The sequence below is a fragment of the Schistocerca serialis genome, chromosome 4, assembly GCF_023864345.2.
Source record: "Schistocerca serialis cubense isolate TAMUIC-IGC-003099 chromosome 4, iqSchSeri2.2, whole genome shotgun sequence".
Taxonomy (NCBI): domain Eukaryota; kingdom Metazoa; phylum Arthropoda; class Insecta; order Orthoptera; family Acrididae; genus Schistocerca; species Schistocerca serialis.
The window spans coordinates 848,963,774-850,117,206 of NC_064641.1; the positions used below are offsets into that span (position 1 = coordinate 848,963,774).

The 1,153,433-nt window shown below is 42.9% G+C and overlaps 2 protein-coding genes and 1 pseudogene across 2 annotated transcripts; all 3 read right to left on the reverse strand.

Moving 5' to 3' along the window:
• Positions 1-23,248: 23,248 nt before the first annotated feature.
• On the reverse strand, positions 23,249-601,700 carry LOC126473482 (solute carrier family 22 member 7-like). Its single transcript, XM_050100557.1, has 9 exons — positions 601,605-601,700; positions 566,611-566,870; positions 542,146-542,376; positions 530,745-530,902; positions 515,481-515,649; positions 79,140-79,361; positions 58,694-58,908; positions 55,145-55,332; positions 23,249-23,652 (listed from the first exon to the last, which is right to left on the reverse strand). The coding sequence occupies exons 1-9, from the start codon at positions 601,644-601,646 to the stop codon at positions 23,452-23,454; spliced, it is 1,686 nt and encodes a 561-aa protein (XP_049956514.1). The 5' UTR covers positions 601,647-601,700; the 3' UTR covers positions 23,249-23,451.
• Positions 601,701-733,398: 131,698 nt separating this feature from the next.
• LOC126473481 (solute carrier family 22 member 7-like) lies at positions 733,399-902,521 on the reverse strand. Its single transcript, XM_050100556.1, has 9 exons — positions 902,421-902,521; positions 859,322-859,581; positions 836,071-836,301; positions 833,843-834,000; positions 822,769-822,937; positions 775,266-775,487; positions 765,578-765,792; positions 762,350-762,537; positions 733,399-733,801 (listed from the first exon to the last, which is right to left on the reverse strand). The coding sequence occupies exons 1-9, from the start codon at positions 902,460-902,462 to the stop codon at positions 733,601-733,603; spliced, it is 1,686 nt and encodes a 561-aa protein (XP_049956513.1). The 5' UTR covers positions 902,463-902,521; the 3' UTR covers positions 733,399-733,600.
• Positions 902,522-993,147: 90,626 nt separating this feature from the next.
• Positions 993,148-993,265, reverse strand: LOC126475996 (5S ribosomal RNA; annotated as a pseudogene).
• Between the last annotated feature and the right edge of the window lie 160,168 nt (positions 993,266-1,153,433).

The window sequence follows — 1,153,433 nt, forward strand, 5'->3', positions numbered from 1 at the left end:
TTTTCACACAATTTGGGGGCATGCATCCTGAGACATCAGTACCCAGAACAACCACATCTGGCCGTAATAACGGCCTTGATACGCCTGGGCATTGAATCAAACAGAGCTTGGATGGCGTGTACAGGTACAGCTGCCCATGCAGCTTCAACACGATACTACACTTCATCAGGAGTAGTGACTGGCGTATTGTGACGAGCCAGTTGCTCGGCCACCATTGACAAGACGTTTTCAATTGGTGAGAGATCTGGAGAATGTGATGGTCAGGGCAGCAGTCGAACATTTTCTGTATCCAAAAAGGCCCGTACAGGACCTGCAACATGCGGTCGTGCATTATCTTACCGAAATGTAGGGTTTCGCAGGGATCGAATGAAGAGTAGAGCCACGGGTCGCGACACATCTGAAATGTAACGTCCACTGTTCAAAGTGCCGTCAGTGCGAACAAGAGGTTACTGAGACGTGTAACCAACGGCACACCGCACCATCACGCCGGGTGATACGCCAGTATGGCGATGACGAATACGCGCTTCCAGTGTGCGTTCACCGTGATCTCGCCAAACACGGATGCGACCATCATGGTGCTGTAAACAGAAGGTGGATTCATCCGAAAAATGACGTTTTGCCTTTCGTGCACCCAGGTTCGTCGTTGAGTACACCATCGCAGACGCTCCTGTCTGTGATGCAGCGTCAAGGGTAACCGCAACCATGGTCTCCGAGCTAATAGTCCATGCTGCTGCAAACGTCGTCGAACTGTTCGTGCAGATGGTTGTTGGCTTGCAAACGTCCCCATCTGTTGATTCAGGGATCGAGACGTGGTTGCACGATCCGTTACAACCATGCGGATAAGATGCCTGTCATCTCGACTTCTAGTGATACGAGGCCGTCGGAATCCAGCACGGCGTTCCGTATTACCCTCCTGAACCCACCGATTCCATATTCTGCTAACAGTCATTGGATCTAGACCAACGGGAGCAGCAATGTCGCGATACGATAAACTGTAATCGCGATAAGCTACAATCCGACCGTTATCAAAGCCGGAAACGTGATGGTACGCATTTCTCCTCCTTACACGAGGCATCATAACAACGTTTCACCAGGCAACGCCGGTCAATTGCTGTTTGTGTATGAGAAATCGGTTGGAAACGTTCCTCATGTCAGCACGTTGTAGGTACCGCCACCGGCGCCAACCTTGTGTGAATGCTCTGAAAATCTAATAATTTGTATATCACAGCATCTTCTTCCTGTCGATTAAATTTCGCGTCTTTAGCACGTCATATTCGTGGTGTAGCAATTTTAATGGCCGGTAGTGTACATCGCCTCAAGAAGCAAACAGGGTAACGTACTGGCACTACGGCCTTGTCAAGGCGTAGAGCTCTCAATCACCCTTGTTCTCAGCTGCAGCTGTATAGAAAAACTTCTCTAGATTTGAACAATCAAAGACTGCTCATCGTCATATCAATTCAGATTGCGTAATCCACATTTTTAGGGCCCGAGTACTTGACTCACTTCTGCCAACCACGATTCTTATCCATTGTGGTCTTAAACCACCTGTTACTTATTTACAGTATTCAATCAATAGCTTGTTTAGCATAATTTATGTCTGTTTTTTTTCCTTTAAAAGATCAATGTTGTTGTAATTCTAGTAAATTTTGCTTCATTCTCAATAATTTATATAGTCCCCACATGGTTAACTTTCAACTAACACAAAAATAAAACCATGAGATAGGGAGGGTCATCCAGTACATCTCTGTTCCTCTTAGTTTATAGTGTTTCGGTTGGCTTATGCACACTTGCTTACAACTACTGTACTTCAGGTATTGGACAATTTGTCAGTTGTTTCCGCTACGTCTTTGAAGTGCAAGATTTCTCTTGAATTGCCAGCCAGTTCAAGACTCAGATCTGCCTCCTAGAATGACGTGCAAGTATTCTGCTAATTCATTTTATATTCTCTCGGTATTCCAGTTAAGTATTCTAACGATTTGCAACTATGATGTTATGTTAACTGGGGACCTAGAAACGATGGAGAGGCTCCGTCCCCGCCACAGCCGCAGTGGTCCGCAACCCCACGACGACTACCGCAGTCCACTTCAGCCCTCTGCCGCACCATACCGAACCCGGGGTTATTGTGCGGTTTGGCCCCCGTTGGACCCCCTTCAGGGAATGTCTCATACCAGACGAGTGTAACCCCTACGCCCTACGTTTGCGTGGTAGGGTAATGGTGGTGTACTCGTACGTGGAGAACTTGTTTGTGCAGCAATCGCCGACATTGTGTAGCTGAGGCGGAATAAGGGAACCAGTCCGCATTTGCCGAGACAGATGGAAAACCGCCTAAAAACCATCCTCAGCATCCTCAGACTGGCCGGCTCACCAGACCTCGACGCAAATCCGCCGGGCTAATTCGTGCCGGGGACCGGCGCTCCTTCCCGCCCGGATTGCCGTGTGTTAGACCGCACGGCCAACTGGGAGGGCTGCTGCTATGGTGTGTCATGTAACTATCAAATCCATGTTCTTAGTTCAGGAAGGTCATTCCACGCACAAACTACGACTTTCTCCGTCTTTTCATTGCAAACTAGCCATCACTAGGACAATGAGGCAGGTCTGGATGCCACATTTGATTGATACGTCTATGGAAACATCATGGTGCCGTAAAGCCTGCGTTCGTTCTAGATTCCAATAACACGGGAAACCAGCATGTTGCCCCTTACGTAATAGCTACAGCCCTTGGTGTTCTGAATGTCACGAATAATTGTTGTCAGAATGATCCAAAAAAAAGCGAGAAATCCATGACAGTGCTAGTCATTACTTTAAAATACGCAACGTTGAAGTGTTATGCAAGAACAGCGTCAGAACCTCAAATGAAAAATGAATTTGATAAGCAGCTATATACGTGTCAACATGCCAGAGAAAACCGTCACGAATGTAAGCAGCAACCTCCTTTATCCAGGTAAAGTTTTCCCGCAAAAATAGTTTACCCTTAAGACCATACTACAATATCAAAGTATGTCGTTATTGGCTATTTGAGTGCAAAAACGTTCCCTGTACGTCATAGGCTCAAGGACAATGCGTCGCTATCACCTTCGGTGATGCTGGTTAGTGTGAGGCCGTTCAGGCAGAAATTATTCTGACCAAGACAGGCAGCCACGAGCTCTTTCACAGAAATGTTTCTTTTATGTTTCACTATTATTGGCGGGTAAGAAAGAAAAGTACATTACTTCTGAGCTTACAACAGTTTGACACCGTTATCAGGCAGAGGGGGTGTGGTTTATTAAACTATTAACTCAGCTTGTTTGCAGTGTGCGACGTTTACCAGTAGAATAGTTCAACGGAAAGCAACACTCCCTGCGGAAACTTCAAATTGTACAATGTTCACAGTTTGTGTAGATGACCGATACGTGATTTTATTTCAGTGATTACGAAATCAAGTCCAATGTACGCATCGGGTAGTCAGTGCAACTGCTTAATGGCGACTGAATCGAACAAGAAAAAGAATGAATCTATTGAACAGGCTGCGATACACTCCAGAGAGATGAGGTGTCAGAATTGTTATCAGATGTGGCACACCTGCGTTGCGACGAAATTACGGTCGTGCCACATACGGAGCTGTGTTCGATTTCCACTTCCTGCGTTGATTTTTAATAGGCACAAGTTTAATTTTTCAATCACTGTGAAGATAAGTGAATCTTGGAGAGTAAAAATGTTGTGTCGCTGCTATATGTTACTTGCTTTACTAGTCTGGGTTAACACTGTGGAACAGTTTTCATGCGTTATTCACGACTCTTGATTAGCCCAGTTTGTAAATAATTATTTACTATAAGGGGCGTTCAAAAAGAAATGAGCCGGAGTCTGGAATGCGCAAACTGGTGAGGAGGGTAATATCGTAGCGTGTGGTTCCGAACAGAGTGTGGAATTTCACAGCCCATCGCTAGAGGGCATGCGTGCACGCACGTGATTATACAGAGCTAGCAGCATCATCCATAAATCGGCCAACGCTGCCAGTCATAGTAATTACTACCCACCTTCCACACGGAGCACGTCCATGTCTCACCACTGACTTCTAGTATCAGCCGCACGCAGTTGACGTCAACAAGTATATGGGCCTGAAGATGACGTTGTTACAGCGTTGAAACTAGTAGCCAAAATAAAATCGACACCTTGAATACAGCTGGAGGAATTTCTTCAGTTTTAATATGAATTTATACCAGTTGACGTCCCACTGTCCTCCATTTCAACTACGGATGTACGAAAATTTAATAGAGATATCTGATAAAAATCTGACGTAGGCAGTGGAGAATAGCATCAAGACAATGAGTGCAACATTGAATGCACCATAGGTATTTGTAAACAGGTGATAATGAAAGGAAGAGAAATAGATTATATTTGAGAGATAGTTTGACATGATTATTGAGGCCTGCCCAGTGCATCTTTCTATTTGTTTGTTATTAATGTCTCTGCACAGGAAATGAACGTGTCATCTGATAATTTCACATTGACTTGCATGCTTATTGACCTAGTATTTGTCTGTAAGTGTTGACATTTCTTGAAAATGTAACAGAGTTTTCTATATGAATGATAGCATTGATGCATAACTGTCATGTATTTCCTGTAGTATAGAACTTGCAGTTTGTTGTAGTTAGTTGTAGAAAATGTACTGGGGTGTAGGGTCAGTGATTAGCAATAGATATGGCAAGATATACAAAGAGGTAATTGCAGCACTTCTGAACTCTACATAAGGAGCGCACTTAGTAAGTACACAGCAGTGTATGCACGTAATCATGTTAAAAGAAAGCATAACAAAATTTATTGAGGGATGTGAATAGCGGTGAAGCAACTAGGAGCTAAGCAAGAGTCTATGCTTAGTTGTGTTGTTACATTAGTCTACTAGAACACTCTAGAAATGGTGATACCAATAGGCTTATACTTTTTTAATATGTTACATGTAAAAATATAATTACTTGAGAGAGGTGGTGACTAAGTTGACCTGCATAACTTGAGAAAAGCTAGAGAAATAATTCTGGTACTAGACCCAAGCCAAATGCTGGACCATTGTGGAGGAGGCTCATTAATGTACTGAGGCCAATTGGGCTCCAGGTGAGTACCATACCAAAACATATGGTTGTCAGCAGCCAGCTCTACCAAGATGAGTCCCCCGATACTGAGCGATACCATTCCATCCTCCATTCTATGGTCGTGAAAAGTTATTTCCTTACAATCAGAAGCACCGTGTACTTTGGAGCTCACCCTCTGGCCCTACATGTGTTGAAAAACTATGATGAACCATTACAGAAAGTATGACACTGGAACTTCACCTCCCTTTAATACGTAATGCATTGAAGGAATGTTACCATTATGTACGGTCATAATCGATTAACATTCTGTGATGTAAACTTTTCTCATTTTTCATTAAGATTTTTGTATATACTAATACCATTCATTGCTTAATCTAAATTTGTGATCTTATTGAACTTGATAAACTGCATCATAATCTATTAAAACTGCTGACAGTCCACTAGTGTCTCATACCTCACTGAATTATGAAGGTATTTTTTTAATTGACTATAATTTCGAAAACCTTTCTCTACACACGAGTAACTGGTAGTGGGATCGTTCAGAATGTAGGGAACAAAAAATAATTAGGAAACCCCTTTCCAGATTTGTTCTGCCACATGTGTCACCACACATTCAGCAGCTACGTTTTTTATGATGAGGTTATTTACACCTAACAACTCTGAGCAAAGTCTGGCAAGGCCAATGCCCTTGAAAGACACAGAAAGAATGTTCCTTCCAAGTTTGGCTGTTTTAAATCTTTTCCTAGTAGGATACAAGAGTCCATAATTTTTTTGATCTTTTCCTTTTTGGATGTTAATATAATAGAATAAACATGACCCTCTTACCATTTCGTGAAAGTACTTAAAACTTCCCCCGACAGAGTGCACATCGAGTTCAACACAAAGTATTAGAAATCCGCTTTGAATTTTGGTTTGGTGTCAGCAATAGGTAATTATGTTGATTCCTAATAGGCGAATCCCTTTACCGACCTTTAAGTTCTGGGTGAAATGTCAATTTCTTTGATCAATATCCAGCATCTCCAAAACATTCCCATAGTTGCTAATCACTTTGCCTATTTATTAAAATGTTTTCCGGTCTTTTTCAACTTATTAATTACTTTCTGAACGGAGACTCCGATCCCTTATCCACCGTGCTAGATGAGCCATTGCTAACCACTCTGCTTTATTAAGATAATCTGAGGTTATCTTAATTCGTTGAAGTCGAATGCCACGATGGATGCTTTGCTAGGCATCGACTCATGTATTTTACCTCCCTTTCCTAGTGGGAGTTTGTTCTCTGTCTGTAATGATATCGCTGCCGACTCTCCTTCTTATCTCCTCCTACATAACTGATTAGTCATGTTGGTGTTAACTGGGTGTAAGCGATTACTGTTTACGCATGTATTTCCCCTCCCTTTCCTAGTGCGAGTTTGTTCTCTGTCTGTAATGATATCGCTGCCGATTTTCCTTCTTTTCTCCTCCTACACAATTGATTAGTCATGTTGGTGATAACTGGGTGTAAGCGATTACTGTTTATAATTTATCACGGTGGTGTAGGTGAACTCGAGAAGAACAAACTAACGGAAGACGCTTGCTACCTTTAAGCCTGGAGACAGTCTCAAACTGGCCTATGAAAGCTGCTTAAGCTACAGCGGAAGCGTGTCGTGTGAGTGCGTTTCTTTTCCTCACAAAAATCGTGGGTGAATATTTAAAACCTCTTGTCCTTTCAGACGTACCAACTGTTAAAGAATAGGGATAGATTTTATAATGAGAGTCCCACATGGAAAACATTAACTATGACATACCAGATTAAGGTACTGGCGGTCGGATAGTATTTAGGCTATGCATGGCTCTTGTAAGGTGGTGTGGTCTCCTGACCTTCATTTCTTACATATTCTGTCCTCACAGTCGTATTCTGCACATCTAGATGCTTCATTTGAACCCAAACTCCATAAGGTAGAGTCAATTTTGTATGAATTCAGGTAAGCGATATGCAAGTGCACACCGAGGTTGAAAAAGTCAAGGCTGGCTTACACAACATGATGGCCACAGAAATTTTCGTTCTAAAGAGGAAACCAGCCCACTGGGAAGACCGTCCCTTCGGAGGGCTGGGTCAACAACATACCTACTTTGGCTGAAGTGACCGCCAGAGAGAAGACAGCTTTTGCCAGAGCGAAGGGATAACGACCCCTGTGTTCAACTTAAAAGCAAATTCCACTACATTGTGTGGGAGCGCCCAGAAGACGCATTTTTTCATGTACCGACTGCATAGTTATCGAGTTCTCACAGGAGGACATTATATGCCTAACGGAGATGTTACAGATTTCAGCACTGGTCGACTTGAACGAAACGTCATTCTCCCGTTTGAAAGAGCAACGCTGATTGGCGGAATATTTCTGACGCAAAGAGTCAGAGGAGTGAGGGAACACAGCAAATGATATACCATTGCAACTTTTCCAGAAAGAGGGGCCGTTACGTTGTCACTCTTGGAGCGGTAACACGTAACGAGAGTGAGTGCCCTCGTACATGTACGCAAAGAGTGAAGAACAAAGTCTCTCCTCAGTACTTCGCTGGGAGAGCACCTCTGTCATTAGAGAATTGGAGTGACACTTTATACTGAGTCGCTTGCGATTAAGCCTTGTTCACTGTGTTGGCCGCCACACTTATTGTGCGGTGTGAACACGGACAGAGTACTAGTTAAACATCTGCGAGCGAGTATTGAGTGGCATCGTGGTGGACTGGTTATCTGACCGGTGTATCATGCCAATAATTAGACTACGGGCGGATAGGAGTCCTTGACTTCATCAAGGTGTAGGGAGAGTTTGTTTGGCGAAGGTCAGTCCAGATAGAAAGAGATAGTTGTTATTTGTCAGCAGCGAGCGACGCACACAGCAGTCGTCGCTGCTCACAGTATTGTGCGCTACAGCGTATGCGAATCCCATCTTTCCTCCCTAACAGTACACTCCATTACATTTCTCATGCGAAAGCCTCAACCGTACCTAGAAAAGTTATTCAAGTTGTGTAGGCGCGGCCCTCAGCCATTCTGCCGAGTAAATAACATTCTTAAAGAAAAGGGAGAAAAGAACCTTTCAATACTTTGTAAAATAATAGCATTCCTATCCATAAGAGGCAATCTACTGTTCCAAAAAGAACCCGGAAATTTATTAATTTTTTACAAGAAAAAGTTTTACTTGATTTTGCAGAAATTTTTTTGCAATAAATAATATTTTTCGTTCGTTTAATGTTTTTGTTACAGTAACTAGCAATACTCCTGTACCCAAGTATCCCACTAGTTATGTAAGAATATAGAATATTTTTGTGTCTTCTCCTTATAGCGGGCGACTCCAGAAGACATTTGTTGCTGAATGTATTTCAAGCAGTTCTTGTTGGTACATTAGGAGCGTCTGTCTGACTTCTGTAGTAGTGTGAGGTGCAAATTGTTTCTTGCAGGAGCCAAAGGGTACTTGTTGGATGAATCCATTGTGCAACTTAACAAAATAAAATCCACACACTTACACTCTGTTCACGAAATATGGCTCGATGTTGTCATCGGCTCTAGCCGTTTACGATTGCATAAATACAAATTAGCGAAGATAGCTAAAGTAACAGATTATGATCATCTGGTCAAATAGCGAAAGTACTGAGAAGTTAGGTGAAATTTTAAATAAACACAAATTGTAATTTTATGAATAATTACAAATGGCAATAATAGATTATTATCTGCATATATAGACGACACCAGAATTCGATTTCGAATAAGGAATATCTAGATATACGTGAAATTATATCTAGATATGGTGGTCGTACAATAATTCAGTTCAAAGGATACAAACTGATAAGTATTCAATTGCAGTTAAGACTGTGTTAATAATCTGCGTTATCAGAGTGGTAGTGGGCTCCCCAAAAATCAATAATTTCACCAAATAACAGTACCATGCTTTTAACTAGGCACAAATTATTGTGGGAAAACAAGTAAATCACTTCAGAGTTGCTCGAAGCATGTCATACGATGCTCGGTCGCAGTTAAGGTTAACACCAACTACTGTGTCAAAGTCTCATTAGCATCGGTATTTTACCGAGTACGAACAAATTTTGAAGTATTCGCGACCTCTAGCCGTTCATACCTCACCAACTGGTTTGCAACATAATCCTATCCTCTATCACGTCTCGACATGTACTTCACTGTATCCCTCCTCTACACCGAATCCTCTCTCTGTTCCCCTTCGACACGAACTGCAGTTGTACCACCTCTCCAAACGAAGTCTTTCGACTCTATTCAATTCACAGCGAATTTCTAATACTTTGTGTTGGACACGATGTGCAGAGAAAGGGAAAGGAAAGAAGAGAGGTCTCAAACGCCGCAGCGGAGAAAAGGGCAAAGAGAAGAGGTAAGGAAAAGAGAAGGACAAGGGAAGGACGAAGACTTGCAAGCGGAGAAAGCAAAGAATTTGTTACAGTTTCGAGCGTCCGTCTCCGGACGTAGGCACAAAACATACTACCAGAGGGGGAAAAAGGGAAGGAAAGAGGCGGATGTGAGGGTGGGGCGAAGATGGGGGATGGGGAAGGATGCGGAAAGGGAAGGTATGCAGCCCGGAAAGGAAGGAAGGCCACATTAGCTCGGGGTCCCGTACTCACTACGCACGTATCCACAAAAGAGTTGTGGACCCCCTGGGGGGGAGGGGGCAAGGGCGATGTGACCGACGGAGCAGAAAACGTTGTTCTCCTGGAAAGGTCGCCTGTCGCCGCTCAGTGGACGTCCAGATGCGGTAGTGGTGCGCAGATTCCAGCCTTGGTCGCCGAAGAGCACCAGTTAGCTGGGGTCAATGAAGCAGGCGCCCACTGCTAAGGCCCCTATGCTGCAACATTCACTGAACGGTGGCTGAGTAGGCGCTGCTGGTGGGGTGGCTCCTTGGTTCATCTGGCTGGTTAGATGCTCAGCAGTTACATGTCTGTTCGCCTGTACGCATCCACATAGCTGTCGTTCGTCCCTGCCATGTCTGGGGCGTGGTGCACCACAGCGCCCTCGGCTCTGGTTTAGGATGGCGCCATTTTTCCATGCGCAGTTCACTCTAACCACACAGGCATGAGCGAAGTTTAAAAACTCGGTCATTTAGAAAATCCTTTCACTCTTGGCCCAGAAACCCATGATCATACCCTTTCGGAGGTCAGATGAATTGCTCCACTACCGCAGTGCGACATCAATTTCCCCCTGATGCGCTTTATATACCCTCACCTGCTAGTGCTGCCACCAGTCGTCTGTAAATGGTTATTACACACTGACGTCAAATTTAGTAGGTTGTCAGTGTGACTGGTCGGTGCCTTGCAGTGAAGTACACTTCAGCTATTGCTGATTGCACGCTCAATGTTAGTCATATAGAGAAAATAACCGCAGTCACAAGCCTATTTTGGTATTGTTGACGTACGTACTGGGGCGTCCGTGAGGTCTGTCGTAATTCATCAAATGCAGTAGTTGCCTTTTGAACATACATGCAGGCAAAGACACGATCGACGCAGCAACATGATAGGGTAGGTTTCGTAGTAGGAAGGCTAGTCAACTCATACGATGTAACAGTGCCACGAGGTAAAATTTAAACAAACGCCCATTTTATATTTTGTAAAAGCAACGTGTATCTTAACGCATATGCTCGGGAAGTCGACAAGCGAGAAATTTTAAAATGTATCATGAGTGTGGGGTTCGGCTGCACGGGCTTTCCGGATGGGCCACGTGAGCAGACAAAGGACCAGCCAGCTGAGGACAATACCAGGCTTTTCCCCCAGTAGAAGGCGGAAAGTGACGAACCTCCATCCTGGGCTACCATGCTTCTCTAGTACAATGGCGTCTTTTGCTTCAGGATGAAACGTGACCAAATTGAAACACTTCATAATTGCATAATAATTCGATATTTAACAGTATGACAAATCCAATTATATTGGGGTGCTTGTGGCATTCAGCCACATTTATTAAGCCTTTCATTTATAAATATAAAAACTATAGGACTTAGCCGAACACACTTAACAAATGTACTTCCATGTGACTGCAAATTAATAACTGCTGAACGCTTTTTGCTATCTGTATAACCAAGGTATTGGATGATAGCTGAGGACTTTAGCTACCATCTCTGACAGTCACACATTGATACATACTTCATTTCTTGAAATATTGCGTTTATACCCATTTATTATGTAAATGGGTCAGAGCATGTACCCTACACAGGTACACAACAAATGGAAGCAGTATGACAATTCTGAGATCTATCCATATCTAATCACATATGTTTCTCAGTTATTAACTGTTTGTTAATGAACTTAAGGAGGTTAAATTATCTGTGTGATTTAATAACATACAGTGTGTGAACAGAGGCATCAGCTGAACAGACCACACTTATGTTTCATATTTTCCAATATGTATCATTTATCATTTATTATAAGGGAATATGGACTGTAACATATTTAATTAATTATGTCTATGATTTTATATGTACAATAACATGTTTGGTCCCTGCAGAAGCGGGATAAAATGTTCTTTCACCCATACATTTAAACTGCAGTGGTGGGCTATTAGGAAACCCCTTTCGCGATTTCTTCCACATGTGTCACCACACATTCAGCAGCTACGCTTTTTATGATGAGGTTACTTACACCTAACAACTCCGAGCAAAGTCTGGCAAGACCAGTGCCCCTGAAAGACACAGAAAGAAAAAATGTTCCTTCCACGTTAGGCTGTATTAAATCTTTTCCTAGTAGCATACAAGAGTCCATAATTTATTTGATCTTACCTTTTTTGGATTTTAATGTAATACAAGAAACATGACACTCTTACCATTTCGTGAAAGTACTTTAAACTTCCACTGTGCGTGTCTGAAGGCCGACCCACGCATTTCCATGCGTAGCCGGGTAGACAGGTAGGACACGTACGTTCTTTTTTTTTTGTCATCAGTCTACTGACTGGTTTGATGCGGCCCGCCACGAATTCCTTTCCTGTGCTAACCTCTTCATCTCAGAGTAGCACTTGCAACCTACGTCCTCAATTATTTGCTTGACGTATTCCAATCTCTGTCTTCCTCTACAGATTTGCCCTCTACAGCTCCCTCTAGTGCCATGGAAGCCATTCCCTCATGTCTTAGCAGATGTCCTATCATCCTGTCCCTTCTCCTTATCAGTGTTTTCCACATATTCCTTTCCTCTCCGATTCTGCGTAGAACCTCCTCATTCCTTACCTTATCAGTCCACCGAATTTTCAACATTCGTCTATAGCACCACATCTCAAATGCTTCGATTCTCTTCTGTTCCGGTTTTCCCACAGTCCATGTTTCACTACCATACAATGCTGTACTCCAGACGTACATCCTCAGAAATTTCTTCCTCAAATTAAGGCCGGTATTTGATATTAGTAGACTTCTCTTGGCCAGAAATGCCTTTTTTGCCATAGCGAGTCTGCTTTTGATGTCCTCTTTGCTCCGTCCGTCATTGGTTATTTTACTGCCTAGGTAGCAGAATTCCTTAACTTCATTGACTTCGTGACCATCAAGCCTGATGTTAAGTTTATCGCTGTTCTCATTTCTACTACTTCTCATTACCTTCGTCTTTCTCCGATTTACTCTCAAGCCATACTGTGTACTCATTAGACTGTTCATTCCGTTCAGCAGATCATTTAATTCTTCTTCACTTTCACTCAGGATAGCAATGTCATCAGCGAATCGTATCATTGATATCCTTTCACCTTGTATTTTAATTCCACTCCTGAACCTTTCTTTTATTTCCATCATTGCTTCCTCGATGTACAGATTGAAGAGTAAGGGCGAAAGGCTACAGCCTTGTCTTGCACCCTTCTTAATACGAGCACTTCGTTCTTGATCGTCCACTCTTATTATTCCCTCTTGGTTGTTGTACATATTGTATATGACCAGTCTCTCCCTATATCTTACTCCTACTTTTTTCAGAATCTCGAACAGCTTGCACCATTTTATATTGTCGAACGCTTTTTCCAGGTCGACAAATCCTATGAAAGTGTCTTGATTTTTCTTTAGCCTTGCTTCCATTATTAGCCGTAACGTCAGAATTGCCTCTCTCGTCCCTTTACTTTTCCTAAAGCCAAACTGATCGTCACCTAGCGCATTCTCAATTATCTTTTCCATTCTTCTGTATATTATTCTTGTAAACAGCTTCGATGCATGAGCTGTTAAGCTGATTGTGCGATAATTCTCGCACTTGTCAGCTCTTGCCGTCTTCGGAATTGTGTGGATGATGCTTTTCCGAAAGTCAGATTGTACGTCGCCAGACTCATATATTCTACACACCAACGTGAATAGTCGTTTTGTTGCCACTTCCCCCAATGATTTTAGAAATTCTGATGGAATGTTATCTATTCCTTCTGCCTTATTTGACCGTAAGTCCTCCAAAGCTCTTTTAAATTCCGATTCTAATACTGGATCCCCTATCTCTTCTAAATCGAATCCTGTTTCTTCTTCTATCACATCAGACAAATCTTCACCCTCATAGAGGTTTTCAATGTATTCTTTCCACCTATCTGCTCTCTCCTCTGCATTTAACAGTGGAATTCCCGTTGCACTCTTAATGTTACCACCGTTGCTTTTAATGTCGCCAAATGTTGTTTTGACTTTCCTGTATGCTGAGTCTGTCCTTCCGACAATGATATCTCTTTCGATGCCTTCACATTTTTGCTGCAGTCATTTCGTCTTAGCTTCCCTGCACTTCCTATTTATTTCATTCCTCAGCGACTTGTATTTCTGTATTCCTGATTTTCCCGGAACATGTTTGTACTTCCTCCTTTCATTAGTCAACTGAAGTAGTTCTTCTGTTACCCATGGTTTCTTCGCAGCTACCTTCTTTGTACCTATGTTTTCCTTCCCAACTTCTGTGATGGCCCTCTTTAGAGATGTCCATTCCTCTTCAACTGTACTGCCTACTGCGCTATTCCTTATTGCTGTATCTATAGCGTTAGAGAACTTCAAACGTACCTCGTCATTCCTTAGTACTTCCGTATCCCACTTCTTTGCGTATTGATTCTTCCTGACTAATGTCTTGAACTTCAGCCTACTCTTCATCACTTCTATATTGTGATCTGAGTCTATATCTGCTCCTGGGTACGCCTTACAATCCAGTATCTGATTTCGGAATCTCTGTCTGACCATGATGTAATCTAATTGAAATCTTCCCGTATCTCCCGGCCTTTTCCAAGTATACCTCCTCCGCTTGTGATTCTTGGACAGGGTATTCGCTATTACTAGCTGAAACTTGTTACAGAACTCAATTAGTCTTTCTCCTCTTTCATTCCTTGTCCCAAGCCCATATTCTCCTGTAACCTTTTCTTCTGCTCCTTCCCCTACAACTGCATTCCAGTCGCCCATGACTATTAGATTTTCGTCCCCCTTTACATACTGCATTACCCTTTCAATATCCTCATACACTTTCTCTATCTGTTCATCTTCCGCTTGCGACGTCGGCATGTATACCTGAACTATCGTTGTCGGTGTTGGTCTGCTGTCGATTCTGATTAGAACAACCCAGTCACTGAACTGTTCACAGTAACACACCCTCTGCCCTACCTTCCTATTCATAACGAATCCTACACCTGTTATACCATTTTCTGCTGCTGTTGATATTACCCGATACTCATCTGACCAGAAATCCTTGTCTTCCTTCCACTTCACTTCACTGACACCAACTATATCTAGATTGAGCCTTTGCATTTCCCTTTTCAGATTTTCTAGTTTCCCTACCACGTTCAAGCTTCTGATATTCCACGCCCCGACTCGTAGAACGTTATCCTTTCGTAGATTATTCAATCTTTTTCTCATGGTAACCTCCCCCTTGGCAGTCCCCTCCCGGAGATCCGAATGGGGGACTATTCCGGAATCTTTTGCCAATGGAGAGATCATCATGACAATTCTTCAATTACAGGCCACATGTCCTGAGGATACACGTACGTACCCCCTGGTAACGTCCAGGCCCAGGGAGGGGTGATTTCCCGAGCCGATACCTTCCGAAAGTGCCGATTGGTCCCTCTGTCCGTTTGTCGGGAGGTGTGACCTGAGGTGTGAACAATTACCTAAGGCGGGAGTGCCCTCAGAGAGGGCCCCCACAAGGAAGGAGCGCGCCATCGGAGACGCCGGTAATCATGAGGGATACTTTCGTAATGGTTTCCTCATCTTCTACTATGTCAGCTCACAAGCGTAAGTTCAGTGAGTCTCAGCCACAGACAGTCCTTCGATCGTTGCCACAGTTCCTTGTTGTTTCTCGGTCTGACGAAGGTCACGTCTTCTCAACGGTCAACCCTTTCGTTATTCAGAAAGGTGTCGACGCAATATCCGGTCCTGTAAAGTCTTGTTCCAGATTACGAAATGGCACCTTGTTGTTAGAAACAGTCAGTGCCCTCCAGGCACAAAACTTGCTGCGCACTTCACTGCTACACACCTTCCCTGTCCGGGTGGAACCGCACCGTACTTTAAATTCATCACGTGGGGTCATTTATACACGCTCCCTCGACGGATTGTCCGACGAGGAAATTCAACACTACCTGTCTGACCAGGGCGTAACGGCTGTTCATAGAGTCATGAAAAGTGTTGACACGAACATCATTCCAACCCGACTGTCTTCTTGACATTTGACAAAGTTCAACTACCATCGAAAATCAAAGCAGGCTATGAGATAATTTCCGTTCACCCTTACATCCCAAACCCTACGCGTTGCTATCGGTTTCAGCGGTTCAATCACACCAGCCAGTCCTGTTCCAATCCGGCCAAATGTGTTACATGTGGCAAGGATGCCCATGAGGGTGCTTGTCCACCTCCATCCCCTCGTTGCATCAACTGTATGGGTGACCACGCTGCTTCCTCTCGAGATTGCCCCATTTTTAAAGACGAAAAGCTCATTCAGGAAATCAGAGTGAAGGAAAAGGTGTCGACCTTTGCTGCTTGAAAATTATTCGCCAGTCGACAGCCCACCGTGCCTTAGACAGGAAAATACAGCACTGTCCTTGCTTCTCCTCGGCCAACAAAGGAGGCGGCCACGCACACTCGTGACCTTACCTTTAGTGCCACGGTCGTCAGTTCGCCCAGCGCAAAGATCGCCCGTTCAACCTCCCCACTTTCGCCTGCCCACTCTATGGCTCACGCTCCATCGGGTTCTGCTAAATCTCGAGCCCAAAAGTCAGACACCAAGACTTCGAAAAAAGAGCATACTCGTGAAGATTTTTTACGTACCCCAACTTCACAACCATCGGATCCTCCTTCATCTAAACATCATGTCTCCAAGAAGGCTAGTAAGAAACCCAGTTCATCTCCTTCTCCACCAAGGCGTGTCTCATCTACAGCACCACCTGGTGGTAATCGCCCTCGGCTGTCTTCTGTGTCGCCGAGGCGCACTGCTGGCGGCCGATCAACCGGCCGATCGCTGGTGGCAGGAGCTGCTCCTGAACAACCTATGGATCAGGATCTTCTGCCTTCGGCTGAATGCCATTCCATGCTGTCGGTCGCAAGCTCTGAGCAGTCGCTGAGTTGACGGCAACCTTGGTCACATTCCTCCCTTTTCTGTTCACCCTATGTCCATTATCCACTGGAATATCCGCGGCCTTCGAGCCAATCGGGATGAATTGTCGATCCTCTTACGATCCTACTCGCCGGTCATCTTCTGTCTTCAGGAAACAAAGCTGCGTCCCCATGACCGCTTTGTTCTCCCCCATTTTCATTGATCTCCCCTCTGTTGAAGGCACTCCAGCACATGGAGGACTCATGATTCTTCTCCATGATACTCTCCACTATCACCCAATCCCCTTAAACACTTCCTTCCAAGCTGTCGCTGTCCGTCTTTCCCTTTCTGGATATACCTTTTCTCTTTGTACTGTATATATTCCATCGTCCACACCAATGGCACGAGCTGATCTCCTTCATCTTCTTGGTCAGCTTCCACCCCCCTATTTGCTGGTTGGGGACTTCAATGCCCACCATCCGCTTTGGGGATCTCCACATCCTTGTCTGCATGGCTCACTATTGCTAGACGTCTTCCACCAAGCGGATCTAGTTTGCCTCAACACTGGGGACCCTACATTTTTGTCTGCCTCCACGACAAATTTCTCTCATTTTGACCTTTCGGTCGGTACTGTTCCGCTAGCTCGGCGCTTCGAATGGTTCGCCCTTGATGGTACACACTCGAGTGACCACTTTCCATGTGTCCTTAGACTGCAGCCTCAACAGCCATATATGCGCCCGCGACGCTGGAAGTTTGGCGAAGCCGATTAGACACTTTTTTCGTCTCTAGCGACATTCGATGACCGTCACTTTCCAAGCGTCGACGATGAGGTCACACATATTACAGACGTTATTCTTACAGCTGCGGAACGTTCAATACCACGCACCTCCGCATTGCCCCGGCCCCCCCCCCCCCCAGTTCCTTGGTGGAACGCGGCATGCCGTGACGCAATACGTGAGCGGCGACGTGCTCTTCGCGTTTTCCGCCACCATCCTACTTTGGACAACTGTATCCGCTATAAGCAGTTCCGAGCGCGATGCCGTCTCGTCATCCGCGATAGCAAGAAGGAAAGCCGGAAATTCTCTACTAGCTCATTTAACACCTTCACTCCCTCCTCGGAAATTTGTAGTCGGATTCGACGGTTCTCAGGCGCGCCTAGTTTCTCCCCGGTCTCTGGGCTCACTGTCGCGCATGACACATTAGTGGACCCCGTCGCAGTTTCTAACTCATTGGGTCAACACTTTGCTGAGATTTCGAGCTCTTCAAATTACCCGCCAGCGTTTCTCCAGAAGAAACGTGCAGCGGAAATGCGACCTCTTGCTTTCTCCTCTCAAAATCGCGAAAGCTACAATACTGTTTTCTCCATGCGGGAACTCCAACATGCACTCTCTTCTTCTCGCTCCTCCGCCCCAGGACCGGATGGTATCCACATCCAAATGTTGCTGCATTTATCATACCATAGTCTGCGTTACCTCCTTCGCCTTTATAATCGAATTTGGACCGGCAGTACTTTTCCCAGACGTTGGCGGGAAGCTATCGTCGTTCCTGTTCCGAAACCTGGAAAAGACAAACATCTCCCCTCTAGCTATCGCCCCATTTCTCTCACGAGTAGTGTATGTAAGGTTTTGGAGCGTATGGTGAATTGCCATTTAGCTTGGTGGCTGGAGTCCCGCAGTCTTTTAACACCTGCCCAATGCGGTTTCCGAAAGTACCGTTCTGCAGTTGACCATCTTGTTGCTCTCTCCACTTATATCATGAACAATTTTCTCCGGAAACGCCAAACAGTACCAATATTTTTTGATCTGGAGAGAGCATACGATACCTGTTGGAGGACAGGCATCCTCCGCACACTGTTCTCTTGGGGCTTTCGAGGTCGGCTGTCCCTTTTTCTTCACGAATTTATGGCAGAGCGCACATTCAGAGTGCGGGTGAACACCACTCTCTCCCGTACTTCCTCCCAAGAAAACGGGCTACCCCAGGGCTCCGTGCTGAGTGTTGTACTGTTTGCCATTGCCATAAATCCCATTATGGATTGTCTCCTTCCTGATGTCTCGGGCTCCCTCTTTGTGGACGATTTTGTGATCTACTACAGCTCTCAACGGACCAGCCTTCTTGAACGACGTCTTCAAGGATGTCTCGATCGCCTCCACTCGTGGAGCATCGAAATCGGCTTCCGTTTTTCTCCCAGTAAGACTGTTTGTGTTAATTTTTGGCGACGTAAGGAGTTTCTTCCACCCTCCTTACATCTAGGACCTGTCAAACTTCCGTTTTCGGACGTCGCTAAATTCTTGGGTCTTATGTTTGACAGAAAACTGTGCTGGTCCTCCCACGTTTCCTATCTTTCGGCTCGCTGTCTGCGATCCCTCAACACCCTCCGTGTCCTGAATGGTACCTCCTGGGGAGCGGACCGAGTGGTCCTTCTCCGCCTCTATCGCGCCTTAGTGCGCTCGAAATTGGATTATGGAAGCATAGTTTACTCCTCTGCTCGGCCGTGTATTCTTCGGCGTCTCGACTCTATCCACCACCGTGGATTACGTTTACGTTTAGTGTCTGGAGCTTTTTACACAAGCCCTATGGAAAGCCATTATGCTGAGACTGCTGAACCTCCGCTGTCCAATCGGCGAGCTGTCCTTCTGAGTCGTTATGCTAGCCATCAGTCTTCCATGCCTGCTAATCTGGTCCATGACATTTTTTTCCACGTCTCCTTGGATGTAGGGTATGCAGGCCGCCCTTCCTCCCTACTACCGCCGGGAGTCCGCTTCCGTCAACTGCTCCATTCTCTTTCCTTCCGCTTTCCTAAAACCTTCTTGACAACTTGGGGTACAGCACCGCCTTGGCTCCGTCCCCGGATCTGCCTGCTCCGTGACCTTTGTCAATTTCCCATAGATGGTACCCCTTCACTTGTTTATCGTCGGGCATTTGCTGCTCTATGTGCACAAATGAAGGAAGCCACATTTATTTACACTGATGGCTCGAAAACACCGTTAGGTGTAGGGAGTGCCTATATTGTTGGCGACACCCCAAATCGATTTCGCCTTCCCGACCAGTGTTCGGTTTATACTGCGGAGCTTTACGCTGTTCTCCAGGCTGTCCACTACATCCGCCGCCATCAGCGGATACAGTACGTAATCTGTTTAGATTCTCTCAGCTCTCTCCTCAGTCTCCAAGCTCTGTACCCTGTCCACCCTCGTCCACCGGATTCAGGACTGCTTGCGCTTGCTCCATTTGGGAGGCGTCTCTGTGGCGTTCCTCTGGCTCCCAGGACACGTTGGTATCTGTGGCAATGAGGCGGCCGATATAGCGGCCAAGGTGGCAGTCTCTCTTCTTCGGCCAGCTATTCGATCGATTCCATTCGCCGATCTACGGAGCGTTTTATGTCGTCGTTCTTTTATGGCACGCACATTGGTCGACACTTCCCCATAATAAATTGCAGGACGTGAAAGCTCTTCCCTGTGCTTGGACCTCTTCCTCCCGAACGCGTCGTCGGGAGGAGGAAATTTTAACTAGACTCCGGATAGGGCACTGCCTTTTTAGCCATCGACATCTTTTAAGCGGCGATCCTCCCCCACTCTGTCCCCACTGCTCTCAGCTGTGGACGGTAAGACACCTTTTAACTGAGTGCCCCTATATTACTCCGTTACGCGCCCGTCTACAGCTGTCGCCTGATATATCGTCCATTTTATCAGATGACTCGCGCTCGGCCGATCGCGTTCTCGAGTTTATTAGTGCCAGTGAAATGACGTCAGTTATTTGAAGCTCTTTTTGGGGACAACCAACCCCTTTCTGTAGTGGATTTTTAAGCTTTCCTTCTGCTTTTAGTTTCTCCAATTTTTTGAGTTTCGTTCCCATTGCTGCTGCCTTCCATTTTCGTTTTTTACCGTTTCCTAAGTCACAGACAGGGCGCTAATGACCATAGCAGTTTTGCGCCCTAAAATAAAAAAAAATCGCCCTTGCCGTGTAGGCAGTGAAACATCTGAAAGCAGAGGGGTCCAGGACAGAGGCTAGAGCATCATGGTCTGTGGAATCTTTTCGTTGCACTCCCTGGGCAATATCATCACTATGGAAGAAAATAATTGATAAACGGATACTACATCTATCTGTGGGGACCATGTCCACCCCTAGATGAAGTTCGTTTCTCCTAGGCATGATGGCATCTACCGGCAGGACAATCTAACGTGTCCTATAGCTCACTGTGTACGTGTGTGGTTCAGGGAGCACCACGATGGGTTTACCGTACTCCAGTCGCCTCCAAACTTTCCGGATTTAAACTCAATCGGGAATGTGTGGGACATCTCGATCGGGCTCTTCGGGATCCTCAACCAAGAAACTCCGGGTATCTGACCAGGCACTGGAATCAGCATGACACCGGACCGCTGGCGGTACCTCCAGGAACCTCACTGACTTTCCTCTTGCACATCTGCCGATGAAGGGATTGTTATTTTGGCTTTTACAAGAGTTCACATTAATGTGATTGGACAGCATACTATGATTGATAGCGTTCATTAAGACTTTTCCCACACTGTCTGCATGTGAGCTACACGGAAGCCATCGGCGCCTGTTTGGGCTCGTACTTACTTTCTTCTTTTATTTTTTGTAGTTCGTAATTTTATTAGCATGAACTTGAGCCATCTGCAGCATCACGTCACTGCAATTTGATCACTTGTAGCTGTTTTCCTCTGATCTTCATTTAGTCTGTTATACCTCGAGTTAATACCCTTCTTCGAATTTACAATGTGGGAGATGGATAGTGACTGTCTTCGTTTTCTGCAGATGCAGAGGGAATTGGACCTTTTTCATAAACAGCTAGATGTAGTGATCGACGGAGTTGAGGGGCTTTCCCTGAGCTGCAGCCACGTTTGGGTAGCTGAAGAAACGGCTGTGGCATTTTTGGTTCCTTTGGAGTCGCCTAGGAAACGTGATACATCTGAAAGTTAGTACATGCTCGACATGAACGGGTCCCCAACACCCATGTGGCAGTGATGGGGTACCTGAGCGACTGGGCGCAAATATGGCACGTGTAGCAAGGCAGCCCTCTCACGACCTAGCGAGGATATGAGACGTTTCCTACTGTTGGGGGCATATCTACACATCTGAACTAGCATGGGTTCCTTCCTCTGATGGGCCTGTGATGCCTGAGTGCGTCGTTGCCTAGTGGGGCCATATGTCTGTGGTAGCTGAGTGGCGGTAGTGGTTATGCATCTGTTTCCTGCTGATCCGGGGCGCAAAGTAAACGAAAACATAATTTGTTGATATCTTATAGAATTTTCCCCGAAATTACACTCTTACCTACCACCTCCGCCCTCCCACCAGGGTAGATTGAAGGCCTGAGTGACGCAAGACGCCGATTGGGGAGCCAAGATAAGAAGGCTGCAACATAGGTAAGATTTCTGTACAAGACGCATCACAGTTAGCAGCGAAAACTGACACAGGCGAAAGTCTATTAGGAAAAAGGGGGTGGGGAGGAACACGGAGGGAAGCCAAGTGGTAGGTTGCTTGTGTGGAAAAACTTATCGAACTGACTCTGCCTCCCTAACAACCCCCCCCCCCCCCCCCCCCCCCCGTCTTCCCACGCCCCTTTTTCCTTTCCAAACATCGGCGCTCTGTGTGCAGCAGGTTATTTCTCCTATATGCAAGAGACCTCTCTGTTTAACATCGTTGATCTGGTGGACCAACCAGTCAGCGCACGATTGCTAATCCTAGAAGTGTATACCAAGGTCACTCTGGCGCAGTTTTTTCTTCTTTCTTTTCGTCCCTGTGCATACGCCGCTGCACATACACAGCTCGCTGACACCAACGTAAATTTAGCATTGAGTGAGACATAGTAGACGACGGACGTTCACAATTGTGAGGCACTGTTGTCTAATTAATTTGACAGAAATATCTTTTAAGGGTTACTGTGATCCTAGAGTACAGATTGTGTAACCGTTTAGTCGCTGAATGTGAAGTTCGCCGCACGGGATTAGCCTAGCGGTCTTAGGCGCTGCAGTCATGGACTATGCGGCTGGTCCCGGCGGAGGTTCGAGTCCTCCCTATGGCATGGGTGGGTGTGTTTGTCCTTAGGATAATTTGGTTAAGTAGTGTGTAATCTTAGGGACTGATGACCTTAGCAGTTAAGTCCCATAAGATTTCATACACATTTGAACGTTTGTGAAGTTCATTTATGAGAAAATGGCACGTAAAAAAGAGATATTTTACTAACAGAAGATCCTATACAGGAAGCACTGTCAGAACGACCCAATTGTGAAAGTGATGGAAGTCACTCTCGTTATGGAAGTCATTCTGAAGCTGATGATACTGCAGCGTTTATGAACAATGGCGAAGTGCATCAGACTGCCAACTGACGAAGAAAATCCAGTCGTCACAGTGAGAGTAGCTATTGCTGGAACACAGTTGTCCCTAATATTTCAGGCCTACCATTTGCCCATAACATTGTAGTCCATATTCCAAAAATGTGGAAATAATGAATGAACGCATTTATGAATAACTGAGAATACCTCAACGTTTCGTGTAATATGTGCAGTTCATTAAATGAATATCATGAACATCTAATTGAACTGCAAATAAAGTCTTTAGATCGGGATCAGTTTCAGGTTTCTTCCCTGAAAAGTTTTCATGACTGTTTTTATTTAGTCTCGAATTTCAGATTTGTTAATAATAATACCGACTGAAAAGGTACATGAGAGAGGTAAAATAAAATGAGTTTAGTAAGTGGAGCACAATTTCATTACAAAATATTATATTTTCAAGCATTTCACCTGCAAATCATTGAGGGTTACTTTGACCCTGGTGCGTACTTCGTGTGACAATTTACAATATGTACAATACTAGAGTTAAAGCTTTTTTTCCCACTTCAGTAGACAAATTGTTCTTCAGTTTGAAGTATGTAAGACAAAATGGGAGACTGCACCGTAACCGAGGGAACCTATTGTCCCTGAACGTATGACGGCGGGGCGGTAAGTCTCCAGCTCCAGTAGGGACTCCCTCTGCCAAACTCGGCGGCGTCCTGCAGAGACTCCGGCAGCCTCTGCAGCGCAGTTTCCGGCAGGAACGACACCGACAGAGCTCCCAGCAGGTGCATCGCTGACAAGATGGCGAACGGCAACCTACGGTCCACCGAGCCTCCCTGTAATAAATGGTACACGAGCTGAAACGAGGAACGGTGGAGCATGGAAAATACAGAAATAAATAACGAAGAACAATATTTGGAGATGAAAATGAGATTATACGACACGTGATGTGGTAGGACAAAAATTATCGTTTAGGTTGCTATTCACACCTGGCATTTTGAAACCACTTCACTGTACCATGTATCTGTCAACGCTATTGACACATCCAGAAACAAATTTTCACCCTGCAGCTGTATGGGAGCTGTTGTAGAACTTCATGGCAGACTAGAACTCTGTGCCTGACCAAGACTCGAATCTGGCAGCCTCGTGTCTAGCGAGCGAGTGCTCTAACAACTGAGCCACCCGAGACGAGGTACTGGCGGAAGCTAACCTGAGAGTACGGACCGTGAGGCGTGTTCTGATAGCTGAGTTGGTTGAGCACTTACCCGCAAAACACAGAGGTCCCAGACTGGAGTCCCAACATGGCACAAACTTTTAATCTAACAGGAAGTTTCTATATTGACACACATAAGTTATTGATTAAAGTCTTCTTACTGGCTATTTCTACGTAGTTCGAGCTAGTTTCAGCACATTCATAACCGGATGGATATCAATGTTCACGTGATTGAAAAAAGGTAAGGGTGTTAGAACGTGATAAGAGTGAGAAACACTATCGATTTCCAGTTTCACAATAGACTAGCACCACCAAATTTCTCTGCACTCTCCACAAAACAAACCAGCTTGTTACAATACGGTATTTCAATGCTGAGGAAGTAGCATTAGCTGCATTTCCGCCAAGTACATCTGTTCTGAACAATGAAAGCTTGTGTGCACGCGTAAGCTTAACATACAAAAAAAGAGAGTAAACAGTAGACGGAGATATTATTTTCGTGATTCAGACCAGACATCATACGATATATCCTTGATTAAGAGTGTAAAGTTCCAGTGAAAAACGGATCAAAACATTGATAACATCTATGACTCCTCTCTCTTAGATAAGTGTACCACCTCTTCGGGGAAGGTAGCTACATTCTCTTCTCAGTGATAGTAGTAAAATGTTTTTGTATGAAGGGAAAAAACTTCTACAAGCCCTGTGCCGTACGATGATATTCAACCTGGGAAATGATTACATCAGAAAGGCCGTCCAAGTGCTCTGTTTAGTCACTGAAAAGCAAAGACACGTATTAAAAAGCTTTAAACAGAATACTTTTTGGTTAAGTTTTTTAAAGGAGAATTCTAAAATACACTGCTAGTCAGTAAAGCTGCAACACCTTGGAGGGCCCTTGCAACAAACGTCAATCGGTCAAGAAGTGTACTACAGTTTTGGCTATGCAAATGATTGGCATTTCAGTGCAAAATAGTGTATTGGAGTAGTGCTGTCTACATTCTGTATACAAGGAAAGATTACCCAACGGATTTCTTATTAAGACACAGCATGTAAATGTTTGTTATTTGCTGAGAAAATCGTTTTATGTGTTTTTGTAAAGAGCTGGTCCATCTGCACCTGTCTTAAGTGTGACAGCAGCGGAACAACAATGTTTCTGCTCGCATTGGTCGGGATCTTACAATTGTCACGCGAATATCTCATTTATGTGTTCAGCAGAACCATGCACAACGCTGTGCAGGATCTCAATAGTCCCATGCGACTAGCGCCTGAGAGGACAGAAGTATTGTCCACTCAGAGGTGCAGCATAGTACAGCCACAACATATATCTTAAGTCAGGAACTTTGTTTGGAACTAGACAGGTATCCACACGGACAGTGCAATGACATCTGAAGCGCCACACATTCTCAGCACTGCGACCATTATAGCAGCTTCCCTTGAAGCATCAACAGAGATGTGCCAGCAGTGATGCACTCAGCACTGACACTGGACGTAGAATCGGTTTAATGTCGTTTCCTCAGACGAGACCCAGTTCTGTGAATAGCTTGATGGACACATCCATGTGTTGAGGCTCCAAGGAAAATGAACACTGCTAGACTGATTTCACCAATGTCATGAGAGGTGTTATTATGGACTGTCATGAAGTGCACAACTTGATCACCACTGGTTAACTTAGCGGGTACTACGGACAGCAGGGGCGTGATTAGGTCGTATGTTAGGCTGGTGGGAGTGCCCTGTCATAGAGGTCTCCGTGGAATTACCTGTCGACAAGGTAACACAAGATAGCTTACTGTCTGTGCTGTCCTGAACTAGCCTCATACAGGAGGTGGTCGACAGCAGCCATGTCCAGCACTTCTCCAGAATGAACTGGAAACATGTGGTGGTGGGTTGGCGAGAGGCTGGCATGCCACGACACACAAAGCGCTACCTCTTGTTTCAGTTCATTTTTTCTGGGGTATGTGAGCTGTTACAAGTTTCTAGTAGGTTTGAAAATATGTGTGAAGTTGGCTGGAAGTGCCTAGGTACCTCATTCTCAAATACTGGGTGGATATAACCTACGTAATTTGCACGTCATGTGTTGTGCTGCCTCAAGATAGGTACACAGCTTCTAACAGTAATACTTCTCTTACTGTGTCGAACTTCAACATAATGTTATGGAGTAAAGGCAAGCGTTCGCACGCCGGTTCAAAAATGGTTCAAATGGCTCTGAGCACTATGGGACAACTTCTGAGGTCATCAGTCCCCTAGAACTTAGAACTACTGAAACCTAACTAACCTAAGGACGTCACACACATCCATGCCCGAGGCAGGATTCGAGCCTGCAACCGTAACGGTCGCGCGGTCCCAGACTGTAGCGCCTAGAACCGCTCGGCCACTACGGCCGGCCGCACGCCGGTCCGAAACGAGAGAGCAGAGAGGGCTGTGAAGAAGACGTCAGCCAACTGCACGCTGACCGACCCCTCTCCAAGACGACAACGCGACAGCAGCGGTCTCTATGCAAAGAGAACATAAGCGCCACGCTGACAAGCCGCGGCCCACTTCTACAGCAACATCGAGATTAGGCACTTCAATACCGGCGACTTAGGAATTGTAAGGGCTGTTCAAAATGTCTCTCTGCAGTGCCGGATGATAGACGCGCGTGCCGAATGATTGTTCGCCTGCCTGGGTTACTTCTCTTCTAGTGGACTCTCCCAGCATTCCACTGTTTCACTTATCTCAGCCAGCGTCAGCAGTATCCTTGGTGTGTGTCGTTACGTGGTGACGTGAACGTTTAAGTTTTAAGTTTAGCTCGAGTTTCAATGTCACTGCATGCTGACGTTTTTGGTGATCGCATAATTTCACAGGGAGTTTAGCCTCCACGACCGCCTGACCTAACACGACCTGGCCGCGCGAGATTAGCCAAGCGGTCGGGGCGCTGCAGTCATGGACTGTGCGGCTGGTCCCGGCGGAGGTTCGAGTCCTCCCTCGGGCATGGGTGTGTGTGTTTGTCCTTAGGATGCTTTAGGTTAAGTAGTGTGTAAGCTTAGGGACTGATCACCTTAGCAGTTAAGTCCGATAAGATTTTACACACATTTGAACATTTTTTTTAAGACGACCTGACTTTTTCTTCTGGGGTGCAGCGAAAGCAACTGTCTATAAAAACCGTCCAAAATCCATCGATGAATTGAAAACTGCAATATCCACTTTCAATGCTTCTGTTACAGAAGAAATGTTACAGCTTGTGTTTGGAAACATGATTAGACGCATTGAATTGTATATTCAACAACACGGGGACACTTTCAACATTTTATGTGAAAAATTGTAAGTAAAAATGAATATTAAATAAATTAATAACTTGTATTTCACTGAGTTTCATTTCAGTTTATTCACTGCGGCATACGGCACGCGCAGCTAACAGTTATACGGCACCCCGTATATACTGAAGGACATTGCTTATTTTGTCTGTCGCCATTTGCTTGCGACACATCTGGTTAAAACAAAGCTAAGTATTGTAATCATTTCCTTTTGTAATGTAATTCATTAATACGATTTGCTTGAATTATTGTCCAGCGAACCGAGAAAAAAATGGTTAAAATGGATCTGAGCACTATGGGACTTAACTGCTGAGGTCATCAGTCCCCTAGAACTTAGAACTACCTAAACCTAACTAACCTAAGGACATCACACACATCCACGCTCGAGGCAGGATTCGAACCTGCGACCGTAGCGGTCGCGTGGTTCCAGAGTGTAGCGCCTAGAACCGCTCGGCTACTCCGACCGGCAGAACCGAGAAAGAAGTTTTCCTAGGCACCCCATATTTGACGAGTAAGCAGGATTCAACACTTAATATTGTACCCCATAACTAGCAGATTATGACAGCATTTTATTTTAAATTTGGTCAGTAATTATATGAAACATCTCAATTGGAGTAACAGAATCCGTTACGTTAGTATTAAGTACACCTGGCACCGTAACATGTGGGCAGCGTATAGCCTTTCTGCTGCTTCACGCTGCCATAGGAACACTCAGCACCAGGAGCAGAAAATACCTTCCGCTTTTATTTATTTTCCCTTGGACAGTCCGTTTAGTTTCTCACTTTACCCGTGTGAGTGATTAAATTCGAGTGTTGTGAATTTGTCTCCCCTATTGCCAGACATCTTACAGACTGGTGAAATGGTATTGCCACCCTAACTTGTAGATGGACAATGCTGAAACAAGAGAGGATGATCAGTCACCTGGGGTGAACACCTATTTTTACGTGGCTCAGATGAACAAATGTCCACAGGGACCAACTCTCTCCGCTGCACACAGTCTGCTTGCTCTCAGACAAAGTACCTGCACGTTACTGCTCCACAGGACTCCGTAAATTAAGGACGCCTTCGATTAAGCTTTCCTCTGGTGCCGGCCGCTGTAACCGAGCGATTCTAGGCGCTTCAGTCCGGGACCGCACTGCTGCTACGGTCGCAGGTTCGAATCCTGCCTAGGGCATGGATGTGTGTCATGTCCTTAGGTCAGTTAGGTTTTAGTTCTAAGTTCCAGGGGATTGATGACCTCAGATGTTAAGTCCCATAGTGCTCAGAGCCATTTGAACCAAATGCTTCGCGCGCCGCAACTATAGTCTGGTCTTTTTCAAATATTGCGCAGATTTATGCCTAAGCCCATGAAATAAAACCCACTCGAAAACGTCTTACACATCCCCATAAACAAATATGCTCCACAAAAGCTTGCAGAATGATGTTACCAGCGGTTCAAAATCGGACAGGAAGTGACGCAGCAGTCATAGACAAGACACAATTAAAAGCAAAATAGATGACGCAGATCGTACATACACTGAAATAAAGTGACTGTAGCATACTACTAGAAACAGCTGAGACACAACGCAAAGCGTCGATAGCGACTCTAAAATGTTCTCAGAGCACCATAATCTCACATTGAAGAAAATAAAAACACGCATCTGTTCCACACGATTTCTAACTAATTTTTGTACGGTTGTTGATGTATCCATGTATCACCACAACAAAATAAAAACAGTGAATGGTTGCGGGAGTATGAATCAGAACAATGGCGTATTTAAGTTTACAAAAATAATGACAATTTTTTCTACATCCTGTACAATTTACAGAAAACAAAATGACAAACATAAATCAGGAAAGGAATGGTGCTTGATTGGCAAATCATTCATTGGGGTGGAAACTATACAAGTTCTCGGGTGAACGCAGTGAGACTTCGTTTCTGATGCCAAATTCTATTCAAATGGAATCAACTATGTCCAGGTTCACCAGAAACTATGGTTCACGGAGAGTAGGGAGCTGTGAACGTCACTTAACAACTGTACGCCAGTACAGCAATTCTTTACTCTATTACACTGATTCAGGCGCCAGGAGACAACGGCGCGCTCTGGGCGAAGGACGGTGCGCGGCGGGAGCTGTAATGTTCTGACGCGTCCACCATTATTTGCAAACTACGCGGACTGGCGCTGTCATTATTTGAACGCGGAAAACGTCCCTATCAGAGCCCTGAAATCCCGGCAGATTTCAGGGTGAGATGTACCCGGTCGCTGTTCTGGTCAAAGAATTTGACTCTAAGGCACGATGGCGCGTGCCAGAATTGTCAAACGTCATATGAGAGACTCAAGACGAATAAGGTCACCCTCGTGATACACGACATGTCTGAGATGATATGTAGTTTCACTATCGGTTCAGTTGGAAACGGCCACTGGCTCTTAGTCCACCACAAATTGCAGCACACAAGTCTCACCCACTAGGAAAAGACCTGAAGTTCTCCACCGGGGGAGGACCAGAAGACAAAGACACGCAAGGACTATATACACCTTCCACGAAGCCTCGTACAGAAGATGAATTAGCAGAAAACACTCGCCTCCACGTTGTACAAACAAATCGATCTGTCATCCACTCATTGGGTCTCCCCTCTTGACTGCCTTGCTGTTCTTGTAGCTGGCCGGCCGCTGTGGCCGAGCGGTTCTAGGCGCTTCAGCCCGGAATCGCGCTGCTGCTACGGTCGCGGGTTCGAATCCTGCCTCGGGCATGGATGTGTGTGATGTCCATAGTTTTAAGTAGTTCTAAGTCTAGGGGACTGATGACCTCGTATGTTAAGTTCCATAGTGCTTAGAGCCATTTTTTTTTTTTTTTTTGCCCTTGAAGCCAATACAGACATAGTACCAGGGTTCCCACACTGGGAGAGGAAGGCTCTGCTTTGCATATCCTGTCTCAAAAAAGAAGATTTCAGAATAGCTAGGCGTCGTTCTCACAGTAAGCATGGCTATGTTTCGGCAGGAAAGGTCTACCCTCACTTACGAAAAGATCTAATCTTCCCACGCCGACCATTTCCACCTTCTGAAAGAAGGTTGATAAGCTTTCTAGACAGTTGTGCCTGTGTAACATATGTATGTATTATTTTTGTAGTTCTCTAAAAGAACCTGGCGACTTCGTGGTGTCAGCAGAGTTACAGTCTTGCCTCCACGAAACATGTGCACCAGACGCTCTGATCGTATTGTCCCAGTTTCTAACATGAGAATGATTAAAGTTTTATAACCGTCCCACCGTTTTTCAAAACCTCTGATTACAGCAGTCTCCCTTAAATGGCTTCCTCCACCCGCTTTCCACCATCTGGCTGCCTTCGCGACGGAATGTTACCTGGCCCAGGTAAAACGTTTTGCGAGCTGGCGCTCTCCTCCTCTTACCCTGTGGGAAGAGTGGAGTGACAGGGCCCGAGGTCCCTCTGCAGGCACAAGTCATAGGGACACTTTTACTTCATCCTAGCAACAAGAACACCTGGCATGTTAACCTCACTCACACTATTACGTTTTGTTCCAATTTTGTTTTGATATTTTATGATGTTGTGATGTTTTATGATGATTCTTGTATACACATAATATTCCTGACGTGTGAAGGTCCCTTTGCGACCCCTAGGACGTCTTTAGAGTCTCTACACCCTCCCATAGGTTAAGAACCCTGCCATCTTCCGTGAGGGCCATTCTTAATCAAGTGATGTTTACTTTGTTTTGCAAACTAGAATTGTTTACATTTAAATAATAATTATATTGAGCGAATTCACATACGTTCTCCACTCCCACGGAAGGGGGAGGAGCGTAAAGGACGAGCCAGAGAGCAGGGGATTTTACTTTATTGTATGGGCTTCCAAGCGATAACTTCATTTTTCCGTTAAGGCCAAGCCATGGCCGGCAGTGTTAGCTGCCTGTAAATTCTTTCGTCCCACAGTCTAGCAACAGAAAGTCAGCACTGAGAAAGGGCACCTTGATCACGCGCCTCCCTCGTGTGCTTGCGAGGTAACGCCGCCCCAGGCGTCGCTTAGCAGGTAGCACTCTGGAAAGTTCCATTGCCGCCCCCGCGGGTTTCTTGGTCCCTACCAATCAGGGCAGAGGAAGCCGCGTGGTGCGTCGAATACACCCGGCCACCCGTCGCCGGGCCTGCGATCTCTTGTCTTCTCGCTCTCTTCGACGCACGCCCTGTGGCAGTGAACATCTCCCGCTTCTCCCGATGCTGCGGCGCCGGGGACTTAGTTTTTCGTAGCCAGCATGCAGGTCGGACTGGCCCGATTGGCAGACGCCAACTTCGGTTAGCTTCGCGAACTATGTGTAGCTAAACTATACGCTCTGGCTCACCCTCACCTCTCTAGGCCCATGTGACCCCTTTTTGACATGCTTTCGCCAATAAATGGCCTCTGTCTAAATTTTGTCCTATTCATTTCATACTGCCCACCGCCCACCCATACGCCCACCCTGTACACTTGCACAGACAGGTTGCTGGACGCAACATTCATGCCCCAAAATCAACCTTTCTCCCTGTTCTCCATCGTCTCAACTATGACCTCTGTGGTACAAGTTCTCTACAGGCTACACATGCAGTTATAAGAACATTCTGCTCAAAATCTCCCCATGTAAACAGTTCATAAGCCACACGTACCAAATGTAGTATTGGGAAACATAGAGATGATATGACTATTAATCTCACTGACAGTGTTGTTTAAGTGAGAGAGTGGCTTGCCACATCTAGTGTGTATTTGTAATGTGTTGCTGTCTACTGTTATTCATGAGTAGTGTCCTAACTAATGTGGTTTCACAGAGTTTGATGCAGTTGTCTTTGTGACAGCGTGATCAAAGACTAGTCTTCAGTGGATCATGTGGCCACGATTTAACGGTTATTGATCTGTGACCCAGCTTAAGTTACAGAACTTGAGTTCCTGAGTATAATGAATACTAGCATGATTATGGAATGTTTATTTGTTTCATGCATTTTGAATCAACTGGACTTAGCGTAAATTGTTGCCTCCAGCCAGTCATGTGATCTTCGCTTAAATATTCTTGATCAAAGTGATAGCTCAAATGACAGAACTCGAACTTCTAGTTATAATGAAAGCTCACATGTATGTGAAGTTTCTGTTGGTTTCAGAGATTCTGAATTCAGCAGACTTTGCGTAGTATCTGGCATTCAGCGAATCACGTGGCCTTTGCCTGAAGATTCTTCATCTGTGGCATAGCTCAATTCATAGAACTAAAATCCGCGAATTTAAAGAATAATTTCGTGCAGTTAGAATTTCTGTTTATTTCAGGGCCCTTAATTTATTGGAGGTAGCACAAATTTCGGCCCAAAACTGGCTTATGTTGGTTGAACCTGCTCACTGCTGCATTCTAACACAAATAATGCCTGACAATGATTATTGCGAATACAACAGCTATATATATATATATATATATATATATATATATATATATATATATATATATATATATTTGGGAAATTTCTTTTAAATACCGTCTTCTACATATTTCTAAACGGTCGCAGGGATGCTTCATCTCACCAGAAACATCCTCCCCTCCCCCAACTCTTCCACTCACGTCCGCTACTCGTGGTCTAGCGGTCGCGTTCTCCCTTTCCGAGGATGGGATCCCGGTTTCGATTCCCGGCGGGGTCAGGGATTTTCACCTGCCTCGAGATGACTGGGTGTTTGTGTTGTCCTCATCATTTCGTCATCATTCATGCAAGTGGCAAGACAGGACTGAGAAAAGGTTGGGAATTTGTACGGGCGCTGATAACCGCGCAGTTGAGTGGCCCTTAATCCAAATATCATCATCATCTTTCAAATAACTTCCGGGAATTCAGCCAGGTAACACTTTCAGCGACCGCCGATATTTCGGCGGGAGAACACCCAGCCATTTTCAAGGCAAACTGCAGTTGTCTTTGTGACAGCGTGATCAAAGACTAGTCTTCAGTGGATCATGTGGCCACGATTTAACGGTTATTGATCTGTGACCCAGCTTAAATTACAGAACTCAAACTTCTAGTTATAATGAAAGCTCACATGTATGTGAAGTTTCTGTTGGTTTCAGAGATTCTGAATTCAGCAGACTTTGCGTAGTATCTGGCATTCAGCGAATCACGTGGCAGTTTGCCTTGAAAATGGCGGGGTGTTCTCCCGCCGAAATATCGGCGGTCGCTGAAAGTGTTACCTGGCTGAATTCCCGGAAGTTATTTGAAAGTTGTATACGCCAGGAGAAACTCAGGTCTCATCATCATCATCATCATCATCTTCCACTCACACTCCGAGTGCCAGTAAGCTAGTGTGTGGCAGAAGTGATGTTGTTGGCATCACGCAAGTTTCAGTACATGAGTAAGTGACGATTCTTCATTCCCTTTTCCTTTATGCCTTTGGCAGCACAACAGGACGAACCACCAGACTGACGTAAAGATTTGCAGTGAGGGTGCATGGGGAAAACACGAGAGCTCTTCTGCATAACTCCAGGTGTAGATCCAGTCCGTCTAGACCGCAGACTCACTGTGTGCAGGTTCTCAACTGGCCTCCTATTCACAGCCATAACTATCAGCGAGGCAGAACCATCATTCATCAGATAACACAACGGAACTCCGCCCTGTCCTTGAACGGGCTCTCGCTTGACACCACACGGTGGTTTGGGGTCAGTGAAATGCGCGCTACAGGGCATCCGTCTCGGAACTGCCATTGAAGGAAGCGATTTGTAAGAGTTTGTTGTGTCATTGAGGTGCCAACTGCTGCTCAAAATACTGATCTAGATGCAGATACGATGCACCCGAGCAATACGATGGTCTTCCCTCTCGGTAGTGCCAAGTGTCCGTTTACACTCTGGTGGTAATGAAATCATGCACAGTGGCTGCATTCCTGTCAGGTCTTTCAGCGTATCCTCGAAGGAATATAGCCGGCCGGAGTGGCCGAGCGGTTCTAGGCGCTACAGTCTGGAACCGAACGACCGCTACGGACGCAGGTTCGAATCCTGCTTCGGGCAAGGCTGTGTGTGATATCCTTAGGTTAGTTAGGTTTAAGTAGTTCTAAGTTCTAGGGGACTGATGACCACAGCAGTTAAGTCCCATACTGCTCACAGCCATTTGAACCATTTTTGAAGGAATCTACAGTTTCTCTTAGCCCTGTTACGCCACCTCGTTGAAGCTCAGTGAGTGCTGAAAATGGCGTCTTTGTCGCTTTAAAGGCAGTCTGGACTAATACACTACTGGCCATTAAAATTGGTACACCAAGAAGAAATGCAGACTAAACGAGTATTCATTCGACACATATACTATACTAGAACGGATATGTGATTACGTTTTCACGCAATTTGGGGTGCATAGATCCTGAGAAATCAGTACCCAGACAACCACCTCTGGCCGTAATAACGGCCTTCATACGCCTGGGCATTGAGTCAAACAGAGCTAGGATGGCGTGTACAGGTACAGCTGCCTATGCAGCTTCAGCACGATACCACAGTTCATCGAGATTAGTGACTGGCGTATTGTGACGAGCCAGTTTCTCGGCTACCATTGACCAGGCGTTTTCAATTGGTGAGTGATCTGGAGAATGTGCTGGCCAGGGCAGCAGTCGAACATTTTCTGTATCCAGAAAGGCCCGTACAGGACCTGCAACATGCGGTCATGCATTATCCCGCTGAAATGTAGGGTTTCGCAGGCATCGAATGAAAGGTAGAGCCAAGGGTCGTAACACATCTGAAATGTAACGTCCACTGTTCAAAATGCCGTCAATGCGAACAAGAGGTGACCGAGACGTGTAACCAATGGCACCCCATTCCATCACGCCGGGTGATACGCCAGTATAGCGATGACAAATACACGCTTCCAATGTGCGTTCACCGCGATGTCACCAAACACGGATGCGACCATCATGATGCTGTAAACAGAACCTGGATTCATCCGAAAAAATGACGTTTTGCCATTCGTGCACCCAGGTTCGTCGTTGAGTACCCCATTGGAGGCGCTCCTGTCTGTGATACAGCGTCAAGGGTAACCGCAGCCATGGTCTCCGAGCTGATAGCCCATGATGCTGCAAACGTCGTCGAACTGTTCGTGCAGATGGTTGTTGTCTTGAAAACGTCCCCATCTGTTGACTCAGGGATCGAGACGAGGCTGCACGATCCGTCACAGCTATGCGGATAAGATGCCTGTCATCTCGACTGCTAGTGATACGAGGCCTTTGGGATCGAACACAGCGTTCCGTATTACCCTCCTGAACCCACCGATTCCATATTCTGCTAACAGTCAAAGTCGGCAACTTGATGGTACGCATTTCTCCTCCTTACACGAGGCATCACAACAACGTTTCACCAGGCAACGCCGGTCAACTGCTGATTGTGTATGAGAAATCGGTTGGAAACTTTCCTTATGTCAGCCTGTTGTAGGTGTCGCCATCGGCGCCAACCTTGTGTGAATGCTTTGAAAAGCTAATCATTTGCATATGACAGCATCTTCTTCCTTTCGGTTAAATTTCGCGTCTGTAGCACGTCATCTTCGTGGTGTAACAATTTTAATGGCCAGTACTGTATTTGAGACATAAAGTAAAATTATAAAACTGAAATTTAGATATACCTGGGTTAATGTGAGGGTGGTTTTGTAAAGATAAATTTGAGAAACGAATGTTGTATTGCATCGGTCATGAGGTCAACTTGTCTACTCCGACATACCTAACACTCGTACTGAACTCATTAATGCTAGTTATCCGAAGCATATAAAACGCAGAAAATATCTTCTTACTTGTTGGGCCAATTCTTCTGTTTGAAGGTAGCTTACCCGATGAGCAATCAATGCTGGGAATAGGATGTGCACGAATGAAATTCGATAGACCCCATGTGGCGCTAACCCACGACATAAGGCAACGACAAGTTTTCACTCAATCAACTTTCATGTGGTGACGGCGCCTGGCTAGTCCTTACTTTGAAAGCTTCCGGTTAACAGTTGAGTGGTAGGATTTGTAGCAACAATTTACCCTTCAGTTTCAGAAATCATACATTACCGTTTGTTCGGTGTAGCCTAACAGATTTACTTCGATGTCTGAGAAATGTATTGGTAGATGTTGTTTTCGTACTTTTAGGGTTTTTGTTTGCTTTCGTTTCAGTGCCCAGAGCGTACACATATAATATGTAGTGGAAATGGAAATGGGCGTTTGGCGTCATTGACCAGGAGGTCCCTTACGGGGCAGGTCCGGCCGCCTTGGTGTAGGTCTTATTGCTTTCGACGCCACATTGGGCGACCTACGCTACGGATGGGGATGGAATGATGAAGACAACACCACAACCAGTGCCTGAGCAGAGAAAATCCCCGACCCAGGCGGGAATCGAATACGCGCCCGTCAGGACGGCAATCCGTCACGCTGACCACTCAGCTATCGGGGCGGGCATAATATGTGATAATGAACGTGCGTGTGAAATAAGTAGAAGGCTTTTGCATTTTCTGAATGTAGTAAAAACGAGAAGTGTTGTCTCGTGCAGTGAGATCTGTGCAGTTAATCGCGCAGTACAGCGTTCGCCAAGATGGTAGGAACGACTGTGACGTCTTGTGATGACTGTGGAATAACTGTCTCTGTGTACCGGTAGTGACTCAGACCATAGACAGTCCTTCGCTGCAAGTGACGGCTAGTAAGTGCAGTCACTCCTGAGGTTAAAAAAAAAAAAGTACAAATATATCTGCGCAGCCGTGAGGCTTTGCTGCACCTGCAGTGAACGAGTGATGGCGAAGGGGAACAGAGACGTAGTGAAACAGATTCACGCACCTCCCCGATCCGGGATCACGATGACTGCTGTAACAAAAGACGAAAGACGAAAGGTGAAGAGTTGCGAAAACTTGAGGATACTTCAGGAAACACTGCGTACTATAGGGGGTGCCTCTCCACACATGGCATCTGACGTTAGGCAAAACAAAGACGAAGTGACCTATGACAAGGGAAGCCATAACTTTTCTCTGTACAACAGTATATAATGTACCCAGGTTCCACAAATGAACAGCAACCATGGGCGTGTATTGAAAAGTTCGGGTTGAAACTATCGCTTTTGTGGGGATGCGACTAAAGATGCAGTTTGTTTGTAGGCATTTACTTGCTGAGGTTGCTGCGTAAATCAGTTAATAACGCACGATTGTACTTCCTGTGAAAAGTTCAGCAGTATATTTTTAGCCAAGTTTTGGCCCTGAAGTACCCAAGACCAGGTCAAACGCAGCAGATTAATGATGCCAAATTATTGTTAGTCTGACTGCCTTGTTCCCATCTTATTTTTTAAATATGTGATCAAGAGGAACTAGTACTTAACAGTCCATATGATCCGACAGCGTTAAGCCACATTTTTCCAATAAAATTGCTGAGTAAGTTGTGCCCGGCGATTATTATTCCAAATCGACATATGCGAGACATCAAGTCAACCCAGCCCTCCTCCAGGACTTTGACTATGTCAGAAATATGGTGGATCACACCTCTGGGGCGGGGGGTCGGGGAAGGAGGCGAGGATGACAGTGGTGAGAGCGGACACTCCACAACACAGATATAAAGATGAAAGGCATAATAGGTGAGAGTTTCTAATTATGAAAGAAATTATCGGCAGAGTATTCTCCTTGCAACAAGAACAACCGCAGGTGTGTCCTGATGAATGGTATCTGTGTCAGAATGACAATGAATGTCGTCGGTTTCAAGACAACTAGCGAACTTTAAATGATGGTGTACCTCATGTTTCGTGGAAACTTGTGACCAGATCCACATAGTAACGTACGCAATTCAGGGAAAACGAAAATTATAGGCAATACTGGCCATCGAGGGGGCTGATAGGCTGTATGAGAGAGAAGTGATGACACTGTAAACGAATTTTGTTGTGTGAGGAGGACTAAGAACTATAAACTGTTAAACACCCTAAAATATTACAGATGTCATGGTCCAGTGTATTTTGGACGTGGAGCGTCAAGCCTCTGTGATAAGACACAGGCCTGGGCCAGTTTTCTCGTTACAGAAGACTAAGTTAACTGGTGTAATATCAGGAAAGAGTGTAGACATGAAGAGTCAGATGTGGATTGAGCTTTCATGTCAGTTTCATTCTAAGTGCAAACTTTTCCATGGTGCTAGTCGTGTAGACGGAAACACTTCTAGGTCGGGATTTCCTGGGCCAGTACAGGAATGTCATTTGTCTATAAGAAAAATCAGTCTTGTTGTGTCTAGGTGGCCTCCCAATTATGCTTGTTTTCGATGGCTACCTAATTGGGGATAGTCAAGAGAGTGAATATCTAGGGCTGGTGATGCACTCCAGGGAACTATTTCTGAGGCGTCTGGGTAAATTTCAATATGGTTTAATCAATTTCCCCCTCAAGGGTAACAGATGAGAAAGACCTATGTGACGTATAATCCATGGAAAGGTGTGCCACATATTGACAATAATGAAAGAACAGAACTAGAATCGATTTTGGAATCGTACAAGAATGTCTTCTGTGGGGGGCCGGGCACGATTAGGGATTTTGCGTACAAGTTCTGAGCTACAGAACTCAATGAATTTTTTGTAAGACGTTACCTGATACCATGGATCTGTCAAGGGAAGATGGGGACGGAGATTTGTAATTTGTTAGACCAAGTTGCTATCAAAGCAGAAGTCAGGTCATACAACAATCTCTCCTTAGTGTTATGAAGAAGGATGGGTCAATCAGACCGCTCAACACCACAACTCAAGCAGAAACTGACTGTCCTGATCCGTTGGACTAATTATTACATAAATTTCATGGGGTCACGATGTTAAAATCAGTCGGTCACACTTGCTGAAAGGCCGAACTACACCCCTTCCTCTATTTAGGCAGATGCTACTAATTCCAGCAGCTTACCTTCAGTTGGAATTTGTCTTCTGTGACATTCAGAACGGAATGAGAAAGATGTGTTAATCGCTGAATATTGTGAGATTCAGGATACTTTATTGGATGCTTTTCAGTGCTAGGGCATAAATATAAATCTTGCCAGGTTAAAATTCACTAAAATGAACTGAACTTTGTGGGATATTTGCTGTCTGCGGAAGGAATACAGCCTGGCCAAGAAGAACAGCGAGTGATTTGAGCTTTTCCTGTACCATTTAATGAATGGCAATTGCATGGATTTTGAGCTTAACAAATTTATAGAAAAGGTTTATTTACATGTAAAGCATACCCACAACCAGTTTTCTGCAGCTCAAATAGTAAACAGGCAGCCTGGGATTGGGACAAGTGAGTGCAGAACGAGTTTGATGAAATGAAAGAAGAGTTGTTTGTGCCCCCATACTGGTACGTCTGGGGTTGTCATAGTAATTCTATTTATTGTTAGACAGTTCATGGAATGGGCTTGGTGTTACCTCGTTCCAAGAGTACACCAAAGAGGAAGTAATGGTTCTGGGGGTTGCAATGTTCATGTGTCATGTACCGAGTAAATCCGAAAAGAACTATTCAGTAACAGAGCTAGAGGTGCTTGCCATGATACGGGGTTTCTTCAACTTCAGGTATTCTCTGTTTGGACAAGAGACAAAAGTTTATTACAGTCATAAAGCACTTCAATCTTTTATGACGCTTAAATTAACCTGTGGTTGTTTAGCCTGATGGGTCCTCTACCATCAAGAATGCACATTTCAAATCGTCTTTGTACCAGGTTTGCAGAATATCACGGAGAATATGCTGTCTTGAGCACCAACTGCTTTAATCTGACGTGCTGAAATAGATCAGGGAATAAATAACTTCAGTTTCATAAACCTATAACAAGCCCGTTTGGAAAAATACATGGCACTACTTGTGATCCTAGACCAAGAACAAGATAAGAACACAATTTTTAAAACTATGAAGACAAAGAGGAGAGATCATGGGGAAATCGTGATATGCTAGTTTTATTTAGTCAAAAATAATGTGCTGTTCAATAAAAGGGGGATTTGTGACACACACTGGGTTCTCTGCGTTCCAGAGGAACTCATAGACAAAACTCATGCATCATAGTAATGCAAATTATGGCGTCAGGAAACTTTTGTCAAAATTTAGGGGATCATTGTATTTGAGTAGCATGAAGAGACATATAAAGAGAGCCGTGGCAACTAGCAAGGTACGCAAAAAGTAAAAACTGTCCACTAATAGTAATTTAGCTCTTTTTGTGTCCTATAATTTCTATACGAATTAGACCACCACCATGGATCTGTAAGAGCCCCTCCAACGAATAATAGCCACTGAGTTAACTCTGAAATTTGATACACCCACACCCATTGTCGAGCACAACCACACACACAGTAGTAAACACCTTTCACACTCACGTCCTGTTTGATGTAGGATGAGTAGTAAAAATTATCTAAGACAGTGGTCGGCAATTTTGTTCCAGATAATGGCAAGTGACATTCGCATGGAGAAGAATCAAGCTGGTTACACCTCACGTTACCACCTTGCTTGTAACCCTTCAGTAAGATCATGAAGGAATTAAGGACTTAGGTACGTTATGCCAGGTTTATCGCTCGTAACATCATAGACCTCGGATGTCTACTCAAAGACGTCTAAAATATCATAAATGAGCTACATCACAGATCCATAGGATTAGCTCCCCTATTAGTTTTGAAAAATAAGTCATATCTCAACAGAACTTGGTAATTGGTCAGGCTTCGGTTTCGAAAGAGGAACTAAGAGTCAGACAAAAGGTTTCATTGACAATACACTGACTGTCATACACACAGAAGGTTGTGTACGTGGAGGAGGCCTGGATACACTGGAACGTTTCAGATATACTATGTGCTTGTAAGACAGAGTTTTAGGAATCAGGTTTTAAATTGTAAGACATTTCCAGGGACAGATGTGGACTCTGGCCACAATTTATTGGTTATGAACTGTAGATTAAAACTGAAGACCCTGCAAAAAGGTGGGAATTTAAGGAGATGGGACCTGGATAAACTGAAAGAACCAGTAGAGGGTTTGAGAGAGACCATTAGGGAACGATTGATAAGAATGGGACAAAGAAATGGGCACCTTTGAGACATGAAATAGTGAAGGCATTACAGAATCAAATAGATAAAAAGACGAGAGCTAGTAGAAAATCTTGTGTAACAGAAGAGATAATGAATTTAATTGATGAAAGAAGAAAATGTAAAAATGCGGTAATGAAGCAGGAAAAAAGGAATACAAACGTCTCAAAAGTGAGATCGACAGGATCTGCAAAGTGGCTAAGCATGGATCGGTAGAGGACAAATGCAAGGATTTACAGGCATATATCACTAGGGGCAAGATAGGTACTCCCCACAGGATAATTAAAGAGATCTTTGGGGAAAAGAGAAGCGCATGTGTGAATATCAAGAGCTCAAATGGAAAACCAGTCTTAAGCAAAGTAGAGAAAGCAGAAAGATGAAAGGAGTATACAGAGGGTCTATACAAGGCCGATGTACTTGAAGGCAATATTATGGAAATGGAAAAGGCAGTAAACGAAGATGAAGTGGGAGATATGATACTGTGAGAACAATTTGACAGGCTTCTGAAAGACCTAAGTCGAAACAAGGTCCTGGGTGTAGACAACATTCCATTAGAACCACTGATAGCCTTGGGAGAGACAGTCAAGACGAAACTCTTCCATGTGGTAAGCAAGATGTATGAAACAGGAAAAATACCCCAAGACTTCAAGCAGAATATAATTATTCCAATCCCGACGAAAGCAAGTGTCGAAAGATGTGTAAATTACCGAACTATCACTTTAATAAGTCATGGTTCCAAAATACTAACACGAATTCTTTACAAATGAATGGAAAGATCAGTTTGGATTCCGCAGAAATGATGAAACACGCGCGGCAATATTGACCCTACGACTTATCTTAGAAGATAGCTTAAAGACTGGCGTACCTACATTTCTGGCATTTGTAGACTTAGAAAAAGCTTTTGACAATGTTGAATGGAATATTCTCTTTCAAATTCTGAAAGTGACTGGGGTAAAATACAGGGAGCGAAAGCCTGTTTACAATTTGTACAGAAACCAGATGACAGTTGAGGGGCATGAAAGGGAAGAAGTGATCGAGAAGGAAGTGAGACACGGTTGTAGCCTACCCCCGATGTTATTCAATCTGTATATTGAGCAATCGGGAAAGGAAGTAAAAGAAAAATTTAGAGAATTAAAATCCATGGAGAAGAAATGAAAACTTTGAGGTTTGCCGACGACATTGTGGTACTTTCAGAGAATGCAAGGGCTTGGAAGAGCAGCTAACTAGAGTGGACATAGTCTTGAAAGGAGGATATAAGATGAACATCAACAAAAGCGAAACGACGATAATGAAATGTAGTTGAATTAAATCAGAGATTTCTGAGAGAATTAGATTATTAAAAGAGACACTTAAAGTAGTAAATGAGATTTGCTATTTGGGGAGAAAAATAACTGATGATGGTCGAAGTACAGAGGATATAATATGTGTACTGGCAATAACAAGGAAAGCGTTTCTGAAGAAGAGAAATTTGTTAAAATGGAGTATAAATTTAAGTGACAGGAAGTCTTTTGTGGAAGTATTTGTATGAAGTGTAGACCTTTATGGAAGTGAAACATGGACGATAAACAGTGGGGACAAGAAGAGAATAGACGCTTTCGAATTGTGGTGCTACAAAAGAATGCTGAAGATTAGATGGGTAGATCACGTAGCTAATGAGGAGGCATTGAATAGAATTGGGGAGAAGAGGAAATTGTGGCACAACTTCACTAGAAGAAGGGATCGGCTGGAGGGACACGTTCTGAGTCATCAAGGGATCACCAGTTTAGAACTGGAATTCAGCGCGGAGGATACAAATTGCAGAGGGAGACCAAGAAATGAATGCACTAAGCAGATTCAGAAAGATGTAGGTTGCAGTAGTTATTCGGAGATGAAGAGGCTTGCACAGTATAGAGTAGCATGGAGAGCTGCATCAAACTAGTCTTCGGACTGAAGTCCACAGCAGAAGTTTTTCAGAATCTATACGCAGGATAGTGCATTACACTGTTGTGTAGTTAGAAACTCTACAGTTCAAACGTTGCAAGGGAGCGCACCATGTGTCAAATGTTAAAGTTTCCATGGAATAAACAGAAGATGAACATAGGCTATAAAGTTTCTTTATCAAAACTCTATATCATGTGTGTGCTTGCTTGTATGCTTAACTATCCTTATGTCAAGAGAATAGCCTTCAGGTTCTCCCTGGCATAATACCTGTACTTGTGTCATAATTGGCTAAATATTTCCTGGTAAAATTGTAAGTGGGCCTGGTTCTCACGATTTTAGAATAATATGGAGTACAATCCGAAAGTAATCTGTTACAAAGACAACAAGTATGGTCGAATTTAAGTATTGTGCTTTGGAAGACTGCTAGATGATATGAACGCCTTTTTATGCAGCATTGTGTCTTTCAGAAAATCTCAGATTTCTTAGTCACTCAAGCTTTTAACATCAATGAATCAGAGGAAATAAGAAATAATATATATCAACTTATAGAAATACGTGGCTGTAATGAGAAGAATGTTGGCTGGAAGGAAGTGCCTTGCTCATGTTAATGTAGGAAGTGAGAGAAAGCATCATTCTTTTACGCTATACACACTGAGAGAGACGCAACCTGAAAGAAGAATTGTAGTGCAACTAATCTGTTCGCAGCAAATTTCCAAATAAGATTTCGTTGTTGCTGCAGATTAATAATGTACTGTTATTTTTTACGCTTTTCTGTCATGGAACCCTCAATCCGCGATGACAACCGATGTATATTATTGAGGAGTGTAATGTGAATAATGATGGCAATTCTGACTGGGAGAAAGAATTTTCGTAAAAATGGCGTCTAAATGAGAATAACACTCGTATTGATGAGAGACGCACTAAAGAAAAAGTTCGTGATATTGATCGACTATAGCTCTCGTATGAGGTAATCAGTGTCATCTGTAAAATTACGCAGATAAGGAGAGGAGGCAGGGATGACTGTTACAAGTGGATTAAATAGTATGTATATGAGAGTTTCGCCATGTCATTGTATGGTTGTGCTGTGCCTGTATGTTAATTTATAGGTGTTTTTCCAGCTATAGCTCTTTTGTGATGAAAAGTGGGATACTTGCTCCTTGGCCAATGAAGATTGAATAAATGTGTTGAAGAAGTGTGGACAGTCACTAGTCCCTACGAAACAGCAATAGGAACTGAGAAGTGGAAATCTGAATATAGCAGATGGTCCACAACAGCCAGTGTATGTGATAAAGTAGACTGAGATAGACTAAATCAGCTTCAAGTTGTTCTGACACAGTACCTTTTATGTGGATCTGTGGCCTGTGTAAATGTTGACAATAGTGAGATGGGGGATACTCATATCTCCAGTAGTGATGTAGTTTGAAGAAAATATACTTGGAGTAGATATGTAGTTTAAAGGAAATGTTAGTAGCAGGAACTACTCCCTTCTCCTTCACCTCACGCCTCATCCCAGTTGCTTATATATAAGTAGATAGGACTTTTTATTGTGTTGTGTAATATACCTTCTTGTCGATAGTGCCAGGAGTACCTTACTGTAATAAACATCACATTTTTCTTATAATGAATTTTAAAGTGAAGATCATGCATTTAAAGCTTTGTAACTGTTTGTCAATGATTATATTTTGGTCCCAGAGGGGATGAATCTATGCAATCCTGTCTACATTTTGAATTTCTGTTATTAAAGCTAGTTTTCTGACAGCTTCTTGTGTTCGCCTATTGTGACTTCTTTGGTTCAAATGGCTCTAAGCACTGTGGGACTCAACTGCTGAGGCCATTAGTCCCCTAGAACTTAGAACTAGTTAAACCTAACTAACCTAAGGACATCACAAACACCCATGCCCGAGGCAGGATTCGAACCTGCGACCGTAGCGGTCTTGCGGTTCCAGACTGCAGCGCCTTTAACCGCACGGCCACGTGACTTCCTTTCATGTTTACTAGGAGAAAAGGCTGGGTATTATGATGTACTTATATATGTTGTTATTAATCTGTATCAATTTTTTGTAAAAAGAATGATAGTACTGAAGAAGCAAAAGACTGTCCACAGTCGATCCGAGGAGCGTCGCTGAGACAACACATCGTCCTCTCCTCTTCCGGGGTGGTAAAATAACATACCCAGCGGCTTCCCTGGCTGGAATTGGCCAGGTTCCGCTTCCAAAGGTGAGCGCTCACTGCAGGTGGAGAACGGACCACCTCACACCTACAGGAGGTATGCTCACGTCACGCCAGCGTGAGTCAGTGAGTGGTCTCAGCAGCCGCAGTAGATGGGGAACCGTCACAATGGTGGATACGTCATGAGGAAAGTTGTCGTTGGGTGAGTGGCGGCACCCGTGGTGAAGCCACGCCACTTTTAGCTTTAGGGGCGTATGAAGTGTGTGCATCAGAGTGTGTGCCAACCAAGATTTGGGACTGCAGACGCAGATTAGATTAGATTAGAGGTGCTTTTCGTTCGAATTGACCGATAGTGAGGAGAAATTTGGAAATTTGTGGTGAGGTCTTATGGGACCAAACTGCTGAGGTCATCGCTCTCTAAGCGCTACACACTACTTAATCTAACTTACGATAAGGACAACCCACACACCCATGCCCGAGGGAGGACTTGAACCTCCGACGGGGGAAGCCACACTGACGTGACAACGCCCTAGACCACGCGGCTACCCCGCGCGCCGTAGTGAGGACATCCTCTAGCACGTCGACCATCTCAGAAAGTAAGCATACACAGTAAATATTTACAAAATACGACCAGATATGCTAACGTACCTTCCACATATTCGAAATGAAATTACCTTGTGGATTGGAGTCGATTTAAAATGATATAAAACTTGTCACCAAATGTTAAATGTGGAACACTCTAAGGTGCATGTAATAATTCTTGAGCAATTGTAACCACACATCATCAAATAAGGAAAAAAAATTCGGCACAGGCGAGCCCCTGTTAATCAGACGCCATTACTGGATATCCAGCTGGAATACACTGCCGAATAACTGGCACCACACAGGGAAGCCGTACCGTACACTGCATGCAAACAAGCTCCACACATCCCCCACACAGTGAGATGATCTATGGCCGATCTCCCACTACTGTATAACGATCTTGATTGTTCCAGGAATGCAGCAGCAGCAGCAACTGGGACACATCGCCATCGCTTGTCATGGTAATGATGCATGATACCTATACTAACAAATCCAACCTTGCATGAACTATCGCAGCTAGTAAGCCACTACTGCTCTTACTACCCATCCCACTGTCGCAGAGGTTTTTTTCCCACGGCACGAGCCATGGCACTTTTTTTCCTCTGCTCTTCAAATCGCTACCCTCACTCGCGTTTCGTCCACTATCTATCACCTGATGGACCGTGTTAATGCGTAGCCTTACCCAGACGCACGGACAACATCACAGCCCAGCATCCTGTGATCCACTTACAAGACAACTAACATGTTTACGGAGGTGACAGTAGAACTTTTGGTTTGGTCACCACGTTGGTGCGGGCGTGGAGGGGCCCCATCTCTATAACAGCACTTACTTACAATGATTGCGTCACAGCACAAAATTGGTACCGATGTCAGATTGTAAGCAATATTCACATTATGTGATAATATTAATAACATACATGCTCAATAGGTTCTGCTAAGAAATTCATCAGTGGAGAAGAAGGAGTTGGCTACCATTAAATCCTTTACACTCTTCTCAAAATGAACTTTGTTATTAGTGATTTATGGCTGCTGGCATGTTATTGAAAATGTATACTGCGGAACGGTGGACAGCTTTCCGAACCAAGTAGGTGACTTTAAATCATTGTGAAAGTTATTCTTATTTCTAGAGTTAATTTCATGAACAGCGCTGCTGATTTGGAAAAAAATATACAGGGTGGTCCATTGATCGTGACCGGGCAAAATATGGCTCACAATTCTAGACGAATACTTGGTAACAGTTAGGTTTTTTAAATTAAAATACAGAACGTAGGTACGTTTGAACATTTTATTTCCGTTGTTCCCATGTGATACATGTACCTTTGTGAACTAATCTTTTCTGAGAACGCATGCTGTTACAGCCTGATTACCTGTAAATACCACATTAATGCAATAAATGCTCAAAATGATGTCCGCCAACCTCAATGCATTTGGAAATACGTGTAACGACATTCCTCCCAACAGCGAGTAGTTCGCCTTCCGTAATGTTCGAACATGCATGGACAATGCGCTGAGCATGTTGTTAGGCGTTGTCGGTGGATCACGATGGCAAATGTCCTTCAACTTTCCCCACAGAAAGAAATCCCGGGAAGTCAGATCCGGTGAACGTGCGGGTCATGGTATTGTGCTTCGACGACCAATCCACCTGTCATGAAACATGCTATTCAACACCGCTTCAACCGCATGCAAGCTATGTGCCAGACATCCATCATGTTGGAAGTACATCGCCATTCTGTCATGCAGTGAAACATCTTGTAGTAACATCGGTAGAACATTACGTAGGAAATCAGCAGACATTGCACCATTTAGATTGCCATCGATAAAATGGGGGCCTTCCTGCCATAATGCCGCACCATACATTAACCCGCCAAGGTCGTTGATGTTCCACTTGTAGCAGCCATCGTCAATTTTCCGTAGCCCAATAGTGCATATTATGCCGGTTTAAGTTAGCGCTGTTGGTGAATGACGCTTCGTCGCTAAATAGAACGCGTGCAAAAAATCTGTCATCGTCCCGTGATTTCTCTTGTGCCCAGTGGCAGAACTCTACACGACGTTCAAAGTCGTCGCCATGCAATTCCTGGTGTATAGAAATATGGTACGGGTGCAATCGATGTTGATGTAGCATTCTCAACACCGACGTTTTTGAGATTCCCGATTCTCGCGCAATTTGTCTGATACTGACGTGCGGATTAGCCGCGACAGCAGCTAAAACACCTACTTGGGCATCATCATTTGTTGCAGGTCGTGGTTGACGTTTCACATGTGGCTGAACACTTCCTGTTTCCTTAATTAACGTATCCATCCGGCGAACGTTCCGGACACTTGGATGATGTCGTCCAGGATATCGAGCAGCATACATAGCACACACCCGTTGGGCATTTTGATCACAATAGCCATACATCAACACGATATCGAACTTTTCCGCGATTGGTTAACGGTTCATTTTAACACGGGTAATGTATGACGAAGCAAATACCGTCCGCACTGATACCACGTACTTATACGCTTGTGACTATTACAGCGCTATTTATCAGGAAACGAAAAAAGTGGTCCAACTAAAACATTCATATTTCTTTACGTACCACACGAATATGTAATAAAAAATGGGGGTTCCTATTTTAAAAAAACGCAGTTGATATCCGTTTGACCTATGGCAGCGCCATCTAGCGCCCCAACCATAGCGCCATCTGGTTTCGCCCTTCAAGCTAGACGAGTTTCGTTCTTTGTTGTTTTGTTTGATGCTTATTTCGTGAGATATTTGGCCTGGTCACTATCAATGGACCACCCTGTACATATTTTTAATGACGAATTTCGTTAAGGTATAAATATATTGGGAAGCTTTAAATAGCCCTCTGCAGGACATTCTTGAGTTCACATCACAAATAATTCATATTCCACGTTTTTGGGCTCGGAAATCTTTAGCTTGGCTTCATGAGCTACTCCAGAAAATAGTTCCGTATGACATTATGGAATGAAAGTACGTATAGTACACTAGCTTGTTTTTTAATTTTTATAACACCTGTGTCTGACAACATTCACACAGCACATAGAGATTTGTTTAGGCGCTTCAGCCGTTCTGTGGTATGCTCCTCCCAGTTAAATCTGTTATCAAGCTGTAATGCTAAGAATTTAACACACAATCCTTGTAAGCCCTACGCCATATGGCAGGCGACAGTATTTCAGATAACGTTAAGCTCGGCAGTCTGAGAGGTGCCATTAGACAGGATTACACCATGTGCCGGCTCTGGTATTCACGCTGCGCTTGCTCTCATTTAGATCATCAGTACAAATGGCGCAGGCTACACATTCTCTTCATAGTAAAGTACACTAAACATCGACACTTAAAACTTGGACGACATTCTTTTGACAAGGGATGACATCAATGGTCACTGAACTTGTCCCGAAGGTTCCCCAAGGTGACATAATCTCCTCTCTTCATCAGCCCAGGTAAAAATAGTTTTCGCATGACCTGCAGGATAAGCAAAGACCATTACAACGAATTATTCTGGGAAAGGGTGCTGGAGATTATCTAGTCTGGAATTAACATAGAGTGATACTAACATTCTTTGCCACATTTATTGGTCATGGTTGTAATGTTGATTTAATATACATTTTTACCGATTTTTCTTAGACAAATCATAACGTAAAATGTAACTTACATTTAAATATATAATCGTATCTGTAAGCATGTGCTTTGGTGTTGCACCTTTACATAATGTCAACGTAAATTTTGTGGTCATTGTAAACTAAGTATTATGCCAACTGGGAAACAACTGTGTATCTAAAAGTGAAGCTATGGTGTACGTCACGGAAATACGTTAATGGAGGATCGTTATACGGATTGTGGGAAGTAGAAGTTTTGTGAGTCAAATTCATGAATGTGATGCGTTGAGCTGAAGGAGAGAGACATACAATCATGTGAAGAAGTTACATTGTTACCGTTTTAGAGGATTATGAGACGCAACGAAGAGTTTTGGTAGAGACTGAGCTATTGCGTCTTGGAGAAATGTAGTGTCAAAACCTGTGTTGAACATCAAGTATACAAAATATCCGGAAGCAGTGAAAACGGCTCAAGAAGAGAAAAGAGAAGATGTTATATTGACGGAAGAAGAAGCGAAAGTAATTTTCTGAGGAAGATTTAAAGAAAAAGGAGAGAAGCAAGAGGAACCAACAATCGTGTATGGTGAAATGTAGATGCGACGTAGTTTTGTAGAACCCAGTAAGAAACTGGACTTCGATCTGAATCTGTCCAGCAGAAGATGAGCGGGCTGTATTGTCGTTAGAGTAAGTTAAGTGGACTTTATTCCTTCAGTGAGATAAACTTCTTGAATACATGTGTTGTCTTTATCCGAATCAGCAAATACACTCCTGGAAATGGAAAAAAGAACACATTGACACCGGTGTGTCAGACCCACCATACTTGCTCCGGACACTGCGAGAGGGCTGTACAAGCAATGATCACACGCACGGCACAGCGGACACACCAGGAACCGCGGTGTTGGCCGTCGAATGGCGCTAGCTGCGCAGCATTTGTGCACCGCCGCCGTCAGTGTCAGCCAGTTTGCCGTGGCATACGGAGCTCCATCGCAGTCTTTAACACTGGTAGCATGCCGCGACAGCGTGGACGTGAACCGTATGTGCAGTTGACGGACTTTGAGCGAGGGCGTATAGTGGGCATGCGGGAGGCCGGGTGGACGTACCGCCGAATTGCTCAACACGTGGGGCGTGAGGTCTCCACAGTACATCGATGTTGTCGCCAGTGGTCGGCGGAAGGTGCACGTGCCCGTCGACCTGGGACCGGATCGCAGCGACGCACGGATGCACGCCAAGACCGTAGGATCCTACGCAGTGCCGTAGGGGACCGCACCGCCACTTCCCAGCAAATTAGGGACACTGTTGCTCCTGGGGTATCGGCGAGGACCATTCGCAACCGTCTCCATGAAGCTGGGCTACGGTCCCGCACACCGCTAGGCCGTCTTCCGCTCACGCCCCAACATCGTGCAGCCCGCCTCCAGTGGTGTCGCGACAGGCGTGAATGGAGGGACGAATGGAGACGTGTCGTCTTCAGTGATGAGAGTCGCTTCTGCCTTGGTGCCAATGATGGTCGTATGCGTGTTTGGCGCCGTGCAGGTGAGCGCCACAATCAGGACTGCATACGACCGAGGCACACAGGGCCAACACCCGGCATCATGGTGTGGGGAGCGATCTCTTACACTGGCCGTACACCACTGGTGATCGTCGAGGGGACACTGAATAGTGCACGGTACATCCAAACCGTCATCGAACCCATCGTTCTACCATTCCTAGACCGGCAAGGGAACTTGCTGTTCCAACAGGACAATGCACGTCCGCATGTATCCCGTGCCACCCAACGTGCTCTAGAAGGTGTAAGTCAACTACCCTGGCCAGCAAGATCTCCGGATCTGTCCCCCATTGAGCATGTTTGGGACTGGATGAAGCGTCGTCTCACGCGGTCTGCACGTCCAGCACGAACGCTGGTCCAACTGAGGCGCCAGGTGGAAATGGCATGGCAAGCCGTTCCACAGGACTACATCCAGCATCTCTACGATCGTGTCCATGGGAGAATAGCAGCCTGCATTGCTGCGAAAGGTGGATATACACTGTACTAGTGCCGACATTGTGCATGCTCTGTTGCCTGTGTCTATGTGCCTGTGGTTCTGTCAGTGTGATCATGTGATGTATCTGACCCCAGGAATGTGTCAATAAAGTTTCCCCTTCCTGGGACAATGAATTCACGGTGTTCTTATTTCAATTTCCAGGAGTGTATTATACGGATTTTATTAACAAAAAATTTTTATCAGTTTGTAGTGTAGAGGCATAGTACGTTTGAGTGAAAGTTTAAATATAAAGCACACATTGCTCGATGATGTAAATCTGTTGTGCCAGAGCGTTCTTCTTGTACATCTACATCTACATGAATACTCTGCAATTCCCAATTAAATGCCTGACGGAGGATTTATAGAACCACCTTCAAGCTGCTTGTCTACCGCTCCACTCTCGATGAGAATGCAGGAAAAACGAACACTTAAATCTTTCTTTGCGAACTGTGACATCACTTATGTATTTACGATGTTAGTTTTGCTCATAGATCACATTTAAATCGCAGATGCAATTTTGTAACAATGTTTGTGGCATTTCATGTAAGCAAATCGATTTTTAGAGCAGTTGGTTGCAGAAAAATATTTTTACGTAATTCATAACGGCTGAATCGAGAACTGGCGCCGTATTGTCAGCAGCCTAGTCTAGCGACACCTTGACAGTCGAAAATCACAGCATTCATCTTCCACTGTCAGCATTTACGACTATCTCTGATAGAAAAAGCGCCGAATCACATCTTTGACTCCACGCTCGAAACATCTACAGCAAGGCGTGTGTACGAGAATGTAATAATACGCATCATTTAGTATCTGGGTGCAGTTTATGATTTAGAACGTATTAGAAGAATAACGAACATTCAGAAATTACATATTAAATCTAAACTCTTTTGTATTTAAAAAACTATAGGAATATGTTCACGCTGTCGGTGCTCAGCACATTTGTAATTGAGTACACAGTAATAGTGACTTTTCTTGTAGTTATTTTCCACACAGTTTTAGTGCGATTACAATTATTTACCCTCAAGATGTTTTGTAAAGTTTTAGCGGGGTCATTACAGATGGAGCTTTTGTAACGTCACGTTAGGGAATTCATAGTTTTACTTGAATTTAAACAGAGACATTGTCCAGTATTCAGTACTAACTCCAACATTTACTCAAGAAGTTAGTACTATTGTACTTCACTACGCAGTTATTTGTGCGCCTCTGTATAGTATGATTGTGTGAGTGTTTGAGTACAAATACTAGATGCGTTAGTATGTAAAGAAGTGAGAGAGTGCTCTGATAGTAAAGTTGTCTATCAGAGCAGATATTTATCAGTTCAATAACGTAAAGAGAATTTATCGCAGTATTTAGTGTATGTGCGTGTGTTTGTGTTTGTCTGTGTGTATGTGTGTGTGTGTGAGAGAGAGAGAGAGATAGAGAGAGAGAGAGAGTCAAATTAAGAATTAAGCACATTTGTCATCGAGCCAGTGAGACACTGCAACGAGTTACTGCAGAGCACACCGTTCTTTAATTTCCTGTTTATTTTGATAAAATGGAATCAAGTATAAAAACAGTCGTTTGAGTCACTGAAGATCAAGTTGTGCTAAAGCTGAAAGAAGCACAATTAGGAGGTATTACACATGTGATTAGAATTGTTTTAAAATGATGAGATTCACTGTAATGCAGCAAACACTCAAAATAACACCATCAGTGACTGGATGGTTCAGCACGTACTCGAAATTGGGGCATGTAAGTAAATAACGGGTGATGCGCCAAAAAATGAAAATTTGAGTTGTAGGTGAAATTCCGCTGTGATCGCCAAGGCCAATGATACACATTCTGACACAAGCACGAGAACAGCGGGAAACAATACTTACAGCTGCCACAAAACGACATTCGTGTCTAACACTGTCGACGTTCAAATAATGAGTCTTGTGCCAAGCCTCTGGTAATGCCTTAGCGTACACTATTGTGAATTTCTGAGCGTTGCAACAATAGGGCAACGCTGAAGTAATTATTACAGAAATAGCACAGAATATTACAAAATGTAAAGGAAAATTCCACCAAAATGGAGGAAGAGAGATGAAGGTAGAGCTCAAAGCGAAAGAAAGAAACTACGCAGCGAAGGGAAGGAATATACTCTTCCTTCATTCAGGCACAGTGAAATGTACTACTTATTGGAGCTGTCAGATTACAACTTTTGCATTCGTGTTGGTGATAATCAAACCGGTCACATGTTTCCCTTACATGTGGCCGTACGTGGCAGGGATGGGAATGCAACTGCTTCCTGTGTGCACCAAGCCTTAACATCGAAACTTATTTCTAAAAAGAAACTAATAATATGAACTGACTGCTGCTGTGGGCAGAACAAAAATCAGACGGTGTTTCTGTGGCTTTACCTAATAGCAAAGGGTTACCTTACTGAAATAATACACAAGATTTTGGCAAGACGACACACTTCTACGTTCTGCGATCGTGATTTTGAGAAATACAAGAGGCTAACGCTGCGTGTAGCTGCGAAAGATTTAGTTCCCCTCTCACTGAAACGAAGCACACGATACCAGAAACAGATGTTTACGACTTTAAGTCAGCTGCCGAAAAATATAAAAGTTTACCAGTGTGAATATTTCAAAAGCACAGTGGATCAGACTGACTGCTGAACACCTAGGGACTCTGTATTGATCAAACCTGAATGCAACTGAAGAGTTCAAGGAAAATTACACCTTGAAGAGTAACGTGAAGCCTTTCGATCTTCAGCAACTGCAGCTACACTACGCTGTGAACCTAGGTTTTCTGAAGGAAAGAGAAGGGATTTAGCTAAAATGATTGCACTTGTAAAAGAGGAGAATAAGTGGTTTCACGATAACATTCTGAAATGAGTGAAAATTGCTGTGATGGCACTTGTATCCTTATTTAAGTTAGAGCCGTTGCATACAGAATATTTTATTATCTTCAAATTTTAAATAATTTTGTTCTTACCGTAGAATAACAACACGTATATGAAAAGAAACCTGTACTGTTTTTATGTTGTACCGTGATTCCCAGCTTTTATACTGCTTTTGTACAGTTGTTATACACAACCACATCAATATGATAATGGTGGGTCCGCCTTCCAAAACGACAAATGTTTCCATCATCAGTGGGTTCTTTAATTCTAAAACGTGGGGAAATAGCATATATAAAAGAATTTATAGAAAGCAATATTTAAAAAACAATCAGTGCACATGTAGTAATCCTGTACAACGTTTTATAACTGTGCTATTTCTGCATATTTCAGAATTAATAAACTCAATTTAGATGGCAATATTTGTTACCGAAACTAGTTTTGGAATAAATAAATAAATAATAAAAGTGTTTTGCATCAGGGTGGACCCAAATTTCCCATATTGTTGTTTTTCTATGGAAAGACGGACCGACAGAAGAGCTCCAAGATTAAATTGTTGCTATACACACTTTGTTAATTACCTCTGAACCAGATTTTTTGCGCTTGAACCAGCATTTATTTACAGGCCACAGTTGCTTTCACTGGTTTCAATATAATATTCAGTAGACCCAAGCAGTAAACCTTAGTATTTACTTTAGAAGCTTAGCACATTGTTACGGAGTACCTGAAAGACGATGTACGGAACAAGAGACATGCAAACACCAGCAACTGCGTACTCTATGCTCGCGGTGATCTGGCGCAGACACGTGGGGTGCACCTCGATGCTCTGAAGGTTGATGACACTTGCACCAGCCGATGACCAGAACTGCATGGCCATCACTACCACCGCTATGGCGACACTCGGAACACCAACTGCAAAGTCAAAACACATGGGTTGCATGGCTGAAACAGATTTGTTAGAAACATATGTGTAACCACTTAAAAATAAAGAAAATCAAAATGATGTTTTTACAGTGCCTTCTAATCAGTTTTCCTGTTAATTTACAACTGATAAAAGTCTTTTGGATTTCAACTGTCAAGAACAAAGCATTACCACAATCATTAGCCTGGTACCGTGGCATACCCCCTGGTGCTACTATGAATAAGCCTGATGAATGCTGGAAGCAACGGAATCGGTGGAAGTTCCAGAATTATGTTTTCCGCATATTCTGAAGCCCGCCTACGTAGTTGAATGATTAATGTGGCTGCCTTCAATGCAGCGTCTAGAGTCTGGCAATTACGCTATGAAGACGTTTCCGAGGCGTCTCCCGTGTCCTCAGATGAAAGACCCCTCCAGTCCCTTGACTTATCGTGGAACATCTCGAAATTCGTTTTCTGTGCCCGTATGAAAATTTCAGGTCCCGTTCCACTCTTCTTGCAGGACCAGTCCTTTTGTTCACGTCACGATTGGGTCATTTAATGATTTCTGCGTACCACTCCCTGCCAGTCTGCCAAGAGCATCTGTCCTTTTCTTTTCTCCCCTTCTTTCCCAATCTTCCTCTTCGCTTTCGCCTCCAAGCGCTGTTGGAGAGTCTCACGTTCCGTCTACTAGAAAACTAGCATTCCTTATCCGGGTATCCGGTAGACGGCGGAAGCATTTTGTAGAAGCCATTTCGGTACTCTCTGCATGTCACATTACGCAGTTTACCTGCAAGTGCACGCAAACAGATTTATGCATGGCTAAGGGGAACTCAGTGTCCTCCCGAAAATATGACACACTTTGTTACTAGCTGGCATACCGAACTAGATCCGGAGACCTACCTGTGATTCCATTTTGGCCAGTAGGGCAATGCTAATGCTAATTTAAGCTAGCTTTCCGCAGGACGTCAGATTCTTGCCAATGCATTACAATCCAAACAATTGTGTTATCTCTTGCATTGAAATAAATAAAATTGTAGTGTTTTTTTTTGCTTCGGTTGGTTGTAAACCAATGTAGCACTCATCATTCACTAGAAACTATTAATTTGGCACGTGGCCTGAAAAACTTGCCCACAAACAGGGTAACAATGGTTAAAGAAATCTTTGTTAGCTGACAATATGTGTGTCATTGACAGTTGCTCTTTTATATATAGCAATAAAATGCCGGTACAAAAGGTGTGCAGAAGTGGCCGAAACGCCATGGTCATAATGAAACAAACGATTTTACCCTAGATCAAGAATTTTTATGACGGTTATTTACTTTCAAAATACACTGCCTGACAAAAAATTAAGCACCAAGAAGACGTGGTTGGATGTGAATGAAAGTTAGTACACATGCTCACCATTTGCCTGTATGGGGTTGCAATTTTCTGTGACTGGTAGAATGCTGATTGTCCTGCGTTAGTGTTGTTCATGTTTAGTGTTGTTACCAGGTCTTCTGTGGTATACTGAGGGGGCTCAACTGCCTCAGATGTTGAGTGATCACTGTGAAGAATACCGAGAGGTACTACACTACCTTAAACCGTTATCACCAGAGAGTTCTCACTGTGTGTCTCCATTTGACCAGCTTGTCGAATTGCTCAGTATCCAGATTTGTGGGACATCCGATTGTCATGTTCCAGCCGACCAAACCTGACCTCTCGAAAGGAGGCTGGCCATATTGTGCACCAAGAACATCGTAACCCCTTCATATCTGCGATTACCGTCCAAGAACAAGTGATGGACTTCGTGCAACATTCTTCGTCATCCTACGCCATTGGACAGAGACTAGCAGCATACGGAGTAGGGAGTTACGATCCCGTCATAAGCTGCTGTTAACAGCACAGCCAACTGCATTTGTAATGGTGCTATGATTGGGCAACATGGATTGCTTATGAATGTTGTCATATATATATATATATATATTCAGGAGTGGATCGCGGTACTGCACTGTCTTTCGTAATCATCGTCGATGAGTTTGGAGCGACCTGGGAGGAGGTTCCATTCTTGCAATGGTTTGTGGAAGCACAGCTTTGTTGCTCCTGGCGTCATAGTCTGGGGAATCATCGGGTATATCCTCAGGTCACGACTGATAGAGATTAAGGGAACTCTGACAAACATCCTGTAAACCCAAATGTTACCTTCAATGTGGTAGTATAATGGTGCTATTTTCCTATAGGACAACGCTCGGTCATGCATGGCACATATTTATACGAACTCTCTGAATGATGTTGAGATGCTCCTGTGATCAACAATATCACAATATCCGTCCCAGATAGAACATATGTGGTACCAGGTCAACCATAAACTCCATTCTGGTGCCAATATCCGAGATATGAAGGACCAGTTACAACACTTGTGGGCCAGCTAGCCTCAGAAAAGGATACAGCCGATTTGTAAGATCCTTACCAAACAAATCAGACCATGCATTCAGGCCAGAAGGGGTACAACCTCAAACCAGTAAGCGAGCTCCTACTGCCAGGTTGTTTCTAAATTTGACTTGGTTTTGTAATCACTGAAGTAACATCACATACCCTCTCGACCTGTGAAGTTTGATTGTGTTTCCTCCGACTGAGTGCTTCACTTTTTTTTTTGTCGGGCAGTGCAGATCGCTGGTTGCCAAATGGTATAACTGGATTGACGAAGTACTTTTGTATATACTAATATGGTATCTGTTCTTTCGGACATGTTTCACCTATGGCAGCGCCATCTAGCGGGCCAACCATAGCGCCGTCTTGTTTCCCCCTTCAAGCTAGACAAGTTTCGTTCTTTGTAGTTTTTTCGTTTGACGCTTATTTCGTAAGATATTTGGCCCGGTCACGATCAATGGACCACCTGTATATATAGTTAATGCTCACCGGCCACTTGACCATCTTCTTCTTCCGTGCAGATGCAGAAACAGTGCCTGAACTCTTACGGGAATCGGCAACGCGCCGCGAGTAATGAGTATAATAGGCGGGGGCACTACAAATGTGGTGCGGGACAATACATTGAGAATATGGGTTTCGCGGGAGGCGTGCCAGAGATAAATCCATGCGGTCGCACTGTCCTCTGTGTCCTGGGTGGGTCAGATGGATAGAGCGTCTGTCATGTAAGCCGGAGATCCCGGGTTCGAGTCCCGTTTGGGGCACACATTTTCATCTGTTCCTGTTGACGTATGTCAACGCCTGTAAGCAGCTAAGGGTTTTCATTTCATTGCAAAGTATTTTTGGTCTCAATACAGATATATGTGTGTTAGTGAGAACCGCGTGATATCTCCAGTCCTTGGCAGGCGAAGAGGGCGCAAGCAGGCAAGTGTGAGAGGTGTGTGAGTGCTCTCACGGGCTGTGTTGTTTACCTGTGAGCAGTGCGACACAGAGTGCACCCAGGAGGCCGACCAGCGCCAGACACGCGACGGTGGACCACCGGCGCCCGAAGTGGGTCCCGCAGTAGTGCTGCAGCAGCACAGACGCCGCCTGCGCCACGCCCTGAGCAGACACCGCCACCAGCGGGTTCACGCTGATGATGCCCACGCTCAGCACCAGCGCTAAGATCGTCAGCCAGCACAGGGACCTGTCAACACAGTTTTGTATTCTCTCAGAGAGGACGTACTTCGGAACAGACACAAACGCAGCCACTGCAGCAAAGTCAGCAATTAGCAGCAGCAGTAGCAGCATTTAAACCATACTGGTACAAATCGTCATGTCAGAACATCTCTGAAAGTACACTACTGGCCATTAAAATTGCTACACCAAGAAGAAATGCAGATGATAAACGGGTATTCATTGGACAAATAAATCATACTACAACTGACATGTGATTACATTTTCACGCAGTTTGGGTGCATAGATCCTGAAAAATCAGTACCCAGAACAATCACCTCTGGCCGTAATAATGGTCTTGGTACGCCTGAGCATTGAGTCAAACAGAGCTTGGATGGCGTGTGCAGGTACAGCTGCCCATGCAGCTTCAACACGATACCACAGTTCATCAAGAGTAGTGACTGACGTATTGTGACGAGCCAGTTGCTCGGCCACCATTGACCAGACGTTTTCAATTGGTGAGAGATGTGGAGAATGTGCCGGCCAGAGCAGCAGTCGAACATTTTCTGTATCCAGAAAGGCCAGTATACGACCTGCAACATGCACTCGTGCATTGTCCTGTTTAAATGTAGGGTTTCGCAGGGACCGAATGAAGGGTAGAGCCTTGGGTCGTAACACATCTGAAATGTAACGTCCACTGTTCAAAGTGCCGTCAATGCGAACAAGAGGTGACCGAGAGGTGTAACCAATGGCACCCCATACTATTACGCCGGGTGATACGCCTGTATGGCGATGACGAACACGCGCTTCCAATGTGCGCTCACCGTAATGTCGCCAAACACGGATGCGACCATCATAGTGCTGCAAACAGAACCTGGATTCATCCTAAAAAATGACATTTTGCCATTCGTGCATCCAGATTCGTCGTTGAGTACACCATCGCAAGCGCTACTCTCTGCGATGCAGCGTCAAGGGTAACCGCAGCCACGTTCTCCGAGCTGATAGTCCATGCTGCTGCAAACGCCGTCAAACTGTTCGTGCAGATGGTTGTTGTCTTGCAAACGTCCCCATCTGTTGACTCACGGATCGAGACGTGGCTGCACGATCCGTTTCAGCCATGCGGATGAGATGCCTGTCATCTCGACTGCTAGTGATACGACGTCGCTGGGATCCAGCACGGCGTTCCGTATTACCCTCCTGAACCCACCGATTCCATATTCTGCTAACAGTCATTGGATCTCGACCAACGCGAGCAGCAACGTCGCGATACGATAAACCGCAATCGCGATAGGCTACAATCTGACCTTTATCAAAGTCGGAAACATGATGGTACGCATTTCTCCTCCTTACTCGAGGCATCGCAACAACGTTTCACTAGGCAACGCCGGTCGACTGCTGTTTGTTTATGAGAAATCTGTTGGAAACTTTCCTCATGTCAGCACGTTGTAGGTGTCACCACCGGCGCCAACCTTGTATGAATGCTCTGAGAAGCTAATCATTTGCATATCATAGCATCTTCTTCCTGTCAGTTAAATTTCGCATCTGCAGCACGTCAGTCCGCAGCTCGTGGTCGTGCGGTAGCGTTCTCGCTTCCCATGCCCGGGTTCCCGGGTTCGATTCCCGGCGGGGTCAGGGATTTTCTCTGCCTCGTAATGACTGGGTGTTGTGTGATGTCCTTAGGTTAGTTAGGTTTAAGTAGTTCTAAGTTCTACGGGACTGATGACCATGGATGTTAAGTCCCATAGTGCTCAGAGCCATTTGTAGCACGTCATCTTCGTGGTGTAGCAATTGTAATGGCCATTAGTGTAACTGTCATGCTAATGACGCAGCCGCATATACTGCTGCTGGCCCAGGAGTCTCTGCCCGTGGCCTGTGCACCTGGATGCTTGGGCCACTCCACACTTTATCACCACCTTGGGAGGACGACACAATTGACCAGCCATCCCTCTCCCTCCCATCCTGCTGAGGCGTCAATGGAGGACTTCTTCAGTCTGGGTCACTGAAACACAATGCAGTCCTATGTACACAAATGTACCGTCTCCAGGCCACCCATACTTCAGTCAGGGAGTATGAGCCTCCTCCCAATGCAGCAGTTGCGACAGCAGAATGCGTGATCAGCAGCCAGAGGCTGACGAAACGGGGCAGACCGTGACGAGGTAATCACATCGCCTGCTTTCGTCACTCGCAGTTTCCAAGATCCCTGACTGTAGACGAACAGCAATAAAGAAGTTGTAACCCCAGCTAGACCTTCTTCTGCTGTACACTGCAGCAGAGAGCCCCTGTCCACAACCAGGCATCATGGTTGACTGTAACTTTAAGACGGTACATAAGCCATCCACTCTTTGAAACATAACGATTGGTGTCAGAAGCACTCCTGAAGATGAAGATGGGCGTCAACAGGAAGACAGCATTTGGATCCAGGTTGAGTAAGTTCCCAATTTAAAGTTGTTTTGGGCCTGTATGGTCGTTTCCCTATCGTTTCTTCTCCATTTTTTATTTCATTTTTATTTATATGTTATAACACTTGCATTCGTTGCTAAGCAGTCAATACAACTCAAGACTTTCCAGCTGAGTTGTACGTGGAATTAGGACAATTTAGGGAGGAAAGGAGAAAATGATCATATCTGAGTGCACCTAGCCTTGACGCTGATAACGCTTCACTGGTCATCCCAGATTCTGGGAAATTAGACGACGATGTCTTATGTTCTGTCGAAATTTGGATATAACCACTGCGTCGCAGTATTGGAGTGAGATGCAGTTTTTGAGAGTGGGCAAGTTAAAACTAAAGTGGCTAAGCTAAACTATGGACTGTGTAATGTATCACGAGGGATTAGGGGAAGCACTGTCCTTTTATGAATTACAATTCGCATTGGTAGTGAGATATAGGAGAAAATAACTTGGAGATGCTACTGAGAGCAACATAACGAGATATTTCAAAAACATGGGGAATCAATGGAGAGTTTTGTGGACTGTATTCACAAAATTAATGTCACTACAAATGACCTTACTCGGGATGATAATGCTAATAATGTCGTTTTATTGGAATGCAAGAAGAAAACCACTGATATGCCCTTATGAGGATTATCTCAGACATGACACACAACGTTTTCATGGAATTCCTGAAGATGCGGGTTGAGGCAATAGAAGCTGCAGTAGCACTGGCTAAGATACAGTATATATTATCACCAAACTATGGAAGAAAAAGGTGGTGTTAAATATGGATACTAAACGTTTCAGATGTGGTCACACCGGATATAAAATGAAATTTCGGAGAACAGGAGTGACTGTGGCATGTAACAATATACTGGGCAAAGTAGAATTAAATGTGCCATGCTTGGCTTAAGGTAGCAGTGGTAGATGTATTGATTCACTCATTTCAACGGTAATAAGTATCTGGAGAGGGGGGGGGCGACTTTCATATTAATGTACATGTGATCCCCACCGTTGGTAAAGGCTGTGAAGTCATACTCAGTTTAGATTTCCTGGTTGCGCATTACACCAACAGTTGACTTGTAATGGCGTACAGTTGAACTGGATGGAGCAACGTTTCATCTTGGTTCTATGGCCAGAAGACCATTACTGCTCGAGAGGGCACCCAAGATGCTGAGTCCACTGCCTAAACTGGTACAATGTCCCCTAAAGTGGTCTCTCAGGTTATCACAGCGAAATTTCAGTATATTTACTGAAGTTAATCTGGATTGACATAGTAACTGATCTGCTGGTGATTTCTTTGGCTGTTTTTGAGCCTTTCTTTGAGGAACATGAGTTATGTGAAGTACAATATTTTGCACAGTGCAGTTTATCCTATGCATGGGAAATTGATGGGAACAAAGTTGTGTCTGTCAGTATTGAGAGTGTTAGCGCCAAAGAGCTGCAGCTATCATGTGTTACCATGACAGCTAATGTAGAAGTGCTAGGCGAGGACGAGTTGGTCAGGGATTTCACGTAAGATTACGCAAGGCTGGGGCAGTGTGTCAGTTTGACACACGGAAGAAGAAAGTAGTACATCTAGGGGGATGGGGCAAGGAGAATGAGGAGTGACTGTTAGAAGAACATGTTGGGTTACATGATTCTCGTTGACCACTGCCTGCCATGCCACTAAGTATACATCACATTCTCACTGTGAATGAAGCACCTATCTTTAAAAGTACAGACTCCCATAGTATTCACAGCTTCTCGTAGAAGAAATTTATAAACCAACAACTTCAAGATGCGATCATAGAAATGAGTAAAAGCCCTTTGTTTGCCCTAGTTCTCATCATCTCAAAGAAGTCACCAGATGGCAGCATGGCACAGAGGTTTTTTGCACCTACCATTACTTAAAACAAAGATAATTTCAGATGCCTATCTACCCTATGCCAAATACAACAGAAGCCCTAGATAATCTGGACTAGTGTCGTTAATTCACAACTATGGATCTACAAAGTGGGTACCCGAGGGCCGTTTGAAAAGTCCGTGCAAAGTCGGAGAGATGACTCGTATCGCGGTCATGTTTAGTTACTAACATCTTTGTAAAGAACGCACACCAAGTTTCACCCACATTGGTCTATTTCTTTGTGTTTGGCATTCGTGTGGCTAAAGGAAGTCGAGTGATTGTCCAAAAATGGACGAAGAAGAATTTCGTGTGGTGATTAAACATTACTTTATGAAAGGAAAAACGCCTCAGGAGACTAAAGAGAAACTCGATAAACATTACGGTGACTCTGCACCTTCGATTAGAATAGTTTATAAGTGGTTTCAAAATTTTCGGAGCTATGATTATGCTACCTTTGCACGGTCAAAATACCGTGGCTCTTTAAAAATCCGCTCAGTGAGCAGGCCAGACATCAAAATATTTTCAAGAGGACATATTTTTGATAAACAGGCGGAAATATATTTTGCCTAGTTCCTTATAATAAGTTTACAGGGTAAAAATTCTATACAAAAAAATACACTAATTCTATCGTTATTACAAAAATTTTAAAATTAAATTAATAATCTTAATAAAAAACCTAACATATTTATAAAATCAAAATAAAAAAATAATGAACTAAAACGTAATAGCTGGTTTAGAGCTTACTATTATATTTTTATAAAACAAATTATAGGTTATTAACTTCAAAGCTTATCCCTTAAAGAATAAATAAGTTAATATTTATACTTAAAAATTAAATAAAAACAATTAACTTCAAAAAATTAAATTATTTCTTAAGAAACTAGATATCTTAGGAAACGATTACCATCTCATTTCTATAAATTTCTTCTGGACCCCCTGTGGAGGTTACGACTCCAGAAATCATTGATAAAATCCATGATATGGTGATGGATGACAGAAGAGTTAAGGTGTGTGAGATTGCTAGTGCTTTGGGCGTCACGAATGAACGGGTACATAATATTTTGCATAAACATTTGGACATGAGAAAACTATCCGCAAGGTGGGTTCCGCGATTGCTCACGCTTGAGCAAAAACGGAATCGTGTGAAGTGTTGCAAGGATGGTTTGCAGCTGTTCAGGAAGAATCCGCAGGACTTTAAGCGTCGTTTCGTCACTGTGGATGAAATATGGATACATTACTATACTCCTGAGACCAAACAACAATCTAAACAATGGGTTACCAAGGAGGATCTGCATCAAAAAGGCGAAGCCCAGTCCTTCGGCCGGAAGGGTTATGGCGACTGTCTTTTGGGATTCGCAAGGGATAATCCTCATCGACTATCTGGATAAGGGTAAAATTATTACAGGTGCATGTTATTCATCGTTATTGGACCGTTTGAAAACCGAGCTGCAAGAGAAACGCCGGTGATTGGACCGCAAAAAAGTCCTTTTCCATCACGACAATGCACCAGCACACACCTCAGCCGTTGTGGTCGCAAAATTAATGGAAATAGGATTCCAACTCGTTTCACATCCATCCTATTCTCCAGACTTGGTTCCCTCGGACTACTATTTGTTCCCAAATTTGAGGAAATGGCTGGTGAGACAAAGATTTTATTCAAACGGGGAGGTGATTACAGCAACTAATAGCTATTTTGTAGATTTGGACAATTCCTATTATTCGGAAGGTATCAACAAATTATAACAGCGTTGGATGAAGTTTATAAGTCTAAAAGGAGACTATGCTGAAAAATAAAAAAAGGTTTACCCCAAACACGTAAGTAGTTTTTATTTTTGCACGAACTTTTCAAACGCCCCTACTGGAGGCAGTGCTTTGAGATCATCGAAAAACAATGTTCTCAACCCCACTCTTTTCATTACCAGTACTGACATAGGCGGTTTTCACTGAAAAATACACCACCTACTTTCAGTCACTATTAGTTGATGTCTTGCGATGTCCCATGATATCGATGTGTACTTAACGGCATCATCATGTCACCATGTAAAAAAGAAAAACTTACTTGTGCTGTACTGTGAAACAGGAAATAACTCTTGTGTATATTCAGTTGTATTTGACATTTTCGTTCTTCTGTTGTTTAAAAAATTCAAAATCTATACACAACTCGCTCTTATCTTTCCTGTTCGCGATTCCTGACGCTAATTTCAATACTGATGATTGTTATTATGATTACTAATGAAATGATGAGTAAATATTCAAGTAAACATCATATTTCATTAAAAGTAGTGTAATCATCACTACATTTCACTGAACCAGAAAGATTTTATGAATTTTGTAACCTCATAATTAGGTGGAAGTGACTGGTTTGGTGACACAAACATCGTGCACCATCGGTGTGCGATCGTTTATGAATTTTCATTTCTGCAAGTCGAGCCTGCAATCAAATGTCCTTTATGAAATCTGATTATCACCGTTATTATCATGCAAATCTTCCCACTACACTGAAACTAAACATTAATCTGTATCATGAACTTTTCCACGTTCCAGAAACAGTTTCTACGTGTGATGCTTCTGTTACAAAAAGATAACAGTATCATAGTGAATTCCGTTTCAGACTAAACAGGAGAACTTTTCTTCCACACATTTATGGCAAAGGCTCTATTCTTTTCATGATTTTATTATGTACTATATTCATTTTATAATAAAGCCAACATTACACAGTGACACAGTGACTGGAACAACACTGGATTTTGTGTCATAAAAGTAATGAGCAGCAGAAGAACAAGCCAAATATAAGAAGGAAATTAAAGTCAACGATAGTGATTTCTAAAAGCATTCACCAGCAAAGACCAATTTAAATAATTGTGCACAGCAATCTGCTTTATAATACAATATGCGTAGAGTAGAGTAGTTGGACAATTGTTATCATTCAGAGGTTAATTTTATTATATATTCAAATATTTTAGAATTTTTTTGGGAATTAGGTTTAGTATTAGTGAATTTAACTTGCATACGATGCCTGACTTAGCACTGTAAGGGTGTAGATTGGCGCAGCTCTTATTTATTGCTATAACCAATTAATGTCATCTTTCTAGAATTTTCATGTTCAGCAATACTGTTATTTGTGTGCTGGGATGTAATTGAGATACCTATTGAATTTTATCATTTTTTATCTGATGATAAAAACAGAGAAATCCATAAGAATGAAAATTGAAATATGAGACAAGATAGAATCAAATACTGCCGATAGTGAATTCGCCGATGCAGGCATTGAGAACACTGAAGCTTCAGCTAGCAAAACTTAACTCCACACTGAAAGTCCAATGGATAGTACAATACAAGATCCAGTTACTGTAATGCATAATAGTTAGTTATCTGTTATAATAACAAGTTTTAAACACCAGTGATGGAGGGTGTCATCGAATTTGAGTAAGTATGTGTGTGTGTTTGTGTAAGGATAAAGACTTTCGCTAAATCAGATTATTTATGTTAAATGAATGATGGAATTAGACAATTCCACTCCCACAAATCCACAATGAAATGTCCTGACGAGAAAAGTAAGTTTATTACGGAATTCTTGCAAAGAGTAGATCTACATTTGTTGTACTCCATAGCAAACCAAGTACCTATTATTTTTACTAGTTATGAACAAGGAGGACATATTGACACACAAATTATGTATCTACAGGATGAAGGGTTATTGGGCAATGCTATCGAATGCAGTATTTCTGGATCAACATTCCGATTACCCACCACCATAACTGGAAATGTCACCCACACAATATCAATTGTTTACATACGCGACCTTCCTCATGAAATTGTATCCTTTGAACACGTGGCCTGCCTACATAATACGTTGGACCCGAGTCTGCTCACGTCTACAATTAAAATGCTAACAGCACAAAATGACCGCATATCAATGATGCACCCTTCTAGACCAAGTAACAAAGTACCATACTGAACTTCATCACCAACTCTTGACTATAGGAACTTCAGCCTCAGCTGTCTGCATCAATTTTGCAGTAATAGGTATAGCCTACTACCAATTCAAGTGAAAGGTAGCCCAAATCTCCTCCCTACCGATGTATATCCTAGCTGTTCGAACGAGTCATAATTGCACAAAAGAGAAAAAAACTTTGACAAACTGTTTTGAGTGTAGTGGGAAGTGGAGGCACAGACAGCGTCATGGTTGAAACATAAGCATGTTTATTAACAATGTGTACACATGAAATAGGTAAATACACAATGTTGTTATCCTCGGATGTAGCTGTTCGACATTGTCAGTTACAATAGAAATCAGCACTGTTGATTAAAACTATCTGTTCTACGTATGTCTGAATACCAACAGCATAGGGTTACGTCACTGATGATGTCTCACTGTGTGTCTTCCGAGATCCGGCCGATGCCTGGCGTGCAGCCTCTGAGAAAGGTGCGCAGTGGATAACATTTGCTTGCAGTGAGTCGGATAGAAGGCGGAGTCTTCTGCGGCGTCCATGGCGCCATCCATTGGAAGATGACAAGCTCTGTGGAGAGTGAAGGTCACGGTGGCACACTGATGGGTAGTGTAAAAGACTCGTGTTTGGTGCGCGGTCCGTCATGTGAGATGTGGGCATCATCAATACCACAAAAATCTCTTTGTACAGCCAAGTGCTTTTGGGTCGGAAACGAAATGTAAACAGTGGAAAGGACCATGCGTCACTGCAAGTGATTTTAATAATACAAAGTGTAAAGACTTCTAAATAAATTGGTGCCTTAAGTACAGTAGTACCTATGTTACAGCAAAATTTTCAATTGAAGTTTGAGGGCTGATTTCTTTTTCTAGACGGGGAAATTATAAGAGAATAAAACTGTAGTAGAACTTAGAGCAGAAGACGGAGCCCACAATAGTAACCAGGCCACAGATACAGCCAGCCACCACTGTTCAATGAACCATGTGATCAGCAGAAGCAATCATCTGTGTAATCAGACGTCTGCGTGCCTACGTTTGGACCAGCCTCCAGGAAGTTCCTGCAGAGACCAACCCAACGGCTGCCGGTCACCGCCTCGGTTTCAGATCGTTCGGCGTCACCCGCAAGCACAGCTGCTAATGCAACGTCAGCAAGCAGCAGCAGCAGTAGCATTCTAACTCGACATAACCAGCTCGTCATCATCGAACAGCTGGGGCAGTTGCGTGATGGCCACTCTGTGAAGATAGCTACTATCTCGACAATGCAGTTGTGTTTACCACCAATGGGCTGCAAATCCCTGCCAGTTGCCTGATCACCTGGGTGCTCCTGTGACTCAACACTTTGGTCCTGTGAGGATTCAGCCATCACCATCAGTGACGGGTCAACACAGGACTTCTTCCCTCTGAACGCTGGATCGTGACACCACTAGAAGTACACACGGGTACCACTATCAGACCACCCAAGCTTCGGTTGGTGAATACGAGCAGTAATGTCAGTGGGGTGCATGGTCAGTAACCAGAGCCTGACTAAACAGGGTATGCCGCTTTGCCCATCATCAATCACTTGCAGTTTCCAGGACGCACGACTGCAAATATACAGCAATAAAACACGTATATTTGCAGGCTGAAGTGAGGAATGAAAATCAGAACCAAGGCCCAGATTCGAACCCAGTTCTCTCGCACACTAAGAATATGCGCTAACCGCTATGTCACCGTGGCACAATGGCTTTGCACAACTGCTCGTGCTACTCCAGTACGCCTCCCTCCTCAGTTCAAATTCCCACTCATGCCACAGGCCACTTGGTATTCCCTCTACACTTGAACAGCGTTACAGAGGCTCTGCAACTGTATTGAGGTAGTACCTCAGCATTGGACTATCTTGCTGGCCAAGCTGTGTGGCAAGCACGGAAATGATCAGCAGAAATTTTCGGGGTGTGGAGGGGGCATTACCTTGCTACAATCTAAGACTAAATGGGAATGCTCTCAAGGGCTACAAAACAGGGAGTAGACTGTCCATTATAATTATCCGGGCTGTTATGCAGTGGTCAGTTGATGAATTTTGTCTCAATTCCCAAACGTTTCGACTGCGGGAGACATCTTCAAGAGGGTCCGTAGGTCGATGGAAGGTCCAACACACCCACTGGCTCGCTACTGACTGCCGCTAAATTCCGTGTCCGCGCGCTCCCGCGCCGCGGCGCGACGTCACGTGTTTTGAAAACGTCAGTGCAATTGGCCGCTGTCCGTCGCCGTCGATCGCCGTTGCCATCACCCAGTAGTGGACGGGTGGTACACATCTTCTTTAACACCGGCATCCATATACCGTTTAATTTCACACCCTCCTCCTCTCGGTTGAAATTATTTGGGTGTTTAGCGATTTCGATTGCCTCCCTGTAGAGCCTTTCGTAGTATCCGCTTGTGGCCGCTAGTACTTGCGTCTCCTCGAAACGAATATTGTGGTTCCCTGGCTGGAAAGCATGCTCCGCAACAGCTGATCGTTCCGTTTCTCCTCTTCTACAATTTCCCTTGTATCCTTCCAAACGTTTAGAAACAGTTCTTTTAGCGGTACCCACATAAACATCACCACAGCTGCATGGGATGCTATACACTCCAGCTTTTCCCAAAGGTTTGCGAGCGTCCTTGGCAGGCTTAAGGTATTCCTGTATCTTCCTGGTGGGCTTGTAGATTACGGTAATATTCCGCTTCGTCAAGATCCTCCCTATTCTTTCCGTTACATTTTTAACAAACGGCAGGAAAACCTTAGATTTTGCAGTAGCCTGTACGTCAGTATGATTTCTGCATGGCTGCCTCAACGCACGTTTTATTTCAGTGGACGAATATACGTTCTTCATTAGTGCATTGTGGAGATGTTCCATCTCAGCGTCGAGCACCTCAGGTTCACAAATATTTATAGCTCTGTCCGCTAAGTCTTGATAACACCCCGCTTCTGCTGTGGGTGGTGGTTCGAATCCCGGTGCAAATAACGGTCCGTGTGCGTGGGTTTGCGGTATACTGAGTGGCCCAAACTACCATTTTCGTTTCTAAAAACAAGCACATCGAGGAAATGTAATTTGCCGTCTACCTCCTCCTCCATTGTAAACTGAATTCTCCAGTTTATACTGTTCAGATGTTCGTGGAACCGGCTTAGTTCCTCCCTGCCATGTCTCCACAGCACAAATGTGTCATCCACGTATCGGAACCATACATCTGGTTTTTTGCTGGCAGTACCTAAGGTCTGTTCTTCTAATTTCTCCATAAAGAAGTTTGTAATTACGGGACTTAGGGGGCTCCCCATAGCCACGCCACCCGTTTGCTCATAAAACTCTTCATTCCACTTAAAGTATGTGGTCGTCAAACAACACTTAAACAGTTCTGAAATATCGGCAGGAAAAATTCGATCCAGCTGTTCCAATACATCATTAAGTGGAACCATGGTAAACAGCGATACCACATCGAAGCTGACCAATATGTCCTCCGGCTGGACCACTATGCCATTCAATCTGCTGATGAAATGTGTCAAATTCTTTATATAAGAGTCCGAACGGCCCACATGTGGTTTCAACAGCGTAGTCAAAAACTTTGCTAACGAGTAGGTGGGCGAACCAATGGCACTTAGTGTCGGTCTTAACGGCACATTTTCTTTATGAATTTTGGGTAGCCAACCGAATTGCAGAGACCTTTCTGTAGACTTTCTTCAATGGAGGCCTTTTTTATTAACCGTGACACAGTTCTGAGAACGTTGTTAGTGGGGTCCTTATTCAGCTTCCTATATGCTTGCGGATCCAGTAGATCAGTAATTTTACTCTGATAGTCAGCCACATCCATAACCACCGTTGCGCTTCCTTTGTCAGCTGGGAGAACCAAAATACTATCGTCGTCATTCAAGAGTTTTAAAGCTCTTCTCTCACCCACAGTTATATTACTTTTCGGCGGTTTTGCATTGGCTAATATTCTCACTGTTTCTATACGTCTTTCTTCAGCTGTTACAGAATCCACCCTGCGAATTCCTGCTTCTACACTGGCTATAATTTCTTCCCTGGGCACAAAACGCGGACTAACAGCAAAATTTCCTCCCTTGGAAGCACAGATGTCTCATCGTCAGATAACGAACGTTTGGACAAATTGATAACGGTCCGGGAAACGTCTAAATGCCGAACAGTCTGATTAGGTAGCAAATTATCAAACTTCTTCTTCTGTCTACTAGACGTTGTCAACATACGCTTCCCCATGGTATCGTGCAGTAGTCTATCAATTTTATCCCAGTCACTTCTGCACAGTTTATTACTGATCGTAATACGGAGAGACATTAACTTACAGTTTGTGCTTGCCAAGTGCCGTCGGGTCTGCTGAATGCGCTCTCGTTGTAAGGCCTCGTCAGTCCATTTGAAAATGCGTTGTGCCTTTCCCGAATAGAACAGTCGCTTTATCTTCAGAAACTGCGGTATAACGCCGACGGCTCTGCAACGAGACAGGAATGTGAGGGAACACAAAAGCTGCACTCTCTTCTTCTGGAGCCCTTCCAGGCGTCGCACTTCCCTCGACATCTCCTCCCCGTGGAGGCGTCTGATATTAAAATGTAGACTTTCACGTCCGGAAATATCGTGTCCATTATAATTATCCGGGCTGTTATGCCGTGGTCGGTTGATGAATTTTGTCTCAATTCCCAACGTTTCGTCTTCGACTGCGGGAGACATCTTCAAGGGGGTCCGTAGGTCGATGGAAGGTCTAACACACCCACTGGTGTGGAGACGCAAGTACTAGCAGCCACAAGCGCATACTACGAAAGGCTCTGCAGGGAGGCAATCGAAATCGCTAAACACCCAAATAATTTCAACCGAAAGGAGGAGGGTGTGAAATTAAACGGTATATGGATGCCGGTGTTAAAGAAGATGTGTACCACCCGTCCACTACTGGGTGATGGCAACGGCGATCGACGGCGACGGACAGCGGTCAATGGCACTGACGTTTTCAAAACACGTGACGTCACACCGCTGCGCGGGAGCGCGCGGACACGTAATTTAGCGGCAGTCAGTAGCGAGCCAGTGGGTGTGTTGGACCTTCCATCGACCTACGGACCCCCTTGAAGGTGTCTCCCGCAGTCGGAGAAGAAACGTTGGGAATTGAAACAAAATTCATCAACCGACCACGGCATAACAGCCCGGATAATTATAATGGACATGATATTTCCGGCCGTGAAAGTCTACATTTTAGGGAGTAGACTTCCGTCAAAGTTCCACTGTGCTGTAACGGTGCCATGGTTGAAAGAAAAGGGGTCCTGTTACGAAATCAAATGGCACCCCAGACCATCACTCCTGGATGTCGGACTGTATGGGGTGACAATCAGGTTGGCATCCCAGCAGTGTCCAAGATGTCTTCAGTCACGGCTTCGGCCTAGAATCTCATTGACTGTACTAGAACTGTCTTCAGTGATCACCCTCACTTCGATCTGAGCCAGATGACCAGCGAAGATGAGTATGGAGGTACCCCAGAGAGCAGAGGGATACCACCAACCTGTTTGTCGCCTGTCATATGGCCCGAGAACAGGAGTGATGGTCTGGACTGCCATTTCTTTTCATAGGAGGAGCCCTTTGTTTGTCGTCCATGGCACCCTTATAGCACAGCGTTACGTCGACTCGACGATATTGTACCGCCCATTTTGTTGTCCTTCATGGCAAGCCATCCTGAGCTTCCACTTCAGCCAGACAATGCTCACCCACACAAGGCGAGAGTTTTTATTGCTTCTCTTCGTGTTTGACAAGTGCCAGCAAGGTCACCTGATCTCCCCCACAGTTGAGAACGTTTCGAGCATTTTGGGCATGGCCGTCTAACCAGTTCGGGATTTTGACAATCTAATGCACCAGCTGAACAGAATTTGGCACAGTAACCTCAGGAGACTACGGCCGCAGGTTCGAATCCTGCCTCGGGCATGGATGTGTGTGCTGTCCTTAGGTTAATTAGGTTTAAGTAGTTCTAAGTTCTAGGGGCCTGATGACCACAGATGTTAAGTCCCATAGTGCTCAGAGCCACCTCAGGAGGACATCCAGCTCTCTATCAATGCCAAACCAGTTCACGAAAGACTGCACAACAGGTCGAATCACCAGACTAACGTACAAAATCTTCAGTTTGGGTGGTGGGGCAACCTCGGTACTGTTCCTGCAGTCATACGAAATCGCACCCAGGTCATATATTCAGGTGTAGGTCCAGTGTGTCTAGCACGCAGACAGGTTGGCTGCAGTTCCTGAACTGGCCTGCTTCTGACCAACACATGGCCATCACTGTTACCGAGGCAGAACCAGCTTTCATCAGAAAACATAACAGACCTTCACCCTGTCCCGCAAGGATCTCTCGCTTGATACCACTGTAGTAGCAAATAGCACTCCGTCTTCAGGCCACAAGTAGCCCATCGGGACCATCCGACCGCCGTGTCATACTTAGTTGAGGATGCGGATAGGAGGGGCATGTGGTCAGCACACCGCTCTCCCAGTCGTTATGATGCCTTTCTTTGATCGGAGCCGCTACTATTCGGTCGAGTAGCTCCTCAATTGGCATCACGAGGCTGAGTGCACCCCGAAAAACGGCAACAGCGCGTGGCGGCTGGATGGTCACCCATCCAAGTGCCGGCCACGCCCGACAGCGCTTAACTTCGGTGATCTCACGGGAACCGGTGTATCTACTGCGGCAAGGCCGTTGCCGAAGTAGCAAATGGCGGTGGTTTAGGGCCAGTGGAATGCACGGTACAGGGCATCTGGCACGGAACTGTCCTTGAAGTAACCGATTTGTAAGGTTCGTTGTGTCACTGTGGTGCCAACTACTGCTCATACTACTGCTGCAGATGCAGTACAATTCGCCAGCGCCATACGCTGAACGTGATGGTTTCTCTCTCGGTGGTGTTAAGTGGCCTTCCGGAAACAGATCATCGTGTGACCGTACAATCGCGTGATCACCACTGCCAGCAATAATGTACAGCGGCTGAATTCCTACCACGTTCCTCTGCAATACTGCAGAAGGAACATCCAGCTTCTCGTAGCCATATTACACGGCTTGCTTCAAATTCAGTGAGGTGCTGACAATGCGGTCGTTCTCGTCTTAAAGGCACTGTTGACTGACAACAACTCAATATGTCCAATCTCAAAGATAACTAGCGCTCACGACCGTTACATCGTGTAATTAAAATAAACCTGATTTGCATCCTCACAGTTGGCACTACTAGCGCCACTCTTAAGCTACTTGCGCGAAATTTGAACGACATCATCTTTCAGATGTATAAATACGCCTGCTGGCTTTCGTTTATGCCGCACAACTCTTTCTTGGTGTTGCGATACTTTTTTCCGTCAGAGTATATTTGACATTGCGTTAGATGTTTGTGTAGTGTTTATCACATTTCATTGTGATTTGGTTTTCTCTTTACTTGCAACGAATGCGATGACGCAATCGATATATCGCACTCGACAAAGCCCAAGAATTATGTTCACTCGTTCACCTCTTTAGTGGAGCGGCCTTATCTGTACAGTCTAGTGCACACAGAATGACGTGTTGCATAGTCATACAGCTCGCTTTACTTCCGCCAAGCGGTAGGCCGAACGTTTATATGACTGTCACTTCCAGATTTTGCCTCTACGTTGGGTAAGGCAACTTGATCTCTTGAATCACGGTATGGACACAACTAGGTAACGATTCATTATGAGGCTGTTGGAAGTGTGAGCTGATTAACTTTTTCGTTAAGATCCTACAGCTTTTAGCCTAACTTATTGCCTAACTGCAGGCGACCTCATGATATTGTAACGCACGAAAGAGGTCGTGACAGAAGTAATGTGTTTCAGTACATTTGTGGAAGTTTTCATTAATCGTTAATATTACGATACGTTGCGGTATCAGAATGTATTGCATCTTTTATTCTAACATTGACAGCTCAAAGAGGTAATTCACATTTGTGGCAAAGAACACAGCTAATGTGGCTTTATGAAAGTAACGATAACATTACGAAGAACTATATGTTCAACACTCACGCTTCACATGATCTAAAGAAAAAGACTGGATGAGAGATACACGCGAACGACTCGTGGCAATGATGTTCAATTGCTGTCACATTCAACACTGGGAAATAATACGGAGTGACCAGTAAAGCAATCGAACTGCGCAAGTACGCTTGTCGAGAGTTACAATTTTACCTCGGCAAGTGCTGCGGTCTTATGACTATAGCTGTGACTGACCTCGTATAGGGATTATGGATTTGTAAGTTAACTGCTGTAGAAGAGTTCACAATTTGGTACCGCTGTGTCGACCGGACAAGACACAGCCAGGGCAAAAGCACCACAGGCGCAAAGAGCGAGCAGATGCCAGCGCCGTAGAGATTCGCCACTTGCACAAATTCCACCAGCGCCACGGGCGGCGCTGAGGATGAAGACATCGACTTCGCCTCGGCCAATTGCCGGCCGAGTACAATCCGCCAATGACCAGACGACAACGGACAGAAGCCTACCCGGAAGACAGAGAGCAACTGTTGCCCACTTGGTTATAGATCATCGTCCAGTGCTGACTTAAGATACGTCGTTTAGTGAACTCTTCGACGTGAACAGGCAGTTGTAAAAACTGCTTTTACTATGTACTGTGGAAATGACCTACGATTATTTGCACTTAGCCATTGAGGGTCTTTTTTGTGTTATATTACAAGTGGTGTCCCAGACTTTTTATTCTATAAGACACAAATATAAGTAAACGTTTAACTCATTTGTGTGACTTTGTTACTAATTTGTTGGAGTGTTGTAGAACCTTCGTTTTCCTACCCTGTTACGTGATCCTGAGGCATAGCTGTATTACAGTGGCAGGGAGAAATTGTCTTAGCAGTGTACTGCGCCCCAAGCCGTTTCACGAACCCACAAACTCATCCTCCACAGCAGTAGCGACGAGGCTTTACAAAACTCGCGAGGAGGATTTACAAAAGTACCTCCAATCGCCCCCAACGGCTTATTTGCATCATGAGAAACGAAACAGTGTTGAAGAATCTCTGGCTTCAGCCACTTAAGTTAACTGTGTCTGAGTGGAGAACCAAAATGTCTAAACTGGTGTCCTACACTGACATACCAAACAACTGTGCCCAACAAAACAAGCGCTTAGAACACATCAGAATTCCTCTATTTTAATTAAACACCTGTCTAGAATAACTGATGACCGTCAAGGATAAGCCAGATATTAATGTTGTTGCTCTTGTGCTCGAACTTAATCAAGAAGACGTACTTTCTTACATTAACTGAAATTCATAATCTTGTAGGTTTTAAATGTAAAATGTTTCTGTACGTCAGCCAGGGCTGTGCTGATACAAAATGGCGCACGATAGTTAGGGCAGACGTATGGGAAACAATCGGCAACTAAACTGAAAAGTTCATAAAAAGGTAAACTGTTTGGAAAACAGAAACTGAGCTTAAAAAAGTGGCCACTACCATGTATGTGACTGCTGAACTTTATTTTCTCGAGAGCACAGAGTCAATGAAAACAGTAGAAATAAATCAGCAAACATAAAACGTTCACGGTAGAGCTGGTAATCTTCGCCAAACTTCTAGCAATGCAATTAAGCCGAAAGACGGAATGTTAAACACGAATAATGTATAACTTTTACAAGAGCTTGCCGATGCGAATTCACGACTAAAATTGAGACAACACGCGTCAATGATACCTTCATCGTTGCTAGGTAACAAACATTACTCAGGCTTTTATACTCTGCCTGTTGGTTCTTTTTCTTCCAACCGCTCTAAACATAGAAAGTCATTCACTGGGTCAATGATTTTATTGCTGCTTTTACTGTTTTCTTCTTCGTATTTACTTCAGAATTATTTTAGTTTTATTATGGTTTCAAACCTACTTTCAAATTCAATTTCCTTCATTCTTTGTTACCCCTACAGATGCCCCCTTCAGATGTCGTTTCATACAACTCGAAGTTCTACATTTTCTTTCAGAAACCATGTGCTAGATTTTCCTGTTCTCTCGCTCGCTACGTGCAGCCTGTGAGGCCTACAGAAAGATTTGAACAAGTCCTATTTGTAGGAAATTTAATGCAGATATATTTTGTCCTAGGATACGTTTTCGTTAGAGGCTGTAGGTTTCGAGTTGTTCAAGAGAAACGTATGGAAGAGACCTTGAAATCCACCTCCATTCCCACATTCCGTCCCCACCGTTCAGGATTCCTTGTATGTTGTGCATGGCACTCCCTCTAACTACTGTACAAAAATATGCGACTGCACGAATTGTTTCCCAAATTTTACTTTCTTTGGTCTTCATTGATTCGCCTTATGAAGCCACTGTCTTAGTCGAGCACATTGTAAAACTGGCGTTTGTGTAAATTTTACCTAACACTTTTGTGAATTTTTACTGCATAAATTAAGTAATTACATCGTTGTCAGGGTTAAGTTTACGTCTGCTCTCCCGCCCTCAAGGGTTTCATTCCCTATACAGGTCCTCTTGAAGCAATATTTCCACGTCTAATGCCACACTTTTACTTGTTGTGATAGATTCGCAGGTGGTGGTACTCTGCTTGGTTCCAACGTTGTTGGTAACTGTCTGGAAATGGTTCCAGTTATCTCCATCATAAGTGAATACCACGTGTCACAGGAAGATGTGATGCAGCTTCGGACTCTGGAGACGTAATCCACCACTGTGTGTAGGAGAGGAAGTTGCAATGAATTTGTTCATGAGACCCACAAAATATTAGATACAGGCTCCCAGGTAGACGCCATTTTCCTTGACTTTCGCAAGGCGTTCGATACAGTTCCGCACTGTCGCCTGATAAACAACGTAAGAACCTACGGAATATCAGACCAGCTGCGTGGCTGGATTGAAGAGTTTTTAGCAAACAGAACACAGCATGTTGTTCTCAATGGAGAGACGTCTACAGACGTTAAAGTAACCTCTGGTGTGCCACAGGGTAGTGTTATGGGACCATTGCTTTTCACAATATATATAAATGACCTAGTTGATAGTGTCGGAAGTTCCATGCGGCTTTTCGCGGATGATGTTGTAGTATACAGAGAAGCTGCAGCATTAGAAATTTGCAGCGAAATGCAGGAAGATCTGCAGCGGATAGGCACTTGGTGCAGGGAGTGGCAACTGGCCCTTAACATAGACAAATGTATTGTATTGCGAATACATAGAAAGAAGGATCCTGTATTATATGATTATGTGATAGCGGAACAAACACTGGTAGTAGTTAATTCTGTAAAATTCTGGGAGTATGCGTACGGAACGATTTGAAGTGGAATGATCATATAAAATTAATTGTTGGTAAGGTGGGTGCCAGGTTGAGATTCATTGGGAGAGTCCTTAGAAAATGTAGTTCATCAACAAAGGAGGTGGCTTACAAAACACTCGTTGAACCTATAATTGAGTATTGCTCATCGGTGTGGGATCTGTACCAGGTCGGGTTGACAGAGGAGATAGAGAAGATCCAAAGAAGAGCGGCGCGTTTCGTCACAGGGTTATTTGGTAACCGTGATCGCGTTACGGAGATGTTTAGCAAATTCAACTGGCCGACTCTGCAAGAGACGCGCTCTGCATCGCGGTGTAGCTTGCTGTCCAGGTTTAGAGAGGGTGCGTTTCTGGATGAGGTATCGAATATATTGCTTCCCCCTACTTATAACTCCCGAGGAGATCACGAATGTAAAATTAGAGGGATTCGAGCGCGCACAGAGGCTTTCCGGCAGTCGTTCTTCCCGCGAACCATACGCGGCTGGAACAGGAAAGGGAGGTAATGACAGTGGCACGTAAAGTGCCCTCCGTCACACACCGTTGGGTAGCTTGCGGAGTATAAATGTAAATGTAGATTTAGATGTAAAATGTGGCACCTCCAGATACTGTAGCCCATGATTGGTTGGATGGTTCTTATGATACTCGTCAGTTGAGGAAGAACCGCAGCTATGCGGTGTAACTTTGACAATGTGTACCAGTTGACATAAAAGCTGTTGATCTCATTTCCTTGTGTTTATGAAAACATGTTAGTTTTACAGTAACTCGTGCGCACTTGGCAATGACGAGCAGGAGGGTGTTCCTGAAGAGGTTCCAGCTGGAGAAGATGGCCAGGTAGCCGACGCGGTCCCGCTTGGCCTTGGCCACGCGGTGCAGCACCTGCAGGGTGAACGGCGGCAGGCTGGAGCCGTTGGTGGCCGCGACCCGCCGCAGCACGCTCAGCGCCTCCTCCTCGCGCCCCCTGCACGTCAGCCAGCGCGGCGACTCGGGGAACCACCTGCAGGAAACCACCTGTCTCGCAATATTTTACGTTATAAACAGAGCAGGAAGACTCGTAGGATTGAAGTTCGCATTTTGCCGGAATCTTTTTCATTCGAGGAGTACTTGGTTAGTTGAAAAAGTTAGAAGTGGTGTAATCCTGAGACTTTTCTGCAGTGTACTGTGTTGTCCGATTCCGTACAAAGAAAGAATCTTTAAGTATGTATAATTATGTTCCAGTATAAAATCCTGTCCGGCGAGAGATGGGGGTTGCACCCCTCTACCATCCTCCACACCTACAAATCCTTAATCCGTTCCATCCTCTGTTATGCCAGATCTGCCTGGATATCCACCTCCCCCCCCCCCAAATTCTATAAGTCCCTCCAGATCCTTGAGCGCCACACATTCCGCCTCACCTTCCGTATACGCCTCCCATCCCCCACACGGATGCTGGCCAGTGTGGCCGTGCGGTTCTAGGCGCTTCAGTCTGGAACCGCCTGACCGCTACGGTCGCAGGTTCGAGTCCCGCCTTGGGCATGGATGTGTATGCTGTCCTTAGGTTAGTTAGGTTTTAGTAGTTCTAAGTTGTAGGGGACTGATGACCTCAGATGTTAAGTCCCATAGTGCTCAGAGCCATTTGAATGCACACGGATCCTCTGCAACCTCATTCCTTCCCCCATCTGCTCCTATTCCTCGAACATATCCGCATACTGTACACCTCCCGCCACCTCGATCCCCCTCACCCCCTGGTTGCTCCTCTCCTCTCCAATCACCGCCCTCTGCCACGTCTTTACTGTTGTGTCCCCACTACCCTCCATCTCTAAACCATTCATCTCCTTTTCCAAGGTGGCTTCCGTCAAATCCCCCTCTCGGGTAATGCCCTCTGTCCCTCCATTTAACCCTCCTATCAACTCTGATCCCCACCCCCCTCCTTTCCTCTGTCCTTTCCCTGGGCTCCCTCTTCCACCCTTCCATCCTGTTTTCTCCCCACCTCCCCTCTTCCCCCCCCCCCCCCCCCCGAGTCCTTTAGTATACTGCTCCTCTGTATTTCCCCACTCCTTGTTGCGTCTGCCCAGCACCTGCCCCCCTCTTATGGGTCCACGTCCTCCATCGGCTCCTTTCCCCTTGCCGGTCGAGGTGGCCGAGCGGTTCTAGGCGCTACAGTCTGGAACCGCGCGACCGCTACATCGCAGGTTCGAATCCTGCCTCGGGCATGGATGTGTGTGATGTCCTTAGGTTAGTTAGGTTTAAGTAGTTCTAAGTTCTAGGGGACTGATGACCTCAGAAGTTAAGTCCCATAGTGCTCAGAGTCATTTGAACCATTTGAACCTTCCTCCCCCCCTCCCCCCCCCCCCCCGGTTCGTTTTCTCCTCTCCTTCCCCCTCTTTCCTTTCCTGTCATCTGTCCAGGTTCCCCCCATCTGCCCTCGGCTGTGGTATATCGTATTTGTGCCAATTTTTAGTGCAGTGTTCAAGTGAATGGTCAGTGTTGTTCGTCTTTCCGAAGTGTTGCAGACAGAAACTAATGCTGAAGCTGGGTGTGCATTTTATATCTCTTGCGAACAGAAACCAGACTGTTGCCGTGTTTTTTTAATTGTCTGTCTATTCTTTTACCTGTCTGCTTCGTATGTATTTTATTAGCATCATCAACCCTTTGTTTTATGTTTCAAGTTCCATGATTTTCCGCCATTTTACGATTTAAGTCACCGATGTTATCGCCTGCTTTTATTATTTATTATTTTCCTCTTTTTAAAACAAATTCTGTAGGCTGATGAGCGGCGTACTAAGCTGCTGCCTGCCCGCCCCCTTCCGGAGGAATCGAAACTCAATAAAGAAAACAAATAAAAAGTTCCAATAAACTTAATTTCGATTACAATGTATGTAATCAAGAGCATGTTTCACAGTTAACTGATAAGATGATAAATTTAACTGGCAAATTTATACATTAATATCAGTTTTCCTCAGCCATCTGGACCCATCGATGTGTTGCCGGATAAGGGACCACCGGTTCGATGGGCGACTCACTTTCAATATCTGATAATCAGCTACATGACGGTGTAAATTAGTAAGGTCTGGAACCAATGGGTTCAAATTTCAGCTGCAAAAATCCCGTCGTGTGTGTGAAAGCTCTATTCTTGTGGTCGTAGTCCTGGTGCCATGACAGGCTGTAACTTCTGGAAATCTACCCACACAGTCGGCCAACTCTGCAGGAGCCGTAATCTTTCCCACCATCTGTAATGTTGGCTACAGGCACTACGTTCTCCCAGAGTACACACACAGTGCTGTGCTCTGTCCGTGTCCATAAAAACATGGAGAGACGCTCTCCAGCAGCCGCCCACTTCCCATCCTGCTGCAGACATCTGAAGGTACTTCTTCCGTAACCATGGAATGTGTCTTACTTAAATTTAGATCAATAGCTGTTAGTCTGTATTGCGATATTCGGCTTCATTCCAGGAGTCTTGACTGCTTTTGCTGCGAGATGCCAGTGTCACGTATCCTCCACTACTGACATAAGAATCTTCACGCTCTCCCCGTTTACATCCATATCTGAAATTTCTCATGACCAAACAGGCTCTCTCTTTCACTGGACGACCTAAAAAAAAAATTAAATAAATAAAAAAAACCATGGCTCTGAGCACTATGGGACTTAACATCTGAGGTCATCAGTCCCCTAGAACTTAGAACTATTTAACTACTTAACCCTAACTAACCTAAGGACACCACACACATCCATGCCCGACGCAGGATTCGAACCTGCGACCGTAGCAGCAGTGAGGTTCCAGACTGAAGTCCCTAGAACCGCTTGGCACCGGCCAGCGGACGATCTCATGATATTTGTTTTATAGTGTTTCTGTGTTATTACCTCAATGTCCAGAACATACTTTACCGCTGACAAGTCCATAATTCTGTGTTGGTATCGTTCCACAGTGTTCGCATTTAATCTGCTCTTTATTGATGAATATAAGTCAATACTTTTAACTGCTTGTCTGTTTCTTGTTGGTAGCTTCTTCTCTGTCTCATTTAATGTTATTTATACTGGCGACAGAAACACCTACAGTACAAAAAGGAGTCTTATTTTGTCTCGGTCTTACGAGTTGGCAAGGACAGCACATAATAAAAGTCACTACACAAGTTACAATGCAAGAACACTTTTCTGGTAAAACACAATGATGTGAGGTAGAAAAGTAAGTGCCACTTCTGGTACAATCATAGACTTCTCACTACAGTGATAAGCATCCCTGGTGTAAAGAAGCAACTGAAAGAGTCGAAAACAAATAAGTCGACAGGCACGGATGGAACCCTATTTCGCTTTTACAAAGAGTACTGCATGGCAATGGCCTCTTATTTAGCTTCCACTTACCGGATTTCTCTCACTCAGTGCAAACTCCCAAGTGACTGGAAACAAGCAGGTGAGTCCTGATATAAGGGTAAAAGAACGGACCCGCAAAATTACAGACCTATGTCTTTCACAACGATTTGCTGCAGAATTCTTGATCATACTCTCAGCTCGAATTTGGCAAATCTCCTTGAGGCCGATAAGTCTCTGTCCATGAGTCAGCACGGTTTTAGAAAGCATCGCTCGGGCAACACCCAGCTTGCACTATTCTCGTATGGCATTCTCGGAACTAAGTAGTGGCGCAAAAGACAGGTTCCATATATCTAGATTTTCGAAAAGCACTTGACACGGCACCTCACTGCGAACTTTTAACGAAGCTACGAGAGTATGGAATAGGTCCCCAGACAGGTACTGGCTCGAGGACTTCTTAGGTAGTAGGACACACTATGTTGTCTGTTCGCCAGAGACACGGATATCGTCAGGAATATCCCAGGGAACTGTGATAGGACCGCTTTTGTTCTCTATATACGTAAATGATTTAGTGCACAGGGTGGACAGCAAACTATGGTTGTGGTGATGCTGTGGTGTACAGGAAGGTGTCGAAGTTGCGTTACTGTAGGACAGAAGATGTCTTAGACAAGATTTGTAGTTGGTGTGACGGGCAAGATTTCTAGTTGGTGTGACGAGTGACACCTAGCTCTAAATGTAGATGTAGTTAATGAATATGAGTAGGAAAAACAATCTTGTAATGTTAGAATACAGCATTAGTAGCGTGGACCTTAACAAATCACTTAGTTTAAATACACGGGCATAACGTTGCAAAGAAGTGTGAAATGTAACAAGCATGAGAGAACTCTGCTAGGGAAGGCGAATGGTCAACTTCGGTTCACCGGGAGAGTTTTGGGAAAGTGTAGCTCATCGGTAAATTACATCGCATGTAGAAAGATAGTCAATCCCTTATTCGCTACTGCTCAGTGTTTGGATTCCGCACCAGGTCGGTTTAAAGCAAGCCATTGAACCAATCCAAAGGCTTGTATGCTAGTTTTGTTATCGGTAGCTTCGAACACCACACAGGTATTCTTGAGATGCTGCAGGATAACAAACGGAAATCCCGGGAGGGAAGGCGACGACATTTTCGAGAAACACTAAGGAGAACATTTAGAGACCCGGAAACTGAAGCAGACTGCGGAACGATTGTACTTCACGTTAGGAGCACGGAGGTAAGATGGAGAAATCAGTGCTCATACAGAGGCGTAGAGTGAGGCATTTTTCCCTCTCTCTGTTAACCAATGGAACAGGGAAGTAAATGACTAACAGTGCAACAGGATACCACCTGCCACGCACCGTACGATGGCTCTCGGAGTCTGTACAGTATGAAGACGTAGCAGATGTAATCCAAATCTATGTCCTTCATTGGCTTCTTCTCAGTATGCGGTTGATGTCTTAGGCAGTCATCTCCCTGGTGTCTGGGTGTGTGTCCGGATCGGTCAGATGCGGCAGACTGATGTGGTGGTCGGAGCCCTCGAACACGCTAGGTTAGGTCCAGCCAGAGATTGGGATGGAACTGATGGCTGCTGCAAAAGTTCGCTACCGATGGTCGAGCTACAAGGAGCAGACAGCATTGAGCCCATAGCGACAGCGAGTGGTGCTGGCTACTGGTCGTGCAGTATCTTGAGTAATCTAATGGAAGGGTTTCCATGTGGATCACGTGACATGTTGACGAAATTGAGTGTGGTCTTTGCAGTGCTATGGTCGATTGCGCACAGTTTTGGCGGACGATGCTGGAGTCTCTCATGGAGCCTGCTGGAGTCTGGCACGTGCTCAGAGAGATGATTATGTTGCTATTGTCCTATAAACAGTGTAACATGTTGCTAATGTCACACTGAGGTGCATGTGATTGTCTCGTGTGTCTGTCTTCAGTGGAGGACATCTGGGGTACAGTAATCTGCCAGCTAGGTGTGTGTTCTGAGGTTGTAGGGTACCAGGCGAGTGGCCAGACGGCTTCCCCCCTCTACAGAGATGGTGAAGCCATAGGGGATAATCGTCCAGAGGGAAGAAGGAGACGAACAGGAGGCAGAGAAATGCCGTAGGCGCCGGGCGCGATATAGATTCCGAAAAGTGCAGCTGGGAGAGAGCACGCAAGGAGCCCAAGGGGTGGACAAGCGATACATTGTGGGGGGCGCCAGACAGAAGAAGAGAAAGTAACACTGCAACTTTGAAGATGGACTGAAACTTGCAAAAAAGGGGTTTGAAAGGCACAGTAGGAAAAACAAGCATCTGTGAAGGACGAATGGAGAATGGGAGACCCACCAGGGAAGGGTGGCGTCGGAGAGAGGAAAATGGAACCAATGCTGCAACATATGGCCGCCCATGACTAGTTACTGAAGCAGCCGTAGGTACAGGAAGCTGTAGGGCGCGTGTGCACGTGTGCAGTGATGCATGTGGGAGAGCAATGGAGTGCTCTGTTGCACATAGCACCGCGGCGTTGCTTGTAAGAGGGCGATGTTTTGGGTTGGAGCGTAGTGGTGAGCAGAGAAAGTGTGGCAGTGGGAAGAGGAGCAGGGTAGCGTGCAGTGGAGTGTGGTGGTGCATGGAGGAAGGGAAACTAAGTGGAGACCACAGAGCTGGTGGATATGGTGCCCCATATTTGTGGGTGACAGCTGCAGTCAAAAATGGTTCAAATGGCTCTGAGCACTATGGGACTTTACATCTTAGGTCATCAGTCCCCTAGAACTTAGAACTACATAAACCTAACTAACCTAAGGACATCACACACATCCATGCCCGAGGCAGGATTCGAACCTGCGACCGTAGCAGTCCCGCGGATCCGGACTGCAGCGCCTAGAACCGCACGGCCACTGCGGCTGGCAGCTGCAGTCCTGTAGTGGACTGTTAGGAGGATGGAAGCACCAGCAGGCACACAGCCAGAGGCAGCACTGGGAGGATCATGGGTGAGGTCAGGCACACTGATGTGTGTCCAAGGAAGGTCAACAGAGGACACATCACCAGTGAATGTCTCAGATCTGGACGTGCAGTCACCTTCAAGAGCAGAGCTGATCAGGTCTCATCACACAAGTGAAGCATCATAGCAGGTTTGGGTGCTGTTCGCAGAAGGCAGTCATCAGGAAGAGCTGCAGTGCAGAAAAGGGTAGAAGTGGACCTGAAAAGCAAGAAACAGGTAAAGTCGTCGACCAGATACCACAATACAGCTGCCAATGGCTGTAAGGTAAGGTGCAGTCAGGCCTTGCAGTGAAACTTCTAAGAATGGAGAGCAGAAGGTGCAAGGAAGTCTGCAAGGCCACAAAACACGACCGCAATGGGAGAATAGTGGGGGCGACGAATAGCTAGAGGCGACATCAGGCAGGGCAGCACAGTAGGCACAATGTGTGATGTGGAACCATCTGTTGGAGAATAAGGTGAATGCATGAGCTGGACATGACCCACACACAAGAAAGAAAGGGCCCAGGAGGGTATGATGGAAATCGGGGATGGGAGAGGGGGTGGGGCAGGGGGAGGGGGGAAAGCGTCAGCAGCAGGCAGAAAGGAAGGCAGAGCGAAGAGTGATGTGACAGACAGGAGTTGACATGTCTTTGTCAGCACAGCTGGAAGGCTGGGAAACAACAGAGTGGTGTCATCATTAAATGGAGAAAGAGCAACAATGGAGTGGATGGACGCCAAGGACACAAAATGTGAAGGTCTGAAGAAGAGGGAGTATCGACCAGGCTGGCGTTACACAGCCTGATGGCGCACAGCATAATAGCCAGTGTATCATGTATACATTATACAAAACCTGTAAACTCGTTCATTTCGATAAAAGAAACGTTCACATGATCAGTAGAACATGTAATTAACTAACTAAATAACAAACTAACTGCACATCATGTTAATCTTTTCAGTAGTATAGCTAAAAGAGAACTAGAGCAGTCTGCATTGTTGCCAGATTTTCTCCTCCTCCTACCTCCTACCCCCTCTCTATCCACATCTGCCTTGTCATACACTCACTGCCCCTGCCCATTCTCCTCCCTCACCACATCCCCATTCCCTCCATCTCATCCTTCCCCCACTGCTCCATTCCCCTTCTCTTGTCCACCCACCGACCATGCCCCCTCCCCACCTCTTCTCTTCCCCCACCCATATGACATGATTCATGATGTCATGCATTGTTACCAGATTGCAGGCACACCTCTGACATTCATTAATTGCTCTATGTAAAAAATTATGGTAAACTGGAAAATGGTAGGAAATTCAAATAGTACAAGTGTCTCCAGACATATGACATCACTGTAGAACTTAGGGTATTGCCTTAAGCATAAATTGGCATGAAATTTTTGAAAAATGAGATGGGGCATTGGTCTGTTAGTGTGAAATTCAATGGCAGTCTATAGGACATCAGAACACAACGTACGGGTGTACCTGTGCATACGATGACACTCTCAGGGATGCTACAATCAAAGGTGGTGAGCAGGGGACACTAGGACGTTCACTATGACATCATAATCCAACAAGGAAATTCAAGATGGCGAACAGGGGATCTGAGGACAAATCCAAGATGGTTTGTCTAGGGAAAGGAAGACAGCCTGTGTGGTTGGAAGATCAGTTGCTCCAAGTTTAAAATGGCGCAGAGATTCATAAAATCATCGGTTTTCCCCATTCTCTACAATTCACTTGCGCTATGATTAAACAATTCTACCAACCCCCTCCCTTCCCAAGGTCGCAGTGGCGATAACTGACACTCTAAGTTTGAAACCCAAGTGCTGACCTGTTCTATCTTTAAAACTGAATAGCCCATATTTGGTTGTCAAACACTTGTCACTATCATATGTAGTGATACAGTTGTTCATTTACATCTTTAGTATTGAAAGATATAACACAAAATGGAGAGTTCCTTTCACAGAAATTTCACCACCAGGGCACGAGCGGCGTAAAGCCAAATGCTGTTAGTGCCATTCCAAGCTGGGTAGAGCTGCGCTACCCTGTCTCCACACTTTGAGTTTCCAGTGAATCCAACGTAGGCACATGCCGTCGTGCCACCAGCATTGTCTAGTGCACCTGATACAAGGAGCAGATACGAAGTCAGCACGCTAAATTCATTTCAGACACAGAGTTACCACTGTCACCAACGTCTGCACTACTCAACCCTTGGTACAGTGCAGCTATCAAAGTGGTGGTGTTCTTAGTAACTTTGCAGCTGATGCCTAAACCTACAGATGACAGACACTCAGATAGGTAACAAACATGGCGTATCGATAGAGTATCAACAAAAACACCGATTTAGTTCGTGCTGTGTACTATCGTCCAGTAGAAGATGTGTAAACGGTAATTAAAAGTAACACCAGAAATCCGGAGTATAGGCAAACCGTATCTGTGAGATCATAATGTGAAGATCTCTGGTTGCCGGCATGGTAGCTCAGCGTGTTCGGTCAGAAGGTTAGCTGCCCTCTGTAATAAAATAAAAATTAATGAATAGATAGATCAACGATGAACTTGAGCAGGTGTCATGGGACGTCCGCCCAGACGAGATACAGCGACCAATAACGAACAAAACGTCATCAAAAAAGAAGCAGATGAGCCGGTAGAGCGTCAGATCGTTGTACTAAAGGTCACGAGTTCGAAACCCTCTGATGGCGAATTTTTTTTTTTTTTTTTTTTTTTTTTAAAGACTACGCATGTAATTGTAGTATGCGGGAACATTTTTCTGCCTTGTGAAAGGACGTTTCATAGTTTGTAGTTGTGGTGTCACCGCCAGACACCACACTTGCTAGGTGGTAGCCTTTAAATCGGCCGCGGTCCGTTAGTATACGTCGGACCCGCGTGTCGCCACTGTCAGTGATTGCAGACCGAGCGCCACCACACGGCAGGTCTAGAGAGACGTACTAGCTCTCGCCCCAGTTGTACATCCGACTTAGCCAGAGATGGATCACTGACAAATACGCTCTCATTTGCCGAGACGATAGTTAGCATAGCATTTGATATTATTTTATATTGTGGTTGTAACTTGTACCGTCAAAAGAGATGTTCTACAATTGCGGATTAAAGTTAAGTATTATATCAACTACGTACTTTATTTGCTACTATTAATTCCTTTAACTGTTCCAGACCTCACGCCAATCTGTGTGAGCTTAACGCGTGCCTTTCGGCATCCTCTCATTGTGACTTGGCTGTCTTGCCAAGTCACAACAGTAGTAATGTTGTTTTGGCAGTCTGCTTCGCTAGATTAGTTGAAAGGAGCAGTCCTATAGAGTACATTGTATAGATAGGTGTGATGTTATCTGTTCAAATGTACGCTACAGGTTTGATACTTTCAATTAATGAAGCGAAGGCAGACTGCTTTAACAAGATTACTACAAACTATGAAACGCCCTTTCACAAGGCAGAAAAATGTTCTCCCATATAACAATTTCACACGTATCTGTTAAATAAAATTACGACCAGTTCGTTTGGAACTCGCGATCTTTAGCACAACAGTCCGACGCGCTACCAAGTCACCTGCCAGAGAATACGTCACGTTTAGAACTCACAGATATGGTTTGCCTATACTCTGTAGTAGTGGCGTTACTTTTAATAACCGTTTCTTCTACTGGACGACAGCACACACCACATACTAAATCGGTGTTTTGGAGATTTGGGCGTGAGTACAAGTGACAGTAAACACATGGTTGAAGGCATGTCCTCAGATCATTAGTTCAATGTTTTCGTAAATTTTGAAAACCCACGATTTTATGATATGAAGGTAGTGCTTTCAGACCGTGAATGGTACCAATCATGTCAGAATTCAGCACAAATAACTGCAATGCTCAATGATGAATGTTCGACGTTCAAATGCCTGCATTGTTACTGGATTGCCTGGATTGTGGCGTGCACATGGGTTTTTTTTTAGGCTAGGCAGTAGTGCGAGGTGTCCTGATAAACACTCACCAGTCGACGTGCAGGCAGGGAAATCAGGACGCGCTCAGTGTAAAGACACTTCAGCTATCAAGATATTAGCAGCAAATTTTCAGAGTGTTCGGAATAAAGTTCCTGAATTTACTGCCCTCCAGGAAGCGTGTGGCGCGCTAATTATTCTCGGGACTGAGACCTGGCTGAACCCTGAGATAGGAAGTTCTGAAATATTTAGTGAGGGTTTGAACGTCTATCGGAAAGACAGATTAGACACCGCAGGAGGTGGTGTCTTCATTGCAGTTGACAAAAATATTGTGCCTACTGAGTTCGAAGTAGAGTGTGATTGTGAAGTTATCTGGACACGTTTAACAGGGCTAGGGGAAATAAGGTTAATTGTGGGGTGTTATTACCGGTCACCAGACTCCACCGTGACAGTTCTAGAATCATTCGAAGGGAGTCTACATTCTGTATCGCAGAAGTACTCTGATTATGCTATATTAGTCGGAGGCGACTTCATCCTACCTAGTATAGACTGGGATGTCTATGGATTCATTACAGGTGGTCCAGACAAGCCGTCGTGTGAATTACCTTTGAATACATTATCCGAAAACTGTCTTGAGCAGCTAAATCGACAGCCAACGCGTAATGGAAATATTTTAGATCTGGTAGCCACGAACAGACCAGACCTCATCGACGGTGTCAGTGTTGAGACAGGGATTAGTGATCATGATGAAGTCATTACGACTATGGTTACGAAAGTTAAAAAGTCAATCAAGAAGGCTAGGAGAGTATTCCTACTAGAAAGAGCAGATAAGCAGTTGTTAGCATCCCACTTAGTAAATGAATCGACTTCATTTACTTCCGGTACGATGGACGTGGAAGAATTATGGGCAGATTTTAAACACATTGTAAATGAACAAGTATGTGCCGAAAAAGTGGGTTACGGACGGAAAAGACCCACCGCGGTTTAACAGTGCAATTCGGAGAATGCTCAGGAAGCAAAGACAGTTGCACTCGCAGTACAAGAAAGATCGGGAGAATGAGGACAGGCAAAAGTTAGTAGAGATTCGTGCTGCTGTAAAAAGAGCGATGAGGGAAGCATTCAACCACTACCACCGTCATACCTTAGCAAAAGATATTGCTGAAAACCCAAGGAAATTCTGGTCTTACGTAAAATCGGTAAGCGGGTCGAAGGCTTCCATCCAGTCGCTCACTGATCAGTCTGGGCTGGCAACGGAAGACAGCAAAACGAAAGCTTAAATTTTAAATTTAGCATTTGAGAAATCTTTCACGCAGGAGGATCGTACAAACATACCGCCGTTTGAGTCTCGTACAGGTTCCCGTATGGAGGACATAGTGATAGGCATCCATGGGGTTGTGAGGCAGCTGAATGGGTTGAAAATAAATAAATCGCCAGATCCTGATGGGATTCCAATTCGGTTTTACAGAGAGTGCTCTACTGCTTTGGCTCCTTACTCAGCTTGCATTTATCGCGAACCTCTTGCCCAACGTAAAGCTCCGAGCGACTGAAAAAAAAGCGCAGGTGACGCCTGTATATAAGAAGGGTAGAAGGGCGGATCCTCAAAATTACAAACCAATATCCTTAACATCGGTTTGTTGCAGGATTCTCGAACATATTCTCAGTTCAAATATAATGAATTTCCTTGGGACAGAGAAGTTGCTGTCCATGCATCAGCACGGCTTTAGAAAGCATCGCTCCTGCGAAACGCAACTCGCCCTTTTTTCACATTATGTCCTGCGAACCATGGATGAAGGGTATCAGACGGTTGCTATATTCCTTGACTTCCGGAAAGCGTTTGACTCGGTGCCCCACTGCAGACTCCTAACTAAGGTACGAGCATATGGGATTGGTTCCCTAGTATGTGAGTGGCTCGAAGACTTCTTAAATAATAGAACCCAGTACGTTGTTCTCGATGGTGAGTGTCCATAGGAGGTGAGGGTATCATCTGGAGTGCCCCAGGGAAGTGTGGTAGGTCCGCTATTGTTTTCTATCTACATAAATGATCTTTTGGATAGGGTGGATAGCAATGTGCGGCTGTTTGCTGATGATGCTGTGGTGTACGGGAAGGCGTCGTCATTGAGTGAATGTAGGAGGATACTAGATGAATTAGACAGGATTTTTGATTGGTGTAAAGAACGGCAGCTAACTCTAAATACACTCCTGGAAATTGAAATAAGAACACCGTGAATCCATTGTCCCAGGAAGGGGAAACTTTATTGACACATTCCTGGGGTCAGATACATCACATGATCACACTGACAGAACCACAGGCACATAGACACAGGCAACAGAGCACGCACAATGTCGGCACTAGTACAGTGTATATCCACCTTTCGCAGCAATGCAGGCTGCTATTCTCCCATGGAGACGATCGTAGAGATGCTGGATGTAGTCCTGTGGAACGGCTTGCCATGCTATTTCCACCTGGCGCCTCAGTTGGACCAGCGTTCGTGCTGGACGTGCAGACCGCGTGAGACGACGCTTCATCCAGTCCCAAACATGCTCAATGGGGGACTGATCCGGAGATCTTGCTGGCCAGGGTAGTTGACTTACACCTTCTAGAGCACGTTGGGTGGCACAGGATACATGCGGACGTGCATTGTCCTGTTGGAACAGCAAGTTCCCTTGCCGGTCTAGGAATGGTAGAACGATGGGTTCGATGACGGTTTGGATGTACCGTGCACTATTCAGTGTCCCCTCGACGATCACCAGTGTTGTACGGCCAGTGTAGGAGATCGCTCCCCACACCATGATGCCGGGTGTTGGCCCTGTGTGCCTTGGTCGTATGCAGTCCTGATTGTGGCGCTCACCTGCACGGCGCCAAACACGCATACGACCATCATTGGCACCAAGGCAGAAGCGACTCTCATCGCTGAAGACGACACGTCTCCATTCGTCCCTCCATTCACGCCTGTCGCGACACCACTGGAGGCGGGCTGCACGATGTTGGGGCGTGAGCGGAAGACGGCCTAACGGTGTGTGGGACCGTAGCCCAGCTTCATGGAGACGGTTGCGAATGGTCCTCGCCGAGACCCCAGGAGCAACAGCGTCCCTAATTTGCTGGGAAGTGGCGGTGCGGTCCCCTACGGCACTGCGTAGGATCCTACGGTCTTGGCGTGCATCCGTGCGTCGCTGCGGTCCGGTCCCAGGTCGACGGGCACGTGCACCTTCCGCCGACCACTGGCGACAACATCGATGTACTGTGGAGACCTCACGCCCCACGTGTTGAGCAATTCGGCGGTACGTCCACCCGGCCTCCCGCATGCCCACTATACGCCCTCGCTCAAAGTCCGTCAACTGCACATACGGTTCACGTCCACGCTGTCGCGGCATGCTACTAGTGTTAAAGACTGCGATGGAGCTCCGTATGCCACGGCAAACTGGCTGACACTGACGGCGGCGGTGCACAAATGCTGCGCAGCTAGCGCCATTCGACGGCCAACACCGTGGTTCCTGGTGTGTCCGCTGTGCCGTGCGTGTGATCATTGCTTGTATAGCCCTCTCGCAGTGTCCGGAGCAAGTATGGTGGGTCTGACACACCGGTGTCAATGTGTTCTTTTTTCCATTTCCAGGAGTGTATATATAAATGTAAATTAATGCAGATGAATAGGAAAAAGAATCCTGTAATGTTTGAATGCTCCATTAGTAGTGTAGCGCCTGACACGATAACGTCGATTAAATATTTTGGCGTAACATTGCAAAGCGATATGAAGTGGGACAGGCATGTAATGGCAGTTGTGGGGAAGGCGGATAGTCGTCTTCGGTTCATTGGTTGAATTTTGGTAAGATGTGGTTCATCTGTAAAGGAGACCGCTTATAAAACACTAATACGACTTATTCTTGAGTACTGCTCGAGCGTTTGGGATCCCTATCAGGTCGGTTTGAGGGAGGACATAGAAGCAATTCAGAGGCGGGCTGCTAGATTTGTTACTGGTAGGTTTGATCATCACGCGAGTGTTACGGAAATGCTTCAGAAACTCGGGTGGGAGTCTCTAAAGGGAAAGGAGGCGTTCTTTTCGTGAATCGCTACTGAGGAAATTTAGAGAACCAGCATTTGAGGCTGGCTGCAGTACAATTTTACTGCCGCCAACTTACATTTCGCGAAAAGACCACACAGATAAGAGAGATTAGGGCTCGTACCGAGGCATATAGCCAGTTATTTTTCCCTCGTTCTGTTTGGGAGTGAAACAGGGAGAGTAGATGCTAGTTGTGATACGAGGTACCCTCCGCCACGCCCCGTATGATGGATTGCGGAGTATGTATGTAGATGTAGATATAGGACTTTCATACAAAATGTGTTGGGGGCTACCCAAGAACAGTGAAAATATACAACAACGTTAATACCACATAGTCCATTCACTAACAGGAATCTACAGTCACCAACATAATGTGTGCTACCTCAGCCATCCAGTGTGCAGTGTATGATCGCCTTGGATGCTGAGAGTATGGTGACGGATTTTTTGGAAATGCATGGCATGCGTTTACTAATATTACAAATCAGAAAAATTCAGAGGAGGCCTTTGCTACTAATTTCGATTTATGTTGTGCTTCAGTATACAGCTCCATTAGCAACATCATTACCTGGCATTGCTAGAGAAATATGTACATTTTTCTATATATGGTATTTGTATACTTTAAATTGTTAGCTCAAGTTTAAAAAGAGAAAACATCATCTTTCTAAACTGTGTTTCATATCATAAAAAACTTCAAACATGTTGAATAAATTCTCCAGTTCATATAACAAAAGTATATTTGACATACAGAGTGATTTACATGTCCAGTAATCTAGACAAAGAGGCGACCATGTAACACTGACGTATAGGCAGGAGCATGTAGTAGAACTTTTATGTAAGTACAAACGAATAGTTGTCCATGTACAGCATGCATCTACACCTGGTAGACAAGTTCTTGATGTAAGGAGCAGTGACTTTACACTCCAGGTGTATCAAAGAGATATAGCACATTTTTACATGAGATAAATCTTGATAATTCAGCTGTTGCAATGCCATAGGGTAATGGAGCATTAGCAGCTGTAACAAAATACCTCATGTTACACGAAAATTATTACAAAATGCCCCATTTTACAAAAGAAGATGTAACAAATTGGCTTCCATTATTTATAAATGTTATACAGCTTTACATAGTGAACTCTCAAAACTAAGTACCTCAGACAGGTGAAGTAAAAGAGTACACAGTACCTACAGACTGACTTTACAGTTCAAGTCGTCACTATGTCGAAAGCACTTAACACATCTTCAATGAGATGAAACTTATATAAAAACTTAACTGATGCAGTGTCTTAAAGAGTGAGAGGGTTAACAGTCCAAGCATTTTGTAGCTGTTGTTGGACTTAGTAGTTCATTATTAGAAGTATGAAACATACAAAATATCTGTGTGAGTGAGAGATCACGATCAAGAAAACTTTCTGCAGCTACAGTGGAATCGTTCTTTGACTTCATAAACTACATTTCTTACGGACAATACTATGCATTATATTTTATGTGCCAAATTGGACTCATATCAATGCCATCAGAAACCTTTTCATTTTGTGTCACACAGTATCGATGATGTAACGTACAGAAATGTGCTTTTAAGCAATGATTACCATTTCTCAAAAAGAGGCAGTAAATATCATAATTATGTTTTCGGATTTCTTTACAACGATTTCACTTTGTTATCAATATTTCGGCATCTGACATAGAAATCCAGTGGAAATATCTGATTTCATTGCACTTTTTACAAAACGTATAAAACCAGCAATAGCTTAGAAAGGAAAAACGTTTGTGTGCTTCAGTAAAATCGTCAAAAGACTCTGGATTGTTTCGATGTCTTTTTACAACTGAGGTGCATTGGGACGCAGCACAGCGATTGATAATGTTTGGTGGCCAGCATCCTCTGAGCAGTGCAGTCTCACTCACGCCTCTGCTCTGAGTAGACATAAGGGCAGCCAGTTGTCGGCTGTCTGCCTGCATCTCATCAGAAGGCGATTCTCACAAAAGAATCACGTTTAAGGTACGTGAGCGGAGTTATTCCGCCTGTAAATGGCTTATGCAGCTAGTTTATTGATTTCCACTCTTGTAAAAATGTCATTCTTTTTTAATCACGTACACTGTTCAGGTACAACATAATGGCCACCTACCTAGTAGCCGGTATGTCCACCTTTGTCACGGATAACAGTAGCGACTCAGCGTGATTTGGAAGCAATGACGCCTTGGTAGGTCACTGGAGTGAGTTGACACCGTATCCACACACACAGGTCACCTAATTCTCTTAACTCCGTGGAGGTGGGCGATGACCTCTGATGACACATTCAATCACATCCCAGATATGGTTGATCGGGTTTGGACCTGAGAAGTTGGGGGGGGGGGGGCAGCACATCAATTGCAACTCGCCACTGTGTACCTCGAACCACCCCATCACACTGCTGAGCTCGTGACACGGCCCATCACCTTGTTGATAAATGTCACTGCCATCTGGATACATGATCGTTATGAAGGGATGTATGTGGTCTGCAATCAGTGTGTGATACTTCCTTGGTTACCATGGTGCCTTGCACGAGCTCCACTGGACCTATTGATGCCCAAGTGAACGTTCCTCAGAAAATAATGGACTCACTGCCAGCTTGTGTCTGTCCAGCAGTACAGGTGTCAAGGAGCTATTCCCCTGGAAGGCTACCGATTCGCGCCCTCCCATCGGTATGATGACGATGTGGTTTCATCAGACCATGCAACGCCCTGCCACTGCGCCAACGTTCAGTGCCAATGGCTGTTTGCCAATTTCAGTAGTAGTTCCCAATGTTGTGGTGTTTACATTGGCATATGCATGGGCCACTGGCCGTGGAGACTCATCGTTAGGTATGTTCGGTGCACTGTGTGTTCAGACACTCTTGTACCCTGCCCAGGAGTTAAAGTCTGATGTTAGTTCCGCTACAGTTAGCCGCCTTTCCTGTTTTTCAAGTCTGCCCAGGCTATGACATCCAACGTCGATAATGAGGGATGGTCGCCAAACCTCACGATGTCCGGTTGGCTTCACCACTTGTCGAAGACACTCATCGCAGTACTCCTTTAACATCTGACAAGTCGTGCAGTTTCCGAAATGCTCGTGCCGAGACATCAGGCCGGCTGGAGTGGCCGAGCGGTTCTAGGCGCTACAGTCAGGAACCGCGCGACTGCTACGGTCGCAGGTTCGAATCCTGCGGCGGGCATGGATATGCATGGTGTCCTTAGGTTAGTTAGGTTTAAGTAGTTCTGTTCTAGGGGACTGATGACCTCAGAAGTTAAGCCCCATAGTGCTCAGAGCCATTTGAACCATTTCTGGGACATCACATTCAGCCTTAGGTCAAACTCAGATACATGGCGCTCCTCCCCCATTCTACACGTGGACAGCACGCAGACTGATACTATGAGCACAGGTTTATGACTGACTAACAGTCATTCCATCTCAGGCGATGTTCCTATCGCCTGGACGTGTTCATATCAATGGTAGGTCGGTAGTCATAACGTTCAGACCGATCAGTGTGTATTTGCCATGCTGTTCAGGGTTATAACTCGACTTGTAAAAAGGAAAATTGTGTTTCATTCTCCATTTTCGATGGTAAGTGGCTGCAGCACATACGAAAGACGAGTTTCTAGAATAACTTGTGACAAGCAATTACCACAATTTTCATCATAGCTTTCGTCCACCCCACACATAAATTTTTATGAATTTAAAGAACCTGCTCTTCTCACGATTTCTCACCCATTGTACAAGTCTTCCCCCAGGATGACAGGTGAGCATCTCCCTTTTTCATAGATTGCCCGCCGCGCCAAATGGCCGCGCGGTTTGAGGCGCCATTCACGGATTGGGCGGCCCCTCCCGACAGAGGTTCGAATCCTCCTTCGGGCATGGGTGTTTGTATTGTTCTTAGCATAAGTTAGTTTAAGTTAGTTTGAGTAGTGCGTAAGCCAAGGGACCGACCACCTAAGCAGCTTGGTCCCTTACTAATTCACACAAACACACACGCACGCACACACACACACACACACACATATACATTGCCCTTACAGAATTAAACGTGTGGGTTATAGTTCAATTTTAAACTGGGAAGAATTTTCAGTTTCCCTGACAGTTTCAATGTGCAGTAACGCACAAGTGTGCTTCTCGCGTTTCAAATTCTCCTACTCCTCCTGCCATTTTAATTTAGGTCTAATGGGCCGCGACTGCAGAGACATTACAAACAATATCACATCATGTTAGGCATTTCAATTGGCAGTACGCATTGTGCATTTATTTCCAGTGCGACCAGGTGGCTTTTGCTAGCGGCAGTGGCAGGATAACTCTGGCGTTGGTCCAGCCCAGACTGACAAGGCACTCACGATTCATGATGCATGGCTACATGCGGCTTACAGCCTGGTGGTGAACTTTGCAAGTATGGCAGAGGGCCCTCCCCAGTGTTGTATTCGCTTAAATAACAAAGGTGCAAGTGAATACATATCCCATATAGGAATCGTCCAAGACTGCAAAATAGCTATTAGTTGCTGCATTTACCTCCTCGTTTGAATAAAATCTTTCGCTCGCCAGCAATTTCTTCAAATTGGGGAACAAATAGTAGTCCGAGGGAGAATAGGGGGATGTGAAACGAGTTGGAATCCTATTTCCTTTAATTTTTCGACCACAACTGCTGAGGTGTGTGCTGGTGCATTGTGGTGATGGAAAAGGACTTCTTTGCGGTCCAATTGCCAGTGCTTTTCATGCAGCTCGGTTTCCAAACGGTCCAATAAGGATGAATAATATGCACCTGTAATTTTTTTACCCTTTTCCAGATAGTCGATGAGGATTGACCCTTGCGAATGCCAAAAGACATTCACCTTAACCTTTCCGGCCGAAGGAATGGTCTTCACCTTTTTTGGTGCAGATTATCCCTTGGTAACCCATTGTTTAGATTGTTGTTTGGTCTCAGGGGTATAGTAATGTATCGATGTTTCATCCACAGTGACGAAACGACGCTTAAAGTCCTATGGATTCTTCCTGAACAGCTGCAAACCATCCTTGCAACACTTCACACGATTCCGTGGTCAAGCGTGAGCAATGGCAGAACCCATCTTGCTGATGGGTTTCCCATCTCCAAATGTTTATGCAAAATATTATGTACCCGTTCATTCGAGATGCCCACAGCACTAGCACTATCACGCACCTTGACTCTTCTGTCATCCATCACCATATCCTGGATTTTATCAATGATTTCTGGAGTTGTAACTTCCACAGGGCGTCCAGAACGTTCAGCATCACTTGTGCCCATATGGGCAGTCTGAAAATTTTGAAAACACTTATAAACTGTTCTAATTGAAGGTGCAGAGACATCGTAATGTTTATCAAGCTTCTCATTGGTCTCCTGAGGCTTTTTGCATTTCATAAAGTAATGTTTAATCAGCACACGAAATTGTTTTTTGTCCATTTTTTGACAATCACTCGACTTCCTTAATTCACACTAATGCCAAACAAAAACAAATAGACCAATACGGCTGAAACTTTGTGTGCGTTCTTTCCAAAGATGCTACCAACTGCTGGCCTGAGTGGCCTGGCGATTCTAGGCGCTACAGTCTGGAACCGCGCGACCGCTACGATCACAGGTTCGAATCCTGCCTCTGGCATGGATGTGTGTGATGTCCTTAGTTAGGTTTAAGTAGTTCTAAGTTCTAGGGGACTGATGACCTCAGAAGTTAAGTTCCATAGTGCTCGGAGCCATTTGAACCATTTGCTACTAACGAAACATGACCGCGCTACGCGCTGGTGGTGCCATCTCTCTGACTTTGCACGAACTTTTCAAACGCCCCTTGTATAATGACAAGTATTTGACAGCAACATGTGAGACATTCCGTTTTAAAGGTAGAACAAGTCAGCTCTCTGGATTCAAACGAAAGTTGACAATTATCGGAACTGCAATTTTGGAGGAGTGGGGGAGGAATTGTTTAAGCATAGTATAAGCGTATCATGTCCAAGAGTGAACAGTACCATCATCAGAATGGGGAAAACCGATGATTTTTCGAATGTCTGGCCATTTTCAGATTAGATTAAGGGATCCTACAACCATCAGGTCGTCCTTATTTCCATATGTCCACCATCTTAGATGTAAGTGACATGGCGTCTATGTAGACTGTCCTCATATCTCCAGGTCACTATCTGGGGTCACCGTCTTGGATTGTAATATCATACCTACTGTCCTCGTATCCGCAGACCGTCATCTTGGATCACAATCTTGTAGTCTCAGGCCATAGAGACTGCCCTTGTATCCTCAGTTCGTCAGCTTACATTGCTTCCTTTGATTCTGACGTCGTACATACATTTTGGTTTAGAATATTATGATGTTGTGGCGAAGGGCTTTAAATGTCTACGAGCACTGTAAACATGTACCTCCAAACAAACATAATATTTATCATGTAACTTTGATTTACCATGGACTCTATCTTCGAAAATAACATACAAAATCAAAATCCATTCCAACATATAGATTTTCAACACATGTTAAAAACACATTCGATAACATAGTGTATACTTTTCACACAGGGAGAAACAAGGACTTGAAAACCTGAAGGCACCCAATATGAGATGCGATCCCAGAATCCATAAGACTGACATTCCCATGAGGTGAATAGTGATAGTGTACCTCCTACAAACCTACTAACAGCGCAGATGGAATCTCTGTTCATTCAGTATTGTACATCTGATAATAGTAGGACAACAAAAAATTGCTATTTAGGTAAAAACACAACAGATAATAAAGAAATCATGTACAACTACGTTGCTTTGCTTCGATTTAGGAAAACTGTACATTATCATTACATTAACATCACTGTTAACGGGGTAATTAAACTAATTGAAGAAAACCTGATGAAACACAAGCAGCATCCTCAGCAACATGTGGATGAAAAAATAACATTGTTACAGTTAATAATACAACAAAACTGTTTTGAATTCAATTAGGAGTACTACGATCAAGGATGTTTACCTATGGGTATACCTATTTCAGGAACACTAGCCAACATCTTCATGAATCATACCGAAAAACTAGTATTTGAAATTCTGTCAACAAAGAGAGGTTACAACGTCATCTACTGATACAAGTAGATGGATGACATAATATACACTGAAGAGCCAAAGAAGCTGGTGGACTTGCCAAATATCATGTACGGCCCTAGCGAACACGCAGAGGTGTTGCAACACAGCGTTGCATGGACTCGATTAATGTCTGGAGTACTGCTGAAGAGAAATGACACCATGGGAGCAGGGCTATCCATAAATCCGTAAGAGTACGACAGGGTGGACATCTCTTCTGAACAGCACGTTGCAATGCATCCCAAATATGATCAATAATGTTCATGTCTAGGGAATTTGGTGGCCGGCGAAAGTGTTTAAACTCAAAAGCGTGTTTCTGGAGCTACTCTGAGGCAATTCTGGACGTGTGGGGTCTCGCCTTGTCCTGCTGGAATTGCCCTAGTCCGTCGGAATGCGAAATGCACTATGAACATGAGTGGATGCAGGTGATCAGACAGGATGCTAACATACGTGTCACCTGTCAGAGTCGTATCACTCCAACTGCACACCCCCCACACCATTACACAGACTCTGTCAGTTTGAACAGTCCCCTGCTGGCATGCAGGTACCATGGATTTATGATGTTGTCTCCATACCCGTGCACGTCCATTCACTCCATACAATTAGTAACGACAGACGTCCAACCAGGCAACAAGTTTCCAGTCATCAACAGTCCAATATCGGTGTTCACTGGCCCAGGCGAGACGTAAAGCTTTGTGTTGTGCAGTCATCAAGAGTACAGGAGTGGGACTTCGACTCCGAAAGCCCATATCGATGATGTTTCGTTGAATGATTCGCAGGCTGACACTTGCTGATTACCCAGCATTGAAATCTGTAGCAATTTGCGGAAGGGTTGCACTTCTGTCATGTTGAACGATTCTCTTCAGTCGGCGTGGGTCCTGCTGTCACAGGATCTTTTTTCAGCCGCCGTGACCCCAGAGATTTGATGTTTTACAGGATTCCTATATTCACAATACGCTCGTGGAATGGTAGTATGAGAAAATTCCACAATCGCTACCTGGGAAATGCTGTGTCCCATTGGTCGTGCACCGACTATAACACCACGTTCAAACTCACTTAAATCTTGGTAACCTGCCATTACAGCAGCAGTAACCAACCTAACAACTGCACCACTTCTTCTTCTCTTTCATTGTAGTTCAATTCCCCATTGGAGCCGGCCGGCAGCAGCATATGAGCTGCTCTTCAGCCGAAAGACGTAGAACATACAATAGAAGAATTTAAAAACAACATAAAGGAGAAAATATGGTGGACATAGATATAAAAAAGGGGGAACATTATGGAAGACAATAGATAAAAAGGGGCGACTGTAAAATGGAGGTAAAAACCATAAAAAAGTAGCGCACACAAAAAACCATACACTGGGACAATTAAAAGAACACAAGGCGAAGTATGACTAGCGCATAAAAGTATCGACAGTCGATGTACAGGAGAACAGCACCAAACACAACACTGACGTAGCACACTGATGACAAGGAGAACAATGGAGGATCTGCTGGCCGCAAGCAGATGAGGGGGAAGAGAAGAAGTGAGGGAGAGGAAGAGAGTGGGGGAGATGGGCGGGGGCGGGGGGGCTCGCCGAAGAGGGTGGAGGAGGGAAGGATGTGGGGGAGAGGAAAGAGATGAGGATGGGATGCAGGGACTGAAGAGGAGAAGAAGGAAAATCCGTTCTGGGAGAAGGAGGGGAGAGGAAAAGGGGGCCCTAGGGAGGGGGGGGGGACAAGGTGTGGTTAGTTGGAATGAAGGGTATATGTCATGGCAAAATTCAACATCCGGGAGGGGAGGTGCTGGAAATTGTCCTGATGAAGGAAATGGAGGGTGTGGAGGTGGAGAGAGGAAGTGATACAGCGATACAACTGTGCCAGACACCTGTTGTCTTATATAGGCGTTGCTGAGCGCAGCGCCGTTTTCTGCCTGTTTACATAACTGTATTTGAATACGCATGTCTATACCAGTTTCTTTGGTGTTTCAATGCCTATGCTAGATCAGGCTCAGGACACATTGCAGCATATATGTAAGTAGTATGCACAACAACATAAAGTTTGTAGTAGAGGAAGAAGAAGAAAACAAACTCAACATTCTGGATATAACCAGAAGACATGACAAGCACAACAATGACAGGACAACAGACACAATAAATAAAGTAACCTCAAGCCACCCACAGAGTCAAATTTGATGTCAGTTACATTTTAAAGAGGCCCAATGAAATTCCCCTAAACACATTCGATTACCAAAAGGAGGTAGAAACTGTAAACCACATGCAAAGTAAGTTAAACTTAAGGTAAACTTAACAAAAGAAGAAAGTTACAAATGAAGAAGCAGACAAATCAGGCCGACCAACACATATGGTGACAGACGGCCTGTCGCGGTTCTAGGCGCTTCAGTTCGGAACTGCACTTCCACTACAGTTGCAGGTTCGAGTCCTTCCTCGGTCATGGATGTGTGTGATGTCCTCAGGTTAGTTAGGTTTAAGTAGTTCTAAGTCTAGGGTACTGACGACCTCAGATAGGGCCGTTCGGGCTAGCAGCAACGTATGATGTGTTGGAGTCAGCAAAATCTTGCAGCCGTCTTCCTATATTGTGATTAATTATTAAACTGACTGTTACTTGCCAGGGAAGTGCACCAGTGGGCTGGCCGAAGTGGCCGAGCGGTTCTAGGCGCTACAGTCTGGAACCGCGCGACCGCTACAGTCGCAGGTTCGAATCCTACCTCAGACATGGATGTGTGTGCTGTCCTTAGGTAAGTTAAGTTTGAGTAGTTCTAAGTTCTAGGGGACTCAGAAGTTAAGTCCCATAGTGCTCAGAGCCATGTTTGTTCCTTAAAATTGGTTCTATCTGCAATTGTTTGTAATCCTGGCCCTAAGCCGTTAGTTGTTTGATGTGTTATGTGTGGCCTTCAGCCGAGGATTTACGTGAACCCCTTTTATAAGGCCTTCAGCAGTGTGTATTCTTTAAAGGAAAATTTTTTTATAAGAAGGAAGGGGTTTAGTTTAAATTGTTTGTATGACTTGTTTTTCAGGCCTTCAGGCGTTGTTTCAAATTTTTTGTGGCCTTCAGCCCTGCAATAAGTTAATATTTATTTAATTAGGCTTTTGGCCATTCTGTTATAAGTGTAAAAAGAAGCTTCTTGGTTAGAAAAAAAAGTTTATTAATGTGTTTTAATTATAGTTGTCCTTCAGACGTGTAGTGTAGGCCTTCAGCCGCTAATTGTTTTCAATTGCATGTTTTCTTTTAAATGTTACCTTCTATTTTTAATTGCGTTTGATTTCTAAGCCAGGCCTTCAGCCATTCTCGTTTCTGGTACGGTTTTTGGACTTCAGCCCAGAAAGCATCTCAAGTTTTCTTTAACTAGGCCTTCAGCCGTATTGTCTAATTGTGATCTTTTAAAGCAATCTGTAAATAAGTGGTTCTTAGAAAAATAAAGTTGTGTGTTTGATTGTGCAACTCACAGTAACTGTTTACAGCACCATCCACAATCGTAACCTTATCCTGTGCGCTCTCTGAGTACCTGCCAACCAGGTTTCAATAATAATGAACTATGTTGCTTGGGGCCAGGTTGTGTATCTTGTTCGTACCTAAATAAGATCAGAAATATTTACAAAATAGGATTGTCGTCACAAAGTAAAACAATACTTTTTGGTCACAGTACCGCATCCAGGTCGCTGCACCCGGCGGCATACTACAAAAAGGACCACGAAAACCCCAAGAAATAAATTACAAGACTTGCTGGGAAGTAGGACAAGTCAAGACAAGACGGAACCGGCTTCAGTATGTCTCCGGATACTTTTAATCAGATAGCGTGTGAAACCCCATTGGGAGTTGCGTGCACGTCGGCGATGTTACAGCGGTCATGAATGATAACGGCTCGTCAACGATTTCGTTGTCACGCCACAACACGTGGCCCCCGACATCAGCATGAAAAAGGGTGCTCGACGTTCCTTGATAGATGCACCTCTATACCTTGTCCACAAAAAACGAGTTACAGAAGCGTAAGTATCATTTATTACACGCACATAGGAATAGGCATCGATATTGCATATCAGTTGATACCTCTGCAACAACAAGTAAGCTTGACATTACTTATGTTTTCAACTTACTCGTAATATTAAATCTCAAATCGCCTATTAGCAGGCCTGCGTGTATATCCATCATCTTACCTGCAGAAGAGTAGTAATATAAGGCAGCACAGTACTGCAAAAAGCAAGGAGTGCTTCCAGCTGGGAAACATCTGAACACAGAAGCAGGCAGACACCAATCCTATAGGTAGACCAACCCATGCCATGCAATTGATACAAGAGCGGTTTCTGATATCTGTCAATTCCGTCCCTGAAATATCAAAATCAGCATCTTATTTAATTACTAAATATAAAATGTCACGCTTTTTTATTTTAAGTTATTTCACGTGATACACTTCCATATTACTGTGTACACTAACATTTACAAATAAAATGCAACACTTAGCATAACAACAAACAAATGAATAATACTGAGTCCACATAAGCTTAAGGTTACAGAAGATACACATTAAATTTATAGAGAAAAATATTATACGACCAAAACCAGAGTTCGATGAGATTAACATATAATGAAGAGATCATATAAATTGCCTCAGAGAAATTTGATATTACCAACAAAGCCCAAAAATAAAAACAGCTTTAGAGAACATAAAGCTGCTGACAGGAACCTTGTGCGTGTTGTTATTATAATGCGATTACAGGCAAATTTCTATGCATTCATCTCACATGTCGCAATATGAAACTGTGTGTTTTCAAAGTGATGAAAGTTGTGCTCTTATTATTGGAAGTAGTCAGTTGACATACTGAAATTGGTTCAGGGGGCTAGGGACATATGTTTTGCGACATATTTTCATACTTGTGGCTAAATTGTTTGAAGTGTAACACCACACCCGTCACTTATCTGGTTTTGGCGTGTGTTCACCCCAGCTAATTGACTAACAGATCAACAGAGAGTAGAAAAATTGCCGCAATATCAAATAATGCAAAGAAAGTAATAAGGCCCTGTGACTGCTGATTGAACTGCGGTGGCAGTGTTGACATTAATTGATTCAGAATTGATCACTTTTAATTAAAAAGGGGTGCACATTGATGTTATATGCAGCTATTGAACACCAGATGCAAATGTTGAACATAAAATTAATTAAGAAAGTGACTTGGGATTTCAACTACTTGATGGAAAACAGATGTAGTCGATTATCACAAATTTATTTTAACTCACGAGCTTCAATCATCGCATTACATCACTCTCCTACCAGGCAGTGGTAATAAATTGCGTTTGCGTGGAGTAAAGCTCGATAACTCAAAAGTAATTTCTGTCGACTGACCCAGGTGTAATGCAAAGTGCGAGAAGAATTCTACAGTACATGGCCCATGAAACCCTCATGGAAACTTTGCCAACATGATCCAACAAATTAATCACTGGCCGGGGCAGGCGCAATATCACTGAATACAGCGTGGGGGAGCGTCGTCGTTGTGTGGACGTCGGCCGACCTCGTGGTGCTGCAAGGCTGCGCTCGCCTATTCACTCCTAGCTATCTTGCTCAATACATAGCTGAACCAAAACTTTCTATCTCCAAGCTCAATCGTTCCATTTGCTAAGTCCTAAACTGCAGAGATGCTCACTCTTTCTCAGGCAAGCTGAGTAAAGAACGCCACGTCCACACTCCAGGCAAGCTGGGAACGGAAGACCTCTACTGAGACTTCTGCCAGTCCCCTTTTCACCTCAGTTTCCCCTCCAGCAAAATCACTTACGCCAATTACACCGCAAGTTGCGTTAATTATGTGTCACTTCCCAGTGCCGACCAATGCCTGCTCTGGGAAGTGAACAAATTCCCACAAAATTTCCCTTCCTCTCACCTTGTTCTATTTAGCTCCCCCCAGGCCACACATCAAGGCTCGCATCTGCACAATCATCAAGTTTTCCGGAATTCAGACTCCCAGGAGAGTACTTCAAATCCCTTGGTCCTACGTTCCCATTGGAGGCTGGCGTATTTCATGCTTTCGCTCTTCACCTGATTTACTTCAGGCTCTGCGGACCATGAATTCAGCGTGAAGTTGCTATAGTCACGAACACGCATATTTTGACCTCTGTTGACTGCTCCACCGTAGCTTTGCGTGGCTTTGTCGCATGTTTCACAGAAAATGGGACGACGGACATTTATCAACAGGCGTACAAGTTCTCCGTCTATTTCCCGGTACACCAGCATGGAGTCAGGGTCAACCACCCACTCACTGTCACTCATCTTAAGGTGACTGGAGGCCGCGCACCGTTACCACTGTCTCAGAGCTTGAGCCGCCCTAAGCTGCCTATTGTCGCTTCCCTTAGCCACTCCCCCAGCCAGCCACGGTCAAATACTTCCCTGGGGTAAACTAGCGTCCAGTAAAGTGACTCGTTTCCACAAAGTTTTCATGTCGTGTGAATTACTTTAAAACCATCACCCGACATTAATTATTCCACTATGTCCATACTATACCCTCTACAAGATGCATTGTGCCTTGTCAGTCATTTTGTTGAGCCCTACTGTTCGCTCAACGTGAGTTAGGTGAGCTTTAATGACTTCATGTAAGGGGCATAGTTCTTGCCATCTTACAAGAGTGTGTCTACAAATCAAAACTAGCAGTATCCAGGGTGGTTTCTTTATGCGTCAGTTCTACGATGCGCTGTAGTTTGGAGGTAAGCGGCTCCCTACAGCTAACAGAGTTAAGTTAGTTCAAAGGAAACCAAGGATACAGAATAAGACAGTACCTGCTTCAGATTGAGCTTACCCTTAGCCATATGTGACTTTGTTAGAGTGCCATTTTGTGCTGCTGCAGATTTTAGTGTACTGTACAGTCCTTAGTTTCCCCTTCAGCGAAATTAGCTAGTCAAGAAAAGTGTATTATTTATTTACGTATTTTGTGTATGATGTGTGTACTAAAATGTTATTTTTTTGTTTTTGCTTTTTTTTTGTGGAAAGAAATATTAAATTATGGAATGTAAAAATCACTCAGCACTAATAGAGACTAAACATGGCAGTTCTAAGGTATGAAAGAATGATGATTCTTCAGTGTATGACAGACATTACTTATGCAACATTCTCGTAATTTTGTTATGTGAAGTCACAAGTATTCGTCTCCGAATAATTGCTGCAACTTACATTCTTGTGAATCTTCTTGAACCTTTTTACTGTATTCTTCTCTTGGTCTCCTTCTACAATTTTTACCTCCCACACGTCCCTCCAATACTAAATTGGTGATCCCTTGATGTCTCATAATGTGTTCTGTCTTCTTCTAATGACGTTCCGTCACAAATTCTTTTCTCTCTATTTGGATTCAGCACCTCTTCATTGGCTACATGATCTGATCATCTGTCCTTCAGCATTCTTCTGTAGCACCACATTTCAAAACCTTATGTTCTCTTCTTATCTAAACTGTTTGCTGTCCACGTTTCACTTCCATTCGTAGCTACATTCCACATAAATACTTCCAGAAAAGACTTCCTAACACCTGAACGCATATTCTTCAGAAAGCTTGCCGTTGACAGTCTAGATTTTTTAACTCCTTCTTCTGCCATCATCAGTCATTTTTCTGCCATATAGCGAAACCGATCTATAAGTGTCTCGTTTCCTAATCTAATTCCCTGAGTATCACCTGATTTAATCCGACTATATTCCATCATCCTTGCTACGCTTTTGTTGATTTTAATCCTATATCCTCCTTGCCAGTTCCGTTCAACTCCTCTTGCAAGTCATTTGCTGTCTCTAATAGAATTACAATATCATCGCCACACTTCAAAGTCTTTATTTCTACTCCCTGAAATTTAATTCCTACAGCAATATTTTCTTTGGTTTACTTTACTGATTGCTCATTGTACAGACTGAATAACATCGGCGATGGGCGACAGCCCTCTCTCTCTTCCTTCTCAACCATTGCTTCCATTTCATGCACCTCGTCTCTTATAACTGCCGTCTAGTTTCTGTATAAGTTGTAAACAGCCTTTCACTTCCTGTATTTTACCCCTGCTACCTTCAGATATATAGAGCGAGTATTCCACCCAGCATTCTCAAAAGGTTTGTCTAAGTCTGCAAATGCTACGAACGTAGTTCACCTTTCGTTAATCTAACTTCTAAGTCGTACAGTTAATATTGCCTCGTGTATCTCTATAAGATAGAGTTCGAAGGCTAGCTAATGTTAAAGACACTCAGTGGAGAGTTACATGAAACTTAGTTTTATGGGACTTTTAAAATAGATTTATCTAGAAAACATTATTAAAAACTTTGTTAAGCAACCATAAACGTCGCAAAGTAAGTCGCAAACGGATGTTAATCATTCATTACCACTATTAATGTAAAGGGGATGAATTTGTGGAACGACTAGTTATCGACGACGCCGTCAGTCCGCACTGAGAAGAGAGTCAGTTTCGTTAAAAAATGAATCAAATCTTTGTTCTTAATGGTGAATGTCTAAAATCAAACTTAAGGTCAATCGGCTTGGGGTGAGGAATAAATGGTGTTCCGGATATTAGCGAAATGCACCATCCTTGATTCCTGCTTGACCAACACACCAGGCAAGTATTAAAGTGTATTATTCGTTCTCTGCGTATGACGTTTGTACTAAAGTGTTGTTTTCTTTGTTCGTTTCATGTCGCACAGGTAAGACACTGACAAAGCGAACCAATGGTGCCCTACCAACGCAATAATTGCCAGTGCAGGTGACTAAAGAAAAGGGGATTGAAAGCTTATGATGGTGAGAACAATGGGCCATCATTACCAGGTCATCTCTCCACATTCTTATAAAATGTATGTGTGAACTGATTTATGTGTGATGTTTTACCTCACAAGTCTTGCACATGTAAAAATCACTTCGTATTATATCAACATCACATTATAAAATTCCCTCCCACCACCATCCCCACCATCTACCCCATGGCGCTACCATTTTGTGAGTATGTACTTGGCTACCACAGGGTCCCAGCCTTTGCAGCAATTTTTCTATCCGTGCTCTAAGCTTATACTTCCACTATCACTCCCCCCCCCCCCCCCCTCTCTCTGACTCTCCGACAGACGGTTTTCTTGGCGCAGACACTTCTTGGACCTGGTTTATGATTTGGGATTCGAGTCTGTACTTCCGACGTTTCTTTGCAACTTTTCATTAAATAAATATATGATCTCCATTGTCACGTTGGACCTGTCACCAATTTTCAAAATTTTCGAGAAGTGCAGATCTTACAGGGAACATTGACCAATGTGGTGTATGCTCCACCTTTGTGTCTTTCCATCCTACACCCTTCCATTTAATAATGTAGTACACCCAATACCCAACACAGCAGCCATCCCATTGTGGGGGAGGGGTTGTCAAGAACCTGCGCTGTGGTACCCCCTAACTACGCAGGGATCACACTGTTATTGCCTGAGGTGAAGACTTGCCATGTATGCCAAGGAGTATGTGCCCATCATGACTGGGCCAGGAGGATTCCAAGCAACTGATTAGTGACCCAGTAGCCATTGCTGTGTCCAGGTGATGCCCACTGGGAAAGCTTACGTTCAGTGTGGGAGGCACCATGGCAGATGAGCCACAAATGAAGCAGATGAAATCTCCTGGAGGTGGCCATATGGCTCCAGCAGTCTCTGTGGGAGAGCGTCCTCGTTTGATGCAGAGAGATGCAACCCTAAAATGTCCCATTATCTGGCTACGCTGTGGGGGAAACAATGGGCTTAGCAGCAAGCAGAGAAATGCTCCCCTATAACTCATTTTGCCCAAGGACTAACAGAGATTCCTTCTTGGCCACGAAACCCTTGTTCTTTGTGGAGAACATAGAATACAACCTGGGGACGTGGCAGAAATCTATAAAATGAAAAGTCAGTCAGTTTTAATCGAAGCAACATCGCCCACCGAGTCACAGACGCTGCTCACTTGTCACAGGTGATTGTAATTCCTCACACTCCCCACACTAGTGTGAATATGGTTCAGGGCATGATTTTCCAATGAGACCTGCTCTTGCAATCTGACGATGAGTTACCTGTCAACTTGGAGTGATGGGGTGTCCATAGGGGGCCAACGTGCAATAGGATCGCTACCAGTGCCTTCACCTTGGCCTTTGAGGGTGATCCATTGCCTTAAAAGGTCATGGTGATGGTACACCAATGCGATGTGGAACCGAATGTTTTTCCCTCTCGCCCCCCATGTGGTGCATCAAGTGTTTGGTTTTTGGGTACATGCCTTCACATTGCCATGCTAGCCCCATCTGTACAGATTGTGGACGACTGTTGCATCCAAATGCTCCTAGTGTCCCTCCTTCCCATATGTGTCAACTGTGGAAAGCATCACTCTCCCTGCCTGTCAGGCTGCATCATTTTCCAGAGAGAGCAGAAATTATAAGAATATAAGACTCTGGGCAAGCTAACTTATCAAGCGGGGCAAGTATAAGTGGTTGCACTCAGTATGTATTACAGTGTCATATGCTACAGCTACAACGACGTCGCCACCTTTGGTGACTATGTTTGCCTCCTGATGGTTGGCGGCTCTCCTCTTGCTGCATTCCCCACACCTACTTCAGGATCATTGGCTTCCCACCTACTACGGATATCGGTCTCCACCTCTCAGCTAGAGACACATCATCTTCCTCCCGCTTCTCTCACCAGGAAGACGTCGCTTGGGAAATTTTCTTGCAAGGTTTCTGCTGATCTAATGCCAGACACCAGCCAGTGGCTGATGAAACCAGAGGCTGCTGGTTGCAGGGTTTTGTCATCGCCATCATTACCTGAAATTGATTCAAAGAGGTCACAATATCATCCAAATCCTCCAAGGAGAGGAAGATAAGGCGAACTCCTCCTAGAAGGAGATTCCTGTGTCTCCCATGCCACTAGATCCTATCTGTTCCACTCCTGTGGCGGAAACAGAAATTCCAGCAGCCTCTGAGGCCCCAGGTCGCACCACACAATGGAACCTAGAACCTAAGTATGTTGATGCCATAACCCCTCAACCAGTGGCAGCAGGTGGTCCTGGTGCGTAATATGCCTCACAGTACATTGACAACATTATTCTCCAGTGGAATCGTAGCTGTATTTTCCATCACCTGGCTGTGCTATGCCATCTTTATCTCTCTTTGCTCTTCGCCTGCCATCTGGAATGCCCTTCAGTAGACTTGGTTTCCAGTAACTCAGGCTCTGGCCCTTCATGAATACCAGGGACATCGTAAGAATAGTGTTACCTGTGACTAGGTGTCGGGGGGAGTTTGCACATATGTCCTGGACACTCTACACAGCGAACTTGTGCTTTTTAATACACCTTTTGCGGCTGTGGATGTGGGTAAAGGCATTTTGCCTCCATCCTGATCATGAAGTGTCTCAGAACATATCGTTTGCATTCGTTTGCTACCTCACATCTTCTAATCTTAAGTGATGTCATTGCTCGTAATCCTTTGCGATGTGGAACAGTCGTCGTTGGCCGTAGTAAAGATCTCAGAAACTTACTGGTACAACTTCACCTTTTCCGCTTGAATACTACTGCCCCTTCACACTTCAGTGTAGCAAACAGACCTTTCTCAGTCATTAACATTTCCATCTGCAGCCTTTGTTTTCTTCCATCCATCCACTGGAGAGTCACACTGTAACAGCATGCGTTCTCAGAAATGATAAGGTCACAAAGGTACATGTATCACATTGGAACAACGGAAATAAAATGTTCAAACGTACCTATGTTCTGTATTTCAATTTAAAAAAAATTACCTGTTACCAACTGTTCGCCTAAAATTGGGAGCCATATGTTTGTGACAATTACAGCGCCATCTATCACAAAGCGAAAAAATTTCTTTACGTGCTACACGAATATGTAATAAAAATGGGGGTTCATATTTAAAAAAAACGCAGTTGATATCCGTTTGACCTATGGCAGCGCCGTCTAGCGAGCCAACCATGGCGCCATCTGGTTTCCCCCTTCAAGCTAGACAAGTTTCGTTCTTTGTAGTTTTTTCGTTTCATCCTTATTTCGTGAGATATTTGGCCCGGTCACTGTCAATGGACCACCCTGTATAGCTCTACAATGGTTAATATTTGTTCTTGTAACTGCGTATCTTGCACTTGTGGATGTTTTAGAACTGAAATGTATTGTATCCAGAGCATAAGACGTAGAGGGTTCTAGGTGTGTGACAGCACTGCGTTCTGTGTCGTGTCTGTAGCGCTCCTAGTGGATGATTGTTTCAACAACAGTTATAAACTGAACTCTTCAACCGGTGTTTTCAGATAAATAAAATTGTTACAAAATGTGTGTCTACTTGTACCTTTACATGAGCCGCTGAGAACCAAAGTGGTCTAGGTAAAAAAAATTTAGTTCTGAGTAATAACACTCAGTTTAATGATAATGAAAATTTGTTGCTGTAGGGTGGAGTAACAATAAGTCGCAATTGAGCCGCTTGAGATCTCTCAACATATTCTTCCTCTCACGCCATAGTGAAGTGTGTTCGCGGGAACAGTGGTATAGCTGAAGCGGCGAGGCCACATGGTCTTGTTGTTCTGTATTTTTTTGCTTGTTTGTTTCCGCTCTAAAATCAAACAGGCATTGTAACAGTGTCACTAACTACACTACTGGCCATTAAAATTGCTGCACAAGAAGAAATGCAGACGAAAAACGAGTATTCATTGCACAAATATATTATACTAGAACTGACATGTGATTACATTTTCACGCAATTTGGGTGCATAGATACTGAGAAATGAGTACCCAGAATAACCACCTCTGGCCGAAATAACGGCCTTGATACGCCTGGGCATTGAGTCAAACAGAGCTTGGATGGCGTGTACAGGTACAGCTGCCCATGCAGCTTCAACACGATACCACAGTTCATCAAGAGTAGTGACTGGCGTATTGTGACAAGCCAGTTGCTCGGCCACCATTGACCAGACGTTTTCAGTTGGTGAGAGATGTGGAGAATGTGCTGGCCAGGGCAGCAGTCGAACATTTTCTGTATCCAGAAAGGCCCGTACAGGACCTGCAACATGCGGTCGTGCATTATCCTGCTGAAATGTAGGGTTTCGCAGGGATCGAATGAATGTAGAGCCACACATCTGAAATGTAACGTCCACTATTCAAAGTACCGTCAATGCGAACAAGAGGTGACCGAGACGTATAACCAATGGCACCCCATACCATCTCGCTGGGTGATACGCCAGTGTGGCTTCCAAAGTGCGTTCACCGCGATGTCGCCAAACACGGATGCGACCATCATGATGCTGTAAACAGTACCTGGATTGATCGGAAAAAATGACATTTGCCACTCGTGTACCCAGGTTTGTCGTTGAGTACACCATCGCAGGCGCTCCTGTCTGTGATGCAGCGTCAAGGGTAACCGCAGCCATGATGTCTGAGCTGATAGTTCATGCTGCTGCAATCGTCGTCGAACTGTTCATGCAGATGGTTGTTGTCTTGCAAACGACCCCATCTGTTGACTCATGGATCGAGACGTGGCTGCACGATCCGTCACAGCCATGCTGTTACAATGCCTGTCATCTCGACTGCAAGTGACATGAGGCCGTTGAGATCCAGCTGGGCGTTCCTTATTACCTTCCTGAACCCACCGATTCCATATTCTGCTAACAGTCATTGGATCACGACCAACGCGAGCAGCAACGTCGCGATACGATAAACCGCAATCGCGATAGGCTACAATCCGACCTTAATCAAAGTCGGAAACGTGATGGTACGCATTTCTCCTCCTTACACGAGGCATCACAACAACGTTTCACCAGGCAACGCCGGTCAACTGCTGTTTGTGTACGAGAAATCAGTTGGAAACTTTCCTCATGTCAGCACGTTGTAGGTGTCGCCACCGGCGCCAACCTTGTGTGATTGCTCTGGAAAGCTAATCATTTGCAAATGACAGCATCTTCTTTCTGTCGGTTAAATTTCGCGTCTGTAGTACGTCATCTTCGGGGTGAAGCAATTTTAATGGCCACTACTGTATCAGCATTATTTTGTTTCTTTAGATCTGTAATGTCCAGTTGCTACTAAAGTACAAATCGTCTTTATAAGGGAAGTATGCACTCCATGTTGAAGTCTAGGTTAAAACCTATACGAGTCAAGAAGTGATGACTGACATTAAATGCATAAACCATTATACACATCCGTCTCAACAGTGTCACCGAGGCAAAAAAGGAAAGACATGATGACATATCTCCCGTACATCCACCCGGTGCAATCAACTGACAACTGCAAGTTCGACTTAGGAATCTGAACCTGGACATGTTGACGATTTGGCTGAGGAAGATGGTGTAGACGGTGAAACAGAAGAAACGGATACACTGCTGAACTATTAGACAGACCCAGTAGGTAGCACTCTGGTGGTTAAGAACAATAATGAAATTATTTCAACCGAATTTCTGAGAGAGAAGTGCATAATGGAAGCAATAAGTGCAGAATCACATTAATTGTATGACATTATGTTTATGTTTCATAAATAAATCGCAGTTACGGAGATTAAAACACAGCGTATTGCTTCTCAGATACACTCCTGGAAATGGAAAAAAGAACACATTGACACCGGTGTGTCAGACCCACCATACTTGCTCCGGACACTGCGAGAGGGCTGTACAAGCAATGATCACATGCACGGCACAGCAGACACACCAGGAACCACAGTGTTGGCTGTCGAATGGCGCTAGCTGCGCAGCATTTGTGCACCGCCGCCGTCAGTGTCAGCCAGTTTGCCGTGGCATACGGAGCTCCATCGCAGTCTTTAACACTGGTAGCATGCCGCGACAGCGTGGACGTGAACCGTATGTGCAGTTGACGGACTTTGAGCGAGGGCGTATAGTGGCCATGCGGGAGGCCGGGTGGACGTACCGCCGAATTGCTCAACACGTGGGGCGTGAGGTCTCCACAGTACATCGATGTTGTCGCCAGCGGTCGGCGGAAGGTGCACGTGCCCGTCGACCTGGGACCGGACCGCAGCGACGCACGGATGCACGCCAAGACCGTAGGATCCTACGCAGTGCCGTAGGGGACCGCACCGCCACTTCCCAGCAAATTAGGGACACTGTTGCTCCTGGGGTATCGGCGAGGACCATTCGCAACCGTCTCCATGAAGCTGGGCTACGGTCCCGCACACCGTTCGGCCGTCTTCCGCTCACGCCCCAACATCGTGCAGCCCGCCTCCAGTGGTGTCGCGACAGGCGTGAATGGAGGGACGAATGGAGACGTGTCGTCTTCAGCGATGAGAGTCGCTTCTGCTTTGGTGCCAATGATGGTCGTATGCGTGTTTGGCGCCGTGCAGGTGAGCGCCACAATCAGGACTGCATACGACCGAGGCACACAGGGCCAACACCCGGCATCATGGTGTGGGGAGCGATCTCTTACACTGGCCGTACACCACTGGTGATCGTCGAGGGGACACTGAATAGTGCACGGTACATCCAAACCGTCATCGAACCCATCGTTCTACCATTCCTAGACCGGCAAGGGAACTTGCTGTTCCAACAGGACAATGCACGTCCGCATGTATCCCGTGCCACCCAACGTGCTCTAGAAGGTGTAAGTCAACTACCCTGGCCAGCAAGATCTCCGGATCTGTCCCCCATTGAGCATGTTTGGGACTGGATGAAGCGTCGTCTCACGCGGTCTGCAAGTCCAGCACGAACGCTGGTCCAACTGAGGCGCCGGGTGGAAATGGCATGGCAAGGCGTTCCACAGGACTACATCCAGCATCTCTACGATCGTCTCCATGGGAGAATAGCAGCCTGCATTGCTGCGAAAGGTGGATATACACTGTACTAGTGCCGACATTGTGCATGCTCTGTTGCCTGTGTCTATGTGCCTGTGGTTCTGTCAGTGTGATCATGTGATGTATCTGACCCCAGGAATGTGTCAATAAAGTTTCCCCTTCCTGGGACAATGCATTCACGGTGTTCTTATTTCAATTTCCAGAAGTGTATTCAGCTCCATCGTAATGTGTGAAAAATTGAATTCTACCATTTTGGCTCTCAACCACTCATATCATATCTGCATTTGCGAATAGGATTAAACTTTGGGTGCCGTGTGCATTGATGACAATGAAAACTGGTGTCGTGCCTGGACTCGAACGCGGATCTCTCACTTTACGCTAGCGGTCGCTTCGATGATTCCACATTTCGTACTGTTGACTACCGCTGCAGTGTGTGTTGCACCAGACACGCATGCATGTTGAGGGACACTGCACAGCACAATATAACAACACAGGTACTGCAGTTTAGTACTCGCATGTTTACCACGAGTGAAACAATATGTTACCTTACAACTGTTATCATTATGATGGAAACAGCCTATTTGATGGCTTACATTGATAATTCTGCCAGAAACAAAACCAAAGACAAGCGTGAACAATGCGCTGTTGTAGCCTGATATCGAAGAGTCTGGTCCGCATTGAACGGTTTCATCAACGGAACGTACCAGTGATTGAACATTTGGCGCTACAATTATCTGGGCTGGTGTGAAGGTACTTTCCTTGCAATGCAGGTGCAAGGGCAGTTGCAAGAAGGGCTGATTGTATTACAGCTTAATTTACGTCCACACACTCGCCAGAAGCGATGATCTGTGTCTGAAGATTTTTATGTAGTGCTGGGACTCACCTTGCGTGCAAGCACGACTGGGACCATAACATCAGAAACGATAGAAGAATCCAAACGGTAGAAGTTCTGACAAGGAGTGGATGGTAACACTGGATATCGCGGGAAAAAGTAAAGATAGAAGAATGAAATTAATAATGAACAATAATCCACTCGTTTAGAGATAGATCAAACATGGAGCAGAAATATCAGAGATCTGTATAATACTCATAAAAACGAACGTAAGATGCGAGAGTGAAGAAAACCACTCAAACCGAACGATATCTGAAAGGTACCAGCTATCATCACCCAAAGCAGAAACGCTCTATACTGAGTACAATGGTACATTGTGCGGAGCTCGTTTCAAGAGCTGGTAACCAGTGAAAGGAGCTCAACCAAGTACGCAATATATTGAAGGAGAACGGCTGCAGTAACAGATTCGGAAAACCATCTTTCTGGAGGAACATTAGCAAGAAGACACCTGAAGAGCAGTGAAAAACCTTTTTTTTTGTCGTTCTGTGGCTCAGTAACCGGAAATAGTAACCGGTTCCTAAAGGCGCATAAAATCGTTTCGGTCTTCATGGCTCCCGCAAAAATTCGATAGCTCTTGAGGCCTGTGAAAGACGATGAAAGCCTCCAGACGCACGACGCGTATATACAATGCCGTCTAGTTGTGGGCACATTTACGTCGGATACACTATGAGTACCATTAAACAGCGCCTTGTGGAACACGAGAGGTGTTACCGCCTGCGGTATCCCGAGAAATCACCGACAGCAGAAAATGGAAAACGTATACCGAATTGCATTCGACGAGACATCTGTTATTAAACGGACAAATAGGTTCTGGAGTAGCGTCATAAAAGACTGACAACACCCTTAATAAAGACCACTCTGCAGCTGAACACAGCTTGGAACCCGGCTACTGCAAGGTTCAAGCGGGCTACCAACGATGAAATTACCGTATACGGCGCCGCAGTGAGTAGCAGTGTTTTCGCAGAAGGTAGCTTGGCCACACAAGGGCAGCAGCAGCACACGACGGTCAGTGCCTCGCCAACTACACTCATGCTCATAAATTAAGGATAAATGCAGAATGCGGTACCACACAACGTGGCACTAGACAAAACTGCCGCTAATAGCATAGGCACATATGGAACACACACGGCACAGATCTGTAAGTCCACGGTATTGGTGATAAGTTGAGAAAACCGCTCCGAAACACATGTGCTACAAAACGCTACTGTTTCCTGCGCATGTACCCCCACATCAATATGGGATATGATCACCATGCACAGGTACACAGGTCGTACAACGGGTTGATATACTCTGGATCAGGTAGTCGAAGAACTGCTTGGGTATAGCCTCCCATTCTTGCACCAGTGCCTGTCGGAACTCCTGCAGAGTCCTAGGGGTTGGAAGACGTGTAGCGATAGGCCGACCAAGAGGGGGTTTAGGTCTGGAGAACAGGCAGGCCCCTCCATTCGCCTGATATCTTCTGTTCCGAAATACTCCTGCACGATGGCAGCACGGTGGCGCCGTGCGTTATCATCCATCAGGAGGTAGGTGGGCCCCACTGCACGCACCACTGAAAAGGCGAACATACTGGTTCAAAATGACGTTCCAATACACCTGACCTCTTACAGTTCCTCTGTCAAAGACATGCAGGGGTGTATGTGCATCAATCATAACCCCATCACACACCATCAAACCACGACCTCCATATAGGTCCGTTTCAAGGACATTAAGGGGTTGGTATCTGGTTCCTGGTTCTCGCAAGATGAAAACCCGGCGAGAATCACTGTTCAGACTATACCTGGACGTCCGTGAACATAACCTGGGACCACTGTTCCAGTGACCATGTACTGTGTTCTTGACACCAGGGTTTACGGGCTCTCCTGTGACCAGGGGTCAGTGGAATGCACGTTGCAGGTCTCCGGGCGAATAAACCATGTCTGTTCAGTCGTCTGTAGACTGTGTGTCTGGAGACAACTGTTCCAGTAGCTGCGGTAAGGTCCTGAGCAAGGCTACCTGCAGTACTCCGTGGCCGTCTGCGGGCACTGAAGGTCTTCTTGAGGTGTTGTACACTGTGGACATCCCGTACTGCAGCGCCGGGACACGTTGACGTTGCCCGTCTTCTGGAATCGTTGCCATAATCTTTAGATCACACTTTGTGGCTCACAGACTCACAGAGCGCCTGTGCTACGACCGGCTGTGTTTGACCAGCCTCCAATCGCCATAGTATTCTACCCCTCATAACGTCATCAATATGTGTTCTTCGAGCCATTTTCAACACACCATTAGCACGTCTGAACACGTCTGCACAATTACTAGCTGCACCGTACTCTGACATGCACCAACACACCTCTGCGTATGTGGACTACTGCCAGTAGCACCGAGCGACGACCGCAGGTCAAATGCACCCGCATGGCCATACCCCGAGGTCATTTAAACCCGCAAACCGCCCACCAGAGCGTTGTTTCACCATGTATCAGCATTATCCTTAATTTATATGAGTAGTTCTCGGCTGGAAGCTCCTGGACATCTAACCACGTGACCCAGATGGAAGCTCGAGAAAAGTTATCAAGGAAGAAAAGAGTAAAGAAACATGAGAAGCCCTCTGTCAGAGTAGTTTCCCGTTCTTTCCATGAAAAATACTTTCTTAAGGTTTTCTAAACGTCGCTCTGGCATTGCTGCAACACATTGTCCCCCCTACTCACCTACAGATACCGCCGACTCCAGCATGGCGCCTCCGGCGGCCACCACCAGCGACTCCGCCACGACGAACAGCAGTATCAGTGACGGAGTGAACAGCATCGCCACCCTGCTGACGGCGTGCATCACCACGCAGGCCAACTGCAGCGGTCGACGTCCGTACCTGCAACCAGCGTATACCCGCTTGCTTCAATAAATATTCCAGTTCCCAGATTTGTTTCTGTAAAATTTGTCAAGACGCAAAGGAACTGAAGACATTAGCGGCCATCCTCGCCGTAGTTATACAGGGTGTTACAAAAAGGTGCGGCCAAACTTTCAGGAAACATTCCTCACACACAAATAAAGAAAAGATGTTATGTGGACAAGTGTCTGGAAACGCTTAATTTCCACGTTAGAGCTCATTTTAGTTTCGTCAGTACGTACTGTACTTCCTCGATTCACCGCCAGTTGGCCCAATTGAAGGAAGGTAATGTTGACTTCAGTGTTTGTGTTGACATGCGACTCATTGCTCTACAGTACTAGCATCAAGCACATCAGTACATAGCATCAACAGGTTATTGTTTATCACGAACGTGGTTTTGCAGTCAGTGCAATGTTTACAAATGCAGAGTTGGCAGATGCCCATTTGATGTATGGATTACCACGAGGCAATAGCCGTGCCGCGGTACGTTTGTATCGAGACAGATTTCCAGAACGAAGGTGTCCCGACAGCAAGACGTTCGAAGCAATTGATCGGCGTCTTAGGGAGCACGGAACATTCCGGCCTATGACTCGCGACTGGGGAAGACCTAGAACGACGAGGACACCTGCAATGGGCGAGGCAATTCTTCGTGCAGTTGACGATAACCCTAATGTCTGCGTCAGAGAAGTTGCTGCTCTACAAGGTAACGTTGACTACGTAACTATATGGAGAATGCTACGAGAGAACCAGTTGTTTCCGTACCATATACAGCGTGTGCAGGCACTATCAGCAGCTGATTGGCCTCCACGGGTACACTTCTGCGAATGGTTCATCCAACAATGTGTCAATGCTCATTTCAGTGCAAATGTTCTCTTTACGGATGAGGCTTCATTCCAACGTGCTCAAATTGTAAATTTTCACAATCATCATGTGTGGGCTGACGAGAATCCGCACGCAATTGAGCAATCACGTCATCAACACAGATTTTCTGTGAACGTTTGGGCAGGCATTGTTGGTGATGTCTTGACTGGGCCCCATGTTCTTCCACCTACGCTCGATGGACACGTTATCATGAATTCGTACGGGATACTGTACCTATGCTGCTAGAACATGTGCCTTTACAAGTAAGACACAACATGTGGTTCATGCACGATGGAGCTCCTGCACATTTCAGTCGAAGTGTTCGTACGCTTCTCAACAACAGATTCGGTGACCGATGGATCGGTAGAAACAGATCAATTCCATGGCCTCCACGCTCTCCTGACCTCAACCCTCTTGACTTTCATTTATGGGGGCATTTGAAAGCTCTTGTCTGCGGAACCGCGGTACCAAATGTAGAGACTCTTCGTGCTCGTATTGTGGACGGCTGTGGTACAATACGCCATTCTCCAGGGTTGCATCAGCGCATCAGGGATTCCATGCGACGGAGGGTGAATGCATGTATCCTCTCTAACGGAGGACATTTTGAACACTTCCTGTAACAAAGTGTTTGAAGTCACGCTGGTACGTTCTGTTGCTGTGTGTTTCCATTCCATGATTAATGTGATTTGAAGAAAAGTAATAAAATGAGCTCTAACATGGAAAGTAAGCGTTTCTGGTCACATGTCCACATAACATATTTTCTTTCTTTGTGTGTGAGGAATGTTCCCTGAAAGTTTTGCTGTACCTTTTTGTAACACCCTGTGTATATGGTGTCTCGTCTTTCGGTTATTTTGATCCATGCATCCATTATGAATCAAGACACAAAGGAACTAAAGACATTAACTGTCAGGAAGAATTCATTTAAATCAATGGGGAAAGTTGAAAATTTGTGCCTGACCAGGATTCGAACCTCTGTTTCCTTCTTCATTTTTTTTGTTATTAAACGCGAAGGCTAATACCAAAAGTTTTGGACTCAGTGGGGTGAGAACCAGCAACACACTACTCGATGCTACCTTACAATTCTTGGACAATATTAATTTTTTTCTTTTCTTGCTTGTAACGGCAAGATAGAACGGACCCAGGGACAACTTCAGGCTGGGTGCAAGGGTCGCACGTCGTGGCCTGGCCACGATGCCTCCTCCCCTCCCCCCCCCCCCCCCCCCACCCGACTGTCACTGCGCTCTATTATCACATAGTAATGGTATTTTTAATTTATATTTTATTTTTATTTATTTCAGACCTTACAACTTGCCACTCTAATAAGATAGGAACATGGTGGGACAAAATCCTACATGGCTTCCACCACTTAAAAAGAAAAAAAAATTCACTTTTAGTCGTACCCTGCAACAACTTATTTTTCCATTTCTTAAACAAAAAGTCTAACAGAGCCACAAAAATGAAATAAACTGTAAAAAGATACACCTGAAAAAGGCCGGTAATGAAAATACCACGATGACTGGTTAACTCACCACTTTCTTTTTTATTTGTCAATTTTACCAAGAATAAGGCAACAGGAATGAAACATTCCAACAGAAAAGGGTTTCTACACATCATCCAACTCCCTGACGACTAAAGAAGAGACACAGCATATTCGCAAAAAGTGAACGATGGTGTGGCAACCTATCCAATGGGCAGAAACCATATACAGGAAAAGGCACAAGGGTGCTTGTCATACCCGCTCCGCAGCACGTAATGTACATAATGCCCGACATACCACATAACTGTATTGTTCTCTTTTCTGGCGACAAGGCTAAATCGGGAGAATATCAATGGAGATTGTCGCTCCCGTCCTTCTAGCAAGAAATGGCAACTGTCGGCGAAGCCAGCTCCAATGTCTGTGCCCGCAGGGGACCAACTGGTGATATAAATGTATCTTTTTCATGGCAACGACTGCCTCAGTCTGTCTCACCAAGGCCAATGAGATAAAGTCGTACGCTGATGGAGAGAAGGATATGAACGACTTGGTACCACGAGAACGCCACCTCCATAGGAAACAAGAGGAGGCTGACACTGGATCAAACAACCTTCCATTCTGTCTCTGATGATGGGGACTCCGCAGAGAAAGCGTGATTTGTAAATGTCCAGCGACATATTAGCATTTTTACAGAGAGATGAGACTGGGAAAGAATATCAATCCTCGAGTAACAGACATCAAGAAAAAGTTCACGAATATGACTTAATTTATTATCTATCCTACCAACATCTATAGGCGAGCTACAAGTCACTGGGGGACGCAAAGGCACGTTGAAATAATGTGTCGAAGAAATAAACTAGGAGCCTCGTCCCGAACATCAGGGAGGCCCATACGTCCCTCTCGCTGGGGTCGCGCCATAGCCGGATAGCGCACTCGAAAAATAGAATTTCGCCAGATAAACTTGCTCGATAATCGGGACATCATCGCAGGAAAGGCAAAAATTTGGGCAACAAAATAGGCTTCCTCAACACACAAGTTTGCAAGGTCTGAAAGTTATGAAGCAACGAGAGAGAGCGACGCACGTGTTCAAGGATCGCTCGTTGAATTCTGTCCGCGACAGATGTCCAATTTAACGCACCAATCTTCATCGGACAACAATCGATAACAATACCAAACGATCGATGGCGGGCGACCGCTGCAGCCCATGGAATTTCAACCGCGTCAGATCCCCGCACATTGAATAATCAGTGTCTCTGGTCGTTAACCTGTGCTTTCGTAAGACGACAAAATGCATCCTACAGTCCTTGAGCATCGGTATGTCGTCATGAGAAGGAAGAAGCACCATGAAGCCAACGGCGCACGCGCGAACGATAAACCTTTCGCCCAATAACGATCCGCCACCCAATCTAGCAGCTACGGACCGCAAAATGGGTTCCAGAAGCAGCGTGAATAAAGACACAGATAGCGGACTACCCTGTGCAACACCTCTACACACTTCTATGAGGGGAGTGAGACCACCACTCACGTCAATAGACGCCTGAATATCAGTAACTAGAGACATGAACATCCTTCGTTCAGCATCATTAAAATCAACAGCTGTCAACACTCGCAACAGAAAATCTTGACTAACTCGGTCACACGTATGATTAAAATGAATGGAAAATAGACCTCCAGATAAAGGGACAGAGGAAGCTGAGATGAGGTTACGACATTCAGGAACGGGAGTCAGGAGAGTACGACCAGGAAGACATCGTTGATAACATTCGACCACGTCAGCAAGCAAAGCCGACAAACGGCTATTTATTGCCAGTGCTACGATTTTATAATAAAAATTGAGTAGCTTTATCGGTCGGACCTGGTAATTAAAACAATTCTTCCGACCTTAAAGGAGAGTGGGATGTGTACCCCTTGCAACGTCTCGAGCACTGTCGTAAAGATCGCGAAGGACAGTATAATAAAATTCCCGAGTCTTCCTCATTTCATCCGCTTTACCGTTGCTAAAACCCAAGAGTGCAGTGCAAAGCCGAGGTATGGCAGTGGCAGCCCACCATTCCATAATCGAGGGATAACACACTCGGAAATGGCTTGCTCGCCCCGCACACGGCAGCGATGACGTCATCCAGAGAGGGGAGCGTCAGAGATAACATATCTTTCTTCCAAATATGGCGAGAAAGATGTACGCACTGCATGACGTCGTTAAGAGTAATTGGAACAACACAGTGAAGTGGGCAGGAATTGTTTCAACTGACAAAAGCTGAATACGTAGTGAATCAGACAAATGAAAGTGGCCCAGTCGACTGGTAGAAGTAGCTGTGAAGTAGGTAAACCACACTAAAGTCGGATATCTTCAGATCCATGTTTCTCGTAGACTCAACGAATTTTTACCTTGTTCACAAACTGCAGCACCTTCTAGAATTTTCACACCAATTAGGGTCACATAAGTGAGGCCTTTCCCGAATGTACTTCCGACCAAAAAGTGGTTCTCGAGTCCAAAGCTTTTCTTAATCATGCCTTTTGCGTTCTTGTACAGATATTTTCACAGCAACTTACATCCCCCTGACAAATATTTGTTTACATCTAAACGAGAAGTGAAATATCAATTTCCATAAATTTAGCACAAAGATTTTTTTTAATGTAACGAAATTCTTAAAAATTTTCATCCCCTGTTTCACCCCCTTAGGTTCGGAATACCGAAAAATCCCCTTTTAAACGACCTCTACAGTATAAGACCGACGCCTTTTCCAAATTTCATGTTTGTATCCTTAGCGGTTTGGGCTGGGCAATGATAAGTCAGTCAGTGAGTCAGGACATTGCCTGTTATATACAGAGATTGGGAGTCTGCTCCACAGGACGTCTGCTCCGCACATCAAAATATTTCGCGATTTTGATGAAGTAGATAGTGGCATGTTCCTTATGAAAACGCGAGCGGTTACATGTACGACCAGATCCAGATGGAACATAAAGAAAACTTAAAGGTAGATCATAAAACGACAACTTACATTCATGGCATGCGCTGCACATTTTAAGTAATGACTAATGAAATATGGTGGCTTAAACCATTCTAACCGTGTGAGCATTCATGTTATTTTGTACTTATTTGTAAAGAACTGTTAACATTACCTGTATACTACACATTATTATTTGTATCTTTCGACAGTATATATAAAGATGGACCAAGACTGAAACCAGTAGATATTTGGGTTTAAAATAAAAGCACCTGCTGGTTCAAACATGCATTTTATGCATTACTTGAGATCTGTTGACATTCACCTTCCAAAAATGTTTAAAACAATGCCAGACCATGCGAGCAAGGTGATTTTTCGATTCTAGCGATGCAAATTAATGAAGTGCACAAGGGTGATTTCGTTTATCAAGAAGTCTCTGTCAGCTAAGATAATCCCAACATTCGCTTAAGTCAACACAAAAGTGAATGGTGCTGTTTCGAGGAAAATGAAGAGCCCTAGTGAACACAAATGACTTCAGAAAGAATTAAAACAGAATCCCAAATGTCAGGCAGCATTACGCAGACAGACATATTTAACCTATATGAAATAATCACACTCCTTTAAATTTAATTCTCTTAATACTATTGTGAGTGTTATAGATGCCTTTATTGACAGTGAATTACAAATTTTGTTAGAGTAGCACAGTAAGAAAATAGAAAAGTTAAAGAAAGATCAACATTTACTGCAGGAGAGTAACACCAGTCCATCTTTCCAATATTTTGATAAAATGGTAAAAATCATTGACATGGTTCTTGAACCACATGAAATCAGTAGTCTCAGCAAAGGTCTGAACTTCAATGTCAACTATAGACTACATGACAAAGGTGTTAAGTGTTTTGTTGCTCACACAAAAATATAGATCAGTTAACAGGTTCAGCTGCATACAAAAACTCAATGACAAAGTAGTATAGGTTTTCGATAAATATTTGTGTAATAATAGAAGAGGGGAGGAAGAAGAAAATAATAGAGATGTAGAATAAAGACAGACCACTAAAAATAAATTAAGTGGAAATGAAGCACTTACATTGAAAGCTGATAAGGGAAATTCGGTTCTCATAATGTATATCAGTGTGTCTATTGACCAAATAAAACAATTTGTTGTTGACAGTGGGATCAGTAGAACTAAGAAGGACCCTACTCCAGCAATTCAAGACAAAGTTATGATATTTATTAAAAATTGTAATTTTATGCTTAAAACTGGGAAAAAAGTCACTCTAGTCATGAATCCTAATGCCTCTAAATTACAAGCACAACCTGAGATCCACAAGGAAAACATTCCTATATGCCCAATTGCAAACTATAGTTTTACAAATAAATTCATAAAACTTTGCCAGGGTACCTTTTGAGCCAAAAATTAAATTCAGTTTTAATTGATAAATATGTCTTCTACAAAAAATACATCCTAAAAACATTTCTGATCTCCTAGCATCGGTTAAAGAATTGCGGATACTTAATGATATACTCCTTTTTTCATTAGATGTTACTAACTTATATATCAACGTCCCAGTTGGTGAAACCATTGGACTGATCAGAAAGAATTTAATTACACACTGACGTTTACCTATTCCAGTAATTGTAGTGGTAATGGATGGGCTAAAACAAGTCTTGTCACACAGTGGCTTTACTTTAAAGGGGGGTAGGATGTCAAATGGGCAACTTGGAGCAGGAGAGACACCACAGGAAGTTTTAAGTTCCACTGTCTATAGTTTTACAAATAAATTTATAAAACTTTGCCAGCATGACCAGGAAGGACTCAAGATTCACACTCAAGGCGGTGGAAGTTAAAAAAAATAACAAAATAAATTTTTTTACATGTGAAATTACATCATTTTTTTACTTACTATTGGCTACATTTGGTAGTACAGGCACACTTTTCTTCATAAGTAAGAGAGATTCTTACATGAATTTTGCACAGTCTACAGGCAATATTTACAGCTGTATGAAAGTCTGGAATTTATTTAATGTTTAAAAAAATTAATGACCTGTTACATTTTAAACCTCATGTTTAGAAGAAACTCAAATTGTATAATTAATTATCTCAATTTTTACCACAGTTTTTAATAGATTTGGAAAATTCAGGAGTTTCATACACCGTAAGTATGGTTTGTATGCTGTGCAAATTCTTCGAAGAATGTCTCTTACTTGTGAAGAAATGTGTACCTATAGCAACAAATGCATCCAATAGTAAGCCCCAAGGGCTAGCAATGGGATGTTGCATAGCTGAAATGTTAGCCAATATCCTCATGGATCATATTGAGAACAAGATCCTAAACAACAAATCAGATCACACAGTCAGCTTTATTATTTATGAAAGATATATAGATGACACCATTATACTAGTCGATGGTAATGACAAAGTAATCAACAAAATCTACAATCTGCTTAATAATACCCATCCAAATTTAAAATTCACTATAGAAAAAGATAATAAAATTAATTTCCTGGACCTAGAGATTTCGAAAGCCGATAGCAAACTAGCCTTTAACATATACAGTAAGCAAACTACCACAGATATTATTATTCATGAAACATCCTGCCCCCCCACATGATATAGCCATCATGCATACTTCCATAGCATGATTGACAGATTGCTAAGAACCCCCACATCTACTATAAACTCTAACAATGAAATGAAATACACTGAAATCGGTAGCTGTAAGTAATGGATACCAAGAATGGCTAGTTGATAATATCTTACAGAAAAAGAAAGAGATAAAACATATATAGCGAATCAAAAAATTACCCTAACTAAAGACAAAGCATTAAGAAACTAGATAGATAAGTTTTCCATATGTAGCTAGTATCTTGGACAAAATAAATAATGTATTTAGGAAATGTAATGTAATATTGGCTTGTAGAATTCATAATAACATTTCAATAACGCTGCAAAAGAATTTAGTTGCATAAAAGGGAATATATGGGAGGCCAGATGTCCACAGAATTAACTGTCAACAATACGAAAACTTTTACATAGGCTAGAATGGGAGGAAACTAAAGACAGCGTTTCTTGATTACACACACCAATCAAACACTTCAGCTCAGGGCTTCCATCTTGAAGCTTATAATCACGCAATAGGTACCATTGATGAGAATATGCAAATTCTACATCAACCAAAAAAGGAATTAAGTATGAACTTTCTGGAGGAATTTGAAATCTTTTGTAACCTTGTAAAAGATCCAAATGATGTTCTCAATGAACAAAAAGATTTGAAAAATAAGGATTTCTTTGAGAATTTACCTGAGGTCTTTCACTTACCTGATTCTAATCCCTAACCTTTCATTTTGAAATATACCACTACTCCTCCCTCTTACACACCATCTCCTTAGACTTGTCTTCGTGATAGACGTTATAACTTCGTTTTGTGATGTGAAAAGATTGCCTGACATACATATGACAAGTTGTACCTAGCATTTCAGTGTCAACTCCTTATGTTAATGACACTTTTATTGCATACAGTTTTTTTATAACCCTGTCAGGATTCTTCACTATGCAATTGCAGTACAAATAAATTATATTATGGTTTGTTATCCACATCCTGTGTATTACCATTGTTCATTATAAATATTTATAAGATGTTTGTAACTTTTCTCCTGTTGTTTTACACTGAATATGCTAAACACTCAGTAATTCTATCTTTAACTTTTATTATATTTGACATGGACTTCTGGTGAATAAGTTTTCCACACCTAAAGTATGTTTGTACTCCAAAGATGTAGTTCTCATTTTAATGAACAACAGGTCACATATTTCTTTTTACTTATAACTGTGTTGTCAAATGCTTTTATGTACATAATTCATCTGCAGCTCTATATCTACATTCCATCTAATGAGGTTCAGTGTGTACATAGGCAAGTATGTATTTTGTTTAGCAATCACTTAAATCGATAATGTAAAGAATTTTTTCTATCTGCTTCTCAAAATGTACACCCAATGGTCGAGCCCCTAATGCCTTTAGCTTAACGTTCACATTGTTTAAAGAATGTTACTCATCACTACCACTATTATATACATGTGTTGTCAATACTCCCTCAATCCAAATTTGAGTACATGGTTGGTTACACTGTTCTTATTTATTCCCTCACCTTATTTTCGATACTAGCACTACTGACATACTAAGCTTCCAGTTAAGCACTGTAATAAAACTTCATTAGCATATGAAGGTTTCCTTTAAATATAGTCGATACGTGACAGTAATTGTTTCACTACGATAACTTGGACATATATGATCACTGAGTGACATTTCAGACCATTTAAGAGCACCGTATTTTAGTTTGTTTTAATGTTATAGATGCGATTTCCATTACTTTTATGACATTATTGACGTTTGCTTGTATACTCATGCATTTCATTAGGTATATGCAATGAATATGATACTGTGTAACATTAGGGTTATATAATTTTTCCACCTTGTACTCTAACATTTACGTTATCTTATGCCTGGAGATAGAAACTTAGTTTTCTGTTTACACATGAAACTATACCAAATATGTTCACTAAAGATAGTCTAGTCCTCTACATTGCCAAGTAACATGTCATCAGGATATTTTTTAATCACATATAACAAAAAATTTCTTTTAAAGATCTTTGACAAACTTCTCATCATTTTTATAAAGTATAACTTACAGTCTTGATTTTCTCTTCTACTGCTCTGTATACATTTAGTATTTGTGTGTTTGCTTCTAAAGTCCCGTGTCACAAACTTACATTCATGGCATGCACTACACATTTTTAGTAATGACTAATGCAATATGGTGGCTTAAACCATTTTATCCCACTAAGTATTCATGTTGTTTTGCACTTCTTTGTAAAGAACTGTTAACATTTTCTGAATACTACATACCTTTATTTGTATCTTTTTTAGTATCCATGAATATGGTCCAAGACTGAAACTGGAAGATATTTGGGTTTAACATAAAAGCTCCTGATGGTTCAATTATGTATTTTATGCATAATTTTGTAAGTTGAACGATCCACACAACAGTTGCTGAATCAACAATATTTTTGTTGTTTACTACTTAACACTAAAATTCCATCATCTGGTGTACAATAAAAAAAAAACCACTTAACTGACTGACGTCGTCTCCAATTCCAGTGTTGTCATTGATGAAAAGTTCTGCAACTGAATTGAAAATGGGTGACCAAGGATCCACTGAGCAGTTCCCATGCTGTGTGACCGAAATTTTCGTTCCATGACAACGCTGGGGAAGGGGGGAGATGACCTCAATCGGTAAAATGTTCTTCTTTTTTATTTTAATCCAGGTGACGGAATTTTAGTATCCAGAAATCGGTCGTGTAGGCAATAAAAACCTCTTTTGATTCAGCAGCTGTTGTGCGGTTCCTGAAATTTACAAAATACAATTGTGGCTGCTCCACAAGAATTCGAAGAAAAAGTATAGTCAGAGAGTTAAATTTCAGCACTGGCAAGGAAGAAATACAGCGACAGCCTGGGGCCCTGTTCCCGCCATGCACGCACTCATAAAATAGTTGCGAGACACCTGGGGAATTTTTCAGATAAGAACTGCTTGAGCCTGACCTCACGGAATCCTCCTCTGCAGGAAGTCATTTTACTTCAAGTAAAGGTTCCTCCCTAAATATAAACTGCATTTCATGGACGTACTGTGCATTATTCCTACAGCCACATGGTTGCATAAAGAGCTGGAGGCCACTTCTGCTGGTTGTTTGTGAGCTTTCAACTCAGCGTGTGCCAGCTCTCCAAGTGGCTCACTGCTTCCCTCAATCAGATGTAGGCCTCTAGTGTACGGGCGACTGCAATGCCACTACCCATTCTTGTACTGACAGACAGGGATTGTTCATATCCTTTAACACCAAATGGTAACAGAAAATACAAAGGTAATAAGAATAGAAGGACTTTTTTTTTCAATTACATGTCACCCATGTAGCCGAACAGCAGTCCCAGGAATGCTCCAATGTTCTGTGCATAGAACATGACGTCACTGACAATGTGCATGTCGTCGCAGACCCAGTTCATCTCTGACGGCACCGTCTGAGTGTACCACGAGTCGTCGTACTCCCAGCCGTGCTGGCAGGGCACCTCGGAAGCACCGTCCAGGGCGCTTCCGTTGTACATCAGGCACTTGCTGAATGTCCCTCCTTCCCTGTGTAACATACGTAGAACCTCATTATAAGAGCATTTTACAACATAATCTGAAAACTATAGCACTGGATACAACTAGAAATCTAGGACAAAATCCAGAAACTGTTTGAGAAATTTGGTTTGCACACTGTTGTATTGCCTGACAAAAAACTAGAATCAGCCACAGGACACCAGAGATATTTATCGTTTACTGATGCTCGATCTCTCTCCTGTGTTTTGTGAGTTGCAGTGGATTCACTCTACAGCTGTTTTTTACTGACAGGACTAGAGCAAGGCTTCCCAACCCCTTCCCTTAGGGGTCCGCTGGCTCTTTCTATGGGGTCCGCGGCCACCTTTCACCAAATCGTGTAAAATAATGAGTAAAATTACTGAATAAAAATGTGAAAATCAAATTTATCACTTTTTTTTTCGTGTGATCGCCAAGCAGCCTTTGCGGTTCCTAAGTGAGAACGTATTCACAGTTTAGTGCCGGAAAATGCGGCTTCTCTGAATCTACTGTTTCGCAACAATACGGGGGTCGTTTGTGTCCCGGCTCACGGCGCTAGATGCGCTGAAACCTTTTACGCATGCGCGGAGCGAGCTTTGTCGACCAATCACAGCGCTCGCTGGCACGTATGCAGTCCCAGGCATCATTAAATGTTAAACTTGCTTTGTCAGTGCACTACCTATTTCATAAGTCGATTTTTGACCAGTTTATTATTCTAACATGGATCGGTGGCTGAAGTCAGGATCACTGAAGAAATGTGCAGTTTCTCCATCGCCTTGACAACAAGGGAAGTTTCCAGTTGAAATGAATGAAGAGGGAGGACGACCAAAGGAAGACTTTACATACATTTGAACACTTTTCTTCGGATTCCATGAACCCCACCCCCCCCCCCCCCCCCCCCCCCCCCCCACACACACACGGCTGTTATGAAACATGCATGCTCCTTACACATCAGTAGCCAAATGTTAGAAGTGAACAGACCATAAGCGAACAGTTTGGACGTGACGTTGATTGCTCTTGGAGGTAGACAGCTCCATCGTGTGAAATTTCAATTACCAAGTAATTTTAATCAGGCTATAGTGTTTTGAACAAAGTGAGTAAATCCGCTAGTAAGTGTCTGGATACAATGGGAATTCAAATTGGATCGTTAATTTCAAGTTGTTTTCATTCATCTCTAAACCACAGACTATTGATACTTCGAGGGGGGAGGGGGGTCATTGGGAACATAGCACTTGCATTAAGAAGCTTTCAGTTCCCATGGGTTTCGCTCTGAAATTTAAAGTTACTGTGCTCCTGACTGACTAGGGGTCTCATGTATTTTCGACTGAAGAAGGGGTCCGCCAGCTGAAAAGGTTGGGAAGCCCTGGACGGGAGTGTAAGGAATCTCTTCTGGAAGACACCACTCAGTCTTACTATGTGGACTAAACAGTGAAAGACTTTATGTGGAAAAGGACAGTTACGAATTAAACTACTAGTACGTTAAATTTGCCTAATTTTCTGACAAAGTGAAGCACCAAGCATGTTGATGAGGTACTCCCATGGCCAACGAGATACCCATATCTCTGCCTGACAGAACACACGTTGGGCAAGCTCGGATGTCAACTCTGTCCTCGTGCCAGAATCCAGGAGATAAATGGTTGAAATGACTCTCAGCACAATGGGACTTAACTTTTGAGGTCTCAGTCCCCTAGAACTTAGAACTATTTAAACCTAACTAACCTAAGGACATCACGTACATCCATGCCGGAGGCAGGCCAGGAGATAGAGGACGAGTTACAGCACATGTTGGTCAGCTTGCCTCGGATACAACGGCAATAGAACCAATGCATGCATCCAGGACAGAGTGTGCGCAACGCCATACTGATAAATGGGCTAACACTTCCAGGATTTTTGAAAATTTGACTCGGTTTTTTAGTCACTGCAGTACACAAAACCCTCAACTCATGAATTTTCAATTCGTTTCCTCCTTCCTTTTCGGTGCTTCACTTCTTTTGTGAGGCACTGAGTGGGAAATGAAGAAGTGGTCTGTGATGGAAAATTAATATTTTTCTACAGGATTAAAACATAATTGAAATGGTGTAAATCTACCTTGTTTCATCCATGAATCTATTGCTGCTTTAATATGTTGTTGTTTACTTTGCACAAATATGGTCTTAATGTACAAGTTCCTAGAACTGTAAGCGAATGATAATGTGAATGAGCCGTGGCACGGCTCTCGGGCGCAAGACGCTATCGATTACTCCTCTGGTTGAGGCTGGCACTATGTGCGATCGTGAGTGCCTCCTGTCGGAGCGGGTCCTAACGAGGGAGTGAGTGCGAGTACGGGAGTCTGGGGCGGACAGCAGGGGAGAACGGACATTGCGGCCGCACTCTGAGGCCACAAGAGAAGAGTTGTTGTGCACGGCCGAGAAGGGAGCGTTGAGCAAGGCGGCAGTCAGTGTCGCTTTCCGGGGACAGAGTTGCGGCAGTCCAGCGAGCAGACACCAGCTCCGGGAAAAGTGCTCCGGTTTGTGGACGTGATGTGGGTCGTATTTTGGCGCACTATAGTTTGCTTGGTACGCATCTGCTGCTCCCTTTATGCCCACGTGTGTTGTTCTGTCCGTATGTGCATTGAAAAGGTTACGCTTCGGCTGGAACAGTGATTTGTGCTTTACGTTCATGCACCCTCACTCATTTGTTTTGCTGCAGGCAGCTGTAATTTCAAAGATTTTTTCAGTCGCAATTGCCTTATCCCGGTGGTGCCTAGTATCCGAGAACAAGACAGCTAACGTGTGACCTGTTGTTTTGGGTTTTGGAGTCCTGTTTGGGCAACCTAGTTATCACGCACACAAATGTATTGCTGCCGAGTGAGGTTAGTCGTAATCTTGTGGAACTGAGCTTTCAGTGACTGGCTCGTCTGCAAGTTAATTAATTTAACCTTTGTGGTGTGTTGTTTTTTCGCTTTCAATGGTGAATTTCTTGTCATTCATTTGTGTATGTTTCGCCGTTAATGATAACTGTGAGTAAGATAGCAAGGTCTTGAAGGGCTTGCGTATCCTGACTGTAATTTGGCAACTGTTTAATTTGATTTCTTGTTTATCGGTCTGGTGAAAACTTATGCCAAGTTTACTAATTTCCGCTTGTGGTCCGGAAGTTGGTTTGAAGGTAAATCCGTTGGTAAATCTTTACTGGACCTAACTGTTAACTGATCTTGCGTTGAACTAATGCCATTATTAAATCGTTTCTTGTGTGCTATAAATTGTATTACCATAGACAAGGAGACAGGGCAAATCCTGTGGTCGAGGGGTAGGCTCGGTTGCTGCTCTGCGTGTGGCGTCTTGTCGCTCGCTATCATTTCCCGCGTTAGTACGGGCGGCGTGAGATTTGTTTGCTCGTGGTTGTGTGGCCGCTAATCAGCTGTGCCTGCTCCCGCTTCAAGGTGTGCCGTGTTTCGTAAGGCGTACGCCGACTTTCAGTCACTGTTACTCCTGTGTTGCTGTCGGTCGCTTACCGAAACGTTAGTCTGTTTTAGCACGGTGGCCACTGGGCCATGACGATGTCGATTGATGACCAGCGTTGGGGCGGTCGTCCGCCGTCATTGGCTTCGGTCGCTTGGACTTGGCAGTTACCTTCTGGTTAAACAGATCAGACTTGTTTATTTGCTGTAAATTCCTAAGTAGTTTGTGAGAAAAGTTGTAACTCAGCTTTTCATGATTTGACACAATTCAAGCATTTTGGTAAGGCATTTTCCTATCTATGTTTTATTTAAATGAGAATTCTTTATTGGGGTTATTCACCTGTTGAAGCTTAACATAAAATGTGTAACTTAGCTCTCATGATTTTACTTAATTTAAGCATTCTTGTAAAGCAGTCCTTTATCTACGTTTTATTGATTGGAAATTCTTTATTGGGGTTATTTACTGGTTGAAGGTTAACATATGTTTGTAACCAAATTTATGTCCTTGCTTAATTGAGATTTGTTAAGAGCCTTTATTGCTAGAAGATCATTAAAGCTTGGGTGATTGTAATTGTGAATACTGTTGTCTATGTTGTGGGCTACCCTTCCACTTCCACAGCCAAGCTGTCCTATCTACCAGTACAGTGAAGACTGTAAGGTAATGACAATGTGTCAAATGTGCAAATGTGGTAGTCCTTACTCAAAGGCGGGGAGTAATGTTGTTCGGTAATTTGCCTTCAAAACAATTACCGGTATACAAATTCATTGCCTATCACGTCACCACCAACTCTCTCCTGAACCAGAAATGAAACGTGGAAACACATTTTAAAATGTTTAATTTCTAATGTATTTTCAAAAATAGGAAATTACACATACAGAAATATGTGGGGTTTTTAACGATACGTCAGTGAGATCCAGTGAATACCATTACCATTTTGGTTCATGTCGTGGAGTGGAGCTTGTGATCTGGGGCAAAAGGTTGGCATCAAACAACAAGAGGAGTGGACAAAGGACGTGAAAGCGAGAATCAAATTGGAACACAAATAGGTCTCTTACATTTACTGATTTGTTTCCAACTGAAGGCATTCCTCTAATTTCTGCACACACACACACACACACACACACACACACACACACACACACACACACAGCGCATATCATTGATAATTCGTACTGTTCTTTGACCAATAGGAGACATATTTCAAGTGACTGAAAACCAGTGCAGGGCCAACGGCCTTGGCGCAATGGTAATACCATTTCCCGTCAGATCACTGAAGATAAGCGCTGCGTAGTGTTGTTGGCAAGCGGGGTGCACGCAGCCCTTGTGAGGCAAACTGAGGTGCTACTCGGTTGAGAAGTAGCGGCTCTGGTCTCGTAAACTAACAAAACGGCCGGGTAAGCAGATGTCACCAATATCATTTTCTCATTGTTTAGCGGGGGTCAACTCAAAACAAATAGCGCTCATCGCGCCTTTCATGCCAGTGTCGACAAAAAGTGTCGGTTTTTGTTTCCCATTACAAACAAAATGATACTTAAAGCGTAATTTCAAGTACCCATTCTATAGAGCTGATCCAGGTTAGTATGAGGTTAATTACCCCTGAGGGGTAAATGAAATTTTCTAAAACGATTAGATTCTGTTTCAGTCATGAAACTAAATCATTTTCAAAAGTTTTTGAAGTTTGTGGTAAGGTCTTATGGAACCAAACTGCTGAGGTCTTCGGTCCCTAGGCTTACGCACTACTTAATCTAACTTAAACTAACTTACACGCACACATGCAAGCCCTAGGGAGGACTCGAAACTCCGACGGGGGCAGCCGTGCAGACCGTCACAATGCCTCAGAATGCGCGGCTACCTCGCGTGAACATTTGCAAAATATTATTACTACTATCACAATTTTGAAAGAATGTAATACTGATTATATAAATTATCAATAATTATTGTTTCTCAATTAGCAGCATTAATACGGTGGAGGGTAGAGGTTCCTCACATAGACCAGTACACACATAGGTTGCGCTCTGTCTCGTACATCGCTGATGATAAAAGCGAGACATACACGTAACAAATGCTAATTATCTCAAGAAAATGTCTCCTCCAAGCTATAGATAGGACCTGCAGTAGTACAGAAACTGCACCATTACTCTCTTCCAAAGAGATAAAAGAAATAATTGACAGGATGTAACAGCAGTAATTCCACAATCGCTGCTATAGTGCTGTTATTATTGTTATTATTATTATTGGTATTACAACTACGCTACTGGCCATTAAAATTGCTACATCAAGAAGAAATGCAGATGATAAACGGATATTCATTGGACAAATGTATTAAACTAGAACTGGCATGTGATGACATTTTCATGCAATTTGGGTGAATAGATCCTGAGAAATCAGTACCCAGAACAACCACCTCTAGCCGTAATAAAGGCCTTGATACGCCTGGGCATTGAGTCAAACAGAGCTTGGATGTCGTTACAGGTACAGCTGTCCATGCAGCTTCAACACGATACCACAGTTCATCAAGAGTAGTGAATGGGCGTATTGTGACGAACCAGTTGCTCGGCCATCATTGACCAGACGTTTTCAGTTGGTGAGAGATCTGGACAATGTGCTGGCCAGGGCAGAAGTCGAACATTTTCTGTATCCAGAAAGGCCCGTACAGGACCTGCTACATGCGGCCGTGCATTATCCTGCTGAAGTGTAGGGTTTCGCAGGGATAGAATGAAGGGTAGAGCTACAGGTCGTAACACATCTGAAATGTAACGTAACCGTTCAAAGTGCCGTCAATGCGAACAAAAGGTGACCGAGACGAGTAACCAATGGCACCCCCTACCATCACGCTGGGTGATATGCCTGTATGGCGATGACGAATACACGCTTCCAAAGTGCGTTCACCGCGAAGTCGCCAAACACGGATGCGACCTGGATTCATCCGAAAACATGACGTTTTGCCATTCGTGCACCCACGTTCGTCGTTGCGTACACCATCGCAAGCGCTCCTGTCTGTGATGCAGCGTCAAGGGTAACCGCAGCCATGTTCTCCGAGCTCATAGTCCATTCTGCTGCAAACGTCGTCGAACTGTTCGTGCAGATGGTTGTTGTCTTGCAAACGTCCCCATCTGTTGACTCAGAGATCGAGACGTGGCTGCACGATCCGTTACAGCCACGCGGATATGATGCCTGTCATCTCGACTGCTAGTGATACGAGGCCGTTGGGATCCAGCACGGCGTTCCGTATTACCCTCCTGAACCCACCGATTCCATATTCTGCTAACAGTCATTGGATCTCGACCAACGCGAGCAGCAATGTCGCGATACGATAAACCGCAATCGCGATAGGCTACAATCCGACTTTTATCAAAGCCGGAAACATGATGGTACGCATTTCTCCTCCTTACACGAGGCATCACAACAACATTTCATTAGGCAACGCCGGTCAACTCATGTCAGCACGTTGTAGGTGTCGCCACCGGCGCTAACCTTGTGTGAATGCTCTGAAAAGCTAATAATTGGCATATCACAGCATTTTCTTCCTGTCGGTTAAATTTCGTGTCTGTAGCACGTCATCTTCGTAGTGTAGGAATTTTAATGGCCAGCGCATTACTGTTAGTGTCTGAAGTCCGACGCAAATCATTAACAGTCTGAAGTCTTCCAGTTTCCGACCATTCAGAAGTAGGAGGGCAGCTATCAATCGAACAGTAACAACAGTGCACACATTTTAACTTGGTTGATTTTAAATGGATCTGCAGTGTGCACGTCAAGCAATTGTACAATGGACAGTAATGATGCCAGGGAATTGTGCGTTGTAACAAGTGTGTGCCCTCACTGCATATAGTTAGCTTTCTTATCTGAGAAGGAGTTGTGGGTAACCTTTGCCATGCACCACGAACTCCTTTGTCATTCATTTATCTCCTTCCCTTCCCTCCCTCCCCCCTCCCCCCCCCCCCTCCCACCACTCACACACACACGCACAAACCAAGTATCCTTCATCTTTCGTCATTTTAAAAATTAATGAGTTTCAAGAAAAGTCTTTCATTTTATAGTTTAGTTTGGTGCTAAAGATGGTAATGTGGAAGAGGGCGGCGGTAACAAACGGCAGGGCAGGGCAGGGGGTGGGAGGGGGTGAGGACGGGGGTGCTAGCTATTGTCTGAGTGCACTTAGGGGTAGTGGTCTAGGAAAGGTTGGGAACCACTGGTCTAGTGATATATTTTTTATCGATATGTATTAACCAGGTTAGTAAAACACAAACAATAACCATTACTACAGCACCAGCTGAGCACCGCTGCATGATTGGCAGGAGCGGTCTGCACCCGCCAGGCCAATCGTATCACTGCCCGAGTAATGGTTATTGTTCGAGTTTTACCAACCCTTTTAAATACATATACATAAAACAAATATTGAACCAGGCGAATCTGAGACCGCCTTATCGAATGAACACGTAAAATTACGCTAATAAATCGTTTTGTTTCTGAAGGCGAAACATAACGGTACTTCCCGTCGAGACTGGGCATCTCATGAAAGACGTGATGAGGAGTACTGACTCCAGCTACGCACTGCAGAAACGACAGTGCAAATGTCTGACGAAACACCAAAGAAAATGTGCCTGACAGTTGTTAGGAGAGACACATTGTATACACTAGGTGATCAAAACTATCCGGACACCTGGCTGAATATGACTTACAAGTTCGCGGCACCCTTCATCGGTAATTCTGGAATTCAGTAGGGTGTTGACCCACTCTTAGCCTTCATGACAGCTTCCACTCTCGCAGGCATACGTTCAGCCAGGGGTTGGAAGGTATCTTGGCGAACGGCAGCCCATTCTTCACGGAGTGCTGCACTGAGGAGAGGTATCGATGTCGGTCGGTGAGGCCTGGCACCAAGTCGGAGTTCCAAAACATCCGAAAGGTGTTCTGTAGGATTCAGGTCAGCCCTCTGTGCAGGCCAGTCCATTAAAGGGTTGTTATTGTGTAACAACTCCGCCACATGCCGTGCATTATGAGCAGGTGCTCGATAGTGTTGAAAGATGCAATCGCCATCCCCGAATTGCTCTGCCACTGTGGGAAGCGAGAAGGTGCTTAAAACATCAATGTAGGCCTGTGCTGTGATACTGTCACGCAAAACAACAAGGGGTGCAATCCCCCTCCATGAGAAACACGACCGCACCATAACACGACCGCCTCAGAATTTTACTGTTGGCACTACACACGCTGGCAGATGACGTTCACCGGGCATTCGCCATACCCGCACCCTGCCATCGGATCGCCACATTGTGTACCGTGATTCGTCACTCCACACAACGTCTTTCCACTGTTCAGTAGTCCAATGTTTACGCTCCTTACACCACACCAGGTGTCGTTTGGCATTTACCGGCGTGGTGTGTGACCTATGAGCAACCACTCGACCATGAAATGCAGGTTTTCTCACCTCCCGCCTAACTATCGTAATGCGAGCAGTGGATCCTGATGCAGTTTGGAATTCCTGTGTGACGGTCTGCATAGATGTCTGCCTATTACACAATATGATCCTCTTCAACTGTCGGTGGTCTCTGTCAGTCAATAGACAAGGTTGGGCTGTACGCTTTTGTGCTACACGTGTCCCTTCACGTTTCCACTTCACTGTCACATTGGAAACAGTGGACCTAGGGATGTTTAGGAGTGTGTAAATCTCGCCTACAGACGTAGGACGCAAGTGACACCCATTCACCTGAGTGCGTTCGAATTCTGTGAGCTCTTCAGAGCGCCCCATTCTGCTCTCACCATGTCTAATGACTACTGAGGTCGCTGATATGGAGTACCTGGCAGTAGGTGGCAGCACAATTGACCTATTATGAAAAACGTACGTTTTTGGAGGTGTCTCGATACTTTTGATCATATAGTGTATATGCCAGTGTAAGACTTTATGTTTCTGATTCTGTCATCTCTGCAAAAATTCTCTTTCCAACGTGATTTGTATAGTTATTTGTCAGTATCTGTGAGAGTGCGCTTTGCACTGGGAATTTGACAGTTTGCGGCACACCTAGTCCCAGTCTCGCGCAGCCAGCCAAATAAGCATTGCCCCTGAAGTAGTGCGTCAAAAGGAGGCACTGCTGGATCCAGTCAGAAGTTACAACGAGCAAGTTCTTGGCAGAGCCAAGTGCAAGATCCTCGAGAAGCTGAAGTACTACCTGAGTGAATTTCATGCTGATAGTTGCACCCTGATGGTTTTAAGATTGACGCAGTGCACTGTGTTGTGTGCGAGTGGTGCCTTGGGTGTATCTGCCAGCAACAACATTCTGCGTGGTAGCTGATGTAACTTGCAGCGTGCAGGTGTGCACAGTGAGTGAGAGAAGTTCAGCTTCTTGAACTACAGTTGTAATGTGTCAGGCAAATCCAACACCTTCCATGAAAACCCTGACACAATAAGCAAATCCAGCAGTATGTCACATAGCTCCAAATAAATCGTGACATTAAATTAACCAAAGTAATACGATTAACGAGTGAGCAAATGGAATACCACAGACTAACACAAGAATGCCTAAATGAATGTCATACCTTCCCACCGTGAGACAGACACATTTCCAAGGGGAGAAACGAGAACAGAAGCTGAGAGCAGAACCATGTTAAGCTAGAAGGCCCTACGATAAGGGACGGACACCCACGTCGCCAGCTAACCACCAGGACCACCCCCAGTCCATGTTAAAAGATAGAGCCCTCCAGAAGAACAGTATAGGTCTTACGATAACACTAAAAGGGCCACACCAGCTGCAAGTTTTAGCATGAGACATTGTCGCGTCTCTGTTACGTTGCAAACGTTAAAAACATTGCCCCACCACGAAAAGTATAACGTTTCTCATTGGATAGACCGAATTTTTGTAGGCGGAGCTTAAGGTTAATATTGAGACCCTGATTGGTTAGTTGAAAACACAGCCGGATAGCTTTTTTTAAACCAAATTCGGTAAATTGTAGTAAGGAGAATTTAGGAGAGAGTTGCATCCGAGACGGCGAGCTGCATGGAGCTGCGCCGCCCACCGCCCCCTGACGCTGCCTAACCAACGACGACGCTGCCTAACCAACGACAAGGTAACGAACGCACGCGATGCCGCATAACAGCGCATAAAGCTCCACTCATAACTGCAGAAGGCTCATCAGTTACACCCCCGTTTTACGTAATACTGGTGTCGATCATCAATTAAATCTCATGGTGTTCACATTTGCTACTTGAAATAAAAATCTGAAACGCGATGATATTTCTGTTATATAATTATTGAGAAGCCACATCAGCTGCTGTAATTTACGACAAGTTAGATAAGTAATTCAAGATAATTGAGGATCACTGTAGACCATTTTGATAGTTTTCTCTTCCGTCAAACTTAATTTAAACCTAGATTATAGATGTGATATGGCATAGGTCATCCTTAGATCCGTTGTAGAACTTGGAAACCCATTCAGGGAATAGCCGTTCACATTTTTGTTGAACGCAGTTGGTTTTCATCATCCTGTATTAAAACATTTCCTTTTATCAATAGTGCAATTTGTAAACAATGTTTTGTGAGTAGAATAAAATTTCCAATGGTAAACTTAACTGCTCTTTCGACGTTATTTTACCAGCTAACTAAAAATAGGAAACCCTTGAACCCCTTGCACTAAATTTAGTTAGTATTAAGATTCTTTTACAGGGAGTGCAGTGGATCTGACGCTGAAATCATTAAGTATTTGGTTATATCATTGCTAGTCTCACTGAACTCTTCTGAACTCTACATGTTATGTGTGGTCTGGCGTCTCCTTACCCGCAACAGGTCCCAGGTTCAAACTAGTCAATTCCCTACAAATTACGCTCAGAGCGTCGTTGCGCGAAAGTGGTAGGGGGACACGACTTAGAACAAACAGACACCACGCAGAATATTAGACAGGCTGTGAACTTAACTAATTTTATTTGGTTCAGGATGCTTTTGTTTAAACTACACAGCGAGCTTAAATCAGTTGTTGGCACAATTGTACAAAGAATTCATCTCCTTATTTGTTCTATGCGAATGTTCAATAGAATAGATACTTTGAAGAAGGAAAGTGCCGAAAAATAGATTTTTGTTTGTTTCGTTTTACCAAAAGTGTGTTAGCATACAGACGCACTTTGTGAGCCATAAATGAGTTACAAAAACGGAGAAACAAAACCTACTCATCTGTTGGCTTAATCAGACTTGGAAAATACTTGGCAGTTTGGAGAACGAAACGCACTGCAGTTTCGAATTCGTTCACCCTCTGCGCTGGTGGTCCTACCTGCTTTTCAGTTCTTTAATACATCGCGTTTTCAGTGCATCACGGCATTGTTTTGTGTTTAATTTTTCAACGTCTGAGTTTACATATCCGTCATAGAAGCAAATGAAGAACAAATTATTGATGTAGCAGCTAAGCTACATGTTTCAAAATCGTGTTTGGAGTTTCTAATGCGATGCCATGGTTTTTGTTGTAGGCCACATTTCCTGACGAAGTATGTAGCATGCTGCTGTTGCAAATAAACAGTTTGAACCCTGAGATTGAATAACTTCATGTTCTCAGTGGCATCTGATAAGGTCAAAACTGTAACACCACTTCAGCGCGCTTTCTCCTTGCATTCGTAGCTACTGGTCGATTCACAAAAATATGTGATACGTTAGTACCTCCGAAAGCGAGGGCACTCCTTTCTTCGAGGTAATCGCAATTTTGGGACTGTGGAAAGGAAAATCAAACGACTACACAGAATTTAAATATCACAACAATACACTGATTTAATTCAATTCACAAGGAAAATAAGATGCAATATTACTCAAATCTCTGATGAAAATACACTGGATTTCAACAATCAGTGGCCTTAATTCCACAAATAATCAACAAAGTTCCTGTAAAAGTCCCCATTTTCGATTTACAAGTTCAGGCAGTTACAATATTCCTTCCAGAGGGGTTAATTAACTGTATCTCCGTTGTCTGATATTTTGGTGAAAAATATTTTCTTTGCCGCAAGAGAACAATGCAGGATGCCCCACATACCATCAGAAACCGTGTGCAGTGAAAAAATCCCGATACAAGATATGATGGTACAACATGTACCCAAGATAGTTACATACATTCCATATCAGAACTGGCCACTTTGCGAGGCGGTGTTGATGTGACCAACAACAGCTACTGCGAGGGCGGAGAAAATGAAGCGCATTGATGGTCTTTAGAATAAATTTCATAGATAAGGCTTTCAAAGTCTGTGAGAAGTACAGATGTTTCTTGCATATGTCGTATTTTTTAAATGATTTGTGAAAATGTAACTGTTTCTGATGTTGTAATATGAAGTTTTAGTGCTTAATTCATGATCAGGTTGAAGAAGAGAACAAATTCTCGGTTTTTAATATTGTGACGCCTCCTTCAGAACAATTCATCGTCCTAAGGTTCTGGTATAGGAGTCTAATGTAAAGAATCTCATGTAACTGTTTGGTTAAGATTTGGTTAAGACAAAATTATAATTAAGAACAGGCGAAAGTTTTTTTTGTATTTACCCACAAAACGAGATTTTCGATTAGTTCCCTTCTTCAAACTACAGAATCAATTGTGTGTGTTAATATATCAGATTTTTTAAGATATTTGTGTCGGTGTTTTGGTGTAGTGTGTGGTAGCTTGTGTGGTCGCTGTCTAGTGGAAGTAGTAGCAGTAGACCAATGTGTATTTATATGTTATTTACCTCATCCCAGATAAATCTAAGATTTGACCGGTATTCTTATGCTTAATTGCAGAAGTTGTCTCCAATGTAATTAGTTGTTATGGCTGAGGGCCATGCTCTGTAAATTGTGAATGTTAGTATACGATTACGTATCCAATGGCAAAGGCTCGATTTTAATTCTGTTGATTGTGTGAAAGATATTGGCTGCACTGAATGGTTTGAGCCCTCCTCAGGGACTTCTAGGAGCTACAGGACGATATATTAATTTACTGAAAGTGTAACAGCATGCTGTTGCTCACATGTATTTTATGCTTAATAATTTAATACTTAAATTCATTTCCATGGTTGCACAACCACCAGCCCGACCCCATTCCAGTTATGTTCTACACAACAGTTTCCATTCCACTGTAAGCATATGATTTGTCATATTGACTGTTCTTTTGCTCTGTGATTAAATTCGTGATTCTTATTAGTTGATCTGTAGCGGCATTTTGGATTTGTGGGATTTCTGGGATTGTGAGCTGTTCTATTCCGATGTGGTTATCATTTATTTTTTAGGTTGATGGGAAGGAACTTTATATACTTCCTTTTTCTACGCTATTTAATACTGAGAAAAGTGTTAATGTGTGAACTTTTCCATGTAGCGGGTGGCAGCATTCTTGAAACTGTTAACTGATCTCATGGGGGTATTTTCTCTATGTACTTTGAACCTGGCTTCTCTGCTATTGTGCTGACGACTTTTTTTCTTTTTTGTGAGTAAATTTTTGACGGCCAATAGTTCGACCAACTTTAGTTCCTCAACAATATTTTTTCTTATATGATTCGTATTTGTTTCATTCATATATTACTGTAAATCCGTCATCATTACATTGTAAATCCTGCCTGTTTTGTAATTATGACTTACCCTCCCTAATCCTATCCTATAGTTTTGTTTCTCTAATGTGCTTGCCTGTTATTTTTCTGTGTGTTTCTCTCAGTTTTCTTGATTTTGATTAAATCATTTACTCATTTTACTATCAGTTCGATTATTAGTCTGTTGCCGATACAGCATTTTTCCTTCTGATACTAAAATATAACTAATGTTTGCATTTGTTATTTTAGTTCTTGTTAACTTTATATTTAAGAAATTTGTCTGTGACAGTTATATTTCCAGTTCATTCAGTTGCATTTCAGTGATATTTATTATTCCTGAGTAAAATTTGTGTGGAAGCTTTTAACTATGTGTGGTGTGGTGTGGTGTGGTGTGTGTGTGTGTGTGTGTGTGTGTGTGTGTGTGTGTGTGTGTGTAAGAGAGAGAGAGTGAGAGAGAAGGGGGATGCAGGAAGGGGGATAGAGAGACAGACAGACACGCAGACAGAGATAGAAAGAGAGAGAGAGAGAGAGAGAGAGAGAGAGAGAGAGAGAGAGAGAGAGACAGAGGATGAGGGACAGAGGGAGGTGAAGAGAGAGATGTAAGTAGTACATGTGCAAACTGTATAGTTTTCGTTTAGTTCAAGTTCTTTCCCACACTGTCTCCTAATTTCAGTACAGAATGGCCAGCCTATTTCAGATATTAAGGAAATTTCACGCAAAATTTCATATTTTATTTTTCTTTGAGTCTTTCAAGTTCTCAGATGGCTGTGAGCGCTATGGGACTTAACAGCTGAGGTCATCAGTCCCCTAGAACTTAGAACTATTTAAACCTAACCAACCTAAGGACATCACACACATCCATGCCCGAGGAAGGATTCGAACCTGCGACCGTAGCAGTCGCGCGGCTCCAGACTGAAGCGCCTAGAACTGCTCGGCAACACCTGCCGGCTCAAGTTCTCTTGCATTATAATTTCAACTATGCCTATCTGCCACTCAAACTTGTTCCTCAGGACAGAAGCAATTCATTTAAGAGGAAGCTACTAAAGTCAATATCACACGACCCACAACGGCGTCTCTGCCCAATAAACCAGCGTACCCATGCCACCGTTCAGCCAATGGGGGACATGAATGTGGAGGTCATGTCTGTGGTTGCTGGAGAGTCTTGATGGGAAAAGCACAGCTGCAACTCTCTCTTGTGAAACTGACTTCGGCAAGAACGGACAACTCCTGCCGTCCACACATGGTCCTGCTCACCAGGACCAGCCATCACTCTCGCAAAACTAAACCAACACCTGTCCCGCAACCTACTTCGTTCATCTCTTTGTCCAGACACCTAGACTGGTAATCAACCTTTATCTGTGCCCCAAGGGAAGCCTTCCCCACATTCTGAGAACCAAGACTACAGATCAAGTATTCTTCATTTAAATCTATTTACCCACCTGCCTTCTGATGCTCCTGTTCTGCATCCTGCACATCTGGTGTCAGAATCAGAATCTAACCCATTGTTCAGTATGGAGGATGACCATGAAATTTGGTTCAAATTCAAAACTTTGTGGCCAGTTATAATAATTGTTGCTGTTACTCTGTGCAAGCCAGGCGTTTAGTGGTCATGTCTTCCCGTGTGGCCTGATATTCACCTCGTTAGCGCAGAGTCTAACTTGCAGCAACACTGCTGTGTGTGAGCTGAGCACAAGTCCGTCACCTACTGTCATCGTGAAAGTGAGCTGCTTGCCAGTGCCTCCCCTGGAGGGCAAAGCGCATCAGTGCACTGTGACTGATTGTTACGGCATGCTGCTGGCCAGAGGAATGCCCCATTGGCTGCAGGTCAACCACCAGCACCCCTCAACATCTGCCTGCCTGCTTGCCATGCCAGTCCCAGCGTGGCAAGCTGCTCATCAGTGCATGGCATAGCTGCCAGCCACAGTGCTGCCACCATCGTGGTCTCCTCACCATGGCGACTTCTAGCCACGTGGCCTATCTGCTCTAGCTGTCTGTGCCGTAGGCCATGCTGTCTCAAGCCACTCACACATGTGCCCATTTGACGCTACCAATCTCAAGCCATGCCGCCTCCATCGCCACCATCGCACTTTGCTCGCCATGGTTGCACCAGCCCTCTGAAATCTGAATCCATGCAGCCCATCTGCTATAGTTGTCTTTGCTGTGGACCATGCTGCTTGATGCCACTTACTCATGTGCCCCATTTCACGCCACCAACCTTATTCTGTAGCTGACCCATCACCATCATCAGGCCACCTTTGTCATGGCTACACCAGGCTGCAGCAGCCTGTAGCAAAGTGGCTCATCTGCTGTATCTGCCCCTGCTGCAGATCATGTTGCTTGTTGCCACTTAGTCACATACTCCACTAGCCTCATTCCGTGACCAACCTGTCGACAAAATGGTACTGGCCTCACGATGGCCGCACAAGCCCACTGTAACCTGTAGCCATGCAACTCATATACTGTAACCCTTTGTGCCGCCCTTGTAGCAGCACTTCCAACTTGCCATCATCCTGGAGACGCTGTGTGCTTGTTGCCCTATCAGCCACTTGTTACCGGGAATCCTGGCGCCCAGTTGTATGGTGCACAACGCTCACCTCCACGAGGACCACCTGCAAACTGTATGTCAAAGCAGCCTGCCAAGAGCTGTTCTGCCTGAGGGTCCTGGCAACGACCGCTGTGCCATTTTCCGCTTCAATCCTTTTCCTGTTAGCTACGTCAGGTCCACACAATCCACATACACATTGCTGCCATCAACCATCACACAAAGTGCGTCACACTGGCTAGTGCCATGACTAGGTGAACACCCTTGAACATTGTTTAACGAAAGCAATTGGGGAATCTTAGACCTTGGAACTATAGTTTTAATTGGACAGTGTTAAACCTATTGTGGTCAGTTTGTTTATGGAGGACTTTGAGGAACGTACATTCGAGTCAGCGACCTTGAAACCTGCGTGTTTTTCAGATATGTAGACGATACTTTTGTTGTTTGGCCTCATGGCAGTGAGAATTTCAAAAAAATGGTTCGAATGGCTCTGAGCACTATGGGACTTAACACCTATGGTCATCAGTCCCCTGGAACTTAGAACTACTTAAACCTAATTAACCTAAGGACATCACACAACGCCCAGCCATCACGAGGCAGAGAAAATCCCTGACCCCGCCGCGAATCGAAACCGGGAACCCGGGCGCAGGAAGCGAGAACGCTACCGCGCGACCACGAGCTGCGGGCTAGGGAGAATTTAAACCGGTTTTGGAACACCTGAATTCAATCCACCTGAATATTCAGTTCACTATGGAGGTGGAAAAGAATGGATGCATTCCTTCCTTGATGTGTTGGTCAGAAGGAAGACTGATGGTACGTTGGGACGTTCTGTTTATAGGAAGCATGCTCACACTGACTTGTATCTGCGAGCTGATATTTGTCACCACCCAGCTCAGTGTGAAGGAGTACGTCGTACATTGGTTCACAGGGCCCAAGTTATCTCAGACCCTAAAAGTTTGGCAGCTGAGCTATCACATCTCGAAGTCACGTTTCGTCAGAATGGTTATAGTGAGAGGCACATCAAACGTGCGTTGCGCTATTAGCCTTCTATGCAACGGGTGAGTGACGATAGCAACGAAGTGGCACCTAAGTCTACGGCCTTTTTGCATTAAGCGGGAAGCATTTCAAACAGGATTGGCTCTATTTTGCGGAAATATGATGTGAAATGTGTTTTTCGACCACCTTCTTAGATTAAGGCCCAGTTGGCGTCCGTAAAAGATGATCTTGGTTTGTGTAAGGCTGGTGTTTATCGTATTCCTTGCAGTTGTGGCATGTCATATATTGGTCAGACAATCAGGACCGTGCAAGACCGGTGTATTGAACATAAGCGTCACACACGCTCACAACACCCGAGCAAATCCGCTATTGCAGAACATTGCCTTGACACCAGTCATCCTATGAAATACAACAACACGGAGATTCTGGCTTGAACGTCCAGCTATTGGGATAGTGTTATTAAGGAAGCTGTTGAAATCAAACTATCAAGCAACCTTATAAACAGAGATGGTGGAGTTTGTTTAAATGCTGTTTGGAATCCGGCTGTCTCTCATCAAAAAGCAGAGGGACAGAATTAGTGCAACCTGACTTGTTGATTTATAGTCACTATCGATATTTCTGATGTTGGTTATCTTTGGCTGTGTGTTGACTCTGCTGTTACTTGTTCTGCGTGTAGTATCTTCCTTGTTTCTCCTCTGTGAACCGAGGTATAAAATTCCCTTGCACATTGCTTCCTCCTTGCAGTTGTACCTTGAGAATGGCAGGGTGTGCTCCTATCGAAATATGGGCGGTGGTCGACGACGTCACCTGGCAGTAAACACGTAAGTTATTTGAGTGTTAAACTAGAATTTTTCATCTCCACTTTCAATTACAATTCTTACAAGAAACCCTCTGAATGCTAGGTCACAAAAAGCCAATAATGTTTTTACAGCATTTTGTACCTCATACAGCGTCTTCCACGCAACCAAAATGTAGCCGTCTAATAGCACAGGTGGAGGGACTGGAAGGATCCACTGGTGAGCACAGCATGAGGTTACGGGGCGTATTTGAACTGCTTAGTTGACGAGTAAATCACAATCGTGCTACTGTCCTAGTGGCGTTAATACAGAACAGAGCAATGGGGACGACACAAAACGCAAATATTCCATTGTATCTACAACAGAAGTTATTGACATTTCGTCAGAGAGGAACACAACGAATTTCACAGCCTGAGCAGGAAGAGGCATATGAAAATTAGCGCTTCTGCGGAATGAGTCAGCGATTTGTGTGGTGTCGTACAGGCTCGCCTGTGTGGACAATGTACATGAGGAGTACAGTGATGAAGGTACATGCTTAACATGAAATGATGATTAAATCAAGACGTTAACCTGTCGACAGGCGTTGATATACATGAACGGGGACAGTTGAAAATGTGTGCCTCGACCGGAACTCGAACCCTGGATCTTCTGCTTACATGGCAGACGCCCTGTCCATCTGAGCCACCGAGGGCACGGAGAGTAGTGCGACTGCAGGGATTAATCCCTCCATGCTCCCCGTGAGACCCACATTCCCAACTCAATGTCCACACACTACATTCGCAGTGCACCTGCCCACTACACTCATTACTCGCGGCAGACAATCTTACCGAGTCCCGTAAGAGTTCGGGCAATGCGTGTGCATCCAGCACAGAAGAAGAAGGTCAATGGCCGGTTAGCCTTAACTATATGAAGATGGTATCTGTTGTTTCGGACGTGTCCGAAAGAACAGATACAAACTTTATATACATGCTTAACAAGTGAAAGTGATACTGAAACAGGTATCGAGCGATGTAGTTAATCATCCCTTGGACAGAGAGCCACAAATCCCGTCTATAGTGAAACGCAATAAAGGACAATGGTTGTCCAACGAGTGCCGGGTACTAAAACATATTTATCTATTTCAAAAATCATCCACAGCATAGTAAAAAAAAAACAATTATGAATAGATTTCGAGTAAGATTGCAGCAGTAGAACCGGGTAGTGTGTAATAAAAACAACGGGTATTCAAAAGAGGACAGGGCGCACTTATTACAAAAACTAAAACAGATGTTTGAGCGTTTCAAGGATGCTCGACGAAATTTACAAAATATGCCTGACGGTAACATACTAGGTTATCCACACCAAATTTCGGGGGGGACTTACATTACAGTGATTTTAAAGGAAGCAGTGGTTCGCTGCGTAACTTCAAATTGTGCTGCGGAACTGGAAGACGTAATATGACGGAATTTCAAACAAAGAATCAAATTGACGATGTGGAATCAACCCAGAATTTTATAGATCAGATAAAGAAACTTATCCCATCATTCAGTAAGGAATTTTTTCTCAGTTTAGACAAATCTGGGTTTGAAGAGGAAATGCATTTGAAAGGAACCCTGGAAATTAGAGGCACCAGGGAGTTGTATTAATATCAACGAACATCCGAACATCAAGGCCTTGACGCATTTTGTATACAATTTTTGTGTCTGTTAATGTAGATGATAAATTGGCTGGAAACTTATTTACTGTGCTTCGAGAATTTGAGGTGCTCTGGCACATACGATTCCTCCTCGTGTGGGTGATCTTGGAAGGGCAGTAGTGAATATTTACGTCACAGCAAGCAAGAGTGGGAAAATGGGCTTAAGGAAAATACAGCTACTGTATGAGTACTACTTTTGGGCCACAGCTGTTCAAAATAACTTGCTTCCGCTTTATTCTCGGTCTTCGTAGAAGAATCATACTTCGTTAAGGCATACTATCACTCCTGAAAAGTGCGTGACATTGCAGATCACACCACCTGGGACAACATGACAAATTCAGCCTCTGGATGTTTGTTTTTTTTCCGTGCCTGAACCGCATATTATCGCACTATGTCTAACTATGCATTATAGTTTAGCCAGTTTCACATAAGCTATAAGGCAGACAGTTTCGCATTCGATTACATACCATCACATTCCATCAGTTCTCATCACCCCGTTACACCAGTATGATTCTAATGCATTCCTTAAAAGTGGATATCTTTCTGAACGTCCTCCATGGTTTGTAACTCCCAAGCAGTCCGGTTCGATATTGATGATGTGAACCTTCGTGATCTCCGTGGAACGCCATTTTCCATTCTGTGTTCATGGTGCAAGTTAATGGTTTGTTCTGACAATTTCTTGAATGTCGACGATGTCCTTTTTGTGAAGTGTAATACATACATCCCATAGGAGGTTGATCTCTGCAACTTCTGGACAGTAATTTTATGTGATCCTCCTGATGTACACGGTGAGTCATTAGCTGCCACTATTTGTCACGTCATAATTACTGACACAAGACTTTCAAATTAGTCTTACCAAAGATTTAACCTGCGACCTCGCACTAAAGGGGTTCTTGTTAGAGAAAATTAAAGTGTGACAAAAAAAAAAAAAAAACGGGTGCAGCAGGTACGAGATAACAGAAAACAGACTGGTACGTAACTTTATTTTATGGAATCAATGACGGCAATGAGTAAGTCGTGACACTTTCATTAGGAAGCGGTTGTTTCTGACTCGTTAGCGATCGTTATTTCATAGGTAGAACAGTTTATTTGGTAGCTGTGAAATTTTAATTCGTTGCTTTGGTCACATTGTTGCGCGTATTTGGTGTGTAAGACAGTGGGAAAGACACCCGTGAACTACGTCGGTTGTAGATTCTTAAGCGTTGCTTTTTTTAATTAATTTTGATATCTACTAGTCATGTTAGTAATATTTTTAGGTGGCTGAGGTGTGGAATATGACGAAAAATAAGAAACGTAACGCCTGTAGACAGAATTATCTGTGTACGTACGCCTGTTTAATTTTACCTTCAAAGATAAAGTTTTCAGGTAATCTACAGCACCTTGTAGCTGGCAAGATGTAGCTTAATGGCGGCAGAGAGTCCGAGCTGACCGTGCATTCTCTTCTGTTGCACTTCTGTGTCATGAGCCGCACTATCACTTTAAGCTTTCCTGTCAGAATCATTACTGCCAATTGGTGTCCCTCATGAATGTAGGTTGGTGCCCCAAAGGACGTGAGGATTCGAAGAGTTGTGTTTCATTATTTACCCACCACGCTACACCTACTGCAGACTCGAAACATTGGCACTCCGATATTTTAAATACTGACAGACATTTCACATTTCGTGTAGAAATTAATAGTAGACAGATGAATCATGATACCTCAAGAAGAAACATGTACATTACTATTATTTGAACGACGATTATGATGCTGTAATCAGATTTCCAGTACCTTTATTAGTTTAAAGATTAGTATCTGTCGATGAATTATACAAGTAACACCCAGCAACGAATTTCGAGAATGTAAACGCTTCATCAGATATTGCCGATCGCCATATCTTTAGAAAGCTATTAATGTAAACCTAAATTGGTATGAATTACAGGCATGTAACTTGAATAGTACATGAGTTATTGGAGGTCAAAGCAGCCGATTATTATCGATCGCGTCAGGCCATAAGTACTCCACAGTTACACGAAAAAAACAGTAGCAGCATGCATATATATATATTTGTTTATCTATGTCTTTGTTTATACCCGATATATACTATTCATGAAGAAATTGGTTAAATATTTACTGTGTTTTAGAAAGCACAGAAACATTAGGCTCTTGGCCTACCTTTTGCTTCTTTTCTTTTGATATATGTTTCTTTAATTGTTTATGTATTTAATAATGTGTGTTAGAGCGTGTTTATGGTCCAGCCATAGGAATATTTATTTAATTTCAAGTTATTTAAATGTAAATCCAGTATTTGGTACATGTTTCATTATGATTATGACTGTGCGTTGGCATGAAGACATGGCGCGAGGGCGCTAGCCAATCACAGCGCTCGTGAATCGGGAGACTGGATGGAAGCGAATTTCCGGAGAGGACACGGCGCGGTTGTGGACAGTACGGGACAGAACACACGGGAGTGAGTGCTGGATGCGGACAGTACAGCGCGACGGACGCACAGTCGGCGGAAAGACTTTGACAGCGGAGCAGTTTGCGCGTGGTCGCGGCAGATAGAGAAACTTCGGAGTGCCGACTTGTGCACTTGTGAGAATTCCGTGGCTTCTACAGTGAAGTCGTAGAGTGCGTTTAAAAGTGAATGTCTCGCGAGCTGTGTTGTTGTTCATAACTAATTACGCCCTGTAGGAATCTATTGTTTCCCTGTTATTCAACTTATATTTTATTTAATTGCTGGGCCATCGACACCAATAAGTGTTTTACAGAAATATACCACATTCTCAAAAGTACTTCTGCTATCATACTCATCAGTTAAAGGCGTTAGGATAGTACCTGCAGATTTTATTTAATTGCAATCTATCAATTATAAATTTATATGTTACTTTCATAATTCGCTATTACCGAGTGATAGAAACCTTTGACCATTCGATTCATGTGTGCATTCTTATCGTATACTGTAGACTCGGCAGTATTTGTCTTGTAATGCGACAACTACGTATCCCAGCCCTAGACAACGAAACCAGCCAAAACTTTAAAGATTTCAACGTTGAGTCGGAGGGTGCGTAGTTATTTGAAAGCCTGCAATTGTTATCCGAAAACGGTGTTTGGTGAAGGGAACCATTACCGAAAAATTTCTAAAAACGTCAGTTGAAGATAGTTCGTTTATTGTATCCACTGTTTCTTGAGCATTATTTGCAATAACAGATGCTGCTTTCTCTCGAAACTGCTAATAGTAAATAATAATGTTTCACCTTTCTAGGCTCCACAGGAAAAACCAACAAAATGGGAATAAGAACTCATATTCGCCACAAAACAACGACAGTTCCAGTTTTTCCAATGTAGAACATTACGCACTATCGTCTTCACAACAAAAAACTTCTAACACGTTAGGCGATGAAATTTTGTTTTTGTGATCGCAGTGGAACATAATACCCAGTACAGCTAAAATCTAAAGGATTTAAAAGCTGTATTAGCCAGTCCATAACGTCAGGTGTATTTTTCTTGTGCACAACGTACTGTATTATCATTACCGCCCATCCACCCCTCCCAAAATGGTGTTTGGTAAGGCCAAGGTGAACCGTTCCCGAAAAACTTTTACAAATTTCAGGTGATGAGACTTCGTTTCTTGTACCCACCATTCCTTGAACATTATTTGGAATTACAGATGCAGCCCCCATATCGCATCATCAAAATTCAGCTCCTTTTACTTAGAATAGAGTGGTTTAAGAACTCAAAATTATAGTACATAGTAAGTGAGCAAAAATGTTTTAAGTTCCGCTTACAAATACTTTCAAATATAGCTAAACAAAAATAAGTTATTGATTTTGCTGTGGAACTAGCTGTAACTTCATGTCTTTTTTCTGCAAAACTTCAAATTACGAGATAAAGGTCACTAGAAAATTACGCATGTTCAATAGACAAATTTTAATGCACAAACTACTCGCAACAGCGTTATCGAAATCAGAAAATATATCAAATTAAGCCAATAATACATTTTCAAATTCTTTATGTAACTATGTTTCACCATTTTAGGGCCTCAGAGTACAGCAAATGGACTAACATTAGCAATGGTGCATATATGTTCGACGCCATGCATACATTATGCAATTGCTAACACTACTGGACGAGAGCATAGCTTAGTAAGGGAGGTGGAGAGGGTGTGGGTAGGAGAATGGGGCATGGTTTAGGAGAGGCGTTGCTTAGGAGGGGGGCAGGATATGATGACGTCATGCATTTGTCTCTCCATGACAGGCAAAGGTCAAATCAGATTGGAAGTCACTATTACATTCCTACTGATATATATCTGTTATTGATTTAAGAGATTGCGTTTTCTCAGCCGCTGTTAAATAAAAATCACATGGACTATATCTAAATATATATCTTACTTGGGGATAGTGGCGCTCTTCCACTCATCAAGAGTTAAGTTGGTGAACTCTCTCCCAGGGACGTGACACCAGTGATCAGGAGTTTGCATAACGAAATTGTACATTTGCGAGCTCAGCACATTGACGATTGTGCCATAGCAAATGAAAACAGTGTTTAATCTCTTCTGGAACTTTCCTCTAGAACCAATGACGTCCATGATGTCCTCGAAAGCTGGTACAACCTCTCGATCCTGATGGTATTCATTGGTCTGGTTGACAGTCTGTAACCGAAGAAGGTATTATTCATTGCACAAATCACTGGCCAATTAACCTATTTGTTCAATAATAGAGGGTGTGTATAACACAGGCACCACTTAATTTATTCTGCCTAGAATCGTCTGTAATCAGGTAAAAATGTGAGAAAATTTCATGTATTAACATGCATTTATGATAAAGATAAGAATGAATTACAAGAGACTGAAATATGAGAGTTACGTAGTGATCTTGTTGAATACTCTGTAATGATATGAAAAGTATTATACATTTAGCTACATGCATCTAGAGAATGTCAAACCGAAGCAATTGCTACGGAGCATGAATTGTACAATCTGCCCATTGTTGCGTGGCAAGTGAAAACGTTTACTCATACGCATTCAAGTCAGAAAGAATATTGCATCTTACTTCCGATGGTCACGGGTGCTGCAGTTCCGTATTTGTACACTGACACCAAGCAAACGACGTTCAGTTCTGTATGGGAATATACGTAATGGATGTAGAAGTGGCAGTTGTAGACACTTGGATGACGACATATGGAAGTTTTAGTCTGACCGTGAAGCGTGTTTGGATAGCCTAATAATAAAGGGACCGTTCGCAGTAACCGAAAAATCTGCTTTCGAACCACTCCATTGTACACCGGATGGTTGTCCATATTCACAACTGTGAATACATTTCATGTATTTCATAACAGCTGTATTTGCCACAGTGCCCATGCCTTTGGAAATGCAATATCGTCGTGAAGTACCAGTTGGATCCTCTCCATCTGTTACGTTTTTCTAGTCCCCTAAATAACTAACTTTTTTATTTTTATGTAATTTTCAGTTTAATTATCTGTTGACATGCAGAAACTATATTAAAACCTCACACTTCTATTTAGACTTAATCTCACTTAAATTAATTATTCAGATCCTCATTTAAAATGTTCTGATTACATTTTTGTAATTGGATTTCATTAGGACATTGTTAATTAAAAGTTACAGTTAATTCCAGTCAGTATTACAGTTCGTTACGTGCCAAATCCTACGAGCGAGTAATTATATTTGAGAAAGGTGACCTAAACCACCTGAAAGATTAGCATTCTCAAGTTCCAGTAAATACTTTAAATTATGTACAATTTATTATCTCCATAGAAATTAACTTGAAAGCTCATAGCAAGTACTATTTTACAGAGCAGATGTTGTAATAACCACTGTTAGATTCCGGACGTCAGCTATACGGATTGATCAGGAACAATGTTCAAAGCTTGTAAGAATCTTACAGGGTAGGTGGTGCTGAGTAACAATTGTCAAGAAAAGAATTCGATACGTTCCCCGTTTCCGAGTTGATTAGCATTGATGTTAGCCAACCAGGCCGTTGCGCCAACAAATTCATGTGGCCTGCATTAAACGGTGTTGCAAAACATGTCCTTCGTTTGGTTTCTTGTAGCCGAATAAGGCAGCGACACAAGAATTGCACTTTTGATGGTAATGAGGATCGAATCCGAGCCAAAGGCTGAGAATTCTCCTGTTCTGTCGTCTATGACTTGAGAACAGTTGACGCTAGTTGTGTCTGGTCGGCCACTTTAATTTGCGTGCGCAGCAGCCTGATTGGCTAACTTCAGTGCTAATTGACTTGGCACACCACAGAGAATGTTTTATTTCTTTCTCAGCACAGCCTACCCTGCAACACGCTTACAGGTTCTTCACACTGTTTCTGACCACACTGCATAGTTTTGTTGCCTTAATTTCGCACTACAATATGACCTACAGCATTGATTAGTTAATGCACTAATTAATGATTTCATGAAATTTACCTTAATTGGCAATATGGCACTCACATATGTAACCGAGGAGATTCACAGATAGAAGAAAAAAAGTGTCGTTTTGTAGGGGACATCCTGAGACATCAAGGAATCACCAATTTAGTACTGGAGGAAAGCGTGGGGGTAAAGATCGTAGAGGGAGACCAGGAGATGAATACAGTAAGAAGATTGAGAAGGATTTTGAAGAGGCTTGCACAGGATAGAGTACCACGGAGGGCTGCATCAAACTAGTATGTGGACTGAAGACCGAAAGAACAACATTGTTTTCAAAATAACGATTTTCTCTTACGGCAGTCTGTAAGTACTGGGACGTCACTCAGAATTGCCAGCCGATAGTTTAAAAGTACTCGAGTAATGTCTACGTTCGAGTGCACCCTCAGTGTTGGTTCACCCCACAGTCATGTGCATTCTGTACGCAACAATACGCGCACATCTAACTGCGAAACTCAGAAATTGTAATACGTCATTATTTTCAGGTGAAATCTGTAATCTACATTAATACACTTTTTTATTGAGCCGTGATGTGATCAATAAGTACCGTGAACTAAACTACTGTTGGGCTCAGCGATATATATGATGGGCCCACTTAAATAAACCATAGGAGTGTAACAGGAACTGTAATAAGAGAGAAGTGTAATATTCTCGTCTAAACAATCTAACATTCAACTTCATTACTGGACAGTGACTGTTATCAATGTCGGTTGTGTACTGGATAACTGCACTAACAATTTTTGGTAGCGTAACAAACTGCTCACCCTACTTAGTAACTGAACTTCACGTGAAATTCATTGTAGTCACACTACTTAGTAACTGAACTTCACATGGAATACATCGTATATGTTATCTAAAGTTTGAATGGTACATCCTCGAATAAACACCATCTCGCAATACTTTAAACATCCAGCTTCAAGGTGATGAAAATTTTTGCTCCCTTGGAGAGACGCAAGCTCTAAGTAATAGAATTACTAGTGTGTTGGTCTTGACAGATAACCATAACTATTACTTCTGCTCCTCAGTAGGATATTTAGCGTCTTGTGTATTGTGTTGTATTTATTACAGAGGTTCAACGGAGCCATATTCTATTTGCCATCCGCAAATCCCATGGAAGCTACAGGCGATCATACATGTATTATTTATGGCCATACGTGTAATTCGCCGAGCCAGCTTAATAACTATCTCGAACTTTGCTTAAAATACTTTCTTGAATCATTCACGCATAATTTATTGTGTCCTACATGCCACGTAAAATCATTGGTTCAGCTGTTGTGTGTTCATTTTAACCCATAGCTACTGTGAATGCTGACAAGACCACCATTAGTATGGAGGGATCTCTCACACTGCCTTTTTATTTTTTATGTATAAAACCTCTGTTTTGGTGAATATAATTCTGTCGTTTGTTACACTTCTTGGAAACAAATTTTATGAAAATTTGCGTTTTTTAAACAAAGCAGAATTTAAAACACTCTGAATACTAGAACACATCAAAATTGGCGCCTTATTTTAATTTTATGTATTACTAAAATAACAACACATCGTTACCTCTCTATTCACCCACCAATTATCATCAGGGAGATAGTATTACACATTCGCAACATAACTGTACGGAAAAACGCATTTCAATTATGACAAATTGTATTTGGAATCATTTTGAGTTTACTAATATCATTTCAACCTTAGGGCGATTATTCCACCACGTAATACTACCAAGGCTGAAATTATGCCAAATTTTTATTTTAAAAATCAAGAATAAAGTAATTACCTTCCGTATTCCTCTGAGGAACTGAACTGGATTGTAATTGCTTTCAGCCTGCATGTGTTTCATACAGAACCTCCATAATTCTTCAAGCAAACAGGAACACCACAATGTTGACGCGGATATCTCGTTTTTACGTCAAACAAGGACAACAAAGGGTTGATGTTTTTCGTTTCTCAAAAAAAAAAAAAATTTCTGTATTTCAGGCTCATATCTCCATAACAGCAAGTTTTCTCCGAGACTTCCGGAATTTTTTGCCGACGGGGTAGCTGCAAGACAATATTGCGATGCCTTGTTCTTATATTAGTTAGCGAGTTCTGTTTTGTCCATCGAAAACATATTTGTGTTCTTACCGAAGAAGTACGCTTCTCAGTCATCATCACGTATCACTTCTTAATGACCTTCAGTTTCCTTCTCCAAATTAGTACGCGATCACTAAATACTAGAAATCAGGATCATTATCACTTTCATCAAACTCCTCATCTGAGAATTCACTGAGGCGTTCTTGAATACACACATCCCTCTTTCATCGAAAACGCTATGTAGAAGATTAGCTTTTCTCACCATGGAGAAACTGCAACGTTCGACAAAAACATGGCATGCAAACACTATGGTACATCTATGAGTGCTCTCAAGGCCTAAAACTAAGAAACAAATCGCAGCAACAATGCCAGATTTCTAGCATGTGTCACTTGCCATCCAATAGGAAAGTACACCTAAGAATGCACTTCACCTCACAGCGATGTGTGAAGTATCACAATACAAAAAACTGTAGCGATCTAGGAGACCATCCATACTAGTTAAGGGTGTGACCTGCTGACAGTCTGCCCTCGCTCTCTATAGCCAATGCAGATCATAGTAGAGGAACAATGTGTTGACGAAGACAGCTGAAGGGCTTCACCTCCAGTTAACATACACTCTCTGGCAGTGGCACCTAGCCAGTTAGGACGTGTTCCACTTGTACTGTAGTTCCCAAAGGACTAACTTTTCTAATGTATCATTGTAAGGTGGCGTGCTCTCCTGACCTTCATTTCTTATATATTCCGACCTCACCATTGTATTCTGCGTATCAAGACGTTTCATTCGAGCCCAAACTCGATAGGGTAGAGTCAGTTTTATATATTTCCATTTAATCAATATGCAAATCTAATAAATAAATCGCAAGTGCTCTCTGAGATTAATAAGTCGACGCTGGCGTACACAAACATTCAAGACACGACGGCCACAGGAGTTTTCGTTCGGCGGAGGCAACCAGCCCGCTGGAAAGTCTGTAGGAGGGTGGGTTAGCACACAGCTGTGCAGGCCGGTCGACCACCCAGGGACCAAAACAGTTCTTTGCCAGAGAAAAGGGATAAAGCCCCTGCACCTGTGCATCTAGTGTCAAAAGTGATATCCCCTTACCCTTACATCTAAAAGACTGCCCATTATGTTTGGTGGCAACATCTGCAACAAGTTACGTCTCTGTACCTAGCTGCACTGGTGAGAGACACCGGCAAGCCATAGCCCATACAGTAAGTTGTAGCCCGAATAACAGAGTCGACAAAGGAAGATCGCTGGTTCCCGGCAGCACTGTTGTCAGCTTTGAATTGAACTAAGAACAGCTGCAAGAGAATGATATATATATTCGTTTTGAGAACTGCAACAACACAGGTGTTGGCATAGAGAAAGACACTGAGCTGACAGAACTCATATTGCACAGATGTTCGATTGGAATTAGGTTGGGATATTGGGCCGACTAAATCTTTCCTCAAACTATCTAGAGCTTTCTTCAAACCAATTGCAAGCAATAGACATCCATAAGAATTCTATAGTTGTTTTCGTACATGACGTCCATGAGTGGCTGCAAACGGCCTCCAAGTAGCCTAACATAACGAGGATCCAGCCCATTCCATGCAAACACAGCCCACACCATTATGTAGCCACAACCATCTCGCACAGGGCCTTGTTGACAACTTGGCTCCTTGGCTTCGTGGGGTCTGCACCACAATCGAAACCTACCGTCAGCTTGAAACGTCTTACGTTATTTGATTTACAAACAGCTGAGTAAAACTGAACGTACTCAGACATTTCTCTCTTTACTTATTCTGATTATCACTAAACAACGCAATCTGACTTTCAATAATCCCTACAAAAGAATGGCCCTGACTAACAATAACCTATACCTTTCCTGAATCACTTACCCCACAAAAATCTTCGTTACTCCAACTAATGAAATACAGTGAGCGCCAATACTGCCAGCTAAATAAAAGATTCTACTTACTGAAGGCACTAACTACTGAACTGATAGGCATAGTGGTGTTCACATCCAACTGCCCAACACTGCACAAGCGAATATTCTAACAATGAGTCCAACCAGCCACAGACTACACACAGCACAGTCAGTGATTTTCATACAGAGCGCTACGTGGCGTTACCAACATAAAAACCTAAACAGCCCACTTAAAAGCTCTCACCAACTCAAATGCGGACTCATATGACCATGCCACGGTTTTCCAGCAGTCTAGGCCACAACCGAGGCGCTGCAGGTGATGTCATACTGTTAGAAAAGGCACTCGCGTCAGTTGTCCCCTGCCATAGCTCATTAACATCAAATGATGTGGGCTCCTGTATCTATTAAAAGCATCAATTCTTTACCCAATTCATTGCTATAAGGCATCATTACATCATTTTCAGCTTCGCAGCCTGCTACCCTCACCTTGCGCCATTTAACGGTGGCTGCGCGTGACTGCTGCCCGTAACACCTCTTTCGTTTCCCATACCTTTGCCTCGGAACTTTGCTATTTTCTCTCTACACTGCGATGCTACATGCCCATATTTATTACACCGATAACATTTAGGAGTTCAACAGTCTTTCTCCCTATGCTCACGCCTCTGTCATTTTTCGCATATAATAGTTTTATTACATTTCGCATCCGTATGGCGTGTTTCATCACAATGGTAACAATAATTTTGAAATTTATGTGCATCTTCTGCCCTGTTGGGTGTCTGCATCCATATTATTTTGGTATTTCTGTTGCAGTACTTGGATGTCTGTCCCATTTTACCACAACTGTAATATTTCATCTGCTTTGGTTGGTGTCTTTGATAATTCTGCCCGCTTATTTCCCTTGACTTCTGATTCTTTTCTCTCATTAACATGATTGCACTTTCTTTTTGTTGCGCGAGTTCTACAGTCTCACTTAAATTAATGATTTCGCCTCGGCTGCGTACTATCATCTGTATTCTTTCATTCGCTAACCCTTGAATAAATCATGCAGAGCCTAGAGCATACAGCAATTCTATTGCACCCTTTAATTGTTCCTTATTTGTTACTCGTGCTACGGCAACCTTGAACGATATGGATACCTCATGTATTCTATTTCCCCAAGAGGCAATTGATTCCCCTGATTGGCTCTGAGCACTATGGGACGTAACATCTATGGTCATCAGTCCCCTAGAACTTAGAACTACTTAAACCTAACTAACCTAAGGACATCATACAACACCCAGTCATCACGAGGTAGAGAAAATCCCTGACCCCGCAGGGAATCGAACCCGGGAACCCGGGCGCGGGAGGCGAGAACGCTACCGCACGACCACGAGCTGCGGACTGATGCCCCCTGATGCTGTCTAGCTTGGAACATTTTACACGCATGAAAGTCAATAATTCTTACGTCCGCATAATTTTCCTCTAAAATGCTTCTGCATTTCCGTCAAGTCATGTGGAACCCATCATGATACAATTTTTGGATGCCCAGGCGTTCTTTCGGGTTGCGAAGCACAGTCGTATGCGCTAATCCGATTTCGTGGGCGAGCTCACGAATCGTATGGCGTCGATCACTGTCCACTAACGCAGCAACAGCATGCACTTCTTCAGAGGCGCTAGGACGACCTGACCGATGCATGTCTGACACAGTTTGCCGACCTTCGTTGAAAGCTTTTACCCAACATGCCACTGTTCTGAACGGCAATGCCGAATCCCCACATGCCTCTTGAAGACTTTGATGACACTGTCGTGCTGTACGACCTCTGGCTCATGCAATCTTGATCCAACTCCGTTGTCCCTGTTTCGAAAACATAGTGACACCGTTACGTTAGACCGCTCGCTCACAAGTGACTGTGTTCCCTCGATTTTGCGCACGCCGGTAACGTGGTACTGGCGAGTCCGTATGCTCGGAGGTAAGGTAGGTATGTCAACAACGTGTGCTAGCTGCGACAATAGTAGATTCCATTGCATAGTGTCTCCATAGCCGTGTTGCCACTGTCTAAGTTCCAACGTACGTATTTATGCCCCACTGTACAGTTCGCGCAGTCAGTTTAATAATTATTTCGTGTTTTTCAAATGTAATTTATTTTTACCTATAGGCCACGTAAGAGTGTCGCTTCAGCAGAGGTACGTTTCTGTGAAACTTGATCTGCAGATTATAAAAAAAAAAAAAAAGAAAAAGTCATGTGACTAGGGCCTCTCGTCGGTGTGCAAGTCTTTCGATTTCACGCCACTTCGGCGACCTGCGCGTCGATGGGGATGAAATGATGATGATGAGGACAACATAACACCCGGTCCCTGAGCGGAGAAAATCTCCAGCCCAGCCGGGAATCAAACCCGGGCCCTTAGGTTTGACATTCTGTCCGCTGACCACTCAGCTACCGAGGGCAGTCGCAGATAATAATAATGTGACAAGGATCACATGCTGACTACTAGCTATAGCCGAAGGACGTCAGCCGCAAGTCACACACCCTACCAGGTACTGGCATCCAGCTGGTTAAGACGTTTTTCATTCCTGACTCCTTTGAGGATTGTAGCTCCGAACCGACTTACATCATTTCTAAGGTGTCCCCTCTCGGCCACACCAAGACTGGCTGATGACCTTGTAATCCGACTTGAGCGCGCCTGTCTGTACCTGTATAGGGAATAACGATCTTTTTGTTCATATAAACCCATATCTTATCATTTAATACTCCCTAAAGATACCCACACCTCTGCTATCCAGATCAGGCCCCTATGCACCTGGACATCTAGTGTCAAAAGTGGTATACCCTACCTTTAGACGTAAGAGACTGGCCGTTATGTTTTGTGGCAACATGTGCCACGAGTTACATCTCTCTACTTAGTTGGGCCGGCAAGAGACATACCACTCGGGAGCCATCATGCCGTAGTCAGCTTGTAGTACATTCGATAAATAAAGATCGCTGGCATCTGCCAACGCTATTGCTAGCTTCCAGCTGAACTACGAATGGCTGCTGGCGAAAAATGTTTATTCTTGTGTTTGGAACCGCAGCGACACTTAGGCGTTGCCATAGAAATATACGCTGAGATAACAGAAGTCATGGAATACCTCCTGATATCGTGTCGAAACACCTTTAGCGCGGCGTAGCTTGCCGTGGCATGGACTCAACATGTCGTTGAAAGTCCCATGCAGAAATATTGAGTCACGCTGCCTGTGCAATATATCCGTCCATAATTGTGAAAGTGTTGCCGGTGCAGGATTTTGTACGTGAACCTGTAGTTTATGTCCGATAAACATTCGATGCGATTTACGTCGGGCGATCTAGCTGGCCAAATCATTCACTCGAAATTTCCTGAATGTTCTTGGAACAAACTGCAAACAGTTGTGGCCCAGTGATACAGCGCATAGTTACTCAAAAACATTCCATCGTTATTGGCGATCATGAAGTTTATGAATGGCGGAAAATGGTCTCTGAGCCGTGCACGGCTCGCGTTTATCCCAATTATTGTTTGTCATCTTCTATTACGGTACTGCCGCCTCGTTTTCTTATTCTATTTGCTGTGGTCACTAACTTCCTGCTTTTCTTGCCCGTGAGCGGCAGCAGCAGCGCGTATCGATAAGTGCACTGTCGTACCATCTCTGGAGCGACCGATAGTATTTCCAGGTCGCCGTGTGTCTGTCAGTAAGTTCGGGACGGACCAGCAGTGCAATCGGGACGCAGCAGCAGTGAAGTCGGGGGACGGAGCGCCGGTGAGGCGCGGATAGCCAGTGCTCGCCGACTGCTGGTGACACACATGAACTGTCCGACGGAGGGAGATTGGAGCGGGACGACCGTTGGTTGGTCGTCTCATCGGCCAACATATACTTTCTCCTTTCACCGTTTCCGGGCCAGGGGGGTTGGTTGGTTGGTGTGGAGCAGCGGCGAAGTCTCCGTCGCGCGTGTGGCCGGCGCCGCTGGCTGTGCCCACGCGCGATCGGAGTGTGAGGGGCTGTTCTCATTGCTACGAGGCCCGTGGCTCACTGATCCCGGACGCGAAAGTTAAGTCTTTACTTAATCTACCAGCCAGACCGAACCGTTCACATTCTGTCATTGGAATTTCGTTGTGGGCTGTTGGGACATCCTGTCGCTTAGTCCGTTGACTGTCTGTCGGTTGGGTTGTCGTCGGATCGACAATGGTTGGGCCGACTGCCTGTCTCACCTAAGCGAGCGTTAGTGTTTGAATTCCAGGCCGACCCTCGGAACTTCTGAGCGCCCTTGCGTGGCCTATTTTTATTTATTTTTGTTGTTTGTACTTGTATGGTTTCTAGCCAACTTTAAAAAAAAATTAAGGTTGTTTTGCCCTTAAGGCGTAAGATTCCTTAGGTCTTCAGCCTAATTTAAAGGTTTCACGTAAGACCGTTGGCATTTTAAAGGTTTTAATGTTGTTGAATTTTAAGTGTTTGGCCTTCAGCCGATTTTGAGTTTGAGTTGTTTCGCTCTTAAGGCCTTCAGCCTTCTGCCTTCAGCCTTCTGACATTCTGCGTGGTGTCTGTTGTTCTATGTCGTGTCTCGCTAGCACTTTCGCGCAACGACGCCCTGAGCGTGTTTTTTGGGGAATTGACTAGTTTGAACCTGGGACCTGTTGCTGGAACGGAGACGCCAGACCACACATGACATGTAGAGTTCAGAAGAATTCAGTGAGACTAGCGATGATATCACCAAATACTTAATGATTTCAGCTTCAGATCCACTGCACTCCCTCTAAAACAATCTTAATACTAACTAAATTTAGTGCAAGGGGTTCAAGGCTTTCCTATTTTTAGTTAGCTGGTAAAATAACGTCGAAAAAGCAGTTAAGTTTACCATTGGAAATTTTATTCTACTCACAAAACATTGTTTATAAATTGCAGTATTGATAAAAGGAAATGTTTTAATACAGGATGATAAAAACCAACTGCGTTCAACAAAAATGTGAACGACTATTCCCTGAATGGGTTTCCAAGTTCTACAATGGATTGAAGGATGACCTATGCCATATCACATCTATAATCTAGGTTTAAATTAAGTTTCACAATAGAGAAAACTATCAAAATGGTCTACAGTGACCGTCAATTATCTTTAATTACTTATCTAACTTGTAGTAAATTACAGTGGCTGATGTGGCTTCTCAATAATTATATAACAGAAAAATCATCGCGTTTCAGATTTTAACTTACGTAGCAAATGTGAATACCATGAGCTTCAATTGACGATCGACACTAGTATTACGTAAAAAGGGGATGTAACAGATGAGACTTCTGCAGTTCTGAGTGAAGCCTTATGCGCTCAAAAATGCGGCATCGCGCGCGTTCATTACCTTGTCGGTGTTTAGGCAGCGTCAGGGCGGCGCAGCTCCTCACATCTCGCCGTCTCGAAAGCAACTCTCTCCTAACTTCTCCTTACTACAATTTATCGAGTTGGTTTAAAAAAAAAACTATCTGGTTGTGTTTTCATCTGACCAATCAGGGTCTCAATGTTAACCTTAAGCTCCGCCTACAAAAATTCTGTCTATCCAATGAGAAACCTTATACTTTTCGTGGTGGGGCAATGTTTTTAAAGTTTGCAACGTAACAGAGACGCGAAAAAGTCTCACACCAAAACTTGCAGCTGGTGTGGCCCTTTTAGTGTTATCGTAAGATCTATACTGTTCTTCTGGAGGGCTCTATCTTTTAACATGGGCTGGGGGGTGGTCCTGGTGGTTAGCTTGCGACGTGGGTGGCCATCCCTTATCGTAGGGCCTTCTAGCTTAACACGGTTCTGTTCTCGGCTTCTGTTCTCGTTTCTCCCCTCGGATCTGCGTCTGTCTCACAGTAGGATGGTATGACATGCATTTAGGCCTTCTTGTGTTAGTCTGTGGTATTCCATTTGCTCACTCGTTACTCGTATTACTTTGGTTAATTTAATGTCACGATTTATTCGGAGCTATGTGGCATACTACTGGATTAGCTTATCATGTCAGGGTTTTCATGAAAGTTGTTGGATTTGCCTGACACCTTACATATCACCACCCTTCGAACTTAATTTTTGCACTGAAGTTGGGCAATGATTGAATCATTGTGTAAGTCAGTCAAAAATTATTCCTTAATCTAAATTTTGTTGCCTACTGTTCAGCCACGTTATTCTGGTTCTTTGCTACTTCGTATTACTAATTTATATTTTTATATTCTTCAACATTATTCTCAAAAATATGTTTATATTGACAAGAGAAGAATATTTTATGCTATTATTATTATTTATTTTTAATTCTTTTATTTCTTTATTTAAGTGTGAAGTTTGTTTTTTAAGAAGTTTGTTATCGAAAGTGAGGAGTCTTTCACATCGATTTTCTTAGAAATATTTTTTTTATAAATGTAGTAATTAAGTAAAATCTATTCCTAACACATTTTCTAAATATCATGTACAAGTAAAAATGTTTCTGTTTCTAGACACTCTTTTCAACATTGTTACACTAACAAATAAAAATTATTTCCAAGAATTGCTTTGACAAAGAAATATACATACACAAGTATTGAGATATTATCCTAACAAATGGCACAAATGTTAAAAAAAAGGGAAAACATCCAACAAGATAATTTTTTATTCTTTGTTTTTACACTCCTGGAAATTGAAATAAGAACACCGTGAATTCATTGTCCCAGGAAGGGGAAACTTTATTGACACATTCCTGGGGTCAGATACATCACATGATCACACTGACAGAACCACAGGCACATAGACACAGGCAACAGAGCATGCACAATGTCGGCACTAGTACAGTGTATATCCACCTTTCGCAGCAATGCAGGCTGCTATTCTCCCATGGAGACGATCGTAGAGATGCTGGATGTAGTCCTGTGGAACGGCTTGCCATGCCATTTCCACCTGGCGCCTCAGTTGGACCAGCGTTCGTGCTGGACGTGCAGACCGCGTGAGACGACGCTTCATCCAGTCACAAACATGCTCAATGGGGGACAGATCCGGAGATCTTGCTGGCCAGGGTAGTTGACTTACACCTTCTAGAGCACGTTGGGTGGCACGGGATACATGCGGACGTGCACTGTCCTGTTGGAACAGCAAGTTCCCTTGCCGGTCTAGGAATGGTAGAACGATGGGTTCGATGACGGTTTGGATGTACCGTGCACTATTCAGTGTCCCCTCGACGATCACCAGTGGTGTACGGCCAGTGTAGGAGATCGCTCCCCACACCATGATGCCGGGTGTTGGCCCTGTGTGCCTCGGTCGTATGCAGTCCTGATTGTGGCGCTCACCTGCACGGCGCCAAACACGCATACGACCATCATTGGCACCAAGGCAGAAGCGACTCTCATCGCTGAAGACGACACGTCTCCATTCGTCCCTCCATTCACGCCTGTCGCGACACCACTGGAGGCGGGCTGCACGATGTTGGGGCGTGAGCGGAAGACGGCCTAACGGTGTGCGGGACCATAGCCCAGCTTCATGGAGACGGTTGCGAATGGTCCTCGCCGATACCCCAGGAGCAACAGTGTCCCTAATTTGCTGGGAAGTGGCGGTGCGGTCCCCTACGGCACTGCGTAGGATCCTACGGTCTTGGCGTGCATCCGTGCGTCGCTGTGGTCCGGTCCCAGGTCGATGGGCACGTGCACCTTCCGCCGACCACTGGCGACAACATCGATGTACTGTGGAGACCTCACGCCCCACGTGTTGAGCATTTCGGCGGTACGTCCACCCGGTCTCCCGCATGCCCACTATACGCCCTCGCTCAAAGTCCGTCAACTGCACATACGGTTCACGTCCACGCTGTCGCGGCATGCTACCAGTGTTAAAGACTGCGATGGAGCTCCGTATGCCACGGCAAACTGGCTGACACTGACGGCGGCGGTGCACAAATGCTGCGCAGCTAGCGCCATTCGACGGCCAACACCGCGGTTTCTGGTGTGTCCGCTGTGCCGTGCGTGTGATCATTGCTTGTACAGCCCTCTCGCAGTGTCCGGAGCAAGTATGGTGGGTCTGGCACACCGGTGTCAATGTGTTCTTTTTTCCATTTCCAGGAGTGTATAAGGAGAAAATAAGTAAAATATAGTTATTGTGTTATTTTTATGAGGAGAAAATAAGTGGCATATAGTTTTAGTGTTTATTATGCCTTACTTTTGTTCTTTACATACTGTCCATTTCAGAACTAATGACTTAATTTTATCGATAGTATATTTTTTACTTAAGTCCATAGTCAATGACTATTATTTTGTGGTTTATTAGCCGTCTGGTGTGCTTAACTTATTTAGTTCTTCACACGTTTCTTCTGCACAATTTCTACATTACATAATTTTTTTTCACACATTCACACAATCCCATGAATATTTAAGCCTGAGGTTGGCGAATGTTTTTGCATGAAGGTGATGGACTTGAGCGAGATGGATGTCGGCAAGTATTTGATGTACAGCTTCGTTCATCGTTCCTTGTTGGCTTTGCAAGTGTGTGTTGCTGTTGTGGAGGTCCCATAATGGAATGGAGCTGTGAGTGCAGAATCTCATGGTTTACTGGCTTTGTATGCGTGAAAGTCATCGTTATGTGTCGCTGAAAGCGGTCGTTTTTTGTAGTAGTACTTCGCAGACGACTAGTTTACAATAGGATAGGGATTTGGGAAGGTATGTCGTCTGTTCTTCACCCATCTTCTTTCTTGGTCTCAATCTTACGAACTTCAAACTTCTGTTCTTCCTGCCTTTTCTCTGCTTCTTACTTGATTCTTGGTTCTTCTCTGGGCAGGATATGGAAATATTTATTGATAACTAGTCGGTTTGAAGTTCTCCTCTTAGTAACAGTTTGATAAATTGTTTGGGCATAACATTTTTACTTTGTAGAAGTTTACTTCAGTGTCGTGCATCAGCGTGCTGTTTAATAGTAGTATTGTGACTTTTACAAATATTTTTTTGGCAGTGGTGGCTTTCCCAAGCGGTCTTCTCGTCGGGCCGTTTTTTGCTAGCTCCGCTGAGTTGGGGTGTCCCAAGACCCTCTTGACCTTTTGTGTTCTGTCACAGCAGGGTTCCGCTTAGTGGGCAGATTTACTGCCCATGTCCGATACAAGGGCCCACTGTTGGTCTCGCCATCCTTTCCCTTCTCTCGACGCTTCTGCCTTGTAGGAATCGTGTCTTGCTAATTACATCCTTTTTCTTTCTTGATACTTCTCACGTTGCAACTTGTGGGTCGTTGCAACTGGTCTTTGCTGGAGTTTTTACAAAAGTTCTTGCAAAAAGTTTTACTTATAATCATCTAACATATGTCTAGTACCTACATTGTTTTACACCTTCTTAAAAAGCTTTACAAACTCTGGCGCCCTTTCCATGTTACAATTCTAAGATATTTCGAGTCTTAACTTCTACAAGAGTCCTCAAATTCGTTTTTTTTTTATTTTTGTGTAGTGTCGTGGTGTACAGCATTTTAGTATTTCATGCTGTTAGACTATCTACGCTTTATCCCCTCACCTTAAGCTGTAGTACTATTGGTGTTATTTTTGTTTTTGTTTTTATTGAAACTACTTTCTTTTTCCCACCTTCTTCTCTCTTCATTATTCTTTCTCCTGATGATCTTATCTGCAACATAATCTTGAAATATTGTGCTGATTATTTACCAGTAATAAAATTAATCTTCAAACTGGTACTGAAAGTGTTTAATACTGCCAGTCTTAGAGATAAAAATACCTCTGCTTTATCTCGTAAAATACCCTCTAATTCTCTTTTACTGTCTTCTGAAATACCTTGAACTTCTTGCAATTTTTCGACGATTTCTTTATGGACTTCTAACATGAGTTGAGGCAATTCTCCCCTTTTGTGCATACCATTCCATTTCTTCATCTTCTTTATCTCGAATCATTCTTAATTGTTTGATTATAACTGGTATATCTTCTAATTTTAGCTTTTGCTCAAAGAGAAGTGTGACATTCCCGAATGTTACGCTACCTTTCCCCATATCTATTATCGCTCGTCTCTCATTTAAAATATCTGCACCTATAATCAAATCTACAGTTAGTTTAGGTATAATTACAAAGTTGGCTTCGATCTTTTGACCTTGGCACGAAAGAGTTAACCTAGTTTGTCTCGTAACTTCCGCAGCATTGTTTCTAATAGGACCTCTTACTTTAATCTTACTTGTTTTCAGAACTGGCAGTTCCTCATTGGCATTACACTGCATGAATAAATTTTCTGAGATCGCAGTCAGTTCACTTCCGCTATCAATTACAATATTGACTGTGATATGCTTTACCATGGCCTTCGCAATTGGTTGAATTTGAAAGGGTTGGTTCTGTTCTTCTTTTTCTTGCATCAACAAATCCTCCACTGAATTATACATGAGTCTTTTCAGGACTTTCCCCTGTGAATTCGAACTTTCTGTAGGATAAGCTTCGACTGCTACTTCTCTCTCTTTTATTACCTCTTCTCTATTTCTTCCTTCATTTACGCTTTCTTCAACATCCTCTACTTTTTCCTCAGCCACGTCTATCTTCTTCTTCGTCGCTACTTCCACATAATCGCATCTAAATGCTCTAATTATTGCTTCATAACTTCCTTCATTATATACGTTGGGTTGTGTGCCCACTAGTAACTTATTTTCAACTTCTGACGACTGCGCATTATCCTCATTGAATTCGCTTTCCCTGGTTTCCATCTCAAATAGCTCTGCAATACTCATTACTTCGTCCTTTCCTCCTACATTCGTTGTGCATGCCTCTGGTAATTCATCTTCCCCGTCAGTATTCTCCCAATTAAATTCGTTTTCATCTAGTCCCTGCGGATTTGTTTCTTCCTTCTTCTCTTCTCGTGATAAGGTATTTACTTCTCTGTTCAAGGTGCTGCAATTGTCCTCGGTCGGTGCGTCATTCCCTTTGGCATGGGCGCTTAGCTGTCAATTAGAACGTTTATCGGTGTTTGGTGGTCTTACCTCCACCTCTTCTATCTGTATTCTCTTTTCTTGTTCAGCTTGTTGATATTGGTTTCTTTGTTGTTAATTTGTCGGTCTATTGGCGCTCCAATATCCGTTCCGGTTGTCGTTATTACCTCTGTAATAGTTGTTGCCGTTCCTGGGTGAATTATAGTTATGTCATATTCTCTTCTAAATCCATAACCGGTTCTTTGTTGAAATCTATTGTCGTTTCTTGGTGCAAAGTTATCACGTGGTTCGTAATTATTGTTTCTTCGTACTGTGTCTTGTGGTTTCCACTGCTTTTTGCTTTCGTTTTCACGTGCGCTTCGTCTTTTTCTTGCATCATCTTCCGAAAATATGAACTCCAGTTCCCTTAGAATACCTTTAAATGCTTCGACGTCATTGCCTCCGCGACCTACTAATGATTGCTGGTATTTCAATGGTAACTTCATCGCGCATAATTTAATCAACTCTCCGTCACTGTATGGTACATCTAAGCATTGATTTTTGTTTGCCATTACTTCGAAAAATTTCACGGGACTCTTCTCTCCTGAATTTTCAAAATATGGGTTCTGTAATAATTCGTACTTCACTATGTTCTGTGCTTCGCTGGACCAATATCGTGAGAGAAACTTCTCTCTGAAATCTTCGTACGATCGGCATGTCGCTGCAACATTCTGCATGGTTTCTGCGACTGTTCCTGACATGTGTGCACATATAAAGTCTAATTTGCGTGCTAGCGTCCAGTGTTCTGGTAATCCTACTCGGAATTGATCAATAAAAGTTCGTGGATGTAATGACTTTCCTTCTCGAAAGTGTTGAAACTTTCTGACTCTGAGGAAATGATCGTTGTCGTACTTCGTCATAGTTCCATATGAAATTCGCGATTCTTCGCCACTTTTGTTTCTGATCATTTCTCCCGTCGTCTTTCCGGTTGTGGTAGATCCACTGGATATTGTGCACTGTAACTTTCGCGTACCCTTGCGTAGTATCGTTGGAGTGGTACGCAATAATTTTCTTCCATCGGTTGTGAACGTGTAGCTGAATGCATTGCAATGTACTCTTTCCATTGTCAGGTATTGGTTCGGTATCTTGTCTGGCTAACCTTGCCGCTTCATTGCACGATCCAAACTGTCTTGAAACATACATTTGTGGTTCTGCATGTGTTCGTGGTGCCGTTTGTTCATCAAGAATTTCGAAACGTGTTTGTTGTGGTGCAGGCTGTCTGATTACACGCATGTTACTTTCCGCCTGTGATTGGAATCGAAAATGCATGATACCTTAGTTAACTGCTTGTTTTTCCGGTGCTGTTACAGATACGGATGTGGTTGCAGACTCAGTGCTTGTTCGATCCTGTTCACTACGCTCTTCAATGGTTTGCAACAACTCTGTTCGCAATTTCTGAAATTGTCGCTTCGTTTGCGCTTCTATTTTGACTATGCGGTTATCATATCTTTTCAGCGCTGCTTTTGTGATACGTTTGTGTAACATACTGTTTTCAACAATTTCACGCGCTGTACCTGCTGCTTGTCTAGTAATTACGTTTATCTTTTTCTCTAGTTTCTTGACTTCTCCCTGGGTGTTGTTACGTAATGTTTTGATCTCGTACTGAATGTCATTACGCAGTGTTTGTACGTTCGCTTGTACCTTGTCAATGTCTGTTTTCAATTGATTGTGACCTGTTATTAAGTTTCCTATCACTTCTCGAAATTCTTTTGCCTCGTCTTCAATATGACATAGGTGTAATTGAATTTTTTTGTTTTGTTCTTTAATCTCACGCATTTGTCTCGTGGTTTCTGCAATTTGTTTTTTCGTTTCTGCATTCTGAATTTTAATTTGGTTCGCAATTTCTTTATTTTGTCTTGTCGTGGTTTCCGTCATTAATTGTAATAATTCTGCCAGATTCGTGGGTCCTATTGCGTTTTCTTCCGACGTCTTACGCTCTGTGTTTTCGCCAAAGAGTTGGTTTGCAACCGATTGCACTGAACTGTGCGGTGACACGTTTCTGCTCGCATTCCTTGTACTCTGTGGTGAGGGAGCTCTGATTACTTGTACTATGGGTTCTACGTATTCAAGACGCAAGTTAGAATCCTCATAGACTGTCTCTCTGCTTTCCTGCTCTCTGTCGTATGCTGACTTGACGTACATTATCCTCGTTATGGTGCGTTATCTGTCCTATTTCTCGCGATACTGCATCTTCTGTTGTACTGTCCTCTATTCTCTGTCCATCTTCATGCTGGGTCTCTACCTCAAATCGGTCAAAGTCTCGATCTGCCATTGCTAATCTTCCTGAATCCGTTATTTTCTGTTTTAAAAGCAATTCACGCGCCCTACTTCGCGTCAACATGCGCACATACGATCTCACGCGTTACATAAACGTTTTGCACATACGACTTGACAATCCATTCACTTACTTGTTGGGTCAGAACCAACTTGTCAACGATGTATCCGCCACCTTTGCGCTTACATTGGAAAGAAAACTTAATTCTAACTATATTAAAATTCACAACTTAATTATGCTATTGTCTCTGCTACAATGTCTCACTTTCTATTGAATACTTTCTTACTATCTATCGCTGCAGCTAATGTTTTCGACTATTTGTAACTTTAGGAAAAAATTTTTTACTGCGAATATTTTTCAACAGGATATTTTTCTGACCTAGTTAGGTATGTGGTCGCCCTTCAATCATGGTATTTTACCATCCTGGCAGGGTCGCCATTCTCTAACATTCTGCGTGGTGTCTGTTGTTCTATGTTGTGTCTCCCTAGCAGTTTCGCGCAACGACGCTCTGAGCGTGTTTTTTAGGGAATTGACTAGTTTCAACCTGGGACCTGTTGCTGGTAAGGAGACGCCAGACCACACATGACATGTAGAGTTCAGAAGAGTTTAGTGAGACTAGCGATGATATAAGCAAATATTTAATGATTTCAGCGTCAGCTCCACTGCACTCCCTGTAAAAGAATCTTAATACTAACTAAATTTAGTGCAAGGGGTTCAAGGCTTTCCTATTTTTAGTTAGCTGGTAAAATAACGTCGAAAAAGCAGTTAATTTTACCATTAGAAATTTTATTCTACTCACAAAACATTGTTTATAAATTGCAGTATTGATAAAAGGAAATGTTTTAATACAGGATGATAAAAACCAACTGCGTTCAACAAAAATGTGAACGAATATTCCCTGAATGGGTTTCCAAGTTCTACAATGGATTGAAGGATGACCTATGCCATATCACATCTATAATCTAGGTTTAAATTAAGTTTCACAATAGAGAAAACTATCAAAATGGTCTACAGTGACCGTCAATTATCTTTAATTACTTATCTAACTTGTAGTAAATTACAGTGGCTGATGTGGCTTCTCAATAATTATATAACAGAAAAATCATCGCGTTTCAGATTTTAACTTACGTAGCAAATGTGAATACCATGAGCTTCAATTGACGATCGACACTAGTATTACGTAAAAAGGGGATGTAACAGATGAGACTTCTGCAGTTCTGAGTGAAGCCTTATGCGCTCAAAAATGCGGCATCGCGTGCATTCATTACCTTGTCGGTGTTTAGGCAGCGTCAAGGCGGCGCAGCTCCTCACATCTCGCCGTCTCGGAAGCAACTCTCTCCTAACTTCTCCTTACTACAATTTACCGAAGTTGGTTTAAAAAAAAAAACTATCTGGCTGTGTTTTCATCTGACCAATCAGGGTCTCAATGTTAACCTTAAGCTCCGCCTACAAAAATTCGGTCTATCCAATGAGAAACGTTATACTTTTCGTGATGGGGCAATGTTTTTAAAGTTTGCAACGTAACAGAGACGCGAAAAAGTCTCACACCAAAACTTGCAGCTGGTGTGGCCCTTTTAGTGTTATCATAAGACCTATACTGTTCTTCTGGAGGGCTCTATCTTTTAACATGGGCTGGGGGGTGGTCCTGGTGGTTAGCTTGCGACGTGGGTGTCCGTCCCTTATCGTAGGGCCTTCTAGCTTAACACGGTTCTGCTCTCGGCTTCTGTTCTCGTTTCTTCCCTCGGATCTGCGTCTGTCTCACGGTGGGAAGGTATGACATGCATTTAGGCATTCTTGTGTTAGTCTGTGGTATTCCATTTGCTCACTCGTTACTCGTATTACTTTGGTTAATTTAATGTCACGATTTATTCGGAGCTATGTGGCATACTACTGGATTTGCTTATCATGTCAGGGTTTTCATGGAAGGTGTTGGATTTTCCTGACACCTTACAGCCTAAATTAAAGAAATGTTTCACGTAAGGCCTTTGGTATTAAAAAAATTAATGTTATGGAATTTTGAAGTGTTAGGGCTTCAGCTGATTTGAAATTAACTTGTTTGCTCTTGAGGTGTCTGATTCTTTGGGCCTTGAGCCTGTTTAAAGGTAAGGTTTTGCCTTTAAAATTTTGGTCGAGTTTTGCGTAGTTAAGAACTGTTTTAAGAAAAGCCTTTGTTTTTTTTAATTTAATGATGTTTAGCCTTAAGTGTTAGGCTGTCAGCCGATTTTGAATTCAAATTGTTTGCTCTTAAAATCTCAGATTCTTTGGGCCTTCAATTTAAATAAAGAGCGGTTGTAAGGTAAGGCTTGCCTTTTAAATTTCAGATTATGCTTGCGGTTTAAGTTATTGGCTTTCAGCCGTTTTTAAATTAAAGTGGCTTTCAGCTGATAATTAAGTCCCAAAGATTAAAGCTGTGTGTTTAAAAAAAAAAATTTCTTTTGGGCTCTTGTAATGTTTGATCAAATCATTAAGTTGGATGTCGAATGTAACTGTCAGCCCCTTATTTTGGCACCTTTCCTCGATTTAAACTACCTGTCCTGTCCTTCGGGTTTAGCAGGGCGTCTCAGTCTCCAGGTAGCGTAACATAACCAGTACTCAGTCCATTCCAAGTAAACACAGATCACACCATTATGGAGCCACCACTAGCTTGCACATTACCTTTTCAACAACTGGGATCCATAGCGTCTTGGTGTCTGCGGCATATTCGAACCCTACCATCAGCTCTTACCAACTGAAATCTGAACTTATCTGACCAGGCCACTGTTTTTCAATCGTCTAGGGTCGATCCGATATGGTGACGAGGCCAGGAGAGATGCTGTAGGCGTTGTCGTGCTGTTAGCAAAGGCACTCGCGTCGGTCGTCTGTTGCCATAGGCCATTGACGTCAGATTTCGCTGCGCTAACGATACGTCTCATATTGATTTCTGGGTTATTTCATGCAGAGTTGCTTGTCTGTTAGCACTGAGAACTCTACGTGAAAGCCACTGCCCTGAGTCGTTAAGCGAAAGCCGCCGGCCACTGCGTTCTTCGTGGTGAGAGGAAACGCCTGAAATTTCTCTGATGTAATAAACGAGAGATAAAAGAAAAAAGCAAAGGGGCCTGGTCCTTCCTATTGTGTCCGGTTTGTAACACGATTCATAATTTCTTTTTTTTTGCTTTGTTCTTTTATCACTCGTTTATTACATCAGAGAAATACACATTTGAAGACAAAATTTAACTACATGAAATATTGCTCCCAGTAAAGGTTAACATAAGCAGTGACAAAACTTTGTCTCTTAAGGGTTTCTGCTGGCAACAAATTTTAAGTAGGCAATGTAAGGTTTATGTGAATTTAGCTCAAACACGTAGCTAGTGATAGAATCACGACACAGACACTTTAACAATTTCGGTAACAAATAAATAGCGTGAATTTGTACTCACAGTAACCAACTAATCAACAGCCTTGCCATTGAATAAGTAGTACGCCATTTGGAACGAGTTGGCAACACGCAGCAACTAGGTGAGTTAATACCAACAGTCTTTAAATGTCTTGCTCCCCATTAAATAAACAAACTTACAGTAATTAAATGAATAACAAATCAAACACACTACGCTCTACTCAAACTCTTCAGTGGAAGCCAAGCCAAAATGATGATTCCATTAACTGACTAGCACTGAAGTCACACTAAAGCTCATCTCTGTGTTCCCAGACACACATGTGGCAAACTTACACAAGACAAGATTTTGAAAGGAGCACATCAGCAAAACCGGTGGTGGAGCTAACTCGTCCCGCTGAAAACTAAGGTACTAGACCGGGGCACAAGGTGGTATACAATGAGGTTGCCTTAGTGGTATACTGCGCTCCAAAATATTAATTCAAATGGCCAATTCAAAATTAAGTACACATAAACCAGCATTAATTGACGAGGAATGACACCAGGTCGCTCGAAGCGATGACAATTGAAAAGACGAATGCCGGAGGCGGCAGTAACATCAGACACCTTCTCCGAGTTTTAACCAGGAGTCACTTCCCGCTATATAAGTAAACATTTAACCAAGCACAAGGAAGGAAACCCAAAGAGAAAATTCAAATAAAACCACCAGAAGATTATAAAGGACAGGAAACCCCAACTATTTAAATTTAGAAGAATTAGCTCTCCCCAAAGGCAGTGTAAACGCTAAGGCCACACTTACGAGGCCACTAAAATTGGTTACAAAAGGTCTTATACATTTGCTCCTTTTCTTTAAAATAAAAACAAGGCTGCCTAACTTCTGCTGGACGTCCGGTATGGCTCGTGTAGGATACACCAGGCAGCAACCCAAGCTAGGCAGTCGCAAGGCACGGCGAGCAAAATCAGGAGAGCAGACAGGCAGCCAGCCAGCACATATCCTCCATCCTCAGCCGGCAGACCGCGTACAACCAACTCCACATATACGTGGCTGCTTCCCACCTCGTACCTCGCGGCATCTCAGCAGGTCGCCCGAGCAAACCGTCAACTGCCACAGGGCAAGCAAGGATAAGAAACATCGAAGGATCGATAATGGACATCCAAGAGACTGGCGCCCCAGTAACGAGCGCTACGGCTCAGATAGTGTTACCCAGTGACGTCATTGTGACGTAAGAACTTTTCAATTTATTCAGGATGATTTCACAGTGCCATGACGCAGCGCTGCTAACGTCAAAACTTATTAATCTCGATATGCAGCCAGTCTTTAATGGAAGGTCACATTAAAACTTGGAATTTTGTTATTGGAAAGAAGTTTTTCTATTGGGAACTTAAACGAGATTTTTTCTGTTGGAAGGTTACACTAAATGTGAATATTATAATTATTTTTTCTGTTCGGAGGTTACACTATGTGGTAAGTTCGTCGCGGACATCTGGACTCTGAAATAAAAACGACGACGCATGGACGCCTGCTGCAACTTATTTCAAATGTAAAACGAGGACGGTTCTTTTCTGGAGAAAACCATCATCAGTGACGAGACTTGGTGTTATCTATAACAACTAATCACAAAACGACAAAGTGCAGAAAATCACATGAGGGGCCAACGCTCTGACGACAAAGCCGACATTCAGGCCAATGCAACACGCAAGCGGGACACAATGCGAAAAAAGTCCTTCTAAGAGTTATACTGAAGTAGAAAGAGACTGTAGAACAGCTGAAGCACTGCAACCAACTTCTCAACTTCAATCCGGTCTCGAAACATTTTGGGCTGATGCGGTATTTAGTGGCCTGACTAAAGTGTTCAGCAAATTTTGCAGTACCCTCCATAGGCGTACTGTACTTAAGTGTAGCAACCAGTTTATAGGGCTGTGGGCAGGAAGGCCTATGGTTATATTTCTGTAGGATTGGCGCCCATCACATATTCCGACACATCGGCTACGCCTCTCTTCAGAGGGGATCATGTTCTGGGCGTGTGGGTGGGACACCTCTCTCTGAAGCTTTTTTATGGTCCTCTCGCTCCCACATTCCGAACTTTTTCACTTTCTCACACCATTATGATTCTCTTAAATAAGACTGGCAGAACTCAGATTTTCCCATAGAGCAGCGTTTAATGCCGAAGAGTGGTTGTTGGTTTTCCCAGTATGCTTCTCGATCTCCAATTCATTTCCACAACTCTTTATCCCACGTATATCATAGCAACGACATATTTAATATCGAGATTCCTACTTTATGACACTGAAAATATTTCCTCAGTTATGCTACTTTTCAATTAACTGTGTTATTCGTACGAAAACCTATTTCCACAATTTATTTTCGAAATGTGTATGCAATTCTATCAGAGATTTCCTCAAAACATTTCACGCTCGGGAATTTTATGGACTTACTCTCTTGTGTACACCCAATTACGACGATCTAATCACTATGTTTCCTTCCTATCTGTTTCTCTGTATCGTACTAGTGTCAATACATCTAAAGGCTTGCTGGTTTCTGAAACTGCAATATGCAGCATTTCGTTAATAATTGCTTGTAAAAGACTTTTGTGAAAGAAAAACTAACATGACGCGCTATGAAGTTCGCAGTAGTACTGTATAATGGTAAATGATGAACGTATGTTGCCAATGATTAGTCTCAAACTTCAGATATATAAAGTTTAACCGCTTGTCTACCTCATTTCCAGTCATGGAAGTAAATGACAATGCAAACTACTAAAAATAAGCTTTCATCACTCCAATCAATGAGCATAATTGTGTAATCGGCGTATCGCCAATAAAATAAAAGCATACCATAAAATTCGAAGAAATACTTGAGTGCCAAAATATTTAAATGCTATTTTGGCTCTGAAGTGCTTCTTCAAACATTACAATCTGCAGATCGCCCCGGATCAGAACGTTTATAACTTATAAAACGATACTTTTTAAGTCAGGGCTATAAGTAAAAAAACTATTTTTTAAAAATATGTTAACCAGTTGAAATCTGCGTTCGCAGGACAGAGCGGATCAGGTTATTGTTGTGGAAAGGGGCCAAAATCAGTTACTTTCAGTTGCACAAAACACACAGACTTTATTTTCTAAAAACACTTAATCACACATGCCCTTAAAAGGATTAAAAAAGCAATACAGCTGAAGGCCTGAACACAAGTTATTAAAAGTTGCTTTAAGGAATACTCGCAGCTGAACGTCTTACTTAAAAAAAAAATTACATAAACACTCGGCTGAAGGCCACATACTGGACATAGAACAACTCAAGTCTTAAGGCCTGGATAACAAAGATTTCAAATGGTGCCAGATCTTCTTCTTAATATTAGTTTGAAACAAATCAATCTAGGAAGCTCATTTTAAGTAGGCTGAAGGCCTTATTTTAAAATTAAAACAAGCTAAACTAATAAACGGCTGAAGGCCTCGCACAGTACTTCAGACCAAAAGAAAATCACAGTCTAAAACCACGAGACACAGAGGGCCATAGACACGGGTTCCCAGGTAGACGCCGTGTTTCTTCACTTCCGCGAGGCGTTCGATACAATTCCCCACAGTCGTTTAATGAATAAAGTAAGAGCATATGGACTATCAGAAAAAAATTGTTCAAAATGGTTCAAATGGCTCTGAGCACTATGGGACTTAAACAGCTATGGTCATCAGTCCCCTAGAACTTAGAACTACTTAAACCTAACTAACCTAAGGACATCACACAACACCCAGTCACCATCCCTGACCCCGCCGGGAATCGAACCCGGGAAGCCGGGCGTGGGAAGCGAGAACGCTACCGCACGACCACGAGCTGCGGACAGAAAAAAATTGTATGATTGGGTTGAAGAGTTTCTAGATATCAGAAAGCAGCATGTCATTCTCAATGGAGAGAAGTCTTCCGAAGTAAGAGTGATTTCAGGTATGCCGCAGGGGAGTGTCGTAGGATCGTTGCTGTTCACAATACACATAAATGAGCTTGAGGATAACATCGGAAGTTCACTGAGGCTTTTTGCGGATGATGCTGTGGTATATCGAGAGGTTGTAAGAACGGAAAATTGTACTGAAATGCAGGAGGATCTGCAACGAATTGACGCATGGCGCAGGGAATGGCAATTGAATCTCAATGTAGACAAGTGTAATGTGCTGCGAATTCATAGAATGAAAGATCCTTTATCATTTAGCTACAATATAGCAGGTCAGCAACTGGAAGCAGTTAATTCCATAAATTATCTGGCAGTAGACATTAGGAGTGATTTAAAATGGAATGATCATACAAAGTTGATTGTCGGTAAAGCAGATGCCAGACTGAGATTCATTGGAAGAATCCTAAGGAAATGCAATCCGAAAACAAAGGAAGTAGGTTACAGTATACTTGTTCGCCCACTGCTTGAGTATTGCTCACCGGTGTGGGATCCATACCAGATGATAGAAGAAATAGAGAAGATCCAACGGAGAGCAACGCGCTTCGTTACAGGATCATTTAGTAATCGCGAAAGCGTTACGGAGATGATAGATAAACTCCAGTGGAAGACTCTGCAGGAGAGACGCTCATTAGCTCGTTACGGGCTTTTGTTTAAGTTTCGAGAACATACCTTCACTGAGGAGTCAAACAGTATATTGCTCCCTCCTACGTATTACTCGCGAAGAGACCATGAGGATAAAATCAGAGAGATTAGAGCCCACACAGAGACATACCGACAATCTTTCTTTCCGCGGACAATACGAGACTGGAATAGAAGGGAGAACCGATAGACGTACTCAAAGTACCCTCCGCCAAACACCGACAGGTGGCTTGCGGAGTATGGATGTAGATGTAGATGTAGATGTAGAACAGTGGGGCTCAGAAGTGTTCCAAGGGTTGGGCTGAGGAGGTAACTCTAACATAATTCTAGGTGAGACAGGCAGCCAAAAGTAAGATTAAATAATTGGATGGGAACCCGACCCAGGGACGGCTCAAGGACCGACCAACAACCTATTCAATTCAGTTCCAGCCAACCAACGGCACGATAAAGGAAAAATGTCAGCTAGGACAGAAGCACTACGTCTTCAAATATTGGCGTCTAAAAACAGACAAGACACAACAACCACCGAAAAATATGAAGGAACACCAAGATCTGTCGAACTACACGCCCTATCGGACAGCATCAACACGGCGAGGTAAAACACACTGCGGAACACTACGCTAATGCCCTCGCTGCAGAGACTTCCTCACTGCTCTGCCCCAACCGACCGACTGCCTATTCCAGGACGCAAACAGCATTAAAATAACGGCTCAGTCGTTCCCACCCAAGTCATGTGTGTCAGGAACATTCAGGCGAGTCTTGGCTGTCCGGAGCTCACTGAAGCTCCATCCTGACTCAATTCCATGTCTTTTCAGAACTCGGAGACCCGGCGACCCGGGCACAATCGCTCGTAGCCAACCATGTATAGGCCACCTGACATCTTTGCACAAGGAAGGAACCGACCCACGTCCCGCAAGATGACCAACTGACGAGGGCCCAGAAACGGTCAGAAGACCAAATACACGTCGCCCAATGAGACGACCGACCGAACTACCAACCAACGGTCGTTACCACTCCAGTCTCCTTTCGTCGGACAGTGCATTGTGTCTCGCAAGCAGTCGGCGAGTACTGGCTGTCCGGACCTCACTGCCGCTGTCTCCTGACTGAACTTCCGCAGACAACGACCCTGAAATACTTGCGGTCGCTCCAAGGATAGTACGACAGAGCTCTTCACGAATACGAGTCGCGCTCGTCTCACCAGTGTCTCAACTAGATATCACCCGTCATCCAGTTTTCATGTTTGCTTGTATACCTTAGTGTGGGACACAAAGTATCTGAAAGAAAATATTATCTGAAGAAGTTCAGTTACTTCCTTATACTTCAATAAGTTTTTCTTATGATTTCAATAGCTGCTTCTTTGGGAAAATTTTTATACTGACTACCTACTTCTAACGAGAAGACTTAATATTTTTAGTTACTTTGATAAGATCTGCGTTTTGTAAGAAATATTTCGTTTGAAAATATAGTAACGTGCCGTTATTTCACTCCATTAAAGAACCGTTCAGATTACCGGGCCTGACTCTATAATTAACGACTGGTCTGGTCGGACTAGTTGTTATATTTTGGCTGGGCCTCAATTTAAGAGCGCATTTATTCATAACGATATATGTATTCACCACTCCCACAGTGTACCATGAAATCAGCCACCCATGTTTTATAATCTCAGTCTTCCCCCACCCATTATGTCTTTCAATGATTCCTCTCACCAGACAGGTACACAATTCTATAAGCACTTTTTTGAAAGTATGGATTTCCATACTGAATGTATTTTAGTCACATATTTACGACTTTCGTTTTTCACTGATTGTGTAAAGCTTCTACATGCTGAAAACATTATAACGATTTATATCTGTTCTCTGTTTCACTAATTAAGCTATTCTTCTAAATTTTCGTATGTACAGAAATTTTAGCACTGTGCAATTGTGTATAGTAGTCTATACTCACATTCAAAATATAAATACAGTAGGTATAGCTCGTAAGCAAAAAATTACGATAACTTTATCCCGACAGCTAATGGTTATTTAAATACACTATGTGATCAAGAGTATCCGGACACCTGGCTGGAAATGACTTACAAGTTCGTGGCCCCCCCTACAGGTATTCATAGAATTCAGTATGGTGTTGGGACTCCATTAGCCTTTATGACAGCTTCCACTCTCGCAGGCATACGTTCAATCAGGTGCTGGAAGGTTTCTTGGGGAATGCCAGCCCATTCTTCACGGAGTGCTGCACTGAGCAGAGGTATTGATGGCGGTCGGTTACGCCTGACACGAAGTCGGCGTTCCAAAACATCCCAAAGGTATTCTATGGGATTCAGGTCAGCACTCTGTGCAGACCAGTCCATTACAGGGATGTTACTGTCGTGTAACCACTCCGCCACAGGTCACGCATTATGAACAGGTGCTCGATCGTGTTGAAAGATGCAGTTGCCATCCCCGAATTGCTCTCTAACAGTGGGAAGCAAGAAGGTGCTTAAAACATCAATGTAGGCCTGTTCTGTAATACGCCACGCAAAACAACGAGTGGTGCAAGCCCCTTCCATGAAAAACACGAGCACACCACAACACCACAGCCTCCGAATTTTACTGTTGTCACTACACACGCTGGCAGATGACGTTCACCGGGCATTTGCCATACGCACAACCTGCCATCGGATCGCCACATTGTGTACCGTGATTCGTCACTCCACACAACCTTTCTCCACTGTTCAATCGTCCAATGATTACGCTCCTTACACCAAGCGAGGCGTTGTTTGGCACTTACCGACGTGATGTGTGACTTATGGGCAGCCTCTCGACCATAAAATCCAAGTTTTCTCACCTCCCGCCTAACTGTCATAGTACTTGCAGTGGATCCTGATGCAGTTTTGAATTTCTGTGTTTGGATTTCCTGGGTAGATGACTGCCTATTACAGATTACGAACCTCTTCAAATGCCGGTGGTCTGTCATTCAACAGACGAGGTCGGTGTGCACGCTTTTGGCTGTATGTGTCCCTTCACGTTCCCACTTCACTATCACGTCGGAAACAGTGGACATAGGGATTTTTAGGAGGGTGGAAATCTCGCGTACAGACGTATGACAGAAATCGCACCCAATCACCTGACCACGTTCGAAGTCCGTGAGTGCCGCGGATCGCCCCATTCTGCTCTCCCACGATGTCTAATGACTACTGAAGTCGCTGATACGGAGTAGCTGGCAGTAGGTGGTAGCACAATGCATCTAACATGAAAATCGTATTTTTTTGGAGGTGTCCGGATACTTTTCATCACTTAGTGTACATTGTAAGACGTATGCTTTGCCGGGCGCGGCATGACAGAATCTCTGACCAGAGAGTGGTTTATCGTTAGTTGTTGCTTGTCGCTAGTCTGCGCTTGTCTGCGCGAATCGACAGTAGTCTTGCGTAGTCTGGAGTAGTCTGCGTGAGTCGGCGGGAGTCGGCATGTGTCGGCTGTGTGCTCTGCTCGGTACTCTGGTCAGGACTCTGGAGGATGAGTATTGTTGTAGAAGCTAAAGAAGCAGCATTGCGCATATTTAATAATGTATGTTAATTGTGATTTAATTTGTTCTAAAAAATGCCCCAATAATAATTTTTATAATATAAAGTAACTCTTTAAAAAAAGCATTCATTTCAATTTAAAGAATATTTCCAATGCATGATCATTCCTTCCAAGAATAAAAAAAAATATACGCCAGCATTGCACGAAGCTGTGTCGAAAAATATCTAATTAAGAGCAGATATAATTGCAGTTTTTATTGAGGTAAGAATTTTTTGCTTTTTTTATATTCAGAATACAGGGCCGAAGGGCAGCGCTGCTGTCCTCATAAAATTTATCAGGTTACAAAACTTTTTTATTATTTTGGTGTTTAGAAATTTTTCTGTTTCGAACTTGACATTAAATGAGAAAAGAATTTTGTGGTAACATTAAATGTGAATGCATTTCTGCACACAGACTACAAATGGGAGCCAATTTTGTTCAGAGGTCACAATATTAGAAAAATTCGTTTAATTATAATTTTGTGGGGAGGTTACACTTGGTTCACGGTCCATTTTCATTCTTATATATAGTGTATTTTTTTCTGTGGGGAGGTTACACTTGGCGACATCCGGCCAGGATCGTATTTCTTTGTGAATCTCTGAGAAGTAGTCATATATCTGCTCTTATTTACTTAAACGTAGTTTTACTAATTTGTCACTCTTTCTTTCACAGATCATCGGCAATTTGTTGCTCTCTGTTGTAATTGTGTTTGTTGCATTTTTGCATTGTCCTTGTTTCATTTGTGCTTAATTTTGTTTGTGAAAAATGCCGCGAAAAACTGTTAACAGTACATCGCGATGTGCAATGAGTGAAATTGCCGACTCTAATAATTTGACCGATAATACTAGCGACACTCAGTGTCTTAATGATAGTCCTCCATTTACAGAGAATCAGTGCGTACTGATCACCAGTAATGATTTTTATCCTAGTGATGAGCAAACAAATTCGATTGTGTCGTCTGTTAATTTAACGACAATTGATGACGTGGGACGTTCTGTTACAATGAACGTTACCCAGTTTAACACACCCAGTTTGCAAAATTTGAATTGTGAACAGATAAATTTTTCTAACGAAAATGAAGAGTGTACTCAAAGTACGACAGATTTATTTGATTCCGATTTAGTGACCAACAGTGCACATTCGATTAGCAAACCTTTTCAAGAATCAGAGAATGACCAACTGGTTACACAAAACGCGACAAAAACAGATACACCATCACACAGCACAGAGAATATAGTAGGTAATATTGGCATGGATCAAGTTATGGCATTATTACTACAACTTAATGAAAATTCCAAACAGTCGAAGAAAGAACAAGACGACAATTTCAAACGACTTAATGAATCGTACAAACAACTCAATGAAAGATATGACAGGTCGATCAAACAAACTAAGGAGAACTTAAAACAAATCAATGAAAAATTTGACAACTCTATTGATCAGCCTACTGAACAGATTACAGCCGTTGCCGAGCGATGTAACGAAGCTAAAGAACAATTACGTGAAGAAATTATGGTTAGTGCTAGGAATAGTAGTGAAGAAATTAGATCCGTTGCACAAGAAATATGTAGTACGCATGCAGACACCACGAAATTACTTAGAGATGAAATTAGTGTAGTCACTGAACAATGTTCAGAAAACGCAACACAGATACGCGACGAGTTTAATTTAAAGTCACCAGAACTTTGACACTCTCTGGATACGAAAGTCGATAAGAAATGTGAACAACAGAACAGCCAAATCGACGAACGTTTTGAAGTGACAGAAATGAAAAATATTTCAGTCTTTAAAACGTCACAGCATACGCCACTTTCCGAATATTTGTCACACTCACACAGCCAGTGTGACTTAGGTAATTTACATAGAGTACGTGACTTGGATTCCGGGTAGACACAGACAAACGGATTATCATACAATCCTGAACCAGTTCAGACATTCAGAGAAGACAATTTTGATTATAAGCACTTTCTAACCGTGAGAAAATTTAAGGTACTTAATAATGACGGAACACAGAGACACGCTTTGGACTGGATACGACAATTTACTTTTGAATTTTTACTGCCATTGCCTGTAACGCAGAAACTGAAATTTATTTGCAGCGCGTAATTGACCTCAGGGGATTCATTACGCTTCGATGAATATGTGCCGTAGCGTGCACAGGGCCGCGAGCCGTAGTAGTGCTGTTTCATCTTTATTCTGCACTGCTGCCTTCTCTTCTACTATCCTTTATATCTATCAAAACAGCTCTTTAACTATCGCTCTATCTAGAATTCAGAAACGTGTAAAGAAAACATGATAAGACAAGTTTTACCGAAAGTGACAATTTTTCATTAGATGCTCCAGAAATGACAACCACGAGAACGTTAATAACAGACAAAAAAAAAAAAAAATTTAATCATCAGTATGTGTAAAATTTTCAGCAGTCGCAAACACATTTTTGTAACAATAGAGGTTTTTCACGGCAACAGCATGAAAGCCAGCCGGTTAGCATACCTAACCAACAATGTAATGTTCAAGGTCAACCAAGCTTTAATGTTTCGCTGCCTACACGTATAGCGTCAGCTCCACCAAATAGCAACGCACCGGAACAAGGAAGTCACTACGTACAAAAAAACACACCATTTCAATTCCTATCGCAATCACTGTATAGAAATGACTATCACGACAGACGTAAAAATAATGAGCACAATTTTCAGCGTACATTTAATAACAGTCGATCTTATTAGCAGCAAGAACATCAGCAACAACATATTATCATGAATGAACCAGACAGTAGGTATCATCCGGAGCGTAATACGTGTGGAAGAAATAATAGAACAGTACAAATAGTGGAAATGCCACAGCATCCTCCTGAAAATAATAACACGTCAGATAGAATTTGACTAGATACAGTACAGGTTGCATATTCCAGTAACGTAAGCACTATTTTGACACGCAGAATCTTGTTCACGAGAACGATATTTGAAACATGCTTTGTTGAATGCACCACTTTTATCGCACACAGATCTTACCAGAAATTTTTCCATTGCCACCGACAGTTCTAATATCGCTTTAGGCGTACACATTTTTCAGGAAATTGAAGAAGATGGTTGTACAGTAATTAAAAACATCGCTTTTGCAAGTCGCATTCTGTCACCTGCGGAACGAAATTATTCTGTTACAGAACTTGAAACATTATGTGTTGTATGGGCTTTTACCAGATTTAGGCATTTTATTTATGGAAGACAAACTACAGTTTACACAGACCATAGAGCGATACAATTTTTACTTTCGGCTAAATTTACACACGACAGATTAAGTAGATGGAAACTTTATTTGCAGGAATTTGATTTTACAATTGTTCACATTCCCGGTACACAAAATATTGTAGCAGATGCACTATCCCGTTCCCTTAACAACAATCAGCAAGACATCGCAACCAACTTCTGCAAAGCAAATTTCAGCGTCATGTACATTCAACAAGTCGCATTTGAAAATTTCATTTCGTCGTCATTACAAGACATAGCACAAGAGCAGAGTAAAGACAACGTGTGGGAAGAAATTAAACACCTTTGGCAAGATAGGAATAATGTTACCATTAGAAACCATTACACTGTACGCAATGACATTCTGTTTCGCCGCTCTCATCCTGACAGCAACAATTGGTTATTATGCATTCCTGACGAACTTGTTAACAAATTAATCTGGTACACTCATTTAAGTTACGCACATTACGGAGCCAGAAAATGTTTTCTTATACTGAGACAGAACTGTTATTTTACCAACAAGGAGAAACGTATATGACGAGTTTTAGCGTCATGTAAAATCTGCCAGAAAACTAAGTCAGACACGACTTCACATGTTCCTCCATTAGATCCCATTGTACCTGTTAAATTGAGACCTATGGCCGCTGTAGACATTTTTGGTCCGATTCCCAGAACTAATAGAGGTTTTTGCTACATCTTTGTCGCTGTTGAACTCACTTCGAAATTTGTTACCTTCACTCCGTTATGCAAAGCTACTGCTAAAACTGTTTCGAAAGCATTTGTAAAACATTTTCTATTTCATGTAGGGCATATGTTGAAAGTAATTTCCGACAATGGATCACAGTTTCGATCTGCTATATGGACACGTATGTTACGAGCTAGAAACATTTCACCGATCTATATATCCAGGTACCATGCTTCTTCGAACCCTTGTGAACGATTAATGAAAGATATTGGTAAACTGTGTAGAATATACTGCCATAAGAACATATTGATTGGGACACACACATACTCTCATTCCAGGATGTAATTAATTCCATACCAAATGAATCTACTATGTTATCTCCGTCTGTTATACTGAAAGATGTTGAACCACCTAACAAAATTAAAGAATTAGTAACCTTTCCTACATTTCGTCGACTACGACACCATGAAATAACTGACATTGCGCTGAACAACATCAAACATGGTGCAGAGCGCCGGAGAAGACAGCAAAAACAGGTTTGTACACGCCGTGACTTTCACATTGGACAGAAGATATTAGTACGTATACACTATTTATTGAACAGAGGAAAGAGTAGATGCAGTAAATTAGAGCTTCTATACGCAGGTCCATATCGGATTCGCAGCATTCCTCACCCCAATGTAGTACACGTCGAAACTTTGAGAACCAGATAAACCAAAGGGAACCACCACATCTCAAACATCAAACCTTTTATTGAATGAACATACTTTATGATTTATCATACTGTAATGCCATTTCCTAATTTTTTTTATGACCACTTATGCAATTATATTCACATGAACACTTACTGATGATTATCGTATTTTTTGTTGGCAAGTGCCCGGCAAGGTAAGGTTAGCAGGTCGCTCTTCTTGTCGTTACACATCAGACCGTGCATATTTTTCCAGATGAACTTACACATTTTTTGACCACTTATGCGATTATATTTATGTGACTACTTACTGATGATTGTTGTATTTTTTCTTGGCAAGTGCCCGGCAAGGTAAGGTTAGCAGGTCGCTCTTCTTGTCGTTACACATCAGACCATGCATATTTTCCATTTTTCATGTATGTATGATTGTTTTCCTGTTTTGTTTGTATGCACTATGAAATATTTAAGATATAACAAACACCAGTTGGCTTTGACATTTTTGCCTTATGATATCTCAACATCGTGACTGTTTTACATTTTTTTTTTTTTTTGCTGCTACATTGTGATACACTGTGTACATTTTTGCCTTTGAACACTGTCCATGTTTTTGACATATTACGTTTTCCGTCATGCTATGCTGTATGCTCAATTATGTTACTATAAGCCAGTTTTTATTTAGTGGGTATATGATTTAAATGCAAGACATTAATCTTTGTTCATCATTTTCAGAAAGAAATAACGTGTAAAAGAAATAAATTAAACAGAAATGGGAATTTCACCTTCGGAATGGACGAAAGAAGATGCAATACCTCGTGACGAAGAGTAAATGGATCAGAATTAACAAGCATTAACAAGAATACACTATACACATCGTAGAATAGCAGTCTTAACTAATTTTTTCTTTCAGAATACGAGGCGATTGATGCAGGCTGTCAGACAGAACTACACATCTTAGTTTTAGTGATGAAATATGCTAGAAATAAGGAATGGTTGTATAATGAATAATGAAGTGACTTTTTTGCAGATGATAATGAATTGTGATGAATAATGATGAAGAATATGCTACAATGGTTAATGAAGTTTTTCTTTACAGATGATGATAATAATGGAGTTATGGTAATATGAATAATGAAGTTTTTCTTTACAGATGAGGATAATGATCAAGTTTATATATTTACTGTTAATTAAGAAATGCTATGTAGTTATTTAAGTAATTGTTGCAGTTCGTTTTGACAGTATGTCTTATATCGCATGGTATGATGACTGAATGTTTTGGAAAGGACAGCTAGAGAACATATATATTTTTTATACACATTTCACTACCTGTTAATTCGAAGTTCACTACTTTTCAGCATAATATGTGTTTCTTCTTTCAGTTTAATAATCTTTTTGTATTTTTTGCAGAAATTATTCATGAAATTATGTGCTATAAGCAGTTGTTCATTAAACCTATGTCATTTATGAATGTGATCACTTATACTCTACTTGTTTCATAACCTTGCTACAGCTGACTCATGACGAATGACGTTACACATCTTCATTTTGCAGCAATTACTCAAAAGCAAATATTGTTTTGCCCCAGTAATTTATTATCGATCCCCACGCAATGCATTGCTAGCACAAAAAAAAAAAAATGTATTACCAGTCCCAAATAATGCTACCAGTTTAAGAGAGTTCTGAGTATTACTCATCAGCTCTGAATAGTATGTCACTGGAATAATGAATTCTGAGTAATACTGAATGATGCTTTGTAATAATGCATAAATACTATGCACATAATTTCTGTAAATAATATTTTTGTCATACTCTAAAAATGCTATGCCAATAATTAACTCTTGTTTTGAATGATCACTTCTGAATAATGCATAAAAAAATGCTTTGTAACTGACCAATGAATGCCACTGATTACTGTAATGAGATGACCTATGATGCCAATGATTACTATAATTAGATGAATTATGTATAAATGCTATGCCAATAATTAACTCATTTTGAATGATGAATAATGCGTAAAATAATGCTTTGTATCTGGCCAATGAGTGCCAGTAATTACTATATTCAGATAATTTATGAACATTGTTCTGTAATAGTACATACATAGTACAGAAATAAGTAACTGGGCGATGAGTGCCACCAGTTACTCTAATCAGTTGTTAGACCAGTGTAATTTTCAATGAAGACTAGTATGTGACTTAATGTCCTTCACCTTCTGACCTAATTACCAGAAATTACTGCAATATCCGTTTCTCCTGTCTATCCTCATAATCATGGAGCACTATATTTGGTTTTTGCACTAATTCTACGTTGGTCTACTTTACAAGAACGTGGTGTTGACACGACATGCTGTCCACCACCTTGAGCGATGGAGATGTTATTATGGTCCCACTGTTTGGTGTACCTAGTGTACTACCAAAATGATAGCATGGAATATTATTATGACATTTCAGTGTCTTGGCTACACTGATTAATACTCCAAGGAAAAGAACTTCAGATTGTCTCACTTGGTGTTGTGCTTCTATAGAAAGATATGGACTTTCAGTGCAGCTGCGTGCAACCTCAAGTGCTACAACCATGACGCAATCCTTCCCATTCCTTCCCTAGTTCTTGTAAAATGGTAAACACTTATACAATGCGTTTAAATTCTTGTAAAATGATAAAGACATATACAGTGCGTGTGCACTTCATTTCATTTGTTAACAAGATCAGTTGTCTTAAAAATGCTAAAGACTTATACAGTGCGTGTGCACTTTATTTCATTTTTTAGGGTAATCAGTTCTTGTAAAATACTAAAGAGTTTTACAGTGCGTGTGCACTTTAGGCCATTTGTGCTCATTACGTATACATTTTGTGATTCCCAGATATGTTCTGTACTCAGTGCATGTGCACTATATTTTATTTCATGTTCTGCACCTATATATATGTATATATTCTGTGATTGTAAACTTAGTTAATTAAGAAAAATTTGTTGCTCATGGCAAGTCCAATTGACTCACCATCGCTGCCAAATTTTTGCCCCCCCCCCCCCCCTCCCAGTGGTGGGTTATGTAAGACGTATGCTTTGCCGGCGATGGGCGAGGCATGACAGAATCTCTGACCAGAGAGTAGTTTATCGTTAGTTGTTGCTTGTCGCTAGTCTGCGCTTGTCTGCGCGAGTCGACAGTAGTCTTGGGTAGTCTGGAGTAGTCTGCGTGAGTCGGCGGAAGTCGGCATGTGTCGGCTCTGTGCTCTGCTCGGTACTCTGGTCAGGACTCTGGAGGATGAGTATTGTTGTAGAAGGTAAAGAAGCAGCATTGCGCATATTTAATAATGTATGTTAATTGTGATTTAATTTGTTCCAAAAAAATGCCCCAATAATAATTTTCATAATATAAAGTAACTCTTTTAAAGAAAAGCATTCATTTCAATTTAAAGAATATTTCCAATGCATGATCATTCCTTCCAAGAATAAAAAAAAATATACGCCAGCATTGCACGAAGCTGTGTCGAAAAATATCTAATTAAGAGCAGATATAATTGCAGTTTTTATTGAGGTAAGAATTTTTTGCTTTTTTTTTATTCAGAATACAGGGCCGAAGGGCAGCGCTGCTGTCCTCATAAAATTTATCAGGTTACAAAACTTTTTTATTATTTTGGTGTTTAGAAATTTTTCTGTTTCGAACTTGACATTAAATGAGAAAAGAATTTTGTGGTAACATTAAATGTGAATGCATTTCTGCACACAGACTACAAATGGGAGCCAATTTTGTTCAGAGGCCACAATATTAGAAAAATTCATTTAATTATAATTTTGTGTGGAGGTTACAACATACGGACTAAAATCTTTAGATTTATACGATATTTATTCGTAGTCGTAGGGTAATGTTGTTGACACTAATGTAGTAGATGTCTGTGACACTGACTCCTTTGACATATGCATAATACAAATGTAACAGATAGACGAACATATTTAACATCATCTGCTCATGGGCTATTCCGTACTGTTATGACACACAATTTCGCAAGAAAGTCATTCATTCCTTTGCTGAAGAGGAACTCTGCGAGTTTTCAAACAAGATCCTCATGTAGACCATGTAACGGACTACAGTGACTTTCATATTACATAGTTTTAGGAAGTCAAATTAAACACCCTTCAGCCGTCAAATTTCAGCCTTATTTATTTGGCAAACAGTTTCAGTGTTTTACTACGCTATCTTCAGGCCCTTCACCGACATGTAGGAAGAATCTACCTTGGTTGTAATCAAAACAGGGGCAAACAATACTGGTATTAATAGATATTTGCTATAGTGATCACCTACCTGCAGGTAATGATCGAAGTGATGACTATAGCAAATATCTACTAGGGGTTATTCAAAGTAATAGTTCTCCTACCAGCGGACTGTAATGGGTGCCTGGAGAAGATGCACACACATACTACGTTTTGACACAGCCATCGACCAAGAAAGATGGTGGGCTACTAAAATAAGTACAGTCCGCGTACTACAATGCCCTAGCAGGATCCTTGAGGTGCTGTCCAGTACCGCTGGTTCTGTCATAGCCTTTGACCATAAAGCATAATCTATTGAAATAACACGAGTGCTCCTACTGCTGGACTGCAGTAAGTTCCTTGAGACAACGCTCACTCTAATTTCGTTCTGAAGCAGCCATCCGGCAAGAAGCAGTGGGACACACACCACCATCTAGTGGACTTTAGTAGCTGCCTTGAGAATATGCTCACTTCCATTCCTTTTTTTATGCAGCCATCAGCCAAGAAGTATTATGGTCTACTGGAATGACGTAGAGTCCTGCTCTAGTGAGCTCTAGCAAGTGCCTGAAACGATGTTCTCTTCTACTATGTTCTGACGTAACCATCGTCCTAGTAGAATAATGGGATATTAGAATGACCAGAGTAACTCCACTAGTGGACAGGGGACCTTGGGGAGATGGTCATTCGTAGTACGTTCTGAAGCAACCACCTGTAACAGTCCAGTCTGGTTCTTTACACAAGAATGTTCTACTCACCTTCCACTGGTCTTCTCATGCAACACACGTTTCCTTGGAGAAAACTATCGATGCTTGTCATCTAGAGAAGCTGTAGTTAACACTAGCCGGACTAAACGTATTTACTGGACGCAAAACATTGTTTTCTAGTTCCATTTTGTACTAACTAGTAAATGAGAGAAATAAATCTAATAAAAATTTCATTATACTGTCACATCTAGGACACCATTTCAACTGCCAAATCCAAATTAATTTTGAGTTAACATTACGACATTCGCAACTAGATACATTCACTCTCAATAGCCATCTGGGTATACAGCGTAAGCTATTACTGTAAAAGTACACACCCATCGGAGGTTTGAGTCCTCCCTCTGCCACAGGTGTTTGTGTTATCTTTAGCGTAAGTTAGTTTAAGTTAGATTAAGTAGTTTGTAATCCTAGCGGCCGATGACCTCAGGAGTTTTGTCCCATAAGAACTTACCACAAATAGAAAATCACATACTGATTGTCTGTGAATGATACGCTCGCTCCATATGCTACAGAGCGTTCAGTTCTAGGTTACTGTGATGTGGTCGGAAAAGTTAGGTCCTATGTTAATTGTGGAAGTGCTATGTGTCAGAAGACGTAGTCATCAGCTACAGAGGATCGTTTACAAGAAAGCAGATACAAAATATTGTGTCAAATACGCTAGCAGCAATCGTATGATTCGATTTCATAAAATTTATGTTACCAGCAACACTGACGAACTTTCAGAAGGGTCACCAGTTTACATGATATACCACAAGATGCACACATTTAAGTGGATCAGATTAAATTTATTCAGAAGGCGAAAGACGACCATTTATACTACCAAACTACGAAAACGAAAATGGTGCATAGCGCACGGGAGTCCTTGGAGAATGCCTATCTATCAGTTTTCAAAGGAACTGAAGTTCCAGTATTTCATGTAATTATTCACAAAATAGAAAAATTTAAAACACTGCCATAATCTACTCAATAAGAGGTACAATCTCATGCTGAAGGTTTTTACACAATAAGTCAAGTATTAAAGCTGGAAACTGTCTACAGATCTTGAGGCAGGACACGCATACTCCCTGCACTATATTTATCCAGCATTTGAGATTGAGAGGACTTAGCAACTTCCAACAAACAATAAATACAATTTCAAACCTTTTAGAAACTGTTTTGTCGACCCCTGCCCTTCCCTCGCTCCCTACCACAAAATAATGAAAGGAAAAATGTTAATCACCTGCAACATTTTCGCTGTTCATGTAGTAAAACTTCAGCATGAGTCACCACTATATGTATCTGCAAAACTATATCACTGTACTCCACGTAGTTCAGAAAGTGTCACCTCATAAGCAAGAAGACACGAGAAAAACGGAGCAGAAATTACTCATACTATACTCATTCATTGTTTGATAATGAAATTTGCCACTGCCAACAGACTTTCGATATAGTTTCAAACCTTTTCTATGTTTTTTCATTCTCTGTCGGTGAATATACTGTAATTAATAAAATCCAACATAATTATCAACCACAAATGTTTTACATGAATGGCGTCACATTTTTAACACATTAACAATGCAAGGGAGTTCGATTCTTTAAATAATTTGTGACTGGAGGCTTATTATTGATAAAGCTAAAACATCGGCGTGAGGTTAGCATAAGGCAGAGCCTTCCTAAAATTTCTCATATAGTAATGCAAAATGAAGCGAGTAAACTATTTTGGCCGTACCTGAAAAGCAATGGAATCGTCTTCGTGAGCAAGGTTTCGCATCGCTGCAGTTCTGCGTATGGCCGTGCAGTCACTGATTCGGTGCGCGACACATCGTTCATGCTTTTTTAGCTGTAATACACCATAAACGCTTGTGTTAGTCGTAGAAGGACAGATAGTATATCGCATTTTATCACTTGTATTCCAAGAAAATGCGTGTACACCGTATCGTTTACTATTATGCCACTGCACTTCCCTATACTTATCTACACGTCCACTTGTTTTCTTACTGTTACCTCTCCTAAAATATGTAAATATTCATATCACACAACGCGCGCTATCGCGGGAAATGACTCATTGTCGAGAACTGTTAACTTGAGTAAATAAAACAGTCTCTTCAAAAATTGCGGACGAAAGTATACAAATCGTTGCCTGGCAGATAACTTTCTCCTTCCAAACGACTTATAGCGCAATGTAGTGAAAAAGCGCAGTCGCAAGTAACATAGTGCGAAAGAAAAACTAGATAATTTTTGTAGTCCCAGAAAGGGTGCCAGTCCAGCTGAAGAACAGACCCGATTAAACAATCTTTATACGCATGATGATGTTAAGCAACATGAACGAAAGAAATATGTGCAGTGTACAGTGAGCGATATTTATATCAAAATCTAAAGACGTTTGCTATTTATTTCAAAATATTAAAATAGAAAATTGATTCATACTGAAATATTTCAAATCCATAAGAGGCAAGGTCTCCAAATTATCAACGAAAACATAGTGTCTCACAGTAAAATCAACTGATAGTTTTTTGTTATTGTGCACTTTAAACGAAATCGTAGATGTTAAACTTTGGATCGCAGGGAGGTTTTTGATACGTGGAACTTCCCAGTGTTGTAACAGACAAAAATCTTAATATTCAGAAAATGAGTTAATTTAATTTACTTTAGCTATCATTTACGCTCTGTTGAAGAATCCTTAATTACATCCATATCAGTTTGTCTCCGTCTTCGTTTCTCTTTATCTAGTTTCGGGCCAGACTGTGTTATCTGTGGTACTTTTTCTTCTATAACTTTTGTTCCAGTCTACAATCAACAGGCTACCCCCAAAATATATCTCTATCAGAGTGTGGCATGCCTCTGGAACTCCGATAGAGTTATATTTTGGGGGTAGTCTGTTGATTGTAAATACGAGGGACTGATCATTTATGTTAAGTTGAATAAGTTGGACCACTGCGACTGTTTAAAATTTTCGTTCAAAGAAACGACTATTTTTGCAAACTGTATTTGCCTCATCAAGTGTTCGTTATCAATCCATAAAAGCGGTTTACAAAAGCTGCAGACAGCACATTCTGATCAAGGTATTGTAAATTTCGAATTCGGAAATGTTGGAACGCCCTTAAATAAAAAGTGGAAGCTACGGCCATCCTGAAGCCTGCAGTGTAGACAGCCTTGGGAGGAAATGTTGCTGTTGGCAATTTAATACAGTCCTCCAGACTGGAGATGCCCTTCATAGAAAGTGTTGTATTTTATTTTGTGTTGCCCCAAAGCGCTATCACCTGCTCATCCTGAGTGCAGTGATACATATGATACTCTCAACTAACATGTACCCAAAATAAAGTGCAGTATCTTTGAATGATGACTAAATTATTCTTATCATCAGAGCCCGGATATGCATGCAAAGTGCTTCGAGTTTTTGAATAGACTGAATGTAGGCATTAGCAATATTCATTACCGTCCTCACCTTTATGTGGTCACTGAAACTCAAAATGGTTCAAATGGCTCGGAGCAGTATGGTACTTAACATCTGAGGTCATCAGTCCCCTAGAACTTAGAACTACTTAATCCTAACTAACCTAAGGACATCACACACATCAATGCCCGAGGCAGGGTTCGAACCTGCGACCGTAGTAGTCTCGCGGTTCCGGACTGAAGCACCTAGAACCGCTCGACCACCACGGCAGGCTCAGTGTCCTAGAACTTAGAGCTACTTAAACCTAACTAATCTAAGCACATCAAAAACATCCATGCCCAAGGCAAGATTCGAACCTGCGACCGTAGTGGTCGCGCGGTTCCAGACTGAAGCGCCTAGAACCGCTCGTCCACACCGACCCCGTCACTGAAGTACTTTTAAATTGTGTATAATTGTATATTTTGGGGCAAATTGATTCTGTATGCATATTTATTAAAATTTACAAGTAGTGGAATATTGTTCTTTATCTAGCCAAAATAGAACTTCGCATTCATAATCAAATAACATTTTATCACAAAATCATAAACTGCAGTATTTAAAATTCTAGTTGGTTGACAAATCCAATAGCTTTTTTTGTTTTTTTTTTCTTGAAATGACGACTAGTGACTGCAGTTGTTCGATTTCATTGTATAAGATAATCTTTTAGCCGTGTTTCAAGAGAAGCCGGAGTTACCCTTCTTCATATTGCGATGTTGAACCATCTGAAGTACGATATAAGATCACACCTACCGGACAAATTACATGCATTTACTTGCAGTTACGATCACACTTCAAAAGCAATAACACAGAGTGAATAATACTTTGCTTTGTCATTCCAGCAATGAAACTGCCATGACGTCTGTGTTGTGTAAAGACGTTACTAAGTTCGGGAGTGATATCTGTGAAGATGGACAAGTATTTTTTTTATCATGTGAATGAAGAATTGCTTCTGACAAAGAGTTCCAAGTAATACAACATCGAAACACTGTGAAACACAAACAAAATACAGCCAGAATTTCAGCTTTAAGTCAAAAATTTTTAAGTATGCCATTTAGGAAATAGGTCGCCGTCCTTGGAGGTACAAGTGACTTACGCGCTAAGGAATTTTGTTCAGCATTTGTAATTCTTGCAAACATAATGCCTGAAGAATGTATCCTTCGTAAAACGTATGTGACCGAGTATTTCAAAGAAGTTATTCGTGATATCCGGGAATCGTTAAGAGATGGGAACATTTCTGTTTCAATAGGCGGGACGACAGACGCTGAATGTAGTGTGTATGCAGGGCAGCAGTCAGTGGAATAAAATCCAGAAGTAAAACTTAGCTGTTAAATATTCAGATACTGAAAATGGTAAATCAAGCTGCAATTGCAAATTTTTTAATGGTTCCCATGCTTCTTTGCAAATGGCCAATATAAAATATGACAATGTGACGTTATTTCTTACAGATGATACTTCATACGTTGGAAAAGTAGCAAATGCATTCAAAGCTCTTTACCCCAAACTAATTCTGAGCCGTGCGCGGCTCGTGTTCATGCCGTTTCTTGCTTGACAGCTTCTCTTCACGGAACTGTCGCCTCGCTTCTTATACGATTTACTGGCGTCACTAAGTTGCTGCCTTGCCTGCCCGTGAATGGCAGCAGCAACCCGTATCGATAAGAGCCGGCCGTTGTGGCCGTGCGGTTCTAGGCGCTTCAGTCTGGAACCGCGTGACCACTACGCTCGCAGGTTCGAATCCTGCCTCGGCATGGATGTGTGTGGTGTCCTTAGGTTAGTTAGGTTTAATTAGTTCTAAGTTCTAGGCGACTGATGACCTCAGAAGTTAAGTCGCATAGTGCTCAGAGCCATTTGAACCGTATCGATAAGAGCACTGTCGTATTATGTTTGAAGCGATCGCTAGTGTTTCCAGCTCGTCGTGTGTCGGGGGTTCAGCCGGGACGCGGCGCCGACTGCTTGCGACACGCATGCACTGTCCAACGGAAGGAGATCGCAGTGGAAACGACCATTGGTTGGTCGTTCGGTCGGTCGTTCCATCGGGCGACGTGTATTTCGTTTTTTGACCGTTTCTGGGCCTCATTAGTTGGTCATCTTGCCGGACGTTGGTCGGTTCCTTCCTTGTGCAGAGATGTCGGGTGGCGGGTCTTTCCTCTGCATGGTTGGATCCGAGCAAGTGTTGTGAGTGTGTGGGTTTTATTCTGTCAAGTTGCGCAATGGACTGATCCAACAAGTACCCTTTGGCTCCCGCAACAAACAATTTCCACCTCTTACTACTACAGAAGTCAGTCAGACGCTCCTAATGTACCAACAAGAACTGCTTGAAAAACATTCAGCAACAAATATCTTCTGGAGTCGTCCGCTGTAAGGAAAAGACACTTAAATATTGTATCTATTCTTACGTAACTAGTGGGATACTTGGGTACGGGAGTATTGCTAGTTAATGTAAAAAAAACATTAAAAGAACGAAAAATATTATTTACTACAAAAATTCTGAGAAATCAAGTGAAACTTTTTCTTATAAAATAATAATAAATTTCCGGATTCTTTTCGGAGCAGTAGATTGCCTCTTATGGATAGGATTGCTATTATTTTACAAAGTATTGAAAGGTTCTTTTCTCCCTTTTCTTTAAGAATGCTATTTACTTGGCAGAATGGCTGAGAGCCATGCCTACACAGCTTGAATAACTTGTCCAGATACGGTTAAGGCTGTCACGTGAGAGATGTAGTGGACTGTACTGTTAGGGAGGACAGATGGGACTAGCATACGCTGTTGCGCACAATACCGTGAGCTGCGACGACTGCTGCCTGCGTTGCTCACTGCTGGCAAATAACACAACTGTCTGTTTCTATCTGGATTGACCTTCACCAATCATACTCTCCCTATGCCTTGATGAAGTCAAAGACTCCTATCCGCCCCTAGGCTAACTATTGGCATGGTACACTGGTCAGATAACCACCAAGATGCAACTGAATACTCGCTCGCAGGTGTTTAACTAGTACTCTGTCCGTGTTCACACCGCACAATAAGTATGGCGGCCAACACAATGAACAAACGCTTAATCGCAACCTACTCAACATAGAGTGTCAGTCCGATTCACTAACGACAGAGGTGCTCTCCCAGTGAAGTGCTGAGGAGAGACTTTGTTCGTCTCTCTTTGCGTACACGTACGAGTGCACTCGCTCTCGTTATGTGTTCCCACTCCAAGAGCGACAACGGAATGGCCCCTTTTTGTGGAAAAGTTGCAAGAATATATCATTCGCTGTCTTCCCTCACTCCTCTGGCTGTTTGCATCAGGAATCAGCAATCAGCATTGCTCATTTAAACGGGAGAATGATGTTTCGTTTAAGTCGACCACTGCAGAAATCTGTAGCATCTCATTAGGCGTATACTGTCCTCCTGTGAGAACTCCATAACTACGCAGTCGGTCTGTGAAAAAATGCGTCTTCTTGGCGCTCCCACACAATGGAATTTGCTTTTAAGTTGAACACGGGGGTCGTTATCCCTTTACTCTGGCAAAAGCTGTCTTCTCTCTGGGCAGTCGCTTCGGCCAAAGTAGGTGTGTTGTTGACCCAGCCCTCTGAAGGGACGGTCTTCCCAGCGGGCTGGGAACGAAAATTCCTGTGGCTGTCATGTTGTGTACACCAGCTTCGACTTTTTTCAACCTAGGTGTGTGCAGTTGCGATTTACTTATTAGATTTGCATATCATTTGCGTGAATTCATACAAAATTGACTCTACCTTATCGAGTTTGGGTTCAAAAAAGAGTCCTGATGTGCAAAGTACGATTGTGAGGATGGAATATGTAAGAAATGAAGGTCAGGAGACCACGCCACCTTACAGTGTCTCTGGGGCGTCGTGTGTCCTAAGGCAGTCGGGACGGAGCAGCAATGAGGTCCGGACAGCCATGACTTGCCCGACTGTTGCTGACACACATGGCTTCAGCGGGGACGACCTTGGTTGGTCGTTCGGTCTGACGTCTCATCGGACGATGTATATTTGGTTGCCAGCCACTTCTGGTTCTCTGTGTGTGTCGACTTGTCATTCGTCCTGGTGGTTCCATAGTGATTGCTTTTACGATTGTTCGAGTTCTTGTGGAAGTGTTTTGGTGGAACTGTGCCTAGCTCGTGTAATTTCGACTGAGCAGTTATGTTAATGCTGTCTGTGTACTGGAGTAGGCAGTCGGTCGGCTGGGACAGGGCAGCAAGGAAGCCTCCGCGGCGTGGGCATTAGCGTATTGTTCCGCAGTGCGTTTTTTGTCGCCGTGTTGATGCTGCCCATACCGCATGTAGTTTGACAGCCTTTGGTGTTGTCCATATTTTTGAGTGGTTATTGTGCCTTGGCTGTTTTTAGACACCAATTTTGAACACGTAGAGTTGCTGGTATCTTCGTCCTCGGTTGATATTTTCCATTGCCGTGCCGTTGGTCGACGGAGCGGAATTGATTAGGGTTTTGGACGGTTCTTCAGCTGTCCCTGGGTCGGGTTGCCATCTGATTACTTAATCTTATTCTTGGCTGCGTGTCTCACCTAGCCTTACGTTAAACTCCTCAGGCCGACCCTTGGAACACTTCTGAGCACCATTGTTCTGTTGTATTTAGATTGTGGTTTTTGTCTCAAGTACGGTGCGAGTTCAGCCGCCTATTAATTTAGTTTGTTTTAATTTTACAATAAGGCCTTCAGCCGTCCTAAGTTAAAACTGAAGATTCTTGCTTAAACCAATTTTTTTAAAAAAGAAAAGAAAAAAGGGGACTTTTGCTCTACTGGAAATCCTTGTTATCCAGGCCTTAAGCAGTGAGTTGTTCTATGTTCACTGGCGTGGTGGCCGAGCGGTTCTAGGTGCTTCAGTCTGGAACGGCGCGACCGCTACGGTCACGAATCCTGCGTTGGGCATGGATGTGTGTGATATCCTCAGGTTAGTTAGGTTTAAGTAGTTATAAGTTCTAGGGGACTGATGACCTCAGAAATTAAGTCCCATAATGTTCAGAGCCATTTGAACCATTTTGTTCTATGTTCAGTATGTGGGCTTCAGCCGAGCTTTTTTGCCAAATATGTTTAAGATAAGGCCTTCAGCTGTCTTAAATTAAAATTTGAAAATTCACTTGTTTAAAACCTTTTTAAATTTTCTTCTCTATTGGAAATTCTTGTTATATAGGCCTTAAGCCTCAGTTCTTCTGTGTCCAGTGTGTGTCCTTCTGCCGAGTATTTATGTAAGATTTTCTTTTTTAAGTAAGGCCTTCAACCACCTGTATTCCTTAAAGCAAATTTAATAACTTGTGTTCGGACTTTCAGCTGTATTGTTCTGAATCCTTTTAAGGATACGTGTGGTTAAGTGTTTTTAGGAAAATAAAGTTTGTGTCTTTTGTGCAACTGATAGTAACTGATTTTGGCCCCTTTCCACAACCATAACCTGATCCGCTCTGTCCTGCGAAACAAGATTTCAAATACATTTGATCCGATGGGCTACACCGCGCAGCAGAAACGGCTAGATCACGGTCTCAGGAAGTGAACCATCTTGTTTCCAATGTCAACAAAATTTTCATTAAAGCACTTGCCTGCGTTTCAGTTTTCAGAGAGTTGGCTCCAAAGTTATCATCGCTTTCTCAGCCTATTTTAATACGGTTGCTTCGTGGTTGGAGACCGTATTTTACTCTGCCAAACATTTGAGCGATGTGAAAAAGTAGTACATGGTTTCGATATGGAAGACGCAGCATCTATAGGGATTGCTCAAGAGTGTTTCAACTCAAGTGATATAGAAAGTAAATTGCACTATATACGTAGTCGCTTTTGAATGCTAGCAGAAATCGTAAAGGAAGTGCAGTCTAGGAACAAATGAAGACATGCGCGGAAAAGCGGGCTAACCGTCAAACGTAAAAGCTTAGAGATCAGTGTTGCCATGTGTTGCTGGGTATGGGAACTACGAAAAGTGGCGTTGGTCACACCACTGAATATCACACTAGGTTATTTAGGGATGAGACCAACGTCAGTTTTGATAGCTCCCGTACACAGCATCAGGTGACAACACTTTACGTACTTACATTTGGAGGTTAGATCGCTTTACCACGCATGTCTTCAATACATTGCAGCAATCATTGTTCCTAGTGAATCGTAGAGATGCGATGTATCCTTTTAATTAGTTGAGTGCAGTTCTTGTTAAAAATACAGGCTATGAAACAATTTGTAAAATTGCAAAACATCTGGCAGGGGGAACGCGCAAAGAGCAGTAGGACTTCACCAAGAAGAGCCCCTCTCATGTACTGCTGGCATCCTGTGACGAAGAAAGGTCTTTTTCACTCCACAAACCCATCTTCACGGACAATCGATGAAGTTTCGCCGCGGGAAACTTCAAGATGACATTTCTAAGTATTGCAACAGGAGCATTGGAAAACAGAGTGAGTTTCTAATATAAGATATTCTTTATTTCTGTTCCCGTTAAGATTTAGGTTAAAACAGTGCAATACTTTTCTACAGCAATCGACTACAAATTATTAAATTGTTATGAACTGATCACAATATTTATTAGCCACACCATTTGTGTGATGCTTATCGTTTATGCACATTTTAAAAATTTTTAGTGTATTTTTTCTTTGGGTGTATTAAATGTTCATTGAGATTTGCCTTTTGTTAGTTAATAAAGATTTTAGTAATCTCAAGCTAGTATCTTACGCACGTCCCACCCAATCACTATTCTCGTTTGTCAGTCTGAATCATTAAAAGCTATCTGCAGTATACCAGTGTCACTATAAAGTAACGGTTGGTCCTGATTAGGGTTAATAAAGACGTTGAAAGTGGACTATCTCTAATTACTTGAACATATTAATAAAGTCGTTATCCTTTGATAGCCAGTAAACTAAATTATCCACCTTCTTAACGTGATTAGCATGTCCTTTCTCTTCCCCCGACGACTTTCAGTTATTTTATGAACTTACAAGAACCCCACCCTAAAACTTGATCAAACCGCCACGTAGCAGTTCTGTAATTGTCCGGGGACTGGGCGGTTCATTAGGTGACGGTGTTAGATCAGGATCAGGGAAGACCGTGACTCCTCGGGCATGGGTGAGCAGTAGCTCGGTGGAAAGTGGACTGTTCGGCGCCCAAGACTACCAATGAATCATCAAGCATTTATTGTTGCAATGTTAAGTCAGCTTCATTCACAGTCACCAGCAACAGGAGCAGGTAGGAGGGCGCTAGGCACAGTGGAATGTGCTGACACCCACCACGCTTACCTGCTGCAGCTATGGTGGTGCGTATTCAGCATCCTGCGACGTCATGGCAGTCTGGGCGTAGCTCAGATGGTATTGTCCACGCTGACTCAGATGTTGGCAGGTTGTGGCAGTGTGTTTCCAGGGGACTCTCACGACGTCCTCGTACACGGTGCTCCAGTAACTTCCCACTGGCTCTAACACTGGAGTGTGCGATATTGGAATGAGTCGCACTACAGCCTTCTTCATGGAAGAAAGGTAGGTGGTGGACCATGGCACGCTCCTCTGCAATGACGTTTGTTGGCAGATCCATGGCCCCGCTGGTTAGGCGTCCAGAATGCCTGATCGTGCATGCCGCCCACAGATTCCCATCAAGCCTGACTCGAATGGCACCACAGTGGCAAAGATCTCCTTGTAGGACTCGTTCCATCAGAGTTCGAAGATTTCCTGAACAGACAGATGATGGACCGACACAGGTCCCATCTTCAGGTTGATCGGCTGCGAACTGAATACAAGCAGACGAAGCCACTGTATAGGACAAATATTTATACAAGAACTGTTTCGCTTGTTTGGCTATTTCTAGGTGTCGATGACTTCAATAGGCCTGCATTTCTCGACTGGTCAGCATTCTGACTGCTTCAACTGCAGCTGAAAGGTGTTTGAACTTTTCCTTTCAGAAGCAGCAATGGGCGTATTCTACAACGTCACTGCTCTGGATAACTATTTTTACGCTCGACTTGCATCTTGTTACTTCACTCTGCGAGGTCGACACAATCGTCTTCTCTCCGTGATGTCATTCTGCTGTACTGGAGCTTTGGGCTCCTAGCTATTATGATGTGCAGCAATGTACTCTGTCCTCTGGCCATATTGCATGTAACATCAGCAGTCTTTCCTTCTTGGCTTTCCTCCCAGCTGTTGCGTACCGACCTGCTTTTCTCTCGTGTTACCAAGTGGAGACTTCTAAAATTCTCCTCCACTACCAAGTCAAATTATTTCAGGGAGCTCCATTCCGCTTCCCTATACCAAATCCCCCTCAGACTTCACTCTAGGTGTTCCTATATCATACACATAAGTTTACATTGTACTGTTTAGTTTTCCATTTTTGCTTCAGCTGAGATGGAATCCAACGGTCCCTGGTTGACAAAAAAATTACATGTATCAAGCGGTGGAAGACTAACAGCGGTGCATGGCTCTAGTAAATAGTAAAACTCACCTGTTCTTACCTGTAGTGCAGCCGCCAGCACGATCCGCTACACCACATGACCTCTGCTACTACAAAAGTACTCTGAGTGAAGTCGGTACACCCACAAATGAATAACAGTTAAATCTGGTAAAAGCTTAATATGGTGTGAAGGCCCAGTGTCCGAGCTCACACGATCGACAACTTCTTACTGTCGACTCGACAACGCTGATACTCGAGAGGAGGTTACTACCACACGAATTTACGTTGTTAAGCTGTGAGACCCCTGTTACTCATTACCCATCTCCGTAGCCGACGTCGCTAACGCACACCTGTGCGGTAGCACTCGACACAGGGGTAAGCCGTTTCGAATCCTGGTAATGGGAAAGAAAATTCACTGCCAGTATTCGGTCTTCAACGAGAAGAGAGGTAGTGGCATTAAGTTCCTGGTCAACAGACTTTCTACCAATGTCCTGCTTTAAATACGAAATGAGGTCATGTGACACTGTTGATGCTTCCCGTCGGTCAGGTGGCGACATTGAGCTTGGCGACCTCCTTGGTACTATTCACAAGTAGTCGGCTATGAGCTGAGCTGACACCGGTTTTCACCCTCTCCATGCTCTCACCGTCATCGTCATCATACAACGAAAATATTACAACTCACTCCCCACATACTCGCTCTCTCTCTCTCTCTCTCTCTCTCTCTCACACACACACACACACACAAAGTACATACATGTAAGTCTCAAATGAGGCACGTTGCAAATAAATAAATAAATGAATCAGCTATGCTTTGCAGCATATGACTGTTCCTACGTGCCATGCAGGACGTCTAATTACAATGCCAGCAAAGTGTAGGAATTTCTGGCACTGAATAACCTGGTATTCTCCTCACGCAAAAGTATGACATAAGCTAAAAAAAAAAAAATGGTTCAAATGGCTCTGAGCACTATGGGACTCAACATCTGTGGTCATAATTCCCCTAGAACTTAGAACTACTTAAACCTAACTAACCTAAGGACATCACACACATCCATGCCCGAGGCAGGATTCGAACCTGCGACCGTAGCAGTTGCGCGGTTCCTGACTGAGCGCCTAGAACCGCTAGACCACCGCGGCCGGCCGACATAAGCTCACTGTTGCAACTAAGTGGTCATCAGCGACGACCAAGTCACAACATTCAGGCAGTACTGACTATAATAGTCGAAGCGTGCAATCCATTGGCATGAAACTGGTGATGCCATCATGCCTTACACAAGCATTGCGCATTGTCTGACAGCGTCTAAGTCACAAACCAAAGTATACTTTAGCAACACCAAAAAAAAAAAAAAAAAAAAAAAAAAAAAAAAAAAAAAAAAAAAAAAAAATCACTTCCTATGCAACTCTATGTGCTGATACGTAATATGCGCGAAATCGAAGCTTGCGATGCCATAACTGGGGGGGGGGGGGGGGGGGCGACTTTCCCCGTACGTCCGGCCGCTCCAAATGCGAGCGGAGTTCTACTCTAACAGTGGTGCGTCACCCCTTCTTTTGACTAGCCTGGGAGACAGTGACGTCATCCAATTCACTTTAAAAACTGGTAATGCTTTTCATACCCTAACGACTTAACATTGATTCCTCCATGGGAGACACTCTCTGACGTATATCTGATGGAATTTCTACTACTTCCTAACGGTAACTCATTTAACATTCTCCTGTACTATTTTTCCTCTGTCGTTCTGCACTCCCATTGACTTTCCCAGCAGATCGTAGTATGCAGTGTGCAGTATTTTTGCTTGGGACACAGTTTTGTAACTCCACCAGCATTCGAGCCCTCCCAGTGTCCACACCACCGGTGACTTGAGTTTTTGTGGCCATCACTGCAATGCTACGCTACCGTGGCAATCCGATCCTGCCTCTGTCTCATATGAATTTACATCGATAAGCCGAATTAAAATTCAAATATCTCGTGGCTCTCCACTCGGATCATTCTTAGAAGTTACCCCAATACTTAACAGTACTGATTTCAAAAAAACATAAAATGATAACACTATCATATAAAATGCCTCTAAGCAAAACCTAATACTAGTACATCAGATTACAGGAAGGCCCTTTCCTTATTCGATATGTGCACTGTTTCACAGTTACCGTCACACCTCGAATCAGTCTTCACCTCACCATGTCACACACTAGTGTTCATACGGCAGTCGAGGCGATCTGGGAGGAGACCTGGGAAGAGTGACACAGAATCTTCTCCATCTTGAGGTCTACCAACAGGCATCGGACAAAGGGTGGTCCTCCTGCACGCTGCACGTACGACGACATCGCCTCCTACCTCGTGACTTTCTCTGTCTGCTCCAATCCCTGCCTCTTAGCTCTTTTTCTCAACTGGGGGAAAGATTCACAAATCTCAGAATTTTGACCTCGTAATGGAGCTTGAAGTAAACCAATTGCCTTACTTCATAACGAACTATGTTTTCGATCTAGTTCAAGGTTCCTTTGTGTTGTAACTCTTTCCAAATAGTTTCTGAATACTTTTACTCATAGTTGCGAAAATTCTGGGGGTTACCATGATTTCTCATCGTGGTTTATTCCTACCAACGACTACCACTGATGACTCTATAGAGTTCCCTCTTTCAGCTACACTACTGTCACGCTTTCGTAGTAGACTGAATGTCAAACATTCATGGTTGTTTTTGCTGCTTTTGCTCAATACCTAGACCTTCATATTTGTACACACTTAATCCTCCTTTTCTGGTGCTCACCACTACTCAACCGTTAATTCCCTTTTACAGCCTTATAACTATGGAATTGTAAAGATTAGCATGATTGTGGCGACTGCTCCATCTCAGTCAATTAGTTACCAAAAACATGACATGCTCATTTCTTCTAATTAACAGTATTCTAGCACTCTATCTTCTCTATCTATGTGTCCTTTTCCTAACAGATAACATATAATATTTACAGCTTAATCGCCTATTGGTACCCCAAAGCACTTATCTCCTTGACATAAGATTCTCACCCACATAAATACTCTACATTTTATACTATTACCTTAGTTCCAGGCGACATTTTCTTCATACTTAGTCGTTTCTTAACCTATTTAACTTAAATCAGAAACACACAGTTCATCTATAAATATTTTGATGCGTTGCTTCCAATATCTTGGTTTATCCACAAGTATGTCTCGGTTATACCTCACTTGCGTCTCGTTAGTGTCCCTATATTTCAAAACTTTCTTTGCTTGCTCAGACTCAGATACTTTACATTTCTCCTGTTAACCTTACAGTATTCTATATTCAGCTCAGGTTACTTCACATTTGCTTTTTCCATTTCTATACCTTCTCCAGCATTTACTTTATGAGAAATTCTCTACTGCTTAGACAAGTAATAGAGAGTCAAAAACACGCATAGATTACAAGCCAGAGAGAAAGATAACAGTACAAAAAAGCGCAGGTAACTCCAGTGTATAAGAAGTGTAAAAGAACGGACACGCAAAATTACATACCAACATCACTAACTTCAGTTTGATGCAGAATCCTTGGACATATTGCCAGTTCGAATATAATAAACTTTCTTGAGAGTGAGAAGCTTATGTCCAAGAATCACCATGGTTTTGGAAAACATCGCTGATGCGAAACTCAGGTTTCCCTCTTCACACAAGATAAACCGTGAACTATGGATGTAGGGGAACAGGCAGGTGCCATAGTTCTAGATTTCCTGAAAGCATTTGACATGGTGCCCTACTGCAGGCTGTTGACGAATGTAAGAGCTTATGGAATAAGTTCACAGATGTGTGAGTGGCTCGAAGACCTCTTAAGTAATAGAAACCAATATGTTGTCCTCAACGGCGAATGTTCATGAGAGACAGGGGTATAGTGAGGAGTGCGCCAGGGAAGTGTGATAGGACGGCTGTTGTTCTCTATATAGGTAAATGATTTGGCGGACAATGTGGCAGCAGTCTGCGGTTGTTTGCTGATGACGCCGTGGTGTAGGGTAAGGTGACCAAGTTGAGTGAGTGTAGGAAGATACAAGACGACTTAGAGAAAATTTCTAGTTGTGTCATGAATGGCAACTAGGTCTGAATGCGGAAAAATGTAAGTTAATGCGGATGAGGAGGAAAAAAAACCCTGTAATGTTCAGTTACAGTATTATTATTGTCCTGCTTCACACAGTCAGGTCGTTTAAATATCCGGGAGTAACGTTACAAAGCGATATGAAATGGAACTAGTAGGGAAGGCGAATGGTCGAAGCTGTTTATTGGAGGGAATTTTATTAGAGTGTGGTTCATCTGCAACCGTATATAGGGCGCTGGTGCGACCTGTTCTTGAATACCGCTCGAGTGTTTGGAATACGTACGAAGTCAGATTAATGGAAGACATCGAAGAAATTCGGAGACGGCTAGCTACACAACTGGCCATTAAAATTGATACACCAAGAAGAAATGCACATAATAAACGGGTATTCATTGGATAAATATATTATACTAGAACTGCCACGTGTTTACATTTTCACGCAATTTGGGTGCATAGATCCTGAGAAATCAGTACCCAGAACAACCACCTCTGGCTGTAATAACGGCCTTGATACGCCTGGGCATTGAGTAAAACAGAGCTTGGACGGCGTCTACAGGTACACCTGCCCATGCAGCCTCAACACAATACCACAGTTCATCAAGAGGAGTAACTGGCGTATTGGGACGAGCCAGTTGCTCAGCCACCATTGAGAGATCTGGAGAATGTGCTGGCCACGGCAGCAGTCGAACATTTTCTGTATCCAGAAAGGCCCGTACATGACCTGCAACATTCAGTCGTGCATTATCCTTCTGAAATGTAGGGTTTCACAGGGATCGAATAAAGGGTGGAGGCACGGGTCGTAACACATCTGAAATGAAGCGTCCACTATTCAAAGTGCCGTCAATGTGAAGAAGAGGTGACCGAGACGTGTAACCAAAGGCACCCCATTACCATCACGCCGGGTGATACGCCAGTATGGCGATGACGAATACACGCTTCCAATGTGCGTTAGCCGCGATGTCGCCAAACACGGATGTGACCGTCATGATGCTGTAAACAGAACCTGGATTCATCCGAGAAAATGACGTTTTGCCATTCGTGCACCCAGGTTCATCGTTGAATACACCATCGCTGGCGGTCCTGTTTGTGATGCAGCGTCAAGGGTAACCACAGCCATGGTCTCCGAGCTGATAGTCCATGCTGCTGCAAACGCCGTCGAACTGTTCATGCTGATGTTTGTTGTGTTGCAAACGTCCCCATCTGTTGACTCAGGGATCGAGACGTGGCTGTATGATCCGTTACAGCCATGCGGATAAGATGCCTGTCATCTCGACTGCTAGTGAGACGAGGCCGTTGTGATCCAGCGCGGCGTTGCTTATGTCGCGATACGATAAACCGCAATCGCGATAGGCTACAATCCGACATTTATTAAAGTCGGAAACGTCATGGTACGTATTTCTCCTCCTTACACGAGGCATCACAACAATGTTTCACCAGGCAACGCCGGTCAACTGTGTATGAGAAATCAGTTGGAACTTTTCCTCATATGAGCACGTTGTAGGTGTCGCCACCGGCTCCAACTTTGTGTTCGACGACGTTTGCAGCAGCATGGACTATCAGCTCGGAGACCATGGCTGCGGCTACCCTTGACGCTGCATCACAAACAGGACCGCCAGCGATGGTGTACTCAACGCGAACCTGGGTGCACGAATGGTAAAACGTATTTTTTTCGGATGAATCTAGGTTCTGTTTACAGCATCATGATGGTCGCTTCCGTGTTTGGCGACTTCACGGAGAACGCACATTGGAAGCGTGTATTCGTCATTCCCATACTGGTGTATCAACCGGCGTGGTTGTATGGGGTGCCATTGGTTACACGTCTCGGTCACCTCTTGTTGCATTGACGGCACTTTGCGCAGTGGACGTTACATGTCCGATGTGTTACGACCCGTGGCTCTACCCTTCATTCGAGCCCCGCGAAACCCTACATTTCAGCAGGATAATGCACGACCGTATGTTGCAGGTCCTGTACGGGGCTTTCTGGATACAGAAAATATTCGACTGCTGCCCTGGCCAGCACATTCTCCAGATCTCTCACCAATTGAAAACGTCTGGTCAGTGGTGGCCGAGCAACTGGCTCGTCAAAATACGCCCAGTCACTACTCTTGATGAACTGTGGTATCATGTTGAAGCTGCATGGACAGCTGTACCTGTAACGCCATCCAAGCTCTGTTTGACTCAATGCCCAGGCGTATCAAGGGCGTTATTACGGCCAGAGGTGGTTGTTCTGGGTACTGATTTCTCGGGATCTATGCACCCAAATTGCGCGAAAATGTAGTCACATGTCAGTTCTAGTATAATATATTGGTCCAATGAATACCCGTTTATCATCTGCAGTTCTTCTTGGTGTAGCAATTTTAATGGCCAGTAGTGTACTTACGGCTTGGGGTTTGCCTCCTTCCCATTTTTGCTATTGTTATGACGTTTAGTGACATGGAATGGAAGTGAATGCATACTGCTTGCCTCATCATATAATTGCACTGGGTAATTATCTATGATTACTGTTGCCTTGTGTTGACTAAGGTTTTGTGTTTTGTCTGTGTTGCAATAAGTGGAGAGCAACGCAATTCTCAGAGTTCTACCTGAGGGCCAAGGCAGGCGGAAGTGGTTAGCCGTAGGTAGAATGACAGGGAGCGCATGGTGGCTCATGAATGCTTTCACATTACTGGAGTTGACGCAAGGACCAGGGGGAGACGCCGCAGGGAATCACCGAGCGACCAGCAGTGGACTACTGTCCTCCCCACCGCTGGCCGGAGAAGATTTTACGACTTTCTGGCCTCTGGCACGGTAGGCAGACACCCTCGAAGTTATTCCCAGTCAGAAGAGCAATTTGGACAGCATATGCAAGTATCTGTGGGCTAAATGGCCGAGAACCTTCTCTGCGACTGGTGCGTTTCCATTAGCATAATAAAAACGTTCTTCTCTGAATCTGAAATAGTCCTGCACTGCTACCTGTCCGACAGTCTGTCGCAGATGTATCCACTGGCTTCCTGTGCACATTAAAAAAAATAAACGCCGTGGTTGGGAATGAGACCCTGATATCAGAGACGTAGCAATGGCATCAGTAACATTTAGAGGCAAGCGTTTCTATTGGGGGAGTGTCTTTTGCCCGTCTCCTGGAGATAAACAGTGTGGCCCGTTTTGAATACACAGTTGATGCAGAGAAACCTTGCCACGTGCAGTTGGTAGGATGAGTTTCAGAGGTGCTCCATATGGAGTAACTTTTCCTGGAAGTGAGGATTTTAAAGGGAGACCGAGAAAAATGGTTCAAATGGCTCTGTTCACTATGCGACTAAACTTCTGAGGTCATCAGTCCCCTAGAACTTAGAACTAATTAAACCTAACTAACCTAAGGACGTCACACACATCCATGCCCGAGGCAGGACCGTAGCGGTCGCTCGGCTCCAGACTGTAGCGCCTAGAACCGCACGGCCACTCCGGCCGGCTGGAGATCGAGAAGATTTGTTTCAGATGAGCAGGAGAGCAGAGTAAGTTTGGGGACGAGCCGGTGTATGCCAGTTCATTCCACAACTGTGAGGTTAGGAGTTCATTCGGAAAGAGCGTTGTGGACGAATCACAGAGTAGGGTTTGCACATGGCAATTGTCTCGGAGTATGGGGGTTCTGGGTGCAAACTTACAGGTTATTTGCACCACCGAGAATAGGGTTTACCCAGGAAGGGCAGCTGTCTACGGTGAGCGTCTTTGCGCTTCCAGCACACAGGGATTTTTCTGTGTTGCTTTAAAACGTCAACAGAGTGTTCTTTCAACTTCCAGCACTACTTAATTAATTAATGCATGTTGTATGGTTTTTCAGTCTCATGCTTCACAACCACTGTCATGTCAGCCAGAGTCAGTCAGACAGCGTTACCAATATTACACAATGGGGGAGGCATCGCATAGAGAATTTCATACCTTCATTAATCTGCGCCATCCGAGCAGTATTGTAGAAACTACTTGTGATCTACACGTGTTTTGTAGGATGTGTTTGGTGTGTTGTTTACTTTGAAGATCATACTTCCCACACTGTTCTGCTATAATAAACTAGTAGTTTCAGTGAGTAGCCTTTCTTATGTCAATAGAGTATGTTGTCTACTCATTTATTAACTTTTTTTCTTCATTATTGAGCATTATATGTTTGATATTATTTTATCAAAGTTTGCCAACATATAACGGAATCGTCCAAACTGACGTGTCGAAACCTACCCTAAAATTTTCAGCCGGGTAGAGCTCACCGAAAGAAATGCATCGTCACAACATTGGCTGCTAAGGCGCACTAAAATGCACCCGTGGTCTTGGGGTAGCGTCTTTGATTCATAAGCAAAACGTGTTCGAAACCTGCAGCTGCTTAAATTTTGATTAATAATCAGCATTGGCGGCCGAAGACTTCCGACAAAAGAAGTCATCCTCATTCTGCCAACGGCCTTGTCAAAGAGGGCGGAGGAGGAGACAGAAGTTCAAGGCACTCTCATATCCTAGGGGTGGGAAACTGCCCCTGAAAGCGGAAGAATCAACAAAGATCAACGGCATGAGGATGCAGAAGCCAATGGAAACCACTACATTAGAGGCACGTAACGTGAATCCACAGGACATATGGCCTGTAATTGAAGAAGTGTCATGAGGATCTCTCCTTTAGCAAAAGATTCCGGAATAGTCCTCCTTTCGGATCTCCGGGAGTGAACTGCCAATTGGGAGGTTACCACGAGAAAAAGATTGAATAATCAACGAAATACCAACATTCTACGAGTCAGAATGTGGAATGTCAGAAGCTTGAACGTGGCAGGGAAACAAGAAAATCTGAAAAGGGAAATGCAAAGGCTTAATCTATATATAGTAGGGGTCAGTGAAGTGAATTGGAAAGAAGACAAGGATTTCTGGTCAGATGAGTATCGGGTAATATCAAAAGCAGCAGAAAATGATATAACGGGAGTAGGATTCGTTGTGAGTATGAAGGTAGGACAGAAAGTGTGTCAGTGTGAACTGTTCAGTGATAGGGTTATTCTTCTCAGAATTGGCAGCTAACCAACACCGACAGCGATAATTCAGGTACACATGCCGACATCGCAAGCTGAAGATGAAGAGATAGAGAAAATGTATGAGGATATTGAAAGGGTAATACAGTATGTAAAGGGAAATGAAAATCTAAGAGTCATAGGGGGCAGTTGTAGGGGAAGGAGTAGAACAAAGGTTACAGGAAAATATGGGCTTGGGGCAAGGAATGAGAGAGGAGAAAAATTAATTTGAGGTCTACAATAAATTTCAGCTAATAATAGCGAATACTCTGTTGAGGAATCCCAAGAGGAGGAGGCATACTTGGAAAAGGCCGGGTGATACGAGAAGATTTCAGTTGCATTGTATCACGCTCAGACAGAGATTGGATTGTAAGGCGTACTCAGGAGCAGATAGATCTCAATACAGTAGTGATGAAGAGTAGGCTGAAGTTTAGGTCATTAGTCAGGAAAAATCAATACGCACAGAAGTGGGATACGGAAGTACTAAGGAATGATGAGATACGCTTGAAGTTCTCTAAGGCTATTGATACAGCTATAGTGAATAGCTCAGTAGACAGTACAGTTGAAGAGGAATGCACATCCCTGAAAAGGGCGGTAACAGAAGTTGTTAAGGAAAACATAGGTACAAAGAAGGTAACTGCGAAGAAACCATGGGTAACATATGAATTACTCCAGGTGATCGATGAAATGAGGAAGTACAAACATGTGCCGGGACGCTCAGAAATACAAGTCGGTGAGGAATGAAATAAATAGAAAGTGCAAGGAAGGTAAGACGAAATGGCTGCATGAAAAATGTGAACAAATCGAAAAAGAAATGATTGTCGGTAGGACTGACTCAGCATACAGGAAAGTCAAAACAACATTCGGTGACATTAAAAGCAAGGGTGACAACATTAGAAATGCAACGGGAATTCCACTGTTAAATGCAGAGGACAGAACGGATATGCGAGGGAGGATCTGTCTGATGTCATAGAAGAAGAAACAGGAGTCGATTTTGAAGAGAAAGGGAACCCGGTATTTAAGAGAGCTTTGGAGGACTTAAAAGATCAAATAAAGCAGAAGGGATAGATAACATTCCATTAAAATTTCTAAAATAGTTGGGGAAGTAGTAATAAAACGACGTTGGTGTGTAGAAGGTATGAATCTGGCGACATACCATCTAACTTTCGGAAAAACGTTATCTACACAATTTCGAAGACGGCAGGAGCTGACAAGGTTAACAGCTCATACATCCAAGTTATTGACAAGAATAATATACAGAAGAATGGAAAGTAAAACCGATGTTGCGCTAGACGTCGACCAGATAGGCTTTAGGAAAGGTAAAAGGCACGAGAGAGGCAATTCTGACGTTGTGGTTAATAATGGAAGCAAGACTAAAGGAAAATCAAGACATGTTCGTAGGATTTGTCGACCAGGAAGAAGCGTTCGACAATGTAAAATGGTGCAAGCTGTTAGAGATTCTCAGAAAAATAGGGGTAAGCTAAGGGAGAGACGGGTCATATGCATTATGTACAACAACCAAGAGGGAATAATAAGAGTGGGTGACCAAGAACGAGGTGCTCTTATTAAAAAGGGTGTAAGACAAGGATGTAGTCTTTCCCTCCTACTGTTCAATCTGTAAATCGACGAAGCAATGATGGAAATAAAAGGAAGGTTCAAGAGTGGAATTAAAATTCAGTGTGAAAGGATCTCAGTGATACGATACGCTGAAGACATTGCTATCCTGAGTGAAAGTGAAGAAGAATTATATGATCTGCTGAATGGAGTGAACACTCTAATGAGTACAGAGTATGGACTGAAAGTAAATCGAAGAATGACGAAGGTAATAGAAGGAGTAGAAATGAGAACAGCGAGAAACTTAATATCAGGATCGATGGTCACGAAGTAGGTGAAGTTAAAGAATTTTAGGCAGTAAAATAACGAGTGACGGACGCAGCAAGGAGGACATCAAAAGCAGACTAGCAATGACAAAAAGGGCATTCCTGCCCAAGAGAAGTCTACTAATATGAAATATCGACCTTAATTTGAAGAAGAAATTTCTGAGAATGTACGTCTGGAGTGCAGCATTGTATGGTAGTGAAACATGGACTGTGGGAAAACCGGAACAGAAAGAGAATCGAAGTATTTGAGATGTGATTCTATAGACGAATGTTGAAAATTAGGTGGACTGATAAGGTAAGGAATGAGGAGGTTCTGTGCAGAATCGGAGAGGAAAGGAATTTGTGGAAAACACCGATAAAGAGAAGAGACAGGTGAAGTTACTTGTCTTGACTTAGTACCTGTCGCCCCTCTGGAACATAGGTCCGTGACGAAATTCCTCCATCTGGTAAGATTTCTAGCGAGTCTCTTCACTTTCCCATCCTCTGTAACTTCTCCCTCGATCGTCCTTTTCCAGGTCTGTTTGGGACGACCACGTTTTCTAACTCCTTGAGGGTTCCAGTCCAAAGCCATCCTTTCAACAGCTCCATCTGGTTTCCACAATGAAAGCCCAATCCAGTTCCATTTTGTGTCCTTGATTTGTATATTGATTGGTTGTTGATTTGTCTCCCTCCAAAGATTTTCGTTTGTCATTATATCTGGCCATCTCACATTTAAAACACGCCGGAGACAGCGGTTAATAAAAACTTGGAGCTGGTTTTTGATGTTATTAGTCACCATCCAAGTTTCGCAACCATAAAACAGAACAGACTTCGCATTGCTACTGAAAAGCCGGAGTTTGGTCTTCTTTGAGATGTTCTTTTTTTCCAAACAGGGTACAGTTGTACAAACGCATCATTTGCTTTACGGATGCAACTGCGGACGTCCTCCTCCGCGGCTCATGTAGTCATGACTACACTTCCGACTCAGGGGAAAGATTGGACCCTTTCTACGTCCTCTCGATTAGTGGTCAGCCTATTCGTGATGGTAGAATTTATCCGCATTTCTTTTGTTTTGCGTTTATTTTGAGGCCTGCAACTTCTGCCTCTCTCTGTAACCGGGCCAGATTCTCTTCGATGTCTCGATATCGTTGTGCCATTAAGCACATAACGTCTGCGAAATCTATATCTTCGAGCCTATCCTGCATTCCCCATTCCACGCCTCTCTTCCGTCCCCCCGTCACTCTCTTCATCACATGATCCAACACCGAAAGAAATAGTGTTGGCGAAAGAATACACCCTTGTTGTACTCCTGAATTAACTTGGAAAGGCTCTGTTAGTACTCCAGTATGTAGTACTTGCATTCATATAGTCTTCATACATTTCTTTGATGATGTTAATAATCTTCGTTGGAATGCCATATTTTGCTAGTGTATCCCACATGACTCTTCGATTGACAGAGTCGAATGCCTTTTCAAGGTCAATGAAGGTAAATTAGAGGGTGTGTTGCCACTCCGCACTTTGTTGCAGAATAATTCTGAGAGTATTCATAAGGTCCACACAGATTCGATTTTTCTAAAACCCGCCTACTCTCTCCTCAGTTGTGCTTCCACAGGATCCTTAACGCAGTTTAAAATGATCCTCGAAAGTAGTTTCCTCGGTGCTGACAATAGGGTAATGCCCCACCAGTTGCTGCAGTTAATAACATCTCCTTTTTGGGTATTTTCACGATAATACCTCGTTTCCAATCTGCTGGCAGTTTTTCCTCTCTCCATATCTTCTTTAAGAGGATGTACAATAGCTCGACAGTGGTCTCCAAGTCTGTTTTCAGCATCTCAGATGTAATATTATCTGGTCCTGGTGCCTTCGCATTCTTGATCTACTTCAGCGCTAGCCGAATTTCTGCTTTCATGGGTGCATGTACACCAATGCTGGGACTAGGATCATTGTATTCCGTTTGTTCTTGTTCTTCTGCCTCACCGCCGAAGTCTCTATTTAGAACTTCGTTAAAGTGTTCCTTCCACCTGTTCTTCATATGTAGTTAGTATCTCCACTTTCTTATTCCCTACTGGTCAGTTCCTCTGGAAGCTTTTCTTTGGGAGCATCTTAGTGATATCATAGAGCTCTTTCACATCCCCCCTCCGCGCTGCCTGTTCTGCTCTATCAGCCTGTTCATCCATGCATCTTCCGTGGTCTCTTCTCACACTCCTTTTCACTTCCTTATCTGCTGCTCTATAATCAGCTTGTGCCTGAGGTTTTTGTTGCCTGCTCCTGCTCTGGATTACTCTTCCCTTGACCTCCTTCCTATGGGTGAGCTTCCTCCAGGTATGTTCGGACATCCAGTCTCTCCGCAGGCGATTTTTAAAGCCAAGTTGTCTCTCACTTACTTGCACAAAAGTATTCTTAACTTCTGTTCACATTTCCTCCACGTCCTTATCTCCAGTCCCAGCGCCTGGAATCTATTCCAGAGTTCCAGCTGGAACCCCTCACCTATCTGTGGATCTTTCACTTTACCTACGTCGAATCTTCTATTCTTGGCTCGAATTTCTTTCTGGAAGCCACAATCTTCATTCGGGAACTGGTAGTAACAAGATGGCGGTCGCAACGTGCGCCTTCTCCTCTTCTATTCCGCACATCTTCCAGGCTCCTCCCGAATTTCCTGGACACTGCGATGTGGTCAATTTGATTTTCTGTAACATGATCTTGGGATAACCATGTTATCTTATAGCATCTCCGATGAGGAAACAAGGTCTGTTAAGACATGAGGGAATGACTTCCATGGTACTAGTGGGAGCTGTAGAAGGCTAAAACTATAGAGGATGACGAAGATTGGAATACATCCAGCAAATAATAGAGGATCTATGTTGCAAGTGCTACTCTGAGATGAAGAGGTTGGCACAGGAGAGGAATTCGTGGAAGGCAGCATCAAACCAGTCAGAAGATTGGTGACCCAAAAAAAAAAAAAAAAAAAAAAAAAAATGCATAGCATTTTTTAAAAATGTTACTCATTTCTGCTGATCGAAGAACCGCTTACGATAGCGGTTTGTACAGTCCTTCTCACCTAGCGAATAAGCAGACAATTGTCAGCCCCCGGCAGCTGAGTGGTCAGCTGGCACGGTAGCTCAGCGTGTTCGGTCAGAGGCTTAGCTGCCCTCTGTAATAAAAAAACTGAGTGAATGGATCAATAATGAACTTCAAAGGGCAACGGGCGTCAGGTGACGTCCGCCACGAACAATTGAAACGAACAATAACGAACAATATAAGATTTAAAAAAAAAAAGTGGTCAGCGCGACAGAATGTCAATCCTAAGAGGCCGGGTTCGATTCCCGGCTGGGTCGGAGATTTTCTCCGCTCAGGAACTGGGTGTTGTGTTGTCCTAATCATCATCATTTCATCCTCATCGACGCGCAAATCGCCGAAGTGGCGACAAATCGAAAGACTTGCACCAGGCGAGCGGTCTACCCGACGGGAACCCCTACGCACAGGACATTCACATTTTTTTTTAGCAGACATCAGCCATCACAAGAGGACGTAGCGCTGCGTAGCGCGAAGTCCAAAGTGCACAGTCGTCAATTTCAAGCATTTAAACCATAGCATGAATGTCTCACTTTATTAATTTCTGGAATAAGTTGCAGTTCATATCGACAGCTAAACTGTACAGGGAGAAGTGACTAGCAGAGGAAAGAAAATCAAGTCAGTATGTGATGTTACATTACAGACGACTTCCACTAATTGGGTCTCCCATTTGTTGGCATTAAATATTTTATAACAATTCCTGTAGCACAGTTCTTATGATAATTTTTTGAATAAGTACATTTTACTAACGCTGATGCAGTTAATAGTTTCTCCCTGTAATTGTCATAAAAATTCGAAGTTTGTATCGGACGACGAAAACATACATTTTTCTTACACCAGACACCCCCGATAAAAGAAAAATTAATGCATTCAGGCTCTCCACAGTAACTGCTAGTTTTATTTAGACATTATAGGAATGCAGCAAGAAATGGCCATAGCCGTTGTTCTGAACATTGTGTTGCGTATCAGGCGTACTTGATCAAATTAGTAAAATGAGGAGATGGAAACTGACAATGCAGAAATGACTGAAGTTTAACAATCCTACTCCGTTAATAAACCTGAAATGACAAAAAGTTAATGAAAATTACATTTTCCGGCAGTTATCTCAGAAATGCTTTACATTGTTGAAAATTTTTTATCGACAGGCTGAATCACACTATTAGTTGCGTGTATATTCCGAATTATATTAATAGTCGTTTCGTCGTCATCTGCAAGACATATGTGTCGTTAAGTCCAGGCCAAGTTTCCAAAAAAATTCATGAATTATTCTCTGCAAATGATAAGGAGACGTCGCGGGAGTAACATTGAAAATTATTCTCTCCCGTCTTTCAAGATTTTGCTTCGTCGATTGCAAGACTTCTGCGAGTACATTCCTTTTTTAATTTTTTGTTCTAATTTGCGTTGATGTTCCCGAAGACAGTGATAAAGTTGCGGAAACAGTACTCCACTGTTGCTTATCATTGGCACTGTCGTATACGAATGTGTCACAGTAATCATCGAATGCACAAGCGTCTCTGTCTAGTTTACGCTCGAAATAATAAAATGCAGTTTGCACGAAACCTCACTGACTGGCTGTATACACAGCTTTCAGGAGATAACAAGACGCTTCGTCTTCACGTCAGTTGTGAATTTCTCTGTAATATTACCTATCGACGACATTTCCTCCACATATTTACTTGAGGTAGATTTCGTAATTCTGCAACTTCTTTTTCCGCGTAATTTCCCGAATCTGTTTAATCAGATCGTAGAAGTCTGGAAAACAGTAAAGTTCATCGCACCTGCAGTGAAGGGCGCTGAGTCCCATAGATCTCCCTCGATAACTGTGTATTGCTGCCATCCATGAGAACCAGGTGCGCCGTCTCCCTCGAGAGGTCAAAGACCTCGTCAAGGCTCCAGGTTCAGGCTGGAGTTATTACTCTGGATATGTTTCGAAGCTTTTGACACAGCTTAATACTATTAAAAGAAATAGAAAAATGTGAAACTTACAGGTTGAGAATAATGGTTACAGTAAGTACTGGTAATTACTTACCAGATTATGATGTTTATTTTGTGTTGAGAATGGCATACTTAATTTGACTTAAGCGTGTTTTCCGCACGCATTCTCAAACAGGTGTTTTGCAGTTTTTTGTTTTTATACAGATGAGTTTTACGTTCCATTCAGGATTTACAGATAATAAAAGTAATGTTGATGGAAACAGTTTTGTGAATCAATTATACTTTTTAATTCAAAATTACGAAGCGATTTCCACATTTAAAATTTAGCTATTTTCTATTTGGGATAGAACTGGCAAAAATGGGGAAGCATTTCCGTGTCACTGTCACCTGAGTTTTCGGGTAGGACATAAAGCTCTAAAAGACGATTTAATTAATAATTTAACAATATTGCACAATTTGTAATTTCCCCTTTTTTTCGACATTGAAATTAACATGGCTATTTCTATGATGTCAGTGCTTAGAGGTTTGTTCACGTATAATATACATTTTGTCTGTTCAAAAAATTTGTGTTTTCTTGACAACTGTGTGGTTGCAAATTTGTTTGTAAGTCTATATTGAAGATAATTTTCGATATTTCTTGTCTTTAGAACGTACAGGGTGTCTACAAGTGTTATCTGTTGAAATATTGTGCGAACAGTTTCAACAGATTGTAAAGATGAACTCGAAAGTTTTACTGAATCTACCGATACCGTTTCCATAATGTTACAACTCACACGATCATTTCTAAATATTTCGAGTAGTGGCTTTCACACTTTGCGAATATCGTTTTGGCGCATATTTCGTACTTTGTATTACTCTTTCTTCCATTTATACTAATCATGTTTAGATTTTACGTAACGAAAAGCGCTTCCGACACTACTTTATTTTAAGCGTTTTCTTCCTCCTTTGTTTAACAAAAAAAATTGCGGCCTTTTATTTGTTATTGAAAGCTATTATTGCAAATATTTTCTTTTGGCTTGGAAGGTACTTTATTTCTGTTCTGGACCTTAATTAGCAAAACGATTGTCGTTGGAACCAGAATTCACGGAATTGTTATTTCATGTTTCTTATAATGCTACCACAATTTCTAACCGAATGTCGACATTATTGGAATTAATGTTCAAGAAATTAACTAATAAATAATGCATATGTAGGCCTTCGGGAGAAGTAGGTGATTTCGATTGCATACCACGTTCATATTTTATGTTTGTGAGGTTAGATTCCATATTACTATGGAACCTGCACGAAGACAGATGCTATTAGTAACGTTATGGCAACAGATAACAAAGAAAATGAATTCAATTTTATGTCCAGTGTTCATACTTATCCATTCTGCAAACGCTGTTGCTACTTATTATGGATTTTAAATGTTTTGCAGATTCGAGTGAATAGTGACCGTGAACACTTGTGTCAGAGACGGGTGTCGCTGGGGTGTACATTACTCCAGCTGTCTGTCGAGCTACGGATTTGGCGTATTTCAACATTTAAAAAAAATTACTTACAATGCGACATACCAGCTATAATTTTTACACTGTGTTTCTTTCAGTGAATTGTTCCTGAATAAGAAAATTCAGGGCAGGTTTCGACACGTCGGATTGGACAGTTCCCTAGTTACATTTCACTGCTAGGGCCAGATGACATTAATAAGCGATCAGACAGTCCACTGTACACAGGTTTCCGTGGTATTTATGAAGGGTCGTTCTGCGTCGAGTCATTCCAGAGAAGAAATAAGTCTCAGATAACCCACACATTACCAAAAGCACTGACATCTTGTAAAAACTGATGAAACTGTCAGGGATTTGGACTTTGTAGGCATAGGCATAGTTTGGGAATTCGTTTCCTTTAAGTATTGATATGTTAGATAGCCATGTGAAGGAATTGTAGAAGCAAAGCAAGGTTTGTACTAGATAAAGATAAGGGTGAACGTTTTAACGACATGGGGCATAGAATAGAGACAAAGATGCATCCTGCAGTAGATTCACGGACATGTGTAGGCGATCTGGAGCACTCGACTACATGGAATTAGACGAAACAAATGATACATTGGAGATGAGGATTTAGACTATTTTGAAAACGTTGATGCGGTGTTACAAACACGAAACAATCCAGTAATGGATTACAATAGGTCGATCACAACACTGTACTGCCCTTCCACAGAGCAGTCGGATACCTCAAAATCAGAATCAACGACGAACAAAAATAGTCAGAGGGGCACTATCCTAGAATTCCTAAAGCAGATGGAAGAGAGGACGCAGGAGTCAGCAAAGAGGAGGCAGATAGAAATTAAGGACTTAGAAAAGAGGTTGACATGATACCTGAGTGAAATGAAAGAGTAGATGACGGACATAAGGAAGATGTCATGTGAGTCGATATAAGTAGTTACTGCAGCTAAGAAAGATGCGAGAGTAGTCAGGATGCAGGCAGTCAGAGCCAAGGAAATGGCGCTCGTAGGCAAGAAAATGGCACTCGTAGCCAAGAATCATGCAACTCTGGCTACGAATGTAGCGAGTCGAAATACGAGAGATCTGGCCACACTGCAAGTTCAAAGTGAAAACATAGTAGAGAAATTATGCTTATCCAGTACGGATATTTTAGAACACGTGACTGTTAATTGAATGTAAATACGTAAAACCGCTACCAGCCACTTTTTTTGAATAGCTATTTATTATTCACTGACTCGGTTTTCGAAACTTATCAGGTTCATCTTTAGATGGTTACATATATATTTCTAGCATAATGCTGGGTGCTGGATTGCGACAGTATGGGCGGCTTTTTTTGTTACTGTGCATCAGTCTTTTTCCAATTTGATGGGCAATTGATATATCACATCCCACACTTTTACACAGTCTGTATGCATTTACACTGTGATAGCGAAACTTTGTCAGCATCCAGCATGTGCTATACAACTACTGCTTGTTGCTATACAACAGTTGTATGCTATCAGAGTTTCGCTATCACAGTGTAAATGTATACAGAATGTGCAAAAGTGTATGAAGTGATATACCAACTGGTCATCAAAATGCAAGGAAACACATGGACACTAACAGAAAAAGCCGCCCATACTGTCACAAGCCAACACCGAGCATTACGCTAGAAGCAGATACGTAACTTGCGGAAAACCATCTCATGATGAACCTGAAACGTTTCGAAAACAGATCCATACGCGAACAAATAACTATTCAAAAAAGTGAGTGGTTTCAGGTTTATGTATTTATATAGTAGAGAAAACTATCCTAGTATACAAAGACAGTAGGCGAGATAAATACAGAAAATAGAAATACATAACAAAATTAAAGAAACGACAGGTCGAGTAGAAGGTGTGGAAGATCAAGCTGGCAAAATGTTCAAAGAGATCATCTTAAATAGATGGAGCAGGAAATGAGAATGGAAGGATCGGGATCTGGAAAATAGAATCGGTATAAGTCTATCTGCATATGTGTGTCACACACAAATCAGCACGCCACAAGCTGCAAGCCACAACATAGAGAGCGGCCTGTCACTCTTCTGTGTCCCACTTGGGATGTTTGATACCCACATTAACTACGGAAATAAGGCAGGACAAATAGCAACCACACGCGTCGTGAGGTTATGCACCTTGTGGCGAAAATGAGAGTGGGAGAAGCTGAGATAAAACGAGCGGAGGAGAGTGGTGTAAGTTCGCTATCCTCTTGTCGATCCCTATTCACTGTTCTGGGTGTTTTGACATCATTGCCCTCTAAATATATATATTCTTTAATGTCGTTTCTTGTAAGCAATATCAGCTTAGTCGCAAGAATTAGCAGCGTTCACTCAGTTAATACTCGGCAGAAATCCAACCTACAATTGGATCGCATTTCCTTAACCTTAACTCTTGTGCAGAAAAGTTTGCGGTATACTGCTGCGCCCATTTTCAATAAGCTACCACAAGACGGTCTATAAAAGGGCGATGTACTTGAGGACAATATTATGGAAATGGAAGAGGATGTAGATGAAGATGAAGATGAAATGGGAGATACGATACTGTGCGAAGACTTTGACAGAGCACTGAAAGACCTGAATCGAAACAAGGCCCCGGGAGAAGACAATATTCCATTAGAACTACTGACGCCCTTGGGAGAGCCAGTCCTGACAAAACTCTACCATCTGGTGAGCAAGATGTATGAGACAGGCAAAATACCCTCACACTTTAAGAAGAATATAATAATTCCAATCCCAAAGAAAGCAGGTGTTGACAGATGCGAAAATTACCGAACTATCACTTTAATAAGTCACAGCCGAAAAATACTAACGCGAATTCTTCACAGACGAATGGAAAAACCGGTAGAAGCCGACCTCGGGGAAGATCAGTTTGGATTCCGTAGAAATGTTGGAACACGTGAGGCAACAATGACCCTCCGACTTATCTTAGAAAATAGATTAAGGAAAGGCAAACCTACGTTTCTAGCATTTGTAGACTTAGAGAAAGCTTTTGACAATGTTGACTGGAATAGTCTCTTTCAAATTCTGAAGGTGGCAGGGGTAAAATACAGGGAGCGAAAAGCTATTTACAATTTGGACAGCAACCAGGTGGCAGTTATAAGAGTCGACAGGCATGAAAGGGAAGCAGTGGTTGAGAAAGCAGTGAGACGGGGTTCTAGCCTTCCCCGATGTTATTCAATCTGTATATTGAGCAAGCAGTAAAGGAAACAAAAGAAAAATTCGGAGTAGGAATTAAAATTCACGGAGAAGAAGTAAAAACTTTGAGGTTCGCCGATGACATTGTAATTCTGTCAGAGACAGCAAAGGACTTGGAAGAGCAGTTGAACGGAATGGACAGTGTCTCGAAAGGAGGATATAAGATGAACATCAACAAAAGCAAAACGAGGATAATGGAATGTAGTCGAATTAAGTCGGGTAATGCTGAGGGAATTAGATTAGGAAATGAGACACTTACAGTAGAAAATGAGTTTTGCTATTTGGGGAGCAAAATAACTGATGATGGTCGAAGTAGAGAGGATATAAAATGTAGAATGGCAATGGCAAGGAAAGCCTTCCTGAAGAAGAGAAATTTGTTAACATCGAGTATAGATGTAAGTGTCAGGAAGTCGTTTCTGAAAGTATTTGTATCGAGTGTAACCATGCGTGGAAGTGAAACATGGACGATAAATAGTTTGGACAAGAAGAGAATAGAAGCTTTCGAAATGTGGTGCTACAGAAGAATGCTGAAGATTAGATGAGTAGATCACATAACTAATGAAGAGGTACTGAATAGAACTGGGGAGAAGAGGAGTTTGTGGCACAACTTGACAAGAAGAAGGGACCGGTTTGTAGGACATGTTCTGAGGCATCAAGGGACCACAAATTTAGCATTGGAGGGCAGCGTGGAGGGTAAAAATCGTAGAGGGAGACCGAGAGATGAATACACTAAGCAGATTCAGAAGAATGAAGGTTGCAGTAAGTACTGGCAAATGAAGAAGCTTTCACAGGATAGAGTAGCATGGAGAGCTGCATGAAACCAGTCTCAGGACTGAAGACCACAACAACAACAACAACCACCACAAGAATTCAAAAATCTTAGCAGTAATCTACGCTCTTTCAAATCGAAAACGACGAGTTTCCTCATGGGTCACTCCTGCTATTCTGCTGAGGTGTTCTTTGAAAAATTAAGCTGATTCTTATCTTATATTGTTGATTGGGTTTACTTAAACTTGTGGCTTGACTTTTTAGGGTTTATAAACGTTCTATTTTATCTGTTATTATTTTTATGATGTAATTTCATGTATTGACACGTTCCACGACCTTGGAGGAATTCCTCCTCAATTTGGTCCTGCGGAACTAGACGTATAAACAAGTAAATAAAGAAACATGGTGGCGGCTTTCGAATACAAATATTTTATGTCAGTGCAGAACCTCCAAAACTATCGGCATAGTGGGAATACCCTGCACCCAAAGGCTTCGATTACCCAGTTTGAAAGGTTGAAACAGTCATCTTAGCCATTGGAATATAAATCACATTTTATTTGTGGACACAAGGAAGGGTCAGTAGAAAAGGCGAGGAATTGCGGCTGCCAGCATCTCATGCAAGAAGTTTAATAAAGCTTTCCTTGCCAGCTATTGGTCACCTGGGACTCATGACCAAATCAGACACAACATAATGATTTGTAAAGTTTTGTAAACATCAGTATTCAGAGCAACAGTGAACCTGTTTGAGTCATTAGTTAAGAAAAGTCACTTCCTGGGTGCGTCGTGTAGCACAAGTGAAATAATCAGGTTATAATAAAAAAAATTAACTATCAACAGGAACCTGCAGGGGGTAATGTGAGAGAATTCAAGAGCGTTCTCCATGAGTTAGAGTTCGTGTATGACACGCACAGTGTGAGAGAAAAGAGAAGATATTACGAAGGAACTATCGTAAACCGTTACGCAAAAATAATGACTGGAGGAATGGTAGGAACTGGTCACTGGGAGGACATGGTCGCCACTTTCTGAAATCAGAGTGAGTAGGCGATTGGAACAATTTTAATGAGGGAAACAACAGTTGCCAATTAGAGCAGAACTGGCGTGAACCTGAGAGGAATCACCACCAGGCAGAAATCGGGGAGATTCGACCACCAATTGCAACAAACGCATTCCATAACAGTGGTCTCTCTCGTGATTGCCGCAGTAACTGAAGCAGTAACTGGATCTGGACGAATCAATATGGTGGACTACGCCAAATGTAGTGGAACTGGAATCCAGCAAAACTCAGAGGTTCCGCTATCGATAAGCAACGATTGCAGCCTTGCCCAAAGTGGTGCTATCTGGCAGAGGCTCGCTAGCAGCGATGATAAGGAAGCACGTGGCCCACCTCAGGAGGCGAGCCCGCGTTCTGACTCAGTCAGTGAGTGCCTTGTGAATGAGCCGCTGAACCAGCAGTACCTACCCTAGGTAGTGAGCTCTTGTTGACTACGTTAGTTACAAGGCTCTGTTTAATGGACTAGCAGTCGGCATTAGTAGCCGACGGTGCATCTTGGAAAGAGCCAACCTTGGCAGCTATAGTGTTTCTTGGTGGTTACGGCCCTGTCGTGTTGATGTTATTTGGATGGGTGATTGGAGAAACTGACGGAGCTCACAGGGCTTTCATCCATTAGCTGCCTGTGGTTCTGATAAACGGTTGATGGTGTTTAATGCTAAAAACTGATCAGTACTTCACCGTATTATATGGTGAGTATGGTGTCCGCTTGTAAAGAGATTGAAACTGCATTTCAACAAGCATCTCGCTCGTTTGACTGAAACTGCGGTGCCGGCCGTAGTGGCTGGACGGTTGTAGGCGCTTCAGTCCGGAACCGTGCTGCTGCTACGGTCGCAGGTTCGAATCCTGCCTTGGGTATGGATGTGTGTGATGTCCTTAGGTTAGTTAGGTTTAAGTAGTTCTAAGTTGTAGGGGACTGATGACCTCAGATATTAAGATTCATAGTGCTTAGATCCTTTTTTTGAAACTGCGGCTAATAACTGTACCTTTAGCTTCCCTTGATTTTGGGGGCTGCAGAAACCCACTTACTTGATAAACTTGTCTAGAGATTAACCAGCTTGTTCGGTGTAGTATTTCAGGTTGCTCAGATGTGGCTCGCTTCCTTAGTTAACGGCAAATTTTTCTTTAAGCGCACTTTTGAGCGGTCAGAGCTGAACTGTTTTGATTGGCTTCCATTCAGATAGTGCAGTAAGTCAGGACGAGAGCCATTACGTTTTAATGACGAAAAATTATAGTCTTTTTATATTTATGTGAGAAAGCTTCCGTAGAAATATTCTCGCTAACCATATTTAATTTTCTTTAGAGGTTGGGCTCTTCCAGCCACAGTGAAATTTATACTGTTCTGTTAGTCATTGCTGATTTCAATTAACTAAAGTTCTTTAACTATGTCAGTAGTGGACAAACAAATTACTTTCTTAAAATTTTCCTGGTTAAATTTCAGTAAAGTATTGGCCTCTTCTAACTACTATCCTGTGGGTCAGCCGAGCGGAATTAGCTGAGCGGTCTAGGGCGCTGCAGTCATGGACTGTGAGGCTGGTCCTGGCGGAGGTTCGAGTTCTCCCTCGGGCATGGGTGTGTGTGTCTGTCCTTAGGATAATTTAGGTTAAGTAGTGTGTAACTTTAGGGACTGATGACCTTAGATGTTAAGTCCCATAAAATTTCATACGGTTTTTCAAGTGTATCATTAGCAGCTGGAAGTTCTTAATTACGGCAGAACTCGCTGAGCAGGTCTGATCTTTACTGTTACATCCTTTAAATATTGGAGCCTGATTCATGTCTTTGTTTGTTCGCGACATGTGTCTAATTATTTTAATATGTGTGTTTTAGATTTTCCCTTGGCGTTATTTAACAATGTATTTTTCAAGACAGGTGACAGGGAGGCCAAAAGGCGCTATTCTATTGTGAAAACCACGCCGTCCATTGTACTGTTTACATTAGTGTAACATAAATTTGTTCTTGACTGTGTAAACCAGCGCAACCTGTATGTTGTTACAGCTTTTGGATTATTGCAATTATGGTTTAAATAAATGTGTGTTGTGTACTATACTGCCTCTGAGTTTGTATCCACGATCCTTTCAGGTCCAGAATGAGCGTATATAGCTTCGTCATTTGAAACTTCCTGGCAGATTAAAACTGTGTGCCAGACCGAGACTCGAACTCGGGATCTTTGCCTTTCGCGGGCAAGTGCTCTACCAACTGAGCTACTCAAGCACGACTCACGTCTCGTCCTCACAGCTTTACTTCCGCCAATACCTCGTCTCCTACCTTCCAAACTTCTCATTCTAGCTTCGTGATTTGTTGTTTACAAGTCAGACAGCTCAGTAGCAGGCGCAAATCTGGTTGTAGTGGTAGTAGCCATAGACTCAGACCTGTGTAAGAGTAGGTGTTGGTTTTGTGTTTTATGTTTCAGAATAGTGTGTGGACCTCGCGCTCTACTGTTGCAACCTGTTTGAAGAAAGCTTGTCTAGACTACGAAGTACAGATTCAGGAAGCCACAGTTGAAGGTACTGTTCCCAAACTGGTCTAGTAGTAGCGCAGCATCTTGGTCAGCTGGTTAACGCCTCTGTACACACCGTGTAGGTGAGGAGTGCTTGACTGCCGTGTTCTACGCTGTTGTGAACGACTGAGAGGGTATTCAAATTTTAGAGCAAGTCGCTCCGTCGTATCCACAGGTGTTGTGTGTTCAGGCACATTACGTCCACTTATACAACAGAATCTTGGATTTTATTTTCGTTAATACAGAAGTCAACTGTCGTCTGCGGATTCAGTGTTTGAGAAGTGACTTGTGTTGACTACAGCACAGAATAGGGCTTACTGAATGGGAAAGACCAAAGGGAATTAGACATTCTGCAGTTAAGCCAACGTGTGAATTAGCAAATTAGTGGTCAGAAAATTAAGTTTTGGCTGGGTTATGCTAAACTGCCAAATCTGCTACTGTCGTTTACCGATGATTATAAAATTTTTCCTTGGAAGATAGTAGCGATATCATGAAGGTCAGATCGCTCACGAAATGGAAATCACTGTGAAAATCAGAAATGTTTTATTTACAATAGTTAGCTACACCTTCCATCTACTTACCTCCAAAGTCGCCGATCCCACTTAGACGTTTGTCGTAGCGTTGTACCAACTTTCCAATACCCTAGTCATAGAAGGCAGCCGCCTGTGCTTGCCACCAATCCTCTACATTGTTCTGTAGCTCATTGTCCATGCCAAAAGGTTTCCTCCATAGCCAGCGGTTTATGTGAGCAGAGATGAAACTCCGGGGGGAGAAAATTACGGGCTGTATTATGATTGATCAAACACTTCCCAATCGAAAACGCCGCTGGAGCATCTTCATTGCCCCTGTAGAGTGCGGCCGAGAACTGGCATCAAGAAGGGAACGCATGACAGTTGTGTTATGTGGGCTGCATGACATCAGGCGAAATCTCTCACCAAGCCCTTATACTTGGCGGGAGACACTGTTTTGTAGGCATATTCAAGTGCTCACTGTGCGCTCAGAACTGAAAAGAGCGACGTGACGCGATACATGGGAATACTATGGACACTGCTAGCACATCTGTGCAAAGCGTCATCTGATATTCACTGTTGTTTCCATTTCGCTCCCCATCGGAACTTACTTGGTTTCGTAATTGTTAGAAGAGCATGAGCCGCTTTACATCTGTCCCATGCTTTTATCTTGCAAGTATTGTATCCTGTGGCTGTAACATTTCTTAATACGTATTGGCTGAATGTACTGAGAATGGGATTTCAGTAGCTGATTTTCATAATAGAATTTTTCTTCATCAGATGGATGTCTGCTTGAGAGAAGACTTGAGTAATGAATATGTTTTTCGAATACAAGGAACGCAAAAAGGGCTGAGTACTTACGTCGAAAGTACTCGGGATGCCGGTATAGATTTATCTGTAAAATGAGAAGAGAGTGATATTTGTCCTTTAAGGAGTGCGGCCGCAGGATGGGCCCTATATGGTGTTGTGTGATGGACCGACTTCGTTCGTTCATGTACACGAAATGGTTTCAGTAGTTGAGAATATTAGGTTCGCGGACCAAAAGCGTAAAGAAGCATTGAAACAGGATCTGCGGGAAACAGCTGAAAGTGAGCAACCACCAATTACTGTACGAAACTGGTTTCCAGAAGTTTGTTTTCAATGCAGTCAGCCCACTCGTATAGTTCACAGCTGTCAACTATCGCGACAGCCTCTTTCGACTAGAGTCCTTGAGTTGGATGGCGGCAGGGGGATAGCGAACCACTAAGTGTTCAGAATATGCATAAGTTACGAGTAGATACCTTAATCTTTGTGTGTCGCTTTTGAGATTACGAACCAGTCTGCACGTTGGTTGACTCTGGCAACTCGATATCTGTATCAGACAGTTGGCGCTACTTTCTGTATCGTACCATGGAAGGTTTTGGGCCATTAACCCACCTGGAGAAGGGATGTTTTAATGCCAAAAGTAGTTCGCTATCAATAGTGACCAATGTCGCTTGAAGGTTAAGGTTGGTCAGTTTTCGTGTCCTCTCCAGTTTTTCGTGGTTAAAGGGTTAACAGCTAAGGTACTATTACGGTGTGACCTAGTTAAGATAGTATGTATTTTGTACTACGCTGACAAACATTATTATTTTAAATCCAGATAAGGGGTAAAGGTTCCCTTTCGTCAGCAAACGCGTCGACGGACGTTTCACGTCGTGAGTCGTGTTGCCAGAAGATTCCACTTGAGCCATTTCAGTAAACAGAAACCTGACAAAGTACTCTGACTTCTTGAACAATTCCCTAAGGTTCTCAAAAGTTACTAAAAAGATCTAATACCGCATCCGTCTCACTGATTTCACTCCTGTTAGACAAACACAGTACGGGTATCTCCGCCGGCCGTGGTGGCCGAGCGGTTCTAGGCGCTACAGTCTGGAACCGCGCGACTGCTACGGTCGCAGGTTCGAATCGTGCCTCGGGTATGGATGTGTGTGATGTCCTTAGGTTAGTTAGGTTTAAGTAGTTCTAAGTTCTAGGGGACTGATGACCTCAGATGTTAAGTCCCATAGATCTCAGAGCCATTTGAACTATTTTGAACGGGTATCTCCACCGAAAATGGAGGAGGTACGTACGGTTGTCAGTGTATTTGTGAAGTAAGCTGAAAAGGCCGTAAGGGGCCGTTGTGTTATGAAAGACACGCGGTCCGTTCTATTGTTTACACCAGTGTAATATAAATATTTTCTAAATTGTGTAAACCAGCGAATTCGGTATCCTGTTGCAGCTTTTGCATTATTGTAATTATGGTTTAAATAAACGTGTGTTATTTATTGTACTGTTTCTGGGTTGGTGTCCGCTGTCATTCCACGTCCGAATTGAGTGTAGGTAGCTTGGTACTTTGTTGTTTACAAGTCAGGCAGCTCAGAAACAAAAATTCGGCAGGAGTAAGTCATATATGTCACATTAAACTATATGCCAAGTAGTGTACTGATGTGGGCCCAATCAGACTAGGAATATGTGGTTGCCTTCTAGTGATAGTGAGTGCAATCTGAGTCGTGATGGTACAAAGTTCACAAGAACCATACCCCATGCTTGCGTATTTATCATAGTACGTTGATAAAAGGGAGTAATGAATGTGTTTCAAACTCTACGGAATCATATTAGTAATAATGCACATGTGGTAGATCGCTTGGAAATGTGCTCCATGTTTCTGTGAATCGGGTTGACTGTCACATGGGAGAAGCCGACTGGCAACTCCAGGTTGTGAACAACCGGGTTGTTTTTCGTGCCGAAGCTTTGTCGTATTTGCTCTCGTTAGGAGCGTCTTTGGAGTTTTGATCTGCTGTTTTGTTTGGCTACGCTTGAGATGCGTTGTATGCGTGTTGGTTTCTCGAGGGAGTTTGGAGTGTAGGCACGTCCCAGATGCGTGTTTGACGCACCTTGAGCTCTTGAGTTAGGTCCCAAGTAGAGAGAGTAGAGGTGGGATTGTATTTGTCAATGTGGAGAGCTATTTGCTAGTGCCTCACGCCGAAGAGTGCGTCCATAGCGCTGAGCATTACTCCTCTCTGACAGAGGTTTGTGGTATGTCGGAGGGAGAGCGTGAGGCATTGATAGTAGCGACACTGCCTGTAGTGCCATAGAGAATGTAGAGGTGAGCACAGGATGTACGCAGACCACACCGTCACGACGACGATTTTCTTGCCAGTTCACAAATATTCAGGACTGAAATGAGAATGGCCTGTCTCACTTCATTCAATGGATTATTTGTACACTATAATTGATACATACGCATGACTTGAAGGTATTCGAAGACACGATATTATACCAGGAAATCCTACAACAGCATCAAGCATAAAGAGGTGAAGGGAAACCTCAAGTTGCTAGTTATGATTTCAAGTACACAAAGATACGTAGCATTTGAGTCCACGTCGCTAGGCCGTGGGGCAAAATAACCCTCACATTACTCACGATGGCACAGTAATCTCTTTGTTATTGTCCTTGTTTTTGCGGTAGATGTTAAATTTTCAGTTCACCCAGTTACCGCATTATGATGGGCCCATCGTCATTTACGATGTGAGAACAGTGGAAAGAGATGGTAATTGCATGTGATATCTTGTTTGGTGCAGCATGTTGGGGGTACTGGTTTCGTATAAATCCTCCGAATGTTCTTTTACGATAATACGAGTGTAAGTCAATTATTATCCACAATTTATTTACATTTTTGGTTATTTTGATAGTACTGTTGTTTTACGTTGATGACGCATGCTTTGTTTGTTGTTATATCTTTGCAATTTTCAAGCTGCTAGGTTAGTTTCGTTTTCGCTACCGTGCTAATCATGGAGGCTCCGATGTCTATTTGCACCAAAGAAGAGCAACGTTCAGTGATCCGTTTCTTGTGGACGGAAGGCGTATCAGGGGTCGAAATTCATCGAAGACTTTCGGTACAGTACGGGAACAGTGTTTTGTCACAACGGAGTGTCTAGGAATGGATTGAAAGATTTAGAAATGGTCGATGGTCGATGAAGGAGCCGGACGACCGTTTACCGCCACAAATGAATAAACCATGGAGCGTTCACGTGAAATAATTCTCTTAGACAGACGATTAGCTATTGACGAACGGCACATCGTCTGTAAATTAGACACGGTTCTGTCTACAAAATCATCCACAACGCCGGCCGTTGTGGCCGAGCGGTTCTGGGCGCTACAATCTTGAACCGCGCGACCGCTACGGTCGCAGGTTCGAATCCTGCCTCGGGCATGGATGTGTGTGGTGTCCTTAGGTTAGTTAGGTTTAAGTAGTTCTAAGTTCTAGGGGACTGATGACCTCAGAAGTTAAGTCCCATAGTGCTCAGAGCCATTTGAACCAATCATCCACAATAGACTTGGGTTTCATGAAGTTTGTGCAAGATGAGTCCCAAAGCAACTCACACAGTTGCAAGAAACAAAAGCGCTTGGACATCTGCAAAAAAACATTTGGATCGCTATGGTAACGAAGGGGACAACTTCGTAGACAGCATTATTACTGGCGACGAAAGATGGGTCCAAAAAAATACTGATGTGGCTTGTATAACACACCTTGACTCGAAGGACTAGATAAAATGTTAAGTAACACATGTGTTTTACTTAGTTGAATTAATTTACACATCAAATGTATTACAACAATTAATATTATTAAAATCATTAATTATTAATTGTTAATCAACAATTAAGATAAAATGCTATGCACACAGAATGTTTCCGTATTAGTGTCAAAAAATGTAACAGAACATAGAGAATGCTCTACTGAACAGTTTGAGAAGCCAGCTTAACGAGATAGGGAAATAAACTCGCCTACCGCTTTGTCTACCGTTACTGTTTTCCAGATTATTTATGACTAACAGGCGTACAAGTTTACATGCAATGTGCTATTTATTTACATGTATATTCCTTATTTTCTGCAACCAAATAGAAGGGCGAGCCTCATTACTAGAAGTCATGATGCAGATTTTGTTTACATTACTTGTCCGTAAGATGGCTCTGTTGTATCGTATTTGCATTGTCTCATGACTGATATTGCTATGAATGAACGATAGGCATATTTATTCTACATCTACATCTACATTTATACTCCGCACGCCACCCAACCGTGTGTGGCGGAGGGCACTTTACGTGCCACTGTCATTACCTCCCTTTCCTGTTGCAGTCGCGTATGGTTCGCGGGAAGAACGACTGCCGGAAAACCTCCGTGCGATCTCGAATCTCTCTAATTTTACATTCGTGATCTCCTCGGGAGGTATAAGTAGGGGGAAGCAATAGATTCGATACCTCATCCAGAAACGCATCCTCTCAAAACCTGGACAGCAAGCTACACCGCGATGCAGAGGGTCTCTCTTGCACAGTCTGCCACTTGAGTTTGCTAAACATCTCCGTTACGCTATCACGCTTACCAAATAACCCTGTGACGAAACGCGCCGTTCTTCTTTGGATCTTCTCTATCTCCTCTGTCAACCCAACCTGGTACTGATCCCACACTGATGAGCAATAATCAAGTATAGGTAGAATGTTTTGTAAGCCACATCCATTGTTGATGGACTTCATTTTCTAAGGCCTCTCCCAATGAATCTAAACCTGGCAGCCGCCTTACCAACAATTAATTTTATATGATCATTCCACTTCAAATCGTTCCGTACGCATACTCCCAGATATTTTACAGAAGTAACCGCTACCAGTGTTTGTTCCGCTATCATATAATCATACAATAAAGGATCCTTCTTTCTATGTATTCGCAATACATTACATTTGTCTATGTTAAGGGTCAGTTGCCACTCCCTGCACCAAGTGCCTATCCACTGCAGATCTTCCTGCATTTCGCTGCAATTTTATAATTCTGCAACTTCTCTGTATACTGCAGCATATATATATATATATATATATATTACTCATGACTGTTCACAAACGCACAGTACAATACGATGGAGCACTACCAATACAGTTTCGCAGAACTCCCTGACCTGCTCCTTGTGTACGGGGAAGTACACTGCAGTGCTCCCTCTGCTGAAAGGCGGTACAGGGAACGATCGACGAGTGCGGGAAACTGGTTCATTGGAAAGAAGAAATGAGGGACCTAGGAACGTGTGAACCACTTGCACACCCGATTTTGAAGAGGAAGTGCTGGAACGTGATGCAGTGGACCGCACTACGACTACTCGTCGTATAGCACGTGAAATGCGCGCTGCACATACTAGCGTGTGGCGAGTACTCCACGAACAACTACACCCATACCACTCACGAGTCCATGCAGTGCTTGTGACTGACTTTGCACCAAGGGTCGCATTGTGTCAGAGGTTGCTCCAACAATGGACTGATCGACTATCGTGCTGTTTACTGAGGAAGCCTCATTTGATCGTGATGGTATTTCGGACAGCAGGAGTAGGCAATTGTGGAATGAGGAAAACGCTCACGCTATAGTAGAGTCGCACCATCAAGTACGTTTTGTTGTGAATATCTGGGCCGGCATTGTAGGTGACAATCTCATTGAGCCATATCTTCTACCTGGCCTTCTGAATTGCAACTTGTACTTGAAGCTCGTGCAAAGAGTTCTACCTGCGTTGTTGGAGAACGTAGACTTAGCTGTTCGTGAGAGAATGTGGATACAACATGTTGGAGCACCGCCTCACTTCAGTGTGGATGTTCGCAAGCCTCTCAATATTTTATTTGCTGGTCGCTTAATAGGTAGGGGAGGTCCTATTCCGTGGCCTGTGAGATCACCTGACATGAATCCCCTTGATTATTTCCTGTGGGGATATCTAAAGTCACTTGTGTATGAGACCACAGTGGATATGGACATGTAATTAGTTGCCATAATTGTAGCTGCCTGTGATGTGATTCTAAAAACACCAGGGATATTTGCTAGGGTGCGTCATAATCTTGTTCACCAATGTCATTGCTGCATCGAGGTTGATGGCCGCCAGTTTCAGCACAATTTGTAAGATACAGTACAGATGATACGACCATTGTGTCTGTGGTAGTGTATGTCGTTAACTGTAACTAATGTAAATAAAAAAGTACACAGTAACGTGATTTTATTTCTGTTATCTCCTTAAGTAGAATTTGCCAACGCAGTTACCCTATGTCAAATTGTTCAGTGGAGCACCTCATATATCTTGTTAAATTTCTGCGCGTTCTTATGGAAGCACCCTGTGTACTTTCATTGACAGTTAATAACGCATGCATAATAATAGCAACCTGTGGAAACTTCTTAAAAAATTAATAATCGCAACTGGTGATTGCAAATATGACGAATCTAACACTTATGCCAGGGGAAAGTTGTGAATAATCATGTAAGTGTTTAGTGCTTGACAGGAAATTGGTCACATAGAGTAGAATTACTGAAACTAATACACAGAACTATTCAGGGGCTGGCCGCTGTGGTCTCGCGGTTAAGGCGCTCAGTCCGGAACCGCGCAACTGCTACGATCGCAGGTTCGACTCCTGCCTTGGGCATGGGTGTGTGTGATGTCCTTAGGTTAGTTAGGTTTAAGTAGTTCTAAGTTCTAGGGGACTGATGACCACAGATTTTAAGTCCCATAGTGCTCAGTGCCATTTGAACCATTTGAACTATTCAGGGTAATATGTCGCAAGTGCAGAGGATTTTGAAAGCAAACTATTCATGACGTAACACGGCAAATCTACAATGTGAGACTTTTAAGATTGTAAAATTAGGAATTGACTCGAAATTCCGTTTGTTTCGCGTGGTAGTGGCTCCATTTCACAATAATGGCGTTGCCAGCGTCTGAAGTACTGCGACTTCAATCAGTGGCAGATCACTTGGTGGCTCAATCTAACGAAAGTGGTGGAGAAGTAGCAACAGTGCTCTAAGACAAGATATTGAATGAGATGACGAGATGAGGGATGCGACGAGATGAGAGGAGACAAGTGAGTCAAGTGATAACTGTACAAAAGAGTCTGACAAGGAAACTTCACTTTGCTGCATTTTTCGTTGTTGTTGTCGTTGTTGTTGTTGTCTTCAGTCCTGAGACTGGTTTGATGCAGCTCTCCATGCTACTCTATCCTGTGCAAGCTTCTTCATCTCTCAGTACCTACTGCAACCTACATCCTTCTGAATCTGCTTAGTGTATTCATCTCTTGGTCTCCCTCTACGATTTTTACCCTCCACGCTGCCCTCTAATACTAAGTTGGCGATCCCTTGATGCCTCAGAACATGTCCTACCAATCGGTCCCTTCTTCTTGTCAAGTTGTGCCACAAACTCCTCTTCTCCCCAGTTCTATTCAGTACCTCTTCATTAGTTATGTGATCTATCCATCTAATCTTCAGCATTCTTCTATAGCACCACATTTCGAAAGCTTCTATTCTCTTCTTGTCCAAACTATTTATCGTCCATGTTTCACTTCCATACATGGCTACACTCCATACAAACACTTTCAGATATGACTTCCTGACACTTAAATCTATACTCGATGTTAACAAATTTCTCTTCTTCAGAAACGATTTCCTTGCCATTGCCAGTCTACATTTTATATCCTCTCTACTTCGACCATCATCAGTTATTTTACTCCCTAAATAGCAAAACTCCTTTACTACTTTAAGTCTCTCATTTCCTAATCTAATTCCCTCAGCATCACCCGACTTAATTCGACTACATTCCATTATCCTCGTTTTGCTTTTGTTGATGTTCATCTTATATCCTCCTTTCAAGACACTATCCAATCCGTTCAACTGCTCTTCCAAGTCCTTTACTGTCTCTGACAGAATTACAATGTCGTCGGGGAACCTCAAAGTTTTTATTTCTTCTCCATGGATTTGAATACCTACTCCGAATTTTTCTTTTGTTTCCTTTACTGCTTGCTCAATATACAGATTGAATAACATCGGGGAGAGGCTACAACTCTGTCTTACTCCCTTCCCAACAACTGCTTCCCTTTCATGTCCCTCTACTCTTATAACTGCCATCTGGTTTCTGTACAAATTGTAAATAGCCTTTCGCTTCCTGTATTTTACCCCTGCCACCTTTAGAATTTGAAAGATAGTATTTCAGTCAACATTGTCAAAAGCTTTCTCTAAGTCTACAAATGCTAGAAACGTAAGTTTGCCTTTCCTTAATCTTTCTTCTAAGAGAAATCGTAAGGTCATTATTGCCTCACGTGTTCCAGTATTTGTACGGAATCCCAACTGGTCTTCCCCGAGGTCGGCTTCTACTAGTTTTTCCATTCGCCTGGAAAGCATTCGTGTTAGTATTTTGCAGCTGTGGCTTATTAAACTGATAGTTCGGTAATTTTCACATCTGTCAACACCTGCTTTAATTGGGATCGGAATTATTATATTCTTCTTGAAGTCTGAGGGTATTTTGCCTGTCTCATACATCTTGCTCACCAGATGGTAGAGTTTTGTCAGGACTGGCTCTCCCAAGGCCGCCAGTAGTTCTAATGGAATGTTGTCTACTCCCGGGGCCTTGTTTCGACTCAGGTCTTTCAGTGCTCTGTCAAACTCTTCACGCAGTATCTTATCTCCCATTTCGTCTTCATCTACATCCTCTTCCATTTCCATAATATTGTCCTCAAGCACATCGCCCTTGTATAAACCCTCTATATACTCCTTCCACCTTTCTGCCTTCCCTTCTTTGCTTAGAACTGGGTTGCCATCTGAGTTCTTGATATTCATACAAGTGGTTCTCTTCTCTCCAAAGGTCTCTTTAATTTTCCTGTAGGCAGTATCTATCTTACCCCTAGTGAGACAAGCCTCTACATCCTTACATTTGTCCTCTAGCCATCCCTGCTTAGCCATTTTGCACTTCCTGTCGATCTCATTTTTGAGACGTTTGTATTCCTTTTTGCCTGCTTCATTTACTGCGTTTTTATATTTTCTCCTTTCATCAATTAAATTCAATATTTCTTCTGTTACCCAAGGATTTCTACCAGCCCTCGTCTTTTTACCTACTTGTTCCTCTGCTGCCTTCACTACTTCATCCCTCAAAGCTACCCGTTCTTCTTCTACTGTATTTCTTTCCCCAATTCCTGTCAATTGTCCCCTTATGTTCTCCCTGAAACTCTGCACAACGTCTGGTTCTTTCAGTTTATCCAGGTCCCATTATAAAGGCACATTTGCATGCCGAGCGTGAGTTTCCTCGGAAACGCGAAATATTAATTAAATAAATAATCAGTGACAAATAAATAAAGCCTATGGCACACAACTGCAGCGCTGTGTCGCTGATAAAACAAAAGCACAATTACGTTACTCTTATGTTTGTTTAAGAAGGGAGAGCTCTGGTTGAAGTGGTGCGAGAAGCACGTATTTTATTTTATTGTCTGGCACACCGCCATATTTCATGTTATAGAAGAATACTGCGAGTTGCAACCACACTAGGCACTCGATTCTGTAAAGTATTTATATTTATAAAAGTAAGTAGGATTATGAACTGTAGGCTTATTCATTGAATATATCTGATTTAACTAACTGGGTAACTTTTTATGTTTAGTAGACAATCACCTCTGTACGACGTATTGGCATGGCTGGCAAATTATTGTAATATTGAGATTTAGATTATGAGTCCGCACCTACCGCAGCAGTCTTTGGAAACGATTTAATTACAAAGTCCGATTATTCAGTTTTATTTCACGGTCAACTACGAGTAACATTGCCTTTACGAAAAAGCCATTGTCAAGCGTCTGATAACGAATAATCAAACGTCCACGTTCCAGATAAGCAAACACAATTGCAATCACAATCACCATCATACAGATAGAATAATCAATATCAAAATAACAATATATTTTTAATTCATTTATTTTATTTATTTTATATTGGCGACCGTGACAGGACTTGTTATTTTGTCATTTGTTACATTGTTCTCTTTGTTTCATGTAAAAAATCAACTTTCTGGACCTGGACGTCAATGTATGAGAGATAACAAAATCTGAAGATATTTTCCAATTCTGAAATTTTGCGGGAAGACGCAATGAAACTTCCAGCAAAATAAGGTAAGACGCAGCATTTTTGCATTAGCAGGCTTGACCAGACGTATAATTCAGTGTATTAGCTTTTCAGTAAATTCTGTAGTGTTTCTTTTCCGCATAACAGTTTCAGTGATAAATTTCATTCTCAGTACTTTTCCCTAAACAATAACGTATGCAACAATACCAATACACGAGTGTGCAATATGGCCGACTTCTGTACGATATCATGTAACATGGCCAGCAGCCATTACCAATAATCTCAAATTCAGTTTATATTTTTAAATTAACAGACAGCCATTGTTGCTACGAGCGATTCATGCTCAACTACATTTTATTTTAAAATCAGTGTCAAAAATTTTCTTGAAACATATATCACGTGTGGCATGGTAATAACTAGAAAACAATACGCAAAAATGGAACAGCAAGGACGTACTATTCAGACGCAATCCGACTCGGACGTGAGACAAGTGTTGGAAAATGACTTTACGACAGCAACCGGTAGTGACGATTCATCAAACATTGACGCAAGTGTTGACGAAAATTTTGACGATAGGCCGTCCACTACAAAAATTTCAAAATCTCAATCAGAGCCCATGTTAATGCATGACGTCACGTCTAATGACGCGGCGGGGGCAGAGACCTTGCAAACGGTAAACATTGCCGACATGTTACAAATGCTAATGAAACAAAACGCAGAAAATATGGCAACCATAAGGAAACAGAACGCCGAAAACATGGCAACCTTAAAGGCACAATTAGAGACACAAAATGAACATTTAAAAACACAAAATGACGAAATCAAATCTGATCTCATAGCAATCAAGATAGGTAATGACACTTTGTGTAAACGTGTGGAACTTATAGACGCCACACTGACCAAACAGATGACCGAACTCAGTACTAAATTTTCCCAGCTCAATACGAGTCAAGAAAAGACTACAACTGACGTAGCACTTTTACAGACACAAGTAAAAAACCTTAATGTCACGTGTGAAGTTCTTACTGAACAAATTCAAACATATCCTTCAGTACATGACAATCTTGAAAAACGAATTACTGACGTACAGAATAAATTTGACAATGTTGAACAACACCTGACTGACATCTTACAATCACATGCCACAGCTCATTTTCAAAATATTAATAAAGAATTTCATGATTGGGTTGAGAACAAAGACAAACATTTTGATAGATGCTTACGTGAAAATTTACCAACAATTGTGCACGACTCCGTAGCGCAATACATTACTAATAACAAACAGCTGATCAGTGACGCAGTACAATCCGTCACTGCACCCATGAGACAATTCACCGATCAACTACAGTCTGAATGTAACGAAAATATCAGTCAAAATGTACAGTTCAGAAACCAATATACATTCGAGTATGATACACACATTCCGCACACGACAAATACACAAGAACAAAACACACGACGACTACAACACATACCACGATGTGGAAACACAAACACAAGCTATTATCATGGTAAACCACAGCAACATTATCGTAATTACTCGCCAGCTGAACATACCAGTAATTACAGTGGAATAAATCCATATCACAATGCGAAGGAAGATGAAAGCTTAATGAAACACAGGCAATTTCAGATTTTTATCCCAGAAAAACGAACCATTCATCCGGTGATTTTTCTTAAATCTTTTAGTAACGCATTTCCACGCACTTGGAGTGACCGGAAAAAGATTTCATATATTGTCGGTTACATCCAAGGCGATGCAGCTGTCTGGGCATACAGTCAAGCTGACGTATGTACCACGTACAGTGAGTTTGAGCGTGCTTTTCTGAACAAATTCTGGTCGCAATCCGTCCAGGAGCGACTCAGAAGACAAATTTTAGAACCTGAAACTTTTAACAGTAAAAATGGTAACTTACGCAGATATTTTGAAAAATACTTGAACATGGGACATTTTTTAGACGAACCAGTCGCAACGCGTGATATACTCCGTGCGTTGAAGGCCAAATTGCCTTTCAACATTAAAGAAAAACTCCTACATATCCCGGATGACGATTCAGATTATTTTTTAACAGCTTTAGATTCGGTTGACATGTTACTTGAAGATCAGCGCTTCGCGCGGCAAAACAGCAGCCACAATGTTTACACTAGTGGTATGCAAAACATGCAGGCTTGCCAACTCAATTCTGGCGCGCCCACAGTTGGATACGCGGTACAGCAAAAACAGCAAACTCACATGCCGTCTCAATACGGAAATCAAAATCAACACGCGTATTCCAATACAAACAATAGTTACAACAGTAATAACATTTCATGCGGCAATCCATACAAGAGGCACCGCGGTAATAACTACAACGGTAATAACAGATACAAAGGTAATAACAAAAACACAAACAGAAATAGAAATAATAATAACTACGAGCCAAGACAGCATCAAGGTTGGACTCGTAACGATCAGTACTTTCATTCAAACTCTGCTTTACCACAGCAGCCACCAGGTCAAAATTGGAGCATACCTTACGACCGACAGGTAAGTTATAATGCGCAACAGCAACAACAACCGCAAAAGTTTGGAGATCATAATAGGCAATATCCGAATGTGAATATAATAGAAATGACACCTGATGCACAACCTCAATCTGTGCCAGTACCTAGTACAAATGATAATCCAACAAACTAGAAACAGTCACTACTTTGCCCCAGGTCGTGGCTGAAGAATTCTTGGGGGGCGACTTCAATGTTAATCAGTTATTTGACACCACACTTGAACAACAGAATAATGATATGCCGAGTAATTTTAAACAAAAACTACCTGTTTTATTTATAAGATACAACCACAATAACAATATATCAGATGAACTTTTACAAGACAGTACACAATGTCGTTTAAACACAAATGAAATTGTTTTAGCATCTACTACTGGTGTAGTAGGTGGGATTCCAACTACTATTATCCTAGATACAGGTGCAGCTGTGAGCGTTTTGTCTTTTAATTTCTATAAAAAGATGTGTGAATTGGAACCTGTGCCTGAGTTTCCTGCCCAAAACTGTAAAATAACTACTGCACTAGGTAATAAGTCATGTAGGGTTACGAAGCAAGTTTTGTAAACGTTAAAATAGGTAATGGAACCGTACAATGGCCATTCCTGGTTGTACAAAACCTTGTGACAAATTGCATATTAGGAATAGATATTATGAGCGAGAAGGACTGCATTATAGACTTCTCCAAAGGTAAATGTATTTTAAATGATAAAGGCAGTGTAATTATTATTGATTTGGACAGGAGAACTCTAAAGCATGACAAACACTGTACAGGGTACAAGGTTCAGTTAGTACTTGACAATGACATTCAAGACATGCAAACACACTCATCTAACACAGAGCTAATGGACTTGAAAACATTGCTTGATCATAAGATAAGTGAAGCTACAGCTCTCAGTGTACATGAACGTATAAAACTACAGGAAGTGTTATCCAAATATTTACAGGTTTTTACCAAACGATTAGGTGTTATCAACACGTATGTGTACAAGATTGAAGTTAAGCCTCACAAGATCTTCTACCATAAGACATATAACGTACCGTTATCTCAACGACCTGCTGTGTGGCAAGAATTAAAACAAATGTTAGACTGGAAGGTCATTGAACCATCCACCTCACATTATTGTAGTCCTCTACTTGTTGTCAAAAAATCAAATGGAAGCATTAGGTTAGTGTTAGACGCACGAGCTATTAATGAAATAATTTTACCGGTTCACACAAAACCTGAAAATTTAGAAGAGCAATTACAGAAATTTCTAGATGCAAAATATTTTTCCACAATAGATCTCGCTAATTCGTTTTGGCAGGTGGGTATCACTCCTGATTCTCGGAAATATACTGCATTTATGTTCGGGGGGCGAACCTATCAGTTTTGTGTTCTACCCTTCGGACTGAATGTCAGCTCGGGGGTATTCATTACAGCCCTGGATACCGTGCTTGGCGACGATTTAGTTGAGACAGTCACACACTATGTAGATGATATACTGATAGCTACACAATCTTGGAATGAACACGTTGACACTCTTCAAAGAATTTTAGAAAAATTTGCACAAGCTGGAGTCACAGCCAACCTAAGAAAATCAAAATTTGGTTGCAGTGAGATAAAGTATTTAGGACATATCATTAATTCACAGGGCATACGTCCGGATCCCAGTAAATTAGATGCTATCAGAAACTTTCCTAGCCCTCGAACTAAAAAGCAGTTAAAATCATTCCTTGGGCTATGCTCATTTTTCAGACGTTTTTTGCCACAACCACTTTTGAACAGTAAACATCTGCTAAATCTACTCAGAAAGAATCAAGTTTGGATCTGGTCGGAACAGTGCCAGAATGACTTTAATACAATTAAACATGCTTTAGTGAATGCTAACATATTGAGCCATCCAGATTTCAATTTAGATTTTTGTATGACTTGTGACGCTTCACGTACTGGCTTGGGCTGTTGCTTATTTCAAGTTGTAAAGAATAAAGAGGAGGAACAGATGAGAATTATTGGGTTTGCGAGTCGCACTCTAACTGAATGTGAGCGTACATACTCCACTACTGAGTTAGAAACACTTTCCATAGTATGGGCATTCAAGAAATTCAATTATTATTTATTTGGAAAACATACGGTAATTTACACTGATCACCAGGCCCTGACATTTTTGTTAACTTGTAAACTTGTACATCCTAGACTATCACGATGGGCAGTTACACTTCAGAACTACTCTTTTGAAATTAAGTACATAAGAGGTAAGGACAACACCATTGCAGACACTTTGTCTAGACTTCCACAAGGTATGAATGATACCAACAGTGACTTAGAAAATATAAATGACTACAGGATTCTCTTAAGGCAAGACAAGCAGTATCACCAATATTATATTGATATGTGCAGAAACATGGCTGAATTACAAAAATCTGATCCTCACTGGTATAAGATAATAACATTACTGGTAGAAAAACACAATCATCCTTTGACTAAGTATTACAAGTTACACAATGATGTGTTATTTTACCGCCGACATCCAAATGCTACTAACTGGTGTGTATGCATTCCCAAAGAGTCTGAACGTAATCTAATTTGGCACACACACTTAGTTTGGGGTCATTATGGGACGAAAAAGTGTTTGGCAAAGCTCAGCACATACTGTTATTTTAGCAATATGAGAAGAAAAATTTACAGGGAACTAAAAACATGTGTCATATATCAAAAATCAAAACCTCAGAATTTATCCACAAAAACAGATTTACATTCTATTTTACCCAGTAAACCCCTGGAAATTCTGTGTACTGACATCAGTGGACCGCATCCAGCAAGCTCTGGAGGCGTCAAATATATCTTAGCTTTTTACGATATATTTTCTAAACATGTAAAACTTTATGCTTTAAAATCCGCCACTGCAAATGCTATAATACGAAGATTCTCAAGTGATTACCTGACGCACGTGGGAAAACCTAAAGCAATTCTATCAGATAATGCAGCATACTACGCTGGGTACAAATGGAGAAATTTCTTGAAGGACAATAACATTAAAAGTATATTTATTTCGAGGTTTAGTCCACAATGTAACGCGACTGAGAGACTTTTCCGAGAATTAAATCGATTCATGAGGACCTATATTTCATCAAAACATACTAATTGGGTGTCCTACCTAAGTCTTTTCGAAGACGTACACAATAACTTAAATATTTACGATACGAATTACACACCTAACGAGATCATGTTTAATTGCAAACAGAACGATCAGTGGATAGAACCATTACCTAAATTGTCAGACAAGGAAATCACACCTGAACAGAAAATAAAAGAAGTATTGACTACATTGACACATCACGCACAAATACGAAACAAACATCACAGAAACATAATAAAAAGAAAACAAAAATTCGAGGTAGGAATGCTTGTACTACTTCGTACTCATCATAAATCTGTAGCACTCAAACGACGCAACGCTAAGTGGCATCTGCTATATGAAGGACCTTATATAATTGTTAACATACCGCATCCTGGTGCGTATCTGTTACAACATCCTAGAACTAACAAAATTATTGGGCTATACGCACACCGAGATCTTAGAGCATTTCATGCTGAATAATGTCAAAGTCATACCCATCAAAATATTGCTAAGTAACTCGAAAAACTCTGTTGTTACAACACAGATAATAAGTAGTATAGAAATTTTCATTTCAGCGGTTCCAGTGACGCAGTTGAAGACAGAAGAACTCTTCTTTCAGCGCGCGCCTCCACCTGAAAGACGGAACATTAAAGTAAAATTTATGATTACGTAGCAGCGGATGACATATTAATTTTTCACGGAACATTTGTTACTGAAGGTACCACTGATTTGGTGTGACACCTGACGAACTGACAGACGTCATCTGTGAAGCGATCTTTTACTTTGAGAAATAGATTAGACGCACATCTCTCAACACGAAAAGCATCTATCAGTAGTCAAGTCCACACAGACACTCTACACACACGCACAAAGCGTGAGGAATCGAACATTTTCTCTCTCTTACTATTTTGAATATTTATTGAGTAGTGAAAACGCCTGGTCTTGCCTACTGATGTAATGTATGTTGTGTCTAACCTATCTTAATTTCAGATGACATCACAAAAAACATCGATAATATCCCAGCAAAACCGCCAAAGAGGATGAAAATATCTGCAATTCATGTAATCAAATGTGACACAATGTAATAACCTATAGCGATGTAATGATGATGTAAACATGTTTATGTGCAACTATATTATGTTTATGCTAAGAAAATATGTGACGTGTGTATGTATAATTACTTATGTTTTTAACTGATGTATAGTGCAACTGTTACTATGTAAAAATTTGAACAAAACGAGTGCCAAAAAGACATTGCATAGTGAACCACTGTTCACGGACATTAACAAACATTACTAACTCTGCAACTACGCGGAAACCTATGTGAAAGAAACTGTTAATGCCATTCATTATGCAGCGTATCTATGTAAACGCGATGAACGATTTCCTTGATTAATAACTACGAACATTTAGGTGAGCTATATTCAGCAAAAAACTGAAAATGTGAAGTGCATAATTCATGCGTCGTCTAGTGACATTACTACAGTACCCAACTTCAAGATGTTAACTGGATTAAATGGACACAAAGTGCCTGTCCAGAAAACAACACGACGGGTGGAAGAATTTTGGTTGGAACTTCAGGGAATGAAATGTTCTCAAAATGTGACGGACACTCTTACCTGGACTGTCCAAGGATCGACGCCAGCTATGTGCCGTCCGAGGTTCTGCAACCAAGCTTCCACGGAATGTAAAAAACGAACTGCACGTGGACCAATTACTCGACGGGTCACGTCTGATCTGTAATAAGCAATGCTTTTAGTCACAACGAACTGCATCACTACGACTATAATGGAAATGAGAAATGGACACGCTTATGTATTAATCACGTTGTTATACAACGATGTTACTGTGATCAAAAAACTTTACCACGACGATACTAACCTGTAAAAAATTATTGTGCAGCGGATGAACATGAACTGTAATAACGACACGATGTGTATAGGTCAACGCACCTGAAAAATACGGACATTTTTCTTTGAAGTATTTCAAAACAATACTATGTAACTAAGAACATTCAACAATCTAAGTTGTATTGTGTTATAACAAAAATTGTAAATCTAAAACTAAGTTACCTGTCATAGAATGTAGTCTTCATATGTAATCTTGGTTGAATATTTGCTTTGTGCAACGACTGAAAAACGAGCGCACACGAACAATATGATCTGCAATACTGTGCCGCGTAATCTAACTGTACGATATAACGGCAGTGCCGCAGTTACACAGACGCTTCTGCGCATGCGCGCACTCTATCTGCCAACATTAGAACTTTTACGGCGCACCCGCGTCATTCAAATTTTGTATATAATGTGTATAATGTGTAATGTAAGTCATGTAAATAGTTGTAGATAACTTAGATTTTCTTGTGCCTTTAGGTGAATTGCTCGCCTGCAGGTGTGTCCTTTCGCCTCGCAATTCAGGGGGCAATATAAAGGCACATTTGCATGCCGAGCGTGAGTTTCTTCGGAAACGCGAAATATTAATTAAATAAATAATCAGTGACAAATAAATAAAGCCTATGGCACACAACTGCAGCGCTGTGTCGCTGATAAAACAAAAGCACAATTACGTTACTCTTATGTTTGTTTAAGAAGGGAGAGCTCTGGTTGAAGTGGTGCGAGAAGCACGTATTTTATTTTATTGTCTGGCACACCGCCATATTTCATGTTATAGAAGAATACTGCGAGTTGCAACCACACTAGGCACTCGATTCTGTAAAGTATTTATATTTATAAAAGTAAGTAGGATTATGAACTGTAGGCTTATTCATTGAATATATCTGATTTAACTAACTGGGTAACTTTTTATGTTTAGTAGACAATCACCTCTGTACGACGTATTGGCATGGCTGGCAAATCATTGTAATATTGAGATTTAGATTATGAGTCCGCACCTACCGCAGCAGTCTTTGGAAACGATTTAATTACAAAGTCCGATTATTCAGTTTTATTTCACGGTCAACTACGAGTAACATTGCCTTTACGAAAAAGTCATTGTCAAGCGTCTGATAACGAATAATCAAACGTCCACGTTCCAGATAAGCAAACACAATTGCAATCACAATCACCATCATACAGATAGAATAATCAATATCAAAATAACAATATATTTTTAATTCATTTATTTTATACCATCTCCTTAAGTTCCCACCTTTTTGCAGTTTCTTCAGTTTTAATCTACAGGTCATAACCAATAGATTGTGGTCAGAGTCCACATCTGCCCCTGGAAATGTCTTACAATTTAAAACCTGGTTCCTAAATCTCTGTCTTACTATTATATAATCTATCCGATATCTTTTAGTATCTCCAGGGTTCTTCCATGTATACAACCTTCTTTCATGATTCTTAAACCAAGTGTTAGCTATGATTAACTTGTGCTCTGTGCAGAATTCTACCAGGCGTCTTCTTCTGTCGTGTCTTAGCCCCAATCCATATTCACCTACTAAGTTTCCTTCTCTCCCTTTTCCTACTACCGAATTCCAGTCACCCATGACTATTAAATTTTCGTCACCCTTCACTATCTGAATAATTTCTTTTATTTCATCATACAATTCTTCAATTTCTTCGTCATCTGCAGAGCTAGTTAGCATATAAACTTGTACTACTGTAGTCGGTGTGGCCACAATAATGTGTTCACTATGCTGTTTGTAGTAGCATTCCTATTTTCCTATTCATTATTATACCTACTCCTGCATTACCCCTATTTGATTTTGTGTTTATAACCCTGTAGTCACCTGACCAGAAGTCTTGTTCATCCTGCCACCGAACTTCACTGATTCCCACTATATCTATCTTTAACCTATCCATTTCCCTTTTTAAATTTTCTAACCTACCTGCCCGATTAAGTGATCTGACATTCCATGCTCCGATCCATAGAATGCCAGTTCTCTTTCTCCTGATAACGACATCCTCTAGAGTAGTCCCCGCCCGGAGATCCGAATGGGGGACTATATTACCTCCAGAATATTTTACCCAAGAGGACGCCATCATCATTTAGCCATACAGTAAAACTGAATGCCCTCGGGAAAAATTACGGCCGTAGTTTCCCCTTGCTTTCAGCCATTTGCAGTACCAGCACAGCAAGGCCGTTTTGGTTTTTGTTACAGGGCCAGATCAGTCAATCATCCAGACTGTTGCCCTTGCAGCTACTGAAAAGGCTGCTGCCCCTCTTCAGGAACCACACGTTTTCTGGCCTCTCAACAGATACCCCTCCGTTATGGTTGCACCTATGGTACGGCTATCTGTATCGCTGAGGCACGCAAGCCTCCCGACCAACGGCAAGGTCCATTGTTCATGGGGGGAGGCATTTTTCGTTATATGCTCAATTTCACTGGCTGTGCTCTGAATCCTTCACATTCTGATCAATCAGTCAGCTTCCCCTCACTCTTTTCCAAGAAGAGCTCAACAAGATTCCTGATTGCACCAGCATTCGGCTCTCCACCTGTCTCAGCCATTGTGTTTTCAAAAACATTATATTATATCCAACTAGCTTGCAGTAGGTCTTACATCCCCAAACAACGTTTTTTGTAAAAGCCACCCATTCGGCAGTGTCTCATGGGTTTCAAAAACCTAACTTGGGTTTCTCTTTCCACCTGTAAGATACAAACCTCCAATGTCCAACCCAGAAGTTGGGTTTCTGTCTTCAGATGACAATAGAGCCTTTTGCTAAAAATTCTTCCTCACTCCACCTCATAAAAACGCTTGCCCCACTCGTCGCTACAAGATGTCCTAACTGTTGTAAATCGGCACATTGGCGTCCTGCAGTGTCACAAAAGTGTGTGTAGGGCCTGGGGTCCCAATCTGTATCTTTTGGCCGCTCTGCCGATCGGATCGGTATTCGAGCGCACCAAGCGGTCTTGTTTTCGAAGGAGAGCCCGCATATTATTCTGTAAGTATTTCGGAAGCAATGCCACACGGTTCTGGCGGACCTCTGGAGCGGCGCTGTTGTCAGTTCTCCTCACACCAACCAATTAAAAGCAATGGTTGTAGATCCACGCCTGCACACTTCAGTGCCCATAGTGACATGAACCTGAAGCTGCTAGCAGCCGACACAGGCACGCTATTCACTGCAGTACTGAAAAGTCTGTTTAGAGTAAGTAGTACAAATGTCACTGACCACGTGTTTCCAAGTATACATAATAGTGGTAGAGTATTTGACTGTGTTCTTGAAACTATCATAAATGCCATATTATGATTTTTTGTTCTCATTCACATTGACATTTTCTTTTGGATTTTATATTTCGTAATATGAGTTATGAATAGTGTGAAGTACCACATTGTACAAATACATCTATAAAAACACCCGAAAAATTGTTTGAGAGAATGTTAAAGAATAACAAGATGCATAGAATGTGATTGTAACTCGCTCCTGGAGATCCAAATTATGAAGTATCCTACTTCCCTACATGACACATCAATGACCAGGGTCTTAAAAACAAAATTTTAAAAAACGCCTTTTTGAGAGAGTGTAAAGAGTGCAGTTACTGAAGTTCGTTGTAGTTTATAACATGCATTTGATGAATCATGTTTCATATATGTTGGTATACTTTAAAAATATTATGGCAGGAAACTTTTATCTCTGTCTACTGTTGTTGAGGATTCGATCACAGAAAATACTAGTGACAAGCAAGAGTATAAAGATGATTGCTGCTAGTTTCATTTGCAGTAATTTAAGTTGTGCTCTTAGCTTCCTGTCTAAGCACACACTCGGATATAGGAGAACATGGTGAATTGTTTGAGACAGCAGAGCAGTTTCATCCTTCATTTTTTAAGCATACAGAAATAACGAAATCGAAGATACTCATTACTGAGAAAGCACGTTTTTGCATGTAAATAGCAACGAGTATTGCAGAAAGTACTTAACCTTCACTATTAGCAAAGTCTAAGAATGTGTTATTGGCACGAAGCATAAAAAGGTTTTATACGCTTACTGGGGCATGAACCTGTGATCTTTAACATTACAGGTTATCGCCTAATACACTTGACCACGACTGCGACTAAAGAATGATGATTTTACTCCTCTAAAGAAGGAAGGACGCAGGCTGACTTGTCGAATGATGGAGGTGTGGGTCGTAAATGCATGAAATTTGGGAAGATTTCCACAATTGGGCTTCACAAAATTCCTTTCCATTGTTGCTTAGAAGTTGTAAACACGTTTCGACAGTTAACAACTACACCACTTGCGGGAAAAAGTACGCGAGGTCACTAGTAATTTCAACTAGCACCCCTGTCATATACGTAAGCAGAGCCGACATCTTGAAATTGAATGATTTTTAAACTCTTAATTACATAAAAACAACAGGGACTTTGTGAGGATATTGACCGAAAATGTTCGTTTGATCTTATAATCATTTACAGTGACAACGATATGAAACATATACCTAACAAAGTGAAACAGTCTATTGTGAACTCACTTTCCACCCAGATGCATCCTAGTGATTCTTCAGTAAAACATAGTCACTAAATCCGAAGCTGAAACCACTCATTGTTTCTAAAATAAAAAAGTTTAGCTGAAAACAAATCACTGAACCGAACGAGTGGTCATACCGGAACCTAACCACATCTCGGTACTGTTGTACGAAAATCGTCGGTAGGACCGATCGGTAACATGTCTCTGAAGCTTACAGAATAGCAGCTTCAGAGAAAGAACCGAAAATTACGTCACTACCGAGGCTAACCTACCAGACCGATCGGAATGAACGATTTAGAATAGTGCCCCTGGCAATGGCCAGTTTCTCCTCACTGGCCTTCCAAGAATAGTTCAGCAGGGCTCCCGACTGCTTCAGCATTTGGCATTGCACTAGTGTCAGCCATTGTGTCTCCAAAAACATTCTCCTACACCCAGCTAGCTTGCAGTTCTGTTTTAGATTACTATAGAAGCTAACAGTCACTTGCACATTAAATATCAATTCATTTCTCCAACATCAGTTACTTACTCATGCCAAGAGTTGATCTCTAATATGAATTTATACAAATTTACATTTTTTGCATGACTGTTCCAAAAAAAGTCCAATAGCATTTGCACCACAATCATTTTTTAATCCAGAACGTCTCCTATATTTCTGTATAGCCTTTCAGTACGGAGAATAAGGAGAGTGCAATAAACCTTAAGAAGGCTGTGGGAGCATGTTTTCTACTTCCCTGTTTCTTGTCTCCGGAAGAAAGCAATTCTCTCAAATTGCTAAAGGTCTGTCTGTTTCCTCAAGGAGATTTCCTGAAATTTGTCAAAGCCTCCTCATGTGCATTCTTTCCCTGTTTTACCAGTTTATGTCAAAAAGTCCTAAAAATGTGTCACAGAAAGTATCCCAAAGCATCTTTAAAAAGTCCTAAAAATGTGTCACAGAAAGTATCCCAAAGCATCTGAAGATTACTCTCTAGCTAGTGAAATAACATAAATAGATCTCACACAAACCAAACTCTCATAGTTTAATACAATGTCAGTAGCAGATTATACAATGGTAGTATAAGTATGATTATAGAGTAATTAGAAGCCTAGAGTAGCAATTGTCAATTTTAGCCACTGACAACTGCAGCTCTATACTTTCAGTTACGTCACATATTAAACCATCACCTGTTGTAATGCCAGTATGTTAAACTTTATAAAGATGCTTGATTCTTAACACAGTTTCTCAATAGTTTCGAATTTTATTTTCTAAGAAATAGTGCTCCATTTCCCCCACCTTTCCATCTTGCAGAAAACTAATGTGGCTCCTCCTAGAACGACCATATCTTATTCATATCCGGGGTATCCTATTGGTTGGAGGCTGAACAGAACTTCTCATCCAGTATGGTCATATGTTTTTGACAAACACCTGCCAGAAGGAAGCCAACAAGCATTCTGGAACAATTTGACCTTGATCTGTGTCAGTGACCTCCAACACATAATGTCGCCATGCCCCTCACCATTCTCACCAACCTCTGCCCTCCCCCGTCCAGTCCAACCCCTTTTTCTCCAGAGTCCTCTCCTCCCACCCCACTAAACTCCCAGCCCCTCCCCCTCTCATCTCTTCCAATCAGAGCCTAGTGTGCTTCCCACCATTAAAACGAAAGAGCTAATAACAGCCTAGAGTTTTAGCAGCCATTAAAATGAGACAGCCAGTCGCAATGTAGGTCCTGAGCAACCTTCTTGGGAATGCTCCATAGTGTCCAAATGATCTGCATACTTTTTCTGCACCTTGTTCAAAAGTATTTATCCAAAAAAATTATATAAATTGTGTTACTTGGATTATTTCCACATGTAAGATATGTCAGCAAAACACACACATATCTGAGATACACATTATGGATTTGGTGTTTCCGAACAAAAATATACATTTCATCTGAATAACGTAAATTGGTACACACACACAATTTGTCTCTATGTCAAATACTGCACCATCATATTAATAAACTTCATCTCATATGTGTGCACACAACATCAAACCATTACATACAATATTTGTACATCTGTCTCATAATCAGTAAAGTTAATCTCTCTGATCTATAGACCACAAAAATATTTATGTCATATGCTGTACTGCCTCAATAAATTTCCTGTCTTTCTCTGTCTCCGTATAAGATTACTTTAATGAGGTAACAACAACATCATAGTATATTGCAGAGGAAATTATAGGAATAAAGTCCAAACAAAAGTAGAATAATTATAAATTTTATTATAATCATTTTTCTGTTCATTTTCATCACATTTTCACACATACATTAAAATCACAGCTAAATCTGACTTGTAGCACAAATCGTTTGTCATCTTACACTGTAACGAAGTAGGAACATAAAACGTTAATACACTTCATCTTTAACAGTTTATTGTAAACTTTACGTCGATGCATTATGAGTAAATATTTGAGACATCTCCATCAACAACCCAAGCTTTGACAACTGTATCTGCCTTTTAAATGCGCCCATGGTCTAGGGATGGCGTCTTTGAGTAGAAACGTCCTGAGTCCCTGCTTCGAACCTCGACGCTGCTTAAATTATGAATATAAATCATCAACAATACCGGCCAAGATTTCCGGTATAAGAAGTCGCACTTGTTCTGACAACAGCCTTATCAAACAGGGCGCAGGTGTGGACAGAGGTAAAGGGCACTCTCTTGCCCTTGGGCTGGGGAACTGGCCCTAAATGCGGATGAATCAGCAAAGATCAACGGCATGAGGATGCAGAAGGCACTGGAAACAACTGTATTAAAGACACATAACGTATATCAATAGGACATGTGGCCTTTAATTGAAAAAGTGTCATAATGATCCCTCCACTGACACAATATTCCGGACTCTTCGTCCATTTGAATTCTGGGAGGTGACCGTGAGAAAAACATGTAATAACCAATGAAAGGGTGATGTTCTACGTGTCGGGACGTGGAGTGTTAGAAGTTTGAACGTGTTAGAGAAGCCAGAAAATCTGAAAAAGGAAATTCAAAGGCTCAGTTTATTTATATTGGGGGACAGTGAAGTGAAATGGAAAAAAGACGAAGATTTCTGGGCCGCGCGGAGTGGCCGTGCGGTTTAACGCGTCATGTCACGGACTGCGCCTCTCGCCGGAGGTTCGAGTCCTCCCTCGGGCATAGGTGTGTGTGTTGTTATTGGAGTAAGTTAATTTAAGTAGTGTGTAAGTCTAGGGACCGATGACCATAGTAATTTGATCTCTTAGGAATACACACACATTTTCAAAGATTTATGGTCAGATGACCATAGGGTAATACTAATAGCAACAGAGCTGTAGCAATAACCGTAGCATGATTCGTTATGAATAGGGAGGTAGGGCACAGTGTGACTTACTGTGAATAGTTCAGTGGTAAGGTTGTTCTCATCAGAATCGATAGCTGCAAGCAGAAGATGAAGAGGAAGTCTATGAGAAGACTGAACGGGTAATTCAGTACATAAACAGAGATGAAAATCTAATAGGCATAGGGGACTGGAACGTAGTGGTAGGGGAAGGAAGAGAAGGACGGGTTATGATAGAATATGGGCTTGGTATTAGGAATGAGAGAGGACAAAGACTGAGCTCCGCAATAAATTTCAGCTAGTAATAGGAAAATCTCTGTTCACAAATGACAAGAGGAGGTGCTATTCTTGCAAAAGGCTGGGAGATACGGGAGACCAGGCGTGGTAGTCACAGTTTTTTATTTCAGTTTTGTTACACAGTCACCAAAATAAATATTAGCAGCTTTATTTAACTAACTTGTAGTCTATATTTTTAAGAGTGTTTATAAAAGTAACACAGGCCAACGAAAAATTTTTTAAAAAATGTTTTTTACTTTAATAGCAGGTCGTTATAGATTTTTATGTGCTGGATCCAAATCTAACCTTAGTTTTTTTGTATCAGCCATGTTTTCGAGCAATATGTTTTTATTATATAGTATAAAAATCCTATGCTATACGGTAAACAGGGAAATTAATGAAACGCTTTGTTACAACACAAGCATGGTTTGTATTTACAGTAAGCTACTTAAAACAATTATATGTGTTAATAGAGGTATCACTTGTCAGCTGGAATTGGTTTGTATTTTCTTTCTCTTTTTCCTTTGAAGCTTTTTCTACGATGAGTCGCTTGCTGAACGTCTCGGTGAAGTGACCAACAGTGGTCACCCATCATGCTGTTCCAGCGACTTTGGTAGCGTTTTCCCATCACTGTAATGTCCTGGGGAAAACGCTCTCCTTGCTCTTCACTAACATCTCCCATATTGTCCGGGAAGTAATCAAGGTGACTGTTCAAAAAGTGAACTTTCAGGCTCATTAAAGTTTTAAACTTCTTTAATACTGTAGCTATAATAGAAACATATTCTGGGTCTTTTTCATGTACTAAGAACTTTGTAACGACTTGCTCGAATGTTACTCATGCTTCTTTCTCAGTTAAGATCATTGTGGATTCAAAGTTAACATCAAACATCAATTTTCTAATGTCAGATCCGACAAAGACGCCTTCTTTTAGTTTGGATTCTGAAAGGTGTGGAAACTTTTGGCAGAGTTACTTAAAACATGGTCCATCTTTAGGCAAAGCCTTTACAAACTGTTTCATTTGGCCTAACTTTATATGTAAAGGTGGTAGGAGTAAGTTTTTTGAATCTCCAAGGTTTTTGTGTAGAATGTTCTTCTCACCAGGTTTTAAAGACTGCTACCACTTTTAAACAGTGCTACCAAAGTCATCAACATTCATTACACAGCCTTTTTAAATTATTTTAACTGTATAAAAGCTGTTATTTTCTTTAAAAAAATTGCTTAATTTAATAAATTTAACTGTAAAATGTGAAGAAATGGTGAGTGATTCAGTTTTTTAAGTATCATATTTGGATTTTCCACCCTAAAACCACAAGAATAAGGTATTTTCAGCAAAAAAGTTTTCCATTGTTGGCCTGCGTAATTTAAGGCCTCATAATTATCGTGATAAAATGAGCATTGCCTTTTCTGTTATGCAATGTTCGTGACTACCGTCCACAGGAGTGGGATGGTTGTCACAAGGATCAGGTTGCTTCCCACGTGTTAATATTAAGTGAAAAATACAGATGCTTGAAGAAACAAAATCCTTCCTGTATTCACATAAATTTCTGCAGGCCAAAGGAGCAGCCAAGATTAAAATATAACTATACGATTTAACACTAATAACGTAAAGACAAACAAAATATTTCTGATGATTGTACATACGCAAAGAAAAAGTTACTTGAAATATAATATCATAGGCCCACAACAATAGTCTACAGCGAAAACTCTCAATTGATAACGGCCCTAAAATAAAAATTATTAGGATTCTACAAAATTAATCGAAAAATCAGTCTGGAAATTTTGAGAAACAAAATGGGCACCTCCTGAGGTACATTTCTCATGTGCCCATTTCTTACAGTCTCTATATTGCACCCACATTTCCCTTGATCTGCCATTGGCAAATGAATCAAGACACACACTACAAAACCAGTCATCGTCTTCACTGTCACCACATTGAGCTTCCTCGTGTTGTTTCTGCTTTTTAGTTTCATATTTTTCAGCTGAGAAAAGACACTTATTGAGATCCGTGGAACTTCGCTGTTTTTCCTTTCGAGTTCCTCTTTCACAGGAGTCTCCGTGAGGACAATCGAGCATCTCTTTCGGTCTTTCGGTTGTTGTTGTTCCATCGCTGTTTTCTTTCTCCGGGTTTAGGAAAAGGTATGATCTCTCTCAGAGAAACAATAGTAGGTCTACACTGAGCATTGTACAAGCCACTGCAAGAAGTCGAGACACAGACAGTTTTCCGAAACCATTAACTTGGTTCGCGGAGACCTCCAAAGTTTGAATTGGATTGTCTTCTTCTCCTATCGTCTCAGCACTTAGAGCAGTGGGCCTATCAGGATTTTTTCGATCTCTCACGAAACCAGGAGCAAATTCATGGTCGACCAAAACGTATCTATTGAAGCGACAAATGCCACTAGTCGTGAATCCTGATTGGACATTGGATGGCGTAAACACAAGAATCCTCCATCGAATGAGGAAATCACTATTCCTGGAAATTCACATGTTTTCGTCGAGCAACCTGGGTGATTTAACATCCATGAATCACTTGCAGTATTTATGTACTTCTTCTACGGCCCGTACACTGGTTGACATTGGTGTGAACAGTTCGGAGGAAATGCAGGGACAGCTCCTATTTCATCATTCGAGCCACTTTCAATGTAATGTCTGCAGGCGTTAGAAATTTATCTGACTTCCTTTCTAGGCTTCTTGATACTGAAAGCCGGCCGCTATGGCCGAGCGGTTCTAGGGGCTTCATTCCTGAACCACGCTGCTGCTACGGTCGCAGGTCCGAATCCTGCCTCGGGCATGGATGTGTGTGATGTCCTTAGGTTAGTTATGTTTAAGTAGTTCTAAGTTCTAGGGGACTGATGACCTCAGAAGTTAAGTCCCATAGTGCTCAGAGCCATTTGAACCATTTTTGAACCATTTTGAGCTGCATGAAAAATGTGAAGAAATCGAAAAATAAATGATCGTTGGAGGGACTGACTCAGCATATGGAAAAGTTAAAAATAAACTTCGATGAAATTAAAAGCAAGGGCGGTACCATTAGGAGAGCAATGGGAATTCCACTGATAAAGGCAGAGAAGAGGGCGGATGGGTGGGAATTGTACACTGAAGGTCTCTATGAGGGGGCGGTCTTGCCCGACGACGTGTTAAAGGAAGGAACAGGAGTCGATAGGGAAGAGATACGAGATCCAGCATTGAAATCAGAAGATAAAAGAGCCTTGGATGACTTAAGATCAAATAAGGCAGAAGAGACAGGTACCATTCCATCGGAATGTCTAGAATCATCGGGGAAAGTGGCAGGAAAATTACTATTCACACTAGAGTGAAGAATATATGACAGTGGCTACATACCACCAGACTTTCGGAAAAACGTCACCTACACAATTCCGAAGGTAGCATGAGCCGACAAGTGCGAGAATTATCGCACAATCAGCGTTAATAGCTCATGCGGCCAGGTTGCTGACAAGAATAATGTACAGAAGAATGGAAAAGAAAATTGAGGATCTGTTAGATGACAATCAGTTTGGCTTCAGAAAAGGTAAAGGCACCAGGGAGGCAGTTCTGACTTTTATGTACAAAACACGAGAGGGAACAATAAGACTGGATCACAAAGAACGAAGTGTTCAGATTGAAAATAGAGTTAGACAGGGATGTAGTCTTTCGCCCCCATACTGTTCAATCTACACGTTGAAGAAGCAATAACGGAAATAAAAGAAAGGTTCGAGAGTGAGATTCCAATTCACTGTGAATGAATATCAATTATAAGGTTCGTTGATGGCATTGCTATCTTCAGTGAAAGTGAAGAAGAGTTACAGGATGTGTTGAATGGAATGAACATTCGAAAGTGTACAGAATATGGGTTGAGAGTAAACCGAAGAAACATGAAAGCAATGATGAGTAGAAGAAATGAGAACAGCGAGAAACTTAGCAGTAGAGCTCGGGATAGTTGCATGCAGCATAGCACGCTCATTTTATAAATAACATGTTTCATTCAGCCACACACACACACACACACACACACACACACACACACACACACACACATACACACACACACACACACTATGTGGCCAGTCTTCACACGTTATGGATGTTATTGTATGACATGTAGATGATTTGAAAATGGACATAAAAGGTCCGAAACTAGTCATAACTTAATAAAGACCAACTTCTGGGCAACTTGGACGGTTTATTACAATTCTGTTGAATCATTTCAAGTAGCTGCCTTGTTGCCATCCAGCATGCTTGTAGTAAGTAAAGTTGACATCGTTTGCTCAAACATTCCACAGCTGTCGATAAAAATTATGAATGAACTAAACAACTCCATCCTAAGTAGAAACTCATGTTGAGATGTGCGAATCACATACTTCTTAATATAAACCGTAATGTATTTTTACATGCTTATTATCTGAAGTGATACATTCTGTCAGAATTAGCGTCGGCACTTAATGTCATGGACACATGTACTATAAATATGACAACGTAACTATCCCAACAGTACTTCTAATGTCCACGTAAGAAGAACATAATCAGTACTTTTTAGACATACTTGTTTCTGTTTTGACAGGAAAGAGATGCGTACTACGTTACAGTTAGTAGATTCCGGGTATAGTACTGCAAATGATAGTAAATTTCTTGCAGGATGCGTACACTAATAGCACCTTCACAATTTTAATATAATAAGTTACTCGTAATTTTCTGTTTCTATTTGCAGACCAAATGCACCAGAGAGATTGCAAAACTGTTAGCTTACAGGAAGGCAGGAATTATGCTGGTTGTTTGTGGAGCATTTAATGAAGTACTGCAGTATCGTGCTTATCCGATAGCTCCCTATTGTACTTCAGACGCTGTTATTGTGGATAGCAAACACTTTATAGCCATAACAATTAACACTGCATCACCTGCAGACCGATTGACATTTCTCAATAAGTTACTACCCAAATAGAACAGGAGGGAATATCGTCTAGTGTAGACTAAAGCACAGAAAATTATACTGGCACTGTGAACTATCACACGGAGAATACCAGACTTTAAAATCTTTGACACTGTAGTTCTCCTTTCGTCTTTTCATAGGTCGCGGAGAGCGAACATGACCTCCGCAGGATGTACACGGCCCATAAAATCTAGGATCTACTGGGCGCTAGAAGCTTTCTATCGCTCCCAGTTGTGACTGTGAGGAAGAAACCTGAACAATAAACCACGAAACATATGGCTGTGACCCTCGAACCTTTTTCAGGAGCGAATCTGATTCCATCTCAGTGACTACGAAGGCCAGTCACTGGTTAACACACGTTCCCGCCGGTTTCCAAATATCCGTCTGCGTTATGCAATCTCTTCGTTTCTCCTACTCTGTTGGTACATTAGAACAAGTGAAACTAATTAAACAAATATAAAAAAATTTGTATTAGTAGTTTGAACTACAATTCAACACAGAAAATCATGCATGCGTGTAACGTCGTCCAACCCTTTCCCAAAACTGTATTAACTTCAGGCCGAACGTTGTTACCGATCCCCATGCCTCTTGTAGACTGTTGTAATCTTTCACCACCACCCGTCCTGTAAGTCATGGACATTATCAATCGCAATTTTATTCATCCCATAATCCAGTGTGATAAAAATACAGCTCGACCGTTTTGATTTTAATTCCATACGTAATTATCATGGTTTGTATTCATTAACTCAGACTAACCATATACACTATGTGATCAAAAGTATCCGGACTCCCCCAAAAATATACGTTTTTCATATCAGGTGCATCGTCCAGCCACCTATTGCGAGGTACTCCATAGTCATTAGACTGAATGGGACGCTCCGCGGATCTCACGGACTTCGAACGGGGTCAGGTGATTGTGTGTGACTTGAGTCCACACTCGTCCACTGTTCCGACACGTACAGCTCAAAAGCGTACAACCTGACCTCGTCTGTTGACTGACAGATACCGCCGACAGTTGAAGAGGGTCGTAATGTGTAATAGGAAGACATCTATCCAGACCATCAAACAGGAATTCCAAACTGCACCAGGATCCGCTGCAGTTAGACAGGATGTGAGAAAACTTGGATTTCATGGTCGAGTGGCTGCTCATAAGCCACACATCACGCCGGTAAATGCCAAACGACGCCTCGTTTGGTGTAAGGAGCATAAACATTGGACGATTGAACTGTGGAAAACGTTGTGTGGAGTGACGAATCACGGTACACAATGTGGCGATAATATGGCAGGGTGTGGGTATGGCGAATGCCCAGTGAACGTCATCTGCCAACGTGTGTAGTGCCAAAAGTAAAATTCGGACGCGGTGGTGTTATGGTACGGTCGTGTTTTGCATGAAGGGTGCTTGCACCCCTTGTTGTTTTGTGTGACACTATCACAGCATAGGCCTACATTGATGTTTTAAGCACCTTCGTGCTTCCCACTATTGAAGAGAAATGCGGGGATGGCTATTACATCTTTCAACACGATCGAGCATCTGTTCATTACGCACGGCCTGTGGCGCAGTGGTTACACGACAATAGCATCCCTGTAAATGGACTGGCCTGCTCAGACTCCTCACCTGAATCCTACAGAACACCTTTGGGATGTTTTGGAACGCCGTGCTAGGCCTCACCGACCGACTTGGATTCCTCTCCCCAGTGCTGCATTACCGATGGACCGCGCCACGAACTTGTAAGACATTTTCAGCCAGGTGTACGGATACGTTTGTATATAGACAAGCATTTCAGTCCTAACAGATTCAGTTCGCTCTCGCATTTACCACTATGTATATAATAGACTATTTCCTCCCTGATTGATGTAGTCTGGGATGTTCCTCACGAAAACCACAAAAATTTAGCTGACAAATTGTATAAGTCGGTCACAATTCAGACGCAACTGTTCAGATTTACGACATCGAGACAGTTAAATCTCAAACACTAATTCTTCGATAACTCCTCGTTTTCTCTAAATTAACATCCAAGTCACAAACCCGGCACTACCCGGGTATTCATTTTGACAGTTTGACATTTGACCAAAGCGAACTCCTTGCCTTCGTTATTCTTTGTTACCTTTTATATACTATTGCAGTGGACTCGGTGTAACATGATCCCGGACAGTTTCTATACACTGGGCGCAGCTCCTTCCCGTGTCTACAACACCATTTTGAAAATATCTCTATGGCATTCCCTCTTCACAGCTCTACAGACGACGATTGTTTCCCCAAGAGCAGTTTGCGTTGCGCAGTTGAAGCCTGAGTAAAGTGCTGACAGGTGTCAGGCATTTCCTAAACCTGACTGGACTCTAGGAGTGTCTTAAAATGGTTCAAATGGCTCTGAGCACTATGGGACTTAACAGCTATGGTCATCAGTCCCCTAGAACTTAGAACTACTTAAACCTAGCTAACCTAAGGACATCACACAACACCCAGTCATCACGAGGCAGAGAAAATCACTGCAGCTGCGCTGCAGCTGCGCTGTCTATTTGCACCAAAGAAGAGCAACGTTCAGTGATCCGTTTTTTGTGGTCGGAAGGCGTATCAGGGGCCGAAACTCATCGAAGACTTTCGGTACAGTACGGGAAGAGTGTTTTACCACACCGGAGTGTCTCCGAATGAATTGAAAAATTCCGAAATGGTCGGACAAGTCTTACGCACGATGATGGAGGCGGACGACCGTTTACCGCCACAAATGAAGAAACCATTGAGCGTTCACGTGAAATGATTCTCTTGGACAGACGATGAACTATAGACGAAGTGGCACATCGTCTGCAAATTAGTCACGGTTCTGCCTACGAAATCATCCACAACAGATTTGGGTTTCATAAAGTTTGTGCAATATGAGTCCCAAAACAACTCACACATTTGCATAAACAAACGCGTTTGAACATCTGCAAAAAGATTTGGAACGCTATGGTAACGAAGGGGACAACTTCTTAGACAGAATCATTACTGGTGACCAAACATGGATCCATCATTACGAGCCAGAGATTAAAGGGCAGAGTATGGAATGGAAACATCCAAATTCGCCGTGCAAGAAGAAGTTCAAGGCGCAAACGTCTGCAGGAAAATTGATATTGTTTCTTTGGGATGCACAAGGTCCAGTACTGGAAGATTGTGGGGACAGGGGCACAATAATAAACAGTGTACGTTACAGTTAGATGCTTACTGCCAGGCTAAAGCCTGCAATTCCAAGCAAACACCGAGGATTGCTGTCAAAAGGTGTTGTGTTGTTGCACTACAATACCCGTCCGCATACTGCTGCTCACACTGCTGAAACGCACCAAAAACTCAAATTTGAAGTACTGGATCATCCTCCATATAGTCCCGACCTTGCCCCTTCTGATATTACTTTTTTAGTCCACTCAAACAGGCATTAAGGCGCCGTCGATTTGCCTCGGACGAAGTAGTGAAAGAAGCCGTGAATTCCTAGCTCGCACCTCAACCGAGAACCTTCTTTATGAAGACATCAGGAAGCTTGTACAAATCTGGACAAAGTGCATTGAAAGGCAAGGAGACTATGTCGAAAAATGATGTTCTTGTAAGTTTCCTTTTTGATTACAACAATATTTTATAGCTACTTTGCGGATAATAATTGACTTACCCTCGTACATCAATACGTCTTGTCCATATCCTATTTTTCTACCTAGTGTCCATCACGTTCTACGGCCGGGTGCCAACGTTCTGGAAAAGCATGTATTCCCTGCTGGTAAAAGCTGTTGTCCTGTAGGCGTAGCCATGTTTCACTACATGACTGACACACTCGTCAGCTTCAAAGTGTGTTCCCCATAGAGAACCTCTCCGTCGGTCTCGAAACACCCCAACAGTTCAGATGAAATGACCTTTCTTTGAATCTTGTGGTCCTCTGCGAGCATTCGTGAAACCCACCGTGAGCACCTCTTTGAATATCCGAGAGTCTCGATGATTGCAGACGGACTTTCAATGCTGATCGATAACTGTAGAGCCAATACTGAAGTTGTGATGCTCCGGTCGGGATGAATGATGGCATCCGCACGATTCAGAACGTCTGGAGCAGTGGCTGTGACAGGACGTCCCGACCGTGGCTGATCATGGAGCTCTGTTTCTGCGTTTCCTGAGGCTGTAACTTTCTTTACCCATCGCCCACCTGTACTCCTATAAACTGCAGCATCGCCATACACTGCACACATCCGTTTATGGATGTTCACCACGGTTTCTTTTTCTTCACACAATAATTCAATAACAACACGCTGCTTGAACCGTGAGAAGTATGTAGACGCCATTTCGACGCTGTACTATGGCGCTGCCTTCAGCCAGAACGGCACTTCACCGGAGCACGGAACAAGCATCAAATGTGAAGCCCAAACGAAGGACGTCTGTCTACGTACTGGGTGATTATAATTAAAGTTAAACTTTGAAAACGCTGTAGAAATGACACCACTGGTCAGAATGACGTCAAATTGCAAACGGAATATTATCGCAGAAGGGGGAAAACGTATGGCAGAAGAAAAAAATAGTGTGAAAATTGATCAATAGATGGCGCTGTATGTGTCAGAATACGTAAATGAAAACACCAGTAATGCGCACGACCCACTGAAGTGCCGGCCGGGGTGGGTGAGCGGTTCTAGGCGCTACAGTCTGCAACCGCGCGACCGCTACGGTCGGAGGTTCGAATCCTGCGTCGGGCATGGGTGTCTGTAATGTCCTTAGGTTAGTTAGGTCTAATAGTTCTAAGTTCTAGGGGACTGATGACCTTCCATGGTGCTCAGAGCCATTTGAACCTTTTTTGAACCCACTGAAGTTGGTATAAACACGTCGGGTACACGGCTTTTCCTCCTTTCTCGACTGCGACGTTCTCCATGACTATCTAAATGCAGAATCGCGTTCTGCTTGTAAAGCTGTATTAGAATAATGATGTCCGCCCCCAGTAGCTGAATGGTCGGCGTGATGGATTGACAATCCTCTGGGCCCGCGGGTTCGATTCCCGGCTGTGTCGGGGAATTTTCTCCACCCAGGGACTGGGTGTTGTGCTGTCCTCATCGTCACCCCATCATCCTCATCGACTGCAGGTCGCCGAAGTGGCGTCAAATTGAAAGACCGGCACCCGGCGAACGGTCTGCCCGACGGGGCACCCTAGCCATACGATTAAATAAATAAACAAGAATGATGACTGTGAACACATCGTTCTTCAGAAGTTCCGGACACTGAAGGGTTTGGTAAAAGGCGTTGGTCCGACGACTACCGTGGGTCTGCAGAAAATGATTCGGAAATTCGAAAAGACGGGTTCTTTTGGTGTGCAACCTGGTAGGAGGAGGAAACGAATTGATTTGACGTCAGTAGAAGCAGCCGTCACAGCAATGCAGGAGGAGATGAGTGGTGGTGTGCAAACGTGTAGTGCACGGAGAACTGCCCGAACATTGAACATACCCGTGAGCACGGTGCGTAAAATCCTACGAAACATCCTTCTTTACTATCCATTCAAAATTATCCATGTCCACGAGTTGCTTCCTGTTGACCTGCCAGCAAGAGAGACCTTTGCATTAGAATTACTTGCTCGCATGGAAATGGACAATGTCTGGCCGTGGAAGATTTTGTGGACAGACGAAGCCCACTTTCATGTGACAGGATATGTCAATACACAGAATTGTCGAATATGGGCAACGGAAAATGGACACGCAGATCAGCCAGTACTGCTTCATCCTGAAAAGGTCACTGTGTGGTGCGGGTTTACGGCAACGTTTATCATTGTGCCTTTTTTTTTTTTCGAAGAGACAGGTGTTTCCAGTTCTGTTACCTGTACCGTCACTGGTAAGTGCTATGAGTGTCTTTTGCGCAACCACGTCATTCCAGCTCTCGAACAGCGTGGATGTGTGTGGATGGGATCATTTTTGTGCAACATGGCGCACCTCCACACATTCCAAATCCAGTTAAGCAGCTGCTGACGCGCGATATCGGAAATGCTAGAATTATCAGCCGCCATTTCCCTACAGCCTGGCCCTCCCGATTACCTGATCTTAGTCCGTGAGACTTTGGGATGTGGGGCTATCTCCAAGATGTTGTGTTCAATGTTCCGACTGCAAACTTAGGTGCATTGAAGGCACGCATTCCGCAACACATTTTGAACGTGACCCCAGAAACACTTCAATCACCTGTGTAGCATACTAATTCTCAATTTCAACTTCTTGCAGAAAACGGTGAACAGCATACTGAACATATTTTGCGCCAGTGACACGGAAATTAATAATCTGATTTGAATTTGATTCATACATTTTATGCGGTTTTTGGCATCAGGTCATTTAAAAACCCATTTTTCCCATCTAATGTGATATAACCTTGCCTGGTGGATTGGCTTACGTAACTAATAGTATCAAACCTGTACACCCATGCACACTGAGCAGCGCAGTTTGTTTAACGTCAAACATAAGTAGGGGGACAACCTTCGCATCACCCCACTCTCCATTGTTGCCAAATTTATTCAAGATGGCGGCGATGACGTCATCCAAGATGGCGGCATGTAGACTTGGCAACATCGCATGACGTCATCCAAGATGGTGCCTTTTGGCGGGAAAATAGGTCAATTGTGCTATGTCCACTAACCTAACCTCAAGAAAAAATGGCGGGAACTTTGAATTTCGGCGGGAAAATAGTCCAGTTGTACTACGTCCACTAATCTAAGCGTCCAGAAGAAAAAAAATGGCAGGAAGTTTAAATTCCAACAGGATAATGCATGCAAAGACCATACTTGTATTTATTATTATTACTGATGATCATTCACTAATATTCATTACCATTCATTATCATTTATTAACATTCATTATCATTCATTATCATTCCTTAACATTCATTATCATTCATAACCATTCATTTTATAGGCGTACCTCCACTAGAAAATTGCGCCAAATTCAAACTCCAACACGATATTCTCTTGAAAACTGTACTTCTATGTATTATTACCATTTATTATTAATTCAAGATGTCCAATTTTCTCGGTGAGAAAGCCATTCTCCTTACATCCGTAACAAAAATCTATCACAAGTTCAAATCCCCAACACCATAATTGATCACATGTTCGAGCTTTTTCCATCACTTATCTTTTTTTGTCCCTGGTAACCTATCATAACCACATCAAATAATAAACTGCACATATAGTAACGTAACTCACGTCCTTTGGTTTTGCAGGGGAGGAAGGGGCTGAAGACTTTATTTCAAGCAGTACGGTCATCACTTGTTCTCCAACACAGTCAGCACACACATCTTTCATATCGCAGTGCAGTCACCACGACGTCCTTGCTCCAACTGAATTAGTTCAAATCCTCACCACCCCCTGGTCAGCTCGTGGAGACACTGCCGACGCCTGTCACGTCAAGCGGCCGGCCACTAGTGGGGGGGCGGGGGGGGGGGGGGGGGAGCCCAGTGATCGCTCCCACGTCGTAAACATGTTTTCGATGGACACGTTGGAACTTGTCGAGTTTGACGTCACAACGGCCCCTTGTCTGCTCACCACGTGCATTCGCCGCCTCCACACGTTTCCGGCCAAAATTGACTTCCTCGGAGCCAAATCACACAACGGTTGACCGTTTCCCTGCAACACTTCCGGCACCACGTTCAAACCTGCAAATACGACCTCACACAGCCGTTCGCCACGTGTCCTTGTGCGATAGAGAACGCGGTGCTATACTTTTGGCGGCAAAGTTTGCTCGACAGTGGAATCCGCCATGACTATAAAATAGCACCTTCGGCCGCACTAGAACGCCCGCTAATTGACTCGCTCTCGCGCGCGCTTTAAATGTACAATCACTACGCCACCGCCCCGCTTACGTCACACACCCTTCATACACACGACGGACATAGCCTTCTGTAAATGCCTGGAAAATAACTCATTATTTCAGACAATACGGTCATGCATGTGTGTTCCAACTGACTTCTCCATGCTTACACAGCGAAACTCCAGAGCGCAGCTGACGTACGCGCGGCCGGTTGAGCCAGCTCCCTGGCCGGCTGACGTCAAGCAGTTTACGGTGCCGGCCCAGCTCCCACGGCCTGCGCGACAGGTAGGCTGCTGCGCCTGAGAGCCCCCGCCCGCGAGCACTTAACACCTGACACGATGTTTCCTGTCGACCACGTCCCGTGCGCGTTTACTCGTCGCGAGAACGCACGCTAATTCACCCTCACCACCCCGCTATATTAAATAATGTGCCTATATGCCTTAGATTACGCTCCAATGCAGGCCGCGCGCGCGTGCGGTCGGCGGGAAGGGGATTCCACAGTCTTGAGCCAAGTTCATCTTCCCAGCGTGCCCTCCTCACAGCCGACACATGTGAAAGCTGCATTGTTCTTCTCATGTATACCGCCGGCGTCTCAGGACTGGATCTGCCTTCACGTCTATTCTCAGAATACCGAAAACGGTGATCCCATACTTGTGTGCAAAAAGAACCAATCACTAGAAATGGAACACAGAGTTATAAACTATTCGGTCACTGTGACATATGAGATTAAATGTAGAGGTGGTCAATCACTTTCGAGGGAAGTCGCTACAACGTTATGCTATCGACTGTAAGACTATGATTTACAAGGTGCAAGGTATAGTTTCCTGTGAGAGGCTGTGCATCAGTCCGTGTTAATGTCTGTTTAGAATCAGACACTGACTTCGAAGTCGCGGCAGAAAGACGAAATGCTCGGCAGTGTGCAAAAGCGTGTTAGAAAACGCTGTTTGAACAAGGGCGAGAGGCAGCTTCTCATTCGCTTAGAGTTTGGATGATCAAACATTAAAGGGGTCTCTGCAGCGTGTGTATATTTAATCTTGTTCATATAGGCATCTGCAGTTTGAGGTGTCGGACTTGGCGAGCTGTTAGGAATTCTTGGATGGTCGCACTTTGAGTTATTCGGGGGAGTATTGTGAATTCCATTTGTCCGCGCTGGAGGTGGATCGCATTGGTACCTTCGTGACTTTTTCTTTGTTTGATGGTAGAGGACAAAGATCATAGGGTGTTGAGGATCTGTTGTACTTGTACCTACACTCCTGGAAATTGAAATAAGAACACCGTGAATTCATTGTCCCAGGAAGGGGAAACTTTATTGACACATTCCTGGGGTCAGATACATCACATGATCACACTGACAGAACCACAGGCACATAGACACAGGCAACAGAGCATGCACAATGTCGGCACTAGTACAGTGTATATCCACCTTTCGCAGCAATGCAGGCTGCTATTCTCCCATGGAGACGATCGTAGAGATGCTGGATGTAGTCCTGTGGAACGGCTTGCCATGCCATTTCCACCTGGCGCCTCAGTTGGACCAGCGTTCGTGCTGGACGTGCAGACCGCGTGAGACGACGCTTCATCCAGTCCCAAACATGCTCAATGGGGGACAGATCCGGAGATCTTGCTGGCCAGGGTAGTTGACTTACACCTTCTAGAGCACGTTGGGTGGCACGGGATACATGCGGACGTGCATTGTCCTGTTGGAACAGCAAGTTCCCTTGCCAGTCTAGGAATGGTAGAACGATGGGTTCGATGACGGTTTGGATGTACCGTGCACTATTCAGTGTCCCCTCGACGATCACCAGTGGTGTACGGCCAGTGTAGGAGATCGCTCCCCACACCATGATGCCGGGTGTTGGCCCTGTGTGCCTCGGTCGTATGCAGTCCTGATTGTGGCGCTCACCTGCACGGCGCCAAACACGCATACGACCATCATTGGCACCAAGGCAGAAGCGACTCTCATCGCTGAAGACGACACGTCTCCATTCGTCCCTCCATTCACGCCTGTCGCGACACCACTGGAGGCGGGCTGCACGATGTTGGGGCGTGAGCGGAAGACGGCCTAACGGTGTGCGGGACCGTAGCCCAGCTTCATGGAGACGGTTGCGAATGGTCCTCGCCGATACCGCAGGAGCAACAGTGTCCCTAATTTGCTGGGAAGTGGCGGTGCGGTCCCCTACGGCACTGCGTAGGATCCTACGGTCTTGGCGTGCATCCGTGCGTCGCTGCGGTCCGGTCCCAGGTCGACGGGCACGTGCACCTTCCGCCGACCACTGGCGACAACATCGATGTACTGTGGAGACCTCACGCCCCACGTGTTGAGCAATTCTGCGGTACGTCCACCCGGCCTCCCGCATGCCCACTATACGCCCTCGCTCAAAGTCCGTCAACTGCACATACGGTTCACGTCCACGCTGTCGCGGCATGCTACCAGTGTTAAAGACTGCGATGGAGCTCCGTATGCCACGGCAAACTTGCTGACACTGATGGCGGCGGTGCACAAATGCTGCGCAGCTAGCGCCATTCGACGGCCAACACCGCGGTTCCTGGTGTGTCCGCTGTGCCGTGCGTGTGATCATTGCTTGTACAGCCCTCTCGCAGTGTCCGGAGCAAGTATGGTGAGTCTGACACACCGGTGTCAATGTGTTCTTTTTTCCATTTCCAGGAGTGTAGTTTGGGCGTACAACATTGGGCGCATTTCCGGCGAATGGTCAAAACAAGGTCCTGTTCTAGTAATTGAGATCGTTCTGTTTATAGACAGGTTGCAGAAGGTAATAGATATGTCTTCCTCTGACTTAAATTGCAGAGATCAGATGGGTGAAGGTAAATGCATACTCATCTATGCTTAGAAAGGGAGAATGCTTTTTTATTATTAAGTGAGTTTTGGCAGGAGTGAATATGGTTTTATATGTGAGAATGTTTAAGATTTGTGAGTGGATTTTGTCAGCGAAAGGTAAATGACGTCGGGTTCGCTGGCTGGGGGAGACACTGTTTACATGTCCTGTTGGAGATGCAAGGGGGAGATAGAGATCTGCGCTATTCAGGAATCCATTTGTGCACTGTATGTCGTTAGACAATAGCTGGAGAGCAGGTATAGGGAGAGCCCACTTCAGCATTCTGGTCCTGGGGCTGATTGGACGGCTGTTTAGATGGACGGGTATATGGCTTTGACATGCCGCCGGCGGCGCTCGGACACTCGCTTTGTAAGGCGCTATGGGATTAGTTTGAGCATTTAGTACTTGTTTCGGTGGTTAATGGATTAAGAACTGTAATATTGATGTCCTCAGCGGAACCGCTGTGTAATTGAGTAAGTGTGTTTACGTATTTGAAGATATGTTTAGCGAATGGTGATGCTAAGTTGATGGCGCAATTTAACTACCACTGTAAAAAATTAGCTGTCTGCCGCTGAAAGAAAGAAAGAAAGGGGTGACCTTGCCCCCAGACCTGATGAATGAGTTATAAGTTAAGAGCAAGTGATAGTTGAATGATGCTATGTGTTCGGATATAGGTCTCTAAACGGCGGGGCGAGATTGTTTTTATGTGGAAATTTATGTAATCTATAGATAGTGATATTCGACCGTTAGTGACAACAGTTAAGAGCGGAAAAAGTAGGTACAAATCGAGCGCTGGCAGAATGTTAAGGCAATGGTACTAATATTTAATTCAAGGTGGAGGTGGTAAACATGGACCAGGCTTTGAATATTGTCGTATGTGCCTGATGCTCTGTATAAAAGTTTGACTCTTTAATTGCGTTTGGTATCTCTGGGTGTGCGTAAAATTAATTTTACTGTTGAAAGTGCGAGAAAGATGAGTTGATTGGTGTTTAGATAGAGGCTTCGAAAAGAGGGTATGAGAATGGTAAATGGACTGATTGATGGAGCGTAATCTCTAAGGTATATAGGGGGTATCAATTTCTCCGGTGATAGGTGCGAATGCGACTGTGTTGAGGTCATGTTTGGGGAGGGCCGAGCAGAGACTTTGGGTTGGTTTGGTAGCTGGTGGTGTTTGGGCGCGTCTGTTGCACTATTTTGCGAGCATGTCTGTGCACTGTGTGGTGCTTAATTTGGAGAGTTTAGGAGTACAGAGCTCGTCTGCTGATACTGTGTACTGCATTATTTAAGAGCTGTTTGGTAATGTGCAGTGAAATTAGGAGTTGTTTACGTGTTTCTGGCCTGTGTCAGATGATCACAGTGGGCTCAGTGCGGGTGTTTTGTGACAAATATACTCCACGACTAAATAAAAGGGCTCCAAGTAAATAGAGTGCAGCTCTTCCTTACTTCCCCGAGCAGCACAGCGCAGTCTGAGCTGTTTTTGCGCAATAACGGCAATCTGGTCAGACTGTGAGTGAGTAGACAAATAACTGGACAAATTTATCTGTAGAGGAGTTACAGGTCTGGACTGTAATGAATATCTTGATGGGTGTGGTTGTGTTGCCAAGTGTAGTGCACTACTGGAGTTCAGAAACTGCCGTATATCAGCCTTACATATCGAAACCTATGAGAAGTAAAAGTTTGAAAAAGAAATGTAGCAAATAAATAAAGTACACTCGTTCTTCCTTCCATCGACCTATGCACTGAAATTATTTGCGAAAATTAGCAGTTGTTTGGCTATTTTGAGGTAAATGTTTTGCATTATTTACGAGCAGTTCGCATGTCTGTAGGCTGTGCTATGAGTTATTTTTAACTGTTTACAATTAGCAAGCGTGTGTCTAGAGCATTATAAATGAGTTATGTAGGAGTGTTTTGCGGGTCTGTATGATGTGGGACATGTCGGCGTGATATATATACTCCATTCATAAATAAAGTAAATACGTTGGTGTAGTGCAGGGTGAGTCCGTTTACCAGAAACGTGTAGGAAGAGGTTGAGTGCTGGTGGCTTAGTTTGAAACAATGTTCTTAGGTTGGTGGCGGAAGTGCAAGTGAGCTTTGTTTACTGGCTGATTTCAAACTTGGTGCTGGTTCGTAGGAGGAGGCGGGGGTGGCATTCTGGTCCTCGAAAAGTAGTTTATATTAGGGAGTTGAACACGTTTGAAGATGTGTATGAAATTGTAAATGGAATTATTTAATATAGCGGGGTGGTGAGAGTGAATTAGCGAGCGTTCTCGCGATGAGCAAACACGCTGTTATGTGGTCATGGTGGATTCCACTGTCGGTCAAACTCTGGCGCCAAACGTATCCTTTGTACGGCACGTGGTCGACAGAAAACATTGGGTCTTGTGTTAAGTAGTCACGGGCGGGGGACCCACAGGCGCCGCTCGCTGCCGCATGGAATTATTTAACATAGCGGGGTGGTGAGAGTGAATTAGCGTGCGTTCTCGCGACGAGCAAACGCGCACGGCACGCGGTCGACTTGAAACAATGTGTCCGGTGTTAAGTGCTCGCGGGCTGGGGCCCTCAGGCGCTGCGGCCGTGGGGGCTGGGTGGGCACCGTAGACCGCTTGACGTCAGCCGGCCAGGGAGCGGGCTCAACCGATCGCGCGTACGTTAGCTGCGCTCTGGAGCTTCGCTGTGTGAGCATGGAGAAGTCAGTTGGAACACACATGCATGACAATAATGTCTGAAATATAAAGTAATTTTCCAGGTATTTACAGAAGGCTATGTCCGTCCCGTGTTGGAGGGTGTGTGATGTAAGCGGGGCAGTGGCGCAGTGATTGTACATTTAAGGCGCGCGCGAGAGCGAGTCAATTAGCGGGCGTTCTAGTGTGTCTGAAGGTGCTATTATTTAGTCATGGAGGATTCCACTGTCGAGCAAACTTTGCCGCCAAAAGTATAGCACCGCGTTCTCGATTGCACAAGGACACGTGGCGAACGGCTGTGTGAGGTCGTATTTGCAGGTTTGAACGTGGTGCCGGAAGTGTTGCAGGGAAACGGTCAACCGTTGTGTGATTTGGCTCCGAGGAAGTCAATTTTGGCGGGAAACGTGTGGAGGCGACGAATGCACGTGGTGAGCAGACAAGGGGCCGCTGTGACATCAAACTCGACAAGTTCCAACGTGTCCAGCGAAAACATGTTTACGACGTGGGAGCGATCACTGGGCTCGCCCCCCCCCCCCCCCCCCCGCCCCACTAGTGGCCGGCCGCCTCACGTGACAGGTGTTGGCAGTGTCTCCACGAGCTGACCAGGGGGTGGTGAGGATTTGAACTAATTCAGTTGGAGCACGTACGTCGTGGTGACTGATTGCGATATCAAAGATGTGTGTGCTGACTGTGTTGGACAACAAGTGATGACCATACTGCTTGAAATAGTCTTCGGTCCCTTCCTCCCCTACAAAATCAAAGGACGTGAATTACGTTACTATATGTGCAGTTTATTATTTGACGTGATTATGATAGGTTACCAGTGAAAAAAAAAAAAAGATAAGTGATGGAGAAAGCTCGTACATGTGATCAATTATGGTGTTGGGTATTTGAACTTGTGATAGATTTTTGTTATGGATGTAAGGAGAATGGCTTTCTCACCGAGAAAATCGGACATCTTGAATTAATAATAAATGATAATAATACATAGAAGTACAGTTTTCGAGAGAATATCGTGTTGGAATTTGAATTTGGCGCAATTTTCTAGTGGAGGTACGCCTATAATAATGAATGATAATGAATGACAATGAATTATAATGAATGACAATGAATGTTAATAAATGATAATGAATGATAATGAATGTTAATGAATGATAATCAGTAATAATAATAAAGACACATACGGTCTTTGCATGCATTATCCTGTTGGGATTCAAACATCCCGCCATTTTTTTTTCTTCTGGACGCTTAGGTTAGTGGACGTAGCACAACTGGACTATTTTCCCACCGAAATTCAAACTTCCCGCCATTTTTTCTTGAGGTCAGGTTAGTGGACATAGCACAATTGACCTATTTTCCCGCCAAAAGGCACCATCTTGGATGACGTCATGTGATGTTGCCAAGTCTATATGCCGCCATCTTGGATGACGTCATTGCCGCCATCTTGTATAAATTTGGTAACAATGGAGAGTGGGGTGACGCGACGGTTGTCCCCCTACTAACGTACACCTTAGGCATTTTTGCATGATTCATTTGTCATTTGTAATCGACCACTATTAAATTATGATGCTTACTGCGCCATGTATTGATACATTTTGCAACTACTGATTTTTCTTCTGCCATGTGTTTTCTCCCTTCTCCGATAATATTCTGTTGCACTTTGACATCATTCAGGCCAATGGTGTTATTTCTGCAACTGTTTTAAAGTTTAACTTTAATTATAATCACCCTATATATTAATGGCTTTTTGAAAAAATGTGCGGCGTTACTTATTGAACGACGCTTGTATATTAAAGCATTATGAATGATGTGGCATTTTTCACGTATCTCTGTGTGTATGTCATCATATCTCTTTAACTACTTATCATGCAATGATTTAATTGTGTAGGTACATTGAGAGGCATCCGTGGATACTGTATGAAAAATATATTGGGAATAGAGTTAGTAGCACAGAAGTAATAAATTTAAACGTCATTGCTGTCCTACAATAAGGGATACGTGTAAAAATTGATTTGATCTCCCAGTGGGTTAGAAGAAAGTGTGAAACATACATACATACATTTTTAAAATATGTATGAATGACTATTCTTCCTCTTATCACGGTACTGCTGTTCATCTATCGTCTATACTAATTTCATATTTTATATTTACTAATAATTCTGTCGAAGAGAGGTATGGTAGTACCAAACATGGGCCTCAATTTGAGGATGAAATTTCTGAGAATGTACGTTCGGAGCACAGCATTGTATGGCTGTGAAACATGGATTGTTGTAAGAGAGGAACAGAAGAGAATCGAAGGATTTGAGATGTGGTACTCCAAATGAATGCTGAATATTAGGTGGACTGGTAAGACAATGAATTAAGATGTTCGCAGAAGCGGTGATGAAAGGAATATATGGAAAAACTGGCAAGAAGAAGCGACAGGATGATAGGACCTCTGTTAAGACATGAAGAAATGACTTCCGTGGTACTAGAGGGAGCTGTAGAGCGCAAAAAGTGTACAGGAAGGCAGAGATTGGAATACATCCAGCAAATAATTCAGGATGTAGGTTGCAATTGCTATTCTGAGATGAAATCTTTGTCATATCAGAAGAAATCATTGCTGGCCGCTTCAAACCAGTCAGAAGACTGACGACCAAACAAAAGAAAAAGATATTCAGCGTAACTCCGTTCCTCAAAATTCTGCCTACCTCCACTTGATCACGTGACCCACTTAATGTCCAGAGAAAAATAAAGCTAGGCATTAAGCATTCTGCGCTGTTACAGGATGACGCAGTTACGTCACTAAGGAACAGCTGTAACCTAACACCTTTAAGGAGTTACTCAGCGTTGGGAACAGTTCTGTAACATGTGGACCACATATTTATGCGATATACTTCGGGAATTCATTAGTTTCTACTGAATTAATGAGATATAAACTGATATAGTGCTACTACTAGGTCGTTACTGTTACATTCCGAAACTTGTCGAGCTTTTAAACAGATACTGGCGACTTAAAAAATTCAGTGAACTGTCACATCGCAACACTTACAGAGATCAGAAAGCACAAAATTTCGTCTGCTTTTGCTGCTCCCTGTCAAGGTGAATGTTGTAAACGAGCACACACTTTTCAAAGTTCGCTCTGAGAAAACTTTATATCAGCAAAGTAGGATCTAGAATACACCGCTTTCAATTTGAATGCATTCCGCATCCTCAGTATCTTTATCCCTGTGCTCTGCAAGCTATTTCCAGACTGGTCTGTAGTGTGACCCGACTCACTCACTAGCTTCTCTTATAATGCCACAGCAACGACAATGCTTTTAGCAACAAAAGATCACGTTACTTGTACTCAGAAACTTGGTGTAACGCATCAACTATTGGAAAACTCTGTGCGCATATGAAGTATGACACACTGAATGAAAATACTGCTTACATCACATTTATTGAATACCAAAAATAAGCTAGACATAGTGCGAAGTTTACGAACAGATGTTCTGCGTTTTTGAATGTTCGCTTTATATTGTCCAAATCAGTCTCTTCGAACGTTCAGTTCACCGTTACGACCTTCATAACATGCCGTGCGGATTTTCATTGGTTAAAAAGTCACAGTTTACATAGAAAAACAAGTTTTTTTGTGCCCTCGTCTTTTTCATCCGTTCGCAATTACATTGCGGCACACCACGCTCAAGTTTAACTCATAATTCCGCAAATTTACAACCACTTTTCAGAGCTCCTAATACAGACGTCCTACCGTCATGTTAGCTGAGCTCCGAGATCTCTAGATTCCACAAAGAAATCCAAGACGCATCAGAGTACTGTCTTCTGATTGGCTAAGAAACATCATAGCCACTACAATATTAGAATTAAACCCCGCTATCGGCGTCTTCCGCTGTGAGCCAATCACAATATAGTATCTTTTCAAAGCGTTATATGAAAGGAAGACGTTTAAAAAAACCATAAATATCAAAATATTCCTCTCTTTGCCTAACTGAATTATCTGAGTGTGTTTTCTTTCCTCGGCACCATAAACTGGCAAATAGTACTTTACACAATTTTACTGGGCGTGACTCTCTCGCGCTGCCTGTTTGTCGACCACAATATTATTCCACGTGGGAAAGAGGGCGCTTTGATCAGCTCATCGTGAGTTGCTATTGTGATACTTCACGTGGACACGCTGAACCACTGGATAGTGTATGCACAAGTGGTCTGAATCATTTACACCGTGATGGGTTTTCCTTAGGCCGCGGTCACAGTGGCTCCAATTTTGGATGATACCGCCGACGACCGACATCGGCCGCAGACGGTCGATTTTTTCAAATCAGTTCACCATTATGTGCGCGGCCGATCTTATCTCCCGAACGTACACACTTCGGACGGCAATGGTGAAATTCAAATTAGTTTGTTTTGTCAATCACAAATCGACCGACGTTCTCGCACACGGAATATGGAGCATTGAAAAACTCCTAAGTCCAGTCCAAGGAAGAGTGAGTTTGTGCCATCCTGAGGATGAAAATATCATAATCTGAATATAGTTCGGAATCTATGGACTAAAATCGCCGGGTTTATTTGAAGTCTCAAGTCGGCAGATTTTTTGGGCATAGATTATAACCTTAAAAAATAATTTGTTCAAGTGAAAAGGGTGGAGTATGTTATATGCTTGTAGCTACTGTACTGTTTTTTTTGTGTTAAGTCGTCATTAGTTGTCTACAAATTATTATTACTGATTTCTGGCGTTTTATGCTAGTAGGGTAGTGATTCTGTTAATATGAAGTAGTTTGCAAATGTGGTGTACGGTATGTATTTCCACTTTTCAGTGCTTTAGCTTTTCAGAGTGTTTGATGTTACACCTTATGCTTGACTTTCACACGTGTGCTAAATGACAGTCATTGAAGGTTAACTGACGTACCTCTGCACAACTTTAAATAAATACAGCGAAAACAGTGTTTATAACTTACTTTTCAAGATTACCAAGAATTATCTCGAATATGTAACAGACTGTTTCTCCCGTCATCTACTTGTGAAACTTGTCTGGTTATTCCTAAAACTGAGGACTGAGTGTATAGTACTCGCCACGTTCTTTACAAGACAGGAAAGCTCATTCACATTCATTCGGGGGCTCTTTAATAGCAGAAACCGCCATGTAGCAATAGCATCCAATAACAGAGGCGTCGGGGCGTCCACCCAACCCTAAGACGTTAAAATCTAACCTACTTCATACACAGAATAGATTCTAACCTAACCAAACGTGCTTGACCCTGACAAAAACTGACGAAGGAGATCGGACGTACTGTGAGCATGCTGCCGGCCGATGTTATCGGTCGACCGCTGGCGACGATGTCTGACGATTATTGTCGGTGCCACTGTGAACGCAGCCTTAGGTACCACTGTGCTTGCTTAATGTTAACACCACCGGGCGTTCCTGATAACAGTCACTGGAGGCCGAGTGCAATGCTATCGTGGTCGGGTAGTTATCACGTTGAAACGTCTCCTTAGAAAAATTTATGAATGACTGTGCTGATAAACCTCTACGTTATTTGATTTTCAAACAGCTGAGCAAAACTGAACGTACTCAGACATTTCTCTCTTTACTTATTCTGACCATCAATAAACTGACACACAATATTTTTAGCGCAACGTAATCTACTTTCAAAAATCCTTACAAAAGAATGGCCCTGACTAACAATAACCTATACCTTTCATGAATCACTTACCTCACAAAAGCCTTCGTTACTCGAACTGCTGCAATACAGCGAGCGCTAATTAAACAATACTGCCAACTAATTAAAAGATTCTAACTACTGAAGTCACTAACTACTGATAGGCATTGTTAGCAAATGAAAGATTTTGATAAACAACAAACAATGTATTTACCTTAATAGTGTTCAAAAGTCATAATATATATATCAGTTCATGACATCCAGTCTTACAAATTTACTCACTCTGATGGACACACGTCCAGATCATCCGCTCTCAAAACTCCGCCATCCCACTCCCCACATCCACCACAGCTGGCGGCTCACCTCCAACTGAGCAGCGCTACGCGCTGTCAACAGCCAACTGCCAACACTACAATAGCATATACTCCAACAATGCAAACCAACCACAGCCGTCACAATGCACAGTCAGTGATTTTCATATAGAGCGCTACGTGGCGTTACCAACATAAAAACCTAAAAAGCCTACTTACAACGTTAACGAATTCTCAGCTAATAGACATAACAATATTCATTTATCATATTACTTTGCATTACCACCATCATTAACATTGACACCTAAACATACTAAATCAGCAATAATTAATGAAAGGCATAACATCTGAGAAGATAAAGTTTTGTTTCCAAAATACGCTGTTTTCGGTGCTTGGGATTTCATAGTCTGTGCGACGACAACATCGTTTGACCGTCACCGCTTGCTGCTACGTGGAGCCAAGAGTACATGTGCTGCGTAGAACTACGACTCACCTCTGTGTGAGGGACTTGCTGTGTTTCCGCGAAAGTACCTTGACAGTAGTGAAAACTTTTGTAATGTGCACTGCTGTGGCAACATTTTCTGGATAAATGGGGTTAAGAAACCAAACAAAGCGCTATTATCCACCAGATCCACCAGAGACCATGTGTCCCTTATACCAAAAGACTCGGGGAATTCCTTGAACAACCTCCGAAATTTTGTCGGTGCAGTTCACGTCCTACCTGTGTAAGAGAAATCTTATCCTTTCTCTTACCATTTAATATATCGAATTATACAAGAAAGCTGAGTCTCCTATTCCTACCTGAGATAGTTACAGCTCAAAACTAGAAAATTTCTAGTTTTCCCAAAAGTAGAAATGAATATACCGAGAAGTAAGTGCTCGTTGAGGTATGGGACCCTTTCCTTGTGTAGAAAACGGCTAGTACTCAGAGGTGTGGGCTGCCCGTCTTCCAGTTGAGGTCCATGTCTTATCTCCTACTGATACTGTCTCTGTACTCAGTTCATTAAATGTTATGCTGGTAACAGGCGCAGTGCTCACAACTGTCTCACACATCAGCCATCCCATACGTATAGATTTGATGGTGGGCTACCATTAGAATACGATTAGATTAGTGAGTCCATCGAGTGTAAACAACGTGGCCAGTGAAATTTACTCCTAGTATTTCGCTTGGGAAATGGCTAAAATGCTATTCGAGCATCTTCTGACGAACGACATTGATGTGCAAAGAAGTGTCATACACTCTGAGTGACGTTCCTAACGTCGCATTCGACTTGAATAATTGTTCCATGAAGTTTCGGGATTGCAGGCGGATGATGTCGACTTCTTGCCGTTCACCCATCTTCAGCCCTCTTCGAATATTGCTCCATCTACGGCGCGCGAGCGTATGTGTAATGCTGACACTACATACTCTCTGTCGGAGCCAAATTAATAAAATCAGTTGTCGTTAGACGGATAGTTAGTCATAAAATTTTTCCTTTCCGAAGATGTTGTAAGACGTGTGTATTTCTATTGTATATTGTCAATCCACAAGTATGTTTATACTTTATTAATAGGATAAAGTAGGAATAATTAATATTTGTCATGTTGGAAATAATTGTGGTAGCATGGAATGTCTGTTGGCAAGAGAGACCGCGCACTGATATAATTTTAAAAAGGGCGGAAGAGACAGCGTTTGGATACATTTTAAGAAAAGAGCTGGAAAGGCCACGCTTCGATACATTTTGTAATGGTAGCAGGGATTGTCTGCACCAGAAAGCACTGTCGGCAGGAGAGACCGCACTTTAGCGTTCGTAGGAAGTCAGTAGTAAGCGAGAAGTGAAGCGAGTCGGTAGCAGGTCTGAAGCGAGAGGTTGGGAGGAGCGGTGTGCCTGCCAGCCACCAGCTTTGAATTACAAGAGATTATAAACGGATGTACAGAGACATCAGCTAACTATTATAATAAGAAGAACTAATATTATAGATTTTTTTTTGGGGGGGGGGGGGGAATTCAAGACTACTGACGATATGTTTGCGCAATGCTGGTTGTGAGTTTATTGTAAAAAGTAAGTCCCTTTTGAACGTTTGTAAAATCATTTCATTCAAAATATAATTAATTTTTGCCAGCAATATTGCATTACTGATTGTAATCCATCCCAAAAACCATCAAAGTAAAACGTTACAAAATTTTATTGTTGTCAAGAGAAAGTTTAACTATGAATTACGTTACTTCAGTCAAATTAATTAAGGAATAACGTCAGCTTTGCTATTAAAGAATAACGTCAGCTTTGGCAATAAATACAGCCACTTATTATGACAGCCCACCAGCAGCTAGTAAAGCATAGTAAAACAGAGTAAGTATATTCATGTCGCAGTTCGAAGTAGCAGTCAGATGGCGATCCAGTAACAGTAAAAATGGTATGGAACAGTTATGGGTTATTGCAGGTAACGGCTGAGGGCCACGATTAATCTCATCTTCCCCCCCCCCCCCCCCCCCCCTCCCCCCAAATTATTTCCACTGGCGAATGATTGTGCAGAACATGGTTCCAGAGACATGCATTCACATTTAAGTCCTGAACAACTGCGAGTGCCCTGAAACAATTCAATCCACTGCTTTTCGCATTTTTTCGCGCAAGCAGCTTGCATCAAGAAAGTGTCACTTCAGCAGCGGATTAACTAGCAGGAGTGAGACAGATGGGTGGTATTCTGTCCTTCGGTTCTGCTGAGACTTGAGGCCAGTAGGTTCTTCCATCAGAGAATTCCCTACACCAACGATGCATTCTTTACGAATCGTGGAGAGCTGAAAGTAAGAACTGTGCATTCATTGGGCCGTTGAGAATCGGCGCTGGTTGAGACAGGATGAACATCAAAGGCAGTGTGAGTGTGAACGTTTGGTGGGCGATTATTGGAGACTGCATGACTGATTATTACTTCATTGACTCGAAGTCGTTATTTAACGGATGACATATATCAAGTGCGTGTTTAAAAATCGATTCAATTTTGAGGTGTACATTTCTTTCAAAGCACTGCTAGAAGCGAGATCAGAACTGATGCAGAAGTTAACTAGTGAATCATCGTGAGATGCTACGTCCTTTGCCATCCAGTAGGTGTGTCGGTCCGACAACTTGTACCTAAGTGCGACTAGCATGAGTTTTAACATAAATGTTCAAATGTGTGTGAAATCGTATGAGACTTAACTGCTAAGGTCATCAGTCCCTAAGCTTACACACTACTTAACCTAAATTATCCTAAGGACAAACACACGCACCCATGCCCGAGGGAGGATTCGAACTTCCGCTGGGACCAGCCGCACAGTCCATGACTGCAGCGCCTAAGACCGCTCGGCTAATCCCGCGCGGCTTAACATAAATATAGGGTGTATAAAAAAGAATCATCCGACTTGACACGTCTGTATTTCTGAAACTAGTAAACATGTACAATGAATTTTGTGTTTTGATGAACAGGAAACTCAAAAAGCTGTTTTTTCATACCTTTTCATAGGTGTTCAATAAGCCCTCCTTGAGATGCAAGTCATCTGCCAATGCGATATTCCAATTGCTCCCACACTGCAGCGAGCATGCCTTTATTTACAGCGTCCCTAGCTGGTGTTATGCGATGTCTCAGTTCATTCATTGCTGTTGATAAGGGACGCACACAAGCAGAGTCTTTTATGAACCCCCACAAGAAATAACCGCATGCAGTCAAACCCGGCGATCTTGGAGACCAGTAATGTAGGGCTGAATCATTCGGTCCAGAGCGACCGATCCATTGTTCAGTAATTCTTTGATTTAAAAATTAATGTGGTTCTTGCGTACCCCATATTATCACATTATTTAAATGGAATGTTGCCTCGTCACTAAACACTAAGCTTGGAAGAAAACTGCACTCGTCCATCTTGCCAAGAACGAAATTACAGAGTTCCACGCGTTGTTGTTTGTCGCCTTCACGAAGAGCTTGTAGTAGCTGAATTTTGTATGGTTTCATGTGTAAACGTCGACGCAACACACGTCGGACATACATCGCACTGATTTCACACAGAGGAATGACAGTAGTGCTTTGCGCTTCATAAAAAGCTCCGGTATGTAAAAACAGTTGCACTAAACAGATGTACGTATTTACGACTTACGTGTAACTAACTCTGAGACGACATATTAAATGAATAACCCGGTGTGTGATGATTGTGTACTTGTGCCAAACAAGCTTTATTTAAACGCAATAAAACTACAGACAATGAAATACACAAGATGACTGCGTCGTGGTAGCATAAACAAACCAGTTTCACATATTCCGGTTCCAAGTTCGTGTCGGAGCAGTCCGTTAACACAGAGCGCAATATCGCAGGCAGTAAGTAACCCAGTTGTCGACCTTAAAAGTCAAACAAAGCTGTATTGTGCTGCGACTGATTCAGGAAGTATGGAGCTATAGATAGCTGCATATGTGGAGCCTCGCGGAACGAGTATGTGATGGCGCAAGATTGTCCAGTCCCAGAGGGTACCTCTGCACGGCCAGTAAACATTCCCCCAAGCTAAGAAAAGTTCTGCCTGCTGACGTATCCACAGATCCCCCTCCACACTGTGACTGGAAAGTACCAAAGTTGATTGTTGGCTCCTGCTGCGAAGACAACATGCACTATCTACATCCAGGAGAGGTGTTCAGTAAGTAATGCAACACTTCTTATCTGACAGCAGGTTGGTTTTATTCAGGATTCCAATACACCATATTATTCCCCACTCTTTTAGCAATATCATCTCCGTTCAATGCGAGGCCTTGAGAGGTTCCATGCCCTCTTCTGCATATCTCCTCTCATTTTCATCAATTTTATTAATGTTCTATGTCATTGCACAGTAGTAACAGACAGAATAAGGTAATTGTAATGAGAGTATTTGTACTGAGATACTTTTCACTTGATTCCTGAACATGTTGTTTTACTTCCCTGCGTGGCCTGTGCGAGGCGAGCATCGGAGGACGCGCCATACTGCATTTCCGGTTGGGTGCTGCACTTCTGTGGGGTTCGTACAATAGGCTTAAGCGCCTGGCGGAACGACTGACGTCGGTCTAGTTTCGCCTATTGTTTGCAGGGCGAAACGACCTGCGAGACGTCTGAGTGTCGCCGCAGTTTATGTGTTTACAGTTCCGGCGCGTCCGGAACGAAGATTCCTGGCACCGACTGACTGCATTGTCCTCTTGATTCTGAGAACACTTGAGGACTGTACCCCGCTGGGTGACACCGTCTGGCGCGCAATGGCCGGTGGTCTAGGCAGGCTGTTTTCGTAGCTGGTCAAATGGCAAGTTCAGAGCCCTCAGCTCAACAGGAGAGGCATGATTGGTCAACTTAAACTGAGGCTGGTTGACGTCATCAAGCCCTGCTCTAAATTGGAAGGAATAGTCGCTGCTGGCCCGAATGATGTTCTGAGACAGTGTAGGGGAATTTGGGAATCAGAGCTGAATGCTGATTCGCAGTTTTTCGGGGAGAGTAGGGAGTTGAGCAATGCTGGCATCGCTGCTTGCATTGCATCACAGAGGGGAAGTCGGGATCTGATCTTCCTTGGAGTCGGTCTTGCGACTTGCTCGCACTTTTTCAGAAGAACTTAGAATTCTCGGACAGCCTTCGCGGCCAGGGATTGACACAGAGTTGCTGCACGGCAGAAGTCGGCGCCTACATCATCAGGACGCTGCCTGCCGACGACGTGCTGCACATTTCAGTACTGGTACAGGATTTGGCGGCTCCGGCATTGTAGGACTTCATCAATTTTAAACTGAATCCCTCAGCAGCACGCCCGTTCGCTTTGCTACAAGCCCACCTTGCTTGTTTCTCCATGTGATCCCAATTGAGCTCTCACTACTAATTATGTGAATCCCATTTCATGATGTTTATTATGATGAAGTTCTCTTTTTTTGAGTAGAGTACGATTTTTATTAAATTATTGTGAGTGTGCACTCCTTATTTTACCAACTAGCAGGGTCCAGCATCATTTCCTTCCGTTACCGTTGTGCGCATAATTAATAAGCTGGTGGATAAGGAGGGGGTCGAGTGAATGTCTCGTTCTCATGCAAGATTCGTGTGAATTAAAGAGGTACAAAGCCTTCTCCACTCCAGCACCTCGCAGCCTTACGCCACTTTACTGCGATTGTCTGTGTGCTCACATGGTATTTCAGTACTGGTACAGTATTTTGCGGCTTCGACGTCAGAGACAACATCTTGCTGCGCTGATAACGTCCCCATCATCCACATACTGCTTCCCATGCAGTGCATCCTTTATTGGGCGAACTAGATGGAAGTCAGAAGGTGTGAGATTCGGCAGTAGGGTCGATGAGGGACAACAGTCCATTGAAGTTTTGTGACCTCCTCTCGGGTGCACAGACTTCCGTGAAAACTTGCGTTGTCAAGAAGAAGGAGAAGTTCGTTTGCATTTCTGAGGCGACGAGCATGATGAAATCGTTTCTTCAGTTTCTCGGAGGTAGCACAGTATGCTTTCAAGTTGGTCGTTGCACCATGATGGAGGAAATCAAACAAAATAACCCCTTCAGATTCCCAGAAGGCCACCGCCATGACTTTGCCAGCTGTGGATGCGGCTTCGAACTTTCTCTTCGTAAGACGGGTTGTGCAGCGCCAATTCGTGGATTGCCATTTTGTTTCCCGTTCAGTGGGATAAACCCATGTTTCATCGCCTGTAACAATGTTCGGCAAAAATTGTCAAGACCAACATCGTAACATGCAATCAGTTACACTCAGTTGGTCCTTTGTTGCTCTTTATGGTATTTTACATGGTAGCCCAGCAGGCGCACAGCTTTCAGTACCTTAACTGGTGTACGAGTGTCCAGCACTACCTACAGAGACGCACAGTTGAGCAGCGAGGTGTTTGATTGTGATCTGTCGGTGACCTTCAATGAGAGTGTCCGCAAGCTTCAACAATGCAGGAGTGACAGTTGTGTGCAGGCAGCCAGAACGTAGGACTTCGGACAGATCTGCACGACCTTTTTGCGATGCTGACGGACATCTGGTTCCAAATGGCTCTGAGCACTATGGGACTTAACATCTGTGGTCATCAGTCCCCTAGAACTCAGAACTACTTAAACCTAACTAACCTAAGGACATCACACACATCCATGCCCGAGGCAGGATTCGAACCTGCGACCGTAGCAGTCGTGCGGTTCCGGACTGCGCGCCTAGAACCGCTAGACCACCGCGGCCGGCGACAGACATCTGGCCCAACGACTCACCGTGCATTTGTTCAGTGGGCTGTCTGCATAGGCATCCTGCAATCGCCTATGAATACCTGCGATGCTCTGGTTTTCCGCCAAAAGAATCTCAATGGCAGCTGTCTGCTTGGATTGTATCTCCCATGTATAGGGCCGCCACCTATTGAAACGTCAAGAGACTATAGGGGCTAAAGAAGAAATATTTCACATGTCCCACAACAAATTCCGCATGTCTTCAACCACGTATGTCCGAGAAAAGAAATATGTTGCACTACTTGTTGAAAGCATCTTGTACACTACTGGCCATTAAAATTGCTACACCACGACGTGCTACAGACTGGAAATTTAACCGACAGGAAGAAGATGCTGTGATTTGCAAATGATTAGCTTCCCGGAGCATTCACACAACGTTGGTGGCGGTGGCGACACCTACAACGTGCTGACATGAGGAAAGTTTCCAACCGATTTCTCATACACAAACAGCAGTTAACCGACGTTGCCTGATGAAACGTTGTTGTGATGCCTCGCGTGAGGAGGAGAAATGCGTACCATCGCATTCCCGACTTTGATAAAGGTCGGATTGTAGCCTCTCGGGATTGAGGTTTATCGTATCGCTACATTGCTGCTCGCGTTGGCCGAGATCCAATGACTGTTAGTGGAATATGGAATCTTTGGGTTCAGGAGGGTAACACGGAACGCCATGCTGGATCCCAACGGCCTCGTATCACTAGCAGTCGAGATGACAGGCATCTTATCCGCATGGCTGTAACGGATCGTGCAGACAGGCCTCGATCCCTGAGTCAACAGTTGGGGACGTTTGCAAGACACAACCATCTGCACGAACAGTTCGACGACGTTTGCAACAGCATGGACTATCAGCTCGGAGGTCATGGCTGCGGTTACCCTCGACGCTGCATCACAGACAGGAGCACCTGCGATGGTGTACTCAAAGACGAACCTGGGTCCTCGATGATGAGTGTACATCGGAGGTGAGGGTATCATCTGGAGTGCCCCAGGGAAGTGTGGCAGGTCCGCTGTTGTTTTCTATCTACATAAATGATCTTTTGGATAGGGTGGATAGCAATGTGCGACTGTTTGCTGATGATGCTGTGGTGTACGGGATGGTGTTGTCGTTGAGTGACTCTAGGAAGATACAAGATGACTTTGACAGAATTTGTGATTGGTGTAAAGAATGGCAGCTAACTCTAAATATAGATAAATGTAAATTAATGCAGATGAATAGGAAAAAGAATCCCGTAATGTTTGAATACTCCATTAGTAATGTAACACTTGACACAATCACGTCGATTAAATATCTGGGCGTAACATTGCAGAGAGATATGAAGTGGGACAAGCATGTAATGGCAGTTGTGGGGAAGGCGGATAGTCGTCTTCGGTGCATTGGTAGAATTTTGGGAAGATGTGGTTCATCTGTAAAGGAGACCACTTATAAAACACTAATACGACCTATTCTTGAGTACTGCTCGAGCGTTTGGGATCCCTACGAGGTCGGATTGACGGAGGACATAGAAGCAATTCAGAGGCGGGCTGCTAGACTTGTTACTGGTAGGTTTGATCATCACGCGAGTGTTACGGAAATGCTTCAGGAAATCGGGTGGGAGTCTCTGGAGGAAAGAAGGCGTTCTTTTCATGAATCGCTACTGAGGAAATTTAGAGAACCAGCATTTGTGGCTGACTGCAGTACAATTTTACTGCGGCCAACTTATATTTCGCGGAAAGACCACAAAGATAAGATAAGAGAGATTAGGGCTCGTACAGAGGCATACAGGCAGTCATTTCTCCCTCGTTTTGTTTGGGAGTGGAGCAGAGAGAGAAGATGCTAGTTGTGGTACGAGGTACCCTCCGCCACGCACCGTATGGTGGATTGCGGAGTATGTAGATATAGATGTAGATGTAGAACGAATGGCAAAATGTCATTTTTTCGGATGAATCCAGGTTCTATTTACAGCATTATGATGGTCGCATCCGTGTTTCGCGACATCGCGGTGAACGCACATTGGAAGCGTGTATTCGCCATTGCCATACTGGCGTACCACCTGGTGTGATGTATGGGGTGCCATTGGTTACACGTCTCGGTCACCTCTTGTTCGTATTGATGGCAATTTGAACAGTGGACGTTACATTTCAGATGTGTTACGACCCGTGGCTCTACCCTTCATTCGTTCCCTGCGAAACCCTACATTTCAGCAGGATAATGGACGACCGCATGTTGCAGGTCCTGTACGGGCCTTTCTGGATACAGAAAATGTTCGACTGCTGCCCTGGCCAGCACATTCTCCAGATCTCTCACCAATTGGAAACATCTGGTCAATGGTGGCCGAGCAACTGGCTCGTCACAATACGCCAGTCACTATTCTTGATGAACTGTGGTATCGTGTTGACGCTGCATGGGCAGCTGTACCTGTGCAAGCCATCCAAGCTCTGTTTGACCCAATGCCCAGGCATATCAAGGCCGTTATTACGGCCAGAGGTGGTTGTTCTGGGTACTGATTTCTCATAATCTATGCACCGAAATTGCGTGAAAATGTAATCACATGTCAGTTCTTGTATAATATATTTGTCCAATAAATACCCGTTTATCATCTGCATTTCTTCTTGTTGTAGCAATTTCTATGGCCAGTAGTATACATCTACATGCACCAGGTGTAAGTGATATAAGTGCAGATATTTTTTACATGCCGTGACTTAATATGTACGCACATTCTTGTACTGGTTGTATTTTTCTCTGTGTCGAACAATTCTCTCACAAACAGGTCACAAGCGCTATGACCTGATGTCTTCCGCATGGCCGTACCTGAGGCACGAAGTGAACAACGCCTGGGAAGATAGACTTTCCGTTTTACATCCATGTATCCACACTTCAACATCTCAACCGCTATCTAAGAGGAAATAAGCTTTAATGTCTTCTCTTGCCATATGTACTTGGAAGTACTGTGCAGCCTAAAAAAGTACGACCTGTAACAGCTATAATTATTAGTCTGGAAGTGATGTAAATACTGAAGTAATGTTTTTCAGTACACTGTCCACAGTCCCCAATCGAAATACCTGCACTTATACCCATTATACTCTGAATAATCCATAAATCACTATACGGTATATGGCAGATGGTACTTCACATCACTGCTAGTCATGTTCTTTCCTGTTCCACTCCTAAATAGAGCGAGGAAAAAACTACTATCTACAGGGCGGTCCATTGATCGTGACTGGGTCAAGTATCTCACGAAATAAACAAAAAACGAAAGAACTAAAAAGAACGAAACTTGTCTAGCTTGAAGGGGGAAACCAGATGCCGCTATGGTTGGCCCGCTAGATGGCGCTGCCATAGGTCAAATGGATATCAACTGCGTTTTTTAAAATAGGAACCCCCAATTTTTATTACATATTCGTGTAGTACGTAAAGAAATAAGAATGTTTCAGTTGGACCACTATTTTCGCTTTGTGATAGATGGCGCTGTAATAGTCACAAACGTATGAGTACGTGGTATCACGTAACATTCCGCCAGTGAGGACGGTATTTACTTCGTGATACATCACCCGTGTTAAAATGGACCCTTTACCAATTGCGGAAAAGGTCGATATTGTGTTGATGTATGGTTATTGTGATCAGAATGCCCAACGGGCGTGTGCTATGTATGCTGCTCGGTATCATCCAAGTGTCCGGACCGTTCGCCGGATAGTTACGTTATTTAAGGAAACAGGAAGTGTTTAGCCACATGTGAAACTTCAACCACGACCTGCAACAAATGATGATGCCCAAGTAGGTGTTTCAGCTGCTGTCGCGGCTAATCCGCACATCAGTACCAGACAAATTGCGCGAGAATCGGGAATCTCAAAAACGTCGATGTTGAGAATGCTACATCAACATCGATTGCACCCGAACCATATTTCAGTACACCAGGAATTGCATGGCGACGACTTTGAACGTCGTGTACAGTTCTGCCACTGGGCACAAGAGGAATTACGGGACTATGACAGATTTTTTGCACGCATTCTATTTAGCGACGAAGCGTCATTCACCAACAGCGGAAACTAAAACCGGAATAATATGCACTATTGGGCAACGGAAAACCCACGATGGCTGCGACAAGTGGAACATCAGCGACCTTGGCAGGTTAATGTATGGTGCGGTATTATGGGACGAAGGATAATTGCCCCCCATTTTATGGATGGCAATCTAAATGGTGCAATGTATGCTGATTTCCTACGTAATGTTCTACCGATGTTACTACAAGATGTTTCACTGCATGACAGAATGGTGATGTACTTCCAACATGATGGATGTCCGGCAAATAGCTCGTGTGCGTTTGAAGCGGTATTCAATAGCATATTTCATGACAGGTGGATTGGTCGTCGAAGCACCATACCACGGCCTGCACGTTCACCGGTACTGACGTCCCCGGATTTCTTTCTGTGGGGAAAGTTGAAGGATATTTGCTATCGTGATCCACCGACAACGCTTGACAAGATGCGACAGTGCATTGTCCTTGCATGGGCCAACGTTACGGAAGGTGTAGGGAAGCAGCCTACTCACGCTGTAGTAAATTCACATCAGTTTCCATTGTGTGTCAGCCAGTCTGCTGTAACTAGCTCTGACGTCATAAATGTTGCGCAATACCTTAAAAATCAAGCGAATGAACTAAAACTTTTCTAGCATGTCAGAAATAATACTAAATTAATGTGTGTTAAATATCAGTTCGATAACTTCAGCCATTTCCGAGATTTGGACGTTTTTCTGGAAAAATCATTGGCGCAACAGAACAGAGCTAGAGACTTCAAAATTTATATTTAGATTCATCTTTCATAATGATTTAATAAAAACAGTACTTTGGATTTCACATATTAAGATTTTAGTGGAAATTCATGATTTTCTGGTTTTCGTCTCAAAACTGAAGGAAGCAAGATAGATTAAGTAGGCTAGTAAATAAGGCTAGGATGTTTAGATTTAAATAGATTGGAGGTCCGCTATGACTATGAAGATGTGTAAATTTTCTTTTTAATACCTATAAAATTATAGCGATAGCGGATCTCAAAAGGGGCAGTTCAGAGCTCATCTGCTGCGTGCAGTGTAATTTAATTAATTCTCTCGCTCAAAGTATTTAACTTAGCCACGTCAAAATTTTATTATCAATACTTACCTGCGTGCTGAATGCACGTTTAAATTAAGAGCTTCTTCGGCCATCAGCCAAAGAAGCTATAAATTATTATGTAACTTGAAGTGGTGCGTTACTAGCCCAGCGGCTAGTCGAGAGAGCCGGAAAGATCAGGCGTTCTCTTCGCCGTCCGCACCGCGGCTTTATATATAAGAACACTGCGCGAGGAAGCAAGGCCCCAGTTCTCTCCAGACGCTGAATGACACGCCATCTGTGTCGGTAGTCGCGTCGCATCAGTGTATCTGCTACAAACAGCCTCGGGTGCCGTATTAAGTTGCCAGAGATACGCGGAACCATGAAAACATTATATGTGAAGTGTTAATTCTGGAATGATTTTCATTATCTAGCTTCAGTTTGCGTATTGTCGTATTTTCCCGTGCCGTCGCGGGACAGACATTCTACCAAAAATTTAGCGTGGCGTTTGATGAAATATTTTCATCAAATTATGGTGAGCATTCTTTTTAACATTTGATTCGGACATTTATAGTTGCATCAGCGCATTAGACTCTGAACTGTTCTGTTAGTTAGGTTGTAGGGATACTTGTGTTGTTTATCAGTGAATTTCAGAATATACTCAACTATTTTGGAAAACCGTTTTTGATTAGAAATCCCGGACAATCTCCTAATTCCTCAGAGCTATAAGCTGCAGTTATAATAACATTCTCAGGCAAAGTGGGCACTAGGATATCTATTTACTGGCTCCAAGTTTTATTAAATCACTTTCTGGGGGCCACGAAGTAAATAGAGAGCCAGTGTTGAGAACGGCAAAAGACAGCATTAACAACATTCTAAAAGCTAGAAACTGATTCAACACGCAAGCATATATCCAGCAATCAGATTTTAGTTTATTATTTTACAAATTTATCCGCCGCCCCACATATGGTGCATCGGCCGGGAAACAACTAAGTGAAAGTGATTTTTAACTATTCGGATTCGCGAGTGAAATGCGACACGCAACTGAGTATAGAACAGTGAATGTGTTACGTGTGCATGTGGACGACGCAATTGGATTAACAACGCATCTGGATTGACGGAGCTGGCACTGGGTCTAGCGGTGCTGCCGGCATCGCGAGAAGCCAGTCTCGCCGCACCGCAGTCGTCCGCTGGAGCAGCCGACGCAGAGCCTGCAATTGCGGGCCACGCTAACACACAACAGCCGTCGGAGAGCCGTCTGCAGTTTAACGTGCCACGTCGCATCAGGAATCCTGGTACGCCGCGCTGGCAACGCCATACGTCGTGCAGAAGGAACTAAGTTAAGTGAAAAACTGTTAAAAATTTTACTAACCTGCACTAAAAGACTGTTGGCGATGGAACCGCCAAAAGAAACTGAGTTTAAACTTAAATTAGAACCTATGTCTGTTGAGGGAACTGTAAATTCAGACAACGTTTCAAGTATAAACATGCATGAAGGTAGTAATGTTAAAGTGAAAAATGAAGTATTGTCTCCTGACAATAGTGTGCGAAGGGGCAATGATTCAATAATAGAGACCCCTGTTGTAAAGCGGAAAGTAGAAATGGTAAATTTATTGGATGATAGTTTCTCTGATGAATTAAAAATGAAACAGTCATCAAAGATGGTAGAGTTTAAGAAGGAGAAGTTAGATATGACTAATCAATCAGAAGTTTCATTTAGTTTTGATGATTCTGGTGTTGGAGCTAGTTTTATGTCACCTGAGTGTGATAAAAAACCCGCCAGTGAGCAACCCAAAGATGCTGGGGCTGTTGATTTAAATGTTATATTACAAGCAATAACTGCCAGTCAAACAAATTTTAATATGCGGTTTGAGGCAATGAACAATAAATTAGAATCCAATAATGCTGAAATGTCAGCCAGTAATGCTAGAATGAATGCTGAGTTAAAGTCTGAAATAAGTGAACAGGTCAAAAGCAGTAATGCTGAAATGGCAGCCAGTAATGCTAGAATGAATGCTGAATTGAAGTCCGAAATAAGTGAACAGGTCAAAAGCAGTAATGCTGAATTAAAGTCTGAGATTGTGGCCAGCCAAACAAATTTTAATAAACGATTGGAGGTAATGGACGATACTTTCAAGGCTGGTTGCAATAAGTTGAAAGAGGATCTAGACAGTTTGAATTATAAAATTGATTGCAATCATGAGGATATTAAGAAAAAGGTTGCTCAACAGTTTTCTGAAATGTATAAAACAGTTAAATCCGAAGTTGCTGAGGTTCGCAAAGACTTCCAAATGGAAGATGCGAAGCTGGAGCACAAGTTAACAGAAAAGATCGAGGCGGAGTCTGAACTGTGCTCAGATAGATTTAAAGATGTTAATATAAAAGTAAACATATGTCAAGCAGAAGTAGAAGCAATCAAAACTGACACTACTCATATTGTGCAAAGAGTAGATAATGTTGAAATGAAAGTAGAAAATATAAGTACTAACATTGCTAACATTGAGAGTAAAGTAGCTTCAGTAACTTCTGGTAATGGTAATGTACAACAAGTTGTAGCTGCAAACGCCGCTTTTATCGGGTGTCGGCAGTTCTTGCGGTTCGATCCAGATAAAAATATCCACCCGCTAGATTTCTGGAACGATTTTGAAGATGTGATTCCACCAACTTGGTCTGAACGAGAGAAAATCTCGTTTATTAGAAGCCATTTAGCAGGTGACGCCATGCGTTGGTCAGCTGATGTTATGTTGAAATGTAAAACATTAGCGGAATTTAAAACAGCTTTTATTAATGAATATTGGTCTAGCAATAAGCAAAATGAAGTGTTGAGAGAATTTTGGAGTGGAAAACGCTTCAATGCAGGCAAGGAATCTATTAAAGAGTTTGCTAGGTCATGGATTTCACGTTTGTCACATTTGGCGGAAAAGCTAAAACCAGAAATGATTATACTAGGTCTGGAAGCCAAACTGCCATGGTACTGGCAAACTAGAATTATATCAGCCCCTAGAGACAATCTGGATCGTTTCATTGAATATTTGGAACGTGTAGAACGTGTTGCTGCCAATGAGGAGCAAGCACGTAATAACCGTAATGCCAATAATAATAATAGTAATTTTAGGAACGAGCAAAATGGCAATGTAAACATCAGAACAGTAGGTGTTCGTCATCCTAAGAGAGATAGGAATTGGGGAAATAATTATCAGAACCAACAATGGCGTCCAAGGGATAATAATTTTGTTCCAAACAGAAATATGCATGTAAACAACAGTACGGAAAGTAAGGCTATGCCAGCTAACTATAATGAAACTAAAGGAAACAGTAGTATGCCGAGGCAGGAAAACTAGTTCCCGTCTATGAGGACACTGGCGCTCACCAGGCGGTTACTTTTCCTAAGCCAGTAGTTAAGGGAATTGGTAAGACAGATCAGAATACTCAAACTGAACATGTGGATGAAGAGTCGGTAGCACCTAAGGATACAACAGAAATATTAGATCACTCACAGTATTTGATAGATACCGTGTTAGAGACGCTTTCTAAGTGGGAAGAGAAAGAGAAGGCGCTGCAGTGTAACAGTAGGGATAAGCTACAAAATACTGAATTGACAGGTGAAGAAGCAGAAGAAATTCATGCTTATATTTACGATGAGGATGATGTGCTCTTATCTAAAGTGCCTGTGCAGGATGTTGACAATGTACTAATAGATTTAGGACAGGAGATAAGTGGGAATGTAGAGGGTAGGCAGTTTGGGGTCGATGAACCCAGTAGCTGTGACCAGTTGTCACTTGAGAAGGAAACCGACGATAATGGTGAAAGTGGTTTAGCTGTAACTAATGTTATGCCCGGTCTAGAGGCGCAGAATCGCTCAGACTACAGTAATTTGGGTCATGTTCAGCAAACTAAATGTAATGAAGTCGTGCGGTGTTTCGATTTAAAATTAATAGACCGACCGGAAAAAGCAGCTGAAAATGTAATTCAGGAAACCCCTACACACTGTGACCTAAATGTAATGAAGACAGATGTCGATCACTTTAGTTGGAGACAAATCCAAAAGGAACTACTAGATGAATGTGAGGAACCACCTGTACAACCTAGAATAAGCCACCCTATAATAATAGTGAATATGTTGGGTATCAATGTACGTTGTCTCTTAGACAGTGGAAGTGAGGTGAGTGCAATATCGCAGTCCTTCTTTGATGCATTACCTGGTAAAGACAAGCTTACAGTAATGAAGGTATAAGGACTAAGAATAATTGGTGCTACTGGCAAGGTTTCAAAAACGGTAAAGCAAGAAGCTTTACTACCCTTTAACATTAATGGTAATTTAATTGATCATCCATGTTTAATTGTAAATAATCTCAGTATTGAGGTTTTAATTGGCATAGATTTCTTGTCAAAATATCAGAGTGTTGTTGACTTTGAAAGAAGCCAGTTAAAAATGGTCTTGCCAATAACCGGAGTAATTACAGTCCCTTTTAGTGATAAACATGTAGTAACTGATCATGAAACTTGGGAGCTGCCTATACGAGTTCTGAAAAATAGGAGGTATTGGGACGAAGGTGTTAATCTTAATAACAATAAGCTGAATACAGAAGAAGAAGAAGCAATTATTTTAGACAAAATAGAAACTAAATTGCAGGAAATCGATAGGATTTCAGCCAATCAAAAGGAAGAACTGAGACAGGTTCTAAAAAGGCATCACAAAGTATTTTCGGATCGACCTGGCATAGTCAAGGGTTATGAATGTAAATTACAAGTGAAACCCGGCCAAGTGTTTTTCAGGAAGCCATACCAAATACATGTAGCAAGGAAGGAGGCGGTTCGAAAGGAGATACAGAGAATGCTGGAGTGGGGTGTGATTGAGAAAGCGGTCAGTGAATACAATAATCCTCTTGTTGTTGTACCAAAAAGAGACGGGCGTGTCAGATTGGTCTTGGACGCTCGTTGGTTGAATGAAATAGTGGTTAGGGAAAGTGATAGACCGCAGAACATGGACGAGTTACTGCAAAAATTCCGGGGAGTAAAATTCTTAACGTCTATGGACATCACGTGTGGGTATTGGAATTTGCCACTGGCGGAAAGTTCAAGGAAGTACACAGCTTTCTTGTACGAAGGAGTTTGTTACCAATACCGTGTGGTACCTTTCGGACTTAATATCTCTGTTTGTGCCTTCGTACGTGTGATGTTCCATGTTTTAGGACCAGCTTTAAGTAATAAAATAACAGTCTACGTAGATGATTTGTTAATAGCAACTCCTACCTGGGAAGAACACATAGCTTTATTAGAGGAAGTGTTAGAGGCTATTGAGAAAGGTGGCATGAAACTAAAGATTGAAAAGACAGAGTGCGTTAAAGAGGAAATAGGTTTCTTGGGATATAGGATAAGTGGAAAAGGTATTCTGCCTGACCCAGGCAAGCTAGCAGTAATTGAAAAATTTGAGGCTCCCAGAAACAAGAAGCAGTTGAGATCAATGTTCGGTCTTTTCGGCTTCTATAGGCGTTTTGTTAGTGATCAGGCTTTTAATGCTCCCAGTCTTCACCTCCTGCTGAAAAAGAATACCCCTTGGGTTTGGACAGCAGAATGTCAACAGGCGTTTGAGGTGCTTAAACAGTCTTTAATTAATAGTCCAATTTTGCATCATCCTGACTTTGAAAAACCATTCTGTATGTCTGTTGATGCTAGTGGCTATGGTATAGCTGTGGAGATATTCCAAGTAGAAATAGAGAACGAACAAGAAGTGCACAAGACTATAGCTTTCGCCAGTCGATCTTTACAGGCAGCAGAGAGAAATTATGGCATCTCAGAATTGGAAGCATTAGCAATTGTATTTGGGGTACAGAAGTTTGAGCAGTATTTATTAGGTCACAAGATAATTGTTTACAGTGACCATAAGGCATTGACCTTTTTAAAGACCTGTAAGTTGAGGAATTCTCGTTTGGTAAGATGGTCTTTGTATCTCCAGCAGTTTGACCTTGAGGTTAGGTATATTCAAGGGAAAGACAATCTGGTAGCTGATGGGTTATCTAGAAGTGCGGAACTCTGTGATGACGCGGGAATTACAGCCACCGACCTAAATGAAGTTCGAATGTTTGCATTACACGAAGTAAAGGAAGAAAGTGCATTAAAGAGGGTGATTAAGAACTTGAGACGTGAGCAGAATGCAGATGACCAACTGAAATTAGTGAAGAGCTATTTAGGAAATGCGAGCTATCCTAAGGTTTCGCAATACTATTGTCTGCATAAAGGTATTCTGTTTAGAAGGAAGAAGGTAGGTGTTTCTGAGTGGAAGCTGTGCTTTCCCTCACAACATGTAGACTTACTAATCGACTATGTACACCTGAGGTATGGGCACTACGGTGCAAAGAAGTGCATTGCAAAATTACAAGAGAAGGTTGTATTTGACAACATGTACCGCCGTGTGGCCAAGCGTCTAGCATCGTGTGTAGTGTGCCAAAAAGTCCGTGCTGCCAACACCAGAATACAAGGAGATATGCATTCAGTAGAGCCAACTGAAACCCTAGAATTACTGGCTTGTGATTTGTTTGGCCCTCTTCCTGTTTCGAGAGGTGGTTGTACCCATGTTTTTGTTGTTGTGGATGGATTCAGTAAATATGTTAAACTATACCCAATTAAAATAGCAAATGCAAAAACATTGGTTGAAAAGTTGGAAAAAGATTTCTTCGTGAACGTTGGCGTTCCGAAGAATTTGCTGTCAGACAATGGACCTCAATTTACTTCTGATAGATTTAAGGAATGTCTAGATAAGGCCGGCGTGAAACATCTGAAAATATCTGCGTATTTCCCCCAAGGAAATATGAGTGAACGTATTGTGAGGGAATTGAATAGGCTTTGCAGAACTTATTGTGCTCGGAAACACTCAAGTTGGGCAGAGCACATTAAGTATTTTGAGAATGTAATTAACAACGTAAGACATGATGCAACTGGTTTTGCACCTTGCGAATTGATGTTTGGCCAAGAACCGCACAATGTGATTGCAGATATGGTAGAATTCCCTATTCTAACGCAAATATCCACAGACGAGAAGAAACTAAAGGCTAGGGCTAATATGAGAAAAAGAGCGTTGGAAAGGAAGAAGCGTCATGACGCAAAAGCTGTACCTACTAGCTTTGAAATAGGTCAATTAGTCCTTGTCAAAACCAAAGAAAAATCAAAGAAAGTAAATGCAGAAACAAAGAAATTCATGTTCGTATACCAAGGACCTTTCAGGATAATAGGAAAACCACATGCCAATGCATATAGGCTAGAGTACCCTAAAAGTAAGAAGCTATTAGGTCTCAGGAACGTGATTGACCTAAAGAAATTCATAGGTAGTGAATGAATGCTGTAGGGAGGAGGTTGTTCTTTAACCTCTACACAGTGTGGCAGCTGTGCAGTCCCAGCTGTGTGAGATCTTCTTTCCCATTTCAGGTCTCACTCATTCTTCATCTTTCCTATCCCCAAAAATTTCGACCTCTACTTTCCAACACAAAATTTTCCGTTATGGTTACCAAGCCAACCATAAACTAATGAATGCTGTAGGGAGGAGGTTGTTCTGTAACCTCTACACAGTGTGGCAGCTGTGCAGTCCCAGCTGTGTGAGATCTTCTTTCCCTTTCAGGTCTCACTCATTCTTCCTCTTTCCTGTCCGCTAAAATTTCGACCTCTTCTTTCCAGACATGAAAATTTTCAGTCATGGCTATCAAGCCATGAGTTATGTAACCATTCCATCTACCGATTAGTGAAGAAAAATACCTAATGTGACAAACCTAATAGTGACAAACAATAGAGAAGTATGACGTAATTAAGATATAAAATGTATTTGAGTAACAATTATGTATAGTACCCTGGTAATATAGTAACTACAAAGTGTTGTTTTATTGGAAATGGTCCACCAACAGTAATTTAAAAAGATATATGAATTCATGTACAAGCAGGATCTGAAGTGGTAGTGAAACCTAGTGTATGTATTAGAGCTAACTAATAAATAGTAAAAGAGATTGCTTAGTGTTAGGAAAAAATATGCAGATAAGTGGTAAGATTAAACTCACCTGGTGTAGCAAGGAAAGGCAGTGTAATAGAATTGAGCAGTGTTTGTGGTTGAGACGTGAAGGACACGTCCCTGAAGTATTTATAAGGTTGGAGCTGGCCATTATTTTAGTGTAGTGTGTGACAGGATACACCTACACGTATTGAGTTTATGAGTTGGAGGCGTGAATGCGACCATAGGTACCCTTATGTTAGATGAGACAGAGCAGCTCATGGTGTCCTATAGGTTTAAGGAATTTAGCATTACGCTCGTCCATAATTACTTGATGCACTTTAGTGGTAGGTCGAGAGAGACTACCTGTGGTTTCAGCGTCCGATCGAGTGGAAATGGATTGCCACATGAGCAAACTAATCAGCTGCAATACACTACGAATATGAGATAAATGTGCTTTCCTATGCTTTAAATTTAAATGGAATGAGTATTACTTAAGTTCATACACTAGCAAAGTAAATAAGTACATAATGGCAGACGTAAAACATTATTTTAGCTCCGCATAAATACACTTCAAAGTAAGTAAGTACGTAATTGCAGATGTGGAACTGACAACGGCAGAGGACCAATAAGTGGATTTAGTAGTCAACTAAACGTAGTGTGTTTTGAACACTCACAACTGTACTATTACCAAAAGTTACTCATATGTACATGGAAGCTGAGAAAACAACCGCTAATCATACTCATACTATCTCTAAGAATAAGGTAATCAAAGATGAGTCAGTTAAGTGCTTAAAATACAAATGTATCAGGAATGTACCGAGCATTGGTTCAGTGTTCCCGCCCAGAAATTATAAATTCAGATTAAATATGATTTATGATTGTATGCCTTAGGAGCATAAATTTTCTCCAGTACGTGACTAACGGCGTTTTGAGCCAATTGTTGACCGATTTTATGACAGTTAAGTAACAGTAAGAGTAAAATTGAGAAAGGTTCTGTTAACTTTGTTCCAGCAACATACTGAAGGATAAAATGTATATATCCCCATTTCATTGTGACCCTCCCTTAGATATTAAGTGAACAGAGTCTGAGGCACTCTTTTTGTTTGTTCTACAGGACAAACCAGATAATGGCAGCCTGGTAGCTGCGTGAAAGCGTGGAGTGACTTGGACACAACTCACAGTGACCCCTCCCCTTTCCCCCATGTAATTTAGAGAGAACGTGAAGGACGCACACCATAGCAACTTCCCCTTCTCTACCCCTGTGAATGGAAGTGTAGGACGCCAGCCAAAGCGGCTACAACCACGTGTGTAAGAATTATTTGTGAACTTTTTCTTTCAGGTTTAGAAAAGACTGCTAAGAGATATATATATCTGTTTATGTATCATGTTATTTCTTTGAATGTGTGTATGTAAAAATGTATTTAATGTAGTTAAGATTTTCATAATTTTTCAATTTGTATGTGTTTGTCTAAGGCAATATGTATGCCAAAATATTTCGTTGACTTTGCTTAAAATTTTGAGTAATGACATTGTTTAAAAGGCAGTGAACATGCCTACAATTTAAATAATTAATGTAGGTAATCAGTTTTCTTTAATGTTTCTACGGTTTATATTTCAATTTTGATTTTTCATAGGGAGTTAAACTGTACTCTTGCTTCCCTTTTGTAATTAAATTTTTTTTCATTCATTAACATTCATAAACAAAAAATTTAAGTAGAGGGTGATGTAGGGAAGCAGCCTACTCACGCTGTAGTAAATTCACATCAGTTTCCATTGTGTGTCAGCCAGTCTGCTGTAACTAGCTCTGACGTCATAAATGTTGCGCAATACCTTAAAAATCAAGCGAATGAACTAAAACTTTTCTAGCATGTCAGAAATAATACTAAATTAATGTGTGTTAAATATCAGTTCGATAACTTCAGCCATTTCCGAGATTTGGACGTTTTTCTGGAAAAATCATTGGCGCAACAGAACAGAGCTAGAGACTTCAAAATTTATATTTAGATTCATCTTTCATAATGATTTAATAAAAACAGTACTTTGGATTTCACATATTAAGATTTTAGTGGAAATTCATGATTTTCTGGTTTTCGTCTCAAAACTGAAGGAAGCAAGATAGATTAAGTAGGCTAGCAAATAAGGCTAGGATGTTTAGATTTAAATAGATTGGAGGTCCGCTATGACTATGAAGATGTGTAAATTTTCTTTTTAATACCTATAAAATTATAGCGATAGCGGATCTCAAAAGGGGCAGTTCAGAGCTCATCTGCTGCGTGCAGTGTAATTTAATTAATTCTCTCGCTCAAAGTATTTAACTTAGCCACGTCAAAATTTTATTATCAATACTTACCTGCGTGCTGAATGCACGTTTAAATTAAGAGCTTCTTCGGCCATCAGCCAAAGAAGCTATAAATTATTATGTAACTTGAAGTGGTGCGTTACTAGCCCAGCGGCTAGTCGAGAGAGCCGGAAAGATCAGGCGTTCCCTTCGCCGTCCGCACCGCGGCTTTATATATAAGAACACTGCGCGAGGAAGGAAGGCCCCAGTTCTCTCCAGACGCTGAATGACACGCCATCTGTGTCGGTAGTCGCGTCGCATCAGTGTATCTGCTACAAACAGCCTCGGGTGCCGTATTAAGTTGCCAGAGATACGCGGAACCATGAAAACATTATATGTGAAGTGTTAATTCTGGAATGATTTTCATTATCTAGCTTCAGTTTGCGTATTGTCGTATTTTCCCGTGCCGTCGCGGGACAGACATTCTACCAAAAATTTAGCGTGGCGTTTGATGAAATATTTTCATCAAATTATGGCGAGCATTCTTTTTAACATTTGATTCGGACATTTATAGTTGCATCAGCGCATTAGACTCTGAACTGTTCTGTTAGTTAGGTTGTAGGGATACTTGTGTTGTTTATCAGTGAATTTCAGAATATACTCAACTATTTTGGAAAACCGTTTTTGATTAGAAATCCCGGACAATCTCCTAATTCCTCAGAGCTATAAGCTGCAGTTATAATAACATTCTCAGGCAAAGTGGGCACTAGGATATATATTTACTGGCTCCAAGTTTTATTAAATCACTTTCTGGGGGCCACGAAGTAAATAGAGAGCCAGTGTTGAGAACGGCAAAAGACAGCATTAACAACATTCTAAAAGCTAGAAACTGATTCAACACGCAAGCATATATCCAGCAATCAGATTTTAGTTTATTATTTTACAAATTTATCCGCCGCCCCACAAAGGTGAACTACTCGCTGTTGAGAGGAATGTCGTTACACGTACTGCCAAATGCATTAAGGTTGACGGACATCATTTTGAGCATTTATTGCATTAATGTGGTATTTATAGGGAATCACGCTGTAACAGCATGCGTTCTCAGAAATGATATGATCACAAAGGGACATGTATCACATTGGAACAACCGAAGTAAAATGTTCAAAAGTATCTACGTTGTGTATCTTAATTTAAAATACCTACCTGTTAGCAAGTGTTCGTCTAAAAGTGTGAGACATATGTTTGTGGCTATTACAGCGCCATCTATCACAAAGCGAAAAAAGTGGTCCAAATAAAACATTCATATTTCTTTAAATACTAAACTAATATGTAATAAAAATTGGGGTTCCTATTTTTAAAAATGCAGTTGATATCCGTTTGACCTATGGCAGCGCCATCTAGCGGGCCAACCATGGCGCCATCTGGTTTTCCCCTTCAAGCTAGACAAGTTTCGTTCTTTGTAGTTTTTTCGTTTGACGCTTATTTTGTGAGATATTTGGCCTGGTCACGATCAATGGACCACCCTGTATATGCCTCCATATAAGCCCTGATTTCTCTTATGTTGGGTTTGCAGTCCTTACACATGCTATACGTTGGTAGTAGGAGGCATACGTTGGTAGTAGGAGGCATACGTTGGTAGTAGTACTGTCGTTCTGCAGTCAGTCACAACAGCCGGTTCTGTAAACGTTCTCAGTATTGTTTTGAAAAAAGAAAGTTCTCTTCCTTCCAGGAATTTCTATTTGAGCTCACGGCGCATTTTCGTCACGCTTGCATGTTGATCGAATCTACTGGTAACAAATCTATCAGCACGCCTCGGCACTGCTTTAACATTTTCCTTTAAGCAGAGCTGGAATGGATACCCGACACTCGAGCAGTGCTCCAAAAGCGCTCGCATAAGTGTCCTCCTCGTGGTTTCCTTTGTAGATACCGAAGGAGGCAGCGCACTGGACTCGCATTTGGGAGACCGACGGTCCATATCCGCGTCTGGCCATCCTGATTTCAGTCTTCCATAATTTCTCTAAGTCAGTTAAGATAGATACCAACATGGCTGTTTTGACAGGGTACAGCCGATTTTACTATCAGTCTCTCCATAGTCCGTCCCTGTGCTTAGTCTCTAATGATATACATTCGTGGTCATAAATTAAGGATAATGCTGATACATGGTGAAACAACGCTCTGGTCGGCGATTTTCGAGTTTAAATCACCTCGGGGTATGACCATGCGGTGCATTTGACCTGCGGTCGTCGCACGGTGGCACTGGCAGCAGTCCACATACGTAAAGGTGTGCTGGTGCATGCCAGAGTACGGTGCAGCGAGTAAGTGTGCAGAGGTTTTCAGATGTGCTAATGGTGACTGTGTGTTGAAAATGGCTCAAAGAACACATGTTGATGACGTTATGACGACTGGAGGCTGGTCAAACACAGCAGGTCATAGCACGGGCCCTCCGTGTGCCAAAGTGTTATCTCAAGACTATGGCAACGATTCCAGCTGAAAGGAAACGTGTCCAGGCGTTACAGTACAGGGCGTCCACAGTGTACAACACCACAAGAAGACCGATATCTCACCATCAGTGCCCGTAGACGGCCACGGAGTACTGCAGGTAGCCTTGCTCACGACCTTACCGTAGCCACTGTACAATTGTCTGCAGACACACACTCTACAGACGACTGAAGCGACATGGTTTATTCACCCGGAGATCTGCAAGGTTTTGCCGCTGACCCCTGGTCACAGAAGATCCCGTAAAGCCTGGTGCCAAGAACACAGTACATGGTCATTGGAACAGTGGTCCCGGGTTACGTTCACGGACGAGTCCAGGTATAGTCTGAACAGTGATTCTCACCGTGTTTTCATCTGGCGTGAACCAGGAACCAGATACCAACCCCTTAATGTCCTTGAAAGGGACCTGTATGGAAGTGGGTTTCATAGTGTGAGGTGGGATAATGATTGGTGCACGTATACCCCTGCATGTCCTTGAGAGAGGAACTGTAACAGGTCAGGTGTATCGGGACGTCATTTTGTACCAGTATGTCCGCCTTTTCAGGGGTGCTGTGGCTCCCACCTTGCTCCTGATAACGCACGGCCCCACCGAGTTGCCATCGTGGGGGAGTACCTTAAACATTAGATATCAGGCGAATGGAGTGGCCGGCCTGTTCTCCAGACCTAAACCCCATCAAGACGTCTGGCATGCTCTAGGTCGACGTATCGCTGCACGTCTTCAAACCCCTAGGACACTTCAGGAGCTCCGACAGGCACTGATGCAAGAATGGGAGGCTATACCCCAGCAGCTGCTCGACTACCTGATCCAGAGTATGCCAACTCGATGTGCAGACTGTGTACGTGTGCATGGTGATCATATCCCATATTGATGTCAGGGTACATGCGCAGTCAACAGTGGCGTTTTGTGGCACATGTATTTCGGGACGGTTTTCTCAACTTATCAGCAATATCGTGGACTTGCAGATCTGTGTCGTGTGTGTTTCCTATGTGCCTATGCTATTAGCGCCAGTCTTGTGTAGTGCCACGTTGTGTGGCTCCACATTCTGCAATTATCCTTAATTTATGAGCATGAGTATAGTTGTCTACGAGATGCTGAAAATACCCATAAGCCTAAAATTTAATATAGCTGACAACAGATAATTAAACACCGGTGGCACTCAGAAAGCCTCCAGGGAGGTCAGTCTGCCCTCGTTCACTTAGACGAGGCAGGTGGTGAGCCCAACTACACTTGATCCATCAGAACGCAACCAAGGGACAGCCATGGACCGACCGGTCTAACGACTTACTTGCCACCAATCAATACATGAGAACTCAAACACAAAAGTTAGGAACGTGATTATCCACAATATGTATCGAACCACACAACATGAATGGACGTGGCTTGGGAAGTTGAAACCACTAATCAACTTTGGCGACCTGGGTTAGAGAACCACGAAGCTCGTAGCGATCGGACCGCTCCACACACGCTCCGACACTGCGTAGGGACTGGCAGCGGACCCTGTAGTAACCACAATCGACTGCGGGAACGCCTTGGGCTGTGGATTGGAGCCGACAGGCGGGGAAGCCGCCGGCGATGGAGCACGCACCACCGGGTAAACACAAGGACGAGTTGGACGACAGACCAATGACAACCGACAACAACCGACCACGATCGATGATGACCGACACAACAAGGGAGAGATAAACAATGGGGGCTTGTAGAAACCACAACACCAAACACCAACAGTAAATCCACTCGGAACCAGAGCCAGGCAAAGGTCAACAACGAGCAACGACAAGAACACAGTACTGCCGATATAGAAACTCAATCTAGAGCGAGTTCCAGACTGACTGGACTAGGTTTTCTTTTTTTCGTTTTTGTGATTTCATTCCCCTGCCTCATATGGGCAGGGGAGGGCTGTCAGCGGCACAATCCGTCGCTCTTCAGCCGAGTGACATAACAACTTAAAATAAGAATAAAATGTTACATACACAAGGCGAGAAAGGGGAACTTAAAACAGAAAAATGGGAGAAAATGGAGGTAAAAAATAGACTAACACGGAGACGTTCATGGAGGACAGTTATAAGTCATCAGAAAGTTAAAAAACACAGTTGGTGAGTCTGCAAAACTCAGAGAAGACACTTAATGGACATGCACACGTTAAAAGTCGGCCACAGTAGTAAATACACTCCGGAACAACACACTTCAAACCTACTTGGAACACACACGATGAAGAATAAAACTGCCAGGCTGGACCTGCCGTGGGAAAGGGCAGAGAGGATGGAGAAGCTGGGGAGAGCATGGGGCAGCAGGTGAAGCGGTGGGATGAAGAGAGGAGGGGCATCAGTGGGTTCATGAAGAGGCAGGAGACTGGTGGGGCAGGAGAGGAAGGGGGAAGACAGGGCAAGAGGGAGCGCAGAGACACTGAAAGGAGGCACAAGAGATGGAGTGAGAGTAAGAAGGGGAAGCCGCTCAGGAGGAGGGAGGGGGAGGAGAGGGAGCCCCGAGGAGGAGGCAGGAAGATGAGGTTAGAGTTGGTAGGAAGGGCAGACGTCCGGGCGAAGCTCATCATCCGGGAAGGGTAGACGGTGGAAGTTGTGTTGGGAAAGGAGATGGAGGGTGTGGAGATGGAGAGAGGGTGGGACACAATGGTAAAGGTGCGGCAACTGGATGGGGTGGAGAGGAAGGGAGACACCAGGGGGTGAGGGGGATCAAGGCAGTGGACAATATATAGTGTGTGGATGTGTTCAAGGAAAAGGAGAAGGTGGGGGAACGGGACGAGGTCGTAGAGGATGCGCGTGGGGGACGGAAGGCGGATGAAGAAGGTGAGGCAGAGCACATGGCGTTCGAGGATTTGGAGGGCTTTATAGAACCGGGGAGGGACGGAAATCCAAGCAACGCTGGCATAACAGAGGATGGGGCAGATCAAGGATTTGTAGGTGTGAATGATGGTGGAAGGATCCAGACCCCACGTCTGGCCGGACAGGAGTTTCAGGAGGCGGAAGAGGTTGTGAGCTTTGTTTTGGATGGTAAGGAGATGGGGAGTCCAGGTGAGGTGGCGGTCGAGTGTAAGGCCAAGGTATTTGAGGGGCAGGAGTGAGGTGGATAGTACGGCCATAAATGGTGGGGTAGAAATCATGGAGGCGATAGGAGCGGGTGGTGCGGCCTATGATGATCGCCTGGGTCTTGGGGGGATTAACACGGAGGAACCACTGATTGCACCAAGTGGTGAATCGGTCAAGGTGGGTTTGGAGGGTACGTTGGGACCGTAGAAGGGTAGGATAAAGGACTAGGAAGGCGGTGTCATCAGCGAACTGGAGAAGATGAACAGGAGGGGGAGGTTTGGGTATATCAGCAGTGTACAGGAGATAGAGGAGAGGGGAAAGGACAGAACCTTGGGGCACGCCGGCAGAGGGATAGAAAGTACGGGAGTTGGGATTGTGGATAGTCACATAGGAGGGACGATGGGAGAGGATGTAAGCAACGAGATGGACGGACGAAGTTGATGGGGAGAGCATAGGTCTGGAGTTTGAAGAGGAGCCCGGGATGCCAGACACGGTCATAGGCGTTCTGGAGATCAAGGGAAACAAAGATACTGGACTAGGGCAGAGCGGGTCCCTATATACGGCTATTGGCCGCTGTCTGCACGTGGCTTAGCGGTGTCGCCCTCGCTTCGCGAGAGCCGCTGTGCGGAACAGCCCCCGCGGACGCGGAGCCCTCTATGGGCTGACCACGTCCATTTGTTCTGGCGCGTGTTCGACTTCCGCGGCGTGAGGTACTAGAGACCCAGTCGACTGCACCGCGCGGAGATAACTACATGTTCCGCAACAACCGATCGACTCCCTGCTGGTCTGTCTGCGACTGCTGCTCCTTCGCGACTGCACTGCTGGTGCGTCACCCACTTACTTGCAGATACACGACGGCCGAAATACTGGCTCGGACCGAACCATGCAGAGGAAACACGCCCACTGGCTAAACGACATCCCTACACCAGGAAAGGACCGACCCAAGTGTCAAAAGATTTCCGGAAATCTAGAAATACTTAATCAACTTGAGATCCCCTGACGATAGTGGCCATTACTTCGTGCGAATAAAGAGGAGCACAGGTCAACGCCTCTTGGGTGACCAGCTTTCCTTTGAGGAGATACCGTAGGGTGCCACTCACTGAAGTCACAATAACCTTTGCTGTGGGACTACCAGCAGGTACTGTTTTACACTGCTTGACAACTGTTAAGGAGCAACTAATATTTTATAAGGAACAAGTACCAACTGCTACGGGACACCTGATGAAAGAAAGTAAAAGAGAATGTAGAGGTCGAGGCGTGTTAACAGCAGTAAAGCTTGTGCTTGAACGCTCTGTATGGTTTCGAAAGTTTACGCAGTAAAGTATTTCTCGAAGTTTGTTGAGCAAATGACTAGCGTGACATTCTGAGCGGTACGGCAATATATCTGAAAGACATCACTCATGTGGATACGATCGTGGGCGAGCAGTTGAACTGCTCAGAGCCTGTGAAAGTGTCACTGCCCTGGTTCCCTCTGCCATCTGTCTGGCCACAATAATGGGTGTGTCCGAAAGTGTCACCTCGCGATTAGAAACAGCCGCTTGAGGAGGAAATACTATGCAAAAGCGTGCCTGATGGACAACCAAACCACAAGAGGCTCGATATATAACCCTAGTGGCGAAAATCAACAGATATCTCGCTCTTAGCTAGATCGCTGCAGACCTTTCAGTCGCTACCGGTACATGTTATGGCAACTAAATAATCCTTGTTGCTATGGTCGTAAGCCGGTCAAAAGCATTCCACTTCGACCACGCCATCGTGGAGTATGTGTTCGTTGGTGTGGAGAGCGTGATGGTTGGGGTCTGCGACAGCCGTGCACAGTGATGTTCTCCAACGAATCCACTTCACTGTTACAAGTGACTCTGGCCACCAATTAGGGTGTAGAAAGAGAGGAGCACGTTAGACACCATATAATGTTCAAGAACGTCCTCTGTTTGGCCTAGGCGTTATGGAGTGGGCAGGTATTATGCACAGTGGCCAAACACTGCTGCATGTCTTGCGCGAGGGACCGTTACAGCACACAGTATCGCAGGGAGATTATTCTGTATCATTTCCGTCTGTTTTAGAGATGGGTCGTTCATGAACTGACGGGTCCAAAGGAACGGTTCACCAAGATGAACGGAAGGAGCGAGGAACGAATTCTAAGGAATGGTCTTTTATAGTTGACATCGGTCGCAGCTTTCTATTTATAGTTCCCGGGAACGGGAAACGTCACCTCGACCAGTTTCGTGCAGCCTCGGCTTCGTTCCCGTCTGCCTCGGTCTCGGTCTCCCTCGGCCGGACTCGTCCTTCTTCGCCACTCGTCTCAGTTTCACTGCCAACTGCTCCAAGTAGTCTAAGTCCATATCGAGTTGTTCGTTTCGTTCGCTGCTCACGCCCGTTCTAGATATGTTTCAAACCCTTTTTGAACTCTGGACTTCTGGTTCTTTTCGTATTCTAAGCAGCGTCCAAGATCGGTAGTTAAAATGTATTTTATAATCACGTAAATTACAAAAAAATTACGTGGTATGTAATACATACATCTTTTCAGGTAAAAAAAGGGCGTGTAATCTTACTTCACTATTTCGATAAAAAGCCAAAGACATATTTATAAAAAAAGCAAGTTCTTTGGTTATTACGCGTGAAACGAAGTCAGCACTGCACACCGAGTGGCCATTTTCCGTAATTTTTTTTTTTATCCTGACTAAACTAGCAAATCCATTTTTATGGAAGGCGGACCGATTTACAACCTGGAAGGTGTCAGGTAAATCCAACACTTTCCATGAAAACCCTAACATGATAGCAAATCCGGCAGTATGTCACATAGCTCCGAATAAATCCTGACATTAAATTAACCAAAGTAATACGATCAACGAGTGAGCAAATGGAATACCACAGACTAACACAAGAACGCCTAAATGCATGTCATACCTTTCCACAGTGAGATAGACGCAGTTCCGAGGGGAGAAACGAGAACAGAAGCCGAGAGCAGAGTCGTGTAGGCTACAAGGCCTTACGATAGGGGATGGACACCCACGTCGCCAGCCGACCGCTGGACCACCCCCCAGCCCATGTTAAAAGATAGAGCCCTCCAGAAGAACAGTGTAGATCTTACGATAACACTAAAAGGGCCACATCAGCTGAAAGTTTTGGCGTGAGACTATACGCGTCTCTGTTACATTGCAAACGTTAAAAACATTGCCCCACCATGGAAAGTATAATGTTTCCCATTGGATAGACAGAATTTTAGTAGGCGGAGCTTAAGGTTAACATTGAAACCCTGATTGGTCAGTTGAAAACACAGCCAGATACCTTTTTTTTAAACCAACTTCGGTAAATTGTGGTAAGAAGAAGTCAGGAGAGAGTTGCTTCTGAGACAGCGAGGTGCGTGGAGCTGCGCTGCCCGCCGCCCTCTGACGCTGCCTAAACACCGACAAGGTAATGAACTCACGCGGTGCCGCCATTAGCCTTCACTCAGAACTGCAGAAGTCTCATCTGTTACATCCCCTTTTATTTAATACTAGTGTCGATCGTCAATTAAACTTCGTGGTATTCACATTTGCTACTAGATGTTAAAATCTGAAACTCAATGATTTTTCTGTTATATAATTATTGAGAAGCCACATCAGCCACTGTAATTTACGACAGGTTAAATATGTACTTAAAGATAATTGAGGGTCACTGTAGACCATTTTGATAGTTTTCTCTTTTATGAAACTTAACTTAAATCTAGATTTGGCATAGGTCATCCTTCAATCCATTGTAAAACTTGGAAACCCATTCATGGAATGTTCGTTCACATATTTGTTGAATGCAGTTGGTTTTTATCATCCTGTATTAAAATATTTCCTTTTATCAATAGTGCAATTTATAAACAATGTTTTGTGGGTAGAATAAAATTTCCAATTGTAAACTTAACTGCTTTTTCGACGTTATTTTACCAGCTAACTACAAATAGGAAAGCCTTGAACCCCTTCCGCTATATTTAGTTAGTATTAAGATTGTTTTACAGGGAGTGCAGTCGAGCTGACGCCAAAATCATTAAGTGTTTGATTATATCGTCGCTAGTCTCACTGAACTCTTCTGAACACTACATGTCATGTGTGGTCTGGCGTCTCCTTACCAGCAACAGGTCCCAGGTTCAAACTAGTCAATTCCCTAAAAAACACGCTCAGAGCGTCGTTGCGCGAAAGTGGTAGGGAGACACGACTTAGAACAAACAGACACCACGCAGAATGTTAGAAACCGAATGAAGCCCTCGCTCTATAATCGCATGTCTAGTTTCACATTTTATAAAGATAATAGGGCCTACAATAACGTCTACAATATTATTTCAGTGGTACAGAGTGCTTGCTAATTGACCGCTGCAAGCGGAACAGACAAACATGTAATAATTAGACACTAAAGAAATAAAAAATAAGCTAATGCAAACAACAACTTCGAAACAGTAGATGACGATTGGTGGACGACAATGCGCGGTCTAGTACTCGGGGCAGATTTTTCGTGCACCAGTTATATTATTTCACTGTGATCAGGTACGTAACGCCACACTTAGCGAAACCAGAGGTTTTGCAGAGTCACGAAAATTACTTCTACAAGTGTGTGTGAATTCTCTGACGAACAAAAAGGCTGTATTCCAGAGGGGTGGCAACTGCCCCCTTTTGGAGCCTTCCATCTTCAGTCACCTGTGCTACCAATTTTCAGTTTTTCATAAGAACCATATACCATGTACAAATGAACGGTGAACAAGTAAAAATGAACGGTTCCCAAAAAAGAGCGATCGACAGTGAACTAGTTTCCAAGGATGAACGAGTTTGCCTATCTCTAGTCTGTTTAAGGGTGCGATGGGTCCTGGCTTTCCATTCATGAACGACAATGCCACCCATAGAGGACCGCTGAGATGTCAGACACATTGGAAAGTGAAGATATTGAAAGTATGAAATGGGGCTGTCTTGGCAAATGTGTTTTACCGCTTCCCGAACCACGCCAGAACTGAAAACAGCCTTGAGAGAGAAGTGGGACAATATTCTCCAAGAACTCCTCAAACAGTTCGTTAGCCAGCATCGACAATAGGTACGAAATATGCATTTGTGCCCGAGGAGGGGCTATTCCTCACTGAGAGTCCAATATCGATGTTTATGTCTGTTCCCCTAATTCCTCATGTGGTGAAATCTCTACCATTTTTCATTATAAATATAACATTCTACGTGTATTACTGTGTTTCATAACGTCCATCATTGCCTCTGATTATTCCTGTCCAAAAATTTCTCTCATCCTCAGCAATTGTCAAGCAGTGTACGATTGAAATGTGGAAAGAGGAGAAATGCCGTTTGTAGCAAGTCCCCAAGAAGACTCTTTTGCATGGGTTTCGAGAAAGACGGTCGTGTGAAACCAGCAAGCGCTACTCGTCCACGAGACTCAGAGGGCCATAGACACGGATTCCCAGGTAGATACCGTATTTCTTGACTTCCGCAAGGCATTTGATATAGTTTCCCACAGTCGTTTAATGATCAAAGTAAGAGCATATGGACTCTCAGACCAATTGCGTGATTGGATTGAAGAGTTCCTAGGTAACAGATCGCAGCATGTCATTCTCAATTGAGAGAAGTTTTCCGAAGTAAGAGTGATTTCAGGGGTGCCGCAGGGGAGTGTCGTAGGACCGTTGCTATTCACAATACACATAAAACACCTTGTTGATAACATCGGAAGTTCACTGAGGCTTTTTGCGGATGATTCTGTAGTGTATTGGGAGGTTGTAACAATGGAAAATTGTACTGAAATGCAGCAGGATCTGCAACGAATTGACGCATGGTGCAGGGAATAGCAATTGAATCTCAATGTAGACAAGTGTAATGTGCTGCGAATACATTGAAATAAAGATCCCTTATCATTAAGTTACAATATAGCAGGTCAGCAATTGGAAGCAGTTAATTCCATAAATTATCTGGGAGTAGGGATTAGGAGTGACTTAAAATGGAATGATCATATAAAGTTGATCGTCCGTAATGCAGACGCCAGGCTGAGATTCATTGGAAGAATCCTAAGGACATGCAATCCGAAAACAAAGTAAGTAGGTTACAGTACTCTTGTTCGCCCACTGCTTGAATACTGGTGACCAGTGAGGGGTCCGTACCAGATAGGATTGATTGAAGAGATAGAGAAGATCCAACGGAGAGCACCACGCTTCGTTACAGGATCGTTTAGTAATCGCGAAAGCGTTACGGATATTACAGATAAACGTCAGTGGAAGACTCTGCAAGAGAGACGCTCAGTAGCTCTTTACAGGCTTTTGTTGAAGTTTAGAGAACATACCTTCACTGAGGAGTCAAACAGTATATTGCTCCCTCCTACGTATATCTCGCGAAGAGACCATGAGGATAAAATCAGAGAGATTAGAGCCCACACAGAGGCATACTGACAATCTTTATTTCAACGAACAATACGAGACTGGAATAGAAGGGAGAACCTATAGAGATACTCAGAGTACCCTCCGCCACACACCGTCAGGTGGCTTGCGGAGTATGGATGTAGATGTGTGCTCCCTGCCGCCGTTGGATAAGTAGCTGCAGCAGCAAGTCGTATACTCCTAGCTCACTCATTTGTTACATAGTTTAATTCTTAATTTCTTTGCGTGTTTTTGGTACTTGCATTGTTTAATTCATAAATTTTGGGCGTATTATAGTATTTGAGAGTTGTAGCATCGCGTTTTAGTACCAGAATAGTGTACATTCGCGTAGTCGTCTGTCTTCTGTTTTTGTTTTGAACGGCCAGTGTCGGTTGGTCACAGTCAGTGTGCTCCCTGCCGCCGTTGGATAAGCAGCTGCAGCAGCAAGTCGTATACTCCTAGCTCACTCATTTGTTACATAGTTTAATTTTTAATTTCTTTGCGTCTTTTTGGTACTTGCATTGTTTAATTCATAAATTTCGGGCATATTATAGTATTTGAGAGTTGTAGCATCGCGTTTTAGTACCTGAATAGTGTAAAATCGCGTAGTCTCCTTCCGCCGCCGAGCAGTGTGTCAGCAGTGCGCAAGTAGCAGCATTACTGCATTTACTAGGGAATCTTGTACTTTAATAACCATTTAAATTTTGTGTCGATTTGTTTGCGCTCTCTATAGATTAGTTCAGACGTTCTTTGCACAACAGTTTTTAGCATGGATAGGGACTGAAACTGCTGTGTTCGGATGCAGGCTGAGTTGGCATCCCTTCACTCCCAGCTTCAGGCAGTGTTGGCTTCGGTCACACAGCTTGAGGCTGTAGCCAATGGGCATCACTGTGGGGGTCCGGATGGGGGTTTGTCGGGGACGGCCAGCTCGTCCCACCCATCCCCCGATCGGACTACGACTGTGGTTTCCCGGGATACTGCCCGCATTGAGGCTGATCCCTCACCTGTGGTTGAGTGGGAGGTCGTCTCAAGGTGTGGCAGGGGGCGAAAGACATTCTGGAGGGCTGAAAGGAAGGCCTCTCCAGTTTGTCTGACGAACCGGTTTCAGGCTCTGTCTCAGGCTGATACCGATCTTCGGCCTGACATGGCTGCTTGTCCTGTTCCAGAGGTTGCCCCTCAGTCTGCAAGATCCGGGCGGTCGCAGAGGGTGGGCTTACTGGTAGTTGGGAGCTCCAACGTCAGGCACGTAATGGGGCCCCTTAGGGATATGGCAGCAAGAGAGGGGAAGAAAACCGACGTGCACTCCGTGTGCATATCAGGGGGAGTCATTCCAGATGTGGAAAGGGTCCTTCCGGATGCCATGAAGGGTACAGGGTGAACCCATCTGCAGGTGGTCGCTCATGTCGGCACCAATGATGTGTGTCGCTATGGATCGGAGGAAATCCTCTCTGGCTTCCGGCGGCTATCTGATTTGGTGAAGACTGCCAGACTCGCGAGCGGGATGAAAGCAGAGCTCACCATCTGCAGCATTGTCGACAGGACTGACTGCGGACCTTTGGTACAGGGCCGAGTGGAGCGTCTGAGTCAGAGGCTGAGACGGTTCTGCGACCGTGTGCGCTGCAGATTCCTCGACTTGCGCCATAGGGTGGGGGGTTTCGGGTTCCGCTGGATAGGTCAGGAGTCCACTACACGCAACAAGCGGCTACACGGGTAGCAGGGGTTGTGTGGCGTGGGCTGGGCGGTTTTTTCGGTTAGATGGCCTTGGGCAAGTACAGAAAGGACAACAGCCTCAACGGGTGCGGGACAAAGTCAGGACATGCGGGGACCAAGCAGCAATCGGTATTGTAATTGTAAACTGCCGAAGCTGCGTTGGTAAAGTACCGGAACTTCAAGCGCTGATAGAAAGCACCGAAGCTGAAATCGTTATAGGTACAGAAAGCTGGCTGAAGCCAGAGATAAAGTCTGCCGAAATTTTTACAAAGGTACAGACGGTGTTTAGAAAGGATAGATTGCATGCAACTGGTGGTGGCGTGTTCGTCGCTGTTAGTAGTAGTTTATCCTGTAGTGAAGTAGATGTGGATAGTTCCTGTGAATTATTATGGGTGGAGGTTACACTCAACAACCGAGCTAGGTTAATAATTGGCTCCTTTTACCGACCTCCCGACTCAGCAGCATTAGTGGCAGAGCAACTGAGAGAAAATTTGGAATACATTTTACATAAATTTTCTCAGCATGTTATAGTCTTAGGTGGAGATTTCAATTTACGAGATACAGACTGGGACACTCAGATGTTTAGGACGGGTGGTAGTGACAGAGCATTGAGTGACATTATACTGAGTGCACTATCCGAAAATTATCTCGAGCAATTAAACAGAGAAACGACTCGTGGAGATAACATCTTCGACCTACTGATAACAAACAGACCCGAACTTTTCGACTCTGTATGTGCAGAACAGGAAATCAGTGATCATAAGGCCGTTGCAGCATCCCTGAATATGGACGTTAATAGTTATATAAAAAAAAGGGAGGAAGGTTTATCTGTTTAGCAAGAGTAATAGAAGGCAGATTTCAGACTACCTGCACCTGGTAGGTAGTAGATCAAAACGAAAATTTCTGTTCCGACACTGACAGTGTTGAGTGTTTATGGAAAAAGTTCAAGGCAATCGTAAAATGCGTTTTAGACAGGTACGTGCCGAGTAAAACTGTGAGGGACGGGAAAACCCACCTTGGTACAACAACAAAGTTAGGAAACTACTGCGAAAGCAAAGAGAGCTTCACTCCAAGTTTAAACGCAGCCAAAACCTCAAAGACAAACAGAAGCTAAACGATGTCAAAGTTAGCGTAAGGAGGGCTATGCGTGAAGCGTTCAGTGAATTCGAAAGTAAAATTCTATGTACCGACTTGACAGAAAATCCTAGGAAGTTCTGGTCTTACGTTAAATCAGTAAGTGGCTCGAAACAGCATATCCAGACACTCCGGGATGATGAAGGCATTGAAACAGAGGATGACACGCGTAAAGCTGAAATACTAAACACCTTTTTCCAAAGCTGTTTCACAGAGGAAGACCGCACTGCAGTTCCTTCTCTAAATCCTCGCACAAATGAAAAAATGGCTGATATCGAAGTAAGTGTCCAAGGAATAGAAAAGCAACTGGAATCACTCAAAAGAGGAAAGTCCACTGGACCTGACGGGATACCAATTCGATTCTACACAGAGTACGCGAAAGAACTTGCCCCCCTTCTAACAGCCGTGTACCGCAAGTCTCAAGAGGAACGGAAGGTTCCAAATGATTGGAAAAGAGGACAGGTAGTCCCAGTCTTCAAGAAGGGTCGTCGAGCAGATGCGCAAAACTATATACCTATATCTCTGATGTCGATCTGTTGTAGAATTTTAGAACATGTTTTTTGCTCGAGTATCATGTCGTTTTTGGAAACCCAGAATCTACTATGTAGGAATCAACATGGATTCCGGAAACAGCGATCGTGTGAGACCCAACTCACTTTATTTGTTCATGAGACCCAGAAAATATTAGATACAGGCTCCCAGGTAGATGTTATTTTTCTTGACTTCCGGAAGGCGTTCGATACAGTTCCGCACCGTCGCCTGATAAACAAAGTAAGAGCCTACGGAATATCAGACCAGCTGTGTGGCTGGATTGAAGAGTTTTTAGCAAACGGAACCCAGCATGTTGTTATGAATGGAGAGACGTATACAGACGTTAAAGTAACCTCTGGCGTGCCACAGGGGAGTTTTTGGTACCATTGCTTTTCACAATATATGTAAATGACCTAGTAGATAGCGTCGGAAGTTCCATGCGGCTTTTCGCGGATGATGCTGTAGTATACAGAGAAGTTGCAGCGTTAGAAAATTTTAGCGAAATGCAGGAAGATCTGCAGCGGATAGGCACTTGGTGCAGGGAGTGGCAACTGACCCTTAACATAGATAAATGTAATGTATTGCGAATACATAGAAAGAAGGATCCTTTTATTGTATGATTAGATGATAGCGGAACAAACACTGGTAGCAGTTACTTCTGTAAAATATCTGGGAGTATGCGTGCGGAACGATTTGAAGTGGAATAATCATATAAAATTAATTGTTGGTAAGGCGGGTGCCAGGTTGAGATTCATTGGGAGAGTCCTCAGAAAATGTAGTCCATCAACAAAGGAGGTGTCTTACAAAACACTCGTTCGACCTATACTTGAGTATTGCTCATCAGTGTGGGATCCGTACCAGGTCGGGTTGACAGAGAAGATAGATAAGATCCACAGAAGAGCGGCGGGTTTCGTCACAGGGTTATTTGGTAAGCGTGATAGCGTTACGGAGATGTTTAGCAAACTAAAGTGGCAGACTCTGCAAGAGAGGCGCTCTACATCGCGGTGTAGCCTGATGTCCAGGTTTCGAGAGGGTGCGTTTGTGGATGAGGTATCGAATATATTGCTTCCCCCTACTTTTATCTCCCGAGGAGATCACAAATGTAAAATTAGAGAGAATCGAGCGTGCACGGAGGCTTTCCGGCAGTCGTTCTTCCCGCGAACCATTCGCGACTGGAACAGGAAAGGGAGATAATGACAGTGGCACGTAAAGTGCCCTCGGCCACACAGCGTTGGGTGGCTTGCGGAGTACAAATGTAGATATAGATGTAGATGTAGATCACATGTTAGGGAACGCTTTACTAGTTATCTGCTTGAAATTAGAATCGCGAAGGGACTACCTTCTTACAAGGCGTCTTACTGGTTGGCGTTCGGAATATCTACATCTATGCCAACTGAAATGACACGAAAACCTGAGTCTTCCTTTTCGGAAGCAGATGGAACAAAATCACTTAACGGGCAGCTCATCAGTTGAGCAGATGAGCGCCTTTTCTATCACATCAGCCGGGTACTTGCACTTCGCCGCAGACGCAAGTTATTAGGGCGAAACCAGTGACTCATTCTGCAGACACTTCAGCGTCATCCTGCAAATTCAAATGGTGAGGTCTAACCATGACTGGGAGGCAAACCGTAGGGACAGTCACATCATTTCTATCAAGTTTCAGCAATTATCAGGCTTCAGTCACAAGAGTTGCTTCTAGAGTTTTAGAATCACTATGCTTTCAACTCTGGCGGTAGATGTAAATGCATATCCTTCTAAACCGTTATCTAATTTTTAGTATTAACATTTCAGCAATCACGTCATGACTTCACGAATATTGCTGTTTTATAACGAACCACAGTTATTAGGATCTGACTCCCGGTCCATCATCCAGATGTGACAAGGTAATAGTCTGATTTTGTCAATGTTTGTCAGATGTTTCACTGCATACTTTAATGTGATAAACTGTCATTCTTGTTTAATTTCGTAGCTGACGAATTACCTGTTTATATTTCTGGAGTGTCTGCGATTTGTTTATGTCAGGCTATAGTGACAATTTTTAATACTTTATAATGTATACACACGTACTCTAGCAACTTCGTTTATTCGCATTGAGAACAAGAGAGTTTTATCAAACTTTCCTGGTGCATTCCTGACGATACCTTTATTTTTGATGAACACTCGTTTCCCAAGACAAAGGACAACATACTGGGTTTTATAACTGAACAAGTCTCCAAACACTCACACTTCTGAGAATCTATTCCGTATGCTCTAACCTTTGTTAACAGTCCGTAGTGTGGCATTGTGTCAAACAACTTTCGGAAACCTAGAAATATGGGATCTGCTTGTTGTCCTTCTTCCACGTTTCGCAAGATACGTATCACGTGAGACAAGGGTAAGCTGAATTTCACACGAGCGAAGCTAGAAGTGTTATGTCATCAGCGACATCTGAACAGTTTTCCAGAAATAACGCTTAATTATCGTTCATCAGTGGTGTAAATATGACGTATGTAATTTCTTTAAAATAAATTGTAAATATTTGTTCTGTTATTGTAAGAGCTCGTTATTTTTGAGTAGTTGATACAAAGATCTTATATATCACATTTATCACAGTATTCTAATGAAATAATACAGAGAACCACGAGAGCCTAGTAAAGACTGCCTCAAGGTTGCGTGATGTTCCGCATTACTGTCATATTTATTAATGAGTGTAGCGATAATTTTACATTTTATGATTCTGTAACGCTTCGCCATAGAACTGGTAGAAAGTTGTCTAGGAATTTCCCATTTCGCAGATCTTTTTGCTTATTTAAAACCCTGTCTGACTGATCTTTTAGACGTATGTAGATTTCAGTTTCTTCCATTACATCCATGACTTTGCCTTTCTGTAACTTATACACTCCTGGAAATGGAAAAAAGAACACATTGACACCGGTGTGTCAGACCCACCATACTTGCTCCGGACACTGCGAGAGGGCTGTACACGCAATGATCACACGCACGGCACAGCGGACACACCAGGAACCGCGGTGTTGGCCGTCGAATGGCGCTAGCTGCGCAGCATTTGTGCACCGCCACCGTCAGTGTCAGCCAGTTTGCCGTGGCATACGGAGCTCCATCGCAGTCTTTAACACTGGTAGCATGCCGCGACAGCGTGGACGTGAACCGTATGTGCAGTTGACGGACTTTGAGCGAGGGCGTATAGTGGGCATGTGGGAGGCCGGGTGGACGTACCGCCGAATTGCTCAACACGTGGGGCGTGAGGTCTCCACAGTACATCGATGTTGTCGCCAGTGGTCGGCGGAAGGTGCACGTGCCCGTCGACCTGGGACCGGACCGCAGCGACACACGGATGCACGCCAAGACCGTAGGATCCTACGCAGTGCCGTAGGGGACCGCACCGCCACTTCCCAGCAAATTAGGGACACTGTTGCTCCTGGGGTATCGGCGAGGACCATTCGCAACCGTCTCCATGAAGCTGGGCTACTGTCCCGCACACCGTTAGGCCGTCTTCCGCTCACGCCCCAACATCGTGCAGCCCGCCTCCAGTGGTGTCGCGACAGGCGTGAATGGAGGGACGAATGGAGACGTGTCGTCTTCAGCGATGAGAGTCGCTTCTGCCTTGGTGCCAATGATGGTCGTATGCGTGTTTGGCGCCGTGCAGGAGAGCGCCACAATCAGGACTGCATACGACCGAGGCACACAGGGCCAACACCCGGCATCATGGTGTGGGGAGCGATCTCCTACACTGGCCGTACACCACTGGTGATCGTCGACGGGACACTGAATAGTGCACGGTACATCCAAACCGTCATCGAACCCATCGTTCTACCATTCCTAGACCGGCAAGGGAACTTGCTGTTCCAACAGGACAATGCACGTCCGCATGTGCCCGTGCCACCCAACGTGCTCTAGAAGGTGTAAGTCAACTACCCTGGCCAGCAAGATCTCCGGATCTGTCCCCCATTGAGCATGTTTGGGACTGGATGAAGCGTCGTCTCACGCGGTCTGCACGTCCAGCACGAACGCTGGTCCATCTGAGGCGCCAGGTGGACATGGAATGGCAAGCCGTTCCACAGGACTGCATCCAGCATCTCCACGATCGTCTCCATGGGAGAATAGCAGCCTGCATTGCTGTGAAAGGTGGATATACACTGTACTAGTGCTGACATTGTGCATGCTCTGTTGCCTGTGTCTATGTGCCTGTGGTTCTGTCAGTGTGATCATGTGATGAATCTGACCCCAGGAATGTGTCAATAAAGTTTCCCCTTCCTGGGACAATGAATTCACGGTGTTCTTATTTCAATTTCCAGGAGTGTATAATATTTGAAGTGATCCATCTATATTGGGTATTTCGTGGTCAACGATAGTTAAATATAACTGAGAACAAAAGCATATGCAGGTTAGGCAGCAAATTTCTGTAAAATAATTATAATTTTCCTAGTTATATGTAAGAGCTTTGCAATAACTGCTCGAAAGTAATGTGCTCCTAAAATAGCGTGAACACCTCGATCTAATTTATGACCATAACAATATGTCATAGGAGCAACGACGTATATGACATAATCTATTACTAAAAAATCATCCATAAAGTAAACTACAATGCGTCTAGTATATCTACAGATATGACTTGTTCCTACATCAATATCATAAGAGTCACTAATGTATCCGAAGTATGAAACTTCCGTTTTATATACTTGCAAATGGCCTAAGGCCGAAATTGTAGAATCCCTACAGGAAATAAAGAGAATGGCAGATGAAGGCTTCAAGAAATCATTCAAAAGATTCAGCTGCGGACGCTGTAGTACTGAAAATTATTAAACACTGCTGATAGTTGAAGTGAAACTTTAACTGTTTGCAGAGAATTTCTAAGTTCTGAATCGTGTGATAGAATCAAAGGCTCACACCCAAAACTCCAGATGTCAGACACCAAACGTTGTACGTCGATAGAGCATCAACCAAAACACCGATTTAGTTCGTACTATATACCGTCGTCCAGTAGAACAGCAAACTCAGTGCCACACTCGATCCGAAAAAAATTTCAGCTAGTGACTCCTGCGAGTTGCGCACATGGAACAATTGCCGGCTGCGGTGCCCGAGCGGTTCTAGGCGCTTCAGTCCGGAACCGCGAGAGTGCTACGGTCGCAGGTTCGAATCCTGCCTCGGGCATGGAAGTGTGTGATGTCCTTAGGTTAGTTAGGTTTAAGTAGTTCTAAGTTCTAGGGGACTGATGACCTAAGACGTTAAGTCCCATAGTACTCAGAGCCATTTGAACCATTTGAACAATTCACAACAAGGATATCGAATTGTGGTATAACTCGAACAGTTCACACGCCAGATATGGAGGTGTTACGAGGGATATAGGGTCAGTATGAAACAGGTACGTGAGGAACTGCAAATGTTGAAGACAAATACTGTATTCACCCGTGGTCAATTCTGCATGAAGACCTGCATTACTCATATCAGTTAATCCAAGTGCAGGCTACTATGCCACAAAATAATCACGGCATATTACAGTTCTCTCAATGTATTCTGTGTTGGAGCGATGAATATATGCAACTAATAACCTGCATTTCGCTTACGGGTGAAGTGTACCCTGCCTGCCAAAAAAAGTGAAGCACCCAGAAAAAAAAAATGATAGGACGTAAAGTTAACATTGTAAACGTACATACCATCGGTGATTGTTGTCCGTATTTGGCACAGAGTCAAAGTTGCCTGGATGGACATTTTAGAGTTTACAAGTTTGGATTCGTTTCATGTTGAAGTATCACTATTCCATTCACTATCATACATCTACCCAGCAGGCAAATGCAGACACACTGGTATTGTTGGGTCCTAACCAAGAATTTGATAAAAAAAGACACTGTTTGCTTGATTAACAACTGAAACAGATGGTGGAAGAGTTTCACATCATTTTCAGAGATGCTGAAGCAACCACACATGAGATTCACTTTATATAGAGGTGGGGCCCCTCCATGCCCGCACCAAACCAAAAGTTCTACTGTCACCTCCGTCAACATGTTAGTTATCTAATAGGTGGGTCACAGGATGCTGGGCTGTGATGTTACCCGTGCGTCTGGGTAAGGCTACGCATTAACACGGTCCATCAGGTGATAGATAGTGGACCAAACGCGAATGAGGGTAGCAATTTGAAGAGCAGAGGGAAAAAAAGTGCCAAGGCTCGTGCCGTGGGAAAAAAACTTCTGCGACAGTGGGATGGGTAGTAAGAGCAGTGGTGGCTTACTACCTGCGATAGTTCATTCAAGGTTGGGTTTGTTAGTATGGGTATCATGCATCATTACCGTGGCAGGCCATGGCAATGTATCCGAGCTTGCTGCAGCCGGTGCATTCCTGGAACAATCAGGATCGTTATGTATTGGTGGGAGATCGGCCATAGATCATCTCACTGTGTGGGGGATGTAGGGGGGGGTGGGGGGGGAGTCGGGTGGAACTTCTCTGCATGTAGTGTACGGTACGGCTTCCCTGCGTGGTGCCAGTTATTCGGCAAGTGTGTTCCAACTGGATATCCAGTAATGGTGGCTGATTAACAGGGGCTCACCTGTACCGTTGTGTTTGCGTGAACTTGGCCATAGATGTTAGGTCCTTACAAGTATGTCTTTTGGTCTTTTATGTTTCCATCTATGATTGTTGTCGTAGTTCCCCAGATTCAGAATAAACGGGTTCTGCGAATGTCTGGAGTTTCTGTATAGTCTTGTGGTGAGTTTGTGGATTACCTCTGTGAGAGTCTCAAGTCGGTATGCCTGGTGTGTATCGTGGAGCATTGCTTATGATTTTGAGTACTTTGTTTTGTATGATCTGCAGACGGCGCAGGCGTGTGGGCGCAGCGTATCCCCAGACAGGGGTTGCGTACTTCATCAGGGGTCGAATACGTGTCATGTACATGGACCTCGACGCCCTTCTGCTCAGTGTGCTACGCCTGTTGAGTATAGGGTAGAGCTGTTTGAGCCTCGCACTTGCTTTGGTCATGTATATGGTTCCCCCCATGTTTGACTTTCTCGCGGAAACGTATTGGGCGTGCATGTAGAGTTATTGGTCTGCAGTATGGGTGTTTGCGCAGTTGCTTCGGTCTTCTAGTGAACAGAACGGCTTTGCACTTGTCGACGATTACTCTAACGCGCCATTTCTCTAACCAAGGCTCAACCACTCTGAGTGCGATCTGTAAGCGTGACGCAATGTTTGATGGTTTCCAATCTTGCGCGAGGATGGCTGTGTCATCTGCGTAGATTGCCATCGTTGTGTTGTGTGTGATTGGGAGATCGTTTATGTAGAGGTTAAACAGTAGGGGCCCTAGGATGCTTCCCTGGGGTACACCCGCGTGTATACCGTGTCGTGTTGATCTGTTTTCCCTGCACGTCAGTGTTGAAACTCCTGTCTGTGAGGTATGAGTTTATGAGACGCACCAGCCCGTCGGGGAACCCCGCGTCGCTGGGTTTTGCGAATGAGGCCGTTGTGCTATAGACGGTCGAAAGTCTTTTAGATGTCCAGGCAAACCGCCCCTGTTGCTTTGTTTGTGTTGAAGCCATGTGCTATATGTTCAACGACCCGTAAGAGTTATGTTGTGGTGATTCCTGAAGCCGAATAGCTCCGGTCTCAGGATGTCATTTGTTATGCAGTGCCCAGTGATGCGTTTGAGAATCACCTTCTCAACAATCTTGCTGAGCGAGCTCAGGAGACTGATGGGTCGGTAATTTTGTGGGAGGCTGTCGTCTTTCCCCGGCTTCCTGAACATCGGGACCTTGGCCGTTTTCCAAAAGGCGGGGAAGTGTTAGTGTTTTAGTATGGCATTCGTTATGTGTGTTAGGTATTCAGTGGCTTTATCCATGAACTCCTGGAGGACACGGTTTTGAATGCCATCATGACCAGGGGCTTTCCTAGCAGGAGAATGCATTCTTGTGAAACGGTTTCCCAATTCGTACAAACGGGCCGGTTGCAAGCCCACTCTTCGGCAGCTTCCACAGAACTTCGTTGATTCTTGTCACTATCTCATGCCATTTACCTTTTAAAAGGTGTGTCCTATTATTGGATCAATATGGCGGTCAGTGTTGAGCGACAATTACGGAGGTTCTGTGCTCCCACACACTGTGCCTCCTGCTCCAGTTCCACACACGAATTTCTGTCCCATGTATGTGACAGAACCTCTGTCTCTGTTAGCTAATAAATAACTTACATAACTTGATAAGAGGTCAACGATTTTTATGGCTGAATATCACGTTCTTCTCTGTGGCACATCCTGCTAGAGACGTAGACAGTGTAAGTCATATCTCTGTCTAGGATTCTACATCTACATCTAGATATACATGGATACTCTGCAAATCACATTTAAGTGCCTGGCAGAGGGTTCATCGAACCACCTTCACATTTCTCTATTATTCCAATCACCTATAGAGCGCGGAAAGAATGAACACCTATATCTTTCCGTACGAGCTCTGATTTCCATTATTTTATCGTGGTGATCGTTCTGCTCTATGTAGGTCGGTGTCAACAAAATATTTTCGCATTCGGAGGAAAAAGTTGGAGACTGGAAAAACGCCTTTCTTTTAATGATTTCCACCCCAAATCCTATATCATTTCTGTGACACTCTCTCCCATATTTCGCGATAATACAAAAAGTGCTGCCTTTCTTTGAACTTTCTCGATGTACTCCGTCAGTCCTACCTGGTAAGGATCCCACACCGTGCAGCAGTATTCTAAAAGAGGACGGACAAACGTAGTGTAGGCAGTCTCCTTAGTAGGTCTGTTACATTTTCTAAGTGTCCTGCCAATAAAACGCAGCCTTTGGTTAGCCTTCCCCACAACATTTTCTGTGTGTTCTTTCCAATTTAAGTTGTTCGTAATTGTACTACCTAGGTATTTAGTTGAATTTACGGCTTTTAGATTAGATTGATCTATCGTGTAACAGAAGTTTAACGAGTTCCTTTTCGCACTCATGTGGATGACCTCACACTTTTCGTTGTTTAAGGTCAACTGCCACTTTTCGCACCATTCAGATATTTTTTCTAAATCGTTTTGCAGTTTGTTTTGGTCTTCTGATGACTATATCAGTCGATGAACGACTGCGTCATCTGCAAACAACCGAAGACGGCTGCTCAGATTGTCTCCCAAATCGTTTATATAAATAAGTAACAGCAGAGGGCCTATAACACTACCTTAGGGAACGCTTGAAATCACTTCTGTTTTACTGGATGACTTTCCGTCAATTACTACGACCTGTGACCTCAGTCACATATTATTTATGTTTATGAATGTTCCTGTTGTTTCTGGATAGACATTGGCTGTCGACACTAAACGTCATAAGGGAGTAAATTTACTGTGCGGCCGTCGTCAGTACGCGAAGCTGTTTAAAGAGCTGGTTTACGAGAGCTACTAGTATAGACACCACGCATTATCCTTATTACACGCTTCTGTGCAACAGAGACGAGTTGGCCCAGAATATGAAGCGATAAGACATCAACTATGAGAGCAATGAAGTATAAACTTGTTGATATATTCACCTCAAAAACTATTATCCATATGCAACAGGACTATATCTTCGACGTTTAAAATTACCTGTAACATATGACAGGAATATACAAATACAAGTTACTTAGGAACGAAGTAAATACGAGGTACGCGGAAGCTAAAGCGAAATGCCTGCAGGAAAAATGCGAAAAAATCGAAAAATAAATGATTGTCGGAAGGGCTGATTCATTGTACAGAAAAGTAGAAGCAACCTTCGGAGAAATTAGAAACAAGGACGGTACATTAACAGTGCAGTGGGAAATTCTACTGCTAAATACGGACTAGAGAGAGGATAGGTGGAAAGGGTACCTCCAAGGCGTCTGTGAGGCCGAAGAGTTTTCTGATCAAGAGATAAAGAAAACACAGGATTCGAAATGAAAGAAATAGGGTATCCAGCTTCAGAATCAGAATTAATACGAGCATTGCGCTACTTAAGATCAAATAAGGCAGAAGCGATAGATAACATAGCATGGAATTTATAAAAATCATTGAGTGAAATGGCACCGAAGGCACTATTCACATTCGCGTGTAGACCGTACGAGACTGGCGCTGTCCCGTGTCACTTTCGGAGAAACATCATCCTCACAATTTCGAAGACAGCAAGAGCCGACAAGTGTGAAAATTACGGCACAATCAGCTTAACACTTTACGCATCTAAGTTGCTGACTAGATGATGTGCAGAAGAATGGAAAAGAAAATTATCTGTTAGATGACGATCAGTTTGGCTTTTGGAAACGCAAAGTCACCAAAAAGGCAGTTCTGACGTGTCGTTGATAATGAAAGCAGGACTGAAGAAAAATCAAGACAACTTCATAGGTTCTGTCGACCTGGAATAAGCGTTTGACGACCTAAAATGGTGTAGGATGTACGAAATTCTGAGAAAAACAGTTGTAAGCTGTAGAGGAAGACGGGTAATATACGAGTACAATATGTAAAAGAACAAAAAGGGAATAATAAGACTGGAAGAGCAAGAACGAAGTGCTCGGATTCAAAATGTTGTAAGAAAGGCATGTAGTCTTTCACCCCTATTGCTCAATCTGTACATCGAAGAAGCAATGACGCAAATAAAACTAAGATTCATGAGTGGGCCTAAAAATCAGTGTGAAAGGATATCATTGATAAGAATCGCTGATGATACTGCTATACCGAGTGAAGCTGAAGAAGAATTACAGGATTTGTTGAATCTAATTAATACGCAATATAGACTGAGAGTAAATCGAAGAAAGACGAAAGTAATGCGAAGTAGCAGAAACGAGAACAGCGAGAAACTTAACATGAGAATTGAGGATCACGAAGTAGACTAAGTGAAGGAATTCTGCCACCTAGGCAGCGCGCTTCAGTCTGGAACCGCGCGACCGCTAAGGTCGCAGGTTCGAATCCTGCCTCGGGCATGGATGTGTGTGAAGTCCTTAGGTTAGTTAGGTTTAAGTAGTTCTAAGTTCTAGGGGAATGATGACCTCAGATGTTAAGTCACATAGTGCTCAGAGCCATTTTTGAACCTAGGCAGCAGTATAGCCCATGATGGATGGAGCATGGAGGTCACGAAAAGCAGACTAGCATTGGCTGGAAGGGCATTCCTGGCCAGGAAAAGTCTACTAGTATCAAACGTAGGGCTTCATTTGAAGAAGAAATTTCAGATAATGTACGTTTGCTATGCAGCATTGTATGGTGGTGAAAAACGGACCGTGGGAATACCGGAACAGAAGAGAATCGAAGTGTTTGAGGGGGGATAACTTCCATGGTACTAGAGGGAGCTTTAGATGGTAAAAACTGTTGAAGCAGACAGGAATTGGAATACATCAACAAATAATTGAGTACGTAGGCTACCGGTGCTATCTCGCTATTCGCACCCCCATCATATTTAGCGATAAGAGGGCCCAGTGTACAGACTGTCAAAAACTAAACGCAGATCAAGCATGGAAACAGGAAGAAGGTGCACTGGACTGTCAAAAATAAAAACAGTGAACGGTTGAAGACCAAGAAGGGCTATATAGAGCAGCGGGTAATAGGAATGGTGTCGTGGCTAAGTGGTTACGGTACTGAACTGCAAAGGGGGCTAGGTTTTTTGTTTTTTTTCTCACTGTTCGCCTTATTCAGATTTGTGTCTCTATCGTAGTGTAACGTCCGTTTGCAATAGCGAATTGTAAGGAAGGGACCTTGATTGACAGCTGATTCTGCACAACTGCTCCATTAGCAGCCGAAAGGAAGTGGCTTTCGAATGGGAGCCGCAAACGTTTGATGACAACGCGACGACTCAACAGAATCCTCCACCAAAAAACATGTCTGGTGTGTCGTACACGGCATTAGTGACAGTACGTGTGTCATACGATATGAATCTTTCATCGACGCACCTAATTTGTACGCCTGGTAACTGTGTAACATACGCCTCCTTGCCCGATATAGGTGTTCGTACGAATGTGAATGTGGTCACTCCCGAGGAAATGATGAAAACGTAACAGTTTGTCACATAAGCTCCAACGAATAAACGCAACAGTTTCATAATCTCACAGTCCCTCTGTGCTCTGTCAAAACACATGTTTTTAACGTTTTTGAAGTTGCGATCCATTTTGAAAGTGTTGACTCTTGAATTTCTTTGTTGTAAGATAGTTCACACCCGTTTATGTATTGTTTTCATTTCTGTGACACGTCTATGTGATATGTCGCCTGCTCTCAGTATTCATCACATTTACTTGCGATGGTAACGTATTCTTACTATATCACATATTCTATAACCAATGTGTAATATGACAACTGCCAAGGCTACGGAAAGAGAACTAAAATTTCAATGACCAGACGGACAGTTCATAATCTTGTGAGGAAAAAAAAAAAAAAAAAAAACGGACGAGGGAGTTTTGAACACAGCTCGGCGGTATGGCACTCGAACATTCTGTCCACTTCCCAACAACACCATTGCTGTTTTAGGAAGTTGTTTATTACACTCATGGTTCTTGGACCATTCACTGTTTCGACAAGGTGCGTTCCATAAGTAATGCGAACAAATTCATAAAAAATCATTTATTGAATATATTCGTACAAATAATCAAGAATTTTCAAAATAGCACCCTCTTGCATCGATACACTTCTGGAAGCGATGTTTCCATGCTTGGAACGCATCCTGGAATGCCTTTTCCGGAATATCCTTTAGAGCTGATGCAACATGCGCCTGGATGCTTTCAATCGTGTCAAAATATTTTCCTTTCATTACTCCTTTTAACGGAGGAAACAAAAAAAAAGTCAACGGGAGCCAGGTCAGGACTGTAGGGAGGCTGGGGAACCAATGGGGTATCTTGGTCCTAACCAGGAAGTCGTTTGAAGGCGCTGTGACTCGGCGCGTTGTCGTGGTGAACTTTCCACGTGTCTTTGATGTCGCTTCAGCAGCGCGAGACCCTCCTTTTTAGTCTTTTGAGCACCTCCAAGTAGAAAACTGAGTTCACTGTAGTCCCGGTAGGTACGAATTCGTGGTGGATACTGCCTCTGACGTCAAAGAAGACAATGAGCATGGTTTTCATCCTGTACTTGCTCATGCGTGCCTTCTTGGGATGGGGCGACGATTGGGTGTGCCACTCTGAACTCTGCCTTTTTGTCTCAGGGTCATACTCAAAAATCCACGACTCATCACCAGTGATGAATGAGTTCAAAAAGTGAGGACATCTCCAACATTTCTCGGCACCGAAGCACTCGCATGTGCTTGTGTCGGCCAACACTTTTGGGACGTGTTTGGCACACACCTTTCTCATGTTCAAATCTTCGGTTACAATGAATTGGACAAGCAATCAGTTTCAAAGGCATGCTGAAGTAATGGAAACGTTTCGGTGGCGGACTTCACAAGTTAAACGCAAAATTTGATAGCGCACCGTTGCTCTACAGAATGATCCATTGTGCCGTGTTACATAAACCCAATACGGGGTTGACAGAAACGCACGTCCTGACTCTCCGGCAGCTCGCAGCCGAAAGAGACAAAGAGCGTTTTGAAGCTGACAGCCCCCTCCCTTTAGTGCAGCCGGTTACAACACGCTGTGGAGTACCGTTGCGTCAGAAAAAAAACTGGTCGCTTTACTTATGGAACGCACTCGGTATTTTGCTTCTTTTTCCACAGTTCAGTACACCTTCTTCCTGTTCTCATACTTGATCTGTGTGATCTGTGTTCAATTTTTGAAGGGTTATCTACTGGGCCATCTTAGCACCAAATCTGACAGGTAGCGACGGCGAGTTTCCCTTGTGAGATGAAAAGATTGTCACGGGAGAGGAATTCGTTGCGGGCCGCATCAAACCAGTCACAAGACTATTGACTCAAAAAACCAAAATACGAAAAAAAATTCCAATTCTCAATCTTATCAGTATGAACACGTAAAATCGAAGAAACTAAAAATAGTTTCGTTTACTGATTTAAGCTTGTACACCGCTTGTACATTCATGAACTACATTCGTAATCTCGTGTACTATTTTCAGCGGTGAGGTCAGGCCTCCAGAAGTACACAGTTACGTGTACGATGTTTTGTCTAACCTGAGGGACATTCCAATTGCAGAGAACAGGTTGTTATAATGGGTACTGATAAACCGCTTCAGCTGCTTTTAGTGCTTTATTTTTAGACCACTACCGATTTCGTAGCACTAAGAGCCCCATCTTCAGGTGGACATCTGCATGGCAGTAAATCAAGAGGGAATAAAAACCCTGAAACATCAACTGATTTGACAATTTTTTCTAAATGTATGCGTTCCACCTAAAGACCACCGATCGTTCTCTAGGTTCAGAGCATTATCAGCGCATTCGCGAGCAGTTTCTAGCATAATTGTTTATTTTCATGCCGTCCTTATTAGCGATTGTGTATCGACCTGAGAGGTGGTAAGTGTGTCTTTCATGTTCTACTTTTCCGTCAGTAAGCTATTTACTTGACGCATTTTGTCCCTGTCACTTAGAATATTCCTTCATTTTGCTGAAACCGCGCCTTGATATTTCAAGCTAGCAACGTATTCTGAGGTGATACCTGCTAGTATCGTGTAAGATCTCTTTTTGTCCTGCTGAGTGTTGCAACTAGACGAGGCATGGTGTCAACAAATCGTTCGAAGTCCCCTGCAGGAATATTATGCCATGCTGCGTGTACAGTTATCAATAATTGCGAAAGTGTTGCCGATGCAGAATGTTGTGCCGAACTGACCTCTTGATTCATCATCATAAACTAAAGGCTATGCCTTGTCGATTTAGCCACGTCCCTCTCTCCATTGTCATCCTCTTCAATTTTTCATACGATTTTGTCCCCATATCTTCTTTGATGTTATTAAAATACGTTGCTCTTGGCGTGCCTCTTGGTTTTTTCCATAAAACTTTTCCTTCAGATACATTCTTTAGGAACTGGTTGTGTCTCATTATGTGCCCTATCATTTTTAATTTTCTTCTTCCTATATAATTTAGCAGCGTTCTATTCTCATTCACTTCTCTTAAGACCCGTTCATTACTTTTTCTGTCTACCCAATTTGTTTTCGTCATTCTTCTCCATATCCACATTTCCATTGCTTCCAGTCTCTTTTTCTTTGCCTTTCCCAGAGTCCACGCTTCACATTCGTATGTTAAGACACTCCAGACAAAAGTTTTGGCAAACTTTTTCCTATTTTCTAGGCTTATATGATTGTCTGTTAGCAAATTCCTTTTATTTTGGAAAGCTTGCTATGCCAAGGCTATTCTTCTCTTTATATCTGTAATGCATTTATTGTCGTCAGTGATTGTGCTCCCCAAATAACAGAAGTTCAAATGGCTCTGAGCACTATGGGACTCAACTGCTGTGGTCATAAGTCCCCTAGAACTCAAAACTACTTAAACCTAACTAACCTAAGGACATCACACACATCCATACCCGAGGCAGGATTCGAACCCGCGACCGTAGCGGTCGTGCGGTTCCAGATAACAGAAGTTCTCAACCTGTTCTAGGACATCATCTTCTAGTTTAATGTTAACTTTACCATTTTCTTTTGTCTTCATCATAGTTTTTGTTTTCTTCTTATTTACTTTTAGATTAAATTCTCTTAGGATTTTGGCAAATTTTAGGAACATAAACTCCATTACCTTTACTGAGTCAGCAAGCACTAGTATATCATCTGCAAAACGGATACAGTGTATTCGTTCCCCGTTAATTTTAATTCCTTTGGTTACTCTTTTCAATTTTTCACTGGTTTTTTTCAATAAATGAGTTGAACAAATATGGTGATAATGGGCATCCTTGCCTTACTCCCCTCATTATTTTTGCTGTCTTCTTCACACCATCCACTTCTGTCTCTGCTTCCTGCCTTTTATACAGGTTCCAGATTAATCTTCTGTCCCTCCAATCAAGATTTATTTCGTTCATTGTTCGGAATAACAATTTCCAATTAACCATGTCAAATGCTTTTTGTAAATCTATACAGGTCAAGTAGGTTTTCCTATTAACTTCAATTACTCTTTCTAATACCATCCTCAAAGCTAGTACTGCCTCTCTAGTTCCTTTTCCGGATCTGAAACCTCTCGATTATGCCCCACAAATGTTCGATGTGATTCATGTCGGGCGATCTGGATGGACAAATCATTCGGCTGAATCCTTCAGAATGTTCTTCAAACCAATAGCATACAAGTGTGGTCCAGTGACATGGCGCATTGTCATCTGTAAACATTACATCATTGTTTGGGAACATGAAGTCCATGAATGGTTCAAATGGCTCTGAGCACTATGGGACTTAACTGCTGTGGACATCAGTCCCCTAGAACTTAGAACTACTTAAACCTAACTAACCTAAGGAGGTCACACACATCCATGCCCGAGGCAGGATTCGAACCTGCGACCGTAGCGGTTGCGCGGTTCCAGACTGTAGCGCCTAGAACCGCTCGGCCACTCCGGCCGGCGTCCATGAATGACTGCAGCTGGTTTCCAAGTAGCCAAACGTAAATATTTCCAGTCAATTACCGGTCCAGTTGGACCAGAGGTCCCAGTCCATTCCGTGCTAACACAGTCCACATTATTAAGGAGACACTACCAGCTTGCTCAGTGCTTTGTTGACAACTTCGCTCCATAGTTTCGTGGGGTCTGTGCCATAATCTAAACCTACCATCACCTCTTACCAACTGAAATCCGGACTCATCTGACCGTGCCGTCGTTTTCCAGTCGTCTACGGTCCAACCGATATGGTCACGAGCCCAGGAGAGACGCTACAGGTGACGTCGTGCTGTTTGCAAGCGCTATCGCGTCCGTCTTCTACTACCATAGCCCATTAACGTCAAATTTCGCCGCACTGTCGTAATTCGTCGTACGTCCCACATTTATTTCTGCCGTTATTTCAAGCAGTGATGCTCGCCTGTTAGCACTGACAACTGTACGCAAACGCCGCTGTTCTCGGTCGTTAAGTGAAGGCCGTCGGCCACTGCGTTGTCCGTGGTGGGAGGTAATTCCTGAAATCTGGTATTCTCGGTACACTCTTGGCGCTCCGTGGGTCGATTTCCGAAATGGATCGATTTCCGAAATGAAATGCCGCATGTGTTTATCTCCAACCACCACTCTGCGTTCAAAGTCTATTGATTCCCGTTGTGCGGCCATAATCACGTCGGAACCATTTTCATGTGAATCACCTCAGTACAAATGACAGCACCGCCAATGCACTGCCCTTTTATACTTTGTGTACGTGATGTTATCGCCATCTGAATATGTGCATGTCGATAGCCCCTGATTTGTCACCTCCGTATATAATTCCTTAATAGTTTTTCACATGTTTCCATATCACCAGTGGATCACAATGGCATAAACTGTTTAGGCCCCATCTACCGTACTGGATTTGAATGCATACATCCGGCAGTTTTATTCAATGACGGATCGGCTTTTAGAGCTGTTTTATTTTGATGGGCAATGAATGTTGGGTATCAAGTTATGAGCTTTTAGCTCTAATGTTTTAGTTACATTATAAAATTTAAAATTTTATGAATAAAATGACATATATATCACTTAAAATTCAGATGGGATGTATTTTATTTTATTTTTTTTAAATGTAATCTACACCGGTTGAAAATGTTAACATTTTTAGATGCTTTACTTCAAGATCTAATAAAATCGGTAATTTTTTATACAGAAGGCTGTCGATTGCTGTGTCATAAAGGTCATGTCCAAAACAGGATGGGCACCAGGTTGAGGAAGGTGAAACAAAGTTTGAGAAACAAGAAACTATATGATGGTAAAACCATAAGAGGCAGGCTGACAGACAAAATGATTGGTAACTACAGCAGTATTACACTACTGGCCATTAAAATTGCTACACCAAGAAGAAATGCAGATGATACTCGTAACTGGGTATTCATTGGACAAATATATTACACTATAACTGACCAGTAATTTGGGTGCATAGATCCTGAGAAATCAGTACCCAAAACAACCACCTCGGGTCGTAATAACGGCCTTCATACGCCTGGGCATTGAGTCAAACAGAGCTTGGATGGCGTGTACAGGTACAGCTGCCCATTCAGCTTCAACACGATACCATAGTTCATCATGAGTAGTGACTGGCGTATTGTGACGAGCCAGTTGCTCGGCCACCATTGACCACACGTTTTCAATTGGTGAGAGATCTGGAGAATGTACGGGCCAGGGCAGTAGTCGAACATTTTCTGTATCCAGAAAGGCCCGTACAGAATCTGAAACATGCGGTCGTCCATTATCCTGCTGAAATGTAGGATTTCGCAGGGATCGAATGAAGGGTAGAGCCACGGGTCGTCATACATCTTAAATGTCACGTCCACTGTTCAAAGTGCCGTCAATGCGAACGAGAGGTGACCGAGAAGTGTAACTAATGGCACTCCATACCATCACGCCGGGTGATACGCCAGTATGGCGATGACTAATACACGCTTCCAATGTGCGTTCACCGCGATGTCGCGAAACACGGATGCGACCATCATGATGTTGTAAACAGAACCTGAATTCAGCCGAAAAAATGACGTTTTGCCATTCGTGCACCCAGGTTCGTCGTTGAGTACACCATCGCAGACGCTCCTGTCTGTGATGCAACGTCAAGGGTAACCGCAGCCATGGTCTCCGGCTGATACTCCATGCTGCTGAAAACGTCGTCGAACTGTTTGTGCAGATGGTTATTGTCTAGAAAACGTCCCCATCTGTTGACTCAGGGATCGAGACGTGCTGCACGATCCGTTACAGCCATGCGGATAAGATGCCTGTCATCTCGACTGCTAGTGGTACGAGGCCGTTGGGATCCAGCACGGCGTTCGGTATTACCCTCCTGAACCCACCGATTCCATATTCTGCTAACAGTCATTTTATCTCGACCAACGTGAGCAGCAATGCAGCGATACGATAAACCGCAATCGCGATAGGCTACAATCCGACCTTTATCAAAGCCGGAAACGTGATGGTACCCATATCTCGTCCTTACACGAGGCATCACAACAACGTTGCACCAGGCAACGCCAGTCAACTGCTGTTTGTGTATGAGAAATCGGTTGAAAACTTTCCTCATGTCAGCACGTTGTAGGTGTCGCCACCGGCGCCAACCTTGTGTGAATGCTCCGAAAAGCTAAGCATTTTCTTATCACAGCATCTTATTCCTGTCGGTTAAATTTCGCGTCTGTAGCACGTCATCTTCGTGGTGTAGCAATTGTAATGGCCAGTAGTGTATGTGATGGTCATTAGAAATAATACTGAAGATTTGTTGAAAATGAAGCAGGTACCTTCGTCCACAGACTGTCAACTGATCAAAAACCAGTACACCACCTTTGCCCTCCTGGACCTGAATCATGGTGCAGTTACCGCGATGCCCAGTACTCAAACAGTTCATACAGCCATAAACACTTCATCCCAGCAGCAGTCATGGATATCATAAAACCTATTTACAGAGATTTGGCAAATCCTGAATTACTGAAGAAGTGTCTGCATGGTCAGACTCAAAATCCCAATGATCGTTCAATAATATTATCTGGACTCGCTTACCAAAAGACGTTTTTATTGGAATGAAGACACTAAAGTGGGGGGTCAGTGATGCTGTTATTTCTTTTAGTGATGGCAACATTGGTAGTGTGAGAGTGCTACAGCATATGGGAATTAATCCAGGAGCAAATTGCATCCAAGAACTTGAACGGATGGATAAGGTTCACATTGATAAAGCAGAGTATGCAGCACAGTTGGCCACTAAGGAGCCCAGAAAGAAGAACAGAAGAAAAAACTTGGAAAATGATCAAGAGGATGATGTACAGTATGGTGCAGGATGCATATATTAAATAAGTTGCGGTCTTTTGAAACTTTAGAAGCTGTTCCTGAAAATTTACGTTTTCTGTTGCATTTTTCCCTAAATCTCAGAAACTACTTCTAGTAGAGTATTCAGATTTTCAGGGAGTAATAACATACATATCCTGAGTCTACTGAACTAAAAGAAGAACAAAGTTATGTATAACTAAAATTATTTAGTATAAGGTACAAAAAAAGTACACAAAAGTTTAATCGTGTAATTAAAAAATTGTTTATCCGAAAACAGTGGCTGAAATGCAATTATTGTAGTTCAGCAGACTCAGAACGTACAGTTTAATGCCCTGTAAAAGTTTCATGTCAATGGGTACATGGTTCTTGAGATACAGGGATGCCAAGTCACTAAATTTAACATTGTCGGGATAGGGCGTTCCTACTCCTCTTAATTGTTTTTTAAAATAAAATCTTAAAATAATTTTAGGAAAATTATCTTATCAGTGAATGTCTAAGGCTTTTTATTCCTTCTTGATTTATTATTATGCAGACGTTCACCTGAAGATGTGAGTCTTAGTTCCATGAAACCGTTAGTGATCTAAAAATAAAGGATTAGATAGTGCTAAAGCTGTTTATTAATACCCAAACTGATTACTCATAGCTTGCTCTATATATACGCGTGTCTGTAGAACTGGTCATTAATTTTCAAGAGAATTTTATTTACTTTTTCACGTGTTGATGTTTCCCACTTAGGCTTGATTGGAATACGTAGTATCATGTGCTTCTTGCCTATATGACGGCCGGTTATTTATGCACAAAGAGAACAAGACTCAGAAACTTGGTTTCTCATTTCATTTGCGCGTTGTAACGCCACAGGAGTTACCAACTACGTCATTCTATTTTTTTTTTCAGCCGATAATTTTCTCATTTACGTCGAGTGGTTTCACAAACAACGTCTCCATGTTGCTGACAGTTCCGTAAGTACATGACGCCGGAGCGAGGAATGAAAGTAGTTATTACTGTCAACGGGAGTTACATGTCACTGCTGTTGTTGTGAGCTCTGCTTAGTTCTGCAAGTTACACAACGACCAGCAATAACACCGCTTGATATATGAGAACTCGTACCGCGCGCGCTCTCTGCCACCTACCTGCCCAGCTCAACACGTTTATTATTCATGAATTAATTCTTATGCAGTAAGTAATTTATTGCTTTACTGACATCACCGTTGCTGACTAACAGACGCAAACCACTCCCTGTTGGTCTGTAAATGCACATTTAAATGCTTTCATGACTGATACGTTTGAAAACACCATTAGTACCGAAATGTTGTATTACTAATAATAACCTGTTATTGTTGTGGTCTTCAGTCGGAAGACAGGTTTGAGGCAGCTCTCCACACAACTCTATCCTGCACAAAGCCTCTTCGTCTCCGAAAAGCTGCTGCAACGTACATCTATTATAGTGCTCTTCGTTGGTCTCCACACAACTCGCTCCACTACCATTAACTTGATGCGTCAGAATGAGTCCTATCAACGCATTCTTTCTTTCACTCAAGTTGTGCCATAAATTTATTTTCTCCCCAATTCTACTCAGTACCTTCTCATTAGTTCCGCGATCTTTGTATCAAATCTTCAGTATTCTAATGTAGTGCTACATTTCAGAAGCTTCTATTTTGTAGTTCTCTCTTCTGCTTACCGTCACCGTTTCACTTCCATAGGTGGCGACACTCCAGACAAACGCCTACAGAAAAAACTTCCTAATATTTACATTTATGTTCGATGTTAACACACCCCTACTTTTGAAAAAAGGTTTCCTATCTACAGTTAGTCTGAGTTATACATCCTCATTACTTCGGGCATCAACAGCTAGTTTACTGCCCAAATATCAAAACACATCTGCTTCTTTTAATGTCTTTTCTTAAGTATTTTAAACATAGCTGCGCAACAGCAACGGTTCCACGTAATAAGATTAAAAACAGCCGACCAGTTGCAATGGATAAAGTAATCTTTACCTAGGTTTCGACAGATTGAAGTCTATCTTCTTCAGAAGGCGGCAGTATTACATTAATATGGAATGATATGTCATTATCCTCATTTCCGCAGTATCGCCTGATTTGATTAGACGACATTTCATTATCTTTATTTTACTATTGTAGATGTTGACCTTGTAATATCTTTTGAAGACACTGGCCATTCTGTTCAAAAGCTCTTGCAAGTCCTTTGCTGTCTCTGAAAGAACCACAATGTCATCGGAAAACCTCAACGTTTTAATTTCTTCTCCCTGATCTGTGATTCTGTTTCCAAACTTTACTTTTCTTTTCCTTTTCATTTCCAACCGTGGAAGATATTGCACTGGTTTCTTTGTTATCATCTTTTCTCAGGTTCCTAGGATCATGTGACCCAAAGCTATTAAGTTATTGGATGCGTCATTAGGTAATTTACAGAAAGATTACAAAAGAAACTTCTGCTTGGAGTGCCTGCAGAGATGACTGTATCCCAAGAAAGCATAGCAGCTTACATTTGACTGCAGTTATCAGCACTGTTGGAAGCCTACTAAAGCCTGAACTTAAAGGTCCATCTGCTCCTCCTCCCCCCTCCCCCTTCCCTCTCTCTCTCTCTCTCTCTCTCTCTCTCTCTGTCCATCTCGTCCTCCCATTTTTCTCTGTCCATGTTCTCCTCTTCCCTCTCTCTGTCCATCCCATTCTCACCCCTTTCTATGTCCATTTCTCCTACGCCCTCTCTTTGTCCATCTCCCCCACCCTTTCTATTCTCTCCTCCTCCTTCCCTTTGTCCCTTTACTCCAAGCCCCATCCTCTGTCCATAACCTGGTCCTCTTCTCTCTGTCCATCACATTCTCAACGCCCTACCTGTTTATCTCCTCCCATCATCTCTCTCTGTCCATATCCTCCTTCAATATCTCTATGTTCATCTTAGATGTCACACAGTTTTCATCCCAACAGTCACCACTATGGGAGGTAGTCCTTGTTCCCACAGTACTTCTTTCCAGGCAATAACTGGCATGTGTTCCAAGTCTGGTTGAAAGCAATCCAGTGAATTATCTGGAGATGTGGAAATATGTATGTACATGCATTTTTATAATATATACTACACTTTTACCTGTGGTTTTGCTCCTGTATATGTAATTCAGACATTGCACACATGTGTCCCAGTTTCTGCTGTTTTATACCATATAACTGTAGAGAAGATGTTAAATTAATCAGTGGTATTTGGCTATGTGGCACAATCTGTTACCTCATAAAACATTCACACAGTATTGCTTCCTCACGTCCTATCTCTGTTTCACCTTCCCCATCCCATTTCAGCTGCCTGCTCATAGTCTATCCTCCTTCCACCTCACACTGTCTCCATCTCTCTATTCACATCCTCTTTCCTTCCACCTGCCCTCCACGTGCCTCCATGTTTCACAAGCCTCTTACACTTCCACCTCCTCTCCATTCTCTCTGCCCATCGTCTCATCCACACTTACTTTTTGCAACTGCATCTACCCACCTCTCTATTCATCTCCTCCCCCTCTCTGCCATTTTCCCCTCCCTTTCTCTTTCCATCTCCTCCTTCTCCTCTCTATCGATTCGCTCCTCCCTATCTCCATCTGTTCCTCCCCCTCTCCCTGGTCAGGTGTGGCACTTATTTATACTTACAAAGTGTACAGTAGCTTAGAGTAAGCTGAGACAAACAATTTTGTACAGGAGAACTGCTTTGTATAAAGCTGGAAAATAATCTCAACCTGGCCTACAGAAGCCACTTAAATTACAATACATGCCCGCTGCATTTGATTTCCAAAAATCCTCACACCCTTACGTACCAGCTTATTTGGCTATTTCGTAATGACAGTAATGCTCCAAAATGACGCCTTTTTCGTCCCAAAAGAGAGTCAGCATAACCTTCCCTGCTGATGGTTCTGTTCGAAACTTCTTTGGTTTTGGTGATGAGGAATGGTGCCGTTCCTTGCTCGCTCACTTCGTTTCCAGTTGGTGGAAGTGAACCCAGGTTTCGTCCCCAGTAACGATTCTTGCAAGGAGGCCATCACCTACTCGTTCAAAGCGCCGAAGAAGTTCTTCACAAGCATCAACACGTCGTTCTCTCATTTCAGGAGTCAGCTGCATGGCACCCATCTTGCAGACACTTTGTGAAACTGGCGCATATCATGCACAATGTGGTGTGCTGACCCATGACTAATCTGTAAACATGCTGCAATGTCATTCAGTGTCACTCGGCGGTTTTCCTTCACTATGGCTTCAGCTGCTGCAATGTTCTGTGGAGTCACAACTCGTTGTGCCTGAGCTGGACGAGGAGCATCTTCCACTGAAGTCACACCATTTACGAACTTCCTACTCCATTCGTAGACTTGCTGCTGTGACAAACATGCATCACCGTACTGAACGAATGAAGATTCGTCGATGAATTTCAATAGGTTTCACATCTTCACTACGCAAAAACCGAATAACAGAACGCTGTTTTTCCCTGCTGCAAGTCGCAAGTGGGGCGGCCATCTTTATACTGATACTGCGACGGTATGTGTGCATTTGCACCATGCTGCCACCTACAGGCCGTTCTGCACGCTGTTTGTAGCTCGATTACCAACTTACAGGATAACGACGCGAAATTTCGATTTGTTATTACAAATTTAAGGTTTTCATTTGACTCACCCTCGTAATTCTTAAAAGCGGAGTGTTTAAATGTAAGTGAGCACTCACAGCATTTAATCCTTCAGACAACTCATGGATGGTTGCATTCTTCTCACTAAGAATTATGTTGAAATTTGCAATGAATTCCTTTACAATTTGTTCAATAAAAACTGTGTGCTTAGCGCTGGTGCACATTCCTTAATAACATTGCTTCGTTAGAGTGGTTAACTGAATTCGGACTAGACATTGGTCAAGGGCTAAAATTTTATCTTTGACATCCAATAGATCACAGCTGTTTAAGATACCAAATGCAGTACGAAGGACACTTCCTCGAAAATCAGACCAGGCACGTTTGCGTCTAACGATGGTATTGTGTGGCAAAAGGTTTAAGAAACAATCTCTCGTTCATTGTTAGCGCATTTAGCCTCTACATGCATTTTAGCGATGATCCAGTTCTTTCACAACGACGTTTTCATTTTCGAAACTGTATCGTTATCTTCGACTGAATGAATTATATCAGTTCCTTTCTTAATAGAATAGAATTGTTGTTGAATCTCACTCAAACTGTATGTAAGTACAAGTTCAGCATTATTGTTGAAACCAGCGTGACTGATCGTCGTTCAAAAAACATTCCTATTGTCTGTGGTACTATTCCTGTAGCATTAATGGAACACACTGACATAGAAAAAAAAAATGGAATTACATTTAACATAGTTAATTAGTTCTACATACTAGAGTAATCAATGAGCACAATCATCCCATGTAGGCTTTCACGGCCGGCGTCTTCATCAGTCAACACTTCCGGGCTAAATTGCCGTGGTCGATCTGTAGAACTTCTTCTCCCTGACGTTTCGTTCTCAACTACGGAGAACATCTTCCGGGGTGAGTCGACGACTGGCTGCTAGGAGCTGGGGCCGCCGCTTGTATGGGGATCGTAGAGGGCGCCACCACACGTCACGTGGCGTCGATGTGTAGCTGTGTCTGGCTATCGTCTGTTCTCTCGATTGCAGGCAATCGATTGTCACGTGATTGATGCAACGTCGACCGCCATATCTTGTCCAATTTTAATCCTTCTTCTTTACGATTAAAATTGTATTGATGTTTCTGGATTTCAATTGCCTCTCTATACATATGTGTATAATAATGCGGCGTCCTCGCTAGCATGCTTGTGATGCTATTTAAGTGCACCAGGAAATCATTCAAGTCTTCTTCCTCATGATTCCATATTACAAAAGTATCATCCACATACCGATACCACTTCGAGGGGCTTTTTGTGGACGACTGCAGTAATGATGTTCAAAATATTCCATGAATTGCGAGGCTTAGGGGGCTTCCCATGGTCACCCCATCAATCTGTTCATAAAATTCACCATTGTACTGAAAATAGGTCGAGGATAGACAATGTTGGAACAAGGCCACTATATCAGTAGGGAACATATCGGCTATATGAGAGAGAGCTTCATCAACGGGAACCATAGTGAACAAAGACACTATATCAAAACTGACAAGGATGTCATTAGGACCGACAGTAATTTATTCATGGAATATTTTGAATATCAAGCACTGCAGTCGGCCACAAAAAGCCCCTCGAAGTGGTATCGCTATGTGGATGATACTTTTGTAATATGGAATCATGGGGAAGAGGACTTGAATGATTTCCTGGTGCACTTAAATAGCATCAACCCAAAGATCAAATTTACCATGGAGAAAGAGAATAATGGACAACTTAACTTTTTGGATGTATCAGTTATCAAACGGGCGGATGGGACCTTAGGCCATAAGGTCTACAGGAAAGGTACACATACTGAACGCTACCTCCATAAGAACTCAAACCACCACCCCAGGCAAAAGAGGGGGGTCATAAAAACACTAGTGGGTAGGGCCAATAATATTTGTGAACCAGGCTACATACAAGAAGAACTAAATCATTTACGAATGGCTTTTGCGAAAAATGGTTATACGAAAAACGAGATTAACCGAGCACTTCACCCAAGTAGAAAAATGCCTAAAAATAGGAGACAGCAACAACCATCAGCTGGAAAAGTATTTCTTCCGTTTATCCATAACATTGCGGATCGCATTGGGAAAGTACTAGCCAAGTTTCAGATGGAGACTATTTTCAGACCTACTAAGAAAATTAGTGAATGCCTAAATTCAACAAAAGAAGCTCGTCACCCCCTAGCCACCCCAGGGGTATATAAAATTCCATGTAGTTGTGGCAGGGTTTACATAGGAACTACAAAAAGAAGCATCAATACACGTTTGACGGAGCACAAAAGAAACTGTCGCTTCGGACATATCGACAAATCGGCAGTAGCGGAACATGTCTTTAAGGTGGAGATCACGAAATAAAATTTGGTGACACAAGCGTGCTAGCGAGGACGTCGCATTATTATACACGTATGTATAGAGAGGCAATTGAAATCCACAAACATCAATACAATTTTAATCGTAAAGAAGAAGGATTAAAATTGGACAAGATATGGCGGTCGACGTTGCATCAATCACGTGACAATCGATTGCCTGCAATCGAGAAAACAGACGATAGCCAGAGATAGCTACACATCGACGCCACGTGACGTGCGGTGGCGCCCTCTATGATCTCCATATAAGCGGCAGCCCCAGCTCCTAGCAGCCATCTTCGGCGGTGATTCAGTCGAATACCGCCCTTCGATCTGTGCTCTTCTGGTACCGATCGAAGTGTTAGGTGTTGCAGGTGCCAGCCAGCCAGCCAGCCAGCCCATCGACGTGCAGCAGCCAGCAGCCAGCAGCCAGCAGCGGTCCCTGCCAGCGGCGGTCCTCACCAGCAGCGGTCCCCGCCAGCAGCGGTCCCCGCCAGCAGAGGTCTCCGCCAGCAGCCAGCGGCGTTCTACGCCAGCAGCCAGCAGCATCCCCGCCAGCAGCACGCAGCGGTCTTCGCCTACGCCGGCCCCAGCCAGCAGCCAGCAGCCAGTGGCCACCAGCCCGCGGCCACGACCCAGCATCCAGCATCCAGCGGCCAGCAGCGGTCCCGCCACCAGCGGTTGCAGCCAGCGGCCAGCGGTGGTCCTAGCTGCCTCCAGCAGCAGCAGCAGCAGCAGCAGAGGCGTCCCCAACAGCCAGCCGGCCGGGTCCCCCCCCCCCCCCCCCCCAAGCGGCAGCAGAGTGGGGCTTCGGCCCCAATCTCCTTCGTCATTCTCCGTCCCTCTCTCCTCTGTGTCTCTCGTTTGCTCCTTTGTCTAGTACTGTGATTTTTTCCCCCTTCCCATCATGTCCACCCCCACCACCTCTTCTACAGCCACCACCACTGCCATTATCTACACCTCCCCCTCCGCTGCTGCCACCACTATCACGTGGTGTGCCGCTTCACTCCCCCCTCAGTCCATCCCCCCACTCCTCACTCTCTCATCTCCCTCCCTATTTGTCGCCCCGTCCCCGGCTCCTCCCTCCCGTGCCTCCTCTGATCCCTTCCCTACACTCCCTCCCTCTGCTCCATCCGTTTCTGCGGTCCCCGCCAGGGTGGTCGCCCGGGGGGCTACTGCCCACGCTCCACTCTCCCCTTCATCATCGGCTTCACCATCGCCTTCGCCATCGCCCTCACCATCTCCAGCGCCGACTCCAGCTCCGGGACCCGCCACTCCCCGCCACATTCCATTTGTTCCCATCCCCCACACCTCCTCCACCGCCGTCAAGCGCCCCAGCGGCACCCCTGCCTCCTCTGCTCCCAAAAAGGCTCCGCCTCGTCCCCCTTCCCCCACCCCTGATGCCATGGATGTCTCCCCGCTCGTCCCTGCCCCCTCCTCCTCCTCCTCTACCCTCTCCTCCTACCGCTACCTCCTCTCCCGTCTGGATCCCTCCCTCCTTGAAGCCCGGAACCTCACCCTCTTCCTTCGCCAGAATTGTCCTGGTGCCCCCATCTCCCTCCTCACTCCTCGCCATGATTCGGTACTTATCTCCTCCCCCAGCCCTACCCTCTACACAGACTTCCTTTCCCACATCCCTATCACCCGCTTTGGCCCCCATGCCTCTCTCACCCCTGCTCCTTCGCCACCTCCCTCCCGCCAACCCCAACCTCCGCGTCGCCCGCCGACCCTCACCGCCGTGATCACTCGGCTCAGTCCAGTGATCACGGAGGAGGAGGTGTTGGCGGAGCTTCAGGCCCATCCCCATCTGGAGGTGCGTGTGGTTTGCCGCATCCATAACACTGCCGGCCCCACCTGCCTTATGCGGGTTTTTTCTGAGCACGCCCCCTCCATAGACCGTCTCCTGAAGGAGGGTGCCCTCCTTTTTAACCAGCATTATAAAGTTGACCCCTCCTGTTCCCCTACTCAATCCCTCCACTGCCAAAGGTGCTTGCGGTATAATGCGCATCCAACATCTGAGTGCCGCGAGGCCCCCAACTGCCCGCACTGAAGGCAAGCCCACTTTTTACGGCAGTGCCCCAATCTCCAGTCCCCCCCCCCTCCTGTAATACCTGTAACCTCCCTCATCCCACCTACTCCCAGAACTGTAAGGCCCGACCCCCTCCTACCACTCCTGAACTCACTGTTCCTGTCTGCCCTCTGGACGCCCCCACCCCTCCCAGTAACTCCCTTCGCCCACCCCCTACCGCTGAGGACATCATCAGATTCCTCACCATTGTCCTGCAGAATGTTCATCCTTTTCAGCGCCCACACACCCTCCAACAGATCTCCCTCGCCGCCCCTTCCGTTTTCCACCTCAAAATGTACGCCACCTACTCGAACAACAAGGCCCATTTCACCTTCTCCCGTCTTGACACCCTCGTTTAAATCCCTGTCATGGCACGGCAGCACCGTATCCTTTTCAACAACATCCGCTCCCTTCCCGCCAATAAGAACCTCTTCCTACACACCCTTGCCACCCACCGTGTGGACGCCTTCCTCCTTAATGAAACCTTCCTCCAACCCCACCACACCGTTCACACTTCGCCCTACCTCCTCCACCGCTCTGATAATCCCCTCCCACTTGTGTGTGGCGGAGTTGCCATTGGGCACCATCGCCAGATCCCCGTTCGGCTCCAACCTCTCCTTCCCGACCCCACCGAACACTTGATCCTTAGTCTCTTCTTCCCTGGCCTTACCGTTACCTGTGCCACCATCTATGTCCGCCCCAACGCCCCTATTCCCTTCGACTTCCTCTCCCACATCGACCGTACCTTCTCCTCCTACGTGATCACCGCCGACCTCAACATCCATAGTCGTTCCGCTGCCCAGTTACGGCGGTGGCATCGGTTCCTCTCCTCCCTTCAAGGCGACCTCATTCCCATCCCCCAGCACACCCGTCCCGAATCCAACTCCACTCCCGATGTTATCCTCTCCTCCCCCAATCTCCTTGGCTGCATAACGGTGGATGTCCTGGAGCCTATTGGTAGCGACCATCTCCCTGTCCTCCTCACCGTTTCAGACGGTCGTCGCCCCCGCCCCGACCCTCGTAATGACCCTCCCCCTAAGTACGTCCATGACTACTCCCATGCCAACTGGAATGCCTACTGGGATACCCTCTCCACCCAGGTCGATAGCCACCCTCTCACCTACCACCACCCAGATGATGTCACCCATGCCGCCTCCTTTCTCCAGCAGACCTTGTCTGAGGCCGTGGAGGCCCACGTCCCTACTGTCGCCATCCACCACCACCGTCCTACCTTACCCCCACAGGCCATCCTCCTCCTTCGTGAATCCCGCCGTCTCTACCGTGCCTTCCTCCGCACGCATGACCCGGACACCCTATGACGCCACCGGCAACTCCAGCGACACATTCTTAATTTGCTCGCGGTTAAGAAACGCCGGGACTGGCGACAGACATGCACCCGTTTAAATGCTACCCTACCTATCAACTCGTCCAAGTTCTGGTCAGCCTTCCGTCGCCTTACCGGAACTAAGCCCTCCCCCTACTATCCTCTTCTCCATGATGATCACCCATTCCCTGACGCCCTTAGTAAGGCCAATCACTTTGCCTCCTACCTGTCCAATGTGTTTTCCATCCCCGATGATCCCCAGTTCGATTACTCCCTCTTCCCAGATATCCGCGATCAAACTGACATCTCTGTCCCTCCCCTTGCTCCTGGTTTCCAGTACTTGGACAACATTGCACACACGGAACTCAATGCCCCTATCACTACACAGGATCTCATTGCTACACTCCACACAAAACGCAACACCGCTCCTGGTCATGATCATGTCACCTACCGTCACCTTCGTGAAGCTGCTGTCTCCTTCCTCTCCACCCTGGCCAGGCTCTACAATGTAGTCCTGTCCACCGGTTACTACCCCAACCTGTGGAAAACCTCCCGTATCCTCTTGTTCCTTAAACCCGGCAAACCGCCGTCCGCTGTCTCCTCCTACCGTCCCATCAGCCTTACCTCGGTCTTCAGCAAGGTCCTGGAATCTATCCTCACCCGACGCATCCACCAGCATCTCCGCCAGCACTGCCTCCTTCCCGTTACCCATTGTGGCCTTCGGCCGTCCTTGTCTTCCGACGACCTTCTCCTTCACCTCACTCATCTCCTTTCCGAACAGCTTAATTCCCGTCGCTCCACAATCTTCCTCTCCCTGGACCTCGAACGTGGCTATGACTGCGTATGGCATTCTGGTCTCCTGTTCAAGCTCCAAACCTTCGCCCTTCCCATTAACTACGTCCGTCTGATCGGCTCCTTTCTCTCCCGCCGTCCTTCCTATGTCACCATCCATAACACAGATTCCTACACCTTTTTCCCCTCCGCCGGTGTGCCCCAAGGCTTCATCCTCTCCCCCCTTCTGTACCTTTTGTACACGGCGGACATGCCGCCGCCGTCACCCCCCGTCCACCTTCTCCAGTTTGCCGATGACACCGCCTTCCTTGCCCTTGCCCCCACCCTGCAGCGCTCCCAACACCTTCTCCAATCCCATCTTGACCGGTTCACCGCTTGGTGCAACCAGTGGTTGCTCAAGGTCAATCCCTCCAAAACCCAGGCGATCATTGTAGGCTAAACCACCCCTTCCTTCCGCCTCCTTGATTTATACATCACCATCTATGGCCGTCCTATCGCCCTCACTCCCACCAAGTACCTTGGCGTCACCCTCGACCGTCGCCTCTCCTGGACTCCCCACCTCCGGACAATCCAAGCCAAGGCATGCTCCCGACTCAGTCTCCTCAAGCTCCGCTCCGGCCGTACATGGGGTCTGGACCCCTCCACCATCCTCCACACCTATAAATCCCTCATCTGCCCTATCCTTTGTTATGCCCATCCGGCTTGGATCTCCGCCCCCCCTACCTTTTATAAATCCCTCCAAATCCTTGAACGCCATGCTCTCCGCCTCGCCTATCGCATCCGTCTCCCCTCCCCTATGCGGATCCTGTATGACCTCATCCCCTTCCCCCACCTCCTCCTTTTCCTTGAAAGGATATGGATCCTGTACACCTCCCGTAAACTCGACCCTCCTCACCCGATCGTCTCCCCGATCCTCTCCCACCCCCGCCTGCTGCCGCGCCTGTATTCCCATGTCCCACCCGGTCTCCATCTCTCCACCCTCCTTACCCTCTCGCAAGGTGGCTTCCACCAGCTCCACCTCCCTGATGATGTCCTCCTCCCCTCCATCTACCCCTCCTATCAACTTTGACCCTACCCCCCCCCCCCCCGCTTCCGGTGTCCTTTCCTTTAGGCACCCTCCCTCCCTTCTCTTTCCCTTTCCCCCGTCCCCTCCCTCCACCCCTCTTCCCCCGGGCTTCCCCTCCCCCTTCCTCCCTCCCCCTATCTCCTATGCCCCTGGCATCTCTGCTCTCCCCTCTCCCTCTCCCGCTCCCCTTCTTCCTCCTCCTCTCTTGGCAGGTCCCCGGACTCACACACGCTCTGTAAACATTCGCGCGCCGGAGATCATCGCCATCAATGTCTCGTGTGTGTGCCTTCGTCTGCGTTTAGTGTTCTTTCGTCGTCACGCCTCCCCTGTTCACGTGTGCCGTCGCCGTCGTCCGCCTTCTGTGCGCCGTGTCACCAAGTGTTAGTGTTTTTTTTCGTCGAACGTGAACGGCTTCATGTTTATTGTTTTTGTCTCTACATTTTTTGCCCACCATTTTTATTATATTGTCTGTGTCACCTATATGTCGTATTATTGTACCCCTTAAGGCTGAAGAGCAGCGTATTATGCTGCTGCCAGCCCACCTTGTATGAGGTGCTTAAAATTACAATAAAGGAAAAAAAAAACTCCTAGCAGCCAGTCGTTGACTCACCTCGGAAGATGTTCTCCGTAGTAGAGAACGAAACGTCAGGGAGAAGAAGTTCTACAGATCGACCACGGCAATTTAGCCCGGAAGTGTTTACTGATGAATGAGCATAATGTATATGCATCTCTTGGGGAAACCTGTGGATTAAGATTTAGTTACACTTGCGCTTTTTATGTAATAGCTGCAATCTATATTTGCACAACACATTGACATGTACACATGGCCGAGAGATAAACACACGCTTTACACTCACTCATAGTACATACGTCTACGAAAATTCTATGGGTACCTGGGACTGGATCGCTCAGTGTATCGCGACACGTCGGCGTCGAAGTTCAGCCTGCAGTCTCGTGCTGCTCGTTTCCTGGTCGCTGCTCGGTTGGTTCTCGTCGTCGTCTCACGATGCTACAGGACGTCTACCCAGAGCTTAAGAGTGACTGGCGACAACACCTCCAAGATCGAATACGCTCCATTCCAAAACTTCTCAAACTTTTTGATCCGATGACCTGACTCTTCCTTAACACTACACTACTCACGTACACAAGATCTCCGACTCAGTACAGAAAAGCTTGATGATTTTGCTGCTTCACTCCCTTCCATGGCTCGGTTAGCTTGCACGCTAATTCCTTTACGTGTTCATTGCTGATGTAAGTGGTCAGTTGTGTGAAGTCCGGACTTAGGCCAGTAGACATGTGTATTTTGGCGTTGTAAGCATTCACGATGTACAGAAGGCAGGCGTCCCAGTTGTCATGCTTGCTGCTTCTGTACTGGCTAACCATCTTAATGATTGTTATGTGAACTTGCTCAACAAGTCAGTTTTCTTCAGAGCATGCTGGTGTAGTTCTTAGTTGCGTTTTTTGCATTACCTTACAAGTCTGTTTAAACAATACGCTCATGAAATTCAATCCTTGGTCACTGATTATGCTTAATGATGATCCAAACTTTAGAATCCACTCTTTCCCTAAAACTTTAGCCACAATCTCGACACTCTGACGAGGTATTGCCATCTCTAGAAGATATCTGTAGAAATGATCGATCATGGTCACTACGTATTTATTCCGAACTTTAGTTTTAGGTAAAGGTCCAGCGACATCGAAATCTACTCTTTCGAAAGGTTCACTAGTCTCTGGCAGTTCTTGTAATGGTAGCTTAGCTTTTCCCAGGAGTCACGTTGTGAAAAACATTCAAAAACGTCAGCTTTACGTCTTGGCTACCAATATACCTCAGTTATTTTATTGTTCGTTGCTTGTTTACAGTAGTATGCAGATAACATGGAATCAAGTTGTTCTGTCTTGATTTGCTCTCTCATGCTTTCTGGAATAGCTAGATGGTTTACTTTCCTAATGATTTTCTACAGCAATCCATCCATTTCGACAAAATGTCTCCATATTTTGCATTGTAGACCCACTTCTTGAGCTGTTTTTAGCTCTTCTTCGCGACGAATTTTTTGGCTTATCGCCTCTGTGTTTACGTGTAGTCTGGCACGTCGATGAATAATCTGTAACTCACTCATTCTCAAAGCCCATCTCGTCAGTCTGGAACTTGGATCCTTTAAGTTCAATAACCATTTAAGTGTGGCATGGTCTGTAATCAATGTAAATTCTCTTCCCATCAAGAAACATCTGTTATGTTTTATGTTGTGGACTGGCAAGACAGCCAATCCACAGTGACGGGTAACCAAAAGGCACGCGCTTAAACTCACGCAGGCTGGCGTGAGGTCTGAAACAGGATACGTAATGAATGCTATAAAGAAAAGTACGTAGCTGCTGGAATACTTAACTTTAATCCACAATTGGTGAACATTGGTCTTGTTACTGTACATGCTTCATTAGATACATAGCAAAGGATAAATGGCGCCTTGCTAGGTCGTAGCAATTGACTTAGCTGAAGGCTATGCTAACTATCGTCTTGGCAAATGAGAGAGTAATTCTCAGTGAACCTTTCCTAGCAAAGTCGGCTGTACAACTGGGGCGAGTGCTAGGAAGTCTCGCTAGACCTGCTGTGTGGTGGCGCTCGGTCTGCTGTCACTGACAGTGGCGACACGCGGGTCCGACGTATACTAATGGACCGCGGCCGATTTAAAGGCAACCACCTAGCAAGTGTGGTGTCTGGCGGTGACACCACATTTTATACCAAAAAACAAAGCACAAATCTCCTTTTCTGGTGCAGTATAATTACATTCTGCTTTGTTTAATTGTCTGGAGGGAAATGGCATTGGGTTTTCAAGGCCATCAATTTCTTGACACAAAATAGCACCGGCAGCAAAATCTGAAGCATCCGTTGAAAGAATAAAGGGCTTCCAGAAATCTGGATAATCTCACACTCTAGCTGTGGTTAGGGCAGTGTGTATGCAATGCTCAACCAGATGAGTGAGAGGTAAATTTGGAAAAGATTCGCGCACCCTGTCAAAACGGGCACTAAAATCGTCTGCTCTTCAACTCTCACATAGCTTCTGCCAAATCTTGTTCTTTAATTCATAATTAATTGCGGCTCCTGTTTGCAGTTTTTCGGTACCACTACCAAAATCTGTCTTCGTAACTGGACATTTGAAACTTCATTTGAATCTGTATGACACCACTTTTACTAATGCTCAACACTTCAGAAACTTTTTATTCCTCGTGGTTATAAAACGTCATCGTTGCTCATGTTCGTTATTCATTTTGGCACTCTTCCTACATCCTGTCTCACCACAGTAGCCACGCCTGCACCTCGAGCAACATAATATTGCATTTTGTCCAGTGACTCACACTTATCCGACAGCTCGGTCGATAAGGGAGTTCCTTATTTTCATCGGGGTGACTTCACTTCAGCACAGACTGTTTTTCCTGCTCCCTGGGGGATTTGCTGAGGCTGATCAATTTGTACATCGACTCGGAGAGTTTGAACTGATGTGTCGGTTGGGTTGATATATCCCACGATGTCAGTGCTGCTACTCCTTTGAGAAGATCTGAAGAATGATTTCCTAGGTCGTAGTTTCTACAGCCTAATCTGATTCTTCTATCAGCGACAAATATGTCTGCCCTGTTAGCGGACAAGAAATCAAATCCAAGTTCACCGTCGTAGCGTTTCATTGTTTGAAAGTACTTCCCACCCACGCTGTGTATTTTTCTTATCCAAAACATAATTCGACGTCAGTCTCTCCGTGGGTATGTAACTTCCCGTCGTTTAGCCCGTGCACCTCTAACTGTGACGGTCTTAATAAGTAGCTTGATTTATCTTCCACAATATAGAGCAGCTATGACAAAATCATTGTCGATTGTCAATCTGATTTGCCATGGAGCTAACAGGAATCACTGTCTCGGGCAGGTGCTGGACGGTGTAATGGCATGTACGTCCACATACCCGTTTAACGAACCGCCAAGTTGTCTGTTGCTCGCATTACCGTTTCCTTTACTACCCTGTATCGCACAACTGTAGGAAATTCGTTTCTCCTTACGTAGTCTTTACGTTTATGACCAGGCATTAGATCTGTAACATTCTGCATTTCTGTTGAATATGCAACGCTCTTCTTTTCGTACATCATTCGGCCAACTTAATGCTTCCAGAAAGCCAACAGCTGCTTGCACTGCTTCCTGAAACGTCTTACACCACATCAGTCGGACTGCTTTGCGTACTTTTTAGTCATAAAACCTGTGGATGAACATGTCTGAAGCTGTGAATCTTCAGGTTTTCGCGGCGCAAAGACTGTTCCATTAAGTTTCGGGTGTGCAGACGCAAGAATTCTCCTTCTTCTTCTAATATATCGGCCGTGTAACATTCAGCCATCTTCAGAGTGAGCCGCAAGACTGCCGCTCCAGTGCTCGCTTCGTCCGTTTATACTCGTGTACCGCGCAACTGCACATGCGGCCACAGATGAAAATGCGCCAGAGACGTTGGTCGGCAGCAGAGATGTGCGCAATGCGCGAGTTACATCTATGACTCCGCAGTCGATCTGTGTTGGCATGTCGATATATCACTGTGAGCTGCACCGTGACGGCGTCTTTGTGAGTTTATTACAGCAAGTGCCGGATTCCATGATTTATCAAGGTTGAAACCACTATCCCTATTAATTAAATTCGACGTCTAACGAATTTCATTTGCCTCCTCTGTCTAAAGCTCTCTGATCGGCTTCAAACATTTGAATGTGATTCTCATTCACGCCTTCTACCAGCTCGTACGTTTGAGCGTTAATGTTCGGAATTATGTCGACAAACTGCTCAATAGATCCGCCCAGTCGCATCCACAGACTATGATCTCTCAAGTCTGATAGCATTTTTGCGTTTGAATCTTCGAACAACTGCCGCTTTGAATTCATTGTAATCCTCTCATTTCACGCATGTGGGCTGCGCGCTGATAAAAATTTTTGTTGCTCCCGGAATTCTTAATTTAGCAACTGATAGTCTATCTGAATCAGTCCACGAACCCAACAATGCAGCGCCTTCGAGTTCCCCAACGAATACTTTTACGTCTTCCTCGAATTTTCCGCTTAATAGCGTTACTCATAGTAATAATGAGAAATTCTTTGTGGGGACAGCACTGCAACAGTTATCATTTCACAAGTTATGTCGAGGCTGCGTCTGCTTCTGTCCGTTTTTAGCCGCTGAACCTCGTTTCGCAAACTGTTTATAGTTGTTCCGTGATCGGCTGTGTCACTCTGGTTAGATTGTGGCCAACTGATTTACATACGCCAACAGAATCACTCTAGTACAGAAAAATCCAGCACTGCCTTCCGTATTGTAACCAAATTAGAGCAGACTAAGACGAATTACAGCATTGGATGACCCCGTGTTGTCGCATGATGTCTAGGCTGCTGCTGCTGAATCGCCATGAACACCGTATTTTGCGGAGTAAAATTTTCCCATATTTATTATTAGACTGCAAAGCCTGACTAAAAAGAATTCTTAGTTTATTAAACCGACCAATTGCCCAGGCCCGGAAACGGTAAGAGGAAAAAATATACGTCAGCCGATGAGAGGACCAACCGAACGACCAACCAACAGTCGTCCTGCTCCAACCTCCCTCCAGTCGGACAGTTCACGTGTGTCACCAGCTGTCGGCGAGCACTGCCTGTCCGCTCCTCACTGGCGCTCCGTCCCCAGCTTCACTGCTGCTGCGTCCCGACTGCACTGCTGGTCCAACTCACTGCCAGACACACGACGACCCGGAAATACTATCAGTCACGCCAGAGATGCTACGACAGTGCACTTAACGATATGCGCTGCTGCTTCTGCTCAAGGGGAAGTAAGGCAGGACGTTAGTGATACCAGTGAATGGAATAAGAAAATGAGGCGGCAGTACCGTAACAGAAGATGACAAACAATAAATGGGATAAAAGTGAGCCGTGCATGGCTCACAATCAATAACTTGTTAGCATAATTTGCGTCTGTTTTTTCTTTTGAAAAATAAATGTTGTTAGAATGCTAAAATTATGCCAACGCAATCAGTCGTTTATATAGTCCTCACCGGGTTAAGTTTCAACCACTATCACAAAATATGAAAATAAACATTTTATACTCATTTGCAGTGCCTTGTGTGAGGTAAAGTATAGCACACTGAAGGATAACGTTGTTGACTATAAATTGGAACACTTCTTCTGATGCTAGATAGCTATGATAATTAGAATATTATAATTAATACTTTAAAAATGTCTACAAATTTTAATCACTCTCATGTGCATAAAATATACTCTAAGCTGTGGAGATTGTTGTTATGTTTCACAGATACCGAAATTAAGTATTACAGTAGTTAATTGAATTTGATCTGAGAAACAGAACATTTCAAATTATTCCATAACAGGTCTCATAATATTCTAAAATACCGTGTTTTAAAATTGAAAACATGTATTTATTGATTAAAAATGGTGTCATGACACTGATGAAATATTATACAAAAATTAAAATCAAACTGTTTCAAAATTTATTGAAGCAATATGTTACCAAGTATAATGAAACAGGTAAAAATTACTGGACAACCACAATTTCTGCACACTGTTTTATCGGAATGATATTGTACAGCTATCAATAACTGTTTGAAAAATCTGAAACAAAACTCGTGATTTTCTGCACATTGAATGACAGGCAAATAAGTAACTGCTAGCAGCCAACAGGCCTCAACTCTGCATTCGTTACATAAGTATACTTCATAGGCTGCGTAACAGACGTGTAGTGTAACGCTGAGCTTCAGGCTAAATTATAAATGTGCTAGTGTACAGTAAATGAGCAATAAAAGGCCAGAAAAAGTATTCATGAATGTCAACCACAGAAAATGGATTACTTGATGATCTGGCTGCATGAAGTATTAATATCTCTTTTGAGGTCAATGTGGCAGTGTCAGTTTTAGCTACTGAAAAAAGTTTAGCACATTTGACATTGTTATGTAGGGAACTAGACTTGCTTAGGTAAAATACAGATCTACTCGATAGACATTTAACTGCTGCCATAAGGCATGGAGAAGTTGCAGTGCTTGCTAAAATTCACATTACTGCTATCGATAAAAATCAGATATCTCTATAAAATAGCGTTATTGGACATCAGTATCACAAAGTGTGAGATTAGATTATAACTCTGGGAGTCGTTATTAATGATGTGAGGGCCAGAGGCCCAGGAAACGCTGTTGTCCTACAAAACCCAAAGAAAACTAACAACACTTTCACAATATTCAAGAGCAGTCCATAAAAGAATACCTTTAATTTCTTATTAGTCTGCCAAGTAATGACTCCAATATCTGCGAGTCGTACTGGGAATCAGTCAATCCCTATCTATCCTGGGATGCAACAATTTGTGGAAATATTAAATCTAATGAGCACACAAGTTCAATCATAGGTAAAGCAGAAGCCAGATCTAGGTTCATTGGCAGGACATTGGAAAAACACAATAAAACTACAAATGAGATTGCTCACAAAACACTTCTGTGACCCATACTATAATACAGAGTGTTTATAATTAAACTTTCGCTACGTGAGCCATTCTAGACGTAAACTGTTTATCGAATGGGTACCAAATTTTTTAGGAATTTTGTTCAGACTATGCACTGCAGGATTTTCGTTGTGTGTTGCGTTAAGTGTCCTGGCTTACCATCAAGCGACAGTATGGTTTCGTCACTAAGGTTCGAAACACAAGCATTAGTTTGCATTACAGTCGCACACGGTGAACATGTGTCTGGGCAAGGTGAGCAGGTCCTTACTCGTAAAGCTGTTTCATCAAAACAACAGCAAAAGAGGAGCTGTTCTTCACGAGTATCGACAGTAGTGGGACAAAGCGGTTTGTGCCCCACTCTGCATTGTTGCCAAATATATTCAAGATGGCAGAGATGACGTCATCCAAGATGGCAGCATGTACACTTGGCAACAGCACATGACGTCATACAAGATGGCTGCTTTAGGTGGGAAAATAGGCCAATTGTGCTATGTCCACTAACCCAACATGCAGAAAAAATGGCGGGAATTTTGAATTTTGGCGGGAAAATAGACCAATTGGGCTACGTCCATTAACCTAAGACTCCAGAAAAAATACGCTCCAAATTCAAATTCCAGCACGATAATGGCTGCAAAACTGTTCTTGTCTTTATTATTGATTATTATTCATTATCATTCATCATTTATTATGATTTATTATTATTGGCATACCGCCACTAGAAAATTGCGCCAAATTCAAATTCCAACACGATAATGTCTCGAAAACTGTACTTCTATATATTATTTATTCAAGATGTCCGATTTTCTCGGCGAGAAAGCCATTTCCCTTACATCCATAACAAAAATCTATTACAAGTTCAAATCCAACACCATAATCGATCACACATACGAACTTTCGCTGTCACTTACCTTTTTTCACTGGTGACCTATCAGAATAGCGTCACATAATAAAGTGCACTTATAGTAACCTAAGTCAGGTCCTTTGATTTTGCAGGGGGAAAGGGACTGAAGTTTTTGTTTCAATCAGTACGCTCATCACTTGTTCTTCAACACAATCAGTACACATAGTCGAGATCCCAGTGCAGTCATATTCCGTTTGTCCACACTGAGGTGGATCGCATTGGTGCCTTCGCGACTTTTAAATATGATGAGCTTTTATAGCTTGTAATTTTTTTCACTGTTTGATGGTAGAGGATAAAGGTGATAGGATGTTGAGGATCTGTTGTACTTGTATCTAGTTTTGGACATACAACAGTGCACGCATTTCCGGCGAATGGTCAAATCAAGGTCCTGTTGCAGTAACTGAGGTCGTTCTGTTTCTATACAGACTGCAGAAGGTAATGGATATGTCTTTCTCCGACTTAAATTGCAGAGATCAGATGGGTGAAGATAAATGCATACTCATGTATGCTTAGAAAGGGAGAATGCTTTTTTATTATTAAGTGAGTTTTGGCAGGAATGTATATGGTTTTATATATGCGAGTGTTTAAGATTTGTGAGTGGAAATTGTCACCGAAGGGTGAATGACGTCGGGTTTGCTGGCTGGGGGAGACACTGTTTACATGTCCTGTTGGAGATGCAGGGGGGATAGAGATCTCCACTATTCCGGAATCCATTTGTACACTGTATGCCGTTAGACAATAGCTGGAGAGCAAGTATAGAGAGAGCCCTCTTCAGCATGCTGGTCCTGGGGCTGAGTGGACGGCTGTTTAGATGGACAGATATGTGGCTTTGACATACCACCGCCGGCGCTCGGGACACTCGCTTTGTAAGGTACTATGGGATTAGTTTGAGCATTTAGTACTTGTTTTCGTGGTTATTGGATTAAGAACTGTAATATTGAAGGTCATGTCCTCAGCGGGAAAGCTGGGTAATTGAGTAAGTGTGTTTACGTATTTAAGATATGTTTCGCCATTGGTGATGTTAAGTTGATGGCGCAATTTAGCTACCACTGTAAAAAAATAGCTGTCTGCTGCTGAAAGAAAGAAAGAAAAAAGGGGTGACCTTGCCTCCCCAAACGTGATGGATGAGTCATTAGATAAGAGCAAGTGATAGTTTTTGAATGATGGTATGTGTTCGGATATAGGAGCCTCTAAACGGCAGTGCGAGATTTTTTTTATGTGGAAATTTATGAAATATATAGATAGTGATATTCGATCAGTAGTGACAAGAGTTAAGAGCGGACAAATAGCTCCAAATCGAGCGCTGGCAGAATGTTGGGGCCATGGTAATAATATTTAATTCAAGTTGGAGGTGGTAAATATGGACCAGGCTTTGAATATTGGTGTGAGTGTGATATGTGCTTGATGGTCTGTATAAAAGTTTCACTCTTTAATTGGGTTTGGTATTTCAGGGTGCATGTAAAATTAATTTTACTCTTGAAAGTGCGAGAAAGATGAGTTGATTGGTGTTTAGATAGAGGCTACGTTTGTAATTCGAAGAGAGAGGATGAGAATGGTAAATTTATTGATGGACATGGTTTGTAGGGTGATATATGAGCGTCAAGATAGGGTTGAGGACATTTGCGTATGTTGATGGTGGGATGGGTGTGAGGTGGGAGGAGTAAATTAGATCTTTTTGTAAAAAAAATGTTGTAAAGTAAGAATAATATTGAGAAGGTTTTAGATGGCTGGTCACATGGTGAGGCGAGAGCAGGGATGTGTAGTTCTGTTTAGTTAAAGGGCCGTGTAATGTCGCGCCAGGAGCAATGCGCAGTGTGTCATAGGAGCTAAAGACGTGTGCTACTGCTATGATGTGTCTAGCGTATGAAGGCTGCACTTTGGAATTATACTACGTTGATATAAAGTTGACTTTCACCCGCGTTTGGTGGCCGTGGCTAGGGGTTGTGACGGATCGCGGTCCTGCACGGACGCCTGTGTGTGCTTTGACAGCTGAAGAGCGCGTCGACCGCGCCAACTCATGCTTGCGGAAGCCGAGCAGGAGCTGTGGGCAGTCTGTAATCAGACGGATGGGTGACTTCACGAACCTGTGGACAGGGTGCGGAGGGGGGTACCTGCACACGCGTGCTGAGTTATTTTCCAAGCGGATCTGCAGGCTCTGCTATGCATTATTTGGATAGTTTACGAGTACTGAGCGTATCTACACATCAGTGTGAAGAATTATTTAGTAGCAGTTTGCTGTTGTGTGTACTGAAATTATAATTGGGTGCATGTCTGAGGGCTAAGTGACATGGCCTAAGGCAAATATAGGTGCGTGTTTTGTGATAGTGTGATGGATATACTGTATGGTTAAATAAGTTGTTTGAAAAAATAGAGTGTTGTCAATCATTACACGCCCCTGCAGCGCAGATCAGAGTGATTGGTTTTCCATCACCGTAGTAAGTGTTTTTGTGGCAGCATTAATCCTGTGTGTCAACGAGCTATGGGCTATTCTGACAATAGACGTGAGGGCAGGTCCAGACCTGAGACACTGGCGGTAAACATGAGAAGAACAATGCAGCTTTCACATGTGTCACAGGAGAGTGCCCTTTCTGATCGGCTGTCAGGAGCGAGCGCGGGAGCTGAACATGGGTGGAGGCTCTGGAATCCCTCCTCCCACTGACCACACACACGCGGCCTGGCTTGGAGCGTAATCTAGGGTGTATAGGTGATATGAAGTTTCTCCGGCGTTAGGTGTGAATGTGACTGTGAGTTGGTCATGTTTGGGGAGGCCTAGCAGAGACGTTTGGTCGTTTTGGCAGCTGGGGGTGTTTGGGCGCGTCTTTTGCTCTATTTTGCGAGCATGTCTGTGCACTGTGCTGTGCTTTATTTGGAGTGTTTACGAGTACAGAGCTCGTCAGCGGATATTGTGTACTGCATTATTTAAGGGCAGTTTGCTATTGTGTGGTGAAATTAGGAGTTGTTTACGCGTTTGTGGCCTGTGTCAGGTGACCACAGTTGGATCAGTGCAGGTGTTTTGTGACAGATATACCCCATGACTAAATAAAAGGGCTTGAAATAAATAGAGTGCAGTCCTTCCTTACTTCCCTGAGCAGCACAGCACAGTCTGAGCGGTTTTTGCGCAAAGACGGCAATCTGGTCAGACTGTCAGTGGGTCTACAAATAACTGGACAAAATAAACTGTAGAGGTGTTACAGATCTGGATTGGAATGAATATCTTGATGGATGTGGTTGTGTTGCCAAGTGTAGTGCACTACTGGAGTTCAGAACCTGCCTTAGGTCAGCCTTAGATATCGAAACCTATGAGATGCAAAAGTTACAAAAAGATAAGTCTCAAATAAGTAAGATACACTCGTTACTCCTTCCATCAGCCTATGCACTGAAATTACACTCCTGGAAATGGAAAAAAGAACACATTGACACCGGTGTGTCAGACCCACCATACTTGCTCCGGACACTGCGAGAGGGCTGTACAAGCAATGATCACACGCACGCCACAGCGGACACACCAGGAACCGCGGTGTTGGCCGTCGAATGGCAGCATTTGTGCACCGCCGCCGTCAGTGTCAGCCAGTTTGCCGTGGCATACGGAGCTCCATCGCAGTCTTTAACACTGGTAGCATGCCGCGACAGCGTGGACGTGAACCGTATGTGCAGTTGACGGACTTTGAGCGAGGGCGTATAGTGGGCATGCGGGAGGCCGGGTGGACGTACTGCCGAATTGCTCAGCACGTGGGGCGTGAGGTCTCCACAGTACATCGATGTTGTCGCCAGTGGTCGGCGGAAGGTGCACGTGCCCGTCGACCTGGGACCGGACCGCAGCGACGCACGGATGCACGCCAAGACCGTAGGATCCTACGCAGTGCCGTAGGGGACCGCACCGCCACTTCCCAGCAAATTAGGGACACTGTTGCTCCTGGGGTATCGGCGAGGACCATTCGCAACCGTCTCCATAAAGCTGGGCTATGGTCCCGCACACCGTTAGGCCGTCTTCCGCTCACGCCCCAACATCGTGCAGCCCGCCTCCAGTGGTGTCGCGACAGGCGTGAATGGAGGGACGAATGGAGACGTGTCGTCTTCAGCGATGAGAGTCGCTTCTGCCTTGGTGCCAATGATGGTCGTATGCGTGTTTGGCGCCGTGCAGGTGAGCGCCACAATCAGGACTGCATACGACCGAGGCACACAGGGCCAACACCCGGCATCATGGTGTGGGGAGCGATCTCCTACACTGGCCGTACACCACTGGTGATCGTCGAGGGGACACTGAATAGTGCACGGTACATCCAAACCGTCATCGAACCCATCGTTCTACCATTCCTAGACCGGCAAGGGAACTTGCTGTTCCAACAGGACAATGCACTTCCGCATGTATCCCGTGCCACCCAACGTGCTCTAGAAGGTGTAAGTCAACTACCCTGGCCAGCAAGATCTCCGGATCTGTCCCCCATTGAGCATGTTTGGGACTGGATGAAGCGTCGTCTGACGCGGTCTGCACGTCCAGCATGAACGCTGGTCCAACTGAGGCGCCAGGTGGAAATGGCATGGCAAGCCGTTCCACAGGACTACATCCAGCATCTCTACGATCGTCTCCATGGGAGAATAGCAACCTGCATTGCTGCGAAAGGTGGATATACACTGTACTAGTGCCGACATTGTGCATGCTCTGTTGCCTGTGTCTATGTGCCTGTGGTTCTGTCAGTGTGATCATGTGATGTATCTGACCCCAGGAATGTGTCAATAAAGTTTCCCCTTCCTGGGACAATGAATTCACGGTGTTCTTATTTCAATTTCCAGGAGTGTATTTGCGAAAATTAGGAGTTGTTTGGCTATTTGGACATAAATGTTTTGCATTATTTACGAGAAGTTCGCATGTCTGTAGGCTGTGCTCTGCATTATTTTTAACTGTTTACAATTAGCAAGTGTGTGTCTAGAACATTATAAAATGAGTTATGTAGGAGTGTTTTGCAGGTCTGTATGGTGTGGGACATGTCGGTGTGATACATATACTCCATTCCCAAATAAAGTAAATTCGTTCCTCCATCCATGGGCCTAGTGCAGGGTGAGTCCTTTTACCCAAAACGTCTAGGAATAGGTTAGTGGTGATGAGCTTTTTTTTCAATAATTTTCTTAGGTTGGTGGCGGAAGCGCAAGTGAGCTTTGTTTACTGGCAGAATTCAAACTTGACGCAGGTTCGTAGGGGGAAGTGGCTGTCGGGTGGCTGAGGTTAGTACAAGTGCCCTTTCTTTCCAAGAATTTTCTTAGGTTGGTAGAGAAAGCGGAAGTGACCTTTCTTTACTGACAGAATTCACACTCGGCGCTGGTTCCTAGGAAGAGGTGGTGGTCTGGTCCTCGAAAAGTAGTTGAAATTAGGTAGTTGAACACATTTGCATACGTATATGAAATTGTAAATTGAATTATTTAATATGATTAAAATTGAAATGGAATTGTTTTGGTAATTGATAGGTTTATATGAGCGATGTGGGAGTTAACATATGTCCGTCGCGTGTATGGAGGATGTGTGACGTAAGCAGGGCGTCGGCGTGGGGAGTGTCCAGTCATAACACGCACGCGAGAGAGAGTCAATTAGCGAGCGTTCTCGTGACGACCAAACGTGTTGTTATACAGCCATGGCGGATTCCACGGTCGATCAAACTTTGGCGCCAAAAGTGTAGCACGACGTTTTCGGTCACACAAAGACACGTGATGGGCGGTGAATGGTCGGCATCAACAGGTTTGAACGTGCCCAGGAAAACATCTTTCGCACCAAAAGTGTGGCAGTGTTGCACTCTTTGTGGAACGGCCGACCGTTGTGTGTTTCAGCTCCGAGGCAAACAATTTTGGCGGGAAATGTGCGGAGGCGACGAATACACGTGGTGATCGCGCAAGGGACCGTTGTGATGTCATACTTGGCAAGTTCCAGCGTGTCCAGCGAAAACATGTTTACGACGTGGGAGCGATCGCCGGTTCAGCGGCTAGTGCGGGCCGCCCCCAGCGCATCGCCGTAGGCCACAGCTCGCGCGCTGGCCAGCAGGGCCAGAGCTCCCTTACCCGTGGCGCTCGGCGACCGTGTCGCCTGGGAGATGGGGCCAGGTGCGGCGACAATTTCAACTAATTCAGTCGTAGCGTGGACGTTGTGGCGACTGCACTGGGATCTCGACGATTTGTACTGATTGTGTTGAAGAAAAAGTGATGAGCGTACTGCTTGAAACAAAGACTTAAGTCCCTTTCCCCCTGCAAAATCAAAGGACCTGACTTAGGTTACTATAAGTGCACTTTATTATTTGACGTGATTCTGATAGGTTACCAGTGAAAAAGGGTAAGTGACGGCGAATGTTCTTACGTGTGATCGATTGGGGTGTTGGATTTGAACTTGTGATAGATTTTTGTTATGGATGTAAGGGAAGTGGCTTTCTCGCCGAGTAAATCGGACATCTTGGATAAATAATAAATGATAATAATAAATAGAAGTACAGTTTTCGAGACATTATCGTGTTGGAATTTGAATTTGGCGCAATTTGCTAGCAGCACGCGTACCCGCTAACGTGCTGGCAGAGGCAGGTTGCATCATGTAGCCTCGCAGGGGCTCAGCGGCCAACGTGGCACTATGTTTTCGATTTTTTCAAATTGTTGCATCCTTGAGCTCCCGTTCACCAGATGTACGTCTAGCGATTGGTGGCTGACACTACAGATCAGAATTTATTAATAATTATAGTACAGGGTTACATCACCAGTTAAAGTTACATTCTCAGCAAGTACACCAAGTCCTTTCATCCATACATGTATTTTTTCATCATTACTAACTTTACGACTGGAGCGGGTATACAATGTAAACAGCATATTACTATATACATAACTAGCATCTATTCCACAATGCCAGGTCTTGTAAGCGATGACATCTTGGTCGGCGAATGATTCCAATCCAGGTAGAGAGGCATTCTCACTATTGTGTCTAGACAAGACAGCCTAGACACAATGAGAGGAAGCCGAAAAGCACGCGCAACGCTCACGCAGATGGGCGTGAGGTCTGAAACAGGATACGTAATGAATGCTATAAGGAAAAGTACGTAGCTTCTGGAATACTTAACTTTAATCCATCCTTTTGGTACATCTGGATATTGTGGCGATACAAGTGAGACTCTTTAGATACATGCAATGTTACTAATGGCGCCTTGCTAGGTCGTAGCCATTGACTTAGCTGAAGGCTATTCTAACTATCGGCTCGGCAAAGGAGCGAGGCTTCGTCAGTATAGTTGCTAGCTACGTCGTCCGTACAATTGGGGCGAGTGCTAGTCCGTATCTCGAGACCTGCCTTGTGGTGGCGCTCGGTCTGCGATCACACAGTGGCGACACGCGGGTCCGACATGTACTAATGGACCGCGGCCGATTTAAAGCTACCACCTAGCAAGTGTGGTGTCTAGCGCTGACACCACACTCACATTGCACGATAGCTAGAGTAAACCATCCACTTCCAGTACTCCCTGTGGCAACATCGAGACTGAAATTAACTCGACATCCATGGAAAAAAATCGGTCCATTCAACATGACACTTTGTGCAGTTCCATTAGTGCCAAGTTTATTCTCCAGGCTTATATAATAATAATAATAATAATAATAATAATAAATAATGAATGATAATGAATAATAGTCAATATTAAAGACAAGAACGGCTTTGCAGCCATTATCGTGCTGGAATTTGAATTTGGAGGGAATTTTCTAGTGGAGGTAAGTCAATAATAATAAATAATCATAATAAATAATAATAAATGATAATGAATGATAATGAATGTTAATAAATGATAATGAATAATAATAAAGAAAAGTAAAGTTTTGCATGCATTATCGTATTGGAATTTGAATTTGGAGTGTATTTTTTCTGGAGGCTTAGGTTAGTGGACGTAGCCCAATTGGTCTACTTTCCCGCCAATATTCAAAATTCCCGCCATTTTTTTCTGGAGGTTAGGTTACTGGACATAGCACAATCGGCCTATTTTCCCGCCAAAGGCCGCCATCTTGGATGACATCATGCGCTGTTGCCAAGTCTACATGCCACCATCTTGGATGACGTCATCTCTGCCATCTTTAATAAATTTGGCAACAATGCAGAGTGGGGCACAAACTGCTTTGTTCCAGTACTATCGACACCTTACAGAAATACAGAGAGGTCCCTTTTCCGCACCGGGATTGTAGAATATCATTCGGAAGTTCGATTTAACTGGCGATTTGGTAATTGTTCCTGGGAGAGGCTGAGGGCCAATTGCGGCACAAATTGTTGAAGAAGTTAACTGTTGCAATGGCTGAGAATGCTGGAATGCAATGTGCGATCTTCAAGCAATGCACGAGGTGCGTCACGACAGCTGAACATTGCATGGTCAACTGTTCAGAAAGAGCTGCAAACACTTGTGAAATGGCATCTCTAGAGCGGTTGTGGTTCCAAGCTATTCTGCATGCAGATGGCCATCACATGGAGCACTTTTTTTAAAAAATTGAAACGTAAATATGGCAGGCTACTAGCAAATGATACACCCTCATGTCCAAATTAAAATGTTTCTTTCAATGGTTTATTTACTCTTTAATTCTCTACCGCGTGTCCTTACAAATGTTTCCGCAAGATTCATTAACCTACGATCGCTCGTTTTTCATGGGGGGCCCTCTGAAGGAGTGGAGGTTTAATTGAACCCACCCTGTATATATCAGGTGACTGGAACCTGTACCAAATAGGACTAACAAGGGATAATGAACGTATACAGAGAAAGGTAGCGCAAGTGGTCACAGGTTTGTATGACGCACACAGAGGTAGTTAAATATCCTTTCACCACACCATACACGAATGGAACTAGGAGAAACCCTTAACATGAGGTATAATTGGGAGTATCTTCTCCCGTGCAGTTCACAGTAGTTTTCATCGTATATGTGCAGACTGAGAGGAAGATAGTGGTAAACAACACTGGCTTCTGTATTCATTCTATCTGAATTTCACGGATTTTCCTTTTCATTCTGAAATTGGCCATTGCTTGAAGTATTTTATGGTTCTAATTAAACATTGTTTAAGTGCACGGTTGCCATAATGTCACAGACGTGACGACAGATGTACAAAAAACAAACAGCCTGGAGGAATTTTGATATCGGTCATAAGAGAAGTTGTTTTTCTCACAACAAGCAGGTGTAATGACTACTTCAAAAAGGAAAGCCTCATGTGAATTCCAAAACAGCGACGAAATCTTATGAGCCTGCCATTCTTCTTTAAACGGAACCTGAAAGTTCATGTAAGATCTACATCTACATCTACACAGATACCCTGCAAATCACATTTAAGTACCTGGCAGAGTGTTCATCGAACCTGCTTCACAATTCTCTATTATTCCAATCTCGCATAGTGCGCGGAAAGAATGAACACCTATACCTTTCCGTACGAGCTCTGATTTCCCTTATTTTATCGTGGTGATCGTTACGCGAGGTATAGGTCGGTGTCAACAAAATATTTTCGCTTTCGGAGGAGAAAGTTGATGATTGGAATTTCGTGAGAAGATTCCGTCGCAGCGAAAAACGCCTTTATTTTAATGATTTCCTGCCTAAATCCTGTATCATTTCTGTGACACTGTCTCCCATATTTCGCCATAATACAAAACGTGATGCCTTTCTTTGAACTTTTTCGATGTAATCAGTCAGTCCTATCTGGTAAGGATCCCACACCGCGCAGAAGTATTCCAAAAGAGGACGGACAAGCGTAGTATAGGCAGTCTCCTTATTAGGTTTGTTACATTTTCTAAGTGTGCTGCCAATAAATCGCAGCCTTTGGTTAGCCTTTCCCACAACATTGTCTATGTATTCTTTCCAATTTAAGTTGTTCGTAATTGTAATACCTAGGTATTTAGTTGAATTTACGGCTTTTAGATCTGCCTGATTTATCGTGTAACCGAAGTTTAACCAGTTCCTTTTAGTACTCATGAATATCAAGAGCTCAGATGGAAACCCAGTTCTAAGCAAAGAAGGGGAAGCAGAAAGGTGGAAGGACTATATAGAGGGTCTATACAAGGGCGATCTACTTGAGGACAATATTACGGAAATGGAAGAGGATGTAGATGAAGATGAAATGGGAGATACGGTGCTGCGCGAAGAGTTTGACAGAGCACTGAAAGACCTGAGTCGAAACAAGGCCCCGGGAGTAGACAACATTGCATTAGAACTACTGACGGCCATGGGAGAGCCAGTCCTGACAAAACTCTACCATCTGGTGAGCAAGATGTATGTGTCAGGCGAAATACCCTCAGACTTCAAGAAGAATATAATAATTCCAATCCCAAAGAAAGCAGGTATTGACAGATGTGAAAATTACCAAACTATCAGTTTAATAAGTCACAGCTGCAAAATACTAACACGAATTCTTTACAGACGAACGGAAAAACTGGTAGAAGCCGACCTCAGGGAAGATCAGTTTGGATTCTGTAGAAATATTGGAACACGTGAGGCAATACTGACCTTACGACTTATCTTAGAAGAAAGATTAAGGAAAGGCTAACCTACGTTTCTAGCTTTTGTAGACCTAGAGAAAGCTTTTGACAATGTTGACTGGAATACTCTCTTTCAAATTCTAAAGGTGGAAGGGATAAAATACAGGGAGCGAAATCCTATTTACAATTTGTACAGAAACCCGATGGCAGTTATAAGAGTCGAGGGGCATGAAAGGGAAGCAGTAGTTGGGAAGGGAGTGAGACAGGACGATAAATAGTTTGGACAAGAAGAGAATAGAAGCTTTTGAAATGTGGTGCTACAAAAGAATGCTGAAAATTAGATGCGTAGATCACATAACTAATCATGAAGTATTGAACAGAATTGGGGAGAAGAGGAGTTTGTGGCACAACTTGACAAAAAGAAGAGACCGGTTAGTAGGACATGTTCTGAGGCACCAAGGGATCACAAATTTAGCATTGGAGGGCAGCGCGGAGGGCAAAAATCGTAGAGGAAGACCAAGAGATGAATACACTAAGCAGATTCAGAAGGATGTAGGTTGCAGTAAGTACTGGGAGATGAAGCAGCTTGCACAGGATAGGGTAGCATGGAGAGCTGCATCAAACCAGTCTCTGGACTGAAGACCACAACAACAACAACAGGGTCAACTGCCACTTTTCGCACCATTCCGATATTTTTCCTAAATCGTTTTGCAGTTTGTTTTGATCTTCTGATGACTTTATTAGTCGATAAACGACAGCGTCATCTGCAAACAACCGAAGGCGGCTGCTCAGATTGTCTCCCAAATCGTTTATATAGATAAGAAACAGCAAAGTGCCTATAACACTACCTTGGGGAAGGCCTGAAATCACTTCTGTTTTACTCGATGACTTTCCGTCAATTACCTCTCTGACAGGAAATCGCAATTCCAGTCACATAACTGAGACTATATTCCATAAGCACGCAATTTTACTACGAGCTGCTTTTGTGGTACAGTGTCAAAAGCCTTCCGGATATCCAGGAACACGGGATAGATCTGAAATCCCTTGTCAATAGCACTCAGCACTTCCTGTGAATAACGGGCTAGTTGTGTTTCACAGGAACGATGTTTTCTAAACCAATGTTGACTGTGTGCCAATACACCGTTTCCTTCGAGGTAAATCATAATGTTCGAATACAATATATGATCTAAAATCCTGCTGCATATCGACGTTAACGATATGGACCTGTAATTTAGTGGATTACTCCTACTACCTTTCTTGAATATTGGTGTGACCTGTGCAACATTCCAGTCTTTGGGTACGGATCTTTCGTCGAGAGAACGGTTGTATATGATTGTTAAGTATGAAGGTAATTCAGCAGCATACTCCGAAAGGAACCTAATTGGTATACACTCTGTAGCAGAAGACTTGCTTTTATTAAGTGATTTGAGTTGCTTCACAACTCCGAGGATACTTACTTCTATGTTACTCATGTTGGCAGTTGTTCTCTATTCGAATTCTGGAATATTTACTTCTTTTGTGAAGGCATTTCGGAAGGCTGTGTTTAGTAAATCTGCTTTGGAGGGAATGTCTTCGATAGTATCTCCATTGTTATCGCGCAGAGAAGGCACTGATTGTCTCTTGCCGCTAACATACTTCACATACTACCTGAATCTCTTTGGATTTTCTGCTAGGTTTCGAGACAAAGTTTCGTTGTGGAAACTATTATAGGTGTCTCGCATTGAACTCCACGCTAAGTTTAGAGCTTCTGTCAGGAACCTGTTTTCCGTCCTGAAATATACCCACAAAAAATGGTTCAAATGCTCTGAGCACTATGGGACTTAACATCTGAGGTCATCAGTCCCCTAGAACTTAGAAGTACTTAAACCTAACCAACCTAAGGACATCACACACATCCATGCCCGAGGCAGGATTCGGTGGCCGTAGCGGTCGCGCGGTTCCAGACTGAAGCGCCTAGAACCGCTCGGCCACATCGGTCGGCCCCTCACTCAACAGACGAGTTTGGCCTGTACGCTTTTGCGCTATATGTGTCCCTTCACGTCTCCACTTCACTATCACGTCGGAAACAGTGGACCCAGGGATGTTTAGGAAAGTGGAAATCTCGCGTACAGACGTATGACACAAAAAAATGGTTCAAATGGCTCTGAGCACTATGGGACTCAACTTCTGAGGTCATTAGTCCCCTAGAACTTAGAACTAGTTAAACCTAACTAACCTAAGGACATCACATACATCCATGCCCGAGGCAGGATTCGAACCTGCGACCGTAGCAGTCGCGCGGTTCCGGACTGAGCGCCTAGTACCGCTAGACCACCGCGGCCGGCGTATGACACAAGTGACACCCAATAACCTGGCCATGTTCTTAGTCTGTGAGTTCCGCAGCGCCCCCCCCCCCCCCCCCCATTCTGCTCCCTCACGATGTCTAATGACGACTAAGGTCGCTGATACCGAGTACCTGGCAGTTGGCGGCAAAATGCATCTAATACATATGAAAAACGTATGTTTTGAGGGGTGTCCGGATACTTGTGACCACATAGTGTACGTTGTTAATGGCTTCACGATCAATTACAAGTCAAAGTTACATGTTCGAAATGGATCACAATCAATGCAATTTCTATGTCCGGATGGACCACAGTGTAACCATATTCGGTGATAAACACGTGAAGTAGGCGATATATTACAACATATCCGGCCACAGGTAAACGTACACTACTGGCCATTAAAGTTGCTACACCACGAAGATGATGTGCTACAGACGCGAAATTTAACCGACAGGAAGAAGATGCTGTGATATGCAAATGATTAGCTTTCAGAGGATTCTCACAAAGTTGGCGCCGGTGGCGACGCCTACAACGTGCTGAAATGAGGAAAGTTTCCAACCGATTTCTCATACACAAACAGCAGTTGACCGGCGTCGCCTGGTGAAACGTTGTTGTGGTGCCTCTTGTAAGGAGGAGAAATGCGTACCATCACGTTTCCGACTTTGATAAAGGTCGGATTGTAGCCTTTCGCAATTGCGGTTTATCGTATAGCGACATTGCTGCTCGCGTTGGTCGAGATCCAATGACTTAGCTGGATATGGAGGCGGTGGGTTCAGGAGGGTAATACGGAACGCCGTGCTGGATCCCAACGGCCTCGTATCACTAGCAGTCGAGATGACAGGCATCTTATCCGCATGGCTGTAACGGATGGTGCAACCACGCCTCGATCCCTGAGTCAACAGATGGGGGCGTTTGCAAGACAACAACCATCTGCGTGAACAGTTCGACGACGTTTGCAGCAGCACGGCCTATCAGCTGGGAGACCATGGCTGCGGTTACCCTTGACGCTGCATCACAGACAGAAGCGCATGCGATGGTGTACTCAACGACGAACCTGGATGCACGAATGGCAAAACGTCATTTTTTCGGATGAATCCAGGTTGTGTTTACAGCATCATGATGGTCGCATCCGTGTTTGGCGAAACTGCGGTGAACGCACATTGCAAGCGTGTATTCGTCATCGCCATACTGGCATATCACCCTGTGTGATGGTATGGGGTGCCATTGGTTACACGTCTCGGTCACCTCTTGTTCGCATTGACGGCACGTTGAACAGTGGACGTTACATTTAAGATGTGTTACGACCCGTGGCTCTACTCTTCATTCGATCCCTGCGAAACCCTACTTTTCAGCAGGATATTGCTCGACTGCATGTTGCAGGTCCTGTAAGGGGCCTTTCTGGACACAGAAAATGTTCGACTGCTGCCCTGGCCAGCACATTCTCTAGATCTCTCACCAATTGAAAACGATTGGTCAATGGTGGCCGAGCAACTGGCTCGTCACAATACGCCAGTCACTACTCTTGATGAACTGTGGTATCGTGTTGAAGCTGCATGGGCAGCAGTACCCGTACACGCCATCCAAGCTCTGTTTGACTTCAATGCCAAATCGTATCAAGGCCGTTATTACAGCCATAGGTCGTTGTTCTGGGTACTGATTTCTCAGGATCTATGCACCCAAGTTGCGTGCAAATGTGATCACATGTCAGTTCTAATATAATATATTTGCCCATTGAATACTCGTTTATCATCTGCATTTCTTCTTGGTGTGGCAATTTCAATGGCGAGTAGTGTATGTGTTATAAATTACAAGACACAAAGCGGCCACTAAGCGTTGTGAGGCGAGTCGGTCACGTTCACACTCATCTTGTGTTAGTACCACAGCACTATGGTTAGGGGGCTATGATACTTCCGGAACGCCGCATGCGTTCCGCAGTTCGACCCAACATCAGGGCAGCTTGCTGTGAGACACGAGCCATAGAGCTGCTGCTGCTGTGTGGCCAGCCGAGCCATACTACGTTATCTCACCAGCCACAACGCTACAGCAGTGGGTCAGGGCCGCTACGTCACCCGTTGGTGCAGCCGGGCCGCGCTAACACCGTATACACAGGCCTCATGGCGCAACTGTGACGTCATCGCTGCTAGGCTGTCGCTGCAAACCAGAATCAGCGCAAGAGCGTGTACTTCCCTCCTGAAAGCATAACAACGACTTAGTTCTCGACTGTCAATCTGGGTGTCATTTACAAGGAAATTGTGCCGTTCATCATCTACAAAGAAATTGCACCGCTCCTGCATGCTATAGCGCAAAATGCATGTTACTCTGGTTACAATATACTGTGATTTCCATCTACAGTGTTTGATATCATACGCAAAATTTTACTACTTGCTAACAAAGTAGACAGGATGACGTAATTATACTGGTGATCGTAAGTTTAATTACTTCAACAAAAATTTAGTTCACTGGTGAGACGCTCTGCTAAACCTGCAGGACAGGACAGGTAGTTTAAGTTGTGGAAAGTGACCAAAATAAGCGACTGTCAGTTACACTCGAACATACAACCTTTCATTTGATCAAACATTAAAAGAGCTAAGAAAATTAAAAAAAAGCTTTAGTTTTGTAACTTAATTTGTGGCTGAATGCGCCGTACAAATCTCATGCCTTAAGGGCAAGACCACTTTAATTTAAAAACGGCTGAAAGCCAATAACTTAAAGCTCAACCAAAATCAGAAATTTAGAGGCAAAGCCTTATCTTAAAACAGTTCCTTAATTAGGATGAAGGCCCAAAGAATCTGACAATTTAAGAGCAAACAACTTAAATTCAAAATCGGCTGAAGGCCCAACACTTAACGATCAATAAATTTTAAAACTGCCGAAGGCTTTATGTAAAACAGTTCTTAATTCGGTTGAAGGCCCAAACCATCTAACACCATAAGAGCAGAACAACTTTAATTCAAAATCGGCTGAAGGCCCAACACTTAAGACTTAGTGACATTAATTTTAAAATTACCAAAGGCTTTACATAAAACAGGTCTTAAATTACGCTGAAGGCCCAAACCATCTGACGCCTTATGGGCAAAACAGCCTTAATCTAAAAATCGGCTAGAAGCTATACAAGTACAAACAACAAGAGCAAACAAGAAAAGGGAGCACACCCAAGGGCGCCAGGAAGTTCCAAGGGTCGTCCTGGAATTCAAACACTAGTGCTCACGTAGGTGAGAGAGGCAGTCGGCCCAACCATTGTTGATCCGCCGACAACCAAACCAACACACAGTCAATGGACCCACCTACAAGATAACCTCCGCTTCACCCGACCAGCACACGGCAGTGAGTTCAATGGAACAACGTAGAAGGTACTGGCGCCTACAACCAATTATACAGTGGGCTGTCAAACTATTTCCCTGCTGCTGCACGCCAACCGACCAACTGCCTGCACACGGCCCAGCTGGAAACTATAAGCGCCGGGCCAAAGACAGTCCAAGGTGCGAATATCGATACACAGTGTTGCTGCCACTTGCAGAAAGAGAGGATAACAGCATAATCGGGATAATCGCGGGAGACTAAACGCAGAAAGCAACCAAGATTTAATCCAACGATTAGCATGAGCCAGTTACGGCTCGACTGGGACATACACGACTCACAAAAGATCGCATCGATATTGTTGCCCAAAACAGTTAAGCACTCGTGTAACCAATTTTTAACCAACAAGGGAAAAAGAGGGATTTTATTAATCATACACCTTTGTCTGTTTGTGTCATTAGAACTATCAAATAGGTACCAAAATACTGCTGTTAAATAAACGAAGTCTTTGTAAGTAAAATATAGGTCTAGTTTTATGCACATTCAGTGTTAACAATTCAGTTACACATATCGATAAGAGAAAAGTAAGAACGAGGAGAAAAGGAAAAATGTAAATGCTTGCTAATCTGTCACAAAATTTATTCCAAAATACTTTACACTTGTCAGTTTTCTCTTTTTGCTGTTATTGACATTATGACTATAGTAATTTTTTTTAACATAATTATTTAGAAACGTATCACACGCTACTGTAACTACACACTGAAGAATTCTGTCGTCTGTGTGACCTGCCTGACCACAGAGAAACCTCCCTTAGGAAGAAATCTTCTCTTTTAATCACGTCAACAGCTAACCTTGTAACTAAATTTCACTGGGAAAACCATATCATGGAGCGGTGTTCATCTTCTCCAGATACCAAGATTTTAACAACCAAATACATGAAAATAGCAGCATTAATAACCTTATTATTAGGACAATACAATCCATCTCTGTCCACCTTTCTTATAAGTTCATAGCCTTCATCATTTTCTGTTACTGATCATGTTTTACCTAGCACTAAATATGTTTTACATGTCTCACATCCCAGCTTCTTAAAAACAATTGTGGCGCAGTATCTGACAAGTTATGTGAAAACAGGCAAGTATTCCTGAACAAACTGAATTTGTCCCTCACTGAAATCCATTACACTGCCAAAGTTTGGTGGTGGTGGTAAGGTGAGACCATTTACACAATCAGTTTCAAAAGAATCTAAATCTATGCCAATTTCTCCTAGGACATATGAAATTTTCAAGGATGGCGGGGTCTGGATTCTTAGCTTGGAATCAGTTTCAAATATCTTCCTCAAAGATACTAAATACTGAAATGCCATCACTGTTCGACATTTTCCAAATCTTACTGCTAGAGGATCTGTCTGAACCTTCCTGGCAAAAGATATTTAAATTTCAAGTCCTCACTGCAATATTCGGTCTTTTCAAGAAGAGCATGAGTGGTATGCGAAATGACCTAATGTGTGTCCTGGATAATCCAAATATACCATCAGGACAGTGTTTAGATATATCCATCCACGATAAAAATCTTCCTAAATATCTGATATTTTCATCACTTGTCCTCGGGAATAGTTTCTGCTGTGCATCCTTCAAACGGATATCTCTACAAGGTAAGCTAACATTTAAAATATTCCACCATGTACAAATTAAATTAATAAACTTCGCAGTGATCTCAAAAGTTTGAATGAGATGACGTTCCCCCAAGTTTAACAATCCTTGGACAGTAATCTCATTGAAAATGTTAAGCATAATTTTGACATTTTGTCGCTCGAGTTTGCTTGTATAAATAGACTAAATTAAGTTTGTTGGCAAATTTCATCATCTGTGTACTCTCTATTTCACTTAGCATTTTAATTGCAGATAACTTGGCCATAAGCAATTGTGAACTTTCTGAACCTGTTTCAAACTGGGGATACTTTATTGGCTGATCAGGATCTTTTTATTGATCCAATTGTTTCTGACACATTTTAATATGTGAGCAGAATCCAAAACATAAAAAAAGAGTTTGATTGTCTTCACAAGGGTGTTTATATACAACTGGGAGTTGAGGAAGGGAAACAAAGAAGGACACTACCCGCCTGTTAATTGAATTGCTGTCACTAACAACGCAGACTACCTAAAATCCATTGCGTGTAGTCCATAAACTATTTTCTTCATTACAGTGTCGAGTTCTTCAGCATTTATGCTTCTCACTGGAAGAATGTGAACTACATCTTTATATGAAGAAAGCAAACTTTGTATAATAAAAACTACATAACTAGTTGTCACATTTTTAGAATTGAATACAGCACCCCAAATGTTACCTCCTGTCAAGTCCAAATAAGACTTGAAGTGAATTTCATCAACCATTAGTGAAACACCATGATCTGATTCACAAAGAAACTGGGTGTTCGGTTTTGTATACAACAGAAAATTGCCACATAGCTGTCAAGCTGCTGAGTTTGTTTGAAAATGTGAAGAAATCTTATGCAATGTATTAAGATTAGGTAGTACAAGATAGTGCGTGCTTCTCATAAACTTGTAAGCGGTGGTGATATTGGAAATAAAATACTGCAGGATGTAATGAATGTGACAAGTATCTATAATGGTTCTTTTGGATACCCATTAAATTCACTTGCTCACATACTCATCAAAAACATATGGCATATTTTTTCAAATAACTGTTTATGGATAGCAAGTGATCTGTTAGTGAAGTATCTGTGTTGTTTCTAGTGAAGTTTTCCAAGTTATCAATAATGTCAATTAAGTCAATGAAATGGATTATATTTAATTGGAACTTCCTTGTACCTAGTTTTGTGATTACACTTATTGCAACATATACTGTAACTGCATACTCCAGCCAGTATTCACCACAACAGAACACGGAAGTGTAAGAATATTCGTTGTTTCTATTAGAACAAAACTAATGGCACTAAATGACTTTATAATATGCCAATCTTTGGGCGTCTTGGTCTCTTCTAAGTACTTAAGAAAACAATTAAAGTCCGCACAACGTCTTTCTTGTTCATACTGGGCATGAGTTGCTACACTGGCTCTTTTCCAGACTCTCCCATCGCTCATCTCCACTTTCCCTGGAACAAGAATCTAAAGGAAGGTAATTCAGACAGTTAGGTACAATCGATGGTATGGGTCTTGGTTTAAGGCAAGATTTCGGAACAGGCACAGAATATTTCTACTCTGCAGAACTGTCGAAATATTCACTACGTCTCAGAATGAGGTCCTCACTGAAGTGAAGCTCGCAGACCTTGAAATAATGAGAAAAGCTTTTATCAGCTACGATAACGCCCAAGGGAACTGATGCAACCAAGTGCTAACGCAAGCATGGGGTTAGAGACGGTTACTTTGAGAACAAATCGATTAATATTGACTCAGTATTTTAAGCTATAAAGCTTAAGATATTCCTGCATAGCTAAATCACAGCCTGTCAGTGATTCAGTACTGTATACAGTGCACTTGCTCTGATAGAGAAATGCATCACGTCAAACGAAATCACATTGTTACTGAACGACTAGACATCATGCTAACTTAAACACATGATAAGTAGGTCATGCTCACTATATTACAGCACACATACCCTGAGACAATCTCACTGAATTGTACAGACTCTGAGCTTACCTTCGAATTCTGTGTAACCTGGAAGTTTTCACAGTGTATTGCAGCAATCCATTTTTGCTCAAGTACTACGCTTTTAAGAAAAGAAAGCACCACTACTCGTGGCCCATTTTCGTAATTTCTATTGCAACGTGGCTCATATGTGATGGTGTTGCTGTGAACATTCAGACCCTGTAAAATCTTGTGTGCTCACTAAATCTGGAAAATTTTGCCCCTTACTTCAAGCATCCTGCCAATGACAGTAATGTCGACGCAATCGTTGACCTACGCCACATGCTGAAGTTAGTTCGTAATACTTAAGCAGAAAAGAAAATTATTAGCAGTGAAGCTGGGAATGTGGAGTGGGACTTATTTTGAAGTTACATTATCTGCAAGAGTGTGAATCTTTAAAATTTGCCAATTGACTTTCTGGTTTGCATGTGAATTTCTGTAATAGCGGCCCAGACAACTTCGTTCAAACATAAAGGATTGATTGTAGTAGGAGCTAGAGGCATGGGACATTCCATTTCGGAAATCGCTAGGGAATTCAGTATTCCAACATCCACAGTGGCAAAAGCGTGCTGAGAAAACCAAATTTCAGGCATTATGTCTTATCAGAAACAACGCTGTGGTCGACGGCCTTCACTTAACGACCGAGAGCAGCGGCATTTGCGTAGAGTTGTCAGTGTTGACAGACAAGCAACACTGCTTGAAATAACTGCAGAAATTAATGTGGAACACACAACGAAAGTAAAAGTTCGGGTAGTATGTCGAAATTTGGCGTTATTGGGCTATGGTAGTAGATGACAAACGCCAGTGCATTTGCTAACCTGCACGACAGCACCTGCAACGCCTCTCCTGGAATCGTGGCCATATCGGTTGAACCCTAGACGACTGGAAAACCGTGGCCTGGTCAGATGAGCCCCGATTTCAGTTGGTAAGAGCTGATGGTAGGGTTAGAGTGTGGCGCAGACCCTACAAAGGCATGGACCCAGGTTGTCAACAAGGCACTGTGCAGCCGGTAATTACTCAATAATGGTGTGGGCTGTGTTTACATGAATGGACTCAGTCCTGTGGTGGAAATGGCTTGCAGACCATATTCAGTCATTCATGGACTTCATAGTCCCAAACAAGGATGGAATTTTTATGGGTGACAATGTGCCATGCCACCAGGCCACAACTGTTTGCGAGTTGTTTGAAGAACATTCTGCAGAATTCGAGCGAATGATTTGGCTGTCCAGATCACCCGACATGGATCCCATCGAACATTTATGCCACATGATCGAGAGGTCAGTTCATGCACAAAATCCTGCAATGGCAATACGTCTGTTATTATGGACGGCTATAGATGCAGCAAGGTTCAATATTTCTGCACTGGACTTCCAGTTACATGTTGAGTCCATGCTACGACGAGTTGCTGCACTTCACCAGGCAGAAGGAGATCCTACACGATATTAGGAGGCATCACTTGACTTTTGTCACCTCAGTGTACGCGCCTTGTTACAATTTTTATTCACTCCACGTTTTAATTCCAAGGCAGATTCTTTACAGCCAACATTTGGTGACACAGAGACAACAGATGAAGTGCTGGACAATCTTACTGTTTCTTACGTTTCTACATACGAGGGTGAGTAAAATGGAAACCTTAAATATTTTTTTAAATATTATTTATTGTGCAGAAGTGGTACAAAGCTTTATCACTTTTCAACATAATCTCCCCCACCCTCAATGCAAGTCCTCCAGCGCTTACAAAGTGCATAAATTCCTTTAGAAAAAAATTCTTTTGATAGTCTGCACAACCACTCTACACTGTGTGGCGTACCTCTTCATTAGAACGGAACATCTTTCCTCCCATTGCGTCTTTGAGTGGTCCTAACACATGGAAATCACTTGGGGCAAAATGCAGATCTGTGATTGTTGCAACTGCTGTGCTTGCAGTATGGGGCCTTGCATTGTCATGTTGCAAAAGGACACCTGCTGACTGAAATCCACGTCGCTTTGATTTGATTGCAGGCCGCAGATGATTTTTTAGAAGATCTGTGTATAATGCACTGGTGACAGTGGCCTCTCTAGGCATTTAATGCTCCAAAATGACGCCTTTTTGTCCCACAAGACAGGCGGCGTAACCTTCCCTGTTGATGGTTCTGTTGGAAACGTCTTTGGTTTCGGTGATGAGGAATAGCGCCATTCCTTGCTCGCTCTCTTCGTTTCCGGTTGGTGGTGGAAGTGTACCCAGGTTTCGTCCCCAGTAACGATTCTTGCAAGGAGGCCATCACCTTCTCGTTCAAAGCGCCGAAGAAGTTCTTCACAAGCATCAACACGTCGTTCTCTCATTTCAAGGAGTCAGCTGCCGTGGCACCCATCTTGCAGACACTTTGTGAAACAGGAGCACATCATGCACAATGTGGTGTACTGACCCATGACTAATCTGTAAACATGGTGCAATGTCATTCAGTGTAACTTGGCGGTTTTCCTTCACTATGGCTTCAACTGCTGCAATGTTCTGTAGAGTCACAACTCGTTGTGCCTGACCTGGACGAGGAGCATCCTTCACTGAAGTCACACCATTTGCGAACTTCCTTCTCCATTTGTAGACTTTCTGCTGTGACAAACATGCGTCATCGTACTGAACCTTTATTCGTCGATGAATTTCAATAGGTTTCACACCTTCACTATGCAAAAACCGAATAACAGAACGCTGTTCCTCCCTGATGCAAGTCGCAAGTGGGGCGGCCATCTTTATACTGATACTGCGACGGTACGTGTGCATCTGCACTATGCTCCCACCTACAGGTCATTCTGCATGCTGTTTGTAGCACGCTTACCAACTTACGGGATAACGGTGCGAAATTTCGATTTGTTGTTACAAATTTAAGGTCTTCATTTGACTCACCCTCTTAATTTGGTAATTATTATTATATATAATCAGTGTTCTATCTTTCTTTCTTTCTTTGCAGCATCATCAGCAGTTATAGTTAGCAGGTGAGTATACTTATTCTCTTCCCGTCTCTCTTCACTGCTACACCATCACAGTATGCTTTGATGTGGGTGCAAATGCAGGCGTTAACACAATTGCAATATCATCCTGTCCTGGTTGCCCCACACTGGAGGACAAGACTTTCGGCTGTATGACAAAATGCCTTCATAGGTGCTATAGCCCCCGCCGCCCCCACAGGTCCTGGAGCCCTCACAACCTCCACCATCCCCACTGCCTCCGTTGCCGTCACCACACTCTGGGGTCCACTGCCACAACTTCGACCTTGAGCAAGGGTTGCCGCTGACGGTACATCCCGCCGGCCTGTATCCCCTCTGCTCGGCTGCTCGCGTTGGAGTGACAACACGTCACCAGCTGCAGCAGGGCCTGCTGGTGCAACTCTCCACCCCACTTCGACTCAACCCAGGTGCTCGTGCCGGGGCAATGAAGACCGGCAGCAGCCAACAACTAGTCGTAGTCTTTTTGTCATTGGAAGCAGTAGTCTCCCCGTTTAATAGCGATCGGTACCAGTTTAGTAACGCCACACAAGAGTTGAACTACATGGTGAGTGAGGATAATTTTGATGAGCGAATCTCATTTTCGCGAACTGAGAACTCGGCAGAGGGTACAATGACCCTATAGGGTTTCTAAGAGCATGCCCCCTCCCGTAGGAGAGAAAGCTCATTCGACTTATTAATCATCTGCCGTAGGCCTCCATTAAGTTCAAAAATGGTTCAAATGGCTCTGAGCACTATGGGACTTAACATCTGAGGTCATCAGTCCCCTAGAACTTAGTACTACTTAAACCCAACTAACCTAAAGACATCACACACATCCATGCCCGAGGCAGGATTCGAACCTGCGACTGTAGCGGTCGCGCGGTTCCAGACTGAAGCGCCTAGAGCCGCTCGGCCACACTAGCCGGCCTCCATTAAATGCAGTGACTTGTTTTGCTGCGAGCTCACGCATCCTAACGAACAAGGTGGTGCTGCAGAGGCGACCAGCATCACCACCATTTGCGGGAGAAATGGGGTGGTACCGTGGAGCACATCTGCGGTTTGAAAATTTAACCATGAGTGCTATACGAGACAGGTTTTCTGAGATAGAAGTTAGAGACTCAGGTAAAGCATTCAGCCAAGCAAAACACGTCAGCATCCATACACTTGTCTGTGACCCTGTCAATGAAGAGTGCAGCTATATCAAGATTCCTGAAGATATGGTAGCCAGTTGGGCATGTAGTAATGTGCAAAATGTCGATCAGTATTGTTTCGCATGGTAAATCCTGGCTTGTAAAAGAAATTACAAGAGAAATCCGCACCGTAGTACATCTTGACACGGCGGAGGTATTGACGTTCTTGAATTTTATAACTTTGACGGTATCAAGTTCCCCATTTAACTCCAGAACATACCCAAATCTGAGGCACAGAATACCAGTATATCGGATCATGTTTATACCCTGCTTATTTGTAAGTCAGATGACGGTAAACAGAGTCGACAGACACTTCCATTTCTCAGAATTCACAGATCAGCGTAAGATGCATATGAATATGCTGTTTTTCCCAGCTGAGGAAAATAGCAAGAAAGATATCATTACTGTTGGATCAAAGGCATGTCCCCCTCCTTTCCTCCCACTTGTCAAAAATCATCATGTAAAATATTTTGGCCTTAAGAGCCTGAATGCTTTTTCCGCAAGTGACTTTTTAGCAAAGCATCAAGCTGTTTTTTCTACCAGGAAACCGATATATGTTAGAATACCTACTGAGGAAAACCGAATCTTTAATTTTAAGGACGCCCAGCACCAGAAGCGATGCCCCTTTGTGGTTTACGCAGATTTCGAATGCCTCCTCGCTCCTGTAACACGCTGTGAAGGCGACCCTGCAGCCTAATATATTACCTTCACAGAAAAACTCATGTATCTAGATGTGAATAACTTGTACGGGCCTGCCATCAACAATCATTGCCAATCGGCGACTTTCGATGGCTGTCCAAAGCTGAATGCAGTGGTTTATTGTGCACTAACCGCATGTGTTATATTGTCGGGACTCATTCTGTGGTTTGGCTTCTCACTGAACTTGAAAAACAGTATGTTGTTGAGGCAGGCCCTACATACCCTAGCAGTGTGTATGACATACAGAGCGATTTGTCGTTATGCCCAGAACAACTACTTCCACGGTGCAGGACTAGGAAGTTGAGCAATGTCTCAATTTAGGGATGGAGCTAATTTCAGTTAGGCACAGTGTCTCCTCAAGCAGTCGCCTTCATTGGACTAGTATGCTGATCCAAATACGAGAGGAGGTGCATCCGTGAGAAACGATTACGAAAAAGAATTTTATAAATTGACGAATAATGCAGTTTTCGAGAAGACGATGAAAACATTGAGGCAGCATCGCGAAATTCTTATTAGATCGTGTTGGAATGGACATGATGGCATTTGTTATCGTATCGCCAGACCAAATTTGAAATGGGTCATTATCTTCAACAAGAAATTTGTTACTGTGGATATGTTGTAGATTGCAGTAGAGTTCATGAAATCTGTGGATGTGTGGATGTGCATGCGCCTGTCCAAATTCCATATGTATTGATTGTGTTATGAGTTCGCAAAACCTCGTTTTGCTGATCCTAAGTTACTTTACACTGATACAGATAGCTTTATCTATAAGGTGAATTACTGCAATCCATATAAAGGAATGAGGTGCCATGGTGAAGAAATCGACACGTATTCATACATGGCTGACAATTCTTACACGGAAGAAGAATATTATCGGTCTAATGAAAGACGAGGCGAGTCGGTCACCGATTGTGGAGTTTGTAGGTTTAAGACCCAAAATGTATGCATATCACACATTGGAAGTTGCCACCGAGAGGTGGGGATAGCGTGAGCATCATGTGCCATCAACGACTCTCGAGACTGAAGAATATTTGCAGTGTCTATACAGCAGCCACTGCACATGGTGCAGCAAACTATTATTCAATATCGATGGCATGAGGTGTACACTGTGCTGCACTCTATAATCAATTCGATGGGTCATGGCGATCAACGAGTCATTTGTAATAATGGCATTGAAGCTTGCCTGTGCTCACACCATTCACTAGATGAGAGCAGTGCATAAATGAGAGAGAGACAGAGAGAGAGAGAGAGAGAGAGAGAGAGAGAGAGGAGAGCCAGTATGTACATATGTGGAATAGTGTGAGTCATGTACCATAGTGTAAATATTTTAGTGTAAATAATCGTGTGTGTGTGTGTGTGTGTGTGTGTGTGTGTGTGTAAATAATTATCTTCCATGTTGTTCGCTATGTGCATTGCACATGGGTGCACTTTAAATAGCTCAAAAATTGTGTACAGTGTGAATAGCCTATTCTTTAAGTTTTCCTTCCTACCAACTGTCCGATCAGATTAGTTTATGAGGTAGACAAGGTAAATACCTCTGTGTGAGTGTGCATGTGTGTCTGTGTCTGTGTGTTGTAGCGTTGCTCTTGGGGGACGAAAATAAAAAGATTTGTTACTTTTTTTTTAATGTCGAAAAAGTGAATATTTTGTTGGGCCACTTGGCAACAGAATCAGGGATTTATTACACTATTATAATAACATACGTTGAGCATTAAATACCTGAATAAGAGCAGCATATTGATATATATTTGAGATCGTTCGGAAGAAACATTATCATTTCTGTGCATTTTTATAGTCGCGATGTAGTCATACCCGCATCAACACTTAGGGACCAGAAGATTTATAGAATTTAAAAGAAATGCAACACTACACAAAAAAAGTTGGTTCAGAAATAATAGGAAAACGATAATGTTCCTTCTGCCTCATGCTGCGTTCGGCCCATCAGCGTGATCGTAATTTCTGGTGATGAAGTAACACAAAATAATTATCCTTCAGGTAAACAGGGAGATGGAAATCATCAAGGTTAATTTACTAAAATAAGCACACTTATCTTTAACATGCGTTTTTTTTAAATGCTACGTACATTTTCATATTAAATTACAATAGATGACCACTGTGGTTAAATAATGTATACATAACAGTCAAAATGTCCTCTTGATGCTGTCTTTTCGTAATCAGCTACAAGAAACTACATGTTTTCTGATTGGAAAAAATAACATTTAGCATATTCACTCAATATTTTCACATAGAATATAAAATACAGTTGCGGAACCCAGCAAGTCCGCGTCTGCCTTTCATAGAATACAAACAGTAACAGGTGAGACGCCAAAAGCCTCATTTGTCTTGAAACAACAGAATTCTTTTTTATACCATTAATTGATACATGTACATAGAGATTCACAGGCACCGCGCAAGAACGGCAAAGATAAAGAATAATAGACTCTGTTACTGCTATGCGATGGTTCATTTCTTTTACTTTACAATTGTTCGATAACTTTAGGCCATCAGGCATTTACTATTGAGCGTATATTAATGTTTGTGAGGCGAAAATTACTAATATTACATTGCCTCCCATTAGGAGGGAAGGAATGCTCATTGGAATATTTGTAATTTTCGGTTGTAACATACAGGTTATTAAAAGTTTCATTTCACATTCATTCCATAATAAAAGAATTAACGTTTCAATTTGTAATTACTGACGGTGGATCATTGTGAATTTGTTCTGTGTTTCTATCAGTGTTTGCATGGATTCAGTCTTCATTTTTCATTGTTGCAAAAGTAATTTGACTATCACAACTGGTACACAACTTTCTGTTTTGACTGTATTCATTATATTGTCATCGTCTTGTCAATTAATTGGCTTGTCCGTTATCGCACTTAATTATAAATTTATTTTCGTCGCCTATACACTATTTATGATAGACTTGGATTGTAGAGCGGCCACTGGTGATGGCTTCGACAAGGAAGTCCATATCTTTCACTTTCAGGGCTCGAGTGTGGCTCTCCGAATTATTTCACATATGAAACAGATAAAATATCTTATATTAGAATAGCTTACACAACTAATTTTATATACATGTGGGATGGGATATTGGAAGGATCGGATCCTTTGACGTATTTTCGTGTGCGTATTTTCATTCGTATCGTGACCTCTCGTTAAAGTTTACATTTCAACAGTGCTCAGAGGTGAACTTGTGACTTATCTCTGTGTAAAATCAGTCATTATAATAATTACGCTTACTTCTTTATCTTAGAGTCTCTCAGAAGGTTTATGATACATACAAAAACGTCTTCAGTACTAGATGTGAATGTTTTTGCTACAGAATAGACTTGGCCACTGTTTCTATGTTTCGATACAGTGTATCGATACGTGGAACTGTTTCAGTGTTTCGGAACGGCTGTGGGTCACTGTTTCGAAACTGTGATGTTTCATTCCGCCCCTGTCTCGGACAACCGGACCAGATTCGATCTCGAGCCAGACACAGACACTGTATCGTTGTTTCAAAATAAGGCTGTTTCAGTCCACCTGTGCTTGGAACGGACTAATTGTATCGAAACAGTGATGTTTAATTCCGCTCTGTGTCGGATGAGATTCGGGCCGGCACAGGTACTGGAACACAACATACCACTTCATGAAACACTTTCAAGAGTGTCGAAATCTTTTTGACAGGCAATAGCATGAAGCTTAAGATATCCGAAAATAAAGCTTCGTTGCTAGCTGACTGTCCTATTCGGAAATGGCGTAACATCTGCTTTATAAACACTAACCAAACAATAAAACAACGCATACTATTCACATTCAAAATAATAAATATGTGAAAATCATTCAGTTAAATTACACTTTTTTTATAACATACGCTTCTCTGTTCATGTACAGTAATCATATTAAGAAACACAAGTAAACCTACAACATTTTGAATAACGAAGGCGTAGAGTGTCAGTTATTAGACACATACATAAATTTGATGTAGGTATAATTGCAAGCAATCTGTTTGACGAATCACTTATAGTGTAATGGTGAACGGGAAGGACTGGGGAGCATGGTGAATTTATAGTAACGGTTCGAAACACCTTGAAAGACAAAATTTTTTTCTGTTATATTTTATTATTTATTCGAATTATCTGTGAGTCTGTAGTCAATGTGCCTATTATCCACAATGATTCCCTTTGTGTGCATGGAAATTAGCAGGATGGGTATATTACCCGTACTAACAGAATGTGGGAATCCCAGTAGCACGTCCGTAGTTTCTGCAGTTTGCTCCCACCTCCAGTTTCGTTCGTGGTGGTTCGTCTGTCTTCAGCTATAGCTGTCCTCAGCCAATTGAAAAGTATGAAAGTCACACGACACGAAAGCAGTGCATTTGCTGCAGGAAATACGAAATGCCTATACGCCTAAGTGATAGCTTCATACTTTCTGCAATATGATTAGCGCTCTCGCTCCTCATTTGTGTTTATATGGACATACTTACACAGTAGACATTCAAGATGATAAAATGTGTAGGTTTATTAGATTACTAAACACAAACGGTTTCACTGTTTCGAAACAGTGTATCGAAACATTACATTGTACTGTTTCATTTGTTTCGAAACAGTTACGTGTTTCAGTTTGCCCATCTCTACTACATAATATAGCGCACAGCAACTGCTGTTGGCGGTTGAACGTTTGCATTATTTCATCACGTGGTGGCTGTCCGCCTCCACTATGCGAGCAATCTTGAAATTCAGTCTGTGCGCGCGCACGTGACCGGAGCTTTCTTGCAGAGCCTTGATTTCGCGTTTGAGATGCCGTGCGTCGCTTTTGTTCGGCGGATCGTGGCTATGTGCTTTTTAGATTGCTGGAGGGAGCTTCTGCCACCGAAACTGCCTCACATCACTTCCTGTCCACTATCCAATTACGGATTCACAGGTAGGTGGTAGCTACCGCTGCAACTGCGTGTGTGGATTGGCACAGATTATGACACACTGCACACATCAATGAATTTTTCACACATATCGTGCAGTAGAATACTGCCACTGAAAATCGTCGAACTTTAAAACTTCACTTGCACTGTGGTGAGCGTCTGCGTGAACGGTGTATTAAAAGAAATTCTCGCTTCATAACATCACACGGTGTTTACAAGTTGATTTACATACTAATATTTACAAGAGTTCATTTAAATCGAGAAATAATTTAATTGACCACTTTGAATCAGAACAATTGTTTCTTAATTAGTCTTTTTTTTTACTATTTATGCCTACGGTCACAGGTAAGCTATTATAAGTCCTTTTTCTTTGACCAAATTCATTCCAATCTCCTTTACAAATTAATTTCATTCATAGTAATCTTTATCACGCTTGCTTATTCATTTTGTAGGCTCAATACATTTTTTTTAAATCTTATCTTATTTAGTGACTTGTGAGGGGAGCTTCATTTATGTCAAAGTTTCTCTCGTATGTGGTTGTCTTAGAAAGTTCGAGGACAGATTTGAAAATAGCAATTCCGCCTCTGGATTTCGTGTAGAAATACACAGTCGAAAAAGAAAAGTGGCCAAAGCAGACCTACTCGCTGATCGTCGACAGAATTTAAATTACTCCTCAACCAGGTCGAAAATTTAATTTATATTGCGCATTACAAAAGCAATTCGCGCGTCGCGAACCTACTCATTTTTATACGTAGTGCCTCACTTCCCAAGCACATGTGCATCTTTACAAGTTAATAATGGGGAGGGAATAAGATCAAGGATCTTAAAGGATTTGCACTTAGGAAAGGGGTTCAATAATCACATAATCATAGAGAAAACAATAAATATTGCAGTACGCACTTAAAATAAAATCTATCAATTCAAGCATGTATATCTAATATGTATCGTGCTGCAGCTTGCTTACTACGATTTGTTCATTTCTTAGACTAACAATAAGTCAAGTTTATGCATTACGCATTTGGGTATTAATTGTCATTTGTATATATAAGCCTCTCAGTAGAGTGTTGTTGTTTGCTGCTGTGGCGACCTGTGAAGCTTGGGCGAGATTCTTATTCTATTTACTGCTAGCTTGTGAATTTGCAGTATTGCTAATCGTCAATAGTGCCGTGAAGTTACCATAGTAAACGATGTTTCTCATATGTTCTTTTACTCAGCTTGTTTATAGTCTGGACTCGTCTTACCTTGTGTTATATAATAAACTTCCTTTTTATTCCATCACGCTTTTACTTAAGGTTCACGTCAGGTGTTTTTAGAACAATTGCACTGTGTTATCAATCTGTTCATGCTTAATCCTAGGTATCTGTTTATTTCAAAGAGATGTTATTTTATCGCTGGCACAGCACTGTGCTGGAATTTACAAGTTAAATCTACCGACTATTTTGCGATAACAGGTGGTGCCTTATTTACATCACATTTGAAAATAGGGAATAACCTCATGGATTCGAATCTTTTCACACTACTTTCCTCTTTTGTCTGGACGTTAAGAATTTTCTTTCAAAAGAGGTCATTAATTTGTCCTTGATTAAATTTCACTTACTAATACTAAGCACATATAATCATCATTTTCATATTACTATTTAGCGAGAGAAGTGCATTATTCGCTCCTTCCTACTCATTTTCAAATTACTATTTAGCGAGAGAAGTGCATTATTCTCTCCTTCCTCTTTCCTCCTTTTAGTACCTCGGGGCCAATTAATACCTCTCGAGTACATCATTTTTCTTACATACTAACTTATAACTAAAATTGAAAATCGCCTCTAGGACATGTCCTCCTGTTTACATAAAGATTATTCATCTAAATACTTGCCTACAACTTATTCTGTATTTTATTTTCCAGACACGTTGTTTTAATACATAAGGTTTCCTTTTAGCACCGGTTAACGTCCTTAGTCAGTTCAGTTCAGTTCTTGTCACTCATTGGTTAATCCTGATCTCCAGTACCTTAGAATTTTCTTACAGCTTAAATTAACTTAATTCCTGGCGTATTAAAATTTTCTTAAATCATGTTGGTGGAACAATCCTTTGATTTTATTCGTGGCAGGGTCAGATAACAAATAGCTACCAATGTGTGGTTTCCTCATTATCACAAAGGGACCTTCGTAAATGTGTTGGCACTTACGATTCTTCTTTAACAACAGGGATGGTTTAAAGTGAGTCCTGACTAATACCTTTTCTCCTTCTTTGAAATCGATAACTCTGTTTATCTGCTTATCAAATGCCTTTTTTCGGAGGTTAGCATACGTTGTCAATGATATGAGAGCTTGCCTGATTTTTGCGTCTAGGTCCAATTCGTTGTCTTGTAACTTTGGAAGGGGGTCTATCCATTCATTCCTTTCTTTTGATCTTAACTCATGTGGCGTGAATCCGGTCGACAGATGAGGAAGGTGGTTTACAATCTGTTCGAAAGGTGTTACGAAGTCTACCCACTTAGATTGCTTATTCGGAATGTACGTCCTTATAAATCTGTTAAATTCTTTGAAGAGTCTTGCTGTCGGATTCGATTGCGGTCGAAACAGAGATATCAAAATTTGTTTGATGCCATGGCGAGCAAGAAATGCACGCCACGGGCGTGATGTGAAATTTGAAGCATTATCGGACAAGATTGATTCTGGATCCCCGAATCGTGGGAAATAATCATTTTCAATGCGACGAATTATCGGATTTGCACAAGAAGATTTCACTGCGTACAGTCTTATGTGCTTAGAAAAATTGTACAGGATTGCTACTAAGTATTTAGCGCCTCCCCTACCGGTGGGTAGTGGACCTGCCAAGTCAATACTAAGAAGCTGGTTTGGCCTTTCAGCAATTATTGGATTTAGTGGGATTGAAGTGGAAATGTTTAAGGATTTTGCCTTTTGACAGATGACACAGTTTCTCAATAATTTATGGATTCTCTGATGTAGATTCGGAACATAACAGTAAGTCGAGATTTTCCTTTTACATTTTTCTGGTCCGTAGTGACCCCATGAAATGTGTGTGTACCACAGAAGATGTTCAATGAAATTTCGAGGGAAGCAAACACACCACCTCTCAGATGACTCAGGCGTCTTATGAAATAGCACTTGGTTATGAACTTTATAGAACTTGGACAACTTGTGGGCTGGATTTTTGTGAAGAATTTGTCTAACCTTTTTCCATTTTGGATCTGTATTTTGAAGAATCTGAATCTGCCTACATAACTGACGAAAATACTTTCTGTGAATTGGATCTTTTATTAACAAAACTTTATAATTAGACATTTGTTCCACCAGTTCGCTGGTTTCTGGTAAGCCCTCAGGTGAGCGAGAAAGTGCGTCTGCTATAACATTATCTTTACCTTTTATATATACAATGTCAAAGTCATATTCCTGCAGGAATAAGCACCATCGAGTAAGACGAGGATGTTGCAACTTGCATGTAAGGAGGAATGATAAGGCTTGATGGTCTGAATAGACTTTAATTTTTCTTCCATAGATATAATAGTTAAATCGCCTAAAAGCCCATACTACGGCGAGTGCCTCGAACTCCGTAACCGAATAAGACTCTTCATACTCGGATAACACTCGACTCGCAAAGCTGATCACTTGGATTTGCTCGCGTCCATTTACTAACTGAATCTGGAAAAGACAAGCGCCGATACCCACAAAGGAAGCGTCTGCAGTAATACAAAGTTCCTTATCCATCTGAGGATGATGGAGAATGTTACTGTTAACCAGTCTGTCTTTAATTTTCTGAAATCCGTCTTGGCATTCCGGCGTCCAATTCCAATGTGAATTATTTTTTAAAAGGTTGTGAAGAGCGGGATTGTTCAATACCTGACTGGGGATAAAACGTCTGAAAAATGACGTAAGACCGATAAATCCTTTCAGTTGCCTTTTTGTAACAGGGGTTGGAAAGTTTTTTGTAGCAGACAATTTTTCCCGGTCAGGTTTAATTCCTTCAGGGGTGATGATGTGTCCTAAAAATTTAATTTCACTTTTTCCAAACTTGGATTTCTTAAGATTTGCTGTAACATCATACTCTCTAAATCGTTGAAATACCTTTTGCAGAAGGGTCACATGATCTTCCCAATTTTTCGATGCTACAAGAACGTCATCCACATAGGCTGTTACCTCATCTAAAAGTTCAGGACCTAGTACATAGTCAAGGGCAGAAATAAAAATTCCGGAACTCATATTTAGTCCAAACGGTACAACTTTGAAATGGTAAGATCTACCTGCAAATATAAACGCAGTGTACTTCCTAGACTCCTGCGTAAGTTTTACTTGCCAGTAACTGCTTTTCAAATCAAGGGTGCTCAAATACTTAACTCCATGAAACTTCTGCAGATGCTCTTCGAGAGCCTCTGGGCTCGTTCTTATGGGTACTATAATTTTATTGATTAATCTTGCATCTAGGACTAGCCTTACGCTACCATCTGATTTTAGTACAGACAATAAAGGACTCGAATAAGGTGAATGAGATACTTCTATCACATTCCAGCGTAACATTTTCCTGATCTCGCACTTGACAGCTTCGCGTCTCGCATATGGAATGGAATAGCTTGTTCTACAGTAGGTTGAATGGGGCAGGACATCCATTCTAAAGGACAGGGTGCCCCCATTCAAACCTGTAGCATCCTCTAGGAGGCTCAAAGGTGCTGCTTTTAATTTTCCGCTCGACGCTTACTTTCCTGCTGATTTATATTTCTTAAAGTTTCTTCCGTCTGGAACTGGTGTTGGTTTTGTGGTACGAACTCGGTTGGAAATGGATCTTGTTGTCCTGGCGTATTCGCTTGCGCATAATAAATTTGCGTATTATGCGGGCGTTTAGGCTTCACACTTCCCGAAGGTCCGTTCGCTTGTTGCGTGAAGTGTATATTTTGTGGCTGAAAGGTATTTTGCTGTGGCTTGTGTTGATTGTAACCGTTACTGAAAGGTGTACGTTGGTCTCCACCTTGATTATGCCATTTATTTCCCTTCCAATGATGATTTGAATCGTAAGACTGATCGTTTTGATAGTTACCGTTAATCGGTTGCGTGTTTCCATATTGCTGGGGCTGTGTATTATAAAGTGCATTTCCGTACTGAGGTGGTGACGAATTATATATTGAATTGTATCTCTGGCCGTTATTGTACTTATTTTTGTATTTACTGTTGGAGTACGTAGTGTGTTTATTTTTGAAACCGTTGTGGGGTTGGTACTGGCCGTCGCTGTGACGCGCTTTCGCTCGGCCACCATTGTTGCCTGCGTATTCTGTATTGTGCTGGCCGCCTGCACTGAAGTGGGCGTTGCCAACATCAACTCTAGCGTCCTCGTAAACCAGATCTAACGAGTCTAACACAGATAGGAAAGTGTCCGTATCGTCCTCAGACACGTTTACCAACTTTTCTCTGATCGCAATCGGTAGCTTAGTTTTTGGAATCATAATAACGTCTTTGGCGGTGATCGGCGAATCCCAGAACTTGATTTTCGCTAAATACTTTTCAAAATATCTTCTCAAACTACCGCGCTTACTGTTAAAACACTTCGGCGTTGTAAACCTCTTTTCTCAGGCGCTGCTGCACACCAGATCTCCAGAATTTAGCTAAAAACATCTGTTCAAACTCTTTGTAACTTTTACAAGAGTCGACCATTTCGTTTCCCCATAAGGCAGCATCCCCTACGATAAATCCAGTAACGAGTTGAATTCGCTGGCGGTCACTCCATCTATTCGGGAAAATTCCTGAAAAATTTCGGAGGAACACTATAGGATGAATTTCTCTTTTCTGTGGGTGAAAGGTCGGAAAAACACGATGTTTGATCACGCTTTCCTCCTGCATCAAACTGACAAAAGTGGGTGGGCTGGTACTCTGGTTAAATTGTGCTTCTATAGAACTATGAGTTTGAGCGTTATCAAATGGTGAACGGTAATGTACCTGCTGTTGTTCATTACACCGTGGTGAATTATTCCACTCTCCTGATACGGGAGGTGGGGAATTTTCAACTTGACATTTTAGTGTACGAACTTCATCAACTATCTGTTGACGCCATTCAGGTAAATCTTGAGCTGACGTTCGCCTTATCTGGCCTAATTCTGACATGACCGTGTCTCCCGTTTTTCCAGGGGCTGCCAATATTTCAAAGGTCACGTTTTTGACCGTTTCCCTGAGTTCGTTCTTGACCTTGTTTTCTATGAATCCGTCTTTGTTTTTAATCCATTCTTGGTAGTGGTCGGACAATGCTTCAGCATGTGCCTTAACAGTATTCTTTATTTGATCCTCTACATTAAGAGTCTCAATCTGTTTGGAAAGATCATCAACAACATTCTCGATCGTGTCTACTGCGGTTTTAACTCCCTTGACCTCATCAGAGATTGCAGTGTAATCTTCTTTTAAGGTCGCAGCTTGTTTTTGATATTCCATCACTTTTGAATTTATCTCTCCCTTGGCTGCTTCGATTTTTTCATCTAACCGTTTCGAAATATCCTCTATTTTTGACTCTACTTGTGTGTCAATTTCTAGCCTCATCATCGTGATCTGACTACTGATTTGGCTTTGGACATTACCCAACGGGGTATTTAAATCAGCTGTCATGTCTGCCTTTAGTTCGGCCTTTACCGAATTTAACCGTGTATTTAGGTCATTTGTCTCCGTTTACAGATCTGTTTTTACTGAATTTATGTCTGTTTTTACTGAATTTGTTTCTGTTTTTACTGAATTTATGTCTCCTTTTACTGAATTTATGTCTCCTTTTACTGAATTGCACAGATTTGTAAGGACCTGATTTTTATTATGCTGTCTTTCGGCCTTCTCTTTTTCTTCGCGGGCCTTTTCATCTAATTTTTCCTGCTTTTCACGTTCTTGTCTTTGCGCTTCTCTCTGTCTTTGACTTTCGAACTTGCGTTCCATTATTGCTTCGATCATTGCGGCCAAGTCATTTTTTTCAAAAGCGGGAATAGTTTGCACACTAGGACCAGCTTCTAAAACTTCCGTCGAGACTGCTTCTGCCTCCGCTCGTGTACCTATCGCGCGTGATCGGAATGGATAGTGAGGTCCATTCGCATCACCGCTGTCGTCTGCTTTTGTTTGTGTCCACTGTTTACCGTCAGCCATGTTCATGAATTATTTGTCAAACGTCAAAATGCTACAGATATTGTTTGTCACTGCCGTCAGTCGTTTGTCTGTGACGTAGTGCTATGACTTACTGGGACCTAAGATGAAATTTTAACTCTGGGTAATAACTGACGTTCATGTACGCCAAGAAAACGAGGTGGTTCCCACTAATTACAAACAAATGAAATATCACACGTTTTACCAGTTTTCAGCGTAATTATCCCCCATATCGTAAATTTTTTTTATGCACTGACAACAAGGGTACACTTTCACTGAATTTAACTACATAAGAATGGACTATGGACAAATTGAAATAAAGCTGTTTCAAGGCAAGGAGAGACAGGTTTACGTTCTGATCAACTCGAAAGATGCAACGTCACTACGAAAGCTTGGCTACTGCGTATAAAAATTTCACTTACTGTGGCTGTCTTGATGGCGATTCGGCTGGATACTCGCGTATTTTGGTAATTTCATCAATCGTTCTTCTGAATTAATTAAAAGGTTCTCCCATTTCTCTTTCTCGGTTGAATTGCATCCACATGAAAAAATGAAACAATAATTAGAACAAGCACTGAAAATTTTTTAAACACATACATGAAATGATTTTTGATGAAGTCCCTGTTCGGGCGTCAAGGGTAGCGTTGCTCTTGGGGGACGAAAATAAAAAGAATTGTTACTTTTTTTTAATGTCGAAAAAGTGAATATTTTGTTGGACCACTTGGCAACAGAATCAGGGATTGATTACACTATTATAATAACATACGTTGAGCATTAAATACCTGAATAAGAGCAGCATATTGATATATATTTGAGATCGTTCGGAAGAAACATTATCATTTCTGTGCATTTTTATAGTCGCGATGTAGTCATACCCGGATCAACACTTAGGGACCAGAAGATTTATAGACTTTAAAAGAAATGCAACACTACACAAAAAAGTTGGTTCAGAAATAATAGGAAAACGATAATGTTCCTTCTGCCTCATGCTGCGTTCGGCCCATCAGCGTGATCGTAATTTCTGGTGATGAAGTAACACAAAATAATTATCCTTCAGGTAAGGAGATGGAAATCATCAAGGTTAATTTACTAAAATAAGCACACTTATCTTTAACACGCGTTTTTTTTAATTCTACGTACCTTTTCATATTAAATTACAATAGATGAGCATTGTGGTTAAATAATGTATACATAACAGTCAAAATGTCCTCTTGATGCTGTCTTTTCGTAATCAGCTACAAGAAACTACATGTTTTCTGATTGGAAAAAATAACAATTAGCATATTCACTCAATATTTTACCATAAAATATAAAATACAGTTGCGGAACGCAGGAAGTCCGCTTCCGCCTTTCATAGAATACAAACAGTAAAAGGTGAGGCGCCTAAAGCCTCATTTGTCTTGAAACAACAGAATTCTTTTTTATACCATTAATCGATACATGTACATAGAGATTTACAGGCATTGCGCAAGAACGGCAAAGATAAAGAATAATAGACTGTCACTGCTATGCGGTGGTTCATTCCTTTTACTATACAATTGTTCGTTAACTTTAGGCCATCAGGCATTTACTATTGAGCGTATATTAATGTTTGTGAGGCGAAAATTACTAATATTACAGTGTGTTTGTGTGTGTGTGTTTGTGTATGAGTATGTATGTCAATAATTATATTCCACACTTTGTGTGTATTTTGAACACTATATGCCAATGTAAATATATTTGCACACCATGTGTGATTTATTATACATTATGAGCATCATGTGTGTGCTGTAAGTAGCTTAACAACTGTGTACAGCATAGATACCCTAGTGTTTAAGTTTCAAGTGCCACCAACCATCCAGTCAGATTAGTTTTTAAGGTAGATACTTCCTAGTCCACATAAATTTGTAAATATTCTCATCCAGTGCTACTATGTGTCAAGAAAAATAATTTTAAATACTCTCAACCATCGCTACTGACTCCTGGAAAATTATGAAAAAATTCTCAACTAGTGCTACTGAGAATTGTAAATGCTGTTAGTGTTGTGTGGACTGTTGAAGGTTTTTTTCCTAGTCATAGTTAGTAGTAACAGTAAGAGTGTGTAAGTTTAAAGTATCTCTGTATTCAAAATATTAGAATCAAACTGTACTGAGTCATAGCTATTAGTATCTCTGCATTAAAATATTTGAACCAATTTGTATCTCGAAAATCAATCGCTCGATAACTAAATTGTACGTCAAGAACTAAACTGTATCTCATGAAGCAAATTATACCTAAAGAAAGAAATTGTATGTAATGGTCGCATCAGATTATGCCTATCATGCAGCAGTTGTTTCATTATGGGACAGACAGCACGTGACCTTTCCCACTTCCAGAGATATATGCGAAACATGTCTAAAATAAGAACCACAGGCGTGGCTTCTGGGGAAAGCTGTATACTATCAAGGTGGGAGCAGGGTGTAAAGAAGTCATACATAGATTGTGAGATAAAAATTCATTTATGTTTCATCAAACTTCCATGTAATTTATCATTTTCATAAGCAAACACAAATTTTAACGCATCTTCCCCTTGAATCGATGGAGAGCACTACAACTGTAGAATTTCAACTTCTTGAATAGCAGCAAAGTGGAAGATTGAATGCATCCATGTGATCTCCTAGCTACTGATAGATGATGGCATCCGTGTGGTCGAATAATAGAAGCGACGTCACCATATATTTGTAGGGCATACCAGGATCATCCCAGTGAATTCCACGCTTGGATGCGTGTTAACCACTTTGCACTCCTCTGTGTCTTAGCACACTTCAAAGACCTCAGCAATGCAATGCTTGCTGAGAATGTCTCTATTATATCGGCATCTCCTGTGTATGTTACGACTGCAACTTCTTTAAATACGGACTATCTACACTGATCATCATTGAAACTCTCGGCGTCTGCAGTGACGTTCAGACCTTGAGATGCCATTGTGAAGTGCTCTGGGTGTGGCTCGGCACCTGTCCAATAATACAGCTCGTTGCACATCAGTGAAAGGGCAACGGTCATAAAGATCTAGAACATATACGGAGTGTTTCTTGGAAATTTGCTGAAGATACAGATTCAGTTCGTACATCTATAGTGCCAGATTTAACGGTGTCTTTCTGTCTTGAGCAGTCTATTATTATGATCGGCACCAGCTACTTGAATTTCTGTGTGTTGGGTAGACATCCATCCTCTTCGTAGTATGAAGAACTGAACCTCACATACACGTCATATGCTACACTGTAACATTTTCATTCCTTTGCAAGTGAAAATTATTATGCAGGTAGAATTCGGAGTTCAGGTAGGCTTTGGCATTACCTAACCTACAGCTGTCAAATTTGGCAGAATCATTCGCTAGATTCCTTCTATTTTTCTGAAACACAGGTATGACGAACCTGTACATCTCCAATTGAACAGAAGTTTTAATAGCCCACATTTCTCTACTTCTAGTTGGTAGCACTGGGTACTCGCAAACAAGTTTTAGAGATACACACGCAGTAAATCTCTTGCACTCTTTCATTGTTCTCCGGACTGGGCCGTCTATGAACCGTCCAGCGTTTTCTATGTCGTTCAAATCCGAGGGAGAAGCAGAGACATACGTTTTAATAGTTGATGCTATACCTACACCGTGTGTATGGTCAATCTTCAGGCAACTGCGAAATTTGCCACGCCAAATTTTTATAAACGATTCGTCCATATGAAGAGATTAGCGATACCGCGGCTATGACAGCTCACAGGAAAAAAAAAAAAAAAAACGCCGCGGGAATGGGACGACGTGGCGGAAGATAAGCTTCAAGGCCCCCAAACCGCGCTGATTAATGCGCCAATTCTTTCGCACCCCAACCTGGAAGAGGACTTCTGGATGGCGTCAGACAGCTCCTACTCTGGGATTGCTGTAGTTATTTTCCAGTGATACCAGCAAGGGGGAAACATGGTGTACAAAACCATTGTTTCCGGAAGCCGAGACCTCAGCAAGTGTGAAAGAAATTATTCGGTTACTGAATTAGAAGCTTTGGCGGTTGTTTTAGGCATCGAGAAATTTCGTTTTTTCTTGTGTGGGAGAAAAACAAGAGTATACACCGACCAAAAAGCCTTGGAATTCCTACTCACAGCGAAACTCCGAAATAAACGTCTAACGAGATGGGCACTCTTGCTCCAGGAGTATGACTTTTCGGTCACACACATACCAGGGAAGGAGAACATCATTTGGATGTGCTGTCACGTGCACCTGTGGGCTAGAAACAAGTGCGGCTAACCCACTGGAATACGAACACTTCTGCTTGTTCTATATGGAGAAGGTTGTATTTGAGTATTATGTAACCTCGAGCCTCAGCAAGTAGAAGGACAAGGACCCAGGTCTGTTTGCTCTAAACAAGAGAGTGAAAGACAAGAGGGCAAGGACATCAGCAAGGAGCAGGACAATGATCCAGGTATATTTGCTCCGAAACAGAGGGTGAAAGACAAGAGGGAATCAAAACTGAGGCAGTTTTACTTAGTACGAAAACGCATTCTGCTCTTTCGAAGTGAGGGAGAAGGAGCGCCCTGGTGCGTTTGCATTCCAGATGAACTGGCGAACAAAATCATCTGGCGCACGCACCTGAGTTACGCACATTTTGGACCCAGGAAGTGGTACTTAAAATTACGCACACTGTGCTATTTCAAGAATATGGGCAGAAGAATCAGGAGGGTTTTGGCTGTCTGAAAAGCGTGTCCATGTCAAGAAAATCGCCCCTTTGAACTCTCTGGCGACCTTGAAATCAAGGAAATCTCTTGGCATCCACCGTGTCTGCCCTGTCAAACCATTCGCAGAATAAGTGTACATAGCAGAGATATACTCGTAGATCATAGAAGGTGCAGTATATAAATAGTCTCCAAGGGTGAACAGTTTAACGTAATTTAATGTTGATATTGTGTTGCTGAGTGTAATTTTCCATTTGTGGTATTTCAGTGTTATTTTGTTTGTTTGTCAATTCCATTAGTTTTCAGCACGAGTCCTTGTTGACTGTAGTCAAATGAGTTATGTATTTGTGGCATCTTCACGCCAACATTTAGTGGCAGATGGGAGACTGAATTCAAATTTCGTTCCAAGCTATATGTCATCAACAATTGGCACTTTTTGTGGCATACCAAATTAGGCACATTGCAGTACAGAGTACTCCAAACAACCGGTTACTGCTATTATTTCTTTGGACCTCACAATTGTTGCTCGATTTCCGCAACTGAGCATCGTACTCTGTCATAGCCTTCTCGTAGAAGAACCTTCACAATTATCACCATAGTTAATGAAATTGTTTCTGTTTACTTTCCGTGGATTCTTGTACACCACTCATTTATTAATGCTCTGATTATGTGCCTGTATTTGTTTTCATGTCATAGAAAATAATACACAAATTTGCACAACTTATGAAATAAGACAAACAGATTACACATGTGATTTCCTTGTTCATTGAGAATATGAGAATGTATGTGTTTGATGTTTGAGACCAAATGAGTGATAGAGCAAGGGTAAATCAATGAGCAGAGAACAGTTTACACTCTAGGACACTGTAACTGATTAGGGACGTAACATATATCTGACCTCAGCATATGGTGTGAATCGGTATATTTATTTGCTGCAAGGCCTTTTAACAGCCTATCAATTGTTTATTGGAAGTATGTGATGTAGCAATGACCCTTGTGTCTAACATAATCCATACTACTCACGGAAATGTTTATATGTACACTTGCTAGCTTGCAGCTTCATGTGAGTGAATGACCCTTGGAATGAATGAGGTCAAGCTAGGATGTGTTTTAGCCATGGGCAACCCTGATTGACGAAGTTACCTTTTTCACATATATATCAGTTATGAAGATGAGATTCTCCTACTATTTCCAATGATTTCCTCTTTGTGTCACACTAAACAATACTGAAATGAGACACTACCCACGCAGAAATCAACGGCAGGCAGGAGGCAGTGAGAGAGGACAAGTTACTCTCTCACCTATTTTTCGTATACAGAAAATTATTAAACATTTTGTTACAACCTGACACACCTTGAACGAGACTCTAGAAAGTTAACAGCCTGAGCAGATGTTGATGGAGTCTGGTAGGGCACATAAAGCATGAGGTATTTTTATGGTTCTTAGCTTGTAGAAATGGTATGTTGTGAGTTGGAAGCAACTGGCAGCGAACCCATCCCTTAGTAAATCTTGCCGGGCAATGCCATAGCCATACAGGGCAGAGAGAGCTGCCCCTCATCGAGACAGGTCTCCAGCAGAACAATGTCGCAATACCTGCATTGGCGCCAGCTGAAGCCTGGGCTGGGGGGGATGGACTGAAGGAACGTGTCTGCACAGTGGAGCATTGTGTGCAGAGCCACGCATAATAAAATTTCACAACCTTTTGTGTTCGCCGGTACTGCAAACAGGCCTGTGACCCACTTCCATTGGCCGCCTCAGTTGTATAAAAAACTCTGGTGTCTGAGAAATGTTTAGAGATAGAATCTTTATTACACCTCATAGCATGGACTAACAAGCTCCAAGGCACAGGCAATTTAGATAAAAATCTTTAAGACTGTATCTGTCCGCTTGTTCCCATGGGAAGTGACTCGACTTCTGAGAAAATCATATTCCCCCTTCATGAGAACTTAAAAGGAAACAGTAATTGGCGGTTTCTTTTTTTTCTTTTCCAGAGATGCAGTTTGCCCTGGTTCGAGATGAGTTTGTGTGGTCGTGTGGGAGGGGAGATTTAGCACCTCTAGAGTTCTGTCACTGGCTCAAGACAGCATAAAGGTGGTGTCGTTAATAATGTACTTTGCGCGAAAACTGATTTTTTTCTAGAGAGGTCCGAAGCACTCGGGGGCTGGTAAGGAGTCTTCTGGTCGATGCTCTGGCATGTGTGGTTGGTGCTTGGGACCTGTCCTGAGACTGACTTCACTTGCAAGCAGTTTAGACTGAGGAGTCTGTGGTGAAGTTCTTACTGTACCGACAATTGATTTCAGGGTTCTGGTAGAGAGTAAATTGCGTCTGCCTGATTGCTAGAGCGTGAGATTTTTGCACTACGATAGATTCACAGGTGCCGCCTCACGTCGCGACTCTGCCACACACGTCTCGCCAGCTGCAAGTTACACTACTGGCCATTAAAACTGGTACACCAAGAAGAAATGCAGATGAGAAACGGGTATTCATGGGACAAATATATTATACTAGAATTGACATGTCATTACATTTTCACACAATTTGGGTGCATACATCCTGAGACATCAGTACCCGGAACAACCACATCTGGCCGTAATAACGGCCTTGATACGCCTGGGCATTGAATCAAACAGAGCTTGGATGGCGTTTACAGGTACAGCTGCCCATGCAGCTTCAACTCGATACTACAGTTCATCAGGAGTAGTGACTGGCGTATTGTGACGAGCCAGTTGCTCGGCCACCATTGACAAGACGTTTTCAATTGGTGAGAGATCTGGAGAATGTGATGGTCAGGGCAGCAGTCGAACATTTTCTGTATCCAAAAAGGCCCGTACAGGACCTGCAACATGCGGTCGTGCATTATCTTACCGAAATGTAGGGTTTCGCAGGGATCGAATGAAGAGTAGAGCCACGGGTCGCGACACATCTGAAATGTAACGTCCACTGTTCAAAGTGCCGTCAGTGCGAACAAGAGGTTACTGAGACGTGTAACCAACGGCACACCGCACCATCACGCCGGGTGATACGCCAGTATGGCGATGACGAATACGCGCTTCCAGTGTGCGTTCACCGTGATCTCGCCAAACACGGATGCGACCATCATGGTGCTGTAAACAGAAGGTGGATTCATCCGAAAAATGACGTTTTGCCATTCGTGCACCCAGGTTCGTCGTTGAGTACACCATCGCAGACGCTCCTGTCTGTGATGCAGCGTCAAGGGTAACCGCAGCCATGGTCTCCGAGCTGATAGTCCATGCTGCTGCAAACGTCGTCGAACTGTTCGTGCAGATGGTTGTTGGCTTGCAAACGTCCCCATCTGTTGATTCAGGGATCGAGACGTGGCTGCACGATCCGTTACAACCATGCGGATAAGATGCCTGTCATCTCGACTTCTAGTGATACGAGGCCGTCGGAATCCAGCACGGCGTTCCGTATTACCCTCCTGAACCCACCGATTCCATATTCTGCTAACAGTCATTGGATCTCGACCAACGGGAGCAGCAATGTCGCGATACGATAAACCGTAATCGCGATAAGCTACAATTCGACCGTTATCAAAGCCGGAAACGTGATGGTACGCATTTCTCCTCCTTACACGAGGCATCATAACAACGTTTCACCAGGCAGCGCCGGTCAACCGCTGTTTGTGTATGAGAAATCGGTTGGAAACGTTCCTCATGTCAGCACGTTGTAGGTGTCGCCACCGGCGCCAACCTTGTGTGAATGCTCTGAATATCTAATAATTTGTATATCACAGCATCTTCTTCCTGTCAGTTAAATTTCGCGTCTTTAGCACGTCATATTCGTGGTGTAGCAATTTTAATGGCCGGTAACGTACATCGCCTCAAGAAGCAAACAGGGTAACGTACAGCCACTACGGCCTTGTCAAGGCGTAGAGCTCTCAATCACCCTTGCTCTCAGCTGCAGCTGTATAGAAAAACTTCTCTAGATTTGAACAATCAAAGACTGCTCATCGTCATATCAATTCAGATTGCGTAATCCACGTTTTTAGGGCCCGAGTACTTGAATCACTTCTGCCAACCACGATTCTTATCCATTGTGGTCTTAAACCACCTGTTTCTTATTTACAGTATTCAATCAATAGCTTGTTTAGCATAATTTATGTCTGTTTTTTTTTCCTTTGAAAGATAAATGTTGTTATAATTCTAGTAAATTTTGCTCCATTCTGAATAATTTATATAGTCTCCACATGGTTAACTTTCAACTAACACAAAAATAAAACCATGAGATAGGGAGGGTCATCCAGTACATCTCTGTTCCTCTTAATTTATAGTGTTTCGGTTGGCTTATGCACACTTGCTTACAACTACTGCACTTCAGGTATTGGACAATTTGTCAGTTGTTTCCGCTACGTCTTTGAAGAGCAAGATTTCTCTTGAATTGCCAGCCAGTTCAAGACTCAGATCTGCCTCCTAGAATGACGTGCAAGTATTTTGCTAATTCATTTCATATTATCTCGGTATTCTAGTTAAGTATGCTAACGATTTGCAACTATGATGTTATGTTATGTTAACTGGGGACCTTGAAACGATGGAGAGGCTCCGTCCCTGCCACAGCCGCAGTGGTCCGCAACCCCACGACGACTACCGCAGTCCACTTCAGCCCTCTGCCGCACCATACCGAACCCGGGGTTATTGTGCGGTTTGGCCCCCGTTGGACCCCCTTCAGGGAATGTCTCATACCAGACGAGTGTAACCCCTACGCCCTACGTTTGCGTGGTAGGGTAATGGTGGTGTACTCGTACGTGGAGAACTTGTTTGTGCAGCAATCGCCGACATTGTGTAGCTGAGGCGGAATAAGGGGAACCAGTCCGCATTTGCCGAGACAGATGGAAAACCGCCTAAAAACCATCCTCAGACTGGCCGGCTCACCAGACCTCGACACAAATCCGCCGGGCTGATTCGTGCCGGGGACCAGCGCTCCTTGCCGTGTGTTAGACCGCACGGCCAACTGGCAGGGCTGCTGCTATGGTGTGTCATGTAACTATCAAATCCATGTTCTTAGTTCAGGAAGGTCATTCGACGCACAAACTACGACTTTCTCCGTCTTTTCATTGCAAACTAGCCATCACTAGGAGAATGAGGCAGGTCTGGATGCCACATTTAATTGATACGTCTATGGAAACATCATGGTGCCGTAAAGCCTGCGTTCGTTCTAGGTTCCAATAACACGGGAAACCAGCTTGTTGCCCCTTACGTAATAGCTACAGCCCTTGGTGTTCTGAATGTCACGAATAATTGTTGTCAGAATGATCCTAAAAGAAGCGAGAAATCCATGACAGTGCTAGTCATTACTTTAAAATACGCAACGTTGAAGTGTTATGCAAGAACAGCGTCAGAACCTCAAATGAAAAATGAATTTGATAAGCAGCTATATACGTGTCAACATGCCAGAGAAAATCGTCACGAATGTAAGCAACAACCTCCTTTATCCAGGTAAAGTTTTCCCGCAAAAATATTTTACCCTCAAGACCATACTACAATATCAAAGCATGTCGTTATTGGCTATTTGAGTGCAAAAACGTTCCCTGTACGTCATAGGATCAAGGAGCAATGCGTCGCTATCACCTTCGGTGACGCTGGTTAGTGTGAGGCCGTTGAGGCAGAAATTGTTCTGACCAGGACAGGCAGCCACGAGCTCTTTCACAGAAATGTTTCTTTTATGTTTCACTATTATTGGCGGGTAAGAAAGAAAAGTACATTACTTCTGAGCTTCCTACAGTTTGACACCGTTAGCAGGCAGAGGGGTGTGGTTTATTAAATTACAGAAAAATCGAGTTCACTAACTCAGCTTGTTTGCAGTGTGCGACGTTTACCAGTAGAATAATTCAACGGAAAGCAACACTCCCTGCGGAAACTTCAAATTGTACAATGTTCACAGTTTGTGTAGATGACCGATACGTGATTTTATTTCAGTGATTACGAAATCAAGTCCAATGTACGCATCGGGTAGTCAATGCAACTGCTTAATGGCGACTGAATCGAACAAGAAAAAGAATGAATCTATTGAACAGGCTGCGATACACTCCAGAGAGATGAGGTGTCAGAATTGTTATCAGATGTGGCACACCTGCGTTGCGACGAAATTACAGTCGTGCCAAATACGGAGCTGTGTTCGATTTCCACTTCCTGCGTTGATTTTTAATAGGCACAAGTTTAATTTTTCAATCACTGTGAAGATAAGTGAATCTTGGAGAGTAAAAATGTTGTGTCGCTGCTATATGTTACTTGCTTTACTAGTCTGGGTTAACACTGTGGAACAGTTTTCATGCGTTATTCACGACTCTTGATTAGCCCAGTTTATAAATAATTATTTACTATAAGGGGCGTTCAAAAAGAAATGAGCCGGAGTCTGGAATGCGCAAACTGGTGAGGAGGGTAATATCGTAGCGTGTGGTTCCGAACAGAGTGTGGAATTTCACAGCCCATCGCTAGAGGGCATGCGTGCACGCACGTGATTATACAGAGCTAGCAGCATCATGCATAAATCGGCCAACGCTGCCAGTCATAGTAATTACTACCCACCTTCCACACGGAGCACGTCCATGTCTCACCACTGACTTCTAGTATCAGCCGCACGCAGTTGACGTCAACAAGTATATGGGCCTGAAGATGACGTTGTTACAGCGTTGAAACTAGTAGCCAAAATAAAATCGACACCTTGAATACAGCTGGAGGAATTTCTTCAGTTTTAATATGAGTTTATACCAGTTGACGTCCCACTGTCCTCCATTTCAACTATGGATGTACGAAAATTTAATAGAGATATCTGATAAAAATCTGACGTAGGCAGTGGAGAATAGCATCAAGACAATGAGTGCAACATTGAATGCACCATAGGTATTTGTAAACAGGTGATAATGAAAGGAAGAGAAATAGATTATATTTGAGAGATAGTTTGACATGATTATTGAGGCCTGCCCAGTGCATCTTTCTATTTGTTTGTTATTAATGTCTCTGCACAGGAAATGAACGTGTCATCTGATAATTTCACATTGACTTGCATGCTTATTGACCTAGTGTTGACATTTCTTGAAAATGTAACAGAGTTTTCTATATGAATGATAGCATTGATGCATAACTGTCATGTATTTCCTGTAGTATAGAACTTGCAGTTTGTTGTAGTTAGTTGTAGAAAATGTACTGGGGTGTAGGGTCAGTGATTAGCAATAGATATGGCAAGATATACAAAGAGGTAATTGCAGCACTTCTGAACTCTACATCAGGAGCGCACTTAGTAAGTACACAGTAGTGTGTGCACGTAATCATGTTAAAAGAACGCATAACAAAATTTATTGAGGGATGTGAATAATGGTGAAGCAACTAGGAGCTAAGCAAGAGTCTATGCTTAGTTGTGTTGTTACATTAGTCTACTAGAACACTCTAGAAATGGTAATACCAATAGGCTTATACTTTTTTAATATGTTACATGTAAAAATATAATTACTTGAGAGAGGTGGTGACTAAGTTAACCTGCATAACTTGAGAAAAGCTAGAGAAATAACTCTGGTACTAGACCCAAGCCAAATGCTGGACCATTGTGGAGGAGGCTCATTAATGTACTGAGGCCAATTGGGCTCCAGGTGAGTACCATACCAAAACATATGGTTGTCAGCAGCCAGCTCTACCAAGATGAGTCGCCCTATACTGAGCGATACCATTCCATTCTCCATTCTATGGTCGTGAAAAGTTATTTCCTTACAATCAGAAGCAACGTGTACTTTGGAGCTCACCCTCTGGCCCTACATGTGTTGAAAAACTATGATGAACCATTACAGAAAGTATGACACTGGAACTTCACCTCCCTTTAATACGTAATGCATTGAAGGAATGTTACCATTATGTATGGTCATAATCGATTAACATTCTGTGATGTAAACTTTCTCATTTTTCATTAAGATTTTTGTATATACTAATACCATTCATTGCTTAATCTAAATTTGTGATCTTATTGAACTTGATAAACTGCATCATAATCTATTAAAACTGCTGACAGTCCACTAGTGTCTCATACCTCATTGAATTATGAAGGTATTTTTTTAATTGACTATAATTTCGAAAACCTTTCTCTACACACGAGTAACTGGTAGTGGGATCGTTCAGAATGTAGGGAACAAAAAATAATTAGGAAACCCCTTTCCAGATTTGTTCTGCCACATGTGTCACCACACATTCAGCAGCTACGTTTTTTATGACGAGGTTACTTACACCTAACAACTCTGAGCAAAGTCTGGCAAGGCCAATGCCCTTGAAAGACACAGAAAGAATGTTCCTTCCAAGTTTGGCTGTTTTAAATCTTTTCCTAGTAGGATACAAGAGTCATTAATTTTTTTGATCTTTTCCTTTTTGGATGTTAATATAATAGAATAAACATGACCCTCTTACCATTTCGTGAAAGTACTTAAAACTTCCCCCGGCAGAGTGCACATCGAGTTCAACACAAAGTATTAGAAATCCGCTTTGAATTTTGGTTTGGTGTCAGCAATAGGTAATTATGTTGATTCCTAATAGGCGAATCCCTTTACCGACCTTTAAGTTCTGGGTGAAATGTCAATTTCTTTGATCAATATCCAGCATCTCCAAAACATTCCCATAGTTGCTAATCACTTTGCCTATTTATTAAAATGTTTTCCGGTCTTTTTCAACTTATTAATTACTTTCTGAATGGAGACTCCGATCCCTTATCCACCGTGCTAGATGAACCATTGCTAACCACTCTGCTTTATTAAGATAATCTGAGGTTATCTTAATTCGTTGAAGTCGAATGCCACGATGGATGCTTTGCTAGGCATCGACGCATGTATTTCCCCTCCCTTTCCTAGTGCGAGTTTGTTCTCCGTCTGTAATGATATTGCTGCCGATTCTCCTTCTTTTCTCCTCCTACATAACTGATTAGTCATGTTGGTGTTAACTGGGTGTAAGCGATTACTGTTTATAATTTATCACGGTGGTGTAGGTGAACTCGAGAAGAACAAACTAACGGAAGACGCTTGCTACCTTTAAGCCTGGAAACAGTCTCAAACTGGCCTATGAAAGCTGCTTAAGCTACAGCGGAAGCGTGTCGTGTGAGTGCATTTCTTTTCCTCACAAAAATCGTGGGTGAATATTTAAAACCTCTTGTCCTTTCAGACGTACCAACTGCTAAAGAATAGGGACAGATTTTATAGTGAGAGTCCCACATGGAAAACATTAACTGTGACATACCAGATTAAGGTACTGGCGGTCGGATAGTATTTAGGCTATGCATGGCTCTTGTAAGGTGGTGTGGTCTCCTGACCTTCATTTCTTACATATTCTGTCCTCACAGTCGTATTCTGCACATCTAGATGCTTCATTTGAACCCAAACTCCATAAGGTAGAGTCAATTTTGTATGAATTCAGGTAAGCGATATGCAAATCTAATGAGTAAATCGCAAGTGCACACCGAGGTTGAAAAAGTCAAGGCTGGCTTACACAACATGATGGCCACAGAAATTTTCGTTCTAAAGAGGAAACCAGCCCACTGGGAAGACCGTCCCTTCGGAGGGCTGGGTCAACAACATACCTACTTTGGCCGAAGTGACCACCCAGAGAGAAGACAGCTTTTGCCAGAGGGAAGGGATAACGACCCCCGTGTTCAACTTAAAAGCAAATTCCACTACATTGTGTGGGAGCGCCCAGAAGACGCATTTTTTCATGGACCGACTGCATAGTTATCGAGTTCTCACAGGAGGACATTATATGCCTAACGGAGATGTTACAGATTTCAGCATTGGTCGACTTGAACGAAACGTCATTCTCCCATTTGAAAGAGCAATGCTGATTGGCGGAATATTTCTGACGCAAAGAGTCAGAGGAGTGAGGGAACACAGCAAATGATATACCATTGCAACTTTTCCAGAAAGAGGGGCCGTTACGTTGTCACTCTTGGAGTGGTAACACGTAACGAGAGCGAGTGCCCTCGTACATGTACGCAAAGAGTGAAGAACAAAGTCTCTCCTCAGTACTTCACTGGGAGAGCACCTCTGTCATTAGAGAATTGGAGTGACACTTTATACTGAGTCGCTTGCGATTAAGCCTTGTTCACTGTGTTGGCCGCCACACTTATTGTGCGGTGTGAACATGGACAGAGTACTAGTTAAACATCTGCGAGCGAGTATTGAGTGGCATCGTGGTGGACTGGTTATGTGACCGGTGTATCATGCCAATAGTTAGACTAGGGGCGGATAGGAGTCCTTGACTTCATCAAGGCGTAGGGAGAGTTTGTTTGGCGAAGGTCAGTCCAGATAGAAAGAGATAGTTGTGTTATTTGTCAGCAGCGAGCGACGCACACAGCAGTCGTCGCTGCTCACGGTATTGTGCGCTACAGCGTATGCGAATCCCATCTTTCCTCCCTAACAGTACACTCCATTACATTTCTCATGCGAAAGCCTCGACCGTACCTAGAAAAGTAAATAACATTCTTAAAGAAAAGGGAGAAAAGAACCTTTCAATACTTTGTAAAATAATAGCATTCCTATCCATAAGAGGCAATCTACTGTTCCAAAAAGAACCCGGAAATTTATTAATTTTTTATAAGAAAAAGTTTCACTTGATTTTGCAGAAATTTTTTTGCAATAAATAATATTTTTCGTTCGTTTAATGCTTTTCTTACAGTAACTAGCAATACTCCTGTACCCAAGTATCCCACTAGTTATGTAAGAATATAGAATATTTTTGTGTCTTTTCTTTATAACGGGCGACTCCAAAGACATTTGTTGATGAATGTTTTTCAAGCAGTTCTTGTTGGTACATTAGGAGCATCTGTCTGACTTCTGTAGTAGTGTGAGGTGGAAATTGTTTCTTGCAGGAGCCAAAGGGTACTTGTTGGATGAATCCATTGTGCAACTTAACAAAATAAAACCCACACACTCACACTCTGTTCACGAAATATGGCTCGATGTTGGCATCGGCTCTATCCGTTTACGATTGCATAAATACAAATTATCGAAGATAGCTAAAGTAACAGATTATGATCATCTGGTCAAATAGTGAAAGTACTGAGAAGTTAGCCGAAATTTTAAATAAAGACAAATTGTAATTTTATGAATAATTACAAATGACAATAATAGATTATTATCTGCGTATATAGACGACACCAGAACTCGATTTCGAATAAGGAATATCTAGATATACGTGAAATTATATCTAGATATGGTGGTCGTACAATAATTCAGTTCAAAGGATACAAACTGATAAGTATTCAATTGCAGTTAAGACTGTGTTAATAATCTGCGTTATCAGAGTGGTAGTGGGCTCCCCAAAAATCAATAATTTCACCAAATAGCAGTACCATGCTTTTAACTAGGCACAAATAACTGCGGGAAAACAAGTAAATCACTTCAGAGTTGCTCGAAGCATGTCATACGATTCTCGGTCGCAGTTAAGGTTAACACTAACTACTGTGTCAAAGTCTCATTAGCATCGGAATTTTACCGAGTACGAACAAATTTTGAAGTATTCGCGACCGCTAGCCGTTCATACCTCACCAACTGCTTTGCAACATAATCCTATCCTCTATCACGTCTCGACATGTACTTCACTGTATCCCTCCTCCACACCGAATCCTCTCTCTGTTCCCCCTCGACACGAACTGCCGTCGTACCACCTCTCCAAACGAAGTCTTTCGACTCTATTCAATTCACAGCGAATTTCTAATACTTTGTGTTGGACACGATGTGCAGAGAAAGGGAAAGGAAAGAAGAGAGGTCTCAAACGCCGCAGTGGAGAAAAGGGCAAAGAGAAGAGGTAAGGAAAAGAGAAGGACAAGGGAAGGACGAAGACTTGCAAGCGGAGAAAGCAAAGAATTTGTTACAGTTTCGATCACCGTCTCCGGATGTAGGCACAAAACATACTACCAGAGGGGGAAAAAGGGAAGGAAAGAGGCAGTGGTGAGGGGGGGGGGCGAAGATGGGGGATGGGGAAGGATGCAGAAAGGGAAGGTATGCAGCCCGGAAAGGAAGGAAGGCCACATTAGCTCGGGGTCCCGTACTCACTACGCACATATCCACAAAAGAGTTGTGGACCCCCTGGAGGGGGGGGGGGCAAGGGCGATGTGACCGACGGAGCACAAAACGTTGTTCTCCTGGAATGGTCGCCTGTCGCCGCTCAGTGGACGTCCAGATGCGGTAGTGGCGCGCAGATTCCAGCCTTGGTCGCCGAAGAGCACCAGTTAGCTGGGGTCAATGAAGCAGGCGCCCGCTGCTAAGGCCCCTATGCTGCAACATTCACTGAACGGTGGCTGAGTAGGCGCTGCTGGTGGCCCCTTGGTTCATCTGGCTGGTCAGATGCTCAGCAGTTACACGTCTGTTCGCCTGTACGCATCCACATAGCTGTCGTTCGTCCCTGCCATGTCTGGGGCGTGGTGCACCACAGCGCCCTCGGCTCTGGTTTAGGATGGCGCCATTTTTCCACGCGCAGTTCACTCTAACCACACAGGCATGAGCGAAGTTTAAAAACTCGGTCATTTAGAAAATCCTTTCACTCTTGGCCCAGAAACCCATGATCATACCCTTTCGGAGGTCAGATGAATTGCTCCACTACCGCAGTGCGACATCAATTTCCCCCTGATGCGCCTTATATACCCTCACCTGCTAGTGCTGCCACCAGTCGTCTGTAAATGGTTATTACACACTGACGTCAAATTTAGTAGGTTGTCAGTGTGACTGGTCGGTGCCTTGCAGTGAAGTACACTTCAGCTATTGCTGATTGCACGCTCAATGTTAGTCATATAGAGAAAATAACCGCAGTCACAAGCCTTTTTTGGTATTGTTGACGTACGTACTGGGGCGTCCGTGAGGTCTGTCGTAATTCATCAAATGCAGTAGTTGCCTTTTGAAGATACATGCAGGCAAAGACACGATCGACGCAGCAACATGATAGGGTAGGTTTCGTAGTAGGAAGGCTAGTCAACTCATACGATGTAACAGTGCCACGAGGTAAAATTTAAACAAACGCCCATTTTATATTTTGTAAGTGCAACGTGTATCTTAACGCATATGGTCGGGAAGTCGACAAGCGAGAAATTTTAAAATGTATCATGAGTGTGGGGTTCGGCTGCACGGGCTTCCGGATGGGCCACGTGAGCAGACAAAGGACCAGCCAGCTGAGGACAATACCAGGCTTTTCCCCCAGTAGAAGGCGGAAAGTGACGAACCTCCATCTTGGGCTACCATGTTTCTCTAGTACAATGGCGGCTTTTGCTTCAGGATGAAACGTGACCAAATTGAAACACTTCATAATTGCATAGTAATTCGATGTTTAACAGTATGACAAATCCAATTATATTGGGGTGCTTGTGGCATTCAGCCACATTTATTAAGCCTTTCATTTTATAAATATAAAAACTATAGGACTTCGCTGAACACACTTAACAAATGTACTTCCATGTGACTGCAAATTAATAACTGCTGAACGCTTTTTGCTATCTGTATAACCAAGGTATTGGATGATAGCTGAGGATTTTAGCTACCATCTCTGACAGTCACACATTGATACATACTTCATTTCTTGAAATATTGCGTTTATACCCATTTATTATGTAAATGGGTCAGAGCATGTACCCTACACAGGTACACAACAAATGGAAGCAGTATGACAATTCTGAGATCTATCCATATCTAATCACATATGTTTCTCAGTTATTAACTGTTTGTTAATGAACTTAAGGAGGCTAAATTATCTGTGTGATTTAATAACATACAGTGTGTGAACAGAGGCATCAGCTGAACAGACCACATTTATGTTTCATATTTTCCAATATGTATTATTTATCATTTATTATAAGGGCATATGGACTGTAACATATTTAATTAATTATGTCTATGATTTTATATGTACGATAACATGTTTGGTCCCTGAAGAAGCGGGATAAAATGTTCTTTCACCCATACATTTAAACTGCAGATGGTGGGCTATTAGGAAACCCCTTTCGCGATTTCTTCCACATGTGTCACCACACATTCAGCAGCTACGTTTTTTATGATGAGGTTACTTACACCTAACAACTCCAAGCAAAGTCTGGCAAGACCAGTGCCCCTGAAAGACACAGAAAGAAAGAATGTTCCTTCCACGTTAGGCTGTTTTAAATCTTTTCCTAGTAGCATACAAGAGTCCATAATTTATTTGATCTTACCTTTTTTGGATTTTAATGTAATACAAGAAACATGACACTCTTACCATTTCGTGAAAGTACTTTAAACTTCCACTGTGCGTGTCTGAAGGCCGACCCACGCATTTCCATGCGTAGCCGGGTAGACAGGTAGGACACATACGTTTTTTTTTGTCATCAGTCTACTGACTGGTTTGATGCGGCCCGCCACGAATTCCTTTCCTGTGCTAACCTCTTCATCTCAGAGTAGCACTTGCAACCTACGTCCTCAATTATTTGCTTGACGTATTCCAATCTCTGTCTTCCTCTACAGTTTTTGCCCTCTACAGCTCCCTCTAATACCATGGAAGTCATTCCCTCATGTCTTAGCAGATGTCCTATCATCCTGTCCCTTCTCCTTATCAGTGTTTTCCACATATTCCTTTCCTCTCCGATTCTGCGTAGAACCTCCTCATTCCTTACCTTATCAGTCCACCGAATTTTCAACATTCGTCTATAGCACCACATCTCAAATGCTTCGATTCTCTTCTGTTCCGGTTTTCCCACAGTCCATGTTTCACTACCATACAATGCTGTATTCCAGATGTACATCCTCAGAAATTTCTTCCTCAAATTAAGGCCGGTATTTGATATTAGTAGACTTCTCTTGGCCAGAAATGCCTTTTTTGCCATAGCGAGTCTGCTTTTGATGTCCTCTTTGCTCCGTCCGTCATTGGTTATTTTACTGCCTAGGTAGCAGAATTCCTTAACTTCATTGACTTAGTGACCATCAATGCTGATGTTAAGTTTCTCGCTGTTCTCATTTCTACTACTTCTCATTACCTTCGTCTTTCTCCGATTTACTCTCAAACCATACTGTGTACTCATTAGACTGTTCATTCCGTTCAGCAGATCATTTAATTCTTCTTCACTTTCATTCAGGATAGCAATGTCATCAGCGAATCGTATCATTGATATCCTTTCACCTTGTATTTTAATTCCACTCCTGAACCTTTCTTTTATTTCCATCATTGCTTTCTCGATATACAAATTGAAGAGTAAGGGCGAAAGGCTACAGCCTTGTCTTACACCCTTCTTAATACGAGCACTTCGTTCTTGATCGTCCACTCTTATTATTCCCTCTTGGTTGTTGTACATATTGTATATGACCAGTCTCTCCCTATAGCTTACTCCTACTTTTTTCAGAATCTCGAACAGCTTGCACCATTTTATATTGTCGAACGCTTTTTCCAGGTCGACAAATCCTATGAAAGTATCTTGATTTTTCTTTAGCCTTGCTTCCATTATTAGCCGTAACGTCAGAATTGCCTCCCGCGTCCCTTTACTTTTCCTAAAGCCAAACTGATCGTCACCTAGCGCATTCTCAATTTTCTTTTCCATTCTTCTGTATATTATTCTTGTAAACAGCTTCGATGCATGAGCTGTTAAGCTGATTGTGCGATAATTCTCGCACTTGTCAGCTCTTGCCGTCTTCGGAATTGTGTGGATGATGCATTTCCGAAAGTCAGATGGTATGTCGCCAGACTCATATATTCTACACACCAACGTGAATAGTCGTTTTGTTGCCACTTCCCCCAATGATTTTAGAAATTCTGATGGAATGTTATCTATTCCTTCTGCCTTATTTGACCGTAAGTCCTCCAAAGCTCTTCTAAATTCCGATTCTAATACTGGATCCCCTATCTCTTCTAAATCGACTCCTGTTTCTTCTTCTATCACATCAGACAAATCTTCACCCTCATAGAGGTTTTCAATGTATTCTTTCCATCTATCTGCTCTCTCCTCTGCATTTAACAGTGGAATTCCCGTTGCACTCTTAATGTTACCACCGTTGCTTTTAATGTCGCCAAAGGTTGTTTTGACTTTCCTGTATGGTGAGTCTGTCCTTCCAACAAGCATATCTCTTTCGATGCCTTCACATTTTTACTGCAGCCATTTCGTCTTAGCTTCCCTGCACTTCCTATTTATTTCATTCCTCAGCGACTTGTATTTCTGTATTCCTGATTTTCCCGGAACATGTTTGTACTTCCTCCTTTCATCAATCAACTGAAGTAGTTCTTCTGTTACCCATGGTTTCTTCGCAGCTACCTTCTTTGTACCTTGTTTTCCTTCCCAACTTCTGTGATGGCCGTCTTTAGAGATGTCCATTCCTCTTCAACTGTACTGCCTACTGCGCTATTCCTTATTGCCGTATCTATAGCGTTAGAGAACTTCAAACGTATCTCGTCATTCCTTAGTACTTCCGTATCCCACTTCTTTGCTTATTGATTCTTCCTGACTAATGTCTTGAACTTCAGCCTACTCTTCATCACTATTATATTGTTATCTGAGTCTATATCTGCTCCTGGGTACGCCTTACAATCCAGTATCTGATTTCGGAATCTCTGTCTGACCATGATGTAATCTAATTGAAATCTTCCCGTATCTCCCGGCCTTTTCCAAGTATACCTCCTCCTCTTGTGATTCTTGAACAGGGTATTCGCTATTACTAGCTGAAACTTGTTACAGAACTCAATTAGTCTTTCTCCTCTTTCATTCCTTGTCCCAAGCCCATATTCTCCTGTAACTTTTTCTTGTGCTCTTTCCCCTACAACTGCATTCCAGTCGCCCATAACTATTAGATTTTCGTCCCCCTTTACATACTGCATTACCCTTTCAATATCCTCATACACTTTCTCTATCTGTTCATCTTCCGCTTGCGACGTCGGCATGTATACCTGAACTATCGTTGTCGGTGTTGGTCTGCTGTCGATTCTGATTAGAACAACCCGGTCACTGAACTGTTCACAGTAACACACCCTCTGCCCTACCTTCCTATTCATGACGAATCCTACACCTGTTATACCATTTTCTGCTGCTGTTGATATTACCCGATACTCGTCTGACCAGAAAAACTTGTCTTCCTTCCACTTCACTTCACTGACACCAACTATATCTAGACTGAGCCTTTGCATTTCCCTTTTCAGGTTTTCTAGTTTCCCTACCACGTTCAAGCTTCTGATATTCCACGCCCCGACTCGTAGAACGTTATCCTTTCGTAGATTATTCAATCTTTTTCTCATGGTAACCTCCCCTTTGGCAGTCCCCTCCCGGAGATCTGAATGGGGGACTATTCCGGAATCTTTTGCCAATGGAGAGATCATCATGACACTTCTTCAATTACAGGCCACATGTCCTGAGGATACACCTACGTACCCACTGGTAACATCCAGGCCCAGGGAGGGGTGATTACCCGAGCTGATACCTTCCGAAAGTGCCGATTGGTCCCTCTGTCCGTTTGTCGGCAGGTGTGACCTGAGGTGTGAACAATCACCTAAGGCGGGAGTGCCCTCAGAGAGGGCCCCCACAAGGAAGGAGCGCGCCATCGGAGACGCCGGTAATCATGAGGGATACTTTCGTAATGGTTTCCTCATCTTCCACTATGTCAGCTCACAAGCGTAAGTTCAGTGAGTCTCAGCCACAGACAGTCCTTCCATCGTTGCCACAGTTCCTTGTTGTTTCTCGGTCTGACGAAGGTCACGACTTCTCCACGGTCAACCCTTTCATTATTCAGAAAGGTGTCGACGCAATATCCGGTCCTGTAAAGTCTTGTTCCAGATTACGAAATGGCACCTTGTTGTTAGAAACAGTCAGTGCCCTCCAGGCACAAAACTTGCTGCGTACTTCACTGCTACACACCTTCCCTGTCCGGATGGAACCGCACCGTACTTTAAATTCATCACGTGGGGTCGTTTATACACGTTCCCTCGCCGGATTGTCCGACGAGGAAATTCAACACTACCTGTCTGACCAGGGCGTAACGGCTGTTCATAGAGTCATGAAAAGGGTTGACACGAACATCATTCCAACCTGACTGTCTTCTTGACATTTGACAAAGTTCAACTACCATCGAAAATCAAAGCAGGCTATGAGATAATTTCCGTTCACCCTTACATCCCAAACCCTACGCGTTGCTATCGGTTTCGGCGGTTCAATCACACCAGCCAGTCCTGTTCCAATCCGGCCAAATGTGTTACATGTGGCAAGGATGCCCATGAGGGTGCTTGTCCACCTCCATCCCCTCGTTGCATCAACTGTATGGGTGACCACGCTGCTTCCTCTCGAGATTGCCCCATTTTTAAAGACGAAAAGCTCATTCAGGAAATCAGAGTGAAGGAAAAGGTGTCGACCTTTGCTGCTCGAAAATTATTCGCCAGTCGACAGCCCACCGTGCCTCAGACAGGAAAATACAGCACTGTCCTTGCCTCTCCTCGGCCAACAAAGGAGGCGGCCACGCAGACTTGTGACCTTACCTTTAGTGCCACGGTCGTCAGTTCGCCCAGCGCAAAGATCGCCCGTTCAACCTCCCCACTTTCTCCTGCCCACTCTATGGCTCACGCTCCATCGGGTTCTGCTAAATCTCGAGCCCAAAAGTCAGACACCAAGACTTTGAAAAAAGAGCATACTCGTGAAGATTTTTTACGTACCTCAACTTCACAACCATCGGTTCCTCCTTCATCTAAACGTCTTGTCTCCAAGAAGGCTAGTAAGAAACCCAGTTCATCTCCTTCTCCGCCAAGGCGTGTCTCATCTACAGCACCACCTGGTGGTAATCGCCCTCGGCCGTCTTCTGTGTCGCCGAGGCGCACTGCTGGCGGCCGATCAACCGGCCGATCGCTGGTGGCAGGAGCTGCTCCTGAACAACCTATGGATCAGGATCTTCTGCCTTCGGCTGTATGCCATTCCATGCTGTCGGTCGCAAGCTCTGAGCAGACGCTGAGTTGACGGCAACCTTGGTCACATTGCTCCATTTTCCGTTCACCTTATGTCCATTATCCACTGGAATATCCGTGGCCTTCGAGCCAATCGGGATGAATTGTCGATCCTCTTACGATCCTACTCGCCGGTCATCTTCTGTCTTCAGGAAACAAAGCTGCGTCCACATGACCGCTTTGTTCTCCCCCATTTTCAGTCCGTCCGATTTCATCTCCCCTCTGTTGAAGGCACTCCAGCACATGGAGGACTCATGATTCTTCTCCATGATACTCTCCATTATCACCCAATCCCCTTAAACACTTCCTTCCAAGCTGTCGCTGTCCGTCTTTCCCTTTCTGGATATACCTTTTCTCTTTGTGCTGTATATATTCCATCGTCCACACCAATGGCACGAGCTGATCTCCTTTATCTTCTTGGTCAGCTTCCACCACACTATTTGCTGGTTGGGGACTTCAATGCCCACCACCCGCTTTGGGGATCTCCACATCCTTGTCCGCGTGGCTCACTATTGCTAGACGTCTTCCACCAAGCGGATCTAGTTTGCCTCAACACTGGGGACCCTACATTTTTGTCTGCCTCCACGAAAAATTTCTCTCATTTGGACTTTTCGGTCGGTACTGTTCCGCTAGCTCGGCCCTTCGAATGGTTCGCCCTTGACGATACACACTCGAGTGACCACTTTCCATGTGTCCTTAGACTGCAGCCTCAACAGCCTTATATGCGCCCGCGACGCTGGAAGTTCTGCGAAGCCGATTGGACACTTTTTTCGTCTCTAGCGACATTCGATGACCGTCACTTTCCTAGCGTCGACGATGAGGTCACACATATTACAGACGTTATTCTTACAGCTGCGGAACGTTCAATACCACGCACTTCCGCATTGCCCGGCGCCCCCCAGTTCCTTGGTGGAACGCGGCATGCCGTGACGCAATACGTGAGCGGCGACGTGCTCTTCGCGTTTTCCGCCACCATCCTACTTTGGACAACTGTATCCGCTATAAGCAGTTCCGAGCGCGATGCCGTCGCGTCATCTGCGATAGCAAGAAGGAAAGCTGGAAATTCATTACTAGCTCATTTAACACCTTCACTCCCTCCTCGGAAATTTGGAATCGGATTCGACGGTTCTCAGGCGCGCCTAGTTTCTCCCCGGTCTCTGGGCTCACTGTCTCGCATGATACATTAGTGGACCCCGTCGCAATTTCTAACTCATTGGGTCAACACTTTGCTGAGATTTCGAGCTCTTCAAATTACCCGCCAACGTTTCTCCCGAAGAAACGTGCAGCGGAAGTGCGACCTCTTGCTTTCACCTCTCAAAATCGCGAAAGCTACAATACTGATTTCTCCATGCGGCAACTCCAACATGCACTCTCTTCTTCTCGCTCCTCCGCCCCACGACCGGATGGTATCCACATCCAAATGTTGCTGCATTTATCATACCATAGACTGCGTTACCTCCTTCGCCTTTATAATCGAATTTGGACCGACAGTACTTTTCCCAGACGATGGCGGGAAGCTATCGTCGTTCCTGTTCCGAAACCTGGAAAGGACAAACATCTCCCCTCTAGCTATCGCCCCATTTCTCTCACGAGTAGTGTACGTAAGGTTTTGGAGCGTATGGTGAATTGCCGTTTAGCTTGGTGGCTGGAGTCCCGCAGTCTTTTAACACCTGCCCAATGCGGTTTCCGAAAGCACCGTTCTGCAGTTGACCATCTTGTTGCTCTCTCCACTTATATCATGAACAATTTTCTCCGGAAACGCCAAACAGTAGCAATATTTTTTGATATGGAGAGAGCATACGATACTTGTTGGAGGACAGGCATCCTCCGCACACTGTTCTCTTGGGGCTTTCGTGGTCGGCTACCGCTTTTTCTTCACGAATTTATGGCAGAGCGCACATTCAGAGTGCGGGTGAACACCACTCTCTCCCGTACTTTCTCCCAAGAAAACGGGGTACCCCAGGGCTCCGTGCTGAGTGTTGTACTGTTTGCCATTGCCATAAATCCGATTATGGATTGTCTCCTTCCTGATGTCTCGGGCTCCCTCTTTGTGGACGATTTTGCGATCTACTACAGCTGTCAACGGACCAGCTTTCTTGAACGACGTCTTCAAGGATGTCTCGATCGCTTCCACTTTTGGAGTATCGAAATCGGCTTCCGTTTTTCTCCCAGTAAGACCGTTTGTGTTAATTTTTGGCGACGTAAGGCGTTTCTTCCACCCTCCTTACATCTAGGACCTGTCAACCTTCCGTTTTCGGACGTCGCTAATTCTTGGGTCTTATGTTCGACAGAAAACTGTGCTGGTCCTCCCACGTTTCCTATCTTTCGGCTCGCTGTCTGCGATCCCTCAACACCCTCCGTGTCCTGAATGGTACCTCCTGGGGAGCGGACCGAGTGGTCCTTCTCCGCCTCTATCGCGCCTTAGTGCGCTCGAAATTGGATTATGGAAGCATAGTTTACTCCTCCGCTCGGCCGTCTATTCATCGGCGTCTCGACTTTATCCACCACCGTGGATTACGTTTAGTGTCTGGAGCTTTTTACACCAGCCCTGTGGAAAGCCTTTATGCTGAGACTGCTGAACCTCCGCTGTCCAATCGGCGAGCTGTTCTTCTGAGTCGTTATGCTAGCCATCTGTCTTCCATGCCTGCTAATCTGGTCCATGACATTTTTTTCCACGCCTCCTTGTATGTAGGGTATGCAGGCCGCCCTTCCTCCCTACTACCACCGGGAGTCCGCTTCCGTCAACAGCTCCATTCTCTTTCCTTCCGCTTTCCTGAAACCTTCTTGACAAGTTGGGGTACAGCACCGCCTTGGCTCCGTCCCCGGTTCTGCCTGCTCCGTGACCTTTGTCAATTTCCCAAAGATTGTACCCCTTCACTTGTTTATCGTCGGGCATTTGCTGCTCTATGTGCACAAATGAAGGAAGCCACATTTATTTACACTGATGGTTCGAAAACAACGTTAGGTGTAGGGAGTGCCTATATTGTTGGCGACACCCCAAATCGATTTCGGCTTCCCGACCAGTGTTCGGTTTATACTGCGGAGCTTTACGCTGTTCTCCAGGCTGTCCACTACATCCGCCGCCATCAGCGGATACAGTATGTTATCTGTTCAGATTCTCTCAGCTCTCTCCTCAGTCTCCAATCTCTGTACCCTCTCCACCCTCGTCCACCGGATTCAGGACTGCCTGCACTTGCTCCATTTGGGGGGCGTCTCTGTGGTGTTCCTCTGGCTCCCAGGACACGTTGGTATCTGTGGCAATGAGGCGGCCGATATAGCGGCCAAGGCGGCAGTCTCTCTTGTTCGGCCAGCTATTCGATCGATTCCCTTCGCCGATCTACGGAGCGTTTTATGTCGTCGCGTTGTTCTTTTATGGCACGCACATTGGTCGACACTTCCCCATAATAAATTGCGGGACGTGAAAGCTCTTCCCTCTGCTTGGACCTCTTCCTCCCGAACGCGTCGTCGGGAGGAGGAAATTTTAACTAGACTCCGGATAGGGCACTGTCTTTTCAGCCATCGACATCTTTTAAGCAGCGATCCTCCCCCTCTCTGTCCCCACTGCTCTCAGCTGTGGACGGTAAGATACCTTTTAAGTGAGTGCCCCTATTTTACTCCGTTACGCGCCCGTCTACAGCTGTCGCCTGATACATCGTCCATTTTATCAGATGACTCGCGCTCGGCCGATCGCGTTCTCGAGTTTATTAGTGCCAGTGAAATGACGTCAGTCATTTGAAGCTCTTTTTGGGGACAACCAACCCCTTTCTGTAGTGGATTTTTAAGCTTTCCTTCTGCTTTTAGTTTCTCCAATTTTTTGAGTTTCGTTCCCATTGCTGCTGCCTTCCATTTTCGTTTTTTACCGTTTCCTAAGTCACAGACAGGGCGCTAATGACCATAGCAGTTTTGCGCCCTAAAACAAAACAAAAAATCGCCCTTGCCGTGTAGGCAGTGAAACATCTGAAAGCAGAGGGGTCCAGGACAGAGGCTAGAGCATCATGGTCTGTGGAATGTTTTCGTTGCACTCCCTGGGCAATATCATCCCTATGGAAGAAAATAATTGATAAACGGACACTACATCTATCTGTGGGGACCATGTCCACCCCTAGATGAAGTTCGTTTCTCCTAGGCATGATGGCATCTACCGGCAGGACAATCTAACGTGTCCCATAGCTCACTGTGTACGTGTGTGGTTCAGGGAGCACCACGATGGGTTTACCGTACTCCAGTCGCCTCCAAACTTTCCGGATTTAAACTCAATCGTGAATGTGTGGGACATCTCGATCGGGCTCTTCGGGATCCTCAACCAAGAAATCCCGGGTATCTGACCAGGCACTGGAATCAGCGTGAAACCAGACCGCTAGCGGTACCTCCAGGAACCTCACTAACTTTCCTCTTGCACATCTGGCGATGAAGGGGTTGTTATTTTGCCTTTTACAGGAGTTCACATTAATGTGATTGGACAGCATATTATGATTGATAGCGTTCATTAAGACTTTTCCCACAGTGTCTGCATGTGAGCTACACGGAAGCGATTAGTGCCTGTTTGGGCTCGTATTTACTTTCTTCTTTTATTTTTTGTAGTTCGTAATTTTATTAGCATGATCTTGAGCCATCTGCAGCATCACGTCACTGCAATTTGATCACTTGTAGCTGTTTTCCTTTGATCTTCATTTAGTCTGTTATACCTCGAGTTAATACCCTTCTTCGAATTTACAATGTGGGAGATGGATAGTGACTGTCTTCGTTTCCTGCAGTTGCAGAGGGAATTGACCCTTTTTCATAAATAGCTAGATATAGTGATCGACGGAGTTGAGGCGGTTTTCCCTGTGTTGCAAGCCACGTTGGGGTACCTGAAGAGACGGCTGTGGCATTTTTGGTTGCATTGGAGTCGCCTAGGAAACAAGATATATCTGAATATTGAGTGTCACTGACATGGTACTGGGTGCGTCATAGTCTAGTGGGGCCATATGTCTGTGGTAGCTGAGTGGCGGCAGTAGTTATGCATTTGTTTCCTGCTGACCCCGGGGGGAGGGGGGGAAGTAAACGAAAAGGTAACATAATTTGTTGATATCTTATAGAATTCTGCCCGAAATTACATGCTTATCCACCGCCTCCGCCCTCCCACCAGGGTAGATTGAAGGCCCGAGTGACACAAGACGCCGCTTGGGTCGCCAAGATAAGAAGGTCCAACAACTGTAAGATTTCTGTACAGGACGCATCACAGTTAGCAGCGAAAACTGACACAGGCGAAAGTCTATAAGGGAAAAGGGGGTGGGGAGGAACACGGAGGGAAGCCAAGTGGTAGGTTGCTTGAGTGGAAAAACTTCTCGAACTGACTCTGCCTCCCTAGCATCCCCCCCCCCCCCCCCTCTTCCCACGCCCCTTTTTCCTTTCCAAACATCGGTGCTCTGTGCAGCAGGTTATTTCTCCTATATGCAAGAGACCTCTCTGTTTAATATCGTTGATCTGGTGGACCAACCAGTCAGCACATGATTGCTAATCCTAGAAGTGTATACCAGGGTCACTCTGGCGCAGTTTTTTCTTCTTTCTTTTCGTCCCTGTGCATACGCCGCTACACATACATAGCTCGCTGACACCAACGTAAATTCAGCATTGAGTGAGACATAGTAGACGACGGACGTTCACAATTGTGAGGCACTGTTGTCTAATTAATTTGACAGAAATAGCTTTTAAGGGTTACTGTGATCCTAGAGTACAGATTGTGTAACCATATAGTCGCTGAATGTGAAGTTCGCCGCACGGGATTAGCCTAGCGGTCTTAGGCGCTGCAGTCATGGACTGTGCGGCTGGTCCCGGCGGAGGTTCGAGTCCTCCCTATGGCATGGGTGTGTGTGTTTGTCCTTAGGATAATTTAGGTTAAGTAGTGTGCAATCTTAGGGACTGATGACCTTAGCAGTTAAGTCCCATAAGATTTCACACACATTTGAACATTTGTGAAGTTCATTTATGAGAAAACGGCACGTAGAAAAGAGATATTTTACTAACAGAAGATCCTATACAGGAAGCACTGTCAGAACGACCAAATTGTGGAAGTGATGGAAGTCACTCTCGTGATGGAAGTGATTCTGAAGCTGATGATACTGCAGTTTTTATGAACAATGGAGAAATGCATCAGACTGCCGACTGACGAAGAAAATCCAGTCGTCACAGTGAGAGTGGCTATTGCTGGAACACAGTTGTCCCTAATAGTTCAGGTCTACCATTTGCGGATAACATTGTAGTCCAAATTCCAAAAATGTGGAAATAATGAATGAACGCATTTATGAATAACTGAGAATACCTCAACGTTTCGTGTAATATGTGCAGTTCATTAAATGAATATCATCAACATCTAATTGAACTGCAAATAAAGTCTTTAGATCGGGATCAGTTTCAGGTTTCTTCCCTGCAAAGTTTCCATGACTGTTTTTACTTAGTCTCGAATTTCAGATTTGTTAATAATAATACCGACTGAAAAAGTACATGAGAGAGGTAAAATAAAATGAGTTTAGTAAGTCAGAGCACAATTTCATTACAAAATATTATATTTTCAAGCATTTCACCTGCAAATCATTGAGGGTTACTTTGACCCTGGTGCGTACTTCGTGTGACAATTTACAATATGTACAATACTAGAGTTAAAGCTTTTTTCCCACTTCAGTAGACAAATTGTTCTTCAGTTTGAAGTATGTAAGACAAAATGGGAGACTGGACCGTAACCGAGGGCACCTATTGTCCCTGAACGTATGACGGCGGGGCAGTAAGTCTCCAGCTCCAGTAGGGACTCCCTCTGCCAAACTCGGCGGCGTCCTGCAGAGACTCCGGCAGCCTCTGCAGCGCAGTTTCCGGCAGGAACGACACCGACAGAGCTCCCAGCAGGTGCATCGCTGACAAGATGGCGAACGGCAACCTACGGTCCACCGAGCCTCCCTGTAACAGATGGTACACGACATGAGACATAGGGCGGTGGAGCATGGAAAGTACAGAAGTAAATAACGAAGAACAACATTTGGAGATGAAAATGGGATTATACGACACGTGGTGGGTTAGGACAAAAATTATCGTTTAGGTTGCTATTCACACCTGGCATTTTGAAACCACTTCACTGTACCATGTATCTGTCAATGCTACTGACATACCCAGAAAGAAATTTTCACCCTGCAGCGGTATGGGAGCTGTTGTGGAACTTCATGGCAGACGACTAGAACTCTGTGCCTGACCAAGACTCGAATCTGGCAGCTTCGTGTTTAGCGAGCGAGTGCTCTAACAATGAGCCACCCGAGACGAGGTACTGGATGAAGCAAACCTGAGAGTACGGACCGTGAGTCGTGTTCTGGTAGCTGAGTTGGTAGAGCACTTACCTGCAAAACACAGAGGTCCCAGACTGGAGTCCCAACATGGCTCAAACTTTTAATCTACCAGGAAGTTTCTATATTGACACACATAAGTTATTGATTAAAGTCTTCTTACTGGCTATTTCTACGTAGTTCGAGCTAGTTTCAGCACATTCATAACCGGATGGATATCAATGTTCACGTGATTGAAAAAAGGTAAGGGTGTTAGAAAGTGAGAAGTGTGAGAAACACTAACGATTTCCAGTTTCACAGTGGACTAGCACCACCAAATTTCTCTGCACTCTCCACATAACAAACCAGCTTGTTACAATACGGTATTTCAATCCTGAGGAAGTAGCATTAGCTGCATTTCCGCCAAATACATCTGTTCTGAACAATGAAAGTTTGTGTGCACGCGTAAGCTTAACATACAAAAAAAGAGAGTAAACAGTAGACGGAGATATTATTTTCGTGATTCAGACCAGACAGCATACGATATATCCTTGATTAAGAGTGTAAAGTTCCAGTGAAAAACGGATCAAAATATTGATAACATCGATGACTCCTCTCTCTTAGATAAGTGTACCACCTCTTCGGGGATGGTAGCTACATTCTCTTCTCAGTGATAGTAGTAAAATGTTTTTGTATGAAGGGAAAAAACTTCTACAAGCCCTGTGCCGTACGATGATATTCAACCTGGAAAATGATTACATCAGAAAGGCCGTCCAAGTGCTCTGTTTAGTCACTGAAAAGCAAAGACACGTATTAGAAAGCTTTAAACAGAATACTTTTTGGTTAAGTTTTTTAAAGGAGAATTCTAAAATACACTGCTAGTCAGTAAAGCTGCAACACCTTGGAGGACCCTTGCAACAAACGTCAATCGGTCAAGAAGTGTGCTACAGTTTTGGCTATGCAAATGATTGGCATTTCAGTGCAAAATAGTGTATAGGAGTAGTGCTGTCTATATTCTGTATACAAGGAAAGATTACCCAACGGATTTCTTATTAAGACACAGCATGTAAATGCTTGTTATTTGCTGAGAAAATCGTTTTATGTGTTTTTGTAAAGAGCTGGTCCATCTGCACCTGTCTTAAGTGTGACAGCAGCGGAACAACAATGTTTCTGCTCGCATTGGTCGGGATCTTACAATTGTCACGCGAATATCTCATTTATGTGTTCAGCAGGACCATGCACAACGCTGTGCAGGATCTCAATAGTCCCATGCGACTAGCGCCTGAGAGGACAGAAGTATTGTCCACTCAGAGGTGCAGCATAGTACAGCCACAACATATATCTTAAGTCAGGAACTTTGTTTGGAACTAGACAGGTATCCACACGGACAGTGCAATGACATCTGAAGCGCCACACATCCTCAGCACTGCGACCATTATAGCAGCTTCCCTTGAAGCATCAACAGAGATGTGCCAGCAGTGATGCACTCAGCACTGACACTGGACTTAGAATCGGTTTAATGTCGTTTCCTCAGACGAGTCCCAGTTCTGTGAATAGCTTGATGGATACATCCATGTGTTGAGGCTCCAAGGAAAATGAACACTGCTAGACTGATTTCACCAATGTCGTGAGAGGTGTTATTATGGACTGTCATGGAGTGCACAACTTGATCACCACTGGTTAACTTAGCGGGTACTGCGGACAGCAGGGGCATAATTAGGTCGTATGTTAGGCTAGTGGGAGTGCCCTGTCATAGAGGTCTCCGTGGAATTATCTGTCGACAAGGTAACATAAGATAGCTAACTGTCTGTGCTGTCCTGAACTAGCCTCATACAGGAGGTGGTCGACAGCAACCATGTTCAGCACATTCTCCAGAATGAACTCGAAACATCTGGTGGTGGGTTGGCGAGAGGCTGGCATGCCGCGACACTCAAGGCGCTACCTCTTGTTCAGTTCATTATTTTCTGGGGGTTGTGAGAGATTACAAGTTTCTAGTAGGTTTGAAAATACGTGTAAAGATGGCTGGAAGTGCCTAGGTACCCTCATTCACATATACTGGATGGATATAACCTAGGTAATTTGCACGCCATGTGTCACGCTGCCTCAAGATAGGTACACAGCTTCTAACAGTAATACTTCTCTTACTGTGTCGAACTTTAACATAATGTTACGGAGTAAAGGCAAGCGTTCGCACGCCAGTTCATAAATGGTTCAAATGGCTCTGAGCACCATGGGACTTAACTTCTGAGGTCATCAGTCCCCTAGAATTTAGAACTACTGAAACCTAACTAACCTAAGGACATCACACACATCCATGCCCGAGGCAGGATTCGAACCTGCAACCGTAACGGTCGCGCGGTCCCAGACTGTAGCGCCTAGAACCGCTCGGCCACTACGGCTGGCCGCACGCCGGTCCGAAACGAGAGAGCAGAGAGGGTTGTGAAGAAGACGTCAGCCAACTGCACGCTGACCGACCCCTCTCCAGGACGACAACGCGACAGCAGCGGTCGCTATGCAAAGAGAACATAAGCGCCACGCTGACAAGCCGCGGCCCACTTCTACAGCAACATCGAGATTAGGCATTTCACTACCAGCGACTTAGGAATTGTACGGGCTGTTCAAAATGTCTCTCTGCAGTGCCGGATGATAGACGCGCGTGCCGTATGATTGTTCGCCTGCCTGGGTTACTTCTCTTCTAGTGGACTCTCCCAACATTCCACTGTTTCACTTATCTCTCAGCCAGCGTCAGTAGTATCCTTGGTGTGTGTCGTTACGTGTTGACGTGAACGTTTAAGTTTTAAGTTTAGCTCGTGTTTCAATGTCACTGCTTGCTGACGTTTTTGGTGATCGCATAATTTCACAGGGAGTTTGGCCTCCACGACCGCCTGACCTAACACGACCTGGCCGCGCGGGATTAGCCAAGCGGTCGGGGCGCTGCAGTCATGGACTGTACGGCTGGTCCCGGCGGAGGTTCGAGTCCTCCCTCGGGCATGGGTGTGTGTGTTGGTCCTTAGGATGCTGTAGGTTAAGTAGTGTGTAAGCTTAGGGACTGATCACCTTAGCAGTTAAGTTCGATAACATTTTACACACATTTGAACATTTTTTTTAAGACGACCTGACTTTTTCTTCTGGGGTGCAGCGAAAGCAACTGTCTACAAAAACCGCCCAAAATCCATCGATGAATTGAAAACTGCAATATTCACTTTCAATGCTTCTGTTACAGAAGAAATGTTACAGCTTGTGTTTGGAAACATGATTAGACGCATTGAATTGTATATTCAACAACATGGGGACACTTTCAACATTGAATGTGAAAATTTGTAAGTAAAAATGAATATTCAATAAATTAATAACTTGTATTTCACTGAGTTTCATTTCAGTTTATTCACTGCGGCATACGGCACGCGCAGCTAACAGTTATACGGCACCCCGTATATACTGAAGGACATTGCTTATTTTGTCTGTCGCCATTTGCTTGGGACACATCTGGTTAAAACAAAGCTAAGTATTGTAATCATTTCCTTTTGTAATGTAATTCATTAATACGATTTGCTTGAATTATTGTCCAGCGAACCGAGAAAAAAATGGTTAAAATGGCTCTGAGCACTATGGTACTTAACTGCTGAGGTCATCAGTCCCCTAGAACTTAGAACTACCTAAACCTAACTAACCTAAGGACATCACACACATCCACGCTCGAGGCAGGATTCGAACCTGCGACCGCAGCGGTCGCGTGGTTCCAGAGTGTAGCGCCTAGAACCGCTCGGCTAATCCGGCCGGCAGAACCGAGAAAGAAGTTTTCCTAGGCACCCCATATTTGACGAGTAAGCAGGATTCAACACTTAATATTGTACCCCATAACTAGCAGATTATGACAGCATTTTTTTTAAAATTCGGTCAGTAATTACATGAAACATCTCAATTGGAGTAACAGAATCCGTTACGTTAGTATTAAGTACACCTGGCACCGTAACATGTGGGCAGCGTATAGCCTTTCTGCTGCTTCACGCTGCCATAGGAACACTCAGCACCAGGAGCAGAAAATACCTTCTGCTTTTATTTATTTTCCCTTGGACAGTCCGTTTAGTTTCTCACTTTACCCGTGTGAGTGATTAAATTCGAGTGTTGTGAATTTGTCTCCCCTATTGCCAGACATCTTACAGACTGGTGAAATGGTATTGCCACCCTAACTTGTAGATGGACAATGCTGAAACAAGAGAGGATGATCAGTCACCTGGGGTGAACACCTATTTTTACGTGGCTCAGATGAACAAATGTCCACAGGGACCAACTCTCTCCGCTGCACACAGTCTGCTTGCTCTCAGACAAAGTACCTGCACGTTACTGCTCCACAGGACTCCGTAAATTAAGGACGCCTTCGATTAAGCTTTCCTCTGGTGCCGGCCGCTGTAACCGAGCGATTCTAGGCGCTTCAGTCCGGGACCGCACTGCTGCTACGGTCGCAGGTTCGAATCCTGCCTAGGGCATGGATGTGTGTCATGTCCTTAGGTCAGTTAGGTTTTAGTTCTAAGTTCCAGGGGATTGATGACCTCAGATGTTAAGTCCCATAGTGCTCAGAGCCATTTGAACCAAATGCTTCGCGCGTCGCAACTATAGTCTGGTCTTTTTCAAATATTGCGCAGATTTATGCCTAAGCCCATGAAATAAAACCCACTCTAAAACGGCTTACACATCCCCATAAACAAATATGCTCCACAAAAGCTTGCAGAATGATGTTACCAGCGGCGCAAAATCGGACAGGAAGTGACGCAGCAGTCATAGACAAGACACAATTAAAAGCAAAATAGATGACGCAGATCGTACATACACTGAAATAAAGTGACTGTAGCATACTACTAGAAACAGCTGAGGCACAACGCAAAGCGTCGATAGCGACTCTAAAATGTTCTCAGAGCACCATAATCTCACTTTGAAGAAAATAAAAACACGCACCTGTTCCACACGATTTCTAACTAATTTTTGTACGGTTGTTGATGTATCCATGTATCACCACAACAAAATAAAAACAGTGAATGGTTGCGGGAGTATGAATCAGAACAATGGCGTATTTAAGTTTACAAAAATAATGACAATTTTTTCTACATCCTGTACAATTTACAGAAAACAAAATGACAAACATAAATCAGGAAAGGAATGGTGCTTGATTGGCAAATCATTCATTGGGGTGGAAACTATACAAGTTCTCGGATGAACGCAATGAGACTTCGTTTCTGATGCCAAATTCTATTCAAATGGAATCAACTACGTCCAGGTTCACCAGAAACTATGGTTCACGGAGAGTAGGGAGCTGTGAACGTCACTTAACAACTGTACGCCAGTACAGCAATTCTTTACTCTATTACACTGATTCAGGCGCCAGGAGACAACGGCGCGCTCTGGGCGAAGGACGGTGTGCGGCGGGAGCTGTAATGTTCTGACGCGTCCACCATTATTTGCAAACTACGCGGACTGGCGCTGTCATTATTTGAACGCGGAAAACGTCCCTATCAGAGCCCTGAAATCCCGGCAGATTTCAGGGTGAGATGTACTCGGTCGCTGTTCTGGTCAAAGAATTTGACTCTAAGGCACGATGGCGCGTGCCAGAATTGTCAAACGTCATATGAGAGACTCAAGACGAATAAGGTCACCCTCGTGATACACGACATGTCTGAGATGATATGTAGTTTCACTATCGGTTCAGTTGGAAACGGCCACTGGCTCTTAGTCCACCACAAATTGCAGCACACAAGTCTCACCCACTAGGAAAAGACCTGAAGTTCTCCACCGGGGGAGGACCAGAAGACAAAGACACGCAAGGACTATATACACCTTCCACGAAGCCTCGTACAGAAGATGAATTAGCAGAAAACACTCGCCTCCACGTTGTACAAACAAATCGATCTGTCATCCACTCATTGGGTCTCCCCTCTTGACTGCCTTGCTGTTCTTGTAGCTGGCCGGCCGCTGTGGCCGAGCGGTTCTAGGCGCTTCAGCCCGGAATCGCGCTGCTGCTACGGTCGCGGGTTCGAATCCTGCCTCGGGCATGGATGTGTGTGATGTCCATAGTTTTAAGTAGTTCTAAGTCTAGGGGACTGATGACCTCGTATGTTAAGTTCCATAGTGCTTAGAGCCATTTTTTTTTTTTTTTGCCCTTGAAGCCAATACAGACATAGTACCAGGGTTCCCACACTGGGAGAGGAAGCCTCTGCTTTGCATATCCTGTCTCAAAAAAGAAGATTTCAGAATATCTAGGCGTCGTTCTCACAGTAAGCATGGCTACGTTTCGGCAGGAAAGCTCTACCCTCACTTACGAAAAGATCTAATCTTTCCACGCCGACCATTTCCACCTTCTGAAAGAAGGTTGATAAGCTTTCTAGACAGTCGTGCCTGTGTAACATATGTATGTATTATTTTTGTAGTTCTCTAAAAGAACCTGGCGACTTCCTGGTGTCAGCAGAGTTACAGTCTTGCCTCCACGAAACATGTGCACCAGACGCTCTGGTCGTAGTGTCCCAGTTTCTAACATGAGAATGATTAAAGTTTTATAACCGTCCCACCGTTTTTACAAAACCTCTGATTACAGCAGTCTCCCTTAAATGGCTTCCTCCACCCGCTTTCCACCATCTGGCTGCCTTCGCGACGGAATGTTACCTGGCCCAGGTAAAACGTTTTGCGAGCTGGCGCTCTCCTCCTCTGATCCTGTGGGAAGAGTGGAGTGACAGGGCCCGAGGTCCCTCTGCAGGCACAAGTCATAGGGACACTTTTACTTCATCCTAGCAACAAGAACACCTGGAATGTTAACCTCAGTCACACTGTTATGTTCTGTTCCAATTTTGTTTTGATATTTTATGATGTTGTGATGTTTTATGATGATTCTTGTATGCACATAATATTGCTGACGTGTGCAGGTCCCTTTGCGACCCCTAGGACGTCTCTACACTCTCCCATAGGTTAAGAACCCTGCTATCTTCCGTGAGGGCCATTCTTGATCAAGTGATGTTTACTTTGTTTTGCAAACTAGAATGGTTTACATTTAAATAATATTTATATTGAGCGAATTCACATACGTTCTCCACTCCCACGGAAGGGGGAGGAGCGTAAAGGACGAGTCAGACAGCAGGGGATTTTACTTTATTGTATGGGCTTCCAAGCGATAACTTCATTTTTCCGTTAAGGCCAAGCCATGGCCGGCAGTGTTAGCTGCCTGTAAATTCTTTCGTCCCACAGTCTAGCAACAGGAAGTCAGCACTGAGGAAGGGCACCTTGATCACGCGCCTCCCTCATGTGCTTGCGAGGTAACGCCGCCCCAGGCGTCGCTTAGCAGGTAACACTCTGGAAAGTTCCATTGCCACCCCCGCGGGTTTCTCGGTCCCTACCAGTCAGGGCGGAGGAAGCCGCGTGGTGCGTCGAATACACCCGGCCGCCCGTCGCCGGGTCTGAGCTCCCTTGTCTTCTCGCTCTCTTGGACGCACGCCCTGTGGCAGTGAACATCTCCCGCTTCTCCCGGTGCTGCGGCGCCGGGGACTTAGTTTTTCGCAGCCAGCGTGCCGGTCGGACTGGCCCGATTGGCAGACGCCAACTTCGGTTAGCTTCGCGAACTATGTGTAGCTAAACTATACGCTCTGGCTCACCCTCACCTCCCTAGGCACATGTGACCCCTTTCTGACATGCTTTCGCCAATAAATGGCCTTTGTCTAAATTTTGCCCTATTCATTTCATACTGCCCACCGCCCACCCATACGCCCACCCTGCACAGACAGGTTGCTGGACGCAACATTCAGGCTCCAAAATCAATCTTTCTCCCTGTTCTCCATCGTCTCAACTATGACCTCTGTGGTACAAGTTCTCTACAGGCTACACATGCAGTTATAAGAACATTCTGCTCAAAATCTCCCCATGTAAACAGTTCATAAGCCTCCAGCCAGTCATGTGCTCTTTACTTAAACATTCTTGATCAGTGTCATAGCTCAAATGACAGAACTCAAACTTCTAATTATAATGCAAGCTCACATGTATGTGAAGTTTCTGTTGGTTTCAGAGATTCTGAATTCAGAAGACTTTGCGTAATATCTGGCATTCAGCGAATCACGTGGCCTTTGCCTGAAGATTCTCCATTTGTGGCATAGCTCAATTCATAGAACTAAAATCCGCGAATTTAAAGAATAATTCCGTGCAGTTAGAATTTCTGTTTATTTCAGGGACCTTAATTTATTGGAGGTAGCACGAATTTCGGCCCAAAACTGGCTTATGTTGGTTGAACCTGCTCACTGCTCCATTCTAACACAAATAATGTCTGACAATGATTATTGCGAATACAACAGCTATATATATATATTTGGGAAATTTCTTTTAAATACCGTCTTCTACATATTTCTAAACGGTCGCAGAGATGCTTCATCTCACCAGAAACATCCTCCCCTCCCCGAACTCTTCCACTCACGTCCGCTGCTCGTGGTCTAGCGGTCGCGTTCTCGCTTCCCGAGCATGGGGTCCCGGATTCGATTCCCGGCGGGGTCATGGATTTTCACCTGCCTCGAGATGACTGGATGTTTGTGTTGTCCTCATCATTTCGTCATCATTCATGCAAGCGGCAAGACAGGACTGAGAAAAGGTTGGGAATTTGTACGGGCGCTGATAACCGCGCAGTTGAGTGGCCCTCAATCCAAATATCATCATCAACATCTTCCTCACACTCCGAGTCCCAGTAAGCTAGTGTGTGGCAGAAGTGATGTTGTTGGGATCACGCAAGTTTCAGTACATGAGTAAGTGACGATTCTCCATTCCCTTTTCCTTTATGCCTTTGGTAGCACAACAGGACGAATCACCAGACTGACGTAAAGATTTGCAGTGATGGTGCATGGGGCAAACACGAGAGCTCTTCTGCATAACTCGAGGTGTAGATCCAGTCTGTCTAGACCGCAGACTCACTGTGTGCAGGTTCTCAACTGGCCTCCTGTTCACAGCCATAACTATCAAAGAGGCAGAACCATCATTCATCAGAAAACATAACAAAACTCCGCCCTGTCCTGGAATGGGCTCTCGCTTGACACCACACGGTGGTTTGGGGTCAGTGAAATGCGCGCTACAGGGCATCCGTCTCGGAACTGCCATTGAAGGAAGCGATTTGTAAGAGTTTGTTGTGTCATTGAGGTGCCAACTGCTGCTCAAGATGCTGATGTAGATGCAGTTACGATGCACCCGAGCAATACGATGGTCTTCCCTCTCGGTACTGCCAAGTGTCCGTTTGCACTCTGGTGGTATTAAAATCATTTCAGTGGCTGCATTCCTGTCAGGTCTTTCTGCGTATCCTTGAAGGAGTATACAGTTTCTCGTAGCCCTGTTATGCCACCTGATTGAAACTCAGTGAGGTGCTGAAAATGGCGTCTTTGTCGCTTTAAAGGCAGTCTGGACTAATACACTACTGGCCATTAAAATTGCTACACCAAGAAGAAATGCAGATGATAAACTTCATTCGACACATATACTATACTAGAACGGATATATGATTACGTTTTCACGCAATTTGGGTGCATAGATCCTGAGAAATCAGTACCCAGAACAACCACCTCTGGCCGTAATAACGGCCTTCATACGCCTGGGCATTGAGTCAGAGCTAGGATGGCGTGCACAGGTACAGCTGCCCATGCAGTTTCAGCACGATATCACAGTTCATCAAGATTAGTGACTGGCGTATTGTGACGAGCTAGTTTCTCGGCCACCATTGGCCAGGCGTTTTCAATTGGTGAGTGATCTGGAGAATGTGCTGGCCAGGGCAGCAGTCGAACATTTTCTGTATCCAGAAAGGCCCGTACAGGACCTGCAACATGCGGTCATGCATTATCCTGCTGAAATGTACGGTTTCACAGGGATCGAATGAAGGGTAGAGCCACGGGTCGTAACACATCTGAAATCTAACGTCCACTGTTCAAATGCCGTTCAATGCGAACAAGAGGTGACCGAGACGTGTAACCAATGGCACCCCATACCATCACGCCGGGTGATACGCCATTATATCGATGACCAATACACACTTCCAATGTGCGTTCACCGCGATGTCGCCAAACACGGATGCGACCATCATGATGCTGTAAACAGAACGTGGATTCCTCCGAAAAAATGACGTTTTGCCATTCTTGCACCCAGGTTCGTCGTTGAGTACACCATTGCAGGCGCTCCTGTCTGTGATGCAGCGTCAAGGGTAACCGCACCCATGGTCTCCGAGCTGATAGCCCATGATGCTGCAAACGTCGTCGAACTGTTCGTGCAGATGGTTGTTGTCTTGCAAACGTCCCCATCTGTTGACTCAGGGATCGAGACGTGGCTGCACCATCCGTTACAGCCATGCGGATAAGATGCCTGTCGTCTGGAGTGCTAGTGATACGAGGCCGTTGGGATCCAGCACGGCGTTCCGTATTACCCTCCTGAACCCACCGATTCCATATTCTGCTAACAGGCATTGGATCTCGACGAACGCGAGCAGCATTGTCGCGATACGATAAACCGCAATCGCGATAGGCTACAATCCGACCTTTATCAAAGTCGGCAACTTGATGGTACGCATTTCTCCTCCTTACACGAGGCATCACAACAACGTTTCACCAGGCAACGCCGGTCAACTGCTGTTTGTGTATGAGAAATCGGTTGGAAACTTTCCTCATGTCAGCACGTTGTAAGTGTCGCCACCGGCGCCAATCTTGTGTGAATGCTTTGAAAAGCTAATTATTTGCATATCACAGCATCTTCCTCCTGTGGGTTAAATTTCGCGTCTGTAGCACGTCATCGTCGTGGTATAGCAATTTTAATGGCCAGTACTGTATTTGAGACATAAAGTAAAATTATAAAACTGAAATTTAGATATATTCTGGGTTAATGAAAGGGTGGTTTTGTAAAGATAAATTTGAGAAACGAATATTGTATTGCATCGATCATGAGGTCAGCTTGTGTACTCCGACATACCTAACACACATACAGAACTCATTAATGCTAGTTATCCGAAGCATATAAAACGCAGAAAATATCTTTTTACTTGTTGGGCCAATCCTTCTGTTTGAAGGTAACTTACCCTATGAGCAATCAATGCTGGGAATATTATTTGCACGAATGAAATTCGATAGACCCCATGTGGTGCTAACCCACGACATAAGACAACGACAAGTTTTCACTCAATCAACTTCCATGTGGTGACGGCGCCTGGCTAGTCCTTACTTTGAAAGCTTCCGGTTAACAGTTGAGTGGTAGGATTTGTAGCAACAATTTACCCTTCAGTTTCAGAAATCATACATTACCGTTTGTTCGGTGTAGCCTAACAGATTTACTTCGATGTCTGAGAAATGTATTGGTAGATGTTGTTTTCGTACTTTTAGGGTTTTGGTTTGCTTTCGTTTCAGTGCCCAGAGCGTACACATATAATATGTAGTGGAAATGGAAATGGGCGTTTGGCGGCATTGGCCAGGAGGCCCCTTGCGGGGCAGGTCCGGCCGCTTTGGTGCAGGTCTTATTGCTTTCGACGCCACATTGGGCGACCTACGCTCCGGATGGGGATGGAATGATGAAGACAACACAACAACCAGTGCCTGAGCGGAGAAAATCCCCGACCCAGGCGGGAATCGAATACGCGCCCGTCAGGACGGCAATCCGTCACGCTGACCACTCAGCTATCGGGGCGGACATAATATGTGATAATGAACGTGCGTGTGAAATAAGTAGAAGGCTTTTGCATTTTCTGAATGTAGTAAAAACGAGAAGTGTTGTCTCGTGCAGTGAGATCTGTGCAGTTAATCGCGCAGTACAGCTTTCGCCAAGATGGTAGGAACGACTGTGACGTCTTGTGATGACTCTCGAATAACTGTGTCTGTGTACCGATAGTGACTCAGACCATAGACAGTCCTTCGCTGCAAGTGACGGCTAATAAGTGCAGTCACTCCTGAGGTTAAAAAAAAAAGTACAAATATATCAGCGCAGCCGTGAGGCTTTGCTGCACCTGCAGTGAACGAGTGATGGCGAAAGGGAACAGAGACGTAGTGAAACAGATTCACGCACCTCCCCGATCCGGGATCACGATGACTGCTGTAACAAAAGACGGAAGACGAAAGGTGAAGAGTTGCGAAAACTTGAGGATACTTCAGGAAACACTGCGTACTATAGGGGGTGCCTCTCCACACATGGCATCTGACGTTAGGCAAAACAAAGACGAAGTGACCTATGACAAGGGAAGCCATAACTTTTCTCTGTACAACAGTATATAATGTAGCCAGGTTCCACAAATGAACAGCAACCATGGGCGTGTATTGAAAAGTTCGGGTTGAAACTATCGCTTTTGTGGGGATGCGACTAAAGATGCAGTTTGTTTGTAGGCATTTATATGCTGAGGTTGCTGCGTAAATCAGTTAATATTGCACGATTGTACTTCCTGTGAAAAGTTCAGCAGTATATTTTTAGCCAAGTTTTGGCCCTGAAGTACCCAAGACCAGGTCAAACGCAGCAGATTAATGATGCCAAATTATTGTTAGTCTGACTGCCTTGTTCCCATCTTATTTTTTAAGTATGTGATCAAGAGGAACTAGTACGTAACAGTCCATATGATCCGACAGCGTTAAGCCACATTTTTCCAATAAAATTGCTGAGTAAGTTGTGCCCGGGGATTATTATTGCAAATCGACATATGCGAGACATCAAGTCAACCTAGCCCTCCTCCAGGACTTTGACTATGTCAGAAATATGGTGGATCACACCTCTGGGGCGGGGGGTGGGGGGAGGAGGGGAGGATGACAGTGGTGAGAGCGGACACTCCACAACACAGATATAAAGATGAAAGGCATAATAGGTGAGAGTTTCTAATTATGAAAGAAATTATCGGCAGAGTATTCTCCTTGCAACAAGAACAACCGCAGGTGTGTCCTGATGAATGGTATCTGTGTCAGAATGACAATGAATGTCGTCGGTTTCAAGACAACTAGCGAACTTTAAATGATGGTGTACCTCATGTTTCGTGGAAACTTGTAACCAGATTCACATAGTAACGTACGCAATTCAGGGGAAACGGAAATTATAGGCAATACTGGCCATCGAGGGGGCTGATGGGCTGTATGACAGAGAAGTGATGACACTGTAAACGAATTTTGTTGTGTGAGGAGGACTAAGAACTATAAACTGTTAAACACCCTAAAATATTACAGATGTCATGGTCCAGTGTATTTTGGACGTGGAGCGTCAAGCGTCTGTGATAAGACACAGGCCTGGGCCAGTTTTCTCGTTACAGAAGACTAAGGTAACTGGTGTAATACCAGGAAAGAGTGTAGGCATGAAGAGTCAGATGTGGATTGAGCTTTCATGTCAGTTTCATTCTAAGTGCAAACTTTTCCATGGTGCTAGTCGTGTAGACGGAAACACTTCTAGGTCGGGGTTTCCTGGGCCAGTACAGGAATGTCATTTGTCTATAAGAAAAATCAGTCTTGTTGTGTCTGGGTGGCCTCCCAATTATGCTTGTTTTTGATGGCTACCTAACTGGGGATAGTCAAGAGAGTGAATATCTAGGACTGGTGATGCACTCCAGGGAACTATTTCTGAGGCGTCTGGGTAAATTTCAATATGGTTTAATCAATTTCCCCCTCAAGGGTAACAGATGAGAAAGACCTATGTGACGTATAATCCATGGAAAGGTGTGCCACATATTGACAATAATGAAAGAACAGAACTAGAATCGATTTTGGAATCGTACAAGAATGTCTTCTGTGGGGGGCCGGGCACGATTAGGGATATTGCGTACAAGTTCTGAGCTACAGAACTCAATGAATTTTTTGTAAGACGTTACCTGATACCATGGATCTGTCAAGGGAAGATGGGGACGGAGATTTGTAATTTGTTAGACCAAGTTGCTATCAAAGCAGAAGTCAGGTCATACAACAATCTCTCCTTAGTGTTATGAAGAAGGATGGGTCAATCAGACCGCTCAACACCTCAACTCAAGCAGAAACTGACTGTCCTGATCCGTTGGACTAATTATTACATAAATTTCATGGGGTCACGATGTTAAAATCAGTCGGTCACACTTGCTGAAAGGCCGAACTACACCCCTTCCTCTATTTAGGCAGACGCTACTAATTCCAGCAGCTTACCTTCAGATGGAATTTGTCTTCTATGACATTCAGAACGGAATGAGAAATATGTGTTAATTGCTGAATATTGTGAGATCCCGGATACTTTATTGGATGCTTTTCAGTGCTAGGGCATAAATATAAATCTTGCCAGGTTAAAATTCACTAAAATGAACTGAACTTTGTGGGATATTTGCTGTCTGCGGAAGGAATACAGCCTGGCCAAGAAGAACAGCGAGTGATTTGAGTTTTTCCTGTACCATTTAATGAATGGCAATTGCATGGATTTTGAGCTTAACAAATTTATAGAAAAGGTTTATTTACATGTAAAGCATACCCACAACCAGTTTTCTGCAGCTCAAATAGTAAACAGGCAGCCTGGGATTGGGACAAGTGAGTGCAGAACGAGTTTGATGAAATGAAAGAAGAGTTGTTTGTGCCCCCATACTGGTACATCTGGGGTTATCATAGTAATTCTATTTATTGTTAGACAGTTCATGGAATGGGCTTGGTATTACCTCGTTTCAAGAGTACACCAAAGAGGAAGTAATGGTTCTGGGGGTTGCAATGTTCATGTGTCATGTACTGAGTAAATCCGAAAAGAACTATTCAGTAACAGAGCTAGAGGTGCTTGCCATGATACGGGGTTTCTTCAACTTCAGGTATTCTCTGTTTGGACAAGAGACAAAAGTTTATTACAGTCATAAAGCACTTCAGTCTTTTATGACGCTTAAATTAACCTGTGGTTGTTTAGCCTGATGGGTCCTCTACCATCAAGAATGCACATTTCAAATCGTCTTTGTACCAGGTTTGCAGAATATCACGGAGAATATGCTGTCTTGAGCACCAGCTGCTTTAATCTGACGTTCTGAAATAGATCAGGGAATAAATAACTTCAGTTTCATATACCTATAACAAGCCCGTTTGGAAAAATACATGGCACTACTTGTGATCCTAAACCAAGAACAAGATAAGAACACAATTTTTAAAACTATGAAGACAAAGAGGAGAGATCATGGGGAAATCGTGATATGCTAGTTTTATTTAGTCAAAAATAATGCGCTGTTCAATAAAAGGGGGATTTGTGACACACACTGGATTCTCTGCGTTCCAGAGGAACTCATAGACAAAACTCATGCAACATAGTAATGCAAATTACGGCGTCAGGAAACTTTTGTCAAAATTTAGGGGATCATTGTATTTTAGTAGCATGAAGAGACATATAAAGAGAGCCGTGGCAACTAGCAAGGTACGCAAAAAGTAAAAACTGTCCACTAATAGTAATTTAGCTCTTTTTGTGTCCTATAATTTCTATACGAATTAGACCACCACCATGGATCTGTAAGAGCCCCTCCAACGAATAATAGCCACTGAGTTAACTCTGAAATTTGATACACCCACACCCATTGTCGAGCACAACCACACACACAGTAGTAAACACCTTTCACACTCACGTCCTGTTTGATGTAGGATGAGTAGTAAAAATTATCTAAGACAGTGGTCGGCAATTTTGTTCCAGATAATGGCAAGTAGCATTCGCATGGAGAAGAATCAAGCTGGTTACACCTCACGTTACCACCTTGCTTGTAACCCTTCAGTAAGATCATGAAGGAATTAAGGACTTAGGTACGTTATGCCAGGTTTATCGCTCGTAACATCATAGACCTCGGATGTCTACTCGAAGACTTCTAAAATATCATAAATGAGCTACATCACAGATCCATAGGATTAGCTCCCCTATTAGTTTTGAAAAATAAGTCATATCTCAACAGAACTTGGTAATTGGTCAGTTTTCTACCTGGTAAAGGGAGACTGCGAAAGGTCGTTGTTCAACTTGCGACTGAAACTGTTCTCAAAGAGTCAGAAAAGGGAAGATGAAGAAACAAGGCTTCGGTTTCGAAAGAGGAACTAAGAGTCAGACAAAAGGTTTCATTGACAATACACTGACTGTCATACACACAGAAGGTTGTGTACGTGGAGGAGGCCTGGATACACTGGAACGTTTCAGATAGACTATGTACTTGTAAGACAGAGTTTTAGGAATCAGGTTTTAAATTGTAAGACATTTCCAGGGACAGATGTGGACTCTGACCACAATTTATTGGTTATGAACTGTAGATTAAAACTGAAGAACCTGCAAAAAGGTGGGAATTTAAGGAGATGGGACCTGGATAAACTGAAAGAACCAGTAGAGGGTTTGAGAGAGACCATTAGGGAACGATTGATACGAATGGGACAAAGAAATGGGCACCTTTGAGACATGAAATAGTGATGGCATTACAGAATCAAATAGATAAAAAGACGAGAGCTAGCAGAAAATCTTGTGTAACAGAAGAGATAATGAATTTAATTGATGAAAGAAGAAAATGTAAAAATGCGGTAATGAAGCAGGAAAAATGGAATACAAACGTCTCAAAAGTGAGATCGACAGGATCTGCAAAGTGGCTAAGCATGGATCGGTAGAGGACAAATGTAAGGATTTTCAGGCATATATCACTAGGGGCAAGATAGGTACTCCCCATAGGATAATTAAAGAGATCTTTGGGGAAAAGAGAAGCGCATGTGTGAATATCAAGAGCTCAAATGGAAAACCAGTCTTAAGCAAAGTAGAGAAAGCAGAAAGATGAAAGGAGTATACAGAGGGTCTATACAAGGCCGATGTACTTGAAGGCAATATTATGGAAATGAAAAAGGCAGTAAACGAAGATGAAATGGGAGATATGATACCGTGAGAACAATTTGACAGGCTTCTGAAAGACCTAAGTCGAAACAAGGTCCTGGGTGTAGACAACATTCCATTAGAACCACTGATAGCCTTGGGAGAGACAGTCAAGACGAAACTCTTCCATGTGGTAAGCAAGATGTATGAAACAGGAAAAATACCCCAAGACTTCAAGCAGAATATAATTATTCCAATCCCGACGAAAGCAAGTGTCGACAGATGTGTAAATTACCGAACTATCACTTTAATAAGTCATGGTTCCAAAATACTAACACGAATTCTTTACAAATGAATGGAAAAGCTAGTAGAAGCCGACCTCGGGGAAGATCAGTTTGGATTCCGCAGAAATGATGAAACACGCGCGGCAATATTGACCCTACGACTTATCTTAGAAGATAGCTTAAAGACAGGCGTACCTACATTTCTGGCATTTGTAGACTTAGAAAAAGCTTTTGACAATGTTGAATGGAATATTCTCTTTCAAATTCTGAAAGTGACTGGGGTAAAATACAGGGAGCGAAAGCCTGTTTACAATTTGTACAGAAACCAGATGACAGTTGAGGGGCATGAAAGGGAAGAAGTGATCGAGAAGGAAGTGAGACACGGTTGTAGCCTACCCCCGATGTTATTCAATCTGTATACTGAGCAATCAGTAAAGGAAGTAAAAGAAAAATTTAGAGAATTAAAATCCATGGAGAAGAAAACTTTGAGGTTTGCCGACGACATTGTGGTTCTTTCAGAGAATGCAAGGGCTTGGAAGAGCAGCTAAATAGAGTGGACATAGTCTTGAAAGGAGGATATAAGATGAACATCAACAAAAGCGAAACGACGATAATGAAATGTACTTGAATTAAATTAGAGATTGCTGAGAGAATTAGATTATTAAAAGAGACACTTAAAGTATTAAATGAGATTTGCTATTTGGGGAGAAAAATAACTGATGATGGTCGAAGTACAGAGGATATAATATGTGTACTGGCAATAACAAGGAAAGCGTTTCTGAAGAAGAGAAATTTGTTAACATGGAGTATAAATTTAAGTGACACGAAGTCTTTTGTGGAAGTATTTGTATGAAGTGTAGCCCTTTATGGAAGTGAAACATGGACGATAGACAGTGGAGACAAGAAGAGAATAGAAGCTTTCGAATTGTGGTGCTACAGAAGAATGCTGAAGATTAGATGGGTAGATCACGTAGCTAATGAGGAGGCATTGAATAGAATTGGGGAGAAGAGGAAATTGTGGCACAACTTGACTAGAAGAAGGGATCGGGTGGAGGGACACGTCCTGAGTCATCAAGGGATCACCAGTTTAGAACTGGAATTCAGCGTGGAGGATATAAATTGCAGAGGGAGACCAAGAAATTAATGCACTAAGCAGATTCAGAAAGATGTAGGTTGCAGTAGTTATTCGGAGTGAAGAGGCTTGCACAGTATAGAGTAGCATGGAGAGCTGCATCAAACTAGTCTTCGGACTGAAGTCCACAGCAGAAGTTTTTCAGAATCTATACGCAGGATAGTGCATTAGACTGTTGTGTAGTTAGAAACTCTACAGTTCAAACGTTGCAAGGGAGCGCACCATGTGTCAAATGTTAAAGTTTCCATGGAATAAACAGAAGATGATCATAGGCTATAAAGTTTGTTTATGAAAACTCTATATCATGTGTGTGTTTGCTTGTGTGCTTAACTATCCTTATGTCAAGAGAATAGCCTTGAGGTTCTCCCTGGCATAATACCTGTATTTGTGTCATCATTGGCTAAATATTTCCTGGTAAAATTGTAAGTGGGCCTGGTTCTCACGATTTTAGAATAATATGGAGTACAATCCGAAAGTAATCTGTTACAAAGACAACAAGTATGGTCGAATTTAAGTATTATGCTTTGGAAGACTGCTAGATGATATGAACGCCTTTTTATGCAGCATTGTGTCTTTCAGAAAATCTCAGATTTCTTAGTCACTCAAGCTTTTAACATCAATGAATCAGAGGAAATAAGAAATAATATATGTCAACTTATAGAAATACGTGGCTGTAATGAGAAGAATGTTGGCTGGAAGGAAGTGCCTTGCTCATGTTAATGTAGGAAGCGAGACTTTATGGAAGTTTTATTCGCCAGCCAGTGAGGAAAGCATCATTCTTTTACGCTATACACACTGAGAGAGAAAAACCTGAAAGAAGAATTGTAGTGCAACTAATCTGTTCACAGCAAATTTCCAAATAAGATTTCGTTGTTGCTGCAGATTAATAATGTACTGTTATTTTTTACGCTTTTCTGTCATGGAACCCTCAATCCGCGATGACAACCGATATATATTATTGAGGAGTGTAATGTGAATAATGATGGCAATTCTGACTGGGAGAAAGAATTTTCGTAAAAATGGCGTCTAAATGAGAATAACACTCGTATTGATGAGAGACGCACTAAAGAAAAAGTTCGTGATATAGATCGACTATAGCCCTCGTGTGAGGTAATCAGTGTCATCTGTAAAATTACGCAGATAAGGAGAGGAGGCAGGGATGACTGTTACAAGTGGATTAAATAGTATGTATATGAGAGTTTTGCCATGTCATTGTGTGGTTGTGCTGTGCCTGTATGTTACTTTATAGGTGTTTTTCCAGCTATAGCTTTTTTGTGATGAAAAGTGGGATACTTGCTCCTTGGCCAATGAAGATTGAATAAATGTGTTGAAGAAGTGTGGACAGTCACTAGTCCCTACGAAACAGCAATAGGAACTGAGAAGTTGAAATCTGAATATAGCAGATGGTCCACAACAGCCAGTGTATGTGATAAAGTAGACTGAGATAGACTAAATCAGCTTCAAGTTGTTCTGACACAGTACCTTTTATGTGGATCTGTGGTCTGTGTAAATGTTGACAATAGTGAGAAGGGGGATACTCATATCTCCAGTAGTGATGTAGTTTGAAGAAAATATACTTGGAGTAGTTATGTAGTTTAAAGGAAATGGTAGTAGCAGGAACTACTCCCTTCTCCTTCACCTCACGCCTCATCCCAGTTGCTTATAGATAAGTAGATAGGACTTTTTATTGTGTTGTGTAATATACCTTCTTGTCGATAGTGCCAGGAGTACCTTACTGTAATAAACATCACATTTTTCTTATAATGAATTTTAAAGTGAAGATCATGCATTTAAAGCTTTGTAACTGTTTGTCAATGATTATATTTTGGTCCCAGAGGGGATGAATCTATGCAATCCTGTCTACATTTTGAATTTCTGTTATTAAAGCTAGTTTTCTGACAGCTTCTTGTGTCCGCCCATTGTGACTTCTTTTCATGTTTACTAGGAGAAATGGCTGGGTATTATGATGTACTTATATATGTTGTTTCTAATATTTATCGATTTTTTTGTAAAAAGAATGATAGTGCTGAAGAAGCAAAAGACTGTACACAGTCGATCCGAGGAGCGTCGCTGAGACAACACGTCGTCCCCTCCTCTTCTGGGCAGGTAAAATAACATACCCAGCGGCTTCCCTGGCTGGAATTGGACAGGTTCCGCTGCCAAAGGTGGGCGCCCACTGCAGGTGGAGAACGGACGACCTCACACCTACAGGAGGTATGCTCACGTCACGCCAGCGTGAGTCAGTGAGTGGTCTCAGCAGCCGCAGTAGATGGGGAACCGTCACAATGGTGGATACGTCATGAGGCAAGTTGTCGTTGGGTGAGTGGCGGCACCCGTGGTGAAGCCACGCCACTTTTAGCTTTGGGGCGTATGAAGTGTGCGCGTCACAGTGTGTGCCAACCAAGTTTTGGGACTGCAGACGCAGATTAGATTAGATTAGAGGTACTTTTCGTTCGAATTGACCGATAGTGAGGATGAAATTTGGAAATTTGTGGTGAGGTCTTATGGGACCAAACTGCTGAGGTCATCGCTCTCTAAGCGCTACACACTACTTAATCTAACTTACGATAAGGACAACCCACACACCCATGCCCGAGGGAGTACTTGAACCTCCGACGGGGGAAGCCACACTGACGTGACAAGACGCCCCAGACCACGCGGCTACCCCGCGCGCCGTAGTGAGGACATCCTCTAGCACGTCGACCATCTCAGAAAGTAAGCATTCACAGTAAATATTTACAAAATACGACCAGATATGCTAACGTACCTTCCACATATTCGAAATGAAATTACCTTGTGGATTGGAGTCGATTTAAAATGATATAAAACTTGTCACCAAATGTTAAATGTGGAACACTCTAAGGTGCATGTAATAATTCTTGAGCAATTGTAACCACACATCATCAAATAAGGAAAAAAAATTCGGCACAGGCGAGCCCCTGTTAATCAGACGCCATTACTGGATATCCAGCTGGAATACACTGCCGAATAACTGGCACCACACAGGGAAGCCGTACCGTACACTGCATGCAAACAAGCTCCACACATCCCCCACACAGTGAGATGATCTATGGCCGATCTCCCACTACTGTATAACGATCTTGATTGTTCCAGGAATGCAGCAGCAGCAGCAACTGGGACACATCGCCATCGCTTGTCATGGTAATGATGCATGATACCTATACTAACAAATCCAACCTTGCATGAGCTATCGCAGCTAGTAAGCCACTACTGCTCTTACTACCCATCCCACTGTCGCAGAGGTTTTTTTCCCACGGCACGAGCCATGGCACTTTTTTTCCTCTGCTCTTCAAATCGCTACCCTCACTCGCGTTTCGTCCACTATCTATCACCTGATGGACCGTGTTAATGCGTAGCCTTACCCAGACGCACGGACAATATCACAGCCCAGCATCCTGTGATCCACATACTAGACAACTAACATGTTTACGGAGGTGACAGTAGAACTTTTGGTTTGGTCACCACGTTGGTGCGGGCGTGGATGGGCCCCATCTCCATAACAGCACTTACTTACAATGATTGCGTCACAGCACAAAATTGGTACCGATGTCAGATTGTAAGCAATATTCACATTATGTGATAATATTAATAACATACATGCTCAATAGGTTCTGCTAAGAAATTCATCAGTGGAGAAGAAGGAGTTGGCTACCATTAAATCCTTTACACTCTTCTCAAAATGAACTTCGTTATTAGTGATTTATGGCTGCTGGCATGTTATTGAAAATGTATACTGCGGAACGGTGGACAGCTTTCCGAACCAAGTAGGTGACTTTAAATCATTGTGAAAGTTATTCTTATTTCTAGAGTTAATTTCATGAACAGAGCTGCTGATTTGGAAAAAAATATACAGGGTGGTCCATTGATCGTGACCGGGCAAAATATGGCTCACAATTTTAGACGAATACTTGGTAACAGGTAGGTTTTTTAAATTAAAATACAGAACGTAGGTACGTTTGAACATTTTATTTCCGTTGTTCCCATGTGATACATGTACCTTTGTGAACTAATCTTTTCTGAGAACGCATGCTGTTACAGCCTGATTACCTGTAAATACCACATTATTTCAATAAATGTTCAAAATGATGTCCGCCAACCTCAATGCATTTGGCAATACGTGTAACGACATTGCTCCCAACAGCGAGTAGTTCGCCTTCCGTAATGTTCGAACATGCATGGACAATGCGCTGAGCATGTTGTCAGGCGATGTCGGTGGATCACAATGGCAAATATCCTTCAAGCTTCCCCACAGAAAGAAATCCGGGGAAGTCAGATCCGGTGAACGTGCGGACCATGGTATTGTGCTTCGACGACCAATCCACCTGTCATGAAATATGCTATTCAATACCGCTTCAACCGCACGCAAGCTATGTGCCGGACATCCATCATGTTGGAAGTACATCGCCATTCTGTCATGCAGTGAAACATCTTGTAGTAACATCGGTAGAACATTACGTAGGAAATCAGCATACATTGCACCATTTAGATTGCCATCGATAAAATGGGGGCCAATTATCCTTCCTCCCATAATGCCGCACCATGCATTAACCCGCCAAGGTCGTCGATGTTCCACTTGTAGCAGCCATCGTCAATTTTCCGTAGCCCAATAGTGCATATTATGCCGGTATAAGTTACCGCTGTTGGTGAATGACGCTTCGTCACTAAATAGAACGCGTGCAAAAAATCTGTCATCGTCCCGTGATTTCTCTTGTGCCCAGTGGCAGAACTCTACACGACGTTCAAAGTCGTCGCCATGCAATTCCTGGTGTGTAGAAATATGGTACGGGTGCAATCGATGTTGATGTAGCATTCTCAACACCGACGTTTTTGAGATTCCCGATTCTCGCGCAATTTGTCTGCTACTGACGTGCAGATTAGCCGCGACAGCAGCTGAAACACCTACTTGGGCATCATCATTTGTTGCAGGTCGTGGTTGACGTTTCACATGTGGCTGAACGCTTCCTGTTTCCTTAAATAACGTAAATATCCGGCGAACGTTCCGGACATTTGGATGATGTCGTCCAGGATACCGAGCAGCATACATAGCACACGCCCGTTGGGCATTTTGATCACAATAGCCATACATCAACACGATGTCGACCTTTTCCGCAATTGGTTAACGGTTCATTTTAACACGGGTAATGTAACGCGAAGCAAATACCATCCGCACTGATACCACGTACTTATACGTTTGTGACTATTACAGCGCTATTTATCAGGAAACGAAAAAAGTGGTCCAACTAAAACATTCATATTTCTTTACGTACCACACGAATATATAATAAAAAATGGGGGTTCCTATTTTAAAAAACGCAGTTGATATCCGTTTGACCTATGGCAGCGCCATCTAGCGCCCCAACCATAGCGCCATCTGGTTTCGCCCTTCAAGCTAGACGAGTTTCGTTCTTTGTTGTTTTGTTTGATGCTTATTTCGTGAGATATTTGGCCCGGTCACTATCAATGGACCACCCTGCATATATTTTTAATGACGAATTTCGTTAAGGTATAAATATATTGGGAAGCTTTAAATAGCCCTCTGCAGGACATTCTTGAGTTCACATCACAAATAATTCATATTACACGTTTTTGGGCTCGGAAATCTTTAGCTTGGCTTCATGAGCTACTCCAGAAAATAGTTCCTTATGACATTATGGAATGAAAGTACGTATAGTACACTAGCTTGTTTTTTAATTTTTATACCACCTGTGTCTGACAACATTCACACAGCACATAGAGATTTGTTTAGGCGCTTCAGCAGTTCTGTGGTATGCTCCTCCCAGTTAAATCTGTTATTAAGCTGTAATGCTAAGAATTTAACACACAATCCTTGTAAGCCCTACGCCATATGGCAGGCGACAGTATTTCAGATAACGTTAAGCTCGGCAGTCTGAGAGGTGCCATTAGACAGGATTACACCATGTGCCGGCTCTGGTATTCACGCTGCGCTTGCTCTCATTTAGATCATCAGTACAAATGGCGCAGGCTACACATTCTCTTCATAGTAACGTACACTAAACATCGACACTTAAAACTTGGACGACATTCTTTTGACAAGGGATGACATCAATGGTCACTGAACTTGTCCCGAAGGTTCCCCAAGGTGACATAATCTCCTCTCTTCATCAGCCCAGGTAAAAATAGTTTTCGCATGACCTGCAGGATAAGCAAAGACCATTACAACGAATTATTCTGGGAAAGGGTGCTGGAGATTTTCTAGTCTGGAATTAACATAGAGTGATACTAACATTCTTTGCCACCAGAATGAGATTTTCACTCTGCAGCGGAGTGTGCGCTGATATGAAACTTCCTGGCAGATTAAAACTGTGTGCCCGACCGAGACTCGAACCCGAGTTCGAGTCTCGGTCGGGCACACAGTTTTAATCTGCCAGGAAGTTTCATTCTTTGCCACATTTATTGGTCATGGTTGTAATGTTGATTTAATATACATTTTTACTGATTTTTCTTAGACAAATCATAACGTAAAATGTAACTTACATTTAAATATATAATCGTATCTGTAAGCATGTGCTTTGGTGTTGCACCTTTAAATAATGTCAACGTAAATTTTGTGGTCATTGTAAACTAAGTATTATGCCAACTGGGAAACAACTGTGTATCTAAAAGTGAAGCTATGGTGTACGTCACGGAAATACGTTAATGGAGGATCGTTATACGGATTGTGGGAAGTAGAAGTTTTGTGAGTCAAATTCCTGAATGTGATGCGTTGAGCTGAAGGAGAGAGACATACAATCATGTGAAGAAGTTACATTGTTACCGTTTTAGAGGATTATCAGACGCAACGAAGAGTTTTGGTAGAGACTGAGCTATTGCGTCTTGGAGAAATGTAGTGTCAAAACCTGTGTTGAACATCAAGTATACAAAATATCCGGAAGCAGTGAAAACGGCTCAAGAAGAGAAAAGAGAAGATGTTATATTGACGGAAGAAGAAGCGAAAGTAATTTTCTGAGGAAGATTTAAAGAAAAAGGAGAGAAGCAAGAGGAACCAACAATCGTGTATGGTGAAATGTAGATGCGACGTAGTTTTGTAGAACCCAGTAAGAAACTGGACTTCGATCTGAATCTGTATAGCAGAAGATGAGCGGGCTGTATTGTCGTTAGAGTAAGTTAAGTGGACTTTATTCCTTCAGTGAGATAAACTTCTTGAATACATGTGTTGTCTTTATCCGAACCAGCAAATACACTCCTGGAAATGGAAAAAAGAACACATTGACACCGGTGTGTCAGACCCACCATACTTGCTCCGGACACTGCGAGAGGGCTGTACAAGCAATGATCACACGCACGGCACAGCGGACACACCGGGAACCGCGGTGTTGGCCGTCGAATGGCGCTAGCTGCGCAGCATTTGTGCACCGCCGCCGTCAGTGTCAGCCAGTTTGCCGTGGCATACGGAGCTCCATCGCAGTCTTTAACACTGGTAGCATGCCGCGACAGCGTGGACGTGAACCGTATGTGCAGTTGATGGACTTTGAGCGAGGGCGTATAGTGGGCATGCGGGAGGCCGGGTGGACGTACCGCCGAATTGCTCAACACGTGGGGCGTGAGGTCTCCACAGTACATCGATGTTGTCGCCAGTGGTCGGCGGAAGGTGCACGTGCCCGTCGACCTGGGACCGGACCGCAGCGACGCACGGATGCACGCCAAGACCGTAGGATCCTACGCAGTGCCGTAGGGGACCGCACCGCCACTTCCCAGCAAATTAGGGACACTGTTGCTCCTGGGGTATCGGCGAGGACCATTCGCAACCGTCTCCATGAAGCTGGGCTACGGTCCCGCACACCGTTAGGCCGTCTTCCGCTCACGCCCCAACATCGTGCAGCCCGCCTCCAGTGGTGTCGCGACAGGCGTGAATGGAGGGACGAATGGAGACGTGTCGTCTTCAGCGATGAGAGTCGCTTCTGCCTTGGTGCCAATGATGGTCGTATGCGTGTTTGGCGCCGTGCAGGTGAGCGCCACAATCAGGACTGCATACGACCGAGGCACACAGGGCCAACACCCGGCATCATGGTGTGGGGAGCGATCTCCTACACTGGCCGTACACCACTGGTGATCGTCGAGGGGACACTGAATAGTGCACGGTACATCCAAACCGTCATCGAACCCATCGTTCTACCATTCCTAGACCGGCAAGGGAACTTGCTGTTCCAACAGGACAATGCCCGTCCGCATGTATCCCGTGCCACCCAACGTGCTCTAGAAGGTGTAAGTCAACTACCCTGGCCAGCAAGATCTCCGGATCTGTCCCCCATTGAGCATGTTTGGGACTGGATGAAGCGTCGTCTCACGCGGTCTGCACGTCCAGCACGAACGCTGGTCCAACTGAGGCGCCAGGTGGAAATGGCATGGCAAGCCGTTCCACAGGACTACATCCAGCATCTCTACGATCGTCTCCATGGGAGAATAGCAGCCTGCATTGCTGCGAAAGGTGGATATACACTGTACTAGTGCCGACATTGTGCATGCTCTGTTGCCTGTGTCTATGTGCCTGTGGTTCTGTCAGTGTGATCATGTGATGTATCTGACCCCAGGAATGTGTCAATAAAGTTTCCCCTTCCTGGGACAATGAATTCACGGTGTTCTTATTTCAATTTCCAGGAGTGTATTATACGGATTTTATTAACAAAAAATTTTTATCAGTTTGTAGTGTAGAGGCATAGTACGTTTGAGTGAAAGTTTAAATATAAAGCACACATTGCTCGATGATGTAAATCTGTTGTGCCAGAGCGTTCTTCTTGTACATCTACATCTACATGAATACTCTGCAATTCCCAATTAAATGCCTGACGGAGGATTTATAGAACCACCTTCAAGCTGCTTGTCTACCGCTCCACTCTCGAAGAGAATGCAGGAAAAACGAACACTTAAATCTTTCTTTGCGAACTGTGACATCACTTATGTATTTACGATGTTAGTTTTGCTCATAGATCACATTTAAATCGCAGATGCAATTTTGTAACAATGTTTGTGGCATTTCATGTAAGCAAATCGATTTTTAGAGCAGTTGGTTGCAGAAAAATATTTTTACGTAATTCATAACGGCTGAATCGAGGACTGGCACCGTATTTTAGCAGCCTGGTCCTGCGACACCTTGACAGTCGAAAATCACAGTAACCATCTTCCATTGTCGGCAGTTACGACTATCTCTGATAGAAAAAGCGCCGAATCACATCTTTGACTCCACGCTCAAAACATCTACAGCAAGGCGTGTGTACGAGAATGTAATAATACGCATCATTTAGTATCTGGGTGCAGTTTATGATTTAGAACGTATTAGAAGAGTAACGAACATTCAGAAATTACATATTAAATCTAAACTCTTTTGTATTTCAAAAACTAGAGGAATATGTTCACGCTGTCGGTGCTCAGCACATTTGTAATTGAATACACAGTAATAGTGACTTCTCTTGTAGTTATTTTCCACACAGTTTTAGTGCGATTACAATTATTTACCCTCAAGATGTTTTGTAAAGTTTTAGCGGGGTCATTACAGATGGAGCTCTTGTAACGTCACGTTAGGGAATTCATAGTTTTACTTGAATTTAAACAGAGACATTGTCCAGTATTCAGTACTAACTCCAACATTTACTCAAGAAGTTAGTACTATTGTACTTCACTACGCAGTTATTTGTGCGCCTCTGTATAGTATGATTGTGTGAGTGTTTGAGTACAAATACTAGATGCGTTAGTATGTAAAGAAGTGAGAGAGTGCTCTGATAGTAAAGTTGTCTATCAGAGCAGATATTTATCAGTTCAATAACGTAAAGAGAATTTATCGCAGTATTTAGTGTATGTGCGTGTGTTTGTGTTTGTGTGTGTGTATGTGTATGTGTGTGAGAGAGAGAGAGAGAGAGAGAGAGAGAGAGAGAGAGAGAGAGAGTCAAATTAAGAATAAAGCACATTTGTCATCGAGCCAGTGAGACACTGCAACGAGTTACTGCAGAGCACACCGTTCTTTAATTTCCTGTTTATTTTGATAAAATGGAATCAAGTATAAAAACAGTCGTTTGAGTCACTGAAGATCAAGTTGTGCTAAAGCTGAAAGAAGCACAATTAGGAGGTATTACACATGTGATTAGAATTGTTTTAAAATCATGAGATTCACTGTAATGCAGCAAACACTCAAAATAACACCATCAGTGACTGGATGGTTCAGCACGTACTCGAAATTGGGGCATGTAAGTAAATAATGGGTAAAGTGCCAAAAAATAAAAATTTGAGTTGTAGGTGAAATTCCGCTGTGCTTGCGAAGGCCAATTCACACATTCTGACACAAGCACCAGAACAGCGGGAAACAGTGTTTACAGCTGTCACAAAACGGCATTCGTATCTAACAACAGAAATAGCACAGAATATTACAAAATGTAAAGGAAAATTCCACCAAAATGGAGGAATAGAGATGAAGGTGGAGCTCAAAGCGAAAGAAAGAAACTACGCAGCGAAGGGAAGGAATATACTCTTACTTCATTCAGGCACAGTGAAATGTACTACTTATTGGAGCTGTCAGATTACAACTTTTGCATTCGTGTTGGTGATAATCAAACCGGTCACATGTTTCCCTTACATGTGGCCGTACGTGGCAGGGATGGGAATGCAACTGCTTCCTGTGTGCACCAAGCCTTAACATCGAAACTTATTTCTAAAAAGAAACTAATAATATGAACTGACTGCTGCTGTGGGCAGAACAAAAATCAGACGGTGTTTATGTGGCTTTACCTAATAGCAAAGGGTTACCTTACGGAAATAATACACAAGATTTTGGCAAGACGACACACTTCTACGTTCTGCGATCGTGATTTTGAGAAATACAAGAGGCTAACGCTGCGTGTAGCTGCGAAAGATTTAGTTCCCCTCTCACTGAAACGAAGCACACGATACCAGAAACAGATGTTTACGACTTTAAGTCAGCTGCCGAAAAACATAAAAGTTTACCAGTGTGAATATTTCAAAAGCACAGTGGATCAGACTGACTGCTGAACACCTAGGGACTCTGTATTGATCAAACCTGAATGCAACTGAAGAGTTCAAGGAAAATTACACCTTGAAGAGTAACGTGAAGCCTTTCGATCTTCAGCAACTGCAGCTACACTACGCTGTGAACCTAGGTTTTCTGAAGGAAAGAGAAGGGATTTAGCTAAAATGATTGCACTTGTAAAAGAGGAGAATAAGTGGTTTCACGATAACATTCTGAAATGAGTGAAAATTGCTGTGATGGCACTTGTATCCTTATTTAAGTTAGAGCCGTTGCATACAGAATATTTTATTATCTTCAAATTTTAAATCATTTTGTTCTTACCGTAGAATAACAACACGTATATGAAAAGAAACCTGTACTGTTTTTATGTTGTACCGTGATTCCCAGCTTTTATACTGCTTTTGTACAGTTGTTATACACAACCACATCAATATGATAATGGTGGGTCCGCCTTCCAAAACGACAAACGTTTCCATCATCAGTGGGTTCTTTAATTCTAAAACGTGGGGAAATAGCATATATAAAAGAATTTATAGAAAGCAATATTTAAAAAACAATCAGTGCACATGTAGTAATCCTGTACAACGTTTTATAACTGTGCTATTTCTGCATATTTCAGAATTAAGAAACTCAATTTAGATGGCAATATTTGTTACCGAAACTAGTTTTGGAATAAATAAATAAATAATAAAAGTGTTTTGCATCAGGGTGGACCCAAATTTCCCATATTGTTGTTTTTCTATGGAAAGACGGACCGACAGAAGAGCTCCAAGATTAAATTGTTGCTATACACACTTTGTTAATTACCTCTGAACCAGATTTTTTGCGCTTGAACCAGCATTTATTTACAGGCCACAGTTGCTTTCACTGGTTTCAATATAATATTCAGTAGACCCAAGCAGTAAACCTTAGTATTTACTTTAGAAGCTTAGCACATTGTTACGGAGTACCTGAAAGACGATGTACGGAACAAGAGACATGCAAACACCAGCAACTGCGTACTCTATGCTCGCGGTGATCTGGCGCAGACACGTGGGGTGCACCTCGATGCTCTGAAGGTTGATGACACTTGCACCAGCCGATGACCAGAACTGCATGGCCATCACTACCACCGCTATGGCGACACTCGGAACACCAACTGCAAAGTCAAAACACATGGGTTGCATGGCTGAAACAGATTTGTTAGAAACATATGTGTAACCACTTAAAAATAAAGAAAATCGAAATGATGTTTTTACAGTGCCTTCTAATCAGTTTTCCTGTTAATTTACAACTGATAAAAGTCTTTTGGATTTCAACTGTCAAGAACAAAGCATTACCACAATCATTAGCCTGGTACCGTGGCATACCCCCTGGTGCTACTATGAATAAGCCTGATGAATGCTGGAAGCAACGGAATCGGTGGAAGTTCCAGAATTATGTTTTCCGCATATTCTGAAGCCCGCCTACATAGTTGAATGATTAATGTGGCTGCCTTCAATGCAGCGTCTAGAGTCTGGCAATTACGCTATGAAGACGTTTCCGAGGCGTCTCCCGTGTCCTCAGATGAAAGACCCCTCCAGTCCCTTGACTTATCGTGGAACATCTCAAAATTCGTTTTCTGTGCCCGTATAAAAATTTCAGGTCCCGTTCCACTCTTCTTGCAGGACCAGTCCTTTTGTTCACGTCACGATTGGGTCATTTAATGATTTCTGCGTACCACTCCCTGCCAGTCTGCCAAGAGCATCTGTCCTTTTCTTTTCTCCCCTTCTTTCCCAATCTTCCTCTTCGCTTTTGCCTCCAAGCGCTGTTGGAGAGTCTCACGTTCCGTCTACTTATTCCTTATCCGGGTATCCGGTAGACGGCGGAAGCATTTTGTAGAAGCCATTTCGGTACTCTCTGCATGTCACATTACGCAGTTTACCTGCAAGTGCACGCAAACAGATTTATGCATGGCTAAGGGGAACTCAGTGTCCTCCCGAAAATATGACACACTTTGTTACTAGCTGGCATACCGAACTAGATCCGGAGACCTACCTGTGATTCCATTTTGGCCAGTAGGGCAATGCTAATGCTAATTTAAGCTAGCTTTCCGCAGGACGTCAGATTCTTGCCAATGCATTACAATCCAAACAGTTGTGTTATCTCTTGCATTGAAATAAATAAAATTGTAGTGTTTTTTTTTGCTTCGGTTGGTTGTAAACCAATGTAGCACTCATCATTCACTAGAAACTATTAATTTGGCACGTGGCCTGAAAAACTTGCCCACAAACAGGGTAACAATGGTTAAAGAAATCTTTGCTAGCTGACAATATGTGTGTCATTGACAGTTGCTCTTTTATATATAGCAATAAAATGCCAGTACAAAAGGTGTGCAGAAGTGGCCGTAACGCCATGGTCATAATGAAACAAACGATTTTACCCTAGATCAAGAATTTTTATGACGGTTATTTACTTTCAAAATACACTGCCTGACAAAAAATTAAGCACCAAGAAGACGTGGTTGGATGTGAATGAAAGTTAGTACACATGCTCACCATTTGCCTGTATGGGGTTGCAATTTTCTGTGACTGGTAGAATGCTGATTGTCCTGCGTTAGTGTTGTTCATGTTTAGTGTTGTTACCAGGTCTTCTGTGGTATACTGAGGGGGCTCAACTGCCTCAGATGTTGAGTGATCACTGTGAAGAACACCGAGAGGTACTACACTACCTTAAACCGTTATCACCAGAGAGTTCTCACTGTGTGTCTCCATTTGACCAGCTTGTCGAATTGCTCAGTATCCAGATTTGTGGGACATCCGATTGTCATGTTCCAGCCGACCAAACCTGACCTCTCAAAAGGAGGCTGGCCATATTGTGCACCAAGAACATCGTAACCCCTTCATATCTGCGATTACCGTCCAAGAACAAGTGATGGACTTCGTGCAACATTCTTCGTCATCCTACGCCATTGGACAGAGACTAGCAGCATACGGAGTAGGGAGTTACGATCCCGTCATAAGCTGCTGTTAACAGCACAGCCAACTGCATTTGTAATGGTGCTATGATTGGGCAACATGGATTGCTTATGAATGTTGTCATATATATATATATATATATATATATATATATATATATATTCAGGAGTGGATCGCGGTACTGCACTGTCTTTCGTAATCATCGTCGATGAGTTTGGAGCGACCTGGGAGGAGGTTCCATTCTTGCAATGGTTTGGGGAAGCACAGCTTTGTTGCTCCTGGCGTCATAGTCTGGGGAATCATCGGGTATATCCTCAGGTCACGACTGATAGAAATTAAGGGAACTCTGACAAACATCCTGTAAACCCAAATGTTACCTTCAATGTGGTAGTATAATGGTGCTATTTTCCTATAGGACAAAGCTCAGTCATGCATGGCACATATTTATACGAACTCTCTGAATGATGTTGAGATGCTCCTGTGATCAACAATATCACAATATCCGTCCCAGATAGAACATATGTGGTACCAGGCCAACCATAAACTCCATTCTGGTGCCAATATCCGAGATATGAAGGACCAGTTACAACACTTGGGGGCCAGCTAGCCTCAGAAAAGGATACAGCCGATTTGTAAGATCCTTACCAAACAAATCAGACCATGCATTCAGGCCAGAAGGGGTACAACCTCAAACCAGTAAGCGAGCTCCTACTGCCAGGTTGTTTCTAAATTTGACTTGGTTTTGTAATCACTGAAGTAACATCACATACCCTCTCGACCTGTGAAGTTTGATTGTGTTTCCTCCGACTGAGTGCTTCACTTTTTTTTTGTCGGGCAGTGCAGATCGCTGGTTGCCAAATGGTATAACTGGATTGACGAAGTACTTTTGTATATACTAATATGGTATCTGTTCTTTCGGACATGTTTCACCTATGGCAGCGCCATCTAGCGGGCCAACCATAGCGCCGTCTTGTTTCCCCCTTCAAGATAGACAAGTTTCGTTCTTTGTAGTTTTTTCGTTTGACGCTTATTTCGTAAGATATTTGGCCCGGTCACGATCAATGGACCACCTGTATATATAGTTAATGCTCACCGGCCACTTGACCATCTTCTTCTTCCGTGCAGATGCAGAAACAGTGCCTGAACTCTTACGGGAATCGGCAACGCGCCGCGAGTAATGAGTATAATAGGCGGGGGCACTACAAATGTGGTGCGGGACAATACATTGAGAATATGGGTTTCGCGGGAGGCGTGCCAGAGATAAATCCATGCGGTCGCACTGTCCTCTGTGTCCTGGGTGGGTCAGATGGATAGAGCGTCTGTCATGTAAGCCGGAGATCCCGGGTTCGAGTCCCGCTTGGGGCACACATTTTCATCTGTTCCTGTTGACGTATGTCAACGCCTGTAAGCAGCTAAGGGTTTTCATTTCATTGCAAAGTATTTTTGGTCTCAATACAGATATATGTGTGTTAGTGAGAACCGCGTGATATCTCCAGTCCTTGGCAGGTGAAGAGGGCGCAAGCAGGCAAGTGTGAGAGGTGTGTGAGTGCTCTCACGGGCTGTGTTGCTTACCTGTGAGCAGTGCGACACAGAGTGCACCCAGGAGGCCGACCAGCGCCAGACACGCGACGGTGGACCACCGGCGCCCGAAGTGGGTCCCGCAGTAGTGCTGCAGCAGCACAGACGCCGCCTGCGCCACGCCCTGAGCAGACACCGCCACCAGCGGGTTCACGCTGATGATGCCCACGCTCAGCACCAGCGCTAAGATCGTCAGCCAGCACAGGGACCTGTCAACACAGTTTTGTATTCTCTCAGAGAGGACGTACTTCGGAACAGACACAAACGCAGCCACTGCAGCAAAGTCAGCAATCAGCAGCAGCAGTAGCAGCATTTAAACCATACTGGTACAAATCGTCATGTCAGAACATCTCTGAAAGTACACTACCGGCCATTAAAATTGCTACACAAGAAGAAATGCAGATGATAAACGGGTATTCATTGGACAAATAAATCATACTACAACTGACATGTGATTACATTTTCACGCAGTTTGGGTGCATAGATCCTAAGAAATCAGTACCCAGAACAATCACCTCTGGCCGTAATAATGGTCTTGGTACGCCTGAGCATTGAGTCAAACAGAGCTTGGATGGCGTGTGCAGGTACAGCTGCCCATGCAGCTTCAACACGATACCACAGTTCATCAAGAGTAGTGACTGGCGTATTGTAACGAGCCAGTTGCTCGGCCACCATTGACCAGACGTTTTCAATTGGTGAGAGATGTGGAGAATGTGCCGGCCAGGGCAGCAGTCGAACATTTTCTGTATCCAGAAAGGCCAGTATACGACCTGCAACATCCACTCGTGCATTGTCCTGTTTAAATGTAGGGTTTCGCAGGGACCGAATGAAGGGTAGAGCCTTGGGTCGTAACACATCTGAAATGTAGCGTCCACTGTTCAAAGTGCCGTCAATGCGAACAAGAGGTGACCGAGAGGTGTAACCAATGGCACCCCATACTATTACGCCGGGTGATACGCCTGCATGGCGATGACGAACACGCGCTTCCAATGTGCGCTCACCGTAATGTCGCCAAACACGGATGCGACCATCATAGTGCTGCAAACAGAACCTGGATTCATCCGAAAAAATGACATTTTGCCATTCGTGCATCCAGATTCGTCGTTGAGTACACCATCGCAAGCGCTACTCTCTGCGATGCAGCGTCAAGGGTAGCCGCAGCCACGTTCTCCGAGCTGATAGTCCATGCTGCTGCAAACGCCGTCAAACTGTTCGTGCAGATGGTTGTTGTCTTGCAAACGTCCCCATCTGTTGACTCACGGATCGAGACGTGGCTGCACGATCCGTTTCAGCCATGCGGATGAGATGCCTGTCATCTCGACTGCTAGTGATACGACGCCGCTGGGATCCAGCACGGCGTTCCGTATTACCCTCCTGAACCCACCGATTCCATATTCTGCTAACAATCATTGGATCTCAACCAACGCGAGCAGCAACGTCGCGATACGATAAACCGCAATCGCGATAGGCTACAATCTGACCTTTATCAAAGTCGGAAACATGATGGTACGCATTTCTCCTCCTTACTCGAGGCATCGCAACAACGTTTCACTAGGCAACGCCGGTCGACTGCTGTTTGTTTATGAGAAATCTGTTGGAAACTTTCCTCATGTCAGCACGTTGTAGGTGTCACCACCGGCGCCAACCTTGTATGAATGCTCTGAGAAGCTAATCATTTGCATATGATAGCATCTTCTTCCTGTCAGTTACATTTCGCATCTGCAGCACGTCAGTCCGCAGCTCGTGGTCGTGCGGTAGCGTTCTCGCTTCCCATGCCCGGGTTCCCGGGTTCGATTCCCGGCGGGGTCAGGGATTTTCTCTGCCTCGTGATGACTGGGTGTTGTGTGATGTCCTTAGGTTAGTTAGGTTTAAGTAGTTCTAAGTTCTACGGGACTGATGACCATGGATGTTAAGTCCCATAGTGCTCAGAGCCATTTGTAGCACGTCACCTTCGTGGTGTAGCAATTGTAATGGCCATTAGTGTAACTGTCATGCTAATGACGCAGCCGCATATACTGCTGCTGGCCCAGGAGTCTCTGCCCGTGGCCTGTGCACCTGGATGCTTGGGCCACTCCACACTTTATCACCACCTTGGGAGGACGACACAATTGACCAGCCATCCCTCTCCCTCCCATCCTGCTGAGGCGTCAATGGAGGACTTCTTCAGTCTGGGTCACTGAAACACAATGCAGTCCTATGTACACAAATGTACCGTCTCCAGGCCACCCATACTTCAGTCAGGGAGTATGAGCCTCCTCTCAATGCAGCAGTTGCGACAGCAGAATGCGTGATCAGCAGCCAGAGGCTGACGAAACGGGGCAGACCGTGACGAGGTAATCACTTCGCCTGCCTTCGTCACTCGCAGTTTCCAAGATCCCTGACTGTAGACGAACAGCAATAAAGAAGTTGTAACCCCAGCTAGACCTTCTTCTGCTGTACACTGCAGCAGAGAGCCCCTGTCCACAACCAGACATCATGGTTGACTGTAACTTTAAGACGGTACATAAGCCATCCACTCTTTGAAACATAACGATTGGTGTAGAAGCACTCCTGAAGATGAAGATGGGCGTCAACAGGAAGACAGCATTTGGATCCAGGTTGAGTAAGTTCCCAATTTAAAGTTGTTTTGGGCCTGTATGGTCGTTTCCCTATCGTTTCTTCTCCCTTTTTTATTTCATTTTTATTTATATGTTATAACACTTGCATTCGTTGCTAAGCAGTCAATACAACTCAAGACTTTCCAGCTGAGTTGCACGTGGAATTAGGACAATTTAGGGAGGAAAGGAGAAAATGATCATATCTGAGTGCACCTAGCCTTGACGCTGATAGCGCTTCACTGGTCATCCCAGATTCTGGAAAATTAGACGACGATGTCTTATGTTCTGTCGCAATTTGGATATAACCACTGCGTCGCAGTATTGGAGTGAGATGCAGTTTTTGAGAGTGGGCAAGTTAAAACTAAAGTGGCTAAGCTAAACTATGGACTGTGTAATGTATCACGAGGGATTAGGGGAAGCACAGTCCTTTTATGAATTACAATTCGCATTGGTAGTGAGATATAGGAGAAAATAACTTGGAGATGCTACTGAGAGCAACATAACGAGATATTTCAAAAACATGGGGAATCAATGGAGAGTTTTGTGGACTGTATTCACAAAATTAATGTCACTACAAATGACCTTACTCGGGATGATAATGCTAATAATGTCGTTTTATTGGAATGCAAGAAGAAAACCACTGATATGCCCTTATGAGGATTATCTCAGACATGACACACAACGTTTTCATGGAATTCCTGAAGATGCGGGTTGAGGCAATAGAAGCTGCAGTAGCACTGGCTAAGATACAGTATATATTATCACCAAACTATGGAAGAAAAAGGTGGTGTTAAATATGGATACTAAACGTTTCAGATGTGGTCACACCGGATATAAAATGAAATTTCGGAGAACAGGAGTGACTGTGGCATGTAACAATATACTGGGTAAAGTAGAATTAAATGTGCCATGCTTGGCTTAAGGTAGCAGTGGTAGATGTATTGATTCACTCATTTCAACGGTAATAAGTATCTGGAGAGGGGGGGGGGGCGACTTTCATATTAATGTACATGTGATCCCCACCGTTGGTAAAGGCTGTGAAGTCATACTCAGTTTAGATTTCCTGGTTGCGCATTACACCAACAGTTGACTTGTAATGGCGTACAGTTGAACTGGATGGAGCAACGTTTCATCTTGGTTCTATGGCCATAAGACCATTACTGCTCGAGAGGGCACCCAAGATGCTGAGTCCACTGCCTAAACTGGTACAATGTCCCCTAAAGTGGTCTCTCAGGTTATCACAGCGAAATTTCAGTATATTTACTGAAGTTAATCTGGATTGACATAGTAACTGATCTGCTGGTGATTTCTTTGCGTGTTTTTGAGCCTTTCTTTGAGGAACATGAGTTATGTGAAGTACAATATTTTGCACAGTGCAGTTTATCCTATGCATGGGAAATTGATGGGAACAAAGTTGTGTCTGTCAGTATTGAGAGTGTTAGCGCCAAAGAGCTGCAGCTATCATGTGTTACCATGACAGCTAATGTAGAAGTGCTAGGTGAGGACGAGTTGGTCAGGGATTTCACGTAAGATTACGCAAGGCTGGGGCAGTGTGTCAGTTTGACACACGGAAGAAGAAAGTAGTACATCTAGGGGGATGGGGCAAGGAGAATGAGGAGTGACTGTTAGAAGAACATGTTGGGTTACATGATTCTCGTTGACCACTGCCTGCCATGCCACTAAGTATACATCACATTCTCACTGTGAATGAAGCACCTATCTTTAAAAGTACAGACTCCCATAGTATTCACAGCTTCTCGTAGAAGAAATTTATAAACCGACAACTTCAAGATGCGATCATAGAAATAAGTAAAAGCCCTTTGTTTGCCCTAGTTCTCATCATCTCAAAGAAGTCACCAGATGGCAGCATGGCACAGAGGTTTTTTGCACCTACCATTACTTAAAACAGAAGATAATTTCAGATGCCTATCTACCCTATGCCAAATACAACAGCAGCCCTAGATAATCTGGACTAGTGTCGTTAATTCACAACTATGGACCTACAAAGTGGGTACCCGAGGGGCGTTTGAAAAGTCCGTGCAAAGTCCGAGAGATGACTCGTATCGAGGTCATGTTTAGTTACTGACATCTTTGTAAAGAACGCACACCAAGTTTCACCCACATTGGTCTATTTCTTTGTGTTTGGCATTCGTGTGGCTAAAGGAAGTCGAGTGATTGTCCAAAAATGGACGAAGAAGAATTTCGTGTGGTGATTAAACATTACTTTATGAAAGGAAAAACGCCTCAGGAGACTAAAGCGAAACTCGATAAACATTACGGTGACTCTGCACCTTCGATTAGAATAGTTTATAAGTGGTTTCAAAATTTTCGGAGCTATGATTATGCTACCTTTGCACGGTCAAAATACCGTGGCTCTTTAAAAATCCGCTCAGTGAGCAGGCCAGACATCAAAATATTTTCAAGAGGACATATTTTTGATAAACAGGCGCAAATATATTTTGCCTAGTTCCTTATAATAAGTTTACAAGGTAAAAATTCTATACAAAAAAACACTAATTCTATCGTTATTACAAAAATTTTAAAATTAAATTAATAATCTTAATAAAAAACCCAAAATATTTATAAAATCAAAATAAAAAAATAATGAACTAAAACGTAATAGCTGGTTTAGAGCTTACTATTATATTTTTATAAAACAAATTATAGGTTATTAACTTCAAAGCTTATCCCTTAAAGAATAAATAAGTTAATATTTATACTTAAAAATTAAATAAAAACAATTAACTTCAAAAAATTAAATTATTTCTTAAGAAACTAGATATCTTAGGAAACGATTACCATCTCATTTCTATAAATTTCTTCTGGACCCCCTGTGGAGGTTACGACTCCAGAAATCATTGATAAAATCCATGATATGGTGATGGATGACAGAAGAGTTAAGGTGTGTGAGATTGATAGTGCTTTGGGCGTCACGAATGAACGGGTACATAATATTTTGCATAAACATTTGGACATGAGAAAACTATCCGCAAGGTGGGTTCCGCGATTGCTCACGCTTGAGCAAAAACGGAATCGTGTGAAGTGTTGCAAGGATGGTTTGCAGCTGTTCAGGAAGAATCCGCAGGACTTTAAGCGTCGTTTCGTCACTGTGGATGAAATATGGATACATTACTATACTCCTGAGACCAAACAACAATCTAAACAATGGGTTACCAAGGAGAATCTGCATCAAAAAGGCGAAGCCCAGTCCTTCGGCCGGAAGGGTTATGGCGACTGTCTTTTGGGATTCGCAAGGGATAATCCTCATCGACTATCTGGATAAGGGTAAAATTATTACATGTGCATGTTATTCATCGTTATTGGACCGTTTGAAAACCGAGCTGCAAGAAAAACGCCGGTGATTGGACCGCAAAAAAGTCCTTTTCCATCACGACAATGCACCAGCACACACCTCAGCCGTTGTGGTCGCAAAATTAATGGAAATAGGATTCCAACTCGTTTCACATCCATCCTATTCTCCAGACTTGGTTCCCTCGGACTACTATTTGTTCCCAAATTTGAGGAAATGGCTGGTGAGACAAAGATTTTATTCAAACGGGGAGGTGATTACAGCAACTAATAGCTATTTTGTAGATTTGGACAATTCCTATTATTCGGAAGGTATCAACAAATTATAACAGCGTTGGATGAAGTTTATAAGTCTAAAAGGAGACTATGCCGAAAAATAAAAAAAGGTTTACCCCAAACACGTAAGTAGTTTTTATTTTTGCACGAACTTTTCAAACGCCCCTACTGGAGGCAGTGCTTTGAGATAATCGAAAAACAATGTTCTCAACCCCACTCTTTTCATTACCAGTACTGACATAGGCGGTTTTCACTGAAAAATACACCACCTACTTTCAGTCACTATTAGTTGATGTCTTGCGATGTCCCATGATATCGATGTGTACTTAACGGCATCATCATGTCACCATGTAAAAAAGAAAAACTTACTTGTGCTGTACTGTGAAACAGGAAATAACTCTTGTGTATATTCAGTTGTATTTGACATTTTCGTTCTTCTGTTGTTTAAAAAATTCAAAATCTATACACAACTCGCTCTTATCTTTCCTGTTCGCGATTCCTGACGCTAATTTCAATACTGATGGTTGTTATTATGATTACTAATGAAATGATGAGTAAATATTCAAGTAAACATCATATTTCATTAAAAGTAGTGTAATCATCACTACATTTCACTGAAGCAGAAAGATTTTATGAATTTTGTAACCTCATAATTAGGTGGAAGTGACTGGTTTGGTGACACAAATATCGTGCACCATCGGTGTGCGATCGTTTATGAATTTTCATTTCTGTAAGTCGAGCCTGCAATCAAATGTCCTTTATGAAATCTGATTATCACCGTTATTATCATGCAAATCTTCCCACTACACTGAAACTAAACATTAATCTGTATCATGAACTTTTCCACGTTCCAGAAACAGTTTCTACGTGTGATGCTTCTGTTACAAAAAGATAACAGTATCATAGTGAATTCCGTTTCAGACTAAACAGGAGAACTTTTCTTCCACACATTTATGGCAAAGGCTCTATTCCTTTCATGATTTTATTATATACTATATTCATTTTATAATAAAGCCAACATTACACAGTGACACAGTGACTGGAACAACACTGGATTTTGTGTCATAAAAGTAATGAGCAGCAGAAGAACAAGCCAAATATAAGAAGGAAATTAAAGTCAACGACAGTGATTTCAAAAAGCATTCACCAGCAAAGACCAATTTAAATAATTGTGCACAGCAATCTGCTTTATAATACAATATGCGTAGAGTAGAGTAGTTGGACAATTGTTATCATTCAGAGGTTAATTTTATTATATATTCAAATATTTTAGAATTTTCTTGGGAATTAGGTTTAGTATTAGTGAATTTAACTTGCATACGATGCCTGACTTAGCACTGTAAGGGTGTAGATTGGCGCAGCTCTTATTTATTGCTATAACCAATTAATGTCATCTTTCTAGAATTTTCATGTTCAGCAATACTGTTATTTGTGTGCTGGGATGTAATTGAGATACCTATTGAATTTTATCACTTTTTATCTGATGGTAAAAACAGAGAACTCCATAAGAATGAAAATTGAAATATGAGACAAGATAGAATCAAATACTGCCGATAGTGAATTCGCCGAGCAGGCATTGAGAACACTGAAGCTTCAGCTAGCAAAACTTAACTCCACACTGAAAGTCCAATGGATAGTACAATACAAGATCCAGTTACTGTAATGCATAATAGTTAGTTATCTGTTATAATAACAAGTTTTAAACACCAGTGATGGAGGGTGTCATCGAATTTGAGTAAGTATGTGTGTGTGTTTGTGTCAGTCGTAAGTATTTGAGTGTAAGGATAAAGACTTTCGCTAAATCAGATTATTTATGTTAAATGAATGATGGAATTAGACAATTCCACTCCCACAAATCCACAATGAAATGTCCTGACGAGAAAAGTAAGTTTATTACGGAATTCTTGCAAAGAGTAGATCTACATTTGTTGTACTCCATAGCAAACCAAGTACCTATTATTTTTACTAGTTATGAACAAGGAGGACATATTGACACACAAATTATGTATCTACAGGATGAAGGGTTATTGGGCAATGCTATCGAATGCAGTATTTCTGGATCAACATTCCGATTACCCACCACTATAACTGGAAATGTCAACCACACAATATCAATTGTTTACATACGCGACCTTCCTCATGAAATTGTATCCTTTGAACACGTGGCCTGCCTACATAATACGTTGGACCCGAGTCTGCTCACGTCTACAATTCAAATGCTAACAGCACAAAATGACCGCATATCAATGATGCACCCTTCTAGACCAAGTAACGAAGTACCATACTGAACTTCATCACCAACTCTTGACTATAGGAACTTCAGCCTCAGCTGTCTGCATCAATTTTGCAGTAATAGGTATAGCCTACTACCAATTCAAGTGAAAGGTAGCCCAAATCTCCTCCCTACCGATGTATATCCTAGCTGTTCGAACGAGTCATAATTGCACAAAAGAGAAAAAAACTTTGACAAACTGTTTTGAGTGTAGTGGGAAGTGGAGGCACAGACAGCGTCATGGTTGAAACATAAGCATGTTTATTAACAATGTGTACAGATGAAATAGATAAATACACAATGTTGTTATCCTCGGATGTAGCTGTTCGACATTGTCAGTTACAATAGAGATCAGCACTGCTGATTAAAACTATCTGTTCTACGTATGTCTGAATACCAACAGCATAGGGTTACGTCACTGATGATGTCTCACTGTGTGTCTTCCGAGATCCGGCCGATGCCTGGCGTGCAGCGTCTGAGAAAGGTGCGCAGTGGATAACATTTGCTTGCAGTGAGTCGGATAGAAGGCGGAGTCTTCTGCGGCGTCCATGGCGCCATCCATTGGAAGATGACAAGCTCTGTGGAGAGTGAAGGTCACGGTGGCACACTGATGGGTAGTGTAAAAGACTCGTGTTTGGTGCGCGGTCCGTCATGTGAGATGTGGGCATCATCAATACCACAAAAATCTCTTTGTGCAGCCAAGTGCTTTTGGGTCGGAAACGAAATGTAAACAGTGGAAAGGACCATGCGTCACTGCAAGTGATTTTAATAATACAAAGTGTAAAGACTTCTAAATAAATTGGTACCTTAAGTACAGTGGTAACTATGTTACAGCAAAATTTTCAGTTGAAGTTTGAGGGCTGATTTCTTTTTCTAGACGGGGAAATTATAAGAGAATAAAACTGTAGTAGAACTTAGAGCAGAAGACGGAGCCCAGAATAGTAACCAGGCCACAGATACAGCCAGCCACCACTGTTCAATGAACCGTGTGATCAGCAGAAGCAATCATCTGTGTGATCAGACGTCTGCGTGCCTACGTTTGGACCAGCCTCCAGGAAGTTCCTGCAGAGACCAACCCAACGGCTGCCGGTCACCGCCTCGGTTTCAGATCGTTCGGCGTCACCCGCAAGCACAGCTGCTAATGCAAAGTCAGCAAGCAGCAGCAGCAGGAGCATTCTAACTCGACATAACCAGCTCGTCATCATCGAATAGCTGGGGCAGTTGCGTGATGGCCACTCTGTGAAGATAGCTACTATCTCGACAATGCAGTTGTGTTTACCACCAATGGGCTGCAAATCCCTGCCAGTTGCCTGATCACGTGGATGCTCCTGTGACTCAACACTTTCCTGCTGTGAGGATTCAGCCATCACCATCAGTGAGGTGTCAACAGAGGACTTCTTCCCTCTGAACGCTGGATCGTGACACCACTAGAAGTACACACAAGTACCACTATCAGACCACCCAAGCTTTGACCGGTGAATACGAGCAGTAATGTCAGTGGGGTGCATGGTCAGTAACCAGAGCCTGACTAAACATGGTATGCCGCTTTGCCCATCATCAATCACTTGCAGTTTCCAGGACGCACGACTGCAAATATACAGCAATAAAACACGTATATTTGCAGACTGAAGTGAGGAATGAAAATCAGAACCAAGGCCCAGATTCGAACCCAGTTCTCTCGCACACTAAGAATATGCGCTAACCGCTATGCCACCGTGGCACAATGGCTTTGCACAACTGCTCGTGCTACTCCAGTACGCCTCCCTCCTCAGTTCAAATTCCCACTCATGCCACAGGCCACTTGGTATTCCCTCTACACTTGAACAGCGTTACAGAGGCTCTGCAACTGTATTGAGGTAGTACCTCAGCATTGGACTATCTTGCTGGCCAAGCTGTGTGGCAAGCACGGAAATCATCAGCAGAAATTTTCGGGGTGTGGAGGGGGCATTACCTTGCTACAATCTAAGACTAAATGGGATTGCTCTCAAGGGCTACAAAACAGGGAGTAGACTGTCCATTATAATTATCCGGGCTGTTATGCAGTGGTCAGTTGATGAATTTTGTCTCAATTCCCAAACGTTTCGACTGCGGGAGACATCTTCAAGGGGGTCCGTAGGTCGATGGAAGGTCCAACACACCCACTGGCTCGCTACTGACTGCCGCTAAATTCCGTGTCGGCGCGCTCCCGCGCCGCGGTGTGACGTCACGTGTTTTGAAAACGTCAGTGCAATTGGCCGCTGTCCGTCGCCGTCGATCGCCGTTGCCATCACCCAGTAGTGGACGGGTGGTACACATCTTCTTTAACACCGGCATCCATATACCGTTTAATTTCACACCCTCCTCCTTTCGGTTGAAATTATTTGGGTGTTTAGCGATTTCGATTGCCTCCCTGTAGAGCCTTTCGTAGTATCCGCTTGTGGCCGCTACTACTTGCGTCTCCTCGAAACGAATATTGTGGTTCCCTGGCTGGAAAGCATGCTCCGCAACAGCTGATCGTTCCGTTTCTCCTCTTCTACAATTTCCCTTGTACTCTTCCAAACGTTTAGAAACAGTTCTTTTAGCGGTACCCACTTAAACATCACCACAGCTGCATGGGATCCTATACACTCCAGCTTTTCCCAAAGGTTTGCGAGCGTCCTTGGCAGGCTTAAGGTATTCCTGTATCTTCCTGGTGAGCTTGTAGATTACGGTAATATTCCACTTCGTCAAGATCCTCCCTATTCTTTCCGTTACATTTTTAACAAACGGCAGGAAAACCTTAGATTTTGCAGTAGCCTGTACGTCAGTATGATTTCTGCGTGGTTGCCTCAACGCACGTTTTATTTTGGTGGACGAATATCCGTTCTTCATTAGTGCATTGTGGAGATGTTCCATCTCAGCGTTGAGCAACTCAGGTTCACAAATATTTATAGCTCTGTCCGCTAACGTCTTGATAACACCCCGCTTCTGTTGTGGGTGGTGGTTCGAATCCCGGTGCAAATAACGGTCCGTGTGCGTGGGTTTGCGGTATACTGAGTGGCCCAAACTACCATTTTCGTTTCTAAAAACAAGCACATCGAGGAAATGTAATTTGCCGCCTACCTCCTCCTCCATTGTAAACTGAATTCTCCAGTTTATACTGTTCAGATGTTCGTGGAACCGGCTTAGTTCCTCCCTGCCATGTCTCCACAGCACAAACGTGTCATCCACGTATCGGAACCATACATCTGGTTTTTTGCTGGCAGTACATAAGGTCTGTTCTTCAAATTTCTCCATAAAGAAGTTTGCAATTACGGGACTTGGGGGGCTCCCCATAGCCACGCCACCCGTTTGCTCATAAAACTCTTCATTCCACTTCAAGCATGTGGTCGTCAAACAACACTTAAACAGTTCTGAAATATCGGCAGGAAAAATTCGATCCAGCTGTTCCAATACATCATTGAGTGGAACCATGGTAAACAGCGATACCACATCGAAGCTGACCAATATGTCCTCCGGCTGGACCACTATGCCATTCAATCTGCTGATTAAATGTGTCGAATTCTTTATATAAGAGTCCGAACGGCCCACATATGGTTTCAACAGCGTAGTCAAAATCTTGGCTAACGAGTAGGTGGGCGAACCAATGGCACTTAGTATCGGTCTTAACGGCACATTTTCTTTATGAATTTTGGGCAATCCATAAAGCCTCGGTGGTAGCCAACCGAATTGCAGAGACCTTTCTGTACACTTTCTTCAATGGAGGCCTGTTTTATTAACCGTGACACAGTTCTGAGAACGTTGTTAGTGGGGTCCTTATTCAGCTTCCTATATGCTTGCGGATCCAGTCGATCAGTAATTTTACTCTGATAGTCGGCCACATCCATAACCACCGTTGCGCTTCCTTTGTCAGCTGGGAGAACCAAAATACTATCGTCGTCATTCAGGAGTTTTAAAGCTCTCACCCACAGTTATACTACTTTTCGGCGGTTTTGCATTGACTAATATTCTCACTGTTTCTATACGTCTTTCTTCAGCTGTTACAGAATCCACCCTGCGAATTCATGCTTCTACACTGGCTATAATTTCTTCCCTGGGCACAAAACGCGGACTAACAGCAAAATTTCCTCCCTTGGAAGCACAGATGTCTCATCGTCAGATAACGAACGTTTGGACAAATTGATAACGGTCCAGGAAACGTCTAAATGCCGAACAGTCTGATTAGGTAGCAAGTTATCAAACTTCTTCCGTCTACTAGACGTTGTCAACATACGCTTCCCCATGGTATCGTGCAGTAGTCTATCAATTTTATCCCAGTCACTTCTGCACAGTTTATTACTGATCGTAATACGGAGAGACATTAACTTACAGTGTGTGCTTGCCAAGTCCCGTCGGGTCTGCTGAATGCGCTCTCGTTGTAAGGCCTCGTCAGACCATTTGAAAATGCGTTGTTCCTTTCCCGAATAGAACAGTCGCTTTATCTTCAGAAACTGCGGTATAACGCCGACGGCTCTGCAACGAGACAGGAATGTGAGGGAACACAAAAGCTGCACTCTCTTCTTCTGGAGTCCTTCCAGGCGTCGCACTTCCCTCGACATCTCCTCCCCGTGGAGGCGTCTGATATTAAAATGTAGACTTTCACGTCTGGAAATATCATGTCCATTATAATTATCCGGGCTGTTATGCCGTGGTCGGTTGATGAATTTTGTCTCAATTCCCAACGTTTCGTCTTCGACTGCGGGAGACATCTTCAAGGGGGTCCGTAGGTCGATGGAAGGTCTAACACACCCACTGGTGTGGAGACGCAAGTACTAGCAGCCACAAGCGCATACTACGAAAGGCTCTGCAGGGAGGCAATCGAAATCGCTAAACACCCAAATAATTTCAACCGAAAGGAGGAGGGTGTGAAATTAAACGGTATATGGATGCCGGTGTTAAAGAAGATGTGTACCACCCGTCCACTACTGGGTGATGGCAACGGCGATCGACGGCGACGGACAGCGGCCAATGGCACTGACGTTTTCAAAACACGTGACGTCACACCGCTGCGCGGGAGCGCGCGGACACGTAATTTAGCGGCAGTCAGTGGCGAGCCAGTGGGTGTGTTGGACCTTCCATCGACCTACGGACCCCCTTGAAGGTGTCTCCCGCAGTCGGAGAAGAAACGTTGGGAATTGAAACAAAATTCATCAACCGACCACGGCATAACAGCCCGGATAATTATAATGGACATGATATTTCCGGCCGTGAAAGTCTACATTTTAGGGAGTAGACTTCCGTCAAAGTTCCACTGTGCTGTAACGGTGCCGTGGTTGAAAGAAAAGGGGTCCTGTTACGAAATCAAATGGCACCCCAGACCATCACTCCTGGATGTCGGACTGTATGGGGTGACAATTACGTTGGCATCCCAGCAGTGTCCAAGATGTCTTCAGTCACGGCTTCGGCCTAGAATCTCATTGACTGTACTAGAACTTTCGGTGATCACCCTCACTTCGATCTGAGCCAGATGACCAGCGAAGATGAGTATGGAGGCACCCCAGAGAGCAAAGAGATACCACCAACCTGATTGTCGCCTGTCATGTGGCCCGACAACAGGAGTGATGGTCTGGACTGCCATTTCTTTTCATAGGAGGAGCCCTTTGTTTGTCGTCCATGGCACCCTTATAGCACAGCGTTACGTCGACTCGACGATGTTGTACCGCCCATTTTGTTGTCCTTCATGGCAAGCCATCCTGAGCTTCCACTTCAGCCAGACAATGCTCACCCACACTAGGCGAGAGCTTTTACTGCTTCTCTTCGTGTTTGACAAGTGTCAGCAAGGTCACCTGATCTCCCCCACAGTTGAGAACGTTTCGAGCATTTTGGGCATGGCCCTGTAACCAGTTCGGGATTTTGACAATCTAATGCACCAGCTGAACAGAATTTGGCACAGTAACCTCAGGAGACTACGGCCGTAGCTTCGAATCCTGCCTCGGGCATGGATGTGTGTGCTGTCCTTAGGTTAGTTAGGTTTAAGTAGTTCTAAGTTCTAGGGGACTGATGACCACAGATGTTAAGTCCCATAGTGCTCAGAGCCACCTCAGGAGGACATCCAGCTCTCTATCAATGCCAAACCGGTTCACGAATAATTGCACAACAGGTCGAATCATCAGACTAACGTACAAAATCTTCAGTTTGGGTGTGTGGGGCAACCTCGGTACTGTTCCTGCAGTCATACGAAATCGCACGCCAGGTCATATATTCAGGTGTAGGTCCAGTGTGTCTAGCACGCAGACAGGTTGGCTGCAGTTCCTGAACTGGCCTGCTTCTGACCAACACATGGCCATCACTGTTACCGAGGCAGAACCAGCTTTCATCAGAAAACATAACAGACCTTCACCTTGTCCCCCAAGGATCTCTCGCTTGATACCACTGAAGCAGCAGATAGCACTCCGTCTTCAGGCCACAAGTAGCCCATCGTGGCCATCCGACCGCCGTGTCATACTTAGTTGAGGATGCGGATAAGAGGGGCATGTGGTCAGCACACCGCGCTCCCAGTCGTTATGATGCCTTTCTTTGATCGGAGCCGCTACTATTCGGTCGAGTAGCTCCTCAATTGGCATCACGAGGCTGAGTGCATCCCGAAAAACGGCAACAGCGCGTGGCGGCTGGATGGTCACCCATCCAAGTGCCGGCCACGCCCGACAGCGCTGAACTTCGGTGATCTCACGGGAACCGGTGTATCTACTGCGGCAAGGCCGTTGCCGAAATAGCAAACGGCGGTGGTTTAGGGCCAGTGGAATGCACGCTACAGGGCATCTGGCACGGAACTGTCCTTGAAGTAACCGATTTGTAAGATTCGTTGCGTCACTGTGGTGCCAACTACTCCTCATACTGCTGCTGCAGATGCAGTACAATTCGCCAGCGCCATACGCTGAACGTGATGGTTTCTCTCTCGGTAGTGTTAAGTGGCCGTCCGGAATCAGATCATCGTGTGACCGTACAATCGCGTGATCACCACTGCCAGCAATAATGTACAGAGGCTGCCTTCCTACCACGTTCCTCTGCAATACTGCAGAAGGAACATCCAGCTTCTCGTAGCCATATTACACGGCTTGCTTCAAATTCAGTGAGGTGTTGACAATGCGGTCGTTCTCGTCTTAAAGGCACTGTTGACTAACAACAACTCAATACGTCCAATCTCAAAGATAACTAGCGCTCACGACCGTTACATCGTGTAATTAAAACAAACCTGATTTGCATCCTCACAGTTGGCACTACTAGGGCCACTCTGAAGCGACTGGCGCGAAATTTGAACGACATCATCTTTCAGATGTATAAATACGCCTGCTGGCTTTCGCTTATGCTGCACAACTCTTTCTTGGTGTTGTGATACTTTTTTCCGTCAGTGTATATTTGACATTGCGTTAGATGTTTGTGTAGTGTTTATCACATTTCATTGTGATTTGGTTTTCTCTTTACTTGCAACGAATGCGATGACGCAATCGATATATCGCACTCGACAAAGCCCAAGAATTATATTCACTCGTTCACCTCTTTAGTGGAGCGTCCTTATCTGTACAGTCTAGTGCACACAGAATGACGTGTTGCATAGTCATACAGCTCGCTTTACTTCCGCCAAGCGGTCGGCCGAACGTTTATATGACTGTCACTTCCAGATTTTGGCTCTACGTTGGGTAAGGCAACTTGATCTCTTGAATCACGGTATGGACACAACTAGGTAACGATTCGTTATGAGGCTATTGGAAGTGTGAGCTGATTAACTTTTTCGTTAAGATCCTACAGCTTTTAGCCTAACTTATTGATGTGTTTAACTGCAGGCGACCTCATGATATTGTAACGCACGAAAGAGGTCGTGACAGAAGTAATGTGTTTCAGTACATTTGTGGAAGTTTTCATTAATCGTTAATATTACGATACGTTGCGGTATCAGAATGTATTGCATCTTTTATTCTAACATTGACAGCTCAAAGAGGTAATTCACATTTGTGGCAAAGAACACAGCTAATGTGGCTTTATGAAAGTAACGATAACATTACGAAGAACTATATGTTAAACACTCACGCTTCACATGATCTAAAGAAAAAGACAGGATGAGAGATACACGCGAACGACTCGTGGCAATGATGTTCAATCGCTGTCACATTCAACACTGGGAAATAATACGGAGTGACCAGTAAAGCAATCGAACTGCGCAAGTACGCTTGTCGAGAGTTACTATTTTACCTCGGCAAGTGCTGCAGTCTTATGACTATAGCTGTGACTGACCACGTATAGGGATTATGGATTTGCAAATTAACTGCTGTAGAAGAGTTCGCAATTTGGTACCGCTGTGTCGACCGGACAAGACACAGCCAGGGCAAAAGCACCACAGGCGCAAAGAGCGAGCAGATGCCAGCGCCGTAGAGATTCGCCACTTGCACAAATTCCACCAGCGCCACGGGCGGCGCTGAGGATGAAGACATCGACTTCGCCTCGGCCAATTGCCGGCCGAGTACAATCCGCCAATGACCAGACGACAACGGACAGAAGCCTACCCGGAAGACAGAGAGCAACTGTTGCCCACTTGGTTATAGATCATCGTCCAGTGCTGACTTAAGATACGTCGTTTAGTGAACTCTTCGGCGTGAACAGGCAGTTGTAAAAACTGCTTTTACTATGTACTGTGGAAATGACCTACGATTATTTGCACTTAGCCATGGAGGGTCTTTTTTGTGTTATATTACAAGTGGTGTCCCAGACTTCTTATTCTATAAGGCACAAATATAAGTAAACGTTTAACTCATTTGTGTGACTTTGTTACTAATTTGTTGGAGTGTTGTAGAACCTTCGTTTTCCTACCCTGTTACGTGATCCTGAGGCATAGCTGTATTACAGTGGCAGGGAGAAATTGTCTTAGCGGTGTACTGCGCCCCAAGCCGTTTCACGAACCCACAAACTCATCCTCCTCAGCAGCAGCGACGAGGCTTTACAAAACTCGCGAGAAGGGTTTACAAAAGATGCCTCCAATCACACCCAACGGCTTATTAGCATCATGAGAAACGAAACAGTGTGGAAGAATCTCTGGCTTCAGCCACGTAAGTTAACTGTGCCTGAGTGGAGAACCAAAATGTCTAAACTGGTGTCCTACACTGACATACCAAACAACTGTGCCCAACAAAACAAGCGCTTAGAACACATCAGAATTCCTCTATTTTAATTAAACACCTGTCTAGAATAACTGATGACCGTCAAGGATAAGCCAGATATTAATGGCCGGCCGAAGTGGCCGTGAGGTTAAAGGCGCTGCAGTCTGAAACCGCAAGACCGCTACGGTCGCAGGTTCGAATCCTGCCTCGGGCATGGATGTTTGTGATGTCCTTAGGTTAGTTAGTTCTAGTTCTAAGTTCAAGGGGACTAATGACCTCAGCAGTTGAGTCCCATAGTGCTCAGAGCCATTTGAATCACATATTAATGTTGTTGCTCTTGTGTTCGAACTTAATCAAGAAGACGTACTTACTTACATTAACTGAAATTCATGATCTTATAGGTTTTAAATGTAAAATGTTATTGTACGTCAGCCAGGGCTGTGCTGATACAAAATGGCGCACGATAGTTAGGGCAGACGTATGGGAAACAATCGGCAACTAAACTGAAAAGTTCATAAAAAAGTAAACTGTTTGGAAAACAGAAACTGAGCTTAAAAAAATGGCCACTACCACGTTTGCGACTGCTGAACTTTATTTTCTCGAGAGCAAAGAGTCAATGAAAACAGTAGAAATAAATCTGCAAACATAAAACGTTCACGGTAGAGCTGGTAATCTTCGCCAAACTTCTAGCAATGCAATTAAGCCGAAAGACGGAATGTTAAACACGAATAATGTATAACTTTTACAAGAGCTTGCCGATGCGAATTCACGACTAAAATTGCGACAACACGCGTCAATGATACCTTCATCGTTGCTAGGTAACAAAAATTACTCAGGCTTTTATACTCTGCCTGTTGGTTCTTTTTCTTCCAACCGCTCTAAACATAGAAAGTCATTCACTGGGTCAATGACTTTATTGCTGCTTTTACTGTTTTCTTCTTCGTATTTACTTCAGAATTATTTTAGTTTTATTATGGTTTCAAATCTACTTTCAAATTCAATTTCCTTCATTCTTTGTTACCCCTACAGATGCCCCCTTCAGATGTCGTTTCATACAACTCGAAGTTCTACATTTTCTTTCAGAAACCATGCGCTAGATTTTCCTGTTCTCTCGCTCGCTACGTGCAGCCTGTGAGGCCTACAGAAAGAATTGAACAAGTCCTATTTGTAGGAAATTTAATGTAGATATATTTTGTCCTAGGATACGCTTTCGTTAGAGGCTGTAGGTTTCGAGTTGTTCAAGAGAAACGTATGGAAGAGACCTTGAAACCCACCTCCATTCCCACATTCCGTCCCCACCGTTCAGGATTCCTTGTATGTTGTGCATGGCACTCCCGCTAACTACTGTACAAAAATATGCGACTGCACGAATTGTTTCCCAAATTTTACTTTCTTTGGTCTTCATTGATTCGCCTTATGAAGCCACTGTCTTAGTCGAGCACATTGTAAAACTGGCGTTTGTGTAAATTTTACCTAACACTTTTGTGAATTTTTACTGCATAAACTAAGCAATTACATCGTTGCCAGGGTTACGTTTACGTCTGCTCTCCCGCCCTCCAGGGTTTCATGCACTGTACAGGTCCTCTTGAAGCAATATTTCCACGTCTAACGCCACACTTTTACTTGTTGTGATAGATTCGCAGGTGGTGGTACTCTGCTTGGTTCCAACGTTGTTGGCAACTATCTAGAAATGGTTCCAGTTGTCTCCATTATAAGTGAATACCACGTGTCACAGGAAGATGGACCTGTGACGTAGCTTCGGACTCTGGAGACGTAATCCACCATTGTGTGTAGGAGAGGAAGTTACAATGAATTTGTTCATGAGACCCACAAAATATTAGATACAGGCTCCCAGGTAGACACCATTTTCCTTGACTTCCGCAAGGCGTTCTATACAGTTCCGCACTGTCTCCTGATAAACAAAGTAAGAGCCTACGAAATATCAGACAAGCTGCGTGGCTGGATTGAAGAGTTTTAGCAAACAGAACAGGGCATGTTGTTCTCAATGGAGAGACGTCTACAGACGTTAAAGTAACCTCTGGTGTGCCACAGGGGAGTGTTATGGGACCATTGCTTTTCACAATATATATAAATGACCTAGTTGATAATGTCGGAAGTTCCATGCGGCTTTTCGCGGATGATGTTGTAGTATACAGAGAAGTTGCAGCATTAGAAAATTGCAGCGAAATGCAGGAAGATCTGCAGCGGATAGGCACTTGGTGCAGGGAGTGGCAACTGGCCCTTAACATAGACAAATGTATTGTATTGCGAATACATAGAAGGAAGGATCCTTTATTATATGATTATGTGATAGCGGAACAAACACTGGTAGCAGTTACTTCTGTAAAATATCTGGGAGTATGCGTACGGACCGATTCGAAGTGGAATGATCATATAAAATTAATTGTTGGTAAGGTGGGTGCCAGGTTGAGATTCATTGGGAGAGTCCTTAGAAAATGTAGTTCATCAACAAAGGAGGTGGCTTACAAAACACTCGTTGAACCTATAATTGAGTATTGCTCATCGGTGTGGGATCTGTACCAGTTCGGGTTGACAGAGGAGATAGAGAAGATCCAAAGAAGAGCGGCGCGTTTCGTCACAGGGTTATTTGGTAGGCGTGATAGCGTTACGGAGATGTTTAGCAAATTCAACTGGCAGACTCTGCAAGAGACGCGCTCTGCATCGCGGTGTAGCTTGCTGTCAAGGTTTCGAGAGGGTGCGTTTCTGGATGAGGTACCGAATATGTTGCTTCCCCCTACTTATAACTCCTGAGGAGATCACGAATGTAAAATTAGAGAGATTCGAGCGCGCACAGAGGCTTTCCGGCAGTCGTTCTTCCCGCGAACCATACGCGACTGGAACAGGAAAGGGAGGTAATGACAGTGGCACGTAAAGTGCCCTCCGTCACACACCGTTGGGTAGCTTGCGGAGTATAAATGTAAATGTAGATTTAGATGTAAAATGTGGCACCTCCAGATACTGTAGCCCATGATTGGTTGGATGGTTCTTACGATACTCGTCAGTTGAGGAAGAATCGCAGCTATGCGATGTAACTTTGACAATGTGTACCAGTTGACATAAAAGCTGTTGATCTCATTTCCTTGTGTTTATGAAAACATGTTAGTTTTACAGTAACTCGTGCGCACTTGGCAATGACGAGCAGGAGGGTGTTCCTGAAGAGGTTCCAGCTGGAGAAGATGGCCAGGTAGCCGACGCGGTCCCGCTTGGCCTTGGCCACGCGGTGCAGCACCTGCAGGGTGAACGGCGGCAGGCTGGAGCCGTTGGTGGCCGCGATCCGCTGCAGCACGCTCAGCGCCTCCTCCTCGCGCCCCCTGCACGTCAGCCAGCGCGGCGACTCGGGGAACCACCTGCAGGAAACCACCTGTCTCGCAATATTTTACCTTATAAACAGAGCAGGAAGACTCGTAGGATTAAAGTTCACGTTTTGCTGGAATCTTTTTCATTCGAGAAGGAGTACTTCGTTAGTTGAAAAAGTTAGAGGTGGTGTAATCCTGAGACTTTTCTGCAGTGTACTGTGTTGTCCAATCCCATACAAAGAAAGAATCTTTAAGCATGTATAATTATGTTCCAGTATAAAATCCTGTCTGGCGAGAGATGGGGGTTGCACCCCTCTACCATCCTCCACACCTACAAATCCTTAATCCCTCCCATCCTCTGCTATGCCAGGTCCGCCTGGATATCCACCTCCCCCCCCCCCCCCCCCCCAAATTCTATAAGTCCCACCAGATCCTTGAGCGCCACGCACTCCGCCTCACCTTCCGTATACGCCTCCCGTTCCCCACACAGATGCCGGCCGGTGTGGCCATGTGGTTCTAGGCGCTTCAGTCTGGAACCGCCTGACCACTACGGTCTCAGGTCCGAGTCCTGCCTTGGGCATGGATGTGTGTGATGTCCTTAGGTTAGTTAGATTTAAGTAGTTCTAAGTTCTAGGGGACTGATGACCTCAGAAGTTAAGTCCCATAGTGCTCAGAACCATTTGAACCTTTCCCCCCTCCCCCCCCCCCGCTTCGTTTTCTCCTCTCCTTCCCCCCCTTTCCTTTCCCGTCATCTGTCCAGGTTCCCCCTATCTGCCCTCGGCTGTGGTATATCATATTTGTGCCAATTTTTAGTGCAGTGTTCAAGTGAATGGTCAGTGTTGTTCGTCTTTCCGAAGTGTTGCAAGCAGAAACTAATGCTGAAGCTGGGTGTGCATTTTATATCTCTTGCGAACAGAAACCAGACTGTTGCCGTGTTTTTTTAATTGTCTGTCTATTCGTTTACCTGTCTGCTTCATATGTATTTTATTAGCATCATCAACCCTTTGTTCTATGTTTTAAGTTCCACGATTTTCCGCCATTTTACCATTTAAGTCACAGATGTTATCGCCTGCTTTTATTACTTATTATTTTCCTCTTTTTAAAACAAATTCTGTAGGCTGATGAGCGGCGTACTAAGCTGCTGCCAGCCCGCCCCCCTTCGGGAGGAATCGAAACTCAATAAAGAAAACAAAAAAAAAGTTCGAATATACTTAATTTCGATTACAATGTGTGTAATCAAGAGCATGTTTCACAGTTAACTGATAAGATGATAAATTTAACTGGCAAATTTATACATTAACATCAGTTTTCCTCAGCCATCTGGACCCATCGATGTGTTGCCGGATAAGGGACCATCGGTTCGATGGGCGACTCACTTTCAATATCTGATAATCAGCTACATGACGGTGTAAATTAGTAAGGTCTGGAACCAATGGGTTCAAATTTCAGCTGCAAAAATCCCGTCGTGTGTGTGAAAGCTCTATTCCTGTGGTCGTAGTCCTGGTGCCATGACAGGCTGTAACTTCTGGAAATCTACCCACACAGTCGGCCAACTCTGCAGGAGCCGTAATCTTTCCCACCATCTGTAATGTTGGCTACAGGCACTACATTCTCCCAGAGTACACACACAGTGCTGTGCTCTGTCCGTGTCCATAAAAACATGGAGAGACGCTCTCCAGCAACCGCCCCCTTCCCATCCTGCTGCAGATATCTGAAGGTACTTCTTCCATAGCCATGGAATGTGTCTTGCTTAAATTTAGATCAATAGCTGTTAGTCTGTATTGCGATCTTCGGCTTCATTCCAGGAGTCTTGACTGCTTTTGCTGCGAGATGACAGTGTCACGTATCCTCCACTACTGACATAAGAATCTTCACGCTCTCCACGTTTACATCCATATCTGAAATTTCTCATGACCAAACAGGCTCTCTCTTTCACTGGACGACCTAAAAAAAAAATTAAATAAATAAAAAAAGCCATGGCTCTGAGCACTATGGGACTTAACATCTGAGGTCATCAGTCCCCTAGAACTTAGAACTACTTAACTACTTAACCATAACTAACCTAAGGACACCACACACATCCATGCCCGACGCAGGATTCGAACCTGCGACCGTAGCAGCAGCGAGGTTCCAGACTGAAGTCTCTAGAACCGCTTGGCAACACCGGCCGGCGCACGATCTCATGATATTTGTTTTATAGTGTTTCTGTGTTATTACCTCAATGTCCAGAACATACTTTACCACTGACAAGTCCATAATTCTGTGTTGGTATCGTTCCACAGTGTTCGCATTTAATCTGCTCTTTATTGATGAATATAAGTCAATACTTTTAACTGCTTGTCTGTTTCTTGTTGGTAGCTTCTTCTCTGTCTCATTTAATGTTATTTATACTGGCAACAGAAACACCTACAGTACAAAAAGGAGTCTTATTTTGTCTCGGTCTTACGAGTTGGCAAGGACAGCACATAATAAAAGTCACTACACAAGTTACTATGCAAGAACACTTTTCTGGTAAAACACAATGATGTGAGGTAGAAAAGTAAGTGCCACTTCTGGTACAATCATAGACTTCTCACTACAGTGATAAGCATCCCTGGTGTAAAGAAGCAACTGAAAGAGTCGAAAACAAATAAGTCGACAGGCACGGATGGAACCCTATTTCGCTTTTACAAAGAGTACTGCATGGCAATGGCCTCTTATTTGGCTTCCACTTATCGGATTTCTCTCACTCAGTGCAAACTCCGAAGTGACTGGAAACAAGCAGGTGAGTCCTGATATAAGGGTAAAAGAACGGACCCGCAAAATTACAGACCTATGTCTTTCACAACGATTTGCTGCAGAATTCTTGATCATACTCTCAGCTCGAATTTGGCAAATTTCCTTGAGGCCGAAAAGTCTCTGTCCATGAGCCAGCACGGTTTTAGAAAGCATCGCTCGGGCAACACCCAGCTTGCACTTTTCTCGTATGGCATTCTCGGAACTAAGTAGAGGCGCAAAAGACAGATTCCATATTTCTAGATTTTCGAAAAGCACTTGACACGGCACCTCACTGCAAACTTTTAACGAAGCTACGAGAGTATGGAATAGGTTCCCAGGCGCGTACTGACTCGAAGACTTCTTAGGTAGTAGGACACACTATGTTGTCTGTTCGCCAGAGACATGGATATCGTCAGGAATATCCCAGGGAACAGTGATAGGACCGCTTTTGTTCTCTATATACATAAATGATTTAGTGCACAGGGTGGGCAGCAAACTATGGTTGTGGTGATGCTGTGGTGTACAGGAAGGTGTCGAAGTTGAGTTACTGTAGGACAGAAGATGTCTTAGACAAGATTTGTAGTTGGTGTGACGGGCAAGATTTCTAGTTGGTGTGATGACTGACACCTAGCTCTAAATGTAGATGTAGTTAATGCATATGAGTAGGAAAAACAATCTGGTACTGTTAGAATACAGCATTAGTAGCGTGGACCTTAACAAATCACTTAGTTTAAATACACGGGCATAGCGTTGCAAAGAAGTGTGAAACGTAACGAGCATGTGAGAACTCTGCTAGGGAAGGCGAATGGTCAACTTTGGCTCACCGGGAGAGTTTTGGGAAAGTGTAGCTCATCGGTAAATTACATCGCATGTAGAAAGATAGTCAATCTCTTATTCACTACTGCTCCAGTGTTTGGATTCCGCACCAGGTCGGTTTAAAGCAAGCCATTGAACCAATCCAAAGGCTTGTATGCTAGTTTTGTTATCGGTAGCTTCGAACACCACACAGGTTTTATTGAGATGCTGCAGGATATCAAATGGAAATCCCGGGAGGGAAGGCGACGACATTTTCGAGAAACACTAAGGAGAACATTTAGAGACCCGGAAACTGAAGCAGACTGCGGAACGATTGTACTGTCGCTAACATACATTTCACGTAAGGAGCACGGAGGTAAGATGGAGAAATCAGTGCTCATACAGAGGCGTAGAGTGAGGCATTTTTCCCTCGCTCTGTTAACCAATGGAACAGGGAAGTAAATGACTAACAGTGCACCAGGATACCACCTGCCACGCACCGTACGATGGCTCTCGGAGTCTGTACAGTATGAAGACGTAGCAGATGTAATCCAAATCTATGTCCTTCATTGGATTCTTCTCAGTATGCGGTTGATGTCTTAGGCAGTCATCTCCCTGGTGTCTGGGTGTGTGTCCGGATCGGTCAGATGCGGCAGACTGATGTGGTAGTCGGAGCCCTCGAACACGCTAGGTTAGGTCCAGCCAGAGATTGGGATGGAACTGATGGCTGCTGCAAAAGTTCGCTACCGATGGTCGAGCTGCAAGGAGCAGACAGCATTGAGCCCAGAGCGACAGCGAGTGGTGCTGGCTACTGGTCGTGCAGTATCTTGAGTAATCTAATGGAAGGGTTTCCATGTGGATCACGTGACATGTTGACGAAATTTAGTGTGGTCTTTGCAGTGCTATGGTCGATTGCGCACACTTTTGGCGGACGACGCTGGAGTCTCTCATGGAGCCTGCTGGAGTCTGGCACGTGCTAAGATGGATGATTATGTTGCTATTGTCCTATAAACAGTGTAACATGTTGCTAATGTCACACTGAGGTGCATGTGATTGTCTCGTGTGTCTGTCTTCAGTGGAGGACATCTGGGGTACAGTAATCTGCCAGCTAGGTGTGTGTTCTGAGGTTGTAGGGTACCAGGCGAGTGGCCAGACAGCTTCCCCCCTCTACAGAGATGGTGAAGCCATCGGGGATAGTCGTCCAGAGGGAAGAACAGGAGGCAGAGAAATGCCATAGGCGCCGGGCGCGATATAGATTCCGAAAAGTGCAGCTGGGAGAGAGCACGCAAGGAGCCCAAGGGGTGGACAAGCTATACATTGTGGGGGGCGCCAGACAGAAGAAGAGAAAGTAACACTGCAACTTTGAAGATGGACTGAAACTTGCAAAAAAGGGGTTTGAAAGGCGAGAAAAACCCGTGCACAAAGAAGGCACAGAAGGAAAAACAAGCATCTATGAAGGACGAATGGAGAATGGAAGACCCACCAGGGAAGGGTGGCGTCGGAGAGAGGAAAATGGAACCAATGCTGCAACATACGGCGGCCCATGTCTAGTTACTGAAGCAGCTGTAGGTACAGGAAGCTGTAGGGCGCGTGTGGACGTGTGCAGTGATGCATGTGGGAGAGCAATGGAGTGCTCTGTTGCACATAGCACCGCGGCGTTGCTTGTAAGAGGGCGGTATTTTGGGTTGGAGCGTAGTGGTGAGCAGGGAAAGTGTGGCAGTGGGAAGAGGAGCAGGGTAGCGTGCAGTGGAGTGTGGTGGTGCATGGAGGAAGGGAAACTAGGTGGAGACTACAGAGCTGGTGGATATGGTGCCCCATATTTGTGGGCGACAGCTGCAGTCAAAAATGGTTCAAATGACTCTGAGCACTATGGGACTTAACATCTTAGGTCATCAGTCCCCTAGAACTTAGAACTACATAAACCTAACTAACCTAAGGACATCACACACATCCATGCCCGAGGCAGGATTCGAACCTGCGACTATAGCAGTCCCGCGGTTCCGGACTGCAGCGCCTAGAACCGCACGGCCACCGCGGCTGGCCGCTGCAGTCCTGTAGTGCACTGTTAGGAGGATGGAAGCACCAGCAGGCACACAGCCAGAGGCAGCACTGGGAGGATCATGGGTGAGGTCAGGCACAGTGATGTGTGTCCAAGGAAGGACAACAGAGGACTCATCACCAGTGAATGTCTCAGATCTGGACGTGCAGTCACCTTCAAGAGCAGAGCTGATCAGGTCTCATCACACAAGTGAAGCATCATGGCAGGTTTGGGTGCTGTTCGCAGAAGGCAATCATCAGGAAGAACTGCAGTGCAGAAAAGGGTAGAAGTGGACCTGAAAATCAAGAAACAGGCAAAGTCGTCGACCAGATACCACAACACAGCTGCCAATGGCTGTAAGGTCAGGTGCAGTCAGGCCTTGCAGTGAAACTTCTAAGAATGGAGAGCAGAAGGTGCAGGGAAGTCTGCAAGGCCACAAAACACGACCGCAATGGGAGAATAGTGGGGACGACGAATAGCTAGCGGCGACACCAGGAAGGGCAGCACAGTAGGCGCAATGTGTGATGTGGAACCATCTGTTGGAGAATAAGGTGAATGGATGAGCTGGACATGACCCACACACAAGAAAGAAAGGGCCCAGGAGGGTATGAAGGAAATCGGGGATGGGAGAGGGGGTGGGGCAGGGGGAGGGGGGAAAGCGTCAGAAGCAGGCGGAAAGGAAGGCAGAGCGAAGAGTGCTGTGACAGACAGGAGGTGACACGTCAGCACAGCTGGAAGGCTGGGAAACAACAGAGTGGTGTCATCATTAAATGGAGAAAGAGCAACAATGGAGTGGATGGACGCCAAGGACACAAAATGTGAAGGTCTGAAGAAGAGGGAGTATCGACCAGGCTGGCGTTACACAGTCTGATGGCGCACAGCATATGGGCCAGTGTATCATGTATACATTATACAAAACCTGTACTGACTCGTTCATTTCGATAAAAGAAACGTTAACACGATCAGTAGAACATGTAATTAACTAACTAAATAACTAACTAACTAAACATCATGTTAATCTTTCCAGTAGTATAGCTAAAAGAGAACTAGAGCAGTCTGCATTGTTGCCAGATTTTCTCCTCCTCCTACCCCCTACCCCCTCTCTCTCCACATCTGCCTTGTCCTACACTCACTGTCCCTGCCCATTCCCTCACCACATCCCCATTCCCTCCCTCTCATCCTTCCCCCACTGCTCCATTCCCCTTCTCTTGTTCACCCACCGACCATGCCCCCTCCCCACCTCTTCTCCTCCCCCACCCATATGACATGATTCATGATGTCATGCATTGTTACCAGATTGCAGGCACACCTCTGACATTGATTAATTGTTCTATGTAAAAAATTATGGTAAACTGGAAAATGGTAGGAAATTCAAATAGTACAAGTGTCTCCAGACATATGACATCACTGTAGAACTTAGGGTATTGCCTTAAGTATAAATTGGCATGAAATTTTCGGAAAATGAGATGGGGCATTGGTCTGTTAGTGTGAAATTCAAGGGCAATCTGTAGGACATCAGAACACAATGTACGGGTGTACCTGTGCATACGAGGACACTCTCAGGGATGCTACAATCGAAGGTGGTGAGCAGGGGACACTAGGACGTTCACTATGACATCATAATCCAACAAGAAAATCCAAGATGGCGGACAGGGGACCTGAGGACAAATCCAAGATGGTTTGTCTAGGGAAAGGAAGACCGCCTGTGTGGTTGTAAGATCAGTTGCTCCAAGTTTAAAATGGCGCAGAGATTCATAAAATCATCGGTTTTCCCCATTCTCTACAATTCACTTGCGCTATGATTAAACAATTCTACTAACCCCCTCCCTTCCCAAGGTCGCAGTGGCGATAACTGACACTCTAAGTTTGAAACCCAAGTGCTGACCTGTTCTATCTTTAAAACTGAATAACCCATATTTGGTTGTCAAACACTTGTCACTATCATATGTAGTGATACAGTTGTTCATTTACACCTTTATTATTGAAAGATATAACACAAAGTGGAGAGTTCCTTTCACAGAAATTTCACCACCAGGGCACGAGCGGCGTAAAGCCAAATGCTGTTAGTGCCATACCAAACTGGGTAGAGCTGCGCTACCCTGTCTCCACACTTTGAGTTTCCAGTGAATCCAACATAGGCACATGTCGTCGTGCCACCAGCATTGTCTAGTGCACCTGATACAAGGAGCAGATACGAAGTCAGCACGCTAAATTCATTTCAGACACAGCGTTACCACTATCACCAACGCCTGCACTACTCAACCCTTGGCACAGTGCAGCTATCAAAGTGGTGGTGTTCTTAGTAACTTTGCAGCTGATGCCTAAACCTCCAGATGACAGACACTCAGATAGGTAACAAACATGGCGTATCGATAGAGTATCAACGAAAACACCGATTTAGTTCGTGCTGTGTACTATCGTCCAGTAGAAGATGTGTAAACGGTAATTAAAAGTAACACCAGAAATCCGGAGTATAATCAAACCGTATCTGTGAGATCATAATGTGAAGATCTCTGGTTGCCGGCATGGTAGCTCAGCGTGTTCGGTCAGAAGGTTAGCTGCCCTCTGTAATAAAATAAAAATTAATGAATAAATAGATCAACGATGAACTTGAGCAGGCGTCATGGGACGTCCGCCCAGACGAGATACAGCGACCAATAACGAACAAAACGTCATCAAAAAAGAAGCAGATGAGCCGGTAGAGCGTCAGATCGTTGTACTAAAGGTCACGAGTTCGAAACCCACTGATGGCGATTTTCTTTTTTTAAAGACTACGCATGAAATTGTAGTATGCGGGAACATTTGTCTGCCTTGTGAAAGGACGTTTCATAGTTTGTAGTTGTGGTGTCACAGCCAGACACCACACTTGCTAGGTGGTAGCCTTTAAATCGGCCGCGGTCTGTTAGTATACGTCGGACCCGCGTGTCGCCACTGTCAGTGATTGCAGACCGAGCGCCACCACACGGCAGGTCTAGAGAGACGTACTAGCACTCGCCCCAGTTGTACATCCGACTTAGCCAGAGATGGATCACTGACAAATACGCTCTCGTTTGCCGAGACGATAGTTAGCATAGCCTTCAGCTACGTCATTTGCTACGACCTAGCAAGGCGCCATAGCATTTGATATTATTTTATATTGTGGTTGTAACATGTACCGTCAAGAGAGATGTTCTACAATTGTGGATTAAAGTTAAGTATTATATCAGCTACGTACTTTATTTGCTACTATTAATTCCTTTAACTGTTCCAGACCTCACGCCAATCTGTGTGAGCTTAACGCGTGCCTTTCGGCATCCTCTCATTGTGACTTGGCTGTCTTGCCAAGTCACAACAGTAGTAATGTTGTTTTGGCAGTCTGCTTCGCTAGATTAGTTGAAAGGAGCAGTCCTATAGAGTACATTGTATAGATAGGTGTGATGTTATCTGTTCAAATGTACGCTACAGGTTTGATACTTTCAATTAATGAAGCGAAGGCAGACTGCTTTAACAAGATTACTACAAACTATGAAACGCCCTTTCACAAGGCAGAAAAATGTTCTCCCATATAACAATTTCACACGTATCTGTTAAATAAAATTACGACCAGTGCGTTTGGAACTCGGGATCTTTAGCACAACAGTCCGACGCGCTACCAAGTCACCTGCCAGAGAATAGGTCACGTTTAGAACTCACAGATATGGTTTGCCTATACTCTGTAGTAGTGGCGTTACTTTTAATAACCGTTTCTTCTACTGGACGACAGCACACACCACATACTAAATCGGTGTTTTGGAGATTTGGGCGTGAGTACAAGTGACAGTAAACACATGGTTGAAGGCATGTCCTCAGATCATTAGTTCAATGTTTTCGTAAATTTTGAAAACCAACGATTTTATGATATGAAGGTAGTGCTTTCAGACCGTGAATGGTACCAATCATGTCAGAATTCAGCACAAATAACTGCAATGCTCAATGATGAATGTTCGACGTTCAAATGCCTGCATTGTTACTGGATTGCCTGGATTGTGGCGTGCACATGGGTTTTTTTTTTAGGCTAGGCAGTAGTGCGAGGTGTCCTGATAAACACTCACCAGTCGACGTGCAGGCAGGGAAATCAGGACGCGCTCAGTGTAAAGACACTTCAGCTATCAAGATATTAGCCGTAAATTTTCAGAGTGTTCGGTATAAAGTTCCTGAATTTACTGCCCTCCAGGAAGCGTGTGGCGCCCAAATTATTCTCGGAACTGAGACATGGCTGAACCCTGAGATAGGAAGTTCTGAAATATTTAGTGAGGGTTTGAACGTCTATCGGAAAGACAGATTAGACACCGTAGGAGGTGGTGGCTTCATTGCAGTTGACAAAAATATTGTGCCTACTGAGTTCGAAGCAGAGTGTGATTGTGAAGTTATCTGGACACGTTTAACAGGGCTAGGGGAAATAAAGTTAATTGTGGGGTGTTATTACCGGTCACCAGACTCCACCGTGACAGTTCTAGAATCATTCGAAGGGAGTCTACATTCTGTATCGCAGAAGTACTCTGATCATGCTATATTAGTCGGAGGCGACTTCAACCTACCTAGTATAGACTGGGATGTCTATGGATTCATTACAGGTGGTCCAGACAAGCCGTCGTGTGAATTACCTTTGAATACATTATCCGAAAACTGTCTTGAGCACCTAAATCGACAGCCAACGCGTAATGGAAATATTTTAGATCTGGTAGCCACGAACAGACCAGACCTCATCGACGGTGTCAGTGTTGAGACAGGGATTAGTGATCATGATGTAGTCATTACGACTATGGTTACGAAAGTTAAAAAGTCAATCAAGAAGGCTAGGAGAGTATTCCTACTAGAAAGAGCAGATAAGCAGTTGTTAGCATCCCACTTAGTAAATGAATCGACTTCATTTACTTTCGGTACGATGGACGTGGAAGAATTATGGGCAGATTTTAAACACATTTTAAATGAACAAGTATGTGCCGAAAAAGTGGGTTACGGACGGAAAAGACAAACCGCGGTTTAACAGTGCAATTCGGAGAATGCCCAGGAAGCAAAGACAGTTGCACTCGCAGTACAAGAAAGATCGGGAGAATGAGGACAGGCAAAAGTTAGTAGAGATTCGTGCTGCTGTAAAAAGAGCGATGAGGGAAGCATTCAACCACTACCACCGTCATACCTTAGCAAAAGATGTTGCTGAAAACCCAAGGAAATTCTGGTCTTACGTAAAATCGGTAAGCGGGTCGAAGGCTTCCATCCAGTCGCTCACTGATCAGTCTGGGCTGGCAACGGAAGACAGCAAAACGAAAGCTTAAATTTTAAATTTAGCATTTGAGAAATCTTTCACGCAGGAGGATCGTACAAACATACCGCCGTTTGAGTCTCGTACAGGTTCCCGTATGGAGGACATAGTGATAGGCATCCATGGGGTTGTGAAGCAGCTGAATGGGTTGAAAATAAATAAATCGCCAGATCCTGATGGTATTCCAATTCGGTTTTACAGAGAGTGCTCTACTGCATTCGCTCCTTACTCAGCTTGCATTTATCGCGAACCTCTTGCCCAACGCAAAGCTCCGAGCGACTGAAAAAAAGCGCAGGTGACGCTTGTATATAAGAAGGGTAGAAGGACGGATCCTCAAAATTACAAACCAATATCCTTAACATCGGTTTGTTGCAGGATTCTCGAACATATTCTCAGTTCGAATATAATGAATTTCCTTGGGACAGAGAAGTTGCTGTCCATGCATCAGCACGGCTTTAGAAAGCATCGCTCCTGCGAAACGCAACTCGCCCTTTTTTCACATTATGTCCTGCGAACCATGGATGAAGGGTATCAGAAGGATGCTATATTCCTTGACTTCCGGAAATCGTTTGACTCGGTGCCCCACTGCAGACTCCTAACTAAGGTACGAGCATATGGGATTGGTTCCCTAGTATGTGAGTGGCTCGAAGACTTCTTAAATAATAGAACCCAGTACGTTGTTCTCGATGGTGAGAGTCCATAGGAGGTGAGGGTATCATCTGGAGTGCCCCAGGGAAGTGTGGTAGGTCCGCTGTTGTTTTATATCTACATAAATGATCTTTTGGATAGGGTGGATAGCAATGTGCGGCTGTTTGCTGATGATGCTGTGGTGTACGGGAAGGCGTCGTCATTGAGTGAATGTAGGAGGTTACTAGATGAATTGGACAGGATTTTTGATTGGTGTAAAGAACGGCAGCTAACTCTAAATATATATAAATGTAAATTAATGCAGATGAATAGGAAAAAGAATCCTGTAATGTTTGAATGCTCCATTAGTTGTGTAGCGCCTGACACGATAACGTCGATTAAATATTTTGGCGTAACATTGCAAAGCGATATGAAGTGGGACAGGCATGTAATGGCAGTTGTGGGGAAGGCGGATAGTCGTCTTTGGTTCATTGGTAGAATTTTGGTAAGATGTGGTTCATCTGTAAAGGAGACCGCTTATAAAACACTAATACGACCTATTCTTGAGTACTGCTCGAGCGTTTGGGATCCCTATCAGGTCGGTTTGAGGGAGGACATAGAAGCAATTCAGAGACGGGCTGCTAGATTTGTTACTGGTAGGTTTGATCATCACTCGAGTGTTACGGAAATGCTTCAGAAACTCGGGTGGGAGTCTCTAAAGGGAAAGGAGGCGTTCTTTTCGTGAATCGCTACTGAGGAAATTTAGAGAACCAGCATTTGAGGCTGACTGCAGTACAATTTTACTGCCGCCAACTTACATTTCGCGAAAAGACCACACAGATAAGAGAGATTAGGGCTCGTACCGAGGCATATAGCCAGTTATTTTTCCCTCGTTCTGTTTGGGAGTGAAACAGGGAGAGTAGATGCTAGTTGTGATACGAGGTACCCTCCGCCACGCCCCGTATGATGGATTGCGGAGTATGTATGTAGATGTAGATATAGGACTTTCATACAAAATGTGTTGGGGGCTACCCAAGAACAGTGAAAATATACAACAACGTTAATACCACATAGTCCATTCACTAACAGGAATCTACAGTCACCAACATAATGTGTGCTACCTCAGCCATCCAGTGTGCAGTGTATGATCGCCTTGGATGCTGAGAGTATGGTGACGGATTTTTTGGAAATGCATGGCATGCGTTTACTAATATTACAAATCAGAAAAATTCAGAGGAGGCCTTTGCTACTAATTTCGATTTATGTTGTGCTTCAGTATACAGCTCCATTAGCAACATCATTACCTGGCATTGCTAGAGAAATATGTACATTTTTCTATATATGGTATTTGTATACTTTAAATTGTTAGCTCAAGCTTAAAAAGAGAAAACATCATCTTTCTAAACTGTGTTTCATATCATAAAAAACTTCAAACATGTTGAATAAATTCTCCAGTTCATATAACAAAAGTATATTTGACATACAGAGTGATTTACATGTCCAGTAATCTAGACAAAGAGGCGACCGTGTAACACTGACGTATAGGCAGGAGCATGTAGTAGAACTTTTATGTAAGTACAAACGAATGGTTGTCCATGTACAGCATGCATCTACACCTGGTAGACAAGTTCTTGATGTAAGGAGCAGTGACTTTACACTCCAGGTGTATCAAAGAGATATAGCACATTTTTACATGAGATAAATCTTGATAATTCAGCTGTTGCAATGCCATAGGGTAATGGAGCATTAGCAGCTGTAACAAAATACCTCATGTTACACGAAAATTATTACAAAATGCCCCATTTTACAAAAGAAGATGTAACAAATTGGCTTCCATTATTTATAAATGTTATACAGCTTTACATAGTGAACTCTCAAAACTAAGTACCTCAGACAGGTGAAGTAAAAGAGTACACAGTACCTACAGACTGACTTTACAGTTCAAGTCGTCACTATGTCGAAAGCACTTAACACATCTTCAATGAGATGAAACTTATATAAAAACTTAACTGATGCAGTGTCTTAAAGAGTGAGAGGGTTAACAGTCCTAGCATTTTGTAGCTGCTGTTGGACTTAGTAGTTCATTATTAGAAGTATGAAACATACAAAATATCTGTGTGAGTGAGAGATCACGATCAAGAAAACTTTCTGCAGCTACAGTGGAATCGTTCTTTGACTTCATAAACTACATTTCTTACGGACAATACTATGCATTATATTTTATGTGCCAAATTGGACTCATATCAATGCCATCAGAAACCTTTTCATTTTGTGTCACACAGTATCGATGATGTAACGTACAGAAATGTGCTTTTAAGCAATGATTACCATTTCTCAAAAAGAGGCAGTAAATATCATAATTATTTCTTTACAACGATTTCACTTTGTTATCAATATTTCGGCATCTGACATAGAAATCCAGTGGAAATATCTGATTTCATTGCACTTTTTACAAAACGTATAAAACCAGCAATAGCTTAGAAAGGAAAAACGTTTGTGTGCTTCAGTAAAATCGTCAAAAGACTCTGGATTGTTTCGATGTCTTTTTACAACTGAGGTGCATTGGGACACAGCACAGCGATTGATAATGTTTGGTGGCCAGCATCCTCTGAGCAGTGCAGTCTCACTCACGCCTCTGCTCTGAGTAGACATAAGGGCAGCCAGTTGTCGGCTGTCTGCCTGCATCTCATCAGAAGGCGATTCTCACAAAAGAATCACGTTTAAGGTACGTGAGCGGAGTTATTCCGCCTGTAAATGGCTTATGCAGCTAGTTTATTGATTTCCACTCTTGTAAAAATGTCATTCTTTTTTAATCACGTACACTGTTCAGGTACAACATAATGGCCACCTACCTAGTAGCCGGTATGTCCACCTTTGTCACGGATAACAGTAGCGACTCAGCGTGATTTGGAAGCAATGACGCCTTGGTAGGTCACTGGAGTGAGTTGACACCGTATCCACACACACAGGTCACCTAATTCTCTTAACTCCGTAGAGGTGGGCGATGACCTCTGATGACACATTCAATCACATCCCAGATATGTTTGATCGGGTTTGGACCTGAGAAGTTGGGGGGGGGGGGGGGCAGCACATCAATTGCAACTCGCCACTGTGTACCTCGAACCACCCCATCACACAGCTGAGCTCGTGACACGGCCCATCACCTTGTTGATAAATGTCACTGCCATCTGGATACATGATCGTTATGAAGGGATGTATGTGGTGTGATACTTCCTTGGTTACCATGGTGCCTTGCACGAGCTCCACTGGACCTATTGATGCCCAAGTGAACGTTCCTCAGAAAATAATGGACTCACTGCCAGCTTGTGTCTGTCCAGCAGTACAGGTGTCAAGGAGCTATTCCCCTGGAAGGCTACCGATTCACGCCCTCCCATCGCTATGATGAAGATGTGGTTTCATCAGACCATGCAACGCCCTGCCACTGCGCCAACGTTCAGTGCCAATGGCTGTTTGCCAATTTCAGTAGTAGTTCCCAATGTTGTGGTGTTTACATTGGCATATGCATGGGCCACTGGCCGTGGAGACTCATCGTTAGGTATGTTCGGTGCACTGTGTGTTCAGACACTCTTGTACCCTGCCCAGGAGTTAAAGTCTGATGTTAGTTCCGCTACAGTTAGCCGCCTTTCCTGTTTTTCAAGTCTGCCCAGGCTATGACATCCAACGTCGATAATGAGGGATGGTCGCCAAACCTCACGATGTCCGGTTGGCTTCACCACTTGTCGAAGACACTCATCGCAGTACTCCTTTAACATCTGACAAGTCGTGCAGTTTCCGAAATGCTCGTGCCGAGACATCAGGCCGGCTGGAGTGGCCGAGCGGTTCTAGGCGCTACAGTCAGGAACCGCGCGACCGCTACGGTCGCAGGTTCGAATCCTGCCGCGGGCATGGATATGCATGGTGTCCTTAGGTTAGTTAGGTTTAAGTAGTTCTGTTCTAGGGGACTGATGACCTCAGAAGTTAAGCCCCATAGTGCTCAGAGCCATTTGAACCATTTCTGGGACATCACATTCAGCCTTCGGTCAAACTCAGATACATGGCGCTCCTCCCCCATTCTACACGTGGACAGCACGCAGACTGATACTATGCGCACAGGTTTGTGACTGACTAACAGTCATTCCACCTCAGGCGATGTTCCTATCGCCTGGACGTGTTTATATCAATGGTAGGTCGGTAGTCATAACGTTCTGACCGATCAGTGTGTATTTGCCATGCTGTTCAGGGTTATAACTCGACTTGTAAAAAGGAAAATTGTGTTTCATTCTTCATTTTCGTTGGTAAGTGGCTGCAGCACATACGAAAGACGAGTTTCTAGAATAACTTGTGACAAGCAATTACCACAATTTTCATCATAGCTTTCGTCCACCCCACACATAAATTTTTATGAATTTAAAGAACCTGCTCTTCTCACGATTTCTCACCCATTGTACAAGTCTTCCCCCAGGATGACAGGTGAGCATCTCCCTTTTTCATAGATTGCCCGCCGCGCCAAATGGCCGCGCGGTTTGAGGCGCCATTCACGACAGAGGTTCGAATCCTCCTTCGGGCATGGGTGTTTGTATTGTTCTTAGCATAAGTTAGTTTAAGTTAGTTTGAGTAGTGCGTAAGCCTAGGGACCGACCACCTAAGCAGCTTGGTCCCTTACTAATTCACACACACACACACACGCACACACACACACACACACACACACACACACACACATATACATTGCCCTTACAGAATTAAACTTGTGGGTTATAGTTCAATTTTAAACTGGGAAGAATTTTCAGTTTCCCTGACAGTTTCAATGTGCGGTAACGCACAAGTGTGCTTCTCGCGTTTCAAATTCTCCTACTCCTCCTGCCATTTTAATTTAGGTCTAATGGGCTGCGACTGCAGAGACATTACAAACAATATCACATCATGTTAGGCATTTCAATTGGCAGTACGCATTGTGCATTTATTTCCAGTGCGACCAGGTGGCTTTTGCTAGCGGCAGTGGCAGGATAACTCTGGCGTTGGTCCAGCCCAGACTGACAAGGCACTCACGATTCATGATGCATGGCTACATGCGGCTTACAGCCTGGTGGTGAACTTTGCAAGTATGGCAGAGGGCCCTCCCCAGTGTTGTATTCGCTTAAATAACAAAGGTGCAAGTGAATACATATCCCATATAGGAATCGTCCAAGACTGCAAAATAGCTATTAGTTGTTGCATTCACCTCCTCGTTTGAATAAAATCTTTCGCTCGCCAGCCATTTCTTCAAATTGGGGAACAAATAGTAGTCTGAGGGAGAATAGGGGGATGTGAAACGAGTTGGAATCCTATTTCCATTAATTTTTCGACCACAACTGCTGAGGTGTGTGCTGGTGCATTGTGGTGATGGAAAAGGACTTCTTTGCGGTCCAATTGCCGGTGCTTTTCATGCAGCTCGGTTTCCAAACGGTCCAATAAGGATGAATAATATGCACCTGTAATTTTTTTACCCTTTTCCAGATAGTCGATGAGGATCGACCCTTGCGAATGCCAAAAGACAGTCACCTTAACCTTTCTGGCCGAAGGAATGGTCTTCACCTTTTTTGGTGCAGATTATCCCTTGGTAACCCATTGTTTAGATTGTTGTTTGGTCTCAGGGGTATAGTAATGTATCGATGTTTCATCCACAGTGACGAAACGACGCTTAAAGTCCTATGGATTCTTCCTGAACAGCTGCAAACCATCCTTGCAACACTTCACACGATTCCGTGGTCAAGCGTGAGCAATGGCAGAACCCATCTTGCTGATGGGTTTCCCATCTCCAAATGTTTATGCAAAATATTATGAACCCGTTCATTCGAGATGCCCACAGCACTAGCACTATCACGCATCTTGACTCTTCCGTCATCCATCACCATATCCTGGATTTTATCAATGATTTCTGGAGTTGTAACTTCCACAGGGCGTCCAGAACGTTCAGCATCACTTGTGCCCATATGGGCAGTCTGAAAATTTTGAAACCACTTATAAACTGTTCTAATCGAAGGTGCAGAGACATCGTAATGTTTATCAAGCTTCTCATTGGTCTCCTGAGGCTTTTTGAATTTCATAAAGAAAGTTTAATCAGCACACGAAATTGTTTTTTGTCCATTTTTTGACAATCACTCGAATTCCTTAATTCACACTAATGCCAAACAAAAACAAATAGACCAATACGGCTGAAACTTTGTGTGCGTTCTTTCCAAAGATGCTACCAACTGCTGGCCTGAGTGGCCTGGCGATTCTAGGCGCTACAGTCTGGAACCGCGCGACAGCTACGATCGCAGGTTCGAATCCTGCCTCTGGCATGGATGTGTGTGATGTCCTTAGTTAGGTTTAAGTAGTTCTAAGTTCTAGGGGACTGATGACCTCAGAAGTTAAGTCCCATAGTGCTCGGAGCCATTTGAACCATTTGCTACTAACGAAACATGACCGCGCTACGCGCCGGTGGTGCCATCTCTCGAACTTTGCACGAACTTTTCAAACGCCCCTTGTATAATGACAAGTATTTGACAGCAACATGTGAGACATTCCGTTTTAAAGGTAGAACAAGTCAGCTCTCTGGATTCAAACGAAAGTTGACAATTATCGGAACTGCAATTTTGGAGGAGTGGGGGAGGAATTGTTTAAGCATAGTACAAGCGTATCATGTCCAAGAGTGAACAGTACCATCATCAGAATGGGGAAAACCGATGATTTTTCGAATGTCTGGCCATTTTCAGATTAGATTAAGGGATCCTACAACCATCAGGTCGTCCTTATTTCCATATGTCCACCATCTTAGATGTAAGTGACATGGCGTCTATGTAGACTGTCCTCATATCTCCAGGTCACTATCTGGGGTCGCCGTCTTGGATTGTAATATCATACCTACTGTCCTCGTATCCGCAGACCGTCATCTTGGATCACAATCTTGTAGTCTCAGGCCATAGAGACTGCCCTTGTATCCTCAGTTCGTCAGCTTACATTGCTTCCTTTGATTCTGACGTCGTACATACATTTTGGTTTAGAATATTATGATGTTGTGGCGAAGGGCTTTAAATGTCTACGAGCACTGTAAACATGTACCTCCAAACAAACATAATATTTATCATGTAACTTTGATTTACCATGGACTCTATCTTCGAAAATAACATACAAAATCAAAATCCATTCCAACATATAGATTTTCAACACATGTTAAAAACACATTCGATAACATAGTGTATACTTTCCACACAGGGAGAAACAAGGACTTGAAAACCTGAAGGCACCCAATATGAGATGCGATCCCAGAATCCATAAGACTGACATTCCCATGAGGTGAATAGTGATAGTGTACCTCCTACAAACCTACAAACAGCGCAGATGGAATCTCTGTTCATTCAGTATTGTACATCTGATAATAGTAGGACAACAAAAAATTGCTATTTAGGTAAAAACACAACAGATAATAAAGAAATCATGTACAACTACGTTGCTTTGCTTCGATTTAGGAAAACTGTACATTATCATTACATTAACATCACTGTTAACGAGGTAATTAAACTAATTGAAGAAAACCTGATGAAACACAAGCAGCATCCTCAGCAACATGTGGATGAAACAATAACATTGTTACAGTTAATAATACAACAAAACTGTTTTGAATTCAATTAGGAGTACTACGATCAAGGATGTTTACCTATGGGTATACCTATTTCAGGAACACTAGCCAACATCTTCATGAATCATACCGAAAAACTAGTATTTGAAATTCTGTCAACAAAGAGAGGTTACAACGTCATCTACTGATACAAGTAGATGGATGACATAATATACACTGAAGAGCCAAAGAAACTGGTGGACTTGCCAAATATCATGTACTGCCCTCGCGAACACGCAGAGGTGTTGCAACACAGCGTTGCATGGACTCGATTAATGTCTGGAGTACTGCTGAAGAGAAATGACACCATGGGAGCAGGGCTATCCATAAATCCGTAAGAGTACGACAGGGTGGACATCTCTTCTGAACAGCACGTTGCAATGCATCCCAAATATGATCAATAATGTTCATGTATAGGGAATTTGGTGGCCGGCGAAAGTGTTTAAACTCAAAAGCGTGTTTCTGGAGCTACTCTGAGGCAATTCTGGACGTGTGGGGTCTCGCCTTGTCCTGCTGGAATTGCCCTAGTCCGTCGGAATGCGAAATGCACTATGAACATGAGTGGATGCAGGTGATCAGACAGGATGCTAACATACGTGTCACCTGTCAGAGTCGTATCACTCCAACTGCACACCCCCTACACCATTACACAGACTCTGTCAGTTTGAACAGTCCCCTGCTGGCATGCAGGTACCATGGATTTATGATGTTGTCTCCATACCCGTGCACGTCCATTCACTCCATACAATTAGTAACGACAGACGTCCAACCAGGCAACAAGTTTCCAGTCATCAACAGTCCAATATCGGTGTTCACTGGCCCAGGAGAGACGTAAAGCTTTGTGTTGTGCAGTCATCAAGAGTACAGGAGTGGGACTTCGACTCCGAAAGCCCATATCGATGATGTTTCGTTGAATGATTCGCAGGCTGACACTTGCTGATTACCCAGCATTGAAATCTGTAGCAATTTGCGGAAGGGTTGCACTTCTGTCATGTTGAACGATTCTCTTCAGTCGGCGTGGGTCCTGCTGTCACAGGATCTTTTTTCGGCCGCCGTGACCCCAGAGATTTGATGTTTTACAGGATTCCTATATTCACAATACGCTCGTGGAATGGTAGTATGAGAAAATTCCACAATCGCTACCTGGGAAATGCTGTGTCCCATTGGTCGTGCACCGACTATAACACCACGTTCAAACTCACTTAAATCTTGGTAACCTGCCATTACAGCAGCAGTAACCAATCTAACAACTGCACCAATTCTTATTCTCTTTCATTGTAGTTCAATTCCCCATTGGAGCCGGCCGGCAGCAGCATATGAGCTGCTCTTCAGCCGAAAGACGTAGAACATACAATAGAAGAATTTAAAAACAACATAAAGGAGAAAATATGGTGGACATAGATATAAAAAAGGGGGAACATTATGGAAGACAATAGACAAAAAGGGGCGACTGTAAAATGGAGGTAAAAACCATAAAAAAGTAGCGCACACAAAAAACCATACACTGGGACAATTAAAAGAACACAAGGCGAAGTATGACTAACGCATAAAAGTATCGACAGTCGATGTACAGGAGAACAGCACCAAACACAACACTGACGTAGCACACTGATGACAAGGAGAACAATGGAGGATCTGCTGGCCGCAAGCAGATGAGGGGGAAGAGAAGAAGTGAGGGAGGGGAAGAGAGTGGGGGTGATGGGCGGGGGCGGGGGGGCTCGCCGAAGAGGGTGGAGGAGGGAAGGATGTGGGGGAGAGGAAAGAGATGAGGATGGGATGCAGGGACTGAAGAGGAGAAGAAGGAAAATCCGTTCTGGGAGAAGGAGGGGAGAGGAAAAGGGGGCCCTAGGGAGGGGGGGGGGGAACAAGGTGTGGTTAGTTGGAATGAAGGGTTGAAACGTCCCCTTTGAACAATTCTTACAAGACTGTCCTTAAACTGACATACAATATTTTTAGCGCAACGCAATCTGACTTTCAAAACTCCCTACTAAAGAATGGCCCTGACAAACATTAAACTATACCTTTCACAAATCACTTACCTCACAAAAATCTTCGCTGCTCAAGCTACTGCAATACAGCGAGCGCCACTACTGCCAGCTAAATAAAAGATTCAAACTACTAAAGGCACTAACTACTGATAGGGATAGTTAGCAAATGAAAGATATTAATAGAGAACAAACAATGTATTTACCTTGATATCATCATATATAAATATAGCAGTTCATGACAAATTACAAAACTCCGCCATCTCTCTCCCCACATCCACCACTGCTGGCGGCTCACCTCCAACTGCGCAATGCTACGCGCTGTTCACAGCCAGCTGCCTAACACTACAATGGCGAGTATTACAACAATGCAAAGCAGCCACAGACTGCACACAGCACAGCCAGTGATTTTCATACAGAGGTGGCGTTACCAATAAAAAAACCTAAACAGCCTACTTACATAGCCCCCATGCTCCCCACAAAAAATTTTACAAATTTTTTCTTTGGGCAGTGGCCAATAATGATTTGATAAAATTTTTCATAATTACAATAACAAAGAAATCAAATGCACACACTTATTGATACAATGTTGGTCAAAAGCTAAAATTTTCTCACAGTCCATAAAGACAGTCCTAATCGTACATAACAGTAGAATACCAGTGTTTTTCTCAAAGTCTGAGCAGTAAAAGAAAATGCACACGGAAGTAGTGGATTTCCATGCAGTCTTGAAGAAGTAGCGTTGTCCTTCCAACAGAAAGACAGTGCTGACTCTCGACATGCTGACAGGTAATGGGCCACAACAGAGCAAACCCACAGCAGAGTCAGTCGAGTATTGGTAGGTAGGTCATCACAGAGCAGACCCACTGTAGTCCTGGTAGAGATTACGGTATTGGTGGGCCACCAGAGGTGCAGACCCACTGCAGGCCTTGTAGAAATAATGGTACTGGTGAGTCAGCAAAGATGTAGACCCACTGTAGTCCTTGTAGAAATGGCCAGCAGCCATCTGTTGCGACTGTGCAGGTGCACAATCACCATCGAAGAGTCTTGCAGAGAATATAGCAAGTCCATAAACCACCACTTGCGCACTCACAACGTTTTTGGAATTGTCCTTAGAACCAGCAATGCTGTTATCCAGTCCCTTGCAGAATTATTAACACACGTGCAAACACTATCAGTCCCTACTTCTCACATATTGTCCATATACTATGACCAACAGAAATGTGTGCAGTGAAATGTAACTAACAAGTTAATAATATCATGAACTGGTGACAATTACAATTTTATAACATAAGAATACAATAAAAAAGGTACAAAATACATCATTAAAAACATAACGATACAGATAACATTTGTAGTAAAGGCTTTACAAAAGAATCGAACTAACATATACATCTGTGGAATTATGACATGAGTACATACATAAAAGATCACAATAACTTTTGAAACATCAACTTCACATATGAGCATTAAACAGAACAGAATTAATAATGTCTAACATCTTTACAAAGTAAATAACATATTATTAATGCCAATTATATTCGAGGATAACAGTATTCCTCATCATAGTGAATGTAGCTTAGTATTAGAAGAGAAAAAAGTTCTATGAAACAGTACACAGAGACAGGAAGAAAACAAATACACAAGGGTACACAAACATATAGTGGGATAACACAAAAAGAAAGGACAGGGTTTGTTGTACTGCAGTATTTTGCATTATTTCTCGGAGATCTCCCTTCATTCGTCATTATTCCCAAAAAGTCCTATCTATACCTGCTTTCTGTATTCTATTCATATTTCTTTCAAAATAAATATGGCTCATTGTACAATACTCATTTAGGCCCAAACCGTTTTCATGTAACTTTCAAAGCATTCTTCCCCTATTCTCCATAGTTCGTTTCTTATATAGTCTACCCCCTCTTAAGCTAACTTAAATCTACTGAGCTCAGATATTAAACTAAGGGACGAGGCAATGCAGCAGCACATAAAACAATTAATATAAACAGCAATGAAAAAAAATGCCAATTTGCAAAGCTAGCAGCATAAATGAGCAAAAGTCAAATTCAATAACACTATGCCTGGCAAACAGCAGCAACTTATACCTAAACATGACATAGCGCAAGCAGAAAAAATATTACACTAAACAACAATGCAGATAAGGGAAATGTATCATCTTAATGTCTATGTAATTAAAGTGGTGCACCACAACAACTGATTGTAAAAAGAAATATTACCATGTACTTGAAAAGAAAATTATAGATGCAGTTACTGGTATTAGTCCCTTCTTATTGTTCTTTCCTTTCCAAGTGCTCCTTTTTTAAAGAATGTGGATCATAAAATAATTATTTAATAGATCTGTTGACAGAAAGTGTTCCCATTAGCAAATGCATTTAATTTTATTTTATGAAACCAATGCTGCAACACAGCTGGAAAACAGATGTCAAATGAAATAAGCAATTACGCAAACCAAAGCATAAAAACATCATTCAATAGCTATGTGGCATTTCGTAAGTCAGTAGCTCTCAATTCTCGTAGAAAGACACTTGTCATTATCAGGTTTGCAGATGTAAGAATATTTCCAAGGATAATGGCCTCCCCTTTTTTTTTGTGCTACCTGTGCCGCTGAAAAGGGCTCGCAATAATGGCTTTTTCTCCAGGCGTCTGACACAGCTGGGTGCCCGCGACGCATTACGTGCAGGTGGTCACTTAACTTTCGTACGGAAATATTTACGACAGGAGATTCTGCTACCGTGGTAGTCTCATACAAAAATATTTCACAGGTCAAGAATTAGCGTTGCAAATCTGTAGAAACAAAACCCTATAAATATAACAGTGTCCAAAAAAAATATTCGTCAGCATTGTGATACAGTCACACATTTCATAACTCTTAAAGTACGTTTCTTGGTTTCCAACATCCTTTTCATAAATCAGAGTCCCTAAACACTACTCATTATTCCTTACCTCATTATACATATACATATTCGTCGACACTTCTTCAATATTTCATCGTGAGAAATACGTAGCATAATAAACATTCCTCAACAACATAATACACATCGTCGTCGTAATAATAACATCATAACACTTCAGTCAAATCTCAAAATCGTCGTAACTTCCTCCAATAATTTCTAAGCCTAAAATAATTCTCTGCTCATGTCAAAAGTGTCAGCTGCCTCAAACGTACTTTAAAAATCATGATCTCATACCAAATACATCATTCAAAGCTCTCATAGTATCACAATGATTCCGAAAAAATATGAACAGTTTACAAAGTACAGACAAAATACAGTTTCATAAGTGTGAAGTTATCCAACGGTGTAATTACGTAAACATGTGTCACTGACGTAGTAAAAAACATGTTTATCTCTCTGTTAAATGATCAGATAGCTGTGTAATTTGTGTGTTAGAGAAATATGGTACCGATGTCTAAAGTTGTATAAGCAAATACCATATTAGCTAGGGCTCCTTGTGCTTGCCAAACACATGGTACACAAAGTAAGCGTGTACCCCCCTGAGGATTAATGTAATTATACCCTCAGGTGTTACAGATTACAGCAATGGAATGAAATGTATCACGGAAAACTTTCTTTGTAATTCAAAAAATCTTTAAAAATAAATGTTTTAAGTATAAGATTAATCACTCAAATACGTGTCCTGTAGCGCTAAATGTGCGTCTTGTTGCAACATAATCTCTGTGGAAGTGTCGTAGTTATCGTCCTCCGAAAGCTAAGTTCTGCAAAGTCAATGTACTTACCTCATAATACACAAAAGTGAAATGCTTTGCGTATAGATATCTTAGTTATTACGCTTATTGCCATGATGAAGAAAGTACTGTGCTGTAACGTATTGTTGTGCTACGGAAAAGGCAGTCTCATTGTAGCTGTACCACAAAAGTTACTACTAAAACATGTTTTTCTTTCCAGAAGAATTCAGAAAACTGTGCAGATATAAAACAGATACACCGCAAAAGCAACATTGTAAATTGTCACTCATTAGTAGCGTCGTGATAAAAATCGTGTAGCTGTCACATAAACTAACCTCTGTGTCATCTGGTATCTCTCAGAAAGCACTTTAAATTCAGAATGTATTTTCAAATAAACCAAAATGTTGCATTAAAATCTCATTAGCAGTACTGGTAAATGTTCTAAGTATGTGAGCCTCATAGTCGTTACGTAATCGTGCAACAAACAAGCAAGAATGTACACACACAATAACACTGTGACGTCTGTTTACTATAACAATGCATTCGTCATTTCTGTTTAAATAAGTTCTCTTGGTTCTTGATTGGATATTTAACTTCAAACATTGTTGTATGTTAACAGATTCTAAGTCTGACAAAGCATATTAGTAATGTGAAGCGAAAAATTTTATGACAAAGACTAAGTTAAAAAGCAGAGTATCTCTCAATAAACGGTTTTACATGTGAAATGTGGTGTAAACCTTTACTCTTCATAGTACTCAGAGTTTGAACTTGAATGCAATTGTCAGGCGGTATACGTCGGTAAAGAATACTGGAGTTTTTCTCAAGGTTAGCGTCTATGTTATTTTTCTCTGAGCCACCTGGCGCACGCGGCTGCCTGCTGTGCAAGTCATTGTCTGTCTCTTTGTTGGCGCGCGTCGTTATTGGGATTAGGAGACCTAACTTCTACAAATTCACCGTGACGAGAAGGCCCTGCTCTGTTAGAATCCCGCCAGTTCTGATGAAATTCACGTCTGTCGTTTTGTCGGTAGTTTACACAGTTTCTTTCGTGTCGGTCACGTGGTGGAGAATTTCTCCCTGAATCGTAACTGCGCGCTGAACTGTTGCGTCTGAAGTTATTCTGTCTCCCCTGGTAATAATTGTTTTGGTTCCCATATTGTCTGTTTCTGTGGTTATCTCTGTGATAGTCATTACCACGGAGAGGTGATCTTTCCCTGTAGTTATTACTACTCTGCCAACGGTTGTCATACGGGTGGTGTCTGTTTTGGTCACGATTTGTGTTGTGAGAATAGCCTTGTCGTGTCCAATTATTACTTCTTTTATCGCGGAATTGCGACGGATGTGACCTGTAATTGTTGTGTTCCTGGTTTCGCGTTCCGCGATTGTCAGTGTCAGTTTCTAATTCTTGTAACAGTCCCTGAAATGCTTCAATGTCGTCTTTGCAACGTCCTGCCAAAATAATATGTCGTAAATGTTCAGGTAGTTTGATTAAGCAAATGCGGATGAGTTCTGAGGGGCTGTATGGGTTTGACAGGTATTGATTCTTGTGCAACATGTCTTCAAAATATTTCACAAGACTGGAGAATTCAGATTGTTCGAAATGTTTCATCATTATGATACCATGTTTTACGCGGTCTTGTGTGGCTTGAGACCAATACGCTGAGAGGAAGGCATGGTAAAATTCTCCTTCACTGTGGCAATCGTGAATGACCGATCGCATTCTTACAGCTGGTTCATTCTCTAAGTAGCCACACATAAATTCTAATCTGTGTTCCAACGACCAGTTGGGAGGAAAACAATGAGAGAATTGATGGAGCCATGCTTGTGGATGAATGTCGTTGCCGGAATTCTTAAATGTTTTGAATTTACGTGTAGTAATGAACAGCTTATAGTCAAAATCGTCATGTCGGCTAGTCGCATGTCGGTCATTGTTACGTCGCTTCGGCGGTTCCAACTCAAAATCCAATGCGCCTTGCCAATTTCTTTCATAATTTCCGAAGTGTCCTGTGTTATTATTTTGTGGCTGTTCCGTATTTCTATGTCCCTCTTCCCGTATTGGAGCGCGAGTGTCCTCTGAAATACGTAATTCTTGTATTACCTGTGTCAGCTGATCTTGTACTTCCTGGATTTCTCTTTTGTACTGTGTATTGATTTGATTTTGATTCTGTTTAAATTTTCTTATTTGTTCATACTCTTCTGTGTCAGTGAAGGCTACGGGTCTTGTGTCATTCAGATCATCATCTACCTTTGTAGATAAGTTAGTGACCTGATCCGAAAGTTCGGCTACTTTCTCCGATAGTGTACTTATTTCCTCAGTGTGTTTTTCTGAACCAAGTTTCAGAGTATCTACTGTGTCCTTAAAGTTTTCCTGAGTTTTTGCAAGTTGCGTAACCGAATCGGTAGATGCAACTGAGTCAAATTTAGCTTGCAAGGTCTCATGATTTTCATGAACAATAATTTGCAGTTCTTTTATGTCTGCTTCGTGATTCTGTAATGCATTTTCATGACGCGAAAAAATAGGTTGGAAATGCTCACAAATTTGTGTTTTTACGTCATTACAGACTTTTTGACATTTCGTTTCAATGTGATGTAACTCAGTAGTTAAATCTTCACGCGTTTGTTCAAGAGTTTGTTCCAATGAGTCTAACTTTTGAAGCTGTTGCTGTGTTTGTCTCTGATTTTGTTCCATTGTGTCTAACTGTTGCTGTGTTTGTCTCTGGTGTTGTTCCATTGTGTCTAACTTTTCAAGCTTTTGCTGTGTTTGTCTCTGATTTTGTTCCATTTGTTGCATTAATTGCAATAATAATGTATTAGTGTCTGGAATCTGTTTCTCTACGCTTTTCGGCAGTGCATTTGCACCGGCAACATTCACATTTTGACAAGCAGAAAATGTGTCTTGACTTATTTGAGAAAACGGTGATAACCCAAAACCTGAATCTACAGTATTTGCGAAATTGTGTCCTGTCATTTCGGATTCCTGAGGCGAGCTGTTGCCGACCGATCGATCGATAATGCTTCCCTGTTCACTACCTGTTTCACTGTCTACACCATTGTTTGCAGCCCGCTCCATTTCCCTATTCACAATTACCAAATTACTACTTTGAACATCAGTTAATTCACTACTCTGCGGCGCTAACACACTGCTTTCATTTTCACTGTCATTTCTCAGTTTACTTTGGAGCCTAGTATTACGTTTTTCACACGCCATTATTGTCACAATATTTCACACGACAACACAGAAAAACACAATTTGAAGATCAAAAATAAGAGAACACATTAACATAGCACTGAAAATAATATTTAGTTAATTGCAAGCGCAGCTGCGAAAAACTTGCTGCAAATCTACATGCATGCCACAACTGTTTTACTGTACAACAATGAAAAACTACAACTACAAAGGAAATTCTCTCTATAATTACGCGCTAGCAATAAACAAAATCTACACTAATTACACAAACTACAAGAAAAAATCAGAAGATTCCAGTGAGGTATCCTCGGCTAAGGGTCGCCATATGAAACGTCCCCTTTGAACAATTTATACAAGACTGTGCTTAAACTGACATACAATATTTTTAGCGCAACGCAATCTGACTTTCAAAACTCCCTACTAAAGAATGGCCCTGACAAACATTAAACTATACCTTTCACAAATCACTTACCTCACAAAAATCTTCGCTGCTCAAGCTACTGCAATACAGCGAGCGCCACTACTGCCAGCTAAATAAAAGATTCAAACTACTAAAGGCACTAACTACTGATAGGGATAGTTAGCAAATGAAAGATATTAATAGAGAACAAACAATGTATTTACCTTGATATCATCATATATAAATATAGCAGTTCATGACAAATTACAAAACTCCGCCATCTCTCTCCCCACATCCACCACTGCTGGCGGCTCACCTCCAACTGCGCAATGCTACGCGCTGTTCACAGCCAGCTGCCTAACACTACAATGGCGAGTATTACAACAATGCAAAGCAGCCACAGACTGCACACAGCACAGCCAGTGATTTTCATACAGAGGTGGCGTTACCAATAAAAAAACCTAAACAGCCTACTTACAGGGTATATGTCATGGCAAAATTCAACATCCGGGAGGGGAGGTGCTGGAAATTGCCCTGATGAAGGAAATGGAGGGTGTGGAGGTGGAGAGAGGAAGTGATACAGCGATACAACTGTGCCAGACACCTGTTGTCTTATATAGGCGTTGCTGAGCGCAGCGCCGTTTTCTGCCTGTTTACATAACTGTATTTGAATACGCATGTCTATACCAGTTTCTTTGGTGTTTCAATGCCTATGCTAGATCAGGCTCAGGACACATTGCAGCATATATGTAAGTAGTATGCACAACAACATAAAGTTTGTAGTAGAGGAAGAAGAAGAAAACAAACTCAACATTCTGGATATAACCAGAAGACATGACAAGCACAACAATGACAGGACAACAGACACAATAAATAAAGTAACCTCAAGCCACCCACAGAGTCAAATTTGATGTCAGTTACATTTTAAAGAGGCCCAATGAAATTCCCCTAAACACATTCGATTACCAAAAGGAGGTAGAAACTGTAAACCACATGCAAAGTAAGTTAAACTTAAGGTAAACTTAACAAAAGAAGAAAGTTACAAATGAAGAAGCAGACAAATCAGGCCGACCAACACATATGGTGACAGACGGCCTGTCGCGGTTCTAGGCGCTTCAGTTCGGAACTGCACTTCCACTACAGTCGCAGGTTCGAGTCCTTCCTCGGTCATGGATGTGTGTGATGTCCTCAGGTTAGTTAGGTTTAAGTAGTTCTAAGTCTAGGGTACTGACGACCTCAGATAGGGCCGTTCGGGCTAGCAGCAACGTATGATGTGTTGGAGTCAGCAAAATCTTGCAGCCGTCTTCCTATATTGTGATTAATTATTAAACTGACTGTTACTTGCCAGGGAAGTGCACCAGTGGGCTGGCCGAAGTGGCCGAGCGGTTCTAGGCGCTACAGTCTGGAACCGCGCGACCGCTACAGTCGCAGGTTCGAATCCTACCTCAGACATGGATGTGTGTGCTGTCCTTAGGTAAGTTAAGTTTGAGTAGTTCTAAGTTCTAGGGGACTCAGAAGTTAAGTCCCATAGTGCTCAGAGCCATGTTTGTTCCTTAAAATTGGTTCTATCTGCAATTGTTTGTAATCCTGGCCCTAAGCCGTTAGTTGTTTGATGTGTTATGTGTGGCCTTCAGCCGAGGATTTACGTGAACCCCTTTTATAAGGCCTTCAGCAGTGTGTATTCTTTAAAGGAAAATTTTTTTATAAGAAGGAAGGGGTTTAGTTTAAATTGTTTGTATGACTTGTTTTTCAGGCCTTCAGGCGTTGTTTCAAATTTTTTGTGGCCTTCAGCCCTGCAATAAGTTAATATTTATTTAATTAGGCTTTTGGCCATTCTGTTATAAGTGTAAAAAGAAGCTTCTTGGTTAGAAAAAAATGTTTATTAATGTGTTTTAATTATAGTTGTCCTTCAGAAGTGTAGTGTAGGCCTTCAGCCGCTAATTGTTTTCAATTGCATGTTTTCTTTTAAATGTTACCTTCTATTTTTAATTGCGTTTGATTTCTAAGCCAGGCCTTCAGCCATTCTCGTTTCTGGTACGGTTTTTGGACTTCAGCCCAGAAAGCATCTCAAGTTTTCTTTAACTAGGCCTTCAGCCGTATTGTCTAATTGTGATCTTTTAAAGCAATCTGTAAATAAGTGGTTCTTAGAAAAATAAAGTTGTGTGTTTGATTGTGCAACTCACAGTAACTGTTTACAGCACCATCCACAATCGTAACCTTATCCTGTGCGCTCTCTGAGTGCCTGCCAACCAGGTTTCAATAATAATGAACTATGTTGCTTGGGGCCAGGTTGTGTATCTTGTTCGTACCTAAATAAGATCAGAAATATTTACAAAATAGGATTGTCGTCACAAAGTAAGACAATACTTTTTGGTCACAGTACCGCATCCAGGTCGCTGCACCCGGCGGCATACTACAAAAAGGACCACGAAAACCCCAAGAAATAAATTACAAGACTTACTGGGAAGTAGGACAAGTCAAGACAAGACGGAACCGGCTTCAGTATGTCTCCGGATACTTTTAATCAGATAGCGTGTGAAACCCCATTGGGAGTTATGTGCACGTCGGCGATGTTTCAGCGGTCATGAATGATAACGGCTCGTCAACGATTTCGTTGTCACGCCACAACACGTGGCCCCCGACATCAGCATGAAAAAGGGTGCTCGACGTTCCTTGATAGATGCACCTCTATACATTGTCCACAAAAAACGAGTTACAGAAGCGTAAGTATCATTTATTACACGCACATAGGAATAGGCATCGATATTGCATATCAGTTGATACCTCTGCAACAACAAGTAAGCCTGACATTACTTATGTTTTCAACTTACTCGTAATATTAAATCTCAAATCGCCTATTAGCAGGCCTGCGTGTATATCCATCATCTTACCTGCAGAAGAGTAGTAATATAAGGCAGCACAGTACTGCAAAAAGCAAGGAGTGCTTCCAGCTGGGAAACATCTGAACACACAAGCAGGCAGACACCAATCCTACAGGTAGACCAACCCATGCCATGCAATTGATACAAGAGCGGTTTCTGATATCTGTCAATTCCGTCCCTGAAATATCAAAATCAGTATCTTATTTAATTACTAAATATAAAATGTCACGCTTTTTTATTTTAAGTTATTTCACGTGATACACTTCCATATTACTGTGTACACTAACATTTACAAATAAAATGCAACACTTAGCATAACAACAAACAAATGAATAATACTGAGTCCACATAAGCTTAAGGTTACATAAGATACACATTAAATTTATAGAGAAAAATATTATACAACCAAAACCAGAGTTCGATGAGATTAACATATAATGAAGAGATCATATAAATTGCCTCAGAGAAATTTGATATTACCAACAAAGCACAAAAATAGAAACAGCTTTAGAGAACATAAAGCAGCTGACAGGAACCTTGTGCATGTTGTTATTATAATGCGATTACAGGCAAATTTCTATGCATTCATCTCACATGTCACAATATGAAACTGTGTGTTTTGAAAGTGATGAAAGTTGTGCTCTTATTATTCGAAGTAGTCAGTTGACATACTGAAATTGGTTCAGGGGGCTAGGGACATATGTTTTGCGACATATTTTCATACTTGTGGCTAAATTGTTTGAAGTGTAACACCACACCCGTCACTTACCTGGTTTTGGCGTGTGTTCACCCCAGCTAATTGACTAACAGATCAACAGAGAGTGCAAAACTGCCGCAATATCAAATAATGCAAAGGAAGTAATAAGGCCCTGTGACTCCTGATTGAACTGCGGTGGCAGTGTTGACATTAATTGATTCAGAATTGATCACTTTTAATTAAAAAGAGGTGCACATTGATGTTATATGCAGCTATTGAACACCAGATGCAAATGTTGAACATAAAATTAATTAGGAAAGTGACTTGGAATTTCAACTACTTGATTGAAAACAGATGTAGTCGATTATCACAAATTTATTTTAACTCAGAAGCTTCAATCATCACATTACATCACTCTCCTACCAGGCAGTGGTAATAAATTGCGTTTGCGTGGAGTAAAGCTCGATAACTCAAAAGTAATTTCTGTCGACTGACCCAGGTGTAATGCAAAGTGCGAGAAGAATTCTACAGTACATGGCCCATGAAGCCCTCATGGAAACTTTGCCAACATGATCCAACAAATTAATCACTGGCCGGGGCAGGCGCAATATCACCGAATACAGCGTGGGGGAGCGTCGTCATTGTGTGGACGTCGGCCGACCTCGTGGTGCTGCAAGGCTGCGCTCGCCTATTCACTCCTAGCTATCTTGCTCAATACATAGCTGAACCAAAACTTTCTATCTCCAAGCTCAATTGTTCCATTTGCTAAGTCCTAAACTGCAGAGATGCTCACTCTTTCTCAGGCAAGCTGAGTAAAGAACGCCACGTCCACACTCCAGGCAAGCTGGGAACGGAAGACCTCTACTGAGACTTCTGCCAGTCCCCTTTTCACCTCAGTTTCCCCTCCAGCAAAATCACTTACGCCAATTACACCGCAAGTTGCGTTAATTATGTGTCGCTTCCCAGTGCCGACCAATGCCTGCTCTGGGAAGTGAACAAATACCCACAAAATTTCCCTTCCTCTCAACTTGTTCTATTTAGCTCCCCCCAGGCCACACATCAAGGCTCGCATCTGCACAATCATCAAGTTTTCCGGAATTCAGACTCCCAGGAGAGTACTTCAAATCCCTTGGTCCTACGTTCCCATTGGAGGCTGGCGTATTTCATGCTTTCGCTCTTCACCTGATTTACTTCAGGCTCTGCGGACCATGAATTCAGCGTGAAGTTGCTATAGTCACGAACACGCATATTTTGACCTCTGTTGACTGCTCCACCGTAGCTTTGCGTGGCTTTGTCGCATGTTTCACAGAAAATGGGACGACGGACATTTATCAACAGGCGTACAAGTTCTCCGTCTATTTCCTGGTACACCAGCATGGAGTCAGGGTCAACCACCCACTCACTGTCACTCATCTTAAGGTGACTGGAGGCCGCGCACCGTTACCACTTTCTCAGAGCTTGAGCCGCCCTAAGCTGCCTATTGTCGCTTCCCTTAGCCACTCCCCCAGCCAGCCATGGTCAAATACTTCCCTGGGGTAAACTAGCGTCCCGTAAAGTGACTCGTTTCCACAAAGTTTTCATGTCGTGTGAATTACTTTAAAACCATCACCCGACATTAATTATTCCACTATGTCCATACTATACCCTCTACAAGATGCATTGTGCCTTGTCAGTCATTTTGTTGAGCCCTACTGTTCGCTCAATGTGAGTTAGGTGATCTTTAATGACTTCATGTAAGGGGCATAGTTCTTGCCATCTTACAAGAGTGTGTCTACAAATCTAAACTAGCAGTATCCAGGGTGGTTTCTTTATGCGTCAGTTCCACGATGCGCTGTAGTTTGGAGGTAAGTGGCTCCCTACAGCTAACAGAGTTAAGTTAGTTCAAAGGAAACCAAGGATACAGAATAAGACAGTACCTGCTTCAGATTGAGCTTACCCTTAGCCATATGTGACTTTGTTAGAGTGCCATTTTGTGCTGCTGCAGATTTTAGTGTACTGTACAGTCCTTAGTTTCCCCTTCAGCGAAATTAGCTAGTCAAGAAAAGTGTATTATTTATTTACGTATTTTGTGTATGATGTGTGTACTAAAATGTTATTTTTTTGTTTTTGCTTTTTTTTTCGTGGAAAGAAATATTAAATTATGGAATGTAAAAATCACTCAGCACTAATAGAGACTAAACATGGCAGTTCTAAGGTATGAAAGAATGATGATTCTTCAGTGTATGACAGACATTACTTATGCAACATTCTCGTAATTTTGTCATGTGAAGTCACAAGTATTCGTCTCCGAATAATTGCTGCAACTTACATTCTTGTGAATCTTCTTGAACCTTTTTACTGTATTCTTCTCTTGGTCTCCTTCTACAATTTTTACCTCCCACACGTCCCTCCAATACTAAATTGGTGATCCCTTGATGTCTCATAATGTGTTCTGTCTTCTTCTAATGACGTTCCGTCACAAATTCTTTTCTCTCTATTTCGATTCAGCACCTCTTCATTGGCTACATGATCTGATCATCTGTCCTTCAGCATTCTTCTGTAGCACCACATTTCAAAACCTTATGTTCTCTTCTTATCTAAACTGTTTGCTGTCCACGTTTCACTTCCATTCGTAGCTACATTCCACATAAATGCTTCCAGAAAAGACTTCCTAACACTTGAACGCATATTCTTCAGAAAGCTTGCCGTTGACAGCCTAGATTTTTTAACTCCTTCTTCTGCCATCATCAGTCATTTTTCTGCCATATAGCGAAACCGATCTATAAGTGTCTCGTTTCCTAATCTAATTCCCTGAGTATCACCTGATTTAATCCGACTATATTCCATCATCCTTGCTACGCTTTTGTTGATTTTAATCCTATATCCTCCTTGCTAGTTCCGTTCAACTCCTCTTGCAAGTCATTTGCTGTCTCTAATAGAATTACAATATCATCACCACACTTCAAAGTCTTTATTTCTACTCCCTGAAATTTAATTCCTACAGCAATATTTTCTTTGGTTTACTTTACTGATTGCTCATTGTACAGACTGAATAACATTGGCGATGGGCTACAGCCCTCTCTCTCTTCCTCCTCAACCATTGCTTCCTTTTCATGCACCTCGTCTCTTATAACTGCCGTCTAGTGTCTGTACAAGTTGTAAACAGCCTTTCACTTCCTGTATTTTACCCCTGCTACCTTCAGATATTTAGAGCGAGTATTCCACCCAGCATTCTCAAAAGGTTTGTCTAAGTCTACAAATGCTACAAACGTAGTTCGCCTTTAGTTAATCTATCTTCTAAGTCACACAGTTAATATTGCCTCGTATATATTTATAAGATAGAGAGAGAGTTCGAAGGCTAACTAATGTTAAAGACACTCAGTGGAGAGTTACATGAAACTTAGTTTTATGGGACTTTTAAAGTAGATTTATCTAGAAAACATTATTAAAAACTTTGTTAAGCAACCATAAACGTCACAAAGTAAGTGGCAAACGGATGTTAGTCATTCATTACCACTATTAATGTAAAGGGGATGAATTTGTGGAACGACTAGTTATCGACGACGCCGTCAGTCCGCACTGAGAAGAGAGTCAGTTTCGTTAAAAAATGAATCAAATCTTTGTTCTTAATGGTGAACGTCTAAAATCAAACTTAAGGTCAATCGGCTTGGGGTGAGGAATAAATGGTGTTCCGGATATTAGCGAAATGCACCATCCTTAATTCCTGCTTGACCAACACACCAGGCAAGTATTAAAGTGTATTATTCGTTCTCTGCGTATGACGTTTGTACTAAAGTGTTGTTTTCTTTGTTCGTTTCATGTCGCACAGGTAAGACACTGACAAAGCGAACCAATGGTGCCCTACCAACGCAATAATTGCCAGTGCAGGTGACTAAAGAAAAGGGGATTGAAAGCTTATGATGGTGAGAACAATGGGCCATCATTACCAGGTCATCTCTCCACATTCTTATAAAATGTATGTGTGAACTGATTTATGTGTGATGTTTTACCTCACAAGTCTTGCACATGTAAAAATCACTTCGTATTATATCAACATCACATTATAAAATTCCCTCCCACCACCATCCCCACCCTCTACCCCATGGCGCTACCATTTTGTGAGTATGTACTTGGCTACCACAGGGTCCCAGCCTTTGCAGCAATTCTTCTATCCGTGCTCTAAGCTTATACTTCCACTATCACTCCCCCCCCCCCCCCTCTCTGACTCTCCGACAGACGGTTTTCTTTTGGCGCAGACACTTCTTGGACCTGGTTTATGATTTGGGATTCGAGTCTGTACTTCCGACGTTTCTTTGCAACTTTTCATTAAATAAATATATGATCTCCATTGTCACGTTGGACCTGTCACCAATTTTCAAAATTTTCGAGAAGTGCAGATCTTACAGGGAACATTGACCAATGTGGTGTATGCTCCACCTTTGTGTCTTTCCATCCTACACCCTTCCATTTAATAATGTAGTACACCCAATACCCAACACAGCAGCCATCCCATTGTGGGGGAGGGGTTGTCAAGAAGCTGCGCTATGGTACCCCCTAACTACGCAGGGATCACACTGTTATTGCCTGAGGTGAAGACTTGCCATGTATGCCAAGAAGTATGTGCCCATCATGACTGGGCCAGGAGGATTCCAAGCAACAGATTAGTGACCCAGTAGCCATTGCTGTGTCCAGGTGATGCCCACTGGGAAAGCTTACGTTCAGTGTGGGAGGCACCATGGCAGATGAGCCACAAATGAAGCAGATGAAATCTCCTGGAGGTGGCCATATGGCTCCAGCAGTCTCTGTGGGAGAGCGTCCTCGTTTAATGCAGAGAGATGCAACCCTAAAATGTCCCATTATCTGGCTACGCTGTGGGGGAAACAATGGGCTTAGCAGCAAGCAGAGAAATGCTCCCTTATAACTCATTTTGCCCAAGGACTAACAGAGATTCCTTCTTGGCCACGAAACCCTTGTTCTTTGTGGAGAACATAGAATACAACCTGGGGACGTGGCAGAAATCTATAAAATGAAAAGTCAGTCAGTTTTAATCGAAGCAACATCGCCCACCGAGTCACAGACGCTGCTAACTTGTCACAGGTTATTGTAATTCCTCACACTCCCCACACTAGTGTGAATATGGTTCAGGGCATCATTTTCCAATGAGACCTGCTCTTGCAATCTGACGATGAGTTACCTGTCAACTTGGAGTGATGGGGTGTCCATAGGGGGCCAACGTGCAATAGGATCGCTACCAGTGCCTTCACCTTGGCCTTTGAGGGTGATCCATTGCCTTAAAAGGTCATGGTGATGGTACACCAATGCGATGTGGAACCGAATGTTTTTCCCTCTCGCCCCCCATGTGGTGCATCAAGTGTTTGATTTTTGGGTACATGCCTTCACATTGCCACGCTAGCCCCATCTGTACAGATTGTGGACGACTGTTGCATCCAAATGCTCCTAGTGTCCCTCCTTCCCATATGTGTCAACTGTGGAAAGCACCACTCTCCCTGCCTGTCAGGCTGCATCATTTTCCAGAGAGAGCAGAAATTATAAGAATATAAGACTCTGGGCAAGCTAACTTATCAAGCGGGGCAAGTATAAGTGGTTGCACTCAGTATGTATTACAGTGTCATATGCTACAGCTACAACGATGTCGCCACCTTTGGTGATTATGTTTGCCTCCTGATGGTTGGCGGCTCTCCTCTTGCTGCATTCCCCACACCTACTTCAGGATCATTGGCTTCCCACCTACTACGTATATCGGTCTCCACCTCCCAGCTAGAGACACATCATCTTCCTCCCGCTTCTCTCACCAGGAAGACGTCGCTTGGGAAATTTTCTTGCAAGGTTTCTGCTGTTCTAATGCCAGACACCAGCCAGTGGCTGATGAAACCAGAGGCTGCTGGTTGCAGGGTTTTGTCATCGCCATCATTACCTGAAATTGATTCAAAGAGGTCACAATATCATCCAAATCCTCCAAGGAGAGGAAGATAAGGCGAACTCCTCCTAGAAGGAGATTCCTGTGTCTCCCATGCCACTAGATCCTATCTGTTCCACTCCTGTGGCGGAAACAGAAATTCCAGCAGCCTCTGAGGCCCCAGGTCGCACCACACAATGGAACCTAGAACCTAAGTATGTTGATGCCATAACCTCTCAACCAGTGGCAGCAGGTGGTCCTGGTGCGTAATATGCCTCACAGTACATTGACAACATTATTCTCCAGTGGAATCGTAGCTGTATTTTCCATCACCTGGCTGTGCTATGCCATCTTTATCTCTCTTTGCTCTTCGCCTGCCATCTGGAATGCCCTTCAGTAGACTTGGTTTCCAGTAACTCAGGCTCTGGCCCTTTATGAATACCAGGGACATCGTAAGAATAGTGTTACCTGTGACTAGGTGTCGGGGGGAGTTTGCACATATGTTCTGGACACTCTACACAGCGAACTTGTGCTTTTTAATACACCTTTTGCGGCTGTGGATGTGGGTAAAGGCATTTTGCCTCCATCCTGATCATGAAGTGTCTCAGAACATATCGTTTGCATTCGTTTGCTACCTCACATCATCTAATCTTAAGTGATGTCATTGCTCGTAATCCTTTGCGATGTGGAACAATCGTCGTTGGCCGTAGTAAAGATCTCAAAAACTTACTGGTACAACTTCACCTTTTCCGCTTGAATACTACTGCCCCTTCATACTTCAGTGTAGCAAACAGATCTTTCTCAGTCATTAACATTTCCATCTGCAGCCTTTGTCTTCTTCCATCCATCCACTGGAGAGTCACACTGTAACAGCATGCGTTCTCAGAAATGATAAGGTCACAAAGGTACATGTATCACATTGGAACAACGGAAATAAAATGTTCAAACGTACCTATGTTCTGTATTTCAATTTAAAAAAATTTACCTGTTACCAACTGTTCGTCTAAAATTGTGAGCCATATGTTTGTGAGAATTACAGCGCCATCTATCACAAAGCGAAAAAAATTCTTTACGTGCTACACGAATATGTAATAAAAATGGGGGTTCATATTTAAAAAAAACGCAGTTGATATCCGTTTGACCTATGGCAGCGCCGTCTAGCGAGCCAACCATGGCGCCATCTGGTTTCCCCTTCAAGCTAGACAAGTTTCGTTCTTTGTAGTTTTTTCGTTTGATCCTTATTTCGTGAGATATTTGGCCCGGTCACTGTCGATGGACCACCCTGTATAGCTCTACAATGGTTAATATTTGTTCTTGTAACTGCGTATCTTGCACTTGTGGATGTTTTAGAACTGAAATGTATTGTATCCCGAGCATAAGACGTAGAGGATTCTAGGTGTGTAACAGCACTGCGTTCTGTGTCGTGTCTGTAGCGCTCCTAGTGGATGATTGTTTCAACAACAGTTATAAATTGAACTCTTCAACCGGTGTTTTCAGATAAATAAAATTGTTACAAAATGTGTGTCTACTTGTACCTTTACATGAGCCGCTGAGAACCAAAGTGGTCTAGGTAAAAAAAATTTAGTTCTGAGTAATAACACTCAGTTTAATCATAATTAAAATTTGTTGCTGTAGGGTGGAGTAACAATAAGTCGCAATTTCGCCGCTTGAGATCTCCCAACATATTCTTCCTCTCACGCCATAGTGAAGTGTGTTCGCGGGAACAGTGGTATAGCTGAAGCGGCGAGGCCACATGGTCTTATTGTTCTGTACTTTTTTGCTTGTTTGTTTCCGCTCTAAAATCAAACAGGCATTGTAACAGTGTCACTAACTACACTACTGGCCATTAAAATTGCTGCACCAAGAAGAAATGCAGACGAAAAACGAGTATTCATTGCACAAATATATTATACTAGAACTGACATGTGATTACATTTTCACACAATTTGGGTGCATAGATACTGAGAAATGAGTACCCAGAATAACCACCTCTGGCCGAAATAACGGCCTTGATACGCCTGGGCATTGAGTCAAACAGAGCTTGGATGGCGTGTACAGGTACAGCTGCCCATGCAGCTTCAACACGATACCACAGTTCATCAAGAGTAGTGACTGGCGTATTGTGACAAGCCAGTTGCTCGGCCACCATTGACCAGACGTTTTCAGTTGGTGAGAGATGTGGAGAATGTGCTGGCCAGGGCAGCAGTCGAACATTTTCTGTATCCAGAAAGGCCCGTACAGGACCTGCAACATACGGTCGTGCATTATCCTGCTGAAATGTAGGGTTTCGCAGGGATCGAATGAATGTAGAGCCACACATCTGAAATGTAACGTCCACTATTCAAAGTACCGTCAATGCGAACAAGAGGTGACCGAGACGTATAACCAATGGCACCCCATACCATCTCGCTGGGTGATACGCCAGTGTGGCTTCCAAAGTGCGTTCACCGCGATGTCGCCAAACACGGATGCGACCATCATGATGCTGTAAACAGTACCTGGATTGATCGGAAAAAATGACATTTGCCACTCGTGTACCCAGGTTTGTCGTTGAGTACACCATCGCAGGCGCTCCTGTCTGTGAGGCAGCGTCGAAGGTAACCGCACCCATGGTCTCCGAGCTGATACCCCATGATGCTGCAAACGTCGTCGAACTGTTCATGCAGATGGTTGTTGTCTTGCAAACGACCCCATCTGTTGACTCATGGATCGAGACGTGGCTGCACGATCCGTCACAGCCATGCTGTTACAATGCCTGTCATCTCGACTGCAAGTGACATGAGGCCGTTGAGATCCAGCTGGGCGTTCCTTATTACCTTCCTGAACCCACCGATTCCATATTCTGCTAACAGTCATTGGATCTCGACCAACGCGAGCAGCAACGTCGCGATACGATAAACCGCAATCGCGATAGGCTACAATCCGACCTTAATCAAAGTCGGAAACGTGATGGTACGCATTTCTCCTCCTTACACGAGGCATCACAACAACGTTTCACCAGGCAACGTCGGTCAACTGCTGTTTGTGTACGAGAAATCAGTTGGAAACTTTCCTCATGTCAGCACGTTGTAGGTGTCGCCACCGGCGCCAACCTTGTGTGATTGCTCTGGAAAGCTAATCATTTGCAAATGACAGCATCTTCTTTCTGTCGGTTAAATTTCGCGTCTGTAGTACGTCATCTTCGGGGTGAAGCAATTTTAATGGCCACTACTGTATCAGCATTATTTTGTTTCTTTAGATCTGTAATGTCCAGTTGCTACTAAAGTACAAATCGTCTTTATAAGGGAAGTATGCACTCCATGTTGAAGTCTAGGTTAAAACCTATACGAGTCAAGAAGTGATGACTGACATTAAATGCATAAACCATTATACACATCCGTCTCAACAGTGTCACCGAGGCAAAAAAGGAAAGACATGATGACATATCTCCCGTACATCCACCCGGTGCAACCAACTGACAACTGCAAGTTCGACTTAGGAATCTGAACCTGGACATGTTGACGATTTGGCTGAGGAAGATGGTGTAGACGGTGAAACAGAAGAAACGGATACACTGCTGAACTATTAGACAGACCCAGTAGGTAGCATTCTGGTGGTTAAGAACAATAATGAAATTATTTCAACCGAATTTCTGAGAGAGAAGTGCATAGTGGAAGCAATAAGTGCAGAATCACATTAATTGTATGACATTATGTTTATGTTTCATAAATAAATCGCAGTTACGGAGATTAAAACACAGCGTATTGCTTCTCAGATACACTCCTGGAAATGGAAAAAAGAACACATTGACACCGGTGTGTCAGACCCACCATACTTGCTCCGGACACTGCGAGAGGGCTGTACAAGCAATGATCACATGCACGGCACAGCGGACACACCAGGAACCACAGTGTTGGCCGTCGAATGGCGCTAGCTGCGCAGCATTTGTGCACCGCCGCCGTCAGTGTCAGCCAGTTTGCCGTGGCATACGGAGCTCCATCGCAGTCTTTAACACTGGTAGCATGCCGCGACAGCGTGGACGTGAACCGTATGTGCAGTTGACGGACTTTGAGCGAGGGCGTATAGTGGCCATGCGGGAGGCCGGGTGGACGTACCGCCGAATTGCTCAACACGTGGGGCGTGAGGTCTCCACAGTACATCGATGTTGTCGCCAGCGGTTTTGAATACGTAACAAACTTAAAGGTATTCCGCCTACCATATTTCCTCCATGGAACACCTGATGACTTGTCCGGCTTCAAACTAAACGGTCCAAGTTTATTGGTACACGCTAGTCTAACCTTTTCTAAAGCACCTTGATCTTCAAATATGCCCGTCGACCTGGGACCGGACCGCAGCGACGCACGGATGCACGCCAAGACCGTAGGATCCTACGCAGTGCCGTAGGGGACCGCACCGCCACTTACCAGCAAATTAGGGACACTGTTGCTCCTGGGGTATCGGCGAGGACCATTCGCAACCGTCTCCATGAAGCTGGGCTACGGTCCCGCACACCGTTCGGCCGTCTTCCGCTCACGCCCCAACATCGTGCAGCCCGCCTCCAGTGGTGTCGCGACAGGCGTGAATGGAGGGACGAATGGAGACGTGTCGTCTTCAGCGATGAGAGTCGCTTCTGCCTTGGTGCCAATGATGGTCGTATGCGTGTTTGGCGCCGTGCAGGTGAGCGCCACAATCAGGACTGCATACGACCGAGGCACACAGGGCCAACACCCGGCATCATGGTGTGGGGAGCGATCTCTTACACTGGCCGTACACCACTGGTGATCGTCGAGGGGACACTGAATAGTGCACGGTACATCCAAACCGTCATCGAACCCATCGTTCTACCATTCCTAGACCGGCAAGGGAACTTGCTGTTCCAACAGGACAATGCACGTCCGCATGTATCCCGTGCCACCCAACGTGCTCTAGAAGGTGTAAGTCAACTACCCTGGCCAGCAAGATCTCCGGATCTGTCCCCCATTGAGCATGTTTGGGACTGGATGAAGCGTCGTCTCACGCGGTCTGCAAGTCCAGCACGAACGCTGGTCCAACTGAGGCGCCAGGTGGAAATGGCATGGCAAGGCGTTCCACAGGACTACATCCAGCATCTCTACGATCGTCTCCATGGGAGAATAGCAGCCTGCATTGCTGCGAAAGGTGGATATACACTGTACTAGTGCCGACATTGTGCATGCTCTGTTGCCCGTGTCTATGTGCCTGTGGTTCTGTCAGTGTGATCATGTGATGTATCTGACCCCAGGAATGTGTCAATAAAGTTTCCCCTTCCTGGGACAATGAATTCACGGTGTTCTTATTTCAATTTCCAGAAGTGTATTCAGCTCCATCGTAATGTGTGAAAAATTGAATTCTACCATTTTGGCTCTCAACCACTCATATCATATCTGCATTTGCGAATAGGATTAAACTTTGGGTGCCGTGTGCATTGGTGACAATGAAAACTGGTGTCGTGCCTGGACTCGAACTCGGATCTCTCACTTTACGCTAGCGGTCGCTTCGATGATTCCACATTTCGTACTGTTGACTACCGCTGCAGTGTGTGTTGCACCAGACACGCATGCATGTTGAGGGACACTGCACAGCACAATATAACAACACAGGTACTGCAGTTTAGTACTCGCATGTTTACCACGAGTGAAACAATATGTTACCTTACAACTGTTATCATTATGATGGAAACAGCCTATTTGATGGCTTACATTGATAATTCTGCCAGAAACAAAACCAAAGACAAGCGTGAACAATGCGCTGTTGTAGCCTGATATCGAAGAGTCTGGTCCGCATTGAACGGTTTCATCAACGGAACGTACCAGTGATTGAACATTTGGCGCTACAATTATCTGGGCTGGTGTGAAGGTACTTTCCTTGCAATGCAGGTGCAAGGGCAGTTGCAAGAAGGGCTGATTGTATTACAGCTTAATTTACGTCCACACACTCGCCAGAAGCGATGATCTGTGTCTGAAGATTTTTATGTAGTGCTGGGACTCACCTTGCGTGCAAGCACGACTGGGACCATAACATCAGAAACGATAGAAGAATCCAAACGGTAGAAGTTCTGACAAGGAGTGGATGGTAACACTGGATATCGCGGGAAAAAGTAAAGATAGAAGAATGAAATTAATAATGAACAATAATCCACTCGTTTAGAGATAGATCAAACATGGAGCAGAAATATCAGAGATCTGTATAATACTCATAAAAACGAACGTAAGATGCGAGAGTGAAGAAAACCACTCAAACCGAACGATATCTGAAAGGTACCAGCTATCATCACCCAAAGCAGAAACGCTCTATACTGAGTACAATGGTACATTGTGCGGAGCTCGTTTCAAGAGCTGGTAACCAGTGAAAGGAGCTCAACCAAGTACGCAATATATTGAAGGAGAACGGCTGCAGTAACAGATTCGGAAAACCATCTTTCTGGAGGAACATTAGCAAGAAGACACCTGAAGAGCAGTGAAAAACCTTTTTTTTTGTCGTTCTGTGGCTCAGTAACCGGAAATAGTAACCGGTTCCTAAAGGCGCATAAAATCGTTTCGGTCTTCATGGCTCCCGCAAAAATTCGATAGCTCTTGAGGCCTGTGAAAGACGATGAAAGCCTCCAGACGCACAACGCGTATATACAATGCCGTCTAGTTGTGGGCACATTTACGTCGGATACACTATGAGTACCATTAAACAGCGCCTTGTGGAACACGAGAGGTGTTACCGCCTGCGGTATCCCGAGAAATCACCGACAGCAGAAAATGGAAAACGTATACCGAATTGCATTCGACGAGACATCTGTTATTAAACGGACAAATAGGTTCTGGAGTAGCGTCATAAAAGACTGACAACACCCTTAATAAAGACCACTCTGCAGCTGAAGACAGCTTGGAACCCGGCTACTGCAAGGTTCAAGCGGGCTACCAACGATGAAATTACCGTATACGGCGCCGCGGTGAGTAGCAGTGTTTTCGCAGAAGGTAGCTTGGCCACATAAGGGCAGCACCAACGTGCACTCGACAGTCAGTGCTTCGCCAACTACACTCATGCTCATAAATTAAGGATAAATGCAGAATGCGGTACCACACAACGTGGCACTAGACAAAACTGCCGCTAATAGCATAGGCACATATGGAACACACACGGCACAGATCTGTAAGTCCACGGTATTGGTGATAAGTTGAGAAAACCGCTCCGAAACACATGTGCTACAAAACGCTACTGTTTCCTGCGCATGTACCCCCACATCAATATGGGATATGATCACCATGCACAGGTACACAGGTCGTACAACGGGTTGATATACTCTGGATCAGGTAGTCGAAGAACTGCTTGGGTATAGCCTCCCATTCTTGCACCAGTGCCTGTCGGAACTCCTGCAGAGTCCTAGGGGTTGGAAGACGTGTAGCGATAGGCCGACCAAGAGGGGGTTTAGGTCTGGAGAACAGGCAGGCCCCTCCATTCGCCTGATATCTTCTGTTCCGAAATACTCCTGCACGATGGCAGCTCGGTGGCGCCGTGCGTTATCATCCATCAGGAGGTAGGTGGGCCCCACTGCACGCACCACTGAAAAGGCGAACATACTGGTTCAAAATGACGTTCCAATACACCTGACCTCTTACAGTTCCTCTGTCAAAGACATGCAGGGGTGTATGTGCATCAATCATAACCCCATCACACACCATCAAACCACGACCTCCATACAGGTCCGTTTCAAGGACATTAAGGGGTTGGTATCTGGTTCTTGGTTCTCGCAAGATGAAAACCCGGCGAGAATCACTGTTCAGACTATACCTGGACGTCCGTGAACATAACCTGGGACCACTGTTCCAGTAACCATGTACTGTGTTCTTGACACCAGGGTTTACGGGCTCTCCTGTGACCAGGGGTCAGTGGAATGCACGTTGCAGGTCTCCGGGCGAATAAACCATGTCTGTTCAGTCGTCTGTAGACTGTGTGTCTGGAGACAACTGTTCCAGTAGCTGCGGTAAGGTCCTGAGCAAGGCTACCTGCAGTACTCCGTGGCCGTCTGCGGGCACTGAAGGTCTTCTTGAGGTGTTGTACACTGTGGACATCCCGTACTGCAGCGCCGGGACACGTTGACGTTGCCCGTCTTCTGGAATCGTTGCCATAATCTTTAGATCACACTTTGTGGCTCATAGACTCACAGAGCGCCTGTGCTACGACCGGCTGTGTTTGACCAGCCTCCAATCGCCATAGTATTCTACCCCTCATAACGTCATCAATATGTGTTCTTCGAGCCATTTTCAACACACCATTAGCACGTCTGAACACGTCTGCACAATTACTAGCTGCACCGTACTCTGACATGCACCAACACACCTCTGCGTATGTGGACTACTGCCAGTAGCACCGAGCGACGACCGCAGGTCAAATGCACCCGCATGGCCATACCCCGAGGTCATTTAAACCCGCAAACCGCCCACCAGAGCGTTGTTTCACCATGTATCAGCATTATCCTTAATTTATATGAGTAGTTCTCGGCTGGAAGCTCCTGGACATCTAACCACGTGACCCAGATGGAAGCTCGAGAAAAGTTATCAAGGAAGAAAAGAGTAAAGAAACATGAGAAGCCCTCTGTCAGAGTAGTTTCCCGTTCTTTCCATGAAAAATACTTTTTTAAGGTTTTCTAAACGTCGCTCTGGCATTGCTGCAACACATTGTCCCCCCTACTCACCTACAGATACCGCCGACTCCAGCATGGCGCCCCCGGCGGCCACCACCAGCGACTCCGCCACGACGAACAGCAGTATCAGTGACGGAGTGAACAGCATCGCCACCCTGCTGACGGCGTGCATCACCACGCAGGCCAACTGCAGCGGTCGACGTCCGTACCTGCAACCAGCGTATACCCGCTTGCTTCAATAAATATTCCAGTTCCCAGATTTGTTTCTGTAAAATTTGTCAAGACGCAAAGGAACTGAAGACATTAGCGGCCATCCTCGCCGTAGTTATACAGGGTGTTACAAAAAGGTGCGGCCAAACTTTCAGGAAACATTCCTCACACACAAATAAAGAAAAGATGTTATGTGGACAAGTGTCTGGAAACGCTTAATTTCCACGTTAGAGCTCATTTTAGTTTCGTCAGTACGTACTGTACTTCCTCGATTCACCGCCAGTTGGCCCAATTGAAGGAAGGTAATGTTGACTTCAGTGTTTGTGTTGACATGCGACTCATTGCTCTACAGTACTAGCATCAAGCACATCAGTACATAGCATCAACAGGTTATTGTTTATCACGAACGTGGTTTTGCAGTCAGTGCAATGTTTACAAATGCAGAGTTGGCAGATGCCCATTTGATGTATGGATTACCACGAGGCAATAGCCGTGCCGCGGTACGTTTGTATCGAGACAGATTTCCAGAACGAAGGTGTCCCGACAGCAAGACGTTCGAAGCAATTGATCGGCGTCTTAGGGAGCACGGAACATTCCGGCCTATGACTCGCGACTGGGGAAGACCTAGAACGACGAGGACACCTGCAATGGGCGAGGCAATTCTTCGTGCAGTTGACGATAACCCTAATGTCTGCGTCAGAGAAGTTGCTGCTCTACAAGGTAACGTTGACTACGTAACTATATGGAGAATGCTACGAGAGAACCAGTTGTTTCCGTACCATATACAGCGTGTGCAGGCACTATCAGCAGCTGATTGGCCTCCACGGGTACACTTCTGCGAATGGTTCATCCAACAATGTGTCAATGCTCATTTCAGTGCAAATGTTCTCTTTACGGATGAGGCTTCATTCCAACGTGCTCAAATTGTAAATTTTCACAATCATCATGTGTGGGCTGACGAGAATCCGCACGCAATTGAGCAATCACGTCATCAACACAGATTTTCTGTGAACGTTTGGGCAGGCATTGTTGGTGATGTCTTGACTGGGCCCCATGTTCTTCCACCTACGCTCGATGGACACGTTATCATGAATTCGTACGGGATACTGTACCTATGCTGCTAGAACATGTGCCTTTACAAGTAAGACACAACATGTGGTTCATGCACGATGGAGCTCCTGCACATTTCAGTCGAAGTGTTCGTACGCTTCTCAACAACAGATTCGGTGACCGATGGATCGGTAGAAACAGATCAATTCCATGGCCTCCACGCTCTCCTGACCTCAACCCTCTTGACTTTCATTTATGGGGGCATTTGAAAGCTCTTGTCTGCGGAACCGCGGTACCAAATGTAGAGACTCTTCGTGCTCGTATTGTGGACGGCTGTGGTACAATACGCCATTCTCCAGGGTTGCATCAGCGCATCAGGGATTCCATGCGACGGAGGGTGAATGCATGTATCCTCTCTAACGGAGGACATTTTGAACACTTCCTGTAACAAAGTGTTTGAAGTCACGCTGGTACGTTCTGTTGCTGTGTGTTTCCATTCCATGATTAATGTGATTTGAAGAAAAGTAATAAAATGAGCTCTAACATGGAAAGTAAGCGTTTCCGGTCACATGTCCACATAACATATTTTCTTTCTTTGTGTGTGAGGAATGTTCCCTGAAAGTTTTGCTGTACCTTTTTGTAACACCCTGTGTATATGGTGTCTCGTCTTTCGGTTATTTTGATCCATGCATCCATTATGAATCAAGACACAAAGGAACTAAAGACATTAACTGTCAGGAAGAATTCATTTAAATCAATGGGGAAAGTTGAAAATTTGTGCCTGACCAGGATTCGAACCTCTGTTTCCTTCTTCATTTTTTTTGTTATTAAACGCGAAGGCTAATACCAAAAGTTTTGGACTCAGTGGGGTGAGAACCAGCAACACACTACTCGATGCTACCTTACAATTCTTGGACAATATTAATTTTTTTCTTTTCTTGCTTGTAACGGCAAGATAGAACGGACCCAGGGACAACTTCAGGCTGGGTGCAAGGGTCGCACGCCGTGGCCTGGCCACGATGCCTCCTCCCCTCCCCCCCCCCCCCCCCCCCACCCGACTGTCACTGCGCTCTATTATCACATAGTAATGGTATTTTTAATTTATATTTTATTTTTATTTATTTCAGACCTTACAACTTGCCACTCTAATAAGATAGGAACATGGTGGGACAAAATCCTACATGGCTTCCATCACTTAAAAAGAAAAAAAAATTCACTTTTAGTCGTACCCTGCAACAACTTATTTTTCCATTTCTTAAACAAAAAGTCTAACAGAGCCACAAAAATGAAATAAACTGTAAAAAGATACACCTGAAAAAGGCCGGTAATGAAAATACCACGATGACTGGTTAACTCACCACTTTCTTTTTTATTTGTCAATTTTACCAAGAATAAGGCAACAGGAATGAAACATTCCAACAGAAAAGGGTTTCTACACATCATCCAACTCCCTGACGACTAAAGAAGAGACACAGCATATTCGCAAAAAGTGAACGATGGTGTGGCAACCTATCCAATGGGCAGAAACCATATACAGGAAAAGGCACAAGGGTGCTTGTCATACCCGCTCCGCAGCACGTAATGTACATAATGCCCGACATACCACATAACTGTATTGTTCTCTTTTCTGGCGACAAGGCTAAATCGGGAGAATATCAATGGAGATTGTCGCTCCCGTCCTTCTAGCAAGAAATGGCAACTGTCGGCGAAGCCAGCTCCAATGTCTGTGCCCGCAGGGGACCAACTGGTGATATAAATGTATCTTTTTCATGGCAACGACTGCCTCAGTCTGTCTCACCAAGGCCAATGAGATAAAGTCGTACGCTGATGGAGAGAAGGATATGAACGACTTGGTACCACGAGAACGCCACCTCCATAGGAAACAAGAGGAGGCTGACACTGGATCAAACAACCTTCCATTCTGTCTCTGATGATGGGGACTCCGCAGAGAAAGCGTGATTTGTAAATGTCCAGCGACATATTAGCATTTTTACAGAGAGATGAGACTGGGAAAGAATATCAATCCTCGAGTAACAGACATCAAGAAAAAGTTCACGAATATGACTTAATTTATTATCTATCCTACCAACATCTATAGGCGAGCTACAAGTCACTGGGGGACGCAAAGGCACGTTGAAATAATGTGTCGAAGAAATAAACTAGGAGCCTCGTCCCGAACATCAGGGAGGCCCATACGTCCCTCTCGCTGGGGTCGCGCCATAGCCGGATAGCGCACTCGAAAAATAGAATTTCGCCAGATAAACTTGCTCGATAATCGGGACATCATAGCAGGAAAGGCAAAAATTTGGGCAACAAAATAGGCTTCCTCAACACACAAGTTTGCAAGGTCTGAAAGTTATGAAGCAACGAGAGAGAGCGACGCACGTGTTCAAGGATCGCTCGTTGAATTCTGTCCGCGACGGATGTCCAATTTAACGCACCAATCTTCATCGGACAACAATCGATAACAATACCAAACGATCGATGGCGGGCGACCGCTGCAGCCCATGGAATTTCAACCGCGTCAGATCCCCGCACATTGAATAATCAGTGTCTCTGGTCGTTAACCTGTGCTTTCGTAAGACGACAAAATGCATCCTACAGTCCTTGAGCATCGGTATGTCGTCATGAGAAGGAAGAAGCACCATGAAGCCAACGGTGCACGCGCGAACGATAAACCTTTCGCCCAATAACGATCCGCCACCCAATCTAGCAGCTACGGACCGCAAAATGGGTTCCAGAAGCAGCGTGAATAAAGACACAGATAGCGGACTACCCTGTGCAACACCTCTACACACTTCTATGAGGGGAGTGAGACCACCACTCACGTCAATAGACGCCTGAATATCAGTAACTAGAGACATGAACATCCTTCGTTCAGCATCATTAAAATCAACAGCTGTCAACACTCGCAACAGAAAATCTTGACTAACTCGGTCACACGTATGATTAAAATGAATGGAAAATAGACCTCCAGATAAAGGGACAGAGGAAGCTGAGATGAGGTTACGACATTCAGGAACGGGAGTCAGGAGAGTACGACCAGGAAGACATCGTTGATAACATTCGACCACGTCAGCAAGCAAAGCCGACAAACGGCTATTTATTGCCAGTGCTACGATTTTATAATAAAAATTGAGTAGCTTTATCGGTCGGACCTGGTAATTAAAACAATTCTTCCGACCTTAAAGGAGAGTGGGATGTGTACCCCTTGCAACGTCTCGAGCACTGTCGTAAAGATCGCGAAGGACAGTATAATAAAATTCCCGAGTCTTCCTCATTTCATCCGCTTTACCGTTGCTAAAACCCAAGAGTGCAGTGCAAAGCCGAGGTATGGCAGTGGCAGCCCACCATTCCATAATCGAGGGATAACACACTCGGAAATGGCTTGCTCGCCCCGCACACGGCAGCGATGACGTCATCCAGAGAGGGGAGCGTCAGAGATAACATATCTTTCTTCCAAATATGGCGAGAAAGATGTACGCACTGCATGACGTCGTTAAGAGTAATTGGAACAACACAGTGAAGTGGGCAGGAATTGTTTCAACTGACAAAAGCTGAATACGTAGTGAATCAGACAAATGAAAGTGGCCCAGTCGACTGGTAGAAGTAGCTGTGAAGTAGGTAAACCACACTAAAGTCGGATATCTTCAGATCCATGTTTCTCGTAGACTCAACGAATTTTTACCTTGTTCACAAACTGCAGCACCTTCTAGAATTTTCACACCAATTAGGGTCACATAAGTGAGGCCTTTCCCGAATGTACTTCCGACCAAAAAGTGGTTCTCGAGTCCAAAGCTTTTCTTAATCATGCCTTTTGCGTTCTTGTACAGATATTTTCACAGCAACTTACATCCCCCTGACAAATATTTGTTTACATCTAAACGAGAAGTGAAATATCAATTTCCATAAATTTAGCACAAAGATTTTTTTTAATGTAACGAAATTCTTAAAAATTTTCATCCCCTGTTTCACCCCCTTAGGTTCGGAATACCGAAAAATCCCCTTTTAAACGACCTCTACAGTATAAGACCGACGCCTTTTCCAAATTTCATGTTTGTATCCTTAGCGGTTTGGGCTGGGCAATGATAAGTCAGTCAGTGAGTCAGGACATTGCCTGTTATATACAGAGATTGGGAGTCTGCTCCACAGGACGTCTGCTCCGCACATCAAAATATTTCGCGATTTTGATGAAGTAGATAGTGGCATGTTCCTTATGAAAACGCGAGCGGTTACATGTACGACCAGATCCAGATGGAACATAAAGAAAACTTAAAGGTAGATCATAAAACGACAACTTACATTCATGGCATGCGCTGCACATTTTAAGTAATGACTAATGAAATATGGTGGCTTAAACCATTCTAACCGTGTGAGCATTCATGTTATTTTGTACTTATTTGTAAAGAACTGTTAACATTACCTGTATACTACACATTATTATTTGTATCTTTCGACAGTATATATAAAGATGGACCAAGACTGAAACCAGTAGATATTTGGGTTTAAAATAAAAGCACCTGCTGGTTCAAACATGCATTTTATGCATTACTTGAGATCTGTTGACATTCACCTTCCAAAAATGTTTAAAACAATGCCAGACCATGCGAGCAAGGTGATTTTTCGATTCTAGCGATGCAAATTAATGAAGTGCACAAGGGTGATTTCGTTTATCAAGAAGTCTCTGTCAGCTAAGATAATCCCAACATTCGCTTAAGTCAACACAAAAGTGAATGGTGCTGTTTCGAGGAAAATGAAGAGCCTTAGTGAACACAAATGACTTCAGAAAGAATTAAAACAGAATCCCAAATGTCAGGCAGCATTACGCAGACAGACATATTTAACCTATATGAAATAATCACACTCCTTTAAATTTAATTCTCTTAATACTATTGTGAGTGTTATAGATGCCTTTATTGACAGTGAATTACAAATTTTGTTAGAGTAGCACAGTAAGAAAATAGAAAAGTTAAAGAAAGATCAACATTTACTGCAGGAGAGTAACACCAGTCCATCTTTCCAATATTTTGATAAAATGGTAAAAATCATTGACATGGTTCTTGAACCACATGAAATCAGTAGTCTCAGCAAAGGTCTGAACTTCAATGTCAACTATAGACTACATGACAAAGGTGTTAAGTGTTTTGTTGCTCACACAAAAATATAGATCAGTTAACAGGTTCAGCTGCATACAAAAACTCAATGACAAAGTAGTATAGGTTTTCGATAAATATTTGTGTAATAATAGAAGAGGGGAGGAAGAAGAAAATAATAGAGATGTAGAATAAAGACAGACCACTAAAAATAAATTAAGTGGAAATGAAGCACTTACATTGAAAGCTGATAAGGGAAATTCGGTTCTCATAATGTATATCAGTGTGTCTATTGACCAAATAAAACAATTTGTTGTTGACAGTGGGATCAGTAGAACTAAGAAGGACCCTACTCCAGCAATTCAAGACAAAGTTATGATATTTATTAAAAATTGTAATTTTATGCTTAAAACTGGGAAAAAAGTCACTCTAGTCATGAATCCTAATGCCTCTAAATTACAAGCACAACCTGAGATCCACAAGGAAAACATTCCTATATGCCCAATTGTAAACTATAGTTTTACAAATAAATTCATAAAACTTTGCCAGGGTACCTTTTGAGCCAAAAATTAAATTCAGTTTTAATTGATAAATATGTCTTCTACAAAAAATACATCCTAAAAACATTTCTGATCTCCTAGCATCGGTTAAAGAATTGCGGATACTTAATGATATACTCCTTTTTTCATTAGATGTTACTAACTTATATATCAACGTCCCAGTTGGTGAAACCATTGGACTGATCAGAAAGAATTTAATTACACACTGACGTTTACCTATTCCAGTAATTGTAGTGGTAATGGATGGGCTAAAACAAGTCTTGTCACACAGTGGCTTTACTTTAAAGGGGGGTAGGATGTCAAATGGGCAACTTGGAGCAGGAGAGACACCACAGGAAGTTTTAAGTTCCACTGTCTATAGTTTTACAAATAAATTTATAAAACTTTGCCAGCATGACCAGGAAGGACTCAAGATTCACACTCAAGGCGGTGGAAGTTAAAAAAAATAACAAAATAAATTTTTTTACATGTGAAATTACATCATTTTTTTACTTACTATTGGCTACATTTGGTAGTACAGGCACACTTTTCTTCATAAGTAAGAGAGATTCTTACATGAATTTTGCACAGTCTACAGGCAATATTTACAGCTGTATGAAAGTCTGGAATTTATTTAATGTTTAAAAAAATTAATGACCTGTTACATTTTAAACCTCATGTTTAGAAGAAACTCAAATTGTATAATTAATTATCTCAATTTTTACCACAGTTTTTAATAGATTTGGAAAATTCAGGAGTTTCATACACCTTAAGTATGGTTTGTATGCTGTGCAAATTCTTCGAAGAATGTCTCTTACTTGTGAAGAAATGTGTACCTATAGCAACAAATGCATCCAATAGTAAGCCCCAAGGGCTAGCAATGGGATGTTGCATAGCTGAAATGTTAGCCAATATCCTCATGGATCATATTGAGAACAAGATCCTAAACAACAAATCAGATCACACAGTCAGCTTTATTATTTATGAAAGATATATAGATGACACCATTATACTAGTCGATGGTAATGACAAAGTAATCAACAAAATCTACAATCTGCTTAATAATACCCATCCAAATTTAAAATTCACTATAGAAAAAGATAATAAAATTAATTTCCTGGACCTAGAGATTTCGAAAGCCGATAGCAAACTAGCCTTTAACATATACAGTAAGCAAACTACCACAGATATTATTATTCATGAAACATCCTGCCCCCCCACATGATATAGCCATCATGCATACTTCCATAGCATGATTGACAGATTGCTAAGAACCCCCACATCTACTATAAACTCTAACAATGAAATGAAATACACTGAAATCGGTAGCTGTAAGTAATGGATACCAAGAATGGCTAGTTGATAATATCTTACAGAAAAAGAAAGAGATAAAACATATATAGCGAATCAAAAAATTACCCTAACTAAAGACAAAGCATTAAGAAACTAGATAGATAAGTTTTCCATATGTAGCTAGTATCTTGGACAAAATAAATAATGTATTTAGGAAATGTAATGTAATATTGGCTTGTAGAATTCATAATAACATTTCAATAACGCTGCAAAAGAATTTAGTTGCATAAAAGGGAATATATGGGAGGCCAGATGTCCACAGAATTAACTGTCAACAATACGAAAACTTTTACATAGGCTAGACTGGGAGGAAACTAAAGACAGCGTTTCTTGATTACACACACCAATCAAACACTTCAGCTCAGGGCTTCCATCTTGAAGCTTATAATCACGCAATAGGTACCATTGATGAGAATATGCAAATTCTACATCAACCAAAAAAGGAATTAAGTATGAACTTTCTGGAGGAATTTGAAATCTTTTGTAACCTTGTAAAAGATCCAAATGATGTTCTCAATGAACAAAAAGATTTGAAAAATAAGGATTTCTTTGAGAATTTACCTGAGGTCTTTCACTTACCTGATTCTAATCCCTAACCTTTCATTTTGAAATATACCACTACTCCTCCCTCTTACACACCATCTCCTTAGACTTGTCTTCGTGATAGACGTTATAACTTCGTTTTGTGATGTGAAAAGATTGCCTGACATACATATGACAAGTTGTACCTAGCATTTCAGTGTCAACTCCTTATGTTAATGACACTTTTATTGCATACAGTTTTTTTATAACCCTGTCAGGATTCTTCACTATGCAATTGCAGTACAAATAAATTATATTATGGTTTGTTATCCACATCCTGTGTATTACCATTGTTCATTATAAATATTTATAAGATGTTTGTAACTTTTCTCCTGTTGTTTTACACTGAATATGCTAAACACTCAGTAATTCTATCTTTAACTTTTATTATATTTGACATGGACTTCTGGTGAATAAGTTTTCCACACCTAAAGTATGTTTGTACTCCAAAGATGTAGTTCTCATTTTAATGAACAACAGGTCACATATTTCTTTTTACTTATAACTGTGTTGTCAAATGCTTTTATGTACATAATTCATCTGCAGCTCTATATCTACATTCCATCTAATGAGGTTCAGTGTGTACATAGGCAAGTATGTATTTTGTTTAGCAATCACTTAAATCGATAATGTAAAGAATTTTTTCTATCTGCTTCTCAAAATGTACACCCAATGGTCGAGCCCCTAATGCCTTTAGCTTAACGTTCACATTGTTTAAAGAATGTTACTCATCACTACCACTATTATATACATGTGTTGTCAATACTCCCTCAATCCAAATTTGAGTACATGGTTGGTTACACTGTTCTTATTTATTCCCTCACCTTATTTTCGATACTAGCACTACTGACATACTAAGCTTCCAGTTAAGCACTGTAATAAAACTTCATTAACATATGAAGGTTTCCTTTAAATATAGTCGATACGTGACAGTAATTGTTTCACTACGATAACTTGGACATATATGATCACTGAGTGACATTTCAGACCATTTAAGAGCACCGTATTTTAGTTTGTTTTAATGTTATAGATGCGATTTCCATTACTTTTATGACATTATTGACGTTTGTTTGTATACTCATGCATTTCATTAGGTATATGCAATGAATATGATACTGTGTAACATTAGGGTTATATAATTTTTCCACCTTGTACTCTAACATTTACGTTATCTTATGCCTGGAGATAGAAACTTAGTTTTCTGTTTACACATGAAACTATACCAAATATGTTCACTAAAGATAGTCTAGTCCTCTACATTGCCAAGTAACATGTCATCAGGATATTTTTTAATCACATATAACAAAAAATTTCTTTTAAAGATCTTTGACAAACTTCTCATCATTTTTATAAAGTATAACTTACAGTCTTGATTTTCTCTTCTACTGCTCTGTATACATTTAGTATTTGTGTGTTTGCTTCTAAAGTCCCGTGTCACAAACTTACATTCATGGCATGCACTACACATTTTTAGTAATGACTAATGCAATATGGTGGCTTAAACCATTTTATCCCACTAAGTATTCATGTTGTTTTGCACTTCTTTGTAAAGAACTGTTAACATTTTCTGAATACTACATACCTTTATTTGTATCTTTTTTAGTATCCATGAATATGGTCCAAGACTGAAACCGGAAGATATTTGGGTTTAACATAAAAGCTCCTGATGGTTCAATTATGTATTTTATGCATAATTTTGTAAGTTGAACGATCCACACAACAGTTGCTGAATCAACAATATTTTTGTTGTTTACTACTTAACACTAAAATTCCATCATCTGGTGTACAATAAAAAAAACCACTTAACTGACTGACGTCGTCTCCAATTCCAGTGTTGTCATTGATGAAAAGTTCTGCAACTGAATTGAAAATGGGTGACCAAGGATCCACTGAGCAGTTCCCATGCTGTGTGACCGAAATTTTCGTTCCATGACAACGCTGGGGAAGGGGGGAGATGACCTCAATCGGTAAAATGTTCTTCTTTTTTATTTTAATCCAGGTGACGGAATTTTAGTATCCAGAAATCGGTCGTGTAGGCAATAAAAACCTCTTTTGATTCAGCAGCTGTTGTGCGGTTCCTGAAATTTACAAAATACAATTGTGGCTGCTCCACAAGAATTCGAAGAAAAAGTATAGTCAGAGAGTTAAATTTCAGCACTGGCAAGGAAGAAATACAGCGACAGCCTGGGGCCCTGTTCCCGCCATGCACGCACTCATAAAATAGTTGCGAGACACCTGGGGAATTTTTCAGATAAGAACTGCTTGAGCCTGACCTCACGGAATCCTCCTCTGCAGGAAGTCATTTTACTTCAAGTAAAGGTTCCTCCCTAAATATAAACTGCATTTCATGGACGTACTGTGCATTATTCCTACAGCCACATGGTTGCATAAAGAGCTGGAGGCCACTTCTGCTGGTTGTTTGTGAGCTTTCAACTCAGCGTGTGCCAGCTCTCCAAGTGGCTCACTGCTTCCCTCAATCAGATGTAGGCCTCTAGTGTACGGGCGACTGCAATGCCACTACCCATTCTTGTACTGACAGACAGGGATTGTTCATATCCTTTAACACCAAATGGTAACAGAAAATACAAAGGTAATAAGAATAGAAGGACTTTTTTTTTCAATTACATGTCACCCATGTAGCCGAACAGCAGTCCCAGGAATGCTCCAATGTTCTGTGCATAGAACATGACGTCACTGACAATGTGCATGTCGTCGCAGACCCAGTTCATCTCTGACGGCACCGTCTGAGTGTACCACGAGTCGTCGTACTCCCAGCCGTGCTGGCAGGGCACCTCGGAAGCACCGTCCAGGGCGCTTCCGTTGTACATCAGGCACTTGCTGAATGTCCCTCCTTCCCTGTGTAACATACGTAGAACCTCATTATAAGAGCATTTTACAACATAATCTGAAAACTATAGCACTGGATACAACTAGAAATCTAGGACAAAATCCAGAAACTGTTTGAGAAATTTGGTTTGCACACTGTTGTATTGCCTGACAAAAAACTAGAATCAGCCACAGGACACCAGAGATATTTATCGTTTACTGATGCTCGATCTCTCTCCTGTGTTTTGTGAGTTGCAGTGGATTCACTCTACAGCTGTTTTTTACTGACAGGACTAGAGCAAGGCTTCCCAACCCCTTCCCTTAGGGGTCCGCTGGCTCTTTCTATGGGGTCCGCGGCCACCTTTCACCAAATCGTGTAAAATAATGAGTAAAATTACTGAATAAAAATGTGAAAATCAAATTTATCACTTTTTTTTTCGTGTGATCGCCAAGCAGCCTTTGCGGTTCCTAAGTGAGAACGTATTCACAGTTTAGTGCCGGAAAATGCGGCTTCTCTGAATCTACTGTTTCGCAACAATACGGGGGTCGTTTGGTCCCGGCTCACGGCGCTAGATGCGCTGAAACCTTTTACGCATGCGCGGAGCGAGCTTTGTCGACCAATCACAGCGCTCGCTGGCACGTATGCAGTCCCAGGCATCATTAAATGTTAAACTTGCTTTGTCAGTGCACTACCTATTTCATAAGTCGATTTTTGACCAGTTTATTATTCTAACATGGATCGGTGGCTGAAGTCAGGATCACTGAAGAAATGTGCAGTTTCTCCATCGCCTTGACAACAAGGGAAGTTTCCAGTTGAAATGAATGAAGAGGGAGGACGACCAAAGGAAGACTTTACATACATTTGAACACTTTTCTTCGGATTCCATGAACCCCACCCCCCCCCCCACCCCCCCACACACACACGGCTGTTATGAAACATGCATGCTCCTTACACATCAGTAGCCAAATGTTAGAAGTGAACAGACCATAAGCGAACAGTTTGGACGTGACGTTGATTGCTCTTGGAGGTAGACAGCTCCATCGTGTGAAATTTCAATTACCAAGTAATTTTAATCAGGCTATAGTGTTTTGAACAAAGTGAGTAAATCCGCTAGTAAGTGTCTGGATACAATGGGAATTCAAATTGGATCGTTAATTTCAAGTTGTTTTCATTCATCTCTAAACCACAGACTATTGATACTTCGAGGGGGGAGGGGGGTCATTGGGAACATAGCACTTGCATTAAGAAGCTTTCAGTTCCCATGGGTTTCGCTCTGAAATTTAAAGTTACTGTGCTCCTGACTGACTAGGGGTCTCATGTATTTTCGACTGAAGAAGGGGTCCGCCAGCTGAAAAGGTTGGGAAGCCCTGGACGGGAGTGTAAGGAATCTCTTCTGGAAGACACCACTCAGTCTTACTATGTGGACTAAACAGTGAAAGACTTTATGTGGAAAAGGACAGTTACGAATTAAACTACTAGTACGTTAAATTTGCCTAATTTTCTGACAAAGTGAAGCACCAAGCATGTTGATGAGGTACTCCCATGGCCAACGAGATACCCATATCTCTGCCTGACAGAACACACGTTGGGCAAGCTCGGATGTCAACTCTGTCCTCGTGCCAGAATCCAGGAGATAAATGGTTGAAATGACTCTCAGCACAATGGGACTTAACTTTTGAGGTCTCAGTCCCCTAGAACTTAGAACTATTTAAACCTAACTAACCTAAGGACATCACGTACATCCATGCCGGAGGCAGGCCAGGAGATAGAGGACGAGTTACAGCACATGTTGGTCAGCTTGCCTCGGATACAACGGCAATAGAACCAATGCATGCATCCAGGACAGAGTGTGCGCAACGCCATACTGATAAATGGGCTAACACTTCCAGGATTTTTGAAAATTTGACTCGGTTTTTTAGTCACTGCAGTACACAAAACCCTCAACTCATGAATTTTCAATTCGTTTCCTCCTTCCTTTTCGGTGCTTCACTTCTTTTGTGAGGCACTGAGTGGGAAATGAAGAAGTGGTCTGTGATGGAAAATTAATATTTTTCTACAGGATTAAAACATAATTGAAATGGTGTAAATCTACCTTGTTTCATCCATGAATCTATTGCTGCTTTAATATGTTGTTGTTTACTTTGCACAAATATGGTCTTAATGTACAAGTTCCTAGAACTGTAAGCGAATGATAATGTGAATGAGCCGTGGCACGGCTCTCGGGCGCAAGACGCTATCGATTACTCCTCTGGTTGAGGCTGGCACTATGTGCGATCGTGAGTGCCTCCTGTCGGAGCGGGTCCTAACGAGGGAGTGAGTGCGAGTACGGGAGTCTGGGGCGGACAGCAGGGGAGAACGGACATTGCGGCCGCACTCTGAGGCCACAAGAGAAGAGTTGTTGTGCACGGCCGAGAAGGGAGCGTTGAGCAAGGCGGCAGTCAGTGTCGCTTTCCGGGGACAGAGTTGCGGCAGTCCAGCGAGCAGACACCAGCTCCGGGAAAAGTGCTCCGGTTTGTGGACGTGATGTGGGTCGTATTTTGGCGCACTATAGTTTGCTTGGTACGCATCTGCTGCTCCCTTTATGCCCACGTGTGTTGTTCTGTCCGTATGTGCATTGAAAAGGTTACGCTTCGGCTGGAACAGTGATTTGTGCTTTACGTTCATGCACCCTCACTCATTTGTTTTGCTGCAGGCAGCTGTAATTTCAAAGATTTTTTCAGTCGCAATTGCCTTATCCCGGTGGTGCCTAGTATCCGAGAACAAGACAGCTAACGTGTGACCTGTTGTTTTGGGTTTTGGAGTCCTGTTTGGGCAACCTAGTTATCACGCACACAAATGTATTGCTGCCGAGTGAGGTTAGTCGTAATCTTGTGGAACTGAGCTTTCAGTGACTGGCTCGTCTGCAAGTTAATTAATTTAACCTTTGTGGTGTGTTGTTTTTTCGCTTTCAATGGTGAATTTCTTGTCATTCATTTGTGTATGTTTCGCCGTTAATGATAACTGTGAGTAAGATAGCAAGGTCTTGAAGGGCTTGCGTATCCTGACTGTAATTTGGCAACTGTTTAATTTGATTTCTTGTTTATCGGTCTGGTGAAAACTTATGCCAAGTTTACTAATTTCCGCTTGTGGTCCGGAAGTTGGTTTGAAGGTAAATCCGTTGGTAAATCTTTACTGGACCTAACTGTTAACTGATCTTGCGTTGAACTAATGCCATTATTAAATCGTTTCTTGTGTGCTATAAATTGTATTACCATAGACAAGGAGACAGGGCAAATCCTGTGGTCGAGGGGTAGGCTCGGTTGCTGCTCTGCGTGTGGCGTCTTGTCGCTCGCTATCATTTCCCGCGTTAGTACGGGCGGCGTGAGATTTGTTTGCTCGTGGTTGTGTGGCCGCTAGTCAGCTGTGCCTGCTCCCGCTTCAAGGTGTGCCGTGTTTCGTAAGGCGTACGCCGACTTTCAGTCACTGTTACTCCTGTGTTGCTGTCGGTCGCTTACCGAAACGTTAGTCTGTTTTAGCACGGTGGCCACTGGGCCGTGACGATGTCGATTGATGACCAGCGTTGGGGCGGTCGTCCGCCGTCATTGGCTTCGGTCGCTTGGACTTGGCAGTTACCTTCTGGTTAAACAGATCAGACTTGTTTATTTGCTGTAAATTCCTAAGTAGTTTGTGAGAAAAGTTGTAACTCAGCTTTTCATGATTTGATACAATTCAAGCATTTTGGTAAGGCATTTTCCTATCTATGTTTTATTTAAATGAGAATTCTTTATTGGGGTTATTCACCTGTTGAAGCTTAACATAAAATGTGTAACTTAGCTCTCATGATTTTACTTAATTTAAGGATTCTTGTAAAGCAGTCCTTTATCTACGTTTTATTGATTGGAAATTCTTTATTGGGGTTATTTACTGGTTGAAGGTTAACATATGTTTGTAACCAAATTTATGTCCTTGCTTAATTGAGATTTGTTAAGAGCCTTTATTGCTAGAAGATCATTAAAGCTTGGGTGATTGTAATTGTGAATACTGTTGTCTATGTTGTGGGCTACCCTTCCACTTCCACAGCCAAGCTGTCCTATCTACCAGTACAGTGAAGACTGTAAGGTAATGACAATGTGTCAAATGTGCAAATGTGGTAGTCCTTATTCAAAGGCGGGGAGTAATGTTGTTCGGTAATTTGCCTTCAAAACAATTACCGGTATACAAATTCATTGCCTTTCAAGTCACCACCAACTCTCTCCTGAACCAGAAATGAAACGTGGAAACACATTTTAAAATGTTTAATTTCTAATGTATTTTCAAAAATAGGAAATTACACATACAGAAATATGTGGGGTTTTTAACGATACGTCAGTGAGATCCAGTGAATACCATTACCATTTTGGTTCATGTCGTGGTGTGGAGCTTGTGATCTGGGGCAAAAGGTTGGCATCAAACAACAAGAGGAGTGGACAAAGGACGTGAAAGCGAGAATCAAATTGGAACACAAATAGGTCTCTTACATTTACTGATTTGTTTCCAACTGAAGGCATTCCTCTAATTTCTGCACACACACACACACACACACACACACACACACACACACACACACACACACAGCGCATATCATTGATAATTCGTACCGTTCTTTGACCAATAGGAGACATATTTCAAGTGACTGAAAACCAGTGCAGGGCCAACGGCCTTGCCGCAACGGTAATACCATTTCCCGTCAGATCACTGAAGATAAGCGCTGCCTAGCACTGTTGGCAAGCGGGGTGCACGCAGCCCTTGTGAGGCAAACTGAGGTGCTACTCGGTTGAGAAGTAGCGGCTCTGGTCTCGTAAACTAACAAAACGGCCGGGTAAGCAGATGTCACCAATATCATTTTCTCATTGTTTAGCGGGGGTCAACTCAAAACAAATAGCGCTCATCGCGCCTTTCATGCCAGTGTCGACAAAAAGTGTCGGTTTTTGTTTCCCATTACAAACAAAATGATACTTAAAGCGTAATTTCAAGTACCCATTCTATAGAGCTGATCCAGGTTAGTATGAGGTTAATTACCCCTGAGGGGTAAATGAAATTTTCTAAAACGATTAGATTCTGTTTCAGTCATGAAACTAAATCATTTTCAAAAGTTTTTGAAGTTTGTGGTAAGGTCTTATGGAACCAAACTGCTGAGGTCTTCGGTCCCTAGGCTTACGCACTACTTAATCTAACTTAAACTAACTTACACGCACACATGCAAGCCCTAGGGAGGACTCGAAACTCCGACGGGGGCAGCCGTGCAGACCGTCACAATGCCTCAGAATGCGCGGCTACCTCGCGTGAACATTTGCAAAATATTATTACTACTATCACAATTTTGAAAGAATGTAATACTGATTATATAAATTATCAATAATTATTGTTTCTCAATTAGCAGCATTAATACGGTGGAGGGTAGAGGTTCCTCACATAGACCAGTATACACATACGTTGCGCTCTGTCTCGTACATCGCTGATGATAAAAGCGTAACAAATGCTAATTATCTCAAGAAAATGTCTCCTCCAAGCTATAGATAGGACCTGCAGTAGTTCAGAAACTGCACCATTACTCTCTTCCAAAGAGATAAAAGAAATAATTGACAGGATGTAACAGCAGTAATTCCACAATCGCTGCTATAGTGCTGTTATTATTGTTATTATTATTATTGGTATTACAACTACGCTACTGGCCATTAAAATTGCTACATCAAGAAGAAATGCAGATGATAAACGGATATTCATTGGACAAATGTATTAAACTAGAACTGGCATGTGATGACATTTTCATGCAATTTCGGTGAATAGATCCTGAGAAATCAGTACCCAGAACAACCACCTCTGGCCGTAATAAAGGCCTTGATACGCCTGGGCATTGAGTCAAACAGAGCTTGGATGTCGTTACAGGTACAGCTGTCCATGCAGCTTCAACACGATACCACAGTTCATCAAGAGTAGTGAATGGGCGTATTGTGACGAACCAGTTGCTCGGCCATCATTGACCAGACGTTTTCAGTTGGTGAGAGATCTGGACAATGTGCTGGCCAGGGCAGAAGTCGAACATTTTCTGTATCCAGAAAGGCCCGTACAGGACCTGCTACATGCGGCCGTGCATTATCCTGCTGAAGTGTAGGGTTTCGCAGGGATAGAATGAAGGGTAGAGCTACAGGTCGTAACACATCTGAAATGTAACGTAACCGTTCAAAGTGCCGTCAATGCGAACAAGAGGTGACCGAGACGAGTAACCAATGGCACCCCCTACCATCACGCTGGGTGATATGCCTGTATGGCGATGACGAATACACGCTTCCAAAGTGCGTTCACCGCGAAGTCGCCAAACACGGATGCGACCTGGATTCATCCGAAAACATGACGTTTTGCCATTCGTGCACCCACGTTCGTCGTTGAGTACACCATCGCAAGCGCTCCTGTCTGTGATGCAGCGTCAAGGGTAACCGCAGCCATGTTCTCCGAGCTGATAGTCCATTCTGCTGCAAACGTCGTCGAACTGTTCGTGCAGATGGTTGTTGTCTTGCAAACGTCCCCATCTGTTGACTCAGAGATCGAGACGTGGCTGCACGATCCGTTACAGCCACGCGGATATGATGCCTGTCATCTCGACTGCTAGTGATACGAGGCCGTTGGGATCCAGCACGGCGTTCCGTATTACCCTCCTGAACCCACCGATTCCATATTCTGCTAACAGTCATTGGATCTCGACCAAGGCGAGCAGCAATGTCGCGATACGATAAACCGCAATCGCGATAGGCTACAATCCGACTTTTATCAAAGCCGGAAACATGATGGTACGCATTTCTCCTCCTTACACGAGGCATCACAACAACATTTCATTAGGCAACGCCGGTCAACTCATGTCAGCACGTTGTAGGTGTCGCCACCGGCGCTAACCTTGTGTGAATGCTCTGAAAAGCTAATAATTGGCATATCACAGCATTTTCTTCCTGTCGGTTAAATTTCGTGTCTGTAGCACGTCATCTTCGTAGTGCAGGAATTTTAATGGCCAGCGCATTACTGTTAGTGTCTGAAGTCCGACGCAAATCATTAACAGTCTGAAGTCTTCCAGTTTCCGACCATTCAGAAGTAGGAGGGCAGCTATCAATCGAACAGTAACAACAGTGCACACATTTTAACTTGGTTGGTTTTAAATGGATCTGCAGTGTGCACGTCAAGCAATTGTACAATGGACAGTAATGATGCCAGGGAATTGTGTGTTGTAACAAGTGTGTGCCCTCACTGCATATAGTTAGCTTTCTTATCTGAGAAGGAGTTGTGGGTAACCTTTGCCATGCACCACGAACTCCTTTGTCATTCATTTATCTCCTTCCCTTCCCTCCCTCCCCCCTCCCCCCCCCCTCCCACCACTCACACACACACGCACAAACCAAGTATCCTTCATCTTTCGTCATTTTAAAAATTAATGAGTTTCAAGAAAAGTCTTTCATTTTATAGTTTAGTTTGGTGCTAAAGATGGTAATGTGGAAGAGGGCGGCGGTAACAAACGGCAGGGCAGGGCAGGGGGTGGGAGGGGGTGAGGATGGGGGTGCTAGCTATTGTCTGAGTGCACTTAGGGGTAGTGGTCTAGGAAAGGTTGGGAACCACTGGTATAGTGATATATTTTTTATCGATATGTATTAACCAGGTTAGTAAAACACAAACAATAACCATTACTACAGCACCAGCTGAGCACCGCTGCATGATTGGCAGGAGCGGTCTGCACCCGCCAGGCCAATCGTATCACTGCCCGAGTAATGGTTATTGTTCGAGTTTTACCAACCCTTTTAAATACATATACATAAAACAAATATTGAACCAGGCGAATCTGAGACCGCCTTATCGAATGAACACGTAAAATTACGCTAATAAATCGTTTTGTTTCTGAAGGCGAAACATAACGGTACTTCCCGTCGAGACTGGGCATCTCATGAAAGACGTGATGAGGAGTACTGACTCCAGCTACACGCTGCAGAAACGACAGTGCAAATGTCTGACGAAACACCAGAGAAAATGTGCCTGACAGTTGTTAGGAGAGACACATTGTATACACTAGGTGATCAAAACTATCCGGACACCTGGCTGAATATGACTTACAAGTTCACGGCACCCTTCATCGGTAATTCTGGAATTCAGTAGGGTGTTGACCCACTCTTAGCCTTCATGACAGCTTCCACTCTCGCAGGCATACGTTCAGCCAGGGGTTGGAAGGTATCTTGGCGAACGGCAGCCCATTCTTCACGGAGTGCTGCACTGAGGAGAGGTATCGATGTCGGTCGGTGAGGCCTGGCACCAAGTCGGAGTTCCAAAACATCCGAAAGGTGTTCTGTAGGATTCAGGTCAGCCCTCTGTGCAGGCCAGTCCATTAAAGGGTTGTTATTGTGTAACAACTCCGCCACATGCCGTGCATTATGAGCAGGTGCTCGATAGTGTTGAAAGATGCAATCGCCATCCCCGAATTGCTCTGCCACTGTGGGAAGCGAGAAGGTGCTTAAAACATCAATGTAGGCCTGTGCTGTGATACTGTCACGCAAAACAACAAGGGGTGCAATCCCCCTCCATGAGAAACACGACCGCACCATAACACGACCGCCTCAGAATTTTACTGTTGGCACTACACACGCTGGCAGATGACGTTCACCGGGCATTCGCCATACCCGCACCCTGCCATCGGATCGCCACATTGTGTACCGTGATTCGTCACTCCACACAACGTCTTTCCACTGTTCAGTAGTCCAATGTTTACGCTCCTTACACCACACCAGGTGTCGTTTGGCATTTACCGGCGTGGTGTGTGACCTATGAGCAACCACTCGACCATGAAATGCAGGTTTTCTCACCTCCCGCCTAACTATCGTAATGCGAGCAGTGGATCCTGATGCAGTTTGGAATTCCTGTGTGACGGTCTGCATAGATGTCTGCCTATTACACAATATGATCCTCTTCAACTGTCGGTGGTCTCTGTCAGTCAATAGACAAGGTTGGGCTGTACGCTTTTGTGCTACACGTGTCCCTTCACGTTTCCACTTCACTGTCACATTGGAAACAGTGGACCTAGGGATGTTCAGGAGTGTGGAAATCTCGCCTACAGACGTAGGACGCAAGTGACACCCATTCACCTGAGTGCGTTCGAATTCTGTGAGCTCTTCAGAGCGCCCCATTCTGCTCTCACCATGTCTAATGACTACTGAGGTCGCTGATATGGAGTACCTGGCAGTAGGTGGCAGCACAATTGACCTATTATGAAAAACGTACGTTTTTGGAGGTGTCTCGATACTTTTGATCATATAGTGTATATGCCAGTGTAAGACTTTATGTTTCTGATTCTGTCATCTCTGCAAAAATTCTCTTTCCAACGTGATTTGTATAGTTATTTGTCAGTATCTGTGAGAGTGCGCTTTGCACTGGGAATTTGACAGTTTGCGGCACACCTAGTCCCAGTCTCGCGCAGCCAGCCAAATAAGCATTGCTCCTGAAGTAGTGCGTCAAAAGGAGGCACTGCTGGATCCAGTCAGAAGTTACAACGAGCAAGTTCTTGGCAGAGCCAAGTGCAAGATCCTCGAGAAGCTGAAGTACTACCTGAGTGAATTTCATGCTGATAGTTGCACCCTGATGGTTTTAAGATTGACGCAGTGCACTGTGTTGTGTGCGAGTGGTGCCTTGGGTGTATCTGCCAGCAACAACATTCTGCGTGGTAGCTGATGTAACTTGCAGCGTGCAGGTGTGCACAGTGAGTGAGAGAAGTTCAGCTTCTTGAACTACAGTTGTAATGTGTCAGGCAAATCCAACACCTTCCATGAAAACCCTGACACAATAAGCAAATCCAGCAGTATGTCACATAGCTCCAAATAAATCGAGACATTAAATTAACAAAAGTAATACGATTAACGAGTGAGCAAATGGAATACCACAGACTAACACAAGAATGCCTAAATGAATGTCATACCTTCCCACCGTGAGACAGACGCAGTTCCAAGGGGAGAAACGAGAACAGAAGCTGAGAGCAGAACCATGTTAAGCTAGAAGGCCCTACGATAAGGGACGGACACCCACGTCGCCAGCTAACCACCAGGACCACCCCCAGTCCATGTTAAAAGATAGAGCCCTCCAGAAGAACAGTATAGGTCTTACGATAACACTAAAAGGGCCACACCAGCTGCAAGTTTTAGCATGAGACATTGTCGCGTCTCTGTTACGTTGCAAACGTTAAAAACATTGCCCCACCACGAAAAGTATAACGTTTCTCATTGGATAGACCGAATTTTTGTAGGCGGAGCTTAAGGTTAATATTGAGACCCTGATTGGTCAGTTGAAAACACAGCCGGATAGCTTTTTTTAAACCAAATTCGGTAAATTGTAGTAAGGAGAATTTAGGAGAGAGTTGCATCCGAGACGGCGAGCTGCATGGAGCTGCGCCGCCCGCCGCCCCCTGACGCTGCCTAACCAACGACGACGCTGCCTAACCAACGACAAGGTAACGAACGCACGCGATGCCGCATAACAGCGCATAAAGCTCCACTCATAACTGCAGAAGGCTCATCAGTTACACCCCCGTTTTACGTAATACTGGTGTCGATCATCAATTAAATCTCATGGTGTTCACATTTGCTACTTGAAATAAAAATCTGAAACGCGATGACATTTCTGTTATATAATTATTGAGAAGCCACATCAGCTGCTGTAATTTACGACAAGTTGGATAAGTAATTCAAGATAACTGAGGATCACTGTAGACCATTTTGATAGTTTTCTCTTCCGTCAAACTTAATTTAAACCTAGATTATAGATGTGATATGGCATAGGTCATCCTTAGATCCATTGTAGAACTTGGAAACCCATTCAGGGAATAGTCGTTCACATTTTTGTTGAACGCAGTTGGTTTTCATCATCCTGTATTAAAACATTTCCTTTTATCAATAGTGCAATTTGTAAACAATGTTTTGTGAGTAGAATAAAATTTCCAATGGTAAACTTAACTGCTCTTTCGACGTTATTTTACCAGCTAACTAAAAATAGGAAACCCTTGAACCCCTTGCACTAAATTTAGTTAGTATTAAGATTCTTTTACAGGGAGTGCAGTGGATCTGACGCTGAAATCATTAAGTATTTGGTTATATCATTGCTAGTCTCACTGAACTCTTCTGAACTCTACATGTTATGTGTGGTCTGGCGACTCCTTACCCGCAACAGGTCCCAGGTTCAAACTAGTCAATTCCCTACAAATTACGCTCAGAGCGTCGTTGCGCGAAAGTGGTAGGGGGACACGACTTAGAACAAACAGACACCACGCAGAATATTAGACAGGCTGTGAACTTAACTAATTTTATTTGGTTCAGGATGCTTTTGTTTAAACTACACAGCGAGCTTAAATCAGTTGTTGGCACAATTGTACAAAGAATTCATCTCCTTATTTGTTCTATGCGAATGTTCAATAGAATAGATACTTTGAAGAAGGAAAGTGCCGAAAAATAGATTTTTGTTTGTTTCGTTTTACCAAAAGTGTGTTAGCATACAGACGCACTTTGTGAGCCAAAAATGAGTTACAAAAACGGAGAAACAAAACCTACTCATCTGTTGGCTTAATCAGACTTGGAAAATACTTGGCAGTTTGGAGAACGGAACGCACTGCAGTTTCGAATTCGTTCACCCTCTGCGCTGGTGGTCCTACCTGCTTTTCAGTTCTTTAATACATCGCGTTTTCAGTGCATCACGGCATTGTTTTGTGTTTAATTTTTCAACGTCTGAGTTTACATATCTGTCATAGAAGCAAATGAAGAACAAATTATTGATGTAGCAGCTAAGCTACATGTTTCAAAATCGTGTTTGGAGTTTCTAATGCGATGCCATGGTTTTTGTTGTAGGCCACATTTCCTGACGAAGTATGTAGCATGCTGCTGTTGCAAATAAACAGTTTGAACCCTGAGATTGAATGACTTCATGTTCTCAGTGACATCTGATAAGGTCAAAACTGTAACACCACTTCAGCGCGCTTTCTCCTTGCATTCGTAGCTACTGGTCGATTCACAAAAATATGTGATACGTTAGTACCTCCGAAAGCGAGGGCACTCCTTTCTTCGAGGTAATCGCAATTTTGGGACTGTGGAAAGGAAAATCAAACGACTACACAGAATTTAAATATCACAACAATACACTGATTTAATTCAATTCACAAGGAAAATAAGATGCAATATTACTCAAATCTCTGATGAAAATACACTGGATTTCAACAATCAGTGGCCTTAATTCCACAAATAATCAACAAAGTTCCTGTAAAAGTCCCCATTTTCGATTTACAAGTTCAGGCAGTTACAATATTCCTTCCGGAGGGGTTAATTAACTGTATCTCCGTTGTCTGATATTTTGGTGAAAAATATTTTCTTTGCCGCAAGAGAACAATGCAGGATGCCCCACATACCATCAGAAACCGTGTGCAGTGAAAAAATCCCGATACAAGATATGATGGTACAACATGTACCCAAGATAGTTACATACATTCCATATCAGAACTGGCCACTTTGCGAGGCGGTGTTGATGTGACCAACAACAGCTACTGCGAGGGCGGAGAAAATGAAGCGCATTGATGGTCTTTAGAATAAATTTCATAGATAAGGCTTTCAAAGTCTGTGAGAAGTACAGATGTTTCTTGCATATGTCGTATTTTTTAAATGATTTGTGAAAATGTAACTGTTTCTGATGTTGTAATATGAAGTTTTAGTGCTTAATTCATGATCAGGTTGAAGAAGAGAACAAATTCTCGGTTTTTAATATTGTGACGCCTCCTTCAGAACAATTCATCGTCCTAAGGTTCTGGTATAGGAGTCTAATGTAAAGAATCTCATGTAACTGTTTGGTTAAGACAAAATTATAATTAAGAACAGGCGAAAGTTTTTTTTGTATTTACCCACAAAACGAGATTTTCGATTAGTTCCCTTCTTCAAACTACAGAATCAATTGTGTGTGTTAATATATCAGATTTTTTAAGATATTTGTGTCGGTGTTTTGGTGTAGTGTGTGGTAGCTTGTGTGGTCGCTGTCTAGTGGAAGTAGTAGCAGTAGACCAATGTGTATTTATATGTTATTTACCTCATCCCAGATAAATCTAAGACTTGACCGGTATTCTTATGTTTAATTGCAGAAGTTGTCTCCAATGTCATTAGTTGTTATGGCTGAGGGCCATGCTCTGTAAATTGTGAATGTTAGTACTCGATTACGTATCCAATGGCAAAGGCTCGATTTTAATTCTGTTGATTGTGTGAAAGATATTGGCTGCACTGAATGGTTTGAGCCCTGCTCAGGGACTTCTAGGAGCTACAGGAGGATATATTAATTTACTGAAAGTGTAACAGCATGCTGTTGCTCACATGTATTTTATGCTTAATAATTTAATACTTAAATTCATTTCCACGGTTGCACAACCACCAGCCCGACCCCATTCCAGTTATGTTCTACACAACAGTTTCCATTCCACTGTAAGCATATGATTTGTCATATTGACTGTTCTTTTGCTCTGTGATTAAATTCGTGATTCTTATTAGTTGATCTGTAGCGGCATTTTAGATTTGTGGGATTTCTGGGATTGTGAGCTGTTCTATTCCGATGTGGTTATCATTTATTTTTTAGGTTGATGGGAAGGAACTTTATATACTTCCTTTTTCTACGCTATTTAATACTGAGAAAAGTGTTAATGTGTGAACTTTTCCATGTAGCGGGTGGCAGCATTCTTGAAACTGTTAACTGATCTCATGGCGGTATTTTCTCTATGTACTTTGAACCTGGCTTCTCTGCTATTGTGCTGACGACTTTTTTTCTTTTTTGTGAGTAAATTTTTGACGGCCAATAGTTCGACCAACTTTAGTTCCTCAACAATATTTTTTCTTATATGATTCGTATTTGTTTCATTCATATATTACTGTAAATCCGTCATCATTACATTGTAAATCCTGCCTGTTTTGTAATTATGACTTACCCTCCCTAATCCTATCCTATAGTTTTGTTTCTCTAATGTGCTTGCCTGTTATTTTTCTGTGTGTTTCTCTCAGTTTTCTTGATTTTGATTAAATCATTTACTCATTTTACTATCAGTTCGATTATTAGTCTGTTGCCGATACAGCATTTTTCCTTCTGATACTAAAATATAACTAATGTTTGCATTTGTTATTTTAGTTCTTGTTAACTTTATATTTAAGAAATTTGTCTGTGACAGTTATATTTCCAGTTCATTCAGTTGCATTTCAGTGATATTTATTATTCCTGAGTAAAATTTGTGTGGAAGCTTTTAACTATGTGTGGTGTGGTGTGTGTGTGTGTGTGTGTGTGTGTGTGTGTGTGTGTGTGTGTGTGTGTGTGTGTAAGAGAGAGAGAGTGAGAGAGAAGGGGGATGCAGGAAGGGGGATAGAGAGACAGACAGACACGCAGACAGAGATAGAAAGAGAGAGAGAAAGAGAGAGAGAGACAAAGGATGAGGGACAGAGGGAGGTGAAGAGAGAGATGTAAGTAGTACATGTGCAAACTGTATAGTTTTCGTTTAGTTGAAGTTCTTTCCCACACTGTCTCCTAATTTCAGTACAGAATGGCCAGCCTATTTCAGATATTAAGGAAATTTCACGCAAAATTTCATATTTTATTTTTCTTTGAGTCTTTCAAGTTCTCAGATGGCTGTGAGCGCTATGGGACTTAACAGCTGAGGTCATCAGTCCCCTAGAACTTAAAACTATTTAAACCTAACCAACCTAAGGACATCACACACATCCATGCCCGAGGAAGGATTCGAACCTGCGACCGTAGCAGTCGCGCGGCTCCAGACTGAAGCACCTAGAACTGCTCGGCAACACCTGCCGACTCAAGTTCTCTTGCATTATAATTTCAACTATGCCTATCTGCCACTCAAACTTGTTCCTCAGGACAGAAGCAATTCATTTAAGAGGAAGCTACTAAAGTCAATATCACACGACCCACAACGGCGTCTCTGCACAGTAAACTAGCGTATCCATGCCACCGTTTAGCCAATGGGGGACATGAATATGGGGGTCAAGTCTGTGGTTGCTGGAGAGCCTCGATGGGAAAAGCACAGTTGCAACGCTCTCTTGTGATACTGACTTCGGCAAGAACAGACAACTCCTGCCGTCCACACGTGGTCCTGCTCACCAGTACCAGCCACCACTCTCACAAAACCTGTCCCGCAACCTACTCAGTTCATCTCTTTGTCCAGACACCTAGACTGGCAATCAACCTTTATCTGTGCCCCAAGGGAAGCCTTCCCCATATTCTGAGAACCAAGACTACAGATCAAGTATTCTTCATTTAAATCTATTTACCCACCTGCCTTCTGATGCTCCTGTTCTGCATCCTGCACATCTGGTGTCAGAATCAGAATCTAACCCATTGTTCAGTATGGAGGATGACCATGAAATTTGGTTCAAATTCAAAACTTTGTGGCCAGTTATAATAATTGTTGCTGTTACTCTGTGCAAGCCAGGCGTTTAGTGGTCATGTCTTCCCGTGTGGCCTGATATTCACCTCGTTAGCGCAGAGTCTAACTTGCAGCAACACTGCTGTGTGTGAGCTGAGCACAAGTCCGTCATCTACTGTCATCGTGAAAGTGAGCTGCTTGCCAGTGCCTCCCCTGGAGGGCAAAGCGCATCAGTGCACTGTGACTGATTGTTACGGCATGCTGCTGGCCAGAGGAATGCCCCATTGGCTGCAGGTCAACCACCAGCACCCCTCAACACCTGCCTGCCTGCTTGCCATGCCAGTCCCAGCGTGGCAAGCTGCTCATCAGTGCATGGCTTAGCTGCCAGCCACAGTGCTGCCACCATCGTGGTCTCCTCACCATGGCGACTTCTAGCCATGTGGCCCATCTGCTCTAGCTGTCTGTGCCGTAGACCATGCTGTCTCAAGCCACTCACACATGTGCCCATTTGACGCTACCAATCTCAAGCCATGCCCCCTCCATCGCCACCACCGCACTTTGCTCGCCATGGTTGCACCAGCCCTCTGAAAGCTGAATCCTTGCAGCCCATCTGCTATAGTTGTCTTTGCTGTGGACCATGCTGCTTGATGCCACTTACTCATGTGCCCCATTTCACACCACCAACCTTATTCTGTAGCTGACCCATCACCATCATCAGGCCACCTTTGTCATGGCTACACCAGGCTGCAGCAACATGTAGCAAAGTGGCTCATCTGCTGTATCTGCCCCTGCTGCAGATCATGTTGCTTGTTGCCACTTAGTCACATACTCCACTAGCCTCATTCCGTGACCAACCTGTCGACAAAATGGTACTGGCCTCACGATGGCCGCACCAGCCCATTGTAACCTGTAGCCATGCGATTCATATACTGTAGCCCTTTGTGCCGCCCTTGTAACTGCACTTTCAACTTGCCATCATCCTGCAGACGCCGTGTGCTTGTCGCCCTATCAGCCACTTGTTACCGGGAATCCTGGCGCCCAGTTGTATGGTGAACAACGCTCACCTCCACGAGGACCACCTGCAACTATATGTCAAAGCAGCCTGCCAAGAGCTGTTCTGCCTGAGGGCCCTGGCAACGACCGCTGTGCCATTTTCCGCTTCAATCCTTTTCCTGTTAGCTACGTCAGGTCCACACAATCCACATACACATTGCTGCCATCAACCATCACACAAAGTGCGTCACACTGGCTAGTGCCATGACTAGGTGAACACCCTTGAACATTGTTTAACGAAAGCAATTGGGGAATCTTAGACCTTGGAACTATAGTTTTAATTGGACAGTGTTAAACCTATTGTGGTCAGTTTGTTTATGGAGGACTTTGAGGAACGTACATTCGAGTCAGCGACCTTGAAACCTGCGTGTTTTTCAGATATGTAGACGATACTTTTGTTGTTTGGCCTCATGGCAGTGAGAATTTCAAAAAAATGGTTCGAATGGCTCTGAGCACTATGGGACTTAACACCTATGGTCATCAGTCCCCTGGAACTTAGAACTACTTAAACCTAATTAACCTAAGGACATCACACAACGCCCAGCCATCACGAGGCAGAGAAAATCCCTGACCCCGCCGCGAATCGAAACCGGGAACCCGGGCGCAGGAAGCGAGAACGCTACCGCGCGACCACGAGCTGCGGGCTAGGGAGAATTTAAACCGGTTTTGGAACACCTGAATTCAATCCACCTGAATATTCAGTTCACTATGGAGGTGGAAAAGAATGGATGCCATTCCTTCCTTGATGTGTTGGTCAGAAGGAAGACTGATGGTACGTTGGGACGTTCTGTTTATAGGAAGCATGCTCACACTGACTTGTATCTGCGAGCTGATATTTGTCACCACCCAGCTCAGTGTGAAGGAGTACGTCGTACATTGGTTCACAGGGCCCAAGTTATCTCAGACCCTAAAAGTTTGGCAGCTGAGCTATCACATCTCGAAGTCACGTTTCGTCAGAATGGTTATAGTGAGAGGCACATCAAACGTGCGTTGCGCTATTGGCCTTCTATGCAACGGGTGAGTGACGATAGCAACGAAGTGGCACCTAAGTCTACGGCCTTTTTGCATTAAGCGGGAAGCATTTCAAACAGGATTGGCTCTATTTTGCGGAAATATGATGTGAAATGTGTTTTTCGACCACCTTCTTAGATTAAGGCCCAGTTGGCGTCCGTAAAAGATGATCTTGGTTTGTGTAAGGCTGGTGTTTATCGTATTCCTTGCAGTTGTGGCATGTCATATATTGGTCAGACAATCAGGACCGTGCAAGACCGGTGTATTGAACATAAGCGTCACACACGCTCACAACACCCGAGCAAATCCGCTATTGCAGAACATTGCCTTGACACCAGTCATCCTATGAAATACAACAACACGGAGATTCTGGCTTGAACGTCCAGCTATTGGGATAGTGTTATTAAGGAAGCTGTTGAAATCAAACTATCAAGCAACCTTATAAACAGAGATGGTGGAGTTTGTTTAAATGCTGTTTGGAATCCGGCTGTCTCTCATCAAAAAGCAGAGGGACAGAATTAGTGCAACCTGACTTGTTGATTTATAGTCACTATCGATATTTCTGATGTTGGTTATCTTTGGCTGTGTGTTGACTCTGCTGTTACTTGTTCTGCGTGTAGTATCTTCCTTGTTTCTCCTCTGTGAACCGAGGTATAAAATTCCCTTGCACATTGCTTCCTCCTTGCAGTTGTGCCTTGAGAATGGCAGGGTGTGCTCCTATCGAAATATGGGCGGTGGTCGACGACGTCACCTGGCAGTAAACACGTAAGTTATTTGAGTGTTAAACTAGAATTTTTCATCTCCACTTTCAATTACAATTCTTACAAGAAACCCTCTGAATGCTAGGTCACAAAAAGCCAATAATGTTTTTACAGCATTTTGTACCTCATACAGCGTCTTCCACGCAACCAAAATGTAGCCGTCTAATAGCACAGGTGGAGGGACTGGAAGGATCCACTGGTGAGCACAGCATGAGGTTACGGGGCGTATTTGAACTGCTTAGTTGACGAGTAAATCACAATCGTGCTACTGTCCTAGTGGCGTTAATACAGAACAGAGCAATGGGGACGACACACAACGCAAATATTCCATTGTATCTACAACAGAAGTTATTGACATTTCGTCAGAGAGGAACACAACGAATTTCACAGCCTGAGCAGGAAGAGGCATATGAAAATTAGCGCTTCTGCGGAATGAGTCAGCGATTTGTGTGGTGTCGTACAGGCTCGCCTGTGTGGACAATGTACATGAGGAGTACAGTGATGAAGGTACATGCTTAACATGAAATGATGATTAAATCAAGACGTTAACCTGTCGACAGGCGTTGATATACATGAACGGGGACAGTTGAAAATGTGTGCCTCGACCGGAACTCGAACCCTGGATCTTCTGCTTACATGGCAGATGCCCTGTCCATCTGAGCCACCGAGGGCACGGAGAGTAGTGCGACTGCAGGGATTAATCCCTCCATGCTCCCCGTGAGACCCACATTCCCAACTCAATGTCCACACACTACATTCGCAGTGCACCTGCCCACTACACTCATTACTCGCGGCAGACAATCTTACCGAGTCCCGTAAGAGTTCGGGCAATGCGTGTGCATCCAGCACAGAAGAAGAAGGTCAATGGCCGGTTAGCCTTAACTATATGAAGATGGTATCTGTTGTTTCGGACGTGTCCGAAAGAACAGATACAAACTTTATATACATGCTTAACAAGTGAAAGTGATACTGAAACAGGTATCGAGCGATGTAGTTAATCATCCCTTGGACAGAGAGCCACAAATCCCGTCTATAGTGAAACGCAATAAAGGACAATGGTTGTCCAACGAGTGCCGGGTACTAAAACATATTTATCTATTCCAAAAATCATCCACAGCATAGTAAAAAAAAAAAAATTATGAATAGATTTCGAGTAAGATTGCAGCAGTAGAACCGGGTAGTGTGTAATAAAAACAACGGGTATTCAAAAGAGGACAGGGCGCACTTATTACAAAAACTAAAACAGATGTTTGAGCGTTTCAAGGATGCTCGACGAAATTTACAAAATATGCCTGACGGTAACATACTAGGTTATCCACACCAAATTTCGGGGGGGACTTACATTACAGTGATTTTAAAGGAAGCAGTGGTTCGCTGCGTAACTTCAAATTGTGCTGCGGAACTGGAAGACGTAATATGACGGAATTTCAAACAAAGAATCAAATTGACGATGTGGAATCAACCCAGAATTTTATAGATCAGATAAAGAAACTTATCCCATCATTCAGTAAGGAATTTTTTCTCAGTTTAGACAAATCTGGGTTTGAAGAGGAAATGCATTTGAAAGGAACCCTGGAAATTAGAGGCACCAGGGAGTTGTATTAATATCAACGAACATCCGAACATCAAGGCCTTGACGCATTTTGTATACAATTTTTGTGTCTGTTAATGTAGATGATAAATTGGCTGGAAACTTATTTACTGTGCTTCGAGAATTTGAGGTGCTCTGGCACATACGATTCCTCCTCGTGTGGGTGATCTTGGAAGGGCAGTAGTGAATATTTACGTCACAGCAAGCAAGAGTGGGAAAATGGGCTTAAGGAAAATACAGCTACTGTATGAGTACTACTTTTGGGCCACAGCTGATCAAAATAACTTGCTTCCGCTTTATTCTCGGTCTTCGTAGAAGAATCATACTTCGTTAAGGCATACTATCACTCCTGAAAAGTGCGTGACATTGCAGATCACACCACCTGGGACAACATGACAAATTCAGCCTCTGGATGTTTGTTTTTTTTTCCGTGCCTGAACCGCATATTATCGCACTATGTCTAACTATGCATTATAGTTTAGCCAGTTTCACACAAGCTATAAGGCAGACAGTTTCGCATTCGATTACATACCATCACATTCCATCAGTTCTCATCACCCCGTTACACCAGTATGATTCTTATGCATTCCTTAAAAGTGGATATCTTTCTGAACGTCCTCCATGGTTTGTAACTCCCAAGCAGTCCGGTTCGATATTGATGATGTGAACCTTCGTGATCTCCGTGGAACGCCATTTTCCATTCTGTGTTCATGGTGCAAGTTAATGGTTTGTTCTGACAATTTCTTGAATGTCGACGATGTCCTTTTTGTGAAGTGTAATACATACATCCCATAGGAGGTTGATCTCTGCAACTTCTGGACAGTAATTTTATGTGATCCTCCTGATGTACACGGTGAGTCATTAGCTGCCACTATTTGTCACGTCATAATTATTGACACAAGACTTTCAAATTAATCTTACCAAAGATTTAACCTGCGACCTCGCACTAAAGGGGTTCTTGTTAGAGAAAATTAAAGTGTGACAAAAAAAAAAAAACGGGTGCAGCAGGTACGAGATAACAGAAAACAGACTGGTACGTAACTTTATTTTATGGAATCAATGACGGCAATGAGTAAGTCGTGACACTTTCATTAGGAAGCGGTTGTTTCTGACTCGTTAGCGATCGTTATTTCATAGGTAGAACAGTTTATTTGGTAGCTGTGAAATTTTAATTCGTTGCTTTGGTCACATTGTTGCGCGTATTTGGTGTGTAAGACAGTGGGAAAGACACCCGTGAACTACGTCGGTTGTAGATTCTTAAGCGTTGCTTTTTTTAATTAATTTTGATATCTACTAGTCATGTTAGTAATATTTTTAGGTGGCTGAGGTGTGGAATATGACGAAAAATAAGAAACGTAACGCCTGTAGACAGAATTATCTGTGTACGTACGCCTGTTTAATTTTACCTTCAAAGATAAAGTTTTCAGGTAATCTACAGTACCTTGTAGCTGGCAAGATGTAGCTTAATGGCGGCAGAGAGTCCGAGCTGACCGTGCATTCTCTTCTGTTGCACTTCTGTGTCATGAGCCGCACTATCACTTTAAGCTTTCCTGTCAGAATCATTACTGCCAATTGGTGTCCCTCATGAATGTAGGTTGGTGCCCCAAAGGACGTGAGGATTCGAAGAGTTGTGTTTCATTATTTACCCACCACGCTACACCTACTGCAGACTCGAAACATTGGCACCCCGATATTTTAAATACTGACAGACATTTCACATTTCGTGTAGAAATTAATAGTAGACAGATGAATCATGATACCTCAAGAAGAAACATGTACATTACTATTATTTGAACGACGATTATGATGCTGTAATCAGATTTCCAGTACCTTTATTAGTTTAAAGATTAGTATCTGTCGATGAATTATACAAGTAACACCCAGCAACGAATTTCGAGAATGTAAACGCTTCATCAGATATTGCCGATCGCCATATCTTTAGAAAGCTATTAATGTAAACCTAAATTGGTATGAATTACAGGCATGTAACTTGAATAGTACATGAGTTATTGGAGGTCAAAGCAGCCGATTATTATCGATCGCGTCAGGCCATAAGTACTCCACAGTTACACGAAAAAACAGTAGCAGCATGCATATATATATATTTGTTTATCTATGTCTTTGTTTATACCCGATATATACTATTCATGAAGAAATTGGTTAAATATTTACTGTGTTTTAGAAAGCACAGAAACATTAGGCTCTTGGCCTACCTTTTGCTTCTTTTCTTTTGATATATGTTTCTTTAATTGTTTATGTATTTAATAATGTGTGTTAGAGCGTGTTTATGGTCCAGCCATAGGAATATTTATTTAATTTCAAGTTATTTAAATGTAAATCCAGTATTTGGTACATGTTTCATTATGATTATGACTGTGCGTTGGCATGAAGACATGGCGCGAGGGCGCTAGCCAATCACAGCGCTCGTGAATCGGGAGACTGGATGGAAGCGAATTTCCGGAGAGGACACGGCGCGGTTGTGGACAGTACGGGACAGAACACACGGGAGTGAGTGCTGGATGCGGACAGTACAGCGCGACGGACGCACAGTCGGCGGAAAGACTTTGACAGCGGAGCAGTTTGCGCGTGGTCGCGGCAGATAGAGAAACTTCGGAGTGCCGACTTGTGCACTTGTGAGAATTCCGTGGCTTCTACAGTGAAGTCGTAGAGTGCGTTTAAAAGTGAATGTCTCGCGAGCTGTGTTGTTGTTCATAACTAATTACGCCCTGTAGGAATCTATTGTTTCCCTGTTATTCAACTTATATTTTATTTAATTGCTGGGCCATCGACACCAATAAGTGTTTTACAGAAATATACCACATTCTCAAAAGTACTTCTGCTATCATACTCATCAGTTAAAGGCGTTAGGATAGTACCTGCAGATTTTATTTAATTGCAATCTATCAATTATAAATTTATATGTTACTTTCATAATTCGCTATTACCGAGTGATAGAAACCTTTGACCATTCGATTCATGTGTGCATTCTTATCGTATACTGTAGACTCGGCAGTATTTGTCTTGTAATGCGACAACTACGTATCCCAGCCCTAGACAACGAAACCAGCCAAAACTTTAAAGATTTCAACGTTGAGTCGGAGGGTGCGTAGTTATTTGAAAGCCTGCAATTGTTATCCGAAAACGGTGTTTGGTGAAGGGAACCATTACCGAAAAATTTCTAAAAACGTCAGTTGAAGATAGTTCGTTTATTGTATCCACTGTTTCTTGAGCATTATTTGCAATAACAGATGCTGCTTTCTCTCGAAACTGCTAATAGTAAATAATAATGTTTCACCTTTCTAGGCTCCACAGGAAAAACCAACAAAATGGGAATAAGAACTCATATTCGCCACAAAACAACGACAGTTCCAGTTTTTCCAATGTAGAACATTACGCACTATCGTCTTCACAACAAAAAACTTCTAACACGTTAGGCGATGAAATTTTGTTTTTGTGATCGCAGTGGAACATAATACCCAGTACAGCTAAAATCTAAAGGATTTAAAAGCTATATTAGCCAGTCCATAACGTCAGGTGTATTTTTCTTGTGCACAACGTACTGTATTATCATTACCGCCCATCCACCCCTCCCAAAATGGTGTTTGGTAAGGCCAAGGTGAACCGTTCCCGAAAAACTTTTACAAATTTCAGGTGATGAGACTTCGTTTCTTGTACCCACCATTCCTTGAACATTATTTGGAATTACAGATGCAGCCCCCATATCGCATCATCAAAATTCAGCTCCTTTTACTTAGAATAGAGTGGTTTAAGAACTCAAAATTATAGTACATAGTAAGTGAGCAAAAATGTTTTAAGTTCCGCTTACAAATACTTTCAAATATAGCTAAACAAAAATAAGTTATTGATTTTGCTGTGGAACTAGCTGTAACTTCATGTCTTTTTTCTGCAAAACTTCAAATTACGAGATAAAGGTCACTAGAAAATTACGCATGTTCAATAGACAAATTTTAATGCACAAACTACTCGCAACAGCGTTATCGAAATCAGAAAATATATCAAATTAAGCCAATAATACATTTTCAAATTCTTTATGTAACTATGTTTCACCATTTTAGGGCCTCAGAGTACAGCAAATGGACTAACATTAGCAATGGTGCATATATGTTCGACGCCATGCATACATTATGCAATTGCTAACACTACTGGACGAGAGCATAGCTTAGTAAGGGAGGTGGAGAGGGTGTGGGTAGGAGAATGGGGCATGGTTTAGGAGAGGCGTTGCTTAGGAGGGGGGCAGGATATGATGACGTCATGCATTTGTCTCTCCATGACAGGCAAAGGTCAAATCAGATTGGAAGTCACTATTACATTCCTACTGATATATATCTGTTATTGATTTAAGAGATTGCGTTTTCTCAGCCGCTGTTAAATAAAAATCACATGGACTATATCTAAATATATATCTTACTTGGGGATAGTGGCGCTCTTCCACTCATCAAGAGTTAAGTTGGTGAACTCTCTCCCAGGGACGTGACACCAGTGATCAGGAGTTTGCATAACGAAATTGTACATTTGCGAGCTCAGCACATTGACGATTGTGCCATAGCAAATGAAAACAGTGTTTAATCTCTTCTGGAACTTTCCTCTAGAACCAATGACGTCCATGATGTCCTCGAAAGCTGGTACAACCTCTCGATCCTGATGGTATTCATTGGTCTGGTTGACAGTCTGTAACCGAAGAAGGTATTATTCATTGCACAAATCACTGGCCAATTCACCTATTTGTTCAATAATCGACGGTGGGTATAACGTAGACACAACTTAAGTTTATTCTGCCTAAAATCGTCTGTAATCAGGTATAAATGTGACAAAATTTCATGAATTAACACGCATTTATGATAAAGATAAGAATGAATTACAAGAGACTGAAATATGTGAGTTACATAGTGATCTTGTTGAATACTCTGTAATGATATGAAAAGTATTATGCATTTAGCTACACGCATCTAGAGAATGTCAAACCGAAGCATTGCTACGGAGCGTGAGTTGTACAATCTGCCCATTGTTGCGTGACAAGTGAAAATGTTTGCTCATATGCATTCAAGTCAGAAGGAATATTGCATCTTACTTCCGATGGTCACGGGTGCTGCAGTTCCGTATTTGTACACTGACACCAAGCAAACGACGTTCAGTTCTGTATGGGAATATATGTAATGGATGTAGAAGTGGCAGTTGTAGACACTTGGATGACGACATATGGAAGCTTTAGTCTGACCGTGAAGCGTGTTTGGATAGCCTAATAATAAAGGGACCGTTCGCAATAACCGAAAAATCTGTTTTCGAGCCACTCCATTATACACCGGATGGTTGTCCATATTCACAACTGTGAGTACATTTCATGTATTTCATAACAGCTGTATTTGCCACAGTGCCCATGCCTTTGGAAATGCAATATCGTCGTGAAGTACCAGTTGGATCCTCTCCATCTGTTACGTTTTTCTAGTCCCCTAAATAACTAACTTTTTTATTTTTATGTAATTTTCAGTTTAATTATCTGTTGACATGCAGAAACTATATTAAAACCTCACACTTCTATTTAGACTTAATCTCACTTAAATTAATTATTCAGATCCTCATTTAAAATGTTCTGATTACATTTTTGTAATTGGATTTCATTAGGACATTGTTAATTAAAAGTTACAGTTAATTCCAGTCAGTATTACAGTTCGTTACGTGCCAAATCCTACGAGCGAGTAATTATATTTGAGAAAGGTGACCTAAACCACCTGAAAGATTAGCATTCTCAAGTTCCAGTAAATACTTTAAATTATGTACAATTTATTATCTCCATAGAAATTAACTTGAAAGCTCATAGCAAGTACTATTTTACAGAGCAGATGTTGTAATAACCACTGTTAGATTCCGGACGTCAGCTATACGGATTGATCAGGAACAATGTTCAAAGCTTGTAAGAATCTTACAGGGTAGGTGGTGCTGAGTAACAATTGTCAAGAAAAGAATTCGATACGTTCCCCGTTTCCGAGTTGATTAGCATTGATGTTAGCCAACCAGGCCGTTGCGCCAACAAATTCATGTGGCCTGCATTAAACGGTGTTGCAAAACATGTCCTTCGTTTGGTTTCTTGTAGCCGAATAAGGCAGCGACACAAGAATTGCACTTTTGATGGTAATGAGGATCGAATCCGAGCCAAAGGCTGAGAATTCTCCTGTTCTGTCGTCTATGACTTGAGAACAGTTGACGCTAGTTGTGTCTGGTCGGCCACTTTAATTTGCGTGCGCAGCAGCCTGATTGGCTAACTTCAGTGCTAATTGACTTGGCACACCACAGAGAATGTTTTCTTTCTCAGCACAGCCTACCCTGCAACACGCTTACAGGTTCTTCACACTGTTTCTGACCACACTGCATAGTTTTGTTGCCTTAATTTCGCACTACAATATGACCTACAGCATTGATTAGTTAATGCACTAATTAATGATTTCATGAAATTTACCTTAATTGGCAATATGGCACTCACATATGTAACCGAGGAGATTCACAGATAGAAGAAAAAAAGTGTCGTTTTGTAGGGGACATCCTGAGACATCAAGGAATCACCAATTTAGTACTGGAGGAAAGCGTGGGGGTAAAGATCGTAGAGGGAGACCAGGAGATGAATACAGTAAGAAGATTGAGAAGGATTTTGAAGAGGCTTGCACAGGATAGAGTACCACGGAGGGCTGCATCAAACTAGTATGTGGACTGAAGACCGAAAGAACAACATTGTTTTCAAAATAACGATTTTCTCTTACGGCAGTCTGTAAGTACTGGGACGTCACTCAGAATTGCCAGCCGATAGTTTAAAAGTACTCGAGTAATGTCTACGTTCGAGTGCACCCTCAGTGTTGGTTCACCCCACAGTCATGTGCATTCTGTACGCAACAATACGCGCACATCTAACTGCGAAACTCAGAAATTGTAATACGTCATTATTTTCAGGTGAAATCTGTAATCTACATTAATACACTTTTTTATTGAGCCGTGATGTGATCAATAAGTACCGTGAACTAAACTACTGTTGGGCTCAGCGATATATATGATGGGCCCACTTAAATAAACCATAGGAGTGTAACAGGAACTGTAATAAGAGAGAAGTGTAATATTCTCGTCTAAACAATCTAACATTCAACTTCATTACTGGACAGTGACTGTTATCAATGTCGGTTGTGTACTGGATAACTGTACTAACAATTTTTGGTAGCGTAACAAACTGCTCACCCTACTTAGTAACTGAACTTCACGTGAAATTCATTGTAGTCACACTACTTAGTAACTGAACTTCACATGGAATACATCGTATATGTTATCTAAAGTTTGAATGGTACATCCTCGAATAAACACCATCTCGCAATACTTTAAACATCCAGCTTCAAGGTGATGAAAATTTTTGCTCCCTTGGAGAGACGCAAGCTCTAAGTAATAGAATTACTAGTGTGTTGGTCTTGACAGATAACCATAACTATTACTTCTGCTCCTCAGTAGGATATTTAGCGTCTTGTGTATTGTGTTGTATTTATTACAGAGGTTCAACGGAGCCATATTCTATTTGCCATCCGCAAATCCCATGGAAGCTACAGGCGATCATACATGTATTATTTATGGCCATACGTGTAATTCGCCGAGCCAGCTTAATAACTATCTCGAACTTTGCTTAAAATACTTTCTTGAATCATTCACGCATAATTTATTGTGTCCTACATGCCACGTAAAATCATTGGTTCAGCTGTTGTGTGTTCATTTTAACCCATAGCTACTGTGAATGCTGACAAGACCACCATTAGTATGGAGGGATCTCTCACACTGCCTTTTTATTTTTTATGTATAAAACCTCTGTTTTGGTGAATATAATTCTGTCGTTTGTTACACTTCTTGGAAACAAAATTTATGAAAATTTGCGTTTTTTAAACAAAGCAGAATTTAAAACACTCTGAATACTAGAACACATCAAAATTGGCGCCTTATTTTAATTTTATGTATTACTAAAATAACAACACATCGTTACCTCTCTATTCACCCACCAATTATCATCAGGGAGATAGTATTACACATTCGCAACATAACTGTACGGAAAAACGCATTTCAATTATGACAAATTGTATTTGGAATCATTTTGAGTTTACTAATATCATTTCAACCTTAGGGCGATTATTCCACCACGTAATACTACCAAGGCTGAAATTATGCCAATTTTTATTTTAAAAATCAAGAATAAAGTAATTACCTTCCGTATTCCTCTGAGGAACTGAACTGGATTGTAATTGCTTTCAGCCTGCATGTGTTTCATACAGAACCTCCATAATTCTTCAAGCAAACAGGAACACCACAATGTTGACGCGGATATCTCGTTTTTACGTCAAACAAGGACAACAAAGGGTTGATGTTTTTCGTTTCTCAAAAAAAAAAAAAAAATTCTGTATTTCAGGCTCATATCTCCATAACAGCAAGTTTTCTCCGAGACTTCCGGAATTTTTTGCCGACGGGGTAGCTGCAAGACAATATTGCGATGCCTTGTTCTTATATTAGTTAGCGAGTTCTGTTTTGTCCATCGAAAACATATTTGTGTTCTTACCGAAGAAGTACGCTTCTCAGTCATCATCACGTATCACTTCTTAATGACCTTCAGTTTCCTTCTCCAAATTAGTACGCGATCACTAAATACTAGAAATCAGGATCATTATCACTTTCATCAAACTCCTCATCTGAGAATTCACTAAGGCGTTCTTGAATACACACATCCCTCTTTCATCGAAAACGCTATGTAGAAGATTAGCTTTTCTCACCATGGAGAAACTGTAACGTTCGACAAAAACATGGCATGCAAACACTATGGTACATCTATGAGTGCTCTCAAGGCCTAAAACTAAGAAACAAATCGCAGCAACAATGCCAGATTTCTAGCATGTGTCACTTGCCATCCAATAGGAAAGTACACCTAAGAATGCACTTCACCTCACAGCAATGTGTGAAGTATCACAAGACAAAAAACTGTAGCGATCTAGGAGACCATCCATACTAGTTAAGGGTGTGACCTGCTGACAGTCTGCCCTCGCTCTCTATAGCCAATGCAGATCATAGTAGAGGAACAATGTGTTGACGAAGACAGCTGAAGGGCTTCACCTCCAGTTAACATACACTCTCTGGCAGTGGCACCTAGCCAGTTAGGACGTGTTCCACTTGTACTGTAGTTCCCAAAGGACTAACTTTTCTAATGTATCATTGTAAGGTGGCGTGCTCTCCTGACCTTCATTTCTTATATATTCCGACCTCACCATTGTATTCTGCGTATCAAGACGTTTCATTCGAGCCCAAACTCGATAGGGTAGAGTCAGTTTTATATATTTCCATTTAATCAATATGCAAATCTAATAAATAAATCGCAAGTGCTCTCTGAGATTAAGAAGTCGACGCTGGCGTACACAAACATTCAAGACACGACGGCCACAGGAGTTTTCGTTCGGCGGAGGCAACCAGCCCGCTGGAAAGTCTGTAGGAGGGTGGGTTAGCACACAGCTGTGCAGGCCGGTCGACCACCCAGGGACCAAAACAGTTCTTTGCCAGAGAAAAGGGATAAAGCCCCTGCACCTGTGCATCTAGTGTCAAAAGTGATATCCCCTTACCCTTACATCTAAAAGACTGCCCATTATGTTTGGTGGCAACATCTGCAACAAGTTACGTCTCTGTACCTAGCTGCACTGGTGAGAGACACCGGCAAGCCATAGCCCATACAGTAAGTTGTAGCCCGAATAACAGAGTCGACAAAGGAAGATCGCTGGTTCCCGGCAGCACTGTTGTCAGCTTTGAATTGAACTAAGAACAGCTGCAAGAGAATGATATATATATTCGTTTTGAGAACTGCAACAACACTTAGGTGTTGGCATAGAGAAAGACACTGAGCTGACAGAACTCATATTGCACAGATGTTCGATTGGAATTAGGTTGGGATATTGGGCCGACTAAATCTTTCCTCAAACTATCTAGAGCTTTCTTCAAACCAATTGCAAGCAATAGACATCCATAAGAATTCTATAGTTGTTTTCGTACATGACGTCCATGAGTGGCTGCAAACGGCCTCCAAGTAGCCTAACATAACGAGGATCCAGCCCATTCCATGCAAACACAGCCCACACCATTATGTAGCCACAACCATCTCGCACAGGGCCTTGTTGACAACTTGGCTCCTTGGCTTCGTGGGGTCTGCACCACAATCGAAACCTACCGTCAGCTTGAAACGTCTTACGTTATTTGATTTACAAACAGCTGAGTAAAACTGAACGTACTCAGACATTTCTCTCTTTACTTATTCTGATTATCACTAAACAACGCAATCTGACTTTCAATAATCCCTACAAAAGAATGGCCCTGACTAACAATAACCTATACCTTTCCTGAATCACTTACCCCACAAAAATCTTCGTTACTCCAACTAATGAAATACAGTGAGCGCCAATACTGCCAGCTAAATAAAAGATTCTACTTACTGAAGGCACTAACTACTGAACTGATAGGCATAGTGGTGTTCACATCCAACTGCCCAACACTGCACAAGCGAATATTCTAACAATGAGTCCAACCAGCCACAGACTACACACAGCACAGTCAGTGATTTTCATACAGAGCGCTACGTGGCGTTACCAACATAAAAACCTAAACAGCCCACTGAAAAGCTCTCACCAACTCAAATGCGGACTCATATGACCATGCCACGGTTTTCCAGCAGTCTAGGCCACAACCAAGGCGCTGCAGGTGATGTCATACTGTTAGAAAAGGCACTCGCGTCAGTTGTCCCCTGCCATAGCTCATTAACATCAAATGATGTGGGCTCCTGTATCTATTAAAAGCATCAATTCTTTACCCAATTCATTGCTATAAGGCATCATTACATCATTTTCAGCTTCGCAGCCTGCTACCCTCACCTTGCGCCATTTAACGGTGGCTGCTCGTGACTGCTGCCCGTAACACCTCTTTCGTTTCCCATACCTTTGCCTCGGAACTTTTCTATTTTCTCTCTACACTGCGATGCTACATGCCCATATTTATTACACCGATAACATTTAGGAGTTCAACAGTCTTTCTCCCCATGCTCACGCCTCTGTCATTTTTCGCATATAATAGTTTTATTACATTTCGCATCCGTATGGCGTGTTTCATCACAATGGTAACAATAATTTTGAAATTTATGTGCATCTTCTGCCCTGTTGGGTGTCTGCATCCATATTATTTTGGTATTTCTGTTGCAGTACTTGGATGTCTGTCCCATTTTACCACAACTGTAATATTTCATCTGCTTTGGTTGGTGTCTTTGATAATTCTGCCCGCTTATTTCCCTTGACTTCTGATTCTTTTCTCTCATTAACATGATTGCACTTTCTTTTTGTTGCGCGAGTTCTACAGTCTCACTTAAATTAATGATTTCGCCTCGACTGCGTACTATCATCTGTATTCTTTCATTCGCTAACCCTTGAATAAATCATGCAGAGCCTAGAGCATACAGCAATTCTATTGCACCCTTTAATTGTTCCTTATTTGTTACTCGTGCTACGGCAACCTTGAACGATATGGATACCTCATGTATTCTATTTCCCCAAGAGGCAATTGATTCCCCTGATTGGCTCTGAGCACTATGGGACGTAACATCTATGGTCATCAGTCCCCTAGAACTTAGAACTACTTAAACCTAACTAACCTAAGGACATCATACAACACCCAGTCATCACGAGGTAGAGAAAATCCCTGACCCCGCAGGGAATCGAACCCGGGAACCCGGGCGCGGGAGGCGAGAACGCTACCGCACGACCACGAGCTGCGGACTGATGCCCCCTGATGCTGTCTAGCTTGGAACATTTTACACGCATGAAAGTCAATAATTCTTACGTCCGCATAATTTTCCTCTAAAATGCTTCTGCATTTCCGTCAAGTCATGTGGAACCCATCATGATACAATTTTTGGATGCCCAGGCGTTCTTTCGGGTTGCGAAGCACAGTCGTATGCGCTAATCCGATTTCGTGGGCGAGCTCACGAATCGTATGGCGTCGATCACTGTCCACTAACGCAGCAACAGCATGCACTTCTTCAGAGGCGCTAGGACGACCTGACCGATGCATGTCTGACACAGTTTGCCGACCTTCGTTGAAAGCTTTTACCCAACATGCCACTGTTCTGTACGGCAATGCCGATTCCCCACATGCCTCTTGAAGACTTTGATGACACTGTCGTGCTGTACGACCTCTGGCTCATGCAATCTTGATCCAACTCCGTTGTCCCTGTTTCGAAAACATAGTGACACCGTTACGTTAGACCGCTCGCTCACAAGTGACTGTGTTCCCTCGATTTTGCGCACGCCGGTAACGTGGTACGGGCGAGTCCGTATGCTCGTAGGTAAGGTAGGTATGTCAACAACGTGTGCTAGCTGCGACAATAGTAGATTCCATTGCATAGTGTCTCCATAGCCGTGTTGCCACTGTCTAAGTTCCAACGTACGTATTTATGCCCCACTGTACAGTTCGCGCAGTCAGTTTAATAATTATTTCGTGTTTTTCAAATGTAATTTATTTTTACCTATAGGCCACGTAAGAGTGTTGCTTCAGCAGAGGTACGTTTCTGTGAAACTTGATCTGCAGATTATGAAAAAAAAAAAAATGTCATGTGACTAGGGCCTCTCGTCGGTGTGCAACTCTTTCGATTTGACGCCACTTCGGCGACCTGCGCGTCGATGGGGATGAAATGATGATGATGAGGACAACACAACACCCGGTCCCTGAGCGGAGAAAATCTCCAACCCAGCCGGGAATCAAACCCGGGCCCTTAGGTTTGACATTCTGTCCGCTGACCACTCAGCTACCGAGGGCAGTCGCAGATAATAATAATGTGACAAGGATCACATGCTGACTACTAGCTATAGCCGAAGGACGTCAGCCGCAAGTCACACGCCCTACCAGGCACTGGCATCCAGCTGGTTAAGACGTTTTTCATTCCTGACTCCTTTAAGGATTGTAGCTCCGAACCGACTTACATCATTTCTAAGGTGTCCCCTCTCGGCCACACCAAGACTGGCTGATGACCTTGTAATCCGACTTGAGCGCGCCTATCTGTCCCTCTATAAGGGATAACGATCTTTTTGTTCATATAAACCTATATCTTATCATTTAATACTCCCTAAAGATACCCACACCTCTGCTATCCAGATCAGGCCCCTATGCACCTGGACATCTAGTGTCAAAAGTGGTATACCCTACCTTTAGACCTAAGAGACTGGCCGTTATGGTTTGTGGCAACATGTGCCACGAGTTACATATCTCTACTTAGTTGGGCCGGCAAGAGACATACCACTCGGGAGCCATCATGCCGTAGTCAGCTTGTAGTACAATCGATAAATACAGATCGCTGGCATCCGCCAACGCTATTGCTAGCTTCCAGCTGAACTACGAATGGCTGCTGGCGAAAAATGTTTATTCTTGTGTTTGGAACCGCAGCGACACTTAGGCGTTGCCATAGAAATATACGCTGAGATAACAGAAGTCATGGAATACCTCCTGATATCGTGTCGAAACACCTTTAGCGCGGCGTAGCTTGCCGTGGCATGGACTCAACATGTCGTTGAAAGTCCCATGCAGAAATATTGAGTCACGCTGCCTGTGCAGTATATCCGTCCATAATTGTGAAAGTGTTGCCGGTGCAGGATTTTGTACGTGAACCTGTAGTTTATGTCCGATAAACATTCGATGCGATTTACGTCGGGCGATCTAGGTGGCCAAATCATTCACTCGAAATTTCCTGAATGTTCTTCGAACAAACTGCAAACAGTTGTGGCCCAGTGATACAGCGCATAGTTACTCAAAAACATTCTATCGTTGTTGGCGAACATGAAGTTCATGAATGGCGGAAAATGGTCTCTGAGCCGTGCACGGCTCGCGTTTATCCCAATTATTGTTTGTCATCTTCTATTACGGTACTGCCGCCTCGTTTTCTTATTCTATTCGCTGTGGTCACTAACTTCCTGCCTTTCTTGCCCGTGAGCGGCAGCAGCAGCGCGTATCGATAAGTGCACTGTCGTACCATCTCTGGAGCGACCGATAGTATTTCCAGGTCGCCGTGTGTCTGTCAGTAAGTTCGGGACGGACCAGCAGTGCAATCGGGACGCAGCAGCAGTGAAGTCGGGGGACGGAGCGCCGGTGAGGCGCGGATAGCCAGTGCTCGCCGACTGCTGGTGACACACATGAACTGTCCGACGGAGGGAGATTGGAGCGGGACGACCGTTGGTTGGTCGTTCGGTTGGTCGTCTCATCGGCCAACATATACTTGCCCCTTTCACCGTTTCCGGGCCTGGGGGTTGGTTGTTTGGTGTGGAGCAGCGGCGAAGTCTCCGTCGCACGTGTGGCCGGCGCCGCTGGCTGTGCCCACGCACGGTCGGAGTGCGAGGGGCTGTTCTCATTGCTACGAGGCCCGTGGCTCACTGATCCCGGACGCGAAAGTTAAGTCTTTACTTAATCTACCAGCCAGACCCAACCGTCCACATTCTGTCATTAGAATTTCGTTGTGGGCTGTTGGGACATCCTGTCGCTTAGTCCGTTGACTGTCTGTCGGCTGGGTTGTCGTCAGATCGACAATGGTTGGGCCGACTGCCTCTCTCACCTAAGCGAGCGTTAGTGTTTGAATTCCAGGCCGACCCTCGGAACTTCTGAGCGCCCTTGCGTGGCCTATTTTTATTTGTTTTTGTTGTTTGTACTTGTATGGTTTCTAGCCAACTTTAAAAAAAAATTAAGGTTGTTTTGCCCTTAAGGCGTAAGATTCCTTAGGTCGTCAGCCTAATTTAAAGGTTTCACGTAAGACCTTTGGCATTTTAAAGGTTTTAATGTTGTTGAATTTTAAGTGTTTGGCCTTCAGCCGATTTTGAGTTTGAGTTGTTTCGCTCTTAAGGCCTTCAGCCTTCTGGCTTCAGCCTTCTGACATTCTGCGTGGTGTCTATTGTTCTATGTCGTGTCTCCCTAGCACTTTCGCGCAACGACGCCCTGAGCGTGTTTTTTGGGGAATTGACTAGTTTGAACCTGGGACCTGTTGCTGGAACGGAGACGCCAGACCACACATGACATGTAGAGTTCAGAAGAATTCAGTGAGACTAGCGATGATACCACCAAATACTTAATGATTTCAGCTTCAGATCCACTGCACTCCCTCTAAAACAATCTTAATACTAACTAAATTTAGTGCAAGGGGTTCAAGGCTTTCCTATTTTTAGTTAGCTGGTAAAATAACGTCGAAAAAGCAGTTAAGTTTACCATTGGAAATTTTATTCTACTCACAAAACATTGTTTATAAATTGCAGTATTGATAAAAGGAAATGTTTTAATACAGGATGATAAAAACCAACTGCGTTCAACAAAAATGTGAACGACTATTCCCTGAATGGGTTTCCAAGTTCTACAATGGATTGAAGGATGACCTATGCCATATCACATCTATAATCTAGGTTTAAATTAAATTTCACAATAGAGAAAACTATCAAAATGGTCTACAGTGACCCACAATTATCTTTAATTACATATCTAACTTGTAGTAAATTACAGTGGCTGATGTGGCTTCTCAATAATTATATAACAGAAAAATCATCGCGTTTCAGATTTTAACTTACGTAGCAAATGTGAATACCATGAGCTTCAATTGACGATCGACACTAGTATTACGTAAAAAGGGGATGTAACAGATGAGACTTCTGCAGTTCTGAGTGAAGCCTAATGCGCTCAAAAATGAGGCATCGCGCGCGTTCATTACCTTGTCGGTGTTTAGGCAGCGTCAGGGCGGCGCAGCTCCTCACATCTCGCCGTCTCGAAAGCAACTCTCTCCTAACTTCTCCTTACTACAATTTATCGAGTTGGTTTAAAAAAAAAACTATCTGGTTGTGTTTTCATCTGACCAATCAGGGTCTCAATGTTAACCTTAAGCTCCGCCTACAAAAATTCTGTCTATCCAATGAGAAACCTTATACTTTTCGTGGTGGGGCAATGTTTTTAAAGTTTGCAACGTAACAGAGACGCGAAAAAGTCTCACACCAAAACTTGCAGCTGGTGTGGCCCTTTTAGTGTTATCGTAAGACCTATACTGTTCTTCTGGAGGGCTCTATCTTTTAACATGGGCTGGGGGGTGGTCCTGGTGGTTAGGTGGTAACGTGGGTGGCCATCCCTTATCGTAGGGCCTTCTAGCTTAACACGGTTCTGTTCTCGGCTTCTGTTCTCGTTTCTCCCCTCGGATCTGCGTCTGTCTCACGGTAGGATGGTATGACATGCATTTAGGCCTTCTTGTGTTAGTCTGTGGTATTCCATTTGCTCACTCGTTACTCGTATTACTTTGGTTAATTTAATGTCACGATTTATTCGGAGCTATGTGGCATACTACTGGATTAGCTTATCATGTCAGGGTTTTCATGAAAGGTGTTGGATTTGCCTGACACCTTACATATCACCACCCTTCAAACTTAATTTTTGCACTGAAGTTGGGCAATGATTGAATCATTGTGTAACTCAGTCAACAATTATTCCTTAATCTAAGTTTTGTTGCCTACTGTTCAGCCACGTTATTCTGGTTTTTTGCTAGTTCGTATTACTAATTTATATTTTTATATTCTTCCACATTATTCTCAAAAATATGTTTATATTGACAAGAGAAGAATATTTTATGCTATTATTATTATTTATTTTTAATTCTTTTATTTCTTTATTTAAGTGTGAAGTTTGTTTTTTAAGAAGTTTGTTATCGAAAGTGAGGAGTCTTTCACATCGATTTTCTTAGAAATATTTTTTTTATAAATGTAGTAATTAAGTAAAATCTATTCCTAACACATTTTCTAAATATCATGTACAAGTAAAAATGTTTCTGTTTCTAGACACTCTTTTCAACATTGTTACACTAACAAATAAAAATTATTTCCAAGAATTGCTTTGACAAAGAAATATACATACACAAGTATTGAGATATTATCCTAACAAATGGCACAAATGTTAAAAAAAAGGGAAAACATCCAACAAGATAATTTTTTATTCTTTGTTTTTACATTCCTGGAAATTGAAATAAGAACACCGTGAATTCATTGTCCCAGGAAGGGGAAACTTTATTGACACATTCCTGGGGTCAGATACATCACATGATCACACTGACAGAACCACAGGCCCATAGACACAGGCAACAGAGCATGCACAATGTCGGCACTAGTACAGTGTATATCCACCTTTCGCAGCAATGCAGGCTGCTATTCTCCAACGGAGACGATCGTAGAGATGCTGGATGTAGTCCTGTGGAACGGCTTGCCATGCCATTTCCACCTGGCGCCTCAGTTGGACCAGCGTTCGTGCTGGACGCGCAGATCGCGTGAGACGACGCTTCATCCAGTCCCAAACATGCTCAATGGGGGACAGATCCGGAGATCTTGCTGGCCAGGGTAGTTGACTTACACCTTCTAGAGCACGTTGGGTGGCACGGGGTACATGCGGACGTGCTTTGTCCTGTTGGAACAGCAAGTTCCCTTGCTGGTCTAGGAATGGTAGAACGATGGGTTCGATGACGGTTTGGATGTACCGTGCACTATTCAGTGTCCCCTCGACGATCACCAGTGGTGTACGGCCAGTGTAGGAGATCGCTCCCCACACCATGATGCCGGGTGTTGGCCCTGTGTGCCTCGGTCGTATGCAGTCCTGATTGTGGCGCTCACCTGCACGGCGCCAAACACGCATACGACCATCATTGGCACCAAGGCAGAAGCGACTCTCATCGCTGAAGACGACACGTCTCCATTCGTCCCTCCATTCACGCCTGTCGCGACACCACTGGAGGCGGGCTGCACGATGTTGGGGCGTGAGCGGAAGACGGCCTAACGGTGTGCGGGACCGTAGCCCAGCTTCATGGAGACGGTTGCGAATGGTCCTCGCCGGTACCCCAGGAGCAACAGTGTCCCTAATTTGCTGGGAAGTGGCGGTGCGGTCCCCTACGGCACTGCGTAGGATCCTACGGTCTTGGCGTGCATCCGTGCGTCGCTGTGGTCCAGTCCCAGGTCGACGGGCACGTGCACCTTCCGCCGACCACTGGCGACAACATCGATGTACTGTGGAGACCTCACGCCCCACGTGTTGAGCATTTCGGCGGTACGTCCACCCGGTCTCCCGCATGCCCACTATACACCCTCGCTCAAAGTCCGTCAACTGCACATACGGTTCACGTCAATGCTGTCGCGGCATGCTACCAGTGTTAAAGACTGCGATGGAGCTCCGTATGCCATGGCAAACTGGCTGACACTGACGGCGGCGGTGCACAAATGCTGCGCAGCTAGCGCCATTCGACGGCCAACACCGCGGTTCCTGGTGTGTCCGCTGAGCCGTGCGTGTGATCATTGCTTGTACAGCCCTCTCGCAGTGTCCGGAGCAAGTATGGTGGGTCTGGCACACCGGTGTCAATGTGTTCTTTTTTCCATTTCCAGGAGTGTATAAGGAGAAAATAAGTAAAATATAGTTATTGTGTTATTTTTATGAGGAGAAAATAAGTGGCATATAGTTTTAGTGTTTATTATGCCTTACTTTTGTTCTTTACATACTGTCCATTTCAGAACTAATGACTTAATTTTATCGATAGTATATTTTTTACTTAAGTCCATAGTCAATGACTATTATTTTGTGGTTTATTAGCTGTCTGGTGTGCTTAACTTATTTAGTTCTTCACACATTTCTTCTGCACAATTCCTACATTACATAATTTGATTTCACACATTCACACAATCCCATGAATATTTAAGCCTGAGGTTGGCGAATGTTTTTGCATGAAGGTGATGGACTTGAGCGAGATGGATGTGGGCAAGTATTTGATGTACAGCTTCGTTCATCGTTCCTTGTTGGCTTTGCAAGTGTGTGTTGCTGTTGTGGAGGTCCCATAATGGAATGGAGCTGTGAGTGCAGAATCTCATGGTTTACTGGCTTTGTATGCGTGCAAGTCATCGTTGTGTCGCTGAAAGCGGTCGTTTTTTGTAGTAATACTTCGCAGACGACTAGTTTACAATAGGATAGGGATTTGGGAAGGTATGTCGTCTGTTCTTCACCCATCTTCTTTCTTGGTCTCAATCTTACGAACTTCAAACTTCTGTTCTTCCTGCCTTTTCTCTGCTTCTTACTTGATTCTTGGTTCTTCTCTGGGCAGGATATGGAAATATTTATTGATAACTAGTCGGTTTGAAGTTCTCCTCTTAGTAACAGTTTGATAAATTGTTTGGGCATAACATTTTTACTTTGTAGAAGTTTTCTTCAGTGTCGTGCATCAGCGTGCTGTTTAATAGTAGTATTGTGACTTTTACAAATATTTTTTTGGCAGTGGTGGCTTTCCCAAGCGGTCTTCTCGTCGGGCCGTTTTTTGCTAGCTCCGCTGAGTTGGGGTGTCCCAAGACCCTCTTGACCTTTTGTGTTCTGTCACAGCAGGGTTACGCTTAGCGGGCAGATTTACTGCCCATGTCCGATACAATGGCCCACTGTTGGTCTCGCCATCCTTTCCCTTCTCTCGACGCTTCTGCCTTGTAGGAATCGTGTCTTGCTAATTACATCCTTTTTCTTTCTTGATACTTCTCACATTGCAACTTGTGGGTCGTTGCAACTGGTCTTTGCTGGAGTTTTTACAAAGGTTCTTGCAAAAAGTTTTACTTATAATCATCTAACATATGTCTAGTACCTACATTGTTTTACACCTTCTTAAAAAGCTTTACAAACTCTGGCGCCCTTTCCATGTTACAATTCTAAGATATTTCGAGTCTTAACTTCTACAAGAATCCTCAAATTCGTTTTTTTTTTTATTTTTGTGTAGTGTCGTGGTGTATAGCATTTTAGTATTTTATGCTGTTAGACTATCTACGCTTTATCCCCTCACCTTAAGCTGTAGTACTACTGGTGTTATTTTTGTTTTTGTTTTTATTGAAACTACTTTCTTTTTCCCACCTTCTTCTCTCTTCATTATTCTTTCTCCTGATGATCTTATCTGCAACATAATCTTGAAATATTGTGCTGATTATTTACCAGTAATAAAATTAATCTTCAAACTGGTACTGAAAGTGTTTAATACTGCCAGTCTTAGATAAAAATACCTCTGCTTTATCTCGTAAAATACCCTCTAATTCCTTTTACTGTCTTCCGAAATACCTTGAACTTCTTGCAATTTTTCGACGATTTCTTTATGGACTTCTAACATGAGTTGAGGCAATTCTCCCCTTTTGTGCATACCATTCCATTTCTTCATCTTCTTTATCTTGAATCATTCTTAATTGTTTGATTATAACTGGTATTTCTTCTAATTTTAGCTTTTGCTCAAAGAGAAGTGTGACATTCCGGAATGTTACGCTACCTTTCCCCATATCTATTATCGCTCGTCTCTCATTTAAAATATCTGCACCTATAATCAAATCTACAGTTAGTTTAGGTATAATTACAAAGTTGGCTTCGATCTTTTGACCTTGGCACGAAAGAGTTAACCTAGTTCGTCTCGTAACTTCCGCAGCATTGTTTCTAATAGGACCTCTTACTTTAATCTTACTTGTTTTCAGAACTGGCAATTCCTCATTGGCATTACACTGCATGAATAAATTTTCTGAGATCGCAGTCAGTTCACTTCCGCTATCAATTACAATATTGACTGTGATATGCTTTACCATGGCCTTCGCAATTGGTTGAATTTGAAAGGGTTGGTTCTGTTCTTCTTTTTCTTGCATCAACAAATCCTCCACTGAATCATACATGAGTCTTTTCAGGACTTTCCCCTGTGAATTCGAACTTTCTGTAGGATAAGCTTCGACTGCTACTTCTCTCTCTTTTATTACCTCTTCTCTATTTCTTCCTTCATTTACGCTTTGTTCAACATCCTCTACTTTTTCCTCAACCACGTCTATCTTCTTCTTTGTCGCTACTTCCACATAATCGCATCTAAATGCTCTAATTATTGCTTCATAACTTCCTTCATTATATACGTAGGGTTGTGTGCCCACTAGTAACTTATTTTCAACTTCTGACGACTGCGCATTATCCTCATTGAATTCGCTTTCCCTGGTTTCCATCTCAAATAGCTCTGCAATACTCATTACTTCGTCCTTTCCTCCTACATTCGTTGTGCATGCCTCTGGTAATTCATCTTCCCCGTCAGTATTCTCCCAATTAAATTCGTTTTCATCTAGTCCCTGCGGATTTGTTTCTTCCTTCTTCTATTCTCGTGATAAGGTATTTACTTCTCTGTTCAAGGTGCTGCAATTGTCCTGGGTCGGTGCGTCATTCCCTTTGGCATGGGCGCTTACCTGTCAATTAGAACGTTTATCGGTGTTTGGTGGTCTTACCTCCACCTCTTCTATCTGTATTCTCTTTTCTTGTTCAGCTTGTTGATATTGGTTTCTTTGTTGATAATTTGTCGGTCTATTGGCGCTCCAATACCCGTTCCGGTTGTCGTTATTACCTCTGTAATAGTTGTTGCCGTTCCTGGGTGAATTATAGTTATGTCATATTCTCTTCTAAATCCATAACCGGTTCTTTGTTGAAATCTATTGTCGTTTCTTGGTGCAAAGTTATCACGTGGTTCGTAATTATTGTTTCTTCGTACTGTGTCTTGTGGTTTCCACTGCTTTTTGCTTTCGTTTTCACGTGCGCTTCGTCTTTTTCTTGCATCATCTTCCGAAAATATGAACTCTAGTTCCCTTAGAATACCTTTAAATGCTTCGACGTCATTGCCTCCGCGACCTACTAATGATTGCTGGTATTTGAATGGTAACTTCATCGCGCATAATTTAATCAACTCTCCGTCACTGTATGGTACATCTAAGCATTGATTTTTGTTTGCCATTACTTCGAAAAATTTCACGGGACTCTTCTCTCCTGAATTTTCAAAATATGGGTTCTGTAATAATTCGTACTTCACTATGTTCTGTGCTTCGCTGGACCAATATCGTGAGAGAAACTTCTCTCTGAAATCTTCGTACGATCGGCATGTCGCTGCAACATTCTGCATGGTTTCTGCGACTGTTCCTGACATGTGTGCACATATAAAGTCTAATTTGCGTGCTAGCGTCCAGTGTTCTGGTAATCGTACTCGGAATCGATCAATAAAAGTTCGTGGATGTAATGACTTTCCTTCTCGAAAGTGTTGAAACTTTCTGACTGTGAGGAAATGATCGTTGTCGTACTTCGTCATAGTTCCATATGAAATTCGCGATTCTTCGTCACTTTTGTTTCTGATCATTTCTCCCGTCGTCTTTCCGGTTGTGGTAGATCCACTGGATATTGTGCACTGTAACTTTCGCGTACCCTTGCGTAGTATCGTTGGAGTGGTACGCAATAATTTTCTTCCATCGGTTGTGAACGTGTAGCTGAATGCATTGCACTGTACTCTTTCCATTGTCAGGTATTGGTTCGGTATCTTGTCTGGCTAACCTTGCCGCTTCATTGCACGATCCAAACTGTCTTGAAACATACATTTGTGGTTCTGCATGTGTTCGTGGTGCCGTTTGTTCATCAAGAATTTCGAAACGTGTTTGTTGTGGTGCAGGCTGTCTGATTACACGCATGTTACTTTCCGCCTGTGATTGGAATCGAAAATGCATGATACCTTAGTTAACTGCTTGTTTTTCCGGTGCTGTTACAGATACGGATGTGGTTGCAGACTCAGTGCTTGTTCGATCCTGTTCACTACGCTCTTCAATGGTTTGCAACAACTCTGTTCGCAATTTCTGAAATTGTCGCTTCGTTTGCGCTTCTGTTTTGACTATGCGGTTATCATATCTTTTCAGCGCTGCTTTTGTGATACGTTTGTGTAACATACTGTTTTCAACAATTTCACGCGCTGTACCTGCTGCTTGTCTAGTAATTACGTTTATCTGTTTCTCTAGTTTCTTGACTTCTCCCTGGGTGTTGTTACGTAATGTTTTGATCTCGTACTGAATGTCATTACGCAGTGTTGTACGTTCGCTTGTACCTTGTCAATGTCTGTTTTCAATTGATTGTGACCTGTTATTAAGTTTCCTATCACTTCTCGAAATTCTTTTGCCTCGTCTTCAATATGACATAGGTGTAATTGAATTTTTTTGTTTTGTTCTTTAATCTCACGCATTTGTCTCGTGGTTTCTGCAATTTGTTTTTTCGTTTCTGCATTCTGAATTTTAATTTGGTTCGCAATTTCTTTATTTTGTCTTGTGGTTTCCGTCATTAATTGTAATAATTCTGCCAGATTCGTGGGTCCTATTGCGTTTTCTTCCGACGTCTTACGCTCTGTGTTTTCGCCAAAGAGTTGGTTTGCAACCGATTGCACTGAACTGTGCGGTGACACGTTTCTGCTCGCATTCCTTGTACTCTGTGGTGAGGGAGCTCTGATTACTTGTACTATGGGTTCTACGTATTCAAGACGCAAGTTAGAATCCTCATAGACTGTCTCTCTGCTTTCCTGCTCTCTGTCGTATGCTGACTTGACGTACATTATCCTCGCTATGGTGCGTTATCTGTCCTATTTCTCGCGATACTGCATCTTCTGTTGTACTGTCCTCTATTCTCTGTCCATCTTCATGCTGGGTCTCTACCTCAAATCGGTCAAGGTCTCGATCTGCCATTGCTAATCTTCCTGAATCCGTTATTTTCTGTTTTAAAAGCAATTCACGCGCCCTACTTCGCGTCAACATGCGCACATACGATCTCACGCGTTACATAAACGTTTTGCACATACGACTTGACAATCCATTCACTTACTTGTTGGGTCAGAACCAACTTGTCAACGATGTATCCGCCACCTTTGCGCTTACATTGGAAAGAAAACTTAATTCTAACTATATTAAAATTCACAACTTAATTATGCTATTGTCTCTGCTACAATGTCTCACTTTCTATTGAATACTTTCTTACTATCTATCGCTGCAGCTAATGTTTTCGACTATTTGTAACTTTAGGAAAAAATTTTTTACTACGAATATTTTTCAACAGGATATTTTTCTGACCTAGTTAGGTATGTGGTCGCCCTTCAATCATGGTATTTTACCATCCTGGCAGGGTCGCCATTCTCTAACATTCTGCGTGGTGTCTGTTGTTCTATGTTGTGTCTCCCTAGCACTTTCGCGCAACGACGCTCTGAGCGTGTTTTTTAGGGAATTGACTAGTTTCAACCTGGGACCTGTTGCTGGTAAGGAGACGCCAGACCACACATGACATGTAGAGTTCAGAAGAGTTTAGTGAGACTAGCGATGATATAAGCAAATATTTAATGATTTCAGCGTCAGCTCCACTGCACTCCCTGTAAAAGAATCTTAATACTAACTAAATTTAGTGCAAGGGGTTCAAGGCTTTCCTATTTTTAGTTAGCTGGTAAAATAACGTCGAAAAAGCAGTTAATTTTACCATTAGAAATTTTATTCTACTCACAAAACATTGTTTATAAATTGCAGTATTGATAAAAGGAAATGTTTTAATACAGGATGATAAAAACCAACTGCGTTCAACAAAAATGTGAACGAATATTCCCTGAATGGGTTTCCAAGTTCTACAATGGATTGAAGGATGACCTATGCCATATCACATCTATAATCTAGGTTTAAATTAAATTTCACAATAGAGAAAACTATCAAAATGGTCTACAGTGACCCACAATTATCTTTAATTACATATCTAACATGTAGTAAATTACAGTGGCTGATGTGGCTTCTCAATAATTATATAACAGAAAAATCATCGCGTTTCAGATTTTAACTTACGTAGCAAATGTGAATACCATGAGCTTCAATTGACGATCGACACTAGTATTACGTAAAAAGGGGATGTAACAGATGAGACTTCTGCAGTTCTGAGTGAAGCCTTATGCGCTCAAAAATGCGGCATCGCGTGCATTCATTACCTTGTCGGTGTTTAGGCAGCGTCAAGGCGGCGCAGCTCCTCACATCTCGCCGTCTCGGAAGCAACTCTCTCCTAACTTCTCCTTACTACAATTTACCGAAGTTGGTTAAAAAAAAAAAACTATCTGGCTGTGTTTTCATCTGACCAATCAGGGTCTCAATGTTAACCTTAAGCTCCGCCTACAAAAATTCGGTCTATCCAATGAGAAACGTTATACTTTTCGTGATGGGGCAATGTTTTTAAAGTTTGCAACGTAACAGAGACGCGAAAAAGTCTCACACCAAAACTTGCAGCTGGTGTGGCCCTTTTAGTGTTATCGTAAGACCTATACTGTTCTTCTGGAGGGCTCTATCTTTTAACATGGGCTGGGGGGTGGTCCTGGTGGTTAGCTTGCGACGTGGGTGTCCGTCCCTTATCGTAGGGCCTTCTAGCTTAACACGGTTCTGCTCTCGGCTTCTGTTCTCGTTTCTTCCCTCGGATCTGCGTCTGTCTCACGGTGGGAAGGTATGACATGCATTTAGGCATTCTTGTGTTAGTCTGTGGTATTCCATTTGCTCACTCGTTACTCGTATTACTTTGGTTAATTTAATGTCACGATTTATTCGGAGCTATGTGGCATACTACTGGATTTGCTTATCATGTCAGGGCTTTCATGGAAGGTGTTGGATTTTCCTGACACCTTACAGCCTAAATTAAAGAAATGTTTCACGTAAGGCCTTTGGTATTAAAAAAATTAATGTTATGGAATTTTGAAGTGTTAGGGCTTCAGCTGATTTGAAATTAACTTGTTTGCTCTTGAGGTGTCTGATTCTTTGGGCCTTCAGCCTGTTTAAAGGTAAGGTTTTGCCTTTAAAATTTTGGTCGAGTTTTGCGTAGTTAAGAACTGTTTTAAGAAACGCCTTTGTTTTTTTTAATTTAATGATGTTTAGCCTTAAGTGTTAGGCTGTCAGCCGATTTTGAATTCAAATTGTTTGCTCTTAAAATCTCAGATTCTTTGGGCCTTCAATTTAAATAAAGAGCGGTTGTAAGGTAAGGCTTGCCTTTTAAATTTCAGATTATGCTTGCGGTTTAAGTTATTGGCTTTCAGCCGTTTTTAAATTAAAGTGGCTTTCAGCTGATAATTAAGTCCCAAAGATTAAAGCTGTGTGTTTTAAAAAAAAATTCTTTTGGGCTCTTGTAATGTTTGATCAAATCATTAAGTTGGATGTCGAATGTAACTGTCAGCCCCTTATTTTGGCACCTTTCCTCGATTTAAACTACCTGTCGTGTCCTTCGAGTTTAGCAGGGCGTCTCAGTCTCCAGGTAGCGTAACATAACCATTATTCAGTCCATTCCAAGTAAACACAGATCACACCATTATGGAGCCACCACTAGCTTGCACATTACCTTTTCAACAACTGGGATCCATAGCGTCTTGGTGTCTGCGGCATATTCGAACCCTACCATCAGCTCTTACCAACTGAAATCTGAACTCATCTGACCAGGCCACTGTTTTTCAATCGTCTAGGGTCGATCCGATATGGTGACGAGGCCAGGAGAGATGCTGTAGGCGTTGTCGTGCTGTTAGCAAAGGCACTCGCGTCGGTCGTCTGTTGCCATAGGCCATTGACGTCAGATTTCGCTGCACTAACGATACGTCTCATATTGATTTCTGGGTTATTTCATGCAGAGTTGCTTGTCTGTTAGCACTGAGAACTCTACGTGAATGCCACTGCCCTGAGTCGTTAAGCGAAAGCCGCCGGCCACTGCGTTCTTCGTGGTGAGAGGAAACGCCTGAAATTTCTCTGATGTAATAAACGAGAGATAAAAGAAAAAAGCAAAGGGGCCTGGTCCTTCCTATTGTGTCCGGTTTGTAACACGATTCATAATTTCTTTTTTTTTTGCTTTGTTCTTTTATCACTCGTTTATTACATCAGAGAAATACACATTTGAAGACAAAATTTAACTACATGAAATATTGCTCCCAGTAAAGGTTAACATAAGCAGTGACAAAACTTTGTCTCTTAAGGGTTTCTGCTGACAACAAATTTTAAGTAGGCAATGTAAGGTTTATGTGAATTTAGCTCAAACACGTAGCTAGTGATAGAATCACGACACAGACACTTTAACAATTTCGGTAACAAATAAATAGCGTGAATTTGTACTCACAGTAACCAACTAATCAACAGCCTTGCCATTGAATAAGTAGTAGGCCATTTGGAACGAGTTGGCAACACGCAGCAACTAGGTGAGTTAATACCAACAGTCTTTAAATGTCTTGCTCCCCATTAAATAAACAAACTTACAGTAATTAAATGAATAACAAATCAAACACACTACGCTCTACTCAAACTCTTCAGTGGAAGCCAAGCCAAAATGATGATTCCATTAACTGACTAGCACTGAAGTCACACTAAAGCTCATCTCTGTGTTCCCAGACACACATGTGGCAAACTTACACAAGACAAGATTTTGAAAGGAGCACATCAGCAAAACCGGTGGTGGAGCTAACTCGTCCCGCTGAAAACTAAGGTACTAGACCGGGGCACAAGGTGGTATACAATGAGGTTGCCTTAGTGGTATACTGCGCTCCAAAATATTAATTCAAATGGCCAATTCAAAATTAAGTACACATAAACCAGCATTAATTGACGAGGAATGACACCAGGTCGCTCGAAGCGATGACAATTGAAAAGACGAATGCCGGAGGCGGCAGTAACATCAGACACCTTCTCCGAGTTTTAACCAGGAGTCACTTCCCGCTATATAAGTAAACATTTAACCAAGCACAAGGAAGGAAACCCAAAGAAAAAATTCAAATAAAACCACCAGAAGATTATAAAGGACAGGAAACCCCAACTATTTAAATTTAGAAGAATTAGCTCTCCCCAAAGGCAGTGTAAACGCTAAGGCCACACTTACGAGGCCACTAAAATTGGTTACAAAAGGTCTTATACATTTGCTCCTTTTCTTTAAAATAAAAACAAGGCTGCCTAACTTCTGCTGGACGTCCGGTATGGCTCGTGTAGGATACACCAGGCAGCAACCCAAGCTAGGCGGTCGCAAGGCACGCCGAGCAAAATCAGGAGAGCAGACAGGCAGCCAGCCAGCACACATCCTCCATCCTCAGCCGGCAGACCGCGTACAACCAACTCCACATATACGTGGTTGCTTCCCACCTCGTACCTCGTGGCATCTCAGCAGGTCGCCCGAGCAAACCGTCAACTGCCACAGGGCAAGCAAGGATAAGAAACATCGAAGGATCGATAATGGACATCCAAGAGACTGGCGCACCAGTAACGAGCGCCACGGCTCAGATAGTGTTACCCAGTGACGTCATTGTGACGTAATAACTTTCCAGTTTATTCAGGATGATTTCACAGTGCCATGACGCAGCGCTGCTAACGTCAAAACTTATTAATCTCGATATGCAGCCAGTCTTTAATGGAAGGTCACATTAAAACTTGGGATTTTGTTATTGGAAAGAAGCTTTTCTATTGGGAACTTAAACGAGATTTTTTCTGTTGGAAGGTTACACTAAATGTGAATATTATAATTAGTTTTTCTGTTCGGAGGTTACACTATGTGGTAAGTTCGTCGCGGACATCTGGACTCTGAAATGAAAACGACGACGCATGGACGCCTGCTGCAACTTATTTCAAATGTAAAACGAGGACGGTTCTTTTCTGGAGAAAACCATCATCAGTGACTAGACTTAGAGTTATCTATAACAACTAATCACAAAACGACAAAGTGCAGAAAATCGCATGAGGGGCCAACGCTCTGACGACAAAGCCGACATTCAGGCCAATGCAACACGCAAGCGGGACACAATGCGAAAAAAGTCCTTCTAAGAGTTATACTGAAGTAGAAAGAGACTGTAGAACAGCTGAAACACTGCAACCAACTTCTCAACTTCAATCCGGTCTCGAAACATTTTGGGCTGATGCGGTATTTAGTGGCCTGACTAAAGTGTTCAGCAAATTTTGCAGTACTCTCCATAGGCGTACTGTACTTAAGTGTAGCAACCAGTTTATAGGGCTGTGGGCAGGAAGGCCTATGGTTATATTTCTGTAGGATTGGCGCCCATCACATATTCCGACACATCGGCTACGCCTCTCCTCAGAGGGGATCATGTTCTGGGCGTGTGGGTGGGACACCTCTCTCTGAAGCTTTTTTATGGTCCTCTCGCTCCCACATTCCGAACTTTTTCACTTTCTGACACCATTCTGATTCTCTTAAATACGACTGGCAGAACTCAGATTTTCCCATAGAGCAGCGTTTAATGCCGAAGAGTGGTTGTTGGTTTTCCCAGTATGCTTCTCGATCTGCAATTCAATTACACAACTCTTTTACCTACGTATATCATAGCACCGACATATTTAATATCGAGATTCCTACTTTATGACACTGAAAATATTTCCTTCCAGTTATGCTACTTTTAAATTAACTGTGTTATTCGTACGAAAACCTATTTCCACAATTGAGTTTTGAAATGTATATGCAATTCTATCAGAGATTTCCTCAAAATATGTCACGTTCGGAAATTTTATGGACTTACTCTCTTGTGTACACCCAATTACGATGATCTAATCACTATGTTTCCTTCCTATCTGTTTCTCTGTATCGTACTAGTGTCAATACATCTAAAGGTTTGAAGCACTTGCTGGTTTCTGAAAGTGCAATTTGCAGCATTTCGTTAATAATTGCAAGTAAAAGGCTTTTATGAACGAAAAACTAACATGAGGCGCTATGAAGTTCGCAGTAGTACTAGATAATGGTAAATGATGAACGTATGTTGCCAATGATTATTCTCAAACCTCAGATATATAAAGTTTAACCCTTGTCTACCTCATTTCCAGTCATGGAAGTAAATAACAATGCAAACTACTAAAAATACGCTTTCATCACTCCAGTCAATGAGCATAATTGTGTAATCGACGTATCGCCAATAAAATAAAATCATACCATAATATTCGAAGAAATACTTGAGTGCTAAAATATTTAAATGCTATTTTGGCTCTGAAGTGCTTTTTCAAACATTACAATCTGCAGATCGCCCCGGATCAGAACGTTTGTAATATATAAAATGATACTTTAAAGTCAAGGTTATAAGTAAAAAAACTATTCCATAAAAAGATGTTACCCAGTTGAAATCTGGGTTCGCAGGGCAGAGCGGATCAGGTTATGGTTGTGGAAAGCGGCCAAAATCAGTTACTGTCAGATGCACAAAACACACAAGCTTTGTTTCCTAAAAACACTTAATCTCACATGCCCTTAAAAGGATTAAAAAAAGCAATACAGCTGAAGGCCTGAACACAAGTTATTAAAAATTGCTTTAAGAAATACACGCAGCTGAACGTCTTACTTAAAAAAATTACATAAATACTCGGCTGAAGGCCACATACTGAAAATAGAAGAACTGAGGCCTTAAGGCCTGGATAACAAGAATTTCAAATAGAGAAGAAAATTCAAAGTTTTAAGCGAGTGACTTTCCAGATTTCACCTTAAGACGGCTGAAGGTCTTATCTGAAAAATATTTGACGTAAAAGCTCGGCTGAAGGCCACATACTGAACATAGAACAACTCAAGGTTTAAGGCCTGGATAAAAAAGATTTCAAATGGTACCAAATCTCCTTCTTAAAATTAGTTTTAAGCAAATCAATCTAGAAAACTCAGTTTATTTTAAAATTAAAACAAGCTAAACTAATAAACGGCTGAAGGCCTCGCACAGTACTTCAGACCAAAAGAAAATCACAATCTAAAACCACGAGACACAGAGGGCCATAGACACGGGTTCCCAGGTAGACGCCGTGTTTCTTCACTTCCGCGAGGCGTTCGATACAATTCCCCACAGTCGTTTAATGAACAAAGTAAGAGCATATGGACTATCAGAAAAATTGTGTGATTGGGTTGAAGAGTTTCTAGATATCAGAATGCAGCATGTCATTCTCAATGGAGAGAAGTCTTCCGATGTAAGAGTGATTTCAGGTATGCCGCAGGGGAGTGTCGTAGGACCGTTGCTGTTCACAATATACATAAATGACCTTGTGGATAACATCGGAAGTTCACTGAGGCTTTTTGCGGATGATGCTGTGGTATATCGAGAGGTTGTAAGAACGTAAAATTGTACAGAAATGCAGGAGGATCTGCAACGAATTGACGCATGGTGCAGGGAATGGCATTTGAATCTCAATGTAGACAAGTTTAATGTGCTGCGAATACATAGAATGAAAGATCCTTTATCATTTAGCTGCAATATAGCAGGTCAGCAACTGGAAGCAGTTAATTCCATAAATTATCTGGCAGTAGGCATTAGGAGTGATTTAAAATGGAATGATCATATAAAGTTGATCGTCAGTAAAGCAGATGCCAGACTGAGATTCACTGGAAGAATCATAAGGAAATGCAATCCCAAAACAAAGGAAGTAGGTTACAGTATACTTGTTCGCCCACTGCTTGAGTATTGTTCACCGGTGTGGGATCGATACCAGATGATAGAAGAAATAGAGAAGATCCAACGGAGAGCAACGCGCTTCGTTACAGGATCATTTAGTAATCGCGAAAGCGTTACGGAGATGACAAACTCCAGTGGAAGACTCTGCAGGAGAGACGCTCATTAGCTGGGTACGGGCTTTTGTTGAAGTTACGAGAACATACTTTCACTGAGGAGTCAAGCAGTATATTGCTCCCTCCTACGTATATCTCACGAAGAGACCATGAGGATAAAATCAGAGAGATTGGAGCCCACACAGAGGCATGCCGACAATCTTTCTTTCCACGAACAATACGAGACTGGAATAGAAGGGAGGACCGATAGAGGTACTCAAAGTACCCTCCGCCAAACCCCGACAGGTGGCTTGCCGAGTATGGATGTGGTTGTAGATGTAGAACAGTGGCGCTCAGAAGTGTTCCAAGGGTCGGCCTGAGGAGGTAACTCTAACATAATTCTAGGTGAGACAGGCAGCCAAAAGTAAGGTTAAATAATTGGATGGGAACCCGACCCAGGGACGGCTCAAGGACCGACCAACAACCTATTCAATTCATTTCCAGCCGACCAACGGCACGATGAAGGAAAAATGTCAGCTAGGACAGAATATTGGCGTCTAAAAACAGCCAAGGCACAACAACCACTGAAAAATATGAAGAAACACCAAGATCTGTCGAACTACACGCCCTATCGGACAGTGGCGAGGTAAAACACACTGCGGAACACTACGCTAATGCCTTCGCCGCAGAGACTTCCTCACTGCTCTGCCCCAACCGACCGACTGCCTATTCCAGGACGCAAGCAGCATTAAAATAACCGCTCAGTCGTTCCCACCCAAGTCATGTGTGTCTGGAACATTCAGGCGAGTCTTGGCTGTCCGGAGCTCACTGAAGCTCCATCCTGACTCAATTCCATGTCTGTTCAGAACTCGGGGACCCGGCGACCCGGGCACACTCGCTCGGAGCCAATCATGTAGAGGGAACACTTGCCTATTGGCCACCTGACATCTCTGCACAAGGAAGGAACCGACCCACGTCCCGCAAGATGACCAACTGACGAGGGCCCAGAAATGGTCAGAAGACCAAATACACGTCGCCCAATGAGACGACCGACCGAACGACCAAACAACGGTCGTTACCACTCCAGTCTCCTTCTGTCGGACAGTGCATTGTGTGTCGCAAGCAGTCGGCGAGTACTGGCTGTCCGGACCTCACTGTCGCTGTCTCCTGACTGAACTCCCACAGACAACGACCCGGAAATACCAGCGGTCGCTCCAAAGATAGTACGACCGAGCTCTTATCGATACCGCTGCTGCTGCCACTCACGAGTAGGCAGGCCAGCAACTTAATGACGGCATAAAATCAGATAAGGAACAGGACGGCAGGACCGCAAAGGCAAGATGTCAAGTAATAAACATCACGAACACGAGTCACGTTCGGCTCACCAGTGTCCTAGCTAGATATCACCTTTACTTACTTTACTTTACATGTGGCTAGGGTCTTATCGATCATACGCCTGCGTCCGCAGCTCGTGGTCTTGCGGTAGCGTTATCGCTTCCCATGCCCGGGTTCCCGGGTTCGATTCCCGGCGGGGTCAGGGTTTTTCTCTGCCTCGTGATGACTGGGTGTTGTGTGATGTCCTTAGGTTAGTTAGGTTTAAGTAGTTCTAAGTTCTAGGGGACTGATGACCATAGATGTTAAGTCCCATAGTGCTCAGATCCATTTGAACCATACACCTGCTCTATAAGCCTCTTCCACTTCTGCCTGTCCAATGCAATGTTTGTCCAGTTGCTGTTGCTGTTCATCCTAGTTGTGTCCTCCCGAATGTTATCCCGCCATCTGATTCTGGGTCTCCCTCTTCCTCTCGTTCCATCTATTGTTCTGCTGAATGCCATTCTAGGTAGTGTATTCCCTGTCATTCTTGCTATATGCCCTGCCCACTTCAACCTTCTCCTCTTGAGTACTTCGACGATGTTACAGTGTTTGTACAGCTCTCTTAATTCTCCATTCCATGTTATTTTCGTCGTACACAGGTCCAAAAATTTTCCTTAGTACGTTTCTTTCGAATATTAACAGTTTTTCTTCATCTTCCTTTCTAAATATTAACATTTCACATCCATATAACATCACACGTACAATGATCGATTGATATAAGTGGATTTTGCAGTTACTGCTAAATGATATTTTTTTTAGAATTTTGATGAAACTAAAAAGTGTCTTGTTTACTTTTGTTAAACGGGCATCTATTTCTATGTCTGTTCTGTTGTTGTTACTAAAAAGACTTACTAGGTACTTGAAGTGGTCGACAGTCTTGAAATTGAATCCATCTACAGACAGAGGTGCATCTTTTCTGGTTTTCTTACTGATGGGCAGGTATTCTGTATTTTCTTCATTAACACGTAATCCTGTTTTCTCAGCAATTTTGTAGTAATTTTGCATCATTCTGATTAATTCTCTTTTGGAACTACTTATTAGTGCTACAACATCTGCATAGGCAAGTCTTGTAATGTTCACATCCTGTAGTTGGATCCCTTGTGGACTGGTTTTAGAAAATTCTCTATCGATCTTCTCTAGGATAAGGTTAAACGAAATAGGTGAAATGGCATTCCCTTGTCTCAGTCCAGTGTACACCTTAAAATCTTCAGTTTCTCCAACCGGTGTCATTACGCGACATAAAGTTTCATCTATACACATTTTAACTAATCTGATTAATTTTGAAGGTATTTTAAATTCCTTCATTATATTTAGGAGTGTCTGTCGGTGTATACTATCATAGGCCTTTTTAAAATCTACGAATAATATGTGGACATCTACATTGAATTCCCGCGCCTTCTCAGTTACTTGTCTTAGGGTGAATAAATGATCTAATGTGGATCTGTTTCTGCGGAAATCGCTTTGGTAGTCCCCAATCAGTTCTTCTGTTATTGGTATCAGCTTGTTTAATAGGCAGCTCGATAAGATTTTGTAGGTGACATCCAGTAAGGCAATTCCTCTGTAATTATCACAAACAAGTGGATCATTCTTCTTAAATACGGGGCACACAATTGCAGTTTTCCAATCTGCAGAAGTGGTTTCTGTCTCCCAAATTTTCTATTAACGCCTGTATTTCTAATTCCAGTTGTGGGCCTCCATTCTTTAATAACTCAGCATATACCTTCTCCTCGCCACAAGCCTTGTTATTCTTTAATTTCTTTATTGCTTGCTTTATTTCATTTACTGATGGGGTAGTAACTGTATCAGCTGTATCAATTGTATCACGTTCTTCCAATTTAAAGTGAGAGTGTGAGTCATTGCAGTTGAGAAGTTGTGAAAAGTATGTCTCCCATCTTTTTTGTATGTCACTTTTGTTGGTCAATGTTTTTCTGTACAACTAGATATCACACGTCATCCAATTTTCATGCTTGCTTGTGTACCTTAGTGTGGGACACAAAGTATCTGAAAGAAAAAATTATCTGAAGAAGTTCAGTTACTTCCTTATACTTCAGTAAGTTTTTCTTATTATTTCAATAGCTGCTTCTTTGGGAAAATTGCTATACTGACTACCTACTTCTAACGAGAAGACTTAATATTTTCAGTTAGTTTGATAAGATCTGCGTTTTGTAAGAAATATTTCGTTTGAAAATATAGTAACATGCAGTTATTTCACTCCATTTAAGAACCGTTCAGATTATCAGGCCTTACTCTATAATTAACGACTGGTCTGGTCGGACTAGTTGTTATATTTGGGCTGGGCCTCAATTAGTGCATTTATTCATAACCATATACGTATTCACCACTCCCACAGTGTTCCATGAAATCAGCCACCCATGTTTTATAATCTCAGTCTTCCCCTACCCATTCTGTCTTACAATGGTTCCTCTCACCAGATAGGTACACAATTCCATAAGCACTTTTTTGAAAGTATGGATTTCCCTACTGAATGTATTTTAGTCACATATTTACGACTTTTGTTTTTCATTGATTGTGTAAAGCTTCTACATGCTGAAAATATTATAACGATTTATATCCGTTCTCTGTTTCACTAATTAAGCTATTCTTCTACATTTTCGTATATACAGAAATTTTAGCACTGTGCAATTGTGTATAGTAGTCTGTACTCACATTCAAAATATATATACTGTAGGTATAGCTCGTAAGCAAAAAATTACGATAACTTTATCCCGACAGCTGAGTATCCGGACACCTGGCTGAATATGACCTTCAAGTTCGTGGCGCCCCCTATCGGTATTGATAGAATTCAGTATGGTGTTGGCACTGTATTAGCCTTTATGACAGCTTCCACTCTCGCAGGCATACGTTCAATCAGGTGCTGGAAGGTTTCTTGGGGAATGGCAGCCCATTCTTCACGGAGTGCTGCACTGAGGAGAGGTATTGATGGCGGTCGGTGAGGCCTGACACGAAGTCGGCGTTCCAAAACATCCCAAAGGTATTCTATGGGATTCAGGTTAGCACTCTTTGCAGACCAATCCATTACAGGGATGTTACTGTCGTGTAACCACTCCACCACAGGTCACGCATTATGAACAGGTTCTCGATCGTGTTGAAAGATGCAGTTGCCATCCCCGAATTGCTCTCTAACAGTGGGAAGCAAGAAGGTGCTTAAAACATCAATGTAGGTCTGTTCTGTAATACGCCACGCAAAACAACGAGTGGTGCAAGCCCCTTCCATGAAAAACACGAGCACATCATAACACCACAGCCTCCGAATTTTACTGTTGGCACTACACACTCTGGCAGATGACGTTCACCGGGCATTTGCATACGCACAACCTGCCATAGGATCGCCACATTGTGTACCGTGATTCGTCACTCCACACAACCTTTCTCCACTGTTCAATCGTCCAATGATTACGCTCCTTACACCAAGCGAGGCCTTGTTTGGCACTTACTAATGTGATGTGTGACTTATGGGCAGCCTCTCGACCATAAAATCCAAGTTTCCTCACCTCCCGCGTAACTGTCATAGTACTTGCAGTGGATCCTGAATCAGTTTTCAATTTCTGTGTTTGGATTTCCTGGGTAGATGACTGCCTATTACAGAATACGAACCTCTTCAAATGCAGGTGTTCGCTGTCATTCAACAGACGAGGTCCGTCTGCGCACTTGTGGCTGTAAGTGTCCCTTCACGTTCACTATCACGTCGGAAACAGTGGACATAGGGATTTTTAGGAGGGTGGAAATCTCGCGTACAGACGTATGAGACAAGTGGCACCCAATGACCTGGCCACGTTCGAAGTCCGTGAGTGCTGCGGATCGCCCCATTCTGCTCTCCCACGATGTCTAATGACTTCTGAGGTCGCTAATACGGAGTAGCTGGCAGTAGGTGGTAGCACAATGCATCTAATATGAAAAAGTATTTTTTTGGAGGTGTCCGGATACTTTTCATCACTTGGTGTACATACAGACTAAAATCTTTAGATTTATACGATATTTATTCGTAGTCATTTGGTAATGTTGTTGACACTAATGTAGTAGATGTCTGTGACACTGACTCCTTTGATATATGCATAATACAAATGTAACAGATAGACGAACATATTTAACATACTCAGCTCATGGGCTATTCCGTACTGTTATGACACACAATTTCGCAAGCAAGTCATTCATTCCTTTGCTGAAGAGGAACTCTGCGAGTTTTCAAACATGATCCTCATGTAGACAATGTAACGGATTACAGTGACTTTCATATTACATAGTTTTAGGAAGTCAAATTAAACACCTTTCAGCCATCAAATTTCAGCCTTATTTATTTGGCAACCAGTTTCAGTGTTTTACTACGCTATCTTCAGGCCCTTCACCGACATGTAGGAAGAATCTACCTTGGTTGTAATCAAAACAGTGGCAAACAACACTGGTATTAATAGATATTTGCTATAGTGATCACCTACCTGCAGGTAATGATCGAAGTGATCACTATAGCAAATATCTACTGGGGGTTATTCAAAGTAATGGTTCTCCTACCAGCGGACTGTAATGGGTGCCTGGAGAAGATGCACACACCTACTACGTTTTGACACAGCCATCGACCAAGAAAGATGATGGGCTACTAAAATAAGTACAGTCCGCCTACTACAATGCCCTAGCAGGATCCTTGAGGTGCTGTCCAGTACCGCTGGTTCTGACACAGCCTTTGACCGTAAAGCATAATCTATTAAAATAACAAGAGTGCTCCTACTAGTGGACTGCAGTAAGTTCCTTGAGACAACGCTCACTCTAATTTCGTTCTGAAGCAGCCATCCGGCAACAAGCAGTGGGCTACTAAAACGACTACACACCACCATCTACTGGACTTTAGTAGCTGCCTTGAGAATATGCTCACTTTCATTCCTTTTTTTATGCAGCTTGAAGTATAATGGTCTACTGAAATGGTCCACTGGTCTTCTCATGCAACACACGTTTCCCTGAAGAAAACTATCGATGCTTGTCATACAGAGAAGCTGTAGTTAACACTAGCCGCACTAAACGTATTTACTGGACGCAAAAAATTGTTTTCTAGTTCCATTTTGTACTAACTAGTAAATGAGAGAAAGTAATCTAATAAAAATTTCATTATACTGTCACATCTAGGACACCATTTCAACTGCCAAATCCAAATTAATTTTGAGTTAACATTACGACATTCGCAACTAGATACATTCACCCTCAATAGCCATCTGGGTATACAGCGTAACCTATTACTGAAAGAGTACACACCCATCGGAGGTTCGAGTCCTCCCTCTGCTATAGGTGTTTGTGTTGTCTTTAGCGTAAGTTAGTTTAAGTTAGATTAAGTAGTTTGTAAGCCTAGCGGCCGATGACCTCAGGAGTTTTGTCCCATAGGAACTTACCACAAATAGAAAAACACATACTGATTGTGACTGATACGCTCGCTCAATATGCTACAGAGCGTTCAGTTCTAGGTTACTGTGATGTGGTCGGAAAAGTGAGGTCCCATGTTAATTGTGGAAGTGCTTTGTGTCAGAAGATGTAGTCATCAGCTACAGAGGATCGTTTACAAGAAAGCAGATACAAAATACTGTGTGAAATACGCTAGCAGCAATCGTATGAGTTGATTTCATAAAATTTATGTTACCAGCAACACTGTGAACTTTCAGAAGGGTCACCAGTTTACATAATATACCTCAAGATGCACACATTAAAGTGGATCAGTTTAAATTTATTCAGAAGGCGAAAGACGATCATTTATACTACAAAACCACGAAAACGAAAATGGTGCATAGCGCACGGGCGTCCTTGCAGAATGCCTATCTATCAGTTTTCAAAGGAACTGAAGTTCCAGTATTTCATGTAATTATTCACCAAATAGAAAAATTTAACAACAGTCATAATCTACTCAGTAAGAGGTACAATCTTACGCTGAAGGTTTTTACACAATAAGTATTAAAGCTGGAAACTGTCTACAAATCTTGAGGCAGGACACGCATACTCCCTGCACTATATTCATCCAGCATTTGAGATTGAGAGGACTTAGCAACTTCCAACAAACAATAAATACAATTTCAAACCTTTTAGAAACTGTTTTGTCGACCCCTGCCCTTCCCTCGCACCCTACCACAAAATAATGAAAGGAAAAATGGTAATCGCCTACTACATTTTCGCTGTTCATGTAGTAAAACTTCAGCATGAGTCACCACTGTATGTATCTGCGAAACTATATCACTGTACTCCACGTAGTTCAGAAGGTGTCACCTTATAAGCAAGAAGACACGAGAAAAACGGAGCAGAAATTACTCACACTATACTCATTCATTGTTTGATAATGAGAGTAATTTGCCCCTGCCAACAGACTTTCGATATAGTTTCAAACCTTTTCTATACATTTTCATTCTATGACGGTGAATATACTGTAATTAATACAATCCAACATAATTATCAACCACCAATGTTTTACATGAATGGCGTCACATTTTAACGCATTAACAATGCAAGGGAGTTCGATTCTTGAAATAATTTGGGACTGGAGGCTTATTATTGATAAAGCTAAAACATCGGCGTGAGGTTAGTATCAGGCAGAGCTTTCCTCAAATTTCCCATATAATAATGTAAAATGAAGCGAGTAAACTATTTTGGTCGTACCTGAAAAGCAATGGAATCGTCTTCGTGAGCAAGGTTTCGCATCGCTGCAGTTCTGCGTATGGCCGTGCAGTCACTGGTTCGGTGCGCGACACACCGTTCATACTCTTTTAGATGTAATACACCATCCACGCGTGTGTTAGTCGTAGAAGGACAGATAGTATATCGCATTTTATCACTTGTATTACAAGAAAGTGCGTGTACACCTTATCGTAAGCACTGTACTTCTTATACTTATCTACACGTCCACTTGTTTTCTTATAGTTACCTCTCCTAAAATATTTAAATATTCATATCCCACAACACGCGCTATCGCGGGAAATGATTCATTGTCGAGAATTGTTAACTTGTAAGTGTATACACAGAAGGTCTAGTAAATAAAACAGTCTCTTCCAAAATTGCGGACGAAAGTATAAAAATCGTTGCCTGGCAGATAACTTTCTCTTTCCACACGAATTATAACTCAATTTAGTGAAAAAGCGCAGTCGCAAGTAACATAGTGCGAAAGAAAAACTAGATAATTTTTGTAGTCCCAGAAAGGATGCCAGTCCAGCTGAAGAACAGACCAGATTAAACAATCTTTATACGCATGATGATGTTACGTAACATGAACGAAAGAAATATGTGCAGTGCACAGTGGGCGATATTTACTTCAAAATCTGAAGAAGTTTGCTATTTATTTCAAAATATTAAAACAGAAAATTGATTCATACCGAAATATTTCAAATCCATAAGAGGCAAGGTCTCCAAATTATCAACGAAAACATAGTGCCTCACAGTAAAATCAACCCTTAGTTTTTGTTATTGTACACTTTAAACGAAATCGTAGATGTTAACCTTTGGATCGCAGGTACGTTTTTGATACGTGGAACTTCCCAATGTTGTAACAGACAAAAATCTTAATATTCAGAAAAATGAGTTAATTTAATTTACTTTAGCTATCATTTACGCTCTGTTGAAGAATCCTTAATTACATCCATATCAGTTTGTCTCCGTCTTCGTTTCTCTTTATCTAGTTTCGGGCCAGACTGTGTTATCTATGGTACTTTTTCTTCTATAACTTTTGTTCCAGGCTACAGTCAACAGGCTACCCCCAAAATATATCTCTATCAGAGTGTGGCATGCCTCTGGAACTCCGATAGAGATATATTTTGGGGGTAGTATGTTGATTGTAGATACGAGGGACTGATAATTTATGTTATGTTGAATAAGTAGGACCACTGCGACTGTTTAAAATTTTCGTTCAAAGAAACGACTATTTTTGCAAACTGTATTTGCCTCATCAAGTGTTCGTTATCAATCCATAAAAGCGGTTTACAAAAGCTGCAGACAGCACATTCTGATCAAGGTATTTTAAATTTCGAATTCGGAAATGTTGGAACGCCCTTAAATAAAAAGTGGAGGCTACGGCCATCCTGAAGCCTGCAGTGTAGACAGGCTTGGGAGGAAATGTTGCTGTTGGCAATTTAATACAGTCCTCCTTATGCAACGTGGAGTATTTAGACTGGAGTTGCCCTCCATAGAAAGTGTTGTATTTTATTTTGTGTTGCCCCAAAGCGCTATCACCTGCGCATCCTGAGTGCACTGATACATATGATACTCTCAACTAACATGTACCTAAAATAAAGTGGAGTGTCTTTGAATGATGACTAAATTATTCTTATCATCAGAGCCCGGATTTGTATGCAAAGTGCTTCGAGTTTTTGAATAGACTGAATGTAGGCATTAGCAATATTCATTACCGTCCTCACCTTTATGTGGTCACCGAAGCTCAAAATGGTCCAAATGCCTCGGAGCACTATGGTACTTAACATCTGAGGTCATCAGTCCCCTAGAACTTAGAACTACTTAAACCTAACTAACCTAAGGATATAACACACATCAATGCCCGAGGCAGGATTCGAACCTGTGACCGTAGTAGTCGCGCGGTTCCGGACTGAAGCACCTAGAACCGCTCGGTCACCACGGCCGGCTCAGTGTCCTAGAACTTAGAGCTACTTAAACCTAGCTAACCTAAGCACATCACACACATCCATGCCCGAGGCAAGATTCGAACCTGCGACCGTAGTGGTCGCGCGGTTCCAGACTGAAGCGCGTAGAACCGCTCGTCCACACCGACCGGCGTCACTGACGTACTTTTAAATTGTGTATTATTGTATATTTTGGGGAAAATTGATTCTGCATGCATATTTATTAAAATTTACAAGTAGTGGAATATTGTTCTTTATCTAGCCAAAATAGAACTTCGCATTCATAATCAAATAAAATTTTATCACAAAATCATAAACTGCAGTATTTAAAATTCTAGTTGGTTGACAAATGCAATAGCTTTCTTTTTTTTCTTGAAATGACGACTAGTGACTGCAGTTGTTCGATTTCATTGTATAAGCTAATCTTCCAGCTGTGTTTCAACAGAAGCCGGAGTTACCCTTCTTCATATTGCGATGTTGAACCATCTGAAATACGATAGAAGAGCTCACCTACCGGACAAATTACATGCATTTACTTGGAGTTACGATCACACTTCAAAAGCAATAACACAGAGTGAATAATACTTTGCTTTGTTATTCCACCAATGAAACTGCCATGACGTCTGTGTTGTGTAAAGACGTTACTAAGTTAGGGAGTGATATCTGTGAAGAAGGACAAGTATTTTTTTATCATGTGAATGAAGAATTGCTTCTGACAAAGAGTTCTAAGTAGTACAACATCGAAACACTGTGAAACACAAACAAAATGCAGCCAGAATTTCAGCTTTAAGTCAAAAATTTTTAATTATGTCATTTAAGAAATAGGTCGCCGTCCTTGGAGGTACAAGTGACTTACGCGCTAAGGAATTTTGTTCAGCATTTGTAATTCTTGCAAACATAAGAGTGCCTGAAGAATGTATCCTTCCTAAAACGTATGTGACCGAGTATTTCAAAGAAGTTATTCGTGACATCCGGGAATCGTTAGGAGATGGAAACATTTCTGTTTCAATAGGTGGGACAACAGACGCTGAATGTAGTGTGTATGCAGTGCAGCAGTCAGTGGAATAAAATCCAGAAGTAACACTGAACTGTTAAATATTCAGATACTGAAAATGGTAAATCAAGCTGCAATTGCAAATTTTTTAACGGTTCCCGTGCTTTTTTGTAAATGGCCAATATAAAATATGACAGTGTGACGTTATTTCTTACAGATGATACTTTATACGTTTGAAAAGTAGCAAATGCATTCAAAGTTCTTTACCCCAAACTAATTCTGAGCCGTGCGCGGCTCGTGTTCATTCCGTTTCTTGCTTGACAGTTTCTCTTTACGGAACTGTCGCCTCGCTTCTTATACGATTTACTGGCGTCAGTAAGTTGCTGCCTTGCCTGCCCGTGAATGACAGCAGCAACCCGTATCGATAAGAGCCGGACGTTGTGGCCGTGCGGTTCTAGGCGCTTCAGTCTGGAACCGCGTGACCGCTACGGTCGCAGGTTCGAATCCTGCCTCGGCATGGATGTGTGTGATGTCCTTAGGTTAGTTAGGTTTAATTAGTTCTAAGTTCTAGGCGACTGATGACCTCAGAAGTTAAGTCACGTAGTGCTCAGAGCCATTTGAACCGTATCGATAAGAGCACTGTCGTATTATGTCTGAAGCGATCGCTAGTGTTTCCAGCTCGCCTCGTGTGTCGGGGGTTCAGTCGGGACGCAGCGCCGACCGCTTGCGACACGCATGCACTGTCCAACGGAAGGAGATTGCAGCGGAAACGACCATTGGTTGGTCGTTCGTTTCATCGGGCGACGTGTATTTCGTCTTTTGACCGTTTCTGGGCGTCATTAGTTGGTCATCTTGCCGGACGTTGGTTGGTTCCTTCCTTGTGCAGAGATGTCGGGTGGCAGGTCTTCCCTCTGCATGGTTGGATCCGAGCAAGTGAGTGTGTGGGTTTTATTCTGTCTAGTTGCGCAATGGACTGATCCAACAAGTACCCTTTGGCTCCTGCAAGAAACAATTTCCACCTCATACTACTACAAAAGTCATTCAGACACTCCTAATGTACCAACAAGAACTGCTTGAAAAACATTCAGCAACAAATATCTTCTGGAGTCGTCCGCTGTAAGGAAAAGACACAAAAATATTATATCTATTCTTACATAACTAGTAGATACTTGGGTACGGGAGTATTGCTAGTTAATGTAAGAAAAACATTAAACGAACGAAAAATATTATTTACTACAAAAATTCTGAGAAATCAAGTGAAACTTTTTCTTATAAAATAATAATAAATTTCCGGATTCTTTTCAGAACAGTAGATTGCCTCTTATTGAAAGGTTCTTTTCTCCCTTTTCTTTAAGAATGCTATTTACTTGGCAGAATGGCTGAGAGCCATGCCTACACAGCTTGAATAACTTGTCTAGATATGGTTAAGGCTGTCACATGAGAGATGTAGTGGACTGTACTGTTAGGGAGGACAGGCGGGACTCGGATATGCTGTTGCGCACAATACCGTGAGCTGCGATGACTGCTGCCTGCGTTGCTCACTGCTGGCAAATAACACAACTATCTGTTTCTATCTGGATTGACCTTCGCCAATCATACTCTCCCTATACCTTGATGAACTCAAAGACTCCTATCCGCCCCTAGGCTAACTATTGGCATGGTACACTGGTCAGATAACCACCACGATGCCACTCAATACTCGCTCGCAGGTGTTTAACTAGTACTCTGTCCGTGTTCACACCGCACGATAAGTATGGCGGCCAACACAATGAACAAACGCTTAATCGCAACCGACTCAATATAGAGTGTCAGTCCGATTCGCTGACGACAGAGGTGCTCTCCCAGTGAAGTACTGAGGAGAGACTTTGTTCTTCTCTCTCTTTGCGTACATGTACGACCGCACTCGCTCTCTTTATGTGTTCCCACTCCAAGAGCGACAATGGAACGGCCCCTTTTTCTGGAAAAGTTGCCGGAATATATCATTGGCCACCTTCCCTCACTTCTCTGGCTGTTTGTATCAAGAATATTCCGCCAATCAGCATTGCTCTTTTAAACGGGAGAATGATATTTCGTTTAAGTCGACCACTGCGGAAATCTGTAGCATGTCATTAGGCGTATACTGACCTCCTGTGAGAACTCCATAACTACGCAGTCGGTCCGTGAAAAAATGCGTCTTCTGGGCACTCCCACACAATGGAATTTGCTTTTAAGTCGAACACGGGGGTCGTTATCCCTTTACTCTGGCAAAAGCTGTCTTCTCTCTGGGTAGTCGCTTCGGCCAAAGTGGGTGTGTTGTTGACCCAGCCCTCTGAAGGGACGGTCTTCCCAGCGGGCTGGGAACGAAAATTCCTGTGGCTGTCATGTTGTGAACACCAGCTTCGACTTTTTTCAACCTAGGTGCGTGCACTTGCGATTTACTTATTAGATTTGCATATCATTTACGTGAATTCGTACAAAATTGACTCTACCTTATCGAGTTTGTGTTCGAAAAAGAGTCTTGATGTGCAGAGTACGATTGTGAGGATGGAATATGTAAGAAATGAAGGTCAGAAGACCACGCCATCTTACAGTGTCTCCGGGTCATCGTGCGTCCTAAGGCAGTCGAGACGGAGCAGCAGTGAGGTCCAGACAGCCATGACTCGCCCGACTATTGCTGACACACATGACTTGAGTGGGGACGACCTTGGTTGGTCGTTCGGTCTGACGTCTCATCGGACGATGTATATTTGGTTGCCAGCCACTTCTGGTTCTCTGTGTGTGTCGACTTGTCATTCGTCCTGGTGGTTCCACAGTGATTGCTTTTACGATTGTTCGAGTTCTTGTGGAAATGTTTTGGTGGAACTGTGCCTAGCTCGTGTAATTTCGACAGAGCAGTTATGTTAATGCTGTCTGCGTACTGGAGTAGGCAGTGGGTCGGCTGGGACAGAGCAGGGGGGAAGCCTCCGCGGCGTGGGCATTAGCGTAGTGATCTGCAGTGCGTTTTTTGTCGCCGTGTTGATGCTGTCCATACGGCATGTAGTTTGACAGCCTTTGGTGTTGTTCATATTTTTGAGTGGTTATTGTGCCTTGGCTGTTTTTAGAAACCAATTTTGAAGACGTAGTGGTGCTGGTACATTCGTCCTCGGTTGATATTTTCCATTGCTGTGCCGTTGGTCGATGGAGCGGAATTGATTAGATTTTTGGTCGGTTCTTCAGCTGTCCCTGGGTCGGGTTGCCATCTGATTACTTAATTTTATTCTTGGCTGCGTATCTCACCTAGCCTTACGTTAGAGTTAACTCCTCAGTCCGACCCTTGGAACACTTCTGAGCACCATTGTTCTGTTGTATTTAGATTATGATTTTTGTTTCAAGTACGGTGCGAGGTCTTCAGCTGCCTATTAATTTAGTTTGTTTTAATTTTAAAATAAGGCCTTCAGCCATCTTAAGTTAAAACTGAAGATTCTCGCTTAAACCAATTTTTTTAAAAAGGAAAAGAAAAAAGGGGACTTTTGCTCTACTGGAAATCCTTGTTATCCAGGCCTTAAGCCGTGAGTTGTTCTATGTTCGCTGGCGTGGTGGCGGAGCGGTTCTAGGTCCTTCAGTTTGGAACGGCGCGACCGCTACGGTCACAGGTTCGAATCCTGCCTTGGGCATGGATGTGTGTGATATCCTCAGGTTAGTTAGGTTTAAGCAGTTATAAGTTCTAGGGGACTGATGACCTCAGAAGTTAAGTCCCATAGTGCTCAGAGCCATTTGAACCATTTTGTTCCATGTTCAGTATGTGGCCTTTAGCCCAGCTTTTGTGCCAAATATTTTTAAGATAAGGCCTTCAGCTGTCTTAAATTAAAATTTGAAAATTCACTTGTTTAAAACCTTTTTAAATTTTCTACTCTATTGGAAATTCTTGTTAGATAGGCCTTAAGTCTCAGTTCTTCTGTATCCAGTGTGTGTCCTTCAGCCGAATATTTATGTAAGATTTTCTTTTTTAAGTAAGGCCTTCAGCCACCTGTATTCCTTAAAGCAATTGTAATAACTTGTGTTCGAGCTTTCAGCCGTATTGTTCTGAATCCTTTTAAGGATACGTGTGGTTAAGTGTTTTTAGGAAAATAAAGTTTGTGTCTTTTGTGCAACTGATAGTAACTGATTTTGGCCCCTTTCCACAACCATAACCTGATCCGCTCTGACCTGCATAACAAGATTTCAAATACATTTAATCCGATGGGCTACACCGCGCAGCAGAAACGGCTAGATCACAGTCTTGGGAAGTGAACCATCTTGTTTCCAATGTCAACAAAATTTTCATTAAAGCACTTGCTTGCGTTTTAATTTTCAGACAGGTGGCTCCAAAGCTATCACCGGTTTCTCAGCCTATTTTAACACTATTGGGCTCGTGGTTGGAGACCTATTTTACTGTGCTGAACATTTGAGCGATGTGAAAAAAATAGTACATAGTTTCGATCCGGAAGACGCAGCTTCTATAGGGATTGCTCAAGAATGTTTCAACTCAAGTGATACAGAAAGTAAGTTGCGTTATATACGTGGTCGCTTTTGAATGCTACCAGAAATCGTAAAGGAGCTACAGTCTACGAACAACTGAAGACATGCGCGGAGAAACGATCTAAACGTCAAATGTAAAACCTTAGAGATAAGTATTGTCACCTGTTGCTGGGTACGGCAACTACGGAAAATGACATTGATCTCACCACTAAAAATCACGCTAGGTTATTTAGGGATGAGACCAACGCCAGTTTTGATAGCTCCCGTACCCAGCAACAGGTGACAACACTTACCTCTAAGGTTTTACATTTGACGGTTAGATCGTTTTTCCGCGGATGTCTTCAATCCGTTGCAACTAGTCAATCATGGAGATGCCATATTTGCTTTTGATTAATTCACTGCAATTCTTGGTAAAAGTTCAAAACATCTGGCAGGAGAAAAGAGTAAAGTGCAAGAGGACATTACCGAGAACAGCCTCTCTCATGTACTGCTGGCATCCTGTGACGTAGAGAGGTCTTTTTCATTCCACAAACCCGTCTTCACGGACAATCGATGATGTTTCGCGTCGGGAAATCTCAAGATGACATTTCTCACTATTGCAACAGCAGCGTTGTAAAATAGAGTGAGCTTCTAATATAAGATATTCTTTATTTCTCTTCCTATTAAGATTTAGGTTAAAACAGTACAATACGTTTCTACAGTAACTGATTACAAATTATTAATTTGTTATGAATTGATGACAATATTTATAAGTCACAGCATTTGTGTTATGCTTATGGGCTATAGACATTTTACAAATTTTTAGTGTATTTTTTTCTTGGGGTGTATGGAATTTTCATTGAGATTTGCCTTTTGTCAGTTAATAAAGATTCTGGTAATCTCAGGCTAGTATCTTACGCACGTCCCACCCAATCACTATCCTCGTTTGTCAGTCTGAATCGTTAAAAGCGATCTGCATTAGACCATGTCACTGTAAAGTAACGGTTGGTTCTGGGTAGGGTTAATAAAGACGTTAAAACTGGACTATCTCTACTTACTTGAACATATTAATAAAGTCGTTATCCGTTGGTACCCAGTAAACTAAATTATCCACATTCTTAACCTGATTAGCATGTCCATTCTCTTCTCCCGACTACTTTCAGTTATTTTATGAACTTACACGAACCGCACCCTAAAACTTGATCGAACCGCCAAGTAGCAGTTCTGCAATTGCCCGGGGACTGGTTGGTTCATTAGGTGACGGTGTTAGGTCAAGATCAGGTAAGAAAGCAGCTCCTTGGGCATGGGTCAGCAGTAGCTCGGTGGGTAGTGGACGGTTCGGAGCCCAAGACTGCTAACGAATCATCAAGCATTTATTGTTGCTATGTAAAGTCATCTTCATTCACAGTCACCAGCAATAGGAGCAGGTAGGAGGGTACTAGGCACAGTGGACTGTGCTGACACCCACACGTTTACCTGCTGCAGCTATGGTGGCGCGTATTCAGCATCCTGTGACGTCATGACAGTCTGGGCGCAGCTGAGTTGGTATTGTCCACGCTGACTCAGGTGTTGGCAGCTTGTGGCACTGGGTTACCAGGGGACTCTCACGACATCATCGTACACGGTGCTCCAGTAACCTCCCACTGGCTCTGCACGGAGTGTGCGACATTGGAACGAGTCGCACTACAGCCTTCTACATGGAAGAAAGGTAGGTGGTGGACCATGGCACGCTCCTCTGCAATGACGTTTGTTGGCAGCTCCATGGCCCCGCTGGTTAGGCGTCCAGAATGCCTGATAGTGGACGTCGCCCACAGATTCCCATCAAGCCTGACTCGAATGGCACCACTGCGGCTTGCAGTGACAAAGATCTTCTGATAGGACTCGTTGTTCCATCAGAGTTCGAAGATTTCCTTAACAGACAGATGATGTACTGACACAGGTCCCGTCTTCAGGTTGAACTGAATACAAGGAGACCAAGCCACTGTATAGGACAAATATTTATACAAGAACTGTTTCGCTTGTAGGGCTATTGCTAGCTGACGATTACTTCAATAGGCCTGCATTTCTTGACTGGTCAGCATTCCAACTGCTTCAGCTGCAGCTGAAAGGTGTCTTGCATATTCCTTTCAGAAGCAGCACTGGTCGTATTCTGCATAATTTTTACGCCCGTTTTGCATCTTGTTACTTCACTCTGCGAGGTCGACACAATAGTCTTCTCTCTGTGACGTCATTCTACTGTGCTGGAGCTTTGGGCTCCTAACTGTTATGATGTGCAGCAATGTACTCTGTCCTGTGGCCATATTGCATGTAACATCAGCAGTCTTTCCTTGTTGGCTTTCCGCCCAGCTGTTGCGTACCGACCTGCTTTTCTCTCGTGTTACCAAGTGGAGACTTCTAAAATTCTCCTCCACTACCAAGTCAGATTATTTCAGGGAGCTCCATTCCGCTTCCCTATACCAAATCCGCCTCAGACTTCACTCTAGGTGTTCCTAGATCATACACATAAGTTTACATTGTACGTGTTAGTTTTCCATTTTTGCTTCAGCTGAGATGGAATCCAACGGTCCCTGGTTGACAAAAAAATTACAAGTATCAAGCGGTGGAAGACTAACAGGGCTACATGGCTCTAGTGAATAGTAGACCTGGTTCTGCTTCTTCGATGTTCAACAGCACATCCTCAACAAGTAAAACTCACCTGATCTTACCTGTAGTGCAGCCGCCAGGACGATCCGCTACACCACATGACCTCTGCTACGACAACAGTGCTCTGAGTGAAGTCGGTACACCCAAAAATGAATAACAGGTAAATCTGGTAAAAGCTTAATATGCTGTGGAGGCCCAGTGTCCGAGCTCACACGATCGCTAACTTCTTACTGTCGACTCGACAACGCTGATACTCGAGAAGAAGTTAGTATCACACGAATTTACGTTGTTAAACTGTGAGAACTCTTTTACTCATCGCCCATCTCCACAGCCGAGGTCGCTAACGCATGCCCGTGCGGTGGCACTCGACCCAGTGGTAAGCCGGTTCGAATCCTGGTGATGGGAAAGAAAATTCACTGCCATTATTCGGCCTTCAACGGGAAGAGAGGTGGTGGCATAAAGTTCCTGATCAACAGACTTTCTGCCAATGTCCTGCTTTAAACACAAAACCTCTCTGCAATGCCCCATGAAGTGAGGGCAAGTGAGGTCATGTGACACTGTTGATGCTTCCCGTCGGTTAGGTGGCGACATTGAGCTTGGCGACCTCCTTGGTACTTTTCACAAGTAATCAGCTATGTGCTGACACCGGTTTTTACCCTCCCCATGCTCTCACCACCATCGTCATCATACAAAGAAAATATTACACCACACTCCCCATACACTCGCTCTTTCGCTCTCTCTCTCTCTCTCTTTCTCACACACACACACACACACACACACACACACACACACACACACACACATAGTGCATACATGTAAGCCTCAAAATGAGGCACGATGCAAATAAATAAATCCGTTATGCTTTGCAGCATATGACTGTTGCTACGTGCCATGCAGGACGTCTAATTACAATGCCAGCAAAGTGTAGGAATTTCTGGCACCGAATAACCTGGTATTCTCCTCACGCAAAAGCAAGACATAACCTCACTGTTACAACTAAGTGGTCATCAGCGACGATAAACTCACAACACTCAGGCAGTACAGACTATAATAGTCGAAGCGTGCAATCCACTGGCATGAAACTGGTATGCCATCATGCCTGGCACAAGAATTGCGCATTGTCTGACATCGTCTAAGTCACAAACCAAAGTATACTTTAGCAATACCAAAACAAATTCATTTCCTATGCAACTCTATGTGCTGATACGTAATATGCGCGAAATCGAAGCTTATATGCCATAACGGCGAAGCAAATTTCCACGTACGTCCGACCGCTCCAAATGCGGGCGGAGTTCTTCTCTAACAGTGGTGCGTCACCTCTTCTTTTGACTAGTCTGGGAGATAGTAACGTCATCCTATTCACTTTAAAAACTGGTAATGCTTTTCATACTCTAACGACTTAACATCGATTCCTCCACGGGAGACACTCTCTGAGGTATATCTGATGGAATTTCTACTACTTGCTAACGGTAACGATACATAGCATTCTCCTGCACTATTTTTCCTCTGTCGTTGTGCTTGACTTTGCCAGCAGATCGTAGTATGCAGTGTGCAGTATTTTTGCTTGGGACACAGTTTTGTAACTCCACCAGCATTCGAGCCCTCCCAGTGTCCATACCACCGGTGACTTGAGTTTTTGTGGCCATCACTGCAATGCTACGCGACCGTGGCAATCCGATCCTGCTTCTGTCTCACATGAATTCAGACCAATAAGCTGAATTAAAATTTAAATATCTCGTGATTCTCCACTAGGATCATTCTTAGAAGTTATCCCAATACTTAACAGTACTGATTTCAAAAAACATAAATTGATAACACTACCATATAAAATGCCTCTAAGCAAAAATTAATACTAATACATCTTCCTGTAGAAGACCCTTTTCTTATTCGATATTTGCACCGTTTCACTGTTACTGTCACACTATAACACCTCGAATCAGTCTTCACATCACCATTTCATACACTAGTGTTCATATGGCAATCGAGACGATCTGGGGGGAGACCAGGGAAGGGTGACACAGAATCTCCTCCATCCTGAGGTCTAGCAATAGGCATCGGACAAAGGAGGGTCCTCCCGCACGCTGTACCTACGACGACATCTCCTCCTGTCTAGTGGCTTTCTCTGTCTGCTCCAGTCGCTACCTGTACCTGAATTTATAATTAACTTTTTGAAGTTTTGGGCAATGTCTCTCAGGATGATGTGCTACTGCTTCTTCTTCAAGTTTACAAAAATAGTTTCTGATAAGAGGTTTGACGTTTGTATTTAAATAAAAAGTCTTGGCCATGATGACATTTTCCACCAGATACTTTACCTTCAAACTCTGATAACATAGTTTACCTTCAAACTCTGATAACATTTTCATACTGGTTACAATATTCACATTTCTTAGTGATGACAACAGGTTTTAGAATGACCTTCAAAGCACGTCCCTACCATCCATGAGAACCACGTGCGTCGTCTCTCTCGAGACGTCAAAGACCTCGTGAAGGCTTCAGGTTCAGGCTGGAGTTATTACTCTGTATTTTGTTTCGAAGCTTTTGACACAGGTTAATACTATTGCAAAAACTAAAAAGAAATTGAAACTTGCAGGTTGAGAATAATGGTTACAGCAAGTATTGCTAATTACTTACCAGCATATGATGTTTACATTGTGTTGAGGATTGCATACTTAATTTGACTTCAGCATGTTTTCCGCTCTGATATTCCAACAGATGTTTTGCAGTTTTGTGTTTTTCTACACATAGGTTTTAAATTTCATATCAGGATTTACAAGTAATAAAAGTAATTATGGAAACAGTCTTGTGAATAAATTATGCTTTTTAATTCAAAATTACGAAGCGATTTCCATATTTAAAATTTAGCTATTTTCTATTTGGGATAGAACTGACAAAAACTGGGAAGCATTTCCGTGTATCTGTCTCCTAAGTTTTCGGGTACGCCAAAAATCTCTAAAAGATGATTTAATTAATAATTTAACAATATTGCACAATTTGTAATTTTCCTCTTTTGGTTCGTCATTGAAATTAACATGGCTTTTTCTATGATGTCACTCCTTAAAGGTTTGTTCACCTGTAATATATACATTTTGTCTGTTCAAAAAATTTTTGTTTTCTTGATAACTGTGTGGTTGCAAATTTGTTTGTAAGTCTATACTGAAGGTAATTTTCGATAAGTGTAAAATCCGTCGTATATTTATTGTCTATAGAACTTACAGGGTGTCTACAAGTGTTATCTGTCGAAATATTGTGCGAACAGTTTGAACAGATTGTAAAGATGAACTAGAAAGTTTTACTGAATCTACCGATACCATTTCCATAATGTTACAACTCCCACGATCAGTTCTAAATGTTTCGTGTAGTGGCTTTCACACTTTCGCGAATATCGTTTTGACGCATATTTCGTACTTTGCATTAATCTTTCTTCCATTTATACAAATTATGTTTAGATTTTATGTAACGAAAAGCGCTTTCCACACTGCTTTATTTTAACCGTTTCCTTACTCCTTTGTTTAACAAAAAAAAAAATTACGGCTTTTCCTTTGTAGTTGAAAGCTATTATTGCAAATATTTTCTTTGGGCTTGGAAGGTACTCTATTTCTATTCTGGACCTTAATTAGTAAAACAATTGTCGTTGGAACCACAATTCACGGAATTGTTTACTGTTTCGTCTAACGCTACCCCAATTTCTAACAGAATGTCGACATTATTGGAATTAATGTTCAAGAAATTAACTAATAAATAATGCATATGTATGCCTTCGGGAGAAGTAGGCGATTTCGACTGCATACCACGTTCATATTTTATGCTTGTGAGGTTAGATTCCGTATTACTATGGAACCTGCACAAAGACAGATGCTATTAGTAACATTATGGCAACAGATCACAAAGAAAATGAATTCAATTTCATGTCCAGTGTTCATACTTATCCATTCTGCAAACGCAGTTGCAACTTATTATGGATTTTAAATGTTTTGCAGATTCGAGTGAATAGTGACTGTGAACACTTGTGTCAGAGAGGGGTGTCGCAAGGGTGTACGTTACTCCAGCTGTCTGTCAAGCTGCGGATTTGGAGTATTTCAACATTTAAAAAAAATACTTACAATGTGTCATACCAGATAAAATTTTTACATTGTGTTCTTTCAGTGAATTGTTCCTGAATAAGAAAATGTAGGGCAGGTTTCGACACGTCGGATTGGACAATTCCCTAGTTACATTTCACTGCCAGGGCCAGATGACATTAATAAGCGATCAGACAGTCCACTGTACATAGGCTTCCGTGGTATTTATGAAGGGTCGTTCTGTGTCGAGAGTCATTCCAGAGAAGAAATAAATCTCAAATAACCCACACATTAACAAAACCACTGACATCTTGTAAAAACTGACGAAACTGTCAGGGATTTGGACTTTGTAGGAAGATTTTGATGTACAGTCTTTTATGAATTGGGGGGACCAGTACCAGAAAGCGAATCAGAATATTCAGATTCCCAATCAGATAAAACGTTTGTAAAATTTTCCATGTTTGCACTGCTCTTTTAGATTTGTGGCAGCTATAGTACGATTGCTGGCAACTCATAAATAACATGTGAATTTATTTCAGCATACTTCCTCTGGTTTCGTGGATTCTGTTCGACGACTGTTTGATATAACATTGCTGCTGTCAGCACTGTACAGTTTTCGAAAGTGCTGATTATGTGTTTATATCTTGTGTTAGGCATAGTTTGGGAATTCGTTTCCTTTAAGTATTGATATGTTAGATAGCCATGTAAAGGAATTGTAGAAGCAAAGCAAGGTTTGTTCTGGGGGAAGATAAGAGTGATCATTTTAACGACATGGGGCATTGAATAGAGACAAAGATGCATCCTGCAAAAGATTCAGGGACAAGTGTACGCGATATGGAGCATTCACTACAGGGAATTAGACTAAACGAATGATACATTGGAGATGCGGATTTAGACTATTTTGAAAACGTTGATGCGGTGTTAAAAACACGATACAATCCAGTAATGGATTACAATAGGTCGATCACAACGCTGTACTGCCCTTCCACAGAGCAGTCAGATACCTCAAAATCAGAATCTACGACGAACAAAAATAGTCAGAGGGGCACTATCCTAGAATTCCTAAAGCAGATGGATGAGAGGACGCAGGAGTCAGCAAAGAGGAGGCAGATAGAAATTAAGGACTTGGAAAAGAGGTTGACATGATACCTGAGTGAAATGAAAGAGTAGATGACGGACATAAGGAAGATGTCATGTGATGGTTGGTTGGTTTGGGGAAGGAGACCAGACAGCGTGGTCATCGGTCTCATCGGATTAGGGAAGGATGGGGAAGGAAGTCGGCCGTGCCCTTTCAGAGGAACCATCCCGGCATTTGCCTGGAGTGATTTAGGGAAATCACGGAAAACCTAAATCAGGATGGCCGGACGCGGGATTGAACCGTCGTCCTTCCGAATGCGAGTCCAGTGTCTAACCACTGCGCCATCTCGCTCGGTAGATGTCATGTGAGTCGATATAAGTAGTTACTGCAGCTAAGAAAGAAGCGAGAGTAGTCAGGATGCAGGCAGTCAGAGCCAAGGAAATGGCGCTCGTAGGCAAAAAACAGCCAAGAATCATGCAACTCTGGCTAGGAATGTAGCGAGTTGAAATACGAGAGATCTGGCCACACTGCAAGCTCAAAGTGAAAACATAGTAGAGAAATTAATTATGCTGATCCATTACGGATATTTTAGAACACGTGACTGTTAATTGAACATAAATACATAAAACTGCAACCAGCCACATTTTTGAATAGCTATTTGTTATTCACTGGTACGGTTTACGAAACTTTTCAGGTTGATCTTCAGATGGTTACGTATATGTTTCTAGCATAATGCTGGGTGCTGGCTTGCGACAGCATGGGCGGCTTTTTCTGTTTTTGTACATCTGTCTTTTTCCATTTTGATGGGCAGTTGATGAATCACATCACACACTTTTGCACAGTCTGCCTGCATTTACACTGTGATAGCGAAACTTTGTCAGCATCCAGCATGTGCCGTACAACTATTGCTTGTTGCTATACAAGAGTTGTATAGTACATGCTGGATGCTAGCAAATTTTCGCTATCACAGTGTAAATGTATACAGAATGTGCAGAAGTGTACGAAGTGATATACCAGCTGGCAATCAAAATGGAAAAAGACAGATGTACAACAACAGAAAAAGCCGCCCATACTGTCGCAAGCCGGCAACCAGCAGTATGCTAGAAATATATATGTAACTTGCGCAAAACAATCTCAAGATGAACCTGAAAAGTTTCGAAAACAGGTCCATATGTGAACAAATAACTGTTCAAAAAAGTGAGTAGTTGTAGTTTTATGTATCTATATAGTAGAGAAAACTTGGGAAGAAAATCCTACTATACAAAGAGAGTAGGTGAGATAAATGAAGAAAATAGAAATACGTAACAAAATTAAAGAAACGACGGGTCGAGTAGAACGTGTGGAAGATCAAGCTGGCAAAATGTTCAAAGAGAACAACGATCGTCTGAAACAGGTGGAGCAGGAAATGAGAGTGGAAGGATGGGGATCCGAAAAAAAGAATCGGTATTGGTCCCTCTGCGTATGTGTGTCACACACAAATCATCACGCCACAACCTGCAAACCACAACATAGAGAGCGGCCTGTCACACCACTGTGTCCCACTTGGGAGGTTTGATACCCACATTAACTACGAAAATAAGGCCGGACAAATAGCAACCACTTCCGCCGAGAGGTTATGCACCTTGTGGCGGAAATGAGAGTAGGAGAAGCTGAGATAAGAAGAGCAGAGGATTCGCTAACCTCTTGCCGATCCCTATTCACTGGTCTGGGTGTTTTGACGTTTCCCTCTAAACATATACACTACTGGCCACTAAAATTGCTACACCACGAAGATGACGTGCTACAGATGCGAAATTTAACCGACAGGAAGAAGATTCTGTGATAGGCAAATGATTAGCTTTTCAGAGCATTCACACAAGTCTGGCACCGGTGGCGACACCTACAACGTGCTGACATGAGGAAAGTTTCCAACCGATTTCTCATACACAAACAGCAGTTGACCGGCGTTGCCTGGTGAAACGTTGTTGTGATGCCTCGTGTAAGGAGGAGAAATGCGTACCATCACGTTTCCGATTGTGATAAAGGTCGGATTGTAGCCTATCGCGATTGCGGTTTATCGTATCGCGAAATTGCTGCTCGCGTTGGTTGAGATCCAATGACTGTTAGCAGAATATGGAATCGGTGGGTTCAGGAGGGTAATACGGAACGCCGTGCTGGATTCCAACGGTCTCGTATCACTAGCAGTCGAGACGACACGCATCTTATCCGCATGGCTGTAACGGATCGTGCAGCCACGTCTCGATCCTTGAGTCAACTGATGGGGACGTTTGGAAGACAACAACCATCTGCACGAACAGTTTGATGACGTTTGCAGCAGCATGGACTATCAGCTCGGAGACCATGGCTGCGGTTACCCTTGACGCTGCATCACAGACAGGAGCGCCTGCGATGGTGTACTCAACGACGAACCCGGGTGCACGATTGGCAAAACGTAATTTTTTCGGATGTATCCAGGTTCTGTTTACAGCATCATGATGGTCGCATCCGTGTTTGGCGACATCGCGTTGAACGCACATTGGAAGAATCTATTCGTCATCACCATACTGGCGTATCACCTGGCGTCATGGTATGGGGTGCCATTGGTTACACGTCTCGGTCACCTCTTGTTGGCATTGACGGCACTTTGAACAGTGGGTGTTACATTTCAGATGCGTTACGACCCGTGACTCTACCCTTCGTTCGATCGTTGCAAAACTCTACACTTCAGGAGGATAATGCACGACCGCATGTTGAAGATCCTGTACGGGCCTTTCTGGATACAGAAAATGTTCGACTAATTCCCTGGCCAGCACATTCTCCAGATCTCTCACCAATTGAAACCGTCTGGTAAATGGCGGCCGAGCAACTGACTCGTCACAATACACCAGTCACTACTCTTGATGAACTGTGACATTGTGTTGAAGCTGCATGGACAGCTGTACCTGTAACGACATTTAAGCTCTGTTTGACTCAATGCCTAGGCGTATCAAGGCCGTTATTATGGCCAGAGGTGGTTGTTCTGGGTACTGATTTCTGAGGATCTATTCACCCAAATTGCGCGAAAATATATTCACATGTCAGTTCTAGTATAATATATTCGTCCAATGAATACCCATTTATCATCTGCATTTCTTCTTGGTGTAGCAATTTTAATGGCCAGTAGTGTACACATTCTTTACTGTCGTTTCTTGTTAGCAATATCAGCTTAGTCCCAAGAATTAGCAGCGTTCACTCTGTCAATACTCGGTAGAAATCCAACCTACAATTGGATCGCTCTTCCTTAACCTTAACTCTTGTGCAGGAAATTGTGCGGTATACTGCTGCATCCATTTTCAATAAGCTACCACAAGAATTCAAAAATCTTAGCAATAATCCACGCGCTTTCAAATCGAAAACGAAGAGTTTCCTCGTGGTTCACTTCTGCTATTGTGCTGAGGACTTCCTTGAAATTTTAAGCTGATTTTTATCTTATATTGTCGATTGCGTTTACTTAAACTTATTGCTTGACTTTTTTTGGGTTCATAAACATTCTATCTTATCTTTTATTACTTTTATGTTGTAATTTTATGTACTGACACGTCCACGACCTTGGAGGAATTCCTCCTCAATTTGCTCCTGCGGAACTAGATGTGTAAACAAGTAAATAAAGAAAGGTGGTGGCTTTCGACTACAAATATTTTATGTCAGTGCAGAACTTCCAAAACTATCGGCGTAGTGGGAATGCGCTGCACCCAAAGGCTTCGATTACCCAGTTTGAAAGGTTAATAGAGTCATCTTAGCCATTGGAATATAAATCACAGTTTATTTGCAATAAACATACAAGGAGTTTGCTAAAGCTTTCCTTGCCAGCTATTGGTCACCTGGGACTCAAGACCAAATCAGACACAACATAATGATTTGTAAAGATCATCAGGATTCAGGACAACAGTGAACCTGTTTGAGTCATTAGTTAAGAAAAGTCAGTTCCTGGGTGCGCCGTGTAGCACAAATGAAATAATCAGGTTCTGCTATAAAAAAAATTAACTATCAACAGGAACCTGCAGGGAGTAATATGGGAGCTTACTAGAGCTTTCTCCATGAGTTAGAGTTCGTGTATGACACGCACAATGTAAGAGAAAAGAGAATAAATTGCGAAGGAAACCATCGTAAACCATTACGCAAAAATAATGACTGGAGGAGTGGTAGGAAATGGTCACTGGAGGACATGTTCGCCAATGACTGAAATCAGAGCGAGGGGGCGATTGGAACAATTTTAATGATGGAAACAACAGTTGCCAGTTAGAGCAGAACTGAAGTGAACCTGAAAGGAATGACTACCAGGCAGAAATCGTGGAGATTCGACCACCAATTGCAACAAATGCACACTGTAACAGATTAGATTAGATTAGATTACTTAGATTAGTACTTGTTCCATAGATCATGAATACGACACTTCGTAATGATGTGGAACGTGTCAGGTTAATAAAAGTTGTCTATACAAGATATTACATGACACTCAATATTTTTAATTTTTTTGTGGGGGTTGGGAAATAACCCACTTACTATATCCAAAAATTCATCTAATGAGTAGAAGGAGTTGCCATTAAGAAATTCTTTTAATTTCCTTTTAAGTGCTATATGGCTATCTGTCAGATTTTTTATGCTATTAGGTAAGTGACCAAAGACTTTTGTGGCAGCACAATTTACCCCCTTCTGAGTCAAAGTTAGATTTAACCTTGAGTAGTGTTGTAGCCATGTACACTCCTATTACTTTTGAATTCGTTCGGATTGTGAATAACAAATTTTATAAGTGAATATATATATTGTGAGGCTACAGTGAAGATTTCTTGCTCTTTAAATAAGTGTCTGCAGGATGATCTTGGATGAGCTCCAGCAATTATTCTGATTACACGCTTTTGTGCAATTAACACTCTTTTACTCAATGATGAGTTACCTCAGAATATGATGCCGTACGAAAGCAGAGAATGAAAATACGCGTGGTAAGCTAATTTACTCAGATGTATATCGGCAAAATTTTCAATGACCCTAATAGCATAAGTAGCTGAACTCAAACGTTTCAGTAGATCTTCAGTGTGTTTTTCCCAGTTCAACCCCTCATCAATGCATACATCTAGAAATTTTGAATATTCTACCTTAGCTACCGATTTCTGATCGAAGTCTATATTTATTAATGGGGTCATTCCATTTACTGTGTGGAACTGTATATACTGTGTTTTGTCAAAGTTTAATGAGAGCCCATTTGCAGAGAACCACTTAATGATTTTCTGAAAAACATCGTTTACAATTTTACCCGTTAATTCTTGTCTGTCGGGTGTGATAGCTATACTTGTGTCATCGGCAAAAAGTACCAGCTTTGCATCTTCGTGAATATAGAATGGCAAGTCATTAATATATATTAAGAACAGCAGAGGACCCAAGACCGAACCTTGTGGCACCCCATTCTTGATTGTTCCCCAGTTTGAGAAATCACCAGTTTTTTGCATATTATGTGATCTGTTTATTTCAACTTTCTGCACTCTTCCAGTTAGGTATGATTTAAACCATTTGAACACTGTCCCGTTTATACCACAGTACCTGAGCTTATCTAGAAGTATTCTCTCTCGTGATTGCCGCAATGTAGATGCATGAAAGGCTCTTATTTCACCTGAAGCAGTAACTGGATCTGGACGAAGCAATATGGTGGTCTACGCCAAATACAGTGGAACTGGAATGCAGCAAAAGTCAGCGGTTCCGCTATCGATAAGCAAAGATTGCAGCCTTGCCCAAAGTGGTCCTACCTGGCAGCGGCTCGCTAGCAGCGATGATACAGGAAGCCCGTGGCCCACCTCAGGAAGCGAGCCCGCTTTCTGCCTCAGTCAGTGAGTGCCTTGTGAATGAGCGGCTAAACCAGCAGTACCTACCCTAGATAGTGAGCTCTTGTTGACTATGTTAGTTACAAGGCTCTGTTTAATGGACTAACAGTCGGCATTAGTACTCGACGGTGCACCGTGGAAAGAGCCAAACTTGGTGAATACGGCCCTGTCTTGTTGATGTTGTTTGGGTGGCTAATTGGTGAAAACGTCGCTCACAGGGCCTTTATCCAATAGCTGCCTTTGGTTCTGATAAACGGCTGATGGAGTTTAATGCTAAAAACTGACCAGTACATCAGCACATGAAATGGTGAGTACGGTGTCCGTTTGTAAAGAGATTTAAACTGCATTTCAACAAGCATCTCACTCGTTTGACTGAAAGTGCGGCTAATAACTGTACCTTTAGCTTCCCTTGATTTCGGGGTCTGCAGACACCCACTTACTTGGTAAACTTGTCTAGAGATTAACCAGCTTGTTCGGTGTAAGTATTTCAGGTTGCTCAGGTGTGGCTCGCTTCCTTAGTTAACGGCAAATTTTTCTTTAAGCGCACCTTTGAGCGGTCAGAGCTGAACTGTTTTGATTGGCTTCCATTCAGATAGTGGAGTAAGTCAAGTACGAGGGCCATTACGTTGTAATGACGCAAAATTATAGTCGTTTTATTTTTATGTGAGAGAAGCTTCCGTAGAAATATTCTGGCTAAAAATATTTAATTTTCCTTATAGGTTGGGCTCTTCCAGCCACAGTGAAATTTATACGGTTCTATTAGTCATTGCTGATATCAATTAATTAAAGTTTTTTAACTATGTCAGTAGTGAACAAACAAATTACTTTCTTAAGATTTTCCTGGTTAAATTTCAGTAAAGTATTGGTCTCTTCTAACTACCGTCCTGTGGGTCATTAGCAGATGGAAGTTCTTAATTACGGCAGAACTCGCTGAGCAGGTCTGATCTTTTTAATATTGGAGCCTGATTGATGGCTTTGTTTGTTAGCTGCATGTGTCTATTTTAATATGTGTGTTTTAGATTTTCCCTTGGCGTTATTTATCAATGTATTTTTCAAGGTAGGTGACAGGGACGCCAAAATGCGCCATTGTATTGTGAAAACCATTGTATTGTTTACATTAGTGTAAGATAAATTTGTTCTTAATTGTGTAAACCAGCGCATCCTGTATGTTGTTACAGCTTTTGGGTTATTGCAATTATGGTTTAAATAAATGTGTGTTGTTTATTGTACTGCCTCTGGGTTCGTATCCACGATCCTTTCAAGTCCAGAATGACAGTAGTTAGCTTTGTGGTTTGTTGTTCACAAGTCAGGCAGCTTGGTAGCAGGCGCAAATCTGGTTGTAGTGGTAGTAAAAATGGTTCAAATGGCTCTGAGCACTATGGGACTTAACTTCTGAGGTCATCAGTCCCCTAGAACTTAGAACTACTTAAACCTAACTAACCTAAGGACATCACACACATCCATGCCAGAGGCAGGATTCGAACCTGCGACCGTAGCGGTCGTGTGGTTCCAGACTGTAGCGCCTAGAACCGCTCGGCCACACCGGCCGGCGTGTAGTGGTAGAAGCCATAGACTCAGACCTGTGTAAGAGTAGGTGCTGGTTTTGTGTTTTATGTTTCAGAATAGTGTCTGGACCTCGCGCTCTACTGTTGTAACCTATTTGAAGAAAGCTTGTCTAGACTACGAAGTACAGATTCAGGAAGCCACGTTTGAAGGTACCTTTCCCGAACTGGTCCAGTAGTAGCGCAGCATCTTGGTCAGCTGGTTAACGTCTCTGTACACACCGTGTAGGAGGTGAGGACTGCTTGACTGCGTGTTCTAGGCTGTTGTGAAACGACTGAGAGAGTACTCAGATTTTAGAGCAAGTCGCTTCGTTGTGTGTTCAGGCACATTGTGTCCACTTACATAACAGAATCTTGGATTTGATTTTCGTTAATACAGAAGTCAACTGTCGTCTGCAGATTCAACGTTTGGGAAGTAATTTGTGTTGACTACAGCACAGAATAGGGCTTGCTGAACTGGCAAGACCAAAGGGAATTAGACATTTTGCAGTGAAGCCAACGTGTGGATTTGCAAATAGGTAGTCAGAAAATTAAGTTTTGGCTGGGTTATGTTAAACTGCCAAATCTGCTACTGTCGTTTGCGAATGATTATCAAATTTTTCCTTGGAAGATAGTAGAGAGATCATGAATGTCAGATCGGTCACGAAATGGAAATCACTGTGAAAATCAGAAATGTTTTATTTACAACAGTTAGCTACACCTGAAACCGATAATAGTGGCCAACAGGCAAAAATTCTAACAATCAACGAAGTAAGGAGCCACTAGGGTCGGGCGAGGAAGCAGAGCCAAGTGCTGGTAGAAGTAACACAACACTTTACTTCTAATGCATTTATTAAAACTAGCATTCTGACGAACATAATGCTCCGGCCTGGATACTTCCGATTGTTGTTGCAGGGTATTTCACGCCATACACGCCAACGGCCATGTGTCCGATGGAGCATAAAACGTGATTCATGAGAAAAAATCATCTGTAGCCATTCAGCTGACATGTGCGACAATTACTGCACAATCAGCTTAACAGCTCATGCATCCAAGTTGCTGACAAGGATAAAACACATAAGAATTGAAAAGACCATTGAGGATGTGTTAGATGACAATAAGTTGGGCTTTAGGAAAGGTAAAGGCACCAGGAGGCAACTCTCACGTTGCGGTTGATAATGGAAGCAAGACTAAAGAAAGATCAAGACACGTTCATAGGATTTGTTGACCTGGAAAAAGCGCTCGACAATTTAAAATAAGGCAAGTTGTTGAAATTCTGAAAAAAATAGGGATAAGCCATAAAGAAAGACAGCTAATATACATTATGTACAAGAACCAAGAGGGAACAATAACACTGGAAGAGGAAGAATGAAGTGCTCAGATTAAAAAAGGTGCGCAAGACTAGGATGTAGTCTTTCACCCCTACTGTTCAATCTGTACATCGAAGAAGCAATGCTGGAAATAAAAGAAAGGTTCAGGAGTGGAATTAAAATTCAAGGTACAAGAATATCAAGGATAAGATTCGCTGATGACATTGCTATCCTGAGTGAAAGTGACAGACAATTATACGATCTGCTGATTGTACTTAGTACAGAATATGGACAGAGAGTAAAGATGAAAGTAACGAGAAGTATCAGAAATGAGAACAACGAAAAATTTAACAACTGGCTACCTAGGCTGCAAAATAGCCAATAACAGACGGAGCAAGGAGAACATCAAAAGCAGACTAACAGTGGAAAAAAGGGCATTTCTGGCCAAGAGAAGTTTACTAGTATCTAACATAGGCATTAATTTGAGGAAGAAATATCTGAAAATGTACCTTTGCAGCACGGCATTCTATGGTAGTGAAACATGAACTGTGGAAAAACCGGAACAGAAGAGAATCGAAGCATTTGAGATGTGGTGCTACAGACGAATGTTGAAAATTAGGTGGAATAACAGAGTAGAGTAGAGTTGTGTGCGAAACTGGAGAGGAAAGGTTGTGATATTGGATTTTAGACATTTTGCATATGAGAAAAGGACAGCCATAGAACTGTAGTTGGTAATGATACTAAGCATGACAACGCGAGAGTAAAGAAACGAAATCTGTTTATAACGTGCGCCTATACCAAGACGCGCGGCCAGCGTTTAAAAGGTACTTTTAAACACTATGACTCGCTGGGCGCAGATATTTAAAGTCATTGCCGCAGCGCTTGATAGCAAGAAGCTGCGAAACAGAAGAAAGAACAATTTATCATTTGTTAGGAAAATTCTAGAGTCTTTATAGTTAGTTGTACTTCTGGTCGCCGATATGTTAACATGTACTTCATTACCTTTGATGTTTGGTCGCCGACTTGTTAAGACGTGTTGTGTAGCACCGCTAAACCACGTTATCACAAAAAAAACGCTTTTGTAAACCTTGTGACGATAAAAAATACTTACGCGCACCCCAGGACATTTAATTTTTACAAAATATCACACATACAAAAGCAGCGATTGTTGGACTGCTCTATGTATGAGAAAAACACAAAAATATAAGTTTTGTATTCATTATAAATTTGTTAATGTTTATAGTTTAACGCCTTTGTTCTTTGAGAATATATTGATGCTTCACTATACAGAAAATCTATGCTTATTCTTTTCTTTAAATTAACCACAAATAATGTTTATGTTTAAATGAACTTTGTTACAGGTTCGGTCTTCATCGCGGTGTCTCGATTGTATTTGGGAGACCATTAATGTGTTCAATTTCCGATCTGACAACTCTTTTTTACAAAATTTCACTGTTTTGCATTCATTTCCAATTTTTTTATTATTATTCAAATAGGTCCCTTAGGTAATTTCATTGAAGAGTCTGATTGCGTGAAAGCAATCTGGGTTAAGAGGTCATTAGAGAAACAATTTTCGCGCAATCACTCTGTACGTCTCCTGAACACAATCGAGAACCGACCCATCGGCGATTATTCATTAATTTTTCTCGCTTTCCAAGTCGTACCAAAAAACGGCCAAGAAGTAATGCCGTGAGTACGCAATCTAGTGTTAAAGGTCGCATTCTTTATCTTGTCGGCAAACATTGCCATAAATTATCATCATCAACGTTATATTTGGTTAAATGTGAAAAGCAAAAACCTTTTAACGCTAGATGTGGCGCCCGAACAGGGACTTGACTAAAAAAATAATTTGTTCTTTTTATTTTCATGCTGCTATCTGGAGAAAATTGGAAGCCAAAACCAGTGATAAAAAAAGTACGCATATGCAGAAAGTCGCAGTAAGAATCCACAACAGCAATAAATAGCAGCGCGCAAGACAACTAATGTGAGTACGATTTTTCATTACGTTTGAAGCTTTGTGTACCTAGCATTCGGTCGGCTCGTGACATTCACTCTCTACGCTTTTTTCTCAAGCAATTTAATTTCCAAATTTCTGTTTTCTTTTGCTATTAGATCCGGCTCTATCACATCATTTCGCTTACAATAGTTAGAAATAGTTAGCAAGAATTTCCATTATTGTGCATTTTAGTGAATCACAATGGCCGCTATCTGTGCCAGTTTCAGTGCTCTATAAGTGTTTTTTCATTTCTTTTATCGCCAGTGTGTCAGAGTTTTAATTGTTTATAACGCGCATGCAATATCTGAGAAATCAGGACGCGAAATCCTTGACGCACCTGACAAGTCAAAATCATAATTAAAAAAAATTATCTTTTCCAACTCGTGCAGTGTAACTACTTTAAATTTACGATGGCTGATGAGCAACCAAGGCAACTTTAGATCGCGCGCGGGTGTAAACAAACCTGAATCTCGTAGTAAGGGAACAACAGACGACGAAGCGACACGTGAGCTGTCGGCGCCACAGACCGCGTCGCAGTCACGTGAATGCTCGCTGTCAGATATACTAATATTGTTTGCTGATATGAAAACCAGTTTTGAAGCAAGCATGGCACAGCTTACAAACAAGAGTGATAACATTGAAGCTCACATGGGTAATCTTGACACTTGAATGGGACAGTTAACAAACCAAAGTGACAATATTGAAACGCAAGTCAGACAGTTAATAAATCAAAGTGACCGCGGGTTCAACAGTTTAGAATCAAGGATAGAGGACACTCAAGTGCGAATGAACAATACAAATTCTGTTATTACCGACATCCAAGCACAAATCAAAAATTCGAATGACACTATGGAGGAAAAAATTAGTCATTACCACTGCTTACGCAAGCGAGCTAAACGCAAGCGTACACGCAAAAATTGATAGTGTTCTTTCGATGGTGGAATCCGCCGAGACCAATATTGGTAGCAAGTTCACAGATATGCAGGCCCAAATAGATGTGTGTAAATCAACTGCGAGTGACTCTTTGAAACATTACAGTGATGTTTCAAAGAGAGTAAGCGAATTGACAGAAGGTGTCAACCACGTTGGCGAGCGAGTTGAAGACCTTGCTCAGCAAATATCCGATGTCAATACTGACAAAAAGATCGCAGATGTCAACACCGGTATAAGCAATACAATTAATAGGGAATTTGAAGAGTGGATGCAATCCAAAGAACAGTACATTGTCAGCAAGGTACACGCTGAACTAAAGGGTACGGTTAAATCTGCTACAGCCGAAATCTTAACCGCTCCCGGTTCTTCTGGTGACACTTTAACCAGTGAATTAGGTGAAATCAGACGAGCATTTAGCCACGATCTTCCGGAATGGAAACGTCAGCTAAGCAATGATATAGATCAACTGAAACGACAAGTTACGGAATTGCAAGGTGGCAATCAAAGTGAGTATTCGCTACCGCCAGAACACGATAATCGTCAGTATCCCGAGTGTCAGGTACAATTCTCACCAACAGTAAATAATACGCGTGACGAAACTTCCACGTCACGTAGTCATGCCGATCAACTAACACTCGTTGAACTAATGCGACACGAGAGTGTGCTAAAACACAGAGTTTTTCAGCCTTTTATACCTGAAAAACGAAATATACATCCCATGGTATTTCTAAAATCATTCACAGGTGCTTTTCCAGAATCATGGAACGACAGGCAGCGGATACAGTTCATCTTAGGCTATGCGCACGGTGAAGGATCAATTTGGGGTACAGAAAGAATAGACAAATGTCACACCTATGCAGATTTTGAAAAGCATTTTTTGAATAAATTCTGGAGTTCAGGTATACAACAAAGACTCCGAAAGGAGGTTTACAACGCCGAACCCTTCAACACCAAAGGAGGAGGTTTGAGACGTTATTTTGAAAAATATCTACGTAAAATTCAGTATTGGGACACGCCCATTTCAACCAAAGATGTAATCATGATCTTAAAGTCAAAACTTCCTGTGTCAATAAGAGAAAAACTAGTTAATGTGAGTGAAGAAGACCTAGAAGCCATTCTTTCTGTCCTTGACAATTTGGATACGATCTATGAGGGTGTGCGTGCGAGCGCGCGGAATAATTATAATAATGGACCGCCCGCTCCGCAGCAGCACATAACTAATTGCGTCAATGGAATGTCGTACCAACATAACACTGGACAACCAAACGCTCAGCCTTACGGCAATCACAACAGTTTCAACCGCCGTAATGGAAAACAATATAACAAATATCCATACCAGAATAGATACAATCCGATTTATCGAAACACACAGCAACAATACGGTAATTCATCGATAAATCACAACGGTAATTACCAGTACCAGAACAACAAGACGAATAATGGAAATCGTCACAAGGGAAAGAAATGGAACAATTATAACAGACCACAACAGTACAGTCAGCCGAGTCACTTCACTCCGTCTCACCAAATGAATTTTTCACAGCCGAAAAATGCGACATTTTCTCACCAACCCAACCAACAGTTCAGGAACAATAGTCAGGACAATTCGTCGCATGCTTTTCCTGACACCGTCGGTCATAATAGCCAAGGAAATCCGACCATTTTCTACACACAGGCGAACCAAGCACCGAACTCGATGTCAAATAACACGCAATCAAGAGAGGCACAAGTCGTATGGGATACGAACGCAACTTTTCGACCTGGTATGTGGCAAAATACTAGTCAAGTAAAAATAACTGACATTTCAGCTCCACCCCAATCGGAAAACCATTAGCAGCTTCTTTAGGCCTCCACGGGGAAGCTGCGGAACCAATGGGTGGCAACTTCATGAAAAGATATACCAACGTAATTAGATACGAAGACGAGAGAGACCTGCAGGACGAGCTATTCCACGAAAAGAACACCTACGAAAACAACGACCTTTGGGAAAACCAAGTACAAGCGTCAACTCTGATTCACATTTATGATATACCAATCATTGCCATCATCGACACAGGTGCAAATATTAATGCTATGTCTATGTGTGTATATAAAAAGGTGTGCTCTGTAACAAAAATTCCTTCACTTCCTGTACAAGAATGAACTGTATCCGGATCAGTAGGCTCCCTAGTGCAGAAGGTTAGCTTGCAAGTACAAGCAACAATACAATTTAAATCCGACTGTATACAGTGCACATATTTAGTAGTAAAGAACCTGTCAGTGCCATGCTTGTTAGGAATGGACTTTCTACGAAGAAATCGTGCCATCATTGATTTAGCTGAAGGTAAGTGCACGTTAAGACTAGATGATAGGACACTGGTCATACATCTAATGAGAACCAAAGTCAGGATAAGCAACCTGGAACGTAAAGTGAAAGTACGTAGACTTTCTGACACGCAACATTACCACCGTGCGGTTGACGAGTTCAGTGACGTCAACAATGACCCTGACTTATTACCAACTGCCGACGAGTTACACATAAAAATTGTGGAAACAGACGGACCTGACGACAGACAGAAGTATGAACTACGTGACCTATTATCAACATATATGAACATTTTTTCCAGAAAACCAGGTATCATAGCAGACTATGAATTTAACATGAGAGTGAAACCCCATGATACTTTTTGCAAAACAACCTATTCAGTTCCGTAGTCCCGTAAAGAAGCCGTCAAACAAGAAATACGAAAAATGCTTAAGTGGAAAATCATAGAACCGTCCGACTCTCCCTACTGACGCCCGTTGCTACCTGTTTTCAAACACGATGGAAGCGTCAGACTTGTTTTGGACGCAAGGAATATTAATAAAATCATGATTCCAGTATGCACAAGACCAGAACCACTGGAGGAACAACTACAAAAATTCCATAGTGTGAGGTTCTTATCCTCAATAGACCTCCGAAGTAGCTATTGGCAGGTGAAACTATCATCATCATCGAGGAAGTACACAGCCTTTATCTTTGCCGGCAGATCCTATCATTTTCGTGTAGTACCTTTCGGTCTCAACATTAGTTCTGATGTTTTTATTGCAGCACTTGATCATGTGCTAGGACCAGACTTACTTGACCAAGTCACCGTCTATGTTGATGATTTACTGATAGCAACGACTTCCTGGGAAGAACATTTAACTCTCCTACAAAAGATCTTTCAAAGATTCTCTGATTTTGGCGTTACCGCAAATTTACAAAAATCCAAATTTGCCAAGAAAGAAGTCAAGTTTTTAGGACACATAATGTCTTCGGAAGGAATCTCACCTGATCCCAGCAAGTTAACAGCAATAGAAAATTTCCCTGTGCCTTGCACTAAAAGGCAACTAAAAGGTTTCATTGGATTAGCTTCATTCTTCCGTCGCTTCATTCCGAATCAATCAATGAACAATCCCGCATTGTTAAATTTGCTCAAGAAAAACGTCCACTGGATGTGGACTTCTGAATGCCAAAAAGCCTTTGACAAGATCAAAGAAGCTCTTCTAAAGAGTAACATTTTAAGTCATCCAAACATGAGTTTAGATTTCTACATTTCTTGCGATGCGTCGTTTCAAGGATTAGGTGCATGTTTATTTCAAATAGACAAAACTGATGGGCAGGAGGAAGTCAAAATAATCAGTTTTGCCAGTCGGGTCTTAACCGAATGTGAGAGATCATATTCGGTAACCGAATTAGAGGGATTAGCCGTTGTGTGGGCTTTTCGCCGCTTTAATTACTATATTTATGGTCACAAAATCAGAGTATACTCAGATCATCAAGCACTGAGCTTCTTACTCTCTTGCAAACTGTATCATCCTCGGCTTACTCGATGGTGTTTATTTCTACAAGAGTATGATTTTGAAATTATTTACGTAAAGGGCAAGAATAACATTATTGCTGATGCATTGTCACGTATGCCGGAAGGATTGCCGGAGCCTACTGAATTAATAGAACAGATTTCTGATCACAAAATTCTTCTTATGAAAGATCCTCTACATCGGAGTTACTTTTTGCGTCTTTGCCGTCAAATAAATACTCTTCAAGACACAGATCGCAATTGGCTAGAAATTAAACAGCTTCTTCAAAACAACCTTGATCACTCGTTGTCAAAATTTTATAAAGTACACAATGGAGTTTTGTTTCACCGAACTTCTCTGTTGACAGGAAGGTGGTGCGTCTGTATTATGTTGAACATCTCATTTGGTACACTCACCTCTCCTGGGGTCACTATGGCCCAGAAAAATGCAAACGCAACATTTCAACATACTGCTATGTACCTAATCTTCACAATAAGATGCACCAATTATTAAGAAATTGTTCCATTTGCCAAAAGGCGAAACCTTTCAATTTGTCAAATGCCTTACCTTTAAACCCGATAAGTACACAAAGACCAAACCAAATCGTCAGTTTGGATTAGGCAGGTCCACTTCCTCAGGGAAGAGGAGGTGAGAAGTATCTGGTCGTATTGTTAGAACTTTTACCAAACACGTGAGACTCTATGCAATGAAGTCCTCTAATATACTTCCACTAAGAGAAAGACTATTTTCCTCGCTTTGGCAAGCCTGAAGCCATGTTATCTGATAACGCATCAACTTTCGTGGGGAAACGATGGATAAATTTCCTTGTAACCAACAACATCAGACAAATTTTGATATCCCGGTACCGACCGCAAAGTAATCCCACAGTAAGAGTATTCAAAGAGTTCAATCGTTTCATACGAACGTATATTCCAAACCACCAGACACCGTGGATTGATTTCGTCACACCCTTTGAAGAGATTGTTAATAATTTACCTCACACATCAACTGCTTTCACACCATCAGAACTAGTCTCTAAACGACTAGAAAGAAATGAATGGGTACACCCCATCCCAAAATTACAACACCCTGAAGTAACATTAGACGACAAGTTAAGACAAGCTCTCGTATCTTTAACCACTCATGCCAACCTAAGAAAAAAGGCGCATGACAAACACATTAGCAAAGTCTTATCGTATCATATAAATGAACGAGTGCTATTAAAGACCCACTTCAAACCATCTTTGATTCATCATAAGAATCGCAAGTGGCAGCACTTGTATGAAGGACCATATATTATATTAAGAAAGCCGCACATTGGTTGCTATCTATTAGCTGACCCTGTATCTGGACGAATAAAAGGATTGTTCCATCACGCAGACTTGAAGAAATACCTAGTCAATCATTGAAAATATCTGTTAAGTTAAGCTGCTAAAATAAAATATACACACACTATAAGTTGTCATACTATGTGTGAAGTACCAACGTATGTAAGAGTAATGCACAGGACTAACAACCTGTCGACCTGCCACAACAAGATAAGCAATTTGTATACATTTATTGTAGGAGAGCAAGATTTGCCTTAGATGTAAGTTAGTTTTAAGTTAATTGAGCCATGAACGGCCACAGCCGAAAGAGCTGACAAATAAATATTATAGTAGGGACGTGCTAAGTGCCACCTGCTACCACTAGTTTTAAGTGTAGCAAAGCTCTCTCCTCTTGAATGAAATAAATTAAAATGATCATTATGACCAGAATGATTGCTCGTAGGTAAAAAAAAAAGAAAAAAAATGATTAAGGTCGCTTACTCTAATGAAGTAAATGTTATGTTATGCATAAGGAGTGTATGACAACAAATTTTATGAGACCACCTATGAAACGCAGCAGGCAAAAAGCAGCAGCTTAGCATATAAGAATCAAGTAAGTCAATAACGATCCAGGTAGCAGGAAAGAAGTGCGTAACTCAATTATTTTATTATAATACGGAGAAAACCGTATACGCTCATAACAATCTTACGGCACAGTACAGCTGAAATACTTACAAAGATCATTTATAAATAAACTGATTTAGTACTAGAAATATCTATTTCAGGTCCTCGAGATACGACGATTTTTTTTTAGAAAACTAATTTTACGATACGTGGAACAGAAGATAGTTAACAGACACAGTTCACTGCTAATGCATGGTTTAAGTAATTTTAGATATGCATAGAAAATTGTTTAGAGAGTTGGATCAGACGACACTAAAGCTACTGTATCGATTTAATTATACTGTCATGAAAAACTAAGGTGACAATAATTTATGTTAAGCTCATCATATCATACGTCATTAACACTGTGTCTTCAAATCTCTTCACTCCGTAAAAGTATTTTGTGTTTTCCTCTAACCAGTATCCTTACCATCCTACCTTATCCAGTAGAGAAGTGAATTTTACGAGCTGGTTGCACGATTGATACACGCAGGCTATACGAATGGATAGTCGTGACACATTGGTTGTCGACGGGCTATGCTTATTCTCCGCAAATTGCGAGTTCAATTAACATTTGCTATGTGCAATTGCACGACAGGGAACACCAAGCTTCCCAATTTCCCTAATGGTAGTTTGAACACGAACTGTTCATCACGAAAACGAAGCCACATTGACTATGTCTTCATACTAACGACGTAATAGAGAGAAAATAAAAGAACTGAACTTGAGAAAAGAGTAACTATTGTAAAAAGAAAAGATTTCGAACAAAGTGAAAACCTTAAGTGCCTTGGAAGCACAAACTGCGAACAAGAGACACGCCTTTCGTCAGGCCTTGTAGTCACAGAGACTAAATATTTCTTTGTAAATAATTTTCAGACATGATATGTATACTAAATGTTAACTGTACTTTGTAGTAATAATGCAGTCAGTAATAAATGGACACGTATATGCTGCTGCGTGTGAACTGACTATAGACAAGTAATTAACGGACACGTATAAAAGTGGTGCGTGTGAACCTTAACATGACGACCAAATAAATGTGAACGCGAATTAATAATAACGTGTGAACTGAAAAGTGATAACTCCAAGGACACGTGTGAAATACCGCGTGTGAAGTAATGTTATAAGTACTTGTACCACGAAACCACGATGTAGAAAGCCGAAGAGTGAAAGTGAATAAGTGTTGTACTTACCACAAACGGTACTGTACGCCTTTCCACGGACACATTCTTCGAAACAGCTGCGGGAGTCGCTGCATCTGGCTGCTTCCGTAATCCAGAGTCGATGAAAAACTATGTAAAAACTCACACCACGGCTAGTAGACACCAAACGCTCTGCTTCTCGCAGAATACTGCAGCTAGCGTTGTGGAACTGTCAAGTTATTATCACGTGATTGTGACCAACGGACGTAACACTGTGTACGCTGAGCGCTCAACAATCAATTTTTCTTTGCACAACGAGCGCAGATGTCAAATGTGTTTGAAATGCATTCAAAATAAAATATGATAAAGCAATGAATTAAACACTCATGTACCTTGTGAAATTATAAAGACACTAATCGGAAGAGTCTTAAGCTCGATTTTGACAATTGCTACCGAATTTACTGACCAGGCCGAGTAATGTCGAAAACGTGTCGAACCAAATAAAAACAGTAAAATAGACAAATGTGAGATCTAAGCATTCCTAAGAGAATGAGACCTTATGTACATAAACAATTGTTATCCTTACCTAACCCAATTTTCTTTTAGACTAAGTTATTAGTAAGTAAGTACTTTCTAATGCCAATTTTTTTTGTATTTTTCATGTACGAAAACATAAATGGAAGCACGGACATGTGTCAAGCGAAATAGAGACCGCCATCATACGGCGCAACATGTTGCAGAACCAATCTTCCAGTTCCTGACCCACGACGTATTTCCAAAGCAACATCACACCCCGACAACTACTCCAACTTCCACAGTGAAAGTGATGCCCTACTTTTCCTCCACTGTGAAAGTGTAATCAATTTCCCCACTCAAGTGCAGTGCTATCATTTATACCCCAAGTTCTACCACTCTCAGTGCAACTCATACCTACCCAAGTGTAGTGAAACATTTTTTTTGCAGGTCATGAAAGCCACAAATACGTAAAGTGCTACGTATTTACTGCAAGAAATCTTCGACGAAACAACGACAAAAATATTCCTGTAATATGGCATTGTAAAACAAGAATGTCAATTGTTTGTAATATATTTTTTACACGAGTGCACACAGCACCCAGACTTCCTGCGAAGTCAAGTAATTTATTTCTTTGTTACTTTTTAATATTTATTATGCAATGTATAATGTATCTATGTATGTGTATCTTTATCTTAATTTCATTATCTTTTACCGAAAAATGAACATTTGTTATCCTTGTACAATACATTAGAAACAGCACAGTTCAATTGTCATGTAGTTACCCTATGAACAAATTACTATCAATTTCAGTCGTACGAATATACTTACCTGATACTCTGTATGTTAACCACTTTGCCTGATGTAGTGTATAAAATCCATTGTAAAGAATTTTTGCAAGTAATAATAACTTGTTTCACGAAAGAATAATATCACGATTACGCGTGAGTCGCGATGATCCTGACGGAGTCATCGCTCCTCACGCGGGAAGCAATGTGATATTATTGGATTTCAGACATTTTGCATATGAGAAAAGGACAGCCATCGAGCTGTAGATTGTAATGATACTAAGCATGACAACGCGAGAGTAAAGAAACGAAATCTGTTTATAACGTGCGCCTATACCAAGACGCGCGGCCAGCGTTTAAAAGGTACTTTTAAACACTATGACTCGCTGGGCGCAGATATTTAAAATCATTGCCGCAGCGCTTGATAGCAAGAAGTTGCGAAACAGAAGAAAGAACAATTTATCATTTGTTAGGAAAATTCTAGAGTCTTTATAGTTAGTTGTACTTCTGGTCGCCGATATGTTAACATGTACTTCATTACCTTTGATGTTTGGTCGCCGACTTGTTAAGACGTGTTGTGTAGCACCGCTACATGTTATATTTCATTTAGTGTGAAAAACCACGTTATCACCAAAAAAAACCGCTTCTGTAAACCTTGAGACGATAAAAAATACTTACGCGCACGCCAGGACATTTAATTTTTACAAAATATCACACATACAAAAGCAGCGATTGTTGGACTGCTCCATGTATGAGAAAAACATAAAAATGTAAGTTTTGTATTCACCGTAAATTTGTTAATGTTTATAGTTTAACGCCTTTGTTCTTTGAGAATATATTGATGCTTCACTATACAGAAAATCTATGCTTATTCTTTTCTTTAAATTAACCACAAATAATGTTTATGTTTAAATGAACTTTGTTACAAAAAAATGGTTCAAATGGCTCTGAGCACTATGGGACTTAACATCTATGGTCATCAGTCCCCTAGAACTTAGAACTACTTAAACCTAACCAACCTTAGGACATCACACACATCCATGTCCGAGGCAGGGTTCGAACCTGCGACCGTAGCAGTCGCGCGGCTCCGGGCTGAGCGCCTAGAACCGCTAGACCACCGCGGCCGGCCAACTTTGTTACAGGTTCGCTCTTTATCTCGGTGTCTCGATTGTATTTGGGAGACCATTAATGTGTTCAATTTCCGATCTGACAACTCTTTTTTACAAAATTTCACTGTTTTGCATTCATTTCCAATTTTTTTATTATTGCTCAAATAGGTCCCTTAGGTAAATTCATTGAAGAGTCTGATTGCGTGAAAGCAATCCGGGTTAAGAGGTCATTTGAGAAACTATTTTCGCGCAATCATTCTGTACGTCTCCTGAACACAATCGAGAACCGACCCATCGGCGATCATTCATTAATTTTTCTCGCTTTCCAAGTCGTATCAAAAAACGGCCAAGAAGTAATGCCGTGAGTACGCAATCTAGTGTTAAAGGTTGCATTCTTTATCTTGTCGGCAAACATTGCCATAAATTATCATCATCAATGTTATATTTGGTTAAATGCGAAAATCAAAAACCTTTTAACGCTAGAAGGTATATGTGGAAAACACTGAAAGGAGAAAGGACCAGATGATAGGGCATCTGTCAAGACATCAGGGGATGACTTCCATGTTACTAGAGGTAGCTGTAGAGGGCAAAAACTGTGGAGGAAGACAGAGATTGTAAAACTTCGAGCAAATATCTGAGGACGCAGATTGAAAGTGCTACTCTGAGATGAAGAGTTTGGCACAAAAGGCGGGCCGTATGAAACCAGTCAGAAGGCTGATGACTCAAAAAAAGAAAAAGCCACTCAGTTGACACCCACGTGCGGTAGTGGCGTCCATATTCCAGCCTTCGTCGCCAGAGAACAGCAGTCAGAATGGATGCATGAGCTAGGTGCCTGCTGCGGAGGTCCATACGCAGCAATGTTCGCTGAACCGTCGTTAAGGAGACACCGTTGGTACAACCTTCGTTCATCTGCGCGGTCAGTTGCTCAACAGTTGCACGTCTATTCGCCCATGCACATCTTCGTAGCTGCGGTCTCGTCTATGGCCCATGGTGCAACACATTTGTTCCGGAGCCGTTTTCGGATAGCGCCGTTTTTCCACGTGTGATATGCTTTACCACAGCGGGACGTGAGCAGTTTAATCTTAGCCGTTTCAGAAATGCTTCAACAATTTGCCGGAAAGCCAATAATGACCATGCCCTTTCGGACGTCAGATGTACCGCTCCGATTCCGCAATACGACAACGACTGCACTGTTTTCCGCGTCATTATTTGCTTTTCCGTCAGACGTTTTCAACGTTTAAACTGTTTAACGTCAATTAGATTTTGTAATCCGCTTACAGGGTAGATACGGTAGACTGCCCAGCTGTTGCATACTAACATGCTTTTCTCGCCACTTCAATTACCAAGAGAAGAGTTCTAAAATATGCTCCATTCCCAAGCCTGTTATTTCGGGGCATTTCACTTCATATGTGCTCCACGCAAGACCAAATTTTAAGTACTTAAATGTGTCTTGTCTCCATCCCACCCCTACTCCCCCCCCCCCCCCCCCTCTAGACAGACTACGTTATGCTAACTTACTCTGCTATGTCATAAATGCTGGGGATTGATATTTGGAATCAACTGATCCTACCACCACCCAGTAGCTGTGACCTGGATATTAGGTATATTATACTATATTGTAAATTGCCACGAGTACAAGGCGAAAATGAAAATTTCTATGTCTGATTCAAAAATAAATTACGTTGTTTTAAGGAAACACAGTTCCTGCTAGTACCATAATTAGTACATTAATTACTCTGACTCAGATAACACATACCGACAATGGAAACATGCCGCAACTCATTAAAGCTTACGTGTACAATTTTTGCACTTCCCAATATAAGACATTTAAATTTATTTTTTTAATAACAAAGGACACTCAGAATGGTGATTCACCCATAGATAGATTTCAAAAAATCGTTAAATGGCCATGAAAAACTATTGCTAGAATAGTTTTCAGCAGATAACATTAATTCAGATTTCATTAATGGTAGTGATTACTTTACGTTTTTAAGACTGTGGGTGTCTGGTAAATATTTTGAAAGCTAACCGCTTTCTTCAGCTTTTAGCATGAATGTTCTACTAAAGTTGTGAAAAATCTATTTAACTGATTTTATTGTCATTTTTCACAAAGTCTATGTGATAACGCTATCTGTTTGAAAAATACCCCATAATGATTAACTTCCGCAGGCGCAACGACAAATTTCTTCAGATGTTTCAGAAGTAAACGTATCAATAATAGTATGAAAGCAATTTGGAAAAGCTAATAGGCTCTTAGTGTAAAGAGATTAGTCTTAGAATCAAATATTCGTGCAGTGTGTACATCCATGCAGCCTGTGCAAGCATGGATGCATGTGAAATTTGAATTACATTCCCAGAATGTTAACCTCTGAATTTTAGTCTTTGACAGACTTATTGAGAGAACTGTTCTACAAGTAGAACAGCCAGTGGAACTGCATTCAGCAAGCAAATTCGGCACAAATTATGAAATAGTGCGTAAAATATGAGAGGAACATGTGACGCTACTATGTGAAGATATTATTTGTTCAGAGTGGAACCGTTAAATAGGATAGAAAATAAGATATACCGGTGTAAGTCGCGAACGTGCATAGCTACGAAGTTACAAGTGCAGACAAAAGAGGTTTATACACAATAAGCAGAAGAATGTGGATTCTCATCACAGTTGTACTACAACGGTCACGGTTTCATATACAGGGTGTTACAAAAAGGTACGGCCAAACTTTCAGGAAACATTCCTCACACACAAATAAAGAAAAGATGTTATGTCGATATGTGTCTGGAAACGCTTAATTTCCATGTTACAGCTCATTTCAGTTCCGTCAGTATGTACTGTACTTCCTCGATTCACCGCCAGTTGGCCCAATTGAAGGAAGGTAATGTTGACTTGGGTGCTTGTGTTGACATGCGACTCATTGCTCTACAGTACTAGCATCAAGCACATCAGTACGTAGCATCAACAGGTTAGTGTTCATCACGAACGTGGTTTTGCAGTCAGTGCAATGTTTACGAATGCAGAGTTGGCAGATGCCCATTTGTGTATGGATTAGCACGGGGCAATAGCCGTGGCGCGGTACGTTTGTATCGAGACAGATTTCCAGAACGAAGGTGTCCCGACAGGAAGACGTTCGAAGCAATTGATCGGCGTCTTAGGGAGCACGGAACATTCCAGCCTATGACTCGCGACTGGGGAAGACCTAGAACGACGAGGACACCTGCAATGGATGAGGCAATTCTTCGTGCAGTTGACGATAACCGTAATGTCAGCTCCAATGAATGTATAATTTTCTACATTATAATCCTTGAAATTGTACATCATCTGTGCCATACTGTCATTAATATCTTAGCAACAGATCGTTTTCTTAGGTTTAGTTTTATTCTCTTTAGATCTAAATAAACAACTATTTTTGCTTTTACATATTTTATATACACCTTGTTAGTTTCAAACTTATGGGCGCTGGTTTCTAATCTTATTTTCATAAGTTTTTTCATGTAATTTTTAAACAAATTTTAATGTTGCTTTTATTTCTGAAATTCCACCTTTGTAAATAACTAAAATGTTATGTTCTTTTCCTATAACTTTATTTGCTTCACTAGTTGTCAAGTTCCAGTGAAACTTTTTTAAGCATCATTGTTATTACTTTCATTTATTCTTTCTTATACATATTTTACACACAAAAGAAACAGCAGTTTTTCACTTTTATCAGTTTTCATGCACACAATTAAAAGAGAAAGATACAGTACTCTAGATACCACTAGCGCTTGTAAGCCCATACCATCTTTTACAATAACATCTTGGCATATATATTTTTGTTGCATGACCTACATGATAATAATCATAATATTGTAGTGCTGGATACAGACTACACATATTGATGTATTATTGTGTGTTTGAATACCATCTGCTGTACCTCTAAATTTTATTGTAATTGTATGACCATGATAACAAGTAGCTCTTTGACAACTTCAGGAAACTGTTTTCATTTCTTAAGTTTTTTTATACACTGCTGAGTTAATCCAATTACATTCACACATCTACATTAAATTATGTTCTGACTTTCATATTCATGTAATTCTTGTTAACATCTTTCGATATAAATCATTCATTAATTCTGGATTTTTGTTGTTAACCATTTCAGTTTTAAAACATTTTTTACAATCATACCAAAAACTGCTGTGGTGTTGGCAAACAGTATTGGCTTCTTTATCACAGCCATTTACTTTAGCTCCAGCTATAATTACATCCTTGCCATTAAGAGTATGACGAATATTTTTATATTTAAACTATTTAGCCATAATTTTAAACTGTTTAACCATAATTTTCCTTTTGTTCTGTATCCAATACAGCACTTCTTCTATTAGGTAAGTTTTTAGATCTGTATATGGTCTTTTAAACTCCAGCAACTGTTAAATAACAGAATGGGTATATTTTAGCTATTTCTAGGAATTGTTTTCTTGGTTCTAAACAACCTCTTCTTAATATATGTACATCATAATTACGGAATTCATTAATATCTTTCTTCATATCGAACAAGTAATTTATTTAATTTTTAGGCTACACCATTTGGGAAATATTTTCCTATCTTCCTGCTTCATAGTATGAACAAATAATATTCGTTATTGGGAAAGGGTCCTATGTAATTAACATTTTCTTGTGTATTGAATAAATGTGGCAAGTAAAGTTTCTTAAATTTTTTCAAATCAAAGTATCTGGAAATTTGCTAAGTTCTCTGTGTAAAATACTGTTGCTATCTATAATTCTTAGTCCTAATTGTTTCATTTACAATAACGTTAAGTTAGGTATTGTGTAGATACTATATGGCCTTATTGTATTTTCAACACAGTACTTTACAATCAATTGTGAATCATCATCAGCTGTATGAGCTTTAAATATATATTCATTATGTTCACTAGATATCAGCCACCTACAGGACACATCATTTATTTAAATTTATAAACAATATGACCATTAAAATTATGAACTATTATGACATTTGGAATACGTATTCTTGTTTCTTGTTGAGCTTCAGAATCAAAAAACATACATTTTTAGTACAGGTACAAGGAATTCTTCCTATGAATTCTTCACTACAGCACTTAAACTGTTTTTCTGTAACTATACTACTGCGTTTGGAACATTCAAAAATATAATAACTTCTATATTCTCCATCAACACAACAACCATTTTACTTCATTTTTGACACCTTTTAGTATATATTGTTCAATAAATTTTCTTTCACATAACCACCTTTTTGTATTTTGTATTGCATGTAATACTAATGATTTTCTAATTTCTACTTCTATATAGATACAAAGAACTCTTCTTGGGAATTCTTTTCTACAGCACTTAAACTGTTTTCCTGTAACTATATTACTGCATTTGGAACATTCAAAGGTATATTAACTTCTATATTCTCCATTAACATAAAAACCATTTTAATACATTTTTGACAACTTTTACTATATATTATTCAATAAATTTTCTTTCACATAACCACCTTTTTGTATTTTGTATTGCATGTAATACTAATGATTTTGTAATTTCTACTTCCAGTTCGCAGTTTCTACATATTTCAAATCACTTATATGTTCTTTAGATCTCAAGCCAGTCCTTTTACATTCTTCACATTTATAAGCTAAATAAAAAATTTCTTAGTGATGGTTTAAATTTTCTTCATTATAACATAATAAATACTATGTTGACAGTATATCCATTTTAAATGGTTTTGTGTTCTGTTCCATTGTATAAGATACATATTTTTCTCTCTGTTTTGCATTTATATTCGTTCATGTTGTTACATGTACTGTTACATTTGTCACAAAAATATGATGATACTATTCTGCTGATATACTGTTAATTATATCAAAATGGTTGTGACTTCTATACAGACATAATTTTATTGTTTCCTTAGGACTATGACAGATAACTGAATTGAAATTTCCAGTGCATACGACATTTATTTGAATATCCAAGAGTTAGTCAACATTTTTAATACAGTCTATAGTAAATCCTAAATGTTTAAATTATATCATGGTTATGCCCTTTATCATTTGTATTTGTGTCCTGCTCTAATTTTCTTAATTGCACCAGTAGTTAGTTCTCCACCTAAGATAAAATCTGTGTGATATGTTAATGCAACTGTTATTGCTCTAGGACACCATAGGTTATAATTACTATTAATGCTAGTAATGCATAATTTAGTCTCTTTATCATCAACTAAACCTACTTTATTATGTTTGCTACTTCTTGGAAGTGCTAACATTTGAATATTAAATGTAATATTTGATATATCAATTGACTCATCAAATGTTAATAGATCTCTGATTTTATTGCGCAAAGCTTGAACGGATTGTTTAGTATTATTTGGAGCTTTATATACAGTAGAAACTGGATAAAGTATTTTGGGATTTCCTGTTGCTATATTCAAATTGTGTCCTTCTCTGAAGTTAATTCTATTTTTAGCTGCTTGTACCATAGGATTAAGTGCTTCCCCTTTAATAACCTGATTTTCCACTAACAGTAATAAGTTTACTAATATTAGCATTGTTAAAGACAATTTTTTTTGTGTTAGCAGAAGAGCCAACACCATGTTACGAATGGAGGCTGAAATGCACGTGTTTTAGCTCACGTAGGCTGGCGTGAGGAGGGAAGAACTATACTGACGTGAGGTCTGGAACATGACAAGGAATGAGAATTTAGAAATCGGACGTAATTAATTTGATACTTAACTTTAATCCATTAATGATGAACGTCGCTCTTGATGGTACATGATTCACAATATTATCTGTTCAGAATACATTCTTGAAGATAATACTTATAGTAACTGAATATGGCGCCTTGCTAGGTCGTAGCAAATGACGTAGCTGAAGGCTATGTTAAACTGTCGTCTCTGCAAATGAGAGTGTATGTAGACAGTGAACCATCGCTAGCAAAGTCGGTGACTGCTAGGGAGTCTCTCTAGACTAGACCAGCCGTGTGGCGGCGCTCAGTCTCTAATCACTGATAGTGGCGACACGTGGGTCCGACGTATACTAACGGACCGCGGTCGATTTAAAGGCTACCACCTAGCAAGTTTGGTGTCTGGCGGTGACACCACATTCCTACCCCGCAAATCGGCGGACGGTTGTGGTATAAGGCCTCCGCCCGCTGTGGGGAGGACCCATGTTGACGTATGTGACGAGGTGGGGAGCCTGACAACAGGCGAGGCTGAACCACCCGCACCCTGCCATTCGGACCAAGGGGAGCTAGGGAACGCTGGAAAACCTACTCCAGGGTGCACACCAACATGCGGTGTATGCGCCCGTAGAGAGACAGGAGGGGCCGAAGGGTCGACCTACATCGGGCCGGTGCAACCCAACGGGTGTAGACGACATATGGTCTGGAGCGGGGAAGAGTTCCATGTCAGAGGACAACTGGTCCCGGGGAGCGTTTGGCGGCGCGTAACCTAGGGGAGCGCCCGACAGCTGCAGCATCGCTAACACCTGGGGCTGAGGGGAGCCAGTAGGTGGGTCCCCGGGGCGCTGACCGGACTGCACCGTCGCTGAAAGCAGACGAGGAGAGGCAGATCCCGTGCTATGACAGACGCGCAGTTGATTGAGATGCCGCCGCACCTCACTCACCAGAGGCCCCCAAAACCAGATACATAGCGCATCCGAGGCAGTGAAGAATCCGCCCTTCGAGCCAACGCCGTGAACATCGATAGTGGTGGTAGTAGACAACGTTGCCTGGGGCAAAAGCAGATGTCTGCCGCTGCACAGGAACCGGATGCGGAGGATGTAGCAAAGACATCAAGGTTTGATGATGGTGACCGTGGAGCAACTCAGCCGACGAACGACCATCTCGGGGCTGAGAGCGATACGAGGACAAAAAGAGCAATAATGCGTCCTCCCGAGAATGCGACTCTTTCAAGTTCAACGTCTGTGACTTGAAAGTCCTGACCAATCGTTCAGCGGCACTGTTTGACTGTGGCGAAATATGTAAGTAGGCTGTTTAGGTTCTTATATTGGTAACGCCACGTAGCGCTCTGTATGAAAATCACTGGCTGTGCTGTGTGCAGTCTGTGGCTAGTTTTCATTGTTGTCTGCCATTGTAGTGTTGGGCAGCTGGATGTGAACAGCGAGTAGCGCTGCGCAGTTGGAGGTGAGCCGCCAGCAGTGGTGGATGTGGGGAGAGAGATGGCGGAGATTTGAAATTTGTAAGACTGGATGGCATGAACTGCTATATATATTATGATTATTAAGGCAAATACATTGTTTGTTCTCTATTAAAATCTTTCATTTGCTAACTATGCCTATCAGTAGTTAGTGCCTTCCGTAGTTTGAATCTTTTATCTAGCTGGCAGTTGTGGTGCTCGCTGTATGGCAGTAGGTCGAGTAATGAACATTTTTGTGAGGTAAGTGATTTGTGAAAGGCATAGGTTAATGTTAGTCAGGGCCATTCTTTTGTAGGGATTTTTGAAAGTCAGATTGCGTTGCGCTAAAAATATTGTGTGTCAGTTTAAGCACAATCGTACATAATTTTTCAACGGTGACGTTTCAAGCGGCACTGTTTGACTGTGGCGAAAACAGCGCGGACTTCAGATGTTGAATACTATTGGCCTTGCAGAATGACTGAAATTCTGTGGACATGAATTGTGAGGCATTGTCGGAAACAATAGTCTGTGAAGACCTTAAATGTAAAAGATAGCAGATAATGCTTGGATGGTGGCATATGATGACGTATAAGACAGCCGGACAACAAAAGGAAAATGTTGTGGCGTAACAAGACAGCCACGCCACGGAAGTAGCGAAAGGCACACGTTTAGCTCACGCAGGCAAGAGATAGGTCTGTAACAGGATACGTAATGAATGCTATAAAGAAAAGTACGTAGCTGCTGGAATACATAACTTTAATCCATCCTTGTGGTACATCGCTCTTGACGAGACAAGTGAGACTCTTTAGATACAAGCTACGTAAGGCTAATGGCGCCTTGCTAGGTCGTAACCATTGACTTACCTGAAGGCTATTCTAACTATCTGCTCTGCAAATGAGCGAGGCTTCGTCAGTGTGCATCGCTAGCTACGTCGTCCGTACAACTGGGGCGAGTGCTAGTACGTCTCTCTAGACCTGCCGTGTGGTGGCGCTGGGTCTGCTATCACTGAAAGTGGCGACACGCGGGTCCGACATGTACTAATGGACCGCGGCCGATTTAAAGCTACCACCTAGCAAGTGTGGTGTCTGGTGGTGACACCACAGAAAATTACTGAATGAATCTATCACAACCAACCATCGAGCATTCCAGAATGGATTAGCAAAATCGATGTTGAAGCGTTGCCAAAGGAAAGTTGCTTTTGGCCCTGCAAAGAATTTCCGCGGTGGTGCTGATTGTTGTTCGGCACACACCATGCAAGAAGAGCACATATTCGTAATCGCGGCATCGATTCCGAACCAAGTACAATACTGACGAGCAAGTTGTTTCGTTCTCACTATGCCCCAATGTCCTTGGTGGAGAAGTTTTAGGACAGAGGACTGTAACGAACGTGGGACTTCGACCCTGGACTGATCATTGTCAGAACGCAACAGCAAAACACAACGTCGAACAAAAAGTCTCACCTTGTGAGCAAAAAATCGGCAAACCAACGGGTCCCCGATCCGTGACTTTGACAAGGGCCATTGCGTAGCAACAAAACGCAGAACGGTAGCAAGGACATGGTCGGCAGTTGTGGATGTAGATACACGACGAAAATCAATCGGAAACGATTCGACCACGGCATCGGTTTCCGAATCAATGAACATGCAAGCAAGTTCGGAGGAATCGAATGCCCTATCCTCAGCAACAGGCAAACGGGACAACGCATCGGCGGTTCCATGCTTAGCAGTGGACTGACACAAGATATCGTAGCAGTACTGCGAAGGGAAAATAGGCCAGCGAATGAATTTCTGCGCTGTACGTGGAGGTACAGGCTTGTTCGGATGAAAAAGCGATGTCAAAGGTTTGTGGTCTGTGATTATGGTAAAGTGACGACCATACAAGAAGTAATGAAACTTTGTAACACCAAATACGAGAGCCAATGCTTCTTTCTCGATCTGTGAATAATTGCTTTACGCAGACGAGAGCAATTTGGACGCAAAGGCAATAGGGCGATCGTGCGAGCCATCTTTGTGCGCAAGCACAGCACCGATCCCGTAATCCGATGCATCCACCATCAACAAAAGGGGCTTCCGGGGACCGAATGGCGTAAGGTAAGTATTGGAAAGCAACGCTGATTTCAACCGGCGAAAGGTGCGTTTGCAATCCGTTGTCCAGACGAACGGAACACATTTACGGCGTAAGCGATGAAGCAGAGCTGAAATGGAAGAGGCATGCGGCACATATCTGTGATAATAGTTTATTTTTCCCAGCACACTCTGTAGATGCTTCAAATTCTGCGGCGAAGTCAAGTCTTGTATGGCACGGAGGTGCATGAGCCTGGGATGGATGCCTTGGGCATTGAGGATATGTCCCAGGTATGGCAAGTCACTAGCAAAAAACACACATTTGTCCTTCCGTAAGCGAAGACCACTTTGTCGCAAGACCTGAAATAATGTTGTGAGATTGGCTAAATGTTCCTCTTCCGTCTTCCCAGAGATCACAATATCGTACAGATAGTTTGCTGCATTAGGGACTGACGCACAAACAGTTTGTAGATATTGCTGAAACAATGCAGAGGCGGATGCACACCCGACTGGCAGTTGTGTGAATTGATACAAACCAAGATGAGTGTTAACCACCAAAACGCGCTGGGATTCTTCATCTACCGGTATTTGCAAGTACGCAACTGCGAGGTCCAACTTCGAAAAATATTTGCCCGGGCACAGTGTGTCAAAAAGATCTTCAGGAGGAGTAAAGGAAAAGTTGCAATGACTAGTTGTGGATTCACTGAAGCCCACACAAAGTATCAATTTTCCCAAAGGTTTTGGCAAAATTACTAAGGGTGATGCCCAGAGAGAAGCCTGCACATATTCAATTACACCTTGTGATTCCACATCGTGTAATGTTTTGGCGACCTCATCACGCAATGTGTGTGGAACGTTGCGCGCTCTGAAAAATTTCGGTTGCGCGTTTAGTTTCAGTTCCAAATGTGCTTTGTAGTTCTTAGCACAACCGAGACCCGGTGCAACAATGTCTGCAAATTCTTCACATAGACGAGAAACACTGTCTGAAGGCACAGTCTGGTTCACTGATAGGACCTGATTTACTATAGACAAGTTAAACAGCTGAAATAAATCGATACCAAACAAGTTCACTGCAGAAGAAGAATGAAGGACGTAAAATGACACAAGTTTTGTTTGTCCTTTGTATTTTGCATGAAGGCTGCACTGTCCTAACACAGGGATATCTTGACCTGAATAACTGGTTAACTTAACATTTGCGGCACGCAACAGAGGTGTGCCCAGCAGTTTGTAAGTGTCTTGCTTGATCAGTGAAACTGCAGCTCCGGTGTCGAGTTGGAATGGTATCACTTTGCCATTAATGTCCAAGTCTACAAAAAGTATATTGTCCTGCTGACAACAAGAGCGACTGTCTTGTGCAACGTGAACTGACACTGGTACAAAATCACTTGTGACTTGACGGGAGTTCCGGCAATGTCAACGCACACTATTTGTGGGACGAACACAGTCACTGTTAGAGAGAGTGGCACTGGGCGGAGTGGAATGAATGACATGAATTTTCATTGCTGAAGTTTCGCGAGCCTGCGTATCCTTGGTTCGATTCCGATTCCGGCGTGAAGTAAAGTGTTAGCGCCCGAAAACCTCAAACCACACACACACACACACACACACACACACACACACACACACACACACGATGCAAAGGGCCTGGAATGGCTTTGAGTTTCCGATCTGAGCTTTTTATGGCAAACAATCTGAACATGTCCTTTTTTAGTACAGTAAAAGCAATTAGCTTGGCATGATAGGCAATTCTCACGCGAATGTTTAGTAGCGCACGGCGGGCATGATTTGAGCACTGTATTTGCTTGCCAGCGCGGCATTCATGACTGAGAGCCTGGCGGCAGGGGTGCGGCCGGGCGGGAGGGCTGTTTACTGTCTACTGCTCCGTGCAGCTCGCCCGACGGGCCAGTTAACCTGACACACGGCTGGCGCAGTTTCAAATGATTCCTCAGCAAAGTCAAGTGTGTCCTGCCGATCCAATATGTCCATCACTTGTTGAAGGGAGGGATTGACTAGTTTCAAAATCTGTTCCCTGATACGAACATCAGAAACGTTCTGAGCAATTGCATCACGTACCATAGTATCTGAATATGGGAGTCCACATTGACACTCAAAAGCACAATCCCTAGTAAGGCTTTGTGAGGTTGCAACCCACTCCCGATTAGTCTGACCTGCCGTACGTTTTTTACGAAAGAAGGTATACCGTTTCACAACTACATAGACTGATTGTTTGAAATATGCGTCTAATGCAGACAAAATTTCGTCGTAGGACAGAGTTGCTACGTCGCGTGGGGGAAATAATTTGACTATCATATGGTAAGTTTGCACTCCGATGGACGACAAAAGAAAACGCTGCCGCTCGTTACCTTGAATTCTGTAGGCGGCGAGATGGAATCCAAATTGGCGTGACCACTCCGTCCAGCTTTCCAGTGCAACATCAAAAGTTCGGAAGGTCAGTGCAACTGCGTATTGCGGCTGCATTAGCGGTGGAGCGGCGGCTGCCGCATCGTTTTGCATTGCACATTGAACCTGGATGAGCTGTCCAAGGGCATCCAGTAAGGCCTGCGTCTGATGATTCTGTAAGCGATAAAATTCGGATAGTACATCTGGAGATTGTGGCGAAGCCATGACACAATGATTTCGGGGCAGTATAGATAAGAACACCGTTTTTACTCGTCGCCAATGTAGGGTTGGCAGAAGAGCCAACACCGTGTTACAACTGGAGGCCGAAATGCACACGTTTTAGCTCACGCAGGCTGGCATGAAGAGGGAAGAGCTATACTGACGTGAGGTCTGGAACATGACAAGGAATGAGAATTCAGAAAGCGGACGTAATTTGTTTCATGCTTAACTTTAATCCATTAATGATGAACGTCGCTCTTGACGGCACATGAGTTATAACTGGGAAACAATATGGGAAAATATTCACTGCCGTAACCTGTCAACGTATGTCAAGTCGACCTGGTACTTTGCTGCCAAAATTACGAACTCTAAACTTCACTATATTGGATTGTCAGAGTCACCGTCGTGTACATTATGTAATATACCAGAAACCGAAGAGCATAGATTGTTGTGTGACAAGGTACAAGACATATGGCTCTACATAAGACAAAAGATAGCATCAGCAGAACCACGCTCAACACCGTTATGCCTGCTGAATTTTTAAACCTTGACAGTATACCTTACCCTAAAACAAAATGAAACGCAATCAACTGATTGAAAGGCCCAACGGTGCATTACATCCTAAGAAAAGAATCAAGCAACAGGGAGGACTTCGGAGTATATCTTGCAACTCAGCATCGTAACTTGATGTGTGTTAAAAGATACAAAGAAAATTTTGCAATTTTTTGAACTAAAACAATACTGTAAACAATAGAAGCGAGTAATTTACACTAAACAACCAAACATTTCGTATATTACACGAATTACTTTTGGTTAAAGTTTCTACTTCACGAAGCAGGAGGAGGTTTTGAAGCAGCAAGTAAACATAGAAGCTCATCAGCATAGACCAGTTAAGTCCATCTGTATACAGGGTGTACTATAATTAATGGCGTAAACGCATACAGTTGAAAATACACGATACTAGAAGCAAAAACGTCTTAGTAAACACAGGGTCGAAAATGCCTACGTTAGGAGTCACGAGCAATTTTTCGTCTTCGATATTATGAAACAAATCTCTTCTACTGCAAGTTCTTTGCTTTCCATATTTTGGGAACTGGTAGTATGAACCAAAACAAGAAAAAAATCCCAGTAAAGATGTGCTCTAAAATGCATTCCTTAAGAGCTATGAGCACTTCTTCATCTTTGCTACTTTGAAACACAACTCTAGTAATGATCAAGTGCTCGTAACTTTTAAGGTATGCGTTCTAAAGCACATGTTTGCTGGACACTTTTTTTTCTTATCTTGGTCCATACTACCACTTCCGAAAACATGGAAAGCAAAGAACTTGCAGTAGAAGTTATTTGTTTCACAATATCGAAGATGAAAAATGGCTCATAGCTCATGAGGTATGCATTTTCGACCCTCTGTTTACTCAGATTTTTTTGCTTCTGGTATCGTGTACTTTCAACTGTATTCGTTTACACCATTAATTATAATACACCCTGTATATTACTTTGTTTTGAGGAAAGTATACAACAATGATGAAAGTGGCAAATACCTTTTATTTAGTTCTTTCTTTCTTTCTTTTGCTTTAGACATGAAGACAACTTTATGTTAATTGTTAGTCAAATCAAGCAACAGAGGCCTACTTTACTTTGTTACCTTTCTGAAGAAGAAAATTTTACATATAAGCAATAATGATTTTGCTTCTTTCCGTTTTTCCACACACTGAGAAAGAAATTAATAGATGCTGTTACGTTTCCGTAACAGTTATGTAAATGCCTTCTCAGTGGAATTTATACACTCCTGGAAATGGAAAAAAGAACACTTTGACACCGGTGTGTCAGACCCACCATACTTGCTCCGGACACTGCGTGAGGGCTGTACAAGCAATGATCACACGCACGGCACAGCGGACACACCAGGAACCGCGGTATTGGCCGTCGAATGGCGCTAGCTGCGCAGCATTTGTGCACCGCCGCCGTCAGTGTCAGCCAGTTTGCCGTGGCATACGGAGCTCCATCGCAGTCTTTAACACTGGTAGCATGCCGCGACAGCGTGGACGTGAACCGTACGTGCAGTTGACGGACTTTGAGCGAGGGCGTATAGTGGGCATGCGGGAGGCCGGGTGGACGTACCGCCGAATTGCTCAACACGTGGGGCGTGAGGTCTCCACAGTACATCGATGTTGTCGCCAGTGGTCGGCGAAGGTGCACGTGCCCGTCGACCTGGGACCGGACCGCAGCGACGCACGGATGCACGCCAAGACCGTAGGATCCTACGCAGTGCCGCAGGGGACCGCACCGCCACTTCCCAGCAAATTAGGGACACTGTTGCTCCTGGGGTATCGGCGAGGACCATTCGCAACCGTCTCCATGAAGCTGGGCTACGGTCCCGCACACCGTTAGGCCGTCTTCCGCTCACGCCCCAACATCGTGCAGCCCGCCTCCAGTGGTGTCGCGACAGGCGTGAATGGAGGGACGAATGGAGAGGTGTCGTCTTCAGCGATGAGAGTCGCTTCTGCCTTGGTGCCAATGATGGTCGTATGCGTGTTTGGCGCCGTGCAGGTGAGCGCCACAATCAGGACTGCATACGACCGAGGCACACAGGGCCAACACCCGGCATCATGGTGTGGGGAGCGATCTCCTACACTGGCCGTACACCACTGGTGATCGTCGAGGGGACACTGAATAGTGCACAGTACATCCAAACCGTCATCGAACCCATCGTTCTACCATTCCTAGACCGGCAAGGGAACTTGCTGTTCCAACAGGACAATGCACGTCCGCATGTATCCCGTGCCATCCAACGTGCTCTAGAAGGTGTAAGTCAACTACCCTGGCCAGCAAGATCTCCGGATCTGTCCCCCATTGAGCATGTTTGGGACTGGATGAAGCGTCGTCTCACGCGGTCTGCACGTCCAGCACGAACGCTGGTCCAGCTGAGGCGCCAGGTGGAAATGGCATGGCAAGCCGTTCCACAGGACTACATCCAGCATCTCTACGATCGTCTCCATGGGAGAATAGCAGCCTGCATTGCTGCGAAAGGTGGATATACACTGTACTAGTGCCGACATTGTGCATGCTCTGTTGCCTGTGTCTATGTGCCTGTGGTTCTGTCAGTGTGATCATGTGATGTATCTGACCCAAGGAATGTGTCAATAAAGTTTCCCCTTCCTGGGACAATGAATTCACGGTGTTCTTATTTCAATTTCCAGTAGTGTATTTATTTTATTCAAGCCATGTAGCAAACAAAAGGCAACAAAAGGGGCATACTTAGTTTGCCGTTCAGAGGAAGCGCGTTTTTACATCATTAAGTTAAATTCTCTCTTTAAAGGCGGAGAACCCGGGCCGAGAAGGCAAAAGTTGGCTAGTGTAAAGGACAGGTTGAAGGGGAGCAAGGAGACAAAAAAAAGTGGTAATCGCTGCGCATTCTAACCTTATAGTCGCGTGTTCGCGTCCGACCGTAACTCCCTTTTTTTTACCATATTTCGGCCCTCGTCTAAAGTTATGAGTCTGATTGAAAATCGAAGATAATTCGCTTCACATTTTACCCACCAATAATAACAAATACTTCCAGAAACAATTCTGCAGGACAGCTCGTGGCTGCGTCGCGATAAGAACAACTTACGCTCGAGCATTTCCTCGCGCTGCAGCGGCTACCGGCCACCGGCCAGACGCCACCCGCCGCCTGAAATCTGGCGCCGCCCAGGTGAACGCGGCGCGACGCTGTCGGTGTATGTATCAGTTGTCACTTACGAATTTGAAGTTCTAGTTATCATCTTGCAGTTAATCATCGGATTTTGCATACTTGAAAACCATGAACTACGGTTAAGCGTTATAAAATTGGGACGCAAGTGGGAACAGGCTTAACATCTGCAACACAGTATTTACTTTTGGTATAATAGAGGGGTGAATGCCAAGGAGGCAGCTCGAAAGATTTAAACTGTGTGTGGAGCGAGTGCTTTTAGGGAAAAAAAGGCACAAAAAGATAGTCTTGTTTCAACAAAGACCGTTCTGGCGTGAATGATTTTCCACATTAAGGAAGTTTCAACTACTGATATAAGTGATTGATTACCATTTAACCATCACTGCGACATTTGCTTTCAACAGGCAAGGCTGAGAAGTCTAGTGTAGGAGTACTGCATGCTCTAATTCGAAACAACAAAAATCAACCGAGTGACTGTTATTGCAGTTTTGCTTTAACGTCGTCAGGTCGCTCATTGAGCGTTCCTATGCAATAGCTTGGTGTTATCTAATAATTCTTTGAGGGCAGACAACAGAGTTCCATTGCAGAGAGCTGTGTATTCAACTGTTCCACTGTCCGCCATCTTGTTTCTACAAGTGGTAAACAGTGAAGCATTGGCAGTGGCAGCTCAATACACAGAACTTCACAGTGAAGAAGATGAGGAAAAAAGAAAACGTAAGTGAAACATAATGTGAATACACACACACACAAAACGTTCCACATAAAATTAATTAATTTCAGGCGTAGCCATAACAGTTTCCAAATCGTAATTTTTGCTTAAATATTTTGTCTACATTAAGTTGTAAATGGTTGCAGATGACAAACTGTGAAAGAAAACAGACACTAAAAAAATATAATACAGCAGGAATACCATACTATGTGGTAAAAGGTATGAATACATAATTTTATGTTTTATTCAAACATCTGTAATTACGATTCAAAAACCAATATTTAAAGTATGCAAACAGCAAAGAGCATTCTTTATGTTTAACAGCCATAAAATAAAAGCTCACTGATGATGCTGCAACTGCAGTTAAACTGTTCTGTATAAAAAACAATACTGTGTTTTTCTAAAGGCGGACACCATCCAAAAACATATGTATTGTTAAAGCAAACACGGACAAAAGAGCTTCAACCTCAAGATGATTATAAAGTACAGATTAATATGGAATGCTTCCTTTATATAAATCAGCAGTTATCAGCAGTAAACAACTGTTTGCTGATGAGTCTATACTGAACGGGGAAAATGTCGTCGTTGAGTGTGTGGAGTAGGGTATAGGATGCCTTAGACAAAATTACTAATTGGTACAATGTATGGCAGATCTGTAAATGTACGAGGGGCGTTTTTTATGAAATCAGGGTGGTTTTATGTACGATTGCAATACACCATATTATTTTCCATCCTTTTGGCTACGAAAGCCTATTTCTCAACATAAAACCCGTTCACTGGGACAGATTTACTGCGCGGCCCCTCCCGCTAGAGGTTTAAGTCCTCCATCGGGGATGGGTGTGTGTCTTGTTCTTAGTGTAGGTTAGTTTAAGTTAGTTTAAGTAGTGTGTAAGTCTAGGCACCGATGACCTAAGCAGTTTGGTCCCTCAGGAATTTACACACATTTGAACATTTCTTCGGGCTTACGTCACATTAACGGCAGGGCCTGTTTGTCTGCGTGGTACCAATCTACAGGTCGAGGTCTCTCTGTACCAGTAACGTCTCCATCAACCACATACAGCCCCCCATAGGGTGCATCTTTCACTCGGCCAAATAGATGGGAGTTAGAAGGTAGGAGAACCCCGCAGGCTCTCACCTTTTGTAGCACAACTGGTGGAGGCGTGTGTCAACACTACTAACAGAGACTTTCAGTTGGGCAGTGAGGTGTTTGATTGTGATCCGTCGATCACCTGGAATGAGAGTGTCCGCACGTTCCAACACCGCAGGAGTCACAGCTGTGTGTGCGGCCAACCGGCGAACGGGAGATCCGACAGGTTTGCGCAACCTTGTTGCGATGATGACAGACATTACCCAACGATTCCCTGTGCTTTCACAACCAGGTCACTATAGACATTCAGCAAGTGCCTAAGAGTATCTGCGATGCTCTAATTTTCTGCCAAAAGAAAGTCTGTGCCTGGAATGCACTTTGTTACAGATGACACTGTGAAGGCTGAAGTGGGAATATTCCACGATGTCCACAAGAAATTCTGCATTGTTTTTTTTTTTCCGCATTTGGGAGGACGACTGTTCAATCCCGCGTCCGGCCATCCTGATTTAGGTTTTCCGTGATTTTCCTAAATCGCTCCAGGCAAATGCCGGGATGGTACTTTGAAACGACACGGCCGACTTCCTTCCCCGTCCTTCCCTAATCCGATGAGACCGATGACCTCGCTGTCTGGTCTCCTCCCCCAAAAAACCCAATCTGCGTTTTTTCAACCAAAACTGGCAGAGAAATAAATGTATTGCACGACTTATTGAATGTCCCTTTTAGAAAGATGTAAGTTAGTGTAAATAAGTGGGAACATCAATCCGTGATGTTCCAATATAGTATTTGTGGAGAGCCGCATGACCCAGCCACTTCGACTAAATATCTAGGCATAACGTTGCCAAACTCTATGAAATGGAGCGAGGACCTAAGATTGATATTAAGGGACGCAGATTGTCACCTTCGGTTTATTATTCTGGAGTAGCACATCTATAAAAGAGCGAGTTTATAGGACACTTGTGCTATTTGAGGTTACCTTGTGTTGTTGGGATTTATGCAATACTGTTGTGACGTGGCCTGGTTAGTTGTGTAAAACTTCTCTTACTGAAGTATAGTACTTCTTACGGAGGAACCTAGTAAAGAAAAAAGAGCGCATGCGTCTGCACTTACATCTACGCAGAGCGTACGGTGCGTAGCGGAGAGTACATTGTACCACCACTTGTCACTTCCTAACTTGTTTCGCTCGCAAACAGAGCGAGGGAAAAACAACTGTCAGTATGCCTCCGTATCTACATCTACATGGATACTCTGCAAATCCCAATTAAGTGCCTGGCAGAGGGTTCATCGAACTATCTTCACAACTCTCTATTATTCCAATCTCGTATAGCGCACGGAAAGAATGAACACCTATATCTTTCAGTAAGAGCTCTGATTTTCCTTATTTTATCTTGGTGATCGTTCTCCCTATGTAGGTCGGTGTCAACAAAATATTTTCGCATTCAGAGGAGAAAGTTGGTGATTGGAATTTCGTGAGAAGATACCGTCGCAACGAAAAACGCCTTTCTTTTAATGATTTCCAGCCCAAATCTTCTGTCATTTCTGTGACGCTCTCTCCCCTATTTCGCTATAATACAAAACGTGCTGCCTTTCTTTGAACTTTTTCGATGTACTCCGTCAGTCCTATCCGCTAAGGATAGCACACCGCTCAGCAGTATTCTAAAAGAGGCCGAACAAGCGTAATGTAGGTCTGTTACATTTTCTAAGTGTCCTGCCAGTAAAACGGAGCCTTTGGTTAGCCTTCCCTACAACATTTTCCGTGTGTTCCTTCCAATTTAAGTTGTTCGTTATTGTAATACCTAAATATTTAGTTGAATTTACGGCTTTTAGATTAGACTGGTTTATCGTGTAACCGAAGTTTAACGAGTTTCTTTTAGCACTCATGTGGATGACCTCACACTTTTCGTTATTTAGGGTCAACTATCAATTTTCGCACCATTCAGATAAGTTTTCTGAATCGTTTTGCAGTTTGTTTTGATCTTCTGATGACTTTATTAGTCGATAAACGACACCGTCATCTGCAGACAACCGAAGACTGCTGCTCAGATTGTCGCCCAAATCGTTTATATAGATAAGGAACAGCAAAGGGTCTATAACACTACCTTGGGGAACGACTGAAATGATTTCTGTTTTACTCGATGACTTTCCGTCAAATATTACCAACTGAGACCTCTCTGACAGGAAATCGCAAACCCAGTCACATAACTGAGACGATATTCCATAAGCACGCAATTTCACTACGAGCCGCTTGTGTGGTACAGTGTCAAAAGCCTTCCGGAAATCCAGGAATACGGAATCGATCTGAAATCCCTTGTCAATAGCACTCTGTACTTCATGTGAATAAAGAGCTAGTTGTCTTTCAGAGGATGGATGTTTCCTAAATCCATGTTGACTGTGTGTCAACAGATCGTTTACTTCGAGGTTATTCATAATGTTCTAACACAATATATGTTCTAAAATCCTGGTGCATATCGACGTTAACGATATGGGCCTGTAATTTAGTGGATTACTTCTACTACCTTTCTTGAATATTGGTGTGACCTCTGCAATCTTCCAGTCTTTGGGTACGGAACTTTCGTCGAGCTAACGGTTGTATATGATTGTTAAGTATGGAGCTAATCCATCTGCATACTCGGAAAGGAACCTAATTGGTATACAGTCTGGACCAGAAGACTTGCATTTAATAGGTGATTTGAGTTGCTTCTCTACTTCGAGGATATTTTGCAAGGGAGTCTTACTGCACCAGTTGTCACAAGAGAACACCTGTAAGAAAGAAAACATAGTTTTACTGATCCAAGTTATCCATCGAGAGGAGCATTAATTTGGTTTGTTGTTGGGTAAGAGACTGAACACTACAAGCGAATACTTCTGAAACGTAGTTCTCCACGAACAACCTGCGCGACTACTACGGTTTCTGCCGGGAAATTTTGTTACGTCGTAGTCACGAACGAGAGTGTTCCAAAAGGTCAACGAGAAAAGGCTCTCGCAATACGCGAATCGCACACAGCTACTAGAAAATACCAGAGAGGGCGACCGTTTTTAAGATTTTTTAAATGTTAAGAATAGATGATGAATGCAGCTAGCCGCTAACTTTGTGTAATGTCTTGTCTGTATAGACGTGTATCTGTTGCCTTTAAGATCCCTTCACCTTCACACAAATCTATACAGTAAAGTTAGGGCCTCCCATTTCTTGGTTGATTCGTGATAAGACAGGCGAAAAGTTAGACTAATGGAGGATTATTAGTATTATCTCTATTTTCATTCACTCTCTCTCTTTCTCTCCTTTATCTATGTACAGTTTTTAATATAATATTTCATTACGTGAAATCAGCCAAATAGGATCTTTGGTGGAGTCCTTCGTCTTGGTAATCAGCGGCTGGCTTGCTGTAAGAGATCTTTACATTTATTATTACTGTTAAACACTGCATTCAGTCGGGAGAATCAATCGTGTGGACAATTTGTTCCTTTTACGAAAGATTGCGAATTCCAGATGTGTACGAAGCCTTTTTGGACGATTTAACACAGACTCAGTGATTGCAGGCTCTCTTCGACACAGCTGAAACTTCCCCACTAATTACAGGGCCAACGTGATCATCAAATGATTCAGAAAAAACTCATTCGTTCATTCATTCCCGAACAAAAAAGTCACAAACCTTATTTATGAAGGAAATTGTGTATTAAAACCATCTCCATTACATATCCAGATCTCCGGTGATTCCATGCCTTAATTATTTTCCTTTTACAGTCTCTTTCTCTTCAAACAAATCGCTAGCGGCACAAATGTTAATTGGCTCGCTTTAGCAAGAAGAAAAGCAGAATATGTATCTCTCAGAAACACGTCAATCCATCAACAGATACTCCAGAAGCTGTTCTAGATACCACTCTAACAACCATAGAGAATGCATATCTGCATCTCTGTTATTTCAAAGAATAAACGCACTAGAAAATACTTTGGCGTCGTCGAGCTGTCGCCGCATATATCACGAGAAAATCAGATCAGATACTTTTCCAAAATGAATGAATGTGGATGGTTTGATTGCCAATGATTAATTGGTGCGTGGTAGGGGGTATTTTCTGTGGGGACATTACACGTTGAAAAGTGAACATATTTGGGTATTTGGCGGCACTGAAAGAGAATCCCACAAGAGCGTTATAGTTCAAGTACATTCAAGAGGAAAGATAACTTTAGCCTGTCTGACAAAGCAACTTATATTGTCAGGCACGGAAGTGATAACAGGCGTCTTTAAGTCATAGAACGTCATAAAGAAAGAAGGATTTCAGTGTGAATTTGTGAATCATTCTGCTGAATTTGGGTAATTTATAAGAATGATTGCCTATCGAAGTCGCGGGTTCCATACAATATATATCGAACGTGCGTTCGTTAATCGATCATGCGGCTCCGGTAGCGGGTGTTGTATGTTTACAGTGGTCATTGCAGCAACGAGAAAAGAAGAGCGTTACAAAAATACCTGTAATTGCAAAGGAGTCAATTTACCTCACTCATCCTTAGTGTTGTCGTCATGTGAAAGCCTAATACGGTGGTCTGGATGGATAATTTGGAAGTGTCAAACCATGTACTCTTCCTGATACTCGTTCGTTTTCCGCACTGTCCGCAATTAAATTGTAACAGTATTTCAACATCGAAACTGTTCGTACGAAGTTTTACACATTTTGCACCAGCACAGTCTATACATTCCCTTCTTTCCTCATCCAGTAGTACTCCATATTTGCGACAAAAAGTCGAACAATTTTCTACGCTGGATGAAAATGGAATTACATTTTTACATGTGAGAGAATTTGCCGAAGAAACGTCAAGAACACATACATCCCAGTCACTAACGACATAAATCGTCTGGGTTTCCCTAGCAACTCACAAACAATTTGCGGAGGTATGTAATTGAGAGCAATTAAGGGAACGACGGAAAACAAATGAAAATGATGATAACAAATAATTGATCACAACACCTTCCACCGGAGTCGCATGATCGATTTACGATCGCCCATTTGATATGTTTTATTTGAACCCCGTGACTTCGATAGGCAATCATTCTTGGAAATTACCTGAATTTGTGTCTTCTGACGATTTATCGGTCTACACACAGAACAATGAATGCTTGTGGAAATCTGTGAAATTGTCGAGAAAAAGAGAGGGCTGTCCAGGAGACAGACACGAACTCTGTGTCTTCCAATACATATACTTCCTCAGTTTAGTATTATGTGGAAAAACTGACTCTCCAGATATTTCTGACCGACACAGAAATAGTGTAGCCATATTGTGAGGAAAAACGAGTGCTGCCGGTGGCTTATACAACACGAGGAATAGTTCATCAAACAGACGTGGCTGTTGACCAACGTTAGCAAAGTTGTTATTTTCATGTGTAATTAACTGCAACTTAGCAAACGTTCGTCTTTTGTCGTTGATCTAGTTCCCGCTGCAAACAGTATCCATAACTCACGTCACCGTGGTCGTATGATCGATATCGTGTTACACGTTGGATATATATCGTTAGGTACCCGCACGTTCGATAGGCAGTCATACTTGGGAAGTAAAAAAATAAAAAAATCAGTAAACTATCACTTGATTCTTTTCCCAGAAACCCTCTGATTCCAAAAACCTAATGCTAATAAGAAACTGTGGCGGAACATTTGCAATAGAAACCAACACTCACCACACAATCACAACAAAAATACATTTACCACTGCTGTATGAATCCACAGAAAAAGTGTCTCTGATAATTATCTGAACAACGCGTCGAAAGTGCTGCGTAATGGCTGACACGCCAGTTGCAGGCACGCTCCATCCAGTCCCATTTCTCCGTAGATATTATTTGGTCGATTAGACCCACTCGCAGAGCACTTTGCCGCGACTCCCGGGTCCTCAGCGATCCCCCGATCGCAGGCTGTGTTGCGCGACGTGCGGCAGCTACTCCCTAACTCCTCACTGATTCTCTGCCACGCTGCACGAACGACAGCATCCGTCGGCGGGACTTCTCTTCTTTGTTCACAGACGGCGCGACCGAAAAGAAATCCACAGTGCGAGGTTTTCCTCCATAGGAAGGGGCGTTCCAGTATGAAGCAGACACGAGGACACTAAAGCGCAATCAGTTGTCAATTCTTATGATGCGATAGGATTAATTGCAGGAGACGCATTCCGTTGACTGATACTCAGTATCAGAAACATCAGCTTCGCTTTGAGAACCTCCATTGTATTGCAGCTTCTCTCCGTGCGACTTATACCGTCCTGTTGCTGCGATACGGACCAGTCAGTGTTGAGCGCTGTTCGTTTGTTCCTCCGTCTGCGCAGTAGCAGCCTTGTCCGCACAGTATCAAGGGTACAGACAGTCTACGACTTACCTCTCGGGGAAAAAAACGACACTACTTTCAGCTGATCTAGTCCTATTGAAATCTTCAGGCCAGGTTTCACCGAGTAATACAGGCCTGAGATATTTTTCGGTGAATGCTGATCGGCTGTGAGACTTCGACGCGAAATTCGAAACAGCCGATTTAGGTGAGCCGTAATAAAATGGAGGTCAGATGTTTGGTTACTGTTTTATATACGCCCGTAGGCAATCGGCATTCGTATGGCATCAGACAGTCGTGATTTCACGTTGTTTTCATCCTAACTAGGTAATACGTTTTATCTGCTGTACCCACTAACGAGACTAACCTGTAATGAAATGTGCTGCTATTTTCCGAGTCTCTTCTGTTTTTTTTTTTTTTTTTTTTTTTTGTGTGTGTCAATGCTGTCTGACACAGGTCCCAGACTGACGAGCAATATTGAAATATTGAAATATTGGTCGACCAAGTGTTTTCATAAACTACTTCCTCTGTGGATGGACTACACTTCCTTACGATTCACCCCACATAATAACAATAATTTCGTATTGTTCAACGAGCTGGTCCAAGCCTTTCGGTGTTTTGTCCCTAAACTACCCCAGTTATCGATCCGGGGAAAGGGGACCTACAGTGTAACGCTGTTCACTTAAGGAGGGAGAAATGTCGCAGAAGAAGCTGAGTAGCACCGTGGTGTAGTGGTTATGATACTAAACTGTTATATGGAGGGTCGTGAATTCGACACTCATCTGGATTGTACAATTTTAATTTCTATATACGGCTCGAGTATATTCTAGAAGTATCCACAAATGTTAAGAATCATTGTACTGGAATGTTCTGTAGCTGAATATATACTGTATGTGTTCTGGCCGGAGGCAGTTCGCTCCGCACTCTTGTATGTGCAAGTGCTGAATAAACCTTCGTTAAGTGAAGTTAGTGTTCGTCAGTCATCTAATTACACCTTATTCTACGTGACAATATAAACACATAGGAAATCAATGAATAAATGAGATAGAATTGAGTGGCCTTCAGGGATGATAGCTACAGTGCATTGCTATCATGTGAACTGTCATTTGTTGAAATCACGTTAGGCATTGATTCGAAGGTTCATTGTGAAAATATTCAGTCACACTGAAATACCAGTTTTCATAATTTTCATAAGATATTGACAATCTTATTGTTTTGTTGGAGGTGCCTCATTTCCTGGGATCGCAGATGCGCTCAGATTTGCTTTATTATGTGACTGTGATTTCTTACAGAATTTCTAAGAGTTGTAAGAAGCCATATTTCAGGCCTATCTTAAAGTCTGCCATTTCTGGTACATCTCCTGACCCTACCACGTGAGCGACCATCCTTCAGTTCCTCCTGCTTTGGGATTCACCCACAGCCGGCCATTCTGACTACTTTGGTACCTGAGCTCACCTGGAGTGGCCTAGCAGTCCCCCCAAGGCCCACCCAGTAAGCCAGCAGATTTTTCTCTCCTAGTACCAGCCCTATACGGCCGAATTTCTCGTCCAAAAACGTGTAACGTTACTTCAAGCATTTTTGTAAGTAGTCTGACCTCATAAAAATTGTAGAATACAATAATGATATAATCAATATAGTCGCTGAGGCGGATGTGGCAGAAGCAGCAGGAGTTTCTATTTACGCATTGAATATAATTTAGTTGTCTTTGTCACGTGCTTTTATGAAGAAATGAATATTATATGTGCATTTAGATGCGTTGACCAGTGTGTACTAACTTATTCTAAGTTTCTGAGTAAATTTTAGAGCAATTGCATTGTGTGAGCTGACTTTGGAGTGCAGTAAAAAGCAGAAGTAGCGTACTTGCATCCAGTGACTGTACAGCACAACCTGTTACTACCAAATCAGCAACACATCAATTATGTCACTCATGTGAAACGATTTTTATTTGACCGTGATCGTACGTATACTTGTTAAAGTATTTTTGTTTCTCTAAAGACTGCTATTGAAATGAAGCAATAGCAGAACAAACGTGAATCGAACCAAGAGTTTATTAATGGTCAAGTAAACTGTAATTACGTAGAAGGAAACGGTCGCTAGCCCAATTAGACAAAGGTGTACCAGGCCCTAGCACGGTTCATAAAGAAAATTAACTACTGGAATTGGCTTTACTTGATATCGAAATTTTGTTTTGCTGGCAAGATACAAGGCAGTAGAGCAATTTTGCAAGTAATATACGAGCGGTGTGACATGAACTACACAGGAGGCGTATTACACAACACCTGGCTCTCAATAAAGCTTACCTGCTCTGCATTGGAATAGGGAGCTAATGATCATTATAGGTAAATGATTACTAATGGTGGAGCATTAAGAACTTGGAGACCGGGTTCTATTGTCAGTTTAGTTACTGGAAATTACTCTGAAATAGTTTTAGAGTAATTGCATCATTTCTACTGATTTTTATTTGTATTCTCAAGGAGCATTCACTTCCTTATATTATTTAATACAGATGGGACATGTGATACTTGAATCTACTATAGTTTGAATAGTTGTAGCTATTTGCCTACTGTAATACACACAAGTTACAAGAATGAAAGCTGTACTTCTTGAGTACTGTTGCTGTAATATTAAATTTAGATATGGCTAAACTTGCAGCATGGAGACCCAAAAACTAGTCTACCTCGGATCTAAGCTGAACATTTTAGTCACAACACAACACTGAAAACACTGTTAACTACATAACACATGGAATTGTAAACGTTGTTATTTCACTAAGAAGAATCTTTAAACTGAATGCTTTAAATATTCTGTCAGTAATTGATCTTTGACGAAAGTTTCAACTATCCTTATACGGAAAATACTTGGCATACTTCAGATGTTTTGCTCACTGAATAATTATGAAATTTACTACTCCACAAAGTTTATTAACTGTAGTGAAAGTTTACTGCCTTGTCTTTACAGTTCAATAAAATCGGATACTCGTAAATACCGTAGCGCTTCGTATGGGATCCTGTCTAGGTAAACGACTAAGCATAAAATGCGGGTGCTCAACATGAAGTTTACAGAACACAAACTTATTACTGAAAACGATTTCGCGTAACTGATCCACGCAGTTATGCAATAAACAAGTGGTAATTTGAGATGAAGGTTGTGGCGATGTCGGTCTCCTTTGCTATTCAAAAAAGCGGCATAAGTATCCATGGTTCTCGCCGTGCTCCTAGCTATGAAAATTCTATTTTTAGCGGCGGATTTTTGTAGTATAGAGCCAGCGAAAGTATGGTTCAAATGGCTCTGAGCACTGTGGGACTTAACTTCAGAGGACATCTGTCTCCTAGATATTAGAACTACTTAAACCTAACTAACCTATGAACATCACACACATCCATGCCCGAGGCAGCATTCCAATCTGCGACCGTAGCGGTCGCGCGGTTCCAGGCTGTAGCGCATAGAACCGCTCGGTCACTCCACCCGGCGCGAAAGTATAATACCAAATTCAGTCCACATTTGGGGCTATATGGGATAATATTGCAGTTCTTCCCACCTCGTTCAGTACACAAAATGGGCTCACTTGTCCTGAAAGCCACCGACTGACTCATACCACACAGGAGCCTTTGAGTTCGACCGCCAGTTCCACATTTTCTATCTCCGCCAAGCCAGTTTCATTGTAGTGGGGCTTCCCTCCAGGTTTCATATGATTACAAATCTACAGGCCATTTGCATGAACCAGTATTACAAGCAAAGTTTTATCTCTTCTATTCTCTTACAGCACATTACCTACTAAATTACATACACAGATTAATTACTATTGCATAAATGGTCGAAAATAATGAATAAAGTGATTTACATAAATGTCTCATCGGAGAACATGGTTATATACACACACCAAAAAAAGTTTTGCCTCACTTCGGTTCCGAGAGTTCCGAAACCTGTACAGAAAATTGGAATGCAGATCAATGTAAACATCATTTCCTCCCTTTTTATTGCTCAAGAGAACCACACATTGCATACTGTACCACCATACAGCGAGACCTCCAGAAGTGGTGGTCCAGATGGCTGTACACACCGGTACTTCTGTCTGTGGCCTTTCTCACCTGAACTTACCTCGCCATCATAAGCGTTTAGTTTGTACCCTAGGCCATATACACGGCCCAGTCGCATAAATGAGGCCACTGCCTATGAGTGACGTCATCGTGTAATAACATTTCACAGACGGCAGGTGGCAGCACTAGAAGGGATGGTATATAAAGCGTATCAGAGGGGAGCCGATAACAGTGCAGTCACTGTCGTAATGCGGAAACGGAGTGGGTTATCTGATGTGTGAAACAGCATAACAATTAGTTATCGGCCCAAGGGTGGAAGCATTTCCGAAATGGCTAACTTTGCAAACTGTTCGCGTGCCGCCGTGGTTAAAGAACACTGTGCAGGTTTAGAGCTGCATAAACCTAACTAAGCTAAGGGCATCACACATTTCCATGCCCGAGGCAGGATTCGAACCTGCGACCGTAGCAGCAGCGCGGTTCCGGACTCAAGCGCCTAGAACCGCTCGACCACAGCGGCCGGCCAACTGGATGTCCACAGACTGGCGGCTGGTGGCTGCCTCAGATGAATCACGTTTTATGCTCCATTGGAAAGATGACCGTTGGCGTGTAAGGCGAAAAACGTCTTTTGCAAACACACTGCAACCAGTATGAAATGTTTTCGTGGCATTCCCTGAGCGATCTCGTCATTCTGGAAGATACAAAGGATCAACACAAGTATGTGATTATCCTTGGCTATCATGCCCCCCCCCCCCTCTACATGCAGTTTGTTTTTCCTTGGCACAATGGCATTTGCCGGCAGGACAGTGCAAAGCAGCACGTCCTGCTGGAATCATGCATGCCTGTATTCGTCTTGGCACACTATGCACAAGTTCATCTAAGCACTGCTGTTCCAGATTGTCCCACTCCTCAACGGCGATTCGGCGTAGAACCCTCAGAGTGGTTGGTGGGTCACGTCGTCTATAAACAGCCCTTTTTAATCCATCCGAGGCATGTTCGATAGGGCTCATATCTGAATAACATGCTTTCCACTCTAGTCGAGTGATGTTGTTGTCCCAAGGAAGTCATTCACAAGATGTGCACGATTGGGAAGCGAATTGTCGCCCATGAAGACGAATGCCTCGCCAATATGCTGCCCATGCGGTTGCACGGAGGATGGCATTCACGTATCGTACAGCCGTTACGGCGCCTTCCATGATCACCAGCGGCGTACGTCGGCCCCATATAATGCCACCCCAATACAGCAGGGAACCTCAATCTTGCTGCACTAGCTGCAAAGTGTGTCTAAGGCGTTCAGCCTGACCGCGTTGCCTCCAAACACGTCTCGGATGATTGTCTGGTTCAAAACATATTCGACACTGATCGGTGAAGAGAACGTGATTCCAGTCCTGAGCGGTCCATTCGGCCTGTTGTTGGGCCCATCTGTGAGGTGCTCCATGGTCTAGTGGTTGCAAAGATGGACTTCGCCATGGGCGTAGGGAGCGAAGTTGGGCATCATGCAACATATTGCGCACAGTTTGAGTCGTAACACGACGTCCTTTGGCTATACGACAAGCTTTATTCAACATGGTGGCGTTGATGTCACGGTTCCTCCTAGCCACAATCCGTAGGTAGCGGTCATCCACTGCAGTAGTAGCCCTTGGGTGGCCTGAGCGAGGCATGTCATCGATAGTTCCTCTCTCTCTGCATCTCCTCCATGTGCGAACAACATCGCTTTGGTTCACTCCGACACACCTGGACACACACCTTCTTGAGAGCCGTTCCTGGCACAAAGTAACAATGCGGACGCGATCGAACCGCGGTATTGACCGTCTAGGCATGGTTGAACTACAGACAACACGAGCCGTGTACCTCCTTCCTGGTGGAATGACTGGAACTGATCGACTGTCGGACCGCCTCCGTCTAATAGGTGCTGCTCATCCATGGTTGTTTACATCTTCGGGCTGGTTTAGTGACATCTCTGAACAGTCAAAGGTACTATGTCTGTGATTTCACAGTCAACGTCTATCTTCAAGAGTTCTGGGAACTGGGGTGATGGAAAACTTTATTTCATGTGTGTAAAAGTCACATTAGATAATAACAAACAAAGAACCTAGATGAGACAAATATAGGTATTATCGATATAGTGATACAGCTGTTTGGGTTAGCGTCACATTTTTTGTTCTGTAGGCGTACGTTGATTAAAGATGCCTAGGGACTGTGCATGTAGGATGAAATTGACATTGTCCGTAAACAGCTGAAACTGCCTTGGCGAATACTTTAGCATCTCCGAAGCCTGTGGCGTTGCCTGGGATCCCCGATCGCTGGGCCTATTGGCATTTACTTGGCGGTGATTGGCGAACCGTGGAGGGCCGCGAATTTGTAAGTGGAAGTTGAAAGTGTGTACTATCCAAACGGCTGCCTCTTTACACCTCAATGGTAATAAGCTTTTCTTCATTTTTTGTCACCATTAAGGGGTCGACACGGTTGACGTTCGATTTTGTGAACCTGTATTCATTACTTTTTTAATAACATAACAAAAAAGTAGGTGGCAGGGGTAAAATACAGGGAGCGAAAGGCTATTTACAATTTGTACTGAAACCAGATGGCAGTTGTAAGAGTCAAGGGAAGCAGTGGTTGGGAAGGGAGTGAGACAGGGTTGTAGCCTCTCCCCGATGTTATTCAATCTGTATATTGAGCGAGCAGTAAAGGAAACAAAAGAAAAATTCGGAGTAGAAATTAAAATCCATGGAAAAGAAATAAAATCTTTGAGGTTCGCCGATGATATTGTAATTCTATCAGAGACTACAAAGGACCTGGAAGAACAGCTGAACGGAATGGACAGTGTCTTGAAAGGAGGATATAAGATGAACATCAACAAAAGCAAAACGAGGACAATGGAAGGTAGTCGAATTAAATCGGGTGATGCTGCGGGAATTAGATTAGGAAATGAGACGCTTAAAGTAGTAAATGAGAGTGCTATTTGGGGAGCAAAATAACTGATGATGGTCGAAGTAGAGAGGATATAAAATGTAGACTGGCAATGGCAAGGAAAGGGTTTCTGAAGAAGAGAAATTTGTTAACATCGAGTATAGATTTAAGTGTCAGGAAGTCGTTTCTGAAAGAATTTGTATGTAGCGTAGCCATGTATGGAAGTGAAACGTGGACGATAAATAGTTTAGACAAGAAGAGAAGCTTTCGAAATGTGATGCTACAGAGGAATGCTGAAGATTAGATGGGTGGATCACATAACTAATGAGGAGGTATTGAATAAAACTGGAGAGAAGAGAAATTTGTGTCACAACTTGACTAGAAGAAAGGATAGGTTTGGAGGGCATATTCTGAGGCATCAAGGGGTCACGAATTTACTATAGGATGGCAGCGTGCAGGGTAAAAATCGTAGGGGGAGACCAAGAGATGAATACACTAAACAGATTCAGAAGGATGTAGGTTGTAGTAGGTATTGGGAGATGAAAAAGCTTGCACAGGATAAAGTAGTATGGAGAGCTGCATCATACCAGTCTCTGGACTGAAGACCACAACAACAACAACAACAAAAAATTACGAAACAATCCTTAGATCCTTGTTATAAGTCATTAACATTGTATTATCTTTTGTGTTTCAGTAAAATACCAGCATCCAGTGCTTCGGTGAATGTCATGCTGTTTGTTGGGACCTCTGAACGTCACAAATGTTGTAGTGATCCATGCCACTCATGGAAGGGCATGTTCCACGTACGTCAAATATACAGCTCCGACTAAAGATGTGTATGATCTCAATTAATTTGTACACATCGGGCCACACGGTGTGGGAAAGTATTACTCAACACGTGCGGAGTCTACCAGCTGGAGAGCATTTGTAATCTCCATGGAGCAAGGAGGAATGAAGGAGGCCTGGTACCATGGGAGATATCCGGCACCAAGAAAGACGAATATGGTGTATGTAAGCGATTGGTAATATGTACTATTTACAGAATGTTAACGAGCCGTCTTTGACACAGCAATATTAGTTGGTTCCCATGTAACCTTTTGCGAAAGGCCGGGCGGTGTGGCCAAGCGGTTCTAGGCGCTACAGTCTGGATCCGCGGGACCGCTACGGTCGCTGGTTCGAATCCTGCCCCGGTCATGGATGTGTGTGATGTCTTTAGGTTAGTTACGTTTAAGTAATTCTAAGTTCTAGGGGACTGGTGACCTCAGAAGTTAAGTCCCATAGTGCTCAGAGTCATTTTTTGTGTGTAACATGATTCACTTACGGTAACACATGAGATCTCACAGGCCTGCTCGACCTGCGACCTGCGAAGTAAGAGCATATGGACTATCAGACCAATTCCGTCATTGGATTGAAGAGTGCCTAGATAACAGAACGCAGCATCTCATTCTCAATGGAGAGAAGTTTTCCGAAGTAAGAGTGATTTCAGGTGTGCCGCAGGGAAGTGTCGTAGGACCGTTGCTATTCGCAATATACATAAATGATCTTGTGGATAACGTCGGAAGTTCTCGGAAGCTATTTGTGAATCATGCTGTAGTATATCGAGAGGTTTTAACAATGGAAAATTGTATTGAAATGCAGGGGGATCTGCAACGAATTGATGCATGGTGCAGGGAATGGCAATTGAGTCTCAATATAGACAAATGTAATGTGCTTCAATACATAGAAAGAAAGATTCTTTATCATTTAGCTACAATATAGCAGGTCAGCAACTGGAAGCGGTTAATTCCATAAATTATCTGGGAGTAAGCATTAGGAGTGATTTAAAATGGAATGACCATATAAAAATAATCGTAGGTAAAGCAGATGCCAGACTGAGATTCATTGGAAGAATCCTAAGGAAATGCAGTCCGAAAACAAAGGAAGTAGGTTACAGTACAGTTGTTCGCCCACTGCTTGAATACTGCTCACCGGTGTGGTATATTGCTCCCTCCTACGTATATCTCGCGAAGAGACCATGAGGATAAAATCACAGAGATTAGAGCCCACACAGAGGCATACCGACAATCCTTCTTTCTACGAACAATACGAGACTGGAATAGAAGGGAGAACCGATGCAGGTACTCAAGGTACTCTCCGCCACACACCGTCAGGTGGCTTGCGGAGTATGGATGTAGATGTAGATGTAGATGTAGACCTTCTTGCGATGATGACGGACCCCTCGCCCAACGACTCACCGTGCTTTTGTTCGCTGCCAGGTCTCCGTAGACATTCTGCAAGAGCCTACGAATGCCTGTGATGCTCTAGTTATCTAACAAAAGAAATTCAATGACAACTCTTTGCTTAGAACGCCCCACCACTACAGAGAACCTTTTGTAGGCTACGTATGGCGACGCCACTTAGCGGAACTTCGTGAAATTACCGGGCTGAAGCCGGAATATTACAAGTTGTTTCACAATTCTAAATTTTTTTAACCTAAATTGGCGGAAAAAAGTCTTGCATTCCTTACTGAACGTCCCTCGCATTGTATTGATCACAGTGTTACAGATACTGTAATTATTAATTCTCGGCTAGTTTAGTCCAGCTGCCGCTATATGGCACGTACCACCATTCCACGCTCATGAAAGGATTTCACCTCTGTCTACAGGAGGAATGGCTACTTTTTCAAGTGACTTCTAAAACGAAGAAAATTTTAATCTGCTAAAGATCACACATATTAGATCACTACTGATGTCACTTGATAGCAGTAGACGGCCAAGCGACAGTGTGGAAGAACACGCTATTTCGACAACTGATCTGACGGCTTTTGCGAAAATTGAACACTTGAATGAAGTGCTTGACGTATTTACGACTTTGCGTAAGCTGATAACTGAAGGTGAATTGTACAGGTAAGTAGTTTTCAGTCCTTAGTACTCTGTCGAGGTGTATCTCAGAGGGTCATGTGTTCAGTGTGAACCTGGAAGTCCTTACGTCTAAGGTCTGATCCCAGATTACTGCTTGGATTTTTATCTGTAACTTACTACTCTTTTCTGCTCTAGCAGTGTTCATTAATGAGAGAAATGTCGAGTTCTCAGACAACGTTGAACCGTAGACCTGCCTATAGTTTGCTGGATAAGTCAGTTCTAACAGTCGGATAGAGACAAGGCCGTACCACCTCCAATGGCACTATTCCCAGCACAACATGTTTAAGGGAAGTGCTTGATCTCGAAAGCTGACACTCTTCCGAAAATCTGCTTAGAATATAAACCGCTCGTCCCAGAAACAGTGACATGACCATTTCAAATGCAAAATAGTCCGTCTTACGACGAAAGACGTTTGAATGACCGTGTATTGAAGGTCCAAGAGAGGAACTTTGCTAACGCAAAGAAACAAAATAACAATATAACAGGACAAAAAATTGCCGGAGGCTACCAAGTATGAACAGCCTCTTGATGTGTACTTCTTCAGGCAACATAAGTTCTACATGAGAAGAAGGGTCGCTGATTTTGTAAGACAACAAATGTGAAAAACAGCAAGTAAATTTATACGATAGTGATTTTATCATCAGACTTCATTCAATGGAATAGATCTATACCTACATCTCCATATATGTCCCGCAATCCATCGCATGGTGCGTGTCGGAGGCTACCTTATACCTGTACTAGACGTTTCCTTTGTTGTTTTGCCGGCCGGGGTGGCTGAGCGGTTCTAGGCGCTACAGTCTGGAACCGCGCGACCGATACGGTCGCAGGTTCGAATCCTGCCTCGGGCATGGACGTGTGTGATGTCCTTACGTTAGTTAGGTTTAAGTAGTTCTAAGTTCAAGGGGACTGATGACTACAGAAGTTAAGTCCCATAGTGCTCAGAGCCATTTGAACCATTTTTGAACCTTTCTTGTTTACTCGCAAAAAGAACGATCAAAAACGACTGTTCTACTAGCTTCAGCCTGCGTGCTGTTTTTTCGTATCTTATCTTCGTGGTATTTACGCTTAATGTACGTCAGCAGCAGTAGAACAGTTCCGCAGTCTACGCCAAATGCTGGTCTCTTAATCTTCCTCAGGGGAAAAGAACGTCACCTTTATTCCAGGTTTTTCCATTTGAGTACACGAAATATCTCCGTAATATCGCATCTAACACATCCAGCAGCTCGCCTCTGGGTTGTTTCTATGTCTTCCTTTCTGATAATTCCTGGTGGGGATCCCAAACACTCAAGCAGTACTCAACAATAGGTCTCACCAGTGTTATATGAGCGATTTCCTCTGTAGATGTGCTAAATTTCTCTCATATTCTCCCAATAAACCGAAGTCGACCATTCGCTTTCCCTACTGCCATCCTTAAATGGTCATTCCATTTCATATCACTTTGCAATGTTACTCCTGGATACTCAGTCGACGTAATTGCATCGCGGAGCGCACTAGTAATACTGTATTAGAACTTCACAGGATTGTTTTTCCTACTCGTCCGCATTATCTTACATTTCTTTGTGTTTACGGCAAGCTGTCTTTCATCATACCAACTTGAAACTCTGTGTAAGTTATCTTTTAGTCTCGTGGAGTAATCTTCCCATACATCGCATATTAATGTCCACACTCTCTGTCAGATGATTTATGTACATAGAGAATAAATATACGATCAAGTTTCTCCGCCGAAGCACAAGCGTCCGTCGCTATATGCTTGGTCAATGGCAGGTCTCGACACAGACACATCAATATCGTCGCTTCATAATGTAATTAGTGTGGAATTTGTATTGAACTGCTTAAATTCTGAAGCGTTGAATGTGAAAAAGTGGCTTTGGTTAGACGTGCATATTGTTCGGTTCTATTTTGCTTTGACCAATTCACTGAAATCTCTCACTGTGCAACTCAATAAGGTCAACAGAAAAAGTTTTTTCGTCAGATAGCATAATTATTTTAAGCAGAGAGAGTATTGTGTTTTCTTCCTATTATATCGTTATCCGATTTTATCGCGATACCACAGTTACTGTATTAGTACGTGAGTAGGTGTTCATTCGAATGTCCCTAAAAGTGAGTGGCAACTGTTTGTGCAGATGCAAATTACAAAATGTATCAAGCAAATGTTCTTTAGCTGTCAGGGGGACATCAATCAGCATGATTGCCTTCGTTGTAGCTTTGTTTCTTACGAAGATGTGAACAGCGGTATGACTTTTTAAAATGCCAACCTGTATTTTTTAAGAAGGATGTCAAGCACATAATTCCTTCCGTGCACGTCGTGTTCTGAACCGAAGGTATCCTGCCCGATGCATTGGTCGAGGAGCAACGGTTACTTGGCCTGCTAGGTCTCAGGATTTAAATCTTCTGGACGTTTTTCTTTGGGGATACATTAAAGGCGTGGTCTCTCGCGATACTCCAACAACTCCAGAGGACATGCAGGAACGTATCGTGCTTGCTTATAATTCTCTTCAGCAGGCAACAATCGAAGCAATAAATACGCTACTGGCCATTAAAATTGCTACACAACGAAGATGACGTGCTACAGACGCGAAATTTATCCGACAGGAAGAAGATGCTGTGATATGCAAGTGGTTAGCTTTTCAGAGCATTCACACAAGGTTGACGCCGCTGGCGACACCTACAACGTGCTGACATGAGGAAAGTTTCCAACCGATATCTCATACACAAACAGCAGTTGACCGCCGTTGCCTGGTGAAACGTTGTTGTGATGCCTCGTGTAAGGAGGAGAAATGCGTACCATCACGTTTCCGAATTTGATAAAGGTAGGATTGTAGCCTATCGCGATTGCGGTTTATCGTATCGCGACATTGCTGCTCGCGTTGGTCGAGATCCAATGACTGTTAGCAGAATATGGAATCGGTGGGTTCGGGAGGGTAATACGGAACGCCGTGCTGGATCCAAACAGCCTCGTAACACTATCAGTCGAGATGACAGGCATCTTATCCGCATGACTGTAACGGATCGTGCAGCCACGTCTCGATCCCTGAGTCAACAGAAGGGGACGTTTGTAAGACAACAACCATCTGCACGAACAGTTCGACGACGTTTGCAGCAGCATGGACTATCAGCTCGGGGACCATGGCTGCGGTTACCCTTGACGTTGCATCAAAGACAGGAGCGCTTGCGATGGTGTACTCAACGATGAATCTGGGTGCACGAATGGCAAAACGTCATTTTTTTGGATGAATCCAGGTTCTGTTTACAGCATCATGATGGTCGCATCCGTGTTTGGCAACATCGCGGTGAACGCACATTGGAAGCGTGTATTCGTCATCGCCATACTGGTGTATCACCCGGCGTGATGGATGGGGTGTCATGGGTTACAGGTCTCGGTCACTTCTTGTTCGTATTGACGGCACTTTGAACAGTGGACGTTACATTTCAGATGTCTTACGACCCGTGGCTCTACCCTTGATTCGATCCCTGCGAAACCCTACATTTCAGCAGGATAATGCACGACCGCATGTTTCAGGTCCTGTACAGGCCTTTCTGGATACAGAAAATGTTCGACTGCTGCTTTGGCCAGCACATTCTCCAGATCTCTCAGCATTTAAAAACGTCTGCTCGATGGTGGCCGAGCAACTGGCTCATCACAATACACCAGTCACTACTCTTGATGAACTGTGGTATCTTGTTGAAGCTGCATGGGCAGCTGTACCTGTATACGCCATCCAAGCTCTGACTCAATGCCCAAGCGTATCAAGGCCGTTATTACGGCCAGAGGTGGTTGTTCTGGGTACTGATTTCTCAGGATCTATGCACCCAAATTGCGTGAAAATGTAATCACATGTCAGTTCTACTTGTCCAATGAATACCCGTTTATCATCTGCATTTCTTCTTGGTGTAGCAATTTTAATCGCGTGTAGTGTATTTCTTTCATTCAATGAGTGCACCAGTGTACTGGTGTCCAGAGCCACCACTTTGAGCACCTTTGAATGTTCTACTCCTGGGCTATGGTATAGGAGAGTCAAAGTCAATTATGTGTTATGTTTTTACTTGGTTTTCATTTGTTTTCTGACAACTCCAGCAAGTGGACGGGTTTGTGATCCGGGGCTCAAAGTCAATGTTGTGTTACGTAATTAATAACGTTGTGTTTTAGTGAATGATACACTGTGAACATTTTGGGATATGTCTTTAGGAGAGGCAATGAATTACCAAATAAAACATACAGGGTGACATTTAAAAACGTCATACCGCTGTTCATATCTTTGTAAGAAACGATGTACAACGAAGGCAATCATGCTGAGTGATGTCCCCCTGGCAGCTAAAGAACATATACTTGAAACATTTTGTAATTTGCATCTGGACAAACAGTTATTCAGGGTGGCCAAGATAAATGTGACATCCTGTATATTTATTTATAAATATTTACATTATTTATTACACATATTATTTATTATATATTTATATCATATTATTCTACATATTTATGTTATGTTCATATTATACTTCTTTATTTATTTACATTATGGGGGATTTATATTCTAACCTCATTTTCGTATGGTTCTGAGCGTTTGAGGTCACACGTTTTCCTTGTGAGATGTTACACCCAATCTTCTGGTTGATAACTCCTTTACCTTTTACAATTAAGAACAAAAAGAGAATAAAAAATCCTACGAGGTATGATTAGAAGCACGTTCGATACCTCCCACACTTTTCTAATTTCCACAAAAATAAAAGTGTCACTGTATTCCTGCCACAAAACGGCCATTTCGTAACGCCAATCCGGCTGCAATGAAATGGGTCACTGGAACATTTTCTGTGTTTAAAAGGTGTCTCCTGCCAAGCCCTTCCATTTCCAGTTCACAAGAGCGCTAGAACGGACTTCTGGACGACAGCAATAGATCGTCTTATGTAAATTGAAGGTATAAGGGGGACAAAGGAAGGAAAGTGTAGGAAGTAATGGTATCAACTGCATCGGGACTTTACGCAGAATCAGCGGCGACGAGTGAAAATGTGTGCCAGACTGGGACTCGAACATAGGACCTCCTGCTTACGAGGCAAATGCGTTAATCAGTGCGCCACCCGGGCACTGTGCTTATCGGGCATACATGGACTGTCTCACAACGCAGCCCGGTCGACTCACATTTCCACCGGGCGCCACCTGCCCACAGTCTCCGTCCATGTCCTCCATTCGCGGTAATTTTAGATTCACGCCGGATGTCGAACGTAAATGTGTGGATTCACTGCCCATCGAGGCAGATCGGTTAGATGAATGTGTGGTGTCTGTTCTCTCTGACATGTCCGAAAGAACAGACACCAAGTTAAACCCACAGCTGTGGTGCATATTATGTAAATTGAAGATAGAGGGGGATGGAGAAAGGAAAGGAACGGGAAGGAACCAAAGATATCAGCTGCACGAGGACTTTATGCGGAATCATAGGTTACAAGTTGACATCTGAGCCAGAAAAGGACTCGAACCTGGGATCTCCGGCTTACTAAGCAGCTGAGTTAACCAGTGCGCCACCCCGACACACTATTTAACGCAAATGTGCAGGATATGTCGGCACATTCTCTTTCCGACTCTACGTCCCATCTAGTGCTACCTACCTGCAGTCTCTGTGCATGTCCTCTATGTTCGCTAATTTTAGATCCCCACTGGAGGTCGGACGTGTATGTGCATCTTCGCTAAAGTTTGTGGATTCATTGCCGATTGAGGCGATTCGATTATATGAATGCATGGCATCTGTCCTTCCGGATGTGTCCTAAGGAACAGACACCATAGAGAAAGATCGGAAATCATCTACAATTTGAAACTTCCTGGCAGATTAAAACTGTGTGCTGGACCAAACTCGAACTCCGGACCTTTGCCTTTCGCGGGCAAGTGCTCTACCATCTGACCTAACCAAGCATGACTCACGCCCTGTCCTCACAGCATCACTTCTGCCAGTACCTGAGTAGTGTTTGGATAGCTCAGACGGTAGATCACTTGCCCGAGAAAGACAGAGGTCCCCAGTTCGTGTCTCGGTCCAACACACAGTTTTAATCTACGAGGAAGTTTCATATCAGAGCACACTCCGCTGCAGAGTGAAAATCTCATTCTGGAAACATTCCCCAGGCTGTGGCTAAGCCATGTCTCCGTAATATCCTTTCTTTCAGAAGTGCTAGTTCTGCAAGGTTTGCAGGAGAGTTTCTGTAAACTTTCTAAGGTAGGAGACGATGTAATGGCGGAAGTGAAGCTGTGAGGACGGGGCGTGAGTCGTGCTTGGGTATCTCAGATGGTACAGGACATACTCACTAAAGGCAAAGGTCCCGAGTTCGAGTCACGGTCCACCATACAGTTTTAATGTGCCCGGAAGTTTTATATCAGCGCACACTCTGCTGAAGAGTGAAAATCTCATTCGGCAATCATCAACACTTTCTTTCTAATGAACAAAGGAAATATCTGTCGTTCAACCAGTCTTAATATGACTCTGGTGATTTACATACTCGCTAGAGGTATCTTTCCCTCGCTATTGCGTTTTATGAGCGCTGGTTGACCTCGGAGCAGGTGTTGCTTCCGTTGGTGGAAACACAGCGCAGCAGAATGTTCCTGGATTACCGCTGTCGTCACGAGGGAATCCCTCCTGCAGGTGTCACCTCATGCACTTGCTCTGGCCTTGGCCACTAGTGGCTGGGTATTCCCCACTGGGCGGTGGCGTATTAACGCACAAATACTGACATTATTTTGTCATCCTTTTACTCGTCATGCAGCCACTGCCTCCGGGGACAAAGGTTGCAAGTTAGGACAACGGTGATGCAAAAAAGTAATCAGCACTCCGAATTTAAGTTACACTTCTTTTTTATTACTTTTGTTGCAACATCACTTCACAATATAAAACATACTTGAAAATATCTTCCTCACTGTTAAAGTTCACATTTCTTAAACTGACTACAATTTGTGTCTTTTCAACATGACGATCAGGACTTGACTCTATAATAATCGCTTACGCGCCCAAAAATCAGAGTTACAGGTACGTCAAAGATCACAGTGACAAAAGCAAGAATACACATAAGAATAATATCATTGCAATATAAGCATTTCGATGTATCAAAGTACCTCTACATTAATGAAATCAAATCTGAATGTTGTCACAGAAATATGTTAATTATTTTACAGAAACACAGTAGAATATTGCTGGTGTCGAGAGGTTGAGGTGAGGTGCCGTAATGGTTACGTAATTCAAGTACCATTACAACCTGTGCAGCTTGGTTTAGGTGAGCGTCCTGCATGTCTCTCGTCGAACTTCTTTGGCTTCCCTTGAAGGTACTTTGAGAGCCACTTCCATAATCACACTGATAAAGGGCGTGCTAGGGACATTTTTGGGGATCATCGTAAAGCTCAAAGCCTTGCTATTTCTACTCCTTTGTTACTTTATTATTGCACATAATTTTCAGTATTCTTATGTGGCACAAGAAGTCTCAAAAGCTTCGATTTTGCTAGTCCCCGATTTTCTCACAAATTTCGACTCACAAACATACTATCATACTCAAAAGTATCCGAACGATCTGAATTGCACTCCATCTGATTTGCATGCAGCCAGCATTTGCTAACTATCTTGCAAATCCTCTAATCACATTTTGGTACAGTTATTTAACTCTACAAAACTGCTACCACAAGAACCACAAGAGATCAGTACTCTACATGGCAATAACGTTTGATGTAAACAAATATCTCTATAGTACCATTACGGTAGCTGAAAGTATTAACGACATGCAAGTTTTAACGCCATGTGCAGTTTAATGGCTTATTTGGAAATACTCCGATGGTGGCAGCATCATGTAAGTATCTAATAACAGAGGTGGTAGCTTCCAGTGTATGCTTCTAGCGTCCTTTCAGCAACAACCAACTCAGTGTGACTTGGACAGCCGTTACATTGAGGTCGCGCGCTGAAAGTTTGACACTTCATGTTTTCCCTGAGTTAAAGGAGAAACCTACAAATTTCTGACATCATTCTCATTTAATGTTTCGAATACTATGTGAATAAGCGTCAGATTAGCCGAGAGCGCCAATGCTCTGCTTCCTGGACTCGGGGTCGGCGCGACGGTGGATTACTGACGGGGGTCTGTGTGCCGGCTAGCCTGGATGTGATTTTTACGCGGTTTTCCTCATCCCCCTAGGTGAAAACCGGCCTGGTCCTCACGTCCTGCTTCAGTTACATGACTCGCAGACATTTGTAACACGTTCGCACTCATTGATGATTTACACTAGACGCAACTGGGGTGCACTCATTCTGTCCAGGGGGAGGGGGGGGAAGGTGTAGGTTGGCGGCAGCAAGGGCATCCGGCCACCCCTTTAAATTAACCATGCCAAATCCGATTGTAGCCACGACGATCCTGTGAAAACTGCGGGAGAACGGCGCAAGCGAAAGAAGAATTACTACGTGAATTAAATACATTTTTTCGTGTATTAAAGCATGTAAATAGATTTTCAAAGTGTTTAAACATTTTTCAGTACGTTTGATAAGAACTTTAACAAAACACACGCATATAATAACGCCATTTCTGTATTTTTCCTATCTCGGTGACCATATGTGTAAGCCCTGACAAAATCTTCGTGGAACGTGAACCATTGAGGATTAGCGGAAGGCCACTGAAGCAGTTAGACGTGGAATTCCTGTTGTGGAGGCTTCAAGGACATTTAACGTCCCATGGAGAACTCACCGAGACTGGCTGAACAAGATGCCAACTAGGAAACTTGGCCGTAATCCAAACAACAGTTCTCAATAGAGTGTTTGTCCAATACCGATTCATCAGCATAAACATCAGGTCTTGTAAATTATCGCAAGGAAACTTCCATCAAAGCACATTCCAAGTCCTGAAATAAGGATCTGCTGTGGTGGCTCCTTCTACAACAAAAGGAGCAAGAAGGATTTGATGTAGTGCACACAATGTAAATCATGGTGTTATGAAACATGTGATAATGCATGTGAAAATAAGTCGGGGCTGTGTACATTGAGTGAAGATGGCTGTGCTGAACATGAAAGTGACTGAATTATAAGTTCATTGTACGCTTAATTTTTGCATTTCTTCAGTAATTGTTGAATTTATGACTTCCATTACTGGTTACAATTATACCTCTTTTCATTTCTGACTAGCAAATGCTACATTGGGTATCATAAAGGTGAGAGGATTTCAGGATGGCGTTGTGACCTCCACTATTCCTTAACAACACGTGTTCCCTTTCCTACATAACAAGTTATATTTAAAAAATACTAAATGTAAACCAATTATTTTTGAAGGAAACCATAAGGGAGGTATTAGGGCACAACTACTAAAAAAATTAGACATTTTGCGTACCTCCACACAACGTTACAGACAATTAACTGAAAGCATGGTGTTATTACTTTCACATATCCCATAAGGAAACATCTTATTAGAGATGAGACAGTCCTTAAGGCTTGTAAACTCAAGTTGTGATGCTTCTATACAGTTACAACGCTCACTACTATCTGATACAACGAATGTCTGTAACTCTGTCATGTAAATCATTCCGTAATCCTAACTCAAAACTAAATTCTGATACAAATACGTGATTTTTCAAGAATGTTTGAATAAGAAGTCTATGATATTCGAAGTATTATTGCTGTCTGAAAGGTTTTCCAAACAACTTCAGCCGTTATTAACTAGTCGAGGGTTTTTTTATAAGGTGGTTAATGAACTATCCAGTTATAAAAACCGTGATCAACAGTGTCAAGCGGATTATCATCACCATAAATAACATGTCACTAGTAGTTTCACTGTATTCATGGTGGCGCGTGGACTTACGTGCAGCATGAATGTCTCCAATCACCCTTGTTATCTAACACAATATTACATTAAAAATTTAAGTTAGTCATGGGCGTCTAGTTATGCATGTGAACTTTAAAGATCAGGACAGACTGTTTTGTTCTGGATTTAGATTCAAACTTAGCACCAATAGACAATACAACTAAACAAAGCTACTGTGTCCGACCGAGACGCGAACACAGGACTGATTTTCATTGCTGACTGAACATAAAGAGACGTGATATACCTCATTTTATACAGTGTAGGAAAGGTAACCACCACTGACAGACTTTGTACACGCCGCCACTTCCGCCTCTGTCGTGGTCCAACGTAAACTGTGGTCCATAGCTAAGATACATCACTTTTAATGTGAATTTGAAACCATGGTCCAATCGTATGTTCTTCACTTGGTGCCACCGCAGATGAATATGATTTGTTTATGCACCCTAGACACGACTGTATGAAGTGGGATTCCAACCAGACCTTAAGTATACCAACAACCCAGCGTCAGTCTACCAGACGACCGAACACCGCATGTGGCCGGGCCGGGGTCTGGTACTAACGCAGGTGTACCTCACTTGGTGAGAATTCTCACACCCTGACTGCATGGAATCGATTAATTACTTTCCATTTCCTTGATCTATTCAATCACCGCTAACCAGCTGCCTGGGCTACCCAATGAGCACACTGGACTTGATTTCGCAATCACTGATATAGAATCACATGACTGGCATCCACAGGAACTGCGAACACTATAGAACGCAGAAGTTTCCGCAGTAAGTGTTGTCTTTCGTTAAGCATTCATGCCGCACAACCTGCTCGCGGTAAACTCCCTCAACGCAAAAGAAAAGCTGAGTTACTGAACTCGATTTTTCCATAATTTAGTAAACCACACCTAGTCTGCCCAGGAACAGTATCAGTCTTCTGGTAGCTCAGAGATAATTCACTTCATTTTCTGATCCGCCAGCAACTGTAAAACCTTGGAGAAATATATCCGTGACAGAGCTCCTGGCTGCCTGTCCTGATCAGAACAATCTCTGCTCCACGGTCCTACAGCCACCTGACGCTCTCCAGCGTCAGCCAAAGTGATCGCGCATTTAGCTCATGATCTACAACAGATGCTTTTGCACTCACATTGGCAAGCCTAAGATTATTCAGTATTGTAGTTTGGTCATCAGCGTAAAATACTATGCGAACAAAGTACACCTGTAAAAAGGAGGTAGATGCATAAATATGTGGTGATTTTGAAACTTTCTGGCAGATTAAAATCGACCAGGAAGTTCCAAATCCCACACTCTGCAGCGGACTGAAAATTTCATACGCTGGTGATTTTGTTAGGCGCGTTGGTGCTCATACTGCCCTAATGTATTTATCAATTGCAATTCTTTTAATTGAGGTGAAACGTCCCCTTTGGAAAATTATAAATTACTATGCTGGTAAACCTCTTACGTTATCTGATTTTCAAGCAGCTGAGCAAAACTGAACGTGCTCAGATATTTCTCTCTTTACTTATTCTGATCATCACTAAACTGACACACAATAATTTTAGCGCAACGCAATCAGACTTTCAATAATCCCTGCAAAAGAATGGCCCTGACTAACAATAACCTATACCTTTCATGACTCACTTACCTCACAAAAATCTTCGTTACTCGAACTACTGCAATACAGCCAGCGCCAATATTGCCAGCTAAATAAAAGATTCTAACAACGGAAGGCACTAACTACTGATCCAACTGCCCAACGCTACGCGCAGTTCACATCCAACTGCCCAACACTACAATAGCGAATATTCCAACAATGCCAACCAGTCGCATATTGCACACAGCACAGCCAGTGATTTTCATACAGAGCGCTACGTGGCGTTACCAACATAAAAACCTAAACAACCTACTTACAGAGATTCCAGTATTTTCTCTTGAGATGACATCTTGAACTTTGGATATTTGAACGTATTGAGTAGCTTTGTTATGGGTTAGAAAACGGAGTTTTAATCGGAAAAAAATTAAGTATTTGTGACATTTTGCTCTCTTTAGATATAACACACGAGTGAAAGAAGTGGAGGTAGCTCTGTATGGGGTCAGTGCTATCCAGTAAATTACGTTAGAAAATAATTTTCCCGGTGTAGGATCGTTTTTACACGAAGTATTTGCCATATCCAAGAAGCCCAACATCAATAGCTCTGTCACGTACGAGATTAAACGCTTGTTTCTCTTGAGGCTGCAACTTACAACCAAAGCATTGTTGGCATCAATTACGATGATGTTTCCATGGACCTAGCGAACAGCTACGGCATTCACAGCTCCTTAGTTGTCCCAGTAATGGTTAAGACAATAGTTTGCAATGAAACGACAGAATTACGAGGGTAATCCCAAAAGTAAGGTCTCCTAATTTTTATAAGTAGATAGACCTGTTTATTTCTACAATGGCTTACATCGGTTTACAGCTTGAACATTTAGCTATTTTTCGATATAATTACCATTTCTGTCGATGCATTTTTGTAGACGCTGTGGCAGTTTTGTATACCCATGTCATACCAGCTCGCCGCCAGGCTGTTCAGAAAGTTATGAGCCTCTTCTTTCACCTCGTCGTCGGAGCTAAATCGCTTTCCGGCCAAATGTTCTTTTAACCTAGGGAACAGGCTATAGTCACTGGGCGCCAAGTCAGGACTATAGAGTGGGTGGGTGATAATGTTCCACTGAAACTGTTGCAAGAGAGCAACGGTTTGCCGTGCAATGTGTGGGCGAGCGTTGTCACGGATAATGTGTACGCCCCTTGCTCAGCATTCCTCTTCTTAGGTTCTGAATTGCCCATTTGAGTTTTTTCAGGCTCTCACAGTACCTGTCATCGTTAATTGTGGTCCCAGCGATTCAGCTCCGACGACGAGGTGAAAGAAGAGGTTCATAACTTTCTCAACAGCATGGCGGCGAGCTGGTATAACATGGGCATACAAAAACTGCCACAGCATCTACAAAAATGCAGCGACAGAAATTGTGATTATGTCGAAAAATAGCTAAATGTTCAAGCTGTAAACTGATGTAAACCACTGTAGAAATAAACATGTCTATGTACTTATAAAAAAATAGGAGACCTTAGTTTTGGGATTACCCCCGTAGTGGCAGTCTCTGGTTTCCAGGGAACTTACTTATTGTTTTCAGTGTCATATGTCAAACGATCTAATTACCCGGGGATTATGACTCAAAAACAAGAAGCATGGTACTTATTATTTCAACTTGGTCGTACTTTATTGCAAATTCGTCATTACCCTATTGCCACGAAATATTTTCTGCCATTTTCTGCTGATGCAGCGGAGTCAACTGGTGAAACAACAGAAAGCCACTGTAGAGTAATCAGGACAACACATTAGTAGCTTTCTGGTGGTTGTGTAAGCAGTCATTTCAGTTTTCATTTTTGTGTGTAATGGATGTGCACGTCAGAGAGAGAGAGAGAGAGAGCAAGTTACGTTACTGTTAAACAGTCTTTCGTCTTTTCGTGCACAGTTTTCGCCTCTATCTCTATGCAGCGTGATACATTCTTAGTTGAAGTGAGGTAGGTGGTGGACGTATTCAGTGGTGCTGTGTTAATTTGTAATGGTATCTGTTAGATGAAGAAATATTTATTGTAGAGGACAGCAAGGATGAATATGATGCTTATACTGGAAGGCGAAAAGGGTATAAATTTTGAACAATGTTATTATTTTTGAAGAGAAGAAGTTTGAGGTAAGGCTGCAGCACTGTGCAGCTAGGACGATTATTGTCAGCTAGTTAGATTGTTCAGAACTGAGAGAAAGACCGCCCTACCTCCCCAAGTCGTGCATTAACATGTTAACTTTCCAAACTGTTTAGTTTTTATATACAGGGTGCGTCAAAAAATGTATACACACTTTGAAGTGTCATAGAAAATTTATTTCCCGTTCTACAATGTTAAATTTCTGGAAATGGAAAGCTTAAAGTCCAATTGGAAAAAGAAATGTACTTTGCAAATGTGATTAATGTTCAAACTAGTGGCCTTCAGCATCAATAAATTTCTCAGTACGAGTCACCACTGATTCCGTACATCGTACGAAAGTGACCAATGAGATTTCTGCGCACACCGCCTGAATCTCATTCCAAAGTGCGTCCAGGTTGCGTGGTTTACGTTAGTACACCTCATATTTTACTGTTCCCCATAAGTAAATTGGAGAAAGATGAAGGTAATGAGAAGTAGTAGAAATGAGAACAGCGAGAAACTTAACATCAGGATTGATGGTCACGAAGTCAATGAAGTTAAGGAATTCTTCTACCTAGGCAGTAAAATAACCAATGACGGACGGAGAAAGGAGGACATCAAAAGCAGACTCGCTATGGCAAAAAAGGCATTTCTGGCCAAGAGAAGTCTATTAATATCAAATACCGGCCTTAATTTGAGGAAGAAATTTCTGAGGATGTACGTCTGGAGTACAGCATTGTACGGTAGTGAAACATGGACTGTGGGAAAACCGGAACAGAAGAGAATCGAAGCATTTGAGATGTGGTGCTATAGACGAATGTTGAAAATTAGGTAGACTGATAAGGGAAGGAACGAGGAGATTCTACGCAGAATCGGAGAGGAAAGGAATATGTGGAAAACACTGATAAGGAGAAGGGACAGGATGATAGGACATCTGCTAAGACATGAGGGAATGACTACCATGGTACTAGAGGGAGCTATAGAGGGCAAAAACTGTAGAGGAAGACAGAGATTGGAATACGTCAAGCAAATAATTGAGGACGTAGGTTGCAAGTGCTACTCTGAGATGAAGAGGTTAGCACACGAAAGGAATTCGGGGCGGGCCGCATCAAACCAGTCAGTAGACTGATTGGAAAAAAAAAAAAAAAAAAAAAAAAGAAGAAGAAATCCAGCGGCGTGAGGTCTGGAGAGCGTGCAGGAAACTCGATTGGTCCCCTGCGTCCTATCCACTGGCCTGGCACATTGTGATCCAGGTATGCTCGTACGTCCCTGTGATAGTGCTGCGGGACGCCATCTTGTTGGAAAAAAAACTCATCATTACTGTATAATGCACAAATGGCAGGGAGTATGGAGTCACCAAGCATTGTTAGGTACGTTTCTCCAGTAACAGTACCTTCAAATAGGAAAGGCCTAATGAGGCCCCTTGCAGACAAACCACACCACACATTTACACCAGGCAAATTCACAGCCTTTTCAACTGTAATGTGAGGATTATCTTCAGACCAGTACACACAATTGTGCCTATTGACAGTTCCATTGAGTTTGAATTGGGCTTCATCCGACCGAATTATGCTACCTATAAATCCCGGTTCACGTCTCACCATCTCCTGAACCCATTCATAAAATTCTAACCTTCTGTCTGGATCGTCGTCACTTAGCTGTTGCACCAGCCTTGGAATGTACACACGAAACTTGCCTTTCCTCAGAATGCGTAGCACACTACTAGCACTTACATTACTCTCACGTGCCGCTTGCCTTGAAGATATCTGAGGCGAACGCTGAAACAGTTCCAAGACCGCAGTTGTGGAATCATCACTTGTAGCTGTACGAGGTGGCCCTGATCGTCCTTTATACACATCACACACTGTTCCATGAATTTCGAATTTGTCTCGTAGACGTGTAATTGTTAACCTTGAAGGTGGTTCTGTACCATACTCACTTCTCCACTGTCTTCGAACCGCAGCTACATTCTCAAACTTCCAGTACCACTTAATTATCTGCTTCCGCGCTTCAAAGCTCAAATGCACGTCCGCCATATTGCAGTTACTTCCTTGCCACAGCTGCCACCTGTTGAAGAAACGTAACATTACTTTCTCACAGATATTTAACCTTGTAGAAAGGGAAATAAATTGTCTATGACAATTCAAAGTGTGTATACGTTTTTTGACGCACACTGTATATTCGCTGTTAACATTGTGCTCTTTTTAAATAATTGTTCACTTTATGAACCCTTTGGCTGCTGCAGCTGCGCTTCCGGCTGGCCGTGTCGGACGCGCCCTTGAGGTCGCCTAATCTTTTACCTGTGCTAGTAGCCATCTCCGCGGACTGCTGCCTGTGCCCGAGGGCTTCGCTCGGTCGACGTCGACCTGCGCTGACAAGAGAACCTCCCCATCGCACCCCCCTCTGATTTAGTTATAATTTGGCACAGTGGATCGGCCTTGAAAAACTGAACACAGATCAATCCAGAAAACATGAAGAAGTTGTGAGGCAACATAGGCAACATCAAGGATGATATGAGCACAAGAGCGCCGTGGTCCCGTGGTTAGCGTGAGCAGCTGAGGAGCGAAAGGTCCTTGGATCAAGTCTTCCCTCGAGCGAAAAGTTTACCTAATTTATTTCTGCAAAGTTATGATCTGTCCGTTCGTTCATTGACGTCTCTGTTCACTGTAATAAGTTTAGTGCCTGTGTTTTGCGACCGCACCGCAAAACCGTGCGATTAGTAGACGAAAGGACGTGCCTCTCCAATGGGAACCGAAAACATTTGATCCAGGAAAACTTGTCTGATATATTCTATAACACACTGGTGACGGCATGTGCGTCATATGACAGGAATATGTTGTCGACCCACCTAACTTGCGCACTTGGCGAATGGGTAAAAAGATTCTTCTACCTTGCCCGATTTAGGTTTTCCTGTGGATGTGATAATCACTCCCAAAAAAGTGATGAAAACATAAGAGTGTGTCACATAATCTGCAACAAATGAATGCAACAGTTTCACAGTCGCACAGTTTTCTCTGTGCTCTGTCAAAACATATGTTTTTAACGTTTTTAAATTTTTCCGTGTGTGGACCGTCAAATCCTGCATATGTCCAAGCAAATCTGAACATATCCTGGAATTTTGGAGAGCGAAGTTGATTATGTCTGAGTGCGTGAACTCTGATAATTGTCTGAAAATAAAAATTTAAGCTTTTCACTCGAGGGAATACTTGAACCAAGGACCTCGTGTTCCTCAGCTGCTCACGCTAACCACGGGACCACGACGCTCTTCAGCTCAGATCATCCTTGTTGTGGCCTATATTCCCCGTGGACTACTCAGTTTGTATATTTTGCTTGTTTTTTCATAGTTCCACACAACTTCTTCCTGTTTTCTCGATTGATCTGTGTTCAGTTTTTCAAGGCCTATCAACTGTGCCAACTTATAACTAAATCTGAGGGGGTGCGATGGGGAGGTTCCCTTGTGAGTATTTCTGTAGCCAGGGCGGTCGCGACTGTCTGGCAGTCTGAGTGTTATCACTAGGGCCCGGATTTTAATTACCTAAAAAACAGTGAAATATGCAAGCATTTGTGACCTAAAACTTACATAAATATGACCTTAAAAATAAAATATGACTTGATAGAAGTTTATTTAAAGCGTTCTTGTTTGTTTATTTACTTTTTATTCACCATAAAGTAATACAAAGTTCACTTCTCAAAATATTGTAAGTATAGTTCCTTCTTTCTGTGTGGTTTGGGGCTAATTTGCACCAATTTTTTGAATGTCTGAATGTTTTATTTTCTAAACACAAAGTACAGTGAAAAGATCATCTATCGTAAGAGTAAAACAATGATTTTACTTCTACATAGTATTTAAAGCGTTTCACATTATTTAATGTCATATGTCAATCTTCAGTATCTGCAAAGTTGCACTGGATCACAAGGTGCATTTTCAGGTTTTCCATTGTCAAAGATCTACGATTGTCACTGAGGATAGTTTTGTACCTGGAAAGTTCCTCTCCACTTCACAAGATGTCACTGTAGCGTATTTGAAGGCAGCCAGGTCACTGGGGTTAAGTTTTGTTTCAGGATCTTCAGATGATGCGGCATTCCCTGAAAGACTGTCGCTAATTTTGCACAGTGTAGAATATCCAGGATTCCGTTGGAGAACACTTTGCAATTTGGTTTCCACTTTGTCAGCCACATGACCACGAGCTCGACCCAACTCACTCCGCACATGTTGCACAATACTCAGGGCCTCATATAGCTGAGTGCCCACAGCTTCCAGTCGTTTGATGGCTTTTGATATCACTGAAAAATTGGCGTTGATGTATGCCAAGTTTCGAGACACTGTATCTGTAAAAACTTCTTTCACAATTTTGATAGCACTTGATTCATCGCTATCAAGCTCACAGAAGATTGTCTTTATTTGGGTATAGTTGGTGCAGTAATACTCAGCAGCGAAGCACTATCTGTTAAAAGCTGCAAAACGTTGTCTCTTTTCACAACATCCGACCACAGTAGCTTCAGAGAGTTGTCAAACAAAATAGCAATCGTCGAATTGTTTACTCTATCGAGAGCTTCACACGTTAGTAGGAACACATCTCCAGGGCCATCAACTTTTAGAACACCAACAACAACATTTTCAATATATCACCCACTAATATCCGTAGTTTCATCTATCGACAGCCAGATCTTTTGCTCAGCCATAGTAATTCGTATTTTGTTGAGCAGATCATTGTAGCATACGGATAAATAGTTCTTCCTCAGTGTAGAGTCATCTGGAACTGGATGTGTTGTGTACTTCTCCAAGTACCGTCTGAAGCGTGGAATCTTCAGTTTTTCCAATGGGATGTTGCAGGACACCATCATCTCACACAAATCCTTGCAGAATGATTGCACGGTTGACGATTGACCTGTCTGTTCAAATAAGAGCGTTTGCGTGCTGTTATTTTCAGCACTTCGTTTCACGCAGCTGCTGTGTTTAGCGGTATTACAGTGTTGTTGCACATTAAAGCGCTTTTCTGCATTAACTTTAACTTCACACAGATTACAAAAGAATATTTTCCCATCACTATTAAAGAACTTTTCTCCAAATTCTCGTCCGCAGCTCGTGGTCGTGCGGTAGCGTTCTCGCTTCCCGCGCCCGGGTTCCCGGGTTAGATTCCCGGCGGGATCAGGAATTTTCTCTGCCTCGTGATGACTGGGTGTTGTGTGATGTCCTTAGGTTAGTTAGGTTTCATTAGTTCTAAGTTCTAGGTGCGTGATGACCATAGCTGTTAAGTCCCATAGTGCTCGGAGCCATTTGAACCATTTGAACCAAATTCTCGAACATGTCCTCGCAACTTCACGCTGTCGGAGCACTTTGCTTTAGGCATGTTGAACAAGGCAAAGGCTGTATTCAAACTGGTTACTGGGAACACCTGTGCGACTTCGATGACGAACAACTTAAATTGGAAAGAACACATAGGAAATGTTGTGGGGAAGGCTAACCAAAGTCTGCGTTTTATTGGCAGGACACTTAGAAAATGTACCAGACCTATTAAGGAGACTGCCTGCACTACGCTTGTCCGTCCTCTTTTAGAATAATGCTGCGCGGTGTAGGATCTTTACCAAGTAGGACTGACGGAGTACATCGAAAAAATTCAAAGAAAGGCAGCACGATTTGTATTATCGCCAAATATGGGAGAGAGGGTTACAGAGTTGAGACAGGATTTGGACTGGAAATCATTGAAAGAAAGGCGTTTTTCGTTGCGACGGAAATCCAATCACCAACTTTCTCCTCCGAATGCGAAAATATTTTGTTGACACCGACCTACATAGGGCGGATCGATCACCACGATAAAATAAGGGAAATCAGAGCTCGTACGGAAAGATATAGGTGTTCATTCTTTCCGCGCGCTATACGAGATTGGAATAATAGAGAATTGTGAAGATGGTTCGATGAACCCTCTGCCAGGCACTTAAATGTGATTTGCAGAGTATCCATGTAGATGTAGATGTAGATTACAGCAGAAGCCGCCATTGTTGGCTCTGAGAGCGTATTGTCGACTCTGCACAACAACTACTGTTGTGGTACACCGATTTTCTGCTACAGTCCTTAGAAATAAAGCTGTGTACTAATTTATCTGTTTATCTTTCATAATAGCACGTAAAAAATTGTCTCGTGAGCAACATATTCATTTTCTTATTCGTGTGTCCCGTAAGATTCAAGAAAAACGGTATATGCATTTTTGGGAAAAGTTGACGGAAATATGGCGTATTATATTAAAAGTTAGCCGCAATGTGACCTATTACTAAAATTTGTTGAAATATGACTTTATGTGCACAATCAAAATACATTTTTCGACACTCAAATGCCTAGATTTGTGTATAATTTGTTCTGAAATTCACCCTATAGTTCAGAAAAAATATGACTTGTCATTAAAATCTGGACCGTAGTGATCACCGACGTTACAAATAAACACTGTATCTGCATACTCGTTCCATAGCTTTGAATCTGGAGATGGATTGCTTGACAGGCATAATGTACACTGAAACTGCTTAGCTGCTAATATAACTCCGCATCAAAGGGTTTCTTTCATTTGCAGTTAGTTCTTGCGAATCGTCTTAAGGTCTCTGTATACATCTGAGTTTTATTTCACATCTTGATACGTAATTATCACCTTTTTGTACATAACTTACGATGTAAACTCCGGAGAATCCGCAATGATCGAACTTTCACGTTCGTCTGTACTGGCTCAGTAATCCGCCTGCAACCAACTTTCGAGGAAAGCGTCTGGATGCCGAGACACACTTTCGAAGCTAATCACAATATTTTGAGCTCATTAACCCAATAAATTATCCGCAAGGAAACTTCAAAACCATAAAATCAACTTACCTGAATCTTTTTCCTACAGGTCGTAGTTGTTATGCGCTAGAAATAAACGACGAGGTATAACTTTTATTTGAAAAATTCGATAAGAAAATGCTAAAATTTTTTACGCTACCTAATTTATGACCTTATGTGCCGAATATATATACATATTCGTAAGAAAAATTTGGAAATGTTGCCTAGAAAATTGGAAAATTCTGGAAATACTTAAAGAGTTTTTCTCTATGAGATTTTCACGATTTTGGTTCTTCACGATTGAAACGATCGATATGAATAATTCTTTTTTTGTTTTGTTCATTACGGTCTTGGACCTGAAACATCCAGTCTGTGTTTGGCAGCACAGATTGTATGTTCCACATGTTCGTACACAAGGTGTTTGTCAGCACAGTTATTCATCTGGAGATGCTCTTCAAGCGCAGATAATTCTGGGATTTTATTTATTTATTTTTATTTTAATTAATTTTGCACTGTTATATTTCTGGTCCTTCTGTCTCATCTGGGTTTTAGGCTGGCAAGGGCGAAGTTATAAATATATTTTTTATTTTTGTACTCTTTATCATCTTTCTGTTTTATTGTTTTTTGGTTTTCTTTTTTTTCATTTTTAAATGATTTTTCAGAAGTAATGGCATAGTTTCATCTTCCAGATGTAGCAACTTGGCTAAAAGTTCTTCTTTCTGTGGTATGTTTCAAAACGTGCTACAACACACAAGCTTACACTACATGTTTTGCATTCACATTTCGTTTCTCAGCGCAAATTTTGTTTCGAGCAGATTGCACATCTATGCCATAGTCACCATTGTATTGATTCCAAATCTATTTCGTTTCTAAGGAATGAATTCTTTAAAACATAAGAGACCTTTGAACAATAATAGGGTCTCACCGACACAGAGCTTGACTGGATTATAAGAACTGTGGAACGCCTTACAAACTACATCATTTTTCGAATTTTAAACAAACTGTTATCTCCACGATTGACAGAATTGTCACCAAAATTCACCATTCTCAAAAGTGACTTAAAGCGGTCACGGGACATAACTTCGTCGAAAATTGGAGTGCTCAGATGTACTGGGTGTCCCACTCAAACCTCCCTGATTTCAAGGACCCAGGAGAGAAAAACCACAGTAGATAGGACAGTGAAAAAATGCACCACATTGTAGTGTATCTCAAAGAAATTATATTCCCGCGTTAGAAGTGCGAAGTATTGTCGCCAGAGTGCATCATGGTCACATAAAGTGAAAAGTGGCGACTCCACAGCAGCACACGCAAGCATTACTGTGGTTTGCAGAGACAAAATCACCGATTACTGTGCAAATAAATTATCTTCGTGTGTATAAATGTGATCCACGTGATGTGAAAACACTTAAGAAATGCTATAGGAAGTTTCTGGCAACAGAAAGTGTTCTGAAACATTCTGGCAGTGCACATCAGTGTTTTAGAAGAGACAGTGGAGGACATCAGACAAACGTTTCTCAGAAGCCCACGTAAGTCAGTTGATCAAACATCTAGGCAACTTGATGTACCTCGATCAACATTGCTTACAAAGTGCAAATTATGCAACATCTGACGCCGAACGACAAATCACGCCGACAACAATTTTCTGCGGATATGCTGCAGCATAATTATATGGATGCCAGCTTCCTGGAAAGATGTTTATTCTCAGATTGAGCAACCTTTCATATATCAGGAAAGGTTAATAGCCATAACGTTCGAATTTGGGGTTCGCAAAATCCTCACGTTGTCATTCAACATGTTCGTGATAGCCCTAAACTAAAAGTCTGGTGCGGGCTAATGCACGACAGGATTGTTGGACCGTTCTTCTTTGCGGAACAAACAGTGAAAGGGTCAGTGTATCTGGACATGTTGGAGCACTTTGTGTACCCTCAGATACAAGACTTGCAACCCAACATCATTTTTCAGCAAGATGACGCTCCGCCGCATTGGTCAACAGCTGTTCGCAAGTTCCTGGATAGGAAATTTCCCAATCGTTGGATCGGACGCAGAGAACTCATTGCCTGGCCACCACGTTCACCCAACAGTACGCCGCTTGATTTCTTCATGTGGGGATTCGTGAAGGACCGCGTGTATGCGACCAAAGTGGACAATATTCCTACGTTGCGACGTCGTATCACTAATGAGATTGCAACAATAACAGAGGAAATGTTACAAAGAACTTGGCAAGAAATTGAATATAGTATGAGTGGCCAAGTAAGTGGTCCCGACAGTCGGGATACCAGTTACTTTGGAATAAGGCTGGGCATCTCGCACATATTCTGAGTCGTGGTCACCTTTGTGCTCATATGGCAAAGACTACCAAATCCACCGGTTAGTCCCTCAACCGTTAGGGGTAAAACCCAATGGGACTCGGGGCAAGTAAGGCTAGCAACCTGCTTCCCTGGTACTTTAAATATGATGCTGGCAACAATCAGAGCAAAATGCCTCAGGCCTTTGGAGGTGACGGAGTCCCACCTCTAACTGACAGACCAGGGACTCCTAAGATACGACTTGGCAAACAAATGGTAATGGGATGGGGAGCTATTAATATCAATGGTGGCTACTCTGGGAAGAAGGTAGAGCTGGCAGAGGCTGCAAGTAAGATGGGGCTGGACGTTTTAGCTGTTAGTGACATTCGGGTAAGGGGTGAGAAAGAAGAGGAAGTGGGAGAATACAAGGTCTACCTGTCAGGAGTCAAAGCAGGAATAGCACAATGGGGTGTAGGGCTATACATCAGGAAAGAAATGGAACACAGCGTAGTTGCAATAAGATATGTAAACGAACGACCGATGTCGTTAGATTTGACATTGTATAGCAAGAAAATTAGGATTGTGTCAGTATATTCGCATTGTGAAGGGGCAGATCAAGATAAGATGGATAGTTTTTATGAGGCACTCAGTGGTGTAGTTTTTAGAGTAAAGGACAAGGACAGTGTTCTGCTCGTGGGTGATTTTAGCGCCAGGATTGGAAATCGAACAGAAGGGTATGAAAAGGTTATGGGTAAATTTGGAGAGGATATGGAGGCCAACAGGAACGGGAAACAACTCTTGGATTTCTGTGCCAGTATGGGCTTAGTAATCACAAACTCAATTTTTAAACATAAGAACATTCACCGGTATACTTGGGAAGGCAGGGGAACCAGATCTGTCAATGACTATATAATAACAGATCAGGAATTCAGGAAGGCTGTGAGGGACACACGTGTATTCAGGGGATTCTTTGATGACACTGATCATTATTTAATCTGCAGTGAAATTGGGATTGTGAGGCCGAAAGTGCAGGAGGTCAGGTCCATATGTAGGAGGATAAGAGTGGAGAAACTTCAGGATAAGGAAATCAGACACAAGTACATAACAGCGATCTCAGAAAGGTACCAGTTAGTTGAATGTAGTCAATTACAGTCATTGGAAACGGAATGGACAAGGTACAGGGACACAGTGCTAGAGGTGGCTAAAGAATGTCTTGGAACAGTAGTGTGTAAAAGTAGGATGAAGCAAACAGCTTGGTGGAATGACACAGTCAAGGCAGCCTGTAAAAGGAAAAAGAAGGCGTATCAAAAATGGCTAAATACTAGAACTCAGGTATACAGAGAAAGTTATGTTGAGCAAAGAAACAAATCCAAACAGATGATTGCAGCATCCAAGAAGAAATCTTGGAAAGACTTTGGAAACAGGTTGGAGACTATGGGTCAAGCTGCTGGAAAACCATTCTGGAGTGTAATTATCAGTCTTCGAAAGGGAGGTAAGAAGGAAATGACAAGTATTTTGGACAGGTCAGGAAAACTGCTGGTGAATCCTGTGGATGCCTTGGGCAGATGGATGGAATATTTTGAAGAGTTGCTCAATGTAGGTGAAAATAAGATCAGTAATGTTTCAGATTTCGAGGTAGAATGGGATAGGAATGATGATGGAAATAGGATCACATTTGAGGAAGCGGAGAAAATGGTCAATAGATTGCAGTGCAATAAAGCAGCTGGGGTGGATGAAATTAAGTCGGTACTCCTCAAATACAGTGGAATGTCAGGCCTTAAATGGCTACACAGGATAATTGAAATGGCCTGGGAGTCGGGATAGGTTCCATCAGACTGGACAAAAGCAGTAATCACACCAATCTTTAAACATGGAAACAGAAAAGATTGTAACAACTACAGAGGTATCTCTTTAATCAGCGTTGTGGGTCTTCTCATGTATTGTTGAAAGGAAAGTGCGAGTATTAGTTGAGGACCAATTGGATAAAAATCAGTGTGGGTTTAGGCCTCTTAGAGGTTGTCAGGACCAGATCTTTAGCTTACGGCAAATAATGGAGAAGTGTTATGAGTGGAACAGGGAATTGTATCTATGCTTTATAGATCTAGAAAAGGCATATGACCGGGTTCCTAGGACGAAGTTATTGTCTGTTCTACGAGATTATGGAATAGGAGGCAAACTTTTGCAAGCAATTAAAGGTCTTTACATGGATAGGCAGCAGTTAGAGTTGACGGTAAATTGAGTTCATGGTTCAGAGTAGTTTCAGGGGTAAGACAAGGCTGCAACCTGTCTCCACTGTTGTTCATATTATTTATGGATCATATGTTGAAAACAGTAGACTGGCTGGGTGAGATTAAAATATGTGAACACAAAATAAGCAGTCTTTCATATGCGGATGACTTAGTTGTGATGGCAGATTCGATTGAATGTTTGCAAAGTAATATTTCAGAGCTAGATCAGAAATGTAAGGACTATGGTATGAAGATTAGCATCTCCAAAACGAAAGTAATGTCAGTGGGAAAGAAATATAAACTGATTGAGTGCTATATAGGAGGAACAAAGTTAGAACAGGTGGACGGTTTCAAGTACTTAGGATGCATATTCTCACAGGATGGCAGCATAGTGAAAGAACTGGAAGCGAGGTGTAGCAAAGCTAATGCAGTGAGCGCTCAGCTACGATCTACTCTCTTCTGCAAGAAGGAAGTCAGTACCAAGACTAAGTTATCTGTGCACCGCTCAATCTTCCGACCACCTTTGTTGTATGGGAGCGAAAGCTGGGTGGATTCAGGTTACCTTATCAACAAGGTTGAGGTTACGGATATGAAAGTAGCTAGGATGATTGCAGGTACTAGTAGATGGGAACAATGGCAGGAGGGTGTCCACAATGAGGAAATCAAAGAAAAACTGGGAATGAACTCTGTAGATGTAGCAGTCAGGGCGAACAGGCTTAGATGGTGGGGTCATGTTACACGCATGGGAGAAGCAAGGCTACCCAAGAGACTCATGGGTTCAGCAGTAGAGGGTAGGAGGAGTCGGGACAGACCAAGGAGAAGGTACCTGGATTCGGTTAAGAATGATTTTGAAGTAATAGGTTTAACATCAGAAGAGGCACCAATGTTAGCGCTGAATAGGGGATCATGGAGGAATTTTATAAGGGGGCTATGCTCCAGACTGAACGCTGAAAGGCATAATCAGTCTTAAACGATGATGATGATGATGATGATTCGCATTCACTTTCAGAATTTGAAGAGGAACAATACTGATGAGCTCTACTAGGTGAAGTACGTGGACGCGTATCACTAAGAGATTTTTCTGAAGAATCGTCATCATCACTACAGTCATTGAAGATGCCACAGTCATTGTCACTGCCACTCCTTGTGCGTGTCTGCGGTATCTCTTAGTTCGTGCAGACACGCCGGCGTACCATTTGTTTGTGGACCTCAAAAGTGAGAGCGCTCTAAAAATCGTGATAAATAGGCAGGAACCTAAACAACACCACAGAAGCAGAATACAGACGATCACACCAACCAGCTGACATGAATGTCAAACAGCAACTGTGAATGTTTCCAGAATGAGATTTTCACTCTGCAGCGGAGTGTGCGCTGATATAAAACTTCCTGGCAGATTAAAACTGTGTGCCCGACCGAGACTCGAACTCGGGACCCTTGCCTTTCGCGGGCAAGTGCTCTACCATCTTAAACGATGATGATGATGATGATGATGATGATGATTCGCATTCACTTTCAGAATTTGAAGAGGAACAATACTGATGAGCTCCACTAGGTGAAGTACGTGGACGCGTATCACTAAGAGATTCTTCAGAAGAATCATCATCATCACTACACTCATTGAAGATGCCACAGTCATTGTCACTGCCACTCCTTGTGCGTGTCTGCGGTATCTCTTAGTTCGTGCAGGCACGCCGGCGTACCATTTGTTTGTGGACCTCAAAAGTGAGAGCGCTCTAAAAATCGTGATAAGTAGGCAGGAACCTAAACAACACCACAGAAGCAGAATACAGACGATCACACCAACCAGCTGACATGAATGTCAAACAGCAACTGAGAATGTTTCCAGAATGAGATTTTCACCCTGCAACGGAGTGTGCGCTGATATGAAACTTCCTGGCAGATTAAAACTGTGTGCCCGACCGAGACTCGAACTCGGGACCCTTGCCTTTCGCGGGCAAGTGCTCTACCATCTGAGCTACCGAAGCACGGCTCACGCCCGGTCCTCACAGCTTTACTTCTGCCAGTATCTGCCAGTAACTGTGAAATCCGACGGAAATAGCGCCGAGCGGCTACAGACGTCCTCAGGACCACAGGTAGCGGAAGCAGCTGAACGGTAAATGCCGTCATTAGGACTCAGGGTACCGGCCCAGGCCGCGGCGGTGAATGCCGTCTGCAGAGCCTACGGGAATTCCCTTTGCAGCGGAAAGGTGGTGCGTGGTGGGATTTCGCGTCAGGTCTTGGAACATCATTTAGTAGAAATAGTTACTTTCCCCTGAATATGTATTTAGAAACAGAAATTTAGCTTAGCCGATGCCTGCTTGTTGTTTGCTGTTGTGTTTGCGAGAAATTTTGCAACAATGTTGTCAAGACGCGAGCTAAGTGAAAACTTTGATTTGTTTTACTTGAGTTCGTATTTAATATAAAGACAAGTTGCATTCAGATCAGTTACAGTTCAGTTCAAATTAGGTTCTGTTTAGCCAAAGGCTAGCATACTAGTTTAGGTTGGATAACAGTTTGTGGTTACATAAGCTACGTGATCAAAAGTATCCGGACACCCCCAAAACATACGTTTTTCAGCTTAGGTTACTTCATATCAGCGATCTCAGTAGTCATTAGACATCGTGAGAGAGCAGAATGGGGCGCTCCATGGAACTCGCGGACCTCGAACGTGGCCAGGTGATTGGGTGTCACTTGTGTTACACGGCTGTACGCGAGATTTTCACACTCCTAAACATACCTAGGTCCACTGTTTCCGATGTGATAGTGAAGTGGAAACGTGGAGGGACACATACAGCACGAAATCGTACCGTCCGACCACGTCTGTTGACTGACAGAGACCGCCAACAGTTGAAGAGGGTCGTAATGTGTAATAGGCAGACATCTATCCAGACCATCACATAGGAATTCCAAACAGCATCAGGATCCACTGCACGTACTATGACAGTTAAGCGGGAGGTGAGAAAACTTGGATTTCATGGTCGAGCGGCTGCTCATAAGCGACACATCAGGCCGGTAAATGACAAACGACGCCTCGCTTGGTGTAAGCAGCGCAAACAGTGGATGATTGAACAGTGAAAAAACGTTGTGTGGAATGACGAATCACGGTACACAATGTGGCGTTCCGATGTCAGGGTGTGGGTATGGCGAATTCCCGGTGAACGTCATCTGCCAGCGTGTGTAGTGTCAATAGTAAAATTCGGAGGCTGTGGTGTTATGGTGTGGTCGTGTTTATCATGGAGGGGCTTGCACTCCTTTTTGTTTTGCGTGGAACTGTCATAGTACAGTCCTACGTCGATGTTTTAAGCAACTTCTTGCTTCCCACTGTTGACGAGCGATTCGGGAATGGCCATTGCATCTTTCAACACAATCGAGCACCTGTTCATAATGCACGGCCTGTGGCGGAGTGGTTACACGACAATAACATTCCTGTAACAGACTGGCCTGCACAGAGTCCTGACCTGAATCCTATGGAACACCTTTGGGATGTTCTGGAACGCCGACTCCGTACCACGCCTCACCGACCGACATCGATATCTCTCCTCAGTACAGCACTCCGTGAAGATTGGTCTGCTATTCCCCAAGAAACCTCCCGTCACCTGATTCAACGTATTCCTGCGAAAGTGGAAACGGTCTTCAAGGCAAAGGGTCAGCTAACACAATATTGAATACCAGCATTACCGATGGAGGGCGCCTCGAACTTGTAAGTCATTTTCAACCAGGTGTCCGGACACTTTTGATTACATAGTGCGGTTTTGGTAATACATAAACTTTTATAGAGGGAGAAGTAAATTTCGGCTAAATTTCAGACAGGTACAAATATAGTAGGGAGGTTACAATTGTAGCTCGTTTACCCATTCTATAGTTAGGTAATATGCTCCGACGTGTGTTCCTTTGCGTCGCAGTGACAAAGCACCAGAACTGGTTTTAGGTTTATACCTACAGTCATCATTTCTGACTGTGTGTTCTCTTTTACTCTGGAAATTAAGCGAACAGCAAAGCTAAATGGGAATATTGTGTGTTTCTGTAATGTTAGTACCAACATTAGACTGTTGTTTATTTACAGTGTTTCACTTACACAATCATGATTTCGGCTTTAAAGTGCCATTATCAATGAATCTTAGACAAGGTGTCTAATAGTGTATTTTAATACGACAGTATGCCACCCAAGGCAATTTATAACACTTAAAACACTTGATAATAGCACTTTCAAGCCGAAATCGTGATTGTGTAAGTGTAAATGTAACATTGTAAATAAACAACAGTCTAATGGCGGTACTGACTTTAAAGAAATATATTATGACTGTAGCACCGCATTATGAAAAAAAAATTATTAAATATTGTGAGTGGCGAACATCCAGTGCTTTCACCTTTTCAACTCACCATTTAAAAAATAGTGAAAATGAGCGAAATAAAAGTTTCTAAGATGGAGTAAATAACAATAGCTTCTTATTTTTAACACCTGCCCATTCATCGACAACTATCGTGATATTTGACGATTTAGCTTCGCAGTGTGACCCAAAACTTCTCGACATGTCATTTCAAGTTCAAACATGTTGTGGTGTCACCGCCAGACACCACACTTGCTAGGTGGTAGCCTTTAAATCGGCCGCGGTCCGTTAGTATACGTCTGACCCGCGTGTCGCCACTGTTAGTGATTGCAGACCAAGCTCCGCCACACGGTAGGTCTAGTCTAGAGAGACTCCCTAGCACTCGCCCAGTTGTACAGCCGACTTTGCTTGCAATGGTTCACTGTCTACATATGCTCTCATTTGCCGAGACGACAGTTTAGCATAGCCTTCAGCTACGTCATTTGCTACGACCTAGCAAGGCGCCATCTTCAGTTACTGCCAGTCATATCTTCTGAACAGATAATATTGTGACTCATGTACCGTAAAGAACGACGTTCATCATTAATGGATTAAAGTTAAGTATCAAACTAATTCCGCCCACTTTCTCAATTCTAATTCCTTGTCATGTTCCAGACCTCAAGTCAGTACAGTCCTTCCCTCCTCACGCCAGCCTGCGTGAGCTAAAACGCGTGCATTTCGGCCTCCTCTAGTAACACGCTGTAGGCTCTTCTGCCAACACAACACATGTCACACCTAACTGCTGGTGTGTAACAACTGGACAATTAACGTCTCTTCGTGTTTAGACAACGATGATCTGTGGAGGACTCGATTCCGAGTTGACACTTAATTCTTCGTCACGTTATTTGTAGTTCAAACATACACGTGTCTCGCTACTGACGAAATAATCGGATGTTTAAGGTTCATTCGTGGCTACTAAACAACGACGGTTGATGCTGGGATCGAATACCGGGAAGACAGAAATTCCATTTGTCTCGTCATTCCAGTTTCAGAACCCTAGATACTTCTGAGAAAATTCTACATCTGACATCTGACTGTGCTTATGCGATTAGGCGGTGGTTCACACAAAACTTAAAGCTAATTTCAAGTTGTTACTTGCGAATGAAACCACATTCAACATTCTTTGTGGTTAGTTAACAGGGAATAAAGTTGCTGGATACTAATCCTAGTCCATACAAATATTTTCAGCATATAATTTCAAACTCATATTTACTAATTAATACTAATTAACAATGAGGTATATCACGGTTTCTTTGTCCGAAACAGCAATGAAAATTATTCCGATGTACCAGTCTCGGTCACGTAAAACAGCTTCTCGTAGTTTCACTGCCTATTAGGGCTGTGTTTGAATCCAGAACCAAAACGAAACAGTTAACGTGCTTTAAAGTTCACATGCACAACCCGCTACTCATGAATAACTTCGGCTTTCAGTGTCAGATTGTGGTAGATAATAAGAGCTCTTGATGACTTTCCACGTACCGTCATGAGTACAGTGAAATTACTAGTGATACGTTGTTGGTGGTAATGATAGACCGCTTGACGCTGTTAATTGTGGTTTTATAACTAATTAACTCATTAACAAGCTTGCACAAAAGCACTCAACAGGTGAATGGCGGTTAATAGGTGTTTTTAAATAAACTTTTAGAGAGCAAGAATACTTGTATTACCATGGAATTTTCATTCACATAGTATAGAAAAATCCTTTATTCGCAAATGAATTTAGTTTCGAGCAAGCATTATGGAATAAGTTTTCATCACATGGCAGGGATGGTACAGCAGCAAGTAATACACGATGAAGATACAAACAGCCAGTCTTGGTTGCAGGGATGTGTTTATTATTTATTTATCTGTGACGCGTTTCACCTGTTTCAAGCATCTTGAGGTGAACCTACACAAAAAAAAATACGTTTCGTTAGAAGCGGTATGACCCTATTTGCCAAAACTGGAGTTACCAGCAAGTAACTGTGATACGACTTACTGAATACTGGATGGTGTTAAGTACACTGGATACTGAACATACAGAATTAACCTTGTCAAAAATGGCTCTGAGCACTATGGGACTTAACATCTATGGTCATCAGTCCCCTAGAACTTAGAACTACTTAAACCTAACTAACCTAAGGACATCACACAACACCCAGTCATCACGAGGCAATTAACCTTGTCAGGTATTTGGAAACATTGCGAGGTGGTGAACAAATAACAAGAACGGAATGTAGACAAAAAGACACACCTGGTGACCTGCTTTGTCATAAATGAAGACCTGAATGGAGAAACATCCCAAGTCGACCTTTGGTCAGTTTTCACTTTTAATATGAAATTGAATGCACATGCCTAGAGCCACGTCCCTTCAGAGAAGAACTTTCCAAGTCCAGCTCTTTCTCCTTAAAATGGCACAATACATTTTCAAATGAATGAAATAACATCCCAAGTCCATGGACTTGGGCAGATTTTCTATTCAGTAATACCTTGTAAGTCACATTCAGTTTTCAGTACCTCATAGCTGCTCCAACAATAAATAGAAAAATATTGTTTTTCAACAATGGGCCGGCTTACTATACACTGCATTGTAGACATTTTATATGTTTTACTATCCTCTCACATTCCATGAAGCCTGTGTAGTGAATGCATCATTTGAGAAAGTCAGTATACTTTCCATTTTAATATGGAGGTTGTTTCAAGAGGTGGCGATTGAAGCTTGTGGTAAAAAAACGTAAAATTCGTGATAAGTGGAAAAAAATGTGGAGAAACAAAAGCGCGATGCAGGAGAAGAATATACCACACATACAGGAGAAATACGTCTGGGTCGAAAAACAGGGCCTAACTGCAAGTACAGAAGAAAATGTTGCGATTTGTTCACTGAGGAAGAAAAATCAGCTATTGTACGTATTTTTAATTGTTTTGCTGTGGAAAACAATCAAGATGTCCAATTATGTGGGTTGATATATCCTACTGCTGTTTCCTGTCGAAACACCCCTGCAGACGAACGTTCCCATAAAACCTTTACAATGAAATATAAGGTACGTAAAATGTTAGTGATTTTTTTTTTATATTTACGTCCACGATCAAACACAGTTCTCTGTTTCTGAATTTCTGAACTCTTATATAAAATACCATGAATTCCATGGTCAGCAGTCGTTATTCGATTGCTCTCGTTCAAACAATTGTCATCTCGTAGCTCTTTACACTTTCTGCACTAAAACGAGTTTCATACCAGTTGTCGGGAATTACCATCAGGTAGCTTTATGTATTACGAGTGTTATTAATTGTTCTGTGATTTTAAAATTCTTTCTACTTTTTTGTGATAGCCTACAAGCATAGAGTGGAGAAGGAGCTGCATTAAATATATGGTTTAGTGTTCAAATTTCGCAGTATATATTTACGTTCGGTAAAGAAGCTTTCTTTTTTCTTGTGTAGTACACGATCCACAGTCTCGAGGAGATTGGTAGCCTAGTCGAGAGGTAACACAACGAACAGCCTCCTTCGCAGCCATCATCTAAGTACATGAAAAATCAGATTTTGTAGTATATTTAGAGACAAACCTTCCAGTTATTATTTTTTCTGTTGTTCACACTGCAGCACCTGTGGCTCAACAGAATCATAATGGGATGCTGCAAGAGGACCAGCTTCCAGAACCCGAGTCCGCCGTGTCGAACTGGGTGCACAAAATGGCGCGTGAGATAGGCTACTGCGAACCCAATGCCTGACTGGGCGTTGTATGTCACATATGATACAGACATCTGGAATGAGATATCGTCTTGGAGAGATTGGTAATTTGGCAATTATTATTAAACAGGATGGTTAATTGATAGTGACTGTTCCAAATGTCTCAGGAAATAAGCATGAAACGGAAACCAGATGGCGCTATGGTTGGCCTGCTAGATGGCGCTGCCATAGGTCAAACGGATATCAACTGCATTTTTTAAATAGGAACCAAAATGGTTCAAATGGCTCTGAGCACTATGGGACTTAACAGCTGAGGTCATCAGTCCCCTAGAACTTAGAACTCCTTAAACCTAACTAACCTAAGGACATCACACACATCCATGCCCGAGGCAGGATTCGAACCAGCGACCGTAGCGGCCGCGCGGTTCCAGACTGAAGCGCCTAGAACCGCTCTGCCACACCGGCCAGCAAATAGGAACCCCCATTTTTTATTACATACTCATGTTGTAACACCCCACCCGTAACTTAGCTGGTTTTGGCGTGTGTTCACCCCAACTAATTGACTAACAGATCAACAAAGAGTGCAAAACTGCCGCAATATCGGATAACGCAAAAAAGTAATATGGCCCTGTGACTCCTGATTGAACTGCAGTGGCAGTGTTGACATTAATTGGTTCAGAATTGATCCCTTTTTAATTAAAAAGGGGTGCACATTGATGTTATATTCAGCTATTGAACACCAGATGCAAATGTGAACATTAAATTAATTAAGAAATTGACTTGGGATTTCAACTACTTGATTGAAAACAGATGTAGTCGATTAGCACAAATTTATTTTAACTCACGACCTTCAATCATCACATTACATGACTCTCCTATGAGGCAGTGGTAATAAATTGCGTTTGCGTTTGTGTGGAGTAAAGCATGATAAATCAAAAGTAATTCCTATCGACTGACACAGGCGTAATGCAAAGTGCGAGAAGAATTCTACAATACACGGCCCATGAAACCCTTGTGGAAACTTTGCCACCTTCATCCAACAAATTAATCAGTGGCCGGAGCGGGCGCAATATCACCGAATATCAGCGTGGCGAAGCGGCGTTGTTGTGTGGACTTCGGGCGACCTCGTGATGCTGCAAGGCTGCGCTCGTCTATTCACTCCTAGCTATCTTGCTCATTACATACCTGAAACAAAACTTTCTATCGCCAAGCTCAATCGTTCCATTTGCTAAGTCCTAAACTGCAGAGATGCTCACTCTTTCTCAGGCAAGCTGAGTAAAGAATGCCACGTCTGCACTCTAGGCAAGCTGGGAATTGAAGACCTCTACCAAGACTTCTGCCAGTCTGCTCTTCGCCTCGGTTTCCCCTCCAGCAAAATCACTTATACCAATTGTAGTGCAAGTCGCATTAATTATGCGTCGCTTTCCAGCGCCGACCAATGCATGCTCTGGGAAGTGAACACATTCCCACAAAATTTCCCTTCCTCTCAACTTCTTCCATTCAGCTCCCCCCAGGCCACCCATCAAGGTTAGCATCTGCACAAACACCAAGTTTTCCGGAATTCTGACTCCCAGGAGAGTACTTCAAATTCCTTGGTCCTACGATCCCATCAGAGGCTGGTGTATTTCATTCAGTCGCTCTTCACCTGATTTACTTCAGACTCTGCAGATCGTGAATTCAGTGTGAAGTTGCTATAGTCACTAACACGCATATTTTGACCTCTGTTGACCGCTCCACCATAGCTTTGCGTGGCTTTGTCGCATGTTTCACACGAAATGGGCCGCCGGACATTTATCAACAGGCGTACAAGTTCTCTGTCTGTGTCCGGGTACACCAGCATGGAGTCGGGGTCAACCACCCCCTCACTGTCACTCATCTTAAGGCGGCTGGAGGCCATGCACCGTTACCGCTTTCTCAAGAGTTTGAGCCGCCCCAAACTGCCTATTATCGCTCCCCTTCGCCGCTCCCCCGCCGGCCACGGTGGTCAACTCGAATACTTCCCTGGGGTAAACTAGCCTCCAGTAAATCGACGCTTTTCCACAAAGTTTTCATGTCGAGTGAATTACTTTAAAACCATCACCCGCCATTAATTATTCCGTCCATACTATACCCTCTACAAGAAGCATTGTGCCTTGACAGTCATTTTTGTTCAGCCCTACTGTTCGCTCAAAGTGAGTTAGGTGATCTTTAATGACTTCATGTAAGGAGCATAGTTTTTGCCATCTTACAATGTAGTACGTAAAGAAATATGAATGTTTAAGTTGAACGACTTTTTTCGATTTGTGATAGATGGCGCTGTAATAGTCACAAGTACGGGGTATCACGTAACATTCCACCAGTGCGGACAGTATTTGCTTCATGATACATTACCCGTGTTAAAATGGACCGTTTACCAATTGCGGAAAAGGTCGATATCGTGTTGATGTATGGCTACTGTGATCAAAAATGTCCAACACCTCGGTACCCTGGACGACATCATCCAAGTGCCCGAACCGTTCGCCGCATAATTAAGTTATTGAATGAAACAGGAAGTGTTCAACCACATGTGAAACGCCAACCACGACCTGCAACAAATGATGATACCCAAGTAGGTGCTTTAGCTGCTGTTGTGGCTAATCCACAAATCAGTAGCAGACAAATTGCACAAGAATGGGGAATCTCAACAACGTCGGTGTTGAGAATGCTACATCAACATCGATTGCACCTGTACCATATTTCTATGCACCAGGAATTGCATGGCGACGACTTTGAACTTTGTGTACAGTTCTGCACCGGGCACAAGAGAAATTACAGGACGATGACAGATTTTTTGCACGCATTCTATAGAGCGACGAAGTGTCATTCACCAACTGCGGTAACGTAAACTGGCATAATATGCACTATTGGGCAACGGAAAATCCACGATGGCTGCGACAAGTGGAACGTCAGCGACCTTGGCGGGTTAATGTATGGTGCGGCATTATGGGAGGAAGGATAATTGGCCCCCATTTTATCGAAGTCAGTCTAAATGGTGCAATGTATGCTGATTTCCTACGTAATGTTCTACTGATGTTACTACAAGATGTTTCACTGCCTGACAGAATGGCGATGTACTTCCAACATGATGGATGTAGGGCACATAGCTGCCGTGCGTTTGAAGCAGTATCGAATAGCATATTTCATGACAGGTGGACTGGTCGTCGAAGCGCCATACCATGGCCCGCACGTTCGCCGGAAAGTCGAAGTATATTTGCTATCGTGATCCACTAACAACGCCTGACAGCATGCGTCAGCGCATTGTCAATGCATCTGCGAACATTAGAGAAGGCGAACTCGCTGTTGAGAGGAATGTCGTTACACATAAGCCAAATGCATTGAGGTTGACAAACATAATTTTGAGCATTTCTTGCATTAATGTGGTATTTACAGGTAATCACGCTGTAATAGCATGCGTTGTCAGAAATGATAAGCTCACAAAGGTAAATGCATCACATTGGAACAACCGAAATAAAATGTTCAAACGTACCTACGTTCTGTATTTTAATGTAAAATACCTACCTGTTACCAAGTGTTTGTCTAAAGTTGTGAGCCATATGTTTGTGTCTATTACAGCGCCGTCCATCACAAAGCGAAGAAAGTGGTCCAACTAAAAGATTCATATTTCTTTACGTACTACACGAATATGTAATAAAAATGGGGGTTCCTATTTTATAAATACGCAGTTGATATCCGTTTGACCTATGGCAGCGCCATCTAGCGGGCCAACCATGGCGCCATCTGGTTTCCCCCTTCAAGGTAGACAAGTTTCGTTCTTTGTAGTTTTTTCGTTTGACGCTTATTTCGTGAGATATTTGGCTCAGTCACGATCAGTTGACCACCCTGTATATAATCAGTGTTCTGTCTTTCTTTCTTTGCAGTAACATCAGCAGTAGTAGTTGGCCTGCGAGTATACTTATTCTCTTTCCGTCTCTCTTCACAGCTACACCATCACTGTATGCTTTGATACGGGTGCAAATGCAGGCGTTAACACCATTGCAGTATCATCCCGTCCAGCTTGCCTCACTCTGCAGGAGGAGGCTTTCAGCTGCATGACTAAATGCCTGCATAGCTGCTATATCCCCCGCCGTCCACACAGGTGCTGGAGCCCTCACAACCTCCACCATCTCCGCTGCCTTCGTTGCCCCCACCCCACTCTGGGGTCCACTGTCGCAACATCGATCTTGAGCAAGGGTTGCCGCTGACGGTACATCCCGCCGACCTGCATCCCCTCAGCTCCGCTGCTCTCGTTGGAGTGACAACACGTCACCAGCTGCAGCAGGGGCTGCTGGTGCAACTCGCCATCCTGCTTCGACTCAATCCGTGTGCTCGTCTCGGGGCCATGAAGACCGGCAGCAGCCAATTAGTCGTAGTCTTTCTGTCGTTGGAAGCATTAGTCTCCCCGTCTAATAGCGATCAGTACCAGTTTAGTGACACCACACAAGAATTGAGCTACGTAGTGAGTGAGGATGATTTTGATGAGTGAATCTCATTTTCGCGAACTGAGAACTCGGCAGAGGGTACAATGACCCTGTAGGGTTTCTAAGAGCATGCCTCCCCCGTAGGAGAGAGAGCTCATTCGCCTTATTAATCATGTGCCATAAGCCTCCATTGTTGTGCTGCGAGCTCACGCATCCCAACCAACGAGGTGGTGTTGCAAAGGCGACCAGTATCACCACCATCTGCGGGAGAATTGGGGTGGTATCGTGAAGCACCTCTGTGGTTTGAAAAAAATTGTTAAAATGGCTCTGAGCACTATGGGACTTAACTTCTGATGTCATCAATCCCCTAGAACTTAGAACTACTTAAACCTAACCAACCTAAGGACATCACACACATCGATGCCCACGTGGGATTCGAACCTGCGACCGCAGTGGTCGCGCGGTTCCTGACTGTAGCGCCTAGAACCGCTCAGCCACTCCGACCGGCGGGCATGGATGTGTGTGATGTCTTTAGGTTAGTTAGGTTTAAGTAGTTCTAAGTTCTAAGGGACTGATAACCTGAGCAGCTAAGTCCCACAGTGATCAGAGCCATTTGAACCAGAGAGTGAAAGACAGGAGGGAATCAAAATGGAGACAGTTTTCCTTGGTACGAAAAGGCATTCTGTTCCTTTGAAGTGAGGGAGAAGGAGCGCCCTGGTGCGTTTGCATTCCAGATGTACTGGTGAACAAAATCATCTGGCACACGCACCTGAGTACGCACATTTTGGACTGGGGAAGTGCTACTTAAAATTACGCACAAGGTGCTACTTCAAGAATATGGGCAGAAGAATCAGGAGGGTTTTGGCTGTCTGCAAAGCGTGTCAGAGGTCAAAGCACGTCACTGTAGCAACGCATGCTCCTCTATATCCCATCATCCAATCAAAGTTGAAGCATCTTGCAGCAACAGATTTAATGCACCCACTCGTGCGATCATATAGAGGATACTTCTTGTGGTCACTTTATCGCCGCTCAAGAAAGTAACTGCGCAGTCTGTATGTAGAGCATTCTGCAAGGATTTCCTCACACATATCGGCCATGTCGACAGGATCATCTCCGACAAAGGATCTCAGTTCCGGTCAGGGAAGTGGAAATAGATGTTCCGGAAACACAGAATCAACTCCATATTCGTTTCCATACGACATCCACAATCGTCGCCAGCAGAGAGAGTGATGAGAAGTCTGGGAAACCTCAGCCGTATCTATCTACTTCCAGGACGTGATGAACGAGTTACCACTTGGTGTCACCAAAATAGCGCAAATAACAGTTCTCAAGAACAGGCAACCCAAAGATCTCACCCGTGAAGTTGTAAATTTCCTCCGCGAACTCGAGAACAACACCAAAGAGTTGTTGACCTTGCGCTCAGGAGATTGCGTGAGGCAGGAGACAAACGGAAAGAGAGTTGGGACAGAAAAGCAGGCTACAGAGAATACCAAATTGGCCAAAAAGTGCTCGTTAGAAGTTTCCGTCTATCTAACAAACAGAAACAGCTGTGCCAAAAGTACTATCCCATTTATTATGGACCTTTCCATGTCCAGATAATCGCTCACTTGAACTCTCTGGAGCTAGAGACCTTGAAATCAAGGAAATCTCTTGGCATCCAACATGTTTGTCATGTCAAACCATTCGCAGAATAAGTGTACATAGCAGAGTTATAGATCAGAGAAGATGCAGTATGTAAATAGTCTCCATCGATGAACTGTTTAACGTAATTATTGTTGATATTGTGTTGCTTAGCGTAATTTTCCATTTGTGGTATTTCAGTGTTGTTTTGTTTGTTTGTCATGTCCATCAGTTTTCAGCATGAGTCCTTGCTGACCGTGGTCAAATGAGATACGTATTTGTGACATCTTCAAGGCCAACATTCACTGGCAGATGGCAGATTGAATTCAAATTCCGTTGCAAGTTATATGTCATCATCAATTGGCACTTTTTGTGGCATACCAAACTAGGCACACTGCAGTACTGAGTACTCCAAACAAGTGAGTACTGCTATTATTTATTTGGACCTCACAATTGTTGTTCGATTTCCGTAACTGAGCATCGTACTCTGTCATAGCATTCTCATAGAAGAACCTTCATTATTATCAGTTTACTTTCCGATTATTCTTGTACGCCACTCATTTATTAATGCTCTGATTATGTGCCTGTATTTGTTTTTAAGTCACAGAATATAATATGCAAATTTACACAACTTATGTAATAAGGCAAACAGATTACACATGTGATATCCTTATTCACCGAGAATTTGAAAATGTATGTGTTTGATAATGAGACCAAATATGTGATAGAGCAGGGGTAAATCAATGAGCAGAGAACATACTCCAGGACATTGTAAATGATTAGGGACATTACATATATCTCACCTCAGGATATGGTGTGAATGAGTATACTTCTCTGCTGCAAGGCCTTTTAACAGCCTATCAAATGTTTATTGAAAGGATGTAGCAATGACCCTTGGGTCTAACATAATTCATACTACTCACGGAAATGTTAGTATGTACTCTTCCTGGCTTGCAGCTTCATGTGAGTGAATGACCCCTGGAATGAATGAGATCAAGCTAGGATGTGTTTTAGCCATTGGCATTCCTGATTGGCAAGGTTACCTGTTTTCATATATATATCAGTTATCAAGATGCGATTCTCCTACGATTTCCAATGATTTCCTCTTTGTGTCACACTAAACAATACTGAAGTGAGACACTGCCCTCGCAGAAATCAACGGCAGGGAGGGGGCAGTGAGAGAGGACAAGTTACTCTCTCACCTATTTTTCGTATACAGAAAATTATTAAACATTTTGTTACAACCTGACACACCTTGAGCGAGACTCCAGAAAGTTAACAGCCTGAGCAGATGTTGATGGAGCCTGGTAGGACACAAAAAGCATGAGGTATTTTTATGGTTCATAGCTCATAAAGATGGCATGTTGTGAGTTGAAAGCAATTGGCAGTGAGCCCATCCCTCAGTAAATCTTGCTGGGCAGGTGAACGGCAGTACAGGGCAGAGAGAGCTGCCCCTCATCGAGACAGGTCTCCAGCAGAACAATGCCGCAATACCTGCATTGGCGCCAGCTGAAGCCTGGGCTGGGGGTGTTGGACTGAAGGAACGTGTCTGCACAGTGGAGTCATAAATTGGGCATTGTGTGCAGAGCCACACATAATAAAAATTCACAAGTTTTCGTATTCACCGGTACTGCAAATGGGCATGTGACCCACTTCCATTGGCGACCTGAGTTGTACAAAAACCTCTGACATCTGAGAAAAGTTTAGAGATAGAATCTTTATTACACCTCATAGCTCGGACTAACAAGTGCCAAGGCATAAGCGATTTAGACAAATATCTTTAAGATTGCATCTGTCAGCTTGTTGCCATGGGAAGTGACTCTACTTTGGAGAAAATCATCTTCCCCCTCCATGAAAACTTAAAAAAAAAAAAAACAGTAATTGGCGGTTTCTTTTTTTCCCAGAGATGCAGGTTTGTTAACTACTGCCCTTGTTCGACATGAGTTTGTGCTGTGTTGTGGGAAGGGGAGAGTTACAACCTCTAGGGCTCTGTGATTGGCTCAAGACAGCGTGAAGCTGGTGTCGATCATGCACTTTGCGGTAAAACAGATTTTTTTCTAGTAAGTTCCGAAGCACTTGGTGGCTGGAGATTGGCCTGGTAAGGAGTCTTCTGGTCGATGCTCTGGCATGTGTGGTTGTTGCTTGGGACCTGTCCTGAGACTGACTTCACTTGCAAGTAGTTTAGACCGGGGAGCCTGTGGTGAAGTTCTTACTGTACCGACAGTGCGACTTCAAAACATCTCGTACTGCTCATTTTCCGAGGGCACACTTATTCGTTTTGGTATCAGTCTTGATATTTGGTATCCTTGTGTGCTTTGTCGTATGGTACGACCAGCAAATTGGTGTGTCACACACTGAAACCTACCGTGAATTCAGCGTTCTGGTGGAGAGTACATTGCGATCCGTCTGCCTGATTGCTAGAGCGTGAGATTTTTGCACTTCTTTCGTGGCTGCGATGGATTCACAGGTGCTGCCTCACGTCTCGACTCCAATACGCACATCTCGCCAGCTGCAAGTTACATCGCTGCACGAAGCCAACAGGGTAACATACTGCCACTCCAGCCTTGTCAGGGCGTACAGATCTCAATCACTCTTGCTCTGAGATGCACCTATATAGAAAAACTTCTGTAGATTTTAACAATCAAAGTCTGCTCACCGCCATGTCAATTTAGATTGCGTTATCCACATTTTTAGGGCCCGAGTAATTGACTCGCTTCTGCCAACCACGATCTTTATCCATTGTGGTCTTAAACCACCTGTTAGTTGTATACAGTATTCAATCAATAACTTGTTTAGCATAATTTCTGTTTCTTTTTTCCTTTGAAAAATAAATGTTGTTAGAATTCTAGTAGATTTTGCTTCATTCTCAATTATTTATATAGTCCCCATAGGGTTAAATTTCAACTAACACAAAAATAAAACCATGAGACATGGAGGGTCATCCAGTACATCTCTGTTCCTCTTAATTCATAGTGTTTCGGTTGGCTTGTGCGCACTAGCTTACAACTGCTGTATTTCAGGTACTGGACGATTTGTCGGTTGTTTCCGCTGCGTCTTTGAAGTGCAAGATTTCTTTTGAATTGCCGGCCAGTTCAAGACTCGGATCTGCCTCCTAGAATGACGTGCAAGTATTTTGCTAATTCATTTTATATTATCTCGGTATTCCAAGTAAGTATTCTAACGATTTGCGACTATGTGTGTCATATAACTATCAAATCAAAGTTCTTAGTTCAGGAAGTTCATTCCACGCACAAACTACGACTTTTTCCGTCTTTTGATTGCAAACTAACCATTACTAGGACAGTGAGGGAGCTCTGGATGCCGCAGTTGGTCGCTGCGTCTGTGGAAACATCACGGCACCGTAAGGCCTGCGTTGGTTCTAGATTCCAATGTCACCGGAAACCAGCATGTTGCCTCTTATGTAACAGCTACAGCCCTTGGTTTTCTGAATGTCATGAATAATTCTTTTCAGAACGATCCTACAAGAAGCGAGAAACCCTTTTTCTGACGTGATTTCTTCGACAGCACGTACCCGATATACGGGACAAATGTTCTGACTTCTTGCACTTCCATCACCATTCCGTTAACTCCAAAGAGAAGAAATGTCACAAGTTTTAAACATTTTGTACTTAACACCCTCGTTTTCTAACCCATAAACAGTGCTAGTCATTACTTTGATGTACGCAACGTTGAAGTGTTATGCAAGGACAGCGCCAGAACCTCAAATGAAAAATGTCCGCCGCTCGTGGTCTCGCGGTAGCGTTCTCGCTTCCCGAGCACGGGGTCCCGGGTTCGATTCCCGGCGGGGTCAGGGATTTTCACCTGCCTCGAGATGACTGGGTGTTTGTGTTGTCCTCATCATTTCATCATCATCCAGGAAAGTGGCGAAATTGGACTGAGCAAAGATTGGATAATTGTACGGGTGCTGATAACCACGCCGTTGAGCGCCCCACAACCCCACCATCATCATCACATCAAATGAAAAATGACCTTAATAAGTACACTTACAGCTACGTACGTACACACCACACCAGAGAAAACCGTCGCGAATGTAACCACCAACCTCCTATATCCAGGTAAAGTTTTCTCGTAAAAATATTTTACCCTTAAAACCATGCTACAATATCAGAGCACGTCATTATTGGCTATGTGAGTGCAGAAACGTTCCCTGTAGATCATAGGCTCAAGGCGCAATACGTTGCTATCACCTTCGATGACGCTGGTTAGTGTCAGGCCGTTGAGGCAGAAATTGTTCTGACCAGGACATGCAGCCAAGAGCTCTTTCACAGAAATGTTTCTCTAATGTTTCGCTATTATTGGCGGGTAATAAAGTGAAGTAAATTACTTCTGAGCTTCCTATACATTGACACCGTTAGCAGGCAGAGGAGGTGTGGTTTATTAAATTACAGAAAAATAGAGTGCATTAACTCAGCTTGGCGTTTGCAGTGGAGTTCAACGGAAAGCAACACTCCCTGCGGAAACTTCACGTTGTACAGTGTTCACAGTTTGTGTAGATGGCAGATACATGATTTTATTTCAGTGATTACGAAAAAAAGTCCAATCTACGCACCGGGTAGCCAAGGCAGCTGCTTAATGGCGAATTAATCGAACAAGAAAAAGAAGGAATCTATTGAACAGGCTGCGATACACTCCAGAGATATGACGTGTCAGAATTTTTATCAGATGTGGCACACCTGCGCTGATAAGAAATTACAGTCGAGCCACATACGGAGCTGGGTTCGATTTAAATTTCTTGCATTGATTTTTAATAGGCACACGTCTAATTTTTCAATAACCGTGAAGATAAGTGAATATTGCAGAGTAAAAATGTTGTGTTGCTGCTATATGTTACTTGCTCTGCTAGTCTGGGTTAACACTGTGGAACAGTTTTCATGTGTTATTCACATCTCTTGAGTAGCCCAGTTTATAAATTCACTACTATCCATTAAAATTGCTACACCAAGAAGAAATGCAGATGATAAACGGGTATTCATTGGACAAATATATTATACTTGAACTGACATGTGATTACATTTTCACGCAATTTGGGTGCATAGATCCTGAGATATCAGTACCCAGAACAACCACCTCTGGCCGTGAAGATAAGGCGCCTGGGCATTTAGTCAAACACAGTTTGGATGGCGTGTACAGGTACAGCTGAACATGCAGCTGCAACACGATACCACAGTTCATCAAGAGTAGTGACTGGCGGATTGTGACAAGCCAGTTGCTCGGCCACCATTGACGAGACGTTTTCAGTTGGGAATAGATCTAGAGAATGTGCTGTTTGAACATTTTCTGTATACAGAAAGGCCTGTACAGGACCTGCAACATGCGGTAGTGCATTATGCTGCTGAAATGTAGGGTTTCGCAGGGATCGAATGAAGGGTAGAGCCACGGGTCGTAACACGGGTGAGGCATCACAACAACGTTTCACCAGGCAACGCTGGTCAACTGCTGTTTGTGTATGAGAAATCGGTTGGAAACTTTCCTCATGTCAGCTCGTTGTAGGTGTCGCCGCCGGCGCTAACCTTGTGTGAATGCCCTGAAGGCTAATCATTTGCATATCACAGCATCTTATTCCTGTCGGTTAAATTTCGCGTCTGTAGCACGTCATCTTCGTGGTGTAGCAATTTTAATGGCCAGTAGTGTAATTATTTACTATAAGGGGAGTTCAAAAAGAAATGATCCTGAGTCTGGAATACACAAACCGGTGACAGGAGGGTAATATCGTGGCGTGTGTAACGAGGTGTGGTTCCGACGAGAGCGTGAAACTTCACAGCCTATCTCCAGAGGGCACAAGTGCACGTCACGTGACTATACAGAGCTAGCAGCAGCATGCATCAATGGTCCAACGCTGCCAGTCGCATTGCAAACAGTGACATGGAGGCACCAACAGAAGACCAAAGAGGTGTTGTTCGTTTTCTGATAGCGGAAGGAGTAGAAGGAACGGACATTCATCGTTGAATGTCACACAGCAAGCGTTAAGGCGTGGCACAAGCGCTTCAGGGTAGGACGGTTGTCGTTAGACGATGATGCACGATCTGGAGCACCACACTGCATTACTAATGGCGTCGTCCAGCTGGTGGATGCATTCATTACTCAGTGAAAGCCATAGCCGCCGTGGTCGGACTGAGCGTCGGAAGTGATCACACCATCATGAAGGAACGACTGTACATGTGCAAAGTGTGTGCCCAATGGGTGCCCCACAGTCTTCAACCACACCAGGAAGCATGTCCAATGGCCCACTGTCTTGCTCATCTGCAGCGCTATACTCGGGAGGGGAATGCGTTCCTGGCGCGAGTGGTGGCTGGAGATGAGTTATGGTGTCGTCACTTCGAACCACAATCAAAACGACAAAGTCTCCAATGGAAGCATCCAGGGTCACCACAACCCAACAGTGAATGCTCAGCGTTCCTCACAATCCTTGACTACCCTTCGCCAAGCGATCAAATCAAAACGACCAGGCCGTCTCACCCGTGGGGTCATTCTGCTCCACAACAATGCAAAGCATCATACGGCCAACACAGTCGCGACACTCCTGCAGAAATTCAAATGGGAGATTATCGGCCACCCTCCATACAGCCCGGACCTCTCCCTGTAATTACGCCATTTTTCGTCTCCTTACAAAGTCTCTGAGGGGCAAACTATTCACGTCAGATGACGACGTCCAGCTGTACGTGCGGAACTGGTTAACATTGCAGCCAGGGAATTTTATGAGACAGCCATTAACCTCCTTGTGTCACAGTGGGACATGTGTCTCAACAGCCAGGGTCAATACGTCTAACATACAGGTACTGGTTTCTGTAGTTATGCCTCTGGCACGTTTCTTTTTAAACGCCCCTTATAGAATTCTGAGAAACGGCACAGGAGAGGGCAGTCCTTTGACAAGAGGTTTTAAATCTATGATACTGTCAGCATTTTTGCATCATGAGTGAGTATACATTGAGAATTACTTTATTTGCAAGTAGATGATTAGAAGAATCAAGGACCTTTGTGCTGAACAAGGTATAAGAATGAGATTGAATACGTTGCAGTGGGGAAGGAGATAATGAAAAGAATTTTTTTTGAGGTAATATGTCCTCATTCTTCAGTGTTTTATGAGTACTTAGACGCTGTTAAGGGATTTGCGAATCACTTCAAGAGTAAGGAACGTAAGAGATTTTTTGTCAGGCTACATCCAACACTAGAGATTTACAAAGAGAAAGCTGAAGCAGAAACTGAAATGTTGCCCCAGAGAGTGGTGTCAGTTCATATGATAAATTTTTGTTAGTAATCACATAGGAGTGAGGTCGTATTAGGTTGGTGTTGGGTTCAAGGGAGACTAATATAGTTATTTTGACAGAAACTGGTGACTATTGACATGAGATGAGTTGTTGCAAGACTTCCAAGGTATTAAGGTTCTGTGTCCATTTGATCTAAGAGAAAGCTACTGACATATTGAACTGCATCCTCCAGTTAGGAATTTCATCACACTCTTAAGTTGTGGCTGTTATTATCAGTTTTGTGATTTACTTTTGTGTTGAATGTCAGTTTACCTGCATTTATCAGAGGTCCTAATAGCATAGTTCCACTATATTTGGGAGAGATGTTGACCAAATATGCTGATGACATGTTAATTTCAGAGGAAAGTTGGGAGAAAGATAATGAGATTTTGAATAGTTTTAATTATTTTCAATGAGTTTAGTGTACAGTCCAAGTAGAATGCCATGGCCATTAGATGTGAGAACGGCAGGGCAAGCGTGGGGAGAGTGGTAGTAGTGGGGGTTATGGGCAGGTGTTGTAGGGGAAATGCCGAGAGCTGGAGGGGAAGTGCCATTCTAGACTAAAGCATACTCTCGCGTTTTTTGTAAATATTGGGTGGGGCCCCTCAACCCCTACACTTGCATGGTGACCATTCAAAATGATCTATTGTCACCTCAGTTCCGTTAGTATCTAAAAAGAATTCGGCCGAAAATGCAGCGATATATTTTCGCCTGGCTTGTTAACCATTTCAAGGTTACAGAGAAGCGTCATGAGTGGCGAATTTTGAATAAAACGTACACATTTCTCTGGCTGACATTCTAAAATTTTCTTCTTCTGCCAAAACACAATGAAGTTTATGCTGTTGAACCTCATTATCATGCTGTGCAGACACAATTGCGGTTTATTACTTTTATTAAGTGAGGAACTGAAGAAAATTAAGGTCAACAGCATAAGAATAAGCATATATTCAGTACAATAAAACGAAACCCGTAGCATTTCTCGTTTCACCAGCTATTGATGGGCCTTAAAAACCACCTTCTTTCATCAGAAAAGTCTGTATTTAATAGAATGACACGCTAGATAATGAAGTTTTGCATAATAATGATATGATAAAATACTTTACTCCTTGTGTGCCATCACTTGCCAAAATATCAATTAGATATGTGAAACTGTCAATGAAATATGAGGAATGAGGTCGATATTTCACTCTGTGTTTATTGTTGGCGCTGTACGGTCGCAAATGAGTGTTCTATGTCAGATCAATTTTCTCAAGATTGGTGATGGATAGATACCTCTACCAAAGTCCAAAAAAATCAAATGGCTCTGAGCACTATGGGACTTAACGTCTGAGGTCATCAGTCCCCTAGAACTTAGAACTACTTAAACCTAACTAACCTAAGGACATCAAACACATCCATGCCTGAGGCAGGATTCGAACTTGCCACCGTAGCGGTCGCGCGGTTCCAGACTGTAGCATCTAGAGCCGCCGGCCACCCCGGCCGGCCCGAGTTCTAAAGAAAAATTCAATATGTTAGCTAAATTTCACATGTGACAGCATAAAATGCAATATGCACCAAAAGCAAAATCATAGCGACCTCTATTTTTCATTGCAAATTTTCCAGAATTTTGCAGTGTCTTACTTCCGCATAAATAACTATAACCATTAACGGATGATGGGCATAAGTAACCTGACATATAAGGCTATAAGTAAATCACAACTGAAATATTTTTACCGAGTACTTTTTGTAAAATCGTTTGAGAAAGATTGCAGGCTGTGCGCCTCGATTCTCTCATCGTCGACTGGCCAAAACGTGGAAAACACTTGTTGGCCTCCCCTACCGAACAAACGAATGAACTCACCCAGGGCTTTGGACGAAAACTGGTCAGTGCACATCAGCCACGGTGTCCTGTGTGGACTGTAACTGTTAATTTGGAAAAATCAGAATTTGGATACATTCTGAATGTGTCAGGGATTTCACCCGATCCAGATAAAATAATGCAATTTCTTGGACACACTGTGACTGTGTTAGGCAGTTTACCTGGTTCAGATGAAACAGATTAAATCAGAGACGTTTCTCGTCCTAAGGTGAGCATATTTGTTCATTTTTGGTGTTGATCTGTTTTTACGAAACATTATTTAATTTGACAATTCTGGCTACGCCATACTTCGGTTCATTGACTCCTTGGAATGGGATGCCCAGTCGCAGACAGAATTTGAGAGTATAGAACACTTCCCTTTATAGGCTCCAATTCCTTCTCATCCATGAGAGGTTATGTGAGGTTTTGTAACTAAGCTCAGACACCTGCAAGATGGGTTTCCATGCTGAGTTATTCCAGAAATTTGAAGTAGATGGAGTGGTGAAGCACCATGCTGTTGCTTTTGCAAGCTGCGTGATCACAAACCCAACTATTTTATGACTTACCTTAAGGCTCTTGCCATTTTATGGGTCTTTCAGAAATTTAGGTGTACCATATTTGGGCAGATGGCCAAGGTTCATACTGACCAAAGAGTACTGTACCTTGAATGAGTGCAAAACTGAGTGGTCACTTAGCTAGGGAGGCGCTGTATCTTAAAGAGATCGGTTTCACTATCGTATACATTTCTTGTCAGGAAAACAATGATGTCAACGAAAAATATTTCAGCAGCGTATAATTACAGAATGTTGCATTTTTGGAAAAGATTGTTTAGGGACAAGACAAGGAACCGTCATGGAAGGAAGTAAGGTGAGGTGAAGTGATCATAACAACCGTTGTCGACTGACAACTTTATTTGATTAGAAATGATATCCTGTTCAAGAAGAGAGATGCAGATGATTCACAGTGTGCTGTTTGTATTCCTGGTGAGCTATTCAATAAGTTAATTTGGCAAACTGATTGATTGATACACATTTTGGGATGGAAGTGATTTCAAAAGCTTCATGAAATGTGTTATTTTTTAATATTCGGGAAAGCATTTGCGATTAGCTTCCTGCAAGCATTGTCGCAAAGTAAAGCTGCCAAAGGTGTCTCATCATACAACTTTATTTCCAATTATTCCGTCAAGAATAAAAGAGCTTGTCTTTCCTGAGAACTAATCAGGGATATCCGCATGATTTTGTTTTTGTTGTCAAGTTCCAAATTTGTGTTACCCACAGTACTGAAGACAGCTGCTAGTCAGTGTGTCATACACACAATCTTTATCCATTTCCAGTATAGAGTCCCCCCCCATGAACCATGGACCTTGCCATTGGTGGGGAGGCTTGCGTGCCTCAGCGATACAGATAGCCGTACCGTAGGTGCAACCACAACGGAGGGGTATCTGTTGAGAGGCCAGACAAACGTGTGGTTCCTGAAGAGGGGCGGCAGCCTTTTCAGTAGTTGCAAGGGCAACAGTCTGGATGATTGACTGATCTGGCCTTGTAACAATAACCAAAACGGCCTTGCTGTGCTGGTACTGCGAACGGCTGAAAGCAAGGGGAAACTACAGCCGTAATTTTTCCCGAGGGCATGCAGCTTTACTGTATGATTACATGATGATGGCGTCCTCTTGGGTAAAATATTCCGGAGGTAAAATAGTCCCCCATTCGGATCTCCGGGCGGGGACTACTCAAGAGGATGTCGTTATCAAGAGAAAGAAAACTGGCGTTCTACGGATCGGAGCGTGGAATGTCAGATCCCTTAATCGGGCAGGTAGGTTAGAAAATTTAAAAAGGGAAATGGATAGGTTGAAGTTAGATATAGTGGGAATTAGTGAAGTTCGGTGGCAGGAGGAACAAGACTTCTGGTCAGGTGACTACAGGGTTATAAACACAAAATCAAATAGGGGTAATGCAGGAGTAGGTTTAATAATGAATAGGAAAATAGGAATGCGGGTAAGCTACTACAAACAGCATAGTGAACGCATTATTGTGGCCAAGATAGATACGAAGCCCACGCCTACTACAGTAGTACAAGTTTATATGCCAACTAGCTCTGCAGATGACGAAGAAATTGAAGAAATGTATGATGAAATAAAAGAAATTATTAAGATTGTGAAGGGAAACGAAAATTTAATAGTCATGGGTGACTGGAATTCGAGTGTAGGAAAAGGGAGAGAAGGAAACATAGTAGGTGAATATGGATTGGGGGACAGAAATGAAAGAGGAAGCCGCCTGGTAGAATTTTGCACAGAGCACAACATAATCATAACTAACACTTGGTTTAAGAATCATGAAAGAAGGTTGTATACATGGAAGAACCCTGGAGATACTAAAAGGTATCAGATAGATTATATAATGGTAAGACAGAGATTTAGGAACCAGGTTTTAAATTGTAAGACATTTCCAGGGGCAGATGTGGACTCTGACCACAATCTATTGGTTATGACCTGTAGATTAAAACTGAAGAAACTGCAAAAAGGTGGGAATTTAAGGAGATGGGACCTGGGTAAACTAAAAGAACCAGAGGTTGTACAGAGATTCAGGGAGAGCATAAGGGAGCAATTGACAGGAATGGGGGAAATAAATACAGTAGAAGAAGAATGGGTAGCTTTGAGGGATGAAGTAGTGAAGGCAGCAGAGGATCAAGTAGGTAAAAAGACGAGGGCTAGTAGAAATCCTTGGGTAACAGAAGAAATATTGAATTTAATTGATGAAAGGAGAAAATATAAAAATGCAGTAAGTGAAACAGGCAAAAAGGAATACAAACGTCTCAAAAATGAGATCGACAGGAAGTGCAAAATGGCTAAGCAGGGATGGCTAGAGGACAAATGTAAGGATGTAGAGGCCTATCTCACTAGGGGTAAGATAGATACCGCCTACAGGAAAATTAAAGAGACCTTTGGAGATAAGAGAACGACTTGTATGAATATCAAGAGCTCAGATGGAAACCCAATTCTAAGCAAAGAAGGGAAAGCAGAAAGGTGGAAGGAGTATATAGAGGGTCTATACATGGGCGATGTACTTGAGGACAATATTATGGAAATGGAAGAGGATGTAGATGAAGATGAAATGGGAGATATGATATTGCGTGAAGAGTTTGACAGAGCACTGAAAGACCTGAGTCGAAACAAGGCCCCCGGAGTAGACAATATTCCATTGGAACTACTGACGGCCGTGGGAGAGCCAGTCCTGACAAAACTCTACCATCTGGTGAGCAAGATGTATGAAACAGGCAAAATACCCTCAGACTTCAAGAAGAATATAATAATTCCAATCCCAAAGAAAGCAGGTGTTGACAGATGTGAAAATTACCGAACTATCAGCTTAATAAGTCACAGCTGCAAAATACTAACACGAATTCTTTACAGACGAATGGAAAAACTAGTAGAAGCCAACCTCGGGGAAGATCAGTTTGGATTCCGTAGGAACACTGGAACACGTGAGGCAATACTGACCTTACGACTTATCTTAGAAGAAAGATTAAGGAAAGGCAAACCTACGTTTCTAGCATTTGTAGACTTAGAGAAAGCTTTTGACAATGTTGACTGGAATACTCTCTTTCAAATTCTAAAGGTGGCAGGGGTAAAATACAGGGAGCGAAAGGCTATTTACAATTTGTACAGAAACCAGATGGCAGTTATAAGAGTCGAGGGGCATGAAAGGGAAGCAGTGGTTGGGAAGGGAGTAAGACAGGGTTGTAGCCTCTCCCCGATGTTGTTCAATCTGTATATTGAGCAAGCAGTAAAGGAAACAAAAGAAAAATTCGGAGTAGGTATTAAAATTCATGGAGAAGAAATAAAAACTTTGAGGTTCGCCGATGACATTGTAATTCTGTCAGAGACAGCAAAGGACTTGGAAGAGCAGTTGAATGGAATGGACAGTGTCTTGAAAGGAGGATACAAGATGAACATCAACAAAAGCAAAACAAGGATAATGGAATGTACTCTAATTAAGTCGGGTGATGCTGAGGGAATTAGATTAGGAAATGAGGCACTTAAAGTAGTAAAGGAGTTTTGCTATTTGGGGAGCAAAATAACTGATGATGGTCGAAGTAGAGAGGATATAAAATGTAGGCTGGCAATGGCAAGGAAAGCGTTTCTGAAGAAGAGAAATTTGTTAACATCCAGTATTGATTTAAGTGTCAGGAAGTCATTTCTGAAGGTATTCGTATGGAGTGTAGCCATGTATGGAAGTGAAACATGGACGATAAATAGTTTGGACAAGAAGAGAATAGAAGCTTTCAAAATGTGGTGCTACAGAAGAATGCTGAAGATTAGATGGGTAGATCACATAACTAATGAGGAAGTATTGAATAGGATTGGGGAGAAGAGAAGTTTGTGGCACAACTTGACCAGAAGAAGGGATCGGTTGGTAGGACATGTTCTGAGGCATCAAGGGATCACCAATTTAGTATTGGAGGGCAGCGTGGAGGGTAAAAATCGTAGAGGGAGACCAAGAGATGAATACACTAAGCAGATTCAGAAGGATGTAGGTTGCAGTAGGTACTGGGAGATGAAAAAGCTTGCACAGGATAGAGTAGCATGGAGAGCTGCATCAAACCAGTCTCAGGACTGAAGACCACAACAACAACAACAGTATAGAGTCAGACATGTGAAGAAGGTGCTATCGGGAAAAGGCCCACAATTTAGATCGAAACTTTGGAAATGTGCTTCAAATTGTCGACAGATTAAAAACCATTTCCATCTCGCTATTTCATACATTGTCCAGTCCTTCTGAATGTGTAATGAAAGAACTAGGGCAACCATGTAGATTTTACTGTGAAAGATGTCACATGCTGTGGGACTCTTACATTCAGCGATTTAAGGAAATCATCAGTGAGGTGACAAATGATTCAACATTTCCACCACTAATTCAGGTAGTGTCGAATTGGCTTGCACAGGGAAAAATTCCAGAGATAGTGCCATTTCCAGTAAGTACCAAGTTGTGAAATAATTTTGTACTGAGACTAGCTTTAGCGAATATCAGGTAGGCTGCTGACTGAAGACAGAGAAATGATAATCGCTGAAGATTATCAAAGTCAATTGTTGTCGAACAACAGGTGTAAATAATATCATGTAAATTGCCCACCAAGTGTCATTCATTAATATATGAGTTTCTCACTGTATATCGAGGACCCTACAGAGAGAGAGATATATATATATATGTTTTGCATTCAAACACCGTAGAGGTGGAGATCCTCAGGAACAGAAAATGCTAAGTGGTCCATCGCATTTCCACTGTAAAAGTTGTTAAATGGTAAAATGTGTAGAGCAATATTTCAACTTGAGTAGAGTGTATCTGAACCGTGATAACGGGTTTATGGTTATGTAATGTTGTTTATTTTTTATGTGCTTGATATTTTATAGGTACTTTGCGAATGGCAGTTACGCTCTGTGTCGCTCATATGAAAACGAAAGGAAAGAAATGCTAAAGATGAGTGGGCAACAAGACAATTTAATAGATATATCTGAGAAAAATCTGACGTAGGCAGAGGAGAATAGGACCAGGCCAATGAGTGCAAAATTGAATGCAGCATAGGTAATTGTAAATAGATGACAATGAAACGAAGAGAAATTGATTATGTTTGAGAGGTACTTTGCATGATTATTGAATCCTGCCCAGTGCATCTTTTTATCTGTTTGTTATTAATGTCTCTGCACAGGAAGTGTCATCTGATAATTTCACATTGACTTGCATGCTTATTGATCTAGTATTTATCTGTGAGTGTTGACATTTCTTGAAAATGTAACAGAGTTTTCTATATGAATGATAGCAGTGATGCGTAACTGTCGTGTATTTTCTGTAGTATAGAACTTTCAGTTTGTTGTCATTAGTTGTAGAAAATGTACTGGGGTGTAGAGTCAGTGATTAGCAATAGATATGGCAAGATATACAAAGAGGGAATTGCAGCACTACTGGGCTCTGCAGAAGGAGTGCACTTAGTAAGTACACAGTAATGTATGCACGTAATCATTTTAAATGAAAGCATAACAAAATTTATTGAGAGATGTGAATAATGATGAAGCAACTAGGATTTAAGCAATATTCTATGCATAGTTGTGTTGTAACATTAGTCTACAAGAGCACTCTAGAAATCGTAATACCAATATGATTATACGTTGACCTGCAGAACTTGAGAGAAGCAAGAGAAATAATTCTGGTACTAGACCCAAGCCAAATGCTAGACCATTGTGGAGGAGGCTCATTAATGTATTGAGAACAAATGGGCTCCATGTGAGTACCATACCAAAACATATGGTCGTCAGTAGCCAGCTCTACCAAGATGAGTCGCCCTATACTGAGTGATACCATTCCATCCTCCATTCTATTGCCGTGAAAAGCTATTTCCTTACAATCAGAAACAATGTGTACTTTGCAGCTCACCCTCTGGCCCTCCATGTGTTGAAAGACTATGATGAATCATTGCAGAAAGTATGGCACTCCCCTCAATACCTAATGCATTGAATGAACTGTTACCATTATGAATAGTCACAATCGATTAATATTCTGTGATGTAAACCTTCTCATTTTTCATGAATATTTTTGTACATACGAATATCATTCATTGCTTAATCTAAATCTGTGGTCTTGTTGAACTTACTAAACTGCGTCATACTCTATTAAAACTGCTGACAGTCCACCAGTGTCTCATACCTCATTGAAGGTATTTCTTTAATTGACTATAATTTCGAAAACCTTTCTCTACACACGTGTAACTGGTAGTGGGATCATTAAGAATGTAGGGAACAAAAAATAATTAGCAAACCCCTTTCCCGATTTGTTCTGCCACATGTGTCACCACACATTGAGCAGCCACGTTTTTTTAGAATGAGGTTACCTACACCTAACAACTCCGAACAAAGTCTGGCAAGAACAATCCCATTGAAAGACAGAGAACGAATGTTCCTTCCACGATAGGCTGTTTTAAATCTGTTCCTAGTAGCATACAAGAGTCCATAATTTTTTTTGTCTTTCGTTTTTTGGATTATAATTTAATACAAGAAACATGTCACTCTTACCGTTTCGTGAAAGTACTTAAAACTTCCCCCAGCGAGAGTGTACATGATGTCCAACACAAAGTATTAGAAAGTCGCTGTGAATTTTGGTTTGGTGTCAGCAGTAGGTAATTATGTTGATTCCTAATAGACGAATTCCTTTACCGACCTCTAAGTTCTGGGTGAAATGTCAATTCCTTTTATCAGTTATCCAGCATCTTCAAAACATTTCCGTAATTGCTAATCACTCCGCCGATTTCTTAAAATGTTTTCCAGTCTTTTTCATCTTATTTATTACTTTCTGAATGGAGACTTCGATCCCTTACACAACGTGCTAGATGACCCATTGCTAACCAGTCTTCTTTATTATGGTAATCTGAGATTACCTTAATTCGTTGAAGTCGAATGCCACGATGGATGCTTTGCAAGGCATCGCCGCATGTATTTCCCCTCCCTTTCCTAGTGCGAGTTTGTTCTCCAACTGTAATGATATCGTTGCCGCTTTTCCTTCTTTTCTCCTCCTACACAACTGATTAGTCACGTTGGTTTTAACTGGGTGTAAACGATAACTGTTTATAATGTACCACAGTGGTGTAGGTGAACTCGAGAAGAACAAACTAACGAAAGACACTTGCTACCTTCAAACCTGGAAACAGTCTCAAACTGGCCTATAGAAGCCGCATTAGCTACAGTGCAAGCGTGTCGCGTGAGTGCATTACTTTTCCTCGCAAAAATCGTGCGTGAATGTTTAAAACCTCTTATCCTTTCATACGTACCAACTGTTAAAGAATAGGGATAGATTTTATAATTAGAGTCCCACACGGAAAACCTTAATTGTGACATACCAGATTAAGGTACTGGCGGTCGAATAGTATTTAGGCTATGCATGGCTCTGTTCACAAAATATGGCTCCACGTTGTCATCGGCTCTAGCCTTGTAAGACTGCTTAAATGCAAATTAGCGAAGATAGCTAAAATCACAGATAATGATGCTCTGGTCAAATGGCTAAAGTACTGAGAAGTTAGGCGAAATTTTAAATAAGCACAAATTGTATGAATAATTATAAATAACAATAATGGATTATTACCTGCGGATATAGACGACACCATAACTCGATTTCGAATAAAGAATATCTAGATATACAAGAAAGAATATCTAGATACGGTGGTCATACAGTAATTCAGTTTAAGGGATACAAATTGGGAGGTATTCAGTTGCAGTTAAGAATGTGTTAATCAGAGTGGTAGTGGGCTCCCTACAAATCAATAATTTCACCAAATAACAGTACCGTGCTTTTAACTAGACACAAATAATCGCGGAAAAGCAAGTAAATCACTTCAGAGTTGCTCGAAGCATGTCATACGATGCTTGCTCACAGTTAACGTTAATACTAGCTACCGTGTCGAAGTCCCATTAGCATCGGTATTTTACTGATTACGAACAAATTTTAAAGTATTCACAACTACTAGCCGTTCACACCTCACCAACTTCTTTGCAACATAATTCTGTTCTCTATTACGTCTTAACATATACTTCACTATATCACTCTTCCACACCAAATCCTCTCTCTGTTTGCCCCTCGACACGAACTGCCGTTGTACCACCTCTCCAAACCAAGAGTTTCAACTCTCTACCTCTCCCAGAAATCCCAACATGCTCTCAAGAGCCACTCCATGAATCCTCACCGCTCACGCCAATAAGAAACACTCTCTTCCCCCTCAAATAGCATCATTTATTATAATGTATCAAATAGCCCACCATTTGCATAGTAATAAAGTTACAGTTTAAATGTATGGGTGAAATTAAAGAACATTTTATCTCATTTCTGCAGAGACCAAACATGTTAATGTACATACAAAAGCATAGACATAATCAATTAAATATGTTACAGTGCATATACACTTATAATTAATGATAAATAATACATGTTGAAAAATATGAAATATAAGTGTGGCGTGTTAAGCTGGTGCCCCAGTTCACACAATACCTATTTATGGTATTAAATCACACAGATAATTTAATCTTCTTAAGTTCATTAACAAGCAGTTAATAACTGAGATACGTCATTAGATATGGATAGATCTCAGAATTGTTGTACTGTTTCCATTTGTTGTGTACCTGTGTGGGATATATGATCTGATACATTTATGTAGTAAATGGGTATAAACGCAATAATTGAACAAATAAAATATGTATCAATGTTTGACTCTCAGAGATGGTAGCTGTAGTCCTGAGCTATCATCCAATACCTTGGTTATATAGATAGCAAAAAGCGTTCGGCAGTTATTAATTTGTAGTCACTTGTAATTACATTTGTTAAGTGTCTTCAGCTAACTCCTACAACTTTTATATTTGTAATATGAAAGGCTTAATAAATGTGACTCAATGCCACAAGCAACCCGATATTTTGGGATTTGTCGTACTGTTAAACATCGAATTATGATGCAATTATGAAGTATTTCAATTTGGTCATGTTTCATCCCGAATCAAAAGCCGCCATTTCACTGAAGAAGCGTGTTATCCCAGGATGAATGTTCGCCAATTTCTGCTTACTACTGGGGGAAAAGCCTAGTATTGTCCTCAGTTGGCTGGTCCTTTGTCGACTCAAGTGACCCATCCGGAAAGCCCTTGCAGCCGAACCCCAATCTCATGATAGATTTTAAAATTTCTGGCTTGTCGACTTCCCGAGCATATGTGTTAAGATACACCTTGCACTTACGAAATGTAAAATTGACGTTTGTTTAAATTTTACCTCGTAGCATTGTGAATTTTCACAGCATTAAAATTAACAGTTACATCGCATCAATTGACTGCCCTTCCTATAACGTAACCTACCCTATCAAGTTGCTCCGTCAATCGTATCTTTACCTCCATGTATCTTCAAAAGGCAGCTACTGCATTTGATGAATTACAACAGACCTCACGGACGCTCTAGTACTTACGTAAAAAATACCAAAAGAGGCTTGTGATTACGGTCATTTTCTCTATTTGACTAACAATGAGCGTGCAAATAGCTTAAATGTACTTCACTGCAAGGCACCGACCAGTCACACTGACCACCTACTAAATTTGACGTCAGTGTGTAATAACCATTTACAGACGGCTGGTGGCAGCACTAGCAGGTGAGGGTATATAAAGCGCCTCAGGGGGAAATTGATGTCGCACTGCGGTAGTGGAGCAATTTATATGACCTCCGAAAGAGTATGATCATGGGCTTCTGGGCCAAGAGTGAAACCATTTTCTAAATGGCCGAGTTTTTAAACGTTGCTCATGCCTGTGTGGTTAAAGTGAACTGCACCTGGAAAAATGGCGTCATCCAAAACCGGGACCGAGGCAAGAGTGGTACATCACACCCCACACATAACAGGGACGAAGGACAGCTATGTGGATGCGAACAGGCGAACAGACGTGCAAATGCTGAGCATCTGAGCACCCAGATGAACCAAGGGGCTACCAGCAGTGCCTACTCAGCCACCGTTCAGTGAATGTTGCCGCGCAGGGGCCTTAGCAGCGGGCGCCTGCTTCATGCATCCCTGCTAACTGGTGCTTTTCGGCGACGAAGGCTGGCATCTGCGCGCAAGTACAGCATCTGAATGTCCACTGAGCTGCGACAGGCGACCGTTTTAGGAGAAAAACGTTTTCGTCTCCGTCGGTCTCATCGATCTCGCTTTGTAGACCGTGAAACATGTGAAAGCAGAGGGGTCCAGGTCAGAGGCTAGAGCATTCTGATTTGTGAAATGTTTTCATTGTCTTCCCTGGGTGATATCGTCCCTATGTAAGAAAAAAATTGATAAACAGATACTATAATTGTGGGGACCATGTCCACCCCTACATGCAGTTTGTTCCTTCTCGGTATGATGACATCTACCACCAGGACAATCGAACGTATCACATAGCTCTATGTGTACGTGCGTGGTTCAGGGAGCACCAGGATTGGTTTAACGTTCTCCACTGGTCACCAAATTCCCCGGATTTAAACCCAATCGAGAATGTGTGGGACATCTCGACCGGGCTCTTCGGTATCCTCAACCAAGAAACTCCGGGCAGCTGGCTAGGCACTGGAATCAGCATGACACCACACCGCTGGCGGTACCTTCAAATAACCAAACTGACTGTCCTCTTGCACGTCTGGCGATGAAGGGGCTGTTCTTTTGGCTTTTACAGGAAGTTACATTAATGTGATTGGACAGCATATTATGATCGATAGCGTTGCTTAAGACTTTTCCCACACTGTCTGCATGTGAGCTACATGGAAGCGATCGGCGGCTGTGTGGGCTCGTACTTACTTTCTTCGTTTATTTTTTGTAGTTCGTAATTTCATTAGCATGAACTTGTGCCATCTGCAGCATCACGTCACTGCAGTTTGATCACCTGTAGCTATTTTCCTTTGATCTTCATTTAGTCTGGGAGATGGATAGTGACTGTCTTCGTTTTCTGCAGCTGCAGAGGGAATGGCCCTTTTTCATAAACAGATAGATGTAGTGATCGACGGAGTTGAGGGGCTTTCCCTGAGCTGCAGCCACGTTTGGGTACCTGAAGAGACGGCTGTGGCATTTTTGGTTCCATTGGAGTCGCCTAGGAAAGGTGATACATCTGAAAGTTAATACATGCTCGACATGAACAGGTCCCCAACACCCATGTGGCAGTGATGGTGGGTTCGCGATTACCTGAGCGGCGGGTTGCAAATATGGGCACGTGTAGTAAGGCAGTTCTCGCGTGACCTAGCAACAGATAAGAGACGTTTCCTACTGTTGAGGGCGTATATACACATCTGAACTAGCATGGGGTCCCTCCTCTGACGGTCCCCTGGTGTTATTATTGGGTGTTACTGACATAGTACTGGGTGCGGCGTAGTCTAGTGGGGCCATGTGTCTGTGGTAGCTGAGTGGCGCCAGTAGTCATACAATTGTTTCCTCCTGATTCGGGGGGAAAGTAAACGAAAAGGTAACATAATTTGTTGATATCTTACAGAATTGTGCCCGAAATTACACGCTTATCCACCGACTCTGCCTCCCTACCAACCCCCCCCCCTTCCCCCTCCCCTTTCTCCGTCCCAAACATCGGTGCTCTGTGCAGCAGGTTATTTCTCCTATATGGAAGAGACCTCTCTGTTTAACATCGTTGATGTGCTGGACCAACGAGTCAGAGCATGATTTCTGATCCTAGAAGTGTATACCAGAGTCACTCTGACGGATCTTTTTCTTCTTTCTTGTCGTTCCTGTGCATACGCCACTGCACATACACAGCTCGCTGACACCAACGTAAATTCAGCATTGAGTGAGACATAGTAGACGACGGACGCTCACAATTGTGAGGCACTGTTGTCTAATTAATTTGACAGAAATATCTTTTAAGGGTTACTGTGATCCTAGAGTACAGATTGTGTAACCATTTAGTCTCTGAATGTGAAGTTCGCCGCACGGGATTAGCCTAGCGGTCTTACGCGCTGCATTCATGGACTGTGCGGCTGGTCCCGGCGGAGGTTCGAGTTCTCCCTACGGCATGGGTGTGTGTGTTTGTCCTTAGAATAATTTAGGTTAAGTAGTGTGTAATCTTAGAGACTGATGACCTTAGCAGTTAAGTCCCATAAGATTTCACGCACATCTGAACATTTGTGAAGTTCATTTATGAGAAAATGGCACGTAAAAAAGAGATATTTTACTAACAGAAGATCCTATACAGGAAGCACTGTCAGAACGACCCAATTGTGGAAGTGATGGAAGTCACTCTCGTGATGGAAGTGATTCTGAAGCTGATGATACTGCAGCGTTTATGAACAATGGCGAAGTGCATCAGACTGGCGACTGACGAAGAAAATCCAGTCGTCACAGTGAGAGTGGCTATTGCTGGAACACAGTTGTCCCTAATAGTTCAGGCCTACCATTTGCCGATATCATTGTAGTCCATATTCCAAAAATGTGGAAATAATGAATTAACGCATTAATGAATAACTGAGAATACCTCAACGTTTCGTGTAATATGTGCAGTTCATTAAATGAATATCGTCAACATCTAACTGAACTGCAAATAAAGTCTTTAGATCGGGATCAATTTCAGGTTTCTTCCCTGAAAAGTTTCTATGACTGTTTTTACTTAGTCTCGAATTTCAGATTTGTTAATAATAATACCGACTGAAAAAGTACATGAGAGAGGTAAAATAAAATGAGTTTAGTAAGTCAGAGCCAAATTCCATTACAAAATATTATATTTTCAAGCATTTCACCTGCAAATCATTAAGGGTTACTGCGACCTTGGTGCGAACTTCGTGCGACAATTTACAATATGTACAATACTAGAGTTAAAGCTTTTTTCCCACTTCAGTAGACAAGTTGTTCTTCAGTTTGAAGTATGTAAGACAAAATGGGAGACTGGACCGTAACTGAGGGCGCCTATTGTCCCTGAACGTATGACGGCGGGGCGATGAGTCTCCAGCTCCAGTAGGGACTCCCTCTGCCAAACTCGGCGGCGTCCTGCAGAGACTCCGGCAGCCTCTGCAGCGCAGTTTCCGGCAGGAACGACACCGACAGCGCTCCCAGCAGGTGCATCGCTGACAAGATGGCGAACGGCAGCCTACGGTCCACCGAGCCTCCCTGTAACAGATGGTACACGACATGAGACATAGGACGGTGGAGCATGGAAAATACATAAATAAATAACGAAGAACTACATTTGGAGATGAAAATGAGATTATACGACACGTGATGTGGTAGGACAAAAATTATCATTTAGGTTGCTATTCACACCTGGCATTTTGAAACCACTTCACTGTACCATGTATCTGTCAACGCTACTGACACACCCAGAAAGAAATTTTCACCCTGCAGCGGTATGGGAGCTGTTGTAGAACTTCATGGCTGACTGGAACTCTGTGCCTGACCAAGACTCGAATCTGGCAGCCTCGTGTTTAGCGAGCGAGTGCTCTAACAACTGAGCCACCCGAGACGAGGTACTGGCGGAAGCTAACCTGAGAGTACGGACCGTGAGGCGTGTTCTGATAGCTGAGTTGGTAGAGCACTTGCCTGCAAAAGATAGAGGTCCCAGACTGGAATCCCAACATGGCACAAACTGTTAATCTACCAGGAAGTTTCTATATTGACACACATAAGTTACTGATTAAAGTCTTCTTACTGGCTATTTCTACGTAGTTCGAGCTAGTTTCAGCACAGTCATAACCGGATGGATATCAATGTTCACGTGATTGAAAAAAGGTAAAGGTGTTAGAAAGTGACAAGTGTGAGAAACACTAACGATTTCCAGTTTCACAGTAGACTAGCACCACCAAATTTCTCTGCACTCTCCACATAAAAAACCAGCTTGTTACAATACGGTATTTCAATCCTGAGGAAGTAGCATTATCTGCATTTCCGCCAGATACATCAGTTCTGAACAATGAAAGCTTGTGTGCACGTGTAAGCTTAACATACAAAAAAAGAGATGAGACAGTAGACGGAGATATTATTTTCGTGATTCAGACCAGACACCATACGATATATCCTTGATTGAGAAAGACAAGTTCCAGTGAAAAATGGATCAAAAAATTGATAACACTGATGATTCCCCTCCCTTAGATAAGTGTACCTACCACCTGTTCGAGGAAGGTGGCTACATTCTCTTCTCAGTGATAACAGTAAAATTCGAACTCCGTTGTTTTGTATGAAGGGAAAAAACTTCTACAAGTCCTGTGCTGTACGATGATATTCAGCCTTGGAAATGATTACATCAGAAAGGCGATCAAAGCGCTCTGTTCAGTCACTGAAAAGCAAAGACAAGTATTAGAAAGCTTTAAACAGAAAAATATTATTTCGTTAAGTATTTTTAAGGAGCATTCTAAAATACACTGCTATTCAGTAAAACTGCAACACCTTGGAGGACCCTTGCAACAAACATCAATCGGTCAAGAAGTGTGCTACATTCTTGGATGTGCAAATAATTAGCATTTCAGTGCAAAACAGTGTATATGAGTAGCGCTATCTATATTCTGTATACAGAGAAAGATTACCCAACGGATTTCTTATTAAGACACAGCATGTGAATGGTTATTGTTTTATAAGAAGATCGTTTTTTGTGTTCGTGTAAAGAGGTTGTCCATTTGCACCTGTCTATGTGTGACATCAGCGGAACAACAATGTTTCTGCTCGCATTGGTCGGGGTCTTACAATTGTCACGCGAATATCTCATTTATGTGTTCAGCAGGACCATGCACAACGCTGTGCAGGATCTCAATAGCCCACGCGACTAGCGCCTGAGAGGACAGAAGTATTGTTCACTCAGAGGGGCAGCATCGTACAGCCACATCATATATCTTAAGTCAGGAACTTTGTTTGGAACTAGTCAGGTATCCACATGGACAGTGCAGTGACATCTGAAGTGCCACATATTCTCAGCACTGCGACCATTGTAGCAGCTTCCCTTGAAGCATCAGCACAGACGTGCCAGCAGAGATGCACTCAGTGATGACATTGGACGCAGAAGCGGTTTAATGTCGTTTTCTCAGACAAGTCCCAGTTCTGTGAATAGCTTGATGGACACATCCATGTGTTGAGGTTCCAAGGAAAATGAACATTGCTAGACTGATTTCACCAATGTCGTGAGAGGTGTTATTTTGTGGACTGTCATGGGGTGCACAACTTGATTACCCCTGGTTAACTTAGCGGGTACTACGGACAGCAGGGGCATAATTAGGTCGTATGTTAGGTTGGTGGGAGTGCCCTGTCATAGAGGTCTCCGTGGAATTATCTGTCAACAAGGTAACACAAGATAGCTTACTGACTGTCCTGTCCTGGCCTGAACTAGCCTCAAACAGGAGGTGGTCGACAGCAACCCTGTCCAGCACATTCTCCAGAATGAACTGGAAATTATCTGGTGGTGGGTTGGCGAGAGCCTGGCATGCCACGACACCCAAAGCGCTACCTCTTGTTTCAGTTCATTATTTTCTGGGGCTTGTGAGCGATTACAAGTTTCCAGTAGCTTTGGAAATATGTGTAACCTTGGCTGGAAGTGCCTAGGTGCCCTGATTCTCATATACTGGATGGATATAACCTAGGTAATTTGCACGCCATGTGTTACGCTACCTCAGGTACACAGCTTCTAACAGTAATACTCCTCTTACTGCGTCGAACTTTAACATAATGCTATGGCGTAAAGTCAAGCGCTGGCACGCCATTTGGAATCGAGAGAGCAGAGAGGGCTGTGAAGAAGACGTCAGCCAACTGCACGCTGACCGACCCCTCTTCAGGACGGCAACGCGACAGCAGTGGCCTCTATGCAAAGAGAACGTAAGCGCCACGCTGACAAGCCGTGGCCCACTTCTACAGCAGCATCAAGATTAGGCACTTCAACACCAGCGACTTAGGAATTGTACGGGGTGTTCAAAATGTCTCTCTGTCGTACCGTATGATTGTTAGCCGCGCGTGCCGTATGATTGTTCACCTGCCTGGGTTACTTCCCCTCTACTGGACTCTCCCAACATTCCACTGTTTCGCTTATCTCAGCCAGCGTCAGCAGTATCGTTGGTGTGTGTCGTTATGTGTTGACGTGAACGTTTAAGTTTAGCTCGCGTTTCAGTGTCACTGCTTGCTGACATTTTTGGTGATAGCATAATTTCACAGGGACTTTGGCCTCCACGATCGCCTGACCTAACACGATCTGACTTTTTCTTCTGGGGTGCAGCGAAAGCAACTCTCTCTAAAAACCTTCTGAAATCCATCGATGAACTGAAAACTGCAATATCCACTTTCTTTGCTTCTGTTACAGAAGAAATGTTACAGCTTGAGTTTGGAAGCATCATTAGATGCATTGAATTGTGTGTTCAGCGACAGGGAGGGGGGGGGGGGGGGTATTTTCAACATTTAGTGTGAAAATTTCTAAGTAAAAATGAATATTTAATAAATTAATAACTTGTATTTAACTGAGTTTCATTTCAGTATATTCACTGCGGCATACGTCACGCGCGGCTAACAATCATAAGGCACTGTGGAGAGACTTTTTGAGCACCCCGTATATACTGAACGACATCGTTTATTTTGTCTGTCGCCCTTTTTTTGCGACACATCTGGTCAACACCAAGAGAAGTATTGTAATCATTTCATTTTGTAATGTTATTAATTAATGCGATTTGCTTGAATTGTTGTCCAGTTTTTGACGAGTAAGCAGGATTTAACACATAATATTGTACCCCATAACTAGCAGATTATGACAGCATTTTCTTTTAAATTCGGTCAGTAACTATATGAAACATCTCAACTGGAGTAACAGAGCCCGTTACGTTAGTATTAAGTGCACCTGGCACCTTAACATGTGGACAGCGTCTAGTCTTTCTGCGCCGGCCGGTGTGGCCGAGCGGTTCTAGGCGCTTCAGTCTGGAACCGCGCGACCGCTATGGTCGCAAGTTCGAATCCTGCCTCGGGCATGGATGTGTGTGATGTCCTTAGGCTAGTTAGGTTTAAGTAGTTCTAAGTTCTAGGGGACTGATGACCTTAGATGTTAAGTCCCATAGTGCTCAGAGCCAATAGTCTTTCTGCTGTTTCACGCTGCCACAGGAACACTCAGAGCAGAAAATACCTTCTGCTTTTATTTATTTTCCCTTGCACAGTCCGTTTAGTTTCTCACTTTACCAGTTGAGTGATTAAATTCGACTGTTGTGAATTTGTCCCCCCTATTGCCAGAACTCTTACAGAGTGTTGAAATGGTAGTCCCAACTTAACTTGTAGATGGGCAGTGCTGAAACAAGAGAAGATGATCAGTCATCTGGGGTGAACGTCTATTTTTACGTGGCTCAGATGAATGGTCAGAGGGACCAACTCTCTCCGCCGCACGCAGACTGGATGCTCTCAGGCAGAGGACCTGCAGGTTACTGCTTCACAGGGCTTCGTTAGGTAAGGACGCTTTCGATTAAGCTTTCCTCTGGTATCATGAACAGATATTTTGTTGTTTTAATTTAAGTTGACGTTTCAGATAGATTATTCACTTATATGCTTATTTGTTTTTTTGAGGATGTTAGGGAAATGTTTAAAGATCCTTTATTATTCCTAACTTTCTTGCGTAAAATCACGTGTTGATTGTAGCTTTGAGTTGTCTGCTTTATGGTTCAAATGGCTCTGAGCACTATGAGACTTAACATCTGAGGTCATCAGTCCCCTAGACTTAGAACTACTTAAACCTAACTAACCTAAGGACATCCTTACACCCATGCCCGAGGCAGGATTCGATCTGCGACCGTAGCAGCAGCACGGTTACGGACTGAAGCGCCTAGAACCGCTCGGCCAGAGCGGCCGGCTCAGCTTCATGTTATTAAGGAATCCATTAAACTTGTGCTCTCAGGAGTATAATGTTAAAGTATCATTGCAAGACCTCTCTTTTCTTCCCTTTTCTGTCTTTACTCTGCCTCTTGCATAAACTGAAAGATCGATTCTAATTGTGCACTTCCAGTAACGCCCCAGAACTAGACGCCTGTGACTCGACTGCCTGCGAAATCGGACTGTTACTTTCCCTGACTTTTCGGTTTTAAACAACATGCATTACCTGACACCTCGGCATCGTTTTCACTTTCATTTCCTGAGTGAACTGAACCCTCATCAGGGGAGTGTTCTGCATTTTACATTTGAGTCCTGTTTAGAGGGTGAGTTAAATGAACTTCATCCACCCTCGTACCTCGTTCTGCATCAGTGACTGGCTCGTGTTCCATTTTGGACGACAACGGTGTGCAACCTTTCTCACACACACACGAGCTTCGCTTCTCGTAAACATTCAAATCAATTGCTGCTTCCGCAAGCTTCCGACTCAAATGCATCACGCGCCACAACTGTAGTCACGTCTCTTTCAAATAATGCACAGATTTAAGCCTAAGCCCATGAAATAAAAACTATTCTAAAATGTCTTACACATCCCTATAAACAAATGTGCTCCACAAAAGCTTGCACAATGCTGTTAGCAGCGGCGCAACATTGGACAAGAAGTGACGCAGAAGTTACAGACAAGACACAATGAAATGCAAAATAGATGACACATACAGTACATACACTGAAACAAAATGACTGAAACATACTACAAATAGGTGAGATACAACGCAAAACGTCAAAACCGTGTCTAAAAGTTCACAGTGCGCCATAGTCCCACTTTGAAGAAAAGAAAAATACGATCCTGTTCCACAAGGTTACTAACTAATTTTGTACGATTGCATTCTGAATTGCTGGTGTATCCATGTATCACCACAACAAAATAAAAACAGTGAATGGCTGCGGTAGTATGAATGAGAACAGTGGCGTTTTTGAGTTTTCAGCCGGCCTGTGTGGCCGAGCAGTTCTAGGCACTTCAGTCTGGAACCGCGAGACCGCTACGGTCGCAGGTTCGAATCCTGGCTCGGGCATGGATGTGTGTGATGTCCTTATGTTAGTTAGGTTTAAGTAGTTCTAAGTTCTAGTGGACTGATGACCTCAAATGTTAAGTCCCATAGTGCTCAGAGCCATTTGGACCGTTTTAAGTTTACGAAAATAATGACAAGTTTTTCTACATCCTTTTACAATTTACAAATAAACAAAATGACAAACATGAATCACGAAAGGAATGGTGCTTGATTGGCAAATCATTCATTTGGGTGGAAACTCTACAAGTTCTCCCATGAACGCAATGAGACTTCGTTTGCATGAATCCACTCTGAGGCCAAATTCTGTTCAAATGGAATCAACTACGACCTGGTACACTACAAACTATGGTTCACGGAGCATAGGGAGCTGTGAATATCACTTAAGAACTGTACGCCAGTGCAGCAATACTTTACCATTTCACCTTGATTCAGACGCCAGCAGAAAACGGCGCGCTCTGGGCGAAGGACGGTGTGCGGCGGCAGCTGTAAACTTCTGACGCGTCCACCAGAATTTGCAAACTAGGCGGACTGGAGTTCTCGTTATTTGAACGCGGAAAACTTCCCTATCAGAGTTCTGAAATCCCGGCAGATTTCAGTGTGAGATGCACTCGTTCGCTGCTCTGGCCAACCAATTTGACTCTCAGGCACGATGGCGCGTGCTGGAATTGTCAAACGTCAGATGAACGACAAGGTCGCCCTCGTGATACACGATATGTCTGAGATGATATGCAGTTTCACTGTCGGTTCAGTTGGAAACTGCCGCTGGCTCTTAGTCGGCCACAAGTTGCAGAACACAAGTCTCACCCACTAGGAAAAGACCTGAAGTTCTCCACCAGGGGCGGACCAGAAGACGAAGACACCCAAGAATCATAAATACCTTCCACTAAGCCTCGTACAGGAGATGAATTAGCTGAAAAAACTCACCTCCACGTTGTACAAACAAATCGAACTGTCATCCACTCATTGGGTCTTGCTGCCCTTGTAGCCGGCCGGCCGTTGTGGCCGAGCGGTTCTAGGCGCTTCAGTCCGGAACCGCGCTGATGCTACGGTCGCATGTTCGAATCCTGCCTCGGGCATGGATGTGTGTGATGTCCTTAGGTTTAAGTAGTTCTAAGTCTAGGGGACTGATGACCTCAGATGTTAAGTTCCATAGTGCTTAGAGCCGTTTTTTTTCCTTGTAGCCAATACAGACACAGTACCGGGGTTCCCACACTGGGAGAGGAAGCCTCTGCTTTGCATATCCTGTTTCAAAAAAAAAAGATTTCAGAATAGCTAGGCGTCGTTCTCACAGATAGCATGGCCATGTTTCGGCAGGCAAGGTCTACCTAAATGGGACCGCAGTCCCTGATTTACGAAGTGATCTAATCTTTCAACGCCGACCATTTCCACCTTCTAAAAGAAGTTTGTTAAGCTCTCTAGACAGTCGTGCCTGTGTAACATATGTTTATATTATTTTTGTAGTTCTCTAAAAGAACCTGGCGACTTCGTGGTGTCAGCAGAGTTACAGTCGTGCCTCCACGAAACATGTGCACCTGACGCTCTGGTCGTATTGTCCCAGTTTCTAACATGAGAGTGCTTATAGTTTTACAACCGTCCCACCGTTTTTACAAAACCCCAGATTACAGCAGGCTCCCTTAAATGGATTCCTCCACCCGCTTTCCACTATCTGGCTGCCTTCGCGACGGAATGTTACTTGGCCCAGGTAAAACGTTTTGCGAGCTGGCGCTCTCCTCCTCTTACCCTGTGGGAAGAGTGGAGTGACAGGACCCGAGGTCCCTCTGCAGGCACAATTCATAGGGACACTTTTACTTCATCCTAGAAACAAGAACACCTGGCATGTTAACCTCACTCACACTGTTACGTTCTGTTCCAATTTTGTTTTGATGTTTTATGATGTTGTGATGTTTTATGATGATTCTTGTATGCACATAATATTGCTGACGTGTGAAGGTCCCTTTGCGACCCCTAGGACGTCTATAGAGTCTCTACACCCACCCATAGGTTCAGAACCCTGCCATCTTCCGTGAGGGCCATTCTTAATCAAGTGATGTTTACTTCATTTTGCAAACTAAAATTGTTTAAATTTAAATAATAATTGTATTGAGCGAATTCACATACGTTCTCCACTCCCACGGAAGGGGGAAGAGCGTAAAGGACGAGCCAGACAGCAGGGGATTTTACTTTATTGTATGGGCTTCCAAGCGATAACTTCATTTTTCCGTTACGGCCAAGCCATGGCCGGCAGTGTTAGCTGCCTGTAAATTCTTTCGTCCCATGGTCTAGCAACAGGAAGTCAGCACTGAGGAAGGGCACCATGATCACGCGCCTCCCTCGTGTGCTTGCGAGGTAACGCCGCCCCAGGCGTCGCTTAGCAGGTAGCACTCTGGAAAGTTCCACTGCCGCCCCCGCGGGTTTCTTGGTCCCTACCAATCAGGGCGGAGGAAGCCGCGTGGTGCGTCGAATATACCCGGCCGCCCGTCGCCGGGCCTGCGCTCCCTTGTCTTCTCGCTCTCTTGGACGCACGCCCTGCAGCAGTGAACATCTCCCGCTTCTCCCGGTGCTGCGACGCCGGGGACCTAGTTTCTCGCAGACAGCATGCCGGTCGGACTGGACCGATTGGCAGACGCCAACTTTGGTTAGCTTCGCGAACTGTGTGTCGCTAACTATACGCTCTGGCTCACCCTCACCTCCCTAGGCACATGTGACCCCTTTTTGACATGCTTTCGCCAATAAATGGCCTTTGTCTAAATTTTGTCCTATTCATTTCATACTGCCCACCGCCCACCCATACGCCCATCCTGTACACTTGCACAGACACGTTGCTGGACGCAACATTCATGCCCCAAAATCAATCTTTCTCCATGTTCTCCATCGTCTCAACTATGACCTCTGTGGTACAAGTTCTCTACAGGCTACACATGCAGTTGTAAGAACAATTTCCTCAAAATCTCCCCATGTAAACAGTTCATAAGCCACACGTACCAAATGTAGTATTGGGAAACATAGAGATGGTATGACTATTAATCTCACTGACAGTGTTGTTTAAGTGAGAGAGTGGCTTGCCACATCTCGTGTGTATTTGTAATGTGTTGCTGTCTACTGTTATTCACGAGTAGTGTCCTAACTAATGTGGTTTCACAGAGTTTGATGCAGTTGTCTTTGTGACAGCGTGATTAAAGACTGGTCTTCAGTGGATCATGTGGCCACGATTTAACGGTTATTGATCTGTGACCCAGCTTAAATTACAGAACTTGGAAGTCCTGATTATAATAAATACTAGCATTATTATGGAATTTTTATTTGTTTCATGTATTTTGAATCAACTGGACTTAGCGTAAATTTTTGCCTCCAGCCAATCATGTGATCTTCACTTAAACATTCTTGATCAATGTGATAGCTCAAATGACAGAACTCAAACTTCTAATTATAATGAAATCTCACATGTATGTGAAGTTTCCGTTGGTTTCAGAGATTTTGAATTCAGCAGATTTGCGTAATATCTGGCATTCAGCGAATCACGTGGCATTTGCCTGAAGATTCTTCATCTGTGGCATAGCTCAATTCATAGAACTAAAATCCGCGAATTTAAAGAATAATTTTGTGCAGTTCGAATTTCTGTTTAATTCCGGGTCCTTAATCTACTGGCGGTATGACGAATTTCGGCCCAAAACTGGCTTAGCCGGCCGGTGTGGCCGAGCGGTTGTAGGCGCTACAGTGTGGAACCGCGCGACCGCTACGGTGCAGGTTCGAATCCTGCCTCGGGCATGTATGTGTGTGATGTCCTTAGGTTAGTTAGGTTTAAGTAGTTCTAAATTCTAGGGAACTGATGACCTCAGAAGTTAAGTCCCATAGTGCTCAGAGCCATTTGAACCAAAACTGGCTTATGTTGGTTGAACCTGCTCGCTGATTCGTTGTAATACAAATAATGCCCGACAATGATTATTTCGAATACAACAGCTACATATATATTTTGGAAATTTCTTTTAGATACCGACTTCTACATATTTCTAAATAGTCGCAGACATTCTTCATCTCACCAGTTACATGCTCCCCTCCCCCAACTCTTACACTCACACTCCGAGTCCCAGTAAGCTGGTACGTGGCAGAAGTGATGTTGTTGGGATCACGCATGATTCAGTACATGAGTAAGTGACGATTTTCCATTGCCATTTCCTTTATGCCGTTGCCCTCCTAAAACATCGTGTTATGTTTGACAATAATGAAATTTCGGGAATACATTTATCTATGTAGCATTTTTGAGTGATTAACACTGCAGGATCACAGGTTAACGTACGCGCGAGGCAGCTCATTCAAACGTGAAATGCTGATGCATTAATGACCGGTGTAACCGCCAGAATGTTGCATGCAAAAGACATGCATTATGTTGTTCACGTGCCAGATTTCAGTCTGTGGGCTAGAGTTCCATGCCTGTTGCACTTGTTTGCTCAGTACAGGGATGGTTAACGCTGTTACTGGATGACGCTACAGTAGTCGTCTGGTGATGTCCAAATGTGCTCCACTGGAGATAGATCTGGTGATCGAGCAGGCCATGCCACTCGTCGACACCCTGTAGAGCATGTTCGGTTATAACAGTGGTATGTGAGAGAGCGTTATGCCGTTGGAAAACATCTGCTGGAATGCTGTTCATGAATTGCAGCACTACAGGACGGATCACCAGATTGACATGAAGATTTGCAGTCAGGGTGCACGGGGCTCACACGTGAGTTCTTCTGCTGTCACACGAGATCGCACCACAGAGCACAACTCCAGGTGTAGATGCAGACACACTGTATGCAGGTTCTCAACTGACCTCCTATTCAACACACAGCGAGGCAGAAACAGAAGATTCATCAGAAAACACAACAAAACTCCGCCCTGTCCTTGAACGGGCTCTCGCTTGACACCACACGGTGGTTTGGGGTCAGTGAAATGCGCGCTACAGGGCATCCGTCTCGGAACTGCCATTGAAGGAAGCGATTTGTAAGAGTTTGTTGTGTCATTGAGGTGCCAACTGCTGCTCAAAATGCTGATGTAGATGCAGTTACGGTGCACCCGAGCAATAAGCCGAATACGCTGGTCTTCCTTCTCGGTGGTGCCAAGTGTCCGTTTGCACTCTGGCGGTACTGAAATCATGTACAGTGGCTGCATTCCTGTCAAGTCTTTCTGCGTATTCTCGAAGGAATATACAGCTTCTCGTAGCCCTGTTACGCCACCTCGCTGAAACTCAGTGAGGTTCTGATAACGGCGTCTTCCTCGCTTTAAAGGCAGTTTGGACTCATATTAACCCGCCACGTCCAGTGTCACAGGTAACTAACGGTCGTGACCGTTACAGCGTGAATTTAACGGAAACCTGATTTGCATCGTCATAGCAGTGCTAATAGCGCCACTATTCTGTAACTAGTGCGAAATATGAATTGACATCATCTACAGATGCAGAAACAAGACCCAGATTTCATCTGTGTCTCATAACTCCTTCTTGATGTTGCGATTTTTTTCTGTCAGTGTATTTCATAAACTACGGTTCATTAATGGTTGTTAGTTCTTTCGTTGTGTGAATATATGGTGGTATTCCTGTCATGTTTTGCGGTTGAAGCAGCTCATTTAGTGCTTAGATATATATGCTGGTTATTTACCGCATTATAGTAATCTATAATCTGTCCCCCAAATGGATGTTATTTGAGACCTAAGTAAAAATATTAAACTGAAATTTAGATATATCCTGAGTTATGGAAACGATGGTTTCGTAAAGAGAAATTTGACAAACAAACATTGTATTGCATTGCTCATGACGTCAGCTTGTATACTCCGACATACCTAACACACATACAGAACGCATTAATGCTAGTTATCCGAAGCATATAAAACGCAGAAAATATCTTCTTACTTCTTGGACCAATTCTTCTGTCTGAAGGTAGCTTACCCGATGGGCAATCAAAGCTGGGAGTATGATGTGAACGAACGAAATTCGATCGACCCCATGTGGTGCTAACTCACGACATAAGACCACGACAATTACAAGTTTTCACTCAATCACCTTTCATGTGGCGACGGCGCCAGGATAGTTCTTACTTTGAAAGCTTCCGGTTAACGGTTGAGTGGTAGGGTTTGCAGCAACAATTTACCCTTCAGTTTCAGAAAAAAATTTTAATTTTTAATGCACTCGAACCCACGACACCACACCCACCGTGCGAGACACTTCCAATTATTTTTTTTATTTTTTATATATTTTTTATTGTTTTTTTTAATATTTTACTGAATGTGAGCGCGGCAGGCAGGTGGCGGCAAGGAGGGCAGGGGTCAATTAGTCCGAGGCCTGGCCACGGTGCCGCCCCCATACCCGTCACCACTCACACTGATTTTAAAGGAACATTGATTTTTTTTTATTTTATTTATTTATTTGTTTTGGAAAAGCATCATTAGGGGATTGGAGCCAGTTCATTGGGTTGATACATAAACGGGTGAGGTCGACCAGTTATCCAATACCTGTTCTATCGAATGCAATATGGAGCATATTACCGTACTTGCGACGGTGATCCGCGTACTGTCTGATTTTTATATATTCCGTTTCCATGCGTAACGGAAATTCGCTGTAATCGTCGCCCGTCAGCCGATTGAAGACATGACTTGTATAGTGGCCCAACAGCCACATGACGGCATTATTTTTAGTTGGCGGGAAATATTTGACGTCCGGTCTGTGCAGTAAGTTCGTGTCTATGTTATTTTCAGAAGTCCTAGTTATAAGGGCGACTTTTTGACGAACCCATTGCCAATTGCGCATGCGGTGACTGCAAGTATATCTGTGGGGAACAGTATCCACTTGGTGATAATCTGGACAATGGGCTGTGTCGCTTAGCCCAATCGCATGCAGACGCTCATTTGTGCTGTTAATGTTGTTGACCGTTTTGTACCGCGTCGACCTGACCAAGGACGGAAGTACATTGCTGCTGATGTTCGCCCACAGTACATCCCAACTGACACCAGTATGCTTTTGTTCGATTTTGCTCCTGCCCTCATATTGTTTCCTATGCTCCAGAATGTCCTTGGCAGTTAAAGGTCGATGTTGGAGAAGGACCTCGCTCAAGTAGCTCTTTTACAGGTAATATGTGCTGATGTGGGAGAGCTGGTAGTCGATCGTCTGCACATTGATCGGCGGTTCTACGCTTTTCGGCGCGACTGCCTCAAACAACTTTGCCTTAAAGGCGTCAGAGTAGCTTTGGTTTAAGAATCCCATCCGTTTAATGTACAAAGCCATTGCTTTGGCGTTCAGATCGGTCAGACCCATACCGCCATGCAGAGGGTCGAGGGTCACAGTCTTCACGTCAACTCGAAATATTTCCCCCCGCCACAGAAAATTGGTCAACTTGCTCATTATCTGTTTGGCTATGACAGTGGGGATTGGAAAGACCTGTGCCACATAATATGCTCGCGACAGGATACACGTATTTATAAACTGAACCCTCTGAATTTGGTCCATGCTGCGAAAGACGTTATCTATTAAAGCACCCTTGACTTTGAGAGAGACATCCCGCCAATTCGCCGTTATCATCCATTGTGGGGGGGGGGGGGGCGTCAGTATCGTCCCAAGAGATTTGTGTTCCGTAACATGGTTAGCTCATTCTAGGCCGACATCGTCAAGTCCTCTTATACGTAGAAATTTGCTTTTAGTTTCATTCATTTTTGCGCTAAGAAGCGGAACAATAGCTTCTGAGGTCTACCTCTAGTTGAATCACATCTTCCCTGTTCCTCACGACGATGCCGACATCATCAGCATATGCGCCAACTGCAGTTTTCATCCTGGCGATCGTTATGCCTGTCATGTGCTCTTGTACTAGCCGCAGCAATGGTTCTAGTGAGTGACCAAGAGCAACATGGAAAGGGGGCTTCCTTGGGGGACACCCCTTGCGATGGTAATTGGTCTTGTGAGGTGGCAGTTGACGGAGATCGTGGCGGCCAGACCAGTGATCATTTTGCGCACGACAGCGATGGAGTCATGCCGGAAGCCCATCCTCCGCATCGTTTCGAAGAGGTGTTTATGGCTGACACGATCAAATGCTTTATAAAAATCTACAAAAAGGAGGCCGCAATTAATGGTGCTGGCAGACGACAGAGCGACGATATCTCTATATTGTGCTGTAGTCTGAAATACTGATCGCCTATAAGCACACGTTTGCTGTTGCCCAATTATGGTTGCGGTCAACGCCATCATTCGTTTGTTTAAAGCTCTCGCAATAATCTTATAAACTGAATTAAGAAGAGAAATCGGCCGGAAGTTGTTAATCTCTTTACATCCTTTATTTTTAGGAATCAACACGATTTTACATTCTTTAAGTTCTGGTGGTACAAACTTTCCCCCAGGACGTCGTTAACGGCTTGTGTCAAGTTATCACCTATGATACTCCAATATCGTTAATAGAATTCGACCGGAAGGCCATCAGGGCCCGGCGATTTCCTTTTAGGGGAGCCGCGAATTATTTCAAAGACGGCATCTGAACTATAAGCCGAAAATAGGCTGGCGTTATCGTCAGCCGTAAATGTGGAGGTTGTAAACGCAAATAACTCATCCGAATCGTCCTCTTGCGTTGCTTCTGCCTCATACAGGGTACTGTAATACCTGTGAATTTCTCTGATTATCTCGTTTTGCACAGTGAGGACAGTACCGTTATCTAATCTAAGTTCGTCCATGAATATCCGTCGTCGGTTCTTGCGGTGTTTAATCAGATGATATAACGCAGCCGTTTCCGCCTCGCTGACAGATCTGGCTTTTGACTTAATTTTAAGACCCCCCAGTTGTTTTCTATTTAAGCTTAATAACGTAGCTTTAATTTTCTTGATGTCGGACAATCGCTTGTCTGAGCCATCTGCCTGATCATACAAGTCCCGTAAAACCATGTAGTAAAATTCCATTGTACGGTGAAATGACCGAGATCTCTCTATACTATAAGATATAATTACTTTCCGTAATTTGGGCTTCACCTTGCGGGTCCACCACTCCAAAACACTCGGAAAGTTGTGTACAGAGCGCAAGCAAAATTCCCAAGCTTTTTTTAATTCGGCCTCGAGCTCGTCGTCTGTTAAAAGGCCGACATTCATACTCCACTGATTCCTAAACCAGTGAGTTGGTTGCCGGTCTAAGTTTATGCAGGCACTCACACTACAGTGATCAGAAAAGCTGACTGGAGTGATTTCCACTTGTAGCAAATTCCTCACTATGTGACTCGACATATAGATTCTATCAACCCTGCTGCTGGAATTATGTGAAACGTATGTGTATATCACAAGCGTGGGATACTTAACTTCCCACGCGTCCCTCAATTTCATTTGGGAGACAAGAAAGTTTAATTCAGGGGAATAATTAAAATTGGGGGATTGATCTTTACGGTGCAATACACAATTAAAATCGCCTGCAATGATCAAGTTTGGAGAGTCTCTCAGCAGTATGTAAATGATATCCTCCTTAAAAAACTTCGATCTGTCAGCGCGCCGTGCACTTCCTGATGGTGCATACAGATTGATTACACTGACGCCCATGATATTCACGCCTATCCCCCGTCCAGAGTCAAACTTTTCGACATCAGTTAGAGGTATTCCTTCCCTGACTAAAATCGCTGGGCCAGCACTCAATTCGGGAGCGAAATTGATTATTGCAACATAGCCGGGAATGTTAATTTGCCATGTAGCGACCTCTTGTAAAAGGGCAATATCCGTATCAGAATCAAACAAAAATTGTCTTAATAAAGCAAGCTTTAACTCTGACGTAATCCTGTTGATATTAAGGGAAGTGATAATGCAGGCCTGTAGCATATAGATATTGAGATGTAAAAGTACAACAAAACGTTGGCATGGGTCTCAAGAGTGCCGGCTGCAGGATTAAAAAAGGTATAATGTGAGCAGCCATTGAAAGGATGAAATAAAAACCATAACAAGTGATACACTGCGAATCGTAGGCCGGTTGAAGCAATAACGACACAGTGAATGCTGCGAACCATAACCGGATAAGAGGGCAGAAAGAAACACGAAGAAGCTTTGCAACCTTAGGCGACAGCACGGAACAAACCTTGTACCAACGGAATTACTACTGTGGGGGATAGGCTTCGCCGAGTTCTTTGCTGTTGTCATCGCCGAACCCTTCCTTCACAATTTCATAACTAATATTTCGGGGTGCTACATCCGCTTGCGACGAAGTGGAATTGCCCTTGTTGCGAGGAACGGAGAGATTTGGCTGTGGATTGAGCCTTCCTTCATCGTGGGGCGTTTTGAGGTCCCGGAGTTTTTGTGGATTCTTTGAGACGCGGTGGTGCCGTTGTCGCAGCACTGCCGCCGGCAGCTGGCAGGTTGGTAACTACTTTCACTTGTGTACTTCCGCCCGGAACTTCTTGTCGGGCGTCAGCTGTAGCGCGTTGTCGACACAACACTTCCTCACTGTGTGCGCGTTGTAGCGGCTGTTGTCCTTCGGGCGCGGCACTCAAAATTGGAGGTTCGTGTTCATGACCTGGCGTCTCAGAATTCGGCATCCCCTTAAGTCCATCCGCACTGGCTTCAAAGTCGACCCGCATAACATCATCGGGTACTAAATCCTCCGCGATTGATGGTTTGGGTTTCCGGGTTGCAGGAGTGAGATACTTCCTCATCTGAATACTCATCACTATGTCCCAGCGGCCTTTTCTTTTGCTGAGATTCACTTTCAAGACAAACTGGTGCAGCAGTTTGCCGTCCTACGAGCGGTGGAAACTCATCAGCGGTTATGGAGGGGTATCGGAGGTAGTTGCCTGGGGAGCATCAACATCAGGGCGTGCAGAAGAACCAGAAGTATCTCCTGCCATAACCTCATTAAGTGTTAATCTACGCCGCGGCTGGAGACTATTTTTCAAGGCAAAAACTCGGCGGGGACAGTCCTGGCGAAGATGGCCTAATTCATTGCAGACATGGCAGATGGGGGCTTGACCAGAATATATAATGTGAGCCTTATAACCATCGACCGTGATGTGAGAAGGAATGTTCATTTTTTCTTCCATGTCCACAGATCTACTCCCATTGAAACACTGTAATTTGTAGCGAGACGACCACTTTTAGTTGACAATTTCTTTAACCTCACCAAACATAGAAAGTGCATCTTTAATTTTAGCATTGTCAATCTCTGTGGGCAAGTTAAGTACTCGAACTGTCTAAATCGAGGTATCGGCACGTGTTACATTAACCATACTAGTGGTGCAGTCGCGATGAACAAAAGGGACTTGTTTGCCGATTTTTTCAAAAAGTCGATCAACTGCTACTGGACTGAGAAACTTGACAAACACGCAATAACGATCAGATTCTAGCTGGGTGGTGTGCACAGAATCAGAAGTGATACCTATTACCTCGGTTAGCCAGTCATGAATCACGAGGGCGGTCGGTTGAACTCGGGTATCCTTGTCAAAGCCAAAAACCAGGGTGTTTTTCCGGATGGTGGTAGACATGACGCTGCAGCTGTAGGGAATCCGGTCAAGCCCGAATCCCGTACAAAATCGGCAAGTTGCTGACGAAAAGGACGAACACAAAGAAGTACAGTACACGTGAATCACTCGCAACGCAGAAACACACAACGGCAAACAGTAAACACTGGCAAGGACACCGACGATGCGGAGCAACCAGCTAGCACGTCCGACCGCGGCGACAGCGAAAGCCGGAATGACGAAATCGTACATTACTGTTTGTTCGGTAAAGCCTAACAGATTAACTTCGATGTTTGAGAAATGTACTGGTAGATGTTGTTTTTGTACTTTTGGGGTTTTTGTTTGCTTTCGTTTCGGTGCATAGAGGGTACACATACGATATGTAGTGGAAATGAGCATTTGGCGTCATTGGCCGGGAGGCCCCTTACAGGGCAGGTCTGGCCGCCTTGGTGCAGGTCTTGTTACATTCGACGCCACATTGGGCGAACTGCGCTCCGGATGGGGATGAAATGATGATGAAGAAAACACAACACCCAGTCCCTGAGCGGATCGCATTCGGGAGGACGACGGTTCAATCCCGTCTCCGGCCATCCTGATTTAGGTTTTCCGTGATTTCCCTAAATCGTTCCAGGCAAATGCCGGGATGGTTCCTTTGAAAGGGCACGGCCGATTTCCTTCCCAATCCTTCCCTAACCCGAGCTTGCGCTCCGTCTCTAACGAACTCGTTGTCGACGGGACGTTAAACACTAACCGCCACCACCACCACCCTGAGCGGAGAAAACCCCCAACCTCGCCAAGAATCGAACTCGGCCCGTAGGACGGCAATCCTTCACGCTGAGCACTCAGCTATCGGGGCGGACATAATATGTGATAATGTGCGTGCATGTGAAATAGATAGAAGGTTTTTGCATTTTCTTAATGCAGTAAAAACTAGAAGTGTTTTCTCTTAAAGTGAAATCTGTGCAGTTAATCGCGCAGTACAGCCTTCGCAAAGATGGTAGGAACGACTGTGACACCTTGTGATGACTGTGGAATAGCTGTATCTGTGTACCGATAGTGACTCAGAATATAGGCAGCCCTTTGCTGCAAGTGACAGCTAATAAGTGCACTCACTCCTGAGGTTCAAGCAAAACCAAGTACAAATAAATCAGCGCAGCCGTGAGGCTCTGCTGCACCTGCAGTGAACGAGTGAAAGTAACATCTTAAGTTAACACCTTGCTTGTAACCCTGCAGTAAGACCATGAAGGAATTAAGGAATCAGGTAAGTTATGCGAGGTTTATCACTCGTAGCATCGTAGACCTCGGATGTCTACTTAAAGACTTCCAAAATATCATAAATGAGCTACATCACAGATCCATAGGATTAGCTCCCATATTAGTTTTGAAATATAAGTTCTATGCCAACAGAAGTTGGGGATTGGTCAGTTTTCTACCTGGTGAAGAGGGAAGGCGAAAGGTCGTTCTTCAACTTGCGACTGAAACTGTTCTCAAAGAGTCAGAGAAGGGAAGATTACGAAATAAAGGTCCGGTATCGAAAAGGAACGAAGAGTCAGACGAAAGGTTTCATTGAGAATACACTGACTGTCATAGACACAGAAATTTGTATCTCATAAGTTTTCCATGAAAGAAGGTTGTATACGTGGAAGAGGGCTGGAGACACTAGAAGGTTTCAGATAGATTATGTACTAGTAATACCGAGTTTTAGGAACTTGGTTTTAAATTGTAAGACATTTCCTGGGGCAGATGTAGACTCTGACCACAATTTATTGAATAAACTGTAGATTAAAACTGAAGAAACTCCCAAAAGGTAGGAATTGAAGGAGATGGGACCTGGATAAGGTGAAAGAACCTGATGTTGTAGAGGGACCATTAGGGAACGGTTGACAAGAATGAGGGAAAGAAACGCAGTAGAAGACGAATGGGTAGCTTTGAGAGATGTAGTGAAGGCAGCAGAGAATCAAGTAGGTAAAAAGAGGGCTAGTAGAAATTCTTGGGCAACAGAAGAGATAATTAACTTAATTGATCACGAAGAAAATATAAAAATGCGGTAATGAAGCAGGCGAAAAGGAATACAAATGTCTCAAAAATGAGATCGACAGGAACTGCAAAATGGCTAAGTATGGATGGGTAGAGGACAAATGTAAGGATTTAGAGGCATATATCACTAGGGGTAAGATAAATACTGACTACAGAAAAATTAAAGAGATCTTTGGAGAAAAGAGAACCGCATATGTGAATATCAAGAGCTCAGATGGTACACCAGTCCTAAGCAAAGAAGGGAAAGCAGAAAGGTGGAAGGAGTATATAGAGGGTCTATACAGGGTCAATGTACTTGAGGGCAGTATTATGGAAATGGAAGACGACGTATATGAAGATGAAATGGCAGATATGATACTGCGAGAAGAATCTGACAGAATTCTGGAAGACCTGAGTCGAAACAAGGCCCCGGGAGTAGACAACATTCCATTAGAACTACTGAGAGCCTTGGGAGAGCCAGGCCTGACAAATCTCTACCATCTGGTGAGCAAGATGTATGAGAAAGGTGAAATATCCTCAGACTTCAACAAAAATACAATAAATGCAAACCCAAAGAAAGCTGGTGTCAACAGGTGGGAAAATTACGGAATTATCACTTTAATAAGTCATGGTTGCAAAATGCTAACACGAATTCTTTACAAAAGAATGGAATACTCTCTTTCAAATTCTAAAGGTGACGGGGGTAAAATACAGGGAGCGAAAGGCTATTTACAATTTGTGTAGAAACCAGACGACAGTTGAGGGGCATGACAGAGAAGAAGTGATTGAGGAGGAAGTGAGACGGGATTGTATCCTATCCCTGATGTTGTTCAATCTGTATATTGAGCAATCAGTAAAGGAAATAAAAGAAACAATTAGAGTATGAATTAAAATCCATGCAGGAGAAATGAGAACTTTGAGGTTTTCTGACGACAGAGAAAGCAAAGGAGCAACTGAACAGAGTGGACAGTGTCTTGAAAGGATGATATAGGATGAGAATCAACAAAAGCAAAACTAAGATAATGGAATATAGTTGAATTAAATCCGAGACTGCTGAGGGAATTAGATTATTAAAAGAGATACTTAAAGCAGTAAATGAGTTTTGCTATTTGCAGAGCAAAATAACTCATGATGGTTGAAGTAGAGAGGATATAAAACGTAGAATGTCTGTGGCAATGAAAGCATCTCTGAAGAACAGAAATTTGTTATCATCGAGTATAGATTTAAGTGACAGGAAGTCTTTTGTGAAAGTATTTCTATGGAGGGTCGCTCCGTATGGAAGTGAAACATGGACGATAAACAGTGTAGACAAGAAGATAATAGAAGCTTTCGAAATGTGGTGCTGCAGCAGAATGCTGAACATTAGGTAGGTAGATCACGTAACTAATGAAGAGGTACTGAACAGAATTGGGGATAAGAGAGATTTGTGGCACAGCTTAACTGGAAGAAGGGATCGGCTGGTAGGACACGTTCTGAGGCATCAAGCGATCACCAATTTAGAACTGGAGGGAAGCGTGGAACATAAAAATCGTAGAGGGAGACCAAGAGATGAATACACTACGCAGATTCAGAAATATGTAGGTTGAAGTAGTTGTTCGGAGATGAAGAGGCTTGCACAGGATAGAGTAGCATGGAGAGCTGCATCAAACTAGTCTCTGGACTGAAGTCCACAGCAGAAGCTTTTCAGAATCTGTATGCAGGATAATGCCTCAGACTGCTGTGGAGTTAGAAACTCTACAATTCAAACATTCCAAGGGAGTGCATCATGTGTCAAATGTAAAGGTTTCTATGGAATAAATGGATGTTGATCATAGGATATAAAGTGTCTTCATCATAAATCTGTATCATGTGTATGTTTGCTTGTGTGATTAACTATCCTTATGTCAAGCGAATAGCCTATCAGATTCTTCCTAGCAGTATACCTGTATGTGTGTCATCAATGGCTACATATTTCCTGGTTATATTGTAAGTGGGACTGGTTCTCACAGTTTTAAAATAACATGGAGTACAACCCGGAAGTGATCTGTTACAAAGACAACAAGTATGGTCGAATTTAAGTATTGTGTTACGGAAGACTGCTAGATGATATGAACGCCTTTTCAAGCAGCATTGTGTCTTTCAGAAAATCTCAAATTTCTTATTCACTCAAGGTTTCGACATCCATGAATCAGAGGAAACAAGGAATATTACATGTCATATGGCTGTAATGAGAAGAATGTTGGCTGAAAGAAAGCGCCTTGTTCATGTTAATGTGGGAAGCGAGACTGTACGGAAGTTTTATTTGTCAGCCACTGAGGAAAGCATCACTACTTTTATGCTATGCGTACACTGAGGGAGACGCGACCTGAAAGAAGGATTACAGTGCAACCAATCTGTACAAGGTGAAATGTCAAAATAAGATTTTGTTGTTGCAGCAGATTAATAGTGTACTGTTATTTTTTACGCTTTTCTGTGATGGAACGCTCAATCCAGGATGACAACCGAGATATATTATTGAGGAGTGTAATGTGGATAATGACAATTCTGACTGTGAGAAAGAATTTTCGAAAAAATGGCGTCCAAATGAGAATAACACTCGTACTGATGAGAGACCCACTAAAGAAAAAGTTCATGATATAGATCGACTACAGCCCTCGCGTGAGTTAATCATTGCCATCTGTGAAATTAGGCAGATAAGGAGAAGAGGCAGGGACGACTGTTAAAAGTGGATTAAATAATATGTATATGAGAGTTTTACCATGTCCTTGTATGAATGTGCTGTGCCCGTATGTTACTGTTTACTTTATAGGTGTTTCTCCAGATATAGGTTTTCTGTGACGAAAAGTGGGATTCTTGCTCTTTGGCCAATGAAGATTGAAAAAAGGTGTTGAAGAGGTGTGGACAGTCACTAGTCCCTACAAAAAAGCAATAGTAACTGAGAAGGGGAAATCTGAATATAGCAGATGGTCCACAACAGCCGGTGTATGTGATGAATTAGACTGATATAGACTAAACAGCTGCAAGTTGTCCTGTCACGGTAGTTTTCCTGTGGATCTGTGGTCTGTGTGAATGCTGACAGTAGCGAGAAGGGGGATGCACATATCTGCAATAGTGATGTAGTTTGAAGAAAATATACTTGGAGTAGTTATGTAGTTTGAAGGAAATGGTAGTAGCAGGAACTAGTCCCTTCTGCTTCACCTCACACCTCATCCCAGTTACTTATATATTGTGTTGTGTAATGTACTTTCTTGTCAATAGTGCCAAGAGTACCTCACTGTCATAATCATCACATTTTTCCTTAAAATTATTTTTAAAATGAAGATAATGCATTTAAAGCTTTATAACTGTTTGCTAATTATTATATTTTGGTCCCAGAGGGGATGAATCTATGCAATCCTGTCTACATTTTGAATTTCTGTTATGAAAGCTAGTTTTCTGACAGCTACTTGTGCCCGTCCATTGTGACTTCTTTTCATGTTTACTAGGAGAAATGGCTGGGTGTTATGATGTACTTATATCGATTTTTTTGTAAAAAGAATGATAGTGCTGAAGAAGCAAAAGACTGTCCACAATGGATCCCAGCAGCATCGGTGAGACAACAAATCGTCTCCTCCTCTGCCAGGCACGTAAAATAACATATCTGGCGGCATCCCTGGCTGGAATTGGACAGGTTCCGCTGCCAAAGGTGAGAGCCCACTGCAGGTGGAGAGCAGACGACCTCACACCTACAGGAGGTAAGCTCACATCTCACCAGCGTCGAGTCAGTGGGTGGTCTCAGCAGCCGCAATAGATGGGGAGCCGTTACAACGGTGGTGACGTCACGAGGCAAGTTGTTGGGCGAGTGGCGGCACCTGTGGTGAAGGCACGCTACTTCTAGCTTTGGAGCATATGAGGTGTGTACGTCACAGTCTGTGCCAACCACGTTTTGAGACTGTTTGCGCAGATAGATTAGATTAGATCAGACTAGATTAGATGTACTTTTCGTTCGAATTGACCCATGGTGAGGAGAAATTTGGAAATTTGTGGTAAGGTCATATGGGACCAAACTGCTGAGGTCGTCGGTCCCTAAGCCTACACACTGCTTAATCTAACTTAAACTAACTTACGCTATAGACATCACACCCACCCACTCGAACCTCCGACGGGGGGAGCAGCACGAACTGGGACAAGGCGTCCAAGACCACGCGGCTACCTCGTGCAGCGTAGTGAGGACATCCTCAAGGACGTCGACCATATCAGAAAGCAAGCATACACAGTAAATATTTACAAAATACGCCCAGAAATGGTAATGTACCTTCCACATATTCGAAATGAAATTCCGTTCTTGATGTGGAGTTGGTTAGCAAAAAAACCTTAAGCCTATTTTCATTTAAAATGTTCAACACTCTTAGGTGCATATGATAACTCTTGAGCATTTGTAGCCACACATCATCAAATAAAATTAAAAAAAAAATTACAACACTTGTTTACAATGATCGCATCACACCACAAAATTGGGACCGATGTCAGATTGTAAGCAAATATTCACACTGTGTGATAATATTAATAAGATACACGCTCAATAGGTTCTGCTAAGAAATTCATCAATGGATAAGAAGGAGTTCGCTACCATTACATTCTTTAGACACTTCTCAAAATGAACTTCGTAATTAGTGATTTATGGTTGCTGGCATGTTATTGAAAATGTATACTGCGGAATGGTGGACACCTTTCCGAACCAAGTAGGTGACTTTGAATCATTGTGAAAGTTATTATTATTTCTAGTGTTGATTCCATGAACAGAGCTGCTGATTTGGGAAAAAAAGATATATTTTAATGACGAATTTCGTTAAGTAATAAATATATTGGGAAACCTTAAATAGCCCTCTGCAGCACATTCTTGAATTCACACCACAAATAATTCATATTCCACGTTTTTGGGCTCGGAAATCCTTACCTTGGCTTCATGAGTTGCTCCAGAAAATAGTTCCGTATGACATTATGGAATGAAAGTAAGCATAGTACGCTAGCGTTTTTTTTCTTTTAATTTTTACGTCACCTGTGTCTCACAAAATTCACACAGCACATAGATATTTGTTTAGGCGCTTCAGCAGTTCTGTGGTATGCTCCTCCCAGTTAAATCTGTTATTAAGCTGTAATGCTAAGAATTTAACACACAATTCTTGTACGCCCTACGCCATATGGCAGGTGACAGTATTTCAGATAACGTTAAGCTCGGCAGTCTGAGAGGTGCCATTAGACTGGGTTACACCATGTGCCGGCTCTGGTATTCACGCTGCCCCCGCTCTCATTTAGATCATCAGTACAAATGGCGCAGCCTACACATTTTCTTCATGGTAAACTACACTAAACAGCGACACTTAAAACTTGGACGACATTCTTTTGACAGGGGATGACATCAACGGTCACTGAACTTGTCCCGAAGGCTCGCCAAGGTGACATTATCTCCTCTCTTCATCAGCCCACGTAAAAATAGTTTTTGCACGATCTGCAGGATAAGCAAAGACCATTACAAAGAATTATTCTGGGAAAGGGTGCCGGAGATTTTCTACATACAGTGATTCTACTAACATTGTTCGCCTCATTTATTGGTCATGGTTGTAATTTTGATTTAATATTTATTTTTATTGATTTTTCTTAGACAAATCGTAAACGTAAAAGTGACTTACATTTAAATATATAATCGTATCTATAAGCATGTGCTTTGGTGTTGCACCTTTACGTAAACTCAACGTAAATTTTGTGGTTACTGTAAACTAAGTATTACGCCCACTAGGAAATAACCGTGTATCTGTGTAATTGAAACGAAGATACCTGAAAGTGAAGCTATGGTCTACGTCACGGAAATACGTTAAGGGAGGATCGTTATATACATTGTGGGAAGAAGAAGCTTAATGAGTCAAGTTCGGGAATCCGATGCGTTGAGCTGAAGGCAAATGGTTCAAATGGCTCTGAGCACTATGGAACTTAACTGCTGAGGTCATCAGTCCCCTAAAACTTAGAACTACTTAAACGTAACTAACCTAAGGACATCACACACATCTATGCCCGAGGCAGGATTCGAACCTGGGATTGTAGCGGTCGCGCGGTTCCAGACTGGAGCGCCTAGAACCGCACGGCCACTCCGGCCGGCGAGCTGAAGGAAAGAGAGATACAATCATGTGAAGAAGTTACATTGTTACAGTTTTAAAGGATCATCAGAGGCAACGAAGAGTTTTGGTAGCTATTCCGTCTTGAAGAAATGTAGTGTCAAAATCTATGTTGAACATCAAGAATGCAAAATATCCGCAAGCAGTGCATACGGCTCAAGAAGAGAGGATGTTGTTATATTTACATAAGAAGAAGCGAAAGTAATTTTCTGAGTAAGATTTAAAGAAAAAGAGGAGAAGGAACAGGAATCAACAGTCGTGTAACGGTGGAAAATAGATGTGACGTAGTTTCATAGAACCCAGTAAGAAACTGGCCTTCGACTTAAATCTGTCTAGCAGAAGATAGGCACACTGGATTGGAGTAAGTTAAGTGGAATTTCATGCTTCAGTGAGATAAAATTGTTATATACATGTGTTGTCTTTATCTGAATCAGCAAATATTATACGAACTTACTTTATTAACAAACAATTTTTATCTGTTTAACTTTGTAGTGTAGAAGCGTAGCACATTTGAGTGAAAGTTTAAATATAGAGCACACATTGCTCGATCATATAAATCTATTATGCCAGCGCGTTCTTCTCTACATCTAGATCTACATCTACATGCATACTCTGCAATTCACAATTAAATGCGTGGCAGAGGATTTATCGAATCACCTTCAAGCTACTTGTTTACCGTTCCACTCTCGAAAAGCGTGCAGGAAAAATGAACACTTAAATCTTTCTCTGCGAGCTCTGACTTCTCTTACACATATACGATGATTGTTTTACTCATAGATCACATTTAAATAGCAGCTGTAATTTTCTATAAAGTGTTTGTGGCATTTCATGTAATCAAATCGATTTTTTACGTAATTCGCAAGGGCTGAATCGAGAACTGGCGCCGTATTGTCAGCAGCCTAGTCTAGCGACACCTTGACAGTCGGAAATCACAGTAACCAACATCCATTGTCGGCAGTTACGACTATCTCTGGTAGAAAAAGCGTCGAATCACATTTTTGACTCCGCGCTGAAAACATTTACAGCATGGCGTGTGTACGAGAACGTAATAATATGCACCCTTTAGTATTTGAGTGCAGTTTATGATTTATGGGAGAGAGAGAGGGTCAGATTAAGAATAAAGCACATTTGTCATCGGGCCAGTGAGACACTGCAACGAGTTACTGCAGAGCACACAGTTGTTTAATTTCTGTTTACTTTGATAAAACGGCATCAAGTATAAAAAGAGTCGTTTGAGTAACTGAAGATCAAGTTGTGCTAAAGTTGAAAGAAGCAGAATTAGGAGTTGATAAACACATGATTAGAATTGTTTTAAAATCGTGAGATTCACTGTAATGAAGCAAACACTCAAAATATCACCATCAGTGACTGGATGGTTCAGCACGTACTCGAAATTGGGGCATGTAAGTGAATAACGGGTGAAGCGCCAAAAAATGAAAATTTGAGTTGTAGGCGAAATTCCGCTGTGATCGCCAAGGCCAATGACACACATTCTGACACAAGCACGAGAACAGCGGGAAACAATGCTTACAGCTGCCACAAAACGACATTCGTGTCTGACATTGTCGACGTTCAAATAATGAGTCTTGTGCCAAGCCTTTGGTAATGCCTTATCGTACACTGTTGTGAATTGCTGAGCGTTGCAACAATAGGGCACGCTGAAGTAATTATTACAGAAATAGCACAGAATATTACAAAATGTAAAGGAAAATTCCACCAAAATGGAGGAAGAGAGATGAAGGTAGAGCTCAAAGTGAAAGAAAGAAACTACGCAGCGAAGGGAACGAATGTACTCTTCCTTCATTCAGGCACTGTTAAATGTACTACTTATTGGAGCTCTCAAATTACAACTTTTGCATTCGTGTTGGTGATAATCAAACCGGTTACATGTTTCTCTGCCATGTGGCCGTACGTGGCAGGAATGGGAATGTAACTGCTTCCTGTGTGTACCAAACTTTTACATCGAAATTTACTTCTAAACAGAAATTAATAACATGAACTGACTGCTGCTGTGGGGAGAACAAAAATAAGACGATGTTTTTGTGGCTTTACCTAACAGCAAAGGGTTAGCTTACGGAAATAGTACACTTTTATGTTCTGCGATCGTGATTTTGAGAAATGAAAGAGGCTAACGGTGCATGAAGCTACGAAAGATTTAGTTCCCCTCTCACTGAACCTACGCACACGACACCACAAACCTATGTTTACGACTTTTAAGTCAGCTGCCGAAAAATATAAAAGTTCACCAGTGTGCATATTTCAATAGCACAGTGGATCAGACTGGCTACTGAACGCCTAGGGACTCTGTATTCATCAACTCTCAATGCAACTGAAGAGTTCAAGGACAATTACTCCTTGAAGAGGAATGTGTAGCCTTCCGATCATCAGAGGGTGCAGCTGGAAACATTAGCCTGTGAACCTAGGTTTTGTGAAGGAAAGAGAAGGGATTTAGCTAAAATGATTGCATTTGTTAAAGAGGAGAATAAGTGGTTTCACGAGAACATTCTGAACTGAGTGCTAATTGCTATGAGGGCACTTGCATCCTTGTTTAAGTTAAAGCCGTTGAATACAGAATATTTTATTATCTTCAAATTTTATATCATTTTGATCTTACCGTAGAATAACAACACGTATATGAAAAGAAACCTGTACCGTTTTTATGTTCTACCGTGATCTCCAACTTTTATATTGCTTTGTACAACTGCTATACATAACCACAACAATATGCTAATTATCAGACCGCCTTCCAAAACTAATTTCAGCCACAAGTATTTCCATCTTCAGTGGGTTCTTTAATTCTAAAACTTGCGGAGATAGCATATATAAAAGTATGTTTAAAAAACATACAGTGAATTTGTAGTAATCTTTTACAACGTTTTCTACCTATGCTATTGCTGCATATTTTAGAATTAAGGATACCACTATAGATGGCGATATTTGTTGTCAAAACTAGTTTAGGAATAAATAAATAAATAATAAAAGTTTTTTGCATCGAGGTAGAGCCAAATTTCCCATATTGTTGTTTTTGTAAGGAAAGACGGACCGATGGAAGAGCTGCAAGATTAAATTGCTGCTATAAACATTTTGCTGATTATCTGTTAACCAAATTTTTGGCGCTTGAACTAGTATTTAGTTACAGGCCCAGTTGCTTCCACGGGTTCAATATAATTTTCAGTAGAAGCTGAGCACATTGTTACGGAGTACCTGAAAGACGATGTACGGAACAAGAGACATGCAAACACCAGCAACCGTGCACTCTACGCTGGCGGTGATCTGTCGCAGACACGTGGGGTGCACCTCGATGCTCTGAAGGTTGATGATAGCTGCACCAGCCGTCGACCAGAACTGCATGGCCATCACTACCACTGCCATGGCGACACTCGGAACACCAACTGCAAAGTCAAAACACATGGGCTGTATGGCTGAAACAGATTTGTTAGAAACATATTTGTAACCACACAAGAGTAAAGGAAATCGAAATGATTTTTCCAGTGCCTTCTAATGAACTGTTCTGTCAATGCACAAATGATAAAAGTCTTTTGGATTTCACGTTGTCAGGAACTAAGCATTACCACAATCATTAGGGTGGTGCTGTACGATCAGCCCTGTTGCCGATGTGAATAAGCCTGTTGAATGCTGAAAGCGACGGAATCGGTGAAAGTTACAGAAATATGTTTTCTGCATATTCTGAAGCCCACCTACGTGGTTGAATGTGTGTGAAATCTTATGGGACGTAACTGCTAAGGTCATCAGCCCCTATGCTTATACACTACTTAAGCTAAATTATCCTAAGGTCAAACATACACACCCATGCCCGAGGGAGGACTCGAAACTCCGCCGGGACCAGCCGCACAGTCCATGCTACGTAGTTGAATGATTGACGTGGCTGCCTTCAATGCAGCGTCTAGAGTCTGCCAATTATGCTATGAAGACGGTTCCGAGGCGTCTCCCGTGGCATCAAATGAAAGTCTCCACCAGTCCTCGACTTATCGTGGAACATTTCGAAATTTATCCGCAAGTATGTCGTCACCTAGGCAAAGGTCCCCAGTTCAAGTCTCGGTCCGGCACACCGTTTTAATCTGCCAGGAAGTTTCATATCAGCGCACACTCCGCTGCAGAGAGAAAATCTCATTCTGGATGTCGAAATTCACTTTCTGTGCCCGTATAAAAATTTCAGGTCCCCATCCACTCTTCTTGCAGGACCTGTCCTTCTGTTAATATCGTCACGATTGGCTCAGTTCTTGATTTCTGCGTACCACTCCCTGCCAGTCTGCCAAGAGCATCTGTCCCTTTCTTTTCTCCTCTCATTTCTCAATCTTCCTTTTCGCTTTCGTCTCCAACGTGCTGTTGGAGCCTCTCACATTGCGTCTACTAGAAAACTAGAATTCCTTATCAGGGTATCCGGAAGACGGCGGAAGAATTTTGCTGACGCCACTTTGTTACTCTCTACATGCCACATTGTGCCGTTACTCTCTACATGTCACATTGTGCCGTTTACCTGTAAGTGCACGCAAACAGATTTATGCATGACTAAGAGGAACTCAGTCTATGACTGGCTGGCTTAACGAACTATATCCGGAGATCTTCCTGTGATACCACTTTGGCCAGTAGGGCAATGCTAATGCTAATGTAAGCTAGCCCTTCGCAGGATGTAGGATTCTTGCCCAAGCTTTACAATTTAAACAACTGTGTTACCTCTTCCATTGAAACAAAACTGTAGCGTTTTTTGCTTCAGTTGGTTGTAAATCACTGTAGCACTCATCATTCACAAGAGATGGCAGGTAGCCTGAAAAACGTGCAAACCAACAGTGTAACAATGGCTAAACAAGTCTTTGTGAGATGACACTAGGGGATGTCATCGACACTTACTGTTTTATGTATCACAAGTACCACAAGAAACAGACAATACAAAAATTCTTCAGAAGTGGCCGAAACGACATGGTTATAGTGGAAACAAACGATTTTATCCTGGATCAGGAATTTTTATGACAGTTAGTACCTCTCAGCATACACTGCCTGACAAAAAATGAAGCAACAAGGGCACATGTTTAGATGTGAATACAACCTTGTACACATGCTCACCATTGGTCTGTATGCAAATGGTTAGTGTTGCAATTTTCTGTGATTGGTAGAATGACCATTGTTCTACATCAGTATTGTGTACGTTTGGTGTTATCAGGTGTGCTGTGCTATATGAGGGGACTCAAGTACGTCCGATGTTGAGTGACCACTGTGAATAACATCGAGACGCAGCATATTTGTATGAGACTACGTTATCACATGAGAGACCTCACTGTGGGTCTCCACTTGACCAGCTCGTCGAATTGTGCAGCATCAAGATTTGTGGGACATCTGCCTTTCAAGTTCAGGCCGACCGACCGAATCTGCCTTGTGAAAAGGAGGGTGACCGTATTCCGCACCATCCAACAAGTGATAGACTTCATGCAACATTCTGTGTCATTCTACACCATTCGTCAGAGGATAGCAGTAGGTGGTCTAGGGAATTATGATCCCATCACAACACACCCAGCTGCATTAGTAGTAGCGTCATGATTGGGAAAGATGTATTGCTGACGAATATTCTCGCATTTTTTACAGTAGTGAATCGTGGTACTGCACCGCCTTCAATAACCGTCGACGACGGGTTTGAAGCGACTTGGGAGGAGGTTCCATTCTTTCCATGTTTCGGGAAGGCACAACGGTGTTGCTCCTGGCGTCATAGTCTGGGGAACCTTGCGGTATAACCTCAGGTCACCACTGGCAGAGAATGTGGGAGGACTGGCATATGCCCTGTGAACCCAAATGTTACCTCTCATCTGACAGTATAACGATGCTTTTTTTCAACAGTACAATGCTCTTACACATGTGGCACATGTCTATATGAACTCTCCAATTGATGCTGAGGTGCTCCTGTGACCAGCTAGATCGTCAGATCTGTCCCAGATGTAACATGTGTGGGAGTAGCTCGATCATAAATTCGATTCCGGAGGCAATATCCGGGATATCAAGGACAAGGTAACAACACTGGTGGGCCAGCTGGCCACAGGAGAGGATACAACGGATTTATAAAACCCTTCCCAAAAAAATTACTGCATGCACCCTGGAGAGAAGAGGTACAACATCATACAGATAAGTGGGTTCATATGCCCAACTTCTTTGTAAATTTGACTGGGTTCTGTAATTTCTGAAACAAAAATCACATACCCTCTCAACCCATGAATTTTCATTGTGTTTCCTCCTCCACTTCTGAGTGCTTGACTTTGTTTGTCGGGCAGTGGAGATCGGCTGTTGCCAAATGGTCTGACTCGATTGACACAGTAATTTTAGTCGCAATACAGATGTTTGAAATCTCCAATCCACGGCAGGTGGAGGAGGGCGCCAGCAGGCAAGTGTGAGAGGTGTGTGAGCGCTCTCACGGGCCGTATTGTTTACCTGTGAGCAGTACGACACAGAGTGCACCCAGGAGGCCGACCAGCGCCAGACAGGCGACGCTGGACCACCGGCGCCCGAAGTGGGTCCCGCAGTAGTGCTGCAGCAGCACAGACGCCGCCTGCGCCATGGCCTGAGCAGACACCGCCACCAGCGGGTTCACGCTGATGATGCCCACGCTCAGTACCAGTGCTAACATCGTCATCCAGCACAGGGACCTGTCAACATATGGGACGCTTCTGTATCCTCTCAGAAAGGACGTACTTTAGAACAGACACAAACTCAGCTTCTACACCAAAGTCAGCAATTAGCAGCAGCAGCATTTAAACCAGACTGAATCAGATAGTCATTATCAAACATCTGGGCCCATCTGTGACGCAGCAGTATTTACCGCTATAGGCTCACGAATCCCTGTCCACACCTGGGCTCCCGGAAGCTTGGACAACTCCACACTTTGCCACCATCTTCGGAGCACAACACGATGGACCAGCCATCCATCTCCCTCCCATGCCCCTGAGATGTCAATGGAGGACCTCTTCAGTTCGGATCACTGCAACACATTGCAGTCAGTTGTTACACACAGCTACCACCGCTGGGCTGTCCATACTTCCGTCGTGGAGTAAGAACCTCCTGTCAACACAGCACCAGTGGCAGCAGGGTGCATGTTCAGCAGCCGGAGACTCTGTGATGTGGTAATGACGTCGCGTGCCATTGTCGCTCGCAGTTTCCTAGAGCCCTGATTGTAAACGAACATCAATAAATAAGTTGTAGCCGCAGCTGGACCTTCTTCTGCTGTACATCGCAGGCCGGCCGAACTGGCCGCGCGGTTCTGGCGCTGCTATCTGGAACCGCGAGACCGCTACGGTCGCAGGTTCGAATCCTGCCACGGGCATGGATGTGTGTGATGTCCTTAGGTTAGTTAGGTTTAACTAGTTCTAAGTTCTAGGGGACTAATGACCTCAGCAGTTGAGTCCCATAGTGCTCAGAGCCATTTGAACCATTTTTTTGTACATCGCATCATCCTACAGCAGTGAGTCCCTGTCCACAACCAGCCATCTTCGAAATAAAATTGTAAGCGATGGTGCATAAGCCAGCCACCCTTCGGACCATAACGACTGGTGTCAGAAGCAGTGTTGAGGATGAGGATGGATGACAACAGGAAGGCAGCACCTGGATGCTTGTTGATGCAATCTGACACAGAAATGCAGGTAAATTCCGAATTTATAGCTGTTTTCGGCCTGTGTGGCCGTTTCCCTAACGTTTCTCTTTCCTTTTTATTTTATTTTTGGGTAATTGGTATACTAGTATTTATTATTAAACATTCAATATAGCTCAAGACGTTTCAGCTCAGAGTGCGATTCAGCAGTTGAGAGATGAAGTTGCTCAGGTGCAGATGGAATTGGGACAGTTAACGGAGGGAAGGAGGAAACCATCCTTTCTGAGGCACCTAGCTTTGACGCCGACAGCGCTTCATTGGTCATCTCACTTTCTCGTAAATTAGAAGACAATGTCTTTGTGACATCTTGGATATTCGGGAATCCAGCCAGATGTTCGCGTCGTTCTCGCACGATATTTCAACAGCGTGCCTCAGGTGCTACCTGAGACTGGTCCTTGGATCGATCGATTCCAGTATTTATATCTGGAAGGAGCTGGGCGTTCCCTAATCGGTCTGCGCCGAGTCGAGTGTTCCGTCAGTGGTCCGCGCCCGCCAGACTCGGCGCCGAGCCAATGGGCTCCAAATCCCCGCCAATCGCCTAATCACCTGGATTCTCATGTAACTCAGCACTTTGCCTTTTGTGAGCATTCAGCCGTCACCGCGTCCAGTGAGGGGTCAACAGAGGACTTCTTCCTTCTGAACGCTGGAACGTGACACCACTAGAAGTACATACAGGTACCACTATCAGACCACCCAAGCTTTGACCGGTGAATACGAGCAGTAGTGTCAGTGGAGTGTGTGGTCAATAACCAGAACCTGACTAAACTTTGCCTGTCATCAATCACTTGCAGTTTCCAGGATGCACGACTGGAAACAAACAACAATTAAAAATGTATATATTTGCAGACTGAAGTGATGAATGAAAATCTGAACTAAGGCCCAGATTCGAACCCAGTTCTCCTCCTCACTAAGAATATGCGGTAACCGCTATGCCACCGAGGCACAATGGCTTTGCACAACTCCTCGTGCTACTCTAGACGCCTCCCTCCTCAGTCCAAATTCCCACCCATGCCACAGCCAACTTGGTATTCCCTCTACACTTGAACAGCATTACAGAGGCTTTGCAACTGTATTGCAGTAGTGCCTCAGCATTGGGCTACCTTGCTGGCTAAGCTGCTTGGCAAGCACGAAAATAAGCAGCAGAAATATTCGCATTGTGGAGGTGGGCATTACCTTGCTAGAATCTAAGCCCAGAATGGATTGCTCTCAAGGGCCACAAAACAGGGAGTAGACTTTCGTCCATGTTCCACTGTGCTGTAATGGTGCTGGGGTTGAAAGGAAAGGGGTCCTGCTACGAAATCAAATGGCACCTCAGACCATCACTCCTGGTTGTCGGACTGCATGGGGTGACAATCAGGTTGGTATCCCAGCAGTGTCCAAGATGTCTCCAGTCACGGCTTCGGCCTAGAATCTTATCGACTGAACTAGAACTGTCCTCAGTGATCACCTTCACTTCGAACTGAGCCCAGATGACCAGCGAAGATGTGTATGGAGGGACCCCAGAGAGCAGATGGATACCACCAACATGATTGTCACCCATCATATGGCCTGACAACAGGAGTGATGGTCTGGACTGCCATTTCTTTTCATAGGATGAGCCCTTTGGTTGTCGTCCATGGCACCCTTATAGCACAAAGTTATGTCGACGATATTGTACCTCCCATTTTGTTGTCCTTCGTGCCTGAGCTTCCACTTCAGCCAGACAATACTCTTCGTGGTTGACAAGTGCCAGCAAGGTCTCCTGATCTCCCCTACAGTTAAGAACTTTTCGAGCAATTTGGGCATGGCCCTGTAACCAGTTCGGGATTTTGACAATCTAATGCACCAGTTGGACAGAATTTGGCACAGTGAACTCAGGAGCACATCCAGCTAACTATCGATGCCAAACCGGTTCATGAATGACTGCCCAACAGGTCGAATCACCAGACTAACGCACAAAATTTTCGGTTAGGGTGCATGGGGCAACCTCGGTACTGTTCCTGCGGTCATACGAAACTGCACCCCAGGTCATATATTCAGGTGTAGGTCCCGTGTGTCTAGAACGCAGACAGGTTGGCTGCAGTTCCTGAACTGGCCTCCTTCTGACCAACACACGGCCATCACTGTTACCGAGGCAGAACAAGCTTTCATCAGAAAACATAACAGACCTTCAACCTATCCTCCAAGGAGCTCTCGCTTGATACCACCGAAGTAGCAAATAGCACTCCGTCTTCAGGCCACAAGTGGCCCATCGGGACCATCCGACCGCCGTGTCATCCTCAGTTGAGGATGCGGATAGGAGGGGCATGGGGTCAGCACACCGCTCTATCAGACTTTATGATGGTTTTCTTTGACCGGAGCCGCTACTATTCGGTCGAGTAGCTCCTCAGTTTGCATCACGAGACTGAGTGCACCCCGGAAAAACGGCAACAGCGCATGGCGGATGGATGGTGCCGGCCACGCCCGACAGCACTTAACTTTGGTGATCTCACGGGAACCGGTGTATCTACTGCGGCAAGGCCGTTGCCGAAGTAGCAAACGGCGGTAGTTTAGGGCCAGTGGAATGCACGGTACAGGGCATCTGGCACGGAACTGTCCTTGAAGTAATCGATTTGTAAGGTTCGTTGTGTCACTGTGGTGCCAACTACTGCTCATACTACTGCTGCTGCAGATGCAGTACAATTCGCCAGCGCCATACGCTGAACGTGATGGTTTCACTCTCGGTGGTGTTAAGTGGCCATCCGGTATCAGATCATCGTGTGACCGTACAATCGCGTGATCACCGCTGCCAGCAATAATGTACAGTGGCTGAATTCCTACCAGGAACATCCACCTTCTCATAGCCATGTTACACGACGTGCTTCAAATTCAGTGAAGTGTTGACTATGCGGTCTTTGTCGTCTTAAAGGCATTCTCGACTAACAACTCACTACGTCCAATATCAAATATAACTAGCGCTCACGACCGTTACATCGTGTAATTAAAACAAAACTGATTTGCATTCTCATAGTCCGCAGCTCGTGGTCGTGCGGTAGCGTTCTCGCTTCCCAAGCCCGAGTCCCCGGGATCGATTCCCGGCGGGGTCAGGGATTTTCTCTGCCTCGTGATGACTGGGTGTTGTGTGCTGTCCTTAGGTTAGTTAGGTTTAAGTAGTTCTAAGTTCTAGGGGACTGATGACCATAGATGTTAAGTCCCGTAGTGCTCAGAGCCATTTGCATTCTCATAGTTGGCACTACTAGGGCCACTCTGAAGCGACTGGGGCGAAATTTGTATAGACTTCATCTTTCAGATGTAGAAACACGCCTACTGGCTTTCGTTTATGTCGCACAACACTTTCTTGGTGTTGTGATAATTTTTTCCGTCAGTGGATATTTGGAATTGCGTTAAATGTTTGCGTAGTGTTTATCACATTCCATTGTGATTTCTGTGTATAAGGTTTTCTCTTTACCTGCAACGAATGCGATGACGCAATCGATATATCGCACTCGACAAAGCCCGCGGCGCGGGATTAGCCGAGCGGTCTAGGGCGCAGGAGTCATGGACTGGTCCCGGCGGAGGTTCGAGCCTCCCTCGGGCATGGATGGGTGTGTTTGTCCTTAGGATAATTTAGGTTAAGTAGTCTGTAAGTTTAGGGACTGATAACCTTAGCAGTTAAGTCCCACAGGATTTCACACAAATTTGAACATTTTTTAACAAAGCCCAAGAATTATGTTCACACGTTCACCTCTTTCGTGGAGCGGCCTTATCTGTACAGTCTAGTGCACACAGAGTGACGTGATGCATAGTCATACAGCTCGCTTTACGTTCGCCAAGTGGTCGGCCGAACGTTTATATGACTGTCATTTCCAGGTTTTGCCGCTACGTTTGGTAAGGCAACTTGATCTCTTGAATCGCTGTATGGGCACATCTAGGTAACGATTCATTATGAGGCTGTTGGAAGTGTGAGCTGATTAACTTATTCGTTAAGATCCTATTGCTTTTAGCCTAATTTATTGATGTGTTTCACTGCAGGCGACCTCATGGTATTGAAACCCACGAAAGAGGTGGTGATAGAAGAAATGTGTTCCATTTCATTTGTGGAAGTTTTCGTTAATCGTTAATATTGCGATACATTGCGGTATCAGAATGAATTACATCTCTTATTCTAACATTGGCAGCTCAAAGAGGTAATTCACATTTGTGGCAAAGATCACAGCTAATGTGGCTTTATGAAAGTAACGATAACATTACGAGGAACTATATGTTAAACACTCACGCTTCACATGATCTAAAGAAAAAGACTGGATGAGAGATACACGCGAACGACTCATGGCAGTGATGTTCAGTCGCTGTCACATTCAACACTGGGAAATAATAAGGAGTGACCAGTAAAGCAATCGAATTGAGCAAGTACGCTTGTCGAGAGTTACAATTTTACCTCGGCAAGTGCTGCGGTCTTATGACTATAGCTGTGACTGACCTCGTATGGGGATTATGGATTTGTAAGTTAACTTCTCTAGAAAAGTTCGCAATTTGGTACTTCTGTGTCGACCGGACAACACACAGCCAGGGCAAAAGCACCACAGGCGCAAAGAGCGAGCAGGTGCCAGTGACGTAGAGATTCGCCACTTGCACAAATTCCACCAGCGCCACGGGCGGCGCTGAGGATGAAGACATCGACTTCGCCTCGGCCAATTGCCGGCCGAGTACAATCCGCCAATGACCAGACGACAACGGACAGAATCCTATTCGGAAGACAGAAGAGCAGCTCTCGCCGACTGTGTTACAGATCATCTTCTAGGGCTGGCTTAGACACGGAACGTCGTATAGTGAATGAACTCTTAAGAAGTGAACAGACAGTAGCTGTAAATTGCATTAGCTGTGTACTGTGAAGTTTACCCACGATTATTTTCACTTAGTCATTGAGGGCCTTTTTTGTCTTATATTATATGCAGTGTTCGAGACTTAATCATTCAACAACTCACAAAGATAAGTAAACCTTTCAACTCATTTGTGTGACTTTGCTACTAATTTGTTGGAGTATTGTAGAACCTTCGTTCTCCTACCCTGTTACGTGACCTTGAGGCATAGCTGCATTACAGTGGCAGGGAGAAATTGCCTTAGCGGTGTACTGCGCCGCAAGCCGTTTCACGAACCCACAAAGTCACCCTCCACAGCAGTAGCGACGAGGCTTTACAAAACTGGCGACGAGGGTTTACAAAAGATACCTCCCATCGCACCCAACGGCTTATTTGCATCATGAGAAACGAAGCAGTGTGGAAGAATCTCTGGCTTCAGCCACGTAAGTTAACTGTGTCTCAGTGGAGAAACAAAATGTCTAAACTGGCGTCCTACACTGACGTACCAAACAACTGTGCCCAACAAAACAAGCTCTTAGAACACATCAGAATGCCGCCATTTTATTTAAATACCTGTCTAGAATAACTGATGACCGATATTAATATTGCTGCTCTTGTTCTCGAACTTAATCAAGAATGCGCACTTACTTACATTAACTGAAATTCATGAGCTTGTAGGTTTTACACTACTGGCCATTAAAATTGCTACACCAAGAAGAAATGCAGGTGATAAACGGGTATTTGTTGGACAAATATATTATACTAGAACTGACATGTGATTACATTTTAACGCAATTTGGGTGCATAGATCCTGAGAAATCAGTACCCAGAAAAACTACGTCTGGCCGTAATACCGGCCTTGATACGCCTCGGCATTGAGTCAAACAGAGCTTGGATGGCGTGTACAGGTGCAGCTGCCCATGCTGCTTCAACACGATACCACAGTTCATCAAGAGTAATGACTGGCGTATTGTGACGAGCCAGACGTTTTCAATTGGTGAGAAATCTGGGGAATTTGCTGGCCAGGGCAGCAGTCGAACATTTTCCGTATCCAGGAAGGCCCGCACATGACCTGCAACATGCGGTCGTGCATTATTCTGCTGAAATTTAGGGTTTTGCATGACTCGAATGAAGGGTGGAGCCACGTCAGAGTATCATCTTCCCGTCGGTTAAATTTCGCGTCTGTAGCGCGTCATCTTCGTGGTGTAGTAACGTTAATGGCCAGTAGTGTAAATGAAAAATGTTACTGCACGTCACTCAGGGCAGTGCTGCTACAAAATGGCGCACGACAGACGTATGGGAAACAATCGGCAACTAAACTGAAAAGTTCATGAAAAGATAAACTGTTTGGAAAACAGAAACTGAGCTTAAAGAAATGACCACTACCATGTATGTGACTGCTGAACTTTATTTACTCGAGAGCACAGAGTCAATGAAAACAGTAGAAATAAATCAGCAAACATAAAATGTTCACGGTAGAGCTGGTAATCTTCGCCAAACTTCTAGCAATGCAATTAAGTCGAAAGACGGAATGTTAAACACGAATAATGTATAACTTTTACAAGAGCTTTCCGATCCGAATTCACATCTGAAATTGCGTCAATGATAGCCTTCATCGTTGCTAGGTAACAAAAATTACTCATGCTTTTGTATTCTGCATGTTGGTTCTTTTTCTTCCTACCGCTCCAAACATAGAAAGTCATTCACTGGGTCAATGACTTTATTGCTGCTATTACTGTTTTCTTCTTCGTATTTACTTCAGAACTATTTTATTACGGTTTCAAACCTATCTTTCAAATTCAATTTCCTTCATTCTTTGTTACCCCTACAGATGCCCCCTTCAGACGTCGTTTCATACAACTCGCAGTTCTACATGTTTTTTTCAGAAACCATGCGCGAGATTTTCCTGTTCTCTAGCTCGCTATGTGCAACCTGTGAGGCCTACAGAAAGAATGGAACGAGTCCTGTTTGTAGGAAATGCAATGTAGATAAATTTTGTACTAGGATACGTTTTCGTTGGAGGTCGTAGTTTTCGAGTTGTTCAAGTGAAAGGTACGAAAGAGATCTTGACACGCACCTCCATTCCCACATTCCGTCCCCAACGTTCAGGATTTCTAGTATGTTGTGCATGGCACTCCCTCTAACTACTGCACAAAAATATGCGACTGCAGGAATTATTTCCCAAATTTTACCTTCTTTGGTCTTCACTGCTTGGCCTTATCACGTCACCGTCTTAGTCGAGCACATTGTAAAACTGCCGTTTGTCTAAATTTTACCTAACACTTTTGTGAATTTTCATTGCATAAACTAAACAATTACATCGTTGTCAGGGTTAAGTTTACGTCTGGTCTCCCCGCCCTCCAGGGTTTCATGCCCTAAATCTACATCTACTACATCTACATTTATACTCCGCAAGCCACCCAACGGTGTGTGACGGAGGGCTCTTTACGTGCCACTGTCATTACCTCCCTTTCCTGTTCCAGTCGCGTATGGTTCGCGGGAAGAACAACTGCCGGAAAGCCTATCTAATTTTACATTCGTGATCTCCTCGGGAGGTATAAGTAGGGGGAAGCAATATATTCGATACCTCGTCCAGAAACGCACCCTCTCGAAACCTGGACAGCAATCTGCACCGCGATGCAGAGCGCCTCCCTTGCAGAGTCTGCCACTTGAGTGTGCTAAACATCTCCGTAACGCTATCACGGTTACCAACTAATCCTCTGACGAAACGCGCCGCTCTTCTTTGGACCTTCTCTATCTCCTGTGTCAAACCGACCTGGTACGGATCCCACACTGATGAGCAATACTCAAGTATAGGTCGAACGAGTGTTTTGTAAGCCACCTCCTTTGTTGATGGACTACAGTTTCTAAGGAATCTCCCAATGAATCTCAACCAGGCACTCGCCCTCCCAACCAACAAGTAATTTTATACGATCATTCCACTTCAAATCGTTCCGCACGCATACTCCCAGATATTTTACAGTAGTAACTGCTACCAGTGTTTGTTCCGCTATTATATAATCATCCAATAGAGGATCCTTGTTTCTATGTATTCGCAATACATTACATTTGTCTATGTTAAGTGTCAGTTGCCACTCCCCGCACCAAGTGACTATCCGCTGCAGATCTTCCTGCATTTCGCTGCAATTTTCTAATGGTGCAACTTCTCTGTATACTACAGCACCATCCGCGAAAAGCCGCATGGAACTTCCGACACTATCTACTAGGTCCTCTTGAAATAATATTTCCACGCCTAATGCCACACTTTTACTTGTTGTGATAGATTCGCAAGTGGTGGTACGCTGCATGGTTCCAACGTTGTAGGTAACTGTCTAGAAATGGTTCAGTTATCTCCATTACAAGTGAATACCATGTGTCACAGGAAGATGGACTTGTGATGTAGATTCGTACTCTGGAAACTTAATCCACCATTGTGTATAGAAGAGGAAGTTACAATGATGGACACCTTTAAAACGTGGCACCTCCAGGTACTGTGGCCCATGATTGGTTGGATGGTTCTTATGGTACACTTCGGTTGAGGAAGAATCGCAGCTTTGCGATGTAGTTTTGACAACGTGTACCAGTTGACACGAAAGCTGTAGATTTCATTTTCTTGTGTTTATGAAAACGTGTTAGATTTACAGCAACTCGTGCTCACCTGGCTATGGCGAGCAGGAGGGTGTTCTTGAAGAGGTTCCAGCTGGAGAAGATGGCCAGGTAGCCGACGCGGTCCCGCTTGGCCTTGGCCACGCGGTGCAGCACCTGCAGGGTGAACGGCGGCAGGCTGGAGCCGTTGGTGGCCGCGATCCGTCGCAGCACGCTCAGCGCCTCCTCCTCGCGCCCCCTGCACGTCAGCCAGCGCGGCGACTCGGGGAACCACCTGCAGGAAACCACCTGTCTCGCAATATTTTACGTTATAAACAGAGTAGGAAGACTCGTAGGATTGAAGTTCACGTTTTGCCCCAATCTTTTTCATTCGAGAAGGAGCACTTTGTTAGTTGAAAAAGTTAGAGTAGGTGTAATCCTGAGACTTTTCTGTAGTGTACTGTGTTGTCCAATCCCATATAAAGAAAGAATCTTTTAGTATGTATAATTATGTTCCAGTATAAACTCCTGTCTGGCGAGAGATGGGGGTTGCACCCCTCTACCATCCTCCACGCCTCCAAATCCTTAATCCGTCCCATCCTCTGTTATGCCAGATCCGCCTGGATATCCACCCCCCCCCCCCACCCAAATTCTATAAGTCCCTCCAGATCCTTGAGCGCCACGCACTCCGCCTCGCCTTCCGTATACACCTCCCGTCCCCCACACGGATGCCGGCCGGTGTGGCCGTGCAGTTCTAGGCGCTTCAGTCTGGAACCGCGTGACTGCTATGGTCGCAGGTTCGAATCCTGCCTCGGGCATGGATGTGTCTGCTGTGCTTAGGTTAGTTAGGTTTAAGTAGTTCTAAGTTGTAGGTGACTGATGACCTCAGATGTTAAGTCCTATAGTGCTCAGAGCCATTTGAACCCACACGGATACAACCTAATTCCTTTCCCCCATCTGCTCCTATTCCTCGAACATATCCGCATACTCTACACCTCCCACATCCTCGATCCCCCTCACCCCCTCGTTGCTCCTCTCCTCTACAATCCCCGCCCTCTGCCACATCTTTACTGTTGTGTCCCTCCTACCCTCCATCTCTACACCATTCTTCTCCTTTCCCATGGTGGCTTCTGTCAAATCCCCCTCCCAGATAATGCCCTCTGTCCCTCCATATAAACCTCCTATCAACTCTGATTCCCCCCCCCCCCCACCTTTCCTCTTTCCTGTCCCCGGGTTCCCCCCCTTCCATCCTGTTTTCTCCCCACGTCCCCTCTTCCCCCTCCCCCCCCCCCCCCCCGAGTCCTTCTGTATACCCCTCCTCTGTCATTCCCCACTCCCTGTCACGTCTGCCCAGGACGCACCCCCCTCTTATGGGTCCTTGTCCTCAATCGGCTCCTTTCCCCCCTCCCCCCACTTCGTTCTTTCCTCTCCTTCCCCCCCCCTTTCCTTTACAATCATCTGTCCAGGTTCCCCTCAACTGCCCTCGGCTCTGGTATACTATATTTGTGCCAATTTTTTAGTGCAGTGTTCAAGTGAATGGTCAGTGTTGTTCGCCTTTCCAAAGTGTTGCAAAATTAAACCATGCTGTCACGAGGCGTGAGTTTTATATCTCTTGCGAACAGAAACCGGACTGTCGCCGTGTTTTTCTAATTGTCTGTCTTTTCTTTTACCTGTCTGCTTCATATGTATTTTATCAGCATCATCAACCCTTTGTTCTATGTTTTAAGTTCCACGATTTTCCGCCATTTTACCATTTAAGGCATCGATGTTATTGCCTGCTTTCATTATTTATTATCTTCTTATTTTTAAAACAAATTCTGTAGTCTGAAGAGCGGCGTACTAAGCTGGTGCCTGCCCGCCCCCTTCGCGAGGAATCGAAACCCAACAAAGAAAAAAAAAGTTCTAGTATACTTAATTTCGATTGCAATGATAGTAATCAAGAGCATGTTTCACAGTTAACTGGCAAACTTATACATTAATATCAGTTTTCCTCAGCCATCTGGACCCATCGATGTTTTGCAAGATAAGGAACCATCGGTTTGATGGGCGAATCACATGACGGTGTAAATTAGTAAGGTCTGGAACCAATGGGTTCAAATTTCAGCTGCAAAAATCCCATCGTGTGTTTGAAAGCTCTATTCCGGTGGTCGTGGTCCTGGTGCCGTGACAGGTTGCCGAACTGTAACGCCTGGAAATATAGCCACCCTGTCGGCCAACTCTGCACGAGCTGTAATCTTCCCCACCCTCAGTAATGTTGGCTATAGGCACTACGTTCTCGCAGAGTACACACACAGTGCTGTGCTATTTCTGTGTTCATAAAACCATGGAGAGACGCTCACCAGCCCTAGCCCCTCTCCCACTCTGCTGCAGACCTCTGAAGGTACTTCTTCAAGTGGTTCAAATGACTCTGAGCACTATGGGACTCAACATCTGAGGTCATCAGTTCCCTAGAACTTAGAACTACTTAAAACGAACTAAACTAAGGACACCACACTCATCCATGCCCGAGGCAGAATTCGAATCTGCGACGAGAGCGGTCTACATCTACATCTACATCCACACTCCGCAAGCCACCTGACGGCGTGTGGCGGAGGGTACCTTGAATACCTCTATCGGTTCTCCCTTCTATTCCAGTCTCGTATTGTTCGTGGAAAGAAGGATTGTCGGTATGCCTCTGTGTGGGCTCTAATCTCTCTGATTTTATCCTCATGGTCCCTTCACAGATATACGTAGGAGGGAGCAATATACTGCTTGACTCCTCGGTGAAGGTATGTTCTCGAAACTTCAACAAAAGCCCCTACCGAGCTACTGAGCGTCTCTCCTGCAGAGTCTTCTACTGGAATTTATCTATCATCTCCGTAACGCTTTCGCGATTACTAAATGATCCTGTCACGAAGCGCGCTGCTCTCCGTTGGATCTTCCCTATCTCTTCTATCAACCCTATCTGGTACGGTTCCAACACTGCTGGGCAGTATTCAAGCAGTGTGGGAACAAGCGTACTGTAACTTACTTCCTTTGTTTTCGGATTGCATTTCCTTAGGATTCTTCCAACGAATCTCAGTCGGGCATCTGCTTTACCGACGATCAACTTTATATGATCATTCCATTTTAAATCACTCCTAATGCGTACTCCCAGATAATTTATGGAATAAGGGATGTTTCTTTCTATGTATTCGCGGCGCATTACACTTGTCTACATGAGATTCAATTGCCTTTCCCTGAACCATGCGTCAATTCGCTGCAGTTCCTCCTGCATTTCAGTACAATTTTCATTTGTTACAACCTCTCGATATACCACAGCATCATCCGCAAAAAGCCTCAGTGAACTCCCGATGTCATCCACAAGGTCATTTAAGTATATTGTGAATAGCAACGGTCCCACTACACTCCCCTGCGACACACCCGAAATCACTCTTACTTAGGAAGACTTCTCTGCATTGAGAATGACATGCTGCGTTCTGTTATCTAGAAACGCTTCAATCACACAATTGGTCTGATAGTCCATATGCTCTTACTTTGTTCATTAAACGACTGCGGAGAACTGTATCGAACGCCTTGCGGAAGTCAAGAAACACGGCATCTACCTGGGAACCCGTGTCTATGGCCCTCTGAGTCTCGTGGAAGAATAGCGCGACCGGGATTTCACACGATCGTCTTTTTCGAAACCCATGCTGATTCCTACAGAGTAGCCGAACGCGGTGGTCTAGCGGTTCTAGGCGCTCAGTCCGGAACCGCGGGACTTCTACGGTCGCAGGTTCGAATCCTGCCTCGGGCATGGATGTGTGTGATGTCCTTAGGTTAGTTTGGTTTAAGTAGTTCTAAGTTCTAGGGGACTGATGACCACAGATGTTAAGTCCCATAGTGCTCAGAGCCATTTTTCCTACAGAGTAAATTTCTAGTCTCCAGAAAAGTCATTATACTTGAACATAATACGTGTTCCAAAACTCTACAACTGACCGACGTTAGAGATATAGGTCTATAGTTCTTTACATCTGTTCGGCGTCCCTTCTTGAAAACGGGGATGACCTGTGCTCTTTTCCAATCCTTTGGAACGCTACGATCTTCTAGAGCGGTCGCCCGGTTCCAGACTGAAGCGCGGTACTTCTTCCGTAAACATGGAATGTGTCTTGCTTGGACTTGGATCAATAGCTGTGAGACTGTATTGCGATACTCGGCTTCATTCCAGGATTCTTCACTGCTTTTGCTGCGAGATGCCAGTGTCACGTATCCTCCATTACTGACATAAGCATCTTCGCGCTCTCCCCGTTTGCATCCATATCTGATATTTCTCATGACCAGACAGGCTCTCCCTTGTTGAGAGAAAAAAAAAAAACGCTCTGAACACTACGCAACTTGACATCTGTGGTCATCAGTCCCCTAGAACTTAGAACTACTTAAACCTAACTGATCTAAGGACATCACACACATCCATGCCCGAAACCGGATTCGAGCCTGCGACCGGAGCGGTCACGCGGTTCCTTACTGAAGCGCCTAGAACCGCACGACCACACCGGCATAGAACAGTTGTTTTTCTCTAAACAGATAAATGGTTCGGTGGCCAGTGTAGGCAGCAAACTGCTAGTGATGCTGCTGTGTACAGGAATGTGTCCAAGCTGAGTTCCTGTAGAAGGACAGGAGATGACTTTCACAAGATTTCTGGTTGGTATAATGAAGGACAGCTAGCTCTAAATACAGGAGTAGTAGCGTGAGCTTAACAAAATCACCTCGTTAAAATTCAGGGGCGTAACGTTACAAAGAAATTTGAAATACTTGCGGACCCGGCGAACTCTGTTCCGCCTTAATGTCTGCTCTGATCACGACTTTGTAGTCATTATTTGGCATGCGCCCTAAAGCACCCCTGAACAGCCTGACCAACCCATGATGTTCATGAAGTAGTTGCTGCAAATCTTGAAGAGTTGCTCTTTTCATTGCTGCTTTGATCTATTGACGTCGATCAAGTTGTTCTTCCAAGTTGCCCATGAAGTATATGTGTAAAAATTTATGCTGTGCATCTTCGAGAGGTAGCAATGATCCAATTCGATGGTGAATCTGTCCTTGTATCTACAAAATAAAATATTATTTATAAACACATTTTTTAGAGTTAGCAAACATAATACGTACGAATAAGTATAGTAAGTAATTCTTCTACTATGTGCAAGTAAAAAATAAATAAATAAATACCTTGAATGTCGGATTAAATCCTCGTTCTTCGATACTGTCTGCCCCAAATGAGGTCATTTGGAAACAACCATTGTATTTATGGGTGTTTAAAAAAAATGACGTGATTCGGGCGTTTCGCCAGAAAGCAATGAACGCAATGGCTCAGGTGGCGGAGTCAATAATGGCAGTTTCACTTTCCAACTAAGGCAGCACAATCCGTGCGTTTCCCCGGAAAACTTCAATGCGCCACAATACTCGCAAACAACGTCCATCGGCCCAATGCAAACGCAAGGATGCAAGCAGTAATCAGTGCTGCAATCGTATCAAAACGCTTAACGCAAATGGATTCAAATCATCACGTGATAAATCTCTTCTTGTGCGTCGAAAATTATCTACATGTTGATCTCTGTTGTTCGCTCGACGATTTCGCATTGCCAACCGAGCCGTTTCACGGGCTGCCACACTTTGCTCTTGTGACTGATAAGCACGAAGTCGAGCCGTACTAACGCGGCGCTCTTCACGGGCAATTTGTTGTTCTTATTCAGTCCTTTCATTCGCAATGTTTTGTATCCTTCTTGCATTACGGCTTTGTCGAGAAATATTCGATCGTCTTGGTCGCGGTATTGTTAATGGTGATTCAAAGAAAATACAAATTATTTCTTTAAATTTTTAATTAATGATCTATACTAATACTTAACCACAGACGTTTAGCTGTCATTTCCGTTTTGTTATTCCATGTCAGTTGTCTTTTTGTTATACGACGTTTTATGGAGACGTTTAGCTGGCATTTGCGTTTTGTTACTCCATGAAAGATGTGTTTTTGTTATACCACGTTTTATAGCGGTCGAAGGGGATGAGCGTATCCTATGACCGTCTCCTGGTTCTAAGATACCTCTCCACCAATTTTCAACCAAATCGGTCCAGACGTTCTTGAGTTATAAATAGTGTAACTAACACGACTTTCTTTTATGTATATAGATAACGTCTATGTAGGGATTGAGATAGTGAAGCCGAATGGTAAACTTGAGTTTACTGGGAGAATTTTGAGAAAGTGTAGCTCATTTGTAAATGAGTTCGCATACAGAATAATAGTCAATCTCTTACTCAGTACTGCTGGAATGTTTGGATTAAGCACGAGGTTGTATTAAAGAAAGACATTGAACCAGTTCAGAGGCGAGTTGCTAGATTTCTTATTGGTAGCTTCAAACACCACACAGGTATTATGGACATGCTTCAGGAACGCAAGTGGAAATCTCTGGAGGGAAGGCGACGATCTTTTCAAGGAACACTACTGAGAAAATTTAGAGACCTGGCAATTGAAGCTGACTGCAGAACGATTGTGCTGTCGCTAACATACATCTCATGTTAGAAGCACGGATGTAAGATATGAGAAATTGGTGCTCATATGGAGACATATAGGTCATTTTTCCGTCGCTCTGTTTGCCAGTGGAACAGGAAAGGCAATGACTATTACCGCAATAGGGTACCACCTGCCACGCACCGTATGATGGTCTGTGGAGTCCGTACAATATGTAGATGTAATCCAAATTGGTGTCCTTCATTGGCGTCTGCTCAGTATCTTGTTGATTTCTGAGGCTGTTATATAGCTGGTGTCTGTGTGTGTGTCCTGATCAGTCGGGTGCAGGCAGATTGGTGTGTTGGTCGGAGTCCTCAAACACAGGGTCAAGAGCAGCCACAGATTGGGACGGAGCTGAAGGCTGCTGCCGAAAATCGCTACCGATGGTCGAGCTGTGCGGAGATGTTGAGGAAATTTAGTATGCAATACCGCGGTCGTCACTACGCACTGCTGGAGGACGATGCTGGAGTCTCTTCTGGAGCATGCTGGAGACTGGCACATGCACAGAGGGATGGGTATGTCGCTGTAGTCCTCTGGCGTTTTTGCAGTGGGACGTGCTGCTGTTCTCATACTGAGGAGCGTGTATGAGGAGAGTTGTGATTTTCGAATGTGTCTGGCTGCCTGGAGGACACGTGGGGTACGGTAACCTGCTGGCTGCGTATGTGTTATGTAATGGCAGGTTGCCAGGCGAGTGCTTACACAGATTCTCCACCTTTATTGAGATGGTGAAGCCAGCTAGCCAGAGGCAAGAAGGAGAAAAACAGCGAAACAGTGAAACTTCCAAGAATGGAGAACAGGAGGTGTAAGGAAGTCCGCAAGGTCATAGGACACGACCGCAATGGGAGCACAGTGTGCGGCGAGGGGTGGCAGGGGTGCGGGGGAGGGGGCGATGACTAGACAGAGGCGGCACCAGGCAGGGCCGCACATTAGGCGCAATGTGTGCCTTGGAGCCATCTGTCAGAGGAGAAGGTAAATGTGTGAGTTGGGAATGACCCACACACAGAAAACAAGCGGCCCAGGAAGGTGTGGATAAATCGAGGATAGGGGATGGGGGGGGGGGAGGGTAAGCAGCAAGCAGAAAGAAAGGCAGAATGATGAAAAATGTGGGAGGAGGTCAAATGCTTATGTTAGCACTGTTCGAGAATAGCAGAGTGTTGTCACCATAAGACGGAGAGAGGATGGCAATGGAATGGGAGGATTCTAAGGGCACAAAAATTGAAGGAGAAAGTCTGGAGGAGATGGGAGCATCGAACGGGCTGGCAGTGGTCCACACTGTATACGTATATGTATACCTTATACAAACCCTGTAAACTGACTCGTTTCAATAAAAGAAACGTTAAAAATGTTACTAACTACCTACATAGTCCTTCTCAGTACGAAACTGAAAGAGAATGAGAACAGTGTTCATTGCTGCCAGTTCTTGTCCTCCCCCTCCCCACTCCCTCTCATTCTTCACCTTCCACTCATATACTCACTGCCCCTCCACCTTACCCACCCCCTCAGTCCCACCTCCCCACTCCCCTCACCTCACCCTTCCCCCACTGCTCCATTGCCCTACTTCTACTCCCACAACCATGCCCCCCTCCCCCACCCCTTCAATCCCTCTAACCCTATGACATCATTGATAATGTCATGGATAGTTACCAGATTGCAGCCACGCCTCTGATATTGACTGATTGCCCTATTGCAAAGTGATGGTAAACTGAAGAATGGTAGGAAATTCAAACAGTGCTAGTGTGCTACAGGGTTTTACCCCAGCCAATGATACAACTGTGGAAGTTGGGGTATTATACTAAGTATAAATTGGCCTGAAATTTTAAAAAACGCGGTGGGACATTAATCCGTTAGTGTGAAATTCAAGGGCAGTCTGTGGGACGAGAACCCAATGTGACGATCCGAGGTAGTGACCTGGATATATTAGGACACTCTCTACGATGCCCCAATCAAAGTTGGTGACCAGGGGACACTAGGACGTTCACTATGACGTCATAATCTAAGAAGGAAATCCAAGATGGTGAACAGGGGATCTGAGAACAAATCCAAGATGATTTGTCTAGGGAAAGGAGGACAGCCTTTGTGGTTGGAAGATCACTTGTTCCAAGTTTAAAATGGTGCAGGAATTCACAAAATCATCGGTTTTCCCCATTCTTTACAATTCACTTGTGCTATTATTAAACAATTCTACCAACCCCTTCCATTCCCAACGTTGCAACTCGTAAGTTTGAGACCCAAGAGCTGACCTGTTCTATCTTTAAAACTGAATAGCCCATATTTGGTTGTGAAACACTTGTCACCATCATATGTAGTGATACAGTTGTTAATTTGCACCTTTATTATTGAAAGAAAGAACACAAAGTAGAGAGTTCCTTCGACACTCAGAAATTTCACCACTAGGGCATAGACGGCGTAAAGCCAAATGCTGTTAGTGCCACACCAAGCTGGGTGCAGCTACGCTACCCTCTCTCCACACTTTTAGTTTCCAGTGAGTCCAACATTGGAACCTGTCGTCGTGCCACCAGCATTGTCTAGTGCACCTGATACAAGGAGCAGATACGAAATCAGCACTTTAAATTCATTTCAGACACAGAGTTACCACTATCACTAACGTCTGCACCACTCAAGCCTTGGTATAGTGCAGCTATCAAAGTGGTGTTATACTCAGTAACTTTTCAGCTGACTCCTAAACCTCCAGATGTCAGACACTGAGGTCGGTACCAAACGTCGTATGTCGATAGAGTATCAACGAAAACACCGATTATTTCGTGCTGTGTGCTGTAATCCAGTAGAAGATGTGTAAATGGTAATTAAAAGTAACACCAGAACTCCAGAGTTAGGCAAACAGCATCTGTAATGTCCTAATGTGAAGATCTCTGGTTATCAATATGGTAGCTCAGCGTGTTCGGTCAGAGAGTTAGCTGCCTTGTGTAATAAAATAAAAATGAGTGACTGGATCGAAGATCATCCTGAACAGGCGTCATGGGACGTGCGCCCCGACCAGAAACAACGACCAATAACGAACAAAAAATGATCAAAAAAGAAGGCAAGTGAGCTGGTAGAGTATCAGGTCGTTGTACTAAGGGTCACGAGGTCGAAACCCACTGATGGCGAATTCTTTTTTTAAAGACTACGCGTGAAATTTTAGTACGCGAGAACATTTTTGTGCCTTGTGAAAGGACGTTTCATAGTTCGTAGTAATGTTGTTTTGGCAGTCTGCCTTCGCTACATTAATTGAAAGTAGCAGTCCTATAGAGTACATTGTGTAGATAGGTGTGGTGTTAACTATCCAAATGTACGCTACAGGTTTACTACTTTCAATTAATGAAGCGAAAGCATACTGCCAAAAGAATATAACTACAAACTCCGAGACGTCCTTTTACGTGGCAGAAAAATGTTCTCCCATATAACAATTTCACGCGTGATGTGTTAAATAAAATTGCGATTAGTGCGTCTGGAACTCGGTATCTTTAGCGCAACAATCTGACGCGCTACCAAGTCACCTACCACAGAGTATGTCAGAGATATGGTTTGCCTATACTCTGTTGTATTGGCGTTACTTTTAATAACCGTTTACGCATCTTCTACTGGACGACAGCACACAGTACGAACTAAATCGGTGTTTTGGTTGACAATGTATCGTCACACATCTGAGTGTCTGACATATGTAAATTTGGGTGTGAGTGCAAGTGACAGTAAACACATTGTTGTAGGTATGTCCGCAGACCATGAGTTCAGTGTTGTGGTAATTTTTGAAAATCCACAATTTAATGATATGAAGTTAGTGCTTTCAGACCATGAATGGTACCAATCACGTCAGAATTCAGCGCAAATAACTGCAATGCTCAATGATGAACGATCGATGTTCAAATGGCTACATTGTTACTGGATTGTCATACAAAATGTGTTGGAACTACCCAAGAACAGTGAAAATATACAACAACGATAATACCACATAGTCCATTCACTAAAATGAATCTACAGTCACGAACATGATGTGTGCTAGCTCAGCCATCCAGTGTGCAGTGTATGATCGTCTTGGGAACTGGGAATATTTTTGGGAAATGTATGGTATGGGTTTACAAATATGACAATTCAGAAAATTTCAATGGAGGCCTTTGCAACTAATTTCGATGTATGTCGTGCCTCAGTATGCAGCTGCATTAGCAACATCATTACCTGGCATTGCTAGAGTAGTGTGTACATTTATATATATATATATATATATATATATATATATATATATATATATATATATATGGTATTTGTATACTTTTAATTGTTAGCTCAAATTTAAAAAGAGAAAACATCATCTTTCTAAACTGTGTTTCATATCATTAAAACTTCAAATTATTGCATAAATTCTCCAGTTGATATAACAAAATTATATTTGACATCCAGAGTGATTTACATATCCAGTAAGAGACGACCATGTAACATTAACGTATAGGCAGGAGCATGTAGTAGAAGTGCTATGTAAGTACAAACGAATAGTTGTATGTACGTACAGCATGTATGTACAGCATACATCTATACCTGGTAGACAAGTTCTTGATGTAAGGAGCCGTGAATTTACAGTCCAGGTATTGCTGTATCAAAGAGACATAGAACATTTTTACATGATATAAGTCTTGATAGTTCAGCTGTTGCAATGCCATAGAGTAATGGAGCATTGGCAGCTGTAACAAAATACCTCATGTTACACTAAAATTATTAATAACTGTCCCATTTTACAGAAAAAGCTGTAACAAATTGGCTTTCATTATTTATAAATGTTTTACAGCTTTACATAGTGAACTCTCAAAACTAAGCACCTCAGACAGGTGTAGAAGTAAAAGACTACACAGAGCCCACAGAGAGACTTTACAGTCCAAGTCGTCACTATGTCGGAAGGACTTAATACATCTTAAATGAGATAAAACTTATATAACAACTCAACTGATGCAGTGTCATAAAGAGAGAGAGGGTTAACATTTCAAGCGTTTTGTAGCTGTTGTTGGACTTAGTAGTTCATTATTAGAAGTATGAAACATACAAAATGTCTGTGTGAGAGAGATCACAATCAAGAAAACTTTCTGCAGCTACAGTGGAATCGTTCTTTGACTTCATAAACTACATTTCTTACTGGAAAATACTATGCATTATATTTTATGTGCCAAATTTGACTCGTATCAATGCCATCAGCAACCTTTTCATTTTGTGTCACACAGTATCGATGATGTAACGTACAGAAATGTGCTATTAAGCAATGATTACCATTTCTCAAAAAGAGGCAATAAATATCATTGATAACGTGTGGTGGCCAGCATCTTCTGAGCAGTGATGTTTCACTCATGGCTCTGTTCTGAGTAGACATAGGGGCAGCCAGTTGTGGGCTGTCCACCTGCATCTAATCAAGAGGCGAATCTCACCAGAGAATCCCGTTTCAGGTACGTGAGCAGAGTTATTCCGCCTGTAAATGGCTTATGCACCTAGTTTATTGATTTCCACTCTTGTAAAAATGTCATTCATTTTTAATCACGTACACCGCTCAGACACAACATAATGACCACCTACCTAGTAGCCGGTATGTCCACCTTTGGCACGCATAACAGTAGCGGCTCAGCGTGATTTGGAAGCGAAGACGACTTGGTCAGTCACTGGTGTGAGTTGACCCCGCATCTACACACACAGGCCACCTAATTCTCTTAACTCCGTGGAGGTGCGCGATGACCTCTGATGACGCATTCAATCACATCCCAGACGTGTTTGAGCGGGTTTGGATCTGACGAGTTGGGGGCCCAGCACACCAATTGCAACTCGCCACTGTGTACCTCGAACCACCCCATCACACTCCTGAGCTCGTGACACGGCCCATTCCCTTGCTGAAAAATGTCACTGCCATCCGGAAACATGTTCGTCATGAAGGGATGTAGGTGGTCTGCAATCAGTGTGTGATACTCCCTTGTCTGCAATGGTGCCTTGCACGAGCTCCACTGGACCCATGGATGCCCACGTGAACGTTCCCCAGAGCATAATGGAGTCACTGCCAGCTTGTCTCTGTCCAGCAGTACAGGTGTCAAGGAGCTGTTCCCCTGGAAGACTACAGATTCGCGCCCTCCCATCGGCATGATGAAGATGGGGTTTCATCAGACCATGCAACGCCCTGCCACTGCGCCAACGTTCAGTGCCACTGGTTGCGTGCCAATTTCAATAGTAGTTCCAAATGGTCTGGTGTTTACATTGGCATATGCACGGGCCATTGGCCGCGAAGGCCCATCGTTATATGTGTTCAGACACTCTTGTACCCTGCCCAGGAGTTAAAATCTGATGTTAGTTCCGCTACAGTTCGCCGCCTTTCCTGTTTTTCAAGTCTGCCCAGCCTGTGACATCCAACCTCGATAATGAGGGATGGCCGCCCAACCTCACGATGTCTGGTTGGCTTCACCACTTGTCGAAGACACTCATCGCAGTATTCCTTTAACATCTGACAAGTCGTGCAGTTTCCGAAATGCTCGTGCCGAGTCTCTGGGACATCATATCCAGCCTTCGGTCAAACTCAGATATATTGCGCTCCTTCCCCATTCTACACGTGGACAGAACGCAGATTGATACTATGTGCACCGTGTATGTGTCTGACTAACAGCCATTCCACCTCAGGCGATGCTCTTATCGCTTGGACGTGTTTATATCAATAGTTGGTCGGTAGTCATAATGTTCTGACCGATTAGTGTGTATTTGCCATGCTGTTGAGGGCTATAACTCGACTTGTAAATAAGAAAAAGTGTGTTTCATTCTCCATTTTCGTTTGTAAGTGGCTGCAGCAGATAGGAAAGACGAATTTATAGAATAACAAGCAATTACCATAATTTTCATCATAGCTTTCATCAACCCCATATATAATTTTTTATGGATTTAAAGAACCTGCTCTTTCCGCGGTTTCTCACCCACTGCACCAGGATGCCAGATGCGCATCTCCCTTTTTCATAGATTGCCCGGCGCGCCGAATGGAATCGTGGTTGGAGGCGCCATGTCACGGATTGCGCAGTCCCTCCCGCCAGAGGTTCGAGTCCTCCCTCGGGCATGGGTGTCTGTGTTGTTCTTAGTATAAGTTAGTTTAAGTAGTGTGAAACCCTAGGGACCGACGACCTTAGCAGCTTGGTCCCTTAGGAATTCACACACACACACACACACACACACACACACACACACAGATTGCCCCTGTAGAATTTACGTGTGGGTTATTGTTCATTTTTAAACTGGGAAGAATTTTCAGTTTCCCTCACAGTTTCAATGTGCGGTAACGCACAAGTGCGCTTCTCGCATTTAAAATTCTCTGCTCCTCCTACCATTTTATGTCACATGGGCTGCGACTGCAGAGCCATTACAAACAGTATCACAACATGTTAGGCATTTCAATTGGCAGTACGAAATTCAAATGTCTCTGAGCATTATGGGACTTAACATCTGAGGTCATCAGTCCCGTAGAACTTAGAACTACTTCAACCTAACTAACCTAAAGACATCACACATATCCATGCCCGAGGCAGGGCTCGAACCTGCGGCCGTAGCGGTCGCGCGGTTCCGGACTGAAGCGCCTTGAACCGCTAGGCCACACCGGCCGGCAACTGGCAGTACGCATTGTACAGTATTTCCAGTGCGACCAGATGGCTTTTGCTAGGGGCAGTGGCAGGATAACTCTGGCGTTGGTCCAACCCAGGCTGACAAGGGACTCAAGATTCATAGTACATGGCTATATGCAGCTTACGGCCTGGTGGTGAACTTTGCAAGTATGGCAGAGGGCCCTCCCGGTGCTGTATTCGCTCAAATAACATAGGTGCAAGTGAATACATATCCCACTGGACATTACGAGGGGCGTTTGAAAAGTGCGCGCAAAAATAAAAACTACTTCGTGTTTGGGGTAAACCTTTTTTATTTTTCGACATAGTCTCCTTTTAGACTTATACACTTCGTCCAACGCTGTTGTAATTTCTTGATCCCTTCCAAATAATAGGAATCGTCCAAGTCTGCAATCACCTCCTCGTTTGAATAAAATCTTGGTCCCGCCAGCCAGTTCTTCAAATTGGGGAACAGATAGTAGTCCGAGGGAGAATAGGGGGATGTGAAACGAGTTGGAATCCTATTTCCATTAATTTTGCGACCACAACTGCTGAGGTGTGTGCTGATGCTGTGTGGTGATGGAAAATGACTTTTTTGCGGTCCAATCGCCAGCGCTGTTCTTGCAGCTCGGTTTCCAAACGGTCCAATAACGATGAATAATATGCACCTGTAATTCTTTTACCCTTTTCCAGATATTCGATGAGGATTAAACCTTGCGAATCCCAAAAGACAGTCACCTTAACCTTTCCGGCCGAAGAAATGGTCTTCGCCTTTTTTGGTGCAGATTCTCCCTTGGTAACCCATTTTTTAGACTGTTGTTTGGTCTCAGGAGTATAGTAATGTATCGATGTTTCATTCACGGTGACGAAACGACGCTTAAAGTCCTGTGGACTCTTCCTGAACAGCTGCAAACCAGCCTTGCAACACTTCACACGATTCCGTTTACGATCAAGCGTGAGCAATGGCGGAACCCATCTTGCAGATGGCTTTCTCATCTCCAAATGATTATGCAAAATATTGTGTGCCCGTTCATTCGAGATGCCCACAGCATTAGCACTATCACGCACCTTAACTCTTCTACATCTACATCTACATCCACATTTACACTCCGCAAGCCATCCAACGGTGTGTGGCGGAGGGCACTTTACGTGCCACTGTCATTACCCCCTTTCCTGTTCCAGTCGCGTATGGTTCGCGGGAAGAACGACTGTCTGAAAGCCTCCGTGGGCGCTCTAATCTCTCTAATTTTATATTCGTGATCTCCTCGGGAGGTATAAGTAGGGGGAAGCAATATATTCGATACCTCATCCAGAAACGCACCCTCTCGAAACCTGGAGAGCAAGCCACACCGGGAAGCAGAGCGCCTCTCTTGCAGAGTCTGCCCCTTGAGTTTACTAAACATCTCCGTAACGCTATCACGGTTACCAAATAACCCTGTGACGAAACGCGCCGATCTTTTTTGGATCTTCTCTATCTCCTCCGTCAACCCGATCTGGCACGGATCCCACACTGATGAGCAACACTCATGTATAGGTCGAACGAGTGTTTTGTAAGCCACCTCCTCTGTTGATGGACGACATTTTCTAAGCACTCTCCCAATGAATCTCAACCTGGTACCCGCCTTACCAACAATTAATTTTATATGATCATTCCACTTCAAATCGTTCCGCACGCATACTCCCAGATATTTTACAGAAGTAACTGCTACCAGTGTTTGTTCTGCTATCATATAATCATACAATAAAGGATCCTTCTTTCTATGTATTCGCAATACATTATATTTGTCTACGTTAAGGGACAGTTGCCACTCCCTGCACCAAGCGCCTATCCGCTGCAGATCTTCCTGCATTACGCTACAATTTTCTAATGCTGCAACTTCTCTGTATACTACAGCATCATCCGCGAAAAGCCGCATGTAACTTCCGACACTATCTACTAGGTCATTTATATATATTGTGAAAAGCAATGGTCCCATAACACTCCCCTGTGGCACGCCAGAGGTTACTTTAACGTCTGTAGACGTCTCTCCATTGATAACAACATGCTGTGTTCTGTTTGCTGAAAACTCTTCAATCCAACCACACAGCTGGTCTGATGTTCCGTAGGCTCTTACTTTGTTAATCAGCGACAGTGCGGAACTGTATCGAACGCCTTCCGGAAGTCAAGAAAAATAGCATCTACCTGGGAGCCTGTATCTAATATTTTCTGGGTCTCATGAACAAATAAAGCGAGTTGAGTCTCACACGATCGCTGTTTCCGGAATCCATGTTGATTCCTACATAGTAGATTCTGGGTTTCAAAAACGACATGATACTCGAGCAAAAAACATGTTCTAAAATTCTACAACACATCGACGTCAGAGATATAGGTCTATAGTTTTGCGCATCTGCTCGACAACCCTTCTTGAAGACTGGGACTACCTGTGCTCTTTTACAATCATTTGGAACCCTCCGTTCCAATAGAGACTTGCAGTACACCGCTGTTAGAAGGGGGGCAAGTTCTTTCGCGTACTCTGTGTAGAATCGAATTGGTATCCCGTCAGGTCCAGTGGACTTTCCTCTGTTGAGTGATTCCAGTTGCTACTAACTGCTACCCTGAGTGGCCTGGTGGGTCTAGGTGCTACAGTCTGGAACCGCGTGACCGCTACAATCGCAGGTTCGAATCCTGACTGGGGCATGGATGTGTGTGATGTCCTTAGGTTAGTTAGGTTTAAGTAGTTTTAAGTTCTAGGGGACTGATGACCTCAGAAGTTAAGTCCCATAGTGCTCAGAGCCATTTGAACCATTTGCTACTAACTAAACACAACCTCGATACGCGCCGGTGGTGCCATCTCTCGGACTTTGCACGAACTTTTCAAACGCCCCTTGCATAATGACAAGTATTTGACAACAATATGTGATACATTCCGTTTTAAAGGTAGAACAAGTCAGCTCTTGAGATTCAAACGAAGGTTGACAATTACCGGAACCGCAATTTTGGAGGAGTGTGGGAGGAATTGTTTAAGCATAGTACAAGCGCATCATGTGCAAGAGTGAACAGTACCATCATCAAAGTGGGGAAAACCGATGATATATCGAATGTACGGCCATTTTCACATTAGGTTAAGGGATCCTACAACCATCAGGTCGTCCTCATTTCCATATGTCCACCATCTTAGATGTAAGTGACATGGCGTCCACGTAGACTGTCCTCATATCTCCAGATCACTATCTGGGGTAGCCGTCTTGGATTGTAATATCATACGTACTGTCCTCGTATCCGCAGACCGTCATCTTGGATCACAATCTTGTATTCTCAGGCCATAGAGACTGCCCTTGTATCCTCAGTTCGTCAGCTTACATTGATTTCTTGGATTCTGACGTCATACAGACATTTTGGTTTAGAATGTTACGATATTGTGGCGAGGGGCTTTAAATTTCTATGAGCACTGTAAACATGTACCTCCAAACAAACATAATATTTACCATGTAACTTTGATTTACCATGGACTCTACCTCCGAAAATGACATATAAAATTCAAAATCCATCCCAACATATACATTTTGAACACATGTTAAAAACACTTTCGATAACATAGTGTATACTTTTCACACAGGGAGAAACAACACTCGTACAAGAAAACCTGAAGGCACCCAATATGAGATGCCAGCCCAGAATCCATAAGACCGCCATTCCCATGAGGTGAATTGTAAATGATTGTGTACCTCCTACAAACCTACTAACAGTCCAGATGCAATCTCTGTTCATTCAGTATTATACATCTGAAAATTGTAGGACAAGAAAAATTGCTATTTAGCTAAAAATACAACAGATAATAAAGAAATCATGTACAACAATGCTGCTTTGCTTCGATTTAGGAAAACTGTACATTATCATTACATTAACATCCCTGTTAAAAAGGTCATTAAACTAACTGAATAAAACCTGATGAAACACAAGCAGTTTCCTCAGGGACATGTGGATTAAACAATAACATTGTTACAGTTAATAATACAACAAAACTCTTTTGAATTCAATTAGGGGTGCTACGGTCAAAGATGTTTACCTACGAGTTTATCTATTTCCGGGACACTAGCCAACATCTTCATGAATCATACCGGAAAACTAGTATTTGAAATTCTGTTAACAAAGAGAGGTTACAATGTCATCTACTGATACAAGTAGATGGATGACATAAAATACACTGAAGAGCCTAAGAAACTGGTACACTTGCCTAATATAGTGTAGGGCCCCGGCAAACACGCAGAAGTGCCGCAACACAGCGTGGCATGGACTCGATTAATGTCTGGAGTACTGCTGAAGAGAAATGACACCATGGGAGCAGGGCTATCCATAAATCCGTAAGAGTACCACAGGGTGGAGATCTCTCCTGAACAGCACGTTGCAATGCATCCCAAGTATGATCAATAATGTTCATGTCTAGGGAATTAGGTGGCCAGCGAAAGCGTTTAAACTCAAAAGAGTGTTTCTGGAGCTACTCTGAGGCAATTCTGGACGTGTAGGGTGTCGCCTTGTCCTGCTGGAATTGCCCTAGTCCGTCAGAATGCGGAATGCACTATGGACATGAGTGGATGCAGGTGATCAGACAGGATGCTAACATACGTGTCACCTGTCAGAGTCGTATCACTCCAACTGCACACGCCCCACACCATTAAATGGACTCTGTCAGCTTGAACAGTCCCCTGGTGGCATGCAGGTACCATGGATTTATGATGTTGTCTCCATACCTGTACACGTCCATCCGCTTGATACAATTAGAAACGAGACTCGTCCGACCAGGCAACAAGTTTCCAGTCATCAACAGTCCAATGTCGGTGTTCACTGGCCTAGGCGAGACGTAAAGCTTTGTGTTGTGCAGTCGTCAAGAGTACAGGAGTGGGACTTCGGCTCAGAAAGCCCATATCGATTATGTTTCTTTGAATGATTCGGACGCTGACACTTATTGATGACCCAGCATTGAAATCTGTAGCAATTTGCGGAAGGGTTGCACTTCTTTCACGTTGAACGATTCTCTTCAGTCGGCGTTGCCTCCTCTCTTGCAGGATCTCTTTCCGGCCGCAGTGACGTCGGAGATTTGATGTTTTACTGGATTCCGATATTCACAATACACTCGTGGAATGACCGTACGGGAAAATCCCCACTACATCGGTATCTCGGAGATGCTGTGTCCCATCGGTCGTGCACCGACTATAACACCACGTTAAAACTCACATGAATCTTGAAAACCTGCCATTACAGCAGCAGTAACCAATCTAACAACTGCGCCACTTCTTCTTCTTTTTCATTGTATTTACATTCCCCATTGGGGCGGGCTGGCAACAGCACATGAGCAGCTCTTCAGCCGAAAGACGTAGAACATAGGATAGAAGAATTTAAAAATAACATAAAGGAGGAAAAAATGGTGGACATAGATATAAAAAAGGGGGAACATTATGGAAGACAATGGACAAAAAAGGGCGACTGTAGAATGGAGATAAAAACCGTAAAACAGTTGCACACACAAAAAAACCATGCACTGGGACAATTAAAAGAACACAAGGCGAAGTACGACCGGCGGATAAAAGTATCGACGGTCGATGTACAGGGGAACAGCACCAAACACTACACTGACATAGCACACAGATGTTGTTCTTGTTGTTGTTGTGGTCTTCAGTCCTGAGACTGGTTTGATGCAGCTCTCCATGCTACTCTATCCTGAGAAAGCTTCTTCATCTCCCAGTACTTACTGCAACCTACATCCTTCTGAATCTGCTTAGTGTATTCAACTCTTGGTCTCTCCCTACGATTTTTACCCTCCACGCTGCCCTCCAATGCTACATATGTGATCCCTTGATGCCTCAGAACGTGTCCTACCAACTGGTCCCTTTTTCTTATCAAGTTGTGCCACAAACTCCTCTTCTCCCCAATTCTATTCAATACCTCCTCATTAGTTATGTGATCAACCCATCTAATCTTCAGGATTCTTCGGTAGCACCACATTTCGAAAGCTTCGATTCTCTACTTGTCCAAACTACGAGGGCTATCCACAAAGTACAAAACGTTTTGGAATTAAAAATTAATAAAGTATTGAGAAATTTTTTAAATATATACAGATGAAAGCCACACTTAAATACTACTTTTCTACATAGTTGTCATTTAAATTAAGGCACTTATCGTAGCGATGGACGAGCTTGGAAATTCCTTCGTCGTAAAATTCGGCAGCCTGCGCCTTCAACCACGTGGTTACCTCTTCTTGAAGCTGTGCGTCGTCATCAAAACGCTGCATAGCCAACCACGTCTTCATTGCTGGGAATAAGTGGAAGTCGCTCGGTGCCACGTCTGGACTGTACGGCGTATGAGGAAACAACTCCCACTTAAGAGATTCGAGAACTTCACGAGTGGCATTTGCCGTGTGGGCCCGGGCGTTGTCGTGAATCAGCAAGATCTTTGAGCCCATCTTTTCCCTGCGCTTGATTTGTATTGCTCTTCTGAGGTTGTGCAGAGTTTGGCAATACCTTTGAGAGTTTATTGAAGTGCCTCTTTCCAGGAAATCCACAAAAATCACACCTTTTCTGTTCCAAAAGACAGTCGCCATCACCTTCCTTGCCAACATTGTCTGCATGCATTTCTTGGGTTTTGGGGGAGAATTTGTGTGCCCCCACTGCATTGACTGAAATTTTGTGCCGCAATTCACATGCTTAACCCATGTTCCGTCACCAGTAACGATGCGATCGAGTAATGAGTCGCCATCTTTCTCGTAAGCGTCCAAAAACGTTAAGGCTGCAGCCATTCGCTGATTTTTGTGAATCTCTGTCAAGATTTTTGGTATCCATCTTGCACAAAACTTGTGGTAACCAAGCTTTTCGATAATGACTTCGTGCAACAAACTTCGTGAAATTTGTGGAAAACTCATAGAGAGTTCCGTTATTGTGAAATTACGGTTTTCACGGACCGCGGCATCGGCTTTTTCGACAAGTTCGGCAGTCACTATGCTGGGTCTTCCACTTCGCTCTTCGCCGTGAACGTTAGTTCGGCCATTTTTTTAAATTTTATGACCCATTGACGCACTCCACCTTCAGTGATTATGTTGTCCCCATACACTTCACAAAGCTGCCGATAGATTTCTATCGGTGTACAGTTTTTTGCAGTCAGAAACCTTATTACAGCACTCACTGCACACTTCGCGGCATTTTCAATTAACGCTGACATTTCAAACTGTCACAGTAACTCAACGGAGTACAGCACGAACCTCTCACTAGCACGGCAGGATGTCGACTGAGCGGCGGAATGCCATGAAACCAAGATGGCCGCGATAGCCCCGCCCCTAACGGACACAAAGGAAAACGTAATGTACTTTGTGGATAGCCCTCGTATTTATCGTCCATGTTTCACTTCCATACATGGCTACAATGTATGGAAGTGAAACATGGACGGTAAATAATTTGGACAAGAAGAGAGTAGAAACTTTTGAAATGTGGTGCTACAGAAGAATGCTGAAGATTAGATGGGTAGATCACATAACTAATGAGGAAGTATTGAATAGGATTGGGGAGAAGAGACGTTTGTGGCACAACTTGACCAGAAGAAGGGATCGGTTGGTAGGACATGTTCTGAGGCATCAAGGGATCACCAATTTAGTATTGGAGGGCAGTGTGGAGGGTAAAAATCATAGGGGGAGACCAAGAGATGAATACACTAAGCAGATTCAGAAGGATGTAGGTTGCAGTAGGTACTGGGAGATGAAGAAGCTTGCACAGGATAGAGTAGCATGGCGAGCTGCATCAAACCAGTCTCAGGACTGAAGACCACAACAACAACACATGGCTACACTCCATACAAATACTTTCATAAACGACTTCCTGACGCTTAAATCTATATCCTATGTTAACAAATTCCTCTTCTTCAGAAACACTTTCCTTGCCATTGGCAGTCTACATTTTATAACCTCTCTACTTCGACCATCATCAGTTATTTTGCTCCCCAAACAGAAAAACTCCTTTACTACTTTAAGTGTCTCATTACCTAATCTAATTCCCTCAGCATCACCCAACTTAATTCGACTACATTCCATTATCCTCGCTTTGCTTTTGTTGATGTTCATCTTATATCCTCTTTTCAAGACACTGTCCATTCCATTCATCTGCTCTTCCAAGTCCTTTCCTGTCTCTGACACAATTACAATGTCATTGCCGAACCTCAAAGTTTTTATTTCTTCTCCATGGATTTTAATACCTACTCTGAATTTTTCTCTTGTTTCCTTTACTGCTTGCTCAATATACAGATTGAATAGCACTGGGGAGAGGCTACAACCCTGTCTCACTTCCATCCCAACCACTGCTTCCCTTTCATGCCCCTTGACTCTTATAACTGCCATCTGGTTTCTGTACAAATTGTAAATAGCCTTTCGCTCCCTGTATTTTACCCTGCCACCTTTAGAATTTGAAAGAGAATATTCCAGTCAACATTGTCAAAAGCTTTCTCTAAGTCTACATATGCTTGAAACGTAGGTTGCCTTTCCTTAACCTTTCTTCTAAGATAAGTCGTAAGGTCAGTATTGCCTCATGTGTGCCAACATTTCTACGGAATCCAAACTTATCTTCCGCGAGGTCAGCTTCTACCAATTTTTCCATTCGTCTGTAAAGAATTCCTGTTAGTAGTTTGCAGCTGTGACTTATTAAACTGATAGTTCGGTAATTTTCACATCTGTCAACACCTGCTTTCTTTGGGATTGGAATTATTATATTCTTCTTGAACTCTGAGGGTATTTCGCCTGTCTCATACATCTTGCTCACCAGATGGTAGGGTTTTGTCAGGACTGGCTCTCCCAAGGCCGTCAGTAGTTCTAATGGAATGATGTCTACTCCTGGGACCCTGTTTCGACTTAGGTCTTTCAGTGCTCTGTCAAACTCTTCACGCAGTATCGTATATCCCATTTCATCTTCATCTACATCCTCTTCCATTTTCATAATATTGTCCTCAAGTACATCACCCTTGTATAGACCCTCTATATACTCCTTCCACCTTTCTGCATTCCCTTCTTTGCTTAGAACTGGGTTTCCATCTAAGCTCTTTATATCGATACAAGTGGCTCTATTTTCTCCAAAGGTCTCTAATTTTCCTGTAGGCAGTGTCTATCTTACCCCTAGTGAGATAAGCCTCCACATCCTTACATTTGTCCTCTAGTCATCTCTGCTTAGCCATTTTGCACTTCCTGTTGATCTCATTTTTGAGACGTTTGTATTCCTTTTTGCCTGCTTCATTTACTGCATTTTTATATTTTCTCCTTTCATCAATTAAATTCAATATTTCTTCCTTTACCCAAGGATTCCTACTAGCCCTCGTCGTTTTACCAACTTGATCCTCTGCTGCCTTCACTACTTCATCTCTCAGAGCTACTCATTCTTTTTCTACTGTATTTCTTTCCGCCATTCCTGTGAATTGTTCCCTTATGCTCTCCCTGAAACTCTGTACAACCTCTGGTTTAGTCAGTTTATCCAGGTCCCACTTTTTTGCAGTTTCTTCAGTTTTAATCTACAGTTCATAACCAATAGATTGTGGTCAGAGTCCACATCTGCCGCTGGAAATGTCTTACAATTTAAAACGTGGTTTCTAAATCTCTGTCTGACCATTACATAATCTATCAGAAACCTGTCAGTGTCTCCAGGCTTCTTCCATGTATACAACAATCTTTTATGATTCTTGATCCAAGTGTTAGCTATGATTAAGTTATGCTCTATGCAAAATTCTACCAGGCGGCTTCCTCTTTCATTTATTAGCCCCAATCCAGTTTCACCTACCATGTTTCCTTCTCCCCCCTTTCCTACTCTCGAATTCCAGTCACCCATGTTTATTAAATTTTCGTCTCCCTTCACTACCTGAATAATTTCTTTTATCTCATCAAACATTTCTTCAATTTCACACTGATGACGAGGAGAAAAATGGAGGATCTGCTGGGCGCAATGAGATGAGGGAGAAGGGAAGAAGTGAGGGAGGGGAAGAGAGTGGGGGAGACGGGCGGGGGAGCTCGCCAAAGAGGGCGGAGGAGGGAAGGATGTGGGGGAGGGAAAGAGATGAGGGCGGTATGCAGTGACTGAGGGGGGGGGGAGGAGGAAAATCTGTTCTGGGAAAAGGTGGGGAGAGGAAAAGGGGGCTCTGGGGAGGGGGGGAACAAGGTGTAGTTTGTTGGAATGAAGGGTATATGTCGTGGCAAAGTTCAACATGCGGGAAGGGAGGTGCTGGAAATTGCCCTGATGAAGGAAATGGAGGGTGTGGAGGTGGATAGAGGAAGTGATACAGCAATACAACTGTGCCAGACACTTGTTGTCTTATATAGAAGTTGCTGAACGCAGCGCCGTTTTCTGACTGTTTACATATCTCTGTATTTGAATACGCATGTCTATACCAGTTTCTTTGGCGTTTCAATGGCTATGCTAGATTAGGCTCGTGACACATTGCAGCATATATGTAAGTAGTATGCACAACAATATAAAGTTTGTAGTAGAGGAAGAAAAAGAAAACAAACTCAACATTCTGGATATAACCACAAGAAATGAGAATCCCAACAATGACAGGGCAGCAGACACAATAAATAAAGTAACCTCAAGCCACCCACAGAATCACAATTTGAAGTCAGTTACATTTTAAAGAGACCCAATGAAATTCCACTAAACACATACAATTACCAAAAGGAGGTAGAAACTGTAAACCACATGCAAAGTAAGTTAAACTTAAGGTAAACTTAACTAAAGAATGAAGTTACAAATGAAGACACACAGACCGGTCGCTGTGGACGAGCGGTTCTAGGCACTTCACTCCAGAACTACGCGGCTGCTACGGTTGCAGGACCGAGTCCTGCCTCAGGCGTGGATGTGTGTGATGTCCATACGTTAGTTAGGTTTAAGTAGTTCTACGTCTTGGGGACCGATGACCTCAGATGTTAAGTCCCACAGTGCCTAGAGCCATTTGAACCATTTGAGACACACAGCTAACATAGATGCATGGTCAAGTCACGTTAATGTGACCACTACCTACGTTCGATGTCAATGTCAACTACTCACAGACAGCAGGTGCCAGCACGAGTAGTGACAGGTACATAAAGCATGTCTAGAGGACGTAGAAAACAGTGCAGTAGTTCTCATAATGGGGAAACGGAGAGATTTATCTGACCTCAGAAAGTGCGTGATCACTGGTTTTTGGGACAAGGATGGAAGTCCTTCAGAAATAGCTAAGTTTGTAAACTGTTTTCCTGCCGCCATCAGCAAATGATAGCGTTAACTGTGTGCAAATTGTTTAACTATTCCGTCGTTAGGCACGCATATATTTCCCTAAGCTCACATTGGTTTGCAGCACTTCACATTTCTTAAGGTGAAACATGACGCAGTCTAGTAATACTACTGTTTGTTTGTACACTCCTGGCTAAAGTCACTACCCTGGCACAATAGAATCTGTGGTGCACCACAGGCCATAGATGACAGGAATAAATGGCAGCTGCAGAGATGTGTACATGCGAATGGACACGAAGCTGCTGAGTAACTGGCCGACGACCAGATGAACCAAGGAATTATCAACAGTGCGTCCTCAACGACAGTGGAGCAAAGATTACTGCATATGGGTTTCTGCAGCAGGCGTCTTGTTCATCCACCCATGCTGACTGCCCATGGGCGAGGACTGGAATTTGCACGCCGCTACCACAACTGGATGTCCCTGAGTGGCGACAAGTGTCCTCTTCAGACGAATCATATTTAATGCTCTGTCGTCGTGAAACGTCTGGAAGCAAACATCCTGCAACAATCGTCTAAAGTGTCCAGGTTGGAGATGGGAGTGTTGTGGTCTGGTCAGTGTTGTTGTGGCATTCCTTGGGTGATCTCGTCAATCTGCGAGGCACAACGGATCAACCAGACTATGCATCTATCTTTGGAGACGATGTCCACGCCTACATTCAGTTCGTTTTTTCTCAGCACGTTGGCCTCTACCAGGAGGACAACACATGTGTGGCTGGAAGAGTCCCAGGATGAGTCTGACATACTTCTCTGGGCATCAAACTCTCCGGATTTACACCTAATCAAGAATCTGTGGACCCAGCTCGATAGGGCTGTTCGTGCCATGGATCCTCAGCCGAGAAACACAGCGCTTCTGGCCACAGCACTTGTGTCAGTGTGGCTCCAAATCCCTGTCGGTACCTTCCAGAGCCCTCTCCCTCCACGTCTCGCAGCAGTCAGTGCTGTAAAAGGTATTTATTCAGGTTTTGAATTGTGATATTACCAAACTGAGTAAAGACAGTATGTTGTTGTTGTTGTTGTGGTCTTGAGTCCTGAGACTGGTCTGATGCAGCTCTCCGTGCTACTCTATCCTGTGCAAGCTGCTTCATCTCCCAGTACCTACTGCATCCTACATCCTTCTGAATCTGCTTAGTGTATTCATCTCTTGGTCTCTCTCTACGATTTATACCCTCCACGCTGCCCTCCCTTGATAGCTCAGAACATGTCCTACCAACCGATCCCTTCTTCTTGTCAAGTTGTGCCACAAACTCCTCTTGTCCCCAATTCTATCCAATACCTCGTCATTAGTTATGTGATATACCAATCTAATCTTCAGCATTCTTCTGTGGCACCACATTTCGAAAGCTTCTATTCTCTTCTTGTCCAAAATATTTATTGTCCATGTTTCACTTCCATACATGGCTACACTCGATACAAATACTTTCAGAAACGACTTCCAGACGTAAACGATGGTAAAAATAATACAAGCAGCAAAGTTACGAGGAAACGACAGTCAATGAACAAGCACAACACTCACATACAAAATACGTAACATATTCAATAAACAGGACATAAACATTGGCTACAAAACGAATAATTCAGTGCAGAATCAGATCTGAAAATTAAAACGAAATCATGATAGATCGCAGCAATCTGGTATCTACGAGCTACTGAGACGAATTCTACATTGGAATGTCTGGCACGACTCTGGACACAAGGTGTAAAGAACATCTCAGGGGCACAGAAATGCAGTACAAGCGACTCACAACAGAAATAAGGTATGAGCACCTCAAAAATCAGTAAAAACTGACATCTGTTCATTTTTCAAGAAAGCTGACATACACACAAAACATTGATTCACTATTAGCAGCTATTTAGTGACCAGATAAATATGGGAAAGCAGACAATAAACAGAATAATTGAGCATATGACATAAAGAAAAGGTTACACTTCCATTCTCTATCTCTCTCTCTCTCTCTCTCTCTCTCTCTCTCTCTCTCTCTCTCTCTGAACCTCCCAACCTCTCCTATATTTCGCCTCTGCATACACCCACTTTCCTCCACTAAATTACCAATTTAGTCTTCATTCCCTTATGTAGCATTCACTGTATTTAGTTATCTTGGCCAGTTACCCCTCCTCCAGTACGCCAAACTCTGCTCAGTTTCGTTTCTGAACTCCCGTACTGCTCCTTCATTTCATTTACTCATAAAATAAATACACAGTGCCTTAATAAAACGAAATTGTAAATATATGAGAAACCACAGCCGAAGAAAAGTTTTAGATCGAGCGAAAAGAAAGTTTGCAGCTAAATAGGCAACACTGTACACAGAGAGTTACGTGTAGCCATGAGTATACAGACAGTAGTACTGCTATACTGTCTCGTTTTTCACGTCAAAAAATATGAAGTGCTGCACACCAATGTGAGATTACGCTAAAATATGAGTGCTAAACGAGATAGTACTTCAAAAAATTTGCACACGTATGACAGTTTCTATCGTAAACGAGAATGGGACATAAAATCCCGCAAGTAAAGGGTTATATGTGCTCATCCAGAGTAGGTGTGTTGGCCAAGATAAGTAAGGTAAAAAACCTAGCGGCCTTTATTTCATTATATGGGTGCACGTTGTGGCCCCCAGGGAAAAAGCCATGCATTTGGAGTGGGCCGCTGCAGCCAAATACCCGAATGGGGCATAGCAGAGCAGGAGGAGGACGTTTTAACGGATCTGAATCCTGCAATCGAGAAGGCGAAGCGCATCTGGCCTGGTAATTGTCTGCCCGAGTCCGAGATCCCAAGTGAGCCTTTTTCCTTCGCTTCAATTGGTCGAGGGTTGCGAGCAACGCTAGCCAAAGCGTCCGTCTTAAAGCAACCCTTACTGCGAGAACCGAGCTTGGCCCAGCACCTGGCGCAAGAACGGTAAACCGGCTGCAAGAGCGGTCTCACCACAAACAGTAGACTTCAAGCACAGGAATTACTAAAGAATAGACATTTTGCTTAAAAGATCATGTTCCCTCCAAACCGGTGGCGACCTGCGCTACATATACCTTCTTGTAGTTTCACAGACGGATTTTAAATATGTATTTGAAATGTATTTGTATAAGTTGATGAACCCGGCATCGCCTGTGTTTCCGTTTTACCAGTTTTCTGTTAGAAACGGAAACAAATGGTGAACTATGTTTGCAGTGTAATGTCGAAAAACTTTCATTTCCATGTATTTGTGAAAACACTTGAAAGTATGATACAGCCGTGCAAAGAAATACGCATAATGTACAAATGTGTACGTACAGCTGCTTCGCATGTGTACAATACGATTTTGTAAGCGTCTCTATGGCAACGTCACTTCATAGCTCTATACGAAGATATTGTTTCCCCTACAACTGTTTGCGCTTCGCATTTAAAAGCTGTCAAAAGCGTGACTCGACTCGACTGTAGGAGTATCTTAGCTGTAAGGAATAAATGTACACTACTGGCCATTACAATTGCTACACCAAGAAGAAATGCAGATGATAAACGGACATTCACTAGACAAATATATTATGCTAGAACTGACATGTGATTACATTTTCACACAGTTTGGGTGCATAGTTCCTGAGAAATCAGTACCCAGAACAACCACCTCTGGCCGTAACAATGGCCTTGATACGCCTGGGCACGGAGACAAACAGAGCTTGGATGGCGTGTACAGGTACAGCTGCTCATGCATCTACAACACGATACCACAGTTCATCATGAGTAGTGACTGGCGTATTGTGACGACACAGTTGCTCGGCCACCATTGACCAGACGTTTTCAATTGCTGAGAGAACTAGAAAATGTGCTGGGCAGGGCACCTGTCGAACATTTTCTGTATCCAGAAAGGCCCATACAGGACCTGCAACATGCGGTCGTGCATTATCCTGCTGAAATATAGGATTTCGCAGGGTTCAAGTGATGGATAGAGCTACGGGCCGTAACACATCTGAAATTTAACGTCTACTGTTCAAAGTGCCGTCAATGAGAACAAGAGGCGACCGAGACGTGTAACCAATGGCACCCCATACCATCACGCCGGGTGGTACGCCAGTCTGCCGATGCCGAATACACGCTTCCAATGAGCGTTCACCGCGATATCGCCAAATACGGATGCGACCATCATGATGCTATAAACAGAACCTGGATTCATCTGAAAAAATGACGTTTTGCCATTCGTGCATCCAAGTTCGTCGTTGAGTACACCGTCACAGGCGCTCCTGTCTGTGGTGCAGCGTCACGGGTAACCGCAGCCATGTTCTCCGAGCTGATAGTCCATGCGCCCGCAAACGTCGTCGAGCTGTTCGTACAGATGGTTGTTGTCTTGCAAACGTCCCCATCTGTTGACTCAGGGACCGAGACGTGGCTGCACGATCCATTATAGCCATGCGGATAAGATGCCTGTCATCTCAACTGCTAGTGATACGAGGCCGTTGGGATCAAGCACAGCGTTCCATATTACTCTCCTGCACCCACCGATTCCATATTCTGATAACAGTCACTGGATCTCGACCAACTCGAGCAGCCATGTCGCGATACGATAAACCGCAATCGCGATAGGCTTTATGAAAGTCGGAAACTTGGCGGTACGCATTTCTCCCCCTTACAAGAGGCATCACAACAACGTTTCATCAGGCAACTCCGGTCAACTGCTGTTTATGTATGAGAAATCGGTTGGAAACTTTCCTCGTGTCAGCACGTCGTATGTGTCGCCATCGGCGCCAATCTTGTGTCAATGCTCTGAAAAACTAATCATTTGCATATCACACCTTCTTCTTCCTGTCGATTAAATTTCGCGTCTGTAGCACGTCATCTTAGTGGTGTAGCAATTTTAATGGTCAGTAGTGTATTAATACTCCGTGAATGATGCGACATTTTCACACATCTCATTGTTTATGAAGTCATATCTCTTGAACTGCAGTAGGTAGGTGGCTGCTATTGCGAGAGCAACTGTTGCCTGACAATAACGGATATGTGTATCAAGTTTGGTTGAAATTGGTCCTGTGATTCAGGAAGAGACTTTGAACATACATACGGAGACACACCCACACACTTGCCCACATATACCCATTTTTGTAATACACTGAGGTGACAAAAGTTGTCGGACAGCGATATGCAGATATGCAGATGGTAGTAGCATCGCATACACAAGGCACGGTATAAAAGGGCGATGGGATGGTGGAGCTGTCATCTGCACTCACGTGATTCATGTGAAAAGGTATCCAATGAGTTTACGGAAGCACGACGTGAACGTGGGGTGGAAGTTGGAGCTGGAAGCGTGGTAGATGCAGTTTCGGAAATCGTTTAGCAATTCGATATTCCGAGATCCACAATGTTAAGGATGTGTCAGAATACCCAATTTCAGGCATTATTTCTCACCACGTAAAACGCAGTTTCGATGGCATTCTCTTAACGAACTAGAGTAGTGGCGTCTGAGTACGGTTTTCAGTGATAACAGACCAACAGCTCCGCACGAAATAACTACAGAAATCAATGTGGACGTACGACGAGTGTATCCGTTGGACAAGTGCGGCCAAATTTGCCGTTAAAGGTCTTTGGCAGCAGACGACCGACGCGAGCACCTGTGCTAAGAGCGCGACATCGCCTGGAGCACCTCTCCTGGGCTCGTGACCATATCGGTGGAACCCAAGACAACTGGAAAATCGTAGTCTGATCAGATGAATCCAGATTTCAGCTAGTAGGAGCTGATGGTGGACCCCACGAAATCAAGGACCCAGGTTCTCAGCAAGGCGTTCTGCAAGCTGACAGTGGCTCCATAGTGGTATGGGCTGTGTTTACATCCAATGGTCTGGGTCCTCTGGTCCAGCTGAACCGATCAATGACTGAAAATGCTTACGTTCGGCTACGTCTAGACTATCTGCAGCTATTCATGAACTACATGTTGCCAAATAATGGTACACCATATCATAGGCTCACAATCGCAAATATTAACACAGTGGAGTCGCTTTCGGGAGGATGACGGTTCATACCCGCGTCTGGCAATCCTGATTCAGGTTTTCCGTGGTTTCCCTAAATCGCGCCGGCCGATGTGGCCGTGCGCTTCTAGGCGCTTCAGTCTGGGACCGCGTGACCGCTACGGTCGCAGGTTCGAATCCTGCCTCGGGCATGCAAGTGTGTGATATCCTTAGGTTTAAGTAGTTCTAAGTTCTAGGGGACTGATGACCACAGATGTTAAGTCCCGTAGTGCTCAGAGTCATTTAGAAACTAAATCGCTTCAGGCAAATGCCGCGATGGTTTCTTTGTAACGGCACGGCCGATTTCCTTCGTCATCCTTCCCTAATGTGTCTGTAATGACGCCGTTGTCGATGCGACGTTTACCAGGAATGTTATCCTCCGAGGCCAAAATCGTTCGCGATTCGTTTCAAGAACATTCTGGACAGTGCGAGCTAATGATTTGGCCATCCATATCGCCCCACGTGAATCCCATCGATCATTTATGGGACATAATCGAGAGGTCAGTTTGTGCACGAAATCCTGCAGCGGGATAGATTTTCGCAATTATCGACGGCAGTGGAAACAGCACGGGTCAATACTTCTGCAAAGGTCTTCCAACAGCGAGTAGTTGAGTCTGTGCCACGTCGAGATGCTGCACTACGCCGGGCAAGAGGATATCCGACGCGATATTAGGAGGTTTTCAGTGACTTTTGTCACCACAGTGTATACTGAACAGTGTTTACTGATACGCCCTTAAACCCGCTGGGCAAAACAGGTAATAGGGTTGTGGACAGGGCCAAGGGTTGGGGTCAGTTTCTGCTTCTAATTGTCATTTACTGTAATTTAGCAACTCTTTCACGGCTGAAGGCCTCCAACAAGAAATCTTAACAAGATAAAAATCCAATTAAGACAGCAATAAAATAATTTAAAAAACAACATACGGAAAGTGCAATACAAATGGATGAGGGCAACAATTAATTTCCAAGATTTTAGAATATATTACCATAGACCTTTAAAGGCAGAAGGCCAACAAGAAACCTTAAAAAATCGAAAATTCAATTAAGACAGCAATGAATAATTTAAAACCGAAAAGGCAACATATGCAAGGTGCAACACAAATGCTTGAGGGCCACAATTAAATTTCAAAACTTCAGAATTTATTACCATAGACCTTTAAAGGCAGAAGGCCAGCATTTTTAACAACAAGAGATCTTAAAAATCAACAAGATAGAAAATCCGATTAAGGTAGCAAAAAAATAATTTAAAGAAACAACATATGCAAGGTGCAATACCAGTGGCTGAGGGCCACAATCAAACTTCAAAATTTCAAAATATATTACCATAATCTTTAAAGGCAGAAGGCCGCAGTGTTTAAGCTTGAAAGGTACATTTAAAATTAATTTTGCAAAATTTTAAGAAACAAACAATAACCATAAGCTCAAAATTTAAAATAGCTGACAAGAGATAATTAAAAGCAGGTGGCACGCAGAAGGCCTCCAGGGAGGTCGGTCTGCCCTCGTTCACATAGGTGAGACAGGTGGTGAGCCCACCTATACTTGATCCGTCGGAATCCAGCTAGGGTGCAGCCACGGACTGACCGACACAACAACTTGCTTCCCGTCTATCAGTACATGAGAACCCCTACCGGCAATGTTACAAACGTGAAGTATGTATTAGCTGTCAAAATTGCACACCATGTTGTACAGCGACAATAGGGAGGAAAGGACGCTGCCGGAAATTACGTTAGTGGCCAGGGCAGGTAACCGGAACACTAACGGCCACTAGGCAGAAAATTCCGTTGGAACACTTGAATTTGAAACACAGTGATAGCTAACTCGCTCAAAAGAACACTGCCTGAATTTACGTCAGTGCCCAGGGCAGGTAACCAGAACACTAACGGCCACAAGACAGAAAATTCCATGGTGCACTCATATCGTAGTCGACCAAAATAGTTCGCTGCTCCAGATGGTGGCTAAATCTCAGCAGTAGAACCACTCAGTGCTACTTACCGGAAAACCTCAGCGAACCACTAAAGCGAACCACCACAACATGAGCAGACGTTGCTTAGGTAGTTGAGACCACTACTCTACTTTGACGTCCTGGGTCGGTGAACCACGAAGCTCGTAGCGATCGGACAGCTCCACACACGCTCCAACACTGCACAGGGGCTGCCAGCAGCCCCATACGACTGCACCACGCGGAGAACTTCACTCGTTCGCAACAATCGACCGACTCCCTCGAGACCCCCTTGCCGGAAACTGTATGCACCAAACCAAAGATGGTAAATGGCGCAAATATCGATACACATCACTGCTGCCACAGGTAGAGGGAAGAAGAACCACGATGTAACCGCGACAAGGGGGGGGGGGGGGGGAAACCAAACACAGATAGACAGCGAACTTCACGAAAACGCATAGTTGGGAGAGAGCAGGGCTCATTTACCTTACGGGTACGGAAACGACAGTTGTAACAGTTTCTTTCCTCGATATCTAGGTAAATACGCGTTTGCAGACCCATATACGGTGATGAAAAATGCTCAGCTGCAAATTATCTACTGATCCCGTCGTTTTTCAATCCACTTCGTATCATGAAGTGTTATTTTTCTCAAAATCTGAGGATGCTGAACGAAAATATATTACAGTCTTCGTCTGTACACAAATGACTTGTCTTACAGTAGACGAATAGGTCGGCCGTGTCTGGTTACGTTACTCGGTTTACAGTGGTATCCTCGATTTGTTTTTTACTGCGCTCGTTGTTTCTCATAACGCCCATTTATTAAGTTGTTGCAGTGAAGTAGGAAATTCATAGCAGATTACACAACACGAAGACATTATTTGTGATGATAAGCTCACCGGACAAGATACTGGTCACCCTGCAGAAATCATTACAAGCATAATCGAATACCGTATAATTCCGCCCTTGGACTTGATAACCGCCTTTATTCGGTTGGGATACGTGTCCACAAGATTGTGCAGGTACGTCACAGCCGACGTAAGTCACTCGCCGTGGATCTGAGGACGCAGTTCCAATAAACTGCAGAGATGCTCTACCACTGTTCCAACCTATCCCACACATATACTGTGGCATTCAAGTCGGATGATGTTGCACGTCAGTCGAGAAGTAATATAGTGAGTAGTGGGGACGGTGTTCATAAAACCAGTCACATATTCCTCAAATCCTTTGAACGTTTTTCTATTGTAAATACATAACATTTGTACTGTCGTCTTTGTGTGGCTGTGTGACCGACTCCAAATGTACATTGTATGCAATTCCCGTTGCTATGTTCTCTCGCTAACAGGTGCGGATGGACATTTATTAACTGACTGCAGCGATTCCTGTCGGACGGAAGCGGTTTTGATTCACAAGCCGTGATCTGCGTCTCCGGTCCCTCCAGTCCAGATATTTTTCCGGTCACAGTTCTTATGTCGTGTTTCATCGCCACATATGCTAAACTTCTCCCTCTAGTCACGTCAACAGTCCGCAGTGGAACACGAGTGCCCTTTTTTGCCACTCGGTAACGTCCTTACTTTCATTCACATTTATGTCCAATGTCAGCTAGAAACATAAATGTCCCACTGGATGTTATTTCACTGAGCTCACGCTGATGTAGTTAGCGCACAGTTCAGCGCATGACTCGATCGCTGTGCCATCTGTAAAGACTTAAGGATCCTACTGCGCGTGCGCACAGGGGTGACAACTTTTTTGTCCAGTGAGCTTATCACACCTACGTGAGCCGATGACACGACTACCAAAAACTTTTGTGGGTTTTGTTATTGTTCTGAGTTGTGTATGGGCTTATCGATCTCTGTATAGTCCAGTTTCGGAGGTGGTTAACACCACTATTTGGAGGCAGCTTGAATCTAGCACTGCAAGGTATTGGAATTCCGTTATGATGAGTACAGGCGTAATATACAAACATAATATACTCCTTGCGTGATATTCACACCTGTGGCTAATTCCATGACTAATAAATCCGCTCCATTTGCTCTTGATGAATCCTTTATTTCGATGAAATAATTGACACGACCCAGCTTTCAGGATACAAATTCCATCTTCAGGCTGTAACGTCACAATAGGTTTCGTTACATTGTTAAAATCAGTGTTATGTTGCTATCAGCTGATAGACATTATCAGCGTAAATTCAATTACTTTACATAATTAATGAACAGTGAAATAATCTCAGCCCCAAATTACATGCATGTAGAAACAATTATGGATCAAAGTCTTTTATTCTCATTACAATATGCACGTCCTGTGTCCCTATTTACATTTTCCCACCTCACCTTAAAGTACGTGGTCAGGTGTGAATGTTTTGAGTGTGGTAGCAGACAAGCCAGAGATGCAGTGGGTCTCAGAATCTTCCACCAACTTTAACACAGTCAGTGGAAGGCAAAGAGCAGGAACAGGATGGTTAGACCAGAGGTGCAAAGTCTTAAAAATACGTTTTCTTACCAGAGGTTGGTCATGGGCCTCCCCCACCACCTCGCGCTGCTCGGGAGAAAGAGCCACGCAACGGTTACGAGGAGTTTTTTGGGAGACAGGCAAGCGACCAGACGTTCATTCAGAACGCTGCGTCGACATCAGGACAAAGGTATTTGAATGTTTGAATATGTTTAATGTTAACAATTTATTTATCAGAGGCTTTTTCGCGATTGATTAATTAAGAACCAATTATTGATTTTTGTTCAATTTATCCGATATAAGAATAATCTTCTCCGTTCGAGATTTCCGTTACGAACCGCCACGTAGTGTATAGTTTCAAACTGCAACCGCCGAGAAAGCTAATAGAGGGAGTTGCAGCCAGTTTTTGCGATTGCTGATCATTTATGCTAGCGTGTGTCGATGTTTAACAACTTATTGAAAATTTAGTGAGGAGTGTAGCTTTTCTAAGATGAATCGTTTCGTATTCAAGCACTTCGCGCTGGAGATACCCGCCACGAGTCCTGCTCGGTGCCAGCCACTGTACATAGAAAATCAGCATAGAGAAATTTGCATTTCAGTGATAACTTAGTGCACGTGCATGTATCAGCATAGTAGTAGTGACCACTTGCTCTCCAAGATTTTCCTTCACCCCACAGGACGATGCAAATCAAAGGCAACACGGCTTGTAATTCAAAGGAGAAATAATCTATGTGCATAGTTAAATAATCTTTGTCCGTAGTTAAATGAAAATTCAAAGCAGAACTAGTGAAATGTGTATTCAAAAGATTGTTAAGAAGTAACTTCGTAAATTTGTCTAATGTTTGTTTTTCGAAGTAATTTCCGTTCTAGGCTTGCTCATTTAAACCATACCTAAGAAAAGAGAATCATATCAGTGACGCCACCCCTTTACCAAAATTATTGGCACAAGACTAGATTCGTGCAGGATGTAGTTATTTCTGACCATCCCAAAAATTACCATTGCATTATCCGTTGCGACTTCAAATTCAATCGATATGATTGTATTCTGAACTATAATGGGCCTAAACATCAATTCTAAAGAGGGCAGAATGGTCAGGGAAGGTTACGCTGCCGAGAGAGAAAAAGTGTGCATAAGATCCTTCCCCACAGCAGGCTTATATAAAAATGAATAAAAGTAATCCCTGCTGATAAAATTAAGCAAACTCCCTTCTCAGCCTGCCACAGACGGGGAGAATTAACGACTTTTACTATCTGAATAGCAGTCGTTGGGAGCTTGCAAGGCGCTACAAAAAAGGAACAAGGAAAACTAAGAGGCGGCCTTCATCAAGTTAATTAACATTAAAGGAACCCATACAAATATGCAAATCAAGTTACACCTTGACTGCATACGAGAAAGTCGCAGTAGTCATGTAACAAAATCAGGAAATATCAAGTAGCATGCGAGAACCCGAGCAGATGAGGCGTGAGAAAGTTCTCTCAGTCAACCAGTACCACACTGGGTAAACGGACCCTAACTGAAACATGATATGAATGGAACAGGAAATAATAACACAGTGCCAGGGTAACGTAATCTATGAACCAACAGTGAACAACAACATATATGGTATGGGCTTAAGAAATGAACGTGTAGGCAATAGAAGCCATAGAATACCAATTTGTGAACCTCAAAAGTAGGTTACCACCATAAGTGCCCAGTCCGGCGCATACCGTGGAAGCCCAGCAGGACCGGCCAGCAGGCAATGCGACTCCTGGGAGAGTGGCCGCCAACGGAACTAATACCCGTGTTAGGAGGGAAGACTGAAGATCGTCGAGGTTGCGTGGCATTTCAGCTGTATGGCGTCGGATACTGTTTTCAAAACTTGGTTCCAGTTTTCTTTTAATAGGTTGTACGTAACATATTGTTCCTCAGCTTAGAACCACATAAAAGAGTTGTCAAGTACAACTGGAGCAGATATGTTCGTCAAGAAAAATAACAAAGTATAAGTACACTCATGCTCATAAATTAAGGATAATGCTGATACATGGTGAAACAACGCTCTGGTGGGCGGTTTGCGGGATTAAATCACCTCGGGCTATGACCATGCGGTGCATCTGACCTGCGGTAGTCGCACGGTGACGCTGGCAGCACTCCACATACGCAGAGGTGTGCTGGTGCATGCCAGAGTACGGTGCAGCGAGTAAGTGTGCCGACGTTTTCAGACGTACTAATGGTGACTATGTGCACAAAACGGCTCAAAGAATACATATTGATGACGTTATGAGGGTTAGAATACTAGGGCGACTGGAGGCTGGTCAAACACAGCAGGTCGAAACACGGGCCCTCTGTTTGCCACAAAGTGTGATCTCCATATTATGGCAACTATTCCAACAGACAGGAAACGTGTCCGGGGGCTTCAGTATGGGACGTCCACAGTGTACATCACCACAAGAAGACAGATATCTCACCATCAGTGCCCGCAGACGGCCACGGAGTACTGCAGGTGGCCTTGCTCGGGACCTTACCGCAGCCACTGGAACAGTTGTCTCCAGACACACAGTCTTCAGAAGACTGAACAGACATGGTTTATTCTACTGGAGACCTGCAAGGTGCATTCCACTGACCCCTGGTCACAGGAGAGCCCATAAAGCCTAGTGTCAAGAACACAGTACATGGTCATTGGGATAATGGTCCCAAGTTATGTTCACGGACGAGTCCAGGTATAGTCTGAACAGTCATTATCGCCGGGTTTTCATCTTACATGAACCAGGAACCAGATACCAACCCCTTAATGTCCTTGAAACGGACCTGTATGGAGGTCGTGGTTTGATGGTATGGGATGGAATTATGGACGCACATACACCCTTGCATTTCTTTGACAGAGGAACTGTAACAGGTCAGTTGTATCGGGCGTCATTTTGCACCAGTATGTCTACCTTTTCAGGCATGCAGTGGGTCCCACGTTCCCCCTGATGGATGATAATGCACAGCCCCACCGAGCTGCCATCGTGGAGGAGTACTCTGAAACTGAAGATATCAGGCGAACGGAGTGGCCTGCCTGTTCTCCAGACCTGAACCCCATCGAGCACGTCTGAGATGCTCTCGGTCGACGTATCGCTGTACGTCTTCAAACCCCTACGACACTTCAGGAGCTCCGACAGGCACTGGTGTAAGAATGGGGGCTGTACCCCAGCAGCTGCTCGACCACCTGATCCAGAGTATGCTAACCCGTTGTGCGGCCTGTGTACATGTGCATGCTAATCATATCCCATACAGATGTCGGGGTACATGCGCAAGAAACAGTGGCGTTTTGTAGCACATGTGTTTCGGGACGGGTTTTCTCAACTTATCACCAATACCGTGGACTTACAGATCTGTGTCGTGTGTGTTCCCTAAGTGCCTATGCTATCAATGCCAGTTTTGTGTAGTGTCACGTTGTGTGGCACCACATTCTGAAATTATCCTTAATTTATGAGCATGAGTGTACTTTACAACGTACTTTATCTGCAACACACGAAAGCCAGGGGGAATAAAACAAGTCCTTATGCAATAATGCATTTAAACTTTCGAAAAGTAAAGCCTTATTATGACGCAAAAGCCAGTTCTATTGTAAAAACCGCAACGTATTTTGCTTCCAGCGCTGTTATGTTTTATACATTGATTAAGAAAGTCTCCGGCATTCCAAAATAATTTACTAAAATTTGAATCCAAGTCAGATCATTCTGAAGTCTTGCTAGTACGGACAACTGTACCACATTCTGCAGTGGAAGTTTCCAGGAAGCTGAGAATTTAATTTTTCAGAATATTTAGGAGTCTGATAATCGGAATCAGAAGATATGACGAATCTACGATTGAACCATGCCAGTAATGTGAATCTCGTGCCTGGAATATTTGTATGATTACAGTCCATAACGTCATGACTTAGAGTGAACCTAAACTTGTAATGACTGGAAAGGTAGATTATCTTCAATGGTTCTTCTATACTGCTGAGAAGCTCTAGCCACAAATTCTGGGTTCGAGCCCTAGTCTGGCACGTCCTTTTGATCTGAAGGGAGGTTTCAATATACACTGTCTGTTCAATGATATCCGCACGCACCCATGTAACGCAAATTGACTACTATATACCACAAGAGCTGGACTCGCCATGAAGAACTGAGGTGGATGGTTCAAATGGCTCTGAGCCATATGGGAACGTCTGAGGTCATCAGTCCCCTAGAACTTAGAACTACTTGAACCAACTAACTTCAGGACATCACACACACCCAAGCCTTAGGAACGATTCGAACCTGCGACCGTAGCGGTCGCGCAGTTCCGGACTGAAGCGCCTAGAACCGTTCGGCCACACTGCCCGGCTGAACTGAGGTGGAGAGTACAGTCCAGTTGACAGAGAAACAGCAGACCTAACAGCAGAATCTATCAATCAGGAGAGCTCAGTGACTTCGAACATAAACTAGCCATTAGATGCCACCTGAGTGAGGAACCCATGAGGGACATTTCAACTTACATAAAGTTGCTCCAGACGGCTGACAGTAATTCGATTCTGAATTGGAGACCTGAAGCAACAACTACAGCTAAACCAAATCGAGTCAGACTTCATATACTGACGAAGAGGGACTGCCAAGCATTGCTGATGGTGGCTGTAAAACAATGCATGAAGTGAGCAGAACGGATCACTCGTGATTTCCAAACAGCTACCAACAGGCCGGGTAACGCTATGATTATGCAAGGTGTTACAAAACAGAGGTGTTACAAAACAGATCGATGATCCTATTTTGTTAGCCTTTGTACTTCCAAAGGAAGGAAATGCAGTAGGTGAATACGGAATGGGGGTAGGGAATGAAAGAGGATACCGCCTGGTAGAATTTTGCACAGAGCATTACTTAATCGTAGCTAACACTTGTGTCAAGGATCGTAAAAGAAGGCTGCATACAGGGAAGAAGCCTGGAGACACTGACAGGTTTCAGACAGATTATATAATGGTCAGACAGAGATTTAGGAATCAGGATTGAAATTGTAAGACATTTCCAGGGGCAGATGTGGACTCTGACCACAATCTATTGGTAATGAACTGTAGATTAAAACTAAAGAAACTGCAAAAACGTAGGAATTTAAGGAGATGGGACCTGGATAAACTGGCTAAACCAGAGGTTGTACAGAGTTTGAGGGAGAGCATAAGGGAACAACCGACAAGAGTGGGGGGAAAAATACAGTATAAGAAGACTGGGTAGATTTGAGAGATGAAATAGTGAAGATAGCAGAGGATCAAGTAGCTAAAAAGGCGAGGGCTAATAGAAATCCTTGGGTAACAGAAGAGATACTGAATTTAATTGATGAAAGGAGAATATACAAAAATGCAGTAAATGAAGCAGGCAAAAAGGAATACAAACGTCTCAAAAATGAGATCAACAGGAAGTGCAAAATAGCTAAGCAGGGATGGCTAGAGGACAAATGTTAGGACGTAGAGGCGTATTTCACTAGGGGTAAGATAGATACTGACTACAGGAAAATTAAGAGACCTTTGGAGAAAAGAGAACCACTTGCACAAAGATCAAGAGCTCAGGTGGAAACCCAGTCCTAAGCAAACAAGGGAAAGCAGAAAGGTGGAAGGAGTATATAGACGGTCTATACAAGAGCGATGTTCTTGAGGACAGTATTATGGAAGTGGAAGAGAATGTAGATGAGGATGAAATGGGAGATATGATACTGCGTGAAGAGTTTGACAGAGCACTGGAAGACCTGAGTCGAAACAAGGCCCCGGGAGTAGACAGCATCCCATTACAACTACTGATAGCCTTGGAAGAGCCATCCCTGACAAAAGTCTACCATCTGGTGAGCAAGATGAATGAGACAGGAGAAACACCCTCAGACTTCAAGAAGAATATAATAATTCCAATCCCAAAGAAAGCAGGTGTTGACAGATGTGAAAATTGCCGAACTACCAGTTTAATAAGCAACGGCAGCAAAATACTAACACGAATTCTTCACAGAAGAGTGGAAAAACTGGTAGAAGCCGACCTTGGGGAAGATCGGTTTGGAATCTGTAGAAATGTTGGAACATGAGGCAATACCGACCCTACGACTTATCTTAGAAAATAGATTAAGGTAAGGCAAACCAACGTTTCTAGCATTTGTAGACTTAGAGAAAGCTATTGACAATGTTGACTGGAATACTTTCTTTCAAATTCTGACGGTGGCCGGCGTAAAATACAGGGAGCGAAAGGCTATTTACAATTTGTACAGGAACCAGATGGCAGTTATAAGAGTCGAGGGGCAGAAAATAGAAGCAGTGGTTGGGAAGATAGTAAGACAGGGTTGTAGCCTATCCCCGATGTTATTCAAACTGTGTATTGAGCAAGCACTAAAAGAAACAAAAGAAAAATTCGGAGTAGGAATTAAAATCTATGGAGAAGAAATAAAAACTTTGAGGTTCACCGATGACATTGTAATTCTGTCAGAGACAGCAAAGGGATTGGAAGAGCCGTTGAACGGAATCGACAGTGTCTTCAAAGGAGGATGTAAGATGAGCATCAACAGAAGCAAAACGAGAATAATGGAATGTAGTCGAATTGATGCTGAGGGAATTAGAATAGTAAAAGAGACACTTAAAGTAGTAAAGGAGGTTTGCTATTTGGGGAGCAAAATAACTGATGATGGCCGAAGTAGAGCGGATATAAAATGTAGACTGGCAATGGCAAGAAAAGCGTTTCTGAAGAAGAGAAATTTGTTAACATCGAGTATAGATTTAATTGTCAGGAAGTCGTTTCTGAAAGTATTTGTATGGAGTGTAGCCATGTATGGAAGTGAAACGTGGACGATAAATAGTTTAGACATGAAGAGAATAGTAGCTTCAGAAATGTGGTTCTACAGAAGAATGCTGAAAATTAGATGAGTAGATCACATAACTAATGAATAGGTATTGAATAGAATTCGAGAGAAGAGAAATTTGTGGCGCAACTTGACTAGAAGAAGGTATCGGTTGGTAGGGCATATTCTTAGGCATCAAGGCATCACCAATTTAGTATAAGAGGGCAGCGTGGAGGGTAAAAATCGTAGGGAGAGACCAAGAGATGAATACACTAAGCAGATTCAGAAGGATGTAGGTTGCAGTAGGTACTGGGAGATGAAGAAGCTTGCACAGGATAGAGTAGCATGGAGAGCTGCGTCGAACCAGTCTCTGGACTGAAGACCACAACAACAACAATGCATTCTGAGGATTGGACCACCCGATACGTAAACATGGTTTATAGACAATAACATTCCTGATATTGACTGGGCTCTCCTTGAGCCCTAGCTGAACCCAATAGAACACCTTTGGGATGACATAGAAGGTCAACTTCGCTGCAGACACCCGTGTGCTACATTACTACTTTCACTGCTTTCGGTCCTTGAGGAGGAATGGGCTGCCATACCTTCACAGACATTTAAACACCATATTTAAAGTGTTCGCAGCGCAGTTCAGGCTGCGACAAAGGTGTTCAGTGGAACACCCCGATATTAATGTCCTGTAATATTGAAACGACTCTCGTATTTTCGCCAACTGTAGGTAACGTATTTTAATCTGCCTTTATTATTTCTTAGTAATAAAATTAAATATTTAAGTTCAATAGTATTTAAATACAATGTAGTCTGTAAGAGTAGTAAGTAAAGGAATAAAAGAATGAAGTGTCGTAATTTGTTGCGGTCTATATAGGCCACTACACGACATTACTAGCTCACTTCTTTTTCTCACATACTTAACTTTTTGCTCGCTCTTGTTGCTAATATATGGTTATTTGTTTGATTTCAGGCATTTTAATTGAGATTTCAGTGAAAGTTTTATACATCCGTGCTGTGTAAAGATGATATTGAAAATACAACAAAATTTATTTTAAACAGTGTAAGTTCTTTAACCAAAGATATCCCTTTGCCAAGTCGGCAATAATTTCATCTTGCGAAATAATTACTTCAGAAAGTTGAAACTATGGGGAGAGAGAAATATTAATGAACTGAATGACTCCTATAGATGTCGCGGGGTCCAAACGATACATATCGAACATGCGATCGTAAATCCATCATGCGACTCTGGTGACGGGCGTTAAGATCAATTTTTTGTGATCGTCATTTGTATCTGTTTTCCGTCGTTCCCGTAGTTGCTCTAAATTACATACCTCCATGAATTATTTATGAGTTGCTAGGGAATCCCAGATGATATATGTCGTTTGTGAGTGGAATGTCTCGTGTTCTTGACGTTTCTTCGGCGGAGTCTCTCACATGGAAAAATCTAATTCCATGTTTATCCAGCGAAGAAAATTGTTCGACTTTTTGTAGCAAATATGGAGTACCACCGGACGAGAAAAGAAGGGACTAAGTAGACCGTGGTGGTTCGAAGTGTGTAAAACTTCGTAAGCACAGTTTCGATGCTGAAATACCGTTTACAGTTTCACTGCGGACAATGCGGAAAACGAACGAGCATCAGGAAGAACACTTGGTTCGACTCTTCCAAATTATCCATCCAGAGCACCATAATGGACTTTCACATGATTACAACACCGACGATGAATAAGGTAAGTCATCTCCTTTGCAATTACAAGTATTTTTGTAATGCTCTTCTTTTGTCGTTGCTGTAGCGACCATCGTAAACATACCCATAACGCCCGCCATTAGAGACGCATGATCGATTTAAGATCGCAAGTTCGATATGTATCGTTTGGACCCCGCAACTTCAATATTCATTCATTCTAGGAAATTATCGATCATTAATGAGAATTCATTCAGAAGTAACTTTATACTAAATAGGCCGAAAAGTTTAAAAAATGATTGTAATCAGAATTTTTAGTGTGAACATTTCGATACGAATCACAAAGATATTAATAGCGACAGCTGTATGTTTACTTTAAAGTTCAGTACGAAGCAGATAATAAAATCTCTGGTAATAGTTTTCGTTAGCTAGCCAGTACTTTTTTTGACAACTAATTAAATCATATTTCTGGTCCTTGTATGTTAGAAAAGACTAGGAAGTTTAACAACATAAAATTATTTAACTGAAACATAATGCAGGCCATCTTAAACAACCGACGCAGTCCGTTGTATGGCGTGTGAATAAACGGTGTATTGGTTGCGCATCACACGCACTCCATATTAAGAATGTTAAAACAGTACACAATTGGGCCGTATGCGCCTCGTGTTCGTGCCGTTTATTACTTGACATCTTGTCTTTGCGGTACTGCCGTCCCGTTTCTTGTTCGATTTACTGGTGTCACTAAGTTGCTGGCTTGCCTGCCCGTGAGTGACAGCAGCAGCACTTATCGATAAGAGCATTGTCGTTCTATCTTTGTAGCGACTGCTAGTATTTCTGGATCATCGTGTATCGGGAGTTGAGCTGGGACGGAGCAGCAGTGAGGTCGAGACAGCCATGACTCGGTCGACCATTGCTGACACACATGAATTGAGTGCGGACGACCTTGGTTGGTCGTTCGGTCGGTTGTCTCATTGGACGACGTGTATTTGGTCGCCGACCGCTTCTGGGTTCTCTCGGTCACTGGTTTTAGTATTGTTCGAGTTGTTTGTGGAAATGTTGCATGGAACCGTGTGTGGCTTGTGTTGTTTTGACTGAGCAACTATTTTAATGCTGTCTGCATGCTGCAGGCAGTCAGAGAGTTGGGAGGGAACAGCGAGGGAGTCCCGCGGCGCAAGGGCAGGCTGGGACAGCTGGCGGCGTGCATGCATTGTCGGATCGTGAGGTGCTAGCTGCGAGAGCGACAATATTCATTGCCCACTGTACCTGGACGCTGAAGTTGAGTGATCAGTTAACCTGTAAAGAAACCTCAGCTGTTGTGACATCTCTTCGTTCATTTTTGGGTTGTTGCTCCCTGGGCCATTTGGGCTAGCAGCAATGTAAGTTGTGTTGGAGTCAGCGAAATCTTGCAGCCGTCTTCCTATATTGTGATTAATTATTAAATTGACTGATACTTGCCAGTGAAGTGCACCAGCGGTATTTTCTGCCCTGTGGCCATTAACGCCCCAGTTACCTGCCCTGGTAGTTTGCATAGTTTTCCGGCAGGGTGCCTTTCCTCTTCGTGTTCATGCTGTCCAGGATGCATGTAGTTCGACAGCCTTCTAAGTTGTTTGGTTAGAGTGATATTGTTTTCTTGGCTGTTTTTAGACGCCAATTTCTGAACTTGTAGTGCTGTTCATATCCTAGTCCTCAGCCGATATTTTCCATCGTTCTGCTGTTGGTCGGACGGAAGGGAATTGTTTAACTTGTTGGTTGGCCCTTGGGCCATCTCTAGTTTGGATGGCCATCCGATTATTTAACTTCAAACTCTTGGCTGCGTGTCTCACCTCACCTTAAGTTTGAGCCGCCTTATCAGGCCAACCCTTGGAACACTTCTGAGCACCACTTGTCCTGTTCGTTTTAGACTGTGATTTTCATTTTAGTTTGAAGTATTGTGCGAGGCCTTTGTCCATGTATTAATTCAGGTTTTTTTAAAATTTTACGTAAATGCCTTCAGCCGTGTTAAATTAAAATTTTGAATATTGATTTTATATTTAAAACAATTTTTTTCTTACAAATTTGTTCTATCTGAAATTGTTTGTAATCCAGGCACTAAGCCGTTAGTCGTTTAACATGTTATGTTTGGCCTTCAGCCGAGGATTTACGTGAACCCGTTTTATAAGGCCTTCAGCTGTGTGTGTTCTTCAAAGGAAAACTTTTTATAAGAAGGAAGGTTTTTATTTTAAATTGTTTGTCTGACTTGTTTTTCAGGCCTTCAGCAGTTGTTTCAAATTTCTTTGTGCCCTTCAGACGTGCAATAAGTTAATATTTCTTTAATTAGGCTTTTGGCCATTCTGTTGTAACTTTAAAAAGCAACTTCTTAGTTAGAAAAAAAAGTTTATTAATGTGTTTTAATTATAGTTGTCCTGCAGATGTGTAGTGTAGGCCTTCAGCCGATAATTGTTTTCAATTGCATGTTTGTTTTAAATTTTTACCTTCTATTTTTAATTGCTTTTGATTTCTAAGCCAGGCCTTGAGCCATTCTTGCTTTTGGTGTGGTGTTGGGCCTTCAGCCCAGAAAGCATCTCAAGTTTTCTTTAACAAGGCCTTCAGCCGTATTTACTAATTGTGATCTTTTAAAGCAATGTGTAAATAAGTGGTTCTTAGAAAAATAAAGTTGTGTGTTTGATTGTGCAACTCACAGTAACTGTTTACAGCCCCATCGACAATCGTAACCTTATCCTGTGCGCTCTCTGAGTACCTACCAACTAGGTTTCAATAATAATGAACTATGTTGCTTGGGGCCAGGTTGTGTATCTTGTCAGTTCCTAAATATGATCAGAAATTTTTACAAAATAGCATTGTCGTTACAAAGTAAAACAATAGCAGGATTTTTTGGTCATAGTGACGCATCCAGATCGCTGCACCTGGCGGCATTACTACTACAAAAAGGACTACGAAAACCTCCGAGAAATAAATTACAAGACTTACGACCAAGTAGGACAAGACAAGAGGGAACCGGCTTCAGTATGTCTCCGGATACTTTTAATTAGATAGCGTGTGAAACCCCATTGGGAGATATGTGCACGTCAGCGATGTTTCAGCGGTCATGAATGATAACGGCTCGTTAACGATTTCGTTCTCGCGCCACAACACGTGGGCCCCGACATCAGCATGAAAAAGTGTGCTCGATGTTCCTTGATAGATGCACCTCTATACCTTGTCCACAAAAAACGAGTTACAGAAGAGTAAGTATTATTTATTACACGTACATAGGAAGAGGCATCGATATTGCATATCAGTTGATACCTCTGCAACAACAAGTAAGTCTGACATTACTTACCTTTTCAACTTACTCGTAATATTAAATCTCAAATCGCCTATTATCAGGCCTTCGTATATACCCATCATCTTACCTGCAGAAGAGTAGTAATATAAGGCAGCACAGTACTGCAAAAAGCAAGGAGTGCTTCCAGCTGGGAAACATCTGAACACACAAGCAGGCGGACACCAGTCCTATAGGTACACCAATGTATGCCATGCAATTGATACAAGAGCGGTTTCTGATATCCGTCAATTCCGTCCCTGAAATATCAAAATCAGCATCTTCTTTAATTACTAAATTTAAAATGTCACGCTTTTTCATTGTAAGTTATTTCACGTGATACACTTCCATATTACCATGTACACTTACATTTACAAATAAAATGCAACACTTAGCATAACAACAAACAAATGAATAATACTGAGTCCACATACATTAAATTTATAGAGAAAAATATTATACGACCAAAACCAGAGTTCGATCAGATTAACATATAATGAAGAGATCATATAAACTGCCTCGGAGAAATTTCATATTACCAACAAAGCACAAAAATAAAAACGGCTTTAGAGAACAGAAAGCAGCTGACAGGAACCTTGTGCATGTTGTTATTATAATGCGATTACAGGCAAATTTCTACGCACTCATCTCACATGTCACAACATGAAACTGCGTGTTTTCAAAGTGATGAAAGTTGTGCTCTTATTATTCGAAGTAGTCAGTTGACGTACTGAAATTGGTTCAGGGGGCTAGGAGCATATGTTTTGCGACATATTTTCATACTTGTGGCTAAATTGTTTGGCGTGTAACACCCCACCCATCACTTATCTGGTTTTGGCGTGTGTTCACCCCAACTAATTGACTAACAGAGAGTGCAAAACTGCCGCAATATCGGATAACGCAAAGAAAGTAATAAGGCCCTGTGACTCCTGATTGAACTGCGGTGGCAGTGTTGACATTAATTGATTCAGAATTGATCACATTTAATTAAAAATGGGTGCACATTGATGTTATATGCAGCTAATGAACACCAGATGCAAATGTTGAACATAAAATTAATTAAGAAAGTGACTTGGGATTTCAACTACTTGACTGAAAACAGATGCAGTCGATTATCACAAATTTATTTTAATTCACGACCTTCAATCATCACATTACATGACTCTCCTACCAGGCAGTGGTAATAAATTGCGTTAGAGTGGAGCAAAGCTCGATAACTCAAAAGTAATTCTTATCGACTGACCCAGGCGTAATGTGAAGTGCAAGAAGAATTCTACAGTACGCGGCCCATGAAACCCTCGTCGAAACTTTGCCGACGTGCTCCAACAAATTAATCAGTGGCCGGGGCGGGCGCAATATCACCGAATACAGCGTGGCGGACCGGCGTCGTTGTGTGGACATCGGCCGACCTTGTGGTGCTGCAAGGCTGCGTTCGTCTATTCCCTCCTAGCTTTCTTGCTCAGTACATAGCTGAACCAAAACGTTCTATCTCCAAACTCAATCGTTCCATTTGCCAAGTCCTAAACTGCAGAGATGCTCACTCTTTCTCAGGCAAGCTAAGTAAATAACGCCACGTCCGCACTCTAGGCAAGCTGGGAACAGAAGATCTCTACTGAGACTTCTGCCAGTCTGCTCTTCGCCTCGGTTTCCCCTCCAGCAAAATCACTTACGCCAATTTCAGCGCAAGTTGCGTTAATTATGCTTCGCTTCCCAACGCCGACCAATGCCTGTTCTGGGAAGTGAACAAATTCCCACAAAATTTCCCTTCCTCTCAACTTCTTCTATTTAGCTCCCCCCAGACCACCCATCAAGGCTTGCATCTGCACAAACACCAAGTTTTCCGGAATTGAGACTCCAAGGAAAGTACTTCAAATTACTTGGTCCTACGTTCCTATCGGAGGCTGGTGTATTTCATGCTGTCGCTCTTCACCTGATTTACTTCAGGCTCTGCGGACCGTGAATTCAGCGTGAAGTTGCTATAGTCACGAACACGCATATTTTGACCTCCGTTGACTGCTCCCCCATAGCTTTGCGCGGCTTTGTCGCATGTTTCACAGAAAACGGGACGACAGACATTTATCAACAGGCGTACAAGTTCTCCGTCTGTTTCCTGGCACACCAGCATGGAGTAGGGGTCAACCACCCACTCACTGTCACTCATCTTAAGGTGGCTGGAGGCCGCGCACCATTACTGCTTTTTCAGAGCTTGAGCCGCCCTAAGCTGCCTATTGTCTCTTCTCTTAGCTGCTCCCCAGGCGGGCCACAGTAAAATACTTGCCTGGGGTAAACTAGCGTCCAGTAAAGCGACTCATTTCCACAAAGATTTCATGTCATGTGAATTACTTTAAAACCATCACCCGAAATTAATTATTCCACCACGCCCATACTATACCCTCTGCAAGATGCATTGTGCCTTGTCAGTTATTTTGTTGAGCCCTACTGTTCGCTCAACGTGAGTTAGGTGATCTTTAATGACTTTATGTAAGGGGCATAGTACTTGCCATCTTACAAGAGTGTGTCTACAAATGTAAAATAGTAGTATCCAGGGTGGTTTCTTTAGCGTCAGTTCCACGATGCGCTGTAGTTTGGAGGTAAGCGGCTCCCTACAGCTAACAGAGTTAAGTTAGTTCAAAGGAAACCAAGGATACAGCATAAGACAGAACCTGCTTCAGATTGAGCATACCCTTAGCCGTATGTGATTTTGTTAGGGTGCCATTTTGTGCTGCTGCAGATTTTAGTGTACTGTACTGTCCTTAGTTTCCCCTTCAGCCAAATTAGCTATTCAAGAAAAGTGTATTATTTATTTACGTATTTTGTGTATGATGTGTGTACTAAAATGATATTTTTTTTCGTGTAAAGAAATATTAAATTATGGAATGTAAAAATAACTCAGCACTAATAGGGACTAAACACAGCAATTCTAAGGTATGAAAGAATGATGATTCTTCAGTGTATGAAAGACGTTACTTATGCTACATTCTTATAATTTTGTTATGTGAAGTCTCAAGTATTCGTCTCCGAATAACTGCTGCAACTTACATCCTTGTCAATCTTCTTAAATCTTATTACTGTATTCTTCTCTTGGTCTCCCTCTACAATTTTTACCTCCCACACGTCCCTCAAATACTAAATTGGTGATCCCTTGATGTCTCATAATGTGTCCTGTCAGCTAATCTTTTCGTCTAATCAAGTTCCGTCATAAATTGTTTTCTCTCTATTCCGATTCAGCACTTCTTCATTGGCTGCGTGATCTGATCATCTGTCCTTCATCATTCTTCTGTAACACCACCTTTCAAAACCTTCTGTTCTGATCTAAACTGTTTATTGTCCACGTTTCACTTCCATTCATGGCTGCATTCCACACAAATACTTCCAGAAAAGACTTCCTAACACTTGAACGCATATTCGATGTTAAAAATGTCTCTTCTTCAGAAAGCCTGCCGTTGACAGTCTAGATTTTTTAACCCCAACTTCTGCCATCATCCGTCATTTTTCTGCCATATAGCGAAACCCATCTATAAGTGTCTCGTTTCCTAATCTAATTCCCTGTGTATCACCTGATTTAATCCGACTGTATTCCATTATTCTTGCCATGCTTTTGTTGATATTAATCCTATATCCTCCTCGTCAATTCCGTTCAACTCCTCTTGCAAATCCTTTGCTGTCTCTAATAGAATTACAATATCATCGGCACACTTCAAAGTTGTTATTTCTATTCCCTGAAATTTAATTCCTACAGCAAATTTTTCTTTGGTTTACTTTACTGATTGCTCAGTGTACAGACTGAATAACATCGGCGATAGCCTACAGCCCTGTCTCACTTCCTTCTCAACCATTACTTCCTTTTCATGCACCTCGTCTCTTATAACTGCCGTCTGCCGGCCGGGGTGGCCAAGTGGTTCTAGGCGCTACAGTCAGGAACTGCGCGACTGCTACAGTCCCAGGTTCGAATCCTGCTTCGGGCATGGATGTGTGTGATGTCCTTAGGTTAGTTAGGTTTTAGTAGTTCTAAGTTCTAGGGGACTGATGACCTCAGATGTTAAGTCCCATAGTGCTCAGAGCCATTTAAACTGCCGTCTAGTTTCTGTACAAGTTATAAACAGCCTTTCACTTCCTGTATTTTACCCCTGCTACCTTCAGAAATTTAGAGCGAGTATTCCACCCAGCATTGTCAAAAGGTTTATTCAAATCTACAAATGCTACAAATGTAGTTCACCTTTCGTTAAGCTGTCTTCTAAGTAGTACAGTTAATATTGCCTCGTGTATTCGTATAAGGAAGAGAGAGATTTCGAAGGCAACTAATGTTAGAGACACTCAGTGGAAAGTTACATGAAACTTAGTTTTATGAGGCCTTTAAAGTAGATTTATCTAGAAAACATTATTAAAAACTTTTGCTAAGCCACTGCATAAACGTCACAAAGTAAGTGATGTTAGTCATTCACTACCATTATTAAAATAAAGGCGATGAATTTGCGAAACGACTAGTTATCGACGCCGTCAGTCCTTACTGAGAAGAGAGTCAGTTTCGTTAAAAAATGTATCAAATCTTTGTTCCCAATGGTGAACTTCTAAACTCAACCTTAAGGTCGCTCAGCTTGGAGTGAGGAATATATGGTGTTCCAGATATTAGCTAAATGCACCATCCTTAGTTCCTGCTTGACCAACACACCAGGCAGGTACTGAAATGTATTATTTAATTACATGCTTTGCATATAACGTTTGTACTAAAATGTTGTTTTCTTTGTTCGTTTCATGTCGTACAGGTAAGACAATGACAAAGTGAACCAATGGTGTTCTACCAACGCAATAATTGCCAGTGCTTGTGACTAAACAAAAGGGAGCTAAAAGCTTATGATGGTGAGAACAATGAGCCATCATTACCAGATCGTCTCTCCGCATTCTTATAAAATGTATGTACAAACTGATTTGTGTGTGATGTATTACCTCACAAGAGGTCTTGAACTTGTAAAAATCACTTTGTATTATATCAACATCACATTATAAAATGATGGATTGAGATCCGTAAACCAGTTCATTTTAGGGTAAGAGGGGCGCATATCAGCCGAACAGCTTGATCAAGATGTCGCTCAGTATAGGGAAAGACAACGGCAAATAACAATCATTTTGAGCACCTCTGTGCCAAGTGTTATCACAGCCTTAACTTTGTTGTGTGTTATTTACTTTCTGATCAGGCGGAGAGCTAATTCTAAAGGGAACCGAGGGTAGTCCAAGTCCCAGTGCATTGGATACCGAGGGCGTGAGGTGAGTAGGTAAGGGGTTGAACGGGCAGTGGTCATCCAGTACGGAAGTTTTACGTTTTGTTTCATGTAATGTGTTTTAAGGGCACTAGGTCACATTTAAGTTTTCTAGTAGTAAGGAAATATGAAATAGGTGCTGACCCAGACAAGTTAAGAGCTAGTTAAGGGTCGACCCAGGGACTGGGTCATTCCAAAAAGGGGAATAATGTAGCGGCACCACAGTTTGAGATAGGAAAGTTAGATTCGGTGCAAAATTTCTGAGCACAAGTTACAGCCAGGTGCGGGCCAGATTGCAGTAAGTTACACTGAGCAGCGGTTGCAAAGTAAGGAGTCGTCAAACTGTTGAAAAGAGTAAACGCAGCAGTTTGTATGGCATAACTACAGGCAGAAGGGGCCCACTGGCGCAACCCAGCTGTGGTGCATATGTGACTTGGAGCGGCACATTAGCAAAACAGAGGTGCACAGCCACATACAAATGGGTGTCGTTTTCCAACGAGATTCATTCAAGTGTGGCATCTCTCCTGGATGGCGAGGCATGTCGCACCACCGGTTAGATGCAGCAACAGATGGAGTGCCAGTGTCCCAGTACACGGCAGATCATTAGTTCGATCCTCTGAGGCCGACGTGGCGTCCACAGCCAGCCAATGGTGCTCCACTGTTTGGCTCGGTACCGCAGGCAGTCGTCTCAGCTCGCAACTAACGCCAGAGACATCCCGAGATGAGGGTCACAGATTCGGAAGCCAGATCATGGGCTCTTGCCGCCGTGATCTCAGCTACGCCAGTGACGAAGAAGCAACAGCGGGAATGGCCTACGGTTCCCGGCAGAGCAGCACGGAGACATCGAGGATGGTGGGCGCTGAGACAGCTGCTGGTGCACCCATCCTGACATCATCAGAACTCAGCGGGCCAGTCAAGGCCGCCACGACACAGCATTGTATTGCACAGGCTGCTGGGGTGTTTCCTCAGCACTGCGGGGCCCAGTGACGCAGACAGAGGTGAACGAGGACACTGTAGTTTGAAACAATAAATCATTTGGGAAAGTTCTCACCGAATTTTAATACGGCACTTCCTGGCACCCACCCACTGCATTTGGTGTCTCCCTGCTACATTTGGTCATCCTGATACATTCTGTAGCAGAAGTCGCCATTACACTACACTTTTATGAATGTGTCGTGGATCTGTTTCCCTCTGTGTTTTATTGTTTGCTTCTCTGTAGTAGATGATTGTTTCCTGTATGAACTGTCTCTGGGTTTCGTACTGTTTTTGTTACTGATTCGTACCCTGCATTGTAGAATCTTTTACTTCTTTAGGCAGTGCAGTATTTTCCTCAGGTTTTGTGCTGTCGCATTCTACCAAGAACTACCCAGTTTCTATCAATAAATCCTGATAACTTGCAGTATAATGTCACTCCTATAACCATCTGTGATCTTGCTTCTGTCTTATATCACATAGCGTTGAATTTTCTCCGAAAACTTTTTTCCTGATTTTTCGCAGGTCTGTGTCACATGTTCTCTTCTATGGTATTTACTGTCCACTTATTGGCAGAAATTTCTTGCTCTTTCGTCGTCCCTCCCCCTCCTATTTGGTGATTTATGTTCCTTACATAGAGCACACTTCATGGTATAATTAGAGTGCTCATTGCTTTCTAATGGCACGAGACGCCTCTCCATAATTCGTTCTTAAAATTCTTCTTTGTTAGGAGGATTTTATGTGTAACATTCATCTCTCTTCCCCGTGTATTTTTACATCTGTATTTACATGGCACACACACTGCCACTTGTTTGTTTTTAATGCTGTATTTTCTGATCTGGCCTTTTTACTCACAATGTCCACAAATTACTAATTGTTTATCGCAATGTATTATGTTCTGCCAGATGACCAAGGTCTTGGTGTTCAAAACACCTCCTCACTACTAGAAAGTGTTACACTGAAGCCGAATGAAATCCAAGACATACTTTTTGTCGCTTCACGAGTGCTGTTTTAACCTGAGGGCTCTCATTTCAGTAACTTGATGGACCATTTTTCTTCCCACTGGTTCTGTCCTGAGTCGGACTGTAAAGCCGTTTCCGAAGGTTTCCTTGGGCAGTTCATCTTCAGGGTTCCTCAAATGTATTGTGTCTTTCGGTGTCTTTGCATTTGTGTCCACTGGGATGTGGTACACAATCATTAAAGGTCTCTTAATCTTAGGCTATTCACAAATCAGTTTCTCTTGCACCTTTTTGTTGTTGATTATCTTTTTCGTGACCCTTCATGTAGCAATTTCGAAGACGATTACATTATCGGTTTGCTTGTCCTTCTTCATACAAATTTTCTCTTTGGTCTGGTTCATTAAGTTCGTCAGCTTTTGTTGCACTGTCTTTGCCTTTTCATTTGTTCGTGACTTTATGAGCAAAATATTTTGTTCGATTGCTTGCTCTGCTGTGATTTCAGCTGCAGGAGCTGTTTTGCTTGCATCTCTACTGGGTCGCTCGGTTAGTACCACACATCTGCATGTTTTCTCTAGTTTCGTGAATATTCTCTCGTTTTATTTTTGTAGTTGTTACGAAATGCACTGCCAGTTAATAAAGCCTGCTTTAAAGCACATTGCGATATTTTTGCCAGTAATTCCACCTTTAGTTTGCTTGTTCTTGGGCTGTGTCATCTTTTGCCCAGAAAATTCATTTTCAATAAATACCATCATGTCTTCATACAGCTGCTTCATATTGACTGGTTTTCTAACTGTAGCGTTTTCCCTTTCGGCGTTATTACTTGTTTTATCATAGTCAACTGCCACCTTTTCTTTACGTGTAGTCGTGCTGACTACATCTGTTTGCCCATTTGATGCCGAGTGCAGTGCAAGGCCTCTCCACATTAAGAAACAGGTGCTGGCCACTGGAGTCTTAAGCGAAGCACACGTTCTGACTCGCCTGGAAAGTGTTCCATTAGGTTCAGGTATGGACTATGGACAGGCCAGTCCATTCCAGGAATGTTATTGTCCACAGACGATTGCCTCATAGATGCTGCTTTGTGTCAGGGTGCGTTGTCGTGCTAATCCAAACAAATAACGTCTGCTAAGTGACCCTGTACCGTGCGCAGTACACGGTGCTGTTAAATGAGTTGATACGCTTCCGAATTTAGTGTTGTTTTCTTAAGCGCAGGAAAAGCAGTAGACAGTAATTACTGAAAACATTGCCATATCATAACATCAACTGCAGGGTTCTTTACTGTTGACACTACACATGATCTCAGGTAACGTTCAGTAGGTTTTTGCCGAACACAAACCCCTCCACTATATTGCCACAGGGGAACACGTGATTCATCACTCTAAACAATTCGTCTCCAATCACCGACTGTCCAGCGGCGTCGCTCTATACACAGCCTAGAGCATTGCTTAGCAAAGGGAGGCCACGACGTTTGGGACGCGGATTTACTGGAAACTTCATACACTCGTAGTACTCCACGAGGACAACAAAATGTGTAAGCAGTAGCGCGTACTTCTCAAGCGTTATTGAGAAAATCGTAAGATAATTTCGGTCGTCAAACATACATCTGTGAGTGGCCATTTTTATCATGAAGGGGCGGCAGCCGAGTGGTTAGCGTTCAAGCTCTGTAATCACTGCATTGCTGGATCGAGTCCCGTTCGTCAGTTTTTTTTATTTTCAACACAGACATTTTCTTTACTATTTATATTACAATTGATATAATGGGATGAACTTTTATTAAATTTACTATGTTATTTGGCAGTCTACAAATTTTTAATATCACAAATAATATAATAGTCAGGTCTTCAGGGCTCCAGCAAAAATTCGACAGCTCATGAGCCCTCTGAAAGACGATGTAAGCCTTCCAACGCAAGGCGTGTATACAATGCCGTCTAGTTGTGGGCGCATTTATGTCGGATACACTGTACGTACCATTAAACAGCGCCTTGTGGAACACGAGAGGTGCTACCGCCTGCGATATCCTGAGAAATCACCGACATTAGGAAACAGAAAATGTACACTGAATTGCATTCGACAAGACATCTGTTTAAACGGATCTATAGTTTCTGGAGTAGCGTCATAAAAGACTGACAACACCCTTAAAAAAACACTCAGCTCTGCTGCTGAACACAGCTTGGAACACAGCCACTGGAAGGCTCATGCGGGCTCGCAACGATAAAATTACCATATATGGCACCGCAGTGAGTAGCAGTGTTTTCGCAGAAGGTAGCTTGGCCACATAAGGGCAGCAGCAGCGTTCACACGACATTCAGTGCCTCACCAACTGCACTCATGCTCATAAATTAAGGATAAATGCAGAATGCGGTGCCACACAACGTGGCACTAGACAAAACTGGCGCTAATGGCATAGGCACATATGGAACGCACACGACACAGATGTGTAAGTCCACGGTATTGTTGATAAGTTGATAAAACCGCACCGAAACACATGTGCTACAAAACGTCACTGTTTCCTCCGCATGTACCCCCACATCAATATGAGATATGATAACAATGCACACGTACACAATCCGCACAACGGGTTCATATACTCTGAATCAGGTAGTCGAGCAGCTGCTGAGGTATAGCATCCCATTCTTGCACCAGTGTCTGTCGGAGCTCCTGCAGAGTCCTAGGGGTTTGAAGACGTGTAGCAATAGGTCAACAAAGAGAGGGTTTAGGTCTGGAGAACAGGCAGGCCGCTCCATTCGCGTGATATCTTCTGTTGCGATGTACTGCTGCACGATGGCAGCTCGGTGGCGCCGTGCGTTATCATCCAACAGAAGGTAGGTGGGACCCACTGCACGCACCACTGAAAAGGAGGACATACTGGTGCACAATGACGTTCCAATACACCTGACCTCTTACAGTTCCTCTGTCAGAGACATGCAGGGGTGTATGTGCATCAATCATTCCCATCACACAACATCAAACCACGACCTCCATATAGATCCGTTTCAAGGACATTAAGGGGTTGGTATCTGGTTCCTGGTTCACGCCAGATGAAAACCCGGCGGTTATCACTGTTCAGACTACACCTGGACGTCCGTGAAAATAACCTGGAACCACTGTTCCAGTGACCATGTACTGTGTTCTTTACACCAGGTTTTACGGGCTCTCCTGTGACCAGGGGTCAGGGGAATGCACTTTGCAGGTCTCCGGGCGAATAAACCATGTCTGTTCAGTCGTCTGTAGACTGTGTGTCTGGAGACAGCTGTACCGGTGGCTGCGGTAAGGTCCCGAGCAAGGCCACCTGCAGTACTCCGTGGCCGTCTGTGGGCACTGAAGGTGAGATATCGGTCTTCTTGTGGTGTTGTACTCTGTGGACGTCCCGTACTGTAGCGCCTGGACACGTTTCCGGTCTGCTGGAATAGTTGCCATAATCTTGAGATCACACTTTGTGGCACACAGAGGGCCTGTGATACGACCTGATGTGTTTGACCAGCCTCCAATCGCCCTAGTACGCTACCCCTCATAACGTCATCAATATGTGCTCTTCGAGCCATCTTCAACACACCACTAGCACGTCTGAACACTTCTGCACACTTACTCGCTGCCCCGTACTCTGAAATGCACCAACATACCTCTGTGTGTGTGGACTGCTGCCAGCGCCACCGAGCGCCGACCGCAGGTCAAATGAACCCGCATGGTCATACCCCGAGGTCATTTAAACCGGCAAACCGCCCACCAGAGCGTTGTTTCACCATGTATCAGCATTATCCTTAATTTATGAGCATGAGTGTACTTCTTAGCTCGAAGCTCCTGGACATATGACCACGTTCCCCTGATGAAAGCTCGAGAAAAGTTATCAAGGAAGAAAAGAGTAAAGAAACAGGAGAAGCCGTCTGTCAGAATAGTTTCCTGTTCTTTCTATGAAAAATACTTCTCAAGGTTTTTCTAAACGTCGCTCTCGCGATGCTGCAACACATTGTTTTGCCCTACTCACCTACAGATACCGCCGACTCCAGCATGACGCCTGCAGCGCCCCCCACCAGTGACTCCGCCATGACGAACAGCGGGAGCAGAGACGGCGTGAACAGCATCGCCACCCTGCTGACGACATGCATCACCACGCAGGCCAACTGCAGCGGGCGACGTCCGTACCTGCAACCAGCGTATATCCGCTTGCTTCACAAATATTCCATTTCCCAGATATTTCTGTAAAATATGTCAAGTAACAAAGGAATTGAGGACATTAGCTGCCATCCTCGCCGTAATTATACACTACTGGCCATTAAAATTGCTACACCAACAAGAAATGCAGATGTCAAACGAGTATTCACACTATAACTGACATGTGATTACATTTTCACGCAGGCTGGGTGCATAGATCCTGAGAAATCAGTACCTAGAACAACCACCTCTGGCCGTAATAAAGGCCTTGATACGCCTGGGCATTGAGTGAAGCACAGCTTGGATGGCGTGTACAGGTACAGCTGCCCATGCAGCTTCAACACGACACCACAGTTCATCAGGAGTAGTGACTGGCGTATTGTGACGAGCCAGTTGCTCTGCCACCATTGACCAGACGTTTTCAGTTGGTGAGAGATCTGGAGAATGTGCTGGCCAGGGCAGCAGTCGAACATTTTCTGTATCCAGAAAGGCCCGTACAGGACCTGCAACATGCGGTCGTGCACTATCCTGCTGAAGTGTAGGGTTTCGCAGGAATCGCATGAAGGGTAGAGCCACGGGTCATAACACATCTGAAATGTAACGTCCACTGTTCAAAGTGCCGTCAATAAGAACAAGAGGTGACCGAGACGTGTAACCAATGGCACCCCATACCATCACGCCGGTCGTCAAACGCGGATGCGACCATCATGATACTGTAAAAAGCACCGGGATTCATCCGAAAAGATGACGTTTAGCCATTCGTGCACCCAGGTTCGTCGTTGAGTAGACCGTCGCAGGCGCTGCTGCCTGTGATGCAGCGTCAAGGGTACCCGCAGCCATGGTCTCCGAGCTGATAGTCCATGCTGATGCAAACGTCGTCGAACTGTTCGTGCAGATGGTTATTGTCTTGCAAACGTCCCCATCTGTTGACTCAGGGATCGAGACGTGGCTGCACGATCCGTTGCAGCCATCGGATAAGGTGCCTGTCATGTCGACTGCTAGTGATACGAGGCTGTTCGGATCCAGCACTGCGTTCCGTATTACCGTCCTGAACCCACCGATTCCATATGCTGCTAACAGTCATTGGATCTCGACCAACGCGAGCAGCAATGTCGCGATACGATAAAATACAATCGCGATAGGCTACAATCCGACCTTTATCAAAGTCGGAAACGTGATTGTACGCATTTCTCCACCTTACACGAGGCATCACAACAACGTTCCACCAGGCAACGCCGGTCAACTGCTGTTTGTGTATGAGAAATCGGTTGGAAACTTTCCTAATGTCAGAACGTTGGAGGTGCCGCCACCGGCACCAACCTTATGTGAATGCTCTGAAAAGCTAATCATTTGCATATCACAGCATCTTCTTCCTGTTGGTTAAATTTCGCGTCTGTAGCACGTCATGTTCGTGGTGTAGCAATTGTAATGGCCAGTAGTGTATATCTGGTGTCTCGTCTTTCGGTTATTTTGATCCTGCAGCCATTATGAATCAAGACACAAAGGAATTAAAGACATTAGCTGTCAGGAAGAATTCATTTAAATGAATGGGAAAAGATGAAAATTTGTGCCTGACCAGGATTCGAACCTCTGTCTTTTTCTAATTTTTTTTATTATTAAACGCGAAGGTTAATACGGAGTCCGGTGGGGTGCGAACCAGGAACACACCACACGCTGCTACCTTACATTTCTTGGACCGTATTAATTTTTTTCTTTTTTTGCTTGTAACGGCAAGGAAGAACGGACACAGGGGCAACTTAAGGCTGGGTGGAGACAAAGTGGGCCAGGGTCGCATGCCGTGGCCTAACCACGATGCCTCCCCTCCCCTCCCTCCCCCCGACTGACACTGCTGGTTGTTTGTGAGCTTTCAACTCAGCGAATGCCGGCTCTCCAAATGGGTCACTGCTCCCCTCAGTCAGATGTAGCGCTCTGGTGTACGGGCGATTGCAATGCCACTACCCGTTCTTGTACTGACAAACAGGGATTGTTCACATCCTTTAAGACCAAATGGTAACAGAGAATACAAAGGTAATGAGAATAGAAGGATTTTTTTTTAATTACATGTCACCCATGTAGCCGAACAGCAGTCCCAGGACTGCTCCAATGTTCTGTGCATAGAACATGACGTCACTGACGATGTGCATGTCGTCGCAGACCCAGTTCATCTCTGACGGCACCGTCTGAGTGTACCACGTGTCGTCGTACTCCCAGCCGTGCTGGCAGGGCACCTCGGAAGCACCGTCCAGGGCGCTTCCGTTGTACATCAGGCACTTGCTGAATGTTCCTCCTTCCCTGTGTAACATAAGTAGAACCTCATTATTAATGCATTCTGGAACACAATTTGAAAACTATAGCACTGGACACAACTAGTAATCTAGGACAAAATCCAGAAACCGTTTGAGAAATTTGGTTTTCACACTGTTGTATTGCCTAACAAAAAACTAGAATCAACCACAGGACACCAGAGAGAATTATCGTTTGCTGATGCTCGTTCGCTCCCCTGTGTTTCGTGAGGTGCACTGGATTCATTCCACAGCTGTTTTCTACTGATAGGTGATGAGGTACTCCCATGGCCAACGAGATACCCATATCTCTGTCTGACAGAACACACGTTGGGCAAGCTCGGATGTCAACTTAGAACTACTTAAACCTAACTAACCTAAGGACATCACATACATCCATGCCCGAGGCAGGCCAGGAGATAGAGGACGAGTTACAACATATGTAGGTCAGCTTGCCTCGGATACAACGGCAATCGAACCAATGCATGCATCCAGGACTGAGTGCTCGTAACGCCATTCTGATAAATGGGCTAACAGTTCCAGGATTTTTGAAAATTTGACTCGGTTTTTTAGTCACTGCAGTAAGTTCACAAAGCCCTCAACTCATGAATTTTCAATTCGTTTCCTCCTTCCTTTTCGGTGCTTCACTTCTTTTGTGAGGCACTGAGTGAGAAATGAAGGAGTGGTCTGTGATGGAAAATAAATATTTTTCTACAGGATTAAAACATAATTGAAATGGTGTAAATCCACCTTGTTTCATCCATGAATCTATTGCTGCTTTAATATGTTGTTATTTACTTTGCACAAGTATGGTCTTAATGTACAAGTTCCTAGAACTGTAAGCGAATGATAATGTGAATGAGCCGCGGCGCGGCTGTCGGGCGCCAGACGCTATCGATTACTCCTCTGGTTGAGGTTGGCACTATGTGCGATCGCGAGCGCCTCCTGTCGGAGCGGGTCCTAACGAGGGAGTGAGTGCGAGTACGGGAGTCTGGGGCGGACGGTAGGGGAGAACGGACATTGCGGCCGCACTCTGAGGTGACAAGAAGAGTTGTTGTGCACGGCCGAGAAGAGAGCGTTGAGCAAGGCGGCAGTCAGCATCGCTTTCCGGGGGACACAGAGTTGCGGCAGTCCAGCGAGCAGACACCAGCTCCGGGAGCAGTGCTCCGGTTTGTGGACGTGACGTGGGTCGTATATGGCGCAGTATAGTTTGCTTGGTACGCATCTGCTGCTCCCTCTATGCCCACGTGTGTTGTTCTGTCCGTATGTGCACTGAAAAGGTTACGCTCCGGCTTAAACAGTGGCTTGTACTTTACATTCATGCATCCTGACTAATTTGTTTTGCTGCAGGCAGCTGTAATTTTCGTCGCGATTGCCTTAGCCCGGTGGTGCCTAGTGTCCGAGAACAAGACAGCTAACGTGTGACGTGTTGTTTTGGGTTTTGGAGTCCTGTTTGGGCAACCTAGTTATCACGCACACAAATGTATTGCTGCCGAGTGAGGTTAGTCCTAATCTTGTGGAACTGAGCTTTCAATGACTGGTTCGTCTGCAAGTTAATTAATTTAACTTGTGTGGTGTGTTGTCTGTTTGCTTTCAATGGTGAATTTCTTGTCATTCATTTGTGTATGTTTCGCCGTCGATTATAACTGTGAGTAAGATAGCAAGGTCTTGAAGGGCTTGCGTATCCTGACTGTAATTTGGCAACTGTTTAATTTGATTTCTTGTTTATCGGTCTGGTGAAAACTTATGCCAAATTTACTAATTTCCGCCTGTGGTCCAGATGTTGGTTTGAAGGTAAATCCGTTGGTAAATCTTTACTGGACCTAACTGTTAACTGATCTTGCGTTGGACTAATGCCATTATTAAATCGTTTCTTATGTGCTATAAATTGTATTACCATTGACAAGGAGACAGGGCACATTCTGTGGTCGAGGGGTAGGCAAGCTTGCTGCTTTGCGCGTGGCGTCTTGTCGCTCGCTATCATTTCCCGCGTTAGTACGGGCAGCGTGAGATTTGTTTGCTCGTGGTTGTATGGCCGCTAGTCAGCTGTGCCTGCTCCCACTTCAGGGTGTGCCGTGTTTCGTAAGGCGTACGCCGACTTTCAGTCACTGTTACTCCTGTGTTGCTGTCGGTCGCTTACCGAAACGTTAGTCTGTTTTAGCACGGTGGCCACTGGGCCGTGACGATGTCGGTTGATGACCAGCGTTGGGGCGGTCGTCCGCTCTGAGTGGTTTCGGTCGCTTGGACTTGGCAGTTACCTTCTGGTTAAACAGATCAAACTTGTTTATTTGCTGTAAATTCCTAAGTAGTTTGTGAGAAAAGTTGTGACTCAGCTATTCATGATTTAACACAATTCAAGCATTTTGGTAAGGGATTTTCCCATCTATGTTTTATTTAAATGAGAAATATTTATTGGGGTAATTCACCTGTTGAAGCTTAACAAAAAATTTGTAACTTAGCTTTCATGATTTTACTTAATTTAAGCATTCTTGTAAAGCAGTCCTTTATCTACGTTTTATTGATTGGTAATTCCTTATTGGGGTTATTCACTGGTTGAAGGTTAACATATGTTAGTAACCTAGTTTATGTCGCTGCTTAATTGAGGTTTGTTAAGAGCCTTTATTGCTGGAAGATCATTAAAGCTTGGGTGCTTGTAATTGTGAATACTGTTGTCTATGTTGTGGGATACCCTTCCACTTCCACAGCCAAGCTGTCCTATCTATCAGTACAGTGAAGACTGTAAGGGAATGACAACGTGTCAAATGTGCAAATGTGGCAGTCTTTACTCAAAGGGGGGGAGTAATGTTGTTCGGTAATTTACCTTCAAAACAATTACCGGTATACTAATTCATTGCCTTTCAAGTCACCACCAACTCTCTCCTGAACCAGAAATGAAACGTGGAAACACATTTTAAAGTGTTTAATTTCTAATGTATTTTCAAAAATAGGAAATTACACATTCAGAAATATGTGGGGTCTTTAACGATACATCAGTGAGATCCAGTGAATACCATTACCATTTTGGTTCATGTGGTGGAGCGGAGCCTGTGATCTGGGGCAAAAGGTTGGAATCAAACAACAAGAGTAGTGCACAAAGGACGTGGAGGCGAGAATCAAATTGGAACACAAATATGTCTGTTACATTTACTGATTTGTTTCTAACTGAAGGCATTCCTCTAATTTCTGCACACACACACACACACACACACACACACATAGGGCATATCTTTGATAATTCATACTGTTCTTTAACCAATAGGAGACATATTTCAAGTGACTAAAAACCAGTGCAGGGCCAACGGCCTTGCCGCAATGGTAATACCTTTTCCCGTCAGATCACTGAAGATAAGCACTGCCTAGCGCTGTTGGCAAGCGGGGTGCACGCAGCCCTTGTGAGACAAAGTGAGGTGCTACTTGGTTGAGAAGTAGCGGCTCTGGTCTCGTAAACTAACAAAACGGCCGGGAAAGCAGATATCACCAATATCATTTTCTCATTGTTTAGCAGGGGTCAACTCAAAACAAATAGCGCTCATCACGCCTTTCATGCCAGTGTCGACAAAAAGTGTCGTCTTTTGTTTCCCATTACAAACAAAATGATACTTAAAGCGTAATTTCAAGTACCCATTCTATAGAGCTGATCCAGGTTAGTGTGAGGGTAATTACCCCTGAGGGGTAAATGAAATTTTCTAAACTGAAACTAAATCATTTTCAAAAGATTTTGAAGTTTGTGGTAAGGTCTTATGCAACCAAACTGCTGAGGTCATCGGTCCCTAGGCTTACGCACTACTTAATCTAACTTAAACTAACTTACACGCACACATCCATGCCCTAGGGAGGACTCGAAACGCCGACGGGGGCAGCCGCGCAGACCGTCACAAGGCGCCTCAGAATGCGCGGCTACCTCGCGTGAACATTTGCAAAATATTTGTACTATTATCACAATTTTGAAAGAATGTAATACTGATTATATAAATTATCAATAATTATTGTTTCTCAATTAGCAGCATTAATACGGTGAAGGGTACAGGTTCCTCACATAGACCAATACACACATACGATACGCTCTGTCCGGTACATCGCTGATGATAAAAGCGAGACATACACGTAACAAATGCTAATTATCTCAAGAAAATGTCTCCTCCAAGCTATAGATAGGACCAGCAGTAGTTCAGATACTGCACCATTACTCTCTTCCAAAGAGATAAAAAAATAATTGACAGGACGTAACAGCAGTAACTCCACAATCGCTGCTGTAGTGCTGTTATTATTGTTATTATTATTATTGGTATTACAACTACACTACTGGCCATTAAAATTGCTACAACAAGAAGAAATGCAGATGATAAACGGATATTCATTGGACAAATGTATTAAACTAGAACTGACATGTGATGACATTTTCATGCAATTTGGGTGAATAGATCCTGAGAAATCAGGACCCAGAACAACCACCTCTGGCCGTAATAAAGGCCTTGATACGCCTGGGCATTGAGTCAAACAGAGCTTGGATGTAGTGTACAAGTACAGCTGCCCATGCAGCTTCAACACGATAACACAGTTCATCAAGAGTACTGACTGGCGTATTGTGACGAGCCAGTTGCTCGGCCACCATTGACCAGACGTTTTCAATTGGTGAGAGATCTGGAGAATGTGGTGGCCAGGGCAGAAGTCGAACACTTTCTGTATCCAGCAAGGCCCGTACAGGACCTGCTTCATGCGGTCGTGCATTATCCTGCTGAAGTGTAGGGTTTCGCAGGGATCGAATGAAGGGTAGAGCTTCGGGTCGTAACACATATGAAATGTAACTTAACCGTTCAAAGTGCCGTCAATGCGAACAAGAGGTGACCGAGACGAGTAACCAGTGGCACGCCCTAGCATCACGCCGGGTGATACGCCAGTATGGCAATGACGAATACACGCTTCCAAAGTGCGTTCACCGCGATGTCGCCAAACACGGTTGCAACCATCATGCTCCTGTAAACAGAACCTGGATTCATCCGAAAAATGACGTTTTGCTGTTCGTGCCCCCAGGTTCGTCGTTGAGTACACCGTCGCTGGCGCTCCTGTCTGTGATGCAGGGTCAAGGGTAACCACAGCCATGGTCTCCGAGCTGATAGTCCATTTTGCTGCAAACGTCGTCGAACTGTGTGTGCAGATGGTTGTTGTTTTGCAAACGTCCCCATCTGTTGACTCAGGGATCGAGACGTGGCTGCACGATCCTTTACAGCCATGTGGATAAGATGCCTGCCATCTCGACTGCCAGTGATACGAGGCCGTTGGGATCCAGCACGACGTTCCGTATTACCCTCCTGAACCCACCGATTCCATATTCTGCTAACAGTCATTGGATCTCGACCAACGCCAGCAACAATGTCGCGATACGATAAACCGCAATCGCGATAGGGTACAATCCGACCTTTATCAAAGGCGGAAACGTGATGGTACGCAATTCTCCTCCTTACACGAGGCATCACAACAACGTTTCACTAGGCAACGCTGGTCAACTCATGTCAGCATGTTGTAGGTGTCGCCACCGGCGCTAACCTTGTGTGAAGGCTCTGAAAAGCTAATAATTTGCATATCACAGCATCTTCTTCCTGTCGGTTAAATTTGGCGTCTGTAGCACGTCATCTTCGTAGTGTAGGAATTTTAATGGCCAGCGCATTACTGTTAGTGTCTGAAGTCCGACGCAAATCATTAACAGTCTGAAGTCTTCCAATTTCCGACCATTCAGAAGTAGGAGGGCAGCTATCAATCGAACAGTAACAACAGTGCACACATTTTAACTTGGTTGATTTTAAATGGATCTGCAGTGTGCTCGTCAAGCAATTGTACAATGGACAGTAATAATGCCAGGGAATTGTGCTTTGTTCAAGTTGGCTGGTTCAAATGGCTCTGAGCACTATGGGACTCAACATCTATGGTCATCAGTCTCCTAGAACTTAGAACTACTTAAACCTAACTAACCTAAGGACAGCACACAACACCCAGCCATCACGAGGCAGAGAAAATCCCGGACCCCGCCGGGAATCGAACCCGGGAACCCGGGCGTGGGAAGCGAGAATTGTAACAAGTGTCTGCCCTCACTGCGGATAGTTAGCTTTCTTATCTGAGAAGGAGTTGTGGGTAACACTTGTCATGCACCACGAACTCCTTCGTCATTCATTCTAACACCTTCTCTTCCCTCCCCCTCCCTCCCCCCCCCCCTCCGCCCCCCAAACATACACACAAACCAAGTATCATTCATCTTTCACCATTTTGAAAATAAATGTGTTTCAAGGAAAGTCTTTCATTCTAGAGTTTAGTTTGGTGCTGAAGATGGTAATGTGGAGGAGGGCGGCGGTACAAACGGCAGGGCAGGGCAGGGGGTGGGAGGGGGTGAGGGCTGTTGTGCTAGCTATTGTCTGATTGCATTTGGCGTTAATGGTGTAGAAAAGATTGGGAACCACTGGTCTAGTGCTATATTTTTAACGATATTTATTAACGAGGTTACTAAAACACAAACAATAACCGGTACTACAGCACCGACTGAGCACCACTGCATGATTGGCAGGAGCAGTCAGCACACGCCAGGCCAGTCCTGTAACTACTCGAGTAATGGTTATTCTTCGAGTTTTACTGACCCTTTTAAATACATATGCATAAAATAAATATTGAACTAGACGAATCAGGAAACCCCTTATTGAATGAGCACGTAAAATTCCGCTAATAAATCATTTTGTTTCTAAAGGGGAAACAAGCCGATACTTTCCGTCGAGACTGGGCATCGCATGAAAAACGTGATGAGGAGTACTGACTCCAGCTACACGCTGCAGAAACGACAGTGCAAATGTCTGACGAAACACCGGAGAATATGTGCCTGACAACTGCTAGGAGAGACACACGGTATACACTATGTGATGAAAAGTATCCGGACACCTGGCTCAAAATGACTTACAAGTTCGTGGCGCCCTCCATCGGTAATTCTAGAATTCAGTGGGGTGTTGACCCACCCTAAGCCTTGATGACAGCTTCCACTCTCGCAGGCATACGTTCAGCCGGGGGCTGGAAGGTATCTTGGCGAATGGCAGCCCATTCATCACAGAGTGCTGCAATGAGGAGAGGTATCGATGTCGGTCGGTGAGGCCTGGCCCCAATTCGGCGTTCCAAAACATCCGAAATGTGTTCTGTAGGATTCAGGTAATCCCTCTGTGCAGGCCAGTCCATTAAAGGGTTGTTATTGTGTAACAACTCCGCCACAGGCCGTGCATTATGAGCAGGTGCTCGATAGTGTTGAAAGATGCAATCGCCATCCCCGAATTGCTCTGCCACTGTGGGAAGCGAGAAGGTGCTTAAAACATCAATGTAGGCCTGTGCTGTGATACTGTCACGCAAAACAACAAGGGGTGCAATCCCCCTCCATGAGAAACACGACCACACCATAACACGACCGCCTCAGAATTTTACTGCTGGCAGATGACGTTCATCGGGCATTCGCCATACCCGCACCCTGCCATCGGATCGCCACATTGTGTACCGTGATTCGTCACTCCACACAACGTTTTTCCACTGTTCAGTAGTCCAATGTTTACGCTCCTTACACCACACCAGGTGTCGTCTGGCATTTACCGGCGTGGTGTGTGGCCTATCGACCATGAAATGCAGGTTTTCTCACCTCCAGCCTAACTATCATTGTGCGTGCAGTGGATCCTGATGCAATTTGGAATTCCTGTGTGACGGTCTGGATAGATGTCTGCCTATTACACATTATGATCCTCTTCAACTGTCGGCGGTCTCTGTCAGTCAACAGACGAGTTTGGCCTGTACGCTTTTGAGCTGCACGTGTCCCTTCACGTTTCCACTTCACTATCACATCGGAAATAGTGATCCTAGGGATGTTTAGGAGTGTGGAAATCTCGCGTACAGACGTAGGACGTAAGTGACACCCAATCACCTGAGTGCGTTCGAATTCCGTGAGTTCTTCGGAGCGCCCCATTCTGGTCTCACCATGTCTAATGACTACTGAGGTCGCTGATATGGAGTGCCGGCCGAAGTGGCCGTGCGGTTAAAGGAGCTGCAGTCTGGAACCGCAAGACCGCTACGGTCGCAGGTTCGAATCCTGCCTCGGGAATGGATGTTTGTGATGTCCTTAGGTTAGTTAGGTTTAACTAGTTCTAAGTTCTAGGGGACTAATGACCTCAGCAGTTGAGTCCCATAGTGCTCAGAGCCATTTGAACCATTTTGATATGGAGTACCTGGCAGTAGGTGGCAGCACAATGGACCTATTATGAAAAACGTACGTTTTTGGAGGTGTCTGGATACTTTTGATGATGTAGTGTAAATGCCACTGTAAGACTTCATTTTTCTGATTCTGTCATCTTTGCAAAAATTCTCTTTCCAATGCGATTTGTATAGATATTTGTTATTATCTGTGAGAGTGCGCTTTGCACTGGGAATTTGGCAATTTGCGGCACACCTAGTCCCAGTCTCGCGCAGCCAGCCAAAGAAGCACTGCTCCTGAAGTAGTGCCTCAAAAGGGGAAACTGCTGGATCCAGTCAGAAGTTACACGGAGACAAACGAGCGAGTTCTTGGCAGAGCCAAGTGCAAGATCCTCGAGAAGCTGAAGTACTACCTGAGTGAATTTCCTGCTGATAGTTGCACCCTGGTGGTTTTAAGATTGATACGGTGCACTATCTTTTGTGCGAGCGGTGCCTTGGGTGTATTTGCCAGCAAGAACGTTCTACGTGGTAGCTGATGTAACATGCAACGTGCTAGTGTGCACAGTGAATGAGAGAAGTTTAGATTTTTAAACTACACGCTGTGAACTCGAGAATGCTTTTGTTTAAACTACGCAGCTATCTTAAATAATTTGTTGGCACAATTGTACAAAGAATTCATCTTCTTAATTGTTCTATGCGAATGTGCAGTTGAATAGATACTTTGAAGAAGGAAAGTGCCGGAATATAGATTTTCTGGAATCATTAAGTTGTCCCGTCACGTCCTAACGACAACGTACTTTTTGTACTGCGATGAATATTATGAGATGACTGACGGCACAGCCATGGGATCACCACTGTCTCCAATAGCCGCAAATTTCTTCATGGAGCACTTTGAGGAGCAGGCTCTCCAAACTGCGACATTGCGGCCATCTTGCTTTCTACGATACGTTGATGACACCTTCTTGATATGGCCTCATGGTGAAGATACACTACAGCAGTTCGTCGATCATATGAATGGTGTCTATCCCAACATTAAATTTACTGTCGAGATGGAGAAGCACGGCAAGCTACCATTCTTGGATGTTTTGGTTGAGCGGAAGGCAGGAGGCCAGCTTGGTTACTCAGTGTACCGGAAACCTACACACATTGATCGGTACTTGAACGCCAATTGTTTCCACCACCCTGTACACAAGAAAGCTGTCCTTAACACGTTGGTTCATAGAGCCAAGATTATCTCTGACGACGATCACCTACAGTCTGAATTGCATAACTTAAAACGTGTTTTCGGGGAAAATGGATATAGCAAAACAGACATCACAAACGCTTTCAAGGACCGCCGACGAGAGACAGCTGGTCAATCGGATGAGGAGGCCAAACGGACTGTGTTCCTGCCATACTGTGGAGCAACATTGAAGCAAATGAAGAATAAGTTATTGATGTAGTAGCTAAGCTACATGTTTCAAAATCGTGTTAGTTTGGAGTTTCTAATGCGATGCCATGGTTTTTGTTGTATGCCACATTTCCTGACAAAGTATGTAGCATGCTGCTGTTGCAAATGAACAATTTGAACCCTGAGATTAAATAACTTCATGTTCTCAGTGGCATCTGATAAGGTCAAAACTGTAACACCACTTCAGTGCGCTTTCTCCTTGCATTCGTAGCTACTGGTTTATTCACAAAAATATGTGATACGTTAGTACCTCCCAAAGTGAGGGTACTCCTTTCTTCAAGGTAATCGCAATTTTGGGACTGTGGAAAGGAAAATCAAACGACTACAAAGAATTTAAATACCACAACAATACACTGATTCAATTCAATTCACAAGGAAAATAAGATGCAATATCACTCAAATCTCTGATGAAAATACACTGGATTTCAACAATCGGTGGCCTTAATTCCACAAATAATCAACAAAGTTCCTGTAAAAGTCCCCATTTTCGATTTACAAGTTCAGGCAGTTACAATATTCATTCTACATCTACATTTATACTCCGCAAGCCACCCAGCGGTGTGTGGCGGAGGGCACTTTACGTGCCACTGTCATTACCTCCCTTTCCTGTTCCAGTCGCGTATGGTTCGCGGGAAGAACGACTGTCTGAAAGCCTCCGTGCGCGCTCGAATCTCTCTAATTGTACATTCGTGATCTCCTCGGGAGGTATAAGTAGGGGGAAGCAAATATATTCGATACCTCATCCAGAAACGCACCCTCTCGAAACCTGGCGAGCAAGCTACACCGCGATGCAGAGCGCCTCTCTTTCAGAGTCTGCCATTTGAGTTTGCTAAACATCTCCGTAACGCTATCACGGTTACCAAATAACCCTGTGACGAAACGCGCCGCTCTTCTTTGGATCTTCTCTATCTCCTCCGTCAACCCGATCTGGTACGGATCCCACAGTGATGAGCAATACTCAAGTATAGGTCGAACAAGTGTTTTGTAAGCCACCTCCTTTGTTGATGGACTAAATTTTCTAAGGACTCTCCCAATGAATCTCAACCTGGTACCCGCCTTACCTACAACTAATTTTATATGTTCATTCCACTTCAAATCGTTCCGCACGCATACTCCCAGATATTTTACAGAAGTAACTGCTACCAGTGTTTGTTCCGCTATCATATAATCATACAATAAAGGATCCTTCTTTCTATGTATTCGCAATACATTATATTTGTCTATGTTAAGGGACAGTTGCCACTCCCTGCACCAAGTGCCTATCCGCTACAGATCTTCCTGCATATCGCTACAATTTTCTAATGCTGCAACTTCTCTGTATACTACAGCATCATCCGCGAAAAGCCGCATGGAACTTCCGACACTATCTATTCCATCCGCAGGGGTTAATTAACTGTATCTGCGTTGTCTGATATTTCGGTGAAAAATATTTTCTTTACCTCAAGAGAACAATGCAGGATGCCCCACATTCCATCAGAAACCGTGTGCAGTGAAAAAATCCCGATACAAGATATGAAGATGCAACATGTACCCAAGATAGTTACATACATTCCATATCAGAATTGACCACTTTGCGAGGCGGTGTTGATGTGACCAACAACAGCTACTGCGAGGGCGGGGAAAATGAATCGCATTGATGGCCGTCAGAATAAATTTCATAGTTAAGGCTTTGAATGCCTGTGAGAAGTATAGATGTTTCTTGCATATGTCGTATTTTTTAAATGATTTGTGAAAATGTAACTGATTGTGATGTTGTAATATGATGTTTTAGCGCTTAATTCTTAATCAGTTTGGAGAAGGGAACAAATTCTCGGTTTTTAATATTGTGACGCCTCCTTCAGAACAATTAATCGTCCTAATGTTCTGATATAGGTGTCTAATGTAAACAAACTCATGTAACTGTTTGGTTGAGACAAATTTAGAATGAAGAACAGGCGAAAGTTTTTTCTGTTTTTGTATTTACTCACAAAACGAGATTTTCGATTAGTTCCCTTCTTCGAACTACATAATCAATTGTGTGTGTTAATATCTTAGATTTTTTAAGATATTTGTGTCGGTGTTTTGGTGTAGTGTGTGGGTAGCTTGTGTGGTCGCTGTCTAGTGGAAGTAGTAGCAGTAGACCAATGTGTATTTATATGTTATTTGCCTCATCCCAGATAAATCTAAGACTTGACTGGTATTCTTATGTTTAATTGCAGAAGTTGTCTCCATTGTCATTAGTGGTTATGGCTGAGGGCCATGCTCTGTAAATTGTGAATGTTAGTACTCGATTATCTAATGGCAAAGGCTCGATTTTAATTCTGTTGATTGTGTGAAAGATATCGGCTGCACTGAATGGTTTAAGCCCTGCTCAGAAGGATATATTAATTTACAGAAAATGTAACAGCATGCTGTTGCTCACATGTATTTTATGTTTAATAATTTAATACTTAAATTCATCCCCATGGCTGCACAAGCACCAGCCAGACCCCATTCCGCTACATTCTGCACAACAGCTTCCATTCCACTGTAAGCATATGATTTATCATATTGACTGTTGTTTTTCTCTGTGATTAAATTCATGATTCATATTAGGTGATCTGTAGCAGTATTTTGGATTTGTGAGGTTTCTGGGATTTCTGTCAGTTGTTCTTTACCGTTCGTTTTATCTTTTATTTTTTAGGTTAATGTAAAGGAGCTTTATATACTTCTGATTTCTTTGTAGTATTTAATGCTGAGGTTAGTGTTAATGTGTGAACTTTTCAATGTAGCAGGTGGCATCATTCTTGAAACTGTTAACTGATCTCATGGGGGTATTTTCTTTATGTACTTTGGACGTGGCTTCTCTGCTGTTGTGTTAACGACTTTTTTTATCTTTTTTGTAAGTTTTTGACGGCCAGTAGTGCGACAAACTTTAGTTCCTCAACAATATTTTTTCTTATATGATTCGTATTTGTTTTATTTATGTATTACTCTAAATCTGTGACCATTACATTATAAATTCTGCCCGTTTCTGTTATTATGACTTCTCCTCCATAATCCCTTTCCTATAGTTTTATTTCTTTAATGTGTTTGTCTGTTACTTTTCTGTATCTGTCTCTGAGTTTTCCTGTTTTTGATTAAATCATTTACTGATTTTAACATCAGTTCGCTGATTAGTCTGTTATTGATACAGCATTTTTCCTTCTGATGCTTAAATATAACTAATGTTTGCATATGTTATTTTGTTCTTGTTAACGTTATATTTAAGAAAATTGTCTCTGACAGTTATACTTCCACTTCATTCAACTGCATTTTAGTGAGATTTATTATTTGCGTGTGTAAGAGAGAGAGTGAGAGAGAGTGAGAGAGTAGCATACAGTAAGGGGGATAGAGAGAGAGACAGACAGACACACAGACAGAGATAGAAAGAGAGAGAGACAGAGGAAGAGGGACAGAGGGAGGTGAAGAGAGAGATGTAAATAGTACATGTGCTAATTATATAGTTTTTCGTTTAGTTCAAGTTCTTTCCCACACTGTCGCCTAATTTCAGTACAGAATGGCCAGCCTGTTTCAGATAATAAGGAAATTTCATGCAAACTTTCATATTTTATTTTTGTTTGAGTCTTTCAAGTTCTCAGATGGCTGTGAGCACTATGGGACTTAACAGCTGAGGTCATCAGTCCCCTAGAACTTATAACTACTTAAACCTAACTAACCTAAGGACATCACACACATCCATGCCCGAGGCAGGATTCGAACCTGCAACCGTAGCAGTCGCGCGGTTCCGGACTGAGCGCCTAGAACCGCTCGGCCACACCGGCCGGCTCAAGTTCTCTTGCATTATAATTTCAACTATGCATATCTGTCACTCAAACGTGTTCCTCAGGACAGAAGCAATTCATTTAAGAGGAAGCTACTAAAGTCAACATCACACGACCCACAATGGCGTCTCTGCACAACAAACCAGCGTACCCATTCCACCGTTTAGCCAATTGGGGACATGAATATGGGGGTCATGTCTGTGGTTGCTGGAGAGTCTCGATGGGAAAAGCACAGCTGCCACTCTCTCTTGTGATACAGACTTCAGCACGAACGGACAACTCCTGCCGTCCACACATGGACCTGCTCACCAGTACCAGCCACCACTCTCACAAAACTAAACCAACACCTGTCCCACAACCTACTTAGTTCATCTCTTTGTCCAGACACCTAGACTGGTAATCAACCTTTATCTGTTCCCCAAGGGAAGCCTTTCCCATATTCTGAGAACCAAGACTACAGATCAAGTATTCTTCATTTATATCTCTTATTTCCCCACCTGCCTTCTGATGCTCGTGTTCTGCATCCTGCACATCTGGTGGCAGAATCAGAATCTAACCCATTGTTCAGTATGGAGGATAACCATGAAGTTTTGGTTCAAATTCAAAACTTTGTGGCCAGTTTAATAGTTGTTGCTGTTACTCTGTGCAAGCCAGGCGTTTAGTGTTCATGTCTTCCTGTGTGGCCTGAGATGCACCTCGTTAGCGCATTCCAGTATGCCTGGGGCAGAGTCTAACTTGCAGCCACACTGCTGTGTGTGAGCTGATCACGTCACCTGCTGTCATCGTGGAAGTGAGCTGCTTGCCAGTGCCTCCCATGGAGGGCAGAGCACATCAGCGCACTGTGACTCATTGTTACGGCATGCTGCTGGCCAGAGGAATGCCCCATGGCTGCAGGTCAGCCACCAGCACCCCTCAACAACTGCCTGCCTGCTTGCCATGCCAGTCCCACCGTGGCAAGCTGCTCATCAGTGCATGGCTTAGCTGCCAGCCACAGTGCCGCCAGCATCGTGGCCTCCTCACCAGGGCGACCTTCACCCATGTGGCCCATCTGCTCTAGCTGTCTGTGCCGTAGACCATGCTGTCTCAAGCCAATCACACATGTGCCCATTTGACGCTACCAACATCATACCATGCCCCCTCCATCGCCACCACCGCACTTCGCTCGCCATGGTAGCACCAGCCCTCTGAAATCTGAATCCATGCAGCCCATCTGCTATAGTTGTCTTTGCTGTGGACCATGCTGCTTGATGCCACTTACTCATGTGCCCCATTTCACGCCACCAACCTTATTCTGTAGCTGACCCATCACCATCATCAGGCCACCTTTGTCATTGCTACACCAGGCTGCAGCAACCTGTAGCAAAGTGTCTCATCTGCTGTATCTGCCCCTGCTGCAGATCATGTTGCTTACTGCCACTTAGTCACATACTCCACTAGCCTCATTCCATGACCAACCTGTCGACAAAATGGTGCTGGCCTTACGATGGCCGCACCTGCCCACTGTAACCTGTAGCCATGCGACTCATATACTGTAGCCCTTTGTGCCGCCCTTGTAGCTGCACTTTCAACTTGCCATCATCCTGCAGACGCCGTGTGCTTGTCGCCCTATCAGCCACTTGTTACCGGGAATCCTGGCGCCCAGTTGTATGGTGCACAACGCTCACCTCCACGAGGACCACCTGCAACCATATGTCAAAGCAGCCTGCCAAGAGCTGTTCTGCCTGAGGGCCCTGGCAACGACCGCTATGCCATTTTCCGCTTCAATGCTTTTCCTGTTAGCTACGTCAGGTCCACACAATCCACATACACATTGCTGCCATCAACCATCACACAAAGTGCGTCACACTGGCCAGTGCCATGACTAGGTGAGCACCCTTGAACATTGATTAACGAATGCAATTGGGGACTCTTAGACCTTGGAACTATAGTTTTAATTGGACAGTGTTAAACCTATTGTGGTCACTTTGTTTATGGAGGACTTTGAGGAACGTACATTGGAGTCAGCGACCTTGAAACCTGCGTGTTTTTCAGATATGTAGACGATACTTTTGTTGTTTGGCCTCATGGTAGTGAGAATTTCAAAAAAATGGTTCGAATGGCTCTGAGCACTATGGGACTTAACATATGTGGTCATCAGTCCCCTGGAACTTAGAACTACTTAAACCTAATTAACCTAAGGACATCACACAACACCCAGCCATCACGAGGCAGAGAAAATCCCTGACCCCGCCGGGAATCGAACCCGGGAACCCGGGCGCAGGAAGCGAGAACGCTACCGCACGACCACGAGCTGCGGGCTAGGGAGAATTTAAACCGGTTTTGGAACACCTGAATTCAATCCACCCGAATATTCAGTTCACTATGGAGGTGGAAAAGAATGGATGCCATTCCTTCCTTGATATGTTGCTCAGAAGGAAGACTGATGGTACGTTGGGACGTTCTGTTTATAGGAAGCATGCTCACACTGACTTGTATCTGCGAGCTGATATTTGTCACCACCCAGCTCAGTGTGAAGGAGTGCGTCGTACATTGGTTCACAGGGCCCAAGTTATCTCAGACCCTAAAAGTTTGGCAGCTGAACTATCACATCTCGAAGTCACGTTTCGTCAGAATGGTTATAGTGAGAGGCACATCAAACGTGCGTTGCGCTATCAGCCTTCTATGCAACGGGTGAGTGACGATAGCAACGAAGTGGCACCTAAGTCTACGGCCTTTTTGCATTAAGCGGGAAGCATTTCAAACAGGATTGGCCCCATTTTGCGGAAATATGATGTGAAATGTGTTTTTCAACCACCTTCTTAGATTAAGGCCCAGTTGGCGTCCGTAAAAGATGATCTTGGTTTGTGTAAGGCTGGTGTTTATCGTATTCCTTGCAGTTGTAGCATGTCATATATTGGTCAGACAATCAGGACCGTGCAAGACCGGTGTATTGAACATAAGCGTCACACGCGCTCACAACACCCGAGCAAATCCGCTATTGCAGAACATTGCCTTGACACCAGTCATCCTATGAAATACAACAACACGGAGATTCTGGCTTGAACGTCCAGCTATTGGGATAGTGTTATTAAGGAAGCTGTTGAAATCAAACTATCAAGCAACCTTATAAACAGAGATGGTGGAGTTTGTTTAAATGCTGTTTGGAATCCGGCTCTCTCTCATCAAAAAGCAGAGGGACAGAATTAGTGCAACCTGACTTGTTGATTTATAGTCACTATCGATATTTCTGATGTTGGTTATCTTTGGCTGTGTGTTGACTCTGCTGTTACTTGTTCTGCGTATAGTATCTTCCTTGTTTCTCCTCTGTGAACCGAGGTATAAAATTCCCTTGCACATTGCTTCCTCCTTGCAGTTGTGCCTTGAGAATGGCAGGGTGTGCTCCTATCGAAATATGGGCGGTGGTCGACGACGTCACCTGGCAGTAAACACGTAAGTTATTTGAGTGTTAAACTAGAATTTTTCATCTCCACTTTCAATTACAATTCTTACAAGAAACCCTCTGAATGCTAGGTCACAAAAAGCCAATAATGTTTTTACAGCATTTTGTACCTCATACAGCGTCTTCCACGCAACCAAAATGTAGCCGTCTAATAGCACAGGTGGTGGGACTGGAAGGATCACTGGTGAGCACAGCATGAGGTTACGGGGCGTATTTGAACTGCTTAGTTGACGAGTAAATCACAATCGTGCTACTGTCCTAGTGGCGTTAATACAGAACAGAGCAATGGGGACGACACACAACGCAAATATTCCATTGTATCTACAACAGAAGTTATCGACATTTCGTCAGAGAGGAACACAACGAATTTCACAGCCTGAGCAGGAAGAGGCATATGAAAATTAGCGCTTCTGCGGAATGAGTCAGCGATTTGTGTGGTGTCGTACAGGCTCGCCTGTGTGGACAATGTACATGAGGAGTACAGTGATGAAGGTACATGCTTAACATGAAATGATAATTAAATAAAGACGTTAACCTGTAAACAGGCGTTGATATACATGAACGGGGACAGTTGAAAATGTGTGCCTCGACCGGGACTCGAACCCTGGATCTTCTGCTTACATGGCAGACGCCGTGTCCATCTGAGCCACCGAGGGCACGGAGAATAGTGCGACTGCAGGGATTAATCCCTCCATGCTCCCCGTGAGACCCACATTCCCAACTCAATGTCCACACACTACATTCGTAGTGCACCTGCCCACTACACTCATTACTCGCGGCAGACAATCTTACCGAGTCCCGTAAGAGTTCGGGCAATGCATGTGCATCCAGCACAGAAGAAGAAGGTCAATGGCCGGTTAGCCTTAACTATATGAAGATGGTATCTGTTGTTTCGGACGTGTCCGAAAGAACAAAAAAATGGTTCAAATGGCTCTGAGCACTATGGGACTCAACTGCTGAGGTCATTAGTCCCCTAGAACTTAGAACTAGTTAAACCTAACTAACCTAAGGACATCACAAACATCCATGCCCGAGGCAGGATTCGAACCTGCGACTGTAGCGGTCTTGCGGTTCCAGACTGCAGCGCCTTTAACCGCACGGCCATCCGAAAGAACAGATACAATCTTTATATACATGCTTAACAAGTGAAAGTGATACTGAAACAGGTATCGAGCGATGTAGTTAATCATCCCTTGGACAGAGAGCCACAAATCCCGTCTATAGTGAAACGCAATAAAGGACAATCGTTGTCCAACGAGTGCCGGCTACTAAAACATATTTATCTATTTCAAAAATCATCCACAGCATAGTAAAAAAAACAATTATGAATAGATTTCGAGTAAGATTGCAGCAGTAGAACCGGGTAGTGTGTAAGAAAAACAACGGGTATTCAAAAGAGGACAGGGCGCACTTATTACAAAAACTAAAACAGATGTTTGAGCGTTTCAAGGATGCTCGACGAAATTTACAAAATATGCCTGACGGTAACATACTAGGTTATCCACACCAAATTTCGGGGGGGACTTATATTACAGTGATTTTAAGGGAAGCAGTGGTTCGCTGCGTAACTTCAAATTGTGCTGCGGAACTGGAAGACGTAATACGACGGAATTTCAAACAAAGAATCAAATTGACGATGTGGAATCGGCCCAGAATTTAATAGATCAGATAAAGAAACTTATCCCATCATTCAGTAATGAATTTTTTCTCAGTTTCGACAAATCTGGGTTTGAATAGGAAATGCATTTGAAAGGAACCCTGGAAATTAGAGGCACCAAGGGAGTTGTATTATTATCAACGAACATCCGAACATCAAGGCCTTGACGCATTTTGTATACAATTTTTGTGTCTGTTAATGTAGATGATAAATTGGCTGGAAAGTTATTTACTGTGCTTCGAGAATTTGAGGTGCTCTGGCACATACGATTCCTCCTCGTGTGGGTGATCTTGGAAGGGCAGTAGTGAATATTTACGTCACAGCAAGCAAGAGTGGGAAAATGGGCTTAAGGAAAATACATCTACTGTATGAGTACTACTTCTGGGCCATAGCTGATCAAAATAACTTGCTTCCGCTTGATTCTTGGTCTCCGTATAAGAATCATACTTCTTTAAGGCATACTATCACTCCTGAAAAGTGCGTGACATTGCAGATCACACCACCTGGAACAACATGACAAATTCAGCCTTTGGATGTTTTTTTTTCCTTGCCTGAACCATATATATTATCGCACTATGTCTAACTATGCATTAAAGTTTAGCCAGTTTCACATAAGCTATAAGGCAGACAGTTTCGCATTCGATTACATACCATCACATTCCATCAGTTCTCATCACCCCGTTACACCAGTATGATTCTGTATGCATTCCTTAAAAGTGGATACCTTTCTGAACGTCGTCCATGGTTTGTAACTCCCAAGCAGTCCGGTTCGATATTGATGATGTGAACCTTCGTGATCTCCGTGGAACGCCATTTTCCATTCTGTGTTCATGGTGCAAGTTAATGGTTTGTTCTGACAATTTCTTGAATGTCGACGAAGTCCTTTTTGTGAAGTGTAATACACACATCCCATAGAAGGTTGATCTCTGCAACTTCTGGACAGTAATTTTATGTGATCCTCCGGATGTACATGGTGAGTCATTAGCTGCCACTCTTTGTCACGTCATGATTATTAACTCAAGACTTTCAAATTAGTCTTACCAAAGATTTAACCTGTGAGTTCGCACTAAAGGGGTTCTTGTTAGAGAAAATTTAAGTGTGAAAAAAAAAAAAAAAAAAAGAAAAAAAAACAGGTCCAGCAGGTACTAGATAACAGAAAACAGACTTGTACGTAACTTTATTTTATTTAATCAATGACGGCAACGAGTAAGTAGTGACACTTTCATTAGAAAGCGGTTGTTTCTGACTCGTTAGCGATCGTTATTTCATAGGTAGAACAGTTTATTTGGTAGTTGTGAAATTTTAATTCGTTGCTTTGGTCACATTGTTGCGCATATTTGGTGTGTAAGACAGTGGGAAAGACACCCGTGAACTGCATCGGTTGTAGATTCTTAAGCGTTACTTTTTTTAATTAATTTTGATATCTACTAGTCATGTTAGTAATATTTTTAGGTGGCTGAGGTGTGGAATATGACGAAAAATAAGAAACGTAACGCCTGTAGACAGAATTATCTGTGTACGTACGCCTGTTTAATTTTACCTTCCAAGATAGAGTTTTCAGGTAATCTACAGTGCCTTGTAGCTGGCAAGATGTAGCTTAATGGCGGCAGAGAGTCCGAGCTGACCGTGCGTTCTCTTCTGTTACACTTCTGTGTCATGAGCCGCACTATCACTTTAAGCTTTCCTGTCAGAATCATTACTGCCAATTGGTGTCCCTCATGAATGTAGGTTGGTGCCCCAAAGGACGTGAGGATTCGAAGAGTTGTGTTTCATTATTTACCCACCACGCTACACCTACAGCAGACTTGAAACATTGGCGCCCCAATATTTTAAATAATGGCAGACATTTCACAGTTCGTATAGAAATTAATAGTAGACAGATGCTGTAATCAGATTTCCAGTACCTTTATTAGTTTAAAGATTAGTATCTGTCGATGAATTATACAAGTAACACCCAGCAACGAATTTCCAAAATGTAAACGCTTCATCAGATATTGCCGATCGCCATATCTTTAGAAAGCTATTAATGTAAACCTAAATTGGTATGAATTACAGGCATGTAACTTGAATAGTACATGAGTTATTGGAGGTCAAAGCAGCCGATTATTATCGATCGCGTCAGGCCATAAGTACTCCACAGTTACACGAAAAAACAGTAGCAGCATGGTTATATATATCTTTGTTCATCTATGTCTTTGTTTATACCCGATATATACTATTCATGAAGAAATTGATTAAATATTTACTGTGTTTTAGAAAGCACAGAAACATTAGGCTCTTGGCCTACCTTTTGCTTCTTTTCTTTTGATATATGTTTATTTAATTGTTTATGTATTTAATAATGTGTGTTAGAGCGTGTTTATGGTCCAGCCATAGGAATATTTATTTAATTTCAAGTTATTTAAATGTAAATCCAGTATTTGGTATATGTTTCATTATGATTGTGACTGTGCGTTGGCATGAAGACATGGCGCGAGGACGCTAGCCAATCACAGCGCTCGTGAATCGGGAGACTGGATGGAAGCGAGTTTCCGGAGAGGACAAGGGGCGGTTGTGGACAGTACGGGACAGAACACACGGGAGTGAGTGCTGGATGCGGACAGTACAGCGCGACGGACGCACAGTCGGCGGAAAGACTTTGACAGCGGAGCAGTTTGCGCGTGGTCGCGGCAGATAGAGAAACTTCGGAGTGCCGACTTGTGGACTTGTGAGAATTCCGTGGCTTCTACAGTGAAGACGTAGAGTGCGTTTAGAAGTGAATGTCTCGCGAGCTGTGTTGTTGTTCATAACTAATTACGCCCTGTAGGAATCTATTGTTTCCCTGTTATTCAACTTATATTTTATTTAATTGCTGGGCCATCGACACCAATAAGTGTTTTACAGAAATATACCACATTCTCAAAAGTACTTCTGCTCTCATACTCATCAGTTAAAGTCGTTAAGATAGTACCTGCAGATTTTATTTAATTGCAATCTTTCAATTATAACTTTATATGTTACTTTCATAATTCGCAATTGCCGAGTGATAGAAACCTTTGACCATTCGATTCATGTGTGCATTCTTATCGTATACTGTAGACTCGGCAGTATTTGTCCTGTAATGCGGCAACTACGTATCCCAGCCCTAGACAACGAAACCAGCCGAAACTTTAAAGATTTCAACGTTGAGTCGGAGGGTGCGTAGTTATTTGAAAGCCTGCAATCGTTATCCGAAAACGGTGTTTGGTGAAGGGAACCATTACCGAAAAATTTCTAAAAACGTCAGTTGAAGATAGTTCGTTTATTGTATCCACTGTTTCTTGAGCATTATTTGCAATAACACATGCTGCTTTCTCTCGAAACTGCTAATAGTAAATAATAATGTTTCAGCTTTCTAGGCTCCACAGGAAAAACCAACAAAATGGGAATAAGAACTCATATTCGCCAGAAAACAACGACAGTTCCAGTTTTTCCAATGTAGAACTTTACGCACTATCGTCTTCACAACAGAAAACTTCTAACACGTTAGGCGATGAAATTTTGTTTTTGTGGTCGCAGTGGAACATAATACCCAGTACAGCTAAAATCTAAAGGATTTAAAAGCTATATTAGCCAGTCCATAACGTCAGGTGTATTTTTCTTGTGCACAACGTACTTTATTATCATTACCGCCCATCCACCCCTCCCAAAATGGTGTTTGGTAAGGCCAAGGTGAACTGTTCCCGAAAAACTTTTACAAATTTCAGGTGATGAGACTTCGTTTCTTGTACCCACCATTCCTTGAACATTATTTGGAATTACAGATGCAGCCCCCATATCGCATCATCAAAATTCAGCTCCTTTTACTTAGAATAGAGAGGTTTAAGAACTCAAAATTGTAGTACATGGTAAGTGAGCAAAAATGTTTTAAGTTCCGCTTACAAATACTTTCAAATATAGCTGAACAAAAATAAGTTATTGATTTTGCTGTGGAACTAGCTGTAACTTCATGTCTTTTTTCTGCAAAACTTCAAATTACGAGATAAAGGTCACTAGAAAATTACGCATGTTCAATAGACAAATTTTAATGCACAAACTACTCGCAACAGCGTTATCGAAATCAGAAAATATATCAAATTAAGCCAATAATACCTTTTCAAATTCTTTATGTAACTATGTTTCACCATTTTAGGGCCTCAGAGTACAGCAAATGGACTAACATTAGCAATGGTGCAGATATGTGCGACGCCATGCATACATTATGCAATTGCTAACACTACTGGACGGGAGCATAGCTTAGTAAGGGAGGTGGAGAGGGTGTGGGTAGGAGAATGGGGCATGGCTTAGGAGAGGCGTTGCTTAGGAGGGGGCCAGGATATGATGACGTCATGCATTTGTCTCTCCATGACAGGCAAAGGTCAAATCAGATTGGAAGTCACTATTACATTCCTACTGATATATATCTGTTATTGATTTAAGAGATTGCGTTTTCTCAGCCGCTGTTAAATAAAAATCACATGGACTATATCTAAATATATATCTTACTTGGGGATAGTGGCGCTCTTCCACTCATCAAGAGTTAAGTTGGTGAACTCTCTCCCAGGGACGTGACACCAGTGATCAGGAGTTTGCATAACGAAATTGTACATTTGCGAGCTCAGCACATTGACGATTGTGCCATAGCAAATGAAAACAGTGTTTAATCTCTTCTGGAACTTTCCTCTAGAACCAATGACGTCCATGATGTCCTCGAAAGCTGGTACAACCTCTCGATCCTGATGGTATTCATTGGTCTGGTTGACAGTCTGTAACCGAAGAAGGTATTATTCATTGCACAAATCACTGGCCAATTCACCTATTTGTTCAATAATCGACGGTGGGTATAACATAGACACAACTTAAGTTTATTCTGCCTAAAATCGTCTGTAATCAGGTATAAATGTGACAAAATATATGAATTAACACGCATTTATGATAAAGATATGAATGAATTATAAGAGACTGAAATATGTGAGTTACGTAGTGATCTTGTTGAATACTCTGCAATGATATGAAAAGTATTATACATTAAGCTATACGCATCTAGAGAATGTCAAACCAAAGCAATTGCTATGGAGCATGAATTGTACAATCTGCCCATTGTTGCGTGGCAAGTGAAAACGTTTGCTCATATGCATTCAAGTCAGAAGGAATATTGCGTCTTACTTCCGATGGTCACGGGTACTGCAGTTCCGTATTTGTACACTGACACCAAGCAAACGACTTTCAGTTAAAATGCCTATTCTGTATGGGAATATACGTAATGGACGTAAAAGTGGCAGTTGTAGACACTTGGCTGACGACATATGGAAGCTTTAGTCTGACCGTGAAGCGTGTTTGGATAGCCTAATAATAAAGGGACCGTTCACAATAACCGAAAAATCTGCTTTCGAGCCACTCCATTATACACCGGATGGTTGTCCATATTCACAACTGTGAGTACATTTCATGTATTTCATAACAGCTGTATTTGCCACAGTGCCCGTGCCTTTGGAAATGCAATATCGTCGTGACGTACCAGATGGATCCTCTCCATCTGTTACGTTGTTCTAGCCCCCTAAAAACCTAACTTTTTTATTTTCATGTAATTTTCAATTTATTTATCCGTTGACATGCAATAATATATTAAAACCTTCTATTTAGCCTTAATTTCACTTACGTTAATTATTCAGATCCTCATTTAAAGTGTTCTGATTACAATTTTGTAATTGGGTTTCATTAGGACATTGTTAATTAAAAGTTACAGTTAATTCCAGTCAGTATTACAGTTCGTTACATGCCAAATCCTACGAGCGAGTAATTATATTTGAGAAAGGTGACCTAAACCACCTGAAAGATTAGCATTCTCAATTTCCAGTAAATACTTTAAATTATGTACAATTTATTATCTCCATAGAAATTAACTTGAAAGCTCATAGCAAGTACTATTTTACAGAGCAGATGTTGTAATAACTATTGTTAGATTCCGGACGCCAGCTATACGGATTGATCAGGAACAATGCGCAAAGCTTGTAAGAATCTAGCAGGGTGGGTGGTGCTGAGTAACAATTGTCAAGATAAGAATTCGATACGTTCCCGGTTTCCGAGTTGATTAGCATTGAAGTTAGCCAACCAGGCCGTTGCGCCAACTAATTCATGTGGCCTGCATTAAACGGTGTTGCAAAACATGTCCTTCGTTTGGTTTCTTGTAACCGAATAAGGGAGCGATACAAGAATTGCACATTTGATGATAATGAGGATCGAATCCGAGCCAAAGGCTGAGAATTCTCCTGTTCTGTCGTCTATGACTTGAGAACAGTTGACGCTAGTTGTGTCTGGTCGGCCACTTTAATTTGCGTGCGCAGCAGCCTGATTGGCTAACTTCAGTGCTAATTGACTTGGCACACCACAGAGAATGTTTTATTTCTTTCTCAGCACAGCCTACCCTGCAACACGCTTACAGGTTTTTCACACTGTTTCTGACCACACTGCATAGTTTTGTTGCCTTAATTTCGCACTACAATATGACCTACAGCATTGATTAGTTAATGCACTAATTAATGATTTCATGAAATGTACCTTAATTGGCAATATGGCACTCACATATGTAACCGAGGAGATTCACAGATAGAAGAAAAACAGTGTCGTTTTGTAGGGGACATCCTGAGACATCAAGGAATCACCAATTTAGTGCTGGAGGAAAGCGTGGGGGTAAAGATCGTAGAGGGAGACCAGGAGATGAATACAGTAAGAAGATTGAGAAGGATTTTGAAGAGGCTTGCACAGGATAGAGTACCACGGAGGGCTGCATCAAACTAGTATGTGGACTGAAGACAGAAAGAACAACATTGTTTTCAAAATAACGGTTTTCTCTTACGGCAGTCTGTAAGTACTGGGACGTCACTCAGAATTGCCAGCCGATAGTTTAAAAGTACTCGAGTAATGTCTACGTTCGAGTGCACCCTCAGTGTTGGTTCACCCCACAGTCATGTGCATTCAGTACGCAACAATACGCGCACATCTAACTGCGAAACTCAGAAATTGTAATAAGTCATTATTTTCAGGTGAAATCTGTAATCTACATTAATACACTTTTTTATTGAGCCGTGATGTGATCAATAACTACGGTGTTGGGCTCAGCGATATATATGATGGGCCCACTTAAATGAACCATAGGAGTGTAATTGTCTTTAACAGGAACTGTAATAAGAGAGAAGTGTAATATTCTCGTCTAAACAATCTAACATTCAACTTCATTACTGGACAGTGACTGTTATCAATGTCGGTTGTGTCCTGGATAACTGAACTAACAATTTTTGGTAGCGTAACAAACTGCTCACCCTACTTAGTAACTGAACTTCACGTGAAATTCATTGTAGTCACCCTACTTAGTAACTGAACTTTACATGGAATACATCGTATATGTTATCTAAAGTTTGAATGGTACATCCTCGAATAAACACCATCTCGCAATACTTTAAACATCCAGCTTCAAGGTGATGAAAATGTTTGCTCCCTTGGAGAGACGCAAGCTCTAAGTAATAGAATTACTAGTGTGTTGGTCTTGACAGATAACCGTAACTATTACTTCTGCTCCTCAGTAGGATATTTAGCGTCTTGTGTATTGTGTTGTATTTATTACAGAGGTTCAACGGAGCCATATTCTATTTGCCATCCGCAAATCCCATAGAAGCTACAGGCGATCATACATGTATTGTTTATGGCCATATGTGTAATTCGCCGAGCCAGCTTAATAACTATCTCGAACTTTGCTTAAAATACTTTCTTGAATCATTCACGCATAATTTATTGTGTCCTACATGCCACGTAAAATCATTGGTTCAGCTGTTGTGTGTTCATTTTAACCCATAGCTACTGTGAATGCTGACAAGACCACCGTTAGTATGGAGGGATCTCTCACACTGCCTTTTTATTTTTTATGTATAAAACCTCTGTTTTGGTGAATATAATTCTGTCGTTTGTTATACTTCTTGGAAACAAATTTTATGAAAATTTGCGTTTTTTAAACAAAGCAGAATTTAAAACACTCTGAATACTAGAACACATCAAAATTGGCGCCTTATTTTAATTTTATGTATTACTAAAATAACAACACATCGTTACCTCTCTATTCACCCACCAATTATCTTCAGGGAGATAGTATTACACATTCGCAACATAACTGTACGGAAAAACGCATTTCAATTATGACAAATTATATTTGGAATCATTTTGAGTTTACTAATATCATTTCAACCTTAGGGCGATTATTCCACTACATAATACTACCAAGGCTGAAATTATGCCAAATTTTTATTTTAAAAATCAAGAATAAAGTAATTACCTTCCGTACTCTTCTGAGGAACTGAACTGGATTGTAATTGCTTTCAGCCTGCATGTGTTTCATACAGTACCTCCATAATTCTTCAAGCAAACCGGAACACCACAATGTTGACGCGGATATCTCGTTTTTACGTCAAACAAGGACAACAAAGGGTTGATGTTTTTCGTTTCTCAAAAAAAAAAAAAAAAAAAAAATTCTGTATTTCAGGCTCATATCTCCATAACAGCAAGTTTTCTCCGAGACTTCCGGAATTTTTTGCAGACGGGGTAGCTGCAATACAATATTGCGATGCCTTGTTCATATATTAGTTAGCGAGTTCTGTTTTCTCCATCGAAAACATATTTGTGTTCTCACCGAAGAAGTACGCTTCTCAGTCATCATCACGTATCATTTCTTCATGACCTTCAGTTTCCTTCTCCAAATTAGTACGCGATCACTAAATACTAGAAATCAGCGTCATTATCACTTTCATCAAACTCCTCATCTGAGAATTCACTGAGGCGTTGTTGAATACACACATCCCTCTTTCATCGAAAACGCATGTAGAAGGAAATGAATGGTTCAAATGGCTCTGAGCACTATGGGACTCAACATCTGAGGTCATAAGTCCCCTAGAACTTAGATCTACTTAAACCTAACTAACCTAAGGACAACACACACACCCATGCCCGAGGCAGGATTCGAACCTGCGACCGTAGCAGTCCCGCGGTTCCGGACTGCAGCGCCAGAACCGCTAGACCACACGCATGTAGAAGATTAGCTTTTCTCACCATGGAGAAACTGTAACGTTCGACAAAAACATGGCATGCAAACACTATGGTACATCTATGAGTGCTCTCAAGGCCTAAAACTAAGAAACAAATCGCAGCAACAATGCCAGATTTCTAGCATGTGTCACTTGCCATCCAATAGGAAAGTACACCTAAGAATGCACTTTACCTGACAGGGATGTGTGAAGTATCACAAGACAAAAACTGTACCGATCTAAGAGACCATCCATACTAGTTAAGGGTGTGACCTGCTGACAGTCTGCCCTCGCTCTCTATAGCCAATGCAGATCATGGTAGAGGAACAATGTGTTGATGAAGACAGCTGAAGGGCTTCACCTACAGTTAACATACACTCTCTGGCAGTGGCACCTAGCCAGTTAGGACGTGTTCCACTTGTACTGTAGTTCCCAAAGGACAAACTTTTCTAATGTATCATTGTAAGGTGGCGTGCTCTCCTGACCCTCATTTCTTATATATTCCGACCTCACCATTGTATTCTGCGTATCAAGACGTTTCATTCGAGCCCAAACTCGATAGGGTAGAGTCAGTTTTATATATTTCCATTTAATCAATATGCAAATCTAATAAATAAATCGCAAGTGCTCTCTGAGATTAAAAAGTCGACGCTGGCGTACACAAACATTCAAGACACGACGGCCACAGGAGTTTTTGTTCGGCGGAGGCAACCAGCCCGCTGGAAAGTCTGTAGGAGGGTGGGTTAGCACACAGCTGTGCAGGCCGGTCGACCACCCAGGGACCAAAACAGTTCTTTGCCAGAGAAAAGGGATAAAGCCCCTGCACCTGTGCATCTAGTGTCAGAAGTGATATCCCCTTACCCTTACATCTAAAAGACTGCCCATTTTGTTTGGTGGCAACATCTGCATCAAGTTACGTCTCTGTACCTAGCTGCACTGGTGAGGGACACCGGCAAGCCATAGCCCATACAGTAAGTTGTAGCCCGAATAGCAGAGTCGACAAAGGAAGATCGCTGGTTCCCGGCAGCACAGTTGTCAGCTTTGAATTGAACTACGAACAGCTGCAAGAGAATGATATATATATTCGTTTTGAGAACTGCAACAACACTTAGGTGTTGGCATAGAGAAAGACACTGAGCTGACAGAACTCATATTGCACAGATGTTCGATTGGAATTATGTTGGGATATTGGGCCGACTAAATCTTTCCTCAAACTATCTAGAGCTTTCTTCAAACCAATTGCAAGCAATAGACATCCATAAGAATTCTATAGTTGTTTTCGTACATGACGTCCATGAGTGGCTGCAAACGGCTTCCAAGCAGCCTAACATAACGAGGATCCAGCCCATTCCATGCAAACATAGCCCACACCATTATGTAGCCACAACCATCTCGCACAGGGCCTTGTTGACAACTTGGCTCCTTGGCTTCGTGGGGTCTGCACCACAATCGAAACCTACCGTCAGCTTGAAACGTCTTACGTTATTTGATTTACAAACAGCTGAGTAAAACTGAACGTACTCAGATATTTCTCTCTTTACTTATTCTGATTATCACTAAACAACGCAATCTGACTTTCAATAATCCCTACAAAAGAATGGCCCTGACTAACAATAACCTATACCTTTCCTGAATCACTTACCCCACAAAAATCTTCGTTACTCCAACTAATGAAATACAGTGAGCGCCAATACTGCCAGCTAAATAAAAGATTCTACTTACTGAAGGCACTAACTACTGAAATGATAGGCATAGTGGTGTTCACATCCAACTGCCCAACACTGCACAAGCGAATATTCTAACAATGAGTCCAACCAGCCACAGACTACACACAGCACAGTCAGTGATTTTCATACAGAGCGCTACGTGGCGTTACCAACATAAAAACCTAAACAGCCCACTTAAAAGCTCTCACCAACTCAAATGCGGACTCATATGACCAGGCCACGGTTTTCCAGCAGTCTAGGCCACAACCGAGGCGCTGCAGGTGATGTCATACTGTTAGAAAAGGCACTCGCGTCAGTTGTCCCCTGCCATAGGTCATTAACATCAAATGATGTGGGATCCTGTATCTATTAAAAGCATCAATTCTTTACCCAATTCATTGCTATAAGGCATCATTACATCACTTTCAGCTTCGCATCCTGCTACCCTCACCTTGCGCCATTTAACGGTGGCTGCGCGTGACTGCTGCCCGTAACACCTCTTTCGTTTCCCATACCTTTGCCTCGGAACTTTTCTATTTTCTCTCTACACTGCGATGCTACATGCCCATATTTATTACACCGATAACATTTAGGAGTTCGACAGTCTTTCTCCCTATGCTCACGCCTCTGTCATTTTTCGCATATAATAGTTTTATTACATTTCGCATCCGTATGGCGTGTTTCATCACAATGGTAACAATAATTTTGAAATTTATGTGCATCTTCTGCCCTGCTGGGTGTCTGCATCCATATTATTTTGGTATTTCTGTTGCAGTACTTGGATGTCTGTCCCATTTTACCACAACTGTAATATTTCATCTGCTTTGGTTGGTGTCTTTGATAATTCTGCCCGCTTATTTCCCTTGACTTCTGATTCTATTCTCTCATTAACATGACTGCACTTTCTTTTTGTTGCGCGAGTTCTACAATCTCACTTAAATTAATGATTTCGCCTCGACTGCGTACTATCATCTGTATTATTTCATTCGCTAACCCTTGAATAAAACATGCAGAGCCTTGAGCATACAGCAATTCTATTGCAGCCTTTAATTGTTCCTTATTTGTTACTCGTGCTACGGCAACCTTGAACGACTTGGATACCCCATCTATTCTATTTCCCCAAGAGGCAATTGATTCCCCCTGATTGGCTCTGAGCACTATGGGACGTAACATCTATGGTCATCAGTCCCCTAGAACTTAGAACTACTTAAACCTAACTAACCTAAGGACATCATACAACACCCAGTCATCACGAGGTAGAGAAAATCCCTGACCCCGCAGGGAATCGAACCCGGGAACCCGGGTGCGGGAGGCGAGAACGCTACCGCACGACCACGAGCTGCGGACTGATGCCCCCTGATGCTGTCTAGCTTGGACCATTTTACACGCATGAAAGTCAATAATTCTTATGTCCGCATAATTTTCCTCTAAAATGCTTCTGCATTTCCGTCAAGTCATGTGGAACCCATCATGATACAATTTTTGGATGCCTAGGCGTTCTTTCGGGATGCGAAGCACAGTCGTATGCGCTAATCCGATTTCGTGGGCGAGCTCACGAATCGTATGGCGTCGATCACTGTCCACTAACGCAGCAACAGCATGCACTTCTTCAGAGGCGCTAGGACGACCTGACCGATGCATGTCTGACACAGTTTGCCGACCTTCGTTGAAAGCTTTTACCCAACATGCCACTGTTCTGAACGGCAATGCCGAATCCCCACATGCCTCTTGAAGACTTTGATGACACTGTCGTGCTGTACGACCTCTGGCTCACGCAATCTTGATCCAACTCCGTTGTCCCTGTTTCGAAAACATAGTGACACCGTTACGTTAGACCGCTCGCTCACAAGTGACTGTGTTCCCTCGATTTTGCGCACGCCGGTAACGTGGTACGGGCGAGTCCGTATGCTCGTAGGTAAGGTAGGTATGTCAACAACGTGTGCTAGCTGCGACAATAGTAGATTCCATTGCATAGTGTCTCCATAGCCGTGTTGCCACTGTCTAAGTTCCAACGTACGTATTTATGCCCCACTGTACAGTTCGCGCAGTCAGTTTAATAATTATTTCGTGTTTTTCAAATGTAATTTATTTTTACCTATAGGCCACGTAAGAGTGTCGCTTCAGCAGAGGTACGTTTCTGTGAAACTTGATCTGCAGATTATGAAAAAAAAAAAAAGTCATGTGACTAGGGCCTCTCGCCGGGGTGCAAGTCTTTCGATTTGACGCCACTTCGGCGACCTGCGCGTCGATGGGGATGAAATGATGATGATGAGGACAACATAACACCCGGTCCCTGAGCGGAGAAAATCTCCAACCCAGCCGGGAATCAAACCCGGGCCCTTAGGTTTGACATTCTGTCCGCTGACCACTCAGCTACCGAGGGCAGTCGCAGATAATAATAATGTGACAAGGATCACATGCTGACTACTAGCTATAGCCGAAGGACGTCAGCCGCAAGTCACACACCCTACCAGGCACTGGCATCCAGCTGGTTAAGACGTTTTTCATTCCTGACTCCTTTAAGGATTGTAGCTCCGAACCGACTTACATCATTTCTAAGGTGTCCCCTCTCGGCCACACCAAGACTGGCTGATGACCTTGTAATCCGACTTGGGCGCGCCTGTCTGTACCTGTATAGGGGATAACGATCTTTTTGTTCATATAAACCTATATCTTATCATTAAATACTCCCTCAAGGTACCCACACCTCTGCTATCCAGATCAGGCCCCTCTGCACCTGGACATCTAGTGTCAAAAGTGGTATACCCTACCTTTAGACGTAAGAGACTGGCTGTTATGTTTTGTGGCCGTTATGTTTTGTGGCAACATCTCTCTACTTAGTTCGGGTTCCCGGGTTCGATTCCCGGCGGGGTCAGGGATTTTCTCTGCCTCGTGATGGCTGGGTGTTGTGTGATGTCCTTAGGTTAGTTAGGTTTAAGTAGTTCTAAGTTCTAGGGGACTGATGACCTAAGATGTTAAGTCCCATAGTGCTCAGAGCCATTTGAGCCATTCTCTACTTAGTTGGGCCGGCAAGAGACATACCATTCGGGAGCCATCATGCCGTAGTCAGCTTGTAGTACAATCGATAAATAAAGATCGCTGGCATCTGCCAACGCTATTGCTAGCTTCCAGCTGAACTACGAATGGCTGCTGGCGAAAAATGTTTATTCTTGTGTTTGGAACCGCAGCGACACTTAGGCGTTGCCATAGAAATATACGCTGAGATAACAGAAGTCATGGAATACCTCCTGATATCGTGTCGAAACTCCTTTAGCGCGGCGTAGCTTGCTGTGGCATGGACTCAACATGTCGTTGAAAGTCCCATGCAGAAATATTGAGTCACGCTGCCTGTGCAGTATATCCGTCCATAATTGTGAAAGTGTTGCCGGTGCAGGATTTTGTACGTGAACCTGTAGTTTATGTCCGATAAACATTCGATGCGATTTACGTCGGGCGATCTAGGTGGCCAAATCATTCACTCGAAATTTCCTGAATGTTCTTGGAACAAACTGCAAACAGTTGTGGCCCAGTGATACAGCGCATAGTTACTCAAAAACATTCCATCGTTATTGGCGATCATGAAGTTTATGAATGGCGGAAAATGGTCTCTGAGCCGTGCACGGCTCGCGTTTATCCCAATTATTGTTTGTCATCTTCTATTACGGTACTGCCGCCTCGTTTTCTTATTCTATTTGCTGTGGTCACTAACTTCCTGCTTTTCTTGCCCGTGAGCGGCAGCAGCAGCGCGTATCGATAAGTGCACTGTCGTACCATCTCTGGAGCGACCGATAGTATTTCCAGGTCGCCGTGTGTCTGTCAGTAAGTTCGGGACGGACCAGCAGTGCAATCGGGACGCAGCAGCAGTGAAGTCGGGGGACGGAGCGCCGGTGAGGCGCGGATAGCCAGTGCTCGCCGACTGCTGGTGACACACATGAACTGTCCGACGGAGGGAGATTGGAGCGGGACGACCGTTGGTTGGTCGTCTCATCGGCCAACATATACTTTCTCCTTTCACCGTTTCCGGGCCTGGGGGGTTGGTTGGTTGGTGTGGAGCAGCGGCGAAGTCTCCGTCGCGCGTGTGGCCGGCGCCGCTGGCTGTGCCCACGCGCGATCGGAGTGTGAGGGGCTGTTCTCATTGCTACGAGGCCCGTGGCTCACTGATCCCGGACGCGAAAGTTAAGTCTTTACTTAATCTACCAGCCAGACCGAACCGTTCACATTCTGTCATTGGAATTTCGTTGTGGGCTGTTGGGACATCCTGTCGCTTAGTCCGTTGACTGTCTGTCGGTTGGGTTGTCGTCGGATCGACAATGGTTGGGCCGACTGCCTGTCTCACCTAAGCGAGCGTTAGTGTTTGAATTCCAGGCCGACCCTCGGAACTTCTGAGCGCCCTTGCGTGGCCTATTTTTATTTATTTTTGTTGTTTGTACTTGTATGGTTTCTAGCCAACTTTAAAAAAAAATTAAGGTTGTTTTGCCCTTAAGGCGTAAGATTCCTTAGGTCTTCAGCCTAATTTAAAGGTTTCACGTAAGACCGTTGGCATTTTAAAGGTTTTAATGTTGTTGAATTTTAAGTGTTTGGCCTTCAGCCGATTTTGAGTTTGAGTTGTTTCGCTCTTAAGGCCTTCAGCCTTCTGCCTTCAGCCTTCTGACATTCTGCGTGGTGTCTGTTGTTCTATGTCGTGTCTCGCTAGCACTTTCGCGCAACGACGCCCTGAGCGTGTTTTTTGGGGAATTGACTAGTTTGAACCTGGGACCTGTTGCTGGAACGGAGACGCCAGACCACACATGACATGTAGAGTTCAGAAGAATTCAGTGAGACTAGCGATGATATCACCAAATACTTAATGATTTCAGCTTCAGATCCACTGCACTCCCTCTAAAACAATCTTAATACTAACTAAATTTAGTGCAAGGGGTTCAAGGCTTTCCTATTTTTAGTTAGCTGGTAAAATAACGTCGAAAAAGCAGTTAAGTTTACCATTGGAAATTTTATTCTACTCACAAAACATTGTTTATAAATTGCAGTATTGATAAAAGGAAATGTTTTAATACAGGATGATAAAAACCAACTGCGTTCAACAAAAATGTGAACGACTATTCCCTGAATGGGTTTCCAAGTTCTACAATGGATTGAAGGATGACCTATGCCATATCACATCTATAATCTAGGTTTAAATTAAATTTCACAATAGAGAAAACTATCAAAATGGTCTACAGTGACCCACAATTATCTTTAATTACATATCTAACTTGTAGTAAATTACAGTGGCTGATGTGGCTTCTCAATAATTATATAACAGAAAAATCATCGCGTTTCAGATTTTAACTTACGTAGCAAATGTGAATACCATGAGCTTCAATTGACGATCGACACTAGTATTACGTAAAAAGGGGATGTAACAGATGAGACTTCTGCAGTTCTGAGTGAAGCCTTATGCGCTCAAAAATGCGGCATCGCGCGCGTTCATTACCTTGTCGGTGTTTAGGCAGCGTCAGGGCGGCGCAGCTCCTCACATCTCGCCGTCTCGAAAGCAACTCTCTCCTAACTTCTCCTTACTACAATTTATCGAGTTGGTTTAAAAAAAAAACTATCTGGTTGTGTTTTCATCTGACCAATCAGGGTCTCAATGTTAACCTTAAGCTCCGCCTACAAAAATTCTGTCTATCCAATGAGAAACCTTATACTTTTCGTGGTGGGGCAATGTTTTTAAAGTTTGCAACGTAACAGAGACGCGAAAAAGTCTCACACCAAAACTTGCAGCTGGTGTGGCCCTTTTAGTGTTATCGTAAGATCTATACTGTTCTTCTGGAGGGCTCTATCTTTTAACATGGGCTGGGGGGTGGTCCTGGTGGTTAGCTTGTGACGTGGGTGGCCATCCCTTATCGTATGGCCTTCTAGCTTAACACGGTTCTGTTCTCGGCTTCTGTTCTCGTTTCTCCCCTCGGATCTGCGTCTGTCTCACGGTAGGATGGTATGACATGCATTTAGGCCTTCTTGTGTTAGTCTGTGGTATTCCATTTGCTCACTCGTTACTCGTATTACTTTGGTTAATTTAATGTCACGATTTATTCGGAGCTATGTGGCATACTACTGGATTAGCTTATCATGTCAGGGTTTTCATGAAAGTTGTTGGATTTGCCTGACACCTTACATATCACCACCCTTCGAACTTAATTTTTGCACTGAAGTTGGGCAATGATTGAATCATTGTGTAAGTCAGTCAAAAATTATTCCTTAATCTAAATTTTGTTGCCTACTGTTCAGCCACGTTATTCTGGTTCTTTGCTACTTCGTATTACTAATTTATATTTTTATATTCTTCAACATTATTCTCAAAAATATGTTTATATTGACAAGAGAAGAATATTTTATGCTATTATTATTATTTATTTTTAATTCTTTTATTTCTTTATTTAAGTGTGAAGTTTGTTTTTTAAGAAGTTTGTTATCGAAAGTGAGGAGTCTTTCACATCGATTTTCTTAGAAATATTTTTTTTATAAATGTAGTAATTAAGTAAAATCTATTCCTAACACATTTTCTAAATATCATGTACAAGTAAAAATGTTTCTGTTTCTAGACACTCTTTTCAACATTGTTACACTAACAAATAAAAATTATTTCCAAGAATTGCTTTGACAAAGAAATATACATACACAAGTATTGAGATATTATCCTAACAAATGGCACAAATGTTAAAAAAAAGGGAAAACATCCAACAAGATAATTTTTTATTCTTTGTTTTTACACTCCTGGAAATTGAAATAAGAACACCGTGAATTCATTGTCCCAGGAAGGGGAAACTTTATTGACACATTCCTGGGGTCAGATACATCACATGATCACACTGACAGAACCACAGGCACATAGACACAGGCAACAGAGCATGCACAATGTCGGCACTAGTACAGTGTATATCCACCTTTCGCAGCAATGCAGGCTGCTATTCTCCCATGGAGACGATCGTAGAGATGCTGGATGTAGTCCTGTGGAACGGCTTGCCATGCCATTTCCACCTGGCGCCTCAGTTGGACCAGCGTTCGTGCTGGACGTGCAGACCGCGTGAGACGACGCTTCATCCAGTCACAAACATGCTCAATGGGGGACAGATCCGGAGATCTTGCTGGCCAGGGTAGTTGACTTACACCTTCTAGAGCACGTTGGGTGGCACGGGATACATGCGGACGTGCACTGTCCTGTTGGAACAGCAAGTTCCCTTGCCGGTCTAGGAATGGTAGAACGATGGGTTCGATGACGGTTTGGATGTACCGTGCACTATTCAGTGTCCCCTCGACGATCACCAGTGGTGTACGGCCAGTGTAGGAGATCGCTCCCCACACCATGATGCCGGGTGTTGGCCCTGTGTGCCTCGGTCGTATGCAGTCCTGATTGTGGCGCTCACCTGCACGGCGCCAAACACGCATACGACCATCATTGGCACCAAGGCAGAAGCGACTCTCATCGCTGAAGACGACACGTCTCCATTCGTCCCTCCATTCACGCCTGTCGCGACACCACTGGAGGCGGGCTGCACGATGTTGGGGCGTGAGCGGAAGACGGCCTAACGGTGTGCGGGACCATAGCCCAGCTTCATGGAGACGGTTGCGAATGGTCCTCGCCGATACCCCAGGAGCAACAGTGTCCCTAATTTGCTGGGAAGTGGCGGTGCGGTCCCCTACGGCACTGCGTAGGATCCTACGGTCTTGGCGTGCATCCGTGCATCGCTGTGGTCCGGTCCCAGGTCGATGGGCACGTGCACCTTCCGCCGACCACTGGCGACAACATCGATGTACTGTGGAGACCTCACGCCCCACGTGTTGAGCATTTCGGCGGTACGTCCACCCGGTCTCTCGCATGCCCACTATACGCCCTCGCTCAAAGTCCGTCAACTGCACATACGGTTCACGTCCACGCTGTCGCGGCATGCTACCAGTGTTAAAGACTGCGATGGAGCTCCGTATGCCACCGCAAACTGGCTGACACTGACGGCGGCGGTGCACAAATGCTGCGCAGCTAGCGCCATTCGACGGCCAACACCGCGGTTTCTGGTGTGTCCGCTGTGCCGTGCGTGTGATCATTGCTTGTACAGCCCTCTCGCAGTGTCCGGAGCAAGTATGGTGGGTCTGGCACACCGGTGTCAATGTGTTCTTTTTTCCATTTCCAGGAGTGTATAAGGAGAAAATAAGTAAAATATAGTTATTGTGTTATTTTTATGAGGAGAAAATAAGTGGCATATAGTTTTAGTGTTTATTATGCCTTACTTTTGTTCTTTACATACTGTCCATTTCAGAACTAATGACTTAATTTTATCGATAGTATATTTTTTACTTAAGTCCATAGTCAATGACTATTATTTTGTGGTTTATTAGCCGTCTGGTGTGCTTAACTTATTTAGTTCTTCACACGTTTCTTCTGCACAATTCCTACATTACATAATTTTTTTTCACACATTCACACAATCCCATGAATATTTAAGCCTGAGGTTGGCGAATGTTTTTGCATGAAGGTGATGGACTTGAGCGAGATGGATGTCGGCAAGTATTTGATGTACAGCTTCGTTCATCATTCCTTGTTGGCTTTGCAAGTGTGTGTTGCTGTTGTGGAGGTCCCATAATGGAATGGAGCTGTGAGTGCAGAATCTCATGGTTTACTGGCTTTGTATGCGTGAAAGTCATCGTTATGTGTCGCTGAAAGCGGTCGTTTTTTGTAGTAGTACTTCGCAGACGACTAGTTTACAATAGGATAGGGATTTGGGAAGGTATGTCGTCTGTTCTTCACCCATCTTCTTTCTTGGTCTCAATCTTACGAACTTCAAACTTCTGTTCTTCCTGCCTTTTCTCTGCTTCTTACTTGATTCTTGGTTCTTCTCTGGGCAGGATATGGAAATATTTATTGATAACTAGTCGGTTTGAAGTTCTCCTCTTAGTAACAGTTTGATAAATTGTTTGGGCATAACATTTTTACTTTGTAGAAGTTTACTTCAGTGTCGTGCATCAGCGTGCTGTTTAATAGTAGTATTGTGACTTTTACAAATATTTTTTTGGCAGTGGTGGCTTTCCCAAGCGGTCTTCTCGTCGGGCCGTTTTTTGCTAGCTCCGCTGAGTTGGGGTGTCCCAAGACCCTCTTGACCTTTTGTGTTCTGTCACAGCAGGGTTCCGCTTAGCGGGCAGATTTACTGCCCATGTCCGATACAAGGGCCCACTGTTGGTCTCCCCATCCTTTCCCTTCTCTCGACGCTTCTGCCTTGTAGGAATCGTGTCTTGCTAATTACATCCTTTTTCTTTCTTGATACTTCTCACGTTGCAACTTGTGGGTCGTTGCAACTGGTCTTTGCTGGAGTTTTTACAAAAGTTCTTGCAAAAAGTTTTACTTATAATCATCTAACATATGTCTAGTACCTACATTGTTTTACACCTTCTTAAAAAGCTTTACAAACTCTGGCGCCCTTTCCATGTTACAATTCTAAGATATTTCGAGTCTTAACTTCTACAAGAGTCCTCAAATTCGTTTTTTTTTTATTTTTGTGTAGTGTCGTGGTGTACAGCATTTTAGTATTTCATGCTGTTAGACTATCTATGCTTTATCCCCTCACCTTAAGCTGTAGTACTATTGGTGTTATTTTTGTTTTTGTTTTTATTGAAACTACTTTCTTTTTCCCACCTTCTTCTCTCTTCATTATTCTTTCTCCTGATGATCTTATCTGCAACATAATCTTGAAATATTGTGCTGATTATTTACCAGTAATAAAATTAATCTTCAAACTGGTACTGAAAGTGTTTAATACTGCCAGTCTTAGAGATAAAAATACCTCTGCTTTATCTCGTAAAATACCCTCTAATTCTCTTTTACTGTCTTCTGAAATACCTTGAACTTCTTGCAATTTTTCGACGATTTCTTTATGGACTTCTAACATGAGTTGAGGCAATTCTCCCCTTTTGTGCATACCATTCCATTTCTTCATCTTCTTTATCTCGAATCATTCTTAATTGTTTGATTATAACTGGTATATCTTCTAATTTTAGCTTTTGCTCAAAGAGAAGTGTGACATTCCCGAATGTTACGCTACCTTTCCCCATATGTATTATCGCTCGTCTCTCATTTAAAATATCTGCACCTATAATCAAATCTACAGTTAGTTTAGGTATAATTACAAAGTTGGCTTCGATCTTTTGACCTTGGCACGAAAGAGTTAACCTAGTTTGTCTCGTAACTTCCGCAGCATTGTTTCTAATAGGACCTCTTACTTTAATCTTACTTGTTTTCAGAACTGGCAGTTCCTCATTGGCATTACACTGCATGAATAAATTTTCTGAGATCGCAGTCAGTTCACTTCCGCTATCAATTACAATATTGACTGTGATATGCTTTACCATGGCCTTCGCAATTGGTTGAATTTGAAAGGGTTGGTTCTGTTCTTCTTTTTCTTGCATCAACAAATCCTCCACTGAATTATACATGAGTCTTTTCAGGACTTTCCCCTGTGAATTCGAACTTTCTGTAGGATAAGCTTCGACTGCTACTTCTCTCTCTTTTATTACCTCTTCTCTATTTCTTCCTTCATTTACGCTTTCTTCAACATCCTCTACTTTTTCCTCAGCCACGTCTATCTTCTTCTTCGTCGCTACTTCCACATAATCGCATCTAAATGCTCTAATTATTGCTTCATAACTTCCTTCATTATATACGTTGGGTTGTGTGCCCACTAGTAACTTATTTTCAACTTCTGACGACTGCGCATTATCCTCATTGAATTCGCTTTCCCTGGTTTCCATCTCAAATAGCTCTGCAATACTCATTACTTCGTCCTTTCCTCCTACATTCGTTGTGCATGCCTCTGGTAATTCATCTTCCCCGTCAGTATTCTCCCAATTAAATTCGTTTTCATCTAGTCCCTGCGGATTTGTTTCTTCCTTCTTCTCTTCTCGTGATAAGGTATTTACTTCTCTGTTCAAGGTGCTGCAATTGTCCTCGGTCGGTGCGTCATTCCCTTTGGCATGGGCGCTTAGCTGTCAATTAGAACGTTTATCGGTGTTTGGTGGTCTTACCTCCACCTCTTCTATCTGTATTCTCTTTTCTTGTTCAGCTTGTTGATATTGGTTTCTTTGTTGATAATTTGTCGGTCTATTGGCGCTCCAATATCCGTTCCGGTTGTCGTTATTACCTCTGTAATAGTTGTTGCCGTTCCTGGGTGAATTATAGTTATGTCATATTCTCTTCTAAATCCATAACCGGTTCTTTGTTGAAATCTATTGTCGTTTCTTGGTGCAAAGTTATCACGTGGTTCGTAATTATTGTTTCTTCGTACTGTGTCTTGTGGTTTCCACTGCTTTTTGCTTTCGTTTTCACGTGCGCTTCGTCTTTTTCTTGCATCATCTTCCGAAAATATGAACTCTAGTTCCCTTAGAATACCTTTAAATGCTTCGACGTCATTGCCTCCGCGACCTACTAATGATTGCTGGTATTTCAATGGTAACTTCATCGCGCATAATTTAATCAACTCTCCGTCACTGTATGGTACATCTAAGCATTGATTTTTGTTTGCCATTACTTCGAAAAATTTCACGGGACTCTTCTCTCCTGAATTTTCAAAATATGGGTTCTGTAATAATTCGTACTTCACTATGTTCTGTGCTTCGCTGGACCAATATCGTGAGAGAAACTTCTCTCTGAAATCTTCGTACGATCGGCATGTCGCTGCAACATTCTGCATGGTTTCTGCGACTGTTCCTGACATGTGTGCACATATAAAGTCTAATTTGCGTGCTAGCGTCCAGTGTTCTGGTAATCCTACTCGGAATTGATCAATAAAAGTTCGTGGATGTAATGACTCCTTCTCGAAAGTGTTGAAACTTTCTGACTGTGAGGAAATGATCGTTGTCGTACTTCGTCATAGTTCCATATGAAATTCGCGATTCTTCGCCACTTTTGTTTCTGATCATTTCTCCCGTCGTCTTTCCGGTTGTGGTAGATCCACTGGATATTGTGCACTGTAACTTTCGCGTACCCTTGCGTAGTATCGTTGGAGTGGTACGCAATAATTTTCTTCCATCGGTTGTGAACGTGTAGCTGAATGCATTGCAATGTACTCTTTCCATTGTCAGGTATTGGTTCGGTATCTTGTCTGGCTAACCTTGCCGCTTCATTGCACGATCCAAACTGTCTTGAAACATACATTTGTGGTTCTGCATGTGTTCGTGGTGCCGTTTGTTCATCAAGAATTTCGAAACGTGTTTGTTGTGGTGCAGGCTGTCTGATTACACGCATGTTACTTTCCGCCTGTGATTGGAATCGAAAATGCATGATACCTTAGTTAACTGCTTGTTTTTCCGGTGCTGTTACAGATACGGATGTGGTTGCAGACTCAGTGCTTGTTCGATCCTGTTCACTACGCTCTTCAATGGTTTGCAACAACTCTGTTCGCAATTTCTGAAATTGTCGCTTCGTTTGCGCTTCTATTTTGACTATGCGGTTATCATATCTTTTCAGCGCTGCTTTTGTGATACGTTTGTGTAACATACTGTTTTCAACAATTTCACGCGCTGTACCTGCTGCTTGTCTAGTAATTACGTTTATCTGTTTCTCTAGTTTCTTGACTTCTCCCTGGGTGTTGTTACGTAATGTTTTGATCTCGTACTGAATGTCATTACGCAGTGTTTGTACGTTCGCTTGTACCTTGTCAATGTCTGTTTTCAATTGATTGTGACCTGTTATTAAGTTTCCTATCACTTCTCGAAATTCTTTTGCCTCGTCTTCAATATGACATAGGTGTAATTGAATTTTTTTGTTTTGTTCTTTAATCTCACGCATTTGTCTCGTGGTTTCTGCAATTTGTTTTTTCGTTTCTGCATTCTGAATTTTAATTTGGTTCGCAATTTCTTTATTTTGTCTTGTCGTGGTTTCCGTCATTAATTGTAATAATTCTGCCAGATTCGTGGGTCCTATTGCGTTTTCTTCCGACGTCTTACGCTCTGTGTTTTCGCCAAAGAGTTGGTTTGCAACCGATTGCACTGAACTGTGCGGTGACACGTTTCTGCTCGCATTCCTTGTACTCTGTGGTGAGGGAGCTCTGATTACTTGTACTATGGGTTCTACGTATTCAAGACGCAAGTTAGAATCCTCATAGACTGTCTCTCTGCTTTCCTGCTCTCTGTCGTATGCTGACTTGACGTACATTATCCTCGTTATGGTGCGTTATCTGTCCTATTTCTCGCGATACTGCATCTTCTGTTGTACTGTCCTCTATTCTCTGTCCATCTTCATGCTGGGTCTCTACCTCAAATCGGTCAAGGTCTCGATCTGCCATTGCTAATCTTCCTGAATCCGTTATTTTCTGTTTTAAAAGCAATTCACGCGCCCTACTTCGCGTCAACATGCGCACATACGATCTCACGCGTTACATAAACGTTTTGCACATACGACTTGACAATCCATTCACTTACTTGTTGGGTCAGAACCAACTTGTCAACGATGTATCCGCCACCTTTGCGCTTACATTGGAAAGAAAACTTAATTCTAACTATATTAAAATTCACAACTTAATTATGCTATTGTCTCTGCTACAATGTCTCACTTTCTATTGAATACTTTCTTACTATCTATCGCTGCAGCTAATGTTTTCGACTATTTGTAACTTTAGGAAAAAATTTTTTACTACGAATATTTTTCAACAGGATATTTTTCTGACCTAGTTAGGTATGTGGTCGCCCTTCAATCATGGTATTTTACCATCCTGGCAGGGTCGCCATTCTCTAACATTCTGCGTGGTGTCTGTTGTTCTATGTTGTGTCTCCCTAGCAGTTTCGCGCAACGACGCTCTGAGCGTGTTTTTTAGGGAATTGACTAGTTTCAACCTGGGACCTGTTGCTGGTAAGGAGACGCCAGACCACACATGACATGTAGAGTTCAGAAGAGTTTAGTGAGACTAGCGATGATATAAGCAAATATTTAATGATTTCAGCGTCAGCTCCACTGCACTCCCTGTAAAAGAATCTTAATACTAACTAAATTTAGTGCAAGGGGTTCAAGGCTTTCCTATTTTTAGTTAGCTGGTAAAATAACGTCGAAAAAGCAGTTAATTTTACCATTAGAAATTATATTCTACTCACAAAACATTGTTTATAAATTGCAGTATTGATAAAAGGAAATGTTTTAATACAGGATGATAAAAACCAACTGCGTTCAACAAAAATGTGAACGAATATTCCCTGAATGGGTTTCCAAGTTCTACAATGGATTGAAGGATGACCTATGCCATATCACATCTATAATCTAGGTTTAAATTAAGTTTCACAATAGAGAAAACTATCAAAATGGTCTACAGTGACCGTCAATTATCTTTAATTACTTATCTAACTTGTAGTAAATTACAGTGGCTGATGTGGCTTCTCAATAATTATATAACAGAAAAATCATCGCGTTTCAGATTTTAACTTACGTAGCAAATGTGAATACCATGAGCTTCAATTGACGATCGACACTAGTATTACGTAAAAAGGGGATGTAACAGATGAGACTTCTGCAGTTCTGAGTGAAGCCTTATGCGCTCAAAAATGCGGCATCGCGTGCATTCATTACCTTGTCGGTGTTTAGGCAGCGTCAAGGCGGCGCAGCTCCTCACATCTCGCCGTCTCGGAAGCAACACTCTCCTAACTTCTCCTTACTACAATTTACCGAAGTTGGTTTAAAAAAAAAACTATCTGGCTGTGTTTTCATCTGACCAATCAGGGTCTCAATGTTAACCTTAAGCTCCGCCTACAAAAATTCGGTCTATCCAATGAGAAACGTTATACTTTTCGTGATGGGGCAATGTTTTTAAAGTTTGCAACGTAACAGAGACGCGAAAAAGTCTCACACCAAAACTTGCAGCTGGTGTGGCCCTTTTAGTGTTATCATAAGACCTATACTGTTCTTCTGGAGGGCTCTATCTTTTAACATGGGCTGGGGGGTGGTCCTGGTGGTTAGCTTCCGACGTGGGTGTCCGTCACTTATCGTAGGGCCTTCTAGCTTAACACGGTTCTGCTCTCGGCTTCTGTTCTCGTTTCTTCCCTCGGATCTGCGTCTGTCTCACGGTGGGAAGGTATGACATGCATTTAGGCATTCTTGTGTTAGTCTGTGGTATTCCATTTGCTCACTCGTTACTCGTATTACTTTGGTTAATTTAATGTCACGATTTATTCGGAGCTATGTGGCATACTACTGGATTTGCTTATCATGTCAGGGTTTTCATGGAAGGTGTTGGATTTTCCTGACACCTTACAGCCTAAATTAAAGAAATGTTTCACGTAAGGCCTTTGGTATTAAAAAAATTAATGTTATGGAATTTTGAAGTGTTAGGGCTTCAGCTGATTTGAAATTAACTTGTTTGCTCTTGAGGTGTCTGATTCTTTGGGCCTTGAGCCTGTTTAAAGGTAAGGTTTTGCCTTTAAAATTTTGGTCGAGTTTTGCGTAGTTAAGAACTGTTTTAAGAAAAGCCTTTGTTTTTTTTAATTTAATGATGTTTAGCCTTAAGTGTTAGGCTGTCAGCCGATTTTGAATTCAAATTGTTTGCTCTTAAAATCTCAGATTCTTTGGGCCTTCAATTTAAATAAAGAGCGGTTGTAAGGTAAGGCTTGCCTTTTAAATTTCAGATTATGCTTGCGGTTTAAGTTATTGGCTTTCAGCCGTTTTTAAATTAAAGTGGCTTTCAGCTGATAATTAAGTCCCAAAGATTAAAGCTGTGTGTTTAAAAAAAAAAAAATTTCTTTTGGGCTCTTGTAATGTTTGATCAAATCATTAAGTTGGATGTCGAATGTAACTGTCAGCCCCTTATTTTGGCACCTTTCCTCGATTTAAACTACCTGTCCTGTCCTTCGGGTTTAGCAGGGCGTCTCAGTCTCCAGGTAGCGTAACATAACCAGTACTCAGTCCATTCCAAGTAAACACAGATCACACCATTATGGAGCCACCACTAGCTTGCACATTACCTTTTCAACAACTGGGATCCATAGCGTCTTGGTGTCTGCGGCATATTCGAACCCTACCATCAGCTCTTACCAACTGAAATCTGAACTTATCTGACCAGGCCACTGTTTTTCAATCGTCTAGGGTCGATCCGATATGGTGACGAGGCCAGGAGAGATGCTGTAGGCGTTGTCGTGCTGTTAGCAAAGGCACTCGCGTCGGTCGTCTGTTGCCATAGGCCATTGACGTCAGATTTCGCTGCGCTAACGATACGTCTCATATTGATTTCTGGGTTATTTCATGCAGAGTTGCTTGTCTGTTAGCACTGAGAACTCTACGTGAAAGCCACTGCCCTGAGTCGTTAAGCGAAAGCCGCCGGCCACTGCGTTCTTCGTGGTGAGAGGAAACGCCTGAAATTTCTCTGATGTAATAAACGAGAGATAAAAGAAAAAAGCAAAGGGGCCTGGTCCTTCCTATTGTGTCCGGTTTGTAACACGATTCATAATTTCTTTTTTTTTGCTTTGTTCTTTTATCACTCGTTTATTACATCAGAGAAATACACATTTGAAGACAAAATTTAACTACATGAAATATTGCTCCCAGTAAAGGTTAACATAAGCAGTGACAAAACTTTGTCTCTTAAGGGTTTCTGCTGGCAACAAATTTTAAGTAGGCAATGTAAGGTTTATGTGAATTTAGCTCAAACACGTAGCTAGTGATAGAATCACGACACAGACACTTTAACAATTTCGGTAACAAATAAATAGCGTGAATTTGTACTCACAGTAACCAACTAATCAACAGCCTTGCCATTGAATAAGTAGTACGCCATTTGGAACGAGTTGGCAACACGCAGCAACTAGGTGAGTTAATACCAACAGTCTTTAAATGTCTTGCTCCCCATTAAATAAACAAACTTACAGTAATTAAATGAATAACAAATCAAACACACTACGCTCTACTCAAACTCTTCAGTGGAAGCCAAGCCAAAATGATGATTCCATTAACTGACTAGCACTGAAGTCACACTAAAGCTCATCTCTGTGTTCCCAGACACACATGTGGCAAACTTACACAAGACAAGATTTTGAAAGGAGCACATCAGCAAAACCGGTGGTGGAGCTAACTCGTCCCGCTGAAAACTGAGGTACTAGACCGGGGCACAAGGTGGTATACAATGAGGTTGCCTTAGTGGTATACTGCGCTCCAAAATATTAATTCAAATGGCCAATTCAAAATTAAGTACACATAAACCAGCATTAATTGACGAGGAATGACACCAGGTCGCTCGAAGCGATGACAATTGAAAAGACGAATGCCGGAGGCGGCAGTAACATCAGACACCTTCTCCGAGTTTTAACCAGGAGTCACTTCCCGCTATATAAGTAAACATTTAACCAAGCACAAGGAAGGAAACCCAAAGAGAAAATTCAAATAAAACCACCAGAAGATTATAAAGGACAGGAAACCCCAACTATTTAAATTTAGAAGAATTAGCTCTCCCCAAAGGCAGTGTAAACGCTAAGGCCACACTTACGAGGCCACTAAAATTGGTTACAAAAGGTCTTATACATTTGCTCCTTTTCTTTAAAATAAAAACAAGGCTGCCTAACTTCTGCTGGACGTCCGGTATGGCTCGTGTAGGATACACCAGGCAGCAACCCAAGCTAGGCAGTCGCAAGGCACGGCGAGCAAAATCAGGAGAGCAGACAGGCAGCCAGCCAGCACATATCCTCCATCCTCAGCCGGCAGACCGCGTACAACCAACTCCACATATACGTGGCTGCTTCCCACCTCGTACCTCGCGGCATCTCAGCAGGTCGCCCGAGCAAACCGTCAACTGCCACAGGGCAAGCAAGGATAAGAAACATCGAAGGATCGATAATGGACATCCAAGAGACTGGCGCCCCAGTAACGAGCGCTACGGCTCAGATAGTGTTACCCAGTGACGTCATTGTGACGTAAGAACTTTTCAATTTATTCAGGATGATTTCACAGTGCCATGACGCAGCGCTGCTAACGTCAAAACTTATTAATCTCGATATGCAGCCAGTCTTTAATGGAAGGTCACATTAAAACTTGGAATTTTGTTATTGGAAAGAAGTTTTTCTATTGGGAACTTAAACGAGATTTTTTCTGTTGGAAGGTTACACTAAATGTGAATATTATAATTATTTTTTCTGTTCGGAGGTTACACTATGTGGTAAGTTCGTCGCGGACATCTGGACTCTGAAATAAAAACGACGACGCATGGACGCCTGCTGCAACTTATTTCAAATGTAAAACGAGGACGGTTCTTTTCTGGAGAAAACCATCATCAGTGACGAGACTTGGTGTTATCTATAACAACTAATCACAAAACGACAAAGTGCAGAAAATCACATGAGGGGCCAACGCTCTGACGACAAAGCCGACATTCAGGCCAATGCAACACGCAAGCGGGACACAATGCGAAAAAAGTCCTTCTAAGAGTTATACTGAAGTAGAAAGAGACTGTAGAACAGCTGAAGCACTGCAACCAACTTCTCAACTTCAATTCGGTCTCGAAACATTTTGGGCTGATGCGGTATTTAGTGGCCTGACTAAAGTGTTCAGCAAATTTTGCAGTACCCTCCATAGGCGTACTGTACTTAAGTGTAGCAACCAGTTTATAGGGCTGTGGGCAGGAAGGCCTATGGTTATATTTCTGTAGGATTGGCGCCCATCACATATTCCGACACATCGGCTACGCCTCTCCTCAGAGGGGATCATGTTCTGGGCGTGTGGGTGGGACACCTCTCTCTGAAGCTTTTTTATGGTCCTCTCGCTCCCACATTCCGAACTTTTTCACTTTCTCACACCATTATGATTCTCTTAAATAAGACTGGCAGAACTCAGATTTTCCCATAGAGCAGCGTTTAATGCCGAAGAGTGGTTGTTGGTTTTCCCAGTATGCTTCTCGATCTCCAATTCATTTCCACAACTCTTTATCCCACGTATATCATAGCAACGACATATTTAATATCGAGATTCCTACTTTATGACACTGAAAATATTTCCTCAGTTATGCTACTTTTCAATTAACTGTGTTATTCGTACGAAAACCTATTTCCACAATTTATTTTCGAAATGTGTATGCAATTCTATCAGAGATTTCCTCAAAACATTTCACGCTCGGGAATTTTATGGACTTACTCTCTTGTGTACACCCAATTACGACGATCTAATCACTATGTTTCCTTCCTATCTGTTTCTCTGTATCGTACTAGTGTCAATACATCTAAAGGCTTGCTGGTTTCTGAAACTGCAATATGCAGCATTTCGTTAATAATTGCTTGTAAAAGACTTTTGTGAAAGAAAAACTAACATGACGCGCTATGAAGTTCGCAGTAGTACTGTATAATGGTAAATGATGAACGTATGTTGCCAATGATTAGTCTCAAACTTCAGATATATAAAGTTTAACCGCTTGTCTACCTCATTTCCAGTCATGGAAGTAAATGACAATGCAAACTACTAAAAATAAGCTTTCATCACTCCAATCAATGAGCATAATTGTGTAATCGGCGTATCGCCAATAAAATAAAAGCATACCATAAAATTCGAAGAAATACTTGAGTGCCAAAATATTTAAATGCTATTTTGGCTCTGAAGTGCTTCTTCAAACATTACAATCTGCAGATCGCCCCGGATCAGAACGTTTATAACTTATAAAACGATACTTTTTAAGTCAGGGCTATAAGTAAAAAAACTATTTTTTAAAAATATGTTAACCAGTTGAAATCTGCGTTCGCAGGACAGAGCGGATCAGGTTATTGTTGTGGAAAGGGGCCAAAATCAGTTACTTTCAGTTGCACAAAACACACAGACTTTATTTTCTAAAAACACTTAATCACACATGCCCTTAAAAGGATTAAAAAAGCAATACAGCTGAAGGCCTGAACACAAGTTATTAAAAGTTGCTTTAAGGAATACTCGCAGCTGAACGTCTTACTTAAAAAAAAAAATTACATAAACACTCGGCTGAAGGCCACATACTGGACATAGAACAACTCAAGTCTTAAGGCCTGGATAACAAAGATTTCAAATGGTGCCAGATCTTCTTCTTAATATTAGTTTGAAACAAATCAATCTAGGAAGCTCATTTTAAGTAGGCTGAAGGCCTTATTTTAAAATTAAAACAAGCTAAACTAATAAACGGCTGAAGGCCTCGCACAGTACTTCAGACCAAAAGAAAATCACAGTCTAAAACCACGAGACACAGAGGGCCATAGACACGGGTTCCCAGGTAGACGCCGTGTTTCTTCACTTCCGCGAGGCGTTCGATACAATTCCCCACAGTCGTTTAATGAATAAAGTAAGAGCATATGGACTATCAGAAAAAAATTGTTCAAAATGGTTCAAATGGCTCTGAGCACTATGGGACTTAAACAGCTATGGTCATCAGTCCCCTAGAACTTAGAACTACTTAAACCTAACTAACCTAAGGACATCACACAACACCCAGTCACCATCCCTGACCCCGCCGGGAATCGAACCCGGGAAGCCGGGCGTGGGAAGCGAGAACGCTACCGCACGACCACGAGCTGCGGACAGAAAAAAATTGTATGATTGGGTTGAAGAGTTTCTAGATATCAGAAAGCAGCATGTCATTCTCAATGGAGAGAAGTCTTCCGAAGTAAGAGTGATTTCAGGTATGCCGCAGGGGAGTGTCGTAGGATCGTTGCTGTTCACAATACACATAAATGAGCTTGAGGATAACATCGGAAGTTCACTGAGGCTTTTTGCGGATGATGCTGTGGTATATCGAGAGGTTGTAAGAACGGAAAATTGTACTGAAATGCAGGAGGATCTGCAACGAATTGACGCATGGCGCAGGGAATGGCAATTGAATCTCAATGTAGACAAGTGTAATGTGCTGCGAATTCATAGAATGAAAGATCCTTTATCATTTAGCTACAATATAGCAGGTCAGCAACTGGAAGCAGTTAATTCCATAAATTATCTGGCAGTAGACATTAGGAGTGATTTAAAATGGAATGATCATACAAAGTTGATTGTCGGTAAAGCAGATGCCAGACTGAGATTCATTGGAAGAATCCTAAGGAAATGCAATCCGAAAACAAAGGAAGTAGGTTACAGTATACTTGTTCGCCCACTGCTTGAGTATTGCTCACCGGTGTGGGATCCATACCAGATGATAGAAGAAATAGAGAAGATCCAACGGAGAGCAACGCGCTTCGTTACAGGATCATTTAGTAATCGCGAAAGCGTTACGGAGATGATAGATAAACTCCAGTGGAAGACTCTGCAGGAGAGACGCTCATTAGCTCGTTACGGGCTTTTGTTTAAGTTTCGAGAACATACCTTCACTGAGGAGTCAAACAGTATATTGCTCCCTCCTACGTATATCTCGCGAAGAGACCATGAGGATAAAATCAGAGAGATTAGAGCCCACACAGAGACATACCGACAATCTTTCTTTCCGCGGACAATACGAGACTGGAATAGAAGGGAGAACCGATAGACGTACTCAAAGTACCCTCCGCCAAACACCGACAGGTGGCTTGCGGAGTATGGATGTAGATGTAGATGTAGATGTAGAACAGTGGGGCTCAGAAGTGTTCCAAGGGTTGGGCTGAGGAGGTAACTCTAACATAATTCTAGGTGAGACAGGCAGCCAAAAGTAAGATTAAATAATTGGATGGGAACCCGACCCAGGGACGGCTCAAGGACCGACCAACAACCTATTCAATTCAGTTCCAGCCAACCAACGGCACGATAAAGGAAAAATGTCAGCTAGGACAGAAGCACTACGTCTTCAAATATTGGCGTCTAAAAACAGACAAGACACAACAACCACCGAAAAATATGAAGGAACACCAAGATCTGTCGAACTACACGCCCTATCGGACAGCATCAACACGGCGAGGTAAAACACACTGCGGAACACTACGCTAATGCCCTCGCTGCAGAGACTTCCTCACTGCTCTGCCCCAACCGACCGACTGCCTATTCCAGGACGCAAACAGCATTAAAATAACGGCTCAGTCGTTCCCACCCAAGTCATGTGTGTCAGGAACATTCAGGCGAGTCTTGGCTGTCCGGAGCTCACTGAAGCTCCATCCTGACTCAATTCCATGTCTTTTCAGAACTCGGAGACCCGGCGACCCGGGCACAATCGCTCGTAGCCAACCATGTATAGGCCACCTGACATCTTTGCACAAGGAAGGAACCGACCCACGTCCCGCAAGATGACCAACTGACGAGGGCCCAGAAACGGTCAGAAGACCAAATACACGTCGCCCAATGAGACGACCGACCGAACTACCAAACAACGGTCGTTACCACTCCAGTCTCCCTTCGTCGGACAGTGCATTGTGTCTCGCAAGCAGTCGGCGAGTACTGGCTGTCCGGACCTCACTGCCGCTGTCTCCTGACTGAACTTACGCAGACAACGACCCTGAAATACTTGCGGTCGCTCCAAGGATAGTACGACAGAGCTCTTCACGAATACGAGTCGCGCTCGTCTCACCAGTGTCTCAACTAGATATCACCCGTCATCCAGTTTTCATGTTTGCTTGTATACCTTAGTGTGGGACACAAAGTATCTGAAAGAAAATATTATCTGAAGAAGTTCAGTTACTTCCTTATACTTCAATAAGTTTTTCTTATGATTTCAATAGCTGCTTCTTTGGGAAAATTTTTATACTGACTACCTACTTCTAACGAGAAGACTTAATATTTTTAGTTACTTTGATAAGATCTGCGTTTTGTAAGAAATATTTCGTTTGAAAATATAGTAACGTGCCGTTATTTCACTCCATTAAAGAACCGTTCAGATTACCGGGCCTGACTCTATAATTAACGACTGGTCTGGTCGGACTAGTTGTTATATTTTGGCTGGGCCTCAATTTAAGAGCGCATTTATTCATAACGATATATGTATTCACCACTCCCACAGTGTACCATGAAATCAGCCACCCATGTTTTATAATCTCAGTCTTCCCCCACCCATTATGTCTTTCAATGATTCCTCTCACCAGACAGGTACACAATTCTATAAGCACTTTTTTGAAAGTATGGATTTCCATACTGAATGTATTTTAGTCACATATTTACGACTTTCGTTTTTCACTGATTGTGTAAAGCTTCTACATGCTGAAAACATTATAACGATTTATATCTGTTCTCTGTTTCACTAATTAAGCTATTCTTCTAAATTTTCGTATGTACAGAAATTTTAGCACTGTGCAATTGTGTATAGTAGTCTATACTCACATTCAAAATATAAATACAGTAGGTATAGCTCGTAAGCAAAAAATTACGATAACTTTATCCCGACAGCTAATGGTTATTTAAATACACTATGTGATCAAGAGTATCCGGACACCTGGCTGGAAATGACTTACAAGTTCGTGGCCCCCCCTACAGGTATTCATAGAATTCAGTATGGTGTTGGGACTCCATTAGCCTTTATGACAGCTTCCACTCTCGCAGGCATACGTTCAATCAGGTGCTGGAAGGTTTCTTGGGGAATGCCAGCCCATTCTTCACGGAGTGCTGCACTGAGCAGAGGTATTGATGGCGGTCGGTTACGCCTGACACGAAGTCGGCGTTCCAAAACATCCCAAAGGTATTCTATGGGATTCAGGTCAGCACTCTGTGCAGACCAGTCCATTACAGGGATGTTACTGTCGTGTAACCACTCCGCCACAGGTCACGCATTATGAACAGGTGCTCGATCGTGTTGAAAGATGCAGTTGCCATCCCCGAATTGCTCTCTAACAGTGGGAAGCAAGAAGGTGCTTAAAACATCAATGTAGGCCTGTTCTGTAATACGCCACGCAAAACAACGAGTGGTGCAAGCCCCTTCCATGAAAAACACGAGCACACCACAACACCACAGCCTCCGAATTTTACTGTTGTCACTACACACGCTGGCAGATGACGTTCACCGGGCATTTGCCATACGCACAACCTGCCATCGGATCGCCACATTGTGTACCGTGATTCGTCACTCCACACAACCTTTCTCCACTGTTCAATCGTCCAATGATTACGCTCCTTACACCAAGCGAGGCGTTGTTTGGCACTTACCGACGTGATGTGTGACTTATGGGCAGCCTCTCGACCATAAAATCCAAGTTTTCTCACCTCCCGCCTAACTGTCATAGTACTTGCAGTGGATCCTGATGCAGTTTTGAATTTCTGTGTTTGGATTTCCTGGGTAGATGACTGCCTATTACAGATTACGAACCTCTTCAAATGCCGGTGGTCTGTCATTCAACAGACGAGGTCGGTGTGCACGCTTTTGGCTGTATGTGTCCCTTCACGTTCCCACTTCACTATCACGTCGGAAACAGTGGACATAGGGATTTTTAGGAGGGTGGAAATCTCGCGTACAGACGTATGACAGAAATCGCACCCAATCACCTGACCACGTTCGAAGTCCGTGAGTGCCGCGGATCGCCCCATTCTGCTCTCCCACGATGTATAATGACTACTGAAGTCGCTGATACGGAGTAGCTGGCAGTAGGTGGTAGCACAATGCATCTAACATGAAAATCGTATTTTTTTGGAGGTGTCCGGATACTTTTCATCACTTAGTGTACATTGTAAGACGTATGCTTTGCCGGGCGCGGCATGACAGAATCTCTGACCAGAGAGTGGTTTATCGTTAGTTGTTGCTTGTCGCTAGTCTGCGCTTGTCTGCGCGAGTCGACAGTAGTCTTGCGTAGTCTGGAGTAGTCTGCGTGAGTCGGCGGGAGTCGGCATGTGTCGGCTGTGTGCTCTGCTCGGTACTCTGGTCAGGACTCTGGAGGATGAGTATTGTTGTAGAAGCTAAAAAAGCAGCATTGCGCATATTTAATAATGTATGTTAATTGTGATTTAATTTGTTCTAAAAAATGCCCCAATAATAATTTTTATAATATAAAGTAACTCTTTAAAGGAAAGCATTCATTTCAATTTAAATTATATTTAAAGAATATTTCCAATGCATGATCATTCCTTCCAAGAATCAAAAAAAAAAATATACGCCAGCATTGCACGAAGCTGTGTCGAAAAATATCTAATTAACAGCAGATAGAATTGCAGTTTTTATTGAGGTAAGAATTTTTTCCTTTTTTTATATTCAGAATACAGGGCCGAAGGGCAGCGCTGCTGTCCTCATAAAATTTATCAGGTTACAAAACTTTTTTATTATTTTGGTGTTTAGAAATTTTTCTGTTTCGAACTTGACATTAAATGAGAAAAGAATTTTGTGGTAACATTAAATGTGTATGCATTTCTGCACACAGACTACAAATGGGAGCCAATTTTGTTCAGAGGTCACAATATTAGAAAAATTCGTTTAATTATAATTTTGTGGGGAGGTTACACTTGGTTCACGGTCCATTTTCATTCTTATATATAGTGTATTTTTTTCTGTGGGGAGGTTACACTTGGCGACATCCGGCCAGGATCGTATTTCTTTGTGAATCTCTGAGAAGTAGTCATATATCTGCTCTTATTTACTTAAACGTAGTTTTACTAATTTGTCACTCTTTCTTTCACAGATCATCGGCAATTTGTTGCTCTCTGTTGTAATTGTGTTTGTTGCATTTTTGCATTGTCCTTGTTTCATTTGTGCTTAATTTTGTTTGTGAAAAATGCCGCGAAAAACTGTTAACAGTACATCGCGATGTGCAATGAGTGAAATTGCCGACTCTAATAATTTGACCGATAATACTAGCGACACTCAGTGTCTTAATGATAGTCCTCCATTTACAGAGAATCAGTGCGTACTGATCACCAGTAATGATTTTTATCCTAGTGATGAGCAAATAAATTCGATTGTGTCGTCTGTTAATTTAACGACAATTGATGACGTGGGACGTTCTGTTACAATGAACGTTACCCAGTTTAACACACCCAGTTTGCAAAATTTGAATTGTGAACAGATAAATTTTTCTAACGAAAATGAAGAGTGTACTCAAAGTACGACAGATTTATTTGATTCCGATTTAGTGACCAACAGTGCACATTCGATTAGTAAACCTTTTCAAGAATCAGAGAATGACCAACTGGTTACACAAAACGCGACAAAAACAGATACACCATCACACAGCACAGAGAATATAGTAGGTAATATTGGCATGGATCAAGTTATGGCATTATTACTACAACTTAATGAAAATTCCAAACAGTCGAAGAAAGAACAAGACGACAATTTCAAACGACTTAATGAATCGTACAAACAACTCAATGAAAGATATGACAGGTCGATCAAACAAACTAAGGAGAACTTAAAACAAATCAATGAAAAATTTGACAACTCTATTGATCAGCCTACTGAACAGATTACAGCCGTTGCCGAGCGATGTAACGAAGCTAAAGAACAATTACGTGAAGAAATTATGGTTAGTGCTAGGAATAGTAGTGAAGAAATTAGATCCGTTGCACAAGAAATATGTAGTACGCATGCAGACACCACGAAATTACTTAGAGATGAAATTAGTGTAGTCACTGAACAATGTTCAGAAAACGCAACACAGATACGCGACGAGTTTAATTTAAAGTCACCAGAACTTTGACACTCTCTGGATACGAAAGTCGATAAGAAATGTGAACAACAGAACAGCCAAATCGACGAACGTTTTGAAGTGACAGAAATGAAAAATATTTCAGTCTTTAAAACGTCACAGCATACGCCACTTTCCGAATATTTGTCACACTCACACAGCCAGTGTGACTTAGGTAATTTACATAGAGTACGTGACTTGGATTCCGGGTAGACACAGACAAACGGATTATCATACAATCCTGAACCAGTTCAGACATTCAGAGAAGACAATTTTGATTATAAGCACTTTCTAACCGTGAGAAAATTTAAGGTACTTAATAATGACGGAACACAGAGTCACGCTTTGGACTGGATACGACAATTTACTTTTGAATTTTTACTGCCATTGCCTGTAACGCAGAAACTGAAATTTATTTGCAGCGCGTAATTGACCTCAGGGGATTCATTACGCTTCGATGAATATGTGCCGTAGCGTGCACAGGGCCGCGAGCCGTAGTAGTGCTGTTTCATCTTTATTCTGCACTGCTGCCTTCTCTTCTACTATCCTTTATATCTATCAAAACAGCTCTTTAACTATCGCTCTATCTAGAATTCAGAAACGTGTAAAGAAAACATGATAAGACAAGTTTTACCGAAAGTGACAATTTTTCATTAGATGCTCCAGAAATGACAACCACGAGAACGTTAATAACAGACAAAAAAAAAAAAAAATTTAATCATCAGTATGTGTAAAATTTTCAGCAGTCGCAAACACATTTTTGTAACAATAGAGGTTTTTCACGGCAACAGCATGAAAGCCAGCCGGTTAGCATACCTAACCAACAATGTAATGTTCAAGGTCAACTAAGCTTTAATGTTTCGCTGCCTACACGTATAGCGTCAGCTCCACCAAATAGCAACGCACCGGAACAAGGAAGTCACTACGTACAAAAAAACACACCATTTCAATTCCTATCGCAATCACTGTATAGAAATGACTATCACGACAGACGTAAAAATAATGAGCACAATTTTCAGCGTACATTTAATAACAGTCGATCTTATTAGCAGCAAGAACATCAGCAACAACATATTATCATGAATGAACCAGACAGTAGGTATCATCCGGAGCGTAATACGTGTGGAAGAAATAATAGAACAGTACAAATAGTGGAAATGCCACAGCATCCTCCTGAAAATAATAACACGTCAGATAGAGTTTGACTAGATACAGTACAGGTTGCATATTCCAGTAACGTAAGCACTATTTTGACACGCAGAATCTTGTTCACGAGAACGATATTTGAAACATGCTTTGTTGAATGCACCACTTTTATCGCACACAGATCTTACCAGAAATTTTTCCATTGCCACCGACAGTTCTAATATCGCTTTAGGCGTACACATTTTTCAGGAAATTGAAGAAGATGGTTGTACAGTAATTAAAAACATCGCTTTTGCAAGTCGCATTCTGTCACCTGCGGAACGAAATTATTCTGTTACAGAACTTGAAACATTATGTGTTGTATGGGCTTTTACCAGATTTAGGCATTTTATTTATGGAAGACAAACTACAGTTTACACAGACCATAGAGCGATACAATTTTTACTTTCGGCTAAATTTACACACGACAGATTAAGTAGATGGAAACTTTATTTGCAGGAATTTGATTTTACAATTGTTCACATTCCCGGTACACAAAATATTGTAGCAGATGCACTATCCCGTTCCCTTAACAACAATCAGCAAGACATCGCAACCAACTTCTGCAAAGCAAATTTCAGCGTCATGTACATTCAACAAGTCGCATTTGAAAATTTCATTTCGTCGTCATTACAAGACATAGCACAAGAGCAGAGTAAAGACAACGTGTGGGAAGAAATTAAACACCTTTGGCAAGATAGGAATAATGTTACCATTAGAAACCATTACACTGTACGCAATGACATTCTGTTTCGCCGCTCTCATCCTGACAGCAACAATTGGTTATTATGCATTCCTGACGAACTTGTTAACAAATTAATCTGGTACACTCATTTAAGTTACGCACATTACGGAGCCAGAAAATGTTTTCTTATACTGAGACAGAACTGTTATTTTACCAACAAGGAGAAACGTATATGACGAGTTTTAGCGTCATGTAAAATCTGCCAGAAAACTAAGTCAGACACGACTTCACATGTTCCTCCATTAGATCCCATTGTACCTGTTAAATTGAGACCTATGGCCGCTGTAGACATTTTTGGTCCGATTCCCAGAACTAATAGAGGTTTTTGCTACATCTTTGTCGCTGTTGAGCTCACTTCGAAATTTGTTACCTTCACTCCGTTATGCAAAGCTACTGCTAAAACTGTTTCGAAAGCATTTGTAAAACATTTTCTATTTCATGTAGGGCATATGTTGAAAGTAATTTCCGACAATGGATCACAGTTTCGATCTGCTATATGGACACGTATGTTACGAGCTAGAAACATTTCACCGATCTATATATCCAGGTACCATGCTTCTTCGAACCCTTGTGAACGATTAATGAAAGATATTGGTAAACTGTGTAGAATATACTGCCATAAGAACATATTGATTGGGACACACACATACTCTCATTCCAGGATGTAATTAATTCCATACCAAATGAATCTACTATGTTATCTCCGTCTGTTATACTGAAAGATGTTGAACCACCTAACAAAATTAAAGAATTAGTAACCTTTCCTACATTTCGTCGACTACGACACCATGAAATAACTGACATTGCGCTGAACAACATCAAACATGGTGCAGAGCGCCGGAGAAGACAGCAAAAACAGGTTTGTACACGCCGTGACTTTCACATTGGACAGAAGATATTAGTACGTATACACTATTTATTGAACAGAGGAAAGAGTAGATGCAGTAAATTAGAGCTTCTATACGCAGGTCCATATCGGATTCGCAGCATTCCTCACCCCAATGTAGTACACGTCGAAACTTTGAGAACCAGATAAACCAAAGGGAACCACCACATCTCAAACATCAAACCTTTTATTGAATGAACATACTTTATGATTTATCATACTGTAATGCCATTTCCTAATTTTTTTTATGACCACTTATGCAATTATATTCACATGAACACTTACTGATGATTATCGTATTTTTTGTTGGCAAGTGCCCGGCAAGGTAAGGTTAGCAGGTCGCTCTTCTTGTCGTTACACATCAGACCGTGCATATTTTTCCAGATGAACTTACACATTTTTTGACCACTTATGCGATTATATTTATGTGACTACTTACTGATGATTGTTGTATTTTTTCTTGGCAAGTGCCCGGCAAGGTAAGGTTAGCAGGTCGCTCTTCTTGTCGTTACACATCAGACCATGCATATTTTCCATTTTTCATGTATGTATGATTGTTTTCCTGTTTTGTTTGTATGCACTATGAAATATTTAAGATATAACAAACACCAGTTGGCTTTGACATTTTTGCCTTATGATATCTCAACATCGTGACTGTTTTACATTTTTTTTTTTTTGCTGCTACAGTGTGATACACTGTGTACATTTTTGCCTTTGAACACTGTCCATGTTTTTGACATATTACGTTTTCCGTCATGCTATGCTGTATGCTCAATTATGTTACTATAAGCCAGTTTTTATTTAGTGGGTATATGATTTAAATGCAAGACATTAATCTTTGTTCATCATTTTCAGAAAGAAATAACGTGTAAAAGAAATAAATTAAACAGAAATGGGAATTTCACCTTCGGAATGGACGAAAGAAGATGCAATACTTCGTGACGAAGAGTAAATGGATCAGAATTAACAAGCATTAACAAGAATACACTATACACATCGTAGAATAGCAGTCTTAACTAATTTTTTCTTTCAGAATACGAGGCGATTGATGCAGGCTGTCAGACAGAACTACACATCTTAGTTTTAGTGATGAAATATGCTAGAAATAAGGAATGGTTGTATAATGAATAATGAAGTGACTTTTTTGCAGATGATAATGAATTGTGATGAATAATGATGAAGAATATGCTACAATGGTTAATGAAGTTTTTCTTTACAGATGATGATAATAATGGAGTTATGGTAATATGAATAATGAAGTTTTTCTTTACAGATGAGGATAATGATCAAGTTTATATATTTACTGTTAATTAAGAAATGCTATGTAGTTATTTAAGTAATTGTTGCAGTTCGTTTTGACAGTATGTCTTATATCGCATGGTATGATGACTGAATGTTTTGGAAAGGACAGCTAGAGAACATATATATTTTTTATACACATTTCACTACCTGTTAATTCGAAGTTCACTACTTTTCAGCATAATATGTGTTTCTTCTTTCAGTTTAATAATCTTTTTGTATTTTTTGCAGAAATTATTCATGAAATTAATGTGCTATAAACAGTTGTTCATTAAACCTATGTCATTTATGAATGTGATCACTTATACTCTACTTGTTTCATAACCTTGCTACAGCTGACTCATGATGAATGACGTTACACATCTTCATTTTGCAGCAATTACTCAAAAGCAAATATTGTTATGCCCCAGTAATTTATTATCGATCCCCACACAATGCATTGCTAGCACAAAAAAAAAATGTATTACCAGTCCCAAATAATGCTACCAGTTTAAGAGAGTTCTGAGTATTACTGATCAGCTCTGAATAGTATGTCACTGGAATAATGAATTCTGAGTAATACTGAATGATGCTTTGTAATAATGCATAAATACTATGTGCATAATTTCTGTAAATAATATTTTTGTTGTACTCTAAAAATGCTATGCCAATAATTAACTCTTGTTTTGAATGATCACTTCTGAACAATGCATAAAAAAATGCTTTGTAACTGACCAATGAATGCCACTGATTACTGTAATGAGATGACCTATGATGCCAATGATTACTATAATTAGATGAATTATGTATAAATGCTATGCCAATAATTAACTCATTTTGAATGATGACTTCTGAATAATGCATAAAATAATGCTTTGTATCTGGTCAATGAGTGCCAGTAATTACTATATTCAGATAATTTATGAACATTGTTCTGTAATACTACATACATGGTACAGAAATGTTAAATAACTGGGCGATGAGTGCCACCAACTACTCACATCAGTTGTTAGACTAATGTAGTTTTCAATGAAGACTAGTATGTGACTTAATGTCCTTCACCTTCTGACCTAATTACCAGAAATTACTGCAATATCCGTTTCTCCTGTCTATCCTCATAATCATGGAGCACTATATTTGGTTTTTGCACTAATTCTACGTTGGTCTACTTTACAAGAACGTGCTGTTGACACGACATGCTGTCCACCACCTTGAGCGATGGAGATGTTATTATGGTCCCACTGTTTGGTGTACCTAGTGTACTACCAAATTGATAGCATGGAATATTATTACGACATTTCAGTGTCTTGGCTACACTGATTAATACTCCAAGGAAAAGAACTTCAGATTGTCTCACTTGGTGTTGTGCTTCTACAGAAAGATATGGACTTTCAGTGCAGCTGCGTGCAACCTCAAGTGCTACAACCATGACGCAATCCTTCCCATTCCTTTCCTAGTTCTTGTAAAATGGTAAACACTTATACAATGCGTTTAAATTCTTGTAAAATGATAAAGACATATACAGTGCGTGTGCACTTCATTTCATTTGTCAACAAGATCAGTTGTCTTAAAAATGCTAAAGACTTATACAGTGCGTGTGCACTTTATTTCACTCGATGATATGTTATATAAAAATGCTATGTTATGTAAAAATGCTAAAGACTGATACAGTGCATGTGCACTTTATTTCACTCGATGATATGGTATGTAAAAATTCTATGTTGTGTAAATATGCTAAAGACTTATACAGTGCGTGTGCAGTTTATTTCACTCCATGATACGTTATGTAAAAATGCTAAAGACTTATACAGTGCGTGTGCACTTTATTTCATTTTTTAGGGTAATCAGTTCTTGTAAAATACTAAAGAGTTTTACAGTGCGTGTGCACTTTAGGCCATTTGTACTCATTACGTATACATTTTGTGATTCCCAGATATGTTCTGTACTCAGTGCATGTGCACTATATTTTATTTCATATTCTGTGCCTATATATATGTATATATTCTGTGATTGTAAACTTACTTAATTAAGAAAAATTTGTTGCTCATGGCAAGTCCAATTGACTCACCATCGCTGCCAAATTTTTGCCCCCCCCCCCCCCCCCCCCCCAGTGGAGGGTTGTGTAAGACGTATGCTTTGCCGGCGATGGGCGAGGCATGACAGAATCTCTGACCAGAGAGTAGTTTGTCGTTAGTTGTTGCTTGTCGCTAGTCTGCGCTTGTCTGCGCGAGTCGACAGTAGTCTTGGGTAGTCTGCGTGAGTCGGCGGGAGTCGGCATGTGTCGGCTGTGTGCTCTGCTCGGTACTATGGTCAGGACTCTGGAGGATGAGTATTGTTGTAGAAGGTAAAGAAGCAGCATTGCGCATATTTAATAATGTATGTTAATTGTGATTTAATTTGTTCCAAAAAAATGCCCCAATAATAATTTTTATAATATAAAGTAACTGTTTTAAAGAAAAGCATTCATTTCAATTTAAAGAATATCTCCAATGCATGATCATTCCTTCCAAGAATAAAAAAAAAATATACGCCAGCATTGCACGAAGCTGTGTCGAAAAATATCTAATTAAGAGCAGATATAATTGCAGTTTTTATTGAGGTAAGATTTTTTGTTTTTTTTTGTTCAGAATACAGGGCCGAAGGGCAGCGCTGCTGTCCTTATAAAATTTATCAGGTTACAAAACTTCTTTATTATTTTGGTGTTTAGAAATTTTTCTGTTTCGAACTTGACATTAAATGAGAAAAGAGTTTTGTGGTAACATTAAATGTGAATGCATTTCTGCACACAGACTACAAATGGGAGCCAATTTTAATCAGAGGCCACAATATTAGAAAAATTCATTTAATTATAATTTTGTGGGGAGGTTACAACATACAGACTAAAATCTTTAGATTTATACGATATTTATTCGTAGTCGTAGGGTAATGTTGTTGACACTAATGTAGTAGAAGTCTTTGACACTGACTCCTTTGAGATATGCATAATACAAATGTAACAGATAGACGAACATATTTAACATCATCAGCTCATGGGCTATTCCATACTGTTATGACACACAATTTCGCAAGAAAGTCATTCATTCCTTTGCTGAAGAGGAACTCTGCGAGTTTTCAAACATGATCCTCATGTAGACCATGTAACGGACTACAGTGACTTTCATATTACATAGTTTTAGGAAGTCAAATTAAACACCTTTCAGCCATCAAATTTCAGCCTTATTTATTTGGCAAACAGTTTCAGTGTTTTACTATGCTATCTTCAGGCCCTTCACCGGCATGTAGGAAGAATCTACCTTGGTTGTAATCAAAACAGGGGCAAACAACACTGGTATTAATAAATATTTGCTATAGTGATCACCTACCTGCAGGTAATGATCGAAGTGATGACTATAGCAAATGTCTACTAGGGGTTATTCAAAGTAATAGTTCTCCTACCAGCGGACTGTAATGGATGCCTGGAGAAGATGCACACACATACTACGTTTTGACACAGCCATCGACCAAGAAAGATGGTGGGCTACTAAAATAAGTAGTGCGCGTACTACAATGCCCTAGCAGGATCCTTGAGGTGCTGTGCAGTACCGCTGGTTCTGACATAGCCTTTGACCATAAAGCATAATCTATTAAAATAACAAGAGTGCTCCTACTGCTGGACTGCAGTAAGTTCCTTGAGACAACGCTCACTCTAATTTCGTTCTGAAGCAGCCAGCCGGCAAGAAGCAGTGGGATACACACCACCATCTAGTGGACTTTAGTAGCTGCCTTGAGAATATGCTCACTTCCATTCTGTGGTGTCACCGCCAGACACCACACTTGCGCCGCGGTCCATTAGTACATGTCGGACCCGCGTGTCGCCACTGTGTGATCGCAGACCGAGCGCCACCACAAGGCAGGTCTCGAGATATGGACTAGCACTCGCCCCAGTTGTACGGACGACGTAGCTAGCGATGCACACTGACGAAGCCTCGCTCATTTGCAGAACAGATAGTTAGAATAGCCTTCAGCTAAGTAATTGGCTACGACCTAGCAGGGCGCCATTAGTAACATTGCATGTATCTAAAGAGTCCCACTTGAATAACCACAATCTCCAGATGTACCAAAAGGATGGATTAAAGTTAAGTATTCCAGAAGCTACGTACTTTTCTTTATAGCATTCATTACGTATCCTGTTTCAGACCTCACGCCATCCTGCTTTAGCTTAGCGCGTGCCTTTCGGCTTCCTCTCATTGTGTCTAGGCTGTCTTGTCTAGACACAACACATTCCTTTTTTTATGCAGCCATCAGCCAAGAATGGTCTACTGGAATGACGTAGAGTCCTGCTCTAGTGAACTCTAGCAAGTGCCTGAAACGATGTTCTCTTCTACTATGTTCTGACGTAACCATCGTCCTAGTAGAATAATGGGATATTAGAATGACCAGAGTAACTCCACTAGTGGACAGGGGATCTTGGGGAGACGGTCATTCGTAGTACGTTCTGAAGCAGCCACCTGTAACAGTCCAGTCTGGTTCTTTACACAAGAATGTTCTACTCACCTTCCACTGGTCTTCTCATGCAACACACGTTTCCCTGAAGAAAACTATCGATGCTTGTCATCTAGAGAAGCTGTAGTTAACACTAGTCGGATAAACGTATTTACTGGACGCAAAAAATTGTTTTCTAGTTCCATTTTGTACTAACTAGTAAATGAGAGAAATAAATCTAATAAAAATTTCATTATACTGTCACATCTAGGACACCATTTCAACTGCCATATCCAAATTAATTTTGAGTTAACATTACGACATTCGCAACTAGATACATTCACTCTCAATAGCCATCTGGGTATACAGCGTAACCTATTACTGTAAAAGTACACACCCATCGGAGGTCTGAGTCCTCCCTCTGCCATAGGTGTTTGTGTTATCTTTAGCGTAAGTTAGTTTAAGTTAGATTAAGTAGTTTGTAAGCCTAGCGGCCGATGACCTCAGGAGTTTTGTCCCATAGGAACTTACCACAAATAGAAAATCACATACTGATTGTCTGTGAATGATACGCTCGCTCAATATGCTACAGAGCGTTCAGTTCTAGGTTACTGTGATGTGGTCGGAAAAGTGAGGTCCCATGTTAATTGTGGAAGTGCTATGTGTCAGAAGACGTAGTCATCAGCTACAGAGGATCGTTTACAAGAAAGCAGATACAAAATATTGTGTCAAATACGCTAGCAGCAATCGTATGATTCGATTTCATAAAATTTATGTTACCAGCAACACTGACGAACTTTCAGAAGGGTCACCAGTTTACATCATATACCACAAGATGCACACATTTAAGTGGATCAGATTAAATTTATTCAGATGGCGAAAGACGACCATTTATACTACCAAACTACGAAAACGAAAATGGTGCATAGCGCACGGGAGTCCTTGGAGAATGCCTATCTATCAGTTTTCAACGGAACTGAAGTTCCAGTATTTCATGTAATTATTCACCAAATAGAAAAATTTAAAACACTGCCATAATCTACTCAATAAGAGGTACAATCTCATGCTGAAGGTTTTTACACAATAAGTCAAGTATTAAAGCTGGAAACTGTCTACAGATCTTGAGGCAGGACGCGCATACTCCCTGCACTATATTTATCCAGCATTTGAGATTGAGAGCACTTAGCAACTTCCAACAAACAATAAATACAATTTCGAACCTTTTAGAAACTGTTTTGTCGACCCCTGCCCTTCCCTCGCACCCTACCACAAAATAATGAAAGGAAAAATGATAATCACCTGCAACATTTTCGCTGTTCATGTAGTAAAACTTCAGCATGAGTCACCACTGTATGTATCTGCAAAACTATATCACTGTACTCCACGTAGTTCAGAAGGTGTCACCTCATAAGCAAGAAGACACGAGAAAAACGGAGCAGAAATTACTCACACTATACTCATTCATTGTTTGATAATGGGAGTAATTTGCCACTGCCAACAGACTTTCGATATAGTTTCAAACCTTTTCTATATATTTTCATTCTCTGTCGGTGAATATACTGTAATTAATACACTCCAACATAATTATCAACCACAAATGTTTTACATGAATGGCGTCACATTTTTAACACATTAACAATGCAAGGGAGTTCGATTCTTTAAATAATTTGTGACTGGAGGCTTATTATTGATAAAGCTAAAACATCGGCGTGAGGTTAGTATAAGGCAGAGCCTTCCTAAAATTTCCCATATAATAATGCAAAATGAAGCGAGTAAAATATTTTGGCCGTACCTGAAAAGCAATGGAATCGTCTTCGTGAGCAAGGTTTCGCATCGCTGCAGTTCTGCGTATGGCCGTGCAGTCACTGATTCGGTGCGCGGCACACCGTTCATGCTTTTTTAGCTGTAATACACCATAAACGCTTGTGTTAGTCGTAGAAGGACAGATAGTATATCGCATTTTATCACTTGTATTCCAAGAAAATGCGTGTACACCGTATCGTTTACTATTATGCCACTGCACTTCCCTATACTTATCTACACGTCCACTTGTTTTCTTACAGTTAACTCTCCTAAAATATGTAAATATTCATATCACACAACGCGCGCTATCGCGGGAAATGATTCATTGTCGAGAACTGTTAACTTGAGTAAATAAAACAGTCTCTTCCAAAATTGCGGACGAAAGTATACAAATCGTTGCCTGGCAGATAACTTTCTCCTTCCAAACGAATTATAGCGCAATGTAGTGAAAAAGCGCAGTCGCAAGTAACATAGAGCGAAAGAAAAACTAGATAATTTTTGTACTCCCAGAAAGGGTGCCAGTCCAGCTGAAGAACAGACCAGATTAAACAATCTTTATACGCATGATGATGTTAAACAACATGAACGAAAGAAATATGTGCAGTGCACAGTGAGCGATATTCACTTCAAAATCTAAAGAAGTTTGCTATTGATTTCAAAATATTAAAATAGAAAATTGATTCATACTGAAATATTTCAAATCCATAAGAGGCAAGGTCTCCAAATTATCAACGGAAACATAGTGACTCACAGTAAAATCAACCCATTGTTCTTTGTTATTGTGCACTTTAAACGAAATCGTAGATGTTAACCTTTGGATCGCAGGTACGTTTTTGATACGTGGAACTTCCCAATGTTGTAACAGACAAAAATCTTAATATTCAGAAAATGAGTTAATTTAATTTACTTTAGCTATCATTTACGCTCTGTTGAAGAATTCTTCATTACATTCATATCAGTTTGTCTCCGTCTTCGTTTCTCTTTATCTAGTTTCGGGCCAGATTGTGTTATCTATGGTACTTTTTCTTCTATAACTTTTGTTCCAGTCTACAGTCAACAGGCTACCCCCAAAATATATCTCTATCAGAGTGTGGCATGCCTCTGGAAGTCCGATAGAGTTATATTTTGGGGGTAGTCTGTTGATTGTAGATACGAGGGACTGATCATTTATGTTATGTTGAATAAGTTGGACCACTGCGACTGTTTAAAATTTTCGTTCAAAGAAACGACTATTTTTGCAAACTGTATTTGCCTCATCAAGTGTTCGTTATCAATCCATAAAAGCGGTTTACAAAAGCTGCAGACAGCACATTCTGATCAAGGTATTGTAAATTTCGAATTCGGAAATGTTGGAACGCCCTTAAATAAAAAGTGGAGGCTACGGCCATCCTGAAGCCTGCAGTGTAGACAGCCTTGGGAGGAAATGTTGCTGTAGGCAATTTAACACAGTCCTCCAGACTGGAGATGCCCTTCATAGTAAGTGTTGTATTTTATTTTGTGTTGCCCCAAAGCGCTATCACCTGCTCATCCTGAGTGCAGTGATACATATGATACTCTCAACTAACATGTACCCAAAATAAAGTGCAGTATCTTTGAATGATGACTAAATTATTCTTATCATCAGAGCCCGGATATGCATGCAAAGTGCTTCGAGTTTTTGAATAGACTGAATGTAGGCATTAGCAATATTCATTACCGTCCTCACCTTTATGTGGTCACTGAAGCTCAAAATGGTTCAAATGGTTCGGAGCACTATGGTACTTAACATCTGAGGTCATCAGTCCCCTATAACTTAGAACTACTTAATCCTAACTAACCTAAGGACATCACACACATCAATGCCCGAGGCAGGATTCGAACCTGCGACCGTAGTAGTCGCGCGGTTCCGGACTGAAGCACCTAGAACCGCTCGACCACCACGGCAGGCTCAGTGTCCTAGAACTTAGAGCTACTTAAACCTAACTAATCTAAGCACATCACACACATCCATGGCCAAGGCAAGATTCGGACCTGCGACCGTAGTGGTCGCGCGGTTCCAGACTGAAGCGCCTAGAACCGCTCGTCCACGCCGACCCCGTCACTGAAGTACTTTTAAATTGTGTATAATTGTATATTTTGGGGAAAATTGATTCTGTATGCATATTTATTAAAATTTACAAATAGTGGAATATTGTTCTTTATCTAGCCAAAATAGAACTTCGCATTCATAATCAAATAACATTTTATCACAATATCATAAACTGCAGTATTTAAAATTCTAGTTGGTTGACAAATCCAATAGCTTTTTTTTGTTTTTTTTCTTGAAATGACGACTAGTGACTGCAGTTGTTCGATTTCATTGTATAAGATAATCTTTTAGCCGTTTTTCCATAGAAGCCGGAGTTACCCTTCTTCATATTGCGATGTTGAACCATCTGAAGTACGATATAAGATCACACCTACCGGACAAATTACATGCATTTACTTGCAGTTACGATCACACTTCAAAAGCAATAACACAGAGTGAATAATACTTTGCTTTGTCATTCCACCAATGAAACTGCCATGACGTCTGTGTTGTGTAAAGACGTTACTAAGTTCGGGAGTGATATCTATGAAGATGGACAAGTATTTCTTTTATCATGTGAATGAAGAATTGCTTCTGACAAAGAGTTCCAAGTAATACAACATCGAAACACTGTGAAACACAAACAAAATACAGCCAGAATTTCAGCTTTAAGTCACAAATTTTTAGTTATGCCATTTAGGAAACAGGTCGCCGTCCTTGGAGGTACAAGTGACTTACGCGCTAAGGAATTTTGTTCAGCATTTGTAATTCTTGCAAACATAACAATGCCTGAAGAATGTATCCTTCGTAAAACGTATGTGACCGAGTATTTCAAAGAAGTTATTCGTGATATCCGGGAATCGTTAAGAGATGGAAACATTTCTGTTTCAATAGGAGGGACGACAGACGCTGAATGTAGTGTGTATGCAGGGCAGCAGTCAGTGGAATAAAATCCAGAAGTAAAACTTAGCTGTTAAATATTCAGATACTGAAAATGGTAAATCAAGCTGCAAATTGCAAATTCTTTAATGGTTCCCATGCTTCTTTGGAAATGGCCAATATAAAATATGACAATGTGACGTTATTTCTTACAGATGATACTTCATACGTTGGAAAAGTAGCAAATGCATTCAAAGCTCTTTACCTCAAACTAATTCTGAGCCGTGCGCGGCTCGTGTTCATGCCGTTTCTTGCTTGACAGCTTCTCTTTACGGAACTGTCGCCTCGCTTCTTATACGATTTACTGGCGTCACTAAGTTGCTGCCTTGCCTGCCCGTGAATGGCAGCAGCAACCCGTATCGATAAGAGCCGGCCGTTGTGACCGTGCGGTTCAAGGCGCTTCAGTCTGGAACCGCGTGACCACTACGCTCGCAGGTTCGAATCCTGCCTCGGCATGGATGTGTGTGGTGTCCTTAGGTTAGTTAGGTTTAATTAGTTCTAAGTTCTAGGCGACTGATGACCTCAGAAGTTAAGTCGCATAGTGCTCAGAGCCATTTGAACCGTATCGATAAGAGCACTGTCGTATTATGTTTGAAGCGATCGCTAGTGTTTCCAGCTCGTCGTGTGTCGGGGGTTCAGCCGGGACGCAGCGCCGACCGCTTTCGACACGCATGCACTGTCCAACGGAAGGAGATCGCAGTGGCAACGACCATTGGTTGGTCGTTCGGTCGGTCGTTCGGTCGGTCGTTCCGTCGGGCGACGTGTATTTCGTTTTTTGACCGTTGGTCATCTTGCCGGACGTTGGTCGTTTCCTTCCTTGTGCAGAGATGTCGGGTGGCGGGTCTTTCCTCTGCATGGTTGGATCCGAGCAAGTGTTGTGAGTGTGTGGGTTTTATTCTGTCAAGTTGTGCAATGGACTGATCCAACAAGTACCCTTTGGCTCCTGCAACAAACAATTTCCACCTCATACTATTACAGAAGTCAGTCAGACGCTCCTAATGTACCAACAAGAACTGCTTGAAAAACATTCAGCAACAAATATCTTCTGGAGTCGTCCGCTGTAAGGAAAAGACACTTAAATATTATATCTATTCTTATGTAACTAGTGGGATACTTGGGTATGGGAGTATTGCTAGTTAATGTAAAAAAAACATTAAAAGAACGAAAAATATTATTTACTACAAAAATTCTGAGAAATCAAGTGAAACTTTTTCTTATAAAATAATAATAAATTTCCGGATTCTTTTTGGAGCAGTAGATTGCCTCTTATGGATAGGAATGCTATTATTTTACAAAGTATTGAAAGGTTCTTTTCTCCCTTTTCTTTAAGAATGCTATTTACTTGGCAGAATGGCTGAGAGCCATGCCTACACAGCTTGAATAACTTGTCTAGATACGGTTAAGGCTGTCACATAAGAAATGGAGTGGAGTGTACTGTTAGGGAGGACAGATGGGACTCGCATACGCTGCTGCGCACAATACCGTGAGCTGCGACGACTGCTGCCTGCATTGCTCACTGCTGGCAAATAAGACAACTATCTGTTTCTATCTGGATTGACCTTCACCAATCACACTCTCCCTATGCCTTGATGAAGTCAAAGACTCCTATCCTCCCCTAGGCTAACTATTGGCATGGTACACTGGTCAGATAACCACCACAATGCAACTCAATACTCGCTCGCAGGTGTTTAACTAGTACTCTGTCCGTGTTCACACCGCACAATAAGTATGGCGGCCAACACAATGAACAAACTCTTAATCGCAACCTACTCAATATAGAGTGTCACTCCGATTCACTAACGACAGAGGTGCTGTCCCAGTGAAGTGCTGAGGAGAGACTTTGTTCGTCTCTCTTTGCGTACAGGTACGAGCGCACTCGCTCTCGTTATGTGTTCCCAATCCAAGAGCGACAACGGAATGGCCCCTTTTTCTGGAAAAGTTGCAAGAATATATCATTCACTGTCTTCCCTCACTCCTCTGGCTCTTTGCATCAGGAATCAGCAATCAGCATTGCTCATTTAAACGGGAGAATGATGTTTCGTTTAAGTCGACCACTGCGAAAATCTGTAGCATCTCATTAGGCGTATGCTGTCCTCCTGTGAGAACTCCATAACTACGCAGTCGGTCTGTGAAAAAATGCGTCTTCTTGGCGCTCCCACACAATGGAATTTGCTTTTAAGTCGAACACGGGGGTCGTTATCCCTTTACTCTGGCAAAAGCTGTCTTCTCTCTGGGCAGTCGCTTCAGCCAAAGTAGATGTGTTGTTGACCCAGCCCTCTGAAGGGACGGTCTTCCCAGCAGGCTGGGAACGAAAATTCCTGTGGCTGTAATGGTGTGTACACCAGCTTCGACTTTTTTCAACCTAGGTGTGTGCAGTTGCGATTTACTTATTAGATTTGCATATCATTTACGTGAATTCATACAAAATTGACTCTACCTTATCGAGTTTGGGTTCAAAAAAGAGTCTTGATGTGCAGAGTACGATTATGAGGATGGAATATGTAAGAAATGAAGGTCGGGAGACCACGCCACCTTACAGTGTCTCTGAGCCGTCGTGTGTCCTAAGGCAGTCGGGACGGAGTAGCAATGAGGTCCAGACAGCCACGACTAGCCCGACTGTTGCTGACACACATGACTTGAGTGGGAACGACCTTGGTTGGTCGTTCGGTCTGACGTCTCATCGGACGACGTATATTTGGTTGCCAGCCACTTCTGGTTCTCCGTGTGTGTCGACTTGTCATTCGTCCTGGTGGTTCCACAGTGATTGCTTTTACGATTGTTCGAGTTCTTGTGGAAGTGTTTTGGTGGAACTGAGCCTAGCTCGTGTAATTTAGACTGAGCAGTTATGTTAATGCTGTCTGCGTACTGGAGTAGGTATTCGGTCGGCTGGGACAGAGCAGCGAGGAAGCCTCCGCGGCGTGGGCATTAGTGTAGTGTTCCGCAGTGCGTTTTTTGTCTCCGTGTTGATGCTGTCCATACCGCATGTAGTTTGACAGCCTTTGGTGTTGTCCATATTTTTGAGTGGTTATTGTGCCTTGGCTGTTTTTAGACACCAATTTTGAAGACGTAGAGCTGCTGGTATCTTCGTCCTCGGTTGCTATTTTCCATTGCCGTGCCGTTGGTCGACGGAGCGGAATTGATTAGGTTTTTGGACGGTTCTTCAGCTGTCCCTGGGTCGGGTTGCCATCTGATTACTTAATCTTATTCTTGGCTGCGTATCTCACCTTGCCTTACGTTATATTCCTCAGGCCGACCCTTGGAACACTTCTCAGCACCATTGTTCTGTTGTATTTAGATTGTGATTTTTGTCTCAAGTACGGTGCGAGTTCAGCCGCCTATTAATTTAGTTTGTTTTAATTTCAAAATAAGGCCTTCAGCCGTCTTAAGTTAAAACTGAAGATTCTTGCTTAAACCAATTTTTTTAAAAAAGAAAAGAAAAAAGGGGACTTTTGCTCTACTGGAAATCCTTGTTATCCAGGCCTTAAGCCGTGAGTTGTTCTATGTTCGCTGGCGTGGTGGCCGAGCGGTTCTAGGTGCTTCAGTCTGGAACGGCGCGACCGCTACGGTCACGAATCCTGCGTTGGGCATGGATGTGTATGATATCCTCAGGTTAGTTAGGTTTAAGTAGTTATAAGTTCTAGGGGACTGATGACCTCAGAAGTTACGTCCCATAATGCTCAGAGCCATTTGATCCATTTTGTTCTATGTTCAGTATGTGGGCTTCAGCCGAGCTTTTGTGCCAAAGACGGCCGAAGTGGCCGTGCGGTTAAAGGCGCTGCAGTCTGGAACCGCAAGACCGCTACGGTCGCAGGTTCGAATCCTGCCTCGGGCATGGATGTTTGTGATGTCCTTAGGTTAGTTAGGTTTAACTAGTTCTAAGTTATAGGGGACTAATGACCTCAGAAGTTGAGTCCCATAGTGCTCAGAGCCATTTGAACCATTTTTGTGCCAAATATGTTTAAGATAAGGCCTTCAGCTGTCTTAAATTAAAATTTTAAATTTCACTTGTTTAAAACCTTTTTAAATTTTCTTCTTTTTTGGAAATTCTTGTTATATAGGCCTTAAGCCTCAGTTCTTCTGTGTCCAGTGTGTGTCCTTCAGCCGAGTATTTATGTAACGTTTTCTTTTTTAAGTAAGGCCTTCAACCACCTGTATTCCTTAAAGCAAATTTAATAACTTGTGTTCGGGCTTTCAGCTGTATTGTTCTGAATCCTTTTAAGGATACGTGTGGTTAAGTGTTTTTAGGAAAATAAAGTTTGTGTCTTTTGTGCAACTGATAGTAACTGATTTTGGCCCCTTTCCACAATCGTAACCTGATCCGCTCTGTCCTGCGAAACAAGATTTCAAATACATTTAATCCGATGGGCTACACCGCGCAGCAGAAACGGCTAGATCACAGTCTCAGGAAGTGAACCATCTTGTTTCCAATGTCAACAAAATTTTCATTAAAGCACTTGCCTGCGTTTCAGTTTTCAGAGAGTTGGCTCCAAAGTTATCATCGCTTTCTCAGCCTATTTTAATACGGTTGCTTCGTGGTTGGAGACCGTATTTTACTGTGCCAAACATTTGAGCGATGTGAAAAAGTAGTACATGGTTTCGATATGGAAGAAGCAGCATCTATAGGGATTGCTCAAGAGTGTTTCAACTCAAGTGATATAGAAAGTAAATTGCACTATATACGTAGTCGCTTTTGAATGCTAGCAGAAATCGTAAAGGAACTGCAGTCTAGGAACAACTGAAGACATGCGCGGGAAAGCGGGCTAACCGTCAAACGTAAAAGCTTAGAGATCAGTGTTGCCATGTGTTGCTGGGTATGGGAACTACGAAAAGTGGCATTGGTCACACCACTGAATATCACACTAGGTTATTTAGGGGTGAGACCAAACGTCAGTTTTGATAGCTCCCGTACGCAGCATCAGGTGACAACACTTATCTCTACGTACTTACATTTGGAGGTTAGATCGTTTTACCACGCATGTCTTCAATACATTGCAACAATCATTGTTCCTAGTGAATCGTAGAGATGCGATGTATCCTTTTAATAAGTTGAGTGCAGTTCTTGTTAAAAATACAGGCTATGAAACAATTTGTAAAATTGCAAAACATCTGGCAGGGGGAACGTGCAAAGAGCAGTAGGACTTCACCAAGAAGAGCCCCTCTCATGTACTGCTGGCATCCTGTGACGGAGAAAGGTCTTTTTCACTCCACAAACCCATCTTCACGGACAATCGATGAAGTTTCGCCGCGGGAAACTTCAATATGACATTTTTAAGTATTGCAACAGGAGCATTGGAAAACAGAGTGAGTTTCTAATATAAGATATTCTTTATTTCTGTTCCCGTTAAGATTTAGGTTAAAACAGTGCAATACTTTTCTACAGCAATCGACTACAAATTATTAAATTGTTATGAACTGATCACAATATTTATTAGCCACACCATTTGTGTGATGCTTATCGTTTATGCACATTTTAAAAATTTTTAGTGTATTTTTTTTTTTGGTGTAATAAATGTTCATTGAGATTTGCCTTTTGTTAGTTAATAAAGATTTTAGTAATCTCAAGCTAGTATCTTACGCACGTCCCACCCAATCACTATTCTCGTTTGTCAGTCTGAATCATTAAAAGCTATCTGCAGTATACCAGTGTCACTATAAAGTAACGGTTGGTCCTGATTAGGGTTAATAAAGACGTTGAAAGTGGACTATCTCTAATTACTTGAACATATTAATAAAGTCGTTATCCTTTGATAGCCAGTAAACTAAATTATCCACCTTCTTAACGTGATTAGCATGTCCTTTCTCTTCTCCCGACGACTTTCAGTTATTTTATGAACTTACAAGAACGCCACCCTAAAACTTGATCAAACCGCCACGTAGCAGTTCTGTAATTGTCCGGGGACTGGGTGGTTCATTAGGTGACGGTGTTAGATCAGGATCAGGGAAGACCGTGACTCCTCGGGCATGGGTCAGCAGTAGCTCGGTGGAAAGTGGTCTGTTCGGTGCCCAAGACTACCAATGAATCATCAAGCATTTATTGTTGCAATGTTAAGTCAGCTTCATTCACAGTCACCAGCAACAGGAGCAGGTAGGAGGGCGCTAGGCACAGTGGAATGTGCTGACACCCACCACGCTTACCTGCTGCAGCTATGGTGGTGCGTATTCAGCATCCTGCGACGTCATGGCAGTCTGGGCGTAGCTCAGATGGTATTGTCCACGCTGACTCAGGTGTTGGCAGCTTGTGGCAGTGTGTTTCCAGGGGACTCTCACGACGTCCTCGTACACGGTGCTCCAGTAACCTCCCACTGGCTCTCACACTGGAGTGTGCGATATTGGAATGAGTCGCACTACAGCCTTCTTCATGGAAGAAAGGTAGGTGGTGGACTATGGCACGCTCCTCTGCAATGACGTTTGTTGGCAGATCCATGGCCCCGCTGGTTAGGCGTCCAGAATGCCTGATCGTGGATGCCGCCCACAGATTCCCATCAAGCCTGACTCGAATGGCACCACAGTGGCAAAGATCTCCTTGTAGGACCCGTTCCATCAGAGTTCGAAGATTTCCTGAACAGACAGATGATGGACCGACACAGGTCCCATCTTCAGGTTGATCGGCTGCGAACTGAATACAAGGAGACCAAGCCACTGTATAGGACAAATATTTCAAAAATGGTTCAAATGGCTCTGAGCACTATGGGACTCAACTGCTGAGGTCATTAGTCCCCTAGAACTTAGAACTAGTTAAACCTAACTAACCTAAGGACATCACAAACATCCATGCCCAAGGCAGGATTCGAACCTGCGACCGTAGCGGTCTTGCGGTTCCAGACTGTAGCGCCTTTAACCGCACGGCCACTTCGGCGGGCCGACAAATATTTATACAAGAACTGTTTCGCTTGTATGGCTATTGCTAGGTGTCGATGACTTCAATAGGCCTGCATTTCTCGACTGGTCAGCATTCTGACTGCTTCAACTGCAGCTGAAAGGTGTTTGAACTTTTCCTTTCAGAAGCAGCAATGGGCGTATTCTACAACGTCACTGCTCTGGATAACTATTTTTACGCTCGACTTGCATCTTGTTACTTCACTCTGCGAGGTCGACACAATCGTCTTCTCTCTGTGATGTCATTCTGCTGTACTGGAGCTTTGGGCTCCTAACTATTATGATGTGCAGCAATGTACTCTGTCCTGTGGCCATATTGCATGTAACATCAGCAGTCTTTTCTTGTTGGCTTTCCACCCAGCTGTTGCGTACCGAGCTGTTTTTCTCTCGTGTTACCAAGTGGAGACTTCTAAAATTCTCCTCCACTACCAAGTCAAATTATTTCAGGGAGCTCCTTTCCGCTTCCCTATACCAAATCCACCTCAGACTTCACTCTAGGTGTTCCTAGATCATACACATAAGTTTACATTGTACGGTTTAGTTTTCCATTTTTGCTTCAGCTGAGATGGAATCCAACGGTCCCTGGTTGACAAAAAAATTACATGTATCAAGCGGTGGAAGACTAACAGCGGTGCATGGCTCTAGTAAATAGTAAAACTCACCTGTTCTTACCTGTAGTGCAGCCACCAGCACGATCCGCTATACCACATGACCTCTGCTACGACAACAGTACTCTGAGTGAAGTCGGTACACCCACAAATGAATAACAGTTAAATCTGGTAAAAGCTTAATATGGTGTGAAGGCCCAGTGTCCGAGCTCACACGATCGACAACTTCTTACTGTCGACTCGACAACGCTGATACTCGAGAAGAAGTTACTATCACACGAATTTACGTTGTTAAGCTGTGTAATCTCCCCACGGAAAATTACCCTCTACCACGCAATAATTAATAATGGTCAACCAAATCCTCCACATGTATTTACGTTTGAAAAGTATCTGATCAGATTTTCTAGTAATATATGCGCCGACAGCTCGTCGACGCCAAGGTATTTTTCTAGTACGTTTATTCTTTGGAACAACAGAGGTACAGAAATGTATGCTCCATGGTTATTATAGAGAGAGAGAGGAACAGCTTCGGAAGTATCGGTTGGAAGATTGTCGGATTGCTAAAGGAGATTTATTTACTCTTCTTCGCGCTAAAGCGAGCTAGGAAAGTTTGTGCCGCTAGAGTGATAGATAAAGAGAAAGAAAAACCTGTAAAAGAAAATTACATGAGACTTGGAACCAACAGAAAACGGAACATGTACGGAAATGGATTCAATATACAATTTTCCTCAGAAATAAGGTTTGTGACCATTTTATTCTAGAGTGAATGACGAATGAGTTCTCTGTCTGAACCATTGATGATTGTCTGGGCCCTGTAATTAATTGGGAAGTTTCAGCTGTGACGAAGAGAGCCTGCAATCTCTGAGTTTTTTGAAATCGTCCAAAAAGGCTTCGTCCACATCTGAAATTTTTGATCTGTCGTAAACTGAACAAATTGTTCAAACGATCGATTTTCCCAACTGAATGCAGCGCTTAATAATAATAACAAACGTAAAGATCTTTTCTAGCAAGCCAGCCGCTGAATATTAAGACGAAGGGCTCCACCAGAGATTCTACTAGGCTGATTTCACGTAAATAATATATTTAAACTGTACACAGATAAAGGACAGAGAGAGAGAGAGAGAGAGAGAGAGAGAGAATCCTCCATTAGCATAATTGTTTCTCTGTCTTTTCACGGATCAGCCTAACTAGAAAACACGAAGCCCTGACTTTATTGTACCGATTTATGTGTGAGAGGGAAAGAGCGATAACGGCGACAGATACACTTCTGTACAGACAAAACATTACACCAAGTTAGCGGCAAGCTGCATTCACATAGACTTTCATCATTTACAAAAGCAGAGTAGAATTCATTATAATGGGGACCGTGACAGGACACGTTTTTGGACGTTGTTAAAATAATTTTGATCTCTGTTTCATGTGAACTACGACGAGACAACTTAACTTGGAAAAGAGAAGAAATACTCGCAGGCCAATGAAGTGGATCTACAAATAAAAGCAGCACGCTGGGCACAGAATAAAGGCCAGATCTATAATTTTTTATTTAAGCATGCTAGTATTGAGGAAGTAGACATAGATTGGAACATTTACTAATTGTGTTCATGCCAGACGTAGTTTGATTGACCTGCCCTAGTTACTATAAGAAAATAGCCACAGAAGTATTCTTGTGCGAAGGAAGATATATATATATTGACTGTAGAATATTTATATGGCTTTAACTAGGGCAATGTTTAAGATGAGTCAAGCAGAGCAGAGCAACACGCAACAGCCCTCAGCTGTGAGCACGGATAATAGTGATGTTGTAAGAAGTGTTGTAGAACCGATCGCTACAGATAGTGCAATAGAACGCCCGGTAGACACGGCTGGAGATGTAACAGCAAGTATGCAATATGGATTAGATCCATTAGTAATTATCATTTATATGGTTTTAACTAGGGCAATGTTTAAGATGAGTCAAGCAGAGCAGAGCAACACGCAACAGCCCTCAGCTGTGAGCACGGATAATAGTGATGTAGTAAGAAGTGTTGTAGAACCGATCGCTACAGATAGTGCAATAGAACGCCCGGTAGACACGGCTGGAGATGTAACAGCAAGTATGCAACATGGATTAGATCCATTAGTAATTATTATGAGACAGATGCAGATGATAACCGAGAGCATGAATAATATGAAAACCGACATTAATGCGAAGTTAGCCTCAGTTACCGAGGGGCAAAATGATTTGAATGCGAAATTAGCCTCAGTTACTGAGGGGCAGGAAAATCTGAAAGCTGAGATTAAGCAGCAGTTACATGACAGTTTTTCGGAATTAGAGCAGCGGATAGAGGCGAAGACAAAGGAACTTAAAGATCAGGCCGAAGAGACGGAACGAAAATTAACTGCACAAATAGAATTGGTTAAAGCTCAATGTGAGGAATCTACTCAACGCGTACGTGTAGAAATGAAGGAGTATGTGGCTATTAAGATAGATACCGTACGGGAACAGGTGGAAATGGTTCCGCAATTAGTACTAAAGCAAGATGCCATGTCATGTGCAATTGCGCAACTTCCTGAATTGGCACGTACGCAGACGAACCTAAAGGAAAGTGTTGAACATCTGACCGAACGTCAAGACGTTATAGACCACCAAATTAATGTATTAACGGGTAAATTATCCGAAATCACATTAGAAAACAAAAGGCTAATGTGTGAAAACGTTGAGCAAAATGTTAAAGCAGCATTCCAGAGTCTATGCGGCAAACAGGAAGAGAATTTGTTTGCGAAAGGACTTGAGGAAGTGCGACAGCAGTTAGGTGCTGATTTCGAGCATTGGAAACAAACGATAGAAGAGTCGATACGCGTTTCACAACAAGGCTCAGAACAAATGAATACCGGCCAGCAGCAGAAGTTGGCAGCGTCTGTAGAGCCAGTTACTGCACATTCGCACACGATACCGACTTGTGTGAGTAACTCGAATATTAAATTGCCACCAGCTAGTTGTTCGCGTGAAGTTTTATCTGACGGACATTACGAAAGCCTTTGCCATGCCGAAGAAAAAATGATAAAGCATCGGCAATTCCAGATTTTTAACACTGACAAAAGGGGGGTCCATCCGATTGTTTTTATCCGAAGTTTTAGAGGAGTGCTACCCAGAAATTGGTCGGAGTGGCAGAAAATCAGTTTCGTGACTGGGTATATACAAGGTTCGGGGGCGATCTGGGCCTCGGACATGACTTCTGTTTGCTCGACATATGACGATTTTGAGAAAGCGTTTTTAGCAAAATTCTGGTCAGAAGGGGTACAGGAACGCCTAAGGCAGGAGGTGCTCTACCCAGAGCCTTTCTCTTTTTCAAAAGGAAGCCTTAGGAAGTATTTTGAAAAATATATAAACAAAACTAGATATTGGGACAGACCTATGCCTTTGCCAGACATAATAAACATACTTAAGGCAAGATTACCAACTAACATCCGGAATCAATTAATTTACGGGAACGATAAAGACTTGGAGTCGTTCCTCACGACGTTAGATCATATAGACATTATAGAAGAGAACAACCAGAAAGCCCGTAACAACAGATTCCAATATAGGGAGATAGAACCTCCACCAAATGGTAGGCAAGGGAACGCACAGAGATCGATAAATAGTGGAGAAACCCCTCAAAATCTCAATAATAATACCGGCAATAGTCTTGCGAGCGGCTATCCAAGGAAGAACAGGAATGGGAAACGATACAATCCCGTATGGGGGAACGAAAGGAATTTCAGACCGCAAGCCTGGAACAATAACAGTAATAGAAAGTGGAATCAACCGGGGGGAATAGATTCAAATAACCAACATCAGTGGGGACGGACATCTACGAATCAACCGGTAATTACCGAAGTGACGGACGATGTCAACCACCAGGCGAATCAAAATCCAACAAACTTGTAAGGACCCACTCGTGCCCCGGAGGAGCGGTCAACAATTGGTTGAGGGGCAACAGGATATGTGTACCCATGCTAACGTATAATGATGGACGATTACTGGCAGATGAATTGACCGAGGACTTAGAACTCCAAGATGAGGATAAGGAACAGGTGGCAGTAGCCGAAGTGCAAGTCATTTTGGAGACTGTACCTATAGTGGCGGTTTTGGACACAGCTGCAACCACGAATGTTATTTCGGAGGCTCTATTCAACAAGATCAGAAATATAAGACGAGTACCAATTTTTACAGTTCAAAATTGCAGAATAATAGGCGCCGTTGGGGCTAGATCGGCTAATGTAAACGTGCAGTCACTACTTAGTGTAGAAGTCGGAAATGTAGCAATATTAAGCACATTCCTTGTTGTAAAAAATTTGGTGGTAGACTGCATTATAGGAGTCGACAGCCTACGTCAATACGGATGCAGAATAGATTTTAAAACAGGAAAAATTTGGTTAAATGTAAATAAACAAGAAATTGAGTTGGACTTGTTGAAAAAGGAAAGCCTTACCAGAAAATATAATAGTGGGATCAGTGTGCAAGTAATCAGGACTGCACAAAATTCTAAACAGCACGTAAATAATGAGTTCCAAGTCAAAGGAGACTTCGGTCAATTAGTGTATGAGAAGTTAAATGAATCCGACTGCATTATTGAAGAGCAGAAGAAGCAGCTCAAAGAATTATTATTAGTGTATGAAAACGTGTTTGACGAAAGGCCAGGAGTTATTAAGGGATACATATGCCATCTCTACGTTAAGCCACACGAAACGTATTGTAGAACTTTCTATCCTGTTCCCTGGAGGTTAAAGGCTCAAGTTCAAAAAGAAATAGATCGCATGTTGAAATGGGGTTTGATCGAACCCTCTACAAGCCCATACTGCTCCCCATTGTTGGTCGTGCCAAAAGCAAATGGAACTGTGAGACTGGTACTCGACGCCAGGGAAATAAATAAAATCATAATTCCAGTGAGAACACATCCGGAAAACATAGACGAACTGATACAACGGTTCCAGGATGTCCAATATTTGACGAGCATCGATTTGCGGAGTTCGTATTGGCAGGTCAAGCTGGATGAGTTATCAAGGAAATATACAGCTTTCATTTATGCCGGAAGAAGTTACCAATTTACTGTAGTTCCTTTCGGAGTCAACATTAGTGCTGGAATCTTTATAGCAGCTCTAGATTATGCTCTAGGTCCAGAACTAAGAAGCAGGATAACAGTATTTGTTGATGATATGCTTATTGCATCGAAGACCTGGGAGGAGCATATTACCTTACTGAGTCGGGTGTTGGACGTGTTCAAAACCATGGGAATAACTGCTAACCTACAGAAATCCCATTTTGCACTAAACAGAATCAAGTTCCTGGGGCATATAGTTGACGCAAAGGGAATTTTACCGACCAAGGAGAAGCTAATTGCGATTAGTAAGTTTCCAACACCGAGAAATAGGAGGCAATTAAAAGGGTTTATGGGTCTTGCCTCATTTTTTAGAAGATTTATAATGAATCAGGCCATGAATGCAGCAGCTCTAAATAGTTTGCTGAAGAAGGATGTGCCCTAGCTCTGGACATTAGAGTGTCAAGAAGCATTTGAAGAGATAAAGAGGCAATTAGTAAATGCACCGCTTTTGTACCATCCGGACATGCAAGAGGAATTCTACTTGTCAACAGATTCGTCAGATGTGGGTCTTGGAGTGTGCCTTTTCCAAGTACACAAGATAAATGGACAGCTTACCTTTTGTCCTATTGCGTTTGCTAGTCGTGTTTTGTCCAACTGTGAACGAACGTACACAACGACAGAATTAGAGGCTCTTGCGGTCGTCTGGGGATTTAAAAAATTTCATTATTATTTATATGGGTCGAAGACTATCGTATATTGCGATCACCAATCATTAACGTTTTTACAAACGTGTAAACTGTTACACCCCAGGCTGGCTAGATGGACGCTCGCTCTGCAACAATACCAGTTTAAGATCGTACATGTCTCAGGGCAGCAAAACATTATTGCTGACGCTCTATCAAGGTCACCGCAGGGTTTAACAAAAGAGATTGAAGTAAATAATTCCTCAGAATTTCCTGTATTGCTGCTGCAGGAAAATCCATTTAAGACGTACTACGTCAATTTGTTTGTGCATATGGCCCAGTTACAGAAAAAGGATGCTCAATGGGGAAGTGTCATTCAAAGGTTACAACAGCAACCTTCGGATCAGATGGTAAACTATTACAAGCTGGTAAATGGCGTATTATTTTTCCGCTGTGGAAGGCCAAACAAAGTCCGTTGGTGTGTTTGTATACCTGAGGCACAAATAGAGAAACTTGTATGGTTCACTCATTTAACCTGGGGACATTTCGGTGCGACAAAATGTGCAGACAAAATAAGTGGGTACTGTTATTTTCCCAACATCAAGCGCAGAGTGCATGAGGTCTTAAAGAGATGCATAATATGTCAAAAAACAAAGCCGGATTCAAAAGGGACTAAGCACCCATTATGCTCAATATTAGTACAAGAACCAAAAGAATTAATTTCATGCGATCTGTGTGGACCGTTACCTACTTCAAGAGGTGGTGTTAAATATGTGTTGGCATTTCTCGATGTGTGTACGAAATACGTAAAGCTATACCCGATAAAGGCGGCTACAGCCAAAGTAATTGTATTAAGATTGATGAGGGACTATCTTCCACATGTTGGTACACCTAAGGCGATCATAACAGACAATGCTAAAATATTCACGGGACTCCGATGGAAGCAGACTTTGTCTCAAGTCGGTGTGAAACATATGCTAACATCATTTTACCACCCACAAGGCAATTTGGTTGAGAGGATTTTTAGAGAATTCAATCGATTTATGAGGACGTATTGCCATAATAAGCAAACTGCGTGGGCAAATTATGTGGAAGAGTTTGAGCAGATATCAATAACATGCCCCACTACTCAACTGGATATACACCTTGTGAATTGATGTTCGGAGCAAAAGAGGAAAACTTCTGGACTGACCATATCCCCAAAACTCAGGAAACTGAGATGCCTTGGGAAGAAAAAATAAGACAAGCTATCATAAATATGACGAAAAAGGCTGATCAAAGAAAACAACGATATGACAAATTAATCAAAAGGGTACAGACATACCATGTCGGAGAGAAGGTACTAGTTAAACGACATACCAAATCATCCGTAATAAAGAAAAGTATAAAGAAATGGGAGTTACTATATACTGGACCATACATTATCCTACAAATTCCGAATCCGGGGGCTTATCTGTTAGCATACCCGGGATCGAACAAAATAAAAGGGTTATTTTCTCATAACGACTTAAAAAAGTATAATGAAGATTAGAAGATAGGGAGGAATGTTGTTCCGAGTGACAGAAATGAACGCTCGTAAAAAAAACATAACAATAAACTGTGTGTGTGGTGATAGAAACCTTTAAACTGAAATAGTTAATCAGTGACATAGAGTATAGAAATAGTGACTAACTATTATTATCGAGTGTTGTAAAGAAGATAGTGGAGATAGGCTTCACCTGTGGTTTGGGTGAACATAGAACTTTAGCATTGCTAATGTGATCAAGAATGATTAAGGATCTAACTGACCTTCAAGAAGAATGAAATGTTTCCCGCAAATGACGCGGAATAATCAAAAGAGGTTCCGAGTGAATATTCATATATAATCTCATGTGAACGCTTACATGTGTAAACGTGTGAAGGGATGTGTTGTGGTAGTGAATCATGAGTGACGGTTAACGCCGCAAAGATAATTTCCCGCGCAAAACAGTTGACGTCGGCGCGAGAATTAAAATCGATATAGACGATACAGATATGTTTTGTAAGAGACTCGCACCAAACGCGAGGATAAACTGATTCATGTTGAACTCTAAAAGGAATAGGTGTTATAATTAGAAGTTAAGAGTTTTTAATTTATTAATGAATGATTAAAGAAAGTAATATTCATAGATTCAGTAGTAATTTAATGGTTCGTGTTCGTTTGGGAATTTTGTGTGAAAAATCCATTTCCATATATGAGCATGGATGAACACCGTATGAATCAGAGAGTAATTGAAAGAAGCGAATCCGCATTCCTCAATGCTAATAACTTTTACATTTCAGCACTCAAGCGAAGAAATATATGTATTTAGAATAAAAAGTTTTGAGTATAGCTAAATTATATGACTTATCAAGGAAATATGGATGATGTCTTGGTATAAAATGAACTACACTTTCCATTATTCGATGATTTGAATCCAAAATCTATAGTAAGTTACATGAATCCTTTAAATTACGAAGAACAAATCAGTGATAGAAAATGTGTTAGAACTTTTGGACTTATAAGCACAAGTGGGGAGGCAAAGTCAAAAGGAGTATTCAAAAGGGAGTAAATCGGATGATGCTTTTGGCAACATCATTAGTTAATGGTTGAATTCCTTGAAGTACGTCGTAACAAAAAGGATCCATGAAGCCATAAGGATTTTGCTTTCAAAAAGGAGAATCTTGGACGGTGCAACCTAATCAGTTCTCTTACAGGAAGAGTTTTCCTTTTGGTCATTGCTAATTCTTTTGGAATGAATGTTGCATGTGAATTCGAGTATCCCTGTTCCTTCTACTCTTCCCATTGTGGGCCGCGTAGAAGATCAACTACAGAGGGGGCCGCGTAGAAGACCGACTACAAATGTGGACGTCGGGGACATGCAAGACCCGGGGGAGTTTAGCACCACAAGATATTGTACCAGGAGCAAGATTGTAAAACGAGAATTCACGTTATTTATTGTAAAACGTTTTTTTTGCTAGAGGCACAAACCACTCTTCTCCAAATCGTGATACAAATTGATCCCTGTCTTTCCTTTAGAGATCTATTTCAAAATTATATATTTTTTTCTTCTATAGGCTTTCCTATCTTCTATGTACCTTAGGCTGGGGGTCTAGGCTTAAGAGGTTTTCCAAGGTTTCCCTGCTTAAGAAGGTTCCCGAATGGGTAGACCCTGACATCAGTTCATGAAAGATCATCTTCCTTGGTTGTGCACAGCAAATATAACACCTATATGCACGTAAAAGCAATACAGCCGCGGTACCGGTCTCTTCATTTCTTCTGTCTTCAACATTTTTTTTCTTCGTCTGTCTCAAATATAATATTCTTTTTCAGTCGGAGGACTGACAATCATCACTTCCGGGTTATCCACGCTAATAGATAGCTCGCGAAGTGTGTTCGGTGAATCAAAATTGAGCTCACAAACTTCGCTCGCTGCGAGGGGCATTGTAATCTCCCCACGGAAAATTACCCTCTACCACGCAATAATTAATAATGGTCAACCAAATCCTCCACATGTATTTACGTTTGAAAAGTATCTGATCAGATTTTCTAGTAATATATGCGCCGACAGCTCGTCGACACCAAGGTATTTTTCTAGTACGTTTATTCTTTGGAACAACAGAGGTACAGAAATGTATGCTTCATGGTTATTATATAGAGAGAGAGAGGAACAGCTTCGGAAGTATCGGTTGGAAGATTGTCGGATTGCTAAAGGAGATTTATTTACTCTTCTTCGCGCTAAAGCGAGCTAGGAAAGTTTGTGCCGCTAGCGTGATAGATAAAGAGAAAGAAAAACCTGTAAAAGAAAATTACATGAGACTTGGAACCAACAGAAAACGGAACATGTACGGAAATGGATTCAATATACAATTTTCCTCAGAAATAAGGTTTGTGACCATTTTATTCTAGAGTGAATGACGAATGAGTTCTCTGTCTGAACCATTGATGATTGTCTGGGCCCTGTAATTAATTGGGAAGTTTCAGCTGTGACGAAGAGAGCCTGCAATCTCTGAGTTTTTTGAAATCGTCCAAAAAGGCTTCGTCCACATCTGAAATTTTTGATCTGTCGTAAACTGAACGAATTGTTCAAACGATCGATTTTCCCAACTGAATGCAGCGCTTAATAATAATAACAAATGTAAAGATCTTTTCTAGCAAGCCAGCCGCTGAATATTAAGACGAAGGGCTCCACCAGAGATTCTACTAGGCTGATTTCACGTAAATAATATATTTAAACTGTACACAGATAAAGGACAGAGAGAGAGAGAGAGAGAGAGAGAGAGAGAGAATCCTCCATTAGCATAATTGTTTCTCTGTCTTTTCACGGATCAGCCTAACTAGAAAACACGAAGCCCTGACTTTATTGTACCGATTTATGTGTGAGAGGGAAAGAGCGATAAAGGCGACAGATACACTTCTGTACAGACAAAACATTACACCAAGTTGGCGGCAAGCTGCATTCACATAGACTTTCATCATTTACAAAAGCAGAGTAGAATTCATTATAGCTGTGAGACCCCTGTTACTCATTACCCATCTCCGTAGCCGACGTCGCTAATGCACACCTGTGCGGTAGCACTCGACACAGGGGTAAGCCGTTTCGAATCCTGGTAATGGGAAGGAAAATTCACTGCCAGTATTCGGTCTTCAGCGAGAAGAGAGGTAGTGGCATTAAGTTCCTGGTCAACAGACTTTCTACCAATGTCCTGCTTTAAATACGAAATGAGGTCATGTGACACTGTTGATGCTTCCCGTCGGTCAGGTGGCGACATTGAGCTTGGCGACCTCCTTGGTACTATTCACAAGTAGTCGGCTATGAGCTGAGCTGACACCGGTTTTCACCCTCTCCATGATCTTACCGTCATCGTCATCATACAACGAAAATATTACAACTCACTCCCCACATACTCGCTCTCTCTCTCTCTCTCTCTCTCTTACACACACACACACACACACACACACACACACACACACAAAGTACATGCATGTAAGTCTCAAATGAGGCACGTTGCAAATAAATAAATAAATGAATCAGCTATGCTTTGCAGCATATGACTGTTCCTACGTGCCATGCAGGACGTCTAATTACAATGCCAGCAAAGTGTAGGAATTTCTGGCACTGAATAACCTGGTATTCTCCTCACGCAAAAGTATGACATAAGCTAAAAAAAAAAAAAAAAAAAGGTTCAAATGGCTCTGAGCACTATGGGACTCAACATCTGTGGTCATAATTCCCCTAGAACTTAGAACTACTTAAACCTAACTAACCTAAGGACATCACACACATCCATGCCCGAGGCAGGATTCGAACCTGCGACCGTAGCAGTCGCGCGGTTCCTGACTGAGCGCCTAGAACCGCTAGACCACCGCGGCCGGCCGACATAAGCTCACTGTTGCAACTAAGTGGTCATCAGCGACGACCAAGTCACAACATTCAGGCAGTACAGACTATAATAGTCGAAGCGTGCAATCCATTGGCATGAAACTGGTGATGCCATCATGCCTGACACAAGCATTGCGCATTGTCTGACAGCGTCTAAGTCACAAACCAAAGTATAGTTTAGCAACACCAAAAAAAAAAAAAAAAAAAAAAAAAAAAAAACTCACTTCCTATGCAACTCTATGTGCTGATACGTAACATGCGCGAAATCGAAGCTTGCGATGCCATAACTGGGGGGGGGGGGGGGGGGGGGGCGACTTTCCCCGTACGTCCGGCCGCTCCAAATGCGAACGGAGTTCTACTCTAACAGTGGTGCGTCACCCCTTCTTTAGACTAGCCTGGGAGACAGTGACGTCATGCAATTCACTTTAAAAACTGGTAATGCTTTTCATACCCTAACGACTTAACATCGATTCCTCCATGGGAGACACTCTCTGACGTATATCTGATGGAATTTCTACTACTTCCTAACGGTAACTCATTTAACATTCTCCTGTACTATTTTTCCTCTGTCGTTCTGCACTCCCATTGACTTTCCCAGCAGATCGTAGTATGCAGTGTGCAGTATTTTTGCTTGGTACACAGTTTTGTAACTCCACCAGCATTCGAGCCCTCCCAGTGTCCACACCACCGGTGACTTGAGTTTTTGTGGCCATCACTGCAATGCTACGCTACCGTGGCAATCCGATCCTGCCTCTGTCTCATATGAATTCACATCGATAAGCCGAATTAAAATTCAAATATCTCGTGGCTCTCCACTCGGATCATTCTTAGAAGTTACCCCAATGCTTAACAGTACTGATTAAAAAAAAAACATAAAATGATAACACTATCATATAAAATGCCTCTAAACAAAACCTAATACATCAGATTACAGGAAGGCCCTTTCCTTATTCGATATATGCACTGTTTCACAGTTACCGTCACACCTCGAATCAGTCTTCACCTCACCATGTCACACACTAGTGTTCATACGGCAGTAGAGGCGATCTGGGAGGAGACGTGGGAGGAGTGACACAGAATCTCCTCCATCTTGAGGTCTACCAACAGGCATCGGACAAAAGGTGGTCCTCCTGCACGCTGCACGTACGACGACATCGCCTCCTATCTCGTGACTTTCTCTGTCTGCTCCAATCCCTGCCTCTTAGCTCTTTTTCTCAACTGGGGGAAAGATTCACAAATCTCAGAATTTTGACCTCGTAATGGAGCTTGAAGTAAACCAATTGCCTTACTTCATAACGAACTATGTTTTCGATCTAGTTCAAGGTTCCTTTGTGTTGTAACTCCTTCCAAATAGTTTCTGAATACTTTTACTCATAGTTGCGAAAATTCTGGGGGTTACCATTATTTCTCATCGTGGTTTATTCCTACCAACGACTACCACTGATGACTCTATAGAGTTCCCTCTTTCAGCTACACTACTGTCACGCTTTCATAGTAGACTGAATGTCAAACATTCATGGTTGTTTTTGCTGCTTTTGCTCAATACCTAGACCTTCATATTTGTACACACTTAATCCTCCTTTTCTGGTGCTCACCACTACTCAACCCTTAATTCCCTTTTACAGCCTTATAACTATGGAATTGTAAAGATTAGCATGATTGTGGCGACTGCTCCATCTCAGTCAATTAGTTACCAAAAACATGACATGCTCATTTCTTCTAATTAACAGTATTCTAGCACTCTATCTTCTCTATCTATGTGTCCTTTTCCTAACACATAACATATAATATTTACAGCTTAATCGCCTATTGGTACCCCAAAGCACTTATCTCCTTGACATAAGATTCTCACTCACATAAATACTCTACATTTTATACTATTACCTTAGTTCCAGGCGACATTTTCTTCGTACTTAGTCGTTTCTTAACCTATTTAACTTAAATCAGAAACACACAGTTCATCTATAAATATTTTGATGCGTTGCTTCCAATATCTTGGTTTATCCACAAGTCTCGTTAGTGTCCCTATATTTCAAAACTTTCTTTGCTTGCTCAGACTCAGATACTTTACATTTCTCCTGTTAACCTTACAGTATTCTATATTCAGCTCAGGTTACTTCACATTTGCTTTTTCCATTTCTATACCTTCTCCAGCATTTACTTTATGAGAAATTCTCTACTGCTTAGACAAGTACTAGAGAGTCAAAAACACCTATAGATTACAAACCAGAGAGAAAGATAACAGTACAAAAAAGCGCAGGTAACTCCAGTGTATAAGAAGCGTAAAAGAACGGACACGCAAAATTACATACCAACATCACTAACTTCAGTTTGATGCAGAATCCTTGGACATATTGCCAGTTCGAATATAATAAACTTTCTTGAGAGTGAGAAGCTTATGTCCAAGAATCACCATGGTTTTAGAAAACATCGCTGATGCGAAACTCAGGTTTCCCTCTTCACACAAGATAAACCGTGAACTATAGATGTAGGAGAACAGGCAGGTGCCATATTTCTAGATTTCCTGAAAGCATTTGACATGGTGCCCTACTGCAGGCTGTTGACGTATGTAAGAGCTTATGGAATAAGTTCACAGATGTGTGAGTGGCTCGAAGACCTCTTAAGTAATAGAAACCAATATGTTGTCCTCAACGGCGAATGTTCATGAGAGACAGGCTTATAGTGAGGAGTGCGCCAGGGAAGTGTGATAGGACGGCTGTTGTTCTCTATATAGGTAAATGATTTGGCGGACAAGGTGGGCAGCAGTCTGCGGTTGTTTGCTGATGACGCCGTGGTGTAGGGTAAGGTGTCCAAGTTGAGTGACTGTAGGAAGATACAAGACGACTTAGAGAAAATTTCTAGTTGTGTCATGAATGGCAACTAGGTCTGAATGCGGAAAAATGTAAGTTAATGCGGATGAGGAGGAAAAAAAAACCTGTAATGTTCAGTTACAGTATTATTATTGTCCTGCTTCACACAGTCAGGTCGTTTAAATATCCAGGCGTAACGTTACAAAGCGATATGAAATGGAACTAACACGTGGGGACTGTGGTAGGGAAGGCGAATGGTCGAAGCTGTTTATTGGAGCGAATTTTTTAGAGTGTGGTTCATCTGCAACCGTATATAGGACGCTGGTGTGACCTGTTCTTGAGTACCGCTCGAGTGTTTGATACGTACGAAGTCAGATTAAAGGAAGACATCGAAGAAATTCGGAGACGGCTAGCTGCACAACTGGCCATTAAAATTGATACACCAAGAAGAAATGCACATGATAAACGGGTATTCATTGGATAAATATATTATACTAGAACTGCCACGTGTTTACATTTTCACGCAATTTGGGTGCATAGATCCTGAGAAATCAGTACCCAAAACAACCACCTCTGGCCGTAATAACGGCCTTGATACGCCTGGGCATTGAGTAAAACAGAGCTTGGACGGCGTCTACAGGTACACCTGCCCATGCAGCCTCAACACAATACCACAGTTCAGCAAGAGGAGTAACTGGCGTATTGGGACGAGCCAGTTGCTCAGCCACCATTGAGAGATCTGGAGAATGTGCTGGCCACGGCAGCAGTCGAACATTTTCTGTATCCAGAAAGGCCCGTACATGATCTGCAACATTCAGTCGTGCATTATCCTGCTGAAATGTAGGCTTTCACAGGGATCGAATAAAGGGTAGAGGCACGGGTCGTAACACATCTGAAATGAAGCGTCCACTATTCAAAGTGCCGTCAATGTGAAGAAGAGGTGACCGAGACGTGTAACCAAAGGCACCCCATTACCATCACGCCGGGTGATACGCCAATATGGCGATGACGAATACACGCTTCCAATGTGCGTTAGCCGCGATGTCGCCAAACACGGATGTGACAGTCATGATGCTGTAAACAGAACCTGGATTCATCCGAAAAAATGACGTTTTGCCATTCGTGCACCCAGGTTCGTCGTTGAGTACACCATCGCTGGCGGTCCTGTTTGTCATGCAGCGTCAAGGGTAACCGCAGCCATGGTCTCCGAGCTGATAGTCCATGCTGCTGCAAACGCCGTCGAACTGTTCGTGCTGATGGTTGTTGTCTTGCAAACGTCCCCATCTGTTGACTCAGGGATCGAGACGTGGCTGCATGATCCGTTACAGCCATGCGGATAAGATGCCTGTCATCTCGACTGCTAGTGAGACGAGGCCGTTGTGATCCAGCACGGCGTTGCTTATGTCGCGATACGATAAACCGCAATCGCGATAGGCTACAATCCGACATTTATTAAAGTCGGAAACGTCATGGTACGTATTTCTTCTCCTTACACGAGGCATCACAACAACGTTTCACCAGTCAACGCCGGTCAACTGCTGTTTGTGTATGAGTCATCGGTTGGAAACTTTCCTCATGTCAGCACGTTGTAGGTGTCGCCACCGGCGCCAACCTTGTGTGAATGCTCTGAAAAGCTAATCATTTGCATATCACAGCATCTTCTTCCTGTCGGTTAAATTTCGCGTCTGTGGCACGTCATCTTCGTGATGTAGTAATTTTAATGTCCAGTAGTGTAGATTTGTTACCGGTGGATTCGAACAACACAAGTGTTGCGGAGATGCTTCGGGAACTGAACTGGGAATTCCTGGAGGGAAGGCGACGTTCTTTTCCAGAAACACTACTGAGAAAATTTAGAGAACCAGCATTCGACGCTGACTGTCGAACAATTATACTGCCGCCAATACACACTGGGCCTATGGACCACGAAGATAAGATTCGAGAAATTAGAACTTATACGGAGGTAAGGTGGTTGTTTTTCCCTCGCTCTGTTTGCAAGTGGATCAGGAATGGAAACGGCTCGTAGTCATACAGGGTACCCTCCAACCACACATCGTATGGTAGTTTGCGGAGTGCCTATGTAGATGTAGATGTAGAGTAAGGACAGGAAGAATTATTCTACCCTGGTGGAGTGTGCACAGTTGAAAGACAGAAAGTACACTAATGGCATTAAAATTGCTACACCACGAAGATGACGTGTTACAGACGCCAAATTTAACCGACAGGAAGAAGATGCTGTGATATGCAAATGATTAGCTTTTCAGAGCATTCACACAAGGTTGGCGCCGGTGGCGACACCTACAACGTGCTGACATGAGGAAAGTTTCCAACCGATGTCTCATACACAAACAGCAGTTGACCGGCGTTGACTGGTGAAACGCTGTTGTGATGCCTCGTGTAAAGAGGAGAAATGCGTACCATCACGTTTCCGACTTTGATAAAGGTCGGATTGTAGCCTATCGCGATTGAGGTTTATCGTATCGCTACATTGCTGCTCGCGTTGGCCGAGATGACTGTTACTGGAATATGGAACCTTTGGCTTCAGGAGGGTAATACGGAACGCTGTGCTGGATCCCAACGGCCTCGTGTCACTAGCAGTCGATACGACACACATCTTATCCGCATGGCTGTAGCGGATCGTGCAGCCACGTCTCGACTCCTGAGTCAACAGATGGGGACGTTTGCAAGACACAACCATCTGCACGAACAGTTCGACGACGTTTGCAGCAGCATGGACTATCAGCTCGGAGACCATGGCTGCGGTTACCCTTGACGCTGCATCACAAACAGGACCGCCAGCGATGGTGTACTCAACGCGAACCTGGGTGCACGAATAGTAAAACGTATTTTTTTCGGATGAATCCAGGTTCTGTTTACAGCATCGTGGTGGTCGCTTCCGTGTTTGGCGACTTCACGGAGAACGCACATTGGAAGCGTGTATTCGTCATTCCCATACTGGCGTATCAACCGTCGTGATGGTATGGGGTGCCATTGGTTACACGTCTCGGTCACCTCTTGTTGCATTGACGGCACTTTGCGCAGTGGACGTTACATGTCAGATGTGTTACGACCCGTGGCTCTACCCTTCATTCGAGCCCTGCGAAACCCTACATTTCAGCAGGATAATGCACGACCGTAAGTTGCAGGTCCTGTACGGGGCTTTCTGTATACAGAAAATATTCGACTGCTGCCCTGGCCAGCACATTCTCCAGATCTCTCACCAATTGAAAACGTCTGCTCAGTGGTGGCCGAGCAACTGGCTCGTCAAAATACGCCCAGTCACTACTCTTGATGAAATGTGGTATCGTGTTGAAGCTGCATGGACAGCTGTACCTGTAACGCCATCCAAGCTCTGTTTGACTCAATGCCCAGGCGTATCAAGGGCGTTATTACGGCCAGAGGTGGTTGTTCTGGGTACTGATTTCTCAGGATCTATGCACCCAAATTGCGTGAAAATGTAATCACATGTCAGTTATAGTATAATATATTGGTCCAATGAATACCCGTTTATCATGTGCAGTTCTTCTTGGTGTAGCAATTTTAATGGCCAGTAGTGTACTTACGGCTTGGGTTTTGCCTCCTTCCCATTTTTGCTATTGTTATGACGTTTAGTGACATGGAATGGAAGTGAATGTATACTGCTTGCCTCATCATATAATTGCACTGGGTAATTATCTATGATTACTGTTGCCTTGTGTTGACTAAGGTTTTGTGTTTTGTCTTTGCTGCAATAAGTGGAGAGCAACGCAATTCTCAGAGTTCTACCTGAGGGCCAAGGCAGGCGGAAGTGGTTAGCCGTAGGTAGAATGACAGGGAGCGCATGGTGGCTCATGAATGCTTTCACATTACTGGAGTTGACGCAAGGACCAGGGGGAGACGCCGCGGGGAATCACCGAGCGACCAGCAGTGGACTGCTGTCCTCCCCACCGCTGGCCGGAGAAGATTTTACGACTTTCTGGCCTCTGGCACGATAGGCAGACACCCTGGAAGTTATTCCCAGTCAGAAGAGCAATTTTGACAGCATATGAAAGTATCTGTGGGCTAAATGGCCGAGAACCTTCTCTGCGACTGGTGCGTTTCCATTAGCATAACAAAAACGTTCTTCTCCGAATCTGAAATAGTCCTGCACTGCTACCTGTCCGACAGTCTGTCGCAGATGTATCCACTGACTTCCTGTGCACATTAAAAAAATAAACGCCGTGGTTGGGAATGAGACCCTGATATCAGAGACGTAGCAATGGCATCAGTAACATTTAGAGGCAAGCGTTTCTATTGGGGGAGTGTCTTTTGCCCGTCTCCTGGAGATAAACAGTGTGGCTCGTTTTGAATACACAGTTGATGCAGAGAAACCTTGCCACGTGCAGTTGGTAGGATGAGTTTCAGAGGTGCTCCATATGGAGTAACTTTTCCTGGAAGTGAGGATTTTAAAGGGAGACCGAGAAAAATGGTTCAAATGGCTCTGTTCACTATGCGACTAAACTTCTGAGGTCATCAGTCCCCTAGAACTTAGAACTAATTAAACCTAACTAACCTAAGGACGTCACACACATCCATGCCCGAGGCAGGACCGTAGCGGTCGCTCGGCTCCAGACTGTAGCGCCTAGAACCGCACGGCCACTCCGGCCGGCTGGAGATCGAGAAGATTTGTTTCAGATGAGCAGGAGAGCAGAGTAAGTTTGGGGACAAGCCGGTGTATGCCAGTTCATTCCACAACTCTGAGGTTAGGAGTTCATTCGGAAAGAGCGTTGTGGACGAATCACAGAGTAGGGTTTGCACATGGCAATTGTCTCGGAGTATGGGGGTTCTGGGTGCAAACTTACAGGTTATTTGCACCACCGAGAATAGGGTTTACCCAGGAAGGGCAGCTGTCTACGGTGAGCATCTTTGCGCTTCCAGCACACAGGGATTTTTCTGTGTTGCTTTAAAACGTCAACAGAGTGTTCTTTCAACTTCCAGCACTAGTTAATCAATTAATACATGTTGTATGGTTTTTCAGTCTCATGCTTCACAACCACTGTCATGTCAGCCAGAGTCAGTCAGACAGCGTTACCAATATTACACAATGGGGGAGGCATCGCATAGAGAATTTCATACCTTCATGAATCTGCGCCATCCGAGCAGTATTGTAGAAACTACTTGTGATCTACACGTGTTTTGTAGGATGTGTTTGGTGTATTGTTTACTTTGAAGATCATACTTCCCACACTGTTCTGCTATAATAAACTAGTAGTTTCAGTGAGTAGCCTTTCTTATGTCAATAGAGTATGTTGTCTACTCATTTATTAACTTTTTTTCTTCATTATTGAGCATTATATGTTTGATATTATTTTATCAAAGTTTGCCAACAAATAACGGAATCGTCCAAACTGACGTGTCGAAACCTACCCTAAAATTTTCAGCCGGGTAGAGCTCACCGAAAGAAATGCATCGTCACAATTTTGGCTGCTAAGGCGCACCAAAGTACACCCGTGGTCTTGGGGTAGCGTCTTTGATTCATAAGCAAAACGTGTCCGAAACCTGCAGCTGCTTAAATTTTGATTAATAATCAGCATTGGCGGCCGAAGACTTCCGACAAAAGAAGTCATCCTCATTCTGCCAACGGCCTTGTCAAAGAGGGCGGAGGAGGAGACAGAAGTTCAAGGCACTTTCATATCCTAGGGGTGGGAAACTGCCCCTGAAAGCGGAAGAATCAACAAAGATCAACGGCATGAGGATGCAGAAGCCAATGGAAATCACTACATTAGAGACACGTAACGTGAATCCACAGGACATATGGCCTGTAATTGAAGAAGTGTCATGATGATCTCTCCATTGGCAAAAGATTCCGGAATAGTCCCCCATTCGGATCTCCGGGAGGGGACTGCCAAGGGGAAGGTTACCATAAGAAAAAGACTCAATAATCAACGAAAGGATAACATTCTACGAGTCGGGGCGTGGAATGTCAGAAGCTTGAACGTGGCAGGGAAACAAGAAAATCTGAAAAGGGAAATGCAAAGGCTTAATCTATATATAGTAAGGGTCAGTGAAGTGAATTGGAAAGAAGACAAGGATTTCTGGTCAGATGAGTATCGGGTAATATCAAGAGCAGCAGAAAATGATATAACGGGAGTAGGATTCGTTGTGAATATGAAGGTAGGACAGAAAGTGTGTCAGTGTGAACTGTTCAGTGATAGGGTTATTCTTCTCAGAATTGGCAGCTAACCATCACCGACAGCGATAGTTCAGGTATACATGCCGACATCGCAAGCTGAAGATGAAGAGATAGAGAAAATGTATGAGGATATTGAAAGGGTAATACAGTATGTGAAGGGAAATGAAAATCTAAGAGTCATAGGGGGCAGTTGTAGGGGAAGGAGTAGAACAAAGGTTACAGGAAAATATGGGCTTGGAACAAGGAATGAGAGAGGAGAAAAATTAATTTGAGGTCTATAATAAATTTCAGCTAATAATAGCGAATACTCTGTTGAGGAATCCCAAGAGGAGGAGGCATACTTGGAAAAGGCCGGGTGATACGAGAAGATTTCAGTTGCATTATATCACGCTCAGACAGAGATTGGATTGTAAGGCGTACTCAGGAGCAGATAGATCTCAATACAGTAGTGATGAAGAGTAGGCTGAAGTTTAGGTCATTAGTCAGGAAAAATCAATACGCACAGAAGTGGGATACGTAAGTACTAAGAAATGATGAGATACGCTTGAAGTTCTCTAAGGCTATAGATACAGCTATAGTGAATAGCTCAGTAGACAGTACAGTTGAAGAGGAATGGACATCCCTGAAAAGGGCGGTAACAGAAGTTGTTAAGGAAAACTAGGTACAAAGAAGGTAACTGCGAAGAAACCATGGGTAACATATGAATTACTCCAGGTGATCGATGAAATGAGGAAGTACAAACATGTGCCGGGACGCTCAGAAATACAAGTCGCTGAGGAATGAAATAAATAGAAAGTGCAAGGAAGCTAAGACGAAATGGCTGCATGAAAAATGTGAACAAATCGAAAAAGAAATGATTGTCGGTAGGACTGACTCAGCATACAGGAAAGTCAAAACAACATTCGGTGACATTAAAAGCAAGGGTGACAACATTAGAAATGCAACGGGAATTCCACTGTTAAATGCAGAGGACAGAACGGATATGAGAGGGTGGATCTGTCTGATGTGATAGAAGAAGAAACAGGAGTCGATTTTGAAGAGAAAGGGAACCCGGTATTTAAGAGAGCTTCGGAGGACTTAAAAGATCAAATAAGGCAGAAGGGATAGATAACATTCCATTAAAATTTCTAAAATAGTTGGGGAAGTAGTAATAAAACGACTATTCACGTTGGTGTGTAGAAGGTATGAATCTGGCGACATACCATCTGACTTTCGGAAAAACATTATCTACACAATTTCGAAGACGGCAGGAGCTGACAAGTTTAACAGCTCATACATCCAAGTTGCTGACAAGAATAATATACAGAAGAATGGAAAGTAAAACCGATGTTGCGCTAGACGTCGACCAGATTGGCTTTAGGAAAGGTAAAAGGCACGAGAGAGGCAATTCTGACGTTGTGGTTAATAATGGAAGCAAGACTAAAGGAAAATCAAGACATGTTCGTAGGATTTGTCGACCAGGAAGAAGCGTTCGACAATGTAAAATGGTGCAAGCTGTTCGAGATTCTCAGAAAAATAGGGGTAAGCTAAGGGAGAGACGGGTCATATGCATTATGTACAACAACCAAGAGGGAATAATAAGAGTGGGTGACCAAGAACGAGGTGCTCTTATTAAAAAGGGTGTAAGACAAGGATGTAGTCTTTCGCTCCTACTGTTCAATCTGTAAATCGACGAAGCAATGATGGAAATAAAGGGAAGGTTCAGGAGTGGAATTAAAATTCAGGGTGAAAGGATCTCAGTGATACGATACGCTGATGACATTGCTATCCTGAGTGAAAGTGAAGAAGAATTATATGATCTGCTGAATGGAGTGAACACTCTAATGAGTACAGAGTATGGACTGAAAGTAAATCGAAGAATGACGAAGGTAATAGAAGGAGTAGAAATGAGAACAGCGAGAAACTTAATATCAGGATCGATGGTCACGAAGTAGGTGAAGTTAAAGAATTTTAGGCAGTAAAATAACGAGTGACGGACGCAGCAAGGAGGACATCAAAAGCAGACTAGCAATGGCAAAAAGGGCATTCCTGCCCAAGAGAAGTCTACTAATATGAAATATCGACCTTAATTTGAAGAAGAAATTTCTGAGAATGTACGTCTGGAGTGCAGCATTGTATGGTAGTGAAACATGGACTGTGGGAAAACCGGAACAGAAGAGAATCGAAGTATTTGAGATGTGATGCTATAGACGCATGTTGAAAATTAGGTGGACTGATAAGGTAAGGAATGAGGAGGTTCTGTGCAGAATCGGAGAGGAAAGGAATTTGTGGAAAACACCGATAAAGAGAAGAGACAGGTGAAGTTACTTGTCTTGACTTAGTACCTGTCGCCCCTCTGGAACATAGGTCAGTGACGGAATTCCTCCATCTGGTAGGATTTCTAGCGAGTCTCTTCACTTTCCCATCCTCTGTAACTTCTCCCTCGATCGTCCTTTTCCAGGTCTGTTTGGGACGACCACGTTTTCTAACTCCTTGAGGGTTCCAGTCCAAAGCCATCCTTTCAACAGCTCCATCTGGTTTCCACAATGAAAGCCCAATCCAGTTCCATTTTGTGTCCTTGATTTGTATATTGATTGGTTGTTGATTTGTCTCCCTCCAAAGATTTTCGTTTGTCATTATATCTGGCCATCTCACATTTAAAACACGCCGGAGACAGCGGTTAATAAAAACTTGGAGCTGGTTTTTGATGTGGTTAGTCACCATCCAAGTTTCGCAACCATACAACAGAACAGACTTCGCATTGCTACTGAAAAGCCGGAGTTTGGTCTTCTTTGAGATGTTCTTTTTTTTCCAAACAGGGTACAGTTGTACAAACGCATCATTTTGCTTTACGGATGCAACTGCGGACATCCTCCTCCTCGGCTCATGTAGTCATGACTACACTTCCGACTCAGGGGAAAGATTGGACCTGTTCTACGTCCTCTCCATTAGTGGTCAGCCTATTCGTGATGGTAGAATTTATCCGCATTTCTTTTGTTTTGCTTTTATTTTGAGTCCTGCAACTTCTGCCTCTCTCTGTAACCGGGCCAGATTCTCTTCGATGTCTCGATATCGTTGTGCCATTAAGCACATAACGTCTGCGAAATCTATATCTTCGAGCCTATCCTGCATTCCCCATTCCACGCCTCTCTTCCGTCCCCCCGTCACTCTCTTCATCACATGCTCCAATACCGAAAGAAATAGTGTTGGCGAAAGAATACACCCTTGTTGTACTTCTGAATTAACTTGGAAAGGCTCTGTTAGTACTCCAGTATGTAGTACTTGCATTCATATAGTCTTCATACATTTCTTTGATGATATTAATAATTTTCGTTGGAATGCCATATTTTGCTAGTGTATCCCACATGACTCTTCGATTGACAGAGTCGAATGTCTTTTCAAGGTCAATGAAGGTAAATTAGAGGGTGTGTTGTCACTCCGCACTTTTGTTGCAGAATAATTCTGAGAGGGTCCACACAGATTCGATTTTTCTAAAACCCGCCTACTCTCTCCTCAGTTGTGCTTCCACAGTATCCTTAACGCAGTTTAAAGTGATCCTCGAAAGTAGTTTCCTCGGTACTGACAATAGGGTAATGCCCCACCAGTTGCTGCAGTTAATAACATCTCCTTTTTGGGTATTTTCACGATAATACCTCGTTTCCAATCTGCTGACAGTTTTTCCTCTCTCCATATCTTCTTTAAGAGAATGTACAATAGCTCGACAGTGGTGTCCAAGTCTGTTTTCAGCATCTCAGATGTAATATTATCTGGTCCTGGTGCCTTCGCATTCTTGATCTACTTCAGCGCTAGCCGAATTTCTGCTTTCATGGGTGCATGTGCACCAATGCTGGGACTAGGATCATTGTATTCCGTTTGTTCTTGTTCATCTGCCTCACCGCCGAAGTCTCTATTTAGAACTTCGTTAAAGTGTTCCTTCCACCTAAGTGACTGTTCTTCATGTGTAGTTAGTATCTCCACTTTCTTATTCCCTACTGGTCAGTTCCTCTGGAAGCTTTTCTTTGAGAGCATCTTAGTGATATCATAGAGCTCTTTCACATCCCCCCTCCGCGCTGCCTGTTCTGCTCCATCACCCTGTTCATCCATGCATCTTCCGTGGTCTCTTCTCACACTCCTTTTCACTTCCTTATCTGCTGCTCTATAATCAGCTTGTGGCTGAATTTTTTGTTGCCTGCTCCTGCTCTGGATTACTCTTCCCTTGACCTCCTTCCTATGGGTGAGCTTCCTCCAGGTATGTTCGGACATCCAGTCTCTCCGCAGGCGATTTTTAAAGCCAAGTTGTCTCTCACTTACTTGCACAAAAGTATTCTTAACTTCTGTTCACATTTCCTCCACGTCCTTATCTCCAGTCCCAGCGCCTGGAATCTATTCCAGAGTTCCAGCTGGAACCCCTCACCTATCTGTGGATCTTTCACTTTACCTACGTCGAATCTTCTATTCTTTGGCTCGAATTTCTTTCTGGAAGCCACAATCTTCATTCGGGAACTGGTAGTAACAAGTTGGCGGTCGCAACGTGCGTCTTCTCCTCTTCTATTCCGCACATCTTCCAGGCTCCTCCCGAATTTCCTGGACACTGCGATGTGGTCAATTTGATTTTCTGTAACATGATCTTGGGATAACCATGTTATCTTATAGCATCTCCGATGAGGAAACAAGGTCTGTTAAGACATGAGGGAATGACTTCCATGGTACTAGAGGGAGCTGTAGAAGGCTAAAACTATAGAGGAAGACGAAGATTGGAATACATCCAGCAAATAATAGAGGATCTATGTTGTAAGTGCTACTCTGAGATGAAGAGGTTGGCACAGGAGAGGAATTCGTGGAAGGCAGCATCAAACCAGTCAGAAGATTGGTGCCCAAAAAAAAAAAAAAAAAAAAAAAAAAAAAAAAAAAAAAAAAAAAAAAAAAAAAAAAAAAAAAAAAAAAAGCATAGCATTTTTTTAAAATGTTACTCATTTCTGCTGATCGAAGAACCGCTTACGATAGCGGTTTGTACAGTCCTTCTCACCCAGCGAATAAGCAGGCAATTGTCAGCCCCCGGCAGCTGAGTGGTCAGCTGGCACGGTAGCTCAGCGTGTTCGGCCAGAGGGTTAGCTGCCCTCTGTAATAAAAAAACTGAGTGAATGGATCAATAATGAAGTTCAACGGGCGTCAGGTGACGAACAATTGAAACGAACAATAACGAACAAAATAAGATTAAAAAAAAAGTGGTCACCGCGACAGAATGTCAATCCTAAGAGGCCGGGTTCGATTCCCGGCTGGGTCGGAGATTTTCTCCGCTCAGGAACTGGGTGTTGTGTTGTCCTAACCATCATCATTTCATCCGCATCGACGCGCAAATCGCCGAAGTGGCGACAATTCGAAAGACTTGCACCAGGCGAGCGGTCTACCCGACGGGAACCCCTACTCACAGGACATTCACAATTTTTTTTTTGCAGACATCAGCCATCACAAGAGGACGTAGCGCTGCGTAGCGCGAAGTCCAAAGTGCACAGTCGTCAATTTCAAGCATTTAAATCATAGCATAAATGTCTCACTTCATTAATTTCTGGAATAAGTTGCAGTTCATATCGACAGCTAAACTGTTCAGGTAGAAGTGACTAGCAGAGGAAAGAAAATCAAGTTAGTATGTGATGTTACATTACAGACGACTTCCATTAATTGGGTCTCCCATTTGTTGGCATTAAATATTTTATAACAATTCCTGTAGCACAGTTCTTATGATAATTTTTTGAATAAGTACATTTTACTAACGAAGATGCAGTTAATAGTTTCTCCCTGTAATTGTCATAAAAATTCGAAGTTTGTATCGGACGACGAAAACATACATTTTTCTTACACCAGACACCCCCGATAAAAGAAAAATTAATGCATTCAGGCTCTCCACAGTAACTGCTAGTTTTATTTAGACATTATAGGAATGCAGCAAGAAATGGCCATAGCCGTTGTTCTGAACATTGTGCTGCGTATCAGGCGTACTTGATCAAATTAGTAAAATGAGGAGATGGAAACTGACAATGCAGAAATGACTGAAGTTTAACAATCCTACTCCGTTAATAAACCTGAAATGACAAAAAGTTAATGAAAATTACATTTTCCGGCAGTTATCTCAGAAATGCTTTACATTGTTGAAAATTTTTTATCGACAGGCAGAATCACACTATTAGTTGCGTGTATATTCCGGATTATATTAACAGTCGTTTCGTCGTCATCTTCAAGACATATGTGTCGTTAAGTCCAGGCCAAGTTTCCAAAAAAAGTCATGAATTATTCTCTGCAAATGATAAGGAGACGTCGCGGAAGTAACATTGAAAATTATTCTCTCCCGTCTTTCAAGATTTTGCTTCGTCGATTGCAAGACTTCTGCGAGTAAAGAGTCCTTTTTTAATTTTTTGTTCTAATTTGCGTTGATGTTCCCGAAGACAGTGATAAAGTTGCGGAAACAGTACTCCACTGTTGCTTATCATTGGCACTGTCGTATACGAATGTGTCACAGTAATCATCGAATGCACAAGCGTCTCTGTCTAGTTTACGCTCGAAATAATAAAATGCAGTTTGCACGAAACCTCACTGACTGGCTGTATACGCAGCTTTCAGGGGATAACAAGACGCTTCGTCTTCACGTCAGTTGTGAATTTCTCTGTAATATTACCTATCAACGACATTTCCTCCACATATTTACTTGAGGTAGATTTCGTAATTTTGCAACTTCTTTTTCCGCATAATTTCCCGAATCTGTTTAATCAGGTCGTAGAAGTCTGGAAAACAGTAAAGTTCATCGCACCTGCAGTGAAGGGCGCTGAGTCCCATAGATCTCCCTCGATAACTGTGTATTGCTGCCATCCAAGAGAACCACGTGCGCCGTCTCCCTCGAGAGGTCAAAGACCTCGTAAAGGCTCCAAGTTAAGACTGGAGCTATTATTCTGGATATGTTTCGAAGCTTTTGACACAGCTTAATACTATTACAAGAAATAGAAAAATGTGAAACTTACAGGTTGAGAATAATGGTTACAGTAACTACTGGTAATTACTTACCAGATTATGATGTTTATTTTGTGTTGAGAATGGCATACTTAATTTGACTTAAGCGTGTTTTCTGCACGCATTCTCAAACAGGTGTTTTGCAGTTTTTTGTTTTTATACAGATGAGTTTTACGTTCCATTCAGGATTTACAGATAATAAAAGTAATGTTGATGGAAACAGTTTTGTGAATCAATTATGCTTTTTAATTCAAAATTACGAAGCGATTTCCACAATTAAAATTTAGCTATTTTCTATTTGGGATAGAACTGGCAAAAATGGGGAAGCATTTCCGTGTCACTGTCACCTATGTTTTCGGGTAGGACATAAAGCTCTAAAAGACAATTTAATTAATAATTTAACAATATTGCACAATTTGTAATTTCCCCTCTTTTTCGACATTGAAATTAACATGGCTATTTCTATGATGTCAGTGCTTAGAGGTTTGTTCACGTGTAATATACATTTTGTCTGTTTAAAAAATTTGTGTTTTCTTGGCAACTGTGTGGTTGCAAATTTGTTTGTAAGTCTATATTGAAGATAATTTTCGATAAGTGTAAAATGCGTCATATATTTCTTGTCTATAGAACGTACAGGGTGTCTACAAGTGTTATCTGTTGAAATATTGTACGAACAGTTTCAACAGATAGTAAAGATGAACTAGAAAGTTTTACTGAATCTACCGATACCGTTTCCATAATGTTACAATTCACACGATCATTTCTAAATTTTTCGAGTAGTGGCTTTCACACTTTTGCGAATATCGTTTTGGCACATATTTCGTACTTTGTATTAATCTTTCTTTCATTTATACTAATCATGTTTAGATTTTACGTAACGAAAAGCGCTTCCCACACTACTGTATTTTAAGCGTTTTCTTCCTCCTTTGTTTAACAAAAAAAATTACGGCCTTTTATTTGTCATTGAAAGCTATTATTGCAAATATTTTCTTTTGGCTTGGAAGGTACTCTATTTGTGTTCTGGACCTTAATTAGAAAAACGATTGTCGTTGGAACCAGAATTCACCGAATTGTTATTTCCTGTTTCTTATTGCTACCACAATTTCTAACCGAATGTCGACATTATTGGAATTAATGTTCAAGAAATTAACTAATAAATAATGCATAAATAGGCCTTCGGGAGAAGTAGGTGATTTCGATTGCATACCACGTTCATATTTTATGTTTGTGAAGTTAGATTCCATATTACTATGGAACCTGCACAAAGACAGATGCTATTAGTAACGTTATGGCAAGAGATAACAAAGAAAATGAATTCAATTTTATGTCCAGTGTTCATACTTATCCATTCTGCAAACGCAGTTGCTACTTATTATGGATTTTAAATGTTTTGCAGATTCGAGTGAATAGTGACCGTGAACACTTGTGTCAGAGACGGGTGTCGCTGGGGTGTACATTACTACAGCTGTCTGTCGAGCTACGGATTTGGCGTATTTCAACATTTAAAAAAAATTACTTACAATGTGACATACCAGCTATAATTTTTACACTGTGTTTCTTTCAGTGAATTGTTCCTGAATAAGAAAATTCAGGGCAGGTTTCGACACGTCGGATTCGACAACTCCCTTGTTAGATTTCGCTGCTAGGGCCAGATAACACTAATAAGCGATCAGACAGTTCATTGTTCACAGATTTCCGTGGTATTTATGAAGGGTCGTTCTATGTCGAGAGTCATTCCAGAAAAGAAATAAATCTCAGATAACCCCACACATTACCAAATCCACTGGCATCTTGTACAAACTGACGAAACTGTCAGGCATTTGGACTTTGTAGGAATATTTTGACGCTCAGTCTTTTATGAATTGATGGGACCAGTACCAGAAAACGAATCAGAATATTCAAATTCAGAATCAGATAAAAGTTTTATAATATTTTCCATGTTTTCACTGCTCTTTTAGATTTGTGGTAGCTATAGTACGATTGCCGGCAACTTATAAACAACATGTGAATTTATTTCAGCATTCTTCCTCTGGTTTCGTGGATTCTGTTCGACGACTGTTTGATATAACATTGCTGCTATCAGCACTGTACAGTTTTCGAAAGGGCTGATTATGTGTGTATTTCTTGTATTAGGCATAGTTTAGGAATTCGTTTCCTTTAAGTATTGATATTTTAGATAGCCATGTGAAGGAATTGTGGAAGTCAAGCAAGGTTTGTACTGGGGGAAGATAAGAATGAACGTTTTAACGACATGGGACGTAAAATAGAGACAAAAATGCGTCCTGCAGAAGATTTACGGACAAGCGTAGGCGGTATGGAGCACTCGACTACAGGGAATTAGACAAAACGAATGATACATCGGAGATGAGGATTTAGACTATTTTGAAAACGTTGATGCGGTGGTAAAAACACAAAACAATTCAGTAATAGATTACAATAGGTCGATCACAACGCTGAACTGCCCTTCCACAGAGCAGTCAGATACCTCAATATCATAATCAACGACGAACAAAAATAGAGGGACACTGTCCTAGAATTCCTAAAGCAGATGGGAGAGAGGACGCAGGAGTTATCAAAGAGGAGGCAGATAGAAATTAAGGACTTAGAAAAGAGGTTGACATGTTACCTCAGTGAAATGAAAGAGTAGGTGATGCAAAGAAGGAAGATGTCAGGTGAGTCCATATAAGTAGTTACTGCAGCTAAGAAAGATGCGAGAGTAGTCAGGATGCAGGTAGCCAGAGCCAAGAAAGTGGCGCTCGTAGACAATAAAATGGCGCTCGTAGCCAAGAATCATGCAACTCTGGCTACGAATGTAGCGAGTCGAAATACGAGAGATCTGGCCACACTGCAAGTTCAAAGTGAAAACATAGTAGAGAAATTATGCTTATCCATTACGGATATTTTAGAACACGTGACTGTTAATTGAATGTAAATACGTAAAACTGCTACCAGCCACTTTTTTTGAATAGCTATTTATTATTCACTGACTCGGTTTTCAAAACTTATCAGGTTCATCTTTAGATGGTTACATATATATTTCTAGCATAATGCTGGGTGCTGGATTGCGACAGTATGGGCGGCTTTTTTTGTTACTGTGCATCAGTCTTTTTCCAATTTGATGGGCAATTGATATATCACATCACACACTTTTACACAGTCTGTATGCATTTACACTGTGATAGCGAAACTTTGTCAGCATCCAGCATGTGCTATACAACTACTGCTTGTTGCTATACAACAGTTGTATGCTAGCAGAGTTTCGCTATCACAGTGTAAATGTATACAGAATGTGCAAAAGTGTATGAAGTGATATACCAACTGGTCATCAAAATGCAAGGAGACACATGGACACTAACACAAAAAGCCGCCCATACTGTCGCAAGCCAGCACCCAGATTTACGCTAGAAGCAGATACGTAACTTGCGGAAAACCATCTCGTGGTGAACCTGAAAAGTTTCGAAAACAGATCCATACGTGAACAAATAACTATTCAAAAAAGTGAGTGGTTTCAGTTTTATGTATTTATATAGTAGAGAAAACTATCCTAGTATACAAAGACAGTAGGCGAGATAAATACAGAAAATAGAAATACATAACAAAATTAAAGAAACGACAGGTCGAGTAGAAGGTGTGGAAGATCAAGCTGGCAAAATGTTCAAAGAGAACAACGATCATCTTAAATAGGTGGAGCAGGAAATGAGAATGGAAGGATGGGGATCTGGAAAATAGAATCGGTATAGGTCCATCTGCATATGTGTGTCACACACAAATCAACACGCCACAAGCTGCAAGCCACAACATAGAGAGCGGCCTGTCACTCCTCTGTGTCCCACTTGGGATGTTTGATACCCACATTAACTACGGAAATAAGGCAGGACAAATAGCAACCACACGCGTCGTGAGGTTATGCACCTTGTGGCGGAAATGAGAGTAGGAGAAGCTGAGATAAAAAGAGCGGAGGAGAGTGGTGTAAGTTCCCTATCCTCTTTTCGATCCCTATTCAGTATTCTGGGTGTTTTGACATCATTGCCCTCTAAATATATATATTCTTTAATGTCGTTTCTTGTAGGCAGTATCAGCTTAGTCCCAAGAACTAGCAGCGTTCACTCAGTTAATACTCGGCAGAAATCCAACCTACAATTGGATCGCATTTCCTTAACCTTAACTCTTGTGCAGAAAAGTTTGCGGTATACTGCTGCGCCCATTTTCAATAAGCTACCACAAGACGGTCTATAAAAGGGCGATGTACTTGAGGACAATATTATGGAAATGGAAGAGGATGTAGATGAAGATGAAATGGGGGATACGATACTGTGCGAAGACTTTGACAGAGCACTGAAAGACCTGAATCGAAACAAGGCCCCGGGAGTAGACAACATTCCATTAGAACTACTGACGGCCTTGGGAGAGCCAGTCCTGACAAAACTCTACCATCTGGTGAGCAAGATGTATGAGACACGCCAAATACCCTCACACTTCAAGAAGAATATAATAATTCCAATCCCAAAGAAAGCAGGTGTTGACAGATGCGAAAATTACCGAACTATCACTTTAATAAGTCACAGCTGAAAAATACTAACGCGAATTCTTTACAGACGAATGGAAAAACCGGTAGAAGCCGACCTCGGGGAAGATCAGTTTGGATTCCGTAGAAATGTTGGAACACGTGAAGCAACAATGACCCTCCGACTTATCTTAGAAAATAGATTACGGAAAGGCAAACCTACGTTTCTAGCATTTGTAGACTTAGAGAAAGCTTTTGACAATGTTGACTGGAATAGTCTCTTTCAAATTCTGAAGGTGGCAGGGGTAAAATACAGGGAGCGAAAGGCTATTTACAATTTGTACAGCAACCAGGTGGCAGTTATAAGAGTCGACAGGCATGAAAAGGAAACAGTGGTTGGGAAAGCAGTGAGACAGGGTTCTAGCCTATCCCCGATGTTATTCAATCTGTATATTGAGCAAGCAGTAAAGGAAACAAAAGAAAAATTCGGAGTAGGAATTAAAATCCACGGAGAAGGTAATAAAAACTTTGAGGTTCGCCGATGACATTGTAATTCTGTCAGAGACAGCAAAGGACTTGGAAGAGCAGTTGAACGGAATGGACAGTGTCTCGAAAGGAGGATATAAGATGAACATCAACAAAAGCAAAACGAGGATAATGGACTGTAGTCGAATTAAGTCGGGTGATGCTGAGGGAATTAGATTAGGAAATGAGACACAGTAGAAAATGAGTTTTGCTATTTGGGGAGCAAAATAACTGATGATGGTCGAAGTAGAGAGGATATAAAATGTAGAATGGCAATGGCAAGGAAAGCGTTTCTGAAGAAGAGAAATTTGTTAACATGGAGTATAGATTTAAGTGTCAGGAAGTCGTTTCTGAAAGTATTTGTATCGAGTGTAACCATGCGTGGAAATGAAACATGGACGATAAATAGTTTGGACAAGAAGAGAATAGAAGCTTTCGAAATGTGGTGCTACAGAAGAATGCTGAAGATTAGATGAGTAGATTACATAACTAATGAAGAGGTACTGAACAGAACTGGGGAGAAGAGTAGTTGACAAGAAGACAAGAAGAAGGGACCGGTTGGTAGGACATGTTCTGAAGCATCAAGGGATCACAAATTTAGCATTGGAGGGCAGCTTGGAGGGTAAAAATCGTAGAGGGAGACCGAGAGATGAATACACTAAGCAGATTCAGAAGAATGAAGGTTGCAGTAAGTACTGGCAGATGAAGAAGCTTTCACAGGATAGAGTAGCATGGAGAGCTGCATGAAACCAGTCTCAGGACTGAAGACCACAACAACAACAATAACCACCACAAGAATTCAAAAATCTTAGCAGTAATCTACGCTGTTTCAAATCGAAAACGATGAGTTTCCTCATGGGTCACTTCTGCTATTCTGCTGAGGAGTTCTTTGAAAAATTAAGCTGATTCTTATCTTATATTGTTGATTGCGTTTACTTAAACTTGTGGCTTGACTTTTTTGGGTTCATAAACGTTCTATTTTATCTGTTATTATTTTTATGATGTAATTTCATATATTGACACGTTCCACGACCTTGTAGGAATTCCTCCTCAATTTGGTCCTGCGGAACTAGACGTATAAACAAGTAAATAAAGAAACATGGTGGCGGCTTTCGAATACAAATATTTTATGTCAGTGCAGAACTTCCAAAACTATCGGCGTAGTGGGAATACCCTGCACCCAAAGGCTTCGATTACCCAGTTTGAAAGGTTAAAACAGTCATCTTAGCCATTGAAATATAAATCACATTTTATTTGTGGACACAAGGAAGGGTCAGTAGAAAAGGCGAGGAATTGCGGCTGCCAGCATCTCATGCAAGAAGTTTAATAAAGCTTTCCTTGCCAGCTATTGGTCACCTGGGACTCAAGACCAAATCAGACACAACATAATGATTTGTAAAGTTTTGTAAACATCAGTATTCAGAGCAACAGTGAACCTGTTTGAGTCATTAGTTAAGAAAAGTCACTTCCTGGGTGCGTCGTGTAGCACAAGTGAAATAATCAGGTTCTAATAAAAAAAAAATTAACTATCAACAGGAACCTGCAGGGGGTAATGTGAGAGAATTCAAGAGCGTTCTCCATGAGTTAGAGTTCGTGTATGACACGCACAGTGTGAGAGAAAAGAGAAGATATTACGAAGGAACTATCGTAAACCGTTAAGCAAAAATAATGACTGGAGGAATGGTAGGAACTGGTCACTGGGAGGACATGGTCGCCACTTTCTGAAATCAGAGTGAGTAGGCGATTGGAACAATTTTAATGAGGGAAACAACAGTTGCCAATTAGAGCAGAACTAGCGTGAACCTGAGAGGAATCACCACCAGGCAGAAATCGGGAGATTCGACCACCAATTGCAACAAACGCGTTCCGTAACAGTGGTCTCTCTCGTGATTGCCGCAGTAACTGAAGCAGTAACTGGATCTGGACGAATCAATATGGTGGACTACGCCAAATGTAGTGGAACTGGAATCCAGCAAAACTCAGAGGTTCCGCTATCGATAAGCAACGATTGCAGCCTTGCCCAAAGTGGTGCTATCTGGCAGAGGCTCGCTAGCAGTGATGATAAGGAAGCACGTGGCCCACCTCAGGAGGCGAGCCCGCGTTCTGACTCAGTCAGTGAGTGCCTTGTGAATGAGCGGCTAAACCAGCAGTACCTACCCTAGGTAGTGAGCTCTTGTTGACTACGTTAGTTACAAGGCTCTGTTTTATGGACTAGCAGTCGGCATTAGTAGCCGACGGTGCATCTTGGAAAGAGCCAACCTCGGCGGCTATAGTGTTTCTTGGTGGTTACGGCCCTGTCGTGTTGATGTTATTTGGATGGCTGGTTGGAGAAACCGAAGGAGCTCACAGGGCTTTCATCCAATAGCTGCCTGTGGTTCTGATAAACGGTTGATGGTGTTTAATGCTAAAAACTGATCAGTACATCACCGTATTATATGGTGAGTATGGTGTCCGCTTGTAAAGAGATTGAAACTGCATTTCAACAAGCATCTCGCTGGTTTGACTGAAACTGCGGGGCCGGCCGTTGTGGCTGGACGGTTGTAGGCGCTTCAGTCCGGAACCGTGCTGCTGCTACGGTCGCAGGTTCGAATCCTGCCTTGGGTATGGATGTGTGTGATGTCCTTAGGTTAGTTAGGTTTAAGTAGTTCTAAGTTCTAGGGGACTGATGACCTCAGATATTAAGATTCATAGTGCTTAGATCCTTTTTTTGAAACTGCGGCTAATAACTGTACCTTTAGCTTCCCTTGATTTTGGGGGCTGCAGACACCCACTTACTTGATAAACTTGTCTAGAGATTAACCAGCTTGTTCGGTGTAGTATTTCAGGTTGCTCAGATGTGGCTCGCTTCCTTAGTTAACGGCAAATTTTTCTTTAAGCGCACCTTTGAGCGGTCAGAGCTGAACTGTTTTGATTGGCTTCCATTCGGATAGTGCAGTAAGTCAGGACGAGGGCCATTACGTTTTAATGACGAAAAATTATAGTCTTTTTATATTTATGTGAGAAAGCTTCCGTATAAATATTCTAGCTAACCATATTTAATTTTCTTTAGAGGTTGGGCTCTTCCAGCCACAGTGAAATTTATACTGTTCTGTTAGTCATTGCTGATTTCAATTAACTAAAGTTTTTTAACTATGTCAGTAGTGGACAAACAAATTACTTTCTTAAAATTTTCCTGGTTAAATTTCAGTAAAGTATTGGCCTCTTCTAACTACTGTCCTGTGGGTCAGCCGAGCGGAATTAGCTGAGCGGTCTAGGGCGCCGCAGTCATGGACTGTGAGGCTGGTCCTGGCGGAGGTTCGAGTTCTCCCTCGGGCATGGGTGTGTGTGTCTGTCCTTAGGATAATTTAGGTTAAGTAGTGTGTAACTTTAGGGACTGATGACCTTAGATGTTAAGTCCCATAAAATTTCATACGGTTTTTCATGTGTATCATTAGCAGCTGGAAGTTCTTAATTACGGCAGAACTCGCTGAGCAGGTCTGATCTTTACTGTTACATCCTTTTAATATTGGAGCCTGATTCATGTCTTTGTTTGTTCGCGACATGTGTCTAATTTTTTTAATATGTGTGTTTTAGATTTTCCCTTGGCGTTATTTAACAATGTATTTTTCAAGACAGGTGACAGGGAGGCCAAAAGGCGCCATTCTATTGTGAAAACCACGCCGTCCATTGTACTGTTTACATTAGTGTAACATAAATTTGTTCTTGACTGTGTAAACCAGCGCATCCTGTATGTTGTTACAGCTTTTGGATTATTGCAATTATGGTTTAAATAAATGTGTGTTGTGTACTATACTGCCTCTGTGTTTGTATCCACGATCCTTTCAGGTCCAGAATGAGCGTATATAGCTTCGTCATTTGAAACTTCCTGGCAGATTAAAACTGTGTGCCAGACCGAGACTCGAACTCGGGATCTTTGCCTTTCGCGGGCAAGTGCTCTACCAACTGAGCTACTCATGCACGACTCACGTCTCGTCCTCACAGCTTTACTTCCGCCAATACCTCGTCTCCTACCATCCAAACTTCTCATTCTAGCTTCGTTATTTGTTGTTTACAAGTCAGACAGCTCAGTAGCAGGCGCAAATCTGGTTGTAGTGGTAGTAGCCATAGACTCAGACCTGTGTAAAAGTAGGTGTTGGTTTTGTGTTTTATGTTTCAGAATAGTGTCTGGACCTCGCGCTCTACTGTTGCAACCTATTTGAAGAAAGCTTGTCTAGACTACGAAGTACAGATTCAGGAAGCCACAGTTGAAGGTACTGTTCCCAAACTAGTCTAGTAGTAGCGCAGCATCTTGGTCAGCTGGTTAACGCCTCTGTACACACCGTGTAGGTGAGGAGTGCTTGACTGCCATGTTCTACGCTGTTGTGAACGACTGAGAGGGTATTCAAATTTTAGAGCAAGTCGCTCGGTCGTATCCACAGGTGTTGTGTGTTCAGGCACATTACGTCCACTTATACAACAGAATCTTGGATTTTATTTTCGTTAATACAGAAGTCAACTGTCGTCTGCGGATTCAGTGTTTGAGAAGTGACTTGTGTTGACTACAGCACAGAATAGGGCTTACTGAACGGGAAAAACCAAAGGGAATTAGACATTCTGCAGTTAAGCCAACGTGTGGATTAGCAAATTAGTGGTCATAAAATTAAGTTTTGGCTGGGTTATGCTAAACTGCCAAATCTGCTACTGTCGTTTACCGATGATTATAAAATTTTTCCTTGGAAGATAGTAGCGATATCATGAAGGTCAGATCGGTCACGAAATGGAAATCACTGTGAAAATCAGAAATGTTTTATTTACAATAGTTAGCTACACCTTCCATCTACTTACCTCCAAAGTCGCCGATCCCACTTAGACGTTTGTCGTAGCGTTGTACCAACTTTCCAATACCCTAGTCATAGAAGGCAGCCGCCTGTGCTTGCCACCAATCCTCTACATTGTTCTGTAGCTCATTGTCCATGCCAAAAGGTTTCCTCCATAGCCAGCGGTTTATGTGAGCAGAGATGAAACTCCGGGGGGAGAAAGTTACGGGCTGTATTATGAGTGATCAAACACTTCCCAATCGAAAACGCAGCTGGAGCATCTTCATTGCCCCTGTAGAGTGCGGCCGAGAACTGGCATCAAGAAGGGAACGCATGACAGTTGTGTTATGTGGGCTGCATGACATCAGGCGAAATCTCTCACCAAGCCCTTATACTTGGCGGGAGACACTGTTTTGTAGGCATATTCAAGTGCTCACTGTGCGCTCAGAACTGAAAAGAGCGACGTGACGCGATACATGGGAATACTATGGACACTGCTAGCACATTTGTACAAAGCGTCATCTGATATTCACTGTTGTTTCCATTTCGCTCCCCATCGGAACTTACTTGGTTTCGTAATTGTTAGAAGAGCATGAGCCGCTTTACATCTGTCCCATGCTTTTATCTTGCAAGTATTGTATCCTGTGGCTGTAACATTTCTTAATACGTATTGGCTGAATGTACTGAGAATGGGATTTCAGTAGCTGATTTTCATAATTGAATTTTTCTTGATCAGATGGATGTATGCTTGAGAGAAGACTTGAGTAATGAATATGTTTTTCGAATACAAGGAACACAAAAAGGGCTGTGTACTTACGTCGAAAGTACTCGGGATGCCGGTATAGATTTATCTGTAAAATGAGAAGAGAGTGATATTTGTCCTTTAAGGAGTGCGGCCGCAGGATGGGCCCTATACGGTGTTGTGTGATGGACCGACTTCGTTCGTTCATGTACACGAAATGGTTTCAGTAGTTGAGAATATTAGGTTCGCGGACCAAAAGCGTAAAGAAGCATTGAAACAGGATCTGCGGGAAACAGCTGAAAGTGAGCAACCACCAATTACTGTACGAAACTGGTTTCCAGAAGTTTGTTTTCAATGCAGTCAGCCCACTCGTATAGTTCACAGCTGTCAACTATCGCGACAGCCTCTTTCGACTAGAGTCCTTGAGTTGGATGGCGGCAGGGGGATAGCGAACCACTAAGTGTTCAGAATATGCATAAGTTACGAGTAGATACCTTAATCTTTGTGTGTCGCTTTTGAGATTACGAACCAGTCTGCACGTTGGTTGACTCTGGCAACTCGATATCTGTATCAGACAGTTGGCGCTACTTTCTGTATCGTACCATGGAAGGTTTTGGGCCATTAACCCACCTGGAGAAGGGATGTTTTAATGCCAAAAGTAGTTCGCTATCAATAGTGACCAATGTCGCTTGAAGGTTAAGGTTGGTCAGTTTTCGTGTCCTCTCCAGTTTTTCGTGGTTAAAGGGTTAACAGCTAAGGTACTATTACGGTGTGACCTAGTTAAGATAGTATGTATTTTGTACTACGCTGACAAACATTATTATTTTAAATCCAGAGAAGGGGTAAAGGTTCCCTTTCGTCAGCAAACGCGTCGACGGACGTTTCACGTCGTGAGTCGTGTTGCCAGAAGATTCCACTTGAGCCATTTCAGTAAACAGAAACCTGACAAAGTACTCTGACTTCTTGAACAATTCCCTAAGGTTCTCAAAAGTTACTAAAAAGATCTAATACCGCATCCGTCTCACTGATTTCACTCCTGTTAGACAAACACAGTACGGGTATCTCCGCCGGCCGTGGTGGCCGAGCGGTTCTAGGCGCTACAGTCTGGAACCGCGCGACTGCTACGGTCGCAGGTTCGAATCGTGCCTCGGGTATGGATGTGTGTGATGTCCTTAGGTTAGTTAGGTTTAAGTAGTTCTAAGTTCTAGGGGACTGATGACCTCAGATGTTAAGTCCCATAGTTCTCAGAGCCATTTGAACTATTTTGAACGGGTATCTGCACCGAAAATGGAGGAGGTACGTACGGATGTCAGTGTATTTGTGAAGTAAGCTGAAAAGGAGGCCGTAAGGGGCCGTTGTGTTATGAAAGACACGCGGTCCGTTCTATTGTTTACACCAGTGTAATATAAATATTTTCTAAATTGTGTAAACCAGCGAATTCGGTATCCTGTTGCAGCTTTTGCATTATTGTAATTATGGTTTAAATAAACGTGTGTTATTTATTGTACTGTTTCTGGGTTGGTGTCCGCTGTCATTCCACGTCCGAATTGAGTGTAGGTAGCTTGGTACTTTGTTGTTTACAAGTCAGGCAGCTCAGAAACAAAAATTCGGCAGGAGTAAGTCATACATGTCACATTAAACTATATGCCAAGTAGTGTACTGATGTGGGCCCAATCAGACTAGGAATATGTGGTTGCCTTCTAGTGATAGTGAGTGTAGTCTGAGTCGTGATGGTACAAAGTTCACAAGAACCATACCCCATGCTTGCGTATTTATCATAGTACGTTGATAAAAGGGAGTAATGAATGTGTTTCAAACTCTATGGAATCATATTAGTAATAATGCACATGTGGTAGATCGCTTGGAAATGTGCTCCATGTTTCTGTGAATCGGGTTGACTGTCACATGGGAGAAGCCGACTGGCAACTCCAGGTTGTGAACAACCGGATTGTTTTTCGTGCCGAAGCTTGGTCGTCGTTGCTCTCGTTAGGAGCGTCTTTGGAGTTTTGATCTGCTGTTTTGTTTGGCTACGCTTGAGATGCGTTGTATGCGTGTTGGTTTCTCGAGGGAGTTTGGAGTGTATGCACGCCCCAGATGCGTGTTTGACGCAACTTGAGCTCTTGAGTTAGGTCCCTAGTAGAGAGAGTAGTGGTGGGATTGTATTTGTAAATGTCGAGAGCTATTTGCTAGTGCCTCACGCCGAAGAGTGCGTCCATAGCGCTGAGCATTATTCCTCTCTGACAGAGGTTTGTGGTATGTCGGAGGGAGAGCGTGAGGCATTGATAGTAGCGACACTGCCTGTAGTGCCATAGAGAATGTAGAGGTGAGCACAGGATGTACGCAGACCACACCGTCAGGACGACGATTTTCTTGCCAGTTCACAAATATTCAGGACTGAAATGAGAATGGCCTGTCTCACTTCATTCAATGGATTATTTGTACACTATAATTCATACATACGCATGACTTGAAGGTATTCGAAGACACGATATTATACCAGGAAATCCTACAACAGCATCAAGCATAAAGAGGTGAAGGGAAACCTCAAGTTGCTAGTTATGATTACAAGTCCACAAAGATACGTAGCATTTGAGTCCACGTGGGGGCAAAATAACCCTCACATTACTCACGATGGCACAGTAATCTTTTTGTTATTGTCCTTGTTTGTGCGGTAAAAGCTAAATTTGCAGTTCACCCAGTTACCGCATTATGATGGGCCCATCGTCATTTACGATGTGAGAACAGTGGAAAGAGATGGTGATTGCATGTGATATCTTGTTTGGTGCAGCATGTTGGGGGTACTGGTTTCTTATAAATTCTCCGAATGTTCTTTTACGATAATACGAGTGTAAGTCAATTATTAACCGCAGTTTAGTTACATTTTTGGTTATTTTGGTAGTACTGTTGTTTTACGTTGATGCTTTGTTTGTTGTTATATCTTAGCAATTTTCAAGCTGCTAGGTTAGTTTCGTTTTCGCTGCCGTGCTAATCATGGCTGCTCCGCTGTCTATTTGCACCAAAGAAGAGAAACATTCAGTGATCCGTTTCTTGTGGACGGAAGGCGTATCAGGGGTCGAAATTCATCGAAGACTTTCTGTACAATACGGGAACAGTGTTTTGCCACAACGGTGTGTCTGGGAATGGATTGAAAGATTCAGAAATGGTCGATGGTCGATGTAGGAGCCGGACGACCGTTTACCGCCACAAATGAATAAACCATGGAGCGTTCACGTGAAATAATCCTCTTAGACAGACGATTAACTATTGACGAACGGCACATCGTCTGTAAATTAGTCACGGTTCTGTCTACAAAATCATCCACAACGCCGGCCGGTGTGGCCGAGCGGTTGTGGGCGCTACAATCTGGAACCGCGTAACCGCTACGGTAGCAGGTTCGTATCCTGCCTCGGGCATGGATGTGTGTGGTGTCCTTAGATTAGTTAGGTTTAAGTAAATCTAAGTTCTAGGGGACTGATGACCTTAGAAGTTAAGTCCCATAGTGCTCAGAGCCATTTGAACCAATTATCCACAACAGACTTGGGTTTCATAAAGTTTGTGCAAGATGAGTCCCAAAGCAACTCACACAGTTGCAAGAAACAAAAGCGCTTGGACATCTGCAAAAAACATTTGGATCGCTATGGTAATGAAGGGGACAACTTCGTAGACAGCATCATTACTGGCGACGAAAGATGGGTCCAAAAAAATACTGATGTGGCTTGTATAACACACCTTGACTCGAAGGACTAGATAAAATGTTAAGTAACACATGTGTTTTACTTAGTTGAATTAATTTACACATCAAATCTATTACAACAATTAATATTATTAAAATCATTAATTATTAATTGTTAATCAACAATTAAGATAAAATGCTATGCACACAGAGTGTTTCCGTATTAGGGTTAAAAAATGTAACAGAACATAGAGAATGCTCTACTGAACAGTTTGAGAAGCCAGCTTAACGAGATAGGGAAATAAATTCGCCTACCGCTTTGTCTACCATTACTGTTTTCCAGATTATTTATGACTAACAGGCGTACAAGTTTACATGCAATGTGCTATTTATTTACATGTATATTCCTTATTTCCTGCAACGAAATAGGAAGACGAGCCTCATTACTAGGAAGTCATGATGCACATTTTGTTTAGATTACTTGTCCGTAAGATGGCTCTGTTGTATCGTATTTACATTGTCTCATGACTGATAGTGCTATGAATGAACGATAGGCATGTTTATTCTACATCTACATCTACATTTATACTCCGCACGCCACCCAACCGTGTGTGGCGGAGGGCACTTTACGTGCCGCTGTCATTACCTCCGTTTCCTGTTCCAGTCGCGTATGGTTCGCGGGAAGAACGACTGCCGCAAAGCCTCCGTGTGAACTCGAATCTCTCTAATTTTACATTCGTGATCTCCTCGGGAGGTATAAGTAGGGGGAAGCAATATATTCGATACCTCATCCAGAAACACACCCTCTCAAAACGTGGACAGCAAGCTACACCGCAATGCAGAGCGCCTCTCTTGCAGAGTCTGCCACTTGAGTTTGCTAAACATCTCCGTTACGCTATCACGCTTACCAAATAACCCTGTGACGAAACGCGCCGTTCTTCTTTGGATCTTCTCTATCTCCTCTGTCAACCCAACCTGGTACGGATGCCACACTGATGAGCAATACTCGAGTATAGGTAGAATGTTTTGTAAGCCACCTCCTTTGTTGATGGACTTCATTTTCTAAAGACTCTCCCAATGAATCTAAACCTGGCACCCGCCTTACCAACAATTAATTTTATATGATCATTCCACTTCAAATCGTTCCGTACGCATACTCCCAGATATTTTACAGAAGTAACTGCTACCAGTGTTTGTTCCGCTATCATATAATCATACAATAAAGGATCCTTCTTTCTATGTATTCGCAATACATTACATTTGTCTATGTTAAGGGTCAGTTGCCACTCCCTGCACCAAGTGCCTATCCACTGCAGATCTTCCTGCATTTCGCTGCAATTTTCTAATTCTGCAACTTCTCTGTATACTGCAGCATCATCCGCGAAAAGCCGTATGGAACTTTCGACACTATCTACTAGGTCATATATATATATATATATATATATATATATATATATATATATATATATATATATATATATATTACTCATGACTGTTCACAAACGTACAGTACAATACGATGGAGCACTACCAATACAGTTTCGCAGAACTTCCTGACCTGCTCCTTGTGTACGGGGAAGTACACTGCAGTGCTCCCTCTGCTGAAAGGCGGTACAGGGAACGATCGACGAATGCGGGAAACTGGTTCATTGGAAAGAAGAAATGAGGGACCTAGGAGCGTGAGAATCACTTGCACACCCGATTTTGAAGAGGAAGTGCTGGAACGTGATGCAGTGGACTCCACTGCGACTACTCGTCATATAGCACGTGAAATGGGCGCTGCATATACTAGCGTGTGGCGAGTACTCCACGAACAACTACACCCATACCACTCACGAGTCCATGCAGTGCTTGTGACTGACTTTGCACCAAGGGTCGCATTGTGTCAGAGGTTGCTCCAACAATGGACTGATCGACCATCGTGCTGTTTACTGAGGAAGCCTCATTTGATCGTGATGGTATTTTGGACAGCAGGAGTAGGCAATTGTGGAATGAGGAAAACGCTCACGCTATAGTAGAGTCGCACCATCAAGTACGTTTTGTTGTGAATATCTGGGCCGGCATTGTAGGTGACAATCTCATTGAGCCATATCTTCTACCTGGCCTTCTGAATTGCCACCTGTACTTGAAATTCGTGCAAAGAGTTCTACCTGCGTTGTTGGAGAACGTACACTTAGCTGTTCATGAGCGAATGTAGATACAACATGTTGGAGCACCGCCTCACTTCAGCGTGGATGTTCGCAAGCCTCTCAATATTTTATTTGCTGGTCGCTTAATAGGTAGGGGAGGTCCTATTCCGTGGCCTGTGAGATCACCTGACATGAATCCCCTTGATTATTTCCTGTGGGGATATCTAAAGTCACTTGTGTATGAGACCGCAGTGGATATGGAGATGTAATTAGTTGCCATAATTGTAGCTGCCTGTGATGTGATTCTAAAAACACCAGGGATATTTGCTAGGGTGCGTCATAATCTTGTTCACCAATGTCATGCCTGCATCGAGGTTGATGGCCGTCAGTTTCAGCACAATTTGTAAGATACAGTACAAATGGTACGACCATTGTGTCTGTGGTAGTGTATGTCGTTAACTGTAACTAATGTAAATAAAAAAGTACACAGTAACGTGATTTTATTTCTGTTATCTCCTTAAGTTGAATTTTCCGACGCAGTTACCCTATGTCAAATTGTTCAGTGGAGCATCATATATCTTGTTAAATTTCTGCGCGTTCTTATGGAAGCACCCTGTGTACTTTCATTGACAGTTATTACCGCATGCATAATAACAGCAACCTGTGGAAACTTCGTAAAAAATTAATAATCGCAACTGGTGATTGCAAATATGACGAATCTAACACTTAAGCCAGGGGAAAGTTGTGAATAATTATGTAAGTGTTTAGTGCTTGACATGAAAATGGTCACATAGAGTAGAATTGCTGAAACTAATACACAGAACTATTCAGGGGCCGGCCGCGGTGGTCTCGCGGTTAAGGCGCTCAGTCCGGAACCGCGCGAATGCTACGATCGCAGGTTCGACTCCTGCCTTGGGCATGGGTGTGTGTGATGTCCTTAGGTTAGTTAGGTTTAAGTAGTTCTAAGTTCTAGGGGACTGATACCCACGGATGTTAAGTCCAATAGTGCTCAGAGCCATTTGAACCATTTGAACTATTCAGGGTAATATGTCGCAAGTGCGGAGAATTTTGAAAGCAAACTGTTCATGACCTAACACGGCAAATCTACAATGTGAGACTTTTAAGATTGTAAAATTAGGAATTGACTCGAAATTCCGTTTGCTTCGCGTGGTAGTGGCTCCATTTCACCATAATGGCGTTGCCAGTGTCTGAAGTGCTGCGACTTCAATCAGTGGCAGATTATTTGGTGGCTGAATCTAACGAAAGTGGTGGAGAAGTAGCAACAGTGCTCCAAGACAAGATACTCATTGAATCAGATGATGAGACGAGGGATGCGACGAGATGAGATGAGACAAGTGAGTCAAGTGATAACTGTACGAAAGAGTCTGACAAGGAAGCTTCACTTTGCTGCATTTTTCGTTGTTGGTGTCGTTGTTGTTGTTGTCTTCACTCCTGAGACTGGTTTGATGCAGCTCTCCATGCTACTCTATCCTGTGCAAGCTTCTTCATCTCCCGTACCTACTGCAACCTACATCCTTCTGAATCTCCTTAGTGTATTCATCTCTTGGTCTCCCTCTACGATTTTTACCCTCCACGCTGCCCTCTAACACTAAATTGGCGATCCCTTGATGCCTCAGAACATGTCCTAACAACCGATCCCTTCTTCTGGTCAAGTTGTGCCACAAACTTCTCTTCTCCGCAATCCTATTCAATACCTCCTCATTAATTATGTGATCTATCCATCTAATCTTCAGCATTCTTCTGCAGCACCACATTTCGAAAGCTTCTATTCTCTTCTTGTCCAAACTATTTATCGTCCATGTTTCACTTCCATACATGGCTACACTCCATACAAACACTTTCAGATATGACTTCCAGACACTTAAATCTATACTCGGTGTTAACAAATTTCTGTTCTTCAGAAACGCTTTCCTTGCCATTGCCAGTCTACATTTTATATCCTCTCTATTTCGACCATCATCAGTTATTTTACTCCCCAAATAGCAAAACTCCTTTACTACTTTAAGTGTCTAATTTCCTAATCTAATTCCTTCAGCATCACCCGACTTAATTCGACTACATTCCATTATCCTCGTTTTGCTTTTGTTGATGTTCATCTAATATCCTCCTTTCAAGACACTATCCAATCCGTTCAACTGCTCTTCCAAGTCCTTTGCTGTCTCTGACAGAATTAAAATGTCATCGGCGAACCTCAAAGTTTTTATTTCTTCTCCATGGATTTGAATACCTACTCCGAATTTTTCTTTTGTTTCCTTTACTGCTTGCTCAATATACAGATTGAATAACATCGGGGAGAGGCTACAATTCTGTCTTACTCCCTTCCCAACAACTGCTTCCCTTTCATGTCCCTCTACTCTTATAACTGTCATCTGGTTTCTGTACAAATTGTAAATAGCCTTTCGCTTCCTGTATTTTACCCCTGCCACCTTTAGAATTTGAAAGAGAGTATTCCAGTCAACATTGTTATAAGCTTTCTCTAAGTCTACAAATGCTAGAAACGTAAGTTTGCCTTTCCTTAATCTTTCTTCTAAGAGAAATGGTAAGGTCATTATTGCCTCACGTGTTCCAGTATTTGTACGGAATCCAAACTGATCTTCCCCGAGGTCGGCTTCTACTAGTTTTTCCATTCGCCTGTAAAGAATTCGTGTTAGTATTTTGCAGCTGTGGCTTATTAAAATGATAGTTCGGTAATTTTCACATCTGTCAACACCTGCTTTCTTTGGGATTGGAATTATTATATTCTTCTTGAAGTCTGAGGGTATTTCGCCTGTCTCATACATCTTGCTCACCAGATGGTAGAGTTTTGTCATTACTGGCTCTCCCAAGGCCGCCAGTAGTTCTAATGGAATGCTGCCTACTCCCGGGGCCTTGTTTCGACTCAGGTCTTTCAGTGCTCTGTCAAACTCTTAACGCAGTATCTTATCTCCCATTTCGTCTTCATCTACATCCTCATCCATTTCCATAATATTGTCCTCAAGCACATCGCCCTTGTATAAACCCTCTATATACTCCTTCCACCTTTCTGCCTTCCCTTCTTTGCATAGAACTGGGTTGCCATCTGAGTTCTTGATATTCATACAAGTCGTTCTCTTCTCTCCAAAGGTCTCTTTAATTTTCCTGTAGGCAGTATCTATCTTACCCCTAGTGAGACAAGCCTCTACATCGTTACATTTGTCCTCTAGCCATCCCTGCTTAGCCATTTTGCACTTCCTGTCGATCTCATTTTTGAGACGTTTGTATTCCTTTTTGCCTGCTTCATTTACTGCATTTTTATATTTTCTCCTTTCATCAAATAAATTCAATATTTCTTCTGTTACCCAAGGATTTCTACCAGCCCTCGTCATTTTACCTACTTGATCCTCTGCTGCCTTCACTACTTCATACCTCAAAGCTACCCATTCTTCTTCTACTGTATTTCTTTCCCCAATTCCTGTCAATTGTCCCCTTATGCTCTCCCTGAAACTCTGTACAACCTCTGGTTCTTTCAGTTTATCCAGGTCCATCTCCTTAAGTTCCCACCTTTTTGCAGTTACTTCAGTTATAATCTACAGGTCATAACCAATAGATTGTGGTCGGAGTCCACATCTGCCCCTGGAAATGTCTTACAATTTAAAACCTGGTTCCTAAATCTCTGTCTTACCATTATATAATCTATCTGATATCTTTTAGTATCTCCAGGGTTCTTCCATGTATACAACCTTCTTTCATGATTCTTAAACCAAGTGTTAGCTATAATTAAGTTGTGCTGTGTGCAGAATTCTACCAGGCGTCTTCTTCTGTCATTTCTTAGCCCCAATTGCGGTGTAACGACGTATTTAGGTTTTTCGTTTATTATATGACCATGTGCAGACTTCGTCACCCACGTCAGTTACAACCCACTTCAAAAATGATTCATATTCTTTTTAAACTGTCATAGAATGGTTCTTGAACGAAACTGTAAAACATCAGTTGAGTCGTGTGCAAAGAATTACATCACTTGGGCCAATTGGTTTTCGTAACTTTTTCCCAATTTAAATTTCGTTTGTTTTTCCTCAGAAAATTATACCGACACACGTTATCTTGATCTAATCGATACCAGAATCACACATTAAATAAACTTTTTAGATTCAAAGTTTCGGCCAACGCTGTCTGAATCAATAATCTTGTCAAATATATTATTCATCCGTTCACATAACTCTTCATAAATAAATCTTCAAGACACGAGTTACAACTTTAGTAACATACACTATTTTATTAGCTTCCTACACATACAGATGTGAACTTGAGCGTTGACAGACAGTGACTAACATTTCAATAAGACTAAGCTCATTATGACGTCATTGTTGTACAAAAAAGAGTATAAAAATTCATTTTTAATTTTTAGAAACACGACGCAACAACTCGGTTCCAGGATCTTCTGTTGCTCCTTGGCTGTCGACCCGCGACGTATAGCGGCCAGCAATTTCCTCTCTGGTCGCGGCAACGAAGATGCTGTCCCCGTTCGTTGCGCCGATCTCTCCGTACATGAAACACATAAAAAAAATACAAAACTTTTAGATAATTCACATTTATTACAAATAATAAGAAAACACATAAACAAAAACTAAATTAAACTTATAGTCACCTGCAAACTGGGCTGACTTGGTGGATGGGTAACGTTTAATTTCGTCCCACTACATACCCCACCCACAAGCTCAGTTTGTCAGGTTTTAACCGAAATTAAAACTGTTCAATATACAATATTTAACTGTTAATACATTTTCCTCACATTTTACGTAACCTAGAGTCCTTGCTATTAGAGAGATTTAATCCTTTTAATACGATATCGTTGTGACTATTTGTCATTTACTCTTAATTGTGCTCTTATGGTAATTCGTAACCGAATATAGGGAGATTGCTCCTCTTCAGTTAATAGTTGCTAGTAAATACTAATTTAGTACGATCTTTAACGTTGTACATTAGGACAGAGCGTTCAAATTGTGATAGATTAGTTTCAGCTTCATTTATTTACTAGAGTTATTCTTTTCAAGAATGTATATTACTAATAAGTTTCTCACAATAACTAATAGTACTATTTACTTTACGTCATTCTCTTCCCTAATGCCTTATTTATGCCTAAGGTCAAGAAGAAATCAAGCAAAACTCTCTTTAGAATCTCGGCACGGCTTTCTTTGCCTTCGGACACCTTGTTGGGTAATGGCCATTTATTTATGAGAAACAAGCGAGAGAGCCCCGTTTGGTGTGTTCTATATTAACACTATTGCAAACCTCTATTAAAGGCACTCTGCTATGTTCTCGTGAGCCATATAGCTCTGGACGCCCATGGTCCCTAAAACTATTAACCATCCCCTTTGGTTCCTACTATCCGAGTAAATTTAAAATATGCAAAATTCCTTTTGACCTAAGAGCAAAGTTTCTTCCATATAAATCCCCCTTTGGGTTATCTTTCTCTTTTTGAAGTACCAGTAGATTATTGTAGAACACATGTTTAAGCTTTCTGTCATTTATTTAAAATAACACGTAACTATCACGAAAAACTTCACATGAATAAACTATGAACGCTCTTCCGTGTGTAACATATACTAAATATTAACTTATTTAGGAATGAAGGGTTTCATTTGATCAACACTATATAATCCTTTAATTACACCTGATGAAGGTTCCATAAGAAGTAATGCTTTGGGATGTACAATCTTATGTACAACATATGGACCTTCAAAGATAAAGAAGAATTTTCTACATTCCTTATCGATCTTAGAACTTTTAGGATGAGATCGTATTAGCACAAGATCTCCTACCTGAAATGAGGGTTCTACAGCCTGTTGATTATAACTTTTAATTCTCCGTTCGGCATTTTTTACAATCTGTTCGCAAACTTTTTCGTCTGGAATATCTTGTTGTATCTCATTTACTGGTGGCCAAGGTAAAGCAGCTAGTAAAGGCTCACCTATAATTCGTTTGCCTAAAATTTCTATAGGTGATAATCCCGTCGTTAGGTGAGGCAATTCATTTAATATCTTTTCGAATTCAGGCATTAGTTTGGCCCACCGAGTATGTTTATGTGCACAATAAGTTCTACATAATCGTCCTAATTCTTTCATGACTCTTTCTACTAAATTACTTTGAGGGTGATATTTCGAAATTAAGATATGTTTGATTCCATATTGTCTTATCATGTCTTGAAATCTTTGACTAATAAAGGCACTACCGTTGTCAGACATAAGTCGTTTAGGAATGCCCCAGTTAACAAAGTAATTTCGGCTGAGGCAGCGTATAACGCTTGCTGTATTCGCTCGTTTCAAAGTATACAGTTTCACATGTTTGGACCAACATTCCATTACAACAAACACATATGTTAATCCTCCTGAACTCCGAGGCAGAGGGCCGAAAAAATCTAATGACAGTAGATCCCACAAACCTCGAGGAATTACAGCATATAATTTATAACGCTTGGATTTGTTATTAACTTTAACCTTTTGACAGGTTTCACAAGCCCTAATAATACTTCTCACAATACGTGACATATTTTTGAAATAATAATACTTCATTAGATGTTTAATACATTTATGAATTCCAAAATGCCCGTAACCTTCATGAATATAAGTAATTAACTCGTCCACAACAGTTTCCGGAATGCAGATTTTCCATCTCTGGTGTTCCCTCTGTGCTTTCCAATAAAACAAGTCGTTAAAATATAACCACACACCCCGGGTGTTAACTGTTTCGTCCCCATTATTAAGGTTTTGTATAATTCGTAGAATAACATTTTTCTTTCCTTTATGTAATACGGTAACCTACTACTTAGGACTCGTATTAGATGACTTTCAATTAATTTAGCACGGTTTAAATTCCATTCAAAATAATTCCTATAACCTCTCCACCGTTTAGAATATGGAGGAGGGGCTAACAACTCTAAAGTTAAGTGTTGTTTTCGTCTTGACCAATAATTTTGTTTAAACTGCTTAACAAAATCATCCCAATCCCTGAATTCAGTTCTATGCAGTACTGCCCATTCCGCAGCTTCTGCTTCTAAATGTCCTATTACAAATTGAATGCGTTTTTCATTACTCCATTTAGGAGATAATGATGTTTCAAAAGCTTTTATAAAGATTATAGGGTGAAGTTCGCCTCCTGGTTTGAATACAGGAAATCGACTTGCTACATTTGAATTTGTCGTTATGTCATCCAGACATTCTGCGAGAGAAATAGTCGGATTTTGTTTAGATTGCAGAGACGGAGTTGCATCGGATTGGCTTGCCGTGATTGCTTTATTCATATTGTTGTCGTCCGAGCTAGCAAATTCGATGCGACTGTTGTCTCTGATTATGTTATTACCTCTGCTACCTGAAATGTTCTCGTTATTATCTAATTCCGATAACCGTCTAGTAATTTCCTGTATCCGCATTTCTGTATTGGATACGCGATTAGCTAATATCGATTCTTCACTGTGCTCACGATGTGAACGCCCTGTACCTCCATCAATGTTATTATCTTTGGCAGTCTCAAGGTTACTGCATATTTCAGTAATTAAAGATTTCATGTTTTCGATTTCGGTATGGTCCTTTTCTACTTGATGAGTTAATGTCTCTAATTCTACATTATCTATTGAAGAAATCTCTACAGGTTTGGTAGAGACCTCTTTAATAGATTTCAATAATTCTCTGCGAACAGTTTCTGTTTGCATAGAAAATTCATCTCGTAACATATCGTTATTTTTCTGTATTTCATTTACAACTAAGATATTGACACTATCTAGTCTCTCGGATAAGTCAGTAATATCGTGTCGCATGCGAGCTTTTTCCTCGCGCGATTCCTGGATATGTTCTTCTAACCTTTTACAATTATCAGCAATCTTATTACTAAGTCCTACTAGTTTTTCCTGCATTTCAACTTTAGAAGACTCTATTTTATCACTTAATTCTCGACTGGTTTCATTAAGATATTCCTGCAACCTGTCTGTTGATTTTGCTAGCTCCCCTTTAAGTCTAGCAGTAGATTCCTCGTTAGACTGTTTTAATCTAGCCATAGATTCTTCGTTAGACTGTTTTAATTCCTCTTTTAATCTAGCAGTAGATTCCTCATTAGACTGTTTTAATCTAGCCATAGATTCTTCGTTAGACTGTTTTAATTCCTCTTTTAATCTAGCAGTAGATTCTTCGTTAGACTGTTTTAATTCAGCTAGGAAATCCCCGTTAGATTGTTTTAATTTAGCTATCGCCCTAAAAAGGGATCTCATGCTCCTATCGGACATAGATTGCTCTTCGTCTGACATTTCACTTCCCGACATTATTGTAAGATATTAACTATTTACACACGCAGACTTGTAATCAACAATCCTATAAAAGCACACTTCCTATGTACAACACTCCACTTCCAACTTGAAACAAACTCACCGGACACTAATATTGTAATTTGTAGTTCTCGATGATTAGTGTGCTGCTATGGGCTGCAAATGTAACAGCCGTCGATGCAGCCGCTGAGATGCTGCGACCCCGCTTCCGCAACCGGCAGGACGCTGAGTCGAACACCGGAAACGTCGCTAGCTGCAACCACGCCCGGCACCGCCGTAGACAGGCGAAGCCCTCAGCAACACCTCTAATACCAGCCGGAGGAACGCCCCGCAGCTGACGTACTGGGCCTATTAGTTTAGGGAGAAAAAAGGTTGTTGGGGTTTGCAGCGTTCAGCTGCTGCCCAACAGACGCCTTCTCGTGGAACAACTGCGTGACCGTACTGCTTGGCTGCGCTCCGTCAGATGCCCACACCCACGAAGTCGCCGCTGGCTGGTGAAGGCTCCACGAAAACTCGCGTTGACTTCCGAAGGACTCTTGATGCTTTGTTTCGTACCTGTGTGTCTTAGTTGCACACAAGTCCTGTTTCTAAGGTCGCCACGGTGCGGTGTAACGACGTATTTAGTTTTCGTTTCATATATGTATGACCATGTGCAGACTTCGTCACCCACGTCCGTTACACTCACTTAAAAAATGATTCATATTCTTTTTAAACTGTCATAGAATGGTTCTTGAACGAAACTGTAAAACATCAGTTGAGTCGTGTGCAAAGAATTACATCACTTGGGCCAATTGGTTTTCGTAACTTTTTCCCAATTTAAATTTCGTTTGTTTTTCCTCAGAAAATTATACCGACACACGTTATCTTGATCTAATCGATACCAGAATCACACATTAAATAAACTTTTTAGATTCAAAGTTTCGGCCAACGCTGTCTGAATCAATAATCTTGTCAAATATATTATTCATCCGTTCACATAACTCTTCATAAATAAATCTTCAAGACACGAGTTACAACTTTAGTAACATACACTATTTTATTAGCTTCCTACACATACAGATGTGAACTTGAGCGTTGACAGACAGTGACTAACATTTCAATAAGACTAAGCTCATTATGACGTCATTGTTGTACAAAAAAGAGTATAAAAATTCATTTTTAATTTTTAGAAACACGACGCAACAACTCGGTTCCAGGATCTTCTGTTGCTCCTTGGCTGTCGACCCGCGACGTATAGCGGCCAGCAATTTCCTCTCTGGTCGCGGCAACGAAGATGCTGTCCCCGTTCGTTGCGCCGATCTCTCCGTACATGAAACACATAAAAAAAATACAAAACTTATAGATAATTCACATTTATTACAAATAATAAGAAAACACATAAACAAAAACTAAATTAAACTTATAGTCACCTGCAAACTGGGCTGACTTGGTGGATGGGTAACGTTTAATTTCGTCCCACTACACAATCCATATTCACCTACTAAGTTTCCTTCTCTCCCTTTTCCTGCTACCGAATTCCAGTCACCCATGACTATTAAATTTTCGTCACCCTTCACTATCTGAATAATTTCTTTTATTTCATCATACATTTCTTCAATTTCTTCGTCATCTGCAGAGCTAGTTGGCATATAAACTTGTACTACTGTAGTCGGTGTGGGCTTCGTATCTATCTTGGCCACAATAATGTATTCACTATGCTGTTTGTAGTAGCTTACCCGCATTCCTATTTTCCTATTCATTATTATACCTACTCCTGCATTACCCCTATTTGATTTTGTGTTTATAACCCTGTAGTCACCTGACCAGAAGTCTTGTTCCTCCTGCCACCGAACTTCACTAATTCCCACTATATCTAACTTTAAGCTATCCATTTCCCTTTTTAAATTTTCTAACCTACCTGCCCGATTAAGTGATCTGACATTCCATGCTCCGATACGTAGAATGCCAGTTTTCTTTCTCCTGATAATGACATCCTCTTGAGTAGTCCCCGCCCAGAGATCCAAATGAGGGACTATATTACCTCCAGAATATGTTATCCAAGAGGACGCCATCATCATTTAATCATACAGTAAAGCTGCATGCCCTCGGGAAAAATTATGGCCGTAGTTTCCCCTTGCTTTCATCCGTTCGCAGTACCAGCACAGCAAGGCTGATTTGGTTATTGTTACAAGGCCAGATCAGTCAATCATCCAGACTGTTGCCCTTGCAGCTACTGAAAAGGCTGCTGCCCCTCTTCAGGAACCACACGTTTGTCTGGCCTCTCAACAGATACCCCTCCGTTATGGTTGCACCTACGGTACGGCTATCTGTATCGCTGAGGCACGCAAGCCTCCCCACCAACGGCAAGGTCCATAGTTCATGGGGGGAGGCATTTTTCGTTATATGCTCAATTTCACTGGCTGTGCTCTGAATCCTTCACATTCTGATCAATCAGTCAGCTTCCCCTCACCCTTTTCCAAGAAGAGCTCAACAGGATTCCTGATTGCACCAGCATTCGGCTCTCCACCTGTCTCAGCCATTGTGTTTTCAAAAACATTATATTATATCCAACTAGCTTGCAGTAGGTCTTACATCCCCAAACAACGTTTTTTGTAAAAGCCACCCATTCGGCGGTGTCTCATGGGTTTCAAAAACCTAACTTGGGTTTCTCTTTCCACCTGTAAGATACAAACCTCCAGTGTCCAACCCAGAAGTTGGGTTTCTGTCTTCAGATGACAATAGAGCCTTTTGCTAAAAATTCTTCCTCACTCCACTTCATAAAAACGCTTGCCCCACTCGTCGCTACAAGATGTCCTAACTGTTGTAAATCTGTACATTGGCGTCCTGCAGTGTCACAAAGGTGTGTGTAGGGCCTGGGGTCCCAATCTGTATCTTTTGGCCGCTCTGCCGATCGGATCGGTATTCGAGCACACCAAGCGGTCTTGTTTTCGAAGGAGAGCCCGCATATTATTCTGTAAGTATTTCGGAAGCAATGCTACACGGTTCTGGCGAACCGCTGGCGCGGCGCTGTTGTCAGTTCTCCTCACACCAGCCAACTAAAAGCAGCGACTGTAGATCCACGCCTGCGCACTGCAGCGCGCATAGTGACATGAACCTGAAGCTGCTAGCAGCCGACACAGGCACGCTATTCACTGCAGTACTGAAAAGTGTGTTTAGAGTAAGTAGTACAAATGTCACTGACCACGTGTTTCCAAGTATACATAATAGTGGTAGAGTATTTGACTGTGTTCTTGAAACTATCATAAATGCCATATTATGATTTTTTGTTCTCATTCACATTGACATTTTCTTTTGGATTTTATATTTCGTAATATGAGGTATGAATAGTGTGAAGTACCACATTGTACAAATACATCTATAAAAACACCCGAAAAATTGTTTGAGAGAATGTTAAAGAATAACAAGATGCATAGAATGTGATTGTAACTCGCTCCTGGAGATCCAAATTATGAAGTATCCTACTTCCCTACATGACACATCAATGACCAGGGTCTTAAAAACAAAATTTTAAAAAACGCCTTTTTGAGAGAGTGTAAAGAGTGCAGTTACTGAAGTTCGTTGTAGTTTATAACATGCATTTGATGAATCATGTTTCATATATGTTGGTATACTTTAAAAATATTATGGCAGGAATCTTTTATCTCTGTCTACTGTTGTTGAGGATTCGATCACAGAAAATACTAGTGACAAGCAAGAGTATAAAGATGATTGCTGCTAGTTTCATTTGCAGTAATTTAAGTTGTGCTCTTAGCTTCCTGTCTAAGCACACACTCGGATATAGGAGAACATGGTGAATTGTTTGAGACAGCAGAGCAGTTTCATCCTTCATTTTTTAAGCATACAGAAATAACGAAATCGAAGATACTCATTACTGAGAAAGCACGTTTTTGCATGTAAATTGCAACGAGTATTGCAGAAAGTACTTAACCTTCACTATTAGCAAAGTCTAAGAATGTGTTACTGGCACGAAGCATAAAAAGGTTTTATATGCTTACTGGGGCATGAACCTGTGATCTTTAACATTACAGGTTATCGCCTAATACACTTGACCACGACTGCGACTAAAGAATGATGATTTTATTCCTCTAAAGAAGGAAGGACGCAGGCTGACTTGTCGAATGATGGAGGTGTGGGCCGTAAATGCATGAAATTTGGGAAGATTTCCACAATTAGGCTTCACAAAATCCCTTTCCATTGTTGCTTAGAAGTTGTAAACACGTTTCGACAGTTAACAACTACACCACTTGCGGGAAAAAGTACGCGAGGTCACTAGTAATTTCAACTAGGACCCCTGTCATATACGTAAGCAGAGCCGACATCTTGAAATTGAATGATTTTTAAACTCTTAATTACATAAAAACAACAGGGACTTTGTGAGGATATTGACCGAAAATGTTCGTTTGATCTTATAATCATTTACAGTGACAACGATATGAACCATATACCTAACAAAGTAAAACAGTCTATTGTGAACTCACTTTCCACCCAGATGCATCCTAGTGATTCTTCAGTAAAACATAGTCACTAAATCCGAACTGAAACCACTCATTGTTTCTAAAATAAAAAAGTTTAGCTGAAAACAAATCAATGAACCGAACGAGTGGTCATACCGGAACCTAACCACATCTCGGTACTGTTGTACGAAAATCGTCGGTAGGACCGATCGGTAACATGTCTCTGAAGCTTACAGAATACCAGCTTCAGAGAAAGAACCGAAAATTACGTCACTACCGAGGCTAACCTACCAGACCGATCGGAATGAACGATTTAGAATAGCGCCCCTGGCAATGGCCAGTTTCTCCTCACTGGCCTTCCAAGAATAGTTCAGCAGGGCTCCCGACTGCTTCAGCATTTGGCTATGCACTTGTGTCAGCCATTGTGTCCCCAAAAACATTCTCCTACATCCAGCTAGCTTGCAGTTCTGTTTTAGATTACTATAGAAGCTAACAGTCACTTGCACATTTAATATCAATTCATTTCTCCAACTGCATTTAGTTACTCATGCCAAGAGTTGATCTCTAATATGAATTTATACAAATTTACATTTTTTGCATGACTGTTCCAAAAAAGGTCCAATAGCATTTGCACCACAATCATTTTTTAATCCAGAACGTCTCCTATATTTCTGTATAGCCTTTCAGTACGGAGAATAAGGAGAGTGCAATAAACCTTAAGAAGCCTGTGGGAACATGTTTTCTACTTCCCTGTTTCTTGTCTCCAGAAGAAAACAATTCTCTCAAATTGCTAAAGGTCTGTCTGTTTCCTCAAGGAGATTTCCTGAAATTTGTCAAAGCCTCCTCATGTGCCTTCTTTCCCTGTCTTACCAGTTTATGTCAAAAAGTCCTAAAATGTGTCACAGAAAGTATCCCAAAGCATCTGAAGATTACTCTCTAGCTAGTGAAATAACATAAACAGATCTCACACAAACCAAACTCTCATAGTTTAGTACATTGTCAGTAGCAGATTATACAATGGTAGTATAAGTATGATTATAGAGTAATTAGAAGCCTAGAGTAGCAATTGTCAGTTTTAGCCACTGACAACTGCAACTCTATACTTTCAGTTACGTCACATATTAAACCATCACCTGTTGTAATGCCTGTATGTTAAACTTTATAAAGATGCTTGATTCTTAACACAGTTTCTCAATAGTTTCGAATTTTATTTTCTAAGAAATAGTGCTCCATTTCCCCCACCTTTCCATCTTCCAGGAAACTAGTGTGGCTCCTCCTAAAACGACCATATCTTATTCATATCCTGGGTATCCTACTGGTTGGAGGCTGAACAGAACTTCTCATCCAGTATGGTCATATGTTTTTGAGAAACAACTACCAGAAGGAAGCCAATAAGCATTCTGGAACAATTTGACCTTGATCTGTGTCACTGACCTCCAACACATAATGTCGCCATGCCCCTCACCATTCTCACCAACCTCTGCCCTCCCCCATCCAGTCCATCCCCTTGTTCTCCAGAGTCCTCTCCTCCCACCCCACTAAACTCCCAGCCCCTCCCCCTCTCATCTCTTCCAATCAGAGCCTAGTGTGCTTCCCACCATTAAAACGAAAGAGCTAATAACAGCCTAGAGTTTTAGCAGCCATTAAAATGAGACAGCCAGTCGCAATGTAGGTCCTGAGCAACCTTCTTGGGAATGCTCCATAGTGTCCAAATGATCTGAATACTTTTTCTGCACCTTGTTCAAAAGTATTTATCCAAAAAAATTATATAAATTGTGTTACTTGGATTTTTTCCACATGTAAGATATGTCAGCAAAACACACACATATCTGAGATACACATTATGGATTTGGTGTTTCCGAACAAAAATATACATTTTATCTGAATAACGTAAATTGGTACACACACACAATTTGTCTCTATGTCAAATACTGCACCATCATATTAATAAACTTCATCTCATATGTGTGCACACAACATCAAACCATTACATACAATATTTGTACATCTGTCTCATAATCAGTAAAGTTAATCTCTCTGATCTATAGACCACAAAAATATTTATGTCATATGCTGTACTGCCTCAATAAATTTCCTGTCTTTCTCTGTCTCTCTATAAGATTACTTTAATGAGGTAACAACAACATCATAGTATATTGCAGAGGAAATTATAGGAATAAAGTCCAAACAAAAGTAGTATAATTATAAATTTTATTATAATCATTTTTCTGTTCATTTTCATCACATTTTCACACATACATTAAAATCACAGCTAAATCTGACTTGTAGCACAAATCGTTTGTCATCTTACACTGTAACGAAGTAGGAACATAAAACGTTAATACACTTCATCTTTAACAATTTATTGTAAACTTTACGTCGATGCATTATGAGTAAATATTTGAGACATCTCCATCAACAACCCAAGCTTTGACAACTGTATCTGCCTTTTAAATGCGCCCATGGTCTAGGGATGGCGTCTTTGACTAGAAACGTCCTGAGTCCCTGCTTCGAACCTCGACGCTGCTTAAATTATGAATATAAATCATCAACAATACCGGCCAAGATTTCCGGTATAAGAAGTCGCACTTGTTCTGACAACAGCCTTATCAAACAGGGTGCAGGTGTGGACAGAGGTAAAGGGCACTCTCTTGCCCTTGGGCTGGGGAACTGGCCCTAAATGCGGATGAATCAGCAAAGATCAACGGCATGAGGATGCAGAAGGCACTGGAAACAACTGTATTAAAGACACATAACGTATATCAATAGGACATGTGGCCTTTAATTGAAAAAGTGTCATAATGATCCCTCCACTGACACAAGATTCCGGACTCTTCGTCCATTTGAATTCTGGGAGGTGACCGTGAGAAAAACATGTAATAACCAATGTTCTACGTGTCGGGACGTGGAGTGTTAGAAGTTTGAACGTGTTAGAGAAGCCAGAAAATCTGAAAAAGGAAATTCAAAGGCTCAGTTTATTTATATTGGGGGACAGTGAAGTGAAATGGAAAAAAGACGAAGATTTCTGGGCCGCGCGGAGTGGCCGTGCGGTTTAACGCGTCATGTCACGGACTGCGCCTCTCGCCGGAGGTTCGAGTCCTCCCTCGGGCATAGGTGTGTGTGTTGTTATTGGAGTAAGTTAGTTTAAGTAGTGTGTAAGTCTAGGGACCGATGACCACAGTAATTTGATCACTTAGGAATACACACACATTTTCAAAGATTTATGGTCAGATGACTATAGGGTAATACTAATAGCAACAGAGCTGTAGCAATAACCGTAGCAGGATTCGTTATGAATAGGGAGGTAGGGCACAGTGTGACTTACTGTGAATAGTTCAGTGGTGAGGTTGTTCTCATCAGAATCGATAGCTGCAAGCAGAAGATGAAGAGGAAGTCTATGAGAAGACTGAACGGGTAATTCAGTACATAAACAGAGATGAAAATCTAATAGGCATAGGGGACTGGAACGTAGTGGTAGGGGAAGGAAGAGAAGGACGGGTTATGATAGAATATGGGCTTGGTATTAGGAATGAGAGAGGACAAAGAGTGAGCTCCGCAATAAATTTCAGCTAGTAATAGGAAAATCTCTGTTCAAGAATGACAAGAGGAGGTGCTATTCTTGCAAAAGGCCGGGAGATACGGGAGACCAGGCGTGGTAGTCACAGTTTTTTATTTCAATTTTGTTACACAGTCACCAAAATAAATATTAGCAGCTTTATTTAACTAACTTGTAGTCTATATTTTTAAGAGTGTTTATAAAAGTAACACAGGCCAACGAAAAATTTTTTAAAAAATGTTTTTTACTTTAATAGCAGGTCGTTATAGATTTTTATGTGCTGGATCCAAATCTAACCTTAGTTTTTTTGTATCAGCCATGTTTACGAGCAATATGTTTTTATTATATAGTATAAAAATCCTATGCTATACGGTAAACAGGGAAATTAATAAAACGCTTTGTTACAACATATTGTATTTACAGTAAGCTACTTAAAACAATTATATGTGTTAATAGAGGTTTCACTTGTCAGCTGGAATTGGTTTGTATTTTCTCTCTCTTTTTTCTTTGAAGCTTCTTGTGTAGCTTTTTCTACGATGAGTCGCTTGCTGAACTTCTCTGTGAAGTGACCAGCAGTGGTCCCCCATCATGCTGTTCCAGCGACTTTGGTATCGTTTTCCCATCACTTTAATGTCCTGGTGAAAACGCTCTCCTTGCTCTTCACTAACATCTCCCATATTGTCCGGGAAGTAATCAAGGTGACTGTTCAAAAAGTGAACTTTCAGGCTCATTAAACATCCTAAAGTTTTAAACTTCCTTAATACTGTAGCTATAATAGAAACATATTCTGGGTCTTTTTCATGTACTAAGAACTATGTAACGACTTGCTTGAATGTTACTCATGCTTCTTTCTCAGTTAAGATCATTGTGGATTCAAAGTTAACATCAAACATCAATTTTCTAATGTCAGATCCGACAAAGACGCCTTCTCTTAGTTTGGATTCTGAAAGGTGTGGAAACTTTTGGCAGAGTTACTTAAAACATGGTCCATCTTTAGGCAAAGCCTTTACAAACTGTTTCATTTGGCCTAACTTTATATGTAAAGGTGGTAGGAGTAAGTTTTTTGAATCTCCAAGGTTTTTGTGTAGAATGTTCTTCTCACCAGGTTTTAAAGACTGCTACCACTTTTAAACAGTGCTACCAAAGTCATCAACATTCATTACACAGCCTTTTTAAATTATTTTAACTGTATAAAAGCTGTTATTTTCTTTAAAAAATCGCTTAATTTAATAAATTTAACTGTAAAATGTGAAGAAATGGTGAGTGATTCAGTTTTTTAAGTATCATATTTGGATTTTCCACCCTAAAACCACAAGAATAAGGTATTTTCAGCAAAAAAGTTTTCCATTGTTGGCCTGCGTAATTTAAGGCCTCATAATTATCGTGATAAAATGAGCATTGCCTTTTCTGTTATGCAATGTTCGTGACTACCGTCCACAGGAGTGGGATGGTTGTCACAAGGATCAGGTTGCTTCCCACGTGTTAATATTAAGTGAAAAATACAGATGCTTGAAGAAACAAAATCCTTCCTGTATTCACATAAATTTCTGCAGGCCAAGGGAGCAGCCAAGATTAAAATATAACTATACGATTTAACACTAATAACGTAAAGACAAACAAAATATTTCTGATGATTGTACATACGCAAAGAAAAAGTTACTTGAAATATAATATCATAGGCCCACAACAATAGTCTACAGCGAAAACTCTCAATTGATAACGGCCCTAAAATAAAAATTATTAGGATTCTACAAAATTAATCAGAAAAATCAGTCTGGAAATTTTGAGAAACAAAATGGGCACCTCCTGAGGTACATTTCTCATGTGCCCATTTCTTACAGTCTCTATATTGCACCCACATTTCCCTTGATCTGCCATTGGCAAATGAATCAAGACACACACTACAAAACCAGTCATCGTCTTCACTGTCACCACACTGAGCTTCCTCGTGTTGTTTCTGCTTTTTAGTTTCATATTTTTCAGCTGAGAAAAGACACTAATTGAGATCCGTGGAACTTCGCTGTTTTTCCTTTCGAGTTCCTCTTTCACAGGAGTCTCCGTGAGGACAATCGAGCATCTCTTTCGGTCTTTCGGTTGTTGTTGTTCCATCGCTGTTTTCTTTCTCCGGGTTTAGGAAAAGGTATGATCTCTCTCAGAGAAACAATAGTAGGCCTACACTGAGCATTGTACAAGCCACTGCAAGAAGTCGAGACACAGACAGTTTTCCGAAACCATTAACTTGGTTCGCGGAGACCTCCAAAGTTTGAATTGGATTGTCTTCTTCTCCTATCGTCTCAGCACTTAGAGCAGTGGGCCTATCAGGATTTTTTCGATCTCTCACGAAACCAGGAGCAAATTCATGGTCGACCAAAACGTATCTATTGAAGCGACAAATGCCACTAGTCGTGAATCCTGATTGGACATTGGATGGCGTAAACACAAGAATCCTCCATCGAATGAGGAAATCACTATTCCTGGAAATTCACATGTTTTCGTCGAGCAACCTGGGTGATTTAACATCCATGAATTACTTGCAGTATTTATGTACTTCTTCTACGGCCCGTACACTGGTTGACATTGGTGTGAACAGTTCGGAGGAAATGCAGGGACAGCTCCTATTTCATCATTCGAGCCACTTTCAATGTAATGTCTGCAGGCGTTAGAAATTTATCTGACTTCCTTTCTAGGCTTCTTGATGCTGAAAGCCGGCCGCTATGGCCGAGCGGTTCTAGGGGCTTCATTCCTGAACCACGCTGCTGCTACGGTCGCAGGTCCGAATCCTGCCTCGGGCATGGATGTGTGTGATGTCCTTAGGTTAGTTATGTTTAAGTAGTTCTAAGTTCTAGGGGACTGATGACCTCAGAAGTTAAGTCCCATAGTGCTCAGAGCCATTTGAACCATTTTTGAACCATTTTGAGCTGCATGAAAAATGTGAAGAAATCGAAAAATAAATGATCGTTGGAGGGACTGACTCATCATATGGAAAAGTTAAAAATAAACTTCGATGAAATTAAAAGCAAGGGCGGTACCATTAGGAGAGCAATGGGAATTCCACTGATAAACGCAGAGAAGAGGGCGGATGGGTGGGAATTGTACACTGAAGGTCTCTATGAGGGGGCGGTCTTGCCCGACGACGTGGTAGAGGAAGGAACAGGAGTCGATAGGGAAGAGATACGAGATCCAGCATTGAAATCAGAAGATAAAAGAGCCTTGGATGACTTAAGATCAAATAAGGCAGAAGAGACAGGTACCATTCCATCGGAATGTCTAGAATCATCGGGGAAAGTGGCAGGAAAATTACTATTCACACTAGAGTGAAGAATATATGACAGTGGCTACATACCACCAGACTTTCGGAAAAACGTCACCTACACAATTCCGACGATAGCATGAGCCGACAAGTGCGAGAATTATGGCACAATCAGCGTTAATAGCTCATGCGGCCAGGTTGCTGACAAGAATAATGTACAGAAGAATGGAAAAGAAAATTGAGGATCTGTTAGATGACAATCAGTTTGGCTTCAGAAAAAGTAAAGGCACCAGGGAGGCAGTTCTGACTTTTATGTACAAAACACGAGAGGGAACAATAAGACTGGATCACAAAGAACGAAGTGTTCAGATTGAAAATAGAGTTAGACAGGGATGTAGTCTTTCGCCCCCATACTGTTCAATCTACACGTTGAAGAAGCAATAACGGAAATAAAAGAAAGGTTCGAGAGTGAGATTACAATTCATTGTGAATGAATATCAATTATAAGATTTGTTGATGGCATGCTATCTTCAGTGAAAGTGAAGAAGAGTTACAGGATGTGTTGAATGGAATGAACATTCGAAAGTGTACAGAATATGGGTTGAGAGTAAACCGAAGAAACATGAAAGCAATGATGAGTAGAAGAAATGAGAACAGCGAGAAACTTAGCAGTAGAGCTCGGGATAGTTGCATGCAGCATAGCACGCTCATTTTATAAATAACATGTTTCATTCAGCCACACACACACACACACACACACACACACACACACACACACACTATGTGGCCAGTCTTCACACGTTATGGATGTTATTGTATGACATGTAACTTGGACGGTCTATTACAATTCTGTTGAATCATTTCAAGTAGCTGCCTTGTTGCCATCCAGCATGCTTGTAGTAAGTAAAGTTGACATCGTTTGCTTAAACATTCCACAGCTGTCGATAAAAATTATGAATGAACTAAACAACTCCATCCTAAGTAGAAACTCATGTTGACATGTGCGAATCACATACTTCTTAATATAAACCGTAATGTATTTTTACATGCTTATTATCTGAAGTGATACATTCTGTCAGAATTAGCGTCGGCACTTAATGTCATGGACACATGTACTATAAATATGACAACGTAACTATCCCAACAGTACTTGTAATGTCCACGTAAGAAGAACGTAATCAGTACTTTTTAGACATACTTGTTTCTGTTTTGACAGGAAAGAGATGCGTAATACGTTACAGTTAATAGATTCCGGGTATAGTTCTGCAAATGATAGTAAATTTCTTGCAGGATGCGTACACTAATGGCACCTTCACAATTTTAATATAATAAGTTACTCGTAATTTTCTGTTACTATTTGCAAACCAAATGCACCAGAGAGATTGCAAAACTGTTAGCTTACAGGAAGGCAGGAATTATGCTGGTTGTTTGTGGAGCATTTAATGAAGTACTGCAGTATCATGCTTATCCGATAGCTCCCTATTGTACTTCAGACGCTGTTATTGTGGACAGCAAACACTTTATAACCATAACAATTAACACTGCATCACCTGCAGAGCGATTGACATTTCTCAATAAGTTACTACCCAAATAGAACAGGAGGGAATATCGTCTAGTGTAGACTAAAGCACAGCAAATTATACTGGCACTGTGAACTATCACACGGAGAATACCAGACTTTAAAATCTTTGTAGTTCTCCTTTAGTCTTTTCATAGGTCGCGGAGAGCGAACATGACCTCCGCAGGATGTGCACGGCCCATAAAATCTAGGATCTACTGGGCGCTAGAAGCTTTCTATCGCCCCCAATTGTGACTGTGAGGAAGAAACCTGAACAGTAAACCACGAAACATATGGCTGTGACCCTCGAACCTTTTTCAGGAGCGAATCTGATTCCATCTCAGTGACTACGAAGCCAGTCACTGGTTAACACACGTTCCCGCCGGTTTTCAAATATCCGTCTGCGTTACGCAATCTCTTCGTTTCTCCTACTCTGTTGGTACATTAGAACAAGTGAAACTAATTAAACAAATATAAAAAACTTTGTATTAGTAGTTTGAACTACAATTCAACACAGAAAATCATGCATGCGTGTAACGTCGTCCAACCCTTTCCCAAAACTGTATTAACTTCAGGCCGAACGTTGTTACCGATCCCCATGCCTCTTGTAGACTGTTGTAATCTTTCACCACCACCCGTCCTATAAGTCATGGACATTATCAATCGCAATTTTATTTATCCCATAATCCAGTGTGATAAAAATACAGCTCGACCGTTTTGATTTTAATTCCATACGTAATTATCATGGTTTGTATTCATTAACTCAGACTAACCATATACACTATGTGATCAAAAGTATCCGGACTCCCCCAAAAATACACGTTTTTCATATCAGGTGCATCGTCCAGCCACCTATTGCGAGGTACTCCATAGTCATTAGAGTGAATGGGGCGCTCCGCGGGACTCACGGACTTCGAACGGGGTCAGGTGATTGTGTGTCACTTGAGTCCACACTCGTCCACTGTTACGACACGTACAGCTCAAAAGCGTACAACCTGACCTCGTCTGTTGACTGACATGCCGCCGACAGTTGAAGAGGGTCGTAATGTGTAATAGGAAGACATCTATCCAGATCATCAAACAGGAATTCCAAACTGCATCAGGATCCGCTGCAGTTAGGCAGGATGTGAGAAAACTTGTATTTCATGGTCGAGTGGCTGCTCATAAGCCACACATCACGCCGGTAAATGCCAAACGACGGCTCGTTTGGTGTAAGGAGCATAAACATTGGACGATTGAACTGTGGAAAACGTTGTGTGGAGTGACGAATCACGATACACAATTTGGCGATAATATGGCAGGGTGTGGCTATGGCGAATGCCCAGTGAACGTCATCTGCCAACGTGTGTAGCGCCAAGAGTAAAATTCGGAGGCGGTGGTGTTATGGTACGGTCGTGTTTTGCATGAAGGGTGCTTGCACCCCTTGTTGTTTTGTGTGACACTATCACAGCATAGGCCTGCATTGATGTTTTAATCACCTTCGTGCTTCCCACTATTGAAGAGAAATGCGGGGATGGCTATTGCATCTTTCAACACGATCGAGCACCTGTTCATTACGCACGGCCTGTGGCAGAGTGGTTGCACGACAATAACATCCCTGTAATGGACTGGCCTGCTCAGAGTCCTCACCTGAATCCTACAGAACACCTTTGGGATGTTTTGGAACGCCGACTCCGTGCTAGGCCTCACCGACCGACTTGGATTCCTCTCCCCAGTGCTGCATTACCGATGGACCGCGCCACGAACTTGTAAGTCATTTTCAGCCAGGTGTACGGATACGTTTGATCGCATAGTGTACGTATGCGAATATAGTCTGTTTATAGACAAGCATTTCAGACCTAACAGATTCAGTTCGCTCTCGCATTTACCACTATGTATATAATAGACTATTTCCTCCCTGATTGTTGTAGTCTGGGATGTTCCTCACGAAAACCACAAAAATTTAGCTGACATATGGTATAAGTCGGTCACAATTCAGACGCAACTGTTCAGATTTACGACATCGAGACAGTTAAATCTCAAACACTAATTCTTCGGTAACTCCTCTTTATCACTAAATTAACATCCAAGTCACAAACCCGGCACTACCCCCGTATTCATTTTGCCAGTTTGACGTTTGACCAAAGCGAACTCCTTGCTTTCGTTATTCTTTGTTACCTTTTATATTCTACTGCAGTGGACTCGGTGTAACATGATCCCGGACAGTTTCTATACACTGGGCGCAGTTGCTTCCCGTGTCTACAATACCATTTTGAAAATATCTCTATTGCATTCCCTCTTCGCAGCTCTACAGACGACGATTGTTTCCGCCAGAACAGTACGCGTCACGCAGTTGAAAGCTGACAAAAGTGCTGACAGATTTCAGGGATTTCCTAAAGCTGACTGCACTCTCTCCCCCCATGAAACATGGACCTTGCCGTTGGTGGGGAGGCTTGCGTGCCTCAGCGATACAGATAGCCGTACCATAGGTGCAACCACAATGGAGGGGTATCTGTTGAGAGGCCAGACAAACGTGTGGTTCCTGAAGAGGGGCAGCAGCCTTTTCAGTAGTTGCAGGGGCAACAGTCTGGATGATTGACTGATCTGGCCTTGTAACAATAACCAAAACGGCCTTGCTGTGCTGGTACTGCGAACGGCTGAAAGCAAGGGGAAACTACGGCCGTAATTTTTCCCGAGGGCATGCAGCTTTACTGTATGGCTAAATGATGATGGCGTCCTCTTGGGTAAACATTCCGGAGGTAAAATAGTCCCCCATTCGGATATCCGGGCGGGGACTACTCAAGAGGATGTCGTTATCAGGAGAAAGAAAACTGGCGTTCTACGGATCGGAGCGTGGAATGTCAGATCCCTTAATCGGGCAGGTAGGTTAGAAAATTTAAAAAGGGAAATGGATAGGTTAAAGTTAGATATAGTGGGAATTAGTGAAGTTCGGTGGCAGGAGGAACAAGACTTCTGGTCAGGTGACTACAGGGTTATAAACACAAAATCAAATAGGGGTAATGTAGGAGTAGGTTTAATAATGAATAGAAAAATAGGAATGCGGGTAAGCTACTACAAACAGCATAGTGAACGCATTATTGCGGCCAAGATAGATACGAAGCCCACGCCTACCACAGTTGTTGTTGTTGTGGTCTTCAGTCCTGAGCCTGGTTTGATGCAGCTCTCCATGCTACTCTATCCTGTGCAAGCTTCTTCCTACCACAGTAGTACAAGTTTATATGGCTACTAGCTCTGCAGATGACGGAGAAATTGAAGAAATGTATGATGAAATAAAAGAAATTATTCAGATAGTGAAGGGTGACGAAAATTTAATAGTCATGGGTGACTGGAATTCGTCAATAGGAAAAGGGAGAGAAGGAAACGTAGTAGGTGAATATGGATTGGGGGTAAGAAACGAAAGAGGAAGCCGCCTGGTAGAATTTTGCACAGAGCACAACCTAATCGTAGCTAACACTTGGTTCAAGAATCATAAAAGAAGGTTGTATACATGTAAGAAGCCTGGAGATACTGACAGGTTTCAGATAGATTACATAATGGTAAGACAGAGATTTAGGAACCAGGTTTTAAATTGTAAGACATTTCAGAGGGCAGATGTGAACTCTGCCCACAATCTATTGGTTCTGAACTGTAGATTAAAACTGAAGAAACTGCAAAAAGGTGGGAATTTAAGAAGATGGGACCTGGATAAACTGACTAAACCAGAGGTTGTACAGAGTTTCAGGGAGAGCATAAGGGAACTATTGACAGGAATGGGGCAAAGAATTACAGTTGAAGAAGAATGAGTAGCTTTGAGGGATGAAGTGGTGAAAGCAGCAGAGGATCAAGTAGGTAAAAAGACGAGGACTAGTAGAAATCCTTGGGTAACAGAAGAAATTTTGAATTAAATGATGAAAGGAGAAAATATAAAAATGCCGTAAATGAAGCTGGCAAAAAGGAATACAAACTTCTCAAAAATGAGATCGACAGGAAGTGCCAAACAGCTAAGCAGGGATGGCCAGAGGACAAATGTAACGATGTAGAGGCTTATCTCACTAGGGGTAAGATAGATACTGCCTACAGGAAAATTAGAGACCTTTGGAGAAAAGAGACCCACTTGTATGAATATCAAGAGCTCAGATGGAATTCCATTCTAAGCAAAGAAGGGAAAGCAGAAAGGTGGAAGGAGTATATAGAGGGTCTATACAAGGGCTTTCTCTGCCTCGTGATGACTGGGTGTTGTGTGCTGTCCTTAGGTTAGTTAGGTGTAAGTAGTTCTAAGTTCTATGGGACTGATGACCATAGATGTTAAGTCCCATAGTGCTCAGAGCCATTTGAACCATTTTTTTTTTTACAAGGGCGATGAACTTGAGGACAATATTATAGAAATTGAAGAGGATGTAGATGAAGATGAAATGGGAGATATGATACTGCGTGAAGAGTTTGACAGAGCACTGAATGACCTGAGTCGAAACAAAGCTCCAGGAGTAGACAACATTCCATTAGAACTACTGACAGCCTTGGGAGAGCCAGTCCTGACAAAACTCTACCATCTGGTGAGCAAGATGTATGAGACAGGCGAAATACCCTCAGACTTCAAGAAGAATATAATAATTCCAACCCCAAAGAAAGCAGGTGTTGACAGATGTGAAAATTACCGAACTATCAGTTTAATAAGTCACGGCTGCAAAATACTAACGCGAATTCTTTACAGACGAATGGAAAAACTAGTAAACGACCTCGGGGAAGATCAGTTTGGATTCCGTAGAAATATCGGAACACGTGAGGCAATACTAACCCTACGACTTATCTTAGAAGCTAGATTAAGGAAAGGAAAACCTACGTTTCTAGCATTTGTAGACGTAGAGAAAGCTTTTGACAATGTTGACTGGAATACTCTCTTTCAAATTCTGAAGGTGGCAGGGGTAAAATACAGGGAGCGAAAAGCTATTTACAATTTGTACAGAAACCAGATGGCAGTTATGAGAGTCGAGGGACATGAAAGGGAAGCAGTAGTTGGGAGTGAGACAGGGTTGTAGCCTCTCCCCGATGTTATTCAATCTGTATATTAAGCAAGCAGTGAAGTAAACAAAAGAAAAATTCGGAGTAGGAATTAAAATCCACGGAGGAGAAATAAAAACTTTGAGGTTCGCCGATGACATTGTAATTCTGTCAGAGACAGCAAAGGACTTGGAAGAGCAGTTGAACGGAATGGATAGTGTCTTGAATGGAGGATGTAAGATGAACACCGACAAAAGCAAAACAAGGATAATGGAATGTAGTCGAATTAAATCGGGTGATGCTGAGGGAATTAGATTAGGAAATGACAGACTTAAAGTAGTAAAGTAGTTTTGCTATTTGGGGAGCAAAATAACTGATGATGGTCGAAGTAGAGAGGATATAAAATGTAGACTGGCAATGGCAAGGAAAGCATTTCTGAAGAAGGGAAATTTGTTAACACCGAGTATAGGTTTAAGTGTCAGGAAGCCGTTTCTGAAAGTATTTGTATGGAGTGTAGCCATGTATGGAAGTGAAGCATCGACGATAAATACTTTAGACAAGAAGAGAATAGAAGCTTGCGAAATGTGGTGCTACAGAAGAATGCGGAAGATTAGATGGATAGATCACTTAACTAATGAGGAAGTATTGAATAGGATTTGGGGAGAAGAGGAGTTTGTGGCACAACTTGACTCGAAGAAGGGATCGGTTGGTAGGACCTGTTCTGAGGAATCAAGGGATCACCAGTTTAGCATTGGAAGGCAGCGTGGAGGGTAAAAATCGTAGAGGGAGACCTAGAGATGAATACACTAAGCAGATTCAGAAGGATGTAGGTTGCATTAGGTACTGGGAGATGAAGAAGCCTGCACAAGATAGAGTAGCATGGAGAGCTGCATCAAACCAGTCTCAGGACTGAAGACCACAACAACAACAACAACGACTGCACTCTAGGAGTTTCTTGGTAGTAAAAAATAAATACGAGGGTCGTTCAATAAGTAATTCCCCACTTTTTTTTCAGAACATATATATTGTTAAGAGTCTGAATTTGGTGACAATATACGAGGGTAGGTCAATTATTGTCCGCAATTTAGTTATATTTTTTTGTTTTGTTAGTACTGTCGTTTTACGTTGATGACGCGTGCTTTGTTTATTTGTTTTTATATCTTTGCAATTTTCAAGCCGCTAGATTAGTTTCGTTATCGCTGTCGTGCTCTTAATTAAGGATGCTCCGCTGTCTATTTGCACCAAATAAGAGCAACGTTCAGTGATCCGTTTTTTGTGGTCGGAAGGCGTATCAGGGGGCGAAACTCATCGAAGACTTTCGGTACAGTACGGGAACAGTGTTTTGCCACAACGGAGTGTCTACGAATGGATTGAAAAATTCCGAAATGTTCGGACAAGTGTTCCGCACGATGATGGATCCGGACGACCGTTTACCGCCACAAATGAAGAAACCATTGAGCGTTCACGTGAAATGATTATCTTGGACAGACGATGAACTATAGACGAAGTGGCACATCGTCTGCAAATTAGTCACGGTTCTGCCTACGAAATCATCCACAACAGATTTGGGTTTCATAAAGTTTGTGCAATATGGGTCCCAAAAAACTCACACATTTGCATAAACAAACTCGTTTGAACATCTGCAAAAAGATTTGGATCGCTATGGTAACTAAGGGGACAACTTCTTAGACAGAATCATTACTGGTGACGAAACATGGATCCATCATTACGAGCCGGAGAGTAAACGGCAGAGTATAGAGTGGAAACATCCAAATTCGCCGTGCAAGAAGAAGTTCAAGGCGCAAACGTCTGCAGGAAAACTGATACTGTTTTTTTGGGACGCACAAGGTCCAGTACTGGAAGATTGTGGGGACAGGGGCACAATAATAAACAGTGTACGTTACAGTTAGATGCTTACTGCCAGGCTAAAGCCTACAATTCGAAGCAAACGCCGAGGATTGTTATCAAAATGTGTTTGTGTTGTTGGACGAATGCCCATCCGAATACTGCTGCTCACACTGCTGAAACGCACCAAAAACTCAAATTTGAAGTACTGGATCATCCTCCATATAGTCCCGACCTTGCCCCTTCTGATATTACTTTTTTGGTCCACTCAAACAGGCATTAAGGTGCCGTAGATTTGCCTCGGACGAAGTAGTGAAAGAAGCCGTGAATTCCTGGCTCGCACCTCAACCGAGAACCTTCTTTATGAAGACATCAGGAAGCTTGTACAAATCTGGCCAAAGTGCATTGAAAGGCAAGGAGACTATGTCGAAAAATGATGTTGTTGTAAGTTTCCTTTTTGATTACAACAAAATTTTACAGCTACTTTGCGTATAATAATTGACTTACCCTCGTACATCAATACGTCTTGTCCATGTCCTATTTTTCTACCTAGTGTCCATCACGTTCTATGGCCGGGTGCCAACGTTCTGGAAAAGCATGTATTCCCTGTTGGTAAAAGCTGTTGTCCTGTAGGCGTAGCCATGTTTCACTACATGACTGACACACTCGTCAGCTTCAAAGTGTGTTCCCCATAGAGAACCTCTCCCTCGGTCTCGAAACGCCCCAACAGTTCAGATGAAATGACCTTTCTTTGAACCTTGTGGTCCACTGCGAGCATTCGTGAAACCCACCGTGAGCACCACTTTGAATATCCGAGAGTCTCGATGATTGCAGACGGACTTTCAATGCTGATCGATAACTGTAGAACCAATACTGAAGTTGTGATGCTCCGGTCGGGATGAATGATGGCATCCGCACGATTCAGCACGTCTGGAGCAGTGGCTGTGACAGGACGTCCCGAGCGTGGCTGATCATGGAGCTCTGTTTCTGCGTTTCCTGAGGCTGTAACTTTCTTTACCCATCGCCCACCTGTACTCCTATAAACTGCAGCATCGCCATACACTGCACACATCCGTTTATGGTGTTCACCACGGTTTCTTTTTCTTCACACAATAATTCAATAACAACACGCTGCTTAAACCGTCAGTCGTATGTAGACGCCATTTCGACGCTGTACTATGGCGCTGCCTTCAGCCAGAACGGCACTTCCCCGGAGCACGGAACAAGCATAAAATGTGAAGCCCAAAAGAAAGGACGTTTGTCTACGTACAGGGTGATTACAATTAAACTTTCAAAACGCTGTAGAAATGACACCACTGGTCAGAATGACGTCAAATTGCAACGGAATATTATCGCAGAAGGGGGAAAACGTATGGCAGAAGAAAAAAATTCTGTGAAAATTGATCAATAGATGGCGCTATATGTGTCAGAATGCGTAAATGAAAACACCAGTAATGCGCACGACCCACTGAAGTGCCGGCCGGGGTGGGTGAGCGGTTCTAGGAGCTACAGTCTGGAACCGCGCTACCGCTACGGTCGGAGGTTCGAATCCTGCCTCGGGCATGGATGTCTGTGATGTCCTTAGGTTAGTTAGGTCTAAGTAGTTCTAAGTTCTAGGGGACTGATGACCTTCCATAGTGCTCAGAGCCATTTGAACCTTTTCTGAACCCACTGAAGTTGGTATAAACACGCCGGGTACACGGCTTTTCCTCCTTTCGCGACTGCGACGTTCTCCATGACTATCTAAATGCAGAATCGCGTTCTGCTTGTAAAGCTGTAATAGAACAATGATGTCCGCCGGCAGTAGCTGAATAGTCGGCGAGATGGTTTTGTCAACCCTCTGGGCCCGCGGGTTCGATTCCCGGCTGTGTCGGGGAATTTTCTTCGCCCAGGGACTGGGTATTGTGTTGTCCTCATCGTCAGCCCATCATCCTCATCGACTGCAGGTCGCCGAAGTGGCGTCAAATTGAAAGACCGGCACCCGGTGAACGGTCTGCCCGACGGGGGGCCCTAGCCATACGATTAAATAAATAAACAAGAATGATGACTGTGCACACGTCGCTCTTCAGAAGTTTCGGGCACTGAAGGGTTTGGAAAAAGGCGTTGGTCCGACGACTACCGTGGGTCTGCAGAAAATGATTCGGAAATTCGAAAAGACGGGTTCTTTTGGTGTGCAAGCTGGTGGTAGGAGTAAACGAATTGATTCGACGTCAGTGGAAGCAGTGGTCACAGCAATGCAGGAGGAGACGAGTGGTGGTGTGCAAAAGTGTAGTGCTCAGAGAACTGCCCGAACATTGAACATACTCGTGAGCACGGTGCGTAAAGTCCTACGAAACATCCTTCTTTGCTATCCATTCAAAATTATCCATGTCCACGAGTTGCTTCCTGTTGACCTGCCAGCAAGAGAGACCTTTGCTTTAGAATTTCTTGCTCGCATGGAAATGGACAATGTATGGCCGTGGAAGATTTTGTGGACAGACGTAGCCCACTTTCATGTGACAAGATATGTCAGTACACAGAATTGTCGAATATGGGCAACGGAAAATGGACACGCAGATCAGCCAGTACCGCTTCATCCTGTAAAGGTCATTGTGTGGTGCGGGTTTACGGCATCATCTGTCATAGTGCCATATTTTTTCGCAGAGAGAGGTGTTTCCAGTCCTGTTACCTGTAACGTCACTGGTAAGTGCTATGAGTGTCTTTTGCGCAACCACGTCATTCTAGCTGTCCAACAGCGTGGATGTGTGGACGGGATAATTTTTATGTAAGATGGCGCACCTGCGCACATTGCAGATCCATTTAAGCAGCTGCTGAAGCGCCATTTCTGAAATGCTAGAATTATCAGCCTCCATTTCCCTACAGCCTGGCCGTCCCGATCACCTGATCTTAATCCGTGAGACTTTGGGATGTGGGGCTATCTGAAAGATGTTGTGATCAGTTTCCGACTGCAAACTTAGGTGCATTGAAGGCACGCATTCCGCAACACATTTTGAACGTGACCCCAGAAACACTTCAATCAGCTATGGAGCATACTGCTTCTCGATTTCAACTTGTTGCAGAAAACGCTGGACAGCATACTGAACATATTTTGCGCGAGTCACACGGAAATTAATAATCCGATTTGATTTTGATTGATGCTTTTTATGCGGTTTTTGGTCTCAGGACAATTAAAAACCGATTTTTTCGATCCGATGTGATATAACCTTGCCTTGGTGGATGGGCTTATGTAACTTACAGTATCACATCCGTGCACACTGTACACCTTAGGCATTGTTGCATGATTCATTTGTCATTTGTAGTCGACCACTATTAAATTGTGATGCTTACAGCTACATTTTGTAACTATTTATTTCTCTTCTTCCATACGTTTTCCCCCTTCTCCGATAATATTCCGTTGCAATTGGACATCATTCTGACCTGTGGTGTTATTCCTACAGCGGTTTGAAAGTTTAATTATAATCACACTGTATACTACTAACTTTTCAAGAAAATGTGGGGCATTACTTATTGAACGACCCTCGTACATTAATACATTATGAATGATGTGGCATTTTTTCACGTATTTCAGTGTTTATGTGATCATAATTCTTTAACTAAATGTCATACAATGATTTATTTGTGTAGGTACATTGAGATGCATCTATGGATACTGCATGTAAAATGCATTGGGAATAGGGTTAGTAGCACAGAAGTAATAAATTTAAACTTCATTGTTGCCCTACAATAAGGGATACGTGTAAAAGTTAGGTTGAGCTCCCAGTGGCTTAGAGGAAAATGCAGAACGTACATACATATAATATGTATGAATTACATTCTTCCTCTCAACATGCTATTGCTGTTAATCTATCGTCTATACTAATTTCATATTTTATATTTACTAATATTCCTACTGAAGAAAAGTATGGTAGTACCAAACGTAGGCCTGAATTTGAGGAAGAAATTTCTGAGAATGTACGCTCGGAGCACAGCATTGTATGGTAGTCAAACGTGGACTGTGGTAAAAGCGGAACAGAAGAGAATCGAAGCATCTGAGATGTGGTGCTACAGATGAATGCTGAATATTAGGTGGACTGATAAGGTAAGGAATTAGGATGTTCGACGAAACGGCGAGGAAAGGAATATATGGAAAACACTGACAAGAGGAAGCGACAGGATGATAGGGCACGTCTTAAGACATCAGGGAATGACATCCATGGTACTAGAGGGAGTTGCAGAGCGTGGAAACTGTATAGGAAGGCGGAGATCGGAATACATCCAAGCAAATAATTGAGGACGTAGGTTACAGTTGCTATTCAAAGATGAAATCTTTGTCAGAGGAGAGGAAACCATTGCTGGCCGCATCAAACCAGTCAGAAGACTGACGATCAAACAAAAGAAAAAGAAATATTAAGCGTCACTCCGTTCCTCAAAAATCGGCCTACCTCCACTTCATCACGTGACCCACTCAAGGTCCGTAGAAAAATAAAGCTAGGCATTAAGCATTCTGCGCTGTTACTGGCTGACGCAGTGACGTCACAGAGGAACAGCCGTAACCTAACACCTTTAAGAAGTTAGCCTTGAGAGCAGTCCTGTAACTTGTGGACCACATATTTATGCGATGTACTTCGGGAATTCATTAGTTTCTACTGAATTAATGAAATGTAAACTGGTATAGTGCTACTGCTAGGTCGTTACTGTTACATTCCGAAACTTGTCGAGCTTTTAAACAGATACTGGCGACTTAAGAAATTCAGTGAACTGTCACATCGCAACACTTCCAGAGGTCAGAAAGCACAAAATATCGTCTGCTTTTGGTGCTCTCTGTCAAGGTGAATGTTGGAAACGAGCACACAGTTTTCAAAGTTCGCTCTGAGAAAACTTTATATGAGCAAATAGGAACTAGATTACACAGTTTTAATTTTGTATGCATCAAAAGCTTAAGAAACTTCAACTACTAAATGGGCACTGTTGTTTTAAATTTCTTAATTCTAGAAAGCGTTTGAATTAGCTATTCTAGTCTCAGCACTTTATACTTGTAGTCACACCACTACCCCTTTGATTTTTTTTATTGTCGTGGACAGAGATTGTTGTTCCAAACTACTGAAATTCGTCCATATACGAAGACTGCCGCAAAACAAAACTATTACACCCTTTTAGAAGTTTCCAATCCACTCAAGTTTTATTTCTGCAACAGTGCACATGGCGAACATGAAATGATTGCATTTACAAATCCAACGTATAAGCTGTTCTGAGATATGTAATATTATTGGGTTTCGGATGCTTTCTATACCAAATATTTGTTATAAAAGAGAACAGCCATCGAGCTGTAGTAAGTAAAATGTTATATTTTTGTAATGTGCGTCTACACAAAGACGCGCGGCTAGCATTTACTGCTTCAAATAAACACTATGACCCGCTGGGCGGAGATATTTAAATCATTGCCGCAGTGCTCGATAGTAATAAGATACGAAACATATGAATGATAAAAATCTATCTTTTGTTTTTATAGTTCTTGAGACTGGATTACCTTTTACTGTTTCGTTGCCGACATGTAAAGAAGTCGCTAAAACTGTAAATCTTCGAACAAACGCTTCGAAAAACTGTGTGACGCAATGAAATACTCACGCTCAAGCAAGGACATCTAATATCAAGAAAATATTGGAAAGACAAAACAGGACACTGTTGTAGCACACAATGAGTGAAAGAAATATCAAATGTAAGTTCTACGTGACTTAGATATGTGTTCACGTTCAGTAGTATGGATTCTTTTAGAATATATTGATGAGTCATAATGAAATATTTTTCTTTCTATTCTTTTGTTTAAGTAACCTCAGTGTTATTTTGATGTACGCAATGTTACAGGTCAGCTCTTTATAGCGGTATCTCGGTTGTTTTCGGGAGGCTACTAATGATTCAATCTCAGATTTGATCACCATTACCAGAATCCAGTTTCGTGTATCCATTTCCCCTTTTTTAATGTTCAGTTAGGTCCCTTAGGTATTTATATCGAAGAATCAGATTGCGTGAAGGCAATCCGGGTTAAATGTCAGGCACCTTTTCGTAATCAGACATTATTCCTCCTGAACACAATCGTGAATCGATGCCACGCAATTCAGAACTCTGCTCTATCTCTCCGGCCTGCACCAAAAATCTGCAAAGAAATTGCCGTGAGTGCAGAATCTAGTATAAATTGCATTATCATTATTATCTGTAATATTATCTAATCACATTATTATTAATATATCACGTTATCGCTATTAAACCTTTCTTTTTTTTGTGCGATTTAGACTAGCGATACCAGGTATCGACCCACTCTGAAACACTGATATTGGTACGTGGTGTAACCTCCAAGGGCGGCAATCCAGTCGATTGTACAGATGCCGAATACTGTCCAGAGATACGTTATTCCACACCTAGTCCACCTCTTGACGTAGTTCTGTAAGAGTTTTTGGTTGACTGAGGAGGTCAAGTCACTGCTCGTCCCATCATGTCCCAGACAAGTCCGGAGATCGAGCTGGCCAGAGAAGTTGCTGCTCGTCTTGCAGAGCACGTTTAGTTTCACGGACAGTGTATGGGCGAGCATTATCCTGTTGGAACAACACATCACCTTCCTCTTGCAAGAACGACCAAAGAAGGGATGTGACAACATTACGCAAGTATCGAGCGCTGGTTAAGACCCCTACAAACACACCAAAGGTGAACGGGAATTGTAGTTTATCGCCTCCCAGACTATAAGGCCTGTAGTGCGGCCAGTGTGTCTTGAACAAATGCACTCTACGAGACAGCGCTCAAGAGGTCTGCGTCTTACGCGCAAAAGACCAACACGTGTGTGAACCGTCATTTAGGGCGGTTCACAAACAACTCAAGTACACATGTTATTCCAAAAATGTTACTGTGGAAGTAGAGGCCAGGAGGTGCTGGTGAAATAAGACACACTGGTAAGGTTATCATTTTATTTTAAAAGGCTTTCTCAATAATAAATTTTTAAGTCTGGCATTTAAAGAAAACATAATTTCAAACACAATTTCGAATAGCTGCCAAATTTTCTTTGTGAAACGGAGATTGCCAGATATGACGTTAACAACTTCCCAACAGTAAGATTTTAAACTTGTTATATCTATAAAAGAACAACTCCTTAAAAAAAAAAAAAAAAAAAAAACCACCCTTAAGTAGCTAGTTTGTACTAAAGCTAAAATAGTTGTCTCTTGCCAGACAAAAATAACTTATATTACACCTATCAGTTGTTAAAATATAAATTTGAATAAGCCAACACACAAACCATCAAATTAAAGGAAGTTCCCAAAAAAAATTTTCTTATCTTGGTGAGGGAGTGACACGTGTAAAGGGGCCCAAATCACAACAGGCGGAATAGTTATTGGTGGTCTACAGGGCCACAGCAGATCTGCCCCAAAACTTCCATTACAAGCCACCACCTCCCCGACTTACCCAAAACCAGAAGATGTAGCAAGGGCGGTGCCTGCACAGACTCCGAACCACAGAGACTCGCGACACCGACCCTAAATCATCCAATCGAGGATGCCTCACCAAGAAGCAATTACCACATTCCCGCGGGCAGACAAATGAAAACTATGGTGGGAAGACCCCAACAGAACCACTGGTGAAGAAATTCATACATTTCACTAGAAGTTGAAAAACCCCATATATATATATATAAAAGTCTGTTACATAAAAACAATACCCAACTTCTCACACTCCACCACAGCGCCCAGAATACGTTGCACTTCCTTATACTCGTCAGAGCCAACCGCTGCCAGTGGTTTCAACGGCCGATAAAAAGACATACGGTCCCACGCGCTGATCTCCTGCACCACGGCTTTCAAGCTTCATAAGCCACGTACATGCGGGTAAAGGCAGACTTAGCCACTGGCAGCCTAGAGTTCGGCCAAACCACGTTCTGAGCAGTTGACGACCACCAACAGCAGGGACCCGCTCGCGTCACCATCTCTCTCGGTCACCGCCCAGTACCTACTTCTCGACCGTCACGCGACCGTACCCTTGCCCCACCTCCCGCCAGAGTGCGGTAGCGATCCAAACAGCGCGCCAAACCGAACACGCCACCGCATACACTAGACGCGAAGCGAAAGCACTCTGCCTGGCGCACTTTTCGAAGAGCCGGACACGACTACGGCTCAGTGTGTACAGGCAGAATCTGTTTTCATCGCTGAAGACCACAGCGCGCCACTCCATATTCCAAGTGATCCTCTGATGGCACCAGTCGATCCGTGAACGTCGATGCATTGGCGCGAGTGGAAGACGGGCTGCACATGTGCGTGCCCGTAATCCCACGGCCAATAACCGATTCGCAACAGTTTGCGTTGACACGTTGGGCTCTCAAGGCCTCTGCGGTGGTAGCTGTACGATCTGCCACTGCTGCCCTTACAATACAACGACCCCGTCGGGCTTCTGTGCTGCGTGGACGCCCAGAACTCACTCTACGCGTGTGAGGTTTTCAATGTGATCACCGATACCAGCATCGTTACACAGCTGACGCAGAACGTCCACCTTGTGTGGCAATACTCCGCAAGGACCATCCCACCACTCTGATGGTCACAGTCCGATCCCTTTCAAACTCGCTCAGTTGGCTGTAGGAAGTGCGAGCGCTTCTCCGTGGCAAGGTGGCCTGCTTGCTTAACATCTTTGCACCACACTGAGCTTTATGGCTCTGAGTATTTCCTATTAAAAGCACGCCGTCACCAGGCCACATGTGGCCCACCGGGACCATCCGACCGCTGTGTCATTCTCAGTTGAGGAGGTGGATAGGAGGGGCGTGTGGTCAGCACACCGCTCTCCCGATCGTTATGATGGTTTTCTTTGACCGGAGCCGCTACTATTCCGTCAAATAGCTCCGCAATTGGCATCACGAGGCTGAGTGTACCCCTAGAAATGGCAACAGCGCATGGGGACCCGGATGGTCACCCATCCAAGTGCCGGCCACGCCCGACAGTGCTTAACTTCTGTGATCTGACGGAAACCGGTGTATCCACTGCGGCAAGGCCGTTGCCATTTCTTATTAAAGGGTAGCCGCAAATGGCGCTCTGGTAGCTATGTCACTACGTTATCTGTTGGCGGATGACGCTGAACCATTATCAGTACATCTACTATGCCCCAGATCGTATGCGAATATGCCGTTATCGGATCAAAATCGACATCGTCATTGCAGGTGTACTGTTTATTTTTCGGCTGCATAAAACCTCCTTAGTTCACGGCTGCAAAACAGGTTTTAGAGAAAACGTGACTTCAGTTGTCGCGTCTTTCGTTCAGCAAAAATAAGATGTGGCCTGGGAAATAAGCTAAATCTTGACACCATCTTAGGATCTTGTTACGTGGTTCGAGTTACAGCGCTGTCAAACAAATGCTCTCAGAACAGTTTCAGCTGGCCGGTGTGGCCCAGCGGTTCTAGGCGCTAGTATACAAAGAGAATAGAAATACGTAACAAAATTAAAGAAACAACGGGTCGAGTAGAACATGTGGAAGATCAAGCTGGCAAAATGTCCAAAGAGAACAACGATCGTCTGAAACAGGTGGGGCACGAAATGAGAATGGAAGGACGGGGATCCGAAATAACAGAATCGGTATAGGTCCATCTCCATATGTGTGTCACACACAAATCAGCACGCCACAAGCTGCAAGCCACAACATAAAGAGTGGCCTGTCACACCACTGTGTCCCACTTGGGAGGTTTGATACCCACGTTAACTACGAAAATGAGGCAGAACAAATAGGAACCACTTGCGCTGTGAGGTTATGCACCCTGTGGCGGAAATGAGAGTAGGAGAAGCTGAGATAAGACGAGGAGAGGAAAGTTGTGTAAGTTTGCTAACCTCTTGTCGAGCCCCATTCACTAGTCTGGGTGTTTTGACATTGCCCTCTAAATTAATATATATACATTCTTTACTGTTTTTTTCCTGTTAGCAGTATCAGCTTAATCCCAAGAATTAGCAGCGTTCACTCAGTTGCCGACCAGTGTCGCCGAGCGGTTCCAGGCGCGTCAGTCTGGAACCGCGCGACCGCTACGGTCGCAGGTTCGAATCCTGCCTCGGACATGGATGAGTGTGATGTCCTTAGGTTAGTTAGTTTTAAGTAGTTCTAAGTTCTATGGGACTGATGACCTCAGATGTTAACTCCCATAGTGCTCTGAACCACTTGAAGAGTTTCACTTCTGTCACTAAAAAAGTTACTACACAAGTTAATTCACACAAATAGTGTTCCATTCCACCGCAAAGTGACGACGGACGCCACTTCCTCGCTTTGCAGTTTCCGCCGCCTTAGCTCTGCGGTCAGCGGGTGTGGCTGCTATGCGGAGAATCCGGGTTCGACTCCACATACTTTCAAGGAGTTTTCCTTTCTGGGAGGAGTCGAACGGAGCCCATTCCACCTGCTGATGCCATTTAAGGAGTTACTCGAGTGCAAAGTAGCGGCTCCAATGTCAACAAAGCCGACAGCGGCAGAGAGATAGCGGTGTACGTGCCTACCACATCCGAGTATGGCTGAGATTACAGTAGATGAGCGGAGATGGTGAGAGAGGTACACAACACACAGTGAGTAACAGTCTATTCGCCAATTGGTATTAGGAGAATCTGACTGGCTTCCGACACAAGATCCCCTAATTTGTTAGATTCTGTTATTAATATTTCGTGAAAATATAGTTCACATTTGTCTGTCCTACTGAATACATTTTCAATGGCACGCTTTAATCCGCCTATTTAAGATCCCATTTTATAATAATTTCCACTAACACTAAATCAGCGCCATATAATTGCATTCAAATAACGCGATACTGCATGTATAAAAAAATGGCTCTGAGCACTATGGGACTTAACATCTTAGGTCATCAGTCCCCTAGAACTTAGAACTACTTAAACCTAACTAACCTAAGGACATCACACACATCCATGCCCGAGGCAGGATTCGAACCTGCGACCGGAGCAGTCCCACAGTTCCGGACTGCAGCGCCTAGAACCGCAAGACCACCGCGGCCGGCATACTGCATGTATAGCAGAGAATATTGGGGTAGCAGAGTATTTTTTTTATGATGAACATGTGTTCTAAAAGACCTAATATAAACTGATTGTGATCGCTTCTAATATGAACTATGAAAAATATAACTTTGTAATTCAACTTGTGCAAAACTCTATGTTGGCATTTCATAGTTTTTTCAGCTTCGTGTGTTGTATATAAATACACTACTGGCCATTAAAATTGGCACTCCATGAAGATGACGTGCTACAGACGCGAAATTTAACCGACAGGAAGAAGACGCTGTGATATGCAAATGATTAGCCTTTCAGAGCATTCACACAAGGTTGGCGCCGCTCGCGACACCTACAACGTGCTGACATGAGGAAAGTTTCCAACCGATGTCTCATACACAAACAGCAGTTGACCGGCGTTGCCTGGTGAAACGTTGTTGTGGTGCCTCGTGTGAGGAGGAGAAATACGTACCATCACGTTTACGACTTTGATAAAGGTCGGATTGTAGCCTATTGCGATTGCGGTTTGCCGTATCGCGACATTGTTGCTCGCGTTCGTCGAGATCCAATGACTGTTAGCAAAATATGGAATCGGTGGGTACAGGAGGGTAATACGGAACGCCGTGCTGTATCCCATCGGCCTCGTATCACTAGCAGTCGAGATGACAGGCATTTTACCCGCATGGCTGTAACGGATCGTGCAGCCACGTCTCGATCCCTGAGTCAACAGATGGGGACGTTTGTAAGACAACAACCATTTGCACGAACAGTTCGACGACGTTTGCAGCAGCACGAACTATCAGCTCGGAGACCATGGCTGCGGTTACCCTTGACGCTGCATCACAGAAAGTAGCGCCTGCGATGCTGTACTCAACGACGAACCAGGGTGCACGAATGGCAAAATGTCATCTTTTCGGATGAATTCAGGTTCTTTTTACAGCATCATAATGGTCGCATCCGTGTTTGGCGACATGGCGGCGAACGCACATTGAAAGTGTGTATTCGTCATCGCCATACTGGCGTATCACCCGGCGTGATGGTATGGGGTGCCATTGGTTACACGTCTCGGTCAGCTCTTGTTCGCACTGACGGTACTGTGAACAGTGGACGTTACATTTCAGATGTGTTACGACCCGTGGCTCTATCCTTCATTCGATCCCTTCGAAACCCTATATTTCAGCAGCATAATGCACGACCGCATGTTGCAGGTCGTGTACGGACCTTTCTGGATACATAAAATGTTCGACTGCTGCCCTGGCCAGCACATTTTCCATATCTCTCACCAATTGAAAACGTATGGTCAATGGTGGCCGAGCAACTGGCTCGTCACAATACGCCAGTCACTACTCTTGATGAACTGTGGTTTCGTGTTGAAGCTGCCTGGGCAGCTGTACCTGTACTCGCCATCCAAGCTCTGTTTGACTCAATGCCCAGGCGTATCAAGGCCGTTATTACGGCCAGAGGTGGTTGTTCTGGGCACTGATTTCTCAGGATCTATGCACCCAAATTCCGTGAAAATGGAATCACATGTCAGTTCTTGTGTTATAATATATTTGTCCAATGAATACCCGTTTATCATCTGCATTTCTTCTTGCTGTAGCAATTTTAATGGCGAGTAGTGTAGAAATTCTATTGCCATTCCTAAACTGGAACTTAGCAGATTTTGTAGAATGGAGAACCTTTGCCACCTCACTACTTACTTTAGAGCCTTTCTCCAGCAAAAATGAAATGACGATCTGAGCTCTACGTCTGCGCTTGGACCGCGTCTATACAATTCATCAGGTTAATGAACTGTGACAGGATTTCCGTATTCTACCTTGAAACGGTATAACACGACAAGGTGCTCAGCTGTCCTGCCTTTGCAGTGCACGTAGGGATAGCTCCATGTCATTTGTGGTGACATGGAGGAGGGTAAGCGAAGGAAGATTTAATGTGGGGACCAAAGTCATGGGATAGCAATACGCACATTAACAGATGGCGGTAGTACCACGTGCACAGGCTATAGAAGGAGAGTGCATTGTCGAGGCTGCCATTTGTACTCAGGTGATTCATGTGAAAAGGTTTCCAAAGAGATTATGGCTACACGACAGGAGTTAGCTGACTTTGAAAACGGAATGGTTGTTGGAGCTAGATGCGTCGGTCACTCCGTTTCAGAAATCGTTAGGGAATTCATTTCTCCGAGAGGTTGCCGAGAATAGCAAAATTCACGCATTACCTCTCACCACGGTCGACGCAGTGGCCCAGCGGGCTTCACCTAGAGCAGTTCCGTTTGCGCAGAGCTTTCAGTGCTACCAGGTAAACAATGCGGATTGAAATATCCGTTAGGATAGTGGTGCGAAATTTGGGGTTAATGGGCTACAGCAGTAGACGACCGAAGCGAGTGCCTTCGTTAACAGCACAACCTCGCCTGCAGCGCCTCTCCTGGGCTCGTGACCATATCGATTGGTCACAGGACGCTGGAAAACCATAGCCTGGTCAGATGAGTCTCGATTTCGGTTGGTAATAACTGACGGTAGGGTCCGAGCGTGGCGCAGACCCCACGAAGTCATTGGCCCAACTGTCAACAAGGCACTATGGAAGCTGGTGGTGGCTCCATAACGGTGTGGTTTGTGTTTACATGTAACTGACTGGGTCCTCTAACAGCTCAGCCAACCATTGACTGGAAATGGTCTTCTTCGGCTACTCAGAGACCATTTGCAGCCATTCAGCGATGGAAGTTTTGTGAACGACAATGCGCCATGTCACCCGGCTGTTATTCTCGATTGGTTTGATGGACATTCTGGACAATTCGTACGAATAATTTGGACACCCAGATTGTTCGACGTGAAGCCCACCAGAAATTTATGGGACATAATCCAGACGTCAGTTTGCACACAAAATCCAGTATTTGCAGCGCTTTCGCAATTATGTACAGTTATAGAGGCAGTATGGATCAATATTTGTGCAGGGGACTTCCAGCGACTTGTCGAGTCCATACCACATCGAGGCGCTGGACTGTGCTGGACAAAAGGAGACCCGACACGACGTCAGGAGGTGTCCCGTGGCTTCTGTCACCCCGGTGTAGATTAAGATCGTCGTGTTTGATACTTATTAAAGTGAAGATTCAAGTCTCCCATCGTACCCCAATCTTTTGACCTTCCGTTTCGCCGTACATCCCTGGTGGAGATTTCTTTGAAGGATTTAATTTTATCGAAGAAGTGAGGCTATAAAAGATAGTAGTGAGACATTTGAACAGTGACTACATTAAATGGATGTATGAACTGCCACTGAATTATCTCCGAGCTGTATTTGAAGTGTGTTTAAAATGTGAGGACTGATGATGCAAACTGTTAGATGCGTATTATTGAATAAAGTGTACGGAGAGACCAAGGGTTGAAGTCACATTAACGTTTGCAAAACAATGTTAACCAATATTCCCGTGTGCAATCCTTGTATCGTTGAGTGCTAGTGCTGATTTTACTGGGCTACATACGGCGCTAGCAGCTGGTGCCAGTGGTGTTGCTTCAGAAGTGGCGGACCACAACAGGTGTGACATGGAGCAGAGTGGTCGCAGCGAACGGGACCTATTAGCATAGACGCTGGTACGGGCGGTTCAGCGGTCCTGAAAGCAGTATGTCACGTCAGCTTCAATGGTGCCTATCGGACTGGATGGGTGGCAGGACACAGAATAAAGCAATTAGAAAGTAGTTAGAGTAGGGCCGAACACAGAGTGCCAGACTTCACGCGTGCAGCGTGGGAGGATCGCGTGCAGGCTATGGCTAGGCCTATCACTGCCCTTTCCTGCAGCAGGATTTTGGAGCGTATACTGTACTCGAACATTATGAATCACCTTGAAGAAAATGATTTCTTGATACATAACCAACACGGAGTCAGAAAAAATCGGTCTTGTGCAACACAGCTAGCTCTTTATTCCCATGAAGTAATGAATGCTGTCGTCAAGGGATCTCAGATCGATTCTATATTCCTAGATCTTCAGAAGGCTTTTGATACCGTTCCCAACAAGCAACTATTAATCAAATTGAGTGCATATGGAGTATCGTCTCAGTTGTGTGACTGGATTCGTGATTTTCTCTCAGAGAGGTCACAGTATGCAGTGATAGACGGTAAATCATCGAGCAGAACAGAAGTGATATCTGGCGTTCCGCAAGGTAGTGTAATAGGCCCTCTGCTATTCCTGATTTTTATAAATAATCTAGGTGATAATCTGAGCAGCTCCCTTAGATTGTTTGCAGATGACGCTGTAATTTACTGTCTAGTAAAATCTTCAGACGATCAATTCCAATTACAAAATAATCTAGAGAGAATTTCTGTATGGTGTGAAAAGTGGCAATTGGCACTAAACAAAGAAAAGTGCGAGGTCATCCACATGGGTACTAAAAGAAATCGGATAAATTTTGGTCCGCAGCTTGTGGTCTTGCCGTAGCGTTATCGTTTCCCGCGCCCGGGTTCCCGGGTTCGATTCCCGGCGGGGTCAGGGATTTTCTCTGCCTCGTGATGACTGGGTGTTGTGTGATTCCTTAGGTTAGTTAGGTTTAAGTAGTTCTAAGTTCTAGGGCACTGATGACCATAGACGTTAAGTCCCATAGTGCGCAGAGCCATTTGGACCCATTTGATAAATTTTGGGTACACAATAAATCGCACAAATCTAAGGGCTGTCAATTCGACTAAATACGAGATTTAGGAAATACAATTACGAGCAACTTAAATTGGCAAGACCACGTAGATAATATTGCGGGGAAGGCGAAACACTGAGAAGATGTGACAAACCCACTAAAGACACAGCCTACATTACACTTGTCCGTCCTCTGCTGGCATATTGCTATACTGCTGCGCGCTATGGGATCTTTACCAGGTAGGATTGACGGAAGACATCGAAAACGTGCAAAGAAGGGCAACTCGTTTCATGTTATCGCGCAATAGAGGTGAGAGTGTCACTGATTTGATACCCGAGTTGGGGTGGCAGTCACTGAAACAAAGGCGGTTTTCTTTGCGGCGAGATCTATTTACGAAATTTCAATCACCAACTTCCTCTTCCGAATGCGTAAATATATTTTTGACACCCACCTATGTAGGGAGAAATGATTATCATATTAAAATAGGAGAAATCAGAGCTCGAACGGAAAGATTGAGGTGTTCCTTTTCCCCACGCGCCATTCGAGAGTGGAAAGGTAGAGAAGTAGAATGATAATGGTTCAATGAATCCTCTGCCAGGTACCTAAGTGTGAATTGCAGAGTAACCATGTAGATGTAAGTAGATCCTTTTCGGAAGAACCCCGAACACCACGACATTTCATTGACGATTGGTTTGCTACGAAATGGCATTACAATATCACGCAGAATGAATCTGCGGATTTAGTTGACAGTGAAAGAGCAAAACGGAATTCATTCTTCTGCACACCTAGAAGCACTTTCTGCTAAGTTTGCAGGCATGAAACAGGTGAAGAAATTGCTGGTACGAATAGTTAAATTTCTGAGCTCACTCGTATTATTCCATTGTTTGTTGTAACACTTTCCAGTGGAGCCGAACGAAGACTATGGGGACCTCATCGTTACTGCAAAGTATGTTGATTAAGTCAAGGGGCACGCCTGGAATAATTTGACGATTTAAAACTAGCTAATGTTGAGTTTATGAAGGAAAAAGGAGCGCGGGAGTGAAAATTAGAACACCTGAAGTGAATTACAGATCTCACATTTCAAGTGAAGTTGGCAGCACACTGCCCACAGTACGACAGCAAAACAAGGAACTTCTTTTGTTTTTGAGTGCGGTCCGCCTTTAACAAATTACGGTTTTGTTTTTTGTCCCTGGCATGTTTCACTGCAGTTTCAGCATCATCAGTGGTTTTTAAATTGTTATGGCTGTTAAACATAAGAAATGTTCTTTACTGTTGAAATACATACAAATATTATTTTCTAAATCGTAATTACAGGTTTTTGAGGAGCACATAAAATTGTGTATTCATACCTTCTTACCACATGGTGTGGTTTTCCTGCTGTATTACGTTTTTATAGTGGCTGTTTTTCTTTACAGTTTGTCATGTGCAACTATATACGACTTAATGTAGGAAAAGAATTAGTAGATAATAGCTACCTATAGAACCACCCCCCCACACACACACACACATGCACACACAGACACATACATCCAAACATACATGTAAAACTAAAAATAAATAAAAATATGTAATTATAATAATCCTGATAAATCCTCAAACCTACTCTCCCTCTCTCTCCCTCTCCCTCTCTTTTTACACACACACACACACACACAAACACACACACACACACACACACACACACACACACACACACACATGCACACACACTCTGAGAAATTCCAAACAACCGCCAATGACATCTTCAACTGTTCCACTGTCTGCCATCTTGTTTTCACACCTTCTACTGTTCTACTGTCCGCCATCTTGCTATCACAGCTGATAGGCAGTGATGGTTACAGTGGCAGTGACAACTCAAACTCAAAACACTGAAATTGACAATGAAGAAGATAACGAAAAAAGAAACTGTAAGTGAGACATAATGTAAATATAAACACACACATACACACACAAAACCTTTCACATAAATTATTAATCTCAGGCATAGCCACAAGAGTTTGGAAATAGTAATTTTTGCGTAAATGTTTTGCCTACATTAAGTTATATATAGTTGCAGGTGATAAACTGTAAAGAAAATCCGGCCGGAGCGGTTCTAGGTGCTTCAGTCTGGAACCGCGCGATTGCTGCGGTCGCAGGTTCGAATTCTACCTCGGGCATGGATGTGTGTGATGTCCTTGGGTTGCTTAGGTTTAAGTAGTCCTAAGTTCTAGGTGACTGATGACCTCAGCAGTTAAGTCCCATAGTGCTCACAGCCATTTGAACCATTTTTGTAAAGAAAAACTATAAAAACGCAATACAGCAGGAAACCACACCATGTGGTAAGAAGGTATGAATATATAATTTTATGTGCTTCTCAAAAACCTGTAACTACGATTTGTATGTATTTAAACAGTAAAGCACATTCTTTATGTGTAACAGCCATAACAATAAAAAACCAAAATGTAAACTTTCACGGCCGGAAATATCATGTCCATTATAATTATCCGGGCTGTTATGCCGTGGTCGGTTGATGAATTCTGTGGTGAGTCCCAACGTTTCGTCTCCGACTGCGGGAGACATCTTCAAGGGGGTCCGTAGCTTGATGGAAGGTCCAACACACACACTGGCGAGCCAGTATGTGTGTTGGGCCTTCCATCAAGCTACGGACCCCCTTGAAGATGTCTCCCGCAGTCGGAGACGAAACGTTGGGAATCACCACAGAATTCATCAACCGACCACGGCATAACAGCCCGGATAATTATAATGGACATATAAAAAAACCACTGATGATGCTGGAACTAGAGTGAAACATGTCTAGGACAAAAAACAAAATCGTGTTTTGCTAAAGGTGGACCCCACTCAAGAACAAATGTTATTGTTAAAGCAAACACAGACCAAATAGCTGCAACATCAAGATGATTGTAAGGAACAATTTCTTTTTGATTTGATGGGGATGCATTTAGAAAGAAAATCGCGCTATAGAAGGGGCATCTTCTGTCAAAGCCAGTCCAGTCCTCTAAGCTCATTGACGTTAAAGAGACCGCTAGATGTGAAAAATTTATTGTGGCCTTGAAAGAAAGGACAGATTGCTAAGCGTTTTGAGGACACTGCCAATCTTACATCTGTTTCCCGGTCCGTTTGCTGTTTCAGTTGACAGTGCCCCCATGCATGTGCGGATGTAACTGATCTGCAAGGTATTTCCAGTTTGAAAGACAAATACCTGTAACGTGAAAACTGTCTAAGATATATACACTTCTTTTCTCAGGTAGAGTTTCCACGTCTCCATAATGAGGTTGCAAAAGCGCTACAACATTTCGATCGACATATGTGTGCAAAAGACCGTTTTTACATTATGAAACTAAATAGTTCACGATTACATGGCAACCTGAGTCCGAAAATATGCGAAACTGCCTGAGTCTGTCAGAATGGTGACAATTTGTATAAAAAGAATTATATTATCTCCGTAGTGTGCCAAAAATAATCCTGAAAATTTGTTTTGTTTTTGATCTATGTTGTTGAGGAATGTGAAATATAAGACCAAGTCGTATGCATTGCGGCTGCACAGCCATTCAGATGTAGTGTGTTCACAGCTTCCCCTCTCCCTCCTCCCCCTTGCGGACAGACGGCGTAGCTTGGTAGTGCCAGCGAGGATGAGTGCTATGGCTCTCGTAACAGGTCACACGGCTCGTGAACCAAATTATTGGCCGCCCCTGAATTAGAGTACGTGTTACACCTGCATACAATGCCAAATAAAATAAACTGAGGAACTTACGAGCGTTTACAGTACACAGGGTGATTTTTTTCCTCCATGTACAAACTCTAGGGATTGTTCGATGAGAGGATATGGAACAAAAAAGGTCTAATGAACTTACCTGCTGAAATGCTTGGTTTCCATGCTAGAGACTATTTATTCAATCCTATTTTGTTACAAAGACTGCGCTCCAATACGCACTGCACCAGGAAGCCACAGTTAACAGTCCGCGCCAGGTGTCAGAGCTTCGTGACCGTTACTCTGAAACAGCCGGATAGCCACTGCGCATGTGCAGAAATGTCCAGCTCTGCCCATATACATTCGGCTGCCATCAGTGTGCCACGTGTGTCCGTTGTGACTACAGTACGAGCTCCAACTTTGTGTTCGTTTTCGGTATTTGTATTACTAGTGCGCAGTGACTTCATACTGAATATGATGTCTATTAGTAATTCAAAACTAAAAGGCAGAAAACTGAATAGTCAGTCACAGGAGATTATACACAACGTTTTAATGTTTATGGAGGCTGAGTCCTCTCAGGAGATGAACATACTGGTGGAGCAAGCACAGCTGAGAACTGAAGTGGCCACAGGCGTTTCGTGTAGCACTATCCAGAAAATTAAAATGGAAAGCAAGCTGTCGGAATATCGCGGGAAAAGGAAATTTGAAACTCCAGATAAAAAACTTCAAACGCAAAAGAATTATAGGCGTTGACAGTTTTGATGAGGCTGCTGTTAGGAGAATTATTTACAACTTTTATCTGGCTGTAAATCGTGTGCCTACAGTGGAAGGAACTAAACAGAAGTTTAAAAAAGCAGTAGACTTCCAAGGTAGCAACATTACTGTAAGGTGGCTACTAAATAAATTCGGTTTCCGCTGGAGAAAAAAAGCAAAATCAAGTAGGCTGATACTGTTACAGAGAAGCGATATTAGAGAAAAAAGAATATCGTATTTGAAGCAAATAAAAAAATGTAGGGAAGAAAACGAAGACATTGTTTACGTTGATGAAACATTTATTTTATCGTCACATGTAACTGGGAAATCATTGTGTGATAATACTGCTCACGGCCTTCTCAAACCGGTATCAAAGGCACAACGCCTAATGGTAACTCATGCAGGTGGCGAAAATGGCTTTATTCCTAGTGCGCTTGTTATGTGGAAGTCAAATCAAGCAACGGGAGATTACCACAACCAAATGAACCAACAAATCATGAGAAGTGGTTGACAGAAAAGCTGATTCCCCATTAGAAATGTAACTCTGTGATAGTTCTCGACAATGCGTCATATCACAATGTTAAAATAAACAAAGCTCCAACATCTCACTCAACTAAAGAGGATATCCGAAAGTGGCTAACAAATGAAACGTATCCCATTCTCGGATGACATGTTGAAGCCCGTTATCTATGAGCTCGTTCGAAGGACCAAGGCAACAAATCCTCGGAACTGCTGGACACGTTGCTTTACGCCTTCTTCCTTACCATCCAGAATTAAATCCAATAGAAAATATTTGGTCGATTGTAAACGGTTCGGTAGCTTCTAGGAACGTTCTCTGCAGTGTAAAGTCTGTGAAAAATTTGTGTGAGGAGAAATTTAAATCCATGAATAAAGAAGACCGCATTCTGTTGTGCGAACACGTTAAAAAAATTGAGCAGGAATACATGCAGAAACAAATATTTATCGACAATGAAACAGATAAATAATCATAGATTGAAAAGCAGTGTACATATCTTAGACAGATTTCACGTTACAGGTATTTGTCTTTCAAACTGGAAATACCTTGCAGATGAGTTACATTTCTGGACACGTTGCTTTACGCCCTCTTCCTTACCATCCAGAATTAAATCCAATAGAAAATATTTGGTCGATTGTAAACGGTTGGGTAGCTTCTAGGAACGTTCTCTGCAGTGTAAAGTCTGTGAAAAATTTCTGTGATGAGAAATTTAAATCCATGAATAAAGAAGACCGGATTCCGTTGTGCGAACACGTTAAAAAAATTGAGCAGGAATACATGCAGAAACAAATATTTATCGACAATGAAACAGATAAATAATCATAGATTGAAAAGCAGTGTACATATCTTAGACAGATTTCACGTTACAGGTATTTGTCTTTCAAACTGGAAATACCTTGCAGATGAGTTACATTGCTGGACACGTTGCTTTACGCTTTCTTCCTTACCATCCTGAATTAAATCCAATAGAAAATATTTGGTCGATTGTAAACGGTTGGGTAGCTTCTAGGAACGTTCTCTGCAGTGTAAAGTCTGTGAAAAATTTCTGTGATGAGAAATTTAAATCCATGAATAAAGAAGACCGGATTCCGTTGTGCGAACACGTTAAAAAAATTGATCAGGAATACATGCAGAAACAAATTTTTATCACAATGAAACAGATAAATAATCATAGATTGAAAAGCAGTGTACATATCTTAGACAGATTTCACGTTACAGGTATTTGTCTTTCAAACTGGAAATACCTTGCAGATCAGTTACATTGCTGGACACGTTGCTTTACGCCTTCTTCCTTACCATCCTGAATTAAATCCAATAGAAAATATTTGGTCGATTGTAAACGGTTGGGTAGCTTCTAGGAACGTTCTCTGCAGTGTAAAGTCTGTGAAAAATTTGTGTGATGAGAAATTTAAATCCATGAATAAAGAAGACCGGATTCCGTTGTGCGAACACGTTAAAAAAATTGAGCAGGAATACATGCAGAAACAAATATTTATCGACAATGAAACAGATAAATAATCATAGATTTAGGTGGTGCAGACAGTGATAGCGGAACTAATTACTGTGATTCCAGCTCTGAAGATGACGGAGAACTGGAAGGAGTGGCTGTGCTACCAGATGATGACTGAAAGTAAGTGCTCGCATTCTAAGCTGATCAGATTTCAAAGAGAGAATAACCAGGACACTTTGGTTTATAGTTTATACTTAACTTCATTACTGCAGTTACGTCTTACTCTTACTTTTCTTTTGAGGTACCGTGATATTTTGAATCTGATGATAGGCCCATGATTATGTTACACTTGAAGAACTCAAAGCAAGAGTGTATCTTCAATTTGTGAATTGGGCTGGGAAATGTAAATATTACTAATCTGTAGTAAGACACAAGGTAAATATTTTATCCTAAGATTTACCTTAGTAGTATTTATCAGAAGAATGAATGGATTGATTTTAGCAGTCCTCGTTAGAAAGAAGGTATTTTATTGTTAATACGGTAAATACTGTAAATATTGTAAAATACATTTTTCTAACATCCTACTACTAGGGAGTTTAATTCTCATAATTTTTAATGAAGTAAGAAATGTTACTGCACGCATTTTGTTTCTCGATTAAAACCGGGACAATTACGTGTCCAGAGTGGTTATCTCGAGACACTGGGACATTTATGTGACAGCCGAGACGTCTGGACAGCCTAGCGCATTCAATGTTCTCAGCTCAGCATGCATACGCTTGCTCCGAACTCCGCAGCAGTCCCCACTGTGACGTCACCCATGCTTTCAGATATCTGGAGCGGAAAGTACAGTATGCACTGTTCCCACCTAGAGGGTAGTACTGTTACTCGTACATCATACCCTAGCGCCCTCACCTGCCGTAGTAATTGGTAATGTTTTGTCTGATTCACTTCTCTTGCTGACTCAGCTTGCAGTGGATGTGTTACAGTTTTGTACACAACGGTTTCATATTATATCGAGAGCTTGCCAACATTGTGTTTACGTACAGAAAAGCAAATGGCAACGGGCGGCGGGCAGCAAGGTTGTATCAGGAGACCTATCCCTGCCGACAGCGACCACAGCATTCATGTTTACAACAGTGTTTCGCCTTTTGTCTCAGACAGGACCTTCTCAGGAAGGACGACCCGAAATGTTCGCCCATCAGACTTGGAGGAAAATGTGATCAACATTGTGGAAAGTGAATGCCGTGTCAATACCATGCAGTCGGCGCGCCAGTACAGGGTAAGCCAGAGGACCCTGTGGAACATTCTCTATCACAAGTATTACTACCCCAATCACTTACAGAGTGTGCAGAGCTTACTAGAGGCACACTTTCCACATAGGGAGCAGTTTGTCACTGGTTTCTTCATCAGGTAACCACAATACCAGGATTTGCGTCATTCGTCCAATTCACAGGTGAGGCCATCTTTACGCAGAGTCTTAGCTTGACCTTTCATAACTGTCACCTGTGGTGTCGTATGCAGAACCCCATGGTATTGTGACAGCGAATCATCAGCGTCGGTGCAGCCGGAATGTGTGTACAGGGTTAACTGGCGACAGTATTTGGGACCAGTCTCCCTTCCACGACGCCTAACAGGCCATTTCTTATGGGCGACTTTGTCTCCCCTGCTGGACAAAGTGCCATTCATGATTCAAAGTGTTATGTGATTGCTACATGATGGTGCTCCAGCCCACTCCGCCAATAACGATCGGATGCATCTCAATCGCGTCTTCCCTGGTCAATGGATAGGACGAGAGGGTCCAGTTACGTGCCCAGGTCTTTCACCGGATCTCAAACCGTGCGATTTCTGGTCATGGGGCCATCTCAATAATATCGTGACTGCAAAGCACATTCCAGACGTGGAGACAATGGAGCAGCGTATCCATGCCGCCTTAGACACTGTTCAGGTGCAGCCTAGCCGATGTGAACATGTGAGACAGAACATGCTACGGCGCGTACACGTATGCGTTGAATCACATGGGAACCCTTTTCATTGTACAGTGCGTATTAGACCGCAGTCTCTGTAACATTGTACGATTGAATAAATGGTCTCTAGCATGGAAACCATGTATTTCCGGACGTAAGTTCATTAGACCTTTGCATTCCGTATCGTCTCATCGATCAGTCCCTAGAGTTTGTATATGGTAGAATAAATCACCCTGTATAGCGTAACGATTGCGGTATTAAGGAACCTTTGTATTAAATTTGTCAATTTAATAGCGAAAGAGAGAGGAAATACCCTCTTAGAAGTAGGGAAGAGGCCGAAATTAATCGTGGTTATGATGATCCTTCAGATCAGCTACAAGAGTTGCGGTTTCGTAATATCGGCTATGGTGCTCCAAGTCAGCAGCAAATGACAGATAATGACGTGAGAAATAATTTTCATGAAAATGTAGCTTTTGTTTCACATAGCTGTAATAAAAATTAAGATGGTGTCGTGCCTGACCATAATGACGTTGGGCATTGGAATGAAGACGCCAGGGGCACAAAATCTGAGGTCGAAATTTCTCATATTAGCCAACAATAGAACCGAGTAGCTTAAGTCATGGTACCACATCGGCTGACACAGTGGCAAATGGGAATAACAGAGAGGAATATAATGGTATAGGAACCGAAATCAAGATCTGGCATTAAAAGTAGTAATGAATAAACAAGTACAAGTCACGTCAGATATTCTGGGCTAAACGATCTTAAAACAAGGCAAAGTCAACTCAAAAATAAGTTCAGTTCACTGGATCAAAAGACCGCAGAACATGAAACTTAAACTGACAACATTATCGAGACGATCTGTGAAGAAATGAAAAAATTATTTAATAAGAATTTAAGGGAGTATAATGATGCAATAATTATTAGGATAAACGAACGAGCAGAAATTCGTAATGAAATGAGCAGATGTGTTGAGTAACTCAAAGCTCATGAAGTTAGTAATAATGGCAGACCCTTAAACTAGGAATGAAGTAGTTAATATTCAGAGCAATGACAGTAAAGTTCATGATACAAATGACCGAAGTAAGCACACCAGTAAAAAGTCAGTAACTGAGAAAATGGTTCAAATGGCTCTGAGCACTATGGGACTTAACATCTGAGGTCATCAGTCCCCTAGAGCATAGAACTACTTAATCCTAACTAACCTAAGGACTGCACACACATCCATGCCCGATGCAGGATTCGAACCTGTGACTGTAGCGGTCATGCGGTTCCAGACTGAAGCGCCTAGAACCGCTCGGCCACTCCGGCCGGCCGGTAACTGAAAAACAATGTAAACATAACAGTGAGCCTGTTAACGTGGAATCAGGTGGTAAAGACCAAATGAATGTATGACAGGTTAGTAAGGCAACTTTCGAAACGAAAATTAGGGAAGCTGTCAAAACAAAAGGTCGAAATTCGACAATTTGTTGTTGCCGACAGTTCACTTCAGGATGTACAGGCTGGTTTAAAGTCCTAAGAGAAGTAGTAATAATATTGCCAGTGTAGAATCCAGTTTCTAAGGACAGTGCAAGTGTGATTCAAGTTAATTTGAGAGAAGTCGTGAAAAAAGTTAAGGGTATTACAAAACGTAGTTAGAAAATCTGTGAACGCTAAAGTCACCAAACTTATAGGTGGGGTTAAATCCAAAGTTAAACCGAGATGTGACTGACATAAGAGAAAAGCAACATGAGTAAATGTGAAGGTTGTGTCACTGTAAACAATCTGGTCACTGATCTTAAAACACCAGTTAGAGGTAAACATGCTGATTATGCTGACACAACAAAACACATTCTGGTGGTTACCAATAGATTCAAAGTCAGTCAGATAAAAAACTTGGTTAACGAAAGTGCACACAATACTGCTGAGTTGCCTGTGAAAACAGTACTTCGAAAAACAAAATGCAAGGCGGTTGCGTTGCAGCAAATGAATTACGGACACTGACCTTTGACAGCCTTGCGATCTTTGCAACGCTACGTAACTAACGACCACCACGCGTTCATGTTATTGGCAATATTACTTCATTTCTTTTCATAATGCCAGTCTTCCTCTTCATTCATTCAGAACTGAATCTGTTGACTTTATCATTCCTCACTAAGCATAAAACGAAAAAGATTACTAACATGAGGGAGAAGTTTGAAGAGTAGTAAACAAGGTAAGTCGAATTAAGTAAATAGTAAAAAAACAGACTGTGATGAAATGTGTTACCTCTTAAATGAAAGACATCAGCTGAAAATGATATGAGAATATTGATACACACGGTGGTCCATTGATCGTGACCGGGACAAATATCTCACGAAATAAGCATCAAACGAAAAAACTACAAAGAACGAAACTGGCCTAGCTTAAAGGGGGAAACCAGATGGCGCCATGGTTGTCCCGCTACATGGCGCTGCCATAGGTCAAACGGATATCAACAGCGTTTTTTAAAATAGGAACCCTAATTTTTTATTACATATTTGTGTGGTACGTAAAGAAATATGAACGTTTTATTGGATCACTTTTTTCGGTTTGTGATAGATACCGCTCTAATACTCACGAACATATGCATTTGGCATTTGGCAATACATGTAACGACATTCCTCTTAACAGCGAGTAGTTCGCCATGGTATGGTGCTTTGACGACCAATCCACCTGTCATAAAATACGCTATTCAATACCGCTTCAACCGCACGCGAACTATGTGTCGGACATCCATCATGTTGGAAGTACATCGCCATTCTGTCATGCAGTCAAACATCTTGTAGTAACATCGGTAGACCATTTCATAGAAAATCAGCGTACATTGCACCATTTAGATCGCCATCGATAAAATGGGGGGGGGGGGGGCAATTATCCTTCCTCCCGTAATGCCGCACTATACATTAACCCGCCAAGGTCGCTGATATTCCCCTTGTCGCAGACATCGTGGATTTTCCGTTGCCCAATAGTGCATATTGTACCGGTTTACGTTACCGCTGTTGGTGAATGACGCTTTGTCGCTAAATAGAACGCATGCAAAAAATCTGACATCGTCCCGTAATTTCTCTTGTGTCCAGTGGCAGAACTGTACACGACGTTCAAAGTCGTCGCCATGCAATTCCTGGTGCATAGAAATATGGTACGGGTGCAATCGATGTCGATGTAGCATTCTGAACACCGACGTTTTTGAGATTCCCGATTCTGGCGCTATTTGTCTGCTACTGATGTGCGGATTAGCCGCGCCAGCAGCTAAAACACCTGCTTGGGCATCATCATTTGTTGCAGGTCGTGGTTGACGTTTCACATGGCCGTGCTGTTCTAGGCGCTACAGTCTGGAGCCGAGCGACCGCTACGGTCGCAGGTTTGAATCCTGCCTTGGGCATGGATGTGTGTGATGTCCTTAGGTTAATTAGGATTAATTAGTTCTAAGTTCTAGGCGACTGATGATTTCAGAAGTTAAGTCGCATAGTGCTCAGAGGCATTTGAACCATTTTTTGACATTTGGTTGAACGCTTCCTGTTCCCTTAAATAACATAACTATCCGGCGAACGGTCCGGACACTTGGATGATGTCGTCCAGGATACCGAGCAGCATACATAGCACAAGCCCGTTGGGCATTTTGATCACAATAGCCATAAATCAACACGATATCGACCTTTTCCGCAATTGGTAAAGGGTCCAATTTAACACGGGTAATGTATCACGAAGCAAATACCGTCCGCACTGGCGGAATGTTACGTGATACCACGTACTTATACGTTTGTGACTATTACAGCGCCATCTATCACAAAAAGAAAAAAATGGTCCAACTAAAACATTCACGTTTCTTGACGTACTACACGAAAATGTATTAAAAAATGAGGGTTCCTATTTTTTAAGCAAGCGCAGTCGATAACCGTTTGACCTATGGCAGCGCAATCTAGCGGGCCAACCATAGCGCCATCTGGTTTCCCCCTTCATGCTAGACGGGTTTCGTTCTTTGGAGTTTTTTCGTTTGATGCTTATTTCGTGAGATATTTGGCCTGGTCATTACCAATGGACTACCCTGTGTAACGATATTATGCCAAAATTGAAAACATACACCTAGAACTTGAAACAATTTATGTAGCAAAATTACATGTAACTAGAGGAAACTGCATGCAGTAGCGGATACTGCTTAACGAGAACCCTTTTTTGCTTAGAATTAGCCATAAAGATTCGACAACTGGAGGAAACGAGGTTAAAATATTAATACTTTATACAACAGTATGGAACTACATTTTCTCATTGAATAAACACACAGGCTGAGGCGGCAATAGTCATGGAATAGAGATATGCACATATGCGGAAGGCGGTAGTATTGCGTACGCAATGTTTAAAAGAACAGTGGATTAATCATTTGTACTCAGGTGAATCATTTAAAAGGGTTTCCGACGTGATTACTCCCGCACGACGGAAATTAACAGACTTTGAACGCCGAATACTAGTTGGAGGTAGGCGCATGGGACTTCCCATTTCGGAAATCGTCAGGGAATTCAGTATTCCGAGATCCACAGTATTAAGAGTGTGCAGAGAATACTAAAAGTCAGGCATTTACACTCCTCAGGGACAATGCAGTGGCCGACGGCCTTCACTTATTGGCCGAAAGCAGTGGCGTTTGCGTAGGATTGTCAGTGCTAACAGACAAGCAATACTGCGTGAAATAACCGCGGGACCCAATGTGGGACGTATGAGAAATGTACTCGTTAGGACAGTGCAGCGAAATTTGGCGTTAATGAGGTATGGCAGCAGACGACTGGCGCCAGTGCGTTTGACAACAGCACGGCCTCGCCTGCAGCGCCTGTCCTGCGTTCGTGACCATGTACGAGAGTCACTCCAAAAGAAATGCACACTATTTTTTTAAAAATCCATCTTTTATTCTATATGTTTTAAAGTTTTACTGTGTAGATACATTCTTTAGGGACAATATTTTCATTTCTCCACATATTTTGCATCCCTCTCAATTGCCTTCCGCCATCTTGGAACCAGCGCCTGTACACCCGCACGGTAAAATTCTGGACCAACCTGTTGGAGCCACTGTTTGGTAGCGTGCACAAGGGAGTCATCATCTTCAAACGTTGTTCCACGAAGAGAGTCTTTCAGTTTGCCAAAGAGATGATAGTCACATGGAGCCAGGTCAGGGCTCTAAGGCGAGTGTTTCAGTGTTGCCCATCCGAGTTTTGTGATCGCTTCTGTGGTTTTTTGACTGACATGTGGCCGTGCATTGTCATGCAACAGCAAAACATCCTGCTTTTTCCGATGTGGTCGAACAAGACTCAGTCGAGCTTGAAGTTTCTTCAGTGTCATCACACATGCATCAGAATTTATGGTGGTTCCACTTGGCATGATGTCCACAAGCAAGCGTCCTTCGGAATCGAAAAATACTGTAGCCATAACTTTTCCAGCAGAAGGTATGGTTTTGAATTTTTTTTTCTTGGGTGAATTTGCATGATGCCACACCACTGATTGCTTCTTTGTCTCTGGTGAAAAATGATGGAGCCATGTTTCATCATCTGTCACAATTCTTCCAAGAAATTCATCTCCAGCATTCTCGTAGTGTTCCAAAAGTTAGCTGCATACCGTTTTTCTTGTTTCTTTGTAAGCCACTGTCAACATCCTGGGAACCCACCTGGCACAAACCTTTTTTAACACCAACACTTTCTGTATTCTGCAAACACTTCCTTTCCCTATCCCAACGTAGCGTCACAATTCGGTCACTGAGTTGCGTCTGTCAACAGTCACCATTTGGTTAACTCTCTGCACATTGTCTGGAGTGTGTGCAGTACGAGGCATGCTGCTGAGAGGACAATCCTCAATATTGCCGTGCCCGCTTTCATCACGTAAATTGCTTTCCCACCGACCAACTGTACTGCGATCGACAGCAGCATCTCCGTACACCTTTTTCAACCTCTTGTTGATGTTTCCCACTGTGTCGTTTTCACAGCACAGGAATTCTATGACAGCACGTTGCTTCTGACGAACGTCAAGTGTAGTAGCCATGTTGAAAACATGCTGTGATGGCGCCACTCACGGGAGCAGGTTAAACTAACTTCGAAAACAAGCGGGAAGGATGTATCTACACACTGTAAAACTTTCACACATGCAGAATGAAAACTGTATTTTTACAAAAATGGTGTGCATATCTTTTGGAGTAACCCTCGTGGTTTTGAGCCTAGACTACAGGGAAATCATGATCTGGTCAGATTAGTTCCGATTTCAGTTAGTAAGAGGTTCGAGTATGGCGCAGATCCCATCAAGCCATGGACCCAAGTTGACAACAAGGCACTGTGTAAGCTGGTGGTGGCTCCATAATGGTGTGGACTGTGCTTACATGGAATAGACTGGGTCCTCTGGTCCAGCTAAATCGACCATTGACAGGAAATGGTTATGTCTGGCTACCTGGAGACCATTTTCAGCCGTTCATGGACTTCATGTTCCCAAACAACGAAGTTATGTCATTGGGACACAATTGTTCATATTGGTCTGAAGAACATTCGCGACAATTTGAGAGAATTATTCCACCACCCAGATCGCCCGACATAAATCCCGTTATGGGAGATAATCCAGAGCTCATTTCGTGCACAAAATCCAGCACCTGCAACACTTCCGCAATTATGGGTTGCTATAGAGGCAGCATGGGTCAATATTTCTGTAGGGGACTCCCAGCGGCTTGTTGACTCGATGCCACGTCGAAGTGCCGCACTAAGTCGGGCAAAAAAAGGTTCCACACTCTATTAAGAGGCATCCCGTTCCTTTGTTCACCTTAGTGTACACGGAGAATACAGTTGTGTACTGAGGGTAATCAAAAAACGTTACAAATGAATACATTTAAGGTAATAAAATGAGTTGGCAACCTTGATGGCACTTAATGAAATAATGTCACACAGAACACTGTACTGTATAAACTTGCTGCTAAAGAACAAGAGGATTAAGCAAAACAAGGTAAGTGCTCATAATCGGAACAATTGTAATTGTAAGTAGGCTGTTTAGGTTTTCTTCATTGGTAACGCCACGTAGCGCTCTGTATGAAAATCACTGGCTGTGCTGTGTGCAGTCTGTGGCTAGTTTCCATTGTTGTCTGCCATTGTAGTGTTGGGCAGCTGGATGTTAACAGCGCGTAGCGTTGCGCAGTTGGAGGTGAGCCGCCAGCAGTGGTGGATGTGGGGAGAGAAATGGCGGAGTTTTGAAATTTGTAAAAATGGATGTCATGAACTGCTATATATATTATGACTATTAAGGTAAATACATTGTTTGTTCTCTATTAAAATCTTTCATTTGCTAACTGTGCCTATCAGTAGTTAGTGCCTTCAGTAGTTTGAATCTTTTATTTAGCTGGCAGTAGTGGCACTCGCTGTTTTGCAGTAGTTCGAGTAACGAAGATTTTTGTGAGGTAAGTGATTTGTGAAACGTATAGGTTAATGTTAGTCAGGGCCATTCTTTTGTAGGGATTTTTGAAAGTCAGATTGCGTTGCGCTAAACAAAAAAATGTTGTGTGTCAGTTTAAGCACAGTCATGTATAATTTTTCTCAGGGGACGTTTCATAATTGACAAATGGTAACAAAAACTGGTAGAAAATAGTACGCAATATGGTGGGAAGGATAGGGGAAAAGAAAGAGAGAGACAGAGAGAGCGAGGAATTAGTTGGACGAGGTGCATTTCCTTCACGACTGTATGTTGGATACTCATGTAGGCGAGGTATTGTCCGCCCAATTAAACTTACGTCGTTTTAAGGAGATTTATTTGGCGACAGATAAGTCGGCCAAAAGGAGTTGTATTGGTTTGTATTGGTTAGAGGCGACTTGTAAGTCGGCCAATTATGTAAGAATTATGGCGGCGTTTTGCGCAGACATACACGTTTAGATAAATACTCGCACAAATTACAGAGTCAGTAAAGGAGGCCACAAACGAAGTTAAGATATAATACGTAACAGATATTCATATCATGACACCATAGGCAATACATACAGGATGCACTTATCAGAAGTCCCAACTGCACAACAAGAAGTATTAGCTCTGCGACAAAAACTACACTTATCGTCATGAGAAGTATCACGCTCTCATAACGAAAGGTTTCACTGCCACTTAAGATAATACAACGAGGAGAATGGTATGCGACGTTGGGCCATGGGCGCATGCAGATGCACACATCAGTTATAAACCATTCCACGTGGCTTAAGGTAAGGTGTATCCATACACGCATAACAGATTTGAGAGGATAAAGAGAGAGCAAAGATAATAACATTAGGAATAAACCTCTGTCAAATGAAGCTACAACAGATTATACAACTAATTTTTCGTTCAGGTTATGTAAACATCGTCGGTACTAATTTGACGTCCACAATAAATTGTTCTTTCAGAACAAATATGAATCACATTGGTATGTTTAAATTATTCTTAAGACGAACTATTGTCGTTAAGACAAAATACACAGACTAGATGTAAAAAACTTTGTGTTCTGCCTTCCGGCAAGTCTTGTCATGGGGGAAGCCTCGTCAGAGTGGTCCACCGCATAAGCGTCTAGGGAAGCGATTCCAGTGCTTTCCCGTTGCCTTCCACTGATGATGATGAAATGATAATGAGGACAACACAACACTCAGTCCTAGGGCGGAGAAAATATCCGACCCAGCCGGGAATCGAACCCGGGCCCCTTGGCGTCACAGACCGCCGCGCTGAACACTCAGCTATCTTATTTTTTATAAAAACATTTATTAAAATAAACAATGTTACACATCTCAAATACAAACTAAATACATATACTAACCATGTACACATGTTATACATGAAGTTATTTAAACAAAAACAGTTTGATCATTGCTGTTATGCTGATGTTAAAGAAAGACAACAGAAGATTGTGTTACTGACTAAATTACCATAAAGAATTAAGTTAAACATCAAGAAAAGTTCAACATGAAAAAACAATCTGCACTTTGAATTACAAATGGTTCAAACGGCTCAGAGCACTATGGGTCTTAACATCTGAGGTCATCAGGCCCCTAGACTTAGAACTACTTGAAGCTAACTAACCTAAGAACAGCACACACACATCCATGCCCGAGGCAGGATTCGAACCTGCGACCGTAGCAGCAGCGCGGTTCCGGACTGAAGCGCCTAGAACCACTCGCCACAGCGGCCAGCTTTGAATTACATGTGCTCCAATCGTTACAGAAGTATAAATAGCAGTTTATGAAGGATATAAGCAAGTTGATGGGATAATTTTAAATATATTAATGTACACAAGGAAATCGTCTCTGTGAGAGACCGGTTAAGGCTAGAAACTAATCTTAAACCTCCTCAGTTTAGTCAGACTAGCTATGAGCATTTCACATATATGCATGGAAGTCGCCAAATACAGACTATGGAAGATTTATGCCCATCGCACATAAAAACAATGTAATAATTGTATTAGACAATTTCTGAAATACTTGAGAATGGCGGAAATGAGATATTATACAGTTGACTAGCCTTCTAACTACACTTTCTGGACATTAATTGAATGTTAAGCATTTGAAGTGATCAGATCTATATAATAAGTCTTTCACTGCAAAACTGACTTACACATCACAGTGCAAAAATGAACAGGGCAATGTGGCAGCCATTGAATATTACATTATATCAGATAGAATCTTATAGTTCGAGACGTAGATAACTCAACTCAACATAGAAAATCCTCAGATGCTGTAAACGACTGTTGATATTCCGCACGCCAATCGGGGGAAGCAGACTTCGAGATTTCGAAAAGTTGGCTGGTTATGCTTTCTCGCGAGTCTCCTATTAAATTAACTTGCCTTTTGATATCAGTTAATCCTAGACCACCATCTTTACGATCTAAAGTGGCTACTTTAGCAGGTACTCTGAACACTTCACCTGTTCACAAAAAATTGGTGATTTTGGACATTACTCTCCTCGCTATCATTCTCGGTATTGGAAACAGCTGGGCAGTATAAAATAAGCTTTAGCAAGGATGCATGAGTTGATGTACTTTTATCTTTGAACTTGGTTCATATACCTAGTTAAATTCTCTGTAATGGCTCCTTGCACTTTATCTGCTGCAACTTTCCAGTTTAAAGCCGTCATTTTCATGGGGCATGCTGTCTGGGTGATCCCAAGTGTTTTATGTTGTCGGACTAAGATTTAACATCTTACTTTTTTTCGTTTGCATTGGCTCCAGATGCTCTGCAGTACGAATTAATCACAGTTGCTAGCGTGGTTACCTCGTCATTGTTCCTCATAATGAACCTATATCATCAGCATAGGCTGTTATAACTGTTTTATTTCCTGACAATGTTAAGCCTTTTTAATTTAGCATGGACATGACGGAGGAAAGGTTCCAGCGAAATGGCGAAGAGCGACATGGACAGAGGATTTCCTTGAGGAATACCTCGTTGTATTTGCATCTGCCTGGATTGTTGACAATTCACCGCTATTTTAGCATTTATTTAAATCTTTGTTTCCATTACTTTTTGGCACCAGAACAATTTTAATCTCCTTAAACTCAACCGGAATCATTTTACCCTAAATAACCTCAATTACAATGTACGTGATTCTCGTCCCTACAGTTGGCCAGTAACAGGTGTAAAACTCAGCTGGCAGACCATCCGGTCCTGGGGATTTTTTCGGTGGTGAGGCCCACAGTCTCATACACGTCCTCTTTACTAACAACCACGAGAAAATTTTCGTTGTCATCTTCTCTCACCTGTGGGGCTAGGACGTCAAGGAATTCTTCCAAGGAAGCATCACTACTTTGATTTACAGAATATAGCTCGCAATAATAGCGCCAAATCTCGTCCATGATACCCTGCTGGGTTATGAGAATTGTACTGTGTTTTGTTCGAATTTCATCAATAAAAGTCCTTCTCCCGTTTTTTGTATGCTTCACTAAATGATACAGGGAAGTACTTTCATATTCTGACACCGAATTTGCCTTCGATTTTATTTTCAGCCCTTCCATTTGACTTCCCTTGATTATAAGTAACTTGGCTTTGACTTTTTTGATGTCTGCTACCCGAAGTGAGGAACCTGCTGAGACTTGATGATATAGATCTCTCAAAACGGAGTAGTAATATTCTGTAGTGCATTTCATTTCTCTTGTGCTCTGGACACTTTTCGCATTTTCAGGTCGTCATGCAGTATTGTGTGCACAGAACCCACAGAAATGCCAACTCTGAAGGCGATCTGTTCAACAGTCATTCGGCGATCCCCCAAAACAATTCTCTCCACTTTCTCGATCATTTCGTCAGACTGGCTTGTGCGAGCCCGAGGTTGTTTCAGTTTGTTGTCACACGATGTTCTGCCTCCATTAAACTGTCGCACCCACGAACGCACTTTCGACACATGAATAACTCCATCACCACATGTCTCCTTCAACTGTCGATGAATTTCGATTGAATTCACACCACGCAAATCCAGAAAACGAATGATTGCAAGCTGTTCAAGTAAGGAAAACGTCGCCATTTTAAGTATTTAAAACAGTTCTCATTCTCGCCGCTGGCGGTAAAATTCCATCTGCCGTACGGTGCTGACATCTCTGGGACGTATTGACAATGAACGCAGCCTCATTTTAAAACAATGCGCATGTTTCTCTTTCCAGTCCGGAGAAAAAAATCGGAGGCCTTAGAACTTGAATGTACCTCGTATGAGCCCAAACTTTTTTATAATTATCTGCTGTCTGTGAGAACCATCCAGTTTTGAAAATGTCAGAAGGGATCCGATGTGTCATGTTTCTGGCTTTGGAGCCAAAAGATTCCTCCCCAAGATTCACTCCACAGTTTGGCTGAGTTTACAGCACATGAGGCATGACGTAAGAGATGGGGCGAGAAGAACCATACAGATGACACAGTGAGTACCAACGTGGTGAGAAGTTTCGCCAGTTTAGTAGGAGGATAATCCGATTGGCTGCCGACAGGGGAGTCAGTGCGCCAACTTTGTTACGTTCGTTTATCAATATTTAATGGAAGTATAACTGAGATTTAATTGTCTTTCGTACTGAATACACTCTCAATAGCAAACTTTAATCCAGTTTTCACTGATATCATTTTTATAATAATTTTAATTAACGTTAGAACAACGATAATCAGGCGAAGCACTTCGTGCACCTACTGCGCCCGCAAAAAGTGTGCTCCCAAGTGAATCCATTAGCTCTGTCTAGTTTAGTCTGAACGGACGGGTCGAACGGTAAGGTTCATGTTACTGGCCGCACAACATTAAGATCTAAAATCGGAACCATATAACTGTATTCAAATAACGCGAGTCTGCGTGAAAAGCAATGAAGAATTGGGTAACAGTGTATATCACTTTTGAGGAACATGTTTTCTACAAGCCTTAATGTAATCGGATTGTGATCGTTTCTAATATGAACAGCGCAGCGTGAGACTTTGTAATCGAACTTGAGCCGAACCCTTTTGTTGGCATTTCATAATTTTATCTGCTTCAGTTGTTGCAAATAAACAGAAAAGCTATTCGCATCACTTATTTAGAACTTTATCAGATCATTCAATAGAAGCGAGAGCCTCTGTCACCTCACTAGTTACTTCAGAGCCTCTAGCCGAGAAAAACGAACTCGCGACGTCAGTTCCACCTCGGCGCTGGGACAGAGTTATCTACATGAGACATCAGTTTAGTGAACTGTTACACAATTTCTGTGTTGTACCTTGAAACGGCAGAACATGACTAGGTTACTCGCATTTCCTCACTTCCCCGTGCAAACGGATATACTAGCACTCCGTCTTCAGGCCACAAGTGACCCATCGGGACCATCCCACCACCGTATCATCCTCAGATGAGGATGCGGATAGGAGGGGCGTGTGGTCAGCACACCGCTCTCCCGGTCGTTATGAGGGTTGTCTTTGACCGGAGCCGCTACTATTCGGTCGAGTAGCTCCTCAATTGGCATCACGAGGCTGAGTGCACCCCGAAAAATGGCAACAGCACATGGCGGCTGGATGGTCACCCATCCAAGCGCCGGCCACGCCCGACAGTGCTTAACTTCGGTGATCTCACGGGAACCGGTGGATCCACTGCGGAAAGGCCGTTGCCGTGCAAACGGATATAGTTACATGTTATTCGTGGCAACATGGAAAAGGGTAACCAAAGGAAGAATTAATATGTCAGTCGTGGTCATAACTGTGTTCTGCGTATTAATGGGTGCCTCAAGTAAATTCGAACGTGGGAAAATGGTTGGTGCACGGTGGGTGTGTTCTTCTCCAACCATGAAAGCCGAACTGTTTAGTGGTTCGAGAGTCCCCGTATTGAAAATGTATACCGCGTACAGAGAAAGCGTAAGGCGTCATCCATTAAGTCGCAATGAGGACGAAAATGTGTGTTGAGTGATCGTGGCAAACTGTCATTGAAGAGGATTGCGACGAGTAATTATGGGACGACATCTGAAAAAGTCATGGCAGCAACAGGACAACACGAAGGGAATTGCTGAGGCACGGAATTGTTGGACGAGCTGAAAGTTCAAAGCTAGTCATCAATGATGGAAATGGCCGTAACGGGAAAACATAGCGCCGAGCCGAAGCCATAAAACCTGAACGGAAGGAAGTCATTGATCGGTCTCGTTTTCAACTACATGCAACTTCTAGCCGTGTTTCCGCTCCAAGTGTGAAACACGAGGGGCTTAGTAGATGATTTGGGAAGCCATATCGTGGTATTCCATTCTAACCATGGATCCTATGGGAAACTGTATTACTGGCAAAGACTGCGTGACAATTTTGGCCAATCGGGTCCATCCCAAGGTTCAACGTTTTGTTACCCAAAGCTGATACTGTGCTTCAAGACGAGAGCCCCCGTTCACACAACTCGCCTCGTCAAGGACTGCTATTGTGCACATGAGCATGATTTTTTCGCATCTCCCTCGGCAAGCAGTCACCAAATCTCAATAATACTGAGCCTTTGTGGTCTGATTTGAAGAGAATGGTGCGTGGTCGCTATATATCAGCATTAACGTTACCTGAAAATTCCACTATTTCGTGGGAGGTATAATGTAAGATTCCTTTGAAAACCATGCAGGACCTGTATTTATCTATTCCCAGGCGATTGGAATCTGCTTTGAATGCTACGGGTTTACTACACCGTGTTAGACATGGTGAAGTGTAGTGTTTTTAGTGTTTACACTTTTTTCTCCTTTTTTGTTACAAATTTCAGCATTACACCCAGCAACAGCAGAACTTGGCATTACTTATACACCATAAAAACATATTTACTTAAAAATCCCTCACTAATAACTAAGCGAAAACAACAACACTCACGACATCACACAGCCTCCAACATGTAGGCATGGGCGGCATGAGTTCCTCAGTGAAGTTAAGTGCAAAACAGCGAAAACGCGTTTGCTTCTGCACTCCGTTTACTACGCCCCCCCCCCCCCCCACGCTCTCACTTTCCCTATGCCCACTTACCTTAGCTACGTAAAGATACAAGGGTGAGTCAAATGAAAACCTTAATTTTTTAAAAATATTATTCATTGTGCAGAAGTGGTACAAAGCTGTATCGCTTTTCAACATAATCTCCCCCACGCTCAATGCAAGTCCTCCAGCGCTTACAAGGTGCATAAATTCCTTTAGAAAAAAATTCTTTTGGTAGTCCGCGCAACGACTCATGCACCCCGTGGCGTACCTCTGCATCTGAACGGAACTTCTTTCCTCCCATTGCGTCTTTGAGTTGTCCAAACATATGAAAATCACTTGGGGGCAAGGTCTGGTGAGTATGGTGGATGAGGAAGACACTCAAAATGCACGTCTGTGATTGTTGCAACTGTTGTACGGGCAATGTGGGGCCTTGCATTGTCATGTTGCAAAAGGACACCTGCCCACAGCAATCCATGTCGCTTTGATTTGATTGCAGGCCGCAGATGATTTTTTAGGAGATCTGTGTAAGATGCACTGGTGAGAGTGGTCCCTCTAGGCATGTAATGCTCCAAAATGACGCCTTTTTCGTCCCAAAAGAGAGCATAATCTTCCCTGCTGATGGTTCTGTTCGAAACTTCTTTGGTTTTGGTGATGGGGAATGGCGCCATTCCTTGCACGCTCTCTTCGTTTCCGGTTGGCGGAAGTGAACCCAGATTTCGTCCCCAGTAATGATTCTTGTAAGGAAGCCATCACCTTCTCGTTCGAAGCGCCGAAGAAGTTCTTTACAAGCATCAACACGTCGTTCTCTCATTTCAGGAGTCAGCTGCCATGGAACCCATCTTGCAAACATTTTGTGAAACTGGAGCACATCATGCACAATGTGGTGTGCTGATCCATGACTAATCTGTAAACATGCCGCAATGTCATTCAGTGTCACTCGGCAGTTTTCCTTCACTACGGCTTCAACTGCTGCAATGTTCTGTGGAGTCACAACTCGTTGTGCCTGACCTGGACGAGGAGCATCTTCCACTGAAGTCACGCCATTTGCGAACTTCCTATTCCATTCGTAGACTTGCTGCTGTGACAAAGATGCATCGCTGTACTGAACCTTCATTCGTCGATGAATTTCAATAGGTTTCACACCTTCACTAAGCAAAAACCGAATAACAGAACGCTGTTCTTCCCTGGTGCAAATCGCAAGTGAGGCAGCCATCTTTATATTGATACTGCGACGGTATGTGTTCATCTGCACTATGATGCCACATACAGGCCATTCTGCACGCTGTTTGTAACAAGCTTACCAACTTACAGTATAACGGCGCGAAATTTCGATTTGTTATTACAAATGTAAGGTTTTCGTTTGAATCACCCGCGTACTATGCTCCGTAGCAATGAGCAGTCACTGAGGAAATAGTCTTGATTCATTTGCGATATTTGTCACAGTGATTATTACTACTGTTCAGAAAATTGAGCGAAATGTCTCGTACTTCTAGCGGCTCGCTTCAACTTTCGTATCACTTCTGCTACGCATAGAGCGATTGCATGCTACTTTATTTTACAAGCTATAAGGTGGCTGTCTCGGGAGTGCGGGTTGGGGGGGGGGGAGGAGGAGGAGGGAGAGTATGCCCCTTGTCCCAGAAGCTGATCGCAAACTTTCGCTCCCAGCATCCTCCGAAAAAGGGCCATCTTGAAGTGTGCGATTAGTATGATCGCTCGAATCAAAAACACTTCGCACTGCCAACCCGACGATGTGCCAGGAAAGTCTGTATCTTGTAGACATTTTATTCTTACAGTGTATACCCACGTGGTGCAGATGATATCAAAGTGTTACGGTGCAAAGCAGTGTTGTTTGGCGTCCTTCTGGATGACTACTAAAGCAAAACAGTTGTTTAGCGTCCTTCTGGGTGATTGCTAAAGCAAAACAATTGGACTGGGTAGATTCATTAGTGTCACATTGTGTGTTTATCTACAATGAGGTGACAAAAGTCGTGGGGTATCTCCTACCATCGCGCTGGACCTCGTTTGGCCGGCATAGTGTAGCAACTCGACGTGGCATGGACAAAATAGTCGGTGCAAGTCCTCTGCAGAAATATTGACCCATACTGCCTCTATAATTGCGAAACTGTTCCGGTGCAGGATTTTGTGCACATATTGACCTCTCGATTATGTTCCATAAACATTAGACGTGATTCATGTCGGAAGATCTGGGTGACCAAATCATTCACTCGAACTGTCCAGAATGTTCTTTAAATTAATCGCGATCAGTTGTCGTCCGGTGACCTGGTGCGTTGTCATCCACAAGAAATCCATTGTTGTTTGGCCACATGAAATCTATGAATGGCTGCAAACTGACTCCAAATAGTCGAACATAATCGTTTCCAGTGAGTGATTGGTTCAGTTGGACCAGAGGACCCAGTCCATTCCATTTAAACACAGCCTACACCATTACGGAGCCATCACCAGTTCCGACAGTGTCTTGTTGACAACTTGGGCCCACGGCTTCATGTGTTTCGCGCCACACTCGAACCCTAATATCAGCTCTTACCGACTGACATTGGGACTCTTCTGACTAGGCCGTAGTTTTCCTGTAGTGTAGGGTCCAACTGATGTGGTCACGAGCCCAGGAGAGGAGCTGCAGGCGGTGTCGTGCTGTTAGCAAAGGCACTCGCATTGGTCGTCAGCTGCCACACTCCACTAACTAAATTCTGCCGCAATGCCGTGACATATACGGTCGTCGTTTGGTCCACATTGATTTCTATGGTCATTTCACGCAGTATTGCTTGTCTGTTAGCACTGACAACTCTACGCAGTTGCTTTCTGTCATAAACTAAGACCTTCGGACACTGCGTTGTCCGTGGTGAGAAGTAATGCCTGAAATTTGGTATTCTCGACACACTGTTGACACTGTGGGTCGTGGAATGTTGAATTACCTAACGATATCCGAAATGGATTGTCCAACTACCATTTCGCTTTCGAAGTCTGTTACGTCCCGTCGTGCGACAGCAATCACATCGGAAACCTTTTCACATCAATCACCTGAGCACAAATGACATCCACCGCCTTGAAATGTAAGGTAGGTCGGATGCTTCTAAACCCAACAGCAAACACTTCTCATTACTACAATGTTATTGGTATACAGTTGTTAATGCTTTTTAAATAATATAAAGAACATAATACATAAAAATTTATCTAAGGTGACAGCGTATTGAGTGCTTGTTAAAATGGCTCTATATAATTTGTTTATGCCTAGTTGATGGCAATATAATTTATACAATGCAAATGCCGAAGAAAAATAAAAATAAAAATGTAATACTATGAGTGCGGTGAAAATAATATGCAATATGTATAGGGAAGTGATATATTGTATCTATGTGTGTAGTAGCCTATGTAACATGTTGGTTGGTAATGGCCTATTTCTACCTATTTCAGGTGAGAAGGTCTCGGTAGAACCTCGAGCTATTCTCATCTGAAATGTTATGTGCTTATGTATGTTTGTGTGTATTGGTACATTACTGGGAGAGTTGCAAGTCAGGACACTACATAATATTCAGCAGCTGTTTGTTTGTCCTATTGCGGTATGTTCTATGCGATACCTTAGATACATACTCCTGGTATTATACAGATTAAATACTAACTGAGCATTTGACACAGGGACTACATCAATTTTAGCTTTAAATGAGAAATACACTTACCGGGTGATCAAAAAGTCAGTATAAATTTGAAAACTTAATAAACCACGGAATAATGTAGACAGGTAAAAATTGACACACATGCGTGGAATGACATGGGGTTTTATTATAACCAAAAAAAAACATATTGCTAGACGCGTGAAAGAACTCTTGCGCGCGTCGTTTGGTGATGATCGTGTGGTCAGCCGCTACTTTCGTCATGCTTGACCTCCCAGGTCCCCAGACCTCAGTCCGTGCGATTATTGGCCTTGGGGTTACCTGAAGTCGCAAGTGTATTGTGATCGACGACATCTCTAGGGATGCTGAAAGACAACATCCGACGCCACTGCCTCACCATAACTCCAGACATGCTTTACAATGCTGTTCACACTATTATTCCTCAAAATGGTTCAAATGGCTCTGAGCACTATGGGACTTAACTTCTGAGGTCATCAGTCCCCTAGGACTTAGAACTACTTAAACCTAACTAACCTAGGGACATCACACACATCCATGCCCGAGGCAGGATTCGAACCTGCGACCGCAGCGGTCGCGCGGTTTCATACTGTAGCGCATAGAACCGCTCGGTCTCTCAGGCCGGCCATTATTCCTCGACTACAGCTATTGTTGAGGAATGATGGTGGACATATTGAGCATTTCCTGTAAAGAACATCATCTTTGCTTTGTCTTACTTTGTTACGCTAATTATTGCTATTCTGATCAGATAAAGCGCCATTTGTCGGACATTTTTCGAACTTTTGTATTTTTTAGGTTCTAATAAAACCCCATGTCATTCCAAGCATGTGTGTCAATTTTTACCTCTCTATCTACATTATTGCGTGATTTATTCAGTTTTAAAATTTATACTGACTTTTTGATCACCCGGTATGTTTGTAAAATTGTTAGTAGAAAAAGAATGTAGTTCCTTGCTACTTCAGTGCATTATTCCTTAAATAATTTAATACATTACGTTTCTAGTTTTATACATACTTCATACAGAAAATACATTTGATGTACAAAATTAATTCATTGTAGCTTTAAATAGAGAAGAGAATATACTTCTGTCTACACATAATAAGACGAACACAACGTTACTGCTTGTGTGCAGTATACCTTAAATACTATGTAGTACGTCGTTGGGGAGTAGGAGCCTCGGAATAAAAGTTCTTCGAGCCTTCTCCTCCCAAGCGAAGTTACGTTATTACTAGAGTCTTAGTATGTGGTGTCGGTGTTTGTTTTATTATTGTTACTGCCTGTTTTGTTGCTTGTGACTGTTGTGCCATGCAGTGTCATGCGTTGTTGGTTTGGGTCCCTTATGTGTTGATCCCTTCTGCCGGCCGGAGTGGCCGTGCGGTTCTAGGCGCTACAGTCTGGAGCCGAGCGACCGCTACGGCCGCAGGTTCGAATCCTGCCTCGGGCATGGATGTGTGTGATGTCCTTAGGTTAGTTAGGTTTAATTAGTTCTAAGTTCTAGGCGACTGATGACCTCAGAAGTTAAGTAGCATAGTGCTCAGAGCCATTTGAACCATTTGATCCCTTCTGACTCATGTTCACTTAGTGTGTTGGTTCGTTCGCCTGTGGTTGTGCTTGTGTCCTCCCACGTGGTTTGTTGTGTTGTTTGTGCTTGTCTACACCTCCTTCCATACGGATTTTGGCGCTTGTATTCTTCATGCAGCGAGTTCTATACAACATCGGCTACGCTATTCATTGCGTTCCACTCTTCTGGATTACCTACAATTCTGGAGATGTCACTGTCGCACACCATGGTTCAGGTCGAAAAAAAAACCATTTTCGGTTTTCATCGTATTTAGATAGATTAAGGTTTTAGCTAAGTACTATGAAAAGTATTCTGCTGAAAAAAAATTTTTTTGTGCATTTCAAGAGCATTTTGACACGCACACTTTTCTATCACTCACTTTTCTGCATATATTTTAGATCTTTATATCCCCTACATTGCACGTAAGAGATTTTTTTTCCTTTTACTCCCGAGTGTGTTGGCTATCCTTGGAAAGCAACAGTCGGTATTCTTTTGATTCTGCTGTTTGTAAACAACACGCTTTCAAACACGCGGTTAGTTTTGTTCAAGTGTGATTGCGAGTAATTGTTATAGAAAACTTTCAGGTATACTATGGGCAGGCACTTAGCAGAAATAAAGAAAATTTGGAGGCAATGAAGAGAGATGTTTCGGCCATATCTTTCCATAACTCCTCTGTTGATGATAAACCATTTTATGGATTGTTTCCATCAGGAGAATATTCGAGGTGCAAATACAGTAGCACTCAAGCAACTGGAGAATCTTATTCTCACCAGCATTCTCCCCCTAGTGCTGTTATTACAGCAATTAAACCTATTTTCAGAGACTTGTCTCATACTGACCTTCTAAGGAAATGTCTGCATGGGCAGACACAGAACCCAAATGAATGTCTCAGCATAATTTGGAACCGCCTTCCTAAAACTGTATTTGTTGGCATGCATACAATGACATTAAGAGTTTATGATGCTGTTATTACGTTCAATTGTGGTAATACTGGAAAGTGTTGGGTACTGAAATAGCTGGGAATTAATCCTGGTGAAAATATGATCACTGGGCTGCAACATTGCGATAAAATGAGGCTGGCTGATGCAGACAGGTCTTCATCTAATATGGTCAAGAAAGCAAGACAAACATCCATGAAGGTGAAAAGGTAGCTGGAACACCTGCTAGAGGCCAAAGAAGGGCCATCATACGCAGCAGGACAGTTTTAATTAACTGTAAGTAACAAATTTCGAATGTTTTTCTTTAGTGAATTTCCCGCAAACTAAAATTTTCAGTCTATAAGCCCCACTGTATCAGAAACTATCATAGATAAATGAATGAAATTTTCAGACACTTTGCATAACATAAAAAGCCGCCTCTGGTACTACATTCATTAATATTCCCCCATTACGAAGATCACAAAAAAATATTTTCTGCAGAAAAAATTTAATATATTTTCTTAATCAATTAAAAAAGTATTCCTTAAAAACTATAAAATGGATAAGTAGATTTTGGTACAGGTGACTCTATTAGCATAATGTAACATACAGTAAAAATGTTAAGGTCCTGCATCAAATAGTTTTTTTTTTACAGAAATGGGTCAAATACTTGCCTAAATTAACATGGGTTAGATAGGCAGGGTGTGGACCCCTTAATCTCACTTGTGCCTGCATGGTGCACAGCAGTGTGACATGTTCTGGTGTCCCAGTTTCTCCGCAAACCCATATTTCATCGTCAGTCCCATGCAGTTTAAATGTACCTGATACGGCCCGTGGCCTGTCAGGAAATGGACCATCCCCCGAGTTGGGTCGACCGGAAAGAAAGTGTATTCGGCGACCCTTGTCAGATGCGTCCCACTCTCTCTGCCATGTTTGAATCCGCAATTGTTTCATGCCCTTTTATACCTGCACTACCCTTTTTATACCTTATGTACGCGATACTACCGCCCTCTGCATACGTGCATATCCCACACCTCATTGTATAAGCTCACGATAGGGGCCACCGATCCTAGCCTCAGTAACCGACAGACAGATTAGCATCAAAAGTAAGCGAAAGAAGTAGTTTTTTGTCTCGTGGCGCACACGTGTGTGTTTTAGTTCAGTCCAACGCACCCCCTTGCTTTCAACCTGACTCCTCCGGATCTCTTTTTACCACTAAGCAAGCCCGTTCTTCAATCTGTTGTCTATGGTGTGTTGCGAGTGAATTAGCGCGAGGAACTCAGAGTGTATCGAAGAGAAGCATTGGATAGTTGTGTTTGTACACGTGCAGGCTGAAGTGCCACATATCAACACTAATGAAGAACAAGCAGATATAGTGTAAGTCAACGGCTTCTGCAATGGTAGCGACCCTGCGGATGTCGAAAAATAGTGTCGGTGTTTGCCGGCCGGTGTGGCCGTGCGATTCTAAGCGCTTCAGTCTGGAACCGCGTAACCGCTACGGTCGCAGGTTCGAATCCTGCCTCGGGCATGGATGTGTGTGATGTCCTTAGGTTAGTTGGGTTTAAGTAGTTCTAAGTTCCAGGGGACTGATGACCACAGATGTTAAGTCCCATAGTGCTCAGAAGGGAACCTCCCCATCGCACCCCCCTCAGATTTAGTTATAAGTTGGCACAGTGGATAGGCCTTGAAAAACTGAACACAGATCAATTGAGAAAACAGGAAGAAGTTGTGTGGAACTGTGAAAAAATAAGCAAAATATACAAACTGAGTAGTTCATGCCAAGATAGGCAACATTAAGGACGCTAAGACCGCAACAGCGCCGTGGTCTCGTGGTAACGTGAGCAGCTGCGGAACGAAAGGTCCTTGGTTCAAATCTTCCATCGAGTGAAATCTTTAATTTTTTATTTTCAGTTTATGTGACAAACTCTTATGTTCTCATCACTTTTTGGGAGTGATTATCGCATCCACAAGAAAACCTAAATCGGGCAAGGTAGAAGAATCTTTTTACCCATTCGCCAAGTGTACAAGTTAGGTGGGTCGACAACATATTCCTGTCACATGACGCACATGCCGTCACCAGTGTCGTATAGAATATATCAGATGTGTTTTCCTGTGGAGGAATCGGTTGACCTATGACCTTGCGATCAAATGTTTTCGGTTCCGATTGGAGAGGCACGTCCTTTCGTCTACTAATCGCACGGTTTTGCGATGCGGTCGCAAAACACAGACACTAAACTTATTACAGTGAACAGAGACGTCAATGAACGAACGGACAGATAATAACTATGCAAAAATAAAGAAAGTGAAATTCTCACTCGTGGGAAGACTTCAACCAAGGACCTTTCCTTCTGCAGCTGCTCACTCTACCACGGGACCATGGCGCTCCTGAGCTCACGTTCTCCTTTATGTTGCCTATGTGGACAAGACTGATGATCAGTTTGTATATTTTGCTTATTTTTTCACAGTTCCACACAACTTCTTCCTGTTTTCTCAATTGATCTGTGTTCAGTTTATCAAGGCCTATCCACTGTGCCAAGTTATAACTAAATCTGAGGGGAGTCCGATGGGGAGGTTCCCTTGTCAGAACCATTTGAAGTGTCGGCGTTTTCCGAAACGTCGAATTCCTGATGACGGAATTTTTAATGTAGTTCTCAGCACACTGCATGAAACAGGTCTTCGTCCAAGTTCCCATTTTTCTTCTGCACATGTAGTTCAAAAACATGTGCAGGAACAACAACACACTGTTTAGTTGGTGTAATGTAGTCGTGCTACCAGCAAACGGCGACACAGTCAGTGTCCCACGAACACGTATGTGGGGAAAATGTGATGCCGGAAAACTTGTACCCATTTTACATACAACGCGATGCAATGGGTACTCAATGTAGCACTTGTGTACCTGTGTAAACATGACAAGGTTTTGAATAATACAGAAAATGAATAACAATGCACATTAAATGTTTTCAGTCTTGGAAAGCATTCGGAATAGAACACGTGTCCAAATGGAGTTCTTAACTTCAGATGATCGTTCCTATCCCTGAATACTGACACCGCCCCCCCCCCCCCCTTGTCCGTGCTACAAGACAACATTCAGACTTGGTTTGAGTACTCGTCATGATTTTTTGGCCGGTCAGTGTCTGCCACTGACGCCTACCAACATGCACCGTGACTCATCAGTCCAGTCTACTTTTCTCCTTGTTTGGAGTGTCCAGTGGTCATCATTCTGCTCCCATATTCCCCAGGCATGCAGTTCGAAAAGGTTAGCATAGGTACACGTTACGTGTTTATAATAACACGGCTGGCATTGCGTTAGCAGGTCATTTGTTGCACCGTCACATGTCTCCTGTTTATCTGCAGTTCGATCTGCGGTACTTCCGCCATGAACATGTCGTTGCTCATGGCACTTTAGCGGCGGCGGTTTGTTCCCGAATCGAGGGAAAAAAGTTAAAACTGCAGAAGGCTTCAGGTGTTCTAAACTGAAACCTGGAAGTCAAGGAAGGCAGGATTCAGTTACGATTGTGGACGGGGCCGTAATCCGTTACTATTGGTTCCCTTTTGCAATTACACACATTTATTTAAAAATGGTAATTCCAGACTCAGCCATAAATCAAGATATCACACGTTATTAATGAAGGAATAAACAACTAATAGTGCTTTCAGTGCGTTACAATTTACCAAATGAACATAAAATACAGACACAGCAAATAATGTTTAAAAAACAACCCAATGTGATCCCAATTAGAATTTTAAGGCAAGTAACCGCAATCACGACTGAAGGCCTTTGTCGCCAAGAACGGCAATTATAAAAAAAATTAACAAACATGCTGTCAAACAGCAATGCAATAGCAAAGGTTAATTTAAAAAGACAGGCAACTGATCACCAAACGGGTGAGATAAAATGATGGTAAACTTGGTAGGACAACCATTTAAACCTGCTGTAACGCCAAGAAGGGCAATTATATAAAAAAAATTCAAAAAAACATGCAGTAAAACAGCATATACAACGCCATAGGTTAATTTAAAAGTACAAGTAACTCTTCACCAAACAGGTGAGACTAAATGATGGTAAACTTGGTAGCACAATCATTCAAACCTGCTGTAGCGCCAAGAATGGCAATTATATAAAAAAATTAGGAATAAATAATAGCAAATACAATAATAGAACACAAGTGCCAGTCAAAGACGTTACACCAGGAATCGACCTCTGAGTAGGTCCGGCAAAAAGCACGTTCGCGAGCGATGAGATAGGGAGCCAAGAGTTGCATTCACTTTACAAGATGGTAACTCAGACTAGTGGCAGTCTAACGAATGACTAATGATAATCTTGCTGAGGCTACCTGACGTCCAGTAAACCAAATGCAAAGATGTAGAAATACGCCAAAGCCGGAACCGGTGGTCTGGACTCTGCCCACAGAATATTGTGCTTAGAGCGCCCGGAACGAGAAAGGAATCAGTACCACCAGAGTAGAAGAATCGCCAACCAACCTACAATCAAGAAAGCTGTCGAAACTACACTCCTCGCCATACAGCAGCGACAAGGCGAGGAAACGTAAACTGCCGTTATATACACTAACCCCCCCCCCCCCAATAGGGTAGGTAACTGGGGCGTTAGCGGCCACAAGGTCGGAAAAATACTGCGGATTGAACTTAACAAACAGCAACAAACTGAACGCAATAAACAGTAATTAGAAGTCCTGAAAAGCTAATCAGATGTGCCTTCCCCAAGGTCTTCGCCTTGGCAACACTACGAGCAGCAACACGAACCCAAGACACTGGAGAATCGCAAGATCTCACAATGGTGGAGGTTTCTCTACTTGAATCCAAATGCTCTCAACTTAAAGCTTTCATGATCTGGTTTACGACGAGGTTGTGTACCCTCATGACCACAGGCCTTCGATCCAGTAGTCCATGCGCACCGCCAGCAGTCCCGGCATGTTCTCACACTGCGAGGACCTGGCTCCTCCGAGTCCCCGACCGAACTGCACACTGACATGACCTGGAAGAACAACGACGTCGCCCAAAGATAAGGCCACAGTACTACATATCGATAACCACTGCTGCTGCCCCTAGCACACACGCAGCGCTTGCGAAACCAAGAGGAGCCAGTCATCACGAGAAGAAGACAAACAACCGCAACCATGTCAGCTAAACAATAGGGTCTGGCCTCCAACAGAGGACGGAAAGCTACAAACAGCACCAATGCGAGCTGCAGCACGGCTCAAACAGTCTCCCCTCACTTGAGTAAATACACAGAACGTTCATACAACCATGTGAAACTGCCATAGAAGTCCATGTTCAGGATATTGCTCAACCCACGCTTTGTACCAGTCGCATTAGTATGACCACCGCTTATGATCGATGTCAATGACCAATAACCACTCACAGGCATCAGGTGGAAAGACTATCGGTGGAGGGTATATGAAGCATTTCAGAGGGGGGGGGGGGATGGAGGGATGCGGAAAACAGTGCAGTCGTTGTGGTAGTGCGAAAACGGAGCATTGGCATCGTTATTGGCTTTCAGCACAAGGGTGGAAGCATTTCCGAGACAGCTAAGTTTTCAACTCTTCGCGCACCACTGTGGTTAAAGTTATCGTGCATGGCAGAACGGCGCTAAGCAAAAGCAGCGCCGAGGTAATTGAAGTGAACCACAGGCCATTGATATATTGTCTACCGCCCATGGTTGACTACAGTGAACGGGGTGAAGGACGGTTGCGGAGATGCGTACCAACGAACAGACGTGCAACTCTTGATTACCTGACCGTCCAAATGTACGAAGAAGATTCTAACAGCGTCCTCTCAACGATTGCTTCACGAACGTTTCTGCGTATAGATCTTCGCAGCAGGTGCCTTGTTAATGAGTCCACGCTGACTACTATTCGCCGGCTAGTGTGGCCGTGCAGTTCTAGGCGCTTCAGTCTGGAACCGAGCGACCGCTACGGTCGCAGGTTCGAATCCTGCCTCGGGCATGGATGTGTGTGTTGTCCTTAGGTTAGTTAGGTTTAAGTAGTTCTAAGTCCTAGGGGACTGATGACCTCAGATGTTAAGTCCCATAGTGCTCAGAGCCATTTGAACCATTTGAACTACTTTTCATCGTCGACGAACGCTACTGAACGTCAAGTCATCGGCGACAGGTGGCTTTTCCAGATGAATCACGATTTATGCTCCATCAGACAGAAGGCGTCTGAAAGTAAACACACTGCAACAATCGTGGTGGAATGGTCCATGCCGAAGAAGGGAGCGGTAAGGTCTGGTGAATGTCTTCGTGGCATTCTTTGTCTGATCTCGTCGTTCTGGAAGTCACAATGGATCAACGTGGTTTTGCAGTCAGTGCAATGTTTACAAATGCGGAGTTGGCAGATGCCCATTTGATGTATGGATTAGCACGGGGCAATAGCCGTGGCGCGGTACGTTTGTATCGAGACAGATTTCCAGAACGAAGGAGTCCCGACAGGAAGACGTTCGAAGCAATTGATCGGCGTCTTAGGGAGTACTGAACATTCCAGCCTATGACTCGCGACTGGGGAAGACCTAGAACGACGAGGACACCTGCAATGGACGAGGCAATTCTTCGTGCAGTTGACGATAACCCTAATGTCAGCGTCAGAGAAGTTGCTGCTGTACAAGGTAACGTTGACCACGTCACTGTATGGAGAGTGCTACGGGAGAACCAGTTGTTTCCGTACCATGTACAGCGTGTGCAGGCACTATCAGCAGCTGATTGGCCTCCACGGGTACACTTCTGCGAATGGTTCATCCAACAATGTGTCAATCCTCATTTCAGTGCAAATGTTCTTTTTACAGATGAGGCTTCCTTCCAACGTGATCAAATTGTAAATTTTCACAATCAACCTGTGTGGGCTGACGAGAATCCGCACGCAATTGTGCAGTCACGTCTTCAACATAGATTTTCTGTGAAAGTTGGGGCAGGCATTGTTGGTGATGTCTTGATTGGGCCCCATGTTCTTCCACCTACGCTCAATGGAGCACGTTATCATGATTTCATACGGGATACTCTACCTGTGCTGCTAGAACATGTGCCTTTACAAGTGCAACACAACATGTGGTTGATGCACGATGTAGCTCCTGCACATTTCAGTCCAAGTGTTCGTACGCTTCTCAACAACAGATTCGGTGACCGATGGATTGGTAGAGGCGGACCAATTCCATGGCCTTCACACTCTCCTGACCTCAACCCTCTTGACTTTCATTTATGGGGGCATTTGAAACCTCTTGTGTAAGCATCCCCGGTACCAAATGTAGAGACTCTTCGTGCTCGTATTGTGGACGGCTGTGGTACAATACGCCATTCTCCAGGGCTGCATCAGAGCGTCAGGGATTCCATGCGACGGAGGGTGGATGCATGTATCCTCGCTAACGGAGGACATTTCGAACATTTCCTGTAACAAAGTGTTTGTCGTCACGCAGGTACATTCTGTTGCTGTGTGTTTCCATTCCATGATTAATGTGTTTTGAACAGAAGTAGTAAAATGAGCTCTAACACGGAAAGTAAGCGTTTCCGGACACATGTCCACATAACATATTTTCTTGCTTTGTGTGTGAGGAATGTTTCCTGAAAGTTGGGCCGTACCTTTTTGTAACACCCTGTAGAATAAGAAAAACATTCTAGTCATATCGAAATATGTAACAGAAAATGTGAAGGGAAAGGAGTATATCAATTAGTCCGTCAAGAGGGTAAGCTCTTGTATCTGGGGATGGTTGCAAAAAGAATGTACAAGAAGCTGAAGTATAAAAATAACGATTTAGCGTTTGTTGAACGTCTAGAAAACGTGATCATGAACCGACACGCATGGGAAAAGATGCGAAAATTACTAGATCGACGACAACAGAAAACTGTAATCATTATAGGAGAAAGTTCATAGACAAAGGGCCGGTAAAATGACACGAAACCAACATAAGTACCAACACAATGTTCGTTGTAGTTATAGAAACAATAACAAACCGAAAAATACAGCTCGTCCGTAGGAAATCACAATTCGTACAACCAACCAACCACCTCCACCACACAAACTAAATACACGTGTTTAAAGACATATTGGTGAAAACAGTTGTGAACTGTGGTCACAAATGCCAAGAAGAGACAACGTTGATTACATAGAAAGGAAAACATACTGTAGCACATACACGAGAAGAAGCACAAGGTATTCTAACTACTAAAGTATAGAGTAAGTCCTGAGCCAAACAGCAATCGATGATAATAACATGGAAACAATTTTAGAATTGTTTTAACTCATATCTAATGTATAAACGTAATAAAAGGAGAAGAGTATGCTACGGGCAACTGAAAATTCTTCTAGAATAAAAGAAGTCGAACACGTGTAGCAGCCAAGCAAGCTGCCATTTATTTACTCGCAGAAGTGGAATTTTTACTCTAAGAAGGTACCTAAAATAAAATTACACGGACTATGTCGTTGTGTCTTTCACACGTTTTTAGTTGCTCTCTGCTGCGTTATACAGTTTGGTAAAACTTACGGACGAAAACAACTTCCAGAGGGCGCGTTACTAACAAGTAACATAGCTCGATGAAACTTGGACTAACTGTTGCAGTATAGTACAGAAGGTTATTGAAAGATATACTCAATGAGAAGAACGGAAGCGACACTTTTATTCAAAGACAATACTTACACTCAGTTCACGACGGTTTATGATGGTGCCCTGGCCATTAAAAGAGGCAAGACGTGTTTTGTACTGGGGTTTGTGATCAGCACCCACTGCAATGTATGTTCTGCAATGTCCTCCAACGCTGGTCACAAGGTTGGTAACGAGTCCTTGAGGCAGGGCCTTCCATTCTACCACAAGTGTGGTTGACAACTGGTGCATGGTTGTTGGTTCATGTGGACGTGCTGCAGTACGGCTCCCCAACAAATCTCGCACGTGCCTGATGGGATTCAAGTCGGGGAAATGGCCAGGGTGCCTATTCTGTATCTTTCCGCCATTGCGCCAATCGTTTCGGTACTCAAGAGCACCGAACGGTCTAGTACTCGAATTAGAGTCCCTGCGTTATTCAGTATGCATTTCGGTAGCGATACCGCTCGGATGTAGAAAACCGAAGCGCTGTTGTGGTTTCTGTCACGCAAATCAATCAAAAGCAAGCGGCCGCAGATCCGCGCATGCGCACTGCAGCGTGCGCAGAGCCACGAACACAAAGCGGCTAGCAGACGACACAGGCGCTCTATTCTTCCAAGTACCGAAAATTGCGTTTGCGTTGCCATAACGCGTGACGCCGCATTCCATCGAGCTTACGTGCCCGCCTTCATCGCCCTTGCCTCCTCCTTAACAGTATCAGGTGCAGTATATCCATTTCCATGACTCTCAGCTGAAATGTATAATATTTTTACAGTTTTCCTGAATGCATGTTTCCATACATGCATAATAACGGTAGCGTATTTGACTGTGTTCTGCAGATTGTCGTAAATGCAGCACTATATCGTCTTATTCTCATTCACACTGACATCGTGTTTTGGATTTTACGTTTTGGAAAATGAGTTAGGAATAGTGTGTAGTACCACATTGTACTAATACATCCATAAAAACACCCGGAAAATAGATTCTGAGAGTTTGAAAGAATAAGAAGATATACAGTCTGGAACCGCGCGACCGTATGGTCACACGTTTGAATCCTGCCTCGGGCATGGATGTGTGTGATGTCCTTAGGTTAGTTAGGTTTAAGTAGTTCTAAGTTCTAGGGGGCTGATGACCTCAGAAGTTAAGTCCCATAGTGCTCAGAGCCATTTGAACCATTTGAACCTTTCCCCCCTCCCCCCCCCCCCCGCCCGCTTCGTTTTCTCCTCTCCTTCCTCCCCTTTCCTTTCCCGTCATCTGTCAAGGTTCCCCCCATCTGCCCTATCATATTTGTGCCAATTTTTAGTGCAGTGTTCAAGTGAATGGTCAGTGTTGTTCGTATTTCCGAAGTAGTTCTGATGACCTCAGAAGTTAAGTCCCGTAGTGATCAGAATCATTTGAACCAATAAGAAGATAAACAGAATGTGGTTATATCTCGCTTCTAGAGATCCAAATGATTAAGTAGCTCACTTCCCTATATGATGCGTCAACGATTTGGGTCTTAAAAACAAAATTTAAAAAAAACACGCATTTTCGAGAAATCCTGCAGTTCGTCGAAGTTTATAACATGCATCTCATGAATGAAAATGTTTCGTATATGGTGCTAGTCTAAAAATATTACAGCAGAGATCTTTCATCTCTGTCTTCTGTGGTTGAGGATTCGATCGGAGATAAAAACTTGTGACAAGCAAGATTATGAAGATGACTGCTGCTAGTTACATTCCTAGTAATTTAAGTTGTGCTCTTAGATTCCTATCTAACTGCGTACTCGGAAATCGCTACATATTCAGAAAAAAATGGTGAATTATTTCTGACAAGAAAAAGTATAAAGGTCACTGTCGGTTGTTTCACAAACAGCAATTTCATCACCAACAATATTTCGTATTTTAAACACACAGAAATCACGAAATCATTACTGAGGAAGTGCTCTCTTACATCTAAGTAATAACGAATATTGTAGAAAAATCTTAACTTACTCGAATAACAATGTCTCAGAACGTGTTGAATGTATGCAGAGGAAAAAAAATTTTTTTCGTTCACCCATGCGCAAACCTATGTCCTTTCGTATCACATTACCGCGCGCTAAACACTTTTTTTTTTTTTTTAAAGTCTCATTTTGTTCGCTTTCGTTCATGGCATCTGTTCGGGGCGGACTTCGCAAGACACCCCTTTCACTTCGTTGTTGATCCATTAACTCAGTTTTTTTATTACAGAGAGCCGCTAACCCTCTGACCGAGTACGCTGAGCTACCATGCCGGCAAACACTTGGCCGCGCCGAACAACAGATGCACGTTGGTCAATTCTTATCATATTGTGTAGAGCAACGTAGGCTGACTTCGTTGTCAAACGGTGCTGCGTAAGTCATAAATGCGTGATAGTTTGGAATGTTTCCAATATCAGGCTTCACGTAATTGCTTTTCATTGTTACTTAAAAGTTGAAAACACGTTTCGATAATTACTAAATAACCCATTTGTGGGAAAAAGTACACAAAGGCACTAGTAACGTCAGTTCACACTCATGTAACATATATTGGCATAGCCAGTGTCTTGATATTTAGTGATGTTTAAACTCTTATTTGCATAAAAATAACGCGTATTTTGAGAGAATAATGATAGAAAACGTAACAACATAACCTAACCATATTTCTAACAAAGGAAAATAGTCAATCAGGAACTCACTTTCCAACCGGATGCGTCCTCTGGTGATTCATTAGTAACACAATCACAAAATCCAAAGGTAAAACCGCTAAATACGTTTAAAATAACAAATTATAGGTGTACGTAAGCCACAGCTCACCGATCGACAGGGCCCGACCTACATCCAAAACCTCCTGGTACAATTGCCGTAAAGTCGGTGGGAGGACCGTTCCTAACAAGTCTCAGAAGCATACTGAATCGGATATTTCGATAAAGAACCGAAAATGACGTCACTACCGAGACTAACCTACTACACCGATCGGTATGAACGATACAGAATATGGCTCCAGGCCACTCCAATCGCCGAATGTCCTCTCGTTCCCAGAGCTCTTCCAATTGTGCAGTTCGATGCGGTCGAGCATTGTCATCCATAACAATGAAGTCACGGTCGAATGCACCCCTGAAAAGGACGCACTGGGAACGGAGAGGGTGGGGGAGGCGGAAGGAGTACTGTCGCAGTAGCGTTGACCGGTGAGTTTAGAGTGTCCAAAGATTTGGGTCAGTTCGCCCATGCAACATTATGCTTCGCCACACAGTAACACTTGGACCATTAAAAACATAACGTTAGACAGTAATCTGGACATACCCTCGTATCAAGAGAGTTAGGAACACGTAATGCAACCAGGATATTTATCGAGCATGATCGTGTTGATCTTTTACACTCATGCTCATAAATTAAGGATAATTGCAGAATGTGGTGCCACACAAAGTGGCACTACACAAAACTGGCGCTAATAGCATATGCACATAGCGAACACACATGGCACGGATATATAAGTCCACGGTATTGGTGATAAGTTGAGAAAACCTTCCCGAAACACATGTTCTACAAAACACCACTGTTTCCTTCGCATGTACCCCCCCCCCCCCCCTAATCAATATGGGATATGATCACCATGCACACGTACACAGGCCGCACAACCGGTTGACGTACTCAGGATCAGGTGGTCGAGCAGCTGTTGGGTATAGCCCCCCGGCCCCCCATTCTTACACCAGTGCCTGTCAGAGCTCCTGAAGTGTCGTAGGAGTTTGAGGACGAGCAGCGATAAGTCGACCGAGAGCATCCCAGACGTGCTCGATGGGGTTTAGGTCTGGAGAACAGGCAAGCCACTCCATTCAACTGAAATCTTTAGTTTCCAGGTACTCCTCGACGATGGCCGTGTGTTATCATCCATCAGGAGCCTACATCCCAGAAAAGGCGGACATACTGGTGCAAAATGACCTGTTACAGTTCCTCTGTCAAAGACATGCAGGGGTGTACGTGCACCAATCATAATCCCACCCCACACCATCATACCACGACCTCCATACAGGTCCTTTTTAAGGACATTAAGGGGTTGGTATCTGGTTCCTGGTTCACGCCACATGAAAACCCGGTGACAATCACTGTTCAGACTATACCTGGACTCGTCAGTGAACATAACCTGAGACCACTGTTCCAATGACCATGTACTGTGTTCTTGACACCAGGTTTTACGAGCTCTCCTGTGGCCAGGAGTCAGTGGAATGCACCTTGCAGGTCTCCGGGCGAATAAACCATGTCTGTTCAGTCGTCTGTAGACTGTGTGTCGGAGACAACTGTTCCAGTGGCTGTGGTAAGGTTCCGAGCAAGGCGACCTGCAGAACTCCGTGGCTGCCTCCGGGCACTGATTGTGAGATATCGGTCATCTTGTGGTGTTGTACACTGTGGACGTCCCGTACTGTGGCGCCTGGACACGTTTCCTGTCTGCTGGAATCGTTTGCCATTATCTTGAGATCAGTCTTTGTGGCACACGGAGGGCCCGTGCTACGACCTGCTGTGTTTGATCAGCCTGCAGACGCCCTAGTATTCTGCCCCTCATAACGTCATCAATATGTGTTCTTTGAGCCATTTTTAACACACAGTCATCATTAGCAAGTCTGAAAACGTGTGCACACTTATTCGCTGCACCGTACTCTGACATGCACCAACACACCTCTTTGTATGTGGACTGCTGCCAGCGCCACCGTGCGACGACCGCAGGTCAAATGCACCGCATGGTCATACCCCGAGGTGATTTAAACCCGCAAACCGCCCACCAGAGCGTTGTTTCACCATGTATCAGCATGGTCCTTAATTTATGAGCATGAGTGTAGGCGACAGACGCGGGGTGTCGAAAGGTTGCATGGGTGTACTGACCTCCAAATATTTGAACACTGTACAATCACCATTCGACATTGTACTCCTTCACTATACGAATCTTTTCAGGGGAAGATTTGGCAGTGACTACATTGTTATACATGACAATGCGAGATCGAATCGAAGAGCGCAAGTGAGGAGTCCTTGGAACTGGCCTCTCCGTACCTCTGTTGCATTGAGTACGTAGGAGATTTGTTGGGGAGCCGTACTGCAACACGTCTTCTTGCAGCAGTTGTTAAACAAGCTGGTGGTGGAATGGAAGGCCCTGCTTTTGTATCCTGCATGGATCTGCTCCTGCATTTGGTATAAACCGAATATAATATGTAATTTTGCCCAACACAGACTGAAGTTCTTTCAAGTTCGTGGGTGCTGGCAAGTCTCTGATCGCATTGAGATGTGACGGCGAGGAGTGGATACCCTGTCCGTTAATCATATGTCCTAATACTGAATCTCATTTTGAAAAAATTTGCACTTGTCTCTGTTACACTTTAGTCCTGCCTGCAAAAGTACAGTAAATAAGGCACGAAAATTCTGCAAATGTTGGGGTGCGACCCGACACAACTATATCGTCCAGATAATTTGAGCAACCAGGGACAGTGGCACACAACTGCTGCAGGTGTGAATGAAAAATAGCAGGAGCCGAAGCACAACCTAATAACTTTAATACGCCGTGGCATCGTTGCTATCGATACCACATCCCTCCCCCTGAAACGACGCACCGTCGTTGAGTATGGTGTGCGGACATTTGCCACGCCGGACATTTGCTACGCTGGACATTTGCCACGATTTTACCTGCTCCGGAGGGTTGGGTCCCTTGTCTCCCCCTCCTCCTTCCCAACGCTGTCGCGCAGTAAAGGTGCTTACTGAGCCTTTCCGCTGGTTTACTTAACATACGACCAGAATCTCTTTCGATTTTCCGCCATATTTCTAGAGAGACTTTCGTTGTGGAAACTATTAAATGCATCTCGCATTGAAATAGGCACCAGATTTCGAGCCTCAGTAAAATTTCACCAATCTTGGAGATTTTGCATTCGTCTAAATTATCCGTGCCTTTTTCGGTGCTCCTCAAGCAGCTTTCTGTCGCGTTTTGTGTACCATGCGGGATCAGTTCCGTCTCTTATTAATTTATTTGGTATGAATCTCTCGAGTGCTGTTGATACTATTTCTTTGAACTTAAGCCACTTATGGTCTTCACTTACATAGTGATTGGAGACTGTCTCTTAGAAAGACGTCAAGCGAATTTTTAGCTCCTTTTATAAATAGATATATTTCGCGTTTAGTTTTGGTGAATTTCTTTGTTACGGAATTGAGCCTCGCTATGACTGCGTGTTCACTAATCCCTGTATCCGTCGTGATGCTCAGGATTATTTCTGGCTAAGAGGTCAAGTGTGTTTTCGTAACTATTTACAATTTGATTGGCCTCGTGAACTAATTGTTGAAAATAATTGAAAAAAAAAGCATTTAGAAAAATTGCAGTTGTTTTCTATCTACAATATGGTCTGAAAACGTATTTTTGACAACATACGGAAGGTATATTGAAGTCACTGCCAAATACACTACTGGCCATTAAAATAGCTACACCACGAAGATGACGTGCTACAGACGCGAAATTTAACCAACAGGAAGATGTCGTGATATGCAAATGATTAGCTTTTCAGAGCATTCACAAAAGGTTGGCGCCGATGGCGACACCTACAACGTGCTGACATGAGGAAAGTTTCCAACCGATTTCTCATACACAAACAGCAGCTCACCGGCGTTGCCTGGTGAAACGTTGTTGTGATGCCTCATGTAAGGAGGAGAAATGCGTACCATCACGTTTCCGACTTTGATAAAGCTCGGATTGTAGCCTATCGCGATTACGGTTTATCGTATCGTGACATTGCTGCCCTCGTTGGTCGAGATCCAATGACTGTTAGCAGAATATGGAATCGGTGGGTTCGGGAGGGTAATACGGAACGCCGTGCTCGACTAGCAGTCGAGATGACAGACATCTTATCCGCATGGCTGTAACGGATCGTGCAGCCACGTCTCGATCCCTGAGTCAACAGATGGGGACGTTTGCAAGACAAGAACCATCTGCAGAAACAGTTCGACGACGTTTGCAGCAGCATGGACTATCAGCTCGACGACCGTGGCTGCGGTTACCCTTGACGCTGCATCATAGGCAGGAGCGCCTGCAATGGTGTACTCAACGACGAACCTTGGTGCACGAATGGCAAAACGTCATTATTTCGGATGAATCAAGGTTCTGTATACAGCATCATGATGGTCGCCTCCGGAAGCGTGTATTCGTCATCGCCATACTGGCGTATCGCCCAGCGTGATGGCATGGGGTGCCATTGGTTACGCGGCCCGGTCACCTCTTGTTCGCTCTGACGGCACTTTGAACAGTGGACGTTACATTTCAGATGTGTTACGACCCGTGGCTCTACCCTTCATTCGATCCCTGCGAAACCCTACATTTCAGCAGGATAATGCACGACCGCATGTTGCAGGTCCTATACGGGCCTTTCTGGATACAGATAATGTTCGAGTGCTGCCCTGGCCAGCAAGTTCTCCAGATCTCTCACCAACTGTAAACGTCTGGTCAATGGTGGCCGAGCAAATGGCAAGTCACAATACGCCAGCCGCTACTCTTCATGAACTGTGGTGTCGTGTTGAAGCTGCATTGGCAGCTGTAGCTGTACACGCCATCCAAGCTCTGTTTGACTCAATGCCCAGGTGTATGAAGGCCGTTATTACGGCCAGAGATGGTTGTTCTGGGCACTGATTTCTCAGGATCTATGCACCCAAATTGCGTGAAAATGTAATCACATGTCAGTTCTAGTACAATATATTTGAACAATGAATACCCGTTTATCATGTGTATTTCTTCTTGGTGTAGCAATTTTAATGGCCAGTAGTGTATAATTGTATGAGTAGCGTACCTATTTGTGATGAGACTCAAGTTTTCTTTGATCTGTTCAGCAACTCTTTCATCTGAGACTGGGGGTCGGTAAAAGGAGCCAGTTATTAATTTATTCCGGTTGTCGAATATAACGTCTGCCCATACTAAGCCACAGGAACTATCTGCTTCAATGTCGCTTGTGAGCTGGAACACACATTGCATTATTTTCCCTTACGTTGTGCTTCTTGTTTCTGGTGTAGTGCAGATCATTACAATTACGGCTTTTCCCTCCAAAACCTGGGGTGCTTTCTCTGTGACCCTGTAAATAGCACAGCTAAACAATATAGAACAACAACGTACGTTACAAGCATAGCATTCTGTATTACTTCATTTCCTTATTTCTAACATTTTCAAATTGTACGTCGACTTTAGATGACATGTCAATCATAGATGTTCTTATCTCTATTTACTGAACTTATTTTCAGTCATGTTTTGAACATTGTCCCGCTACTTAATTAACTAATGTTTCGCCGGAAGGAATATCAGATTTTAGAGAGTAAATTAATATGGAGTATGTCGTCCTTCTTTTCAAACATTCACATTCCCATTTCTTCTTTCCTTATTGTCTTTTGGGCATGCAATTGTAATTAAAGTAAGCACAAATGCAGTGATCAAAAAGAAATAATTTACGTATACTCGCATTCTCTTTATCGTTCCTTTCTTGTTGCTCCTCTGCCGATGGACTGTTTGTATCGCAATCAGTAAGCTTGAAACGAAGCTGCCGTACAGACAGAGGGATCTATATTTATACTTGGCAGAACTAATTACATACTGACATAATCGTCGGTATTGCTTTCGTTTCCCAAAAGTTATAAATATTTCGATTTCGGAAAAGAAGTTCTGTATTTCGCCAAGATATCGCAGAAGAAGTGCCTTACGTAGAGGTAGTATCGAGTAAGATGTGGAGACGGTGGTTCGAAAGCGGACAGAGCCAGTACGGGGAAGGGCGTCCCTTACCTGAGGTATCGCTACTCGAGCTACCTGGCGAAGGGGCAAGTGTGGCAAATGTCGGGCGTGGCAAATGTCCGGCATTCGTTGAGTATGACTTCCGGCGGCGGGTGGAGGGACCCGGGGGCGGCGCAGCTGAGGGGGTCGACAGCTGATCTGCCGGGGCGCGTTGTCCACCCGCGACCCCGAGTTGCTCGCGAGGAGGCGAGGGAAACGCCCCGTGGAAAACCTGCCCAGGCCGCGCACCGAGCTTATCAAAAATGTCTTCAGGACGCGGTAAGGGAAACGTAGCTACCACTGTCTGGGGATTTGCTGTAGACTTAAAGTCAACACAAATACGGAGACGACCGTTTGGTTTCTTCACACACACTACAGGCGGAGCCCATGGCGAAGCAGAAACAGGTTCAATGACACCACTGTCTCGCAAATGCGTAAGTTCAGCAGCTAGGGCATCGCGCAGTGCGTGCGGTACAGGGAGTGCGCGCCGGAAAATAGTCATAGCATTGTCTTTAACTACAACATGCGCTGCAAAGTCGGTGGCGCAACCAAGGCCATCAGAAAAAAGATCAGCAAAATCAGCAAAATCATCGCACAGTGCGGCAACACTGTCTGCATGGTCATTAGCGGTGATGCAAAGTACATTGTCCGGCATTGCGAGGCCAAAAGTCCGTGCCAAAGAGCATCACTATAGCGGAACACATGAAACACACTGTACGTGTCGTTGCACCATACGTGGCTTGCGAGCTACACACGCCGAACACTGAGATTTCCTGTCCAGTAAATGCAGTCAGTGTGGAATACGAACGACGAAGCGGGGGCGAACCAAGCAAGTCATACGTTAATTTGTTCAGTAAAGAAACTGACTCACCACTGTCCAGCGGCAATGGAATAGAACGTCCACAATTGTGCAAAGTGACAAAAAGTTTCCTCGGATGGCACTGAATGCGAGAGGAAGTGTCTGGCAAAACTTGATTCACACGACGAGCTCACGTGAAGCAGAACGCTTTGAAAAAATGGCATTAACCTCCATAGGCTGATGTGAATCATGATCATGGCAGTTGACGTTGCGGTGACGCCCACGCGAGTCACGCGAACGGGAGACAAGTTGTGAATTAGAGTTTCTCTTACTGCACGCAGCTTGCACGTGTCCTTTCTTATTACAAAAGTAACACTGTGCTTGACGGGATGCGCAACGGTCCCGTGGGTGGGCACGAAAGCAGTTCGGACATGATTTCAGTTGATTGAGCGGACCCACGCGCCGCCTTCCAGGCGGGATACAAAACCTGCCTCAAGGACTCGTTACAAACCTTGTGGCCAGCGTGGGGGGACGTTGCAGAGCATGAATTGCCGTCTGAGCTGATCACAAACCCCAGTAAGAATCATGCCTTGTCTTTTTTAATGTCCAGAGGACCATCATAAATTGTCGTAGCTTCAGTGCAATTGTTGTCTTTGAATAAAAGTGTCATTTCTGTTCGTCTGGTTGCGTGTATCTTTCAGTTGCATTATGTACGAGGACTATACTCTACTGTACTGTAGCGTTTCGTCCTAAGTACGGTCCAAATTTCATCGAGCTATGTTACTTGGCATTAACACGACCTGTGAAAGTTGCTTTCATCCTTCAGCTTCACGCAGCCGTATATGATGCTGCACAGAGCTACAGCAACGACTTCTTTAGTTGTGTCAAATACGTTGTTGTTTTCTGTCATGTAGCTGATGTATTTAAACTAACCGCTTATAATGGTGCCAATGGCATTGCCGCAGTGCATACACCGGTTCCCGTGAGATCACCACAGTTAAGTTCTGTCCGGCATGGTCGGCATTTGGATGGGTGAACATCCAGGCCGCCATGCGCTGTTGCCATTTTTCGGGGTGCACTCAGCCTCGTGATGCCTTTTGAGGAGCTACTCGACCCAATAGTAGCGGCTTCGGGCAAGAATACCATCATAATGACCGCGAGAGCGGTGTGCTGACCCCACGCCCCTCCTATCCGCATCCTGCACTGAGGATGACACGGCGGACGGGTGGTTCTCGTAGGCCACTCGTGGCCTGAAGACGGAGTGCGTATAATGGTTCAAATGGCTCTGAGCACTATGGGACAGCTGAGGTCATCAGTCGCCTAGAACTTAGAACTACTTAAACCTAACTAACCTAAGGACATCACACACACCCACGACCGAGGCAGGATTCGAAGCGGCGACCGTAGCCGTCGCGCGGTTCCAGACTGTAGCGCCTCGAACCGCTCGGTGACCACGGCCGGACCGCGTATAAAACAGTCAAATTCAAATTTATATCAGCGTTATTAGGTAGTTAGAACTGTTCGAAGATTTATAAGTGGATGCAACAAGACTTACATATTTACCTGTTTTGAGATGGATGTTCTGGTGGCGTCATGTTCATTTATGTGAAGTGTTCAATTGAGTGCACATTTTCCTGAATGCACATGTAAGTACGGTTTCTAAACAACCTGCAGACGACAACTTTAGTTGTTGGTGTCATGTAGCGACAAGATTCCTCGACACGCTGTTTGAAGTCATCTGGGTTGTGCCGTCCGTGATATTTACACTTTACCTGTCAGCATACTACACAGGGTGAGTCAGGCTTTGAGCGGTGATAGTATTAGTGATTCTGAACAGAAAACTTCATATGCACGTATGCCCTATTCCGAATTGTTTCCGAGATAGAACACATTTAATATCACTTTTGTACGTTTTTCTTGAATAACTCGAAAACCATACCCTCCAGCGAAAACGTGTCGCACTACAAAATTAAACCATATTAAAGTTCCCACAAAAACGGCTCTGTTCATTTTTTTTCTCTAGAACTAATGGTTTGTGCGAAGAGAGCGCGTGAATGTTGAAAAACTCGCTCGACGTGCATGCGCTGTAGCTTACGTAGGTTTTGTAGGCCAATTTGAGGTAGAATATTGAGGTAGCAAGTTGAGACGAACAGTTTGATACCAGACACTTCTAGTCTATCAAGTCGGGAAACTACCTCAAATTGGCCTACAAAAACTACGTAAGCTACAGCGCATGCGCGCCGAGCTAGTTTTTCAACATACTCGCGCTCTCTTCACACAAACCATAGTTCTAGAGAAAAAAAATGAATAGGACCTTTTTTTGTGGGAAATCTAATATAGTTTAATTTCGTAGTGCGACACGTTTACGATGGAGGGTGCGGTTTTCTAGTTATTCAAGAAAAACGTACAAAAGTGATATTAAATGTGTTCTATCTCGGAAACCATTCGGAACAGGGCATACCTCCATATGAAGTTTTTTTGTTCAGAATCAGTAATACTATCACCCCTCAAAGCATGTACCTTTGCTCCTGACTCACCCTGTATATACACTTGTGAATGCGGATCGTCCCAAGCTCTTAGTCCCAGTGTCAGGTTTAGAGTTCATGCGGGTTCTCATATTCTGCGCTGCTGTGTCTGACGACCCACACCGCACGAGGTAACCTGATGATGCCCTACCCGGATGAAACGCGTCGTCTTTGAACCAGTAAAGAACACTGTCAACGTGGGGCTGGTTTCTAAAACTAATCGCACAATAGGGCTGCTGTGCATCTGCGCCACAAGGTATTGAAATACATTTTGAAATAGTGTTGGATTCTAAAGTTCTGAATACGTATTTCTTTTTTCTTTTTTTCTAAAGTTTAACATTGTTGATTTGCATTCGCTGTATATCTAGGAAATGTGATGTGATAGAGAAATCCTGATTTTACCAGTGAATTTAGCGCCCCGAAATTGGGTAAATCCATCCAATAACAAACCAGACGCAGAAAAAGTTTAAATTTGTTCACTAGTGTAACTGTTTCACTAACAGCTCTCTGCGTGACAATCGAACAAGAGCTAGACTGCACTTACATTTAGCGATAAAGAATTAACACAAAACCCAAAACTCCATTTAAGATATAAAACAGTACAATAAATTGCCCTAGGAGATTAAAGAAATTATAAAAATAAACTTATTTAAAAATGCAGTTAAAAAGTACCTGTTAAGCAATAAGCCAACGGAGTTGCCACAGTGGTAACTGCGGTTCCCGTCAGAACGCAGAAGTTAAGCGTTGTCGCTCTTGGCGACCACTTGGATGGGTTACCATATGGTTCTACCTAATGTTGGTGCCAAGCAGGGTGCATTCGGCCCTTGTGAGGCCAATAGAGGTCCTATTTGATCGAGAAGTAGCGACACCCGTCACGAAAATTGCCAACGACCAGGAAAGCGGTGTGCAGACCACGTGCCCATCCGTGTCCGCATCCCGTAACACCTTAGGGGTGAGGATGACACGGCGGCCGGTCGGTACCGTTGCACCTTCAAGACCTGTTCGGACTTTTTTTACTTGTTAAGCAATATATTCCATACATTGAAGGATTGGCTCTGAGCACTATGGGACTTAACATCTATGGTCATCAGTCCCCTAGAACTTAGAACTACTTAAACCTAACTAAACTAAGGTCAGCACACAACACCCAGTCATCACGAGGCAGAGAAAATCCCAGACTCCGCCGGGAATCGAACCCGGGAACCCGGGCGTGGGAAGCAAGAACGCTACCGCACAACCACGAGCTGCGGACCATTGAAGGATTACTTAGATAAAGCGGAGTAGGCACCTGGAATAAAATTTAATACAATAAATAATAACAGCGATAATAAAACATGTATCATTTCGCATACTTTCACACTACTATTGTTGCTTCTCTTTTTTCCTTTTTTGGAAAATCTTCCTTCCAAAGCTATGCAGTGTATAATGCTAATACCCTATCCTCTTTCTGAGCTCAGCATCCTATTTGTCATAGATGGACGCTGACTCAGCTTTTCGGTTAGCAAGTGGGAAGAAGCGGTTCACGTTAAATTGAAAGCAGACCTCATCGGTATGGTCCTGACATCAGATGATACTGTGTGTAGTGTTACATTATGAAACGTCGTGTGTACAGCGTGTGCAGTGAATGGGCATGAGATATGAATGAAAAGTGTTACGTTAGCCTTTCACATTATTAAGTAACTTATTTGTGATGAAGTGTCCGCCGTCGGAGTTGTGTGGTCATTGTGGCTGACTGCTGGAGTGAGGGGAGGAGGGAGGAATCGATCGATTCCCGACCGTCTCGAATATTTTATCCGCCCGCTTTGTGTTCGTCCTCATCAACATTTCATCATCATTGACGCGCAAGTCGCTGAAGTTGCGTCAAGTGAAAAGACTTGCCCGTGGTGGCCGAAATGCCACCCATCATTTCATTTACAAAAGAGTATCGTACACTAGGGATAATCCGAATGAGGTAGCGCTCCTCTAAACACGCTGGCCTTCGGACAGTCAGAGCCTCCAGTCTTCACCCAGCCGTCCTGATTCAGATTTGCGGTGGTTTTTCTAAATTACTTCTGGCAAATGCCAGGCTGGTTCTTACGATTAGGCCAAGGCCCATTACTTGTGCCATGCTTGTCAGTCAGGAACTGTTAAGTACGTAAATACTTGTGTATATGAATTATACACAGAAACACCAAAGAAACTGGTATAGGCATGCGTATTCAAATACAAAGATATGTAAACAGGCATAATAAGGCGCGCCGGTCGGCAACGCCTATACAAGACAAGTGTCTGGCGCAGTTGTTACATCGGTTACTGCTGCTACAATGACAGGTTATCAAGATTTAAGCGAGTCTGAACGTGGTGTTATAGTCGGCACACAAGCGACGGGACACAGCATCTGCGAGGTAGCAATGAAGTGGGGATTTTCCCGTACGACAATTTCACGAGTGTACCGTCGATATCAGGAATCTGGTAAAACATCAGATCTCCGACATCGCTTCGGCCACATAAAGATCTTGCAAGAACGGGACCAACGACGACTGAAGAGAATCGTTCAACGTGACAGAAGTGCCACCCCTTTCGCGAATTGCTGCGGATTTCAGTGCTGCGACATCAACAAGTGTCAGCGTCCGAACCATTCAACGAAAGATCATCGATATCGGCTTTCGGAGCCGAAGGCCCATTCGTGTACCCTTGAAAAACTGCATCGCACAAAGCTTCACCCTCACCTGGGCCTGTCAACACCGACATCGGACTGTTGATGACCGGAAACATGTTACTTGGTCGTGCGAGTCTCGTTTCAGACTGTATCGGGAGGATGGACGTGTACGGGTATGGAGACAACCTCCTGAATCCATGGACCCTGCATGTCAGTGGGGAACCGTTCAAGCTGTAATGGTGTGGGGCGTGTGCAGTTGGAGTGATATGGGACTCCTGATACGTCTAGATACGGCTCTGACAGGTGACACATACGTAAGCATCCTGTCTGATCACCTGCGCCCATTCATGTCCATTGTGTATTCGTACGGACTTGGCAATTCCAGCAGGACAATGCGACACCCCACACGCCCAGAATCACTACAGAGTGGCTTCAGGAACACTCTTCTGAGATTAAACACTGCCGCTGGCCACCAGACTCCCCAGACATGAACATTATTGATAATTTCTGGGATGCCTTGCAACGTGCTGTCCAGAACAGATCTGCAGCCCGTCGTTCTCTTACGGATTCATGGCCAACCCTGCAGGATTCTTGGAGTAAGTTCCGTCCATCACTACTTCAGGCATGAGGCGAGTCCATGTCACATTGTGTTGCGGCACTTCTGCGTGCTCGCGAAGGCTCTACACGACATTAGGCAGGTGTACCAGTTTCTTTGGCTCTTCAGGTTATTATTTTTGCTGTCGGTAAATTGTAATGCCAAGACACGTCCAACATCCATATAAGAGTGATCTATGGATGAATGAAACTACTATTACTAATACTGTGTATTTCTGTTTTAGCACTCAACATCATGATAGTTTATTATCTGTACGTGCAGCGTTGGTGCACATTTCGTGGCGCGTATAACCACACACCACTTTTCCCCTTCGCTTTAGCGGGCTATAGCTGCCTCATTGGCACCGTGTCGCGAGATTGACAAGTATCAACGGCATGTCACCGAATACCCTTTATGAGGAGGCCATGTTCATTCCACGTCAGTATTCGTGCCAGACAGAATCCCGTTTGAATGTGCATTTTGACACGCCTTGTGTACGGGAGTGCACGAAGAGCTAACCGAAAATAACTATAAAGAGCGCATCGAGGAAGGAAGGGACATCAGTGTCTAGCGTCTCGTCAGCAAGGAGTACATTACAGACGGGACAGAAGCTCTGGTTACCGAAGGACTAGCTTAGCACCCGATGCTTCGCTTTCACAGACTGTGTGGCCTGCAGAGATTTTGTGTTTCTTTTTTTTTTAATCGAATCTTTATGTTGTTCACAAATTGCAACAAGCTTTTTATGATAATTAACCCTTAACTGCTCCGGTGAAAAAAATATTGCATTAAAACTCTAGTGGCGTTTGAGAAACCCCAATGATTGAAAATAAGATGTTATCACAAATAATTGCATTGACTTGTCAAATAAGATACATATTATTACATGTGAATGTGTAATACATGAACTATATGTATATACATAAATTGTGTGTGATTACATAATTAAATTGTGCATGTAAAGTAAGCCATGTTATTTTGCACAGTGTGGGCAAATACATTCACTGTGTTCCAAACAAAGCAACTCATGACACTTCACACAAGAAAATTTTGTCTTTCTGTCTTCTCCTCGAGGGCACAACTGACAACGCCCCTTTCTGACACGTGGCTCTGGACTCCCCACTACTTCGTCTCCACCTCTATTTTTTACAACAACCTGCTGCATCTCCCTTGGAAGATATTTGGTTTCACGTCTATCCATATGCTTTTTGATAAGTGCCATGCCTAATGAAGTCAAAAATTTCGTTCTTGGCATCTTCTGTGCTGTTGAATTAGGCTCGCAGTATGGCACTGTAGCACTGTTCACACCAGCAATGTCCAACATTGAGAAGAAAATCTCCTTGTGCGTGTCGAAGTAGTGTCTGTACCACACAGCTGGTCATGGGTATTCACCCCACCCTTTGTCTCATTGTAGTTGGTTATCATTTCAGGTTTTCCATAGTCTGTTATCTTCTGGTCGTGATGCATGCAAGACAATAAAGTAACTGCTTTGTTCTTCTTCGGAGCATATGAACAAAGCGTGAGGTCTGGAATATGTCCAAAGAGAGTAGATCCAATTTGTCTAGGCCTGCTAGCTCTGAATTCTTGTGGAATTTCACGTTTGTTGGCTCTCGCTGTTCCCGGCATGGTGAGCTTCTGTGGTTTCAATTTCTCAGCAATTTCAATGGATTGTCAACAGTCACATTTCGATTTGTCCCTTTGATGGGTTCAATTAATCGCAGCACTGTTTGCGTTGCAACTGACATGTTTCAGCGAACTTCACTTTCTGAACCAATGTCAATGAAAGCATTATTGATATAGAAGTCCCTGGAATCTGCAAGGCATAGAACTTTTATACCATATTTATTAGGTTTTTTAGGCATATACATTTTAAAAGGACATCGTCCCCGAAATGGTACCAGCATTTCATCAACAGTCACAAAGCTTCCAACAGCAAAATAATGAATACAGTTATGGATGAATGCATCCCAAATTTCACGAATAGAAGCAAGTTTATCTGTTTCACTTCACTCTGCTCGTGTCTGGGCACAGTCAAAGCGCAAGGTTGCAAGAATGAACAAGAATCTCTTGACACTCATAGTGGCCCGGAAGATCTCTCTACCTATACCATCTGAAGCAAAAATTCTAGAAACATCTTCGTTTCCTGCTTTCAATACACCTGCCAGGTATAACAGTCCTACCACTACTTTGATTTCAATCATATCAACATCACCCACAGAGGTTGCTTGTACCTGCTTCTCATTTGACGGATTTTGTCATTTGAATGATTCACTATAATTTGTAGCATGGTGTCACTGAAGTATAATTGCCAAGTACCTAAAAAGTCATTGTCACGGACATCCTTTGCAACTCCACGAACACCTGGTAATCTGATAACAATGTTATGTGCACGTGTACGGCCAAGTACAGGGGGATTCTTGCTCCACTTGAAACATTTATTCTTCCCATAGAAGTAGTTGGAATCATATGTGGGCACACGATCTTCTTCCTCGCTGACATCAGTTTCATCTGAAGATGATATGTCACCAGGCTCCACTACACCATCTGACATTTCCGAGGAAGATGATAACTCATTCTCACTGATACCACTGAGAGCTGGGTCATCCAGTAGACGCTGTATTTCTTCGTCCGTCAAACGCTTCCTCCAAGCCATGGAACCGTAACCCCTGCAAATATTACAAAAGTTTAGAGCAAAAAATGGGAGAGAGTTTCCTAGAAAATGTTCACCTTAATGGAAAAAACACTAACGTTAACGATATGGTGGGGTCTCACACACCTTGGACTGCTCCCAACTGACAAACCGTTTGGAATGAATTCAATGTAATGGCGCGCAGAGTCATCTACATACCAGTAGAGAATATCAAAACCGTCAGCGTCATTGTTGCCTAGTTATAGAAGTACGTGAAGTAAAAAATGTCCTGGGGTCTGTCAGACCCCTACTAGACCAGTTAACGGTTAAGACCATATATATAAGTAACTCCAGAACGTGTATTTGTGTAAAACATGGGATCCCCTTCACGCCGAGGTGGACTTTTGTTCTAGGGACTTAGTAGCCACCAGAATGCGGCAACGTGAGGAACATATCACGAGTGAGTTTTTAATGGCCTCGGCATACCTTCCTTACGAGGACAGTGCCCCTCCTTCTCAGGAGGCGAGGAGACTGGCGGAAACCTGTGCGCAACTGGGCGACCAGCTACTGGTTGGACGCAATGCTAATGCCCACAGGATACCAACAGTAGAGGTGAGAACCTTCTAGAATTTCTTCTAGCTAATAACTTAGAGGTCCTCAATAGGGACAAGGAACCTACATTTAGGAATATCAGAATTGGAGAGGTGGTTGACATAAACCTTCGGTTACACTTTGATGGGTAGTTATGTCAAACAATGGCAAGTGGCTTTTGAGCCATCCTCCTCAAACCACGTGTATATTAAGTTCGAGTTTGAAATTGGCATCAGACAGACCATGCCCTATAGGAATCCCAGGAAAACGGACTGGGAGGCGTATAGGAGGTCCTCGACTCAAGCTTATCAGAAGTCAGTGCTTCGATAAAGAAACCAGTAGAGTTTGCGGAGGTAGCTGAGGCAGTGATCTCTGCCGTCATGACCTCATACAATGACAACTGCTCAATCACCAAGTTGTCCACGAACAGGAATGTACGAGGGTAAGTGAAAAGTAATGTCTCCACCTTCGTAACTCTGCAACAGTTGGCAGCATTTGTATCGTATGCAGCAGGTACTGCCTTGTTCCGTAACCTCTCCTCTACAGCTCCAGTTGTCGGGAAGCCTTAGCATTGAACGGTTGTGTTGCTACAGTGTAAAGTATGGAACACCGCGTAGACGGTCGGTCAATGCGATTTAAGCAACGTGCAGTCATTGAATTCCTGACAGCAGAAGGTGTCACCCCAAAGGAGATTCATCAGAGAATGAAAGCAGTTCATAGTGATTGTGTGTCGTTGGGCGAGTAAGTTTGAAGATGTTTGGGCGGGAACATCTGACCTGCGCGACAAACAAAGCGTTGGACGTCCTGTGACAGCAACCACCTAGTTTCACAAGCAAAATGTTGACAGATTGATTCAGGACGATCGTCGTATCACTCAGAGAGAAACTGCAAGCACAACTGGCATTTCATAAGAACGCGTGGGTCACATTATTGCTTTGCTTGGCTATTGGAAGATCTGTACCCGATGGGTACCTCGGATGCTGACTCCTGAAATGAAAGCGCACAGACTTAAAATTTGCCAGGAATTCCTCTCGCGTTACGAGAATGAAGGTGACGCTTCTCACCATTCAATTGTGATAGGAGACGAAACGTGGGTACACCGTTACGATCAGGAGACGAAATGGAATATCGACGCAAAGACTCGCCCCAGGAAAAGAAATTCAAGACGCAGCCCTCTGTTGGAAAAATCATGGTCACAGTGTTCTGGGACGCAGACGGTGTTATCCATGTTGATTTCCTTGACCGTGGAACAACAATCAATTCAGAGCGTTACATCACAACGCTGCGAACTCTGAAACAACGGCTAACAAGGGTCCAAAAGGAAAAGGGAAATGTTTTCCCGCAGCATGACAATGGCAAACCACACCCTCCACGTACCACCACAGCAAAACTCCAGAGACTGAATCTCACCGCCGTACGGCATCCTCCATACAGTCCATATTTAGAACAGTCTGACTTCCATCTGTTCCCAATAATGAAAGACGATACGCAGGGACATCATAATGCTCCTGACAAAGACGTTAAGAGAACTGTGAGACTGGTTGCGGAAACAGAGTGTCGACTTCTTCCGTGACGGTTTCAGAAAACTTGTTCATCATTGGCAGAAATGTACCCAGTTGGCTGATGATTATGTGGAAAATTGAATATTGCTAATTAAAGATCGCATTCTAAAGATTATTTCTGCGTTTGATTTATTAAAATGTTCCCATCCAAACTCAATTAACGAAGGTGGAGGCATCACTTTTCATTCAACCCTCGTATCTCGGTGGAACAACAACCTGGAATCACAGAGGAAACGGCACAGAGGCTGTTTAACCTTGCAAGAAGGAAAGGACAATGGGCAGAATATCGGGAGGTCCTTGTCAAATATAATCTTGCAACTAAGCACCAAAGCAGCCGTCCTGTAGGGTGGTCTGTGAGGAGATAGAAGGTATGACTGTTCAGGCCACATTTCACAAAATCCTCACTAAGCCACCAACTTTAAAGAAAGAGGATGGGGAGTATACAAGGACAGCACATGAAACGCCGGAACTACCCATCAAGACCCGTTTTTCTCAATGTACTCTGACAGACAACATATACGAGTCCGAGATCTCTGTAATATATCGGTTTTCAGGTATTCGAAAGGAGAACTGGGAATCTACCAGAGAATGTGTTGAGCATAGTAAGATCTAATGGGCGGTGAGAACATTCCAACCGTTCAAGTCACATGTCCCAGATGGAATTTTTCCAGCGCTCCTTCAACAAGCAATAGTGAACTTAATAAGATTACTATCCATGTTATTTAGGGTTAGCCTAGCGGCAGGAATCATTCCTAACGTCTGGAGGGCAGTGAAGGTTGTCTTCATTGCAAAGCCAGGGAGAATCGATGAAACCAAGGCTAAGGATATGAGACCAATCAGTCTGTCCTCTTTTCTTCTTAAAACATTAGAAAAACTGGCGAACGTGCATGTTAGGGAGAGGAGGTTAACTAGGATCCCTCTACACATAAACCAACATGCGTACCAACCAGGAAAATAGTGTGAAACTGCACTCCACCAACTTGTTGGGAGGATGGAGAAAGCACCACACTATCAGGAAATAGCCCTCTGCATCTTATTGGACATCCAAGAGGCTTTTAGCAACACGACCTTCGAATCCATGGTTAAGGCAGCTGACGTGCATGTTCTTGGAGACCACCATTTGCAGGTGGATTAGAGCCATGCTTAGTGGTAGAAAGGTAGAAGCAACCATGATGCAAGAAAAAATCATAATCAACATCAACAGGGGCTGTCCACAAGGAGGGGTCCTGTCCCCTCAACAGTGGAACCTTTTGGTGAATGAACTCATTGTAGAAATAAACTCTAGACAGTACTTTTGCCAGGGATACGCAAATTTTCAAGTACAGACAGAGCTATGACACAAGGAGCACTGAAAATTGAGCAAAATTGGTGCTAGAGACAGGATTTAAGGATCTGTCCTAAGAAGACTGTTATAGTACCATTTACGAGGAAGCAGATCCAATACACATATTGGAATCTCAAGCTCCTCGGCGAAACTCTACCAGTGAAGGGGATACTGAAATATCTAGGGATAACTCTGGATGAGAAACTATCGTGGACCCCCCATATAAGGAGCACATGTTCCAAGTCGAAAGGTACTCTAATGAGTACCATGAGAGCTTGTGGTAAAGACTGGGGCTTAAGCCCCAAGAGTATGTACTGGATACACACCATGATAGTAAGACCTATGATTACTTATGGGGCTACAGTGTGGTGGAAAAAGGTAGAACAGCACGTAGCTGCTAAGGAGCTTGCTAAGGTGCAGAGACTGGTCTGCTTAGCCATTACAGGCGAAATTAGCAGCACACCCGCTGATGGGATGGGAACCATGCTGGGCTTGCCCCTATTACACCTGTGGGTAAAGATGGAGGCAACAGCTGGAGCACACAGGTTAAAGACTGGCAAAAATCGGAACTCACTGGGGTATCCAGGATCCCACACTAAAATACTGAACGAGATATAGGTATCGTTGGGGAAATGCCGGCCGACTGTATAATAAATCCCAGCTGCTTCAACTAGCCTTTCAATGTAGTAATTTGAAGTAGAGAGCTCTTGGAGAACAAATTTCGACACCGTACTAGGACATAGTCTGGTTCACTGACGGTTCGAAAACAGACCGAAGCTGTTGGGGCTGGGGTATACGGAGTGCAGCAAAGGCTGGAGAGTGCAATCTCTCTAGGGCAGATGGCCACTGTGTTTCAAGCAGAAATATCTGCTATAATATATACAAATATCTGGAGGAGAATTTGCGGAGGTGCGACAGAGGTCGTAGCATTTTCATTTATTCAGACAGCCAAGCAGCCCTGAAAGCATCGCCAACCTCTGCAACAAGAATGCCACAAAGTCCTTGTGGAGCTAGGGTGTAAGACGTATGCGTTGCCGGTGATGGGCGAGGCATGACGGAGTCTGTGACCAGAGAGTTGTATGTCGTTAGTTGTTGCTTGTCGCTAGTCTGCGCTTGTCTGCGCGAGTCGACACTAGTCTGCGCTTGTCTGCACGAGTCGACACTAGTCTGCGCTTGTCTGCGTGAGTCGGCGGGAGTCGGCATGTGTCGGCTGTGTGCTCTGCTCGGGACTCTGGTCAGGACTCTGGAGGATGAGTATTGTTGTAGAAGGTAAAGAAGCAGCCTTGCACATATTTAATAATGTATGTTAATTGTCATTTAATTTGTTCCAAAAAATGCCCCAATAATAATTTTTATAATAGAAAGTAACCCTTTTAAAGAAAAGCATTCATTTCAATTTAAAGAATATTTCCAATGCATGATCATTCCCTCCAAGAATAAAAAAAAAATATACGCCAGCACTGCACGAAGCTGTGTCGAAAAATTTCTACTTAAGAGCAGATATATTTGCAGTTTTTATTGAGGTAAGAAATTTTTGCTTTTTTTATTCAGAATACAGGGCCGAAGGGCAGTGCTGCTGTCCTCATAAAATTTATCAGGTTACTAAACTTTTTTATTATTTTGGTGTTTAGGAATATTTCTGTTTCGAACTTAACATTAAATGAGAAAAGAATTTTGTGGGAACATTAAATGTGAATGCATTTCTGCACACAGACTATAAATGGGAGCCAATTTTGTTCAGAGGTTACAATATTAAAAAATCATTTAATTAATAATTTTTTGGGGAGTTTACGCATGGTTCATATTTTTAAATCTAAAATAATTCTGTGGGGAGGTTACACTTGGCGACCCTGCCAGGATCGTACTTGTTTGTGAATTTTCTGAGAAGTAGTCATATATCTTCTCTTATTTACTTAAATGTAGTTTGCATCTGGCGCAACGCATTTACTAATTTGTCACTCTTTCTCTCACAGATCATCGGCAATTTGTTGCTCTTTGTTGTAATTGTGTTTGTTGCATTTTTGCATTGTCCTTGTTTCATTTATGCTTAATTTTGATTAGTGAGAATGCTGCGAAAAACTGTTAACAGTACATCACGATGTGTAATGAGTGAAATAGCCGACTCTAATAATTTGACCGATAATACTTGCAACACTCAGTGTAATGATGATAATCCCCTAATTGTAGACAATCAGTGCGTACCGACCACTAGTAATGATTTTGATCCTAATGATGAACAAATAAATTCAATTGTGTCGTCTGTCAATTTAACGACAATTGATGACGTGGCACGTTCCATTACAATGAACACTGCCCAGTTGGACACACCCGGTTTGCAAAATTTGCATAGTGAACAGATAAATTTTTCTAACGAAAATAAACAGTGTACTCAAAGTATGACAGATTTATTTGATTCCGAGGTAGTGACTAACAGTGCACATCCGATTGGCAAACCTTCTCGAGAATCACAGAATGACCAAATGGTTACACAAAACGGGACAATTAAAGGTATGCCATTAAACAGCACAGAGAATAGAGTAGGTAATATAGGCTTGGATCAAATTATGGCAGTATTGCTACGACTTGATGAAAACTTAAACAGTGGAATGAAAAACTAGACAACAATTTCAAACAGTTGAATGAAAGTTTCAAACAGTCAAATGAAAAACACAACAACCTTAACGAACAGAACAAACAATTTAGTGAACAGATTACAACCGTTGCTGCACAATGTTATGATACTAAAGAACAATTACGTGACGAAATTGAGGCTTGTGTTAAGAACAGTAGTGGAAAAGTTAGATCTGTTGCACAAGAATTAAATAATATACATGTAGCCACAACAGAATCACTTAGAGATGAAATTAGTGCAGTCACTGAACAATGTTCAGAAAACGCAGTACAGATATGCGACGAGTTTAATTTAAAGTCACCAGAACTTTCACACACTCTGGATACGGAAGTCGATAGGAAATTTGAACAACAGAACAGCCAAATTGACGAACGTTTTAAAGTGACAGAAATGAAAAATGTTTCGGTCACTAACACGTCACAACATTCGGCACATTCCGAACATTTGTCACACTCACACAGCCAGTATAACTTGAGTAATTTACAGAGACCACGCGACTTAGAATCCGAAGAGACACAGACAAACAGATTCTCATTCAATCCTGAACCTATTCGAACATTCAGAGACGATAACGTTAAGTACACGCAATTTTTATCTGTAAAAAAATGTAAGGTATTAAAAAATGACAGAACACAGGTACACGCTTTGAACTGGATACGACAATTTGCTCTTGAATTTTTACCAGCATTTCGTGTAATGCATAAAGCAGAATTAGCATGGATACAGCAATTTGCTTTTGAATTTTTATCGGCATTGCCTGTAACGCAGAAACTAAAATTTATTTGCAACGCGTAATTGACCTCAGGGGATTCATTACGCTTTAATGAATATGTGCTGTAGCATGCACAGGGCCCCGAGCCGTAGTAGTGCTGTTTCATCTTTAGTTTTCTGCACTGCTGACTTCTCTTCTACTATCCTTTATATCTATCAAAACTGCTCTTCAACTATAGATCTATCTATAATTATGAAAGAGTAAAGAAAACCTGATACGACAAGTTTTACCGAAAGTGACAATTTTTATTAGACACTCCCGAAATGACAAGAACTACCAGCGTAATTTTAATATCAGACAAAACTTTAATCATCAGTATCGACAAAATTATCAGCAACAGGAACCACATTTTTGTAACAATAGACGTTTTTCCCACCAACAGCAACAAAACCAACCGGTTAGCATAGCTAACCAACAATGTAATGCACAAGGTCAACCAAGCTTTAATGTTTCGCCGCGTACGCGTATAGCGTCGGCCCCAACAAATAGTAACGCACAGCAACAAGGAAATCAGTACGTACAGAAAACACACTATTTCAATTCCTATCGCACTGCACCGTATAGAAATGATTATCATGACAGACGTAAAAATAATGAGCACAATTTTCAGCGTACATTTAATAACAGTCGATCTTATCAGCAGGAAGAACATCAGCAACAACATATTATCATGAATGAACCAGACAGTAGGTATCATCCAGAACGTAATACGTCAGGAAGAAATAATAGAACAGTGCAAATAGTGGAAATGCCACAGCATCTTCCTGAAAATAATAACACGGCAGATAGAATTTGACTAGATACAGTACAGGTTGGATCTTCCAGCAACGTAAGCAATACTTTAGATACATAGAATCTTAAACGTTATTTGAAACATGCTTTGTTGAATGCACCACTTTTATCACACCCAAATCTTACTAGAAATTTTTCCATTGCCACCGACAGCTCTAACACCGCATTAGGCGTACATATTTTTCAGGAAATTGAAGAAGATGGTTGTACAGTAATTAAAAACATCGCTTTTGCAAGTCGCATTCTGTCACCTGCTGAACGAAATTATTCTGTTACAGAACTTGAAACATTATGTGTTGTATGGGCTTTTACCAGATTTAGGCATTTTCTTTATGGAAGACACACTACCGTTTACACAGATCATAGAGCGATACAATTTTTACTTTCGGCTAAATTTGCACATGACAGATTAAGTAGATGGAAACTTTATTTGCAGGAATTTAATTTTACAATTGTTCACATTCCCGGCACAAAAAATATTGTAGCAGACGCACTATCCCGTTCTCTTAACAACAATCAGCAAGACACCGCAACCAACTTCTGCAAATCAAATTTCAGCGTCATGTACATTCAACAAGTTGCATTTGAAAATTTCATTTCGTCGTCATTACAAGACATAGCACAAGAGCAGAGTAAAGACAACGTGTGGAAAGAAATTAAACACCTTTGGCAAGATAGGAATAATGTTACCATTAGAAACCATTACACTGTATGCAATAATATTCTGTTTCCCCACTCTCATCCTGACAGCAACAATTGGTTATTATGCATTCCTGACGAACTTGTTAACAAATTAATCTGGTATACTCATTTAAGTTACGCACATTACGGAACCAGAAAATGTTTTCTTATACTGAGAAAGAACTGTTATTTTACCAACATGGAGAAACGTATACGACGAGTTTTAGCGTCATGTAAAATCTGCCAGAAAGCTAAATCAGACACGACTTCACATCTTCCTCCATTACATCCCATTGTACCTGTTAAATTGAGACATATGGCCGCTGTAGACATTTTGGTCCGATTCCCAGAACTAATAGAGGTTTTTGCTACATCTTTGTCGCTGTTGAACTGACTTCGAAATTTGTTACCTTCACTCCGTTATGCAAAGCTACTGCTAAAACTGTTCCGAAAGCATTTGTAAAACATTTTCTATTTCATGTAGGGCATGTGTTGAAAATAATTTCCGACAATGGATCACAGTTTCGATCTGCTATATGGACACGTATGTTACGAGCTAGAAACATTTCTCCGATCTATATATCCAGGTACCATGCTTCTTCGAACCCTTGTGAACGATTAATGAAAGAAATTGGTAAACTGTGTAGAATATACTGCCATAAAAGACATATTGATTGGGACACATACATACTCTCATTCCAGGATGTAGTTAATTCCATACCAAATGAATCTACTATGCTATCTCCGTCTGTTATACTGAAAAATGTTGAACCACCTAACAAAATTAAAGAATTAGTAACCTTTCCTACATCTCGTCGACTACGACACCATAAAATAATTGACATCGCGCTGAACAACATCAAACGTGCCGCAGAGCGCCGGAGAAGACAGCAAAAACAGGTTTGTACACGCCGTGACTTTCACATTGGACAGAAGATATTAGTACGTACACACTATTTATCCAACAGATGCAGTAAATTTGAACTTCTATACTCAGGTCCATATCGAATTCGCAGCATTCCTCACCCCAATGTAGTACACGTCGAAACTTTGAGAACCAGAAAAACCAAAGGGAACCACCACGTCTCCAACATCAAACCTTTTATTGAATGAACATACTTTATGATTTATCACACTGTAATGCCATTTCATAATTTTTTATGACCACTTATGCAATTATATTCACATGAACACTTACTGATGATTATCGTATTTTTTCTTGGCAAGTGCCCGGCAAGGTAAGGTTAGCAGGTCGCTCTTCTTGTCGTTACACATCAGACCGTGCATATTTTTCCAGATGAACTTACACATTTTTTGACCACTTATGCAATTATATTTATGTGACTACTTAGTGATGATTATCGTATTTTTTCTTGGTAAGTGCCCGGCAAGGTAAGGTTAGCAGGTCGCTCTTCTTGTCGTTACACATCAGACCGTGCATATTTTTCCAGATGAACTTACACATTTTATGACCACTTATGCAATTATATTTATGTGACTACTTACTGATGATTGTCGTATTTTTTCTTGGCAAGTGCCCGGCAAGGTAAGGTTAGCAGGTCGCTTTTCTTGTCGTTACACATCAGACTGTGCCCATTTTTCCTGATAAACTTACGTATCTTATGAATAATTATGCAATTTTATCTACTGACATATTAATTTTATTAAATTTTCTCTCCATTAAAGTCTTCAATTCTCGCCTCTATTAACTACACAACATACAAGCTGAACACAAAGATGGTCACGTTTCTTGTCATCATATATCAGACCGTGCATATTTTCCATTTTTCGTGTATGTATGATTGTTTTCCTGTTTTGTTTGTATGCACTATGAAATATTTAAGATATAACAAACACCAGTTGACTTTGACATTTTTGCCTTATGATATCTCAACATCGTGACTATTTTACATTTTTTTTGCTGCTACATTGTGATACTCTTTGTACATTTTTTGCACCTGCACACTCTATTTTTTTGACATATTACGTTTTCTGTCATGCTATGCTGTATGCTCAATTATGTTACTATAAACCAGTTTTTATTTAGTGGGTATATGATTTAAATGCAAGACATTAATCTTTGTTCATCATTTTCAGAAAGCAATAACGCGTAAAAGAAATAAATTAAACAGAAATGGGAATTTCACCTTCGGAATGAACGAAAGAAGATGCAATACCTCGTGACGAAGAGTAAATGGATCAGAATTAACAAGCACTAACAAGAATGTACTATACACGTCGTAGAATAGCAGTCTTAACTAATTTTTTCTTTCAGAATACGAGGCGATTGATACAGGCTGTCAGACAGAACTACACATCTTAGTTTTAGTGATGAAATATACTAGAAATAAGGAATAGTTGTATAATGAATAATGAAGAGACTTTTTTGCAGATGATAATGAATGGTGATGAATAATGATGAAGAATATGCTACTATGGATAATGAAGTTTTTCTTTACAGGTGATGATAATAATGGAGTTATGATAATGTGGATAATGAAGTTTTTTCTTTGCAGATGAGGATAATGTTGAAGTTTATGTATTTATGCTATGTAGTTATTTAAGTATTTGTTGCAGTTCGTTTGACAGTATGTCTTATGTCGCATGGTATGATGACTGAAGGTTTTCGAAAGGACAGCTAGAGAACATATTTATATTTTATACACATTTCACTACCTGTTAATTCGAAGTTCACTACTTTTCAGCATAATATGCGTTTCTTCTTTCAGTTTATTAATCCATTTTTGTATATTTTGCAGGAGAAATTATTCATGAAATTAATGTGCTATAAGCAGTTGTTCATTAAACCTATGTCATTTATGAATGTGATCACATATACTCTACTTGTTTCATAACCTTGCTACAGGGGACTCATGACGAATGATGTTACACATCTTCATTTGCAGCAATAACTCAAAAGCAAATATTGTTATGCCCCAGTAATTAATTATCGATCTCAACGCAATGCATTGCTAGCACAAAAAAAGGGAGTTCTGAGTAATTCTGAGTAATGTTTCTAGTCACAGACGTTGAATAATAGTTGCAGTATGTTACATTTTCAATATGTTCTACGTCATTTGAATGATGAATTCTGAGTAATACTGAATAATGTTTTCTAGTCACAGAACTTGAATAATAGTTACAATATGTTTCATTTTCAATATGTCCTATGTCACTGGAGTGATCAGTTCTGAGTAATACTGAATGATGCTTTGTAACAATGCATGAATACTATGCCCATAATTTCTGTAAATAATATTTTGTTGTACTCTATAAATGCTATGCCAATAATTGACTCTCATTTTGAATGATAACTTCTGAATAATACTGAATAAGGTTTTATAAAAATATAAGAACACTTGGTAACTGGCCAATGAGTGCCAATCATTATTTTAAATATGTCGTATGTCACTTGAATGATGAAAAATGTTTTGTACTGGCCAATGAGTGCCAATAATTACTATAACTAAGTGAATTATGTTAATACTATGCCATTCATTAGCTCCTGTTTTGAATGATTACTTCTGATGATTTGTAACTGGCCAATGAGTAGTAATTTGTGAAAGGTATAGTTTAATGTTAGTCAGGGCCCATTCTTTTGTAGGGATTATTGAAAGTCAGATTGCGTTGCGCTAAAAATATTGTATGTCAGTTTAAGCACAGTCTGTATAAATTTGTTCTAAGGGGACGTTTCATATGTCGACCCTTAGCCGAGGATACCTCACTGGAGTCTTCTGATTTTTCTTGTAGTTTGTGTAATTAGTGTAGCTTTTGTTTATTGCCAGTGCGTAAATATAGAGAGAATTTCCATTGTAGTTGTAGTTTTTCATTGTTGTACAGTAAACCATTTGTGGCATGCGTGTAGATTTGCACCAAGTATTTCGCAGATGCGCTTGCAATTAACTACATATTATTTTCAGTGCTATGTTAATGTGTTCTCTTATTTTTGCTCTTCAAATTGTGCTTTTCTGTGTTATTGTGTGAAATATTGTGACAATAATGGCGTGTGAAAAACGTAACACTAGGCTCCAAAGTAAACTGAGAAATAACAGTGACGACGAGCGTAGCTTGCCAGCACCACTGTGTAATGAATTAACAGACGTTCAAAGTAGTAATTTGGTAACTGTGGATAGCGAAATGGAGCGGGCTGCAAACAATGGCGTAGACAGTGAAACAGGTAGTGAACAGAGAAGCATTATCGATCGATCGCTCGGCAACAGCTCGCCTCAGGAATCCGAAATGACAGGACACAATTTTGCAAATACTGTAGGTTCAGGTTTTGCGTCCTCACCGTTTTCTCAAATGAGTCAAGACACATTTTCCGCTTGTCAAAATGTGAATGTTGCCAGTGCAAATTCACTGCCGAAAAGCACTGAGGAACATGTTTCAGACACCAGTGCATTGTTATTACAATTAATGCAACAAATGGGACAAAAGCTTGAAAAGTTAGACACAATGGAACAAAATCAGAGACAAACACAGCAACAGTTAGACACAATGGAACAAAATCAGATTCAAACACAGCAAAAGCTACAAAAGTTGGACAGAATGGAACAAAATCCTCAAAAGTTAGACACAATGGAACAACACCAGAGACAAACACAGCAACAGTTAGACGCAATGGAACAAAATCTTCACACCATGCTTGAACCAACACATGAAGATTTAACTACTGAGTTACATAACATTGAATCGAAATGTCAAAAAGTCTGTAATGACGTAAAAACACAAATTTGTGAGCATTTTCAACCTATTTTTTCGCGGCATGAAAATGCATTACAGAATCACGAAGCAGCCATAAAAGAACTGCAAACTATTGTTCATGAAAATCATGAGACCTTGCAAGCTTAAATTGACTCAGTTGCGTCTACTGATTCGGTTACGCAACTTGCAAAAACTCAGGAAAACTTAAAGGACACAGTAGAAAGACACATGGAGGAAATTAGTACATTATCAGAGAAAGTAGTTGAACTTTCGGATCAGCTAAATAATTTATCTACGAAGGTAGATGATAATCTGAATGACACAAAACCGGTAGTCTATAATGACACAGAAGAGTGTGAAGAAATTAGGAAATTCAAACAAAATCAGAATCATATTAATACGCAACACCAAAGAGAAATCCGCGAAGTACAAGATCAGCTGACACAGGTAATACAAGAATTACGTATTTCAGAGGACACTCGCGCCCCAAAACGGGAAGAGGGACATAGAAATACGGAACAGCCACAAAATAATAACACAGCGCATTTCGGAAATTATGAAAGAAATTGGCAAGGTGCACCGAATTTTGAAATGGAACCTCCGAAACGACGTAACAATGACCGATATGCGACTCGCCGACATGATGACTTTGACTATAAGCTGTTCATTACTACACGTAAATTCAAAACATTTAAGAATTCTGGCAACGACATTCATCCACAAGCATGGCTCCATCAATTCTCTCATTGTTTTCCTCCCAACTGGTCGTTAGAACACAGATTAGAATTTATGTGTGGCTATTTAGAGAATGAACCAGCTGTAAGAATGCGATCGGTCATTCACGATTGTCACAGTGAAGGAGAATTTTACCATGCCTTCCTCTCAGCATATTGGTCTCAAGCTATACAAGACCGAGTAAAACATAGCATCATGATGATGAAATACTTTGAACAATCTGAATTTTCCAGTCTTGTCAAATATTTTGAAGACATGTTGCACAAGAATCAGTACCTGATAAACCCATACAGCCCCTCAGAACTCATCTGTATTTGCTTAATCAAATTACCTGAACATTTACGACATATTATTTTAGCAGGACGTTGCAAAGACGACATTGAAGCTTTTCAGCGACTGTTACAAGAACTGGAAATTGACACTGACAGTCGGGGAACGCGGAAACAGAAATAATATACGGCAAGGCTATTCTTTCAACGTAAATCGTGACCGAAACAGACACCACCCATATGACAACCGTTGGCAGAGTAGTAATAATTACAGGGAAAGATCACCTCTCCACAGTAATGACTATCACAGAGATAATCAGAGAAACAGACAATATGGGAACCAAAATAATTATTATTACGGGAGACAGAATAACTTTAGACGCAATGGTCCAGCGCGCAGTTACGAGTCAGGGAGAAATTCTCCACCACTTAACCGAAAAGAAAGAAACTACAGGAACTACCGACATGACGACAGACGATGTGATCATAACAACAGACCTGAATTGCATCAGAACTGGCCGAATTTAAACAGGGCAGGGCCCTCTCATCACGGTGAATTTGTAGAAGTTCGGTCTCCAAATCCCAATAACGGCGCGCGCCAACAAAGAAACAGACAATGATTCGCACCGCAGGCAGCCACCTGCACCGGCTGGCTCATGGAAAAATAACATAGACGCTAACCTTGAGAATCAAATTTCAGTATTCTTTACCGATGTATACCAAATGACAATTGCATTCAAGTTCAAACTCTGAGTACTAGGAAGAGTAAAGGTTTACACCACATTTCACATGTAAAACCGTTTATTGAAAGATAATCTGCTTTTTAACTTTGTCTTTGCCATAAAACTTTTCACTTCACATTTCTAATATGCTTTGTCAGACTTAGAATCTGTTAACATGCAACAATGTTTGAAGTTAAATATCCAGTCAAGATCCAAGAGAACTTATTTAAATAGAAATTACGAATGCATTGTTATAGTGAACAGACGACACAGTGTTGTTATTTGTACATTCTTGCTTGTTAGTTGCACGATTACGTAACGACTATCAGGCTTACATACTTAGAACATGTACTTGTACTGCTAATGAGATTTTAGTGCAACATGTTGGTTTACTTGCAAATACATTATGGATTCAAGGTGCTTTCTGAGAGATACCAGGTGACACAGTGGTTAGTTTATTTGACAGCTACACGACTATATCACGACGCTACTAATGTGTGACACAATTTACCTTGTTGCTTTTGCGGTGTATCTGTTTTATATCTGCACAGTTTTTCTGAATTCTTCTCGAAAGTAAAACATGTTTAATAGTGACTTTGTGGTATAGCTACAATAAGACAGCCTTTTTTTTTATTAGCAAAACAATACGTTACAGAGTAGTACTTTCTTGATCACGGTACTGTACGTAATAACTACGATATCTATATGCAAAGCATTTCACTTTTGTTTATCATGAGGTAAGTACATTGGCTTTTGCAGAACTTAGCTTTTGGATGACGATAACTACGACACTTCCACAGAGATTATCTTACAGCAAGACGCACATTTAGCGCTACAGGAGACGTATTTGAGTGATTAATTTCGCACTTAAAACATTTATTTTTAAAGATATTTGAAGTACAATGATACAAAGGTTTTCCGTGATACATTTCATTCCATTGCTGTAATCTGTAACACTTGAGGGTATAATTACATTAATCCTCAGGGGGGTACACGCTTACTTTGTGTATCATGTGTTTGGCAAGCACAAGGAGCTCTAGCTAATATGGTATTTGCTTATACAACTTTACACATCAGTACCATATTTCTCTAACACAGAATTACACAGCTATCTGATCATTTAACAGAGAAAGAAACTTTTTTACTACATCTGTGACAGATGTTTAGCAATTACACAGTTGGATAACTTCACACTTATGAAATTGTATTTCGTCTGTATTTTGTGAACTGTTCATATTTTTTCAGAACCATTGTGATACTATGAGAGCTTTGAATGATGTATTTGGTATGGGATCATGATTTTTAAAGTACATTTGAGGTGGATGACACTATTTAAATGAGCAGAGAATTTTTTTAGGTTTTGAAATTATTGCATAAAGCTACGACGTTTTTGAGATTTGACTGAGGTGTTTTGAAGTTACTTCTATGACGACGAATATGTATATGTGTAATAAGGTAAGGAATAATGAGTAGTGGTTAGGGACTCTGGTTTGTGAAAAAGTATGTTGGAAACCAAGAATCATACTTTAAGAGTTATGAAATGTGTGTATATGCGTGAATGTATCACAATGCTGGAGAAAGTTTTTTGGACACTTTTATATTTACAGGATTCTGTTTCTACATTTGTAACGCAAATTCTCGACCTACGAAATTTTTATATGAGACTGTCACTGTAGCGGAAACTGCTGTCGTAAATATTTCGGTAAGAAAGCTAAGTGACCTTGATGTAATGCGTTGTTGCGCCCAGCTGGGCCAGCCGCTCAGAGAAAAAGCCATTAGGTGGAAAAAAAAATGGCCATTAACCTTGCTTCTGACATTCCTTTGTAGAAAGCATCGCAAAAACGACACGGTCGAACTTGAAAACATATGATTACACTGTGGAGCTCTTAATTTATGATATTTACAGAAATGTCTAATGAAATGACGAGAAATATTTTTACATCTGCACACCTGATTATGACAAGCGTCTTTCTACAAGAGTTGAGAGAATTTCTACTAACTTATGAAATGTCACATAACTATTGAATGATATTTTTATGCTTTGGTTTGTGTAATTGCTTATTTCATTTGATATCTGGTTTCCAGCTGTCTTGCAGCATTGGTTTCATAAAATAAAATTAAATGCATTTGCTAATGTGAACGCTTTCTGTCAACAGATCTATTAAATAATTACTTTATGATCCACATTCTTCGAAAAAGGAGCTCTTGGAAAGGAAAGAACAATAAGAAGGGACTAGTAACAGTAACTGCACACACAATTTTCTTTTCAAGTACATGGTAATATTTTTTTTACAATAAGTTGTTTTGGTGCACCACCTTAATTACTTAGACATTAAGATGTGATTATATATTTCCCTTATCTGCATTGTTATCTTTAGTGTACTATTTTTTCTGCTTGAGCTATGTCATGTTTAGGTATAAGTTATTTCATTTTCTGCTATTGTTTGCCAGGCATAGTGCTACTAAATTTCACTATACATTACTCTGTTAAGCCAGTTTTACTACTGATTTATTTTTCCTGTTTGCTGCTCATTGCCTTATATTAGTTGTAATATTGCAATTGCTTTGACAATTTCCCATTTATTTTTCATTGCTGTGTGTATTAATTGTTTTGTGCTGCTGCATTGCCTCGTCCCTTAGTTTAGCATCTGAGCTCAGTAGATTTAAGTTAGCTTAAGAGGGGTAGACTATATTAGAAACTGATTATGGACAATAGGGAAAAAATGCATTGAGAAGTTATATGAAAAACATTTTGGCCAAAATGAGTATTGTACACTGAGAAATAATTATTTTGAAAGAAATATGAATAGAATACAGAAAGCAGGTATAGATAGGACTTTTAGGGAATAATTATGAGTGAAGGGAGATCTCCAAGAAGTAAAGAAAGTTTTGTTTGCAAAATACTGCAGTACAACAAACCCTGTCCTTTCCTTTTGTATTATTCCGCTATATGTTTGTGTACCCTTGTGTATTTCTTTTCTTCCTGTCTCTGTGTACTGTTTCATAGAAATTTTTTTCTGTTCTAGTACTAAGCTACATTCACTGTGATGAGGAATACTGTTATCCTCAAATATAATTTGCATTTATAATATGTTATTTTCTTTGTAAAGATGTTTAGACGTTATTTATCTGTTCTGTTTTGTTGCTCATGTGTGAAGTTGATGTTTCAAAAGTTATTCTGATCTTTCATGTATGTACTTATGTCATAATTCCTGTAACACTGATGTACATGTTTATTTCTATTCTTTTGTAAAGCCTGTTTTACTACAAATGTTATCTGTATTGTTATGTTCTTTAATGATGTATTTTGTACCTTTGTACCTTATGTTATAAAATTGTAATTGACACCAGTTCATCAAATTAAGTAACTTGTAAGTTACATTTCACTGCATACGTTTCTGTTGGTCATAGTATATGGACAATATGTGAGAAGTAGGGACTGTTAGTGTTTGCACATGTGTTAATAATTCAGCAAGGGACTGGATAACAGCATTGCTGGTTCTAAGGACAATTTCAAAAACTTTGTGAGTGCACAAGTGGTGGTTTATGGACTTGCTATATTGTCCACAAGACCCTTCGATGGTGATTGTGCACCTGCACAGTTGCAACAGATGGCTGGTGGCCGTCTCTACAAGGACTACAGTAGGTCTGCATCTTTGATGGCCCAACAATACCATTATTTCTACAAGGACTACAGTAGGTCTACACTTTTGCTGACTCACCAGTACCATTATTTCTACAAGGACTGCAGTGGGTCTGCACCTATGGTGGCCCACCAATACCATACTCTCTACCAGGACTACAGTGGGTCTGCTCTGTGATGACCTACCTACCAATATTCTTCAAAACGTCGAATGACTCTGCTGTGGGTTTGCTCTGTTGTGGCCAATTACCTGTCAGCATGTCAAGAGTCAGCACTGTCTTTCCGTTGGAAGGACAACACTACTTCTTCAAGACTGCATGGAAATCCACTGCTTCCGTGTGCATTGTCTTTTACTGCTCAGACTTTGAGAAAAGAAACGGCAGTTTCACTGTGATGAATGATCAGGACTGTCTTTATGGACTGTGAGAAAATTTTAGCTTTTGACCAACATTGTATTAATAAGTGTGTGCATTTGATATTTTTCTTACTGTAATTATGAAAATTTTTTTCAAATCTGTATTGGCCAGTGCCCAAAACAATTTGCAAACTTTTTTGTGGGGAGTATGGGGGCTATGTAAGTAGGCTGTTTATGTTTTCTTATTGGCAACGTTACGTAGCGGTCTGTGTGAGAATCACTGGCTGTGCTGTGTGCAGTCTGTGGCTGGTTTGCATTGTTGTCTGCCATTGTAGTGTTGGGCAGAGGCAGCTGGATGTGAACAGCGCGTAGCGTTGCGCAGTTGGAGGTGAGCCGCCAGCAGTGGTGGATGTGGGGAGAGAGATGGCGGAGTTTTGAAATTTGTCATGAACTGCTATATATATTATGACTATTGAGGTAAATATATTGGTTGTTCTCTACCAAAATCTTTCATTTGCTAACTATGCCTATCAGTAGTTAGTGCCTTCAGTACTTTGGATCTTTTATTTAGCTGGCAGTAGTGGCGCTCGCTGTATTGCAGTAGCTTGAGTAGCGAAGATTTTTGTGAGGTAAGTGATTTGTGAAAGTTATAGTTTAATGTTAGTCAGGGCCCATTCTTTTGTAGGGATTATTGAAAGTCAGATTGCGTTGCGCTAAAAATATTGTATGTCAGTTTAAGCACAGTCTGTATAAATTTGTTCTAAGGGGACGTTTCAATATGTCGTATGTCACTTGAATGATGAAAAATGTTGTGTACTATTCAATACTTGCTACATGTTTTGTAACTGGACAATGAGTGCCAGTGATTACTATAACTAAGTGAATTATGTTAATACTATGCCATTCATTAGCTCCTCTTTTGAATGATGACCTCTGATGCTTTGTAACTGGCCAATGAGTGCCAATGTTCTCTGTAAACAGATAATTTCTGAACATTATTCTGTAATACTTCATACATGGTACAGAAATGTTCAGTAACTGGGCGATGAGTGCCACCAATTACTCAAATCAGTTGTTAGACTAATGTAATTTTCAATGAAGACTAGTATGTGACTTAATGTCCTTCACCTTCTGACCTAATTACCAGAAATTACTGCAATATCCGTTTGTCCTGTCTATCCTCATAATCATGGAGCACTATATTTGGTTTTTGCACTAATTCTACGTTGGTGTACTTTACAACAACGTGGTGTTGACACGACATGCTGTCCACCACTTTGAGCGATGGAGATGTTATAATGGTCCCACTGTTTGGTGTACCTAGTGTACTACCAAAATGATAGCATGGAATATTATTACGACAGTTCAGTGTCTTGGCCACACTGATTAATACTTCAAGGAAAAGAACTTCACATTGTCTCACTTGGTGTTGTGCTTCTGTAGAAAGATATGGACTTTCAGTGCAGTTGTGTGCAACCTAAAGTGCTACAACCATGACGCAATCCTTCCCATTCCTTTTCTAGTTCTTGTAAAATCGTAAACACTTATACAATGCGTTTAAATGCTTGTAAAAAGATAAAGACATATACAGTGCGTGTGCACTTCATTTCATTTGTTAACAAGATCAGTTGTCCTAAAAATGCTAAAGACTTATACAGTGCGTGTGCACTTTATTTCACTCGATGTTATGTTATGTAAAAATGCTAAAGACTTATACAGTGCGTGTGCACTTTATTTCACTCCATGATATGTTATGTAAGAATGCTAAAGACTTCTACAGTGCGTGTGCACTTTATTTCACTCCATGATATGTTATGTAAAAATGCTAAAGACTTCTACAGTGCGTGTGCATTTTATTTCACTCCTTGATATGTTTATTTGTTGTAAAAATGCTAAAGAGTTTTACAGTGCATGCGCACTTTATGTCATTTGTTAATATGATTTGTACTCATTACGTATACATTTTGTGATTTCCTGATATGTTCCGTACTACAGTGCATGTGCACTTTCCTCATTTTGTTAACATGATTTGTATTCATTGCATATACATTTTTGAGATTTGCTCATATGTTCTGAACTACAGTGCGTGTGCACTTTTGTCATTTGTCAATATGATTTGTACTCATTGTGTATACATTTTGTCATTGCCTGATATGTTCTGTACTCGATGCATGTGCACTATATTTTGTTTCATGTTCTGCACCTATATATATGCATATATTCTGTGATTGTAAAGTTAGTTATTTAAGAAAGATTTGTTGGTCATGGCAAGTCCAATTGACTCACCATCACTGCCAAATTTTTGCACCCCCCAGTGGAGGGTTATGTAAGACGTATGCGTTGCCGGTGATGGGCGAGGCATGACAGAGTCTCTGACCAGAGAGTTGTATGTCGTTAGTTGTTGCTTGTCGCTAGTCTGCGCTTGTCTGCGCGAGTTGACACTAGTCTGCGCTTGTCTGCACGAGTCGACACTAGTCTGCGCTTGTCTGCGTGAGTCGGCGGGAGTCGGCATGTGTCGGCTGTGTGCTCTGCTCGGGACTCTGGTCAGGACTCTGGAGGATGAGTATTGTTGTAGAAGGTAAAGAAGCAGCCTTGCGCATATTTAATAATGTATGTTAATTGTCATTTAATTTGTTCCAAAAAATGCCCCAATAATAATTTTTATAATAGAAAGTAACCCTTTTAAAGAAAACCATTCATTTCAATTTAAGGAATATTTCCAATGCATGATCATTCCTTCCAAGAATAAAAAAAAATTTACGCCAGTACTGCACGAAGCTGCGTCGAAAAATTTCTACTTAAGAGCAGATATATTTGCAGTTTTTATTGAGCTAAGAATTTTTTGCTTTTTTAATTCAGAATACAGGGCCGAAGGGCAGCGCTGCTGTCCTCATAAAATTTATGAGGTTACTAAACTTTTTTATTATTTTCGTGTTTAGGAATTTTTCTGTTTTGAACTTAACATTAAATGAGAAAAGAATTTTGTGGGAACATTAAATGTGAATGCATTTCTGCACACAGACTATAAATGGGAGCCAATTTTGTTCAGAGGCTACAATATTAAAAAATTCATTTAATTATTATTTTTGTGGGGAGTTTATGCATGGTCCATATTTTTAAATCCAAAATAATTCTGTGGGGAGGTTACAAGGGGAAAGCAATAGGGTAATCCTATTGCGGGTCCCTGGTCACTAAGGGATTAATGGTAATGAACAATCCGAGAAGGACGATGACACCATTTATTGGACCGGAACCTGTCCTGACAATCACTTAAGCGAAGGTCAAAATAAAACTACGAGACTGGACAAGGAGACAGCATTCAGAATATTGGGCTAAGGTGCAAAAGCAAAACCATGCCAAGGTATTGATGCTAAAGCCATGTTCTAAGAGAAGTCTCCCGATCCTGGGTTTGAACAGCAGACAAAAGAAACTCATCGTTGGACTATTGGCAGGCAATGGGAATTTAAAAAAAGAAGAAACAAAATCTAGGATGTGTGTGGTCTGGGCGAAGAAACCGCATCACATTTGATCTTCGAATGCGAGGCACTGGAGATTAAAAGACACAGAATATTCGTATCAACCAGACCTGAAGAAATTGTGTCTAGCAAAGCACTGGTAAAGAATCTCCTTACACTGTTCAAGGGCATTGGTTGGCTTTACTAGAGACACAGGGAACGATATGCACAATAAGCTCCGTTTCGGTGCTGGCAGCGGCGGGCTTGACAAATGCTGTTTTTGCTTCCCTGATGAAGTCAAATCAAATCAAATCAAATCAAGGCCACGTAAGTATTGTCTTAAACCAAGGCCACATAAGCATTGTCTTTTACGGATGTACTTTTGACCAAAAAGCGAATCAGGTAGCTGGAGTCCAAAGTTTTTCTTAATCATGATTTTTGCGTTCTTGTGGAGATATTTCAATAGTAACTTTCATCCCCTAACAAATATTTCTTTATATATAACCGAGAAATGAAATACCAATTTTCATAAATTCGGCATTAAAATTTTCTAAACGTAGACAAATATTTTCTTAAAAATTTTCATTCCCTATTGCACTACCTTATCGGTCCAATTTCCAGGAACAGTGAAAAACGTATTTTTTTCTTCCGAACTGAGAAGTGAAATACCAATTGGCATAGCCTTAAAAATCCTTTGGTAGTTCTTTAGTAATTATTTACCTAAAATACATCTTTCACCCACTGTTTTACCTCATTAGTGGTTTAATTTCCAAAAATGCTGAAACATCTACTTTTTATTTTCTGACTGAGAAACCAAATACCAGTTTCCGTAGTTCTAGCTTCAAAATTCCCTTAATAGCGACAAACTTTCAAAAAGCCTTTCATTCCCTATTTCACCCCCTTAGGAATGGAATTTCGGACACTCCCTTCCTAAACAATGCCTACAATATAAGATCTCCAACCTCTCCAAACTTCAAGTTTCTGTTCATAGCGGTTTAGGCTGGGCGATGGTGTGTCAGCGAATCAGTCTGACCCTATGTCACCCCTTAGGGGTTGAATTTCAAAAATCAGTGAAACACGTGTTTTTTCGTCTCAAACATAGAAGCCAAACGCCAATTTTCAAAGGTTTAGCTTTAAAAATGCTTTCGCAATGAAATATTTTCATAAAACGATTCACCCCCAATTTCACCCCCATAAGGGTTGAATTTTCAAAAACCGTGACAAGCGTATGTTTTGTTTCTAACAGAGAAGCCAAATACAAAAATTTCAAAAATTAGGTTGAAAAAAGCTTGCACAATGAAATATTTCCATAAAAACTTTCATCCCCTGTTTCACCCCCAAAGGGGTAGTAACTTTAAAACAACCGCGTAATTTTAGAAATGCCTCGTTTGTAACGTGGAGGAAGTTACTGCTACCCCTGGTTTTACGGTGAGTGTTATGGCAACACAAGTAAACCATGAACTGTAAAGTAGTGAAAGTTTCTAATTCCATATATAAACTCGTTTAGGACCTACGTTCCCTTCCTGTGTATTTGTTTGCAATTCTAAATTTCTCTTCGCCTTTTCTTGTCATGTCGTTTATGAAAATATTAACACGTAGATACTAACAATTATTTCGGTTCTTGTAGTATAAATAGCCTAACAACTGAAATTACAAAGAACGTTCCCAGTTACGGACTCAATCCCTCGTCCCCTAAACTACCGATCTGCAGTGTTTTCAATTCGCTGACACATCATTTCCAAAAACAATGAAACGCGATTTTTTAAAATTTGCAACAGAGTAACCAAATTTAAATTTTCATAGATTTAGCTTTAAAAATGCTTGCACAATGAAATTTTTTCATTAAAATCTTATCCCCTAATTTACCCCCTTAGAGGTTCAATTTCCAAAAACCCTAAAACACGTATTTTTTTATTTACACGATTAGTCAAATACCAGCTTCACAGATGTAGCTTTAAAATACCTTAATAATTGTTTAACAATGATATATTTTCAAAACAAGCTTTCACGTACTGTTTCACTCCCATAGTGTTAAATTTCAAAAAAATGCTGAAACGCGTATTTCTTAATTTCTGACCCGGAAACCATATACCAATTTTCGTAGGTCTAGGATCAAATTGCCTTAATAGCGACAAAAGCAATCCCTTCATCCCCTATTCACCCCCGTAGGGTTGGAATTTCGAAAAATCTTGAACGACATGTAAATTATAAATCCAGACCTTTGCCAGATTCCAAGTTTCTATCCTTAGCGTTCTGCGCTGGGCGATGATAACTCAGTCAGGACATTCACTTTGATGTACAGAGATGGCGAAGAAAGCGGCCGTGCTCTTCGCAAGGAACCATCGTGGCGTTTGCCTGGAGCTATTTAGTGCAGCCAGGGGGAACATAAATCAGGATGGCTGGACGTGGAGCCGGCCGCTGTGACCGAGCAGTCCCAGGCGCTTCAGTCTGGAATCGCGCGACCGCTACGGTCGCAGGTTCGAATCCTGCCTCGGGCACGGATGTGTATGATGTCCTTAAGTTAGTTAGGTTTAAGTAGTTCTAAGTTCTAGGGGACTGATGACCTCAGATGTTAAGTTCCATAGTGCTCAGAGCCATTTGAACCATTTTTTGGACTTGATTCGTGCCGTCGTCCTCTCGAATGCGAATACTGCGTGCCAACCAATTCGCCACCTCTTTCGTCGCATAGATGAACTTTGCCGCTGCGTAACACCGGCTGTATTACATGCCGTCGCCAGGTCGTTTACAAGTCGCATTCAATTGTGCATTCAGGAAAATTGTAACTCGTTTGAACCCCTGACTTAAAGGGGCATACCGCTGCAAGGACATACATTAGAACACAGACAACGTCATTTAGCAGTTTGCATCCAACCGGAAAACTTTGTGCGCTTCTAGCCTCTGTCTAAAATCGACGGAAATTTTATTTGAATTCATTTGTACAATGTTCGTTCAAATACATCAGCTACGTGACTATAACTCGTTGCTGCAACTTTCGGGCAAATTATGTTCACAACTCCACAGAGAGAGTAAAGTTTCTTACAATTTACTATCTAAATGAATATTTCTTGCACTTATTACTTTCTAAGGTACAGACAAAAGTACTTTATCTAAATCACCCTGCATACATACCAAAAGCCTATACATTGTCTTTAGGAAATGTACTAAGAACACTACCCGAATAGCAATGCTCTATCGCCCTATCATCATGAATGATCCTGTGCAGTGTTGTCACAGTGCTCGTTGTATACACTAAAGCAAGTTGTAACCTTCCCACAAGAAATTTGAAAGTCAATAATATTGAAATCGTAACCTGCCAGCAAGAATATGAAAGTCAATGTTAAGTGAAAAATGAGCCATATGTTGTCTTCCCACAAAACTGAATAATTAAAAATGAGCCAAGCGTAACCTCCTTGCAAAATTAAAGAATATTAATGGCCCAAATGTAAACTCCACACAAAGTTAAAGAATGAAGATTGCTCATTAAACCCACAATAATATTAATTAAATAATCAAGCATCAACTGAATGTAACATGTGAACAGCAATAATTTAACCTGATAAATTTTATAAGGGCAGCGGCGCTGACCTTCGGCCCTGTGAGATAATTAAACCTGAACACAAAAAACCAAAATTCTTACCTCAGTAAACTGCATCTATATCTGCTCTTATTTTTCGGCACAGCTCTGTGCAATGCTGGCCCATATTTAATTTTGACTCTTGGAGGAAATGCATAGGAAGTATTAATTAACTTGAAATGAATCTTTTTGTTTAAAACAGTTACTTTAAAAGAAAATTATTATTGGGGCAATTCTTGAACAAATTAATCACAGTTAACATATGTTATTAGCTGAGTGCAATGCTGCTTCATTACCTTCTAAACCAATATACCTAGCCCTGAATCGTGACCAGAGATGGAAGGAGAGCACGCCGCCGACGCATGCCGACGCCCGCTCAGTACAACCGTCCACTCGCTGCAACTACTGCCGACTGAGTGCAACTCGCAACTGAACCACTCTCTCTGCCCACTCCACACACACTACTAAAATCTCGCGCGGTCAAGCGCAGACTAGCAACGATAAGTAACTCTCTGGTCAGAGATTCTGTCATGCCTCGCCATCGCTGGTAATGAATACATACGTGTTTCAAAGTCTATAGCCCGAAATTTAACGTAGCAGTATTATAAAACATCTACTGCTGTAAAAAGTAGCTGGCTCGCACGTTTTGCAACATCTGTGATCACAGGGTGTAATCTTTAAAACAATTACTGTGAGCAACACTATATAAATGTGTAATAAACATTTATTAAAATAAAACACACGTACACACAGCACTCAAGATATGTATGGATAGGTGTATGGCATTCGAGATCAAGTATTATCCTCTAACTCATTTAGTTAGGTGTCTGTTCCACAGACTTCTCTTTGGACTGCCGTCCATGACATTTATTAAGTCTAGTCTTTGAATTTGAGTTTGACTTCTGTAGCATCAACGAAAAATATAATATACACATGTATAAGCATCTGTATGACAACGCATACAATACGGTGCATTCAGACAGAAGCTTAGGAATGGTTAAACACCGTTCATTATTTTCTAATTGGTCTAGCGTTTTGTACTTTATTTTGTTAGCGCTGCTTATTTGCCTCAATGAATACTTCAGGAAGTGTGTTTCATGATACATGTCTAGTTTACGTCCGTATCAAAATGGTTCAGATGGCTCTGAGCACAATGGGACTTAACATCTGAGGTCATCAGTCCCCTAGAACGTAGAACTACTTAAACCTAACTAACCTACGGACATCACACAAATCCATGCCCGAGGCGGGATTCGAACCTGCGACCGTATCAGTCGCGCGGTTCCGGACTGAAGCGCCTAGAACCGCTCTACCACCGCGGCCGGCTACGTCCGTATCCATGGATAGTACTGGGACATTCGTCAGAAACAGTATGGCAGCATTTCAATACTTTTTAGAATTCCGTCCTCTGTGTGTCGTGGACACAATATAATTCGTCTAATTTCTCACTGATGGCACTCGATACATTTTCATTCTTTTTATCATTATACGGCTGTTAACTCTTACACATAAGTCACTTTGCCTCATGGGCAAAATTTACTATGCACTAATGAAATCTATAATGTAGTGACAGTGTAGTTTTACACGTAGTCTACGAACAGAGAGGCTTCCCTCTAGCTAAAAATATCGATCCTTATGATGAAATTGGTCAGTCAGCCCTGGTACAACGAAAACATGTGTGGAAAATCGTTTCCCCTAAGTCGATTTGCAACAAAGCCTGGATTTTTGTGGGTTTAGATTTTGGGCTAACTGCTTCCACAGTCTTACATAAACTTATGGAAAGTGTAGGTACCATTTATTGTTCACAAGTTCTTTTAAATAGTCCATATAATTCAGCAATTACTTTTGCTCCAGTGTCTAAGATAACTGTCACTGGTAAACCTTAGGCATTCTTTTGCTTATGGACTGCGCCTCGCACTTCACATCTTTACTAGTCAGTGTGTTCCTGGCACAATTTGCCTCACATGCTTACTCCATTATTGTATATGATTAAATTTACTGCATGCTACACGTCTCTACTATTCACAAAGGCTGGCCCAGTGGGGCTGCATCTATTTTTCTAGTTTATTTTGAGTCAAACTGGAGAGAATGTCTGTTATGTTCACTTCGGGCTGAAGGCTGGATCAGTTTTCGCATCTGTTATCATGTTATATCTGTCATAGTCTATTTGATGGGTGATAGAAGTTGTTCCCATTGAATCTGTCATTATCATCATGGTTGTTTTTTGTGATTCTTGCATCTCTCATGTCCAGGGCTTTGACTGCAAGAATGAGAGTGGTCGTTAAATCTGTGCCACTCCCTATTGCGATCGCCGTTGTGAGGACACTCTGAAGTTCTATTATTTCAGCCGACTGACTGGCAGTCATTTTCCTGGCTGAGGGTAATGCATTTTTTGCGCTGCACTTGTGTCTTCATATATTAGATCAGTGTTATCTAATACTTACATTAAGGAAGTCAGAATTTCAGTTGTCATGTTTATTAGTTTCTCTCTTATTTGGAAGGACAATTTAGCCTTCGAGATATGAAGTACAACTCAGTTCATATTTGCATCATCCCAGTAATTTGTCTTGTTTACGTGTTTTTATAAATAATGCTGTATACAACCATAGTCCTCGTTGTATGGTTGCAGGTTAAATACTTCTTTCCAAAGGCGTTCCTGCGCTTCTCTGGTCCAATATTTTGTGAGGAACGGCCTTTCAAATTTCTGGTGAGTTTGACAATTATCTGAAGCATTTCTTATCGAGATTGCTGCATCACTCTGCATGTAGTCAGTAACAAATTTAATTTTTAGTAGCTCATTCCACGAACGGGGGAGAATTCCTTTAAATGAACAGGTGAAAACCTTTGGAAACTTGATCCTTTTTCTGGTGTAAAAAATTGCGCACCAAGCTGGTGATACCACATAATGTTTTCTTCCATCACATTTGCTATCTATGGAGTAGTACTTATCCGTCCATGACCTTATTATTGGGTACAAAAGTGTGGTTCCGTTGTGAACTGGATCTGTCTCACAGAACAAATACGTACCTCAGACGTGATGCATTGTTCTAGTCATTAATTTCAGATGAGCAGTCAGCTTCAGTTTCTTGATTTACTATATTCATTTCTTGTGTTACAACTGTGATTTCTTTTATTACAGATTCACGTCACTCCCAGAATTTCGTATTAAGGGAATCTCTTACCTCTGTGATTTGTTTACCGAGATTGTACAGCTGAATATCAACCTGTTTTTCGTTTGCATTAAATTGCTAGACTACAGTTTCACCTATGCCTCTCCCTCTTTTTTGTATTCTTAAAGTGCACTTTCGCTTTTGCCCGTTTGTAACTGTTCAGAGTGAAAAACATTTTCATCACTTAATTTGGTTATAGGTCAATGTTTTTCTTCTCTCCACCTGGCGATTTCGTCTTTCATTATTGCCTGATCACGTTTGAACTATTATGATATTATTCATTCTTGACCTATTGTAACACTTCATATTTTACTTGCAAGATCAGCCTGCTCATTGGCATCAGATAATTGTTCCTGTGAACGAGATCATTCTTCTTGTGTACAAGCAATTTATTCAGTTCTAGTTAATAATTCCGTGTTTTCGTGGTTTTGGTTTTCAAAACAGTTTTAATTGCAATAGTCAAAGTTTCAAGTTTCTCAAACCTTTCATTAACTTGTACGATGGGACTTGCGTCTGCTATTCTTATACAGGATTTACACCTGCCTGATTTTGCTGTTCATCTCCATTTATAAATTTCTTATTAATGAACTACACAAAATCAACGGACGAATAACTGCTAGACTTCAAAACTAATAAAGCAATACTACCGACAATAAAGCGTCTCCAGTTAAAAATGTCACGCAATGACTGCTAACGAACATGGAACAGTTCAAGAGCACTTCACTTTCTAGAAGTTCCATGCGTTGTTCTGCCATCATTACCTGTAATACTGAAACTGATACTCAGTAACGAAATTCGATTTGAAAATATTTTGATCATAATATGCATGTGCAGAAGCCAGAAAGCACGAGAAAAAGAAAATATCTTAGTTGCATTATTCGAATTATGGAAGTCGTGTTCTTCAATGAAAACTCTCGATTTTAGCCAGTCCTTGGTCTTCTTCCTTCCCTCGTTATCTCTTCTTATCATCAACATTGTATCAGAGAAAGACACGTGTATTAGATATAAAATAATTTTCTCCTGTAAAGCAGTCGCCATTGTAGCGTAGTGATGATAATATAATGATACTGATGGCCATTTCAGTGAATAAATAACAGTGATGAAAATGCTTTGTATTTCTAACTGCATATTTGCGGGATATTTGATTACCAACAATCCTACTATTCTGCGAGGATGGAAGTATTTGTACGCTGATTATTTAATTTCTCTCACAGTAACTTGAGACGTCCCCTAAGAAAAATTATGAATGACAGTGCTGGTAAACTTCTACGCTATTTGATAGAAAGACAGCTGAGCAAAATTGAACGTACTAAGACATTTCTCTCTTTGCTTGTTCTGATCATCACTAAACTGACACACAATATTTTTAGCACAACGTAATCAGACTTTCAATAATCCATACAAAAGAATGGCCTTGACTAACAATAACCTATACCTTTCATGAATCACTTATCTCACGAAATCTTCGTTACTCGAACTACTGCAATTCAGCGGGCGCCAATACTGCCAGCTAAATAAAAGATTCTAACTGCTGAAGGCACTAATTATTGATAGGTATAGTTAGCAAATGAAAGATTTTGATAGAGAACAAGGTATTTACCTTAATAATGTTCAACAGTCATCATATATATGACCTCCATCTTTACAAATTCCCTTTTTCTGATGACACACGTCCAGATCGCCCGCTACTAGTAACCTCTCAAAACTCTGGCATCTCTCCCTCCACATCTACCACTGCTGGCGGCTCACCTCCAACTGCCCAACGCTACGTGCTGTTCACATCCAACTGCCCAACACTACACAAGCGAATATTCCAACAATGAGTACAAACAGCCACAGACTGCACACAGCACATTCAGTGATTTTCATACAGAGCGCTACAAGGCGTTACCAACATAAAAACCTGAACAGCCTACTTAAAAACTTAACGCCTTGCTTTCACAGAACACTGCATTCTACATACAACTTTTGTGAATAATAACCGAACATGTAAAAAAAAAAAAAAAATCACATTTACTGAACAAAGTTACTCTACAATAACTGAATGTTCAGTACATTGAGAATTTACTTTATTTAATTAATATACTCAAGAGTGACAATGGTACATGGAAGACTCATTTCTGAATCAATATCTCAGCACAAAATATTTTTCATTGAAATTGTAGATGTTGTTTTATGCAAGCACTCGAAATTTGTGTCGTGCTCTTATGAAGACTCAGGCCATAAAATGAACAATGATTGTGAAATACTCTTGTGTTGGTGAAAGATAAATGCTAGGCAACGTTTTCGTATCAGCAAAATTATATTTATAGTATTTGCTCTGGATTCACAGTGTCAGTAAATGACCAAAAATTACGTACATTCACATTGACAATACTAATGGATGGTAGACTACACACTTGGCGTTTAACTGTTTGATGATCACTCATAAACAGAGGCTGGCTGTTTCAGTGACAACATATCGTCAGTGTAGACTGGAACTGTAGCACTCAAGAACAGCGCAACTAGATCCGCAAGAACATGCAGGAACTGGTCGAGCGTGGTCAAATTTCTCCATTCATTCGCAACATATTATATATCCAGAATGAGATTTTCACTCTGCAGCGGAGTGTGCGCTGATATTAAAATTCCTGACAGATTAAAACTGTGTGCCGGACCGAGAATCTTACTCAGGACCTTTGCCTTTCGCGGGCAAGTGCTCTACCTGAGCTACCCAAGCACCGACTCACGCCCAGTCGTCAGAGCTATCCTTCCGCCAGTACCTCGTCGCCTACCTTCCAAGCTTTACAGAAGCTCTCCTGTGAACCTTGAAGGACTAGCACTCCTGAAAGAAAGGATATTGCGGAGACAAGGCTTAGTCACAGCCTGGGGGATATTTCCAGAATGAGATTTTCACTTTGCAGCCGAGTGTGTGCTGATACGAAACGTCCTGGCAGATTAAAACTGTGTGCCGGACCGAGACTCGAACTCAGCGAAAGGCAAAGGTCCTGAGTTCGAGTCTCGGTCCGGCACACAGTTTTAATCTACCAGGAAGTTTCAACATATATATATTGGTGAAAGAGACATAGTTCCGGGTACCCCCTGCGGTGGCTGACAAAATAGTGGTGGACGGATCTGACGCTCTGAAGGTTTCGTGGCGGAAGCATAACAGGTTCCAGATTACGAGTGCCATCTAGGTGGTGACAGGTCGGAACTCAGTGTGGCGTCTCGGCGTGAAGAGTGTCTGCTTGATAGTGCGCACTCGACATGTTGTTCCGTACCATACTGCTACGTAGACAAACAACATCCCTCCCATAGGGAAGCGGATGAAGCTGCCTGTCAGCGTAGTTGTCTTCTAATTCTGAAAAATGGGACAGCCTAGGATTTCATCCTAACTGTTCTTGAGCACTTTGCGGCCTTATTTGATTCTTATAGTCTGTAGTGACACTGTATTTTAAATACGACATTGCCAAGCTGCTGTGTGCTTGTGCCTGGTACCCAAGATTTCTTGCCATACTTCATCGTAACGAGTACCGTACTAGATAGTCCAAAAGAATTCATCTCGATTGTTGTTGATGCTCAGCGTTTGGATACGTGGTTTTAAAATTGACAGTAAAGAGAGATGTGGTCTCGTGTGTAATTTTTCAGGTTTATATTTTGCATTATATGGAGCGAGTCCGTACTGTGTGTGTGTGTGTGTGTGTGTGTAGTTTGGGGATCTTATGGGCGCCGAACAGCGAGGTTATTAGCGCCCTAACAATGATTAAAATAAACGAATATGGATAAGAGCGAAAACTGTCGTACACGCATGCACACGAAATGACCACACAATTACTCTATCACACAGGTACTCCCAGATGCAATAAAACCAATGAGGAGATGGAGATGGAGAGGGTTGTATGGGCGCACGACGGCAAGGTCTTCAGCGCCCGCTCAAACAGATTGAGACGGGTGTCAAGGCAAGATAACTAATCAAGGAATTAAAACAGAGGGAAAAGAATGGCTTACGGTATATTGCGTACTTTGAGACGAAAATCGATAAAGTAGTGTCTCGTTGTACTGCTCAAAGACCTATGTGAAGTGTGACGTGTAAATGAGAACAAATCTTTCTGCAAGTCCGTTGGCTTCGGGATAAAATGATACGGTTTCGAAGTGTGCAGTACCGTTCCTTCCCCAATAAGTCCGAAGTCCTGAGATGAAAACTGAGTAACGGTCTACGTTACAAGCGCTTTTGGCACCCTTCCAATGGAGAAAAGCCTTGACAAGGCCTGAACTGTTTTCCATTGAAGTTATCGACGACGCTTCAATCAGAAATAGAAGAGTGGAAAATGCATCGACAACGATGAGACAGTATCTTCCTAAAATAGTCTGACAAAATCGGCGTGAGAATGTAACCAGGATGCCGTGAATGCGGAAATATTGCCGAGGAGGCGTTGATTGTTATTTTTGACATAAATGAGATTTTACCAGCTACATTGCTATGACCTTATCTAAATTTTCGTGTACACTTATGCTCAGAGAAAACAGAACACCTTGGACGACTAAAGACAGCACGTTCATATTCACAGGACGTGTTTATTAGTATGTTCTGCAGAAATGATTAGCATTTGAACCACGTCAGCCCGCCGGTTAAAGGTCAACATCGATATCGCGGCGCAACACCACCTACCGGTAAAACATGCCTACGGCTCTCGTTGTCGCTATAAACCGAAGGCAATGGATCAGTGCGACTTGAGCAGACGTGCAGAGTGCCTCGCAGACGTATGCGCGATCCGCACCGTCAAATCAGTCGGTTTTGAAAGAGAACGCATTTTTCGCAACAGAGAAAGTGATGCATCCATTCGGGATGTTCGTGTGGGATGAAGTGTTTCGGCAGTGCAACGGGCGTGTACCGAATAGTTCATGAAAGAACGTAGAACACGATGATATGGGTCAGGTCGCACCACCCAGACCACCTGCCGAGGAGATCGACATCTCATCCAAATGGGACTGCAGGCAGATCTGCGTCCTCCTCGGCTCTGGCGCAACAGTGGGATAGTGTAACACGTCTTACGCTATCAGGGATGAGTTCGTAGCCGTTTATTGCGGTACAGGTTACGTGAGCGTCGTCTACTTCTCCACCTAGAAACATGCTAGATGGCAATGGTGTATGGTTCAAATGGTTCAAATGGCTCTGAGCACTATGGGACTTAACATCTACGGTCATCAGTTCTCTAGAACTTAGAACTACTTAAACCCAACTAACCTAAGGACATCACACAGCACCCAGTCATCACGAGGCAGAGAAAATCCCTGACCCCGCCGGGAATCGAACCCGGGAACCCGGGCAATGGTGTATGGAACGACGTCACTAGGGACAAGAATGGCATCAGACAGAGTTTTTGGAACCCAGGTTCTGCTCATCTGAAAACGAGGGCAACATTTTGGTTCGCGCAGATAGCGATAGCGGTATCGCAGTAACTTCATTTGCACAAGTCGCACATATCTAGCTCAAGGTCTTATGGCGTGGAGTGCTATTGGGTACAGCTCCAAAAAACAGTTGGTGAGTGTCGAGGGCACTATGATCAGTGCGACCTACATGAATGGCATCCTGCGATCTGTACCCATACCCTATCTTGACAGTACTCCAGCAAGACAATGCACGACCACATTCTGCTGTACTAACGCTTGCCCTCTTGGTGTCACAGGATGTCAGGCTTTAGCCCCGGCTAGCCAGATCACCAGACTTGTCGCCAATCGAAAATGTGTGGGGAATGGTGGAACGAGAGGTGCAGCACTGTGACCCGGTGCCAACCACCACGGATGAACCTTGGAGCTAAATGAATAATGGATGGCTATACCACAGGACGCCATTCACACCTGACACACGTCGATGGCATCACACATGTAACAAGTTATCAGAGCCCATGCCTACTGGCAACAGGACATGTAGTATCATTGCCACAGATACTACTACAACGCCGCGCCAACACAAGGTTGGCAGCCCGTCGTCTGCCGAGCACAGCGCACTCTAGACGGCTGTGCAGCTCGACGGAACTGGAGTGACCCTCGTCCACTTCTTAGCTAGATTTCAACGTAGGCAGACGCACTTTCGTAATCGGCCGTCAGCTAGTTCTGTTTGCACTGATTCTCTGAGGAGGGCCCATCAGGTTTAGTCGCTGAGAATATGTTGTATTAGTTCATAGCAGCAGCTGCAGTCCTACAAACTACTGAAGATAAGTAATTTCATTGTACTATGTGTTTCTTGAATAATAATCCTTCTGTCTAACAATGTGCCGTACCGCATATTATTGCAACCTGGACTCCTTCAGCTCCTATCAACTCGGCCTCCTACTTATTTGCATTTAGTAACGAGCTGAAACACGCGTTCTGTGTCTCTAAATAATGAGAGACAATAGAACACATGCTGAACCGAGGTGACTGAAATGCTAATCATTTCTGCAGAACCTGCTGATGTACATGTCCTCTGAGTATGAACGTCCTATCTCTAGTCGTTCAAGGTGTTGAACATGAGTGCAGTAATGCTGTCTGACAATGAGTTTGGTTTGTTTTACTCTCCAGTAGTGCTCATGTAGCATTTGAATTACTTTAAATTTAAGTACCTCTGTAATGACCATCTGTGTCTTTCCTGATTCTGCATGTACGAGAACGACACGTCCGTAAGCTATGCATTCGTGTCTCATACTCCATTTCCTAATTTCAGGTTAACTTATCGCCTTTCTGTTTAGAACCCAGTCCGGCAGAACATACTGTTTAATCTTAGGTAAAACTGGATCCTTTGGCACAATCTTTAAATTGTTGAGTTAAATGGGAAATTTTCCACAGTATTTTGATTGATAAATCTAAAGAAAAACATACATCTGCTGAAGAATCAAAGTTTTTGTCCTGCCCTTTTGGCAGTCATGAAAGCAAGTTTGCGTTCACGTGTTGAGCTGTTGACATGAAAATTATTTCATAGCGCTAACTGGACAAAAGTAGCGCCCGATGTTGCAATCGTTGAGACGTTCGCGAACGAACAGTGTTATTCAGCCCAAAGATAGTCAGAAAAGGCCTGTGGACCGTGAGGAGAATAAATTTTCGGCCATAAATATGTTCATGATACTTTTTTCAAAATGGTTCAAATGGCTCTAAGCACTATGGGACTTAACATCTGAGGTCATCAGTCCCCTAGATTTAGAACTACTTAAACCTAACTAACCTAAGGACATCAGACACATCCATGCCCGAGGCAGGATTCGAACCTGTGACCGTAGCACCAGCGCGGTTCCAGACTCAAGCGCCTAGAAACGCTCGGCCACACTGGTATGCAAACTTTTTTTTTCGCCACAAAAACTATCACATGAGCGTCCTTCTCAATCTGACTGTAGTTTCTCTGAGCCACTGTCAGTGTTTTTGTTGCAAACTCTACTGTCAGTTCAAATCTTGTTCACTAGTGGATGCTGCAATTGGGATGTAAATCTTTTTCTCCTAGTAGAACATGGAATTGCTTGATGTGTTTGGAAGGTGGAAGGTTTTTAATTGCTTCTTTGGGTTGTGGCCTTGACTCTGTGCCATATACTTCGTAAGTATTGTACTTGATGCTGAAAGAATATGCATTTGTTTTCGTTACATTTTAAATTTACCACTTGTAAAATTCAAATTCTGTAGCAATTCTTCCAGAGTTTTCCTGAGACAATGATTTCAGAGGTTTTGATGCTTTCTGATTTAAAGTTTCTAAAAATCGCTGGAACAAACTCGGAGCGCTAGCTATTCCAAATGGTAATCTACTGTGGCATGGAGAAAATGGACTCTTTAAAATCATGAACCTCCGAGTTTGAACGTTCAAAATGACTTCTAAATAAGAGATCAAGTTTTGCAAAGTAAACACGACCATCCCATTTAGACATTTAGTTAGTCTGCTTTCAGAACGGGGTGAAAATGAATGGGTTTTGTGCTATGATTGTTGGGTTAAAGTCTACACAGATCCGTAATGTGGTGTTCTGTTTCTGTACTACCACAATTGGCATTGCCCATGGACTATTGCTTATGGCTTCTAGAGTACCATTCTGTTCTATGCAGTCAAGTTTGTGCCTGATTTTATCCTTGGACACAAAGGAAATGCTATGTGCTTTAAGAAAAGCATTCAGCTTCAGCTTGATGTGTGCCTAGTAATTTTTAATGCTGTTTGTTGCTTCTGAAAGCATATTATAATTTTTTTGCAACAGTTTTCGTAACTTTTCTGCTCGAACATCAGTACAAATCTTGAGCCGTTCGTGCGTTCATATCGGTTATGGCCATTCGTTGCTCTTTTTTGATCTTTGTTTCTTAGCTACGGTACTTATGACGTCCCTCTGGGGGGAACCTTGCGGCTCCCTGAAGCCATTTTAATCCCACGCGTGGGTCTCTGTGGATGTTGCCCTGATGGCTGTTTCGGACGGTAACAGGTCGTTCGTCGCGGAAAGATGTCTGCTCAGCATGTTATCGTTGGCGATAGCTTACCATGTCTACGCTATTTGACTGTGGATTGTGTCTTCTTAGTTGACGCAATTCTCATTTCTCCTAGCTTGGTTGGTGGACTTGGTCCCACTAGCATTCTTTATTTCGCCAAGATTCATCATAGAAATAAATGGTGAGCACCATTTTTGGATGCCAGTAAGTGTTGGACCCGCAAACCTATGTTCGTTGCTTTAAAACTGTATGTGCGTTTTGCTGTAAATGTTCAGGCATCAAAATTGTTTCAAGACATTTGTACCTTCAGTTAACTGGTTAACTTTAAGCTCGTATGGGTTAAACAGGCAGAGTTCTCTCTCTCTCTCTCTCTCTCTCTCTCTCTCTCTCTCTCTCTCTCTCTCGCTGTCGCGGTGTACACACAACACAATGCAAACAAACATAACGTCATCGCCTAGCATGGGGATGGAACAAACAGCTCTCGGTGTTCACAGTGTTCACAATACGATAACTCGTAAACTAACTGCACTAGATTCCGGCAACAAACGCCGCTGGAATTGTAGTTTATACTATTTTTGTATTTTACTATCAATAGGCATTGTCCCTCGAGGGGCATGAAAGGGAAGCAGTGGTTGGGAAGGGAGTGAGACAGGGTTGTATCCTCTCCCCGATGTTATTCAATCTGTATATTGAACAAGCAGTAAAGGAAACAAAAGAAAAATTTGGAGTAGGTATTAAAATCCAGGGAAAAGAAATAAAAACTTTGAGGTTCGCCGATGACATTGTACTTCTGTCAGAGACAGCAAAGGACTTGGAAGAGCAGTTGGACAGTGTCTTGAAAGGCGGGTGTAAGATGAACATCAACAAAAGCAAAACGAGGATAATGGAATGTAGTAGAATTAAATCGGGTGATGCTGAGGGAATTAGATTAGGAAATGAGACACTTAAAGTAGTAAAGGAGTTTTGCTATTTGGGGAGCAAAATAACTGATGATGGTCGAAGTAGAGAGGATATAAAATGTAGACTGGCAATGGCCAGGAAAGCGTTTCTGAAGAAGAGAAATTTGTTAACATCCAGAATAGATTTAAGTGTCAGGAAGTCGTTTCTGAACGTATTTGTATGGAGTGTAGCCATGTATGGGAGTGAAACGTGGGCAATAAATAGTTTGGACAAGAAGAGAATAGAAGCTTTCGAAATGTGGTGCTACAGAAGAATGTTGAAAATTAGGTGGATAGGTCACGTAACTAATGAGGAGGTATTGAATAGGATTGGGGAGAAGAGAAGTTTTTGGCACTACTTGACTAGAAGAAAGGATCGGTTGGTTGGACATGTATTGTGGCATCAAGGGGTCACAAATTTAGCATTGGAGGGCAGTGTGGAGGGTAAAAATCGTAGAGGGAGACCAAGAGATGAATACACTAAGCATATTCAGAAGGATGTACGTTGCAGTAGGTACTGGGAGATGAAGGATCTTGCACAGGATAGAGCAGCATGGAGAGCTGCATCAAACCAGTCTCAGGACTGAAGGCCACAACAACAACAACAACAGGCATTGTCCCATTTACAAATTTGTAACTGTTGTTAATAACTGCACTTTCGTCAGCGTCTCAAAATCTGTATGTTGGCTGTATATACGCTCCCTTGCCTGCAATTCAGTTCTGCGAAAACCGCGTATCGATAGTGCCTTCCACGTCCGAAATACATGCGGCGCAAGTGTTAGGTGATTCAACCTGTGTACAGAAATAAACTACATATTGCACACGGGTCTTTGGCACTGGCATGAGAATCTTTTCTTTTTCAAGTTCATTAATTTGTGCATGTTCGGTGTGAATATCGCCTGAATTTTCATTATTAATCACTTTCGTGTGCCTTTTTCCACTGCCTGATGTACTCTCTCTTATTACAGGAATTGAATTGTGCCTTTCAAAAGAAACAACTTTCTCGTTTGTGGTTAATTCCACAGTGTGCTCACGATTCAAACATTGCATTAGCGAAATTGTTTAGGGAATGTTGATTACGTTGTCTTCTTTACATGGCCTGTAACTTCCTCGCACGGCCGATCTGTTCTCTTGGCCAGGTCGGTTGCTGGTGCACCATTAACACGTTAGTAGCATAGCACCGTATTGCGTCAGCGGATAATTGCAGCTGTTCATGTGCCCACATTAATGGTAGATAGTCTTGCGAAGACCGAGTAGCTGAGCCAAGCAGGTCTTTCTTTAATTGACTCTATGGCGAGTGCATGATTAGCACGTTTCTAATTAGGGAATCTGCATAAGACTGTTTACGTCTTGCAGTGAAACGCACTCACTTTAATTAAGTTAGCTTCAAGTTTGAGCCTATAATGTATCTTACATATATGATGATGACTTACTTGTTATGGTTTACGTGTGTTACCATTTTTATTACCGTTTTTTACTGCTTCATATCCATTGTTCACTCATTTTGCCTCTGTACCATTGCCTTGCTGTCTAATTCATCATACATTTTAAACGTCTCTGAGGTTAAGGATTGTTTTTCTCCCATTCGTTTACTTGTTTCTCCTCTAATCATCTCTCCATACCATTAGTGTTTTGTACAAAGTATAGAGCTCAACCTGATCATTTTGTTTTGCCGTTTCACTACTTACATTGCTAAACTCACATTTTAGATTTGTGATGATTTTTTATATATTCTATTTACATCACTTGAGCCCACAACATATCATATATATTAGGAAGATTTCCTTAGCATGGTTAATGTTACCATAGTTTTTTTATTTTTTCTTATCACTTGTTCATTCATTTTGCCTATGCTGAATTCTGTTATTGCCTGAAACATTACATATTGTTACATGTCTGAGAGTTATCTAGTTTGATGGTCTACCAAAGTCCGTTTATGTTCCGTTATCACCTTAAATAAAGTATCGAAGCACTTGGGCTAGTCAGTCAAGATTTACCGTATATTCGCTAATAATGACGTCAATTTACGCCTCTAGACTTCCGGCCTGACCGTCCACTCACAAGTTAACATTCTCAAGAGTAAATAAACTATCCTGATGAAAACTACCAGGTGTGCCCAGTTTTACTTTTAAGAGGTGAAATATACCCTGAAAGGTAATGTGGCGTGTTAGGTTTAGAAGGAATAACTTCGAAACGCTAATATATATATATATATATATATATATATATATATATATGTGTGTGTGTGTGTGTGTGTGTGTGTGTGTGTGTGTGTGTGTGTGTTTATATAAAAGTTGATGTGTACTTAATGTTTGAAATTTTGCACGATTCCCCACGTCTATTGACTAATTTTGAAAATTGAGGACTTTTGTTACAAAATAAGTGAAAGAAGCCTTCAAGCCACATACATCCATGTGTAAAATATCTGGTTTCCGAAATACCAATTTTGGAAAATTAGATGCACACAGTTTGCTGTCAGAGTATTTTCAACATACCTACTTAAAATATCCAAACATTAGTTATTTGCTAATTACTTATATTACTTATATTTGTTTCATGCTTTAAACTGCTATTTTACATTTTGCATTAGTGATGTGTTTTTTTTTTGCTTGCAATTTCACAGACATGTATGTTGTTAATTGAAAATAATAAGTAACTCATTATTACGACACATAACCATTACAGTAATGATAATCTGTAAATAAAAACTTAACACGTAACCATGCACATAAAACGGACGAAATTTCTTCACAAATACTACACACAATGTAGAACACAATGTAAAATAACATTCAGCAGGATTTTAAATTGTCATGCGTGATCCTCTAAGTACCCTGATTTGTGCCAGGCATATTCCAGTAAATTGACAAGCCTTGGCGAAGAGAATTGATTATCTTCTAGTGACTACAGCTTCATTGCACTGTTCCTTAAATGGAGATAGATGTCATAATCATTGAACATAACTAGATCTGAAAATCTCCTCACACCGTTCTTCCAACATTGAATGCCGTGTATGTCCCACAGTTGTATATGTGCTGTCGAGCGCTCTGGGATTGGAAATGTTAAACAAAAACAATATTAATAAAAAATGTAAAATAACAACTTAAAACATAATTGAATATAAGTAAAACAAATAATTAGAATAATAACTAATTTTTAGATATTTTAATTAGATATGTTGAAAATACTCTAACAGCAAATTGTGGACAGCTTATTTTCCAAAAACGGTATTTCAGAAACCAGCTATATTTCACATGGATGTCTGTGGCTTGACATTTATGTTGTAACGAAAGTTTTGATTTTTCAAAATTAATATTCATGAGGCATTTTGCAAAATTTCTAAATATTAAAAGGTATGATGATACAGTTTTCAAGAACATTAATTACACATCAACTTTTATACGAAAAACATTTTTTATATATATAATCATTTCGAAGATATTCGCTCTAAACCTAGTATGCCAAATTAACTTCAGGGCAAGTTTTACAACTTAAAAGTAAAATAGGACACAAATAAAGAAATACCTATTGTATTATTTTACCCTCTCTACACAGCCGCCAAGTGTCATCTTCCCCTTCTCAGTCGTGGTTGGCATTCATAGCTTGCAGGTGTCCGACGGTGAATACAGTGTTTGGTTTTGGTTTCTTTCTCCTGCGTCCTATCGACTCGGACGTTGCATTTTTAGGGCCATTTTATTATCAGGCCCTCACCTTTTCTCTAGTTCCAATGATTTGGAAACCTTGCACTGACTGGCGTGACCACATATTATGCACGACCAAATACAATACGTAAGTCGCTTCGTTTCATTAGTCTGCTCTTCTGGTTTTTCCAGATATGATATATTATATTTCTTCCCTCCTCTTTTTTGTACGTTACAGTTTTATACACATGAAGATGGCATTTTGACACCCTGAAACCCGCCGTGGATTGAATAAAACATTATTACAACTGGAGCGGATCTCATTAGGTTATTTCATCACTCTATGATCGTTACTGGTCGGTAGAGCTGACACGAAAGTATTACTGAACAATTCACGGGAGTAGAGATCTACTCATGAAATCCTGTTGTATAATTTTAGTGGCCATTCATTGGAAGGAGACCGTGCGACAGTTGTTCTTCCATAATCGACATCGAAATAAGTGTCCAAGGAATAGAAAAGCAACTGAAATCACTCAACAGAGGAAAGTCCACTGGACCTGACGAGATACTAATTCGATTCTACACAGAGTACGCAGAACAACTTTCCTCCCTTCTAACAGCCGTGTACCGCAAGTCTCTAGAGGAACGGAAGATTCCAAATGATTTGAAAATAGCACATGTAGTTCCAGTTTTCAAGAAGGGTCGTCGAGTAGATGCGCAAGACTATAGGCCTATATCTTTGACATCGATCTGTTCTAGAATTTTGGAGCATGTTTTTTGCTCGCGTATTATGTCATTTCTGGAAACCCAGAATCTACTCTGTAGGAATCAACATGGATTCCGGAAAAAGTGATCGTGTGAGACCCAACTCGCTTTATTCGTTCAAGAGACTCAGAAAATATCAGATACAGGCTCCCAGGTAGATGCCATCTTCCTTGACTTCCGGAAGGCGTTCGATACAGTTCCGCACTTTCGCCTGATAAACAAAGTGGAAGCCTATGGAATATCAGTGTGGTTGGATTGAAGAGTTTTTAGCAAACAGAACACAGCATGTTGTTATCAATGGAGAGACGTCTGCAGACGTTAAAGTAACTTCTGGCGTGCCACAGGGAAGTGTTATGCGACCATTGCTTTTCACTATATATATATATATATATATATATATATATATATATATATATATATATATATATATATATATATATGACTTGGTAGATAGTGTCGGAAGTTCCATGCGGCTTTTCGCGGATGATGCTGTAGTATACAGAGAAGTTGCAGCATCAGAATATTGCAGCGAAATGCAGGAAGATCTGCAGCGGATAGGCACTTGGTGCAGAGAGTGGCAACTGACCCTTAACATAGACAAATATAATGTATTGTGAATACATAGGAAGGAGGATCCTTTATTCTATGATTATATGATAGCGGAACAAACACTGGTAGCAGTTACTTCTGTAAAATATCTGGGAGTATGCGTACGGAACGATTTGAAGTGGAATATCATGTAAAATTAATTGTTGGTAAGACGGGTGCCAGGTTAACATTCATTGGGAGAGTCCTTAGAAAATGTAGTCCATCAAAAAAGAAGGTGGCATACAAAACACTCGTTCGACCTATACTTGAGTATTGTTCATCAGTGTGGGATCCATACCAGGTCGAGTTGACAGAGGAGATAGGGAAGATCCAAAGAAGAGTGGCGCGTTTCGTCACAGGGTGATAGCGTTACGGAGATATTTAGCAAACTCAAGTGGAAGACTCTGCAAGAGACGCGCTCTGCATCGCTGTGTAGCTTGCTGTCCAGATTCTGAGAGGGTGCGTTTCTGGATGAGGTATCGAATATATTGCTTCCCCCTATTTATACCTCCCGAGAAGATCACGAATGTAAAATTAGAGAGATTCGAGCGCGCACAGAGCCATTCCGGCATTCGTTCTTCCCGCGAACCATACGCGACTGAAACAGGAAAGGGAGGTAATGGCAGTGGCACGTAAAGTGCCCTCCGCCACACACCGTTGGGTGGCTTGCGGAGTATAAATGTAGATGTAGGTGTAGATTGCATATCTCGCAAAGGTATCACGAGAGTGAAGTGAGAGAGATTAGGGCGCATGGGAAGGCGCACAGGGAGTGATTTCTGTGTCATTGGGTTCACGCGCGGAACAGAGAGGTAGTCTGGCTTGGAGGGTGAGTCTGGCAGCCAGCCTCCTGGCCGTGGAGGAGGTGGGCGGGGAGGGGGGGGAGGGAGTAGGAAGGAGGGGGAGATAATCCGCCACCAGAGTGGCCTTGCATTTGGTGCAGGCGGCGGCCCTGGGGCCTCGTATTGATTCCGTCTGGCGTGACTCTCTTGTAAGACTGCGTCGAGGCCTGGACGGTCGCCATAAACGAAATCAGGCCACAAGTGGGCACCTAAGTCTCTAACGCCATCCTAACCACCGTAGTACATCAGAGTACTACATAAAATACAGGGTGTTTCAAAAAGAAAATACATATTTCGAACGCATATACTTACTACTTCGGAAGACAGACAGCTACGAAACTTAGTACACGCATTTACGGATCTCTCAAGATTAGACTGCAAATACTCAGTACGCCCTCCACGAGCGAGACGAACAATATCGTATCGATACTCGAATTCCTCCTTTAGTCGAGTAAGCATGTTCATCGCCACTGGTGTTAACGCAGTACGGATTCGGTTCTTCAACTCTTCTACTGTGCTGTGGTAGTTTTGGTGCATAAACGTTGTCCGCAGTGAAATCCCACATGAAGACTTCCTAGTAATCAGGTTCGTCCTCCTTGTTTCCTTGCAGGAAATAAGGAATATACACGTAAATAACGGCACAATATGTGTACTCTTTTACACAAGATAGTTGTAAAAAAGCTGGAAAACAGTAGTGCTAGACAAAGTGGTAGACAAATTTACTTCAATATCTCCTTAAGCTGGCTTCCCTGACCCCAGGTTCCCTACCTCAAATTGTTCAGTGGAGCATTCTCTCTGTCCTGTTACATTTTTGCACGCTCTTACGGAAACAATCCTCTAGACACATTTATGTACGTCTTCTGTGCATGCACAGTGCTATATTTTCACCTGGTGACCAAAACTGCAACTAAATTTCTTTCCAGCGTAAATCGGTTCCGCATTAATGCATGAGAATATCTACGCAGTTCCGCTGATATTTCACTGCCATGCGATAATTTGACGCCACATTGGACCTCTGTGAGTATCTGCACTACAATTATAACCACCTGCTACTTTGCAGATTGCCGACGTTTTGTCCGTTAAAAGGAAATAAATCCGTTTAAAAAAAATATTCTTGGAACTTTTGGGACGGAATCCATATTTATCTTTCCACTTTTTCAATGGAAAGATAAGGAATAAATGTATTGTGCATTGATAGGGGGTCAGTGCAACGTTAGGAGAGTGGACGCTACCGCTACTGATCAAGTTATCCGCTGTAAACCAGCTCCTTTCTCCAGCCACCCCTCACCCCCGCCTCTTCCCTCCCCCCTCCACTGCTCCTCCCACCCCATTCCTCTGCCTCTGCTCCATTGTGAGTTTGCATTCGACAAGTTGCCTTCTAGCAGCGGGTGGTTCGGTTCAGGGATTGACTGAGAGCCGGAAACACGTCGCGCCGCTTTTGTGTGTCCCGCCATTAGGGGCGGAAGACAAGCGAGGATTGGAAGCATTTGTCACGGCCGCGCAGCGCAGTTCATCACGGGCGCCCCCTTTACAAACAACCTCTCCCTGCTCCCTGCTTCTGTAGGAACAAGAGATTTTTCACTGACAAGGTGCTCTCGCAGAAAAAATACCGTTCTTTCTATTTGTTTTCTTTTACAAATTTTGGTTCTGTATCGAACGATCTATGAGACAGAAAGCAAACATTCTTTCTGTCGGTTGTGACAATTTACTTATTATGTAGAAACGTAAAAAACAGTAAGATTGTGCAGCACATGATCTGTTGCGTCTGTGTCACCAACCATTGGCTGTAAAGAAACTGCCTTGGAGTTAAGACGTGGAATGAATAAAAATTGTGACAAGACAAGTAAACTGAGGTGACAAAACTCATGTGAGGCCTCCTAATATCGTGTAGGATCTCCTTTTGCCCAGTGAAGTGCAGCAACTCGTCGTAGCATGGACTCAACATGTAACTGGAAGTCCAATGTAGAAACATTGAACTGTGCTGCCTCTATAGCCCTCCACAGTCGCAGAAGTTTTGCCATTGCAGGATTTTGTGCACGAACTGACCTCTACATCATCTGACATAAATGTTCGATGGGATCCATGTCGCGTGATCTGGACAGCCAAATCATTCGCTCGAATTCTGCAGAATTTTCTTCAAACAACTCGCAAACAGTTGTGGCCTGGTGTCATGGCACATTGTCATCCATAAAAATTCCACCCTTGTGTGGGAGTATGAGGTCCATGAATGACTGCATATGGTCTCCAAGTAGCCGAACATAGCCATTTCCACCACAGGACTCAGTACATTCATGTTAACACAGCCCACACCATTATTGAGCCATCACCAGCTTGCGCAGTGTCTTGTTGACAACCTGGGTCCATGCCTTTGTGGGGTCTGCGCCACACTCGAACTCTACCATCAGCTCTTACCAACTGAAATCGGGGCTCAACTGAGCAGGCCACGGTTTTCCAGTCGTCTAGGGTCCAACCGATATGGTCATGATCCAAGGAGAGGCGTTACAGGTGATGTCGTGCTGTTCACAAAGGCACTGGCGTTAGGCATCTACTACCATAGCCCATTAGCGCCCAATTTCGACAAACTACCCGAACTTTTACTTCCTCGTACGTCCCACATTAATTTCTGCAGTTATTTCGTGCAGTGTTGCTTGTCTGTCAACACCGACAGCTCTACGCAAACGCCGCTGCTTCGGGCGTTAAGTGAAAGCCGTCGTCCACAGCGTTGTCTGTGATGAGACGTAATGCCCGAAATTTTGTTTTCTCGGCACGCTTTTGAAACTATGGTCTTGGAATATTGAATTCCCTAGCGATTTCCGAAATGGAATGTCCCATGCATCTAGCTCCAGCTACCATCAATTCTTTATGTTTGAACGAAGTTGTCTGGGCCACTAAAGATACATTCATTTTCTTATTACAGAAATTCACATGCAAACCAGAAAGTGAATTAGCAAATTTTAAAGATTCACACTCTTGCAGATAATGTAGCTTCAAAATAAAGTCCAACTCCACGTTCCCAGCTTTGCAGTTAATAATTTTCTTTTCTGCTAAAGTATTATGAACTAATTTGAACATATGGCGTGTATCAACGATTGCGTCGACATTAGTATCATTGGCAGGATGCTTGAAGTAGGGGGCAAAATTTTCCAGATTTAGTGAGCACACAAGATTTTTCAGGGTCTGAATGTTCACATCAACACCATCACACATGAGCCACGTTACAGAGGAAATTACGAAAATGGGCCACGAGTAGTGGTGTTTTCTTTTCTTAAAAGCATAGTACTTCAACAGAAATGGATAACTGCAATACACTGTGTAAACTTCCAGGTTACACAGAATTTGAAGGTAAGCTCAGAGTCTGTACAATTCAGTTAGATTGTGTCGGGGTGTGTCTGCTTTAATATAGTGAGCATGAGCTACTTATCATGTGTTAAGGTAGCATGATGTCTAGTCGTTCAGTAACAATCATGTGTTTAAGTTAGCATGATGTTCAGTTGTTCAGTAACAATGTGATTTCGTTTGACTTGCTGCCTTTCCCTATCAGAGTAAGTGCACTGTATACAGTATTGAATCACTGGCAGACTGTGATTTAGCTATGCAGGAATATCTTAAGCTTTATAACTTAAAATACTGAGTGAATATTAGTCGATTTGTTCTCAAAGTAACCGACCCTAACCCCATGCTGGCGTTAGTACTTGGTGGCATCATTTCCCTTGGGCTTTATCGTATGTAGCTGATAAAAGCTTTTCTCGTTATTTCGATGTCTGCGAGCTCCAGTGAGGACCTTGTTCTGAGACGTTACGCAGCGAAGAAATATTTTATGCCTCTTCTGAAATCTTGCATTAAACCAGGACCCATACCATCGATTCTACCTAACTCTGAGTTACCTTCAATTAGCTTCTTGTTTGAGGGAAAGCGGAAATGAGAGATGGGAGCGACTGGAAAAGAGCCAGTGAGCAACTCATGCCCAGTATGAACAAGAAAGACGTTGCGCGAAATTTAAGTGTTCTCTTAAGTGCTTGGAGGAGATCAAGCTGCCCAAAGATTGGCATATTATAAAGTCACTTTGAGCCACTAGTTTTGTTCTAATAGAAACAACGAATATTCCTACACTTTCGTGTTCTGTTCTGGAGTACGTAGTTACAGTACATGTTGCTAAAAATGTAATCACAAAACTTGGTACAAGGAAGTTCCCAGTAACTATAATCAATTTAAATGACTTAATTGACGTTATTGATAACTTGGAAAATTTCACTAGAAAGAACACAGATACTTCAGTAACAGATCACTTGCTGTCCATAAACAGATATTTAAAAAAATATGGCACAATTTTTTGATGAGACTGTAAGTAGCAAGATTAATTTTTTATGTGAGCAAGTGAATTTAACGGGTATCCAAAAGAACCATTACAGATACTTGTCAGATTTATTACATTCTGCAGTATTATATTTCCAGTATCACCAGCGCTTACAAGTTTACAAGAAGTACACACTATATTTTACTACCCCATCTTAATACATTGCATAAGATTTCTTCTCATCTTCAAACAAACTCAGCAGCTTGACAGCTATGTGTCAGTTTTCTGTTGTATACAAAACAGAACTCACAGTTTCTTTGTGAATCAGATCATGGTGTTTCCCTAATGGTTAATGAAATTCACTTGAAGTCTTGGACTTGGACTTGACAGGAGGTGACATTTTGGTACTGTATTCAATTCTAAAAGTGTGGCAACTTGTACTGTGTTTTTGTGATATAAAGTTCGCTTTCTCCATATAAAGATGTAGTTCACATTCTTCCAGTGAGAAGCATAAATGCTGAAGAACTCTCCACCATAATGAAGAAAATAGTTTCTGGACTACATGCAATGGTTTTAAGGTAGTCTGCATTGTTAGTGAAACCAATTCAATTAACAGGCAGGTAGTGTCCTTCTTTGTTTCCCTTCCCAAACTCCCAGTTGTATACAGACACCCTTGTGAAGACAATCAAACTCTTTTTTTATGTTTTGGATTCTGTTCACATATTAAAATGTGTCAGAAACAATTGAATCAATAAAAGGTCCTGATCAGCCAATAAAGTATCCCCAGTTTGAAACTCCCAGTTGTATACAGACACCCTTGTGAAGACAATCAAACTCTTTTTTTATGTTTTGGATTCTGTTCACATATTAAAATGTGTCAGAAACAATTGAATCAATAAAAGGTCCTGATCAGCCAATAAAGTATCCCCAGTTTGAAACAGTTTCAGAAAGTTCATAATTGCTTATGGCCAAGTTATTTGCAATTAAAATGCTAAGTGAAATAGAGAGTACACAGATAATGAAATTTGCCAACAAACTTAATATAGTCTTTTTATACAAGCAACCTCGAACGACAAAATGTCAAAATTATGCTTAATATTTTAAGTGATATTACTGTCCAAGGTTTGTTAAACTTGGGGGAACATCAATTAAACCGTTCCAGATCACTGTGAAGTTCATTAAATTAATTTGTACATGGTGGAGTATTTTAAATGTTAGCTTACCTGGTAGAGATAACCGTTTCAACGTTGCACAGCAGAAACCACTCTCTAGCACAAGTGTTAAAATATCAGATATTCAGAAAGATTTTTATCATGGATGGATATATCTAAACACTGTCCTGATGATATATTTGGATTATCCAGTAACACACATTAGGCCACTTTGCATACCACTCACGCTCTTCTACGAATGACCAAACATTGCACTGAGGGCTTGAATTTTAAATATCTTTTGCCAGGAAGGTTCAGGCAGATCCTCTAGAAGCCAAATTTGGAAAATATCGAACAGTGACAGGATTTCAGTATTTAGTATCCTTGAGACAGATATTTGAAACTGAATCCAAGCTAAGAATGCAGGTCCTGCCGTCCTTGAAAATTTCGTGTGTCCTTGGAGCAACTGGAATAGATTTAGATTCTTTTGAAACTTACTGTGTAGATGATGTCACCTTACCACCACCAAACTTGGGCAGTGTAATGGATTTCAGTGAGGAAAAAATTCAGTTTGTTCAGGAATACTTGCCTGTTGTCACATAACTTGTCAGATACTGCGCCACAATTATTCTTAACAAGCTGGGATGTGAGGCATGTAAAACTTATTTAGTACTAGGCAAAACATTATCAGTGACAGAAAATGATGAAGGCTATGAACTTGTAAGAAAGGTGGTCAGAGATGGATTGTATTGTCCTAATAATAAGGTTATTAATGCTATTATTTTCATGTATTTGGTTGTTAAAAACTCGGTATGTGGAGAAGATGAACACCGCTTCATGATATAGTTTTCCCAGAGAAATTTAGCTGCAAGGTTAGCTGTTGACGCGATTAAAAGAGAGGACCTCTTCCTAAGGGAGGTTTTCTTGTAGTCATGTAGATCACACAGACGACAAAAGTCTTCAGTGTAGTAAAATAGCGTGTAATACGTTTCTCAATAATTATGTTAAAAAAATTACTATAGCCATAACGTCAATAGCAGCAAAAACAGAAAACTGCAATTGTAAAGTATTTTGGAATGAATTTTGTGACAGGTTAGCAAGCATTTACATTTCTCATTTTCACCTCGTTCCTACTTTTCTCTTCTCGATATGTGTAACTGCATTGTTAACACTGAATGTGCATAAAACTAGACCTACTTTTTACTTACAAAGACTTCGTTTCATTAATAGCAGTATTCTGGTACCTATCTGACAGTTCTGATGACACAAACAGACAAAGGTGTAAGATTAATAAAATCCCTCTTTTTCCCTTGTTGGTTAAAAATTGATTACACGAGTGCTTATAATTAAACTGTTTTGGGCAACAATATCGATGCGATCTTTTGTTAGTCGTTTATGTCCCAGTCGAGCCGTAGCTGGCTCATGTTATGCGTTGTATTAAACATTGATTGCTATTGCGTGTTTAGTCTCGCACGGTTATGCCGATTATGGTGTTATCCTCTCTTTCTGTAGGTGGCAGGAACAGTGTGTATCGATATTCGCACCTTGGACTGTCTTTGGCCTGGCGCTTATAGTTTCCAGCTGGGCCGTGTGCAGGAAGTTGGTCGGTTGGCGTGGAGCAGCAGGGAAATAGTTTGACAGCCCCATGTATAATTGGTTGTTGGCGCCAATACCTTCTACGTTGTTCCATTGAACTCACTGTCGTGTGCTGGTTGGGTGAAGCGGAGGTTATCTTGTCAGTGGGTCCATTGACTGCGTGTCGGTTGGGTTGGCGGCGGATGAACAATGATTGGGCCGACTGCCTCTCTCACCTACGTGAGCACTAGTGTTTGAATTCCAGGACGACCCTTGGAACTTCCTGGCGCCCTTGGGTGTGCTCCCTTTTCTTGTTTGCTCTTGTTGTTTGTACTTGTATAGCTTCTAGCCGATTTTTAGATTAAGGTTGTTTTGCCCTTAAGGCGTCAGATGGTTTGGGCCTTCAGCCTAATTAAGATTTGTTTTACGTAAAGCCTTTGGTGCTTTTTAAATTAATATTACTGAGTCTTAAGTGTTGGGCCTTCAGCCGATTTTGAATTTAAGTTGTTTTGCTCTTAAAGTGTCAGATTCTTGGGCCCTCAGCCGATTTTGAATTAAAGTTGTTCTGCTCTTAAGGTGTTAGATGGTTTGGACATTCAGCCGAATTAAGAACTGTTTTACGTAAAACCCTTGGCATTTTTAAAATTTTTTGGTTCTTAAGTGTTGGGCCTTCAGCTGATTTTGAATTTAAGTTGTTTGCTCTTAAAGTGTCGGATTCTTTGGACCTCCATCCTAATTAAGGAACTGTTTTAAGATAAGGCTTTGCTTATAAATTTTTGATTTTGGTTGAGCTTTAAGTTACTGGCTTTCAGCCGTTTTTTAATTAAAGTGGTCTTGCCCTTAAGGCGTGAGATTTGTACGGCGCATTCAGCCGCTAAGTAAGTTACAAAACTAAAGCTGTTTTTTTTTAATTTTATTGGCTCTTCTAATGTTTGATCAAATAAAAGGTTGTGTGTTCGAGTGTAACAGACGGCCGCTAATTTTGGCCACTTTCCACAACTTAAACTACCTGTCCTGTCCTGCGGGTTTAGCAGAGCGTCCCACCAGTGAACTACATTTTTGTTGAAGTAATTAAACTTACGATCTCAAGTATAATTACGTCATCCTGTCTACTTTCCTGGCAAGTAGTAAAATTTTGCGTCTGATCTCAAACACAATAGGTGGAAATCACGGAGTATTGTAACCAGAGTATCAAGCATTTTGCGCTGTAGCATACAGGAGCGGTACAATTTCTTTGTAGATGATGAACGGCACAGTTTCCTTGTAAATGACACAGTCGAGAACTAAGTCGTCGTTATGCTTTCAGGAGGGAAGAACACGCTCTTGCGCTGATGCTGGTTTGCAGCGACAGCCTAGCGGCGATGACGTCACAGTTGCGCCGTGAGGCCTGTGTATACGGTGTTGCGCTGCCTGGCTGCAGCAGCGGGTGACGTAGCGACCCTGACCCACTGCTGTAGCGTTGTGGCTGGTGAAATGACGTAGTATGGCTCGGTTGGTCCCACAGCAGCAGCAGTTCTGTGGCTCGTGTCTCACAGCAGGCTGCCCTGATGTGGGGTCGAACTGCAGACCGCGTGCAGCGTGACGGAAGTGTCATAGCCCCCTGACGATAGTGCTGTGGTACTAACACAAGAGGCGTGTCAACGTGACCAGCTCGCCTCACAACGCTTAGTGGCCTCGTTCTGTTTAGTAATTCATTACAAATACACTACTGGCCATTAAAATGGCTACACCAAGAAGAAATGCAGATGATCAACGGGTATTCATTGGACAAATATATTATACTAGAACTGACATGTGATTACATTTTCACGCGATTTGGGTTAATAGATCCTGAGAAATCAGTACCCAGAACAACCACCTCTGGCCGTAAGAACGGCCTTGATACACCTGGGCATTGAGTCAAACAGAGCTTGGATGGTGTGTACAGGTACAGATGCCCAAGCAGCTTCAACACGATACCACACTTCATCAAGAGTAGTGACTGGCGTATTGTGACGAGGCAGCTGCTCGGCCACCATTGACCAGACGTTTTCAATTGGTGAGAGATCTGGAGAATGTGCTAGCCAGGGCAGCACTCGAACATTTTCTGTATCCAGAAAGGTCCGAACAGGACCTGCAACTTGCGGTCGCGCATTATCCTGCTGAAATGTAGGGCTTTGCAGGGATTGAATGAAGGGTACAGCCACGGGTCGTAACACATTTGAAATGTAACGCCCATTGTTGAAAGTGCCGTCAATGCGAACAAGAGGTGACCGAGACGTGTAACCAATGGCGCCCCATACCATCACGCCGGGTGATACGCCAGTACGGCGATGACGAATACACGCCTCCAATATGCATTCACGGCGATGTCGCCAAACACGGAAGCGACCATCATGATGCTGTAAACAGAACCTGGATTCATCGGAAAAAATTAAGTTTTGCCATTCGTGCACCCAGGTTCGTCATTGAGTACACCATCGCAGGCGCTCCTGTCTGTGATGTAGCGTCAAGGGTAACCGCAGCCATGGTCTCCGAGCTGATAGTCCATGCTGCTGCAAACGTCGTCGAACTGTTCGTGCAGATGGTCTTTGTATTGCAAACGTCCCCATCTGTTGACTCAGGGATCGAGACGTCGCTGCACGATCCGTTACAGCCATGCGGGTAAGATGCCTGTCATCTCGACTCCTAGTGATACGAGGTCGTTGGGATCCAGCACGGTGTTCCGTATTACCGTCCTGAACCCACCGATTCCATATTCTGCTAACAATCATTGGATCTCGACCAACACGAGCAGCAATGTCGCGATACGTTAAACCGCAATCGCGATAGGCTACAATCCGACCTTTATCAAAGTCGGAATCGTGATGGTAAGCATTTCTCCTCCTTACACGAGGCATCACAACAACGTTTCACCAGGCAACGCCGGTCAACTGCTGTTTGTGTATGAGAAATCAGTTGGAAACTATCCTCATGTCAGCACGTTGTAGGTGTCGCCACCGGCGCCAACCTTGTGTGAATGCTCTGAAAAGCTAATCATTTGCATATCACAACATCTTCTTCCTGACTGTTAAATTTCGCGTCTGTAGCACGTCATCTTCGTGGTGTAGCAATTTTAATGCCCAGTAATGTACGTTTACCTGTTGCTGGATACGGTGTAATGTATCTCATACTTCACGTGTTTCTCACAGAATAAGGTTGCACTGTGGTCCATCCGGACATAGAAATCGCAGTTATTGTGATCCTATTCGGACATATAATTTTGGCTTGAAATTGAAGCCATTAACAACGTACACTATGTGGTCACAAGTATCCGGAAACCCCCCCCCCCCCTCCCCCCAGAACAGACGATTTTCATATTAGATGCATTTTGCTGCCACCTACTGCCAGGTACTGCGTTTCAGCGACCTCAGTAGTCATTAAACATCGTGAGAGAGCAGAATGGGGCGCTCCGCGGAACTCACGGACTTCGAACGTGATCAGGTTATTGGTTGTCACTTGTGTGATTCGTCTGTACGCCAGATTTCCACTCTGCTAAACATCCCTGTGTCTACTGTTTCCGTGGAAACGTGAAGGGACACGTACAGCACAAAATCTTAGAGCCCGACCTTGTCTGTTAAGTGACGCCAGCATCTCGTGGTCTTGCGGTAGCGTTCTCGCTTCCCACGCCCGGGTTCCCGGGTTCGATTCCCGGCGGGGTCAGGGATTTTATCTACCTCGTGATGGCTGGGTGTTGTGTGCTGTCCTTACGTTAGTTAGGTTTAAGTAGTTCTAAGTTCTAGGGGACTTATGACCACAGCAGTTGAGTCCCATAGTGCTCAGAGCCATTTGAACCAATTTTTTGTTGTTGACTGACCGACACCACCGACAGTTGAAGAGGAACCGGCCGGTACGTACGAGCTGTTCCAGGCGCTTCAGTCTGGAACTGCGCAACCTCTACGGTCGCATGTCCGAATCCTGCCTCGGGCATGGATGTGTGTGATGTTCTTAGGTTAGTTAGGTTTAAGTAGTGATAGTTCTAGGGGACTGATGACCTCAGATGTAAAGTCCCATAGTGCCAACAGCCATTTAGTTCAGGACGCTCGAAATGTGTACTCGGCAGACATCTGTCCAGACCATCACACAGGAATTCCAGACTGCATCAGGATCCACTGCAAGTACTATGACAGTTAGGTGGGGTGTGAGAAAACTTGGATCTTATGGTCGAGCTGCTGCTCATAAGCGACACATCACACTGGTAAATGCCAGTTGACGAATCACTTGGTGTAAGGAGCGTAACCATTGGACGATTGAACATTGGAAAAACGTTGTGTGGAGTGACGAATCACGGTACACGACGTGGTGACCCGATGGCAGGGTGTGGGTATGGCGAATGCCCCGTGAACGTCATCTGCCGGCGTGTGTAGTGCCAACAGTAAAATTCGGAGGCGTAGGTGTTATAGTATGGTCGTGTTTTTCATGGAGGGGGCTTGCATGGCAATATCACAGCACAGGCCTACAGTGATGTTTTAAGCACCTTCTTGCTTCCCAATTCGGGGACGCACGATTGCATGTTTCTACACGATCGAGCACCTGTTCATACTGCACGGCCTGTGGCTGAGTGGTTACACGACAATAACATCCATGTAATGGACTGGCCTGCACAAAGTCCTGACCTGAATCCTGTAGAATACCTTTGGGATGTTTTGGAAAACTGACTTCGCGCCATTCCTCACCGACCGACATCGATACCTCTCATCAGTGCAGCACTCCGTGAAGAATGGGCTGCAATTCCACAAGAAATGTTCCAGCACCCGATTTAACGTACGCCTGCGAGAGTGGAAGGTGTCATCAAGGCTGAGGGTGGGCCAACACCATATTGAATTCCAGTGTTACCGATGGAGGGCGCGACGAACTTGTAAGTCATTTTCAGCCAGGTGTTCGAATATTTTTGATCACATAGTGTATTTCGAACTCCGTTCAAAGGAAGAAGTTCTTTTAGTGCTCACTTCAATGAATAAGAATAGCCATCGTGGATTTATGAGAAGTTCTCTTTTATGATTTACCAAATAAAGTGTTTCTTCACTTATATCTACCTGGGAGCTTGTTTTGCTGAATAAGTCATTGTAAGATCGCGTGTATTTTGGGGTTACGTGTCGTTTTCGCATGGCATTTTGCTTTTGAACGTGCCGAGGAAAATGTTTTGCTTTGTTCTCACTTTTAATCACATTAGAAAATCTGGTGATCGGTAACCATTTCTTAGTTAACCATCCGCAAAGTCAGGTGATTTACGAACAGTTTCACGGCCTCGCAACCTGTCATGAAATAATATGCTATTCAATACCGCTTCAACCGCACGCGAGCTATGTGCCGGACATCCGTCATGTTGGAAGTACATCGCCATTCTGTCATGCAGTGAAACATCTTGTAGTAACATCGATACAACATTACGTAGGAAATCAGCATACATTGCACCATTTAGATTGCCATCGATAAAATGGGGGGCAATTATCCTTCGTCCCATAATACCGCACCATACATTAACCTGCCAAGGTCGCTGATGTTCCACTTGTCGCAGCCACCGTGGGTTTTCCGTTGCCCAATAGTGCATATTATTCCGGTTTTAGTTTCCGCTGTTGGTGAATGACGATTCGTCGCTAAATAGAACGCGTGCAAAAAATCTGTCATCGTCCCGTAATTTCTCTTGTGCCCAGTGGCAGAACTGTATACGACGTTCAAAGTCGTCGCCGTACAATTCCTGGAGAATAGAAATGGTACGGGTGCAATCGATGTTGATGTAGCATTCTCAACACTGACGATTTTGAGATTCCCGATTCTCGCGCAATTTGTCTGCTATTGATGTGCGGATTAGCCGCGACAGCAGCTAAAACACCTACTTGGGCATCATCATTTGTTGCATGTGGTGGTTGACGTTTTACATGTGGCTGAACACTTCCTGTTTCCTTAAATAACCTAACTGTCGGGCGAACGGCCCGGACACTTGGATGATGTCGTCCAGGATACCGAGCAGCATACATAGCACACGCCCGTTGGGCATTTTGATCACAATAGCCATACATCAACATGATTTCAACCTTTTTTGCAATTGGTAAACGGTCCATTTTAGCACGGGTAATGTATCACGAAGCAAATACCGTCCGCACTGGCGGAATGTTACTTGATACCACGTGCTTATAAGTTTGTCACTATTACAGCGCCATCTGTCATAAAAGTGGTATAACTAAAACATTCATACTTCTTTACGTACTACATGAACATGTAATAAGAAATGGGGGTTCCTATTAAAAAAAAAAAACGCAAATGATATCCGTTTGACCTATGCAGCGCCATTAAGCGGGCCAACCATAGCCCCTTCAAGCTATATCAGTTTCGTTCTTTGTAGTTTTTCCGTTTGATGCTTATTTCGTGAGATATTTGGCCCGGTCACTATCAATGGACCATCCTGTATATGCAAGGTACCTTGAAATGTAGACACTTCCGTGCGTTAGCTGCTTTTTCTCTGTGTCTAACGGTCTTCCCACAAGCACATCACATACCTTACAACCTGATGTTTGCGCCTACATGTCCATGTGTTCAGTAGAAGAGATTTGCTTCACTGCAGTGAAGATGAAAAAGTGCTCATAGCTCTTAAGGTACGCATTTGAGAGCCGTGTTTACTGTACACCTTTTTTTTGTTTTGGTGTAAGACACCTGTTTCCAAGTTTCTAAAATGTCATTCTGAAACAGCCTGAAGCGTCGTCAGGCGAATTTTCTCCGATGTTTTGGCAGCGATCTGAAATTTATTTTTTGGAATATGTAGCTGGAGACACCTGAAACAAATATTGCCGGTCCTGTCTTTCATGCGGCGCCCAGTGTCGAAGGAAAACGTGGGACTGTTTCCCGTTACAGAAAAGTTAATTTCAAAGCGGACTCCAGCAGCGACTGAGCAGCGCCGCTGCATGGCGGTTACAGTCAACGCGAGCCACGACGTTGCTAGAGTACTGGTTACTGTTTTTGTCTTACTGGCCCTGTTAACATACGTCGCTGAAACGACAACATGTGCTAACGACATTTAGGAGGGACGCCTTAAACGCTCCTGTTTACATACAGTAGTACCACGGTGATGTAGGTGAAATTGAGGGGTACAAACTGATACAAGACACTATTGTGGTCTATCAAGCTGGGAAAAAGATTGAAACTGGTATACAGGAGGTACCTCAGTTTCAGTGCATGCGCACCGAGTTAGACTTTGACTAAAACCGTGATCGAAATGTAAAATTGAGGTTTGTGCAAATTTTGCCTCAAAATATTGTGAATTTTAACAGCATATAATTATCAGTTAAATCGTTTCTCTTCGTCTGGCCTTCTTACTGTGAAGCTCCTGTGATTGTACCAAGTGACATGGTGCAGTGGTTAGCACACTGGACTCACATTCGGGAGGACTATGGTTCGAGTCCGTATCGAGCCATCCAGGCTGAGGTTTTCCGTGATTTTCCTAAATCTGTTCCTTGCTTCATTACTGTGCATGCAAGGTTAAGGTGGATCGAATTCTAAACATAAATGGTATCTGCACAACGTTTATAGACTCTTTTTCCTTTCATTACTGTCATTACGAAATAGCCGAATAAGCCGGTATGTAAGAGAGTGAGGATTTTTGGAAATCAAATGCAGCGGGCATGTATTGTAATTTAAGTGGCTTCTGTAGGCCAGGTTGAGATTATTTTCCAACTTTATAGAAAGCAGTTCTCATGCACAAAATTGTTCGTGTCAGCTTACCCTACGCTACTGTACACTTTGTAAATATAATTAAGTGCCACACCTGAGCATGGAGAAGGGGAGCCACAGATGGAGATAGGGAGGAGCGAATGGACAGAGAGAAGGGGGAGATGGGAAGAGGAAGGCAGGAGAAAATGGCAGAGAGGGGCAGGAGATGAATAGAGAGGTGGGGAGGTGGAGTTGCAAAAAGTGAGTGTGGAGGAGACGATGGACAGAGGGAATGGAGAGGAGGTGGAAGTGTAAGAGGCTTGTGAAACATGGAGGCACGTGGAGGGCAGGTGGTAGGAAAGAGGATGTGAGTAGAGAGATGGAGACAGTGTGAGGTGGAAGGAGGAGAATCTGTGAGGAGGCAGGTGAAATGGAATGGGGCAGGTGAAACAGAGATAGGATGTGAGGAAGCAATACTGTGTGAATGTTTTATGGGGTAACAGATTGTGCTACATAGTCGAATACCACTGATAAATTTAACATCTTCTCTACAGTTATATGGTATAAAACAGCAGAAAGTGAGACACATGTGTGCAATGTATATGAATTACATATACAGTGGCAAAGCTACAGGTAAAAGTCTAATATATATTATAAAAATAGATGTACATACATACGTTCCATATCTCCACATAAGTCATTGGATTGCTTTCAACCAGACTTGGAACACATGCCAGTTATTGCCCGGAAAGAAGTACTGTGGGAGCAAGGACTACCTCCCATGGTGGTGACTGTTGGGATTGTGTGACACCTAAGATGAACACAGAGATATTGAAGGAGGATATGGACAGAGAGAGATGGTGGGAGGAGATAGACAGGTAGGGCGTTGAGGGTGTGATGGACAGAGAGAAGAGGACCAGGTTATGGGCAGAGGATGGGGCTGGGAGGAAAGGGACAGAGGGGAGGAGGAGGAGATAATAGAAAGGGCAGGGGAGACAGACAAAGAGAGGGCGCAGGAGAAATGGACATAGAAAGGGGTGAGCATGACAGAGAGAGGGAAGAGGAGAACATGGACAGAGAAAAATGGGAGGACGAGATGGACAGAGAGAGAGAGAGAGAGAGAGAGAGAGAGAGAGAGAGAGAGAGAGGGGGGGGGGAGGAGGAGCAGATGGAACTTTAAGTTCAGGCTTTAGTAGGCTTTCAACAGTGCTGAAAACTGCAGTCAAATGATGTAAGCTGCTATGCTTTCTGGGGATACAGTTTCTTTTGTAATCATTCTGTAAATTACCTAATGACGCGTCCAACAACTTAATAGCTTTGGGTCACATGATTCTACGAACCTGAGAAAAGATGAGAACAAAGAAACCAGTGCAATGTCTTCCACAGTTGGAAATGAAAAGTAAAATTTGGAGACAGAACTACAGTTCAGGGAGAAGAAATAAAAGCTTTGAGGTTTTCTGATGACATTGTGCTTCTTTCAGAGACAGCAAAGGACTTGCAAGAGTTTTGGAACAGTATGGACAGTGTCTTCAAAAGATATAACAAGATCAACATCTACAAAAGTAAAATAAAGGTAATGGAAAGTCCTCTAATTAAATCAGGCGATATTGCGGAAATAAGTTTAGGAAAAGGCATTAAAAGAAGCTCATGAGATTTGCTATTTGGGCAGTAAACTAGCTGTTGATTCCCGAAGTAATGAGGATGTATAACTTAGACCAGGGCTTAACAAGTGCCCGGTTTTGAGCGCGAGTACTCGCGTCTGCTCATGCACGTGCTCGCGAGCAGGTGCAAGGTCGCGGAGTAGGGTAGGAGGGGAGGGAGGGGAAATGCGCGCGCACGTTTGAATAGGGCCGGCCGCAGCATGCCTATTGAATTCGCACCGACTGTGTAACGTTTAAAGTACTACGATCAGCTCTAACAGTCACTTCGCTGGTTAAGAACCATGTCAAGTCGCCGTTGTGTAACCCCAACCGGTCTTTCGCAGTTCAATCCCCATTGGGAGGAATTGTATCTGTTTACAGAAAAAGATGGAGTTGCAAAATGTTTAGTATGTCACAAAACGCTGAATTCTTTTAGGAAATTTAATTTGCAGCGACATTAGATGTCGTACCACGCGAAAGACTACGGAAGTGGAAAATGTTATGGACCAGATCGTGCACAGGAAGTTATTAAACTTAAAAGGAAGCTATTCGAAGAAGATCTGGACGACGAAGAAAAATCAACTGAGGCAGCTCTCAGAGTGACTTACAAAATTGCTTTGCTTTTAGCAAAATCCCTGCGCCCCTTCACTGATGGCGATTTAATAAAAGAATGTTTGGTAGCTGCAGCGGAACATTTGTGTCCATCTCAAGGTGAACAGTTTCGGATTGTGCCATTGTCTAACATGACCATTATGCGTCGCATACAGGACATGGCAGACGACGTCCAGAGCCAGCTTGCAAATATCTCTAAAGATTTTATGGCGTATTCTCTAGTTCTGGACGAAAGTGTTGATATCACTGGAACAGACAGCTTGCCATATTTATTAGAGGCGTTAATAGAGATCTTCAGGTGAGGGAGGAGCTCCTCGATGTAGTAGTCATGAAGAACACTGCAACTTGAGGTGATATTTTAAGTAGTGTTGAAGAAAGTGTTGAAAATATAGGATTTTCATGGAATTCTTTAGTTTCAGTGTCTACAGACGGTGCACCAGCGATGACAGGGAAAAAATCAGGTTTCATTGCGCTGTTGAAGGAGAAAATGCAAAAACTGACCGTGCCGAATGAAATAAGTGGCGTTCACTGTGTGATCCACAAGGAAAACTTATGTTCAAAGAGTATCACTATAAAAAATGTGATGAGTGTTGTTCGTACAACCAATTATATAAGGAAGCATGGTCTACAACACAGACAATTTAAAAGCCTTCTTGAGGATGTAGAAAACCAGTATGGTAGCCTGCCTTATTACAGCGAGGTCCGCTGGCTTAGTCGTGGCGAATTATTAAATCGATTTTTTTGCCTATTAGATGAGATAAATATGTTCATGGAAATAAATAACATGTGTGTTCCTGAGTTGAAAGAGCCTTCATGGAAATGTGATCTCGCGTTCTTAGCAGATTTAACTAGCCGTCTGAATGCTTTGAACATTTCACTACAAGGTAAAGATCTGCTAATTACTCATTTCATAGATCGAATACGAGCTTTTAAAATGAAATTGACACTTTGGGTCAGTCAGCTGGAAACAGGAAATCTGGCTCATTTTCCTAAATTACCATCCATGCAAGATGTTCACAAAAACTGTGACCGTTATTTACATAGTTTTTTTGCCCTTAAGGAAGAATTTGATCAACGCTTTCAAGATCTGACAGCACTAGACAGTGATTTTGATCTGTTCTCCTCTCCATATTCAGCGAATATTGAAGAGATTCGTCCTGAGCTGCAACTAGAAATTATTGACCTGCAGTGTGACAGAGAATACGGAGACAAATTTCAGAACAAGAAAAACATTTTGGAATTCTACAGACACTTCCCTCAGCATAGATTTCCTCGTTTGCACAAACTGGCGGCTACAATAATATCAATGTTCGGTTCCACGTATGTTTGTGAACAACTGTTCTCTGCAATGAAATGTAACAAGACGCGCCTGAGAAACGCATTTTCTGATCGAAATTTAAACTGCACGCTGCGCCTACAATGCACAAGAACAATTACTCCGAACATAAACGCAATTGTAAAGGGCAAAAAGTACAAGATAACCGAGAATCCCACACTTCAGTGACACCTTTTATTGTGTAACAGTTCACAAATTAATACGAATGCAGAGGCATACACTAAGCTAATAAAATTATCTGGCAAGTGTACATTCTCCTTTACTTGTTGCATTTGTCGCAGTATAATTCGTGAGTGATATCCCTGCAGGTGGCCGCGGATTTACATTGACTGGCGGCAGGTGTTGTGTGCCTCACATGACTCTCACCACTCTCCGCTCTGGTTCGGTAGTGGGGGGTAGCGTGCTCGCGCTGCTCCGGGCTCGCGCCTTGCTACCCACAGCTTGCTCCGCGAGCACGTATGTTGTGAAGCCCTGACTTAGACTAACTGTAGATAGGAAACCTTTTTTGAAAAGTAGGAGTGTGTTAACATCGAACATAAATGTAAATATTAGGAAGTTTTTTTCTGTAGGCGTTTGTCTGGAGTGTTGCCACCTATGGAAGTGAAACGGTGACGGTAAGCAGAAGAGAGAACTACAAAATAGAAGCTTCTGTTATGTAGCACTACATTAGAATACTTAAGATTTGATATAAAGATCGCAGAACTAATGAGGAGGTACTGAGTAGAATTGAGGAGAAAATAAATTTATGGCACAACTTGAGTGAAAGAAAGAATGCGTTGATAGGACTCGTTCTGACGCATCAAGTTAATGGTTTTGGATCTTGTGTGGAGACCAACGAAGAGCACTGTAAGCGGAATGAAATAGATGTACGTTGCAGCAGTTTTTCGGAGACGAAGAGGCTTTGTGCAGGACAGAGTTGTGTGGAGAGCTGCCTCAAACCTGTCTTCGGACTGAAGACCACAACAATAACACGTTATTATTAGTAATACAACATCTCGGTACTAATGGTGTTTTCAAATGTATCAGTCATGAAAGCATTTAAATGTGCATTTACAGCCCAACAGGGAGTGGTTTGCGTCTGTCAGTCAGCAACGGTGTTGTCAGTAAAGCAATAAATTACTTACCGCATAAGAATTAATTCATGAATAATAAACGTGTTGAGCAGGGCAGGTAGGTGGCAGAGAGCACACGCGGTACGAGTTCTCATGTATCAAGCGGTGTTATTGCTGGTCGTTGCGTAACTTGCAGAATTAAGCAGAGCTCACAACAACAGCAGTAATGACTACTTTCATTGCTCGCTCCGGCGTCATGTACTTACAGAACTGTCAGCAGCATGGAGACGTTGTTTGTCAAACCACTCGACGTAAATGAGAAAATTATCGGCTGACAAGCGGTGTTATTGCTGGTCGTTGCGTTGTTGTTGTTGTGGTCTTCAGTCCTGAGACTGGTTTGATGCAGCTCTCCATGCTACTCTATCCTGTGCAAGCTTTTTCATCTCCCAGTACCTACTGCAACCTACATCCTTCTGAATCTGCTTAGTGTATTCATCTCTTGGTCTCCCTCTACGATTTTTACCCTCCACGCTGCCCTCCAATACTAAATTGGTGATCCCTTGATGCCTCAGAACATGTCCTACCAACCGATCCCTTCTTCTGGTCAAGTTGTGCCACAAACTTCTCTTCTCCCCAATCCTATTCAATACTTCCTCATTAGTTATGTGATCTACCCATCTAATCTTTAGCATTCTTCTGTAGCACCACATTTCGAAAGCTTCTATTCTCTTCCTGTCCAAACTGGTTATCGCCCATGTTTCACTTCCATACATGGCTACACTCCATACGAATACTTTCAGAAATGACTTCCTGACACTTAAATCAATACTGGATGTTAACAAATTTCTCTTCTTCAGAAACGCTTTCCTTGCCATTGCCAGCCTACATTTTATATCCTCTCTACTTCGACCATCATCAGTTATTTTGCTCCCCAAATAGCAAAACTCCTTTACTACTTTAAGTGCCTCATTTCCTAATCTAATTCCTTCAGCATCACCAGACTTAATTAGACTACATTCCATTATCCTTGTTTTGCTTTTGTTGATGTTCATCTTATATCCTCCTTTCAAGACACTGTCCATTCCATTCAACTGCTCTTCCAAGTCCTTTGCTGTCTCTGACAGAATTACAATATCATCAGCGAACCTCAAAGTTTTTATTTCTTCTCCATGAATTTTAATACCTACTCCGAATTTTTCTTTTGTTTCCTTTACTGCTTGCTCAATATACAGATTGAACAACATCGGGGAGAGGCTACAACCCTGTCTTACTCCCTTCCCAACCACTGCTTCCCTTTCATGCCCCTCGACTCTTATAACTGCCATCTGGTTTCTGTACAAATTGTAAATAGCCTTTCGCTCCCTGTATTTTACCCCTGCCACCTTTAGAATTTGAAAGAGAGTATTCCAGTCAACATTGTCAAAAGCTTTCTCTAAGTCTACAAATGCTAGAAACGTAGGTTTGCCTTTCCTTAATCTTTCTTCTAAGATAAGTCGTAAGGTCAGTATTGCCTCACGTGTTCCAGTGTTTCTACGGAATCCAAACTGATCTTCCCCGAGGTTGGCTTCTACTAGTTTTTCCATTCGTCTGTAAAGAATTCGTGTTAGTATTTTGCAGCTGTGACTTATTAAGCTGATAGTTCGGTAATTTTCACATCTGTCAACACCTACTTTCTTTGGGATTGGAATTATTATATTCTTCTTGAAGTCTGAGGGTATTTCGCCTGTTTCATACATCTTGCTCACCAGATGGTAGAGTTTTGTCAGGACTGGCTCTCCCACGGCCGTCAGTAGTTCCAATGGAATATTATCTACTCCGGGGGCCTTGTTTCGACTCAGGTCTTTCATTGCTCTGTCAAACTCTTCACGCAGTATCATATCTCCCATTTCATCTTCATCTACATCCTCTTCCATTTCCATAATATTGTCCTCAAGTACATCGCCCTTGTATAGACCCTCTATATACTCCTTCCACCTTTCTGCTTTCCCTTCTTTGCTCAGAACTGGGTTTCCATCTGAGCTCTTGATATTCATACAAGTCGTTCTCTTATCTCCAAAGGTCTCTTTAATTTTCCTGTAGGCGGTATCTATCTTACCCCTAGTGATATAGGCCTCTACATCCTTACATTTGTCCTCTAGCCATCCCTGCTTAGCCATTTTGCACTTCCTGTCGATCTCATTTTTGAGACGTTTGTATTCCTTTTTGCCTGTTTCACTTACTGCATTTTTATATTTTCTCCTTTCATCAATTAAATTCAATATTTCTTCTGTTACCCAAGGATTTCTACTAGCCCTCGTCTTTTTACCTACTTGATCCTCTGCTGCTGTCACTACTTCATCCCTCAAAGCTACCCATTCTTCTTCTACTGTATTTAATTCCCCCATTCCTGTCAATTGCTCCCTTATGCTCTCCCTGAATCTCTGTACAACCTCTGGTTCTTTTAGTTTATCCAGGTCCCATCTCCTTAAATTCCCACCTTTTTGCAGTTTCTTCAGTTTTAATCTACAGGTCATAACCAATAGATTGTGGTCAGAGTCCACATCTGCCCCTGGAAATGTCTTACAATTTAAAACCTGGTTCCTAAATCTCTGTCTTACCATTATATAATCTATCTGATACCTTTTAGTATCTCCAGGGTTCTTCCATGTATACAACCTTCTTTCATGATTCTTAAACCAAGTGTTAGCTATGATTATGTTGTGCTCTGTGCAAAATTCTACCAGGCGGCTTCCTCTTTCATTTCTGTCCCCCAATCCATATTCACCTACTATGTTACCTTCTCTCCCTTTTCCTACACTCGAATTCCAGTCACCCATGACTATTAAATTTTCGTCTCCCTTCACAATCTGAATAATTTCTTTTATTTCATCATACATTTCTTCAATTTCTTCGTCATCTGCAGAGCTAGTTGGCATATAAACTTCTACTACTGTAGTAGGTGTGGGCTTCGTATCTATCTTGGCCACAATAATGCGTTCACTATGCTGTTTGTAGTAGCTTACCCGCATTCCTATTTTCCTATTCATTATTAAACCTACTCCTGCATTACCCCTATTTGATTTTGTGTTTATAACCCTGTAGTCACCTGACCAGAAGTCTTGTTCCTCCTGCCACCGAACTTCACTAATTCCCACTATATCTAACTTCAACCTATCCATTTCCCTTTTTAAATTTTCTAACCTACCTGCCCGATTAAGGGATCTGACATTCCACGCTCCGATCCGTAGAACGCCAGTTTTCTTTCTCCTGATAACGACATCCTCTTGAGTAGTCCCCGCCCGGAGATCCGAATGGGGGACTATTTTACCTCCGGAATATTTTACCCAAGAGGACGCCATCATCATGTAATCATACAGTAAAGCTGCATGCCCTCGGGAAAAATTACGGCTGTAGTTTCCCCTTGCTTTCAGCCGTTCGCAGTACCAGCACAGCATGGCCGTTTTGGTTATTGTTACAAGGCCAGATCAGTCAATCATCCAGACTGTTGCCCTTGCAACTACTGAAAAGGCTGCTGCCCCTGTTCAGGAACCACACGTTTGTCTGGCCTCTCAACAGATACCCCTCCGTTGTAACTTGCAGAATTAAGCAGAGCTCACAACAACAGCAGTAATGACTACTTTCATTGCTCGCTCCGGCGTCATGTACTTACAGAACTGTCAGCAGCATGGAGACGTTGTTTGTCAAACCACTCGACGTAAATGAGAAAATTATCGGCTGACAAAAAAAGTAGAACGACGCAGTTGGTAGCTCCTGCGGCGCAAATGAAATGAGAAACCAAGTTTCTGAGTCTTGTTCTCGTTGTATATAAATAACCGGCCGTCATATAGGCAAGAAGCACATGATACTACGTATTCCAATCAAGCGTAAGTGGGAAACTTCAACACATGAAAAAGTAAATAAAATTTTCTTGAAAATTAATGACCAGTTCTACAGCCACGCGTATATATAGAGCAAGCTGTGAGTAATCAGTTTGGGTATTAAGAAACAGCTTTAGCACTATCTAATCCTTTATTTTTAGATCATTAACGGTTTCATGGAACTAAGAGTCACATCTTCAGGTGAACGTCTGCATAATAATAAACCAAGAAGGAATAATAAGCCTTAGACATTCACTGATAAGATAATTTTCCTAAAATTATTTTAAGATTTTATTTTAAAAAACAATTAAGAGGAGTAGGAACGCCCTATCCCGACAATGTTAAATTTAGTGACTTGGCATCCCTGTATCTCAAGAACCATGTACCCATTGACATGATACTTTTACAGGATTAAACTGTACGTTCTGAGTCTGCTGAACTACAATAATTGCATTTCAGCCGCTGTTTTCGGATATACAATTTTTTAATTACACGATTACACTTTTGTGTACTTTTTTTGTACCTTATACTAAATAATTTTAGTTATACATAACTTTGTTCTTCTTTTAGTTCAGTAGACTCAGGATATGTATGTTATTACTCCCTGAAAATTTGAATACTCTACTAGAAGTGGTTTCTGAGACTTAGGGAAAAATGCAACAGAAAACGTAAATTTTCAGGAACAGCTTCTAAAGTTTCAAAATACTGCAACTTATTTAATATATGCATCCTGCACCATACTGTACATCATCCTCTTGATCATTTTCCAAGTTTTTCTTCTGTTCTTCTTTCTGGGCTCCTTAGTGTCCAACTGTACTGCATACTCTGCTTTATCAATGTGAACCTTATCCAACCTTTTCTCGGATGCAATTTTCTCCAGGATTAATTCCCATATGCTGTAGCACTTTCACACTACCAATGTTGCCATCACTAAAAGAAATAACAGCATCACTGACCCCCCACTTTAGTGTCTTCCTTCCAACAAAAACATCTTTTGGTAAGCGAGTCCAGATAAGATTATTGAACGATCATTGGGATTTTGAGTCTGACCATGCAGACACTTCTTAAATAATTCAGGATTTGCCAAGTCTCTGTAAATAGGTTTTATGATATCCATGACTGCTGCTGGGATGAAGTGTTTATGGCTGTATGAACTGTTTGAGTACCGAGCATCGCGGTAACTGCACCATGATTCAGGTCCAGGAGGGCAAAGTTTGTGTACTGGTTTTTCATCAGTTGACAGTCTGTGGACGAAGGTACCTGCTTCATTTTCAACAAATCTTCAGTATTATTTATAACGACCATCACATACACTACTGGTCATTAAAATTGCTACACCACGAAGATGACGTGCTACAGACGCGAAATTTAACCGACAGGAAGAAGATGCTGTGATATGCAAATGATTAGCTTTTCGGAGCATTCACACAAGGTTGGCGCCGGTGGCGACACCTACAACGTGCTGACATGAGGAAAGTTTCCAACCGATTTCTCACACACAAACAGCAGTTGACCGGCGTTGCCTGGTGCAACGTTGTTGTGATGCCTCGTGTAAGGAGGAGATATGGGTACCATCACGTTTCCGACTTTGATAAAGGTCGGATTGTAGCCTATCGCGATTGCGGTTTATCGTATCGCGGCATTGCTGCTCGCGTTGGTCGAGATCCAATGACTGTTAGCAGAATATGGAATCGGTGGCTTCAGGAGGGTAATACCGAACGCCGTGCTGGATCCCAACGGCCTCGTATCACTAGCAGTCGAGATGGAAATGGAAATGTCGTGTGGCTAGGGCCTCCCGTCGGGTAGACCGTTCACCTGGTGCAGGTCTTTCGATTTGACGCCACTTCGGCGACCTGCGCGTCGATGGGGATGAAATGATGATGATTATGACAACACAACACCCAGTCCCTGAGCGGATAAAACCTCCGACCCAGCCAGGAATCGAACCCGGGCCCTTAGGATTGACAGTCTGTCACGCTGACCACTTTTTTTTTTTTTTTAGACGCTACCCCTAGACCGCTTCTTTTTTTTTTTTTTTTAAGAATAGAATGAACAAAGTGTATATCATTGCTAGGCTGCCGTAGCGCAATATAAGAAATGAAATGTCTTGTTGAGGTTTTTTTTTTTTTTGGGCCAAGTAGCAAACAGAAATTTTTATGGTGCACAAAGGACTATCACTTCATAATTGAAGGAAGGTTGCTCGAAAATGGGAAAGAAAAAATGCCTTCTGCATTGGTGAGCATCTGAATAGTATCGTAAAATTCCGACAAGTACTAAGGTCCCAGGAAGCAAATGGGATTCATACATACAGGTCACTGGCAACCTCTGCGATCCGAAAGATTGTATTTGAAGCATTTAACCGTTAATTATGATGTTCAGCATATTTCCAAATATCCTCCTGTAGTCACAGTGTTGTCTCATTTTAAAGTGTTCAATTTCTATGTAAGAATAATAGTCGAGGAAAGTAGCATGCCTATTCTGCATAATAAACGGTGCTGTGTGGCCCATGATCCACGTTGCAGCGTTGTTTTTTGCTCGTGGATATCTCAGTTTTTGTGGCTGAATGATCTCTAAAAGATCTACACCACAGGGCGTCGTACGGTCTATCACCGACAATCGTTGACGAAGAAATGTAGTAATTTCTTCTGCATGTCCGCACGTGAACCTATGAAGAAGCGTATCGACCCTTCCGCATGTGTCACAGTTGGGCGTTGGATGAAGGCCAATTTTATGTAGCTTTTCATTCGTTGCTACTTTATCGTTGACTGTTAGATACCAGTCGGCTATGACGCGTGACGGTAACACGTCGCTGTGCACATTCCGCCATACTATACTCCAATGTGTATGTGGATGTTTTTCTTCGAGACGATTCCTGTGGTTTGTTGTCGTGAGAAGGCCATAAAGCTTCCTGTTCGTCAGGCTTCCGTTATCGACGATGTTGTGTCGAATGTAGCTCATTTCCATGTAGTACAGTCGCACATGTCGGTAAGAAAGTGGAATGCCGGCGATATTAACGGGTGGGTCAAGGCTATGAGGCTTCCACCGCTGAATGAGGTTTGTGATGATACTGGTCCTCCGGGTACGGAACTCCTTCCTGATGCGATTTAGGAGCAGGGTGACACATTTTTTGTGTACTTTAATGAGGTTAAGGCCACCTTTGAACGAAGGTAAGGTTAAGGTATCGAATTGAACTTTGAAAATGTGCCCCCTAAAAAGAAACCAACATAACGCTTGTTGTATACTCTTGGCTAGATGGTCGGAGATTGGAAGAATTTGCGCCAAATAAGTCATCTTGCTCGTAATGGCGATCTCGATGGTCTTAACTTTCTGTAGTATGTTCAAGTCACGGTCGGAGTGAAGTATCAAAGCAGCACGTAATTTATTAAGCATGTGTGACCAGTTCTTCGTCAGGAATTTGTCTGGTTTGGCCTCAAAAGTAACACCGAGGGTTGTGTGAGAATCCTTGACCTTGCACCAGGTAACATGGGTATGTCTCCGATTCCGCCACCGATCTGCAAAGCTGTGGTTTTAGTTCTATTGAGTATTGCTCCTGAAAGAAACGTGAAAGTTTGTAAAAGAGTTTCCGCTGACAGAAGTTGTTGCGATGATGACACAGTGACGCATGCATCGTCAGCATACGCAGTGCATGGGATAGTGACAGACTCGACGCTAAGTCCGATCCCGCTATGCGCCAAGTTGTTCAGGAGCGGCTCCACTGCAATGGCGTACAAAATCATTGACAGAGGACATCCTTGGCGGACGGTTTGCTCAATGGAAACTTCTTTTGTAAAATGGCCATTAATGAGAATCCGTGAAGAGGCGTTTGTAGTAAGTTTGCGAATTAATTCTATGAGATGAAGTTCAAAACCTAGTTTCTTCATGCTTTTAAAGAGGAAGTCATGACGTACACGGTCATAAGCCTTCTCAAAATCTAGAAAGATCAGAGCGCCCTGTCCTTTGGTTTCAGCATACGAACAGATGATGTCCCTCAAATCGCAGGCTGCTGAGATTGCACTTCGGCCTTGCACTGCACTGTACTGGTAACTGCCCAAAACCTTGTACATAACGGTTTGCATCCTTAGCTTAATCGATCTGGTGATGATTTTGAAATCGGCATTCAGGAGTGTGATGGGTCGCATGTTTTCGACCTTCCTGCTGTTCCCTTTTTTCGGTAAAGGCAGGATGATACCTTCCGTAAATGCCTTGGGTATAACTTCCAGGTGCCAGAGTTCATTCGCTATCTCGAGGAGTGTCGGACCGAGGAGGTTCCAGTAACGCTGGTAAAACTCAGCGCTGAGACCGTCGGGTCCTGGTGACTTCCCTTTCTTTGCACTGTGGACCGCCAGTCGGATTTCGTCCTCTGTGAAAAGAGATTCCAGATTTGCAGTATCCTGTTGCGACAAGCGACAGCTCAAGGTCCTAAGAAAATCGTCGCACGAGTGTTCATCAACGGCTTGCTTCTTGTAAAGTTGACTATAATAGTCGTAGACGTGCGAGATGATGTCACGTTGCTTCGTGATGGCATTCTCAGCGTCATCAACGACGGCTTCAATCAACATGGCTTTACACCGTTTCGTCGTTCTCAGGATGTGGTACAGAGAGGCCCGTTCTTCGGCGGCAACGTCCTTGGGGTGGGCTCGCACGATGATGCCTTGCATTCGTTGGCGTTGTATCGCCGTGATTTTCGCTTTATATCGTTTGATCTTTATGTCGATATCGCCAGAAGGATTGTTAGCGCGACTGTACAGTTCTCTCAAACAGCGATAATAAAACTCAATAGTCTGTTTCTGCCAAAAGCTTTTTTGTCGGGCGTAACTCATGAGGGTGAGGCGTAATTTAGGCTTAGCACACTGAGTCCACCACTGGAGAGCGCTATCGTAACGACGTCGTTGCCACTGGAGCTGTTGCCATGTTATGTTCACCTCCTCTTCAAGTTGGGCATCCTGCAGAAGGCTGACGTTCAATTTCCAGTAGCCTTTCCCGCGGTATATTTGCTGGCGGTGTAGGTTAAGGTAACACTGATACGCACAATGGTCGGAGATGTTGACAGGAGCTATGTCACAGTTCACAGCGTGTCGCTGGAGGGCCTCGGACACATAGATCCTATCCAACCGACTGGCAGAATGACTGGTTACGAAAGTGTACGCTACCCGTTCACCGTGCAGTTGTTGCCATGTATCGTGAAGACGCATGCCATGAATTAAATGTTCAAGTTCGATACAGCTGTTCGTGTTAGGAGTTTGGTCTCTGTCGTTAAGCACACAATTGAAGTCACTACCGAGGATGAGATGTGCACGATAAGCGCTAAGAAGAATGGGAACCTCGTTTTTATAAAATGTTGAGCGATCTCTCTTATGAGTGCTACCTGAGGGAGCGTACACGTTAACAATCTGCACACCATTCACTCGAAGAGAAATGCCACGACCACTAGGCAGCCGCTGCACATCCGTAAATGGTATACCGTCGCGCAGAAGTATGGCAGTGCCTACAGCATCCTGGAGATTGATGTTATCAATGAGAACGTAACCGGGCACTTCTAAGACGGTGACTACCTCCTGTAGGAGGGCAATGTCAACGCTGGTACCATACAAGAAATCAGTTAGCGAACGGAGTTTCACCGCACTTTGAATTCTATTGACGTTAAGTGTGGTAACGTTGTAGGTTTGGCTATCGCACATGATGGTTCAGAGGACAATGAGCTCTGTGTTGGATCGTCCTTCTCGACGTCTTTGAATCAAACTCGTTCGGAACGTCTGGAGTACTCAGAGAGTGGAAATGTCGCAGCGCGATGGTCATGCGCGAGAGCAGCTACTGCTGCATCTCCTCGTCCAGCTGCCACCACGGCTCATTGCTGTCGGGGTGCTTCGCGGTGCGCGCGCCGCCCTGCCCGCCACCGCCGGCTGAATCTGTCAACGTGGTCGCGTCCGCCTGACCACCACGCGGGGCTGCGACTGACGTCATCGAGTTCCTGCGGGAGCGCTGCTGCAGCTGTTCGCTCTTCCTCTTAGCCGTTACGGTGCTCTATTCCCTCTCAGCGCTCAGTAGTGCCTTCAGGTGTTTGGTCTGTTCACGAATGCGTTCTTGCCTCGCGGTGTCCTCGCAGCGCACGGAGCAAGAAGATTGAGGTTCAGTCTCGCTGCCACTTTCTGACATGTGTAGGGGTCTCAAATCATCCGACTTTTCCTCTTTGCTACTATTCCCTTTGCTTCTCCTTCGGCGGCCTTTCTTCGTTTCTGCTGCAGTCTCTACCGATAGGGGCGGTTCAGGCAAACTGATCTGCACCCGCTCCTGTATCTCACACGGCTTAGTTTCAGAGGTGGCTGGCGCATCGTTGTTATCCAGCGGTAACTGCCCCGGTGAGGATGACGGTACCGGATCGACGTCCGTCCTACCGCAAATGTCTTGGGCACTTCATTCCACCTGAACTGGCATCTCCGCCTCGCTAACACGTTCCGGCTGCCGAGGTGGTGGTACCGTCCCCGCGACTACCTCACTCAATAGCGGAACAAGCTTTTCACTACCGTCTGCAGGACGTTCCCGTGGAAGTTGAAATGGACGTCGACGTGTACAGTTCATCCGCAGATGTTCTGTTGAATGGCAGATCGAACAGGTAGGGGGTTGTCCAATGTAAGTCACCTGTGCACGACAGCCGCCAATGGCAACATACGAAGGTATATGCTTTTTTAAGTCCACACGTACACTTCGCACCCCGCTGTTAACTTGGTAGCGATATGCACTCGACCATTTTTCATTGGTAACCGACAAAACAACGCCGTACAGTGACAGAGAACGTGCTATCAGGTCATTAGGGCACTCAGGTGGCACATTAAATACCCTGACGGTTCTCACTCCGTATCCCGAAGGCACGATTTGGACATTGCTAATACTGCCATCATTATGACGAAATGGTCTCACACCAGCATGCTCCTCAACGAATTTCTCATAAGTGTCACTCGAAATAAATTTGACAAATAACGAGTACTGCACAAAGTCCAACTGGAACGTGTCGACTATATCTTCCGGCAATTTCAGATCCTCAAAAATCCACTCATGGATTTCGAAAGCCGTCGGTCGCAAGGCAGCACGATCGAAAACACACTGAACGCTGTTCGCTCTGTTAATTGTCGACATCTTACTTACAACAGTGGTACAGAAACAAACGTTAACAGCGCTCGCACACGCTGCGCAGCTCTCCACCGCAGCACTGCTCGCGACGTAAACACTGGCCCGCGTTACCGCCCGTCACCGCGCGATGTGCACTGGCCGAGTGCCTGAGCACGACTGGTACTCAGCTACCAGTCGAGATGACAGGCTTCTTATCCGCATGGCTGTAACCGATCGTGCAGACGCGTCTCGATCCCTGAGTCAACAGATGGGGACGTTTGCAAGACAACAACCATCTGCACGAACAGTTCGACGACGTTTGCAGCAGCGTGGACTATCAACCGGAGACCATGGCTGCGGTTACCCTCGACGCTGCATCACAGACAGGAGCGTCTGCGATGGTGTACTCAACCACGAACCTGGGTGCACGAATGGCAAAACGTCATTTTTTCGGATGAATCCAGGTTCTGTTTACAGCATCATGATAGTTGCATCCGTGTTTCGCGAAATCGCGGTGAAAGGCACATTGAAAGCGTGTATTAGTCATCGCCATACTGGCGTATCACTCGGCGTGATTGTATGGGGCGCCATTGGTTACACGTCTTGGTCACCTCTCGTTCGCATTCACGGCACTTTGAACAGTGGACGTTACATTTAAGATGTGTTACGACCCGTGGCTCTACCCTTCATTCGATCCCTACGAAACCTTACATTTCAGGAGGATAATGGACGACCGCATGTTTCAGATACTGTACTGGCCTTTCTGGATACAGAAAATGTTCGACTGCTGCCCTGGCCCGTACATTCTCCAGATCTCTCACCAACTGAAAATGTGTGGTCAATGGTGGCCGAGCAACTGGCTCGTCACAATACGCGTCACTACTCTTGATGAACTGTGGTATCGTGTTGAAGCTGCATGGGCAGCTGTACCTGTACACGCCATCCAAGCTCTGTCTGACTCGATGCCCAGGCGTATGAAGGCCGTCATTACGGCCAGAGGTGGTTGTTTTGGTTACTGATTTCTCAGGATCTATACACCCAAATTACTTGAAAATATAATCACATGTCAGTTCTAGTGTAATATATTTGTCCAGTGAATACCCAGTTATCATCTGCATTTCTTCTTGGTGTAGCAATTTTAATGGCCAGTACTGTAATACTGCTGAAGTTACCAATCATTTTGTGTGTCCGCCTGCCTCTTATGGTTTCACCATTATAAAGTTTCTTGTCTCTCAAACTTTGTTTCACCTTCCTCAACCTGGTGCCCATCCTGTTTTGGACATGACCTTTATGACACAGCAATCGACAGCCTTCTGTATAAAAAATTACTAATTTTATTAGATCTTGAAGTAATGCATCTAAAAATTTTAACATTTTCAACCGGTGTAGATTACATTTTAAAAAAATAAAATAAAATACTTCCCATCTGAATTTGTAAGTGATTTATATGTCATTTTATTCATAAAATTTTAAATTTTATAATATAACTAAAACATTAGAGCTAAAAAGCTCATAACTTGATACCCAACATTCATTGCCCATCAAAATAAGACACCGCTAAAAGCCGATCCGTCATTGAATAAAACTGCCGGATGTATGGATTCAAATCCAGTACGGTAGATGGGGCCTAAACAGACTATGCCATTGTGATCCACTGGTAATATGGATCATGTGAAAAACTATTAAGGCGTTATATACGGAGGTGACAAATCATGGGCTATCGACATACACATATTCAGATGGCGACGACCTTCACTTAACGACCGAGAACAGCGGCGTTTGCGTACAGTTGTCAGTGCTAACAGGCAAGCATCACCGCTTGAATTAACGGCAGAAATAAATGTGGGACGTACGACGAATTACGACAGTGCGGCGAAATTTGACGTTAATGGGCTATGGCAGTAGAAGACGGACGCGATAGCGCTTGCAAACAGCACGACGTCACCTGTAGCGTCTCTCCTAGGCTCGTGACCATATCGGTTGGACCGTAGACGACTGGAAAACGGCGGCACGATCAGATGAGTCCGGATTTCAGTTGGTAAGAGGTGATAATAGGTTTAGATTATGGCACAGACCCAACGAAACTATGGAGCGAAGTTGTCAACAAAGCACTGAGCAAGCTGGTAGTGTCTCCTTAATAATGTGGACTGTGCTTGCGCGGAATGGACTGGGACCTCTTGTCCAACTGGACCGGTAATTGAGTGGAAATATATACGTTTGGCTACTTGGAAACCATCTGCAGTCATTCATGGACGCCGGCCGGAGTGGCTGGGCGGTTCTAGGCGCTACAGTCTGGAACCGCGCGACCGCTACGGTCGCAGGTTCGAATCCTGCCTCGGTCATGGATGTGTGTGATGTCCTTAGGTTAGTTAGGTTTAACTAGTTCTAAGTTCTAGGGGACTAATGACCTCAGCAGTTGAGTCCCATAGTGCTCAGAGCCATTTGAACCATTTGGATATGCATTTACATCTACCGCCAGAGTTGAAAGCATAGTGATTCTAAAAATCTGGAAGCAACTCTTGTGACTGAAGCCTGATAATTGCTGAAACTTGATAGAAATGATGTGACTGTCCCTACGGTTTGCCTCCCAGTCATGGTTAGACCTCACCATTTTAATCTGCAGGATGACGCTGAAGTGTCTGCAGAATGAGTCACTGGTTTCGCCCTAATAACTTGCGTCTGCGGCGAAGTGCAAGTACCCGGCTGATGTGATAGAAAAGGCGCTCATCTGCTCAACTGATGAGCTGCCCGTTAAGTGATTTTGTTCCATCTGCTTCCGAAAAGGAAGACTCAGGTTTTCGTGTCATTTCAGTAGGCATAGATGTAGATATTCCGAACGCCAACCAGTAAGACGCCTTGTAAGAAGGTGGTCCCTTCGCGATTCTAATTTCAAGCAGATAACTAGTAAAGCTTTCCCTAACATGCGATCTACATCTACATCTACATTTGTACTCCGCAAGCCACCCAACGCTGTGTGGCTGAGGGCACTTTACGTGCCACTGTCATTATCTCCCTTTCCTGTTCCAGTCGCGAATGGTTCGCGGGAAGAACGACTGCCGGAAAGACTCCGTGCACGCTCAAATCTCTCTAATTTTACATTTGTGATCTCCTCGGGAGATACAAGTAGGGGGAAGCAATATATTCGATACCTCACCCACAAACGCACCCTCTCGAAACCTGTACATCAGGCTACACCGCGATGCAGAGCGCCTCTCTTGCAGAGTCTGCCACTTTAGTTTGCTAAACATCTCCGTAACGCTATCACGCTTACCAAATAACCCTGTGACGAAACCCGCCGCTCTTCTGTGGATCTTCTCTATCTCCTCTGTCAACCCGACCTGGTACGGATCCCACACTGATGAGCAATACTCAAGTATAGGTCGAACGAGTGTTTTGTAAGACACCTCCTTTGTTGATGGACTACATTTTCTGAGGACTCTCCCAGTGAATCTCAACCTGGCACCCGCCTTACCAACAATTAATTTTATATGATCATTCCACATCAAATCGTTCCGTGCGCATACTCCCAGATATTTTACAGAAGTGACTGCTACCAGTGTTTGTTCCGCTATCATATAATCATACAATAAAGGATCCTTCTTTCTATGTATTCGCAATACATTACATTTATCTATGTTAAGGGTCGGTTGCCACTCCCTGCACCAAGTGCCTATCCGCTGCAGATCTTCCTGCATTTCGCTACAATTTTCTAATGCTGCAACTTCTCTGTATACTACAGCATCATCAGCGAGAAGCCGCACGGAACTTCCGACACTATCTACTAGGTCATTTATATATATTGTGAAAAGCAGTGGTCCCATAACACTCCCCTGTGGCACGCCAGAGGATACTTTAACGTCTGTAGATGTCTCCCCATTGATAACAACATGCTGTGTTCTGTTTGCTAAAAACTCTTCAATCCAGCCACATAGCTGGTCTGATATTCCGTAGGCTCTTACTTTGTTTATCAGGCGACAGTGCGGAACTGTATCGAACGCCTTCCGGAAGTCAACAAAAATAGCATCTACCTGGGAGCCTGTATCTAATATTTTCTGGGTCTCATGACAAATAAAGTGAATTATGTCTCACACGATCGCTGTTTCCGGAATCCATGTTGATTCCTACATAGTAGATTCTGGGTTTCCAAAAACGACATGATACTCGAGCAAAGAACATGTTATAAAATTCTACAACAGATCGACATCAGAGATATAGGTCTATAGTTTTGCGCATCTGCTCGACGACCCTTCTTGAAGACTGGGAGTACCTTTTCCAATCATTTGGAACCTTCCGTTCCTCTAGAGACTTGCGGTACACGGCTGTTAGAAGGGGGGCAAGTTCTTTCGTGTACTCTGTGTAGAATCGAATTGGTATCCCGTCAGGTCCAGTGGACTTTCCTCTGTTGAGTGATTCCAGTTACTTTTCTATTCCTTGGACACTTATTTCGATGTCAGCCATTTTTTCATTTGTGCGAGGATTTAGAGAAGGAACTGCAGTGCGGTCTTCCTCTGTGAAACAGCTTTGGAAAAAGGTGTTTAGTATTTCAGCTTTACGCGTGTCATCCTCTGTTTCAATGCCTTCATCATCCCGGAGTGTCTGTATATGCTGTTTCGAGCCACTTACTGATTTAACGTAAGACCGGAACTTCCTAGGATTTTCTGTCAAGTCGGTACATAGAATTTTACTTTCGAATGCACTGAACGCTTCACGCATAGCCCTCCTTACGCTAACTTTGACATCGTTTAGCTTCTGTTTGTCTGAGAGGTTTTGGCTGCGTTTAAACTTGGAGTGAAGCTCTCTTTGCTTTCGCAGTAGTTTCTTAACTTTGTTGTTGTACCACGGTGGGTTTTTCCCGTCCCTCACAGTTTTACTCGGCACGTACCTGTCTAAAACGCATTTTACGATTGCCTTGAACTTTTTCCATAAACACTCAACACTGTCAGTGTCGGAACATAAATTTTCGTTTTGATCTGTTAGGTAGTCTGAAATCTGCCTTCTATTACTCTTGCTAAACAGATAAACCTTCCTCCCTTTTTTTTATATAACTATTAACTTCCATATTCAGGGATGCTGCAACAGCCTTATGATCACTGATTCCCTGTTCTGCAAATACAGAGTCGAAAAGTTCGGGTCTGTTTGTTATCATTAGGTCCAAGATGTTACCTCCACGAGTCGTTTCTCTGTTTAATTGCTCGAGATAATTTTCGGATAGTTCTCTCAGTAAAATGTCACTCGATGCTCTGTCCCTACCACCCGTCCTAAACATCTGAGTGTCCCAGTCTGTATCTCGTAAATTGAAATCTCCACCTAAGACTATAACATGCTGAGAAAATTTATGTGAAATGTATTCCAAATTTTCTCTCAGTTGTTCTGCCACTAATCCTGCTGAGTCGGGAGGTCGGTAAAAGGAGCCAATTATTAACCTAGCTCGGTTGTTGAGTGTAACCTCCACCCATAATAATTCACAGGAACTATCCACTTCTACTTCACTACAGGATAAACTACTACTAACAGCGACAAACACTCCACCACCGGTTGCATGCAATCTATCCTTTCTAAACACCGTCTGTACCTTTGTAAAAATTTCGGCAGAATTTATCTCTGGCTTCAGCCAGCTTTCTGTACCTATAACGATTTCAGCTTCGGTGCTTTCTATCAGCGCTTGAAGTTCCGGTACTTTATCAACGCAGCTTCGACAGTTGACAATTACGATACCGATTGCTGCTTGGTGCCCGCATGTCCTGACTTTGCCCCGCACCCGTTGAGGCTGTTGTCCTTTCTGTACTTGCCCTAGGCCATCTAACAGAAAAAACCGCCCAGCCCACGCCACACAACCCCTGCTACCCGTGTAGCCGCTTGTTGCGTGTAGTGGACTCCTGACCTATCCAGCGGAACCCGAAACCCCACCACCCTATGGCGCAAGTCGAGGAATCTGCAGCCCACACGGTCGCAGAACCGTCTCAGCCTCTGATTCAGACCCTCCACTCGGCTCTGTACCAAAGGTCCGCAGTCAGTCCTGTCGACAATGCTGCAGATGGTGAGCTCTGCTTTCATCCCGCTAGCGAGACTGGCAGTCTTCACCAAATCAGATAGCCGCCGGAAGCCAGAGAGGACTTCCTCCGATCCATAGCGACACACATCATTGGTGCCGACATGAGCGACCACCTGCAGATGGGTGCACCCTGTACCCTTCATGGCATCCGGAAGGACCCTTTCCACATCTGGAATGACTCCCCCTGATATGCACACGGAGTGCACGTTGGTTTTCTTCCCCTCTCTTGCTGCCATATCCCTAAGGGGCCCCATTACGCGCCTGACGTTGGAGCTCCCAACTACCAGTAAGCCCACCCTCTGCGACCGCCCGGATCTTGCAGACTGAGGGGCAACCTCTGGAACAGGACAAGCAGCCATGTCAGGCCGAAGATCAGTATCAGCCTGAGACAGAGCCTGAAACCGGTTCGTCATACAAACTGGAGAGGCCTTCCTTTCAGCCCTCCAGAATGTCTTTCGCCCCCTGCCACACCTTGAGACGACCTCCCACTCTACCAAAGGTGAGGGATCAGCCTCAATGTGGGCATTATCCCGGGCAACCACAGTCGTAGTCCGATCGGGGGATGCGTGGGACGAGCTGGCCGTCCCCGACAAACCCCCATCCGGACCCCCACAGTGATGCCCATTGGCAACAGCCTCAAGCTGTGTGACCGAAGCCAACACTGCCTGAAACTGGGAGTGAAGGGATGCCAACTCAGCCTGCATCCGAACACATCAGTTGTAGTCCCTATCCATGCTAAAAACTGTTGTGCAAAGAACGTCTGAACTAATCTACAGAGAGCGCAAACAAATCGACACAAAATTTAAACGGTTATTAAAATACAAGATTGCCTAGTAAATGCAGTAATGCTGCTACTTGCGCACTGCTGACACACTGCTCGGCGGCGGAAGGAGACTACGCGATTTTACACTATTCAGGTACTAAAACGCGATGCTACAACTCTCAAATACTATAAAACGCCCGAAATTTATGAATTAAACAATGCAAGTAACAAAAAGACGCAAAGAAATTAAAAATTAAACTATGTAACAAATGAGTGAGCTAGGAGCATACGACTTGCTGCTGCAGCTGCTTATCCAACGGCGGCAGGGAGCACACATCTATATCCATACTCCGCAAGCCACCTGACGGGGTGTGGCGGAGGGTACTTTGAGTACCTCTATGGGTTCTACCTTCTATTCCAGTCTCGTATTGTTCGTTGAAATAAAGATTGTCGGTATGCCTCTGTGTGGGCTCTAATCTCTCTGATTTTATCCTCATGGTCTCTTCGCGAGATGTACGTAGGAGGGAGCAATATACTGTTTGGCTCCTCAGTGAAGGTATGTTCTCGAAACTTCAACAAAAGTCTGTAAAGAGCTACTGAGCGTCTCTCTTGCAGAGTCTTCCACTGAAGTTTATCTGTAATATCCGTAACGCTTTCGCGATTACTAAACGATCCTGTAACGAAGCGTGGTGCTCTCTGTTGGATCTTCTCTATCTCTTCTATCAATCCTATCTGGTACGGATCCCACACCGGTCAGCAGTATTCAAGCAGTGGGCGAACAAGTGTACTGTAACCTACTTACTTTGTTTTCGGATTGCATGTCCTTAGGATTCTTCCAATGAATCTCAGCCTGGCGTCTACATTACCGACGATCAACTTTATATGATCATTCCATTTTAAGTCACTCCTAATCCCTACTCCCAGATAATTTATGGAATTAACTGCTTCCAGTTGCTGACCTGCTATATTGTAACTTAATGATAGGGGACCTTTCTTTCTATGTATTCGCAGCACATTACACTTGTCTACATTGAGATTCAATTGCCATTCCCTGCACCATGCGTCAATTCGTTGCAGATCCTCCTGCATTTCAGTACAATTTTCCGTTGTTACAACCTCCCAATATACTACAGAATCATCCGCAAAAAGCCTCAGTGAACTTCCGATGTTATCAACAAGGTGTTTTATGTGTATTGTGAATAGCAACGGTCCTACGGCACTCCCCTGCGGCACCCCTGAAATCACTCTTACTTCGGAAAACTTCTCTCCATTGAGAATGACATGCTGCGTTCTGTTATAGGAACTCTTCAATCCAATCACGCAATTGGTCTGAGAGTCCATATGCTCTTACTTTGTTCATTAAACGACTGTGGGAAACTATATCAAATGCCTTGCGGAAGTCAAGAAACACGGTATCTACCTGGGAATCCGTGTCTATGGCACTTTGAGTCTCGTGGACGAATAGCGCTTGCTGGTTTCACACGACCGTCTTTCTCGAAACCCATGCAAAAGAGTCTTCTTGGGGTCTTGTTACAAAAGGCATTTCTCCTCTTTCCACATTTCAATCGTACACTGCTTGACAATTGCTGAGGATGAGAGAAATTGTTGGACAGGAATAATCACAGGCAATGATGGACGTTATGAAACACAGGAATTAGGGGAACAGACATAAACATCGATATTGGACTCTCAGTGAGGAATAGCCCCTCCTCGGGCACAAATGCATATTTCGTACCTATTGTCGATGCTGGCTAACGAACTGTTTGAGGAGTTCTTGGAGGATATTGTCCCACTTCTCTCTCAAGGCTGTTTTAAGTTCTGGCGTGGTTCGGGAAGCGGCAAAACACATTTGCCAAGACAACCCCATTTCATACTTTCAGTATCTTCACTTTCCAATGTGTCTGACATCTCAGCGGTCCTCTATGGGTGGCATTGTCGTTCATGAATGGAAAGCCAGGACCCATCACACCCCTAAACAGACAAGAGATAGGCAAACTCGTTCATCCTTGGGAACTAGTTCACTGGAGATCGCTCTTTTTTGGGAACCGTTCATTTTTAGTTGTTCACCGTTCATTTGTGCATGGTATATGGTTCTTATGAAAAACTGAAAATTGGTAGCACAGGTGACTGAAGATGGAAGGCTCCAAAAGGGGGTAGTTGCCTCCCCTCAGGAATACAGACTTTTTGTTCGTCAGAGAATTCACACACACTTGCAGAATTAATTTTCGTGACTCTGCAAAACCTCTCGTTTCGCTAAGTGTGGCGTTACGTACCTGATCGCAGTGAAATAATATAACTGGTGCACGAAAAATCTGCCCCGAGTACTAGACCGCGCATTGTCGTCCACCAATCGTCATCTACTGTTCCGAAGTTGTTGTTTGCATTGGCTTATTTTTTATTTCTTTAGTGCCTAATTATTACATGTTTGTCTGTTCCGCTTGCAGCGGTCAACAAATCGTGCGTAATTAGCAAGCATTCTGTACCACTGAAATAATATTGTAGAAGTTATTGTAGGCCCTATTATCTTTATAAAATGTGAAACTAGACACGCGATTATGGAGCGAGGGCTTCATTCGGTTTTTAACATTCTGCGTGGTGTCTGTTTGTTCTAAGTCGTGTCTCCCTACCACCTTCGCGCAACGACGCTCTGAGCGTGTTTTTTAGGGAATTGACTAGTTTGAACCTGGGACCTGTTGCTGGTAAGGAGACGCCAGACCACACATGACATGTAGTGTTCAGAAGAGTTCAGTGAGACTAGCGACGATATAATCAAACACTTAATGATTTTAGCGTCAGCTCCACTGCACTCCCTGTAAAACAATCTTAATATTAACTAAATATAGCGGAAGGGGTTCAAGGGTTTCCTATTTTTAGTTAGCTGGTAAAATAACGTCGAAAAAGTAGTTAAGTTTACAATTGTGAACGAACATTCCATGAATGGGTTTCCAAGTTTTACAATGGATTGAAGGATGACCTATGCCAAATCTAGATTGAAGTTAAGTTTCATAAAAGAGAAAACTATCAAAACGGTCTACAGTGACCCTCAATTATCTTTAATTACTTATTTAACCTGTCGTAAATTACAGTGGCTGATGTGGCTTCTCAATAATTATATAACAGAAAAATCATCAAGTTTCAGATTTTAACATCTAGTAGCAAATGTGAATACCACGAAGTTTAATTGACGATCGACACTAGTATTACATAAAAAGGGGATGTAACAGATGAGACTTCTGCAGTTCTGAGTGAAGGCTAATGGCGGCACCGCGTGAGTTCATTACCTTGTCGGTGTTTAGGCAGCGTCAGAGGGCGGCGGGCGGCACAGCTCCACGCACCTCGCTGTCTCAGAAGCAACTCTCTCTGACTTCTTCTTACTACAATTTACCGAAGTTGGTTTAAAAAAAAGGTATCTGGCTGTGTTTTCAACTGATCAATCAGGGTTTCAATGTTAACCTTAAGCTCCGCCTACTAAAATTCTGTCTATCCAATGAGAAACATTATACTTTCCATGGTGGGGCAATATTTTTAACGTTTGCAATGTAACAGAGATGCGTATAGTCTCACGCCAAAACTTTCAGCTGATGTGGCCCTTTTAGTGTTATCGTAAGATCTATACTGTTCTTCTGGAGAGCTCTATCTTTTAACATGGGCTGGGGGGTGGTCCAGCGGTCGGCTGGTGACGTGGGTGTCCATCCCCTATCGTAAGGCCTTGTAGCCTACACGACCCTGCTCTCGGCTTCTGTTCTCGTTTCTCCCCTCGGAACTGCGTCTATCTCACGGTGGAGAGGTATGACATGCATTTGGGCGTTCTTGTGTTAGTCTGTGGTATTCCATTTGCTCACTCGTTGATCGTATTACTTTGGTTAATTTAATGTCAGGATTTATTCAGAGCAATGTGACATACTGCCGGATTTGCTATCATGTCAGGGTTTTCATGGAAAGTGTTGGATTTACCTGACACCTTCCAGGTTGTAAATCGGTCCGCCTTCCATAAAAATGGATTTGCTAGTTTAGTCAGGATAAAAAAAAAATACGGAAAATGGCCACTCGGTGTGCAGTGCTGACTTCGTTTCACGCGTAATAACTTTTTTTTAGCTTTTTTTTATAAGTATGTCTTTGGCTTTTTATCGAAATAGTGAAGTAAGATTACATGCCCTTTTTTTACCTGAAAAGATGTATGTATTACATACCAAGTAATTTTTTTGTAATTTACGTGATTATAAAATACATTTTAACTACCGATCTTGGACGCTGCTTAGAATACGAAAAGAACCAGAAGTCCAGAGTTCAAAAACGGTTTGAAACATATCTAGAACGGGCGTGAGCAGCGAACGAAACGAGCAACTCGATACTGAACTTAGACTACCTGGAGCAGTTGGCAGTGAAACTGAGACGAGTGGCGAAGAAGGACGAGTCCGGCCGAGCGAGACCGAGACCGAGGCAGAAGGGAACGAAGCTGAGGCTGCACGAGACTGGTCGAGGTGCCGTTGCGGGAACGAGACCGAGCGTTTCCCGTTCCCGGGAACTATAAATAGAAAGCTGCGACCGATGTGAACTATAAAAGACCATTCCTTAGAATTCGTTCCTCGCTCCTTCCGTTCATCTTGGTGAACCGTTCCTTTGGACCCGTCAGTTCATGAACGACCCATCTCTAAAACAGACGGAAATGATCCAGATTAATCTCCCTGCGATACTGTGTGCTGTAACGGTCCCTCGCGCAAGACATGCAGCAGTGTTTGGCCACTGTGCATAATACCTGCCCACTCCATAACGCCTAGGCCAAACAGAGGACGTTCTTGAACATTATATGGTGTCTAACGTGCTCCTCTCTCTCTACACCCTAATTGGTGGCCAGAGTCACTTGTGACAGTGAAGTGGATTCGTTGGAGAACATCACTGTGCACGGCTGTCGCAGACCCCAACCATCACGCTCTCCACACCAACGAACACATACTCCACGATGGCGTGGTCGAAGTGGAATGCTTTTGACCGGCTTACGACCATAGCAATAAGGATTATTTAGTTGCCATAACATGTACCGGTAGCGACTGAAAGGTCTACAGCGATCTCTCTAAGAGCGAGATATCTGTTGATTTTCGCCACTAGGGTTATATATCGAGCCTCTTGTGGTTTGGTGGTCCATCAGGCACGCTTTTGCATAGTATTTCCTCCTCAAGCGGCTGTTTCTAATCGCGAGGTGACATTTTCGGACACACCCATTATTGTGGCCAGACAGATGGCAGAGGGAACCAGGGCAGTGACACTTTCACAGGCTCTGAGCAGTTCAACTGCTCGCCCGCGATCGTATCCACATGAGTGATGTCTTTCAGATATATTGCCGTACCGCTCAGAATGTCACGCTAGTCATTTGCTCAACAAACTTCGAGAAATACTGTACTGCGTACACTTTCGAAACCATACAGAGCGTTCAAGCACAAGCTTTACTGCTCTTAACACGCCTCGACCTCTATATTCCCTTTTACTTTCTTTCATTAGGTGTCCCGTAGCAGTTGGTACTTGTTCCTTATAAAGTGTTAGTTGCTCCTTAACAGTTGTCAAGCAGTGTAAAACAGTACCTGCTGGTAGTCCCACAGCTAAGGTTATTGTGACTTCAGTGAGTGGCACCCTACTGTATCTCCTCAAAGGAAAGCTGGTCACCCAAGAGGCGTTGACCTGTGCTCCTCTTTATTCGCACGAAGTAATGGCCGCTATCGTCAGGGGATCTCAAGTTGATTAAGTATTTCTAGATTTCCGGAAATCTTTTGACATTGTTCCTCACAAGCGACTTCTAATCAAGCTGCGGGCCTATGGCGTATCGTCTCAGTTGTGCGACTGGATTCGAGGTTTCCTGTTAGGAAGGTCGCTGTTCGTAGTAATAGATGGCAAATCATCGAGTAAAACTGAACTGATATCAGGTGTTCCCCAGGGAAGCGTCCTGGGACCTCTGCTGCTCCTGACCTATATAAATGATCTGGGTGACAATCTGAGCAGTTCTCTTAGGTTGTTCGCAGATGATGAAGTAATTTACCGTTTAGTAAGGTCATCCGAAGACCAGTATCAGTTGCAAAGCGATTTAGAAAAGATTGCTGTATGGTGTGGCAGGTGGCAGTTGACGCTAAATAGCGAAAAGTGTGGGGTGATCCACATGAGTTCCAAAAGAAATCCGTAGGAATTCGATTACTCGATAAATAGTACAATTCTCAAGGCTGTCAATTCAACTAAGTACCTGGGTGTTAAAATTACGAACAATTTCAGTTGGAAAGACCACATAGATGATATCTGAGGAAGGCGAGCCAAAGGTTGTGTTTCATTGGCAGGACACTTAGAAGTTGCAACAAGTCCACTAAAGAGACAGCTTACACTACACTCGTTCGTCCTCTGTTAGAATATTGCTGCCTGGTGTGGGATCCTTACCAGGTGAGATTCAAGGAGGACGTCGAAAGCGTGCAAAAAAGGGCAGCTGGTTTTGTATTATCACGTAATAGGGGAGAGAGTGTGGCAGATATGATACGCGACTTGGGATGGAAGTCATTAAAGCAAAGACGTTTTTCATCGTGGCGAGATCTATTTACGAAATTTCAGTCACCAACTTTCTCTTCCGAATGCGAAAATATTTTGTTCAGCCCTACCTCCATAGGTAGGAATGATCATCAAAATAAAATAAGAGAAATCAGAGCTCGAACAGAAAGGTTTAAGTGTTCGATTTTCCCGCGCGCTGCTCGGCAGTGGAATGGTAGAGAGATAGTATGATTGTGGTTCGATGAACCCTCTGTGAAGCACTTAAATGTGAATTGCAGAGTAATCATGTAGATGTAGATGTAGATGCCAGTTGGGGAGTTATAATGCGGCAGTAGTGCAGTTGGGTTGGAGCAGCAGTGAGGTATGCGTCGACATGGCTCGCCCGACAATTGTCGCCACGCATCACTTGAGCCGGGCCACGGTGTTGGTGGATCGTCGGTCGGTGGCCCTACTGGACGACGCGTTTTGGCTCGCCGGTCATTCATGAGTCAGCTGTGTGTGTGTGCATCGACTCCCGATTTGTCTTCGTGCGTGCTTAGTTACTGTTGGGCATCGTTCAGGTCTTCGTGCAAGTGTTTGTCAGGTTGTGTGTGTAGTTTGGATCGACAAGTTATTTTAATGTCGTCGTCGTATTGGCTCTGAGAGGTTGGTCGTCTCATCGGGTAACATGTAACTGAGCGTTTCTGGGCCCCTTCGATTACCATCTTGTGGAACTTGGGTCGGTCCTTTCCTGGTGTAGGGATGTCGTTTAGCCAGTGGGCGTGTTTCCTCTGCATGGTTCGGTCCGAGCCAGTATTTCGGCCATCGTGTATCTGCAAGTAAGTGGGTGACGCACCAGCAGTACAGTCGCGAAGGAGCAGCAGTCGCAGACATACCAGCAGGGAGTCGGTCGGTTGTTGAGGAACATGGTAGTTATCTCCGCGCTGTGCAGTCGACTGGGTCTCTAGTACCTCACGCCGCGGAAGTCGAACACGCGCCAGAACAAATGGACGTGGTCAGCCCATAGAGGGCTCCGCGTCCGCGGCGGCTATTCCGCACAGCGGCTCTCGCGCAGCGAGGGCGACACCGCTAAGCCACGTGCAGACAGCGGCCAATAGCCGCTACCTCCACTTTCGTATATAGGGATCCGCTCTGCCCTAGTCCAGTATCTTTGTTTCCCTTGATCTCCAGAACGCCTATGACCGTGTCTGGCATCCCGGGCTCCTCTTCAAACTCCAGACCTATGCTCTCCCCATCAACTTCGTCCGTCTCGTTGCTTCCTTCCTCTCCCATCGTCCCTCCTATGTTACTATCCACAATCCCAACTCCCGTACTTTCTATCCCTCTGCCGGCGTGCCCCAAGGTTCTGTCCTTTCCCCTCTCCTCTATCTCCTGTACACTGCTGATATGCCCAAACCTCCCCCTCCTGTTCATCTTCTCCAGTTCGCTGATGACACCGCCTTCCTAGCCCTTTATCCTACCCTTCTACAGTCCCAACGTACCCTCCAAACCCACCTTGACTGATTCACCACTTGGTGCAACCAGTGGTTCCTCCGTGTTAATCCCTCCAAGACCCAGGCGATCATCATAGGCCACACCACCCGCTCCTATCGCCTCAATGATTTCTACCTCACCATTTATGGCCATCCTATCCACCTCACTCCTGCCCCTCAAGTACCTTGGCCTTACACTCGACCGCCACCTCACCTGGACTCCCCATCTCCTTACCATCCAAAACAAAGCTCACAACCTCCTCTGCCTCCTGAAACTCCTGTCCAGCCAGACGTGGGGTCTGCATCCTTCCACCATCATTCACACCTACAAATCCTTGATCTGCCCCATCCTCTGTTATGCCAGCGTTGCTTGGATTTCCGTCCCTCCCCGGTTCTATAAAGCCCTCCAAATCCTCGAATGCCATGCGCTCTGCCTCGCCTTCTTCATCCGCCTTCCGTCCCCCACGCGCATCCTATATGACCTCGTCCCGTACCCACCTTCTCCTTTTCCTTGAACACATCCACACACTATATATTGTCCACTGCCTTGATCCCCCTCACCCCCTGGTGTCTCCCTTCCTCTCCACCCACATTCAGCTGCCGCAACTTTACCGTTGTGTCCCACCCTCTCTCCATCTCCACACCCTCCATCTCCTTTCCCAACACAACTTCCACCGTCTACCCTTCCCGGATGATGAGCTTCGCCCGGACATCTGCCCTTCCTACCAACTCTAACCTCATCTTCCTGCCCCCTCCTCGGGGCTCCCTCTCCTCCCCCTCCCACCTCCTGAGCGGCTTCCCCTTCCTACTCTCACTCCATCTCTTGTGCCTCCTTTCAGTGTCTCTGTGCTCCCTCCTGCCCTGTCTTCCCCCTTACTCTCTTGCCCCACCAGTCTCCTGCCTCTTTATGAAACCACTGATGCCCCTCCTCTCTTCATCCCACCGCTTCCCCTGCTGCCCCATGCTCTCACCTGCTTCTCCATCCTCTCTGCCCTTTCTCTCGGCAGGTCCAGCCTTGCAGTTTTATTCTTTAGCCTGTGTGCTCCAAGTGGGTTTGAATTGTGTTGTTCCGGAGTGTTTTTACTACTGTGGCCGACTTTTAACGTGTGCATGTCCATACAGTGTCTTCTATGAGTTTTGCAGACTCGCCAACTGTGTTTTTTAACTTTCTGATGACTTATAACTGTCCTCCATGAACGTCTCCGTGTTAGTCTATTTTTTACTTCCATTTTCTCTCATTTTTATGTTTTAAGTTCCCCTTTCTCGCCTTATGTATGTAACATTTTATTCTTATTTTAAGTTGTTGTGTCACTCGGCTGAAGAGCGACGGATTGTGCCGCTGACAGCCCTCCCCTGCCCATATGGGGCAGGGGAATGAAATCACAAAAAAGAAAAAAAGAAAACCTAGTCCAGTCAGTGTGGTACTCGGTCTAGATTGAGTTTCTATATCGGCAGTACTGTGTTCTTGTCGTTGCTCGTTGTTGACTTTTGCCTGGCTCTGGTTCCGAGTGGATTTATTGTTGGTGTTTGGTGTTGTGGTTTCTACAAACCCCCATTGTTTATCTCTCCCTTGTTGTGTCGGTCATCGTCGATCGTGGTCGGTTGTTGTCGGTTGTCATTGGTCTGTCGTCCAACTCGTCCTTGTGTTTACCCGGTGGTGCATGCTCCATCGCCGGCGGCTTCCCCGCCTGTCGGCTCCGATCCACAGCCCAAGGCGTTCCCGCAGTCGGTTGTGGTTACTACAGGGTCCGCTGCCAGTCCCTACGCAGTGTCGGAGCGTGTGTGGAGCGGTCCAATCGCTACGAGCTTCGTGGTTCTCTAACCCAGGTCGCCAAAGTTGATTAGTGGTTTCAACTTCCCAAGCCACGTCCATTCATGTTGTGTGGTTCGATACATATTGTGGATAACCACGTTCCTAACTTTTGTGTTTGAGTTCTCATGTATCGATTGGTGGCAAGTAAGTCGCTAGGCCGGTCGGTCCATGGCTGTCCCTTGGTTGGGTTCTGATGGATCAAGTGTAGTTGGGCTCACCACCTGCCTCGTCTAAGTGAACGAGGGCAGACTGACCTCCTTGGAGGCTTTCTGAGTGCCACCGGTGTTTAATTATCTGTTGTCAGCTATTTTAAATTTTAGGCTTATGGGTATTTGTTTTGTTTTCTTAAAATTTTGCAGAATTATTTTTTAAATTTATCTTCCAAGCTTAAACACTGCAGCTTTCTGCCTTTGAGAGATTATGGTAATATATTTTAAAATTTTAAAGTTTAATTGTGGCCCTCAGCCATTTCTGTTCACCTTGCATATGTTGCTTGTTTAAATTATTTTATTGCTATCTTAATTGGATTTTTATCTTGTTAAGATTTCTTGTTGGAGGCCTTCAGCCGTGAAAGAGCTGCATTTGGTAAAGATTCGACTATGTGCCGTTTGGCTGTAAAGGTTATTAAATTACAATAAATGACAATTAGAAGCAGAAACTGACCTCAACCCTTGGATTTTTCCACAATCCTATTACCTGTTCTGCCCAGCGGGTTTAGCGGGCGTCTCAGTATATTCATAATGAATATACACATGAGGAATTAGGGGAACAGACATAAAGATCGATATTGGTCTCTCAGTGAGGAATAGCCCCTCCTCAGGCACAAATGCATATTTCGTACCTATTGTTGATTGCGGCTAACGAACTGTTGAGGAGTTCTTGGAGGATATTGTCCCACTTCTCTGTCAAGGCTGTGTTCAGTTCTGCCGTGGTTTGGGAAGTGGTGAAACACATCTGCCAAGCGAACCCCATTTCATACTTTCAATATCTTCACTTTCCAATGTGTCTGACATCTCAGCAGTCCTCTATGGGTGGCATTGTTATCCATGAATGGAAATCCAGGACCCATTGCACCGTTAAACAGACGAAAATGATCCAGAATAATATCCCTGCGATACTGCTATGCTGTAACGGTCCCTCGCGCTAAGACATGCAGTGGTGTTCGACCATTGTGGATAATACCTGCCCACCCCATAACGCCTAGGACAAACAGAGGACGTTCTTGAACATTATATGGTGTCTAACGTGCTCCTCTCTCTCTACACCCTAATTTATTATTATTTAGTTGCCATAAAATGGTTCTGGCAGAGACACATGTATCGGTAGCGACTGAAAGGTCTGCAATGATCTGGCTAGGAGCGAGATATCTGTTGATTTTCGCCACTAGGGCTACATGTCGAGCCTCTTGTGGTTTGGTGGTCCATCAGCGGCCACAGGCACGCTTTTACGTAGCATTTCCTCCACCAGTGACCGTTTCTAATGGCGAGATGACACTTTTGGACACACCCATTATTGTGGCCAGACGGATGGCAGAGGGAACCAGGGTAGTGACACTTTGACAGGCTCTGAGCAGTCCAACTGCTCGCCCACGATCGTATCCACACGAGTGATGTCTTTCAGATGTATTGCCGAACCCCTCAGAATGTCGCGATAATCAGTTCCACAACAAACTTCGAGAAATACTGTACTGAGTAAGCTTTCGAAATCATACAGAGCGTTCAAGCACAAGTTTTGCTGCAGTTAACAAGTCTCGACATCTACGTTTCCTTTTAATTTCTTTCATCAGGTGTCCGGTACCAATTGTCGGTTGTCCTGTAGCAATTGGTACTTGTTCCTTGTCAAATGTTAGTTGTTCCTTAACAGTTCTAAAGCAGTGTAAAACAGTCTCTGCAGCAAAGGCTATTCTGAATTCAGTGAGCGGCACCGTACGGTATCTCCTCAAAGGAAAGCTGGTCACCCTAGAGGCGTCGATCTGTGCTGCTGCCCATTCTTCCCTTCCGGGAACTCTTCCAGGTGGTGTTCTCTGCTGACTGCCTACGTGACCTGATCCTGCCTGGTCGTTCGCAGCTGAACTCAGTAAGCTTCCACAGTGGCATCTTATTTATATAAAACATGCAGTTCCGTATAAAATGTTAACTACATTCATTAGCTACTTGCAGTCTCTTGTAGATTTATCATGTTAAAGCAGTCTGAAATCGAGCGAGCACATGGGAATGGTACTAGTAGGAAAGGCAAATTGTTGGCTGTGGTTTATTGAGACAATTGCAGGAAAGTGTATGTCATCTATAAACGAAGGAAGGGAAATTAGTTTTCAGCATCTCGTAGACAACTACACTCATGCTCATAAATTAAGGATAATTGCAGAATGTGGAGCCACACAACGTGGCACTACACAAAACTGGCGCTAATTGCATAGGCACATAGGAAACACACACGACACAGATCTGCAAGTCCACGATATTGCTGATAAGTCGAGAAAACCGTCCCGAAATACATGTGCCACAAAACGCCACTGTTGACTGCGCATGTACCCCGACATCAATATGGGATATGATCACCATGCACACGTACACAGTCCGCACAACGAGTTGGCATACTCTGGATCAGGTGGTCGACCAGCTGCTGGGGTATAGCCTCCCATTCTTGCATCAGTGCCTGTCTGAGCTCCTGAAGTGTCCTAGGGTTTTGAAGACGCGCAGCGATACGTCGACCGAGAGCATGCCAGACGTGTTGATGGGGTTTATGTCTGGAGAACAATCCATTCGCCTGATATCTAATGTTTAAAGTACTCCTCCACGATGGCAACTCGATGGGGCCGTGCGTTATCAGGAGCAAGGTGGGAGCCACAGCACCCCTGAAAAGGCGGACATACTGGTACAAAATGACGTCCCGATACACCTGACCTGTTACAGTTCCTCTGTCAAGGACATGCAGGGGTATACGTGCATCAATCATTATCCCACCCCACACCATCAAACCCACTTCCATACAGGTCCCTTTCAAGGACATTAAGGGGTTGGTATCTGGTTACTGGTTCACGCCAGATGAAAGCACGGTGAGAATCACTGTTCAGACTATACCTGGACTCGTCCGTGAACGTAACCCGGGACCACTGTTCCAATGACCGTGTACTGTGTTCTTGGCACCAGGTTTTACGGGATCTCCTGTGACCAGGGGTCAGCGGCAAAACCTTGCAGGTCTCCGGGTGAATAAACTATGTCGCTTCAGTCCGCTGTAGAGTGTGTGTCTGGAGACAATTGTACAGTGGCTACGGTAAGGTCCTGAGCAAGGCTACCTGCAGTACTCCGTGGCCGTCTACGGGCACTGAAGGTGAGATATCGGTCTTCTTGTAGTGTTGTACACTGTGGACGTCCCGCACTGTAACGCCTGGACACGTTTCCTTTCAGCTGGAATTGTTGCCATAGTCTTGAGATAACATTTTGGCACACGGAGGGCCCGTGCTACGACCTGCTGTGTTTGACCAGCCTCCAGTCGCCCTAGTATTCTACCCGTCATAACGTCATCAACATGTGTTCTTTGAGCCATTTTTAACACACAGTCATCATTAGCAAGTCTGAAAACATGTGCACACTTACTCGCTGCACCGTACTCTGACATGCACCAACACACCTTTACGTATGTGGACTGCTGCCAGTGCCACCGTGCGACGACCGCAGGTCAAATGCACCGCATGGTCATACCCCGATGTGATTTAAACCCGAAAATCGCCCACCAGAGCGTTGTTTCACCATGTATCAGCATTATCCATAATTTATGAGCTCGAGTGTTTATCATTAGAGACTGAGCACAGGGTCGGACTATGGAGAGACTGATAGTAAAATCGGCTGTACCCTGTCAAAACAGCCATGTTGGTATCTATCTTAACTGACTTAGAGAAATTATGGAAGACTGAAATCAGGATGGCCAGACGCGGATATGAACCGTCGGTCTCCCAAATGCGAGTCCAGTGCGCTGCCTCCTTCGGTATCTACAAAGGAAACCGCGAGGAGGACACTTATGCGAGCGCTTTTGGAGCACTGCTCGAGTGTCGGGTATCCATTCCAGCTCTGCTTAAAGGAAAATGTTAAAGCAGTTCCGAGGCGTGCTGATAGATTTGTTACCAGTAGATTCGATCAACATGCAAGCATGACGAAAATGCTCCGTGAGCTCAAATAGTAATTCCTGGAAGGAAGAGGACTTTCTTTTTTCAAAACAATACTGAGAACGTTTACAGAACCGGCTGTTGTGACTGACTGCAGAACGATAGTACTACTACCAACGTATACCTCCTACTACCAACGTATACCATGTGTAAGGACTGCAAACCCAACATAAGAGAAATCAGGGCTTATATGGAGGCATATACAGGGTGGTCCATTGATCGTGACCAGGCCAAATATCTCACAAAATAAGCGTCAAACGAAAAAACTACAAAGAACGAAACTTGTCTAGCTTGAAGGGGAAAACAGGATGGCGCCATGGTTGGCCCGCTAGATGGCGCTGCCATAGGTCAAACGGATATCAACTGCATTTTTAAAAATAGGAACCCCAATTTTTATTACATATTCGTTTAGTATTTAAAGAAATATGAATGTTTTATTTGGACCACTTTTTTCGCTTTGTGATAGATGGCGCTGTAATAGTCACAAACATATGGCTCACACTTTTAGACGAACAGTTGCTAACAGGTAGGTTTTTTAAATTAAAATACACAACGTAGGTACGTATGAACATTTTACTTCGGTTGTTCCAATGTGATACATGTCCCTTTGTGATCATATCATTTCTGAGAACGCATGCTGTTACAGCGTGATTCCCTATAAATACCACATTAATGCAATAAATGCTCAAAATGATGTCCGTCAACCTTAATGCATTTGGCAATACGTGTAACGACATTCGTCTCAACAGCGAGTAGTTCACCTTCCGTAACGTTGGCCCATGCAAGGACAATGCGCTGTCGCATCTTGTCAAGCGTTGTCGGTGGATCACGATACCAAATATCCTTCAACTTTCCCCACAGAAAGAAATCCGGGGACGTCAGTACCGGTGAACGTGCAGGCCGTGGTATGGTGCTTCGACGACCAATCCACTTGTCATGAAATATGCTATTGAATACCGCTTCAAATGCACACGAGCTATTTGCCGGACATCCATCATGTTGGAAGTACATCACCATTCTGTCATGCAGTGAAAAAATCTTGTAGGAACATCGATACAACATTACGTAGGAAATCAGCGTACATTGCACCATTTAGATTGCCATCGATAAAATGGGGGGCAATTATCCTTCTTCCCATAATACCGCACCATACATTAACCTGCCAAGGTCGCTGATGTTCCACTTGTCGCAGCCATCGTGGGTTTTCCGTTGCCCAATAGTGCATATTATTCCGGTTTTAGTTTCCGCTGTTGGTGAATGACGCTACGTCGCTAAATAGAACGCGTGCAAAAAATCTGTCATAGTCCCGTAATTCCTCTTGTGCCCAGTGGCAGAACTGTACACGACGTTCAAAGTCGTCGCCATGCAATTCCTGGTGTACTGAAATATGGTTCGGGTGCAATCGATGTTAATGTAGCATTCTCAACATCGACGTTTTTGAGATTCCTGATTCTCGCGCAGTTTGTCTGCTACTGATGTGCGGATTAGCCGCGACAGCAGCTGAAACGCCTACTTGGGCATCATCATTTATTGCAGGTCGTGGTTGAAGTTTCACATGTGGCTAAACACTTCCTGTTTCCTTAAATAACGTAACTATCCGGCGAACGGTCCGGACACTTGGATGATGTCGTCCAGGATACCGAGCAGCATACATAACACACGCCCGTTGGGCATTTTGATCACAATAACCATACATCAACACAATATCGACTTTTTCCGCAATTGGTAAAGGGTCCATTTTAACACGGGTGATGTATCACGAAGCAAATACCGTCCTCACTGGCGGAATGTTACGTGATACCACGTACTCATACGTTTGTGACTATTACAGCGCCATCTATCACAAAGCGAAAATAGTGGTCCAACTAAAACATTCATATTTCTTTACGTACTACACGAATATGTAATAAAAATTGGGGGTTCCTATTTAAAAAAACGCAGTTGATATCCGTTTGACCTATGGCAGCGCCATCTAGCGGGCCAACCATAGCGCCATCTGGTTTCCCCCTTCAAGCTAGACAAGTTTCGTTCTTTTTAGTTTTTTCGTTTTATGTTTATTTCGTGAGATACTTGGCCCAGTCACGATCAATGGACCGCCCTGTAGATAGTAGTTTTTTCCTCGCTCTATTTAGGAGTGGAACAGGAAAGAACATGACTAGCAGTGATGTGAAGTACCATCTGCCATATACCGTATAGTGATTTATGGATTATTCAGAGTATAATGGGTATAAGTGCAGGTATTTCTATTGGGGACTGTGGACAGTGTACTAAACAACATTACTTCAGTATTTACATTACTTCCAGACTAATAATTTAGCTGTTACAGGCCGTACTTTTTTAGGCTGCACAGTACTTCCAAGTACATATGGCAAGAGCAAGCCATTAAAGCTTATTTCCTCTTAGATAGCGGTTGAGATGTTGAAGTGTGGACACATGGATGTAAAACGGAAAGTCTATTCCCAGGCGTTGTTCACTTCGTGGCTCAGGTACGGCCATGCGGAAGACATCAGGTCATAACGCTTATGACCTGTTTGTGGGAGAATTGTTCGACACAGAGAAGAAAACAACCAGTACAAGAATGTGCGTACATATTAAGGCACGGCATGTAAAAAATATCTGCACTTATATCACTTACTCGTGGTGCATGTAGATGTATACTACTGGCCATAGAAATTGCTACAACAAGAAGAAATGCAGATGATAAACGGGTATTTATTGGACAAATATATTATACAAGAACTGACATGTGATTACATTTTCACGCAATTTCGGTGCATAGATTATGAGAAATCAGTACCCAGAACAACCACCTCTGGCCGTATTATCGGCCTTGATACGCCTGGGCATTGAGTCAAACAGAGCTTGGATGGCTTGTACAGGTACAGCTGCCCATGCAGCGTCAACACGATATCACAGTTCATCAAGAATAGTCACTGGCGTATTGTGACGAGCCAGTTGCTCGGCCACCATTGACCAGATGTTTCCAATTGGTGAGAGA

Bases quoted from the DNA above. Each gene is read 5' to 3' on its own strand.
- LOC126473482 (XM_050100557.1), bottom strand. From the start codon at position 601,646: ATGCGAAACCTTGCTCACGAAGACGATTCCATTGCTTTTCAG. The intron at 515,650-530,744 runs GTGAGTAGGGGG...TTGATATTTCAG, and splicing joins GGAGTCGGCGGTATCTGTAG to GGACGGAATTGACAGATATC. The intron at 55,333-58,693 runs GTAAACAACACA...TTGACTTTGCAG, and splicing joins CTGTGTCGCACTGCTCACAG to TTGGTGTTCCGAGTGTCGCC.
- LOC126473481 (XM_050100556.1), bottom strand. From the start codon at position 902,462: ATGCGAAACCTTGCTCACGAAGACGATTCCATTGCTTTTCAG. The intron at 775,488-822,768 runs GTAAGATGATGG...GGTTTCCTGCAG, and splicing joins ATATTACTACTCTTCTGCAG to GTGGTTCCCCGAGTCGCCGC. The intron at 765,793-775,265 runs GTGAGCACGAGT...ATATGTTGACAG, and splicing joins CTCCTGCTCGCCATAGCCAG to GTCCCTGTGCTGGATGACGA.